Source organism: Gavia stellata, chromosome 1 (assembly GCF_030936135.1).
Source record: "Gavia stellata isolate bGavSte3 chromosome 1, bGavSte3.hap2, whole genome shotgun sequence".
NCBI classification, from domain to species: domain Eukaryota; kingdom Metazoa; phylum Chordata; class Aves; order Gaviiformes; family Gaviidae; genus Gavia; species Gavia stellata.
Genome location: NC_082594.1, coordinates 63,057,044 through 64,210,476, shown reverse-complemented (window position 1 = coordinate 64,210,476; position 1,153,433 = coordinate 63,057,044). Strand labels below are relative to the sequence as shown.

Here is a 1,153,433-nt window from a genome sequence, read left to right as displayed (position 1 = left end):
CCTTTACTCCCTGGGATAGGCTTCCCCCTCTGATGAATGGTTTTGGTCTCAAGACACTGGGTGTCTAATAGAGTAAGTACCCTGCAGCTCCTGTGTGCTGTTTGTGCCCACATTTCCTTTCACAGGAGGAGAACAAGTATGTCTGTAAGCATAGAAAAGATGATTAAATACCAACATCTTACTTGATACAGAATTGGAGTAAAACTACTGATGCTGACACCACCCACTTAGCCCTCTGCATAGTAAGCTACAGTCACCATCAGGGCTAGGGTCTCTTCACTGGCAGGGCTTCTGTTAAAACCCAGCTAGATCTGACACTCAGGAGTGCTTCCAAGCTCTTTCTATCAAAGGCATGAGGGGGCAGTTAAGGGCAGAAGACCTCCTGGGAGAGTGCTAGAGAAATGTCCCGGGCAGAGGAAGCCAAACTTGGCAGGGTCTGTACCCAAACTGTTCGTTCAGAGCAGGCCTTGAAGCAAATTAGCCAGCCAACAATACCTTTTTTCCCCCCTGCCCCTCTTCAGAAGGAACTACTTCTCTATCTCTGGTAGGGATACTGAATTAATTAGCATATATGCAGCATGAACAATCAGGAGACTTGAACCTGGGACTAAAGCGAGAGCCAAATTATTTGACGCTAAAACACATTCAGTGAGAAACAGTGAATGGGGTCAAGGAAGTACCGGGCCACTTGACATCAAAAACAGTATCTGCAGTAGGAAGTGGAAGCAGAGCAGAGTAGCTTGCAGTGTTTTTGTATCCCTTCCTTTATATGGCTGTGTTGGCACACTGGGATGTAGACGAGCATGTCCTGCTGGGAAAGGAAGAGATGTGACAGGACTGAGGAATCGTGAGCCCAGGGCACGATCTCGCATGCTGAAGGGACTCCGACTGTTTTTGCATTGAACGCACATATCTGCGCTCAGTGCCCCCCGAGCATACAGCAGCTCTGCCTAAAGGTGAACCATTTTCTTTTACAAAGACAAGCAAACAAAAGATTAGTTTAAAAGCCTACTACAACTGTTGTGAGATAAAAACAAGTGACAAGCTTTTAGGCCTAATTGCTTCATCAGTCCAATGAGGGAATAAGGTATTCTGAGCCTGAGAGCTTGTTTGTTTATTTTCCAGCTACATCTATTAAACTAATAAACAGATCTCTCTCTACAGACCTTATTTATATTGTATTACTCCAGACTGGCTACAAAGCTCTCCATCTTCAAAAACATTAAAAACCTAGCGTTTAAAGAGAGCAAATTACTAGGTTTTAATTCTGCAAACCGTGAACTGCCTTCCAGAACTAAGGATTAGTCAAATTCATCTATCTCTGGGAAGAGCAAGCCTGCCTATCGAAATTAAGAGAACACTTGAGAGACATTCTCTGAGAAGAAAACTTCTATGATCACCTGCTTGGTGGGCCAGGATATTCTCTACCAGGTTCTCTGGCCAACTGAAACATACTACGTAGCTTCCTTCCAGGTCATCTATAAGAACAGCTTTATCCTTGTAAGGCCACGCTACATTTTAGAGTGGTCTTACGGCTGCTCCAAGTTGCACCTTACCATCTCTGTTTACACAAAGCTGCCTTGGCTGATACAAACTGCAAGAGCACACAGCCAGTACACCCTGGGTACACCCTGAGCTCTCCTCCTCACCCTCTGAAGGCCAAAGATAACTGTGGTATAAAGTAATTCAAGCATGCCTTCTCCACTAGGTAATATCTGAGCAGAATCTGATCCTACAAATGCATGTTCTAAAGCCAGAGCCATTTGGGTTGTGATAACTGACCATAATAGGTTTTTGTAAACGCTTGGCCCATATCTATCTTTGCCATCATGTAAAAATAGAACAAATAGTAATATTTCCTTATAGACATTTTCTACAGAACATTGTCACAGAAATAAAGCTCTCTATAAGCACTGGAAGTTAGCGGTTCTGATTTCTGTGTATTTTCCATAAAAATTCTTGCTCCAGTGCTAATTACAAAATTAGCAAGAAGCTTACAAGTAATTAGATCGGGGTGTTAAATCACTAATGCTCCTTAAATAAAACTCGTAATGAGGACACACTGCACATTTATCTACCAGTTAGATCTGACAAACTGCCCAAACTTTCCCTTTCTAGCTGACATCCAGGACACTGTCAGGGAAATGTTCAGCACCCACAGTACTCTCTTCAGGAAGGAGCCCTTATTTGACTTGTGCAGGTGCAGGCAAGGACTCCTATGCCCATCCGCTTTGACACCGAGGCAGACAGGCATAGTAGAGAGAGTCATAGCCATATGTGGTGGGTTGACCCTGGCTGGACGCCAGGTGCCCACCAAAGCCGCTCTATCACTCTCCTCCTCAGCTGGACAGAGGAGAGAAAATGTAACAAAAGGCTCATGGGTCAAGATAAGGACAGGGAGATCACTCACCATTACCGTCATGGGCAAAACAGACTCGACTTGCGGAAATCATTTTAATTTATTACCAATCAAATTGGAGTAGGGTAATGACAAATAAAATCGAATCTTAAAAACACTTTCCCCCCACCCTTCCCTTCTTCCCAGGCTCAACTTCACTCCCGATTTTCTCTACCTCCTCCCCCCGAGTGTCACAGGGGGACAGGGAATGGGGGTTGCGGTCAGTTCATCACACATTGCTTCTGCCGCTCCTTCCTCCTCACACTCTTGCCCTGCTCCAATGTGGGGTTCCTCACACGGGAATCAGTTTGCCACAAACTTCTCTAATGTGGGTCCTTCCCAAGAGCTGCAGTTCTTCACTAACTGCTCCAGCGTGGGCCCTTTCCACAGGGTGCAGTTCTTCAGGAATGGACTCCTCCAGTGTGGGTCTCCCACAGGGCCACAAGTCCTGCCAGGAGATTGCTCCAGCGTGAGGTTCCCACAGGGTCACAGCCTCCTTTGGGCATCCACCTGCTCCAGCGTGGGGTCCTCCATGGACTGTAGGTGGATATCTGCTCCACTCTGGACCTCTGTGGGCTGCAGGAGACAGCCTGCCTCACCATGGTCTTCACCGGGGGCTGGCAGGGAATCTCTGCTCCGGCGCCTGGAACACCTCCTCCCCCTCCTTCTTCACTGACCTTGATGTCTCCGGAGTTGTTGCTCTCACGTATTGTCGCTCCTCTCTTCTCCGGCTGCCTTTGCACAGTTGTTTTGCCCCCTTCTTAAATATGTTATCCCAGAGGCGCTACCACCATCGCTGATTGGCTCGTCCTTGGCCAGCGGTGAGTCCGCCTTGGAGCCAGCTGGCATTGGCTCTATTGGACATAGGGGAAGCTTCCAGCAGCTTCTCACAGAAGCCACCCCTGTAGCCCCCCCAATACCAAAACCTTGCCACACAAATCCAATACATGATACATTCGGATACCTACCACCAGAAGGTCATTCATCTCTCTCTTTTGATTACACAGGGAGCCTGGGCACTTGCTCAGATTAAGCTTCTGTAATGGGATTTAGCTGCTGATACCATGAAAATATAAAACTATCAACACTATCTGGTCTTCCCTCCTCCTACATGGTATTTCTCAGACTCTAAGATAAATGCAGTTGGGTAGATGCTTTTGTTTTATTACACCTAATAAAACAGCACCTGACACAAAGGCATCTCAATTGAGAATTGATCCACAGTAAACTACAGCCAATACAAACAGGAACAGTTACAATTCCTTTATAGCCCGCTTATCTGAGACATACTTAACTGCTTCAAAAAAAAAACAACCCACAACTATATTAACATCCCATGCATCCTGCAGACAGTCTTTCCAAACATTTTGTATCTTACTCTAATCTCAAAACAAAATCATCCATGATCTCAGAAAAGAAGATGCACAGATCTTCAGGTATCAAAAGGAAAAAACTTTTTTTTAAAAAAAATCTTTTCACCCGTTTATTTGAAATCCACTTAATATTGCTTCATGTGAAAAAAGAATTTCTATTTGTATGGAACACCTCACTCCCACTTTGACACCGACCGTCATAAAAATTGATTATGTCTTCTGAACCACAAGCAGTATCTCTCAGTCACCTGGATTTTACTATCTCATGTGGTTCTGTTATACGCTTGTGCTGCAGCTGCAACGCACCTCAGATGCCTACAAGGAATCCTTGCATGCACGCCTCTGGGACAGAGCTAGCTTCCAGTATCTCACTATGGACTGAAATCTCATTGCCCAGTTACCTTTAGACAAATCTTTGAAGAGCAACCCCTCATTGCCAGACATATTCATGTGACCAACCCAGCTGTGCCATCTTCGCCATTTTCACTGAGGGACAGAAAAAACCCAAAGCTTTATGTGATTTGCAGAGTAACTTCAAATACCTTCCAGCTGCTAAAAGAAATATATTTTGAAAGAATTTGTATTTTCTCTCCAGAACTTACTCGTTCTCCCACCAGCTCAGATGAGAGAGGCTTATGCCTAAATGCACCAGAAAAATTCGCTTTGTTACCGTAGTGCCTCTATCTCTGAGTCAACACAGGTGTCAGCCTCACACTGCTGGGGTGCATGTGCACTTCCATATTTTTGAGGCCACTGAAGTCAAGATTTGATACCTTACCCTAGACACACATTCATTCCAGAGAGGAAAAAGCCATTTTTAGCATATCTGGAAATAACCAGCTACTTCTCTTTGTATGATCCAACAATCACAGTTATTTCAACCACCCTGAAGCCATTTACCTGTGAGGCCTTATTGTTGGGATTGTTTAATTTACTTTCAGTCTATGTTTTAATGTCCCTTTTTGCTTAATACCCTGGCAACTAGCCCAGCAAAAACATACATATTTGCTACATCCATTAGAAAAAAACCTCAGTCATACTCTTCCTACAGCACAACACAGAGAATGATTTTTTTATACTATTTTTCTCTTACTGCAACTTACAATAACCTCAGTTCTTTTCCAGTGGATACACCCAACCCTCTGTATTCAAATATTCATTCATACTGGAGATAGCCAGCGATGTTCTGACTAAAAACAGGTTGTATGTTTTGTCAGAAAGAGCAAGTTTTGCTGAAACAAAAGCCTTTCTCCAAATGGTATTGCAAATCCAGAATGTAATTTTGGGGAAAAACATGACCACAGATCTCAGCTATATTACCCAACAGCCGAGACCTAGCATCGCCACAATCAAGATTTGAAGCCTGGTCCTATGCTTCAGATTGCACAGCTTACTTTCCTGATCCCAAATATTTTAGGGAAGAGAAAAATCTTTCCCTGACCAAACAGACGTAAGTGTGCATTAATGGTTCCAGGAATTAAGGAGAGTGATATTTTAAAGTGAAATACTTAGAAAGAAGGAATAAAACCCATAATCCAACCCTCCTCTTCTGCACGTATAATAAGACAGGCCAGCAATATACACACTTACAGGCATGAATCAGAACACAGTATATTAACAATTAGTCCACAAAAAGGCTGTGTGAATAGCCATGTATACATACATATACACAACACACACACATTGATGTTTATTTGACTGCTGTGACATGTCTCTAAGAAGCTACGTGAATTAACAGCTAGGCTTGGCATCACATGAAACACACACCTTAAGGAAAATTAACAAATCTAAGTGCACAGGTTAGACTTAGCTGCTTGCCAGGAAGGTTCTTTTCATCTTGTTGAGCCAAAAAAATATTTGTCGTCTTTTTCAGAAAGATGCAACAAACTGTATTTCACGTGAACTTGGCAGAGTCTTAAACCAGCAGGTCTGGCCCACAAAATGACACCTATCTCTAGCAGCTGTTGTTGTTGACAACATGATATTCCCAGACATCATCAACTGCATCCCCAATTATTGCTAAGGATTACAACATTTTCCTATGTTTGTTAGCTACAATTATCTTAATAACAGTTAGTGGCAAAAAGAAGATGAAGTGGAAAAACCACAGACAACATGCAAGTGAGGTTTGCTAAGCTATGATCAGAAAGACGGTAACAAGCCAACATCCAGGCTTTACTTGAGATAGTACTGACTGACTATACAAATTGGCTTTGGACCATACTGTCTGTTTGGGTTTTTGGTTTTTGTTGTGTTTTTTTAAGGCAGATGAGATATTCACTAGTTTGCCACTTTTATAGAACTGGACAAAAAAAAAAAAAAATCATATTCATGAAAATCTGGATAAGAGCATTATTCAGATTGCAAGAATATTTTCTGTTGTATCTCACAATTGAACAGTAATACACTCTGTGTGTGTGTGTACACATATATTCAAACTGCATATTTAAGCACCACTTTTTGTGAAAGAAAAACACAGAAATCACTCTGAAATAACTTGTTGGTTAGGACAATCAGGTGAGGCAGAAGAGGCTCATGTTGAAATCCATAATTCGTCTCATTGAAGTGTCCCATTCATTATGGCCACTTACCTCATGATCGCTTTGTCAGTTTCCATGTCTAAGCTACGAAACCATTCCCCTCCAAAAGAGGAAAAACGTGGTTGAAACTGGCGTTCTGACTGACATTTTATGACAAAAATATTTTAAGACAGCTTTAACCTAGATGTTTATTTTTCTTGATATGACCCCTACACAAGCATGGTATTTTATAGATACCTTCAAGCAAGGATCTGAATTTAGCACTAAAATGCTGTTTTACAGGAGCGCGTGCCAAATGCTTCTCATCTCAATATGCTAGTTTGAAATGATGGTACTACTTAAAGTAACATCATGCTAGCATAAAATGCAAGACCTATTTCAAAGCAGTGCAATAAACCACTGTTTCACGATGGCCAGTTGCCTCAACCAGCACTGCAAATTCCAAGCAACTCAAGCTCCATTTAATTCCTACTGTACAACTAAAGAATATACTATAGCCTAGGCAGTTTTATTCACATAATTTTGTACACTTCCCATTGGAAGTATTTTCATCTTCCAGTTCAAAGATTTTCAACATTTATCCGTTTTCCACATTAAATACATGTTCTGCATACTATACATCAAACATTATCACTAGTACTTCCAAATTATTCCATAATCAGGAAAGATTCAATTCACAATGAAAAAGTATTATAACAGAGACAGAATGTATAAAGCCAGTTTCGGTCTGGAAACTTTCCGTTTTGGCCTAACCTATGTAATATTAGACAAATGGCTTCCCCTCTGTTCCTTCCTCTTACAAATTGCTTGCTGTACCTGTGTCATCCCTTGAGGCCAAGGACTGGCTTTCTCTTTGTATAATGTGATTTACAGCTTGGATTTCTGAATGCTGCTACAACACAAAATCACTGCAACGGTTCAGAGCTCTGCTCTACCAATCAACCTAATCCCAGCCTTTACTGGTACTTTTAATGGCATCCCTGCTGTTCCATGACAATAGTCCAGTCAAGAGAACTTGTCTGAAGCTACTGTACACACACATATACACATACATAACACTTTTTTTTTTTTTTTTAAATAACTCTCAGGTCACATCTTGGATGCTGGCAATGAGGTCTAAACTTGTTCTATTCTTAGCAAAAGGGAATGCTTTTACACTGCAAAAATCATTCCCAAAGTAAAACACCACCTAAAATGCTACTACTTCAACACTGCCTACTCATTTTCGGTATAAACTACTGGTAATAGCGAGTCTAGCCAGGGCTCTATAGCAGAATACAGGGAGAATACAAGGCTCAACAGGAAAACACTTTCTTATGAAGATGGGGGAACAGGAGAAAAGAAACCACGACCTGCCTGAGATTCTACCTGGGAACAACCCACGGCAGGAGACCCCAGTCTGTGATCACATGCAGACCCCTGCACTGCTCCGGGGCTGACACTTCTCTTTTGCAGGGCTGACGTTCTCACTTTTCCAGTTGGAACAACAATTTCAAGTTGAAAAGTTTCCCACAGAAAGTTCATAAACTCACTGTGCCAACACCTAAATTACATTGCCCCCCCCTTCCTGAAACAAATGGGATGATTCTGGCATGCTACTCGGTATCCTTCCAGCGGGAAGGAAAAGTCATTTTGCTCCAGAGCAAGCCTTTGAGGCCAGCAGGCTCCCAAGGCCAGCAACCCCAGCCCTGTCAAGCCAGGGCTTTAGGTATCCAGCCTCACACATACCCACAAGCTCCCAATTGCCTATTGGGAAACCCGGGCCCAGGGAGCCCTCCAGCCAGGCACAGCCGGCACGGGCTCAGGAGCCAACTGAGGAGGGCTGGTGGATACGAGCCTGGCACATAGCATTGCTCTGAAACCCTTCTTCTGCCCATTCGGCAGACACGCTTCCACAAAACACTGGGATTTAACCGACTGACACTACCAATGAAAGAAAACGTTTATCAGTTGCCTGTCAGCACTGATGATCTACGCCAGTGGGGTGGCAGGTTGGCAGCACCCTCTCCGCCCAAACGGGGGGCTCAGGAAGCGCCATAGCATGCCCATAAAGGGGCTAATTTAAGGAAAAGCGCAAATCTGACATAGCCTAGGTTAGTTTTCTCATCTCCGCACACAATAAGAGCGGACTGAACCGAGCGCCTCAGGGACCCGCTGGATTTCCCTCCCTCGCTCTCCACGGGCAGCTTCTACCTCTCCCCGGGCAGCCCTCACCAGGGCTGGCGCCCGGCTGCGGGAGGCTGGCCCAGGGCAGGACACCGACGTACGGACACACAGACAAAAAGACAAGCGGGGGGGGGGGGGGGAGGAGGAAAAAAAGGCACCCCACACACATACACACAGAGACCACCGAACCCCTCCGCAAAACGTGCCTCCTCATCAGTCCGCTTCCGATGCCGGGAGACCCGCGGGGCAGCCCCTCCGCGACGCGCGCCTGCCGCGCACCCCGCCGCACCCCTCCCCCAGGGCGGCACTCACCTCGGGGGGGACGCGGCCTCGGCAGCAGCCTGTGGCCGGGGGGGAGCCGCCTCTCCGCCGATGCCGGGCAGCCGGCCGCACGGCGGGGCGAGCCGGCGGCGTGGCCCTGCGCCGCGACACGCTTCCACTTTCTCTCGGGGTCTTTCTTCGCGGCACGGTGCGCCCAGCCTAGCCCAGCCCAGCCGCGCCGTGCCGAGCCGCGCCGCCTCTGCCTGCCTCCCCCGGCACTCCTCCCCGCCTGCCTCTCGCAGACGCCTCCCCGCGATGCGAAGCCCAGCTGCCGGCCGCGCCGGGGCGGCCGGGGGGCGGCTCCCCCTCCACCGCCCCGCCCCGGTACCTGCCGGGGCGCCCCGAGGGCGGCGGGGCGGTCCAGGGGAGGCACCTCGGCCCCGTGCCCCCAGCCTCCCCCCGCACCCCCTTCGCACCCCTCTGCCTCCCTCTCCGGCACGCACCCGCCGGGCTTGGGGTTCACACGACCCCGCGGGGCACGCCGCAAAGGGTTGCTGCTTTTTTGTTTTTCGAACTTCATTGTCCGCCCCTCTCCTTCGGGGAACTGCCCGAAGGAAGGGGCCGGGGAGGCTGTAGACTGGAGTAGTCTAGATGTAGTTCAGCACAACAAAGACCCGCTTGATTCCCTGCTGGGACATAATGCCCGACAAAAGGGAAACGCTGGGAATGTCATAATTATCACCCTGTGAGATGGAGGCAAAACCAACACTTCTTACGAGGTTTGTAGTTACGAAATAAACGGCAGCTTGGATGCATCTATTTCTGTCCCAGTACTATAAGCAGCTTGCTCACGCCCTGCTGCTTTAGTGCTGTGTTTGCTGGCACTGTAGGCAGAAATCTTGCAAAAAACACAAAGGCAGCAAAGCCACAAGTCTTGGTGACAGAGGAGTCTTCTGCCACCTTGTCAAGCGGTGACACTGGCTGTTACGATATTTTGCCCACAGGTGAGAACCCTGCTTAACTTTTAGATAAAGTACATATCCATTGATGCACAGGAGTGCATCTATTTTCCAGAATTAACTAAAGAATATGAACACCTACATATTAGATTACCCCTCACTTGGTCTTGAATGGTCTTCCCTTACCTGATGATGGCACCTGCACTGACTCAGGGTTGATTGTAAGGGATATAAGCAGCTGTCCCTCATTTAAAGCTCAACTATGATCTACATGTGGGTGGCCCACCTTTGAAATTCACTCAAGCTTTCCAAGGAGGTCCAAGCCGCCAGTTGTGGATCTGACCACAACTAGCTTCACATGAAGTTTTAGGGGCCCAGTACCCAATGCCTGAACATTTAGTGTCCCTGTAGTCAGATTAAATACACGTGGGGGGCAGGTGGGGTGGGAGCAGAGCACACTCCTTCCTGTGCCTGAAAGCAGAACCAGTACACAACAGGAGAAAAGGAGTGGGAGCCGTGAGGACTGAAGGAAAGGAGAACCTAGTTTCTAGCTTTGTGATTGGCATGCTCAGTTAAGAAATGTGCTCCCAGGATAGTTTTTTTCCTGGCAATGGACACTATATGGAGCAGAATTTAGATCCTCATTCAGTCTCCTGCAGATTAAATGCTTGAATGATGTTTTCTGGCTCCTTGACTTGGCATTCTGGCTGCCCTCTGGCCTAACAGCAACAGAGTACCCTATTTCCTTTTTCCCTAAGCCTCAGCATGCCTTAGCACCTTGCTGAAGCACTTTCTTAGAAAGTGGATTGAAACTCTCTGGGCCTGAGGAAGGCCTATAAAGGCTCTTTGCTTGTTGGCCAAGCACTCTGAATAATTAGAGGTTATGCAAAAGACAGGTAACTTCCTCCTTGTGCTCTGTAAGCAGCTTTCATGCATATGATCTGTCATTTCCTATTGATTTCCACTCAGTCCAGAAAGACTGATGTCTCAGGTGGAAAGGATCTCTTAGAAGCCTTTTGTGGTGCCTATTTCTTTCCTTTGACTGCATATGTAATGTAGACTTCTACTCTGAAGTCACTTTCCCCACTTAAGAGACTAGGAATCTAAAACAGAAATGAAGCAATAGCTGTGTGAAGTACTTCAGCTGAGGAACACCAGATCCATATCTCTTTATAGTTCATTTTGTTTTCAAAACCATGAAGTATATTAATGGTATTCTATCTGACACATTGGACTATTACTCAAAAGCAACCATTTCAAGTCAAATAGAAATTGTTGCCAGTATTACTGAGGTAAGCCCCATTCTTGCAAACATCTGAAAGTTTATTTACAAGGCTAATTGTGTTGCAAGTCATTGAGGTGACGCATGTAAGACAAAGTGTAGAGGAAAATCCCTGCAAGCTGAAAGACTTTCTCAAAAGTGGGAAAGTTGAAAAAGTGACAAAAAAATCAGAACTATGTATCGTGAAATGAACAATAAATTCATTTTTTGTTCTTGGAAGAAGAGAAACAGGAGCATTGGTATGAAAAAAGCCCCTGTATTTTCACACTTGCTGGTGCCTAGTTAAACAAAGCCCAGAAAGATTTAGATGCCACAGAAGGAGACTCCAGTGGTAAATTGAGTTGCTGCTTTCCCTAAGGGTGTACTTTTGCAATGCAGCTAAGCTGGTTTTGGAGCTATCTGCTGTCCTAAAGGTGGCAGTCCTGCTCCTAATGCTTCCTCTGTTGGAGAAAAATTTAAAGAAAACGAAACATTTTTTCATAGCTAGTTTAGCTGCTTAAACAGGGTCTCTGAAAGTCAGTGCTGGGTAGATGAGAAAGAAGGAGAGACCAGCTGTAGTGCCAGTGAGAGGAGACAGGGACTGCCCCAGGACCGCAGCAGGCAGCCACCGATTTGGCTTAACTGCCTTGTGAAATTCCTTCACAGGAAGAGCTCAGAAGAGAGTGTACCTTAAATCTGCTCTTCCTAGGTATACTATTCTACTTTGCATGGCATAAGTGAACTGGCAGAGAAAGAGAAAGAAAGATTCTGTTACTTCATGGTTAGGACACATGATCAGGCAGAGGGAAAACCTTACTTCTAGTGCTTGCTTTTGAAGAATTGATACTAGCTGCTGGAGCAAGGCATTAAAACAAGGTCTTCCTATTCCCCCAGTGTCCCCAGTCATTCCTCCTACACCTGATTCTGTCACGTCAAACTTCATTGCCAGGAAGAAGTACATACCTAGCTCTCAACACGTTAGCACTGATAGCATGTGCAGTGTGTATCTTCATTACAGTGTAGTCTCAGCAGGAGTGCTGGGTCTGTGCTGGTTCCTGTACACAAGCTAGACCTGGTGTCTTTGCAGGATGCAGCACTGTGCTGTGTAGGCATACCATCTTCCAGCAGGCAGTGCATATTAAAATAGCATTCTAACAGTTAATAAAATATTGAATTACTCCACTAAACTGGCAATATTTCATTAAAGTAGCAATATCGTTTCTGGTTCTAAAGCTGACTCTTCCTCTATTAGGAGACCTAAAAGGTCAGTTTACCATTATAGCCAACGTACATAAAGCTACCCAATTTTTTAGTTTTCATTAGTTTGCTGACATCATAGAAACATGACACAGAAACTCAACTTTTGCAAAGCCACAAATTAGAAGGCAACAGAAAACTTCTTGACCATAGATATCTGAAGTTAGTAATGTTCACTATGGAAATAATTTAGTATAACTTTGGAATAAAAAATACTCATTTTGGGTAAAACCTTTGTAACCATGAGCGAAGATCACCCACTGGTGTTAAGTGCGTCTATTCAAACTCCAATATGAGCAGAATGTGACTGAAGTATCATTTCCAATCTGTGTGCAGTCTACCAAGGATGCTATTGCAACTCATTCATTCATTCTTTTATTGATAGTTATGTATCTAAACTGCTATCACATTTGACACTAATCTGCAAACAAATGATTGCTCCTTGCTTCTCCTCCAGAGCATACCATTTGTGCTGGTTTTGGCTGGGATAGAGTTAATTTTCTTCATAGTAGCTAGTATGGGGCTGTGTTTTGGATTTGTGCTGAAAACAGTGTTGATACACAGGGATGTTTTAGTTACTGCTGAGCAGTGGTTACACAGAGTCAAGGCCTTTTCTGCTTCTCACACTGCCCCACCAGTAAGTAGGCTGGGGGTGCACAAGAAGTTGGGAGGGGACACAGCCGGGACAGCTGACCCCAACAGACCAAAGGGATAGTCCATACCATATGATGTCATGCTCAGTATATAAACTAGGGAAAAAGCTGGCCGAGGAACTGCTGCTTGGGCTGGGCATCGGTCGGAGGGTGGTGAGCAATTGTTTCATTTGCATCACTTGCCTTTCTTGTTTGTTGTTGTTGTTATTTTCCTTTTCATTACAATTTTTATTATTAGTATCATTATTATTGTATTTTATTTCATTTCACTTATTAAACTGTTCTTATCTCAACCCACGAGCTTTCTCGCTTTTACTTTTCCTATTCTCTTCCCCATCCCACCTGGGGGGAGTGAGTGAGTGGCTGTGTGGTGCTTAGTTGCTGGCTGGGACTAAACCACGACACCATTATATATCATATCAGTTCAGGGGATAAAATTCTGAATCAGAAGGAATTTGAAATAATTTGGAGTTGTTGTCAATCAGCTCCTTTCTGTAACCTACTGTTGGTGGGGAAATTCTAGTGCGGGTCCACCAAGTATTTTTACAAGTAAAAGGGTAGAGAGCAGCCATAAGAAGACACGGAAATTCCCATGGCATAAGCTTTACCAAAATGCCAAGCATGCCGTTGGAATAGCATGAATATGAACAGCATTCCCCCTTGCAGCTCAGAAGTTTCTCTTTGATGGGAAAAGGAACTGAACCTCTGTTGTTCAAGTGCATTGACTTTCACTTTTTCACCTTTTTTAAATTGAGTAATATTTTCTCCAGATCAGTTCAAACTAAAGATCATGCTAACCCTCTGCTTCCCTCAGGATATATTCAACTTGTGTGTTTCTTTTAGACTTAATGTTTTTCTTCAGAAATATAATTTCAGCTATGTACTTTGGAGAGATAGGGGCATGACATTGTCTCTTCTTGTCCCATGCAGCTATGACACATGCTACGTGGATGTGTTGGCTGCTTTTTAACGGAATAGTCATTTGTGGAAGAAAAACTTCTGTAGTTTGACAGCTAAAAGCTTAGGTGGGAGGTTTGAATCATTGCCTGAAAGCTGGGAGACACTTTGTTCATGTGAATTGCATGGGGTGAAGTGAGGACAGTAAAAGGTTTCTAGACAGCCAGAACTGTAGTGATCTCAGAAAGGAAAAATGGGGAAGCTGGGTAAGAGAAGATTGGAGTCAAGAAAGGGAGACAGCATATTTTTAATCACACCAAACATACCTAGTTTTCTAACTTTGAAGGCATTCCAGTTTTGCTGCATATAGACACAAATGGACAGGTTATGTCAAAGAAAATAAACTGACAGTTAAATAAATAATCTACTATGGCTACAGACGTGGTAGGTGATGCAATAATATGAAGTAAGTGAAATGAAGAAAGTGACCTACAATATACATATCAAAGGATTGCACTCTTGCTTGCTGTAGAATACCCACGTTAAAGACCATTATTTTTAAAGGAGAGGTCATACGGTGTCACAGAAACATTAGCAAAAGAGAAAAGGGAACACAGAAAGGGAAAGGGAATGGCAAAGGACTTACCCTTTCAGAATGGAAAACATCTTTATTTATACATAAGCAATACACAGCAGCCTGACTTGCTTCTAGTGAATAAATGTCTTTGCTGAAGTTTTCCACCAAGGTTAATGAAACATTATGAAAGCTAGTCAAGGAGAAAAATTTTGCATCCATTCAAGTGTGTATGAATTTCAAAGTATTTTTGTGTCTGTCACTTCAAATTATACTCATCGATGTTTATTTGTTTTTCAGATAAGACAATGGCCTGATCAGATTGCTTTCTTTCTCCAGCTCTATTAGCTAAATTCATCATTAAGGACTTGTTTTCCTGTTAAAATTTCTATATCCTAACCTGGAGACTCATATATAATTTTCTATTCTGGCAGTGAAGTAATTACAGTATGGGGTATGCCATTTTAATACTGGCATAAACAAGTTAAATCAAAAAGAGAGTGTCAAAATTTATCTGTCATCTCATGTGCCGTATTCAAAGGCTTACTGTGAATCCATAGTGCAAAGCAGAGCGCAAAAACACATAGCACTTTTGTACTATGGATTTTCTGTGTATCTAGATCCACTTTGCAGAGTGGATCAGATGCTAAGCTTGGGCAAATTGACAAAGCCATTGATTTCTATTCATGGGTTTGCATTAGTCAAGGTCCATACTATTTTAATATGCCACATGTCTTCTTGACAATTAGTTTGGGGAAGTACAAGATTGGAAATACTGGAGCAGCTACTAACCTCTGAATAGCACCACTGCTGATCTGAATTTATGACTCCATAAGGGCCTATCACAACAATAAAACTACTAATTGTTGATGTGTTAATTGAGGATTGTGTTACCAACAGCTTCAGCTGCTTGGTTATAGCTGCATTTTAAATATTGAATTAGATGCCATCGGCTTCTACAGAGGGAAATATGTTACAGTGGCAGGAGTAATAATTTGGAAAATTTACATTTAGGCATTCTATAGACTTGTGCCCAAAATACTAATTTTAGAAAACTGTGCTATAGATTCTTACCATTTTCACCACTATGTGAGTGATTTACATACTGGGGTGAGGTGCACAGTATTATTGGTTTTTAAGGTTGAAAAACATTATCTTCATGACTGTTGTAGCAATGTGAGGCAGAAGATATCTTCGTTTAGCTTTAGCTCAGTTACAGTGTGGCTCCATCTATTTTAAATTCTTAGTGAATCTTTTTTTAGAAACTGGTATTTTGAGAGGAACTTTTTATTCACTGGAATCCAAACCAGTTCCTTAATACTGCCAGTTCAAAACTACATTTTGTCAGGAAAGGCTTTCTCAAGAGAAGGGCATGCAACAATGCAATCAGTGAACTGTAGTAAATAATAATAATGTGCATGTCCTTATCCTACTAGAGTTGTGAAATGGACAGTGTAGCTGGTTAAAACGGGAGGATTTATTCCCCACTACTCCAATGAGAATTAACCCCAAGCCTGAATAAGGCAGACTCACAAACTGAGTATGTGTTTCTGACACACCAAGCAAGTGCCCCATATACTTCTTGTTCTCCATGGGTCAGCCAGCTAATCTTTTACTTCACTGCTCCCACTCTTTCCAAAGGTTTTATTTACATCCTGGTGAGGAAAAGGAGTGTTTGTAGTGTCTCAAAAAGTCTGTAGGATGGAATTTTGATTTCCTGGGCCTCTCAGAAATGCTGAATATTTAAAAATGGGTTCCTGATATTCCTTTTCTTATATCCTTTCATCAGTTTAATGCAAGTTATAAATGCTTTCAGACAAAAAGTCATGATCCTAATTTATAGAAATTTAACTGTGATCTCACTTGGCACAGAAGTTTCCATTTTATTGCTAATAGGTATATTATTTTGTAATGAAAATATCATACTGTGTTACAAACATAAGCCCTAATCAAGCAGCTTACTCAGCAAAAGGAATCTATCTGAAATCATTGGCTGTATCTATGCTGTCCTGCTAGATGGCATGTGGCAGCACCCTGCAGGTCACATTCCTGAAATGTTTACATTGCTTAGTTTGAGGCTTTTTCTGGGCCATGCTCTTGGAAAAGCATGGGGCAAATGCCAAAAATATATAACCCTTACAATGCTCTTACATAGTCCAGGCAAACCACATCACTACTGTGCCCCAAGTACTCTAGCACAGACTCCCCAAAGCCATTTTCAATGAGTGTTCTGAGGTAGAGGTAGCTGAGTGGACCAGCTGGAGAAAACTGAATGACAGTACATGAAACAAAACTAAAATGGCAAAAAAAAATTGGGGTAGTCTTGGCAAGAGATGTATGAGTTGTAGCTGTGAGGTATTTCAGAGGAACTTGACACCTTGTGCATAATCACAAGTGAAGGTGGAGGAGAACAGAGGGGAGGAGGAGGAAGAAAGGGAGGGGGTGGAGAACAAAAAGAGTTTTATCCCTGAAGATATCTCCAGAGAAGGTGATGATGATTAACTGTACTCTATCTCTGTGTAACCTTAGGCCTATCCTCATCATCTTGGATGAACAGATGAGGACCTCATTATTCAGGGCCACAGCATCAACTCTGCCAAATCCCGCTCCTTCCACATACAACCCATGTCCTACAGAGTCACACCTCAGCACAGTGCCTTCAGCCATCAGCGGTATTCTTCTACTCCATAGGAAAATTAGCCTGGCGGTCTCCACTGGTTTTTGATTAATATCCGTTAAGGAGACTGCCTAAACTTTGCCAATAGTTTAAGCAATAGCTCAATATCTGCTGGGTATTCACAGTTTGGTAGTAGGCTGAAACAGGTTTTACAAGAGTTTCATGGAGCTACTGGAATGGAATGGATGGAACTACTATATCCAGCAAAAAAAAGAAGTTGATCTTCTGGATCCAGTGTCCTCTGGATTGGGCTAAAGGACTGGGAATGGAGGTGTTTCTTGTAGAAACTTCTTAGACTAATCTATCCATGCCATAGCCTTAGGAAGGTATTTGGGTACATCTAGTCTGAATAGAGTGAGTGATTCTCAGTAGTGCCAGTAATCATTTAGTCAAATGAATCTCACCTGAAATGTCCGTTTTGTTTAGGAAAAAGACTATTTTTTTCAACAGAGAGCTAGCCCGATTTTTGTCAAAATATGAAAGATAAATCAGTCTTAATTTCTGATAATTTTTTTTTTAACATTAAGTGAAACCTTCTTTCAAAAACAAATGGTTTGTTAACCACTTTTACATTCATTAGGAAAAAATGAAACAAGGGTGAATTGCACATTTTTCTGGCAGGTTTTGGTTCCTGCAGTTCTCTGGCTATCACTAGCAAAACTGGTATTTTACCTGTCATCTTGGACAAGGGAATGCCTTTTACTTCAATTTTTACATTAAAAATACAAATAGAACATATTCTTGTTTGAATTAACATTTCAGTACAGAAAAGTTTAAACACAGGGAACTGACAAATTCCTCAGATGATTTAACCAGCCAGTTAAGCATGATAAAACATGACCTTTCCATTAGTTTTACTAGATCTCTGACTTTGCAGGCAGCAAAATAATCCCTGTTCAAATGTCTTAGTAGTGGAATTAAAACAGTGGTGGCAAAGCTGGGAAGTTCAGACATTGATTTAGTTATACTTTTACATACGTACAAAATTCAGTACTTGTTTTTAAAGCAATACAGATAGATAAAGATAGATACTATACTTCAGTGTGGCAGTATTGAAGTTTAAATCAGCAAATCAATATTCACTTAATTTGTATGATTCAAATTAAATGACCTTCATTTACAAATTTACAAGGAGATATTAGAATCAGCAAAGAAAACATTAATGAAAAGATATGAAGACTTGTCATTTTAGCTCAGCAGACTAATGACTACGTTCACTATATACAGGGATCAAGCAAAAATTGATTTTACCAGTAATATTCATTGTATTTTCCAACATCACAGCTCAGGTATTCATGATCCATTCAACAAAAGACCTCTGTACTAGCAGGCAACAAAACACAGGATTTAGACTGAGCCAGCTTGTCTTTTGCACCATTATCTCAATTTCCTTTAAATAAAAGGTAGAAGCTTTTGGCACTGTGTTTCCGATCCTCTGCTTATTATGACAGCCTTGACAAAATCACTCAGGAGCAGAGATCTATTGCACTTCCCCTTGCACCAGCAGTGTAGAGTATGTCCATCTGAGATTACACAGCAAGTACACAGTAATACTAATGAACCTTCCCATTCATTTCAGTGAGATGCTATTTCAAATACATGATGCCATCATTATTACTTCAATGAAAAAGCGCTGAGACGTTAATTTGGTTATAGACATTTATGCAACTTGTTGTGGTGTCTTGCTCTGGCTGTTAATGAGTTTTGCCTAAGGAAGACCAGGTAAGTCTTTCCCCTGCCTAAGAACTGAGCACTAAGCAACCAATGAAGCATGTGAGTCTCATTGGAGATGAAAATGACTGTAGGGAGCTCAGAAGTTATGTTCAAACTCTGTGAGTCAGAAGTTAGCCCAAACAGTATGGTGACATATTGAATGTCTTCAATGTCCCCTAAAAGGAGGATTTATTATATGCAGAATATAATTTGTGTGTGTAGCTTGGACAATGCTACCTCCTTCCAATTTAGCTTCTGAAGCAAACTTGATGCATTAATGTGCTCTTGAGGATTTTCTTTTGAAATAACTTCAGTATAGCTTTTTAAATTCTACAGCAAGAGATTCTTGTCATCCTTGACCCTAGCTGAAGAATCTGAGCTGCTGAGTTCTCCACTTCAGATGTAGGATTGTACCTCAGAGCAGAAGTATATGAAATAAAATCAGAGAACAGAACAGGTGAAAGAGTAATGTGCCAACAGGTGAGAAATGAGTATTTTAAATGGCAATATATGCCTTCCAGAAATCCCACATCTATTTCAGAAAGACTTTCTTTGATCACAGGAAATTTGTTAGACCTTATGGCTGGTGTTCCAGGACTGACAGGTTTCTTAAAAAAAGATCAGACTATGAAACAAGGGACTTAGAATATAGAAGTTACTTAGCTACTTTGAAAAAAATAAGTCAGAAGTAGTCTGCATTACTCTTTGCACTCCAGTATAATACTCTACTCTTTTTAATGCCAGCTTGCACAAATGGCAATAGGATTGAAACTAGTTATAATAAAATAGAGAGACATTAGCTGAGTAAAAAAAAGTGTGGAAAATGACAAGTTCAGGTGTCTACGTTTGGACACCTCTGTCCGTAAATAAGCTAGAAAATAAGTCTGTGTGCTTAGGTGGGAATTTTAAAAGGCGCTGTCAAAAGTATAGTAGAAGTATGTCTTGGAATAAGTTCCACAGCCTTAATCCCTTTATCATTGTGATCTATTGGAACGAGTTGTGGAGTATCACAGTCCCCCAGTTTAGATGTAACCTCAAGCACAAAGAAAAAAAGACTCTCAGCTTTCAAGAGGAGTAAGCTGTCTAGCTCTAAGTTTACACAAAGACCTAATTAGGACACCCTGGTTTGTAGTTTATGTCCGTTAGTGACACCATATTATGCTGTCTGGTGAGATTAGAGTATGGACTAAAATATCTGCTTCTTTTAAGTCTGACTAAGGGTTAATACCAGCAAATTTAGTCATAAGGCTGAAGAACCAGCAAATGTTATACAGACCTAAAGAGAAAAGTATAGCCAAATTTATACATCTTCCAGTAAGGCTATGCTGGAGGGGATTTCAAAAAATCCAGTGGAACTGATCTCCAGCAGGTTCATTTCCATGCCACCCTTATCTCCCCTTCTTGTAGTCATACAGCTGCACCCAGTGTGGCAAGGGAAGCTTGCTTTTTCTTCTCTGCCCCTTCAGGCTTTGACACAGATATTCTCCCTTTTCCTATGTTTGTGTGTACATAGGTATGGAAAGGAAAAGGAAGACGTTTCAGGATCAAGTCCTGTTGTCTCCCTGTCCTTGACCTGGAACTGTTTAAGAGTCCTTTGCCACGACACACACCACACACACTACTGTACACGAGACATGAAGTTCATAGACAAAGGAATTACAGAAGGTATCAAGGTTTCTAGGTTATATGTAACTCCAGGTAAGATTCGCCTTCTTCTACAGTTTGATCCTGTTCCCAGCCCAATCAAAAGCAAATGCCCAATTTTGTGCTACCACTTTAATAACAAATTATCTGTAGAATATGTATAATGAAAATCCTATTCAAACTTTAGATTTATGTAATAGGAGCTGTAAAGATACTTAGAGAACAAACAGTTTATATTTTACAATACTAACTATTGGTAGTGATGAAGAATGAAGTAACTTCAGATGAATAGATAAATAGAAAAAAATACTAAATTATTTTTCCTTAAATAAGTTTACCTGTAATGCTGAGATATCAGAGAAAAAAATGGGAGTCACAGAGGACTCATGCCTTTACTCTTTACTCCGGAATTATGCTAGACAAATATGACATTCTAACCTTTTCCTTAGCAATACTAAAGACAATAAATACATGTATGTGTATATATCAAATATATGTACCTTTATATCTCCAGGGACCTGGTGAGGTGAAAGAGTTAAATCATGTTTAACCAGAATGTATACTTAGTGTTCTTTATCTCCCTGGAACTTGTTAGCACTTTGAGGACCAATTCACTAAGAATGAATAATACCATGAATGACATCAGCTTCCGCCAACATGCAAGAGGTTACTATGGTAATGGAGAAAGTTTTTCACAGTACAAAACAAGTACCACACTTGATATATTAGCCAGCCAAAGAAAGCAGTCACATATAAACTACAGCATCTTTCTAATGAATAGGCATTTATGCAGCATGCATGTTAGCAATTCTGCCGAGTTCCTCTGAACATCAAACTGTTGGCAGTTATATTGAAAAACTTGGCAGATTTACAAAAGTGTTAACATTCTGTTTTCAGCAGCTTGTTTTTTCTCTCTCGGAACCCATATCTTCAGCATAGCCACAGAGTCTTTAGCCAATGCCAACCAGGAAGGACCCTGATGTGAGCTTAAATGTACTGTATATGCACACTGAGAAGGCAGGATGTCCAAGCCACGCAAGTGACTCAGAATAGACGTGGTTTTTTTTTTATTTTGTGGCAGAAGAACAGATGGCTTCTTTGTTAGGTGGCGCTTTCTTTTTTATTTGCTCACCACCTTTTCCATAAGAGTTTAATCCACAAAACAATGCAGCATATTTCCTACAATGGAAAAGCCAGAAAAACTTGAAACCTTCAAATCATATCAGTACACATATATATATATACACACATATAGCTATTTTTTTACTGGATCAAAGCCAGCACCAAGCCAAACCATGTCAATATCCTCCTGTGACAAAAAAAAAAAAAAAAAAAAAATCGTTCAAAACAGAGGCAAGATATTATTTCCTTGTTCTTCCTACTTCTCAAAAGAAAAACAGTGAGTTCTTATTTTGGATGTGGCCCTATCAACTCTTCTCTTTGTTGCAGGGGATGCTGAGAGATGGGGGAAAGAGGAAATCTGAGAGCAGTTACAGATCATTGATTCTAAAAGTCTGCTGGCAGATAACTCTGGGGTTTGCTACTGATGTAGATTATTGTAAACCTTGTGCCAAAGGACTTGGGTAACAACTGAAGAGACCTTCTTCACAGCACTTTTTCTATGCTTCTTCATTGCATTTCCCTTGTCAAGGATGAAGGAGTGAACAAAAAGCAAAGAAATATATTTAGAGTGAATGAACTTTCATGCAATAAAACATTCCTGTATTCCAGAAAAAAGAAGTAACTCTTCTTGGATTCTGTCTTTTGCCACCTATGTAGTACATTTTGGCTGTAGATGCTGCCAAAAATATATACTTAAAATGCTGCCAAAATTAAACTTCACTTCCCAAGTCTTTCTGTGTATGATCATCCCACCATTCAGCCTGACATTGTTTTTGCAGGCATGAAATATTGTTCCAATTTTACATATGCATTTCTCATCAACCTTTCAAGTGGTTTTTAAAATGGATTTTAAATATAAACCACCATTGATCTGATGATTTTTTGTATAAATTATGTCTTTCCAATGTCAGAATCAGAAGAATATTTCCTATTCTTAAATTTGAATCCTGTCAGCTCTCTACTTTCTGCTACAGAATATTCTAAGGCACGTTCTATACTGGATATCTGAACTACATATTTTGAGACAATTTTTTTGGTAGTGTTTTCACAATTTAGTTTTTTCTCTGTTGTCTTATCTGTTACAATGTTAGTTGATATGTTGATTGTGGTTTTTTATTTCAAATACTGGTAAAAGGGTAAACAAGAGGTGGAAAAAACAGGAAATCTTTTCCTTTTTGTTTGAAATCCTGTTCCCCTTTTTTTTTTTTTTCTTTACAGCTTTGCTTTATCCTTTCTGAGATATTTCACACTTAATTGTTCTGTAAGTGCAAAGCTGTGGCAGTTCCAAGAACAGTTAACCAGTCTTCGGAAATGGAGGAGACAGCAGCACAGATTATGCACGTTAGCCTGAGACCTGCAGCCTGACTGGTCTATCACTGGGTTAGCACAACGCTGGGCGCAGAACACAGTCCATTTTCCAGAGCAGGAGTGGTCTCCCCATGCTTGTGGGCTAGGGCTAGGTATTTTTAGGCACTGCAATAAAAATCACAGATGATCATTTGGGAAGTACTTTTCCATACAGCTCATGCAACTTACCTGTATTTTGACAAATCTTTTTTTGTAAGAATTTTGTGTCTCAGGCAGGAGCAAAACAGGTTTCTACTTTGTAACATGTTGTTTAATACCCCTGTGCTAACACCATCTCAAAAGAGGCAGTAGTTTTCATTGAAGAAAAAAAACCCCAGTGCTCTTTAAAGTAGAATCATAGAAACATAGAATCGTTTAGGTTGGAAAAGACCCTTAAGATCATCAAATCCAACTGTAAACCTAACCCTGCTAAGTCCACCACTAAACCATGTCCCTAAGTGCCTCATCCACATGTCTTTTAAATACCTACAGGGATGGTGACTCAACCACTTCCCTGGGCCGCCTATTCCAATGTCTGACAACCCTTTTGGTGAAGAAGTTTTTCCTAATATCCAGCCTAAACCTCCCCTGGCGCAACTTGAGGCCATTTCCTCTTGTCCTATCACTTGTCACTTGGGAGAAGAGACCAACACCCACCTCTCTGCAACCTCCTTTCAGAGAGTGATGAGGTCTCCCGTCAGCCTCCTCTTCTCCAGACTGAACAACCCCAGTTCCCTCAGCCGCTCCTCATAAGACTTGTGCTCCAGACCTCTCACCAGCTTTGTTGCCCTTCTCTGGACATGCTCCAGCACCTCAATGTCCTTCTTGTACTGCCACCACATAATATTCTTGAGAGGACCTGATCTGCCCTTTTATGAAATGGAGCTTGTTAGGTCTGGACTCTTAAAGGTGTTTAGATATCCATCTTCTTTTAAGTGTGCACTGGCCTTAGTGCTGATATTCAGCTGCTGCCCCACAGGCACCTAACTAACTGGGAAGACTTAGACCCCTTTCAAACTACTCACCACCTACATTAATCATTGAAGGTATTTCCTTCCCTTGGATGTACAGGGAAGCAGCACCTGACATCCCTTGGGAGTAGGCATCGAACACTCGTTCTCTGTTGTAAATGCTCTCCTGCTTGTGATGTCAGGAAGCCGGAGCAGATGAACTAACCACAACCTTGGATCTACAAATTCTTCACACAGATTTCAGTTTCAGCAAGATCTCTGTTGAGCTGCAAGCTGCATTGTATAGACACGACAGAATCAAGACACAAAACTTCATGCTCTGCTTCACAAGTTTCAGTAGGTTAAGTACAAAGATTTGGATAATGATGATTAGAGTACCTGGCATTGAAAATAGTTATTCACCAACAGTTGCCACACAGTATTATGAAAGATGTTATTTTATAATTTTCATATTCTTCGAAGAATGTTGACAATAATTTTAGTTTCACTTGGCAGCAATTTGTTTTCTTTGTTGTATTTATACAGAAAGAAACAAAACTAACCAAAATAGTAACTCAAGCTAAGAAGTGTTCCAATGAAGAACAAAAAGAAGAATTCCTCACACTCCATCATTCTTCCTTGCCATGCTGGTTATTTATCATTGGCACTATTTGCAATAGCTGGTTTTCTGCCTTAAAGCCTAAAATGCAATTTTTCCTGCTGTGTTTAAAATCAAAGGTAGACCTCAATTGTTTTTCAGACTTATCTGAGTTGGGTCTACTGCAAAAATGAAGGTGTTTCAGATTTTCTACATCCCATTGCTTAGGACTGTTACAGTTTAAAAAAAAATTATCCAGGTAGCTGTATTATTTTAAAAAGTATTGAAATACTGTCTGATATAGACAGTTGTAATTATACTACCAAGAGCTACCATAACATTTTATAGCATTTAACAAGACAAGTTCAAACCAGCATGACTCTACCTCTACTCTAACAGAATCCAAATGAATGAGCAGAAGAAGTAATAGTATCAAATACCACATCATTTTTTCTTGTTCTCTCATCAGCTTTGCCAACATGAATTATTTATGTTGGCTGAGCAAGTAGAATCAGTCTCATTCACAACTATGCACAGGTGACAAAATGTAACAGTGATAATGATGATAATCTCTTATTCCCCTCAGTTATTTTTCTACTACTTCCAGTTATGAACCCACATTTTTGAGTCTGCTCCTGATTCATTTCCATAGCATAAGACATCTGGAAAGGTGGCTTAATAGATTTTTTGGGTGCTGTGAATCCTGGGGCAGTTTTGAATTCACCCAGTTGATGCTACCACGATTTTGTCACCCCTCAACTCTCTCTCACGCCTACCAAAATAGTCCTTTGATGACTACAGAATTTGGTGTTATGTAGCTTGGACACTGCTCTAAGCTAACTAGGGAAGTGATTATCCTAGTCTGGAATTTCAGAGATGATTCTGAGTTACCTTCGACTCCCCTTACCCTGCTCTAGCCATTATCCTTCACCTGCAAGCATCTGATTTACATCTGCTGTTCAGATGCTTATGACCCTACCATTGCATTAAAGACTTCACAATCACAACATATTCATTTACTATTTCACTCACACCTCTTATATGATCTCTGTATCTCACTCTTCCTGCTTACAGTCCCTTCTTTCCACCCTAACCCAAGAAATGCAACTGCACGTTTGAGCCATACACACAAATGCATACAGACCTCAGATATCGCTGTCTTGCTTCTGAATCCACTTTTCTACTTGAAGCACTTCACAAATGAGATAACTTGACATTAGATGAACTGACATTAGATGAACAAGATGTCAGGTAAGTGAGTAAATAGCTGGGGAGAAGGAGACACAACAGACACTGGCTGTGAAATCTCACTGTATTTCATACAGAGTTTGTGCCTCCAGCAGAAGACAAATCATTGTGTGTTACAGCATCAGAGAGGAAAGGAGAGATGAATGTGGGAATCAGTTTCTGAATGTGTCTTGAGACCGGTGCTTATCTTGTAAGTAATGCACAGCAGGCTAGATGGATACGCTCTGCAACTGCTAGGCAGAAAGCAGAGCTTTGAATGGACTCCAAAGTGGGAAGGGCTTAATCCTGGAAGGTTTGCACTCAAGTATTCAACAGAGCAGAGTTTAAAGAAAAGGCAAAAGGCAGGCCAGAGAGGAAAAAAGAGAAATGAGCGGTGTAGAACTGGTGGTGAGACAAGAGCTGGAGAAGAAAGATGGCTGGGAAGGAGAAGGGGACCTGCCCTTCTCAGGAACAATCAGGAGGCAAATCCTGGTCTTTCTGTTCTGACTTTTAGTCTGGCTTATTAGTTTTAAAGTTTTTATCCTTATACCACTTCAGGATGCTCCATTGGAGGTGGCCATTCCCAGTCAAAATTTTCTCAAGACCTGTATCTTGTTTTCCTTTTTCCACTCTACCTGAATTTTGAGATATTCTTGACCAGCTTTATCTTTTATTTGTAGAGTTGCCTTGGGCTGCCAAACAGCACCTACCGAACAGCAGTAGTGCGGTGCTGAAGATTTTAAAGCATGCTTTTTACTAGGGCTGCAGCAAAATAGCAGATTGTTCAGTAAGGAATAAAAAGCAGGTTTAGCAAGCAAATAACAGAGGACTTGCAAGTCACATCTCACATGGCTGACTGAGTGCCAGACTTCGAAACTCTGTCAAAGAGCTTGCTGCCACACTGTATTGCATCTTTGCCCTAGTTTGAGTTTTAAATAGGAATTATCTGCCAAGTTCCAGGTTATAATGAAAGTAGGAAAGCATTCTTACACTTTAGTATTTAGGATTTAAGCTCAAGCAATAACAGAAAAGCCTAGTCTATGATTCTCTCCCCCCAGGTATGAGAGAGAGAGAAAGAGAAGGAGAATTTACAAAACTGACAAAAATGTCTAGACAGGACATAATTCTGGGTATGTCCCAGCTAGCTTATATCTCCAGATAAATCCCTCTGGTTAGCTAGCCTGACGTCCTGGATGGGAATTTTTTGGTTCAGTTTAGTAGCTAAAGAAAAATATGGGAGAAAAATTGAATTCTGAAATGACCTTTTTTTTCCCATTGTTTTTCTAGTCATAAAGAGATTTTAAAATTTCATTTTCTCTGAATTCTCCCATTCAAATGAAAACAAGAATTCTGTGGTTTGAGGCCTCATCTGGGTTATGGGAGACCCAGTTTCAATACTTCCTTTGGCTGAGAGAATTTAAATTTGTATTTGCAATTGAGGATCCAAGCCATTAGACTAATTTGCTTTCTTTCTAGGTTGAAACTGCTTGTCCTTCTCCTTTCTCAGAGTAATTGGTGCTTCAGACTCACAAAATCCCCTTGTTCTGCTGTCCACCTCCAGCTACTGAAGATTGCCTCAGGAATGGCGGTTCTTGTTAGAAATGGGAGGGTTAATGTGGCCTTCCCTTGATTGAGCTTGGCAGCATGGCTCACAAGATCACAAGATCTAACCCCAGAAGTTCATCAACCACGTAACTAACTGCTCCCAAGTCCATGCCAGTTAGGACTGCATACATTCATGTCAAGACTGTATCTGTTTGTTCCCATCTGGAACAGTTTCTTACACATTTACACCTAATTGAGATGAACCTCAGCAATAACATTGGGCTAAAATCAAGGGTGAATTTAAAAAACAGTATCGAGCATTTCTTAGGGGTTATAGGGGGAGTCTGCTACACACCGCACTGAAGGAAAGGAAAGGAGGAAGCCAAACTGAACATCTCCCTAAGAGGGGGCAAAAGTGACCAGGACAAAACATTTGTTGAGGGTGATTTTTAGCAGCTGGTTCTACTTTCAGAATAGCCTGAGGTACTGCTTGCAAGAACCCTAAAATGATAGTGGAACATTTTTATTCTGATAATACATTTCTTAGTTTTGTCACAGGATCATTCTAAGCTCTAGGCCTACACAAACCTATACAGACAGGTATCCATGTCTAGCTATAAAAATCCAACATTGCTGTATACTCTGCATAGGTTTCACACGCTTCCTGAGGCATATGCATTCACACAGGAAGGTGACAAGGATTATAATCACCTCATGAAGGTCTGCATGTGAAGAATTAACAACTTGGCTGTGTTGTTAAGGATGTTATAAAACACTGTGCTCATTACTGCTTCGTAGTTGTACAAAGTAGTTGAAAAATCCAACACAGCTGGAAAAAAACATTGTGTGCTTGGTTTGTACAGGCTGGCTTTGCAAGCAGGGTGGTAGACTAAACTCAAAATTTGGTTTGCATTTCAAGCTCTGTTGCAGGTTTTGTGAGATCAATTCATTTCACCACTCTGCCTCATGTCTCCATGAGACATGTAGAAGTTAGAAAATGAAATATTAATTACTGATCTTACTTTTTTGTAACACTGTTGAGCACTGCTACTATGTGTACAACCACTTTTATGTGCATGTAAAAAGGGATATACTTGTCCTACCAGAAAATGAGTGTCTGATTAGACCCTCTGGGGCTACTGCATTCCAAACAATTAATCAGATCCATAGTATCCAAATTGGTCAGGAAGGCTACAGACATTAAAAATGGGAGGTTTTTTGGCCTGCAAGCAAGCAGAGGTCAACATGAACTCAGGAGACCTGTCAGCAGGCCACCCATTAACAAGGATTTCACCATTAATTATTTCCTCTCAATACAAAACTGATGCAAGAAATAAAGAGCAACTAACAGGGTTCAATGAGTTTATTGCTTGAATGTAGATAAACTATTTCAGTTTGTGCTGTATTTGCATGTATTTTGAATCATTAACAAATTAGAGTAGGAAGTATCAGAGTTGGAAAAGATAAGGGTATACAGAAAAAAACATTAAAACATACACAGATTTGACAGAATAGTAACAGAGATTTAAGACGCTGACATTCCATATTAACATATCTTCATTGTATTAACAGTGCTAAAATGAATAGCTGTGCTATTTGCAGTGGCTTTAACGAAAAAGAATGATCATGTTAGCTCAGTCCCTGTGAATAATGTATGAGGCTGAATTCAACTTATTCACCTCATCTTGCATTCAGTCTAAAACCCCCACAAAATAAAGGGCTATATTTAGCATTAAGTAACAATTTCTTGTTTTAACTTCCATATCATTACTTCTGTACAGTTAGAGATTGGTTGGAAAATTGCATACAGAGTAGTTTTCCATTTATTAGAATTTTCAGATGCAGTCTCAGTGTCAGATGGAGGCCAGTCTGGGATTTTTCTATTTTTCCCATTTAAATCTTTTAGGCCCTCAATGCATTTTTAATAGGCCATAGAAGAATCAATTAAATCTTGTTATTTGGATGCATTACAGGGTTATGCTCTTGTGGGTATCTAGCTAGTGTTAATTAACCAAGGAAGAAAGTATTTTGCGCTTTAAAATGGAAAGGCATTTTCATAGCAACCAGGGAGGTACAAGGGGCAGGGGGGAGAACAATAAGCAGGGCAAATGGAGCTGAGAGGTTTTGAGAATAGACTTAATGAAGGAGAATCAATGGTGATAGTAACAGGTATCGGTCCAGCAGAACTGCTGTATGACATCCCCACCCTCCCTGCTTTCCCACTGCTGGGGAACAGCAACTTCTTACTCAGTTACGCCTCCTGGAGAGGAACAGGGGTTTTACACATCTTGTATCGATCTCCTGATGAACATATTCCAGGCATGGTGCTTTAGATTTCCTGCGTGAAAGTCTCTGCATAGCCAGAAGCTATTTGCCTTAGTCCTGCTACACCAATGCCTGTCTAGAAAATGGAGATATTATTCCTCTCTCACAGTGGCCATGACAAACAGCATTCTGGTTTTGTAACATTGGTCACAGGAGTACTGCAGGGCAATGTACGCCTGAACAGCCGAATGGGAAGGGAAGTAAGACCCAGAGGACAATCTAGGAAAAAGGCACTGTGATCCTTGAAAAGGAGGAGGACACTTGGTATATAGTTTAATATTTTTGAAGATATTATAATGATTGATGATGTAATTAAATACTGCACATGATGCATGGTAGCACTCCCTCGACATTGCAGCAAGTGACACAGTAAGTTTGCTGACGCTATTGTAACATTTTATGCAATTACTTACTTTGCTTGTTGCTTTAGGCAGGCTGTATTATATAAAAAAGCATTTCCTTCAAGGCAAGGTTTAAGGCAGTGAATAGTTGTTAGCAGGGGAATTTAGTTCAGAAGATATTCAACAATTACTTTTCCTCCTTGAAATTTATGTTTGGATTCAGTCTTCAGTCACTCGTGTTTCTCAGTACAGCTTTTGGTAAGCCCCGGAGAGACGCATTTGGACTGAGTACTATCATAAAAGAGCTTCCCTTCATGCTAATATGATGACTTTCTTCTTGTCCTGCTATTATAGAAGAACAACAGTAGTTTCCTGGAACAACTAACATTCATTAAGGGATCCTATCATTCATCAAGCACAAACACAAGCACAAACAGTTTGCTAAGCCAAGCCCTGTCTATGGGAACAAATACATCCCCTGTATTTCTAAGGAGGCAGAGCACATGTTGTCATGCCTCAATAAGGAGCTGGATAAATATTGTAAAATATTGTTTCAGTAGAGCAGATGTTCAGACCATATTGACACCTACTAACAAACTCAGACCCCCTGGGGCAAGAAACTTTATTTACAATGGAATTGAATTTTCTCTGAATGTGCCAGCAACATGCTACCTAAGGCAAAGAATAAGATTACTTTACAGTTTTTAAAAAAAACCTAAACCAAACCAAACGCAAGCATGGACCCATAATTCCCATGTGCTTGAACATCAGTTTCAGAAAACCAGAAACTGTGCACTAGTAGTTAACATAATTTTTATTTTATGAATAATAAGCTGATTAAGCACAGAAAAAAATACAAACTGCAAGCTTTTTTAATTTTTTTAAAAGCTGTTGTTCTATTTCTGGATATGTGGACCAAGTCTGAGCTCAGCATTTTGTTTTGATTAGCATATAGACTGTCATCGGAAAAGAAGCTCAAACAGAGGACAAAATAAGGTCTATCTAAACTAAATGAGACATGTATTTTATTTTATATTAGGGAGCAGCACAAAATAGCTCCAGGAGATCTCTCAGGGCTTTTCTCAATGATTATTTCCTAAGAATAGTTACAGTACTGTTATGCTACAATCTGCATTTCAGTCTGCTGTCTTTTAAAAAAGGAGTCCTAGAATCATTCTGAAAGAAGAAGGTGCAAGAGAAGGTCCAAAATTTTATATCAACTCCACGAGCACAGAGCCTACACTGCTGCTGAATCAGATTTTTGTGGCTTTCTTTTCCAAATACACAGAGAGCTTATGGATTGTAAAGATGAAAAAAAGGGAGTTATTTTACATAGAGAGGAAGTGATAGGGAGTTTGGGCATTCTTACACCATTAATATAGCACAATTCTTAGTGAGATCTAATTATTAGAAAAAGAAGCAGACAGTATACATGAAGTCATAACACTAAAAACAATGAGGTGACAGAAAGGGTGAGCTAAGCCTCAATCTAGAGAGCCAAAATGACACAGATCCAAGATAAAATCCCCTATACGTTTTCTTTTTATGAAGTTAATAAAGCCTAGATAAAAATGAAGTACATAAAAGTAACGTTTAGAGGCATCAGATTCCTATTAGAAGATTAAGGACAGCTCATGTACTGAACATTAATTTATTTTGCTGAAAAGGAGTCTACCGTTGCTTCCAATATTCTACGCACTAATCTGTTCATCCTGACAGTGAGCTACCCACAGCTACTACAACAGCTAAGATCATCTGAATTTATTTATTTTTTGCATGGCAGAAAAAAATGCAAATTCATGTCTTTCCAGTGAGTAAGTGCACTATTTATATCTCTTTAATCTTAAACTGAAATTCCTACAAGAGTTCAAACACAAGGCAGAAACTGTCTTTATAGAAAAACTCGCCAGAAGCTGTATTAATATGCATTTTGGCATATTAGATTCTACATTAAGAGCATTTATACCATTCAAACAATCTCACTAGCATCAAGCCTTTGGCTGTCAAAGAAAAAGATCCTGCATAAGGCAGATAAGCTCCACCAAGGCCCTTATTTGTAAACAGAGTACAGCTGCCAAGTGCCTCAGAATACTCTTAAGTTACCTGATCACGTAGTTGGGAGCAGTCTGTAGAACAGACTTTGTCAGCTTGCAAACAGAACGCGTGTCTTCTGATCTGCAACAGATCTTTCAAGTATTAAAAATGGATAAAGATAAGGTGCTATTCAAATCCTGCAGATGTCACATAAGCCATTTACTGGTTTATAACTTAAAAAACCAAATTATTGCTCAGGGCAGCAGCTTCCTTCCTCCCTCCCCTGCCCACTTCTATCTTTCATTTTAGACTGTATGTTATTAATCAGGTAAAATAGCTTTTCCCCCCCTTTGTATTTTTTTTAAAGAAATTAAATAAATCTGAACTTTGTCAACTGAGATGCTAGAAACTCATTCTTGCCATTCACATTTTTTCTGCCAAACTCAAAAAATACAAAATACAGGCAAACAGAGGGAGAAATAAATGTTTAAAAAAATTATTCAACACTTTTGCCCTGTAAAAAAGGATGAGATACTAAGGAAAAGAGGACTAACCTCCAGGCATTTTCTGGAAGTCAGAGAGGCAACATATTTTGGTAACATGATTTAATGTATTTTTCTCTGTAAAAGTGTGTATATCAGGAAGTGGTATGTACTGATGATCAGGACACTGGAGCTCTAGATTAAGACCTACCATTAATAAAAAGAGTGATAGAGCTACCAGTGACTTCAGGAGGAAAGATTTTCCCTATAACTACTATTGATAGCTAGCTGGTCAGGTAACTGCCAATATCATTTCCCCTATACTCCAGCCTCTCTCCTTAATCAGAAAAGGAATAAACATTCCATTCCAGTAAATGCATTGGCTGAAGGAATGTCATTTTCAGTGACTTTTTTCTTTCAAGTGTGACAACAGATTTGACATCTTCAGTGAGTTTGACCATGTTTTCACACTAAGCCTTTGCAAACTGCCCTCAGCAGGCATCAGCGTAAGGCCTTCTGCTCCCGCGCTCTCAAGCGCTGACTGCACTACCTCTCTAGGCACATTTTTCTTTCTCCAGCAGTGCAGTACATCGTCTCGAAAGCTGTGCAAAGTGTTTGTGAGAGGGACAGGCCTTGTGAAGAACCACAAATTACATGCTCTAACGCCAAAATCTGCCAATATGGTTTAAAGCTCTGGTTGAAAACAGGTAACTGAGTAAATAAATGTATTCTTTTAACACAGTTTTGTGTGTCTTCAAAGTACAGTAAACCACACAAATATTGTGTACCAGGGAAGAATTGTCAACTATATCTGTGGTGGGTTCACCCTAGCTAACACCCAGCCAGCCTCTTGCTCCTCTCCTCTCCCACAAGATGAGGAGAAGATAGAAGAAAGGAAAGAAGACTCATGGATCATCTTAGTGACAGTTGGATAGGCAAAGCAACAGCTGCACACTTAAGCAAAGCAAAATAAGGAATTCATTCTCTGCTTCCCGTCAGCAGGCAGATATCCAGCCACTTCCATGCAAGCAGGGCCTCAGGATGCATAATGCTTCCTTGCGGAGACAAACACCATCACCGCAGACATCCCCCCTTCCTCCTCCTTGCCCCAAGCCATTCTTGCTGAAACATGACCTCACAGGGTATGGAATATCCCTTTGATCAGTTTGGGTCCGCCATCCAGGCAATGATGTCCTCTGCCAGCCTCTTGCCACCCCCAGCCTGTGGGACTTTGGCGGGCGGGGGGAGAGGAAGCCTTGATGCTGTGCAAGCACTGTTCAGCAGTAGCCAAAACCCTACTCAGCAACAGCCAACGCTGTTTTAGCCCCACATGCAAAGCACAGTGGCATAGGAAGAAAGGTAACTCCATCCCAGCCAGACTCAGTGCAATCTCCACTCCTTGTTCCATACCATTCACGTCATGGTCAGGTCCCACCTTACCTGATACATCTAAGTATCCTCTGACCATCCCACTCCTATATTGTTTCATTTCTGTACCCTACTCTAACTTTTCCACTCACTTACCTAACCCAGACTGCATTGCAATATTTGGTCCATCTGAACCCTACCTTTCTTTTTCCTTTCCATTCTATTTCTCATTCTTGAAACGCCCTCTTACCAACACATATAACTTGTACTACATACTTAAACTGTCTATACATCCAACAGTCAGGTTTGCACATCCTTGTTAACCACTGTCACCTGTCTCTTGACATATATACTTCCACATCCCGTGCCATGATGCTACTCCCTCATTCCATGCCCCCCGCAATGTCCATAACAGTCGATGACTTGGTCGCCATCTGTCAAGAAGGTCACTCAGGAGAAGAGAAGCAGCATGTTGGATTGTTGGACACCAAGATCAGCCTGGGTTGGGTCCCTGCCTCAGCCATGGTGTCCTCAAATGTAGAGGCCCTCCTTTGCCTGCTCCCATGATGATGCTGAACAGAGGCTCAATAGGCACAGGCCACACCCCAAAAGAGTGCTAGGAGCTGCTGGGTCTCATTGGAGTATGCAAGGCACCCTTCCGTCAAGTCATTCACCAATTCAGCGAGATTACTTGCATGTTCAGGAACATCCCAGTAGGTTTTACTCCCCATGCCAGTACTCAGAGTTTTATCTCTTCCCTCTGCCCCTAAAAGCAAGGGGGTGGCAAGAGGCTGGCAGCAGACACTGCCTGGATGGCAGATCCAAATTGACCAAAGGGATGTTCCGTACCATGTGATGATGTGCTCAGCAAGAAAAGTTCAGGGCAAGGAAGAGGAAAGGGGGACTTTTGGCAACGGCATAGAAGGAGTGAAAGAAGGTAGCTGGTGTACCGAAGAGAAATCAGTAACACGCTAACACACTAAAGCATGCATTTCTCTGTTTGGGCCACTGAATTTTGTTGTTCATCTGTTGGTGTTCTTGGCAACTTTTAGGTCTGTGAAAAGTCCTTTTTATAAATTTCATTAAAGCTTCACCACAGGAATACGAAAGGTTATGTTTTGCCATCAGGATGACGAATGTCTCTTTTTCCTCCTTAACCTTTGAATCATTCTGTGTGCACAAAACAAGTGTGTCAGCTTCATGCCCGTAAGCACTTCTCATCTTGCTGCTGTTTTGTTGTTGGGGAAAGTCATAGCAGCTACCACATCTAATTTGGAAATCAATTTCAGAAGCTGTTCTGTGTCTTCTTTGCAAGAAGTCATCACATTTCCAACAGACTGAACTCATTAAAATTGTTTCTTAAAGGAAAGATATTTCAGTTTACTTCAGTGAACTAGTTTTCTGGTTCCTAACATTCTTCCTGGGCGACTGTGTATGGGGAGCAAGGAGATTAAGAGCCTTTTTGAACCTTTTTGGATCTCCTTAACTTTGATTTTAGACAATTAATATATAAACAGGAAATTCATAGAAGTAGATACTTATTTTATTATTCACAGGACAAGTCAGAACAACTGAAGTGGCATGCAGGTCATAATGAGAAGAATTTATGACATAAAACTTGTGATAGCATGCTCTAAGCACAGTACCCCTGAATTACTTTCCTTTGGTTTCTGCCTTTTTCTTCTCCTATTTTTTTTTCTGTTATTTAACTAAAATCTCTTATTAATCCTTCTTTGCTGGGGGGTGAAGACTTGTGCTTCCTTTTCTGAAGGGAGCCAGGTTGAAGAGGTGTTCATGGGCCTTCGGCATCCATCCTGCCTTCCTTTCACTTCTGTGATGCTGTCCTTTAACGCGCTATCGCTTCCCTCCCACCTTGTGAGGTTTTCTGACAATGAAAACCACTCAAACACACATGAGCAGAGTAAAAATACTGATGGGCTGCGTAGAAAACAAGACGGCTTAGTGACTTGACTCATGTCCTACAGAGCGTCTCTGCTGCTGGCTTCTGGCCTTTCTTTGCCTCCCTGTAAAATGTGTCAGGGCTACAATCTCACGGGGCAGAGTAGATGTGGTGGGACCACTCTCACGACAGCAGTGCTGCAATGGTGGACGCAGCAGGTCATTTTAGGAAGGAGGGCGTCAGGGTGCTGTCAGGACTGGGGGCTCCCTATGTGCTGGGGGCAGGAAGGCATCACCATGGGGTCTGTCCAGGCAGGGCTGGGCAGCCCTGTCCTACCACCTCAGCTAGGGAGCAGGGCAGGACAGGGAGCAGCCAGGGGCAGCCCTAGCCCCAGGCGTCAGGCAAGTTCATAGTGACGAGACAGGTCTGAGGTCAAGCTGGGAAGTCTGCCGTCATAATAGGAGACTCTCTTGATGGGTCAGTTAAGGAGTCTGTCATCCTCAAATCACACTGAATTTGCTTGTCTTGTAAGCTCCTACTGTTCGCAGAGATGTAGCATCAGCGGTGCTCAGGAATAGGTCAGGTGGCTGTCACCAAGCCTGCGACAACTTTGGGCCTGGTTCACCATTGCCCTTGTCCGGTATCTCACGCTGAGTAGAGGCCATTAAAATCACTGAAGTGGGACTGCTGTAAAAGAAAAAATATTGTGAACCACTTGACTGACTTAATTAAAAACTGATCTGTCAGTTACATGCACTGAATTTTACATTTCAAAAAGGAAGGAAAGCTCAGCAGTAAAAAAGCTAACATTAAAACACCGTTTACATACACGTAATCACAATATCAGATGGAAATCAATTCTGAATTCAACAAAGTAGGCATTTTTTCCACGAAATAATTACATTTCCCCGAAATAATTCATATTGTGTAATGTTCCATAATCATCAGCAGGAAAGAATAAACTGCAGCCACCGAGTTCTGGGCTGGGGGAGTTAGCTGGTCTCACGGAGGCGAGCCAGTTTGCGATGATGCAAACTTCCCTCTGGGTTCTGCAATGGAAGACTGTCACAAATACAATGAGAATCAAATCTTATTCAGTGCAGAAATTTTGGCATTTCATCTTCTCTCAACCTTTAGCTTTTTATCTCCTGTGGAGTGTTTAATTTCTCCATTAGGAAAGTCGTCTGTTAATTTAAGAAAACAGTACACAAATGATCTATAGCAATGATATATTTAATTAAATGCCTGTAACAAAACTAGGGAGAAACTGTTATCATAAATATTATTTCACTTCTGTGTGGTAGGATTCAGTCTGACAGAGAGTGGTTGATTCTGGAATTCAGTGAAATATTATTTCCTTGTTACTAAGTGTGAGTGGAAAGGTGATAGACAGCTATGGATCTAGGACTTTCAACTGAAAGCACTTACGAAATACATTAAAATTTCCTACTTGCTCAAATGCCAGCATTTTCTTCAGAGTGTCTGTCATTTCAAAGAAGATTTGGGGACATTCTTTGGTAAAGACACCAACTAATTCATCATAATTCTTAGCTCTACATGTCGCCTAAACAGTCTCGCTGGGATTTCTTCACTGATTACACCTTAGTTTCTTGCAGGGAAGAAATTCCTCCTAAGCTGTAGCCATAGGGTTATTGTAGCTTTGTCGTAACTGATTGGTTTTCATACAACAGCCATTCATTCAAACTGCATAAAAAATAAAGACATGCAAGTAATGCTAAAGTATTTCTGCTATGGCTGATTTTTTCAAATAGAAAAAATATCAACCAATGGTGCTCAATCTAGAAAAAAGAGTGCTTACACAGTAATATAACATTCTAGATAAAGCCTTCACATTGCTAGTATAGTTCAGCTGTGTGTTTTCTACTGAAAGTATGTAGCTGAACATAGCAGGCAATCAGTGAAAATTAAAAAAAAAAAGAGATAAAGGAACCTCATGAAGTAAATGAGCTAATCTTTGCAATGTATTTGCCGGCAATACTCACTTTGTTCTTGGATTTAAGTAGGAGGACCTATTAACCTGCTTCTTAGCAGTACAGAAAATTAATCCACCCAGTCTAAATAAGGCAATCATAAATGAAAGGCTTTCCCGTCGATTTGTCACCCTCCCACATCCCTTCAGCAGGCAGACAGATACTTACATATAAATAGAAAAATGTGGAGGATGCCAATGTTGCTTGGGACCACAATTCATTTAGAAGTGTATTAACCAGCAAACTATTTTTCTGTATTTAGTGAAAGCTATTATTTTTTCTGTAGGTTTCAAGCAGACAAATGACAACATGAGCTTTGAGGTAGTATTGATTCGTTTTGTATGGAGGTCCTTTTGCACCTCTTGACCAAATACAAACATATGCAGAAGAAGAAAAAAAGAAATGGAAAAGGAAAAGGAAAATTGCTGAAAGGGGACTCGCAATCCACAAAGTGCAGTGAGATTGCCTTTTGATAATGACCCACACAGCTACAAGAGTACTCAGCTCTGAGAGGCAGTGTGAGAAGTCCTAGGAAGCAGGCATCAGGAGACCTGGCATGATGTTCTAGCCTCAGAAGAAAAAGACAACATTCCTTTTAACTACAATGGGACCAAAATGTTGTTCTGGTCTCATTGTCCACAGCTCTACCATTAATCTCCCATGAGACTGTGATTAAATTATTTTTACTCTGTGCCCATTTCTTTATTTGTTGGAAATAATTCGACAAAAATTTTTTTTGGGAAAGAGCATTCCTTGTTTCCCAACTTTCAATCATTATCTATCTAGCTAAATCTCTAAAGATGTCTTACCTAGCCATACTATATGAAGCGAGCCCTTCCTGCTGAGTTTTATTAATTTTCAGTGAAAGAGGGATAATGATACTTGCCCACCTTTGTAATGTGATTTCAGATCTGTAAATGAAAATTTTAATATGAAAAGCTTAATGAAAGTTAAATATTTTAGAAAAAAATATTCATTTAAATATAAATGCATGAAAGTCACATTAAAGACACAATTAAAGCATTTGCTGTAATTAATTTACATATATATTTAGATTCACTTTATATGTGTTTTGACACATAGAGATTTTTCTATACATAGTATTCACACATTTCACACACAACATATTGACCATAGGCAGTAGACAAGGGTAATGTGTATTTGTTTCAATACAATACACTTCTGCTCCTAAGTTTTTTGTTAAAGTTTAAACTTAGTGGAAAACAAAGATTGGCTCATATTTCATTAGAAAAGTGAATATGGCTGAATTTTTATTTGAAAAATTCTGAAATTATATAATGTATATTTTTCATCAAAACAATTCAAATCTGTAAGATGAAATAACATTTTTTGCTAACACTTAGTAAATAAATAATTATAATCTTGATAACCATAGCAGTAACTGTGTTTGGTCTTGGATAAAAATTAAATTAACAGAAAAGAACCCCCATAAGTGGAAACAACTTTTAATATTTTAAGTATTTAACTTAGTCCCCAAGGGTCACTGCCTCATTTGTCATTGAATTATGTGAGTAGCATGAATAGGGTAAGTATTTCTGCCATGAACAGTATTTTACAGAAATGAGCTATGGAAATATACACAGGACTAACGGGTCAAATCATCACAGCAATCCATTACTGGACAGAATACTCATGTAAATTGTGCAACTAATTCTAAATTGTGCCTCACCAAAATATACAAAAATTCAGAAGAATAACAGTTCTAAGTTAAATAAAATCCTGAGTACCATATTTGCCTGGGTAAGTGTCAATTAAGACAGCAAGTTCTAGTAACAGTTTAAGGGAGAAAAAAACCCACAAATAAACACCCATTGCATAGGGAAAAAACCTTAATCCACCCCTATTGGTTGTTACACAGCCTGTGAGGGCTTGTCTGTTTTAGAACATTCCCATTTAGTAAGTGAGGGTGTGAATTTACAGGATCTTACATCTTAAGAAACTCTTTTAATCTCACAAGTGTGAACTTGCACATTGAATACACACTAAGGCTGGTGTGCTGGTTTACAGAGTACCTGCACACAAATAAACGTCAGTAACTTTAAGTAGATACACCTTTGAAGAATCAGATGAAAGGTAGGACAACACCTCAGTGGGAGTCTTCATGGGCACTGTCGTCCATCTAAATGAAACTCATTGCAGGAGTTGACTTACAGAAAAAAACAGGTGCCTTTAAATACTGTTAAGAATGACAGAAAAATTGGAACTTAGATTGACAGTTTTACTTGTCAGTGGCCTCAAACTGCTTAAACTTCAGTCTTTGTCTAGCTGACCATATAATATTTTTTGTTTCCTTCTCTGATGCATACTCCCACCATTTTCTTTTTCATTTTCAATAGCTTCCAAATTTTAGTGCCCGAGACACTCCCTTTTGCTTCCTCGTCTCATAATTCCTCCTGAAAAAATCACTTTCTCTTTAGGATCCTCAACTATAAGTCTTTAGTATGAATAATAATAAAAATGGGTTACTGGAAATTTTACTTCAAAAGATAGTTCTGTCAGCAGTCAAACTAATCAGATTTGATTTCCCACATAACTCCTGCACACAGATTCTTTAGCATCTAACAAATGATAAGATTATGAGCGTTTCACTCTGTGTGGCTAGTAATAACCCAGCAGCCCGCTGCCCATTTTCAACAAACTTTAAAATACTGAATGTGCTTGACACCTCTGTACTTTTTATCAATTCTGTTTGGAGTTGGCCAGCAGGTTCAAAATACACAAGGTCAAAGAGCACAGTTGTATAAACCTCACTTCCTTTAAAGAATACACTTAAAATGCTCCTTTAGCACGAGGAGGTTTTGCATTTGTTCTTGATTTCCAATTATGATTAAATCTTAGATGCAGAGATCAGTTCTTAGTTTCTCTCTCAGTCATACATGAGATTTTCACACTATATACACTGTGATTTTTTAAAAAAAATAATATAAATGCACACTGACACAGTAGCTCAATACAAACAAACAGATGAATCCCCCTTCAGGCAAAACAAATACCTGAAGTTTCAGTCTTCCATAAATGCACACATGAAATCAATCCAGGAAAGTGGATCATTGTGGATAAAATGGCACTATTACAAACTAATGTAGGAACTATGCAATTTCTAGCAGATTATGTTCAGCATTGCAAATCCGGTATCGTGTGTGATACTGTACTTCAGAGAGAATGCACATTGAATAGAAAATATCTGGGGCTCATTTTTCCTGGCAGACTTGCTAAGTCCTTACCAACTCCATGCAGAGGAACACAAGAGCAAAAATTAACATGATGACCTATTCCAGTTTAAAATCTAAATGTTGCTTTTGTTTCCTATGTGGAGCTCCCTTTATATGTATCAACACAAATCATATCCCATGGAATCATCCGGCAGCATTTGTCTCAGTCTCTCTTCACACAGATATTTAATAATATGGAGGAAGTATCTAGGCAAGGATTTACCATAAATAAATTATAATTCTTACAACTTAAACAAGGACTTCTTTGTGGGAGGCCAACAAGCTAATTTGTTAAGCTTGCTTGTTCTTGTCATTTTAGTGTTAAAACCTAGTTTGATGGTCTTGAAAAGTGTCAAGGAGAAAATGGTTGGGAGCTTAACTTAAAACCTTAATGCTTCCTCTGTACCCAAAAAACACAGCCCTGAATACATTTTATTACCATTCCTCAGAAAGAGTGACTGATGATTTTGCTGGTCAAAATCCATCATTGTGCTGGTGATCAAGTGCCATATGGTCTTATCACCATAGAATCATAGAATGATACAATGGTTTGGGTTGGAAGGGACCTTAAACATCATCTAGTTCCAATGCCCCTGCCATGGGCAAGGACAACTTCCGCTAGACCAGGTTGTTCAAAACCCCATCCAACCTGGCCTTGAACACTTCCAGTAATGGGGCATCCACAACTTCACTGAGCAACCTGGTCCAGTGCCTCACCACCCTCATAGTGAAGAAAAGTATAAGAAAGCCTTCTTGTACTAAATGGTGTAGGAGTACATGACAAACTCCCAAAATGAGACTGAGGAAGTACAACACAGGGGAAAAGGAGCCTTTTGCCATCGTATGATCTTTCCAGCTGTATTGTCTACTTGATGAAACCACGTACCTGTAGAAACATGTACTTGATGGAAATGCAAGTCACTGTTAGATGGTAAGCCAAAGCAGGTGCTGTATGTAGTCTTACTTGAATGGAAGCTTTGAAGATAGGTAATTAATTGCTACATAGCTTCCTTCACAGCACATTGCTGTAAGTGCTCATTTTGGGAGCTACTTTTTTCCTAGATCTCATACAGAAAGCCTTTCTGTATAATCTGGCATCACAGATGATACTGAAATTCAGGCCTCAGGAACACTGAGTGTTGCAGTACTGAAGTTAGCCATGAATTTAGTGTCAGGCTATATTTTCCTCAATATTTTTGCAAATTTTGTACCAATGTGAACTAGATACTTCATGTATTGTGGCTGTATCTCAAAGTGAAAGTCTTACACAGGTTGTGCAGAAGATGATGAGGCTCTAGAAACTGGTCCTAACATGAACCCATTGAAGGCTCTTCTTTCAGTTCCCATGGTCATCTATGAGACTGAGACCAAAGCTTTTGTCTGACCTCAATTCTGTTTTTTTCTGTTCATCTTCAAAAAGAGAACAAATAATAGATTCAGACTTAGTTTATGTGCAATAGCATTTGGGACATTTTTATGTACTATTAAAAAATTTATCGTTGTATTCATTGTTTAGCAATGTGAGTTGGGTGAACTGTAATCATAAAGTGCATCTGCGTTTCAAGGAGACAAAAAATGACAGTGTTTGAATTTTGGGATGACATTTTTTGTGGAATTCAGTGTTAGATTCAAAACCTAAATTCAAGATGCTACACTTAAAGGTATCTTCATCCAAGTGAGCTGTGTAAGCTCCCACTGTAGTCAACGGGTATCTAGTGAGTAAACCTGAGCGAGTTGAGAGAGTTATGCAAATGGCCACATAAACATAGGGTGATCTAAAAAGCTCACTAGACCTAACTGACTATAACTGACACCTATATACCCAACTTGTATGTAGAGACCTGCATTGTAGACATATAAATGTAGATATTTGTTCAGGAAGCCAAATGCCACACTTAGGTCACACACAGAATAAACTATTTAATTCACTACCACGTTCCCTTCCTAAACTGCATCTTCTGGAATTTCAATAGGAAGATTATTGAATTGTACCAAGGTAATGAGAGCAGCAGCTGCTCCTGGTTTTGTAATAAACGATGCACAGACACAGGACAAAGTATCTGTCTATCTGCATCATCTTCTCACCCATGGAATTGACTGCGGCAGTAATTCCTGGCAGGGCTATTCAGAGCCCTGCAGCTCTGCATGGTTCAGCAAAGACTATCCACAAAGCTGTCTCCCATCTCTCCTAGGAAGAAGATGGTAGACGGGATTTCTATTACTTATTGAACGGGGACCTTTGTACTATCCAGGTGAGACTACCTATCACTGACTATTCTGTCACTCCAGGAAAAAATTGACCTTGATCAGGTTATTCAGAGATGCTACAGATGGCCTGAAAAAGCCCTAAGGCTCTCAGGCCCACAAGAAGATGCTAACAACTAACAACAAACTTTGGCTAAACAATAACTATGAGAAATCTATGCTGACATAGCTCCATTCCTATTACTAGCTGTGCAACAACTACAAGTTTGGAAATGCTTTGTAGTCTGTCTTTGATGGACATAGCAAAGTTTTCAACACGGATCCTCCACAGGCAAGTACAGTCTTCCTAGCCCCTGAGTAGTCTGACTAATAGTGCTGCATTTTAGAAATGATTCCGCTACAAACTATGTATGAGTTCTGGTGTGCTTTCCTGTACAAACATTTAGGGACACAGTGTAAGTCCACCATTTCTGTGGAGTCAGGCAACTCCAGCATTAGATTGCTTCTAGAGAATAATTATTTTCAGTCAAGCAGTTCAGAAGAGGAGAAGAGCTATGCTCAGAGGTACAAACCAAGCATGACTAGATATTAGCCTCTGCTTACTACATATCCAACTCAAAACGACCACTGTTTAGAACTGGGCTGTGAGATGCAACTCTACTTTGCTTAAGATTTCAAGTTTGAAAGGTATTTGTGTCTACATTAAACTCCGTGAAGTAAATTAAGAATGAAAAATAAAGAAGGTGCTGAATTTTGAGCTTTTCAAGTGACGTTTGTCAAAAGCTCCCCTAGCCCTTCGAAGGCTGGCCAGAAGATCGTGTTGACTTCAGTGAAAATCTATTTGTGCTCTTTCCAACACTTGGTCTAAACGAGCATATTTCCACAGGGTGATCCACTTCCTATGAGTGGGTATGTTCTGTGGGGAGAAGTGTCCTAATCAGACCTCTGACCAGGTTGCGTCAGCATTGTGTTAGCTACTGGCAGACTGATGCTGCCTTTAAAGGAGCAGGTTAGTTCAACAGGTAGGCAGATCTGTAGAGAGGATCGTGGTCATTGACAGGGGAACTCCAGCTTCTCCATTATGGCAAGAAGGCACTAGGGCAGAGCCGAGGGAAAATCATGAGTTTGACATGGTGATCTTTGTGCATTGTGGCCTTTAACTGCTATGGAAAGAACCATGAGGAAACATCCCTCTCAGTTTGTTTTGGGGAAATGCAATGAGGAACAACAAGGTGGGTTTTGGTTCACCAGTACTGTAAAAAGTACAGAAAACATCTGTGGGAGGTAGTGATAAGATTTCTCATATGTTTTTCCAGAACATTTCCTAAATAGATATTTAGAAAAGGCACACATTGATGGTAAGCAATCCCACCCTGCACTGTAAGCAGAAGATGAAGGTGAGGTAAGAACAGTTTTATTGCAGTGTTTGCTAGCATTGTCACAGAAATCCATGCTATTTGGGACAGAGGGACAATCACTGGGGTAGGTGAAGGCATAGGCTCCCACTATGAATTTAGGCAACTCTGCCAAACAGTTAACTCATGAGGAAAGACACTTTCTGATGCAGACTTGCTGTTTCTGTGACATAGCAAAAATTTTTATCAAAAACTAAGATACTTGTAATAAACTAATCTCTGTCTTCTGCTGCCCCTCTTCTCCTTCTGCCTGAATCTCATTTTGCTAACTAATTTTGCTTCATTTGTGCTGCAGAAACTTGCATTGTAGGGAAAGGCATATTGCTGCAGAACTGCCTGTATAACTTTCCTCATGAAAATCTGACTTAGGAAGCAGCTATTCTCAAGAGAACATGGCTTAATTTATACATCAATTAACAGTGTAAATTAATGCTTTACTGTTCATCCTCTCTCCAAAGATTTTAAGTGCCAGTGGAGGTTTTCATTTTGAACAAAGATGAAAGACTTCAGAGCAGAGCAGATGAGACAAGCTCAGAATAGAAAAGGCATGTGAAATGCCTTGAGTGCAACTTGCTGTAGCTGGTTTGGATTCTCTCATGAATTGTCCCATTCCATATAGCTGGCAGACCAGGACAGAGCTAGCTAGAAAACAGGTTTTTCTTCAACTAAAAGTTTCAGATTTCAAAATCCTGAGTTCCAAATTAGGATGAAAAGCCAAATAGTTTCAACAAGCCTGAAATTCCAGTTTGATAAGTTCAAACCATTCTATCTGACTTTTGGACCCAGAATAGGAAACCTAAGGATGCATCTGTATTAATGTCTTAGTTCAGGTAAGAAGTGATTTTGAAGCAAATCTCCCAGTTAGCCCCACTTACTGTGCTTTGATTCACTCCACAAAGCTCTGAGACAGAGCCCAGAAACTGGATTCCTTTTGGAAATTAATTTTTTGAAATGCAATCAAAAGATGTTCTCTTAACATGTGCCAAACAGTAGTGAGCACTTAGTTCCCAAGACTGGACTAGTGCTAGTCTGAAGTACATGTTGGAATATAGACTTCGTTATTGTTTCATTTTACATGTCTGCTCCTATGTGCTATATGACTTCTTAATGTTGACTTAGCCTAATACTGGTCATTGACTTTGTTTTTACATGCATTACTGTTTCAGGTAAATATAAGAGGAAAATTTTTCTGAATAGCAAATGTGAGGACTGCTGCATAAATCAAAACTCGAAGAATGAGAGGGAACTATCTGGGAGGGGGAAGAAGGATGAGTCTCCTCAGAGCTCCAAAAACCACTGCAGAGCTTGGAAGTGTTTTGTAGTGACAGCCAGATGTGATATCTTCCAGGTACCAACAACCTAGAGTCCAAGGTAAAAGCCTTCTCCTGTCTCTGCAAGTCACCCGTGGTGCTTGGGAGGCCACTGGAACAATGACTGACAACTGAGCTGGCAGACCACTTGCTTCTCACCAACGCCATCACCTAATGTTTAGTGCCATAATCTCATCAGAACCCTCGTTAGGTACAAAAGGATTAGTTGTAGATATACATGGAAATAACAAAACAGGCTCTTCTCAAATTTAAGGCAGTATGACAGAAGAATTGCAGATATTGCCTCTTGGTGCATCTTAATGTCTCCTCTTCTAATATTAATCACTACATACTTTTCTAGATTGCTAAAACATGAAAAAGGATATACATACATTTTTTTATAATTCCCCAATAGGTAAGGCCTCCAAAACTTCTTAAAATGAAAGATGTGGACGGTGCAAGAAGGAAACGTGGAACAAAAGAACTACCACAAATGCAACAGGCATTTCTTTGTAGTAATCCAAGAGGAAAATATAAACTTTATTCTTTCTTGAGTCGCAGTGCTATGTCAGATTGCTTTAAAGCACTGTCTAAATCATAGTAAATATGGGAATCTGCTTCTGCTATGTCACCTTTTCTAGTAGCTTGCCTTTAGGGTGCATGTAAGGATTTGTATCAGCAGCTGGAGGAATCTGATCTTAGACATAAATCACAATGTTTGTGTTTACCTTAGTTAAGGTGAGATTTAGATAAATTTGTTCTCTTATATTTGTGCTAATAATTTAATAAAGCTTATCTCATATATTGACAGTTAAGGTCTTTGAAAGCTATTATGATAAATACTTTGCATCTCTATATAGGCTTCTTCCCTGTAATTCTGCAACAAGTTGTTAATGTTGGTTTATCAACATGTTTTGATCTGCACAAGGCTATTTAGCTTTGCTTCACTGATAGCTCTGTGATAACATACCTCTTTGCATCGCCTTTCACAATCCAGCTTGACAGAAACATGTGGTAAAAGCTGCGTATCTGTGTCACAAACAACATTTCTATTAACAATATGCCAGAATCACATGAAAAATTTACTTATGAGATTGCCTTTGCAAAAGTTTCATGATTAATTAACATTAACCTGAAATTATCTTGCAAAACCTCTATATATCAACATAAAAAAGACTGAAACATGCATTATATGTTATGTGCAAAAGTAAGCCACAAAATAGTGTTTTATGACATATGTCACTATAAAAACTGGTGTAGATTTCTTGAGCTTTGAGGGATGATTCGAATGGATTTTTATCTATTTCCTAGCAGTCATACCCAATACACTTTTTCTCAGAATCTTCTAAATTTCCATATGTTGCTTGAAGCTAAATTTGAAGTCATATCTGTTATGCAGAAGCAGTATCTAAATTCAGTGTGAGGAAGGAAATTAGATGTCCTCTTTCATATATTTCAAGCTTTCCCTGTAATCCTTTTTTCTTTACACACCTTTATTGGATCCTTTCTTCACTGGATATGTGTTGATTTTAAGAATCACAGAGGGTTTTAAACCTGTTTGCTGTTCACTTCTTTACTGTATCCAGAACCTGACTTTGTCTCCAATGCTTCTGGCAGGCAGGCCATTGCCAAACACATTCCAAGACTTTTCAGGGAAAATATTTTTTTTTAAATGTCAATCTTTCAAACATTTCTAGATGCTATGATGTTTTTCTCAAGCAGTCACTTAATAAAATTACCTTCTACCAAAGAAGCCTAATCCTCAACTAAATCAATGTTTTCTATACCAAGACAGAACTTTCAATGTACTCTATAGACGTATAACATTGGAGAGGTATCAAACACCCAGAGTCTACTGGACAAAGAAATGCCTGCATTAGCCACAATAAAAAAAAAAAAAAAAGCAGCTCAAATTTGAATGTGCTTTTAAATGCTGATCTTCAGAGAAATAAATGAGGACTCTTTTGTAGGTGGGATATTATTACACTAGCAATCATAATTTTTGTCATCTTATAGTCTGCTATCTTGAAGTAAAAGCTGCCTCAGACACTGTCCTAGTGTTCTGAAAATAAAAATGAAATGTATCAGTGAATAATTATATGTAACATTGGTCACTATTCCACAGAACTCCACCCTTTCTGTGATAGAAGGTTAAAGATTATTCCTTTAAACAAGAAATATTTCAAATAATTTTATTGTACTTATGTTACCATATCTTGCAATTGAGAATTATACTTAGATATACTATCCCAGCTTGCCTCCAGCTATTACCTTCTCTATTTGACAGTTTGACATTTATGTTATCAGTATTAAGATTCATGTTGGAGCTGAGTGCACTCATATATATGCTGTGATAATTCACTTTTTACACCCTGAAGAGTGTATATTTTTCATCATGCATTGTTATGCTTTAGTAAGATTTTTGACACATGAATCTACAGTTTTAAAAAAAATTCTTCACTGATTTGTCCCATTGGGGTAAAAATGTGGATATCAGCTAGAGTATTGTGTTGGCTTTAGGAAACAAGTCTTACTTTTTGCTACTCATGAGACTGTCACAGTGGCCATATTAAACCAGTCTCCACTACAGTCCTGCATTTAAACCAAGTTCTGTATTGTTTTGCTTAAAAATAGGAGCTTTGTATACTCACTCTAAGAGTCGCCAAAGGTTTCAGAAGTTAAGAATATCACACCTACATTAATATTTCCTCGTCCATGGCCCCGCCAGAAGTCTGCATCAGACTCCCTCTACAAACTTCTAACCAGTTTCTAGTAAACAACTAATAAAATTTAAAGTAGTTAATTTTGCTTTGTAACACATACTGGAGGCAGGCATTCCTTGATTAGAAGTCTTTTCAGATATGCCCACTGAAGTTAGAGACAAAATTTTATTTTTTCTAACAACAGATGCAACATACAATCCATCTTTATTTGTACAAGGAATTGTGGTCTATTTCAGTCAATTTGAATTCATCGTTATTCATCTAACTTAATTGAAACTGGAAATGACTCATATTCTGTATTAAGAATATAGTGTATTAAGAGAGATCCAGCTAGGTTCGATTTCAGTTATCTGGAGACAGATTTTCAGTTTAGTGAAAATTCCTTCAAAAGGGAATTTCACCACATGGAATTCCCATCCACCAATATTTCTCTGTGGATACTCTTGTGCCTCTCATTTATTTGCTGTTGTCACACCTCTGAAAAAAGGTGATGTGGAAAAAGCTTTTCAAATTGATCTCAAGGATATTCTATGTCCCAGGTTATCCAGAACTTTTCGAAGAACTGACAAACCATATATACAAAGATACAGGCTAACAAATAACGCGCAACAGCACTGAGAAATGCAAAGGATCACCAATCCTGTTCTGTTCTCAGACTGACGATCTGTGCATTTAGGAGGTGTTTAGCATTGGTTAACATAAAACTCCATTTCTTTTACAAACAAATTGGACAGAATTATAAAAGTGTCTGTTATTAAGGCTTCAAAATACAAATGTAGCTTTACAGTCAGTATGCCCATCTCACGCCTTTCTTCTTCCTCCTTTATTCACATTTCTCATGCTTTTCCCTCTTGAGTTCAACAAAATCAGTAGTCTGGCCACATTAGTATTTTTCTGGCCAGAGATTTATTACATGGAAATGGTACATAGAAATGGTGATTGAAACTTTATTTTGAAAATACCTTAACTGGAATGAGAAAAACCTTGTCTCTACTTTTCCATTGCTGAATTCTCCCAGTCTTCAGAATGGGTAAAACACACAGCTCACGGCACCTGGGGAGAGCCTTCTCCTCTTCTTCGAAAGGAAGATAATTTCTTTTAGTGGCTGATCTACAGTGCTGGGGCTGGTGGCAAAGTGCCAGTTTCCCTGCCTCCATTTAGCACTGGTTTTGAAGAAGTCTTACATATTTTATGGTGTTTTTCTAATAGTACAGTAAGGCTGTTCCTTTGGGGAAGAGTTGTTGAAGGAAGGCTGGAAAATAAAATCAGTTGTTTGAGGTTTTTTTCTTTGTTTTAACTCTTCTTAAAGAGTTAAGAAATTGTCCACACTAGTGTTCTTCTAAACGCAGAGAGTGTTTTTTGCAAGATTGAAGTATACGTGGGACCCTCCAGTATCATATACAAAACATCCAACTCCTTTTACGAGTTTCTAAGAATAATAGTATCTGTTATACTTAAGAACATACAGAATAGTACATACTTCCTCTTTGTTCCATTTTTGTGAACAGGATTGGCAAATACTTGCGGGTCTCCTGTCAGGAAAGAATTGCTAAAATGTTTCCATATTTTTAATCCAAAGGGTACAATGTATTTCTGTAATATGATCCCCTACAAGAAATGGAAATACTGAAGTGAGTTAGTTAGAGATTTTCCTCGGCTTTTCTACTGATTGTTAATGCATCTGACCAGGAAAAGGAAAAAAAATTCTCCAGCATCCCTGGAGCATAGGAGTTAGTGGGGTGTAGCTCATGCTTCTGGCTGTCCTGCAGCACTGTAGCAGCTCTCCAGCACCCTGCATTGGGTACGCAGTACCAGGGAAAAGAAAGCTGAAAGTTCTTTCAGTAGCAGATAAATCTCCAGCACCCTCAGTGGGGAACAGGAGACAAGACAAAAGCTTCTTTAACCACCCCCCCCCCCCCCCCCCCCAGTCTGTTTTTATAGCTTTACCTATTAAATCAGAGTTAAATGCCAATGGTTGAGATATGTGGAGAAAGATATTCCAGAAGCTGCCTGAACCTAGGAGAAGAAGCAAAATAGTTTTAAAAATGTCTAGCATTTAGCTGAGGTTAATGATAATAACTCACTTTTTGTCTCTTGAAAGTATAAAGAATCTTCTGTAAGAGTATGTGTAACCCTGCACAGGCAACACAAACTGAGTCAGGATACCACATGAAATATGTCAGATTTACTAAACTCAGATAGTATTCAAGATGACAAACTTGGAAGAAAACTAAAGTTTGAGCCAGTCTGGCATTTTTCAATAAAACCTTTTGTCAGCCAGCTTTTTCCAATGAAAAGAAAGAAGCTTTTGTAGAATTAATTTACTCTTAAAAAAAATTGACAGTAATGCCTATTGAGGTCCACAAGTGAGAGAAGACCTTACCTGCCTTTTCCAATGCAGTGTGAGGACCTTAACTGCTATGCTTGTGTGCACAATTCTTGGCTGAGCAACACTGAAAGCTTTTGGATTCTGATTTAGGTTTCTGAAGAATGGAGGTGAACATAAAATCACAAATGGTTTGTGAGAACGTAAAACACAGAAATGAAATATGTTCCAGAAATGGCAATGGCAGGATAAAAAGAAAAAAAGAATTACTACACAGAGTACTCTGAATCATCAGAGGTTTAAGTTATTTACTGTTTGGAGTACACCAGAAAAGCAGCTACAACTTTTCAGGAAATGTAAAGTAGTGATAGTTGGAAATTTACCAAGATGTATTAAGTTATTGCAAAGTCCTGCTAGGAATTTTTTGTGTCTTCAATGAAATGTTCATATACTTTGATCTTCTTTCCCTTACCAACAATTTGAAATACATAATACCAAAATGGATGGAGCCAAACCCTCATAGTACAGGATGTGACTGAGAGTGAACTGCTGAGCTATGACAACTTGCAAGGGTGTGGTTTGCCCCATTTCTGAAATTAATTATTCTAAATGTGAAGTTTCACGTGACTTTGAGCTTTGCAACCTAAATCTAAGTTCTGTTCCTCCCCATCTCTGTGCTGCATACACATTTTCTGTGAATATTGGTACTGTAACTAATGAAGCATGGCAGCATGAGAGCACAGTCAGAGTTGGAATTGCTTTTCCTGATTACTTTGATTTATTATGAAATTGTGTTGCAACTAGACTGACACAGAGTTTAACTGGTAAGTTTTAATTGTACAAGCAGAAAAGCAGTAATCTTTTGCTGATGCTGAAAAAATAAGTGGGCCAATTTAAATATTTGTAAAGGCCTTAAGGATTAAGTTACTGAATTACTTGCAAGCTCTTGAGATTTTGCAGAACAAAACCTCTTAAAGGCTGGTCTAATAGAAAAAACCCCCACATTTCCTGTTCACACTCTAGGAAGTCTTGTATAATGCATTATTTATGCTGAACTTCTTTAATTACAAGGTCACAGATTTTTTTTTTTTTTTTTTTTGTTTTATACATCAAATAGAATATTCAATTTACATCAAACACTACTCTACCAAAAAGGAGGAAATAAAATATATTTAAAAGAGCTGCTTTTCTGCCTGACTTAGTATTAGAAGGCAAACTACAAAATATAGTCTCTGGAAATCAGCAAAGGTAGAAATAGAAGTAAAGCTCTCAGCTCATCTGGGAACAGTCCCAGAACTAAATGAGGTCAAGCAGGAGGACTTTAATGGGTTTCACTGCATTTTGGATCAAGGTTCTTAGTTTATTCTTCTTACCAGTGTATTTTCACCTTTTCTGATTGACATCTTACTTTTAGCTCTCCATACTTTGCTTCTCTGTATATAGAAAGTCCAAATGAGGTGACACCTGAACAGTAGCATCTGCTGAAATGTTTCCTGCCAGATGTGAAAAGATGATCTTTTACTTCAATGAAAATTTATGCTCCAGGAAAGTAATCAATCTAATGCAACCTAATCTAATCTTTTAGGTTTTGAGGCAGACCACATTGTCTGAAATTCTGCTTCTGGCAACCCTGGAAAGGTCAAGCAATTGAGTGACTAGATCAGGCCTAAATTTCTGTAGAACACCAGAACTAGGGATGGGGTTTGTCTTTCTTAACTATAGATATCTACAAGGTAAATGTCTACATCTGACATAGAAATTTGAAATTCTTTCCACAGTTAATAGCTGTTTACAGGGAATATTTCATTTACCATGGTTTGTATGTATACTTCAAGTTGTTTGTCTACTTCATGTGATTCATCCAGTTCTTTTCTACTGATTCCTAAAGGAGCCTTAGGTGGCCAGCTCTAATATGTGCTATTACATATAAATTTAACTGAAATTCATTCTGAGCTAAATGTCTTTTCACATTCCAAAATGAGAGATGAAATATAGCAGGATGCTTTGGAAATATCTACCATCTGAATAGAATAGAGCAGAACAGAACAGAACAGAACAGAATAGAATAGAATAGAATAGTTCCAGTTGGAAGGGACCTACAACGATCATCTAGTCCAACTGCCTGACCAAAAGTTAAAGCATATTATTAAGGGCAATGTCCAAAAGCCTCTTAACCGACAGGCATGGGGCATTGACGACCCCTCTAGGAAGCCTGTTCCCATAGTCAAACAGCTAGAGTGCTTCTCCAGTTAGCTGCACATGAACCTACTTGCTCTCTCTCTCAAAGGAGAGTTAAACTCACATTTTCTGCCTCTCAGAATAATACTGTCAGCTGGACATAAACACGATACATGGGTGCGCATCTGGTTCATAGGCTGTACCCAGAGGGTGGTGGTAAATAGCTCCTTTTCAAACTGGCAACCTGTCACAAGTGGGGTCCCCCAGGGATCAATATTGGTCTCTACACTGTTTAATATCTTAATGAGTGCTCTGGATGCTGGGATCAAGTGTACCCTGATGAAGTTTGTCGATGATACCAAACTGAGTGGGGAAGTGGATGCTTTGGAAGGGAGAAACACCCTGCAGGAAGACCTGGATAGGCTGGAAGAGTGGGCTAACAAGAACCTTGTAAAGTTCAACAAAGACAAATGTAAGGTCTTGCACCTGGGAAAACATAATCCAGGAGTGCAGCACAGGCTGGGATCTACCTGGCTGGGGAGAAGCTCTGCGGAAAGGGACTTGAGGGTCCTGGTAGACAACAAACTCAATATGCTTGAACAGTGTGCTGCTGCAGCAAAGAAAGCTGACAGGATGCTGGGTTGCATCAACAAAGGCATCACTAGCAGAGATAAAGAAGTCATTATCCCACTCTACTCAGCACTTGTCAGGCCACACCTGGAATACTGTGTTCAGTTTTGGTCCCTGCTATGCAAAAAACGTGTAGACAGGCTGGAAAGGGTCTGAGAAGGGCCACAAAGATGATCAAAGGCCTGGGAAGCCTGCCTTATGAGGAAAGGCTGAGAGAACTGGGTTTGTTCAGCCTTGAGAAAAGAAGGCTTAGGGGACACCTTATCACCATGTTCCAGTATTTAAAGGGTGGCTACAAAGAAGATGGAGACTCCCTTTTTGCAAGGAGTCACATGGTAAAGATGAGGGGTAATGGGTACAAGTTACTCCTGGGGATATTCCAATTGGACTCAAGAGGAAAAAATTTCACAATGGGAACAACCAGCCATTGGAATAATCTCCCCAGGGAAGTGGTGTATTCCCCAACATTGGACACTTTTAACATTTGGCTGGACAGGGTGCTGGGCCATATTGTCTAGTCCATGCTTTTTCCAGGAAAGGTTGGACCAGATGATCCTTGAGATCCCTTCCAACCTGGTATTCTATGATTCTATGATACAACTTTCTTTCAGAAAGTATTCCATTTTATGAGGTAGGACTCAAAACTCACTGGATGAAACAAAATGTGAATCTCTAATCTATGAGGAAACGGGGTTTCTTTATTCTGATTTCTGGTTTGAAAGCCTTTCATTTACATACACAAACAGCACATTCAAAGTTAATGGCAAAACCCCTCAGATTCTGGAAGACTTTGGAGGTCTACTGTAAACTTCCTCATTGTTACTCCTTTGACATTACCAGCTGCATTGCAGGGAAGATGAGAAAATGCTTGCTAAATATCTACTTCCACCTACTGGCACATAAAGATTGCCTTTATAAAGACTATATGTGGTTTTCACCTCTCAGCCTTTTGGCAAGAATATTTTAAAGACTAAAACATCTTCCCACAGTATAAAGCTTCCTTTGCATCATGTCATTGCTTCTAATTTCAAACAGTGGTCTAGATTGTTAATCTCACTCAGAAGCCTTAACATGTAGTTCACCATTATGTATGTTATGATTTTCTCCTTTAATTTCTTACTGATATTAACTACCGTCACTTCAGACTTTCTTTCTACTAAGAAATTCACTGTGATTTTCTCTACATTCAGTATTATAGACTATTCTACAATTTCAGAAGTAAGATTTTATAACAGATGCTCTTCCCAAAAGTGCATACTCTGAGAAAGATTTGGCATTTCACTAGCTTTCTTAATTCATGCTCTTTCTTTATTCTAAAATTGACAATGTAGAAATAACTTATGAGTAGATCTATTTAAGGGTGGTATTGCAACTGGAAGAAAAACAACCAGAAGTCTCACTGGAAAGGATAAATGAAAAAATGATAAACAAAATCAAACAGTCCTCTGGCCTGGACAAAAATGGTTTCAGAGATGAAGGTGCAAGGTGGGTACAGAATTACAACATCCCTGTACTCCCAAGCTTTGAGTAATTTGAACCTAGTTCATTCACAGGTTTTCCTAATGTATGTTCAAACAGTTTCAAGGCCACTCAAGGTCAAGGAATGCAGATGTTCAAACATGGCTTTGCATGAAATACTAAATCTGATAGAATGAGCTGAGGGTAGCCAGAGTGCATGCGTTTGAATACTTCTTATTTTGAATTACATCAGAGCAAGAGAAGATCACAGCTTAGGAGTTTATTGTGATTAACTTCTCACATGGAGGGAGGAATTAAAGAAATTGTCATCTATTTGCTATGGCTGAAGGGTTCTTGCAGATATTTTTTTTGAAACTCCTTTGCTTTAATTCAGAGCCACTGTGGAATGAGATGATGACCACTGAGAAATTAAAAACTACTTAAAAGACATAAAGGAATGAATAAAAGGCCAGTTTCTATAGAATTTGTTAACTTCTAATCAGTATTCAACCTGATCGTCTTCAATAACTTTTATGATGAAAGTAAATGAGTTTGGAAAAATATGTTGACAGTGTTACCTCTATTCAATGCTAGAAAGTATTGTGGGGAATGCCAGCAAAATAAGGTAATTAGGTAACATGATTGCAAGTAAAATGCATTATAAGCAAGAACAAAATAATGCATCTCAGAAAGGACTGGTTAGTTGTAACATGTCATGGGAAGTGTTAAATTTGGTACCTTCTGTGGAATGAGGAGAAAGCTCACCTCATATACAATTACAATAAAATATGAATATGTATTTAGATTGGAAATAAATACAAAAAGTGGTATCAGGAGAGGTGAATCAGTGACATATTCCAAACTTGACAGACAGTTTATAACATGAATTCAGGCAAAAATAACCAACAAGACAATAAGTGAATGCCAGGCAAGAAGGATAGAGATTGTGCATATCCTAAAAGGAAACATTGAAAAAGGCTACCTCATTTTGCTGGGAAGGATGGTTAAATATGAACAATGGAAAGGAAAGTAATTTTTACCTCCAAGAACTAGGAAAGATTTGTTTCAGAGGACAGCAGGAATGCACTTTGAACAGCTACAATAGGAGCATTGTCATCAGGGAGGAAAAGCTATTTCTCTAGCAAAAATTCCTATCTGCCCCCACAGAATGGCTACTCCTGATTTCATGACGAGGATACATAGGTTTACTCTGTGTAACCCTGGGAATGCAATGAGGTAGGCTTTGTGATTTACTGTTAGATTGTTCTCATTTTCTTTCCAGATAATTGGCATGTATACTTTCAAAGGCAGTGACCAGCCAATTACTGTTGGACTCTTGCAATATGTAACTTTAAACATATTTTTACGTGTCTACATATATGCAATTTTTTACGTTTTTACATATACCTGTACTCATATGATAATAAGTAACATTTGGGGTCAGTAAATCCCAGTTTATTGTAATTGAAGATGGTATAATGAAATATTTTTTTTAAACTTACCAAAAGTAAGGCTAATTAGCGCCAGGCTAATGCTAGCCAGAACTTTTCACTGAGTCTCTTCCCAACTCCTTATTGAAAGTGGTTCCAGAGTTTTATTTCTGTGATGTTTAGAAATATTCTAAATTTCAGCTAAGTTCTTCAAGGTCTGATTTCTCAATTTGCCTAATATTTACTATGAATACATTTTTTTTTCCTTTCCGTTAGCAGTACGAGGTAATTGAAAGAAAAGGATATGAATTCCTGTAAGGACCAAATATATGATGTATTCATTTAGAGTTTAGCCATGAAACCTTGCCTTGCAAATCAATTTTCAGCTGTGGCATCACTAAAATTAATGAGATTGCTAACAAATGCACATGTGTAATTTCTAAACTCACTTTGGAATTTTCAGTATCTGATGGGTAAGTAATCAAAACTTACGACTGGAAGCTTGATTTGTTCTGATAGACTCTGCAAGTGCCTTAGCGCTTTCTTAATATGCACATGAATGCTTGCATCTGCAGGACAAGCATGCATGAGCAAGTGGATCTGGAGACTTTAAGAGTTTATGCTTCATCATCAAGATGTGTTGTGTGAAATGATGCTTGCTGCTAGTTGTTCCGTCTGTGTTTGTTACTTTATACTGCTGCAATGTGGCCATTTCTGAATGCAGATTCATATTTCTAAAACACCTGAATCTGCCTGCACTTTAACTTGGCAAACATGCTTATTTCCACTGAAAGGTATAAAACTGCAGGGAATGAAAACCTAACAGGAAGATTAAACACTGGTTATAATTTCAATTTCACTTCGACAACAAGCTTTATTTTGACCTGTAAGTCAACAAATGACATCCTTTTGCTACATTCAGGGTCATCTGCTGTTCCCTAGCAGAGTTTACAAAAATATACTGTATGGAAATAATACAGTTGTGCATTATGCTTTTAATAGTGCATTTAAAAGTACGTAAGGTAAGGAATGTACAAAAGGACCAGTCCAACGCTAATAGTGTGACAGTGGCACAAAAAGTAGTTTGCTTTATTTTTAAATTCAGAATATCAAGAGGTAAGCATTACCACATGCTTGTATCATTAAATACGCTGAATGGCTTTTGAAGCTTAAAAATGCATATGCCAATAACTGCAATCAAATCTTTGTTTGTAAGGCTCACCACTATAACATAACCAGAATTACACTAGGCAGCTTATTATCCTATGGTTTCTTTATAGAAACTGTGCCATTAACAGAAAAGATGATACGGAAGATTTGACTTCTCAAAGGAAAATTGCAGGATGAGAGTACTGTTTGGCAGAATGTCAATAGCATTGACATAGGAAGACGACTACATTGATCGTGTACAGGAATTATACCACAGTGAAACAGGCAATCTTCAGCATACAGAAGCTGTCTTAATTTTGTATATGACCTCATTGTGAAGTCAGTGAAGTTTTTAATCATATCAGAGAAATATGTACCCTATACAGCAAATGTTCTGGGAATAAAGGGGAACACTTATTTGCTGTTAATCGAAACCACTTTGGGATACACCAGTTAATGGGTGACAAGCTGATTAAACACCACAGATGGAAACATTCTACACATCACCTTGGGATGTATTTTCAAGAGAGAAGGATCCTCTATGTTAGAAATAACTTTTTCTAAGTTGCAGCATTCATTTGCTATTTCAAAAGATACTCTCTTGAGTTAGCTATACCTCTGCCTGAGTATTTTGGTAAAGGCATGCATGGAACCATTTCAAAATTAGATACAGCAGTCAAATTTTTAAATGAAAAGGACTATTTCAGGTTCATAGTGGGTAACATTTAATTGAATGCAATAGGTTAATCGTAGATTGGCATTCCTAATGACTTGGTGTATTTTTATCCCACTAGTTATATTTCCTGTTATAAATAAAACTTTTAATTGGAAGACCCTTGTGGATACACAGTCATCTAAGTGCTTGCCCTGATTAAGATCATTTCAAAGAGCATACAAACATATATTAATGCATTGTTATTCACTACTTTTAATCCATCTTTTTGTGGCAATTTTAATGTAAAGATTATGAAAGGCTGAAACTTTAAAATCTACACCAATCTAACAAGTAGTTAAATATCACTTCACCGACTCATCAGTACCCAAATACAGCGCCACAGAATCTCTACTGTGTTCTCCTTGTTGCTCAAGTTATTTTACTTTACTGTTAGCAATGATCACATTGTTATGGGCAATGATAACAGGAGACTCACTGAAACAAAGGGCTTAGTAGGGGATGGAAACAGTTAAGAAAAAAGCAAAGAAATGAATAAAACATAATATGTAAATTCTTCCTCTCTTAATAACAGAAACCTTGTTCTTGGGTTTTCATAGGATTTCAGCTTCCAAGTAACCTAGCTCAAGGGAAGTGGTGGACCCCACTACCTGGCTCTTGACAGGCCATCTACAGCGCTGCATACACTTTTGTGCTCCTAGTTCAACAAAGGCATCAGCAAACAATAACAAGTTCAGCAGAGGCCATCAGGGTGATGAGGGCTGGAGCGTCGCCCCATGAGCAGAGGCTGGGGCAGTGGGACTTGTCCAGCCTGGTACAGAGAAGGTTTCAGAGGCCCCTCACAGCCACCCAGGTGGCTATGGGGAGGGGAGTAAGAGGAGGTAGTCAGGCCATTCACAGTCATGCATGGCAGGGGGCTGACAGATAACAGGAATAAACTGAAATAAGATCTTGCTAGATATAAGGAGAAATTTTTCACCAGTACAACATGCAGGCAGTGGGACAGGCTGCCATGGAAGTTGTGCAGTCTTTGTCTTTGAAAGTTTTCCAGTACCTGACTGAGTAAAGCCCTGAGCAACCTGGTCTGATCTCACAGCTGGCCCTGAAGTGACAAGAGAGAGCCATAAGGACCTCTACAGAGGGCTCTGAGGACTCTCTGTAATGGGCGTAACCATTAACTATGAATCAATCATACAGGAGTCAGCTCTAAGAAAAATAGAGATGTGTCATGTTCACCGCACTAAAAGAAGATGACCGGACAATCTTGATTTATGCTAGCTGGGGCCAGATGCAAAAAACAATTTGTTTACATTTAAGTACAATGGTAGAACCCCAAAACCTCTTGCTCAGCAGCCACTCAACACTGAAACCGCTTTAAACTTGGGCTTGATTTTGAAGCTTTTCATGTGTGAACACGCCTGGCACAACAGCTCTCTGGGTGGTACAGTGCCTCAGTCCCACGCAAGTGCCATTAGATCCCAAACTAGGAAGAATCAGCACCCAGATATCGGTTATTCAAACATCTCTTCCTAGTGGGGTCATTTAAAACACACTAACAAGATCAGGCCATTCACAATACATATAAGTTGTGGCTATTTTCCTATAAAGTCAGCAATTAAAATAGCATCCACCTTTTCCCACATAATATGATAACACTTGAAAGGCTCTGAAAAACCTTTCGTAGAAATTTGCCTTAAGTATGAAATAAGGTTACATGCTAATCTAGACTTTTTGGGGGGTAAAGGAAGAAAGGAAGGAAGAGGAAAGTGGAGAAGGCTAAGAGTCTTCAATATAAAATTAGGAATATGAAATTCATTAGGCTAGAGATACTCAAAAAGAGGAGAATCATGTAAACCAGTGATTGAAGCATTCACTGATGGTATGGGAAAGAGGGATTATTATTTTCTCACCTCTTGTGATGACTTCAAAGGTTTTTTGGTAACAACCAGTAAATGCAAAGTGAATAAACAGCCCTTTTTGTGTAGAAACTGCTAAATATAAGCGACCTCCAGTTCAGCATCCAAGTGTTATTGGGAATTGCCTAGACTTTGAATTTGGTTTCCACCGCAAAGCTAGAGCTTGCCAGGTTCGACGTTGTGCCATGTGCAGCATCTTCATCACACAGCCTGGATTTTGCGCCTGGAATTTTAAAGCTTTTGGGGTCAGCTCAGTATTACAAGGCCCAAGAGACTAAGATGGCCTATTTTCAGGTGTATAAATTAAAATACATCCCAAAAATACTACATTAAGAGAACTTTACAGTTACAAAGTCAAGGACCTAAAAAACCGGGATGTGCTAGACATGAAGTTTATGTAACCTTAATCAGTCTTCTTGTGAATGTACTTTAGGATGCTGTCCTTAATTGCATCTGTCCCAGCTGTATCCATCCCTGTTCTTTGACTATTTTCTTTAGCTCCCTTAGGCCTTCCTGTGCTGATTCTTTGACTTCATTCTTTGTCCAAAAAGGCCCTGCTCCACTCTCAGTGAAGCTACTCTTTCCCACTCACAGTCTTCCTGTGGGTTGCTTATCCAGTTTCAGGCTCCCATTCCCTGCATGACTGGGAAGCAAAGCATCCCTCCCACTTTCCTTGGGGTGGAGGTGGGTGGCGGAATTTTTAAAAAATGCTTTCCACCTAGATTTTTAACCTTCTTTCGTAAAGGAAAGAACATGTGGACTCACGTGCATATCAGGCAGTCCTCCACTCGGATATAGCTTCTGTATGTCTTTATTTGTTTAACCAAATTCCACAAGGGGGTAGAAGCCCCAAGTGTATCCAGCTTCTACAAGTTTCATTAAAACACCAGTACAGGAGAGAGACCTGCTTAATGCAGATAAGAGAAAAAGGCTCAGCATTCATTCAATGCTTATGAGAGGTCGGAGAATGCATTTGAGGTACAAACCCCTCACACACAATTTCAGTGGTTTTACTGCTCACAGAGCAATGTATTTAACTTGGACAAAACAACTTATTTTCCTCTTGTCTCCCTCTTGGAAATAAAACTCAGTCTGGAGCAGACAGTCACTATGGAAAATTTCAGCCTAAATGGTTAAGATTTGGCAACATGATAAAAACTCAGAACAGGGACTTAATAATAGGCAGCACTAGAGTCCCACCTGTAATTATTCATTATGTCCCAAGTGAGAAACCACAAAATGTTTCCTTGAGATGTAGGGAAAGTAGCTGCATCCAGACAGTTTAGGTTTTGAGCTGAATCCAGTCTAAAGTAGTGTTTACAGATGAACACTGGTTTCAGGAGGATCTGAAAACTTTCCACAGTATAGGGATGGAATGTGCTAGCCATAAAGCTGCCAGCAGAAGTCTTTCATCTCCAGCCTAGTAATGACACAAGCACTATTTCTGCTTTAATTGTATATGTGACAAGGCTGGTTTAGTGCAATAATTATATACCATTGCAACCAATAATGTTTACAAAAATAGAGAAGGAACCAATTGCCTTTTCATGGAAAGCTAAATTCCCAGTGTTTTTAGTAAAAGCAAGATGACAATGTGGATTCCAGAGAGTATCTTTCTGCTCACAACTCCAGATAGATATTGGATAGATTTCAAAACCATGGTTTCTCACATAGGCTGAACGGTGTTATGATAGTGCAGTTTGATCTGCTGTTTATTTCTGGGTATCATTAAGGCACCAACCTTTTAAAATTTTATAGGTTGTCTTTTTTCTCTTTTTTGTTAAGAGTATTCGCAATGTCCTTGATGCAAACTTTCTTTGTGCCATACTGTACTAATCTTCTGCAGATATTCTTCTACCCTGTACAATTACATTTCGGTCAGCATTATTTTTGTCCTCTTGGCTTCTATAACCCACTCACTGAAAGATGTATCCTCATCCTTACATGACAGATTACAATGCTCAAAGTGGAATTTATTAACCAGGATAAAGGCAACGTATTCACGCCAGGTCAGCAAGGGGCAGGGAGACCGGCATGGAAGGGAGAAAAGAAGGTGACAGTGAGTAGTAAGAATGGCTGAGCGCTGCTTGTGGTTGTTGCAGGGTCAGCGGGCCTATTTGGGAGGAGTGGCAGTAACGCAAGCCTGAAGAAGTAGACTGTTCTTCAAGTGAATGCAGAAAAGCTGAAGTGCCCAGCTTTCTAAACACCAGGGTGCAGATGGCCCTCGCTGCACAGAGAAAATAATACAATGGTTTTACCTCATTATCCTGGTAGAATTCCTTTTCTATATTTAGTTATGCCTTCAAAGGAAGGGCAACTTGTTTTAACAGGAGGCATAATTTCATGACCAGCAACATGGTGCCATGGGAGAGATGCTTCTCCATCACTGGATCCTCTCAAGCTCCAGTGGTAAGGAATATGATGAACTGTACACCTTCACTGGCCGATACAGCCCTGCTTTGCAGACTTATTGTATGCCAAAGGTCACTTGTGATTACAAGGAAGTCATCACTAATTAGCAATCTTCCCAAGTAAAGACAGGCTGGTTTATAACTGTGTATCACACTCATAGATGGCTGTTCTCACTTGACTTCATAGACTAACGTTCAAGATATTATAAATTAAATAATGTGTTTCCTTTTCCAGCTCAAATAAACAGCATTTGGTAGTCCGGGTCATGGGTCGCAGGAATGACTGCATTCATTCCTGATCACACAGGGGTCTTAAAATTATGTTTTCTTCTTCATCAGTGCCTGGAAAGGTCCTATAAACTCACAGAAAAGCAGTGCCAGCAGAGGCTAGCAGAGTTCAACTCCTTGTGCTGAGGTGTTTCTAGGGTATGTAGTTTGTCCTGGCTAGGTGTTTGTTAAACCAATTAAAACCAATTAAAGACACTCCAGAACTGCTCTAAGAGACTAGTTCCACTGTGTCACTGTCCTTAAAGCTAAGAAATGCCCTCCTGTGTGTAACCAAAACTCCTCTCTTACCAGTTACACCAAACTTCATTCTCTGTGAATAGAAGGTGAACAATTGATCACAAATCCTCTTTATAGCAACTTTTTATACCTGAAGCTATTAGTTTCCTTTTCAAGTCTGATTGAATCGAATTCTTTCAAATTTATTTCATGGGTGGCTTTTTCAAAGCCATTTACCATTGTCTGTGATCTCCTCCAGACTTCTTTCTCCCAATGCCTCTGCTGTTTCCTTATAGCGGAGTAGCCAAAATCTGGAGCAATACCTTCTAAGTGGGTGCAATCCTCTTTGATTGTCATCATGGCTACATGATGGGGACATAGCATATATTCCTTCAGCCCAGATTTGGTAGGGATAGCACCACCCAGGCTCTAGTATACGCAGGGTTTTCTCTACTATCAGTACTGGCCTGATTCCAGAGCTGGACCAACTCTGACAACATTGCTGTCCCTATGGTTGTAGTACTTGTACAACTTGTCACAGCTTTTACCTGCCATTGCCTCCTCCTCCTTCTGCTTCCTTGATGCAGTGCTAGCAGTTCATGGGGTCTAGTGCAGAGCTGCGCATGGAACCAAGATCAATGGCAGGACCTAAGATGGGTGCTACCGACCCTCTGGTAAATCCATGCTTGCAATGTACCAGAGGATGCTTCAATGGCAAGGCGGTCTGTTTGGTGAAGATACAGTAAATACTTTATTCCCCTGCATTTTTTAGAACGTGGATTTTTTTTCCTCCTCTCCCCAGCATGGATGCTGAGGTATAAGCTTTTATTCTTACTGGTTGTAAAAGATTTTAAAGGAGGGTTTTAATGCTTACCTCTAAGGAAGAGCTGAGGAAAAGAGAAAATCCGTATCCTGTGGCTGTCAATGAAAGCTGTCTTCCAGGCTACATCAGGGTTTTGAGCTTTGCAAATCCTATTCTTGTTGAGTAGTGTGTGCCACAGCAAATGATGCTGGCAGGACGAAGATCCTCCTTTTGAGTACATACAGACCACCTTGTGCTAACTCTGTCTCCCTCACATAACACCGGCATTTCATAAAAGCTGGCTGTGAATTATGCTTGTGACATCACCATTGTCCTCTTTACATGCACCTAAGAAGTTAAAACTGGATCTTACTAAGCAGTTGGTTCAGTTTTTAATGCATTCCAATAGCTCCATGTGAGACTGGCCCACCCTTCATGAGGGGTAGGGTATCTGGTGGTAGTGATTGCTTAATTTCTGCTGCTAAGACTATTTGACTTTAAAACTGGACTCTGACTTAAGTATCAGATTAAATGGCTCTATTCCCTCATCGACCACACTGCCACAGTTGGAGAGCTGAGCTATCCTATTCCTGTGGGCATGCCTGAATAAAGCAAGAAACCCCACCTCTCTGGTACAGACAGATGATCTTTCTGCTTTGTGTTAAACGAATAACCTTTTCCAAAATGCTAATTGACTATATATCTGTCTTGCCTTTTGCAGACAGTTCAGAGATTGTTCTGGCACTTGAAAAGCACAAACAGAGGAGGCTTCAAAAAAGAAGCCTGTCAGGAGGGTTTATTAGTTTGGGTAAAGTACCAAACATGAACACAGTTGCATGGGTATGCATTTTGTATAGAAGTGACTCAGATTCAGCTAGTCCATGGTACTGTGGTGTAAAATGAGACCTTTTTGGAAACACATCTACCTGTATTAAATGTTTTCCAGATTTAATATATGGTCTCTTTCCGTACACTTCATTAAGAACCATGTAGTAGCTACCCTGTCAGTAATATACTGTAATGGTTTTCAGTCATTAGTCTGTGATCTGCCTCTAAAGATTTACCTAGAAAAGCTTCAATAAGTTTCCATTTGCTATAGAAAGGCCCATATAAAATCGTTACAGGCCCAGAAATTGTAAAAGACTTCAATCACTGCAGTAGTAATGAAGATTTAAAGCTGGTTTTGTCAGACTTCTCGTTCTTTTCTGTTTTCAAAGATTTATTTAAATTTTCTTTCTCATTGACAAGATAAGTTTATTATTCTGTTTCATGTCCCTGACATTCAAAATATGACGTACACTTGCATTGTCCCACTCTGCAGTTGGCTTTGAATATTTGTGTATAAACACTGCTATTTATTAGCATAATTGGTACCCTCGAAATAAATAGGGCGCAGCATGAGTATTTAATTCCCTTCAGTGGCTTCATTTATGCCACCCCAGATGCAAGACCTGTGTAAAATCTCAGTTTCTTCTGATGGCAGACATCACAGAATTCCAGTGCAAAATCTAGTATTATGTCTAAGCCTGTCTTGCTCCATCACTGCTATCAGTTCTCCAATTAACTGCAAGGCTGTCTGGGCTTAGCTGTATTGCAATCTTAGTAACCCTTCCTAGTGAAGCTGAGGTGTTTTTAAATCCAGTATTGAACAGTCTGTAACAAAAATATCTATATGTTAACAAGTTCAAATTAGCAATTGTTTTGCTTTAGCCTCAGTCTCTGCAGCCAATGGCAACCTTTTTCTCTTATTTTTCATTTTGAGATAAGCAAATATCTGAAAAAAAAAATCCAGCAAAAAACCCCACACCACCCCCTTTCTTTACAGCCTATTCAGCTAGATGGCTATATAGTTCTTTGTAGTACATCAGTCAGTATCCTGTGCTTCCCTGCTCAGCATACATGCCCCAGCAACCCTGACATTACCTCCAAGAAAAACTAAGCGAGAAACAAACACGCTAGGCAACCAAGTCAAATTTCTGCAGAGGACAAATCACACAATGCCAACAAAGCTTTTTCTTTGTTAATGCCACTGCATCATCCACTTGATATTTGTGTATGGAGTTTCCAATGAGTAAAAACTGTGAAATAGTAATACTCATTCTGCTGTTTTCTCATTTTAAAGGCATAAACATGAGTTGAATGTTATAAAATCTTTAAAGACATAAGGACGTCTACTTCAACCCATCAGCCACTCACGCCCAGAAGTAATAGTCCTCATAATGCTCCCTCCTACACTTCAATTCCCAACCCAAGGGCCTAAGAAGAAGATATATAAAAATAATTTTTTATAAATTAGGCCAGTTATAAAAGCAGCATGCTTTAACAACTTTAAGAAAGTCATTAGAAAGGCCTAGAAAGGAAAGTTTATTTTCTTATCCTTTGTCAGGCTATGAACAACACACACAACCCCCCCCCCCGATAGATAGGAAAGACAAAACCAGCAAAATGCAATTTAAGACCCCAGCGTACCATGCAGGTGGATGTACTGTGACGGTGTAGTTCTACTAGGTTCAAAACCTTTTTCCTTGTGAAGACTGTAGCATTTTACTAATATCCGGAACATTTTGGATCAAAACTTTTCAGTTTCAGTTCACTGTTTTACACAGAAATCAAATATTTGCACATTTTATAGAATAAATTGTTTAACACCAAAGGCAGCTTTAATGTAAAATTTTCAGGAAGGTCTACATAAAGGAATAGGAAACCAAGTAAAAGATATTTATGTGCAAACATTTCAAACACTTGAACAATATTTCAGATATTAAAAGACATCCAAGTATTTTAAATCTTGATTGTTTAATTTTTTCAGTTAAAGGCATTATCTTCTCCTAAAAATAATCTAATGTTTATTTTAATATTATTTTATAAGCTCCTTTTGATAAAATTACTATGTATACGAATTCATTGAAAATAGAAGCAGCGCATGCCTGAAAATACAGTAATGTGTGCATTCAATAAGTATGAACCAAATTTTTTTACCACAAACTCCTTTTGATTTCGTCATGACTATTGCTTACATTATGAGTAGAGGCGATTTTATGCAGCAAACACAATCCCTTCCTCAAGCTGGCTGCAGCATGATGCGGTGGAAGCGCACCATCTTCTGGCAGTGAAAGATCCCTTTTCAAAAGCATGTGAAAGAAAGTCTTTGTGTCAATCAAAAAATCAGGAACACTCCCATCAGAGACATCGGGAGACTTGTATTTTTTTTTTCATGAAAACGTCTGAAAGTATTTATTTTTCTTTTCCGTAGAAAGCTGTATACAAAGAAAATAACCCGAGGCTTTCTAACGAAACACATTGCCAATTAGCAGTATACTTTCAGCTGACAGGCTTAAAAAGATTAAACCGCACATTGTTTAAATAACTGGAAATCAGAATAGACAGGTGGTAGTTCTGTGCTGAAACTTCTGGTAGGAAACTAGCATGATATTTTATTTGTTGTTGGGTGTTTTTTCAATCATGTTATGAAGAGTAACGCTAAGCACATTCGTCATTTTGCAAAATGATTATCGACTTCATTCACCCTGAAAGAGAGAGAAATTATGCCACAACTTACAGCTAAACATTACATTTAGAGGACTGCGAAACTGTAATTAAATCATGGCAAACTGAGGGCCTTTGCAGAGAATGTCAATGCAATGGAGGTGGCCCCCACTGACATCGGCCAGCAGAAGCCGCGGGCAAATGCAGCTCGTTTCTCTTTGCTCTTTACAGCCTAATGCTGGCGCTTTCTACTTTCTCCAGCAGCAACAGTGCAAGGCTTTCCGTGACACCATTAACCCCCACAATTAGAACTACAACCAGCAGGAGATACTGTGCCCTGGCTCCATTCAGCTGGAAGCCCGTACGTTCCGCAGCCTTCCTTTTGTAACCTGCGTACTTAAACAAGCACTTCCTATGTCCTTTGACATCCCTCACCAGATACAAATCCAGGCAGGCTTTGACTTTCCTAACCTCATGCCTACGCCTACATATTTGGACGGTCTCTCCGTATTCCTCCCATGCTGTCAACAGCTGACAAAGGTGTAGGCCAGGAAATGTGGCCTGGAGCTGGACAGAAGGGGCCTTAGGGCTTGGGATGAGAAACAGGGTGCAGCAGGCGGCTGTGCTAGGCCCCGGTTTGGAAGGTCAGCACCCGCGGGGAGCTGCAGGTCAGGGAAGAGAGTGCATGGCATCCAGGGGTGCAGGCAGAGGCACTAACCTGCCCCGTGGGGACACGGTGGAGGCACAAGACACCACCCCCCAGGCATCACCTGCTGTGTGCACTGGGTGGCCCTGGCAAGCAGAAGGATCCTGGGCCGACCCAAAGCTTCACAGCTTCCCTGTCCCTGTAGAGGAGTTATATCAGATAAGGTCCCTCTGAAGTCATGTAGGAGTCCTGTGAGGTAACGCAGATGGCCTGTTTCATGCCGCACCAGGCTCAGGAGATGCCACTCTGCGCTCATGACCTCAAAGGCGCAAGTGGGTGGTGGCTTCTGCCAACGGGCAGCATAAGGCAAGTGTGGGGAGCCTCGTCCCCCAGTTGCTTCCTCCCTCCTCCTCCTCCTCCTCCTCCTCCTCCTCCTCCTCCTCCTCCTCCTCCTCCTCCTCCTCCTCCTCCTCCTCCTCCTCCTCCTCCTCCTTCTCCTCCTTCTCCTCCTCCTCCTCCCGGTGGCCCTGCGTGTCAGGGACAGCCAGGCTGCTCCATTGGGAGCACTACATCTAGGTAGGGTGGGCAAGAATAGAGGCACCGGCTCCAGGGCGGGTGGGAAGCAGGAGCCCTGCGGGGAGGCACAGAGAGGCTGCGGCCTCCTCAGGGGCATTTGGGGTCCTCCATGGCCTGCAGAGTGGATATCTGCTCCAACACGGACCCCCATGGTCTGCAAGGGGACAACCTGCATCACCATGGTTGTCACCATGGGCTGCAGGGGAATCTCTGCTCCGGTGCCTGGAGCACCTCTTCCTCCTCCTTCTTCACTGACTTTGGTGTCTGCAGAGTTCTTTCTCTCACATTCTCTCACTCCTGTCTCCCAGCTGCTGTACAGCATTTTTACACTTTCTGAAATATGTTGTCACAGAGGTGCTACCAACGGGGCTGACTGGGCTGGCTTTGGCCAGTGGTGGGTCCGTCTTGGAGCCGGCTGGCACTGTCTCTGTCCATCCTGAGGGCAGCTTCTAGTATCTTCTCACAGAAACCACCCTTGCAGCCCCTCTGCTACCAAAACTTTGCCACGTCAACCCAATAGAGATGCCCAGTCCCGTGCTCTGCAGAGTGGGACCTGCTGGCAGCTCTGCACAGAGTTGGTTTGTGTCAATACAGTCCTGGTAAAACCCTTTGCCAGGTGCTCGTGAATGGAATGAGAAGACAGGCATTGGGGAGTAATTGCACATTCAAAATGCATTCACTGCCGTTCAAAGCTATAGAGGTATATCGGAATATAGCATGAGAGCTGTTTTCTTCTGCCTTACATGGCAGATGTGGATGCAGGTGATGGCTCTGCATCTTCTCAGCAGGATCGTGGTGTAGACCCTTGGAGGGAACGCGTGGGTAACTTGTGAGTCTTCACTTCCTTCAAGAGCTGCCAGGTCCTACCCAGAAGGTCACCCTGCCCGCCCCGCTGCAGCTGCTGCTCATGAAGAAGTGTCTCACAACATCATGAACACTTTTATCCTCTCTGTTTGATTATAGATGTCCCCCTGGAGAGTGCTCTTCCAGCTGCTGGGCTGGATCTGAGATTTGACCCTTGGGAGCATCCCAAGGGTATGTTGTTAATGTCTGTTTACTCAAGGCAGCTATACCAAAAGCCCACCTGTACCCCTGTGGGTCCCTGAAGTATCGTCTCCTGAGGTAGTCTACGCCAAGGATGCATGGAGCCTCCGGACCAGTCCCAATAGGATGCTGTTGCCACTCATTCCCATTTAGGCTTACCTCAGTCTCCAGCACAGACAGCTGTTGGGATCCTCCCGGCACTCCACAAATACAGATGGATTCTGCCCCTTTGTGATCTGATGGTATTAGAGTACACTGTGCACTGGTGTCCTCTAAAGCTTTATACTCCTGTGGGGCTGATGTGCCAGGCCATCAAACCCACACAGCCCAGTAAACTCAGTTGTCCCTTTTCTCTGCCTGGCTGAAGGCAGGGCCCCTCTATTCCTGGTTGGAGTCTTCATTAATTAATTTTTGTAACTGTAAACCGGAAGGCCCTTCATCAGGATCAAAAGTAAGATCAGCCCTTCCACTCTGCCCAACAGAAACTGGAGGAGTAATTCTCCTGGATGGATGCCTTTTGGCTGTTGTTTTTTCTTGCAGTTCCTGTACCCGAGCTTCTAGTCTCCAGGTAGGTTGACCATCCCACTTCCTCATGTCCTCCCCCTGGTCACGCAGGAAGAACCACAGGTTTGCACACGATATGTGCCACCGGTACACTTTACCTTGAGCAGAAAAAGGCTGACTCTTAATAGCTGAGACATTGGTCGGTATGAGCAAGGACGACATACTCTTTTTTAATTGTCACAATTGTTGTGACAGTTTCTCCATAGCCAAGACACAGGTCCTCAGGGAGGAAGCGAGAGTCTCTTCCAATTCTCTGAGCTGGCTGGCCAACCTGTCCACAGTTGGTGCCTCCATGTCTGTCCAGCTCATTATCGCCAGGATGTTGGCGTATGACGTCAGTGCACTTCGTACAAACTTACGCCACATGGACTGCGTGCACTGGATTTCATGCAGGTTTTTGGATACCTGGTTGTCGTCCAGGTTGCTGTAGGTCACCTCCACCACAGCTAATTCCCTCAGATACTGGATACCTCCCTCAATGCTGGTCCGTTTGCTTTGGGAATTTGCCAGTTCTTCCTTGAAGAGATACCTGTCCTGCACACTCGATTGGAGTCGCCTCTGGAGACTAAGGGGTGCTGCCCCTTTTCCAATCTCTTTGTCAATGACCTTATCCCTAGCAAGGGATCTCAGCTGCCAGGATTCCTTACCCTCTAATTCCTGAATATTGGCCCCAATATCTCAGCATCAGAGCAAACAGCTGATAACTTACTCACCCAGAAGACAGCTGAAATCTTTCTGCGTATCTTGCAACTCACTTAGGGATAGGGATTGGGTGGTTTCTGACTCATAAATGAGTTCAGTCCCTTATTCCTCCTGTTCTTGTGACTGATCGCCTGCAGAACGGGCTGCCTCTTCTAATTCTCCCTACTGCTCCCTCTTAGGAGAAGCTTCTTCATCCCTTATTAAACGAGTCGATTTCCGCTTACATTGTTTCTTCTTGATTATAGGGGCAACTGATATAGTGGAAGACTGGGTCTCTGGTTTAGCCACAGTGTCTGTTTGTATGTCTTCAGATCTAGAGACCCTCTCTTCTCCTTGAGGGTGCTGAATAGTACTGAACAGTGCTCAGTAGGCACAGGACAGGCGCTGGCACAGTGCCATAAGTTGTGCCTCTTTGGAATAGCCAGGGCATCTTTTTTTTAAACATTCTATCACTTCCTCAGGATCTCGCACTTGTTCAGGAGTGAAGTCCCAGACCATTGGAGGTGACAACCTTTCTAGATACCTACCCATATTCTCTCACATGCTCTGCCAACCATAACCACACTGCCTTGGAGCCTGGGTGGTATTCCTAACAAGTTGGTTAACCTTAGAAAAAGCCAAAACAATATTCCTAAGAAGTACCAATAGTATTTTGGTTACCCAATGATGTTCAAGATACTGAAAAGTTTTTGCAATGGAGGAGAAAACCTCACAGAAGAAGGTGGTGAAGGTGCCATCCTGTATTCCCTCCACCAGAATCCTCTTGGAGAAAATGTGTAATAGTTAACTGTCTCCATGAGATGGTTCCTGAAGTCCAGTAACGGCTTCAGCACAGAGCCCAAATACCAGATTAAGCTCAAGGCCATTGTTTTAATAATAAATCTCCCTGGCAGAACACCACTAAGTGCTACCAAGCACAGCAAATGCAAAAGCCAAAACCAGTCTTTAACATATACAGCAAAAAAGGGATCATGGCAGAGATCAGATAAAATAATGTTGAGAACAGACAAGTCAATACTGCAACCAGCAACTGTTAACAGATTATAATAATAACTATAAATTCCTTCTAATACACTCTGGTTAAAGCTGTTGTTATCTCAAACACTTTGAGCCCCACGTTGGGTACCAAAAAAGACTGTCGTGGTTTAACCCTGGCTCGACACTAAGTGCCACACAGCTGCTTGCTCACTCCCTGCTAGTGGGATGGAGGGGAGAATCAGAAGGGTAGAAGTGAGAAAATGTTGTAGGTTGAGATAAAGACAGTTTAACAATAAAAACATATTTTAAAAAATTGTAAGGAAACAAAAACCCAACCAAAGAGTCAGGAAAATAAAAGCCAAGAAAAAAAAGTGATGCAAAAGAAAAAAATTGCTCACCACCAGCTGACCGATGCCCAGCCAGTCCCCGTGCAACAGCAGCCCTCACCAACCCCCACCCCCCCAGTTTTATTGCTGAGCACAGTGTCATAGGGTATGGCATATCCCTTTGGCCAGTTGGGGTCAGCTGTCCCAGCTGTGTCCCCTCCCAACTTCTTGTGCTCCCCCAGCCTACTTGCTAGCGGGACAGTCTGAGGAGCAGAAAAGACCTTGACACTGTGTAAGCACTGTGTAAGTAGTAACTAAAACATCAGTGTGTTACCAACACTATTTTCAGCACAAATCTAAAACATAGCCACATACAAGCTATTATGAAGAAATTTAACTCTATCTCAGCCAAAAAAAGTACACCACACATTCCTTCTAAGGCTCTAGAGCAGAATCCCCCTGAGACTCTGCAGACCCAGCACCTGTTTCCACACGTGCAACTGAAAGCAGAAGGCAACAGCTCCTGTGCTATATTTAAATCTACCTCTTCAGCTATGAACAGCAGTGAACGCATTTTGAACACTCAATTGCTCCCCAACTCCTGTCTTCTTCCATTCACAAGCACCTGGCAGAGGGTTACTGGGTATGAGCAGAAGCACTGTATTGGCACAAACCTGTGTGGAGCTGCTGGGGGAAAGGACTTCCAGGAGTTCACGCAGGCTCTATCTAACTCATCCGTAACAAGCCACTGCCTTTGCAGCCTGCACTGGAAGCAGCATAACAGTGCAAGTGCAGCTTTGTAAGGCAAAGCCTCCTGGGGCACATCTCTGAGCTGTCCTGATTCCCACTACTCTGCTCTCCTGCACCCCTGACCCTCAGCCAAGAACATAAGAAGGTATGTTATGTTCCACCTGAAGGCAAGACAGAAAAGAAGTGCTCACCCCACAAAGTGAATAAAGACTGAGTATTTACCCCCAGGGTAGACTGGAGGCTCAAGAAAATGGTGTGGCCAAGAAGCACGGCCTGCATGCACAGCTGTAAGCAAATACAGATGAGAAAACTTTTCGTTCCATGTAGCAATAATCTTCTCTGTAAGGAAACCACAGAGACTGGAAGAGGATCATGGACCCACGTGGGATCCACAGAGAGGTCCAGTTTCTTCCAGGTGTGAAGGGGCCTGGGTGAGCCATTGCCTGTGACCTGACAGATCTCCAAGGAAACAAGCATTTGCAACTTATCCCTGGGATCCCCCTGAAGCTGAACACCAGCCACGGATGTGTTTTCTCACTGCCCTTGCCACCAGTCGCACTGAGGCTTGTTGGGGGTAGAGGCTGCCTCCAGTTCAAGCATTTGGAGATTAAGATGTCTGTGAATTTCCTTGAAATAAACATATCCCTGAATTTTACTTTGGTAGAATGAATAAAATGTAGGAAATGTTTTGATTCTAATGTTGAAAGATAAAGAAAATCACACTGAAAGTATCTTAGATGACCTCACCACCTGCACCTGAGAGGAGCATAACATCACCGCAACAAAGTGATAAGACACAGGTAGGCACAGGGCAGTGGCGTTTACAGCAGTCAGCAGTAAACATTAAGCTTGCCCATTGGCATTACCATAAAATTGGGAACTATCAGCCAGGACTTAGGCACTTCTCTAAATCATTGACTTAGCTATTCAAGTAAGACTGAGTTTCACCCTCGCAACCTCTGTCCTCACATTCACAGCTAAATCCTTCCTTTATCTGTGAGGGGCTGTCTCACTCCTTCCCTGCAGAGCAGGCATGATGGGAGAGGAGACCTGAGGCACACATCTGATTCCCCTCCCAGGCTCATGAGAGCACTGAACTCCAGGTGCCCTACTTCTTCAGCAAGTGCACTAATCACCAAGTTATTATATATATATAATAAGGTCAGGCCACCACTTCCTCCTCTTGTGGCCAGGTTTTGGAATGAAACTGTGTCATGCTCTGGGCTTTCATCAATAATTTATGAATGTCAAACAGATTTAAGCTTGAGATAAGTACTGAGACATACTGTTGAGCTGTTTTGGAGCGTATGCATTGGCAGAACGTTCAATATGAAGGAGCTTTACCCATGGAGATTTGAAAGCCTACAGACTCTGCTACTGTTTAGGCTGCCTAAATAGTTGTGTGGAGTTAAGATGAATCATGCACTGGGACTGCAATGCGTTTCATCTGAATCATGCTTTTGATGGCTTTCTGTACCTTGCCTTCATGTTCAGTTTTCATGACGCTTGTGGACCTCTCTACCCAGGAGTTCACAAGAAGTGTTTTTTGGGGTAACACAGCCAGTTCAGAGAACATGCAGATGCAGTTCCTAACTGTCTGTGCAAAGGCTCAGATCAGAGCCTGCTCCCAGGGAAGTTTTTTGCAACTAGGTGAGTGCGTAGTTGAGGTTAGATCTGAGTCTGTGGGTTGAATAAATGCATGATAGATCAACTGAGTGGGATGCAGCTGGAGTCTTAATTTGGCAGGTGAAAGGATTTTGTAACAGGATTGAGGGAGAGGGTGCTACCTTCTATGGCAGGTGCAGGTAGACAGGCACAGAGGCAGAACTTGCCACTGCTGGGGATACCCCTGAGCTGTACTAGGGACCTGTACCTTTCTTGCTAAAGAGAAGAAAAGGCTGTTTGTCTGTGAAATCAAGGTAAAACAATACTGTACATTTTCACGCATGTCTGACATGACTGGGATTTGTGATTGTGTACACAAGAAGAAAAAATAAATCAATAAAATTAAATAAAAACAAAAATGGAAAAAGAAAAAGAGAGACGCTATTGCACCTGTGGAGCTGGTCCAGTATTTAAAAGGAATGGAGAGACTCAAATGAACTAATTTTCACATGTAAACTACAGCACCAGTAGTTGAGAGTGCCTGAATGCTTCTCCTCTTCACAAAACAGCCTGGGTAGCAACAGCTGATACAATAAGAGAGTAGATGTCAACTGGTGGGACAGGGGGAAGGAACGAGGACAACACCCAAATCTATCCAGTTGTGCTGAAGAGGAAAACAATCATCAGCCAAATCAAAAACCAACCAGCAACTTTCAAAGAGATTTTTGATGCAGCAGCAGTCAGCTTGCAAAGCAGTATACAAGAAGCATGAAAATTTGTACGAGGAATGGGAAACGGTGCAGGGGGCAGAGCTAGAGAGGAGTAACCATCCCACCAGGGCACAGGGGGCCTCACAGCAGCTTTCTCACTGGTGCATGGGCCAGCAGGTGCAGGGTGCAGCACGGGGAATGACACAACAGCAGGGCACCCACCTGCCCCACCGAAGCAGTGTGCGCAAGAGGGAGCCACTCCTGGGGTGGGGGGTGAGCTTGTGACCCCCATGATTGTTGGGAACTGTCACTGAGAGGGGGGTTAGAACTTCTTGTGATGAGTTATGGATGGTATTTAGAAATCTGAAGGTATGTATTAACATTTTGTAAGTGTCTGCTGCCGTGGGTTGTCTGCTGTATGTTGATACTGATCCAGAAAAAAAAGAGAAAAAAAATGTGATGGCTAGTTAATTATGGAATTTTAATAAATCAGAAAATTGCTTTCATCCTGACTTTAAATAAAGTACCTGAATTGAGCAGTTTTTTTCCCTGTGGCATCGGAGTACTTTTTGTTGGGAAAACAACCCTTAGAGCTGTGGTGGTTTTGGAAACTTGCTTTAGGGAAGGAGAATTCTACTTGCAGTGTAATTGATGGACATGCTTTAAGTTCCGGAACTGTCTGTAGAACTGAACATTATTGTGTCTTCAGCAATTTGTTCCTCCTAGGATGGTTTTTTACACCATCATCAGAGACAGCAGATATTCTGGAGCACCTTTGGATGAATAAACTGTAGAAATCACAGTAAGATACAATGGAAGGATTCAGTGTCTGGCTTTAATAAACCATTAACCTTCTAGAACTGTGCTTGGGACAAAAATATATAAATATGTTTATTAATCAGTTACCTTCCTGCAGCCTGAAACAAAGACATGGAGATGGAGGGAGGCTCTTAGCCTTTTTTCGTATTTGGCATGATCTAGAATAGAAAATACAATTATATTTAGCAAGGTGGAGTAGACGCTATCTGATTTTTAACTATTGCTGGGCACAAAATACAGACACGAAGGCACACCATTTATATTAAGTGTCAAGCTTAGGCAATTGCATCAAGAGCTAGAGAAATCTCCCTCCCCCCACTGATTTTACAAGCCAAATCACTTTGTGCTCACCTGGCTGACAGAAGACTACTTCAACAACAAAACAAAACAAACAAACCAAAACAACAGCAACAAAAAAAAGAGAGCAGTAATGATGTTATTTTGTGTTAGTGATGAGAGATGGTCTCAGCAGTACTAGTTACAGCACCAGAGAAGGGTGGGCAGCCAGCTATGAGGTTCTTCCAGGTTGACAAGATCCAGCCTTAGCAACTTCGGTTTCCTGACCTGCAGTTCAGTAGCGACTTAAAATAGCGTAGTACAGAAGGTGCAAACAACCTGCAAAAGACTCGTGAGCACAGTAACTGCACTTACCCCATTTCAAAGTCAATGCATGTATAGTCTTTCTGCATCCGAATTAACAACAAATAATGGTGCTTCAACAGTCATTGTTGGGTGTGTGCATTTAGATGACCTGAAAACAATTATATAACTTTACACAGGCAAAACCTTCTACTGAAATAAAAATCTTACTTAAGCTAATCTTGTGTAGTTTGGTTCACCTTCCCCTTAAACAGCTCTCCTTTCAGTTCTTCATATTATGTGTACCTGCACTTGATTTTAGCTGTTCTTCATTAATTTTTCTGGCACAAGTGTAACAGTATTTCATAAACCCTCTTGAAAGGCTGTGGAAAATCATGTTAATGTGTCAGTACTTCAGATTTTATCTAAAAACCATATTTAAGTCATTATGATATCGGTCTCATTACAAAAGGCAGATATAGTAAGAGAGAAGTGTTCTTCACTGAGGCTACAAGTTTAAGGCTCTGCCATGTACTGTCCTAGAGAAGCCGTGCACTTTTTTTTGTGATGGATTTCACTCAGTACAATATGAGAATGACACTGTCTCCTTTCCTCCACCCATTCTCTGCTTTTCTTAGACTGTAGATCTGAGAGAGGCAAAAGGTTTCTCTTCAAGTGTATGTACAGAGAAGCAGAAACCCTGGGTGGCAGTGAGGTCTCGTAATTCACATGACCTTTATAATGGGTAAGGTGATAACAGGGGGCCCTGTTCGCCCTGTTCTGAGAGCTCCAGTCACACAAAGGATTGTGACAGAGCACTGCTATTAGCCTAGAAGACAAGGTAGGTGACTTGGGCAGCAGGTGTACGGTTTTGGAAGTAAGATACAAAAATGACGGTCTGCATCTTCAGAGGTATTTTTCAGTTGATAAGATATTGCAAAAGGGGGAAAACAGGAAAACTGACAGGACTTGAAATAATTTGTCCAAAGCATGGACCATGATCTTGAACTAACATAGAGTGTTCCATATGATAGCATATAAGCAGCAATAAAGCATGTGATATCATAAAGACCATACCTTTTCCTTGGGGAGAAGCAGAACAGGACACATCAGAGCAGGTGTTCCTGCAGGTGAAGGCACAAGGAGACACCTGAAAGCTACACCCAGAGGCCCTCAGGAGGAAGGATTTCACAAGCTGGTTCCTTAAATTGGGCTCTGAGACCAGAAGACAGGGGGATGCTGGAAGACAGGAGGCACTCTGTAAAACTGTATTGCTTTTCCTGTACAGGCCTTGGGTTTCCACAAGCCTAATCACCCTCTTAAGAAATATATATAAGCTCTTTGATCATTTTTAAAACAGAATCTACATGTTTTCCCACTTAATTCTTTAAACGTCAGTATATGTGTGTATGTACATATGTATGTGTGTGTATATGTATATTAAAAATATATAAATTTGGGACTTTTCTCCAGCCTTCTGTTCACTAACAACATGCTGGATTAGAAACAATCTATGAATACACTTACATTCTTAGCAGGACTATTGATATATTCCAATTCAATATATTCCACTTCCACTCAGAATTTCTTTGGCTACTTTTCTTCCCTTGTTTATTAGCAAATATTGCCCAATAAACCTCTTCTCAAGTAGTCTTACATAATGGGGAAAAAGAGATCACCTTTAAATATTTGGCTTAATGCCAAGTTACAAATGATGCTGTAAAGACTATCCTTTTCCATTTGTTTTTATATGCCATTGTTGCTCATTTTGCAGACTGTTGTTGCTTTCCCTTCCTGCAAAGCTTGTCTCAACCCATTTAATCTCCAAGCCAGTAGTTTGATTTAACCCATTAATTCCAATTAAATCACACTTCTCCCTCCGCACTTGAGCATAATACAATAATTTTACTATACAGTAAATACTATACGAGTTTGACATTGGTGTATAACACAATAGACTTTCTTTTTCCTTTCTTAGCCTTCACCTTTCTTGCTGCAACAAGTAAAACTTTCAGCAACAGTTCTGTTCCCTTCCTGTAAGGGAAGCTGTGTATTGAAAAGGCATGATTCCTTTTGTCATGCCCGGCTGCTGCAGTAATCAAGAGTGAGATTAGGAACTAAATTTGGATAGCTACATTGTGTGAGGTGGTAACCGAGGGTCTTATAGTCACAGAGAAAAAAAAAAAGGTAATTTGCAGTATGATTCACTGAATCCATTAATCATTTGCGTTGGGAAGAGACAAACTGACACAGAAGTGCCTGTTTCTTCCCATGGACTACAGTGGGGTTCCAGGTGGTTGCCTCAAAATGTGGAGGCATCCTCATTGCAGATGCCTTCATTAAGTCAGAAGAACCTTGTTCTGGGTGTTTAAAGAAAGCCAGTGTGATCTGCTACATTCATAACCAGCAGGGTTAGAAAAATGGCGCAATAAGTCACTGGTTAGCCACAATGGAGTGTAATGTTGCCATTCTGCTTGGCTCTTCTTCATGGACCAGCAACTTGTGCATCCCAAGGGATCAGTTTTAGTACAATTCCTTTGTGGAGGGAACTAATGAATATATATAAGCAATCACCATCTCCAAAGAAACAAATATTTGAGGAGACTAAAACAACACATCAGCTCTAGAAGCTGTGACTTTGAGAATTGTATTGAAGGGGTGGGATTTGCATTGTTCCCCATTTTACCAGAAAAGATGTTTGCAGCTAGTATGAAATGTGTATTAGAAACTAATGAAAATATGAGGATAGCTACAGGAACACAACTAATGTCTTCAAAAAGGTAAGGTACTTATGGCAAAACAAGTACTGATTTTTCTTCTCGCTACTATGCTGTTAAGTCAAGGTGAGGAAAGTGGATTTATTGAAAACATCTCAAAGCATTTGCTTCTAAATGACAGAAACAATATTCTTCTTTCCACCCTATTTTTTCAACCTGGTTAACAAGCAAAACAAAACAAAGCATTCAGCTGCTCAGAGTTTGCAGAAGGATCCGTTCATGCTAGGTATGTATGGATGAATAAATGTATAAATCAGAATTTCTCATACCAGGGGAAGCTTACTGTCAAACGTACACATTGAGAGCGTGTAGACTGCGGTATGCAAACAGAGGGATGTGAGAGTTAATGGTAAGGTGGGCCTGATGCATACTAGAATAGTGACCAAAATTCTTAAAAGGTTAAAACCCACAGTTTTTCTGACATTGGGCCTAGGATGAAAGACCCAGTGCTGTGCTGTTAAAGATTATTAATTTTGTCCGGGCTTTGTATGTCAGCTGTGCTCACTTTTGAACTGTTTCTCTCAACTAAATATTGCACGTTGAGAAATAAACCAGAAATGTTTCTCTTCCCTTAGACAACCCAAAGGAAGTTGAAGGAAGCAGTTTTGTTGTTTTTTTTTTTTTTTCCCTCAAAAGCAAATGGAATGCATATACTTTGGCTCATTGTTAATTCACAGGCAGAAAAGATTGCTTCACTGGCATTGGTGCTCCAGAAGCTTTTTCTTTCTTGTTCTCTTTTCCTTTTTCTTTTTATCTTTTTCTTTTTCTCTTTTCCACTTGAAGTGTCGGAAGTGATACACTCAGTTTAAAGGGGAGATGATTTTTCACTACCAGCTTGTTTCGTGCGGAGATGGAAAGGTGCGAGACGCGGCGTTCAGCGTGCGCACTGCTGCCCTCCGGCGGGGAAGGGGCGGCTGTACCGTCAGGCTGTATGAGACTCCAGCTCCTTAAAAACGGTGGTGATGACGATTGTGTGAGGTTATCCACCAAAAATCAACGAGGGAGGCAATCCAAATTAACTGCTTTTCTGCTTTAAAAACTCTGAGTATAGTGGTGATGAATGCAATAGAGAACAAGGCCAAAGAAAGCTGGAAAAAGGGATTCTGGATAAAACAGGTAAGGAAAGAAAGGAAATAAGTGATGGAAAAAGTAGCGGACTATATGCGTCTCCTGTTTCCACTGCTCACTGCTTCCACTGATGGTGGAAGATATGTTTCTGGCAGCCTAAGAGGCAGGAAACTGTACCATCATCATTTTACAGATGAAGAATGCCGGACTCAAACTCATTTCTCATCAGCCTGCTCAGCTCATCTGCACCAGCCCTGACTCATACTTCCAGTGTAGCATCTCAGTAGAGCATCATCTTCTACAGGTTCAGCACTGGGACTGGTAATTTTGGCTGGTAATTGCAACTGATAATTGAATAGAGACATAAGTATGACCCATCATGAACTTGCTCTCAAAAAAATTACCAGTTGTGATTAAATGCCAGACTAGCACAGGACTGAAAGGTTGCATGGAGCAACTGAGACAGCGGGGGAAGACAAGCAGCAGCAGCAGCATGGCAGGCTTCTTTCTGTTGCCTCGGCTTTATGCCCCTCTCCCACACAGCTACCTCTCACCTACCTCTCCCGCCTGCCAGGGCATCCGACATGCCACTTCACCCCACCTGCTCACTTTGCTCTTACTGGCCCCTTTTTGGGGTGGGGGGAAAGTGGCAAATCTCCTCTTTGAGGAAAAAAAAATCAATAAAGTGATTATTGTGAAACAGAGTTGTATAGCTTTTCAAATCTCTGTTATCCTTGTGACCTTCTCATTCAGAGGACAAACAAAACTAGGTAAAAAACCCTGAGCCAGCAGTCTGCCACCAGACACTTATCTGCTGTCCTGTGGCAAAACTTTCCCCTTACTCTTCCTGCTTTAAAAATGCTAGATTTGCTCTCCAGTGGTGTCAGGAATTATGAAGTGGTTGCTTTCTAGTTCCCTTAATGGGGAGGCGAATACTGTCTAAGCACAGGTAGAACTGTCACCACCCCTTCCACGGTTTTGTAGTTTGCGGGGACTGGAACTTTCCTTTCAGCGCAGGAAATAGGAACAGGCCCCTGGAGGTCCTCTGTCTCCAACCCCCACCAAATCTTCCAATGCAAAGTTAAATGCTCACAGTGAAGATGGGCCAAAATTATCTTCGTAATCTCAGTTCTACTTCTTTGCACCTATAACAGAAGTTACTTTATAGAACCTCACATTGCCCTTCCCATTAAGATCCCTATCACACTGAATGTACGCAATGTCCAGCACCCAAGTGATGTTTTAAGAACTTTTCCTCCTGCTTTTTCCAAAGGATAGCTCTTGGCTGACTACACACTCCTAACTAAGTTTGCCTCCAGATCAGAATTTATTTCCCCCAGAGCTTTTCCAGAATATTTGTTGCTGTGGTATTTCTAACTAGAATTATACATCCCTCCATATATTCAAAGCACAGCTTCTGCTAATTTCAGCTGTGAGTTTCAACACTTCTGCAAATGAGACCACAAGGACATCAGTCAGTCAGCCAGAAAATGAGGAACATTGAATCAGTGACTGCCTATGAAAAATCCTGTTTAAAGAACTCTGCGGCAAAGACTAGGGCAGCTTGGAAATTTTCAGACAAAACAGAACTTCACGAAAAATGCCGGTTTGTGGAGCCCAGCGTGTTCTGCTTAAAATATTTCAGACTGAAGGAACTGTTACCAAATTGGAAGTGATGTCTGGAGGGAACTCAGCTTAGACTTCTGAAAGGGCTGTTGGGTACTAAGCCAGGGAAACTGAAAGTGGCAGTCTCCATATTCAAAGGAGCTCGTCAAGACTCTTTCCTAGGCCAAGAAGCTCTGGAAGGCAAGTACCCTCCATCTGGAATGGGAACTTACATACACATTGAGATACAGGAATTCCTGCAGCCATTGGAATTACTAACATTCATCAGGATTAGAGATAGGATCTGAAGAACTTATGTTTGCCAAAAAAATTTTGGGAGAAATGGTTTTAAATCGAAATTGAAACAAGCCCAGATTTAAAGAAAGAAAAAAAGGTCAAAATCTGTGGAAAGTAAACATGGCTTTTCAGCCTGCTCTCACAGGCAGAAAGGGAATACAATTCTGATTTAAATAGGACATCAGAATTTCTCTTCTTGCATGTTCCGACTCATTTACTATTTTCTTCCAATATTTCTGAAAATTAGTCTGGGCCCCAGCCTAAAATGCTTTCCATTGATATCCCATTTTCCACAGGATGAAGTAAGCGCCTCCTATCCATTGAGTGAAGTGGGGGCGGGGGGGGGGGGGGGGGGGGTGGAAAGAAACTTGCAAGTGAGTGAATAAAGATTATTACTTGGCCACACGGTTTGATTCAATTTACACTCTTGAGCTTTGGGTCATAAAGTACCCGATGACTTCTAGCACCTTGCTGTGCTGAACTGGAACCTGTCCTGTGCATTACATAAACGTTTGCTGATACTGTTGAAACACACACTGAGGAACCCATGTTTCGTTTGCACTCAGGAAATGAACACCCTTCCTTCCCCAGCAGGACCCTTTCTAACCTGTTCCACCAGTCAGCAGTTTCTCTGCTCCCCACATCTCCTGGTTTCTTACCATAGAATCAGCCAGGGGAAAGGGATCATTTGGGAGGTCTGTACTCCAGCCTGCTCATAGCAGGATCAACACTGAATTCAGACCGCGTTGCTCAGGGCTTTATCCATTAAGGTGTTGGAAATCTGTAGGAACAGATTTTTCACAGCCCGTCTGGCCAACCTGCTTCTAGTGGTTGACTGTCCTCATGGTGTGACTCTTCACTCAACTCCTGTTCAGATTTTGGCTAACACAGAACTCATGCTAAGGCCTGATGTATGCTGGGAACAGCATTATTAGGTCAAAGCAAAGGCAACACATAGGCAGCACATGGTGGCCAGAAAGGTCTAAAGGTCATTATGCAGCCATTATCACCTGTAGCTTGCTGTCTCCTGCAGCTATCATCCTTGCGTATTGGTTGTCTGGCAGTTTCTTCATAATCTACTAGCTCATGGAAATGGTGTAGACCAAACTTCCAAGATGGAAAGTATAAATACAGCTGCTTACCCAAAAAGTTTTTGAAGAAGATCCAACAGCAGCTGGACTGCTGAGGCTTTCATGCTTCCTAGTGTGATAGAGGGGATGCCCGCACTGTGACTGAGGAGGAAGGATGAGTGCTCTCCCCATCGGCTAGGTTACTCTTTTGCCCATAGTTGCATGAACTACAAGTTATGAGTTGCAAGTTATGAATTAGAGAGCTTATGAGTTAGAAACCTCATTACTTAAGTGATGAATTAGTGAATTCACATGTTAGACTAGACTGTACAAAGGGGATTAAACCCTTGTTTGTCATGTTTGATTTCTTTCCTAATGAGCTCATCAGATGATGTTTAATTTACAGAGTATGTTGACCTGCAAATTTGAGAGATCCAAATGGACCGTGACAGCATGGTGATTCTTTTCCTTAGGTCATGTATGAACTTGTGAATGAATTTGTGCCCATTGTCTCTTCTCACACCACTGTGGACCTCTCAAAGGGTATGATTCTGTTTTCTTGACATCTTCCTAACTGGTAGTGGAAGGCTGCTATTAGGACCCCCCAAGCATCTTCTCCAGGCTGGACAAAGCCATTTCCTTCAGCCATTCCTCGTAGGGCAGGCGTGTGCTCCACCCCAACCACCCCCTCACATTACAAATGGAGTCCCTCAAGTTTCTCACTCTCCTTCTTGTATTTGGGGTGTAGTGTGACCAAACCTGGATGCAGTATCCCAAATACACTCTGAAAGGTGCCAAGAAAAGGGGAATAACCCCTTCCCCTAATCTACTGGTGACACTCCTGTTAATACAGAGCAGTATGTTGTTAGCCTTCGTCTCTGACAGGGCTCACTGCAAACTTTTGTTTAGCTTTCTTTCCCCCAGGAACCCTTGGCCCTTTTCCACAAAGCTGCTCTCTTTGTCTAACATCACTTAGTTCCCAGGTCTTTCATAGTGAGTCCATTTCATGCCCTCGCATTTCTCCCCACCTCACAAGCAAACAAATTCTAGTTAGGGTCTCTCCAATTTCTGCAGTTCAGCTCCAAATCTGGTTTGTTTCCCACATCACCCCTAAGCCTCTATGTAACCCGCAAACTCCATGAGCTCCTTTCTACATCAAATAGATATAGCTTCCCTCTTCCCTGTGTTTACATCAACTTCCTTCTCACTGCTGCTTGGACTGACCTTGAAAAGCAACCTTAGATCTTAGTGATGGTGGTAATCTGTGGACCTAGCCAAGAGATAAAACTGCTGGGAACATTTTCCTCTCCCTTTTGAAAGTTCTGTAGAAATAGAATATGCTTAACATGAGAAAGCGTAAAATACTCTTCAAAAGCATACACCTTGTCAAAGTATGAGTGCACAAGGAAGAAAGGAAGGAAGAAAGAAAACACTGATTAAAACAAAGCAAAACCCACATTGCACACATTTCTTCTTTCAAAGCATAGAGTCTCTAGACCTTTCCAAAGAAAAAGTAGCCAAACCATTAAAATAAAATCCAAACAACGTGTTTTCCCTACCTTCACCTTTAGAAGAGTAGAGCTTTGGGGCTGAAGTTGTCCAAGACAATTCAACCTAAGACATAAACCAGAGATACAGAAAATCTCAACTCCAGTGGTGTAAGCTTGGCAAAACTATGGGACAACTGAAATTAAAGTCTTACAATGGCAAATGCTGAGCAATTTGAGAAACAGTCAGAGGTGGGAGAGCCATGTAATGAGTATATTGTCTATGTCAGTAGGGTGTGTGACTGCACATTATATGACAGACAGGCATATTTTCATTTTTAAGATACAAATTACATGTTTCAAAGCAGCTATATATCTGCCAAGTGCACATTATTAGAAAGGAAAGAATGACACAAGCTCACACTTTCTGTGAAAATGTACTGGAAAGAAAATGTTCAAGTCCCTTATGTTTGCCATGATGCTGCTGAACACCACATGAAAAAGAACAAGAGTTTTGACACAGTTTGTTGCATTTGCAGAAACCTATATCTTAAATGCTAGATGTCCTAGATAAGAATGTAAAATATGGTATGAACCAACTAGATACTACTTATTCCCCATCACATTTATTTAAATAACATCTTTCAAATGCAGAAAGTTTCAGTAACTCCCATTAACTGAAGCATAAGCATGATTGTGGTCTGGATGCACTTTGCTACCTCATGTATCACCAGTTTGTTAGCAGAACCATCAGGAATGAGGTATTCTTTTCTTCCTGCTTTGGGCAGAAAATGCTGATCTGTTAAAACTCAACTTTGTGCAGAAGCAGATTAATTTTGAGAAGACAAGTTTTCTCATGAAGCCAGCAGAAAACTAACCCAACAACAAAAAAATTGCCAGCTTTGTCAGTAGAAATATCTGAACAGCCCATTGACTTGCACTCTGCACACATCTGGGAGTTCTCATGGTTCACATTTTTTGTGAAGAAACTTGAGGTTCAGTTTCACCCTGCTAAAGGAAGGGAACACTTTTGAAATCTTTTTGCTTGGAAGAGAAAAGTTTTCCTCCACGCCACACCACACCCCAAACACTTTCCAAAGTTCTGCGCTGTCCACATTCGCCAGCGGCAGAAGGAAGAAATATGTCGAGGAAAAGGGGCAGTGATGACAATTGATTTAGCTTCACAGAATTTTTGCTATGTGCTGTATGTTTAAAATATTACACTGTGTCTGCTAATATCAAAGCTACACCTTCTAAGGTGCCAAGCACCTTCAAAATTGGCTTAAGTTAAGCATACACAAGCCCACTGAAACCACTGGGGAAACTTACATGCCAAAAATTTAATGTCCAAGTTTAGCCATCAAGTCTCTGGGAAAGCAACAGTGACAACATTTTTTTCTATAATCAGACAATATTAAAATCAACAAGCTTCTGATTAGAGAGTCTGGGCATCTCTTTAATGTATGTCAGCAATAATAGACAACTCACTGCATGATAATAATTGTTTTATCTACATGCAGCTTCACACGACCTTTGGCTAAACTGAGGATTCCTGTAAGAGGATTTAAAATGCCTTTTTGGCAAACTTAGCACATCAGAGTTTAATACTAATAATAATAATAATAAGCAGCAGCAGCAGCTTCGACTCCAGGACACATATAAACACATTTGTATAGGGAGGACTTCCAGACATTTTGAAACTGTAGTTAAGCCTCATAAAAATCCCAGTGTGGTAATCCAATACACATATGCTTATTGCTGAAATGTCCTTTTGAAGCCCAGAGAAGTTGAATTAATTGTTTCATTAGTTTACCATAGTTCTTAATTCCTAGCTCCAAATCTTTTTTATTTATTTTCTATTACCATAACAACTCAACGAAATCAGCACAATTTATAAAAACAGACGAGGAGACTGCAATATACAAAGCGTTTTTTCTTTACTAAACAGGCTTATATGACACAATTCTCAACTTTAAAAAATATTTTCAAATTAAGTACAGTTCATTACTGTGGGTTTTATTATTTATTTTATCTATTCCAGTAGCACTTCAATACTTCAATGATCAGTGGAATAAGTATTCAATGTTTGTATTACAATAGCTCCTAGAAGTCTTGACCACACTATTACCACGCTATTACCTTGACCACACAATACACATGGATTCTTGGGATAAAAAAGACATAAATCTTACCTACTGAACAAAGCGGACACACAAAAGAAAAGAGAAAAAGACATCTGTTTAGTCTTTCTATGGGTTTGATTTTTTTTGTAAAACAGAGTTGAGCAATATATTCAAAACTGCAGAAAAAGCCTATCGTTAACCTAGGGATTGAGCCCAGATTTCTGGGATACAAATGTATTTTCTTAGTTGTATGACTGGTTCCAGGTTTATTGGATTTTTCTTTTTACTATATTGCATAGAATCGATCATAGCAAAAAGCAAGAAAAATACAAAAAAATATGTATGCAGTAATATTTCCATTGGATAAACTATTCAAAAGAAGATAAAATTATATGCCCAAGTTTCAAAGGCTTACATATGTGTGTGTACATACTTTCATATATACACATATACATACTGTATATATATACACAACATATATATATGACTGCAGAAAATATGAAGCCAGAAATCCAATTCCACCTACTGTACTGTGTCTAATCTCACCATGTTTCTTTCTATCCCTGCCTTGCTTACATAGAAGTATACACATATTCCTTGGTGAATAGCAATGCTTTGAAGATTGAGCTGTTGAAGCATCTTACATGTCCTTTTTCCAGTAAGACTACTTCTAATTAGTAAACACTAACACATTTTAGTAATTTATGCACCTTTTGTTCACAGGGAAGGAGTAAGCCAGTGGCTACTATTCTGTATATTTCTAAGGAGTTTGTGTTCATTATCCCATACATTTGGACTTTTCACTGTCCCATGCATTTAGACTTTTTCCTTCCCCAAAATCTTGGTGTCAAAGAAAAAACAACAAAAACCCAGAACCCACCTGACACCTCCATTTTGTGATGAGGAATCTACTGTTTGATGTTTCTTCCCCATACTTTATACTTCAAATATTTTATTGATGAAACAAAGCAAATCTAAGATGTACTTGTATTTTAGTTTTCCTTTTCAATTATGGATAATAACTTAATAGTCAATGGTCCTGTTCATGCCATACCTTATGCTCAACTCCTTCTTTGATTTGCCTTATGGACAAGAACTAGTTTCAAAGCCAAAAAAGCATTGCTTTACAGTTGTTATTTAGAGCTTCCCATTGTCTAAAATAAATTGGCTTTCTGGTAATCACATGATGGTTGTATCTCACAAGTATGTCTGGTGTGTTTCCTGTTTTGGGTTCACTTATTAAACCGAAGAAAAGTTCTCAGAAGGTGGTGGTGGATGGGGAGAGACTGAATTGGCAGCTTTATTACAATTCAATATTTTTTCTGACAGAGGCATAGGAAAAGAATAAAACTGCATTAAGCATAATAAGAGAAGTTAAGGGCTTCAGAGGAGTCTAACTGCACCAAAAAAAGTACCATCTCCATCCAAGGATATTTTGGCCTTTCTCCGTGGTATTGTAAGTTGAAGTTCATCCCCTTCTTCTAATTTTGCAATGCCTGGCAAAAGATTCGGAATATTTTTAAGTTAATAATTCAAATACATTATTTTCATAAATGGTATTCAAAAAGTCATTACACGTCATCTTTCAAATATAAGCATGGCTTGTTACTTGTGACGTGTGCTTTTTTATCTTTAGGCACGATCTTACAAATTGCAGCCTATCCAAAGCTGACACTTAACATCCTCTGTGGAGCTGGACCTACTTTCCACTCTGCACTCAGCATGTCACAGTTCACTTAAGCAAATGCTGCAAAAATTTGTAACAGTGGTGTACCCAGATTCCTCATGTTATGGTGATGCGACAGTCAAGGTCAGCACTGGGTATTGCTGGTCCTAGACCGCTCTGTTCCCACACTTCTGGAGGAGGTCTCCTGAGCTTTACCAACCAAATGAAGTTACCAGACATCATCTGATCCACTGCAAGTGCAGAGCACAAAAGTCTGCTTCCTGCCAGCCGCACATCAGCTGATGTCATAATCAAAAGCACCTCGCCTTCAAGTTGCAGTCACTGAGCTCAGAGCACATCTAACATCTGCTGTGACACATGCTCAACAGCATGAGATACTGTGGTGAGATTTGTTTTTTCCAGGTGAAAGCAGAAGGGTGGGAATTTGGGAAGCAGGAACTGTGAAGTGGCAGGATGGAGTAGAGATCCTACTTAAGAAAGGGGGGGGGGGAGTAATACAAGGGGGAAATAAAAGGATAGATGAAATTGAAGGTGGTTATGATGCCAGAATGTGTGGGTGCAGAAAGTTAAAGAAAATGTTTGGACAGCCTCAATTGCCAGGAGGAAGTAGCTAATTTATTTTTATTTGGAAAAAAAATTAGCTTCCTTCCCCAGCCCATTTGTTTAATACCATTACTTGCCAACAGTCAACTCCATCACTCAGTGTCACCCACTTTTTTATAAGGCATTGAAAAAAAAGATGGATAGTTTTTATTCACACAGATCTTGCTGGAAAATAACAAAAGAGAAACCCCTCAAATCCACCATTAAGGGGGAAAGACAGACAGATAAGAGCTACCGAACAAGGTTTAATAGTCCTTGACAATAATTCCTTAAATGCTACTGCAGGAATATACATATATTGAGCATTGAGGCTGCTGGACTTGCATTAAATATTTTACTTGGTCTTTCTTTTGGTGTTTCTAATTTGTGCAGTCAGAAAGAGCTCCTTATAGGAATTAACTATTTTTTATCTAACCAAAGAATAAAACAGTAGTAGCCATTATAAGAAGTAGAGACTTAAGCTGGTAAGAAATATCTTTGGAAATCCCACAGTAAAGTACACAAAAATTGAGTGGCTAAAAATCATATAAGATTTTTTAAAGCAGAACATAGGTCCTAAATATTTTATTCGGATAACTAAATGTGGAATTTAACCCCTAAGTTAAACTGAGTTCTTCAATAAAGACAGTATGTACTTTTGTCTGCTTCAGGCATCTAACTGAAAGCACCGAAGTATCTAACCACATTATATACTCAATGAAGAGAAGGGAATTGTTCAGATCACCTAAGTTAGATGCATACCCTCCAACTGCCAACACTTTCTACAAAACTGTATTTTTTGAAAGTATTCTGTAATGTTGCAATTAACCAGATCCATGAATGCAGTCTATTTTCTTTACAACTGCCACAATACTCAATCACCCAACTACAGATTCTATTTATTTGATACAGTTTATTTGCAAACAAAGAAAAGGAAAACGTAGATGTTTACCAGCAGTATAGCAAGAATTATTCGGATAAGACTGTGGCATATTTTGGATGCAACGAAACAATGTCACCAAGCTGAGATCATCACCAAACACGTGGGCCTTCTTCCTCTGTATTAGGTGTCCCATAGCAAATGTTGTATCCGTATATAAAACCTACAGAATGAAGAGGTGCAGACCTCAAGCATATTGTATGGAGACATTAAAAAACCTTTAGAAAGTCAGATGCTAAAGTAAATTGAGCTTTCTCACCTGGCCATATATGAAAAAATATCCTGTTTCTTTGATCACTATTTTATTTCCTTGTTCTTCCAGAGCTGTTCCACGTTTAAAGCTCAGAAGCCAAGGGACAATGCTTGAATCATCTGAAAGAAACAATAATTTTGGGGTAATCAGAAAGAAAAGTTACTTTATTCATTTTCGTCTGCCAAAAATTAAGAAAGCTGACTTCTAGTCAGGACTTCCAGTCTCCCTAGCTGGATTTCCCCACTGAAAAGAGGATAGTTGCAAGAGTTGTCCAGATGCAGGGACCTCTTTTTTTTTTTTTTAATTCAGCAACATAACTCAGTTACTGCTTTGAAGTTAGATAAAATTGGATGGAAGAGTTAATACATGGAATAGTTAGCTATAAATCATGGAACATATCCTTACCTTTCTGTTGGATATCACTTTTGCTGTCAGCGATCAGTTGCAAGCAGGCCTGCAGCACTGCAAAGTGAAAGCATTTTGAAAACAAAGAAATGTAAATCAGTAATGGAATAGAGTAAGCTTTTGAAACTACTTTAAAAAAATAAGAAAGAAGGACAGGTCTCTCAGTCTCACCACTTATTTGAAAACATAATCTATTGATTTTAACATCAATCTTACTCAAATGTGCCAAAACAAAATTCATACCGCAACACGTACTAGATCACTTTCAGAGATCATGCAGCTAAGCAGGAGGCCTCAGGTAGTAGCACAAGTAATACTTGCTTGTTTTAATATCTGATCCTAATATAATTGAAAAAAGTAGCAGTAAGTCAAATGAGCTGGTGTCATCAGATCAACTAGCCTTGTTAATTTTCTAAGCAAAAGCTCAAAAAAACTCCAACCCTGTCAGCTATGACAGATGTCAGATTTTCTAATGATGTTTACTGTATTATTTAAAGAAATTAGTTTCCAGTCATAGTTGCTGTAAAATACTAGTCATATACACTGGTTACATGGTACTTTCAAAATAAATTCTCAAAATCCATATATATGCACTTTCAATATGTTTTCAGATACCCACACTCAATCAACCTATAGTGAGACTAAGAGGGAAGATACAGAGATAACTGTTAGCAAATTAATGCACACATAACAAATAGCTTAGTACCTGTCAAAACTGATGTGTTACTCAAAACTGTAGAGACTGGCGACACTAATGAGAAACTAGGAGTTTGATCAGAGAAAAATATTGCAGATTGTTAAAATATAGGCTCGCAAGTGAAACAAAGATTTTGTAAAAACATCTGCTAAGCATAAATGTCAGGGAACAGGATAAAAGAAAAAGAGGATAATTGCATTTCCTCAGAGCAGATTTTAATGAAAACAGCTGGTTCTAGTGCTACTTTGAAGGTTGGAAAACAGAGTAGTAACATTTACTGCACTTGACAGAAACCAAGTGAACATACTAAGAGCCAAAAGAAGAAAATTCTGCTGCGGATTGTTGAAACTGCATTTTTGTTTACCTCTTTTCAGGTAAGAAGGTTGTGAGTCAGATTTGGCCACTCTTGCTATAATGGGCACTGCCCTACTCCATGGGATCCTGTTTCTACATCTGCCAGTGGTACCCACGCGTGCAACCACTGCCCCACAGCACAAACCTTTTGCTGCACGGCAGATAGTGAGAGGATCTGAGTAGAAAGCAGCCTCTCTCTGTATCTAAGTCTCCTTTCCAAGGGGCCCTGCCTGCAAATACCAGAAGAGGTCTGGATGGTCACCAGCACTCAGTGGTGCCAACTGGCAGTGGACAAAGATTCAAGCGCGTGTCTGGGAACGCTCCAATGTCACAATGATCACACAACCTGTGAGCCCTACTTACGGTAACGGGAACACTATCCTGCCAGCTCCCGTCTCCTACATTGGAACGTGTCCTTGAATTCTACTAATACTCATCAATAATGTGCCAAAACCTACAGATTTTCAAACCAAGAATGTAAAGGCATGTGAATTCTCTGCCTTCTGATAAGGAACAGAAAAACCAAGCCAACACAAAATCAAAAAAGGTATCATACTTTAACCATTTTTCTATCACAGTTGCGAGCGACAGAATTTTCTGAAAAAGAAGCTTCCAAATAAAATCAAAATGTGTCTTTTCTGGAGTCACACAACAAAGCACATCAGACAATTTATTTCACAAGGTATTCATTTCTCTCCTTTGGAGCAAAGTGCCTTCCTAGTGAATGGAATTTGCTGATTCCTTAGTATTTCAGTAAGCTAACTCAAAATTTTCATTCCTGCTTTTAAAAGCACTCGTTAGTGTGGCCACTGGATTTTCCACTAACCAAACAAGAGGAGATTTGTTATGTTTCACACTAACCAGCCGCCATCCAGCTGAGTACCCACAAGCAGTGAAAGTTGTGGCTACTTTAGCAACTCTTGTTAAACCTGCTCTGCAAACTTGATTGACATTCTTGAAACTATCTTGATTCACGGTTTGAAAGTCTGGATTTATGTTTCAGTTGTTTGCAGCATTGAAGTACTAGTCATCAATGCTGAGAACTGCTACACAGTAACTAAAATCAGCAACTTCAGTACAGTCTGAGATCTTTTCCATCTTCTTAAAATACAAACCAACTCTCCTTTATTCTACAGATATCAAATCTACATGTATTCTCTAAAAAAATCTCACTGTCTCTTTTTTTAGTGTATGCAGAGAGAAATAAGGCTCCACAGAATATAGTAAGCTTGCTCTTCATGGGGAAGTATGGATACAGCAGTGTCATTCATGATGATAAAGAGAACAGAAATTAGAACAGTGTCCGTTTTACCTAAAGCCACAAAGAACAAATAATATCTAACAAAGTGTTTGAGGGATTGAACAACAACATGCTTCAAAAAATGTTCAGAAGCCAAGACTGACACATAACTATTTCCAGTATATATGAGCACTTCACTTTGACCTCAGTAGAACTACATACATGCTTAAAATTAAGTAATTCATTGAAACAAATGCAGAGTAAACAACACTACTATTAAGGAGAAGATATGGATATACAGAGTATAATTTCTGGGTAAATTAACAGGGATTTTCAGTAAAAAGTTAACATGGTTAAGAAATGTTAGCAATTCTATTCCAAGAAGTACCTAAATCTTACCTGAAGTACAATGTCAAGAAAATATGCATTATGAAATATGTGTTGAATAGTTACTATCAGTATTTAGCAGAATAAATCAAAAGCTCTACCTGAATGCCCTTCAGCCCAGTGTAAATCAAACCTGAGCAACAGGTTTGTAGTCTAAAGTATTTTTTAATAATTAATAATGCAAGCAGAATACAGGATTTGTAAAATACATCTTGAAGATGTGTAAAAATATCTAGACTGAATGTCACCATGAGGTCTAACTGTATAAAACAGAGCGTATTTAGAACAACAAAGTGTGCCCCGTCCTCTTGTCCTTTTTCTGATTTTAAGCACTCTGCAGGGTGTGGATGGGGAGAAGAACATTTCAGAATCTCTCTTCTTCCATGAACAGAACAGACAATTCTGAAGAAGTTAGTGACTCCTGATGCCTTTATAAACCACAGCCAGCACACAAAGGGATGTGTTCTCCACCGGTTGAGCAATGTAACCACAATTTAAAAAAAAAAAGCTAGCTTTTGCAGGAGCATAGGAACACAGCCTTCTGCATATTTGCATGATTTAAGACCTGATATTGATAAAATCAAATTTGCCGTCCCATGCAAGTTTTTGTATTATTTAACTTGAATAACAATTTTAATATTTTGCAATCTAACTTCATACTCAATCCAAACAAAATTTCAAGTTTGTTATCTGTGAACTCATGAATAAATTTTTAAGTTTCAATATCTGAGGCCTGAGACATCTATCTCAATTTCTGCTGGAATACAAACAAGCAAAAAACCTGAACATTAAAAACCAGACCTGCTTGTTTAGGTTCCTTCTTTGGTCTAGATTTGTTCTCTGCAGACTTCCTGAAACATACTTAAACACTATATAATTCAGTTTATAAATTATATGCCTGTTCTTGAACAATTTGCAGTAGTTCTTCCCTTAACTTCTTCATTTCTCATCACAAGAGATCTTCTTTTACTTTTTGCTTGTGCTGGTTAATTTGGGGCTTTTTAATTAAGAAGCCTTTATACAGCATTAATCATGGATTAAATCAGTCCCTGCATTAAAATGGCTTCATCATAGTTACAGATATGATTTAGATCTAACAAATATCTTCAAAGTATCGGTAGCATTATTTTGACCTTAACAGAATTACCAGTAACATGTTACAATGAGAATAACAAAGAAATCATTTACTAAGAATTAGGAACACCTTATGTAGACTTCTATTATACAGTATAAAGCCAAATATTGTTTCTAAAAATTAGAGCCTATTTTGTGTGTTTTTGATTGCACAGTGTTCTGCATAATATGCAACACTGATTCATTCATTCAGTAAGTGGTATTCTTCATGTAAAATTGCAAGCATTGTATCAAGTAATTTTCTACCCTTTCGCATAGAAGGGCCTACTTCCTTTTGAGTTAGCCTGTTGTCAGCAGAAACAAAAAAGAATAACATATCTTTTCAAGAAGTAGGCCTTTTCTTTTTTTTTTTTGTTAAGAGAACTTTTATATTTCCCCTCTTCAAATATTAAAATAAGAAGTATTTTGAATATTTGGTGAGGGAATTTTATATGTGGCCTTTGTTTAGACTAGAACAAAAAGTTAGGTTTCTTCATTAAAAGATTGCTAAAGTCAAGTTCCACTTGTAAAAGTTCTTGCTGTCCCTCTATCACAGAGATCTAAAACAACAACATCCAGAGTCAAAACACTTCTAACCAACAAATGTACCAATTTGCCAGTAAGGCAATTATACCAAGAACAATAGCAAAATTCTCACAACTTATACGCCACACTTGCATGGCAATAGTTCTTTCCTGTGAACACAACCGATATTGGGGTAGAACCTGGGAACCATTAGTAAAAAAAAATTGCCAAGTCACATGCCACATTAGCCTGTTTCACTGCTTCATGGAATTACTTAGAATTTCTCCTCAGTTCCTTCCATACACACAATCAGACTGGTTGAGATGGGTAACCTCAATACACCAAAGTAAATACAGTCCATGGGTGCTCCAATCTGATCACAGCAGAACATCGGCTGAACTTGAGTTTACAGAAGGCTTGATGCTCATCTCCCTAGTTGGCCATGGGAATCAGAATCCCACAATAATGACCAGAATGAGGCACAGGGAGAACGTGTGAATGAAACTTGACATTTGTACATTGAACTGACTTAGGTAATGGAACATATATCTTGTTCCTGGACTCAAGTGCACATACATCTTAGAGAGAAACGCACAGGCAAGGCAATCAATAATTGTAACCAGGGTATAAAATTCAGGAGAGGTTTTTGTTGCGTAGCAATTTTCTTCTACAGGCAAAATTTATAAATAGAAAGACAAATAAGAAAAATTATATCTGTTCTTACATGTCCTGATATGACATTTGCCAGAAGTGGTTAGATGATCTATCTGCCTGCGTATTAATATGTACCTTTCAAAATCACCCGTTAACTCCTACTCATTGTATCAAGAACTCTGGTTTTGACGGTTAACTGTACAGCTGAATTTGGAATTGATGCTTGAAACCCATCTTTTCAACCTGCTTGAGCTGGAAATTTTCTCAAGACACAAAATGTACATGCAACTACTGATGACTAATAGTTTTATGCATGAACACAGACAAATGCATACCCCATAAAACTATGAAAAAACAACATTGTGTTAGATCCATTTTCATTCAACTGTCATTTAAATTAAAATTCTAATTCATGGCCACTGTTATGCACACAACATCAAGCAAATAGAAAAAAAAATTAAAATGGAATTTCTATATGTTCAAGAAGGGCTGTGCTGGGCCTAAAAAGAATCATGGGGCATCCATTTCTGGAAATTAATAATTAAAGTTTAAAAAGAAAACAGAATTGAACCACAACTTTATTTATAAACAAAATAATGGTTCTGTATTTTACTTCTGCTCTCTGATGAGAAGCAATTGTGTATCAGTGACATTTTCAAATATTCACTGTCTAAGGAATTGGTCCATGTTAAAGTGAAATTATGGGTCAACAACTAATTATGAGACCAGACTCTGCTTTGAGACCTTGTTGAAGCAAACAGAAATAGGACAAGAACAAGGCACCTCACTCAATACCCTAATTTATCTGCCATCATACCAGAATGAGCGCAGTGCATCTGCAGGACGATTTGGAGGCTGCCGGGATTCCAGTACCCAGAAATGGATGTGAGAAGATCAAAATGCGCAGCTAGTAATTGTGTGTACATGACCAAGTAACAGACAGGATTCAGCACCATGAACAACACCAGGTTCTCTCACTCACTCTGCTAAAACAACATTTGACATTGACTAGTAGGTTCATGGTCATCAGTAAAGTCTGATCTGAGAAAATGTAACATCCTACTGAACTCTGACAAGTTTAATTTGTGTAACTAGAGCAGGCAGAAAGGTAACCCTGTCTAACAGGTGACCTTTTCTATAAGTGCAAGATTTGTAATTTACATTTTTTCTTTTTTATGTACAAAAATATGATGGTTGTGTTAGAAAACAGTTTTGTAGCAGGTCAATCTATGTAGCTTTTCCCTTTTAAATGAATGTTCGTATTCTGTGCTTTCTGTTATCCATCCTAAACCATTTTAAAGCCAGCTGTATCTTTAAAAAAAAAAAGCTTACAGAAATAAGTAGCTTAATTAGAATTCTACGTGAAGAAAGAAAAATAGGTATAATCAGAGGTGGCTACCTGATGAGAACAATCTTACATCTGCCAGAAGCACAACCAAAAACCTCCTCTCCTCCATACACCCTCAAATAGCAGTAAGAATAAAGATGAAAGCTACTGCAAAGGGAACTGAATAACTTGCAGAGTGCTGATGCTATAACATTCATTTTAAAAAAAGACATGCCTCCTTATTTTTGAATATACTTGTACTTTAGGTGTAAAAGATCACTAGTTATTATTTGGGAGATGCTAGAGTGGGGAGAAGAGGGAAGCTCTGTGGATCCTGTGATAAGAAACAGGCTACAAGAAATACAATTTAAGCAATCTTGTCCTTAGTCCTGTTTGTGAAATCACTCTTAGCCAAGACCCTGAACCAAAGATTATTAATGAAATAGAATAAATCGCATTTAAACCTATGGATTTTGGGTGATGTCCTAAATGAATATTCTCTTTTGAGAGACTTGGAGGTAAGTAGAGCGATTATACTCTAGAACTTAAATTTCATTTAGCTTGCTGAAGCTTAAGAGAAATACATTTCACATTAATTAGTCAATCAAAAGCACATTTTAAGCAAAGTCTGATTTAGTCTTTACCTACAGATTACTCCATATTAACTTCATCAATTAATAATTTAAGATATCAGCTTTCATGAGTTAAAACAATCTAAAAGTATCCATATGAGGACTGAACTGATTTAGCAACTCAGGAACATTTTGTTACTCTGCAATTAGAGTATGTGTGCAAATTGTTATAATAAAATTCTATACTTCATCCTATCTGGCATCATTGTGTTTGGAAAGAGAAAAAGAAAAAAATGTAGACATTTTATCCCCAAAGGAGACAAATATATCCCATTAAAATTCCAACATCATAATACACATCAGATGTCTTTCATGGAGCACAGTCATCAGTGTTCTCTCTAGCACCTTTTAAAAAGGCCATGATAAAAAATTATTACTGGATAGGCATGCCTTTATTAGTTTTGCTAATTATATTAATAGATTGTTTTAATGCAGAAAAGATGCTAAAGTTCTGAATTCCTTGTAGTCTGCCTCTTTTGACAGGTACAAACCAGCCTTTCTCTTTGAAAGCTCCTACTTCCCTAAAGTTAAGGAGATTTCTTGTTACTTCTCTCTTTTAGGATGAGCATGTTTTCCCAGAAAAATGACTTGGCATTTTTAATAACAACTTTCCCTCCCTAATATTGATCAGAGAGAAACAAGTCAGGCATTACCCTGAACTGAGAATGATGGATTTAGAATCGAGCAGTTCACAATCTGAAGAATTTAGAGTTGCCTTACTCAACTCCACTGCATCATCGAGAAATACCTCTGTTACAAGAAGCAGATTTGGGATCCAAAGTTCAAAGTTCAGATATGCATGATATCTGAACTTCATGCAGAGAGCATGAATAGCTGGTATCTTAAACAGCATGGTAACCTTTCAGAGAAGATACCTACAGTTAACACCATTCACTCAGCAATAATTGTAAAAACCTTAATGGGCTCTGGGAACACGGATCGGCTGACAGGAGAAGACTGCAGTCAAGCACTGCTGCTTTTCTCAAGTCAGTATCCAACTGTGGCATCCCAACCTAGTCCACCAGCTGCTATTTACCTGTTTCTTCTGTGTGGACAACAGACCTTCTCCCCCTGTTTCTGCTCCCGTTCCAGATTTCCTTTTGGAAGCTTTCAGCTGGGCCAGGACCAGGAAGCCTGTTCGCCTAACGGGGAGAAGCGACAGCCAGTGAAAGCAGCCTCACATTTGCACATCCCCTGCAAGTCAAAAACCACCCCTCCAGCTTACCTGCCTGGCGCCAGCTGCAGACACTTGCAGGAAGGAAGAAACAGGGGTACCCGCTTTATTTTCATCGGGGGACACGGGTGGCCGGTCTAGCGGAGACCTTGCCTGGACCCTGTTGATCAGCTCGTTGCGCAGAGCTTCTAGTTCTGTTTTCAGGATGATAACATGGTAAAAAGACACTGCTGCAAGACAAGAGGACAGGAGCATTGCAAGCCACAGGTATGTGACAGAAAAAAGTCCCGTGGTGCCTGAAGCAGCACCAGGGGGGGCAGAGGGAGAGGAGGCGGTATCCTTCTGTTGGATGACGTGCACACAGTCCACGGATTTCATCGCTGCTCTTTCCTCACTAAAGCCAGAGGGAGAGTTCAGCTGTCCCCTTCCGAGGTGCAATCCATGTTACCAGTTGCTCTCTGAAACTAAGGGCATCCAGAATAAGTGAACAAAACGCCCAGATCATTTCCTGTCATATGAAGCTGTTGATAGAACCATTAAACTTAATGTACAGAGTGAACATCTAAGATTCAGTCTCCGTTTAGTTGTCTTCTTTCTGTGCTGCATTTTGGAAATGAATACTTTCTCATGAGCTGCTTGCTCAATCTATCTTCCTCCTTTCACTTTCAACTATTTATGTATGTGCAGCTTGCTATTACAGTTTCCATTATCTTTAACTTTAGGCACAGCCGGTACCACTGGTAATTTAGAGCCTTATCTAGAAGTGCAGAAACAATGTAAAGTTTCCTGGCAGCATATCATCCAGTGCTACTTAAAAGACATACACGTATGACAATGCGTGTGCCTCTGTGTGTGTGTAGGTATATAGATGTACATTATAGCATATATATTAATATAGATATTCATATCTAAAATGCCTACATGCCTACAGAGGGGACAATCTGTTCAAACAAATTTTTTTGTGGTTTCCTAAACACTATAGTGAAAAATATTCCCAGGTATGAGTAACAAATTACTGGTTTCTCAACTGTATGACGTTGCAGTTTCTGCAGTTCTGTTCATCATGCTAGCTGGAAAACAGATGACTTTTTATTAAACTCATCTAAAAAATGTAGTTTCTCTACAGAATTCAAGGACCTGGATTAATGCAAAAGGGGACACAGAGAAGTGGGGAGAGGAAACTTCGGGCAGGAGGGGGAACTAGAAGGGGTGAAAACTAGAGGATGGGAAAGAATAAGAGAGGGGAAAATAAGAATGGGGGGAAGGGCAGAGGAATATAAAAGGAAAATAACATTTAGAGAATTTAAAAAAACCCAACAAACTTTAAACATGCATACTTAAGTTTTTCAGGTGAATCCTGAGTGTCTGGCTTAAGCTCATCTTTTTAAGATTTTACTAGTCCTTTCATCTTAAAATCCTGCATTAGGCATTCCTTTCTTCTCTGCAGTAGCAAGGCTACCTAAATATCCCAAACATGTTCATATGCTTTTTGCATTGTCTTCTCACACAAAATTAAAGTTTACTCCTTTGTTAAAAGTTTCAGTGGTCTAGGACAAAAAAAAAAGATCAAAAAGCATCACAGTTAGGGCTAAAATCAACAAGTCAACCCCCCCACTGGAATCTATATTTTTTTACCGTGTAAGTAAACTTTATCTTTGCAAGAGAGAGAACTTTTACAGGTCTGTCTGAATACTGTTTAATGAATCCTGATGGCAACATTTGTCAGAGTAGTTCAGCTCAAGTTGATTCTGTTGGGAAGGAGAAAGAAGAAGGAGCAACAATAGAGTAACAACTTCCGTAGCCTCTCCCACTGCTGTTTCTTAAAACTATGAGAAATTGAGGGTTATTATAAGCTTTATCATCTTCCGTTGTGATGCAAGGTACTCATTTCCTTACTTTGCTGCCTCTAGCAACCACCCAATATTCTGCACAGACAAGTAATTCTTCTCCTAAATGCAGAGGAAAAAAAAATTATACCATGTACCTTAACATGCCCTTAGAAGGCACGTACATACTGGGAGAAACAATGCAGAAACCAGTGCAGGGTGGAATAAGAGCAGAATACCATACCATTTCTGTACCTATTTTCAAGGCTAAGTTAAGGTGTAAATGGGGCTGCATTTTGAAGGAAATGTAAGATGAACTAAGGTAGGTTTTTTGGAACAGAATAAGCAATTATTAGAACTAAGCAGACATGCCTTGAACTATCACTAGACATCAGAACATTACCAGCCTAGTACTGACTGTTCCAAAAATAAAATAATATGGCAGTTGGAAAAGAAGTGCTATTTAAGAAAATTAAACCAAGGGAAAGAATGAAAGTTATCAACTAGCTATCTAGGAATACTGAGAAACAATTGGCCGGTGACGTCTCTGTGGTCATTAACATACAAGAAAATAACAGACAGGTATATAATTAGCATCCCTCTAGTCGCTTCTAGAGAAAATAGACTGTTCCCAGCCTCCACACCTTCTTTAAATGGGGTCATTATTTGGGCTGACAAAATAATTGTAGTGACACAGACTCCTGTAAGACATCTGGCTTTGCCTTGCTTATCATTCTGATAAATGAGAATTTCAAAGGGGAGATGAGGAAAATCAGAACAGCCCACACATCGCAAATTGTTAAATTCAACGGGTATTTCTAGTTGAGTATCAAAGACATCACTCTGTTTGCAACCTTGTGTTGTTCTATAGTTTCATAAGCAGTTAAGTGATTTGAAAGAAAATAAAATTTTAGACAACTTTTGTGATGACAAAAACATAGTGGAACAATCAATAATGACAGTGAGAGAGCAATCATGAAAAACAACATGAATTGCCTAGAAATACACTTAGTTGAACAACTTCCATTTTAACACAATCAAATGAAGCTTCAGTAAATTGCGGACTACTAATTGCATTGAAGTAAAAACTCAGAAAAATTGCTTAAAAAAACAAACAAAAAACCCCATGCTAGTTGCAGAGCCTAGAGTGTGGAGTCGATGCCTTGATGCTTGCCACTATGTCTTGTCATAACATACTGTCCTCATGATTCCTCTTGTTGGCAGAGCTGCAAAGTAGTCCTGAACCTGCTTAAAGCAAAGTCAGTAAGATGAACACACATGCAGTTTCTTCTGTGTTTTAAACTAAGGTATGACTAAAGAAGACTAAGGAGTGCTCAGATTAGCCTTCCATTAGCAGACATGGGAGGGTGTTGACTCCAGATGAACACAAGCTCTCAGTGGAACTTAATCCTTGAAATGAAAGTTTAAGATTTGGATACCTAAGCTAAGCTGGAGCAACATATTAAGCAAAAATAAGAGGTAACAGTAACCGTGCTGCTGTATCGACAAAGCTGTATGCATATAGTTATGACTGCCAAAACTGAACAGTGAAAAGGGTTCAGAACAAAAATCTGGAATGAACATAAGAAGCCTAAAGAACTCATCATGGAAAGGGTATTCACTTTGTGGTTAGCAGCCTGTTTTTACCGGCCAGCTTCCCTGAAAACCCCTTTGCAAAAGTTTGTACCGTATTACCTGGTTTTGGCTCAAGACATGCATGCTACGCTACACATGCCTGCAGTAAAACCTTAGGGCAACAAGTGACAACTTCAAGCCCAGTTCAAAGCAGCATTTTCCAAACCATTTCTAAAAAAGAAAATGCCACTGCTTTAAACTGCAGAAACCTAGTCCTGGCCATCTAACTCCGGATGCAAATAGGAAGAAACCCTTATAATAAAGGTATTCTGAAAATATGGTCCTATTTTGCATGCACAATACAGTTGATCCATGCACACACAGTGAATCCAACCATTTAGTGCCTCCTTAACCCAAAGAATGAGCTACGTTGAACACTCAGGTTGACTGACTAAGGGACCTCTTTAATTTAGCCAAGGAAAACTGTTAAGAAATGCCTTGGCTAGTCTAAGAATTTTATTTAACCAAGTCTTTTACTTTTTGGAAAAAGAGCGAACTTTTACCTAAAACTCAAAATAAGAAGAAAAAAAACCATTACCACTAATGGCGAGAATGTTTCACTCAGGGAAATGGATTCTTGAACAAAATCAAGGCTGGTTAAACCTTCCAGGATGTTACAGCAGAAACAAACCCTGTAATTTCTGCAAGCAATTAATTTTCTTCATTTCCGTTATGCAGCGTATCAGATTAAATTATCAAGATGGGCCCTGCTAACCTGCAAAGTTGTAAAACATCTTCACTACATCTGCGGGGAACCAAGGCAGAGATAGTAAGCAATCACACAGGAAATTTGTGGTTGAAGCAGAAACTGAACTCTTGATTTCCTGAAATCCTGTACTGTACTTTAACCACAAATGCATCTTCTTTGAGGGGGAGGAAAATCTCATAATGAGGTTTAACATATAAAGAGAAGCAGATGATTTGAATATGAAGACTTGGATGAAAAAACAATTTACTGAAGAAATGTAAAAGTTTATTTAAAAACAAATGTTCTGTTTTTAAAAGGGAGGTTGTGCAGATGCTGCAACCCAGAGATCCAGGCAAATGTCAATGGCCATACTAAAAGTACGCCTCCAGTGGCAAAGGTTCAACTTCACATACTTCTGAAGTAGCCACAAAATGGAACTGGTCCCTGCGGTTATTACAAAAAGAAAGAGCCCACGATAGCTTGCCTTACTACACAAGACAGTGCATAACAGATAGAAGAGCAAAGAATAAGCAAAGGTTCCATTTTAAACACACTTAATTTCAAGTCCTTTCTGAAGATGGACAAAATGGATGGACTATTTTGGAGGAGATCAGAATAAATCCTGTGTGAGTTTTCTGCTGTTACAGCTATCTGTATTAAGAGTATTCACAGACAGCCCTCTGAAACAGTACACATTCCCTTCAAGGGCAGTTAATTAGCTCTTTTGGCCATTAACTGCAATTTACACAGTAGCAAAAGCAGGTAAGTTCGTGCCTCACATATAGATCAAAAAATCACTCTATTTGTGGATATTGTGCTCCTGTGGCTGTGTATCTTGCATCCTATTATCTCAAATTTCTGGAAGCTGTTGAATACCTTGCAAGTAAAGGATGTAATGTACTAACAGTTAAAGCCTTATATGATATATTACTTTCTTAAAAGGGGAAAAAAAAATCCTACGAGATTTTTCTGAAGCAAAAGGGTATTCTTTTCTCTTTGTCTCCTAATTTCAAAATTGCCTAGGATAACATGAGTATGTCTGCACACTTTAGACATGCCATGCTTCATTGATTCTTATTGTCTAAGACTTTATTTCTCTAGACATCTAGACAATTTGGGTCCAAATCTGGCATGCATACTACACAAAGTAAATATACAGCTGACTTGCTGCCATCATTACTTTTTACATGGTTATTACAGTGCTTTCAAAGAGAATAGGAAATGGCATAGGAAGATAAAGCAATTATTATAGGTGTCTTTCAAAGTATGCAGCAGAACCAACAAGAAATACGAAATAGTTTTTAAAATATGTAAAATATAAAAAGAAAACATGAGCTTTATATACCACAGCAGCTTAATGCCAGCCTCCTCCCCTTCCCCCCCCCCCCCCAACCCCATGATGTTATAGCAATTCCTTCTTACTGCACAGGGAAAAAGGAGCTCTGTCATACATCTGTAGCTCACTTCTCTTACAGTCTCACTGGCTTGGCTATCCAGCAACATGGAGTATTGCATTTCTCCACCTCTTCGACACTATGCAACTTGACAGATTTTGCACACATGGCCTAAAAATGCATTTGTATGGTAGCAAAATAAACAAGGAGCCATGGCCTTTCATGTGGGAGTGGCTACTCTTCTTTTGCTACGGTCTGTGAACCTTTAATAAAAGGCACAGGACAGGGATCCAAGTATTTTCAAATCATAGCATTATTTCTTCATAGCTGCAGCTAATTGCTACACTGTCCATGGACAGAAAGGGAAGGGTTCTCTGCCTGACCTTTCCTTTTGAATTTTTGTAAATAATTAGCCCACACCAGATGTAAGCATAATGCAAAACAGCTGTAGAACTTCCTTTCTTTCTTTCTGTCTTCAAGCAGCAAAATCTGTTCCTTAGTTGCTCGTCAAAACTAGTGGCAACATCTCTCTGAACTTGGTATGTGAACCCACGTAGATTTTATGTCAGCAGCCTTGCAGTTTCGCATTATTCAGCTCATTGATTAAGATTATTAAAGATGCATCTCCCACTATTATGAGTGAAACCATGTTCTGATACATTAAAACCAGGTCTGCTCTAAGCTGTATTGCCTTTCGGAGAAAGAAAAGTTGCTGTTTTTCAAGCCACAGGAGAGTTACTCTGTCCCGACCCAAGCTGAAGCATAACAAATTAATCACATTAAGGTTTTCAAAACATTTCCAGAAAATATTCAGTGTATCTTCCTTATCTACTTACAGAGACAGAACTCTGTAAAAAGTCTAAAACAAAGACCCTGAATAGGGACCAACAAAAGGATTTAAAGCTCTGGCATGTTCACTATCTTTGGAGCAAACAATTTTTGCTTAGCCGATGATTCAGTATTTTCTCAAAACCTTACCTGCCTATACTTGACCGTTTTAACAGACAGCAAATCCCCTGCCTTTGGTTCAGGTTTAATTTCCAGCATTTTATTTTAGATGTTCATATGCCCTTATGAATGTTTACTATGATTTAAGCAGTACTTGCAAATTCTGAGAGAAATTCAAACGCTGTATTTTACCTTTGCCTATCAGATCTGAAGGCCTATACATATCTACTAAGCAAATGAATATAACATCATGAGACATTCTGGGACACAGTTTATGTTGCACTTTGTAGCCCAGCTGCTTATCAATTTTCAAGTAAGAAAAAGCAAATACAAGTCTTGTATTCTTCAGAGTAGCACTATGCAAGTAAGGTTTAGTGACACAGTTCACAAGACAGCAAACTGCTTTTCATTCAAGGGCAGTACTCACATGAAGTACTCAAATCTGAGCTGCTCCTTTACTTTCATTGCTTCCTTTTCAAGAAGGAACCTACCCCTGTTTTCTAGGTATTGGGTTAAAATTGAACTATAAGCCTTGCAGTAATCCAGGAGAGGACACACATTTTGCAGCTTTAGAAAAGACAGCAGTAAATCCTTATTTTCTGGGTATTTCTCATTAACCACGCAGGATGGGAGCAGAGGTGATACAAGCTTAGTTACACATTTCTCCATAAGAAAGTAGAAATTGCTTCAGCCCAAGTAACCTGCTGCAGCTACTTAAATTAACTATAAACCTGCTAGAGTGCCATTATAGCATTTAAAACTGACATTTAAAATATTACCAGCAGCAGGTGGTAAACCTAGTCAGAAACACTTAAAAGTATTTCCTAAGTGACATACTATTTAGACCATCTCTCAGTCTCCCAGATAAAAGAGAAGTTTTGAAATGCAGAATGCATTAGAAAGTGATGGGGAGCTACTGCATATCAGTTTTACTTATTAACACTTCCTGAAAGTGAAGACACGTGACAAAACTTAGCAATAGATATTTGTAATACAGTTTTTTCCTGCTGTAATAGCTTTCCACAAATGCCGCATCTAACAATGCAGATGTCTATTCCACGTGCTCTGGTTTTAGTGAGTAACTGAAAATGGTACTTTCAGGTTGATCAGTTACCATGCATACAAAAATACTCCTGTACACATACTGAAGACAGGCCACAGACTAGAACAAGACATTAACAGCACTTTTAATGTATCAATTTATTGCATATGTCAGTACATAAAAATAGAAAAGTGTTTTCTGTAAAATTAATTTTATTGTAAAAACCAGACTAGAATGAGAATGTAAACCTTTGCCACGATCAGCACATATACAGTAACATTTACGCTTTGTCTACAAAACTTAAGAATACTTTATAAGACATTTTTGCTTTAACTATATACTAAAGAAAAATCAAATAAAAAGCTTACATCATATATTCAATGACTGTTTCTGAATCCAAAACACATGTTACTTAGAACTTGAATACACTATCTCTATTTACACTTCTGTGGGGTTGAACTCTAAACTATACAAGCAGGATGGCATTGTAAATTATTCTTAATGGGATACATCAGGTTGATCCCACTACATGCAAGAGGCACTGATTTTATATTTGGCAGAAGTGCCCCTAGCAAAATCACCTGTCATTAACAAAAATAAAAATGTACTTCAAGAATTGAATTCTGAAATACAAATGGAGGTATGTCTGCATCTTTCTGCTAATAGAAGAGACCATACCGTGGACTCTCAATTCAGCCTTGCATTCTTGACTGTGAATATCCAGTGTGACCCAAATGATTAGCTTAAAGATGCCGATATGCATATTTTGTATAGTTAATCCATCTGCCCTTCAACTGAGAGATTGTCCGTAGCCTACCAAATGTATTTGTGCTCTATTTCTAATTTTACCTGAGAAATGGACATGAGGACAGCTACACCAGTTAACATTTCTTCAGGTGAAAGCATAGCTTATCTCTCTGCATTTCACAGTTCAGAAACAAATACTGGAAACGTAAACTTGGGTTAGCAGGAAGCCTCAAATATTTTCACTAATTAAAACCACACACACGAGTGCATACACAAGGTCTTATACTGGATGCTTCCTTACAAAGGACTCTTCTGCTGCAGCTGTTCCAGTTCAACTCCTGACCCCCCCTTTTCTTTTTTTTTGAATGGAAAGTTACTCTTATAAAAGACAATTCCTTTAATGAGCATATTGAAACCAAAAGGCTTTCTTACAAACCTGTGAAAAAAACTCAAGTTCCTCTTTCCAAACTAGAAATTTATATATACAGGACAAATACTTGGGAAACATCTACACAGAAATGGAGAACTCTTAAGAGAAAACATACAATGGTACTAAGTGGAATAAATGCAACAGTATCACAACACACCTTCTGGCAATTTAAAGTTATTACTATGTTGCTTGCAAGTTCACTGACCGAAGATGGCTTTTAGCAGCAGATGACTGTGAGTTTCCATCACAGATACCCTAAAATAAAAACAAGTCTTAACTTGTCAAAACACATTTCTTATCCCTTCTCCCATCCTTACAAGATAGTATGTACAGCAGTGGAATAACTGCATTAAAAAAAAGCGCATTTCCTTCCTATTTTCTTTCAGTGGATTTCATAGCCAATGCAATGAAAAATAGAATAACATTCATTCATTCACAAGTGTATGCACCCAATCCATTAATGGAGAAGTAAAAATGCGCGCGTATGGAAGAAACCACATGGAGTAAAAAGGATGCATATATGACAGTTGTGTCTTCTCATACCTGATTCTTGCAAAATCAGGCAACGTTTCATCTTTATGTCCTGCAGACAATATAGTGAAAAGATATGGCTTGATAATCAAAAGCAAGGTTTCGATACAGTTCACTTTGAACAGCTCCAGATTGCCATAATCTAACGCCACATATTCGACTTAGCAACTGTGTGCCTAAATAAGAATCCTTCCTTTGTACGTAAGCGCCACACAATACTGGGGGCATGCTGGGTTAAGGTTTTTGTTTGTCTTTGATTGGCGGGAAGTGGGGTAAAAGGTCATGTTACTTTAGAAATCGACATTTTATGAGAAAACAATGGTATTTAATGCCAAGTTATGACAACTTCCGAAACAATTATTTACTTTCCCTTCATTCTGTCTCCAACAAGTAAGCTGTTCTTTTGACTTTATCAACTTTTTAGAACAGCAGTATTAGCCCACTTATTTTCCTTCTCTCCCTCCACCTTGCTTCTAAAGCGATGTGCAGTAGCTGAAACAATCTATGCAAGCAGCTCACATTGTCACTTTAGAAAACATCAGGGAATGGGAATGCTATGTCTACGAACTCCCTTCTGCTGTATAAACACACCCTAGCCAAACTTCATGAATACAGCTTCCTCACCCACCTCCCCCCCCAAAAAATACCACCACTGGAAGGCTGAGAAGGTAAGTTTTGGTTTCATTCAGATTTAAAACTATGCTCTGCCTGTGATTTTAGGTTTAGAGATCCAAAAAGGGCTATAGCTTTTTTCAATCAACTCTAAGAAAACCTTAATAATAGTATGACAAAAGATACTTACCAGAGAAAGCTGCAACTTCTGGTATGTATTTGTTTATTTAAAAAAAAAAAAAAAAAGAAAAATCAGTTTTAAGTAAATAAGTATCACCGTATCTACAAATTGCTGACAACTATTTCCCACGTGTACGTAAGACCTGTAACTCCACGTAATAAGTTTTAGGAGGCATAACCATTAAGGCACCAGTTCAGGAAAGCAGTTTTATTCAACCAGACAAATTAAGCACAAGCTTAAAATACCACTGTCCATCAGGAAACAGATTTTAAGTGTGTGCTGAGATGCTTTTCTGAATCGGGAAAACATAGCAGAAAAGTTTATTTAAAAATTTCAAGGGCAATTGTACAGATTGTGTGGAAGATTTTCCACGGTTCATTCTTCGCATAAAAAAAAAAATATTTTGAGGAGGCAAACTATCAACTGCAGCAAATGAGAAATTAAACCTGCACAAGAAATTTGAACCGCCCCACACTCCAATACAGACTGAGCTAACAGCATACAACTTTGCTATGACTACCTAGGATAAAGACCCCTAAAAATAGTAATAAAAAACCCAACATTCAGTCAGAATCAAACTCTCTCAATTTAAGTATCAATGGCTCTGAAACGGTGAGATACTAACTTCAAAAATCCCAGAAGAGCTAAAGAAAAGTCACTTCTGCTGATGCTTAGGCTACTTCCACATAGTACAACAGAACTTCAAGACTTTTTGCAAGTAAATGGGTAAAAGTGTTAAAATAAATGTCGTCTCTTTCAGACTAAGCTTACGTCTATGAAGTTTAATGCACTGCTTCTTTTTGTTATCTTTACTATAACAACTGTATACATTAATCTCCAATCATGTGATCATCGGTAATTATTTGGCTGTCTTTTGGAGGTATAAATAAAGGGCACAGACACTTAACTACACCAGCCTGAAAATGGAACACAAATACATACTTTCACCTTGTATGACACTCCTTTCTATCACACCACCCACTCTGCCTTGGGAAGTCACACCTCAAATACACAAGCAGACTAATAACAGCAAGTAGTTTGCCTGTACGTTAGTGAGGATAGCTTGGGGCGGAAAGGAGCTTAGATCACACTGCTGTCTTTTTGAAGGTTACTTCTATTTTCTGTGAAGAAATTGCCTGGGCAAAATCCTCAAGCCATGATGTTTAGGCACATACAACTTTCTGGGCACTGTTATAATACAATTAGTAAAATGAAAACAGGGAAAGTGTCTTTTCCTCTTCAGTTGCAGTTTGAAATATACATATGTATGCATAACCATAAAAATAGTAATAACCCAGGATAGTAGTATACCTGCAAATATACTCTACCATTAATGTTATTTTATATTATTTAGCATATTAAAGACTCCCCACCTTGCATAATATAAAAATTCAAGGAATAAAACACTAATTTCATGCATGGTACACTTCAAATAAACTCTAAGAGAAACAACAAATCATTGTGCTAACCATGACTGTCCAAAAAGCTCACAGATACAGCAGTGAATACTGAAGAGCCTCCCGTTGTTCCAAACTAATACATTCTGTACTACTTTTGTAGCAAGTTCCTTTAATAGCATCCATTGTACATATTAAACAAATGGAATATATGGACAGAGATACCAAAAAAGTATGAGAAAGACATAAAATGGTTCATTTACAATGCTGCAAATGTAAAAGTTATCTGGAACATCTTAATAAAGCATCAGACCTTTCCAAGTTTAATTTCACTCTTTAGGCAAGTACAGACATGACATACATTTAAAAATGGACATTCTTTTACCACTTTTCACAAATCAAGGTACAGTGCAGGTACTCCCCCCACCCCAAAGAAGAATACCAATTATATTATTGTTACGTTAGATGACGTTTTCGCCATTTCTTCAGGGGAGTGACTCTTTATTACTTCTTTGATGAACTGTTCAAGTGCAGTGAAATAACCCTGGCACTGCCAAGTGTCGTTATGAGTTCCATCAGGAAATATCGCCAATCTCTTAGTCCGAGCTGGGGATAATTCATAAAGTTGCTTCATCATAACTGGTGGAATTAACTGGTCAGACAACCCAGAGATGAAGAGAGAAGGCATTCTGCACTGAGAGATTTTTCTGTAGGACAGAAATTTATTTTTGTAGCACCATAAAGGAAGATATCTCATTGGAAAGAAAGAAAACAAAGTGCTGGCCATGTATGGGATGCTAAGAAAGGTGTTCTCCACCACGATGGCAGAAATCCTATGGGAATTTTCAGAAGCTAAATGAATAGCTACTGCTCCCCCCAAGGAACGGCCAAAAAGAAAAATTTTTGTTTTATCAAGATCAGACCGAGTCATCACATAGTCTAACACAGCCTCAGAATCTAAGTACAAACCTTCTTCACTTGCTTCTCCTTCACTTTTTCCATACCCTCTATAATCAACAAGAATTAAGTTTACTTTCAGGTTTACCAGCATTAACAAAGCATTTGGCAACCTGTGGCCAATGTTTCCTGCATTCCCATGAAAGTAAATGATGGTTGGAGAATACGCTGCATTGTCCCCTGTGTATCTCAGCAGAATAAGATTGAGAAGAACTCCATCTTTGGTTTTGATGAAGATATTTTCATGTGGTATACCAGTAGGCATAGGAACATAAAGGCGTGATGAAGAGGGCTGTTCAGGAAAGTAAAGCAGCACATCCTGGAACTTATATAATATACCCGCTATTGATACAAATATTAATATAAGTAGTATAATGCCTCCGTACAAGTGAAAAGTTACTATCAAGGGTAAAAGACAAATACGGCAGAGACTCCAAGACCAGGAAGCCAAAGCTAGTAGCCATCTTTTAACAAAGGTCCAAAGCATCCATGACTTTTCCATTGTAGTAGTCAGTGATCTTTTACTCCAAGTAAATCCTGTAGAAAAAACCCAAAAATATATGTATAAATATAGGGAAAAGAAAAATGAAGTGATTTAAGCATACATACTTGCAGAAGACTAATGGCAAGTCAATACATGAAAGCATAAACATCAGACTTGGTGGCAAACTCCCTTTGAATTTTTGGAAACCATTCAACTCAGTAAAACAAGCAGAAAAACAATCATAAGGAAAAGGCTTTAGAACTCTTCAAAATCCCATTTACATTATTTCAGCAGGCAAGGTCTGTCAGTAGCACCAGAAAATTGGTTGACTGGGACCATAATGACTTATGCTTTCCCTCAGTCTTCCCTACCGACCAACAGAACAACCATATAGACTGTATCACCAGTTTGTCAAAGCTTCTCATATAAGTAATTCTAGAATCCAGAGAACACAAACAAAAATAGCCCTTATTTCTAAGTTGCTACTGATTAAGGCCAAGAGGAGCATTCAGTAAGCCTATGAGCTTCACTGTGCAACCAGTGGAGGCTCGCAATGCACACAGGGTCTGCTATCGTTTAGTAGCTGTGGTTCAGAATTTTGATCAACTGTGATTACAGAGCAACATGTAAACTGGTCAGAAGAAAGAGACTCCTCTATAGTAATATACTGCTTTGTAGCTACATTTCTGACAGCTGTTTTGCTGTATTTGGATTGGTTCTGATTTATAAGGATAGTTTTTCACTATCAGATCAGTAATCCATATTAAATCTTTAGCTGAACGGAAGACTGTCTCATCATACAAGACCACTGAAAACAGTCAGCTAACTACATTATTCTCTGAAAGCACAACTGCTGAAAAGTCCAAACATGAAAACAGACTCATGACAAAAACATACACACAGCATAAAATGAGGAAAGTGATGTTAATGATAATGGATTAAATCTTTCCAACCATAAGAGGCAGTTATGTCTGCAGCATACACAGAATCTCTCACATTATTCACTGCTGGGTTCAAGTATAATATGGAAATAGGCAAAAACTGCCAAACCTACATGAGAACAACAGTAACCGTTCAGTCACCACTGAATAACCATACGGCCTGGAAGTGACAACACAAGCTACTTGTTTAAGAACACTCTAAGTTATATATCAGATAATAATTACAGTTTGGACACGCTCAAAGTTATAACCTCCTAAAATGATGTTGTGCAGCAAGAAGCTGAATTAACTCCAAAGGAGTCTGACATGCAGAGATGCATCCAAGCACTCAATTAAGTCACAGGACCCACACCAAAATAAGCTGTATGGACTAATACTACTGGAGAGGGCTGCAACTGGACCAGCCATCTTGTTAGGATCAAGTGATAAAAGGTGACCTCTGCAGTCACAGCCTTTGCAATCCACAAATATGATAAGCACCCAATATGACCAGGAAAAACTGCCATCTCTAATTATTTTATCCAATAATTAGATATAAATCAGAAATGAAAATAAATCTGTTACACTATATAAAAGCTTAATTTCATGTTGCCTTTGGTTAATATGTGAATCCTAAGATATATCTACACCAAATAGGTAAGACTGGTGAAATATAAAGTAATTTAGACAGCAGTTATCCAACTTTGTTATATTATTTATGAGCTCACGTTCAATATCCACATCAAAGTATGCACACATATTGTCTATATGAAAATATAATTCTTGTCATCCATTTCTCTAGTAAAGAAGTCACAGTAACTAGAAGACACATAAAGTAGATACTTTAATTTGTAAAGAGAACTTCCTAATGAAGTTGACAAACATTTCCTGCATTATATTTCAAGACTATAAGAACACTGATAATGACACAGTAAAAACACTCTCCTTATCTATGCTATTCAAAATTTTGCCGACTTTCTTACAAAATGAAAGAGACTCCAAAAACAACTACTAAAACCCAAAGAGTCATAAAAATCTTACTTAAGGTGATTAAGTTTTGCAGATGGCTATCCCATATACACTAAGGATTGCTATTTGAAGACTGATACTCACAGCTGATTTTATAAGCTATGTTACTTGCATTTGTGCACAGCTTCCTATTTTCATTTTGGTAGGATAATATTATCCAAATGCTATACTACTGAGAAACTGCTGCTTACTTCTGATATATATATACATAGATATATATATAAAAACTTTGCTACTGGAATTACAAACCAATGCATCCTACAGTAGTTAGCAGGAAGGGTAAACTACACAGCCATAAATGTTTCATACTCACCTACATACTCAAGTAAAGCTGACTGCTCTAATGAACAACTACATGACTATTAAAGTTTTCTTCCCAGCTGTATGAAACTCCACTAGTTCCATCCATCTCCAGGCTTGAATCAGACCATGTCTCTTACTTCACATCTTACTGCAAGATATGTTAGCTGGAGAACTAAGATACAAGTTTTGCCTAGGTTCTTCCCCACCTCCTTCCAATACCAGTTGAAAGATCACTAGGAAAGAAAATGATGGTTTCTCAAACAAGCACACAGGCCTAGAAAAGACTCTAAACCAAGTCAATACAAGCTCATTCTCAATAAAGCTACAAACCATGCTTTCTATGGAGCCCAAAGTAGCAGGCCTTCCAAACATTACCTTGTTTGACCCGAACAGTAGAAGATAATACAAACAGAACCAAATTTTCACTTAAAGGTCATAAATAAAAAGGGTAAGCTAATATAGTAATTTTCACTGAGTGATAAGGTGCTCCTCCACAATTTTTGAAGTATATGAGATTTGAGACTACTCAACATACTGCAAGGCTACACACATGCAAAAAAAAAAAAATCTCTTCTTGGTCTTCATTTCCCATTACTGTTGTGGTGGATGGGAAGTTATAAACCTTTCAAAACAGTTTTCGATAGAACATCTTACAACACAAAAACTCTGTGTTGAATTATGAAGAGCATGTGTTGCAATTCCCTTGTATCTCTAATTTTTGTGACTAACAGGATGCCAGAATAATGAGGGAAAGGGAGGGGTGGATAGGGAAGTAAAGGGAGAACAATATATTTAGACTTTGATGTCTGAGCTGGTCAACCTGAGAAACAGAATGGACCCACCACGTGGACAAGTCTGTTTCTCTTTCTAGACAAGACTACTTCTGTTCCTAGACTACAAGAACCACTTACGGACGTGCTCCATAACTGCCTGATGTCCCAGTTAACTCAAGAAGCATGCACCCCTTTATGTCTTTTAGAAGAGAACTTCTTAATCAGTTTCTGTCATCTGCAAATATGACTAGAACATTTTTTTTTAATCGCTGACTGTTTAACAGGATTATCTCAGTTATATTGCCTTCTACTGTTAGAAGTATCACAGCTGTACAGAGAGATGGCATGAAACATCATCCATGTATTACAGATGGAGACACTGGAACCAAGGGAAGTCAGCAAGTTCGCCAGTGGAAGGCTAGTGGAAGTTCTGTTTCAGCCAGGGAAATAAGGTTTCTCTACAGTTTTCCTTTTCAAATCTCCTAGATAAAACATTAACCCCTTGGAAAACATTCTTGCTTCACTAAAAAGCCCTTGGTTTTTTGAAGGAACATTATATTTCAATTGTCATAACTTCGCCAATGACGTTTTCCTATAACAAGAAGTCACATCCCATTTTACAGCATACACAGCAACAGTATTTTACAACCACTGATTATTTAAACTAAGTTAGAGGCTATGAAAACAAGGATAAGGGAGATCTCTTTTTTTAAACTTGTCATGAAAGTCAATGCCTGTGACAAATATATGGTCATCAAGAGCAGAACCATATAGTTTTATCTGGTAGATGTTTTCCTAGGTAACTGTTATATTAATGGAAATTCCTACATAAGCTGTTCTTGTTCTTAGCTACTCTTACTACTAGAAAATATTTCCTAATACTTAACAGGAAGGGAGATTGAATAACTTAAATTATTTACTGCTAGTTCAATGTTTGTTAACCTCCAAATATGTAGCCTACCTTCAATTTCTCCAGACTATATAAACTCCGTTCCTTTGCATTCTCCTCACAGGTGTTCTCTTAGTCACAAATATGATCAGAGGTCTTTCCTCTAGCATCTATTTGCTTCACATTTCCTTCTGTCCCTCTGATAATGCTGCATTAGAAAGGCTAGCCTTTGTGAATGCTGGTGGTTCCTACAACTGGTTTTTTTTGATGATGCTTGTAAACTTAAGAAACAAGTGGAAGACAATATCGAAATACAAAGTTTATCATGGAAACCATCAACACAGAAGAACAGCAATGCAGCCCAATTCAACATTAAGACCTAACGAAAGTAAGACTTAGCTAGACTGCTGCTGTGCCTTTGGCTTAAAGGCCATCAAAGACCAGTTCAGTTTATACAGCCAAGGAACTGTATTGCCTCTCAAAACAGAAATGACATTTGGAAGTGATGAGTTTCAATTTTATGCCACAGGGATATACACATTGGTAGATAGGCACACACTTGTATCTATGTATCTCCACTGCTGAATCCGCAGTCCAGGAATGATTGCAGACCCCTATGTTCTATCAGATGAGCTACAAATCCCATAATTAAGTAACTACTGAAAATATAAATCACTCATAACAATAAAAATTCTGAGGAAAAAAATAAAGTCTTTATGATCAAGACATTTTATTAATATTCTGCTGCACCCTAATGCTATTTTTAAATGGTTAATGTCATTATCAACTGAAGTTCATAAAAACTCAAGTGCATACTTGGAGTACTTAAGAACAATTTTTCATTCATTTTGAATGGCAACTGAAATTAGTCTAGTACCTGCCACAAATTCTGCTGTATTTTTTGTCTTCGTCTGCATTTTTAATGTTAAAAAGTGCTATTTTCATACACTAATCACATTATAAAACATTTACCTTTGGATGTGATGATTTCCCAGGCTTCATCTCTGCCTGAAAGACAATTCCATTTATGAACTTTGAGTAAAATTGTTTTTGAATTACAAACATAATTATGGTTTGCCTTCAGTTACTTGAAAGAAAATTAACAAATGCTAACAGCCAATACCCCTAGAAGTTACATCTGCTTTGCTGATGAAACCGTACATATCATGTTCATGCTCCTCCTTCCAAGCTCAGCTCTTGTTTGAAATATCTGATAAACCTAAACCCAACATCTTATAATGAAGTTCAAGAATCACGTCGAAATGTCCTGGACTACACATCCAACACACAGTATAAAACATACATAATGCATAACAACAAAGTTATGATAGATTTACATTGCCTCCTTAAAGCTAACTTTTAGCATATAAGCAGCCTTAAAGTTAGTGCTAAAAAGAGCATTTGGGTGTTTAACGGCTGCTTTCTCATTAAAGAGGTTTTTTTTAAAAAAAGTTAGTTTTAACACTCCCTAAAATCCTTCAAATTTCATGGTTTGAAAACAAACAAAATGAGATATTTCTTAAGAACACAGAAAAATATCTGAAGACACCCATTTCTTTCTACAGCACTCCCTTCCCCTACGCTCCACCTCCTCCAGACACAAACAAGATTTACACAAGGTTTACATTTACTCATATTTATTGAGAAGACTTCTGTAAGTAGAAACATTAAGTCCTGAACTGTAAAAAAAATCGTTTCAGAGGAGGAAATAAAACATATGCATTTAGTAAGGACAGGAAAAATACACTTTCTTAGTGCTAAAATCTTACAGGGACTCTCATTAAAAAAACAGGTTAAACCAGCAAAGTAGCTACTCCCAGCGAAGGAAAAAGCAGAGTAAGAACAACTAAGTGTCAGACATTTAAGGGCTCTGGCTTTTAAAATCAGCAAGCCACTTCTCCTACTTATTTCAAACGGCAAACTTCCACAGCTCTGTATCAAGTGGTACACACTAAAAATTGAAAGTGTTTCCTTCTTAACTTCTATTATACTTCTTCTCCCAAGTGACAAATCTTAATGAAACTTACAAGCTTGCTTTGGATTATGATGGTACTGTGTAAAAAACCCAAAACAACAACAAAACAAGGACAGTTATCATATTAGAGACTTAGCTTTCTAGTGAGCATGGGCTCCTAAAACGTATTACTTTTCAAGCATGTTAAATTATTTCCATTTTTACTTGAAAGAAACATCCTGATCAGCCCTTTCAATATATTCACTTGGCACATTAAACAACATGAAAGTTCTCCTCATCCGCCCCATCTTCTACAAGCATCCTCATTTGCAGAAATTGTTCCATATGGCAGCAGAGACAAACGAAACACTAGAGCAAGATTTTGCTGCGAAGATGCAAAAGCTCTCCCAGGGCTTGGCAGGAAGGCACCTGAAGGAACTTTTAACGGCGCTGTCAAGGCAGCAGTCCCTCGGGAGAGACGTCCCTAAAGGCAGGCACAGGAGCCACACGCGCCCATGGGGCAGCACCCCGCCTGCCAGCCACTCCCGCCTAGAGAAGACCCACGTTTAGTCACGGCGAAACGCCAAACAGCAAATCAAAACCAGATCCGCCGGCCGCCCCCCCGCCGCCGGCCCGGCCCGGCCCGCTTCCAAGCGCCGCTTTCGCCCCCACAGGCGCGACCCGGCTCCCGCCCGCCCCGGCCCGGCCTTGCAGAGCCGGGACCGGCCCGCCACCTACCCCAACCGCCACCCTCTCCCCGCGGAGCGGGACCGGCCCGAGGCGAGGCAAGACCCACCCACCCGCCACATCCTCCCGTGGCGGCTGCCGCCGGCAGTGCCTCAGACCAGCACAGACCCCGACGCACAACTTCAACCACCGCTCCTTTCGAGACAGGAAGTCACGCTCGCTGCAGCTTCCGCTTCCGGGTCAGGGTCCGTGCTCGCCTTTTTCTCTCTGCCTTCCCCCGACCCGGGCACTGCCGCGTCGGGCTCTGCCAGCGCTTCCCCGCCGCGGCGGTAACTGTGCAGGCGCTGCCGTGATAGCCGGGGCCTCCCCGCGCGGCCAGAACCACTGCGTCCGGGGGAGGAGGTGCGGGCCGCGGCGTCAACGGGGCGCTCCTCCCCTTCCGGGGCGGAGGGCGGCCGGTCGGTGTGACCCCGGCTCCGTGGGTGCCCCCGGCTCCGCGTAAGTCTCCTCTGGGGGCGGCCGTTTCTACACTGTCCCGTCCCGTCTGTCCCCGTCTTCCTGCGAGTCCGCTCCGGGGAGGGGGAGGCCGGTGCGGAGCAGAAGGTGCCCCCTGTGTGGTGTCCATTCCCCCCGCCCCGTGGCCATGGCAACGCCGTAGCGGTGTGATGCGGGTGTGGGTGTGTGTAGCCCGCGGGAGAAACAGCAGGAGCCCCCGGCCGCTGTGCCCTCACCGAGAGCGGCACCCGGCCTCGTAAGACCCCTCTCCCTCAGCGCCGCCACGCAGCCCCTGGGGCGGGCCTGGCAGGTATCCTCAGCCACCGGCGAGCTGCCGGGCGGCAGGAGCCGGGGGAACAGCGGGCCGAGGGCGGGGTGGTGTCGGGGAGGGGATGTGCTCCCGGGCAGGGCGGCAGAGAAAATCGGTCTCCGAGCAGTGAAAGCTTCTGTCTGCGCAGCAGCGGGAGTGGTGCGCGGTGCCTTCTCCTGTCTCCTAGTCGTCTCGTCTAGGTGATGGCAGTGTTGCAGTGTCGCAGCCTGGCTGCTGAGTTTCACCCGTACCTAAGGATGGTGTAACCAGCTGGTGACCCTTAAGTAAAGATAACGGTTAAATCCTAATTAGAAAAATGAGAAAAATCGGTAAATCCTAATGAGAAATCTTTTTTTTGCAACAGAATAACATGTTGGCGTTTTCTTTCTCTACAAATATATACTTTTTTTGTTCTTAGTAAAAAACAAACTCGGATGGCTTCCGCACCTGCTTCGCAGCCTTCTAAAAAAACGGTGGCCTCTCACGTCCCTTTTGGAGATCTGTGTTCTACTCTGGAGCGAATACAGACGTGTAAAACTCGTCCGGAGAAAACCAAGTATTTCAAGGATTTCCTGGATTCCTGGAGAAAATTCCATGATGCTCTTCATCAAAAAGAGAAAGATGTCACGGATTCTTTTTATCCAGCTATGCGACTTATTCTTCCACAGTTGGAAAGAGAGAGGATGGCGTATGGAATTAAAGAAACTATGCTTGCGAAGCTGTATATTGAACTGCTTAATTTACCAAAAGATGGAAAAGATGCTGCAAAGCTTTTAAATTACCGAACACCTGCTGGCTCACGTGGAGATGCTGGAGATTTTGCAATGATTGCATACTTTGTGTTAAAACCTAGGAGCCCAAAACAAGGCAGACTGACAATAGAACAAGTCAACGAGCATTTAGATGCAATAGCTAATAATAATGCTGCTAAAAACAAGGGCCTGTTAAAGAAAAGTCTTCTTCAGTTAATTACCCAAAGCACAGCACTGGAACAAAAATGGCTCATCCGGATGATTATAAAGGATCTAAAGCTTGGTGTTAGTCAACAAACTATATTTTCCAGTTTTCATCCTGATGCTGCTGAATTACACAACGTCACAACTGATTTGGAAAAAGTTTGCAGACAACTGCACGATCCCTCTGTCTCACTTAGTGATGTTTCTATCACGTTGTTTTCTGCCTTTAAACCAATGCTTGCTGCTATTGCTGATGTCCAGCAAATTGAGAAACAAATGAATAACCAGCTATTCTACATCGAAACTAAGCTGGATGGTGAACGTATGCAGATGCACAAAGATGGAGATGTGTATAAATATTTTTCCCGAAATGGGTTCGACTATACTCAGCAGTTCGGTGCTTCCCCCCTTGATGGTTCGTTAACGCCATTTATTCATAATGTATTTAACAGCAATATACAAAATTGCATTCTTGATGGTGAAATGATGGCTTACAATCCTGAGACGCAAACCTTTATGCAAAAAGGAAACAGATTTGACATAAAAAGAATGGTGGAGGACTCTGATCTGCAGACATGCTTCTGTGTGTTTGACGTATTGATGGTTAATAATCAGAAGTTGGGTCATGAAGTACTAAGCAAAAGATATGAAATCTTAAGTAGCATATTTACCCCAGTAATGGGCAGGATACATGTTGTGCATAAAAAAAATGCCAGAACGAGAAAAGAAGTAATTGATGCTTTAAATGAAGCAATAGATAACAGAGAGGAAGGGATTATGGTGAAAGACCCCATGTCCACCTACAAGCCTGACAAACGTGGGGAAGGCTGGTTAAAAATCAAGCCAGAATACGTCAGTGGGCTGATGGATGAACTAGACCTTTTAATTGTTGGTGGTTACTGGGGAAAGGGCTCACGTGGTGGAATGATGTCTCATTTTCTGTGTGCTATTGCAGAGACGCCCCCTCCAAATGAAAAACCTACTGTTTTCCACTCTATTTGTCGTGTTGGCTCTGGCTATACTCTGAAGGAATTGTATGATTTGGGTTTGAAACTAGCTAAACACTGGAAGCCCTACCATAGGAAGGACCCACCCTGTAACATTTTGTGTGGAACTGAAAAACCTGAAATGTACATTGAACCTTGCAACTCTGTTATAGTTCAGATCAAGGCAGCTGAGATTGTTAACAGTGACATGTACAAAACTGACTGTACTTTGAGATTCCCACGAATTGAGAAGATAAGAGAGGACAAAGAATGGTATGAGTGTATGACTTCAGACATGTTAGAAGACCTCAGAGGCAAAGCAGAAGGAAAGCTGGCATCTAAGCACCTTCATATAGATGAGTATGATGAGCCACAAGAGAAAAAAAGGAAAACTGTATCGAAGGTGAAGAAGATAATTGGCATAGCTGAGCAATTTAAAGCTCCTGATCTTTCTAATGTAAGCAAGGTTTCAAATGTATTTGAAGATGTTGAGTTTTGTGTTATGACAGGAATGGGAAAATACTCAAAGTCTGAACTGGAAAGCAGAATAGCCGAATGTGGTGGCAGTGTGGTACAGAACCCAGGGCCGGAGACTTACTGTGTCATTGTAGGAACTGAGAATGTCAGAGTGAAAAACATCATTGCTTCCAACAAATATGATGTGGTGAGGGCAGAGTGGCTGCTTCAGTGTTGTCAAACTAAAATGTTCGTGCCTTGGCAGCCAGCCTTCATGATTCACATGTCTCCTGACACAAAAGAACATTTTGCTCGTGAGTATGATTGTTATGGAGACAGCTACACAGCACACACAGATGTTGCACAGCTGAAGGAAGTGTTCTCAAGAATGAAGGAGAATCAGGTGATGCCTATGGACATGATTGCAGAGTTAGAAGAACGTTATTCATGGAACAGTTGTCAGCTCAGCATATTTAGAGGAAATACTATTTATGTGGACTGTTATGCTGTTGTTAATGAGCCCGGAACCAAAATCCACAGAACACCACTATCCATTAGAGCTTTGGAGCTCCGTTTTTATGGTGCGAAAGTAGTCTCTCACCTTGAAGAGGGTGTCTCCCATGTTGTTATAGGAGAAGATCATTCCCGGGTAAAAGAGGTGAAAGCACTCAGGAGAATGTTTGGGAAAAAATTTAAAATTGTATCTGAGCTGTGGGTAACAGAGTCAGTGGAGGAAGGAGTCCTGAAGAATGAAAGTCAGTACTTAATTTAAAGTAGTTCTTAAGCTTGGAGCGAAAGCATTCTTGTTGGCATGATTGGACTTGTGTATAATGAGGTTGCCTTTCTTTTTTTGTATGTTTACATGTCTGTTTAAAGCTGGCTCTGGCTAAAGAATAACACTGTATTGTTGAAATTAGAGGAAGGCTTTTAGTTATACCGTTGCAGAAGCAAGAGGATGCTAAGCTATGTTGGAGGAGAAAAAAACCACCACCAGATAAATCATGTAAGCCTTTTACTTCACAAACAGGTCTCAGGAGAGATCTAGTATTTTATGTAAGAGAATTCCTAGATATTAATAGTATTTGCCTCCATTGTTCAAAATGGAGACAATAATTCACTATTTTATGGAGAGTCTACTATTTAACATTGTTTATCAATTTACAATCACATTCATGTTTTTGTAGAATTGTTTTGTGTATATTCTACATGCTACAGAATTCAGTAATTTATAAACCTTGTCTGTACTATTTTTATTTGTTTACATTGTTTTTAGCAGAGCCCCACAGAGCCTCAGTAGCACTTTGGTTTTAGGATATTGCATTGATCCTATGTTTCTTTGTATAAATAACCATTGTGAAATAGACCCTAAACTTTTGATTGAGGTGCTAATAAATTAACAATGACCTATATATCTATAAAACACAAATCAATTACTTAAAGACTGTAATAACCTCCTGTGCTTATTACAACTAAAGTTAAACCCTGAAGCACAACAGAGCTAGGCTTTTACACTTACCAGTTTTATCTTTCAAAAAATGTTTCATAAGCTATTTCAGTAATGTAAGATTAATTTCCAAGTGTCCAGTTCAATGTATATTTTTTCAATTACTAAATAAATGTATTTTTAAAGTCTGCCTGGTATGCTTTTTTTAGTGAGAGAGAACTCTTTTGAAAAACACAGAACTTAGTTTCTGATTTTACTCTGTTAGATAATTAATGCATTAACTTTGAGGGGAGAAAGATTCAGGCCTCAGTTCTTGTTATGTTCTTGTCAATACTGGTATCAAACAGAACTGCTGTTGGGCTGATCGCACAGAACCAGTTTTCCGCTGACCTATTTCTTCAGTGCTTTTTGTGGTCATGTTCATATAAATAATCACTGTAAAAAGAACTGGGAAATGTAATATGAAAGGCTAATTGGAAGGAAGTTTATTTTTATCTCTTAGTGTAAGCATTAGGGGCTCCCTTATTATTTGAAATACACTAAATAGGTAAAATGTAATAACCACTTTTCTTAAGCTACCATATAAATTGTTAAAAAGCAGAATATTTTTTGTATACATAAAATAGTATATACGGGAAGTGCATTATTTTTCCTCTAATCAAGTAGAAAATTGGTATATGTGAAATGTAATACTTCAGTTTTAACTTATTGGGCTTCTTCTGTGTAATGTCATACATTCTGATTTATAAAAATAGAAAATTAAAAGAGCATTTGTCTTTATACCCGCACAGATTTCTCTTAAATGGGTTTTAGTAAAATACATATTTTAGGTGATCCTGGTTAGGAAAGTTAAGAGGAAAAAAGGCAATTATGAATTACAGCTGACTCTTGAGACATTGTCAAATATCTCACTTTGAGATCTAAATATTATTTACAGAGATGTATTTAAAAAGTATTAATTCCTTGTTGTCTTTTTGTTCTCTCAAAGCTATGCAAGGCAGGGAATCTAGAACTAGTAACTTAACAGCAAAATTGTTACTCTGTTTACTGACTCCTCAGTACACAGTGTACTGAAGGTTTATTTTGATATTTATTTAAACTGAAGGTTTACTTTTTCACAAATAAAAAAAAAACCCTTGAAGATGCAGTATGCTGTTTTAGTTTGTTTTATTTTGTATTTTGCCTCATTTCTAGTTAGAACTAGAAATTAATTGTTAATCGTGCATATTTATATGTGACATGATAATTAGCATATTGGATAATGTCAAGCAATTTAAATGGCGTGTATTTCTTCTTTTGGTTACTGTTTCACAAATTTACATTTACTTTAAAATTTTGAATAGGAAATGCTGTACTTCATATGTCAGTGTAAAAAGGGAATGTTGCTACTACACTGTAAAAATACAGGCATTGCAGGTCAGGTTTTCTTTTGAGGTGTTTCTTTTACATGGTGACTTGGGTGGATGGACTGGATGGATCTGTGGATGAAACTGGACCCAGCTGTTATTAAAGTATGTATCTAGAATATAAGCCAGGGGACAGGAGAATCCATGGATCCTCTAAGCAAATGCATTCTCATGGAAGAACAATAGTGATGGGAAATAGGAGAAGTAGGGAAGAAGGTTGTGAAGATTTGTAGGTAACAGTAAGAGCTGGTGTGGATCAACAGAGTATGTACAAAAAAAATGTCTATTTTGTTTGGTCTAATAAAAAAAAAAAGTTGACATATAAAACTAGCCTTTATTATTAGGTAATCATCATCCATTAAAAATAGTGTTCAAGAAAGAGGAAAAGCTGGAGCCAAAATACTGAAACGTTAACCTGATGTTTGAACTTCCAGAGGACCTCCTCTGATTACAAAGTATCAGCCTATTGTATTTTTTACTGCAATAAATACTCCCATTTTCTTAATTACATTTAGATCTTTGAAAATAGGAGGTTTGTAGGTGAAGATTTCTTTGCTGATTTTTATTTTTTTTTAAACAGGCACTTGGCTTGGGAGCAAGCCTTCCAATTTGCATTGTAATACTAAGTTTTAAGTTTATTTTAAGATGATCTTCCTGAAGAGGTGGAGAAAGAAAGACGAGAAAAAGGGACTGTAGACCTTGCAGTTTGGGGGAAATAGAGAAAAGTTTGGTCTTGTTCCTATTCACTGGCTTGTAACTGGCACTTCTCAAAAATGCTGCCTGTGATGGAGAAAGAAGAGTGCAACTTTCAGGACCTGCTGTAGCAGAACATCTGGTAGGTACCCATCCTGTCTGCAACCGTATGCTGGTGAATGATGGTCTGATTTCTTGGCTAGTTACAAAGGCAGTTCTGCACAGGCAATAAACTTCACAATCCCTGGGAGAAGGTTCCACTGTTCACTTTGTTTATTAAACAATTTAATAAAATAGGTTCACGTCTAACTTTTTTCTACTCTGAAAAGCATGTACTCAAACTTATGTAGTGCAATTTTGGAACAAAAAGCTTCTGGACAGCTTGCACATACTATGACAAACCTTGCCAGGGAGCAATATTTTTTTATTTCTTCATATGATCTCTCTGACTTGTCAGTGGAAATACAGCATGTATTGACCATACAGAGATGGTGAAATCTCAGATGTTCTCATACATTAAAATATACACCTCAGTTTCACATCTAATGGTGTAAAGCCAAAGGCTATGGCTTGCTAATATTGTAGATAGTTATGCCAGGTATAAAGCAAGTGCCAAGTACTGTTACTACTCTGTTATACCCTTTTCATATGCCGATGGATGAAAATATGTCTGTTGCAAGGCAATAGAGGATGGCTCCCACCTCACACATGTTGCCTCTGCTATCATTATATGAAAATGTAAGAAGCCAAAATCCTAAGTAGTTTACATTCAGAAGGCATTGCAATATGGTATTGGCAAGGGCTATTTATTCCTAGGATAACTTACTGAATTCTTCTAATTCCACCTGGAATGTGCCTGCCTTGTTAAGCAAACTAATAGTATATGAATAAGCTGAAACCTAAACATATGAAGAAAAATTATTCACTGAGGTGGGGAGGGTAGGGTTGCTTTCTAGAAAGTGAGTGGTTTGCGTGGCAGCGGGACAGCAAGAAAGCCTTGACTAGTTGTTCGGTGTTTGCACGTCAGCACAACTTCTGTCAGCCCTCTTGCTTTATTTCACATTTCCTCTGCTTGCGCCTGTACATTGAAGAAAACTAACTGACATTCTTGCTATTTCAAGGGGCTTAAAAAGATCTTGTTCTTGCATCTGCAGGTAGGATTTAAAATAGAGTCTTGCAAAATACCATATTATTATCTGTTTAATTATCCTTTGAAGACCTGAAAGCTAGTAACACTGAAGGTAACTGCATATACAATAGATTTCAACTTGCTGACTGTGTTGAAGATGTATTGTCCTAGCAATTTCACATTTAAAATATTGTAAGTAGTAACACTGGGGAAGCTCAACTGTATGGATGAATAAAAGGTTCTCTCTCTTTTTGCTACAACTTAGCTGTAGTATCATGGTAGCTTTGGGTCTCTTTATGTGACTTCACTTTATGGTAAGTGTAGTGAATATCAGAACCAAATTCCTCCATTTCCCGACAGCTTTTGGAGAGATAAATTGCTGGAGAAAGAAGAGGCAGGAAGCTGCAGTGAGTCAACATGAGAAACTATCTGTTTTCATATACACTGGTCTTTATGCATACTGCATGAAATGATCACTAACTAGTTAAACAAATACTATAATTAGGCAGGAGGCTATAAATAGTGTTTTGCATAAAACATGACAAAAAATCCATTATTATTTAAACAGTTAAAGAAAACCATCCCCTCTTAGTTAATTTATATTTTCTTTGTTTTTGAAGAACAAGGATGATTCACATATTTAACCTGTCTAGCTAAATTATATCATCAATTTATTTTGATATTTGGCATACACCAACAATGATAACTTCCAAGGGAAACTATTTCAACCACACACGAGTAGGATTTCTAGTGTATGAGAACTTCATAGATGGGAAGGAGCGGTCAGAGCCCTCAGTGCACCTGCCTTCTCCTGGGGTACAACTGCCTGTGCTCGAGGCCAGCTCTTTGGTGGTGTAGCTGTGTTTCCTTGCTCGGCCAGTTGTGAAAATTGCTGTGTGCAAAAAGACTTGTGACAAGCCTTGCTAGGGACCTCCTTCAGTCAGCTTGGAAGCTGCATTTTTGTTCAGGGCCCTGGTCTTGGTCCTCGCCATAGCTATCTTGCAGCTGTGCTTGGCCATGTACCTAGCTGATCCCAGTCCTCACCTGACTTGACTTCCTGGCTTGACTTTGGACTGACTTAATCACTATGGGCTTACCTAGCCGTCACTAGCTGACCAAGTGTACTATCACCAGGCCTGCTTTGCTCGTCTTCTTGGGTGGGACTTGTACGGTGGAACTGTGCCGTTTCTTGGTGAAGACACTGCCTCATGCCTGCCTTGCTGGCCCCTTGACTCCCAGCATGCTTCCCCTTTCTGAGCAGCTTGTCTGCATCTCTTGATACTACGGGGAACTGAACAAAGGAAACCAGGCTTCCTTGCCTCTCTTTACAGAAATCCTGATCCCTCACAGAATCTCCTTTCCTTGTCCCCTCTGATATTCATCTGAGATTTAGTTTGGATGTGAACTTCTTTCTAGAACTGAATTGAAAAATTGTGGAAATCTTACAAATTTTTACCATAGTACATCTGTTTGGTGAAACACTTAAAAACTGTGTGGTCCCTGTTGCTCAATTTCCAGTTACTCTTCTCTGAAATAGTACATCTGTATGTTTTGAAAGAGTCTGCATGAGTATCTTTGAAAAGCAGAAGGTCCATTTATTTAGATGAAAAGAAATCAGTCAAAATATCTGTCAGCTGTGGTAAATGACAGGTAAGGTGCCATTTATGGTGCCCTGATTTAATGATCTGTTGACAGTTTTTAAAAAGCTCTTTAGTTTGCTAGTGAGGTTGACACACTATTTTTTGTAATACTCAGTTTCAGTCTTTCTGTTAAAAAAAACCAACAGTCATTCAATCTTTCCAATCCATATGAAATTTCCATTTGAATTCTTTCAAAAGAAGGTCTTGAAGTTGTAAGTTACAAAATTTCTTGCAAAGGAGAAAAAAATGTTTATTTGAAGGTGACTAGGGAAATGCCTTTTAACATAGTCAGTTCAACCAAGCATAAAGCATCTCCAGCTGGTAACAGCTGTTGTACCACAAAACAGTAGATGGGCTGATAAAATTTTACTGTACTGCTTTTTGCTATGAGGGGATAGGAATGAGGGAACAGTCTATAAGTTTGAATTATTATACAAACCTAACAGTGAAGGTGGAGCTTGTATGTATAATAAAAATGTTTCTCCATGTTGTTTTCTAGAAGTAAGGAAATTAAAAGGCATCTGTCTTGAAATTATTTTATTTTAGATGAAATATATTTAGCATTTTATTGGGATGTTTTCAACAGATGTACCTTTTCCTTTCTTTGTAATTTTGGGGAAGATTATTTTGAAAGAACATGTAAGAGATAATTTCAAGTTCAAACTGCAAGCATTAATGTTCTTCATTTTTTTCTTACAAAGAATGTAGAAAGATGTAGAATGCCTAAGCATGTGATTGTATTTGAAAACTGATATAACAAGAATATTTCAACACATATATTTGTCATTATGTTAGTGACAAAATGTATTTAAATTAATTCTTCTGTTAATGCTGTAGATAGAGGACCTATGTAAAACTATGAAACCAGAGTTCAGTTTTCTCCTGTGTCATGTATCATACACAAAATAAAATACAGTTTTCAGGACTTTCAAATCTCAAGAGGAAGTTACCAGAAATAAGATACCAGGGAAAAAAGAAGGGTTGTAACACACAAAAGTCCTCAAGCTTTCTCAGAATAGAACCAATTTATATTGTCCGGTTCTGTGTGTAGTTGTACTAGTCAGAGAAGGTTAACTATGATATTACTATCGCTTTTTGTAAAGTTCAGATTAGCCTTTTGGGATAGATTCAGATACAAGGGGGTTTTTTGATAGAAGTACTTGTGGTTCTGATTTAATTTTTTTTAATTTGTCTAGCACTATGTGCTTTGTTGTAGTATAAGACCAACTTGGTGGACAAGGGGAAAGCACTAGATGTTGTTTTTCTCAACTTTAGGAAGGCTTTTGACACTGTCTTCTGTAATATTCTCAGACAGCGGATGAAGTATGGGCTAGATAAATGGACGGGGTGGTGGACTGCAAAGTAGTTGAACTGCCAGGCTTGAAGAGTTGTCATCAGCGGCCCAGGTACAGGGTAAGAGGCAATGGGCACAAAATGAAATAGGGGAAGTTTTGTTTAAAAGTAAGAAAACAATTCCTTAAACTGTGAGGGTGGTCAAACACAGGATCAGGTTGCCCAGAGAGGCTGTGGAGTCTCCATCCTTGGAGACATTCAAAACCCAACTGGATACAGTCCTGAGCAACCTGTTCTATCTGTCCCTTCAAGAGCAGAGGAGTTGGACTAGATGATCTCCAGAGGTGCCATCCAGCCTTGATTATTCTGTGAGTCACGTCTGAACTGAAGTTCCCAGTCTAATGTCTGCTGTCTTGTGAATGGGCAAACTGGCCAATGGTGACATATTATACATTGCAAATTTAATGTTTTGGTGTTGGTGGTTTTTTTTTTTTTTCATTTGCAGTACCACAGGTATTGGTGTAGCTAACACTTTTATCAGTGTGATTTTGACAGCTACACATTAAGCTGGAGGAAAACCATAGAATTTATGTAATCCTGTACTGTAAAATTGATAATAAACTGATGAGTCCACAGCCCAAAAAACCACACCACCCCTTCCAAAAAAAAAACCCACCAAAAACCAAAACATAAAATTTTATTTTTGAACACCAGAAATTGAGTTATGCTGTACATGAATGCCAAGGTTGTTCAAAATCTCATGATCAGTGGAAACAACTCTCTGAGCAATGTGTATAAATGTTTAAATAATAGCTGTATCTCAGAGAACAGAAGAGCTTGTTTTCAATTTGAGGTGATACATAGCCCTACCAGTTTTGAAAGTGAAAACAGGTTCCAGTAATGTAACCACTTTTGTCTGATTGTCCAGCCTTGGTCCAGGGGTGCTGAAATAACAGCTTCTTTCTTGCAATGGTAGACTTTACAAACACATACACTACTCCAAACCACAGTTTGAGTCCCTGCGGGCAAGCAGGAATCGAAGGAAGAGGTAGGATTTCTCTGCATTCTTGCACATGGCAGCTTCCTCCTTGTGGAATAATTGCTGGAGGTAACTTAGGAATTAAATTTATATTCGCATTTTAAGGAAACATACAGCATTGCAGAAATCTTCAGGGTGGAGTGTGGCAGATATGCAAGGAATCCATCCCACAGAAGTTCCCTAGGCAACGTTAGATGTTGGCAACACCAGGGGAGCTTGGTGCGCTGACTCTAAGAGAAACTGCACAGTGGGTGGAGTGGAGTGAAGACACTGCGGTCAGGCTCTGTGATAAGATGGGAACTGGAAGGTACTACGGAACTGACAAGCTGCATATTTACTACCCTGAGCTGCATATTTACCACCCTGAGCCAACAGTCTGTCATTTTTTGACAAAATACTATTCTTTGGGTGAACTTGGCTCATTATAATCTCATTATAATACCAAAAACCACACCTCCATCCCAAAGCTACTCACCTCCAAGGTGCGACCACCCCTCACTGAGCTTGCGCTCTGGATTTTTCTTAGTCCATACATTTAAAAGCAGAATGAGGAACTTTTACACCAATTACAATAGAGGTATATATGACTAGAGTCACTCAAGCTCCACCTGAAAAGACAGATAGTGTAAAAATGGCTTAAGAGAGGAGGGATGTCAGGGAAGATACTATTGCAGACCACCTCTGACACCTGGGATCAGTCGACGGGCTGAGCCTCTCTTCCCCTCCATAGGGATGCCTTTGAGTAAGATTCGAATACTTGGTTATACCGAGTACTTTTCCGGAAACTTGGAAATCTCTGTAGAGTTGCTTTATAGCTTAACGCATTTGTAGCCAGGCTATATTACTCATATTCTTGGTATTTGCACATGCTTTGCAGGCAGTAATTTTATCACCGGCAATCCAAAAGAACTTGCGTATCTGTTGCTTCAATAAACTGCACTATTCATTAATCTAGCTGTGAGAGTTCTCATTAAATACCACCAAATTCCTTAAGTGTGGCCGTGCTAGTTCATGGAATGTGATTAGAGTGAAAGTGCATGGTGTTACGAGTGTATCCGTAATCATGAGAGTCCAATATATTGAACGCGACTGGACTTGTAACACAGAGAATTGGGCATCACTCAGAATGTAAGACTAGCCGCCCCCAGCCCCTCTGATATCTGAGGACAAGCTGGAACGCAAGGGGGTTTATTTTCTGCCAAATTGCTTTGCCCTTTAACGCGACACTCCTGCAGCTGATACGCTACAGCCCGCCTTTCCTCAGCAGGCTTTGCTACAGCAGCGACCAGAGGCAATGTGTTCTTTCAAATCCATGTTTTCAGCCTCTGCATCTTACACCTGCAGTTAATGAACTAACAGTCTGGTCAAAGGCAGGTGGATAAATGGGTCGTGTGTGTGTGTATGTGTATAGATATGTGTATTCAAGTCGAAGACAGCCACAGACGTGTAACAGCTAATCTCAGGTTAGGTTTTGTGGTTGCTTTTTTCCTCCCTGTTCTCCCACAGCATCTCCCCAGTGTTAGCCTCTTTTGACTAGTGTATTATAGCTTTTAAATACTAGACCTGCGTGCTGCCAAAGCAGAATGATTTCTTTCATCTAGTTCAAAGCTAGTTTGTGTACCTCTGTGTTATGCTTCAGTCTATCCTATAAACATGCTCATTATACCAGATATAGTCTTGGATTTATTTTTATTTTATTTTAATTAAAATCTCTGAGCGCTAATGGGGTAATAAGAAATTAAAGATTGTCCAAGGCAAAAATAAATATGAATACAACAGGTGTCACGTTGTTCAGATCTCTGAACACGGTTGTATGAACAAAATAGAAACAAACAGGATAGCCAGTTTTGTTGATTCCATCTAGCTGTAACTGAAACACAGCAGGTGACAGCAGCTGCTGTAACAGCTATAACAGCAACCAGGGCAGAGAAGTGGCATCACATGCATTAACAACATTGACAAAGTTAATAAATAAAAGACAGTTAAGGGAAAGAAAAACATAATTTTACTCCTTTTTTGTTCTCTGACTTATGTGGTAACTCTAGAAGCCTTTTTTTCTGTATTGATATATCTAAATTCTTACGCTTGATGAAGAGCTTTAGAAACACACCACTGCCGTATACAGATCTCATACAGGTTCCTAGCAGACACTCAGTAAATGGTATCTGAGGTGTGGTACAGGTAATATTTAAAAATTTAAGACGGAAGTCTAACTTTTTTAGTGACTGGGGGATACAAAGGGACCTCTTACCACTAGGAAGAGACCTGGCTCTTAACAAATAATGGGACAGGAAAAATACTCCACTGTACGTGTTTTAGATAACCTCCCTTCCTGACCTGTATTTTTGGCAGACACAGCCAATTCAACCTTTCCAAAGTCATGCTTACATTTTCTCTCATAGTGCATTATCTTTTAGTGTAAAATCCATTTAGAATTACATTGTATTTGTCTCTACACACATGAATGCACGTGCTTTGTGTGGGTCTTCTTTGTTTTTCAATTCTGATCTGACTTAAACAATTCTGTGATTATGTCAGGATGCTGAACGCTTGACCCACGTTTGGGCTACTGCGCAGGGATGGGTTGTGGCTCGGTCATGGCCTTGCTCTGGATTTCTGCTGCTGCATGCTTGTCTGTCCAGGGATTGCATGGAGGGGAGGGGGATTTCTAAATCAGGGTGTCCAAAATCCGCTAGAGTATGTGTAAATGTGCACACACATATATAGTGTGTATATATATCCACAATAGGTATATACACTATATGTGTGTGTACATGTATATATATAGAGAGCGAGCTATGTATGAAGTGCTTATGACGGCTCTCTTCTGCCCTCATCTCTTTTTCTTCCTTCTCCTTTACCAATGCTGAGGAATATTTTTAGATATCACAAAAGTGGATAGGAAGGCAAGTGGATAGCAAGAATCTGTGGGAAGGTGTCTTAACACTGGTACCTACATACTGCCCCATAACTTTGCTCATATCCCAGTCTACCCAAACTTGCTGCCACAGTGTAGATGTGCCTTACACGCAGACCCCTTCCCCCCGTCCACAAAAAGGACTGTGGAAGTTTTACTTGGTCAGCAGAAATAAAAAGTTCCCAGGAGTAGGCGCAGACTCTATGACCATTTCTTGTGTCCTGCTACCTACACTGAACAGGAGGAGTGGTTCCCAGTTATGGGTCTTTAATCTGTAACTTCAGTCACCAGCCAAGTGTGGTCTGCCCTCAGAATGCCCCAAAGCCACTGAAATGTAGAGGAACTGGTCTTTCAAATCTGAATACCAGATGGAAAGTTACCAAGCAGCAAGCCGCTGGATAAGGGATGAAGACCAGGTGAGAACGAAGGCTAGGTGGTATTTATAGGACCCGGTCTGCTTGGAGTTGTTCTCTCCTCCGGGTTACATCCGTTCTAGTAATGAAACAGTGCCAGGGACTGTTCCCTGGTCCTGGTGACACCGCTGTTCCTCATTCATACAGTAAATGTTCTCATCTCTTAGAACAGGCTCGTCATGTAAAAGCTGCACCCTTAGCCCTGGCCATGCCCTTCTAGTTGGTGCTTCGTCACTGTTTTGGAAAATGCTATTTGGTCCAGGCCAAACAGCTAGCATTACGGACAACAGCATGGTAGTGGCAGGCCTGTGCCATGGCTCTGTCTGTTCAGGTTGAAGAATTGAGCCTGGGCTGAGTGACTGACGTGGAGAGGAGCCCTGGGTTATGTTCAGGAACAGAAAGGAAACACAGGGAGGGAGCTGTGTTTCATGGTCCCTTAGCATGGGCAGAGCTCTGTGTGGGATTTTGAGCTCATGGGAAGACTTGTAAGTGTTCACTGTTGGCTATGCAATTACAGGTAATGAGTGCCCAGAGGCCAAGAAAAAAGACCGTGGCTGCCTCTTACACAGGCTGAGGAGAGATGAAGAATGCTATGTTGATGCAACCAAAGCAATCGGTGTGAGTGTCCAGCAAGGGCAGTGGCAGGGCTTTGCTGCTGTTCAGTAAGCCTTCACCCACAGCTGCCTGCCCTTTGGCTAAATTCCAAAATTCCTGTAGGGAATTTTAATACTGATTTATTATCTCACTAAGGTTTTAGGAATCAGACAACACATAAATCACAAATTATCTTTTACAATTAAAAGCTAACAAGAATTAAAATAAAGATTAAAATCATTTAGCAGCATTCATACAATAACAGTTCCCCAAAGATCAGCATAAGCAATGAAACACTGGCAGAAACCACATAGTTAGGCAGGTGGCCAGCATAACTTGGCTCATCAGTATTCAAGCAGAAATGGTCTTTGCATTGTTAGTCAGCCTAACCTTTTTTTTCAATCTCCTCTCCCTCTTTTATCCTCTACTTACTCCTTTTAGGTGAGGTTGCACCCTGCAGTTTCCTGTGCTAGGTCTGGTTTTAAATGCTGTTGAAAGAGGGCGACAGGCTGTTTCAATTAACGTATATCTGGCAGGATGACTTGGAAGTTAGTTAAATGCAAAAAAGGAGTTCGCTCACTGGCATTAAGCAGTATGTTCTGAAAATGGTGTGAAATAATTTCTGTGTGCAAGGATAACAGGCTAGATTGTCTGTGTTACATCCATGAATGTACTGTGAGCATCTCAAGGAAGAAATAATTTCTGCCAATATATCCTTCTAACTTAAATGTTGACCTGTCATTATATGTATCTAGCTTTGAATGGTGATCAGGCTGCTTAGCAGAACTGCTTAAGTTCTGCTAAGCAGCCTCTGGAGAGCTGCAGAGAGAAAACAGGTCCACCAGTTCCCCGTTACTTGTACAAAAAAGTTAAGCACTTCCATAGTATCATGCAGTTTGCTGATTTGGGTGTCCAGCCTGTTCACTGGAGCTGTAAATTTAGCGCTCTGTGAACACTTTCTAAGATAAAGTGGGTCCTCTTCCCAGGACTGCTTCCTAGTAAAATGGTCAACATATCCTCACACCCCAGGAAGCCAGAAGTAGAAACCCTGTTTTGATCTGCCTCAAAGAAGTTCATCAAAGTGAAATCTGATTCCCTTTGGCTCTCTGCATCTCTTGCCCTGTGACTTTTATAATCCTGCATGGACCCAAGCTTTGGGAGAGCAGTTAATAGAGCTTTCACTCTTCTATGTATTTCACCTGCTTTATTTACAGTCTGTTATCTGAGTGTTCCCCAGGAACGGGAGGGCCATGCTAGTGTTGTATTGTACTGAACCCAAAGCATCCTGCTGCCTGGGTAGATACTCTGACATATGGACTGTTACACTAAAAGGGCCCTCTTTCTAGAAATCCCACAAACTGAGTGGAACACTGTTAAAAGCAAAGAAAAATCTCATTAACCAGAAGTTTACTTTTTTTCCCCCCCCCCAAATGTAGCTATCTAAGGCAAGACTGGCACAGAGCTTGGATTCTTCCTAAAGTTGGGTGAACATAAAGTATTCTTTGAAAAGGACAGGTTAACGTCCTTTAACACAGTTAAACATGCAGTTACATGCAGCACGTCAGCCCGCTGCGGGTCCATGCCTCAGTCCAGCTCTGCTGCCCAAAGGTGTCTTCTGAGCTTGGGCCCTTGAGTGCTCCTATTCTCATCACCAAGGGAAACTTCATTCCCTTGCAAGGAGTCATTCTGCCTGTGGCATTCCCGCTTCCAACCAGTTTAACCCTTTCTTGCAGTTGGGCCTTCTTGCCCTCCATGTCAGATCATACCTCGGTCACAAATTATCACTGCTGTGCAGTTACAATTAGAATTTGCCCGTTGACAGCCAGATTTCAAAGGTTGGACCATGCAATGGATAGTACAAATCATTTAACACCTTTCCTCTTAGAAACTATACCTCAAAAGTCTCTCTCCATTCAAGCTCTGCAACCAATTGCTTTTGGCCTGTTTTGGTTTTGGTGGCATCCACAGAAACTCAGCATGACTAAGTCATTACCTGTTTGATGTAACCAATTGATGTAACGGTTTGGATCGCTTTGGACACCTTTAGCTATTTGCAAAGAATCTGCATAATATATACAGCTTTAAAGTATACAGTAATTATTCATTCCTTGGCACATACAAAAGATAGCTACCTAATAAAGAACTAGGCTAAACATTAGCGTGCTCAATCTTTAACCCTTCCCGTATGACACTCAGAGGCTCTTTGCTAGCCAGGCAGGAGTCAGTAATGAGGTCAGGTCAGGAGGATCCTGAGTCAGGTAAAGTCACAAAGGTTGGCCTCTGCTGCTTCCTGGATCTCAGCTCTTCCTGAGTTGTTCACTTCCACCTCCCTGTTCTTCCTTTAGGGTTTTTTCTTTTCCGTGTTGGCATTTTGCCTTCTGAATCCTTGAGCTACTAACAGTCCCAGTTTCAATAATCCCACCTCCACTGGCAATTTTACCGTTCTTATCTTGACGGCTCCACTCTACAGATGTTGTCACAGCTCTTTCTCACAACTTAGCAATTTCCTCAGAAGTTTGAGCCAGGTTTCCCTACCAGAGCTAAGCCTTGGATTCTTGAAACACAGACAGCAGAAGTCCTACAAGGAGGGAGGAAAAGTTGTAAGAAGGAGGTAAAAAGGGGCTACATTTGTAAAGTATAAATATATATTTAATAGAACTTGAAAGGATACCACTTTTTTGGAATAAATTCAGAGAAAAGCTACATGCATTAAGTGCTGTGTGTAGTAAAATCAGCTTTCCAGAGACTTGTTTTTTTCTTCCCTCACTAGGAGAATTTTATGTTAATCATAAAGTGAGAAATCAGAGGCAAATCGAAGGGAGCTGCAACTTCTTAAGAGTCAGACCTCTTCATACAGAAAGCAGATGATTTACTTGTTCCCTCTGCCTCCCTTCACATTTTTAATCAAGTTGCCTGAAAAGAATGAGCACTGAGCAATCAAAGTGTGACTGCCTGTGTCTATTCATATCTAATAACTCCTGAACCAACCAGCCAGTTCTAACCAAATTTCACAAAGGAAAAGCGATAGCCCTCTCTCTGCCCACTCCTCTGCCTGAGGTCCAGCACAGTGGGTGCCTGAGTAGAAGAGAAGGCATTAATGGCCTCTATGAGAGAAAGGGTCTGCGAACCCATCCTGGAAAGAAAAAATGACAAAGATATTTCAGATTCCAAAAGAACTCCCCCCAGTTTTCTCATCTTCTCATAAAGTCAGTCAACCCAAGGTGGAGCGATATGGAAATGAGTTTCTTTGGTTGTGACAGTGCCTCCCTTGCTCCAGTCTGCTGCTTAGCGCTCATGTGAAGAGGGAACTACTAATGCCCAGCCACAGGAAAATCTCATACTTCATTAGCCATCCAACAATCTAACCAGCAATCCACAAAACTCTTTGAAACCACTCTCATCTGGTTCTGCTGCTTAGAGAACTACGTGTGTTCAGCATTGCTACAGTGCGTGATGTATCCTGATGTGCACCACTCTTGCAAATGCTATCATTTTTATTTGCTTTGTTTATGCAGCCTCTCAGAACCTAGCAGACTCCCACTATGTTACGGTCTGCTGTAACTTGGTGCTGTTTGTCATTTTTATTTCGTAAGAAAGATACTAAAAACGCAATGCTATCACATCCTTTTTATGAATATTCGGTGAATCCAAATCCTGTGGAAATAAAAGTGGAGTACTCATATTAGAAGGCAATTTCTACCTGGACAGAAAAAGCCAAAGATGAGAAAAACAGACTGATAGACCGAAAACTGTTCCACAGATTGTTCCTTTTGGTTCCATAAATCAAATAATTGCCAAGCCCACACCATATGAAGGGTGATTTGATCATCAACAGACATCCCCATGAAAAGGATATGATTCATTTATGGTTAGGTTTAGGTGGTATTCCAGTGCTTCACAGGAGATACTGGGTATTGTACAGGATGAAGGGATGCTGCACTGTCCAACCCTATAGGAGAACTATTAATTTTACATTTTTGTTGGTGGTGCAGTTTCAGACTATTAATTTTTCTCAGGACAATACAGTTTCTTCCTTAGAAACTTTAGGGCTTGGGTTCAGCTCAGGTCTTTGCCATTGCTGTGCTTTTCCTGAAATGGTCACAATAATATGTCACTGAAAAGCATTTTTTTAAAAACCATTGTTCTTCAGGATCCAAAATTAAGATAACAGCAGGTACGACGATGTCATTCCTTCTTTACCTTGTTCCTACATGATTTGATAATGTCATAGTGTCATACTGTCAGTTTTAATAGACCTATGCTCAAGAGGTATATCTGTTTTCTCTGTGGTTCACAGAGTGATGTTATTTACACTAATAATGGCAGCTTTCATTTTAGGAATAGTTAAAAGAGCTATAGGTCATAGAATTAAGAATTAAAAAAGTAAAAATAAAACTGTATTTCTATGGATAGAGGGGGGTTCTAAAAACTCTTTTCTTGATTAAAAAATGCCACCTTCACTCTGCAAAACTCAGTGTTGTAATCCAAAGGTTAAACTAAAGTTCATGGATAGTATTGGAAACAGATGTAGTAGCTAATATAAAAATTAATTGTTCCAGCAAAGGCAAACTAAAAAGGCAAAGAAACACCCTTGTACTGTGAATGATTTAGACATTAATGAGTCCGTGTCCATTAACAGTGATGTTTGTTAGCACTTAAGAAAGCATAAAACATCAATGTCTCCTTTTAAAGACACTCATAAAGCAGACAAATTCTACAGCAATCAGAGTTGAATGAAAGTACTTAAAAATGAATAACAAGTCGAGCAATGACTTTGGGTTTTTTTTTTAGGCTGGCTGTTCTTGTGCTCTGTAACCCAATATCACTGACAGCAGCCAACTCTTAATGCAGACAAAAGATTCCTTACGAATACTGAGTCGACATTTAAAATCTTCTGATAAATCAACTTAGGGAATACATTGGTACATGAAAAATCAGCTGATGTCTAACTGCACAAAATCCACTGCAGCAACATAACTTGAACTTCCTGAGCACAAAAATGAAGCAAAGCTACTACTTTTCATGCTTTTTGAATTATAATGATTATCTAGGATCTGTAAAGATTAAATTAATGAAGTATTGAATCCACAGTTCTTGAGTCATCAGTCAGCATTCCCAAGTGCAGCAGTGAACAAGACCAGGGTATGAACTACAGCACTATGGGAGTGAAACATTTAATCAGAAAATCCGTGTTTGAAAGACACCCATTAGCTTGTACAGGCTGGCCTTTGACTCCTAATTTGAAGTAGTTCTAATGATGTGGGAATTTGCACCTTATATCATTCATGTTTTCTAAGTCCTTCGACATATGAGCACATTGTTATCCTCATTTTGTTAAAGTAGCAAAATGGAGTTTAGCTATTATAAGCTCACCTTAAGGCAGAGTTTAGAAACTTCTAATTAGCACCTCAATCCTGGAATACCTGTTTAATTGCTACCAAAAGCTGCTAAAGCTTTGTAAGTCCCTTGGTACCTTATGTGAAAAAGCATTTTGTCTTCTGCTGCTGAATATGGAGAGCAGCATCTCAGTTTTCACAGCACTGAGCATTGTTGGTGATGAAGGCTGATAATAATCCACAGCTACTCCATCCATCTCTCTGCAAGGACGCAACCCAGTTAGCACTTCACAGCAAGCCTACTGGTGTGGGTCCAGCCTGACATGCAATGAAATTCACTGTTTCTTTACAGTGATGCTCGTTGTTGTTACAACAAATGTTATCATGCAGGATGTGCGTAACCTGTGTTGAATATCCTGTAGTTGAGAGGCTACAGGCTCACTTGTGCCAGCTTTCCAGAGGAAACCCAGGTGAGCGGGCTGGAGGCCACGGGCTACTGTAGGCATTACAGAATCACACAATCACAGAATGATCGGGGTTGGAAGGGACCTCTGGAGATCATTTAGTCCAACCCCCCTGCCAGAGCAGGTTCACCTAGAGCAGATCGCACAGGAATACATCCAGGCGAGTTTTGAATATCTCCAGAGAAGGAGACTCCACAACCTCTCTGGGCAGCCTGTTCCAGTGCTCTGCCACCCTCAAAGGAAAGAAGTTCCTCCTCATGTTTAGATATTTCCTCCTCATGTTTCCTCCTCATCTTGCCTGTGGAAGCTGTGCAGGAGTGCTGGGTTGCCGACTGTGCTTCAAGAGCTGTTTATACAGTCACAGCTTAATGCAGAATGCATAAACAATCCTTCACAAATGGATTCAAGTTTAGAGCTTCTGCATTCTAAAACATCACAAAGCTAATTAATGGATTAATTTGTCACTGTAAATATATAGCTTCCTATATACATATTAACTTTGTACATATGTATCTACACACACATATATAAAACAGGTGTCCTCCTACAGAAGAGGTCCCAGCTGTAGACTAGATGGAAATGCCTCTGGACAGCCTAGGTTCCTGTGTCTAAGCCCTGGAGGTAGGTGACCTCTCAGGCACACCCACGTTCTTGCTTACTGGGTCATGCCTCCTTAGTAGTCAAGACAGAAAAAGCCATTATTTTTCTATAACTTTTTCTATATTTTTTTCTATAATTTCTTTCCTTATGCCTGTATAAATACCAAGAGAAGGATTAGAGATACTCAGAGCTTCTAAGAGCTATTCAGAGAAAAGCCACAGCTGACTATTACTAATGTGTAGAAAGAATTGCAGAATATTTGTGATATAAATCAAGAGTTAAAATTGAAATTGACCTTACAGTCATACAGAAACCCAAATGATTGTGTTTATAGAAATGACATTTTAATAAAAAGAAAATTAAAAAATAAGAGAAACTTATCTAGATACTCATCTTCTTTATGGTTTTGTGCATCTGTATTTCTTTTAAATTAGAAGGACATTGGTTTGTATCAAAATGCTGACTTTTGAGAAGACCATCACTTTTATTCTGATGGTATCATCAGTGAAGAAGCAGTGCATCTGCAGTAATAACTGACTTTTTCTGTTTTCCACATTTCAAAGAGCCTGAACATATATTGCTCTTCATTGCTGAAAACACATTTGCTATTTATGCTAAGTCAAATCAACACAAGCAAAAGGACCCATGTTGGTTAGTGCATTGAGAGCAAGCAATTCCATTCATGTGTCAACCTTGTAGTAGGTGAAAGATCAGAGGCTATCAAAAAAGGCAAAGGAATTCAGTGCTTTGGCTTGTAGCATTTTTGTTACTCTCATCCTGCCAACTGCTTAAGCGTGTGGTTATTTTTAAGCCTGGAAGCAGTTCTACTGATTCATCTATTTTTTAATTCATTTTTAAAAGGCATGTATTTAAGCGTGTGTAGGATTAGATCAAAATTTAAAATTTAGTTTTCACATCTGATATGCACAGATTATTCTGGACATCTTTACACACAAGCAACATTTTGAGCCAAGCCTTTAACTTACGAAAGTCAATGTGGTACAGCCATTGACTTTGATTGAATGGTACTGTTTTACGCTAGCTGTGATCAAACTATTTTGTTTAGTTTAGAGCGCAGTCAGTTTTTAGTGGATTTGGATGACAGATTCTTGTGGGTGAAAGCACAAAACACTGTGGAAACAATTTCCTTGTCAGACAGTGTTTCTGGAGACAACCTGCAGAGTTCAGCAGAACAGAAAAGCAGCAGTAAAACTGAAATGCAGGTAAGCTATTCTCCACTCTGTTTTGATTAAACCAAAGCAAAATAAAAGGAAAAATAAAAAGATTTGGACAGGAAGAATGTTACTGAGAGAGATTCTCTTGACTCATCTTGCATATGGATTTGTCTGACAATGAAAGAAGGTGTACTTGCTTTAAAAGAATATGTACTGCCACTGAGGTGTTATCAAACACAGGTACCCATAAATATTAAAATATTTAATTATGAGGCACCTACATAAACGTGCCTCATAAATTATAAGACACCTATAAAAAGAGTAGAAAGGGAATGAAAACGCTTCAAGATGAGACATGTCTCAACAAACATTATAGTTCTTAAGTAACAACAAGATGACAGGAAACGGCTTAGATATTTGAAGAGGTATGGCATCGCTCCAGAGAGGCAGGGGTTTTTTAGAGTGAGGCAGAGGTGATCACTAAAGCAGAAGTGAGGTTTGCTTAACTTCCATCACCCAAAGAACATGTTGGGATTTGTTTTAGAGTCATTCTCTTTTTCTTTTTCTTTTTAACTGAAAAGGAAGGATCTTACACCAAAATAGGTGGATCTTTCTTTTTCATGTTCAAAAAAAGTGAATAATTAATTGTCATATTTGTTCCTAGTGCAGTGCCGTTTCTAGCATTGTGCATCCTGGAACAATACGTGGTCTATTCCCAGTTTAAGGTAGTCAAAATATGGGACAGATGTTAAGGGAACAGGTAATATTAGGGGTCATGTTTAAGATAAGAAGGGTTGTTGGAAAACGTGTGTTTTAAAGATGGATATGGAGGACAGAGTGGACAAAAGGAAGGAAATTAATTTAGGGACAAAACAAGTATAACCAACAGATTGGGAAGAGACAGATGAATAATGAAATGGGGAAAGACTGCACAAAAAAGGAGATCAGAAAGCTGAGGGAAGAATTATTATCATCAATGGCTAGGGAAGGGAGGCATGGCCAGCAGCTCCGTTGCATCTTAATCTGCAAAGAAGTTTCCTTAGCTCAATTTGGTAGCCTAAAGTTTTCAGCCATAATTTCTTCTTTCACAGAGAAGTCTTACTGACAGAAGTATCTCAGAGGGTGCTGTCACAAATCACCTGGAGTCCCCCAGCAGCCATTTTGCACGTAGTCTTTCTTGAATCTTTCCTTACTTCAGTTTATTAAGCTAATTCTGACTCAAGGGTGACTCATAGTGTGACACTGAAGGAATCCTGACTAATGAGGATACGCAAGTGAAGCCACCTAAAAGAGCCTTTCCTTTCCCCATTCACCAACAGATGGAAGGAGAGAGCTCTGGATTTCCGGTGCAGTGGATCCCAGGCAGCATGTACAGTTTTCTGCAATGTTCAGGATGGACAAGCCACAAGTGAGGTGTGGTCCACCGCCTTCCAGGGATGACACCTGCTGGCACTGCTGCTGCTGGCGGTGGTCCTCAGACAAAGAGGCTTGGGAAGCTCTGCTGTAAGGAGGAAGGCAATGGGGCTTTTGAAAGCAATGCACGAACATATGGCAAAATGTTTTGACATTGTAACAGGTAGAAAAGGGGAGCTTTGAGAGTTACTAAACTGTGAGGAAATCAATCAAGTCTAGCAAGATAATGGTTATGAGTGAAAGATTTTAAGTGTATAAATATAGTGGGGGAAAGAAGAAAAACACAACTGAGATATCAGGGAAAAAAAGAGAAGGCATTCAGTTTTGGTGAGGCTATGCCTGAAGTGGCACCTGAAAGTGTCAGTGGCACAAGAAGTGTCTAGAGGTTGCCTTAAATGTCGACCTAGACAAAGGGAGAAAAGAGTGAGAGGAGTAATTTTGATTAGGGGTTAGTTGGCAAAACAGTGGGAGCAAGTGGAGTTGGTAAGGAAAAGAAAAAGTAAAGTGACAAGGCAGGTGATCATAAAAACTAAATAAATAACAAGGAAAAGGAATAATTTGTTACTTTTATTGTTGTTGCTATTAATAATAGCACTTAGAACTAAACAAGTGGTTCCTGTCATTAGCATGGGTAGGTAGTGAAAAAGCAGACAATGGCCTGAGCGGTAGGTTGCACTAGGGTGGGCAAGCCTTTCCATGTTTTTGACCAAATGCTAGTTGTGCCTTAGTTACATTCGAACAGGAGTAACACCCTAACAGGTTACCTGCATGGGTTTGTGAGGGAACTGGTGTCCTAGTCCTGCAGTGTGAGGCTGCCTAGGTGATGAGATGAGGGGGTAGGAATGTACCCAGTTCTAGCACTGTTTTTAAAACCAAATTTCCCCTGTGGGTGTGCTCACACCATCCTTGGAGCGGGAGAACTGTTGCCCCACTGCCTGGCCTGCATTAACCTCAGTGCAACATGTGCTGCAAGGCCAGCAGCATGGGAGAAAGTAGCTGGGTCTGCGTTGCACAGAATCCTCTGTTCCCACCAGTCTTCAGATGCGATTACGTGACCAAACATACCAGTTGTTAGGAAAGAGTTTTCCTTGCTGGGCTTCACTCTTGGAGGGCTGCTGCTGCCGTGGGCAGGAGGAGAGGGGAGTCTAGAGAGAGCTACCATTGCCTCCTGCTGTCCTTATGGCTCTGGTAGCTCCTGCCGCACCACAGACTACACTGTGGAAACACCAGAAGGGTATTTCTTCAGTTCCAGATAGCAGAGTAGAATAAGCCTCCAGTCAGGTTCAGCTCAGCAAGGGGATGACTGTTCTGCATCACATCCTGGCAGCCTGTGGCTGGTGTGGAGTTGGGCTCCCTGCGTGGATGGAGAAGAGAGAAAATTCTACACACTGAAAGACAGCCATGTGCTGGAAAGATTGGCAGCCGGGACCAGATGATTGGGATTGTTTCTCAATGAGAAGCAACCTGTAGAAGCTAGAACAGAAACCAGATTTGCTACACGACAATGTGCTTGGCTTTTCTTATTAGCGTCTTTTGTGCTTGTACTTTGTAATGTAGTGGTAAGTGCTACGTATACACATGCATACTTATTGATACAACATAAACCTCTTTCTGCCTTCTTTCTCTTCTCCCCCAGATTTAATCCCTTTTTTTCCCCTCTAAAATCTTGAGTAGACATAAGGAACCATTCTCCAGAATGTGACAAACAGCTAAGCCACTGACTTGATAGCACTTACATATACACATAATTCACCTTCTTAATTGGAGGAAGACAAACATACCAGAAAGAAAAGAGAGGCACACATTAAAATACCCATACAGAATGCATCCCTTGCCCCTACAGTATACTTATTCTAGCAAGTCATGAAGAGATGTCTTGATTTCCTGAACATTTCTTAGCTTTCCTTTGAGTCAAATTGGCAGCTGAGTAAAACAACAAATATTTTAATAATTTATAGTCTGAATTTTTGATCCCTCATGGCTTGATTTATTAAAAAACTTCTGCTCTCCTTGGAGCAATTGTTAATTTCCTAACTGAATTTTCTGTATTTGGAAATGGTTAATCTTCATAATTACTATTGAAATAATGTGCTATCAATTTCATATCTGCAACAGAACTGTTTCCTAAATTTCCATGCATCTTAGAGACAGTCAAGCTCCAGCTATTACAAATCATATATAATTAAGAAACTTCCACGGTCAGAAAATATTTGGATGAATAGATAATTAAATTAGCATCAGAGAGAGATGTCAACAATCTAGCTGCATTTTAAAGCTAAAGCTGGCTGCCTTATGCAGCCTTAAAAGCTCTAAAATTGCAATTTCAGTTGCTTACAGCAGGTGGTACTATGTGCTATTAAAATAAAATATTTACTTCCAAGAAAGACTGTTGCTTAGTTAATAAGAACATGAGTAGAATGGGCAAGAAAATGACTGCTATAAATGTGTTGAAAGCTTGTAGATTGGTAAATTGAATATTTATCACTTCTTTATTTTTAAAGCTTCCTGTTTCTCTGCCATATGACTAGAGCACTAACGTCTTGGGTGACAGTTATGGACAAGCCACAGGCATGTTACCAAAAATAACTCAAATAACCTAACTCTTACAGAGTGATTTTCATCTGTAAGTCCCACAGTCTTTTAATCCCACAGCCTTTTATAAAAGACAGACGTGAAGCACTTTAGAACAAGATGTAAATGGAATTTAGGTAGGTAAAAGCAAAATGGTAATTCTGATAATCTTCTTTCATTTGCTGCCTGAGACTGGGGTGAGCTGAATCTCCGGAGTCTCTGCTGCAGAGTCCACTAGAGGCCTGAGAGTGCTGTTTCTGCACATGTGGAGCTATGCCTCAACCTTGCCCAAAGCTCAGTTGGGTCTTATCCAAAAATTAGTGGATTAGAGAGACTAGATGTTCCTACAGTAATATCCCCAAACCAGTATGTGTGTACACATAATGCATACAGCCAACAAGATGAAGCTACTTACAAAGGAAACTGCATGGATCCTGAGCAGAAAAGATACCTTCTTGTGGTGTTTGGGGATGGACTAATGGCATATCTCCATTTTCACTTTACATGTATTCTACATCCAGAATATGCCAACTTCAGACAGATTCAGATCTTACTCTCCCTATGCCCTCAGGAGGGAACCTCCACAGGACCATGAATTCCTGTCATGGGGACCACATGTGAAAAACAGGGACTGAGATACCCACTTCCATTGTCGGACCTGGTTTTGTATGGGTATGAACATGGGTTTCCCACATGCGTTATGAGATGCTGTGATCAGCAGCAGCACCCCCTGCATGGCTACTCTACATTTTCCATTGCGTAGGTGAATTCTGACAGCATCTTCCAGACTGGAGCCCAGCGGTGAGATGAGGGGCAGTGTGATTAATGAGTAATTAGAATCAGCTAGATGTCTACCAGCTTCCAGGTTGCAGTTGATTCAGGGTGAAGCTAACAGCAGATATTTAGGGTAAGTTTACCCATAAAACTATAGTTACCATGGCATTTCAGATGCCTACAAGAGTCATAAAGCAGGAAACATAGTTGTTCAAGCAGCTCAAAGACACTGCAAACCTGAGTCCTTCTGTGAATTTTTGTATGTTAGTTTTCAGTCTCTAAAAGCCTTTGCCCTCATTTATTACATCAATATGATATGTCTAAAGGTTGTTCCCCTTGCGATATTTCTTTAGCCCAGTATGGTCTTTAATAGATCCATCTTCTTGGAGTCGGTATAATCATTTGCAAATACACAAAAACAGCAGTTAATTTAAGAAAGTAATTTTTCTTCTCACAGAAACATCTAATTAAGATTTTGATAATTCTCAAAATAAATTTTTGGCTACCATTTCTGCTCAAACATGGCAAAGGTAGGACCCATAGGACCTTTAGTTGAGTTAATGTCAGGGTACCAAATAATGAAAGTTTCAGGGGCACCCGAGAGCAAAGGTTCTTTATAAGCCATCTCCATCCTTATGTGCCATTGGTTTTGTACAACTGAAACATTTTTCTCAGCCAATGCACTCCCATTGCAAAGCAGAGAAGCATTTCTGTCTTCTTCCACCTTGGAGACTCATTTTTAAAACCAAAGGACTCCAAACCAAACCTCTGTAAATTGTAGTCCCAGAAAGAGCAAGATTTCCCTTCAGTGAGTAGCAACTTAAGAATTTCAGTGTCAGTTTTGGCTGAAGCTGGGCTGTTACTCTGACATCCTTTCATTTTATGCTGACCTCCAATAACACTATCATTCCCATACTCCCTTGAGCAAAAGTCAACATTTGTATCAAGCCGTGTTGTGGTATCTTGATTGCAAATACCCACTAGGAATTTAGTTGAAACACTCTTGGCTTGTGCATTACATAAAATTTCAATCCTGGAGAACAGTCAGATAAAAGAAACTATAATCAACTGTGAATTACCTGTGGGTGGTTTATCCCGTTGCTGATTAATCACTCCATTAATTGTTGCAAAGACACTGAGCTAACTCAGTGCAGAGCCAATTTCTGTGAGCTGGGCTTCTAAACTCAAGTGCACTGCTGTATGGATCTGGCTATATGTGCCCAGATATAGTCACTTTTGCACAGCTTGGATCTTGAGTCATTAAATTTAGTGCCATTCAGGAGCTCCTGAACTGCTGCATGCAAACCCAGCCCAGACCCTCTCACACTCATTCCCATTACTGGCAGCTCTGGGAAGAGTGGTGCTGCAGAAAGCCTGTGCAGATCCAGCATGGCTGGGGCAGGGTGAATAAGGTCACAGGTATCTGAAAGAAATTCTGCAGGATCAATTTCCAGAAGTCTTGGTGAAAGAATTTTCCATTTCTGGTGCGGAATGAGGAAAATGGATGCACCCAGCACAGGTGCAGATGTAGTGCTGTGTGGAACCAGAAGCCTGATGCAAAGAAGCCACTGTGAGAGTAATTTCAGGCCCAGACAGTGATTCAGTGATTATTGTGAATCGAGTCTACAGAGTTATTTGGAAGCCTCCGTACAGTGTTGCCTAGCATCCTTATAATCTGGCGTGGTTCACCTGCTTGCTTACCCATCTGTCCCGATCCACTCCATTACCCTGGATGGAAGAGAGCTAGCAGTTCTCAGATGCATCATCTATTTGTCCAAATGCAATGTGAGTTTCACTTACAGCGGTATGATAACAAGTCTCCTAAAGAACTGCGAAGGCTGCAAACTGAAACTAGGAAAATTTACAGTTTCAAAAGTCAACACGGTGATACCAGCAATAGAGATAAAGCATGGGGAAGGTTCTACAAGTCGGATCTATTGATTTACAGGACTGACGAGTCTCAGATTTAAAGTTTAAACTTCCGATTTTACTGTCTAACTTCCACACAGCTATTTATTATGAAGAAATAATTGTAAGGAAGGCGAAAGGCTTTCCAAGCTCCCCCTTCCCAGACAAAACACTCTGGTATGACAAAGGCAGGTAGGTGGCAGTAACAAGTGACTAATACCCTGCTGGATAATTACATCTGCCACAGGCTTATCTCTTAGCACCAAGTGCCTCAAAATTAAAAGCAGGGAGTACAAGACAAATGCTAGAGATACTGAATTAAGCAGAAGGAAAAATTAGCCTGTATAGAGTCAAAGAAACTGTAGGAGTTCAGATGGGTAATGAAGATTGTAACGCTGACAGAGACAGAAACTTCAGGGTGGAAGATGTCTGAGGGAAAATGTTCAAGACCAGAATCTGCAGACATATATTGGGCCCCTAAAATAGGTGTGGCAATGTACTGAAGGTAAGCCTCTTTGCCATAACAAGCTAAATCAAGGTGAGGTGCCCAGGCTTTCAAAGCAGGGGGAGAGAGAGAAGTGCTTTCAGATGTCTAAGCAAGGCACTTGTTCTTCACTGTGTAAAGAGCCAAAGATTTCTGTATAAGGGTTCAGTACTTGTTATACAAAAATCTATGTCCTTGATTCAAAACTTCACAGTAGGTTTCCCCATTTCATAAAGCTGAGTCTTTGTCTAAATGCAGACAAAAGGAAGAGGAAATCTCTTTTTTTTGGCACAATTCGTGTAGTTGCAGCATGTGAATATTCAAGTGAGTAATTTGAGATACAAGCTCACCATAGTTTGATGCCTTTTGAAGTACCTATTCTCATTTTTTTTAAAGTGTTTGAACAACAAGACTACATGGTTTTCCAGGAGGGTCACTCCGCATCTCTCCTGTTGAAGGAAGACTGTTTTGCTGTGTGAGAATGTAGCATTTAGGGTCTGCTTTTGTAACCATGGCTATTTTCTCAAAATAGATACCCACTTTCAAAAGGGCATTCTCCACAGTAGCTATCAAGTGGGTGAAGACATAGCACTGTAGACCAAGAAAAACATGCTGGGGGTGGGACTGATCTCCAAAAGTTTTAGCACATTTTTTGATCTTTAGTCCTCTAATCCTGAATAACAAATGCACCTTATAAGAAATGCTATAGCAGCTTCTCCTCATCTTGAAAAAAAAAAAAAAAATTATGGAAGGGTACTCCAAATTCCTACGAAACTCCCAATGCCTGTTCAGTCCTTTCTACCCCAGAAGATACATTTAATAAGTGCAAAGTATAGCCTGTCCTGGAGGCCACTGATTTAAATATGTTTCTAAATAAAAATATCCTGGAAAGTTCTAAAACTGAAGGAAAATAATTTGCTGAAGTCTGAATATTTTATTTTTTAAACAGAGGGCTCTAACTTACATGTCTTTGCTGATCACAGCCACAGCAATAAGGTATGTAGAAAAGTTTTGCCTTGGGACAGGTACTCCCAATACAGTTCTATCTTACTAAATCAAACCTAAATCTTAAACTCTATTTGGGAAGTGATAAGCAACAAATCTTGTGGAATTGGTTTTACTTGCTCCCATGAGATTCAGCAGTCAATATTTCACATCAGCATTAACAGGGTTTATTTAAGAAGCCAGCTTTCCATCTCAGCTGAACCTGTTTGACATATTAAGAAAGCTTCCTTTGCTGGTGAAGATTTAAATCCATACAACTGGTAAGGACAAGCAGACATATCTGGGATCTCCAGACTACACCTGCACATTTGGATTTCCTGATAAAATGTTTGTTTTCCATGTTAAGACCTGTATTGTTAAAAAACAAAACAAAACAAAACAAAAAAACCCAACAAAAACCATTGGTGATTTCAGACATGTTAAGGTTGGCACCATTTGAAACATAATTAATTAGGACAAAGTGGCTGAGGAACTGTGCCTGGGTGCAACCTGGCACAGAGTACAGAGCACACTTGAACTGTAGCAAGTAGCTTTACAGACAATGAGACACAGAAATACCACAATTTACGGAGGAGTTTCAGCTATGGACTTGAACTGAAGAGCCTTTCAGAGTCAGAAGTTGATGGAGAAAGAGGGCGAGCTTGAGTGATGGTAATGGTGGTAACACAGGTGTCTTACAGGCTTCTCTCCTGTACCTGAGTGGCATACATGTATGCTTACCTCCAAACCCTGTCCAAACCCTTAAGATTCAGTACTGGAACAGTGTTGTCCATTCATGCAAGTCACATACATACAGAAAAGAGCAATGATGCTGTTTGTCTGCCTTTGAAATGTTGTGCGCAGTTTACAAAAGTCAGAAGGCAAGACATGGAACTGAAAAGAATAATACAGGGAGTGACCACAGCTGTTGTAAAGAAAGCTGAACTTACCTCAAAAGAAAGGGGATGGAGAGTGGCCTTTGTTTTGGATGAAGTCTGTGTCAGTTGAGTGGATCAACTGATTGTGTAAATCGCCTTCCCTGAGTTAATCAAAAGGTGTGAATCCCTTTCTGAGCCAGCCAGACCAGCAGTGCCTGCACTTTGATTCAAATACATAAGGAAACTGTATAAAGAAACATGGTTTTCACAAGGATATTTCGTTCATGCTTGCATTGCATTCAGGTTCATGTTGAAATTCTCAAAAGTTTTCATTTGTTGTTCAGCTGTCAGTCTAATTTTTTTTTCCTTCTCCCCGTCTTGCTGCCAAAGTTTCTTGTATGTATACTATAGTGTGGGAGGTAGATTAGATGCTAATCATATCTAGTAAGACTGTGTTCTTGCCAAGAAATAAACAAGATATATTGATCTCAATTTAACTGTGCATAGTTATATGTATATTGAAATGCCTGCAGTTATTATTCAGTCAGCGTTGTCCTACCGCAGTCACAGAACTATCCATCACAAAATTCAACACAAGAATTCGGTTTGAATCAGCCAATCTCTCAATCATTTCCAATCAAGTGAAGAATGTTTATAACATAATTTCAAAAATCTTGCTACCATTCCTGCCCTGGCAGAAATAATAATTCATCTTTCACCTTTGGGTGCAATGACAGTTGTGAAAAAGAATTGTTTATAGGTTATCAAGGAGGCTTGAAAGACTGATCTGGTTCTAAGCCTGTATGACAGTGAAGGAGGCTGAGTTGTTGTCCTTGTACTATATCTTAATATTTATGTAAGATTAGTCAGTAGTATTCAAGGCAAGTAAAGTTGTCAAATTTAGTTTAACTTGTACAGATATATGCTGTTTTACTAGCTTAGTTTCAGAGGTAGGTGACCAAGCATATCAGTTTAACATCATTTAAAGGACTACCTTATCTTAGTAGGGATCTTATTTGCAAGAATAATAGTTAATAATTTTCAACAAATCTTGAAGAATAGGGACAAGGAACACACACATTTTTTTACATGTTTCTGACCTTGTTTCCTTTCCTTTAAAGCAAAAATTGTTTTCAGCTTAATACAATAAACTGCTTTCAAGATTAACATGCCCTTCAGATGAATATTGAAGATAAAAGAAATGTCTCTTTCAGTTGAAAACTGGACATGATATATATGACACAATTGCTGACACAGCCAGCTATTATAATAGATAATGGTTTAGTATTAATAGTATCTGTATCTATGTAAAGATAGGTAAAAATAATAAGAACACTTATTATTAAATCAAATCCACCTTTAGCCTAGGTTAGTATTATGTGAATATTAATCATCATTAGATGATTAGCCCTAATTGTGTGAAAAAATAATATGCTGTATTAAAGCAAATAAATGTATCCTTTAAAAATACTAAATTATAAATTAGATTTAAAAATAGACAGATTCTTAATTTTGTAATATTATAACTCTTAAAATAATGGTACAGTTTTCAGAATCACAGAATCACAGAATCACAGAATCACTAAGGTTGGAAAAGACCTGTAAGATCATCAAGTCCAACCATAAAAAAAAAAAAAAACAAAACCAACAACAACAAGAAAACCCCACAAAAAACCAAAACCACCCACAAACCACAAAACACACCACAACCCACACCAAAACAACCCACCCACACCACACAGCACCATGCCCATCAAGCCACATCCCACAATGCCACATCCACACGCTCCTTGAATACCTCCAGGGAGGGTGACTCTACCACCTCCCTGGGCAGCCTATTCCAATGTTTCACTACTCTCTCAGTAAAGAACTTTTTCCTAATATCCAGCCTGAACCTCCCCTGGCGCAACTTGAGGCCATTTCCTCTTGTCCTGTCACTCATCACTTGGGAGAAGAGACCAGCACCCACCTCTCTGCAACCCCCTTTCAGGTAGTTGTAGAGAGCGATGAGGTCTCCCCTCAGCCTCCTCTTCTCCAGACTAAACAACCCCAGTTCCATCAGCCGCTCCTCATAAGACTTGTGCTCCAGACCCCTCACCAGCTTCGTCGCCCTTCTCTGGACACGCTCCAGCACCTCAATGTCCTTCTTGTAGTGAGGGGCCCAAAACTGAACACAGTACTCGAGGTGTGGCCTCACCAGAGCCGAGCACAAGGGGCACGATCACCTCCCTGCTCCTGCTGGCCACACCATTTCTGATACAGGCCAGGATGCTGTTGGCCTTCTTGGCCACCTGGGCACACTGACGGCTCATATTCAGCCGGCTGTCAATCAACACCCCCAGGTCCTTTTCTGCGGGGGAGATTTCCAGCCACTCTTCCCCAAGCCTGTAGCGTTGTCTGGGGTTGTTGTGGCCAAAGTGTAGAACCCGGCACTTGGCCTTGTTGAACCTCATACAATTGGCCTCAGCCCATCAATCCAGCCTGTCCAGATCCCTCTGCAGAGCCTTCCTACCCTCAAGCAGATCAACACTCCCGCCCAACTTGGTGTCATCTGCAAACTTGCTGAGGGAGCACTCTATCCCCTCATCCAGATCATCAATAAAGATATTAAACAAGACCGGCCCCAAAACTGAGCCCTGGGGGACTCCGCTTGTGACCGGCCGCCAGCTGGATTTCACCCCATTCACTACAACTCTCTGGGCTCGGCCATCCAGCCAGTTTTTTACCCAGCGAGGAGTGTACCTGTCTAAACCACGAGTCGCCAGCTTCTCCAGGAGAATACTGTGGGGAACAGTGTCAAAGGCTTTGCTGAAGTCCAGGTAGACAACATCAACAGCCTTCCCCTCATCCACTGGGTGGGTCACCTGGTCATAGAAGGAGATCAGGTTGGTCAAGCAGGACCTGCCTTTCATGAACCCGTGCTGGCTGGGCCTGATCCCTTGGTTATCCTGCACGTGTCCCGTGAGCGCCCTCAAGATGAGCCTCTCCATAATCTTCTCCGGCACCAAGGTCAGGCTGACAGGCCTGTAGTTCCCCGGATCCTTCTTACAGCCCTTCTTGTAGATGGGCGTGATGTTGGCAATCTTCCAGTCGTCTGGGACCTCCCCCGTTAACCAGGACTGTTGATAAATGATGGAGAGTGGCTTGGCAAGCTCCTCCGCCAGCTCCCTCAGTACCCTTGGGTGGATGCCATCAGGCCCCATAGACTTGTGGGTGTCCAGGTGGCATAGCAGGTCATTAACTGCTTCCTCCGGGATCATGGGGAGTTTATTTTGCTCTCCATCCTTGTCTTCCAGCTCAGGGTACTGAATACCCTGAGGATACCTGGTCTGGCTATTAAAGACTGAGGCAAAGAAGACATTAAGTACCTCAGCCTTTTCCTCATCCTTGGTAACAATGTTCCCCGCCGCATCCAGTAAAGGATGGAGATTCTCCTTGGCTCTCTTTTTGTTGTTAATGTATTTATAGAAGCATTTTTTGTTGTCCCTCACGACCGTGGCCAGGTTGAGCTCTAGCTGGGCTTTTGCCTTCCTAATTCCCTCTCTGCATGACCTAACAAGGTCCTTGTACTCTTCTTCAGTTGCCTGCCCCTTCTTCCAAAGGTGATAAATTCTCTTTTTTTTCCCCGAGTCTCAGCAAAAGCTCCCCGTTCAGCCAGGCCGGTCGTCTTCCCCGCCGGCTCTTCTTACGGCACATGGGGACTGCCTGCTCCTGCGCTTTCAAGATTTCCTTCTTGAAGAAGGTCCAGCCTTCCTGGGCCCCTTTGCCCTTCAGGACCGTCTCCCAAGGGACCCTCCCAACCAGTGTCCTGAACAGGCCAAAGTCTGCCCTCCGGAAGTCCATGGTAGCAGTTTTGCTGACCCCCCTCCTTACTTGTCTAAAAATTGAAAACTCTATCATTTCATGGTCGCTAAGCCCAAGACGGCCTCCGACCTTCACTTCTCCCACCAGACCCTCACTGTTTGTAAACAGTAGGTCAAGCAGGGCACCTTCCCTGGTAGGCTTCGCTTACCAGCTGGGTCAGGAAGTTATCTTCCACACACTTGAGGAACCTCCGGGACTGTTTCCTCTCGGCTGTGTTGTACTTCCAGCAGACATCCGGTAAGTTGAAGTCCCCCACAAGAACAAGGGCTTGCGACTGTGAGACTTCTGCCAGTCACTTGTAGAACGCTTCATCAGCTTCTACGCCCTGGTTGGGTGGTCTATAACAGACCCCCAGCAGGATATCCGCCTTGTTGGCCTTCCCCCTTACCCATAGGCTTTCAACCCTGTCATGACAATCATCGAGCTCTATACAATCAAAGCACTCCTTGACGTACAGAGCCACATAGCCACATAGGCTCAGCCCTGTAAAATTCTTTTCCATCTCTTTATTCGCTTATGCCAGCAATTTTTAAACAGTCTCATGGAGAAATTTTTAAAGGTGTGAAATCTGCTACAGAGGAATAAATATGGCTTGTATCTATTTTTTCCTTATAGGAATGTTTATGTTCCTGTATTCTTTATAGAATAGCATGTTCAGGGCATGTTTTAAAGTGGTGTTCATAGATATAATTAAACAACTCTTCCAGGACAAAGGTAACGAGAGAGAATTTAAAATATTTTAGAGGTGCTAATTCAGATTCAGTAATTTATAGCCCTGGTGCCCACAGTGCAAAGTGAACAAATTGTTAACAGCCGGAGTCTGGCAATTGAAGTTCTGGCACTTAAGAAAGTCAGTAGCTCTCAATTCCAAGGTCATGTATTCTCAGTCCAGCAGAAACCTTCTTTTCCAGAGAGGAAAAAATGGTGTCAATAAGATGACGGGTGGCACGTGTCCAATGCCTTTGTTACCATAAGTTGGCAAAACCAAGAACTTTCTAAGACTTAATTTGAAGTTTAGAAAACAGACAGTTCTTTATTGCAGTGCTAGATGCACAGGGGATCACTCCACCTAGTGTGCATGCCTAGTTACTCCACTACAAAAGTTATATACAATCGAAGTATACATATTCATCATATTTCCAAGAAACAATTAACATATCCATACGATTTCTGAGAACTCATTAATATATGTAAATGTTCATAACGCATGCACCTTCAGGTACACTGGTGGTCGTCCAAGGTCCTCTGGTGGTCGTCCATAGTCTTCCTCATTGTGTCCGCTAGGTTGAACCCAATCTTTGTGCATGCTCAGCTTAGTTGCAAAATTCCATTCCCCTTTAATCTTGGAACCTCCAGAAGATTTTCTCAGTTTACTAACCAGGCCTCAAACTTGTCATTCTCTTGACAGGTGTATCCTCCTTATCTGCAAAGCTACATTGTTTATCAATTAGTTCATAATCAAATCATAGATAAATCATACCTAGTTATTATTACACAAAGTATTTATTACAAAATATATCATGGTTTTTTAATTTTCGTTGATTAGTCTCTTGATTATACAATTCTATCAATATCCATACCCAAAATAATCAATGGTTATTTCTATTAATATCTATTGATTGGCATTCTTGATATTCAAATCAAGATGGGAAGGGTAAGGGTATTTCCCAGCAGCATCACTGGTGCATATCAGGTCCCCATAGTTACGGGACTCAAACGAAACTTCTCTATTCGATTCTTCATTGTTCCATCTCATTGCGATTAGTTTCTTAATACAAAACAGTGACTACCTGGTGAGGTTCCTATGGTTATGAGTCTCAAAACACACCAATATTCTAACATTCTATTTCTGCTTATAACTAAATTCAGTGATTTTACAACACCTGTGAGCCTGTTTAGGCTCTAGTTTGAAGAAAAAAATGCAGGTGTTTACACAGCACACAGCAAGCTGCTGACCTCTGTGCTAGTCACTAGTACTTTCCTCCTTCAAGTGCCCACAAACTTTCCTGGGAGACTTGCTGTCCCAGCAACTTCTTCAGCCACTTGGTTACATTTATAAAGGTTTGACTATACTCTGTGGGAACAAATGAGCAGAACGCAATGCTGGTCTTTCACGAAACTTCAAGTAAACAGACCTTGCGCTCTCATGGCCAGGTAGAAAGAGTTTGGTCTATAGTGGCCAAACCTGGCTGTAGTAGTCTCGCAGCAGCTAGAAAGAGTTCACAAAAAACAGGGTGTTGATAAAAATTTCCTAACAAATATGAAAAGCAATGTATTGGGTTTGTGTGGCAAGGTTTTGGTAGTGGTGGGGGCTACAGGGGTGGCTTCTGTGAGAAGCTGCTGGAAGCTTCCCCTGTGTCCAATAGAGCCAATGCCAGCCGGCTCCAAGGCGGACCTGCCGCTGGCCAAGGCCGAGCCAATCAGCGATGGTGGTAGCACCTCTGGGATAACATATTTAAGAAGGGGAAAAACAACTGTGCAGTGGCAGCCGGGGAAGAGAGGAGTGAGAATATGTGAGAGAAAGAACTGCAGACACCAAGGTCAGTGAAGAAGGAGGGGGAGGAGGTGCTCCAGGCGCCGGAGCAGAGATTCCCCTGCAGCCCGTGGGGAAGACCATGGTGAGGCAGACTGTCCCCCTCCAGCCCACGGAGGTCCACGGTGGAGCAGATATCCACCTGCAGCCCACGGAGGACCCCACACCAGAGCAGGTGGATGCCTGAAGGAGGTTGTGACCCCGTGGGAAGCCCGTGCTGGAGCAATCTCCTGGCAGGACCTGTGGACCCGTGGAGAGAGGAGACCACGCTGGAGCAGGTTTTCTGGCAGGACTTGTGACCCTGCGGGGGATCCACACTGGAGCAGTCTATTCCTGAAGGACTGCACCCCATGGAAAGGAAGCAGTTCTTGAAGAACTGCAGCCCTTGGGAAGGACCCACATTGGAAAAGTTTGTGGAGAACTGTCTCCCATGGGAGGAACCCCACGCTGGAGCAGGGCAAGAGTGTGAGGAGGAAGGAACGACAGAAACAACGTGTGATGAACTGACCGCAACCCCATTGCCCATCCCCCTGTGCCACTCAGGGGGAGGAGGTAGAGAAATCAGGAGTGAAGTTGAGCTCGGGAAGAAGGGGGGAAGGTGTATTTAAGATTTGGTTTTATTTCTCATTATCCTACTCTAATTTTGATTGGTAATAAATTAGATTAATTTCCCTAAGTCGAGTCTGTTTTGCCCATGACAGTAATGGTGAGGGATATCCCTGTCCTTATCTCGACCCATGAGCCTTTTGTTATATTTTTCTCTCCTCTGTCATGCTGAGGAAGGGGAGTGATAGAGTGGCTTTCGTGGGCACCTGGTGTCTAGCCAGGGTCAACCCACCACACTACTTACCTCTTTATTTTTCTGAGCCCGGGAACATGCTAATACAAATAATGGCTACGTGCTTTGCTCTGACACTAATAGCCTTACTGTGCTGGGGGAGCTATTTTGTGGGGAAGATAAAGGAACTTGGGAACATGCTAGTACAAACAATGGCTATATGTGCTTTGCCCTGGCATTGATGGCCTTGCTGTGCTGGGGGAGCTATCTTGTGGAGAAGATGAGGGAATACATCTCCCTTTCCTTTCCCCACCCGGGATTGATGTGGATGGTTTTATTATGCAGGCTCCTGAGGTCCTTGTTCACCCTTATGTGAGCTGTTTAATACTGTTGGCATGTTATGGGGTTTGTGGAATCTGGTCTTGTCCTGGTGTGAGAGAAGACAACATTTGGGTGAGGCAATACTGAAATGTGCCCTGAGGCAGGGGGTCCTTAGTTGGTAGGGTGTGTGGAAGGATCTGGGCAGATTCCTAGGATTGTTATCACCTCCCATAACTTGGGACTTTACACCTGAACAGGCAAGCAACCCCGGCAAACTGATGCGCCACCTGATAGAAGGGTGCCTCGTCTACCCCAATGAATACCAACAGCTTCTAGCACTGTACTGGGGCCTGGCCTGTGCCTATCCAGCCACAGTTCAGTACTCTTAGAGGACTGTGGTTGAGGCAGGGACCCAAACTGCATCTGAAGACACCACGGTTGAGATAGGGACCCAAACAACAACTACAGTAATTGCCCCAGTGGTGAAAAAGAAACAGTGGACAAGGAGAACAACAGGTCCATATCATTGATTAGTAAGGGAGGAGGAAGAAGAGGAAAGGTTTGATCAAGAAGCCGGTTCTTTGACAAGAAAATTGGAGGAAGGAGTAAGAGAATTCAGACAGGAAGCAGAAACTACCCCATCCCTGACCTCATCAGAACTTCGAGACATGCAGAAAGATTACAGCAGCCAGCCAGGTAAGCGGATTGCTGCCTGGTTGCTCCGATGCTGGGATAATGGGGCTGACAGTCAGTGCCTGGAAGGTAAGGAAGCCCAACAGCTGGGATCCTTTGCTAGAAACTGGGGTATTGAGAGAGGAATTGGAGAAGAGGCAGCATTTTGCAGTCTCTGGAGACAGCTCCTCTCAAGTGTGAGGGCAAGATATCCATTCAAGGAAGATCTACTTAACTCCCCGGGAAAGTGGACTACTGAAGATGAAGGCATCCAGTACCTGAGAGAATTAACAGTGCTGGAAGTCATCTACAGTGATCTGGATGATGATGATGTCTCCAAAGATCCAGAGGATGTCTTATGCACATGGGCCTTGTGGAGGAAGGCGCTTCAAAGTGCTCCAGTGTCATATGCTAACAGCTTGGCAGCGATGTATTGTCTGGACATGGATACACCAACTGTGAAGAGAATGTCTTCTTGGCTCCAAAACTTTGAAGAAAATCTCTGTACCTCCTCATACCTATGGGCCAGTGCCTTGGCTGCCAGGGGTGCCCCAAGAAATCAGTCCTTCCTGCGCCAGTCAGACGGAAAGGGAGCCCCAGGCGCGTGCCACGTGGCGCGCTCTGGTTCCTCCTGTGTGACCAGGGAGAGGACATGAGGAAGTGGGATGGTGAACCCACCTTTAAGCTGGGAGCCTGTGTACGTGAACTGAGAGGGAAGACAGCTGCTAAGAAAGGGCCACCCAAAAAGGCTGTCAGTGTAGTTGGTGTAGAGACACAAGACGGCAATCAGCGATCTCCCATAGAAGAAGGACTGAGATCACCGCCCTTGATCCTGGTGAGGGGACTTCTGGTCTGGCACAGCAAGGGTCAGGCAGTGAATACTCTGATGAGGGTCCTTGCCTTTGGCCAGGAGAAGGAAAGGGATGACCAAGTATACTGGACGGTGTAGATTCGATGGCCTGGCACATCAGACCCACAGAAGTATAAGGCTTTGGTGGACACTGGTGCACAGTGTACGCTGGTGCCATCCTGGTATAGGGGCACAGAACCCATCTGGATCTCTGGAGTGACAGGGGCATGCCAAGAATTATCTGTATTGGAGGCTGAGGTGAGCTTAACAGGAGACAAGTGGGAAAAGCACCCCATTGTGACCGGCCCAGAGGCCACTTGTATCCTTGGCATAGACTACCTCAGGAGAGGGTATTTCAAGGACCCAAAGGGGTACTGATGGGTTTTTTGTGTTGCCACTGTGAACACAGAGAGGATCAAATAGCTGTCTACCCTGCCTGGCCTCTTGGAAGATGCCTTCATTGTGGGATTGCTGCAAGTTGAAGAACAGCAGGTGCCTACTGCTACCAGGATGGTGCACCGGCGGCAATATCACACAAACCGAGACTCCCTGGCTCCCATCCATGAGCTGAATGATCAACTGGAGAGCCAAGGAGTCATCAGCAAGACTCAGTCCATATATGGCCAGTTCAAAACTATGATGGAGGGTGGAGGTTAACAGTAGACTATCGTGGCCTGAACGAAGTGATGCCATCACTGAGTGCTGCTGTACCAGACATGTTAGAGCTCCAATACGAACTGGAGTCGAAATCAGCCAAGTGGTATGCTACAATTGATACTGCTAGTGCATTTTTCTCAATTCCTTTGGCAGCAGAATGCAGGCCACAGTTTGCTTTCACGTGGAGGGGTGTCCAATACACCTGGAATTGACTGCCCCAGGGGTGGAAGCACAGCCCCACCATTTATCATGGATTCATCCAAACTGCACTGGAAAAGGGTGATGCCCCTGAACATCTACATTACGTCGGTGACATCATCGTGTGGGGCAACAAAGCAGAAGAAGTGTTTGAGAAGGGAAAAAGAGTAATTCAGATTCTTCTAGAAGCTCGTTTCACCATAAAGAAAAGCAAGGTCAAGGGACCTGCACAGGAGATTCGGTTCTTGGGAATAAAATGGCAGGATGGGTGCCTTCATGTGCCTATGGATGTGGTCAACAAGATAGTAACTATGACTCCACCAGCTAACAAGAAGGAAATACAAGCTTTCCTAGGCCTCATGGGGTTCTGGAGGATACATATTCCAGGTTATAGTCAGCTTGTGAGCCCTCTTTATGGAGTAACCTGAAAGAAGAACTATTTTGAGTGGGGCCTTGAGCAACAGCAAGCCTTTGAGCAGATCAAACAGGAAATAGCTTTTGCAGTAGCTCTTGGGCCTGTCCAGACAGGACCAGCTGTGCAAAACGTACTCTACGCTGCGGCTGGGGAGCATGGTGTCACCTGGAGCCTCTGGCAGAAAACATCAGGAGAAAACCGAGGTCAACCATTAGGGTTTTGGGGCTGGGGGTATCGAGGATCAGAAGACTACTAAACCCTGACTGAAAAAGAGATACTAGCAGCATATGAGGGGGTTCGAGGCACTTCAGAAGTTGTTGGTACAGATACATATCTCCTCTTGGCACCATGATTGCCTGTGCTACACTGGATGTTCTGGATGTTAACACCAGAGGATAACCGTCCTCGGCCTGCCCAAACAAAACCCCTACATACTGTGGGAGGAGATAAGGTCCCCGTAGTGCAAATGGCTGGGGAAGGTGGTGTGGATTGCTTCTCCCATGGGAAAAGGCAAACCCATTCATGGGATTGTCTTCGCTCAAGGACCTGGGTGTTCTTGGTGGGTAATGCGGAAGGGTGGGGAGACCCAGTGTGTGCCTCAAGGAAATTTAACCTTGGGGGAAAAATAATTTGTGACGTGAGTTGTATGTTGTAGGAAGTAATGCAGCAGGAATGACCTGAACTGACAGATTGAATTTTGCAAGGAACAAAACAAGTGCAATGATGGCTCAACCAAGATGGTGTTGGTGCCCAACAATCAAACGTACTGCTTTTCCTGTCCTGAGCACCCATCTTGACAGATGGGCCCCAAATCATAGCCTGTTTGTGAACATCTGGAGGAGTGGAGGAAGCACATAGAATGGGAGAGTAATATCTATCTGTTAGAGGACAGGGGATAGTAGTTAATGAGAAGGTATAAATCTGTATGTTAGGTATAAAAATGGTTTAAGAATGTAGTTTAAGTTGTAAGTATTAGTAAGTGTTGGTAAGAAGGGATTTCAGTAATTAGAATTAAATACAATGGAATGGTTAGAAGAGATATATATAAGTATTGAATTATGTGAGACCTGAGCATGACGCAAGTGGTATGGAATAATGGGTGGAGATTGTATTGGGTCTGTCTGAGATGGATGGAGTTTATTTTCCCCATAGCAGACCTCATAGTGCTGTGCTTTGTATTGGTAGCTAAGAAGGGTGTTGATAACAAGCCAGTGTTTCGGCTGCTGCTGAGCAGTGCTCACACAGCATCAACGCTGTCTCTCCAACATTCCCCCTGCACCAGTAGGCTGAGGGCAGGCAAGATCTTGGGAGGGGACATAGCCAGGACAGCTGACCCAAACTGACCAAAGGGATATTCCATACCATATGACAACTGCTCAGCAATAAAAGCTAAGAGAAGATGGAAGGGGGCATTCGTTATTTACATTTTTCTGCAGAGCAACAACTACATGTACTGAAGCCCTGCTTCCTGGGAAGTGACTGGACATTGCCTGCTGATGGGAAGTAGAGAATAAATCTTTGCATTTCCTTTGCTTCTGCATGTGGCCTTTGCTTTTGCTGTATTAAACTGCCTTTATCTTGACCCATGAGATTTTTTTCATCTTATTTTCTCCCACTGTGTCCTGCTGAGGAGGGGAGTGATAGAGCGGCTTGGTGGCACCTGACATCCAGTCAAGGTCAACCCACCACAAGCATGCACCTTTTCAAAAATTATTAACTGTAAGACTTTTCAAACAAAATCCCTGCAGTAATAGAAATAAAATTATTTTATTTGGCTCTAAACAACAGTTGAAGTGATTCACTTGTTGCTTTCTCTTTTCCCTTTCAATCCACTCTTAAAGCTGATTTCTATAATTTATTTTTTAATTTCTATCTTGAGAGTTTTGCTTTGTGGGGCTTTTTTTGATGCTGTCTCTTTAGTTCTGTAGAAGATATTTCAGAAGGACACTAGCACTTTTTTGTTTATTCCATTAGTTCAATTGATTTGATTTGAACCCCCCTTCATCCACATTGGGTTATTCTACCTAGAAGAAATATGAATGTCTTAAGTATGCTACATTTAATAGTTTTCTTATATGTTAATTTCTAGATGGTTTAATTAATTTAGTGACTGTACTTGCCTGAGTTAAAACAACAAGTCTAAGTTTATGCTGAACCACATTGTTTCTAAGATTTGAGAAAGTGGATTCATTTTCCTCTTCCTTCTGGGTTCCAAAATGGCCTTAATGCCCTCACAATATTTTTCTTTCACATACTTGTTGGCAGTTGCTGAGTTTTACTGCTGCAGGAGGGTAACCAGGCACCTTTCTCCCTTTTGCCTTTTGCTTTAGTACAAAGGATGGCAGAAGGTGGACTCTCTTCTCCACGTTTAGAGTTCTTCAGGAACCATTTGAAATCCTACTGCTTATTCCCACTGATTTCCCACTTCAACATTTGTGTTGCTCTCTAGAGCATTTACAGTTCCTTGGAGTTGTTCTGAAATCTTACTGTTGAAGAGATTCCTTCTTCATTAGGAGTCCGCTACCATGAACAAAAACCTTGGCAAGGAGGAGTGGAAGGCGAGAGATCCTACCTCAGCAATACATTCTGAAACGTCAAGCTAGAGTCCCTCCACATTATAAAGTGAGATTTTTGAGTTCCTTTTGTACCACCTTTTGGCAGCCAAACAGCTGAATGCTAAGTAATTTTTCAATACAACAGCTAAGAGCAAGATAATAATCCTAAATTCCAAACGGTAATTTGAGGAAAACACATGTTAACATGTTGAATAGGAATTGCAGATGACAAATAGCGTCTGCCTGGATGGTTACATTCTGATTTTCCAAAATACCATGACAGTGCACAAAGTTTATTGTGGCAGAAAGTTCTGGTGAACAGTAATTTACTTTCTATATTGATTTTGGTCTGAAGAGCTCTGTTCAGGTGGATCTTGTCAGAAGTTTTGTTTAAAAAGGAGAGACACTTTTTTTTCTTGTCCCTTTTATACCATAGGAACATCTTGAAATCTGTGATTTTTTTCATTGTAGAATGGGAAAGATTTTTTGAAAGATGTGTCAAAATATATCACAGGCTAGGAAAGCCATTTTCTGCTTTATTCTTTTATCTGATGATTCAAACAGCAAGTAATTGGGATTCCCCTTGTCATGCATGGCACTTATGTGTAAGCCTGGGTTCTAGGACAAGTAACACTGGTATAAATCAAAAATGTATTTGCTGACAAAGTCTTTATTGAAATTCATTGCCTTTTAAAGAGGTGCAAGGGGTTCTGTGATGGTCCTTCTCTTCATGATCCAAAGATCATGGCTCCATTCACACATGCAGAGGAGGCTGCAGATTTGTTGCTCAGCTTAGCAGTATGACATATTGACAGAGTTTTGGACCAGGCAGTTCTTGTAGAAGGCTTATAAAGTAATTTATTTTATTCATGTAGGAAGTCAGTTCCTCACATTTGAAAAAAAGATGTTCTTGTTATAGAAGGCAGCATGAAAGGCAGCATTTTTGGTCAGTTTTTACTGTATCAAATCCTATGAGGGGTTATAAGCAGAACATGTATATACATTAGTAGATACAGCTCTCAAAGGTTCCCTTCAACCTTGTGCCAGAAAGAGGAAATGAGTACTTATTTACATGCCACTGTTTGGTAGGGGAACAAGGTTTGATCAACGGGCAGAACCTCTGAGGATCTGTGTTTGCAAGAGATTACTTAGGAGCCACACTAAATCAGTTCATTTCTCATATGCCGTATGCCTTCATAATTTTTTCTGATAACTAGCACTTCACTCTTCTGGGGAATGTACCTTGGGCCCTCTGGCCAAATGAAGAAAGCAATAATGGGGTGGCAGAGCATGGATGCAGGTCTCTGCCTGACATTTGCTGGCATGATACAGCTGCAGAGTGGGCCACAGGTGACACAGCTCCATACCAGCCTGGAAGCTCAGCGCGGGGGTAAGGGAGATGAACCTTTGTGAGGAGCGTAGCCATAGATACTGCTTTGCTTTTCTGTTGAGGTTTGATGTGAATGCATGCCACATATTGTCTTTCACCTATTATTTCTCTGAGGCTGAGTGCTACTGCTAACAATAAAATTTCACAGGCTTACTTTAGCAGAATATTAATGAAAATCTTCTAAATCTTTGCACATACACATGCAAGGCAGCAGCTGCATTTGGTACTCCAAGAGAGATTTCAAACATTTACTTACTGTTGAGCTTTATGCATATGCGTGCACGTGAAAGGTCAGAGATGGTCGTTCTATCATTTGGGATGAAAACAGCTGAATTGAAATGTCACAGCAGTTGTACCTAGCAATTTTAAAGCTTTGGAGTGTTGCAAGCCTGTGGATTCTCCTGCCAAGCAAATAAAAATCGACTCTCTGACTGTACAAATTTACATGATTACAGATAATATATTTTACATCACGCTTGTGGAGTTTCTGAGCACCAGTAGAGCACAGGCACCTTTTGGAGTTGATTGCAGTCGAGAAGCTTGCTGTGCAGCCCCGGAGCAGGGAAGCAGGCTGTTCATAGCATACCATGGAAGGCACCAGTCAACCTGATGTGCAGCTGATTGATAGACATTAGCCTTTTTAGACCTCTCAGACATTACAAAAGAACTCTGCAGAAGTCAGGGGATGTCATGGTGTAATAAAAGAGCATGAAGAAAATATTAATTTTAAATAATTGAAGAAAAGACAATGTCTCTGTAAGAAGGGCTATACTGAAAAGAGATCATAATCCCTTTGCCATATGTTTATACCTCGTAGTTTCAGCACTTTCCTTGTTGAGAATGAGCACTGTGTAAACAGAGTGCAGGAACTTTCTGACTCAGGGGAAGGGGGACTGCTGGAGCATTTATAGGTGCTCCTCTCCTCAGGTGAGTGGTTCAAATGGGGATGGGGAGGATGGAGGTGGACACCTTATCAATGGAAATGGGAAGGTGCCTGTTAAAAATAATAAATCCAAATGTATGAACGCTCCACAAGATGAAGTGTGTTGTAATTTTGTGACTGTGTAAGGAAAATGGAATCAAAAGGGCAAGAACAAGCAGCTTGGATTCCGCCTTTTCATCTGAGATTCATCCTGAGAAGAAAAGAAATTGAGGTTAATTTATTTAGCACATGGATTGAGGACAAAACATAATGAAACTCATTTCCATGCGGAATTACAAACTGTACTCCTGACTACTGTATAATCATTAGACATTTTCCTTGAAGAATCCTCCAGAAGAGACGATAGCAATAAGGGTCTGTGTAAGTTCTGTAGAAATTGTTTTGAAACCCACAGAATGTAATAAAAAGTGGGATAATGCCTGTAAGATTTTAAATGAAACTACAGGTTTACAAGGCAGAAAAGCTTATCTATCTAATTTCATATAGTTAAAATAAGATATTTTATGATTGTCTAATTAAATTCTACAAATAATTTTTAAAAGTTTGTATATTTTGCTTCTCTAGTGAAGGCAGATATTATTTGATTAGGGAAAAGCAACTATTATTCAAAAATAGGCTGTTGTCCACCTGCCCACTCTTAGCATACATTCTGCTTAGCAAGTATAAAATTAGGTTGTATCATCTTGTACATCATCCACTAAGTGGGTGCTTCGTGGTATCGGTTAATCTCAACATATGTTGTTTAATGACCCATAGCTGTCCCCATTTCCAGTGTAACCATCTTTTGTATTTATATTTGAAAACAGTATCTAGTTGAGAACAAGCACAAAATATCCATAAAAACTCAAAAGAAGGGGTGGTCAGACTCTCACAGATCTAATATCCCTCTCTTCAACCATTCCTCTGTCTTATTTGTTTGTGTAACTTTTAGGACAAATTCTTCCTCTTCCCTGACTTCAGCTGAAGACACTGCAGTGATAATTTTGTTGTTTCTAGTAAATAAATAATGCTTTTGGAAGAAGGCAGTTTCTATTCACCATGGCTGCTTTCAGAGGCAGAGGACATAATCTCCCAGCACATAGATTAAAGGTCCTGGTAGGAAACAGATATCGAGAAATTCACCTACCCTGAGCAACCCTCTCAGGCAGAGAAAGGCCATTTCAGAGCTCTCAGCCATTGCCAAAATCCCAGCAACCTGGCTGCTGCTTTTATCGTTAGCACTCATCAAAGCTTCAGAGAAGATGGGAAGGATTTTGAAGTTGACAATTTCATGAGGGAATGAAGGGAATAAACTTACAGATCATTTGAGAAGACTGAATAAAGGCAGCTGGCTGAGGAAAGTTGGGGATAAAAATGCAAAGTGTTTCATATGGTGTTTGTCCTTTAATAATAGTCAGGAAAAAAAGCCTTGCTGGTAAGGTCCACTGAGAGACCAGAGGCACCCTGGGGGAAGGATTTGGAAAATCTAAATCAGGCCCCTCCTGCCTGAAGAACTCTGGCTGTAGCGTTCGCATTCCTGTGGCTGCGGATAACAGCAGATGGGGACAAACAAGAAGAAAAGCTTTTGCTGGGTAGCCCACTAAATGCAATCTGGTTTATGGACAGGGAGGGGTGGGGTCCGACATGGCCCATCTCTGCCAGCCAGTCTTGGTGTGTTTGGTACTGCTGATGGCACAAGGATCCACATTACAGCTAACACCTGTACAGATGAGGGAAAGGAGGTAAAGCAAAGCACTTCAGTATTTAGTCCATTATTGTTATATATATGCACCACTTTCCCTTACCAAAAAAAAAAAAAACCACCCAAAAGACACCCCTCTTACTTGCCTCAGCAAACCCAAAATAAACATGAAATGAGAAAACCACAAGCCACTTCTTCTGAGCACTTGTGGGTTGGAAACATAGAAGCAGAAAAGTAAATGATGCTCTGGGGCAGCGGACCTCACTCTTAACAGGGAAGTGAGAAGTTTAGATGCTCTCGGGTTGAAAAAGAGCCGCGTACAGACAAACCATAAGACAGTTATATGTCTGTGCTTAATTGTAAGGAAAAGAGAGATAAGGGAAGAATTACCCTCTAAATTTGGTAAGGAAAACTAAGAGGATTTTTGCTGTTCTGACTCCTCCTTTGAGAAGAGAGGGTATAACCTTAGCTTTGGATGTAATTTTTATAAAGCCTGCTGTAGACTCCAGGATTAAACAGGATGACTGGTTGTCCTATTAAGCTTCAGAAAGCAGGAAGACACAGGGCTGCTGACGGGCAGTCAGGCACCTGCCAGGTAGAGTGGGGGAACTGAACCAGTGGGTGCTTTCTTCTCTCCTCCACTTTGAGAGTACTGTGACAGATGGCATTTAGAATTGATTGGCGTATCTTATAGGGTCTGTGCCAATTTAAATTATCTTTCAGATTTATCATATAAAACACTGAGGTGAACTGTGTGACTTGGTGAATCAATTCACTCAGAAAGAAAGAAAGAAAGAAGAAAACCCACTTTGAAAAAAATCCCCAAATGTGACAGCACAGAGTCTAAACCAGGGGAAAAAAAAGAGACTCATCTGAAGACAAGTGCACTACAGCTTGTTGATGAGTTGTGTAGCGTTGTCAGTTTGCAGCCTTACAAGGTGACTGCATCAAAAATCCTTCAGATTGCTATCAAAGACAAATGATCTATTTAAGCAAAGCTATTCTTGTTCAGAAAGAAGAGGGCAGTATACAGTATTACAAAGCTGTTTCTTTGTGGTCAAAATTTGTTGTATGCCTGAAATGAATTTTCTTAAATAACCCACTTATGAGGGAGAGGGTTGGGTAGCATTCCCATCATCTATTTGTATTAAGTCTTAATTTTTCTGGGATGAATATTTTGCCTAACATTCTGCACTTTATTTTACTATAAATCAGTTTGGTTCATGTTCCAACAGGCACAGTAGATTTGCTCTTGTTGCTGGCTTATGGGAAAGAATAGCCCACTCACCCAGGAGGCCATAACACCATTTTAAAAGTCAGGGAGAAGGAGTCAGGATGAAGCCTTATTAAAGTTGGTAATTAGAAGGAGTGACAGCAACACAAAGCTGCTTTACTCTGTCGGCTCCCAAATTCCGTCAAGGACTACACTTGAGAGAATAAAACGCAAGTGCTTGTCAGGGATATCAGTGAAGTTGCCCCATTCCTGCAGAGGTCTCGCACTGCAGAGCCAGAGCCATCCCAGCAAGGCTTCTGGCACCATCCCAGCCCTGCCGCTGGCATCCCTCCCCTGCTGTCAGTGCTGCAAGGCAGGTCACCGCCTCCTCTCCTCCTGCTCTCGGCTGCCAGCAGCAAAGGGACAATATTGCTCGGCCCGACGCCAGTTGCCTGGTGTGACGGCGTTGGATCAGCTCCTCACCTGACATAAGCCAGGCAGAAGGAAAGTAGACAATGTTCTGAAAGGTGAGAAGAAGCACGAAGAAGGTGACAGCAGCCTGGCGAAGTGTCCAGGAAGGAAGAGAGAGAGAGAGAGAGAGAGGTAAATCTAGGAGGGTCACCTTGAGGCAAATCACCCACTACTCACAGTGCAGTGAGAGGTGGTTATTTGTCTTTTGTGGGGACTGTGCTTGGCCCAGAGAAAGGAAGAGAGAGGCTGGTTTTAAAATTAGTAATTTTCTGGTGACTAAACTTGCATAAAGCAAACATTGCCACTTTAAAGTAGATGCCACATTCACAGGAAAACAAGGTATATGATTTTATCAGCACTCTGCTACAATATCTATGTTGCAAACTTATTCCTAAAGCCATGGAGATGATCCTGAACTGAACTTTCTATTCAATGCTTTCATCTTTCAGGATCTCCTTGACAGACAGACTGCCAGTTGTCAGAGTGTCTGTCAACTGTGAAAGCTAGCAGCATATGCTGAGACAAGCTGGGAAGGGCAGGGTAAGAGAGATGACTTCTCTGTTTATATAACAGGAGCTCAGCAGAATGACTACAGCAACCCTCGGGAGGAGCAGACGCATCTGAAGGTATGAAAACCAGGCAGGAAAATTCGTTTAATGCACGAAGTAAATTGTCCTAATTAATCTCTAGAACTAACTAGTTCTCTGTTTTCTTTCTGATGACTCACGGTCATTATGCACATCATTGTTTACTGCTAATGATTACTTAGCCTAGCACTCTGTCAGGTCTCTACTGTGCAGGTCATATTATCAATGCTTAATGGGCATTACTGCTCAGAAGGGGGATTTACCCTTTAAGTATTTGCAGCCTGGTATGTTAGAAAGCAAGGTGAAGCTGCCTTGATGTTACTGAAGAGACCTGTGCATCTAACGAGCCAACTAATGCACTCTGGAACAGGAAATTTCAAGATTTGAAACTCTGTCTGAACCCTTGAAATCTTTCTCTGTGGTCATTCCTGCACACGCCTCTTCAGCCCATTGAGCTCTTCAACAGATGCTTTATCTGGGTTGTCTTCTTGAAAGTGGGGAAGTTCAAAAGAATTAAGAACTGTGGCCTGCTCTCCCCATCAAACACCTTTGTCAAACAGGTTATCTCTGTCTTCTGCAATATTTGGATGCTACCTTGTCTTCCAGGATTAATTTACGCTACCTCCAGACTGACCCACGGCCTTGTGCCATTCAGGACACAGGGTCCTGGTACTCCCTCCCTGCAGTCGGTCACCAGGTTTTTTTGCCCATGGATTGACAACATTCAGATCTGCCTCTGAAAAGTGGGAAAATGTAGGAGTGGCCCCAGCCATGATATAAATGCAAAGGTCATGTGGAGCCAACCGAAGACAACATCTGCACTGGATGTAGAGCATTGCTGGTTGCTGCTGCTAAGGACATTAATATCTTGACCTAATGAGTAAATGCGTGCCAGGCGTCTCCTTCATTTGTCCATTCGGGTTAGAAGAATAAGCTTATCATGCAACACTTGAAATGCAGTACCAAAGTGGTCTATCAGGCAGTGTGTACACTTTGGTGGCCAAGTTATGATGGAGACTTTGCAACATTGATATGAAGCAATGCCTGCTCAGGGTAGCAAAATTCCCCCAAGGAAAAGGAAATCCTGCCTCCCTTCCTCCCTTCCTGGTCTAGAAGTTCATTAATCATTGTAACTCCTTATTACCTGACAGCATATAACCAGGGAAGGGTTACAGTTTTAATGACATCAAAAGGCAGTTTACAACTTGAGGAGGCTTATCAAGGCATACTTAGCAGTAAATTTTCAAATCTGGTGCATTTGGGAGTTTATCATTAGACAGCAGTGTCAAATTTTAATAACTGAAATTAGTTAATGCATGTACGGTGCTTTGAAGATATGAAATGTTATTTAAATTATGGGAATTCAAATCAAGGTAAGGAATACAGGCTGAGCATGGAGAAAGAAATATTTTTATGTAATGATACAGTGGCTTCATGTGCAACAAAATACTACGTACTCCTTCATCAGGGGAGAGTCCTCTATTGACTTTTGGGTGGGAATCTTCGCATGCTGTTGTTACCTTGGACTGAAAACCAACGCATCAGCTTTTTTTTAGATTGCATCATTTCTACTCCATCTTATCAAAAGAAAAATAGCTTCTCCTGCTTTCTCTTTTGTAATGCATATTTCTCTAAGGGAACTTCGGCACAATGGTGTGACATTATGAAAAAGTCAGCTAGGCTTTGGGGTGATTATTATCTCACTTATAACACTGATTTCTGCAGCTTTTTTTAATTAGTCAGTATAGGGAAACACATATTTGAGGGTTAAATGATGCTTGTAATAAAACAGTGAATATGCCATTAAAGACAACCGGCAAATCTTAAGAACAATGTGGATAAAACAATATGAATTTTTAAAATAAAAAATTTGACAAATGTTTGCATTTTTTGTCGAATTTTCATTTTTTAAGAAGCTTGACAACACAATAAGCTGGTGAAAAATGTGGAAAATGTCTTTTTAAAAATTTTCAGAACATATTTGCCCAAGTGAATTAAACAGTAATTTTATGCAATAAGTTTCTCTTTTATAAAAGCAAATGTATTTTACTGATATGAAACTGATTGATTCATAAAGCTTCTTTTCCGGTATTTATGATAGAAATTCTTAGGCATCACGGCTGACCTGGGGTAGTGCTCATGATAATCCTGCTTCAAATGGGAGGCTGAACTACAGGACTTCCAGTCCTCCCTTCCAGTCAACATTTCTATGATTTTAAGATACTCTGTCTTTTACTTAAAAACACAAATATATACGAATCTATGCCGGATATCATGCAAGGCATCTGCACAGATACAACCTAAGAACTGTCCTTAGTGCTTCAGATAAGGTTTTCTATCTATTGATCTTGCTATAAGTAGCAATGCATTAATGCCCTCAAAGACAGTGATAAATTTGTGCTCTGCCTCATGGAAAAAAGCATATATGTATATTTTGGTGGGTTGCTTCGCCTTTTTTTTTTTTCTAATTTTGAGCTCTCAAACACTTTCCTATAGTGAGAGACATAAGCTTCACTAAAGAAAACAGAGGCCTTCTGACAATCACTTGCTTATTCTTCATTTATCTTTCTTTCACCCTTTAATGTCTCTAGATTTTGAAGCCAAAGGAAATGATAGATATTCAGTGCTGCTATTATTGTCTAAGAGAAAGAGAGTGCATTACGTGCAAGACATAATGTCTCTAATGCACCTTCATTGTAAGTCTGTAAATCTTTCAGCAACATGCTTGTATTGTGTTAATCACAGAATCACAGAATCACTAAGGTTGGAAAAGACCTGTAAGATCATCAAGTCCAACCATAATGGATTTTTTTTGTGTCTTAATTAAAGGTGAAAACATCCCCTGTATATTGGGTTAGGTAAGACTAGAACCAGAAGCAAGTGTTATCTTTATCAGTCCCAGCAACTGCTACTCTAATAGAGGAAAAAATATAAACACGAACAAATTATGCAGGGGTTACATGGGCCACAACTGTGCCGGAGAGGGTCTTGAGACAGCAGAGAATACAACTCATAAAGCTGTGCCCAAAGAGATTAGTAGGTGCTGCTGTGCTGTGACTTACAGTATGCAATTTACAGAAGCTCAGATCCTGCAGGGCAATCTAGAGTCCTGCTCAGGGCACCTGCAGAGAATGGAGAGAGTTTGGCAGTGGGAAATTGTCACTTCTTGATGTCATCCAGAGCTTTGATGCTTACTCAAAGTTGCAGGGAGATGACTCTCTTCTCTTTGGCTCCACCCTTTATATCATACTCTAATAACAGCAGAAATCACCTCTTGCTTTTTAAGGCATTAGTGCTTGCTGGAAAGCCTATGGTTGCCACCTTTTATAGTAGCCTAACACGTAAATCACTCATCCAGCAGGTTGCTCATTTGTTACCTTTAAAATCCTCTTTTCCTATAGCTTTCCCACACTCACAGGCTAGAAGGGAAGAGACAGGGGGTACTTTCTACACATTTGGTTGAAGTTATTCCACTTGACAGTAACATTGGGCCACAGAAAAGCAGTTAGTATGAGCCTATCAACTAACAGCCAACGCAGCCACCTCCCACCTGGAGGAAGAGGAGAGAAGATCTGGAAGCTCTTGTCATCAAGACTTCTACTGTACTTTAATTGAAACACATATTAAATACAATGCATAAATAGTTCTTCGCTCATGCTGAAGATGCTGGGGCCAGAATAGGGTTTGTTACATGATATGAAAGATACTGGCAAAGTTGTCAAGGGAAGCCAGTGTAATGCCTCTCTGCAGTACATCTGCTTCCGCTGTGCACAAAAGCCACAGCCATTACTTTTTTCTTACATGAGCACCACAACCATTCTTTTCAATATAGATATATTGATCCTACCTCTGGGAGTGGCTGGGCAAGCACATTGAGGGAGCTGTATTTCTTGGAAAAACTGATAACTTATCTCTTAGGCTCATACTGTAAAATAAGGTGAAGTAAAGTCTACTGTGAAGTAAAGTCTACTGTGGGATGCTAAAGAGGAGCTTACCAGTAAAAAGGTGACAGAAGCAGCAGTATTTCATGTCTGATTTTTAATATGAAAAGGCAGTAAAGCTGAAATCTAACAGAATGAGGCAGGTGTGAGTGTAGTGTAAACTGCCACATCTGAACAGCACTAAAACCCACTGGACATTAAAAAATGTCAAGCTGATCTTTTAGCAGGTGACAATGCCTGATCATTTCTAAACTGCTTCAGTTATTGCATGTATTGTCCACTCTGCGCATTGCATTGTGTGTGGGTTTGGTGGAGAATGGAGAAGAAAACTAGTGTGTCCCTAAATCCTCTGTCCAGCTCCTTTCTTATGTAGGTGCGGTCAGGAAGTGGTTTTGGTTATTGAATCAATTACATGTTCTGGCTGGGGAAAAAAAAAAAAAAGAAAAACAAAGTGGCTAGACATTCAGTTGGTAGATGTAAGGAAAATCCATTATTGCATGTATCATCCAGGTTAGCAAATTGTGGAGCAGAGCACCAGAGCTAGAGTTCATCTAAGAATTTTCTTCCAGTAAGAGGATGGCTCTAGTAGTTGTGTGCTAGCAGCTCCACCACTGAAATGCAGAAAACCCAAATCCTCATGTGTGCTGACCTGAAGGAGTCCTTTTGGAAAGGAGATGACAAGCAGGAATGACATCTCTGAGTGAGATGGCAGGAGAGAAAGTTCATTATCACTCGGCACTACAAATAACCTGACCCTCATGAAATAAACCTGTTTAGCTAAGAGCAAAAGCAGATGAGTAGGACTTAAGTAGAAAGGCTCAAATTAATCAAGTTTGGCTCTCAGTGAAATTTCTTCTTACAACTCTCTTCACAACTGGCTGTTCACTCAGCCCCTTACTAATTAGAATATTAAGATTAAATATTATACTAGAAATGTGACAGTGAAGAAAAAAATGCATTCATATAATATGCTAGAGCCTATGAAGTCCCCAAACACTGAGTGAGGTGGAGATCTGCACACTGCTTTTGTAAGAAAGCACCCAAACTGGCTGCAAACCTTACAGAAAGAAAACAAATTATATCCATTACAGCCTCAGACATTGATCCATAATACAGGCATAGAAAGCTCTTCCCTATTATACCTAGAAAGCCAGCTTGAAATGTGTTCGATCCAGAGTAACTAGCTTTGAGCCTACATTTTATTAGCAGTGGTGAAAACAGTTCTGCCCACCCTCAAGGGCAGTTAGGGTGGGGAGCCACTATCATAGCTGCTGCATCAGGTTGGGTCATGCCAGTAGGTATTCTGTATATTTAATGTGGAGCCCCAGTTTATGACAAAGGCTTGTTTCAGATATATTCTGAATTAATTAATTATTTCCCTGAATTAATCCATTATGCAGATCACATCTGAAAAATATACAAGATGAAATTGCTCTGAAATTCAGACATTTTCTTTTTAAAAACTGGTTTTAGGTTAGTTAGTAATTCTGGTAAGTTAAGTATCTTTGTTAAAGACTTGAATAAATGATTCATGTAATTAACAGCATATTCAAATGAACGTAACAACTTCTACAGAATGAAAGAAGAGAGGGAATATGGGTATATACTAATATTAATTAATTAGACAACCAATGTTAATTAGGTGACTACATAATTAGATTTGGGACAATGGGGCTTCATTTGCTGTATTTGTTAATATTTGCTTCCTTCAGAGCCAAGTCTGTGTTAAGTAGATGATCTCAGTTAACTTGCTGTATGTTTTTCAGGGAACCTGATAAGAAATGTTGTCAGATTTTCCAGTATAACAGAAAAGGATATTTTCTGAGATACTTATGTAAATACCATAATAAAATTTTCCTTGACCTATTGGCTTTTTCAAGAAATGTTTCCCTGGAGGACTGCAAGGTTATCTGAAAGAACATAGGAGTGCCTGAATAATTAATTATATGTTTGATATAAAAGCATGAGGATGATTGCTTTCAAATGTGAAATTTAGTAATACAAGGTTTTGTCAATTATATTCTGAAACTACAAAGACTTTCCAAAGCATGAACAGTAATAATCAAATGAAGTTGGTGATTACTCCTTAACTGTTATAATATGCCCTTGTTCACATTAAATTAGTTTTATTAGATAACTGCATAAAGATGTTCAGAAATGTCAACAAGCTAGCGATTCAGATTGTTGAAATTAGTTTGCATTATTAAGTTGATAACCTTTGCCTTGTTTTCATTCTATCTTTATCTTCGTACTTCATCAGTTCCTTTTCTCTTCTCTTTTGCATTCACCATTTTTCTTTAGTGCCTAAATCTAGCTGTAGAGAATAATAGATGCTTACATCTAAAGCTGATAGTAGTATTGCTGTAATGATCTTTAAAAGAGGAAGGAAAGACAGTAAGGAATGCAACAATTAGTCCACTTAGCTCCTCATGAGGACAGCATCTCTTTCTTGTTCTCATTTTGTCACCTATTCTTCTCTACCTATATTAAGCTTTTTCATGCTGTTGTCATTTCCTGGACAGCTGGCAGCAACCATTTTCCTGGCATGCCTATTTTCTCAGTTGGATTTTACTCCAAAATCAACGCATTTCTCCTTTTTGCAGAGCTTTACTTCCGCTGTATTTTCTTGCTCCTGTCTACGAGCCAGGAAGCATGTTACTATTTCATGGCTCAGGGAACAAATGACTCTATTTCAGCGTTCTTCCTTAAAAGCCGTTTTACTTTTCAATCTATCTCTTCTTTCTGGCACTTGGAAAAGTAAAAACTTCTCATCGTGTTTGATGAGCATTTAAGTGAAATCCTCGAACCAGGCCAGGGTGCTTATTGTTGATGTAACAGGAGCATCCAGGAAGGAGAGCAGGGAGGAGTCACTTGCATTTTTCTGTGGTCACTTCTTTCATGGGTGCTCCCTACTTGAGCAAAGGACTGCTGGCAGAAAGAGGAAAGCTGGATGTGTTGCCAGTATTTAGAGTGCATGCCCTGGGGGTTTGATGACCTGGTAGGGTAGGTCAAGGATTTTGGTCCTCTCCTACCATTCAGTGAAGTGGTTTAGCTGACTAGACATGTGGGTCTTACTTGTCTTAGGTTAATATATAGTATATGAAAACAAATGCAGGCTGTTTCTTAAGGTTTGTCTTAAAATAGAAACAGAACAACATTTTTAAAAAATAGAAAAGTGAATTATCGATCCATAATATGAAAAGATCATCAAGTTTTGAGATAAGTGGTTTCTCAGTTTGTAATGTGGCTGATGATATACTGACTGATGAAAACCAGGAGAGATGAAGCAGTATAACTCTTCAGAGTTACAGGAGCTGCACCAGTTAGCATCTGTTATCAGTGGGTGCCCCCTTCTGTCACACTGGGACACCCAGGTTTTGACCTTGTCTTCTGTCCAGACTACATACATGCTAATTCTCACTTTAGCTCTATTATGAAGAAGGCCAACTTAAGAGCAGATATGAGGTAGAGCAAACTGTCCCCTCTATATATCTAGTGTCTCCTGATTGTAGGTTCAGGATAGCAGCAAACCACTTAGCTCTCTAGCTCTCATCTTTCAGGGATATCCACAATACCTGCTTGCCTTACAGGTGATTGCTACAAATGCCTCTGCTGAGCTCCAAAGCAGCTGTCTCATTTTTGTGCATAACTATACAAAATAACACATTTGCAGAAGGAAGCAACTTGTTTGTCCAGAAGAGAATGGGACCCTTGTCAATACATGCCAGGACCATTCTTTCAGAGACAGCTTTGCAGCTGGAGAATTGCCCGGCAGCAGTATGATGAAAAAGACTGACGCTGGCTCAGTCAATTAAACCAGCAAACAGCACTTAGTCTTAAACCAGCATGCATTCAAATAAGCTGAGCTTCTGAGTGTAGCTCAGCATAGTTGACTTCTCTTTTGCAGAGCTGCACAAGACTTTTGGGTAGCAGGCTGTCAGGGCCCTGAGGGCACTAATAGGCATTTCAGTCCCTGTCCAGTCTTCCCCGAGACCTCCCCTCTCCTCCTGCCCATGGGTCCTGTAGCCCCATTTCAGCTCAGCCTTAATTCCCTTCCTGAGCTGTGCTGTAGGTGTTCCCACCTCTGTTCCTACCTCCCAGGTGGACCTCAGACCTATCCTGCAGATAGCCTGCCTCATGGATGGGATGGGCCCCTTGGTTCATATGGCTTTGTCTCCCTGACAGATTTTGGACTCACATTGCTGCTTTCTCTTCAGTCCTGTTTCTGACCTGGTCTCCTTTTGCTCCTGACAAGACTGCCTGGATGGACCCTGGACCTGGTTCATTGCTTGCCATGTCAGGGGCTGCCGATGCACCCTATGACCAGCAGCTGGTCCCACCTTCAGAAAAAGAAAAGACACACTTTGGGACATGCTTGGTTTTTTGCACCTGATCCCAGGTTTGAAGGAGAAAGTGAACTTTTTGATCAGCCTCTGTAAAGGATCACTCAGTTGTCTACCCAGCAGGTACAGAACCACTCCGGGTATGTGATGTGGGCAAACTCATAGAGCAGATTTGAACTTACTACTGACTGTCCAAGGTGGAGTTGACAATGCAACCCTAGGTACTGTGCTGATGATTTTTTTTTAAATCTATCCCTTTGTCAGCAGGTTGGCCATACTAGACCATTATCTGGGTGGAAGTTAAAGGAAGCAAAAGAACAGCCCCTCTTTGACTTCAAAATCTAGAGAGCTGAAATCCCAACTCAGCCTTTCTGAGTTTGGGTCACCTTCCTGGTGTGTAAGTCCAAGGAGTCAAATGATAGTGCACTCTCTATGGTTCAAGTATTGGCAGTCTCACTGGCAGCAACTACATAAAAACCAGAAAAGCGACATGGCTGTGCAGAGAAAGAGAAATGGAAATTTAGGTGTTGTATGCTGCAGTGCATGGGGAGGGTGATGACTTGTAAGCAAGCTATGTAGAGCTAGATCACACTGCTTTGTTGGATACCGAGGGACTGCTGGCTCGTTTCTACCAAACATATGGATGTGACTGTGTGACCTGTCTATGGACTGTGACTATGTATGTGACCTGTCTCTCGTTGAAGGTCCTCGTACTTCAACAGAACAGTCAAAAGCCTTTCTTCTGTATGTGACCCATAAGCTACAGGGAGCCACTACCCAGCAGAGTGTTACTGCATGTGAGACTTTTCCTCCTCAGTAGTTAATTTGTTGCAGAAGTATTTACCTTGAAGTGTATGGATTTTTTATGATTGTAAAAAGTATGCATAATCATTTGAAAGAGAAAGATTATTTTTGTTCAATCACAGATATATAATGAAATGCTTAATTTTATATACCTATATAAAAATAGGAAAATCTTAAGTTTCAGGCAGTTCAATGTTTGCAGGTATAGTAGTTAATTACCAAGTTGCTCACCTATAATTATACATGTAAGCTGAAAGGAAAATTACCCAATCCTTTGACAATTCTGTGGCTTGATTTGTATTTCACACATAAAGTAGACACATCCACCAAATTTAATATTGTAAAATATTTGTGTTACAAGGATGTATTTAATTTCTAATGAAGGATTAAAAATTTCCTGTGTTGAAATAACGCATGAATGTAACCGAAAGATTCATTCTAGCCCTGGGAGATTTTAATTTCTAAATACTTGAATGTAGTATAATACATACCATAATATCATAAGTCTTAGGATAATTTCCTAATACATCTTTTCTATATTCTATTTAGTGGAATATACAGTGTTTAGCTAGTCAAAACATATATGTTGGTGAGGCAGTCAACATGCATTTAGGTTCAAACTGCCACGTTCAGTTCTCTCTCTTGCTCTGCGGGTGTTAGGGAGCTGTGCTTGTTGTGGCAAGAAAGGCAGCAGGACAAAAGTCATAAATCAGCAGGAAATCGTCATTAGTGTCTGCAACAATTTGTCTTTATTAGCATTGGAAAATATATTAAGAAAAAAAGAACTACCATATAAATACTACAAACTGTGTTTCTTGTAATTGTTCTAGTTTGCTGTAGTGAAATTCTGGAAAGTTTTTGGCTTGCATTAAACAGAGACTGTGGCAGAACTTCTGTCCCATTAAGTCAGCTGGTATTTGATATCAATGAATTTCACATTGCCCACGTTTTTCTTACATAAAATTGCAAAAAATTCAAGGTAGATTTTGTACAGTTTAAACCCTGCCTGCCAAATCTTTGCTACTGTGCAATAGAGGTTAAAAGATGCTTGAAACCAGGGAGAATAAACAAGTGAGAGCATGACCTGCTTGAGAAACTAGAATATTTTGGGGAATCTAGCCTTTTAATTTTAACCACATCTTTTATTTTTTTCTCTCAGATTCTAGGGAAATAAGTATACAAAGCCTAAAAGGGATATTTCTGTTTGCTAAGGAGAAAATTGACTAGGGAACTCACCTTTCAAGAGATGATAAAGATAATAAGAATGGTAATGCAAAAGGTCTATGGCTTTATCGTAAGAAGTATCACAAACAGTCCCACAAAATCATCTCTACAGTTTGAGGTACATGAGATATTGCGACTTGATTTTATAATCTTGTTCTCTATTTTTTTTCTTTTTAATGGATTACCAAATTCAGATTAAAATGGATAGCAGAGACGCACTAAGTAGCAGAAGCCATTGTTAACCATTAAAAAGCATTAGGCTAGGAGCGGTTATATTTTAGCAGTCTTTTTTGTAGTTAACTTTGATTCAAAAATGAAACAGACTCATGTCTTCTGTTAGGATTAAGAATCAAATTGGCTTCTAACATTTAAATTTCAAATTAAATAAAAGAAACTAGCACTAAAATTCATTAATCTTAATATTATCCCAAACAGACTGGCTTTAGAAGTGAAGAATTGCTTAGCTTATTGTAGTCCTGTAGCAATTAATAAGTTTGGTAACAATCACATTGTAAATAAAATCATGCTACTAAAAGAAGACAAAAAATCCACACCATGGAATTTTTGGCATCCTTGCAATGGTATTTACTAAGTTTTTAATATCTTACCAAAAAACAATATAGCACACTCCACAGAAACCAGAAGTATTTAAAAATATACATGATCTTTTAAATATATGGAGATCAGACTCTGGTACTGTTACTCAGGAGAATTTGATTCATCTATCACAGTAGCCCAAGATTTCAAAGCAGTTATTTTGAAAGGTGAAATATGCCAAATCTAAATCATTGAACAAGCTTCGGGGTGAATACTAAAGTAACATTTAGAATTATTTATCAATACTGTATACTGATCACATATTTAAACAGATTGATATACGCCTGATAATCAGCACAAAACAGCACAAATGTTGTAACTTATTAATGAGTAGATTTGTTGGGTGTCAACACAATTATAATTTCCTTTTGAAATTAAGTTCTCATGCCTTTATCCAGTGACTGTTTACTGTAAAATATATGCTTAATCTCTGTCCCAGAGGGCACTGAGTAAAACCACAAACTGAGGTGAGTACCTAAGTGCTTTATTTAGCTCCTTCTTGCACCTACGTTACTTTTTTTCTGTCTTACAAAATGCTTTCATTCATAGTAGTCCAGTAGGTCTTTTAACCAGAAGAAGTCAGGAATATTTTCTCCCCAATCCGGATTTAAGCCTGAGGATTATGAGACTCTGCTGGAAGTTTAGAGATGTGGGGCTGGACCCTCCACAGATGAGGAAGAGTTTCACAAGTTGTGTTTTCCATTTTTTTTCTTGTCTGAGTGCTGTAAGTGTTAGGCTGCTAGGCAAAAGACAAACTGCCATCTGTGGGGTTTTTTTGGAAAGATTACTACTGCTTTATTGGAACTGTCCTTAAGAGACCCCCTCATCCTCGAGCACAATGCAATTATTGAACCTAAACTCTGGAAGGAAGAGATTCAAGGGAAATACATGTTTTTTGGTGTTTCCTGTTGTGTCCTTACTCTTAATTTTAGTTATTTGTCAGAGGTGCTTTATTCTCTCTTTTGGAAGCAGAAATGTCTAGCTCTGGTGCTTGGAGTCATCATGATAGAGTCAGATATATAGATTTTAAGTGTTCATCCCCCAAATATGGGGACATGTAGGTAAGAAAGTGGTCAATATACTGCAGTGCAGTATTGCTATTCAGAGAGATATCAACAGGCTGGAGAAATGGGCTGACAGCACTCATGAAGTTCAGAAAAAGCAAATGCAAAGTCCTGCACCTGGGGAGAAATAAGCCCATACACCAGTACAGGTTGGGGACTGACTGGCCAGAAAGCAGCTTAGCCTTGTGGGTCCTGGTGGAAACCAAGTTGAATATAAGTAGACAGTGTGCCCTTGCATCAAAGAAAACTTGACTGCATACTGTGCTGTGTGAGCAGGTTGGTGGAAGTGATTATTCCCCTCTGTTCAGCACTTGTCAGCTTCATCTGCAGTGCTGTGTCCAGTTTTGGGTTCCCCAGTGGAGGACCACTGAGATGATTAGGATATTTGAAAGTATGTGACATACAAGAAGAGGCCGAGAGAGAGACATTTATTCAGTCTTAGGAAGAGAAGGCAAAGGGAAGGTGTTGCTGTCTTCATGAACTTAACTGGAGGGAATAGACAAGACAGACACAGACTCTTCTTACATTTGCTCAAGGACAAAAGTTGCAACATGGGAAATTTTCAATAGATATTAGGGGGAAAAAAATTCACAACAGGGTATTGAAACACTGAAAGGGGTTGTCAAGAGGCTGTGGACTCTTGATGCTTGGAGATACTAAAAACTTGACAAGGCCCTGAGCAACCTGATCTAAGCTGAACAGTGGGTAAGACCAGACAGATGGTCTCCAGATGTCCCTTCCAACCTGAATTACTCTATGTCTCTATGAGTCTGTAATCTCTCAATTTGTAGATTTAGGTCTGAACAGTTCACATGCTAAAATATGCCTCATTTATATGACTCATGACTTAAGAAGTTAGATGTCTTTTCTCTTTTTAAAAAATCCTGTGGCTATTTGCATGTTTAGGCTTCTAAGTAGCTTTAATGCATATTTCCAACCCTTTTTCCTATCAAGCTAATGTGTCATATAGCTGTTATCCTTCCTTTCTTGAAACAGTTTTCAGTAGGAACCCTAATCCTCTCTGTGTAAATGCAGAGTAGCCAAAACTAAGGGGGTCCTGTCTGTGAATGTTACAGGGAACAAACAATTGGTTTTTTCACAGTTAAACACCCAAATGACAACTGGAAATTCATATCTGGATGCTTTTGGATATTCACCTTCCAGGAATGTATTAAATTCTTATACACAGAAAACCCAATATTTCTAATTTGACTGGGAAGGATCCAGTGTCACATGTGATCTGAAAAAAAAAGAATGGATACTGAAAAGATACCTGGCTGATGCTGTTGTGTTCACACATAGGTAAAGAAAAATAAAAGAAGTGAGTGATGCTGCTTTGTATACTAGAGTAAAGGATCTCCAGTCTCAGTCCCTGTACTTTCTTAAACACGTGCCAGATTACAGGTCTGAATTGTAACACATTTAAAAAAAAAAATAAAAATTCTTAATGTTAGTGCAGGTTGCTGGAGTTAACAATTTTTTGTTTTATTTCTGGACATCATCAATTTTATTTGACCTCTAATAGAGTTATTGAGAAGGTTAAGAAAGCATGGAACATCTAAACATTAAAAATCTGGTTCTCCCAAGGGGGGTTTAGATCACAATTCCTAGACCAGCACACTTGTTTGCTGTTCCAGCATATGGAGATTCCTGATTGTGATATGGAGATTAAATTGCTGAAGTACAGTTTTAATTTTGATGGCATTTCCTCACAAGTCACTCCTCATAAAACCTGTTTGCTAAATGAAATTAAGCTGCATAGAGAGTGTTTTAAAGAAGGGTTCAGAGGGTTTAAAAATGATCCCTCTTCCATAAATAAATTTACTTGCTTTCCCTAGTTGTAGTGCAGGAGACCTAGATGATAAGAAACTGACACCTCAACAAAATTTCGGTCTGGGGATGCTTCACAGAGATAGCTCTCTGAATCTAAAGGCTATGAATATGCAATTATTTTCATGTTGCTGGAATATTTCCAAGCCCCTTGAATGATGTGCAATTCGTCCGACAAACTGTAACCATATACAGTATAGATGTGTATATCTTAGTTAGCCGCCCTTAGGTCTTCTTTACAATCAGTGCAGAGAAACAGGCACTTTTAGGTCACTGTTCTTCTTATCTTAGAGCCAACATTTAAAATGGGAGAGAAGACTATGTTGTTACCATCAAAAGTTAGGAGACACAAATAATACTGAAGATGACAACTCTGATTTTTAAAAATCTTGCTTAATCATATCCCCCCAAAGCTACCCATGAGTAGAGAAATGTAAGGGCTACCCAGGACTAAGCTTTCCTTTTCTACTCAGAATGTATTAATGGGAATAAAAAGGCTTTCATGACAACTAATTTGCTCTGCAAAAGCTGCTTATTTTCGAAAATAGAAAAAGACAAAATGTTTTTGCCAAGTCATTCTCATCTGACCCAAATACATCCAACTGGTGCCAGGGAGCAATATTTTTCTGTTTAACTTTATTGATATTTCATTTACTTGATGAGAACAGAAGCTAGGTACTAGTTCAAAGGCAAACGCACTTGGCTGTAATAGAGCAAGTGGGCCACCTGATGGAGCCATTAGAAGCAAGGTAGCTGGCCTGCCTCTTGCCGTGTCTCTGTGGGTGTTCCATTAAAACGTGAGCTTGTGTAGTAGCATCTAAAACATACACATAAAATATAGCCATGCCCTTAAAGAGGAGAAACAACGCTCCCATTGCCTCTTCCACAAATCCAGTTCCAGCCTCTACCAGCCCCACTGGACCTTGTTATAGTGAAGCGACTGGCCATGCCTAACTGTCAAGCATACAGGCATTTTCCAAACTTCCCCCCAAACCAAAAGGCACTCAGGCAGACGTTCGCTAATGGTAAATAATAATAAGAAGAACGGACATTGCTGGATGAAGCATCCTCTTGTAGTTTGCACGATTGTGCATATATATTGTTTCTACTATGCTTCACAGAATCTTGAGAGTAATATGCAGCTGACTCACCCAGAGGCATTTTTTAATTGAATGGAATGTATATGGACTGAACCAAAACATGTGGAATAAGAAATCCTTCTTATAAAAAGGAGGCATCTTAAATGATTGCAAATGATATTCAGAACATCTAGTCACATAATATATTTTAAAACAAAAACTTTGTGTAAAATTTACTGCAATATTGTTCTGCTTTTGAAAATAATGAATTGGAGGCAGACCAGATACAATTTCTTTCTGATTTCCTGGTTTTGGTTTGGGGTTTAATTTGGATTTAAGTAGTCATATTACACTGAGACACAGTAAAGAATTACATGAGCTGATGAACGGTGTGACTTCTGTGTTACCAAAGAATGTCATCAAAGAAAAACTGCTATTTCTCTATGACTACAATCAAATGTTGTAAAGACTGTCATTTTTGCTATAGAGTGCAGATGTTTATATTGAAAAACAAATGCTGATCCCTAATGGAAACTCATTCTGTAATAATTATCTCTTAGTACTGCACTATATTTTATAATCATCATAAAACCTTTATAATAATCAACTAAACATATTAATGCATATGATGTATTTGTTTCATAGTTTATGTACTATCATTTGACAATTCGTGCTGAAAGAAAATGTTCAGCTATTGAGGGAAAGTAGGCAAAATCTAAGAAAAAACATGGGCAAAATATTGCTTAAATGACAATATACCATACTCAGAAAGTAAAGCTTCTTTTCCTGAAAGGTTTCTTATGCCTCACAGTCAAGAGAAACATAATGAAGTTAAGTATACATATGTATAAAGGAATACATTTAGGGAAAGGACTTTGTGTAAATGCAGAAATCTCAGTGAAATGAATTGAAAGGACCAGTGCCATTGTTGTCATGTTTTATCTTCTTTTCCAACCCTTCATCTGTTTTTGTTGTTGTTTTTTTCATCACAATTCGTAATCCTGCCCACAAGCATAGTATTATTGGAGATTATTAGACAAATACACTGCCTATTGAGTTCTTTGCAAAAGTTCTTGCCTTGACCTGATTTGTAAGTGCATATTTGCTTGAAAGGCAGCTCTGTATTCTAAATAAGGAATATCCTGTGACATCCCATACATCCAAGATAGGGGTTTACAGCTATGATTTATACTATATTTAAAAAGTATGCAAACAAATCCCATAAAAAGTGTTTCATCACAATTTGGTTTCATAGCATCAGTATTTCTTATTATTCCACGGCTACAAAATCAAAATGATGCGTGGTAATACTAAGCAGTTATAGCAATTAAGTAAATATGTGATAGAATTGCTTAGACTGGAGGATGAACTTTATTACAGTTTAACATCAGAATGAGGTAGTTTAATTTTTAACCTCACAAAAATTCTGCACTTAAGTCAAGAACATACAAGAAGTAACACAGCAGTAGCCATGAAAGTTGTTTAAAAATAGTCCATGTTGTCAATATGGCATTAATTTCTGTGTTTCTGATGTTTTTAAAAGAGCTTGTTAGAATATTTTTTTCATTTCCTGGATTTAGGATCCTTTCTTGCCATTTCTTGAGAATAACAAAACGTTTAGTTTACCTAGTTTCTTTTTCATTTGAATAACACCTACTCTTTCCTTTATGTTGATAGAATCAAAATTAGCAGAAAACTTGTTTAGCTCTGCTGTCTTTAAGTTCATTCCATGTGTAAAACTGTCATCCAAGAAATCCTGATGTGAGATCTGTTTTATTGCTGAAGAGAACTGTGCAGAAGGTACCTTCAATCCCATGTGACATAAGCAAAGGACACTGATAGCACAAAGGATTTGCAGTATTCTGGGCACAGCAATAAAGCCATTTGGGCTAAATAAACAGATGTAGAAAATTGTTTACATTACAATCAAAGTTTTATTTGTGTCCGATGACTCACAAGATGTGGTGTGCTTGTTTGCATGGTAACGACCAGAATGAACTTCCAGCTTGAAAGCTCTTCAAAGTTCTTTCACAGAAGTATTGGGGTCTGTCTGGAAGCTCATTAGAGATCCAGTAGTGTCCCTAAACTTGTGTAGTGAAGCCTGTTTTGGATAAAGAATAATAAATATTTTTAATAACAATAGTTTACCCTCCTTATGTGATTTCATTAAGATTTGTTCAATGCTTAGATAGCAGAGGGTATTGTTGAGCTAAAGATATCTTTTTTTTTTTTCCTATCACTAAGTATGTTTTATAGGACACAAAAAATTCCCTTTCCACTGCTTTTGCTGACAAGAAATTATCCCTCTCACAGATATCATGAACAAACAGATTTTTCTGGGAGCTTATGAACAATTTCAGAACCCCTCATAATGGGAATGCTGGTCGGTTGTAAATTATCTGTTTTAAAAAGCCACTTTGCCCTTCAAAGAATTTAACTTTTCACCTCAATTTATTGAACCTGCTTTTGCTGAGCATCCTCCTTTTTACTGAAACTACTCTCTGCCATTTTTCTTCACCATCCACCATCCTGTTAATGGCTCCCACTTTTACTGTTGCTTCTAGCTACTCTGAAGCCACCGTTTTCCTGATCTTCAGACTACAGCACACATGTAGAGTACACTTTTGCTTTTCTCAGATGCAAAAGCGCAAGAACTTTATACATTTATCCCAATAGTTCTATTCACTGCCTTTTCTCTCAAAGTTCAGTTCTGAATGCCATTCCAGAAAGGATCGGTAGTTCCAGTCTGTATAGCTTATCCTGTCTTTGATGCCTTGCTGTCCCCTAGACTGTGTGAAGCAACAATTTCTTTAACACAGTAATTGGTGCAAAAGAAGATGACTAATTTCTCTAACCTTTCAGTGTTATTTATGGGTACGAGCAGAGCAGATATTTCCCTCTCCTGGCGTTACTACTTTTAAAATCAAATACCTGAAGAACACCAGAAAATTGGTTTCAAAGATCATAGCGATTTTCCTTTAAGTAAAAATTCTGATTAAGGTTAGATTGCATAAGACACATGCTTATTGGAGACATAGCAAGGTAAGACAAATAGCCGATAAAATATTCCCTCTTAAAACTGAGTACCTCTACTGGTGGCAAACCTTAATGCATGTTTTGGTGGAATCCTGAAAGACCTCTTAGACGTGAAGTTGGAGAATAAAATGTGCAACGTTTCAGTTTGCTTGACTCATACTAGCTTTCCCCTGACAAAAAAACAGACAGGTGCAGCTTACTCCTTTATTCCCTATTCAAGGAGTTTATTCAAGACGTCAAATTTTCAATAGTCAGTATTCCAGACAGTGAATAGTTGTCTCTTTCCAATCTGATATAGTTCATCACTGTTCTATAGGCTTTCAGGGTAAATAAATGCCAACTCTTAATTTCTGGTGGGAATTAAGGGAACTTAAAAGGGATCTGGAAAGAGGGAACTGGGAGGAGAGCTGGATTTCAAACTAAATAAAGGTAGACCAGTGAGCAACTCCAGTGAGAAAAAGTGTATTTGTTGCTTCTTATTAGATGGACTTCCACTAACATATACAACTCTATCATGCCATAGCCTGATGGACATGTTAGCATTCTTGTCTGGTACCTTTTTAAAAAGTAATGAGTTCTCAGTCTTTTTCAGTTTGTGCTTTATACTGGACAAATAAAGGTTTGTGACAGCTTGGCAAACACGTAAATGATCTGGTCATTTGCCTGGCCATATGGCACGATGGATTTAGGATGACGTTCCAGCTGAATGAAAGGTCGGGGCAAATAAACTTAAACTGTGCAATATTAATTGCAATTATCATTAGTCTTTTGCAACACTGTATTTGAACTAAAAGAAAATACTTTGGAAATGTACAGAAAGGTCTATTTCTTTCTAGTTTCTTAGGGTATTTCCTCTTGCCTTGCCAGCTATGTTGAGCCTTCTAGCACACTCTCCTAAAAATAGATGCTCAGAATTTGTAAGTACCTAGAATTATTGATCAGTGCTTTTATTTATTTCTCCCAAAGTAGTGTATGCCTACAATGACAATTTAGTGATTCTTCTAAACAAAGCAATCAAATGTTCTTTCTTCATTTCATCACTTACTTTCATTTTCCTTGCAGCAAAATTGGTGTCATTATTTTATTAAAATCCAAAAGACAAAACTGGCATAGACAGGAAACAATGGACTTAAGGGTGGTTTGAAATATAGGCATATCATAAAACTGAGTATAAAGAACTAGAACTTTAATGAAAACTGATTTTTAAAAATGCGTTACAAGAGTAAGTCTTAAGGAAGGCATCAATAAGAATAAGTACTGTGCTGTGAACACAACTTTCTCTTTAATATTCCACTGACCCTCTCAAAATATGTTCATTTTCTGTAACTAATTACATTTTCAGTAAATTTGCTATAAACTACTGACATGAGACAAAGTGTGTGGTATGCAATTGTTAATTTCGCTATGATTTTACAGAGACAATTTGTACAGCTAACTTTAACAATTCACACTTACTGATTTAATTTTTTATTAGAAGGGGACTGTTTAATTAGAGAACCAATACCTACCACTCTGATATCAAGGAAATGAAATGCCATCCTTTGGTATAACTAAATTGCAGGTTTCAGAACACAGGAAAAGTGATCCCTGAAACACAGTGCAATTGGATGCTGCTGCTTCTCTTGTTTCAAAATATTAACACACGCTTCAGGATATGAAGGGCTTCACTTCTATTACTGTCTCTGTATGCAACAGCTTGGAAAGGAAATTAGTGTACACCTACTAGTTTTGAACTCTCCCCAATTTTTTTACTGTCTGGGAAATCTCTCCGCTCACCTTCTGGTCACTATTACAAAGCTGTAATAATGAGTATTTTCAGATTACTGAATTCCTCTTTAGAGATTCATGGTGGCTGAGTAGGACTGAACCAAGTATCTGTCAGTACCGAGTCTATTCACAAGGTAGAATTCTGGATTAAAATGACAGAACAAACATAAAACCTTCTTATTGGAAGTTAGTAGGAAGAAATTAAAAGAGTGGATACTTACTAGCAATGAAACAAAAAGGTATGTGATAAATGAAGAACAAGGAAAGAACTAAAAAAGTAAGGTGCTTTAATGTGAGAGGAAAAGGTAGGGTGTTTTTAACAATTAAGATTAGAGATGTACCTTGAAGCCCAACCAAAAGAAAGAAGAAATGACTCCAAAGGAAAGGAAATCTCATCAGAAGATCTATTTTAAACTCTTTTTCTTTCTTAGGAATTATCTTTTATGCCCTGTGTAGAGACTCTCTAGCTCAGTATGCTTTGAATTGCTGGGAAGCACCTGGCCTCATGCCTTTGGCAAGATTTAGTGAAGCAATGCTGAAAAACTTGGTGGGTTTTGGGGGTATGGTTGGGGGGGCATGGTATTCAGGCAAAGAGGTAGAATCCGAGGAGTTCAGACTGGGGACTGATAGCTGAAATAATGACTCCAGCTTTTAAGACAGGGCATGTGAAGGAGAGGTTTCACATTTCAGATGCATTTGTGTACTCCAAAGCAAAGTCAGAATATGGATCTGGTCAGTGAACAAAAGCTCAAAACATTTTGGGAATTCAGCAGGTGCAGTTCCTTATAGCAATCTGTGCAATGGCCATGAAGGAGCAAAGAACAAAACCCGTCACATGGGAATAAAACTTGATGATGTAATATAGGAGGAAACAAAAATATTAAGCATATGCATTGAGAATATAGTAAAAGCAAGATGCAAAGCCATGTCTTATGAAATCCAGAAAAATTGCAATTTGCGACACAAAACAATGCAGAGGTGCAAAAACTTAAACTCAGAAAGAGTTTGAAACAGTATAGAGCATCAAATTAGGGCAATTACAGTCCTCAGATATATATGCAATCTTCTGAACAAGCATAAGTGAAAAACAATGTTAAAATGGCAGGATAGCTTTACAGCTTTTGACAGAATCCTGAGGGAAAAAAAATTTAATAAGAGGGAAGCTGTGTTCTGAAGAACAGAAATAATAACGCAGATTTTGAGGGGGTAGTTTTTCTTCTGTTTCAGATATTTCATAATAATGTCTATAGGCACTGTAGGGAAACATGAAAAAGGGTGCTTCAGATTGTGTTATAGGAAATGTAAAATGCCAGTTCTGTTTGTGTCATGTGCAGTGTTTATGTGCTTCTCCGAATTATGATGGGCTATTACCAATGCTGAGATTCTAGCCCTACATAATGGGCAATGACAGGCCTTTAAAGAGTCTCTGGCTGTATGGTAGCTTGGGCATCACAATACGGTGTTTTCATTAATGTCATATTCATGTCTATATACCACATGTCTATGTACCTGCTTTGTAACCAAAAAAATTGCCTATTTGCCACTGAAAATTATTATACACTTTAAGTAAAAAGAAGCAAAGACAGATATTCAAGAGGATTAGGAAGCAGAAGCAGCCAAGAAAATAAGGCTCCCAGGGCTGTAACTACTACAAGGCATTACTGATAAATCTCTGAATAGATCAATTTGGCATTTTTGCTGACATTTTATATATGTCTCAAGAAAAAAACACCTGTAGTCATTGTTTAGATACCGTAAGGTAAAATTAACAAGGGGCTGTCAAAGACCTGAAGCTCTAAGTCTAACTAATTACACTAATGATATGTATTCATACACATTTTTAAAGACAATGAGTACAGGAATTTTATTTTAAATATATTAAGGTGGCATGTTATTTAATGAGTCCTGTGAATACTGAGTATACAGTTGTGTTATGCTCCTGTAACTGCTGAAGAAAGCCAGTGCTGTGATAGGTCAAAGTTTGAACTTCAGCTAGAGTGAACTGAGTGAAAATGTTTGCAGCTTTATACTAGTGAGACTCACCTATACCTGGGAAGTCTTGTTTCCGACAGCAAGGTGGAGATAAGGGGGAAAACTCCCATCTTCAAACTTCACATCAAATAAATAAATTTATTTCCTATTTTTCAAGATCAAAGATATTTTGACTGTAGCCAATTTGAGAATGCATGTTAATATTGGACTACCTTAGTAAGAGTGTAATCAGTGAACAGAGTATAGTAGAGATGATCCAGAGAAAGTGGCAAAAAGAGTGAAGACATGATGAACTCCAAGACCATCCCTGAAATTTTGGGAAATGTCTCCTCTTGTGGTCTGACACTGCACTGATGGTTTGTAACTTAGGAAGGATCATATATTTATATATGATCATCAACAAATTTCAGATGTAGCACCCATCAACTTTCCCTGTGTTCTGGAATGAAGAAAAGCTGGAAGAAAAAAAAAAAAAGAAAAGAAGGTGGTTCACACAAAAGTTATGCTTTCGCAAATTCACTACTACCTGTAAATAGAATATTAGCTGTGTAGTAATAAATTCTATTTTTTTTCTCCTGGCTTTAAAAAAGAAGAAAATGAAAAGGCCAGAAAGGTCAATGTAGAAAGAGCCACAATAAGTTCTCAATACAAGAGGGTCATTCAAAAGATCTAAACCAAAAACTATAAAGGACTGGAAATATTATTACAAAATGAAGTTAAGCCACTGTGAAATAAAGGAATTGGAAGCAAAGGCAGAGGATGACAGGAAGATTGCACCAGAGGTTAAGATAAATGATAAGAAATGTTTCAAGTAAATAGAGAACAAAAGGTTGGCAAAGGAGGCGACAGGAACTCTAACAGATAAGGATAATTTATTGACATAAAGGTAGACAATGCTGGGAAGAAATAGATGAATCCTCGTGGCAGTGTTCACTGAGAAGGCCAGGGATCGGAAGCTGGCAGAGATAATAGACGTGCTTCTACCTATCTCCTGCTGGGAAAGAAGAAATGTGGACAGAAATCAGGATCCCTTCAGAACAGGTCACTAAATTACAGCTGCCACCTCCCTGGCCACTATCTCTCCAGCATTTGTGTAAGGGTCTTCTTTGTGCCTCCTGCCATGCAATAGACTCTCTCAATGCTTTTCTTATCTCTCTGTAGGCACAAGTCAGCTCTAGCACAGACTAAGAATTTGCCACAGAGGCTTAAATCCCTTTAATTTGTAGCTGCAGTTGCTTTCCCCATCTGCCTGCATCTTACTTCTGTAGTACAGAATAGTGACTACTTCCACAAATTACAATCTGTCTTCATAGTAGCCATGGTCTGCTTTCAATGAATTTGGAAGACCACATTAAAAGAAGAAAGATGCCATACAGAAAAAATGTTAAAAACTGGCAAGGATTACAGACTAGATGAGGTCTATGCTGTTATTTAGAGGGAAGATTGAAGAACAACCCCTGAAGCCAACAGTGATGATATCGAATATATTTCAATACATGTGTAAGGAGTTGTTTATGATGGATTTCAGTTTAGAAAGATGTAAAGAAAATGTAGACATGCCTTTGTTTGTTCTAGTATCAGAAGATCAAAATTTTGAATATTTGAAAAACTCTTATTGCAACCTTGTTCAAGCTATAGAAATGCCACTGAAATAGGTGTGATATAATTTCATTAAATGTTATCTCTTTCTTACTAAGGATTCCTGGGCATGTTGTACTCTATTGTCAAAAAAGATGATAAACTAATGGTTTATAACATCAGGCAAATTCACTACCAGGTCAATAAAACCCTGAGCAGAATCTCAACATTCTGATATAAATAAGTGTGGCAGGCCTATTTCAAGACTAAAAATCAGACAGAAAACAGATTATTTTAAATACAGTGCATTCAGTGTGACAAGAAGACACTTGCAATTTTTTCTAGTAAACACCAGATTACATTTTTCCCCTGTGTTTTTAATAAGGGAACTTTTACTATAATATTTGAGCTAAAGTTAAAAAAATAGAAAACAGTTATCAGAATCAGTACAGTATATATAATTTAGATTTTATAAAATATTTATTTATTTTTTCTTTTAGTTTAATGATTCTAAAAAGTCAAATAACTCTTTAAACTGAAAAGTTATAATTTATTATACAAGTTAACACTAGGAATTTAGTTTTCAATAAATAATAAACACAGCTCTAGTGAAAAGAATGGAGGATACATAAGTTATTCAACTATTTCAAAGCTATTGGCACACTTAATTTTTCAGTGGATATGTACACATTTGTCTTCCCTTTTTTCTGTTCAGTTCTGACCTCACTTCTATCAGCTATCCTTCCTTTTCTTACTTGTTTATTATGTCACCAATGTTTGCTATACCATCTAGGTTGCCTATTAGATCTCAGAAGTATTTCATTTGACTTCTAGGTAAGTTTTATCTTCACTGTGAGGTAACTCCCATGCTTTGTGTTGTCTTTTGAACTTTTCTGTTGTCTATTGTACAGGACTACTGAAACCTGTTATAATAAGACAGCAACTGAAATGTAATACTGATACTACTGACAAAAGCCAAGGTATGCTAAAAAACATTCTTTCTAAACTTTATTTTAAATTATAAAAACATTTTTTAAAAAGCGGATGCAGGCTGATCAACATGGCGCAATATTTTTTTGTTATTTTCTTGATCCTATTTAGATACTTTCAGAAATCGTGAACCTTGCAGTTGTCTTCAGTGTAATTAAGAATTTGGGAAGCCCCATCTGTAGCTTGGCATTTGCATAGTGTCTTCTAAATGGAGAACAGTACATGTATAAATATCAGCAATCATGGATTTAGCCTTCCAAGATAGTCCTTTGTGTCTTCAAAGTGGTTATGTTTCTAGATTTAAGACACACCGCAAAATTTTGTTTACATGTTAACTTGAGTCAGTGCTTAGTGTTTTGGAGGGCAAAAAATCTCAGAGGGTTTGCTTTCAGAAGTTAAAATAAAAAACTACAGAGAGATTCAGAAAAAAGAATAATTCTGTGTAAATATTTTCCAATTTAGACTTAATCCATTACTTGTGGGCATCATGGAAAAAGTGACTGCTGGACATGACTTCCTACTAAAAACTTATCTTCCATAGGGTTGCTGTTTGTGGTTAATCATGCTACCCTTACGCTGTGGGGAATGACAGAAGAGATTGCAGCCCAGCAGAAGGAAGTTTTTAGTGGGTCATGTACTGAATGCCAGTCAAAAAAGTCAAGCTGTTGCAAAAATGCGTACTTTAACCTGGGATGTAACACCATCGCTCATCTCTTTAAGACATGAAATAATGGATTTTTTCCACTCCTGTACTGGATCTCAGCTGAAGTGCCTGCTCTGGTTTTAGGCACCCCATTGCAGGAAAGTTGTGGACTAATAAAAAACCTCAGTAGAGAGAAACAGGATTAATCAATTTTTAACACAAAGGAAAAATATGCACTGGGGCTTTTTAGTCTTGAGATGAGAAAACTGTGTCAAGATGCCAAGCCACAGTGAGGGCAAGCAGAGGAGTAGTTGTTTTAAACACTGGGCTCAGAGCTAAGCCACAGAAGAGGTATGGCACCTGTAAATGACTCATAAAGAAGTCAAGGTCTCAGCATCAACGTGTGGTGCCCTGCGTGCTTGAAATCGGTGGAGTATGGGGGACATGTGAGTTAGAAACAGGATGTGTACTGCTGAAGACAGTGGAGGTGGGAGCAAGAACTTCACTGGGGCAACCAGTGGACCATAGGCAAAATCTCTCATACTCTAACATCCTGCAAAGTTTGTAGAAACTTTTTACATGTTGAAAGGAAATAAGTTGTTCTCCACATCCACCAGGGATAAGATACAAAATTCGGTTAAAATTGCCAAAAAGGTGTGTTCTGACTCAACATAAATAAATAGCATTATTTATGCATAGACTAGCAGATGTCCAGCTAGACAGTAACAAATGTTTTTTAAATGGTAGAATGTACTGCTTAATAGGGATCATGGAATTTCCTTCCAAGAACATTTTTTTTAAATAAGTCAGAAAAAACTCTGGAATAATGTAGAATTAGTAATTGATGTTGCTTTGGGACAAGGAGATAGATTTAATGGCTTATTTTGATTACAGTAGGTGTTCTATTGTATATACCCTGGGAATCATTCCATTGCTGCAAGGTAATTCTTTCAAAGTATTCTTCATTAAACATATCATTGTATGTTCAAGAAATTACAAGCTTTTTATGAACTACTTAGACATACTTTTTGTGCTTTGGTTACTTTAATAGTGTTCAAACATTTAAATTGGGATAGGTGGTGCCATGTATAGCAAACCACCTATGGTAAGTATTTAAAAAAAAAAAAGTTCATATTCATTCCAGTGGTAAATGCTATCAACTCTTGTTATTGAGTGGGAGCAGTGATGATGTAATATCAATCCATAATGCAACAATCATCCAGAATAATACTATCTGTTAATCATCCTACACATTTTAAAGCAGGGAATTTATACATGTATGCTTACAAAAGAATTATACCCATATTTTTTAATAATGCTTTTTTAATAGTGTACTTACATGCACACTTACCTTCTGAGCCAAATTGTAACATATTGTTTGCATGTGATTTCATAGCCCATCCTTTCATTAGCATGCTTTATTTGAAAACACAACCACCAGAGTTATGTACACGAATCAACTGTATGGTCAGATATAGCATTATTGTTGCAGTTGTTCATTAGGAATGCACAGTCCATGTATTTCTGATGTAAATTTGAGGTACCACTGCACAAATTGCACATCTGCTTCTGTTAATATTCCACCCAAATTTTAATCACAGAAAATCCATATTTGTGTTCAACTGAAAGTGACAGAGATCTGGATGCTCCAGAACTGTTTTGGCCTAACCAGTTCTCAGAAGGAGATCAGAAGAAGGCAGCTGTAGTTAAAAGTTTTGCCATTATCCAGTTTCTCCCATCTGCTTACTATGAATAGCCACTCTGCCTCCATCACATTGTAGGTAATGACCTCAGTGCACTTAGGTGCCTGAATCTCCCTTTCAGCTGTACCTTTGCACATCAGGGAGCTGCCTGGCCTGAGTTCTGGGGTCATAAGTTAGGCCTCTTAATTTAAAAAAAAAAAAAGAAAGAGGAAAAAAAAGATAAAGAAATGTACTAAGAATAAAACAAGATGAGTCAGAAGTCTAAGAGATTGGAAAAGAATATGAGACAATATAGTAAATGAGGTTTCTGACTTGGACGTGGCAATTCAGGCATGCATTTTCTACCTAGCTGTAGACCTTGAAGTATCAGGCTTCACATAACAGTTAGCAATTTTCCTGCTATTGCGCAGTAATGATATTATAACACTTACTCTGTTACTTCCATCCAAAGATTACAAGTACTGCCGATATATGAGCAAACAAAAGTTCAGCCATGCTAACATTTACGAAAACAATTATATTCATATTCACAGATGGGTAAATGGAAAAAAATTAACTACTTAGGATTATCCACAAAGTTTGTGGCAGAATTGCAAAGGGAATCTGATTTTTTCAGTCTTTAGCCTTGCATAGTATTTTCTGGTAAAAGTTTTGGCATACTGAGTGAAAAATGTTGTCATCATATGAATTTCCAAGGAACATGTTGTTTATGCCACTATTTCATAGGGGTAAATAATTACAGAAGATGCACAGTTTTATGCAGTTACAGCCTCACCTTTCTTTATTTTTTTGCTTTACTCCATCATTTCTTCTCAAATGTGTTACTAGACCTAAAGGACCGATTCAAATATACAGAGTAAAAAGGTAAATTTACATGATGAAAACTCTTATTTTCTGTGTTGCTGTGCTCTGACAGATATTTATCCCGAGGAAAAAAATATTAAATGCAAACTAATAAAAAAGTCATCCCAGATTGGATAAATCACATACAGAGGAAATGCTGTTTCTTTGACATAATCTCAGATGCCAATATTCATAAACAGAGAAATCCCAGGGTAGAAATTTTACTCAGCATGTCCAAGGATGGAGGGCTTACTGCTTCTGGATGTTCCTCTCCAGAAAATTAGAAACTTAATCTATTAATGGGCCTTCTGTGTAACCCAAGCAAACTCCTTGAGTTTCCACAGGGATTTCATTCCTGCTGCCATCATGCTGTAACACTGCAATGTTTGCAAGTGCCTGTCCAGAAGCTGGGGGCAAACTGAGCTGATGGAATGACTCTGTGTGTGCATGGCAAGGGGGTTGTCCATTTCTTTACAGCAGAAAGCTCAATCTTACAGGCAAAGCTGTCTGTAGTTAATCAACGTACTTATTTTCACTCCTATTTAATGTATGTATTTAGACAGCATTAACTATTGTAGTAGTTATTTCTGTATTACTGTCAATAATAATTTACTTAAGTGGATATTTGACTTCTAGCATGCCAATAAATGGCAAGCATTGCAGGAGAAACAAAATATTCTCGTTGAAATGCGATTGCTGCTACAGCCACCTTTCTTTACCTCGTGAAAACTCTGCCCCAAAATTGTCAGTGAACTCATCCCACATAAATGTTAAAAGATAGCAAGCTAATGGTGATACATACATTGCCAGATGTGTCTGAAGCCTGCATTTGCAGTATGTGTATGGTACTTTTTTAATATTAACTGTGCAAGACACATAGTGGAGTTCCTACTCCACTATCAAAATAAGTAGAAAGCAAACACCAATTTGATTTTTCAGAGGGGTAACATATAATCTGCTTGATGGGAGACCTGTTTTATAATTAGAATCACTACGCTCAATAACATTTTTGCTTTCAAAATTAAATTCAGGTATGAAGTTTGTATTGGAGTAGACCTGAAATTTTCAATCAGAAAACCCTGAAATTGGTGGATTTTCCATGGATTTCTGTCTCATGCTTGGCTGACTTTATGTCATGTCATGTTCCTTTCATGAGACATTTATAAATCGCATGTTGATGCCAGGTATGTAGTCATGTTTGAAGGGTCATGATTTAGCCTTTCTTTTAGAAAAAGCATTAACAAACTCTTCTACCTCTTCCCTGTTTCCTGAGTGTCTCACCTTTCGTATCATTATTTTGGTATCAATTAGAATGGAAATCAGTCCAACAGACTCAAAAGTTACTGGGGAGAAGGTAGGGTTTGCAGATGGACAGGCCTGCAAGCAGAATGACCACAAATATTTTATTTCCATAGCTAGCTGGTCTGAATTAGCTTCCTCATATTTGTTGTAGAGACATGTATTTGGGAGAAATGTTGATTTTTTTTCTTTACTACACACTCCTGTCAGGACATAACTACTACTGACAACAATGGAGAAGCAGATCTAAGGACACACTGAGTTAGATATTAAATCAATATTGGATAGAACAATGCAGAAGTCAGAAACAGCTATTTGCTGCAACATAGATCCTCAAAATTACATAGGGTTTTAAATCCCTATGAAATTGATAAGAATTTTTAAAGATTGTATATATCGCTTGAATTAGGACCTGAATCCCTGGAATTTTCTTTGTATTTATACAACTATCTAGTCATAGAGTCACTATGCTAAATTCAGGAAAGTTTACTAGCAGTAACCACACATTTGAGTCTTTGCATATATAGATCTTATTCTCAAACTTTTTTTTGCGAAAGTTACAACCAATGCTTTCTTTTGTAATGACCTTTTGTCAGCTCTCATGAGTCACCATCATTCAGACCTCTACCACAAAATGTTGGATGCAGCTGATCGGTCTCCATTACCTGGCAACTCATGGGCTGAATGTAATAAAAAAGGAGAGCTTTCTCACGCATTTCTGCAGGATTTGTGTCTCCTCTGTATCACACTTCCTGAAACAGTTGATTTTTATTTTAAGATTGTTTACAGGCTAAGGGCACAGGAATGATCTATTTCTGCAACTGATCTCTCTTCATGTTACACTGGTAAATAAATTGCTCAATATTTAAATTGACAAACTACACTTTTTTGTGGCCATAGTAGATACACCATTGTTATTTACACAGAACAGGATTTACTTGGGTCCTTATTATATCTGGCAATGTAGCCTATCTTTAGATGCATATACCTATCAGATGTACAGTATGTGATAAAGTGAAAGGAGCCTCTAAATTAGACACCTTTGAGTATCACAAAGGAATCCAAAATCTAAGATTGGGTGCCTAAGCTCCTTCTGCAATGCCTGAAGAGATTTGCATGCCTGAGAAAACATTTATGAGCTGCTGAGTGAGGACACTCCTAGAAACAAGGCAAAGGGGAAATGTTAAGCCTGGAGTATTTCTGAAATTCCATCTTCTCTGGAAATGAGATAATGGAGGCAAGGCTGCAGATAGATTTCTCTCTTCCCTGTGGCTTGAAACCTGAAGGTGTGTAGCTAGAGCTATTAATTTAGAAAACGAACTGGAGTTGCTTCTTTCTTTCAAAATGCAGCTATTGGTGTTTACAGCTTTTGAACAGCAAATGGGAGACCTAGATTTAATATATCCTCAGACCTAGATTTAATACATCCTCAGCCTTATAAGTATTCCAGGTTGTATCTTCCAGCACTAAATGCTCTGCAAGGCTTGGGCTGTTGCCAGCATTCCTAACAAAGTGTTTTAACCAGGCAGCACAGAATAAAAAGTGTAGTAGGCTAAGAAAGAAGACTAGAAGAGAAGAAGTGAATGGAACCTAAATATCAAGCTCCGTAATGAGTGATCTTGCCAATGTGCCAGTGGGATAAGGAGTCTTGGGGATCAGAGCCCAGGATTCCCCAGATCCAGCTCAGGATTACAGGGGCATCAATTTCACCTGACAGGGTGGAAAGTGCCACTCCACTTAGCTCAACAACTAAGGAACTCTTCTGTGAGTAGAAATTTTTATTTGAATGCCTAATTCAAAGAGAATGAGCAGCAAATCTAGCCATACAGAAAGGTAGATGCTTAAACAAAATCATAACTGATACCTATTAATTTAGATAACCCTTGAATGTTAGACCTCTGTGCTTGTTCTCTTCTGGTTGTCTTGGTGCTTTTTTTTGTATCTGGCCTTCGTTCTGTCCAAGTATCTGGTTGTCAGGTATTTTAAAGTAGGGGCAAAATTTATCCTTATTTTGGGATCCTGTTATTTGTCCTAATTTTCAACATTAAAAACTAATATTGGCTAAAATCATTGGATCCTTGAGCAAAACTCTCAAAACAGATGTGAGTGATTTCTGCTCTGTATTTCACATACTTTTTCTTAGCCATATCTATATGTAGGTGTTTTCAAATTATGAACCAAGATGTTCTACAGTTTGAAGAATGTGTTATTGTGTTACAATGGTGCTAGGAGATAGCTTAACTTTTCAGTTGTTGTTTATATCATTCTTTCTGGTATTCTGCAGTTGTATTTTCTGCTTTTTTTCCTTCAGCCTAGAACAACTAAACACCACATTGAAGCCCTCCAATTAGTTTGACAATTACTTTGTTCAATTTTTCTCTTTATCTCCATTATTTTCAGTACATATTCAGTAAATTTATAAAACGGATTTGGGCAATTTGTATTTTCTTAACTGTTCATGCTTTTCAAGAATGATTTGGTCAGTGAACAACTTAAATTAGTCTGTATGCTCTCTTTTGAAAAAAAAGGTGAAATCCTGAAATAGCTTGGATTCATATTAATCAGAGAAGGAAGATTTTGAAACTTAGAAGACTATTTTCAAATCTGATTAGGTATCAAGAGATGTAGAGGGGCACCATATTGGCAACTAAGAACTCAATGTGACTTAGACAGTTAAGTTGGTTAGATGATTATTGTATATTTGTTTTTATTCAGAGGTGCATAAACAGCCTGCAGCTTTTCCCATTATATGGCCACGTGAAGATGTTACTGTGAAGTAAGTCTGGGTATGGGTAGCATCATCTGTCACACAGGTCCTTTCTGCATGTGTGTATTTTTACCCTGTGACACACAAAGTGTCTTAAGACCTTTTTTGCTGAAGGTTGTTAGGAAATCTTTTACCCAGATTAGTTTTGATGCTGGACTTTGTCACCCCAGAGATTGCACAAGTGGTCTGTTTCAGTGGAATACAGGAAACTGGTTGCTAAGAGTCTGAGACCTATTCAGCTTCATAGTTGAAACAGTCCATTAGTGACATTTGAGAGAGCCAGTTTGATCGTCTCTCACCATCCTCACTTCTGTTCAGGATTTGCTACCACGTAGTGCATTGTCAGAGAGGACTTACATAAGTCTTTTAAGATCAGACAAACCTGGGGTATTGAAATGTAACATGCTGAGAGGAAATGATGAAATCTGTGTACTTCATGCAGCATCAAACAATACGTGATGTTCTGAAAGTGCAGCTGGATATAACTAATGTGATGTGACAGAAAATATGGAGAAAGAGTGCAAGGAAAATCACCAAAACCACCTGAAATATATCTGCCTCTGGAAATACATGGAAGATCGCAGGTAATGCTTTCTGGAACCAGAATTTAGAATAAAAAGATGAGACAGATCAACATTCCCAGAGCAATGATGAATAGGAACAGTTAGTAGACTCCATTATCCAAATTGACCACAGAATAATAAACATGTGGCAAAATCTGTTTCTGTGTCCAGTGATAGGTCATACAGCTGAATGAGTCAGTATTTGTGACACTTTTTCTTTCCACAGAATTAGTGTATTTTATTACTTTTCAATGGAAGCCAAAATAGGTATCATCTTAAACAAAACTATAGTATAATTAAATTAGAATAAAAGGGTTATTTTATCAACATGATGTTTTGTCATGAAAGAAAGCAGTCTTGAATCACAGGTGGCATGCTCCCAACTATATCGAACCAAGAGATCTTGACAGCAGAACAATGTTGTTTATGAAAACACAAAACCAAGGGAGGTGTGATTAATTATGCCTGTTCTTGGAAGATGTCAGAATTGATTAGCAGATAAATAGGTGAATGATTCACCACCTGCAGGTCAAACTGATTGCACAGAGCTGAAATTAACATACATAATACAGGGGTTGCCACAGCAGTTATCCCACTGCAGAAGAAAGCATGGGAAGGTGATATCAACTACTAGCAACCCCCCCAGTCTGGCTCATGCTAGCCCTTGATTTCACAGGATATCAGAGTTCAAGGAACATTATACCACTCATTCTTCACGCAAAAAGATACAGATATTTTTCGAATTTCAAGAAGAAAAGTAATTTTTGTGACTCCTTTTACATCTTTGTTATTCTTTCTAACCCGAGTCTTTTTCAAAAACCTAAAAAGGAAATGTTGCTTAAAGTTAAAATATGGAAAAGGCTATTGAAATTAAAGAAGCAATGGGATATTTGGGAAGTGTAGATGCATATAGATGAGTATATCTGGAGACTACTCATTCTAGTATATAGTAAAAAGTATATAGTATATGTATCGGAAATACTAAATGAATGTATTGAATGCTAAGAGTTTTGGAAAAGCCTTGGAGATATAGGAAGATATACAAAGCTTATAGAAAGATCAAACACTGTACCAATCTTCCAATCTTACAAAACAACACTCTTTCAGGCAATTTCTTTAAATATTAGTAAAATAGATCAAAACTTCTAACTTATGGCATCAGCCATGATATAAAAAACATAACTGGAAAAATACTGTAGTTATTTCTAGTTATTTCTACTCACTTTTTTTCCATCTACAGAAATGAGTGAGAGTATTACTCTATTTATTTTCCCTGATATTCCCTGATGTACTCACAACTAATACACTTCAACACTCCACCCTGTACATGACTCCTTGCCTCCTGCAGAAGCTGTGAAAAAATGCATCTTGGTAAAATGCTGAGATACTTCAGTGTTGAACATCTCAACAAAATGTAGGATGGCAGGTAATAATTCTATATTGAGTTCTGTGTTTAATACATAAAATATAAGAGCACGTATTTTGCCATGACAATTTAAAGACACAACAAGCAGGTTCTCACTGAGAGTAGATTAGCCTGTTGCTATCCATGGAAAGCCTCTTAGAGCTGCAGACCTGCTTTGGGCACCAGCTGGAACTGTGTTTGAATGAGGAACAGGAGAAAAAAAGGAATGCATTAATAATGTACAGGAAACCTGAACTCTGGTATTTCCAAATTTTGAATTAGCTACATTAGCAGCTTAGCAGTGGTCTTGGGTTGCAAGAAGAAAGCATCTGGATACACACACACACACTACAAAACCTTGGCTGAAATCAAGAGAAGTATGGCACTGCCATTAACCTCTGTGTGAAATTTAGGAGCTTCGATCTCAGAACAATTTAGTACCGTGTTTTTGAAATAGGACAGAAATTAGGAGGAAAAAAAGAAGTAATGAAAAGGAAATCAAAACAAAACATTTAAAAGAAAATAATTTCAAATGAGGCAAAATATGTTTAAAATTTACTCCTGATTGTAGACCAGATGAAATCTTCTTTATAAACTGTGGTAACTTCATTATGAACTGCAGTGGTATAAGTTGTTTTTCTCATAGACAAACAAGGATTCTTCTGTTGCTTGAAAATAATCCCAGGGCACAACATTCCTGTGTCCTGACATTCTCTAGAGGACAGCTTTATATTTTACCATTTATCACTGAAGCAGTAACAAGACTATCTAACTGCTTTAATTTGCTCTGGTGAAGGAGATTTAAAGCTACTAAAAACACATGTTGCAGGATTTTCTCTCTTTACTATGCTTTAGGATGCCTGTACTTTGTAGTGCTGTGATTTTCTGGGAGGGGTATAAGAATATCAACAGGGCCATACTTGGTGAGCCTATGAATGCATATAACCCAATAACCTGTTGCATTAAAAAGCCATGATGTGAGCCGTTCTGCCTGATTTTCCTTCTTCATCAGGATAGCGGGCTAGATGTTTGCACAACATTACTCTGCAGAAGTCCAGCGCATTCATAGCTGTCAGACAAAGAGGCAATAGAAATGTCAGTTGATAACTAAACATCAAGCCTATCATTTTCAATTCTGTTAAAAGAAAAGATTGGTAGACCTTTCAGTTGAAGAGAGAACATTTAGGGACATCACAGTTAAGGCACAGTCAGCAGCTCAACCAGCTTGATAAGCTCAGAAGCAGCATTTCAAGGGTCTTTTTTTTTTTTTTTGCACTTGGAGGGATTGCTTTTTTGACTGCTTTTCCTATTTATTTGGCACATATAGCTCTTCTCTCCCCTCCTCACAGCTTTGCACATCTTCCTTTACAACTTACTTTTCCCCTCCAAAGAACATTTATCAGGACAACACTGAAATCCAAAAAGGTTGCTGAAGGGACAAATCCCTACAGCTGCCTTCATCAGACTGACAGCCCAGCAGAAACCTGTACTGTAAATTAGAGGGCTTCTTCTCGGATGCTAATTGAGCACTGTTCCTAAACACTTAAAATTAAATGAAAAAAAAAATACAGTCTTGAAGAAGTGAAAACAAAATACAGTAGATGTTATTTGCACATTATTTTGTCTCACTACATATGCTGTTACTTCCAGTCAGGTCTGCTGAGGGACCTACCACTGCAGTAAGTGTTTCTGATTCATGAGCATTGATTGCTGTACAGCGCAGGTAACATTCAGAGCTGATTCTACCAGCACATGCCCATTCACAAAAGGGTCTGATGACTCCCTTGTTTATGACACCTTGCTACAGGACACAGAATCCAGTACAGATTTTTCTGTTACTTTCCCCTCTCAATCTAAAAGTAACCTGCAGCCATCATTCGCAAATCAAGGTTTCTTCTTAGTGTTAATAGCTAAAATGCACCAAAAAACCATTTTCATTTCCACTTTAGTAGCAGTGCCATCCTTAGTGACTCTCATCTATCACTTAACATGAAGGTTGCAGTCAGGTTTTCCCACGACTTCTATGGGAAGACAAGTTCTTCTTCATGGAAAAAATCTGAAAGAAATTTTTTCAGATTGACATTGGAGGGTTGTTTTTTTTTTTTTCCCCCCCCTGTGGCTAATATTACCTAATTCTGGGCTGTATCCTTTTGTTTCTGAGAAATGCAGTTGTTGAGTACGTTTGAGTATTCAACTGTTCCTTTGCCTCTTAGACCTGGCAAAATTGCTACATGTCTATTTTTAGGCTTCTTTTGAACCCAAGTTTGTAAAATAAACAGGATATGAAAGCCAGAAATCTTGTATAGTAACTTTGCAATATAGCTACAAGTGTAGTTAAAAAAACCCCAACGCTGAACATTTTATCATTTCATTCTATTTATCTCACTTAAGCCAACTTTGAAGGAAACCTATATATATACACACACATATAAATTGTGCCCAATAATATGAATTTCTCTTGCCACATTTTCTTTCCAGATATGACAATGAGGCACTATTGAGTCCTACTGAGCACTGAGTTACTCATTTTCAAAATTCTTGCTTTTGGAGAGGGTGTTTCCAGAATAAGCAGTTCAGCTCAGTAGGGAACATGGGAATCTAAGTTCCAAATAATATCTTTTCTTTACTAGTGAGATAACAGGTAACTAAACAGGTTTTTCTTTGGAAAGGCTTTATGCTGAACATTTACAGTTACAATCATCAGTTACAGCTTCCATGCAGAAACTCAAGCACAAATATAACCAGGGCAAGAATTGAGTTTTTTTGGGTTTTGGTTGGGGTTTTTTTGGTTGGTTGGTTGTTTTTTTTCCTTGCTGTTTCATTAATGCTGCTTCCTGGAAATTGCTTTTTAGGGTGAAAAATTGCATTATTTGGTAAGATAATTGCAGTCTCTATAAATATATATTATCCGCAGAGTATAGACCTGTTGGCTGCAGTAATACCTTGTTTAGTTTTTAAATAAAAGTTGAGGAAGTACAGTGCTTGCTTGAGAAATTATCTTAAACATAGGGTCTTCACTTTGTCAGTCTCCTGCAGTGAACACTGCAGAACAACAGCAGGTTGCAGAAATCAAATGCACTTTATACTATTCTGCCCTAGTCCTATTAAGGGCAAACAGCAGGGCAAAAGAACAGTGTAGGTGGCATTATACCAGATGCTTTTGTCCCCTGCTGGGAGACTGCAACTTTACAATGTATCTCCTATCAATTTGATAAAAGAAATATTTTTTTTTCTGTCCAGAAAGAAAGCAGTTTTAGTGCTCCAAACCAATATTTCAACTTTCCTAGTAATGCCACATTTTTCCAGAATACAAATGGAAAGAAAATCTAATTCTGCCTCTCAGAATCATTAATGAACTTAGTCATTCCATCAAGTCAACAAGGATCCTCTGAGTCCAGCTATTATGCTCAGCTCAGTGCTGGGACTAACAAGCATCGTACACAAACCCCTTTCTGTTGTGAGCTGGTTAGCTAAAATGTCACTAATGATAGGTTTTCTCTGTAAATCCAGAAGGTGGTGAGTAACTGGGAGGTTAAACATGTTCTAAGCTCTGTGGCTCTGTGTTTCTGCAGCCAAATTACACTGTAACGCTAGTTGCAACATGTTGTCAGAAGAGGTAAGTTCAAAGTTAAATATGGCTAAATTTATTAGTGCATTGCCCTGTTTTTCCACACCGCGTTTTTGAAACGCCTACATCAGGTGATAACAGGTGGAGGCTGGGAGCCAGCAGGACTAAGAGGATAAAGATTTGGAAGACAGTCAGGGACGTGAAGCCTTCTGGAAGTTCCAGCTTCAAAAAAACTGCCCTTAGATCCACACGTATCTGAGGGTGTTTCACTATTACATTGAAACTGTGGAGCATTTATTACTCTACTGGAATAGTAACTTTTGTCCCCTCTGAGCTCCAGAGGCAGAAGCCTGCAGTCAACAGGGGGAAAGACTTTGGGGTCCAGCTGGAAGGGGAAAGGACACAGTGGTCTTGCACGTACTCCCAAGGCATTACGATGGCCTCCTGTGCAGACACTGAACAGAAAAAGGCAGTTCAGTGTCCTGACAAGAAATGGCTCAAAACCGTTGAAACCATTTTGATCTGTCAAAATCTGGACAGATCTCTGCTGCACCTTGTGTCTGAATTTCAGGTGATAGCACTGTGCACTGAGTCTTTACATAGTTGAGGCAGGTCTGTCATTTGGAAATTGGCTAGTAATTTAAGACTTAGATGGCAGAGAGGCACCACGCAAGACACAGAGTGAGCAGAGGGAGTGAGGACAATGCATCCACTGGAATAATGCAATTACCAAAATTTCAGTGACATTTGAAACAGTGGTCTTAGTCACCATCTTGTCACACATAAGGTCTTCAGTCACAGGTATGTGTACCCAAAGAAGCAAGAAAAGCCTTTGGACAAGTCTCGTTAGATTAAAACCAAACAAACAAAGAGTAAAGAAAGTTGCAACCCCTTCCAGCGGGGTTATATTACATCATCACTGGAGATGAGTTATAATTAGGAGCAACAGAAAACTGGCAGATTAATGTGACAGCACACTGGAAAGGAAGGAGGCGATTCAGTCAGATCCCTGACTCAATACTTAGTGGCTCCTTTATCAGTTTAAATTAGTATGTAAACTTCTGCTGTGTTTGGCATCAGGAAGAAATTTCATGGCAATTTCTTTAGTAGCAAGAAGAAGCTGGACCATCACTGGCCCATTGCAGTAACTCAGAAACCACAAAGCAAGTTTGTTCTGTGATGGTGTCAAGAATGTGATGCTAGCACAATAATAGCAGAATGATTCAAAAGCTACCCAGTTTTGGCTCTCTAGTCTGATTCACCCACAAAAATGTTTAAACCTCATCACCACATTACAGAGCTCCCCTATTAATATAACTTTTATTCGTTCTTGATTTCTAAATTACTTTAGTAAACTCACAGCTATGGCAAATACAAAGGTTGGCTATAAGATTTGAAAATGCATCTTTTGTTGCATACATCACCTTTATAAAGAAAAATATGACTCATTCCATTTTACTTCTAATTCCTCCAGAGGAGAAGGCCATGTGACTACAGTTCTCAGCCAAAAAGCTTCTCCAGGAATGACTTAGCTGAATTTGTGTCAGGCAGCGAATCCTGTCTGGAAACCTATAGACCCCTCTGCTTATGAAAGTTTTTGAGAGTGGATGAGGAGTTGCAGTTAGATGCATATTGCTACTGTTGGAAAGAAGGGGGCATAGCTTGGAAGAAAAGGCCCTGCTTCCTAAAGACATGAAAGTATGCTCTTCACCTACATTTTCTCACATTAGAGAAGTCAAGAAATGGCGACTCTAAAGCTTTCATAATCTCACTGCTGCCCATAGCATGTGGTATTATCATACAACCCTTGGTAAGCATTCTCATACCATTTTTAAAGCTGTGATAACATCAGGTAACACTGTACACAGATGTATTGATCAATAAGTATTTAACTGGCATGTCTTTACCTAAGCACTGCTCAGAAATGTGAAAACTGCATTGATAAATTACCTGCCAAACAGTCAGGTTTACCAATCTCCAGATTTTATTGTGGGTATCAGAATGTTTATTGCTTTTCTTAAATATCTAGTAGTACAAGACCTGTGAGCAGAAGGGTAACTTCTTTCCCCTTTAAATTAAATAATAGCAAGTAATTTGATTCATTTGCAAGCAATTCTATCAGCTAGTTGAAGAAAATGAATCATCACCAAAGTGTACACTACAGAAATACAGAAAGCAAGGAAAACATTTTGGCATTTCAAAGTGAATCTTTCAAGAGTGAAGCTGATTTGACTACTGAAAGTTTTCAGTGGCAATAATACATTACTTTATTTCTCTTTTATGGATGTACGCCCTGAGACTCCTATGGACATACCTATATTCCATGACAGGACTTTGTACAGATCTCTGGGTTAACTAAAACCTACTGGCAAGCTCAGATGTGCCAGCTGGGGTCCAGAGGCATTTTGGACCAAATTAAGAAACAGCAAACCTTGTTGTGAGTGTTGAGAATGGGACTTTAAGCTCAAACAATCTCACAAAAATCATCATTCCTGCTTTCTGAGCCCAAAAGGGGAACCAGCTTAGACATTGCTGCACCATATACTCCAGAGCTTTCTGTTCTGGGGTCAAGGGCTGTGCAGCCATACCAAAGGATGAAGTTATGTTTGGACTATATTTTGGAACAGGATTGTTGAGTAGTATCACATAAAGATAAAAATATTTTCTTAAAATTTCTGTCTTTTTTTAGATTTGCCTCATGCCTTTGTACACTGGAATTCTCTTGTTGGGGAATCACAGCTACTTAGATTGGGGAGCCTAAACTGCTATTACCTATTTTTTTTCTTTCTCTTACTCAGCCTCAGTGAGTTTGATTCCCAGAGTCTTGTGTGGAGCATCAAAGCAATGGGCCCGAGATAAAGACAGAGCTTAACCTAGAAGGCATGGAAGAATCCTCCACTGATCCATCATATCTGGGGCGTCTGAAACAGAGTTTGATGCTTTTTGGTCTGGCAATGGCTTTACCACTGCAACAGCAATTTATGACCTAGTTCTAATAAATACCTACACTGGGAATTAGTTCACTGTCTGAATAAGGACAGTCATGTTTGTACAAGAACTCTGTGTCTTTGTACAAATAACTATTGTAAGGGACTCCCATGGTTTGGGCTCCGATTTTCCCTCTTAGTTTGCATGCCTTGCTCTCTTTTTGAAGGCATAGGTATGTGTGTTCTTATATCTAAAGCTCCTAGTACACAAACAAAATTTACCTAAGTCAAATACTCTTTAAATGACACTTTTTAAAAAAAAAAAAAAAATCTAGTATTGTTCAGCTTTTGATTCATTGTGACAGCAAGAAACAAACTGCCAACTTTGTATACAAACAACTGGTTTGCATGAAGGAACTGATTAAGCAACATCAATGACTGCACAACTGAATAGTACTGAGCATGTTCCACACTGCTTCTCCTTTACATATAAAAGGATTCATGGCCTTTCCTAGTTTTCTTCCCCAGTGGTTGGCTGATTTATGTACAGAACATGAGCTTACACCAATTTAAACCAGTTAAAATAGTACAGATTCCATGTATAGAAGGATTTATTTTTGTTTAGAATTGCTTTATTTGAATTTGATTCCTAGTCAACTTCAACTAAACTGAAAGAAGTCCAATTTAAAATGATGAGTTTTCAAGCTTCACTGATTTAGTGAAATTATTCAAAATCATACGTCAAATTGATTACTACTGTTTTTTCCATAAACAAACACTCAAGCTAGATTTTCATGTGCCCTACATCTATCGTGGATAATTTAGCTTGGTACTTGAAGCACTGGCATTCGGTGCTGCCAGTAATTTACAAATGAACGTTCACTTTGTGTGGATGTAAATGCCCACTTAAAGTGGAGATCCATCCCTTTCACCATCTGTGATCAGATCCACAAATCATAGTCTGGCCTTGCTTACACGGTAGGGAGTTCTGCTAAAATTTGTAGGCAGGGGTCCTAAAGCACAATAAAAGTGATCACAAAAATTAAAGGCAGAACTACTCTGTCGATTATACTGAAAGATGGCTGTATATGAGCTAGTTTAAGAAGTGGAGTCATTTTGGCAGCATGAAGCAGGCTAATTTGTCCTCCTTCGCGGCCCCTATGAAAAACAATTTTATTGTGTCTATTTGAAACCCTTGCTGGATCAAATCTTGTATAAGTTCATTGAATAACTTGTGTGCATTACAAATGTTTGCTCAGTTCAATTTGTAACACAAATAGAAAATAGTAATATTTTCACATATTTACAGAAACATTTAGGTTGTAAGGGACCTCTTGAGATCATCTAGTCCAATTCCTTGCTCAGGCAGGGTCAGATAGAGCCAACAGTCCAGGAGCTTGTCCAGTCAGGTTTTGAATACCTCCAAGGCTGTTGACTCCACAACCTATCTGGACAGCCTATTCCAGTGTTTGACCATCCTCTCAATAAAAAAAAAAATTCTTGTGTGCAGATGGAATTTCTTATGTTCATTTTCTCTTGTCCTGTCAGTGGGCACCACTGAGCAGAGTCTGGCTCCCTCATCTTTATTCCCTCACATCAGGTATTTACACACCTTGAGAAGATCTCACCTAAGCCTTCTCTTCTCCACACTGAAAAGTCCTACCTCTCCAGTTTGTTTAAATGCTTCCTTCCTATTCTGGTCCTCCTCCACCAAGGGTAGGTCTTGTTCCAGAACTTCCCTCTGGCCTCAGAGGCCTGGGATCCCTAAAGGCCAGTTTTAATGGTAAAGATTTTTTTTTAATTAGGAGGGAATTTTTCTCTCACAGCTAGGTTGATCAAGGCAGAAGTATGTACGGGATCTTTCCTCTATCATCGCCAGGAATCACTTACAGGGTTCAGGAACTAGGTTCAGTCTGCTGCAGGGCCTTACTACAGACTTAGTTCATCAAACAATAGAAAGAGGAAGACTCCTACTGGAGCTGCCACTCCCTAGTATGCACTACACTGGAAACAGTTTATTCACCTCTTCGGATTTCATGCAAAGGGCTGATAATGGTGTCCAGAATAGCTGGGGGACTGGATCTGAAGCTGATGATAGATAGCTACACGTACAAACAATTAAGGAAGGAGTGATGACCAATGCAGCATGAATTATTAGCAGACAGCTTGAAAATGAAGCAAGTTAATAAAAATATGTTTTAATTAAGTCATGCTCCCTGTGTCTTATCTCTGCCTGCATGCCCAACACAATGGGTCTCATTAGTCATTCAGGTAACCTGTCTGGAAAGCACAAAAGAAAAGAGAGTAGTTTCTTGCCTCTACTGGAAGTGATTATGTAGGAAAATGGATTAGAAAACTCTACTGGGAATGTGTTTTTTTGTGATTTCTGTGGAAAAAATGAACTCTGGCATACTTTGTATTAAAGCTTTTTGAGTATAGAACTGCTGAAGATATGTGTGACATCATACTTTGTGTCTGAGAATATCTGAGGCTACAGTTCCTCCTACAGTACATGTTCCAGCCTATTAAAAACTATAACCATCTCAAGAAATGGCTCCAGTAACTTTGCTAATGTAAGCTCCTTCCTGAGTCGTGGACCGGGAGTGCTCATTGAAGCAGTAGTCTCCTGAAGATGGCATGAGAAGCCTGTGGAGCTCTTTCTACCACCACTGTTGTTCAAAGGCAAAAAAAAATTCAGGCAGTGGGTACTGATTTTATATAGATGGAAATAATGAAATAAATATAGACCTTTCGTAGGTAAAGCCTCATCTCCTATATAATTACTGTGAATTTAGGCTGGATATTAGAAAAAAATTCTTCACTGAGAGAGTGGTGAAACACTGGAAGAGGCTGCCCAGGGAAATGGTGGAGTCACCCTCCCTGGAGGTGTTCAAGGAACGTGTGGACGAGGCATTGTGGGACATGGTTTAATCGGCACGGTGGTGTTGGGTTGATGGCTGGACTTGATGATCTTACAGGTCTTTTCCAACCTTAGTGATTCTGTGATTCTGTGATTCTGTAATTTTATGTATTACCTAACAGTAAGAATAATTTAATTTATATATGGCTGTGGGATAAGATTCAGGTTTTTGCCAGTAATAATATAATTGGTTTTTAAATATTTCTGCTAGGAAAAAAGTATATGTGCTTAATTTTTCAGAAGTTTTCTTTCTCAGCCATTCAGAAAAATAAAATCTGTCTTTTCATCTCTTCATTTGCATTTATTCTTTTTACTTGTGGTCTTTATGGCAAAATTTTTAATATGGACTGCAGGCATAGTTTTACCAAGCAGGAAGAGAGAAGCTAGCAAAATGGGTGTCTCCCCGCTGACACAGTGCACGATGTCCTCTCTCCTTCTATCTCCAAAACATGACCCTCCAGGTAGTGCTTAATAGAGAAGCATTAAAGAAGCTTTGCTATACTTTTTCAAAAACACTTAAGTTTTTAACTTATGATCCTTTATTTCTATTTGTTCTACTGCATCCATTGTTGAAATACTATTGAAATTCCCGGAAGAGAAGGAGGGATATTTTTTCTATTCAGAAGGTGTATGTTCTGTGAATAAGGTGGCTGACTGAAGAATTTTTTCTTGTCCTTTTCATTATAAAAAAGATGTGGAGAATATGAGAATGTAGGGAATATTAGAATATTTTCTATATTTTGATGTTAAGCTCTACATGCATCTCTCTTAATTAATCAGAAGGGATTATATTTGTCTTGCCCGCAGACAAGACAAGGAATGTTACAGAAGCACTTCAGCACTCAGCATAAATGGTTTGGCCACATAATTAAAGAAATAATTTGGTTATGGAATGTGGAGTTTCTGCCAGATCTTTGCTTTTTACAAAGAATCCTCGGGAGCAACTGTCAAAGAAACTTTTAAGCATAAGATTTGCTTAGAAGAGAAAGATTGAGAGCTAGCAAGCCTAGCAATATCTTGGAGGAGTTGAAATCTAGGGAAGAACCACTTCATGGATGGAAAGCAAGATGGCCAATTACTTTGTTATGTGACTGAGAAAAACTTTCCATGGGTGACATGATTAAACAAATATCCCTATTTATGGTTCCAGGGCTTCCCATGAAATAGTTAAATCCTTTTTTTTTCCTAAACAGATTTGAGTGTATCTGATGGAGCCAGGGATTTTAACTGTTCCGCTATGACTTCTGCAATTTGCCACAGAGCTGTAGGAAAATATCTGTACAACCTCCATGACAAAAAATTTATATATTTGAAAGGTCTTATCTGCTGACAAATGTTACCTTCTGAGCATCTTTAGGACGTGACTGTAGGAAACTCTAACCCACATTTGTACCAAGGGTTTGCAGACCTGGGTGAGTTTGTCATGTTACCTTACAACAGACTTTCTGCATTGTATCATTTTTGAACGGCAGGCTTGAAGGCTCTGCTGTTCCATATTTTATCCAATAATTAAAAAATCCACTTAATAGTAGTCTCTCTCTACCCAGTTTGAGTTTGTTTATCTTGAATATAGTCAAGTGGCTTTTGCACAAATGTATTAGTATCCCACTGATGCATATAAAAGGATTGAGAATTATACTTTCAGTTGATTTCTTCCTTGACAAGCATTTTTAAATTACCACTTGGCCTGTTTTTAATCAACTTTGAATTTCTGTCAGGTTGAGATGCATTCTGTGTTTAATGAAGCAAATTGTTGATTAAGGCCTTTGCTATCATTAAAATTATTTGGCCCTTATTTTCAATTCTTTCTACCTCTGTTATTAGAGAGTTATACTGATTTGGAATGATGAAGCCAACAGTGATATTGGCTGCAGTCTTACTCTTTATTGTACTGTTCACACAGCCTTTATTACACTAATACAATACACCCTTTATTCCAACAGTGCAATTCTTTCTTTTAGGGCATGATCAAAAGTGATCCGTATATTCCCTTCATTTTCCTAACTGTCAAACCTTTCAAACTCAAAAATAAAAAAAAAAAAAGAAAAAGGAAAAAAGATGTGTTTTGTTGCAATCAGTGTCCATAAAATTGCATTTCATCCCTGTCATTCTTATGCAAAAGATAAAGTGGCTGCAGTTTGATCCACTCTCTCAAAATTAAGTGCAGACTAGCTGCTTATTTATGAGTGCCATGTCATTTTTGCCCTTGGTAAAAGTTATTTCCACCTATTCTACCTTTTTACCTTTGCCCATCAGTTAGATTGGGACCTTAAATGTAATTGGATGTCACCCTAAATTTAACTGGAAATAACTGTGCAGTTCCTACTGCAGGAAAATGTGAAGTACCATCCATTTTCTAAATTTGTCAAAAGACTTCTTGACATTAAAAGACTAAAAATTGAAAAAACAACCACAAAAAAAACCCCCAATCTACTGCTACTTTTGCTATTCTGCTTACCACTGATGTTTACTAACTTTTTCTTTCAGTAGTTTTAAATATTCTCTGGGTATGTGGCCAAGTTATACTCCTTCACTTTTTATTTCATATTCTTCCTTAGTTAAACAGTTCTTTTCTCGCTGCAGTGATTAGCTCCTGCTGTATGCATAGACAGCAGTACTGTCCTACACTTTCTTTGACTAGATAAGGAGCTGTTATTTGCTTTTCATATGTTAGTATCTCCATTCCTTTACTCTGCTTTCTCTGTTTGTTCTAGCATGATCTCATATTTTCTGAGTACAGGTGATAGGGATTGTACTCACCATTCCACATGAACTTTGTATGATGACATTCATAGTTCTCTGTCTCCACAGGACCATATCAACTAATACTTTCTGGACTTGGTCTTTATCATTACACTATGCTGTTGAAGCATAGTTATCCCATGATTACCTGATGCCACAGAATACCATTCTCTTTTCTCATTTCCAACTGATAAATTCCATTTCAGAGCAGAAATTCTCAGTATTAAGTGCATGACCTTGCATCTTATTCTCTTAAATAACATTTTGAGAACATAGGGCCTCAAAGACAGACAATATTTTCCTTATTTTGAATATTTTGATCTGCTGTAATATGAAGACTATCACTCAGCTTTCCCTCATCACCAGATGTCATCAGAAGACTTACACTCCTTGTGCCAGGACCATTTAGTAGAATTTGTAAGTGACCTCAAGCTCTACTCAGGAGCTCTGCTGATAAACTCTGCCTACTCAGATTGTGTATTTAAAGGTACCCATTTTTGTCTCCCCCCTAAGTCAGTCTCTTCTCTGTCTGGCAAGATTTTATTAATTAATAATTAATTTTATTAATTATTTTATAATCCGGAAGAAGGTTTTGTTCTGGTAGCAGCTAGGACTAGGCAGGGAAATGCTTGGAACATACAAGCCCCTCGCAGGCAAGTGGTAGGACCAGACGGGCCAGTTTGGGTAAAAGTGTTGTTTTCAGTATGAGATTTAAAGGCTTGGAAGAAGATAGCAGACATATATAGGGAGGACCCCAAATGGGTAGCAAAAGTTATGGAAACTATAGTTGAAAATCAGCATCTGGATTGGAAGGATCTTCAAGTTATCTTAAACAATTTAGTGTCTTATGAGGAAAAAAGAAAAACAGAGAAACAAGAATCTTAAAGATAGTAAGATATTGGCAGCAGCCATAGCCCAGGAAACTGGTGGGGTCAGATGACAGGGCTATCGGAGCCAGAAGAGAAGAAGGTTTCCCGGTGGAGCAGAAAGGACACTGGAAAAGAAAGTGTGCACAGTCAAGACGGCAGAGCCTTGAGAAAATGCTGAGGCAGGCTGTTAACATGATGATGTTAGAGTCAGATTGAGGAGGACCAGGGAAGAATCGGAACTCTCCCCAACAGAACCCCTGGTTATAGTAAGTTGGGGAATGAGAAAGTAAAGGTACTAGTAGATATGGGGGCTAGTTATTCAGCATTGAATACATGCAAGGGTAATTTGAGTAATCAAAGCATGTCAATTATGGTGCCACAGGGCAGAAAGAAAATCGGCCATTTTTCCAGCCTTTGAAGTTTGGAATTGGGAAAAGGGTGTTAACCCATCGATTTCTCTATATTCCAGACTGCCCTATGCAGCTATTAGGATGAGATATAATAAGTAATTTGAACACACAAATTACTTTTGAAAAAGGGAAAATCTAAATCCATATTCCTGAAAATAAAGTTTTGGATGCCCAAGTTTCTATGTTACAGAAGGAAGCCAAGTTACAGGAGATACCAGAAGAAGTTGAAAATGCTGTAACACCTCTTGTATGGACTTCAGGAACACCAGGACGATCTTGAGCAGCAGAACTGGTAATCATCCAGTTGAAACCAGACACCAGACTGGTAAGATGGAAATAGTACCTGATTAAATTAGAAGCAAGAAAAGGATTAGAACCATTAATAAAACTATTCATAAATTTTGGGTTATTAAAAGAATGCCAATCAGAATACAACACCCTGATCTTGCCAATTAAAAAGCCGCGTTCAGAAGAATATGGATTGGTTCAGAACTTAAGGGCTATACATCAAATTGTGCAGGACATCCACCCGATAGCGGCAAACCGGTATACTCTCGTGACCACCCTGAAGGAAACAGACAAATGGTTTACTGTATTGGATCTGAAAGAGGCATTCTTTTGCCTTCCGCTAGCCACTGAGAGTCAGGAACTGTTCGCTTTCGAATCGGAAAGCCCTAAGACCGGTAGAAAAACTCAATTGTGCTGGACAATATTACCACAAGGACTTAAGAATAGCCCTACAATCTTTGGAAATCAATTAGCCAAAGAAGTAGAAGACTGGCAAAAGATGCATAAAAATACCACCTTGCTGCAGTACATAGATGACATACTTCTAGCAGCAAGTAACAAGGAGGATTCCATACAAATGACAACAGACCTCCTAAACTTTTTGGTGCTGGCAGGGTACTTTTCAAAACAATTAGGCAATGTTAGCAAAGGATGGCTAGCGTGCCTCCAAGCAGTGGTGGCTACAGTACTACTGATCAAAGGGGCCCAAAAATTGACGCTCAGGCAAAAGCTAACTGTATTTGTGCCCCATGCAGTTACAGAAGTGCTAGAACAAAAAGGACGACACTGGTTGGCACCAAGTTGGATGCTGAAATATCAAGCCTTTCTTTTGGGACAAGACGACGTGGAGCTGAAAGTAACCACGATCCTGAATCCAGCAACCTTTCTAACTATTGATCCTGGTGGAGAAGAATTAACTCATGACTGTTTGCAAATGATGGAACAGATGTATTCCAGCAGAGTAGACCTAAAAGACATGCCAATGGAAAATGCAGACTGGGACCTATTCGCAGATGGTAGCAGCTTTATGCGGAACGGAACACGGAAAACAGGTTACGCAGTGGTAACCATTAAGGAAGTAACTGAGGCAAAAGCTCTGCCATCCAACACTTCGGCTCAGAAAGCAGAGCCTATAGCCCTACTAAGAGCACTAGAACTTTCAAAAGGCAAAACTGTTAATATATGGACAGATTCAAAATTTGCCTTTGGAGTGGTCCATGCTCAAGGAGCTATTTGGAAAGAAAGAGGGGACTCCTAACATCTCAAGGATCCCCAGTTAAATACGGGCCAATGATCCAACAATTATTACAAGCCATTAATCTACCTCGATTAGTGGCAATTATGCATTGCAAAGCACAACAATTTGGAAATAGCCCAGTGCATATAGGAAACTGTATGCCAGATAAAGCTGCAAAAGAAGCAGCTGAAGGTCAAATATTGCTAGTTTTGCCGGAAAAGGTCCAGAGGTTGGGACCAAAGAGTCCGCAGTATACACCAAAAGACAACCAATTGGCTAAACTTTTGAAGGTGAATAAAATCCAAGAAGGGTGGTGGGTGACTCCTTCACATCAAGTAATAGTTACAGAGGAAATCATGCGTGAATTGGCTAATAGACAACACCAAGAAACTCCCTGGGGAATTGAGACAATGGTGGAAGCATTGAAAACACAACTGCTAAGTGTACGAGTGACTGGAATAGTCAAAAAGCATAGTGAAGAAATGTGAATTATGCTGGAATAACAATCCTCGCTTACCCCAAAGACCTTTACCAGGGGTAATAAAGAGAGGAAACGGTCCAGGAGACTATTGGCAAACAGACTTTTCCAAATTACCATGGCAAAATGGATACCGGTATCTTTTAGCAATGATAGATACTTTTCCAGGCTGGCAGGAAGATTTCCCTTGTCGCACCAGCGAGGCAAAAGAAGTAGCAAAAGTGTTATTTAAGGAAATAATACTGACTTTTGGTGTACCCATAGGACTATCTTCAGATAGGGGTCCACACTTCATAGCAGAAGCTGTTCAAATTTTAGCTAAAGCATTAGGGGTAACATGGGATATCCATGCCCCCTGGAGACCTCAATCAAGTGGGAAAGTAGAAAGAATGAATCAAAGCCTAAAAAGACAAATAAGTAAAATTTGCCAAGAGGCTCAGATAAAGTGGCTGGATGTTTTACCTTTAGCTTTGCTATGAATATGCATCCAGCCTAGAACTAAAGAAAAGGTTAGTCCTTTTGAAATCATATATGGTAAACCTTGTCAGGTGACAGAAACAGGAGTTAATGCTGAAATAGTAAGAAAACATTACCTGAAAGAATACATTATCTATCTAGGCAAGGTTCTGTCCTTTCTCCACAAGTATGTCACTGTGAGCGCATCACTATCCCTGGACGTGCCTGTGCATCAATACCAACCTGGAGACTGGGTGTATCTGAGTTTGAGCTCAGACGAACCGTTGAAGGAGAAGTGGAAAGGACCTTTCCAGATTTTGCTCACCGCCTACCGGCTGTCAAGCTTGAAGGAGTCACTCTGTGGATAATAATTTATGTGGTCATAATTGTAGTTATTATAGGAATCTGCATAGGTTGTATTAAGACAACCATTGAGAAAAATATATGGAAGTAGTAAGAAAATCTAACTACTTCCAAAGGGGGGATTGATACCAAAGACTTAAAAAATTTAGTTAGCATACAAAGAACAGACCCCTTTGTGCAAACTTTGTACAGATAAGTTAAGATACTGCATCACATAAACTGAACTATGCATTAGTTTTCCTGGAAACAGGCTGGCTGTGGTGACTGGCTGTATTGGGTTATGTTGATGTTGTTTACCTTGAGATAAACAGTATACTGAGATATAGTACCTTGGAGGAGCTTCTGGGTCTCCTGATAATGACTGATATACAACCTTGAGACTTGGTATTGTTTACATACCAAACAGCAAAGTCAGTAAAATGCCCCAAATGGGTGTCCTAAGGCTGACCTACCTCATTATAATGTTAAAAACCACACCTCCAAGCTAGAAAACCCCCCAACCCAAATAAGCCCCCTACTCTGTGGGCATACGTCGTGAATTAAAAGAAAACTGTATCTTTAAGATGAACTAACAAAGATACTAACCAATAGTTAGCTAAGGGGTGGCACCAGTAGGGGTAACTAACTTTGTTAACTGTTTAAATACTTGTCATGCTTTCAACTGGGTGTAGATGCTAGGAGGAAAAATCCCCCATGAACCCAGTGCTGCAATAAACCAATGTCAGCTTTCTAAATTATCATTTGGTTTGGAGAGTTTTCTTGGTTACAATTTTTCGGTAACAATCTCATCAGATGATTTATAGTAATCCAGAGAGATTAGATCAATTGCTTCTCATTTGTCTGAAAATTTATATAGGTCTTCAGGTGAACAATAAATAAAAGTAAGATTTGTTTAAACAAATATCTGAATAATAACAAAGAATTGCATATTAATGCAACACCCCCCCCACACCCACACCCACACCCCCCCCCCCAAACCAGAATACACAACTGTTAATTTCTTTTTAAATCTTTCATGGAAAAAAATATGGTTCTTCTGCCAGAACCCTTCATTCTTTAATTTGTTGAATACGTTGAAGTAGAGCGGAAAGGAAAAAAAGAAAAGATATTCCCTTTTGTGGCTTATTTTGATGTTTAGAAAACTGTTCTCACTCTATCTTGGATCAAAATCCAGGAATACTCACATTCACTAGGAAATAGTATGGAGTTTTGGCTCTAGGAACATCCACCTGTCTCTCTGTCCTGTGGCCCCTGGAAGACCCGGAGCTCATGGTCGTGGTACCCAGCAGGTGCTTTATTGAGGAACCATAGACATGAGCTGGCAGGACACCAAGAAAAGTTTCAAAGCTCGACTGGTGGCAGATTTCCAATGGGATTTCATCACAATTAGACTATTTCAGTGAAAAATTTGCATTCCAAGGAAGTAAAAAATTCAAAAACGAAAGATTTTCTCTGAATTTTCTGATCAGATTTAATGTTAAATATTCTTGCTATGGGAGGAGGCAGATAATCTGTGTGCAGGGCACAGGGTGCAAGGTATTTACTGTGTTAGGACTTGCTCTGAACCACACTTCTGTTGTGTCCTGTTAGGGCCTTGAGGGCAATAAGGTGCTTCCTGTCCCTGCCCAGCTTCCCTGGGCCTTGGCCGCACCCTGCCCGTGGCCCAGGACCCTATTTCAGCCTCCCTCCCCAGGGCTGTCAGTCCCTGCCCCAGCAACGCTGCAGCAGGGCTGGTCTCCAGCTCCCCACAGCCCTGCCCTGCCTGGCCATGGGGCCACAAGATGAAAGACCTCCACTTCTTTCTGGCTAAGTGATGCTAACTTGCCTGACTGATGCTTTGATGACACACGCTTTTAAGCAACCTGGTTTTCTGTCTGGGTCATAATCCCTTTTGTTATGGTGAGTATACTGAGATCTCAGAGCTGTCAGCAAGTCTTAGATGGTTAGTAAGGTCCATATTTCACAAGTCTCATTGTAAGCAAGGAGGAAACAGGCTTGGAGAAGGAAAGAGACTTGCCAGGGTCACAAGAAGCAGCCTCTAGTTCCTAATAAAATTTGAACTTTTCTCACAAATAGCAGTCTTACAAACACTTGTTAGCCCATAGAATACTCTGGATTGATATGGTTTGAGGGAATTGAATTAATTTGGCTTGGAAGTCTGGTCATAAGGCAAAACTGAGGACATAAAGTACTTAAACTATAGCTCCTTCAAGATTTTATATTTTGATAAACCTAAAATATTGGCCTGGGATTTAACCATAGCAAAATTATTTCTTATTATTATCTGGCATAAAGCAATAGTTGGCAATGCAGTATTAACCCCATGTAAATGTCTGGAATAAAGTCTACTTGCAAATTTGGGAAAAGCTATGAAATCTAATATTCAGTGTTTAGAAAAACTTCATGCTATGTAGTTGATCCAGCTAAAAATAGTAACCTAGGTGGCTTTTTAAAAATAAAAGATTTTTCCTTCAGTTCATATCAGTTTCCTGGTTCAATTTAACATGGGGACAAATTTCCGAGCTGGAACTCCGGGGTGAGGAGGAAGACAGAAATTGCAGTGTATTGGAAAAGAGGCCAGGATATAATGAGACAGACTGGGAGTATTTAAGCTGGCACTGCCTGCAGAAAAGACATAAATTGACAAATAAGTAAGTAGGTTAAGTGCAGCTTTCTTCTTTTTCTTATGTTTACAAACCTTTCTAAATGTGTTACCTGTTTCTATTTGCCTTTAAATTAAGCTGGTGGTGAGTCAAACATGTATCTCTAACACAGAAGACAATCTGCTCCCATTTTTGTGGTAGTTCTTTTAGCTGGAGCTCTAGAATATTCATACCCAGCTTGGACCTCCAATGTATTTCTCCATGATACCGCAAAAGTTGTGCTTTCAAGGTTGCAAGAATCACTTTGAGAACCCAAGAAACCAAGATGAAGAAGAATCAGGTTCTAGATGTTCCATAAAATGTTACAGTTATTTAGAAAACACATATTAACATCAATTATAGCCCACAATGTAAGGTTCCTAAACTGAAAGTTGCAAGCAAAACAGTAGGCAGTGCTTCGTCTCAGCTTCGAACTAAATTCACATTTCGGAATATCGATGTTTCCTTGTGGGGATCATTTCATATTGTAATTAACAGTTATAAAAGTATTTTTTATCTTGCCTAATATACGTGATATTTAAAGCTTGTACTCTTAGGCACAAACCAGTCATTAAGTTGCAGGAGGTATGAAGAAATATGTCCTATCAGCAATTTATTCTGTATTTCTCAATGCTGGAATTTCTTGGCCCTTTCTAAATCATCTGATGTTAACCACAGAGAGACAAGATACTGAGTAAAACAGACTAATGATCAGATCCAACCTGGCAGCTTTTGTAAAGTTAAGTCACAAAGGCAGGTGGGTTTATCCTATAGATAACAATGGCAATTATATGTTTGTTAGTACAGCTTGACCTAGTTTTCTTTTAATTTATGCAGCAGATGACAACTGAAGCTAATCTATGACAACTATTGTTAAAGCCAAAGTATTATGGAGTTCTAGGACCACATAAGAGCAAACATTGTCTTTTCTGGTATCTCCCAATACCTTTGTAAGTTTCTATACACGTTTAAATTTTCTTTTGGCTTTGTATCTCCTGAAGTAGGGCAATGCTAACTGTATCTGGATTCTGTATATTGTCACAGAATATATACTGACTTTTTATTGCCCTGTCTGCCTCTCTAATATATTTGTAAAGGTTATACTCAAATAACTGTTGTACTGGGAGTAAAGCATGCTCTTCTTTTTTCACCTATTCTTTTTCTTATACCTGCTATTTTCTTTTCTTTTTTTTTTTTTTTACCCCATTTACCTCTATTTGGTTTTCTTAGCTGAGAAAAAAAGTGAATGAAGACTTCAGGGGCTGGCTTACCAGTATTACTTCCTAGTGGGACTGTGAGGTCTGAAAGTGTATTTCTTGGACCAACCTTACTGTGCTTTTATTTAGTCTTTTTGATTAGTTGGTGTGACCTGCAGAGATGCTATGTTACTCCAGTGACTTGCTGTGTTTGTGCTCCTGAAAATAAGGAAGTCAATAATATTAAATAAACTTCTAGTCTTCACCTCCTGTAGACTTCTAATGCTTCCTGTCTGCATGAAATATGTTTTTCTTAAAATGTGAACTCTCCTGGCTATAAACTGTGATGTTTTATGACTTAAAAAGTCCTGATACATTTACTTGTCTTTAACAAAAAACAGCCTGGCAATGTGTTAGGTGGCTAACCCTGCAGTGTATGAGGCGAGGCAGGCACTGCCAACGGGGCTGCACCGGTCCAGAGCACTGAGCAGAGAGCTGCCCAAGCTGGCTGATGGGGACTGCAGAGGAGGCAACTTGCATTTTGCTCCTCTGATGACTTCAGTACCCAAATGGGATTGAATGGAGAGATTTACACTATCCGGTGGTCCTTAGCCTGGTCACTAGAGTTCCTCTGAAAAAGAAACAGGGCTAGGGCATATCTTTGTTTTAAAAAAGCTGCCAGTGAAAATAATATTTGAATGGCATGAGTTTACCAGTTTGCAGAAGTGGGAGGCTTGGGTTCAATGCTTTCTTTTGCTTAGGATGTATTTCACACTTAACTGAAGTTTCTTTAACCACCAGCTGTTCTGGGTTGACCTCTTTTTGAACTTCTTTTATTTTGCAAAAGACAGTAAAAGATTCATTGCCTCAGAGACACAGATAAAGGAGGAATGCCTGGATCACAGAGCAGTATCGACAGAATCCAGGGAGAGGTGAACACAGCAGAACTGCTAAGTCAAAGTAATAAAAATCAGAACATTAACGCTCTATCTACATTAGCATTTTGGTTTGGGGCAGCAATGCAATACTGAAACAAATCCCTTGATTGCCCCTAACAGTGGTTTGGTTCACAGAGAGGTTTTGGTACACACAAATGAGACTCCTTTCAGGGATAATGACATTAGAAACTCTGCTTCAGGTACCCACCAAATGCATTCTAGCCTCTAATGGGAAAATAATGGTCCAAGGCAACAACTGCTTCTTCCAGCAGATTCAAATCACATGTGGTGGAGTGCCAGGTCCAGGGAACTGACTATCTTGAATTAAAACCGCAAAGTACATTTATTATAGATGTAGACTTCTCAGCAATTGCTTTGATCTGCTTTTGCTCCTGTTGTGCTAAAGTTTGGATCAGCAGAGAAATAAATTCAGACTATATTGGACCATGAATTTTAAAAAGTTAGTTTTTTTAAATAGATAGGAAGAAAGAATTCAGCCAGCAAGATGAATATTGCCTAGGCACCCCTAATATTAGACTCATTTTAAAGCAATATTGTAGAAAACATTTGTTGAGCTAGAAGTTACTGAACTGAGAGGCAAGGGAATACAAGAAAAGTTTTAAGTATCATTAGCTCATTTTAATGTAATTTTCTTTAGTTTAGTTGGTTATTGAACTAACAGCCCTAAATAGAAAATAACTCATAGCTCTTTCATTGAAGATATATAGCCTACATGTACGCTTTTATGTTCCAGCTATTGAAAGTATTGCTAATAGAATTTCTGAACGCCTTCTGATCATTCCTTTTGATATGTACAGCGTCATTTGGGGAAACTACAGTAATGTATTTTTTAAATGCTTGAATGGCCACTTGTAAATTGTTTCCTTTGTTTAAATGTAGTTCTGTATTCAAATGCAAATGAATTATTTAATAGGACATATTTCAGTAAAATTGCTATTTTACTTTTACAATTGCTGTTTTACCTTTACAGATACTTTCTTAAGAAGAAAAATATCTGGCAGTTTAAAATAACACAGAAAAGTTGATCCTGGACTAAACTCTATCCATTGTTAAATGGAACTGTTTTTCAGTTACATTAAAATTAAAGTCCATCTGCTGATAAAAACAGTAGCATTGAAAGTATTGTACTGTCTTTTAGAATACTCTAAATCGGATAGTGTAATCTAAAATTGCATCTCTAATCATCTGTTTTATCTCCTACTTCTGGCATGGTTTCAGCAGTTGGTAAGAAACACATAAGTAGAAACTAGAAGCTTAGAAATTCATGACTTCTTGGAAATATGGATTTTTAGTGTTCATACAATTCAAATATATGACAGTCTTGGAGACTAGTTGAAACATTCAGTTGACAAAGGTTTTGGAAAACGAGGGTATGTTCAGCAATACAAGGTGGCAATATTTCCAGGATGACTAGAGCTTTGACAGAGGCTTGGAGAGGCTTGAATTTACAATATTTTCAGTCACAAACAAGGGGTTTAATCCAATAAGGAGAACTGCAGCTCCCTATTTGAAAGCAGTGCTTGACTCAGAGATGCCTTGCTCCTACAGTGACATCCAAAATCATGGGAGGAAGCATGGGCATGGGAGGAAGCAACATTCAAAGACGAGATCAGAAATTCAACTACTGAGCAGGGCACCACCTAAACCTGGCTCATAGAAAACACTGGGAACACCCTGAAATTTTGCCACAGGGCAGCATATAAGCACTTGGCTCAGGGCAGCAGGCTGGCATCTCTGTCTAAGCACGTTATATTTTCTAACATCTACGTACCTTGACCTTTTGTCTCCCACTGCTAGAGTAGGCAGATATCTTTTATGCGAGGCTAATGGAGCAGTTGCTCAGGCAGCATTAAATCTGTCCATGGTAACATGCTACAGTTTTGAAGGTTAGTGCAGTGTGCACAGAAAGGCATGTGCACTCCTTTTGGCTATGTTAAGTAGCTGAGCATGCTATGTGTAGCAGATTGCAAGATGATTGCATAGGTTGAAGCATTTCGGTCACAACGTATGTGGAAGAATCATAAGCTAAAATTTGGCACGAAAATGTGCATGTCTACATTTACAAGCAGGCTTCCACAATTAGAAAATGTAAGATATCTTGTAATCAATGCCAACATTTGGTATTCAGCTACTGGAAAGTGCAAATTGCCAAACTCTGGACCAATTACTTCTAGTAAGGAACAACAAAACAGTCTTAGCTCTTTGAGGAATGTAAATTAAGTCTTAGGAGAGGAATTGCTACTAGCTAACCATGTCACTAGATAGGAAATGTAATGAATACTTAAATGTTATTTTAGAAATTTTTCACGTGTGGTCAAATCAGGCCACAGCTTCTAGTAAGTCACACAGCATCCAGAAATGAAGTGACAGATACTTAGGATCAGAGAATAATACGCCAAGCAGTTCAGATACACATCATATCACCCAATTTCAATCTAATCTTTCCTGAGCTTAAAGACGACTGAGATGAACAGGAAAGTTTTCCTTCTGCCACAGCAGCTCAACAAAATTTCTTGCCCTGTGAGCGAGGCAGTATGGTGAAGAAACCCGAGATGGAGAATGGTGAGCAGAAGCTATGTTGGTTAAAGCCTCTTGAAATGTTTGATCTAATTTCAGAAAATCTGAAACATTTAATGAAAAGTATCTTACACAGTGCTTTCACTAAAATTTTTCTTTTGCTACCAACCTTAATAACAAATTAGATTTTGCATCACGGTGACATTTGAAGGCCATGTCTCCCTGTGTTAGATAGAGTCCTATCACTCAGTGAAGCCACTTCTGTTCTGAAGATCTTACAATCTAAGTGTACAAGCACAGCTGACAAATAGTTAAAACAAAAGGTGGGGAAGGATAAGAAAAAAAGGGACACAGGAAAGTAATACAATACCATTCAACATAAGTCTTATAAAGAAATACATTCATACCTATTGTATCTCTGCTCAGGCTAGGACATAACTGGTAAAGAAAGATGTTTTCAGGAGGCAAGGCTACTGTTCAGATTCCGAGATACTGGCCCGATTTCAGAATTCAAAAGTCATCATACTGTGGTTTTTTTCCTGTATGACTTTCCCTTAATAAATCTATGGTTGACTTGAAAATAAAATCTTAGCATATTGTAAAAAGTGGCTAGCTAGCTGATTTAGGTTAGTGTTCTGTAGCATCTCTCTTAGAAAGAACATGTGGTTCAAATAAGTCACAGATAGACCTAGCAGAAGAATCTGGGGTATTGTTAGTTACAAATTTGCATTACAAGTGGGCCATTGATGAATGACAGGAGGTGTCTCTGTTAAAGGTAATGTAATGATTAGTATGCATCGTGCAAATCTACACGTTCAATTTTGGAAGCAAAGAGGCCTGGACAATTTTACTGCATGATTAGCTAAAATTAAACCTGGCATATGAAACTTTAGTAGGTCATTCATTCTTAGAAGATTCAATGCACTTTAGGTTGTGGTTAGATACTGAAATTTTATAATCCAAGCCATTTATTTATTTATGTATTGGTATAAAAATATATATAAATATATATAAAGAAAATTAAGATATATATTCCCTCAGATTAACTATTTCTTGAAAATTTCTCACAGTTGTTTATACTTTCTATTCTGAGATAAGTGTGGCTGGTTTGACTGCCTGAGAATACTACTTTCACCTCATACATTACTTACCCTCCCTTGTACACACTGGTTTTCCAGCCTCTGAAGCCCTCCAGCCAGCCCTTAGAAAACAGTGAGAACAAAATCTGCACTACAATTTGGCATGCTTGAATGGTGACTAACGTACCTGTTAGTTAATTTAGATACAGAAACTTCACATTTATTGCAACTGCAGTTACCAGGATCCCTTTTGCCCTGGCCATCGAGGTTTGAAACTGAGGACTCCTTCACAGGGGGGAACCCTGATCTCTTTAGATTTTTAGACTATGGTCTTGCAGTAGCACCCACCGGTAAGTCTCTACAAAGAATATAACCTGTATTGTCTTAGTATGGCTCTTTGATAAAGGTGACTGATCACACCCACGTTGCCACCTCTCTCTTTATAAATGTCATACTGTCATCTTGCTTTTGTTGGAGGCTAGGCAAGATTAGCTCTTTAGAAGATTAGACCCTCTAAAGTTACCAGCTGATGACCTCGTCTTTTTTAAGAAAAAACAATTTTGGAATGAAACTCTGTCTTTTAATTCCCTTAGGTAAATTTTTCTCCTGTCTTATAGCTGTGTATCTTGAGCACCAGGTACAAAAGGGGACATAAAAAGCTGCAGCATATCATCTCTATTCCCTAATTCTGGGAGTGGATTCTTTTGAATTTAGTTCTCAAAATGTTTCATCTAGGAAAAGTTCAAATGAACTAGTTCAAAAATTGGTTTTTTCCACTTGTTTCTTTCAAAACCCTTCATCAAGTTTGATATCAGTGCATGAATAATTTTAGTTGCTCAGAATTATTTTTTCAGAAAGAATTAATTAAGAAAGTCATTAATCCCTAATCCCAGGGAATATGTGCAAGAGAATGAATTAGTGGCATTGCACAAGTGGTAGTCATGCTGGTATTTTCTAACTTTTTTGTTTCTGACTTTTTTGCCTTAATAATGTTCTTCTAATATAGATTTTGTATGTGTAGTATATTTCACTATTTCTTCTTCCTTTCCTTAATATTTATTCAGCTACAGTCTGCAAACTGGCTTTGTATGCTTTTGTGTCTTTAAATATTTGCTCTTATAGGAGGACTCCTACATGTACATTTCTGGTGATGATTCTAATGAGGTAACCCAGCCTTCAGGGCACAGTTCTGTCAGCAGGTGCTCCATAGAAAACAATGTTCAAGCTTGCAGGTTATCTTCACAATAGTGTAATTTTCTGGAATGATTCAGCTTGCAGTGGGGGAAATACTGGCATAGGGCCCAGAGCACTTAAGTATTTCTTTTTCTTCTGAACTAATATTTACAAGTTAAATACCACATGCTTCATAATATAAGTAAAAAGTTAACATTACTAATACTGGTGGCATTGTACTGCCACCATTTTCACGATGGCCAATTTTCCTCATCAAAAAAAAAAATCCCAAAACCTACTCCTCACCTCCAAAAATTCAAGTTGTTGTTAGAGTTGTGATTACAAAAGCAAGGATGTTTAACCTCAATTTTAAGCTAGCTAGATTTACTTGCAGGCCTCTCTTTTCTCTCTGTTGTTTAGTTACAAAACGAGAAATAAAACTGACATTATTTACTTTTTTGAGTTATGCAATGACTATGCACAGTGGTCATCCATTAAACAAAGACCTCTTTTTGCGCTTAAGGCAACATGTATACTATACAAAAACACCATGTATTTCACATACATCATATAATTTTTTACTTACAATGACACATTACTAAAATACTAAAAAAATGAAACACATTATTAATTCATTTGGTATTAGAAATCCTTTATAGTTATAGCATTGGTTACAAAATAGAGTATGAATTAAAAAACTCTTCTAATTAGAGACTTTTAATTTTAAAGAGAAGTTTAAAGACAATGCTGTCTATCCTGTTTCAAACTTACCTATTACAAGTTCATGTTTATACTAGAAGAGAATGCAAAATTTTAGGAAAAAGAAAAAAGTAAGTCGAAGAAAAATTGTCTGGTTTAAAAAGTCAGTATGCCAAACAAAATTTTAGTCTAAATGAAGTGACCTTTCTTTAATCAATGTTTTGAAAAATTTTAATAAGTTTTCTCAAAGAACAGGTATAGTCTTCTTAAGATTACAGTAGACACCACAAATTTTTGTCATCTCTGTATGCTGGTCCTTAGAATAATTGCAGTCCTGAGTCCAAAAGTGAGTTCTGAAAATGGTCTTTGCTGGAAAGCATTTTTAAATGATCTTCCAGCAATCAAGAGTATCAATCATCAATCTACATTTTGACAGTACCTTGAGTCAGTGTTCATCCTGGTAAAATCACTATTAAGTCATACAAGCAGTACACACTGAGACAGATTTCCATTTCATACCGACTGCCAGGAGTTACTGCCAGGGAGCAGCCGGGGTGCTGCCCTGAGCAGGCAGGGGAGCTGGGATGCAGGAGCTGGAGGCCACGGTGGGGAGGCAGGCAGGGCAGGTGAGATGTAGAAAGTTGTACCTACATGATACAGCCTACCTCACTTTTAGTTTCAACATCAGTCACATTATAGTCAGCTCATTGAGGAGCTGAATTCAAGCTTACGTGCCTGTGGTGCTATTGAACAGGAACTAGTGTGCTGCTGGAGTGCTAGGTGTACGCAGGATCCATCTACCAAATAGCACGTTCCAGAGGCCATAGGCAAGGGAAGACAGAATTGAGAGTCCCAGACAAACTGAGGTGTGAGGGCATTCACCCTGTCAAAGAGTTGCTGACACCTGTCATGTAGCTTTGGGAAGCTTATGGTGGGACAAATAGTTAAACGTACCCCCCCTTAGACTTCAAAATCCTTCTGTATTAAAAGATCCAACAGAAGATCTAATGGCTTTACTAAAGACCAGCACACCATGAACAAAAAATGACAGATGATCAACTGGATTAGAAAGTTGGACCAACTGTATTAAATCTTTGATACTAGTTGATAAACATATCCAATGACAAAGTAAAAGTCAATTGATTACAGAAATTTAGTATAAAAGGGGGGCATTGATAATTAATATTACCAAAAAATGGAATGTTTCAAACAAGTCTGAATAGGATATTCCCAATAGGTTAAATGTAAACTCTTTATCATAAGTCTTCATTTAGTAGACAAGATCTTTCACTGGTTCATTTAAAAAGGGTGATTTAAAATCAGTAGATGTATGCTTGGAAAGACCAGATGAGAACCTGATCCATTGTCTTTTTTGTTCATTGTATGCACCCAGAAGACTGATCCAGATGATAAGGATGTCCAGACAATACAGTGATAGATATAACTGCTATTTACAGATAGTAACTTATCACTGCAGAGTATCTGTACTGAAGATTCTTGGATTAATCATGTTTTTACAGATTTCTTTCATGAGATATTTTAATTTTTTTAAAATGTATGCGTTTGCAAAGACCATATGAACATCTACTATTTATGAAATACATTTTTAACAACTTCCTTAAAAAGCTTTTTTCAAGTTCAAAATTTTCTCTGAAATGATATTTTGCATGAAGAGCGAATGGTGATTAAGAATTCTCTTTGAAGTTGAACACTTGTGGAGAAACAAATGAAACATTTTATGCACTTTTCTCTATGCTTTCAGCTAGCCAGAAGTAAAGAATTTGCAGATGGTTTTGAAGAAGGCAAGAGGGAAGGAATCAGATATTTATCTCATTTAGAAATAAAATTGTGCCATAATGGTGAGATTTTCATGATGGATTTTGTTTTGAAATACAGCAGAAATAAATACTACTCGGTGCATGAGAAATCCTAGGTTTCAGGAAATTTGATGTGAGACAATTTGAAATCAACAACCAAGATAAACAGCTGCTCCTTGTGAATGAACTAAATATTTATTGCAATGCTTGCCATGGGGGAGTTTAGGGTGCCATAACCACAAGAGCAGAACCGTATGACTCGGTGGCATGAAATATAATTTATTTACACAGAAAATGGGATAATGATTTCTGTGCTCAGATCCCAATTCTAAAATGTCTGTTCTCGACACAAGCACACTACCCGCTCCCACCAGCACAGGCCCCGGGTTTCCCCCCGCCTTTGGTGCAGCTCAGACCTGCACCGTGGCCCCGGGGAAAGAGGACACTCACGCCAACGCCAGCCAAGTCTTGGCCAGCAGCCCCGGCCCCGTGTGTAGCTGCACCTCAAGTGCAGGCTGATACAGGGTGCCAGACACCCAGCTACCAAGTGTCCCCTGAGGGGCAGCTGTTTTCACTCTTTATTGCTGTTCAGAAACAGATTGTCAGAGTAAGCTGCCAAAGGCCTTGCTACTTAAGTAGCCCCAGGATGATCTCTGTGATTTTACGCATAACCAGAGCCAACTACAATTCATTACCTGTGCTGCCGTTACCTTCCAGCCCCCCGCCCCAAACAAGTTACAGAGATATCAAGCTGCTAATAGCTTGCCTGTGTTTCCTTATTTCTTTCCTGCAGGTACCTATACCACTAGAGCAGGACACATTAGGCCGTGTCTCTTTTACCAGTGCTCTGGGTTGGGCATCCCCATGATATTTATCTGTGCATCTCTGTTCTCCGAGCACACACCAGAACCACCCAGTCAGTTAGGGCTGAGCAGCTGTGGTCAAGGTCCCACCTACCTCAGCAGTTCTTTCAGGTAGGCTTTATCCTGGGGCAAATGCCACCCAAGGAGAGAAGGCCTATTAGCAAAATCAATTGTAGGTGCTGCCATGGGTGACAAAACTTTGTTGGCCTTATTGTCAGCTGACAACTTTGCTCTGGAGTTGTCTGAGATTCAGTGACCACTGTTGTACTGTAGGAATGGTTATGCAGTCATATTTCCAAGTTAAACATGTCTGTTACCAGCACACGTTATTTCCTGAGGAGAGAATTCCCTATCAGTTATATGCATAATTAAGAGAGTTATTTAAAGAAAAGACAAACCCTTGTCCCTTGTAAAAAGCATGGCAGTCTAGCAGGTGGTTTAAGGCTGCTTAGCAATTTTCCTGGTACTATTTTTGCATTTCCTTTGAAATCACTTCAGACAAATAGCATCATATTTAGATACATAGTGTGTTCCGGGTTTGGATAATGTATTATGAGAAGAGGATAAATGGCTTTCAAAATTCAGACATGAGAAGAAATGTTCTGATTTGTACCACAGGTAGTCATTAGACTTTACTGGGTTTTCTGAGGTTTTCTGTGAAAATAGTTTCCTCTACAGCTAGCCTGAGACTTTGTAAGAAAACAAGAAGATTGATTTTAGTGATCTGAAAACAGAGGGGTAATTATATTCTCATTTTCATGTTCATGATGTGCACAATTCTATTAAACTTTAATGGGTGTTGCAAGTGAAAAAACATATACAACAAGATAGGGAAAACACCACAAAGCTGTTAGCTTTGAAATTCATTGTCAGATAGCAAATATTATCGCTATAAATCTTAACTTTCACAGCCAGCGAGAGCTGCAGGCTAGACTAGAGAAAGAGACAGGCGTGGAACCGTAGCTGTGCATTAAAAGTAACACACTGTACATTGTTAAAATATGTATTGTGATTAAGTTAATATTGAACAGTGAATTTTATAACCTTTTCTGATTTTCTTTTCCCCAGGCAAAAATCAACACTTTTCTAACTGCAGTATCCTTCAGAATTCATTTTCTGTAGTGTCAAAAGAGGTGTATTAAACACTCTGGGAGAGAACACACTCTCTGATATGGTGACAGCAGGGTGCATATGGTTTCATAACAACATTAACAGCTCATCTTTCTTCCCCTCCCTTTCCAGGAGCTGTTGTGGGAAGGGTGGCACAGAAGTGAGAGTGCACTACCTGCAGTCGGTTCTCAGAGAGCTGTGAAAAAAGAGGGTATGCAGGAGTGCAGGGCATACTAAGTAACATCTGTTCCTAAATGGATACAATAAGATCCAACCTGCTTAGCATAAACAGAAACATGTCAAGTTAAACAGGGTAGCAGCAGGACTCAAGGTAGAGCATGTGGAAGTCGTGAAAATAAATGAGCGGAACACTAACGTTTGTGACACCAGTCAACTGCTTAAACGAGGCTGGTGCATTCCCAGTGACATGTCCATTATTAAAAACATGGGGAAAATGTGGAATTCCAACCATTTGACATAATGCAGAAAAGAAGCATTAGAAATTGCTATTTACAGTATGTCTTTATAAGAGGTCTGGAGGGCAGGTATGGTGTTTTCTCTTGGCTTTTGACCCAATCAAAAATTTTGGGGTGAAGCTGGACAGTTAAAAAACATGAAAATAAAAGGAGGGAAAAGTTTACAACCAAACAGAGAGCTGGAATGGAATTTGAAGGGGTAACCAGAGACAAGCTCTTGCCTGTGCTTTCACAGGATTTTTTTCAGGAACTGGGTCATTTGCTTTTCTGATACCTGGGGCTTTCTTAAGACTGTAATGGGGGTTTTTTTTCTTCTTTTTCCCCCAGCCTCTTCTGCCACCTTTGTTCAAGTTCAGCAAATACTGTGTATACATTTTGGTTTTAAAAAATCATCTAGATATAAATATGCACAATGTTCATTCCTTTCTCAGAGGAAAAACTGCCCCATTTAAAGAAAGTTCCAAATCTGCAAGCTATCTATGGAAGCCTCAGTAAGGGAGGGAATTGAAAAAGAACAGTCAAAGTAAAAATAGATGTTTCAAGATAAAAATTAAAGAAAGCATGTGACACAAGTGAAAAGAAATACTGGGAGGCTGACTGAAATCAGATGTAACAGAAAAGTTACATTTACAGGTAATCTGATGAATTACCTGAGATGATGTTTGGAACTGTGATGATTTTAGCCCACAGCTTTGCTCTGTGGCATGGCACCACCAGCATGCCCTTGCCCATATGAGTGCTCCATACTAAATGCTCCCTGCAGGAAACTTTTCAAACACATCTCCTTCTTCAGCCTTTAAATGCCAGTTTTCCATTCCCCAAATCAAGCTTTTCTAGAAGAAAAAAAATACATTATTTTTTGTGTCTTCCTGGAAACACTACAGAGACTGTAACATGTTAGATGATTAAATAATATTTTTTTTTCACCAGTAGGAAAACAGAGAGTGAGGACACAAAAAAGAAAATTCTCCAGTTCCTCTAAGAAAGGGCACCTCTGCCTCAATCAGAAAGTAGATGAGGTTTTGGGAGGTAGTTTATACTCCCCTGCAGGGGGAAGTAGTTTTATACTGCTTTTCCACCGCGTACATTAAACATAAGTCTATCATCAGCTTCATATTGCTTTTCAGTCATTCTTCACTCAGTGACACGCACTGAGCAAAATTTGACTCACTCTACGCTGGTAGTGCTTTTAGTGAGCTACCGTGAAAAACAGCATGGCATTTTAACCTAACAGCATGTGAGCAAATACATTCATGCATCTCCACTGGAAACAATATAAAACAGAAAGTAGACAATATTACCGGTGCTATATGCATGATACTGCCAGCATCCCGTGTCATTAACCAAGTGCTTGTAAACATTACAAAATGCAGACACTAATACACATATTTTTCTTTTTTTAAGTTTGGTTTTGTGAAGCCCTTGTGGCTGGCAGCAAGCTCTGCAACATCTGAAGTGCCAGATGCTAGCTTGTTTTGGTTTGCTCTTTGGTTTACAGTTGGTTATTGCTAAATGGGTGCAGACTATCATCTGGTTTATTCCTTTGTCTCCTTATTCATTTGCTTTATTTGTTTTCAAGCGCAGGTAATAAACAGCTCTCTGGTTAGCCATCAGTAAATCTCGGCCGGAGTGTATGGTGTGGCAGTCCTTACTCTGAATTAGTTAAAAGACAAAATCTGATCAAAGAGTTCTCACAGTGGCCGTGGAAGAAGGGGAATCAGTTTGCTCTTAGGAGACTACCTATGAGAATATAGGTCTGTTATTGGGGGGGGGGTGTGTGTGTGTGTGTATGTGTTTGTGTGTGTGTGTGATTGAGGGGTGGAAAGCAGGAAAGGAGATCTGTGTTAGGGTAAAGCAAACTAACCAACGAACACTTTTCAAAGTTCTTTGATAAAACAAGTTCCATACTTTATGGTGGGGAGGGAAACTGGGAGAAGTATCCTCAAGCATTTCAGTTAACCTAAAGTGTTTGATGTAATTTTGGAATTATGTGATATACTTTTAAATTTTTTTAAGATCGCTTTTGAAATTAAAGTCATCTTGAAACTACTTTTGTTTTGAAAAAAATACAATAATTCCTTTGGCTAAAGCCAGAAATTAGCTCTCCTTGTTTTCGAGGAGAAAACAAGGGGAGAGAGAAAAAGAAGTAAAAAAAAAATGGAAGTAGATTATCTTGGAATAAATCTAGAAGTGTCACAGTAAAAATTAACCTATATTTGCAAAGTTCTTCTAAGGGGTAGCACATCATCTCACTAATGTAAAATTCCATCTGTCTGGAAAGACTGGATTATAAACCAAATTACTCTGCCACTGCTAACGGTGTATATAGTTTTAAACTTTGCTTTGAAAAAAGAGTAGGAAGTGGTCCTCAGTTGATGGCAGGTCTTCTCAAATACGGAGGATTAAAGCCTGAACTCTGTCGGCAAGCTTTTCTCAAAACAGAGTAGGCTTCATCTTGCGTTACTTTAAACCTCTACAGCTTAGATAGTTACGTCTGAATTAGACATGCACACCTCTCTTTATAGGCAGTGCAGAGAGATAAGTACAATTCCTCTCACTCTGAGATAAAAACGTGAAATGGTTAGGTGGACTGTTACAAAAAATGGCTTCTTCCTCCCCAGCTCCCTACAGAATTAATGGTCAGGTGTAGACATTTACATTACAGACATATGAAATTCAGTTTAAGAAATCCTCTTGTGATGTTTCTGGGGTTTCTCAAAGCCGTCACAGGCTTCTCTGTGTTCTGGGCCGCTTCAGGAGTAGCCACAGTCCCTCTCTGCTGCAGTGGGAGGACATCGGGCATAGCTGGCCAGCAGAGCTGGAGGCATTATGCCATTTTCGCCTGAATGCACCTTTATAAAAATTACCCAGATGACCATGGTAGACCCACAATAGGGTAAAATTTGTAGGATAGAGTAGTATCTCTTCAAATACTTTGTAAATCTGCTACTGGTGATTGCCAGATCTCATGTTTAAGGAGTCTTCAAGCTCCAACTGGTTTACAGGTGAGTAGGCCTTGTGTTTTGTGTACTTTCTCCGTCATTCTGATCCCAGCATGAGCCTCATATGAAGTTTGCTTAAGGAGTAAATAAAATTAAAACCTACGATGTTCGCACTAACCCCCCCATCTTCAAGTGAAGTGACAGCAGTACATCTTTCAAGTTTAGTCATTGACCCGGCAAAAATACTGTTGCATGGCTGACAAATTTTCTTTTCAGTATAACAAGAGTTATTTTTTCATCAACAAATTCTTTGGGTCCAATAGAAAGAAAACTTTCTTGATGCTGTTTATGAAGGTTTTGTGACTGTATATGGTTTGGAGGTGGAAGCTGGTGGAAGCTGATTTCACTGGTCGCTGGAATCCCTGTAGCTTCACCTCCAAAGGGTTTATACTGCTATACATGTTAGCTTTCCTTACAGATCTTAAATTATTTCCATTCTGCATTGCACTACATTAAAGCATGCAAAAAAAATTCCCACAGGTTGGGACAGACAAAAGCATTCTTTGAAAGGTACAAGGATGGCATTTCATACTTGCCTGAAGAAGGGAGAGTTGGGACAAGCTGATCGACAGAACTCAGAGCAGCATGGTTGGATGTAATAGCTGACAGGAAGAGAGCAAAGGAAACTGCTGCTGTAGAAAAGAATAGGCTGAGCAGAGTTTCAGCAAAGAAGAATGAAGGATGCAGAAGAACAAAAACTGACTAGCAAACTGTATATGGTCTTTTTGTCAGGGACCACTAAGGTGAAAGCAGAGATCCTGGATTAGGGCTTTCAGGAGCAGCCTAGAAAGAGTTTTTCAAGAAGTACTGTTGCCAGAAAGGCAAATGACAGCTTCATTTGTTGCCCTAAATGCTAAGATGCCCCTAAATGCAAAATGTCTTTTTGATACTGGAAAATGAAACATTTGATTTGTGAGATACATGTCTTAATTTTATGAATTACTTTTAATTACTGTTAATTAATGGTTTAATTCAAGAAAGTCATGGGGATTTTAAGTACAATTGCTACTGTACAGAATTTGTTTTAATTTACCAGTTAACCTTTGATTTTTATGATAATACAAATTATATTAAATGTAATTACGGTTAAATTATGACAATGATGATACTAAATATTCTAATATATTTTGACAGACCTGATCATTGATCAGGTTTTGTAGCCGCACTAACTGTTCCTCTGACATACTATCCTTATAAATAGATATTGGGTACAATTTTCTAAACTAAATCTCCCTTGCTGTAAATTAGGCAGATTACATAATTGAGAAATATTAATTATCCATCTCTTTTTACAGTAATACAATATTCTATAATATAATTTAAAACTGAACTAAGGTTGTTGTTTTACATTTCAGAACTCAGAAGCTTGAATGAATACAGGTTAATTTTGAGGACTCATTGAAAAGTAAAGGTAAAACACATGACCTGGAAGGGTTTTTTTATTTTCTTTGTTTATTTTTTAAAGTAAAAGTGAGTATATTTGTCTTTTTAAGGATTGCCACAGAAACAGACAAAGGAGTGCACGGTGTCATGTGAAATGCAGGAGTGAAAAACAGGCATATTATTTTTTCAGTAAAAAGCAAGTTTTGCTACTTGATCCAGAAGCTCACCTCCTGAATCAGGTTACTGATTCAGCTGCAAAATACTTGATTGCAAAACATGTCAGTAAAAAATTACAGAATTAGCACACTGAAATTAGTCTTGACACAGTCCATCCAAGATAAATCGCAATTGGATGAGGAAGCAAAAGAGGCTCTTAAATCTTATAACAATATCATAAAACATAAAAAAAAATGGAAAAGAGATTGACTTTTAAGTAACAAACATAATGGTGTGGTAATATACAGGAGAGCAGGAAGAATAAGCAAATGTTTCATCCCTGTTGAAGAACCAGGTATGGTTACAACACTGCTGAGGTGTGTTGATCTAATTTATTTTTAAAACTTTTTGATGATTTAATGAACAGACCTAATCATTGATCAGGTTTCATAGCCTCAATAGCTGTTCCTTTGGCTTACTACCCTTACAAATAGATATTGGGTACAATTTTCTAAACTAAACCTCCCTTGCTGCCAATTAGGCAGATTACATAACCAAGAAATATTAATCATCCATCTCTTTTTACAATAATTTAATATGTACCTGGAGACACCTATTACATACCCTTTCATTCTTCTCTAAGCAAACTCAATTTACTTCTAAATCTTTCCTTCTGGGTTATGTTTTCAAAACCTTGTATTTCTGCTGTTCTTTCAATTTGTTCCAATTTGTTGGCATCTTTCTTTTTTTGAGTCACCTATTGTTTTGCTTGCTGTCCAGTAAGAGAATCCCTGCTCTCCTTGTTTGCCTGTCTTGTTTATAAAAGCTCTCCTAACTTTGTGTCCCTTACCCAGTGTTATTTCTTTCAGTCTTCTGTTTTTCTGTTTTATATCCCTATATGGATACACATTATCTGCGGGATTGGGTCTTAGAGACAGGGACAGGTTACATACAAATCTTTTTAGTTTCAAGATTTTGTAGCAGTAATGGCATATAATTTCCCATCTTTTCTCTGTATTGAAAAAATTTGTTCTTTTGACTTAATGGTGACATTTGTCAAAACTAAAGCTTTTTCTGAACTTTTTTCCCTGCCTGGGGTCTATTCTAGCAATTCTTTATGTTGAAATTTGCATTTGTTTGAAGATTTTTATTGTTCCGCTGCTCTCACTTGTTCCTCACCTTAAAATCACAAACTCTATTGCTTTGTGATCAGTTTTATCCATTGTGCTTTTCTACATTGTGAGCTAATGCCTTCTTATTCAAAATGTACTCTAAAACAGCTGCTCTTAATTGTTGCTTCCAACTTTTTCAAGCCTGTCTTTTCAAATATATCCTGCTATATTTTTCCTCCAAAAATATAGTGGCAAAGACTTCCATTACTGTTTTTTGTTTCATCTGATAATTCATTAAAAAGTTTGTTTCAGCCCACACCTCCTTTTAATTTAATTGTTTATTAAATACCTACAATTAAATTAAGCATGTTTTATTCTGTTTTATTTTCAACCAGACACTTTCAACAGATATTTCTCTCAATTCTTTGTAAACTTCAAAAAGCCTGAAAGGTTAAAGTTTGTTCAACAAATGCTGAAACAGAAGAAAAAAGGAGACGGTGCACTTGTGTGTAACCCTCTTCATTTTTTAAAAAGAAAAACTCTATTTCTACACTGATTTCAGTCAGTCTATCCCTTAATTTTTTCCTCTGTTTCCAAACAAGCCATGGTATGGTTTCTCTAAGTATACTAATTTTTACTGTTTAATCCCTGTACTCAGAGTACAGACACTTAATGTTATCTTACGCAAGACTCCATTTTAATATCCTGCTATTCTATCCCACTTCTATAAAAAAGGTCTCTCTCTTTTATTTCGTAACCTACTTTTGGACTTTTTCCTAAGTTGTCAATTTAATACCAGATCTGTGTCACCAAGGAATGTTGCTTTCACTTAATTTCTTTCAGCTGTCATAGGATTACAGAATAGTTTGGGTTGGAAGGGACCTTTAAAGGTCATCTAGTCCAACCCCCCCTGCAATGAGCAGGAACATCTTCAACTAGATTGGGTTGCTCAGAACCCCGTCCAACCTGACCTTGAATGTTTCCAGGGATCGGGCATCTACCACCTCTCTTGGCAACCTGTTCCAGTGTCTCACCACCCTCATCATAAAAAAAATCTTCTTTATATCTAGTCTATATCTACCCTCCGTAGTTTAAAACCATTGCCCCTTGTCCTACCACAGCAGGCCCTACTAAAAAGTCTGTCCCCATCTTTCTTATAAGCCCCCTTTAAGTATTGAAAGGCCACAATAAGGTCTTTCTGATGCCTTCTCTTCTCCAGGCTGAACAACCCCAACTCCCTCAGCTTTTCTTTGTAGGACAGGTGTTCCAGCCCTCTGATCATTTTTTGTGGCCCTCCTCCAGACCTGTTCCAACAGGTCCATGTCTTTCCTGTGCTGAGGACTTCAGAGCTGGATGCAGGTGTGGACTCACCAGAGTGGAGTAGAGGGGCAGGATCACCTCCCTTGACCCTCTGGCCATACTTGATGCAGCTCAGGATATGGTTGGCTTTCTGGGCTGCGAGTGCACTTTGCCAGCTCATGTCCAGCTTTTCATCCACCAGTACCTTCAAGTCCTTCTCCACAGGGCTGCTCTCAATCCCTTCATCCCCCAGTGTGTATTGATACTGGGGGTTGCCCTGACCCAGGTGCAGGACCTTGTATTTAGGTTGGCTTTCTGGCTATTTTGCATAACTGGAATATGTCCAAGATCTGTGTTTGTGTTCATCATGTCTATTGGCTAAAGAGGTGAACTCTGAAGTCTGGGATAAGCAACTATTTCTACCTAAATTACACTTGATTCTTTAGCATTCCAAAGTTAGCCTTCACCATTATATTCCTTAGACTTATTACAGAAAGCTAGAGGTTGGAAGGAGGTCATCTTGTCCAACCACCCTACTCAAGCAGGATCACCTAGAGCTGGTTGCCCAGAACCATGTCCAGACAGGTTTTATCACCAAGGAAGGAGACTCCACAACTTCCCCTAGGCAACCTGTGCCAGTGCTCAGTTACGTCCACAGTAAAAAAAAGTTTTTCATTATGTTCAGACAGAACCTCCTGTGTTTCAGTTTGTGCCCATTGCCTCTTGTCCTGTCCCTGTACTGAGGAGGCCAGAGCTGGACCCAGGCGTAGCCTCACTAGTGCTAAAGAGAGAGAAAGGATCACCTTTCTTCAACCTGCTAGCAACGCTCTGCCTAATGCAGCCCAGGAGGCTGTTGGCCTTCTTTGCCACAAGGACATGCTGCTGGCTCATGTTCAACTTGTTGTCCATTAAGGCCCCCAGGTCCTTTTCCACAAAGCTGCTTTCCAGCTGGTCGACCCCCGGTACTGGTTACTGGAGTTATTTCTCCCCAGATGCAGGACTTTGCACTTCCCTTTGTCAAACTTCATGAGATTCCTATCTTGTCCATTTCTCCAGCCTGTCGAGGTCCCTCGGGATGGCAGCACAACCCTCTGGCGTATCAACCACTCCTCCCAGTTTGGTTAAATCTGCAAACTTGCTGAGGGTACACTCTGCCCCATCATTCAGACATTAATGGAGATGTTGAACATGATTGGATCCAGTACTGACCCCTGTGGTACACTGCTACTTACTGGCCTCCAATTAGACTTTGTGCCATTGAAAACCATCCTTTGCGCCTGGCTATTGAGCCAGTTTTCAATGAACTTTACTGTCTGCTCATCCTGGCCATACTTCATTGAATTCTTTATGAGGATCCTATGGGAAACAGTGTCAAAAGCCTCTCTGAAGTCTAGGCAGACAGCATCCACTGATGTACCCTCATCTACAATCTGGCCTTACTCTTCTGCTAGAGACAGACTCTGCCTGTGTCTCCAGTGCAGTTGGGGTTTGGGGGTCTTCAGGCTGTTGAGTCTCTGAGAAGATCCTCTGTGTGTGTGTGTCTCTCTCTCATCCTCTCTGATGCTGTGCAGACTGCTGACTTCCTCCCGTGACTCCTCCAATTGGTAACACAGCTTCTCAACAATGGCACACCTCCTGCAGGAAAGAAGACCACCTCTCCCAGCCTCAGTGACAGGTCCCAGGCACTATCTGCAGTCTGGGACTTGGAGGGCTGCATCCACCACCCAAAGCCCTGTCTGGATCAAAGCCTCCACTCTGGCTGGGACAGCTGCTGCAGCATCTGCTGGAAAATGTGCACTGTGGCATGTTACAACCATACGTGAGAAAGTTTATTCTGGTCTGAATTGAGATGAGGACCCCCTCTTTGTACACTGCTGTGCCAGCTTCTATACAAACTGCTGCATCTGTGAACTGTACTTTAGGTCTAGCTCTTTTACAAGCCTCTCCCTAGCACCACTTAAACCAGTGCTTGACCATCCGTAATCAGGGGACAGCTTCAACAAAGGCTTCAGGCACCTTTAGGTCAAAGGCAGCTGACTGAGCTCTTAGAAGATGATAGAGCTTACTTTGTCCTTACCTGGCATCAGCAGGTACCCTCAGGTTTCTCAGATTTGAAATCCAGGCATTCCCTGACAATCCTAGACCCCGTCCCCAGAAGATCCAGAAGCTCCCAAAGCAGAAACCAGAGACTGCTGCGCAAACTGCTGCATCTGTTAGCAACCTCTTTTAGCTGCACTTGCCAATGAAGGATATCTACAGTGTGTATGTAACACTCCAAAGTAAGAAATGTTGGCTTTCTTATTGAAAAGGCCATGAAGCAGATCACCAGTTCACACAATCCAAGTGTTTAAGGTTTGTCTCTTTTCAATAACTGTTGCCTGTTGCAGTTCATGTCAAATGGTCTCTGGAGAGGGCAAGAGAGAATTCAGAAGCCCCAGCTCCAGGCTATCCTTCTGCATTAGTAGAACATCTCAGGGAAGGCAATAGTGTAATTCCCAAACCAGCTCTTCTTTATGAACATGTGAAGGACTTAAGTTCTTGGGTTGACACACTGGTCCTTCATATATTCTGTCAGGGGTGAAGAGAGTGCACTGTGAAGACTGCCTTCCAAAGCTGAGAGTCTTTTTTTCTTTGTGAGAAATCTTACGCTTATTTCCAATCCTCTTATCACACTTTTGGTCAAATAGCACATCCTTACTCTCACTGTAGTATGACATTGTTGCCTCCAGTAAAGTTTGATGTTTGTGGCATTCATGCCAACTACTTTCTTGCTTTAATATTACTGGTTCTAAAATAACAAGTCTTTTCTCTTCATAGAAACAGCCAAATTTTGTCAACCCAAAGGTTCATCTGGTCCAATATCCTTGCTCTAACAGTGGCAAGTAGCAGATGCTTGAATAAAGTGCATAAGTAAAAGGAATCTATTAAATATCCTTCCTTGAAATGCCCTACTGGCTTCCGGCAATCAGCAGTTTAGGGATTCCTGCTGACCTATTCCTAATTGCATTAGATGGTAAATATATCTTTCCTGCCACTCTACAAATTCCAGTGCAATAGTGTGAAACAGTGTGAAAATGGGAAGATCGTTCACTGAGGTGGTACATTTCACATACCACCTCATGGTATGACTCTCTTCTTTTCTTGGTTGCTATATAATGCAACAATACAAACATATGCAATAAAACCTCAGAATTATAAATACGTTTAATAAGGTCATAACTAGAAAACAGTAATCAATGGACAGGACAAATAAATCAAAAGAGGATTAAAGATAAAAAATGGCTTTTTTAGTTTTAGCTGCATAAAAAAAAAATTATATTCTTTATAATTGATATGCATTTTCCTGTTTCAGCCAGAAATTACTGTGAAGCCAGTAAGTTATAGGATTCATGTAACCCAACCTGAGAATTTTCAGGGGAAGATTATTTGGGGTGCTGAGTACAGCCTGTGAAAGTAAACATTTTAAAATTTATGAAGCATCCTAATACTGTAGAGACGGAAAACTGTAATTACCTCAGTTTATGATGTGCTGAGCACCTTCTCCTGCCCAACTGATGTAGGTTTGCTGATTTAGATTGTAAACTATGAGGTCCTCTGGAAAAAGTTTTTAAAAAAATCAAGTAAATGATAAAAATTAGCAACAAATGTAATTAGAAATGAAATGGAACTGAGAATTAAACAGTTAGGCCAGATTCTGCAAGATGCTATGTATTTTTTAGCTGGTGCTGAGCATTCTTGACTCCCACTACAGCCATTGAGTTCCTAATGAGCTCACACCCTAGTTTAAATACTTCACTATGGAAGCGTTCATCACTATGTAATCTCATTCTTGTAATGACTGCCAATACAGCCATTATGCTAATGAGACAGCTAGAAATGAAAGGAGATAAAAGGAAAAATGGTAACTAAAATCCAAAGCAGTTTTAATGCTTCTAGTTTGAGTTTAATTATCTTCTTCCAAAGAATTATGACCGGATTAGGAAGAAAGGAGAGTAAATATCGTAGATTAAAGAAAAAAATGCTTTAGTACTTCTCTTGTAGATTCAGGGATCATTCAATGTTCTCATTTATGTTTTAATACCGAACTTAAGTAGGGCTTCATCCTGACCTCCCTGAGGGACATTTTTGGACTTCAGAGTACTTTGGCATGCTAGACCAATTCTATCACTGTGATGGTTAATGGGGAAAATAAAATAATAGGACTAAGAGAATCCTGAAGAGTTGAACTGGCAGAACAGGACGAGAAGCAAAAAAATATAAAGTGAAATAGAGTTCAAACCATTTGCTTGAAAGATAAAATTAAATACTGCAACAGATTAAAATAGTAAAGTATGATTCAACATAGACAAAAGTGAAAAGAACAGTATGGTTCTAAGATGTGTACATGGCCAGTTCCTATGGTTAAATACTTTGCAGCAGATCCTCATGAATCCTTTGGACACTAATAGAGCACAAAGTCCAACCTTGAAACTATCTTGGGAGAACAACTGGTTGTTTTTGTTTTACTCCCCAAAGACTGCAGAAAAGATTATCGTGACTTGAGACTGATCTCACATTAATTAGAGTTGCTTTTTTATCAGGAATGTTGTTATCCAGCATAATTTGGAATATCAGATGCTGCTTCACTTCCTGCAATAACCTGCACCACTTAGAAGAAAGAGAGGTAACGCAGAGGAAGTTTGAAGCCCACTTTGACCTCATTCTGAAAACCTGGTCTAGAGGTCAAGTCTGATTTCAGAAGGTCTCTTTCTTTAAGACAAAACTTTTGCCCTGAAGAAAGACCACTGATGTAAACCTCCAGAACTTGATTCTTGTTTGTTAACATGCCTTCCAGCAACTTTGCAAGACTCAGAACTGTGTGTTGAATTCTAACATGATTTTTTTTTAATGACAGCTTTCCAGGTGGTGATGACTAGTCCTGAGTCATATTCCCATGATGTTTTTCATTCCATGACTTCAACCATTTCCAACATCCTATCCTATCACATTCAGAAAAGTTGGAAAGCTTTTGAATACCTCTCAAGAGTAATTCTTTGTCATCATGACTGCATAGAACCATACAAGTAAAATGATAGCAATAAATAGAACTTACCAACTGCGTGAAAATTGATGAAATAAACATAGGCTGCAAGAAGGAAAACGATAAAAAATGTGCCATTAAATTAGTGTATATCTACTTAGATGAAAAGTTTCGGGTAGTTGCAACATTACAGAACTCCCCAGTGAATCAGTTTGGGTTTCTCTCTCACAGTACTATCCTGCATGAGGCAGAGGTGACACAGGGACAGTGATAAATCTGGTGTCACCCACAGGAAAAAGAAAAAAGCTTGAGGCAGAAAAGAAATAGCTAAATAAGAAACAGAAAATATATCTGGAAAGGACATACACTTGACATGCTTTTTCTTTTCCTTCTTTGTTTAATGAAGGTATGTACAACAGGGTACTGAAGCATATTGCCCAAAACACTAGAAAAGTGTATGTGAAAGAGAGACAGACAAAATAAACCTGCTTTGTTTTCATCTGAAACTAAGCATTAGAAGATGCAGCCTGTGTTATCATTGTGCATTTCATCAAGATCTGGTTGTTTTTCATAAACAGATTTGGGTTCATGATGATATGCAGAATATATGTCAGTAGTATCACAGAAGTTGCAAAGGTGAAAACCCACAGATCTTGTGAGTCCCACCAGTATGAGAATTAGGGTTGCTCATAAGAGAAGGGGCACACCTTTCAGGAACAGAAAACTTGTTAGCAAGGAAATAATCTGATTCTCATGTCTGTGTGAGATAGTACAGGAAATAATAGGCTTAAATTGCAGCAAGAAACTGTTGTAGATTAGAAGAAGATGAGAAAAAAGAGAACCAAGAAATTATGTCAATATGAAAACATTGAACTGCTGTCCTTAGGAATACTGTAGCATTTCCACCATTGGAGGTATTAAAAAACTGGTTAGGTAAGCATCGTCAAAACATTATGCAGGCATTGAGCATAACTGTAGTAAAAGTGGAATTCACAGAAAATGATGCAGACTCTTTGGACCTTAGATACATTTTGGATATACTTTTAACTAGTTGTGATCTCAGGTGGGAAAAATATTTTAAAACATGTGTTGTTAGTTGAGCTGTATGTTTCAGATAACAGAATACAGTTTCTGTAATACGACATTTTAAAATAATAGCACAAACAAGAAAAAATGCCACACAACAGCTATTGAAACTTAGGAAAGTTTTGGCTTCTTGTATTTACACTTTTTTTTTCCTCCAGTAGACAGAAATGGGAACTAAACAAGCCCTGAGCAAGACTTGAACAAGTTTTAATCAAAATTCAGTTTCCCACATTTAGAGTGGGAAAGATGTCAAGGACCAGTGGGGGACAAAGATGTGAATTAGGATCTGTAACAGGGGAAAGAAACCAAATTTAATGACAGAATATTTCTGTGCAAGAGAAAGTCTAACAATGCTGGCAAACTAAAACAGTGAACAGAAACAAAATAAGATTGCTCTGATTTGGGCACCAAGCAGAGAGAAGTAAAAGTCTATCTTTTCATGCCAAAGAAATTAATTTAATCCAAGTCACAGAACAGTTTTTAACCTTTTTTTCAGAAACAAATTCTTCAGCTTGGAAATGCCAGTGCAGACTGAACAAATGTGTCTCCTGATGTTACAGTCTTCAACCCCCTCTAGTCCACCCCCACAATCCTTCAGTTTGGGAGAAACTTGAGGCAACCCCTCCTACTGCCCTTTCTCTTCCTATCAGCGAGAAACAGATTCCCAGCTAGGTATTAAGCAGTCTTGAGATACTGAGTTCATTTTGTTTGCTTGTTGTTGTGTTGGGTTTTTTTTCTACAGTGAGAATACATTTGTTTTCAGTAAAGAAATTTCCTTCCCTAACCACCTCCAGTTTTCTTTAAGTAAGGCCATTTGTTTTCAGCAGTGCTGAATTTTCTTCCCTCTTGCAAACACATTTAGTTTTTGCAGCTAGAGTACAAACAGCAAATGCTCACCAGAATCGCTCATCTCTACTTTTTCCCTCTTTCCTCCTTACCCTCAGTCCAACTTCTTCAACAAGCCCAGCAGCAGCAACGATATGTTATACATTGAAGACAGTCAGAGAGGTTAATATTCATTTGTATGCTGTCTACATTGACAGAAATTGCAGATTCAGAAAAAAGGTGTTTATTTTCCCTAGCTTGAAATTTTCTGAATTTCTCAACAAATAATAACACTTTGAGAAGTTTGCATAGTTGAATTTATTAATAGATTTTTTTCCTCATGCCTTCCAACAATTATTGCTATGTGTAACTATGGGAATACGTCTGCCTTTCCCTCCAAAAGGAATTAATTTTTTCTTTCTCTTCTATACATACATTCTCGTGTATGCTTTAGTTTTTTTTTTTAACCAAAATTGCCATAAGCAACCAGTTCTGAACAAGAAGCACCCTTCTTCTAGAAACAGATAGTGAGCAGTGCATCTATTATCTAAGCAAGATGCTAGAGACCTCCTGACAGAAATACATAACTTTTATTTTGTATTTGAGTGTTATATTCCTGTGGTGCTGTATAACCTTTGGCTTACAAAAAGACTGTATCTGTGCTTTTTATGCAAAAGCTTTTCTTGGTATTTTTAAAATTGGAGCAGTGGGAGTTTTGCTTTTGCAGGATCTGGTTTAAAGAACACAATAACTAGGTTCTCAGAATGTAGCAAGATAGGAGAAACAAATATGGCTGGAAGCCATCGTGCAGCAGGGCAGCTATGACGTGGTCGCCATCACAGAAACATGGTGGGACGACTCGCATGGCTGGAGTGCTGCAATGGAGGGCTATAAGCTCTTCAGGAGGGACAGGCAAGGAAGGAGAGGCGGTGGGGTGGCTCTGTACGTCAAGGAGTGCTTTGATTGTATAGAGCTGGATGATTGTCACGACGGGGTTGAATGCTTATGGGCAAGGATGAGGGGGAAGGCCAACAAGCCGGATATCCTGCTGGGGGTCTGTTATAGACCACCCGACCAGGGCGTAGAAGCTGATGAAGTGTTCTTCAAGCGACTGGCAGAAGTCTCGCAGTCGCAAGCCCTTGCTCTTGTGGGGGACTTCAACTTACCGGATGTCTGCTGGAAGTACAACACAGCTAAGAGGAAACAGTCCCGGAGGTTCCTCGAGTGTGTCGAAGATAACTTCCTGACGCAGCTGGTAAGCGAGCCTACAAGGGAAGGTGCCCTGCTTGACCTGCTGTTTACGAACAGAGAGGGTCTGGTGGGTGAAGTGAAGGTCGGAGGCCGTCTTGGGCTTAGCGACCATGATATGATAGAGTTTTCAATATTTAGCCAAGTAAGGAGGCGGGTGAGCAACACCGTTACCATGGACTTCCGGAGGGCAGACTTTGCCCTGTTCAGGACACTGGTCGGGAGGGTCCCTTGGGAGACGGTCCTGAAGGGCAAAGGGGCCCAGGAAGGATGGATGTTCTTCAAGAAGGAAATCTTGAAGGCGCAGGAGCAGGCAGTGCCCGTGTGCCGTAAGAAGAGCCGGCGGGGAAGACGGCCGGCCTGGCTCAACAAGGAGCTTATGCTGAGGCTTGGGGAAAAAAAGAGAACTTACCACCTCTGGAAAAAGGGGCAGGCAAGTGAAGAAGAGTACAAGGACCTCGTTAGGTCATGCAGGGAGGGAATTAGGAAGGCGAAAGCCCAGCTAGAGCTCAACCTGGCCACGGTCGTGAGGGACAACAAAAAAAGCTTCTATAAATACATTAACAGCAAAAAGAGGGCCAAGGAGGATCTCCATCCTCTACTGGATGCGGCGGGGAACCTTGTCACGAAGGATGAGGAAAAGGCTGAGGTACTTAATGCCTTCTTTGCCTCAGTCTTTAACAGCCACACCGGGTATCCTCAGGGTATCCGTCCCCCTGAGCTGGATGACAGGGATGGAGGGCAAAATAGGCTCCCCATGATCCAGGAGGAAGCAGTTAACGACCTGCTATGCCACCTGGACACTCATAAGTCTATGGGGCCTGATGGCATCCACCCAAGGGTGCTGAGGGAACTGGCGGAAGAGCTTGCCAAGCCGCTCTCCATCATTTATCAACAGTCCTGGTCAACGGGGGAGGTCCCGGATGACTGGAGGCTTGCCAACGTGACGCCCATCTACAAGAAGGGTCGGAAGGAGGATCCGGGGAACTACAGGCCTGTCAGCCTGACCTCGGTGCCGGGGAAGGTTATGGAGAGGCTCATCTTGAGGGCGCTCACGGGACACGTGCAGGTTACCCAAGGGATCAGGCCAAGCCAGCACGGGTTCATGAAAGGCAGGTCCTGCTTGACCAACCTGATCTCCTTCTATGACCAGGTGACCCGCCTAGTGGATGAGGGGAAGGCTGTTGATGTTGTCTACCTGGACTTCAGCAAAGCCTTTGACACTGTTCCCCACAGTATTCTCCTAGAGAAGCTGGCGGCCTGTGGTTTAGACAGGTACACTCTTCGCTGGGTAAAAAACTGGCTGGATGGCCGAGCCCAGAGGGTTGTGGTGAATGGGGTGAAATCCAGCTGGCGGCCGGTCACAAGCGGAGTCCCCCAGGGCTCGGTTTTGGGACCGGTCTTGTTTAATATCTTCATTGATGATCTGGATGAGGGGATAGAGTGCTCCCTCAGCAAGTTTGCAGATGACACCAAGTTGGGAGGGAGTGTTGATCTGCTTGAGGGTAGGAAGGCTCTGCAGAGGGATCTGGACAGGCTGGATCGATGGGCTGAGGCCAACCGGATGAAGTTCAATAAGGCCAAGTGCCGGGTTCTACACTTCGGCCACAACAACCCCAGGCAACGCTACAGGCTTGGGGATGAGTGGCTGGAAAGTTCCCCTGCAGAAAAGGACCTGGGGGTGTTGATCGACACCCGGCTGAATATGAGCCAGCAGTGTGCCCAGGTGGCCAAGAAGGCCAACGGCATCCTGGCTTGCATCAGAAATGGTGTGGCCAGCAGGAGCAGGGAGGTGATCATGCCTCTGTACTCGGCTCTGGTGAGGCCGCACCTCGAATACTGTGTTCAGTTTTGGGCCCCTCACTACAAGAAGGACATTGAGGTGCTGGAGCGTGTCCAGAGAAGGGCGACGAAGCTGGTGAGGGGTCTGGAACACAAGTCTTATGAGGAGCGGCTGAGAGAGCTGGGGTTGTTTAGCCTGGAGAAGAGGAGGCTGAGGGGAGACCTCATCGCTCTCTACAACTACCTGAAAGGGGGGTTGCAGAGAGGTGGGTGTTGGTCTCTTCTCCCAAGTGACTAGTGACAGGACAAGAGGAAATGGCCTCAAGTTGCGACAGGGGAGGTTCAGGCTAGACATTAGGAAAAAGTTCTTCACTGAGAGAGTGGTGAAACACTGGAATAGGCTGCCCAGGGAGGTGGTAGAGTCACCCTCCCTGGAGGTATTCAAGGAGCGTGTGGATGTGGCATTGTGGGATGTAGCTTGATGGACATGGTGCTGTGTGGTGTTGGGTGGGTTGTGGCTTGTTATTGTTGTTGTGTGGCGTGGGTTTTGTGGTTGTGTTTGTGGTTTTTTTTTTTTTTTTTTTTTTTTTTTTTTTTTTTTTGGTGGGTGTTTGTTTCCCCCCCCAGGTTGGACTCGATGATCTTACAGGTCTTTTCCAACCGTACTGATTCTGTGATTCTGTGATTCTGTGAATATATAAGTATATTCAAAGGTCATCTGCATTGTCCAAATTCTTCTTCTATAGAAGGCCAATGAGAGTTTTATAGCTCACTTTAATGGAAACAGTGTTATTAATTTTGCGGTGTTGCTTCTGACAATTCGATATCTGAAAACATCCTTCCACAGCTGAGTGAATATTGAGCAGAAAAAGACAATGAAGATGAGATGTTACATGTCTTCTCTGTAGTACAGACTATATCTGAACAGCTCTTTGTGCTCAGACTATTCAATATTGCCTTTTTTAAACAACAACAGAAAGTTGTTGCTTCTTTGCATAACTTTCATATTTGGTTTTGAATGAGCCAGGAGACAACCAGTTGTGCAAACATCAGTATCACTGAAAGCACCACTCGTCTCCAAGATCAGATCAGTAGTCTGATTTCTCATTGTCTATAGTGACTGGTACAATATGCCTTCAGTAAATAATAGAAACAGCAGAAATCTGGAGGTCAATTTGTTCTGAAAAATCTATCTATATTTAATTGTGAATTATCTTTTTGTCTATATAAATGCTATTAATTGCTGTGAATTCACTAAATCCAAGATACTGGATTTAACAATAACTAATGCCAACAAGTTCCACTGGTTGGTTGTATTAAAATTAAAGAGCTGTTTCCTGAAACTTGTTGTCTTTAATTCCAGTGTGTTTCCTCCTTTGTTTCTCAGGATGCTGAGCCAAGTGAGAGCCTGATTATCTGGACTGGTTTTGTTTTTATGTAACAGCTCATGTTCATCTTCTTTTTGAAACTATGAGACTATGATCCGTCTTCTTAAAAGTCTTCTGCCTGCACCACCACTATACTACAGTTTTCCATACAGTTTTGCAGGATGTTACTCTGGTATTCCCCACCCCCACACCCCAAAACTCTTCATTCAGTTAGTTTGTTTTTCATCCACTCTATCATCTGCTGAACACAACATCCCAGGCTGGGGATGGCAGGTGGGGAGATGTGCTTATTTATATAGGTGACAGCCTAGTCCAAATTTCTTTTAAATTCTTCATAAGATCTGAGTGTCAGATCAAGCTCAACATGGGAAACTATGACAACATTTATCACATGCACTTTTAAAGTCCTTTAGAAAATTACATCCTAACAGGCAAATTCTTCACCAAGTAGGTTATATTAGAAGTTCAGGACAGAACAGATGATTTGGGGGTGGGGACACTACAGTCCAGACACTGGTTCCCACCATTACTTTAAAAATAGTTCTTCCAGAGACTTTGCAACCATTCGCTGGTTCACTTTTACTGTAACCTAAACTGTTCTGTTATGAAATAAATTTAATTTAAAAGAAGATAAATTGATTGTCTGAGCAATCTTCCTCCCACTACTCTCTCAAGTAAAGCCTTCTGGAGGAGTCTGAAAGTCCTAATGACCTCACTGGCTAATAATTATATTACCCTGTAGAAACAGCCCCTTGTTAAAACACCAAACAAATTAAATTGCAGGCCACACGAGCTTTTAAGATGTGTTAAAGATGAGAGGCCAGCCCCTGCTAACTGACTTTGAAGAAACAGATTTATTTTACTCAGTACTGTCAACTTGCAGTGACTATATACTATGATTTATATGCTGATTTAAAACTGTCAAAGTTGAGTGTGAGGTTGTGTCAAGATGACAAAAGTTTCTATGAGGAAAGCATTCTGTGGGGGAGCAAAACTGGAATTTTCCATGGCACTTTTTAAGCACCTCATGACCCCAACTTCAGTAATCTTTTCAAAAACAATTTCTCCACTGTTATCATGATGTGATATATTGAAATTTAATTGAGTCATAATTTCCCAATAAACCTTCTTGAAAAACACAGTTTAGCCCTGAACTGTACGAAATGAATGCAAGACATACAACATATTTTTATATTAATGTTTTTGTTTCTTTGTCAGATGTATTTTTAGCTAATCAGGAAAACCATTAACTATAAATGAGGAATGGATCCCCCTTGATGTTTGTGTGTGTGTGTTTAGGTTCCAGCATTGACTGTAATCATGCATGTGGTGACAAAATCATAAAACGATACTTTCAAAGATGTTCACGAAACTCCAGAGACTAGTTGTCCATTGGGAAGTACAGGCAAGTAACTTCTCAGAAGTACATGATGGTGCGGACTGAAATTTGTGTAATGTTTTTCAGGAAGAAATGGGAAACATTTCTGATGCAGTTTACTAGATCTCTGCAGTGATTTCACCAGCTCTCCATTGCTTGGAGGTACTGGGAGCCTGGAGCATTTGAGCAAGGATGTTGATATGCTCCCAAGTCTGTTTATATGTGTCCTGAGCAGCTAAATAACCAGTTCCTGCGTTAGGATCTAGGCAAAACAGCATCTTACTTCCCATAACACTTCAATTTCTGTAAGCAGTCAAGCTATACTGGACCTCCCAGAAAATGTGGTTGTGATTATTTTCTTTTTAAAAAGTTCGTGATGCCTCCACCATCCTTTTGCACATTCTTTTACTCTAGGGGGCTAGAGCAGTTGTAAAGCCTACAGAAACAGAGAATTCAGTCTTTGTTCTGCAAGTATCAAATCGATGTTTCTCTCTAGCTATCTGTCAAGTGCCAATCTGTATGTAGCCTCAGTAGGGTGGGGAGTCTTTACATCTTTCTTGCTGAAGCTGGGACATGGTGCATCTCTTAATGCAAGATTTCTGGGACTAGGAAGAGACAGGTCAAAAGATAGCTTAACTGTATCTTTATAGGAAGGAGAAAAATAGTGTCTGCACCCAAGCTTATTTTGTATGAATCAGAAGTTTGGTAGAAAACAGATATCAACGCTCAGATCTCCCTGAACAGTTTATCCATGAAGGTCTTACATGAAGGGTTAACAGCCACCATCAGTGAAGAAAAACAAGCCTTACTTAGCTCTTTGCAACAATAGTTTGTAATCATCTACCATCAGTATTCCTGTCTCCAGATGTTAATCAGACATAGAGGCATCTGTTTGCAGCCTTTAAGGAGCTGCTCAAACCTCAAATGTGAGTGTGATTACAGATGCTGTCTGTAGCATTTGTTGTTGGATTGGGACCTCCCCACTCTCCCTGAGGCAATTTTAAGTAGCCTTTCGGAGGTACTTAACTATCTTTGTATTTCCTGTAGAAATGACCAGTATCTAACTTCGGCTTTGAGAGCAGGGTCCTGAAAGGCAGTTGTCACAGCAGCTCTGCCCTTCAATAGCTCTGATCCTCAGTAACTTGCTGTCTCATCAGCCCAGTCTGGTAGAACAGGGAGTTAAATACAGGTTTTGCTTGTTCTAATGATTGAAGCTCTTGAACTCTACTTCATTTGGGCTATCTATCAAGAGATGACTTCCTTGCTGAATGTAGGGCATACGTTCTCTCTACTTTGGAGATCAGCTATTTATTTCCTGTCTGTGTGTTATCTGATCCTGTGCTATGCAAAGATGACTCTTGCTGAGAGAGTTTTTAATAAAAGTTGGTAACCGATGCCTAGAATTACATTAACACTGATATAGTAGCAGCATCTTCTACTCCTTCAAGAGGATCTTCAAAAAAAGCAGGGGAACAGGGGAGGCTGCTATGATCTTTCATCATTTTACTTGCTGTAGTAGCTACTTCCAAATTATTAAAAACCACAGTGATACTCCAAAACAGAGAAACAGCTTATCTTAGATTAAATCACCTTGTGAAAATAAGCTGGTGTCATTGGTGTGGTAGTGCAGCTAACCCAGGATAATATTTCTTATGAATTATCCATAGTGATAGGCCCCTTGGAAATATGCACAGTAGAAAAAGAATAAAAATCTTTGGCAACTGTGAAAGCACGTTTCTGGAATTTGGCATAATCTAGTTAGACCGTAGTTATCTCTTTCTTGAATAAAGGCTGCTGCTATTCATTTGATGTTGAGACAAATCAGAAACCCTGCTGAGAACTTTAATAAGATACCTAACAAGGGAAATTCTCCACATTAGGCAGTCTGGCTAGCTGACAGTCACTGCTGTGCTATTTCAAGATGCTGTAATATGCCCCAAGTTAATATAATGGACCTCTAGAATGCTTCAGTGAATTTCAGTTTTGTATAATCTTTATTGAGATATTATAGACATATACATATATATGCACATAAACACACACACATATATGTCTGTACTCCACAAGATGAAATAGGGCAGCTGGATGAAGTTATATCACTATGTGAAATGATTGACCGTGGTAGTAATCCTTCCACTCCAGCCTATAAAAACAAGCTCTAAAGTCTTGTGTTTTAGAGACAGAAGTCCAACATCTAAATATTGCTGTTGTATGCTAAGAATTTAATTGAAAAATGTAACTGGAAGTGAATTTCTCTAGGACCCAAACTCAATCAACTTGAAAATTAACAAAGAAAGAAAAAAGGAATCAGTATGTAATGTTTTTTTCATTTAAACTTTTTATACTCTTTCCCATTTTTAATAACAAATTAATGTACCTTTGAAAAAAAAAATCTTAAAGTTTAAAAATATCAATGACATTTTTAAGGTTATTTTCAATGAAATTCAGTTGAAACTGTAACTATTGACTAGCAGTTTCTATTGGATGACTAAAAATTATTAACTGAAGCATTTCCAACAAAGCGTATTGACATCAAAAGTCGATTTTGTTTTGTGAACTTATATTTGTTATGAAGTTAGATGGTGGGGTTGAAGTAGTTTCTTCCATTGAGCTTGAGAAAGAAATCTGAGGGGTGCCAGAAGCATTATGATATATGAAACATTTCTGCTTGAAGGGACTTAGATAGGAAGGATTGTTCAATGAAAAAGGTACAGAAAAACATGGACTTTATCCTCAAAAAATGAATTTTTTCTTAATATCCAGCTTCAACATGCACGAAACTTTGGAATACATTGTTTAATGAGAAGGACGTGCTGAAGGGGGTTGATAAAGTCAGCTATTTAAATAAAAATCTCCCCTGTTTTTTCTATACTGCTCACTTTCTCAGAAGTCATGCATTTGTTCTTTTTCTTGCTGGGTGATTCATATTTCTCCCTGCCCACCTAGATTTGACCCACAGGTCTTTGTTGCAGCCTCCACACTTTTCGAGTCTTCCTCTAGGATTTGTTTGTGTTAGTTTGCTAGCAAACCCCTGCATAGTTTTAGTTACCAGATATCTGTAAAGACAACTTAGGCATGCTTGACTTCGCCTTGGGTGTCATAAAGTACTTTCTGGACTTACCTTCCTATAACGCCATTACTCACTTGAAGCAGGCCCTGACAACTTTCTTCTTATGAGTGGGATATTGTTTAAAAAACTAAAGTCTGTATTCGCTTGCTTGGATTCTTGTAATTTTACCTATTAAGCTAGTTCTTGTTCTTTAAAACAAAATGCTGCTGGGCATGGTTACATTTTCTCTATCTTTAATATAAATAAAGGAAGCAGTTATAAATAGTTGATGATAATCTATGCATGCATAGTGATTTTTAATTGCTGAGAAGTTTCTACTACATTCAGCTTGCAGCTGGCTGTATTGTTACTGTGTTGGTCACATTGTAGTTGGCTAACTTATTTATTGCCTTCCCAGCTATATTTTGGGCTTTGGACTATGCTTTAATAAGCCCAGTTGGATTTCAGATTATGTAATACATGTAAATCTATAACCCAAATACAAAATATAGATTTAACTCATTAAAAATATTGCTCCAGCACAAATGTTGATGGTTACATTTATTCTGTGATCTTCCTGTAAACAGGTAAAATGACGTACATTGATTTTAGGCAGATTATGTTGTAATCCTTAAATACGTCTTTTGTATATAAAATGTAAAATACTATCAAAATCCATAATGATGATTTTGTTCATCTCAACAAAGATTCTGGGTATATGTTTAACATACCCATATTCAGCAAAATACTTAAGTATGTGCTAAATTTGAACAACTGTTTAACTTAAAACGCTATCATATAGCAGGCAATATTCAAAGCAGATTTGTATCATTTGGTGTTTTGTTATGAAACATTTATTCTAATTTGGGCATAACTCTGAGAATTAATCAGACCGTCTGTATCCCAAGCTCCTCTGAAAGTGCTGGTTACATGGCAGAGCCTATCCCTACTGAAATCAGTAGCAGGTCAATCCATCAACACAAGAAAAAGCTGGACCCCACTTAAAGGAAGAGAAGGTATACATATATAAATAAAGCATACTAAGTATTTACTTGATATCTGCTTATTGCCAGTTAATGGCTTGCTAATAACTGTGACCTCTGCTATCTGCCACACACCACACTCATATCTTATGCTGTGGTGCATTGCTCACTGTTATGGTCGTGTTAGTTGTGCAGCTGCGTGAGACTCCAACCAGACTGCAGCTGCATTCTCTACCTTGATCAATACGAGATCTTTCCTGACACTCACAGTGAGGATGCTGCTGCATGCTCATGGTACTGGGAGCTTCTGTGAAAATTCTGCAGTTAAAAGAGGACTTCAGTGATTAGGCAAAGCCCCTGAGACAGTTAATTTTTAATTGAATAAGAAAATACAATTTTACACATTTTTTCTCCAAAACACATGGTAGAAAAAGGAGTCAGTGCTTCAGAGTCCTGGTAGCTGTGAGTGTTTCTCAACAGAGACTATCACTTTGTTGCTATTGTTAGCAGGTGGTCTAATGGCAAAGATTTTTAATAACTCTATTTTTTATTAAATAGCACTATACAGCTGAAAAGTAGTAAATGTGGTAGGTGTGTTTAAGAAGGCACAGAACACACACATAACAAGAACCATTAGTCTTACTTCAAAGTTGTAAATGTTTCGGAAAAGTTTTTCCTTTAAAAAGAAAGAGAAAAAGCAATCAGCCATGGCAGTAAGTAGGAAACTGAAAAAAGTATAATATAATATAATACATATTCACCAAGTCCATCATGCTGTAGTCATCTGGTATTTTCTTTGATAAGGTATGTCATTTTCTAGATAAAGGACATAAAGCATTACTGGTTAAACTAAAGAAGATAATGGAATAGTCTAAGAAATGTAGGGTACATAAAAAGCTAGTATAAGGATTATGATTAACATTGAATTGAAAGGAATTTAGTAATGGTACTACTTAAGAATTGTCACAGAGGTCAATGGTGTTTAATATTTTCATTTCTGACCATAGCACAGAGACTAGCAATTTTCTCATAAATTTTTTTTGCCATCAAAAAGGTAGTATATATTGTCAATATGTGAATAATGTAAATGTCTTAACAAGACAAAATGCAATGAAATGATCATGTTATCAAGCACAATATCATTCAGTTAGGGATCATGTTAATAATTCTTGCTGTAAGACAGGAATTTGGGCTGAATAATGGAGGGAGAGGAAAAACAAAGGGTATTATTCAGCCATGAAGGACAGTCAGGCATCAGTGTAATGTAGCTGTGAAAATGACAGCGACAATCTTAAGATTTACCAGCTGCAGTATTTCTTTAAAAAGAGGAAGGAGTAGTGCCATTGCAATATTCATGTGAAAACAGAGGAATTCTGGTCACCCAGCTGTAAAAAACAGACCAAATTCTGACTGGAATAGTCTTGGAAAATATTATTCAGATGACCAGGAAAAAGGAGAATCTATATTCTGTGAATCTAAAATACATGGCTTTTTTTGTCAAGCAAAACAAAGGTTGAGAATGTCTGTGGTTAAATCCAAGAAGCAAGCACCAACAGGGGAGAGCATTCCTTAAAGACTGACATTAATAAGAGAAAAAGTGACTATGAATTGGTAAGGAATAGACTCAGGCCTGAATTTTCAAATTTCCAACCATGTTTGGAAGAAGTTTCTGGAGAAAACTTCCAATAGGAATGGCAAGGCAAAGAATTAAACTTGGTTTTGAATGGTCCTCCATTAGTTCATGAAATGGGTCATATGATTATGCATCACATATTTTGCTCTGCCAAGAGGCGTGGTGGTACTTTTATGGTTGACAAAGGAAATGAGAGATATGGAACAGTTTTCTGGTTTTGCTGTGAAGAGTTGTAAGTAGTGCAGCTAAATTAGAAGTCATGTACGGTTCACATGAGTGTGTGTTAGTAGCAAGAAACAACTATGTTTTAACATGATGAAAAGCCTTATGATTATACATTCAGACCAGTTTTTGACTTTCCTACTGATTTCAGTGAACCCACATCAGTTTTCAGTAACTGAAGGCTGTGTGCTTACACTCTTATTTTTCGGGAGTTGCTTCCAAGAACTAAAACTTCCCCAAGTTTTCTATATAAAAATTAAGACAGATATGGGAAAATCATTACCTTAAAGTGACATAAAATTATCACATGCATTTTAAATATGGAAGTAAATTAATCCTCAACATTACCAAACAGACTTAAGAATAATTAGTTTCATTAAAATTCAAATTATTAAAGAAGATTATTAATTTGCCTTTATTAAGGAGAGAAATTATTTAGGCACCAGTGTCTGCTTGTTTCTTCCTTCTTCTGTACAAATTTTCATTTCTTCACATAAACAGCTGAGTTTTTTAATCTCTTTTTCCTTTACCATACTTCTCAGTCCACAACAGTTCGGAGAACTGCTCTCTTTACCTTCTTTCTGCTATGTCAATTCCATATTGAAACATTGTTCTCTCTTTCCTGTGTTTAGAACAAGACGAATAACCCAACGTAAATAATAAAATAAATCCTTCCCAAGTATTTTTCCTGAGAAGGACAATGAAAGTTCAAATACAGAAAATAAGACAAATCTTCCTGGCAGTATATCATCATATTTTCATCATCATTATATTGGAATGAAAGAAAAATTTTTACTTGGCAGCTCAATAATTCCTCAAATATAAATCACTTTATCTTTGGAAAAACAAAAGCCATCTCTCTTTTTGGTATACTGCAATTCTTCCTTTAAAATATTAGGATGCTCATTGTTAAGCATTATGTAGTTTGGTCAGATTTTGAAAACATAAAGTTGTAGAAATTCAAATAAAATTAATCATCAACTGTGTGAGTCTACCTTAGTACAAAAATTTTCATCACGAGCAAGAGGTACTAACAGTCATGCAGGCTTGCCTACTTTGATTCAAATTATGTAAGCACTTAGCCATGGATTGGCTTTCAACCACTAGAAAGTGAGATGAACGATAAGGCACCCAAAAAAAACCTCCCAAGCATTAGAGAAGGAAAGGGTGTCCTGCAGCTCAGTACCAGAAAGGCGTAACACAGCAAACGAACCAGGTGTGACAGTCGATATTGCCTCCCTGAGACCTAACCAGCACATCTGCAACACTTGAAAACTATACTTGAAAAAAAAACCAAAATGTGAACTTGATGAGAGTTTAATGAAAACAATATCTAACTTCAATTAGTTACAGCGGAAGCTCACTAATTTTCATTTGGTTAACTTGCAAACTCCATAATTTTAAAGGAAATGCTATTTCTCCCTTCCTCTCAACAAAGATTAAGAAACAGAGAGCCATAGGAATACTGTACCAGCAACAAATTATTACCTTTCTAAAATATATAGTATTATACTAGAGTATGTACCTGTATCTTGCTGCATCATCACAAAAGGTAGCTGGTAATACCTTGGTCATATTCTTTGTTATATCTCATTGGATTCAGAAGTTTTATTTCTAACAGAGTTAAACTGGGACCCATTTCTTAAAGCAGAAATGTGCAAATCCCTTTGTTCTGGCTGTTCACATTGTTAGGAAGGACTAGGGATGAGGCTCTTTTGACAGTTCCAAAAATTGAATCAGTCCTTTAGTGTTGTATTGTGCTTGCAGGATTGAGATGTTGAATATAGGTTTCCTAGGTTTTCATTTTTAGTGTTGGGAGCAAACTCCTGCCTGCAATAATGGGACTGAAAGTAGCTTACAGTCGATTTTTACTTTTGGTGCACTAGAACTGGATTAATCTTTAAATCTTTTATATCAGGTTGCTTAATGTGGCTGACTGGGTGCACATATAAACAAGAAAAATTTTGTACAAATCAGAAGCAGTGCCCAGACCTAAAATAACTCTTAGCTGTTTCTTCTTTTCATAGAAATGATCAAAAAAAAGGTGGGATCTAAACTAAACTGTATCTTAGTTCATACAGCAGGACAAACAGGTAGTTCATTCTGATGAAAAGCTGACTCAGATTGCTTTTTATTGAGAGAGCAGTCCCTATGTATAAACTAGATGTAATTTCAAGAATGTTAATTTTTTTTAAAAAAAAGCAATGCTGACATCTTTAAAATACACCTAATGGAGCATACTTCTACCTTAATAAGTATGCTTTCATTACTCACTGGTATTTTAGAAAATAAAACCAGAAATATCTTCTAGTGGAGTAAAAGATCTTTTCAAAATAAAATGTTTCATTGGCAATGACAGAGAGAGTCCAGGACAGAAGATTTGCCTAACCATTGGTCTTCTTTTGAAAATCAGATCAACAGCTCTGCATGAATCACTTAGCTTAATCATTACAAAAGATTTATTTTTTTCTGTATTTTTATACAGGATATTGTCTTCAATTTTATGAAACTATGTGCACTTAGGGTAACATTCTGGACTAATCTATGGCTTTTTTATCTTTTGTTACAAGAATTAGTCTTCAATGTGCAGGAGGTTGATAGCTGGAGTAATTTATACAGCACATTTCTTTCTTTCTTTTCCTCCTTCATGTAGATTCAAGAATACTATCATTGTGCTAGCTGAAGACATCCATGTTTACTCAGAAGTTGTAAACCATACTCAGTGCTTAATCATATTCTTTATGGGCATTCCACAATGGTCTTTTTTCAAAATTAGAACAATCAGACACTTAGAGTCTCGCATTCATCTTAGAAAACCAACATTTTGTAATTACAGTTACAGTCTTTATGTTTATTTAGTAGTGGCCAAGCCTGAAAATCCTTCTTCATGTAGAAAGTCTTTACTGAAAGTAAGTCTCCTACTAATTTCAAATACATGAAATGGTAAAGTGTATTATTATAGAGAATAGTATGGATATATGTCTATCAGGATGTCTTTCTGTCCTTGTCTTTAATATTTATCATAAGCTTTGTGATGTGCAGTTACTTCTCCTGACAGTTTTACAAGGCTGCAAGGGTTAGCAGTCTAAAAAAATGCTGCTCTGAGCTGGTCTTGTATGGTATTCAACAGAGAAGGAGACAACAGTCTCCTACACAGGTTCCTTCTGAGAATGTCATCTTTACTCTTCTAATGGACTGGTGATATTGTGGTTGCTTTTTCATACTTCATTAACACATAATACAGAGTACATAATGATTGACAATTTTGACTGTGTTTTCTTTTATTTCTAATGTGGCAAAGTAAGGATATGATAAAGCAGAAACCTTTTCTGTTTTGTTTTGAAGACAAATGTAACACCTCACTTGGTGTAATCTCAGCTGACTAACAGATTCTTTGGTAAACATTTTTAGAACATTGTAGCTATAGCTATATTTTGGAATTGCCCTGATGTTCACTATACTTCAAATCTGCATTCTCTGTAAGGCAATCTTCCATTTTGCTGTAGGCAATCAAAGATCTCAACTAAGGAGACTCCAACATTATTTTATCGGAAAATTATTTTCTAAGAGGAAAAATGCCTTTAATTTAGCACAGTATGTAGCAAAAGAGTAAAATACTTTCATGTTTCTGCCTCCTAGGACAGACCAGATTCTGCTGCTGAGTAACTATATACAAAATAGCCCTTCTGGTATAGCAGTTGCTGTTCACCAAGGGTAGAATTCTTCGCTGAGAGGTGAAGTGTGAATATACTCCAAGGTGTACAGTAGTTATTTCAGTTTGTATGACTTCTTAATTAGAGGTGTTTGAATGCCTTAAGAGCTCCCAATACATTCATCTTTGGGACATAATTTACAGAAAGCTTACCAGGAGCTTTTATAAGTTGACACAATGCCATCAAAGACATTTTTGTTTTTTACTTGATCGAAGATAAAGAAAAGGCTCTTTGGTTTGTGGTTTGAATTTCTTCAGTATGAAGGACTTGATTATGTTTTCAAGACCCATGTAAATCAGTTTTCTGTAAATAGTTACCTTGATTTACACCAATTGAAAATTTCTTTTACTGTTTTTCTTGAATAATTTGGTTTACCTTAAGGTTTTGGTTTACCTGAGGCTTATCTTAAATAATTTGCATTGTATCAATAAAGAAGTAGTATTAAAAAGGACTTTGAATGTTCATTGCTTTTCTTGTGTTTACTTATCCTGTGCTGTGTGCACACTTGTTTGTGTTTGCTTCTCTTTTCTAGTTTGGTATCACTGTTTATTTTCTGTCTTTCTTTCAACCTACTCTATTACCAAGTATCTTCTACTGTCAACTTGAAAGTAAATGTCACAGTATTGTTCAGAGGGTGGGCTAAATGAAAACACAGGATTGGAGACCTTCCTCCCTGTCCTACTGACATTTTTTACTCTAAACATGAACTTTACAATGTATGTTTATTTTTAAAGATGAGTCTAAACACTAAATCCAAACTATCTGCAGTTTAGAGATTTTCTTATAAATTCAGATCTGACTCTAGACACAAACATTGTTACTCTAGCATTGTTTGAGGTTAGTATTAGTGTTTCTCACAGGTTGACTTCTTGACAGTTTTTTTTTCCTTATAAGCAATGTTATTTTGTTTCAAGCTGGAGTTTCATTTACACTATTTAGAATTTTCTCAATATATTATAACAAACTGTTCATGAAAAAGTACACTTTTCAGAACTGTTAATTAAAAGGGCATGCTGGGATAAATAAACCCATATGCTGTTCATTAACCACCTTTTAGGGGTCAACAGTTGGGATCTCCTGCTGTGCTTATGTTAATTGTTGTCCAAAATTTTACCAGGAACTGTTTTGTCCATATGGCACTTACTGGAAATGCAAGGTCTATAGAGAGAATGAACAAAACTGAAAGAAAAAAGGTATCATCTCAAGCTGTATTGTATGTGTGACAACTTCACGGTGGTACTTAACCTGCTCTATTATGTAAGATATAGAAAAATTTAAAAAGCGATAGAGAGTTTTTGTGGTTGTATGTGTGTATTCATCATTATCATGTCTATGAATATTTAAAACTATTTACAGAGAGAATATGTATCTGCATGTAAGGAAATACAAATATAGATTTGTAAGAAACAATTTTCCCAAATAATGAAAAATAAAAAGGGATGGCAATACGTTTTAAAGCCCAAAACTATACGGCAAAGAACTGTTACTGTTGACTCCGGACATGTTGATTTTTAGCTGAACAGAAATCACTTTTCCTTGTAAACCCCAATATATACTGACATTTCTTTTTGCTAGTTAATTATCCCCTGAAGACATCTGTCTTCATGGAAGGTGAATCACAGAAATGTCTATAAGAGTGGAAGATTTGCCCTTTGATTCTCCTTTTTGAAGTCTAAAAACAGACTCACCTTTACTGAAAACTCTTTCTATTTGTTTGGATTCATTTTAAAGTTTAGGCATACAAATTTTTCACTTCTATATTTCACAATGTAAAGGATTTATGAAATTATTTGCAGATGAGTTAAAAAAAAGTCAAACAAACCCCATACCATAATATTTTTTGCAGAGATTTAAATCAGACTAAAAGTTTGCCTAAGACTGTTAAGATTCAGTATCTCTTTCACCACACTTCTGCTGAAATTATGAAAAACATCTGGCCAAATTTGAGCTTCAAACAGCTGGGTAAGAAGTTGGAGAAAAAACTCCACTAAGAAAAAAGTTTCTATTGACCATTTCTTTTACTTACTATGTCTTCCTTCTCCTTTTTAAGAGGGAAAATCAATCACTATTGAGAAAGTTTCAAACTTTCAAACAAAGTGACTTTAGTTTAAAAAAGAAACAGAGAAGGGGAATAATTGAAGTGTGGATTAGTTTAATTTAGTTTGACTGTTCAGAAGGAGTTGATGAGTGACTTACCTAAATACCTGGATCACAGTATTTCCAAACACGGGCGGGGGACAGCATTGTTTTCAATGTGATATTGGCTGCCTGACAGTTTCTATGTGGTGAAGAGTTGAATGCTGGTTCCTGTTGAAGATCTGGCTCTGCATACAGTCTTGTCCATCAAAGAAGGAGAAAATCCTGTAACAAATCTCCTTTAGTCAAGCAAGACAAATTATCAATCCTTGTGTTTCACAGACAACCAAAATGATGCTAACCATATGGCTGCCTCCACTCACACTGAAACGACTGTGACTTCAGCTCAAGAGCTGGAGAAGGTGATGGGCTGGATGATGACAACATAAGTGCTTGACTAGGCTGAATGCTCTGTGGTACCACAATCTCACAGAAGAAAGTCAATTGCTCCTGATCCAGGCCATGTTCATATTCCACATTGTCTGACAAAGCAGTTTTGTCTGAGGAGAAAAAGTAATGAGTCTTCTTGTTTTTAGGAAAAAAAAAAAAGTGAATTATTTTAAACAAAATATTTAATTGATGCAGCTTTGCCATATGCAGAGGCAGATTTATGTCTCATTCTCCTCAGGCTTTTCAGATTTTGCTATGCTCTGAAGCAATATTGTATCTATATTGTTCAGCACATCTGTTCACAACCTCCTTTGGTTCTTTATTGGTCAGAGAAACTAGTCCAGAAACCCCAAATCTCAGTCTGCTTCCTCAGACTTCTCTCCTTTCCCATTAGTTTAGTTCCCATCTTGGTATTATATGCCCGTGATCTTACTTAAGGAGTATTTTTAGCTTGCAAAATAGTTATTTGATTCAACTCTCCTCTGTGAAGAGCAATTACAAACCACCGACAAGTCATTGTGGATGAAATGCCTGTGAAGCTATTCAACCTTGAACAAGTATCAGCAACAGTACAGTAAAACTATGGAAATAAAGATGAAAATGGATTTCTTTCTCACTTGCTTGCTTTCTCTCTCCTTTCACGCTTCTGTCTTTAGCCTAGCTCCCAGTTCCCTGGCTGTATGGCTAGTTTCTTACTCTCTCATGGTGTCCCTCCGTGTACTTTTCCTGGTTATTGTCAGCGAGCAGCCAGCGTGGGACTTGTTCCGCTACTCCGTGCAAGGGCCAGGGCCAGGGTAATACAAGGTTCCTTGGACAGACAAGGTGAAACAATGGGTCAAGTCCAAGGTCAGCCTGGGAGGTCCCGTGAGCAAGTCAGGATTGGCAGAGACAGAGCTGGAGACCGGCACTCCTACAGCACAGATGGGGCAGGGACTGATGGCTCCAGAATGGGCTGAAATGGGATCCTGGGACATGGGCAGAGTGGAGGGAGGCACCGGGGGAGACTGAGCAGGGACAGGTAGGCACCTCAGTGCTCTCAGGGCCACCACAGGTTATAACCATACCTTGTGAGTTTCCTCTCTTTCACTAGATATCATTCCAATTTTCTCCAATTTTGTACTTTACCCAACATAAGCAATCATGTAGGACTTCCCCTGCCCCAAAATTCTTCTCAAATATTTCATTCACTAGTGTTTTGCCATCAATACAGAGCTCCTCTTGCTCTTTGCCTATTAACTGAGGATAACTAAGCAAGTCATCCTGGTAGAACTGCCAGCTTCAGGATGATAACAAAACAATTTAGGTGAAAAGAAAAGACAAAATTAGAAATTAGTCATGTTCGGAGAGTAATAGAGAAATGGTTGTTTAATTCATATTTTCACTGAGTCTTTTTTGTTTTTCTCAGAGATCTCTTAGGTATCAAGCATATTTTCGAACAGTCAGTATTCCAAAATATCCTTCAGATTTTCTGGAAGTAATCTCATCAGATGCTGCCCATATATCAGTACCACCTCAAGCTTCTTTAAGAATTCCAGGACAAATTTTTTACAGGATACCCACTAAATTTGTTGAACAATTCCAAAGGTCAGGGAAAATCCTATTCTCAGCAATGGCTGATGATTGCTCAGGGTATGGTTTTCTGTTGTTTCTGGTATACTGTCAGAGACCTACTGCGTACTATTGCTGGGCTTTTCCAGCTAAACTAAGTTTATTGTGCCCTTGGCTTCTTGGCAAACAATAATTTCATGTAGCACAGGACAGATTTATAGCAATAAAATTGAAATTCAGTATTTTACAACAGCAGCTCCACACCTAAGTAAAATACTTTCTGCAAACCCACCATTGAATGTTAAGTAATTCAGACTATAAGAAGAAATCCAAAAAACTTCAAAAGTAAGCTGGAAAATTTTTTTAATTCCTTAATTTATGGGCAGTGGCTATGAATAAAGTATGGCCAACAAATCGCCCCCAAATACTCCAAAATATAAAAATAAAACAATCAGCAGCCCAAATTTGCCTTCTCCCTTCCAAAGGCTTAGAACGTTCCTTCTAAAATATAGGAATTCTACCTGTAGATTTTGACCAAACTCAGACTTTTTTTAGTAAAATATCAGCTGTATTGGTGGTTTTGAAACTAGAATTGGTGCTCTGCTTTACTTCTCTAAGAAAGGTACAATGCTGAAATAATCTGTTTTATTGAAATGCGATTTCACTATGGCACAAGGAATAGTATTATCAAAGGGTTGCATTTAAGGGGTTTAGATACTGGGTTTGGGATTAAGATTTTGGGATATTACCTTGTTATGAATCAAAACTTTGATGTTTTTGAGTAGAGTCTCAGCTGGTGCTAAGTTACTCAGTGCAATTACTCTGATTCATGCCACATAAGGACTGACTTGCACTCTGTTCATTTGTACTAAAGCTGTCTTCCTCAGTACCATTTATTTGAAAAGCAATTTAACAGAACCTGGAAGAAAAGTGTATCTATAAATAAGAAACCTTTCAGATAGCACCTTGCTTAATTTAGTATATATGCACACTCACATGCTAAAGCTGTTTATGATAATAGATGCACTGTCTAATGCTTAGAAACCTGTTTTCAAATTTCAAAGCAATCTAGCCTTGGGTTAGGTAGTCCTGTAGGAGAGAATATAACCAGCCAGAGTGACTGCAATGAGTATTCTTTACAGCTTAATACACTGCTGATCACTTATAAATATTCTACCATAATATGTTATTAGATTTTAATTTCTTTATCACTTTTTCTTCCTTTGGTTTCTATTAGAAATGCCTGCCTGAGGCATTTGGAGATGTCATTTTGCATAATGAAAGGGGACTAACTTGAATGCAAATTTCCAGCAAATATGTTTCTTTTTTTTGGAGGCAAATTCTCATTAAATTTTCCCAAAGAAAATTCAACTCTTTTGGCAGTCTTGCTATATACTTCTGGAGATGTTTTTTCTTCATTTTCAATGACAAATTCAAGCTCTTGATCCAGAGAATTTAATTTTAATTAAAAAGGTGAATTAAAATAGTTAGTTGAAGTGGTTTAAAGTCCCTCCAGATGAATGGAAATAAAGAATATAGAATTTTCCCATTTCTCATTACTCATCCTAAAATGCCAAAGTGGAGAGTTTCCCCGAAGTACTTACTGCTACACTGCTGACAATGGTCTGGTAATAAGAAATCTAGTTGTTTCTTCTTGGCATAGTACAAATAGGGTGCAACTGAATATTAGGAAATACATTTCTTTGGTAACTAATAGGGAAAATCAGAAAATAAAAGTCCAGTTCTTCCTAGGCAAGTATGCAGGCTGCAAACCTTACCGACACCAGCTGATTATTCAGCAGTACCTTTGGAAACTGCAGGGAAGTTCTTCCATTTAAGTGCTTCTTTAGTGTTTACAAAACTAATTTGAGAAAATGTCCAGATTAACCACCCTCCTGTGACTAAGTTATCATTAAAAGAAGCTGTAAATATAAGTAAAAGGAAAAGATGAAGGAAGTAGAAAACATAGGTCAGACATACATAGGAGTAAATAATCCGGTTCAAACCCCTGCTACTTCAGGCAAGGACGTTTCATGAACATTTCACAGATTTCAGTATCACCAGTGCTGCCTTCACCCCCAAATCCTACATCCTTGTTTCCTAAACACGGATGCAAATGATTACTTTAGCTTTAGTACTGTACATTGATTATCTTTAATGTCAAGAAGATGAAGATAATCGCAGAAGGGGGTCCACTTACACCTTATTCTCCTCTTATTTGCATAAATAAAATAACTTTTATCATTCAACTTTTGGCATGTCTGCCTTCATTCTTACACTTTCTTGATGAGTCCTTTTTCCAGTTCCCCCTTGTCTCTTAGCTAACTCATAATGTCTTTCTTAGGGTGACTTTCATGCACTGTCTCTGGAGCATTTCTACATTTTTTTCCCATTGCTTGAAATGTAAACTCTAGTTAGTTTAATGCTGTTACCTTGGTATTCAAAGCTGGTTCTACATCTGAGAGCTTGCAAGTACCTTTGTCCCTCAGGACTTCTAACTACAGCAGAATTTGCATGGAGGTATAGAACATTGTTCTAAAACTGCCTGAAGATTAATTCTTTTGCAGTCATTCCCCAAGTGGTTATAACCTAAATATTCCATTTTTAAAAAAATAATGTAATTCTTTTTTTTTTAACCAGTATTTCATATCATTAATTTACAACACTGCCTCAGCATTTTTACTATTATTTTTCCTTATCAATGCATACTTTTCCACTCCTCTATTTTAGTCATACTTGCCTTTCATTTTCTTCAACTCTGGCTCCATTTCTTGTAGCACTAGTTCTGCTTTCTGCATTTTGTTGATCCTGTCCTTCATTATCCTGCAACTGACATTCACTGAGAGAGAATAACTCAGAAAATTAGAAAATAAATAGCAACAGAGAGCTAATTTATGAAATTAAAATGCAGTGAGCTGAATGTTTACAAAATAAACAAAAATTTGTCCAGTGATTTCTGAACACATGCCCATTATTATCTGGCTTGTCAAACCTGATAACCATCTATTCTAATTTCTGTGCAGGAGAAAACGATGACCATCAGATTTTTGACAATGGCTGTTATCTGCACTTTAACACAGGTGTGCATTTCAGCTCCTGAATCCAACCACACTTCCCATCTGCGACACTCTTGTGCTGGGCTAGAGCTGGGTGACCCCTGCTTTCCTTCCACATGAGGGATGTGTGAAGGGTGTGCTTGGAGGGAAACACAGCATTTCAGTGGGTCTACTGAGCACACAAGGAGTTTGTGAGCTCTGGCTTCCAGACAGCAGTGTCTGTCTTAACAGCGTTCTTTTTATTATATGGAATAATTTGCCTTTAAAATGTAGTGAAAAATTATATTGGAGGTCAATTTGTTCCTTATGTTTGTTGTACTCAATTGCAAGTCGTTTGCATCTGATGGCAAACAAGGAAAGTTATTTTACCCATTGTCCTCTCATTAAGAATGAAGGACTGTTTAACTAGTTTTATGGAAGAAAAGAAAACTTCCCATAAGCTTGTCTGCTGTGATTAGATTAATGTTTGTCAGACTGTTTTCCTTACTCATATGAATCAAATGGTTTTCCCACGGAAATGAAGAAAACTTTTCATTGACTTTTTTTACACACTGGTTTTGATATTGACTCCTTTTTTAATAAGGTGAATCAGTATGGTGGGGTTTTTTCCTTTCTCATTTCTAATATACGTGGTTTCCTGCTTAGAAAAGCAACAACATAATTTAGTATTGTTTTAATTATTATTAATTTCAAATTTGTGTCAGGAAATGTTTAAAATGCCTTCTTGAGCCATCTGTGTGGAATTATTCCTATAAACTCACATTCTTTGTTATTCTAAGTAACTACGATCTATGAGGCTGATATTCCTTGTATAGCATTCGACTGTGCTGTTATCAAATGCATCAGTGCCTGTTTTCATTCTGACAGTGGTTGAAAGACTTTAGTTCATTCTTTCCATATGTTTAGACATGCTGATAAATATTTGTCAACAGTTATATTTCTTGCACCAACTCAGGAACAGAAGGAAAACTTTTCAAACAAAATTACTGTGACTTCCATCCAGTACATATGAATGTCTTTTCTTCCACAGAAACATCCACTAACATATCATTGTCAACATCTCATCCTTCCTCAGCAGTCAAAATATGCTTTGAAAATAAGTGCCACCTACCCTTAACATACTCCAGTGTAACATGCAAACATACACACTCTTTTTTGTATTCCTCCCATGCTGGGTGATTCCAACTGAAATATAGGTAGATAGCTCACGCTCTCTTGCAATTTCATAGTGTGTTGCTGTGAAAACAAAACCAATTTTAGTATCAGGGGATATTTTCAAGCTTTTTTTTTTTCTTATGTTTTTCCTACCCTGAGTCTGCTGCTAGATTTTTCAGTTGCCATGGTGAGCAGGGGTGTAGGCAGTTCTTCCAGTCAGGGAAAAAAATAAAAATCATGAAATGAATGCTAATGTGGGGGGAAACTGGCAATACTCTTTTTTATAACCCAGTCTGGTTCATAAATAAAGATCTTTCCACTTCAGGCTTTCATGGGGCAACACAGGTAAAGGTCATAAAATTAAACGCCTATCTTGAAATAAATTCCTCACTTTTTTTGTAATAAAAAAAAAAATGTACAGAAGAGAATAGTCCAGTGATTCAAGTAAAATACTAGTCCTGGATCCTACTCCAGCTCTAGTACTGCCAGTTGTTACTGAATAAGATAGATAGGTGAAAGATAGGCACTTCAATGAGGGACAATGGTCTTGAGGCATTGGCCTCTTTGGCAATCAAGTGCCTGGTCTCCTTTGTGCTAGCACAAATTTGAGAAGCTCAGTCCACAGTCTTTTCCTTAGCGTGACACTAATTTGATGCATCAGTGTGTAACAGAACCTCATAAATATTGTTAAACTAGAAAAAATGCAAAGTTTTACAAACACTTATACTTTTTAATTTCAAAATTTTTGTTTTTCAGCCTTCAAAATATGTCAATTTTCCATGAATGACAGAAAGTTGTCCATCTACATTTAAAATAAGGTTTTTCATTCCTTGCCCTTCTTTCCATTCTTCCTTTCCTCTGCCTTTTCTTAATTTTGTTTTTCTTTTCTTATTTTTTAAAAAGAAAGATTTGGAAGGAGAAAAATATTAAAGAAAAATACTAATTTCTTTGAAGAAAGCATGATTTTGGGAGCTTAAAAACTTTTCACAAAACACCTCTTTTTTCCCCCTTAAGAAATAATTTCTCTAGGAATATAGTTTATTAACCTAAACCAATTAAAGGGGTCAGCACTTCTTTTTATAGACAAGCAAAAATATTGGCAAATGTTTGCTGTAATCTTATGTTGTTAGCATCCTCTATCCTTCATCTTCAAGACACTCTGCAGCACTTGGGTGTCTGACTGGAAGGGGTGGCAGCTGAGCTGGGGGCAGTCGATGAGCTGACTCCTCGCAGCTGCTCTTCCTGCCCGGACAGTGGAGCGAGGACCGACTCCTTGCGAAATTATTGCAGTTTGCAGGCATATTAAGTTAAGCTGTTTTCCATTTTTGCTTCTCTTAAGACGTTGCATTGTAAGCTCTGACAATTTAGTAACCTCCGAGCTGTCTGGGTACACAGCTGTGGCCTCTGGGCAGCACAGAGCCCATGCAGAGCTGGCCCTGCTGCGGCAGGGGAAGCGCCTCGCCCCAGCTGGACCTTATAGTTTAACTCAAGTGTTACTGAAATGGGTCCTACCAGATTGTCTATATTTGTGGTACAAAGACAGAGCTGCTATCAGGTGCACAAGTAGATTTATATTGTGTTCACCTTCCGTATGCAATATTCATGTCAATGTCACCGGAAGGTCAAAAAATATTTTAGGATACACTGAGTACCAGAAAAAAAGTAGATATTGCTGACTTTTAGGTAGTGAATGTGGTACGTGGTTTATTACTAGTTACAAGGGTTATTGTGAGATATAATTAACATCTATAAGGTATCTCAAAATCTTGTGTTATACAAATGTCAAGCATTACTGATATTGACTTGCAGTCCCTTAAGAGCTGTAAGAAACTAGTCACTCTCTTAGGTTTAATTTAGAGATGGTGATCCTGTAGATTACTGATATGAAATCAATATCTCATTGGAGGAACAGCAGTATGTTCTCTCCCATCATATTACTTATGTGCTTAATAGTGGAAATGTACTCTCTTACTCTAGAGCTGGATGAAATTTTACTATTATGGAAGCCTGTGGAAAGAGAATTTTAAGTTCTGCTTCTGAAAAAAATCCATAATAATACCTTTTTTTTTAATTGGAAACTCCAACTCTTCGCTAAAGACCTGATGATAAATGAATAAGAAAGGATTTTTTCACTCGTGACAGGCTTTGAAAATATTTAATAAATTTGACCTGTAACAGAGGAAAAAAGCTATTTACATTATGTTTACAGTGAAAATTACTTGATATTTAGGGTAAAATTTGACATAAATTTTTAAATTTTCTGAAAATTGAAAACTTTTACTAGAAATGACTAGTTTTACCTGCTTAGCTTTAAGCTTCTTCTAAGTTAAAGTGTGACGATAATTCTTCAAGGAAATAAAATAAATCAGTTTGCCTTTTGTGTGTTTATGTGTGAGATTAAGGGATGGCAAAGCACAACAGTTCCTAGCCAAATCTAGCCTAGGATTTACACAGTCTTAAAACACAAGGAAAGTTTCAAATCTTCTTGCCAGGGGCAGGGAAATGAGCCACAGAAGGCTGTGCAAGCACCATCTGCATGCAAAACTTTCTTTAAATCTGAGGACGAGACATAACAATTCCTCACTGCACTTATCTCTATAAATCTTGTTATAACAGAATATTGTAAGAACAATGCTCTAGGCAAGGTCTAGATGGTCTGAAAATAAAGATTTTACTCTTTTCTAAGTTTTAAAATACATTTCTTAGCAGTTTCTTTCATATGCTTAGGGATAGGAAACAATTTCATTTGACAGATATATCCTATCACAGCTAAACTGAACCATTCATCTGCTAAACACTAAGAATATTCCAAGTTATCTGTTAATAATGATTATATCTTGGAGGCTTTAAAATAAAAACTTTTAAAAAATCAAGCCGAACATACTCTCACTAGTTGGAATAATATCTACAACTAAAACCAGATCCTGATTTCTTTCACCCATAAAAAATAAGGTACCCAAGCAAAATAAGTTTGCTTCATACGTACTTTCTCATTACAACCTTGATGGTATTAATCTCTTTTCTGCTTGAAAAAGAAGTCTGAGGAATTATAATATTCCAGGAAAGCTCACTAAGTGTTGTCTGAAGAAATTATTCTTCTTGCCCTATTCATTTAAACAGAAACTCTTTGGGATGCTAGAGAAGGCATGCAAGTTTGCCTCAGCAAGCAACAGGTTAAAGTTAATCCAGGTGTTTCAGATAACTCTCTTGTATTCTTTTCAGCAGAGCAATTGGTACTAGCATTATGCAGAAAAGATGACTAATAATAGTATATTCACTGTAGAGCACAGCAAATGTTGAAGTCAAATTATGTGGCTCCAGGCATTTTTAGATATAGAATAAACAGTGATTCACTGTGTCACAATCTTCATGACCCCCCCTTTCTTTCACTTCTACAGCTACCCATGATCTATGGGTGCCTACAAAAGCAAAAATAAGAACACAAATATAAGTCCTCAACAAAAAGTAAAATCAAAATATGGTAAGGAATGAATATATCGAATATTCCTACTGCAATGAATCGGGATGGATGCAGTTCAGGCATGGCTATGAAGCCCCTGTAGCAGTTTGCCTTCCTCTCTGTCTTTGTCCTAGAGTACCTGACGTTCTGGGCTGTGCTAACATGGGGGTAGATAGGACAGCCAGCACCCCTATAAATCCCTCTGTCATGAAAAAGAAACCATGATTGAAGGGGAGAAAACATCGTTGCAAAAGCTTCGGTGACAAGTAGGCTTTATGGATTGAGAGCCAGATTTTAGGTAAAGAGGAAGAAAAAGTGAAGCATTAACCGTATTAGAGTAAGGCAGAGTTAGGGAGCTCTTAAGCTACTTGAACATATGTAAGTCCATGGGAGTAGGCAGGGTGCTGGTAGAACCTGCTCTCTATCATCTTTGAAAGCTTACGCCATCTGTGGGAGTTTCTTCATGACTGGAAAAGGACAAACATCACTCCCGTCTCCAAGAAGGAAGATCCAGAGAATTACAGGCAAGTCAGCCTTGCATCAGTCCTGCTGCAGGTTATGGAGTAAATCCTCCACAAAGCCATTTCCAGGCTGAAAAGCTATATATATATTAAGCCAAGCGAAACATTAACTTCACTAGCGTATGCTGCTTGTGGTATCTGAGATGACTTGAATATCTTTGCTTGCTTTCTTCCATGTGTGTGCACCCTTGGCAGCCCTGAACTACTTTACACCCATCAGATTTGAAAGCTCCATTGAAATTCACCTGGTCTCACCCAGAAATACTGAATCCATTGGCATTGTCAGAAGAGGACTCTACGTTAGGCCTCGCATAAAATGCAAGAGGAGAGATTCCAGCATACTCTTCTCCAGTTTGCCCCTTGCCTAGGGTGGAAGTAGCTCTGTAAAAGACTCCACTTAGGTAATTTATGTGCCTGTTCTCATGGAGTGGGTCATTCAAGAGAATATCCTTCTGTGATGGGAGACAGAATATTCTGAAGTAAGGCATTCCTTTTTCTTTTATTTTTTAAGCTGTTCCAACATAAATAATTAAATATACAGTGATTCACAAAAAGACAGTGAGTGACCATTTTGTGGTACTTGAGATACCAATCTAGTATATTAAGGAGCAAAGCTCAAATCTCTTTTCTTGGCTGTGCACTGTATAAGAGCATGTTCATCTAACTCTAGGAGAGGATTCACAAGGTTAGGGATTGTAAATTGTAATACATATTTTTCCTACAAGAATGATCAAACTGTGGGAGTTTAGAGGGAGAGGGAGCCTCTAACAAGCAAACTTAGGCAGCTCGCAGCTCTGGTAGCTGATTTCTATGAATCCCACACTTCAGTACCTAATTCTTAAGGTGTACTGGGGGAGGCTAGCTACCTAAATTGGATTTTGAGTTACACCAGATACATTCTGATGTATTGAGCTTAAGTATCTCATGTGGATTCAGTTCAAAAAAGTTGGTTGTTGTTATGCCTTATTCCCATTTAACATGCATTATTTTGCCCATTGAATTAGTTTTTCAACACAGTACGCACTGCTTTGCTAGGAAAAAAGCTAAGACCTGCATAACAGTGTAGAGAAGGTGTAAATGGTACTCTGTTAAAGAATCTGCTTTGAGAGGCTTTTGGCATGCCTCCTCATTAAGCATCTAAGACAGGAAAAGTCTTGCATGACAAAGAATCTTAGGTCAACCATTTTTATTTCTTCTCAGTTAGAGATGAGCTTAAACTGAAACTCTACCAAAATGTCATAACCTGGGCCAGGCTTTGTGTTCACAGCTTAAGTAGGGATAATCTGTGTGTCAAATCAGTTTATGCTCCTGGCAAGCAAGATCAACGGTAATCATTAAAAACCAGAAGAGTTAGTTTCTGTCCTGGCTTAAGATGGATTTTGTAATTTGATTTTATCACCAAAAAAAATCCTAGAGGTACTTAAATGCTAGTTACTACTTATTTGACATTGGAAGAGATGTTTTCAAAAGGCAGTGGCCAAAAGTTTTAGAAACAACGGGTATCTTAGGAGCCCCCATTTTTTCAAATGTAGTTTGGGACAACCAAGGTGGCCTAGTTTTTCCAAAACTGGAAATATTGTATTTTGGCAGCCCAATTTTGAAAATGTTAAGATTCCAAGTGCAACACCCAAAACTGAAGCATGAAAAATCAATACTATTTCTGTCACAAGATTTTACAAATGTCAAGACTTCTGTTTTTAATGTATATAAAAGATGACACTTTTAGCAGTACATTGCCCTGTAGCACTGTGCTGTATATTGATTTAGATTTTCTAAGAGGCCTAGATATTCCTAGGAGGTGTCTGTTCCAAGTATTAATCCATCCTGACCTGACCCAGCTTATGAGATCTGATAGGATCCTGGTATCAGATGGTATGTCTAAAGGCAGTTTTTCTTTGAAATATTAAAATTAAAAAAAAATGTCAGTGTGGTTCTGCCATGTAAAGAAAATTATAGAGTAAAGAAAGTATAAAATAAAATGAAGATCAAATGGCCAAAGATAAAAATAAATGAGATTTTTTTTTAGATAAACCAAAAATAAGAATCCTACAGTCATCTGAAATTTATTAAATTATCTGGACTTCCAAAGAGGGCAATCAGAAAGGATGGGGATAGTGAAAGGAAACTGAAGGATTTCTTATAAAATGGTTTCCACAATAACTCATGACTGGAAGAGGCTTTTTGTGTGGTTTCTCTAAACCTGAATGAAAATTCAACTTTATTAGGAACATTTATGTAATAGGAAATGCCAATAAATTTAAACTACAATATTTAGATTTATACATCCTAAGATTTATGGAAGTGCTGTAAGCAGACAAGTCATTTAATCATTTAATACATACTGCCAGACAAGGAGAATTAGGTACCTTATTAATTTAGGTAATTTGTAAATGCCACTAGGCAGCTCTCCTACGCTTAGGTACCTGAAGATTTCCACAGACTCTCTGGTGCTGAGAACATGTATTATAGAACATTTTTATTAATTAACTCTAACAAATTATTTGAACTGCAGCTAGTCTGACTCTCAGAAATGGTCTCATCAGTTCTGACAGGACAAACAAGTGCTGGAAGAAATTTCATAAAGTAAGAAACATCTGCTCCATTTTAGAATGGAATGGAATGGAACAGAATATTTTCTTAGTTAAGTTTCAAGTAAGACAATAGGTCTTAGCTGGTTTATTTTGAAATTACCATACAAAGTCTCCCCTGGCAAGAGATAACACGTGCAAATCAGAATCAGGCTGAGACAAGAAAGCTAGCTGTGATCTTATTCTTAAAAAAATCATTTAAGTTCATGAAATGTTTGGTGTCAGGGGGTGGGTTGATACAATCAAAATCACATATCTTATTAACTGTAGAAATCCTTCCAAGAAACTGATTTCATCAGACCAAACAAATATGATGGCTGATTTTTGATCTTTTTCCCTGTACTTTGTAATCCGTCAAAGTAGGAATGTCTTGAGGCATTTTCCTCAACCGTTTATTGAGTAAATGTTTCTAAAACTGAATCTTCAATTAGATAAGAGAAGCTTAGAGCAGGACATCAACTCTTTACACTTGACAAAGCACACACCGTATCTTCTCTGGAGGGAAGATTTTTGATTCTTAGTCTTATCTTTTAGAATATAAGTGATGTAAGGGCTTAGACTTCCTAGAATTCCATTGAAGAAGCTGATGAAAGCTTGATACATCTGGCTGTAAAATGTGCTGCCATTTTATCTGGTTGGCAATTGCAGGATACATGACAATGTGCAACAGATGCTAGAGTATTAATCACCATGTTTTACTTTCTGTGGTGATGTATTTAGGAGTTATTCAAATTATAAGGCTTGACAGCTCATGTAAGTTGTTTTCATTGTGCTGAAGCTAGAGAAATAATGTGGCCAAGCTGCTCCAAAGAGAATAAATTGCTAGAGTTAGTGTGAGGTCTTGCTGTTTAGGAAAAAAAAGGCCTAGCAGCTACTTACAGGTCATTATATAAAAGCTGCTTGGATAATAACCAGGACTAAAATGTCTAAGACTCTATCCATCAGGGATGAGCTTTCCTCTGAGGGGAGCATTAAGCTTATCACAACTGCTGATTAGCAGCTAGTGACTTTTGAATTAAGAGAGATTTTCTTGGGAAGATTAAAATGGAAGTCTCAAGCCTGTGGAGAAGAGGTGTCTTGTTGAAAATGTCAAGCCTAGAAGACTTTCAGGATTCAGGAAATTAGTTATTTCTCCTGGGATGTGAAAGTACATTTTGGATTCCTACTAGAGATAGGAAAAAACTCTTCCCACCAAGCCATCTTCACAAATTGTAATATTAGAAAAAATAATTATTCTTTGGTTCTTATTGAAATTATTCACCGCACTGTTCTGATTAGTACTATTCTTCTTTGACTGTGTTTCTATTACATATTTTTAAAATATTCTTTTCCATAAAAGGTGCAAATGAAGATGTGGGATTTTCAAAACCACTAACACTATTTTGGCATATGGTATGCTATCACATACACTTGACAGTTACAAGGCTTTGAAAATCCCCTCTGAGGCCTATCACCCCAAGAAACAAGGCCATTGGTCCCTTTCAAAAGCAATTTATACTAAAGAGCATTCTTCTATGAGCGTTGGACTGTCTTACTGGAGAGTTGGTATTAAATCATTGCAAGTCCCTTCTGAATTCTCATTTTCCAGGGAAATATTTTAAGTTTGGGGATATGAAATTGAACTTTTTTTCTTGCCTCAGCTACTCCTCTTTTTTGCATGAATTCCAACTGGATGGGCACTTTCCAAAAATAGCTTTCATATTAGGCACTCTGGAAATACAGGCAGGGTAATATCTATGTTTTGAACCATGCTGGAATATAGGCTTGCAGTAAAGCCTGAGCAGTTATGTGATGACATGACTGAGGAAGTTCTGTACCTTCCCATAAAAAGAAACATTGACACTAAGGGGACTTTACCAGCAGAAATCTGGGTACTGATGACTGTTCAGTATGCAGTCATTATTCCCTGCCCCTGGGTTGAATGATGAACACATTGCTGACAAGTGGGGTTCCAGCCTTCCAGACACGTCGGGACATGCTTATTTATAGCCTGAGAAAAAAAATGAAGGTCTGTCAGTAAAAGAAGCAACTGCATGAGCTTTTTCAGGTCTCCAAACTTTAATTTGCCTGCAAATCCATTTTTATGAATGGTTAAATAATTGAAGAAAAAAAATCCATCTGTATTACTCAGATCCCAGACTTAAGACTGATTGTTAGAAGAGACAGAGTTCAATGTTAGGCAGCTGCATTGTTGCTTCTGTCATATCATCCTATGCTTCTAATTGATTTTAATTTAAATCATCTTTTGATAGAATCAGATCACTTAAAGCAGATTGGATATTAACATATGAAAGAGAAATGTTGAGGGGGTTTTTCAAGAACTTTTATAGCTTGCATCTTAGCACTACTTTTTTGCAAAAAAAAAAAAAAAAAAAAAAAGAATTAATTATTTTCCTGGCATTTTATTTGACATTGATTGAATAGGAATAAGATTGAAAACTTTCAGCTGAATTTTGAGAAAAAAAGCACCATGAAATATTTTGACTAAATATAATTTTACTTCATGTCTGTCACATCCTGTCAGCCTGTCTTATTCTTCCTCTGTTTTGCAAGCTTAGTTTCTACGTATACTAAACAGAATAATGTATACTGTCTAAAGAGGCAGTACCAGGAAATATTCTGGAATTTACTGGAGACAGGTAACTCTGCAGAAGAAAAAGTAACTTGGACCTGAAAACCTATAGTTATTGCTACATCACTTAAAGACAGGATTTTTATTGTTTATAGCATAAAAGTTTCACAAATATTTAAATACTAATCCTGAAATTAAATTGGAAAATGAAACTAGTACTCATAATTTACTGAGACATTCTGGAAATTTTACTCCAAACAAAATAATTGGTCTGACTCATCATGACAACTTATGTGGGATCTGAAGGAGTAATCAGTTTGCTCACAGAAATCTTTGCTTCACCACCTCCCAAGATTAGGGTAAAAATATGTCAGACCATCTATAATCTTGATATTTGTAAGATATTAAAACCTGAATGTTAAATCTAGTCCACTTAATCAGAATGACTGCAAGCCAGACATCTTACATATTGAGAAAATAAACTCGTAGGAATTAAGATTTTGTGTTTTGTAAAGTAAGACCATTTTAAACAGATGAAATTGCACAAAACTTCACTTTAATTTCATTTTACAAATATAATTCTGTAGTGTATTCCCCTTCATATCTTTTAGTAAAGATATTCATATTAACCATATTGATTTTCATACAGATTTTCATATCTGAAAATATTTCCTACTTAATGGAAAAAAACCACTAATAAAGCAATGCACATAATTTTAAAAAATGCATTATATTGTGCAGTGAAGTTAAGGCCTTGCTTATTACTTTTTTATTACTATCTTTGGCCACAAGTTTCCTTTAAAATTGCACACAACACAAAACAAATACCCAAAAATCCCAAAATCCTAGAGATAGTGCAGGGTGGACAAAACACATATTTTTCAGTTGGTGTTCTGTTCTTTAAAGATGGCATTCTTCCCTCTTGGTTCATTGTGACTGACACCATTATAGTCTTACCTCTATCATTCTATGATACAATAATTCTAAGGACTGAGGTTACGCGTTTCTTAGTTAAAATTTATTTGGACTCTACCTGAACTTTTTCTGTATAGAAGACCACAGAAATAAATGTTCAATAAGTATGTTCTGCTTTTATTGCTAATATTGGCTAAAATAGGCTATACTGATGGTGTAAATGAACCCACAAAACTAAACAGACTAAGATTAAAATCAGTTTCATTTTTTTTTTTTTTATGTCAGTGTAGAACATCTGCATCCGTACAAGTCACTGAAGACTAACTTGTAGTCAATGGGGAGAAATAAACACTGCCTAAGTGTGATTCATCCAAGTTGATGTAGATACCTACTTCAGGAAAAGATAAATTTTGCCATTAAAGTGCCCATTTCTCTTCAGTGACTATGGAGAGACCCAAAGGTGACCAGCTCAGATATAAATATGTGCAAGGCAGTTGTCTGCAATTGATCAGATGAATCAATAACTCAGGAGTAAACCTGATCAAATTTAAGTGTTACATGTCTACGCAAAAACCATCCAGCTGACTGTCCTTTTTGACAGAAAATCAGAAATCATAACGACTTTTTAATCATTTAAACTGCTTAAAATACCAGCTTGGCTTTTGTATTTGGCATCATTTGGTTTTCATGATGTTACTTTTGCTTTGATTTCTATGTATATGACTGAAAAAAAAATACAGAAGATATGTGTATATCTCCTTCTTTTATGGAATACAAGACTGAATGAAGCTCTTAGGTATATCTTTATCCGTAATAATTACTGTGTTTAATTACCACTCCAAAACACGAATTTTTGCGAGAATAAGTTTACTTAAGCATGTTAAGTATCAACTCAAAAATTTAAAACACCCTTAGGAAATTCAATAGAAATTGTGTCAAATGTGATTCTTAGCAATAGCTAAAGACAATCATCTTTCAACAAATGTGCATCATCCATCAAATTCATGAACAGATGTCTCAAACAGTTAAGCTTAACTGACGAAAACAAATATAGCCTTGTCATTCATGACATGATTCTGATTCCAACTCATTTTTCCCCCGTCATACTATAAATTGCTATAGCCCTTTTTTGGTTAAATTGCTTGTAAGATCTTAATTTATTATGAAAAGCATTTTGCTAGTTTCTTAATCTGTTTCTTTCCTTTTTTGTTTTCTTTTTTTTTTTCCAAATGTAATTTCATTTTTGCTTCATAAAATCAATGCAGTATTCTCCGCTTGGGATTTCAGTTAAATTGAAAACTAGCTCTCACAAATGCCATAATTCTGAACAGTTAATTTCCTTTACTACTTTTTCCCCTTAAAAAATCGTTCATCTGTAAAAACTGTGGAGATTTTTCACCTATGTAAAATTTTAATTTCAGAGAAAGAACCAGCAAAAATAGAAAGTTTTTGACCATGATTGAAGACATATTTGAAGGTATTATTAGAGGAGTTCCAGAAGTTAAATGAAACCAAAATGAGAGCTAATACTTGACAAGCAGGGATTCTGTACATTCTCAAAATAATTAGGTGTGCAGAAGAAGAGATAAATCAGTCAGGCTAATGACCTGGTTAGATAAAATGTAAGAAAGTTATAGGATGTTTGGGGCAATCATACTATGGAAGGGTTATGAATTTCAGTGTCTCGCTTTAAAAAACATTTTCTGTGGTAGAGTTCAGCATGACTGGAAAAAATAAATTTTAAAAAAAGACACATTATAAATCCTGAAGAGATTATATTTGGAGAGCTTAAATAATGAGGAAAGGCAAGATTTAAAAAGAAAAAGAAAAAAAAGGGGGGACTGATTCCATAGAAAGGGTAGAAACTTATCCTTTACTAGGATTGTGCAGAGGTAAAGCCCTTCATGGAATTGACCTTTCTTCCTTCCTTCTATGTTTATAAATTGTGTGTCCATCCCACCCTTCAATCAGTGCTCAGGAAGTAAGAGATCATAGAGGAAGTAACTGTTCTGAATGTTCAGAAAAATACAAAGGAAGAATGTGTGTTTTTGAATGTTTTGTGTGAACAGTCACTGGAATGAAATTAAATAGACTTTGTAAAATAAACTCAGCTGAGTCAGATGGATGCTATTTAATATGGGATTTATATATCTTCACATATATATTTTTAGCATTCTGAGTGTTAGCTAATTTTCTCCTCCCAGAAGGTCTAGGTTCTGGTGATGGGTACAAGAATAGTCTCCAGTCTGGTTAGCAGACTGTAAACTAATTGAAAACAATTGAGTATCAGTTTCCTATGTCCTGCTGAGATGCCAATAAACATACCTGCTATGGGGTTATTGCTTCTTCAATCTCAGATTCCAGGTGGTCATAAGTACTTGTTCATCTACTGTAAGTTGCATGAAGTGATCAATTCTCTTTGTGCGTAAGCACAGCTGTAGCAAGTGTTAGAATATTCTTGACTTCATTTTCACCAACACACATTTTACAGTAGCAGTTACATCTTCTTTTCTTTGTTGGTGCTGTCCTTCAAGCTTTCCTTATGTTTTTCAAAAGTTGTAAAGTTGTATAGGACAGTCAGGACCAAAGAAAATCACAGTAAATACAGAGGACAAAAATTACCTACTTGAACAAGGTAGAAAATGTCTATTTTTTAATTAGCAATATTAAATTCATATTTAATGTAATGCAAATGCAAAATAATACACCTTGGATGTGAAAAAGAATATATTAAATTACTCAAGTACTTCGCAGGATCAAAGTGATCCTGTGTTACCAGGTTATCACTGCAGACAACTCAGTGTGCATTTGTGGTCAAAGATAATCAAGATGGTAGGCTGCATAAGCGAAAAAACAATGAATAAGGTAGAGAGTATTGTAGTTCCCTGATACAATTCAGTGCTGCAATTTAATCTAGAATACATTGTCTTGTACTAGGCTCATCAGTTCCAAAAGAAAAGCAGCAAGAAAGCTTTTTGAGAAGGGTGAGAAGAATAGCAAAGACCTCCCATTGACTCTGATATGGAGATATGCTGCAAAACATTAGGCTTGATTGGCAAGACGTTTGAAAAAAAGGTGAAAGTTACATATGTCAGGGCCCACAGCCATAACCACTGACCTCATACAGTTTGGTATAGCTGCCATAACTACCTTCCACCTGGGCTTGAGCTGAGGAGCCCAGGAGAAACAGTGGGGAGTGACCATTTGTTTTCTATACTTGTTGGAAAGGAGTGAAGGAAAGGGGACAGTGTTCTAGGTACAATGTCTGATGACAGCAGGCAGCAAACACAATGACAGACACTGTACCGGAAGGAGGGAAGGGAGTCTCCTCAAGAGACGGCCTGCCAGCCAAACTGAAGTCAACTGCAGCCACCAGGTAGTCAATCTGCATCTCAGCAGCTACACCCCACATCACAAACCATGCATGCTGAGATCACAGGAAATATAGTTTTCCTGTGCACAGGTCTCCTGAATAAGACTGGCCTTGGCAGCACCTGAACATGACAGCAAAGAACCCAACTGAGCATTCCACCTGGTTGAGGACATGGCACCATCTTTAAAAATGGCACTGTGCATCACAGCTAGACAGCAGCACATTTCTTCCACATGCTCCTAGAAGTGCACCTAGAAAAAACAATCTTTCCTGAATTCATAAAGTACCACCTGGAGAACATTGCTGCTCTGTGTCTGCCCTCTCCCTTCATACCTCTTGAGTAACCCCATCTCATGGTCTTAGCACAACCGCAGGGTGACTCTAGGGGCTGGCCTGAAAGGGCCAGAAATGGCTCCAGGCAAACAGCTCAAAGTGAGAGCTGCAGCCCACATGAAGTGACCCACTGGACACTCTGGACTGCCTTCCTCTTTAAGAAGGTGATCATGGCAGGAAGTGGAGTGGCGCAAGGCATCAGCTGAAGAGCAGGGGAAGAAAGGGAGCATCTTCATGGTACATCAGATTCTGCTCCTGACTGAGCATTCTTACACCTCCAAGAGGGCCTCACCTCATTGGGAAGGGTGCCAGAGGGACTTCCTCAGTGACTCCCCCCAGGCAGATGCCTACCACAGTGCTGTTGCCACCCCAAGACCATTTGCCTTGACTGAGATGAAAGACAGCATACATTGCCCCCCAAATTCCTTTTCATTGATTTTCCAAAGTCTGGATGGCTTTCTTGCATGCTTTTTCCTCTTCCCAAATACTGATTTTTTTAAAGCAAAGTTTATGCATAGTTCAGATTTGTGTTAAAGTCTTTGTTAAAACAGAAGTTGCTGTGTACTGGGATGTGTAAGTGTTGAGGTAGAAGTGGTCTAGGTACAGAGATTAAAGACATAGGGTTATTGATGGGAGGAGAATGGAGAGAATAACCAAGAGTCTTGGTCATGACAGTGCCCTGCATGTTAAGCACCTCCAGCAGGGAAAGGATAGAAATAATTATTTCTGTCTGTGTAAAATGTGGAGGAAAGCAGAGAGACAAAGAAATGTTGTGGATAAAGAACAATGATCAAGGAGACAGAGGCAAGCAGGCCATGACTCTGTAGCTCTTAGAGAAAGGGGAGGGGTTGGGAAGGATGTGGGCAGGAAGGCTCTCTGAACAAAAGACCATGGAAAGACTGGTGGAGAAGCCAGGAACTGGCAAGGATTGCCAGTGGGAGAAGTGTGGGGGAGGAAGAGGAGTCAGATCCACTTGTTGACAGCTGTTGGGGGAAGACTGAAAGGCCTCATTGCATTACTTCTCCATTTGCTCTTGAGGCCTTCAGTGAAGCTATATGCTGCTCAGACGGCTACATGCACATTTCCATCCCCCTGTCACTCACTTCCGGGATGGACAAAGAAGAACTGAAGGGTCTTGTCCAGCTGCAATGCCTCCTGTCAGAATGGCTTGTAAGCATCCTTGGGCACAAAATAGAGCGAGCTGACAATCCACTTAGCGTTAAGGACCATGTTGTCCAACCTGTCTCTCAAGACTAACCTTTCTTCAGTCATGTAGCTGAACACACACTTCTCCAAGACCTATCAGGACTGAAGTGTGCAGAGTGTGATTGTCCTGAAGTAACTTCAGAACTAACAACTATGATGAGTAGGTAACGTCTGCCATGATGAAGAATGGAATAAGGACCACACACTGGCCGATATCTTTAACCAAGGTTTGCTCTTTTGCCTCACCTGTGGAGAGCAGAGTATGTTGAGGTATCTGGTGTGGTGGGATTCACTGCCATAGCTAACAGTGCTGGCCATGATGGCTTCCAGAGAAGGCTTTGGATAGTCAGAGGCAGCAAAGGTTCAGAAGGTGATGGCAACTCATTTCTTCACTGGAATGGACTTAGAGGATCGCCAGAGCTCCCTGCAGAGAATGACTCTGGAACATGGGTGTTCTGCACCCACTACTGAACATCCTGTTTGCTGCCCCACATATCCCACCAGTGGGGCACTGTCTCCAGGGTGCCAAATGCCCATTCTGAGGAACAGGTATTGTGTGCAAGGTGACATGTGCACCCTGCCTGTAGACGCAGCACAGACTGCTGATTTGGACATGTGGTACATGTGGGTAAAACTTGTCTGCCATGCATGGGCCAAAGGACAGCATGTAGGTCTTGTGGAATACATTTTGTGAGACCACAGGGCCTGTGCCAACTGACTAGCAGTTGGGACAAGGATACTCTGTTTTGGGAGACTATGAATGTAATAGGAAGGATGGGTAGAGAACAAGCTTTCCTATTCTTAGCACAGAATTAGTCAGTGAAACCTGTATTGTGTACTCAGTACTCATAGTCCAAGCAGAGACAATTATAGTAATAGGGCTAGTGAATTCTTGGAAGGAATAAGTGGAGTGCATGAATCATTTCAAAGATGTTTTCCAAAACAGGTAATCTCTTACAGTGGTTCTTGGTTAAGAGAAGTGAAAAAAGGAGCTGTTAACACAGTGATTGCAACTACTCTTGACTGATACGGAATTTGCTCAGTAATTTATACTCCTTAAATTAGAGTACTGCAAGGTGTTCTACTCAGAATCCTTACAGAGCATTTCAATGGTTCTGCTCACGTAAAAAGTCGGGCAAACCATCTTTATGAGCACATAATGAAAGTGCCCTGTAATTCAAGCAGCAATGCTATTATAGTCTGCCTTTAGAAAGAGAAAAGGGGCAGGGGAGGGGGGAATGACGTAAGACATATATTTGCATCAGCAAGGAGGAAAAAGGTGAATTTATACAGAAGTAGCAAAACCAGACAGGACAGCTGGAAAATCCCTAACAAAGTGCTAATGTATAATTAGGCCTGCATGAATAATAACATACTGTTTACTTGATTTGTTTGTCTTGTCTGAGAGAGAGTTTTTGAACTGATCACAGGCTCCTGAAATGTTTGTTTTTCATGTTTATTTAATAACTACTTTCCACATTTGATAGCTTATTTAGAAATTTTACATTGTCATAATGTGTTTGTTCAGACAAGACACAGGATGTGGCTTTTCTTCCTGGGTTAGAAAGCCCTTCCAACTAATGCTTCTTTGTATTTCCTATTTCATCATTCATTTTCTGTGAAAGTTTGTGCTGGAAACTAAGTTGGTTAAAAATCTCTAGGAAGGGTGCATGAACTCACAGAAAGCAGTTATTTAAGAATTCCAATTAATAATTGGCTTTGTTTTGCAATACACATTTACTCACGTATAGAGGAAAATTGGCAAAACCAGTAAAGATGGAGTGATAATAGGAGAGAAAGTAAGCCAATAGGGTCCAGTGCAGTGAATTAATCAGGCTGCTTACTGGAACTGTAAACCAAAGTATTATTTCTATAAAACAAACAAATGGCATAAAAAAATTATTTGGAAGTAAGCCAGAGAATACAAAATCTTGTTCCAAATTTTTCAGGACGTAAAAAAACTCCAGTATTTAGTTTTCCACCTCATCTTATGTCCCCATAAGTTCTCCCACTTGAAGTAGCCTTTCACTTCTTCTGCACTAATTACGCATTCTCAGATCTTTGTTTAAAATGTAGTCTTTTCAGTACATGTTACTAGGTTTGAAAATTGAGGGCCCTTCATGCATATTTGTTAAATGATATTTGAAACAAAATCGCATTTCTGTTTTCCACAAGGAAACTCTCTCTCTCTCAGGGTAAGTTTGAAAATACAATTCCTCAGAAACAAAGCTGTTAAAATAAGTTACCGTCACTGTTTTGTAGTTTGCCTTGTGTTGCATTCAGTTGCACCAACTGATTGTTGAATGAGACAATAAACTGCGCTACTGAAATGCATTGGGTTACTATCATCATTTCCCTAGTCCAGTTTGCATAATAGTGGTTGCATTGGGCCAGAGGGACAGAGGATTGAACCAAGTGAAGGGACAGGAAAAAGCACCTGGAGGAAGAAATGGTGGGATGTTACTAAACTAGCATTGCCACCAGGGAAAGCCTTGCATGAAAAATTTTTTTATTATTATTATTGTTATTTTTAAGGTGCACTGTAGTGTCCAGCACAGTAATTATGAAGATATTCCAATGGCAACTGTAGTCCCAATAAGCACTCTTTTCATCCTACTTCTTGCTCATCACTTTTATCACTCACTTACACTATTATGTGATAAAAACTTAATAATAAAAAAGTTTGCATTTCATTGAACCGTCTCTATTTTTTTAATGTATTTTACTAATCTTCACTATTAATTTCCCCAGATCTAACTTGTAACTTTCACAGCCACATACTTTGTCCATGCTTGGAGAGAAAAAGAAAACTGGATTTATAAAGAAAAAACTCAAACATCATGGCAAAATTATTTATTGAATGATTGTTCTTCATACCTTTTTTACCTGTATTTTGCAGCTTTCTGAAAAAGTCCATCAGTAGTTTAAGCCTTGAGTCTGATACTCAAATCCGCAAATAAAATTACAATGGATGTATGTCAACAATGATTGCGTGGAGGTGTAGGTCTTTGTAATATGATAGGAACTTCAGCACTGTATTTCTGATTACTATTTCTAAATGCATGTAATTTCTAGGAGAACAATAGATTAAAAAGAAAGAGGCAGAAATACAGTTAGCTTATTTAAGGGAATGCAAAACATAATAAGAAATGCAGGTTTTATACTGGCAGAGGAATTACCTTTTTGTAAACTAATACAGAAAATTTAATTAATATCAAAGCTCATACTCTGCTCACCTTGCCAGCTTAGACTTAAGGGAAAGCTTTGAGAAATATTTATCTGGGCAGATTTCTCACCAAGATATTTGTACAGAAATACATCCAAGAATTATGCAGTCCTTTCAAAATTAATGTTTAGTTTGTTTTGTAATTAGGAACATAATTGAAAATACAATTATTTGAATTATTAATAAGGCCCAAACTGTCTGTGTGTTATCCGCTCTGAATAACTCTTCAATGTTTAGAACAAGAACAGAGAAACCACTTAGGAAATTCCTATAGCTCCACTTAGGGAAACAATCTAGCAATAGAGTATCCAAGTTCATATTTACAACACCTTATTTCGCCTTTAAATTTTTTTATGTTTATGTATTAAAATTGAATAACAGTAGAATAATGACAGAACCACTTTTTGCTGCATACAGAATGGTTGTGCCCCTCCTTGCTGCACAAGCATTGATTAATTTAGGAACCGAAGAGCTGCTAAGTTAGGAACAACTGAGGAAGCTTAACTCCATATGAGAAAATCTACTGTGAACCCTAGGATTGTTTTACAATCCCTTGCTTTTCCTGCTGCCTAAAATTAAGTATGTTTGGACAATATATGAATAGCATCTATAGTAATATTTTCACAAGACGAAGCTCCTTCATCAAGCCCTCAAAGCAGAAGATGGGCAAATCTAGATCGTCTGCTGTGAAGGTAGCCTGGAATGGTTACACGTGTGGAAGGGAAGGAAATTCCTACATTCACCTTAGTTTTGTGCTTTTTGCTTTTCAATGGCTCAAAAGTTTTGCAATTCATGGTATCAATAACTACAGGTAGGTGAGTGGCATAAGCTGTGACACTTGCCCATAGTCAAGAGGAGGTTACCTTTCCCATCTCTTCCTAAGAAAAGAGGTCTGAATGTGCTTATGATGAACATATATTTTTCATTCTTCATAATGAAAAATTACTAATAGACACAGTTAATGCCTAAAACATAACATTTCATTAGGTTCTTGTTTGCATTGGTGCTTCGGGAAAAAAAGGTTGTGTGTGTACAATTTTGTACATTAAACTAGAAGCAGCATTCTCAAATGTGTCTGTGAAACCAAATGCTTTAATTTTCATACCCAAAATTATTTTGGCACTGGAGAGTTAAACTTATGTGCTCTGAATCACCCTGAAAGAGCCTTTCCCTTTTTTGCTTGGCAAGTAGAAGAAAAGTCTTCACTGGGCTAAAATTAGCTACTATAAAATAACTCCTGCTTCCCCCAAGAATCACCAGTGTATAGGCTTATACTGTTACAGCACCTAAAGACTGAGAAAGCTGCCTAGGAAATATGACAAATTCTCTAAACTGAAGTTATGTACAGTACATAGACTGGTTTTGTGCCTCAGTAGAATACCATAAACATTTCAGTCACCTATATACTGTCTACACATCTGGTTAGCTTTTAACATCTGATTAGCTTCTTTGAAATGCCTAATGTTAAAAATACGCCTAATATTAAAAATATCCCATCATTTTTGGAGTACTCATTTCTTCAGCTGTGGCTTCATCATCCAAAGGGTAGATAAATTGCAATTAAGAAATCAAGTTTCTGCCAGAAGACTACCAAAAAATAGGAAATTTTCAAGTCCTAATTCCACATTTCTGGATGGTATTTCTTCATCAAGAACTTTAAGTTCTCCATATCATTGTATATATATAAAGCAAAATAAATTCTCCACTGTTCTTGTCCTTTGTGCCACTTCTTGACCTAGCTATGTTGGTTTTGCTTTTAAAACACCTTAAGACAGGAGTATATTCACTCTACTGGTAAACAAAACCTGAAGGGCAAAGCATCATTTAATTTGGTCTGTCCTGACACCTTTTATGAGCAACACAAGTTTCACTGTTTTGAACCCCCAAATCTGTCCTGTTTATTCAGGCTGGTCACTGCAGAAAGTTCAGGCTGAGAAAAAAGATCGCAGCTTTCACAACAGTTGATAAATAAGGAAGCCAGAAGAATTTATTTTAATTAAAAAACAGGGAAAAAGAAAAACAATAATTTTCTATTTCAAAAGAGTGTCTCCAAGTTTTAGTAACGTCAGTATGAATCCCCACTGGTTACTCCTTAACTATGTCTTTACTGCCATAACACTCTCACCCTTCCTGATCCTGTATGTCTATTAAACACCTATTACATGTTCTCGTGATTGTAACTGATGTGCCCTGCACATCAGAGACTCTGGAGTGTAGTCTTAAACCTTGCTTTAGGTGCCAAACTAAACCAGCTCCTTCCTGAGGCTCAGTGGATGGAGAAGAGGGAGAGAGGTTCTTCTCCCGGGTGATGCAAAGGAGGGGTCTAATTAAAACTGTTCCCTGCAAAGGAGCCTATCTCTCTACATGGACTAAGGAAAGACTTCAAAGGGATTAACCAGCTTACTTTAGTGAATTCCCCCTCTATCAGTGTTAAGTTAGGGGTCTAAAGTACAGCGGTGACTCCCCCTTTGTTTTGCATTTTCTTTTCTGTACTAAAAGGGATTCTGGTCTGTAATTCAGGCTTTCAAGGAGTTCTCTCTTATAAGTAATTATAAGAAAAATAAAAAAAAGTAATGACACAGTGAAATTGCCTTAATTTTTTTAGAGAAATACCAGAAAGAAGATGAAGATCATTGCCCTTCTGAAGTGTTTCATCTCCTACTGTTTCACGAAGCCCATATGCATCAGAGCCGGCCAAGGCTGTACAAAACGATGGTCTGTGAACTCTGAGAGCACACGGTCACCTCAGCAACACACAGTGCACTTCCACTGGCCCTGGGACAGCCGTATTTGTGGTTTCAAGCAAATTATAGCCATAATGGTGGCACGTAGAGGCAGAGTCTGTCTGCCTACCCCTAGCAAGACTCTGAATATGTCAGGTGACGGGCTGGAAGCCATATTTGCTTTGGTGCTATGGGAGGGAGTGAGTATTACACAGCCATCGCCGGCCATCAGGACCTGTCTCCAGAAGCAAAAAGGAGAATAAAATGAAAGGAAAGAAAAGAAAAATGAACTTCAACAGAATGTAAGAGTTAAATTTAAGGCTCAGTGAAGCTAATTAGGAGACCAAAGTACCCGGTATAATTACATTTCCTTTCTCGGTCTTCCCCACCCAAGAAAAAAAGCATGAAAATAAAGCTCTGCTTTCCCAGCAATGTTATGTAATGAAAACGTAATATATCACCAAATATCAAGTAACATATTTTACTGGAAAATTAGAAAAGCAATACTGTTCATTTACTCTAAGATTGAGAATGATCTGAATGAGATCCCTTTTGTAGAAAATCTTTATTTGTTTATTCACAAAGGCATGTATGCCAGTTAGAAAGGGGGAGCAACCTGATTCAAACCACTAACAGTCCTTAGGAGCTAAATAAGATAGGAAAAAACACTCGATGCTGACCTACATAGTGGCCCACCAAGAGGTGAATTCATTATTTTTATTATTTAAAACAGCACTTCGCAGACATTAACTAATTATTTTCCCAGCTTCCCCTGTTTATAAATAGAGCTGCTGAGGAAGAGGGAATGAATGCTTTGCCAGAACCGTGCCCCATCTGAAGAGTGGAAACAGAGTAAAATGAGGAGCTCTTTACTTGCAGCCTGCACTCCGTTCTCTGAATCTCTCGCAATGCATATGGAACGGAAGCCAAAGCCTTTAGAGAATTGCCGGTGATGTCGCAGACAAAAGGAGACATTTGCCTTCAGGTCAGACACATTAAATTGATTGTGGGACGACTCCAAGAAGACCACAAGAGCTTGAGTCATCCTACAACTTGAGTCACATGCCTTCTTCACAGGAATACCCTGGAAGGCAGGGGAAGCTGAGAGAAAAAAACCACCCTCTCTCTCCCTCGCTGGCAGATGGCATTGCAGCCACTTGGCAGACGGCAGGATATTACAGTTCAGCGGAAAAAGAAACGTCCCGGGTCAAAAAATAAGGAGTGTAAATGTATGGTTCATTCGTGTCTGCTTTGCTAGTAAACAATGAAATAGAGTTGGTATGAAAGGAAATTTTAAAATGTCTCAAATATGTGCTTCCACACTTATTTAGAGCTTTTTCTTCAAGAAGAATCTTTTGTAGGACACAAAGCCAGGAACCTGGCTGATTAACTTAAAATTATTGTCTGCCTTTTGGAGAATTAAAGCTAGGTTCAATAGGCAACGATTTAATCAGGGGGATTTCTTCCATAATCAGTGGAAAGAGATGGCAGAAGATGACTTGCCATACAAAAATGCCTGTCTTAGACACCTGTTTAAGGTGTCCTCTGGAGCTGGCTGTATCTTTTTATTAACACGATGATGAAAAGATAAGCTTTGACTGGATGCTTAAGTCTAGATAGTTAAGGCTACATGAGACGAAAAGTTCCAGAAAATTGTTTACATTTTTGAGTATATATTACAACGTTAATTATTCAGCCTATGATCAAGCTCTGTATCAGACCTACACATAATTACACGTTTTATTAATAGGCATATTTCTTCTGGTTAAAAGAAGAAACCCCCACATGTAGCAACCTCAGGGCAGAGTCTGTTAGATTTCTTGCCTGCATGCCCACACTGTCAAATGCATTTAAAAGTCACACCTCAGCCATGAGTACTCAAAACATAAAGATATTACCAAACTTTCATATGATCAGCCCCAAAAGAGTTTCTGGGATGGCATATTTTCCAAGAAAGTGGAATAAAATGTGGGATAATAAGCAGGGAGAAGTTCACTTAATAACATATGTTCTTTCTAAAGTAATTCTTTCTCTCTTTTCCACATTCTTCATACCACAGACACAGGTGGAAACAGGGCTACAAATACAAGTTAGTGTGAATTCTGGAATAGCAGCATCATATCAATACATCACAAAGAAAACCTACCTACTACTGTAGGCATTGTGACTTAAGCTGATCAAAAATATTCTACAGTAATATACTTAAAAAGAAAATCAAGCTATGAATTAAACAGTGCGGTTATATCTAAAAGTACTATTTTTTTTTCTTTGAGTGAAGGTGAGAGAGCAAATGAAAACTCTTTGGCTGATCAACCAAAACTTAAGACTTTTTACATAGTGCTCACATTTTTTTTTTAGTTTATTGAAGAAAAATATTATAAAATAGTATTTCTGATAAAAATCAAGTATTGTCTCTTTCCTATGAGGTGTATTTTGGCAGAAGGAGGGGCTGGGATATCTCTAAGACAACCAAGCAGAAAAGACAAAAAGATGTCTTTGATGTCTGTAAAAACATAATCAGGCTGTAACATTTATTAGAAGACAACAAATTAATACAATTAGTAAGAGAGTAAAAGGAGGAAAAAGTATTTTAAAAGCTATAATCTACCTTATGGTGGTTCTTTCAATCCTTTTTCTTCCATTCCCATATGGGGGGAATCTTTATTCTTCTATTTACTTTCTACAAGCCTGGTTTAAATACCCATAGCAAATTTTTCCCTGATCTCAGCATGCTTTGGATCAGACCTTACTCTAATAGGCATAGGCTAATTAGCACAAGACATTTATATTATTTTTTCCTGCTGCAGCAAAAGTTATATTTCACTTGTTTGAAGGCTTCAGTTAATGAAGAATAGCCTCAGTTTATTTCAGCTTATGCCCGAATATACCAGCTGGATTTAATATTATGACTGAGCTGTCATTATAAAGATGTCATGATAAAGGTGACCTACAAATTTTGGAGAGAAATTATCGGACTTCCAGATCCCATGTTATCTGTTCATTGTTCTATGGCTGAAAATGTCAACAAACAAAAACATATTCTCACTCTCTAACAAGAAGTCTTATAGGATACAGAGCAAACATCTGCAAGATAATTCAATCAACTTAACGACATGAGTATCGTCCAAGTTTGGACTGCACAGACTTTTAAAATCCTGTCTGACAAACTTTTATAACTTACTGGGTGATAATTAATTCTCTAATTTTGTTAGAAAAGCTTAAAAAAACCCAAGCCAAACAGACAAATTTGAAGGTAATGTGGAAACTGGGAACAAAGGAGAGTGCAAGAATCTTAAAATGTGAATTGGAGCTGTTCAAACAGCGAACAGTATCTTCAGTGCCTGCTAACATTAACATACATTTCCCATTGCTTTGGGGCAATCAGGCCCAGATGCCTGAAGCTTTCTCACAATAACTCAGCTTTCTGACAAATCACAGAATCACAGAATGATAGGGGTTGGAAGGGACCTCTGGAGATCATTTAGTCCAACCCCACCATCAGAGCAGGTTCACCTAGAGCAGGTTGCACAGGAATGTGTCCAGGAGAGTTTTGAGTATCTCCAGAGAAGGAGACTCCGCAACCTCTCTGGGCAGCTTGTTCCAGTGCTCTGCCACCCTCAAAGTAAAGAAGTTCCTCCTCATGTTTAGATGGAACTTCCTATGGCCAAGTTTGTGCCCGTTACCTCTTGTGCTGTCACTGGGCACCACTGAAAAAAGACTGGCCCCATCCTCCTGGCACTCACTCCTGAAGTATTTAGAAGCATTAATAAGATGTCCCCTCAGTCTTCTCCAGACTAAAAAGACCCAAGTCCCTCAGCCTTTTCTCATAAGAAAGATGTTCCAGTCCCCTAATCATCTTCATAGCCCTTTGCTGTACCCTCTCCAGCAGTTCCCTGTCCTTCTTGAACAGGGAAGCCCAGAACTGGACACAGTACTCCAGATGGAGCTTCACCAGGGCAGAGTAGAGGGGAGGATAGCCTCCCTCGCCCTGCTAGCCACACTCTTCTTAATGCACCCCAGGATGCCATTGGCCTTCTTGGCCACAAGGGCACATTGGTGACTCATGGTCGTCCTGTTGCCCACCAGGACTCCCAGGTCCCTTTCCACAGAGCTGCTCTCCAGCAGGTCAGCCCCTAACCTCTACCCATGCATGGGGTCATTCTGCCCCAGGTGCAGTACCCTACACTTGCCTGTGTTGAATTTCATGAGGTTCCTCTCTGCCCAACTCTCCAGCCTCTCCAGGTCACGCTGAACGGCAGCGCAGCCTTCCGGTGTGTGTCATCAGCAAACTTGCTGAGGGCACACTCTCTCCCTTCATCCAGGTCATTGATGAATTTATTGAACAGGACTGGACCCAGTACTAACCCCTGGGGAACACCACTTGTTACAGACCTTCAACTAGACTCTGTGCCACTAATTGCAACCCTCTGAGCTCTATCTATCAGCCACTTTTCAATCCCCCCCACTGTCCGTTCATCTAACCCACACTTCCTAATCTTGCCTATGAGGATGATGTGGGAGACGGTGTTGAAAGCCTTGCTGAAGTCAAGGTAGGCAACATCCACTGCCCTCCTCTCATCTATCCATGCAGTCATGCCATTGTAGAAGGCTATCAGATTTGTCAGACATGACTTCCCTTTGGTGAATCCATGTTGACTACTTCTGATAACTTTCTTTTCCTTCAGATGCTTTGAGATGACACCCAGAACGAGCTGTTCCATCATCTTTCCAGGGATGGAGGTGAGGCTGACTGGCCTGTAGTTTCCTGGGTCTTCCTTCTTGCCCTTTTTGTAGACTGGAGTGACACTGGCTTTCCTCCAGTCCTCAGGCACCTCACCTGTTCTCCAGGACCTTTCAAAGATGATGGAGAGTGGCCCAGCAATGACTTCTGCCAGCTCCCTCAGCACTCGTGGGTGCATCCCATCAGGACCCATGGACTTGTGGATGTCCAGTTTACTTAACTGGTCTCTAACTTGATCCTCCTCAACCAAGGGAAAGTCTTCCTTCTTCCAGACTTTTTCTGTTACCTCTGAAGTCTGGGGCTCCTGAGGGCTCGCCAGAGCAGTAAAGACTGAAGCAAGGAAGGCATTCAGTAACTCCGCCTTCTGTGCATAATCTGTCACCATGGCACCTGTCTCATTCAACAGTGGGTCCACATTTTCTCTAGTTTTCCTTTTGCCTCCAATGTGCTTGAAGAAACCCTTCCTGTTGACCTTGACATCCCTTGCCAGGTTTCATTCCAAGGAGGCCTTGGCTTTCCTTGTTTCATTCCTGCATACTCTGACAGCATTCTTGTAATCTTGCCGAGTGGTCAGTCCCTTCTTCCACATAATGTAAACTTCTGTCTTCCACTTGAGCTTTTTCAGAAGCTCCTTCCTCAACTATGCAGGTCTCCTGCTTTCCTTGCCTGATTTCTTGCTCTTAGGGATGCACCGATCCTGAGCTTGGAGGAAGTGGGATTTGAGTATCAGCCAGTTCTCTTGAGCCCCCCTACCCTCTAGAGCCCTAACCCATGGGACTTCTCCAAGCAGTTCCTTGAGGAGATCAAAGTTAGCCCTCCTGAAGTCCAAGGTTGCAATCCTACTTGTTGTTTTGTGCATACTGCACATGATCCTAAACTCTGTCTTCTCATGATCACTACAGCCAAGTCTGCCCCCAACCTTAATGTCCTCCACCAGTCCCTCTTTGTTTGTCAGTACTAGGTCCAGTAGTACACCTCTCCTTGTTAGCTCCTCCACCATCTGCACTGGAGCTGGTCTCCTCAGCGACCGAATATATACTGAATATACGGAATAGACTGAAAATACTGAATAGGAAACTAAACCATTAGGAATTTGATGGGAAATAAAATGAATTCTTCAGTATTCTTAACTTGCTTGTGTCTTACAACTATCATGGATATTATTCTTTGTAAATAGACTCAGATAATTAAATCTCTGACTCCCTTCACAGGTAATGGGTAGAATAATACCCACAATTTGATGTAAAAAGTCAAAATAAAACAAAAATTATACAACTCCGAGGATGCTAAAGCAGATACTTGACATATCATTTTGCCTACAAAGAATGTATAGATATCCCTATTGAATACAAGTTGTTTAACCTGTAAGAAATAACTAGCATAAGAGGAACTAGTAAAGGGCCTGATAATGTTTGCTTGGTATTAAAACTGCTGGATGACACTCCAATGCAAGGGTTTAACTGAGTATTTCTGTTAATAATTGTTGCAGCAATTGCTCCTATGAGTAGAACCAGTCAACCCAAAAATAAAATGAAATCTATTATTTTAAAAATAGCCTGCTGCAGGATTATACAAAAAGAAGTGCTGCTTAGCAATTAGAAAACACATTTTTTTCTTATGTAAAGCATACACATTACAAAGACAAGACACAGCTCTCAAACCTGTTAAAATCATCTGAAAAACCTATATACAGCTCTTCAGACCTTATAGTTTTGTATCAAAAAAAATCAAAGAAAAACAAGACACTAATGCAGGAAATTACTGTATGCATGATATTAGGCAAAAATTTAAGAACATTTATTTTGAAACAGTAAAGCCTTCTATTCTGACGAGTGTTTATTACCATTAACATGTTATGTCAAGAATTATTTCTGTTTGGTAAGCTAAAGTACTTTCATAAAGAAAACACATGGTATGTAGGTTAAGCAATAGCTTCAAGTCTCTTGAATGTTGTGCATGTTCGTTCTGTTAGACTTCGTCCTGAGTGCTCGATAAATTAGCTATCATCTTACACATTGTGAGTCAAAGAATTAAAGAACATCAGCTCTAATTCTATTGATTGAAGCACTGTATGGCAGAACTGACACTGAACTACACTACTCTAAGGAGATCTGTCTGTGAAACATCTGGTGAGTCCACCAGCTAGGGAGACAGACTTCCATGAGCTCCTCACACTTGCCATGCTTTGGAACATGACTAATAAATACTCCCAATAAAAAGTGTCTTTTCAAAGTGAAGCCAGTATTTTGTGCCATTAGAGTTATTTAGGAGGAATGATGAATGTGGGGACATACTTCTGTAACGATATTTTTGAGGAAAGTTCATCCCTTTTCTTCACGTTCATATAATTCATTAACCTGGTTTAAATAAAATTCTGTTATTTTGGATCAGATTTGTGATAACAAATTGTTGAAGGAGCTTTGAGAGAAAGCAGCTACAGTATATACTACAGATTCTTTGCCCCACCGCATGCAATCAGCTTCTTGATTCTCAGATATCATTTTATAGCCTTTTTTTTTCCCTTGAGCTCCAAGACCTAACACTAAGGGGCACCAGAGAACTGAACTGCATCTGTTCGGATCCATCAGGAACCAGCTGCTGCAAGTGATGCTGTAAGTTATTCACCGTGCTAGGTGGAGAGGGAATGGGGCTTTGGGGGAAACAAGCGAAACAGCAGTTCTGCATGACACATTCTCTGTCACAGAAAACGGTCACTGGAAAAGCAAGGACGCATTCATTTCAGGACTGCTGAATGTCTTATTATAGTTTATCGTTACATGTTGAGAAAGAACTCTCACTCTATTTTTCCAGATAAAAGTTGGGAAATGTGTGAAAATACTGCATGATGTGAAAACGGATTTTTTGGAGAAACCAAGTATATCTAAAAAATCCTAGCAGATTGACTTTATTTGCTTTGATTCTAGACAAGTGTAAACAGAGGAGCACAGACTTAAGAATTCACTCATATTAAGTTTCGGATGAGGTCTGGATACTAGCATTTTTTCATTACCGGTTCTTAAAATTCTGCTACAAAGAACATTTCTAATTTCCATGTGGATTGCAAAATTGCCTATTACCCTCTCATTTTCCCAACAGCCCAACAGGAAAACACTATTTAAAAAAAAAAAAATAATAAATCAAGCCTGTTTGCCAGGTGGGGACTCCAAAACTGACTTCCTTCACCCTGAGTTTGGCTGCCAAATAGAGAATAATTATGCAGCCATTGCCACATATCTTAAAGGAACACATTCTGAAAATCTCAGACCTGATGTCAGGAACCTGTTGCTTATCCCAGTTGGGCTTTTTTGACTTGTATTTCTGTTTCAGTCACTCTATTCCACCACAAAATACATAACCAACCAAGCAAAATATAACTAAATAAATGATACTACATGTTCGAAAAGTTAAGTTGTTCTGATTCGCTCCTAAAAGCTCGGTCACATTCTTGTCCCAGAGCAGAAAGCGTTACAAAAATGCAGATACAGAACAGGGCCCAGTATGTCAAATCACTGCAATCAAAGCTCCAAGACCAAAATTAATAATGTACCATTAGCAGATGGTGTGAGCTGATTGACTGAGAATTGCAAAGATGCATTCTGATTTGAGTACTGTAGACTTTTTCTTATAATATTAGCACTTATTCCTGTGTCTTTAAATAGTCTATCAAAATAAAATCCACTGATAACTTCTGCTTGGTGTAGAATTTGACTAATAGATCTTTTAAGGCCAAATGAGACCATTATGATAATGTGCTTTGACCCCCAGCATAACACAGGGCATAGAACCTTGCTCCGCAATTCCTCCCTCGGGGCTGCATCTTCTGTTTGAGGTATACCATCTCCTTTTGAAAGACATCCAGCCTTGATTTATTACTCAAAGTGATGGAATTTCCAGCACATTCCTTGGTAAGCTCACCCCTCAGTTAACGACAGATGCAATCAGAAAAGGTACAAGTTTTGTCCTCCTCTGATATGGTTTAGTTTCAGCTTTCTTCCCACTACACCTTTCGAAGCGTAATTAGAGAGCTTTCAGCCATCTATATCAGTTTATAGATCATGGCCATGTTTGTTAAGGAATAAAGCTTTCTTTAACCAAATAATGGGGAAAAGCCACCTTTTTGGGGTACATTGTGCACCTTGTTCAAGGGCCATTAGCAGTTCTAAATGGTCCCTTACCCAAGGATGGAGAAAGCCTCCAGAACAAGGAAAGGTGTGGCCTCTAAACCTTCCCCCAGTCCAATGGAGAAATTAAAATAGACGTCTTGGTTATGCTATGGCCAGATAGCATACCTGATGTCTCGAGAGGAAGACCTTGTAACTCCAGGTCTTCATCTGATAACGTTCAACCTCTAGCTGGCACCTTCTCTTGTCTTGTGCGGGATCCAAGTTTTTCTGCTGCTGTTACATTAAGGTGCGTCAGTAAGCAAGATGAAGGTAACTTAGGAGTGACCAAACAGTATGTTTATTTAAGCAAAAGACCCTGCTGGTTGGGGCCAGAAGGTGGTGGGTTCTCTGCTGTGGGATCTCTGAGTGGAAATCATCAGCCATTCATCACCCTAGCCGGAGAGTTAAGTCTGCTCTCTGTCTCTCTCTCCAGGCAGCGACATCTAAAAGGTGAAACACAAAGACTGGCAGCATTTACCCAGCTCATGTGTTGGACCAGGGTTTTGCAAAACTTCTCTTGGGGGAACGGCTTGGCGTTTATGGGCATTATGCTTTCCAGTTCGCTGACTGAAAGACAGGCAGCTGTGTTCAGGCATTTTACTGTGGGGCCAAAACCTGCCAGGATCCAATGCCTGGAGTTTCATATGCCATTTGTGATTTGCTATGACAAAGACGGATACGGCGACAGACCTCGCCAACCATCATCCTGTGTGGACATGGTGTTTCAGGGCCACAAAGGGAAGGAGACCCTTAAGGAGAGAGGGCTGGAGGGTGGTACAGAGCAGTCCCTTCGGTGAGAACGAGTTGCACCGAGGAAGCCCTTTGGATGGGCCATGTGGTCCCCAGTGCCTCTCCCACCTCCTCCTCCTCCTCAGGCAGGAGGAGGCAGAGTTGCTGCTGCTGCCAATGCGCCAGGATAGAGAGATCTCGGCGCGGGAGGAGATGACGCAAAAGGCAGAGCTCCCCCCAAAAAAGTGTTTCTCCAGGACGAAGATGGCGGCAACTTAGCCCAGGGGCCCAAGATGCCTGTGCCCATCGGGGGCCCCCAGCCAGGCAGTTCCGCCCCGTGCGCCCGGGGACACCGCGCCCGGCGGCAGCAGCAGCGGCAGCCGCAGCCCATTGTCACCAGCAGCGGCGGCGGCCCCGGCAGCCTCCTCCTCCTCTTCCTCTTCCTCCTCCTCCTCTTCAGCATCCTCGGCAGCGCTCCGGGAGCCCTGCAGCAGCGTCTCTCCAGTTAGAGCAGAGGGGGGGAGAGGAGAAAGAGGAGACGGAGACAGCGGTGCAGGCATCTGTGCCGAGGCTCGGGGCTGAGGAAGAGGAGCAGCGGCGGCGGCAGGGAGGAAGAGGAGGCGAGGAGCCCTCCCGGAGCCGTCCGTCGGCAGCGGGGGACGCGGCATGCAGCTGTCCGGGGGCAGCGGGCTTTTCTCAGGAGGGAGATGGGGAGCTGCGATCTGACCATGCCTGGGTGAGAGGGGGAAAGGACCAGCCGCGCAGCCCCGCCACCACCAACTGTCACCACTACCACCACCATCTCCTCTCCCTCCTCCTCTCTCTGCGTTATTGCTCTTATCTTCTCCACGGCACTCCGCGTTGGATGGACTGGGGCTGCTTCGTGCGGTGAGACCAAGGCAGAGCCACCGGCGAAACCCAACAATATCTCAGAGGAAGAAAAAGAAGAAAGAAAGAAGAGGGAGAAAGAGAGAGAGAGGGGGAGAGTGGAAGAGGGAGCGAGCGAGCGAGCGAGAGAAGGGAAGGCAGGCAAGAAAATCCCCCCGATCTTTTAAGTCAATGCATATTGTGGTGACACTGGAAAAGGAGCCCTCACGGTGGAGTCGGCCAGGACTGTGCGTTCCCAAAATATGACCAGGGGTGCTTGGATGTGCAGTCGGCAGTATGATGACGGCTTAAAAATCTGGTTCGCACCCCGGGAGAACGAGAAACCCTTCACGGATTCAGAGAGGGCTCAGAAATGGCGACTGTCCCTGGCATCGCTCTTGTTTTTCACAGTCCTGCTCTCTGATCACTTGTGGTTCTGCGCCGAGGCCAAATTCACGGGGACCGGAGAGAAGGAGCAGCCGCCGCCCGAGAAGCCGGAGCCCGCGGAGCCGGAGCTGCTGGCGGGCATGGGGGAGCCGGCGCCCCCCGCGCCCCGGCTCCTCGCCCCCCCCTCGCCCTCCCTCCCGCCCTCCCCCGGCAGCAGCGGCGGCGGCAGCCGCGGCAGCCGCACCAACGGCACCGAGCCCCGGCCCGGCAAGGCTGCTTTCCTGGGGAACTCCACGGCCAGGCCCCTGGAGACGTGCCCCCCGCCGGGCTCCTCGTCCGGGCAGTGCTTCAGCGTGGGGGACGCGGAGGCGGTGTGCCGGCGGCGGGGGGGGCCGGGGCGGCCGCGGGGCGCGGGGCAGAGCCCGGCGCCCGGCTGGGACCTGTCGGATTTTTACCTTTCCTTTTGTAATTCCTACACACTTTGGGAGTTGTTCGCCGGGTTGTCCAATCCGGACACTTTGAACTGCAGTCTGGATGTGGTGCTGAGGGGGGGAGGCTCCTGCAGCCAGTGCGTCCAGGCTTACCAGCGCTACGACCAGCACGCTCAGGAGAAATACGAAGAGTTTGAGGTTATGCTCCAGAAATATTTACAGTCGGATGAGTACTCGGTGAAATCGTGTCCCGAGGATTGTAAGGTAGGAGCCCCTGCTGTGTTTCCTGTCCCTGGCTGGCGGGCTGGCGTGCCTCCCTCCTCTGTTGTGGCTGCCGTGGTCCGTGTTTTGGCTGCTTCGGTCTCTGCTCTTGGCGCCGGCGGCCGTGGTTTTTAGGGTGCAGTCGGAGCTGCGGAGGATATCGGCGGGGAGCCCCCGTTAACGCATTGCTAAAAGGAGGGCAGAGAGAGGGGTAAGGTCGGGAAAAAGAAAAAAAAAAAAAGAAAAAAAAAGTGATCCTCGGTCCTCTGGGAGTGCAGCGCTGGATTTCCCTCTCCTCATGAATATGCGATTGGCTCTGGCTCGGCTGCCGGCTTCCAGCGGGCTGGGATGCGGCTTGGCGGCAGGCAGCGACAGGGACTGCATGCCAATGAGCGGGGCCCGGGACGGCAGCCGGGGCTGGGGACGCTCGACGGCGCTGCCCTGCCCGCGGGCCCTCCGGGGCGGGCCGAGGCCGGAGCCGGAGCCTGCAGGCCGGCGGCCAAGCCCGCGAGAGGCGCGGCGGGGCCGGGGCTCGGCCGGGGCCGGGGCGGCTGGTGGCCGCGGTGCCCGGAGGACGGGCGTCTCGTCCCCCCGCGGCGGCCGGGGGCGCGCACCGGCGGCTCCGGGTGGGTTCTGTCGGGCGCTTGGCCCCAGGGGCGGTGAGCAGCGGCCACGGCGATGCGCGGGGCTGCGGAGTGGGGAGGCTGCCGGTCGCCTCGAGAGCGGGGAGCGGGACCGTGTCTCCAGGCGCTCTGCCAAAATCTGTGGAGTTAGCAGAAGCTCGAGGACGAGGGGGGATGTCAACGGGCACCGCGGTGGCCCTTGGTTGGGAAGTGATGGTGACAGCATGACAATAAGCCGCCGCGGCTTTCTTTGGTGCCGCCGGTGACCGGTCAGAGGGATCCAGAGGGTTTTCTTTTCCGTTGTTAGACGGCAGGGTCTCACTTTGGCTACGTGTAGTTGTTGTCTTCTTTCTACTTTTGCACACGATTAGTTGGCCTAGCTCTCAAGACAGGAAAGGGCAGAAAAAAGTGTTGTCCTTGGCACCTAAAATAACTAACTGCATGCTTTTTTCCCTGTTAGTCTGAGTACTTGTTGAGAGCCGGGCCAGGTGAATGGTTTCTGCCCTGAACTGGATTATCTCGACTACTGTAGCACTACATTTACCAATCTGAACCAAATCCTGCTTTAGTAGTGGAACACAACAGTGCATACAAATCACCGCTCTGAACAGAAGGCCTAGCAGTACCTCTGTGCTTTGTAACTTCAGCAGGGCCTTCTGAAATCATTTCATGGTAACAGCCCATGCCTAAAGAACCCCATTCACCAGTAAGTTAGTGTAATTTGCACATATCTGTGCCCCAGAAATCAATCCATAGTCCCTCCAGAAGCTGAAATACCCTAATATCTAATTGGATAAAGTAGCAAAGTTGCCGTATTTATTTTTTCTTGTTAAACCTGACAAAAGTAAAGTAGTCTCATCAGTAATTTTGACTCCACTGTTTCTAGGTTATAAACCGTGTGTGTACACACTCATTGTAGATATGTTACACACTCAGTTACTGATAAATGTAAATGTATTTTATTTCCAGAGTGAATTGGCTAAATAAAAAGCATATCAAATGTGAATAGATGTCTACTGCTGTAAGGACGTCTTTGCCATTTCAGTACCTCTTTAACTAGAAATGGACCTACTGCTCTGTGCTCCCAAACAATCAGCCTCTACTTGCTTAAAGTGATTTTTTTTGTATCACAGTTTAGTTTGACCGAACTTTACCACAAAGTGTGCAGTTGCTCTACTGTATATCATGGTGTAAAGGTGTTGAAAATTAACATAATAGCAAATATACACTGTGTAACGATTTCCCCTTCAGAGACTGAATAAGGAGAAATACTTGCCTAATGGTGGAGAAAAAAGTTGTTGACGTTAAAACGATTGCATGAAACATATAGATAAACTAGACCAATGCAGTGCCAATGACCTGCGGTTCTCCAGTTCCAAGTGCCAGACAGTATTGCCCTATGTTTTGAGAATTTGGCCGACCAGTCTGTGTTAAAAATGAAGGATATTGCAGCAGGAAAAAGAAAAAAAAACCCAACCACCAAACCCGGGGTGCAACTTCGTGTTTTCTTTCACTTTCCGGAGAAGCTGGCGGGCGGCGCACGCCGGGAGCGCGGGGCGGCGGGGCTGGGCTGGGCTGGGCTGGGCTGGGCTGGGCTGGGCTGGACTGGGCTGGGCTGGGCTGGGCTGGGCTGGGCTGGGCTGGGCTGGGCTGGACTGGGCTGGGCTGGGCTGGGCTGGGCTGGGCTGGGCTGGGCTGGGCTGGGCGGCGGGGCTGGGCTGGGCTGGGCTGGGCTGGGCGGCGGGGCTGGGCTGGGCTGGGCTGGGCGGCGGGGCTGGGCTGGGCTGGGCTGGGCTGGGCGGCGGGGCTGGGCTGGGCTGGGCTGGGCGGCGGCCGCTGCCGCGGAGGTTGCTGTCCAAGGTGCTGCACAGGCAGCGCCGGCAGCCCGCGGCCGCGCTGGGGAGAAGCCTCTCTTTTCCGCCTGCGCCCTGACTTCGTGCTTCTGGGTCCCTCTGGAGCTTTTTGATTCATTCTGGTGGCAGAGAGGGCCAAGCGTTTAGCAGGTCCAGCGGTCTGATAGCTGTGTGTATTGATGTGCTTGTACGTGGTCTACCCTGAAGTGTGTACGGGTGAAACCACAAACTTGTGGGGAATACTTCGTGAATATTGCAATGTTTTGCTGGACTTTCTGGTGTTTTATACATATTTCATTTATAAAACTTAGTCAGGAAATAGCTTTTTTGTGTAAGTAAATACTGATTTTTTGAGCATCGGACATCTAGATAACTCTTCACTTAAGAATCAGAATAGAAAATAACTTGTCATCTAACTATGCATTTTAGGTACATACTATTTGATTGGTTTATGTGGTGAGCTGCTTTTTCTTATCTTTTAAACAAAATGCTAAAAATACTGACTTTGCTCAATAATCATGTATGTAAGCACTGGCTTAATACAATGAAAGACTTGTTGAATAATCTATTTCCATTTAAGACATCTTTAGTATTCTGGGAGGGCTGCTTCATTCACAGAAAAAGAGAGCTTTTCATCCAGTCGACCAATTATAGCTGATGACGAAATCAATAAAATTTACACTGAATAAGAGTCAACCTAAAACTTGCAATCGGGTATTACTCCCCCCTTCCCCAACGCTCCCCACCACCATCCCCCACCGTCGACAAAGCCAGTTCTCGCAGTAAAGAGTGAAAATCATGAGGGTTTCTCAGTCCAGCAAGTTATACCTTTCAAGAAAGTACTATTGGTTATAACAAGTAGCACGTATCAAAATACCTCTGGTGTATGAGTCTAAACTTCAGATTTTGTGTTTTCATTCCTTTATCTGAAACTGGAAGAAAATGAACTTTATTTTTAAAATATTCTGTGTTCCACTACATGTCTCCTGGTGTCAGAAGAATATTTTAAATAAATTGCTTTGTATCGCAGAAGTTTGCAGTCAGGACTTGTTTGGGTTATCAGTTCATATTTAGCTATTCTACATAGTGAGTTTTGGTTTTGGTTTTAATATCTAAGTATACTCACTCATTTTTTTGAAAAGAATGCGGTCCTGTAATTAAGGTCTTTACTATTAAACTTATCATTGAGCTGCATTGGGATTTTTGAAAATTTTGTAGAAAATGCTGAGAGTTTTGATTTTTAGAACATTTGGAAAATGGGTATTTATTTTTGATAGTATCGAGCATGCATATGCACTTTATATTGTTAGGATGTCAGTAGACTTTGTATGTTGCTTAGAAGTTCTGGATATCAGTGTTGTCTCATTACAAGTCCGTCTTCAACTTATTTCTTAAAAAATATCCTCAAAGTCTGATGTTTTTATATATTGTTTTCTTGTCTTGATAGTCACATAGCAGTAATGGCTAAACAATAAATGTAAGAAAGACAGACATTTGAATGTATTACATATTCAACAAGGTGACATAAATAAATTGCTATAGCTTTATTGAATCACTAAAGTAACAGAGTAACTAAGAATCTGGATCTACATTTCTTGTTTTCTGTTTTAAAACTAATTTAGATTGTTTTTAAATATTTACAAAATTTTGCTTTTGCACATTATAAAGTAGTGGTTATATTTACAGAGATTGTTCTTGGCAATATCTATAGTTTCTTGGTTTCCAGAATATCATTTTTATATGCAGTGTGACACAGGACTGCATTCAAACAATTAACAGAGAACTGTATTGGCTTGATGTTGGAAGACACAGTTCCTCATAATGACTTGTCAGCTTTCTATCAGGGGAAATACTCAAGTTCTTATTCTTAAGACAGCAGGCAATCGCTCTGTGGAATAAAAGAAAATTCTGGCTACTTCTGATTAAGAACTGGGTCAAATAACTAAGTAGGACATATAAATGTAAAGGTTTTTAATTTTGGGTTTTTTTTTTTTTTTTTTGAGACATAGAACTGTCTTTGTGAAGAATATCAGAGGCCAAGGCTTTCTTGGCAGATGTATTTATTAATATTTGAACAAAACATCAGTTAGCATTTTTTGACACAGGTTTCTTTAACTCAGTGAAAGTTGAGAGTGCTTAAAATGTGGCTTCCTTAGTGCTAGTTAAAATATTGAAAAGTGTAATTCAGGTAAGTGCATTATAATTAAGATAACATTAAAATAATTCATTTTTCCTCCTAGAATGTCAAAGGAGAAAAACAAAAATATACCACAATTATTAATATCAACATTGCTAAAAAGCAAACTTTAGCTGACATCCTAGGTGCTCAACATGTACACACAGACTTTTTTTTCTTTTTTTTTTCAGGAATTAAATATCTTTTAAAAACTTCTGCTTTGAGGTTTATGATATTGCTATCAGAAATATGTATGAAAATAACCAAGGTATAACACTACTTAGTTGAAAACCATGCATATCAATAAAGGGTTTCATCATTAAATATAGCTGGTATAGTTGATAGGACTATAGAGCTGGTCCTTTTGTAACTAGATAATTTTTTTTTTTTAATCAAAGAACAGTGTTCAACTACTTTTATTTGAGTAAGAGGATGATTGAAAGTTATTTAAAACAATTAAAATCACATTTGTTCTCATTTATCTGGAAATATCAAAGCTTATATGAATCATGACTTTTCCAAGAACTTTTTCCTAAACAGCATACGTAGTCTAATTAGGTTTTGATTTAAACTCTCAGTTAAGCTGGCAGAAAAGAGCAGATGAGAAATACGAAACCAAAAGCTCAAGTGATAAAAGAACCCTTCTGTTACAAAAGGTCACACAGACCAGCATCTGCAGCAAAGACAGACATTTCAATTGCACATCTTAATCACATAATATTTCTATTATATGCAAGAGTGATACCTAAGCTAATCAGAAGAAACTCTTACAAATTAAACCTTCAGAAATCTGCACTGATGGTCAGCATCTAATACAAACGGGAAACAATAAACATTAATTACTGAATTGATGCCTTTTCAGAATGTGTTGAAATTTAAATATTTATTTTAAAGGTCTTTTTAAAATTAATAATATGCTGAATTAAAAAGCCATGATACTTAAATGTATATATTTTAAAAAGTTTTGTTTAAAATTCTGTGAAACTAATGTGACTTTATAAATAGATGTTTGCACATGCTATTTGTTTGGTTGATTTTAAAAATAAGTAGAAGTTGAATTATTTTTTAAAACTAATTTAAGATAAATATGTGGATGAATTTAGTATAACATTCTTGTAATAGTGCACTGGTATATTAATATAAGGAGCAACACTGACTATGTACTAATGGACTTTGTGTTTTGGCCTAAAATCCTGATTCAGCAATCTGCTTCAGTCTGCTGTTTTTGGGCTAGATGAATGGCGCTGCACTCAGGGAAGACTATGTACATGCTTGTAGTCATTCAATTGCTTAAATGCTTTTTTGGATCAGGATCAGATCTCTTCACTCCTGAAAGAGCATATTTCCCACATGTTCTTTCCAGAAGTGAGTTCACCCCACCTAACTTTTTAAAAGTTTGCATCTAGTTGATCGTCTAGGTATTCATTCCATTCACAGTGTCGATGGGTACTTCATTCCTGATTTAGGAAAAAAAGGACTGCAGGCAACTAGCACAGAGTAGTTGAAGAGGATTCCGCCCTAGTTCAGCAACCACCATTTATCACTTCATGGTATTAGCAACACATGGCTAGGGACCTCATGGCTCTGCCTTCAATTTTACTTTGTTCACTGGTTCTCTTTGCATCAAGCAGTACAATTCACATGCACCTTGCAGAGAATGCGGCAGCCTTGCTTCTTCATTTCATGATCTTCTAGGAAAGGTAATCAAAATGCCAATTATAGCTCTATCACTTATCCTGCCTAAAAATCATTTGGTCTATACTTAGTAATTTATCACTTCAGTCTTGCACTAAGATCCATAATTTAGATCTGTGAATTGCCTAAAAGAGAAAAGTAACTTAGAAGCTGAATTCTTAAATTTTTTTTTTGATAAGTATCACTCATACACCCTAGAAGATAGAAAAAAAAAATAAATAATTCGTCTGACTAAAAAAAAAAAAAAAGTAGATATCCAGTAGGGACATTCACATCAAATATAAAAGTTCAGACTCTCTTTGTAGTCGATGCAGATACATAGGTAATTCTAGAGTCTGCGTCAGTTCACAATAAAGTGGACATCTAAAATAGGTCAGATGGATTATGTCCTAAAAGTACCTATTTTCTGTTCATTGTCTCTAAAAAGCACATGCTGTCATTTTATCTCAGATACAAACACCTCCACTGTTGACCTCTGAAGTCACATTAGATGAAGCCTAACACAGTGATTTTGGTATAAAAAATAAGTTTGGATGAAATTTTGTTCATATGCAAAATTTAACTGCGAGAAAGTTTGTAAAATCCTGCTACTTCTGCTGTCCCACACCAACCTAGTGAAATCACAAGCCTTTTTCACTTCTCCGATAACTATATTCTGTCACTGAAGAATGTGTGAACTATGCAATCTGGTTCTTAGGGATGAGAACAGGAAAGGGCCTTGTATGACATAACTCTATTTTTATCACTTTTTTGAGAGAGGGAAGACCAAGAGCTTCTACATACTACTTTTCCAGTTGTTATTTCTACTGAGAAACCATACAGTAACAGTTGTATGTCATCTTCTTAATAGCAATTTTTGCACCTAAATCTGCTACGGATTATTTCTCATATTCTGCCTTCCCTCTTTACGAGGAAGGTGGGTTTCTTTGGGTGGAGGTGTCTATGTGTGTGAGAATTCCTATACATTGCACTGGGTTTAATTTTCTTCCCTTAGACCCAATCAGAGGGAAATCCCAAGCCTATCCAATCTCTCTCACTCAGGAGGCACATATTCTTAGACGTTTATGCTACGTTACTAAAATAACCATACTGTAGTTTTCTATGTACTTTTCACTGTACTTTTCTCTTGTCAGAACTGTAGAGCAAACATTGCCAAGTGAGAAAGTGTGAGAGTTTGGTTTACTTTACAGCATCAATCATTTAAATGAATACAAATTTAGTGAGGCACTAGAGACATATTCTGGTTCTTAGAGAGATTTTATTAATTTGAAGGTATGTTAAAAAAAATGAAGACCAGATTTATTTTTGGATTTGTGATCTGACCTTGTTTGCAAACAGGGCAGATATATGAAAGACATAGGTCGCTCCTTTAGAACATGCACATTGAAGAGCTATAGCCAATGAGCTCCCAGCCCATAATGACCAAGAGAACAGGGCATGATGTAAGCGGCTTTGAAGTGAAGTTGCTCAACATTTCATATTCTCCCACCCTTCATCTCATCTTTTTCATCCAAACTGATAGACATGTCCCAAAAGCTGTGTTTGAAATAATATTGTTCTAAAGCCTTTATGGGAAGAACCCGGTAGGCCCCTTTGAAACACTGATAAAATGCAACCAGACTGTTGGGACGAATGGTGATGATAAATGTCGAACTGATAAACTTCAGCAGTTCTATATGAATATCTGCGTCCTTTGAAGTGTCTTGGAGATCCTGATGGGAATGTTCATGTTTCATACAGATTGATGTTAAGAGATCATTCAGAGATTTCATCATGACAAGACAATTTGCTGATAGAAAACAGTAGCAGAGGTGATCTGAACTGAAGTTACCAACAAAAAATATGTTTTGATCCAGGTTTTTAGAAATTCTGCAGCCGTTTGGAAGTCATTGTGGATGTTTTAAATGATTTCAGTGAAATTAGGGGGAAACTGTACCCGAGAAATTACAAATAAAAGAACCCTCCAAATTTTCACTTTGGGATATGACTGTTGCATTTTTATGATATTTTTTTTTTTTTTTTTAATGTGATAATTGAGGCAAGTTCCTTAGTCAAGCCATTATATTTTCAAATTTATCCATTATAAAATCTGGGGAAAAAAAAAAGGAATTATGTTATTTTTGCATTTTAGAATGTGCAATGTATTGTAGTTTTCAGGAGATACTTTTCCAGGAAGCAAATACGATGTCTAGAATGCTTTTTAAATGCATGCTTAATTCTTGCTGATCCTCTGCATGTTAGATTAGATGTTGCCTTCAATTTGCCTGAACGCTTATGGAAATGGTGTCTTGGGCCTGTCAACACACTTCATGTCTGTAAAACATCATAATGGAGTATCTTTATTACATTTTTAAGATATTAGTAATCCAGAACCAGAGGATGTTCTTTATTAAATGGAAGGGGAAAAGATGGATAGTCTGTGATACTTAGAAAAAGAGTTTTTCTCAGTTTATTCATTCTTTTAGGAGAATAAGAGAGTTTCTAGAGTTTATTGATTGATGATTTGCTGATCATTGCTCTACATTGGTTAGCTTGCTCTCTGTATTTCAGGGGTTACACTCTCAGGTTCTTCTCAGAAAAACTAATTTTGTGTGAGATGTATTCATGTAGGTAAACACTTGGATTTAAAGATTTATTAAGGAAGAGTTTGAGCAACCCTTAAATGCTTTAAAATATATATGAAAACATATCTTGCAGATTTCTGTGTGTAGTAATAGACAACTAAATATAAGACCATAAATATAAACATTTATTAATGTATACATATTCTTCATGAGGAACAGTATTCCAGACAGAAAATCTTTTGCTAGTGTGAAAAGTTTATTCTTCACTCATATTAGGTGATAGTTGATTTATTATGCTCATGATTCGGGAAAATACATAGTGTTTTTCTTAGTATATCTTCATAATTTAAAGGGGTATCTTTATTGCTGTTAGAAGTAAAGTTATATTTTCAAAGGCACTAAAATGATCTCTGCTGAGACAAATTTTTGTATTTGTATATGTGCACACAGGATTAAAAAACAGACATTCTTTGAAAGAAAGCCCAACTTGTAGAATGACAACAAAAAATAACAAATAAACAATAAAATGTATTTTTTAGGTTATTTTTATTGTGGAATAAATAATACAAGTATATATTTTAAAAAAATATACTTAGAAAATTACATGCAAATTTCCCATGAGTATTCTTAACATTGTCTTCACATATGATATTGGTTGAAACTGGATTTCTGTATAGAAGAGCTTTAGGATAATAAGGACATTTTATTTATTTATAGTTGCAAGTAAAAATGCTTGTGTATTCAAAGACTTATAACTGACTTTTAAAAGAAGATCACTTCGTGGTGAAATCTGGTATAGCACACCTCACTTTATAAGTAAATTCTTTTTAAAATATGAGAAAACTATACCTTTGAGTTTTAATGTATAATATCAAAATGCTAAAAATAAAATTACATATGTCAGTCATAATATTTTTTATTAAAAATGGTTACAAATAATCTGAACTCCATGCTTTGGCAAAGACTAAAACCTCTGGAAATTTTCAAGAGAAGTATTATAATGATATCTATTTAGAATACTGATAGCTAGTAAATTCCTTAAGCAAGTTTCTGGTGGTTTTCTAATGGGATGTGTCTGTACTGATTCCAGCCATGTTAAAGTCAGTCAGGTAATGTAATTGGTGGAGAAAGATCCGTGTCATTCATTGACCTTATTATTATTAAGTATTCCAAATGCATCTATTTTGGAATATTGCAAATTTTATACCCCTATAAGTACAAAAACATCCTTTCATGTTTTTCCTTTCACACTATGTTCAAGCTGTTAGTATTGCGGTACAGTCCTTTTAAGTGAAACTGGGCGGTTTTCATAATAAGAAAGTTTTTATAGAAGGGAACGAGTATGGGGCACCCCAGCACATGCTGCCTGGAACACGGAGGCTCTGCCTGTTCAGCTACACAGCTGGAGCAGGGCCAGGGCAGAGGATATATGGGGATTAGATTCCACTGGCTTGAGATTCTGCACTTAAAAAAAGGAAGCAAAACAAAAACATAGCCAAGGCCCCGTGGGATGGCTTTTAAAATTCTTCATGCATTCAGAGATGAGAGATATTAATTTCCAGTCCCGTTCTGTCATGGAATTAAAGTCTTCCTGTAAATCTTTCTACACAGAACCTGTCAGAACTTGGACCATTATTATGAAGAAGTAGGAGTTTCTGAACAAAGTACATTTGAAGTATTGGGCAAATTATCTTAAAAGCAGAATTAATTTTTTATTTTTATTTTTTTCTTTTATGCTTTCTGATACAACAGTCCTTGGGGAAATGACCCCTATTATAAGCTGAGTTTAGCTAACAAGATACAGTGTATCACCGGAGTTCAGGAAATGAGGCTTGCTGGTTTATATCCCAATACCGTTAGAAGTGCATTATGGTTTCTTTTGCCTCTTTAAATGTTATAAATGTTAAAGCTGAATCTTATAAGTATACATTTTTTGCAACCTCACTATAATAACAAAATTAAATCATTACTGTAACAATAGGTTTTCAAAATTTAGCAGCTGAGATTGATTCCTGGGATGTGACCTGAGTAAATGTACTGCAAGCCAATCTCTGTATGACAGATGTGAATTTAAAATATTGTTTTATTTTCATTTGTAAACATAGACCAGTTTTCTTTAATCAGGAATCTACAATGACATAAACCAGGACTAACTCCATTGAAATCAATGGCTTTGCTTAAATGTAATACTATTTTGAGAGCAAGGGGAGGCACATGGTATACTTTAAAACTCAAATACATTAAATCAAATGGACAGATTTGACTCAGACTGATTTGCTTTACAAACCTTGATACAAATAGCAATATGCAGAGTGCTTTAAATGCTCATTTCCTTGTCTTTGACTGACATTACTAATTTGTTATTGTTGTCAGAGTAATGTTTTTTTTTTTCCCTTTTCTTTGTTGTACTTGGTCTTGATCCCATTCTCTTATTCTATTGATTTTTCAGGCACACTGTAGAAAAATATTACAAACTTAACTTGTTCAGGTCTCCAAGAGGGGAAAAACCTTGAAGACAACAAAACAGAATTAATTTGCCTTTTCCAGCCAAGAGTGTAGGTCATCTGCCAGGGTTAAAAGGAGAGATGCTGATCAGTAGTATTGCTAGTTTAAATCCAGAGAAGTTGCTTTGATCACTGTAGACTGTATTTACACTGGTATAAATACAGTTAGAATTTAAGCATAAGTTGAAGAATTGATCGGGTAACGGAAGTTTTGTTCTGTGGTACATTTCAACACTTGCAAAGAAGGTAGCAATTTTAACAATGACTCATCTTAAATAAAAATTACAGGTATTATACAAACATGTATGTATATACGTGTATGTCTTACAGGAGGTGCAACAAGGAAATTACTGAAGTAGGATCAAACGTCTTGGAGAGGCTAGGACAGTCCTGAAGCTGAGTCCTATGGAAATCTTTGAAATCTCCTGGATTCTTTAAAATTAAGAATTAGTTCAGGAAGTAGAGAAAAATGTAACAATTGCTTCTAAATGTTCTTTTCCTTTTTTCAGGCACTGATTTCTTTGTTTTCTGACTGATCTGGAAAGGTAAATTACTTGGGGTATTTTCTTTCTTTCATCAAGACTTCAGAAAGGTCCCACAGTAAATGTGGAATGCACAAGCATCAATTTCTGTCACAGCCAGGATGTGCACTAATCCTGTTTTACAGGTCGCAACTCCTCTCTTTGGACTGAAATATGGATCGCTGGTTGGAACAAAACCACTTAAAACTCAGTGTGTCTCTGTTACCTAATATTAATAGATTATGGAAGAAGTTACCTTAAATGTTCTATTTGCTTAATTGGAGTATTTTAGATTATTTTTGTTTCTGCTTCTTTATTTGCACATTACATAACAAGATAACAAGGTTTTTTGCATGTTTACATCATTTTTTTTAAGACCAGGATCTTTTGATTGCTGTGATTATCTGGGAGATCAGGTTTTTGTTATTGTTCTATCATCTGAGCTTTATATTTTTTCTAGAATATATTAAAGGGCAGAATTATGTTAGCTTGTGCAATATAAGCATGAATTTCAGTGACTTCCCAAATATTTATTTAAACCTTTTTTGCAGTTTCCTGTCTACTCGTGGCTGTTTCTTTCCGATCACTGGAGAAACATTCCTCCTTAAATTTTGGTATGAATGTAAATATTTATATTATGACTTTTTTTCTCATCGTTTCTAATACAGGCCTGATTTGAAGAGAGCTGGTATTTGGGATGGAAGCAATCTTTTCTCCTTTTATGGTTGTTTAGATCTGCAAGAGGAGGAGATTATATGTTTTGCAGCTTGCAGGAAATATTTACATCTCAGAATTTTACCAAAATCATGACTGGCAGGGAAGATCAGTAGGCTTACAGGGAGGAGTAAGAGATCTGTAAATATGGATAAGTTTTTTCTGGGTTACTCGAAATATGCGGTCCTGTGTACAGGATAGAAAATGAAGCTTAAATATATGTGAATAATAAGATGTTTAAAATAATTTGGTGATATCTTCTAAAGAGAAGCAAAAGACCTGAAAGTGGTGGTTTGTTTGTTTTTTTTTTTTTCCTGCAAGTATTAGGGCTTTTGGGGAACTCAAATACTACAGTACTTTATCAATGTAGGGGCCCAATAGCATGAAGAGCAAGATGAGGTGCACCTGTTTTATTCCTCAAAGGGCTGGTACTGCTTCAAATTCTTTTCTTCACTTTGTGTCTTAAGAGAGTTAAAAGGCAACTATTCATTTCTTACAGAGTCTGTACAAACTGGGCAGGCAGCTCACAAATCTCAAGTGCTTGAACTATATACAGGACGCTGCCCTGAGGCTGTGTCTACGTTAGCATTTCAGGTCAGGGGTGTGCTTTTGAAACAAATCACCCACTCAGTCCCACTCCCCCTCTTACTGCGTCTTGATTCACGTCATGGAGCAATCTGGGAGCACACAAACTGGATTGCTTTCTGCTGAAAGCAAAGGCAAAGAAGTGCCCCAGAAGCACATCCGATGAGTCGCAGGCAGCCGGGGGCATCCAGTCTATAGGACTAGGGTTAGCCTGAAGTAAAACCTACGAAACACATATAAAGTGGGTGCCAGGCTCTCAGCACTGTTTCAGTCTACAGAGTGTTTCTACAGAGTCACGCTCTTTGTTAATATTCACGAGGCCATAGTCAAAAAGACTGAAATTCAACCCTCGCCTGGAGATAATTCCCAAGGTATCTCAGCAATTTCTTCAGGGCTGCAGCTCAAGGCCCTGAGCTGGAGCTCTGAAATGATTCACTGCACCTGGCTCTGTATAATCATGGCACCAGTGATCATCTATTATTCTGCTTTGTCTTTTTTTTTTTTAGTTTTTTTCCCTCCATCTTCTGCTGGCCTATGGAGGTGATGCGCAGCATGGTGCAGATTTTTGCTTTATGCCTTCCCTGCAGCTGCGAAGCCTCTGTGCAGCAGAACCTCTGCAGCTCTGCTGCGTTTCGGGCTCTCTGGGCTGCCTCTGTCCTCACTGTGGAATTCACAGCACCTTCCCAGAGCATGGACATAAGGTTGAACAGATCTTTCAGTGCCTCTTTATGGCAACTCTTGAGTTCTAAGTTTCAGAATGGTGCAAAAATATCTAAGCAATCATGAAAATGAAAAATTTGTATGGGGAGGGAGGGAAATTGGCAGGAATGGAACAAGTCTGACCTTCCTTCATAAAATACTGCCCTCCCTATCTTCTACCTTATTTTCTTGTTTCCTACTAGAAGAAAAAAAATTATGGGGCTGTGTTCAATCTGGATTTTAGGTAACCACTGAACTGACAAACAGATACGCAGGAAAGCCTAAGTAACTGATTTTCTTTTTTAATTATTGCATTTTCTATATACCTGTGAAGACTTCATTTTCTTTGGCTTTTTCAGCATTGAGGACAAAACTGTATCTATGGTATGGATTGATATTATTTTTCTCCACAGAGTAAAGCTTTTTTCTTTGAAAGATTAAAAAAGTATTGTGTAGTTCTTTCTTTAGAAAATATAACACTAGAAGAATATTGCCTTGCTGATAGAATATTTGCTGTTAGTATGGGGAACTACTACCTTTCCAGTTTTTATTATTTAGGCATTTTTATTGCAATACTCCTAGTAATTACAGGTGGTCATTGCTTTTGAACCCTGAAAATTCATGCCATGTATCGAGTTGTTTTTAAGTAAGTTTACCGCACTTCTGGGAAGAAAATTAGTTCTTCTAGAGGTCATGATCAACCCTGTTCGAATAGTAACAATGTTCCTGAAGATCCGTGGGCCTTGATGTTTTTAGCCTTTGGTAACCACCAGGAAGCTTTCTTACCAACTCAAAACTCCAGTAGGGCTAAAAAAGAAAGTGAAAAGTGATTCACTGACCTAGAAAAAATGGATAAAGAAATAATTTGCTGAAATAGTATCGGGGTGTGTGTGCGATTGAAACATCAGGGGAGACCTGCAGGTGATCAGCACTTACTTCACTACCTGATGTTACTGAGCTGACCAGGAACTGCAAGGGAGACCAACTAGCAGAGACAGGGCGCTGTCCTGCCAGCTGGAAAAGCAGTCAGCGTGGCAGGTACCCATCATTGCAGAGGTTTAACTTAGGTCACCATAAGAGTAAATAGGCAACATATTCATATAAGGTGTCAATAGGATCTACCTCAGATTATACTTACGTTGCTTTATCCTGAAACCTGAAGGAGCCAACACTGAAGAACCAGAAAACTGAAGAGAGTGTATTTCTGGTAAGCAGAATACAGGAACTGACATACCACGCTGCTCAGTGATCTGCTTGGTGTCATGTCCTATCTCTGGGAACAAGCTTGGGAGGTAAAATGAATGCTACACCAGACAGTTAGAAAATCGTTTGCAGGTTTGCAGTTTCTTCTTAACTCATATTAGGCAGTAGTCGATTTATCACACTTAGGATTCAGGAAAATACTTTTCCGTACACTTTTCTATTAGTATATTTCCATACATGAAGGAGTATGTTATTGTTAGAAATAAATTTCATTTTCAAAGGCACTTAGAACAGTATTCAAAATCCTAATTTTCTCTAAATGTGTGGCAAAACCACCAAAATTTCATCAAAATCTGGTTCTTGCTATGGTTCATGGATTAGTTCTGTTGGTTCTTTGTAATGATTAAGATAGGATTTCTGTTCCTACAGTTCTTACTGAATTTTTTGTATATCTCCTGTAGGATTTTTTTTCTGATATCTAGTGTTAAATTGTTGGATGAAAGTGGAGACTAGGGTAGAAGGAGAGGATTATACTTACGTAAATTATATTAACATGGTATAGCCAAACTAATAATCTTTTAGGATATAGCTATTCTTTTCCCTTTATTGTTCACAACTACCTAGCTGTTTCTCTTTCCCCCTCCTCAAGCTCTCTACCAAACTAACCTCTGCTGATATGTTTGACTGTGGATCTTTGATACAGTAATATGCTGTACTAAGAAGGACAATTTTCTGAAAGGGGAAATGAAAGATGGATATCCATCACAGCAGACTTGCAACTGAAAAGTGTAGTTTATAGGGTATAGAAGTTGGGATAAGAATAAGCTGTGTGCCCACAAAACAGAAGAGGGTAACTGCAGAGGTAGCTTGACTTTTCATTTATTGTTTCATTTATTGGTTTGATTCCGGCTTGCTGTACAGAACAGAGCACTTTGAAGTGAAGAACTTTTATATGTAAATCCACAGAAAAATCAAAGTCCTTCATTAAAATGGTGTTACCTTTGGGCTTGGTACTATCATACATGGAGTTCCATCTGTTTGGTTTAAATGAAAAATAAAAATATTTGTCTGTTTTAAATATGCAATTTTCAGTTTTGCTGAATTCTTCATTTGTCTTATCAAGAGAGATAAGTAATTATATAATTTACTTTATTCATGATTTACCTTTACTTATTCATTATGTCTTTTTAGTCTCTTCCCTTAGAGGTGTCAGGCTTCTCCCCTAAATAAATAAAACTTAGCCTTTGTAACCTCTATAGCAGTACTCTTTCCTTTTCATCTCTTTCTCAACAATGTCTTTATTTTAGATTGTGATTGGTCCCAGAGGAGTGTTTTCACTGATCTGTGCAAATCAAGAGGTTTTTTACTCCCTTTCAGTGGTCATACCGACTTTTTAATTCTAGATAAACGATTTCTTATGGTTCTTTCCAGTGTGTATCTATTAGGCTTGACAGTGCTGGAAACATCTGCCATTGTTTCCCCTTTCACTGAGCACTTTTAAATGACCCAAAAGCTCCTTGGCCTGCTTTGGCCTTGATCAGTCCAAGACTTGTTGTGTCACTTGTAAACAATTCCATCTTATTGTTAGTCCCATTTCCAGATGATTAATAAATGGATTAAATGCACTCATCCCTAGTAAAGAACCTGAGGGCACCCTGCTGTTAACCTTTAGCCACATGGAGCGGTGACCATTACTAAATGTATTCTGCTTCTGTATTCTGCTTTTTGTAGTTGTTTTCTAATCAATGACGCTTTACTTCTCTCCCTGTGATAACTCCGTTTCTCTAATATCCTTTTCTGAGAAGTGTTCTCCAAGGCTCCTTGAAAGTCTAGAAAACTGGTATCAGCCAGTTCTCTCTTACCTGCTATTTATTAAAATGCCAAAAGAGTTCTAATAGCTTAAGAAGATGTACAAGGCATTAAGGCTTCTAACTTTAATCCAGATATTTAACACTTTTATTTTTAACTGGTACCTCAGCTAGCGTATTTATTGCTGCAGTAATACATCTGTGGAGCTGTTTGAATTCTTCCTCAGTTTCTCTCAGTAGTTACATGAAGATGACTGCTCTCCTGCATGGTTCAGTATACAAACTGATTTCAATGTGAGACTGCATAATTGTGGATTTTCTTTGCTTAGTCTTAAATTGCTTTGGGACCCTTGAATAAACAGCATACCATTCTTGGGATACATTGATTTTTTTTTTATTGATTTGTTCCAGCCATTCCTCTTATGATATCTGAATCATCAAAAGATCCTTATCTTTACTTGAAAAGGTTGGTATCTCCTCAGTGCTCTCTGAGACAAAAAATGATGTAAAAAATAATTTGCTTTCTCTTCTATATTGTTATTTTGTTCAGTTTCTCCTTTAATTTCTTGGGAGGGTAATCATGATCTATCTTGCAAGAGCCATATTTTTTATACCTAGTTACTCCATATATTCTCGTTTAGCCATCCCACTCCCCTATCAAGATGTGCCTGTCACTGCTTATGCATCTTGAAGACCGTAAGTGTTCTGTGTCAGGTGCACTGGCAAATCCACAAATAGCTTACATGTGGGAGTCCCAAAAGTAACCAGGATATTCCTTTTTCAAAGAGCTAATTGGGTTGAAGTCTAATTTATCTATTTATTTATGTATTTATTTATGTATTTATGTACTGTATTTATTTCTGTACTACTTGGAAGCAAGAGTGACATGGTTTTCTCAAAAAAAGGGTGCAGAAGTGGAGCCATGTGTGCTGGGTCAGGCAATACAGTCATAGCTTGAAAGGGAATAACAGGGTAAACTTACATTCTAATGAGAAATCCAGGACAAAAGAGAATCCTGGATACTGCTTCCAAGTAGCCTTTTTTCCAAGTCTCTTCCCGCCTGCATGAGTTGCAGCATCTGTGCACACACATACCTCATTTTCTGAGGTGCTGCTTTTTAAAACCACTGTAATATGCATGGTTTCTGCACCTATTCCTTCAGAGAAACAAACAGCAATTTTTTTTTAAACCCTCCTCCCCAGAAAAAAAACCCAGACTGGGGGATGCCATTCTCCACCATCTGTGTAATTGCCTAGTAGCTGGAGAACTCAGTTAAGATGTAAGGAATTTGCCAGTGTATGTTCAGTGCCCTCCACAGCTTGAAGATATTCAAAGTCACTAGAACGTAGTGAAGCAGTAGGAATAGCATCAAGTGGTAGTTGATGGGCTTTGGATGAGAATTATTTAGTGATAAGTTGCTCTGTCTTCAAATTTATTTGTTTTTTTTTTTTCTCCATATTTCCAAATTTGCAGTTAGAGTTTGCTGGTAACTATTTTTAATATGACTAGTACTAGTAATAATTCTTGAAGTATTTTGATAGAAAATCTTCAGTCACATCTATTGAATTATTTCTGATCTCATATGTCTCAGACAGCTCTTTTGCCTGATACAAAACTCTTCTGCTGCTGCTGCTCAAGACCCCACATCGTCTGAGCGAAGAAACGTGCTCTTATGCTACAAGAAGTGTGAAGTAACTACTCAAACTCTCTTAGCTATCCCATTAATGATTTTAGGCTTTGGACAGAGCAACAGCAGAATGGCTAACTTGTTTGAAGTATTTCTCATCTGAGCATACCTACCTCAAGATATGCACTCCAGGGAATGTTTTAAACCATTAAAGGTTACAAGGTTTGAAACTTTACCAAAATTATATATATGCAGCAAAAGACCCAGAGGAACTTTCGTCCCAGTGATAGCTTCTTCTGGGTCTTACAGCATACACAAGGGCCTATTACAAACATCAAAACATGCTCAGTGGGTACAGGGTACATCTAATTTCCCTCTAGGGATGTTTTCCAGCAATGGAAATAGTATCCCTTCTCCATTCTGCTCTCAGAGGCATCCAAGTTGGAAGTGCTTAGGAGGATACTCTCACGAAACAGTGTCCAAGGAAAATTAAGAGAAATGACCTGCTTTTCAGAGGTGGTAAGCACTCATATCCTGAGTTAGGATATGAATTAGGATCTAACTTCTATCACTTGAAAAAAGTTGACACCGGAAGACGTGCTTTTTAATGCACACAAGGCAGATCAATGTACTTAGTAGCAAATAATGTTTTGAATACAGATGACTAAAATGAAGCAGAATATGAAATATTTATTCAGAATTTTTGATGTTTGTCATTGATAATTCTGGATACTTCTGTAAGATCTTCTTATTGCCACAATAAAAAATAAAGTAGCATTAAGGTGTTTTTTGCTGTAGGGTTTGGGGTTTTTTTAAACGTACAACACAAATAGATGAAGCCAGCTTCCAGGAAAATCATTGTCTTTACTACAAGTGGCTAATCTAAAGATGTTGCTCATAGACTAAACTTAACATTCACAGCCAGGTGCAATGCTTACCTCTCTCTACATGAGAAAGACCATGCTGTGTATAGACTGGTAGGAGACGAGGTCTCTAGACTTCTTGCACTCATTGTGTAAAATAGTGACAATAGAAACTGTTTGGGGAAATCCTTCCTTATACATTACATTTCAAAGACCTACTGAAGGTCAAAATCTTTATCACACAGTTTTCCTTCTCATGAACAAGTTCTATATTGTTTTCTTCCTTTCTGTAATGAGAAAAATATCCACTCACCATCTACCTCATTTCGCCGTGTTAACGGAAACTCTCTTACACAAACTTTTTCCAAAAGACTATCAGAGGCAAGGTGAGCCCAAAAGTAATATTTTAATCAATAGAAACCTTTCTTCTAAAATGCACCCACAAAGGCTGTTTTCTTCTTCTAACAGTCACCACCATGAGAAGAATGATCGCTTGCCAGGACTGCTCTCCTCTTGCAGAAGCTCAGCGTTCAAAGACTGAGAGAGCATATACACCCTATATAGAGAGCGCGGGCACTTTCCATACTGCTGGCTTTTGAAACAGGTGCAGTGCTGACTGCTTCCTTGTAGGTGACACCCTGTGGCTGTAGCATTACAGGTGAGATCCTCTGGAGCATACTACAGAGCACACATTTAGTGCTCCATGCATCATTCCTCAAGAAAGCAGTCGAATGGCTTAAAACAATCCCTTGTGGTTTCCCACCATAAAACCTGATATATTTTGCTCTGTCCAGCCTGGCTGTAAGATGTTTCCATGTACAAGATGTTCCTGTGTGCTGGCAGTCAGCAGCAGTTGAAGCAGTTCCTTGAGTTCATTGTCAACAAGAATAAAATAGCAGCAGCTCATAGTTTTGCTGGTGGCTGGCACTAAGATCGAGCTCCTAAAGACAGCATTTTGAATGAGTGTTGGAGAAAGGGGTTAACTCACTTTTTGAGCAGAATAACTGTTTTCTGTACATAGCACCTACTTTTCTAAGTTCTTTTCCACTAAATCAACACAATTAGCATTAAAAGCATAAGATAAGTTTCCTGTGTCCAGAAGGGAAATCAGTTAGGTCTCCCTAGGGAACGGCTGTTTTGGTAAAATGCCTGCCTGTTTTTACTACAGGGTGTGCTTTTTTTTTTTTTTTAACAAACCGAAGATGGTATGTTTTCATGCATCTTTAACTTCTAAAATGCATAAACTGTGCTGCACTTGAGGACATTAAAACTGCATCTGGATTGAGCATCTGCATAAAAAGTCAGAATTCAATGCACATTAAAATGGCAATGTTATGAAGCTCTCAAATGTTTCTAAACTGAAAACTTGACAGGCCATTACAGTAAATTTAAGTTGACTACAATTTGGTGCTTTCTGTCTGTAATATCTGTAAAATTCTATTTGTGTAACGGCACGTCCAAGAAAATCTTAAATAAAAAACTGGATAGCTTTACTAAATAAAAAGTGTTATGCACAGTATATTGTGAATCCTGTCTTCTCTCTTGCTAATTCAGGGATCAAATATGGATATGGGATCCCAGAATTTCCCAGATCTAGGGGATCAAGTGTGTTTTTCAGCCTTTATGAGGGTTAGTGAGGGTATATTAATTTTGTATGTTTCCATTAACCCCCAGGGAATTATTTCTCAGTCCAGTTTTCTCCAAAAAGGCAAAATAGTTTGCTTACAGAGAAACATTGTCTTTATTTTTCAGGGACCAGTTGCATGCTGACAGGAAAAGTTAACACCTTCTCAAAGATTAGATTTTCTACATTATAGTGAAGAGTTTTACCTGGAGATGAATGATGTTCTCTGTCTCTAATTTGTATTTAAAGCTACTACATGCTTTAGGGTCGTAATTGCCCATTATTCAGCTAATAAAAACAATAAAATGACCTAAGTTTTCTTAATGTAAAAGAGCAATAGGGCAGTGTCCTTTTGAAAGGTCTGAGTGTTGTAAAACATAAGAATACAAGTGTTGTCAATTAAATCACTTCTGAATTCTACTTATGAATGGGATTTACAAGCAAATAATGTGTTCCTTCAGTATTTAGCACTTCAGCGTAAGAGATGCTGATCAGTCATAGAGTAATTAGATTTCCTAACATGAAAGTGAGTTGAAGTACTGGCCTTTGATAAGAGATTTGTAAGCTGCCTTTTTTTCCATACTGATATTTTTTATGAAGTGGGATTTTTCCAAGCTGACCTTCACAATTGTATTCCAGTTATGTATTGATCCAGGAGCTGAAGAGGACCTAGTAAGTTAGAAGTGATACTTAGCTTGGAGGTGTTTTCCCTTGTCTCAAAAAAAAAAGGAAAAAGAAAAGAAGAGAAGCATCACCAGGCATGCCTGAATTATATTTGTCTCACTGTCAGAGACCTAAATCATGACCTCTGTGTAAAGTCTGAATAAACAAGCTTTAAGAGGGGGTTTCCCAGGATTTGAAGGGATTGAAAAAAAATCCCCTTATGGGCTGCAGAACGGTTGAGATATCATTCATCTTAGCAACTTTTACTGTCTGAAAGCTAGTGTCTAGTTATGCAAGTTAACTTGGCTCCTTACATAGTTAATGGGGAGAAAATGGTTTCTTCTCTTCTCTAAGAAGGCATTTAAAATAGATGGGTTGAATTAACCTCTGGAGTTTCTGCACTCTCTCCATTAATTAGAGAGCAATTCATCAGCTCTAACTTTAGTATCTAAAAGTTAGATTTCAAAGTCTTAGTTAAACTCAGTGTATCAAATAGGGGAAAATAACATTTCCATAGAGTCATCCATTTTCCTCTAACAGGCATTTGTGACAGGGCAAATGAATCTATGAAGGGAGCCTAGGGTGGCAGGCATCTAAAAAAGAGGACAGGTTAGACTGGATAGCTAAAATCAAATGAGATTAATTTCTCTCTGGTTACTTGGATAACAAGTTAGTCACAATAACTGCAGATCAGGTGCTTCTGCTCTCCGAGGAATGCAGGGCTACGAATCCATCATGTTATAGATGTGTTGCTGATCTCCCGTTGCCTTTTCTCCTGATCTTGTGCGTTACAAGCAAAGCTATAAGGTACTTAAAAATATGTTTGAGAGGTGAAGTGCCTCTGCAGGTTGTCTCTGCATCAGAGCCTTCTGCACAGTGGAGGCTCTTGAGTGCTGTGCCTTTGGAGGCTTTCCACAGACATTCTGCAGGATTAGATGTCTAAAGGAGGTGGGGCTGTTGTTTGCAACAAGATTGTAAAAGAAAATACTACATTTCCCAAGTGCCAAGGGATGTAGCTTCATGTTATTTTCCATGCAAAAGCAAGGATTAGGGGATCTAAAGAACTGGATCACTCAAGATGTACATGGTTCCCCTTATTAGCAAATGATGTTGTTCTGCATAATATTCATTGCACTTCTCTACCATCCAGTGATTTCCTTGTTAACCCACACTTAAAACCAAGCTTATCTTTAGCAGCACTCTGGATTTCAGTATTACTTTTTGGGGGGGAAAATCCTCAACTATTTACTATCAGTGAGTCATTGCTGCCTAGTTTGACTGCAAACCTTTTTCTCTAGGCTTTGCTTTCATGAGTAAATTACTGCAGTCTCAAGTAGAATGGAGATGTGCAGGGTGCCAGCTACTATACTGTAATTGCCTGTGCGCATGTGCTTGTATTCCAACAGTTTTGAGAGTAGTTCAACACTACTTATTCTACCCACATTGTCAGTATTGTTACGCAAACATATGGAGATACTGGAACATATATTAAAAGGTGGTTTTTCCCCCTCTCTTCTCTCCCCCCCTTTCATCCAGGGTTACCCACAGAAAAGTGTGGGGCACAAAAAGATAAAACAAACACTTCTCTAGTTGTCTCGTCAATTGTTCGTAGAAGAAGGGCAGTTTAAAAGTTGAATAGTAACACTGGAATGGGGAAACCCAAATACAAGGTAGACCTGTAATGGTGAACTTCAGGTCTTCCATCTACCTACCCGTTCTCACCAAGGCAACTGCAATAAGTAGGTTATCCTTAAGAGTAATCCTGGTGACCATAAAAGCATATTTTTTGGCTTTATTCTACAACTTTATTCAGTCCTGGACTTGATCTTTTTTTTTTCAGTCTCCATACATCTCCTTCCATGAACGTATCATCATCCCTCTTCGGACTATTCTAGTTGAAGCCCAAAATAGGAAGGAACAGAGACTAGCAGTTTAGCTATCCCTCTGAATTAAAAATTAGTATGCTTCTCAAAAGCACACGGTGAGCCACAATATTTAAAGATTGTGAAAATTTGCTAAAATTACATGATTTTTATTTACCTGCTTGTTTTTGCTTTAGAAAGGCTTATGCTTTCTTGTGCTCCTCAGAAAGCATGGGGATAGGTAGTTGCCTCTTTCTTTCTAGTGTGCAGATTATGTCCAGATTACCTCTAAAGAACACACCTTCAGGACGTGACAATTCCAGAAAGAGAAATGTAATGTTAAGAGTTAGCCTTAATTCAATGTGGTTGATACTAATAAGCATTAATTTTTTTAAGGGAATCCTGAATGCAGCATGTGCATATTTGATTTCCTTCCTTTGCTTGTGCCCTGGTTGCTAAGGGGAGGGATTGATAAACATAAGATATATGCCTGATTAACACCACAAATGTAGGCAGCAGGGAGATCAGGCTGAGAACTGTGCAGAGCTCTCTGAGATGCAGGAGAATTTCTTCTTTATTATACTGAAGTGATGAGAGATGTAATCTGAGATGCAGGAGAATTTCTTCTTTATTATACTGAAGTGATGAGAGATGTAAAGTTCTAAACATCACAGATGGGTGATTTATAAATAAGATTTCTCCAGGTGGTTTATGTGTTTCTTTGACAATATTTGTCTATTTTTTGTCCTTTTCCTAACAATCCAATGTTCTACCTATCTCCAGCTTTGTGGCTTACCATTTGGGCTATCTGACTTCTGCCTGAATGACAATCTGTCCCTGACTGAGACTAACATCATCTCTTGTCCCATCAACTGGATGTTAAATTTCAGCATATGGTGGGGGAAAGTATAAGGCATAATTAAGTGTAATTGTGACATAATGGGGAATTACAGTAGAGGCCACTGGAAAAGTGGTCACTGTTGTTACCTACTCTAGGTGAAAAAGAATAAGGAATGAAAAGGATTGACATACTAGAAGAGGAAAAAAAAAGGAGTAATGATTTAAAAAAAATACTGAGATGTAGCATGTTTACAGGTGGGGTATTACAGTGCTTAGGAAGCAGCTAATGAACCTAGGGAGAGGTTTATGTCCATGTTGACACAGTTGTATATGTTTATTCCAGTGGCTTTGCTATTGCACTTTGGGGTACATCTTTGTCATAGGCAGGTGTGATGGAGAAGGAGGATTGAGAGAAGAGAAAAGGAAGAAGGAAATCTGCAAGAAATACAAGAAAGTCTTTATTTGTTGCCAGGCTGCTGAAAGAAGTTGAAGGCAGCCTTCACGTCTCCCAGAGGCAATTTGAAAGTCAGGTGTGAGTTTTATACTATCTATAGTAATTTTATCCAGATCAAGAAAATTTCCCAATAAACTAGGTGAACCTTTATCTACATAAAGCTAATGAAATACTTGAAACAACACAATGTTGTGGTTAAATGACTTCTAGAAAGGAAAGAAGCGACACAGATATAACAGTAGCTGAAAAACAGTAGGTTGTATTATGAAACTTTCAGAGAACACTATACAGTTGATTGAAATAATTAGTAACAGCAGAATTGAGTATTGTAGTGTCATACAGAACACACGGAATGGACTTCACATTTTAAAGAGAAACTGCAGTGAGTCTTGAATAGAAAAATTGAGTGATATCAGAACTGAAGAAAAACTTAAATGTTATATGCTTAATTCTCAAAGTTTACATGTTATCCTTTTATTTATACACTGAGCTCTGAGCAGAAACAGGACCTGTGCTCTTGAGTTCAGAGGAGAAAGAGCGTTAGCATGTGATTTTTTTTCTGATTCTGGGAAAATATTGCAGAATGCAGACTGTTCTGAAATACTATATTCCAAGTAGGTTTTCTTTGTAAGAGTTAAATAAATAAATTAAAGAGAACTGCATAGTCTGGTTTTGAAGATAAGCGTGAATCTGGACCAGGCTTAAACAAAAGTCGCTATTTGAAGTCTGTGAACACAGTGTATGAAATGATTAACTTGATTACAAGAACGTTTATGGCTTCTTGTTCAGTAACTCTGAAATCTAACAATGTATGTTCCAATAGTTTAACAGTGATCATTTATAACAGAAGCAGTTTAATATCTTGGTCAAAAGTAATATTAAAAACCCTTTAAGCTGACCTCTCAGATGCAAGCAAGCACCTGAATTCGAGTTGCCTTATCACCAGTTTGCTGTCTTCTTAAAAAGCAGACAGTCAGCTACTGTTCACTAAACATGACAGGGAAATAGGGCAGAAATTGCTATGATATTACTCCATTTTTGAACACCTGTGGTCCCTTTGCTATCACTAGACAGGTGGAGTGACACAGGGCAGATATAAGGCCTGCAGTTTTCAATTGTACTTCTGAGATGTTATTTCCTGATTTTAGCTTTGATTTCTCTTGTGCCAAGAACAGAAGATGCACGTATTTTGTGAATGGAACAGATTAGAAAGGAACATGCCAGCCCACTATACCAGTCACAATAAAAAAAATCAATACACTAGAGACTCTGTATTTTGACTGTCTGTAAATCCAGATAATATATGACTGCAGTATAAAAAGCCAAAAGGAATGTCAGATTTTATAATTCAATTTCAGGCAAACAAAGCCTACTTCAGAACATATTTAAAGCTATAGCAGCAGTTATGGCACAGTCTCCCTAAGAATGCTACATAAGCCCATGGGATTTGTCAAGGAATTTAGCTTTTGGTTTCCATGAGGTACAACACAGTAATAAACTTGAATATATCGATAAACCTTATCTATAGAAAGAACCTTTTCATGGGTTAGTCACTACTTTCAAAAAGACTTAACCATGTCGTGATAGTCTAGGAAATATGTGTGTGGACAACTGGCTGTATTCTGCTGAATCACTGAATCCTGAGTATATGTATGCAGGAGTCACTGTCTGCTATCGGGATGATATCTTATCTCTCAGAAGGAGGACACTGGAGAGTCTTTAAAACATGGATTGATCCCATTGGCATAAAAGCATATCAGGCTACCAGGATGGCAGAATCCTACATGAAGCAATTTTTTCCTTCCCATCTATACGCAATATAGTCTGAAGCATGGAAAACAGAGGTAGATAATAGTGCACGGTCTTAAAAACAAATTTCCTACTCCTTCTCTCCAGTACCCAAGAAAAAAATAAGAGAGAATGGTGTGAAGAAGAGTAACTTAGAGAAGAGAAATTCAAAGTGTTCTTCAACAGGGTAAGGAAAGCATATGCAAGAGGGTCATGACTGTATAGCAGGGAGACAAGGCTAAATTAAGGACTCCGCTAGATATGGAGAAAGGGAGAGGGACTCCACGATTCAGAAGGAAAGCCATATCTAGAAAAAAGGACATCCTAAACTGCTCAGATGTCTATGAATTATAGTAAAGCTAAGGTAGGAAAAGAGTGAGGTTTAGATATTTAGAATTTATCTAACTGTGTAGACTGTATTAGACTGTAAATGGAGAACTTGTGACTTTGCATCTGTTTGCTTTCTTCATTGCCTGTTCTTGAAGAATGAAATGGTAAACCCATAGATTTGAACTCTGGGAAAGGACAAACTAAAGCAATTGTAGAAGTGGCAATGGATGGTGCTGGTCAGGGAAATTGCATGGTCTCATTGCTGGGGAAGGATTTCCTTGTTTTCAGGAAGTCTTCCAGGGAAACCATGTTAACTGAGGAAAGCTTAAGAAGAGATGGACCTATACTAGACTAAAGTATATCAACCTGGTAAATGTTCAGCTGGAGAGATGTACTAGAGCTGTGATATGTGTTTAATTTTATGCACAGTGAGTACTTCCTGGAAAGGCAAAACAAGACAGTGCATATGTCTTTGCGAGACAGAATCCTGAATTTAAAGTATCACTGAGCTAGAACCTTGAAAGCATCTCTGCCCATCAGATGTCAGTAAAATACTCATGTCTGTCAGAATCTTCTTGATTTACAGCTTCAGATATGTTCACTGCTCTAGACAGAGGCTAATGGTGGCAATGGGATGCTCCACTGGTAGAAATGATGTTAATCTCCGATCCCCAATACCATTTATCAGACAAACCTGATCATCAAAATGGACCATCAAAATGGTGCAGATCGTGATAGTCACTTCCACCTGAGAGTGCTATTAGTTAACACGTCTGCCTGTACATACATACATGTCCTTAATAATATTAAATTCTTGAGAAAACGTTTGAAAAAAATGCTTGAAAAAACAGCTGGTGTACAGATGTACCTTTAGAGAGCAGTGAAGGACAAGTGAGTTTCATATCTGAGTAGTTTATGTTATTGCTAGAGGGTGGAAATTTAGTTCATATAAGCCAATGAAGCTTTTGTCAATGTGGCATTCCAACTAGCTATTCACAGGTGGCCTGCTATTGTAACTGCACTCAAAATAGCATTGGCTTTTTTTAAGCCGTAACGATAATTGAAAGTTTGGCACTCAAATACTTCAGCTCATTCAACTTTCAGCTTGCTTGGTGGAGTTAGTTAGAGGAAGTACAATACACTGGTCCTCTGGCAATTGCACAGGAGCAGGTTTTGCGGCTGAGGGTAGGCTTTAAAAAGGAAAGCTATACTTAGCACACGCATGTATCATTTGGAATATCACTTTTCTTACTGTGTATGACAATTGCAGCTGAGATTAACTGGAGTGCCTGTGCTAGCAGAATATCACTACGAACATTTCTTAGCAAGGGTCTGTGGCACTGCTGAGGTAATACAACACACACTGTTGACTCTAAGAATCTGTCTTTCTTCTTAGGACGTTGTCTCATTGAGGCTAGGTAAGAGGAATCACATCAGGTTGCTTGTGTGAAGTTGAGATATTGAAGTTCACTTGGTTTAAAAAGCTGCTTGTGTCATATTGCTCAGGGAATGTAATAGTTTGTGTCTTTTATCAACTACTTACACTGTTCGAGAATATTGTTTTTATATTTCATTGGATGAACTTTAACAGCATTTAGGTAGAAAGACATTAAAAAGATATTTAGAATGGGATTGTTCTCAACTGAAATCAATAGGAATATCAGGTTTTATATCTTTGGGAGAAAAACTGGGCCACAGAGAGACCATTTTTTTCCCCAAAAATGTGAGACACTGCTTTTTGGCAACTGTAGCCTAGCCATTCATTTTAGAAAGATTTTTCTAAAATAACTTAAAATATTTTTATAGAAAGAGAAATAGACTTCCAAATCTGACTCTCAACACAGCTGAACCTTGTCTAATAACATGTTTCAGTTTATAGGTGGATACATATTGTTACCAAATTAGATTGTGTTAGTTTTGTGAACTGACTTTGAATTAGTGCAAATGAGCACATAATAATCAGGGCAGTGAGAATTCATGCTGTTGAAAAATGGGTTAGCTAGTGCTACAAATCTGCTTCCCAGGAAAATGGCCAAGTGGAACCTTCAAAAGCTCTTATTTTTGCTTCCCTTCAGTCAGGAGATAGAATAAACTTCTGTGAGTTGTGAATCAGACAATTTGTAGGTTAGTGAAAAATGTGAACAAATCTGTACCTAGGAGCCAAAGTTAGTGGCTGAAACCTGGAAGACCATTTGAAATGAGATGATTCTGGCTTCACATCGAGCTTTCTGCTTTGAGTATATAGTTCACAGAGACAAACAAATACTGTTTTCCCAAAACCTTGCTACCAAATATTTACCTGGGGAGGAGGAGAGGGTCACATGGATTTTGATCAAGAACGATTCAAATAAACTGGAATTAGGAAATATTTTGTTAATTGTACTGAGTGAGGCAAAAGCATAACTTTAGACTTCGAAGAAAGTGGGAAACCTGGTGTGACTTCTGTTAAAGGTGTTGGATTCTTCTGTCCTGTACATATCTGCAGTTCAGGTCTAACACAGTTGAAATCACTGATGTTATGCTAGGCTAAAAGTTAAGGAAAAAGCAGGAAACTTGAGAATAAAGCCAGAAATAAAATAAGAAGAGTTTGACTATAAATTTAGAGGAACCTATAAAAGGAAAAATCCACATCACATGTTTTTATCAGGGACATACAAGAACCAGAACAGAGGGGACAGAAAACGACTATCTAAACAATTTATCTTTAAAAATCCTAAAAATGTCTTTTCTTCCAAAACAGTTCTCTGCTACCATATCCTGCATAAGTCTACATTTCCAAAGCAGTAAGTGTGGCTTTGGGAAACTTTGTGGGTCCCCCCCCCATTGTACTCTTACGAAGTGTGGTTTTTAAAGGTTGAGCTCCTCTTCTATAACCAATATGAAGTACTCTCTAAGCATGGGATTTTGTTCAAATAGAGAAAATTCCATGCTTACTTGAAAAATACTTTAACTTCATTGTAGCTACTCTACTCTACACTTACCCATAAATTTTAAGGTACTGGGATAAATTTCTGCTCTCAGAGAGAGAGATTGACCAAAAAGATCTCAAGGCAGAATGTAGGTTGAACTTGGTCTTTTCTGTACTCTGTATAGAAAATAAAAATAAAAAAAAAATCTGAATATCATTATCAGTCCTTTCCTATGATTATTCTTACCAACAGCTTCCCTTGACTACTTAGATTGCTCTGGAAAAAAAATAATCTAGATGTCTTTTTTGAGTCTGTAGAGATTTTGTATCGCTCAATTTATCTCTTTAGTAGTCCAAAGGAATGGAAATTGAATTTGAGAATTCAGCCTCAGGCTCTTCCGGATGTATCAGCTTTTTCCTGTTCGCTCATTCCAGCACCCATGAGTCAGGGCACCAAATGTTCCCAGCGAGGCTGCTTCCAGTGCCTAGCTGAAGTTGCAAGCAGTTAGTCACAGATGAAAGAGGCATGGATAAGTATCGATATGGCATCAGAAAAAATACCATGGAGATATCTCTCTCAGTTGATTAACACCTGGCTGAGATATTTACAGGCATAAGCAGCCTCATTGTGTGTGAAAATGGGAAGGAACTTTCCCACCATGAGGCGTTGGGGGAAGAGAGCAATGTCAAGACAGCAAGGATGATCTGTATGCAGAAGCTAGACTGAAGCAAATGAAGAGTGGAAAGAAATATTAAACCGCTTGTATTCTTTGAAAGTATATTCATTCCACTGTCAAATTATGAGCAGTTGTTAAATTTCTTTAGATCAAAGTATGATTCATATAATTATTGTATTATGACTATCTGTATTAAAGGACTCAACATTTTGTAAAGGTTTCTGACAAACAAAAGGGAAACTAAACATGAAAAAATAATTTTGAAGGGAACTGCTACATTTGATATTTCAATGAATTCAGTCATTGTTTGGCATGCTCTCTCTCAAGATTATGTCTGAATGGAAGATTATGCATTTTGACTTTTTCAATTTCATTGAAACTTTGTGTAAACATAATCTGTAATACAGAATCCATCAAGACCCAGGATGCAAAGACTCTAGACAGGAAGAATTTGCTGTAAAAAACCAAAATCTGATCTATTCTAATTGAGACAATTAGAATATTCTTGCAGAGATCTTATTTGTTTGGTTGATTGGTTTTACTTACTTCAATTTCTTTCATGGAAACATCTAAAATATTTGGTTTTGTCAGCTTTAAAGAATCCACTTGCTACATGTATCTTGTTATCTGGGCAAAGTAATTTAACATTTAAAAACTTATGTAATAAACATTTGTTAAATATGTATATGAATAATGCTTAAGCCAACAAAAGAAATGAAGCAGAGAAAGAAAGAAGAGCTATCATTTTTTAGATCAGTGAATAGTAGAGCTCGTATCGTTAAGTATGCATTACTTCTGCACTGGCAGTCCGTGTTACAACTACTTTGGCAGAGAATTAAGAAATGGAGAAATGTTGTTTAGCAAGATTAATTGGGAGTATCACATTTATAACTAGTTTTAAACTCAGCTGTGCCTCCTGAGTAATGTCAGTATTTTAAATTTCTGAACTGATCTGTAAACCAGAGTTTTACTTATTACTGGGAGTGTTCAGGGCATAACTATATTTTTCTCTCTATTTGGCTCAAGAGTGGTTTTATTCAGGATACTTAAGAAGGTTGAAGCCCCTACTCTGCGTAAGTACCGCCCTCTCTATCACATGCTTTCCCTCATCATGGGATGCAGTTGCACTTACTGAGACCATACAAACTGCTTTACTCCTCCATGTACCATTCAGTTGAATAATGTGTTCACCCTCTTCCATATTTTGTATTGGAAGGAAATAAAATGTCAAAGGGTCAGATTCTGTACTATTACCTATAGTGATAGAGGTTTACTTGGTGAAGACCTAGAAAGCAGAGGCAACACTAGCACCTCTCATCCCTAAACCTGAAAATAGTTACAAAGACTGTATAGCTAATCAGACAGCTGAAACTAAGGATGGCGTTAACCATGTTGGTGTAGAAGAATGTTAGCTACCCAGGTTGTGGTTTACACCAGCCATAGTGCTGAATTCTGGTGTGTTGAACTCAGACAAGAGGAAAGTTTGACTGAGACATGGCTGAAACTCTTTCTCTTTGGCATGTTGGACTGTCCATGTCTGTGGAAAAGGAACTCTGAACCCAAAAGTAGTGACCTCAGTTATATGGCACGTGACCTCTCTTCTTCAGCAGTGAGAGTGCTCTTCATTCGGAAAGTAGAGGTTCTAGGCTTACTTCGCTCTGAGTGATCTTCTGCTACGACTTAATCACCAAGGTAAGGTTTTCTACAGATGAGTATTTCTTAGCCCCTCTGTTAGTTCGAGGCTACAATGCAAGCAGAAATGCAAAATTCCTGGACCTACATGACAATGAGCCAAGAGATGCTTTACTCTGAAGTCTGCATTTTTCAGTTTTGATTTGCATTTCTTTCTGGGGCCTCTCCTTTTGGTCTCCTGGTCTTTCCATTTTTGACTATACTGTGCTCTGTAGCATACTACTTGGCACTGTCCTGGAAAATAATGGGCATAAGTTCAACATTCTATGAGGTTAGGCAGCAGTCTCCATTTTCTCAGCAAATCCTATCACTGGAAGGCTATCCTGTAATAAAGGGGTAGAAGGACCATGGTATCTTTCAACTGAGCTCCGTGCAGTCTTACTGATTCATTTTCGTATGAGCTAAGCTAGCAAAACAAGTTGTTTAGAGTACTTGGGTAGATGCCTGCTTTCAGGAAGATGGGGACTTTTTTGAGTTTATGTAATAGCACAACTTTAGCCAAGTGGAGAAGTTCTCCAGAAAACTGCAGGTTCTTAATCTCTTGCAAACCTAAGTAGACATTCTTGAATTAGTTTTCTGAACACAAACTTCTGTGTTGTATGAAACTTGTAGCCTGGATTAGCCTTTCCACTGAGAGGTGTCTTGAGAGTGGTTAAAGACAATATTTATATAAATGACTGTAAAGTTCTGTCAGCTAATAACTTGAATCCAGTTTAAATCATGTAATTTTATAAACAGCAGAGCTGATTGATTTTGACTATGTTATTCAGTTGATATTTATAATCAAATAGCCATTTTCTTATCATCTATATAAAGATTATTTTGTCATTACACAGTAATTTAATAAATTAAATGATTTAACTGTCTTATTCAATTCTGAATTTATATTTGTTTAATACTTTGCTTCTTTAATTTACTATTAATAAAAACTTAACTGTAGCAGCGTATTTCTAGACTTTTATTTAAATTAACATTTTGTGAAAGTAACAGCAAGTAACAACATTAAAAAATCTTTCAGGATTTCAATGGATGTAAAACCAAGCTGACTTAAAGGCCTGACCAAATGTCTCTTATAAGTCTTTGTTTTCTTGTAAATTATATGGATTAGAGAGGGATGACTTGTCAGATATCTAAAACAAATTTGTATTTTCACTGGATGAAAAGTTAGGAGCAAAGGTGATCTTAATTTACCACTCATATTTATCAGATTTTAGGACACGTCTTAATGTGAGAGTGAAAACAAATCTATACGTGCTCCCTCTAAGCTTAACAATGATTTAAAATAGAAAACATATTTTATTGGGAGAGGAAAAATTGGCATGAGTACCAATATTTTTTTAGTTGTTAATATGAACAATGAGAAAACTCACTGAGGTCCTCTGGCTCGTGTAAACATCTCTTATGTTAATGCTTAATCTGAACTTTAAAGTCAGTGGGGAGAAAAAGGAACAGGAAGGTGGGATTTATCTGATCTATCGTAGATGTTAAAGTTGGAACTTTCTCTGGGTCTTTATTTCTTAAATTGATTACAAAGATAGTCTAAATGCCTAAACATCCAAAAATAAATTAGATTAATCCTTCTCAAAAAGTTGGGTTTGGGTTTTTTGTTTTTTTTTTTTTTTTTTTAATTACATTTACTTCACTGGACATGGGACTTGGCTTTCACAAATATTTTAGTATTTTAGTTCTGACTCACATTACTCTTCTGAAGCGAATCTCCTGATTGACCTTGTTTTTGAGCTTTGGTTCACACTACTAAGTGGCCTCAGAGCATGTGAATTGGATATCTTTGGGATGAAATTCAACTGGAAGATATGCTTCAACTGCTAATAGGCATTCAGTCAGTGCAGCCAGGCTAGATCTACTCTGAAATCCTTGTCCCCCAAAACATATATACAACGTGCATCAGAAAATCAGCACCAAATGCTTCAATCCATAAAGTCACCCATATTGACCTGCACTATTTATTACTGGAGAAAACTGCAAAGATGATTTCTTGTTGATAGTACAGATAGTACAGATAGTGCAGATAACCTATGAAGGCAAAGAGAGGTCATGGTAATATGCCAGTGACAAAAATGAGTTTAGCAATTTTTACTATGACACCACAAAATTGAGTGTCAAAAAGAGAGTCCGAGCAAGAAGAGACCCTGAGCTGGCAAAACAAATATACAAAACAAAAATAAAACAGTTTTAATATTTTGTTTAAAAAAACCCCAACCACATATCTAATACGCATTTGTGGTATTTTTTTCTGGAAATAATAAACAAAATTAAACTTTTAAAATTTAAGCTGATAGCGAAAAAAACCCAACCCCAAAACTGCTCACTAAAGTAGTGTTCATTATGTTAGTAATTAATTTTTTTCCCAACAGAGCCTGAAGGGTATCAACTGAATCTGCTTCATCAGAAATTCATGAAGAGGCTGATCTTCCTGTTAAAACAGAAGTAGAAAGAGAACAATACAAATATAACAGAATTTCAGAAATTGATTTCCATCAATTATATCTATGAGTAATGTATAACATACACGTAGTTTAACGTTGGTGGCACCACATTTTGAACTAGTTTTCCCAGCCCTTTTTATATAGAAGGAAGTTGGTTATTGATGAGGACATAAAGGAAATTAAATGCAGAAGAGGAAAAGCTGTATAAATGAGCAGGGTACAACTTAACTCACTCAAATCCCATTTAGGTTTCGAAGTTGTTATGTGGTCCTATACTACAAAATTGGCTGTTAAGGTTAGGACTGTGGATAGGGCTGTGATACCTGTGCTTTTGGTGGACTGAATTCAGATGGGAGCAGCCCACACCACTGGGACTCGTATCTGGTTTCATTAGAACCACAATCTCGGCCTGGTGTCTGGGTTCAGCCTCATACAGATCTGTCCTTAACCAGACAGACCCAACAGATTTTGTTACCTGTAAACTCATTTCCTCTGGAGATCTGTGATGACTCAGGTATGCTTTCAATGAAAATCCATTATTTATTTTTTCTTCCATCCACTAGCTGCAAAAATGTGGAGAAGACACGATAAAATTTAACAAGAGACTAAGTTATAAATTTCCTTAATTTAACTTAATTTCTTTCTGGTTTGCTCTTTGCTTTGATTTCTAAGAGACAGTCTGCTTCATGCAGTCCATGTGTGTGATTATATCTGCCTTGTATTTTAGTTCAGCACTATTCCTGCTCAAAAACAAACAAAAAAGAAAGAAAACACAAAATAAACACAAACCCCACTCACTCGAGAGAGTGTATTAATTTTAAACCAGAGAAAGACCGAAAAGCCACAGCTCCTTAGCAGCACAGTTTATACTATAAAGAAAACAATAGTGGGCAAAACATTTACTGCACGTCAAATGGTTACCCATGTGAGAAACAGCCAGATACCTTTCCCCTTCAGAAGAGCTGATGGAGTTTTAGAGGCAAGTTCCATTTTCACCCCTATTGCGTTCTTCCCAACACCAGTCATCTGTTGGAAATGTCCCGTCAGGTGTGTCCCAGCAGCAAGACAGCACTAGCTTTTGAAAACACAAGGGATTGACCAGAATGCTTTTTGAATTCTCAGGTTTAAGCATGCTTCTTTGAATTCATCTTTGTATAATGATTCAGTTTGCTACATTTGTTTGAAGATTTTTTACCTATTGAGAAGAGTATTGATGAAGAAATGAGAAAAGGGGCTTTGAAAGAAAACAGGTACAGTAAAACCTCCCAAGTAAAACCAATGCAGTAGGGCTTCCTGCATTATTTTGTCTTATTTAATATTCTTATGTAACTACAAAAGTAAATCCCTTGAAAGTTGTATTCCCACTGACAGCTTCCCTGCATTTTATGGCGGCATCCACTATAGTTAATGGTCTATCACATCTTCCATTATAAGTTCTGATTTTTCAAGGCTTTATTGTAGCAACAAAATTGTTAGAAAGGGATTTCATCCTGTGAGGGTCTGGAAAACGAATTTTAGTTTAAATTGGCTTAGCCATCTCTAAATTAGAGGCAAAGAGATTTTTTTTTTTCATTTTTCAGGTTTTATCCATTTTTCCTTAATAGGCCAATTTCTTTTCTATTGCAAACTGACAACGTTCCTCTGAAGTTGGAAAAAATAGCCAGAAGTTTGGCTTCTGTCTAGAATATCTGTCTCGATAATCAAACAAGGACATATTTTACTGCTTTAAATGCATGGCAGATCTGAGTCCGCAGATATGCACTTTTTTCAAACAGATACCCAACAGTGGGAGAAGTTTATAATGTGTGAAGGAGATGTATAGATGCTCTGCACGGCAAAGGCCATGACCAGTTCCTGACTTACTGACTTACTGGGATATTTGTGTCACTCTTTGCTCATCAATTTACATCTGCAGCACCTAAATGCTACTAAAGCTTCTTTCCTACTTTTTCAAATCTAAGGAACTATCATCCAAGAAACTGGCTTTTTTCCTTCGTGCACAGACAAAAAATACACTAAAAAGACCAGATATTGTACTGAATCCATCATGCATGTGTCACTGAAGACCGAGTAGACATAAAGCTCTCTCCTGGGTACCCTGTTGCAATATCAGGCTCCAACTTACTTGACTACAACTGCAAGTGTTGTGGCAAAATTACAGCACATCATTTGATAAAAAGCCACCCATAATAAAATAATTTTTTTGCATAAACAATAAAAATTTGGAAGTGTGAAAATATGACACCTACACAAAGTCAACGCTCCCCTGTTCTTCAGGACAGAGAAACAGCTACATCTGACCATACTGTAGCAAGACAATCTCAAATTTTCAAACAAGGACATTAGAATAAGCCTGAGCTGCTTCTTTTGACATATTGTTGCATATATAAATCCATAATTTAGAAACAACCATTAATACAATGAATACTTGTCACATAGAAATAATTTCTACTCCTCAAAACAATAAGAATTTTAAAATTTTTTTTCAGCAAGGTTAAATAATTGTTTTTACAATGCACAGCATTTGACCTATAATTTTAAAGAACATCAAATGGATAGGCCGATGCAGTGTTCATATTCAGTATTAGAGACGAAAATTGCGTTTTAGGTAAATTGTTCACCAAAGTGAAAGTATAAGTCTGTGACATTCATAACTTATTTGTTTCTTTACTGACAGAGGAGTCTGATGGAGATCCCTTTTCCTTCAAAGTCCACCTTCTAACTGTGGGACACTGTTATAAATAGGGTTTTACAGAATGCAATGACCAGTTGCAACTTGTTCCTGCAAGTGGTATTGCCTCTCAGCCTGTTGAGATATGGTGGACTTCTGAAAGCTGGAGGAAAGATGTTAGTTCAGCCTGTTTTATGAAAACTTTTAAAACAAGTGGAACTTTTCTGCAGTGTTTACCTGTTCCTTTTTAACAGCAGCATCTAGGCTTCATAGGTGTCTTATGAAAATGTTTAGAAGTGTCCTGTAGGGAAATGATATAGGAATCCTCTTTGTCAAAGGATGTAAAATGTGAAAAAAGAAGAAAAAAAAAAAAGAAAAATAATATAAGCTAAGACTGAAGTTTATATAAATATGCCTATGTATAGTATGCAGACATTTTTCTCAAATGTGAGTATATACAGTAATTTATCTTTTGATAGCATTCTTTCATTTCCAAGTGGCATTATTGATCTTTATGGTACATTATAATCTACAGTATAGCTTATGGTCTAACACTGCTGGAATTTTATTTTGAAAGTTTACTTTTTTATTGCAGCTAATATGTACTTACAGATTGTTGCAATTAAAAAAAGCTACCCAAAACATTTTCTGACTGGATCCTCTTGAAGCAGTCTATCGCACGACTGTTAGGATTTTGTCTTTCTCCTCCTTTTAGTACAACGTTCTGAGGAAAGCAATTACCTGGCTGTGAAACATATTTCTTGAACAGCAGGGTCTGGCTCAGTGGCTTGCTCCTTATATATACAGAACTATTCTGGCAATGATGGCAATATGGAAAATAGGTGACCCTTTAGCATCTGCCTTTACTAGTTAAACTGTTGATTGTTTTTGCCTAAAGGCTTTTTTTTTAGGGAGGAAGTTGTACTACTTTGTTTATGATTTACATGAATTTCTCCTCTCCTGTGCCCATATGATGTTAAATCACCAAGAGCCTAGATATTCATTAAACGTGTGTGTGTGTATGTTTGTAAAAGGGAGAAAAAATACGACTTTCAGAAGGACAAATATATATTAAAATATCTTTTAATAAGGATGTACCTTTTACTTTAAGATCAGACATAAATCTTGAGGGCTTGATTTGTTGACAAGAAAATAGGTAAATCATTTCATTCTTCAGCAGGATCCAAATAAACATCTCTTCCTTCTTCTGCAGATGGGTTGATAAACAGGGATTCCCTTTTGGTAAGTTCAGAGAGGAAATGCTTGCTTTTTGGCTTGTTTTATTTTCTGGAGCAAAAATACAAAAGTTTTCTTCTCACCAAAAGTTTTCATCTGTGACAGCAAAACATGTTCTATTTCCTGTTTTTAAGGTGTAGAGATTGGTAAAGGATTTATTCTCTGCAAAGTTCAGGTAAAGGATACATGTTCTCCCTGTTTACAAAGGCATATTTAAGACCCTGCAGGTGATTGCACCCAAAGCATTTAGGTTTTTGCCACCTGCATAGAGGAATTCCTGCTTAAAGTTCTGCTAAGTATAATTAAATGTATCCTGATATTTTTGTTCATAAAATAATTCTACTTCCAAATAATTTCCAGCATGGATCTCAAAAATCTCAAAAATGGTAAGTTGCTAATCAAACATGCCACTGGATAAGGAAGGAAAAAAAAGCTGTCTATATGATTAATAAGTGAATATTTTCAGGAGGTGTAGTGAAGCAACCTTATTATTTTGTTCCATTTGCATTCATGGTTTGTGATAAAATAGTTTATAAATTAAATGATTTGTTCAAGATTTTTGCATTTGTCTCTTTATAATAGAGTAATCCAAAGCACATGTATCTGAAGCTGCAAATGACATATTACATCTCAGTGGCTTACAATATGCTAAAGATATCCAAACAGTGGTAAATAAAAAAATATATAATCTATCATGAGAGAAGAGCTATCTAATATTGTAAATCAAAGATTTGTGTGCTCTTAAGATATTAATAATGATATTGAGTGATTTTTGATGCATCATACTAATTGAAAACTGTTCATCTAAAGAAATCAGAGATTAAACAAAAATTAGAAACAGTCCTCTGACTGGAACTTGAAATGGAACTAGTTGCTTAGTATCCCACCAAAGGAAAGACCAAAGTCATATAAAAAGTAATATGTTTTTGTTAATCATGAGACAATTTATTGAAAAGAAACCCAAAGACTGTATCCTGGATAAACAGAGACCTTAAAACTTGATGTTTGGTTATCTAGATCACATCAATAGGGGCCTAGACTCTGAAATATCTTTGGAAAAAAATAAATCTAGAAGAACATATAATATGATATGATATGTATGATATGTTATGACACCTACATAATCACAAGCTAGGTTATACCTATAGGACCAAAGAGATCTTCCCGGTTATTAAGGTTGGTAAGGCATACCCTAGCGTTATTTTATTTCAAAGTACAGTATACACCACTACAGTCCTACCCATTCCTGCACCTTGGTTTCAACTGGAAGAAAGCCTGGGAGGTGGGTGGAAAGTGAGTTGCCTTGCACCACAGGTGATCTCCCATCTGGCCCCTCATCTGGATGTGACCACAGATGCTTGAGGGAATGTTTGCATCCCCTAGAAGTGTGACTTTTCCCAACAATATGGAATGATCTAATAGAAGGCACTATTTCTCCCTGGAAATCTTGCCTCTCATGTAAACACAAACATTTACATCAGTTGTTCTCTTTTTCATTTGTAAGAGATTCTCAGTTTGGAGCACAGAGCCTCTTTATTATTCATGGTAAACACCTGCCTTAGTAGAGCTGTGTACAGTCACCTGCTTTGCTCCCAGCTCCCAGCAAGCATGCCTGCATTTGCCCCTTACTCCCTTCTTTCATCTAGGGAAAAAACCTCACACCTCCAGCCTGATTTTTTTTTTAAAGATGCCTCACCCTAAATAGCAGGACACCTTAAATCCTGGTCAGTGCCCACACTGCTTGAACCCCTGCCGCCCTCTGATCCCTTACACATTAAGGGAGCAGTTTAGTTCTGCTGGGGAAGAAAGCAAGGAAAAGCCTTCACAGAGGAATATTTAAAGATACTCAAGGCTGTGTTAGAAGCACTCAGGTACCCCTGAAGTTTGAAAAATCAAAAATCCAGACATGACGTTTCCCTTTTTCTCTTTTTGAGAGTGTGATTTTTAACAGTATTTGGTCTGGACATGTGTTGTACATGAAAAAAGATTCCCATCTATTTTCCTTACATGCAGTTTCTGTCTCCTTTGGTCACATTTTTAGCTGACCGTAGTCAAACCACGAAAGCATCTGTCATTACTGCAGTGTTGCGATTCCTCCCATTTCATTTGCTTTGCCCATTTGAAAAGTGTTTCCCATTAAAAAAATCTGCACTTTCCTTTTCTCACTTTCCTTAAATTACATTTGGATTTCACCAAATAAGTTCTCTCCCACATACCACTGTTCATGTTCACGTTCATGTTCATGTTCACGTTCACGTTCATGTTCATGTTCACGTTCACATTCACGTTCGTGTATATATGCTGGATACCTCTTTCTGCTTAACCTTGTGAGATATCTCAAGTAAGAAGCAGAGAATTCTCTAAGAGAGTCAGTGTTTAAATCTAGATTTATCTTTATTCATATTTACAGCATTTTCCCTTGAAAATTCTCTCCCAACTCTCCTTGTGTGGCATTCACTGTCATATAAAACCTGATATTAGTTTGGTGTGCTTGCCTCGTTTCCTTAGAAACCTTTCTGAGTGGTTTCCTGTAAAGGAAATTATCATCCCACATTTAGGAAGGTACAGTTACAACTGAATAATGTTTTGACAGAATTATCAAAATTAAATTGCACACCTTACTTTAGCACTACATCTGAATTAACCTAATTTGTATTCTCAAATCCTAAATGCCTTCTCTTCAGTTTTGAGCCACAGATCAATGTCCATCATGTTTAGAAAGTCATCAGATGAAGAAAGGTCATGGCTAATCTAGGCACTGAAGCATTATATGCAGTAATTTCATTTTGTAAATCTGATTGTTTTAGAATCTTTTTAAGTGACAAACCAGATATTTGCATCAGACTCAGGAAATGTTATTATATCATCTGTAAATTTTGCTACCAGCCTGTATTTCAGTAGCTTGCAATGTGCCAAAAGTTGCGCTGTCTCAGAATTTGGTCTCCAGTGCAGTGTCAAGAATTACTTGGGGATGTTAAGGCTTTGATTCTGATTTGTCATCGACGGGTTCACTTGCACTGTCTGTCAGTAGTTTGAGATTTCAGATACCACGGGTCTTGCAAAGAATTCGGACATGAAGCGGAACCATTTCTTTTAACCAGCTTGCTCGGGAGCATCTGTAGCACATTTATACCTGTTGCTTTACTACTGCTTTTGCACTTCTGCGTAAAGAAATATGTGTGCCTTGTGTCGCTGTTTTTCTGACACCATGGTATTGCAGGATTGGCTTTAGCTGATGGTTCTTAGTTTGCTTGCTGAAATGCAAATAAAATTTTAAAAAGCCTGAGATACCCAGTTATTATTAAAGAATATGATACATGATATGTATTAAGATAAATAATATCATCAATATTACATAATGGTAGCATGTATGATAAATTGAATGTGGTTTGTTGCAGTTGCTCACGGTCATGAACTCTTCACTCAAAATAATCCAATACACTGTGAATCTTTCAAAATTAACAGTGTTCTCTAAGGCACTGCTTTCCACAAGACTGTAGGGTCGACATCTTTTATCCAGGTATTATTAAATGTATGTAATGAAAAGCAATGTTCTTGGATTTTCTGCTGCAAATTAAATGAGCTGAGCATTTCTGGTTTCAGATAAAATCTGAAACTATTGGTCATATTAACGTATAATTATTCCCTTTTATTTGTTTCTCTTCCATATTTTGTTTATAAGGAAAACACGTTAATGATGCAGTCTCATGTATACTTAAGCACTGGGGAGGCTTGCTTTGGTAGTGTGCACCCCTTGTGGTCAAAGCGTATGAGATTAAAATATAGTGGTTTGTTGCTCTCTCTCCCTCCTAATGTACACTGTTATTCCTTGCCTGTGATGCCAATTGATTTTTTCCTTTTCTTGTAAAATTGTTGCTCTGAAATTTTGTGAGTATCCTGCTGAAACCCAAGATTACCGGCTCTGTTTAATTTAGGATTAATTGTTGGATATTATACCTATGAATGCAAAACATACAAAGGTATCTTTATAGAAAGCCATGTATCAGAACAATCCATCCACCCCAAAGTTTAATGGTGTATCATGAATTCTTTTACAGTCAATAGTAAGTTGGATGGCATTTTTGAAGTAAGAAAAATAGATTTTGTATTGATTAAAATGTAAAGCTTGCATTGAAGATAAGTTACATGTAGGTATACATACAGTGATATATTAAAAATGTATACAAGTAAAACTTTACAAGGTAAATACTTAAATACACAGTTAGTAGGCTGATGTAGTGAGGTGATACGGTTAATTAGTTCTGGGCTTCTGTCTGATGCAGTATAAAACCCCCAAGTTAAAAGCTAGAGCTGCTGGGCAATAAAACTTATATGGATGCAGCTTTTTCTTAGTCACTGATCACTTTGTTTCTGTTAACTTTTAAAAACTAATTAGTGCTGTAGGAAAAGTGTATATGAATGCTGGAAAAAATTCTTATTATTACATTTGTAATTTACTGGCTGACACAGGCCTATTATAAAATGAATGAATATTCTGCCATATCACTAGTGATTGGAATTTGTGAGCATAAGGCAAATCATATGGCCAAAAATAGCTGAGCTGTATCCCTTAGAATTCTGATGTTTTACGTAAGGTCAGGATTTAAACAGATTGGTTTTAAAGCCATTGTATGAGAAGTTTTTTTGATTTTGCTCACATAAAATTAGGGAGCTCCTATGTAAACCATACCTGCCTTTCAGGTGAGATTAAAATCCGGGCTACTAGCAGCTCTGTTTCGATAAAGATAACTGGTTTGATGTTAGGCGGGATTATTGAACCAAAACTGGGAAGTTTGGAGAGTTCTTGGTATTCCACTGGGAGATGCCCTTTTGAAGGATGATCCGAGTTGAGGAGATATCATGCACAATGCCATTTTGATGCATCCATCAGTTAGTATACACATTCACAAATGCATTTGCACTTATCTCAATGTTATCTAATACATAATATTCTATAAAACTTTCAAACTTAAAGAGACATATTGAAAGGTTTATAGAATATTTTATAAAGCATATTTTTAAAAATCTGAAAAATTCTGCTACTGCTTTTTTTCCTTTCACCAACTGGAAAGCTTCTCAGACACATTCTTTTAAGAAATCCTGTTTTAAGGGCAGAGATATAACTCCAATAAAATGTTAAATCTCTGAAGTACTGAACATTTTCATGCTGTTTACAACATAAAATAGGAAATGTATGATTTTAATTTGTGGATATGAAGCTTTTATTAACATTTTCTAGTCACTGTCTAAAGAATTAATCTATAGCTCAGCCTTTCGCTATGACTAATGTGTAGATTGATGAGTCATTTATATAACATATTTGCTGTATAGTTTACTGTAAGTAATAGTGAAGTGTTTTTTCACAGTAAATAGATAAATGCAGTGCCATTAATTAGTCATGTTCTGTTGTATTTTGCTGTGCTGCTGTGAACTGTGTTCTCGTCTGAACTGTAAAAAACAAAACCTTTCTGACTAATTGTTAGGAACATCTTATGTACGACACTCATCCATAAAGAAGATTCCACTGTCTTAATAATTTTCAAATCACAATTTTAATAACTGGAGCTCCAGCTATCATCTTTCCGAGGATGTTTCATGCAGTTAATGAACCTTGACCATTAGTTGTTTTACTGCAAAACATGTGAGAATTAACAACTCTGTAGAAATACACTCTCTTAAGTGTTATTCTTTAAACTAAAAGTGGCATGGAGTGTACCTTAGATGTAAGAGTTCATGGAGAAGTCAGAGAAGAGGTTTGTTTATTACTGAAGGGAATCAGGAAAAGTGCTATGAAGATAGCATTGGAGACTAAAATACCTTGTTTATCCAAAGAACTGGTTAAGCAGGCTGAATATTGGCATGACTGTCTATCCTTTGGTTATATGTGAGTCTGTAACTCCCTTATGCAAAGTAATATGAATCAGAATGCATCATGTTTTTTAGTCTCACTCAACCTTTTATTTTAAAAATTCTGGAAGGATTAATCTGAGGTATAGATCTATAAATATTTGATTTTCATATTCTTCGTTTAAATTATAAAAGATAAAAATTTTTGATTCATCCCCAAAGTGATGTTTGCAGTTTTAAAATAAAAAAAAGAAGAAAATATCATAATTTGGATGATTTAAAATGTTTAATTTAATTTTCAAAGTGGTTTTTAATATTTTCTGAGTTAAACTGAAGTATTTGTAACAAGCTGTAGTAAAATGAAAACGTGTTTAATTTAAAATCCGTAAACACACAACTGGACAGGTTTTTTTCAGGAATTTTTCAGTTGAATTCACTGCATGAATTTGAGAAAAGTTTCTTAAATGTTTTGGTAAATCTAGATCCGAACTTTCTTTTTCTTTCTCAGAAAAAAAAAGCCTGGTACTTTCAAAACCTACGTGTCTTAAGAAATATAGTGCATGCATAAGAGGAGAACAGGCAAATGCAGAACTCTAGTGAAGAATCTCTGCATATTTTTGTATCTCTGCAGGAATAGTTTTCAGGGTTTAACTGCATTGGTCTGCCCCTGGTCCTGTTGCAAAATGGTTGAAATCTAAAAAACTAATTGCAACAGTGCGTCGGTTAGCTTTACCACTGATAGCTGTTGATAGCCAACAATAACCACCTCTATTCTTGCACTTTAATTTAATTCACATTAACATACCACAGGTTCTGAACTAAAACAGTCTATGTAAACAAATGTGGAAAAATTGCCACATGCCATCTATTTTAAAACTGTTTTCATTTGCTGTATTGATCAGTGTAGCCGAAGTCCTGTTTCGCCTGGTATAATGCTGGGAAGGGAGACCCAGATGTCAGGTTAGTTAACTAGTCACTCCTCATTACTCATCTCCTAAGTGTTTATCTGGCCTGAGAGCTGATGTCTTCCCAGAAAACCGTCACAGTAGGCCATGTTAGGCTGCTGTTGCGTTGCTATCCATCAGCCTGCTGCTACCTATACCATGCCATTAACAAGAGCTGTTTAAGAGATGCTTGTGTTGTAGCACAAATGCTCCTGATGTGTTTCAACCTATTCAACACTAGTTATATTCGGTTTGGTTTTCCTATCATATAGGAATAATGCTTATAAAGATCAAAAGAAAAAGAAAAAAGGCTAAGCTTTGTGAGCAAACAAAGATCAGATGTTAGCTGAAATGTACATCATTCTCATAGAATCACAGAATCATGGAATGGTTTGGGTTGGAAGGGACCTTCAAAGATCCCTGCCATGGGGAGGGACATCATTCACTACATCAGGTTGCTCAAAGTCCTGTCCAACCTGACCTTGAACACTTCCAGGGATGGGACAGCCACAATGTCTCTCGGCAACCTGTTCCAGATTTTCAGTCTGTCAGGTCACTTTCTATGTGATCTATCACAGCTAGACATTTTTGTGTGTATTTTGTTTGGGTACTTTTTGCAGCAGCTCTGTGTAGAGTAGAAGGGATATTTCAGGTACATGTGAAATATTACTACTAATAACAACGACTGCTCCTATCAAGGCCTACAGACAGACAGCTGCAACTTGGAATGCAAACTATGTGAATGTTAAATGTGAAAAAAAATAAAAGGACAGAAAAAGGTATTTTTAAAGTGCTATTAGCTTTTTAAGATTAAATGGAAATTTGTCCAAATATAAGAGATGACATGAAATGGTAATTCCAATACCCTTTTTGTTTACTCAGACGCTTTAAGGCCTTTACCACCTGTTGAGTGCCTGGAAGTGCGAATAAACATTGGAGTGACAGGTTTCACACTGCTACATCGTAGGTTTGCACAGCGGGACTGAGTGATTCCCAACACTATTGGCTGATCTGTTTTTCAAATAAAAATGTGGGCTTCAAATTTTGAGGAAAAAAGGTTCCTTTAATCTTTGCTGTTCATAGAGGAAATTAATTTTTTACCTAATCCTTCCTGAAAATTATAAAGTTCCTCCAAATACAGAACATTAAAGGAGTATTATACTAGTCAATACCCTGAAGAAAAGAACATAATTTAGGAGCTTAAACCCACAAGGAGAATATTTGCATTTATATTTGTGAAAATTACCAGGAATCATTATTCTGTGGAAATCATCTCCTCTCAGAACTGCTCTTCTCTAAGACCTATACAGATACCAGTTGGAGGAAAAAGGCAAAAAGCGCAAAGTAAATCTCTTTGTAATTCAATTACACTGGGCCAAGGTAGTGTTGTCATGGTGGCAGTCTGACACATTAAGTTCAAGGAGTAAGTGTTAAGTCGTTGGAATAATTCCTTTGATAGTGTCCAAGTTGGACTTACAGCTTTTTATTTAGGCAGTTAGTGCTCAGCCTTGGTGAGCAGCAAGCCTGCTTGCCTTTCTTTCTGGTGACTTGTTTGTGGGTTGTAAAAAAGTAAAAGTCAGTCATATTCAAAGGTTGGATAACTGTTTGGAAAGTCTCTAAAGTAGTCCATGTACAAGAAATAAAATAAATATACATTTAAATTACAGAATCACAGAATCACAGCATCACTAAGGTTGGAAAAGACCTGTAAGATTATCAAGTTCAACCATCAACTAACACCACCATGCCCACTAAACCATGTCCCACAATGCCTCGTCCACACATTCCTTAATTGTTCATTAGTTTCCAACAATAATCTCATAGTCATTGTTAATAAACAAATAAGGAAAGAAACACCTAAAATAGACCAGAAAGATTAAAGAAAATATTTTTCATTTGTATAGCACATTTAATTTTAGGAACTCAGAACTCTTTTCAAATAATGATTAAGACTGAGCAAACCCTGGTAATAGAGGCAGCTATTCTAATTGTTTTTGTAGATAAATATATTGAGACATGGATTGATATAAGTTTTTGATCAGAGGCAGTCCATCTTGAAAGTCATCAGCAGAATTTAACAGTTCATACTTTTTATATATAAGGATAGCCATGGAACTAAAAAACAATATATTAAGAGAAGAGTGTGGTGTTCACCACAGCAAAATACCTCAGCAACCAAGATGGTCTCAGTAACAGAGTGAAATAAAAAACTGCTGTGGTGATGTATAGAAGAAACTAAAAAGTTGTTGAGGGTACAAAGGGGTACTTGTCCCTCAGATTCAAAGCTGCCCTTAGTGTGGTCTTCACAACAGAAGAAATAAAAGCTCTTCAGGATACAAGCAACAAGGATGTAATTTCAAAAAGAAATATTTTATGGAGGGAAAAATCAAAAGGGTACTTCTTAAAATTACTGAAACTGAAAAACAAAGTTGTTGTCATGGAACACAAAAGACCTGGATTAAATTTCTTATTCTGTCTTATTCAGAAGAAGATCTTGAAGCCAAGTACAACCCAGCACAACTAAGTACCTACTGGGTACTTTCCAGAATAATCCACTGACTGTGGATTATTCTATATTTCTGTTGTTGAAGCTGTTCCAGTTTATGTAAATAAACAGCTGATGGTGTGGGAAATTGAACATGAGTCTCTTCTTCTGAGGTGAGTAAATTTATCACTAAATAGAATCACTCTCTCTTCTCAGCTTCTTTGGAAAATATTTTTTTGTGGTGGCTACCACTTATTAAAGCCTATCCCGGTTTTTCTCTACTACTATTGCAGAAGAATGTAGCATAATCTACAATTACACTTTCATTTTGGTAGCTGACATACTATATTGCCTTCATCACTGTAGTAACTTGGTGCCTCCTACTCATAATGTATTTATCCTCACAGTACTACTATGATGTTGAGCAGATGGTAAAGTGAGTCACTAGGTACAGAGCTTGACTCCTCAAGATCAGTCAAGACTGTGATGAAACCAGTCCTGGGTTTCCTTCGTCTTTCTGCTAGACCCCTCATGCTCTGCTAGGAACCGTTAAGAGTCTTCCCACCATGGGACAGTGGACATCAGAGTTTCCTCCTTTCCCTACAGCCTTGGGAAAAAGGAAAAGAGGAGGTCCTCTGGTGGCCCTTGTCTTATGTAATGTTCAAAAGTGATTGTTCAGGCTTGGCATAGGTGGACAATATTATGGACTTCTCAAATTATGGTGACTATGAGACTGTCAAAGACAATCTTGAGGCAGATAAAAAGTGTGACTCTCTTGCATTTCCCCTGACTCCAGCACACGTTGGCTCCTACTGAGTTCAGCCAGCAGATGATTAATTTCAGTCTGTTGATTCTACTGGCAACTGCTACAAGTGTCTCTTCTTGGATAAGCTGGCTGGGTTTATGAGGACACTGGAGCTGTGAGAGATGTATTACACTCTTCCCATGTAGTCTTCTGCACAAGGTAATCGTCTGGCAGCACTTCTGTGAGATGCAGAGAATATGACTGAACGAGGCAGGCTTTTTTCTGGGAATCTTCTCGTCCTCCTAGAGTGAGACACCGTTGTTTCCTAATTGACTCATTTGGAAAGTATGTTGTCTCTGACACGCCACTGGCAGCCTTTTTGGCAGGGAAGGTTATGGTACCTCATTTAACACTCTTAAGTCATTTTGAGCTTTCACATTATTAAACATGTATTCCATTAGCCATCTAGTCTAGCAGTCACATGTTAATTTGTGTAAAACATAAATGCATCAGCATGACATGGGAAAGATTCCCAGAAAGTAAAAAAATTTACCTTTCGTATTTAGTGCTAACCTGACAAAATGGGAACAGCATACAGTTTTTTAAAGCATGTCAGGTGCTACATCTTCCCAACAGCCACCAGATTCTGATGTATTTTCCTTTTCTCACTGTCTTCTGTCCTCCCCCCTCTCATTTTACCTGTTATGTTTTCAGGGGAAATAATTTAAGTACGGAACTCTTTTTTTTTTTTTTTTTTACTATAGATGGACAGAAATTTTTCAATGAAATATATTTGTTTGGGGTTTTAGTTTTGTTTTGTCCTTATATTTAAAGTATTTGTAGGGAAGTGGAAAGTTCAGATACTTTTGGTATGAATGGCAACTGATATTTAGCATGCCTCTAATGATTAAAAGACTTAAAAATGAAATATTGATACTTTACATGCTAAGAGTTTCAAAGTTAAAAAAAAAAATTCATGTCAGAAGTCTAAAATTAAAGGAAAAAAGTCTAGAATATCTAAGTTAGGATAAATTATTAAAGTATTTTGCTTAACTAGATTGATTTTTTTCTTTTATTTGATTCATGAAAAATCTCTGATTTCGATTTATCATACCATTCAGAGTGGAAAGATTAATTAAAGTCTTGAAGTTTTTATGAGTAAAAAAACCTGTTTCTTCTATAATTTATTTCACAATATATCCAATAATTTATTGAAATAAACTATAGCACTGATGCATATCAACTACCAGAGTTTTAAAGAAGGTCTCTTCTGAAAAATTAATGTTGCCACTGATGCTGTGATAGGGAAGATGTTTACTCCTTCTGCCTGGAAAGCCTGGCAAAGGAACACAAAGGAGGGAACGAGACAGGGAAGATAAGCCATAGCCTCATAGCTGAACTTTACAGAAAAATATGATATATGAAATCTAAAATTTTGAGATTTTCAAAGTAAAGTTTCTCTCTTTTGCATTCAAACTATCTTCCATTTCTAAATAGTTTCACATGAAATCAGCAACTTTAAGCAACAAAAGTTGACGTAGATTATTACAGAATTTTCAGAAAACTTTTACAACTTCTTTTTATTAATTTAAGTAATATGTTATTTTAGTTTGTGTTCACTTGTGAAATTACTGAGAACTAGAATCAAATTTATATTTATTAATATACCAAATTAGCAGGAGAGGGAGAATTTATAAGATGTAGCGTCAAACTCACATGACCAAGGTTATGTGTAAACTTTCTGCCATCCTTGCAATTCAGCAGTAGTTTAGGGAGTAATACTGAAGGAATAAGATAGAAACATTACCAAAATCCCTTCTGCCTATAGCATCTCTGCTTGTGCTACTGCATAACATTTCATTTTCCCTCTAAACGTCTTCTTCTGCAGGCTTTACTCTCCGCGCTGATAGTTGTCAGACTTTCCCCTGGCCTATAATGCTAGCATAGTCATCTAAGGGTATGGTAAACGTCAAAGGCTGCTAGTTTTCTATGAATTTATTTTGAAGGGTTTTTTTGAAGGGTTGTAGACTATCTGTGTGTGAATTAATATGTGTTAAAATGTTATTACTATGCATGCCCAGTTTGCCAGTCCCCTCTGCAGCTTACAAGCTTCTGTTTCTCTTTATCTTTAAAGTCCCAGGGCAGCTGCAGTGGTGGAATAAGTACAAGTCTGCTTGGGAAGAAGTCACCACCTATAATATGGAAGAGGGTCAGATTTTGGATGCCACACTGCAGCTTCAGGGCCAGGAACTGAGCGTTCTGCTTCCTGAGGAAGGCAGCTTGGGAAGAGTGCAGCTCTTGGCCCTCTGGGAGGTCCAAATAAGCAGGAACCAGGCTCCACTGGCAAATGCATTGAAGGTTATATCAATAAGGTCACTGGCAATAAACATAATCCTGGGTTTGAGAAATAAACATGCAGTTCAGCAAACTGTTCTAGTCGGGTTACTGACATCTGCCCTAGGGAGTCTGCACTGAAGTATCAAACATATGATGCAATGGTGCAGAACAAATTACATTTAAAACAAGCGAAGGAAAGGACATCAAAATGCCCAGAAATGTCAAGCCTGGTAGCAAAATAATCACAGGAGATGAGCTGAGTTAGCGCTGGTAAGCTAAGAAGCCTGTTATTCAGTCTTCAAGTGAGTGAAAGGTTGCTACAGAAAAAAAGGAATATCCAGCTCCCCATGGCTACTACAGACCAGTAAAGAATTGGTGTAGGTACAGTTACTCTCGCTTTTGGACAGGTCTGTTGGCCAGATGACTCTCATATCCCTTTCCACCATATATTTTGTGAGGCTGTGAATCCAGATCACATCATCAAAAGGAAGGAGAATTGACAAAGTGAGAAGTTTGGTGTTTTAAAGCTTTTGCTGTGTTGAGAGATATGTCACATTAAAACTTAAAAAGAACAAAAATCAAACTGTTGAGGGTGGGTATTGCAGCAGGTCACTAGCAGAGGATGTGAGCCAGGTGGCAGGTGGCAAGCAGCTCCATAGTCTCTCACCAAGGAAGAGCTGATGATGGTATTCTGGTTTCTGAAGTGATGATGAAGGATGAAAATTGCATTTTGGGGAAAAGATCCTTGAAATGGTTTGCCTCAGCTGCTCTCTTACAGAACTGTAATCTAAAAATGAAGGGAATAATGCATAATGTAGGGGGTCCAAGGATAACAAAATCAAACGCTATCCCGAGAGAATTAGATTCTGAGGAACCTAATTCTGTCATTTCTTGCTACAGAAAGAGAACAATGAAAATAAACTTGTATTGATTTCATTATTTTTCATGCAAAGAAGGATGTGCTGCAGGCTCTGTTCAGGAGCTTCAGTGAGATATAGCTCTGTTCCAAGAGATCTTATGGTCTAAATTTTAAATACGACATGATGAATGAGGATGACATGTAGTAAGAAAGATGCTGGTGTAAAGAGAGACAAAGAGCACAGTGATGAAATGTTACAGGGCTCAGGTTAGGCATAAGAATAAATTGCGTAAGAGAATAAAGAAAAATAGAATGGTGAGTGCGTTGTTTTGCCTACTCTGGTCAATAAATAATTTCAGTAATATTGTGAATACCATCCGTCTTTATATACCACATCAAGTGAGACCAAAGACCTAAGATCTGTCGCTACCTGACTTCCTTCACAGCCTCTTCTCACCCACATGCATGGCATCTCTGCTTCCTTCGCCTGGTGCCCTCCTCACTTTATCAGGCTGTCGTGTCCTTCCCCATCACCACCGCAGAGCCAGAAGACTGGCTCTGCCGAAGAGGATGGGCATCATGCCACGGGTTTCAGCAAAGCCAAGATTTCGCCTGAGCTAGGAGCAGAGTTTTGCCACGTTTGGCAGGCAAGCCCTGCTAGCTCCTTCTGCCAGAGCCGCAGAGAGGGAAGCATCTGGAAACTGACTCCACGCTTCCGCCTTCCCCACGCTGTGTGGCACTCACTCTGTGAGCGCCGAGCTGTGGGGTTGTAGTGGGCACAGAAATAGTATGGAGGAGGGTTTAGAATGAAAACCTAGGTAGATAAGCAGATGGCTTTTGGCCAGAGGAATAATAATAATTTCTGATACTAGAAATTGTCACAATAGCTCCTGCTAAGGGATGTAAACAGTTATCAGGCACCAGAATTGCTAAAGGGAAAGAGATAAGGCAGCAAGATAAAACTAAAAATTGACACACGCTCTATGAATATGCTAGAATATCTCATGGTCAAACCAGAAGCATTTAGTTTGTTTTTCCCACATAATGTGGCAGATTCTGCATTGTCATTCTTGACTATGATGGTCGTGATGTCAGAGAACATGACACTAAAAAATGATATAATTTATTTTCTTGAACCGCTTACAATCTTCCATCTACTTATTATTAGGAATACAAATGTGTGCTTCATGTTTTAAATTAAAAATGGCAAGCTTATTAATCATTGAGAAACTCTACAAAATTATTCATTTTGAAATATTAACGTTGCAAAGCTTTTCCCAGCAGTATATAAAGCAAACACTTCACAATGACATTTTGTTGCCAGATTTGGTGGTTTGATTAAGGCAGGCTTATGAGCTGATTTTTTTTTTTACCAAGCCAGTAATTCTCTTTTGAGTACTGCTAAGCTTTAGACTTTAAATTGCAATTAAATATAAACTAACAGAGGCTTCAGTTGTTGTAACAGAATATCAAAAACACATGTAACAAATTTTTTAATTAAAAATGCATTTACTTAACAACTTAAGAAAATTACTTTATGTCAAATTTGAGTAGACTGGTTTGCAACAGCTGGAAACGAGCATTCATTGTTTTAAAAAAAAGCTGAGCTTTATGCCTTTGTAGTATCGAAGACAAATAAAAATTAGGTGCACTAAATATGTCATAAATTTAAACACTCTCATCTATCTGATTGTGAAATAATGACCTTTTTGTTTAGAAATCTTTTTCCTAGAAAACTTTACTTTTAACTGCAAAGGGTGTACATAACTAATGAAAATCAGAACTCACGTAATGTAAGTATGTTACACACTCTAAAAATTTTCCTGCATGGAATTCCTTTCACATCCTTGTATTTGTTCAGGTTTTCTCACATTTAAAAGCAAAGCCACCTACTCTGCCTGATCCCGATCCCTTTAAAGTCCACTTCTCCACTTGGGTTAAGAGCACTGAAAATGTGTTTCAGATTTCAGGTGGGGCAATGAGCTGCACTGCAGACACTCCATGCTCTGCTTCAAGCTCAGGTCACTTCAAGCTTGTCATAGTCCAGGGCAAAGAAGCAAGTTGCCTTGTATAAACCTTTTTTTAACTTTGGAGGTCAGATTGTTAGGAGATAGATTTTGGGCAAGACTCTGAGCAAGGAGTAGGAGACGTTGGAGGTGGTGCAGGGGTTATGGAGGAGCTTTGTCTTTTGTCTCCATAGCAGAAAGGCTGCTTGGGTAGCAAAGGGTGCCTTTGCTGAATACCTTGAACTTATGGAAGTGTGGACAACTCCCTTCCCCTGCCTGGATTTTCCTCCCCATTACCAAACAGCAGGCCCCTGTTCTCTCCTTTCCACTGCACCTCCCTCTACCTGCCTCCTCACCCCTGCCAAGTCATAGCTGCAGGTGAGTGTTTGTGAGCAATTTATTCAGTATGTGCCTGGACTGAGCTTATCACCACTGGAAAACCAATGTAAAACTCTTGCACTTTTATGTTGAAGAATATGGCCTTACAGGGGAGTTTGAAGCTGGTCACTTTAGGTGCTTTCTTAAATTAGGACAGCAGGCCACAATACTAGGGATATACTGAATACGAAACTGGTTGTACAATTAACATCAATATATTATAATTCTATATTAAACTGATATTGATATCATATATTGATATTGATATCATATATTGATATTAATTGACCTGTGAAGAGTCTGGTCTAATGAAAGTTCTCCTGCAAGGAAGTCAGTATGCTGAAACATAGGTATTTGCTTAGATCTCCTTTATTTACTGTTTGAGATGTGTAAGCAACTTGTGGATACCGCAGTGCTGGGTAGAGTTAGTCTGGGTACTGGAAGCAGTGCTCGTCTGCCCCACTTGCTGTGTAGAGCAGGTGTGATTGATACTTGGGCTGTACAATACAAATGTGAGTGACATGACTTTTCATGCTTGCACGCTCCAAGTGCTGTTTTTAAGAAAAACTGTAGATTGAAAGTTCGTACAGAATGGAGAATATGGTATACTAATGCCAGCCCAAATGTTTACAGCATAAAAGCAGCAATAAGTATATCATAAAGGCCTCAAGCTTAGCTCTGATCACTTATTATTTTTACACAAGTATATTTACATAATTAACCCTATACTTATTTCAAAGAAAATTACCCAATGCTTATGATGAAATAACTTTCTGCTGAATTTCTCAGAGGGAAACTGTCTGACTGGAACATTTTTACTACACCCTGCTAATATTTGGAACGACACTTTAAAAGCAGTGTAATTAGTCAGTTAACTAGAAGATTTGCTTTTAACTTGACAGAAAATTTATTCTATACTGAAAGATTAAATTCTCCAATTTCTGGAAGGATACTGTGACTAAAATGCTTCAATTCCCCTTCCAAGTTGCAAAGTTTAACTCGGGCTTTCCTCTAAAGCTGTGCTCATCACTTCCATAATGCCACAGAAATTCTTATCTTCTATTAGAGATACTGTTTTATAAGTTAGGAAGTCAGTGGTTTCCCCTAGAACTGTTTGAAAAACTAATCTAATCAAGCTGAAGCTGTATATTAAATAGGCTTGCAAAATACATTTAAACAGCCTTTGCCTGGGAGTGGGAAATACCTGTGAAGGTATATATATCAGCTGTGGAAGACAGAGATAAAATCCATTCAAAATAGAAAGGAGAAAGATAAATCATCTCAGGAAGTATAAGTAAACAAAATTATATTTGAAATCCCCAGCTGTAAAATCACTGTTTTTTACTGCCTAGCACAGGAAAAAAAGCGATAAACTTGAGACACCTGTGCCAACAGAGTGATTTTCTTGATCACTAGACCAACATTTCCCTCCTTTTTGTTCCACCTGCTGTTCAGCTAAAGATGGGACAGGAGAAAATGTTGCAGTAAATGAGACAGAAGGGGAACATTATTTGTAAAATATTTAAAAACACATATGTTAGTTTTATTTTTCCCCTCTGTCTGCATCTTCTATACATATTAACTTCTAAAAAAGCATTCTTGATTTCTGTGAATGAAAGCAGGAAAATGATAGTGCAGTATCCTCCTAAGGATAGCAAAAGGTTTAGTTTATTACCCTGGGACCTGTAGGCAATCAGGAAAGGACTGTGCTTCTGGGGGTGTTGGTCCTTCTTTGTCATTTCAGGATTCTGGGTGAACTGAGTTGAGCTTCTCTGCTTCTCACCCTGGATTTTGGCAGGAAGTAAATTTTGTGATATCACAGTCCAGTACCCACTGGCCCCCCAGGGAGTCAGCAAGTTCCCCAAGCGTGGCAATACTTGGAACTTCTCATTTTCATTTTACTTCATCCTTAGCTTGCAAGAACCAAAGAGTCTACAGAAACAGCTTAGCCCTTGATAAATTAGGAAGGAATAGAGACATGCAGCCATACACAGTAGCCTTTTAGATTAGTCCATTTGAAATCAAGCTGGGGTGGGGCTTCTGAATAGGCTAGTAAAGACCTGTTCAGATTTTTAACATCATGCAGCCAAATTGCATATCTAACTGCTAAGACTACACCTTTTCCTACACACTTAAGTGTTTAACATATGCCGCTTCAACATAGCTTAATCGCTTCTTTTCGTGATCCTGCTTTGCACTTTGTGGAAATGTTTATGCTGCTGAACATATGCATAAATTAAAAAGGGCAAGGGCACTGCAGCCGTGATGGTCCACAATTGCATGGTTTGTAGCTAGCTCAGTTCCTGGGTCTGTTTAGGAGAACTGCATCTGGCTTTTTCCAGCACAGTTCCTCTTGAGGAGGGTCTAGCTTTAGGCAGATTCCATGTGAGCCACTTGGCTTCAAGGTCAACGATCAGTCCCAGGTTGTCTTCCATTTAGCACAGAGACATAGCTTATTACGCCACTATTCATCATTTCTTGCTTTCCTCAAGTCAGCATCCAGGAATTCTTCACTGACCACAATATAACCTGTTCTTTCCAACTTGTCTGACTGCCCAAAGTGACTAACGGGTTCACACCCCATTCTACGTGCTTATAACACCTTTCAACCTCCTGCATCTACCTCTAAAGGCCTCCTCGACTCCACCCAAAGCCTTCCTTTTTTTCACTTTCCAGTCTAGGGACCACCAGAAAGCTCTATTTCTCTACTTAGGTACAACAGTTTTTTAACAAAATATTTTGTAGGTATTGTGACAGCTCACTATCTTTTAGGCTCGAAGGAGAGATGAAACAGCACCAAAGGATTTACTAGAAATGTTTGTTTGGCTAAGCAATCCTAGCAGACAAGGTTTTTCTGTGTTGGACCTTTTTGGTTAAGTTTGTTTATTCTTTTCTTATCCAGCATTTACTTAGGATGCAGCAGGAATCTGAAGGAATTTTCTTCTGGCTGCAGCTGAAGTTTTCAAACAGAGTCCTCCAGTGTCAATTTTCAGGGTGTTTTCTTTGACCAAAGATTTCTGTCAAAGTCAGAACAATCAGTTTTAGATATGTTATTGAGTCTTCGATCTTTAACAGTCCTCCTCACTCGTAGGAAGGGAAAGGAAATAATTGTTGAAGATCAAGAAGATTTGAGAGAAGAATAGTTAAATGAGGGAGAGTTGTAGTTGAATAATTGAAATTTTTGTTGATATATCTCTTCAGAAGCCCATTCTACTTGCTGCAGCTTGGCATCTATATCTTATTTGCCTGGTCTGTGCCTGTTTAGACAATTTTTGTCTTTAGGTGTCTTTAAATGTGAGTGGATTTGTATAGCTCAGTCTTCACACACAGGCACATGGATTACATAAGTGGATAAGTTGCTTGCCTGGAGTTATCCAAACCACGAATGAGGCTGAGAGTATAATTCAGATTGCTTTGATTAAAATTAGTTTTAGTTACTTGTTTTTCACTTCTGTGGCTGAAGTAGTTCAGACAAAAAATACAATGAAAGTTGGAAGAAAAAGTTCAAGGACAGAAGTAATCACTCTGGCACTGTGAGTTTGGGGAGTATCAAAAGCGGCTTGGAGGTTTGCATTTCTTTGTGTTTTCTCTCAGAAAAAAAAATCAGATTGCTTGAGTCTGGGTAGGAGAAAACACTGATCTGGATTTTGAGTGTGTGACCCAATGATCTACCAGAGAGAGTTGTTTTCAAGGTAACGGTAACATCAGAAGTATGCTAACTTGGAAATTTGCCAGTACCTGAGGTAAGCTGAAATGCTGTCTGTTAAGGAAAATGGTACGTAGCGCTGGACGGGAAAGGTTAAAGATGGAGGTCAGAATTATGGCAAGATGGCAAAGAAAAATTTGTAATCATATTTATTCCCCTGAGTTTTGTCTGGGGATACACTGCAATTTACCTAGGCTGAAACTTGCAGTTGTCGGTTCCATGTAAAATACTTCTGTCCCAATGGCTACAAAAAGATTCCTGCTTCTATTCTGGTTCTGATTAGCGTATTGCTTCCCCCCAAGTTGGAATCATACATTTGTCTGTAAGTTGCAATATGCTCTATTCTTGAAAAGGCTTTTAAATATGGAACAGTCACTAGCAGTGACCTATGCTTCCCACCTTTAATCTTGAAGAATACACAGTAAGGTGTTTTGAGATACTGTTAGCCAGTGTGTCCAATGTATTTTTTATTACACACAAGCTGTTAAAGTAGAACTCACATTTACCCTCAATGACTGCTTCAAAATAAGACAATGTAATTCCTAAACTGGTTCATTAAATTATGTGCTCTCTTTACAGAGATAGGGCTGTGGATGTAGATGTATCTTAGCATTTGCAATCTTTTGTTGTTATTGTTTCTTCCAAAATGTTCTCTTTATTTGAAATATATTATAATTTATTCTTTCTACTTGGTACAGTCATTAACTTTTGACAAATATTCAGTGAAAACAAGGCATATATATCCATCACTTGGTTAATTTTTACTTGTAAATCCAGAAAGAGGCTGGAGCTGAGTTTCTCTTTGTTACCTTGGAAACAAATGGAGGCTTGACTTCAAGTAGCTCTATACTTGAAATGAGGGGTGGAGCTTTGATGTTGCAGTTCTTATTATGATGCAGAAAGGGAAGGCAATGTTTGTAGAGATTCTGCCTTACTGCATTTACAAGAGCATGGAGTCTAGCTAATATGATAGAAATCAGGTAGTTTCATGTGATGGGATGAAAAGGAAATGGGAAAATGAGAGTTGCACGAGTCAGTAGCCTTCAGCTTCTGAAGTTGGGTCGAGTAGCTCATCCTCCTGCAAAGATGACTAGCCAAAACAGGATAATTGTTGCTGTCAATTTATTTATCTTCCAGATATGGAAAGAAACTGCATTTTTCCTTGTCAATAATTTCCAGCGTTGACTGTATAAATGTGCACCATTTTCACTTACAGTAATCATTTATTTACAATTTTCCAATCTGTTAATGGACTGAGTTAAGTAGTTTCAGATGTTTCAGGGAATATCTAGTAGATCATTTTTTGTTCCCACTGAGGCAAGCTTTCCAATGAGAATTTGACCAAGAATACTTCTCTAATAAGTCCTTTGGATAAGAAGACATTTTGAATTGTAGTTTAGATAATGAAGCTATCAGAATGAGGTATATTATTTAGGACTTTGTAGTCTAGTTTCTACTCTTATCTTTTGCTTACGTAGTGTGAACAATCATATTGATACATATTCCTGTCAAGACAATTTCAAAGTAGAAAAAATTAAGTTCTGAAACATAACTACTTTGCTGAATTTTCCACAATAGAATGAGATAAAGGGCCTCTGGGATTTACAGGGATTTGAATTAATCCTCTCTATACTCTGGCTGTGGTGAGAACTATTAATATACCCATTTTACAGTGAATATAATTAGGCTTTCCTTCCACAATTGTTAATACCTGATCTGTGTGCTACTGGGTGACCCAGGAGTGCTAATTTCATCTGGATAAGGAATGGACACATGATTGCATTTCTGGCAAATTAACTGGAGCACGTATACAGAGCTTATGCTGGCCTCGTGCTTTTATGTTGGTTTTATACAGGCAGCAGTGGACAGACAATATTTGAGCAGCCCTCAAGCTTGCCAGTGTAAAGCTCATTTGTCAAAAAACCCCTTTGAACACATTTGAACCAGCAGCTCATGAGCATTTGCACATGATCAATGGTTTGCATCATGAATTTGTGATGTTTTTGATCTGACAAGGTACTTCAAAGCTGGATTCACTTTAGTATCAAATTCCATACTGAAGCACAGATTTTGACAAGTAGTTCATCTTTTGGAGGAATTCTGTAGGAATAGGAATAGGGAAGACTAATATCCTGATTCAATTTTCTGTCTCTAAATATTCGTTCACCAAGGCTTGTAAGCATGTGCTCAACACTGAGCATGTAGGTAGGGTTTAAGCAACTGTTATCCTGAGCCAAATAGTACAAATTTGCTCCCAGCTGTGTGATTGATGAAAAATAATTGATTGGATCATTTTGGATGGATTTTTCTGTTAGTATCCTCCTTCCTAAACTTTCTGATGACCTTCTTTGATTTTATTAAGACCAATTAAATTAAATTTAGTATGTTCTTGGCATAATGTGCATTAGAATCATAGAATGTTCATGTTTTCCCTAAAATTTGTGTCCAATGTAAAAACTTTATGTTATCAGGAAAAACACTAAAAAAGGGAAAAAAACACAATAAGCTAAAAAGTAGCATATTTTAATAGACATAATCAAGACTGAAATAATTAGATACACTATAAAAATCTTTCTTTTTGTTGCAAATAGCACCTTAGATTACTCTTTTTTATTAACATTGAAATCTGTTTCTCTGATCCTGAAAATCCTTATTCATGAAAGTATTTTGTATTTTGTTGTTTATATAGGAAGACTAGCAGGCTGCTCACAGGGATTTAAAAAATCAGTTCCTAATTTACTTTTCACTTTCTATTCTTGCTTCTCAGTATTCTAGTTTCACTTAGGGTGGATAATGGAAGTAGCTTGCTGTCTGTTTCAGTTAGTTCGAGCTGTTGTCCTCAGCTAGTGTAATTTTATGGTTTACACATATTAGCACAGCACCAGCATGCTCAGGTTTCCATTTCTGCAGGAACAAGAAAACCAAATAAGTAAACTGTTTCAATTGATTTCCTCTGCAAAAAACATCATGACAACATTACAACTGAGATAAATCCGTACATTAAATAAAAAACAAGCACACATTCCCTCCAGCCAAAACCAAACCACCAACAACTAACGGCAGGACTCAATTATGTGAGAAGTTTTTTTTTGTTTTTAAGTTACAGCTTGATAGAATAAACTTGAGTTTTCCTGTCTCGTTTCCTAACTCTATTACTAATAAACAGGTGGCTGCTAATTAATGAGTGATTTTGTTCAAGAAAGTTCCTGCCCATGGAAAAGGTATTTTGGGACAGTGTGCTCCTCAGTCTCATGCACAGCGGGAACTCAGCAGTGACTCCTTTCTCACATATCCCTGGCACTAAGTCTCCATCTCGTCTGTCTGTGTACTGCGGTGGTAGGGTCTCTCTCCCACCCCTGACAGAGCCTGGTGGCAAGCAATCCATGCAGTCAGGCAGAGTGAGACACTACCAAGCCCTCACGACACTCCTCCCTCTGAGTAGCTGGGGCAGAACGAGGGGGAAGAAGACCATATTTTGGGGATGCTTGTGGGGCAGGGAGGGGTAGGTACTTGATCTCACTCTGTCTGGTGGTCACACTTCCATGGCATGTTCACCAAGTACTGCCAGCTGAGGATTTATCCTGTTGAATCCATGTTACCAAATGTTGTATGCTTGCGATTAATCTAAATTAACAGACCAGCCATTTGCTTCTTGTAATGTCTGGGTGGTAAGTTGAAACTGCGAAGCAGTGACGTTATCTTGCAGCTTTTATAGACATGCTTCTTTCCCTGCACAATATGGCCTGTTTAATGGGTTGATCCAGGTTACTTGTGGGGCTTCCCTGCTTCAGGGAAGCTGGCAGGATAGTCAGACACATACAGTAGATATATATATAGTGCCATATGGTCATTTTTAAGAGGTTTTTTTTTTCCTGATCAGATCCAAACTTTGACTTTTTAACTACTACTGATTTACTTACACAGTATGTTCTATTGATCTACTTATATCTGAGCTCATTAAACACATAAAATTAGCTACAAGCAGAGTAAAATATGGCATTATTGAAACTAACAAAGAGATCAAATTATTATATGCCCAATACCGCTGTTTTATCTAGTTCCCTGCAAAGAGAAACACTTTGGTAGCAGGCATCTTCCAGCATCGCTGCACTGGATTATCTCCCACCCCACACATATTTTTCGTAGATGAAAACAGTTTCGTCTTCTAGGCCAATGAACATGTTGGCAGAAATGCTCAAGCATTATACAAGCATTAAAATGGCAAAAGTATTTGTGAAAATTCCCGGCATGTGTGGCCTTATATGCATAAAATGCCAGTAGTCTAGTGGGCAAACATTCATAAAAAAAGTGTTTTACAATGCTAATACATGCTTTCCTGCTGGATTAGAAGAAAACACAGTGATTTTGTTTATGGTCATAGCCATTAATCCAATTTTAAGAGGTGAGAACATCCCACACTGGGGGTGGTTTTGTTTAGATAATTCCTGTACAAAGCTGGATGCATTTTTTCCCATGTATTTTCCTCCATATTTCCAGCTACTTATTGGCTTAGCTACTCCTGGCAAACTGAGGGATAATTCCTTTGAATTAAGTGATCCCATATTACTTACAGCTGTTACGTGAAAAGCAAGCATTTAACAGAGGGAAGAGATGAATGGGGTAATTTTCTTCCTTTCTTCTTCATTCTTGCTTTCTTGCTTTCTTGCTTTCTTTCTTCCCCTCCATCCTTCCTTATTTCAGTGGTAGCCATAACTAACAGCAATACTAGAGAAAAATATCAAAAGCAGATTAACAAGACTCTGTCTTCAGACCAGCTGTGTTCTGGCATGTAAATCATGCCAACTTTATTTCATTTTTCAACGTAATGTTTTAAAAAAAAGAGTTCTGGAAGGCTAGACAGTGTTCTCTAAACAATTAGTTACATACCTGTCTAATGACAAGCAGACCTTTTATCTGAGCAGTCATGTGTAATATGTATAAATGATCACAGAATCACAGAATCACTAAGGTTGGAAAAGACCTGTAAGATCATCACGTCCAACCATCAACCCACCACCACCACGGCCACTAAACCATGTCCTGCAATGCCATGTCCACACATTCCTTGAACACCTCCAGTGATGGTGACTCCACCACTTCCCTGGGCAGCCTGTTCCAATGCTTCACCACTCTCTCCGTAAAGACATTTTTCCTAATATGCAGCCTAAACCTCCCCTGGTGCAACTTGAGGCCATTTGCTCTTGTCCTGTCACTAGTCACTTGGGAGAAGAGACCAACACCCACCTCTCTGCAACCTCCTTTCAGGTAGTTGTAGAGAGCGATGAGGTCTCCCCTCAGCCTCCTCTTCTCCAGGCTAAACTACCCCAGTTCCTTCAGCCACTCCTCATAAGACTTGTGCTCCAGACCCCTCACCAGCTTCATTGCCCTTCCCTGGACACCGTCCAGCACCTCAATGTCCTTCTTGTAGTGAGGGGCCCAAAACTGAACACAGGATTCGAGGTGCGGCCTCACCAGAGCCGAGTACAGAGGCATGATCACCTCCCTGCTCCTGCTGGCCACACCATTTCTGATACAAGCCAGGATGCCGTTGGCATTCTTGGCCACCTGGGCACACTGCTGGCTCATATTCAGCCGGCTGTCAATCAACACCCCCAGGTCCTTTTCTGAGGGGGAGATTTCCAGCCACTCTTCCCCAAGCCTGTAGCATTGTCTGGGGTTGTTGTGGCCAAAGTGTAGAACCCGGCACTTGGCCTTACTGAACATCATCCGGTTGGCCTCAGCCCATCGATCCAGCCTGTCCAGATCCCTCTGCAGAGCCTTCCTACCCTCAAGCAGATCAACACTCCCGCCCAACTTGGTGTCATCTGCAAACTTGTTGAAGGAGCACTCAATCCCCTCATCCAGATCATTGATAAATATATTAAACAAGACTGGTCCCAAAACTGATCCCTGGGGGACACCACTTGTGACTGGCTGCCAACTGGATTTAACTCCATTCACCACAACCCTTTGGGCCCAGCCACCCAGCCAGGTTTTACCCAGCAAAGAGTGTGCTCATCCAAGCCACGAGTCGCCAGCTTCTCCAGGAGAATACTGTGGGAGACAGTGTCAAAGGCTTTACTAAAGTCCAGGTAGACAACATCCACAGCCTTTCCCTCACCCACTGGGCGGGTCACCTGGTCATAGAAGGAGATCAGGTTGGTCAAGCAGGACCTGCCTTTCATGAACCTGTGCTGGCTGGGCCTGATCCCTTGGTTATCCTGCACGTGCCCTGTGAGCGCCCTCAAGATGAACCTCTCCATAATCTTCCCTGGCACCGAGGTCAGGCTGACAGGCCTGTAGTTCCCCGGATCCTCGTTCCAGCCCTTCTTGTAGATGGGCGTCATGTTGGGAAGCCTCCAGTCATCCGGGAGCTCCCCCGTTGACCAGGACTGTTGATAAATGATGGAGAGTGGATTGGCAAGCTCTTCCGCCAGCTCCCTCAGCACCCTTGGGTGGATGCCATCAGGCCCCATAGACTTGTGAGTGTCCAGGTGGCATAGCAGGTCATTAACTGCTTCCTCCTGGATCATGGGGAGTTTATTTTGCTCTCCATCCTTGTCTTCCCGCTCAGGGAGCTGCATACCCTGAGGATACCTGGCCTGGCTATCAAAGACTGAGGCAAAGAAGGCATTAAGTACCTCAGCCTTTTCCTCATCCTTCGTGACAATGTTCCCCGCTGCATCCAGTAAAGGATGGAGATTCTCCTTGGCTCTCTCTTTGTTGTTAATGTATTTGTAAAAACATTTTTTGTTATCCCTTACGACCGTGGCCAGATTGAGCTCTAGCTGGGCTTTTGCCTTTCTAATTCCCTCTCTGCATGACCTAACGAGATCCTTGTTCTCTTCTTCAGTTGCCTGCCCCTTCTTCCAAAGGTGATAAACTCTCCTTTTTTTTCCTGAGTCCCAGCAAAAGCTCCCCGTTCAGCCAGGCCAGTCATCTTCCCTGCTGGCACTTCGTACGGCACATGGGGACTGCCTGCTCCTGTGCGTTTAAGATTTCCTTCTTGAAGAATGTCCAGCCTTCCTGGACCCCTTTGCCCTTCAGGACCATCTCCCAAGGGACCCTCTCAACCAGTGTCCTGAACAGGCTGAAGTCTGCCCTCCGGAAGTCCAAGGTAGTGGTATTGCTGACCCCCCTCCTTACTTGGCCAAGAATTTTGAATTCTATCATTTCATGGTTGCTAAGCCCAAGATGGCCTCCGACCTTCACTTCTCCCACCAGACCCTCTCTGTTCGTAAACAGCATATCAAGCAGGGCACCTTCCCTGGTAGGCTCGCTTACCAGCTGGGTCAGGAAGTTATCTTCCACACACTTGAGGAACCTCCGGGACTGTTTCCTCTCGGCTGTGTTATACTTCCAGCAGACATCTGGTAAGTTGAAGTCCCCCACAAGAACAAGGGCTTGCGATTGCGAGACTTCTGCCAGTCGCTTGTAGAACACTTCGTCTGCCTCTTCATCCTGGTTGGGTGGTCTATACCAGACACCCAGCAGGATATCTGCCTTCTTTGCCTTCCCCCTCATCCTTACCCATAAGCACTCGACCTTGTCATCACAATATCAGCAAGTCGGCTTCCCCTACTGTTTTTGTTTCATGGTGATCCAATATTTTTCATGTTATATATACATAAATATTTGTATAGTGTATATATACATTAAAATTTATATGTGTAAATATAAATAAATAATATATATTCATATTAATTTAATGTATCCTTCCAGTACTAAAAATGGCTTTAAACCATGCATTAGTTATTGTGTATTGACGAAGGTTTGGAAAAAGAGACTAAGAAATATTGCCAACACCAAATATCATTGCTGACTCCAAAATTCATCTATTGAAACATTTCTTATTTTCATTCATGGTTTCACTGATCAGATAGAGTTATAGATAGAGATGGGCAAATCATGGTAATGATGCTTCCTCTGTTGTGTGGTTAAATTTTCAGGAATAATACTGTTCCCTTTAGGTGGATGTGCATGGCTTAAAAGCCGGGATCCACTGTAGCACTGTCTTTGCATGCTGCAGTGATTGCAACAAGTAAGTGTTCTGTGCTTGCAAGATAGGAAGCTTTTGGAGCAAAAGTTGAATGGGTTGTTAAGGGGCCCATATATAATGTGAGCCAACTAGTCCAATCTTCTTATAGGAAGATAAAAGGAAGCCAAAACTCGTAGTAGAAGTCTGTAGGAGCTTACTTGCTTTATGGTGTGGAGGAAGGAATTTATATCTGCTACGTGCAGATTCTGAGGGCCTGGCACAATGGTTATCCTCAGGTTTTGTGTGGAGTTACGGAGATTTCTGAAAGCACTATTGCCAAACACCAAACACCAAATCCATGAGAGCTTCATTTTTAGCTACAATTTTTTATTTTAAAAAATTTTACCTTCTTTCTTAGATTCAGGTTTTATTTAAGGAAAATCCTGAGCAAGGACATGCCTGGGCAAAAATTATGGGATTTGACTATTAGCCCTCTCTGCCTTGCTTTTCCTATCTCCGCTGTTGTGTACCCAGTTCCCTTGAGTACTGAAAATTGTGATGAATTAGGTCATGTTTACAAAGCACTTTGAAGTTGGAAAGCAGTGAACAATTATTCAGTATTATAACTTTATTTTTTGTTAGAGTGAGATACTTGCTATAAAGCAATGAATGCAATTTAAAGTTACCATCAAAGACTACAAAGGACATGTGCTCCTTTTTGCTTTGAAAATGTAATTATCATGTGTTAATATAGTCTAGGAAGTAGGCTACCGTCTGATGCACAGATTCTTTTGAAAAATGGTGGAGAAAGCCAGAAGACCTAATTTTCTGTTTGGATTGCTCTGGGACATATGTAGTATAACAATGGGTAATGTAAGTGGCTACTGATGAGATATGGAAGAAAATACTCTTGTGCTTTAATTCTGCCTCTAGATTTCTGCCATGGTTATACATGTTTTAAGAATATTTTTCTTATTCTAGAAAGTGAAAATCAGGTATGAAATGCAACATGAAAGTGCAAAAAGGAAGACTTTTTAAATCTTTTTACGGGAGTCACCATAAATTAGTCCTGCAATTCTAGAGTGCATAGCACAATGCAGTCATGGTCAGTCTCTCTTGTGCTCCTAGATACTTTATTACTATTCTTCTTTGTAGTAAAAACTATAGATTTAATGGTAAAATAATATTTCTTGTTCATGCAGATAGTACCAGTAACAATACCAACTAATAATAAGGAGACAAGAAACTTGTATATGTGAGAAAATCAAAAGACATACTTGCAGATGGCAATAAAAAGGGCAATTTCTGTGATGTATATATATTCCAATACTACTTTGCTCGTGACGCTGTAACTTTTACCCAAACAAATCTTAACTGCGATACCCAGTGTTTGGATGGTAAAGGTCTATCTAACTTTGCTTCGAAGACAATGAACAGCTGAATGCTGTGTTGGAGGTCTGAAACCTGATGGTTATAGTTTGCACAGGCAGCTGAGTGGACTGGGATTAGTGCTTTTATGAACAGTGAGACTGTTCAAGAATTCCAATTCAATTATCTGTACCTTTGCAAAATAAAAAAAAAAAAGTTTTTCTCTTTCATAAATAAAGGTGCAATGAATTTTAATGGATTTTTTTAATGTTTATAAAGTTGAAATTGTAAATCATTGTAAGCCTGTCAAAAAACCTCACAAACCTACAACAAACCCCCTCAAATCTAAAGTATACTATCAGATTAGGTGTGCTGGCACCTTCCCTCTCTTGGGTGAGTTATTTAGACAGGGACACTCCAAAGAGAATTTATTACTTAGTAGGTGTAGTAGTAATGTGCTGAAGAAAAGGTTTGTGCTGTTGGATATCTTTTATTCACACCTTTTTTCCAGAGTTTTGTACCAAGTACCTAATACTGGATATTAGGAAAAATTTCTTTACTGAGGGAGTGGTGAGACACTGGAATAAACTGCCCAGGGAAGTGGTGGAGTCACCATTCCTGGAGGTGTTCAAGGAACGTGTGGACGAGGCCTTGTGGGACATGGTTTAGTGGGCATGGTGGTGTTGGGTTGATGGTTGGACTTGATGATCTTACAGGTCTTTTCCAACCTTAATGATTCTGTGATTCTGTGATTCTGTGAAATATATGAATATTTCAGAGAATCACAAAATCACAGAATGGTTGAGGTTGGAAAGGACCTTTGGAGGTCATCTGGTCCAACCCCCCAGCTCAAGCAGGGCCACCTAGAGCCAGTTGCCCAGGGGCATGTCCAGGCAGGTTTTGAATATCTCCAAGGATGGAGATGCCACGATCTCACCGGGCAACCTGTGCCAGTGCTCATTCAACCTCACAGTAAGAAGTTGTTTTTCCTGATGTTCAGAGGGAACCTCCTGTGTTTCAGTATGTGTCCATTGCCTCTGGTCCTGCACCAGTGAAAAGACCCTAGCTCTGTCCTCTTTCACCCTCCCTTCAGGTATTTATACACATTAACAGGATCCCCCTGAGCCTTCTCTTCTCCTGGCTAAACAATCTCAGCTCTCTTAGACTTTCCTCATAGGAGAGATGCTCCAGTCCTTTAAACATCTTAATAGCCATTCGTTGGACTCTCCATTATGTCCATGTCTGTCTTGTACTGGGGAGCCCAGAACTGGACACAGTACAGTTTGATCTCATAGTTTTGTTTCATGTAGCTTAAGAACAACATTGTTCAAAATATGAACTTTGGCAGTAGTTTAGATAAAGCTTTTTTCTTCTTGGAGTTTTTGTTGCAGTTATCTTTAATAAAAACATTTGCCATATTTGTAGCATTTGAATACCATGAAAGACAATTATATTGATTCTACTAGCAAAACATAGGAGCACATTGTATCATTGATTTTGCATGTAATGAGGTTACAATGGATAATTGAAAGGAGAATTTGGCCCATTGCTTCTGAAACTTAATTTTCTTCCTCCCAAACCTGTCTAGGCAGACCAGCTGGCTCCAGGCAGGACCTATTTAAGTGTAGAAATAGTATTAAGCCACCTTAATGTGACAAATGGCAAAAAGCACTTTGTAAAAATTTCATTCAGAAACAAAAGAGTGAATTGTTGAGTGGAAAAGAAAGGTCACAAGTGAGTAGATTTTTGTACCATCTCCAAAGAGCTAACAAAAACCAAGCTGGAAATCTGGGATAAGAAGAGAAAAAAACACAAAGATTTTCTAGTTAAAACTGCCCAAATGACTGTCTTTTAAGTGTTAACTAGTATAAAAATTGAATTTTGTTTTGATTCAAGTAAATATTCTGCAGCCACTGTTGGCTGTGCTTTCAGCTACCGTCTGACAAGCTGTTAATTTTCCTCATCCTTCTTTAGGAGATCTCTTGAAGAGTGGACTCCACTGAACTAATGCACTTGCTTTCTTAGTGACAGCTGCCAAGGTGCTGTCAAACCCAGCTGTCTCGTTATTCCTCTTTCATTACGTTTTCTTGTTATTCCTTGTACATAGGAGAAGAACCGTATTAAAGCATTCCCTGTGACTCCGTTATAATTGCACCCTCTGTTAGTAATTGCTCATCCATTCAAAAGCTTTGCTGCAATATTTTGAAACAAATTGACATCATTCTAGTACTGCAGTTAATCTGCTATTCAGAAAGGCATAGCAGGGGGATGTCTTATTGCTGTACTTTCTATGCATGGGTACTTTGGAAAGAAAATTAGCTTTGGAGACACTGTTTGAACATTTTAATGAAATCATTTTACCTAAGAGACCGTAATTTCTAGATTTCAGTCTGACACCAACTACCCCTGTTTATAGAATATTGTCATGCTCTGGTTGTCCATGTCTTGATTTTACATTATATATTGTACATTTTTGTCTTCAGTGTGCATAGGAAATTTGACATTTTATTACATGAAGTGATAAACATGCATGAAGGCATTTAACTGTCATACTGACAACTTGTATGGAAATACTAACGGAGATACATTATGCAAAGCAAGTTCTCTGAAATGTGATGGTCAGGTTTTTGTAGAATAGCTTTCTTTGATGTTGTAGCATGTCAGAAAAATAATGTATATCACCAAATTGAAAGATCAATACTGTCTCCTTCATAACAGGAGATCCCATTCCCCTCCCAAATATAACTCTTCACACAGAAATTATAAAGGATTGACCTGAAATACAGCATTGCAAAACATGCAAGCAGCATTAAGAATCAGGAAAGGTTTGTCTACTTATTGGTATTTAGGAGCAATAAATATCATTGCAAAAAACAGCTTTGACTTGAATTATAACATTGTCTCTTTGTCTGACTGTGAAGAGCGAGACAAGTACTGACAAATGAATATGAATGATAATTTTTCCAGACAGCACATAAGCAGCATTTTGACAGTTAAGGATAACTGCTATTTAAAAAAGCATTTTCTACCAAATCTTGATTTGAAAGTGAATGCGGTTTGAAAATTTAATATTTCCCTGCTCCGCTTCATACCATGACAATAAAAGTGTAGTGTGACTTGCTTGTAGTTTTGCCTTCTAAGCTAATGGGCTATTGTCGAGGCTGTAAAAATTAAAATTATTCTTCACAATGAGGTTTTTTTTTCTTTCTCCCTCATGAAGATACACATTGCATTTATAACCACTGCTTTCCATTGAGTGAAAAACTTTCTTCTTACAAGGCCCAAGAAAATAGTGAAGGAAATGTGCTATATGTCAGGATTATGGCAATTTTATCCCCTCAGTTTCATCTCCTGAAGGCAAAATATCAAGAAACTCAAGCAAATTTGAAGGGTTTTCAAAAACAAAATGATGTATCACATAGTAATACAATCACATCATCAGCTTGTTTCTTTCCTCACACATCAAAACATACACCTCTCAGGATATCTCTTTGCCATTCTGTAAGAAGAGTCAATGGAAAGTTTATAAACTAGTATTTAATTTTTGGAAATGAGAGTTATCAGTCTACTGTATTTAGCCTTAGAAACAGTTGTATTTATTACCATTGTTTGTCCCAGCTCAGATCCACACAAAAGTGAGTATACTGACTGTGGGGCCAAGGTGAATATTTCATCTATTATGTCCAAAACTGAAATGGGAGTTTTGTACCCTGTGTTTTATTTTTCTTTCTAACTCTTCCTTTGTCAGTATGGTTTTGGCAGCCACTGATTGTTGTTTACTGCTATCATTTTCAACAGCTTTATGCAACTTTTTTAATTACTGTAAATATCACCTACTTTTCACCAGGAGTTTTTTATGGATCACTAAAATAAGGAAGGTATCTTTGGATAGTTAAGTGGTGATACTTCTAAACAATGTTGTGACATGTATGAAGAAAAGGCAGACTTTTGGGTGTTAGATTGGATTTTCAATTTTTTTTTTTTTTACTTTTTAAAGATATTTCTTTTCAGGTCTGTTTTCTTTGACTGTGTCTGCTTTACAGAAAGTAGCACTGAGCTATTTAAACTGAACTGGGTTATTTAAACGATCCAGAGATTTTAGACTTTTAACAGTTGCTCTTAAGTATTCAGCTTTACCTTTTGTACTAAAGATACCAGATAGAAAAATATTTGCTTGAAAAAAGGTGTTAAAAAAATCATCTTCAGACTATTTGATCTTTGATGAAAAACTTTACCTAGGTTTGAGGTGGATCTTTATAGGACCAAGTGGATAGAGCACTAAATAATTTACATAGAGAACTACATAATGATTTCTGTTCTAAAAAAAATGAGGCCAATTTTCATTAATATCAGTGGAACAACGCAAATCCATTTCAGCCAATTTATTATCAGTGTAATGCACAGTATCTTCTAAAAGATTTGACATTTTATTCAATATATCTGCATTTGCATTCATTTTCTTAAAATTGACAGATAGGATTCTGGGCCATTCTTCTAGAAAGCCTGTTCCTAGAGATGTTTATACATCTCTGGAAGGGACTGTCTTTCACAGTAGTCAAAATTACTGGGTTTTATTCTATTGTTTGTAAATGTAGAATCAATTTACAACTTTTTCATAATTGCTTTACTGGAAACAGAACTCAGATGAGGAAACTATCAATTTTTGAAAATTGTATCTATAATTCGTTTAATTACTTTTTTTACAGAGATTCATTTGGCTATCTGACTTTTAAAAGGTTAGATGTATTTAGATGTTTCTTTAACTTGTTTTCATTTTGAAAATTTATAAGTACAAAACTTTCTGCAGTGAAACAAACGTATGCTATAACTAAAAAGTACACAGAGTTTGCTCTTCAAGTTTTCTTTCTTATATCTGGATATCTGAATTTATAATACAGTTCTTTAGGCATGAGTGACTTGAACTATATCTCCAGTAGAAATTGATTCAGATTAACTATATGTGCCTCAGATATCTTGCTACTAGGAAAAACCTATTTAACTAGAAAAACTTTGAAGGAGTAGAAGGGAAAAGAGTAAGCCTACATCACAGTACTGAAGCTTTAATTTGTTCTGTTAAAGAAGACACAATAATTAAGACATAAGCCCCAGCCTACTCTGAGAATATGGACTATGGAGTCAACTAATTTAACCTTGTTGCAGTTGCATAATTAGTATTGATAGAAATTACTTAAAATTCCACTTACTTCACTTTTTATGATTTCCAGCAAACTGTTGTTTTTCAGGTGTTAGCTTAGTCAAGGCAGTATGACTTGAAATTATCAAACTTAAAGTCCACCACACTGGTCTTCAGGATGACAGTGTTTTGCTCTGCATTTAGGATGGACCTGTTAAAAATTACTCATGATATTTCACTGTTACTAAACATGGCTTTGTATTTCCTAAGTATGTCTAATGTATATTTATAGGTAGCATTGCTTTAAAATTAGCATTAGTTGTTAATTTGCTAGAAATTTCCACATGCTTTATATTTTGAAGAATTTGGTCTTCATTGTGTTTGTATGTTTCCCCACCTGCCTTGATTACAGAATATTAATTTTGTTTTCTTGCTTATTACTGGAATATTAATATGAGATCTTGAGAAAAAAAACATAGGCTGAGTAGACCCTTACAATATCATTTACAGCCTTTTACCAAGAGTTTTTCCTTAATACAACTTCAGTAAAATCTTAATATCTTCCTACAGAAAAATACCTTGTATAGTGACTAGTGCAGCTAAATGTAGGGTCTTAGATGATACATCTTAATTGGGCTTTGCCAAAACAAATAATTTGATGCACCTAACATTGGAGTTCACTATGGCCTCGACCTCCCTCCATCATGGAAACAGAGGAGGTGCTTCCCAAAGTGCTACATGTTTATAATTCCTATTAGTTCTGGAGCTACACAGGAACTCTGAAAATGAAGCCCAAATTCTTTACCACAGTCTTGAAGCAGATGCATATATTGAATTTTCCATGCAGTCCTTGTTGTATATCGGGATGCTTCCTGCAAATATTTATACCTTCACTTTTAATATTCCTCTGAAACAGAAAGGTTTGTATGCCTACATACATACATACATATATACATACATACATATATACACACACACTAAAATAAAAGCTTCATGACATAAAGTGCTCTTGGCTCCAGAAAAGGTAAATACTTGTTTGAGACAGGAAAGAGCAGAGAAGGAAACTTATTTCCATGACCTCTGTAACTAGGCACAGAAAATGAGTTTAAGTAGTCTAATCATCAGTACAGTCTCTTCACTGACAACACAATGCTCCCTGACCTGTCTTTGCTCATCCTCTGTGAAAATGGCAGCTCAGCTGCTGGTATCTGCTCTGTTCTTTAGCAGGCTAAACTGGGGTGGCCTATAAATCCTATTTATCATTACTTTCTGGCAGGTAATGTCATAGTCTTTCATAGAAGGACTTTAAGATTATGTAATTTCATTCCAGACACAGATGGGACCCACAGGACTGGGTCTGGCACAATACAAATCAAGTCTATCCAAAAAAATGTATGTGTGCTTGGATCTGTGGTAAGTGGCAGTGTAAAATCAAATTTTCTAATCTGTAATTCCTTGAGAGCTATCTCAAACCAAACTTAACTTTAGGCTTTTACCCGTATAAAAAGTTTTTGAGGAAAATATACATTTTTATATGGGTATATTCTTTACTTTTCATAAACAACATATTTATTACTAGCCATGCAAATGTTACAGTGGGTGATAGATACCTTTTCGGATATACAATCAGTTGCACAAAATCCTTGCTGATTACACCCAAGACCTTTCAGAACATTTTGAAAGATTCTTAGATCTACAGACAGAAAGAATTCACAAAAATATTAATCAAATGAACTCGTGTTTTTAGTATGCTTGTTTTATAATGCTTGTAGTTTTCTAACAATGAGGACACAATTGCTTCTCTTTCTTTAACTAGGATTAATTTATTGATGGCATTCCTACCTGTTCCTGGACTATTTGGGGCAAATGCGAAGGTTAAATATGGCACAATATTTTATGCTGTGCAGAATTTCCTTGAAAATACAGCAAGTTTCTCATATTACTCCTTGAAATCATTCTTTTTTTTTTTCCTGCCCAAAACAATGTCTTTACATTTAAATAATTGGCAGTATCAGTGCTGTTTGATGGCCATAAATCAACAACTGACCACAGTAAAACATTTGAGTCAGACTTACCAGTGAGGCCATCAAACATAAATTTCATAAGCATATTAATTTTTCTATCAGGAGAAAGTGGGAATGTGGGCAAATATACTAGAAAATCAGTGAACTAAGATATGACATTGTGGGAAATTTGGAGGAAATGTTATGTGCACTAAGTCACTATAAAGAATCATTTTGAGAGTCTTCACACAGACAGTGTGGCGTAATGAGTAACGAAAGGTAGCTGACATCATTGAACAAATAGCATCCAAGGCTGTAACAGAATAATAAGGATTTCTGCTGTAATGCCTCTGAAGAGGGTCTTGTGATTGGTATTGGGTTGTGCAATTGATTGGTCATCTGGAGCAATCTGTCCAGAGTTCATATATTACTGAAATTAAGGCAAGGCTTCTCTCCGTTGACTGGATTAGGGGGAAAGCAGTTGGGAAGAATAATGAGAGTTAATGTTATAGCTGAGTGTCAATAACATCATAAATAATGCAATCAATAAATGACTGTGTCAGATGAAGACAACTTGAGGCACTGGAACTTGAGATACTAATTTGATAGTTGGAAGGTATGGAGGAACAGTCTTGAAAGCAAGAGGAATGACAAAGATAGATCCAGCACTGTCTGCAAGTACAGGAGGAACATAAGTGATACCAGGGTCCAGCTCAAATTGAACAGGATGCTTCCATGTATATCAGATACATGGTATATGTATGTCAGATACAGAGTCCCAGAGGCATTAATATATAAATGATAGCAGGTACACTTCTGATATGGAAACCTTGTTAAGCTTATACTTTTAGATATGCTCAGCATCTGATAACAACACTGATGGTAGTTAGGGTTCTGCATGCAATTTATAAAAACAATAGCATTGCTGGCAGCACTGAAATCAGTAGATCTGCCATTGACATTAACGACACCGAGTTAACACCACTGCAGGCTGATTCTGTATTAAATCAGTTACCATGGATATGCATTCGGCAGTCAGGCTGTTTATATAAGCAGAGCTAGCAATCTGAACAAATGCAAGACAACAGTTCATTGGAAATACCAACCAAAAAGCAAAAGGACCTTCTCCTCTCCCCCAAGCAAACAAACAAAAAAGCAATGCGTTTTAGTCTCAAGATGAATGTGGCTGTTGGATGGATGTGGTTGTTACTGCTAAAAGGATGTGGACTCAGATTACAAAGAAGTGCAGGTGCCTAACCATTACCCAGTTAAGGACTTAAATGACTTTATAGATCTGAGTCAAGTAAGTGATTAATTAGACACTTGAGGTCATTCTATTGTGATTTCATAAACTAATGACATAAGCAAACTACGGATTCCATCATCCCAGCTCAGTGAAAGTAGGACAAGCAAAAAGAGCTAGGACAAGACTTTTCTTGTTTTCCTGTGCAATGAACAGGCTCAGAGATGATGTGATATGTGATAACTACATGATAACTTTCCTATGTGATAGCTGCTATTGCAGAAATTCCTGCATTGCTCCAGAGATTACTGGTTCTGCCTTACCTACACAAAAGCCTTGAAATCCCCAAAACTTCAGGACTGTTGCAGTCCTATACATTGCTATAGACTGGGATTTCTGGTGGAAATCTTACATACCGTTCTTAAAAAACCCATTATATGCAGCTCTTTAAAAATGCTTTTTTATTAAAAAAGATAATGATTAATGTTTTGGAATGAACAGACTCTGAAGTGATCCATAATGTGTATAAAATGGTAATTGATAGAGAAATCATGAAGAACAGGGGGAAGAAATAGAAAAATAAATCTCAAAAACAATGATGAGATTGTAGAATGTTAATACAAATGAAAAGGGGAAAATATTAACAGAAAAAAATGAAACACTGTGTTCTGAAATACTTAACGGAATGATAGTCCTAATGAAAGGAAAACCAGTTTTATTAAAAAAAACAACTTTACAATTTGGTTATTAATCAAATTAATCTTTAGCTGCTATGCAACAAATAAAAGAGCACAGGCAGGGACACACATTCCCCTTCTGCTACCGCTTCCTTCAAACTGCAGGTGCGGCTCATGCGATCTGTGCAATCTCTGCGCACCCTTCAAGTCAGGGAGTGGAGAAGGCCAGTGTAGGGATTCAGTCCATGCCCATGTAGGAGGGAAGGAAAACCAGGGGAGGTGGCTGCAGCAAATGGCTTCCCCGCCATTAGAGTGCATGGGGAAGCAAGTAGGCAGGGTACCCTTCCTCCTGTGCCAGTGCAGCAGGGTGTAACCCCATGGATAAAGCTCAGTCTTGTCTTGTAGTGTTATTGATAAACACTTATGGCTAGGGTCTGAACCTATTTTCAAAGCAAAGGAATTTGGGGAGCAAAGGGTTTTCCCAACAATCGCCTTTTCTACATTGTTCACTTTAGAGAGTTGCTAGTATCCAAGATGGTTGGGAGTCATTTGGAAGTGGAATGTGATTTTTTGAAAACTGTAATTCTCCACAGGGGAAAAAGAAATGATTTTGCAAAATTCCTGCCTTATTCTGTTGTGTTAGGTGTGGTTTGTTACTATTCAGGGTCTACATTGGTTTATTCTTGGCTGATGTCCCTGGCTAAAGTGCACCTTCCAGGTGCACTATCATCTTTTTTCTGATACAACCCATGAGAGCTGCGTGCAGGAGACACAGCAGGAACTGTTAAGAAAAGGAGAACAGAACTGAAGCTGAAGTTAGTATGAAATACTTCAGAAGCTAGTTAGGTACGATACAATATTAAAATGAATGTAAAGGAAATATTCTGATAAAGAATGTAAAAAAAAGTTCTTTTGTGTTAAAGACAGTAAACAGCCACAGAGACATGCCATTGTTAATAATGTTATATTTAGGAGCTGGTTCTTTTTTCTTTTTCTTTTCTGAGGTAGTAGGGGAAGTAGCATCACATTCAAAGTATGGAAAAATTCTGGTAGAATTAAAATTGCAATATATGGTGAACTCTGTGAGTCGTTCTGGTGAATGAGATTTTGAGATTAGTTTGCTTCCTTGCTCAGATATGAACACAGATGCAGACACAGGCACACACACACACACTCTTGTGCGTCTTAATAGTATAGCTCTGGGAAAACTGTGTTATTCAAACTAGACTCTTGGGTGATAGGGAAGAAAATTAGTATATACCGCTGTAATCGAAAGTCTATTACCCTGAATTGTAGAGTAAGGGAAGTAAAGAAGATTATTTTTCTGACTAGCCTCACAAAGCTATTTCTTCCCTCTTAAGCAAGCACTAATTTTTGGCAGAGATTTCCATGAGGTCTTTTAGGAAGTCCTTGTGGCATACAGTTTTAGCCTCCAATTTGATTTCATTTGTTTTTCCATTTGATTTTCCTCTGCCAGCGTTTACCTCTGAATTACAGGGTTCATAAGAAGCCTTCTCGAGCTAGCATATTGGTCCTGACATTTTCTTTTTTTTGTTGTGTCCTTTACTTTTAGGGTTAAACCAAACCCTAACGAAAGTGCAAAGGTGCATCCAAAGGCACATCCACATGTACAGTATCGCAGACTCGCGTATATCCATAGACACAGAGTAATAATTGCATTGTCAAAAGAGCAGCCATATAGATTTGTGTTCTGCTACATGATAATATGCATTGGGACAATATATTTAACACATACAGAAATATATAATGTACTTGAAATGGATATACACTGACATGCAAATAGCAATCTAAACCAGCTGATTGGCTGGAACCTAAGGAATAATTTGTCATGCACAGCGCTTTGCCACTATATTTACGTAGGCTTAATTTTAAGCACTTTCCAAATATTTCAGTCTTTTAAAAATGTTTCTATGCTGTATTTACTTTTGTACTGGTTTTTGCTGGGATAGAATTAATTTTCTTCCTAGTAGCTTGTAGGGTGCTATATTTTGGAATTGTGACCAAAATGATGTTGATAGCACACCAATGTTTGTAAAGCTTTACTTCGCCTATTCAACTGTCTTTATCTCAACCCAGGAGATTTCTCACTTTTATCCTTCTGATTGTCTCCCCCACCCAGTGCGGGGGAGTGAGTGGGTGGCTCTGTGGGACTTAGGGGCCTACCAGGGTTAAACCATGACAACTTTGTAAATACTTTGTGGTATTTACTAGGCTGGTAGAATTAAATAAACAAAAGCAATACTTCAGAACAGGTTTGATATTATTTTGACTTCTAAACAATGTGGTCAAGACATTCACCACTGCTTCTAAGAGGTGAAGAGACAAGATATCCTTTCTTATTATTTCTTATTAACAGATAAGCAAAATAATATAGAGTTCTTGCTCACATTTATTTTTTCCTCTGTAAAATGCAGGTCTTTTAAAAACAAACATGCAAAAAACTAAATTAGCAGAACTATCTTTAAATTCCAGTATCTTGTTGGAATGACTTGGTGATTTAAGTGCTTTGCAGCATTTGTTCATACAAGTTGTTCTGCCTTTCTGCCTGATCAAATGTATATATCCTCTGCATAACTACAGTACCACAAGTCCCTTGACCTACTGGAACTGGAAAAATGATGTGCAGGAAAGTACTACGAGCTTGAAAATACCTTCATTGTGGTTACTTTAAAAAAAAGGTGTCCTTTTTCAGTGGTATTTTTGGAGTGTCTTAGTTCTGTGGTGTGGTGTAAATCTGCAAATTCCAATTAACACAAAGGGGAAAAAAAAGATGAAAGATTTGAGACTAGAACTCTGTTTAATTCTGTCTTCTCAGCTAGTGAGTTTCCTGTAAATTAATGGCATATTGAGCTGGTCTTAAAATGGACTGTAGACTATTTTTATGTCATGCTGGCAGTATTATCAATAAAGGTCTAGTACGCCTGCTGCAATATTATTCAGTGTTAAAGTGTGAGCAAATACTTGCATAACTGTGATCTGAAGTTTGGGTTTTAGGTTTCTACCCATGCAGCAAATGCTACTGTGGTAAAAATGACAGCTTTTCCATGTTTGCAGATTTTTGTGATTGCTCTGTTCTTCTTGTCCATATGTAAATGTTATGAATGCCAAGCAGGATTAACTGAGAAGTGAGTTAGATCTGGATGAAAGCCCAATTACCTGTTGCCTCCATGAAGCTATGACAACAAAGTCAAACCAAATCAACAAGCAAAATGCTCAACCCTCTATTTCACATTAATTTCATTGGTCAGGCTCTTTCTTTTATATCACTTTTTGGATATGCTGTTAGTGATTTTTGATGAACAGCGACACCACATAAACTTAGAGGTTATCAATCAGTATTAGGTTGGTCCGGAAACTAATCCATGTAAGTGACAGTGAAAACTTTGCTTATAGGCAGCATACTGGAACAGATGAAGGGCACTTCTGTTGAGTGTTCTTCAGTAGACTCTTGGCAATGTATAATATATTGCCTTAAGTTAGCTTTAATTCATTAGGAAAGCATTTAAATAAATGCCTTAAGTGTAGGCAGGCCTAGTAATTTCATAGTTTCCACTGAATCACTTGATGCCTTTTACATTTGGGAATACGTCTCCTAATTACATGCCAAACTAGAAAATTTATTAATACATTTTTAAAGGAAGTCGGAGTTGGCTTTCTTACCTTCTAAAAAAATCTGAATCCCAGATTTTCTTATTGATTAAGATGATATTGATCTGACTGGCTAAGAAAGTTTAGACACAGCTAGTTTAAGATTTTTGGTAAAATATAGGATTTGATCTCATGGCTGTTAGACTCCTAATGTAAATCTCTTCTCTTTCCATGATCAGGTACCTGTAGCATTCTCACTTTTGTATCAGACAGCTAACAGTTCATTTCCAACTCCAGGACATGGTGTGAGCAGACATCCACATGTGTGCACTCTTAAAGCAGGTACCTGCTAGGTAAGAGAGGATTGTCCAGCTGGAAACTGCAGGAACCTGATGAAGTTTTTGGTTGCCCTCTTATCCCCTGCCTTTCTTTCCACTCTTTCCACCACAATTATCTATTTCTCAGAATTATCCCTCCTGCACCTACAGCAAGCTGGATTGATTTTGAATGAGCTCATATGTCATCCTTGCTCCCATTAACAGTAAGGGCACCATTCTCCGAATCAGGTTGTGGCAGACGTAAGAGCTGACAAATGGCTGGGCAGACGTATCTGCACAAACCATTGGTCCCTCTAGGAAACAACTGCAAATCACGCAGAAATGACCACAGAATGCTTCTAGACTACAGTCTCCTAGCTGGGAAAGCTGACATAAAGTGTTTCAAGGCTTACTTATTTCTACTTCTCATTCTCATGGCTGCCTTTAGGAGCCTAAAAGCCATTGTCTTTGATAAAGAACTTGCCTGACTAAAATACAAATAAGAAATAATACAAGCCACACAGAGGAAATGTAAGATGGGATGTCTGTAATCCTTTTAGAGGTGACATCAGAATGTTTTCAGACAAAAGTGAAATGTATAAGCGAATACTTCTGAATGTGTCTGCATATTCGCATCTTCCAGGCAAGCTCATGCTTAATGGGTTAATTCACTGCCTGAAAGGGCAATTTCTCAGCCGAGAACCTTCTACACAGACTAAGTTTCGGATCAGAGCTGCGGAGGACAGATTGTCTGCTTGTAGGCAGCAGACCTTGGGAGGAGACGTCCAGCCATACCTCTCACTTAGTGGGAAACACCCATCAGTTCTTACTGTTTGGATAGCGCACACCCAGTCCGTGACATTCACACTGATTCTCACGCTGAACTAACCACTGTTCAGTCTTGTCCTTCTCTTCATGAATCTACTCTCTTTCCTTTAATTTAACAGGGAAGCCTTATTTTTTTTTTTTTCCCTGGGTGGGTTTGAGTTCTTCCATGCTGTTACAATCCAGAACTTCAGTTCCTGAGCCCTCAGAAGCATAGCTGCAGCTGCTCTGGTGTGTTTGTGCCACTCCTCTGCATCCACAGCAGGGACACTGGAAGGGAGGCAACTGCTGTTTCTGAGCTGCAACAGCCCTTATCCTTGTCTTGCTGACAAAAAAGCATCTTTTGCCTAACATGGTGGAGGTTCAACCTAACAAAACACCGTGTGAAACGCAGTATGGAGGAATGTCCCTAGCTAGTATAAGAGATTGTGGGTGCACAGCTGGGAACAGCAACCTCTTTAGCTGCTATAGCTAGATCCAACAGAGTTTATGAATCAGAATTCACAGTCTCGATTTCTAAGACTTGCCTGTAATTACAATTCACATTATCTTTTTTCTTGCATTCCTTTCCCTTCTTCTTCTTTTGTCTACTGCCTTCATTTTCTGTGTTTATCCACTCCTGACCATAACGCTTCGAGACAGGGATCACACCTCTTTATTCCCAGGGAATGCTATGCAGACTTCCAGTGTTATAAAAACATTGATTTATCCTCTCCTTAACTGAATGTGTCTACTTGTTCACAGATATATTTCAGTGTCAGTGATACAGATTATTTCAGTTAGAGTATCTCAGTTTGTATTGTTACAAGCACCTAAGATACGTATAGCATCCATGACTGCATAAGCATCCCATAAAACTTAGAACAGTTATTATGATAAAACTCATTTCAGGTAGGGAAATGGTCTTTCCCTTGCCAGAACAGAGTGAAGCACCAATTAAACCCAGGTTATCATGCATATCCAGTAAGTTTCTTATGGACAGAATTTGGATCTTCACAGACACCTAGCCAAGAGAAAGCACTGGGTGCACAGACTCAGTTGGAAGTTAGGGTGAATGCATCTGGGCTGTAGCAATTTGCCTGAGTTATGCAAAACTCTGTAGCAGTTCTGAGAACTAAACTTTTGTTGATTACAGGCTAGATCACTGAGCGATAGTTGAGGGATCTACTCAAAGCTTGAATTTTTCAAATATAGGCTACCATTGTATAAGGAATTTTGTCAGAATTTAGGGCAGATGTAGGTTTCTCACCTCAAGATCATTAATCTATGTATACTGGATCACTATGCATCCATTTGTTGGGCATTCCTATGCATCACTGCATTAAAGAACCGTTTTTATATATTTCCAAGAAGTGGGTAGCCCTTAAGAGACTACTCACTTTGCATCAGTGTGTATGGGTACCCTGGATTGCCTCCTGAACACACTGAAGTGCTCAAGCTACCCTAATTTGCTAAATCAATAGAGGCACTGCCCATGAAAAGAAGCAGTTAAAGGCACTGCACTTCTTGCACACTGTGTGCATCATTGAGAGAAGCAAAGGCACATCTGACCTTGAAACTCTTTTGTTTAAGATTCTTGGTTTTTCTAAGGACAGACTGTCTCTGTTATGCAGATTGTGATCTTCCTCTCTTTAATAGCCCTAAAGCATGCTTCTGGTTATAATGTTGGACAAGTCACATCACCTGCTGCTTGATGGAAAAAATCTCACACATTTTTCAAAAGCATTTTAGGGCTCAGTGTCTCCCACATGTCACTGAATTCTTGATACTTTTCCAGTTTCAGCAAGCTCTGACATCCTCACTTGCTATGTCTCTTCCTAGACATAGGTCTTCATCAAAGAAAGCTAAATTTTGATACAAAGATTAGGTTGTAATGATAGCAAATAATACACTACCCCTTAAGCTTTCTCCATATCAGAGTTTTGGATTTATCTTCAAGAAATAGCTTACTATTGCATTATTTGTTTTTTGTTCCTTAATGGCCCTCTTCGTAGATTTGGAAATTAAAAGAAGCTGTGGGAGGAACATAGTATAGAAAAGCTAAATGATTTACCTGTGTTTTATGACAGCTGTTTGGATTTTAACAAGTTGCTTATGGTAGCCCAGAATGGAATCTGTGTCTTTTATGAGAAGTAGCAACACCATTCCAGTTTCAGTGGGCTAAGCAATTCCCATCTTCAAATTTAGATGGGTACATATGTTAATTCATAACCATTTAAGTACACAGCAGTAATGAGGTTCCCGCTAGGTTAATTTGTGTCATATTCAGTGTAAACACTTGCTATCTGCTGGTAATCATTGTACAAAATGCTGAACAACAGCATGATATTTCTCAGGAGAGTTCTTTAATTATCTGGGGAAAAGATGATCATTAACACCTTATTTGGTGTTTCCTTGAAGTAAGCAGAACACATTCCTAAAAAGGAAGAAAATAAAAACAGTTCAGGAACATGTCTGTTGCAATATCATTAAAAATGAGACAGAAAGAGTCTTTAATAGCATGGTGTGAGTTGTCTGAGAAAGCTGGCTGTGCATCTAGATTGCATCCACATTGCTTATTATCTTGATTGTATCATATGGTAAGAGATAAGGCAAAAAATAAGAGTCACTTTTTTAGATCACTTTCTATAAAGAAGTCTGCAGAGGTGGCTTTCCAATAAATGTAAATCCTATTGCCTAAATCTGGATGAAAGCACTCTGTGAAAAGGTATTTGCAGTTTAAATGGTTGCATGTGCTTTCTGGGTTTGTAGTGGATTGACAATATTCTCTTCAGACTTGACTTTTCCCCACTGAATTTGGTGAACATTTTCCTGTTGATTTTAACTGGAAAATACTAGACTTCCCAGCACAACTGCCCCTGTGGAACATTTGATTGAAAACAATTAGATACTGTAAATTCAATTTAAAGGTTGTGTTGAGAATATTGGGGTTTTTTTTACCTTAGCAGACAAACAGTGCTTTAAACTGGAAAATACATAAAATACATTTGAAAGACTTTCAGTGGAGTTATTATTGATATTTTGTAATAAAACACTATTGTTTAGAACGAATTATTATCATCTGTGGTGCAGTAGCTAGTGAAAGACTATGATTCTTAACGGCAGTCTACATTTGGATTAAGGTAAAGAAACTGAACATGATTGTATTATATACTATTTGTAGAGAAAAACATAAAAAAAATCTTTTGTAATGCTTAAACAACTTTAAATACCCATGCTTGAAGCATTTCATTTGAAATTCGCTTTTGAAGAATGGGAATGTCATTCCTTGATAGAAGGGCTTTCCCAAAATGTCTCAGAGCTCCATTTGTATTTAGTCATGCAGAAGTGATGAAACTGTCATCCAGTCCCGGAGCAGAGAGTGAACATTTACAAAGGAGATGAGAGGCAGGAAATGATTCTCTAAGAAGAAAAGAAACATGAGCCCATTGTTGTAGAAGGGAGGGTGCATAGGCAAGGGGGGAACTGGAAGGGGAATATTTTTAAACTGTGTTAGTTAAGGAACAGTGATTGAATTCTGTGATCTTCCCAGCACTTAATTAAAAGTTGTAAATGATGTTGTAAAGGTAGTGACAGTGCATTGACAGGCACAGGTCCATTTCAAAAGTTGGTAAAATGATCATAATGATCATTTATGGTCCAGGGCTTGATGGCATCCAGGGGAGATATGGACTATTCAATGATTACTTTCTCCATATAGTAAAACAAGAAATATTGGAGGATGTCAAAATGCTATAATCCTCACTATCTGAAAGAGGAAAAGATAAAATCAGACTGCAGCAACTACTGTGTGGTGTTCTTATTGATAGTTTCTGGCAAAATCTTGGCCAGATTTCTGTTTCATTGCTTTCCACGCTACATCATCTAGTGTGTTCTGCCTGATGCACACACTGTGACTTCAGAACCAGTGATGTGCATGTGAAGTGTTATTGGGTATCTTGTCAGCAGCAAAAAAAATGTAAGGAACATGCTGACAAAAGCACCGAACACTGTGGGTAGACCTATCTAAGAGCATGAAAGTTTTATTGCCCAAGGGACTTTATTGATGTCTTGAACTTGTTCCTTGCAATTGTGATGCTTGCTGGGGGTTATCCATCAAGGCTGGAAGGCACTTAAAAGCCAGTGTAGCTTGTTGTATGAAAGAATGAGTATGTTGTTTAGGAGAATAGATGCACAAACGCCTGTGAAATTGATATCAGCAGCTGGAAGACTGACAGTAGAGTGGTGCAAAGCATTTGGAATAGGAGTAGCTAAATTTCAGAAGTGAGGTGAAGCTAATATTCAGCTGAGTCAAAAGCATCAAGTGCAGCAGACAATAAATCCAGTCTCCTTCTACTACCTGCATAACCAGTGGAGAGTCATCTCTTTGAACTCCTTTAGTGTGAAGGATGATGCCATTGGCATAATTTTCTTAGATTATGAAAAACAATGCGAGTGTGACAAAAAATGACACACGTCATTTAAGGAACGATTGAATGACATTCAGGGGATATGGTGAGTGGCTAGTATGGAAAGCAAAGAAAATAGAAGCTTGAGTCCTATAAAGCATCCATCTATGCGAGAAGTTTCTTCTAATATAAGACTTCAGTGGAGAAACCCATGGGAGCAAGAGATGAAGAATATTTCCAGAGAAACAATGCAAATCTAGATAGTAGAAAGGCAGATAAAAGAATACATATTATAGCAAAGCAGAATCAGATGTATAGTTGCAGATAATGGGGGAAAAAGCCAATGACTGCGTTTAGATGCTGTTATTCTCGGATAAAGAAACATGCATGTCCTTCTGGTGTGTGGCAGTTGAACTTCTCATCTGAAGATATGTGTTGCCTAACAAATTTGTTTGTTTGAGAATGCCCTGCCGGTGATGAATCCTTTGTAAGTGCTCCATAATGACATTGCAGGAGGAGTAGTCACAACCTGTGGGCAGTGTCCCATCAATATTCCAGTCATGAGTACTGTTGTAAATGACTGGTAGTTTTGTACCTGTTGAACTAGCATAGAATATCTTTTAGGCAGTCTATTAAAAATTAGAAACAATTGCTACCTGACCTTAGGTGCCTACAGTGTAAAAAGCAATGCCTTATTGGTGAAACATAGAATGAAACAGGGAACAAAGCTTACTAAAATGTAGCTGTGAAACTGAAGCCTCCTTCTTCATGGTTTTAGGGGAAAGTGTTCAGCTTCATTCTTGGTTACACAATATTCTTGTCTTGGTTGCATAACATTCTTTCAAGATTAACCTCAGAAATAGTGGCAATATTGATCTGAATTGCATTGAACTCAACATTAGGCTGGTGCGAGATATCACTCCAGATTAGTGTGTTTAAATACCGTTTCCAAAAATTCTTGAATAATTAGGCCTTCAAGTCCACCTCACAGCCTATTAAAATCTCTTTATCTTATTTAAATATATTTTTCACTCTGTGGACAGTGTAATTAAATTTGGGATAGATATAGGATATGATTATATCATAATTTTGTAGACTATCCTAACTCTAATGATGTAATAATTTTTAGTAAGATGATGATATTGCACATGCTGGCATAGAAATAAATGTCTAAAACCAGAATTACACAAAGCTTTCCCCATTATATATCTTCTACTGAAACTACAAATGTTTCCTGAGCTCATTTGAGTTACAATGCAATATTCTTATGAGGAGAAGCTGAGGGAACTGGGGTTGTTTAGCCTGGAGAAGAGGAGGCTGAGGGGAGACCTTATCGCTCTCTACAACTACCTGAAAGGAGGTTGCAGAGAGGTGGGTGTTGGTCTCTTCTCCCAAGTGACTAGCGACAGGACTAGAGGAAATGGCCTCAAGTTGCACCAGGGGAGGTTCAGGCTGGATATTAGGAAAAAGTTCTTTACGGAGAGAGTGGTGAAACACTAGAATAAGCTGCCCAGGAAGTGGTGGAGTCACCATCACTGGAGGTGTTCAAGGAATGTGTGGAGGAGGCATTGTGGGAGATGGTTTAATGGGCATGGTAGTGTTAGTTGATGGTTGGACTTGATGATCTTACAGGTCTTTTCCAACCTGAGTGATTCTGCCATTCTGTGATTCTTCTGGGCTTGTTTTAAACAAGCATACAAGCAAAGAGGAATTGGAAGTATATGGATATTTCAAACAGCACTCGAAAACATTTTTTTACTTCAAAATCAAGATTAAATTTTGTTGGAGATTCAGGCTGGTCTTTTCTTGTGTCATTTGAGCCAGCTTGCCTATCTTTAACAACGTAATCTTATATAGCAGCAGGGGGAGACGGGTACTTGAATATTCATTTCAATTTCAAATGTAAAGCTAGATTTTTGTACTGACATATGTATATTCTGTTCCACAAAAGTATCCATAATCCATAAATAAGGAGGAGGGTTTGCTGTGAACTTTCATTCTGCACCATCTGTCGCTGCCTACTTTCCTATTGCAGAAGATATAATAAACCTCCTTTGCCCTACACAGTTCCCCTACCAGATCTCCTAAAACCCTCCATCACCTCTTCGCCTTAATAGTGCCTCCCAGTAGTTTTCACTGAAATCACAACTAGAGGTCAAGCAAATTTAACCATACTTCCAAGAGTTTCCCTTCTAACCTCATGGTGCTGTGGTTTTGGCAAGAGAATTCAACCCCTTTATTTGTATCATCTTGTACAACAAAGTAAGTGTAAAAAACAGGCAAATAATTTTTATTGATCTTGGTAGGGTAGGGTAAGATGCATGATTTTAAATGCCATTGTTGCTGTTTCACACCCTCATTTATTAAACCCAGCTCTGAATTATTGCAACCACCATAAAAATGTAATGGGACACCAAGTAAACATAACCATTCTGGCTCCCGGGACATTCAGATGGTTTCTAACTGATAAACAAGGTCTACTGAAAAACAAACAAGCCAACCAACAAAGAAACCCTACTTGGGAATTCAGTTCTGGTCTTGCAATACTCTGTTTTTCAAAGGGTCCTGCACTCATGTGGAGTTTGATGTAGGATTGGGCTTTACACCCGCAACAGGACAAGGCAACAAATTCACATGTTGCTCACAGATATGTCAGGGCTTCCTCCTTCTTCCAACACAAATGGAGCTGTAAGGCTGCAGAGGCAACACAGCTAGGTAACCTGCCATCTGTGGGGCCTGCTGAGCCTGTGGATGGGCTCATGATGCGTAAGGACAATGCACGCAGTTGTACAGTGTTTTACATAGATCTCTTATTAATCCTGGTTAGTTTCTTTGGCTGGGGAAAAGTTCTAGTTCCGGAGACTTCTACAATGTCCGCATGGTGAGTAATCTGCAATACACAACTAGCCCTCACACTGCACAGCTGGCTTCATTGTTTAGGAAGGACGACAACTCCTCAGTGTTTCTTACAGGGTTAACAGATATCTAAATCTCACACATCAGTGCAGCATAACGATGGGATTTGTGTCTAGTTCTAATACATATAGAAAGAATCAGACCTTTCAAAGCTCTTAGTGCATCCTCCAGCAACAAAGTGTCTGGGGATTTAATGTCTTTTAGGATGCCACTGAAAGGAAAAAATTCTAATTTGGTCTGATGAAAACCGGTGTTTACAGATATGTCCTTGCCATGTCCCAAATCAGTTTTCTCATTGTATAACTACAGAACTAGGAAGAAGTGAGAGAAAAGTCTAAACCTGCTATTTCCAAGGATCCACAGTCAGCATTTAAAATTAATTTAAGGAATGTCAGGTGCAATAGCAATAAAACAATAAGCTTCTCCCTCAGCCTTTCATGTTACCATTTGAAAGTTAAGCTGTCAAAGATAAAATGAAAAATCCTCTTAGTTGTTTAATGACAAGCTAGCTTTTTTGGACATAAATATTTTTTGTTGGTGGTGGTCTGAAATAAAAACATTTTTTCGACACAAATTTATTACTGGTTAGAAAATTAAAAAAAGTTATAGGTTTCCACACCCAAAAATGTTTTTTTCTCTCTGAAAAAAGAAATTACATCTCTAGAAATTCCAGTTGCCTTGTATATATTCCTAACAAGTTCAGAAAAGAAGTAATTTCCAATTAGATAACAACACTGAATATTAACGATATGCCTGAAATTAATTTTTCAAGTTTTCTTTTTTTTTGATATTAATAGTGATACATGTCTTGCAGAAAAAGAAAAAAAATGTAGAAAAGAAGCATGTTCTTATAATGGTACACCAGGAGCCTGGAATGCTGGTTAGCCTGGTCATTACCCAGCAGCTACTGAAAGCCCTGCCAATATGCGCTAAACAAAGAGTAACACCTGGGTTAGAGTCTCTGGTTATTTCAGCATGTCAGCCAAAAACTTAAGGCAATTTCTACAGAAGATGCAGGTTGCATTTTTTGCCTCTCAAATCCAGTCGTGCATGTATGTTAAATTATGTTGAATCTGGAGTGCCAGCCTTTCTGTGCTGCCTTTCAAAAACTCATTTATAAACTCTTGCCTTCACAATGATGCTATAAACTACCCGGCTGTCAGTACCTGAAATTACTGCAGTAAAGTTTAGAGAGTAATAATCTTTCTTTTTCAAGGGAGAAAAGGCAGGTGAGTGTTAATTAAGTGTCAGAAAGGGAAGAATAACATCAGCCACACTTGAGCATTCTTCAGTCTACAATGTGTGTAACTTCTGTATTTCCATCATTACATTCTGTCTTATTGATCATCTTTGTTGCAGCTTTTTCTGTGGGATTAGTTAGGTGTTGTGCCAGGTGCTGAACATATACATCATGGGAAAATACTCTTGTGCTATGGGAATGCCAAAAGTTACGGAAGCATGTAAATAACCTCCTGAATTAGGAGCACATGATGAACATTTGCAGATATGTATACATACAATAGTAGTGAAGCATTCATATGTTTTCTGAGCATTTACAGATGTGTGTGCATAAAATAATCTTTAAGACTTCTTATGGCTTCGAAGCATCAAGGAGATCTTTAACAACAGAATCATCTCTGTGAAACTGAGGCTTTCAGCAATGGCATTTGACACCCAGTATTGGCAGGGAAAAAAATAATCAGTGAACTAATTTGAAATTATATTACAAAAAATTTTATTCAAATTACTCAAAATATTATTCAAAGTATATCCTTAAAATTAAATTTGAATGAACAGCTATTTTTACAGAGATCTAGCATACATTTCCAGAGAACAGCACTAAAATTGGCAATTTAGCCTAAGGGTTAAAAGTTTCTTCTATTGATGTGTTTTTTTTCTGTTTCCATTTCAGACATTAACTGACCCATGTTGTATTTGTGAAATTGATATTCATAGTACACACCCCACAAGAATGAATTAGAATAGTGTAACCTCTCCAGACATACTGAATATTCTTGACATGAGAATACTCATAACACACAGAATTACCTGTTTAAAATTTCAAAACAGACTCAGCATTTAGCTACGTGTTTGACTTGCAGGTAACTCAAATAGACAATATATAAACCTATTAGTAATAGCTCTACATGCATGATCACTCAACAGTTATGAACAGTTTTTTTAGATGTTGTTTTTGCATCAAACTCTATAAAAATGTTGCATGAATACTAAATATGCCAATCCCACCCCCAGTTTAAGTCATCCCCAAACTATTTATGAATCTGTGATGAATTTGTAGGAAGTCATCAAATGGAAATAATGGAATAGATGAGAAATGTGGGTTGTGTGAGATAGCCATGAGATTAAAGACGTGTCTCCCGTAGGAGAGATCACTGTGCATATTTTGCAGAGTATGCTAGCTACTAAAATAGTAGGTAAAAGGGAATCTCCTCTGCTAGGTATTTTATGAATGTGATGCTCCATTTTATTTTTTTTTCCTTTTCTTTTTTTTTTTTTTCCTTCTTTGTTTCTTTGGTTTTAGTGTGCCTCAAAATACATTTTCTAAGAAACGATTTTGGAGAAGCTTGTTTTAGTGGAGAAATAAGAATTCTAACTGATTTTTTTTCTTCTTGTTTTTGGATTGGCAGACAAATAAAAAATATATATTTGTATAGCAAGCATGCTGCTTTATAATCCAATTTTAATACAGCTGTGCTCCTTCAGAGGCAAACAGGGGGTGGAAACAGACTGTGATTGATTTTATCAGTGCCAAGTGCTCAAGAATCAAGCTTGTAGCACTGACTTTTTTGTAGGTGTGCAGAACATAGAAAAAACCCTTACTACATATTGCCCCATTTTTGTCAGATTGAAGATTGCCATGGCCACAGCATATGAGTGCTTCACAACTGCTAATTAATTTCTTTACAGAGGACTCTTGAGATAGCACAATTTCCTTGTCCTCATTTTCTAGAAATGGAACTGAAATACAGAAGAATTAGGTGCTTTGTTCAAGGTCACAGAGGAAGTTGGGACAGAATTTGGAATAGAGCCTAGCTCAAAAATTGTGCCTTAACTAATATATCACTTCCCTCCCCCTGAGGTATCTATGCAAAGGTAGTCACAACACAGTTCTTGGTGAATCAAAACTCCTCCACAAGTAGCGGGCAAACCTTGAAAAGTTTAGTTTCAATAGGAGTATCAGTACTTCTTAGTAAATGAGATACTTTAGAAATGTCCTTTAAGAGTATTTTGAAATTTCTACCTGAAGGAAATGAAGAAGGCCAGTTGGGATGATTTTTTTTTGTTTTTTAGGATTTTACATATCATCATTAGTTTGCTTTGGTCAAAGATTTAGCCTCAATCCTGCTTTTTCTGAACCAGTCCTACTACCTTGCTTCAAACAGAGTTTAAACTCTGCCATCCAAAAGCATTTTTACCTCATTGAAAATTTACTGCCAGATTTGTGGTTGGTGTCTTGAAAGCCAAAAGAATTCAAAGTAGATTACCATCAGAAAATAAAACTTTTTCATTGTCTATTCTGTAAAACTAGTTACATTTTGTATAATAACTAGATTTTAACAGTTTTAAACTGAAGTAAGAGAACAGGGTCTTGTAATGATATCGTATTGCTTTTCAACTGTGCGTAATTCATGAAGCAATTTCATTATTAGGGAACAACTGGGCTGGATGCATGCATTCAGACTGAAGCTGAAGGTCCATTTGTAATGGATGAAGGTCTGCTATGTTACATTAAAGCAATAATCTGGTTCCCAAACAGATAATCTGAGATTTGAGATTGAAAAATTAATTTTGATAAAGACAAAACATTCTTTCCCAGCTCCCTCTTTAATGCAAAAATCAGGTAAGATTAAATGGACAGAAATATTTTAATGTTGTAAAGTGTACTAACAGATCCACTGTAAAACTAGTAGCCTGGTCAGGATAACTTCTTGTGGGTTACCTATATAATAACATGGCAAGTGATTTTTTTTCTCTGCTCATTCAGTTGTTAACATCAGCTGCAACTACAGCCATGGTGGTTTTAGACCCTTGCTATCATCTGACTACCAACCAAGGGACAAAAATTGCATGTACTGTTACCAGTCATTTGAACTTGTAAAACCCTGAGTCCGCATGATAATTTTTACTAAAATCATTCTGGTACTGTGTGTTTATCTAACATCTCAAAAAAAATTACTGGCGGGCTTTTGACATTGCAGATACTGCGTGTCTTGCCCAAGGTCTTGTGAAAAGTGACTCAACCTTTGAAAAATCCATTTGTGCTGGAACTTTGATTGGTAAAAGATGAGGAAGTAAAGCTCTATGTTTTTAACCAATAAGTCCTCATAACTATATTTTTTAACAGCTAGTTACCTTGACCTTATTAGATACAATTTTTTGTCCTATGTGACATACTTGGCCCTCAATCCCTTCATAGCCTGTTACTTTTCCTATTGATCAGGAGATTCTCTGCAGTGGTTTGTACAGTAAATTCTGTGTGCTGGAGTCATCTTTGTATTTTGGAGTAGATTGAAAGAGACAGGGCAGCCGCTGCAGGTCAGATCTGATGGGAGATCTGAGTTGTCATAATAAGCCAGTTTCTCAGTAACTTACAGCGATGAAGTTCAGAGGCAGCCAGCTCCGGCGGCTGCTGAGCAGGCTAAATATTGATTGGAAGGGGAAAATGAGGGAGATGGTGACCTTCTATTCAGAGCCTGACAAAAGTGTGGCCGGGACGATGTTCTTGCTAATGCAGCGCTTTCCTAGTTATTCTGCACAACAGTGGGAGGCAGCCGCACTTCCTTCCTGCCTCAGATCCGCCACTCCTGACTTCTGACATCAAGTCATTAACTTTGTTAGCCTTGCTCCTCCCTTGGTGGTTCCTAAAAGGAAAGAAAGAGGAATTCTTCTCAACCTGAGCCTCATGAAAGTCATGAGAGTAATTTTCAAGTACAGTACATTTTTTTATCTGCAACTTACCTAAAAAGAAGCATAGTTGAACTGAAACTCCCTCAAGCCTACCTGTATTTTCAGCAATTAATGGGGGAAGTATTTAACATTCAAAAGGCTTTTGCTGTTTGGATTTCCTCCAGTTCAGAATCAGCTCTATCAAATTGGCCAATGCAATTTATTATCTCCTCAGGGTCATTCAGCTGTCCCAGCTAACCTTTCTCAGAATAGATCCAGCTGTGTCCTTCTGTACAAAATCTTTCCACTCCCCTAAAAATGCAGTCATTGTAAGGATGTCCTCAACAGAACTATTAAAGATACCCTTAGGCCCAGCTCTGCATTAATGACCTATAAGCTCATGACTTCCATTTCCGCTGTATATATTTTGATGTGAGGGTTAAGAAGGATAGCACAGGTTCAAGCACACCAGCAAGATCCCCAGGGAAACAAAAATGCAATTATTCTGTAAATGGCAATTCAGAATTAATGGTCCAGGAAAATGACTTTGCGGAGAACTTCAGCTCCCATGATTTTATTTGGAATTGACAGCACTGGGAAGACAGTCCATTACATGACAACAATGCCTTGCATTTTTCTTAGTATATTTAATCTATAGATCTTGAAACATTTCTATGTCTTATCTCAATTTTGTAAGCACAGGCAGTGAGAAATCCAGAAATGAATCTACTTGCTTTAAGCGATGTGTTCAGCTGGTGGATGACAAGATGAAATGGAAACAGATCTGCTAGGCAACAGGCTGGCATCCTAGATCCTTACCATAGTATCAGTTAATTCTGACAGGTACTTCAATGATCCAGGCATTGTGTCTTGACAATCAGTGGAGGAAAATTAAACAAATTAATGTTGAGGCTTGTTATGTGTTATTATCTGCTTGGTAAAAAATACAGATGCACACAACTATATATTTACAACATAGTCACTACAAGTAAATTAATGAGAGGTCTTTACAAAGTAAATTAAATTAATGATTACTTAAAAAAAGTATTTCAGGCCAATTTTATACCTATATTTCATTTTTAACATCACCAGGTTTTCACAAAACATGGGCTCAGCCACTTCCTACCATAAAAAAGTAAAGAAAAAAGGATACTTAGAAGGTAAGTAGGATTCACATTGGGAGGAGAACACATATTGACTTTGGGACTCAGCTCAGTGAAGCTGAGATAATTGTCTTGATTTCCCTTTTTTGCTCCGTTTCCTAAAGCCTGTGTAGTCATGCTATTTGTGTCCCTGCTCATCCTCCCACTGTTAAGTAACTTTTGAACCCGCTAGCCAGTTTCCACCATCTGTGCAAGCAAACATCTCAAAGGTTTGAAACTCCCGTGAGGTTTCTGAGCAATGGTTCCTACACGGAGGAGGAAGACTACGGGAATGGCTGACATTCACGCTCAGCAGTTGCCTGGCGTGTGCCCACACATACTGCCTTGGCAGCCAGCCCATGGGTGCCGCTCACCACCCTCTGCTGCTCCTCATCCTGGTGCTGGGTAGGGAGCCCATATTGCAAAGACAAGGGAGGAATGTGTCCTGAGGAAAGTGGTGCAAAACACCAGGGGAGGGATCTGGATTAGTGCAATGAGGAAGTGTAGACATGCAGGAAACACATTGGTATGAAATTTAGCATCTATGTTGGCTGGTTGAAGAACAATTTATTTAAATTAAATAGAGAATTAAAGCCCTCCAGTCAAGATACAGAGAACATCTTGCCACAGAAGCAACTATCATAGTCAAAAACTGTATTCATGCCACCTGATTTGAAATCTTAAACTAGGAATGTAGTCCCCGCTTGAGGTTTTTCTCACTTCCCGTAGACAATATAGGGAGGTTAGGTGACCTGAACTGGGCTACTATATTTAGGTGGTTCTTCCTCAGATTTGCATCTTGGTCTGCTTTTTCCTTCCTAAGAAACACCAGTTCAGCACACTGACAAAAGAAAGGAGAGGACTTCCGTGTTGCCACATGAGTTTTCTCATAATGATCTATGATGCCAGTAAGGTAGATATTAATACATCTTGACAGAAGCCAATGTTTTCAGGTAGTGCATTTTTCTTTAAATCATGTAGAGGTTCTGTATGGAAATATATACAAGAGAGGAAATAACTTCATTGAAAGAATTATCAGAAAACAATACAGGAAGGGAAACGGATTTACCCAAGGCATAAAAATGGTCTTACCTAATAGAAATATTCATGTAATATTTAATGTAATTTTGCACATTGCATGTAGATAACCACATTTATATGAACAACTTCAAGATAAACAAGGGGAAAAAGCCTGCCTTAAATTATTATTTTTCTGCTTACAAAGTCATTGAAACTCTTAGGTCCAAGAAATTATTGTGTAATTTTTTTAAAAAAAAGGAAGAAAAGAGAAGAAAAATTCTTAATTGTACTGCTGGAGTGGAGGGTGGATTTTCCAATGACAGAAGATGGAGTTAGCGCTTCGGACGTTTTAAAAACAAACAGCTGAGCAGTGTGGCTCACAACGATTAATCTATTTCAGGAATGTTTTATCACTCAGTCAAGCTATGGACTAAATTAGGCTTGTTACTTATCAGGCTTTTACTCAGAAACTCATGTCAGATTGTTTTATGGTCATGATTTTAGTGCTGCCTTGATGACTATATTTGTTGAATGAAGATTTAGGCTTTTTTTGTTTGTTTTTAAAGATCTGAAAAGCAAACACAGGTGTTGATATGCTTGAAATCTGCTGCTGCTGTGTCTTTATTCTTCCTTGGGAGAAGAGTGATTTTCTTACTTGGGTGCTTATTTTTCAGGGAGTTCATTTTCAGTGTTGTCCATAATTTTATGAGGCACTGTACATAGCTGTGTTACCAGAGAAGATGGAAAGGCTCATGCTGGAGCAATTTATCCTCTTTACTGTTCAACTCTAAAGTAGGCAATTGGAGGTTGGCCTATTCTGACTACAGTTTTACCAAAACACCACCCATAAATGGTTAGAAATATTTTCCATGGGGGGCAGTAGATGTCTTTCTGAATGGTAAATTGCTTTGCTTTGCTAAATCTCTGCATTATTGTTGGTAGCTACATAGACCCATGTGTATAATTTCATCTTTAGATCTTATAAATTTGGTTTGGATTTAAAAATCAATTTCAGCTTAGACAAAGAGAAAAAAAGGTATCAAACAGACAATCTGGTAACCTCTTATAGGTCTCCATGTTGGTCTGTAGTCTTCATGAAGTCATCATTTTGATCACTTGATCTTAAAAATGTCTTTGCTTTTACCAGAATATGTAATAAAAATCTCTCAGTGGAGCGAGCTTAGCAGCTGAAGTCTCAAAAGCAGGTCCATGCTTTCTGTTCTGTTTGCTTAAGAGTTGGCCTAATAGGTAACCTTAGTGATTATGGAGATGGGGTCTTGCTCCCAGCTAGGATTTCTCTGCGCTTTACAAAATAAATCATTAATATTAATGTGTGCTAACACCACAGATCACATTTATGTAAGTGTAAACAAGCTGCATATACACTTACATCTGTTGTCTGATCTGGATGGCTATTCCTATGAATTAGCTCAGTATCCTGTGTGGGCATTACTCATAAATACCTAGCATGCATACAGACATGATTTGGGTGAAGAAAAATAGAACACTTAAAACGCGTGTGGTGTGATATAATACTTGGAAATCTCATTCTGGTAGCATTTTAAAAAGAGATAAATAAGAATTTAAAAAAAACAACCGTAAAATGAAAATTAAAAAACCCACCTTCTCTTACAATATGCCTCAAATGATAGTTTTAGCATTCACATTCAGGCTAAGTTTGGGCAAAGGTTTATCTATTTGTGTTTTAGGCTGTGAAGCATCCATGATATGCACATTAAGGAGTAAGCAATTTCTGTTCTGGAGTTCCCAACACACACAAGCACAGACACACACACACATAAATTACAAGTTGTTAAGGTGGGCTGATATTGGAAGAGTTTTCTTGCAAAGACATAATTAACAGATCATGGCTACCTTACTTCTAAGTTTGCATTTTTCAGTCCAAAGTTTTAATTTCTTTACCATTTAATCTTTTCTTTGAATTTCCTGGCTTTCTGCATTTTTCTGCTCATTTTTTCTAATGCTTTATTACGTGAAAACATTGAAAATGTTGTAGGCCTGATCTTCATTAATGATGAGTGCTCACAATTCTATTTGTTGTTGATCAGGACTCCAAGCCCTCAGCAGCTCTTATGTTAAGTAGTTTATAGGTTCTGATGAACTTTTAAGGGCTCACAAGCTCCTAGGCATACGTAGCTGAGTAGCTACATATGTACATGAAGAAAAGCTTAGACTTTATTTCACTGCAATTACAATGCATAGAAAAGTCAAAGATGCATAACTTTAAAAGCTCAAAATGTAGTCAAAGAAAAATGCCTTTAGCAATGAGGTAAGAAGGTAGAAGAGCTGCTTTCCAAGCAATTCCTTAATCTTAGTTGTATACAGAAAATGTATGGAGAGCAGAAAGTTACAGAGAAGGTGGGCTGCGGCATTGCAGAAATTCTTAACAATGCTGCCATCTATTTGGTAATCTTGTGAGATGGCTTTATCTAGACAGAATTTAAAGAGTACTTTAGTTATAACTGTGGGAACCTCTGTTACCCTAAAGCAGCTCAGACTGGGAAGGCACAGAGAGTGGAATCATCTCACCTAATTTTAGGATCCCAGAAAAATCTGTGGTCAGCTGTATATGAGCTAGCACCTGTCCCCTGTGTTGGCGGAAGACACTTGTGCTATAGATTCTGATAAATCCCACACAAACTGCAGTTCCCATAATTTCTTGTCTCCAGAAGCTACAAATTTTGTACCATTTGTCTTGAGAAATTCAGAAGCTTATATATGCAAGTTTATCTTTCTAAAATAAACTTCCATATGATAGAAGAAAGGATAAAAGACTTAAGTATGGATCCCATCCTTTGGTTTAATAATGAACAAATCCTCTAAAAAATATTGCAAAGAAAGCTAAAATTTTGTGGTGATGAATACAGTTTGAAATAAAAAATAATGCAAGACTATATGAAAAGTTTAAATTTAGTTTATCATTAGACATTTTAAACTATCTTTGAAAATACTATTAATTTTACAGTATTGTAAAAAATAGACTATGTGTACACTTGCTCATTGTTTCTTTAATGATAACACTCTTTAAAATCTTAACTTTTGAAGATGGAATTTGTAGTGTATAATAACCCATGAAAACATCACATCTGAATTACGGAATGATTACATGCAAGATATATTTTAAGAATAAAAATTTTTTTATGAAATAGCAAAAAAATTCTAACCTCTAAATATTAAACCACAAACTCATAACTTAAATAAGGCCTAAGGAAAATAACAGACTTTCAAGATCTGTAGTGCTTTTGATCATAATTGCATTGTGCTGGAAATTATTTTCTGGGAAACGGAATCCTGAAGTGACAATCACTTCATTCACTGTCTGGGTAACAATTATCTGTGTCCTCCAACAATGAAACTCAGAAATTTCATATTTTATACGAGAAGTCACAGTAAATATGTCATTCCTCAAATGGATGAAATACAGAAGGATCATGGAGAATATGTTCATTTCCGTAGTAGCACAATGAATATCAGTGTTTATAAAATAATTGTCATTTGATGAGAAAATTATGATAAGGCTAAATACATACATAGGCAATACATGTGAAAACAGCTTTTCCTAGGATCGATCTTAGAAAATGTCATTCTTGTTGAAATCTAGAATAATATTTGTTTATCTTTCCAACTATATCTGCATTAACTTTGCTTTCCGATGCATCCTCATTGCTTTGTTAACCTACTTCTCTTCTTGGATGAAATGCAATTCCCACAAGGATTTTAAGCTGTGATTTCAAGAACTTAAGGTAATTTCTGCATGTAGGTTCTTATGTTATTTAGTTCTTTCAGTTTTGCTGAGTAACTTCTTTCTCTCATTTCCCTTTTGAAATCAAACATATTGATTACTAATTTGTTTTAATTTATTATTAGATTTAAATAATTTGACATGGGAATTAAGTCATGATCACTTGAACTCGATTTATTTTCTGTCACCAAATCTTTAATAAAGTCCTTGTTACTCAGGAAAACTAAGGACTGTCACAGGTGGTGAACTGAAATGAATGGGTGAAGCTATTACCACCTTTCATTATATGCCCTGCCTCTGTGGTATTTTGCCTACCTCCCAGGACAGAGTCCTTTATTCTGTTTTTGAGCTGCCTCCTGATTCAATATGATTTTCAATATGCATCAGAAATCTCTGTGTGTGGAGACACAACCAGCCATCAGTTTCTAAATATATCTTAAAAGTCTGCCAGAGCCACTGCTTTCCAGTGGCCTAACTTCATGAAATCTGATGGGTACCTCATCCAGGAATAACAGGGCTGGCTAGAGCACTTAACTGCAAATGTTTGAAGAAGTCGTTCCAGCTGCTGTGTGTTTATGTTCACTTGCGGTTAGGACACTCTCAATGAAACTGAGAGAGGGATAGCGTTGAATAGATGTATCATTTAATAGCATTGTCATTAGAAAATGAACTATTGTAAACTGTGGGCAGGGTTGGCTCTTAGAGCTATATTTTTGAACATAAGTGTGGCTGCTGCACTTCGTGTGCAACTCAGTGGTCTAGGGAGCTGGTGGAACTGAACCCATTTTAATCTTCCTCTGGTCACATTACTGCACAGATAGAAATTTTGCAGGGGGTGGAACATCTGCACTGAGGAAGCCCTCATGCCAATAAGAGAGATGCCAAGTGATCATGGGTACTTCTAGTATGCAGTGGCCACCAGAATTTGGAGTCAGTGCCTTGGTTTTTTTGGAATTTAGTGTTTAGATCCTACTTAAATGCCATTTTAGACATCAAAAAAGTCTTGAAGAATCAGCTCATTCATTGGATATGTATTTAACTCCAGCCCTGGCTGGATCTAAACATGTAGACCCAGATACTGCTATTGTAATTGATATAATTGATTGCTGCTATTCTAATTGATGAAATCAAGTTGGCTGAGGCAGTTTTAGATGACTTCCTTTTCTGAGATCATCACAGTGTGAGCCAACAGTTTCTTTATATAGGAGTTAAAGGAGGACACAACCAAGGAAGAGTATGACTAAGACTTATATCAATGACAAAGGCATGGCAACAGTATCCTATATTGCAGACACAATAAAGACTAGTTTCTCTGAAGCATGATCGTAATTTATAGAGGGGTAATGTTGGCTTGTAGCTTCTGTAGCCATGACAACAGTGGTTTTACACTACTGTGCAATAATGATGTTATATATTTTCTAGGAAGTAGTGTATAAACAGAGATTAATGAAGTTCAGAGAACTAAGGGTGCTGTAATATACATTATAGTCCTGTGGGTTACTGCTGCAGGAGAGAATGTGCATACTTCTGCACACAGGTAACAACCCTTGAACAGCATGGGATGGGGAAAAGAACTGAGAAAGAATATTCCTTGTGGTTTGTAAAACTGTAAAGTAGTCCATAAGCATGCTGAGGAGATCTGTTATGACTTGTTAAAGTGAAAACTGTGATGGAAACCTATCAAGTGAGGAAGAATGTTGAAGTATAAGAGCTTGGTAGCTCGTGTATGCAATACTCATGGCATCCTGGCTATCCACCCATCACTGACTGCATTTCACTTTCTCTTACTGTCCATCTGCCTTTTCTGTTTTCATCCTATTTTGTGACATATGTCATTGCTCTCTTTTCTCTGATGCCAACAGACTTTGTTGCTGATGTAAACAACAGTGGACTGTAATAAGGCTGTCCTTGTGAGTCATAAGTACCTAGGGCATCCAGGAATGTATCAGCATCCTTCATTCTATATGTGGGTATCAAACACTCCTTTAGGCAGCATTACCATGATCAACAGAGAGATTTATCATAATCTTGGGTCAGGAAAAGGATCTTAAAGGGAAAACAGAGCAATCCGAGGTAATGATACATATATCCAGCTACACACCTGGAGGGTAAGGAAAGGTAGTATTGCTTTTAGAAAAAAATGGACTTCCAAACCAACAGGGGAAAAAAAAATCCATCACTATTTAGATATAAGGCTATCATAATGGGTGATTCTCTTTCTCACTTCTTAACGACCATTAAAGCCTATGGATTCTTTGTACTCCACCCAAGTCTCAAAGAGAGACTATGCAGGTTTTCAGGGGTTCAGACTGGGAGTATACACAAATTTATGACACCTTTCTATGTACAAAATGGATCTTTAGTTCATAACATCAAGCCATTTTGAACTGACAGATTCCTATGCTGTAACAAAATTAGCCAGATGGAAGTGCAGGTATCCCAGAGACTGCAGTGCTATTAACTGGGTGGTTGTTGTTGCTTTTAAGAGAACAATTTGGTGTAGCAAATGCAGTAAGGGAGAAAGTAGGGGAGGCATCTCAAACAATAAAGATTAAAAGTCTAAAACCAGCCAACATTGTGCTTGAATTCCACACCTTTAAGAAATGGAGAACCTTATCTTGGAGCTTAAATTGAATATAATAAATTACTTGTGTAATATAAATTTCAACATCTTCACCAGAAAGCTAATCATGTTTGAATCTGCACTACAAAATTACAGCTAAATAACAATTCTCAGTTGTAATAAATGTACTAAAAAAAATACACTCACACTTAAATTTAAGAACTTTAATCTTTAAAAAATATTATATGAAGTTTGCAATTTGTAATATATGTGATAGCTATTAATGAATATTTTACAGATAGCAAAACAGAGAGACATTAATCTTGGCTCCTACTATCATTCGCAGTATCACTTCGAGAAATAGGTGTTACCATTTCAGACTAGAGAACTGCATCTTCAGAGAACTACATATTTTTATACATAATTTCAAGAAAGCAGCTATGAATGTGTGCTTTTTTTTCTGGTGTTAATATTTAAACTGCAATGATCCTGTATTAGAGTTTTATAGTTTTCCTTTTAAAGAACATTCTCAAATTTATTTTCTCTCTGAGACTGTGGCAAATATACACAGAAAAAAAATGTGACTCTTTTCCATGTGACATCCAGTACCTAATAAAATTCAGTCTCTTTTGGTAGCTTTGTTGCCAGTTCTTGTAATTTTTATCTCATGACAGATAATTTAACTGAAAGCTCCAGATACTACATTCATGTAAATTTGTCAATATTTCAGGTTTTATTAAAAAAACCCAGCAACTTCGTGAATACCCCATGACCCCTTCAAGCTTCAACATTAATTTGCAATAAAAAGGAACCCTGGTTTTTAAACCACCCTTTTTTTGCTTACAGCACTTTACTTTTCCATTTCACTCACTGATAAGTGAAAGATACCATTTTTTTTCCTTCTAAAAAGTGCTATGATTGTAAATTAATCGTTTTTGCATGAGTGACGTCAGATCTTTGCCACATTGCTAACAAGAGCCTGCTCTTTCCCGCACCAACTTTAGCTCATTCTAAACTGATATTTAAATGTTTCAGCTAGGAGAACTCAAAATTGCCTTCTACATAAATATTTTAAATAATTTTTTTCTTTTTAATCTGCCAAGTCAACTAGTTTATAGAAATTTTAATGCATCTCAATACGCTTTTGGTTGCTTTGCATAACTTCTCTATCAGAACAAATATTAGATTAATGAGTAATGTTCTGGGTCCTTATCTTTGGTGACAATTTCCCTTCTTGCCTATTAATATTCCAAGCATGAATTGCATTTTATGAGTCAAACAGGTTCTAAGAAATATGCTGTTGATTGTATACAGAAAAACAAATCAACAATAATTAAATGTCATGTTAAGTTTCCTTGAAATGTCAGTGGGGAGTCACAAACATACTTTAAAATCCTTTGAAAACAAAAACTGCCTTATATTCTCAGGTTTAAATTATGTTCTCAACAGGCAGATCTTTATTTTCCTTTTTGTATGCTTTGTAAGCAGTGCATGGAGTTTGCTGTGAATGATGCTGCTAATTGAAAAAGAGTCTGCATACTTCGATCCAAGGTGCAGCAGCTCCCATTCATTCCTGGAAGTTTGCTTTCAGTCTTGTTCTTTGTTTTGGACTTCTGTAATAATGCCGTATTTCACACTCTATTCTACATTAAAAATATGCATTCTCAGGTTTATCTATATATTTACTGGAGAGGCAAGCGAGCAGGGTATGCTCGGAGAGCTGTGGTGGAGGTTCTTGGGGAGGACTGAGGTTCCTCATCAGCTACTGCAGGGAAGGCTGACTGATTATTATGAAATGAGAAGTTTGCATCAGACACAAATTCTGAGCTTGCTTCCCCTCAGTAATGTATTAAGTGTTATGGATACTCTTCCCATTCCTTTCCTCAAACTGCAGACTGAGAATTCTTACAGCATTTCCTAAAACCAAGTTCTGTTATGCCATTTGGGGGTGACCAAGAGGAAAAGCATCCACTTGAACTGTCTGACTTATGTCTCCTCCCTTCTTAAGGAGGGAAAGAGGCTGACCAAGGATACTCTGTGTCCTAAACTGGGTATTTTACAGGGTCTTTTTCATATCTTATGAGCTTTGACTCCACAAATGGTAACACAAATGTATTTTAACTATTTATATATGGAAAATAATGGTTTTCAATGTATGAATTACAATTTCCATTATTCTAAAATTGAGAAGAGTAATTAGATGTCAAAGTGGTTTTCATGCCTAATGAACAAAATAAACAGTGAAAAAGGTAAGATTTGTTTTGGTTTGAATTTTTAATCTCATGCAAAGGTTATAAAGCTCAGTAAGACGAGAACCATTTTTTGGGGTTGTTTTGTTTGTCTCCTTCCTTTTTTGTCTGGATTTCTAACATGTTTGACTCTCTCCATTATTCCTGTTTCAATCCACGCAGCTAATGGTAATAACGGTAATGTCAATGGAGGCGATCATTAGGGAGAGCACTGTGGTTTATAGAAGGAATCAACTAACAATATAAGCAAGTGCTGAAAGGAAGTGGATGGGTAACATTTTGGACTATGAGAGGAACTTGAATTTTTAACACTTTTTTTAGGAATTGCTGGGTGGAACATATGTCTTTGCAATCTATATAAAAGTGGTCAGTTTCAATGCTATATTATTTGTTCTGAATTCACAGTCAAGGCAGATGTTTCACTAACTGCAATATGAGATATTTGTTGCTACTTATCACACTTGTATTTTGTTCATTCTGAGATACCGAAAGGTAGAGAAATCTTGGGAAATGTGTGAATGGATGAGCTAAAGCTGTGCAACCAGATAGCATGGGAGCTGTTTTTTATTCAGCAAAATCTGGACTCTTCTCCAGTTACTTTCAAGGGGAAAACTGTTCGCCTCTCTTGTTTATTTTCACATTTTTTTGGACAAGGAACAAAAAGTAAATCTGGATATAGCAAGTTCACTGTCAGTGTTGTATAAATGTGAATGAAACTTTTAACTGTACATGCTAACTTTGCTGCAGTTTGTAGGACGCAAAACCTGTATTTTTTGAAGGAAATTCTGTATTACAAGTAGACACTGAGAGTCTACACCTGCTGAGGTTTTGCATCTCCTCAGGAGCATGCATTAGAGGCATGCAACCTTGAACACTTTGCAAGCAGGTAATTCGGCATATATAAGCATATGTCAGCTTTCTATTCTTGACAAAAATTAGCTGCCATCGACGTGGAGAATGGTTCATATCGTTTGCATTTTTACAGGTCCTGTTTCAATAAGCTGCAACTGCTCTGCTAACACTGGTAGAGCTTCAGTAGAAAAGTACAATTTAGCCATTTTACATCATTTCTAGCACTTTTCTTAACAGTTTTGCGCCCTATTAGCACAAAAACTGCAAAAGGGGTGAGAGGAAAGATGGCCAGGAGAAGCCTTTGTAGTTTATATAAGTTGTACCATACTTGAAGAGCTGCGCTGCTAGAGACTGCCTGATAATTGTGCTGATTTACTGCAGAAAATCCTCCCTCTCTTCTTCATCTGGCTCAGTTCCTGGGTGTTGGCCAGTTCCAAATGACCTGAAGGAGCAAGAGGTTAGGACAGACTAACAAACTTGGACTGTGGTCTCTGCTTTCCTGACTTCTGCTAGTGACATTATGAATCACGTTCTTTGCACAGAACATAAATCAGAGAATTTTACAAAATCTAGATGAAAAGCATTGATTGTGCATTAAGTCTTAATATGTATTAATATCCTTAAAATTGGCCCTCTTAGTTTTCACCATTTTTGTCTTAATTACTTTGTTAACAACGCATACATCTCTGAGGCTCTGAAAGAAGACACCATTTGCAATTTTCAGCGCATTAATTAGGTGGGCAGGATCTTCCTCCGATATTTTCAAAAGTAGCTCTGTCTAGCCACTTCCTATCTAGCTTAAGTAGGCAATCACTTTGGGATGACTACTGCATCAGGGATGTAAAATTTAGCAATAAGTGACATGCTTCTGTCAGGCAGACATTGTCTCAACTAAGCTGTTGACTTACGTAGAAATACATATGTTCACGACTAACACATTAGGGCAGTGGTTATTGTATTGCATTGTATTGTAATGCATTATTGAGTATATTGTTATTTGTTTCACATTGCACATACAATTTTGTATTGACATCCTGTCTGTATTGTAAACATTGTCAGCACAAAAGCTGGAGTGTTGTCAGCTTCTGTCAGAAAGGAATCAAGGGGCTTTTTCATACATTTTTATGCATACTGTTAAGAAACAGCTTGTTTTATGCTGTTAGTATGTGTCTCCTATGTTTCCACAAAAAATAATTTAAAAATGCAATTGGTATCAGACAGTGAAATGTAACATATGGCCATTAGGAACACCTGATAAGATTAACAAGAAATTTCAGAACTGATGTTGTCAGGCAGGCCTTGGGAAGAAATCACTGCTCTGGCAGGAACCCAGTGCAGGTATAGAAGATTAGAAGTGTAGAATCTATTAAGTTAAAATTTTTAACAGGAAAAAACCCCAAAGTTAAAAAACATATTCTTTTAAACACAGTTTGCTTATATTTTCAAGTGAAGTTGGAAAAGAAATGTTCAGGTCAAAACCCCCTTATTGCCTGTAAAACAATGAGATGCAAAGTAATGATAATTTTTTGCCACCAGAGAGCTCTTATTGCACTGTACTAACAACTCTATTCAAATATTTATTCATGGGCACCATAGTTAATTCTCATGAAGTGAAAATACCTTCATATTTATATTCCCTCCTTTTCTTCGTTCCCCGCTCTACTGGCATTCCCACAGGGTTATTTCCTGTCATCAAACTGCATTAAGGAAAAAAATGGCTGCATAACTGACTACATAGCCAGAAATAGCATTTCCAAAATCACAAAAATGAATTCTTCCATAAACTAGTTTGACATACTGATTGTTTCCAGTTTCAAAATCCTGTGTTTCTTACCATCATATATTTCCAAGAAGTCCAAAACTGTGAACCTTGCAATATATTTAAAAAATATGTTTTCCCGGAAGAAAAGGTAGCCAAACTTGAAAGGAACGATGAAGAAAGAGGCCCCTGGACAAAAGTAGGAAAAGTATTTTTCCAGGATGTGGAGTTTGATCTGACTCCATTCAAGTCAATATTAGTGACGCAGGGTTAAATTGTTCATGGAGAGGCCCTGTTTCATCTGGGGCCCTCAGATGTGACTTTAATATATCACAGGGCTGAATAACTAAATTTTTATTAGTAGCTTACACCTTTAAAAAAATAAAATCTATTACCTCTGTATTTGTTCCAATAGTTGTGACATTCCCATGTCTGTTTTAAGTTTCTGGAACCATGAAATAAAGTTTTCTGTCCAGTATGGATGATAAAGATATTTTTTGGTGATTGAAGTTCAATGGGATTTATAGGCAGCCCTCTGATAGATCAACATTACCCTTTTTTTCTGTTGTTAACAACAGACTTGTACTTACCCAGTATTTCACTATCAGCCTACGTGGTTTCTGTACTTGATCCTCTTTCACCTTTCATATTGTGTTTATCATATACAGTCTGGGTATTAAAATCTACAAACATCTGAATAAACAAATGATGCTCTTCAGAGTATCCTCCATAATACTAAATACTTGCTGGCAAATCTTTAGCTAAGAAAGGAGTGGGATTTTCAGAAGTGCCTTTCTCCCTCAGGTGAGCCCTTCCCCAGAGCTGCCCTACCTTTGAAGACTCCCGTTCCCATCACTGCCTCAAATGTTAACCTTAAATCTTCTCAGGTGACTCATGTCCTGGGCATAACCAGATGCCTGACAGGTCTGAACTCCATTCCTCATGTCCCCTAACCCAGATCCTGAAACGAGTGGTGGTGTTTGTCTGGTCACAGTAAATGCCCAGACATGAGCTGGTATTTAAAACTTCTGTTGGGACCAGTGAGGAGACACAGGCTGGTATAGGGAGGCTGGGAGACTAATTCAGGCCTCCACACCTACCTTTTGGAGAACGTACAATCCTGCCTCACCTCCCACTCTTGTGTACCCTCCTCCCCCACCTCCCTCCCATGGGTTTCATCCCTTCCCAGAGTGTGCATGCATGGGGAGAGGTGGGTATAGAGGATAAATACACTACATGAGGTTGGCAGGCGCTTGCCCCACAGCCCAAAACCCTGTCTCTGTGTGGGTTGTGATGTCCCTCAGAGCCAACAGTGTGCTTCCCAGGCTGAAGAAAGCAGTACAGCAATACTGATTGCCATTTCTTAGAAGTCTGTGTTAATTGTAGAATAAGCTAGCTAAACTATTAGGGAGGCTGGATTTGTTTTCATATTCCTGAACAACCTCCATGCAGCATGTGGACACCTGCTGCAGTTATTTAAGAAAAAGGTAGTGTCTTCTCTTCCTCTCTCTTCCTTAATCCTAATGTCTAGCAGGATTTTGCACACGGGACTTGCAGTAACCCACTCAGGGATTACTTTGCTTTTACTGCAATTTGTCAGCTGGATTTATCCTGCTGGGTGCTTTGAATTGAGATGAGCCACCTGGCTTCTTCTTTTTCCCTTCTGCTACCAGGAAGAGTTTGGTAGGAGAAGTCACAGAGTTACATTCCAGATGCTCCAAAACACTCAGTGGTGGTGTTTCATTCACTGATGTTTGAGCCCAGAGACATTGGCTAGAAATCCTCCACGCAACAGCAGCGTGCTTGGTATTCTGTAAACCCTATTTGTTATTAACAACATATTCGCTATGAAAAGTGTTTCTTCTCTCTCTCTCTTCCTACCATGCCCATCAACACTGTATACACTACGTAAGAGAGAACTTTCCTTTAATGAATTATTTCAGTCACACCTGTTTAATTTTGCATTGCTCTGCTCCATAAGGCAGTAAGGGCCATCAGTCTGCCAAGCTGCCAGCAATTTCATTGTCTTGGCTAGGACTGGTGGTACGCACAAGCTTAACTGCTCGGCTGTTCAAAGAAATGAAATCCTGTGTAGCAGGCCTAGCACTGACAGATTCAAGGCCATCATCTTTCACCAGGGCCATGTCTGTTTATGTGGTAGGTATTCAGAAAATCCTCAGTCTCCCCCAAACCAGGCTCTGAAATCATGGTATTTCAATACATGGCTGAATCAAGATCATCCCTTCAGCTAAACTTTTGATTTCACTTGTAGTTCATTCTTCTTCACTTGTGGCTGCAGGTATGACTGAAGAAACTGCTCAGTGCATGCTGCAGTTGCCGAAATACAGAGCTGCTTCAGGGTACATGGCGGTCTGTGGCATAGGTGACGGTATAGCAGCTGTGCTGCAAGCAACTCCCAAACCAATTTAAGGCTAAGAGTAAAGCTACAGTGACACTTCAGGCTGCAATCAAGATTAGTCTTACAACCAGTGTTTATATATCATTAATGCAGCAAAAAGTAATCTGAGGATGGGTTGCAAATGGGAGAATTAGCATCAGTTGTCTGAAAGCTAGGTATTTAATCACAACAAATAAAAAAAATTCCTCTATAGTTCAAAAGAGTAGCTAGATGAGATGAAAAAAAATGGGATAGATGAGGCGAATTCTGAGTAGGACTTCATAGTCTAAATAAAAATAATAACTTCCCATTCTGAAAGTATAGATAATTTTTAAATTCATAATGTAGTTTTTATTTTCGGCTAACGTTTCACAGTAAGTAAATTCACAACATGCATTTACAACCCATGGCATATTTCTGGAAATAAAAGATGAAAATTTGATTGATTTTGTAATAATTCAAGAGAATGATTCTTCTAGTAAGATGCTAAATTAGGTGGGAATGTCTAATTGTACTTCGTGCATTATACATGGAAATATTTAATATTTCTTAATTTCAAAAGTATTTCTTTGAGTGGAAGAAAAATTTAAATTATGCAAAACATTTTTGCTGACAATCTTAATTCTTGGATCTGTTTTCATCTTTAGGTATCAAAAATAATTTAGACAAATAATTGTGACAGGTATTGCAGATTCAGAGATTTCACTTTTTTTTTTTTTTCAGACTACTGCTTAATTAATTGTGTTCTCCCAGAGTGATGGAGCAGCTTGATGTGTTTCCACTTCCTGAGGCATCCTGGGCAAAAAATTCCTCTTGTGCAGTTTAATTCATATCAGTGATGTGTATTTGGTAAATTCACTGCAGTTCAACAGAAGAGCAGTTGCAAAGCTAGTTGAAAAAGAAGAAAGGATTTTAAAAGAGGTGTTATTTTTACTTCAGATAGTGCCCTACTCTGACACAAGCAATCTGGGAATATTTTTATATCACTGCTATTTTCACATATAAATTGAAATATGGAGAAATGAAGGAGCTGCGTTTTCATCAGGGAGGCTTCAGCTTTTAATGAACTCACTTTTGCAAAACTGAGACAGGAAGCCTCAAAAAACTGGAGAAAACTCAGTTGTCTAAAAACGATTCGGCGCATAGCCTGGTGTTTCCCCTGTCGCACTCCAGTGGTAGCCCCGGTAGCCCACTGGGGAAGGACACTGGGCACTGATGGTTAATGTCATCCCAATTTGGGAGGCGCTGCCCAGGGTCGCAGGGTTACGTCAGCTCTGCGTTGCTGCTCCTGCGTGGTGGCTGTTAGGATGGCTGCCAGCTGGGTGTCATGTTAGCAGAGCAGACCAAGATCAGCGTTGTGCCATTAGTGACTAAAACCTCCTCAACAGGCCCTCCGCTATGGGCAGGAGGCGGGGAGCCTGCTGGAGGAAAGCTCTGTTATAGGGAAAGCTATTTTTCAGGGAAGCCTCAGCAATCCGGATTGTTTCTTCTTTCTTACTCCTCGTTTCTGCCTGGCTGACATTTTGGTGCAATAAATCTGCCACCATTCCTAAATGCACAACTGATTTAGATGTAATGCTTTATTAATGTCCGAGATGGTTGATCCGGTGTAGACCTTTTTCCTAGCTTCAAAATGAGTTCCAAACAGCAGCTAAGATACACAGATAAGTCAATCTCTTATTGTGTGTAACGGCACATGTAGCCAAAAGAACAGTTCACAAATGCATGCAAGGGAAATATATTTTCTAAGTTATGAACAAAGGAATGTGAAAAGCATAAAAATTGCAAAATAGTGGTATTTTTGAGTATTACGTTAACTCACACATGAATTAGAGCATCCACTAAAACAAAGAGAAGGAACTTCAGATTGTCCTTTTTGTTCTCATCTATATTGTCATCAAAAAAAAGAGTGAACAAAGTTGTTTAATACAGTTATGCTGAAATGCCATTATCTCCTTTTTCAAGTCAATCTGTCGACAGAAAAGTACTTCCAAACCTGCGAATACCCAGATAGTGAATACAGTCCGTGAGAGATTTCCAAGCAAAGGAGCAGGTGAATATACGTGCACCAGTAAACTGGTTTGCTGTGGAATTAATCTTACCCTTTAGAAATCAGATTCTTTAATTCAATTCTATATTTCAAGGTAATAATCTTCAACATAGAAACTACAGAGAAATCAAATTATTCTCAAATATGGATTGGATAAAAACCAAATCAACCTTCAAAATCAGGTATACTCAGGGTGTGGAGCAATAATGTAATTGTAATCAATGCGAATGTAAGGGAGAAATAAAATTAAAGCGACTAAGAAGTTCAACAAAACATGGTGTAGTTGTTAGACAGCTAAACCAGGAGAAGAAAAATATTAAATGATCCTTCCAAGTCCTTTTATACTGATGAGTAGGTCTGCACAGTACAAACTTGTTTCTTAGTCAGAAGTACTTGTTAACTATCACATCTGTCATACAGGATGCTTTAACTGAAGTTACTTTGGTTCCAAATGGTAAAACTTAAGCTTTGACCTCACCAAAGTATTCATATTCCTCACATGTATAATTTTTTTTAAATCACTACATTACTTTCTGTATGCAGTGATGCATTCTTGCCCCAGCTGGGGCAAGATTCAGCCTCACAGAACATAAGAACATTTAGTTAGGCAAAAAATTTCATGGTTTTAAAATCAGGCACCATAAATCCTTTCAGAACCAGGAAGCTACACAACTCTATTACACTCTCTATTCATTTTTATTTTATTGACAAATAAATTTTTATTTAGATAGGAATCACTGCTTCTGATAGAAGGAATGAATGAGCTGGAATCTCCTAATTATCTATCATGGGTTTTTTTTGTGGTTGTTTGGTCTAATCTAATCTGGTTCTAATGTAACAGAATTTTGATGTAGTGATTTAACTGGCTATAGGGAGCAAAAATACGCAGTTAGGGGCACGTGAACTGGACCAGTTGGAGAATCAATTGGAGAGTAAGTACAATTTCATCACAGTGTAAAACTGGTAGCCAGATCAAAATACATCTGAAAAAAGAGAAAACGAATAGCTCTGTGCTGCATGCATACATACTATATATGTGTGTGTGTGTATATGTATATATGCTTATACTGATTTTTACGTTCCAAATGACATTTGTAATTGTAAGTTTTATAGGTTTTTACTATATAGTTAGTCTTCAGAGCCACTGCACTCCCTGGATAAAAAAAAACCAACAAAACAATCTATCTATCTAATCAGTTATTTTATACATGTAAACAACATCTGGTTGCCATGTTACAAAAAAGTCTGATATTCTAAATCAAAATAATGTTAAATAATTTTGACCACTGTTGATTTTCATCAACATGCGCAAAGCTGTAAAACGACCATTAATAGCATCAGATTTTTTTGCCAATTCATAATGATTTCCTGAAGTAAAACATTTAGGACTAAATAATCTTTTAATTCCTTCTGTGTGAGAAATACTAAAAAAAATCCCATTTAATAGACCTAGAGGACTGTCAGGAATACTCTATTTTTCTCACTCTCTCTGTTAAAATCTGTATAAAGTAATGACTTTACAGACAGCTTGTTACTAGATAGATAAATTCAGGCTTCCAGCCCTTGTCTTTGTTTTTCAAATGAATATCAGCAACCACTGTGTAAAATCAGCAGCATACAAGTTAAACAGAAGTAGCAGATGGGTGAATTTCATACAGTCTATTCAAAATTAATAAGGATGGGTGTGGGGGGAAGAGAGGGAAGCATGGGAAATTATAGTGTTTTGTTGGTATAAAATGATGGAGTTGAAAAACATTAGCTGTTTCACAGGAATAGAAAAAGTAGAAAATGGGAAAAGATTAAGACCTAAATGAAATGATCTGAATAGTGGCTTATACCTACTTTGGCAGATGGGAGGGAGAAATTTTCTGTGCTGCTACTATTTTTTACTTTTCTCTGTATTAGGAATAAAAGCATGGAAAACTTAAATTCAAGCTCTCCTTCCATTACTGTGTAAGAATGACATAATAGACAATTACTGGGTTTTAAATATTTTTTTTAACAACTGCTGATGGAGTAAAAATTAACCTTATTTGGTTACCATGTATCTTGCAAAGTCTTTTGTTATGTGAAGAAGACTTGGTAATTTTCTGTTGTTAATAATATCAGCTGTCACTCAACTAGTTTGAACAGCATAATGCATGCACCGGGAGACAGAATTTTGCTTTACTAATATTTTTAAATACTCTATGCCTAAGAAGCTGGGTTAAATATGGCTAGCTCAATCATCATGCATATGCAGATAATAGGCAATATACAATGTACTGTACATTTTCTCACATATTCTTTTCTTTGCCAAGTGAAACCAGAGTAACCGAAATTACATTTTGGCAAAATTGCTCCTAAGGCCTAAGGTTTCCAAATAAGGTTTTGTGACTGTTAAGACTGAGGTTCGTTCTTATTCATATGACAGTCTAGGAGAGATGTATTTGTATAATGAATAAAGAACTGTGGTAGGTAATACAACTTCATAGTACAGTGTATTTAGGTAAACTACAAAACCACAGAGAGGAGTAGAAAATATGTATTTTCTGGATATCATTATTGAATATTTGGAAGTACAAAATGGATCATTTAGAGAACTCACAAGTAAGTGTTTATAGCACAATAACAACATTGCAATGTTTGGGCATTGCCATGGTGCTCACTGATTGCTTACTACAGAACTGAGGAGCCATTCATATGAAAAAGTTGCTATTCCTTGTGAAGCTAAGCTTTGAATACTGACTGAAAGCTAGCTCTCTCGATTAAAATGATGGTTCTGAACTTCTGGAGAATGAAGGAATTTTTTGCCTTTTGATATTGCCCATAAGGTGTAAAGAGAATGAGACAAGAAGGGGAAACAAAAACTGAAGATAAACACTTGAGCTTCAAGATAATTCTAAGACACTCTAGTAACTACCTTACAGCTATATTTCCCATGCCTGGAGTGAAAGAATAAGCTCAGAGTTCGGCTAATTCCTAGTATTAAAAAATAAGGGCACTTTCAAATGGCAATAGCTTCTCCAAAATTAGTATACAGACTATTAAACAAGACTTCATCAGCAATTCTTCATTTCACCTTGTGCTTAGTTGGGATTTGGGATAAATAATCAAGTTTTCTCTTGTGCTGTGACTAGAAAAGTAATAATAGTTAATTAGAGTCTGTATGAATTAATTGATCTCAGAGTTTTATACATTTTTTTCATATAAGTAAAAATCTGGCTAGAGTTCTGCATATGAAGACATATGTAAGTATATTAAATTACATATTTTGCTTAGAACTGTGAAACTTTTTTTTTTGTCCTTTCTCTTATCAGTTGCCACGACAGCTAATGTGAATTATGATGAATAGATTCCCTGAGTAAGGATGGACTGCCCTTGCCTTTAAGCTTGTGGATTTTTATGTGATGTATTGAGCTTTCTTTAAATAAGAACTCTAATATTATTTCTTCAACATTAGTTTTTCACGTATCCATCAGCTGCTGTTTTCAGAATTTCACTTTGCTGTGTGTTTGGTACCTAAAACTCTCTATAAAGAGAACATATGAATAAGAATCATATTTTATGTGACTTGTGTGAGAATATTCCTAGAAAATATAAAATCACTATACTGCAGCATCGCACCATGTGAGCCTCCCCTCTCCTTCAAATACTGGCATTAAAGTGTTTTGCATTTCTGTTAAGTGTAGCTCATCAGTAACTTTAATCAGAATTTAAATGCTACGATAAAGCACATTTCAGAAATGTGAAGCATAATTCATGCCTTTGACATGTCTAGAAATAAAACCAGAAAGGAAAAGTAGGAACATAGGAAAATGGAAATCCTGTCAAAGAGAGTTAGTACCTGAAGTTCCCTGCAGAGATGAAAAGCATGTATAAGCCCTATGCAAAAACCAGTGCCTTGCTGACTAAAAACAGGCTTCACAGCTCATTACAGTGTCTGTGGTCATTATGCGGATTCCTAAACCAGATGTATACTCTAAAATATTTTCTCTGTATTCAAAATCTAAAGGCTGACATCGGATACACAAGGAGCATTTGACTTAGGAGATCTACACAGGAAGGACTTGCCAGAATCAGGCTGACAATACATTTAATCAGCTGCAATGATGTGAGGAGTCTGTCTATGGGTTATTCATTCTGTTTGGTATTGGGGAATTGCTACATGTATCTGTCAGATTGAAAATTCTATTCTGAATTTAAGGTTTGGTTCCTTTCACTTCTCTATTTTGTATCTACATTTTGCTGCAGAGTCAATAGGAAGTGACATGAAAAAATATTGCACCTGTCACAGGGATCATAATGGAATGTCATTAAATACAGCTTTTCATTCAGTCAAACAGAGCTCTTATGAATAAACGGACAACTATCATACAGAGCAAACTAGATTTTTACATTTAAACAAAACTGTTGTTATTAATGAGGAATTATATAAACCTGACAGGAGTCTCCTTTTAAAAGGATGTGCGTCTTAGATGCAGAGGGTGTCTTCCTCCTCGTATCAGATACAACCAGAAAAAAAAATAAAAATCAAAAGCCTAAATCCAAGCAAAAGAGTAGGAGAAGCACAAAGATTTTGAGAAGTCACACGCTTTTGGAGATAAGTCTTCAGTGCTATAGAGGACTGTGTTCTAGGACCATGAAATGTTAAGGATTTCTGAGGGCAAATAGACATTTATTAGTCCTATTTTCTCATTGTAACTAAGTGAGGTAGGAGTGGGTCTCAGCGCCCTTGTGACACTTTCCTGTCTGTTTGCTTCAGTTGCCACATGTCGCTGAAGAGGTGAGCTGTAAATCCAGGATACCTCTCAAGGTTGAAGCCGTGGACAGGAGAATGTGCTTACACTGTTCATTGCAGGGTGCCAAGTATCAGCACTGCTTCAGAGAGTTTGGTAATTTATTTTGTAAAGAAGAAACGGACAGAAGACCTGTGTTCAGGACACATGCCAGAAGGAGAAAAAAAAAAAAAGTCTTCCAGTCTGCCAGTGTCAAAGGATATTTCAGAATATATTATATTAGCTGAGGGACATGAAACTTAATCTCAGGGGATTTCCAGGTGACCAGCTTGGACAGCTTTGCCACAGTTACACAGTCATTCTGTTGATTCACTTGCATCCTTTAATTTTGTTGAGAAAAGCTGCATTTGTTTTCCCATTGCACTGCATAGTTTTTTAACCTTTTTACCTTGGGAATTCTGCATAATACATGGAGGTATTGCTTTCTGCCATATTATTAGTGGTGTGGGTGAGTGGAATAGCCAAATGAGCCTAGAATAAGTTAGTAACTTGCTCTTTGAATTAAAAACTGACTGGTCATGTTTAAAATAAATTAATATATTTAAAAAGGTTCTTTACAGAATGCCCCTCGTAAACCAATTCAGATGCAATTTTCAGTTCAGGTTGCAAGACAATGGTGGCCATTTAACAGTGCAGATAATTTAGTCTGTTGTCAGCACCACAATGAAGGCACCTTTGTACATCTAAATGTTTCCTGCACTTTTCATTGTTTGAAGCAGATTTTGTACTGAGTGTTCCTATGCACTGTTTGCAATGAAATTCTGGAGAAGCAGTGGAGATATCAAAGTTCAAGAAACCTTGAAACTTATTTATCTAAAGATTTGGAAAGACATTTGGAGTGGCGTAAGAAACAAAGAAAGAAAAAGTTCCCAGACAGGATTTAATATAGTATAAAAGTAAGAAAAAAAACCCACTAGTAAAGGGTTAAAAGCCTCTTAAAAGACAGTAGCATAATCATAATTTTTGTGTCATGGCACCTGATTCCCTTACTGAAATTAGTTTTGTTGACAAGTTAGTTTTGTAGAGAAGAATTACATCCATTTTTCACCAGGTTTTAGATTACGTCTTTCACCATTGCATCATCCTTCCAGCCTAAAGCTGACTGGTGTGATGAGCTGACTGGTGCAATGAACTGACTGATAAACCAGAAAAAAAGTAATATTTTTTTGATTCTGGGAGAATTTTTTCTGACCTTAGATAAGATTCCAATGAAAAAGAAGTACCATGTGTCTAACTTCCTCTGCTTATAAATAGCCAGGGCTAATAAGTGGGAGAAACTGCTTGCAGAAGTCTCAATCTTGCATTAGATGAATTCCTTCACAAAAAGAAAAAGAATATTTTTTAAAAGTTACTAACAAATATTTTGTTGAATCAGACCCATAGTCCCTGATCCCACAGACACTTGCACTGGTGCAAAGCAGTAAAAGGAATAATCAGACACTGAAGTAATTTTCAGTATTTTTGTCCTTCTAAAATGTTTGTTTAGTTGGAAATGTAAGGATTGATTTTGCAGGTATATAAAATAATCACCCACAGGTTTTTTTTCTAGCAAGAAAAAAACACTAAGACTTTGGGTTTTGAGGATAAGGTTACCAAGGATTTGAGTTTTGAGGATCTGGCTTCCAAGAGCGAATCAGCTGCGCCATAGACTTTCCTTACTTCAAGGTAGCATAGATCAGTCTGCTGAAAGAGAGGTAGCTGGCTCAGCATTATAAGTGAAAATCTATGGAATGCAAATATTTTTTTTTGTTATTAATAAAAAGTGCAAGTCATTCAGATGCTACAAGAGTGAGCACAGGACACTAGCATAATTAAAACCTCAATGTAAATCCTCATGCAAGATCAAATAACGCAAACATTTCTAGAAGACTTAGTGAAGAATGAGGTCAAACTGAAAGACACAGTTAGGAGAAGTAATTCCACAGGCCTTTTACAAAATTTGGGGAGTTAATACTTGTATTACTATACTGACTAAAGACCAGAGATAAGATCGACTCATTATGCTTAGATCTGTACAAACCCGAAAATATTTAAGGTCCCAGAATAAACAGTTTACAAACAGCAAATCTGATTCTTCAGCAGCCTCCCTAATAATGGCCTCTAGAAGGAATTGGTTGTGGCCCTTTTCTTGAGAAATCATACTTTTTTTTTTTTTTTTCCTAGTACAGTCATTCCTCTTCTGTTTCTTTCCCAGATGCTCTAGTTTTCTCCAGGTAGACAAAGTTTAGATATTTTTTACACAGAATCCCACCACGGCTCCAATAATGAAACACAGTCAGCAATGATGTTTTTATGCATAAGGCTTGTCCTGTCTTGTGAAGACTGGTTGGAGATCCAGTTGGTTTTCTTTCCAAACTTCCATCTTTCTGTCATAAATAGAGCAGTGAAGGAAATTTTGACAAAAGTTTTCAGATTTTAAAAAATTGCTTGAAATGAAATATTTAGCATAGTGTTCATACATATACAGATCACAAACACTGTGAAAAAATAAAAGAAAATTTTAATTCCTTTTTAATATTTCAAACCTTCATTTTGAAAACACCCAATATATGACTTTGTATAATATAAAACATTTCTTTGCCAATATTGACTATTTTTTTTAAAAGTCCAATATATTTTGCATTACAGTTCAAGAACTATACTGTATATGTGTTAAATTTAATATAATATGCAAGTTGAACAGAAATAAGGTAAGATTGTGATATTGACACAAACACTGTTGCCATACATATAACATTATCGAAACAAAATTTTTTTACATTATTGAAACAAATATTGACACATACACTGAAACAAATAAATATTGAAACAAATGAATCCACAATACTGAAATATTTTCTAAACCACAAATTGATATAATTTCCAGGGAGAAATTCAAATTTTCATTATTTTCACTTTGACTCAAAACTAAAAAACCCACAACAAAAACATCTGGCTTAGATAGCTAGTGTGTCCAGATGTGCAAGGCCTTAATAAAGCATGTTTTGATGCCATTTGCTTTAAAATGCTAGTTTTGTTAAAATCAATCATTCAAGCAGTGTAGTCTGTGTCTGAACCTGCTATAGAAACTATAGATCAGAATGAAAATTATTTCTAGGACACCATTTTGAATGAAGGTCATCTGGGGGTTATAATGTTCAGGGGAGGGATTTTGAATTTAAGGTACATGATTTCACTCCCTGAATTTCCCAGACCAAAGGCAGGGTTGTCACATATATTTTTGACAGCCCAAGTAGGAAAAAGTCATCTTACTACCAGCTCTGCGTATGCATGGTTACAACCAAAAGGTAGCAAGAAGCGCTGACAGATGTCCCGGTTCAGAGGGTGATGACAGACTCCCTGCTGCTGTCCCCCCCGAACAGGAGTGGCTCAGTGCTGGCACATCATTTTCTGCCACCTTTGCTACAACATGAGAAACTCCAGTAGAAGAGTGGGGTGAGCATTTAAAAATATTTGAGTGAGTGCTATTGGCCAGATGACGTCTGTCCAAGCTGATTTTTACACACCTTGAATTTTACTGCCAGAGCTGTCCACCGAATCTCAGGTCAGGAGGCAGCGCCTTCATCAGACTTCACTTCTTGGAGACACTTTCAGTTATGGTCATACGCTGAGATGCTAAACTGCAAAAGCCTGCATAGTGTTTTTTAAAAAACTCCTACCACCTGCAGTAACACTAAAGGGCTGGATTCTTAACTGGTGTAATGTAATGTAGCTTCACTCAACGGATGGCTTCTGCGAAATCCCTGCATGTCCACTACTTGAGGATCCACTCTGTAAATACATAAATAATGAAAATGTGATATGTCCCAAATGAAATCAGATATGTTTGCTAATAGAAGCTGAAATGAAAACAGATGTTTTCTCCCTTTTGTTAAGAGGCAGAGATTCCAAGTTCATCTTAATTAAATCAGAACTTCTTGAATATGTATTTTGAACATTTAGAGATAACTTTTAAAATAATTTTCCTAGGAGTATGGCAAATGTTTAAAAGCCGAAAAAGAACCAAGGCCAAGCAGTGTTTCTAGTCATCAGAGCAGAGCTGAGGATGCTGAAATAACAATAAAAATGGGAATGCTCTGATTTGAAGGCTGGGTTTTATTCCTCAGTTTCTCTCATTCATGCCATTGTACCAGCCTACATTCTAAAGAAATGTTATCACAGAAATTGCATATGTGCAAGAACTTGCTGTGGTTTCCTTGAGGCCAGCTTTCACTGTCAAATCTTGTGTGGGGCAGGCTAGCATTTAATGTGATGGTCTGATTTAATGTGAATTGTTCCTAACCAGCTAGATGCCACAAACCTCTAACAGAGTACTTGTCAAGAGATGGCTAGCAAGGACAGGCTAGACAAAGCTGAACAGGAGCTCTGTGTGCTCAGATCAGATCAGGCTTAATGAACTGATGGAAAAAGAGCCCAGCCAAGCCTGCCAGTCTTGCTAAACTCCAGGCTCATGTGTTTTGTAGTCTGTCTATTTTAGAAAAAAAAAAATGCAAAATTGTGAGAAGTTTTCTGGGTTCTCTGGGTTTCTTCTGCCTGTTTGAGAAGGAGTTCCTTTCCCAGGCAGGGAATCATTTTCATTGCTGTGGAAGACTGCTTCTTAAAAGTGCCAAGCAATTTCAAGTCACAGTTTCCCAAGCAGGAGTTCAGTCCTTGTAATCAGGACATTACCAGGTTTGCCAGGCATTCTCTGCGGGTATGGTTTCTCGTAGGTTAAATTGCACTGTTGAGCTCTGAGACCTTCTTCAGCATATTAAGCCACTGTACTACTATTTAGACCTTCTTTTACTGTTGCTGTTGCAAACAGCCGCAGTATGTATTGACTGGAACAGTAATTAGCCAACTCTTCTCCCACTGCTGCAAATCCTCTACTCAAATATAACCATTTGCTGGAAGAAAAGAAAATTCTCGTCAAGTTTTCAGCAACAGTTTCTGAATTTGAGGCATCTGTTTATTTTGTATTCATGATCGTGCTGTTGGTTTCCTGCTGCTAAATGAAGTTAAAAGCTAGGTCCTTCACTTTGCCTCATACAGGATGCATTCCTAAATACATGGTCCTGATCACTGAAACTGCTTATACCTCCTTCCATCCTCCTAATCTTCCTTATGGTGCAGTACTGTGATGTTTGCTCGCAACTATGTTTTTCTGCTTATTTGTGATAGCTTTGAATTTTACAAGAAAATAAAGACTCTCCTTTTATGAAAGTATAGATCTCTAAATATTGTCCAATTTTGTTTCAAGCTGAGAAAGCACCTGAAAAAGCAAGCATAGCAAAGTCCATGAAGGCTGTGTGGTGTCCTTTGTATGGGATGTATTCACATGGGTTTTCATTTAAAGAGGTTGTGCAGTTGTTTGATAGGGCACTTTAGATTGACATCCATTAAAGGTGATGTGAACTGTTCCATAAGATTTTTGCACATTATATTGACATGTATTCTTTAGATTGTGTATGCGTTAATAGCATATTAGGTATTTCTGTCATTTTGGGGAAATGTTTAAAATTGTAAAAGTAAGGTGTTTGAAAAATGAAGCCCATACTTCATTGTTCTCTATATCTCAATCCACAATTCTCTGCAACTGCCCATCATAATTGCCAGCATTTTAATATATTGCATCTCTGCGCTTGTTCCGTTCCTCTGCAGTGAAACTTCTCAAGTCTGGAAAGCTTGAGAATAACAGTGAAATGAAACAATAATAACAAGAATAACAATGAAAACATGAATGTCAAAGGCAACAAACCCTTTATATGTAAAGGTAAGAAGTTGTGTTTTAGCCACATTTGTCCTTCAGGAGAAAGTGGGACAAGGAAGAGAATAATGGAACAACCTTTCCTTACCTTGTTGTAAGTATATAGCTATATAGCTTTTTATTGTTACTGATTTACTCAGAAATCACACCAATACTTTTCAGTGTAGCACAGCATTAGCTAGATCAGCCCTTCTCTGTCCTCCCTTCTAAGTGCATTAACCTGTTGTCCTTGGATTTCTCCTTCAAGTTGTGAACAAAGAGCTCTTCAGCTTGGGTGGAAGTGGAAAATGTCGTTATTGATTTAGTCATGAATAAATGAATGTGTGCTTGAATGTATGAACCAATAAATGGATGGATATTATTAGTATTGTATATTGTAGACAACCTTCTTCATTTTAAGGAAATATGCACAAGAATGCCAAGAGTCAGACACGCACATACGTTACTTTTGAGTCTTTATAACCTTTAAGCCTATTTGTGTTTATGTGCTGGAGTATGCTACAGCGCATTTTAGAGCCAGATACCTCTCAGAGGATGCTGCAGTCCCTTCTGGAGGAACACACAGAAGTGGAAACCAGACGCAGCTGGGAAGAGACACACTTGTGAGGACGTTTCACTCTGAGAAAATCAGAATGCACCTCCAGAGCTTATCCCAGGAAAGCCGCAGGCTGCATGAGGTATTTACGGACTCAGAGGCCCCTTCTGTACCAAGGTCGTAAACACAATATTTTTTTGAGGTGGTCTATTTCAGTCTTCAGGTGAAATATGTGATTTATAGTTATGCCTTTACATAACAAGGTCATATTTACCTATGCGTGGTTGCCTTTACTTGTTCTACTACAGCTTCATTTCACCGAAATCTGTGTTTTCTAGAGGCTTCTCTATGCAGTACTTAATAGTTATCTTACTAGCTATATAGTTAATGTGTTGTAGAGTGTAAAAAACCATACCGTTATATTATTAATGCAACACAAAGAAAAATGTGCGTATATCAGGACAGCTTATCTTGATAAGAAATGGAAATACATTTTGTCTGGTAAGAGACAATCTAACACCACCTTGTTAAAATAAAAATTGAAGGTTTATTTGCTTAATTAATTTGGTAAAAGCAGCCTCCTGATAGCAAAATTACACTGGTACAGAAGTTATGCGTAGACTAGCCTCAAGGGGAAAAAAATGAATTACATCTTTGTACAGGCATGATTTTCTGATATTAACTGAGTATTAACCAAACTAAATGCCCAACAGCTGAAAGTCAGGAATTAATGTGAAGAGGGAGAAATGTCGTTACACAGTCTACTACAAGTTTCTTTTCCAAAGAACCTAACAGCTAAAATGGAATTAATAGCTATTTCAACAGATGGACAATTTCCTTTGCTTTACATGTCAGATTCTGAAATCTAAAGAGAAGGAGAAAGGAGGGTATTTCCTCAGCATGGTTGAGCGAAACAGTGCCGCTAAACAACAGCAAGCAATTTGTGTTAGCTATGGCAAAGAAGCTTGCTGCTGAGCCCTGGCCACTGTAGTATTAATGTACTGAGTCAGGGAGACGAAGGAAACCATGCAGATTAAAGCTGATCATAGTTTTTCACCAGAAATGCACAAAAGCTTTCTGATAGGTACACTTCAGTGCTAGACGATAGTTACCACGGCAAACATCATAATTTGATCTGTGCTTCTTCCATCCTGATGTTTCACCCATTACAGAGGAAAAATGCAGTTGCCATCACAGCTGGGGAGGACAAACGGAGTGGATTTGGTAACTCTGAGGAGTTAGCGAGTGCAATTATATTGTTGCCGTGTCCATTATTTGTCGGGAAGGTAAATTAAGCTTCACTTTCCTGACTAAATTTCCAACAAATGAAGGAAAGAATTAAAGGAATATAATGAAACCTGAAGCTGTTGTAATGCCTTTGGAAATTACAGTACTGCAAATTGTAATAATCCAAAACCTTGATTGTGACCCCTCTCCCATTCTGTTCAGTCAAACCAGGCTGGTTTTGTTTGCTTCTTGATTCTTTTGACTTTCTGGGAGATATTTACTCTGAAATGTGTGAGAGATCACTATAAAACTTTTTTCAAGTTTCTTCATATTCAGAAGTGGCGACAGTTCATCTTAATGTGTATATTGTAATGAAGGAATAAGAATGTAATTCTTCAAGAAGTATATATGAATATCTATTTCAAAGGAGTATTTTTAAAGACTAATATTTTAAAAGCAGTCATTTATTAAGCCGGCCAAAGAAAAATGTTGTTGTTTTTGAACTGAATTTATGAGTCCTCATATTTCCCTTACTTGGGATAATAGACATTGCTGAAGGATGAAAAGGATGACAGTATTTATATACCACTATTTGAAACAGATAACTGATAAAACAAACAGGTAAATTAGAGTGCCTCAGACACTTTTCTTTTTCCCTTTTGAGGTTTAGTCTATTGATTTATCTCATTTGTTTTCCTTTGTTTCCTTAAGGGTATTGCGTACGTATTGGCAATCTCTTACTCACTAATTTTGCAGCAGAAGGTAGAAGTAACTGAAAGCATCCATCAGCTCTGTACTCTATATTGACTGTATTTTGCAGGTCAGATCAACCTCCTCTGATTCTCTTAAGGCTTGTAAATATTAATCTTTCTGTTTGTCTTTCCCCTTTTTCTTCTTCAGAGATGTATCTTTCTTCTCTAAAGGGTGCCCAATGCAAATTTTCCTCTTAGGAGATTTTAGATTATTTGTTATTAAAGATTTTAGAATAAGATTTTAGTTTTGTAGTTATTAAAGATTTGATCATTTGCCATCTATTACTGACTGATACATCGTCAGTTCCGAAGCATCCCCTATTTATGTTGTATTAGAAAAGTTTGATAGTTTGACACATCCACTTATAAGCAAAATGATTTTTTTTTGCTATCTGATGCCATGTGGGCACTAGATTTCAATGCAAAATCTATTTCATTAGCAATCTGTGACATCCTCAACAGTGCTGAAGTAAGGTGGTTTTGGTCCCCTCACTGGATTTCAGCCTTGCAACATGCATGGCCTTCTTTTAACCTTCACTCAATGTCTTAGATTAAAATGCAAGATTTAAGGATAATTATAAAATGCCTGCTTTGTAATTTACCTTAAACTACTAATATGTACTCTCAGTAGCAACTCCATTTTAATTTAGGTTTTGTCAGGGAATCATTATGCCTAAAGATAATTACCTAATATGTTTCTCAGGCTGTGTAGCAGCTACAGTCATCACAGCATCTCAGCTTTGTTGTTCAGTGTCAGGTGAATTACATTTCTCTCTGAGGCAGTTACCGTTAAAGACCTTGAAATGAAGCTTTCATTATTTTCTGATTGCTTTCACTGTAAGAAAACAAAACTCCAAACATTTTACTTATTCTTTGTTGTCCACATACTACAAATCAAATAAAGTGATCTCTTTGCCATTCTGGCATAGTGAACTTTCATGTTTTAAAGGCAGTTAAAGCAATGACACTTTAGAATATCTTTTAGGATCACCAGGTTAATCAGAGAAATGTTAGTGAAAGTATAGGCCGAGTTTGGTGTGCCCTGATGTGATATTCATAAATATAAAATTAATTAGAAGTTAGCATCTCTTGATATTTTGGAAGATGACGTTGGTCAAACGACCTTGTTTGCGCATTTGTACCTATCTTCCCTTTTAAGGCCATGCATGCATCTGCTATCAGAAGGCTGCATATTTTACAAACGTGACCCATAGCAAATCAAGCCCTGGCCTGCGACGCGGCTGCTGATGCAGCAAAGTGGCCACCTCTCCCCAGAACCTGGGGAACTCTCAGATGTTTGCACAGACATGAAGATGCCTTCCACCGTAAATTTGACCTTGCCCCCTATACCTGCCAAACTGTGTAAACCACATTTTGTAGTTGGATTGTGGAGCAACACATGGAAGTTTTATTCACTAGTGAGCAGGAAATGAGTTAAGTTAGTGTACTTTTCCTGAGCCCACGTGCTCGCCTTCCCGTGGGCTAAAGATCATTCCTTGCAGCTTACCAAGAATATTAAGAGGTCTTTGTACTGCAAATCCTTTCACCTGCTTCGCTAATATTGCTTCAGATGGGGACTTAGTTGCTACAGCTGTCTCCTGGGCAACATCAGTTAAAATCCTACTTCTTCTAAGAGGGCCCCTGGGAACTGGTTTCCTGTCAGAGCCTGTGGATATCTGAGCTCAGCCCTTTTCTTGTCAGCTAATGGGTACAAATTGAGGAAATGGGCAGCATGTTAGAGCAGTGTGAATAAAGGAAGTTTTGCTAAATGAAGTGGGTGGTGGAACCATCTGGACATTTGAAAACTTGCCTATTTCTCAGCTAGATAATTATCTAATTTCACTATTATTAGGCAAAGTCCAAATGGCAACATCTTTGCCTGTGACTTAAAATACGACATTAAAATACCTGGGTTTTTTACATGTTAAACTGGTTATTATATTTCTCTGCTGCATTATTTTGTGGTTGTACTTTTTATTGATGATTCTTGTGCTTTTATTTACTAATAGCTATACGCAAGTTATGACCTTTTTTCTTTCCTTTAATAATGTTAAAAAAAGCCTTTTACATCCACTTACAAATCAACAGTAGTTTTGAAGGCTTTCTAGAAAATATGCATTAGTGTTTATTCACTATTTAAACTTCTGAGCAGTATGAAAACAATTGTGTAATACTTTTATTATCAGATCCAGTGTCTAAGCCCCACCACAAAATCGAGGGTAGCTGCAGGATATATTGGAGAAGAGTGGTGAGACAATGTCTTTTAGCCTGGTCTGTCCAGCACATAGAGCATTTTCCTGGAATCAGCCTGAAAGACCACTCTTTGTTGCTATCTCTATGTGAATTCATAGGGAGACAAATTTTCCAACTGAATAATAAGGTGTAAGGCTTTTAACTGGCTTGACAGCAGTTGTTTTTCGTCTGAGAAACTTGATAACATAGAGAGAGATGTCCAAATATAAAAACATGGTGTAGACGCACTTGCATCTTTAAAGTCCTTGCATAATTTCTGGGAAGCATGCTATTTACATAGTGCCCATTGTTATTTATTCACTGAACTTTACTAGAAACTTTTTGCAGTGAAGAACAGATTTTCCTTCAAACTGCATTTCTGTAAACTTTTATTTTAGATTTATTAATGGAGAGCATGAAATGGAGCACTTTATACATCTTGTCAAGGGGGAGGTAAGAAGGACAGAGCAAGAAGGAGAACACCAAAGGATAGCAAGAAAAAAAAAGTCAGAGTCTGAGGTTACCAGCACTGAAAACGGAAAAAAGAAAATCTTTTAATTTTTTTTTAAATACTTTTCACGTTCAAGTTAAGAGTTCCTTCCCATTGCATCATCCATTGTGTAATTCTTGGTAAATTAAAATGAAAATTAACAGTAAACATTCCAAATTTGATCTTTAATTATCATTATTAACTAGGTGCATGCATATTAAAACCAAGTATGCTCTCTTTGGATTACGTTTGCAATCCCAGTGTTAAAAAAACAGTAATATTTCTATTCCATCAATTTATGGCACTTGCTTAATTAGACACTAAGAAAAGAGATCCTCTTTTCTTCTACAGAATGCTGTTTCTTCAGTTGCATACAGAAATATGCATGCAGACCCCAAAAACCATTAACAATATGGTGGGGTGTTCTCTGAAATGCAATTTATTTGTATGTAAAAAAAAGGAGGGAAGAAAGTTTTAGAATCATGTCTTTAGTAACAAATTTCTACCATGCTGTGCAAATTTAATGCTGCTTTGAATACTTTATTCTTCCATGTCGCTTGCTATCTGATCTGTTACTTCGAAACTTGACATTCATTACTTAATGAAAAATAGTAAAAAATGAATTGAGATATTAGAAGATTCTGTCAGATGGGACTCTGTGGGGTCTTTGCCTTGTTCTGGTGCCCCCGTGTATATGTTGTAGCACAAAGACAGCTACTGGAAGCTTACTGCTGCCTATGAAGGCAGCACAGTAGAACAGTCCGATTTACATTGAATTTGAAATACGAGGAATTCCACTGGCTTCAGAGGGAAGGAAGACATAGCTGGTTTTCATGTAAGTAATGAAAGCAAGCTACACTCCTTTTTCTTTTTAAGAACAAATAAATATGAATTTCTGTCTCCTTTTCCTGCCTTCTCTTATGGGTCCAGAGAAGTCAGCATTTTCAGTGGTGCATTACTCAGAATTTTGCCAATGCTGGTTCCTTTCATACCTCAGTGCAGTCCACCTAAAGAGCTACTTTACACCCAACTTGTGGATCATCCATTTAATTAATGCCCCATTTATTGATAGCAAACCCCCTATGACACAAAGTGAGAGCCCAAGTCTTGAGAATCTAAAGGTGAAAACATCCAAATAATTTGGGGGGATTAGTAGTAATATTAGTATTAGTAATGGGAAAAATGAGACAGCAAAAGACCTACTCCCAACTGAGACATGAGAAAACACCATGAACATTTAAGGGAATAAAAAAACAATAAAGAAAATAACACACTTATTTATATGCATTATTTCTAATGAATAACAGAAGAAAACAAGAGGAACTTGTGTTCCTTCATCAGAAGAATTCCCAGAGGTGATAAATCATACAGGATTTGGCAGGAATTTCAGGCTTTTTATATTGTCTCTGCAGTTCAACTAAATCAACAGAGTTATTTGTGAGTGAATTTTTCCCAGGAAGAGGACAAGGCAGGCTTTTTTTTTAGCTATCTGTGCTGATATGTAGTCTCTGATATCACCAAGTTGAACTTCTGCACCCACTGGCTGCTCAGAGCAGCTTGAGCACTTGCCAAGAAAGGGGAGAGCCCAGTTCAGTGCCTCTCCCCTACCTCCCACCTGCACCGCATGCCCAAATCTATCTTACCTCCCTCCTGTGTTTCCTATTTCACCCTCAGTGTATTCGTGTGATTTCATTGCAAAGTGCACTTCCCACACGTGCTCCATAGAGAGCTGCAGCAACAAATTCAAACCAGTTAGTCTTTTAGAGAACTATCTAAACTGGCATAGGATCAACCAAATTTCCACTCATGAATCCATCTCTTAAAGGTGCCATAGCCCTTCGATTCTTGACTGCACCTTCTGTCTTGTGTCAGGGGAGTGTCATACAGCCTTTGTGCATAACCAGACAAAAATGCCAGCAGACAGATGTACAATTTTTCTAGGTTTCTCAGACTGATTAACAAACCTTAATTTCAGTGTATTCTGAAAACAGGGAATACACTGCTGCAGTAAAAATGACCGTTAACATACAAACCCAGTACAGAGTGTAAACCAGGATCTGGTACCTATCTAGTACCCATCTAACAGCCACATGAATTGTCATAACTATGCCACATACAAAACATGAACTACAAGGCATTACAGGTATTGGAGGAGTGCTAATGCTACCAAGTCAGTATTAATCTGAATGTTTATATAGATAGTGCTAATAATTTTGGGAAACCATTTTTTATGACTAATTGGACCTCTGCTGCTCTGTGTTTGTGCTTGTATGCTCTGGTAAATCCAAATTTTCCTCAAAGCATCAGTATTTCCATTACCATTATGTCACTGGGCTTATTAAATAATATAGAATTTGAGGCCATAGCCAAAGTCACCTTTTTTTCCTTAGAGTTACTTGTGCTTGACTGTCAGATAGTATTCTACAGTTGAAAAGGGAAAACTTGATTTTGTTTTTCCATTTTTGATTTAGTTTTATACACCTTGGTGGTGATCATGATAAACGACTTTGGGAATTGTGTTCCGTACTGTGCTAGTTCAGAATCACACTATTAAAGATACAGTTGTATACAAGATTATTTTTGTAATGAAGTTTCTGACAAACCCAAGTGAATCAAACAGAGGAGGAAGAAGAGGTCGAGAGCAATAGGAGGCAAATAACAATCTGTAAAGGAAGCAAAGGTGTCAGGGATACTGATAGCCCAGTGGACTGTGACAGGTGTAGTTATGCTTAGTCTCTGTGGGAGATCTATGGATACAGCTGGATGCTCTAGAAGAAGAGCTGGGAGAAGCAGCTGTAGAGTGAGATTTGCAGAATCTCAAGACAAAGCTTGTTGATTTTCTTTGAACTGCAACTGCTGGGCAAGTCAGGACAGGTTAAACACGGAAGACAGGTTTAAGATGCAGCAGATGTAATCCCATTTCTTATTTGTCTGAGCTCTGAATTTGGCTTGGAACTGGTTTGTGCTGAGCTTTTGGGAATTTTAGACAGACGGCTCCCTTAAGCCGCATCTGTGAAATAGGTATATGTAAACTCATATTTGCTTGTGTTCAACAGTGGAGAAATTGCATAGTTACCAATATTTTAACCCTCTAGTCTCACATTTGAATGATTTTAATTCAATATAAATGTTATCAGAAAGAGTTATGACAAATTATCAGATTCTGAGCCCCCTACTTCTGCCTGGATCCAATTTTTTGTTCCTGCCCCTGTCTGCCAATGCCCATAAGCAGTCGCAGTTCTCATTTTTAAAGAGAGCAACTGCATGACCTGTCCAGTGAAACAAGATATGCCGGTGGAGACACGAAGAGGTCCAGGATTTTTTGGATACTGTCCCTCTGCCTCTGCTTCCAGACAAACTTTCTTCCTCCAAAATTTCCCAAATTTTTTTGCTAAAAGTTATTTTTGTTCTGAAGTCAGTGATAGAATGTTGCTACATATTACATGCTATGTGCAGTGTCCATAGAACATGACAGCAACAGGTAGTTAGTTTTTAAATAAACAAGTTTTAAAGGTTGAAAATATTAATTTTTTTAATTACTGTTAACTCATACAGACAGCACATAGTATTTACAGATTAGCATCTGGGCACATTTAATGTTTGGTTGATTAAAAGTCCTTGTTGTCTCTAGGCAAAAGTTTGTTTAGCCCAAAAAAATGTATGTGAGGATAGGACTATGAGGAAACACTTTTAGGGATGCATGCTAATAAGATCAAAATTTTATTTATTGAAGTTAGTGCAGCTGAGTAATAATTTTTGTTCAACAGGAAACATTTTAACATCTCAATTGCAACTCTCAAATAAAAATAAAAATAATATGAAAATCTACTAAAGTTTTTGGCTAAAAGTATCTCATTAAAACACCAAGGTATTGCTCCAGAAGTGACTTGGGCTTTCTCAGCCAAACAGTGCTCAGTTTTGAGGCTACAAAAATGAGATCCAAGATGCTTAGATAGGTGCTGAGGCTCCCTGTGAGATTTTTTTAAAAACTTGGCTACCTAGGCTTAACCAACAGGCAAACAATTTCCACTGCTCTAGGAAAACAATTCCATGGCCTAAACATTAGTGTTTCATGTCTAGTGCTGTTTTAATATCTGCAGAGTGCTTGAGGTACCTGCACAGAGCTTGTGGGTATGGTCCAGGATTTGCAGGAGAGCTGCCCCTCCCTCTAGCAGCAGCTGGAGACGTGCTGAATGCACTGGGGTGTCCAAACAGCATCACTCCCTTTTGCTTGACAATTGTATCCTATGCTAGGTTTCTTCTCCTTTCTTACTGAACCCAGGAAGAGATCAGTCTTTCAAGAAGTAGAAATATTGCTGGTGTCTTCCCTTTCTTTTCAAGTTTTTTTGTGATTAATATACTCACTGATGGTTTCAGAGACCCAAGTTCTCTGATAGGATACTCAGACACATCTCCAAGAGCCTCTTAATCACCCAGCAATCCTGGAGAAAAGAGGCAGGATTTGACATATCAAGTTTTTTCCTTTTTCTCCCCAGAAAATAATTCAGGATTCTCCAAGAAAGAGGAAGGAAAAGGAAGCATGTTCCTGGTTAGGGGACTGTTCTGGGATTGCAGACACTTGGCTGCTGGTTTCCACATTTTTTCTTGTCAATGATTGTTTACAGGCTGAGTTAAGAACAAATAAAAAGGAAATGTTATACTAAGTGCTATTAAAATGCAAAAGCAGTGTGAAATACATTCAAGGACTACTTATTTAGACAAATGCTATCACTTGAGTTTTATCTCATTAAAAGATACTTAGAAGTTTGTTAAAAGAATACTTGTTAATTCAGGCTATGCAATTACTAATGAAAACTAACCTAAATTTGGCTAAAATACTTTAAGCTTAATAGACAATTCAGACATAGTTCTTTCAGCTAGGATTAAGACTGAACAGGAAGTGTTTGCAATTAAACAGAAATTAATAAAAGAGGAAGAAATCTCCCTGTGTCCATTAAAGCCTATATGTAAATACAGTAGGAAGCTACATGCCTGCTGTAATTCAACAACTTCCTTGGAGTTATATGAAGGAGCAAACTGTGTAAATTGTTGATTCCAAACAGCCTTAATTTACCTTCAAGGTAAACTCAACTGCTAGTAAAAATAATACCTATTTCACTAAGTTGGAATTTGAATTTTTAGTACTGATTCCAATACCATTTCAGTATCATTTCAGCTCACAATGGCATTTGGTAATACTTTTTGGTAATACTTTTCCTAGAAACCCCATTAACAGATATAATTAAATCATTGAGTAATAGCCAGAATTTGAATGAACATTACATACAGCCAACTCATTTTAAAAGCTTTGAAGGAGCAGCACTTTGCAGAGCCGTTATCTGAGTGTTGACTCAGGGCTAGACTCTTACCTAGGCAAAGCCAGCTGCAGGGAACAAAGTGTTAATTTTCCTATCACAGATAGCACAGAAAGAGGTTTAGTAAGGGGAGGGGAGAGAAGGGGAGAAAGGAAGCAAGAGGTCCCTGAGGAAGCTGTAGCTCCCACTGCATCAGCTGGTAGTGTGTGTCCTAGTAGTAGTGTGTCAGAAGGATGTAGTGGTGCTATCCAAGTACTCTGGCTGAAGAACTGGGGAAAGGAGTGGGATGCGTAGAGTCTAGACACCTCTTGTTTTGGAAAGGAGCATCTGCACCAGCATACAACAAGAAACATTAATCAAGTAGCTTGCTCTCCTTAACGCGTCCAGAATGAAAATTTGAGAAGAGTCAAGCACAGAAATGAAGAAGAGGTGATGCCTCTGGTTTCGGCAGCATCAGTAAACTCAGCAGAGCCAGGACTCTGGCTTACGCACTGTCACACAAACAACCTCAACAATCATCCTCAGAGTTTGATAACACACACCCTGATAGAGCTTTTGGCTGTACTAACACTTTTCCAGATAGTGCCCATGCTTGCTTCAAAGATACCATGATCAGGACCTATTCCCAATAAGTGGCATGGATGAAACTACCCATTTTGGGGTGTGAAAGGCTTTAGCCATAGGGACACAAGCTCTGCTCACCACCTACTCCCAGGGCTAGAGGTCTTGCCCTTTTTATTTAGCAGAACAGTTGTAGTTTCTTGGCCCAGGAATAGATGAACCTGCTTGCAGTGGTTTCACATTCCTATGTTTTAGCAATGGCAGGAATAAATAAAGCCGTATGTTTTTTGTGGCATATACAGCTTATCTTATTTTGTTAACTTCAGTTCCATAGATTTTTGCTATTGTTTAATAGCACAGTGAGATGTTTTGGTGCAGTGCATATCAAAAGAATCCCATTTATACACTACTCTGCCTCCATCACTGAACTAGTGATAATAATATCTTGATGGCTCTTTCTGATAACTGTGTTATTGTTTATGGAATCATTCATCTAATTTCAAGGAACATTACTTCCAAAAGCGAACTCAATCATTTAAAAAATGTTCCAAACTGTTTATTAAAGATTTCAAAATGTGGGACATAAGTAAAAGATTCAGACAGATTTTATTAAGTTTGCCATTAAAACAAGAAACATTACATTGTAAGGTCTAAAAACATAGATATTCAGGCAAAGCTCATCTTTTTCTTCTTTGTAGGGGTTCTGGTGTAGTACAACACTCAGTTGCTTAAGCACTTTCTGGTTTATTTCTCCATTTACTGTAATCTGCACATTTATGCCTCTGGAAATTGGAAAATCAAGTTATGATTTCTTTTTTGGTAGCTTTCAACAGTTAGTTGGCAGGTTGTATTCCTCTGTCTGCTGCCTCTTTTCTCACCATGGTCTTCACTCTCTCTGCTCTGTTTGGCTTCTGGCTGATTCTTCTGGCCTCTTAGCTGGGTGATGCACCTCTTACAGGTAAATTTAAGTAGTTTCTATCAGTGAGTGAACACTGTCTGATAAACCTACTACTACTCTGCTTTTTAGGATTTAATGCGTGTCGCAGACCTACCGGCTCTGCTGCAATAGGATCACTGAATAATTGAATAAAATGCCCTGAATCCTGCAAACAGAAACCGCAGTACCACTTCTTATGCCCTGAAATCTAACAGAATATAAAAATAAGAATTTCATATTTATTTGTGAAATCTTTTATGAGGCTGTATATGATATTTTATCTAAATTATAGGCTACAGCATAGATTGTCGAGCAGGGACCAAAGATGTATCTCCTGTGTTAGTTCTGCAGTTTGGCTGGGGACTGGAAATGTGACCTACTCAATAACACGCACGGTAGTTATTAGCACTTCCAATGGTATGTATCATATAGGCAGCACAATCAGTGTGCAGTTAGTTTTCCAGGCAAGTAAGTGAAAAGGAAGCTCAGAAAGCCAGTAATTTAAATAGATACAATACATCAGGTAGTGAAGAGTGACAAGGGTCACTGGAAGGACAGGTAGAACAGTAAAGGACTAAAAGACAAGGGAACATAATTTGAGGAAATGAAATCGGAGCAGAAACTATAAGCATAAATTAGTGTTAGCAGGCTGACAGAAGGAAGGGGTTTGTAAGGATAGGAGCTGAAGGATGAGAATTATAGTGGGCTGTGTGATACACAGAGGATCAGTAAGCAAACAGAAGCTTTACAACATCAAATCATATGTGGGAGAAAGAGACAAATTTCACTGTATAGCTAGGAGTTTAGGGCAGAATACTGCATAAGAGCAGATCTTGCAATTGTAAGCACTGAAAGAGCTTAAATTGTTAGAATACAAGAAAAGATGAAAACGTAGCAGCAGCTATAATGGTCTGTGTTACCTAATAGCCTAACTTTTACTGGCCAATAGAAGATTTTAAGGAAAGAGGATAAGAAATAGGAAAGTACAGAAAAATCCTTCCTGTTGAAAGTCTAGAAATCAGTGGTTTAGGGACCTCCAGAGTTCAGACTGAATTGAATCAACAATCCAGGGCTAAATCTCTCATGACTTTTCCAAGAAGTAAATCTTCCTGAAGTTCTGAAATTCTGGAAATAATTATTTTTTCATGAATGAACAGTTCTTGATGCTGTTTACACCTTGACTTCTCTCACATCCTGTGGCAATGAGTTTCATAATTTGATTACTTGTCAAAAGAAAAAGTACCCCCTAATATTTTGCAAATTTTTGGATGTTCACTAGTCCTTGCATTATGAAAAAGACAAAAAACCCTTCCCTCTTCCTCTTTTCCATATCATTTTTTACTTTCTAGATTCCTACATCTTCTGATTTCAAAGCAAAGCCATCCTGGTGGTCTGCTGGTCCTCAGTTTTCATGGATGCAATTCCTTACCTCTGATCATTCTAGTAAACCTATTCTAAAATTACTTTATTCTTTCTCAGATGGGGCAGCCAGAATTGCAAACTACTAACTGATAGAGAGGCATTTCTTTTCTTTCTGCATTTGTCTCTTAACAGTTCCTAGCATTCTGTTTGTCTTTCTAATCACTAATGAAAACCACTATATCTTCAGAGGACCATCAACAATATTTGCAACATCTCTTCCTTGTACGGCCACAGATAATTTAATGCACCACATATGTATGGTTAGAATTGTTTTCCTCCATGTGTTACTTCACATGTTTTTTTATTGGTCACTAAAATGAAAGGTGAAATTCAATCCCTTAATAACAAGGCTTCCTTCATTAACTCTTTACTGTCAGCTTTATTTTTGATGCCTGTAAATCATTTTGAAATTGTGAATACCAATAATTTATTCTTGGCATCTGAAGCTTCTTCTTGCTTTAGTTGAAAGACATTTCCAAGAGCTCTTTGGAGTTCCAGTTCCCTGTTTCATCCATTTCACTCATCTCCCATGCTCACAGAATTTATCAAAATGCCCTATAATAATTCTGTGAAGCCTGATTAAAAAAAATAGTGTTGAATCTTCACCATAGTTACTATGGGTCTACTGATTTTATTCTGTGTTATACTATCAATGTGTTGGCTAGAAATCAGGTATACTGGAGTGCTTCAGAAGTTGGCGTTATTGTTATTGTTACCTGTTGTCCTCTGATAATGAGGCTGGTTTGAATGATAGCTCAGTGCTTTCCTGCTTTAATTCCTAGAGAAACTGAGTGATGCATTCAGTTTGTGGTGGATTTTTTTACTGTTCTTTTTCTGAGTCCTTCCAAAACCTCTTCTGTGGATATTTCAGTTGAGCAAGTTCTTCTGATACCTTCCCCTTTAAATTAAAATTGCAGTTTTGGAAGCTTCCTAAGCTGTTTTGCAGTCAACGCTGATGCAAAGAAGCAATTTATTTTTTTTCCTAGTGCACTAGTGAGTGCACTTTTTTGAGTGCACTTTTTACACCCTGCTTATTTGTCAGCCCCACCGCGTCTTTGCCAGGTTTCCTGCCAGCGTTTAGGCCATGATAAACACCTGGCACTTGACATGGAAAGACATCAGAAGCCAAAGCGGGGATGTAGACAGACAAGAAACATGGTTGTAATAAAAATAAAGGAGATGAGATAAAAGTATTTTGGATGTCTTTGATGAGTGCTATGTACAAATTGCTGAAGCAAGAAAAAAGATGTTTTCGGTAAACAAGAAAGGAGCTGGCAAAGTCCTAGAAAAAAATGAAGCAAGATTTAGAGATTTACAGAGAAATGACAGAGGCAGTGATTCTGTAAATGAATATATTTCATTATTCCCCAAAAAATACGTCACCATTTCCAAAGTGTTCACTTTCCTAAATCTGAACAGTGGACCAAACCAATTGGAGAGATGACTTTTGCTATTGTACCAGCTCATCTAATTGTCGAGTTCATGACACACAGAACAAACAAGTGATGTCTCCTGAGGGCTATGGTTGCACTGTTCTGTCTGTCTGTTAACAGTGATGGCAGACCCACACACAGCTGTTTGATCCTGTTGGTTAATATGAAATCAATGAGATTAGTTGGTATTTGACATCCCCGGTAATTAAGCCATGTGTGTAGCATGTAAGGATGGATTTTAAGAGAGAAAAACTCTAGGTATTTTAGGTTAAACATTTTTCTTCATCTTCTGAGTATCTCAGTTTCTTCGTTTGCAGAATATGGGTGATAATATTGACCTATTTTCAAGGAACTGTCAATTTCTGTTGCATTATTTTTAGTTGTTGGGGCCAAATGATTCACTGCGGGAATGTTAGTATTCATAAAGCTCAAAATAGAAAGGCCTGTACAAATGCTGAATACTTTTATTTTTGATTCTTTGTCACCAAGACAGAATATATAGTTTGGAAGTGCTCAGGCTTATATGGGGTTACTGTTCAGAACTTGCACTTTCAAAATATAATTGCCTGATTTTTCCTACCCTTTGCATTTCACGTCAGGTATGAATATCAGCAAAGGTTGTAAAGAGCTTGTGAAAGTACAGAACAGCGGATTGCAATATCAAACAGTGGAAGGTGAGTACTGGCTGAACATGGAAAAAGAATGACAGGTGGGGGAAAAAAGATTAAAATCTGGTTGGCACTTTAGCTAGAAATAATCCAGAGAGGTATATAGGTGGCTGAGCTTCTGGAAGCCTGATGTAAATGCCCTCTTCGTATCTCAGCTTCCTGCTGAGTTTCTTACGCTTCTGAGCTGTTCTCAATGTAGCCTGTCTTCTTTTGTCATCCAGCCTTACTGCGTATAAATCTTGTTACCCACAGAAGATTTTTACTGGAGAATTATGTTGGCAAAAAGACGTTCCTTTTTTTTGCCTAAGCTCTGAGTGTAAAGTTGTTCTACATGCCCACTGAAGGAGATGGCCTTATTTTGGCAGGGTAAATAGCATTCTGGGCTCAAATCCCCAAGATGTTTCAGGGCAGAAGACAAATGCATACAGTACTTATAAATTATTAAATAACCTGATGTCTGTGACCTTTGTTTCAATTCTCTTTTTCCTCTTCTCCCCCCTACCTCCACCCTTTTGCTTAAGCAGGATTATGGAACAAGTGCCAACTCTCTGAACTGTTAACTTGTACCCAGACAAACTTGTACCCAGGTTGTTAAGTTCTTAAACAAGATAAACTGTAAAGGATCTGTAGAGAATAAAGATACTTTGTCTCTCAATATTAAAATAAAACAAAAATTATAAATCATGTATTGAATAGGTATCTTAAGTACTTGGGGAAATCAGGACGCTAACAGAGGGTAGCAGAATTTGGACCAAAGGTTTGTTACGCTGCTCTTGGTAGCCTAATACAGTCATCTCCTTTCTGTTAATAGGAGGCCTACAGCCGGTTATTTTCAATAGTATATAAACTGTTGTCAGTGAAAGAGCTGAAGGTGTTTAATATCTCTGAGAATCAGGTGATACCATTATCAACTATTGCAGCTTCTGGACTTTAAATCTGAGCTTTATTTTCCTAGTTGTTTTCATCCCATTATGATATGTTATTTCATTTAAAGGAATTCTATGCAGCTGTGACAAATTAAAGCAAACAAATGACTCTCCCTAGCTTGAGGTGGCAGTTGGGAATGCTCAGAGGACCAAAAGGAGTGATGAGGCCCTCATGATTTATCCTCAGGAAATTTGCAAACTGAGTTTTGGTCCAGAGAAGTCTGTGCAAATGGCTCCTTTACAGTGAAATAGCCTAATTTTGCACCCTGCAGAGTCAACTGACCCTTGGCCACAAACATACTGTGTAAAAATTTTATAGGTATCCAAATACTTGAGACAATTTGCAAAATTATCTTTCACTGTGTGAAATTAGGGAAATTATTTTCCTTTTTTTGTGGTTCAGTCAGCCCAGCAGTAAGTTAAATACAGTGTGGTTGCTAATACAAAGTAGAGTTGATGATTGAAATATTTCAGAAGCTTTATATTTACTGCTTTTTTATTTTCTTGTTTTTCAGCCACCTATAGAATTGACCTTTTTAAATTGAAATTTTGATGGGAGTTTCTGAAAATCAAGGACATATTTGATCTTTTCACATTTATGTTATCCAGTTCAATAGAAAAACAGATGTGATTGCCAAGCTGTTTAGTGCTAGGCAAATAAATTGCATTTGCAAAAGCCTTTTTAAAAGCTAATCTGATTTAGAAACGTGTTCTGGAAATGTTTCCTTTCTATTTAGAATGCAGGATTCTGAGAGGGGTTTTTTTTTAGTTGTTAATCTATTAGTTGTTAATCTATTTATTTATTAATCTATTATATTATTCATGGGCAGTATAGAAAAAAAAGATAAAACATCCCAGAATGACAGTGCACTTGTAAGTGCTTATTAGATTTACTAAGGTATACGACATAGTATTACACTTTCCAGAACTGTCGCTGATAGTTCTAATGATATTTGATTTGCAGATTTAAGATTTATGGTGCTTTTCTGTCAAGTCCATTCATGCTCAGTGTTTGTCTTCATCGCGTGCTCGCGTTGTCTGGCACAATAAGGCCTTCTGGGTCCTATTGCATTGTCAAAAATAATAAGAGGAGTCTGTAATCACAGTTAAATATCTAATTTAGCCATAATCATTATGTTGCAAACAATTGTGCATCTCACCTCTGTAAAATGTTGTTCAACAGTAAAATGTTTTGATAAGCTTTTTAAATGCAATGTACACTGAGAATAAATAATGGTCACCATGGTATTTTGACAAAATGTTTCTCCCAGGACTCAGCTAAATAACTCTGGACATGACTCTTAGGGATTTACAAAACACATCTGTGTTACTACCTGCTCAATGTTGTAAGTCATAAACAGAGACTGTACCCACAGGCACAATTGTGTAATTGTGATTTTGCATGCCTCATTAGTGTCATTGATTAGTGTGCATTCTTCTATGTTATTTCCACTCCTTCAGAAGTTATGTCTTATCATAATTTTCCTCTCACTGCAATTTTAATATAAATGCAGTTCTGGGTTTGTTTTGTGTTTTTTTTTTCCTGAGTAGTAATTCTTTGAAATGTCTTTAGGCACAGTTTTGTCATGATAAGATACCTTTTAAAATTGTGTTTAGAGGAGTAAAAGGGTAATAATTTACTAGGATGAAACCTGAGGCAACATGTAAAAAGTAGCTGTTATAATGGACAGTGCAACTGAGCAAGCCTGAAAATACACAGGTGGCTTAAATAGCGTGAATCACACAAGCAGTTTTGGTGAAAGACTGGAAGGCTGCCACAGCTACATCTAGATACACCCCAGTTTTCAGCTGGAGAAGCTCAGATACAGACAAGTCTTGAGCCTTGAATTTATGTATAAGCAGGTGACAGTTGTCTCCTGAAGGAGGTATTACAAAAAAGGGGACAAAGTCGAACTGGTATCAGTCTGACAGTGTAATCCTGGCCCAGCCAGTTGCTTTCTTTTTAAACTTGGCAGAGTGCCACAGCATGCAGGCAAAGTGTAGTCCAGTCGTATTGAATGGTGGAACAAGGGGGTGGCTCAGCAATACAGTGAAAAGCATTCAGGATGCACACAGAGCTGAGGGTTGCGTTTGTGTAGCGTGGGAAGTTAAGAGCATCACTCCCTTGCTCCTCTCCTCTGCCCTCCAGCTAAAGCTGTATCCAAGGGTGGAATAATCTTGTGAATTAATTTAGTTTCAGCTCTTTAAAAATTAGGCCGCTAGTCCGAGCTAGATGCATAGTTCCCTCTCTAATCAATGAAAAATTAAGCAGGCAACTCCAAGATGCAATTCATCTCTCATACTTGGCCTTAGTGCAAGAAACCGAAATGTTGGACAGAATAAAACAAAAACCAGCACTCATAACCTGCAGAAAGTGAGAAACAAAAGATTACAGAAGAACTGTACATACCTGGAGCACAGAAAACATGAGAAATAAAAAGAGAATGGAAATAGTTTGGGGAGCAGCTGAAATTTTTCCTACTGATTTTAAAGCCAACGTAAACTGAAATTGCATTTTTCCCCCCATTTTCCTCACAGAACAGCTCTAAACTGGGCAAATGTGGTGTGGTCAAGAGAATTTTCGGTAACACATATGACAGAAACATCCAAATTAATTACTGAAATTAACTTTAAAGGTCTTGCAGAAAGGATTTTGGGGGCTGAAAAACAAGTACTTGTGGCTTAGGAGAAGAAGAAACCTATCAGCACTTGTAGTATTAGCATTTCAGCATGTCTGAATTCCTTGTAAAATAGGAAGCTCTTTGTGTGCCCATAAATAATAAAAATATGTTGAACTTGTTCTAGCATCTCATGGGTCTGTGCATAAAAAACACAGTTGCAATTTTTCTTAAGGTTCTACTAAATTCATAAAAGGGCCTGAATTTGCTTAACAGCAACTTTTCTTTGTTGGCAGGAGTAGACTTAGCATAACACTTTGGAACTCATAGTTTAGGAATTAATACAGAATCCAATGCTCTGTGATGAAGAAGTAACTCCTGTCTAATACTGGTGAACATGACACTGTTATACTAACTTGACTTGTTAATTATCTACACCACTAAAAGTAATGCTTTTAGGAGAATCTCCTTTGTCATCTGGATATCACCAAAATTGATATCCAATTTGTGCTTGAAAAAATTTTTGACTGGAAAACCATCATGCTTTAGTTGCCCCTGGTTTAACATTCTGGGATGCCTTTGTGCACGCTCTCTCAACAGAGACTCTCCAACAAAGTGTGGTTGTGTTTGTCTTTCTGCATTGGCTGCATGAATTCTCTCTGTTCTCAATCTGCTATTTGGTACCCTGTACAATGCATGGGAAGGATCTGCACATCTGGCCACAGCTGGTCATAAGAAGACATGCCAATGTGGGGGTGTCCATCAGTTGCCCTGACATCTCCTGTTTCACTCTTGCTGACCAGCTGGGACTTGCTATGAATTTTATGAAGTTGATTGGTATATGCACAGGGGTCGTTTGGGAAGGATTTCTAGACAATATGTACCCTGAGCAGCAGGATGTCTGGAAATCTGCTAGATTAATACCCAAATTGCCTTGTAAAAGGGAAAACTTTAGCCATGGATTAAAAGCATTTCCTGAGAATCAGATCTTTCAGTAGGAAGGACGTTCTTTCTAAGTCAGATGAAACTTTGGAAGTATCTGTCATCCAATTTCTAATACATGTTTAATGCTTTGAACTACTTTGTAGTCTTGGACATACTGATTGTATAATTGCAAGGTATTGTACTCGTTCTATAATGGAGCATGATTTCTGTTATAATCATTGGAGTTATACGTGGCTAAATATGGACCATAAAGGTTATAGTTCCAGCATTGACTGCAGTTTAATATAAATTTGGTTTGGTTTGGTTTGGTTTTTGGTCAAGCAGACCAAGTGTGAAATTCAGTGTCAGAATACACTATCTGTAGGGAGTTTAAGTAAGTTCCTCATACAGTCAATGGAGTCTAGAAAGTAATTCAGCCTATCTATCTGAAGAAGACACCCAGTGGTTATTTATTGAATTGTTTTCTACATTTCATTAACTGCAACAGGTTAGCTTCCAAGCTCTCCTACGGATATCTGTTGTAGGTGTTTAAACTCTGAAGTAAGTCCCACCCACAGTCTTTCTACTTGCGACTATACTGCGAGTAGGAAAACTGCAGTTTGCTGTTATAACATTTTGTATTGCAATGAATGTAAGCAAATAAGAACCAGCAGCAACAATAATTTGAGCTGTTACTTCTATAGCTCTTTTGTTTCGTGCACCTTCTGGGGATTTTCAAATATTCAGGTTTTTAAATAGCCTCTCTCCACATGTATTCTGTCATTTGAGTTGTAGTTTCAAAGAATGGGAAAAAAAAAACAGTAAATACATTAAAAAACATGGGCTATCTCCTGACCTACTAGATAACATGCTCAACTCTTCTGAAGATTCATGAAGTTCAAGAATTGCTCTTAAAATACAAGAAGAAATTGGTGTTGTACAAAAAATTTACTGCTTGACAGTTCTTATTATATAGTTAAGCATAATTAACTAAATGTGAACTGGCCTGTGGCATCTATGCTTTTTTTCCCAGTGATTAGACATGACAGGATGTTATCTCCAACTGTGAGATGGAAGGTAATTCAGTTTTCACAGAACTTTTATGTGATGCTGATTGAATTAGTATTTAAGCTATGTGTCATGTCTTGTGTAGGGCTTTATATGCTCATTGCTTTTATTGATGACTGAGATGCTTTACTACCTTCTAGGTATTCACAGGCATGATAGGTCCAAAGAGATATTTGCAATGAGTAGTGGAAAGTACACTCTGCAGCTTTGAAATTTTAGTATTATCTTCACCATTTTCTTTAGTGTTCTGTGGAGAACACTGTCTTTAAGCCATAAACATAAACGATAAAAAAGTTTTGCCATCATAAAAAAACTAAGGTTCTGTGTAGGTCAGTTTGGAAATATATGAGGAAAGATGGACTTTATGAGATGGTATTTGTAAATGGAGGGGAATGAAGATTCAAACCCAGCGTTTTGCTGACAGATGCAGTAGGTAAATAAATGCTGCATTGCTGCATGAAATTATTAAGAGTTCTGAAATAATAAGTGATAGCATGTATGGGGAGGGAATAATTGTTAACATAATAGTTTCATTTCGGAAAATGAAAATCTCAGTTTAACTTTCCCCTCTGCTAAATTTATTTCTCAGCTGCTCATTAAGAACAATGAAGGAGAATAAATGCTTCTGTCTTGTTTCATGCCCAGGGTGACTTAATGAAGTAAAGGTTTGTGGAAATAGCAATTCTCTGTAATTCAAACACCAACAGACAGAATCTGTCCACTATTTTGGATTCTAAACTTTAATTTCATGCTGGTTTATACTTGTCATGTTTTCAGATGTTTATTTATTAAACTATTAGGCATTATTTATTTATTGGCAGTTTAACCTACAGAAATTATTAAGATTGCAATTAACAGTCCTTTTTTCAGTGACTGGCACGTCAAAACATTTACATGCTCTTAACATGACTGGGTCAGACCTATAAAACAGGAGGTATTTTAGTATGTACCCCAGGAGAGTTCCACTGGAAACTTAGCAGACCACAGAAAAATCTTCCTTGTGGCTGTCTTAGCTTTGAAAGCATTTTTAGACTTTCAAGATATTCTTCATAACAGTCTTGCCTTTCTCTTGTTATGAAATCCCCATCAGTGTTCTAAACAGAGTAAGTCAAAATGTATCTGCTTATATTTTGTGGTAAGAAGCAGAGTTAAACCACTTTTTTTTAATTCTTTACAGAAAAACTAAATGCCTCCATCTGATAGGACTTGGGGGATTTTTCTGTTGTAAGAGGGGCACATGTGCACCTTTGCCTTTCCCATTCTTGAGAGCCCCCATGAACTCTGTGACAGAAGCAAATAAGGGCTCAGCAAGGCTGTTGCAGTTGCTTTTCGCTGACAGATCGACTAGCTGAGCTGTATTGATGAAATTTCAAGAGGGCCACCACAGAGAATGAAAATCATGCAGTAAATCAGTGCACGAGGGGATTTTGGTAAATTGGTGAGTCTGGCAGAGATCAAAACAAGTTTCTCACTTCTTTCATATCATTAATCAATAGGAAGATGTGCTAGGAGGGTGAACTGCTTAATTTTTTTCAACTTAGAGAGTAGACTAATGCAAGTCCTAGCAGACAGAGACTGGTGCAAATGGATGGCAAATAGAGCATCTTCAGATATAAAACATGTGTTGATAGGTTGGTGGACTTTGAAGAAAGGGCTACAGTCAGTATATAGCTGGAAATGCCAGGATCCAAACTGGCTTTTTTGTGCTTTGGAACAAAGATGGACAATACCTTAACAGCAGCAAGTCTGTTTCTGGCACTGTATTCTAGCACCTAATTACTGACTCTAGCACCTAATTACTGACTGAACACTTATTCAGCACAGTTGAGATGGTTTTCTTTATCTTTATGAATGATTCTCAGAAAGCAGAGCACCTCCCTTTACATTTGGTTGTATTGCCTAGAATTTTGAAATGTACCTATCCTCTTGACAGAGGAAAGGAGACCATCATTTTAAGGTGTCTCAAGCTGATCGTGCAAAAGTCTGACTCACTTGATACTGAATTTTTAAAAGTGAGTCACGGTTTTATTTATAAGTAGTAGGTGGGAGTATATGAGAACTCCTCAAGTCCTCTTAGGCTTTAGGAAACCCACAGTGAAAACAACTTTTAGTTGTCTGATTTGGGCAAATACTGGCACCATCCATTTTTTCCCAGTACCTCAAAAAACTTCCATTCTTACTTCACATTTTGTTGATTTGGAAAAAAAAAAGGGAAAGATAGGAAAATATCAAGTAGTAAAAGTGGGAAAAGAAACATTTTGCAATCATTCAGCACCCCTTTTTCAGATTGTCTTGGAAACAGATTCAGCTCTGATGAGGAGCTGAACTCCAAGCCATCTGTGAATCCTCAAACTTGCACACCCACAGTGGAAAATGGATATAATTTGTTTCTATAGCTGCTTATGGGATCTGCCAAACTTTTTTTTCTCTTTCAGTTGCTTCTCTTCTCTATCTACATCCGTCTTCATCCTTATTTTCTCTGAATTTTTGACCAGTAAGAAGAAGAAAGAAGCACCATCTGTTCTTAAAAAGCTCTAAGTTTGGCTTCTTCTGCTGTTAATCAGCAGCAAATCAGACTAAAGCACAGCTTTTGGTATTCCTCAATTATAATGTATCTAACAGCAAACCTAAATGGACCAGTGTTTTGTTACTAAACTAGGTATAGCATGGCTACTGTGGGATTGTTGTTTAATTACTTGTCGCATTAAAAGGAATGTAGTTTTGAGATTTGTCTGTCAGAGTCCCAGGACTTTCACTGATTGGTTTGTCAGAGCCCCAGCAAAAGGACTTGAAATGAGCAGATGCACAAAAATCGAAATCAGTTATTTTATTGAAAGCGACGGAACAGATTCGAGATTGCCATTGATAAATCCACTGACTACAATAGGGTTACTAATCAAGGTTAATATTGCTAGCAAACTTGATAGTAATACAATAACCCACAGATAACTTTCACCCAGAGTGTGAAAGGTGCAGTGCTTATGCAGAGAGGCGTCCCTGCCTGGGGTGGAGGAAGAGAACACAGCCCGTCTACTGGTCCCTCAGGTATCGGGTATCGAGGTTCTTCTCTCCCATTTTAACAATCATTTTCTCCATCTTTTGTCCCCTAAAGTACGAGGTTCCCCCCCATATGTGACGTAGCATGACGTAGCATGATTTGGGTGGAGAGACAAGTGCTATAGTCATACATGTTTAGCATGAACTCTATAATGTTCATTAGCATATGCAGGGTGTGAGTTGTAATAGGCATTTCACCGGTAATGAGGCAAAGGTCAGTTATCGGACACAAAGCCTTTCGAAGAAACAAAGAACCATTCAGGTTTTTGTTATTTTGTTATCTTTGCTGACCATAAGCAAGGCTGTCCTGCCTCCACAGGGTCCCCTCCTTATCTGCATCCTGTGTTAGCCAGGCAAGTCTCCACTCCCCCGGGTCACACAAGAGATAGCAAGGTCAGTCTTAATGGTTCTTGGTGCACAGGAATCCCACCTCATTATCCAAATACCACATTACTACACAAATATATTGTCCAATCTAGATTTTTTTCCCTGAGGACATTGTTAACTGTAATCCAACTATATCTGAATATTTTTCATTCTTCCTGATATTTCACTTGGAGTATTTACCTAGCTATAATTTATATAACTATCTATAGTCCCGATAACTACTTCCCCCAACAGTAGTATTAAAAGTTATTTTGCAGCAAGTAGAAATCACTGTAAAAATTCTTTTCTTTCTCTCTGTGTCTATCAGACAGACAGGTCTAAAGTAATATGCAACAGATTTCACACTGTCTAATTATAAAAATTATGTTTTGTTGTAAGACAACATTGCTGTTAAAACTCCACCTGGCCAATTAGAGCAATAAACACATTAGTGAGTTTTATCTTCTGAGCATTGAGAGTTCACAATTCATTAGTGACCGTGGGTCATTAGATGCAAACGAGTCAAAATAATTCAGTAGTGTGCATGGCTTCATCAAGAAATCTGATGAAAATTGCTGTTTGAATCAGAGTAGTCTGCTGAGTTTTGTGCTATGACATTTGAAGACTGAAAATGCATGTATATGGAATACACATTCCTCCCCTTGTGAAAATGAAGGAGTAAATCTTAGCAGTGTTTTGTCATGACTCAATCTTAATTTCTGATCCTCTGCCTTTATCGCTGCAGCATATCCTATCTTTTTTCAAACCAGTACAAATAAAAGCAGCACAGTCAGTCCCTGGTTTCTGATGTTATGACAAACTGCAGAGAAGGCCCATTAGTCTGTCTCCTTTCAGCGAGCAGTAGCCGAAGGAGGAATTTCAACCTAAGTGTTTTTTTCACTGGAACCTCCAGATGGTCTGGTGTTACAGTGCTGCATCCGACGCACTGACAAATAGGCTGTCAGGGAAGATTTTTCCTGTAATGTACACTGTGAAACTAAACCATCTATTTGTTGATATACATTGTTTGAAGCGTGTGGAGTTTGCCATGCGACATCATGAGAAGGTGACATGCAGCTTCTATATGAATGCAATACTTGATTAAAGTAAAACTAATGTGGCTGTTCCATACACTGAGTTGTCAAATGAAGCCCTGTGCCAGTGAAATAGCTATGGAGAATTAAATCAAAAGTATTTCTCATCTTTTACAGGTTGACATTTGCTCTGTGTAGCCTCTGTAGGTTTTCTTCTGTGAGTGTCTGAGTAGATGTAATTCACTGAGCCCATCACATTTTGGTCACCTACCATTAACTAAAAGAATAGGCATGGTGATTTCCATAAATGCCTGATAATAAAAGAGGAAGATCCCAAAGAATAATTTCTTAGTTGGCTTGTAGAAATGATAATCAGCTCTTCATTGGATGAAGGCTGCTGCAACACTGTTGATTCAGATTTGTGATTTAGAAGCCTAAGTAAAGTGGAGGAATTGAGGTCTTAACCTGTTACAGTTTCCCACCACTTGGCTGTATTCTTTGGTAGAACTTGAAATTTTTTATTTTCTCTCACATTGCTACTGCTGTTGATTTTGACCACAGAAGTCTTCATGTTACTGACTAATCCACATGTTGATGACTAATTAGTTTCAACAAATCACGTACATACTTTTTTTTGGGCTTTGTTGTTTTAAAGTGAGTCCTAGTGATCAGTATGGGGCTGTATTTAATCTCACCGATTTTAAGGTTCTATTTGATGGCAGATAATTTGGCTTTCAAATTACTTCATTCATAATCCACATGTATGTCATTGGTGCACTGCAGAAGTAGATCGTTTACCAGGAATAGGTATACATTTATGTCATGTGTGTGATATTCTTCCAGAAAGATATGTTCCTTGAAAAGGCAACATAAAAGATGCCACAAAAAGCAGTCTTTCACTACCCCATCTACCATTCTGTATATGGAGGGTAGTTTATTGAGTCTTCACGGTTAAGAATACCAGACACATACTAGATGTAGCCAAACAGAACCTGCATACTGCCACTACCTACCAAAAGCTTCCCATGAAGCAATTCTATTGCTTCATTTCACCCATTATACAAGTAAAAGAAATGCCCTAATTTCTTACCATATTTTTAATTATGCTTGAAGCGATTAAGTAGTTTCAGAAGTTTGGAGTTCATTGTCCTGAACAGTTTTGAGGGAAATCCTGTAGTTTCCCAGGTTAGTTTATAAAGCTGAGAACTTATGTATTTATGCATTTAGATTTAATTTCAGATCCTTCATATTAGTTGGAAATGAAGATCTATAAATAGGTAACTTATATGGCTCTGTACGCCTAAGGTGAACTGCGGTATGTTCATTACAGCTTTTAATAAGACTTCAGAGTAACAGTGCTTTTGACATCACTTTTTGACTTTTCTTTTTTCCCTTGTCCCAGTCTGCTTAATTAATAATTAATTACTGCAGACAGATTCTGCTACAATTCAGTATTCAAGGGTTTGGATGCCAGCTACAGTGAATGCAACATATAGACTAACAACAAATAAGTTAGTGCGACCTATTGTGCTCTACCTACTGAAACGATCAAATCAGCAAGTACTCTGAGTATGTAAAACAGGCAATTTCACTTCTAAGAAAAGAGACAAGGAGATGAGTGGGAATGAGGTGAGCAAATATGGTTTGCATATAAATAGTGTTACTATTCTTGTGTTAGTATAGAATTACCTTAGAAAAACAGAAAGTCACCAGTGGGGCTGGCAGCAGGTGACTTTCTGAGCCACATGTCAGCTGTTGACTGTGCGATCTGAAGTACTAGAGTCTGGTAATCTTCTCAGACTGACTTTATACAGGTTCAGTTCATTTAACTTCAAGAAAAAGGGTAGGATCATAAATCTTTGTAAAACTCTAAAACCTCACAGATTTGGAACAGGATAAAAGATGTTATGGGATGTTGAGAGACGTCTGTCCTAGAGAGGAATCTTTTGCTGCATTTGTGAAATTCCATCCAGATTTGGCCAAGTGGCAAAAATCCTAGTTTGCATATGCTCAGCGGCAATTTCTGGACTGCAACTAGCTGATATCTCCCAGGAGGCTGGTCTAATCATCTAAAATAAGAGTGATTAGTCTGTCCTGTGATCTCAGGAATGCTCTGCTCAGACAAACCACTGTTGAACACATCTCTGAAGGTTGAAATACTTTGAAGAATTAGATGTTAGGCACCTTGAGTTGGTTACCAAATGTTGGAAGAAGTCTTTTACTTCGATACTTCTTTTTTTTCCTAGATGGAAGTTCACTAAATCCTAACCTAATTTAATAGGTGCAGAGGAAAAAAAAAGTCTTTTCAAACACTCCTGTGCTGTACAGATAATCACTGTAAAAACCTGCAAAGAATGACTAATTGTGCCTTCAAAGTAAGTTTCAAAAATATGCAATAAATAAGGCCCTATATTAAGCAATTTAAGAAAAAGAAAGTACTGGATAGTTTTTCAATGAGCAAAGTACGCATTGAATATAGCAGAGTCTATAAGGGAGAAAAAATTATATACAATCGTAATATGCATGTACAGGAGAGCATATTTAATGTTACCCTTTCCTGGCTCTATGGGGCATAACTTTTAGCTTTAAGAAAACTTAACATATTTTTCAGGTCTGTAATATAGTGTCAAGTATAGCCTTTAAGATGGTATTGTATTTCTTCAAATTTAATACAATGCATGGCATTACATTAAAAATGGATTGCAAATGTGTACTAGTATAGATAAAACTGTGTGAACATACACAATAAGAGTCTTAAAATACATTTGGAAATATCTAGATATTATAAGTTCCTTTGATACGTAATTTAAAAGCATTATCAAGTTTCTGCTTCAATTCTCCTTTGATTAGTTATCCAAGGGAAGTTAATGTAGAAGAATAGATTATTCCATATTTACCTATGCTGTATTTATAAAATGAGAATATCTGAATATTCACATAGTATTTGAATGACTCATATTTGATTTTGGCCAACACTGAAAAACAGGATCAAAGGTACTGATTCGTTCTGGTAATTCCTGAATTATGACAAAATATATATCGAGGAGCTGAAAATCATCTTTCCTTGAAAATGATCTGTTTGCATATTATTTTCCTTCACACTTAATGAAGAAAAGTCTTGTGAAAAATGCAGGTTTTCCAAGCAACAAAATTTCTCAAGGACTTCCACAGTTTTCCTTTAAATGTTTTGTTCAGGTACCTCTGGAAAGGATCAAATATGATCACAAAGAGTTAAAATGCACCTAGGAGCATTGGCCCTGTATTTTGCTAACATTTCATCATCTGATTATGCAGTATGTACTCTATCTTTAATGCTTGCCTTTTAATCCACTTATAGCTATTTTATACAGGAAATGGAAGACTGGAACATTAAGATTTAAGAAGTGAGGAAAACACATGATACCAGGGAAGCTTAGAAAGCAATAAAAATGAATTCTGGGAAAAAAAAAAAAAATCATACTGTAAAAATAGGTCATTACTTTTAATCTGTCATTACTATGAGAAAGAGATTAATTCAGTGTTCAGAGTATCAGCCAAAGTGTTCATATCCACAGAGGACATGAAAGGAAAATACAGTTATAATTTCCTGGACCATAAGTAGGAGTATTGCAAATAATATATCACATAAAATGTGTATGTACATATATATCCAGATAAATTTCAGCTCATAAACTATTGTGTGGTAAGTGTCTGGCTGGCTGGATTACCATAGTTGGAAAATGAACTAAAACATTCTCTCTGACAAATTGCCATCATAAGGACTTAATTGTACTGCAATGTTACCTTCCAGAAACAGAATGATGCCTGAATTTGGCAAAAAAACCTAGCGATTGCTTCAATGACTAGAAGATAGGGCAGAATGGCTTCACTCTACTAAGAGTAAATTTTAGACTGTTATTATGTATTATGCATGCTAGCCAAATGGCAAGCTATCATGTGAAGTCATTGATAAATTCAGACTGTTTTGAAACTTGCTGAAGTAAAATCTCAGCTTTGCTTTTTGGGTTTGCTCTTTGTTTCCTGTTTGAACAGGAGGAACTGTCCCACCACACAGAGTTATTTATGCGGGGAAGTTATTTATGTCATCCTCTTCAGGCAGTGCAGGTGTCCTGAAGTTCTAGGTGCAGTCACTGAAGAGAGGTGACTCCCTTCAGGAGGGGGATTCATGGCATCAGACTTAAGCTATAATTATACTGCTGCTTTGAAGGCATCTGCAGCCTTTGATTGGCTGTATAGGGAGGAATTACTAAGCCAGGGGAGGTTCAGATTGGATATTAGGAAAAATTTCCTTACTGAGAGAGTGGTGAGACACTGAAATAAACTGCCCAGGGAAGTGGTGGAGTCACCATCCCTGGAGGTGTTCAAGGATCGTGTGGATGAGGCATTATGGGACATGGTTTAATGGGCATCGTGGTGTTTGTTGGTTGATGGTTGGACTTGATGATCTTACAGGTCTTTTCCAACCTTAATGATTCTGTGATTCTGTGATTCTGTGAAATAAGGCTACTTAACTACGTGCTTACATTTAGGTGGGGTGGGCTGTATCTAGGTTAGGCGCTTTCCCTTTCTGCCTTTATAAAATTCTCTCTCTTTTCCATGCCTTTTGCCTTTCAAAGTTCTTTTTGTCCTTTTTTTGCTTGCACTATCATTTTGCTTTTTCTCCCTTCCTGTCCTCCTAGCACCAGCATTTCCTCCTGTGTCAACCCGTACAACCAGGAGGTAAGGTTACAAGCCAGACTAAGCAACCCAGTTGATTCCGCAACTTTTCCTCTGTCTGTAACCAGATTTTTAAATAGCAAGAGCTGGCTGTACTAGGATCTTACTCTCCTAAGCTTATTTTTTCACCATTTGTGTTTAGCTGCTCTGGCTTTCTACACAGTATTATGAGTCTCCTGAGTGTTCCCATGATTCTGAGCTAAACAGCCATGAAAAGGAAAAGAAAAAGGGGTTTTGAATCTTTCCTGCCTGTTTAGAGATTATAATCTTACTAGATGGGAAGGAACTGGTGGGAAAAACTTATTGCTTGCTTTAGCTTCACTAATCATAATCAAACCAAAGCTCCTTTCATTCTAGGTTCTTGAACTGTACTAAGCAAGTATAAAGGTGATCTTCAGCTTGAAATTTTCTAATGTGCCTTTTGAGGAGACCTGGTCTTTGAATTTAGCAGAGGCTGTAGTTCAAAGTGGCTGTTTAGCAGCTGCTGGCTATGTTTCTCTGCCTTCTGTAAGGCACCATTCCTACTCACAATGTATTGGCACTTTTACACCAATGCCTTTCTTCTGCACAGATCACTTGCAGTCAGGGGAAATCCATCCAGACAAAATGAGATCTCGTTCTCTAAATTTACAGTCCATACCTTGTATGACAAGATCAACATTAATAAAATTAATGCCCCCTGCCTCCCTTTTGAGAGATACCACTTTAGTGTATTTCAGGTCCATCAAATGGTGTTTCATGATTTGGCGGGTAAGGGAATGCATATTAAGTTGAGCAAGAAAGAATGGATTTAGGGTTTAGGGTGGAAAGGCTGATGGACTTGGCAAGGAATTTACTCAGGTAGAGTCAGGTGGGTTGGCAATAAGTAGAAACATATTTTATTTTTTGGCAGGAAAGCTGTTATGCTCAGGGAATATCATATGTCTTGTTGACTGAGGTGGAAAATTTTGGAGAGATCCTCTTGTAAAATTTCTGGAATCATATCACAGCTTTTGTCTAGATGTAAGTAATTCAGGATTGCAAAGTCATCTGGAGAACAGTCAGGAAAAGAAAGCAGGGATTTTTTGACAATGACGCTTCTCTCATATTCAGAAGAAAATAGTTCCTTGATCCCTTTTATATAAACATTTGGATTGTTCCAGCCAATGAGGTGCTGGTTTTAAAGCATAAAATGAAATGCTATCCAAGAAAGAAAGAAACCTGAATTATTAATCCCTATCAAAAAGGAAAAAAAAAAAAAAAAAAAAAAAGAAGCATTTGACTTACTGAAATGACCACTGCTTTCTCACATTGTCTACCACCTCTCTGGGCAACCTGTTCCAGTGTTTCACCACCCTCATTGTAAAAAATTTCTTCCTTGTATCTTGTCTGAATCTACCTTCTTTTAATTTAAAACCATTACCCCTTGGATATTTTATGGTGACAAAAATACTTGTACTTGGTCACTGAAGATAGGATAGATACTTAACTGCGGCAATGTGGCTCATCATGTACCCATAGATGTTTCTATATGAATATGTGTATATGTGCTTACATATGTGTACATGCATGTGCTCTTATACAGACAAGATTATGTATATATATATGTATGAAGTAACATACATCTGTGTAATGCATATTTCCTACCCTGAGTAGGTATTTGATGATCTCTTTCTATGCCCAAAATTAGCTGACATCCTCTGATAAGGATAGTCTAAATATCTCCTCACTGGGATTATGCAGTTATATGTGTATACATACGTCTTTATTTATAAGTAGTTGAGGTGTCCTGCTCACTAGTCATCTGCATGTTTCCATGTATGTGTTTGTGAGAAAGTGATCTATATGACTAGAATTAAAAGCCCCTTTCCTGCTCATGTTCCTAACGTTTATGATACCACTGTTAAACAGGCAGTAGAAATTTGTTTGGCTAAAGGTATTTAGGAAAGTAGCGTAAACATAAATGAAAAAAAAAGTTCAGATAAAAATTTTTTTTGAAGTAATGAGTATCAAAGCACAGAAACTCAGAAGAATATTATTTCTTTTAGAAAACATGTTAACAGTGGTATATTTATTATAATTTATTTCTCTGAAAAAAATGTACATTCAAGTACTAAGATTAATTAAATAGCAGCATAGGATTTTTCACACATACACCACACGCAAAATAAAATTTCTGTCCCCAATTTGTTTGTCAAAATTCTTATTATTTAGTGGGAATTGAGTTTCAGAATAGAATAAGGAGCTCTGTTTTGTTGGCATTAAATGGGAGAAGGTTTGATTTGTATACTCAAAGTAATCTCTCTAGTCAACCATAACAATGGAATTTTAAGCCCATTTTACAGCTGCTTTCAAGGTACGTATTGCATCAACTTTGAGAATCATTCCATTTTGCTAGCTTTAAAATAATTTTTTATGTACTGCTGTATATTGAATATAGATTTGGGACATGGTCTTTCAGAGTTTTTTTTTCTCAGGCTGCATTAGAAGTTAATGGGGAAACATGAGCAGCTTCTTGATGCAAGCCCTAAAAGTTTTGATGTACAGCTGGTCAGGAATGATCGGTTAGACTACTTTTTCTATATTAAAAAGGGTTTTCTTACAAATTGAAAACCTTAAACCTTTTGATATAAACTTTTTTTTTTTTTAAAGGAAGAATAGATTTTCCATTTTCTAGCCATGTCTGACACAGTAAATGAAGTGAAATATAATTTCTCTGTGCCTGCTTTGCTGCAGTCATGTTTCTTCCTGATTACAATGATTTCGGTCTTGTGATGCACCAAAATGCTGCCTAGTCAAATTTCTTTTTTTCAAAGAGAACACAATGTTGTGAAACCATTAGGCACAGAAACTTCATATAGTTAATTGGGGATTCAGCTCTGTTCAGAGACTGCTAAGCATAGAAAAGATTCATGGTTATATTGTTTGAACTCATTTATGGGAAAAAAAAAAACCATACAGGTTTCTTAAAGAGGCCAAATTTAAATTGCAAGCAAGAAATGTATTATTATGTGAAATGCACAAACATGAGTCTTGTAAATGATAAATGCTGAACTATAAAGGTTTCTTCTTAATATGCCTACATCAGTAGATTTTGTTTAAAAAATTAACAGCTTTAGTTGCTAAACCCAAAGATATTTATTTTAGTACAGACTAGATAGCTTTTATGAACTTCTTCTGTCTTTCATAAATGTCATGGGGGTTTGACGAAATATTCTTGCAACTGAAAAAAGATAAACTGAGTGAAATGTTCTGTAAGTGAAATGAAAGACCATGATACTGGGATTTCACCTGATTTTTTTCCCCTTTTTTTCAGTTCCTGCTTAGGGCAGTAGAACTTCTATGGATTTCCCAGATGGCAGAGACCCAAACCTATAATGCTGATTTAAATTTAGTGTTATGTTCTTTTGAAAGAAAAAGCCCCAAAGCTATAAACATACTGTTAGCTCTTTTATATCTCTCATAACAAAGGCTTTACCTAAAAATACCTCTTTCTTTTCTATGATACTGTAAAATAATTAAATATCAATATTTATGGAATGTTATAATGTTTAAACAAGTGTAGTTTTGCTGAATGAAAAATCACATATGTAACACTAATTTTTCAAAATAAAACATTTGAATACTATGACTGAATGTCTTATGGTTTTACTGCTATTCCTTACAAGTACTATAGTAACACATGGCTCACTGGGGAAATGCTGAGCTGGGCTGACAGTTCCTGTCTAACACACCTTTACATCCATCTGTTTTCAAATAAATAATTATTTCCATTTCTGAATTTTAGAAAGTGAATAAAAATAAGTCTGAAAAACAGAAAGGTAGTTTATTCTTTTTATATGTAGCTATTATGTGTAGCATCGTAATACAGGCTTAGAGCGGCATTTTTTTCTGAATCCAAGTATTGAATGGAAGCCTGTGGAATATACATCAGGTCCAGCTAAGACAGATATAAATATTAACTCATATACTGAAGGAAGTGAAAATACAACTTAAGTCAAGACTGGCCCTGCTAGGATGTGCTCCTTCATGACATATTTCTTCTACATCACCTTTTACTGCCTGGATCTGGTTCTGCAAGACCTTGCACATTAGTGGTCTCGCTAAGCATGACAGGATGGCAGGAAGAGTTGGCAGATCCAGAGCCAATAGGTGTCACAGATCCCTGGCACAGCAGTGAAACCAGCTGAGTGTCAAGGGACATCAGTCGTTCAGATCTTAAAACCTTCTTCCAGATTGCTTTCATACTGTTTTATATTTTAAACATATTGCCTTCTTTCCTGTCACCCTCATAAACCATGAACGTTGCTTTCTGCTCTACCCACTTCAACTTTCTTCCTCTGTCTCCTTTCTTTCTTTTGGGGAATAAAAAATAGAAGAAAAAGTACATTGAGTACAGTCTCTCATACTATATATACAGCAATAAAAGAAACAATATTTTTTGTGTATTTAATTGGCTAAGCCGTGCTGGGAAGTCTGAACAGCTTTATCTCAAGCCGTTCCAAGCATGACTATAACATAATTGTCTAGCAGTGCGTGCTTAGTGAGTGCGTTCACTGTAATACACACCACCAGGGCTTGTTTAGGGGTGGGTAATAAAGATTAAAGATAATACCACAGTGTAATTGTTACAGAACTTTAAGGCTATTATAAATAGAAGAAGTCAATATTGATAGCATTTCACACATTATTAATAGGGACAGGAATAGCCCCTACCCAGAAATTGGATCAGTGAGATCAGAGCTCTGTCTGAAGAGTCTCAATGAAAGTCTCCAAAGAGTCTAATATTAAACAAATGGAAAGAAAAAAAACAACCCCAAACCACCAAGAAAGCAGCTGATTCTTTGGGGAACAGGATAAATTCAGAAGATTCGAGTTATACCGGATAGAAAATATTGAATTGTCCTCTGATTTTGATGTCAGATTTGTATTTGATTAAGCTCATGCTCAAGAATACAGAAGGGGAGAAAGCTATTATGTATAATAATACAAGACAACATCTGAGAAGAAGAGATAATTTTCCATATTGACCAGTACAATGGAATGAGTAAAAATATTTCTAATATGAAATTGGAAATTATTTCTTTTTCACTTCATCTTTTTCATTTTTTAAATGCTTTAGAAGAGGTAGTCCAGTGTCATGTTAAGTCTGGTGTTAAGTTTGTTTGTTTCTTCTGTATCAATCAGAACATCAGTTTAAAATCTTTCTGTACTCTATAGGTGATAGTGATTTTGCAGTAGCAACAACGCAAAAGGAAATGAAATTGCCCATTCATATGGCCAGACTATGATTTTTTCTCATTCTTTCCTTTTTCACATGGCATGTTGCTGCAACATCAATAATGTTACAGCAATTAGTTGAGAACATGTCTAACATCCTGTTTACCAAGTCATGAACTGCACCTTGTTGTGCTGGGATCAAGCTTTTAACTAACAACACATTTAAGAGCTGGGAAAAGCAAGTAACGTTATGGACAGTTTTTGTTTAAACAGATCTGGAGTTTGAGAATGCACTATTGCTGTATGAAAAAGCTCGTTCTGCACGGTATTAAATTTCAGAGAGATTTCACTTTCTTCCCTCCCTTGTATGAGGAGTGGTCTTCGCAGCTTTTCTTTTCACAAAGTGTTCTACAAGTGTTTCCAGAGTGGATTTCTTAATGAAGTCGGTTTGGGGGATATTGACAGAAAAGCAAATGCACAAATGCAAAAATATTAGAGGCGGAGTGTGAAATCAATTCAATCCCCTTTTGAGAGGCAATTGACAATTAAATTTGTACACGACACACAACTGTCTTTTGCTACGCTTGCTGAGAAGCGTTTCATACTGTGGTTTTGTATGGTTACACATCAACCTAGCATTTGCACACCCTTCTTGAAAGCACATTTGTGGACTTTCTAGAGACTAAGTATCTCCTGTTTTCAGGTGAGAGCCATGCCTGGATGAGTTGTGGGGTTTTTTTAGCTCTTTCTTTGGGTGTTTTAAAAAATGCTGACATTAATTGCATGATTGTCCTCGCATATTCCTCACACGTTTTTCCTTCCTGTTCATGGTCAGCAATCCAAAAGGCACATCTTTGTCAGGAAAAAACTAATGGTCTTAGTTTACATAAACTAATGGAAAAGTGAAATCTCAATCCTATTAAGTGATTTGTTGTTTTCATATTCATTCAGTGCTAAAAAAGAAAGGTTATGGTAAAGTTAAAATTACTGACTGTCATGTTTTCACCTCAATTTCACTCCCCAAGACAAGGCTTTAGAACATGCTGTCTTCATTAGAGCTGCTCCTTTGTTATAGTCTGAACACTGGTGACTGGAAACAGTGAATCTAGGGCAGCAGTTCAGTAAAAAAAAAAGCAACTCAAACATCAAAAAATGTAACTGTATGAATAGTTCATGTGTTACTGTATACAGAATCTGACTTTTAATAGTGAGGGAGTAGAATAGTAGTGGACTTGGTCAAGTCAGTTTAAGGTAGGAGAACTGTAACACTTTTTCTCACTTCACTGATTTCCATCCATAATGAGAACATAAACTCACCAACATCATTGTAGACTTTAAGTTTGTATGGAGGACAGAGGAAGTATTTTGTATAGGAGTCAGTGGTCGAAATTCTCCCAAGACTTAACCTTTCTTCACATAATGGCTTAAACCCCTTGTCTTCCAGTGCCTTTTTTTTTTTTTTTTTGGTAGGAATCTCTTTTTGAACATACTTTTTTTCTCTCCTGATTGCTGCCATCATTTCAGTCATTTATTTCTACTCTTCTTCTCTTACATCTCTTTCCTTGAACAGAAAATTATGCTTTTCAAAATTTCTTGTGACTAGTTATGATCCATTAGTATATTTTATACCCTTTTCCATTCCTCCTCCAGAAAATTATCGCATTCATGTATCCATTCCCTGTGCACCCTAATCTTCACACCAGTTGTGGTGAGAAAAAAAGTTAATAAATAAAACTTACAAGCCAATGGGAAAAAAAATCCAAGTACATTAACTAAGCATGGTATCCTTTATTTCCTTAGAGCACTATTCATGAGATTGTATAATAATTTAAGAAAGACCATCACAACACTAGTATCTTTGTAAATTTTGTAGCATTTTGCTTTGTTTACAGTGAATTGTGATGTTACAGAAACTTTTTACTATGCAATTGTGAATGGATGCAGTGAGTGTAGAAGTGAAGCATAGGGTCATCTTACTACTTCACAAAGTTTCTTTGAACTAATTTGGAGTTTTGCGTGAACAAGATGGGGGCAGAGTGCTGAGTTGCTTTCATTTTCTTTACACATTGGCCATAAACTTTAAAACAGTGTGTATATAAATGGAGAAAAAATAACATTTTGATATGGGTATGGTAATCTTTGCTCCATTTATACATGCACTGCATAAACAGCATTTAAATATGCTATTATAATATACAAGAGTCTATTTCTGTTTGTGATATTCCTGTGAGAATATCACAGATATTCCCGTGAAAGGGAAAGATGATCAGCTGAAAGGTGCAGCTGAGTGGGAGAAACAGTCTTGCAAATTACTGTGGGTAATGAGGAGGTGAGAACCATGGTCTTGGTGGTTAAGAATAACCTCTAACACACACTCAAGCATTTTGGCAACAGTAGGAACAATCATCTTAGCTTTCCAGAGGTCTGCCAAGGCCAGCAGTAGAGTTATGGATGTCTATGCCTGTAGCCAGCTCCTCTCACTCTGTTGCCCATGTTGTTATGCATAGGCTAGACCTGAGTCAGCATGCGTTAGCACACTGTATGCCATTACACACTGTTGGTATCCAAGCTGGACTGCTCTTTGACACTATGTGACTGCTTTTCTGACTGGCAACTTTTGCTGAAATTTGACTTGTATCCCAATTGAAATTACCTTTCAATGTATGGATGACTTCTTGTTGAACTGCTACCCTCCTAATGAGGTGAGGCACAGTCCACAACTGTCCATTACACAGCCTGTATTTTTAGTGTGGAAGACTGATTCTCCAAGCTTGCTTATTATGACCACAACCCAAAAGGCTATGAGTTGTTTCTCCAAATTTTACCTTGGGCCATAGTATTTTTATGGAAGGCCACTTAGGCCAGGTTTGTTCATGATACTCTGGGGCAAGGAGGTTACCTAGTAAGAATTCAATGTAATTTCCCATTTCATCATTCTTTCAACAGTTTCTAGGATAAATAAACAAACAAAGAATCAATCTGTTCTTTATAGCTGGAGTCTATATACCTGTAATAGGCTGAATATCCATTATATGTGACGAGTACATTACTAGAGAATGTTCCATCTAAGGGAACATTGTGTCAGAATTTAGTCAGTTTATGGGGATGCAGATTTAAGTTATGGTAACGCCAATGCAGACTAGCAACAAACTTGCGTAAGCACAGGTATTGGTTAATCCTAGAAACATACTAGCTACATACCATAGTTTTGAGATAATTGTAAGAATGACATTTAGGACATATAAGGTAAGAACAACCATACCAAAATATTGTTCAATTTTTGCTGTTTCTACATCTATTCTGACTCATGAACCCATTCCAATGCTGCAGTCCTGCCATATTGTATCTTATTATATCATGTGCCAAAAGCAATAACATAAACCCCTTGTTTTTCCAACATGCTCCATTTAATGTCTAAAAGCAGGACTCAGCTCAATGAAGTGTGTATATATACCAGCATTACACCAGTCCCATTCTGGAACCACAACAGCTCTTGCTCATTAATTTCTAGACCCCAGCAATGCACAAGTGAAGTGTACAGGCGAGAACTATGAGAAGTTTAGTATCTAGTAAATTTAACAGTCACTTTGTGTAGCACTTGCAGTAAACCTCTTCTAGTTGATTATATATTAAAGCTACATGCTCTAAAGAGATTTAGCCTTGTCTCAGTAACAGCTGAAAGAATAGGATATAAAGTCTGCAGAAGTTTATATTGCATTTCAGTAAGCTGATTCATTTCTTATTAGTTCTGGGCCAGTGTGTGTGGGGGAGGAGGGAAAGGGGAGGATGCACTTAGTTCTAAGAATATAAAATTTAAAAAATCAAACTATAAACATGGTATTAGAGTATAAATATAGACTGACATATTTTCTACAACACTCTTACAGTAATTAGCACATTTTGGAAGTATATTATTTGCCTCCAGAAAGGGAAAATATGGCTTTACTGGAGCTTTGTGTAAACAGTCTCAAGTGCAAGTTGACATGATTTTTCTAAATAAAAAATTCTAGAATAGACTAATACGCAACAGTGCTTGACACAGAAAAGCTACTGTCGATGCATACATAATGTGTTTTCTAGAAAGGTAAGAAAGCCAGTGAATACTAAGCTAGGATAAGACCTATGTTGCCTAACTTTAGTGTAGTGGGTTAGACTCTCCTGAAATGGTCATTTCAGAGGAGCAGACACTTAGAAGGGGTAATTAATCACTTCCTAATGTACATGCCTACTTTACATGTAATCCAAGTTCAGTGGAATGTATACCACTCCAAATGACCACCATATCAATTTTTCACTCATTGCTAACATCATCTGGTAACCCAACTATAATTTTCTCCTTGTAGAAATTCAGCTTTTCAGCACTTTGTATACCAAACTTATAAAACCAATCTGTTTCAACCATCTTTCCTCTCATGCCCCAAATACACACTACCAGTGGAAGTTTAATATGGTGATCTAAATGTGCTAGGAGGAAAGATCTTGAAAAATGGGATATAGGAAATCTGACACCCCTAAATGAGTAGAATTGAAGGAAATAGTCATGCTTCATGGTACCTGTGGCTGAAGTAACATGTGGCTGTCAGGTAGAAGAACAGAATGTATTTCTTAAATTATTTCTTTTTAATTTGCTTAACCCTGTGTCATATCCATAGTTTTAAATTATTGTAGTTGTTTATTTTCTTTTGCTTTTAAAATAGTAAGCACTAGTTGCCACAGCATATAAAATTCTGCATGCTTTTCATTTGTGGTCTCTTAAGCATGGAAGGGTGCTTTCAGTAATATATGTCTAATTGCTAATCAAAGCAATAGTCCATCTTCAGTGGGCACTTGCATGTTGTTCAGGCTTCTTGTGAATGAGCTCTGTAAGTCATCTAACAACTCTGCTTGACCAAGAAAATCCACTTCTAGGCTCCCCCATCTCTAGTTTTGCCCGTTGTTGGTTGGCATTGTAGATATGAGGAGAGCTGCTAGAATCAGGAATATAAGCAGTAAAAATACAAGAGTAGAAAAAAAGTGCTTCAGTTTTTCAAATATCATCAGGTTTGAGATAAAAATTAAAAACAGGCACAGCCTAATTGGTGCCTGTCATTTACGGTTTTTAGCATTATAGAGACAGTTGCTAATTTCCTAACTGCATGTTCTCACTGTAATTCAAGCATTATTCAGTGTATTCATCCAGTAATAAAATGTGGTCTTAGCAAAATTGTAAAGGAAAACTCCCTGCCCTTTCCTAAATCCTGTATTCCAGGAGTCACCACTGCTTTGGTTCATGGTTGGACTCGATGATCTTACAGGTCTTTTCCAACCTTAGGGATTCTGTGATTCTGTGATCAGAAAGCTGTAAATGGGAGAAGCTGCATGAGTCCTCTTCCTAGAAAAAACCGCACCCTTAGAGATTCCCATATGTTTGCCTCCTAAGAAAAACTTCCAGAGTAGGTTTTCTTGTGAGCCCATTAGCTTCCCTGTGGCCTTACGAGTTAAAAACATGAGTTGACATTGATGAAGACATTGCAAAGAATAAAATAGTTGAGGCCTGAAATCAGCAAATAATTAACTTCTGTGTAGGGTGACAATAAATCACTAAAACCATACAAGAAACAAAGATGAGAGGAGGGAAAAATGTACTCAAAAGTCACATTAAAATGAAAGTGTAAGGGAAAGAGATAAAGATTCCTCAAAGGAAGAAGAGAATTATTTCTCCAAGAAAGTAGGCCATGTTGGAAGCGTCCTTCTCTCAAAAAGCTTTCACCTATATTTTTCTAAGTTACGAAACTTTTTTCCCACTTGAGAACTCTGTATTATCAATTATTGGGCAGGGCAATATATATATATATGTATTTTCCATTTACTCAATATTCAGTCAATTTTTTATGAATGTAAAAGTGTGGCATTGTCAAAACAGCAAAAAAGAATAAAAATTCAGCATATCATTCAGTGAAAAATAAAATATGTAAACTTAAAGTAACTTCAGTATTTTATGTATTACATGCTGTGTGCCAGGTTACATGTGCTTTTTAATCTTTAACAAATGTAAAAAACCCTACCTATCCAGACTCAACAATTCATTGCCTCAATTGATCTTGACTGCATGGGTCAAAAATTCAGTGTTTGTTGTGAAACCAGGCACTGTGGAGTGTGAGAAAGATAGGAGGGGAGTTGCAGAAAAGAAGTTGGAAAGAGAGCACAAACAGAAATCTGTTAAAAATAGTTGAGATGAAGCCTCCCTGTTCTTGAAGATGATGTACTGTACTTTCTGTTATATAATACAAAGGACAGTGATTATAGCAAATTGGCTGTAAAAACACAGACCAGTAACATTTTGTTCTTGTTTTGTTGTGGGATAAAGTGTATTGTGGGCTCCAGGGACTTGAAAGGAAGTACATTGGGGAAGATCTGCAGGAAGGAGTGGTTGAGAGATGAGTTCCCAACCTGCTAAGGAACATAAAAAATGAGCAAACCTAAAAAAAGAAATGTGAAGAAAAGAGCAAGATGTACAACGGGAAAACCAAAGATGATGCAAAACCAGTTAAGCTTCTTTCACAAGAAAAGAACAGAAAACAGTGACAGATTGGGATGATTATTCAAATCCACCTCTTTTCCCATATTTTGATTCTTCACATTACTAAGGATGTTTCTTCTTCTCTTTTGGTAAAAATTGTCAGAAGTAAACAGTGTGCTCCATTTTTAGGGTGGCTATATTTGGCACCACACAGGAAACGTGAAGTGTCAATAGACTCCTTTGTTAGACTGAAATTGCTGAAAGAAAGGAAGTTTGAAAGCAACTGATGAGACAGAAAATTAATTACCATCTCCCCTTTAACTGATAGGAAAAAATGAGATTAATATAGGCTCTCATTTTAGGGGAGAGAGCAACCTTAACTGAAAAATTATACTAAAGCTTTAAAGAATAATAATGCTGTAAAAGGTGCCAAGTGCACAGCTTCACATAGTGTCTCACATAGTCCCCTAAAACCGTGACCTATATGCATGAAGAAACATGACAAGCTGGGTAACATTACTGTGCATCATAATGGTAAAATGCCCTTGCTGCAAAGAAGGCAAACGGTATCCTGGGCTGCATTTGACAAAGTATTGCCAGCAGGTAGAGGGAGGTGATCTTTCCCTCTCTCCTCAGCACTGGTGAGGCCACACTTGGAGTACTGTGTCCAGTTCTGGGCTCCTTAGAACAGGAGAGACATGGGCATAATGGAGAGAGTCCAGTGAAGGGCCAGAAAGATGTTGAAGAGACTGAAGCATCTCTCCTATGAGGAAAGGCTGAGAGAGCTTGGACTGTTCAGCCTGGAGAAGGGAAGGCTCAGTAGGATTTTTTTAGTGTATATAAATACCTGAAGGGAGGGTGCAAAGAAGACAAGCCAGGCTCTTTTCAGTGGTGCCCAGTGACAGGACCAGGGACAATGGTCACAAACTGAAACACAGGAGGTTGCCTCTGAACATCAGGAAACACTTTCACTATGGAAGTGACCGAGCATTGGCACAGGTTGCAGAGTCTCCATCCTTGGAGACATTCAAAAGCTGCCTGGACAAAGTCTCAGGCAACTGGTTCCAACTGGCTCTGTTTGAGCAGGGGTGTTGGACCAGATGACTTCCAGAGGTCCCTTCCAACCTCAACCATTCCGTGATTCTGTGATTCTTCAGTTTGTTGGCAAGATAAGGCGGTCTTTAATTTTTGGTTCTGCGGCAAGTTTCTTTTCAAGGTACTTGATAAAATAACTTTTTTTTCTCATCTTTTTCAAGGAACCCCTTCCTTCTTTCCTTGAGTCTCAGAATAATACCTTTTTCCTTTGAATTGTCACAGCTCCATTTGTATTCTCCCTGGTACTCATTATATTGCACTGACAGGATAACGACAATGAACTGTTATGCTTATGAATTCAAAATAAATTTCTAAATTAAAAAAAATGTCTAATTGTTACAATGGGCAAAATTAAAAAACTTCCTGATTAATAAAGAAGACAAAATGTTTCATATTCATCAGCATATTTCAAATCAAGAATTTGTAGCTCAAAACAAGTTTCTGCCCTGTGGCAGAATGAATCAATAGTAAGTTAGCTCCCTCATAACCCTTTAACTGAAAAGTGAATGCAGTGAAATATTACAGAAATTCAAACCAACAGAAACACATGTAGATTAAATATACATGACTGGCAATAGTATGCATGTTGTGGAAAAATACTAGAACATTTTTCCTTAATTAATTTTCTTACAAGTTTTGCAGAAATACAGAATTTGTCTTTTTATCTGCTGGAAAATTCAAGCTAAAGATAAAGTCCCCAGTTTTCCTCGTTTTCCTCGTTCCTCATTTTCCACAGGCTTTCAGACTGTGAAATTAATCAGTTTATCATTGAAAGAAAAAGATACTTAAGTTATTAATTCATAACATATAGCTAAGTCCCTGTTTAATTTGAGAAGACAGAGAGGGAACAGAAGCAAAATTGTTGCAATTTGGAAACAGAAGAGACATATGTATTACAGGAATAGCTTCTTCAAACAACTGTGTATCTTAAGGGGAAGAAGTTTATCCAGCAAAGGACATAGGCTTCTTGTCTTAATAGTTCAAAGTTATTTAACCATATACAAGGAGAAACTGTCAATAATGCAATCACTTTCTTAGGGAATAGATAACAAAAACTCTGCTAAATCTTGATGGAATTATATTTATCATAATGAAATCAGAATATTTATATCAATTTATTCTTCAAATATACAGGACTATTTTTTCCTTTTGAATGCAGTCTCCCATTAATCCTCTACAGTAAGCATCTGCAGTTTCTTTGGCTGGCTAGCATAAAACAATAATTAATATAGATTTTAAAAGTTGACACTTTAATAAATAATATGAGGTTAGGAAGAAATGTCCATATTCCTATTGTCTCAAGCTTGTGGATTTCTAAGGGTTTTCACATCTTTACTCGGCCTGCATAGTTTTTGCTGCGGTCTGAGATTGGACATTAAAGAAAAAAAAAAAAAGACATATATTTCCTGCTTTTTATTCCTTTAGGCATATGTAATGGAGCTCTACTAATAAACAAATTGAATGAGCTTACCTCCTATAACCACACAAATGTTGACTGGGGAAGACCTCTAGAAGTCCTCCAGTTTCACCGCCCTGTCAAAGCAGCACTTTCAAACACTGCACCAGCTCCTTGTGTTTTTTTCCATCTGAATCTTGGAAAGATGGCAATTTTACAACGTCTCTTGCTGGCTTGTTCCAGTCATACACTACTCTCCTAGTGAAAAAGTTCTTCCTAAAGTGTGGTTTGAAAGTTCAGGTGACTGTTGTGCTTCCTTATACCACTTGCTATTACTTGGGACAAGTCTCTCATTTATGGATCAGTAGGCCACTGTGAATACCTCCTGAGCTCTTTGTCAGAATAAAAGGTCTCAGTTTCTCCTCTTGCGTTCCCTCACTATCTTGCTAACCCTTCCCTGAACTCTGGTTTCTGGACAGCCTTCTTGACCTCAAATGACCTAGAACTCAACATAGTATGTGTTGCTCAACTAAGCTGTGATCTTGACTTTTAACATTTAGGTTGACCTGAAGGAGAATATTTTATTTACAGACACGTAACGCAGTTTTAACAAAGTGTATAACAGATGTAAAAGTCCTTGGTGAAATGAACATTTTACAATTGTTTTGTACAGTAATATTTAAAAGAAGCCAGATAGATACTTTTTAATGTGAATGATTCAGGTAGACACATTCAAAAATTATGGGGTCTGTGATGTGTTGTCCCTAAGTACCAATAAGTGACTCAATTTAGAAATGCATTTTCATACATATTTTAGCTTAAAGTACATTTGAATTTTCATACAGGATAATTAAACATTGCATGTCAGAATCTTAAAAGGCGTTATTTTTAGTCATTTTAGAACTATTTCACAGCGTGTCTCATCTTAACCTCCTACTTTTATATTCTAGGTAAACATTAGCCTTCTTTTCATCCTTATTTTTAGGTAGTGTATTGCTTGTGTGACCATGAGAGAGAGTGCTTGCTTTGATTTCTCATGAGACTGATTTCAAGCCATGTTGCTAGAATCCATTGTTCTGTTCTAAGTTCGCTCATAGACTGCTGAGATAATATTGCCTTGTAATTAATGTATGCTGTCATTAATTATATTAAAAGGTGAGACAGAGAGATAAAGACACCAGAACACACTGTTGTGATTTTTTTCCCAAGATCCATGCGTGAAATCCTTGCTGCTCTAGCAATATTCTTACTTTGACATTTCTCTACTTAGTAGAAAGTAAGAATCCAACACATGCTACAGAGGGTCAAAGAGTGGTGTTTTTACTGAACTGAACCAGCTAATTCAGAACATGAAGCAGTGGTGCAAGGAGTGTGCACAAGAGAGTATGCACAAGAGAGTATTTGCCCCAACTACATTTTACTGATCCAAGAGATACCGTGCATCGGTGATATGGTTGTAAATTAGGCATCATGCCCACTTTTATCCACATTACTGAACAAGAATCTGTGTGCTGAGTTTAAAGAGTGAGTCATTGCTGCCTTAAACTTAACTGGTCTTTAGGTCCTGAGTTTGTCTTAAAAGCTACAGTAGACAGGCTGACTTTTGTCCAGCTAACCTCTGTTGATTTGAAGCACTTGGGTGGGGCCTTCAGTGATACTGAGTTTGATAGGTATCAACCAACTTGACTAATACAGGCTGACCTGCTGTCTAAAGAAATATTGAGGAGAACTTGTAATAGATTGTTTTATCAAAAGAATTAGTATACAATGTTTTTCCTAGAAGACCTGAGGGCTTTTTGAACAAGAAAATAATTGTTATTTCTTGAAAACTGAGCCTGAGCAGGCCTGGAGCAAAGGGAGCAAGTACTACTTTTGTGACAATCCATCCAGCAGTATGATTTTGCTGTTGGTAGGGGTAGTATCACCTATTTTTAATGAGTGATGTTATTTTGCAGGAATATTATCTTAAAAATGCTACTGGTATTATTCAGGTGTTAGGCCAAAGCCTCTTGTTCTCTCTCCCTACAAGACACAGAGCGAGAGAGAAGAACATAGTATTATATGCAAGAAAGCATTAAGAAGAAATAGTTTCAGTGACCATCTGCTAAATGCATTACAAATGGTAAATATTAATAAAAATATACAAACTCAGAGTATATAACAAAAGCCTATCCCAAGAGGCAGGCTGTAAATGAATCAGTATTTTGGTTTTCTACCTTCTGGAAGAACGGTATTGTTAGCAAACATACAATGAGTATTTACCACAAATCTCTGGTGCTCCTTGAAAGTTCTTAAAAGGGTAGTTATTAGTCATCAGCTTTATCTCTAAAGCCATCTTCAGCATCTACCTTGGAGATGCTCTTTCCCCTTCTGTGTTCTCTGAAGTAGCCAGGCAGAGCGCACGATCCTGCTCCTTACTGGTGAAGACTTCTCCTGGCTTCAGAAGTAAGTTCAGTCTGTATCCAGTAAGCAGCATCTTTTATATAACTTTGTAAATACTAAATAAATAAAATAAAAAGGGAAGCTATAGGATTTAATTGTCTAAAAAAATTGTTATTTGTTTTAATTTACAGGACTCTTCATCTGCCGATTCTGTATCTGTCATCAGACATTCTCCTGTAAGCCACAGAGTCACATGCTGTCACTAGAGAGTCGCTGGACATTAAGGCTGCTTGAGCAGGTTGAAAGGAAAAGCATGAGGCGACAGCTGTTCTTTGTAAAGTTCAGTAAAGCAGAGACAACCTTGAAGCAGAAACCTCTGTTTGATCTCAAGTTATTTTCCCTCTTCAGCATCCACCCAGTTTACCTCAAGCAGAGGTGTGTGTTACTTCTGGTTGTTTGAGACAAGCAGGTATTACACGTAGATGTTTAGAGGATGTACACAAAGGAGAACATGCCCTGTCTGCCATAATGGACTGGAACTGATGAGAAAAGGACATAAACATTCAACTTGCAGAGCAGAAGAAAAGCCAGTTCTGGACCCTGGAGCAAGCATGTGACTTTCTTCCATGTTATACTCACATCTTATCAAAATTTATCTCTGCAAGGAAATGCTGAAAGAATATCAGTGAGAATGGCACAAGATGAAGCTCTCGGATGAAAATCTCAGGTCAGTGAAGAAACAGTCAAACCCAATGAATTATCTTTCAAGTTAACTTCATGGTTTTACTTATGAATTTTGGGGATCAGTGGTTTTAGCTAGTTTGGAAAAAGTTGAAAACAAAAGGCAATTTTTATATCAGAGCATCTTGCATATTCAAAGGGGAGCTATCATCTCTGTTGGGCAACCCTATGAGGACTGCTGCAAGTGTGGTTCATAGCTGACTCCTTTAGAAAAAAAGGAAGTAGCAAGGAACTCATGATCATGATCCATGTAATTTTGCACATTTTATTCTGATACTCCTTTTGTAATGTTATTTCAAAAAGCAAAATAAAAGTTTTCTTTTAATTATGGCTTCTATGAGTTTTTTTTCTATTGACAAAACATAATTAGATAAAATATAATTTCCCATTCTTTCAATAACTCAAAGTTTTCACTTAGCTGTGCTTGTTTCATGGTCCTCTTTCCCCCTCTCCTAAGCTATCCCAATAGGAAAACATCTGGGTTTAAACCACAATAAACATCAAATAGTACATAAAAATTAACAATCACAGGCTAAACCATAATGAAAATATTGGGAAGGCATATATGTTGTAGAGGTAAAAAATTGTATAGGCAATATATGTGTAATTATACACATATGCAGAAAGAGAGAGAGTGAGAAATTTTGCATGTTGACCCATTGGAAGGAAGAGATAAGCAGGAAGGAAAGTTCAGGAGGATCTTTCAGTATTATAGTTAAACTCTTATGTGCGTAACTCTAGTCTAGCGATAAGGCTTCACACACAAAAATGTTACATGCAGAATTTACTTGCAAGCTGCTTACTAGAATCTGAGCAACAATAATTTTGCTATTTGATTTAGCCAACCTCATTTGCGTTCAATGGCAGGATGGTTACATAGAGAAAACGGATAACATGTTCGTGCACTGAGGTGGGATTTTTGTTTTTGTTTGTTCTGTTTGTACTAGTGTTAGAGAACCTAGGAAATCTACTTTTCACGACAATAAAAAGAACAGGTAAACAACATAGCCTTACTCCTTTTAAAAGTAACAAATCCCCTTATTTTGCAGTCGATCTTATATGCTAATGTAAAATACCAGTGATGAGAAAAACCTCATACATTGGCAATGTCAGTTACACTAGTATCCATACAATTCAAGATGCTTAATGGAATGCTGTTCCTCGAATTAAAAAAAAATTGCTGTGATCTGCTTTGCAAGGAGATCTCCTCTTGGGGAGATGTTTCTGCAAACAGTCTTTTTTTCTACAAAAACCCCTTCATTATCTGTTGGTTTTGGCTGAGCTTTCTGAAAGTTAACAGTCAGTGGGCTACTGATTGTTATTCTGAGGGAATATAAATCTGGGGAAATATTGTCTTTGCACAGAAACCATTATGCTACCAAAAAAGGAAAAAAGAAAAAAGAAAAAAAAAAAAAAAGAGGAGACGTAAACTCTTATGGTTTTAAGTTCATTATTTTATTTGGGGAAGAGAAAGCACTTTATGTTGAAAGTTCAGGATAAAACCCAAACTAATCTTTTAGGTGCAAAAATACTAGGAGAATATTTAAAGTGGTTAGAAGGGGAGGAATGTCCTCTTAAAAGAGCTTACTTTAGAAACAATATTTATTTACTGAGTGTCACACTTACAATTATTGCAACTGGGAACATAGAACTGTACTTCAAAATTCCTGAATCAGTAATGGGATTCCCAAGCTGACAGGTTGCTCCTAGAGGGATGCAGTTCTGCAAGGAGGCAGAGCATAGCTGCTAAGGCTCCAAGCATGAAGGAGCCAGCAGTGTACAAGAGTAGTTTGTTTTTCCACTGATGAGAAATGCAAAAAGGCAATAGACAGGATAGCAAAGTGTATTACACTGGTAATGTGGAAGAAATAAAGCAGAGATGAAAAAAGGGGAGGAGTGTGTAACAAAACAACCAGAACAAAGGTGAGCACTTTTGAAAGACTTAGAGAAAAATAATAGTAACAGATGGTCTCAGATATGTCAGAAAAATAAAATATCAGGAAAACCCAGGGTCAATGTTCTTTCATATCTGTTGCTAAACCATTAAATTGTATCTGTATTTAATCAAACAATGTTTAGAATTAAAGAAAAAAGACACCAAACTTTTGGACTGAGCTTATGTTTGATAGCTAAAAGTTTGGGTGACATTTTTAACCTAGCTGCTTTTTTTTCTGTCCCTTCCACATGTAGGACCTGATTGCAGTCTCTGAAAGGCAGAAAAATTGGTATGAATAAATTTTAAAGGCGACTAAGCCAGCTGCAGTATCCTAGGAAAGTGTCTCTACATTTCTTTATAGGGGTCTTGTCAGCCCAGCTTAGAGCCAGCTCTTCCTTTACTTCAACTGTGTGGTCTAGAAACATGCTTTGTTTGTTCCTAGTGCATTTGGGAATTACAGCTGACTGAGCGCACTCTCAGCTAAAGGTCTTCATTCAGAATAACTGTTTTCTTCATGTTTTATTTGTGCTCTGTTACGTATTACTGCATTATTTAATGGAATGAAAGCACTGACATGCCATATGTGGAATGTGATCTTGTTTCCTGAGTTCTGAGGAAAGGGTTAGTTCTTTATTTTAGAGGCGGTAAACTTATTCTTAACTGCAAGTTCAGGTCAGGTGTACCTTGACTTGTGTAAGGCTTTTTGACATGGTCCCACACAACACCCTTGTCACTAAATTGAAGAGATATGGGTTGATGGATGGGCTAGTTGATGGATAAGGTATAGTCTGGATGGCCGCATCCAACAAATTGCAGTCAATAAATAGCTCAGTGTCCAAATAGAGATCAGTAACAGTGTCCCTCAGGGGTCCATATTGGGACCGGAACTGTTCAGTATCTTTATTAATGACATAGACAGTGGGATTGAGTGCACCCTCAGCAGGTTTATGTATGACACCAAGCTGAATGGTGCAGCTGATATGCTTGAGGGAAGGGATGTAACCAGAGGGACCTTGACAGGCTTGAGGTGTGGGCCCATGTGAACCTCATGAAGTTCAGCAAGGCCAAGAGCATGGTCCTGCACCTGGGTTAGAGCAATCCCTAATATCAATATAGACTGGGGAATAAATGAATAGATGGATTGAGAGCAGCCCTGCAGAGAAGGACTTGGGGATATTGGTGAATGAAAAATGGGGTATGAGCTGGCAATGTGTGCTCGTAACCCAGAAAGCCAATCGTATCATGGACTGCATAAAAAGAAGTGTGGCCAGCAGTTTGAGGGAGGTGATTATCCCCCTCTATAAGGCTCTCAGGAGAATCCACCTGGAGTACTGCATCCAGCTCTGGGCTCTCCAGTACAAGACAGACATGGACCTGTTAGAGCAGGTCCAGATGAGGACTGGCAGGTCCAGAGGAGGTCCATGAAAACAATCAGAGGGCTGGAACACATCTCCTATGAAGAAAGGTTGAGAGAGTTGGGGTTGTTCAGCCTGGAGAAGAAAAGGCCCTGGGGAGACCTTATTGCTGCCTTTCAATATATAAAAGGGGCTTATAGGCAAGATGGAGAGAGACCTTTTACCAAGGCCTGTAGTGATAGGACAAGAAGTAACGGTTTTAAACTGAAAGAGGGTAGATTCAGGCTAGATATAAGGAAGACATTTTTTACAATGAGGGTTGTGAGGCACAGGAACAGGTTGCCTGGAGAAGTTCTGTATGTCACATCCCTGAAAGTGTTCAAGGTCAGTTTGGACAGGACTTTGAGCAACCTGATTTAGTGAAAGGTATTCCTGCCCACAGCAGGATGGTTGGACTAGATGATCTTTAATGGTCCCTTCCAACCCAAACCATTCTATGATTCTATAATTCTATATATTTTAACAATGACCACCATACATACACACTCTACAGCCCGTTTTAAGGCAGGTTATTTTTTTCTAGTTTTGCCTTTCTTCACCTAGCAAAATGTGTAGGATTCAGTCCTCAGCTTCTACTTCCACATTTTATTTCTTTTTTAAGATGATTGTGTTTGTGAGTCTTAAGACATCTGGAAAGACTTCACATTTCATTTATCAGTAAATTTAGTAATATGTCCTGTTGACAAAGGCTAAGGACTTCCTATTCCCTTTCATAAACTAACTGCATTCTGTAGGCAAGGAGTCATTCACAACCCATATCAGAAATTTGTCTTGAATGGAGAGGAGGACAGATATTGGGTGCACCTGAGGTCTGATTAAAACCAGCTAGTTTAGGGAACACAAGAAAAGCCCTATTCTCCTCCCATGGATGTTTTTTGCTTGCAAAAAATTGCCAGAAAATATCTGATAAACAAATTGGCTACTTTATCTCTTAGCCAAAATAACAAGAAACAGAACAAGAAAAATGTTTATTTTTATTTGTACACTTCCTTATTGTTTTTCTGTGGACTCTTACCACCTACAGCATTCATTTATCTTGATATGCAGAAATTGATAAGAATGATATTGCTAATACTCAAAGACCCTAAGTGTGAGAACAGTCTCCTAGCCGCCTAAAAATTCTTGCAGCATTTTCATGAACAGTGACGCTGAATTACTTTGAAGTCAGTGGATCCACAGAAAAGCTGGGAGTTCATGCTGCAGATCTGTTTCATGTATTCCATGGAAAGGAAAAAGAAAAAAGATCCAAAACTTTACACAGAGGAGTGCACAATGGGGTGAGGGAGAGGCAGATTCAGAGTTCCTCAGCCTCTTTCAAAGTAGCAGGTCAGTTCAATAAATCTTACTGAATTTTCTTGTGAATTTTTCATATTCCAGTGTGGGTTCATTTTTGTTTGCACAACAATAGTCCTACTGCTGTGAATGTTATCTCAGGAGGTAGTACCCTTAACTAGAAAGAAAAAAGGATATTGCAAGGAAACATTGCAGTGTTACATTGAGGGGAGCTGAGGTTTCTTTGTTTATTTGGGAAAACAGATTCACCTGACCTAATATGTGCATGAAATCCCCATCTTTTCAGCAGCCCATCTGTTTTTACATGGCGTCTGTATGTGTCAAGAATGTTGAATTAATGGAAGATGTTCTATAAATAGAGTTGTTAGGTGATAATAAGAATAGTAAATCTAAATATTGACAAATTCTTAAGGGAAATAGGATGCTAGAGAGGGAATGTGTAACAATATTTGAACTGCAGGAAAGTACACGCTTGTTCACTGTACCTCTGTTTTCTCCCACATTTTACAGACTTACAATTATTCATGTTTCAGAGCAGAAAGAAATACTGAATTTACGGCTAAGCACACATGATTTTCTTAAAAAAAGTCATCCATTTTAAGTTAATGGAACTGTTCTTTAAAAGATGAAGTGGCATTGCCCAAAAATGTGTGCATTTGGGAAAGATCATATGAAGACATTGATACTTGTTACGTACCAATGACTCTTCTAGGATCATCAATCTTGAAAGAAATGCTAAAGATAAAACCAATCCTTGGTTCAAAATTCTTTTTCTTGTCACTAAACTTCATTTTGGTCTTCCCTTATTTTCTGTAAAGAAATATTTTGGCTCTTTTAAGCATTAAAGGTTAAGTTGTCAAATTAGATACATTTGCTTATTTGTGATGATAACTTGGAGGTGGAAAAAATGAAACAGCCTTAACCTGATATGGTCCACATACTTGTGGAAATTATCTTAATCACCTAGTAGATTTTAAAATATTTTTTCTGAATTATAGAAGAATATTGGCTTTTTTAATGGGGTGTTTTCTTTACCCTTGATTAACATGTTGTAGAAATGGAAATTCCTTCTTAGTCTGAGGACGTCTCAGTAGAAACTTGGGTGAGTTAAACAGATGATTAACACTCATGCCTGTATAGAGTTTACATTCTGGGTGTCTTTCTTTCAGCAATAATCTCTCTGTGTTTATGAATGGGGACCTGATTAAAATCATGAAGAGAAAACAACATAGTATAAAGTTCATGGAGAGACTTAGGGTGATCTTGAAAAATAAAATAGCCGTATCCTAGTTCTAGAAAATCATTGAGTCTGAACCTAAAATATATTTCTATTGTCAGAAATGATAATGAAATACATTCTTAATATACTTGGACAGAAGTCTCCTCAATTGCCTTGTGAATTTTTTCTTCTCTCTTTGTTCACAGTTATACGTCCTTGGTGAATGCTGAGTCCTCCAAATATGTGCACACATGTTTTTTGTATAATAAATGGCTATGACAAAAGTCTGAAGTAAAATATGTGTATATTATTATCAATGCAAATATTTTTCTTTAATGATGAGAAAAATAGCAGCCTTTAAGCACCCAAACTAATGACCGACCCCCAAAGACTTTCTACTGTGACTTAAAACCCCCCCAACTTTGACCTTTGTTTCTATACTTTCCCAAACTTTATGGCTTAATCCCAAGCAGACCTGATCATGCTTCTCTTTACTATTTGGCTATTACTTTTGTAGTACCACACCCCATTAATGTGATTATACATAGATTTAGAGTTTGCTTTTTAAAATAATAAAAAAAGAACATAAACTATCACACAGATTAATTTTTATTTTCAGTCTTTTTCTGGAAATTTTCAATAAAATACAACAAATAAAAGGTGAGACTTTTAGTCAAAAAATCTTTCAGCCTTTTCAATAGACAAGTCCAATTTTAATAATCATGCCATTTAAATATAGCCTAGACAAGAAGAAAATGTGACAACACTTAAAAGTATAAAATGAAATGCTCAGATTAAATCTACGAGAAAGAACTAATTTGTTGCATTGTCACTGCAGAAAATCTCTTTTTGCCTGTAATGAATGAATGGAAAACCAATTATTAATTGTAGAACTCCAATTAATTCTCCTGTAAAAATCTTTTTATATGTACATCAGCTGTCTAAATAGTAGCTGAAGATGGTTTTTTGAGGGCTTTGTTTTGGTTTGGTTTTTTTACAGATTTTCAATATTTTCTTGGTGACTTCTGAGGAGCAGAGTTAGGCAAAACCTTAATTCAGGAATTGAGAAAAAGATAGTTTTGCAGGCCTTGAGCTGGCAAGTGTCTATGTTTGCATTTAATTCTCTGCATGTGATGAGCTCTGTTACACTGCAAATCCTGTTTACGTGTAGAGAGTTAATCACAGTCATGTATGTGTGAAGGAATTAGATCTTGTTTTCCCACTGAGGTTAAATTCTACATTTTTCTCTGCTAATTCGGGTTATATTAGCTTTGAAATATTTTAGATTAAGCTTTGCCGCAGGCATGTGGTAAGCAAGGTGATTTACCTTTATTTGTCATTGAAGCAGTGGAGGGAAACAACAGATGATCTAGGAGCTATCTTGCTGCTTAATAGCTCAGCAAAATTATGCAATATATAAACCGGTTGAAAGTAGCCAAGTTTTTTCAAGTAGCTGCGGTATATATATTTATTTACTTTTTCTTGGCTCCATTCAGGAATTTAAACCCCTGAAAGGTCTTTATCCTATGCCTGTTTCCAAGGTCTGAAATGACCATTTTTTTCCTCGGGCAGCTGCAGCATCTCAGTTCACAGCACCAGTGCTCATCTCCGCTCTGCTCTGAACTTCTTTGGTCTTGAGAAACCTGTTGCTTACTTTATTTTCTGACTCTTTTATCCAGGGTTTGGTCTTTTAAAACAGAAATGAAGTAACCTGCATCCAGTGGTCATTTCTCAAGCTGTTACTGATTTTTCGTAGAGATAAATTCTGCCTGTTAGAAAACAAACTTCTCTTCTGTCTACTGACACGTGATAAAAAGAGGTTTGATCTTCCTTTGCTTCTATGCAGTCTGAGTTTTAATGTGATTACAGGTCAGGGCATCTGATGTTTCTGTTTGGATCCAGGTAAGGTAGACTCTGGTTAGGTGAAGTTCATGGTCATATAGTTTCACCTTGAGATACTGGGAAGGTTTCTGGGTCCTCCAATATTTTCAAAGTTACTAAAGAAGCTGAGAGTTAGGGCACCTCCACCCTATGACATCAAGTGTAGAAAATCTCACTGTAAGACTACAGGTTTGATGGGAGCTGTTGGATTGTTTCCATGACACTCCTACACAACAGCCTCTGCTCTTATTTCCTTCTGACATCTCAGACAAAGCATACTTACAGTTGCAGCGAAATGATTCTCTAATAGTTTGAAAATAGACTCTATTCACATTGGAGAATCTCCTTTGCGTTATTCTGGCCTGAAATGCTTTATCTCTTTTTGTTGAAAAAGCTGAATGTCCCTCCGGCTTGTTTAAGGGAAGAGTACTTAGCTGCACTGATGAAGGCAGGGCATGTTGGATAGGATGTGCAGAAGCCTCTGGATATAATTATATGATCGAACATTTTCAGGGAAAGAGTGCCATACCTCTGTGCTACTGTTTAGCAGCTTGTGGGGAAATGTTTCAGCAAATAAAGAACGCTGTACTTTCTCAGTGGTCGTCAACATTCCACAAACTGGAACTGGTGAAAGGCTCCGTCAGTTTCTGTAGTGTCAAAATGAAGGGGAATGAAGCAAGATTAACAACCCAGGGGAAAGTAACAATCTGAGAAAGCTGTGAATACCTTGGTTTTTTTCAGCAATGCCTGTCACAATGCTGGGAGGACGGATGGCAAAGGCGAAAGCAGGCTTTGCACAGTGTGTGCTTCATGGAAACAAAGTAAACGGTCTTTAGGAGGAATAGTGCAACTTCTGAACAACGCAAACAATGTCGTGTGGTTAAACTGAAGTGGGAGGTGAATAGCTGCCTCCCAGCCATACTGCAGTTCCTAACAATTATTTCATTTCTAACCTCATAGTCCCATAAATCTTTCCACTCTCTTATTCATATAAATATCAAATCAATTACTCACATTACGTAAAATTAGCTTCAGCATGGAATCAACCTTGTTAATTTTAGTTTCTTATGCTTATGATTTTGACTCATAAATAATATTAAGTGATCAAATTATAATGCACTGAATATTTCATATGTCAGAGTATCCTCTGTGTCTGTCCTGGTGACATTTTAATCAAGAAATTATCATAATTCATTAGCAGAATAGCCAAGAGGTTACTAGCAGTCCTCTAGAACCTTAAAAAGTCCTTGTCAGTTTGTGGGAGCATGGATATCAAATGAGCTTTCTTTTAAGAACACGAGGAAGGGTAAGTACTAAAGCTCATCAGAATACTTTCTCTGGAAAATCATATTTTACTGAAAAATCATGGTTTTGCAGGATCATTCAGGCTGGAAGGGACCTCAGGAGGTCCCTTGTGCACCCCTGCTCCACGCAGTGCCAGCTGTGAGGTTAGACCAGGTTGCTCGGGACTTCTCCCAGATGGGTCTTGAAAACCCCCAAGGATGGAGCCTGCCCGACCTCCCTGGGCAGCCTGTCCCTCTGCCTGTCCCCTGGCCTGCCTGTCCTCATGGGGGAAAGGGTTCAGTACCCAGCCTGAACCAATCTCATTTCAGTTCATGACTGCAGTACCTTGTTGCCCTGCCACACATGGCTGCGAAGGGCCCGGCTGCCCCCTCTCCATCCCCTCCCCATAGGCACTGGGGTGGCTGTGAGGTGCCCCCGAAGCCGTCTCTGCCCCAGGCTGGACAAGCCCCGCGGCCCAGCCTCTGCTCACGGGGCAATGCTCCAGCCCTGAGCGTCACGGGGGTGAACTCACTCCAGGTTATCAGTGTCTTTCCTGCATTGGGGGGCCCCAAACCGGCCACAGTAACCAGATGTGGTCTAACAATGAGTGCTGAGCAGAGGGGACAACCCCTGCCCCGACCTTCTCATAGTGCTTCCGCTGATGCAGCCCCAGATGCTGCTGGCTGTCTCTGCTGCCAGGGCTTGCTGCCGGTTCCTGCCCAGCTCCCAGGGCCCTCAGTGTCAAAAGCCTGGCTGAAGTACAGATAAATGGCATCCACTGCTCTCTCTTTGTCCGCAAATGTAGTCATTTTAGCACATAAGGCAATCAGGGAGGTTAGGCGTGATTTAACCTTGACAAATCCATCCAGAACTTTCCCAGTCATCTTCTCCTTCATGTGTCCAATCAGTAGCTCTGTCAAACCTGACGAAGGTTTGAGAGCTGAGAAAGGAAACTCTAGCTTTAATAGTTAAATTCTGACTTAGAGAAGTGAGAAGTAGGTGAAAGCTTTGTTCTATTGATCTGAAATGAAAAATTCTGCTGTGAAACAGGAAGTCCATGGACTTGAACTGGCAACTTTTACAAAGCCACCCCAAATGCTGAGGGGAACATTTTTTTCCCACAGGGCTCTGTTTTGTGAAAAACTCTACCCTGCAAAACATTTTTACAAAAATGCCTAAAATGTATCTAACTGTTTCACTAAGAAACAAAGATAATTCTGAAAACTTCAGAAGTTGCCCAGGAAAATAATTTCTGTCCTTGGTTCAGGTCTTGTGAATGCTAAATGGGTTTAATATCAAGGTATCTAATACAGAAAACTATGACACAAGTTGACAGTCACACAAAGTAGCATTGACTTAAAAGAAGCCTGCAACAGCACCGATTATTGGAAGGAGGTATTTTTCTGTACATATGCTTCAAAAAGGTTCCTACTGAAGAGGTTACAGAATCTTTAATGTCTGCTTGAGTCTGAGGGACAGCACACTTAATGTGGGATTTATATAGTTTGGCTGGCTGTTTAACCTGCAAATTTCTCCAAACAGCTGAGGAGCAGAAAGGTGTTTGACAAACCTGTACTGAGGGTGCAGAATTGGGAAGGAAGGGAAGGAAATGTGAAAGGATAAAGTCTTGTCAAATATGTATTTTCAAGAGACTAGTCATTAAAGAGTGATTTCAATTTAAAAAACAAACACGCCTCCCCAAAAAACTCAAACTAGACCCCTGCATAATATATCTGAGGAAACTATAAAGTGGCTTTGGCTGTCTGAATTAAATAGGGAGATTTAGAAAAGAATAATTGTGTAGTGGTGGTTGACTCAGGCAAAAAGCAATGCTTGTCAACATAAATTACCATCATGAAAGAAATACAAGATTTATTGACATTTAAATTGTGTGGATCAGTGAAGCTCTTAGAAGACCTGCTGCATATTTCATGGAGAAGGGTCTATGTTTTTCATTTGTGGGGGTTTTTTAATTAAAAATACTAAGGAAATAATTTTAAGGGTTTTATATGAAAAATAATGTGCACACCTGTGTAGGTGCCAACAAAAGCTTTGGGTGTTTTAGTCACTGCTTGGACTGCATGCTTTAGAGTATCTTGCAAACTGACAGTAAAATTTTGGATAATGGTCACTCCCTAAATACATTACCTTGATGGGATAATGAGGTTATTAAATAAAGTTGTTTAAAAGTAATTTTGGGGATGCCCTTGCATGAAGAATTTAAAATGCTGCATAAAAATCTTACATTTGAGAAGAACAAACAAAATTACGTGAAACAACTGCAGGGTCCTATTACTTTTTTGATATGTAAAATACTTCTTCAAATTTATTTTAGCTCATTATCTCTTTAATTTGTCATATTCATGCAAGCACATATTTATTAGTACATATTTAATATTGTGAAACATATTTTATGGAACATTACAAGCATAAAACATATCACAGTCTTTTCAAATGCAAAATAAGTTAGATAAAGGGTCATCCTGCCAAGAATAAAAATGCTTAACAAATAATTAGTGGCCTAAGTTTCTAATTGAGCTGCCACAAATCATTTAGTGTGTCCCCTTGACACCGTGATGGTGGAAAGGGGAAAATCACTCAGACCCACCTGCCTGCCTGACTTTACACATGCACAGGCATACCTTAACGAGAGTAATAGAAGATGCTCTGCGAAATACAGTTTAGAGTTCAGGTTGCCTGCAAATCAAGTGATAAAAGTGTAAATTAAGTGATTTAAAAGATCAGATGATTTATTAAGAAATTGACCTGTACATGAAGCCTGGTCTTTTATCTTTTCTACTCTTTTTTGAAATGAGACCTTATGTGAGATAAAAGCACCAGGTTTCCATGAGACTCTTAATAGGCTTGCATCAATTTGATATGAAAAATAGCCAGTCTGTGCTAGCAAAGCAGTTGGCACAGGACGTTACCCCCATTTCCTTAAAAAAAAAAAAAAAAAAAAAAAAAAATACCTCTTTTGCATATTTTTTGAAATACCAGTTTTGCCTTTAGAACTGTTTTTAGGTGTGTAAGAAATCTACATGGACTGTTTGGCAAGATGTGGTCTCATGGCTTTTAAGTCCAGGTTTTCCCACAAAGGAATATGCTAACAGTGTGAATACCTCAAGGTGTACAGGTGTTCAGTCTTACCTATAAAGAAATATGCCTTGTGCTCAGCTGCCTTGCAAGATGGCAGAGACAGTAATGCTACATGGCATGGTCTAGAGTTGAGAACTTAAACATCACTATAAGGTAAGACTAGGTGAGCCATGCTTCAGTTTATATATGCACATGGCCAATTCTGTCTTTTTCTTTCCCTATTCTTTCACACCTCTGGTAGCTTTGGAAAATTTAGTTGATGTAGACTCATGAGGTACTACTGTACAGGAGACCATGAAGACAGTATTTAGCTATGGTCCTGCTCATTATATCTGAACATATTGGAGGTATGATTAATCTTTTCATGTAGGAATAGCAAAAGCATCTTGATTACTTTCATCAGTCCTCACAAGATACTAGAGTATAAATAAACACTTTAAAATATTTGATCTAACTTGCTGGCAGGAAATAATGTTTATTGGTGGGAGAGAGAAGGATGAGAGAAAAAGGGAAATGTGAAGGGTGTTTTGCTTTGCTCTGTGGAGTCAATGGAAACATTAGGAACTGTGAGGAACAGCAATTCTCAGGAAACAGCATAGTTAGCATTGGGTGTGACTGGCAAGTAATGAAACTGGTCCTGCCACACAGCCAGGACCATTTTTTGGCACTGCTTTTCCTTGCCTATGTAAACTGGCACCAAGATCTTCCAGTCCCATGGGATGCTTGAGACTTGGTAGGTGAGCTCCACTAAGTAACTAAAAGTTACCATGCAACTCTATACACTCTATAGAAATAAGCATACGAACCTCATATCCCTTTCTTCGCTTACTCTTTCTGAAAAAGTTTTTTCTTTTTCTCAAAATTTCCATGGTTTTAAGGTCTCACATAAAGCTTCAAGAAACAGCTTTGCTTTTTACACAAAACTGCTTCCGTCTTCTTGTAGTGAAAACGCAGTTCCTACCAGCTAAAAAATTTTGACTGGACTTACGCTAAACTCTGATAAAAAGAGAAATAAGAGTAAATAACTTGAAAATTAGTAAGTCATCACACAAAGTCTTGACCTTCGTTATAAGTTTTTCTAATTAGTGTCATAATAAGTATCACAATAAAAAAAAGGATCCTGAGTATTCTGTTTCATTTTAATCAAACAGCAGCTGAAAAATTATTGTAATGGAATCAAGCTGGTAACATACTTAATCTCTAAAGGCGCTCATTTCCTTTCATATCTTTTCAAACTCACTCCTTAAATCCCATATGCCAGAGGAAATATTAATACATTCTCCACGTGATTAGAAAATTTCAGACCTCGTTTGGTTATATAAAGCATAGTAATTAGCTTAGTAAAGGATATTTCTTTTCTGCTCTTTTCGTTGTTTTCTTTATGTGCTGCCTGAGTTTTACTGAAACAACCTGATATGCTTTGAAAAATTGTAGACCCTTTGATTTCAGAAAATGCCCACTTAGAAATGGGAAAAAAGACATGTGCATACATGTGTACAAAGGGAAGAAGCACTGTGAAGCTTTGAAAAATTCCTAGAATATTTTAATAATATTTTCAAACTTATTCTGGATTATCCTATTCCTGTTATTTTCTTTATAGATCACCTATCTTTCTGATAACAATGTAATTAAAAAAAGCCTAAAGGTGGGAATATGTGGAGTGTTCACCTCTGTATGTTTATCTACCTACTAAAACTAAAAATCCTTTTGCAAATTATTTCATGGTCATTTCTTTGGAAGCCCTTTGACAGGAAGTCATGCAAACAAGTTGAGATAACTTTCTATAGCCAGCCTTCATCATATTGCAGACAACTGAGTTCAGTACCATTGAAAAGTGACTCCTCCACTAAAAAACAGATGACCTTGGTGAGAGTTGGTAGCACTAAACAATATCTAGGGGATGCTGGGCATTGCAAAGATGAGGGGGTTTTGTTTTCCTTTGGAGCTGACATATCACCTTTCAGAGTCATAATATGTGTTTTAGCACATGTGCACAGTACTAAAGAATCTACAAGTTTTTCTTTTGCACTTCTTAGGTGTATTTGCATTTATGGTGTAGATAAAAATAGGCATTTTTTAGTTGAGTGAAGACACCTGTTTTTGAGTTATATTGCTGGTAAACTTCAAGCAGATTCACTAGAAATCTAGAAATCAATGACTTGAAAAGAAAACAGGAATAAGTAACTCCTAATGTATGTCTGGTGTGTGACTTGTAATCCAATGTTTTCAGTATCTGTCTTAACCAGCTCCTTTGTATCTAGATAAATTATTCTATTAGTGTCAGAGAGTAAAACAGAGTATTTAGCATTCAAATATTGAGATGGAGTTTTCTCTGGCTAACTGAGGATAATGTCCACAAGGGAGAAAAAAAACAGCAGGTGTTTCTATAAATGACAAATATACTTATACTACCACCTGTTAAGAGCTATGGGAGGGGAATTAAATAGGTGGTATTTATGTGGGACATATATAGTGACAACTGTAGCATAAAGTTAGCTCAAATCTAACTCTACAATTTCCTTTCTTTCAGTTGAAGCTAGCTAACTTTCCTACACAGACAGGTAACATATGCCCTCAGCTTGCAATCAGTGATTTAAAATAAAAAAAGAAAGAAAAAAAAAGATCTAATTTATGTAATGTAGAAAGGTGTATTTATATTCAGTAATTCTTACCAGTGACCCAGGCAAAGCTGAACTCTTTTAAAGCATAAAATGTAGCTCAGTGTTGTTGCTGTGGCTTGGCAGACCTAGATTTTTGTGAAACTGATAATGTGGTTTTCTTTGGAAAGTATTTTGAAGCTGTGGTGAAGCAGGGGGTGGTCAGTAAGTTGGAAAAACACCCCACACATAAAGTTTTGATTAATTTTTTTCATTCTTCCCACCACCCTCAATTCCTCAAATAGACTGTTTTGATGTCTATTTAAAATGTGAGCAGCAATTTTTTTAAAAGGTTTTGTATCTCTTGATAAATCTCTGCCCAACCACTTTTCTATAGATTGAAAATTCCTTATGGTCAGAAGTCTTTTTCCTTTAGTTGGAAAAGTACAATCTCATACTTAATATACCTGTATTGCTGCTTCTGCTACCAGCTGTATTATTATTCTTTTACAGTTTAGTGGCACTCTATCACAAGCTTTCCATTTTCCTTGTTTTGGTGATATTTAAGGTGTCTGGGCTTCTTTGATTCAGAGTAAGGTGGATGAATTGCCATTTTCTGTTTTAGAACTTAGTTCCTCATCCAGCCTAAAACAACCTTAGGTGTCTTGGTGGTAAGGTTGGAATAAATATCTAGGTCAATACACATGTACTGAATACAAATCAGCTTCCATCTCATGAGAAATCCTCTCGAATGGTAACCCTGGGCAGATCACCTTGATTCATGCCTCTAGTTTTGTAGGCAAAATGTTTCAGTTCTATGCTACATACTGGATGTGCAGAAAATTGTGACTAAAACATTTTTTTTTTTATTCCTATAAACTCCTCTTTGTTTGCTAACATTTTTATAGGCAGAGTGACATCTCTTCTTGCTTAGCACATACTTAATTGAATATAAATAAATCATGAATGGTCTCACTTCATATCTGTAAATGCATACTGAAATCCAAATACAAGACATACATTTTGTCAATGCAGGAAGCATAAATGCTGTGGAATTAATTTTAGTGGCTAAGTGTTCATTTTCAATAAGCTCTGTTTCATAAGTCTATAATAATTTTCTAAATAACATCCCTGGTTATTGGGTGATTAACCATTTTAATGATGAGAAGATTCATTCATTAAAAAGAAATGTGTCTTTTTCCTTATGGCATGATTCCTGTTCCTTCTTTGGTCAGAGTGGATAAAAAGAGTACCAAAATTTAGACAAGTATAGCACTGTTCAGCAGAACAGACAAACGTTCATGGTCCCCCATTAACCTGCTTCTCTCCATTCATACTCCTTTTACAACCAAAGAAAAAACCTCTGTCTCAGTAGTGTCTCAACACGCTAAAATACTGTTTGGCCTCAGCTGTGCTCCCAGTCTGCAACTCTGTATTTGGAGCAAATGCAGAGCCTTCCTACCTCAATTGGTTTTGGGAAAGTTTCATATTGAATAAAGAATGAAGTATGGGATCTGCGCCATTGACTCCATCACAAGTCACTGTGACACAGAGAGATCTTGAACAGCAGATTACAGTTTAATAAATCATACATACCATTGTATGATTTTTGTCCACCATAGTATTGTGCTTAGACGATCCCAAACTTCCTTGGTTTAATTCTGGAATATGTTTGAAAGAGAAGGTTCATGTGGATCTGAATGTGTCTCCTAGTTGGTTTGATTTTTTAAAAGCTGAGAGTTTTCCAGTTTCCCTCCTGATTCTTATTTTTGCAATACTGGATCATGATCATTTGCTAGTTCCACCAACATGCTCCAAAATTTCCTGCTAACAAGCCACCTTCTAATATGGGTGCTAAAGCCAGATGCAACTGGACCTTGTGCCCTGGGGTTTCAGCATGGTATTACAGTAGAGAAGGCTCTTACCCTTAGTTTTAAAAAATTAAACACAAATTTATTCATATTCTAAATTACAGGGTTCTGGAAGACAAGGAGGTGGCATGACTAAATGTAAGATGACTAACTAAACCCCTTTGATTTAAAATTAGAGTACGCAGCTGTCCCCCAAAATAAACAAACTGAACTATTGAACTGATATTAACAGAAGCATCAACATTCATCGCAATACCAGTCTTAAATCATTAATTCAATACCATCATAACTCCCAGCTGTGGTAATACATTATTGACATTAACATACTAATTTTTACCTGGTCTTCAGCATCTGAATAATCTTCCCGCTCCCCAAATACAATACACCTGGAATTTGACATATCATAAATAAAGATGAGGTCCCATTTTCCTTAAGCTGCAGCAAAGATTACCCAATTTATAATAAGAAATATTCTCTGTCTCAGTTATTAAAGGAGTTTATACACTCTGTATTATCAAGCTCAGAAATATTGTTAAAAAGAGTTCTTGTTAAAAAATGTATATGTGTTTCTACCTGAATTTTTAAATAAATTCAGAGTTAATGCTAAGCAGATAATAAATTTCTAATTCAGTAGCTAAAACAGAATTAAGAAAAGTAGGAAATCTCTTGAATTGGAACATTTTTTTCTAAGATTTTGTTATAAAAAAGCGGCTACATTGTCAACAAAACTACTTTGTGTAAATGCAGAGGACGCTTCATTTCATTTTATGGCCTCTTAAAATATTTTTGCAAGATCAAAAAATCTCTTTCAAAATTTAAAAAGAGTTTTGTTGTTTTGTTAATTTTGAAAGGAAACATTTTTTGGTAATGAAATTAAACATTTCATTTTGAACAAAGCTAATATGAAATGGTTTTAACATTTTCGGAAATTCTTCTAATTCCTCCTTTTTAAGGCTCAATCTTTTGCTGTTCTTATTGTGAATTAGTGCTAAAAATGTTTTAAATCATCTTGCATTAGATAACTTGTCTAAAGCACAGAGCTTGTACTGAAGACACCTTTCTGTTCTTTTGTATTTAGCCTATCCAAAAGTCACTCTTTCTGCACAGCCCCTTCAGGTCCAGAGAAGTCTTCTTATGCCCCAGTCATTCGTTGTGTTCCTGCTGTAGAACAAACACCCCATTTTCATTGACTTGTTTTTCTAAAATCTTAGAAAAAATGTTATATAGACAAGAAAGCTATTTGGGTTCATCTCTGCTGTTAGATGAACTACCTCATTGATACTTCTTGTACCAGGAAATCAGATTTAACCTGACATTTAATAGTATCATGTATTTTTTATAAAAATCTGACAACTCCTGGATACGTATGTGAAAGTGTTATTTCAGACTTAGATGTTTCTGAAAATATATCGGGAAGGTAGGATTATTTGCTTATTATACTTAAGATGCACTGACTGTACTGCCTTCTCATCCACTAACAGACACATCTTTATTCTTTCCACTGTGAGAAATGAGAGTAGGCTTAGATGTATCCAAATCAGTTGACTGCATTTACTTGAGATGCTTTTGACAATGTATGAAATGGAAAAAATATGGAAGGAAAAAGGAGAGCATAGTCCATATAAATGCAACTGGATGAATCAAAAACTTACCTTCTTGTCTTCCTCATTGCTTTTTAAGACCTAACTACCATACTGCATATTCCTGATGCCTCTGACTGCATTTTGAACTGGGTTATGTGTTCATTTCATGAAGAGAAGACAGAAGAATATCCAGGGCAATTGCCAGTGCAACTTTCTCTGTTTGTCTGTCTCCTTTCTCTAAAGGGCATGAGCTGTCTGCTGTAGGCATAAGCTGCTTGTTATCTGAGTTCAGCAGCAGGTCATTGCTTTTCTCAGTAGGTTTCACTGCAGTCAGATTCAGCTACCACAGAGATTTTTTGTTTCCTTTCCCAAGAAGTAAAGAAACCTAAAAGCACAATTAAGATTAAATAAGGGGATGGGGACCAAGGGAGCAGTTCTAAATGGCATGTTGGCCAATGTTTGTACCATATTGTGGAAATATTCTCCACAGAATTGGAGCTTTGAGACAACAGTACTGATGTATGCATATTCTGAAGAAATAGATGGCTATCTCAGATCTTCTTGTCATATGCCAAAACAAGTTCAAACCCACTGACAGTATCTTTGAGGCTTACACCATCCTATCTACTACAAGAAGCTCTAATTTACCCATGTTTATTATGCTAAGCTACTTCCCCAAGGAGGCAGGATATACTTCCTCGTTTATATATATATATGTTTTTATACATCTTTTTAAGTATATAAAAAGATTCAGATCTCACCTTCAAGCCCATATTTTAGGAAGGAAACTACCCTCCCCTGGCACTTTTTGTGAGCTTGCATCCTGGAACTTTCTCTTCTCTTCCTCCTGTTCATTTATGTTCATTACTGGGTTTTCTCCCTCCAGTCCTAACAGAAAAGATCATACAACACTTCTTCCATCTCTTCTGACACAAAGTCAAACATAACAATCATTTCGTCTTAATCAGGTATAAGACACTAGTGACCAAAAGGATTCCAGAGACTGAGCTCCCTTGTTCTCTCCCTGCTATCCCTCCCACTGACTTTTTGAAGGTTGCCTTGTTTCTCCTTCCCTACCTTTTATCCTTCCACCACATTTTTGCTTTTTGGCAGTGTTTTTGCTTTTAATAAGAGATTATTATACTGCCTATCTTGAAAATCTAGGGAGGGAATGACCTCACTGCAGCTAATGGGACCCATATACTAATTCTATTAAAGTGGCTTTACTGACTGGAGTCAGTATTTTATCTCATTAAATTTTGTCTTTCTTCTCTCGTGTTCAGAAGGGTGTGAAGAGGATCTCTAGCTTTCCATTGTTCTTCTAGAGGTTGATAATGCCATAGCTTTCACTGGGAAGGACACTGGGAGTACGACTAAGAGTTAAGTACTTTCCTTACATCTGACTAGCACCAGAAGATCCTATAATCAGAATCTCACATTCTTTACCTGCAAGTAGCAATGTCAGCTCATTGCAGTCTCAGTGTTGGGCAAACTGGAATTTCTGGCTCTTATGAGAAAGTAAATAGCATAATGTGAGCTTTTTTCACCGAATTCTCATCATAGCTAGTAAGGAAGTTTTCTGCATTTCTTATATATGTCTACTATGTATATATTTTTCTTATCCAAGATGACTTTGGGGTGAGGTTTTTTTTGTTGATTTTCTTAATAGCAAGCCCAGAAAGTGGCATAACATAAAAGACAAATATTAGCTTGTATAAATGTGGGATGAGTACGTCATTTGGATAAATAAAGAATACCTCACTAATGTCACACACCTTATGGTAAGATTAAACCTTTTTTATTTCTGGTATTGAAATAGGTTTGGACTAAGTTTAAAATATTTCCCAAAGTTTATGTGCCCATAGTTTATAAATTTACAGCTTGGATACATTTCTGTGGCCATTGATTACAGTCTGATCTAATAACCTTTATTCATATTGATGGGATCTTTGCCTGAGTGGTGACTAGTCAACTGAGAGGTGGTTAAGTACATATAGTATAATTTAAAATGGCCAGAATACTTTTAAAATCCAGGGAAACAAAGCCAAAATCTATTTAAAGGAAATGAGGTTGCTTAGAGTGGGCTGTTAGATCCACTAACTTCAGCAGGAGTTTTGTCATTAATATAAAAGGAACCTTTCCAAATGCCAAGCTAGTTATTCAGGCTTTAAGTGGGGTGGGTTTTTTTGTTTACCGGTAGAACTATGTTGCATTGGTATGCACTCTAATTATATTGCACAAACATATAACACTTGTTTAGGAATCTGTACTGCTGCATAAATTTGGAGGATGGCTGTAATATAATCAGTTCCATTAGCTGTAAGAAAAATCAATTTTATGGATAATTGTTGTGCCAATAGAAAAACAAATAAAAAACAGTCCTTTAAATGTGTGTTCATGTGTCCTGTTTCTTTCTTTCAATGTAAGACATTGTATTTGGGTAATTCTTCATCACTGGAGGTTTTACATAGTAATTGTCATTAAAAAAATATAGGAAAGAAGGGACATTGATGTTCATATCAGACGTTTTTGCCTTTTCTTTCTTTTGATGTTCAGTGATGCCTATTTAATGCTCATGTTGTCATCATGGAAACCTGATGAATTCCTCAAAAATAAAAACATTTTTCCAGCCATTCACATGGATCTGATACTGAGTTGCTGATCTAATACACATGTAAAAGTAATAGAAATCTTAATATCTGCTCAGATGAGTTAAACTACTACCAAGAAGCAACATTCAACCCAACAGAAACATCTCCTGCAATGAATAATACTCTTGACTTTGAGACTGATAACTACCACACAACATTAACTTGACCAAATACATTTTCTTACTAAAAAAACCCCAAAATCCAAAACTTTGCTTATTTCACCAAATCATCAGTCTCTATGAGCAGACATTTCAGACCATGTTCTAGGGATAGCATTGCCATAACAATGGTAGTTAGGTACATAGGAAAGAAAATGTTGTCATGTTCTGAACATGTGTTAAACTGTTATATAAATATAATGAAATTATTTTAAAATAAATAAATAAATAAATAAAAAGGCTCACTGTTATTATGAATGGATATTCAGATGTTAATATATTGGCTGTTGTGTAAAAGGAATTTGTATATTATATTAAGACATGTGAGTGCAAGTAAACCTTCTTTGCTACCAGTGACTGTCAATGCGATTTACAAATTAGGAACAATTTGACTGGAGGGATTTTAAGGTTAGCATTATCCTTTTCTCTAATTTCTAATAGCAACCATGGAGATGGTACAATATGGAATGAAGAAAGAGGGAAGACTACAGCTTGAGCTTTTATTTCTTACTAGCCAATAGAAAAATGACAGTGGTCTGGCATATAGACCATTTGTAATTATAAGGTAGTTAAAAGTGGGGAAATTGTCAGTAACTGCAGAGCATTTGGACAAAACCCCTGCAATTTGAGTTAATTATCTCTGCAGAGTTCTTGTTCCGAGCAAAACACATGTGTTTATGTAGTACTATTGTATTAGGACTTTATTTATACTTGCTTTTTACATAGCCTTATTAAAAATAAAAATAGAGAGATCTGGAAACAGTGTTTGAAAAGTTTGTTAAAATAGATCAACTGCCATTAAATAGACATTGGAATGCAAAGCATTTCTAATAGCCTGTTTTTAAGTTGCAAGGGTATAACGCAGAATCGAGGAGGCGGGGTGAGGTGTGTTGCATAATCCTGACTACATCCTAAAGCAGTGCAAGAGCGTGTAGTTCTGCTGAACCCAGTGGGGCTCTACCTGCTCTAAGCAGCTGAGCATCTGGATAATTATGATTTAAAGCAGTGCTGTTGTCTCACCTTCCTTTTTTTTTCCCACTCTTTTAAGAACTGTCTTGTTTCTAAAACTGTGGAAAGCTCAGGAGCTTTGAATCTTTGAGTTATGCCATTTTTGAACATAAGAAAATGTTATGAATGTCTAAAGAAAATGCAAGCAAATTGGAGGAATCACTTGTCTTAATGTAAATATAAGTAAGCAGACCTAAATATTGCATGCTACAGTGATAAACCCAAACTTGCTAATTCCCTGTTTGAGCTAAGGTGGACTAAACTTTTAAAGTACACGGCAAACTTTAAAAATTAAGTTCAGTAAAAACTATGTAAAGTGACTGAATTTAGCAGCTATCCATGATTGAAAAGATGTTGTCTTGTATTATGTATAAGAACATTGCTATTTTGATGAACTATAAACTGTAATTATAATCAATATGCACCAGGTATAACAAGAAAGTATAAAATTAAACCATTAAAAAAGCATATTTCCAAAAGATTTCTAGCTTTTATTTATGATCATAAATGAAGGAGTCCTAATCCAGAAGCATGAAAAAAATAACATACTCCTGCCTGACATAACCAGGCAAGCAAAAAGCCCTAGGTAGAAGAGCAAAGCAATCATTTTTTGTCAGACCTTAACCACAAAAGCAGTGGCAATTACAGAAAAAATGAGTTGAGGGATGTTTTCTTTTTTCCCCTATTACCCTTCAATTGTATCTCTGTATCTTTCAGTAACTGAGGGCCAGTCTCAAAAAGGAACAGCAGACTGTAGTAGGACAAAGCTATCTATCCTCATGCTAGAGCTTCTGGTGGCTAGTTACACAGTATCTGGGCATATTAGTAGCCTGATGTAATTTTTTTTTATAGAGTGCAGCAATTAGAGCTGTATTTTGCAACCTATAGACCAATGTGTTATCCATTTATATTTCAACACCACTGATACTGTCTCTGCTCCTTCTAGTGTAATCCTTAAACTGAAAAAGATAATGTTCTTGTTCATCCCCTGTTCTGACAGGGCCCTTAGCATTCGAGTTTGGCCTCTCAGCCTGTGCAATCCTACATAAGCCACAGCCTGCTCTTGTGGTGATACTCAGTGGTCTGCCGACATCAGAATTTTGGTGTAGGTCAGACATGCACTTTTGAAAGAAACTCCCAGTACTTGCTGACTGGTTTTGTGGTCTCATAGTAGAGCCCTTTCAAGTAAAACTAAACATCAAGATACACTCCACAAGCTCTCCTAGTGCACTCCAACTGCTAATGGATGCTCCATTTACAGGACCACACCAGAGCTATTCGAGAGTAAACCTCCCTTGAATCATGTGCAGGGTGGTGATCAGGTCCTCTGTACCAACTCTTCTGTACTACAGGTCCGTTGCTGCTGCTCCACTTTGATTGCTAATGAAGATACAGTCTGCAAAGTCAACATCCAGAAGAAAGGTTTCAGCAAGAGGGATTGGAATGACTTGAGGATAAGGGTGAATCTTTTGTTTATCTGAGGCTGTAGCAGAATCTGAACTCTAGGCCAGGGACCTGATGAAAACTTTATAATCTTCAAGCTATTATAATGGCACAAGCAAAAAGCACTCTGCCCCTAACTGACACAAAGAACCTTATGTGGATGTCAAAAATGAGTCATTGCCATGTTTTAAGCTTAGGTTGTTTATGCTAGAAAAGCACTGCTTTGAGAGAGGAAAAAATCTATACTTCCATTAAGGAAGTCTTTTGGAATAGGGAATGTGTTTCCTTCTTTTGCAATGGAAACTGTCTAGCCGTGTCACGTAGCAGGGAGGCCAAACAAATTAGTCCTGCTGAAGGGCAGATAGTATAGCAGCATGGATGTGCACTCTTGGGTCCCAAGCTGATAAATTCCTTTGTGTATTGATGTAACATGCCAAGGGAGGTACCTGGGATGGAGCCAATTCTATTTCTGTGTTGCTTTGATCCCTGAAGTTCCTATCATATATATATATATTTTGAATGTTTGAATGTTACTTGGCATTTGCCATCATGGATATCTTTTCCAACCTGTAGTATGTTGGATTTTCCATTTTGCCTTTGTATGGCCATACCTTCTCTCTTTCCTTACCATCTGCTGAGATCTGCTCAGGCTATTCTGGGTGAACTTTCAATGATCTAGTGTTTCATTATCATGGTATTTCTCCAGATATTAAGTTCTTTTTTGTATTTCTTCTCCTAAATTAATGTGGTTGCGTTGCTGGGACACAGCAGTTCTGAACACACGACTTGTTAGTGGCAGTATTTGCTACAAGGCAAATATAAGGCAAATTGAACTCATGCTTGTGTTGTTCAGAATAGTCTTCTTCCAACAAGTGAGAAAGTGCTGTGGAGGGGTTTCTCTAGGTAGGGTATGAGTGGTCTGGCATGCCATTATACCTGATGTTAGGTGCACGCTTGGGTTACTTCCATACCTCATACATCAGGCCTGCTATAATGTTGTTTGCAGATGGTCATCACAGACTTTTTGTGTCTATCAAGGTCAACCCAGACAACTTCCTTCAATTCTGGGTATCAAATACTTTAAACAAGATTAAAGAACAGCAAAAAAGTAAGCCAACCCCTTCTCAAAAGAAAAGTAAGGTAGGGAAAGTTGAAGATTTTCTGGTTCAGATCAGTTCAGTCTCGAACGATCAATTCTGTTTGCACAGTTTCTTTGGGATGGGGAAAAGTATTTCTGATGTCCAGAAAAGAGAGTAGTGGAACTGTGCTGACCTTCACTAGTAGTATAACTGAAGTATCACTAAAGAGAGCTGAAACTATACTTGAGTTCAAATGGTGATATCCATACTGATGTGGACTTCCTCCTCAATGTCTATCTGCTAGGACTGTTAGAACCAATCTATCTTAGACTGTGCAGCTGTGTAAATCAATGTTCTCTAAAGCTGAACAAAACAAGGCTCTTGATCTGGAAAGGATATGCAGAAGGTATACACTACATCACACAACACTTATATTTTGTTTGTGTACCTATTTTTTTTTGTTCCATTTATAGATCTTGATTCCACTCTGTTTTATGACAACCAAATAATCTGCAAAAGCAAGTCATGACCTGTTGCTACTGCTTAATGCTTACAATGAAATTGCGAATAGTCTCAGTATGATAAACTTTGCCAATTCTTGTAGGCTTTAATATATTACAAAAAAAATTCAAATACAGCACAAACAGCCAGGTAGCAGTGGGCATGGATGCAATTAATTGGGAAAGAATTAGACAAGCAACTAGTCATCTTAAATGACAGTTTATCATAAACAGTAAGGTTTAAAAAGTATCTCAGAGAATGTGAATAATCAGCACTGAATGCTCATTAGCTCTGTGAAAGAGCAGGACTTAAATGCTCAGGTGTTGTATCATGAAGATGTGGTTCTAATATTTTTTAAACCCCAGGTTCCTCCTGCGTGGTGTAGACATTGTGTTTCAGTTAGAGAAAAAGGAGATTTCTGTCATGTTTTCCCTTGTATAGGGTAGAAAGGTTTTCCCTGTTAGATGAAAGTGGCAGTCTCTCATCAGCAGAAACTGCTTTGTAGATGCTTGCTACGCGAAAAAAAAAAAGAAATTTAAGAAAGCACATTTTTAAGATGGCTTATAGGTTGCTATATGGATGCTTGTGCCAAGCATATATGTTCCTGGTGTGATTTTACATAGAATTCTTCAGTAACACAACTTTATTCTATGATAGACTTAAGAGAATTTTGTTCATCAGCTAATTTAGGACCTTCTTTTTCCTCCATAGGAAGAAAAGGAGAAACTTTGAAGTATGTTTTTCTGGCATTTTGATATAAAATAAATATATTTTGCTTTCAAGCAAGACTTCTGTTTATAAAGATGCCAAAATTCAGATTAAAGATGTCTCAAAAGACTTTCTTTTTCCTTTTGTAAAGACATGCCCCATAAATAATTTCTTCCATCTGATATGAAATTTTTTTTTTAGCTTCCTGTTTCTTTTTATTTTTCTGTTACCCCTACTCTATAGTTTGGCTGGTGAACTGAAAAAATAATTATTTGCACAGCCATAGGTGTAAATGAACAGCAGAGATCTGCATTCTTCTTCCTCTGGAGTCTGTAAAAGAAGAGTGAAAAGTTTATTTTTTAAAAAATTCATTCATTGAATGTACTCCCTTAACAAATCTAGTCAGGCATGATGTGCTAAAAAGTTTGCAAACTCTTTAGTGAGTTTAGTGGTTTACCTTCTTTGAATGCCAAAGGTCGGTTGTTTAAAACTTTATCAAATAATTTTCTTCTCTTAAGTTACAATTAGATGTTCCCTACCTTTTTTACATTGGTTTTAAAAAAGAAAATTTTAGTTTCTTAATGTAATATAACTCAACATTGTTTGCCTACTGCAACTTCTTTATTTCCATTTAATTATGATGGATATTTCCTGAGTTCCAGAATTTAAATTGTTGCCATTGATTTTTCAACCTTCTGAGTAAAAAAGATCCTTTGCATTTTCCAGATTTACAGTAAAAAGTTGATAAAGTTTTTTTCATCAAATTCCTTTCAGATTTCTTTAATTCAAACATATATTCATGTGTTGGCATAAATATTTTTTAGGATTTTATTTCCTGGAAACCTGCATATAGCACCTGTGGTCATAGAATCATATCACAGAATCATAGAATTGTTTGGGTTGGAAGGGACCTTAAAGATCATGTACTTGCAACCCCCCTGCCATGGGCAGGGACACCTTCCACTAGACCAGGTTGCTCAAAGCCCCGTCCAGCCTGGCCTTGAACACTTCCAGGGATGGGGCATCCACAACTTCTCTGGGCAACCTGTTCCGGTGCCTCACCACCCTCATAGTGAAGAATTTCTTCCTTATATCTGATTTAAATCTACCCTCTTTCAGCTTAAAGCCGTTACCCTTTGTCCTATCACTACATGCCCTTGCAAAAAGTCCCTCTCCAGCTTTCTTGTAGGTCCCCTTCAGGTACTGGAAGGCTGCTATAAGGTGTCCCCGGAGCCTTCTCTTCTGCAGGCTGAACAACCCCAACTCTCTCAGCCCGTCTTCATAGGAGAGGTGTTCCAGCCCTCTGATCATCTTCGTGGCCCTCCTCTGGAGTCGCTCCAACAGGCCCATGTCCTTCTTATGTTTGGGCCCGCAGAGCTGAACGCAGTACTCCAGGTGGGGTCTCACGAGAGTGGAGAAAATGGGAGAATCACCTCCCTTGACCTGCTGTGAGTGATGTTAGTAACATCTGTCTTTAACTTCCTTCTTAATAAGATGGTTTTAAAATGCTGAAGTGATTTATTTTTTCTCCCTACCATTCACAGTTTTGTCTCCTGAAGCCCCATAAGTAAAGGAGGGGTCTTTCAGTTAGATATTTACATTTATCAAAACCATGAAGGTTTGGATATTTTCAAATTCTTGGGTTTTTATATCTGTTTTTGTTATTTCACTTTGGAAGGATTTTTACTTTTTAGTTTTTAAAGCATTTTGAGACAATGCCAAGCTTATACTTCTAGACTTTTTGATTTAGGAGTCAAATTAAAAAATATGTTTTTCACTTTATCCTATTCCTTACGTTGCTCCTTAGCACTTACAAAAAAGCTTTTCATTCTGTTAATGGATGGCACTACATCCCTGCAAAAAGTGCATCGTCATCTATCTTAATATTTAAACGAAATTTTGTGTAAACCATTTTTACTTCAGCTTTGAATAAATAGAAGCTTTTGGATTAAGTGAAAGTATTTGAGTTTCAAAAAATGTCTAAATAATTATCTGTAGCTTCCATCACCCTCTTATTTAAAAAAAAAACCTTGTGTCTTTAGGAAAATATTCCTAGATTTGTTTGAAAGGCTTTGCTTTCTAGTAAACTTTCTTTCATATGTCATCTGCTGTTTTGTAAAGGATTTCTAATGAATTCTTTCTTTAGATTCATATAACATACTGCATTAAATTTCTTGCAACATTTCTTATTTATTTTTAATCTTTTAAGCAAAAGATTGGACACAACAATTTTGGCTACCTTTCTGGGGAAAGTGTCTCCAGTGAGTGATAGTCTCCATATGAAAATCTGTCTCAATAGTGAGGAGGGGAAGGAAAAATATGTTAAAAACCTGGGTTTGTGCATACACCTGTGTGTGTGTGTGTGTGTGTGTGTATGGATATATGCTTATTATCATGTGGTGTAGTACTTGACTTGGTGGTAGCATCCCAGTTAGGATCCCGCAGTAAATTCCTTTGGGTACTGTTTCGGTTTTTGTTAGAAATACCCATTATCCTTTTTTCCTTTTAATGTGTTCTGGCATGACAGCACCTTGTCTCTTGTTTTACATATTTTGCACAAACCGTTGCAAGCCTTTGTGGGTCAGGATGTCGTATGACTAGTGCTTGTGTGTCCTTCCCTGGGCCACAGGTACAGTTTGCCAGCTTTTGGGTGTATTTCACATTTTCTGAGCTGTCCTTTCAGACACTCATTTTCCTTCAGATTTGGCACGATCTAAAATTTTGCATTCACCTATTTTTCCAAAACTTTATTTATGGTGCTTTAAGTTTTGAAGTCTAGCTTGAGCTACATCATAGGGATCTTGTTTTCTGAAATGAAGAGCAGTTATATCACAGAAATGTGGGCCTTGCTAATTTGTGCCTTTCTAATTTGTATCAACTTGTATGTTATTGTATTGTTGCTGCCAGGATTTGGTTCTTGTAAACCTATTCTGAGAGTCTCTGATCAGGTTATAATTTTTTATTCCATCTGTTTTTAAGTTTCATAGCTCTTGTTAGTTGGGGTTTTTTTCTTTTTTTTTTCCCTTGTATACCTCCCTCATACTCCAGTTACTGCTATATAATTATTAATTATATCTAGCTGTTAGTTTGGCTACTGATCACCTGGAATCTAATTTGCAATCAGAAAATGTGTAAAATTTATAGATATTTTCTAGAAATTCCTGATGCCACCTATTGGTTAAAATGTAGCAATACAGCTGCAACTCTAATTAGCATAAAAGCAAAGCCGGCTGTGGAAATAACTATCGAAGCCATGTATTAATTAGTTAATTACTAAAATTCTTATGTGTATACAAGTCTATGTCAGACTCATTATTTAGAGACATATGCTAACTTGAAATATGTATCCATAATATGTAGATTACGAAAGAGAATGCGTGCTAGTAAGTTCTGGTAACTTTATAGAGTTTTAAAGTATTTTCTGTATTTGAAAGATTCAAATAAATATCAACACTCCTTCTCAATTTCAAACTTCACCGATTAAACATTGTGAAAGCTGGATATGGCAGCTCTTGATTCTTTCTGTTAATTTCTTCTCTGTTAATTTGGCATTTTTATTAAGGAGTGTGTATGAATTTTAAACACATTTCCCATAACAGCAGTTATGTAGACTCATTTCATTATGAAACACAAACACCATCTTAATCAGCGATTTGAAGTAGACTTTTTTATATGGATATAAACATACATATAGGCTTTTTTCTCTTTAATATGTAGTCTTACTGGGTATATAAAATTTTGTGCAGAAGGTTATTAAATTACTGATTTACATAGGGAATACAACTTCATGTATTTTACCAACCAGGTCAAAGTAGATAACAACAAGGGAGTCCAGTGTAGCACATTTCCACGCACAGATGGTTTTACTTTATAGACAGTACAGAAATGGTGAATTTACCGAGCTGAATATATAGTCAGAAGTGGAGTCAGTCCGTTCACAGAATCACAGAATCACTAAGGTTGGAAAAGACCTGTAAGATCATCAAGTCCAACCATCAACCAACACCACCATGCCCACTAAACCATGTCCCACAATGCCACGTCCACGTGTTCCTTGAACACCTTCAGTGATGGTGACTCCACCACTTCCCTGGGCAGCTTGTTCCAGTGTCTCACCACTCTCTCAGTAAAGAAATTTTTCCTAATATCCAGTTTAAACCTCCCCTGGTGCAACTTGACACTAGATTCCAGTCCTACACAAAGAGGCAATGAGTCAGTCTGAAGTAGCCATGCAGCAGATCTCGTAGATGGTTCTGGAAACATAAAGATGACTGGAAAATTCATGTATCCCAGAGAAACCTTATTTCCCCAAGCAGCACCCCATGGCAAGACGGATTTAGGAATGGCACAATGTTGTTTCCAGGCTATTAGATGATTCTCTGCCCAAATTTTTCACTAGTTATGAGAGTGATTCAAGGCTCACTTAATGAAGCTGAATATAAAGCACCAAAACTTTCATAAACATAGATACTGAAAACATCATGGGAATGAACAGTTGAGGGGTTGGTTGGGTTTTTTTCACCCCTCCCCATTGGTTTTATATTATGGGAGATTGTTTTCATCCATTTGTTTACTTGTGAGACACTTCTATTGGATTATACCATCTGGTGGCCCTGCCTTAGTTATAAGTTGAGTTGGATTTGTGTGATTAAGTCTGTGTTAATTAGAGGAATTTATGCATAATTGTGGTTGACAATTGAAGTCCTGGCAATGATGATAGATGATTAATTACTATTAAGTACCTCTATATATATCTACACCACAAAATCAATTTTGTTTCACAAATATGTAATACTTAATTAGGTGAATTACCTAATTGTTTCATTCTCATCTAGAGTAAAATCTGACTTGATTCCTTAACTTGTTTGACCTCTTAGAAAGGTCTACATGTAGATATTACAGCTATCAGATAGTGTGCTTCTCTCTAAAAGATAACATTGTAAAGTTTAAGCTGAACAAGAAGTATTATTGGAAGTCTGAAATAAAGTACTGCACAAGTTGTTGCTTCTTCAGAAAAAACCAGAAAAAAAAGCACAGTTCAGAAAAACCTTACTCTTTTATCCCTTTTGATTACTTTATGTATTCTCATTGCTTTCTAAGAGTAGAAAATTGTAGTACACTCAATTTTCCAATTTATTAGAATGACAAAAAAATGTATCTAACTATTGGGCCTTCTGTGCTTTACACATAGGAAAAATACAGCCACTGCAGGTGTATTTGTAGTTTCAAAGCCATATTAGCACAGGTTTAGAAAACAGGGAGCCTGCCTCTAACTTTTTGCATGGCTTTAGACATGTTATTCTGTTCTCATTGTAGTCCTTTACTTCTTGCTCTGCATTTTGGACTTTTAAGTTCTTGAAGGCAGCGTCCAGTGCAATGGTCTGTCCTCCAGAATGGGTAGTGGAAACTCATAACCTTTAAATGAGCAGCATTCCATAACTATAACAGGTTGGATTACAAAGTAATGTGAAATTAAAGGTCTAGTGAAATGATATGTAGTGCTGACCTACTCTTGACCTAGATATATTTTAATTTGGGAGTATTTCTTGTAATTGTCAACCTGTTATCCCAACACCTGGGCTGCTCAATTTGCATTGCACGTTTTGCCTCTGCATGATATGTTCACAAAATTAATCTGGGAGACAAGTAGTTTGTCATGTGAATACTTGTGCTTATTTTACTCGCATGCAAGAAGGCAGATTTTAGTTCTGCAGTCATGCAGTAACCTGCTTTCACTGAAAGGAAGTATCCTAAAACTGTTTTTGTTCCCAAAATGAATCGCAGGAACGGGGCCTCTTCTCACGTATCAGGCCTGTTCCTTATGTGTAAAATAGAAAAGGCAAATCTATTCATGTTAATGTCAGAAATAATTTTGCTTCTTTCTCTCCCTCAGTGCTCACAGCCAAGTAAGGAAGATTTGCCTGTTGTTCCTCCCTGATGCATAGGCTGAGTGTTAGAGCCCACCGTACACTGGAGACCCATCGAAAGCGGTTTGCAGGTGTCACTCAGACCGTAACTGAAACACAGGAAGGCCACCACAGGCATAAAGTCCTCACTGGAAGCATAAAATGCATAGGACGCAGTGGAACTGAAGGAAAGGACTTTATGAATGAAAAATTTTAGGGCAGAGAAGGTAACAAGAGTCAGGGTGTCTCCCGTCCACCCGCGTGGCCAGCTGTGCAGCCTGTGTGGGCCATTCCCTGGCTGAGCCGGCAGCGGAGCAAGGGCGCGACAGTGCAGCCCGCCCCACTCAGGCTGTCCCCTCTCCTCTGCCAGAGTAAAAGCCCAGCTTGCCGGCCTGGCTTTTGAGCAATATCACTGGGAAATCGCAAACACTAAGCACCGTAATACCGACCTGTGGTTTACGTTTTCCGACCAGAATAATGCTTTAACCTCTCTCTGTGTGTTAAATGGGGCTCAGGATAATTGCTTCCTTTCCTCACAGGGGTGTTGTGAGAATTAATTAGTTAACATTTGTACAGCGCTTCCAAGATACAAAGTGCTATACGTGTGCTAATTAGTTTGATTATTATTAGCTGTATGTCATTTGCACTGTCACGAAACCCAGACATGAATAATCCAGCCCAACAGTTCGGTTATATATATTGCATCCTAGCCAATGGATTAGAAATGCCTCTCATAAAAGAAACAGTAGAAGAAATAAAGGTGTGCATTGTGTAGCAATAGAGGTTTGCCACCCAAGAGTGCCATTTTCATCTCGTAAACATTAACAAAATACTGCTGTAGTGGATTTTAGTTCTCAAAGCAACTGTGAAAACTGTTTTGCCATATAGGCATTCTGGACTCTGGATCTTCAATTACAGGAAAAATTGAGAAGTACATAGAAAAATGGCCTTTGGATAGGAGGTAGCATCCCACCAGATATGAATGCGCCTATAATCAGGCTTTTGGATTCGGATATAATTAAGCAATTGGCAGTGAATCTCTCTGTTAATGCATGTTTCCAGCAGTATCGTTCATAAGGCTTGAGGCTAAAGCCGCCTTATAACGACCTTACACACCTAAGAAGAGCAAGAGTTCTCTAAATGTATGTCCCAGAGTAGCACTTCTGTGTTGTAGGAAGAAGAATGTATTAAAAGGAAAAGAATGAGCTTTCATTGGAACTATAACACGTGAAAACTTATCTCCTAGAAATACATGGTTTTATCTCGAAGTCAGTCACAGTATCTTTTTAACAAGCAAAGACCAAAGCAATATTATGGATAGACTAAGTGGGGAAAAAAGAGAAATACCTTATATAAATCACTCCAAAAAGCAAGTCTGCTAAATGAAGTTCTTATAATAGGTGATGGTCCCGGTACTACCCTCTTTCATGAAATTTTCGTAATCAGTAGTAAGTGCAACTCATTCCTCTCTCCACTCTCTCTGGACTTCCCACCATCTTATTCATTCCCCTCGCCTAGTCTCATCATCTCTATGTAACCCTTCCATTTATTCTATTTTATCCTCATCCTGTCTTGATTCATTCTGTTTCTTGGTGTTACTATGCTGCTTCTTTTCTTCTCTATAATGCCTTTCTGTGTCTACAATTTTCTGCTATTCATGCTTTCTTGAGACTGCTTTGTGGCTGTCTTCTCCATTTCTTATATTCTTTTCCCTGGCATGAATATGAATTTTTTTTTTTCCCTTTTCTCCCTTCCCCCCTTCCCCCTTTTCCTTTTTCTTTTCCCTTTCCTTCCTTCTCCTTCTCCTTCTCCTTCTCCTTCTCCTTCTCCTTCTCCTTCTCCTTCTCCTTCTCCTTCTCCTTCTCCTTTTCCTTCCCTTCCCCTTCCCTTCCCTTCCCTTCCCTTCCTTTCCCTTCCCTTCCCTTCCCTTCCCTTCCCTTCCCTTCCCTTCCCTTCCCACACATCATAAATAAGATGACTCTCCTTCTGTAATAATATTGTATTTCATGGAATACTAATATCATTGTGGGTTATGTTTTTATGTGTTGAAAACACTTAGGGTTGTGGGAGGAGAACATTTTTATAGACATAAGCCCCCTGGAGCTGGGAATATAATTCCTTTCCCAGCTCTGTGCCTAAGCTGTCTCTGACGAGTCGGGGTAACCACATGCTTAAGGGTAATGTACATGCTACAGTGTTCTGCTGAAACAGCACTTCCCTGATCAGTTCACCTCAGTCCAACATTTTAAATCCCTAGTATGTTTGGATGATTTATGTACAATAAAAGGTAACTGAGTAGTAAGAAAACCTTTTTGGTTGTGAAGATTTCTTCCCAAATAGTTCAGCTGAACCTGTAATTATACAAACTGCTCACCCTCTAAGGTATGATCTTAATTTCATAAATTGTACTAGCAGCCACACCATTACTCAACCCCAGTTCATGAATTGTCCTTTTTAAAAGGAGCAGGAAGGATTGAAAAGGAACTGGTGACTTCTGTGGACACTGTTAATAAAGTCGATTTACTACCAGTCATTCAATGATAAGATGCTTCATCATCTGGAATGCGACACAATGTGGTGATCATGGTGGAAATCCATCACCTAGAGGAGGTTGCTGGCATCTGTACTTTAGGGAGCAAATAACTGTGGAAGCTGGGAACTGGCTAGGTTGACTCTCCTAGCTCTGTAAGAGGTCTGTGGTTGTAATCTGACTTTTCAGGTGTCTTTTACAGGTGTGTTGAATGTTTCCTGACATGTTGATCAAACCTCTTTTCCTCCTTCCCTGCCTTTTTGTGTTCTTGCACTTCTGCACAGCTGGAAAGAAGAGAAATAAAAGCAATATGGAGTCCACGCTTGTCCGTCAGATCATGAAGGTGTGCATGTGTATCTATATATGCATGTTCAAATTTGGCTGTCAGAATGCAAGAATGGAATCTAATTTAATATTCAGGTACTATTCACACAGTCCAATGGAGTAACATTTTATTGTGGTTGCTACTAGAAATACCCAGTCACTATTCTTTCTCACTTTTCTGTGTAGCTGCGGACTTTGAAATAAATCCTTTTGCCTTTTGGCAAAATGGGAGAAGAATGTGGTGAAGTAGCTTCTTTAAAAATACAAAGAAAGGTGGCCTCAGACTAGCTGCAAGACAGTGAAAAGGAACAAATTATTTCTCCAGCGGCTGAGTCCCTTGGAAGATTTCTAGTGAAATCTTTGTTCATGTGAGAATCGTTTTCAGGAAACATTTTTCACAATGTCACACCCCCGGTTACTGAGATTTCTGGATCTGATCTTTGTTTTTTGTTTTTCCACTGGTGAGTCACAGTCTTTGGAATATTTATTTTTCAGTCCAAATCCAGGATATATATACTAAAAAGACAGAGTTCGTTTTGTATGAATTCATGGTGTTTTCTCATGCATAGAAACATCTTCACTGCATATGTCAGTAATTTAAGTCACATTTAAGCACCTATGACTGTTAAATACCCACTCTTTGTGTTCAGTCTCATGTCTTTTTGTGTATGGCTCTATGTCTAACTAGAAAAATAACCATTAGGTTTCCCATCTTGTGAAGTAAATCTGAAATATCCTTACAATCAAATGGAGCCTTCAGGGAAAAATGTGAATGGTTTATTAAAAAAAAATAATAGTAGTACAAAAGTTGATTAACAACAGTCATCTCCCTGAAAATCCTGCTCTCTACAATGCTTAATAAAGCACCTCCAAGAAATGTGGAAAGAAATTCTCCTTTTAGCAAGCGAATGATTACCTGAGTAGTAGCTGCACAAGACTTATGCACTTCAAAGGCAACTTTCTTTGCTGCAAAACCTTACTGGGTTTCTACTAAAAGGCCACTAATTTAAATTCCTTTCTAGTGCTTGCATTTTTTAATTTTGCTATATTTTTCTGCCTCCTTTCTTGATTGGTAGTTAATTTCCTATGGGTTTATGGTAATTTAACATATTTTACATTCTTGATCATCTTTTTGCTTTTGAGAAGTACATATTAATGTGTTGTGATTTAGACAGTAGCAGCCAATTTCATTTTTTTAGGAGGGCTACAGGAATTCTACTCAGCTTAGTTATACCTTTGGCCTCAACAGTGGGTTGACCACGATAATTTCAACACCAGAAAGTCTGAAGTCTTATTCTGCAGGTTTCTATGTAGCATTACAGCAGTGCTGCTGATGGACTTTATCTTTGCTCACTAGCTATTAAATATATAAATATTTTCTAAACCTACTGCAGAGAAAAGTTCTAAGCTGCAATTTTGCCCTCCTATAGATACTTCACATGTTCTAACAGATTTTGCATTAATAGCTAAGATTAGTTACTTTTGAACCCTCATCTGTATTGATTTGTATTATATTAAGCCATGGATAACAGGAAATGCTGTCAGAGCAGGGATTTAACTTAAAATCAAAGATGACCTGACATTATGGATTCCCAGAATAAGGGAAAGTGCAGAAGTATTAAGAGAAAATGGAAGTTTGTCAGTGCTTAGTCTTTTCATGACTACATCAGTAAAAAGATAAATACTGTGATGTTACTGGTCTTACAGTAATAGTTCCAGTGAATAAAAATATTACTGTGCATATTTTTCACTTTATTCAAGGACCCAAGAGTCTTGACTCTTTCTTCTTTAAAGAAGAAAGAAGATAGCTTTAAAATTAAGGCAGGCAAACTTCCTTTTCTGCCAAACATAAATACATAAAACCTTTATGAAAATAAATAGATTTGGTTTGTTTCTCAAAGAACAGTCTTGCTTAATGTCTCCTTCCCAGGAAAACTAGACAGTAATGAATTGCATTTGTAAGAAACAGCTGAACAATGGCCCAAAAAAAAAAAAAAAGAGAGAGAGAGAGAAATAAAAAAACAAAGGAAAAAAGGCAAACCTAAAGAAAACATTTTCATGCCTGCTGCAAAATGCTAAAGCCCGGTCTTTTGTGGAAACCATAACCATACAAGACTGTTTTTCACTGAAATCAATTTATACTCACTTATACAACAGATGATGCACAAACAATGAAGATACATGATGGAAAGTCTTTTAGAACTGGAGTGTATTATCTGCCGTCTCATCACAACCTTTCCAAAAATCTTCCTTTAACTTTGACCCTTTCCATAAGGTAGAATAAAATGTAAGTCATTTTACAAAATAATAAAAAAAAAGAATCAGAACAGAACAGGGATTTTAGTAAAATATACAATAAATATGACTAAGAAACCTTGATGTGTAGCATTTATCCTGACTTTTGTATTTTGTAGGAGTTCTGCCTGAACTAAAATATGGGTAAGGAAATTTGTATTTACTGTAGAATGGAAGCATATAAAAGGCTGATTTTTAACAAATGAATGCAGGCAATTAGAACCTGTGGATATTCTAATATCAGTCCTGGGAAAAGCAGTAATGGTAATTTTGAGGTATTATGTATCACACTTCTTTTATGAGTAATCAAATATATTTTCCTGATCATTGTCTTTAAAACCTTTCTTTGAACAAAGTGGGCTAGAATGGAAAGGAGATGTGTATTGTTTGTTCTTCACTGTACAATTTCAAAGTGAGTATGTTGTCGAAAAACAGAAAAGAGCACATTTCAACCTGTGAAGCTTTCTTCTGTTTTACATTTTGTGGCAAAATTACATTTCTCCATTTTTAGTGGAAAATATGAAATATTTGGGAAGTTTACTCCAATTGTTCTACAGTTCTGAAAAAGTTAGGTACTTTGGAGAAATGCTGCAATTATTTCACAGAGAGAGTTTTTCATATCTTGAGAGCCAGTTCTTCAGATTATCCATCAGTGTGTTATTATGTATTCATCTTATAACACATTTAGATTTTATTCACATTGTTTCAGAAAGCCTACTGCTATTATTGTTTTCCAGGAAACATAAATCTAGAATTTGTTCAGAGTTAAAGACAACTTAAAAATAACATTCAAATGCTTGTAAAGTAGAGCCAGCTTCTTCCTTCTAGTTGTTGTTTGCTTCAGGAAGGACTTTCCCACATAATAAATCAAATATGAGTATCCAACATGTCATGCAAAGATACCATGAGGCAGTCAAGATAGCTGAAGGTGTTCAAACGTGCCAATCTATACATGGGCTTAAAGAACCTTGAGTCAAAGGCAAATATGCTCAATTGAGCAACTACAAGTAAAATCTTGGCTTCATGGACACTGGTAGCAAAATTTCTATTAACTTTGGTAGAAATGAACCCTCCAGCATCATTATTTATGCTGCAGTATATTAGAGGTGCAGCTGCTCTAAGATACGCTGTGCCCAGAAGGATGATACTGCTCCACATCACCACACGTTTCTGCCACATTTTTGTTTAAGTACAGTTGAACATTCAGATGTGGTGAGCTGGACTGAGCATCAACATTTACAAAATAAAGTTATTATTGTTTAGTTGCATCAGGCACTCCCCGCAAGAGACGTGATTGATTAGAAGGCATACAGAAGCACGCTTTTGGGGCCTATTTTGGCACCAGCATGACTGAGACCGGCTTTAAGTGCCCCACAAAACTCAAAAGAGCTGCAGTGTGCGTGCTGGATGCTTATACGCAGATAACTGTTAATTGACTCGCTGTGCTTCCTTAAACTTGGTAAGTATTTGAATATTCAAATTCCACAGCAGTCCGCAAGGTATTATTCAAACACACTGTGCTGGGATAGACATTGGCATGTGCTGTAGTGAAAACAAGTCACAGTTTTCTTTTCACGTCCCTTCAAAATCAGCAAAAATTTGACCTGTCATGCTCCTTTTCTTCCATGTTAAACTGAGGGATTTTGAGGAATATTTAGGTTTGCACTTAAAAAAGAATGACTTTTTAGTTTGACAGCAGAGCATGTTTCTAGCCATTCACACACCCTCCAAGCTCAATTATTCTTTTAGTTAAGAGACATATTTTGGCTGGAATATGGTTCATAAATCTATGTTAAGGACACACTGGATTTTAACTTAACTGTTACAGCCCATATTGCACACATATACAAAAATTTGGTCAAATAAATTTGTCTTTAATCTTTTGCCCTTTTTTCCTAAAAAGCTAAAGATTTTTTTTTTTTGTTCAAGTACTAGTTTCATTATGAAATTCAGACACCAAAAATCTATAGCATTTAGAGTTGGTGGGATTTGTGATAGTCATTTGAAATCCAGTCACATTTTTGATCCAAATTAAAACAATTTTGTTTTTAATTATTTTTTTTCCCCCAAGGAAAATTGTTCAAATCATCTTGTTTCCTGGTACTATTTTATTTGATCAAGAATCAGTCCAACTACTCCCAAATTATTGCACCTTTAAAAAATCTCCCATAATTTTTGAAGTTTGGAGGAGAAGGAATTCCTGTTCCTGTGGCTGAGTAGATGTTTCTCCTTAAGGAATTTCCTTTGTGTATTTTCCGTATGTCACACTTCTGTAAATTAATATAGTGACTTTAACATCCATCATGTGTGCCTTCCTCACTGAAGTCACATTCTCTAAACTAGTGTAATCACTTTTATTGCATACAGGATCATGATCTGCACCTTGTTCCACTGTCGATTCGCTGGTTTACCTCCTCTGAACTGTCTGAATTACCCCAAGCAAAACCTAGTGAAACAATATGGAACACCATATGGGAGGTTTAATTAAGTTAATGTGGCATGCAGTGTGATAGCAGCTGGTTTTAAGGACATGATATGTGCTTCCACTCCTTACAATCTTGTATATTTACATTCTTAAGTCCTAACATTTGTGGGGTTCAGTTACTCCAAGTGAGAAGTACAATAATGGAAAGGGTATAGAAAGGAATGGAATAGATAATACCTGGAGCTGGTGGATACAGGAGAATTGGTTAGTATGAAGTGATTTCCTATTAAGTTGAAGGACAGTTTTATTTATTTTTTCTCAGTAATATCTAATATATGGAAGGAACTCTGCTATTCCCTAATGATGTTCAAGTTATATCCACAAAGTTCTGTGATAACTCACAATACCTCAGACTTCGTCCCAGTGACACAGGAATGGAAGAAGTAAGCATCAGGCTGTGTTTAGTTTCTTTCACTCATGTGAGGTTCCTCTGTAGCTGAGGATTTGGTACACCTTCTTATCTGTGCCTCAGCAACCTTTACAAGTTTTTAAAAGCTTCACAGGGAGAGTAGTTATCATTCTGTTTCTCCCTAACAAAAAGGATCTGAAGAGATTGCAGTGGTATATTTGTACATGAATGGAGTATCCTACTTTATAAGTTACGAATATTTTCCATAGTTTCACTAGGTTATTTTCTTCTGGTTTTGTTAGAATTAATTTTTACTTCTATTTGATGTATCTGATGCCTTCATGTATGCAGATTTTACTTTATTATTCTTGGGCAGAGGCCTTTAGTTCTGTCTGCTGTCCTTTCGTATTGCTGCAGTTTTCTGAGTTTTACTATTGATTGCAACCATAACATCACTATACATGCCTAGGACCTTACCTCTGAATTTTTCAACAGTTTAAAGAATTTTAAAAAAATACTATTGTTTAAAATCAGGAAAACACTGTCTTTTGAATAACTTCATCTTTATTTTCTCCAGGAGCTGCCTTAACCCATTGTTTTCCTCTTTAAGTGAAAGACTGCTAAGAGTGTTTAATTCCTTTTCTTTCTACTACTTCTAATTAAAGAAATTTAAAATGTAAATTAGTAGTTAAAATGTCCTGTGGGGGGAAAAAATGATGTAAGGAGGGGTTTCCATAAAACAAGAACACCTGAATCATGCTTTGTGCTCTTTTGAGCAGGCTCTGACCAAAGGGAAGATGTGAAACAAAAAACAGAAGAAGATCTCACTCACACAAAATACTTGTGTATCTCTACTGTCTTTCCTGAAGGACAGCAGGGAACGGTTCCCTTCACAGTGCATAAAAGGAACCAAACAATAACTGGGGTAAAGCTTGTTTGCTGTCTCCCACTGAAATACACACAAGAACCAGGACACTAGATGGGTTCTTGCACTGCGTAGGAGACAGTATAGCAGGAGCAGCTGTGCTTGCCACAGGAGCTCCTGCACACTGGTGGACAATTTCTAGTGCAATAGTGAATAAAATAGTGAATAAACCAAGCAGATATTCAGCCAACTACTACTGCTTGCCATAGCTTTCTGCCATACTGGTAGGTTTGTTGCCCATACCCTGGAGCAAGCAATTGTTTTACCACGTTTTCAATAACTACTTCATTCTTGCTATCCCCATAAAATGTTGTCTTTAGACATGAAGTCCTCCTGGACGTCACATACCTCTTTACTCCCCACAGTCCCAAGAAGCGTGCCTTAGGCCTTGCCAGCATTTGCCAATTTAGCATTTGTAATTTCAACAATGCCAGCAATAAGTGTAACAGCAGGACTGACTTTTGCAGAGACGAGGTTCATCATATGTCTTTAGCACAACCAAGAAATCTCTGAAACGCAGGGGTCTAGCTCTGCTACTTGCATATTAGCATATTGTTGCTCTTCTGCTGTTGCTGCTGTACGATGGATACTATTTCTCCTTAGAGAACTGGCATAAGTGACTTCCCCCCTATCTCCCTCCCCTCTGCTGCTGACAGATGGAACAACAGTCTTCCTGTACTCAGTAGGAGATATGGGAATTAGTAGAAGTTACATAGCTGTGCCATCAGGTAATGTGCTGTTGATACTTGAACTAGAGCATCATTATTATTGCTGTACTGAGTTTGTAACTAGAACCTCTTTTGGCATTGGCTGTTTGTGTGTTTGTTGCTGAAATTTTAAATTCCTTCCATCCATTCAGTTTCCTAGAGCAGCAGTAGAAGATTTCACAGACAGCTGAGAAGTCTGTCAGATCCTTGCAGAACTGATAAACTTTTCATTGGTGTCTTGGAGGTTTCACCTTCACTGATGCATGGAAATTTTCTAGGGGAGGAAATATTACACTATTGCGTGGATGAAAATTTAAAATTCTACATGTTCTTTACAGTTTATAATATCTAAACAGAATCTGGAGGGAAAAGGCAGTACGTGTACCCAGCACCTGAAGTTAATCTAATGCTTTGAACCTGCAAACACATATGAATGGGTGTTGTCCCTTTGGATTTCCTTGCTGGCTGAATTCAGTCTACTTGTAAGCATAAAGCTTCTCATACAGGTAACTGCTTGCAGGGTTTGAACAGCAGTCCTGCATACAGGTTTTCATTTGTTCGTAATATAGAGCCAGGACAAAAATGAAGTAATTTTGATGGTTTTATTTTGTTTTCTGCTTTAGGTTTGTGACTTCCAGGCAATTCTGGACATGATTTATAGTTTCAGCCATGTCGGTGAAAGTTAAAAGAATTTAATGACCTCGTTTGTTCTCACAGAAGTCAGATTTTATGTGATGTGAGATCTGTAATGATGCTGCGCATTAAAATGAAAGTGCAAGGAGATTCCTTGGGATGCAATTCCTTTACAGCTCACTGCCTCTGATTGATTTGAGAGGCTGCTTTACACATTATAAATGGATTTTGACCATAGCAACATTGCATTCTCTGCTACTAAAAGCTGGATTGCCTGTACAGTGGCAGCTTTGAGGTTTGCCAGAATAACTGACCTTAGGTATGAATCCCCATGTCAGCCTATTAGAAGATCATAACATGCACAGTGAAATAGCAGAAGCTAAGTTTCTTACCAAGAAGTCCTTTGAGTAATACAGGACGGAGGGATGAACTTCAGCTGTTCTTAATGGTCAGTCCAAGAGGAAAGGTAAAAGGCAGAGAGGGCTGACTGGCTGCTGAGGGGATGGAAATCAGGCATATTCTTTTGGGTGGGTACCTCTGTAGTTATCATTCATTCACAATTCACAGTAGGACTTCTCTCATAAAATGTTGTGAAAACATAGACTCTCCACCAAATGTCTGCGTTTTGGACAGAGATCTCACTTGCTTACATTGGTAATAGTATAAAGATTGCATGGGGGCAGGAAAAAACACAGAAACAAACAATTTTATATTGCAGAAAGGAGGTCCAAAATATCTTGGCAGTGACCAGTTTGTCATTTAGTGCCTCAGGTTTCCTTGCCAGCATTTAAATTAAACTGGACTAGAATCAAACCAGTTCTATCAGTACCTTGCTCTAACCTTTGGTTAAGCTGATAATTTTCAGCTTGTTAAAATGTTTAATCTATATCAAAACTGCATCACACTATCACTCCTTGGCACATTTATGTGACTGGCGAGTAGGACTGTACCCAGCATCGTTTTCTTGCACAGTTACAGAGTATTAATTCCACAGTCTCTTTATGAGCCACTTCAGGCTCAGTTGCCTAGTGTAGAGATGCAAAGCATTTTTCTCCTCCTGAGAAATGTGATTTATTAGATTATTATCCAAACAGAATGCCATTTCAATAGTGCCAAATGTGCACCATTCAAGAGAAACAGACATTCACAGGGAAAAGGTCTTCATCACTACAGTCAAGCTCTGTGAGTCTACGGTCTGTGAAGTCACATTTAAATCAATTCCAAAACCTCCCTTTCAAATAGTTCAAGATATGTCTGCTCGTGTTAATTCCTTTTGCTCAGTCTTGTCACTGGTGATACATTTGTCAATGCCTAATGGCCACACTGATTCACAGAATAATGGCCAAAGGCCAGAAACAAAGAATTCTCATAAGACTTTTCCACAGCAATCTCTCCTACTTTCCCTGACATGCTATAGTTTCATCTGTGTTTTTAGAAATCGTAGTATGCATTAAAAAAGAAATTTTGATTATTCTTTTTAAACTTTGTGTGTAAATCAGGGGAGATTTTCACTGAAATTTTTACAAAATAAAACGACAGTTCAGAGTGAACCCAGTTCTATAAAGTAAGGAATCCAGTGAGTTCTTTTTATTAGTGTCAGACAGCTCAGACAATCACAAAAGACATTATACAAGAAACCAAGTTTCTTTGGGAGAAAATATTGCATCCTGTGAATACACAGTAAAATGTTAAATAAGTTGCATTTTCTATTTGTTTCAGTATTTCTATTCGTGAAGTACAGTCATAGAGGAACGTGTGCTAGTTTTCTTTAAAAAAAAAAATAGTACTCTCAGAACTGTAAGCTCTTTTTAAACAGAGAAGGACTGGCTAGAGAAGAGATTTTTTTTTGGTTGTTGCGTGGTATTCAGCATTACCTGACCTCAAACCACCTCTTGGAGAGGAAAGCCAAAAAAACTGGAAAGCACATTTCTCAACTCTCAAGAACTCCAAAATGTGTATAATATAAGAGATAATCTTGGGGCAGGAGTGAAAAGGCTGAGAGAGGGATCATACTTCATGCTAGGCAGGCTTTGAAAGAAGGGTTAAATCACCTTTACTCAGCCAAAGCAATCAGTGAAGAAATTGGAAAAATCATCAAAGAGTTACAAAACATAAAATGTCAAAAGTATCAGCTGTATATTCCTGTGACTGTACCTCCAGCTCTTTCCTTTGCTGCTATTTCAGCTTCCTTGCAGCTTACTTCTCAGCAAAAAGAAAGATCGGAAGCAGATTCCAGTGTCTCTTCCACTTCTCACTTCCCCAGTTCAGGTGTCTGTGCACTGCTGCTTTCATACTTGATGCTGGATTTGATGTGCATTTACTAGGGGCATCGAGGAATTCAGCATTTACTGAAAATTTACTGGGGAAAATTACTTCATTAAACTGTGGGCATGCTTTGGGTATAAACTAGATAGCCTTTCATAAGGTTCTGTTGGTGGACTTTATAAGAGAAGACCCTCCTAAGACATTTAACGGTGAAGAAAAAAGAAAGCGGTGTAGAAGATTCTACTTCTGCTGTGTAGATTGTACTTTTGCTGTGTGTTGTGTTTCTGTCCAGCAGAAACATGAAGATTTTATCAAACACCATGTGTTTTTTGTTGCACTTCGCAACGACTATTTGTGGAAGAGACAATAAATCAAAGGCAAACACATCCAATTCATTATAGTATCATGCTTTCAATTTTACCATTGGGAAGGTGGACTTTTTAGACAAGTCTTCAACTGCATAGCCTGCATTTTTTTTTACATATATGCCCAGATGATCTCTAAGTAAAATTGTTGCCACCTTGTTGTACAAAGCTGTTACCAAATTTCAGCTACTCAAATATGTATCTAGTGAGGCGAGAGCCATTCATGGTCCCAGATGGTCTTTTTAATTTCCCTTTTTTTGTGTTGTGTCTTAAAAATACATATTTTTAGAAATTTCAGGTGGCAGATGATAGCTTAAAGACTATTGCTCCAAATATTCTGTCAGCTAGAACTCCTTTTGGATGCGGATACTTTAAAAAAAATCCTTTTCAACACTTTTTAATGGAAAAGTGATGGTTTTGCTTTAAAAATACTTCAGCTTAAGTTGATGTTTTGTATGTACTTTTTTCCCCAGTGCAGTTCCTTTTCTGTTTTCATCAATGTTTTATGAGAGAGGATGGGAAAAGGACATGAAGAATACTTTTATCAGCACCTCCACTGCTTGACAAGGAATACATATTAGACAAAGCAGCAAACAGCTTGTTAGGTGTGAAACAACAATAAGAAATGCACTTCTCTGCTCCAGTCCTTTCAGTCTTGTCCAGGGATATTAATAGAACCTTCTCACATGTATTATACATAATTTCTGCTTAAGAAACAAGGGATTCTATCTAGAATCTAGAAAAGTGTCTTCCTATCTTTCCCTGTGATTCACTCACCATTGCAACTCATCCCAGCGTGAATGCTGGGATGTTAGATGCTTTTACTCATATTCTGTTTGCATGAAAATTACTATTACAGTTAAATTTTAGCAGTATTTCTGTTCTAGTTCTATTCTCATTAACTCAGTTTTACTTAAAACAGTAATATTTGAGTGAAAAGTTTCCACAGGTGCTTTCTGATTCATTTGTCCTCCCTGGAAACTATGAGCAAAAGTATAGGTCTCTTATTAAAAATGTGAAGACTATTTTGTGCTACATACCTATTTCTGACGACTTCTGTTAGTAAGTGAAACAACAGAGCAGCTGAGGGTAGAAAGTAGAAACTGGGCCAGGAAACAGTCTTCAGTGGGAAAGATTTTTATTTGTTCTGCTGACAATCAAATTTTGTTTCACTTAATCAAAAATCCCTCCATGCATTTGACTTGTGGTGTGTTTGGTTGTATTATGCTTGTATGGCTGCATGTATCATAAGCTGAATAAGAAGGTAAACATACATTTAAATGAACCACATAATAAAGGATCATGTGGTGAGTGTTTATACTGTCTGGTTTTCTTCTTTTTAAGGTATCTGATCGTGGGCATCAAGGTTGTGCTGGGATCATGCTTAGAAAATAGGCCCTGTGGCATCCTTGGATGCAGGTTGCCCTTCTTCCTGGGGGCCCACAGCCAGCTGCAGCGCAGGGGAAATGGGGAGAATTCACAGTGTGAGAAGTTAGGAGGAGCCAGCCATGCGCACTGCCACGCTGACAATTTGAGATTATCAGGAAGCACAGACCAGATTAACAGATGGATACAAGCAATAGGGTGGTGTTGGAAAATACTGAGGAACAATTCTAGGAGTGAAGAGTCTGCAGGAAATTCTGAAACTTCAGTTATTTTGTAATTCAAAAAGGCGCTTGTGGCTGTGCCTTGGGTGAGAAGGTTTAAGTGAACATAATGTATTTGGATATACATTGAACTGGGCAGAACATCACCCACCAAATATTTTTAGGTTTTTCTGAACAGAACACGGTGTAAATTTAAGCTTGGATTTTCCTTTTTTCCCTTCAAGTACTCACCTCAGATTTTTAATAACACAACATATTGAAGAGATAAGAAACAAATTCATGTTGGCAGTTTCCAAATACCTGACAACTTTTCAAAGAATGTGATTGAATTAACTATGGGCATAAAACAGTTATGCAGCTTTGCCTATTTTTGGTAAGGAAAAACTACAAAAAAGGAGAATAATAAAGGTGATGTTCTTTTGTCATCTTTTGAGGACAGGAAAGCTGTCCTTCATGGTTACCCAAGAAGAGATGGCAGGGCCTGACAGTGAGGTTAATAGGGTCCTGCAAGCAAGGAGCAGGCTATTATAAATGATGGTTCCTTTCCCACAGTCGAAGGGCAGTCCAGAAGGCTTTGGGACAGTGAATAGAGACTGGGATAAAGTATCATTTGAACAATCTTCTGACTTTTGGGGAAGGTTTGTTATGTTTTGTGTTACTTTTCTCCAAAGCATGGAATGTTATTAGGATTTTTTTCTTCCAGCCCTATCTTGATTAGACAAATAATCTTTGTTCCTCTTAACTGAGATACCAACACAAGTGTAGTTAAAGGTTTAGTTAAAAATACCTTTATGTTTCAAATAATTTCATTTTTCTGATTTAAAGAGAAGGAGGAGAAACTTCAGTCTGAATTAAAAATCAAGCAAAACCTCATGCATCCTAAACATAAATGTATACTAGTTCAAGAACTAGATATTCATCTATCTGATTTTATTTCTGTAACTCTTCTGATAAGAATTAATGGAAAGTGTGTTTCACAGTTACCATTTATTAGCGTGTTCCACATCTCCGTACTGTTGATATGGAAATGCTGATACTGAAAATTTGTGTGCAGTGCTGACTTGTTTAGTTTAGTTCATTAAATCAGACCTCTTTACCATTTTAAATTGGAGAGCTGGAATATAGGTATGAACTGTATGGTCTAATTTATTAAATGAAGTTTATTTAATGACAAGGTCTAGAAATAGAAATCATACCTGATGACTTCCAGAGCAGGCATACCTAGAAAAACAAACTTTATGTATAAGCCTGTTAAGCTGTCAGGAAAACCCTAAGCAAACTGGAGAAGATTAAGTAAAAAAAAAAGTAACATAAGAACTTTGAAATTTTTTTCCCAGTCCCAGATGACTATAGCTACATAGGAAATTAAATAAAGTTCTCAATTGTTCTAATGTCACATGATTGTGTATCAAGGTAAAAAATAAAAATAGAAACTTTAGTGTTATTAAAAATAATATAGAATTGTCTCTACCAAAATGAAATGCAATTAAGATATATTATTTGTGGGGTTTTTTTAGACTTTGACTAATAGCATTTTTTCAGTAGAGAGCTCTGCCTTTTCTTTTCCACCTGTTCATCCCACTAGTTGTCTCCAAAAAGTTCAGAATAATATGCCTCTGTCTATATGTATGGTGAACTGAAAACTTTCAAAAGCTTAAATTTAGGTGTTGTCCTTGTTAGCCAGCAGATATTATGTTGCACAAAAGATTAAATTTAAAACTTGGTTCTCTTAAGATGAATGCTGCTGTTGTAACAAAAGAATTCGGGCAACGTTGGTTGTTCAGATTTATGTTACTACTACAATGACACCATTACTCTGTGGCACGTGGTAGGATCTTTTGTGTTGTTTCACCTTTGAAGAAATACAGCTGTTCTAATTGTTGTAATTGTTACCTGGTTTATAAAGCTGATTTCTTAGTATCAGATACAGCAGTGTCTATAACAGTTTGTCAGAGCAAGTTTGCATACTTATAGCAAGGCAATACTTTTTACCCTGTAGGGTATGGTTTTTTGCCATGTCGTTTGGTAACCTTAAGCTGTTCTAGGCTGGTCAACACTGTTACTGTATAGCTTCACAAAAGGATCCTGCTGTCTGGGTAGCTTTCAGTTATGAGTAGATGTTTGCTTTGCCATTTGTCTTCTTCCTGCAGTACAGGGAAAGAAAAATGCTACTGTATATATGTCATATTTAAGCAATAAGGCCAGCATAAGCCTATTAACACTCAGATAAGGACAGACAGGGTAGTTAAGGTCCCCTGGTACTTTCTGGCAGTTTGATTCTTATCTGACATTAAAAAAAAGAAACCTACCATAAAGCTCTTCTTACTATTTCAAGTTAGCATTTTAAAGAAAAAATGATTGACACATTTCTATTTCGATTTTTCTGTATTTTTTCACATCTAGTTTGCACTTAAAACAAGCTAGCAGTCACCATGGACAGAATAACTTAGAACTGAGGCAATTAGTGCAGTAATTATCTGTTCTTATAACAAGTTGAGGGCAGACTGGGGCCATCATTCCTACACAAAACATATGAAGAAATGAGGAATAAAATGAATGAGTAGAGTAACTGATTTTTGTTTGGGTTAGTTTTATCAAGGAAGCATGAGTTTGAATAATGACATTCCAGTCACTTCTGCTCCCTGGTTTATATACAGTTATGCACCAAGTATATTCTGAAATAAATGAAGCTTTAGTTTTTCTTGCTACTTACATTAATTATGCTGGTTTTATGTTTTTAACTAATGGTGACTTTTCCTGTATTAGGTAATACATGTCTGTGTTAGAAAGGCATTCACAAATACCTTTATTTGGTGAGCACTTCACAATCATTAGTAATGAAAACCACCATGATCATTTATTAAGAAGTGTCATGACACTGGTTTGCCTGGTACAATATGCAAGCTTGGAAAATGGAAGTATTGGATGATTCCTAGCAAAAAAAATGAAATTGTGATGCGCTCGATTGCAGTTATAGGTTTACTGTTGCCCATGTATGCAAAGTACCAAATCTCTCCAGAAGTCTCTGGGAGTATGTTGCAGATGTGCTCACTTGTCTTTGAAGTTTTAAAGATGAACCAGACATTTTCCCTTCTTTCTCATCACTCAAGGCAAAACTCTTCATCTTTATCTCCCCTGTTGCAAGCAGATTGTGATGAAACTTATTATTATAGTTTGTCCTGCCTACAATTATTTATATGTTAAATTTGTATTTCAAAAGAAATAACTTTAATTTGCTCTGACAGTAAATCAGGAGTAGAACTGTCCAGAATGGAGTTAGGAAATACCAGGAAATTTTAAATTTCATTTTGGTCTAAAGGTCTATTGAGTAGAGGGCTGCAGATCCAGGACTCTCATTCATGGCATGAGGACAAGGTCACCCTACAGCCAAGGACTACAGTACCTATGGCTCAAGCTGGATCCAAATGAGTGTCCCAGGTGAGGAATTCTAGGACTTGAGTAATGCAAGCAGATGTGCTGGATGAACACCTTGAAATAAGGAAAGTCAAAAGCATTGATGCCCTAGGCTTAGACAGTTCCCAAAAATGTGCGGCAGAATTTTTCTTGAAATACTGTTTAGATTTTGTCAAACTGAATTTTTCCAACACCGTTTCACATAATTTCTGACTAGACCTAATCTGTCATGGCAAATATGGTGTTTTCAGCTTGACACCTGACTGTAGCCATTTCTGCTCACAGATAGATGACTGCACCATAAAACTGATTGTGGATGCAACATTTCTATGAAGAGATCTAACTATTCATGTGTAATGTTAAACAATATTATGATTATGAGACAGGAAAAAAAAGTATCTCTTTTCCAATCAACAGAGTTGTTATTTAACTCAAATTATATATTTAAGACATAAATGCTGGTTAAAGGAAGCATAATCTTGTGGTTTTGCTTTAAAAATTCTGATGGCACAGTTCACCCTGAAAGCTACATGGATTTAGAAAAGATTTGTTAATGTGTGAAAAAGGAAGTTGCGCAGATGTGTACATGGCTCTGGATGTTGTTCCTCTGTAGATGTCAAAGAAGGTCACAATCATTAGAGTGGAATGGTCCCTTAGGTGGTTTGTGCCACATCCATGAGGACTTTGAAGATGACTTGTTTGTTTCTTATGTATTCAGTGAAGTACCAATTATAACCATTAAAGTGGGTTATACCTGTTTATGTGATTTTTTGACGGAAAGTGGTGGAAGTATGCTGTAGATAGCTTTCCATACTCAGATTTAACACTGATCTCAGCATAAGTTCTAATGTACTTCTTGCAGATGTCTTCTGTTTATCTGTTGTCACTGGTATCATCTCTTAGGTACAAGAGAAATGGACCTTCTGAAAAACATCAGGGAAGGAAGGGTTCTTGCTACAACCCTTCTCCAAGGACTTTTATTAAACATGTCCAGAAATCTAGCATTTTGGGTAAAAAGCTATGATCCTGTCAGTCTGATTCTTTCAAGGAACAGGCCTGGGAAACAAAGTATAATTTTAAATCAATGTATTTTCAGTTTCTTCATTCCTATGTTATTTTTACTGGTTTAGTTGAAACGATCTCAACCATATTGGAAACCTCCCTACACTGAACAGTTGCTTTATTGGGAAAGTTATGATCTGTTGTTCTGTCTCCTGAAGGAACATTTCCTAAGTTAATCGGCATTAGAAAGAAAGGAAGGAAGGAAAATACTTATGAGATGTAGTAAAAGGTCAGAATTTTTTTGATTGAATTTAATGGTACATTATTTTGTAGGAGGCGTGGTTTAGTCCCGTCCTTATTTCTAGAATACCTCAAACATTGCAAATTCTAATTAAAACAATCGATTTTTATTGCCATAAATGCATATCCATCCCAAAAATTTCTCTCTTCCTCTTTCTTTTTCATTCCTCTTCATCCAAATCAACACTTACCCAGCAATAGGCAGGGTACCTCTGTCTATTTAGTTTATTATGTATTCCCTGACTGCATAATTAAGACAGAGATTCTTACAGTGGAAATTTTCTTTGATCACAGGAAAACACATCCTGGGAAAAGCAGTCCTCTTTCTGATTTGGTCATCAGATTCTGTCACTGGTTTTTTCCAGTGTTTCCTTTGATCACATTATGGTTGCTGAAGTATAATAATCTAAATAGATGTCTTTGAATTTAAAAGGGTGATTTTACAAGCCAACATTTAAACAATATCCTAGAAAGCAGTTCATAGAAATGATCAATGAATGTTTCTTTTCTGTAGCTGAGAAGCTGACTACAAATATCCATGCCTGAATTTTTGAAGGAGCTCTTCTAATAGTTGTCACTGGAGTGTTGTGTTAATAATTCAACAGTAAAGAATTTCAATATCATTTGTGATTTCCTCTCCTCCCCCAACCCTGGACTGAGTTTATTGGTCTTTACATCACAGTCAATTGTTTGAATCTACTTAATATGTACAACATACATAAGCAATAAATCCCACTCTCGGAAAGAAATTGGCTTAGTCTAGCTGTGACTACGTCAAATCCCAAGCTCTCCGTTCTTAGAATTAAGGGTGAATATGATTGTTTAGCTTCTCCATACAAGGAGCTGTTTTCCAGATTTCTAAGCTGTTGCTTAGTGTTATTTTTCTCCCATATTTACAAGCAAATTTAATGTAATTACCAGATATTTCATGTCAGGAAATAGGAAACAATTTTCCTCCAGGCAGATGGGCGGAGATCATTAGGGAAGTGACTGCATTCACTTCTGGATAACAAATGCTCTGCACTTCAGCAATTCAATACATTACTGACAACCTTCTTATCTTCTGTTCTTTTTCTGATACCTAAAGGCATGTGGCCCTTTGTATAGTAGTCTTAAATGTGTCATATTTTAGAGGTGTCTCATGTCTTGACTGTACAGAAGATAATAGGGTAGGTGTTCTGGAGAATGTTTTTTAGTTCAGTCCCTATTGCATTGTTTCCCACAGTTGCAGAAGGCTGGATTTGGTGGCTGATGCGGTCCCATAAAGCCCTGAGTTTAATTTCTTGAGGCATTAGGGAATATGAGCACAGAAAATAAGAATACCTGGGAACAGCTTCTGCCCATGCAACATGCAAGATTACAAATATGTGATTTTAATAGACCTTTGTATCTCACCGAAAGTGAGCTCTAATAACATTTTAAACTGCAAGGTTTTGATCCTGCATACCTTGAACACCGTGTTGCTACCTTTTCATGCTGAGATTACAAAATATTTTTCAAAAGAAAACAACTTAATTTTGTAGGTGTTGTTTTTCCTGCTAACATTTTAGCTGGTGGAACACAATAACAGGAGGCATTTTTAGCCTCCAGAAATCTAAGCGTTTTAAACATTGATGGCAAGATATGAGGTATGTCTATGATAGTTCTGGACATTTTTTATATACAACAAAATCAGTACAAACTAAGGTAAAAAGTGAGCTTTAGGGCATCGAATAGTAATATTTAGAGAGCAGGAGATGTTAGCAGAAGATGTCAGAATTCTGTACCTGTAATTCCCAGCATGACATCCCAGGAAAGACACTGTGCAGTAACCCTTACAGGGATTGTTTGATAGTGTTCAAGAGTGTATAAACACACCGATGATATATAATTATGAGTGTAAGTATTTAATACTTGGAGTGAAACATCTGAAATGCTCTTCAGCAAAGACAGTATTGCATCTGAATGAGCTTTCTCTTTTTCCTTTTGTTCACAAAAATTAGACCAAAAGAATTTGGGATTTGGCAGCTTTGCAGAAACTGCCTGCAGGCCTAAAAGTAATTGCGATTTGATGGAAGAAAAGGAGGGAGAAAAAATGTCATAAGCTGTCTGTTTTGGCAACCCAAACCTGAGCTGTTTCATTCAAGACTTGAGTACAATTTTTCAACCTTTCTTAAAAGAAATACAGTAAAGGAATAATTATTTTCCTTTGAAATTAAAAGGTTTTCTATACCAAGTCTAAAATGGTGTAATTCCAGCAGAATTCTACTCAAGGAGGCAAAGTACATTTTTTGTAAATTCAGAGATTATGATTTAAAAATATACATGAGACACCTGATACTCTTCTGCAGAGAATCTCCCCATAAAAACCGGGATCTTACCAAAAGTGGCAGATATGATTTAAAATGTTCTGCTATTATTATCTGCCTCCCTTTCAGCTATACTGATGAAAATATGCTAGTACTGTAAACAGGTCGCAGGCCTGGGTTGATCTTACCCCAGCTGGGGCAAAACTGGTCTACAAGAGACTTGCCTGAATCTGTGCCTCTGTGCTAGATACCTTCGTAATTCCAGTCGTACTGGCCAAATACATACAATGGGAGGAAAGTTTGGCAAGCAATGAAGTTTACTCTTTTTTTTCTTACTTTAGTGGAAATGAGCAAATTCAGACTGATTTAATCTATGAATGATAGGTGTTTCTTACATGACCTGCTGAGATGTCTTTATTTCTTTATATAGCCTTACATATAGTGTGAAGATACCTCTATTGATGTAAAGGACCTCTCAAATTTTAAAGTGTATAGAGTAATCAACTAACAAATTATCTTTGTAGTTTGTATGAGTGAAAATCTTCAAGAAAATCAAACCTTAATGGTAAATTATGTGTATGTCAAGGGTTTATCATTTCCAGCTCTTTTAAACAGCAGTGAAATGTAATCTTAATAATGCACATTGAAAATACATAGAATCACAGAATCACAGAATCATTAAGGTTGGAAAAGACCTGTAGGATCATCAAGTCCAAACATCAACCCAACACCACCATGCCCACAAAACCATGTCCCACAATGCCACGTCCACATGTTCCTTGAACATCTCCAGTGAGGGTGACTCCACCACCTCCCTGGGCAGCCTGTTCCAGTGTTTCACCACTCTCTCAGTAAAGAAATTTTTCCTAATATGCAGTCTAAACCTCCCCTGGTGCAACTTGAGGCCGTTTCATCTCACTCTATAGCTAGTTACATGGGCGAAGAGACCAATACCCACCACTCTGCAACCCCCTTTCAGGTAGTTGTAGAGAGCGATAAGGTCTCCCCTCAGCCTCCTCTTCTCCAGACTGAACAACCCCAGTTCCCTCAGCCACTCCTCATAAGGCTTGTGCTCCAGACCCCTCACCAGCTTCGTTGCCCTTCTCTGGACACGCTCCAGCACCTCAATGTCCTTCTTGTAGTGAGGGGCCCAAAACTGAACACAGGATTTGAGGTGCAGCCTCACCAGCGCCGAGTACAGGGGCACGATCACCTCCCTACTCGTGCTGGCCACACTGTTTCTGATACAAACCAGGATGCCATTGGCCTTCTTGGCCACCTGGGCACACTGCTGGCTCATCTTCAGTCGGCTGTCAATCAACACCCCCAGGTCCTTTTCTGCAGGGCAGCTTTCCAGCCTGTAGCTGGAAAGCTACCTTGTCCCCAAGCCTGTAGCTTGCATGGGGTTGTTGTGACCCAAGTGCAGGACCCGGCACTTGAAGATAAATAAAATTATTACTCTCTTCAAAGTTCTTTTTAACTTTCCCTTACAGTACTTGTTGGCTATTTAGCCTTAGATGGAGTTTACCACCCGCTTTGGGCTACATTCCTAAGCAACCCGACTCTGAGAAGCCCTGGGCCCGGCACTCTGGGGGACCGCTACCGACCTCACACAGTCTGCGGGCTGCGGCCTTGATCACAAGGACTTGGGTCCCCCGAGAGCACCGCCGGGGAGGGGAGCTTCTGTACGCCACATGGCCCACTCCCCCCCATGGGGTGGGGATTTGGCATTGGGCTCGCTTAGGAGTCTCATACTGTATTGAGGTATTCTGCATCATATTTCAAATCTAACACAAATACCAGTGTGAAATCAAAGTATAAAATCTTATTATTATTATTATTATTATAATAAACTAATGCCACCTATTGACTTGAAACTAAAATAAAACATCTGCTGTATTATGGGAAATATTTAGCACCAATGTTCTACTTTTAGAAATTATTTAAGATTGCAGATGGAGTTTCATATCTATCAATTCGCAGGATATAGCTCAAGACCAGATTTCTAAAAAAGAGTATAGAATATAATGAATGGGAAAGAAGAGAAAGTAATTGTAAAATGCTGATATATTTAAAATGTTGCTATCTGCAGCATTAGCTATATCACTTCTACTCCTTTGCACTTCACCTTGCTTCTGTTTCTTTGGCAGTATCTCTACAGAGTTCTCTTTATTTTTTTAGTTTTCTTCTTGTCCTGTTCCATCTACCCTCCTTTCCTTTAGTTACAGATGCACAGAAAAAAGTATTCAAAAATCCTTTTTTTCCACATTAATTCTTTTCCCTTGATTTCTTCATTGTTTTCTTTTTTCATCTCCTTAACCTTTCTAAGCCTTTTTATCCATTATTATTTCATAGTTTTCTCTTTCCTCTTGCATTTTCTCATCTATCTCATGTAAATAATATTCTCTGCCACTACCTTTCTCTCAGATTCCCCCTTTCCTTTCTTTTTCTTTTTTCTATTTTTCTCTTGTCTTTTCCTACTTCTCATCCTCCCTTTATCTATTATTATTCCCTCTACTTTTCTTCTTTTTCCCACCATTAATTGATTAATTGTCTGCTACCAACAATTCAGCTTCTAGATGAATTTTAGAAGAGTGTTCTAAATCTAGATCAATAGCAAAATACTAGTTGAAAGTTATAACCCCATTGGTTTTATGTTATATTCATATTGGTTGTAGGCTATAACCCAACACTCCAGAATACTTTTATTGTCTAATATTTACATTGTAGTGGAGCACAAACACCTTATTCTTGGAAAAGAAGCCTAGGACAAGTACTTGGACTACTAGGTACGGTACAAGTGCAGAATGAGAAAAAATAAGAAATAAGAGGATTTTTCTTCAGGAACCCTGTCTTTTATTTTCTGTCCTCTCATCTCTTGTTTCACTGTGCTCTGGTAGATCGTGCTACAGAATGATTAAAAATAAGTATTCAGGGAGATGAATGAAATATATTCAGATGCAATCACAGATTAAAGTGTGATTGAAGTTTCAAGTTTCTATTGTTGTCACTCAAGATGGTACTTAATGTGAGCAATGCATTGAGATCAAGATGAAGCTCTGTAGTCAACAGCAGGGATAAGAGCTTTTTGAGTCTTAATTTGTGTATAATTGTGTCTGAATAGCAGGTGGGGTTTTTTTTTCCTTTTTATTCCTATGATTTACTAAAAGTACCGATAACCAACTGAGGAATGTGAATCTAGTACTGTGTGGAAAGCAGAAGAAGGACCTGGAAACCAAAAGAGAATTAAAGAGAGCTTGATTTCCTTTGCAGAGTCAACTATTTGAAAACCGGTAGAGAAAGTAGATAAGCAGTCTCCACCTAAAATGAACACATTATCAATTTGCTCATGTAAGTTAAAATTCAGATTTCTTAATACTGATTTTTTTTTATTTTGTTTTCCTGAAGACTGCTTGCTATTTTTTGGCAGTGGTGGTTTATTAACTGTTTTAAAAAATTAATTGAGTACATATAATGAACCCCATTCCACAGGCCACATGGGGTTTAGGGAACTCTTTAGAAGGACATATAGATCCATCACTGTAAAATTTAAAAGGTTCTCCTACAGGGGAATTACACACAGGTAATAAGGAAGAGAGATATGAGTACAAATGAAGGTCTGGCAGGTCCTTCCTTCCAGTTGTTGCCCAGATAAACAGAGAGCAGGGAGGAATGACCTGTTAACTAATGCTGTCCTGCCCTCCTAAACAGCTGGAGTGCAAGCCTGCCCTGGTGCCATTCTGTGATTCGGTAGTTCACGTGGCAGAGTGAGGTTGCACCTCACCAGAGGAAGCTGAATCTGGGGTCATACAGGACCTGGGGATCTCCTCTTATCCCAGGTCCAGCCCACTGCAAGGCTGAGCACATAGCCCCAGCAAAGACATATGCACAGTACTAACATGGCTGGGTGCACAGACCAACAAGGACAGAAAAATGTGTCTTTCTCAGCACAGCTCTCATCCCAACACAAGCAGCACAGACTGTTCCTCTGCTCCGGGTTATCAGGATTGAAGTCCGTTAGTGGAGTATACACACAACGCAATACACAAGTCTCTTGTGTAGCTAGCTTTACATGCTCAATCCACTTTGTAGCAGGCCTCTGGACCGCGTCTTCCTTGAGTTGCTAGCATCTGGGTGCTCAGGACCTTCCAGCTTGTAGTCTGCCATTCTTGTACTCAGCCAGCCCATGCTGTCACCTTTGCCCTCACACTTGTTCTTCTGGATCCACCTTGATACCTTCCTTTCCCCACCTTTGACTCCTCTCCTTAACATCACCTAATAAGTTTCTCACAACCCGCAATCCCCTGAAAACATCTGTTGATAAGTTTTACGCACTTTCCCAAACCTCTGCTGCCAGTAAGTCCCAGGCGCATTGAGACACCCAGCCCCTTCAGTTGCATGCCATTACAGGGAGAAAGATCCTTTATGTGACTCCTTTTGGTGAACTTCACAACAGGGACAATGGTCTAATGGGTCTCATTGGGTGGTCTTAGAGGTTAACGATTTCTGTGTGCTCTCTTTGCAGTGATTACTAGGTTGTGAGGGCCCTTCTCATTTTTCCTCTGATTCTCCCCAGGTCTCTCTTCTTGTTAGGATTAGCCTTTAATTGGATAATTTAACAAAAATTACTCCCACATTTCAGATAGGATTCATCATACTTAATAATAGACTTATATAAGCTGCACAGATAGTTTAAGCTAGTCATATCTGAGGAGAAAAATAATTATAAGAGCACACCTGTCTTGAGACATCTCCTACAGGTTTTGCTTTTTGGCTTCTAGAGACTATATCTCTTCATTCACCATAGAGATAACTTGGATGACTGGTTTTATGCAGATGTCAAACTTTCAGATGGATAAAGAAGGTACTATGACCCATATATGTATTAATATATGTATAAATAATAGTAAATAAATAATAAGTAAATATTTTACTGATTGAGGAAAGGTAACTGGATGGAAGTCTAGTCCTATGAGGAGGACAAATTGATATAGAAGTTAATATAGCTTTGGTTGTTTGAGGTATGACTTCTATCACCAGTTATTTTGTAATAACACATCAAATATTAGTAAAAACATTTAATTCATATTTTTCTAAAGAGGTTATCTCTATGAAATATTCAATATGGATTAATTTATGCTTTTTATTTAGGCCAGGATGAATAAAACAAATGGAATTACAATTATATGAGTAAATGTTATTTCAAGCCCTCTAGCAGCAGGAAATAGCTTCATAACAAAATTATGTAACAGCTGCTATCACTAGTGATGGGTGTGATAATGTTTTCTCTCTCATGTAGCAATAGGAGTTATTTAACAGTATTGTCTTCAATGGGTTGTGTAGTGAGGAAAAAAAAGCAGATACAGGGGACGCATGTAAATATGGTCTATGTTCTTTCATTTTGACCAGGAAATGTTTTCTTTGTACAGTAAGTCTGTGTTATTGCCTAGTTTGTTTATTTGTTTTGGTTTTGGTTTTTTTTTTTTTTCCTTTTTAATCATTAGAATGACAAGTGATCATTCAGGTCCTAATGAAATAAACACTTAGTTTATATAACATCAATGCTTGTGAAAGACTGAAAATTCTGTCTGCAAACCAGAAATAAGATTATTTTGTCAGAGTTACATTTTATGTGTGGATTGTAACGTAGCTATGCAGTTACAATCAGCCTAGTTACATAGTTACAACTGCTGGAAAGTGAAGGCAAGTTGGTTTCTTTGGGTCAGTTAAGTTATGAACAAAACTGGAAATAAGTCATAGCCAAGAAAAAAAAAAGTATATTTTCCAAAGAAACAAAGAACATCATGAGTACTGAGTGACACTGCAATGATAATTTGATACAGGGAGGAGGGTATTAATGCAAATATCTAGAGACCTATGTGCTAGCAAACATTGATGGAATGTAGAGGAGAAAAAAAAAGATTTTACCCCCAAACTTTTATATACAATAAATTCTATGAATGAAATTGCTAAATGAAGTACTGTAGAAAACATTTGTAAGCTCAGGATCAGTGAAATTCATTTGAGAAAAAGAGTTAATTTGATCCTGACTTTATATTTACCAGGTATAACAGAGTATTTATTACCCTTTACCCAGGCAGTGGTTTCTCAGTCCATGGACAGGTCTACTTTTTGTTGGAGAAAGTCTTTATGTTAAAATTCCTGTATTCATGGTTTAAACATGTCGCTGTTAATAACATGTACATGGATCTTGTTGATTTTCAGGCAAGACATACCTCAAGCAACCTTTTAAGAGCTTAGCTCAGTTACCTTGAATCCCTTCTAGCCATAGCTACCAGAGGAATTTTCTGTTTCTGGACACCCTCCCTCCCATTAGAGCTGGAAGAAATGTGCAGAATCATTTTTGCAAAAACAATTTTGTTCACATGTTTTTATTTTAAAAATAAATTAAAAGTCAACCAAGTCTACACGCCAACTTCGAGTGAAAAGTCAGAAATCAGTTGTCATTTTCAATGGTTTGTTTGGCACTAACTTAGCATTTCTCACAAAATTCCTGAGTAGCTTTGTTACCTTACTTCTGAACAGCAATATATGTGCACACTCACAGTCTGATTTCTCAGCGGAGGAGGAAACAGAGATAGAGCCTGTATATATCCTGACAGTGAGGAACTTGTTTCCCTTTATGTATATTTTCAGTCTAGAATGAACAGAATTGAACAGAAAGGAAGGAATTTATATCTTATTTTACAAGGGTTGACGTAAGTTAGAGACAAAGGCAAAAGATAAATTCTCCTCTGCCAGATCCTTTTTACCCTGGAGTTTTGCATTTAAAAAACCCACCCTAATAACATTGCAGCACATCTGGCAAGACAAAAAATTCCATATTCATTACAATAAAGAACTTTTAATTCTTTGTAATTCATCCATATGTCAGTAATTGTTATCGCATATATTTTATTATTTAGGGACTTTTCTCTCACCGTCCTCTCTCCCCTCCCCTTCCTTTTTTTTTTTTTTTTTTTTTTAGTGGCTATTGAAATATAAGTAAGAGTTAGAGATGGCATTCACAGCTGTTAGGAGAAAGCATATAGCAAAAAGGCTATGTAAATAATAAGCCCAAACAGTCCTACAGTCCCCTAAGGAACAGAGGCAATAGAAGACATTGTTTCTCACTCATGTACCTAAAAAATAGTCTAAGAAATGGTGTCCAGGTGGAGAAAGCAGCCTGAAAAGCTGCAGAGACTTCTAGTTACGAGAGAGCACAGAAAATAATAGATTTGGAAATTATTTCAGATCTACAAACACATTAAGAACTACTTCACCTTTAAATAATAACAGTCTCATTCCTTGTGTCAAAACAACCTCCCCCAAAATACAAATTCCAGTCCTGACACACAGTCCTGGCTAAAAGTTTGAGGACCCCATCCTTGAAACATGGTACATTATCACAGAATTGCAAGATAAGTCAGATTGTCAGAGACCTCTGGTGTTCATCGAGCCCAGTCACCTGCTCAAATCAGAGCTAACTTCAAAGAAGTAGATCAGGTTGCTCAAGACTTCTAGCTCAGTTTTGAAAATCTCCAGGAGTCTCTGGATAATACAGCCTGGTGTTTAAACACTTGCACCTGGATTATTTTTTTCCTTTTTCTGCGGTCAGAACTTGCCTTGCTACAGCCTGTTGCCTCTTTTTGTTTTCTTGTGCACCTCAGAAAAGAGCCTTGTTCTGTCTTTTCTGTTACCCTACTTTCTGTCGTGGATGACAGTGCTTTATAAAGTCACAGGTTGTGCATGCATGTAGGCAAGTTTTATAGCCCTTCAAGGTAAGGGACTGTATCAATCTAGCTGAAGGTCTCCCTGCCAGTGTGAAAGTTACACTTCTTTCCCAGCCCCACCACAGTCAGAATTGGATTTATGCTAGATATTTTACAGTCATCTTATATTAATTTGCCAAGAAGAAAATCTTAGACTCTTCTTGCAAAATGCCCTGGCACGTTCTGCCTACCCTTTCCAGGTGGTGTCATTTCACTCACCACTGAAGAAGTTATTATTTTTTTCTCCCCCTCCCTTCTACTACACAGCCTTAGCATATAAAAATCCATCTTTTTTTCTCAAGAAGTACAAAACTGATATTTTTTGAGTCTCATCTGGTTATGATTATTTGTACCTGAAGTCATTTCAGTACTGCTCTGGAACATACATAGATGCAGTTGGCATAAGTTTTTCTCACAGCACATTGCAAGATAGAGTTGGCTCTGGTGTTTCTGATTTCCCAGTCTGCTTGTTTGACTAATTAGATGCTGGGTTCTGTAGATGGTTTTGAAGTTGTTTATTCCCTGTCTAATGACATTACATGTGTCACAGCAACTGGTAATGTGAGGTGCTTGGTTAGGAAATATACAGGAAACAGCTGGGGTTAGCCACTGCCAGGCTGCAGAGAGCCTTGTTTTCTCTTTCCTACAAAAAACATCCTAGAAAGGGAGGGAAAGAAGCAAAAAAAGCAGCAACATATTAATACTCAAGTGTCCATTAAACATATTAAATAAATATGTTGATAGAATGAGAGCAAATGGCCTCAAGTTGCGCCAGGGGAGGTTTAGACTGGATATTAGGAAAAATTTCTTTACTGAGAGAGTGGTGAAACATTGGACCAGGCTGTCCAGGGAAGTGGTTGAGTCACCATCCCTGGAGGTGTTCAAAAAATGTGTAGATATGGCATTGTGGGACATGGTTTAGTGGGCATGGTGGTGTTGGGTTGATGCTTGGACTTGATCCTACAGGTCTTTTCCAGCCTTAATGATTCTGTGATTCTGTGATGTTGCCAATATCTATCCAATGTCTCAGAGAAAGGGAACAAAGGCACTAGCTCTGGTTCTGACCATTTTCAGCTATCATAAATTCTGTAATTTTAGCTTGCAGCATTTTATTCACCTTTGGGAAATACCTACTTTTCTTTTAAGTTTCTAGCAGATATCCTAGTAGACAGTAGCCAAAAATAAATGCATAGTTTTGTAAAAAACAAACGGTAGGTTTGTGCTTTCCAGTAGGTTCTTGATTTATTTCATACCTTTCTCCTAAAGTAGTTTCATATTCCAAATGATCACATCTGGCAGCTGCCCAGGTAAAAAAGTCCTGCCAGCTCAAAGACACACAGCCAGGACATTAATATTCATGCTGTGTTTTGCCCTTCTCATTTCTGTACTTAACTCTCTGAGACACAGGGAGATCCATGGGGAGCGCTGATGTGGGAGCTCCAGCCAGTTGTGCATCAAGTCTTCATTAAAAAAACAGAGAAGAATACAAATTTTAGAAGCACAGGTCCACCCTTGCCCTTAGAGAGGTTTATTAAATAATAGCTAGCAAACATCAGTTGGACTGTATCCTGACAGTTGCTGAAGCTGTTGACTTTACTAGCTTTAATCTAGAAGAAAGCGATAGGTTTGTGCTACAGTTTCTGGAAGATACTTGAGAAAATGTAATCCAGTGCCTACAGACGTCTATACAGAGGAAAATGAAATATGCTGCACTTTACAATTAAAAGAAATCCACTGGCAAATCTTTTTTCTTCAGCCATCAGAGGTTACATTTGATGAGCTTAGGGTATTTAGAGTATATAAAAGGAGAGTCTGATACACATATTCTAAACTATATTTATTAGAAATTATTTTATTAATTTTGTCAGAATTTCTTTTAAAATACACTCATTATAATATAATAAAAGAGAGAAATAATTACTGGAAGAATTGCTTCAAGGTAAATTTATGTGTGATGCTATTAGCATTCCCAAAATTGATTCTTGCCTCCTCCGTATCTTCAGGAATCTCTTTTGTTATGCTGTCTGTGAAAAGCAAGCTGGTATATAATAGCTAGAGGGTGTTTAGAGGAAGTTTTTAGGTTTATGTTATGCAGAACAGTGGTCCAAACCTTCAAAGTGTTCCTAGAACTCCAGTTAAAGCTAAAGGTAGTTGAAACTGATCAGCATCACAGAAACTCCTCTAGTGAAATAGTATTATAAGTATGGAAAAAGCTTATGTTTTTCCTCTCCTTCATTCTAAATGGATTGTTTTTCAACACATATATAAACACCTTTTATAGGTAGAGTGGGTTAGTATGCTGTTTTCATGCCAAGAACAGCATGGTTTATCATGGCCACACATAATGAGGAAAGGGCAGGTACAGAGTGAGGGCCCAGCTCATTGCTTACTGATTGCATTGAGCACAGTATTTTTCTTTTCTCCAGCAAGCTGCAGGTTATCAGCCAAACATTTTTTTCTCCATCAGGTAAAAGCACTCACCTTCCAGTTTAAGGAATAATTCAGTACAAGATTGACCAAATAATCCCTGGTTGTTGCTCCTGTATTCTGTTACTTTAACCCCTTATCGTTTGTCTCCTTTGCATAGAGATAAAATATTTAGCTACCCTGTAATTTCTTTTTGGCTGAATTTCTAAAGAAAAAGAAAATAACATGACAAAAACTAGCTTGTTGCATATAGGGAAGTTTGGAAAATGGCTCAATTCCACCCAGACTCTCTTTAACAGAAATGCTTATGATAAACAAAAATTCTGGGAATGGGACATGTCATGTTATCAAAAAAACCCTGCAAAGATCTTAAATAGATTTTGCCAAAATACAAACAGTGGGAGGTAAATGAAATAGCATCTTCTCAGGTGAAACGTTTTTGACTTCAAAATTTTAGGCAGAGTTACCTATAACTGGCAAAGAGAATCATAGAAAGGACCATAGGATTGGTCCTTTATTCTAGTAGATGGCAGAAGAACAGGTCAGGGATACAGACAGCTGCTAGAACAAGGTAACTCGGTCCCTCTGAGCCTGAACATATTTTCTGCCTAACAGTACAGAGCAGGGACTTTTATGACAGCTTAACCTCATGTCAACCTTTGTGAATACTGCACAGCAAGTAATCATGAACTTTTGGAGCCTATGCATCACAGAAAACCAAGTATTCTTTAGGCTGAATAAGCCTCTTCTAATAATTTAGATTTTTCACCTAAAAATGCAGTGGGTGAGCAGCTAAGAAGACACACAAGAGCATAAAATTTGCCCACTGTTGCTATGACAAATCCAGCTTGTGTTACAAAACTAAGATTTAAAGAAGATATTTGAGTTCCCTATTGGTTTGAAAAAGTGACTTGATAATTTCAGACTATGTGCAAAGATGGTTTTTATTGAATACTGAACATGCAAGCACATTAGAACAAAGGTTAAAGACCCATTTGTTCTTCTGCTATTCTGGTCAGTCACCAAAGAACACTTTTCTATTGCACTCTTGCAGAGAAGCCCTAGTCCCAGATCAGAAATACATTTCTTTAAGATCAAGGAATTGTATTGTGTACTTTCATATTACATATCATAAACTGCATGGCATAACTTTGGGTGTCTACTAGTAGAATACAGGCAGAAAAATCTAAGGAATTCTAATGTTAAATAGTCTTGTCTGTATACACACATACCCATATGTCGTAGAAATATCTACAGAAACACAAGGATGACTTGACTCATCTCAGACACATATGCATATGCAATTACATATGTACTTTCAGATATTCATGACATTCTCTAGCCCAAGATCTCATTTGCTTATCTTGAGACATTTTTCCAGAAGAAAAGCCAACTTTCATACTCCTGTACTAGGTTGTGTTAAATGGATTGACATTATCTCTTTGGCTACACAAAATTGAACACTCACTTCTTACAGAACTGGTATTGTTCTGCCGCTGTCGCACCGTATGGGGGTACGCAGAAGGGTGAATCATTAAATAATTATGCAATCAGCAAAATGATCGATTGATTTGTCTAGTTGCTGCCAAATGAGATAATTATAGTGTAGCAACCATCTTTTAAAAAAAAGTGATTTTTTCAGCCTATTCCCAAGCTTTGTGTATCTGTATTATTAAAACAAAACCCCGTTAATTACATGTATCTTATAACAGTAGCAGTTCAGGGTTTTCTTCTGAATATCCATATCTATGTATCATAATTCAGTGTTGCCAGTGCTCAAAGGCAGATAGTTGTCATTCCTTCTGCCTTAAAACTGTAGCTGCATTCCTGCTCAGGTATTCCACATAAAGCTGTATGGGTAAATCAAAATTCTGGCCTGTAGCTGCCTGATTTTGCATTACAAAGGAGTGGGGACCTTTACTTCACTCCACAAATGGCAATATTTTTCATTATCTCTCAACATTGCATACAGCTACAAGAAGAGAACCACAGTGGTGGACAACAAGTATGAATGTGGTGTAACTACCAAAGACCATGCTGCATCACAACTCCATTTCAAAACTTAAGTGAACAACGTGTACAGGTAGCAGGGTTCATATCATGATACCGTAGGCTACCACCCACTCCACTGTCAAAATCCGAGTTTCTCAAAACAGTGTGGAAGTTATGCAGTAGAAAATACATTTAACCATTTGTTAATGGATAACCTTCCCTGGAAGACATTTATTAACTCCCACTGCTCCATATTGTACAGTAAAGTGTGTGTCTTTTTGGCTGAAAAATATTACAGACCACATAAGACACACTGCAAGAAGCAACATGGTTGTACAGTAAAAAGTCAGGGGTAAATAAAACAATATGCAGCTGAACTAGTGGCAAAAATTCTCTTGTAAAATTACAGCATGTGTTTAATTTAGAATTATATAAATTTGTGGAGTATGATATTTCTTAAGACCAGGAGTACCTCAGAATTGTTATTAAACAAATGCTTTCCAAACAAAAGAAGTATTTTTGTGGTTTTGTCCACTCTCTGCATTCTTTCATCAGAAAAACCTAAAACCAAAACTGTAATACTTAAACTGAATCTTGTCTTGTAAAATCAAACCTAAAAATTCTTCCTCTTAACTACTCCTGAAACTATTTGCATGACAAATGAAATTTCTTATTTTTTTTTAAAAAGGTCTTTTCAGGTTTCTTGAGAAATGGCAGTTTCAGCTAGGCCTGCTATTTCAGCAGCTCAAATTCTTACAATTTAAATATTTGTAAAGAGTGAGAAAAATAACCCCATTTTCTATAGCTGATTCTGAAACCTTTGTTCCTTTTCTTTGAATAGGCATAGACAAACATGTAATTTGTCCTGGCTTTTGTCTAACTGCAAACAAAAGATTAGGTACAGCTGAACATGCAAGGGGAAAGACAAAGGCAAGCATTGTCAAGCACTTTCCATTAGCTGGATTTTTTTTCTGAAAAAGCCAGAGTGCTGCAAAGCTTTTCTTCCCTTTGTTTTAATAATCATATCCAGTGGGTATGGCTATCTTGTTAGCCTGCTCTCAAGGAAATTGAAAGGTCAAGACACATACACACTTATGGTTGGTGTTATGTCATAGGCTTGTACATAGTCTGCTGGGAGCAAGGCGTTTGGATCACAGCTAAGATGCAAAAAGCTTAATTGTTTGAGTCAGAACCCAGGTGGTTTTGAGATCCTATTTCCACCAGACTTGAAAAAGCCTTCTTTTGGTATATCAAAAATAGAGAAGTAGAGAGAAGGAGGAAACCATTCAGAAGACTAGAGTTCTTGTGGGACACCAAAAAAAAAAACCCCAAAGAGCTAATGTTTTAAAAAATTACATTTCTCATGCCTGTTTGTGCAATAATTCCCTCTCTGGCATCTTCCTTTTTCTTACTCAAGTAAAACCTCCTGTTGCTCTTTTAAGATTTTATAACGTACCACAACTTCCACTGCTTACATTCATTCTTTTAGTATAACTCGATATTTGCTTTATTATTCAGTACTTCCTTTTCACAATAACTCCTGTTTCCTTTTCTTATCTGTATTTGTAGCCTTTCTGTTCTGTTATGCTATACCATGCTGCACTCTAAGTTCAATTCACTCATAAACAAACAAACAAACAAAAAACCCAAAAGGAAAAAAAAAAACCTTCTTCCAGTTGCAGTGCTAGCTTTTCCTGTCAGCTCTCTGTACTACAAATTTTATCAGAATGCCTCCTGTGCCTATTGGTACAGATACATGCTTTCGTATTTTGACACATATTGGTACAAAGACAGACACACATCAAAACCTAAATTCAATGCTTTCAACTTGCTGTATTAATAAGTAGGCAACATCATTCTAATTGTACTGGTTACAGTTATGGGCTTTTGGTTCTGTTGTATTGAGAGAAGGTGGCTTAGTAAAGGGGGATCAAGAGCAAGTCAGTGCATTAATGGATGGGTGGGACGGCACCGCAGTTGTGAGCACAGTAATACTGTAAATGGGCATTTATTCCTAAGTGACCTTAGAGTTATTTTTCTTTCTTATTCTTTTTTTTTTTTTTTTTTGTGACTTTGCAGCAGATTTTTTATCTGTGTAGGCCCACCTGAGCACAACAGAGTGTCTTTTCATATATTAAAAAAATCTCCAGCAAGAACAAAAAGTCTTAGATAGGTCAAGCAGGGAACAACTGCAGCCCATAATACTTTTGTCTTGGCTAGTGCTCATAAAACCTTCTTGCACTGTAATGTGCAAACATGAAGAAAATTACAGAAAATTGTACAGCAAGGCAGATTTTATATGACAGAATCGTACCCTGCAGCATCCCTTGTTGTGTAACTTCTGCTTGTAAAGAATAACAGCTTTTCTTTACTGACCCCCAAACATATAAATTACACTAGATTTACTTAAAATACACTTCTCTGACAGACTTCCTTATATCTTGACCACATTTTGTAACAGAGATCAGATGCTGTCCTTAGCAGTCTGACCCTTATTTTTTGATCTACTCTATGAGCGAATAATATAAAAAAAATCAGGCTTTTCACTCTACCAATGATTTCATTTGAAAGAAAAAAACCAAATTAAATCTAATTCTACTAGCTCCGATTTTAATAGTAGAATTCATTGGTATGAAAAAAGACTCAAAAATCTCCTCTTAGGAATATTTCTTAGAAGGTTTGGATTGAAATGCTGTCAGACAAGAAAGCAAAAATAAAAATCACCTTTCACAGCAATAGTGAATGGCTTTAACCCCGATGTGTCAAGTGGAGGGGTCACTTCTCCTCCTCTCTGAACCTAGCTGTGTCTGAGCATTTGTTTTTCCCCAAATGAAATTCTAGGATAATTTCAGTCAAATGCATACAGGATTTTGTGATGTTGATGGCATGTTTTGGAAAAGGCACGCTATGTTTAATTTAGTGTTTGTAAATATATCCTTCTTCCAAATTTAGCACATCTGCACACCAGATAAACAAACTAACAGACAACAATCTGCCCAGCTTTCAGTACCAAGCACATGTATATGTCATCTGTAAAGGAATATTTTAAAAGTGTATCAATGTGTTAAAGGTTGTACATGTGCATTTGTTTTCCCTTAACAATTGAGTAATTCGGAAGAAAAATGTTAAATCTGTCTCTATTTAGTTGGTTTTAATAGCAGAATTTGTTGGTATGAAAGCATAGGCTTGTTACTGTTTTGCTAAAACAGAACAGAGTGTGAAAGTGATCATGAGACTAAATGGTGTATTACAAACAGATGAGCTTTGGCTCACAAAGTGGCTTTCCCGTGTTCCTGATATCACTTTGATTCCTGTGCTCAGCAGAGCATGAATGAAAAAAGGACTGCAATGCTGTGTTTCTTTTTGTAGTGAGCTAAACAACAGTTTACATTTTCCTTAGCCAAATCTCCATCTGAATTAGAAACTACACCCTGTACTGGGGAAATATGAATTCTGCTAATTAATATATGGTTTGATATAATCTAATTAGAAATGCTTTTAGAAATAGGAGGGTAGTTTGTCTGATAAGGTTGAAGAGAAGAAAAGTAGACAGTATGCAAAGTTCAAATTCAGGTTTATGTGGCAGATAACTGTCTGAAGCTTGTCACAATCAAGTCCTGCTCATTTGTGAACACTGAAATAAGGGGGATTTTTTGAAAAACTCTGAGCAAGTATGTAGTTTTTTTTATATGCCATCAAATCCGTTGTGAATCTTATTTTGGAAGACAGGTAGCTTGGAAACTGAAGCAGTGAATAAATCCTATTCTGCATGAATGAGACTTAGCAAGACTCTGCCTTAGCAACCACCAAGCAACTATCAGATTACCTAATATCAAGGATAGCTGGTAACATGGAACAGGTTGCTAGCAGCTGAGATCTGATGGTTTGTGATGTGTAGGATGTGGTTACTAATTCAAAATAAGAAGCATTGGCATGTGCTTGTTTAAGATAGGGAAGACACAATGTTAGCACCAGAAACCATTGCATTTCCTAGATTTGCATAGCAGCCTCACCAAATAGACTCATTGGGTCAACTATTGCCACTACAAGAAAATTAAATCCTATAGCAAGGGAAAGCGTGAGTTGTATAAAGTCAATAAGCATTTTTATGTCTAAGTACATATGGTAAGAGTACTGTTGTGATTTTTTTCTGTTTCTCTCAGCTTTAAAGGCGAGGTGTTTCTAAACTGTTTTCCTGTAGGACTCCATTAGAGCCTGTCAGATGCTGCTAGTGCCAGGCTTTGTCTCATATAAACCTGTCGCACATACCTGACTGCTTTGACTGCTGCTGCTCCTGAAAGGTGAGTGCTGGAAAAGAAGATGACCCATGAAAATCCCTCCTCGTGACCCCACCTGCCTGTGCTGCTTCTGGTAAAGGAGACCATCAACACCACACAGCTCTTTCCTACATACTTACCTTCGTGGCCTGTTTTTTATCCTGGCTCTCAGCTTTTGTATTTGGGGTCTGTTGCATAAATTAGATGACCTGTTTTCAGTCTGGGCCATGTTGGGGTTAGGGAAGGAAGAAGCAGAAAGATATCCCAAGCAGGGATGGAGAATGAAGCCCCAGCAGAAGTTCTGCAGCTTTTGACTCTCTTCCATTCCTTCATGTCTCTCTTCCTTGGTTGAAAGTGTTTCTCTCTGTGGCAGCAAAGTTAACAGGCACAGGCTGACAAGAGATGAGCCGGGACAGCTGGTTACAGCACAGGCTGGCACGTACTCCCTGTATAAAGTAGTAGCTGTTTCACTGGAACACGGATTTCAAAAAAAGGTTGATCAATTTAAAGTATGACAATCACCTGTATAGAAATGCTGGAGCTAAACTGGTATGAGCTTTCTAGCAGTGACAGGATAGCCTCAGCTGCAGGCTATTATGCATCAGCTAACTTGCTCCTTTCTGTTGCTTTCTTGAAACAGTCCCGAAAATCACATAGCCTTATCTGCTTATAGAAAATAAATATTTTACTTGTGCAGGGATGTCAGGTTAAATCATTCTGAGTTTGGGTTACCAAATAACAGACTGATTAGAGTAGATCAATAATTTACAGAACTGAACATCAAACATCCCTACTAATCCACATGCCTGTATGTTCCCAAATGTGCTGTTTATTTTTTTCACTTTATTAATGATTTAAAAAAAAATCTATACAAAATAAGTAATTTTCCCAATGGACATTATGTCCAATTTTCTGGCCTTAACTCAGTCAATTAGCTTGTATTGTATTGTCCATAATTGTTATACTAAAAACAGGAAAACCAATATTTGAAAGTGTATTAAACTGTCTTAAGATATTTTTTAACCATTTAGCTTTTAAAGAAATTTTTACCATGAGTGTGATTCAAGTACTGCTGTGCTGATGAGTTTCTTGTATTTCCCTTTCAAACATTTTCTGTGGACCATTATTGCCTATGAGTTCTACCATAACTGGGAGCATCAATAAGCACACTAGCACTCTTTTAAATCCATCTAGCTTAAAAACAAAACAAAACAAAAAAGCAAAAAAAAATATGCAAAAAATCCTCAGCAATATGGTATTCACTGTAGACTAGTATTCCTAGTCTCTGACAGGTTTGTATAAACCCGTCTTGACACATTCTCACAGCATTTGTTTCTTGAACTAGACATATTAAATTTACTTTTAGTACTTCTATAAGTGCAGTAAATGTTCCCCCAACTACAGTCTATACATAAGGTCAGTAACAAGACACTAAACTGTCTGAAAGTGCTGGTCTGATCCAGTGAGATGTTAATTCTTCTGTTATAATCTGCTTTGAGGAATGAGTGGTAGGTCTCTCAGCAGGTCTGTCAGTATAAAAATACTACTCTGAGAAATGTAGATATTACTGTAGTAAAGAGAAGTTAATTTGGTTTGTTTGTTTTAGTAAGTTTTCACCTGTAAAGTTAAAATTTTCCCAGAGTTTTGGGAATTACAAATTGGCAATTACCTAGCTGTCAAAAGTAGGAGTTGCCACCAACATCCCTTCATCTTGACTGATATCCTTGGTGAAGTCCTCCCAGGTCAGTTACAAGAACTGCTGGATAGCACCTTGTCCCCTGTTACTACATGCCTGAGACCACTACCCTTTGCCAGAAGATGCTTTGCTAAACTGAGAAATTACTGAGGGATTCACTCAGACTCCTTACCCCTCAGTACAGGAGGCTCCAAATGCAGCAGAATGAGATTAAGCCATGAAGTGACAGAGTTGAGATACCGCTGTAAGGAGGATGATGTTAAGAGCATGAAACACAGGGAAGGCTGAAGGGTAAGGCTGGTGAAGGCATATTGAGGCTTTATGTACAAAGCTGCAGAGAAATACAGCAGATCTGATGATATTCAGCTTTACAGAGGCTTCAGTTACACAGCAGCAATTGCAGGCTTTGGGGTCCACAAATGGAGTATTCATTTATCTAAGTTTGCCTGGTCAGGTCCAAGTACATTGGCTATGTAAGGAACGATATGTATAAATATGAAGCAGAAAATGTGTGCTAAAAATAGTACTTGTAGGTTTGATATTTAAAGACCCAATTAATCCCATTTAAAACTGTAATTAAAATCTTTTGTGTCTATTCAGTTTAAATTTACCTCCTAGCATTTTTTTTTTTTTAAATAAAATGGATTCTTTTTTAGGTGTGTAATCATAACAGGAGTTGTTTAGCAACGCTTTATTTTATGGAAAATATGGTGGCTGGAAGTTTTAATTGATTTTTCACACTTCAGTGCAGTCAGTTTTTGCAAATACTTCTTGCTCATTCTCAGTAGTGTCCCAAACCCAGATTTAATTTTGATGTGGTAAGGGGGTTACTGTGCCTAGAATGCCAATATATTATTCAAAACATTTTTCATGTTTAATGTCAAATAAAGTATGGTTATTCATTTTGTGGATGTTAAACTTCAGCTTATATGTCCCAAGTATCTCCTAAGTTTTAAGTTGTCTACATAGCATGAATGGTGGGATAGATTCTGCATTCCTAGCCGGAGTAGTATCTTACTTTTCAAATCTTCTCAATGAAAACAGAAAGACTACTTAAAGAATAGGTTTTTGATCCTGAAACATCTGACCCCATTCGGTTTTAAGCAGGGGAATTATCACTGAAATGACTTTTGATGTTTTATCCATATGACCAATATGTGTATGAGGATTTACAGGATTAAGCTTACTATATGCCTCAGAAGGAAAGCCTGATACAGTATCTGGCCCAGAGTTCATATTTAGTAGATAATTTAGACAGTAGTTCGTATTTTCAACTGCCATCATATAGCTGATTGTATACTGGACTAGAATTTCCTGGGTTTAGCTGTTAAAGTTTATGAGAAATAAGATGCATGAAAATAAAAATGTATAATAATCTGTGTTAGCAGATTTTCCTGTAATTGCCATATGACAGCAACTGCTGCACTATTAATATTTAAGTATATTTTTATTATTCCTTTCTATTATATTATGGGTTGCAATACAATCAATATAATTCGCTTGCTCAAAGACAAAATCTGCATGTATTTACGAAATGAGGTCTGATATTATACATTGGCTGTGTTAAAGGGTACAAGTCAATGTGCATCTCCAAGCAATATATCAGAAGGGTTTGGTGAGGGGAGGGTTAACGGGACATATGTCTTTTCTTTCAGGCCAATACTGTCACTGAGGAGAAAAATTTGCTTTTTAGACTGTGGCAAAAGCATATATTGTTCCCTCACCCCTGCCCATCCCACTCCAGCAGCAAATTCAAGTAGAAGCTCTAACCTTTATCGGTTCTATGTCTGTTGGGCAAATTTTAGAAGCATGGCTTTCAAAGTGAGAACAAACTTGGAGAAAATACAAGCTGTGGAGGAGTGACAGTGACTGGAAAAATAGCATAGTGTTATTTCTTCACAGGTAGCACACATAGGAGTCGGTGGTCTTTCGTACACACAGGATTCAGAAGTTTATCATCAAACCAGAGAGGCAAGGGGAAGCCCAGCTTTTGCTGCCTGAGGACATCTTCCTGCAGAAGTTTAATTAAAATGTGTCCTCCGCTGTATTTTATCTTGTGAAAGGCTGGCCAAAGTTTCAGTTAATATCCCTATAAATTCCTTTGCCAAGTGTCATTAATTTGACAACAGCCTTGGGAAGCAAGGGGTCCTGTGGTCAAATATATTTTGCCTCCTTGGGAATCTGGGAGTGCCCTCAACAGCAGCAGCTGGAAGGAGAAGAGAGCAAACAGGACTTATACAGAGCATCTCTAGTGACAATATTGGATAATTGTTTTTTATAGGATAATTTTCAAAACATATTTTAATCTCTATAAAAACAATGCATTGTTCACCCTAAAACGTCTTTTATGTCACCAAGTTTCTGTTTGGGAAACTAAATTCTGCTTATATCCGATATATACATATTTACAGCAACATTGAATTTTATGTTAAAATAAATTATATGTCCACAGTATTTTATGTTCACTTTAATGAAGTTAAAACGTATGTCAAATGCCAAATGACAGTGTTAGTGCTCCAAAGCTAAGGAGCTTCTTGTGCTGATGCATTCAGTGCCAGATCAACTTATATTCATTGAAGTGAATGAAACTTTGGAATTATGTACCAGTTGAGAAGCTGAGGTTATATATTTTCCTCTGCACTTGGACAACTCTCTTTTGGATTATAAAAGGAGGGAGACACTGGTGAAAATGCAAAGAATTGAGTAGTGTCCTGAACATGAAGCTCCTGTAATAGGGAATAAAATAACTGAAGCTAATTAACTCTAGCACTAAAAAAAGAAAAGAACAAATTTTCCAATGAAGAAAGTAGCTCTTAGAAAGCAAAGGACTCAGCCCGTTAACTGTATGGATCTGAGAAACACCTAGGGAACGAAAGATTCTTTTAGCACAGGAATGACTTATCTTCTCTGGGCTTCTGCCCTGTATTTGTCCATCCTCTTCTGACAGCATTCTTTATTCCTTAGGAAACCTGGGGAAGGGAACAGAGGCTTAATTAAAGATTGCCATTGCTCTAAATCTTAGTGAGCATGATGTACTTTAGTTACTGCAAAATGCTTTATTTCACTGCCTATTACTATTTCACTTAATTTCCAAAATTTCATGTTGCCTAGCAGATTGTCAGAGCAGTTAATTTTATTTAAGTAACAGAAGAAGTAACCTTAAAAATTAATCCAGTTTCATGGTTTATTTTTACAGAAAAAAAATACTCTTTCAACTTAGTTCCCAATGTGTTACATTTGAAGATTTGTCTCACATTTAACAAACAAAACTAATTTTTGAGATGAGAATAAGGAACAGAAAAATTAATCTAGAAGGAATAATTTGTCAGAAATAAATGAGCAAATAAAATAAATGAGGAATTACTAGAGTAGAGTGAGAAAAGTTTGAAAAAATAATGCTTTAAAACAAGAAGCAATACTCTCATTTTTCAAACTTCTAACTCACTTAATGTGAATTAATTTCAAATTTTCCAAGTATTTACCATTGCCTAAAGATACAGTATCAATGAATTCTCATCAGAAAGGTTCAAGGAAATTATAATTAGACTTAGATAATGGCAACTGTAAAGTCAAACAGACTAGTATCTTAATGGTTTGATAAGTAAAAAGTACATAGCTTAACACAGTGAATTAGCTAATACAACAATACTTGGGTACTTAAATTATTTAAATTGAGTATTGGTTGTATAGGTTTATTTCAATACATCATTTGTACTGCAATTGTAAGATGATGAATTGCCTCTCAACTCTTCCCTCCTTGTGAGAAGTTCCATTGTTCAGAGAGAGACACAGGTAAGCCACCTGGCAGCTAGACTAAGAAATAATCACCCCAAAATGGACAAAATAACAACAGTAATTGTGGGATTTACTAATAGTGAGATGCAGTGTTAGTTACATATGAATCTTACACAGCTTGATCTTGAACCTAAAATGCTCCTGACCTTATGGACTTGTCTATTAAAAGAGTGTTTGAGCCTTTAAACTGTAATATGTGGATGTTTACAGATTCTGATTATGATTAAAAGCAATTTCAGGTAGCTATTAAAGCTCCCTTAATGTTTCCTCCTGTCTTCAGCTCTGATTCTCCATATGATCCCTTTTCAGCAAACCATTTAAGCACGTGCTTTAAATCTCTGCTAAATGCATACCCCCTGAAAGCAACAGAAAATATTCTTGTAATATCCATATGTTCCTCTTGACTTGTATATTGAGATGTAGTGAAATTTGGTCCTCAGAACATGCTGAAGTTACAAATGTGTATCCTAAGTCATTAGTGAAGACTGTCCTACCAGTTAAATTGAATTCTTATAAAGGTTTCATGTTGTTTTTAAAATTAGAAACCTTGATGAGTGCAGGGTACATAGGCAAAGATGGGATATTTCACAGAAATAATGTGTGCGTGTACTTGCCTAGATCAGAGAGCAAACTTGGTAAACCAAGTAACTCACTACAGTTATAAATCCACATGTAAATATGACTGTAAGGAATTGCACCCACATTGTCCAAGTAGACATTGTGTTGCGGTGCTATTATTGTACCAGTTCTATTGTAATTTCTAAAAACTATTTTAAAGGCATCAATATTGGACTGCTACCAGGTAATACAGTTGGCAACACTGTACTATAGTCATAACAAGGACACAGGGCAGATGACTGAGTAGCACAAAGAAATGTATTTCCTTTCAAAGACAATGACTTGCATCGTGTATGAATGTCTGTGTCACTGCTTCCTGTGAACATGTTCAGTCAAATGAATGTAAAGCTATTAATGTGGGTCAATCATATTTTGACTTCTGCACCAAGCACAGGGAAAGGCCATCGTGCCAGTGTGAATATTCTCACTGGCTGCTGATCTCCATGCTTTAGCTAATTCATTATCCCTCTTCTGTCTGCTTGGCACTCAAATTCAGAGATAATAACTATGATTGTGAAAAGACTGAAATAGGAGATATTAGAACCAGCTTTCTCAGCACAGGAATACAGTTGTTCTACTGTTGTAGCTAGACTTAAAACAATTATTTTTCTTGCAAGATTTCCGCCCCCCCCCCCGGCAAATTCAGACAATATATCCCATTTTTCTTTAAGCATGATGGGCAGAATGATGAATATTTTCTCACAGAAAATGGAATTATTATTAGACAATAAGATTCAGATTTCTTTTTTCAAAATATTTGTACCACATATAGGACAAAGGTAATGTAAAGTTGACACAGGATCCTGCTTTGAGTCATTTCAACTGTCATGCAAAGACTAGATTCAAAGAGAAATGTATGAGAAAAACTTAAGGCTTTTGGAAATCGGTTTCATACACATCAGGAGGATGAAAACAGGGTGACATATTCAAGCTCCATTTTGTTAAGGTATTCAAAGCTGTAGAGTTGTCATTCAGCAAGTGAAGTATGTTTAGTGTAAAGTTTTGTGAGGGCTTAATGATTTTATTTTGATTAAATATAAATAAATAGCATGTTTAACACAAGCTGTTACAGATTCAGAGACATAAATTGGGACTGTGCTTCAGACTTAAAAAGCTACTGTCAGTCATCCTAATTGTGAGTGGGTAGCTGGCCAGGAATTCGAATTCCTCTCCTGAATACCTTCAGCTATAGATTGTAACCTAGAGATATCTCCAGTTTTATGTTTGGTTTGGGACTGAGGCTGGGTTGGATTTTTAAATGCGGGGTGAACAATGGATTTCTGAGAGGATAAATACTCAGTTTCTCATAGTTTTGTGTCAGCTCATGCAGACAACCAGAGAAAAGAGGTGCTGGAAAGGAACTTACGGACTCACCTCAAATATGTCAGCGCTGTGCCTTCTTCAGTTTGACATAAGCATGGTAGAGAGCCTAATGCATTTCTGAGACATGTCAGGACAGATTCATTTAGCTCTTGCAGAAGACTGAAAGAGGGTTTCTTACAAAAAAAATCTGCCTTGTGGCAGGCAGTATCCTAGCTCTGCTGTGAAAGGCTGTAATTATCTCATCTTCCTACCAAGCTTTGTTCATGTGGCATCACCAGTAGATGGATGGGACACTTCTAGGTTGTCACCTAGAACCAGGTGATGTAACACCATGACTAGTCCAAACAATAAGCGTACACTACTGTTCTACTGAGCCTTTTTCCCTGTAGGTGTGTATCTTGTTCACCAAGAAGTAAACTTTGGGTGAAACCCTGGGAATAATTGCTGTGAACACCCTATAAATTTTCCCTGGAGCCTGTCTTCAAGACTCTTCTTGATCTAGAAGCAGCTTTAATCAATACCCCATGTCTTGGGGATTAGGTCCAAGTACACGTCCAAATGCTGTACAGGACCACGTTGCAAAACTGGGCTCTTTGCAAAATGTAATTGCTTCACAGAGCAGGACCATGGAAGCAGGAGGGAGCATATGAGCATTTCTGTAAAAGCCTGAAAAGAGTTAGGTACTGAGCGACCAAACTGTCATCAAACAAATAGTGGTTCTAACTGTCTTTCTTTTGTTGTATGAAAACACAGTTAATGACAGAATCTGAGGCCAGAAGAAAATTTTGTAGTATTGTTTCCATTTCATTCTTTCTCTTCCATTTTTTAATATTGGCTTTTAACATCTGCTAGAGAAATTTGTACAAAGTAGTTAGGCATCTAATAATCAGTGGAATGGCCTTGTTTGGACAAATGGCTTAATTTAATGCCACATTGCTATTGTGTTATTCTTTCGATTAATCATTTCCAAAGGATTACAAAGCAAATTGACCTCTAAAAGCTAGGGAATCACTTTTATTATTTTCTATTATCTGTGCTTTGAATATTCCTCTTTCAAATCAAAAAAGGAGACTCAGGAAGAAGGAAGTACTTATTACTATGAAATACTGTTCTAAAATACTGTTTAAGTAACATTCTGGCAATGATTCCAACCACTGAATGCCAGAATGATGAGCTTTTATCATATGGAAAAGCTCTTTAATTATGTATTCCATAGTGCTCTAAAATTAGTTGGATGGCCTCTTTTCTGATTATGTATCATTTTTCAAAACATGTTCTCTAGTATAATTCTTGGTGTCATAATGATCATGACTACCCTTTTACAAAGAATTAGTGGAACAACAGCAGTCACTGTCAGAATATATAGCATTTCCCACAGCAGCAACTGAAATCTCAGCTTTACTTTTACTTTTGCTACAGCAAAGAACAGCGATGGCTAGGAGAGGTACAGAGAAACGCTGATTGTTGATAACAGTTGTCTGTACAATGACTCTATGATCTATAATGTGCAAAATTCTTTCTTTAGCGTAGCTGGCATATGGAAAGGATACAATTATAGTCCTTCCCGCACTCCTGTTATGTATGTTGCTTTAATCTATCTAGCCTATCTACTTCAACATAAGCATGCCAAATTAAAATGAGATTATTTTCAGAAGGAGGGAACTGTTCTTTGTATCCAGTGGGGATAGGACAAGGAGTGATGGCTTAACACTGCATCTCTTCTGAAATGTCAGCAAAGCCCTGCCAGAGATCAGGAAGGTTGTGGCACTACCACCATGACAGCCAGTTTGAAGAAGGATATCTTAAGAATGGTGGACATATTTCTGACCCTGTTCTTCTGAGGTTCTGTGTTTCTAAGTACAGATTTACATGGGAATAATCCCAAACTCACCTTGTTTGAATGAAGTTCAGCCCTTTATTTTTGTATTCAAAGTTCTAGATTGTCACTTCTATGGGGCAGAATCTTTTTCCTCCTCTTCTCCTACTTGCACAGCAAAATACTTGTCTGAAGATATTATGCTGTATATTCCTCTGATTTTTTTCTTTATTTCTGTGTATATTTGCCCATTTTCTTGAGGTGTCTAGAGCCTTCTGCCAGTGTCTGGCCACTTCGGGAATATCTACTGTGGTCTTGGCATGCCAAACACAGCCTTGTTAGCCAGAGGTTGTCACACGTGTGCAGTTGTTTGTCTGCATATTGTACTACATAGTTTGCTGCTTCTCCATATGTAAATTTTTTTTTCAAGAAGCTAAGGATAATATAACTTAAGAACAGTTGCTATAATACCTATCCATACAGTCCATAGCAAGGGGTTTGTGGCTTTACCTCGGCAAGTGCAGGGGAAGTGCTTTACTTTGTTTCTAAAATCACCAGGGATTCCTGGGCTGCCTGATTGCTCCAGAGCCTTTGATTTGATCAGAGCTATGCCTTTCCTCCCTGAAAACATCCTTAATAAAAAGAATATTTTGGGAGCTATGAAGGAACTCCTCAAGAAAAGAGACAGCATGGGGAGAGAGAGAAAAGTGAGGAGACAGTCTTGCCAGAATGCTGAGAAGTGGTGTAAGAGCACGATTAGGAGAGGAGAGAAATACGATTATGCAGCACCAGAACTGCAGTAGCCTCTGCAGAACAGGGAATAATAGAAGAAACACAAGAAGACAGAATTTTCCCTTTGAAGTCACAGATGGGAGACTCCCTACATAGGCATGCAGATCTTTCTCTGTTTTGTCTTTCACAGGTGAATTATTAATTGCAGTGCCTTTGAGAAAGTTTGTGAGGGAGGGGGCATAAATCCTACTTTTCATTTTGTTTATTGAAGGGGAATGCCCAGTCTGTGTGTAATCAATGTAATTTTCTTGTTAATAACAATGTCCAATTAAGAAATCCCTTAGAAGTCTATAATGCTAATTTAACTGGGTAAATCTTGGAATTGTTTTGTAAAAATGAATACTACAGATTTTTATGGGTTTCCTTATCAGACATTTCCACTATCTGCAGTAGTTAATGTTTTCACAGTAGTTCTATGTCTCAAGTACAAATTCCTAGGCTGATCTATATTCTGCTAAATCTGGAAAGCAATACATTTTGTTTATCTTCCTATTACCATTAAAAACAAGGTGATGGTTTGTGATAGACACTTTTAGAACATCACAAGATCTTCCATTTATTCAATCAGGACAATAATTCTGAAAGTAGAGAAATTATATTAGGTGTTTTCCCAAAAAATTCTTGGAAAAACAAGACATTCATAGTGACACTTCTGAAATAAGACAAGTATTAAAGAAACAGCTATAACAGCACATTGGGATGAAGGCATTGTTGTAGGCACAAGCACAAATAATTAGCAAGCTTGATATCATTGATATTACTCTACTGAAAATTGTAAAAATAAATATATTTAGACAGGATGTCTGAACCTATAGTTGGAAACAAATAACTGAATGGTAATCTAATATCCTGGCTAACTGGTATTACACATAAGCTCCAAGACAGATAGTGGTTTGTTATCTAAATCTGGCATAAGGACCATGGCATGGACACCACCTTGGCAGGAGCCCAGCAAGGTGTTTTGCACCATGAGGATGCAAAAATCTGTCTTAATATAGAGGGTGCAAATCCTATCACTCCCTCATTGGAGATGTCCTCTTTCTTTTGCAAGATGGTCATACCTTTGACTCTGTGTAAACAGGGTAGGCTTTCCATCACCTCACCTTTTTCCCACCAGTTCTCAGAGACAGTGATTCTAACCTGATTCAGAAAAGAATAAGATTAATTTCTCCACCTCTGTTTGGGAGTTGAGAGAAAGGGATAAGAAAGGAACAACAGGATTTTTGCTCACATGTCCCCACACAATGAATTCTTTCTACCTCTCTCACTAAGACTACATTATATACTGCAGTTCTGCACAGTAGACAGTTTTTACTGGAGTTTTTTGTAGTTTGTGCACATACTACATCACTTTTTATTTCATATATGAAGCAAGAAAACTCATGTGACTTGAGCTGATTTGTTCATGAAGACCACGTTTATACCAAGGTTATAGGTTGAACCAATTCTGAGTATTCAAAAATAGGTCATAACCTGTTTTTGTAGTAGAAGTATGTTTTCTTCCTATTTATACAGCCTGAAAAGGATTGAGCCAATTTTGTTCAAGCATGATTTTAAAGACTTTCTGTATATGACTTAACAACAAAATTTTAAGGACGTGTTTTTTCCTCGAAACAGGTCTTTTTTTGTTTCTTTTTCTGTTTTTAAGATGTGTGAGAAGTTAACAATCAACACTGAAAATACCTTTATGATAGTCTAGTATTTCAGTTCATGAATGTCTGAATCTTGAGGGCATGTGACTACAGTAAGAATATGAAGACAGATAACACCGAAATTTCTGTACTCACCTACTGTGATGAACAAGATTAGCTAGGATTTAGGACTCTGGTGTAGCTCTTTACTCCAGAAAAAAAAAAGAAAAAATGCATATCTCACTATTTCTCTCACACTTCTTATGTTGGCCTCTGCATAGACTGCTATCTAGTGTCTTTTCCAGCAACAGCTTGACTTTCATTGCAATTGTTAGTCTTCCCTGTTATTGAATTTTCCACTTTCACTTCATGTTTTTTCATGATACTGAGAAAAAAATCTTTGTCTAACTTCCTCAATACCTGCAGTGTTAAAGGCAAAATTACTACACTTATCTGTCTGAAGCTAGAATTTCAGCTTTCATTCAAAATGGTTAAAAAGTGGATCCAGATACAGAAGTGTTCTAACTACCTACTGACGTCACTACCTATTGATGACTGACACCTTTCCAAAAGTTTTTTTAGTGATCAATTTTTTTCTGAACTGTCAGAACATATAAAATCAAATTTTACTCCAATTTAATACTAAACTGTCTTTTTTTTTTTTTCTTATGTGAGGAACAATGCGTATACCTATTTTGTGTAGGTATTTGTACATTTACTTACTTATAGGGACAGATTCTTCAGTCTTCCCTTTTTACTATATCCCCACACCAAAATACAATGTCTTCCTGTATTTTTTACCAGTCACAAAGATGTCTCTCACACATCTACAAATTCATTTATTATAGTTTCTCCTAAGAAGAACATAAACATATCTATTTTAGTTATATTTGAGGAACCTCATATTCAAGGTGGATTGATACTGGACAAAACCAGATTGTCTTCTCATTTCTAGCTGTGGAAAATAACTTGAAATGTCCTTGTGGTGAAACATTTTTGTTACGTTAAAGACTGCATGATGAAACTGTGCCACTTAATGTGGAAAAAGCCCTACTTGAATTCCAATGAAGATATAGGAGGGAAGAATGTTGTTATGAACAACACAGATGTAGCATGCACAGGTTAGCACTGGCACACAAGAAAACCACAGCCAAGAATGACTGCAGCACATCCATTTTTGTTATCTACAGCTGGTAGCTTATGTGAACTTTACTTTTATCACTATATATTAGGAGTGAAAGTTTCAATGCCTGGAAAGAGCCTTTCCTTTTCTCTGATGTTCACATGAAATAATCTCTCCCGAACACTGCCATAGCTTTTTTATTATTATTATTATTATTTTTAATATTTTACAACATGTTGTCTTGGATATACTTTCACAGAGTAATTGGGTGATAAGTACAAAACACAAGCAACAAAATCCCATGCAAGTTAAATAGAAAGTGTCAAGATTTAAGAGTGTTCCTACTTCATCCCCATAATGAAATGAGACCTGTCAAAGATTTTGTTTGTTTGTTTTAATGAAAAAAAATCCAATATATTGAGCAGTCCTTGTTCCACGGTGTCTCTGAGATTCAGGAGGCTCCAATTTCAGCCTGAAACAGACTGCATGAGAACCATAATTCTCTTGGGTCTGCTAGGTGAGTACCAATGGATGCTGGCTGTTCAAAATCAGCTGCTTCACAGACAAGCCTTTCTTGACAAAATATTGCCATGATGTCTACTGAAATTGCAGGTTAAACATATCATTAAACATTCACTGACAATACCAATTCCATCAAGAATTTTTCAGATAACTTGGATCACTTTATGCAGCAGAGAAATCAGCATCACAAAACTGCTGGTTCCATACATACTCAATTTATTGTCAAGATTTTATATAATTTCTTTAATTTTTGCAGTAAAATATGATTGTTGAATGCTTCCAAGTGATGGCAAATATTTAAAGGTATCAAAGTTTAACATTTTGGCATATAAATTTGGGCATAACTTATAAACTGAGATGTTTAATCATTTAGTCATTTCAAAGCATTAAAAATGAGTGCTAAAGTGCTCAGAATACAGTCTTTGCTTTATTTTGGCCCTGTTTAGAACAGCAAGTTTGAATAAGTCAATTTCAGTAACCAGTCTTAAACACCCGTCTTTGAAACAATTTTTTCTTATGGATGTGTCTGTCCATTGGCTAAAATGGAGACTTAGCTCAAACTTGGACACCTGACACTTGAATGCCTAATTTAGGTTGAGTGAAACATAAGTGTTTCTAATTCTTCATCCTTCATGATTCAGATTGATCTGGGTTAGACAGCATGAGAGAAATATAAGATAAAAACAATAATTCAAAGAAAAAATACTGAAATCTAAGTTAAAAGTCAAGTAGCCTGAATGACGTTTTCGTATCTTGATCTATTTCCCAAACTACTAGATGTTGCTACAGTAACACTGTATGATTGGTTCTCAACCTTTCTGTTTGCATTCCTCACAACTATACTCACAAAACCATTTAGAGACCAGAATTTAATTTTTCAAGATTTTTTTTCCCCGAGTCATTAAAATTCAAACATGATTTTAAAAGCTGGTATGAGGCTATCAGGGTACACAAGATATATGACACTAAAGAACTGCATTCCCAACCTGGGTCTTCAATGCCATACCTAAGGCAGAAGAAAATTTTCACATCTGTTTTAATCCTTGAAAAACTGGATTTACAATGGAAATGCTAACAGACCCTTAAGTATCACAGTGCTAGTGGGTACCTACACTTACTGTATAAAGTGTAAGAGCATTAGATTTATAGCTGTAAGCAGTTTCATTAAAAAGCCAAATCTCTCATTCTAGGTTTTTCCCATTTCACTAGTTCAAAATTCCCAGTCTTCTCTAACAGCACTTATTTGAAGAAATAAAAGAATATTATAATAATTATAATAGAATAAAATTTAATCTTAACATTGGTATGATTTTTATTATTGTTCTTATTACTGAAAGTTAAAGTTGCTATGTAATATGAATTAACAGGAGAATTTCAGAGAAAAAATCAGGCAAGTTTCTGTCCTATTTCTGGGCTCCTGTCAGTCTCTAAGGACCTGAAACTTGGGATCAGTTCTGGCCTTAAAATAGGTTAGGCAACACTTGTTCCCATTTAATCCAGGAGGTAACTATCTACCAGGATGGTCTATGTATCTATTGGAAGCAATTCCTTAAAAAGTATTTTCTGACATATAGAAGCCTTTATTTATCCAATATTTTCTAGAGTTTTCTTAATGAACTCCCAGCATTTTTATATCTCAACAATAAACATATTTTCCAAACTGTAAACCTCAAATTCTAGAGAAGATTTGTATGGCAAGGTTGGTATAAACAGTGAGGATATGATTTTCTAAGATAATTTGCTAAAACTATTGACAAAAATAAAGCAATTGGATCCTTTAATTCAATTTAGATAAACTTGTAGATACTGCATAAATAAGTGTGAAAGTGTAAGTGAGTACAGTTCACCTCAGTCACATCATATTTAAAAGAAGATGTTCACAAACAGTCTTGCTTTTATCTGTTTCTTGCTTAACCAGCCAACAGGCATCTTTGGTTCACCTGCAAGGAATAAAAAAATACATCTGACTTATTAGTTTTGGCCTTACTTTTCAATTACAGGGTGTTTTAGCCTAGGTTTACATTGAGGTAGGCTCTGTGTGCATGATACTGCAATTGCCCAAAAAGAGTGGGACAATTGTCTAATTGTCCAAAGCTAAAATTCTTTAGATTTTAAGAGAATGCCATAAATATACTGGTGAAAAGGAAAGAATGAAGGTAGAGAGGGAGGAATGATAAAGGGAGGAAGGGAGACTTTGAAGGATCTAATAAACCTTGCATTAGTTCTACATTTATATTGGAAAGCATTACTTATCTAATGCATAAATATTATGAAAGAGCTCCTCTGTCCTCATCTTGACCTACCCTTGAGCAAGTCACACCCTTCAACATAGAATAATCTCCTTTATTTTTGTGACCTTCAGTAATTTCAACCCTTCTAGAGATTTGCTGCTTCTGTTGCACTTTGGCCACAATTATTCCTTCTGCTGCCTTCCCATTCACCTTTTAGCTGAGTGTTTTCTTGTTAACCGGATCCTCTGGCTCAGTACTGTCATTACTTCGGCTCCCATTTTGAAGCGTGGTAATGTCAGAGTTGTGCTATGGTGTGCATTAGTAACTGTCTCATGTTGGAGTAGCCCAATTCTCTCCCTGGGTCTTTGGAGTGAGCTTCCAGGCACCTCTCCAAGTGCTCAAGATTCACTTTAGGTGGTAGGCAGCCAAAAGATAATGATTATACCACTTTGTTCTATCATCTCTCGCCTTTATGTCCTATAAATTTTTCCTTGGCCTCATTGCAGCAGAGCAAGGACTTGCAAATAAGTTGTATGCTCTTGCGTTAAGATTACTGGTAGCCTTCTCTTCTTCTGTCATAAAACCTCTTTTTAGATGCCCTGTGAGATGTCAGTATGAAGATACAAACAGCATCCAGTTAAACCACTAATATTTTCACTGAATGACGGTTGGGACTTTTGTATTTAATCTGCCTCTATTTTCCCAACTGTAGCTGGGAACACTCTGTCTGCTAGACTTTGACTCAAACATTGGGAAGGTGGTCACACTGCTGGCCCTTGACAACAGAACCTCTATAACCACAGCTGTCACAATGGGAATGTGGGAGTAAGCCCTGTGCGCGTCTGGGAGAGGTGGGGGGCACCCAAAACTATTCAAAAGGGCTTTTGCCCCACACTGATCATGCTAAAGTGGAAGACAACCATCAGCAAAATTAAACAGCAAGCAGAGAATTACAAAGAGATTTCTGACACATCAGCAGTCACCTTGCTAGAGGGGTAACAGGTCAGCCGTCCCACCAGAGCACGGGGCTTTCTCACCAGTGCATGGGTCAGTGGGTGCAGGGTACAGCACAGGGACAACACAAGATTGGGGCACCCACTCATCCCACAGGAGGAGTGTGTACAAAGGGGACCCACTCCTGGGGTGGGGGGTGAGCTTCTGACCTCCACGGCTGGGGGGACCCTTACTGGGGTGGGGTGGTGTAGAACTTCTTGGGATGAGATATAAATGGTATTTAGAAATCTAAAGGTACATATTAAGTTTTGCAAGTGTCTTACTGTGTTTTGTTCTGTTTCTGATACTGATCCCAAGCATAGTGTTTGCTGGTTAATTATATGTCATTAGTAAATCAATAAACTGCTTTGATCCTGATCCGATTTAAAATGTGTGAATTGATCAGTTCTCCCCAGGGTCAACATCTAACCCATTAAAAAACTAGCAGTGCTGCTTCAGACTAATGAGTGGGCTAGGTTTGTGAGAGTGCTTACTGAATCATCTATGGGAAAAGGAAAGAGAAAAAAAAATTGTTGTTCTGATGATGAAACAGGTTATAGATCCAAACAGGTTATAATTCTGGTCATTAGGTAATGATGGCAAAATTTAAATATTTTAATAATTAATATTCCACCAAAGGTAGTCCATGCAATGGCAGTTCTTTCTTTCAAGAAAGTTTACATATACTTCTTATAAGCAAATTACAGACAAAACTCTGGACTCATACAAATTTTATGTATAAATTCCAAGACAAAAGTGTTTTCCCAGCCTCTTTAGGTAGGGTTTCTTAACCTCTGTTTTTAAAAATGCAAGTTTGGTACGCATCTGATATTTCATTCTCTCTGCAGCATTTTAATGATTAACCATTAGGAAAAAGACTTCCGTCACTTCAGAAAGAATATTCCCCATTTATAAGAGATCTGGAGTACCCTGGGGTTGGCTTAACAAAATGTTATAGCTCAAATAGTGTAATAATATATCATGAAGATGAAGTACAGATAACTATCCCTAGTAGTCTCTACAGTAGCATTTTAATAAATTGTTTTATTTTGTTTATATTGTTTTGCAGTTTTTATTAACGCTCCTGAACAGCTTTGCTTTGACATTCTATTTTCTGCACCATTCTGAAAAAGCTCACATAAAAAAGAGAGATGTCTCAGAATTTGTGGAAAAATATATGTATAGTTAATTAAAAATGAAGGTAAGTAAGGTAGGAGAGTTTGCGGAGAACCTCAACAATTATGGTGGTCACTTCCAGTTTTAAGCCACCAAAGTCCTTAAGAACAACATGCGTACCGGTGTCCTGTGGGCATCTCTGTTACATACATTTCTTTTGGAAGTGAATATTGCTTTTTGGATACCATACCTGCAGCAGAGGCACAGCTATCTCAATATACTTTTTTTTTCTTACTTGGTTCAATAGAGTGTTAAACATTGTCTCAGACAGTAGCAGTAACTTTTTCGTGGAAATTTACTAGACTACAGCTGATCAGTTCTGTCCACCAACTGTATAATATAGCCTGTGATCCATTATATTAATATATTCTTAATAGTTAAAATGCACACACACACAGAAACAGAGCTACAGCAACAAAAAAAAATCACAGGCTGTCAATATATACATTTCCCAAGAAAAGTGCTAGATATTTGATCATGTCTTCCCTAGGGAAAAGTTAGGTTAGATTTTCCTCATTTTCTAAAAGGATGTGGTTTTATTTATGTTTCCACATCACAAAAAAAACATAGCGGGTGTCACTGGAAAAAACAGTAAGGTAAGCAGTTTGTAATACAGACCACGTGTTGTTTTCTGGCTTTTCCTAGTAGAGTAACTTCTATTTTCCTCCTTGTGGTTTAAAATTATACAAGTTACCTTACTCTTAAAACTACTTCTATTTGTCAGTGGATGTCTTCACTGTACATCACTACAAACTGGTTAGAAAAGACAGGCGAAACCGTTTGTTTCAAGGAATACAGAAAAATTATTTTGATTTTCAACCAAAAGAATAAAAATTAAATAAGTAGTGAAAGAACACACTGGAGACTGACAAAAAAAAGATGACCATAATATTCGTAGTCTTCCCCTCTCCACCATGCTGTTTACACTTCTCTGGCTGATTTGAACATAACTAAAGTCTCTGTTTTAGATGCAGCTGCTTCTTCTTTCAGCCATTACACTTTCAAAATTAAAGTCAAATTTTGTCTATGTATGAAAGTATGCCTTTGTTGTATCAGTGGAAATTAAAGACTTTGCAGAAATGCTTAGCTAAAAAATTAATGTCCTTCAGTAAGTATTGTTGGTGTTACTCTAGCAGAAAAGGCATATTGAATGCATTAAGTTAAATTTGGCAGAGGAGATAGGAGATAAAAAGGTCAGTATTAGTTCAACAGATAATGAGACAGGCGGGTGCAGACACAGGTGAAAGCTTACTCATGGTAAGAAGCAGCACTAGACATAAAGATTCAACAGTAAATAGTGACTAACTTTACCTTTCCACTGCTTGAAAACAGCACTATGATGTTTTTGCCTGCTATGTCTTTCCCCAACACGTACTCCGTTTATTATATAAAATGCATATTAGCAGTAGAGTACAGAAGGTGCAAATTGACTGGAAAGCAGAGACTCAAAGAAATTACAAGGAGTCTGTGTAGGTTCCTGGGCAGCAAACAGAGGGGGATCTTGCCTCAAGTAATGCAGTGCAGCATGCTGAGTCTATGTCACTTGCTTCAGGGTAGTAAGAGTTCATAAAATCAAGCCAGTTGCACAGCTATAGATCCTGTATAATGTAACACTTATTTTTCTTTGCCATGGGCAATAGATTTTCTATTACTGAATGTGAACTAATGAACTAGCAGAACAAGTCCAAGTTATCAACACCTATTGAATGTGTTTCCATGCTGTAACAGATAGGACAGCTCAGTGGATGCTGTGCCACCTGCCTGACACCAAGAGTCAGGTTTCAGCTCCGAGGATGCTCTCTCTGTTTGTGCTGCTTGCTGCTTCTGCTCCTTTCCTTTTGAAGGACGTTGTAAACATTCCCAGTGTACAAATCTTCTCAGCCCACACAGGGATGTGACAGCTACTTAAGAAACCGAGTGACTTTACACAGCAATCCAGGAAATAAATTTTCAAGTGATCTCGTTAGATATCTTTATAGACTGCCTTTCCATTAATAGAAAGCTGGTCTGTCCACCAAAGCTGAAAGTCTGAGGGCTCCCTACCACTCTGAATCTTGCACGGGCATTTGTGCCAAGATAAAGTGAGTCCAAATGGAGATGCCTTCTGATGAGGCAGCATCTGCTACTCACTTCTTACAGATGTCATTGATGTCAAATTAGGGTGTCTACCTGTGAAACTTGAACTAGGAAGGCAGGGGGGTTAGTTTATTTCTTCTCTCTTTTAAACCTGTGCGCTAAGTACTGGGTTGCTGGATATTCAGATATGATTTGGAATGGTTTCCTGTCTGTTTTTAACCAGAAATTTCACCTTGGATTTTGATCATCAAGAAATTGCTGCATATATTCCCACATAAAATATCTGGGGATATAATTGTAAGATTAATATGAAACAATCTCACACAGCAAAGTTAATATTTCCAACCATAAGGAACCCCGGTTTCTGACTATTAACAGCAATTTTTATTGCAGTCTGTCTAGAGAGGTTGTATCAAAGGCAGCTTCAAGCTGGACAGAGAGAATTCTGCAGAGAGATCTCCTAAGAGATCTTTGATTATCTGCAAACACAGGACTTGGGGACATACTTTTAAACGCACCTCTTAAATCATAGTCAGTGGAAAAACAGGGTAAGTTATTCAGTATGCCCTATGAGCCTGCAATGGTCTTAGAAGGTATTTTGCATGTATTTTCATCTGCAGAGGCTTTTAGAGAACTTTAATAGGATAAGCTTAGACAGTTTCATAATCCTGTACTAAGTTTCTTACATACCTATATTTCTTAAAGTACTTTGTGAAGATTCATACATGTTTAGGGGAATCAAATCTTACTGTGGTTCTTGAGGAAATGAAGCCTGTGTAAATTTGCTTTCATTATCTCTGACTTTACTCCTCCTTCATTTTAGAACCTACTGTCAATTTCAGTCAAATCTGATAAAAGATTAAGTGCCTCAAAGGCAGTATGTTACACAAGTATCATACAAGTTGGTGGAGAGGGGAGAGCATTCCCACCGAATACCTCCATGTATAGAAAGGTGGAAACTGAGCTTAGGAGTTCCCTGACCTCAAACCAGTTGGCGGGTGCTCTGGGAGCCATCGCACATGCTGCTGCTGGTCTAGCTCTAGTTAACGGATAAAAGAAGGAGGTGCATACACTGGGATATTTAGGGGACATGGAGGAAAACGGAGCAGGGATATATAAAGGAACTACCAACTTTGTGTTGCTAAATCTAGTGGGATGGAAAAGAGCATGGAGCTATTATGGGTGATGTGGCATAAAGGATATTGGGTATAAATCTGAAACAAAACAAGCTTCATTAGTTCCTGTGCATGGAAAACAAATTGTTTTTATATATCCAGAGTAATAAATTGCTATGAGTTCCAGTGATATGTCATACTTAGAAACAGACACCAGTTTGCTCTAAATTACATTTGATGAATGCTTTTGTTGTCTGCAGAATGGACAGGCTGGTAAAAGTTAATGTTAGAAGATTAAATGCCTCAGGAATATAATTGCATTTCTTAAGAGACACTATTAGCTAAAATTCAGCTAGTGGTAGGTATTATATTATACTGCTTGTATATCTGATGACATCAAAAAACACGATTAAATAGATTTACCTCATTCAGTCCTGCTTGAGGCCTCAGATAGTAGCCATTACAGGTGGAGGGCACTGCATGCCAAGTTAAGACTGTTGATCTGTAGTAATCTTAAAATATGGGAAGGAACTTTTTGTAAAGTTTCTGTATTGTAGCCATCTGAAATAGAGCTCAAAAACCTACTGTTCAGAAAAAATATGTTGTCCTTGTTTGCTATATTGGGCTTTGTTGACCAAGAGCCTGTCAGCTGTTGGTGCTCTACATCTTGCAACTATTTTCAGTGTCCTCCATGACACAAACTTCAACTGAACTACACAGTGATTTCCTTTCCCTCTATCCATTATGTATGAGCCAAGCCAAAAAAGGAATCCATGCTGTTCCAAACACTGCATATGAACTGGCAAAGTTATATGGCAGATTATATTCAGCTATATGAAATGTGGAAAATATGTGGCATTTCCAAGTCTCCTCATTAGCCCAGCATCATAGCTTTAGTTGTGGACTGCAGGAGAGGAGAGCCCAGTATGAGAAAAAAATAAACAATTTCTTCTTAAGTATCAACATAGGCACATGATTCAGGGTCAGTTAATCCACCAAATTGTAGTGATGGTCTTCCAGGAGTTAATGTGCAATTGAACAATACAAATGAAAAGCCATACATAATTCTAGTTTAATCTAAACCACATCACTGAGATCAGGACATTGGAGTCTGACGTGCTGTGATGCAGTGGGCCACCCTAACCATTAACATGGAGCTTGGATACAGCCAATTTGTGAACAGCAGTGTATGTATTTTCTTTGCCTGTTTCACTGTTTTGGGGGTGTATTGAATCTTTCTGCAGCAGTTTAGCGCTACTGGAATTAACTTTCAAGTGTTATGCAAGAGGAACATAGAAATCTAGAGTTTTATAATCTATTTTTATAGATCTTTTTATTTTTTAGTGCTTGGGTATATATAGGCTTTCAACACATAAATGTATGCCATCATCTGCTCAGATGGGTATTCTCTTTTATGGATGTATAATTGTTTGCTGTTTAATTTCACTGTCAGAATTGTTTGCTGTTTAATTTCACTATCACAAACAATCTGTACATGCCAACTTTCTCCTTTTAGGTGGTAAACAGGGTGATGTTTCATGATATTTTTTACCCCTAGGCTTATTTTCCAGCACAGCTCCGGAGAAATTAAAGATAACAGCCTCAACCTGTCTCTCTGTTCCACTATGGGTTTTTTTTTTCCTAATTCAGAGGATAATATTAATGAAAAATGCTGGGGAAAAAAGTTTTTGGTTTTTTTTTCAGGTTGGGAAAGTGATATTTGGTTGGATTTTTTTTTCAGCCAAAATGCAGTCAGATGATCCTTTCAACCCTTATACAGAGGTGGAACGTGGAAACACTAACACATATCTGACTCCCTGCAGTTGGGATTCCCCACTTCTTTGAAACAGAGCCACTGTATTTTTACCCTCCATTACAGGTATGGTACATAACCTAAGCCTTATGATGAAGCCTTGATTAAGGACATTCTTGTTTCATTTGGAAATGCTTTGTTTCCTCTGTGGAAAAAGGAAGCAGTTAACTTACACAAAAAGTACAGTAAATAGGATTTAAAAATTCCATTTACAGGATTCTATATGCAAAGTACTTTTTTCCTAAAAATTGGAGGAGAAATGTCTGGACAAAAACCCCTTAGCAAAATGCATGCTTATTAAAATGTAGGTATATGATAGCAAAGAATAAAAGAACCTTTCATACAAAAGCAGCCAATTAAGATGTCTTCAGGTTTATGAAATGCCGTGAGATGTTTTGTATGATTTTTTTATGCTCTGTGCCACAAAGACCATTGACTGAGATGTGTTAGTCCTTTTCTAAAGGACAAAACAAAGCACTTACTTACTTAAGTAAGTCCAAACTTTTTTTCCTTCCCGTGATATCTTATCTCTCATTTCATTGTGGGGAAAAAAGAAAAGCTCTTATTTCATTGAAATGGAAAATAAACAAATATGAAGGCAGCTTTTTACCTTCATTATAGCCTTAAAAACTACTCAGTCTTTGAATAAATGTTTCATTTGCTCACTAAGACCATAAATTAGAGTTACTTGCAGATGTTCTACCAAATATGCCCCAAAACCTCTTTAGGGTCATTTTGTCTTGCAGTCTTGCTGTATGCTCAATTTCTGAATGCACATATCCTGTTCAAAGTAAATTAATCAACCTAAAAATGTCCTACAAAAAGGTACCTCATTAGATTTTTTTCAGGTTTCAGATACATGATTCAAGCACTTCCAATTTGATTCTGAATATGATTCAGCTGGTGAGTTAAAAGGGAATAATGAAATGCCACTATACCAATGAGACAAGGGAAAAAAAGATCAATCTCTCAAAATAAAATCTTTCATAACTATGAAATAGATTTAGCTCTTAAATAGCTGAGAAAAAATGGATGATTTTCAGTATGATTTTCATTCCAGATTTCCCGATATATATATTTGATAAACTTATTAAATTTGAAAATCTTCAGTAGTACCTTGAGGGAATTGCTAGACTAACAAACAATAGCTTCAAATTAAGGAAACGTAAGTATGCATGACCTCGGAGGCAAATTTAAAATTCATTTGATGAGCATTCCATGAAAATATTGAATCTACAAATCAAATGGATGAAGAACCATTATGCATTTATTTAGATGCATTTAAAAAGAAAACTTGCAAAGGTGTCTACATAATAACTTTTAACACTATCACAGAAATAATCTCTTCATTTTTCTGAAGTGTTTAGCTAGGTTAAAACACTGACACGTATTTTTAATTAAGAAAGGAACAGAAACAAACACGTCTTTCAAATTCAGGGGTCACATTCAGTTAAACCACTTTTGAAATAATATGTTAAATCTGGTTACAAGTGCATTAATTAAATTATTTAGATACAAATTTACTGGTGTTTCAGTTGTGCCTTAGTTCAACAATGAGAGTCTGTTTCGTGTACAGAAGAGAGAGTTCCTGTCCCAAAGTACTTGCAGTCTATAGTTGTAATGAAAAACAAATGACAGGTGGTTGTGATTTGTTTTATAAGCTTCAGTCATTGCTTAGCAATTGCTCAACTGCTAGTAAATATTTTACAAGCATGTCTCCCTCATGGCAGTATGGGAGTGACTCTGCTGTTCCTGTGAAGAAATGATTTCATCTTCATGATGTCTCAGTGATTCTTCAGATCTCAATGACTTCCCAATTAAAATATTATGTTTGCAAGAGACACAGAACACGTATATATTTTTTTTCAGTTGGCATACATAGGAACTCAGCCTGTGATTCAAAAAGTCAACTTGGTTCTTTTATTTTTCTATATAAATCCATCAATAATTATTATTCTAGCTTCATTCATTTATATCAGAGCAGCTGGTTTTTATGTGGACCATACAGATAAAATGAAGTTGTTATCTACAGTAATCTGCTTCCCCTGTCGTTCTTTGCTGCTGCAATAACTGGAACGGTGAAAATACTCCTATACTAATGAGGCTGACATTTAATCATGATGTTGTAAACTAAGTTCAAAGAAAGCCATCATTCTTAATTTGCAGGTGTTTCCTGACTAATATTGCTAGAATGAGCTGTGTAATACTGAGAAATTTCAGTGGAGAAAGATAATATAGACAAGGATCAAATCAATTAACAATTCTACTAATGGGTTTGATAGGGAAAATTGTCTCATTTCTTTATAAACACTACATTGTTACTGAGAGTATTAAAAAGCCAACAACAATAAAAATAGCACTTCTTGCTTTTGCTGTGAAAGAAAGATACAACCCTGAGGATAAATAAATATTAGATTTACTTGATTAAAAATTGTAATTTTTTCATAGTAACTTCTTTGCAACATCATGTATGGAGTCCTTAAACAAACTTCTTATTAAAATGATAGTTTAGAATAAAATAAATAAAAAATCTAGTGATATAACTATCAAATTAAGAAGTTGAGGTTCACTGGAGCTTGTCTGAAAGTAGAAATATAACAGAGGATGAAAAAACCCTGTGAGCAGAATACATCAAGAAACTGATAGTGTTTCTTTTCTGAGGATAATTATATATGGAATGTGGGTAAGGCTGTTAGGTTTTTCTGTTATGAAGAGAAGTAATATAAACATTAAGAAATAGTTGAAATTTCAAATAATGCCAGTAAAAAACCCAAACTTTTTTGTTTGGTTGTTTGGGTTTTTTGGGGTTTTTTTTGTTTTTTTTTTTAGAAACACATGCACATGTAAGTTGGGGTGAGATATTTCTAAGGGACAAGAGAATACTTATTCTTCTGTGAAGCAAGTGGCTATTATACATTGTGCCAAATTTGCATCCAGTGATTGTCCTTTCCACATTTGAACATCATTGATGTCAAAAGAAATTGGGGAATATGGGCAGGAGGGAAGATGAAGAATGAAGCAAAAGACTGTTTAAAGTTAATATTGTAAGCTCAGCCTGACTAGGAAAATAAATCAAGCAGAACTCTTGGACTTCTTCCAGAATCATACCCTCTTCTTCTGACCATTACTTCTCCATCTAATCCAGCAAGCTATCTGTAATCTGTGCCTGCGTACTGTCATTTACTTCAAAGCTGTGTTTTGAAAATCCAAATAGGACAGCTTCTGTGTGAGAAGTTTCAGCCCATTTCAGTAGTAAAATACTGCAAACCATGCTTGTTTTCTGGAATAACCCCCATGACTTATCTGCAGAACCTATGAAACAGAGGTAACATGGAAAGGAAACACGATAATTGACTTAGAGCTAAATTCCAGTGTTGAATGCCTCTTACACCCAAATCACACAGACATTCCACAGAGGAGTTATTTTTAGATATTTAAGAAATATTTATCTTTCGATGTTCGCCACTTGGTACATTCGACCTTGTGCACATGTCCTGACAAATGGTCTGACACATTCACTGGAATATTGTGAGAATTCTTGAGTAGGATTAGGTGCCTACAATACACATGACTGCATCTGAGCTAATCCTATAAAATCGCTTCACAGTCAACATAGAGAAGTAGGCACTGCTTGAGTTCAATGAGTTTTTGACTCACCTGCCTTGCAGGATCAGTTCTGACATGATTTTTTTCTCTTCAATATCTACAAATAAAGTGTCAGCAACTAACACAGATGTACACATCTATTTTGTAGGTGTGATATTTACCCCATCTGTCTTTTTTTAGGATGCCAAAGTTTCAAAGTTTCATGAATACCAGCCGGGCTGACAGAAAAAAACGAAAAAGGAAAACTTCAGTTGTTTTTTAGAACTTGGATTAGGAGAAAAGAATATGCAAAGCAAGAGACATGGAAGAATAAAAACTTGGGTAGAATATTGCTGTTAAAAGGAACGTTAACTTCTGATAATTTTGCTCAGTTCAATTGCTTTTTATTTTTTTCACCAGGAGAACAAATTATGCATGTGTCTAACAGATTATACAGAGTGCTGCCTGAGTAGTTTAAGTGATAAACAATAGTTTTAGAAATACACAAGGTCCAAGGAAAATCAGATCAAATTACCTGCTTTGCTAGGATTTCTGAGTTTGGAAACTGAAATTAGCCAACTGCTGTCATGACTCTGGTTCCTGTTGCAGGCAACAAGCTGCACTGTTGAATGATGCTAAATAGGCTGCTAATTTGTGTACATAAGATGAAGCACAGATGTGTCACCTTGGGTTTGTCTGCATGAAGTTATATTAATTTTGCTGAAACTTTGCTTGTAACTAAGATTCGCCTTGTGCTGGCAGAGCCTAAGGCACAGTCTAGAAAGTGGGAGGAATTGTTTTTGTCATTGGACCCTGTGGGTGGTATTGCTTTACACCTCTTACCCGGCAGCCTGCCAGATGCCTCTGTATCAGCCATGGGTGTGCTTCTTCTTGCTCCCTCTAAGGTTCTTGTGCAGAGACTGCGAACTAGTCTAACTTCCCAGCTGGTACTGAAACACCTGATTTCTGCAGTGGACAAGACTGGTGAATTATTGGCAACATATTGCTTATCAGCTCTTTGACATGTTTATTTACTTTCAACAACCGATATCACCATAGCCAGAAATGTTGCTGCTAAATGCAAGCTGTAACTCTGCATGCTGGCTTCTGTCTCTCAGTGTTCAAAAACATTTACCCTGGGTTCAGTGTCTACAGCCTAGCTGAGGAAGGGGAAAAGCAGACAGTGAAATTTGAAGCTGTTGTCTGGCAATAAAGTTCTTTCCCTCATAAAGAGAATTGTGACAGGAAAACATCCAAACATTTTTTAATGAAGGCTTGCCTCTGGAAGAAATAGGCTTTGATTAGATCAAGTGGTTATCTTTTGAATATTGAAATATTGCAAACTGAGGAAGCACTAGTAGAGCCTGGGTGCTTGTTTATATGATATTCTTTTCTGCTTGGCATGCAGAAGAAAGATTTTCTGTGCTTGTGAACATGGCTTTCTTAACCACAGTATAAGGTGTGAAGAGGCTGAGGACAGACTGCTGAGGCAGTTTCTGAAAACAGAAAAAAGCCTGAAGGAGCCCACTGCAAGTTGTGCAGTGGGAAATCCATCTCTGATCTGCTTTCCAGAGCTCCGGAGCTCTGAAGTTTGACAGCAGGGGAGCTCCAGGTAGTGGGCTCTGAGGGTGCCTTGGGCTGAGTCCAGCCCCTTGCTACTCAGCAAACTCTGAAGTAGATGATGGTGCTTGATTTCCGCAGAGCTTTGGTGCCTTGTAGAGAGGAATCCTTCCATTCAAATGCTGTACCTTTTATCTGTCTTTTCTCCAAACCCAACGCACACACATGAATGCTTACACAGCAGCAGAATCCTTTTCTTCCAAAATAAAAATTAGCATGTTCATGTAATTTCTTGTTTATAGATGGCAAATAAGGTCAAAAGAAAGAAACAGACTTCCCCAAATAATACAGTACGTTATATGATTGCTAATTTTGGTCACATTAATTATTGATTTATGAGACCAAAAACCAAGAGAGAAAAATTATAGTAAATAAAAGGAGATCTTTTAGACATTAATTTGAGGGTGGGTTGTTTCACATAAAGCATAATTTTACCTTTTGTAGCAATAAAAGAATTTGCAAATAATGTAGAAATCATTTAACACAATAGCCTAACAAGAACTGAGACAGATACAGAAAAATAGTAGTTAGAAATAATTTATCTCTGAGATTTCAGAATAAGAACAAAGTCCCAAAACCTCTGAGGTTACTTTTGATCACTAATGTCATCAAGCCCAGGCTTGCCAGTTCTTTCAGTTAATTATAGCATTCTGCAGTTCTCAATTTGCACACCAATTTCTGATTTCATTTGACAGTTCTTTTCATCCCTGCAAAAACTGCCCGGGAACTGCTTTCATTCAGTACTAAATGGGATGCAGAGTTCCCAATCTTCCTTGTGCCTGCAGCTCTATGCTTGATGAAAATCACCTTTGTTCTGGAAAGCTTTATTTTACTAAAAAAACCCCACTCTTTACACTTTGATACTTCAGAGCTGGGCCTCTAAACCTGTGAGCTGACATTCTTGCATATGGATGTTTCTCTTTGCTCTGCACATAAGACAAACACTTAACTCTCTCTGCAAGCATATTTTATGTTCTTCTCTCCTTTCAGTAAGTCATTCATGGATGTTAACTGCAAGATTCATATAAAAAGGGACTGTAATTGTCTTTATTAAAATATTATCAAAAATTCTCCCAAGTCAGTAAATATAAAAAAGCAACTGTCATTCAGTGCATTTTGAAATTATTTTTATACATCTTTTTATCACTTATAAGAAAAAGCGTGCAAGAGGATACCAAGCTTGTGCCTGAGGATGTTTAGATTAAGAGTATAAAGAGTGTAACAAGCATTTTCAATTATATGAGGCCAGATTCACTCTTCAAGACAAGGGAAAAAAGTGGTAGGCACAAGTAAAACTACAATGAGAAATCCAAAATAGGCATATTTTCAAGCAGAGGGTGCTTGCATAAAAAAGGGAGCACAACGCTGAAACTTTCATTTTCTATGGACTTCCCTCATTAGCAGAGTTGTGAAGTTGCATCTCTCAGGGAACTAATTTCACAGTCTTTCTGTAGAGTCACAAACTGGAAGTCGAGAGGACTGGTATGGTCATATATGCAAACAGAGCTCATAGGACTTCCCTCAATCCATTACTATCAGAGCTAGTGAACGTGCATTTGGAAACCAAACAGAAGTAAAAATGTTCCCAATAATTCAGTCTCATTGACCATTTTTAACAGAAAAGTTAAAGAACCACTAAAAATTTTACCAGAAGTTTAAATTACATAGATTTTGGGGTGAATGTTCCTGAGTGGACATTAATGGCAAGTTTTACAGTCCATTCATCATTCTGGACCCTTGTTTCTGAACTGTCTCCAATTGTTTTTCGTTGCTCTTTTTAAACCGCTTTCAAAATGTTCTTAGTACCACTAAAAATAAATGGATAAAATAACTGATCCATGCCTAATTAATATTTCCCTTGTTCAGGTATCCAAGGACTGTGACAGTCTTTTTGGCGATAGTGCCACACTAGAATCTATATTCCATTAATTACCCTCATGACGTGTGTAATGTACATTACGTGTAGTTAAATTGAGTATCTGAAATGCAAACTTAGACAAATATGAGCTAGAAACAAAAGCCATACAAATTTATATTCTGGATTACATAGCAGCTATATCTTTAATTTGAAAAGACCTATGAATATGGTGTTGACTCTACTAACCTAATCAGTCAGTTTTGTTATCTCATTAAAAAGAAAAAGAAGCTGAGCAAGCTATCTTTCCCATTACCCTATGTTGCCTGGCATAAATTGTATTAACCTTTTTCAGAATCATAAACTAACAACCTAATTAACCTAGATTAGAAGGGTTTACCTCTGTTTTACCGTTTATATCAAGCTATTCATGGCTTTCCACTAAAAGTAATGTTTCCACAGTTTTGTGCTGTCAGAAGCTATCAAAACCTACCAGTGAATTTTATCTAGACACCTCTTCCATTTTAAATTCTGTTTGATAAATTATAGTTAGATTAGCAACGTATTTCCAAAATTCTGTATGCCGGAATTAAAACTGGTGTTAAATAAACATTAAATTCCTTCAACATTTACTCCAGGAAGATAGAAGGAAAGACTGGGCAAGAATTTTGTAAATATCATTCTCAACTTAATCTAAAAGAGCATTAGCAGTATTTAGCAAGGATCTTGGAAGGAAATTCAGGAGCTAACAATGGACGAAGAATAGAGATATTCGATAATAGAATCATATAACTGGGGAAGAAATTATTTAGAGGAATAATCCAAATGTACTCTGAATGTATGTCAGTTTTGCTTATAGCATAACAGATAATCAGAAGGGAACTCACTGTCATATGACAACTAGTAATAGTATCTTGTTTAATTGACTTTTTTTCACAATGGTCCCCAAGAAATTTGTGTTTTGAGTATGCTGTTGTTGCTGCTCCTCATGTTCATATTTCAGACTCTCTGTATTGTATTTCTGAGATTGGAGGCTGCAGACTACAAAGACAAATGAAATTCTGTGAACAGGAATCCCATGGCACTGTTACAACTCTTAAAAGCTCAGACTTTCCTGATGAGATCATTGAATAAAAAGGACATTTATGTAACATCAAGCTGATAGACAAAAGCAAGAGGAAAGAAAGAAAAAACAACAAAGTTCATTCTTTCTTCCTCCTTATTTTTATTATTCAGGTACTTAACACTGAGACATTTCTTCTGTTAGTTGGAACAGTGACAGAGACTTTAGTTAGCCTTCAGGGATACTCTCTGAAGGAAGGAAGGGATGTTTTGGCATTCCTACACAGTTGTCTTCTCCTTCACAGTTGCTGTTAATAACTTGCACTTCATTCCATTTCTGTTCATGTGTTTGCTTCAAATATGATGAATTCTGGTAGTAGTAGTGGTTGGAAAGGGCTTTAGAAATTGCTCCTTCTTTAGTACATAGACTTCGGGTGATGGAGAATTTAAAGCACCCTGCGCAATCTTGTTCCAGTGTTGATTTACCTTCTTTTCATTGATTTTAAGATTCATGTGTGCAATTGATTTAAAAATCCTTTAATATTGTAAATCGTTTAATCTAACATCAGTGATGTCAGATATTGCACAAGATCGGGATGATTTTGATGCCTAAGTGTATAACTAAGCCTGCGTAAACAACTGAAGGTTTTACAAAGAATGTCAAGGTTTAGGAATTGGTTTTCATTCAAATATAAAAATGAGGAGATGCCTGAGTTTCAAAATGCTCTGCCAAAATAGAAATCCACTAAACTGAATCTTTTCGGAGGAAGATTCACATCACCCATTTTAGTTGCCCTACTATTTTCCACAGAGTCTCTGCTGTCAGAAAAAATTAATGACAGGTAGAGGAGTATCCAAAGGACAGTTTGTAGCACTCCACTCCTATCACCTTTTTTTCTCCCAATGGACTGCAAAAGGGACTGAGGAAGTTTTACAGGCTACTTTAGGTCACCACAGATAAGTGATTCTTTCTACTTTTATTTTAGTAATTATGGAATGGAGTTTTCCTAGGCAGAAAAAAATTTTCTGAAGGTCCTAGTTGATGCAGGGGTCCAATAGATCATGTATATGGCTTTCTGCAAGCCTTGACCATATGGCAGCCTCCACTGTGGACTTTAAGGGGATGTGACAAGGGTTGCAGCATATTTACTTTTTAATTCTTAGTTTAACTAATTTTTACAGAAAACAGGATTCCCAAAGCACACAGTTCCCTGGCAGCTGGGCAGTTTCAGAGTTTACAGGCTCAGGAAAACCACATCTATGAGGCTAAGTGGTCCGCTGTGAAATGAATGACCTGACAGAGATGCTAACAAGGTGAAATTCAAGGAATATTTTATGAAAAAACATCCCAGATTATAGTGTATTCAGCCTACTGATCTCTCAAATTTTTAGGTAAGTTTTTAGAATACAGTAAGTTTCTTTCCATAGATCACTTGGATAGCACCAACAATACATTGTCTGAAGAAATAAAAATTCCTCAGAAAATGTCCTGTTGAAAGTATTTTTGTGTCCTAACAGACAGACCTACAGCTGACTAATGAAAAGTATCTGCATGAAATCAATATGCTTGTGCTTGTTTTCAGTAACCAAGGTATTTGTTTTATAAGTTGTAATTTCAAAGAAGAATTCCTCAGTGATTTTTGAATGCTGTGTGAGTATAAAATTTATTCTGCATTTTAAGGATTTTTATGTATAGAGATGTGAAGGAGTGAAAGTAGGTGTGCTGTCAAATTAGCATTCTGTTCATAAAAACAGTGGTAGACTGCTAAATGCTAATGCGGACTGTAGAAGGTCCTAAGAAAGATTCAACATGAAATCAATTTATGTCAATAATTTATAGCTTCTGTCTGCTGCTAAATTATCTTCTTGAGACTGAATACTAGTGCATGTGAACTTTACACTGGTTTGAACTTGGAGATCATCACTGAAAAAATGTAACTTCTCTTTATTTTCTTTTGACTGGTTTATTTTACAAAGTCATTTCTGTCTCAGTAGCTTAGATCTTGGCAGCTGTCTTCATGAAGAGACAAGATGGTGTACGCTAGTGATGACATGAGTATTTAACCAGAGAGAAAGTGAGAGACAGAGGAAAGCACTGGCAGATTTAAAATGTTGCTATTATAGAGGGGTGGGGTGTGGGGGGGTAGTGGTTGTTTTTTTGGTGGGTTTTTTGTTGTTTTTTTTTTATCTTGCAGTAGACTATGAGTAGGAGGGGAGAACTGTGCAACCACTTATATTTACGAAAGTGTAGACTGGGATTGGGTTATGATTTTCCTGACATCCAAATATGCTGTTCTGGTAGGATAAATAGCAAAGAAATCTGATGACTCACTCAGTTCTTAAGTTTTCTGAGGAGGAATAGTGAAGAACTTCTTTCTTTCTGTGTCTTTTCATTTTGAACTTCACATGCTAAGATTAGAATAATCATGGCCTACATGCCTTCCAGGAGGAAACCCAAGGAGATACATGTCAAAATGTCAGCCACAGAAAGAACAAAGCAACTATCAAAATCTGTAAATGTACCTTTATTTCTGCATTATCTCAGTTGGTCATTGTTTCATAACATGATACAGTTTAACCGTTTTTTTAAAGGTAGTGCGTTAAAAAGGAGCATAACCACATTACATTAGTTATTGTTCACAGACACATAGAACTTAGGAAAATTGTATGTACATAGTGACTGGGTGGCAAGATAACTAGGCTGGTCTTTCTTCTATTAATAATTTGTGTCATAAGAAATGGAATAAATGGTATTGTTAAAGACACCAGTGGAATAAAAAGGAGTCTATAAGGTAAGCCAGAGTAGTCAATACCATCCCTGTCACAGCATTCTATTGAATTGGTTTAATAAGGCTACTACAAACAGAGCTACATAGCAGATTCTACAGAACTAGAGATGGCTGCTTATTTTATTGGAATTCTTGTGAAAGTCTCCAGTTGTTTTGAGCAGTTTATGATACCGTGGTGACAGGAATGTTTCAAATAGCAGGATGATTTGAGAAAGAAAGAAAGGGTGAGTCTGAATCAACTGAAATATTTGTACTGCAGTAATTTGAAATGTCTTTTTCTGTTAATTTTACTCATGCTAGTGAAAATCAATAGGACTGAGAATTGACTGTAGTGGCCTGAATCCCAAGAGTGCTTGTGTGTATTTTCAAACCAGAATTTGTTCTGATAAAGACTGTTAGATTTCATAAACTTTGATTTATAAATCTTGACTTTTTTTCTAAAATATTACAATGTTTGTGTACATATTTGTTGTCCTTAGACAGCATCCAGTCTCATAATGCCCAATTACATAATCTCTACAGCTAACTAAGGCATAAAAGCAGAGTGCCAGCCAGACTTTATTAACTACAGATGGAAGGGTGTGATGAATCAGTCACAGGTATCAAACTGTTGAAAAGAGCACATTCTATTATTTCAGCGATCTAGTTATACGGCATCGACCCTTAATATGCTAGACTTAATGAACAATTGCTTTTCTGACTGATTATTATGTAAATTGTTTAAGACGTTATTTTTAATTGTGACAGCTTTGAAGAAACAGTGAAATGCTGCTGCATAATCTGCCTTCTGCCTCACAGGTATTTCCCGATAGAACAGATCATGAGAAATATAAAGTTTTTTAAATGATATTATATGCAGGAAGCAGGAAGGCCCTTTAATTATGCCCTTAAGTACAGAATATTTGCTTAATTGTTTAGTAGCCCTTGTATCCTGAAAATTTAATTAAGTGATGATTAACTCTTCATTATAATATTTTCCTGTTATTATTCAGTACAAGCTACACAGTAACTTTTAAAGTCTTTATCATGGTTGGAATTAAGCAACCTCAATTCTCATCAACTGCAAAGATCGATTGTGATACTACAATAACTTATCTACTACCCTTGCTCAGTTAATAATACCTGATGCATCAGGCAAATCAGAATGGCCCGTAGATAAAGGCTAGCAGCTTAAGCAGTGGCAGCTAATCCTGTTTTTTGCATTAGGCCTGTATTAGGCAATGTGCTCTGTTGCCCTGGCCCAACTGGCTCAGTCTGGAAAGTTATGATATGATACAGCCTGCTCAAGATGGGGCCCCAGAAGAGAATACCTGGGGTTTAGAGCCCCTTAACCTCCATCTGAATGTGAATGTCCATACACAAAAAACAGAGGAAAAGATGGTGCTCTTTTTATACAGTAACTGATGGGATCCCACTACTCGGGCCATTGGAAACCAAGTTAAGTATCCACCTCTATCATGAAGCAATCCCACCCGATTTCTCACTTCTCTGGAGAGCATCTTGGTCATGCAGAATGTGCCACTGTGGAGGAAGCTCTCCACATCTCCCTTTGAAGCTGTGCTGCTCTCTACTGTGAACTCCAGGAAGAATATGAAGGAATATGAAGTCAGCAAATCAGCAGACCATTGCCTGGCATGAGGACCTGAGCTGAGTGGATCTGAGATCCAAACCTAGGCCAAAAGATTATGACATTAGTTCATCTTTGGAGCAAGTTTAGCATATTGGACCCCTTGTGTTTGTTGTTACCACTAGACAAACTTGGAATTTTGTTCCAGGTGCCACCCTTGCTTTCTACTCCAATGAATTAGAATTGCCATCTGGAGAGTGGAGGGGCATCAAAAAGATTCCTCTCCTGGAATAATTTAATAATCTAGAAGAGGACAGGTGAGTTTGAACCTATTCACTTCCTACGCACCTTGAAAAGCATGTTTCATCAGTTGATTTGCAGGAATCAAAGGAAGAGGAAAATACTTTTGTGGTGGCCAATAGCTATGCTCAACTGGTCAGCTGATGCATTACTTCCCGTGATGATGTGTCAGGTATTTTTAGAACTAGTGGACTGAATTTCTGGCAATCAGAATATTGAAAAGTTGAGATATTTATAGGGATAGACAGTAACCAAATATGAATTTTCAGTCACCATTTAAATCCTTGAGGCCCTTTTCTAGACTTTATCTAGACTATATCTTTAGCAGCCTTTTCAAGTAATGGGACACTCCTGAAAAATTCTGGAATTAAAACACTTCTGAGGACATGACTTTGCAATTTTAGTGCTGTTGCAATGTCATATTCTGTATATAATACTTTGCATATATGTTGAACCCAGAAATCTCTTGGTGCTAAACTTGTATGTGTGGTAGGGAAGTGAAATCAGAATTGAGAGGAAAAGTGGGGTAAAACTCTTAAAAGGGGAAGCAGTGGAAACCAGTTCATTCAGAAGCTTTCCTGTGAATTGACGAAGGAAGAGATTTTCTTTGACAGAAAGCTTGGTTCTGAAAATCTTACTAAAGTTCTTATTTCTCATTCTTATTTTGATGGGCATATTATTAACAGTACCACCTGAACCTGCAGGGTACCTGATCCAAAATTAGTGGGAGGCTTCTGGGAAATTTCACATCTGTCTCTCAAATAATTCTGAATGACAACTTTATTAGAAGAATTAATATGTTAGAAAATGATCTTATGTTATGTATCATTCTATGATTGATGGTATCAATCATGGAGTTTAATACACAGTAGACTATGCATATGACTAGCTGATACATTAAGTGTATTTGGAGAATTTTTATGTAATTTTTAATATTAATATTTATATCTTAATAATTAAAATAATTAAATTTTAATATGCAATAGAATATTAATATTTAATAAAATTAATATCATAAGCACATTCTGACAGAGGGAAACCTAGATATGTCTTATGCTTTTGGACCTGTCTACAGTCAGGACTACGTAAGGGCAAATCCACATTCATCCTTGTTTCTGGATTTTACTGTAAAATTTACTTATAAAGAAGGACATCATTAAAGAGTTTGGTTTTGATAAACACTATACAAAAGAGGCCATAACGTTTGTAGCTCAGTAATGGTTTTTGATCTGAGTACTTAACAGAGATGAGATTTATATAAGAAAAGAAATTGTAACTTATTTTTCTAGCAGGGCTTTTTTTGGACGTGACCTGTCAACATACTGTTAGATATTTTTTTTCTTTTTCTTTTTCAGTTGGTGCTTTATTTGACTTCTACAGCCCACAAATTTTTTAAATGAATGTTTTAGGTGTCTCCTTTGTCTGTTAGTGATTGGGACACAATTCTCTGGACACTTACTAATCAAAGGAACTGCTCATTTGACGACAGCATTAACTCTGTGCAGGCAGCTAAAACAATGATTTCAATCACAAGATGAGGCAAATGTGGTGTGCACACTTCTCTAGAGGAGAAAATCCCCCTGTAAAAAGCACTATCCTTGTTAAAAAATTGCAGTACTAAGCTCACCATAGCTCACACGTATTTTCAACCAGTATCTGAAGTATGAAAATATTCATAAGAAACTTTACAGTAGAAAAGTGTCTTAAAGTTGCAAGTAAACTAAGATCTGGTAGTGGTTAAACCTGTCAAGAGTTCTTTCTTAATGATTGCTTCTATCTTCTATCTACAAAATTGAATAAAGGCTCTGCAGTAAAAATAAATAATCTATGGCTGTGCCTTCTCAGGTTTTGGCCAGGTTTTGCTTTGTGTAGGTGTATGTTTGTGTGGGTGTGTACCATACTGCAAAACACAAGCTAGTAAGATCCAATTACTGGGCTTGCTGATGCTCTAGCCACAGTGCTATTAAAATGTCTAATTACTTTTTACTAATTTACGGTCACTAGGAGTGCTGAAATGCACTATTTTCTATGCTTCTAGGAAGACAACCAGGCAGAACACAATTGATGAATTTTTAATTTCATATGGATGGCAATTATCCATGAGACCATACTTAATAAAGCTACTAATTTTACAGTTGAACATTTGGTTAACTCTTGCAGAAAACATGATGTTTACAGTATCATACTTAGATTAACAGTTATGTAATGAGACAATATTCTGATCCCAGGTAATATAGGAACTAAAGCATAATCTGCATTTTTTTACTCATGGTTCTTGTGAGAAATTCATCAAAGGTGAAAATACATTGTATTTACATTCTTCCTTCTCACATTCATGCCAGCTCTGTGAAAATGCATCATATTTCTGTGGAATATTCCAGGCATAAATAAGTTACAAGCTACATGCAGATTTCACTTCTCTTATGTACTTTCATTGTCTGCCTATGGAAACTCCAAGGTCTCATGCAATTTCCCTTTCTAAGATGGTTTAACTGGGACTGATTCCAGAGTTTAATTCCCAGGCCACTGACTTGAATCCCTGGCTAGCAGTGCGTTTCCCACATTGTCGGGAGTCCCAGGCTGGAACAGCTTGAGGCTGAATTTATGTCTCTCAGGAGAAAAGCTATTGCCTGGTGGTTCTGTTCTTGTTAATCAGAAAAAAAAAGCAGTGACTCTGTTCTTTTATAAATGTGAAGTAATAACACAGTAATGATATATCATAGGAAAGGATTACTTTGGAATTGATTTGCTCACATTTTGAAGGATCTCTCCTCCACTGATTTTGTTATTTAGAGCTTTTCTTGCCAGAGGCTCTTTTTTGCCTTTCTAGGCTTTGAAAGCGATCAGTGTCCTGAACTCAAAGCTGTTGTCTAGTTTCAGTCAGAAAACTGAGTATGCTTTTTACTCTTTTTATTTATTCATGATTTTATTGGAAAACACTTATTCTGAAGGCTAACGATCTTCTATTTGGCTGTGAGAGATACAGAAATTTGTATGTGTGTGGGAAGGGAGTTTAATCTAATGTCACGAGTGAAAAGTCATTTAAAATTGCTTTCCTCAGACTACATTTTTGTCTTTCAGATAAATTAAAAACCGGGATAAACTGCTCTAGAGTAAACCAAATATTAATACTGAGAGAATGCATTTTCACAAATCAGGTTCTAGATACTGGGGAGAATCCTAAATAACAGAAAAAGAACTTGGCGAAAATATTCCCTCTGATTTAAGTGCATAGCTTCACTTAACTACAAGCCATTTTTTTCAGCAAAATCGGTATTTTTATATATATATGTATACATATACATATACTACCAGTTGGTTACAAAAATAATGAAGTATGGTAAATGTTAAACTTGTTGCTCATCTCACTATTTAGAACAAAAATACATGTATTGGTAAATATGTTTAACATTCCTCTTAATTACTTGATTATAGAGGGGATTGTCTAGGTCTACTTTACTAAAACAGTCTAACTAATCTTCCTTTACATGTTGCTTTCCTACCCCTTGTCTTGACTTCCATGCATGTTTTATACCACTAAAAAGCAGTGAGAATATAGACAAAAACATTCAACACCACAGCCTGTGCTACCTTAGCTGGTTAGTTTGAGACCAATCCATCTGTATTTACATGACAGTAACCATCCTGTAATTATACTTTTGTAAGTCTAAGTTTAGGTAACTATCATTAAACTATTGAGAGGGAAAAAGGAGTAACTTACTATAGTAACATCTTATCACTTCTACCCATCTTCTCCCTAGGATCCCAGTGTTTCATTTCCTTGCCATTACACATAAATGTTCTAACTTTTAACTACGAGAGACTTCAAAGCTACACAGCAGTAGACAAAGCGTGACCAGAAAGAGGTGCTGACAGGGTATCACAACACTCCCGTCCACCTGGCTAAAATCACTCGCTCTCTAAAGGGGTGACCACGTTCAGATTGCCTGTTTGGCCTGTGCTGAGGAATTATTTGGGAAAGCAGTAGGTGCATGCGCCAAAGTCCCACACCAGAGACCATGTTACCACTTCTGCAGCCTGTGGAGCAGTGTCCAGACCTGACTGAGCCCATGCATTGACATTGTTAAGTTGACATGTACAGATACAGCCTGAGTATTTCTGGGACTATACTCCCTCAGGTATGTATCACTTTTTTAGGTTTCCAGATGCATATTAGATATCTCAAAGACAATTTGAGTACACAAAGTGTTTTCTTAAAATACCTGGTGTGCTTATCAACTACTGAGATATAACAGGAGCGGGTTTTAAAGTTTTCTCTATTAGGAGAGTAAAGTATGTTGATTACATAAGCTTTAATTTGAAAGGGACCATTTTACTTGAATTAATTAATGTTTAACTGAATTTTAGGTCACTAACAATTTGAACATTTAACAAAACTTTTGTGTTTCCCCAGGAGACTCCTCACATATCAGAAGCAAAAAAAAGCCCCAAAACCACAAAAAAGCCAGAGCTACAGTAGCAGTCCTGTTCCCTTCCAGGGCTCTGCTTATGGAAAATTTCCATAAATGAATCCAAAGCAAGCTTTCATGTTCTTGCTGTGTTTTATGTTGTTATGATTCTAATGCACATATTTTCAATAATGGATTATTTTCATTTTATGTCCTAAAATTTTTATGTCCTAAAGTTCATCTACTTATATGATCAGGATAAAAGTGTTCTGTAAAAGAAAACAGAAAACAAAAGAAGTGATATGGTGTTTTCCAAGCTTTGAGAGAGTAGGGAGGGTAATAACTATGCATTTTATTTTTCATTTTGTGTCATTACCCAGAGAAATTTGTTTAATGGGTAGAAAGGATAAGTATCACATATGTTGTTTTTCTTTGTCTGTGCTTGTTTGGTTTTAGAAGTACAGCAAAAAGAGATTGCACCACTACATTATTTCAAAAGCAGCAGTTGAAAAGAGAATTACTACTGGGAAACCACTTCAAGTTAAGATTTTATTCAGTAGGAATTCTAGGCTTGGAATATTTCAGTCTTATAAAAGGAGCTAAGTCATGAAATTAATTCATTTGTATATTGAAAGGACATGTTTTGCTCACGTTGTCCTCTTGATCACAAAGATATTAAAATGCAATTGTGCAGTGCAAAAATATTAAAATACTGATTATGCTTATCAGGATTTCAGGAGGTAATCAGATGGTAAATGGGTGTGCCAGACTAGCTTTGAAGTAACTAATGAAATATATAAGTGACAGCTTTCCAAATGCTTCTTTAAGGGGGTAAAGGAAAAGTGATTTTTGGCCTTGAGCTTTGTTAGTAGTGTCGAGGTGCTACTTTGCAGTATGATCACTGACGGCACTCCGGTTAGAAATTACAAACAGATGCAAACACAGATACATAAATGAGAGCATTACTGAGGTAGTGGCTTTAGGTGTGGAACGTGATTTTTAGGTGAAAAGTTTATATGAGTTATTACATTGCCATTTTAATAATAATGGTATCTTATTTCATGTAGTTAGGAATTCTATCTAAGGAAAATTAATGATTATGGATTTTCTCCTTTAATGTTAACTCAGTTTTCCTAGGGAAAGTGTCTGCCATTCTGGGCTGCCCAGTTGGGCATAACATCACCGCACCTTAATAATACACAGATTCACAAGCAAATCAATGAACACCAGTTTACAGTGTGGTGCTTACAGAAAAGAAAAGCGTTTTCATGAATTAATAATACATTTTATACTAGTCATTTTTGAGCTGGATGAAGATATATTCTTCAAAACAGTTTTAGGCTTAAGCAAAGGAGTATACATTGCCCAAAAGATACTATTACAATAGCTCAAAGAGAAAAAAGTACATGAACTTTACAAGCTTGTGTGAAAGTCAAAGAAAAATAATTTGTCTCAATGATAATTAGGATACTATTATTATTAAATAATCAATTATTAATAAATTAATATTTGCATCTGTATTTGTGTTTGGATCATTACTAATGATTTAAGTGAGGCTTGCCTTCTCAGTGTGTACTGAATTACTATCTGAAGGCTCTGATTTGCTCTGGGAATGGCTTACCTGTGAAGAGTTACCCCTCGCAGCATTGCTTTCCAGCTTCCGAAATCCCTCTCAGTTACCTCTCTGCATCTACTGCTACACAGCTCAGATGCTTCTGTGACAGCTCCTAAACTGTTGCAAATTACATTCTGGTGAATTAAGAAAAACTGAAATTGAGGACTTGTTTACTTTAGAAAGTAGGGCTGTAAACTTGTTCATGAGCCACTGAGCCATCCCTATGTGAAAGACATGACTTTCAATAAGCACCTGGGAAGAAAGTCGGCTGAAAGTGGGAGCCACTGGAATTACCACAGCTAAACTTTACTTACCTGTGAGATGGATCCTTAAGTTTTTCACTGTAGGACTGAATGAATACAATTACATGCACTCAGCATTCTTGGTATTTTTGAACTCAATTGTTAAAAGAGGCTATAAAAAACAGTTACCCATACTTTATGATGGACAAATCTCTGTGAGATAATTGCAGTTATTGTCTTCCTTTTTATTTTGGCTTGTTCAAAACTAAAAAGTAAATAATAAAATATCTCTGATAAAGCTAAACAATAAGAACAATTTGGGACTTTTGGACATCATTCCTTTAATAAAATGCTACCCCTTTCCTAGTTGTAGATATGTTATATACAAAGAAAAAACTAAACAAGTTGGGTATACAGCCTCTTGTTACACCAGCTGTAAGAACAGTTTTTAAAAATACAAAAGAATTTGTCATTCAAGCAGTGTAGGGCTAGGTTGCTGGATTAAGATGACATTCAATCTAAACCATTTGGTTTTGACTTTTGGCATTTTCTGAATGTTTTTCTTTTTAATTAATTTTACCTTTATTTCCAAATGAAATATTTGCTTGGATGAAAGAATTGATTTTTTTCAGCCACAGTTATTTGCAAACTTGGCACAAACTTGTGATTAATTTTGAATGTCCCAAAGTATCACATTTTTACACTATTTTTACAGGGCATGATAGTTCTTCAGCTGTAATGATAAATCCTGCAGTTCTGTACTGAAAATGAAATATAGTCTTAGTTTGGAATTAAATTTGACATATTTATTGTTTCACTAGTTAATATAGCTAGTAATCCAGTTCTGCATCAAGGTCAGAGTAAGATTATGCCTCCTATTGCTTTAAATGTGCAAAGATTTAATGGCCTGAAGAATTTAGTCTTTGTTACTGATTTTATTTATGTGTAAATTCAATACCACTTAAGTGCAAAGCCAGCTGTAAATAAAATCTTTATAGCAGGAAAAATATTTTAAAGTATTCTATAGAAATACCTCTTATTTAAGTGGCTATGAGCTGTCTAAGCTCATAATAGGAAAAGATTTTGTCTTTTCTTTCACATAAAGAAAAGCCACAAAGCTATTTGAACTCATATTTTTGAAGAAAAGAGCGGTGAGGTCTTGATATACTTTCTAAAATGTAAAGTGCTGTTGAATCATGAATGTCAGATAATGCAGGTGGCATATTGTGTTGAAAAATGACAATGAAGAGAATTTCATTCATCTTCATAATCTCATGCTTCAGGGAATAAACAGATCAGTGCTTGGATCAAGAAATATTTGTCTCTTCATCCAGCATTACACACTTGAGCATATGTATTCTGACTTTTTTCTTACCTTCTTTATCTTAAGGTGGAATCCACTAAAAATCCTTCAGTGCTTTTGTACACTTCAGTAGTACGTGACCTTAGGTCTTTCACATCCTCAGCTAGCCCGTGTCCTAACCCCAAGAGCACAGAGCCAAGCTGCCTCCTTTAAACACGTGTCTCTATTTGGAATTAAGCATTATGGCATATGGACATTTTTGTGTGAACATGAGATTAGGTCCAATCCAAAAAATATGTAGCCTGCTTCCTGTGTTAAAGAGCTTAATTTTCAATCCCCAAATGCATATTTAAATATTGCCTTTCAGCAGGCAATATCCCACTACAAAAAAAAATTCTGAAACCTTGGAAATAGGTAAGGAATGGAATTGTTAACACATGATTAATGCTGTTGACTTAACTGTAATAATTACCTAAAAGCATAAAGTCATAACTAATGTGCTAAAGCTACTTCTGTAATATTGAGTGTCTGTTTTGTCATACGGACAACCACTGTAGAAAAAGTAGAATGGTTTTTACTTGTGATTTTAGTAATGAAGTAACCATCTGCTATGTTTGTTTGTTTGTTTCAACTCCACAGAGACTCTTTTCATTTAGAAATTAGCAACTTATTTTACATAGAAAAGAAAACCAGTACAATGGAATCCTGAACTTGACAGAGATCCACACTGACATAAATTTTGAATACTAATAATTATTCCTAGTATACTAATCACATAGAGTAGATATTGCAATTATACCATAAACAACTAGCTTTAAAAATAAAAAGAACAGTTTTGTCATATTACCTGAAAATTCTCCCAGCACACATCTGCATTGTGCAACGAGATGTAATACTAGTACTGAACCAGATCCAGATAGATTGACACAAGCTAGTTCGCAGAGCACTGTGTGGTAACCACAATTATTGAATTTGGTGAAAAGCCTGATTATCTGCAGTACTTTAGTTGTTATCTGGAATAACTTAATTTCTGTCATCAAATAGGGCAGTTTTATTCCCTTCCCTTCAGTCTGGGTGTTCTTGATGAGATCAGTTCTCTGATCTGTCTCAACACCAAATTATACCACAGCTAATTCCAACGCAAAGGAGATGGCTGGAAGGTGAAGACCTCTTCCATCGGCAAACTACTGTTAATGGAACTGAATCTGAAGCTCTGCCTAAGAGAAGGGATATTTTTCTACAGGGATATCACTGTGGTCATATGATCCAAATGCTGTCCGTTGCATACTGTGATAGCACCATATCTTTTATTCATGCTAGATCTGTCTTTTCCTTTTAAATATGCCCCTTGACCGAAACATTTTCTTCTCCCGTAATGAGACAGAACACCCTTTCCCCAAATTACATCTGTTTTTTGCCTGGTATTATTGTCTTGCAATGAACCTTTGCTCTAAATGAAACCAAATAAAAAATGTTTTATCATCTTCAGCAGGGGAGGATTTCACTCTGTGTATTTACTCTGAAACTAACAAAATGACTTCAGTATTGTTTTGAGAGCACTTGGGATACATATCCAATAGAACAGCAAAGTGTTCTTGGGCATTAGGACTCTGCAGTTTAATGAACAGTATATTTAATGTTCACATGCCCTTCTGAGAGAAGAGGGCCAATCTGAAACAAATCCTAAATAGTTTTACTATGAATAGTGTGTTGATACTACGTAAGAAGGATGGCTGATTATAATATAGAGCAAGAAGTATCCAACCTCTGTCCCACCATGTGTATGTGGTTCAGATGGCTCCCACAAAAAGTTCAAAGGTGAGACAGGCGTATTCTTAGGTTCATGCTCAAAAAGAACTCACTGGTATACCCATATGATATGGCTATATCACTGACTGGTATATCCATAACATTTATGGATATTATTTACTGTAGATTTTAGAGAATGCCTATGTTTTTAACTGGAAACATACATCTGACAGTAAGATTAAGGAGCCTTTGCTCCGTGATTATTGGCTGCTTTCTAAGGAGCGCCAGCAGAGCTCTGCTACAGGAACATGGAATTCAAATGGACTCCAGTTGTGACAGCAGCCCTAGACTCCTGGAAAAGAGCTGCCAGAGCTTTACAGCCTTTGTTATCATCACCAGTCCATACACAGTAATGGATCCGGGTCAGGGAACAGATTGCATGCTGCCTAAAAAAGATTGGTTTTTTACAAATGTCCATCGAAAGATTGATGTCTAGGAATATTCTGTAGAAGCTGTACAGTACTGCTGCACATCGCACAGCATCTCTGGAGACTGATAGAAGGAGCTCAATATCTCCCCTGCTATACACACATAATTTCAAAAGCTTGATCAATCTCTAAATGCATACAAAAATAGCTTGAGGTTGTTCTTTATTCAACTGTCCTAGAAATCTATGCCAAAATGTATGGGTGAAATGGAACTGTTAAGCAGAAATATTTACTTTTATTTGGATAAATGAGTCAGGTGGAGAATACTATGTCAGATGATGTCAGTAGCAGTAGGACCAAAAGGAATATCTATATGATTCAGTGTATAAACACTTCTTCAAAGTTATCTGCATATTTATGCATTCTCTTGCCTGTTTCATATCTATTTGTGAGGTCCTGCAATGAAGACATATGGACTCTGTGAGTTACTGTTGGGATGAGATTGCTGAGTGGAAAACATAACCTGAGCAGTTGAAAAATGGCTATCAGACCACTCTTATAAGCTAATATTATCTTTTCCCTATTTGAGAAACTATAGCATTCATATAGATTGTTGTGAATCCAGGTTAACTATCAATTAATTTACAAAGCTTCCTTCCTACATCAGTAGCTGTGAAAAATGAAGAGAAAGAGATGCAGTTCTGCTTTGTGGAAATATCCAGATTTTATTACTTTCTTTTTTCATTAAAATTTCAGACGAGATCTGCAAATGGATCTTGGGCTCAGCATAGTCAAGTATAAATGTTCACTGGAGAATGAAAAGCAAAAGAAAGAGTAACTGCTTTCTAAGATTTTTGAAATTAGGGCGACAGGCATTAACTCTGCATGTTAGAAAGCATGGTTTTCATGTTTACTGTCATTCTTACTGGTTTGAGAATGCCTGGATGGATAAGTGATCTGTACTAATGGAATCAGTCACTCTTCATCCTTTCCATTCCCAAGGACCCTGAGCAGCAGGCTTAGATGGAGTAAACTCCTGACCTCCAAGCAAAGCAAGACACTCAACAGAGTGAAAAAAGTAACAGTGAATTTCAGGATGAGAACAATCAAGAATGGGTTGTCCATTAGCTATAACTTTTAAAGCTCTGGTGCACCCAACTTACAGTAAAATTGTTAATAATGAAAAAAAAAAGATTGTTTTTTGTTGGTTTTACTCCAAACTGTAACAACCTCTGTCTTGACAGTGATGCTTTGTATAATTGGTTCCATTATGTTTAGTACTGAGAGGCTGAATACTTTCATCTGCATAATGCTGTGATGGAGTATAATTAGCAAAATGCTATTTTGAATCTGAAGGAGCTTTCTGTTGCCTTACCCATCTCAAAACTATTGTCTCATTAAGGAGCTGAAAATTATACTGTGTCTTCTGTCAGCACTTCAATTTTTGTTACATTTCATAGAATCATAGAATGGTTTAGGTTGGAAAAGACCTTTAAGATCATCAAGTCCAACCACTAACTTAACACTGCTAAGTCCAGCACTAAACCATGTCCCTAAGTGTCTCATCCACACGTCTTTTAAATACCTCCAGGGATGATGACTCAACCACCTCCCTGGGCAGCTTGTTTCAATGTCTGACAAGCCTTTCAGTGAAGACGTTTTTCCTAATAACCAATCTAAACCTCCCCTGGTGCAACTTGAGGTTGTTTCCTCCTCTCTTATCACTTGTCACTTGGGAAAAGAGACCAGCACCCACCTTGCCACAACCCCCTTGCAGGTAACTGTAGAGACCAATAAGGTCTCCCCTCAGCCTCCTCTTCTGCAGACTGAACAACCCCAGCTCCCTCAGCCGCTCCTCATAAGACTTGTGCTTCAGGCCCTTCACCAGCTTCATTGCTCTTCTCTGGACATGCTCCAGCACCTCAATGTCCTTCTTGTATTGAGGGGCCCAAAACTGAACACAGGATTCGAGGTATGGCCTCACCAGTGCCGAGTACAAGGGGAAAATCACTTCCCTATTCCTGCTGGCCACACTATTTCTGATACAAGCCAGGATGCCATTGGCCTTCTTGGCCACCTGGACACACTGCTGGCTCATGTTCAACCATCTGTCAATCAAGACCCCCAGGTCCTTTTCCACCAGGCAGCTTTCCAGTCGTTCTTCCCTAAGCCTGTAGTGTTGCAAGGAGTTGGTATGACCCAAGTGCAGGACTCGGCACTTGGCCTTGTTGAACCTCATACAGCTGGCCTGGACCCATCGATCCAGCCTGTCCAGATCCCTCTGCAGAGCCTTCCTACCTTCAAGCAGATAACACTCTCGCCCATCTTGGTGTTATCTGCAAACTTGCTGAGGGAGCACTCAATGCCCTTATCCAGATCATTGATAAAGATCTTACACAGAACTGGCCCCAATACTGCACCCTGGGGAACACCACTTGTGACTGGCTGCCAACTGGATTTAACTCCATTCACCACAACCCTTTGGGCCCAGCCAACCAGCCAGTTTTTTACCCAGCAAAGAGTGCACCCATCCAAGCCATGAGCAGCCAGTTTCTCCAGAAGAATGCTGTGGGAAACGGTGTCAAAGGCTTTACTAAAGTCCAGGTAGACAACACCCACAGTCTTTCCTTCATCCACTAAGCAGGTCACCTTGTCATAGAAGGAGATCAGGTTAGTCAAGCAGGACCTGCCTTTCATAAACCCACGCTGACTGGGTCTGATCACCTGGTTGTCCTGTATGTGCCATGTGATGGCACTCAAGATGATCTGCTCCATAATCTTCTCCGGCACTGAAGTCAGGCTGACAGGCCTGTAGTTCCCTGGATCCTCCTTCCGGCCCTTCTTCTAGATGGGCGTTGCACTTGCTAATCTCCAGTCAACTGGGACCTCCTGTGGGTGTCTAAGTAGTGTAGCAGGTCACTAACCATTTCCCCTTGGATTGTGGGGACTTCATTCTGCTCCCCACCACTATCTACCATCACAGGGGGCTGGGTAGCTGGAAAACAACTGGTCTTACTATTAAAGACTGAGGCAAAGAAGGCATTAAGTCCCTCATCCTTTTCCTCATCCTTTGTCACTATGTTTCCCCCCCTATCCAGTAAAGGATGAAGATTCTCCTTTGCCCTCCTTTTGTTGTTAATGTATTTATAGAAACATTTTTATTGCCTTTTACAGCAGTTGCCAGGTTAAGTTCTGGTTGGGCTTTGGCCTTTTGAATTTTCTCCCTGCAAAACCTCATGACATCCTTGTAGTCTTCCTGAATGCTCTGCCCCTTCTTCCAAAGGTCATAAATTCTCCTTTTTACCCTGAGTTCCATCCAAAGGTCTCTGTTCAGCCAGGCTGGTTTCCTTCCCTGCTGGCTTGTCTTCCAGCACATGGGGACAGCCTGCTCCTGTGCCTTTAAGACTTCCTTCTTGAAGAGTGTCCAGCCTTCCTGGATGCCTTTGCCCTCCAGGACTGCCTCCCAAGGGACCCTGTCCACCAGGCTCCTAAACAGGCCAAAGTCAGCCCTCTGGAATTCCAAGGTAGCAGTTCTGCCAACCCCCCTCCTTACTTCTCCAAGAATTGAAAACTCTATCATTTCGTGATCGCTATGCCCAAGACAGCCTCCCACTGTCGCATCCCCCACAAGTCCTTCTATGTTCACAAACAACAGGTCCAGTGGGGCACCTTCCCTAGTTGGCTCACTCTCCAGCTGTGTCAGGAAGTTACCTTCCACACATGCTAGGATTGTTCTAGAGCCCTTCCTCTCTGCCATATTGTATTTCCAGGAGACATCTGGTAATTTGAAGTCCCCTAAGGGAACAAGGGCTAGGGACTGTGAAACTTTTCCCAGCTGCTTATAGAATATTTCATCCGCCTCGTTGTCCTGGTTAGGTTGTCTGTAACAGACTCCCACCATTATATCTGCCCTGTTGGCCTTTCCCCTGATTCTTACCCACAGACACTCAACGCTATCATCACCAACATTAACCTCTAGACAATCAAAACACTCCTTGACATACAGGGCTACCCCACCACCTCTTCTTCCTTGCCTGTCCCTTCTGAAGGGTTTGTAGCCTTCCAGTGCAGCACACCAGTAGTGCAGGTCATCCCACCATGTTTGCATGATGGCCACTATATCATAGTTTTCCTGCTGTCAATAGTTTCCAGCTCCTCCTGTTTGTTACCCACTCTGCATGCATTGGTATAGATGCACTTTAGTTGGGCTATTGGTCCTGCCACCTTTTTGGGGGCAGAAACCCTAATTCCTGTGTGACTATTCTCAGGGACTTCCCTGGTTTCTAGCACATTTCACTAAGTGACCTAAAATGCAGTGAATTAAAGTAGCATATTGAAACACTTTCCTAAACACTCTTTTAATATAGCCATCCCGGAGAGCACAGTCTCCTAAATAGCTCAGAAAGAGCAGTTTACATTTGCAGTTATAAAACGGCTGCAGCTCACTAAAATGCCACTCAAGTTCTTGCTGCATATGTGCATCCTTAAGGACCTTACATCCGTTACCTGACATTAGTTACTCTGTAGTCATTATCAGCCATTATTAGAGTGTTCCATTAGTCCAATGCTGGTTATGTGATCTTGCTGTCAGGCAGATCAAGCAATCACCTGGCTTTCATGAATGAGTTCCCAGTTCATTCATGAGCTGCTATATTCTTTATCCTACCCTGAGGGTTAGGAAACACTCAGGATGTCACCCACTCGGCCCTTGTGCCTCAAAGGAAGATACTTGTGGTATAGCCTATATGGTGAATATAGATACAGTGCAGCTGTGAACAGGTGAACAACTCAAATGAGGGTATCACACTTGAAATACTGCATTGATATAATTACAACATCTTTCTAGAACTAACATTTCTGATAACCTTCTCGGGAAAATAAGGATCAGATGTCCTTATCTGATTACAGTAAATAACCTACAGGCATCCCAGTTAAGCGAATTACTATCCCAATTAAGCAGCAGTTCTTGCTGATAAGTATCATTAGGTTTAATTCCATTCCTTGGGAAATGTCCTGATTAAGGTTATTTCTCCATTTAGTGGTATGTAATCTAATAGTTAAAGAAAAAAAAAGGTGATAATTGAAGCAGAAATGAGAAAGAAAAGTTGAATAAATTGGCAATATGAGCCTAGGTTTGGATGAAATGTATCCCAGCAAGCTCTGACGAAATTAGAAGAAATGTCACAATTGCTTCAGTTAGTTTTGCTATCTCACAGCGAATAAAAGAGTAAGTAAGTCCTATGAAATGTGGTTTTTTTCTTTCCTTTAAGATAGTATCAGTTTATTATAAGAAAATTAAATGCCCTATCATAGAGAAAAATTTAGAAGATGGTTAGAAACTGGGGAGAAAGAAAAATATCAGCTACTTGAAACAAACTTTTCTAGGGGCACATCATAGGAGAGATTTCTTGTAGCTGAGGTAGAATTTCTTGTTGAAATAAGATTGTTACTGATAGGCTATGCAGACAGCATGTTTGATGTGGTGAAAATGTGGGAAGCAGGAGAGCAAGTTCAGTTGAATATGCTGAGTTACAGCAAAGCTGGATCTCCCATATTTAACTCATCAGTACCTGTTTATTATGTTATTACACACTAATGTACAATAGGGGGAGAGGGATGGAGAATGACTTTTCCTGGAACATTTCAGGAGTTCCCAAGATTTTCTTTTTTTCTTCCTGGTACTTTACAAATCAATTCTAAAATAAAGTGTTACTATTTGAAACTCAGAAAGATTTATTTCCTGAAAAGAAGAAAAAGAAATAGAAGTGCAAGTAGGAAGATGGAGCCTGGTAGGTAAGGAGAGACACAGGAGCAGAAGGGAAATTCCAGTCTAGAAGCAGGGTCTTGCCAAGAGGGGAGTAGAAGGCAGCTAAGTACACAGAGCCTCTATTCAGGGAATAGAGCTATTAGGGGGAGTGGCGCTGGCCAGTAATTTCTAACCCTTCATTTAGCCTTTTCAAGAACCATGGTGACTTTACCAGTATATTAAAAGGAAGTGCATTCAGTACAGCTGAAATATTATACCCCTAAGAGCTCACTGTTTATACCGAGGACGTTATAGATTAGCAATTTGTAATTTTTAAAGCACCTAGCAAATGTCCTAAAAAACCTGTCAGGAATCTTCTTTTCTGCTGTGGCAGTACAGATTTAGGGACAGAGGGAGTTTTCTGAGGTCTCCTGGTCCACCTTCTGCTCCAAGGAGGGCTAATGATAGGTTGGGTTGCTCAGGGTTATGCCCTGGTACTAACTGGGAAAAGGAGCTCATAGCAAAAGATCTGTGAAGATACTTTAGGAGATATCAAACCCCACAATTCTTTCATACTATCAAAGGACATAAAACCCATGCTCCCTTTAATTTGTGTTCTTACTGAATCTCTGAAATATTTAAACAAATTTTTTACTCCTGTCCAAGATTCGTCTGTTCCAATGGGTATTTTAGGCTGGGTAAAGACTTTCCTCAGTTTGGGCAACTCTGGAAATGTCAGAAGATATGTATTAACATGTAATATAAGCATAGTCTGTCTTCTGTAACATGAAATCTTTCCACATTCAAAAGAACACTGAGATAAATGTGACCATATTAAACATAGCCTCTGGTTTACCTGAAACAAATAGTAAATAGAAACAAATAGTAAAATTGAGGTGATAAGTTTGCTAGTGATTCAATGTGAATAGATTTATTTTTTTATATTGGGGAAAAAAAAACACCCACAAAAAAACACCCCCCAAAACCCAACCTGTGAATACTTTCCAATACCTGGTTAATGTCTATATCTTTCTGCATCAAGCACTCCAAAAGGGATTTGAATACTTTGAAATAACATTTTCTAGTAAATTGGTATTGCTGTGTTTTTCTCACTGCTCTGTCTAAAACCTCCCTGGAAAAGCAGAGTCCCTAAAGAATATACTGTACCACATAAAACTAGATGCAAAATGCATGGGCAAAATGATGTGCTTTTATATAATAATGGTGCATATAGTAGTCTGGAGCGCAATAGCGTATCTGGTATAACAGATCTCAATAGTTATACAAGCAGCAAAATACTTGAAACTTCCAGCAGTGTACAGTGCAGCAAATGAAGTATAAATTCCAATGTATTGCCACTAGTTAAAAAAAAAAATGAAAAGACTGCTTGTAAACTAGAATCCAATTTCCCAGGCAATCTAAGCAATTGTAAAAAAAATACTCCAGTAGAGAGTGGTGCGGTCAGTGAGGAAAACATAATCTAATACATCACTGCACATAACTTTCTTCAGGATGTGACACACCATAAAGGTCATTATGCCCTTTGCTACAGCCTTAACATTTTGTAGCAGAGTGTGATCTTCCTTGGTGGTGAAGCATATGCTAAACAGAAAGGGAGTAGGGAGTGGGTTGTTATTTAAAGCTGACGGCCAAAATAACCCTCAGTGATTTGCCTTCAACTCCAAGTGACCAAATGTTCAAAGGTTTGCTTGAGGCACCTATAGCTGCGTGGTTTGTGAATAGATATCAAGGCTGATAATCCTAGGTGCCATCCATCCTTGCGCTTTTTCGCTTATCCTCTCACACATAGCTGCACTTTTTTACAGCAATGTGGTTAAACAAACATACTTAAAGTCCATTCCTTTTACAAAAATAAGACTTTTTATTCAAAAAAAGAACTCTTCTCAAATTTCAGGCTGCCTTGAAACACCACAGATTCCCCTCAAAATGAATGCTCTCTGAATTGTCCACATCTGTGTACCTTCTATAATAGAAATTGAAGTGGCTTTCTAGCCTGCATAAAAATCTGAATGTTGGTGTCACCTCTTTGCTGCAATCAGGAAGCATTTGTCTAAACAAAGCTCAACTTAATTGCTGTTAACTTCTGAATGTTCCATTTATTTATTTATTTATTTATTTTCTGAAAGAGATGTGAAAGTGGGGTTTTTTGTTTTTAACACTAATGGCAACTGATAAGCAATTTGTCAGTTTTAAGATAAAACCATCCCTAAGCAGTGCTAAAAAATTGCTAATGTTTTAAATAATAAAACACATTCTGACTCTCTCAGAGGGCACTGGAACTGGGTAAGTAAGTAGCACAGGAATAAGTATTACGAATTTATAGTAGCACAGCACTCTATAGATTAGAGAAGTATACTGAGAAAGTGCCTAAGATTCTTGGTACAAGAAATAAAAAAAAAAAAGGCAAGTAATTTAAACAACAAACATAATGCATAATTTTCTAAAGCATGGAACCTACAGCACGTAGACCTTGAATATAATGGGCAAATCAGATTGTTTTAAAGCCACCTGAGCCTTATTAAATTTTTGGAATTGGATAATTGCTTGCCTCTGCCTTTCACAACTACAGAATATCAATACAGTGGCCCTTGAATACTCCAAGTGAATGCTTTGGGGAAAAGATAGCTAACAATCTTTAACCAAAATCATTAGGCAAATACTTACAATGAATGGATTGATGTTTAGAATCAGGATTGAATAATGACTTGTTAAAGAAGTTATGCTAAGGGACTGATCCACCCAATTATTGCATGTGGAAATCATGCTTTTAATGTTAAACAAGCTCTTCTGCTGATATGAAAAATACCTCAAATGTTGAGCTTGGCGTGTTTAAATTTTGCAAAATGAAGACATTAAGTGCATGAAAAAGTAGTATAGAGTTGTCTTTACAGTTCTAGTTAAAAAGTACCTCTTAAAAAAATACAGATGCATAATGACCACTAACAACTATTTCAGAGTAGCAGGGATATAAGATAAAATGGGTACAAATAAGCATATATATGGCAGATCAGTAGTAATAGTGTATTAAAACATGGAGTGCCTTAGGGACGGAGGGACAATTCCAACCTGAGCAACACCTTCCTTCATTCCAGTTGCCAAATGAAGTTAGAAGTTAAGGCTGTGCAGTTAAAAAGTTCCCTGTTGCCAAAAATTTTTGCTTTTCACGTGGAGTCTTTGGGAAGTCATGGCCAGAGGAGGCCCTGGAGGAAAAGGGGCAAAGAATCAGTGAAGGAAGCTGTTGGGATCTTGTGAGTTTATCTGTTCAGGTCCATGAATATGGTTTTTGAAATGTTTATTCTGTAACGAAAAGTGAACTGTATAAGAGGATGCAGGATCTTCTTCAGAGGATAATGGATTTCAGGTCTCGCAGTTTTTATCACAAAGGATTTACCTGAGCATGAATATGAGAACACTGCTTAATTTTTGTGAACGTGAAGTGATGAATTCTGGGTTGCATGAGCAGAGGGGTGCATAACACAGCAGTTATCAGGGAGGTTCTTTGCGACATATAGTGTGACTAATGATGACCATCAGGGTGACAAGACTAGTCATTTTATTCATGTTTAATGAGCATAAATAAATAATGGCTAGTGCCCACAGACAGCAGAAATGTGGGCTCGTAGTTACAAAACATAGCTGAGATCTTCATCGCATCCCAGTTCTGTATTTTCCTTGCTACCCAACAATAACATAAGAAAGTGATGGGGGGCTGCTTTTGGTCTTTGGTTCATAACCTTTATCTGTATTTTCTGTGAGACCTGGTTAGATTAGAACCCAGAGCTTCCAGAAATGTGTCCTAAACATCACATTACAGTTGTCATCATATTTCTGCTTTTGTCTTGATCCAATGAATTTCAAATTATTTCAAATTATTTAGTTTATTATCACAACACAGAAGAGGTCAAATGTGTCACTTCTTTCCCATGTATGACATTCCTTGAATGGTCTATGTCCTGGTGGTATAGGACACTTGACAGGAGTGAATGAAGCAGAGAATGGAGGAAGCATGAGTTTAAAACCTATTAGAAAGAAAAGGTGGTCTTCTCACATGTCCTGTCTGAGTTTTGCAACTACTAGTTAGAACCTCCTCATTAAAAAAATAAAAGTAAATTTGAAGTTGCAGCTGACATTTGATGTGTCACATTCTATCAGATTTCAGTAAGCATGTTGAACTTGGAGAAGCATAGTAAATTAAGATAAATTTGATAAATAAATAAATCAGAAAACCTACTTTTTAAAAAAAGACACTTCTTGTTTCTGGTTAGGCTTTGAGGTGAAAATGGTAGTAATTCATCCAGTCATTCCAGAACTAAATCAAACTTCGGAACATTTTGAAGTAGAACTTTCAGGTTCAAAAAAAAATTGAAAATCTGAAATGTCAGTATCAATGGAATTTTTTTGACATATGTGATGCAGTGTCTAATACATAGGCTCACCACTCTCCCTGGCAGTCTGAGAAGGATAATCTACAAGAACTCTTATACTGAGCAGGGAGATTCATGAAGTTAGTCAACTGAAAACATTAACAAGAGGGATGCCACTGAACTCCTGTCCTCTTAATGCTTGTAGCTATCTGAGCTAATGTTGTTAGGAGGGAAGTGCTCCTGGAACCCTCTCCCAAGAATTGGTGCCCATAATTATGTTTAAAAGACAGCAATAGGATTTACTCTTTGATTATAAAATAGAGATGAGAGGTGAAACCATCAACCTCTGATAAAACTAGTGAGACATTTGTCTATGAAATAGGTGATCTGGGTTCTATCTTTTTCTCAGCTTCGAGAGTTCAGACCCATATTTCATCAAAGAAGGCTAATATATGAGTCTAGTGATTACCCCTCTCAGCATGCTATTGTGAAATCAAAAAAGCAAAAAGCAAGTTCACAATTTACATCTTAGATGGCAGGGCACATGGCAACGATGGAATAGCATTTGATTTCCAGTTCCAGCTCTTGCCACAGAATAGGCAAATTTGAAGCCAAAGATCCAAGCAAAGGTAATTTGCTTGTCGCATTCTTTTAGCCTATCTTTCTTCTTTAAGGAACAGAAATTATGAAGTATACTTGAGATTAAATAAATATGCAGAGTCTTCATTTAAGTAATACTGAGAAATATTGAAGAGTTAAGTCACAAAGATCCTAGAAAACAATCCTGTAGTCTAATGATCAAAAATAAAACTAGAGAACTAATGTATTATGTTGTTATGGCAACTGAATATTCAGATTTAATTTTATGTAAGAAGAACTTTAAGGATTATCCTGGGCAAATACAGTAAACAAATTTGCAAACAAATTAAATATTCCCATCCAGATATTCTATCTCTAGTAATCATCAGTTATGTTTACTGTAGTATTATCTAATGTTTTGGATTCCCAATGACTTTATCATTAATCTGGTTTTGTACAATTTTATTGTATGTTTTTGGCAGCTGACCACTCATCCTTCATGTTGTCCAATCTGATTTTGGCTAGTGCTGGTTTTAGATTTCATTTTTCTCTACTGCAGATGTATGTTCTTTTTTGCTTGCTTCAGCTGTTGCTTTAAACAACAGCTATTTCCCTGTCATCTGTAGACTAAGCTGTCTTGTGTTTTCATTCCCTATGATCAGTGTATGATTCCTTTATTCCTCCACTTTTTTCTTACACCAGCAGCAATCTCTGCTGCTAGCAACAATTTATGGCAGTATATGTGAACTGAGGACCTAGCTTAATGTGGTTAAGATTATTCTGTGCTGACGGAATTTATAAGAAGCCTGTCTTTATAAGGTGATCCCTGGTGTTTATTTAGTTTCTGCTCAGATGCTCAAAGCAGGTTTTTTTCTACGATGCCACAATGTAGTTGAGCAAACGCTCAATATATTTAGCGTGCAAAGAACACTGTTATTTTCAGTTAAAGAGGAAATCAGATAAAATATGATTTTTTATATGTAGTTTTCAATACTGATTTTGTTTAATATTATAACTTTAACTGAGTTTGTCATTTTCAGTATCGCATTTAATAAGAAAATGCATTTCAAATGTAGTCAATCACCAGAACATGAGAAAATTAGAATTTGGATGAATTAACTGCTTTGTAATATGTATTGTCTTGTAATTAGTAGCTTCATGTACTAATGCAACTGTGTTTTCTAAACAGTGATTGGCTCCTTTATTAGTGGCTGGCTCAAAAGGAGCAAAATTTGACCTCCTTTGAGCATTAACCTACAGTACTGTGTGCCAGATCTCATTCTTTCACTCAGTTTTGCATTCTCAGTTTCAGTGGTGTTTCTATTTCTCAGTTAAGAACATTTTCCCCACTTGCAGATTTAAAAAAATGGAAAAGAACCTTGCAAGAGAAATCACATTGTTTTCGATGCACATTAGGAAATGTGATAAACAGGTTCATTAAATATATTTGCAAATTTTCCTCTAGGGCAAAGTATACTTGGGCAGAATACTTTTTTCAAATTTTTCTCCTCAGTATGAAGACAAAAGTATTATACAGTCTACCCTGAAGTGCTGGAGAAATGTGTGTCTGTCAATTAAACTGGTGTGCAGATACACAGGCAAAAAGGAACAACTCACCAAAATCAAACAAAGAAGTCATTGTTGAGTAAATAACTAGCACCTCAACCAAGGCAGAACAGAGACTTCTATAAATTCATGACACCTTCTTTCAGTCTCAAATAGATTGAAACAAATAGCTGCAATTCGTGTATAAAAGACTTGCTTATCTGATAAAACAGCCTTCAATAGTCTTGCAACAGACTATTTTTAAATATAACGCATGTAAATCATACACATGAACCACCAGGGAGATAGCTGCTATAAGGTTATATGTGTTATAATTTTAGCTATGTTGTAATAACTTGAGCTGAAGCAGTCTCGAACTGACTTCTGTCTGATAGTCATGAGATTTTTTACATAAGATACATGAAGATATTTTTATACTGAATTATATAGTCCTTCAATGACATACAGATATTTGGCTGTTGTGGCTTCTGGAATGTGGCACACACACCACTTAAAATATTTGGGTACTTTATGTTATTGAAATATTTATGTTTTCATTTGTGATTGCCTAATACTTTGAGCAATCTTAGTAAAAAAGCTAGATCTATTTTCATGAGTTAAGAGACCAGAATTTTGTGATAAAAGATTTTATGTAAAACCACAGAGTTAAACACTGGCACTATGATATCATAGGGCTAATGAATCACTAAGCGTAACCATAGTTTACGTATTATGTTTATAGATGGTTATTATTTAATTTCAAAATATCATATCCTTATTTCAGCCTTTTTGGACATATAATTTATTAGTAGTAACTGCATTAGTTGTAATCAATGAACCACATAATCTACCATCAACAGTAGTCAGTGCTAGATGTCCATATTAAATTGGAGAAAAAGTTATAGTGGATAATTGTGAAATAGCTACTGCATCTAAGAAGATTCCTCATATTCTCAAATCTTAGTAAGTACACTAAATAATGTGAATTTATACTCCTAAAAATTGTGTTCATTTTCCATGCTAAATTATTTATTACCTGTACATTGGTATCTTTTAGAAAGGAACTTTTGAATTTATAACAAGCATCAGCATCTTTCCAATTTATCTTCAGTTTTGTCTAAGAGTCTCTGAAAAACAGGACTTAAGTACAATTTTCCAAACTGAAATCACCAGTACTGAAAGCTGTTCTTTTAATCATTATTTATTATTATTTATTGTCATTGTTATTTACAAAATGGCTTGTGTGTAACAGGGTGGTTTGCACCCAAATATTAATCAGTTTCTGATTTGAATAAAGCAATTGAAGTACATTTAAATGCAGACTACAGTGTAAAACAATACAGGTTTGCATAGAACTATTCATTTTATTGAACACTTAGAATTTCTTAACAATAGCCTCTGTCCCCCTACACACTTCAAGCAGATTTCAGGCATGTTCTCACAAATCATCAAATGATTTCTGTGGTTAGTAATGTACTTCCCTAGAAGTCCCATTTGAGATGGTATTAGGCTATAAAAGCTCAGAGATTGCTTTGAGTGGTCGAATCACCAGCTGTCAAATTAGTTTATAAAAACAATAATGAATCTTCAGTCTCAATAATCTATTCTTTTGAATACTAAAAAGTAATTTATCCAACTCTTTGTAAACACAGGCACCCGAAATAGCACAGTAATTTAACTAAAATATCTCTTTGGCAAAAACTCCTATTAATTCCAAAAGAATGTCTGTGCTGTCTGTATAAACTCCAGCAATTGGTTGTATTCATTGAGCTAGACATCTTGATAGAGTACTAGTTGGGCAAAATAATAGTCTGGACTAAAACTGAAGGAAGCTTCATAATTTAAGAAAAATGTAACACATAATTGAAAGCATATTCAGAAAAAAATTTCCAATACTTTCTTCAATGTAGATCCATAATTAGCTCTAATTTAAGTATCTCCAAATTAAGCTATTCAAATATATTTTTCTAAACTGCCATCATTATCTCAAGCCTATCTTAGCAGCATTCCTTCTGCTTTTGTCCAATAGAGTTCCCCTTGAAGAGTGAAACTGCTTTTTAACCATCTTCTGTTTCACTTACTTAAAAATTCCCCTAGAGAAAGAAGAAACAATTAACAAATATGTTAAAGTTTCTGTGCATGTGTGTACCCAGCGTTTGTTTTGGAAGAGGATAGAAGCTGTAATACTCTTATTGTTCAAAGAGAAATTCTGTTGAACCTTCAGGTACAATTTTTTCTGCAGGACTGCTAAGGCTGTAGTTTAGTGTCTGGTATTTACTAACAGTAATCCTCATTTCCTGCACACATCTCCAACTCCTGCTCTATCGTTTTTGTGGAGGTTATAATCCCTTTTCTTTCCCTCATCCCCCCCCTATTCTTGTACATGGGACAGACTGAAGCAACTCTAGTTCCATATCACAATGGGAAAGGAGGAAAAAACATATCAGCATTTTGGCTTTCCTATAACATGACAAAGATCTAATGGTTTGAGTAGCTTTAACTTTGGCATTCCTTCACTATTCCTAACAGTAAGTATTAGTAGAATCTAGTCTATTCACTTTAATTCTTGGACATTAATTTGCTCTAAAAGTTAGAAGATGTAATCTTTTTGTATTTTAATACTATTGAAGCAGTATTGAATTTAGTAATATTTAATAACTTAGTATAGTTATAATTATTATTTAATTATATTGCATTTTGATTCTATGTTTACCTTTTCTGGTTGCTACAGGGGAGCTGTAAATTGATCGCAGTAGACTATGTTCTCTATGGAAGACAGAGAAATCTGTGTATCATAGCAGGGCATTATCCCACTGTACCCTGAAGGAAAGGAAGGTCTCTTATTGATTGTAGCATTATTTTGCTCCTGCCATTACTGGTAAATGCATATAATTACAGCTGTGCACAGATGTAGTTCTGAAGGACTGATTTCAAAGGAGCAGCTGTTGCAAAGCTCAGAGTTGATCCCAAATTCCAATTGTTGTTGCAGTCATGGTGGAACCTCTGAGGCCAATATCATATTCTTCTGTAATTATTAGTATTAAGTTTGTAACTACTTTTTTTTTTAAAAAAATAGGCAATCAAATATTAGAGGAAAGCGTTTGTGAGGGCTGTCTGATTCTGTCACTTGTTACCAGTAACTCACTCTAATAACCACTCTGAGTCAGAATATTTTGGGGAGTTCATATTTCAGCTTAAATCTCTTAAAAGAGCCAGTCACTATTGTAATCGGGAGATAAGAAATATTCATTGACTGTGCATAAAGTACTGAGTGGGTTGCATTCACACCCTAGGCTTCTGGCCAAAACCAGATGTAGCAGCTGGTGTTGTGTGGTCGATTTGGAAATTGGCTATAACGTTATCACTTCATTCCCCCAAATGGCCTGTAGCTGAATAGCCACAGCCTACAAAACTGAGTATAATGTATTGGGAAAAAAAGCAAAGACAAAAGAGCTTAAAGATTTTATTCAAAATTATATAGGCTTTGATAATGACCACAGTATTTTAAAGTCCTTCAGTAATGTATTATGTAAACAATACGACTAACACGTTCCCAGAAAAGGCAGAACTGGGTGTGATATGTCGTGTAGTATACTCTTCAAGAAATTATTTTTTATTTCTATTTATATTTGTTGTTTCTACACAGTACTGTGGGTTAGAGAAAGCAAGTTTTTAAAACTGTGACTTGTATTTCAAAACAATTCTGCATGTCTTCCTCTGCTGTGGATATCTGCTTCGGGCATGGACTTAGGTGAATAACAGAGACTGCACTTGCAATGTTGTGTGTTTCTATTTGTCTGCATGAAGAGATTCCAACCATATAGGAAGAGCCCATGATTTATAGACATATCATGGGAGGCAATATACCCAGTTTTGCATACTACTATGTTCACATTTCTTTCCTTTTTATAAAAGTTGCATGAAAATTTGATAGTTGGTTGTTTGGGTTTTTTTTCTCCTCAGCCAGCAAAACACATCTTTCTTTTCTGTGACTGCCTTGGTTCAGTATCTGCTATTTTTGATGAACACTTCCTACATTAAAATATATATGGCTTAGAAATTTGTAATCATGCACTTCTTTTATATGTGACGTCAAATACATATGACAACAGGACATATATATTTTTTGGTCGCTAGTGACATGGCTCACCTCATATCACTGATGAGAAGGGAAAACATTCCATCCTATGCCATTGCCAATCCTAAAGCCTGGCCTTTTTATATTTGTGCAGTATGAAAATTCTGATCTTAAACCTTACTACTCAGCCAAGTGGTCTATACAATAACACTTTATTTCCACATATAATGCCTTTCCACTAATGACCTTAAGAACAAAGAAATTGTTGCTATAAGACATATTATACTGGAATGTTTAGTATATCGTTTCTATCAGCAATTTACTATTTTTAAAAGCGTCTCCAAGCAGGCAAAATCTGCTAAATAAAATTATATTGTTACTTCATGCTGAATACATGCAACTATAAATGAGTTAGACATAGACACCTGTTATCTTCATGAAGTGGTATCTTTTGTCATCTTGTTCAAAGAAGCATTATATTACTAGTCTTTGAAGGTTTCTCAAATATATAGTACATGATTTAATTGCCAAATAGTTATATCTTCATACATGTAATGATGCCTTGTAAGAACAGTATGAAGTAAATATGATGATCCAGTACAGCAAGATAACAGATTTTGAAACTCCAGAAGCCAATAGACAGGTCACTTTGTTTGGAAGTAAACTTACATAACGTCCCATTTCTTGGGTATTCATTCTCAATCCCTGAACTCTGAAAGTCATGGGGTAGTAATATTTTCATTGTCATACTGATATTTTTTTTCCACTCTCAGCAGAGAAGCTCTTGATTCCCTATATCTCCTCATCTGAACGTTGTTATCCGTAACAAGAGGTTCTTTATGATTAATTTTTTTATTGCGTTCTCCATGTTTTCTATATTTGTAAAAAAATTGTTTAGTTTAGACTGGCCCAATGACACTGAATTTCAGAGATTCCATTTTTATAAAATGCTACAAAACTGGACATGAAAAGAACAGAATTTTAGCATTATTCCTGATTTTTATTTTCCTACATACTGCTCAAGCAGTTGCAAGTTTTATTTTGTAGGAAGAATTTTGACAAAGTATTTTCTGCTATACATAATATTTTATGATAATTTACTTTGTTTTTCTCTAATCTTCTGGTTAATCTCTTACCTTCAGTGATGCATACATTTCCATTCTTTTGTTTTGTTTTAAGAAGAGATACATTAAATAAACAGTCAGTGTTGTGCATTTCTCAATGAGCCATATTAGTCCACCAAACTTAAACATTGTGTACATATCACTGATGCTGCATCTTCACTAGTATTTTACACAGGAGTAAAATGTATTGCCAAGAATCTAATCTGAGACTGGATTTTGAACCGGTATGAATTTAAGGATTTAAAACAAAAATATTTTTCTAAATTGACTTTTATTATGGCAGAAGTCCACTTTTCTTTCAAGGTTTTAGACACCTTCATTCAAGAAAGTAATTATTTGGAACACTGCAACATGCAGCTAAGGAATAGAATTAACTAGTAAATTGTGAGGAAATACTAAACTGGTGTGTACAGTATCAACAGAAGAAACACAAGATAAAAGTAAGAAAAATGCTTCTCTGGCAATGTAAGAAAATAAAAAAAAAACCCACCCCCAAAAAACCCTGACCAAAAAACCCTGATGGTTTCAGTTTCCTGCAACAGAACACACTTGCAGTGAAGGAGAAACATTTTGAATAAGTCTCAGTTGTATGGTGGTGCATCTGCTTTCTAAATCAGCTGTTGGAAAGCTAAGCATATCACAGAATCACTAAGGTTGGAAAAGACCTGTATGATCATCAAGTCCAACCATCAACCAACACCACCATGCCCATTAAACCATGTCCCACAATGCCTCGTCCACACGTTCCTTGAACACCTCCAGGGAGGGTGACTCCACCACTTCCCTGGGCAGCTTATTCCAGTGTTTCACCACTCTCTCAGTAAAGAAATTTTTCCTAATATCCAGCCTGAATCTCCCCTGGTGCAACTTGAGGCCATTTCCTCTTGTCCTGTCGCTAGTCACATGGGAGAAGAGACCAACACCACCAACATATCAATGAGCAGCTCTTTTGTTTAGAAACAAACCTCTGACATTTGTAGATCAATTATGTATCATTAGGCTAGTCAGTGATAGTTTGCCATTACATGTAATTTTTTGGCTTGAATTATAAGCAGACAAAAGAGGGTCAAAGGAAGGGAAATATCACTACCTTCATTTTAGTGACAGGAAGAAGTGATACAGAGGTTTAAGTGATTTCTCAGTCATCTGCCTCCAGTCAACATCACTGCAAGATTGTGAAAGGCTTTTTTGATCTTCCAGGGATGGATATATTCTTGTCTCTGTTTCACAACCCTATGTTCATGTATATCCTGAACCAGAATCCTGATCCAGAACCCTATGTTCTGGGTGAATATCCATCCCCCAGCTCCACGGCTGAGGAACCAAAACTTTAGTTCCTACAGGGAAAAACTGATTTATCACACTGCAAGGCTCTCATGCGATACTCCAGCCAGGACCCAGCTGAGAAAACACAGCAATGGTGCATGTTGTTAAACCTAGTTCCTGTGAATGAAATTCAGTCTTAAATTAAGAAAATAGCTTTTCTGTATGATGCAAACGGAAAGCAAGTTGCTTCAGATTGGGATCCACGAATGCCAGGATCTGAAGTAGGAGTAAGTAATATTAAGGTATGTGCAGGGCTGAAAATCAAGCCCTGCCATCTTTTACTGGTTCCTTTAACCACTATGTTTCAGAAGTGTGTATTTCCTTAGCATCCTACTGTCCTTATTGTCTTGCACTTCCCTTCTACATTCCCTCTTCTTACAGAGTGAGTAAAAGGGTGGAAAGCCTGATTTCTGGCCCTCCTGGGCCCTGCCCTGTATGTAGAGTTTGGGCTTCAGTATCCACTTTGGAGTCTTTTACATAAACTTTATTTTTATGGAAACTAACTTCTAGGTACCTACATCATCTATAGGATCATTTCAAGTCTTTATGAGCCTTCTTTCAATGGAAAGCTAACTTCCTTTAAAAAAATCCAATACTGTGTTAAGAAGGATATACGTTTGAAAAGCTGGTTTTATTATCAGCTTGCTTTTCAAGTACTATTGTTCATTTTGCTCTTTAGTCATCCTTATTCTCCTCCTTGAGAGAATGCCTCAAGCTTGTTCTTTTCACAGAATGCTGTCATTTCCTTGTTCCATCCTCCACTCAGGCAGAATGGATTTTATTCAGAGTACAGACTCCTATGCAGTGTATTTTCTCAGTTCTTAATAACATTTGTTTACAATGATCATGAGCAGCTGGAGAGCAGAACTGAATAAAGACTGCTGTCAGCCTTGGATGTTGCATAATCTGGATTTTCTTAATGCTTGATAGCAAACTATTGTACAGCACAGTAGGTGGACTGTAAAACCTTTCTTTCATGCATTGAAAAATATGAAGCAAATAAGTAAATATGATTTCCATATTGGAATGTCATGTTTGCTGAATTTCTGAGCACATTGTATGTGTGCGTCTTAAAAATGAAAGCCTACCTTATTTGAAGGAGGTGTATTGCAAAGAATTAAGAATTAGAAAGTTTTTGGAGAAGATTGCAGAATACGCTTAAAACCCCCCAGTTTTTTCAGATTTAAAACTAATTCTTATCATGAGGATAGGGAGGAAATGAAATAGGGTTTTTTTTAAGAAGAAATTGTTAATTTTTCTGAAACATTTTACAGAGAAAGTTTTACACTGATGATATTCCTAAAAAGCCTGTCCAGCTTTCTAGATTACTTTCACTAGCTCTTGAACCTAGCTCTTGATAAGCCCCAGATTTTTGATCTCAGCTGCTTGTAATACTGTTCAAAAACGATTTAATAAATTTGACTTTTATTTTTGACTCACAGAAGGCTGAAAATTCAATATTTAATGAAGCTAAAAAGAGTTGTGTGAAATGCTTTTAGGAATGTCATAGTTATTCTCTTTGCATAAGCAGTTGCTTGAGAAGATCTCCATAAAAGATTTCGTTAAGACTGAAAGAAGAAAACATTTCAGAGATAATTTGAATCCAGTATAACCTCATTTGTGTGAGAATTCTGACATATCTCAGGTTTAGAATTTTGAATTAGAAGGAAAAACATGAATGAATTCCTAACTTCATTGTAGGCAAAATGGCATGATAAGAGTGGTCGTTTAGTAGAGAGGGAGAGATAAAAACCTTTGTTTTGAATTTATTGAATCAACTAATGCAGCATGACTGAATATAGTGATGTATAATTTATTATTAAAATATAAAGTAATCATGTGTAAATTTCAATTAGTCATTGTTAAGTTGTAATTTATACTCCTACAGGTAATCTTAGGTAATTGGCAATACATAGAAATGGAAGTAGTACTGGAGAATTAAAAATAATATGCATACAAACTAGGTAGTATTAACAGAAAGAAAAAAAAATGGGATGCTGGGCTTCGGGCAGACTTTTTCCCATTTGTTCACCTGCCAGGTAAGGAGATGACCTGCTGGATTGTAGTACCTCTTGAGAAACCACCACTCAGGAGCTGATGTCTGCTCCTAGATATACACTTACCTGTGGCCCGTCAAGGGGAGACCTCCATGCCCTCCAGGCAGACGGTTGGCAAAGCTGTCTGAGATGTCTCCTTTAACTGGGGAGGTGGAGAGGAGACCTGGTCTGTCAGAAGGCATGGTGGCCAATGGAGGACCTTACCTGGCAGCAGGCAGCATGGGCAACAGGGAGATGGGGCAGCCTTCCCCTGGGAGCTCAGCCCACAACCCCCCATCTGCATTGCACGGAAAGTTTGATGCGACACTTGACATACACACGTAGCTCGATATTCAACTTCCATTCTTTCAGGGTTTTTCTGGTCGAAAACCAAGATGAAATTCTCTCATACAGCTTCAATTTAAAATTGATGATCTACTACAGAAGCATCTTCGTATTTTCAATCTTTTACCACTGGAGGGGGTGGTTATGGGCAGCTGGCAGGTTCATGGCTTGTATGAGTTCCTTTCTACATGCTTTGGATCCAGAAGTTATTGTACAGCATCTAACCTAAGTAATCCTCACACAGGGTTTGCTTCAGTTTCCTAATAACATCCATTTTTTAGGATTTTCTCCCTGAAAACACTGCTCGTAAGAACAATTATTGAATCATTCTGGGTGCCACATGTTCACATTGTTAAGAGGAATATTTGGAGTTATTAGTCTTCCATAATTATCTAAATCATTGCTAGGGTTGTTCCCCTTCCTTTCACTTCATAGTTTATATCTGAAAATATTTTTTCTTTTACTTTAGTTGAATACTTAATCACTTGAACACATTTACTTAACATGGTATTCCCAAGTATTGCTCCTGACTGCTTGATTCCATTGAAAACCCTTTTCTTCCCTCCACTTAAATTCCTTTTCAGCTAATAAATACATTTTATTGTTGTAATTATTGTAAACATTAATGCTACATAGAAAAATTCAGCAGAAAACCAAAACCCACAATCTTTTTCTCTGAATAATAGATATGTTACTTTTGGGGCTATTCTTGGTAGGCCAGGATTTTATTCTAGCAAAGCTGAAAATTTTCTAAGCTAATTAATAAATCCCTGAAATCTAAGATTTTTTTCTTTACACTTTTTAATTCATGGAAATGGAAACTTCAGGAAAAAATCTGAAATAATGTGTAAGTCTGATTGTAAATTAGAGACATTCAAAATGAAAATTTTATTTTTTGTTTCATAACAAAAATAATATTTCTGGGAATAAGAAGTAAAAATTTCTTGTTTCAAGTGAAAACCAACACATCTCAGAAATTTATAGTAAAAATGTGTTTTACAAAGTTTCTGAAACATCGCTATGTATATCCACATAAAACTGTGGATCATATACGGTGGTGGGGACTTTCAAGACCATAACAGCAGGTAAAATTTGAAGCCCAGGGTAGAGTTTGCAGATAGGACTTCAATTGTGTAATTTTGTTTTTTCTAAGTTTGCCCTAAAATTCTGGGATCAGAATTGCCCTGGGTGATCATATGCAGACTCCTCCAACACAGAGTGTACATTTTCACTGACCACGCTTGTTTCCTCTTTAGTCCATAAAAACTGAGAGATGTCTGAGATGTAGTCTATTTCCTTCTACTCTAGACATCTGCACTTGACATAGTAAATTATGGACTGAAAACACTAATTTCTCTTAAATAGTCTGAAGTTGAGGAAAATTATGGTGTTTCAGATGGCACTGAGGTAAGAGCAATCCCATCCCTGTCTTTAGTATGACCTCAAATGCACAGGCAGTAGTCAGGTCACAGGAAAAAAGATACCTTCCTCTTCACCTAAGCATCCTTTTTCTCACAATGCTTTGGGAAACAGGCCATATAATAGCAGGAAGCAGAGTTTTAGAAGATAATTTCTTGTTATTGATTTAATTTTATTAAAAATACAAAATTAACACAGTGAAAGACAGATATACAGTATACCAATTACTGTGATAAGTAACAGTATGAGCTCATTATAACAGAGGTATAAAAGTTAATCACATGTTGCAAAGGATCATGTTAATCTGTACACAAAGCACAATTCATATTAGCAGCAAAAATGTGAAGCAAAATAGTGTAAACTTTATCATAATTCCCAGTTTTCCTTACCACATAACATACACAAAAAATGCTTAAAAAAGAAATGTTTTATGGTTTGAGGTGTTTCCTTTCAGTCAGCCAAGAAACTGTGGGCATTATGAAGGTCATCTGTAGTGAAAATCAATGGCTTCCCTTAGGTTTCAGAGAAGTAAAAGGTTTTAATGACAACCAAGAATTGCACATGAGAATAGACTTACTGGGTCTTTGGGACCATTCATCAGTATAGTGCAAGGGCAATTCAAAAACTATCCTAAAAAACTCTGATTAATGAAGGTCTCAAGAGGCTGACACAATGCATGAGGTTCAGAAAAGCCTTGGCCATGCCTTCAGAGCCAGCAGTTGCAACTGAAATGTAATAGCTTATTATTTACCTAAACAGCTGTATTGGATATTGTATCTCAGTAATGGTGCTGCTGTAACTATCATGGCTTAAGCAGATAAGAAGAAACAGTAAAGAAAAGAAGAATCACTGAATTAATAGAGATACTACTTTTTAATATCTCTAAAAAGGAACCTTCGTCCAACACCAACAACTCTGTATATGTCCTTCTCTCTTTTTCGTATAACATAAATTTAACACATCTCTTTCCCTTATTTCTTTGCTCCTTCTCCCTGCAACATCACTTTTACTCTACTGATTATCAATTACCTTTTCTTTCAGGGGACATTTTGTTAGTACATTATTTGCTAAACTATGAAAATTCTGCTCCAGAATTGTAGCTGCTCCCTCTATTTCAGACCTGAAGAAAAGTGTTTGTGCCCAAAAGCTTGTCTAATTTTTTTCCCCAGCTCTACCACTTTGGCCTAATAAGATTTGTCCTTTATTACAAGCCTTGCTTCCTTGCACTGTGTATGTGGCCTGGCACATGTAGTAGTGATGCTACACATATTACAGTATAAAGTCAAGGGCAGTCCAGGTTATTATTACTTTTTACCAAGGTTGCTTCCATTTTTTTTCATATAAGGATCATCCTGTAGTGAATGCTTTTATATTTTATTTACATCTGTTAAACTTCAGAAAATTGTGCTTCCAAGTTATGTAAGACTGAAGCTGCAGCAGGTAGCAGATTCTGTTAAAATGGTAACTTTTCTGACTTCAGCATTTAGAAAAATGTCTAGCTTTCTTTCACTTGTGTTCTCTCAAACTCTTAGAAATCACAAATGTCTTTTGTATTCACCTTTCCCTCTGTGGCTCCCTACCTGCTCCCCTTTCTGTACATCGTTCTCTCCTTTCTTCTCCTTCTCAGGCTACAGGGGAGCCGTAAATTCCTGGAAGAAAAGGAGAAAGAAAGTGCTATAATTATCAGCACAAGTACGTAGGCAAGCCAGGTAGCAACTAACTACCTTTGATTACTAACAGCAGTGTGGCTGCTTTAAAGTGGAGGAGGAAAAACTTGCTGTAACTACTAGCTGGAAGTATAAGTTCTCATTCCCCAGACTAAATAAGCTGAGCTGATGCCAAGGATAAAAGGAGCTAAGCACTCCTGATTTGTGCAAGCAGTTTGTGGCCCTCTTTACATTTGGGCAGAGTGCTGAGAAATACTCCTTTCCATAGGAATTTGCAAAAGGAAACAATGCAACGCTAGAATTAGTTTGTGAAATTCACTGGTTTTACTGGCAGTTTTAAAAGACGCCTTTAACCTTAAAAGTTTCTAGTTTTCTGTAAACCTCCTCAATCTCTTGCTCTTTTTTCTTTGCACTGCTGTATGCAGTTTTGGTTGCTTGCTTCTGAGCAAATTATAGCTGACAAATAGTTTGTTACATTGGGCATGAGGAACTAAGGGGCTATAAATGCCAGCTACCCATAAATACGTAAAGATGACAAAGAAAACCAATGAACTAAGTCAGAAAATGTCACCTGTTTGTCTCAGACAGTACCGCTGCTGTATGAGGCTCCAACTTAGAACCTTTTACCTTATTCAAAATAGGACCTTTCAGCGAATATCATTGCCTTGTCTCATGTCTGGGGGAAAGAAAAAGATTAGAAAAATGAAAGTATTCTCTGAAGATAAAGAAGATTGACTGTGGCTTTGGGTTTTTTTCACTTTTTTTTTCCTCTTTTTTTTTTTTTTTTCCTTGCAGTCTACCAACAGAAAGTAGAAGAAACTATTTTTGCACATTTGTGGCTCAGTTGGTTCTTCCTTTATCTTTCCCTTGGAGAGTTTATAAATAGTTTTAGTCAAAATAACTAAATCCTTCCCTTTGGCATTTTCTTCCTTGAGAATGAATTGTTCCAACACACAAACAAAAAAAAACCAAAAAAAAAAAAACACCTGAGGATGGCAAAGGCTGTTTTGACTGTCTTTTCATATAGTACAAGCTAACTTATTAAAAATGTATAGAATATGAATGTCAGGCATAACCTACATTTCCTGCTACACTTTGGTCCTTTGCTTTTAAGGACTATATGTGACTCATCCTTCATTCGCATTGCACATCTTGGGTTACTCCTCATATTCTATTATATGAAAGATAATCTCTTTCCAAAAGGTATCTAAAATTAAGATGTATCTCACAGACTGAAGTTGCCTGCTGCTGTGCCTGCTGTCACTGCTCCTGTCACCAACATAAATGCTGGCAATCAGAGCAACAGTGAGGGAGACAGAGGTGGTGACAAAAGGAATAGTGTCAGAAAAAGAAGCAGCAGTAGTGCCACATATCCAGTTGCCATAATTTACCTGTATAGGGAAAGCTCAGCTAATGCACCACTGTATTTTTAAGCCTGGAAAATAAGACATTGCTTAACTTTTTAGTGTCAGATCTTATGAAGGTTTATGTGCATGTTCAGCTTCATACACTTCAAGTAGAAGCTGACTTCAGAAAGGCAGTTCACAGAGCATTAAGTTAAAAATCAACATGTGTGGACAGACTCCCTTATGTGCAAGAAAATCCTTTCTTAAACACAAACCTAATCTGATCGGTTATCCTGCATGTTTAGTGAAGTGATGGCAACCTATTTTTCAAATATTGGGGGAGGGGGTGGGGGGAGAGAGAAAAAGCAACAGAGCTATGTCACAATGCTCTAATAACCTTTTAAACATGCAAATCAAATAAAAAGTGCCAGCTGGTGCTTTGGGGTTCAAAGGACATTTATGAATGCAGTTATCTCAGTTTCTCACATTTTTGTGTTAAATGTTCAGTTATAATGTTAGTATAACTTTAGAGCTAAATTTAAAAGAGAAATAGATTTAGCAAAAGTTTTTTTTTTTTTCTTTTTTGGATAAGGAATCAAATAAACTGGGCAACTTAATTTCATACAAAAATTTTGTACTGTGCTAAGAGCTGATGAAGAACCTAAAATTAGAAAGTGGACTGAAGACTGCTGTAAAAAAGAAAGTGTTTTAAAGATAATGTCCAAGTGAAAAAAAAAATTAAAAAGAGCTTGTATAACACTTAATTTGAATATTGCAAGGGAGCTCATTAGCTGACAGAAAAAGTTTTAAAGTTCACTCAGTTTTATAGTCCATTCCCTGAACTGTCCCATATTTCAGGTTAACCGTAATGGGAGTGGATTCTTAAACTATGCTGGATTCAAAATATGCGGGTTCAGTTTCCAGATCTCCTATAAAGACGTTCATTGCTTTCCACAAGTCTGAACCTCAATTTTTTCATTGTTAAAATGGAACATAATGCTTTTTCCAGTCTTTTGAAATAAGGGAAGAGATTGTTTTTATTGTGTGCTGCATGATGCCTAGCACAAAGTGTTCCCAATCTCTTTTATCATCTCTTGGCTCCATTACAAAATAGAGAAATAACTTCGTAACTATGTTTGGGGTTGTCCAGCATTGGTTGAACAGTTTCAGGAGCCACCCTGGAGGAGACTGATTCCCTTCCTTCTTAGCTAACTGTTGTACCTCCCTCAAGTCCCATATGAGCCAACAGCCCACAGGTTATGAAGTCAACAGAAGCAGCTCTTTTGTGGACTCTGCCTATTCCTGCTCATACTGCAAATGGGTGCAAATAGTCAGTGTAAGAGTGCAAGGGGAATGCTCTTTACCCTTACAGTAAGCAAGATCTGCTCACTTAGTAAAGACGTAACTGACTATACTGTATAAGAAGCAATCCATATTTAGACTATAGAGTAACAGTATGTGTTATGTTCATAGTTACAGTCAATATATGACTTACTTCCTGCTTACTCAGCCCAGGTCATGTTAAGTGAGAACCACTTTTCTCCTTAGACATAACAGCTTATGGTAATCTACACTAATGTTCCATATTATTTTAGAAAAATAGAGAAAATAGCTCCAGTCATCACTTCAGTGATGAAGATTGGACTCCAGCATTGCTAAGTGGGTAATCATGGAGTGTGTTTTGCATGAATCCCATAGTTGGCCAACTATGTAGGGGAAACAATAGTGCTTACGTGTACAATTGGTTAGTCATTCTGGGAAAGATCTAAGAGTGTGCTCCAGCTAACTTAGTCACCTCCAAAGACATAAATTCAAGTAGGCGACATTTAGGAAGCTTCCTGAAAGTCACAATTTGTGTACATCACATGGTCACCACAAAACTGAGACAAGTGAGAGTTTCTGTTCAACCACAGATCTTGAAAGAGTAGGGACAGGGAATTGGGGCATAGTGACATTGTCAGACATTAAAAAGCTTATAGTGTGCATACCTCCAAACCAATGTGTTTTCTTTCATGTACAAGTATTCGCAAAAGATAACTCATGAATAACAGGTAAAAAAGGAAATCCCTGAAACCCATAAAAGATGTATTTTCCAAAGACTTTTTATGGCCTACAGTAACAATAGCAAATCTTACCACCTTCTTCTTTATAGCAGGAACAGTAAATAAAAAAATCAGCAAATCAGATACATATATTACTGGTGTCCCACCTAGTATTAACTCATGTGAGATCCATAATACCTGCAAACTGTATAGTATTTAAAGCTTCAGATACCCTGACTGAATCTAGTTGCTAAAAAAAATAATTCATTTGGCTGCTTTCCACTTCTTCCTTTCTCCCTGTCATCCTACCTTCTCACTTTGAATATGTTTATGGGAAAACTGACCTATCCAGCAAAATATTTTGATTTAGACCTTTTCCATATTCTTCATCAAGAAAGAATTCCTACTTTAGGCAGAACATTGCCAGCAGGTCAAATGAGGTGATCCTTCCCCTCTGCTCACTGGTAAGGCACATCAGGAGTGCTGGGTACAGTCATGGGCTCTCTAGTACAGGAAACATGGACTTATAGCAAATCCAGCATGGGGCCACAAAGGTGATGGGCCTGGAGCATCTGTCATACAAGAGGAGGCTGAGAGAACTGGGACTGTTCAGCCTGGAGAAGAGAAAGCACGGGGAAACCTCATCAATGTGTATAAATCTCTGATGGGGTGAGTAAAGAAGATGGACCATTCTTCTGTTCCCAATGAAAGGAACAAGAGGCAACAGGCACAAACTGACGTACAAGAAATTCTGCTTAAACATAGGAGAACACTTATTTACTTATGAGGGTGGTTGAAAATGGGTTGTCCAGAAATGTTGTGGAGTCTCCATGCTTTGAGATATTCAAAACCCAGCTGGTTAAGACCCTGAGCAACCTCCTGTAGCTGGTCTCTCTGAGCAGTTTTCATACTCAATTAAACAGTTTTAACAAAGTCAAACATTTTCTACCAATTAACGAACAAGACATTTACTTGAAACAAAGGAGAATGAGGTTCAATTCTTTAGTATGTATTGTTATAAATTTGAATTTTGATCTCCTAAAAGCCACAGAGTTTCCTAGTGTCTAATTTATTTGCTGTCCAAGAGTCATTTTTCTTCTATGTGTTTCTTGCTGGAAATCCCATGCTTGTCAAAAGCCTCACATACGCACTTTTAGCCAAACTAGATTTTCTGGGAAAAAAATATTGGAAGAATTGCAACCAGCTTTCCTCTGAGTGCTATACAGAGAGATCCTTATCACCATGAACTGCTGTCTCTTCTTTTCCCATTTGACCACTTGTTTTTGACTTTGAATCTGCTGGGTCCTCTTCCTGCTTTTCATTAAGAATAGACCTCTGAGCCTGGCCAAAGCTATCAAAACCTTCATTTCATATCTCCCTGAAAATATTTTTCACAGCTTCCCGACATTTACTGAGAAAGACAAACAAACAAATAAACAAATAAATTTGGGTTTAGGACATTAAAGAATTTCCCTGAGATTCTTCTCCTTATCCTGCTCACTGGTATTTCCCATATCCCTCTTGATGTTATCTTACATAGCAATATATATATAGAGAGAGAGAGAGAGAGACATTCATGCCATTTTGTTACTGTAAACAGAGAAATCTCCAAAAAAGTAACCTCCTGTTACATGACAACTTGAAGGTCTCCCCATGGCTTCCAGTATTATTTTATTTGACCTTTAGTTAAAGATCCGACAGTTGTTAGGAACAGTCTTTGTAAGTCCTTTAGGTGATCACTGACAAAGCTTTTATACTGCGCTTTATATTTATATTCCTTAACATCAGGCTATAAAATACAAGCTTGTGAAAGCCTATAATTTACTATGAGATAACAAGTATCCATGTCTTTTATTCTTGTATTTATTTGGAATGCCATAAATCAAACCTGGCACAAGATGAAGAAGCAGCTTATTTTAAGGTGTATGTAGAAGGAGAATTAACACTGAGGACTATAGATTTTCAATATATTTACAGGACTGTTTTTCTTTGGGTTTTTTTATTTTTTCTTGACAAGGACTGATTCAAATGCAGTAACCCAAGACAGACATCAATGACAAATACACATCCAGATTTGTGGTTCTAACATTAATGTATAACATTTATCAATATATAATATATGGCAAATTTATAAACATAATTTCTTCAAAGCTGTATATATTGGAGTGATGTCCTTGTGAAGACTTTATTACCATTATGTGTAACAGTCTCTGAGATATATTTTTCCCTACTGTCACAGAACATGTTGCTGAATCTAGTTTAACCTTCTGAGATTCTCTTAAAAACCACACTCAAAAACTGATAGATTGGAACCAAGTTCTTTAGTGCGACATGTTCACTCCTGAGTTATTCCAACAGGTCCCTAAACTTAGTGTATGCACACAAAATCTAGTTTCAAGAAATTCTGCAGTCATTGATTCCCATTCAAAATAATGAGTACTCACACTCTGGAAAACTCAAGTCATTTTTACTAATATTGCTTTATATTAATGTAGCTAAAGCCTTGAACAATGTCACTAATGTGATTGATGTGTTTCTTGTGGTGATAGAATTTCCAGAAAGCTTTACTGCAAGACAAGCAGCTATGCTAATTTTTGTTGCTGGGTTGACTGCAGCTAATATAGCAATGACAACATGTGCAGATGGCGTTTTACCACACTTTCAGATATTTTTAAATTCCTTCACACTATCATTCACAGTTCATTGCCAGGTGGCTCACCTGATGACATGAATTTACCAATATACTCTGTCAATACTGCAAATCGAACTAGATTTTTTTTTACTTTCTTGTTGCCAGTCTGGTATCTGTTTCTACATTAGGACAGTTTCTCTGGTGCAAGTTTCTAATTTATGCACAGGAAGGAAAATTTTGCTAATCTATAACACTTCTTGGTAATACCAGAAAAGATTGCAGATGAACTATCCATCACAAATCCAATGCATAGTCTTAAGAAACATTTGCTAGGAAACAATTTATCATCAGATATGTAGCTATGGATGTTTAGTAAAGTAGAATTTGAAAAATACTTTTTTTGTGAAATCAGGAATCATATGGCAGTCTTAAACTGTATATCTTCTGTAAACAAGTCTCTAGTAGTACTACAGAGAAAATAGTTTACTGAGAACACATCAGCATTGTCTGGTAAGAAAGACAGGAAAGATGGAAAGCAAAGGTGGAAAACGAAGAGGAAGAAAGCTACTTCCAGAAAACTGCTTATAAATGTTCTATTTAAATTTCTCCTTCTTCTAGTTTGTAATGCAATAAATACCAAAAGCCAGTTGTTAATTTATAATCCTACAAGCTTCTCGTAGCTTCTAATATTGTCAGCCATTGGAGATGAGGTTTACACACTAATAACATAACTTGATTGTTCAGCAAATTGAGAATTTGTATCCCTAAAAATTAACATACTCAAGATGAACAATGGTATTCTGGTTTTGTTGTATAGTAGAGGTATATCACAAATGTACAAATAACTGATGACAGGTTCGCAATACTGATTTTTTGCCTGTTAGCAGAGGGAGACACCTTGTGAGGAATAGAAGTTTGACTCCTTGTTGATTATCACCAAGTAACCCACATTAGTGGAAAAAGCCTGATGCATGTTCTATATGGAAGATGTAAATAAGTACTCCAAATCATTCTCTTTGCTGCTACAGTGCTTCTTTCTATTCCTCAGCTCCAGTCACAGTATCTACTAACAACCTCTTGGCTGACTTGATCAATCCAGGGTTATCAACCTCCTGCTTCTCTCTGCCAATTTTGCTGTTGCCAGTTTAGCTAAAAGATTACTCAAAGATTTAGCTTGCCTCAAGCAAGTTTCACAGATTCCTACTTTATCTTCCTCATAGGGACAGATCTGAAACAGGTAAAGCTCATACTGGACACCTCAAATGTTGGTTGGAAAACTAAATCTAGAGAAACAGAAGAAAAGGACTTTGTGAGGAGGAATTACAGTTGATGTAAATGGATAATAAGTTTTATGCTTGTAAGAGAGCCTCTTCAGATGTTTCAAACAAAGGCCTTTGAAAGACTTCACATAGACATAGATGTGTCTGATTGTCTGTATCATTAACAGTTAAGTTTTTGTTGAAGTAATCAGTTGGTGGAAATGGAGGTTATTCCACAAATTCCAAATTTGCCTGAATTGGGTTAGGATGACGGCATCACAAAATGTAGCTAACATTAAAGTGGTCATGACTCGCATTAGATGGGCGTCAGACTTTTGTTCGCTCCCTCCACCTGGGTGAATGGACGCCGCTGTCATTTTATGCTGCTATACTCAGTACTCATCTATTGTCATTATGTATTTCCCGTGCACTTGGAGGCTTGAAGAAAAAACTCTGTATAAAAAAGTTTTTAGTTCTTTCTTTTTAGACTGTTTCTTTCAAGCTGGGCAAATTGAAGAATCTTTTCCTTTGTGATATAATATAAAGAGTTGCAAGTAGCATCATAAAATTCTTCAGATTCACAAACAAGTCTAAAAATAGAAGAGAGATAACAAGAAAAAAACCCACTCACAGAATACAGCAATAAATGGTTACAACAACAACAACAAGGTGTTTCCAGGTTTACACACCGTATGAAGGGGTCTGACTAGAGAAATACACCTCTATCACTCAGTTACAGAATTCAAGCACTCCGTGTGATACTGAGATTAAACTTTTTCCTGAGTTTGTCCCTGAATCTCTGATTCATTCTGCCAGAAGAATGTCAGGAATGGTGACTTCTTCCCTTAAGGGTCTCACCATCTCCCTACTTTTCTCTGTCCTAAAAACCTTGTCCTTTGTAAATTGTGATTCCTTTCTGTTATTTAAGATATGAAATTCATTATCATAATAATTTTATTAGAGAAAGGTTGCATCCAGAATTCAACAGAGCGCTGTCTATTCAAGTGTGCCTTCTGTCTGTGACCTTCATGCAGCAGCTACTGTCCCACATACCAATGAGTTCACAGCAGGAGTAGATTAAAAGGGTGTAGAAGATAAGGATGGAAAAGGATTCAAAGCCATAAGATTTTGAAACTGGATAAAATGCCCATTACTATGGCATAGAGGAGTTAGCGAACATCAGAAGACTATTCACAGAAGACAGCATGCTGAGAAGGAATGTTTTTTTGTAGAGGAAAAGAACTGGCACTGGTTGTTGGTGTTTGAAGAGATGCCCACAGAATTTATTCTTCAGTGGGAGACATGCAGTATAAGCTTTCATCAGTTGTCTCACATCCAAGCATTCTTCTGAGTGTAGAAGTTCTATGTTTTAAATTTGCAGGTAAGACAAGAGTAGAGTGAAAAACACTTCAGAGGCTCTATTTTTTTCCCCCAAAGATAAATACATAATTTTGAATCCAGAATTACGGGGGGAAAGCAGAACCAACTAACATCTTTTTCTGGGTGATTTTTCCTTTTTTTGGTATAAACTATACTAAGTATATTGAGTTAGCACAATGTTGGTGTGCAATTTTTGAACCTGCCACTTTTAGTTTAGAAAATAGACTTTTGCTGAAAGCAGAACTTTTTAAGGAAATGTAACTCTCTCGATTGTCCTGAATGAAATTTCTGGTCATAACAATGAAAAATTGTCCTCTATTCACTCATGTCTTTAAAACAGCCAGGACAGCAAGCAAGACAAACATTCAGGAAATGGCAGGCTCAGATTCTTTTTATTATTCATCCTTATATGTAAAAAAAGACAGAAATGGATTTCTTATACCCCATCTGAATACTCTAACAACCGGTACTGGGCTTGTTTTCAGTCTGAAATGGTCTCAGTTTCATCACAATACGGAATGGGAATAATTTTTTAAAAATTTATTCTTTCCATAAAGTGGTAAAAATACATATCCAGCCAGCTATATTTTGTATTTTCAAGTCAAGGCAAGAGAATAGTCTGGTTAAGAAAATTTTGTAAGGCTTTTTAGACATCTTTTTCTGATAACAGTATCATTTGGTGCCATCTGGTTTATTAGAAGTGTAAGTATTTCCTCTTCAGAAGTACTACTTTGTATAACAGAGATGATAATTTAGCAATTTCCTGAGTGAAAAGGTGAGGTACATCAGAAGAAGGCAAATCACCCCAATTTAGCTGAAAACTTAAAGGCCAGGCTTTTCAGAATCCCTTCCAACTTCTCAGACTCATATGTAGGATGTTGTATATAAAGAATGACTGTCTGTGCAGGTATAGATACAAGAAGTGCAAATTGCACTTCCCTAGTCTGCTCTGTCATGCCCAAGTACACTTAGAAATAATGTGTAATGGATAGTCTGTGTCTGAGGAAAATGACAAGTATAGGAGATGCAGTTAATGAGAAAAAGCTAGAACATCTTTCTCTACAGAAGAGCAGAAGAGTGGCAGTTAAAACAATTCCTAAAACAATTCATTTACCCTTAAGTGATGTTTTCTACTTTGTGCAGTAAATACTAATAAGAACAAATGACTCAAACACAGTCTAGAAATTCAAGGCTGGTTTAAATGAAGCTTATTCCTTACATACACAGAGACTCACAGTTCAATAATTTAACGGTTAAACTTCATATGGAAGCAGTTCAAATTTACACTGGAAAAGAATGAGGAAACAAATTGATCTTTTAACATCATTTGACAAATAGTTCTTTTAGTTAATGATAATTAGAAAGTTAGAGGAGTTTTCTTCAGAAGGAATGGTGGGCTTTAATTTTTTCCACTTTTCTTGCATCACACAGTAGTGTAAAAATAGTGTCTTTTAATGATATGTGTATGTAATCTTTAATACAGCAATAACCATATCTAATACTTTATGCTGGAGGACTTAAGAAAGCAGCATAACAACTTATTCACTAAGAAGGAAAAATCAGGACATAGCTAACCTGCTTTCACAGATTCTCTCAGAATTTGAAATGTGTCTCTTTTTGTTGTGCTTAATGGAAATGTCTAGTGCTTGAAAATCATCAGGGTACCGTTTATTACAGCCCTGACTGTTTTGCTCGAAATGCTTGTACTTAGAGAAAATGACATCTGTTGCTATACTCCCACATTAAGTTTTGAATGAATTTTAAGTTTTAACTTATAGCGGGCCTGAATGGATATTCCAAGCATCTTCTGTGAAGTACTTCAGGCTCTTGACTCCCATTTAATGTAATAGCACTTGAAGGTGTCCAGTAACTTCCAGGATCAGCATTGGTATTTTCACAGAAATTTGTAATATTTAAACAGTTGTTAATGATAAAATATCACCTAGAGTATAGCTATCCTTGAGAACATTTCATTGCCTATACTGAAAACAACATTGTGGCAGAAATCCACAGAAATCTAAACTCTTCTTTGAAGAGTTTGTTTTCTTAATAATGAGTGTACTAGCTCCTGAAGAGCTTAGTTACCAATTCAGACAAAATCTGCAAATCGTTAAATCAGTGGTAGTGTTTCCTAAGGTTAGAGTTTTGAGAAAAAGGACATACAAGCACATTGAATACATATTATTTACCATTTAGGTTGTGGAAACATTTTAATTGCCATATATAAAAAGAATTGAGGGAATAAGAGCAGATGCTTCTTTTTTGCAGTCTAAACTACGCCATAGCGGACGATTCAGTAACTTGAGTTGCAGATCTTCCATTTTCATCTGAGCTTTTATGTGTAAAAGCTTGGAAATGTTTCAACCGTTCCAACCAATTACAATTGCCACTGCTAAATTAAATTTGAGTATAGCTTGTTTTACAGTCAGCTGCTTCCTTTTTTTTTTTTTTGGATTGGAGTGTGTTACATTTCTGCAGTACTACTAGGGTGAATGAAGAAGAGAGTAAACGAATGCACAGATGAACTTCTTGCACAGAACTCTGAAACATTCATCATGAAAAAAGAAGAAAAGAAAAAGGAAAAGGAAAAAAGAAAAAAGGGAAAAAAGAAAAAAAGAAAAAAATCACCATTTACTGTTAAACAAGGATGTTAAAAATATCACAACAGTTGCCCTTGAAAGTATTAACCATGGATGAATCAAATGACAAATTGTCAACAGCATGCCAGTAATTATGTCAAATAATTGTTTTTCTTTCATGCAAATAAAAATGGAAATCAACATACTTAACAGAGGATTGTATGCAGTTTAAGAGGGAGAAATCACTTTGAAACAGCTCAGTGTATTTACCCTTAAACTGCAAGTAATTAAACGATAAATATTTGAACATTTCTGTTGATCCAATCATTAGGAAAAAATGTCTTGCATACTAAAAAAAAAAGATCTGTGATCTTGCTTGACTTCCCATTCAATGTAATTTTTCCACTGCCTGGCAAACAGAGATTCAGAGTTACTACCTTGGAAATTATAACCATTTTGTGTTCTGATATTCAGAAATGAAGAACAAATTATTTGCCTTGAGAATAGTTTTAAGGACAGTACTGTATTCCTCCATGATTAAGGGTTATCCATGTCAGTGTGCCTGCTGAAATGAAGAAATATAATTGTATGCAGGTTTAGAAAAGTCCAAGAAACAACAGAATCTCCTGATCTCAGATTTCAATTAACTCAGTATTAGCTATGCAAATTGGGAGGAACAAAATATGCATTCTAAAGAGCAAATGACTGTGGTAGAAGAGAGGTAATCTACCCTACATGGGTTTTTTTCCCCATGCAGTCTTTCAGGGGTGTTTCCATAGAAGTTATGTCCTTTTACTTACTTGTTACATAGAATTATAGCCAATTGACTAAAATGTCCATCAATATTCATTCCATCCTCATATGAAAACTACCATTAGCACATGATCTAGACAAAAAGAGCATTAGCTTGAGGATGCATGTATGTAATTGTTTCATATATAAAATACAAAACAAATAATGAAATGGCTTTTTAAGGTACTACAAATGCATTGATAGCATCTCTTATAGGAATGCTTGCTTTCATCTTATAAAAGCAGTTATGACTGCAGCCTCATTTTGTAGACAATGCATCACTTTAAGCATCTTCCCCACATAAGTTAGCTTCTCGGTGTGTTTTTCACATACTTTGTATTCCTCACTTTACCGCTACTATAACATAGTCAGCCTACTCTCATCTGTTTAGACTTAAATTTTCTTTTTCGCCTGTAATTTCATTGAGTCTGCTACACCTAGTGCTAGTGACAGGTTCTCTTTGAGATCTTGTAGCTATGTATCTGTAAGGAACAAAGACAGATAAAGATTTTTTTCATTTCCTTATCTATTATCCAAATAGATTATGGGCTACCTGAACTTGGTTTATATACTCAGAAATTATTGTAATTTGAAATTAATAAATCTTATAGGAGATGATTAGTATCTCCAGCATAGCTTGGACTGGACAGAAACACATAGTTTCTGTTTTCTGTTGTCCAAATGGAAAGATAGCTATTTTGATAATGTTTCTATTCAAAACTTGATCCCCCAAATTATTGAACTCTGGCAGCTCGCACTGACATGAGTAGAAACTGAAGATGTTTACAGCCTGTCTCAATAAAGCTTACAGGTTGTTTATCTCCTCATACGGAGGTGTCTGTACCAAAGAAATTTTTAATGATGGACTGGGATTACTAGAACTGTCCTGGCAAAAGATGAAATTCCATGATGCTGCGGGTCAGGGTGTTTTAAGGCTGCGTGATTCAGGTGTGCTTCAGGGTGCCTGTGCTGCAGCTGGCCTGAGATAAGGGTTCATGAAGTCCAGCTTTTCTTTCCCTTCATCCTAGTGCCCACCCAGCACTTGTGCTCCGAGCGGAGCATTTGTACCACAGCTGATGCCACGCTGGGCTGCCTCCCTGCGAGCATCCATACCCATCCTGCCGTGGGAGAGGTTATGGCCCTCCCCTGGCAAGGGAGCTCTGCATCCCTAACCATTTTGCTCTTGTGGGCAGGTTTCGTTGCAAAATCACTTTAAGGGGAAGGATTTATCCTCTGAAACTACTATTATGCCAAGGAGAGTGTGTTGTAGTTCTACAGCAGGTGTGTGCTGCCGTGCCTCCAGAGAGACAGGACGTGTTTTCAGACCCTCTGTGGCAGGGTCAGGGGTCCTGGCCCCAGCACAGCCTGAGGAACCACCAGCCACAGCTCTGGAGCTTGGCCCAGGGCTGGGCTCCCTGCTGCTGGGAGCATCTACCTGCAACCCTCCGTGGCCACCCTGAAAATCCTTCTGCTGGCAAGACATAGATATTTATTTGTGAAAAACTGAGTGGATGAGACACTTAGGGACATGGTTAGTGGTGGACTTAGCAGGGTTAGGTTTACGGTTGGACTTGATGATCTTAAGGGTCTTTTCCAACCTAAATGATTCTATGATTCTATTATTCTAATCTGTTTCTCAACATATTACTTCCAGGGAGAGGTTGTATTACAGAAGGATGACATGGTTACAGTTTTGAAATTAAACACTCACTTATTCTTGGATGGTACTATAATTCCTGGTTTAGAATACACCACCAAAGGCTCAGCTAGTTCTGCCATGTTAAAATGGGATTGAAGCAAACTAGTATCATTTTACAGTTACATTCACAAGTAGCCCGTAATGTTTTATTCAGAGCTATAGGTTAGAGATTTTAAAGATAAAGATAAACTACAAGGAATTCAACTAATGCAGATCACGAGAACAGCTTTATTCTCTATCACTTAGTTTTTCCTGAATTCAACATTTCCTGAAATCAGAAGTGCAGATAACTGTTGTTTTGGGTATATACTGTCCCCTCATAAGCATATAATCTGTATCTAAACAATTCGTAACTGGCTATCTTTGATACTTAAGAATTCTTAGGAGTATTTGCTGACCATCACATTGCTTATCCATTTAAATGTCTCTCATAATTTTATTTATATTAACTTTATGCAAAGGATTCATATTCTCTTCATTCAAACAATAAGCCATCTATGGCCAATCCTAGTATAGGCCCTCTAAGTATCTGGCATCCCTCATTAAGTGAACAGTCAACAAATTTGAGGAGCTTCGCTGAACATAGCATAACCAAACATTTCTTAACTGATTCAGGACTTTGGGAGCACATGAGCACTGTCCCAAACAGAATTAGTAAAATGCCTTAACAAGCCAAATACATAAAAAGAGAAATTCTTCTGCAGTATTTACTTCTTACTGCACTAGGCCCTCTGATCTCAGCAGGCTGTCTTTTATGGTTTTTCAGGAAGTTTTCACAACTGCCTTAAACCTAGGGATTAGTTTTAATCCTCCTACTTCCTCATAAATTCATCCTTTGGCTTCATTGTAGCTTAATTACAAACTTTTCTAGCGATCTAATCTTGTAGGCCTTCTGTGTTTACAAGTCGTGTCTTCAGGGGTGTCTGATAATGGAAGCAAACAAGTAGGCACAGGTTCAAGAAAGAAAACACTTTTTACAGCAGATGATAGCTTGGGAATTTGCCAGCTAGGAAACAAATATAAGACATCTTGAAGAATGTATTGCCTCTTTCTTCTTAGCATTCTTTACACTTAAAAAATATTTTATTATCCAAACTCCTCCCTTTTCCTTGGCTAGTCCCATAGTGCAGCAAGATGAAAGTCTATTTTGTTGTTCCTTTCTCCTGTCTGTTATTCCGATTTTGACAAAGAACTATTTCTTCAAAGCATCTCCTTTTCTGTAGTAGTGCTTCCTTGCATTTTTGCTATCCCTTCTTGAAGGGCAGCCATCAGTCTCTTTCTGTCAATCTTGGAAAAACATCACACCCCCCCGACAATTTATAGAATGATGTCTACATAATGTTAAGATGTTCCACAATGGGACTGCTCCATAACCTCCACCAGAATTCATTAAAAAATTCTCTTAGCCCCCAAAAAATTCTCTTCGCTGCCCCATCTAGTGCTCTGTTAAACAGTGAACAGTTAAACTTGTTCTAGGGATTTCTTTTTAGTCAAGAAAAGGACATAAATCATGAGAAATATTTTTCCTTTTTCAGCACTGAAATTTCAAAACTTTCCCTCTACAAAGTCTAACTGTCTTATTTTAAAAAGTGTCAAGGATATGCTGAAATATTTCTATAGAGTTGGCTAATATATCTCTTATTGTATGTTTCAAGTGAAAAATAATCAGGATAATATCTTTAAAATATTGGCACTTAGGTCATTGCAGCAATGAACTATGAGAATTTGCCAATGGCTGCTATATTCTGTAGGTGTTATTCAAAACAAGTATTTATTGTCACGTTCCTTCATTTGAGTCATGGCATTGTATATATCATCTTTAGTCTGTCCATGTAACTGTGTGGAACAAATGCATTGTCTTAGATTTTGTGCCAAGAAAAGGGTTAAAATAAAAACAGTCTTTACTGCTCACAGATTCAATCCATTTTTAATTGAATGTTAGCCTGCAAATTCTGGTTTATATGTCAGTTGTTGGTTTGAACAAAAATCAAGTCTCAGCTGCATCGTGTTATGTGTGAAATCATTCTATCTATGTCTGTATACCAACATGTTTTGAAATGTATGCTGGGTAACCAAGATTGGAATGTATCCCATTTTCTTTTTATCCTTGTTCAGACGTGGTACCAAAGGATGTCATTCAACAGTGTGTTTTCTCTGGCGGAAAACACATTTTAAGAATAGCTGGACACTCATTCCTGCATCTGTGTAACAAGTTATTGTCTTCTCTGCTGTGCCAACTGTTAGTGAAACTCTGCAGTAAACCAGATATCTGAAATCATTCAGCTAAAAATCAAAATAAAAATAAACATGAAACCTTTTGCTGCTCAGATTCATATAGCTGTAAAGTAAAAAATTTCCTTTTGTGTAGTGGAGGGAAGGGAAAAGGGCAGGGAACTAGGAAGCAAATTAGTTTCTTTCTTTTTTGGAGTAAAGAATAAATATTCATCAAACCTTTTAGGTTCTGACTTGATTTTCATCCTCTTCTTACAAACAACGATGACCAGTTAACCCATTTTTTTTTCCCTAGTACTAGTTTTTCACTAATTTTTCTTTCATTGGAATCAAAAGCAGGTAAACTCTCTTTACTAAATCTAATTGAACAACATTATTTGGATTTAATTAATGTAGTTATGTTTATTTCTGAAAAAAAACCCAAACAGATATGAAGCACATATGTGGACACCACCACCACCACACCACCCCCCAAAAAACTGTCTAGGGGTTTTAGAGCTACATTACTAAGTTCTTTCAAGGAAATCTCTGCTTATTCAGAATGACATCTGTGTGGTGTAAATTCATGTTTGTGTTTCTTAGAGACAGTCCTGACACTTGAAGATGAATAGCAAATACCTATATAGTTCAGTCTCTTGTTGTTTTATCGTGTTTGTTAACTGGGCAGTCCGTTTATTGTCAGGAAAGTTTTAGCATTACATTTTTCACCTCACTTTCCCCGGTCGGTTCTTATTACTTCAGTAAAAAGAAGTTAGGAAAACATTCCACGCCCCACAGAAAAATAAAGATGAAAACAAGCAGTTTCTGTTGAAAGTCAACCAGGAATCCAGTATGGACCAAAGTATATCATTCAGTCAAAATATGCTTTAAGCAACACAATTAGGAATCAAAAGGAGAAGGAGGAAGGAAGGAAGGAAGGAAGGAAGGAAGGAAGGAAGGAAGGAAGGAAGGAAGGAAGGAAGGAAGGAAGGAAGGAAGGAAGGAAGGAAGGAAGGAAGGAAGGAAGGGAGGGAGGGAGGGAGGGAGGGAGGGAGATTAGGTTTGTGTGTATGTGTGGTCTAGTGGTATCTGTTTTGTACCTTGAAAATACTGAACAGTTAGAGAATGTGTACATCATCTTATTCCTGATGTAGTTTTATTATTTTAAAGAACTGCTCTACATGCAACATCTCATTAAGACCAAAGAAAATCTTTAGAAAATTTCATTTCCTGATCAGTTATGCGAAATGTTCTTGCTCTTCTGTATCACAGCAGATTATTTTCTTCAGTTTAAAACCTGAATGTGGATCACGTATGAATATATCTGTTCTTTCATCTGTTTCTTCTCCATGTAATTTCTGCAAGGTATGTCTATGGCAAGGATAAATGATTGCTGTGGTGTTGATGGACATGGTTTCAAGACTGAAACCATGCTGTAGCAGACTACCTTTCATTTGTAGCAAATCTCAATACTCAGATGATTTGGAAGTGAATGGAGAATCATTTTCCCACAAATGAAACTTTCATATTTCAAAAAATATTCTTGTTCTGCATCATGGTGATAAAGAAAACTTTCAAAGTATAAAAGAAAAATGCATAAGACTTAACTGGGATACAGACTATCCTTTTCAGGTCCCTCTTCAGAGAGAGTGAGAGGAAATACTTATGCCTGGGTCTTCTGTTTTTCTTGTTATTAGCTTAGTGTGAAAAAGAATGTCTTAGTATATGAACATAGTAAACATTTTCCAATTATTTTTTTCTTAAAACAGATGAGTTTTCATAGAATTATTTGATTTGCATGAACAGGCATTTTCCAAAAAGGAACAAAAATAGAAAATTCCCATACAGTTTAGACAGCTGGTGTGAATGGCATCATAGCCACTTAGCTCTGTTTGATACACTTATACCTGTAGACATTTAGGTGTTAATTATAGAATGGTCAAGCTTAAGCCATTTACTTTACGCGGTGAAGAACTTTTTTAATCACAGCATTGATACAGCAAAGGATATTCCATGACTTAAAACAAAAATTAATAATTTCATGCATGAATAATCATGTCTGTAATCATGCAGGAGGGAGTCAGAGAGCTCTAATACATTCAGGGTTCACAAGGCAGACAAGGAGGTAGAACAATGATGAATTAGTGCTTCTGTTCCATTTATTTAAGAGAGCAGGCTAAAACACTGTCAACTAAATGGGTCATCTGACTTCTCATTGTAGACTAATTTTTTCTTCTGATTTCTTTTTCCTGAGGTTTCCCATCAGTGATTATTGTACCTCATCTTTTCACAGCCCTGCAGCTGAGATGATAGTGTTAATGGGATTTTTTAGTTATCTCAGGAAGATGTTTTTACATGCTGCAGGCTCTGCCTGTTCACCTGCATAAGCATATGTCATTTCCCCCATCCTGTGGCCTTCGATTCAGAGTACTTCCAGAATCTGCACAGGCTTCCCACTTAGCTATGCATCATGCTGTTGGCTCACACTGTTCACCACAAAGCCCTTTTTCTCCCCTGCTCTTTTGTCCTTTTTTCTAATGTCTCTAACTAGCAATGTTAAAATGACTATAGTATTTCATTTTAAGTGTCAGTTTTGCAGTAAATGGTAGCATATTAGTGTGCAAATTTGAAAAAACATAATGGCAGATATTTCATCATCCAATACGTTGACTGACTTTAAAAAGCAATACATATTTATTATACTTGCAAATCGTGAGCTATATTATGAAAAACAAATGTTAGAATCCTTAAGTGAAAATGGACTAGTACATAATGAAACATAATCAGGTCCTCCTTTTTCACATTCTTTTATAGCATAACAAATACAGAAAGAAAAACATTAAATATAAATATATACAATTAAGTATTTACATTACTTAAAGATCTAGCCATGATTTGAGTTTCATCATACCTAGAGACAAACTTTTTGCTTCTGTGTCCGTAAAGGCAAAACTGTATTGTTTGAAAAAGGGTTAAGTAATTTTGGGACCAGTAATAGCTTTCTTCAGCTGCCAGCCTGTCCGTTGACCACAGCCTCCTAAGGCAGGAACTAAATCTGTCTCTCTGAAGGCAATGCCTTTCACAGTCTACAATCCTAAAGCAGGGCTTGTGCGTGCTTTTATCATAGGAACTATTAAGTAATAATAGCTTTTCAAGTAAGAAATTAAAATTGTAGTTCTCATGTCACAAAATAGCCACCATGGGGATTAAGAGGAATTCTGCCTTTACACACACACCATGCTTAGATGTGATCTCACCGACCTCTTCATGGTGGAGGAGTGAAGCAGGCAAGCTTCAGCCATTGCGACACAGGTATGAGATGAGGAAAAAGTATTTTATTAATGGAGGATGGAAGAGTCCATTCCTTTCCTGCTTCTGCTGCTGACTTCAAAACACTCTAAGGTCTTTCCCCAGTCAGAAGACTTACTCGGTCCCCAGTAGCTGTGTCCAGTAGCTGCCTCTGGGTCCCCATTGTCTCCCCATTTCCTGGCATCTGGGCATGCCAGCCACCGAAGCCCACAACCCCTCTCCAGTTGCTAGAACTCAGACCTGCACACACACATACACGCACTCCCACGCACTATAGATTGCTACAGTCACCCAATCTGTACCTGGACCCTCTCATCTCCTCCCATACAGGGACACACATTTACAAAGAGTCTTGCCACTAGTTGGATCAGACTTGTGGCCTTACCAGTCAATGACTCTCTATCTCCATGGTCTCCCCATTAGCTGACTTGGACCTCCTGGCCTCTCCAGTAGCCAAATTGCTGATCCTTTTATCTCTAGTGTCTGGCCCAGATTTATTGTTGCTCCAATACTTGGCTCCCAAACCTCTAATCCTACTTGTCAGCTAGTCCAGCTTGATTTTCACCAGCAATCACACACTGGCGCACACACACCAAATCAACATGCAGGGCTCATTGGCCTCTCCAGTTGCTGGCACCACAGACAGACAAACAGACAAACATACCTCCTGGTCTGACTCCAGTTGCTGGCATGCAGACCTCCATACACACACACACACTGAACAGAGTCCCCTCATGCTGGAAAGAATTGGAAATGTAGTTCAATGAGAAGACAGGACAAATTGTGCTGATTGGGTGCAGAGCACGGCCTGACCAGCCACTTGTTTGCATGGTTTGCATGTGACCAATGCTTTTTACCCTTATCCCTCCCTTTCATATGTTTGTTCCACCTTGATCCTGCTCTTTCCCCATGTTTTTCCCTCCCAATCAACCCATAATTTATTTTGCAATCTTGAAATGCTCTTTCCCTGCATCCCATATGGATCCCACACCCCTAGACAGTGAGCCCTTTCAGTCCAAACAGTGATCGAGGAGAGCGTCTCCTGTGGACTCATTATGGGTGTCCAGCCTACCCATGGGGCTGGAGACTCCCCTGGGACAGATGGCTGGGGGGCTCGTGTCTCTGGCTCGGTTATTGGGTTCCCCATCTGCCACCACACCTCACTGCTCCTTCATGTGTATGGAGAAGCCTGACACCTTCCACAGAAATGCCGTGGGATTTATCAGAACATGTTTTCAAGTAATATAGATACACTAAGTAAACCTCAGGTGACTAAGGCTGCAACACAGTAGAAATATACGTTAAAAAAATGTTCAATCACACAAGTCAACTAAATTAACATACTGGAGGTAGCCAAATCAGAGTAATAGCAGTCTTGAGTTAACTTCAGCAAAGAGGATGAGAACGAGAGAACATACATGTTTCACATAAGAGATTAAGTCAATTAAAAAAATTAAAACTCTTAAATGAAGAACAAATCCTCTGCTTTGGCTAGCAGGAGTTACATATATCGCTCACTAAGAAATTACCATGTTGTTCATCTGCATTCTGCTCCTTTCTCAGTAAAAACAAGATAAAGACATTTTGTCCTGAATAAGTCTATATTCAGCTTTGTATTGCGTCTAGTCAATACTGTAAGTTTATTGAAATACCCCCAACTAATCTAACAATATTATTTTAACTGGCATAGAGCTGCTAATGTGACTTTATATTTTCAAATTCAGGTACTTCACATAAAGAGAGGGCCAAACATTACAGTCAAACTTCCAAGAATCCTGAAGGTTTGGGGGGGGGTTTGTTGTTGTTTGTTTTGTTTTTTTCTCATGACTCTTAAAAAGTGATAAACTGTTAGTATTCTTTGGCTGTCACCTTGGAAACTGTTTGCTTTTTTGTATTCCCTAAAATTACTTTTTCCTTCCTGAATCCAGCATACAGAAACTTATTTAATATCTTATACTACTCAGTGAGGAAGGATCTTCAAGCAAATAATTTTTTTCCTTTCTGTCTTCTTTGACAGTATATTATCAGCAGTCACAGTGCTTCTAACATGACTTGATGAAAGTAACTATTTTTAGGGAATGGGAAGTTTTTTTCAGGAAAAGGAACTTAATTATCTCTTTAATCAGTGCACCACAAAATACATGGACCTGACATCCAGCAGTGAAAATTGTGGCACAGGAACAATGGAAATAGTAATAATAATAATAATAATTATAATTAGTGTTCATAATAACTCACAATGAATAATTCATCTGATAAATTTAGCCACTCTTTCTGCTCCTGGAATATCTGCAAGCGGAATAAGATTTCCCTGGATATGGTATTTTCATCAATTTATCTTTCAGCACCCAGAGAGTTTTGAGTTAGGTAATGGGAACAAATAGTCCTCAGGACACAAGCCATATGATGCTGTTTTTTCACCTATTGGAATGGTATTAGTGGTTAAGCCACAGCAATAAGAACAGGATTAAATATTCTTTGCTTAAAGAAGAAGAATTAATTTTCCATTCACACATGTGAATGCATGGTTTTGAAACTCATGTTCCACAAGTATCCATTGCACAAATATCCATAAGAAGTTGAAAGAAAAAGTACACACTTTTCTAGAAAAAAAAAAAATCAAATTAATGCTTCCATATATTTTATTTACATTTACTATTACCTTAACATTCCTTTTGATTTCAATAACATTGTCACTATTATGTTCTACATAGTATACAATAGTATAATACGTGACAAGGAATAGTAATGAGCCTCATTTTATGCACAAGTTTAGGAAAAAAGTGACGAGACAAGCTGGAGGCAACGATGCTGTCATATGACCATTCAGGTAGGAAGAGACCTCAGGAGGTCTCCAGTGCACCCCTGCTCAGCTGTGAGATCAGACCAGGTTGTTCAGGTCTTTGTTCAGTTGAATTGAGCTCAATGATTGTGATGACAATGTCGAGTGCGTATGGGTAAGGATGAGGGGGGAAGGCAAACAAGGCAGATATCCTGCTGGGTGTCTGGTATAGACCACCCAGCCAGGATGAAGAGGCAGATAAAGCGTTCTACAAGCGACTGGCAGAAGTCTCGCAATCGCAAGCCCTTGTTCTTGTGGAGGACTTCAACTTACCAGACGTCTGCTGGAAATATAACACAGCAGAGAGGAAACAGTCCCGAAGGTTCCTGCAGTGAGTGGAAGATGATAACTTCCTGATGCAGCTGGTAAGGGAGCCTACCAGGGGAGGTGCCCTGCTTGACCTGCTGTTTACACACAGAGAAGGACTGGTGGGAGAAGTGATGGTTGGAGGCCATCTTGGGCTTAGCATCCATGAAATGATAGAGTTCTCAATTCTTGGCGAAGTAAGGAGGGGGGTCAGCAAAACCACTACGATGGACTTCCGGAGGGCAGACTTTGGCCTGTTCAGGACACTGGTTGGGAGGGTCCCTTGGGAGACGGTCCTGAAGGGCAAAGGGGTCCAAGAAGGCTGGACATTCTTCAAGAAAGAAATCTAAAAGGCGCAGGAGCAGGCAGTGCCCCTGTGCTGTAAGAAGAGCCGGCGGGGAAGACGACCAGCCTGGCTGAACAACGAGCTTTTGCTGGGACTCAGGAAAAAAAGGAGAGTTCATCATCTTTGGAAGAAGGGGCAGGCAACTGAAGAAGAATACAAGGATCTCGTTAGTTCATGCAGAGAGGGAATTAGAAAGGCAAAAGCCCAGCTAGAGATCAATCTGGCCACAGTCATAAGGGATAACAAAAAATGTTTCTACAAATACATTAACAACAAAAAGAGACCCAAGGAGAATCTCCATCCTTTACTGGATGCGGAAGGGAACATTGTCATGAAGGATGAAGAAAAGGCTGAGGTACTTAATGCCTTCTTTGCCTGAGTCTTTGATAGCCAGGCCAGGTATCCTCAGGGTATTCAGCTCCCTGAGCGGGAAGACAAGGATGGAGAGCAAAATGAACTCCCCATGATCCAGGAGGAAGCAGTTAACGACCTGCTATGCCACCTGAACACTCACAAGTCTATGGGGCCTGATGGCATCCACCCAAGAGTACTCAGGGAGCTGGCGGAAGAGCTTGCCAAACCACTGTCCATCATTTATCAACAGTCCTGGTTAACAGGGGAGGTCCCAGACAGCTGGAGGCTTGCCAATGTGACGCCCACCTACAAGAAGGGCTGGAAGGAGGATCCAGGGAACTACAGGCCTGTCAGCCTGACCTCGGTGACGGGGAAGATGATGGAGAGGTTCATCTTGAGGGCGCTCACAGGGCATGTGCAGGACAACCAAGGGATCAGGCCCAGCCAGCATGGGTTCATGAAAGGCAGGTTCTGCTTGACCAACCTGATCTCCTTCTATGACCAGGTGACCCGCCTGGTGGATGAGGGAAAGGCTGTGGATGTTGTCTACCTGGATTTTAGTAAAGCCTTTGACACTGTCTCCCACAGTATTCTCCTGGATAAGCTGGTGGCTCATGGCTTACACAAGTGTACTCTTCGCTGGTTAAAAAACTGGCTGATCACAAGTGGTGTCCCCCAGGGCTCAGTTTTGGGACCAGTCTTGTTTAATACATTTATTGATGATCTGGATGAGGGGATTTAGTACACCATCAGCAAGTTTGCAGATGACACCAAGTTGGGTGGGAGTGTTGATATGCTCGAGGGTAGGAAGGTTCTGCAGAGGGATCTGGACAGGCTGGATCGATGGGCTGAGGCCACTTGTATGAGTTTCAACAAGGCCAAGTGCCAAGTCCTGCACTTGGGTCACAACAACCCCAGGCAACGTTACAGGCTTGGGGACGAGTGGCTGGAAAGCTGCCCCGGCAGAAAAGGACCTGGGGGTGCTGGTTGACAGCCGGCCAAATGTGAGCCGTCAGTGTGCCCAGGTGGCCAAGAAGGCCAACAGCATCCTGGCCTGTATCAGAAATAGTGTGGCTAGCAGGAGTAGGGAAGTGATTGTACCTTTGTACTCAGCACTTGTGAGGCCTCACCTTGAATACTGTGTTCAGTTTTGGGCCCCTCACTACAAGAAGGACATTGAGGTGCTGGACGGTGTCCAGGGAAGGGCAAGGAAGCTGGTGAGGGGTCTGGAGCACAAGCCTTATGAGGAGTGGCTGAAGGAACTGGGGTAGTTTAGCCTGGAGAAGAGGAGGCTGAGGGGAGACCTTATTGCTCTCTACAACTACCTGAAAGGAGGTTGCAGAGAGGTGGGTGTTGGTCTCTTCTCCCAAGTGACTAGCGACAAGACAAGAGGAAATGGCCTCAGGTTGCACCAGGGGAGGTTTAGGATGGATATTAGGAAAAATTTCTTTACGGAGAGAGTGGTGAAACACTGGAACAGGCTGTCCAGGGAGATGGTGGAGTCACCATCATTGAAGGTGTTCAAGGAACATGTGGACGTGGCATTGCAGGACATGGTTTAGTGGGCATGGTGGTGTTGGGTTGATGTTTGGACTTGATGATCTTACAGGTCTTTTCCAACCTTAATGATTCTGTGTGATTCTGTGTGTGATCTGTGTGAGTTTTGAAAACCTGAAAGGATGGAGCCTGCACAACATCCTTGAGTAGCCTGAGCAATCCAGTCTTGTAATCTATCACTACTGCATACCTCAGACTGCTTCTGAAATAGTTGTCTTCATCACAGAGAAACATTCATCTGTATTTCAAGAGTATGGTGTTCTGCTTCTCTGCTTATATTTCACCTTGAACAAACACACTTCACATAAGCCACATGGAGCATATGCAGAATTTTCTCCATTCCTGTTACTGAACCTCCTCAGCTGGTCTGTGTGCAGTGAGAGGAAAGGGTGCAATAGCTTTGTTAGTGTGCAACCTCCTTTGAGTTATTATATATCCTGAGCTGATCATTCCACAATAACATAACCTATTAGCTAAGTTATTATATATCTCAAGTTGATTGTTCCACAGTAATATAATCTATACTGAAAAGAGAGCAGCTATATAATGTTATTAAAAGGTACTGAACTGACAAAGCTGAAATTTTTCATCTGTCCTGGAAGCTCACACAGCACAGATTTTACCATCCAAGCAGAATTCTCTGCCAATCCTATTCTAAACTGTTTTTTCTAAGAAGAAAGAAAATAGATATTTTCTCTTATTCCTGTTTACCTGTCACTAGCAAAGTTCTTGATCATGGATGCTAATTTCAAAACAATGGCTTGCCATGGTAGGACTGAACTGCATGGGTTGCACTCTGTGACTGATGCTTTCAAAGTCAAATGACGTTATTAGGACAATTGCTATAGTTTAACCCAGTGCTTTTGGGTGATCATGTAATCAGCAATGTGCAAATTGTTCTCTGTCCAGCAAGTGTGAAGCGTACTCTTTCTTACTTTTCTTCTTGCTAGTGTTGATGCTGGAGACCATAATAAACCTGTACAGTGAATGAGTAGATGGTGTTCTTCCTTGTCTTCTTTCATTTACAAGGGCTACAAATACAGTGCATGACAGTACTCAAACATTTTTCTCTTCAAGTCTTGTCTAGTGTTACTTCCTACTGCATGTAGCTTCTCAGCTCAAAATGAAATGCAGCTGTTGAGGTGTGTGAACTGTGACTGTATAGGACACGGCTCTGTAGGGCAGTAATAAAAGTAACATTACCTGACACTTTATTTGAAGTTATTGAATTCCTCATCGTTTATCCGTAATAGGAGTGCCAAGGTCTGATTTCTAAATCCCTGACTACTGAGAGCAAGGGTTATTTAGTGTAGTCAGTGGAACTTTCTGCTTTTTGTTTTTCTAAGTGTATTCTTCATTCACACAAAGAAAAGATGCATGTGTTAAGGCCCAGGTCTATTCCATCCAACCTTAGACACTTAATTGAGTGTGTAAACTAGGAATTTAGCATTGTCTAGTGGAAAAGAGATAGCCTACCCAAAATGAGTTTCTCAAACAATCTACCTCTTTTCAGTAGCTATGATGAGAGTTGCCACTCTCAACATAGGTACTAAAAGACGATGTCTACATTTAAAACTTGATGAACTCAGACATCAGTGCTTGACAACATTTGTGATAACTGATGAAAAAGAATGGAGATCTGTTAGAATCAGAATTTGATTAAAATAAGATAAAGATACTCAATAGCTTACCCGAAAAAAGGTTTTTTTCCAATTCAAGAAATCAAAGTGCCAGACAACAGAAGTCAAACTTATATTTGCTTGCCTAAGTTCATTCCTGAGGCCAAAGGAAGGACCTGAAAGACACATATTTTATGGATTCTTAGAAGATGGTTTAAATAAGTGTTTCTCAAAAAGTCTGATTTTTTTTTTCCCGTTGTCTTTTCTCCCCTTCTGGTCCATGGATGCGTATTTGTAATAAATCTTTCTTGCTGATGAGAGGGCCTCTTCTCTCTTTCTATCTTGAGAAATGCTATTTTGACAGGTCAACATTTAAAAAGTGTTAAAGAAACTATAATGATAATATTAAGACTGTTTTCTCCAAACTTTGTTTGAAACAGCTAAGTAATCAGGAAAGACTAGATGCCAAGAAGGCTATGGTGCTGAAAATGTGAGTTAGTTTTAAGAGCACAGAAATGCTTTGTTAATTTTTAATTCATACATTATTGCTTGTTAAGTGGTGGAAGAAATTCTCTTTTTTTTTTTCTTTTGGACATGTGTATGCCAAAAGTAGTTCTAGAGTGTTTAACAAAGCTAAAAGCCAAGCTAGTTCTTCCTCATTTTGATTCTGTGCATTAAAGGAAGATCTGAAATAACACCAAGGAACTATTGTAACACATCTTTCCACAAAGTATGTGGTATGTCATGTTTTGGTCTGTTTACGCAGAGCTCAGGGACATTCTTGTTGCTATTTCAGTTTTGTAATTTTTTTTTTTTTTAGTCAGTGTTGTGCCTCTAATTCACCATCAGTTTATCAAATATCTCAGTGTCAACAGTGGGGCTGACTAGGGATGCTGATGGGTTACAAGGAATTAAATTCTGTATGATAGCTGTGTCTTGTATATAAGGTTTATATTCCCAACCTCTCCATATTACAATGTTTTAATTGCATATACACATTCATATCTTATCAGAAACATTCTTTGAAGATCATCAAAATTCTTAAGGTAATCAGAAGGAAATTTGCCAATATTTATGGATCTATTTGTCTGTTCTATTGGTTTCATTCTTTTGTACAAAAAAGCTTCATTATTCTTATGCCAACTTAAAAGAGATTTTGAGGTGAGTACTCAGGTAATGTGGCACAGTTTAGCATGAGCAAGGTGTTTAGCAACTCACATCATAAAATATGACAGAACTTCCACGTTCTAATAAGATTTTAATGTTTAGAAGCAAGCAATTTTTTAATAACAAATAATTTACTTGACTTTAATCACATTCATTATTTTCAATTATCTTATATTCAGCACTTATGGTGGAGCCACAACTTTTTTCTTGTTCAGTGTACACAGTTCTAAGAAAGTTTACCTGTTTGTCAGCTATAGACATTTCTGACAAAAACTCATACCAGGAATGGTAATGTTTGGATTTACTTTTTTTAATGTGTATGATTGTGTACTGGAATACAAAACATCTGTGTTTTATTTTATCTTTATGTGTCATACCAAATTTATCAAGTACAAGTACATCATTGCTTTATCACTTGAAGTACAATTTTACCCTTTAAGAAAATATACATCGTCACTGTTTCAATTTTTCTCAATGCTATATTTCCATGTTGCTGATAATTCCTTCACCATCCAGTAGTCAGTTCTAATTTCTGACATTAGATGCATATTGAATATATTGAAACAAATAGGTGACCCCTGAATTTTGAGTAGTCATCAAGCAAAATGTAAAGCTGTGTTGATCTCTGGAAATGTCATTTTGCCAAAAATATAGTCATGTCAGGCAGCGTAATCAGTAAGCAGACAGAAATGAATACTTGAAGTCCATTCCAATGCAAGAGTAGTTATGGTGAGGAAGAAAATTTTGACAAAATTGAAAAGGTTCTCTTGGAATAAAGCATGATTGTTAACACAACGGTCTTTAGCCAGAATAAACTGTGTTGAGAAAAGTTTACACTGGATCTAAGCCAGCTCTTGGGACAAGGCCTGTGCTGGCAGCAGATGGAACAAAATAAAAGCATAAAAAAAGAATCTTGATGGTGGCTCATCTGTTTTCTACTTCTTATTCTTATAGATGCCCTTTGGCATCCTCCATGATAGTGGTGGTGAGTATGTCGTTCAGTTCCAAAGAACTTGGCAATCAGAGCAAGTTTCACTTCTCACAGCCTAATTAAGGTATCTTATCATTTTTTATTCATCTAGGCATCACTCCTATCATGCAAACCTGGCAAAAGAGAATTTTGAGACTGTTCTTTCCCCCTCGTCATTTCCTTTTCCTCTTTGAATGGGATCTATAAAGTCTGGTCATCTTGGAAAACTATTACTATAGGCTCTTCTGCTGTTTTCAGACATAGTAGTGGTGGAGTATGTCTTTAAGGGATTTCAGTAGAAGAGTGTGAACCATTTTCTCAATTACCTTCCCACATCTGAGAGCCTAAGACGTTGATTGGTCTTGTGTTACTTCTCCTCTCACTGTTTGCTCTTTAGGTGTTTTCTTCCCTTTTGGCATGGAGGTACCATAGTGCTGGGGGAGAAGGAATTAACAAGGTTTTCTATTACACCAAATAAATCATCAATTACCTTTATCTTAATTCATGCTTGCTTATGTGCTTCGTTTAACCATTCATAATCTCTGATTTCTTTTGAAAGGGAGGGAGGAAGCTGGGGTGGGGAGGTGTGAGAGAGCATGGACTGTACTGACCATGTAGCCAGAAATATTTTATTTTTGTTCTTGTGATGAAAATAGTTGATCATCTTGCAGCCTTAGCTTCTGCTCCAAGACAATATTGAAATCTAAATTTCTTATGGCTTATGAGAAATTTCTCAAACAAAAGAAGTGTTAGGTGGCGACTAACCATTTGAGTGGAAACTATAATTGTTTCTTTGCTGTTTGTCTAGAAAAACAGGTTAGAAATTTTCCATTTTCATTGATATCCAGCAAAATCCTTTGTTAATCAGAAAAAATAAGTTTACACTGGCATCTGTTGGTATAAGAAAACATATTTTTCTTTGTCCTCTTTTTTTAATATAAAACACATAAAAGACTACCCTCCCTTTGCTCAGCTCTCTACTTAGAATCCTTTTCTTCCTTAAAACGTTAGAGAAAATAGCTAGCTAATGCTTTTATATCTAATGGAAGGGAGAATGTAATGTTCTTCCTGCATCATGCCTTGCACCAATCCTGCTGAATAACCATGTACTTTCATTGATGTTGGTTTCATCTGTCATTCTGTGTCCTAATATCTTCTTACTCCCCCTGTTGTACTGAATCCAAAGTCTCTTTATAAGCTGCTCAAGAAGGCTTTTTTGCCTCTATAGAGGAGCATAAACTTCCCCAATATGTGTAAATTAACTCCTCATTTTTTAGCTTAATTAGAAAAAAAAAAGGTATAACTTTCATGTTATATTTTCCTTTGTGGGGACCGGAAAGGAGGCAAAATACTTACACCAAACAAGTGGTTCTATAGTTCTTTTTTTCCCTGTATGTATAAACATGAGTTAGATATTAATACCTGTATCAAGGTCTCCGCATTAGTGCTAAGGGATTTTTCCACTGAAATAATAAGAAAACCACAACACAATTTTTTAAATGACTGACTCATCTAGGGAGAGCAAAAGGGCAGTTGAGAAAGAACTTTTGTTCCTTGTGTGAGCTTTTTAATTTCTTCTTTTCAAGTATTACCTAGTACTACAAGAAATTATTGCTATAATTACATGATATCTAAATTTATATTACATCATACATCATTGAAAAACTGTTGAAAACAGAATTTTTCCTTTAAGCATGTGCAAACACATGAATGCTAAGTGCAAATGTATGAAATACAATAACTTAGAGGCAGCTGTGAGTATCAATTTCTTTTCTTCTCTGTTCCTAATTTTAATATTGATAATGTAGTGATGGTTCATTCTAGCTATAATCTTAATATTCCCTCCTGTTCACAATACTGTAACTACTTTTGCCAATGAACAGAAAAATGACTCAGATTTCCCCTTTCTCTTTCCATATACTACAGTGGCTTTGATAATTTGATCCAGTAATATGCAAGGGCCTGAGTATGTGTATTTAAAACTTGAAAAATCAAGTAACTAAGATGGGCTAAGCAGCGTGGTTGTACACTATGTTTCACCTCTGCTTGCTCTTATTGTTAAATCACAACTGAATCATAATTAAACAACTGTCTTACCTAATTTTTTTTTCATACTTAAATATAAAGTTTCTCAGTGCCTTTATTAGATTTAGGAGCTTAATGGGTTTCCTTTCTTCTTTTTCTTGTTCTGCCTTTTGTTGAAGTACACCACACACTTTGGCGGCCATAACTGTTGGTTTGAATGTATGAAGGTATCAAAAGTCAGGTAGCCTTATAATATAGATTTTCATGGTGATTGCTTTGAGTATAGTACATCTGATACAAGTTATAACGAAAATTCAGAGATTGCAAAAATGACTGAGACAAAAAAATGCCCTTTTAACAATTTCAGCTTGCTTGCTTTTCCTCATCACAGACTCTATACAGGTACTTCATTGTTAAACCTTAAAATCTTGTGGTGGTAGAGAAGCAAGAGAAAGCTCTATGAGAGAAGAAAATGTTGTTACATGTTCAAAATTACCATAAAGGCAATGTATGTAGTAAAATTACACAATATGGTATAAAATAAAAAATCACATGCTAACGTCCCTTAGGAAATGACTGCAGAATTTAGGAGATAAATTAAGTTTTCACAGTGACTTACGTTCATGCCAATGATACTCAACAATTTCGATAGAAAGACTTCATGGCTGCTTCACTTAAATTTCACAGTATTCATGCAGCTCTTTTCAAGACAATTATTTTTCTTGGGTGGCTGAAAGAACTTGTTTTTTCTGTCTTATGACTTTTGAGTTCTCCCATTATTGGGGCATGCCCAAAATTATACTGCTGGGGCAAGTGGATGTAGTGTTCCACTGATCTATTCAAAGGTATTGTGAATTTGTGGAATTCCATTCAAAGACAATACCAGGCCTGATTAGAAAATGTCTACAGAAGAAATGGACAAAGACAGAGGCATCACAAGGAATGCTTATGTTACAATTATGTAAAAAGCTCATGTAAGAGAGAACAAATAGTAAATTCCTAAGTATAGTGACGGGGGGGAGAAGGAGGGAGAAAAAGAAAAGTCTTTTCAAAGAGAAACTATATATTTGAAAATACAGAATATTAATATGTCCCAGACAATTCTCATATAAACACAGGATAGTTTTCTTGTGTGCATATATATACACACATATATATGTATAAAAAATAAAAATACATGGTAGGAACTGGAACAGTTACTAGTACTAACTACCTTCATGGGATCCAGGAACAGACTGCAAGATACTTCCACATGTCAGATTTAGACCTGTGTGAGGACTCTTCACTTCTTTTTAGCTTTTTTTGTTTGTCCACTGGAACAAACCTCTGTGTACAATTTTATTTTACATATATCTGCATTTCTCCAGAAGCAATATTTTTTTAGGATTCAGCTGTCTGCCTTGTGATTTTTGTATTTATCTCACAACTGAACCAGCTTAAGGATGCTACATAACATTTGTAGCAACAAAACTGACTTTTTTGCATCTTGTCTATGTTCATAACATCTATGATAACGTAGTCTTTGAAGTTCCCATCCTTTCAAAGTCTCATATTTGCCAGAATTTTTTTTTGTGTTCACTTTCTATTGACAGAAACTATTGCACAACAGGGCAGTCAGTCCTCAAAAGCCTAAAATTAATCCTTCTATGGTTATCTTGTGTGTTGGATTGGCCCTGGCTAACAGCAAAGCACCCACCCAGTCGCTCAGTCCTACTCACCACAGAATGGGGAATAAAACATGAAGATGAGTAGTGAAAAAACTCATGGGCCAAACTAAAGACAGGGAAGTCACTCACCAGTTACTGTCACAGGCAAAAAAGACTCAACTTGGGGAATTTAATTTAATTTATTGCCAATTAACATTAACATTTAGAATCATAGAATCATTTAGGTTGGAAAAGACCTTTAAGATCATCAAGTCCAACCATAAACCTAACCCTAAGTCCACCACTAAACCATGTCCCTAAGTCCCTCATCCACACATCATTTAAATACCTCCAGGGATGGTGACTCAACCACCTCCCTGGGCAGCCTGTTGCAATGTCTGACAACCCTTTCAGTGAAGATGTTTTTCCTAATATCCAGCCTAAACCTCCCCTGGCGCAACTTGTGGCCATTTTCTCTCGTCGTATCACTTGTCACTTGGGAAAAGAGACCAGCACCCACCTCTCTACAACCCCCTTTCAGGTAGTTGTAGAGAGCGATAAGGTCTCCCCTCAGCCTCCTCTTCTCCAGGCTGAACAATCCCAGCTCCCTCAGCCACTCCTCATAAGGCTTGTGCTCCAGATCCCTCACCAGCTTCCTTGCACGTCTCTGGACACGCTCCACCTCAATGTCCTTCTTGTAGGGAGGGGCCCAAAACTGAACACAGTATTCGAGGTGCAGCCTCACCAGCTCTGAGTACAGGGGCACAATCACCTCCCTAGTCCTGCTGGCCACACTGTTTCTGATACAGGCCAGGATGCTGTTGGCCTTCTTGGCCACCTGGGCACACTGACGGCTCATGTTCAGCCGGCTGTCAATCAACACCTCAGGTCCTTTTCTGCCAGGGCAGCTTTCCAGCCACTCGTCCCCAAGCCTGTAGCGTTGCCTGGGGTTGTTGTGACCCAAGTGCAGGACTTGGCACTTGGCCTTGTTGAACCTCATACAGTTGGCCTCGGCTTATTGATCCAGCCTGTCCAGATCCCTCTGCAGAACCTTCCTACCCTCAAGCAGATCAACACTCCCGCCCAACTTGGTGTCATCTGCAAACTTACTGAGGGTGCACTCAATCCCCTCATCCAGATCATCGATAAATATATTAAACAAGACTGGTCCCAAAACTGAGCCCTGGGGGACACCACTTGTGACTGGCTGCCAACTGGATTTAACTCCATTCACCACAACCGTTTGGGCCCAGCCACCCAGCCAGGTTTTACTCAGCAAAGAGTGTGCTCATCCAAGCCATGAGCAGTCAGTTTCTCCAGGAGAATACTGTGGGAGACAGTGTCAAAGGCTTTACTAAAGTCCAGGTAGACAACATCCACAGCCTTTCCCTCGTCCACTCAGCGGGTCACCTGGTCATAGAAGGAGATCAGGTTGGTCAAGCAGGACCTGCCTCTCATGAACCCGTGCTGGCTGGGCCTGATCCCTTGGTTGTCCTGCACATGCCCTGTGAGTGCCCTCAAGATGAACCTCTCCATCATCTTCCCCGTCACCGAGGTCAGGCTGACAGGCCTGTAGTTCCCTGGATCCTCCTTCTGGCCCTTTTTGTAGATGGGCGTCACATTTGCTAACCTCTAGTCTGTTGGGTCTCCCTGGTTAGCCAGGACTGCTAGTAGATGATGGAAAGTGGCTTGGTGAGCATTTCTGCCAGCTCCCTCAGTAACCTTGGGTGGATCCCATCCAGTCCCATAGAGTTGTGGTTGTCTAAGCAGTGTAGCAGGTCGCTAACCATTTCCCCTTGGATTGTGGGGGCTTCATTCTGCTCCCCATCCCTATCTTCCAGCACAGGGGGCTGGGTACCTGGAGGACAACTGGTCTTACTATTAAAGACTAAGGCAAAGAAGGCATTAAGTACCTCAACCTTTTCCTCATCCTTTGTCACTATGTTTATCCCCCCACACATCCAGTAAAGGATGAAGATTCTCCTTAGCCCTCCTTTTGTCACTAATACATTTATAGAAACTTTTTTTGTTGTCTTTTATGACCATCACCAGATTAAGTTCTAGTTGGGCTTTGGCCTTTCTAATTTTCTCCCTGCATAACCTCACGTCATCCTTGTAGCCTTCCCGAATGGTGTGCCCCTTCTTCCAAAGGTCGTAAACTCTTTTCTTTTTCCTGAGTTCCACCCAAAGTTCTCTATTCAGCCAGGCCAGTCTTCTTCCCTGCCGGCTCATCTTCCGGCACATGGGGACGCCCTGCTCCTGCACCTTTAAGACTTCTTCTTGAAGAGTGTCCAGCCTTCCTGGACTCCTCTGCCTTTCAGGATTGCCTCCCAAGGGACCCTGTCCACCAGGCTCCTAAACAGGCCAAAGTCAGCCCTCTGGAAGCCAAGGTAGCAGTTCAGCTGACCCTCCTCCTTACTGCTCTGACAATCGAAAACTCTATCATTTCGTGATCACTATGCCCAAGACAGCCTCCCACTGTCGCACCCCCCACAAACAACACAAACAACAGGTCCAGCAGGCCGCCTTCCCCAGTTGGCTCGCACACCAGCTTCGTCAGGAAGTCATCTTCCACATGTTCCAGGAACCTCCTGGACTGTTTCCTCTCTTCTGTATTTTATTTCCAGCAGACATCTGGTAAGTTGAAAACCCCCACGAAAACAAGGGCTAGCAATCGTGAGGTTTCTCCCAGCTGCTTGTAGAATATTTTGTCTGTCTCCTCATCCTGATTGGGTGGTCTATAACAGACTCCCACCATGACATCTGCCTTGCTGGCCTTTCCTCTGATTCTTACCCACCCCCATTTAAATACTGATTGAGGTATTCAGAAACAAAGACAAATATTTAAACAACTACAGAAAACACCTCTCCTCCCTGCTTCCTAATCTCTACTTCCTTGTTATTACTGCAGGTTACACTCAGTCCCTTCAGTGAAGCACAGGAGATTGGTGTCAGAGCAGTTTCTTTCTGCTGCTCCCCTTTCTTATTCCTTTCTTCCACTGCTCCTTTCTTCTTACTCATTTCCACTGCTCTGGTGTGGGTCCTCCACAGGCCACACTCTCTTCAGGGAAGTAACTGCTCGAGCATGTGTCCTCCACAGGCTGCAGTCCCTTCAGAGGGGTTACCAGCTCTGCCATGGAGCATCTCCTACTCCTCTGGCCTTGGTGTTCTCTCACCCCCTCATTCCCTCCCTCCTGGTGTTTTGCCTTTCTTAAATATGTTTCCCAGAGGCATCACACACTTGGCTGAAGGGCTCAGCTATGCCCTGTGATGGGTTTGTTGGAGCTGTCTGGAGGTGGCTGTATCTGGCATGGGGCAGCCCCTGTCCTCTTCTCACAGAGACCACTCCTGCAATCCCATCACTGCTACAAGATCTCAGTCAGGCACCCCCAAAACTTGATAAAAACATGCATTCAATTCCATCTAACTCTTCAGTAAGAGAGAGCTACTAAAGAACACGATGGTTTTGTTTCTTTGCGGCTTTTTGTTGTTGTTTTTGGTGCTTTTTGTTTTTGTTTTTGTTTTTTTTTAATGGTTAAACCATAGCATACATATGAAGAGCCAGACTTGTTTAGGGAGGAAAGATAAAAAGAAAGCAGCAGCTAAAGGATTGGAATCAGAGGCTAAATAATGGAACAATAATGAAAAATTTTCTTGTTCCCAGTTAAATAAAATTTGATCAGTCAGCTTCAGATATTTTTCTTAATCAGATACTGCTATGTGTCCTCTAAAATAGTGGGGATATCTTTTTTCCATTTACTCAAGAAAAAATCAAATTATTCTAGCTCCACCAAGTACTGTATAAGTTTCTGCATCATCATCTCTTTCTTTGTTGAATAACAGTACCTTTGTGTCAGTTCATACAAAACCTTATAGAATAATTTTCCTCTCTCTCAGTGATCTCAAATAGGGTGCATACAAGTGCAAAAAAGCATTTGCCTGGATTTTTTTTTCCCTTTCCCCCCCCTTTTTTTCTATTTATATTTTTTACTTCCTTTTGCCATTTGTGATACAATTAAGGACCATGTCCTTTATATTCATCCTTGTCTAAAGTTATGATGTTGGTTAACCTTCTTTTCGCACATTGTGTTTGTTCAGTAAATCCTGAGTCCCAATGTAATAAACTAGTTATTGTTTTCTTGTCTATAATAATGTTTTGCTTAGAAATTACGACCTGTTACCATTGGATTGTTACGTGAATCCAGATGTTGATTTCTTGTTGAGTTCTCAATTCCCATGCGTATGTTGACCTCTTTTTTAGCATTGTTTTTTGTTTGCAAAAGAAAGCTATGCTGCTTATGCTGCAGCTGACAAAAATGGCCAGTTTCACCTCCATGCAGATGAAGAAGTCTTTAAAGCAGGTGTAAGCAAATGCCCGCTCTCATGGTGTAGTAATCTTTTACTTGTTTTTCACATAGGTTGCATGTAGTTATACACAATAAAATATTCTTCACTTAAAAACCCATTTTGAACATGTAACAATATTTTAATATGTTCACAGGTCACTGGATGTTCGAGTTCTTCTTTGTCAAGAATCAAGGATTAGGTTTTTTAATTGCTTTTGAAATGTTTACCCACTGCAGTTCCAAAACTACTTATCTGAAAGAAGTGGATATTAAGCTCCTCTCCTATAAGCTGGAAGATAAGCTTATTTTATATTTGCTTACGAGGGATTTATGCAGTTAGTGTTTACTGAAGTTTATGAAAATAAAATATCTCTCCATAAAAACAGGACACTGTATCTTCAATTTTGAACATGGAAAACTGCCATGTTGTGCAAAATGCAGGGTGAGTAGGAATTTTTTCTACTCAATAATTTTTTTCAAAAATAAAAAAAAATGCCGTAAGTCTCATGAGGTAACTCATGACTGGGTCTTTCTATCACTGTACCTGAGAAAAAGCTATAATTGGGTTTTAGTTAGGAAGATTGCATAGGAATTGTAAGAGGACCATAGCTTTAACTACAGAGCAAAACCATACACTGGTTTTAATAGAAGGCATAGAGGTCCTCCATCTTGAAGGGTGATAGTTGCATAAATATCGAGAGGGGATGCAACTAATATGTGAAGGGCAGTTAATCCCAGTGTCCAGACCCCAGATGTAGATTAAGGTCTTTCTGAGAGGCAGTTACTGACTTAGAGAACAACAGATTGATGTCTTGCTCCAGAACCAAGATATCTCACTGATTCTCTGGCTTGAAACCTAAGGAAAACCAGCATTTTCTAAAGGGAAGTAACTGAGGATGTCATTTATAAGGTATAGCCATTCTGATGTGGCCATGTTTATATATACTTTGAATGCAAATTGCATTGTATTGTATAAAATCTTAGTGTATAAAGGTTTACCTAGCTGAGGATGGCTGCTGCATTCACACCTGTTTTGAAACTGCTTCCCTTGTAACGTTTCTGTAAGTTTGTTTCTTCTAAAAGAATATATGTTATGCCATTTATGATCACTGTGGTGGGTTGACCCTGGCTGGATGCCAGGTGCCCACCAAAGCTCCTCTATCACTCCCCTTCCTCATCTGGACAGGGGAGAGAAAATATAACGAAAGGCTCATGGATTGAGATAAGGACAGGGAGATCCCTCACCATTACTGTCATGGGCAAAACAGACTCGACTTAGGGAAATTAATCTAATTTATTACCAATCAAAATTAGAGTAGGATAATGAGAAATAAAACCAAATCTTAAAAACACCTTCCCCCCATCCCTCCCTTCTTCATGGGCTCAACTTCACTCCTGATTTCTCTCTACCTCCTCCCCCCGAGCAGCACAGGGGGACGGGGAATGGGGGTTGCAGTCAGTTCATCACACATTGCTTCTGCTGCTCCTTCCTCCTCACACTCTTCCCCTGCTCCAGCGTGGGGTCCCTCCCATGGGAGACAGTTCTCCATGAATTTCTCCAACATGGGTAGGACTACAGTTCTTCACAAACTGCTCCAGCATGGGTCCTTTCCACAGGGTGCTGTCATTTACGAACAGACTGCTCCCGCGGGGTCACAAGTCCTGCCAGCAAACCCGTTTCAGCTTGAGCTCCTCTCTCCATGGGTCCACAGGTCCTGCCAGGAGATTGCTTCAGTGAAGGCTTCCCGCAGGCTCACAGCCTCCTTCAGGCATCCACCTGCTCTGGTGTGGGGTCCTCCCTGGGCTGCAGGTGGATATCTGCTCCACCGTGGACCTCCGTGGGCTGGAGGGGGACAGCCTGCCTCACCATGGTCTTCCCCACAGGCTGCAGGGGAATCTCTGCTCTGGTGCCTGGAGCACCTCCTCCCCCTCCTTCTTCACTGACCTTGGTGTCTGCAGAGCTCTTTCTCTCACATATTCTCACTCTTGTCCAGCTGCCGTTGCGCAGTTGGGTTTTTTCCCCCTTCTTAAATATGTTATCACAGATGTGCTACTACCGTTGCTGATTGGCTCAGCCTGGGCCAGCAGCAGGTCCCTCTTGGAGCCAGCTGGCGTTGGCTCTATCGGACATAGGGGAAGCTTCTAGCAGTTTCTCAGAGAAGCCACCTCTGTAGCCCTCCCCGCTACCAAAACCTTGCCGCGCAAACCCAATAAAATCACACATAAAAAGGATAAAGAGAAACCAATCTATTACTGTTTATTTTGTTTCTAAACTTGTAAAAATAGCGGTTTTCAATGATTTCATAAAGTAATCTATACCTACTTTGTTGTGAGTTCCTTCACTGGAAGCCAGAATGAATGCCAAAGAGCAAGATCCACAAATGGATTTGGGTACCTACATTTTCCTTTAAAAATCAAAGTCCAAGAGTTCTCAGTGCTCTAGAAATGGTGGACTTCTTTAAGGTACTTGAAGTTTTATTGATAAGTATGTGAACAGCCACAGCTTGATGATGTTTACCAATTTAACACCCCTCTGCCATCACATTCCTTAATCAGGTGTCCTGTTGGCTATCTGCTGGATGTTTCCAGAGCTTGTCTACAGGAAAACGCAATTTAATCTGTTTTCTTTTTTGGAAAAAATTATTAAATATTGAGCTGGGAAATCATTAAATACCTTGCATAAAGAAGACATTGGTCCCAGTCCCTGTTCTGAATTACGTTCAATTAAAGTCTAGTATAAGACTGTGAAAGAGACCCAACACCCTAAACCTTGAATATGCCAAGTCAGAGATCTGGGCTGAAATACCTAGATGTAACTACCTACTGCAAATATCAGAGGAGGGCAACTTTGAATAAGGTTTTTCCCACAAAAGGGATGAGTTCTCTGCGTGCTGAATTACTGCATAGAAAGCAGTCAAGACATCCTTTTTTTCCTCATTTTGGGCTGAGTTTATCAATTTGCATACCTAAAACCAAAGGATATAGTCCATAGTTGAGGATCTTGAATTGAGGTAGGCATTTTCTTCCAGACCGTTATTAAATTCTCCCGGACAGGGAAAGTGTTAGTCATACTCATTTCCAGTACTCATTGTTGAGTTCACTCACAGCTTGCTGGCTTCTGTAAATCTCATTTTTAGTGTTTGACCTTTCTTAAAGCATTATTAAGATTGCATGGATTCCTGACCTTGAAACTGTAGATTTCATTAGGTTAGTCTGGTAAAGCGGAGTCCAATGTCTCCTGGAGACTGAGACTTGTTTGGATGCTAAATGGAAGACATTAGATTCAGAGATTCTCAAGATGATGACAGAATGGGAGAAATTAAACAGAAAGTATAAATTCCAGCATTGAATTGTCTCTTAAATTCAGTGTGACTATAGAACAAACATCTAGTTATAGAACAGGTGAACAGTTTTGCAGAAATATCTTTTCTGCACTAAAGAAGGAGTTCCATAAGCTCAGGAAACTGAGCTATGTGAAAGCTTATTATTTCACTTACAGGATGTACCTAGGACCGTGGATGTTCCACTTGAGGCTTCTAGCACATGTCATTCATCTACAATTCTCTGCTGTCTGTAAAAGTCAGAATCAAACCTTTTGTGTTCTAGTAGCATTTTGAATGTAAGTTTTCCCATTAAGGGCAAACAATGCAATAACAGAAAATGGACATATCTTTTCATTCTTTGCAGTGCTTCCTTCCCACAAATCTTGGTTCCTTATTGCACTAGAAATATTTTGGACTCGCTTATGGAGGTTACTGAAACACCTCTAATTTTAGACTTCAGTGATAAACATTATTAAGAAATTGTTTTTAATATGTTCTCTGTGTGTTTTATCAGAAAGGCAGACCAGAGTAATGGTACATATTTTTTATTTCCAGGAATGCAAGTAGTTTCCTAAAGAAAACATCTGACTACTTCAAAGGCAATGGTTTACTAGATAGAATGAGGATTTTTTTTTTTTATGTGAGAGCAATTAATGCTGATAGTAATACTCTATCAAATCATTCCCACTTGGATGCTAGTGCAAATTACAAATTCACATATTGTGTGTTCGAAAATGTTGTGAATTATCTCCGCTCTCTGTTTTCTCTTTCTGCTCCTATTTTATTCCCCAAAGGCAACAGAAAAGGCCTGAACTGCCCACTTTATATCAAGAATGAGAGAACTTGCAATTCACACAGTGCAGTAAGAAGTGCCATTCATCATTAATGTGATGAAGATAAATGTTGCTGGCCACAAAATGGAACCTTATGAAGATGACTGTGGCTTGCAGGAAAAATGAATATTAATGCATCTTGACTGAATATAATAGTCTGAGGATTCAGGAAGAAATAGGACATTGGTTACATTCCTTTAAAAATATCTTTAAGTCAGTTTTAAACTACTACTGTTAGCATCCTTCAGGCTCTATGAAAACCTTTTAAGAAGAGGAAGTCTATAGTCAGTGCCTTTTTTAAATAGCTGCATTGGGGATTTTTCCTGGAAGAACATTAAAGGTCAGAAAATTGTAAACAGTTAACCGCTACTTCTTTGAAACAAGAAAATAAAAATTTTAATAAGTTGAGTGCATGGAGGCATATTTTGAAAAGCATGTCATAAATTAAAGAGACTATCCCTATATACACATTTTGTACATTTAGTCCACGATACACAACATTGTCAGTTCACAGATTTTTGGGCATTTGTGTCTGCTGAGTCACTTGCTAGTTCAGGAGAATTAAAGAAATACGTTGTATGTTCTGTGAAATCCATCAAAAAGGAGGTTTGGAAAAATGTTTAGATTCCCAAGTATATTTTAACAGGTAACTCACTTTTTTAGTTACCCAAATACATTTAAACTGCTGACCACATGTGATTTCTGTAGTAGTTCATCTCACCTGAAAGGCATTTGCCCACTTAGAATAGTGGCTTGCTGATTCACAGGGATGCAAGATGCATCAGCAGTTTCTCTCTGATGTGGTCTGATCTTTGATTACCACCAAACTCAAAGAAAATAGTTGAGTTTAATTCAGATTAAGCAATGGTCTGTCAACATGGATTTGAATGTTCTAATCTGTGTGTGAGAAGTTTTGCACAGCATGTTCACCTCCTGACACAACTACAGAGGGTTCAAATGAACATAATATTGCAGTATAGACTAACAGCAGAGAATTGGAAGTCAACTTGAAGAAAAAACTTTAATGAAGACAGATTTTAGCTCTCCCATTCTTTGAAATTTAGTATTTTGATAGCCGTTCTTCATTTTCTCTGGCACTGTAAAATTGTATGTGTTCTTAAAGCAGTTTTTTCACTGAGCTAGCGGTTGTTTGGTGTCAGCTGAGCTGGACTGGGTTAGTTAAATGGGGTTTCTGTCACTACCACTGAATTGCCATGCCAATGACTAAACCATTAAATTTCTCATTAAGATATTTTTGGAGATATTTATCATTTATTTTCTTTAAATTAAAATCATGGGCTTGGGCCTGGAAAGTTAATTACTGTATTTGTTTTTATTATTTGCTACTAAGTATTATGAGCAACTCTTTCAGAACTATCAGAATTGAGGCTTTTTTTATTCGTTTACCATAATTAGTTTGAAGTAAAATTTGGCAAATTTGGTCATGACTGTTCCTAAATAATTTTCATACTCAATTGTACAGTATGTTCAGTTGTTGAAAGGAAGGACATTTCCAGCATTGCAATATAATATAAATTTAGAGTTAGCTAATTTCTTTTTATTGCAAACTTAATGTCCCTCAAGAGACAGGAAATAGGCATGGACACATTTGTTTTCTCAAATCTATTATGAAATTCTAAAAGATTGTGAGTTCTCATATTAAAATTAACCTGAAGTAGTTAAAGGCTTAGTTTTACAGCATTTAGCAAAGAATAATTTACCTCACTTTTAAACAAAATTCAGTGTAATTTCTGCATTTATAGCACTTCAATAAAGCTAGCTACCCTGGAATTAATTTAATACATGCTTGATTCTGACAGAAAATAGCTAGAAAATATAATTTACAGTATATTCAAGGCTTGCAAGACTTAAAATAAAATCAGAAATGTTCTAGATATTTTTGAAAAGTATATAATAAAAATTCCACAGCCTGAATGGTTGCATTTTTGACAAAGAATTGTTCAAGGTAATAAGTATTGGGATATGGAAGAATTCTTAATTTAATGAAGGCGGATATCAGCTTCCTGTGATGCACGCAGCAACTTTACAAGTAAGCTGCAAAAATAAAAAATATTTTGCACACTCTACCTAGCATGTCTTTATTTTTTTCCTTAAGTTGTTTACACTTTGTATTTCTAATGTATTTCTGCAAACTACTAAACAATTGCTAGCCCACAATACTGATCAGAGGTAATATTTCCAAAGTCAGAGTGAGGAGTATCTTTTCATGGTTTTATATGTTTCACCTAGTAGAATTCTTTCATCCCTCATTTGAAAGTCATAGGAACCTTAGAAGTTCCTGATAGTCCTTTTTTAATTGTTATTTTACTAATACAGAAACAGTATATTGCCAATTGATAACATCATGCAAAGGATGTTTATTAAAGGAAATGTCTTAATTTGCAGCTACTCACAGCACTAAAACTAGTTTACAGATGCAAAAGTGAGTTATGCAGGCATAGGCTTGGTATGGCATGTTTTACATGTTTTCCTTAAGTCTTTTTCCATATGACATTGCTAATCTTAATGCTAAGTTTTACTGAAACAATTAGCCTATTAATCAGACTATTAGCTCTATTTGGAAGATGAAGGTTTTTTCCTGACTAAAAATTAAATCTTTTAATAAAAATTAACTTTAAAATTATGACAATAAATTCTTTTATTTAACAGTAGGCATTCTGCATAGAAAACACTTATCCTTAAAAAAACCACGAAACATTCTGTTACAAATAATTTGAAAACCAGTTTTAATTGTGAACTTTCTACAGTCCTTCTCAGCTGTGATTATTCATGCTTACAAAGCATTAAACAAAGCAAACCATACAGCCCATGTGTGCCTGAAGCTGTAGGCTGTGTGGGGCACTTACTTATCTTCATATGCATCTTCACTTTTAGCAAAATGGTGGTGCAATGCTTAGTGCTGTTACTTATCAAGACTAAGGAACAGGACATGTATACCAGAAACCCCTAATTCAGGGTGCAGAAATGCTGTTGATACTGTAATAAAAGAAGGAAAGAGAAGCCCCAGTATGCATCTATTCAATTTCATTCTAAACCAGCCCCTTCTGTTCACTACTAATAAAATAAAATAATATATAAAAGATCTGTGAAGGTTCAAAGGGCAGTCAAATTCCCACTTCCTAAAATACGGTATTATTTTTGTTATTAAAATATTCAAAGCCTTTTTATAATTGTAAAACAATGGATTTTTATTATATAAAATTCCCTATATCATTAGCATTAAAAAATCATCAATATCACATGTTAAACCACCTTCAGGCTCAGAAAGGTCAATTAAAGTTACTTTTTAAATACTTGTTTTTCCCTGGAATATATCATTAATTGTGTATTTTTTAGTGAAAGAAGAGAAAAGTTCCCCCTTTCCTATATAGTCTGAAAATAATTAGCTGAGAAAAAATGCCATTTCTCTTTTGAACAACCCCCAAATCCATTTATATCCTCCTGTGCTCCTTGTACCAGAACTGGCATGTGCTGGATACTGTGAAAGAAACAAATGAGAAAGTACAGATGTACTGGACCTCTTGGTTTCTCAAGCCTTCCTGATAAGGAGTGATAATATATGTAGTGGTGGTCTGCGAAAAGCTCTGAACCCTCTCTGCTCTGTGAAAGGGGCTCCTTACCAGGGCTGGCTTAACCTGCTGCTGTGGAGTGCTGCTGGGTACTGGAGGACGATGGCTAGCACAGGCTCCTCACTCGCTGGGTCTCACCCAGCCTCCAAATCTGCCAGGATCTCATCACAAAGCCAGTCTGAATTTTGCTATGGAACAAATATTCAGCAGAGGCTCTTTGTGTGACAATACAGAAGAGCACTCAGTGGGGATTTAAAAAACAAAGCAAAACATGTTGGTTTCTGAATTCATGACAGATATCACGTGTCTGCTTAGTATCTGTTCCTAAACATTTTCAAGAAGGCAGGTATAAATATACTGGTATCCTTACACATCCAATATTTTTTAAAATCTTGACTGCATTAATGTATTCATGTCTGTGTTCATCAGCTTTTTTTTACAGAACACCATTATGATGCAGGAACAACTTATATATCTTATACATGGTTTGCAGGCATGGCTTGACAACTGTTGCTATACTATGTTAACAGCTGGGCCATCATTTCCAGTCTTTCATTAAAAATACAGCAATGTTGTTTACATTGCAAAATACTGCCTACACCAGTGACCTGATACTCCTTTACACCCCTTATTTCAGACACCATGTTAAAACAGAGGAAATGGGGCATTCCGCACTTTCTGGAATCAAATATGCCTTTACTGGAGTCATTTCCCTTTCTTTAAGGAAATAATGATAAAATTAGGAGTCACAACTTCAGGTAGAGCCTTAGCAGTTGTGAGAAGGATTGCAAGATTGCCAAAAATTAACTTAAATGGCTATTTTTGCTAATTTGAGGGAATAAGATCAAGAGGGGTAAAAAGCTGGAAAAGGCAGTCTTGGGTAGTCTCGGGGCCAGTTTTGACAAGCAATTGCCTGCGTAAACAATGTCAGTATCTGAACATCTCTGCATTACTCATACCAATGCTTGTCTATACCTGCACACTGCTTTTCACTTCTTCATCTTGGCTCATAAAAGTGTTGATAGCACTTGAAATGTCTATAATAACAAAAGTAAGATGTCCCATTATCAGGCTCATCTTCAAAAACTTCACAGGAAACACGTTCAGGCAAAGTAAAAGACCTAGTTGGGTCACCTCTAGTTATACTGGGATAGCTAAACTGAGGAAAAACTGTTGCATACATAGATTTTTTAAGGACTTCAGATGTAGCAGTTTATTAATTTCATAAACTTTTCAATTTTGGTTTATGTTTATGTTTCTAGGAACTTTTGGCCCCAAGTCTGAGCTGTGGCACTACCCTGGGGAAAAGTGAATGTTTGGATATTGTGCCTTGTCTTCAGGCTGTTTAATCACTGTTGCGATATATACTGCCCTGTCTATGGAGCAATTCACAGAAGTCCAGCTCCTCAGTGTCACATGAGATTGTGGGACCTAATGAGTAGTTCAGTCTCCTTGTACTCCTTCACACAGTGGAGAATTGCTGTTCTCTAGGACAGCCTACTGAGGAACGGGAAATCAGTACAGTGTTAGGCTTCGCAGTATTGAGTTTTAGGAAAACACCCTCTGCCCTAGCTCTATTGTCGTTGACTCCTGGAAGCTGAAGGATCCATCCTAGAGGAAAGAGACTAATGGGGCTGCCCTGGAGTTCAGGAGTCCCCCTGTAACCACCATGGATTAAGTTGGAGAGCACTGCATTAACTGTTCAGCTTTCAATTCCCAGCCAGCTCTGCTGGCAGATTTCAAGCATGGTGCGAAGGTAGAACTGGCAGAAGACTTACCAGCTCCACTCTGATGCATTACAAAGCATGGCATAGGAAACTATTTCATTATTATCAGTATTGTAACTGAGGACTACGTGCTAGTTACTACAGATTTACCAAAACTTTAGAACAGTTGTTATAGCAGATGCATTTTCCCATTTTGTTAATCCTTTGTGGATATTTAGTAACTAACTGATTTTTGAAGGCAAGACTTCTATTACGGTTTTTTGAATTAGGTGATTGCCAAACTCAAAGGATTAAGCAGGACAGCAAAAAACAGGTCTACATTTCAGACTTCTTTCTTTTTGAAGTAGTTTCTATTTGAAACTTCCAAGAATTTTGTAGACCCAGAGAAAACATCCATGCATTGTAGCTCTTTTTACTAGTTTTTTTGAGATTATTGAATAATTCTTTGACTAACTGGTCCTCAATCATATAAACCAGTCTCCTTTTTAATAAGATTACTGTCATTTGTGTTAACCTCAGAAAACTTAGAATACTTTACTGAACTCTGTAAGACACAATACAGCTAATTTTACTTCTAGAGATAACTTTGGATGTTGTACTTCCAAATCTTATTGGATTACCTGCTTATGATGTGAAAACAGAGGCAATGCTAACGACAAGGCTATACCAGTTAGAGCTGCACATCATACAGACAACAATATTAACAACAACGCTGGACTTTGTGTAGAACGGATTTTCTCTTTTTCTTCCTTATCTGTTTGATTTAAAACAACCTTTAGGAATTCTTCAAGCTGGAAAAGGAGCCATTTCAACTAGTTTTGTCATGGGAGATAGCAACATGCAATCGTCCCTTGTGAATAACTGTGGAGCAAACATGAAGGTTATTTTTACTCTTGCAAACAGAGGGAGAGTATGAAACAAAAAATAATACATATTTCTGCAAGCTGATTTTGTTTGGTTAGGGAAGATTTAAACAAAATGGAATAAAAAGATTTTGGAAGTTAGAGAGGAAAGTAGATACTTAATTTTTAAAAGGCTTTTCATTGGTTAATTTACTTACAGATTTTTTTTTCCATCGAGAGTAACATAATTTTTTTTTTATAATTTCCTACTTGTTAGAATTGTTTTGTTGTCTCTGTTTGTTTCCTAGTGTTCGTTAACATTCCTATCAGGGATATTTCCATGCACAAACTGTGAGGTCATCTTTATAAATTTCAGGGATATTAAACATTTGATTTTTTTCAGGTAAAATTATTTTAAAAAATCAACAGATATGTTAGCAAAAATAAAACTACATTTGGGTGATACATCTGCTGAAAACTGTGTGACTCAGGGGAGCATAAAGCAACAGTTTGAACTGTCTCACAATTACTACAGGCACAAACTGATCGCTAATGAATTATTCTGAATGATTAGGTAAACTGAGAACTCCTACTAGCCTGTTTATGAGTTTGTAGATGTTTCCTCACTGTGAGCTATCATAAATTGTGTGGCCACTGCGTATTTTGTATCCCCTGAATTAAATTTACATTTTAGCATCGAACAAAAATACACAAAATTAAAACTGAGGTTCAGAAGACTCACCCAGAGCCTCCAATGTCAGTTCTGTGCCAGGATTTATCTTTACACAAATTAGCTTCGGCAACCTTTGCAGAACAGCACTGTTCTTAATGGGTGCAGTACTTTAATGAAATGTGTACATTTAAAATAATATTTTGAGAGTCATACAGAGTTGAACTGAAACATTTCTCTCTATTCACATCTTCTGGGGCTTATCTTGCATTCCTGTGATCGCTAAACTTCTAAACTTCTCTGAAAGAAATGGTAAGTTTGTGTTCACAGGAAATGAATAGCGAAGGCCACAATTAAAGGACACTGTCCCAGATGCTGCCCATTATTTAGCTAATGACATTCCCATCCAGAAATATTATATTGATAGGAGAATGTATGTTAGCATACTTATCGAGGACTGCATGTATATGCATGTGTTGATATGTATGAGTGTGTGTGTGTGTATAAAACCCACAATATTTGGACCCAGATTCTGCCAGGGAATATTCTTATTCATACTCTGAAAGATATTTTTCTTTTCAAAGTCTTAGAAAACTAGTTACTGCTAGTGAAATGTTAGTCCAGTGTAAGTAATCCCATCTTCATAAAAGGATTTGGGTTAAACAAGCTGAAATCACTGTTTGGTATGACCAGAATTGTATGAAGATGAAATCCTCACTTGCGTAGAGTACAACTGGTAAATAAAACTCCAAATCCTTTCATCTTTTATTCCAATATGATATGAACTGAGGTAGTATTAGACTGCATAGTTTTTACTGATGAGCTTTCTCTGACAGTATCTGAGAAATAAACTGGGAGAAAACAACTCCAATTTCTATTTCATTTTACTGTTACTTCGTTAGGAAACATGAAACATTTATGTCATTTTCCTGAACATGTACTGCCATATGACATGCAAAGGAAAGAGAAATCTTTATTATGGATTTTTTATATAAAAAATTAAAAAAAAAAAAAAAAACGGAAAAAGAAAGAAAATGCAACCAAGACATAAATGTTACAGTAGAAATAACATTTCTGGTTAGGAAAGATTTTAGCTCTTAGTGTAAATATTCCATTAAATTACTTTTCTCCTGATACAAGACGATTAACAGACCCCACTTACACAGCCAGAATGAAGTTGCAATTTTACCCTTGTAGCTTCAGATCAAAAATTACTGCACATATATCAAAATTAAGTGTTAACATATTTGTGAGTAGTTCTGTTTCAAAAGACTACGGTTTGTTGAAAGGTCTGTTTCTCATTTTTTAAAAATCATTGGATTGTAAAAAAAGTATATTGGCAATGTGGCATTCCTATTGCTCTCATTTTTATGTGCCTCTTTTTATGTGTTTCTTTGCCTATCTGTATATGCTTTGGAGTTTTTAATATGTAATCTTTTTGAAGCTGGAATCTTGTCAAATTTTGTGATAATTATTGTAATGTGAGCCACTTCCCATCAGAAATAAACAGTAAATAAAATTACTAGGCTTCACTAGGAGCCATTTGACCTATACATAAACCTTTCTAAACCCAACAACGAGAGTCAAAAATCATGTATTTAGTATATGCCACCAGATTTGCAGAAAAGAATATTAAAGATTTATTAAACTGTATAGTGTTTTAATTTATGCTTTCATTCTGTCACCTGAAAAACTGTCTGGGAATACTGTGATAGATTCAGCTCTTTACTTCAGACTGTCTCTATTTTTCTGTTTATTAATTGTCCAATATTGATGCTACTCTTCAGACTTTTCCTCTCACCCCTACAGGGCCATTAGGAAATGACTTGTGAGAAAGAGTGTAAACCTAAACACATACTTCAGTTGTGCTACTTCATTAAAGATTTCCTGAAGAAGTCTAGGTGAATAATGAATATTTAAGATTTTGTTTGTTGGGGTTTTTAAAGCAAAATAAAAAAATCCAGACCTCAGAATTCTAGACCTATGTTCGTATTTTCCTTCAACAACATTTTCAGAGGTTTTTAGTTGCTCAAAGAAACTGCATCCACCTTTTCTACCAAACTTGGTGATGTGAAGCCATTCCTCAGGGAATGCAGGCTGGGAAACCAAACTTGTGAATTGGCAAAGATGTTCTGAGGTACTCGGAAATAACACATTGTTGTGAGTAATAGTTGGTGTACATGTTTAGCTATCTCGATGATGCTAGTTGCCTGGTAACCAGCAAAAGGCATATGTCAGGGAATAGTTCAAATGAAACAGCTGACATCAATCTCAGCAGGGTAAGGAAAGGGAAAACCACTGATTAGCTCACCCAAATTGGTACATACAGGAATCCCATCATGTTTTCATGCCATTGAATATCTAAGCTGATTCCAGACCTTAATTTACCACAACATTTGTGGCAGTTCTTAATTAGGGATGATATTTGTGTCTTTTAAAAGTTGATTTTAAATGCTTATTTGCAGAAGGTGCATAGTGCCCCTGCTCAGTCACATGTATTGGAAAAATGTTGTTTGCTTTGTTCTGCTGCTGGCTGGGAGGCAGCTTTTTTATTTTATCACAAAGTCACACTGTATTTTGTGTGTGGAGCCACTGGACCTTCAGAGACAAAGTTCAGCTATGCTGCATGGTAAGTGACAGGGCCAGACACACATTTTCAAATATAACCTTTCAGTAATTGTTTTCTTTAGTATATTCCTCCAGTTGATCCCTTTATTCTAAATGAAAAAGTACACAAGAATTCTGGTAATGTTTTTAAACTTGTTTTTTCAAATATTCAGAAAGGTATATTTATCTGTACCTAAACATTACAAGAATTAATTACAGTTAAATACTCATTTTTGCCTACAGGCCACTAGAATTCACATTTTCTGTGAACAGTGTTCTCATTTATTCCCAGAATTCATGGACAAATATGAAATTTCCATTGGGATTTTTTTTTTTTTTTTTTTTGAGGTGGTGGTAATCTGAGTCCAGTATCTTACTTATTTAAAAATTCTAAAGTATTTATCTTTTCAGGGTCTTTGTTAGAGTAAATGATACTTTTTATAAATAAAATCAGACATCATTATTAGAAACAACAATTTTAGAATAATGATTTTATTCTAATGATTTTCCAAAATTATCACTGTTGAATTAATATGTTATATAATATCTACCTAACATCTGTGTGTTTAGCCTAAGCTTGACATCTCACTACCCTCTGTTGTCAATGGAGAGAGGCCTTAGATTATTATGAATTGCCATCTAAGGGTGCTAGTAGTTTCCATTGGCAATGAATGAAATAGATAACTATCATAGGTTAAAAACCTATTCTTTAAACATCAAGTATCAGATGGAACAAATACACCATTTATGGTGCTTTTTATTTATTTTTTGAGTAAGTAACAATAATACGATAGGAATAGCCATTTCACATTTCCAATGCTAATGCTCATTACTAAAACCAAAATTGCTAATCCATAAAATAAGAAAAGCTATTAGCAAGCATTTCTAAAATTCTTTGGTTTAGGTGACTTGCTCATCACCTGGGCAATACTGTCATGAAAAAGATACAGCCATGGTATTCATCTATATCGCACATTAAATCAGCCACGCAAAAAATTATTTTCCCTTTTTTCCAGAAATCATTACACCATACATAATACATTTTCCAAGGCCCACAATAAATAGGGCTACACAATACTAGTATGTTTCTAGAGTCGGGCCACTATTCTTTCTCTTTTGCATATATGACTTTTCCTTTAATTTTCACATTCTCTTACTCTTCAATGCCAAAGCATCCACAAGACTGGCAGTGACAGCATGAGAGGAGGGCCTCAGATCTTGTATCAGGGAGATGAATTCCCAGATCACACACAGAATCACAGAATCACCATCTCCAGTGATGGTGACTCCACCATCTCCCTGGGCAGCCTGGTCCAATGCTTCACCACTCTGTCCGTAAAGACATTTTTCCTAATATGCAGCCTAAACCTCCCCTGGCGCAACTTGAGGCCATTTACTCTTGTCTTGTCACTCATCACTTGGGAGAAGAGACCAGCACCCACCTCTCTGCAACCTCCTTTCAGGTAATTGTAGAGAGCGATAAGGTCTCCCCTCAGCCTCCTCTTCTCCAGACTGAACAACCCCAGCTCCCTCAGCCGCTCCTCATAAGACTTGTGCTCCAGACCCCTCACCAGCTTCATTGCCCTTCTCTGGACACGCTCCAGCACCTCAATGCCTTTCTTGTAGTGAGGGGCCCAAAACAGAAGACAGGATTCGAGGTGCAGCCTCTCCAGTGCTGAGTACAGGGGCACTGTCACCTCCCTACTCCTGCTGGCCACACTATTTCTGATACAGGCCAGGATGCTGTTGACCTTCTTGGCCACCTGGGCACACTGCGGGCTCATCTTCAGCCGGCTGTCAATCAACACCCCCAGGTCCTTTTCCACCAGCCATCTTTCCAGCCACTCATCCCCAAGCCTGTAGCCTTGCGTGGGGTTGTTGTGGCCAAAGTGCAGGACCCGGCACTTGGCCTTGTTGAACCTCATACAATTGGCCTCAGCCCATTGATCCAGCCTGTCCAGATCCCTCTGCAGAACCTTCCTACCCTCAAGCAGATCAGTACTCCTGCCCAACTTGATGTCGTCTGCAAACTTGCTGAGGGAGCACTCAATCCCCTCATCCAGATCATCGATAAAGATGTCAAACAAGACCGGCCCCAAAACTGAGCCCTGGGGGACTCCACTTGTGACCGGCCGCCAACTGGATTTCACTCTATTCACCACGCCTCTCTGGGCTCCTCTGTCCAGCCAGTTTTTTACCCAGCGGAGAGTGCACCTGCCTAAGCCACGAGTCGCCAGCTTCTCCAGGAAAATATTATGGGAGACTGTCGCGTTAAAGGGCAAGGCAATTTGGCAGAAAATAAACCCCCTTGCGTTCCAGCTTGTCCTCAGATATCAGAGGGGCTGGGGGCGGCTAGGCTTAGATTCTGAGTGATGCCCAATTTTTCTGTGTTACAAGTCCGGTCGCGTTCAATGTATTGAACTCTCACGATTACAGATACACTCGTAACACCATCAGGATGTTACAAGCCCAGTCGCGTTCAATGTATTGAACTCTCACGATTACGGATACACTCGTAACACTGCACACTTTCAGTCTAGTCGCGTTCCATGAACTAGCACGGCCACACTTAAGGGATTTGGTGGCGTTCAATGAGAACTCTCACGGCTAGATTAGTGAATAGTGCAGTTTATTGAAGCAACAGATACACAAGTTCTTTTGGATTGCCGGTGATAAAATTACTGCTTGCAAAGCATGTGCAGATACCAAGAATGTGAGTAATATAGCCTGGCTACAAACGCGTTAAGTTATAAAGCAACTCTATAGAGATTTCTAAGTTTCCCGGGGAAGCACTTGGTATAACCAAGTGTTCGAATCTTACCCAAAGGCGTCCCTGTGGGGGGGAAGAGAGGCTCAGCCCGTCGACTGATCCCAGGTGTCAAAGGTGGTCTGCAATGGTATCTTCCCTGGCATCCTTCCTCTCTTAAGCCATTTTATATTATTTGTCCATACAGGTGGAGCTTGAGTGACTCTAGTCATACATACCTCTATTGTAATTGGTGTAAAAGTTTCTCGTTTACTTTTAAAGGTATAGACTAAGAAAAATTCAGAGCGCAAGCTCAGTGAAGGGTGGTCGCACCTTGGAGGTGGGTAGCTTTGGGATGGAGGTGTGTTCTCTGGTATTATAATGAGATTATAATGAGCAAAGTTCACCCAAAGGATAGTATTTTGTCAAAAAATGACAGACTGTTGGCTCAGGGTGGTAAATATGCAGCTCAGGGTAGTAAATATGCAGCTTGTCAGTTCCATAGTACCTTCCAGTTCCCGTCTTATCACAGAGCCTGGCCGCGGTGTCTTCACTCCGCTCCACCCTCCGTGTAGTTTCTCTTAGAGTCAGCGCACCAAGCTCCCCTGGTGTTGCCAACATCTAAGGTTGCCTAGGGAACTTCTGTGGGATGGATTCCTTGCATATTCGCCACACTCCACCCCGAAGACCTCTTCAACGCTGCACCTCCAATACAAATTTAATTCCTAAATTACCTCCAGCAATTATTCCACAGGAGACAGTGTCAAAGGCTTTACTAAAGTCCAGGTAGACAACATCCACAGCCTTTCCCTCATCCACTAGGCGGGTCACCTGGTCATAGAAGGAGATCAGGTTGGTCAAGCAGGACCTGCCTTTCATGAACCCATGCTGGCTGGGCCTGATCCCTTGGTTGTCCTGCACGTGCCCTGTGAGCGCCCTCAAGATGAGCCTCTCCATAATCTTCCCCGGCACCGAGGTCAGGCTGACAGGCCTGTAGTTCCCCGGATCCTCCTTCCGGCCCTTCTTGTAGATGGGCGGCACATTGGCAAGCCTCCAGTCATCTGGGAGCTCCCCCGTTAACCAGGACTGTTGATAAATGATGGACAGTGGCTTGGCAAGCTCCTCTGCCAGCTCCCTCAGCACCCTTGGGTGGATGCCATCAGGCCCCATAGACTTGTGAGTGTTCAGGTGGCATAGCAGGTCATTAACTGCTTCCTCCTGGATCATGGGGAGTTCATTTTGCTCTCCATCCTTGTCTTCCCGCTCAGGGAGCTGCATACCCTGAGGATACCTGGCCTGGCTATCAAAGACTGAGTCAAAGAAGGCATTAAGTACCTCAGCCTTTTCCTCATCCTTCGTGACAATGTTCCCTCCCGCATCCAGTAAAGGATGGAGATTCTCCTTGGGTCTCTTTTTGTTGTTAATATATTTGTAAAAACATATTTTTTTATCCCTTACGACTGTGGCCAGACTGATCTCTAGCTGGGCTTTTGCATTTCTAATTCCCTCTCTGCATGAACTAATGAGATGGTTATGGAGAAGCTGGAACAAGCAATTCTAAGGGAAGTCCCCTAAGTTCTCATATCCTGGGGATGAAACATGAAACAGTCTCAAAAATGTCTGCGGGAGGCAGTGGAGGTGCCACCTTTTGGCTTGCTGAAGGAATGTTTATTGCAGACTGATTCTTGGGAGACTTTAATTAATCTAACTCTATGTAAACTAAGATTTTTGTTTTAGAGATTGATGACTTCAGCAGATTTGGCTATACTTCAAGGCAAGAGAAGAGGCATAATGGTAATAAAAAATACACCATTTTGTCATTGTGATGGAGCAGGTCTGTGCTCTGAAGCAGTGAGATCCTAAGTGTCCTCAGAGAACTCAATGATCCGCAATGTCATTCTGAGAAATGAACAAATAATTTCACTAGACTCATAATAAAGATTTCTCTTCAGTTATATCTTACAAAGAATATTCTCACCTGAGCAACAGAAGTTTAATATAGCTAAAAGGGGTGGGAAGGGAAAGGTGACACTTCTTCAGGGAACTTCAAATAATGTCTGGAAACACAGAAAAGGCAGAAAGAACCTGGGTGACTGAGCCTAATCCTTGGAAACAGCAGTCAGCTATCAAATGGATGTGTTGTTCAAAAAAATCCATAACATGCTTTTTCACATGTAGCATAAGCCATAAAATGAATCTTTTGCCACTTAAGTAGTGAGCTTTGATCAGAATAGTTAGAAAAAATAATTATATTATTAGTTTCTTATCCTTGGTTTAAATAATAACACAGCATAAAAAAATGCTTTAAATAGACAGTAACATCTTATTTGTCAGTGTATTTCAGATGTGTTCTTCTTTGCATTTACACTTCTCTCAGTCTGGGAAATTGAAATTTAAAAGGTTAGCTTGATTTTTACTTAGAATTGCTATTCAGTGCTTTTCAAATATGTACTTGAAATACACGGTACTGCAAAATTTTTAATACAAGCGCCTGAAGGAAAAAATGGCTTTGTTTTGTGTTTAGGTTTTCTTTGTTGTTTTTTCCCCCCAGTTTGGATGGTTTCTCACTGGATAAACCACGAGTGAAAACAACAACAACAATAAAGGTTGATTTGCCTTAAATCTGCTTTAGGTGGCCATCTTTTGAATAATCCCATAGAGATGTGGTCACTACTTGCATAAGATCAGGATTCAGAATAGGCCTCCTAAATTTTAATAACTGATATTAACTGATAAAACTGAAGTCTTAATCTTATTACGTCAAAATCAGTGGAGAAAATCCTACTGGTTTCAGTTAAGGTAGGAACAAATCAGTGTGTTTTCCCAAATTTACCAACAATGTCCTCTTCACTATAATAAATCTCTCTCATACTCTTAATACCACAAGGAGACACTGTCAATGAGAAAAAATAGACTCTTTCCTGCCAAAGGCTGATAAAATTACTATTTTTTCTTTACAGAGAAAAAGTGGTGGGAGTAGTCTAGGATTTCAATTTTTATTTTTATTTATTTTCAGAAATTCTTTTTAAATATGACCCAGCTATTTCCTTTCATTTATTCCATTAATTCCTTTAGGCGTTAGTGATGATGCCAGCTTCCTCTGAACTCTATCTCAGAGCTCTTTGAAAGTGCAGCGGAATTCCTCCTTGCTCTCCAGATCCAAACACTTTTTCTTTTCTGAAGCTGTTTGATAGCTGGGAGTAGTCTGTGTCTTACATATGTTCACTTTTGTACTTAACACAAAGGGCACCTTGAACAGAAAAGCACAAATAAAATATTCAAGTTTTGCCAGACATAGCTGATTCTGAGTTTAGTATAAAATACTGTTATGATATTAAAACATGGCATCCTGCTTCTTTTTTGCAAGAAGTTAGATTCCTTCACTGAAGGTATAGTTATTTACTTAGGTTTTGGTATTTTCTTGTGTTATTCACTTTAAATACTGATATATCTAGGTTTCCATATATTATTACTGAAACAAGACATTTACTACACTATTCAAATTTACTGAAGCACTCCTAACATTTGTCTCATTCTTGTTTTCAGTTACAGAACAAATGAGCAGAGGGCAATAACCTGTAATGAGGACTGCCATTATTATCACAACAGTCACCACTTGAATTGTAAAGCTATTATTTGGAGCCTTGAAGTGTAAGAAAGTGGTAGCCTACCTTATAGGAAGATGTAAAATTGTAAGAGGTAGAAATGCAAAAACACTGCTTGATCACCTAACCTATCTTTCTGATAAAATGGTTGTTGTTTACCATTGCTCTCCTCAAACTCACTTTGATTAGAAAAGTTAACCACTTACTTAATCATTTTTATATTGTAAAACATAATTTCTGGGAATAAGAGATTAATGCATCTTTGGAATTGGATGAAGTTATGAGGAACTTGGGTTTTGTTATTCCTCATGAATTGTGCCTCAGAATTCATTTCGGTAGGATTTCAATGGAGGTTGCCAGACTTTTACCAGTGAATTGTCATTATGAGCGATCAGCAACTTGACAAGACTGGTAGTTTATTAGAGTTAGCTATATAGTATCAAAAACTTGGGTTGTAAATCTTATTTTCTTCACAGAAACCAGTTTGGTGGAAATATACATCTAATAAAAAATTACATTACTTACTCTGTCCACGAGTAGTCTGCAGAGAGAATATATAACTTCTCATTTAAATTCACTGCACTTTGATTAGTCATAATTTAGCAATACTTTGAGACGACACGTTTCATTCACTGTTTGAGAGCAATTTAGTGTTTTACAACTAAGGATCTAGAGTTTACCAATTAAAGGAGAACTAAACCTTGTGGGAAACAGCTATAGCAGATTTGCCTACCCCCTTTGCTAATGATACCACCGATTTACCTTTTTAAATCCAAAATATTTTCTTATTAGGTCCATCCAAATTCCCTGTTTATTTGCTATCCAAAGCGTATCTACAATATCAAGCCTTCACATTCTCTGTTTTTTGATCTTGCCAAAATCCAAACAGAGGTCCTTCCCTTTTCCATACACCACATCCTCACTTCACATTTCTGCATGACTTTTCCCTGGGTCTGGAGAATCTTGGGGCTCCTGGACAGAGCAAATTAAAGATTCTGTTCTGTTTCCTGGACTGTGCCGTGATTTCATATCCATGGTATAAGAATGAATCTAACAGTCTCAGACTTACAAAATTGTTGATGTCCTCCCAGTGCTCTTCCTTCGTCTGTACTAGGAATGATTGTATAGGTTAGGAGTTGCCCATGCTGCCTAATTTGAAAGAAATTGCTTATGTGTCCCAGTTAAGACTCTTGCCTTGCTACGCTTCATTCATACATAGTGGAAAGACATGGTTCTTTAGAAGGTGATTCTGAGAATGAGCCTCTATCTTAGTTCACTGCAGTAAGTTCTGGATGGAAAAGTCTCTTCTGAAGAGCTCTGTAGGAAGTATCAATAAACAAGCTTTCTGACTTGCACACCAAACATAACTTCTTCAAGTTAGATAATGTGAAACTGTCCTTTTAGCACGCATATGTTTGATCAGGCTTTGGTATGCCCCTGTGCTCCTATGACACCATGGATTCCTGGCAGTTAGGAGACAGATGTGGCAACTGAAATAGGGGTATACCATTAAACCAAAATAGAACTTAATGACTATATTCTGGCTGTTTTAAAAATGTATTACCTTTTATTGTGATTGAATTTGTTTATGTGTTCAGCTCCTGTAAATATTCTAGCAAATTAGTTTAGCTCCAGAAAGTATCAGTCACACATCAGAGATCTTTATAGGAAAATGAAGTTTATTTTTCAAAACACAGATATTTTCTGTTGTGCGTGTGAATTTCATTCTGCTGTTTATGTCCAGTAAGAACTATCCACTGCAGTGTCTATTTGAATTTTCATCTCCTACCTCAATTACCTTAAGAAAGATTTTAATAAACATTTGAGAAAAATGTAAAGCATTTGCAAATAGGTCAGGTGAAATCAGACTTTTATTTAATTTCATTTCATCATGATGGAAATAAATATTACTGAATTTTATAAATAGTAATTATAATTTAACTATATTTATTCATACATGTATAGGTATACAAAAACCTCCTGTTTTCCTGCAAATTTTATAACATAACTTTGTTTTTAATCTATTCTGGGTATGTTCACATGACACTCCTCTGAATTCAGTATTAAATCACATTGCAAAGCAAAGAATTGAAACAGTGAACAACAATCCTAAACTCAGGCTAAGAAGAAAGCAAAGACCTTTTGTTAAGAGCAAAGTTTTGCAATTACAAATCAGGAGAGCATACAGGCAGGCGTGTGAGTAATTTTTATGAACTTGCACACATAATTTGCATAATTGCATGCACAAATGCATAGCAATACTTGAAACAATATTTGTATGAGCAAATAGTTTGTCAGATGCATACATATTTTCCTGGTTTAAAGGTTGATTTCTAGGTGTTAAATCTCAGTGATTAGAACCTTGGTGCTTGTACTGTTGTGTTCTTCAGCTTGAATTGAGGTGAGTTTTACTATACCACCCTATTTTAGGATTGCATTTTTAATGAAACTCCACAGACCCATGTGCTATTTTTTATCTTGAAGTATGTGTGTCAATTGAAGAAAACAGCAGCAGACAGGCAGTGAAACACAATCAGATGAAGTTGACGATGTCCTGTTGAAGTGTTAAAGATAAATTATGTGCAATTCTGAAGATTTTGGCACTGCTGAGTAACAAAAAACATTAGTACCCAGCTTTGCTTGAAGGAGTTGTACACATGCTCAAAACCTCCCTTTCATTCACTCAACCTGCCAGCCATGAAGTACCCTGGCAACTGCCATATGCATGTATTTGTGAAAAGAAAAATGAAACCTTTATTTACTACTTCTCTCTTTTATTGTTGTAAGAGTATCATATTTTTGTATACTCCTTTTTATAGCATAACATCTTTGTGGCAGTTTTGTGACAATAAAAGGCAGTTTTAGACATCTCCAGCAGGCAAGAGGTACTCTTGTGTTTTGTAGTGTGTTTGTGAAGTGGATGCAACTGGAAGCTGGCAGCTTATTGAATGATAGGTTCTCAAAAAATTATTTCTTAGATCTTTTTTCATTATCCAGATATTAGCTCTTGGCAGGAGAGATCTAAGGCCTGGGACATGTTCTTTTAAGTTAATAGAAAAATTTCCATTCCTTAAAGATTTCAGAGGGTTTTGCATCCAGTCTATTTCTATCGTTAAGGCCGTGAATAAAATGCAAGGTGCATTTGCAATACTTCAATCCCATCAAGGCTTCATACTCTGTGTTACAAAAGACAAAAGCTAAAATAATTTTGGAACTGCTCACAAAAATTGAGCCTCGGGTAAGACTTAACTTGCTTGAAGATACACAAAGTGCAAGTGAACCCATCCTACAAAGTAGTGCTATTGTCACCTCACTCTGAGAAGTATCCTGCAATGTTTCTTCAGGGGCAGCTAAGTATGCTAAATTAAAAAAAAAATCTTCTCCATTGCAATTAACTACAAGTTTGTACATGAGGTGAATGGTGTGTCAGCAACAAATATGTAGCTGAATCTTTATGGCCACTAACTATTATTGTTCTTTTATTGGGAAGGAAGACCACAATGCCAGGCTGGAGATTACAGTTCATGTTCCTTTCAGCATACATTTTATTATGAAAAAAAGAGGAAACAGTTCAGAGAATGGGAGTTGAAAATATATTTATTTATGTAGGGAGAAGTTATTGAGTACTGGAAGATTCTTCAATTGTATAGATAAAAATGAAATCAACAGAATAACAGTGATATATATATTGGGCAAAATTACCTTGTGACAAATTTTTTACTGTTTGATCTCTTCAAAACCAGATCGAAGATCTTTCCCTGTAGAGTCATAAACCATTAGCTAGGTGCAGTAATTCCTGTGTAAGTATTATGCCTTTAGCACATAGGACATTGCTTTGATTGATTGTTCTGTTCTCAGTGTAAATTAGTAGCTGCTTTTAATAAGTTAGAGAATTAAATAGCCAGTTTGCTTTTTGAAGTCATTTTGAAATTGAGCCTACTTGGAGGCATACAAGGTACAGCCACAAACCATAAAGATATTGCAAATATCTTACTGAAAAGTTGGAAGCACAGATTAGCCTTATTTTCTTTCATTTTCCCAGGTGACAACTTATTTACATATGACAACAGTTCTTTATATATAGCTAGGCATACAGACATATACATATATATTATATAAATATATATATTTACACAACTTAACATTTCTAAAATTATTGCCTCCTTAAAAGATTGATTTGCTTTTCTTCCTGCCCTTATCAAAAAATATGTGTATTGTGTAGTAACAGTTAGTTACCGTTTTAGCACAAAAGACACCATTAGGATATATTACATCAACAGCATCTAAGTATTAGCTTTTATGTGACCTGGTAGATATGACACATTATCTCTCTTATCTTATTACACTCCATGCCTCTGTGCTTTGATGGTATGTTACAGTCAAAGTGTTCTGAGTTTTAAGAAACTTTGAAGTATTTCAGAGTATTATGAAAAGGGCAATTACAAAATTGCCTACAAGCAAGCACAAAATACAATAATGATACAGTTGACCCTTTTTCTTTCTTTTAAAAAATATAGGTTTAAGATTTTTTGCAGTGATCAGAGTGAGAATCAAGTGCAATACCCTTCAGCTACTCATAATCCCGGTGTAGCTGGATATACTAGATAAACTTCTTTTAATATCATTACTAATAGATTTCTTATTTGAGTTGCAAAATATAAAACAAGAGAGAAACTACCTGTAATGCCAAACCTCTGTCTATTTGCATTTTGTATGCAAACAGACCAACAAAAATGAAGTAACCTAATGCTTTTTCACCTTCTTTTTTTTTTTTTTCTTTTAAATGCTGTCCCCACAAGACTGATATTGTATTGCAGTTTGCCTATTCAACCCAGTTTCTTAATTCTCAAATTGCTTAAATCCCATTTCTTGGTGATGTCCCTTCATTACCTGCAACACTACCTTCATTTCTCATGCTCCTTAAGAAGAGAAGGAATAAAAACAAATTATGCAGACTATTCTTTTTTCTTGAACTCACAATTGGTGTGCTCAGATTTTCCTTAATAAATGTTGACATGACTGAGTGCTGTACAAGGTACACTAAGAATTGCCATATTCATTTCACTTGTGCTTTTAGTTGGAGCACTACTGTTGGAGTTTGTCCAATAACTCTGCAATTACTGCACTAATCCAGCATTTGGGAGAACTAAGTTCTCTGTCTTCCTACCTGTGAGGTGTTTCTCATACACTTTTCTTAAAGCAGCACCCTAACCCTTTGCCTTTAGCTGGGCTGGGGTATATACATGTGTGTTGAATGCTCACTACTCCTCGTGCCACTTTGAGTAATAAATGCTGTCAATAGTAACAGTAATAACCCACATTCAGACAAAAGGGAAATGCTTCTGTAAATTGGTAGTTAGTGCACAACAGGAGAAAGAAGGGTCTAGGTCATGGTCTTCGCTGCAAGGCTTGCTTGAATGTTTTACGGAGCGTAAACAAGCCTCAGAGGACAGGTTCAAAACTGCATAGATACAAAACAAATTCTCTATAAAAACAGCATTTGCAAACCGCTCTGTGTTTCCCTGTACTTCACTGTGCTTGAATTCATTCATTATATTACGGTGTTTGGACAACAGGAATCAAATCAATTGCATTTTTGTGTGGATTTTTTTTTGTTTTTTTAATTGAGGCTGTTATGGAATGTTTTACTTCAGCTTCTGTGTGTCTCTTGAAAAGAAGTTGAATAAGTACATGGATAGGCACATTTAGAAAGAACTATGCCTCTTCAGCATGCTGCTCGTATCGGCTGCCTGCAGCACAACAAATAGGCCACATAGTAATTTTATCCTCTGACAGTGTGGCAGTCAGAATACAAAGGCTGATATTGAGAAATGTTAATCACATCTCAGCTTCTTTTTCCTCTTAATTTTGTGCTCATCACTTTTATATAGACCCTGAAATGAGGATTAAAAAGGTGCTCTAAATCATTCATATTAACTGAACATTAATCCTTTCTGGGCTTCCTCAGAACATTTTTCTTTCTTTATTCCTTCCTTTATACTTTCTTACTGATGTCTCTTCTTCAGGAATGTTTTCTCAAATTATGTTATGAAAGGATCTGTGTTCTTTGTGCTTACATTCATCCTTTTGGTTCCCATTTAGCAGAACATTTGCTATGTATTGGGTATCAGTGCTCTAGAAACCTTTGAAGATATCCCAGAGAGATTGCAGTAAGAGATGTTCACTGGTCTGAAAAGCCTAGGTTCTAAGCAGGCAAGAGAGAGAAGGAAGGTGTTTAGGAAGCATCAGTAGCTGTATTCTTGCAGAAAAGGAGTTGAGACTCAGGTAGGCTTAGAAACTTGCCCAAGCAATACAGAATGTTATTCAGAACAGAGACTGTAAAGTCATCTCTTGCATTCCCTACTTACCCAGTTCATAAAAAGTAAAAATCTCAGTTCTGCTTTTTCAACTAGGTTCACATGACCAAAATTTGAAAGATGCTGAGCAACTTCTTACAAAACTAATTCCAACATTTTCCCACTTTTTCCTATTTTTCTAAATGTTGAGAGCATATATGTAAATGTTGTGGCACAATAGAGATTTTACTTTCTAGCATGTTCAGACTCTTGTATAAGTATACATAGACTTGCTTTTTATGAATGAACAAATACGTAATCCCAAGAAAACTAAGGTTCCCCATGGTACTTTTTTTTTTTCAGTTTGAAGACTTATTTGCCTCATTCTCCCGTATCTCTAAAAGTCTCAATTTCTTTTTCTAAAATTTCTGTTAGTCATCCCAAATACAATGTTTTCCCTGACTCTGCAGAGAGGGTATAATAAAACAAAGGCCGAAACCAGAATGAAGAAAACAGCAAAAGCGAACACCCTGTAACTTTACAACGTCTAGTGCAATGGAGAAGAACTATAATATGAGGCACAAAAATGCATTCTCTTCCTTTTCTGCTTTTTTACTACCTTCTACTTAGAAGCTTCAGGTAATTTTGAGGAAACGATCACTGGGATTTACTACTGCATTTCAGATTTTATCTTAAGATATTTGAAGGTGTTACTTGTTTTCATTCCATTTCCTTCAATGTAACAGATACTGCCATTTCCAAGGAGGTTATCATCGTGGTTATTTTCTGGTTATCACTCAGCAGATTTACTTTATGGCATTAGTAAGCTATCCTTTTGTCATGGCTTTCAAACAAACTGTGTATAAACCTCTTCACTCATGCGTACATCAAAAAAAAATAAACCTAGCTAAAACATATATAACACAAAGTCCATTGGTCTACCGTATACTGTCCTGATCCCACTGGGGTGGTACTTTCAATCATAAGTGGCCTTGTTGACTTTTATAGGTTTATCCATTTTCATAAAGTTATGGAGGAATGAATTTCTAAGATTGAGATCTAAAATAATAAAAGGTATTCTAGAGTACACTGAAGCATTTGTAGCCAGCTGCCTAGGTGTCACAACCATTTGTTCGGAATATTTACTATATACATGGATAGCTGGTCTCTTTTTCAAACTCCAGCTTGCTGAAAATGTAAACCAGATTTTCAGTCTTGGCCCATTGTGATTGCTGTGCCAGCACTGGAAACTAGTTTTGTGCCTTGTAAACATAAAAATATCAGCATGCAAATTCTGACCACAACAGTGTCTAACTCATACAGTGTTCATAAAAACCCAACCCAAACCAAACCAAAACCTTGGAAGATCAGGTGGTATAAAAATACTTTAGCAGCTCTCTGTGCTTTTATACCTGCTTTGCCTGGGTTCCCAAGCTTGCTTTCAGATCTTCTGTTTCTTCTGATCTGTTGATTTCATGTAGCTTTACATATGTGAACAAATATTTCCTCACCTGGTCTTCAAAGCAGAGTGATGCAAAGGTTCTCTTTACTCACTGTAGATAGGTCCATAAGTTCCCCGTCAATGAATAAGTAGGTTGTCATTTATTCTCCTTATGAGTTCATGTAAGTTCCAGGGTGACTGGTGACACAGAGAGCTTTCTGCTCACATATGTTTTTTGAGCATCAGATGGAGACATGACACTTTCCAGCTGTGGTATGTTATTAGAAACCTTTTCACACTCAATGTAAAATTATCTAAGACAATAAGGAACAGGAAAGAATTAATATAGTTAATGATCAGAAAATCTGATTGACTGAAATAAATGAAATTGAAAGTTTTGGGGTTAGCTATGCTGTTGTGCCTTTTTTTTTTTTTTTCCTTCTGCCTCTCTGTAGAGAAAGTGTTTAAGTAGGATTAGTGCAACATTGCTCCTGACAGTAAGGTAAAAATATCTCTGATGTTTAATGCACAATGAACTATCTAGCATAGACACTTCGGGGGCACTTGAAAATGTAAAGGGTGCAGCTTGTTCATGTAGACAAGGAATTCAGAGTTGCCTAAGAGATGCCATTGTTTATACGGAAATCATAAAACCTGTGGTCACATGCTAGATTTCATACACATTTAGGTTAGCCAGTACATATTCAGGTGTTTCTTCTTTATCTCAGCTTTGTAATTTTTGTTTGTTAATATTTGACAGATTAGATAAATCATGTACAAAAAGGTGTATTATTCATTTATTATTCATTCTAGTGATTATTCATTCTATTTTGTTGGTATTTTTCCATGCAATCTATCATACTTCTGAAATCCCTATAGCAGTGCTTTTCTTCTGAAACAGAGAATTTCTATATTGCCTCAATCCTATAGTCATTAAATGATAATGATCAAACATACTCCAGCTACGCACTTGATTTTTCCTAATAGGATGTCACAAACTTGACGTAAAGTAGCACTGTATGTAAAGACCTGCTTTACAAAAAATTTGAGGTAAACATGTTCTTTTTTTTTCAGCAATTAACATATTTGCTGACAGGTAGTTTAAATTATGCCAAAAATTTGTTCCAATTAACATTACATTTATGAGAATGTCTCATCTGTGAAAAAGAATAGAGCCACAAGAGTAAGTTGTTTTTCACTCCTACTCTCTTTTACTAATCAATAATGGGAAACACTTTCAACATAACGACTGAGGAACTCTGGCACTCCTCGTTCCAAGTCTAAAACTTAAGAGTAGGCCTTAATCCACAAGTTAGTTAGGAAACATTTTTGGGATGTCAGAGAAATGTATTTAGAACTATCAACTGTCTAATTTGGCCCAGACATTACAGTTCTCACCTGAAAGTACTAGCCTGTGGTTATGGAGTAGTCTGGTATGGGTCTTTTTGTTTTGTTCCTGCTGGAGCTCTTTCACTTCTATAAAACTCTTAAAGTGTTTATGCAGTTAGCACAGATTGGTTTTGAAAGAGAGCCAAGACTGAAAGCATTCCTCTCTCAAAAATAATTTGAAGTATGGTGTCTACAATATTCTCATAGAAGATAGGAGATATAAGTTTAAACCCACTGAGGCAGAAGAAGGAATTGAAGCTGGGGTTTCCATACCCCATAACCTCTGGGTTTCATTAAAATGACAGAATATTACATTTTTGGATTAGTATTTCTTCTGTCACAAATATCGAAATGTTTCTTTTCAGCTTGAATAGAATGCTGTGTTTGATACAAAGGAAGTATTTTCAAATTTTTGTGTCTCAGGAAAAAAAAGATAACATTTGAATGTTCAACCTGAAATGGCAATTATATATTAGATCTTTCTTCTTTTACCTGCCAACAGAAGAATCAGTTTGAACAACCCTAGATCAGAGTGCAAATGTGCTTGTGTTCTAATGATTTTCAGCACCCAGAAATCACTTGCCTTTGACATGCACCGCAATCCATCTATTCTTATCAAAAAACATCACCTATAAGCTTTCCTAATACTAATGTATTTACATTGCATAAAAGCTGCTTTAAGAATGCAAATTTTGAAAATCCACAAAACAAACATAAATTATCAGTTTGCCTTCTGATGTTATTTAAAGGTTAAAACAATGTAGGAAAAAAAGAAAGAAAATAAGAAAATAAATTAAAATACTTTTAAAGCAGGCAAGTCTTTTAGATTTTCTGTCTTCTACATTGACTGTAATGAGATCCACATACTCCAAAAGTGACAAGAAACTTAAATATTTCAAGTGCCATCACCCACCAGCAGTATGTTTAGAAATGTCCAGAAGATTTCCTACTACCTAGAGAGGGGAGTTCTATTATGACAAAATGTAGTCTTTTGTCTGCCAGCTGATCTACATTATGAAACAATTGCAATTGTGTGTTGTTACGTATCACCAAAAACTTTTTATTCATAAACTCACTTTTTATTTATTTCTGTCTTAATGTAGTTTAGGTAAAACTTAACCCTATAGTAAAAAGATTTCAATCTCTTGCAGGAGAAATTGAAAAATTTGTTTGAAAATAAATGCTACATGGAATATTATGTTCCCTGGTAAAGAGTATCTTTGGAGAGAATAAAGACACAAAGTTTTATTTTATAGTTGATAAATGTCCAAAGCGATTATTCCCTCCTTAATAGATGTCAATAAAATGGAAGCAGTGATATGGGGCTGTAAGTATGGTAGGAAGAGGTAACATCCTTAACAGCAGAGGTTTCCTAAAAAGTATATCTGTTTTATAAATTCTAGTTCTGTCCATGAATACATATGCTTCATGAGCAGAATTTAGCTTTGCCATAGAAGTGACCCTAGCAGGGAGAGGGTAGGTAGGAGAGGACCCACAGTATAGATTCTTCTGAGGGAGGGGGGTATGGGGAGGTTTTGCCAGACTTTCTGGGACACTTGTCTGGAGACTAAAAGGCCCTTAGGAGGTAACCAGTTGTAAATGCCCTCAGGAATGGAAGATGAAAATTGTGGGGTAGCACGTAGATGTTGGGGATCAAAATCTTCTGTGATCCCAGCTGTGGAAAAAAATACGGCTCTGCAGTCAACCTATGCTTATGCTGCAGGGAGGAGGAAGTTTAGTGAATACGGTCTCTATTTATGTGTTTTTATATCCTTTGCAGAAGTTAAGCTTGCAAGAAAAATTCAGGCTGTCTTGTCTTGGCTTCTATTGTATACTGTAGTGGTTCATGAAAATTATCTGTCTATATTATTAAAACTCTTTTGTGTCTAAAAAAACCTACAAGGAGAACAAAAACAGGACAGAAAATTGAGAGGGAGGGAAAGAGAGCAAGGTAAACCAAAGCACACTTTAATTTGAAAAAACATTTTGAAATGAATGGGCAAGAGTCTTTCATTTGAATAACACCCATCATTTCTATGTTTTCATTTTAATTGAGAGAAAGATAAACTGGAATACAAGTAAAGTAGCGGAGTTAACAGCTATTACTGTGATTTAAGTGCTTTGCTTTGAAAAAGAGGAAATCTCATTTGTTTTTTGCATTCACTGTTTCAGTAGAAAATGGAAAATAATTGGAAATTATAATAATAATAATTTGAGTATCCCTGACTACTGATATTCATAATGGTAATCTGTTACAGAATTTTAAAGAAGTGCACATGTATATATAGGTAGAGCCACTCACACATATATATCCATGTATACACAGATAAGTACATACTCTTTATTTATATACATATATTTCATGCACTCTGAAATATACACGTGTATATGTGTGTTTTTATAAATGCATACACATTGTATATGGATATTCTGTTTGAATACTGTATAATTTCACAGACTTGAAATTTATTCATAAATTAACTTCTGTATTTGTAGACAGATTGAGTACCAGATATAAACATTATATATATACTTGAAAGGTTTGTGATGTAATGAAATATTATGGTTAAAAATAAATAGCAATTTTTTGACAGGAAATAGGAAGAATTAGACAAAGAACAAGAGAGGTAAAAATTTGAGCTAGTTGGTTGAGCTAGTGTGTGTGTCCAGGGGTGTGCGTTCTGGTATCAATCCCCAAAGAGTAGAGGGTTACTTATTTGCCTGAATTTAGGAGCAAATAACATAAGGTTGCTGTGAGTTATCAAGTAATGACTCTGTAGATTAACAAATGTTATTTTCTTGTTTTAAGTGGAATTTCACATTCAAGATCTTAAAGTAATGGAAAAAAAAGCAAAAAGTGTAATAGTTGATGGTTTAAGTTATTTGAAAGCGTTAATCCATCCAGAAAGATGAAAGTAAATATAACTAAGGAAATTCTACAGTATTTGAGTCCTCTCCTGATCTGCCAAGGACACCTCACAAATTGTGTCATCCCATCAAATTTAAACGTATCCTCTGCCAGGCTTGGGAGCAGAAGGAAAGAAGGCTGTTGCAGCTGGACACTGGTTTCTCATTACTCCCTTTATGGGTTCTTGCAAAGGTGATATTCTGAAGTAAGCACTTGGAGTCATTTCCAGAACAAGCAGCATAAATGCAAGCTATATTTTGCATTCCCAAATATCTTTTGTTAGTGCTATTGAAGAGAGAAGAAAGTAACCCAAATCCATTGGTTCTCTACATGCTTTTTGTGTTCCTTTCTGATTGTCATTGTCCAGACTCCTTATTACTCTTTGTATTAATGCTTTTAGACCTCTGGTACCACTTTGTTTCCATATTAATCTTCCAAGGCACAGGGCTGTGTCGATGCTGAAAAACTGAGGTGAGGAGAAAGCCTCACAGAAATGTTCCAAGCAAGTGGGGAGAAATCCCTGCACCCCCAATGAAAAGCTGTGGCTAAAACCAGAATTTTGTCCATGTGGCCCAAATACCTCACTAGTGTAAATGATGAATTCAAATGGTCAGTCGTTTTCTATGCTTTGCCACTACTCTTTAACATACTTGGGGTATGGTTAACGAAGTATCGTCAACAAAAGAAAGAGCTATCTTGTGCCTCAGACACTGACACTGCACCCTTAGATGTCTCGTATCACCTTTCAATTTTAAATTTCAAGTGAAGACAACTTCTTTGCATGTTTACTGTTTGAATTTCCAAGATCAGCCAAGTTGGCAGATATGCAAATCAATTTAATTCTGCCTGGCACCACAGTGCTTCTTTTCCTGGCCCTCAAAGGCTATTCTTTGAAAGAACTGAACCACAAAAGAAAGGATTACTCACTACTGGACAACACATGTCTTGTCTGGAAACAAAAGTGAACGTGCCTGCCAGCTCTTAATCAATGTAACTCAGAAAAATAAATGATTAAAATACTTGAGAGACTTGAACTTAAGTAGTACCCTTCAGATCTTAGTAAAATTTACAACCCTTTTCCCAAATATGGCTCAATCCTCATAACGTTGTTTCTAATCTTATTTTCATATTCCAAGTATGTATTTTTACAAATATATTCTTTAATCATATTCATTATAAATGTGAAAGCTCCACTTTCACAGCTAAACCAGTGCAGACAAATTGAAAACCTTTATTACACCCCTCTTCTCTCAAGAGGGCCACTGTGGCAGCGGTTGACATGATTTGAATCACTGAAATGTTACTAGCTGTGAAAACAGAATTTAAGTAAAGAATGTTTATAGCATGATGTAGAACAACCACTGCCTGAATTCTAAATCTTTGTTGATTCTCTCTGTTACCATGAATTGGCACTGTGTTTGATAATTTGTATTTAAAACTGTCAAACTTTCCTGAACTTAAAAAAAAAATATTTAAAAAATGCTCCAGAATGGGGCATTCACATTCCAAAAAAGCAGATCACCAGCAGAGCCATTCTGTGGCAATTGCTGTTAGTTACTATATCTTAGATTTCCAGCAAGCACTCTGAAATTAAATAAAAGGACTGAAAATTTAAGCAAATCTAATACTAAGAATTTGCCAGTTATATATAAGTATTATACATACACTCAAATTCTGACACCATACTACGCATAAATAAACAAAGCAAAGCAAAGTTTAAAAAATAGCAAATATCTTGCTATTTGTCTGCCTTTCTATAGTTTTAGGTCTAACTTTTTTGACAACTTTTATTAAAGTAAAGCTAGAAAAGAAACAATAGAATGAAATTATATTGGTACGACCAGAATTTAACACAAATATTTTACTGGGATACTATTGAACTGGGGAAAGGGAGAAGGAATTTACCAGTTCTCATAATCAACGGGATGTTAGGAAAGTCTGTTCATAAGATAAGGGCAAATAAGGAGCTAGAGTTGTTTGAGTCCTTATAAAAAATGGAATGTAGGAAATGTTTCAGGCTACTTACAGTCCCAGTTAGGTAAATCATCCTTCAGAAGTTGTATTTAGGCATCAACTAAGTTTTCCTGACTGTGAATGAGAAGTATGTGCACATAGTCAGCTTCCACTTTTTTACTTCTTCCTAACCGTCCCTAGCTACAGGTGAGGCAAGTCCCAGGTTTCTGGGATCTGTATAAGGACCAGGAGTTTTTCTACCTCATGGGAATGTTGTAAAGATAAAAATTCATGGTATTTGGAAAGCACTGAGGGCTGCATTCATGAAATGACTTAGGCTTCCCATTCTTGCCCTACCTCTTGCTTGGCTGTGGCACTGAAGTTCTTTTCTGAATCTGCTGGTCATGACAAGTTGTAAATATAATGACATAGTTGTTAGGTAGGTACTGAAAAAAAGGTGGATACAAAAGAATACCATGTTATCCTGCCATAAAAGAAGCTGGCAAAACCATACATCTGCATTTTTCTGTTCAACTTCTTTCCACCATAGGTACAACTACAGCAAAATGTTGAGGATTTTGGCTCTGCCACTAGGAGAGATATATCACTCAGTCAGCACAATGGTGGATTTATGAAGGTACAGCTATAGATCTAGGTTCTGCAGATAAGTTTTAGTCTTTCCTGGTAAGGAAAAAAAAAAGCATGAGAACTTTGTGAAAGACTTATCTGTCATGTGTAGGAAGTTACCTGCCTTCATGCTCATATTCTGAAGTTAACCTTCAAATCTGTCAACTGCTTTGAATAACAGTCAATTGACAATAGAAAAAGGTAACCAGCAAGTGTTCTATGAAGGGGAAAACAAAGTGAGATTTAATATCATTTTTCTACTTTCACTGAAGACCTGAAAGTTACGACTTAAAAGATTCCCAGAGATGGGGACCAATGATATTTAATGCCTTTATTTATAGATCTTGAAAAACAATCTCAACAGATAGAGTGATACCTGTATAATAAAAATGCATGTGGACTATTTAGCAAAATATCTCAGGCTTGCTGGAATTAACTGATCTCATGTTGAAATCCGCTTTTATATCTTGTATAGATATAAAAAAATTATTTCTTTTTCTTCCTTCTGACCGAACAGTTAGAGTAGCAGCAAAGTAAATCGCAAGAAGTAAATTCTGTAAATGCTATAGCCCAGGCTAAGTGAAAATGTGGATGGCACAGCCTATTCATTCCATCCATTCTAGCTCTCAGCATAGTAATAATTGCTGTAGACACACCTCTAATAGCACTTTACCTTTTGCATGTTGCTACAAACCATTTCTAAATTCTCAAAACCAGGCGGTATGTAAAAAAAAATATTTGTGGTTTGCATCTCAAAATCAGTTTTCCCTGTGTGCCCATAGTGAAACCGATTACAGGTTATATAAATGCAAGTTTTATCATGACAGCAGAACAGAACTGGTACAGCATAATAATTTATTCATTAAAGTGTAAATGAGCAAATTATAATAAGAGGTAGTTGCATACTCTGATTGTAAATCTAAACGTGTGTATTCAAAACTGATCGTTGTCCAAGAAAAGGCTTTGCAAATCTTTTCAGTTTAATCTGTTCTGCCTTCCTTACAACAGTAGTTGCATATTTTATTAAAGAGATATCAGTCTCCTGCAGTCATCAGATGGTGAGAGCTCATTAAAGGTTATCTGAGTGGGAAAGGAACTGGGGGGAGGAGGAAAGGGGGGGATAATAAAACTGCAGATCTGCTGGATTACTTGTGCTAAAATTCATATGGGACTTAGTGATTGCAATATACTTTAATTATGCACAATATTTATTAGTAGCCAGCTTAAAACAGTATTAAAAAAATCAAAACTTTTTTTATTAATTATGGAACCAATGTAAAAAAAAATGTAGCATGTGCATAAGCATTTTCTTTTTGTTTGAGCTTTAAGATGTTTAATACATTTTCCCTTATGGAGTTACAACAGTCACAAACTGACTTGCAAATAAGTTTCTATTGTGTTTTTTTCCTATTACATAAACATCTAAAATCTATTAAATGGATCCTAGCTTCAAGATTATTAGGCCAAGTTCTAGGGGTTGAGTTAACAAAATTTAAAATTACTCATGAGATATAACAGTAATAACAAAGAAAAACAGTTGACAAAGACAGGCACTGTTTCTATTTGCAAAAATGTTGCAGAGATTCTCTGTCGACATTTTATCAATGTCCCTACCCATGTTCGACGGGAGAGAGTAACAGGCTGAACAAGGGAAGTTACTTGTTCACTGGTTCTTATACTATCCCCTGAAATCCTCCTAGGTTACCCCATGCTGATAGAAGAACTTACCTCCAGGACAAGCCCTGTAAACCTGTATGGAGTTATAGGTATACACCAAGAAATCCAGCATTTTATCACTGCACCTCAAGAGCAACCCCATTTATTTTCCTGAAGGGCAAAGCAACTTCATAATGCTTTTTATGTCTCAATAGTAGGGGGAAAAAACACAAAAAACAAACTCAAAATAGCCCCAAAACCCCTAAATCAATTAATCCTTCATAATCCTTCAAGAAGCAATGGGAACAACCTGAAAAACAGGAGGTTCCATCTGAACATCAGGAAAACTTTTTCACTGTGACTTGGACTTAATTCGGGAAGTGGCAAGGAGAGACTGTAAGTACCAGAGATTTTTCAGTGGCAAATATTAGGAGGGAAGCAACACAGGTTTATAGTATTAAACACAAAAGCAAAATCTTCTGCAATGTGTATTCAAGTAGGAATTCAAATTGCTCTTTGAAATGTTCTTTGGACCAGTAGACAAATATTTTCCTTTTTGGTGATGATCATACAAACAAGGAGAATGAAAGTCCTTTAGTATTCCAGTTTATGCATTTGGTTAATGCATGAACAGTGTTGACTGTGCCTCAGCAATTGAGTTTTTTCTACAGTGTGTTACATTTCATGGACAACAGGTAATTAAGTTTCATCAGCATAACAACTTGGTCAGTGTTTAAGTGCACTTTACATTTGTGTTTTAATGGAGCGACAATTTTTCTAACTTTTTATAAAGACAACAGTGACACTTAAAAGCTTTTGCCTGACTGATGTAGATAAATCTTTAACATCCCCTTACCGTATTAAAACAGAGCAGCTCCAAGCTTAAACCTGGCTGGCTTCAGACAGCAGCAGAGTTGTGCATGTTTGAGGTGGTCTGCAGGTGTGGAACACTGCAGTGGTGAGAACCACCACTTCAGGGTGACATTTTCCGACACAGAAATCACTCTAAATTTGGAGTCAACCTACTGGGGGAGAAGATGCAGATAAATCAACCATTCGGGAGATCACTTACATCTTAGATCAGGTAGATGGAATGAAAAGAACACTTAAACTCATTGAAGTGAACAGAAAATGAAATTAAACCAAAGGTAGATCATGTCAGACTAAGCTTGTATTTATCTTTGATAACTGATCTTCCAAATAATCTTAGCGGTTAGTCTGATCCACAGAGATTTCAGTAAAGTATTGATATAGTACCCTATGGGGAACCACTAGGTCAGCTGGGAAAGCAGAGCAGTAGCACAAGAACGACAAAACAATGATCAGAACACGATCAAATGAAGTTTCAGCTATGCAGCTCTGTATTTTCCCGTTTCCCAAATCTTCCTCAAAACTACAACTGCCCACCTTGGAGCAAACACTGATGAATTGTGTGGAGACATGAATCAGAAGACTGGAGAGATGCTACTACTGGAATTACTCAAAGTTGAGAGGTATAGTAATTTTGTTGATGACATCAAACTGTGGAAATGTTAAGCTAGAGGGTGTGGATAGTCAGAAGTGGACCAAATACTGTGTAGGAGGAACTGGGTGTCCTCAAGTGGCATAGCTGAACTAGGATGAAATTTTATAGTTACAAGTATGTAATTAAAGACAAGTAACGATAATTTTACTATTACATCATTTATTGATAATGACTATGGGTAGAAAGGCTTGATAACACTAGTTGGACACAGACAGTAACTCAAGTACAATTCAGCCTGTAAAAAGGCAAAGTTAAGCCAAGATAAAGACAAAGTTAACCTAAAGACTTGGGAGAATATTAATAGCTTTTTATAAGGCACTGAGAAGATGTTATCTTTGGTGCTGTGTTGTCAATGTTCAAGAAAGGTAATAAAAGAAAAGCAGAGGTGCTTCAGTTCAGCCTCTCCAAGTCCTTTAGACACTGAACTCCTACTGAGGAGCCTAATGCCCACTGAAGTAATTGGTTTCAGTGGGAATATGAGGCCTAAATAGCAGTTAGGCACACAAATACCTTAGAGAATCCATTCCTAAGTTTTGTACTTTAGCAAGAGAGTAGCTGAGAATGGATACAACTGCTCTTCCTAAATCCTTCAGGGACATAAACACTTGTAAGGGAGAAGAAACGCTTACACAACAGGTAATATTGGTACAAAAAGAAGTAAGTACACACAGGTCATGAATAAATCTAGGCTAGAAACAGGTTTCTGACCACCAGAATAACAAAGGGGGGGGGGGGGGGGGGGCGCGCCAACAACATTCTGACTCGAGTAATGAGGGCTAACACACTTTGCTACATTTATGAATAGGACTGTGAAATATACTGGCTCGTAACAATAGGGGTCTAGATCAAACCTATTTACAGCCTACTTACTTTGGCCTTAAAACATCTGGAGAGCGGTCATGAATGTCACTAGTCCTAAATATATCATGATATATCACTATGTTAAAACTGATCATTGCTTGGAGCTGAGAGGTGGATGGAAAGAAATTTCATTACCTCTTGGTAACCTCCTAAGTCTCTGTATCTTTCTAAAGATGAGTTGAACCTTAAATGAAAGCAGTAAACTGAGATCAGGGTTTTCTCATTGATACAACAAATTACTCTTAACAATTACTGAAGACATCATCCAAAAAAAGTTGTATGACAGCAAATTAAAATAAAGTGTGCATCTGGAAATGTTTCAGGATTAAGATCACAAAATTTCTTCTGTATGTTTCATTTTCACTTTCTGGATCAACTGCAGTATAATTAAAATTTGTTTTTAAAAAATAAAATAGTTTTTAATTTAATGAAAGCACCCCTAAACACATCTATGTAACTTTGCTGCTGCTACAGGTGTCATTCTTGTCCCCTCCTACAGCTTCTGTAGGGGCTACAGAATTGTCAGTGCCTCACTCCTGGAATAGATCTTGCAGAACCTCTCACCTTTTTCCCTTAGTCTTAAGCAGTAAAATGCTCCCCTAATCCAGACCAGTGGCAAAGACACTTCTGCTGCTCTAGGTCAGGTAAGACAAGAATCCATCTGTTTTACATCTTCTTTTTCTTTGCCCTATGAAGAAAGTGACTTAACACTGTCACCTTTTGTCCTATGCTGACTTGTTCTGTGAGGTATGAGCCAGATAGAAGAAATGTGCGGCTCAGGATGTGCTTTCTCTTTCTGTAGAAAACCATGGTAACTAAATAGAAGGGACAGAGAGAAAGAGAGAGAGAGAGAGAAAGAGAGAGAGAGAGAAAATGTGGCCACTCTGATATGTTTCTATCAAGATTATTTGGTTGATGCTGGGGTCTTTTCTGCTTCAAGGGCAAGCTCATGCAAGCATGCTATTACAAAACCAACTCCAAACACTTTTGCTGCTTTGTGATAAAATGCCACTGTGGGGATCGAGCAAGGTTTGTGGATTCTTGGAAAACAAGCAATTAAAAATTAATTTGAGGTATTTGGAAGCACATTGATTGGGATTAGTAATAACTCATCCTTTTCTGCTAAAATTTATGCCCCTCTGTGCTGTGGAAAGCCCTTGGCTAAATGGAAGTCCAGTTTCAGGGAATTTCCTCAGTCTGACTGTTGAAATGGTACCAATGTTTCAGGTGTATACTCTTCTCTATAGGGGACATCGCATCATTTCAAGCAGGAGTTGGGGTATTTTTACTCCAAATGAATACATCAGTTATAGCTCAATAGCATTTTGCAAAAATATATCAATAATATGTCAATAGGAAGGAGTCAACAGCATACTTCAAAAAAGTTTCACTTATTTTTCTTTTACAAAAGCAGATCAAAATATAGTTTTTGATCAAAGTGCACTGCTGTCTCTAATATAAACCACATGTACATCCTTTTGCCCCCAAGATAAAGCTAGTATGAACTTCTTAACTAATGTGATTACAACAGGGTATTGCAGCTGTCTCTAACTCTATTTTGGATACTGAGATATATGGATAAGACAACAGTATTTAAGGATAAAGAGCTACACAATGCCCTTAAAACAATATCTCCTTTTACTGCTGTCTCACAAAAAAATACCACTTTCATTGCCATGCATTTTGTAGGTTTGACTTAGTGATTCATAAATCAAAAATTACAGGGTCTGTTACACAAACTCCAAATTATTTTAAGCTTCTTACAGTATTTCCCTTACGTGCGCCCTTCATTTTGGCCATTAACATTTGACATTGGAGCCATAGTATTTTGATCTGTCTAACCAAAGCATTAGTTTTAAATTAACACAGCATCTAACATCATTTAAACTAAATGATAGGACCTGTGTCATTTACAGAAGCATTACTTCATAACAAAAAACAGAATGAAATGATTATAAATTTGCAACAACATTCAGCTGCTGCACTTAATGCATATTTACTCAGATAAATGGACAACACTTCATCCAAATGATTAGAATTATTTGAAAATTTTACCCACAGACTGAATATAGTTCTGGAATACAAAACATCACAGCTTCAAAATAAGCTTGGCTCCAAATACTCCCTCCATACGCAATAGCAAAGCAGTTCAGCTGCCCTACAGTCAAACATGACCCCGATTTAGAGGAATTTATGTTTCAGTCTGAAAGTCAATTTAAAACATCTGTTCTCACTAAAAGCAGATGATTTTTCTAAGTTGTTTTGCTTTAGCCACAGTAACTCCAGCCTTCTGCATTACAGAAGCCACTGAAGTCTGCAAAACATAGTCTTAAACTTGGTAATGGACTTTTTTAGAAACTTTTTTTTTTTTAAAAAGAAGTGAAACAGCAGCTAAATATAGACCTATGGACTTCAAACTGAATTTTGAAAAACTTTGTGGTCAAGAAACTTTCTAATAATGAGAAGAAAAAGATGAGATGTCCTTATACTTCTGCAGAGGGTATTTGTTATCTTTAGGAACTTTCTGGAGCGAAAGTGTGGCTCCCCCGTTTCAGGGGCATGCAGCCAAGTTCACAAGGAAAGAACACATTGCCTACAGCAAGATCATATTTCCTGATAAATTCTGTTTAATAAATCGGCTTTTCAAAAGATTTCAACCCAGATTTCTGAAACTGTCCCAGGGAAGTGGCATCTGAGCCAAGAGCTGATGATTCCACAGAAAATCAAGACCTTTGGGAGACTGCACTTGAGATGTACTTGAGAACTGGCAAACATACCCTCAACACAGTGATGAGGCATCCTCTTCCAGAAAGCGTTGTTTTCCTGTGAACCTTTGCAGGCATAAAATACTTTTTAAAGATAGGGTGTACTAGTACTTCAGTCTGACATGAGCCTATACTCAACATTGTATGTAAGAGTGATATAGGTACTGTCTAACATAGTCATGTTGCACTCACCAGACGGAAAGATTGGGTGGGGCAGCCAGGACCACTGTTGTCATAAATCCAGCAGAACTTATTTCTGGAGGTATAGCAGGGTCCCTGAACCACTTTGGAAGCACCTCTCAGAGAAAGTTGTTCCTGTAAAAGACCAATTCAGCCACAAAAGTACTCTAGTTCATCTGCAGTACAGCTTCCATTATGAAACCAGCTGAAGCCCGGACAAATAGGCAACCTTTTTTTTTTGTTCCCCATAGTTTTCTGAGTAAAGCCAGATGTATTCTAAGCATGCTGGGATTGTGGGGGTGAGGGGCATGGCATGTCCTGCAGCCGGCCCTGCTCACGGTTAAATTGATATAGCTTCAAGGAAATATACCAAGCTTGCAGGATGTTGTATATAAAATACAGGATGCTTCCAATAAGTAACACATGGAACATGGATATACTGGGACCCTAGTTGCATTTTGAAAACCATTTAAATGCAAAGGTAACCAATCTTCCTGACCCAGGTGTCATATATCAAAACCCTGCATGAAGACACATACCTCAGCTGAGGAGGCTGTGAAGGTGGGAGTATTTGATTAGTGGGAGATAAAGAGCCAAATATTCAAACTACCCAAAAATCTCTGTGCTAGCTCAGCTCTGTTGTTGACTGTGTGTCACCACCTCAGCAGAGGAGCAACCCAAGGGAGCTGTAAGCAAGCTACTTGTGTGTTGCTTAAAAACTCACCAGCTGATGGCTCCTGCTGTAAAGAATCTGACATCCACTGATCTGATTGAGAATGAGATGACTTGGAGAAAAAAAAACCTCCCTAAAGGCTTGTTTGCATCTCCATGTCCTTAAATGCTCTTAAAAATTTGGTGCTTAGCTAGCTTTTTTCATAAGGGTTTCAGTAAAATAGCTCATTCTTTAAGTAAGTTTATATAGGTGATGTATCTGTTATATTAGTAAATTTCAAAAGAAGGTAAAATCTCTGCTGTTATAACTTTTGGTGGGGGCTAAATTCGTATTATTTATTAGTATTTAATAGAAACTCTCCTTGAACTTTGTTAGCAATTATGCTGTAGTGATGATGGGTGAGTCGCTGAGAAAGAAGAAAGTGCTTGTTATACCCTTGGAGAGATGACTGTGCCAAGATTTAAAGATAATCCCAACCTTTTAATAAAAGCAATGGAAAGCAATAGCCTCAAAAAATATGCTGCATAATTTTATGTGTGAATGAATCTGTGTGTATGAGTGCTGAATATTATATTTTACAAAGGCAACTACATAGCCCTTTTACCAATATATTTGATTTTTTTTTTTCTCCTTAATAGTATGCATATTGTTTAAACACATAAGCTCTCAGCAGAGATTTAATGCAGCATCACCCTCCAACAGGCCCTGCAGCAACAAGAAATGCAGGGACCATCTCTGGTAGCTGTAATCTATGCTGCTGTCAGTCTGCTTCTTTAATACAAAGCATTAGTAAAACTATCTGGAGATTGGCAGGCACAGAATGGTATTCCAGGAAACACCTGTGCTGCCACTGTGGCGTCTGTCTGTTTCTAACAACCCCTTCTCCAAATCCTGTTCACTACACCTTCCCTGAACCAACTTGTATTTTCTCCTTTTGGGCTGCAAGGGACCATGAGAAGAAGGCAGGCTGTTCTATGCTGTGAAGACCTCTCTGCATGGCCTTTGCAATTACAACACCCCTTCTAGCTGTTTTGGGGGTCTGGAAAATCCCTGAATCCTGCTAAGCTCCATTCACTCTTTGCTACATTCACTAGATCTTTTTCATAGATTTTGTAAGCAGTCAAACTGTTTTAAAGACAGTAATTTAAGAAAAGTGAATGCTTTGCCTGCAAGACTTCCTCTTCTAACTTCTTTCTTGAATAGGTTTTAAGAACATTTGAGATTTTCCTGTGATTCATTAATCTAAACCACTAATTAAAAGGTTTCTGGCTAAAATATCCTTTAAAACACACTGGTAGCTCAATAATAAAGACTTCAAACAGTGCAGAAATGCTTTGGTAAATTGTTCCAGGGATAAATTATTCCCTCAGTTAAAATATTACGCTCATTACCACTGCATTTTTCTATTATTATTTTGACTGTTGCAGGTTAGTGTTAAGTGGATTGTGAGCATTTATGCACGTTATTCTTTGATCTGTTTTGTTGTTCATGGTTAATATTTAATTTTGAAAGGGCTCTGAAAGCCTGGGATTAACACTTTTAGCTCTTATTGTCATCTTGCCAAAAACTGAAATGAAATAATTAAACTATGTCTTTGCATCTCTAGATGAGTCAGTTATTACAGAAAATGTATTTTTGATGAAGATCTGGAGGTAAAAATGTGGCAGATGAGAAACATAAAACAAATGTGAAAATAATAAAGTATAAAACAAAGTATAACGGCAGAAAAAAACCCCAGATGTTTCTATGGGAACATTTGATGACTGGTTAAAGGTAGAATAAAAGAGGCAAGTAATGACCAAAAAAGGTCGCAAGTAAAGAAGATAAGAAGCAGCAACAAAGCAAGAAAAAAATCTTTATTAATGAAGGCCTAAATGAAGACCTATTGTAGCTAAAACAAACATACCTGGATTTGTATTCTATTTCATACACCTTTCTATTTACATTGTACAAGTTAAAGGAAAAAGGGTTGGGGTTTTGGAAACTTCTTACTGACAAGATAATTATTACTGGCATATAGGGTTCATATAAATTACTGTCAGTGACGTTTTGCTTCATACTTTTAATATAGGTTAGCTTAAACTTGCTACTCTTCCCTGTTGTATCTAGTTCCTGATACATTCTCCTGAAACAGTGTACTGACAGGAATGTTCACAGAGGGAGGGGATCATAAGAGACAAAGCATATTTGTATACAGAATGTAAGAACTGATGGGTACAAATACTTATGCAAACATCATTAAAAACTTCTGCTCATTTGCCAATACTGTTGTTATTCCCATGATGTGAGAGGAACGAAGGGACTAAAGCACAGAGAATAAAATTTCCTAAGCCTACCCAGGAACGAAAAGAAGAGCTGGAATCTTACTGCAGCAGGTTTTGTTTCATAGGATCTTCATCATCAATATTGTTTAGGATTCAAATTGTACATCTCAAGGGCAAAGAGACATTTATGTATATCTAGCTTGGCTATTTATTGGTTATTTTTGACCGTTAATTAAAATTGTAATTACCAAGCAATGTTTGTACTGTATCTACTTGACATTTGTCTCTTGTTCTTTGGAGAGATAAAGCAAGGTACTCAGCTTGCACAGGTAACAGAAATGAATACTTGAATTTTTTATTACATTTAAATGCAAGGAAAAAAATATATTCTTGTGTAAACAATTCTAAATACTCTGATTTCTTGAAGAAAGGAATTAATTTTATAGAAGGCTTTTTTCAAGTCATCTGAATTTGTTTTGCTTTTAAATAAAATGTGCTTCTGCTGTACTTTCTTGTTGTCATATATAGCACAGACATTTTAGGAAGGACACATGAATCATGCCCTTCTATAAAGTAGGTATGAAAATGCCTGAGACAGAAGTGTTCCAGAAGCCTGCAGTCTTTTTTCTTTATATGGACTAATTTGGTAGAAAAATGAAGAGGCTAATATTGTGCAGGTCTTTTATTTCTTCGTAATTCACTGAGATTTAAGTGCAGACAGCTAACTGGAGCATATTAGCCTGGGCCAGGCTGTTTCCTCTAACATTTTCTGTTCATTACCAGGGCACTCTCGTCACATTCAATGAGGTCCTTCCTCCAGAAGCAGCTTCCAGCTCCACCCAGGCCCTGTGTGCCACCATTATACCTAATTAATCCTAGGATTGGGAGACAATACTCAATTAGAAATGCACACAATTGCTTTACAGGGTCCAAGCAAAAGTGACATGAAGCTTTGACATGGACTTGGTCCTTCATTTGGTTAGGCTGAGATGTATGAATGGAAAATTTTCTGCTCTAGCTTATGGCAGTATTTGACATTCACACTGAGCATCTGAATGACATGAAATTAACAGAACAGAAATGTTTTAAGCTCAAGAAGCCGAACAGAAGGTTTAGAGCAAACTTGCCTGCCTTCTCTTTTCTCCCCTTTCCTGCAAATATTGCTTCAATTGCCTGGTTACGATCCAACACAGAGAATTGTAAATTTGTAAAATAATTGGGTTTGTTGCCAGGTAAATGAAAGTAAGAGCTACTCGGCTTTAGTGATGTTTCCTGTTTTTTGTCATGTTTTTCCATGGCAATATTTTTGCGTCCTAGGACTCAGTCTGTGTTGTGTTCTGAGCTCCAGAACCACATCTGCGTCATCCAGAACAAACACATTCCTCCGCTTAGGAAGTTGTACTGTTATTCTTGTAATCGAGGGCAAAATGACAGTTAACCAACAGAAATAATCTGAGATGTGAAATTAGTCAGAAATTGTTTGTCCAATGATATCAACTGGTTTAAATTGGCACATTTCATTAGAATGCTTTTAGTTTGCTGAAGTAAATTGGTAGAAAGCAGGCACACCTCCCAAAGTTTTCCTTGACAGATTCAACCCTGAGAACCCGAAAATGGGGCTGCTGGAGTTCTTGGTAGTTCATGGGGAACAGCAATTGGTTTTGGAAAAGTTCAAATGAAGGCAGTATCTGCATTGCATTTCGAGGCTGATTTCAATGTTCCTAGGCTAATATTAAGCTTTGATAAAAGCAAAGGGGTCTTCAGGTGCTCCGAGTTCAGCAAACATTCCTAACACAACCAAATAGGTAGGCAGGGTCCTAGGCAGTCTTACATGGCTCCTGCAGAATCCACGCTACTTCGGTTTCACTGCTTTCAACAGATGTGACAGCCAGATCAAAGCTAATTCAAGTATCCTGCACATGCTGTGATTGCATTTCATAATTACAGCACGGACAAACCTAAGTGATGCTTTAGTTTCATCCTACCTGGCTTGTTTGTGGGAGCAGTTGGAATTCAAGTGTTGATGGCTTTAGATAGCACAATAGTGATGCAGCAAGTTAGACTGTAGTGGTAGATAACCCTGGCGATTTGCTGATTTAATGACTAACTCTAATGCGATCTCAATACTGGATAACCCCAGGCAGCACGCTAATTCTAGTAGATCGTGCTGTGGCTGCCTTACGATCCACAACTATTTGTTCTTTCTCTTTGGTGACAGTAACTACCCACCGCAGCTGGCGCATGAGGCAAGTTCTCCATTTCCACTCCATTTCACAGGATGAGGCTCTACAATGTGAATGAGCCAATCTAATAACTCTTTGCACCGAAGAGAGCAGTTCTCCTTTGCTCACTTACAGGCACAGTTCTCTTTCCTCCTTTGAGCCACCTACACTACTAGGCATTCATTCCTGATTTAATTTTGTTAGCCTTTCTTTGGCTAAGCAAGTTGAACTGTCTCATTTCGAGGTCAGATGGGCGCCAAAGTCAGCAGCAGGGAGGAGGTGGGAGGAGGCATCTAGGATGAGAGAACGTGGGGGAGAGGGACAGCCAATTTTACTGGAAGCGAGCCATTAGATGGGTTCAGCTTTAACACAAACCCTCACCCTCAGAGATGTAAAAGTAAAGCTGGAAGTCTCAGTTTAGGCTGCCAGCGAAGGACTTTGTGCTGAAGCAGCTGACAAGCGAGCCCGCATTATCTCTGCTGACTCTGCTGTTGACCTCTGTCAGAAGGGCAGAGTCGCCAGCTGGGGGCTGTCGCAAGATTTGTCATCGCTTGCCAGTCAGTGTCCTCGCTCTCTGTTCCCTCCTGCTGAGTTAGGGACTAACTATGGTGCATTCATTTGGCCTTATTGTTGCACTGAAGCAAAGCTATTTGGAAGAAACCTACAGGATCCCAAAGTTCCTTCAGTATGAGGAAAATTTTAACAGAATGGCTGTTGCTATTATCACCTCGTTTACTTTTTGGAAAGGAAGACCAAGGTATTATTTATTTTCTATTCCCAGGAAAAAAGAATCACAGAGAAGGAGAGAAAATTATGATTCTTTTTTTTTTACTCACCATCTGTGTAAAAGGAACTAGAGAACTAGTTCTAGTTCACTGACATGTAATTTTCCAACTAAAATTCATTCTGCGGTCTATACAACACTGGTGAGTTTCAAGGGCAAAATAGTACGATAACATATAAAACTTGAAGTATTAATGATTCAAGCAAGGTTTGATCTTAAACAGAGTAACTTGACTATATTGACCCCTATTAATGGCTGCTGTGAAAACTAACCTTCAGTCAGTTATAACTTGCTTTATTAAAATTAGACTGGAAACCCAGTCATGCTTCATCCATTTTCTGGTTTTTTTATGTTCTGGTTTGCATTAACATATATATGCATTTAAATAAATATATATAAACATAGTTTCTGTCATCACATGGCAATAGAGAAGTAAAATGGTCGATCCAAATTCTGACCAGTAAATCTTTTGCTGAAGTGACGAGAAATGCTAACAAAATACAGATCTATGAGCTGCTAAATGTCACTAGTACTGTAGATTACAAATAATGACTATGCACAGCCCTTTCCATAAAGAGAGAAAATGCACAGCATAATTTCATTCTCCCTTCTGCTATCTGGGACAGAAGACAAGCAGAGGATGAAAATCCATGAGTGTTTTGTTAGCATGGGGTGCCACAGTCATTTTAGCTCATCGTATAAAAGTAGCTTGGAGAGATGAAAGTGCCTAGAGATTTTTGCAAAGAGATTATCTGGAGCTCATATAATTTTCTGTCCCAGGAGGAGTCCCCCTGCCAGTGAACTCAATAGTTCCACTGGGAGAAAAAAAACATATCAAGTCCAAGTAAGTTCATTGGCTGTGATGACTTGAATAATTGTCTATACACAATTTACAGATTCTGTTTCATGAGGTAGAGTTGGTACAAAATTCCTCTGCTTTTTTTTTTTTTTAATAAATTCTTCCATATTAAAGTGCATGCAGTATTGTTGGCAAGGACTACACTGTGTCCCTCCAGACCAGGGACAGTAGTTAAAAGCAAGTTGGGATGATGGGTTAGCAGAAGCCCAGGAGAACCAGTGTTCTCTTCTCTGTCTGTGGGGAAGAGTTTATTTTAAAACAATGGAAAGTTACCCAAAGCAGAACAGAGAAGTCTGTGATCCACTGGGTGTTGTACACTGGTGGAAGCCTCATCAAAAAAAGGCAGGTAGGGAGGAAAAACAAATAAGAAACTTTAAGAGACAAACACTGTTCAGAACACAGGGAGCTTAGGCCAAGGTCAGAAATAGCCTGACCTAACTAGTCAGCCGAAGTCAGAAAACAATTAGATGTGATAGAAAGATTCCACAAATCAGGAAAGAAAACACAAATTTCAAAAGGCATTTAAACAACTTGAGAGGGCCTCTGCTGCAGGCTGACGACTGCTCAGAAGGGTAGGAGATTGAGACAGAAAGGTGAATACAGAAATTATTCTATTCTTATTTCTTATCCTGCTAAGTGTTTCTTATTTTACTAAGCAATAAGCAATGGTAATGGGGAACCCTGTACTGAAGTGCATGTTTGATTATGCATATTTTGTTCATGTATATTAGGCTAGAAAGCTCCTATGGTGGGGTGGTTTGTTGTTTGGTTTTTTTTTTTTGCTAGGGGTATGTTTAAGACTTTGAGAGGTTAGGCAGCAATCCTCAGAAGGGGCCCCCTGCACACATTTAGCACTGAAATATCTTTACATCCTGCCTTTAACCAGGGGAGGGACCTGCACTGTCCTAGCAAACTAGAGGCTAGCAACACATTAAACAGAGACTCCATGTGGTGCTATGGAAACAGCCAGATCCCAATTACATCTGTGGATCTGCTTCTGCCATTGGAAAGATTTGACTTCGGGTTCATTAGAGATGGCACAAAGGAGACAGACAGTGGTTCTCACAACAACAACTGCCTTGTTTTTTGTTCTTGATTTCTCTTGTAAAAAAAGTAGCAATGCAACTACTGACAAAAAAAAAAAAAGACTATTTAATTGTCTGAAATTTAAAAAAATCTTACTTATACAATAAATTTATAACTATTTTTAACTATGCAGATTCTTTCCTTAGTTTAGTGAGTACTAATTCAATAATATTAAAGTTTTAATATTTCAGTACTAATTGAAGTATCATGTACCACCTAATGTTAACTGTAAAAATAGTCCCAGTGAAGAAAATTAGGTCTGTATGAAGCCCACATACTGCTGTTCTCAAGCTTTTATTTCTGTCACCCTATACCAAGAACACAGTCTCACCTTTTTTTTTTTTTTTTCCTTAGTATTCATGCAAAACAATGTTGGGAATATCAGAACTGAACTAAGCATGAACCTAAGTAAGCAAACAGAGTTATTATGTTTTCCCCTTACTGTCTAACCAAAATCTCTTATATTGCAACTTAAGCTTATTATTTCCTGTTGTATTCCAAAATAACACCAGCTTTTTCCTCTTCAGCAATTTCACTTGCCTTATATGCATGCACACTTTATTTCTTCTGGGTTAAAAGGAGAATCACCTTCCTTTTACCAGCAGATAAAGTAGGGAGAAATATAATTTTTTATACTTTTCAAAAAGCTCTGTGTCTCTGAAAAGACACTCGGGGGTGCAACATAAAAGCAAAAGTATTTAATTCAGAAAGTTTTTTTGAGAAAAGTTATGATAACTGCATGTGGTATAGGCATTGTGGCCACCAGTTCTATGAAAGGAAATAAGTTTGTACTTATGAAGAGACCTGAATATCCCCAATTCTTCTGATGTTGTTGTCCAGCTGTACATCAGTGTATTTCTTGAGATACTGCTCACCGCAGTGCCTGAGCACATTTTAAAACCACCTCACTATAACAAAAGAGAAAAAAATGCTTCATGAGGAGTATTTTTAACTTATATTTCACTTACAAACTTTCTGGAGAAGTTATCATTCACCCTTTAGCCTTCTCAGTGGTGTAATTACCATAAACAAAAGCATTAACATTCGTATCCCAGAGAGACATACCAAATACCTGCTAGCGTTGGAAAAGCCTTTTTTTGTGATAACTCTGGTGCTCTGAAGGATTCAATCTGCCAGAGCAGGTGAAAGGAAAGTGGTAGGTGGTAATGGCAGAGGGAAGGAGGGAAGTCTCAGCTATGTTTTTTCCCTATGTTGTTCCTTTTCTGTTGATTTTATATCTGAATAATTTTAACATATTTCTCCTTAATATTTGTACGTTTTTTAAGCACTGCTAAGAATAATTTTCTCTGTGGCTGGTGGTGACTTTTTATGGCCTTTCAGGTTGGATGAGTGGAGGACCATCAACGTTTCTGCTTACAGATCCTTTTATGTTCTGGCTTAAATTAATTAGGATCCTATTAGTCAGAAGTCAGTCAGTCAGTCTTCTCAGGGAGGTTTTTGAAAGTCCTAGATGAACAAACATCTTAGGGTCAGGCACAAATGTTGGGCATAAAACTAGTATTTATATATTTTCCTTACCTTGAGCAAAAATTTTGTGATTTTATCATTTGTGAGAGCTTTTCGGCATACTCTCATTCAAGGATTAAAGGGAGGTGTTGGTTATAGATACAGTTCTGCAAAGGGAGTCATGCAAGTAAAGTCAATACACCTGTAGGTTTTGAAAAAGAAAAAAGTCTTTTGGTGCAGGTACAGGAGTTTGTGGCTTAATATTTGGATTTGGGGTGCAAGATTAGGTGTGGTTTTACACATCAAAGTAGATGTGGTGGAGAGAGGTTTTTGGAAGTTTGTTCAGTGGTGGCTCTAGTGATTTTTTGCTGATGGGGATATTAAGAATAATTTTTTAGTAGATTTGTTTGCATTTTGTGTGTGTGCCTGCACACTTGTATGCATGCATGTATAATGAGGAAAAAATTAAGAGTACAGTATCATAGAAAACAAGAATGGTATAGATTTATTATTTTTAAGTTAATAAGATAATACTAACAAGTTAAAAATATTTAGCTGTTATACACTGGAAAATGCTAATGATTTTTAAAGGACCTTGTAACTTTGTCCTGTGCCTCCGCTCCTGCTCAGCCCCAGCAGCTACACGATCATCTCTGCAAGCCTGAGTAGTCAGAGAAATCACTACTGAGGGCTACTGCAGTGGGACATTTTTGTGTACTTTGAAAACACAAGCTTGCAGGTGGAGGGGCTGACCAAGACCTACTCCCAAGAAACGTGCATTTCCGTTCACTTTTGGATCAGTATGGACATGACAACACATAGGAAATAAATTAAAATAAGCTTCATCATTAACCTTCGATAGCAATTTCATGAAAAAGGGCATATAGGACAAAATAACAATGTCCTTTGCAAGATAATGTCCATTTTTTCTTTTTCCACCTTATAACAATTAAACATTTTGGCCCTATTAATATTACCTTGGAAATGAATAACCTACACAGTTCTTGTTTTGTATGATTTGTTCTCTAAGACCTCTATGGCACTGTGCTGCTACTGGATGTCACTGTTAGGACATAGCTTCAAAGAAAGATTTTATTGAGGTCTATAAAATTCTGTTGAGACTGAATCCCACTATCTTTAGGTAAGAGTTTCGCCTGATTATGTGCAGCTGCAATAGCCGCTCCTCTCTGACTTAGAGGCTTTGTTAGAAAGGACTTAACCATCCCAGTTCTGAGAGGGAAGGATTCAACAGGATGCACGATTGAAGAAAATAACCTGGAAGCTGAGCATAGTTTTAGAGGTAACAAAATTATTTTTAAACTCAGGCCTTGAGCAATTATTATTGCCCAAGAACAGTTGGAAAAATGTAACACTAATATGACCTTTTGCCATGTAAGAGTAGTTTTGTTTTAAAACTTTCTTAAATTAAAACAAAGAAAGAACCTGAGCTTTTTTCTCCTTGATCTTGACAAAATAAAACTCCATTTTGTTCATCAAAACTACACAGCTCTGCTCTCTATAGCTGGTCTATTCCACTACTTTGCAATCTCATTCTGTTCTCAGCTACTGAAAGACGGCTACTGAAGCATGTTGACACCATCTGTGCTTTCAGAAAATAAACTCTTTGATAATAAAAGTCATTTTTATTTTGGAGACAATCGATGTACCATTTTCCATTCCATAGATAACCTTATCTTAGAACTCCCCTCACAGACACCTCAAAAATACCTGGAAAAGAGGCTCCCCACTTCAGACTCATCATGGTTAAGTGTTTTGTTTAACAGTTTTAGAACTGCCACTGACTTGATATATGAAATCGTTATAGTTCTGGTTTATAATTTATTTTTTATTTAGCAGCTTTGACAAAAGTTGGATGAGTAGAACCTCGAGACACAGCACTGCACTGTTTAGTCTTTGCAATAAAGTAGTGCTGCGGCTCTACAGAATTATTAGTCCATGAATTACAGTAGTCTAAACCCAGCAATATGATAGAAGCAGTGAGTGTGAAATGATAATTTTGTGTGGATTCTGTTGCAGAACAGGGGCTTAAGAAAGCTTGCTTAACTTCAGATATCTTACATATAGGGACATTAAATTCTCAATATGTGTAATCTAGGAAAGATTACAGTGCTTTAGTAAATCTCTGTAGTAGTTTGAAAGATTGTACTTTAAAATATGAAGAGAATTAAGCAACTCTGAAAGTTCTCTACAATCTTCTAGCAAAGATTAGCAAAGTATTCAGCTTAAAACTCGATTAGTTTTTCCCAGTATTAGCCAAATTTGCTGGAAAGGTCAATTGCAAACAATTTGATCTTATCAGCTAGTTGCTCAGTTCTGTCACTCTGATTTCTTCTAGAGTTTCTAGCAAAAGTTACATATTTTTTAAACTGCATTTCACAATACCATTGCTCAATAGAGTAAATAATTGTGATATAGTGATTATATTAAGCATCATCTTTTTTCCTGAATTATCAAAGTGGTTATTTTACTTAGCCTTTTCTCTCTTCATAAAGAATATAACCTTTTATTTGTTTCCTATGGTATCAGAATATTCATTGAAATGAAAATCGCAGTTGCAACCTCATTCAATGGAGAGGCAGAATGATGAACAGATGGCACAAAAGAACAAGCTCTTGGTAGAAGCCTCTTTGTGTATTTGGGAGAATTATGTTAACATAAGTCTTTTTTTTCCCCTCTTGTTTTAAACATTATCTTTTGTTCTTTGCCATAGGATTTAAATTCAGAAGAGTCTCATATTCAGTTTGAAAAATGCAGTTCAGCAGTTTGTATACAAATAGCCAGAAATTATTCAGCAAGCAAAGTATTCTCAAATGGTAGTGTTACTATAGTTACTGATAATCCCTATACTTAAGTGAAAATATGAAGACTCATCCATACAATAAGGAGAATTCCTCTCCGGTATTTATGATTATCCCATAGATTGTTAGATAATTTTGAGTGGATAATGAAGTTCTAATAGGTTTCAAAAGTATCAATATTTATTTTTTATTTTCTAATTGAATTGAGGTTTTATTTTCAGATTTCTGATGGTCTCCAGGTTATCTAGACATTTTTTTCCTTCACAAGACTTCATTTGCAACACTTCTCAAATATAAAGTTCCTTTTCAATACAGTTCATGTGAACAGAAAATTAAAGGTGCTCAGTTCTATTTTTCTAAAACTCTGAAGATTCTATGCTCTAAAACACGAATATAACCTTTATCTTGTCTCAGCCATAAGAAACACAATGATATAACTTTCAACTATAATATTATTGCAACACTAAGTCCTGTTATCTAGCAGAAATCTTTCTGCCTTAATATCAAAGTACTATCCACACACATGTAATGAAAGTAAGACCTAAAGTGGCAGAAAAACTGGAATCACAATTTAGGTAAACTATAAAAGCAGAATTGCAGCATAAAGAATTTCAGTTTTGGACATTCCTAAATGTCTTGTCTTTTCTGACTTCCAGTACTGAAGACATGAACAGATAAATGTTCTAGTTTTAAACTTAGGTGATTAAATCAGTGTTGAATATCATATTGATGTACATTTGTTCAGTAAGCTAACAGAAGTGTATTTGAGTGTATACTATAATCCATGCAAATATTTTCTAGGTTTTTTTTAAAGAACACACCATATTTCTGAGATGCACAACTTCTTCTGAGAGATCTGCAGAACATGAACACTTGACTATTGTTTTTACCAAAATCTTAGTTTCTCCAGACTTAATTCTTTTTGATACATTGAACATTTATTACCTGTGTTGTAATGGGGGCATAAAAGTCAGAGCTGAGTCTTCTAGGAGGCAAAGGGAGGTGTTGCAACGTTGATTCTAAGTAAGTTTCATGTCTGTTAACCACTTGCTTCAATAATACTGCAGGGCTGGATAAAAGTATCTTTGTATTAGTTCAGAGAAGTTCATCAATTTCTGTGGTGGGATTATTGGGCTTAGACCTACTGACAGATCCAATTCTTCACAGATTCTAATGTGGAAGTCCTTCTATATTCAACTAAGTTTTTTTGCGATGTTTTTAACTCATAAATCAATAGTTTTCAGCTATAAAAAATGGCAAAATTATCTGATTAATTTAGAACTGGGAAGAGATTGTCAAAGTAGAGCTTCTTGGGAAGTTATTCTTTCAAAATTTACAATCTCTCAAAATTTTGTAGAGTTTCATATTTATTCAGTTTTCAGTCTCCAGATTTATTGCAAGGAAAGAAATCTACTTTCTTTTTTGCATCATTCCTGAGTTCACACTACAGATGAAAGTACTTTTCCTTACCACCTTTTCATGTAAGTGATGAAAAAAAAAGAAACTTTCCTACTTTCAGTGAGAAACAACTTTGGCACAACTTGAAATCCTCATTTGCTAAAGGACTCCCATGAGGAACAGTGAATGTCTTTCAAGAAGCCTAAAACCATCATCCTTTGGTGTTCAACCTTCAATTTCTGGCTCTGCAAACTATTTTCTTGGCAGTAAAGTAACCTGCTTGAATAGGTACCATAACAATCTTCAGTTCATGACAATATTAATATTGTAATGTGTCGTGTTTTATTTGCTGCTTTTGAAGACAGTAGCACAGTAAGCCCAACTCAGAAAAAGAGAAAGGCATGCTCTTCCCTTTTCTAGAGACACCTAATCAATGCTGCTTTTTGTGTCTGTGAAACAGTGAAAGCAAATGAATAATATTTGTCACACAGTCAATTTTATTTTAATTAAGAGCAAATCAGTTGAACAGTTCTGCTTCTCAGAAATTTTCTGCTGCTGCTATCATTGATGCAAATCCTGCAGATATTACTTTTCTGACTCTCATTTTTCTTGGGCAACCTCACATTAAATTCAAAGGATGTGTAACTGACAAAAATTAACTATAAATAGGGTAAAATTTCAGGATTTGGTCCAGCAGGACTATGTGACATAAGTGTTAATGGACTCCATGTAACAACAAGTGTATTGAGATTTATGGATTTTTTTATCCCAAGGCACTTAGGCACAAATCTATCCAATCCATCTTCAGATCCTTCCATATCTTAAGTGGGCTGAACCAATTTCTCTCTCAATTTCTTTCTCTTCACCTAAGGAATGTTGCTTAGATGTCTCATTTAAAGTCCTAGTTCAAATGAATCTAGATCTTAGGATTTTGAGAATCCAGCCATAAAGTCCTTTTTCATACTATTCCTGTTCTCACAATGACAGTAATGACCATGCAGGTGATGTTATGCTTAAGGCAAGGAGCAGTTTGCCACAGAAAAAATAGTAATATAGCAGTTAAATTATCTGAAAGAGTCATCTTGTAGATTTTCCTGTGTTTTTATCCACTCCATGGATATAGTGTTTTCCCCAGAAGTAGGAAAAAGGGAGTACAAATTCTGAGATTCACAGGACAAAATACAGCCAAACAGCTGCTCTATATGTTATAATACTCCGTTCAGCAACATTCGGTTACAATATTCAGAAAATGCTTGAACTGTGCTACCATTTGGATAGAGCACACTTAAGATATGCTCAAAAAGCAAGTCAAACTACATATTGACTGTGACCAGTCATTAGTCTATGCTTTGTCTGTGCCCGCTGCCCCTTTGGATTATTTATCCATCAACATTCATATGATAGTTTTATTGGCACAAATTTTCATAAGCCATACTATCCAAAGCTTAAAACAGAAAAATGTGGCATATAATTACATATTTATCCCTTCAGGGAATAGAAATAGTACCATATAACTTGTCTAATCAGAAATCCAAAGTTGACAAGCATAATTTTTCATAATTTTTTTGTATTCTGTCTATAGCAAGTATTAAAAATGCTTTAATACAATATTTTAAATAATTTATTGAATTGGTAACAGGTATTCCAACTAGAACTATATATCATAAAAAGTTTCATAGTTGAATCCTGTTTTTTCTGCAATCAACAGAACTTTATCAATACTTTTGAAGGAAATTTGGAGGCTTCAATGTCCTAGAGATCTGTTGCTTGTTGATGCATACTACAGGATAGAGACCTAATAAACGTTCAGTTGAGAACATGACGAGTTGTGAAGGGGAAATTGAAGGGCCTTGTTTACTAACATAAGCCGTTTGATATTGATTTGATCTAGCACAATTGTGTCATGACACTACTTGCCATCCATAAATATTTCTTTAGGGTTTTAGATTTTTGCTTTTTTTTTTCCCCTAAAGAAAGAGTCAAATGAAAGTTAGTATGAGAATAATTTTATATTCTACTTCCTGCTTGTCCTGTAGCATAGGGTTATTTTGCATAAATGATTATTCAGTTCCATACCTGTTCTTTACAGTTGCTTGGGATATTACAGTAATAGCAGTTTAAAGTAGGTATATAATTATCGGGGCCACCTGCATGTAACAGTTCTAAGATGTTTGTTTTTCAAAGCTGACTAACACTTCACATGGAACATTTGTAACCTATATACGAACGGCAAGAGTAGAGAGAGGTAGCTTTGTCAAAATAACTCCCCTTACGTTAATTGTTGGTTTGTTTGTTTTCTACTGTAAATAATATCTTTAGAGAAGGCTAGTATATGGACAACAAAAATTAAATTTATCAGGTTCACACATTTTCTGTATCTCACAGTTACTTTTTCTGCTACTTATTGATATCATTTGAATTAATGACACTTGGTGCCCACCCTTTCCTAGATTACATACATTTATTTTTTCTTTATTTTCTACATTATATGCTTCTTTCAAGTGCTTCCATGACTTTTGTCATCCTTCCTTAAGTTTTCTAATTATTTCCTTCAGTTTAGAGATAAATCGAATGATGCAATTGCATGCATGTCAGTGTTATGTTTTCCTGTTTTTACCTGTGGGGTTTTTTTCTGACTTACAGAAGTCAGATTTATTTGAGTAATAGGTTTTTTGGCCTTCAGAATGCTTAAGACTTGTTTCTACATTTCAAAAATACAAGTAAGCAAAGAGCCTTTATACATTCACCTCTTCTTTTTTTTATTCTTTCTTGTTCTTGTTTCAAAATCACCAGTAAAGTACATAGATTAATAAGCAGTGTAAATACTTCTTTATTCTCCTAATAATTATATTATTCTAATGATAACAAGTGACTTTTGAAACGTAGGTGATGGATGTGGATCTACAGACATGCAGAAATAGTGGATTCTCATGAAGATGAACAACAGATGCTTTAAGGCATTTTTCAATTAATCTTTTTCTTTTTTAGCAGAATCCACAAAATCGAAACAATTAAGGATTCCTCTAGTCTTACCAGAAACATTACCTTTTAACCAAAGAAGAGATTGGACTGATAATATAATAGGAAGCTATGCAGTGCAGTAGCTGATATTTTGTGTTTTCTTCATCCTTGGGAATACCAGAACTAGGTCTTTTCTGCCTATGGGGAGAAGCAGAATGAGGACATATCATAAACAGCAAAATGGAGCTGTTTCATTACACTTCTTCAAGGAATTATTATAAACTCATGCTTTTTTCATAAACAATATTCATAGTATATATTGGTTCCTCTTTCAAACTCTTTCTTTAATCAGTTTGGAAGGCTTTCCACTGTTCTATGCAGTGAAACAAATAAGTTACAGAGCTTTCAGATAACTGCCTTCATAATTCAAGAGGATTTATTAGTAAGAACATTTCTGTGAGCAAAATAACTCAGCCAATAAAGAAAAATGATTGCTGAGTTCTTCAAAGTACATAAATATCAATGTTGTTGTATTGATCAGTTCATGATATAACAGAATCTGAACTGGAAAGCAGAGAATGCTTACCTGGATTCAGTGAAGAGCTATCCTTTGTCTTAGGAGACACTTAACCTTATTGGTTATTATTGTAGAAAATTTTATCTAGGAAAAACTTCAGGGTACTTATTTTTCCATGGCAAATTGATCTGAGGAAAAGTTTAAAAGCAAGCTACTTTGCATGACTTGCGTAGATGTATTTCAAGATCATGATATGGAAATATTTCTATATACAAATGAATATCCTCAACAAACATCGAATATGCTCATAACATCATAAATGTGGGTCCCAGTCATGAAACTATTTTTGGCTGACCTTTTTTCCAGAGATCAGAAGTCCTTCTTGGTATTCTGAGTGAAAAAGAAGCTCGAAGTAGACGTAATTTAATGCTGAGCTGTCTTGCACATGTGAGGAATGTGAGAGGAAAAACTAGGTTTGAGATTCCATTAACACAAATGCAGCCACTTGATAACCCTCAGAAGACTTAGTGATGAGAGGGACATGCCTGTCTGATTCTCAACACCGGTTGGTGACACTCCTGCAAACTCTCCAAGAGCACTGTAAAGAACACTTAGGAAGAAGTTGTTTGGGTTCATAAAATTAATAATTACTTGTTCTAAATAAATTCCTCCCCACAGAAAAATTTAGAAGAATAATAAGCTCACTCTTAGCAGAATATTCAGGAGAAATGAGCTTGCTGTTACTCAAAGCTGGTGAAGAATTGTAATTACTTGTAACACAATGGAAAATAAAACATACTTTTTATATATACAAAATGAAAAAGTGTTGTTATGTTGTCAGCTGATGAGATACCAAATTGCTGCGATATGACTCCTTGCAATGCCAAATTTCTCTGATGGAGAGCAGAAATATTACAAATGTAACTTAAGTATTGCAGATAGGTCTTTCATAAAGTTCTTTTAAAAACTTCATACCATTGCTTTTATTTAAACCAAAAAGCTTTGGAATTCAGGCAAAACTGTTATGAATAAGAATTTATTAGAATGAATGCAGAAACTAAATGCAATATTCCTTAAAAACAGTGCTGTATTTTGTAGGACTGGCATTTTCATCTGGGTACCTTAGTTTTTCCAGCCGACAGCAGCAGTACTATTGGTGGACTTCATCTGAGCAGGGAATAAACTGTCCATGAACTCTGGTCTGTCATTTTGCACTCCCAGGGGCCAAACATTGGACTCAAGCTTTGAAAAATCTTATGGTTAGAAACAAAGTGATTTAAGCCAAATTTTCTCATATTAGAGCTGCTTCTCTGTTAGGAGAAACAGAATGATAACTGTTGTGAGCAATAGGACACAAGAGAAGAGCAAATCCAGGCTTTAAAACTAAAAAGTGTAAGCTGTGCATGTATTTCTAAATTTAAGCACACAGTATGAAGATACTACCAAACAAAAAGCTGTGGTGAAATAGAGTTGTTTCTAGCCAGTATACAGCGACAAGTGATTTTGCCTTTTGGCTCTTCTTGAGTAAGCTTACTTCCAAAGGAGACATGAGTATTCCAAAGAACATAATTGCCTGGAAAAAGGACTAAGGAATTTCAGTCAGCCAATTAAATGTTTAAAGAAAATAAATCTGACACTAGCTAATATTTTTAGGTGCACACTAAAAACTTTGTAGCATTTCCTTACAAGCAACCTTTCTCTCAACCTCTCATTTAACAAATTTATTTAATATTCATCTGAATAAGTCTGACAGTTTACAGATGATGACTTCTTTTCGCGTGTTGAATCTGTATGAAGCAACATTGCGCTTTATGTGAACTGCCAACTGAATCAGGGGTGTACCATTGGGCAGCTGCACATCTGAGCAATTTATGGAGTACTTACAAGATTTTTCTGGGTGTGAGCTGATTTAATAACTGATCTGAAGTAGAATTAATCTCTAGTAGAAATGTAATAAAGTCCAGGTAGCATTCTTATTTCCATGGACCGGCTCCAGCGGTCCTTGAATGCATTACATTTTCCAACAGGTTTTATACCTGGATAAGTCTTTTTTGCAGACACTCATAATACTGTAAATAAGATCTATACAGCGAGAAATTTCTTCTGTTTTATATAGCCTCCCCTAAAAGCTACTTATCATTATGCTCATTACTGAATAGAAGAAGGGGCAAAACAGACAAGTTAATCAGCTAGTTGAACTCCACAAAGGGAATTATGGACTCACATAGTGCAATAAAAATTGGGATTTATTTTTACTCTCGTCACATGCTCAGACTTGCATACTGCAATTTAAAGTAGCAGAATAATATTAGTACTATTTGGAAAAGAATGCTGTTAATGTGAATGAAAGTAGTAGTGCTTTATGGTTATATTTACACAGACAATTAACTTATATATAGTATCTTCTTCCAGTTATTTAAAGGGATGTCATTGTCATTATTCCATCTGTAAAGTGACAATGATTACATGAACCATTAACAATGAGAAGTTATGAGTAGTTTTCATCAGAGCTCAGGGAAAGTCTGACCTTCCAGAAGTTGCTCTAGCTTCGGACAAATTAGGAACATGTAGTCCAATATACTTTTTCCAACAGTCAACAGTGAATGTCCACAGAGGAGTCTAAGAACAGGTCAAGTATATAGGAGTACCTCTCCAGAACATACTCATAGCTTCCAGCAATTTGTGGCTATGGGTTTCTGGAGCTAGAAAGCATATCTTTCTATTTTACAACTTTTGACGTATTTTTCTGCATAAATCTGCCTTTATAAAACTTCATTTATTGCCTTTCTATATAAGAATACTGATTATGTAAATGTGACTTTTTCACAATAATAACTTTTAAATTACTTATCAGTCAGCTAGGAAGAAATTCTACTCAGCAACATATTCTTAAATATTCCTTCTTTATCATATAAGGCAGGGATTAAAATATACAGTTTACACAGGCTAGGCACAAAAATATTTTTGCCAAGCTGGCCAGAGTGATGTAAAACATTGCTGTTCCCATCTGTTCAATTACTATTTCTGCATCCTGAATACTACCTTATTAAGGAAGCTCCCCTTATTCATAAAACAAATTAACTTAAATCACCCTTCTGTAGTCATTAGGCTGAACTTTTTTATGATATGAAATTAGAGACTGTGCTCACACTATCAGTTACCGCATCTCAACTGTGATATCCAAAATCTCCAGTGTAGGAAAGGTTGGAAAGAGTTTGACTAAAACTGGAAAAAGTGTCTATCTGCAAACACAGTCTTCCTTGCTCTTGTTTGTATATTTAAAAAAATAAACTTATGCAGTAATAAAGGACACAGTTATTTACTTTTGGAAGCTGCTTACATGTGACCAAGATCTGAAATGTAAAGTATTAATGTAGGAAACAGGATGGCTCTGAACATTTTATGTTACTTCTATCTAAACAATAAGCAAGTATATATGTCCTTTTATCATCAGTTCAAGTATACCAGTAGCCCAAGAAAAACACAAGATAGCTCACAAATTTTATGATTTCATCCTGACTTTTTCTTTGCCTTCAGAGTGATTTCAAGGATGTTTATCTAGTTTAGGGTTTTATAACAGGACCATTACAACGGGTTTTCACTAGGAAAGCAAGATATTTTTTGTGAGGTTCTTCATGAAGCTTCAGCTTTTTGCTTGTTCTTATACAGCTATTAGTGATAGCTCTGAGGTGTAAATGTTAACCATTGGGATGGATTAACTGGCAGCAGAAGATCTTGATTGGTAAATTTGAGCATGCAAGTGACAGAAATTCCTGCTCCGACTTCACATTTGACATCAATACCTGATATGGTTAAAGGCAAGAGACTATTGCAGATTCTGTTATTTTAGGATTTGTGGATTTTTAACAAGTTCTATCTTTTGAGATTCATAGGCAAAATACACATATATATTTACACAAACCTTGCACATATATTTGGCAATACCATCATGAAAACATGAGCAGATAAACTGCAGTTCTGCTAATTGGGTAATGTAAGAAGAAAATCTTCACTCTCAAGAAGCTTTGCCCACTCAATAATAGCAACAAAGGTAGGTGATCCCAGCTCACATACACTTCAATGAAATAAGCACTTTAATGTCAATTGTGATTACTAAGAACAACATCATCAGAAATTTCCCTATATTCTTGCTATAAAAAAGGACTGAGGTATAAAACTTGATATTAGAACCAATCTTCATAAAAGTAATCCAAATATATGCAATTACACAAGCAATGAAAACTACATTAGACTAATCAGCTGATCCTTTACGCTTTCTGGACTGATCATATCATCAGACTAAGAATTTTGTTTTCAGTTCTGAAGTCAATTAGCATTAATCATACCTTAAAAATCATAGTAATGCAGTTTATCTTCTTTGACCAATACAATTCTTCAATTCTTGATTGCACAAGCAGTTGGATTCTTTTAATTATTTACTGGAAAGTGTATGTTCATTTTTGTGTAAAAAGAAGTGTATGCACACACACACACTGCTATCCCCAGCTTATTGCAATTTTCATGTCACTTTTAACCTCCTTTTGCATTTTCGCTTGGCTATTTTTCCTAGACGTTAACCTTAAAAAGTAAATTAAAAACAAAGAAAAATACTTCCCCACTAATATATCTTAACTATCTGTTTAATAATTTTAATTCTTCTGTTAGTGCTTTGTAGGCTAGTACTGCAGCACATTTCTTACTCATTTCTGTCCACGACTAATCTTATTGTCACTGATCTCTACAGTTAACCAACATTTCAGTTAATTAATTTCTACTTTACATTACTTCTTGCTTGACATGATCTGCTTTCTTCCTCTGTACAAATGACTAAATTAATTTCTGCTCTATAATAGCTTTATTAGGTAGAAGTCTGAAAATTTCTAACATACTGGCCATTAAAGAAAATCTACCCATTCCTGGGTTAAAGTTTTAATTCCCTTTTAATTTGGGTGCATTTAAGAAAAAAAAGGAGTGGTTTCAATTACAATAGAAATTTGGCTTGTAAATATGCTCTCTCTAAAGCAAAAGTGTTAGAGGAAAATTAAAATGGTCTTTCTTACTGTAGTTTCTCTTTATTTTGTGCGTGTACAATTGAAAAATGTTTACGACAAATTTTTCCATTTAAGAATCCACTGAGTAAGCTGCACTGGAAAATGTTAGTTTCACTTTTCTCTATAACTTTTCCATATAATTAATGTCTTTTTAAAATTTATTTATTTTCTAATGCTGATTCACTTAAAGGTGGTCTGACCTGAGTAACAGAGGTTGGAAGAATGCTTGCAGGTAATTACAGATTGTGTGAATCTGTGTTGGGCTGTCATTGTCTGTATCTAGGAGTGTACAGCCATCTTGAATAAAAGTAAAAAAGTTGATGAGTTTGGTGGACATGTATGAACATTCCTCTCACAGCAAGCCTCCAGCTATGTTATAAACAGGAAGCTTACACAACCAAATGCAAAAATGCCATTCTTCACTATTTCAGGGTGAAAGGATATTTCCCTGTATTTTCCCCAGTAGTAGTAATACTTAAATAGATTTTTTTTTAAAAAGTTGTTTTTAAAGAGAAAATGCTATTATGTGTAAGTAACAAAGTGGGTATATGTAGTGAAAAAAAGACAGAAGAAATCATTTTGCACAAAAGTGGAAAAAGTTTTGATTTAAGAATACAGACATTTGTCTATCTGTTTGTTCCTACATAATCTAATACCCCATGTGGAGAAGGAGATTTTTAAACCGTGATGCTTGAATTTTATCATGACTTAAAAGAGATATTTCAGTCCTCTAAGTTGGTTCCCAAATCAACTGCAATGCAAAGAAGAAACATTTAGGGCTTACTTGACTCAACAACTAACTAAAAGCATGGAAGTATGGTGGGACATACAAAGGGTGGCTAAGGTCACCTAAGGCTTGAGTTAGCCTTTGGAGCTGACTAATTTTGTAAGTACATGAAATGAATCCAGGTGTCTATCACTGACAGTGCATATCCTTCATTTTGGATGCACATACTTCTTCTGTCTGGAAAATGTAAGGAATGGTGATTTGAAATCCCGCTAAATCACAAGTTTATTTTATCAGTAACAGAAAACCATCAGAGGGGAAAAAGACTTACAAATTAAACATTTATATGCCTGTTTACCTTATCTAAACTTTTACAGCCATTCACTAACGTCCTAGTGGCTACGTCTAAACCAGTAATTAAAATAGTCCAAACATCATTTTCTTGTTCTGAAGACAAATGGCTCAGCTCGGATAGTGTTCGTATAGCTGACTTCCCACCCACTACCCAGAGTGGCCTCGTGCATACTGCATACTGGGAACAGTCCTTCATCACTCAACACCCCAAATCACTCCTAGGCATTTTCTGAAAGTGTTCATGTTGGCATAGATCAGATATATACTAGGGACTGTACTGGCAACTAGTGGGCACAGATGATCTTGCTTCTGGCATTGTTTTATTTAGCCCACCAGTACAGATGTAGCCATAGCATAGCTTCTCTACGCAGTGTTAATGGGTTCTTTTTTATTCTGTAAATACCTCCTTCCTATACCAACAGAACGAAGAAAGCCTCGCCCAGTATTTTTTCTGTAGCATATTATGAGAATTGTCTTTATTTGGTTATTTGGCAATAAATTAATGTGTACCAATAAGCAAGGAGGCTCTTCATTGTACCTGCTGTATTCAGAGTGTTCAGACTGTAACTTCTAGGTAAGCAGTAGCTTATAAGATCTGACAGTGTGACCTTAAAAGGGCACTGTGACCACAGTCTAGGTTGATGTGGAGATCAGCATGTTGTTTTGCTTCAATAGCTCATGAGCCAATAATCTTTGTTCTAGATGAAGGTAATTTTTTGGGTAGCATCTGATAGAGGCCCATAGTCCCAAGGTCAGAGAAACAAGAAGCATGTAAAATGGAATCCATCATTATATCAGTTTTAGATGATCTATTAAGTTAAAAAAAACCCAACTACCGCCAACAACCAGGAAGACATGCTTTCCCACCCATCTTCCTGTCAGTACCTTTACACCAGAAAAATAAAGGGGGCAACTTAGGCCTCTTCTAAAAGAAGAAGAGGAAATTACATGAATTTGCTCGTTTCATTTAAAGGTTCAAATGAACCTTCAAAGTTGAAGATTGCAATTATCTGCTCATTTTACTTCTCTGAAACTGACAGGTTCTGCCCTGCCCAAATTGCCACTCCTTCCTTTGAAAGCAATCATTGCTGATTTCAGTTTAGCAAAGCTTTCTATCCCCACCTGTCTTTCACAGAAAGGGAGAGAGAAAAAAAAAGTTCAGACCATCTCTCAGTCAGAGCCATATTAATTACAATTATAACATGTTGCGAAGAGGGAGTGAAAGCTGCTTGTTAAATTCATAACGTGCTTCAGATGTATGTGTATTAAGATTTGTCTAAGAATAATTTTTTGCCCTTCTCTGACGGAACATTGAGTTCCTTCACTTGCTCAAATGTGAACTGCCTCTTCTTAACACAGAATGATAAACCACAGAATGGATATGTGCTTTCTATCTATATCCTCGTTGTCATTTATCTGTTGATCAGGATAAAAGCCATCAACCATAAAGTTTGTCTGTTCATTTTATCAGATACTCTTGAATTTGAAAATAAGACGGGTTATATCTTACTTTATCAACCAAAGAAAAAGAAATGAGGAATCAGGTTAGATTTTTCTATTAATCTTTTTCAATATGGTGTGATAAAGCCAAATACTATTTTCGTGAAAGCTCATTTTGATTTGGTTACAATGTGAACAGAATTATATTATCATCCAAGCAATCTTTTACATTTGAACAACCATATTAAACGTCAGAGCAGCTTGAAAGACAGTGATAGAAATCCCTTTTCCAAGTAGTGGTAATGTCCGCAATATAGTCATAAATATCCAGTCATGAACTGGAAATGTATCCCATCCTCAGTGACTGCACATATTCAGTTATAGTAGTTGTTTAGTAGTACTCTGATCAGTAGTTGTAGAGACAATAGAAGTGCCAGTAATGTCTAATAATTGCACAAAGCAGCAGTTTGGAAACAGCCTGTTCAGTGACTCACACACTCACACTTACAGACTCATTTATACACCAAATACAAATGCTCTGCTTATACAGACCATGTTCTGGCCATGTTGTTCTCGTAAATTCATTTCTATACTATCATTTTGATAAGTCTTGGGAGATATTCACAGAGTTCCATTCACTTCAGATGTAATTATAAACTAGTTCTGGTAGGAAAGCAACAGAACTGTCGTTTGCGAGTGCTATTGTGGAAATTGTACTTAATGTCAGATGTTTAAATATCTTGATTTATGCAGCTGTGAAATGCTCATTTAAGGCCTAATTTGCTTGTAGTCCAGCTATAATACTGCATAGAAGTACAAAACTATAAGGGTACTCTTAACGACTTCTGTAGACAGATGATTGACCCCTAAGACCTTCCAGTAATATATGTAAGATTAACGTATCTGTTTCAGAAGAGCGAATGGTAAACAGCATGACAGCTCTTCATAGGCATGCAGTATCAGGCACAACCCAATATTTCATGTCAATTACCCAGAGCTTCCATGCTGCCATTACAGTGAAATTCAGGGGTCTTCTACATCTGGTAGAGGACTTTCTCTTCAAAAAGACAAAATGTCTTTTTGCTGGAATTAGTCCATCAGAACCTGAACTTCTCATGGAAGCATGTCGGTTCTGGTAAAACTTTTAGTAGGTCAAGTAAATTCCAACTAAAGCAAGGCATAAATTACAGGAATACTTCTATTAGGAGAAAATGAACAGAGCACTATAAAATTCAGCAGTTTTACTCTTTAGGGGTTTGATTAAAAATTGGCTTTGCTTTTGATCCACAGATATTTGCACTTGTCAATACAATTTCTTCAGTTTCAGCTCTGGGAAAAAAAAAAAAAAGCAGGATCACAAAGCACCCAGTCTAAATCATTTATCCGTACCTTTTGAGAGAAGAAAATTGGAACATCAGACAACATGGACAGAAGGTCCACAATACGACTTTGAATGAACATATCTAGTATTCTGGAAGGTAATTTGAAAATAAGCCTTCAGAAGAAGCTATTCCAGCCATTATTTGATCATTTGCAAGTTTTCCCATATCATAATATAGATTCATATAATAATATAAATTTATACATGGAATATTTTATATTTATTGATCGGAATAGTTTGGCTTTCTCTAGTACTGAAAGAATTGGTTTTCAGATTCTTGACTTGTCAGTATGAAAACTGAAGGAAAATATAATCACATTACTTATTAATGAGAATATACAATTTTGATTAATGTACCTTCTAGGTGACAGATGAATAGACTCTTATAATCACTGTGCATATAAGTATTACATTAAGATAACGGCTGAGTCATTTTACCAATTTTTTATGTGATAGCATGGCACTGAAATTATCTTAGATGTAAATTTCAGAAACATGATACCACTTTAAAAAAGCAATAACATTAATTAAGGGAAGATTTTCTCAATAATTTAGTATTTTGCCTTGGTAAGTTGGCAGAATTTTTTCAAGGCAGCTTCTTTAAACTGCAAGAATACAAGGAAGAAAAATCTTTGTAAAAATTTGTGCATTCAGATAATTCTGCATCAGTTATTTCAGCAAGTCGATTACAAAAATTATCAAAAATTATTATGATCTGAAGAACAATAAATGTAAAAAAGTATAAAGTTTCTGCACAGTTGTGCAGAATTCTTAGGTAAGTTGTTAGTCACTTTTGCTTGTTTTCATTGAACAGCTAAATACCTCTTTCAATATTTCTCTATAAAAATAGACATAAAAAGAAGGCAGAAGTCCTACAGAAGCTCTGTCATCAGGCAGACAGAAAGTAAGTTGTGGAAGTTTGCTGGTATTTTTGATAGACAGAAGATTTATGCACGTACTACAGAACCCACATCTTAATATGCATTTTGATGTTCATAAATGTATGCATAAGTGCTTTGATATTCATAAACCTGAAATATATTTAATTCTTTTTTTTTATGGCTTGCCCATAATCCCATTGAAGTCATTGAGTTACTTGATTGACCTGAGTCTGCTGTCTAGGAGATTTCAAAATCATTGCCATAAGCTCAAGTGGACAAGGCAGTTAACTAAGCAGAAGTAATTTGAAATATATTTGTGCTAAATAGTCAATAACACACCAAACTCCTGACTAGTCTGGCGGTTTTTTGACTGTATGTCTGACTTGTCAGTAAATACAAAAAAGTCACCAAGAAAATCTTTTCAATTTCTTTTGCTCCCAAGACTCTGAATGTCAATTAATTTCAAGATGGAAACAAGCAGAAAAATACTTCTCCAGTATCGAACAAAAAAATTTTGTTGCAGTTTTTATATGCTTTACAAGTTCTTAAAATCTTAACTTATTTTTCTTTCCCATATACAATGAAGCACCTGTTTTCCAAAACCAGCAAGAAATCAGCTACCTACACTAATTACAGTATTTTCCTTTGATGTGAAATACTCAGATGAAACACATCGTGCCATATTCTCTTTGTAAATGACAAGTCAGACATAAATTTGAGATACAAATAATCAATTTGGAACTCCTGAATCATTTACATGGTAAGAACATTTGTAATATTGTTTGTTCTTTCTAAAACAAATACACTTCAGCAGGTTTGTCTGTTTTTTTTCTAAGTATGTAACTACTTTGTGATTTTTACTACTAAAAAAAGCTCACTTAAAATTATATATCCTTAGCTTGTATGCAAAACTGATTTCAGAGAAAAGATAATATCTGGGAAAATATCAAAGTTGTTGCTGTTCTTGTTCTTTGTAATTAATTGCAGTAGCATCTGAAGCATGCCATGGACCAGAAAGTGCCCTCCCCCCGGACTTGGGAATTAAAGTATTATATTCATTTTTCAACCATATTGTGTATCAAGCATATATATGTAAAAGAGAGGGAGAGAAGAAAATGAAATAATGATTTATCCTCCATATACCTCAATGTCACAACCAGTAAAGTGGGATTAGGCACACTTGCAAAAAGGATGCTAAACTATTAAAATTTCTAATTTTGGACCATATTAAAATCATCACTAAAAGGTGTAGCACTTTTATAACTTTTTTTTTTTCCATCATCCCTGAGCACACTGACAAACCAGAATATTGGAAATTTACAATTACTTAATGACTTGAAAACTGCTACTTAATTTTAGGGAGGGCAATAGTGGTGTTTCTTAGTCTGTGTCCGCTCCAAATCAGGGTGCCTTTCAGCAACCAAATCATTCATAGACTTATTTCACAGTCTTACAAAATTCTTCAATATCATGTTGTCATTTCTTTGGACCACTAGAATGACAGTGTCAATAAGCCAGGCATATACTTTTCTAGGGGGTGTAATTTTATCAGGAAAACAAAATATGAAATAGGTAGAAATGGACATTTCTTATTACTTTACACTACAGAAAACCCTTGTTTCATAAGAATATGAGATACGTGCAGATGTCACAAAAAAGGAGGGCAACAAAATACAACTGTACTCGAAGATAAAGAAGATACAATATTGCAGAAGATAAACATCTGAATGCAAACTCAATGTGGTAAAAAAATACATCTTTCACAGAAGAGAAGTGGGGTAAATCTTAAGTGAGCAACTGAGGTTGTCTAGGGTCTTAGAGATCCAGAGAGTAATGGAAGTAATAGATACGTGCTCTGCTGTTGGCTGAGCCTGGGCTTGTGGCATCAGTTTAGCACCTCCGTCTTGCTTGGGCTAGTCCCTGAGAATAAACGTAGAACATCAGGCATGTGGTAATAGTCTTCACTATGAGAGTGGTGAGGCACTGGCACAGGTTGCCCAGAGAAGTTGTGGATGCCCCATCCCTGGAAGTGTTCAAGGCCAGGCTGGATGGGGCTTTGAGCAACCTGGTCTAGTGGAAGGTGTCCCTGCCCATGGCAGGGGGGTTGAAGCTAGATGATCTTTAAGGTCCCTTCCAACCCAAACCATTCTATGATTCTGTGAATAGTCAGAGTGATGTAAGTTTTGTGAAAAACCTAGGATGAACAGTGGAACTATAGGGAGATTTCTTAATAAACATAGGCTGTGTAGTATTAATAAGGTGACCTCTAAATTAGATTGCTTCTGAACAACCTCATTTATTCTGCAGACACTAAATTAGAATTTACAGTACTTCATTAAGGCAGTTGGTACATCTGCCCTGTGCACACCAGCTAAATCCAAGAGAACAGATTGGTTACTAGAGTATGTCAAAAGCCTGGAGAGGTCTGTTCATCCAAATCTCATGCTTTCTAAATGACATGAGACATCAAACATTTGAAATCAACATGTGCTCTGCTAAGGTGCCAGCAGCTGGTGTGTACAGATTGTACTTTTGCTGCTTCTGCTCTAAAAATCATGTTAATTGTATATATATTGTATGCTGTGATTTTAAAAAGGTGTGCAAATGGAGCATTAATCCCATTTTTGATAGGACAAGCTGGTGTTTTTCATCAGTGCTCTCTGAATTTATAAGCACTGAAGATAGGTATTGCAGGAACACACACAGATGCTAGGCATCTAACACCCATTGACATAAAGAGAATTATGTACTATGGAGTTTTACAATTCTAAGAATCTGATTCAAATCCTTACTGGAGTTAATGGAAAGACTCCCACTGACTGACAATCAATGATGATCGCAAAAGCCATTCACATATTCAGATATTCAGAATATAACTTCTTAAATTAAAACCAGGTCTCCAGCCCCTTTTCCTTCCCTCAGTGAAGTAAGACTTTTCTGATCAGAAACAAATTCATATCAAGCAGCTGAGACAAACTGCTCAACTTTTTTCATAGTATTGTTTTTCATCAACGACCAAAGGTTGAGCTAATTTTTTTATACTATGAGCAGGATTGCAGTGTGTCTTGCAAGAGATAGGTGAAACATTGAAAGTAAAGCTGTAGCTCAGAGGCAGCTGGGTCTGTCCTTCTGAGGCCGAAAAGGACAAGGGAAGAAAGGGTCATAAGTTTAGATGTTCAGAAATATTCAAAGATTTAGAAAAAATAAGACTGTTGGTTGGGTAAGAAGGGTTTTCACAGAGGGAAACTTGCTGAAAAGATAAAGGGAAAACCTTTTCCATACCTCCTGGTATAAGAGAAATAATGAGTTTAAACTGCAGTAAAGAATGTTTAAATTAGACACAGGGGAAAACTTGCTGATGTTAAGGATGATTAAGAATTCAAATGTCTTGCCTATCCAGAATGCTGGAGTCCTTAGGGATTTAAGAATGGATAAAACAAACATCTGTCAAGAACGTGTTACAAAGAGCTGATCCTGTCTTGGGAAAAAAAGTTGATTAAACTCTCAAAACCTCTTTCAGCCTAACTTTATTTGATTTCTTCTTTCCTTTTTCTCATTCAGAAGGACTGACTGTGCAAAACAGTCTGTGCCAATATTTTAAGTTCTCGTAAATCTGCTCATGAAGTGTGCATTCAGGTAGACAGACTGACAGTAGAATACACTTAAACAGATGTTTGAATTCCCTATTTAAGTAAAGCACTTCTCTGAAAATAGGAAATCAAGGTCATTTCCTTCCATAATTCACCCCTACTCCCCAGTTTCAGTGAGTAATATCTTCATTTAGTTGGGTGAAATTTATTCTTCGATGTGCTATTATCTTTTTTCTACTTAGGTTGAGTTCAGAAACAAAACTTTTCAAAACTGATATAGTGGGGATATCTAGTAATGACAAGAAAAAAAACAACTTTCATTGGATCGAATTTAGTTTTTCTAAAGCATTTTTTTTTTTTTTGCATATAGTAATTGCAATAAGGGATTGTATTAGAAAATTGCCTGAAAAACTTTCTACATTTTGCCTTTGAATGACAACGTTGTTGATATATTTGTGCAATTGATAATAAAGGAAATATGAAGTTAGTGAGCTACAATGAGTGAGTAATAACCAAGATATGGTCTGAAAGCCTTGTGACCAAGTAGATAGTAATTCATTACAGCAGAGCTCCTTAGAGACGTGAGAATTGTTTCACTGAACTATTAGAAGGGAAATGGTCGGTTACTGTCAAAGCTGTTGCAGAAGTTCGGTAAGTCACAATATTTTGGGGCTTAGGTCTCAGGTCTTCCCTTTTAAATATTGTATTCCCGATATGAAAAAGCATCAGCATGATATAGTGCACTGAACAATCAAATCTTTTTTATATGTACAATTTTGTTTTGCTGAGGGAGGGAGAATTCTTTTACTGAGAACAGTGGCACTGTGAATTTACTTTCAATATCCACACGCTTATTTCAAAGTTGCCCTTCCCAACAAGAACTATTTCCTGTAACACAGAACTTCTTATTTGTTTTACTCATCTCCTCTAGAATGATTTGTTACTTGTTAATGTTAATAGCATGTTATCAGGCCAATTAATATTACAGTTTTATAAAAGCACCCTGGAATTGATTAAACATGGGAGTTGCAGTAATTGAAAAGGATGAGATGGAGACTGGTTGCTTGACAACAGGTGGCCTTTCGATCCTGAATATGTCTAATGTCTAAGAATATCTGGTATTACAGGTCACTTGTAAATTTGTGATGTCAAATTCTGTTTTTAATGTATTTTATTTGGTACTTTCTGTTTGTCTAGAAATTTGACATTTTATCTAGCAATACAATGCATGAAAGTATTGTAGATAAGATCTGAATTTAATTCCTCTTCTTCATTTTCCCAGTTTTAAATATTCTCATATTACTTCGCCATAGCGGACTGTGTTCTTGGGATATTTCATCAGCTGAGCAAATCTTGTATTGCCCATCCCATGGACTGAATGAGACTCACATTCCTTGGGAAAGTAGGACATGATATCACATTTAACCTCATCAGAAGGTTGTCTAATCAACTTCAGATCTTGAAATTTGTAGTTTTTGAGTATTTTAATACTATTATTATTTTTTTTATTCAATGTATCTCCTGCTATATTACTTATTACTTCCTCCCGCTGACTAGATATTTGAAAAGAGAACAGGAAAAACAATTCCAAACAGCAAAATTATGTTCCCACAGCAATTTTAACTCAGAGACCTTCTAAATCCAGTATATTCTAGAAGGAAATGGCTTTTTCTTTCTCTCCTGTACCTTTAGCTGCTTGATCCTCCTCTTCCCTTTCACTGGTATGTTCATTTCCTCATTAAGGCAACATAATACAGATGGGAAAAAACAAACAAGCAAACAAACAAAAACCCATTCATTTTTGCAAAGTGACACATCAGTTTCCTGGTCTAAGTTTCTTGTGTATGTGCATGGGCAGGGGTGGCAGCAAAAACAGAAAAAGTAGGAACAGTGGACCATTTGTCTCAGTGACAATACAGATCTATAAAGGAATAAAGTAGCTGTATAGACATAGCTGACACCCACCTGCATCTTTGGCAAGGCTCACATCTCTAGGATAGATTGGATCCAGATGAGAGTGTGACCTTAGGCCTGGTAAAGGAGCTGGGATGGAAGAAACAATACACACCACCATTAGACTACAAAACTGTTCATCAGACAGAAACAAAGACTCAGGATACAGGGAATTCTGTTGGGAAGAAAAAGGCTGGCTGATAAAAACACCTTAATTAGACAAGAGTCACTAGGCGAAAGCTCAAATATCTCAGTAGACTGGGGCTACAACAGCAAAATCACTTTCGGTTGTGAATGAACTGAGTTGAACTTTTGGGTAGCAAAAGCAAAATGTCTGTGGATTCTCATTTTATCTTCATCACAGTTCTCATTAAAACCTTATTATTAGCTCCTACAGTGTTTTGGATATCATCAAGAAAATTAGACACATTTTCATTTTCTGTAATTTTATGTTCAGCTCTGAATTTAGACTTAATTTTTACTTCCAAATCTACGTAAAAATTCTCCTGCTACCTTTTTCCTTCCATTTGCAATATCCTTCCTAGAAATTCAACTGTTCTGTTGTAAATATTCCTACACTTCCTGCTTGCTTCATATCTATTATTTACTGCGGTAGCTCGCTAATCATATTTTCTTCGTTGTTAAGTAAAAGAGGTTAAGAAGGGTTTGAAAGAACTTTCTAATTGCATTTTCCACTCCCACTTTATTTCCTGTAAACATGCTAGATAGGAAGTTGAAAGGAATCCATATCTTAAAAATTGAACTTGCTCTTTTTTAAGGGAACTATTTCAAGAAATGCCACTATCGCTGCCAGTTCCTCAAACATATGTTCAGAGACTACCAGAAGACTGTCTTCAGAGTTATGCTAACAATCATAAAATGATGCTGCAAAGTACCCACTTGTGTTTAAACATGCAAACAGTCATTATACATACTTTCTGACTGTGGTTTTATAATATCCTTTTGTTTCTGAGAAAATTGGAGCCAGTTAATAACACATTCTTTCTTTATAATATGAAACCCAGATGGGAGCAGGTTTCTCTCAGTGATGATTGCCATTGTGTGCTTATTAAGTATAGCAGAAAAAAATACATTAATCAAAACATAATTTGACAAATTCTTGATTATACCAATATGACTAATGGGAAAATAACAGTCATTAAGGAAAAAAGGTACAAATTTAGAATATGACTTTGCATATTTGATTGTGATTAATAACAAGCTTAATATAAAATCAAAATACACGCTTTGGAAAGCTAGATAATTTGTGTTAGTCTGCATGAAAAGCAAAGGTATGTTATGGTAAACAGTGATAATGTATTAGTCAACATAAAATAATCAGAATTCTTTGTCTTCTGAGATTTGCATCAGAACTTCAAGTGCTTGAGCAAAAGACTTCGCAAGATATCACTTCATAGGCTAATTGTTTTCCAACAGTGTTATTCACAGTGACATTACTTCTGCATGTCCCTACTGATACACGCTGTTAAAGTAATTGGTTTTTTCATTAAATTTGTAGCGGTATATTTGTCTATGTTTTCTATTGAAGTGTTTTCATTATTGTCTGCAGATATGTTATTTTGGTGTACTTTAAAATAATAGGTGAAGGATCCAGTTACATGCATTGTTACATTTGCTCCCAGAGAACATTAACTCTGATGGTAGAACACAGTCTTTGTTGAAGAATATTGGGAAGAGGTGATTTAAAACAGGCTAAATAACAAAATTATTCATTGAACAGTGTAAGAAAATTAATAGCAGAATTGTGTCAATTCTGTTGAAAGAGTAAGTGTACATTCTGCCATCTTGAACTGATATTTTAAGGAAAAGGTACTAGAGAAAAGAAAATACAGATACATTGTCAGAGGAGTACAGCTGGATTTAAGTCTGTTTTGTAGTGTGATAACAAAACATTTCTGGGAAAAGAAATTAAGCAGAAAGCCAGAGGAAAAAAGATGAAAACATTCTGCTTCCTTTCACTTTTTTATCACTCAACATGCTCTCACAAATATGATCTCATTTAATACTTTCTTATATTTCAGCAAGATTAATACTGATTATTTCCAGTCATAGATGATGATATTCATTAAATTAACATATGTTCAACTGTTGTGCATTTTGCCTCTGTAATTCATAAAAACATTTCCTTCTCTAGTGTTGTTTGGTATCAGTCAGAAAAGCTGCAGCTTAATTTCTTCACACTTTTCTGTGCTTTGCAAAGCATTTCCCATGTGGAAAGTTGAAAGGATTAAAGGTTGATGTCAAATAGACTTGGTTAAAATTTTCTAGTTTACATTTTGTTGTAATTTTATGAATATTACATGAGGTTGTGGAGCCCAGTTAGCCTGGCTTCTCACCAAAAACACCACAGCAGCCTAAAACCAGAAAAGAATCGGTCTCAAGCCAAACATTTTGATTTGGCAACAGAGCCACAGCAGCCTGTAAGAGCCGTAGGGCAGATGGCTCCTGTCTCCACTGTTCTCCCCAGGAAGGGTGCTCTGACCCTCTGTGAAAGTGAAAATCTGGTCCCCACGTGAAAAGGAAGCAGGAGGCATTATGGCAATGGGGCCCAACCAATGCTATCAGGGTTTTGTTGGTTCACTGAAAAATTAGAATCCTTTTCCTAACTTTTCACTGTCTCTCCTGACTTTCTTTGCCTTTTTTTTTTCTTTTTTCTCTTTCTTTTTTTAATATGTTTCCACATACTATCACAAACCACATAGAGGAATGCTTAATACAGAAAACAAAATAATTCTTAGTTAAGTGTATCAACTGTCTCGATATGCTGCACTGTCTGTGGTAGGCTGGCCTATGTCTTAAAATGACTTGGTTCAAAAATGTCAAAAAACATAAGGTGCATTCTTCAGCAACCAAAAAATTATTAAATTATTCCATGTAGCAACATGAAAAGAGCTAAAGCTGTATTTCATATGGCACTACCAAAGGTAGCCATCACTCAGCCTCAGTTTTTTGGTTAAGTATGGGATCTACAAATAGTCTTCAGAAATCCAGTTTGTTTAAAATCTTAGTTGTGAACTTGATTTTAGACAAAATACAACCTAACAAAAGATAAGTTGCAACAAAAGGTCAGCCTGAAGCATGTGCACAAGAATTCACTGTTCTATGAAAAATCTGTCATTTGCATTAATAAATTGGATTAATGTGAAGATTTAGGGCCTCTATACTTGTTTGTTCATATAATGCATATGTATCTTCTAAGAAATAGGCACAATGAATCTGGTATACCTGAGCTGTGAGCATTGGAGAGCACATGTAGGTGAACTACTCGAGTGTGAACAGATACAATTGTCCTGTGTACCCAGTTTTGGGGTTTGGGGGTTTTGGTTTTCTGTGGTTTTATATTTATTTTTTAATTTGTAGATGTCTGTAATTATGAACAGACTTCATTCTGGGCATTAAGAAACATCTACCTTTTAAGATGCTAAAATCTGTTTCACAGTACTTCTATATCCAAAATACATGATAGCTTTGTGTAAATGATTTTCTAATGGAAAGTCCTCTAGAGAAGCTTATGTAGAGGAGCTTTTCAGTTGAACATTCAGAGTCAGGAAATCTGATTTCCGCAGTAATTATGCATATAGAAATCATTTGGTCATGATGTTTTCCCTGTGTCTCATTCAGATTGTGTACTTTTTCCCTTGATTGCCAGAGACTTTTGAGAGACAGGCTGGCCCTTCTTATGTATCAAATTAATTGCTTGGATGACTACACAAAACATATTAAAAAGTGTGAGGAAAGAGTGTGTCATTAATTATAAGGATTAAAGTTTCAGAGGAGTTGGGTGCATTTCTGCGGATTATCAAAGGCTTTCTTTTACTTTGAAAAGGGTTTTCATTCTCCACTGGAAAACAGAACTTGTGATACTTCCCTACTTCATATAGTAATTTTTAAAATACAGAAGGATTATAGGTTACATACGGTTTTGATACTATGATTTGAGCATAAAATGTACAAAATTGAACAAGTACATTTAGTTTGGAAACGTAACAGATGTTAGAATTTTGCATGCAACTTTGCAAATAATTTAAAAATATTGTTAATTCATTGATAAATTTGTACTAATGGAAGAAGAATGTTTAGAAGGACATTATAAGATCTCTGGACCAAAGCTGACCAGTTCTTGCAGCCATAATACTGTTATGCAATTTGTATGATTAACACAAACAGTACTTTCATCAAGAATTTTATTTATTTATTTATTTATTTATTCATTCACCAGACAGGACATAAATTACTATATCAAAAATATTTTACAAATTATTAGGGGTTTTTCTTTTAATTTCAAAATCACTCATGTTTAAGTAAATTAAAGAAGATTATTAAAGTTTTAAATGTGTTTTAATAAAGTCCTGAAAAGGAATAATTAAGTTCAAATATTTTTAACAGAATCTTTTGCTTCCAATTTTTCTTTTTTTCCCCCAATATATTGTTTGTCAAAAGAAACAGTGGTATATGTCCTTCACTTCCCTGTCATCAGAACATTGAAAAACAAAGCCATCTTTTGTAGGAATTGGGCAGGTTATGTTGGTAGTGGCTGTGGAGTATGTTGGCCTGGTCCTGAAGAATTGACTGAAGGCGCACAGAAAGAAGAATCAAATAATATTTTTGCTACTCATTCCATAGCTACAGGAGAGGGAAAGATGATTTGTTTGTTTGGTTTTTTGTTTGTAGACAGGGAAAGAATCTGGTTTTCTACCTCTTTCTTCATTTCTGAAGATCTACAGGTACACAAAAATGAATGTCTAATAATGATTAGCTTATAATGGCTATATTCTTAATGTCAACCCAGTTACTTACTAAAACTGTAACTTTTAATTATTCACAGGAATAATCTGACTTACAGAATGGGAATTTTTTTCCAAGTGAATTTTTGGTCACTTTTATTTCTTAAGAAAATCATGCTCTGGATTATCTGGTACAGGATGGCGTAGTTTAAAAAATCCTTTTTCTTACAAGAAAAGTAGGAATGGAATCAATAGAAACCAAACAAATTTAATTCAGAGTAGAAGATAAAACAAAAAAGTTTTTGAACAAGGGAGCAGAACACAGAAAACCAACTAGCTGGGGCCCAATAATAGTGTATAATCTTCTTGAAAAAATATTTTAGTTCTATTCTGTTCTCTTCTGAGGAAAGGCAACATCTTTCCACGTTCATATAAAAAGCAGATAAGATTTTTTCCCCAACATTTATTATCGTTTTCATTGTAAAACCCGCCTTGGCTAAAGAAGTAAATGGACCTGACACTTTTCATTTATTCCAGTACTCCATTATATAGCCAGTTGGTATGAAGGAGAGATAAAGTTAACAAAAATTAGGACCTAAGGTTTAGCCTCGGGGTTTTGTTTATGCATAATCATTTGACCAATGTAACAGAATAAGACACCAATTTAATTCAGCTATCTTACAGCAAGTCTGAGCTTGAATATTAAAAGTAACAATTAACAGTTTGCTCAGTGCGTTTGTTACCGACTGCAGTTTTAATTTACTGACCTTTCTTTTCCAGACCAGAACTATCTATTCTCAGTTTTGTTGTGATCCTGGTCTTGGAGTGCTGACATTTTGTTTTGCACAGGAGAGATGATAATTCTTTTAGGATCTCAGTAAGAAAGGCACTGACACTCAAGGTTGGTTAACTGGTTTATTGAGTAAAGGATGGAAATTATAGAAAAGAAGTTAGCAATCTTGCATTCCCTTCTGGGAACCCTGGCTGTTGTAACATCAGGCAAGCCCCTCCTCATAGATTGCAGTGTGCTACTCAGATCCCAGCTGTGGTGAGGTTCTCCAGCCTCAATGTTCTTCACATCTTTACAGCATTCTGACAAATGAACAGAGCTATCAGTCTTTTACCTGTACAATGCTGAACTTTCTGGATAGCACACCAAGGTTTACAGAGAGCATTATGCTCTTAAACAGCTCCAAAGGAAGAGCTCTTACAAGAAGTATGTACAGGTGGTATTGTTAAAGGCAGCACATGCTCATGTCACAGTATGTGCTCAGGTTGTCTAGCAGTCACTCACGCTAACATATGGGTCTCTGCAACCAAGGCCTACGGTTAAACTCTGCCTAGACTCAGCCTGAAATCACTATCTCCTACTGCAATGTCGTCCGTGGTGGCCCACTATACATTTGCTTAGAATAAAATCTTTACTCAATGAAAACCCTTCTCCAATGACACATCTTAGAACTTTTTGCCTGGCTTAGCTTTACTCTGATTCTTCCCCTTTCTTGACAGTTTTTAATAAATGCCTTTTACTACTGTCTTTGAAAATTCCAAACTGTTGTCTGGAATACCCTGTGGTCTAAGACATTATCTGAAAAGCCTTTAGCTTAAGACCACTTTCATCTCTGACCTGCAGCCAAAGGAAACATTTTCTCTGTGGGAGTTTAAGTTCATCATTTGCTCATGTTGCATGTACCCCATAAATGAGAGGTGCCAACATGGCCATGTAATATATGTACTGCAGTTGTCATATCACCCAAAGCAGTTTTGAATTTCCAGATCTTTTCTTCCCTTTTTTCCTGTTTGTTGTTACAGAATGACCATAATTTCTTCTGTCATTTGGTCCATTGATGGGTTTTCAACGATGAATTTGTTCATCCAGCCATACCATGTTAATTTTTTCTGGAAGACTTTCAGTGACATAGATCTAGTCAGTACCATTTGTAATGAGAGATTTTGAGTAAGGGCACAGCTAGTGAAAGCACAAAAAATAAATTATCCTTTTATGCAATTGGGAAAGAGTGAGCTAGAACCCAGATATTTTTATTTCTGGAAATGAGCATGGGTTACCTCTAGTGCTCTAAACTCACACACTTGTGTATATACTTGGTTTCTTCCAGAACCAAAACTGTTGTATGAGAACCTCTGAAGTGGAGGTCCTCCTCCAAAGCCAGCATCTAAATTGGAACATTCATAATTGCTTCCTGCTGAACTCCAGAGGAACTTTGGAGAAATTATTAATTTGAGGTTATGGAGAGACTCCCTTGACATCTTATGACAGATATTGCAAGCAGTCCTGAACATGTAGTTGTCTTGATCCATGTCTTTTTTATGCTATGATCACAGCACACATCCTCTCTTATATCTATTATCCCTTATCCCCAAACGCTAACTGAAGTGTCAGCGTTTTCCACGCTCTCAGCTGTGCACACAAGCATGTTGCTTGTGTGCTCACTTCAAGTCAAAAGAGATTCAGTTACAGAAAGAATTTAATCCATATTTATTGGCAAATCTGACTAACTTTGACTAAAATAGAGTAGATACAGAATATACAAGTAGCCTAGCCAGCAGTTCAAAGGAAGCTGGTTGCTATATGTGAACCTCTCAAGCAAAGATATGAAGTAAAGATTACGTATCTGCATGATACTTCATGGAGGTTAATAACACCTTCTAATTCCATTTCTAAAATCCAGATAATTTCTCATTTCCTGTGCATGAAAACTACAGAAGCAGGGAAAGGGCCTCTGTTAGCCCTGAAGTGCACCAATTCTACTGATGCTAAGTGGGGTACCTATTTTGCTGGCAGGTGCTTGACTTTTTGAAGGTATTATCAATGGAATTCTGATGGGAATTGAGCAGTAAAAATCCAGGTTTAGAAGATGACAATAGCTTCTCAAGACCCTGAGAACTGTAAAAAGAACAGGTCCTGTGCCCTAGCATAAAGCAGGCAGCTCATTTAGTTACATCATTTTCAAAGGTGTTTTACAGAGCAACTTCAAAGGTATATTCTTCTGCTGTTCCAGACCAAAGAAGCAGGGAGGAATGGCAAGAAGAGCTCCTGCCTAGTAACCTGTATTATTAGCTATAATCTTCTTTAGCTGCCTATTAGATAATAAATATTTTGCTACATACCAGGTTGCTCTTACATTGTGCCACTAGGCTGCAATATGTCATATACTTGATTTGATTTTCACATTTTGATGATGGCAGAAGCAAATTAATCTAGTTTGACTTAATTGGAAATTCACACACTTTCCCAGGCAAAGCTGTCAGACAGGTAGTATAGATGAAGCTGTTTAAGGATTTTTTGCCTGTAAAATGGAAGGGGGGAAAAAAAAGATGATAATTTTAGTAAGTTACATAATGTTATGAAATAATAAAAAAGGAACTGTCGTCACCTCAGTCTTGATATATTTTAATTCAGAGTTGAAAAGAGCCCAAACTGTCTCATTTATACCAATCAACCTCCTCTACTTCATTCCTGAGCTGAGTGGTTCAGGAAAACAAGACCCAAGTCTATCCAATGACAGAGAAAAGGAAGTATGTAAGCAAAAGGTAAGCAAATTGATCAGTTAAGTTACTCTCCAGCTATGTGGAACAAGTATTGAAAAGCTTTCATCTTCAGAGGACTATGTAGCATGCAGGACAGCAAGCTGGGGGCTACTTAAAAAATTTATCTCCATCCAGTGTGATGCAGGATACCACAGTTAGAGAAGCCTGTTCAAAGTTTTAGTGAGCCTCCGGTGGCCAACAGGATGTGCTTTGGGAATTTCATATCTGATGAATTCATTAGTGACCCATTCCATGTTGTATAGTGCCATCCTGATTCTCTTTTCTGACCTAAATATTTTATTTACCGTTGGCAGTGAAAGAAAATAGACATGTCTTAGTAGTGTTCAGGAAAGTAAAGAATGGCCAGGTAGGATCAAATATCCATTTAGTTTAGTATTCAGAAGTAGCAATTAGCACATGACCAGGAAAAAGTCAGAAAAGGGAGAGAATAAACAATTTTTGCTAATACTAGAAATAAACTTTCCTACTACTTTTAGCTCAGGAACTTCCTCGAACAGGAATAGCAAGCCTGGGAGACGGTCGATGATCACAATTCTTTTGGCTTTCAGTTGTTTTCATTCTAGATTACATAAGAAAGGCATCTGATGATAGCAGCGGGAGATGATAAGAACATCAGTATCATTTAACACTTGAAAAATATGTTTTTTTCATACTACGTTCTACGCATAAATCCAGAGCCTGCCCATTGTGTAAAATAACTGAAATGAAAGACAGAGAGATAATAAAATGAAATAAAATATGATTTTGCTATGAAATGAAGAGACGGACAAAAAATTATGAACATATCCAAATAGGAAATGTTTTTATTCAAAGTCCACCTCAAAACTATTTTAAAAGACAATGAAAAAATGTTACAACTGAAACATTAAACTTTCAGCAGCCTCCTAACTTTCATACTGTCAAAGGTGCAGTATAAATAACATGAACAAAGGCATTGTTCCATTACGCAATAAAAAGTATTTTGAATTTGTCAGATTGTGATGTTTAAGTAACATTAAAAAAGAAAAATAAATTTCAAACACAATTATTTCTCTCAAATGTGAAATAAGTTCAATTTATTTTTTTTCTGGCAAACATTACTTTCCCTAATTCAAATCATTATTACCAAAACTTTATATAAATCCAAACACCTTTGTAGCAGTCTTTGTGTGGGATAATCAATGACTATGAATAACTTGAAATTTGAATACGGTTTCTAATAGGAAAGGACAAACCAAGCTGTTATAAAATAAACTGTGTTTTGCCTTGTGTTGGGAATGATCTGAAATTATTAATACCTCTTTAAAATAAACTATTATTGTTATTTTTAACATAGTAAAATTGTGAAAACAATAAGATAAAATTCTATTAGGGGGCAGTATAAAAGGGTTATAGCAATTCAAAGGGACAGGAAGCCAAAAGTTCTGTACCTAATAAAATGAGATTTCTCCCACACCTTCTCCTGCCACCAGCAGGTGCCATAGAAAGTAGCCAAAAGGATATTTAAGGTGTCTTTCTAAGCTTTAAACAAGTGTGTACATAAATAAATAGAAAAGAAAAGAATCAGGTCAGAAGTTTATTACAACAATGCTCAAACTTCTGTCACACAAGGTGAGGAATAACCAATAGTTAACCAAATTTAATTTCATTTGAACTTCATTTATTGATATTTCTGGTGAAATCGTTTTAGCATGTCTAATCTGATGGAAACCTCACGGGAGGAAATAAGCAAGACAATCAAGCACTGCAGAGCTTTATTGCCATTAGTAGTGACATCTCTCCACAATTACATAATAGAATTCAAAAAACAGGGGGCCCCATACTGAACTGTTAATTGTCACTTTTTATTGTGTAACCAGTAAAAACTGGGCGGGGGGGGATCCTCCTTCAAAATAATGCACAGATTAAAGAAGCAATTAACTGAGATTGTTGTATTTTTATCTGCAATAGATTTTAAAATAATTGCATAATATATCAGTCCAAGGCATTTTTTCACTGTTTGGTATTCGTTTTGGACATCCTGTATAGCTTTAATTCACCACATTCTGGAAATATATATATTAATAATTGTCCTTTTATTGAAGTGATTATAAATGGAAAGCAGAGGTTTAGTGGACAGTCCCTCAAATACCCCTCATGAAAAGGTTCAAAGAAGGAAGGAAAGAAGGAAGGGCACAGATCAGACTTATGGCTGTAAACTCTCCTGGCTTTTCTACTCACAGTCAGTGCAAGATTCAACACACTGAATGCATTTTTATGTTTTAAAAGGTTTACTTCAGTTTACTTTTAGGTGAATAGAAAGAGATTTAAGGAAAAATGTCATGCACCACTTGCAAAAAAAAAAGCGGGGGAAGGTATGTATTATATCACTGCTGAAAACATTGGAGATTGCTACAATACTTGCACTTGTTATACATAATACTATTTTATTTGAACTTATCTGGAACAAGCATTTCAGATGACAGATTTTCTGAATTTTGAGTTTTTCTTTAAAATATTTTCTCTTTTTCTCTTTTCTATTATTTTCTCAGTTCCTTTACTTCCACTGGGACAACAAAATGGACCCCTAGGTGTGGGTTTGTTTTCTAATTAGGACAGAAAATGTAAGGAAAAATCCCCTGGAGTAGTCAGAGACAAAGCAAAATAAAGAAGTTATAAGACAATTCCATTTAAAATCAGATGAAATCATTAATAATTTTAAATAACTTTGTGCATTTTACCAAGAGTCTAAGTATTTTCCTTTCTCAGATACATTTTACTTAAGGATGCCCTTATTGCTCTGTGCTACATAGGTGTTTGCAACAGCTAAACAAAACCATTTAATTCCTTCCAGTCTTTTTAATGCTGGAAGCACTAAACTGGCCAAACAAAACCATTTAGTTCCTATTAACCTTCTTCAGGTTAGAAGCCTGTATCCATAGTTTGAACACGAGTTAAAAAAATAAATATAGTATCTAAATTTATTGGCAGTTAATGAACCTTTCTTCCAGACAAATGTTTATGCCTGTGGTTCTTCTATAGCTCAGTGTGAGGGCCTGGAAGAAGATCAGCTAGGATCTCATGCCATATAATTAATAGGTGTCTGCAACAAGAGGGATGAATTTTTCTTGGAAGGTATCTTTCTCTCTCTGTTGGCTTCAGAGGGAGCCTAGATAACTAAGTTAGCCTAGAAGCCTCAGCCAGTCACTATTTTAATAGTTTTGGAAGGGATGAGCTTAGCAGTAATTGTATCTATTCATATCAAAAGAAAATGACAGCAGAGAACGTTTTCATTTAATCATGCAAATCAGGTGAAAGATCCTTGGAAGGGGCAGCAAGACATCCTCTAGTTCACCTGCCTGCTCCAGCTCCTGTGCAATAACACATCCTGGTATAATGTGTCACGTATCTCAGTTCAGTTACTGACTGTACGTATATTAACTTGTGCTGTAGGTGTCGTGAGTCCAGTGTCAGCTGGGACTTTGCCTGGACCTTATAATAACCTCTGTGCCTGGGCTTTGGGCCAAGAATGTAGAACATTTCAACAGGTCTCTTTCCATCTGGTGTGTTAATTAACCTTTGTTCTATGACAGGCTGCTTCTACTGCTTAGCGTTATCATAAGCCTAAGGAGAATAAAAATGCTAGCAGTGAAGAGAGGCCAGGGACTAGCAAAGATGCGTTTAAGTTCCATAAAAACATGAGGAAGGACTCTCGCAATAAAAACTCTGTCAGTGTGGCTTTATCACCACAATCTGTCACTGCTCCTCATATAAGATAATATTGAACTTTTGCAAAAACAGAACAACAAATCGGAGAGAAAAAGCAGTTTCATTTCCATCTGAAAATAATTGTCATGAAAAGAGCTTGGATGAACTTGAAATTCATCACACTCTCACAGGAGCAGTTGATATTCCTGAAAAGTGAACACAGAAAGGCGAAGATACTGCAACATTTAACTCCCTTTTTAATTTGTCAGAATGTCTGCAAATATTTTTCTATGCACACTGCATAGAGGCAAGCTGAATAAGGACACATCACATCAGAGGCTTGCCTCTGTTATCCCATATAATTATCTCTAATATAATACTATACAATATAATAAATATGTGAATAAATAATAAAATATAATAAAAATAATATTGAGTTCTTTTAGTTATTATTTGAAAGAGAGAATAACTATTATATTTAACTACAAGTATAGAAAATAAATAATGATGTGTTGCAAATCACTATGAGAATATGGCCCAATACAAGAGGATATTATAAAAGAGAGGTTTTACATACATAAGGGAATGTGACAAGAAACAGGCTAATGGGTTTGGATGAAAGAAGAAATTCTGGTGCTAGCTAGAAACATAATAGCATATCTTTTGTGTTTTAACCCTAGAAGTTTTAGGAAAAAACATTAATTTTAATAAAATTATGTTATGAAACACTGTGCCATATCTAGGCACAGTACCTTATCTAGGCTGAAAAGAACTGAAAACAAACATTTACGGTGGTATTCAGAACACCTAATTTTAGGTGACTAACTAAGGTCTAGATTAAGAAGCTAGTCACACATGCTGCACATAGCAAAGTAAAGAGACATAGTACTGCAGAGGAAAATCCTAACGTAGCTCTGTATTGCCATCTGTCCCAATCTCTCACTCTCTCTCTTTCTATTGAATATAATGGGAACATAAAGATTATGCTTCTAATTTCATCACTTCAGTAATCAAAATTATATGAAAGAGAATAAATCCTTGAGGTTCAAAGTTGTCTCCAAAACAGCATTGAAAGGCTCTTGTTTTCATTCTTCTGCGGAACAGAAGATTGTTTCTTGTAAGATTTATTCTCATTAATACAAATAATAATGTCTTTTCTGCTTGGCTCCACTCAAAAAGAGAAATGCAGAATAAAACAAGTAAAAATTTTATAATACCACTGTAGACATTCATGGTTGTAATGACATATGGAAACAGACTGCATATTCACAGAACAGAAAAGTTAAAAAATTCTTATGAAAGACATATGAGACTACAGCAGAGGTTGAACAGTGAGTTTAAGTGAATTAATACTGAAGTCTCAAAGACATATGTATCATTGCTGAGGCCCAACAAAGAAGGATCAGAGGCATATAAATATAAAGAAAAAACAATTTTTTGTAAATATGATAAGCTCCTTAAGGTTTGGAGTGAGAGGAGATAAATACTAGACTGTATTTAAGTGCCAGAAACAATTTCTAAATAGGAAGATGTGTTCAGTGAAGACATATTGTGACATTAAAGTCCTTTGCTATCCAGATAGGAAGTAAGGGAACTCATCATTGTATTACTGGGTATGCAGTTGCATAGGTAGTGCCATGGACCTAAGGAAACAAGGGAGAACGGAGCGTGGGCAGGGGGATCTCATATTATATTTCTACTCAAGGCTCTTTACTAATATTTTCTGGCTGTTTCTTATCTGTAAAACGTCAATGATTTTTCTGCACTTGTCAGTATAGGTAAGAAGAAGCATGTGACAATGAGGTGGTTTTAAATCTAATTTCCTCTTAACTCTGGAGGGGTTAGTACTTAAAATAGAAAAAATAACTCAGACATGGACTTGTAAAATTTTACATTTAATGTATGACTGTTTAGTATATTGAAGTTCAAGGAGTTGATCACCACTTCCTTAATTTTTTAAATAAACTAAATTAAATTAAATTAAATAAATTAAAAATGTGATTAGATCTTATACTAAACTCTTAAATAAGTGATCACTTTTCTAAAACACTATCTAGTAGCTTCGTCTCAGGTCAGCTGAAGCTTCTCAGTTCTCAGCACATAAAACTCTTGAGATGGTTTCTGTCCCACTCTTACTATCATTTGCATGAAAAAAAGGGATACTGTTTCAATTATTTGTCTTTCTCTACAGTACCTTGAGCGGATTATTGCTGAGGAAAAAAACAAAACCTAGCTATCTTTATATACACTCTGATTGAAAAAAGATTTTTTTTCCCCTTCCCCCCCCACCATGCAGTTTCCTTTGCTGTCCTTCAAACTTGAAAGAATTGTTTAACTAGCTGCGAACAGACAAAAGTTTGCCTGCTATTGAATCCAGCAACTGCCTTCTCTGGTTTGGATCAAAATGTTCATGTCTCTGCACTGAGGTCTTAGTGGCATTTTAAGACCCTTGAGCTATTTTCTTTCCTGACTAGATTAGATCTTGTGTAGCTGATACTGAGCTCCTTAAACTCAGTTTGAGAAGAATCAACACAAATCTCATGAATGAGCTTCAGTTTTCATGTCAATGCAGAAATTTTGGCTTGGGCATGTATAGAAAGCTGAAGGAGGAGATTCTCCTTGGGTATATTATTCTGCATTACATGGAATAAAGCAATGAACTCCAGTATCTCAGAACTATTCTGTAGCTCTCCACTTATGTTAAAATAACAGCCTTCTCCATCACTGTTGAAATATAAATATGCAAAATTTTATATAATTTTTTTGCATCCGGTTCTATTTCTTGTCTTCTTAATTTATAAAAATACCAGTTGACCAATATAACATTAAACAGGGATTTACTTTACGAACACACATTTATAAATAGATGTGCCTCATGTCATACCCTAAAAAGCAATAGGATTAGTGCTTATCAGGCTCTGAGGACAGCATATTCCAGAGATAAGTGCCTTTCAATACAAATGACCTCCACAAGACATTCTGATTTTGATATAATCATTGTGATTCTCCATCTTGTTCTGCACATATACAATCATTTACTTTTGTACAGGGATAAAATTCTTCATTTTGAGGTAATTTTAAAGCATTTTATGCATTTTGCTGGCAGAAGAATAGTTCACTAAATGTCAAAGAATGGCGAATTAAATTAAGAACTATTAAAAATTTCCATTAGTCTCAATCATTGTGGCAATGGATCTTACCTTTCCAGACTTTGTGCTTACATCTGGGAAATATGAGAATATATCATATCCAGAATTCACTGCAGGAAGCTCCCTCAGCACACTGAAAACTTTCATAAACAAAATGACACCAACATAGTGAGAAACAACCAGGTGTTTTCTCATTGCATTTTATATCTTATGGAAGAAATCACTCCAATCTTCCTCCTTCTAATCTGAACTATTCATTTGTTCTCAGGAAATGTCATTCCAGCTTTCTTTAGCTTTCCACAGTTTGTATTAATGATCAAAGAAGCTGATCAGAATATATCATTAGCACAGCCACAATGACCTATTTATTTACTGAATAAAGTTTTCCTTTAGAAAAGTCTGCAGCTCATCTGGGGATTAATGACATAAACAGAAATGGAATGAAGGTAAACACCAAATTTTATAAAATGCATACAGAAAGCTTGTATTTGGTAAGATGGGAAAGGCAGGATAGGAGCTGTGCTCGTTGCTGTGAGTTGGTTAATTTACCACCAATGCTTTAGGATTTACGAAAACATTGTATTAGTAATGGGTTTTATCTTGCTTACTTGTCTAATTGGGGTTTTTTTGCCTTTTAGTGGGCAAGCTCCTTGGGGCAGGGCTTTGTGCTCTCTGTGTGTATCTTTCTGCAGTGCTTAGCAGAATGAGTCTCCAAGAATTCAGAGCCTCCAAACCACAACTGCTATTACAAATAATCAGTCAAGTCAAGCTTCTCAGCAGAATACACAGCGCTGATTTACAACCACCACCATCCCCCGCCCCACTCCTCTTTTCCTGGAGTGAGGAGACTAAAAGCTGATACAGAATAAAGAAACTGGATGACTGGTTGGATTTGGCACTCCTGCTCTCCTTCAGGGAAGAGAATAGTTGAAGATTGTGTTTATAGCTTCCTGAGTCGGTCCTGCTGCTTAAGCTGCGGTTGCCCTCCCTGACAGCTGAGTAGTAAATCTATCTTTTCACATCCCTGTTTTGGCCAAGTAGACAATGGACATAAATTCTCTAAGTCTATGAATTACTTAGTAGCTCTGTAAACAATAAATAAAATGATGTGTCATGTCATATTATCCTGAAATTTCAGGGGCAGCAGACTTGCAACATGCATTTTTAAAATTTTTCTTTTGAAAAAAATATTAGTACACAAAGGTGTTTGATACTTTCTCCCCAGTCATTGAAATACAATATAGAAATTTCATAACTTCATTACTTTTACATTGTTCCAAACTCTTGTACGATCCTAGGAAGGAAAGGGTAGAAAGTCTTTTCTGTTTTATACCTCATTTCCTCACTTGGAAATTACAGGGAGAGCTCTGTTTGTGATTTTTAAAATAACTGTGAAAAGGAAGAAAACTAGGAAACAGTGTTGAGCCAACGCACTAAGTCTCCTTTGGCAAATTGCATTAAGAAAAAAAGACAGGCACCAGGGAGCTTGCAGAATGGATTTGCTTCCTCAGATTAGTTTTCCCAGTTTCCTTACTGTTGTGTTCCCCTCTGTTATGATGACTATTTTATTTGTAACGAAAGTATCCAGTACTTCTGAAGTCTGAAAAAGGCTTTTTCATTTAATAGGAGATTGTAAAAATAATTAACAATTAATGAAATAATGTCCACTGTACAGCAAAGGCAGTATATCCTCACTACATTTCAAGATAATACTTTTTTATTATGATGATGATTATTGTTATCTATTACGCACACATTTTTTTTTTCCTGTGGTTACCTAATCTGTTTCATGTGAGAAATTAACTTGACCTATACCCTATTCTCTGTTTCAGCCTATTAATTTTCAGATAGGGCTACTGGGAAACTTTTACTTAATTTTTTTCATAGTAAATACATAAATAGGTTGATGGAGTACAAAGACAAAAAGTTTGATTTAGAAGAAAATTAAGCTTAATGATAGAAATCTTCTTAACTTCACCTCGGATGTGTGAAGTTTGCTGAACGGTATATAGACTAGATATAAGCAATCATAATGAAAGAAAAATTGTTTTCAACAAATGTATCCAACTCATCCATATTCTTTTCTTTTTTTAGAGATCATCAAAGTTGATATTTTCATCCACAGATCAAGAAGTAATTAGTTACAGATGAAATAAAATCTTGATTTGAATTTATATGGGTATTGTGGAAAAAGAAAGTAGATAAATTTTGAATTAACAATTCTATAGGTAACTTAAGGATTTATTTCATTTATACATAATTTATCTGTACCTTAGGTAGTAATATTGGACTAAATTACTGTTTATTAGTTTCAACACATCCTTAACATTTTCAGTTGTGGGCCTTAAATTTGAATAAAATTTATACACAAAATAAGTACTCTGATTTTTATACTATGAGACAACATCATATGCTTTGTACAATTAATCTTTAATGTTTTAAAGCTGTAGCATATAACCTTGGAAAATTGTTACTCTAGAGGAACATTATTTTATTTTTTAGAGTAAAGACCAAAGTTTCATTTCTTTTGTTTGGAGTTGAATTTTATATCTACCCTGAGGGCCTTACAGAGTAAAACAGGCATTGGACCTTTATGTGGACATAGACCTACACAAAGCCAGATTTTGTAAAATAAGCATTGTTAAAGTACATATAATTCCTATTTGGAGATATATAATACATTAGTATATATCATGCATATTTCTCATTCATCAGAATTATTTAAAATACAAAATTGCTTAGTTCTACATTTTATCATCAGTGGAAAATCCTTTGTTATACATATATATCTCTATATATCTTTTATTCAAAGGTATCACTATGAGTAAATGTTTGGTAGTTTTATTTGTACACATGCATATGCACATGCCATACCTACATGTGCCTGCTGAAATAACACCAAAGATCAACATAAACTGTCCACAAAATTCAGGACTTCTTTGTGTTTGCATCCTTATTCACAGTACTTCTGTTTTCTGCTGAATATGAGCCTACCTTAAGAAAATGCTAAGTGCCACTCAAGTGGGTGTGCTACTCACAGAATTTTAATTATGCACATATTTAAACATGCTGCTACTTTGCTCCTAAATTAATACCTTTGTGCACATTGTTAATCAGAAAGGTGAGGGCTTTTCTGTCTTACACTCTTTTCCAAAGGAATTCAGATTTCTTGCAGGTAAATTTTACAAGGCTGTTTAGAGAAATATTGTAAGAATGTCAGTCCCATGTCCAAACCTTACTTGGGTGAACATAGGGATCAGCTATGAATTTTGATATACAACAGATAAGCTGTAAACTGTCATAGAAATTATTGAAATCAAGAGCCAGGAGATAGGATTAATATCTTGACATCCAGTAGCAGAGATTTTTAAAAACAATTTTTCATTACCCTGTTAAAAACTAAATAAAATTATGGGTTTTTTTCAGATCACAGAATATTAGCCAACTTGCAATTTTTAATTTTCCATTTTCTTACACCAACTAGACTCAGAATCCTTATAAAACTTAACCTAATGCCAGGTACTAAAATTATTAAGTATTAAGGAGATTTAAATAAATCCGTATTATAGCTAAACTTAGTTCACATTTCAGAGATAATATCTTCCTATATTCTTCTCCCATGTTGAACAAATTGAACAGACCTTCAATTAGAAGTGCTCCTGGCACTAAACTAGAATATTGATAGTTACTGAAACAAAGAAAAGCAGAAGGATTAACATTTGGGGAAAAAAAGTAAAGAAAAGGAAAAAAATATTTGTGTCCCTCTCCTATGTGATTTTATGTTAATTTTCTTTTTAGTTTTCACCAAAGACATCAAGTATCATTAATGAAATGTTCACTAAATGTTCTCACTAAAATGTATAAACCATCTTTACAAACACACTGTCTATTTTATTTTTTTTTCTTAAATAGAGCAGTTCAGGAAAAGCAATGCATGAGATTTTTATGAAATTTAAGTCAGTAGGAGACATTTTTCTTATATTTTCTTTTTTTTAATCAGTGTTGTTAATCCATGTTTTTTACAGTGTTGCTAACAGAATATTGAATATACTACTGCAACTTCATTAAGCTGGTATAGCATATCAGTGGAAATTTTCATCCACTGGGCGTTTTTCTGTATTGCCGTGATATCAAAAAAAACCCTTGGCATGCAATTTGATGGTACTTCTGTGCAACCTAAAGCCTAGCTGCTGCAGAAAAGGGCAATCCTCTGTCCACTCTTCATGCTGGCCACACAATTCCCCCTCTCCCTTATATTTTGTACCAGAACAAAAACTTGCCTGAAAGGTTGGTGAACTATTTCAGGGAGTTAAATGGCATAAAGGGTCTTTTTATCTTTTTTGGGTCATAGTAATTTTGTATGAGTTTAACTCCCTAAATGGACTCACTGAAGAGTCAGACCAGAGAAGAATTAGGGCGTAGGAGAGGGGAGGGCAGAAACTGTCTTTTTTGATAGTAGAAACGTAGAAAAAAATGGTTGCAAGAGACCACTGACCGTCATCTATCTTCCACTCGCAGCAACAGGTTGGGAGTAGCTAGTCAGTAGATTGGTTTAGCTGTAACATCAGTCAACATTTTTTTGTTAAAACAGCACAAAGCCGTTGTATCAGTATTTGAGAAACTTGCCTGGGTGGCAGATGGTCCACTGGGTGTTGGTCTCTTCTCCCAAGTGACTAGCCACAGGATGAGAGGAAATGGCTTCAAGTTGCACCAGGGGAGGTTCAGGCTGGATATTAGGAAAAATTTCTTTACGGAGAGAGTGGTGAGACGCTGCAATAAGCTGCCCAGGGAAGTGGTGGAGTCACCATCACTGGAGGTGTTCAAGGAACGTGTGGACAAGGCATTGTGGGACATGGTTTAATGGGCATGGTGGTGATAGTTGATGATTGGACTTGATCTTACAGGTCTTTTCCAACTTTAGTGATTCTGTGATTCTGTGATCATTAAATCACAAGGCTGCAAGTCCTGCTTATGCAGCAGTTCTGTATCAGACATAGCCTTGCTGCAACTGTATGAATACAACTATACATTATACTCTTCCATGCATTAATGCATCTAGTCACTTAATGCAAATGTGGCTGTAGAGACAAAGAATAAGCAAGGATACTGAGAGGGAGACAGAATATTTTGAAGAGAGAGCTAACCAACCTAAAAAGGAGTCCTAACAAGGAGTTACATCCCATCCATTCTCACCATTCAGCCCTAGTGCTGAGACAGCTTTTGTAGGAGTGGGCAGGGGATGCCTCTGGTTAGCTTATCTTCTTGCTTCTGGGCATTTGTATGACAGCTACATAAAGGGAGAAAAAAACATAGCCGTTATACTGTCCTGCTGAAAGTGCTTATCATATATATATATCTAGGATTATTTTCAGAGAAAGTTTCTTTTTTTCATGACTCAGAATAGGCTGTGAAAGCTTAGCTCATGCATGAGTCTTCCTTGTAATTTACAGCTGAGGTAACTTTGGTGCTAATCACTGTATCTGATTCTCCTTTTCTTCTACGTTTATACAAGCAACCTATACACTAGTGATTATTCTGTCTCTCTCCCTGAAGGAACATACAGATACATATTGAAATAAATTCTATCAAAATATTTTGTAACAGATGGAATATATGGGAATAGTTTCTAGTGATAATTAATATTTGTGCTATTGTGCTGGTACAGTATATGGTCCCTGTGATTATACGTAATATATCTTTAGGGCATAGATCATTGCTTCATTTTATTTATGTTCCTCTCAGCCTGACTGCATATTACAAGCACTCTTTCTTACTAATTAACTCCAGTGATCCCTTTAAGTCCTGATTAAGTTCTATTATTAAATTATTAAGATCTTTCCCTAGTGTCCTAGGTTTTTTTCCCTCTAATTTTAGATGACTTTCTGAAGCAATAAATATTCTTATGAAATAATTTTTCTCATTTTTTTCTATGCACATATTTCAAGACTATCAGGCTGGCAAAGTATTAGAGTTAGAGCTTATAAAATAAGGGATTTCACCTGGAATAACTTTGAAAGATGTTTGTGGTGATATTTTCATATTCTGAGTTATCTAACATTATCCAATGCATTGTAGTGAATTCCTAGACACAGAAGCAAAAAACCCAAACCCACAAAAACCCCACAAAGAAACCTTGCACTTCCTTCCAAATGCATGGAACACTTCTTGCTGTAGAATTATTTGCTGCAAAAGAAACAAGTTTTTGAAACTTGCTTATTACACTATGCTTTCTTTTAGTTATTCATGCTTTGTTTATTCAATGTCTTTGTAGAAAGCAAAGGTTTTCTTCAATGTAAGGGAGGAATAAAAACCACAAGCATGGCATAAAAGTACTCTCACACACATACACGTATACGTACACAAGCGCACACAGTCACTGCCACTCATATATACTATCTCCTATATATTCCTCTGTCAACTTAAAAAGATAATGTTGGTAGAGAATAAATAGGTCATCAAAATTGTAACATTATTTAGAAAGGAGGAATGAAATCATAGACATTTGACAATAAAGTTTTAAAATTCAAAACAATGATATAATTTAATGTAAAGAAGATATGGTGTATACAAACGAATGTTTTCTTTTGAATTTTGCCTAGACCTCTGCAAAAAGCATCTGTTCTGATTGACGACATCAAAAACTGTGGGAAAATTTTTTTCAAAATTTACGGATGAAAAAACATAAGCATCAATTTTTTTTCTTTAAAAATTTAATGTTAACATCTTAGAAGTGTTGCTTTTTTAAACAAGCACACTAATTGTAGATAGAAAGAGATTCAAGCCTTTTACAAGTAAACGAAACAAAACAATCATTATAGGAAGCTTCTTTACAGACACTGGAGCATGAGGATGTTCTATATTAATATGTAGATACCATATATGCAATCTAGAAGAACCATAAGATAATATTTAAGAAAGATTTCTTAAAGAAGTAGCTAAAAAAAGAAAAAAAATTAATAGAAATCAAGATTCATTTAAGAAAATATTTTAAGAATTCTTTAGGCATCTGTGGGTCCCTATCAGCTGGGTAGCACTTACTAACTTTCCAGGTTTGAAAACAAACAGCAAAGGTCTATAACATTTTAAATTACCTTTTGTAGTAGGAAGAATTAAACATGAGAGAAGGCTGTGGCAGAAGGAGCTGATCTAGAGAGACACAATTTGGTTGTGACACCCAAGAAGGTAGATGTGAGATAAAACATATATGCAAACCTTTTGGAAAGTTTTAAATTCAAGTAATAGAAATGTGTATAATGCTTACTTTTAGTACTTTATTTTCTTATCTTATTGTTTATGAGTAGAATAAATTACGTAATGAATTGTTTTAACTTTCTGTGTACCTGTCCTGACTTAGAGCTACAGAAACTGTAAATTGGAGAAAAATTCATTCTGAATCAATGAAAATATCTTGGTCGAACGTAAGCAGAATACTGTTGTCAAATTTTGATTTCTTTTCTCGTTTACAGTTGTATCCAATAGTCAATTTATTCAACAGTCTAAATAAAAATACCATTTTGAAAGGGAAAATCAAAACACTTTTTCAAGAAAATATCCATACAAAGCTTTTGAATTTAATAATAAACCCCTTTTTTTTCCAGCCGATACTATTTACTAGTTGAAAGTATCCAACTGTGAGTGTTTTCAGTTAATGCAAAATATTTTTTATGAAAACTTAATCCCTTCCCAAAGATTGTCCATTATATTTTTGAGTCACTGCATTCAGTACTGCTTGTAGGTATCAGCATAGTTCCACAGTTGTTTTCAAAGCAGGCTGGGTATTCATCGGTGAGTTAGGTTAAAAATTGGACAGGAGGATAATCTGGTGATGAGCACAGCCCTGGAGAGCGAATTATGTTGTTTTATTCGATGAAATGGACAAGCAGAGAAACACCTTTCTTTCAGAAAACAGAGTCAAAGAGAGATTTGGGGGAGGAGCGTGGAACGTGAGAAGAGAGTCATCTAAATTTTAGACTAATAGCATAGCTCCTTGTATATAACAAGACTCCTATGAAAGCTTCCTTTTTATTTTTAAGGATTGCTTTTTATTAATAATTATTTGGACTTCCTGCAGCATCTTTATTATACTGAATAATCTGTCTTAAAACACCAACTGAAATTGGTATGTTTTACATCCATATCAAAAAGACTAAACAAATTCCTTTAAGAATTGCTGCTTTTCTGGTTCTTCTGCCTTAAAATTTTAGCTTCAGCTCCATTAAATGACCTGTTGTAAACTCTGGTTTTTGAAGTCCAAGTTTGCCTTTGTGAAGTAAGCACAAATGAAAGCACATGTACACATTTAAAACAGTAATAGGGTGTGACAGCACAACATGATTCAGCCATGTAAGAAGATGACAGTTGTATAGAAAGATCAGTCTTGCATTTGCTCATCTTTCCGAATGGCTGTTGCTTTTAGCAGTTCTTTCATTGAAGGCAGTGACCTCTTTAGCCCCATAAAAAACCAAATGGTAAGTTGGGGTTAACATCCAGAAAAAGCAAATTCTGGTCTATTGGAGTAACTGGGACTTAGAGAAGGCTAAATATTAGTAGTCTTAAAAGACCTACCGTAATGAGTAACTTTCTAATTATATAAATCATAAAATCTGGCACTTTACAATACCTAAATACTTATTTATCGCTATCTCTTGCTTCTTTCTGGCTCTTTCCCACTTTTGATTTTATTTTTCTTTATTGTCTTTAGCTTTGGCCTAACAGTCATGCAATACATTAAATCAGGCCGAACAGTCATGCATTATATTTAATAATTCACACTGAGAGTTCAAGTGACCAAGGCTATAAAAGCTGAAATACACCTGAAGTAACCACAGGAAACATTTCATTCCCTCCATAATAGCTCTCTGGTTTACACTATGGTGGTACTTTCCTGCTGGTCCACACTGCCAGGTGATAACACCTCTCACTGTTTAGCAGTGAATTGTGGATATGGGAAACAAAGTTTCATTTGAGCACCTTTTATCTGCTTCAGGAAGGAAGGATTAAGCAGGCAATGGTTTATTCAGTATGCTGTCAGTATTAGCCCTCCCAGCCCAGGAAAATTTATAACCTGATTTGGAGCCTAGGCTTTTTTTTTATGGTTGAGTCATGAATTAACTGTCTTTGAATGAGGAGTGAAGCACAAGCTGATGAAGAATGAGTAAATATATATTGAAAAAAGTTAGGAATCTCGACACACCAGCTCCAGAGATCACACTGAAGATCAAAATGGAATAACATGCTTAATTTACGTAAGAGATCATTTATTTTCCTAGATACTGCTCAAAAAAATGGAGTGGTTTCCTGTAAATATGTTGAGCTGATAGAAAACCTGGTAGAAAACAATTTTCATTTGCACAAACACCAAGTTTTATGTGAATGTCTTGCAAAGTGCTTTGCAGTGCTCATAAAAAACCCTGACATCTGTTATTACAAGAAAACAACAAAAAATTTAGGTAAGCAAATGACAGGAAATTAAATCAAAGAATGGAAACAAAGTATACTTTGAGGAGGGTTTGGGAAAGAAATTGGAAACATAAACAATAAAGGTATGCAAGGTGTAATCTTTTTAACAAGCAAACAATCTATTCAACTTATTTGACTGCTTTACATGTGTAAAGTGTGGCCTGTGGAAAACAAATTTGCTGCAATTTTTTTACTTTTAACACATAAAAACAATGATTAAACTACTCTGTGTCACAGACTGATTCAATTGGTTTCAGCAAAGTTCTACTGGGAGTAGACTACCTTGTAGTATTGCAGAATGAACGAACCTCCCTGGATCTGTAATTGCTAACATCCTTATCTGCAAATCCCTCTTTCAGCCTTTTGGGTTTAGTTTAACCTTAAAATTGTTTTATCCTTTGTAAAAAGAAACACTATGATGAACTTTCTTCCATACATTGAAGAACATGGATGTTTGTTTTTCTTTTTTCCTTTTCTGACTATATGTTTAAAACATACTCTTTTGAAATACTACCTTTTGTTAAACCTTCTTTGTATTTGTATAGAACACAGAAATAGTTCATTACCAGCCCTTCAAAATGTCTGTATAGTTAAATCTGCTTTAAAAAAAAAAAAATCACCTGTATTTATAGGTAACAATAAGTAAAGTTGGTAACAGTTTTCATTTGGGATAGTCTGTTGTACTTATGTCTGCATAGAACTTCTGTCGGAAGCAGCAGAAACTACTTGTTCTCCGTAGAAGCAGCTATTTTCAGCTGGTTTTGGTTGAGAGAAATATGGGAGACCACACGTGTGAGAACATACTGCACTCTGTTGGCAGATTGTACTTTAAAAAGAATTTTTTCCTACAGGTGTCAACTAGATGATTTTTTTCAAGCTCATGTATTTTCATAAGTGAGAGTGAAAATTCCAATTCTGGGCCTGGATTGAAGAATTCTGAAACAGAAACCAATTCCTACAGATAAGACTTCCTAATAGAACTTTTGAAATTATTTCTTCTACGAAGTATTTTGTTTTGAGAGATGTAAGATTTCATTTTATGCTTCAGTTTCCTTTATTAAATCATATCATGTCCTGATTTTTACAACATATTTAAATTTGGGCCTGGGTTCATGGAAGAAAATCTTATAAAGGATTATAGTTTCAAAATTTGTTCTACCAAACTGATGTGCTTAAAATATCTCCAGCAGGAATTTTAGCCCATGAAATATCTGAACTGTCCTTCTGAGCAGTATACCTGTCTCTGCTGATCGTAAGAGGATCGTAAGCCAGATGTCTGTACTGGGAACCTAAACTTTGGAGTTTGCTATGATAATTGAGGTTTTGGCATATGCAATCATAAACTATGAGTACAAAATTTTGGGGAGATTTTAGGGATTGCTTAAGATGAGAAGTTTGAAAATTATTGTATTAATGTACTCACTCTATGGCACTGAATTTATCTGTTTACAGAGAATTATAGCAATAATACTATATATCATGCTGATAAAGAAAATCTTTTACGTTCTAGAGGGGTTTGTGCTAGCACTAGGATAAAGCTATAAAACAAAGCAGAATTATTCCAGCTTGCCCAAATTGCGAACAAGATGCCCTGTAATACATAAAGGTTACCCCCAAGGCAGCATATAAATTCACTCTAAAGCATAAAATGAATCAGTTTTGCTGAATTTAGAATTAATAGAGAACATCTGTTTTCCCACAGTTGAATGGTAACACATGCTGGCTGAACATAATCATGAAGGAAAACCATGTAAGACATCTACAGGCAAAACTGCGAGGTTTTTAAATTCACGCATGCAAGTAGTCTCATAGGCCCAACATATCTAAGTGCTTTATTGTGCCATTTGCATTAATTTATGTAATCCAGTACCCTATCTTAAGTTTTGCTTGTGGAAATGATGAAATTACATGTTTGACTTTGAGAAATATAGAATCATATATAAAATCATATAATTCAGAAGCACAACAGCATCGGGGATGCTCAGTGATCTCTTTTTATTAGTCTTTACATTAACAATCATTTTAGCAGCAGAGATATTCTGGCATAATATATTCCAAATTGTCCAACTTGTTACAGCTATAAGAAGTGGTGGTTATACTGAAAATTTCTCTTCCTGGAAACATAGCTTCCTTTTAGGCAGTGCATCCCAGGAAAAAAAATGTACTACTAGTACTTGCAACTACTTCTTGATTTTTGAAGGAGGTTTTGGATAAGAAGACATATTTTGAGTTTCATTCTTGCTGTTTAATAAACCAGAATAATAAATGCTCTGTTGATCTCCATAGTTCTAAGGGTACTGCTAAGAAAAGAATTGTAGAGAAAAAAGTTTTCATTGGCAGAACGTATTGCTTGAAACCTCCTCGTGAACAAAAATCTTCATCTTTCCTTCAACGTCCTCCATTATAGGTTCAAGGGTTCTGAAAAATTTCAGAAAAGCAAAGAGAAATTGCTTTCCAGGTTTATCTTCTGAGGAATACAACATTTGGACTAAGGTTAGGGACCAGGAGGAGCACACTGTAACACACCCTAAGTGCACAGGTTTCTCTGGAGGGAAGCCAGAATGTCTTAGAAGGGAAAGTGGAAATTTCTCCTTGAGCATGTCCACATCCTACTGCAATACAGAGTCGGGACATAATTTCAGTGTGTGTGGAATATTGAATCCAGAAAAGTTTCTGAGTCTGTTTTTTTAGATATAGTCTTCTATTGAAGGAATGGTATTTGAAAGAGTAGTTCTCACAGGGACTAGAAGGGAGATTACTCTACTGGAAACCCCTTTGCCAACAGACCCTGCAGACAGCTAAAGAGCTATGTGCATAGACATAAATTAATATATATAATATGAATAAGGTCAGAATCACACATTCTTTACCTTCAACATAATGGAATATCTTTTCATTGCATGCATATCCAGCTGCTGTACGTTGTGTTATATCTTATCCATCAAATGCCAGACCAAAAAAATGGCATGTTTGACCAACCTGAAGGTCCACTGTTATACATCTAAATGTCAAGTTCTTACTCATCTAGTTGGATGTGCAAATTGGCTGATACAATAATTGCGTATTAGAGGAACTCAGCCAGAAAAGATTCTGGGCTAAGGACATCTACATCTTACCTTTTTTATACTTCTTACATAATAGGAGATGAAACATTTTTTGCAAACACATATTTCTTTTCATGGACTGTAACAGGAATCCTAGAATGACCTGCTTATATATTGGTGTTTACACTAAGAAAGGAATTTTTGTTTAGGATGTAGTCTGGCAGCATTAGTCATTAAACTTTTGCTGGTGTTCACCCAAGCTACTTTTCCCCCTATTAAATAAAAAAATAATTTGTTTGCCTTGTCCTAGAATTTTGATCAATATCAATTTGCTGAGATTTCCTGGTTAAATTTAATTTCTGTCTTCTTAGTTTTGTTATAGTATCATATCAGTGTCTGCTGGTTTTCTTAAAGAATAAATTATTTACTTTGGTTTTCTTCGGTTATGTAATGTTACATACTGATTAGAGCTTCTGTAGCTATATTTTTGAAGTTTCAAAGCAATCAGATCTGCTTTCATTTTCATTGGAGGACTTTCCTTATATTTGACTTATTTAGGATGACACTTCATTGGGATAATGTTTCAAGATAATTATATGAGTTGGAAATTCTAGAGATGCTTTTTCTTTCAGTGGTACTTCTGTACAAGTCAATTTGTAGACTCAAATGTGAAATTCTTGGATTTTTTTGGTCTTTTTTACTGGGTACTTTAATGTCTCCTGGATTCCGTAATCCATCCAAGCACAACATTCTTTCATGACTGCTTTCTCTTTTTCTTCTCTTGCACATCATATATGAAATGAAATAAACTGATTCTCACCCGATTCTGAGCATCTGCCTATTGACAGATTGACATAATAGCCTATTTATAGTTTCAGAAAATTAATTTATTATACCCTGTACTGTGATGTTTACTACTCCTTTTTACTGTTAATTTCAGTTAACTAGGTCTCACACACCAAGATGAGCAAAGATATCTCAACCCTTAAATTTAAACAGACAATAATGACTTAAGAAAAGACATAAAAATAATATCAAGGTGGGATGGCATGATGAAAGTTATTACATCAGAAGAATTTCTTATGAAAATTTAGGTTTTAAATGTTTTAAAACCAGTATCCAAATCTTCTGGTTGTTCAGGGTTACATGCAGTAACCTGCTGATTATGTCAGTGCTAAAACACTGGAAAAAAACAAAGAAACAAAGAAAAAACTTAAGTGAGGAAATATGTGAACAGGTCATTTTCTTGCTGCTTCTTAGAAGCCCCAGCATAGGCTAAATGGTCTGTGACTTGGATGCTTCATTATTCAGCAAGAGTCTGGATCTGGATCATCTTGTGCTAGACCACATCGTTGATGTAGCATCTTTTGGAAACATTAATATTCCAATTCTATAATGTCTTTCCTGGTCTGAATTCTAGTTTCACTTATGTCCCAAAGTCACAGGGCATCAACAAGGCTTTTCTTCTTAAGATGCCTAGATAAATTATAACACCAGAGCCTTAGCTGATTTATAGTTCTACTACTTCAGCTGACGAGCAAATCCATACTTTCTGATGTTTTACGTTAATGAATGTCAGTGGGTGTCCCAGGGGGCACAGAAACAGTTGAAATAATTAGAAAGCAATTTCCACATGGTTCTTCTTCTCTCCATGGAGCATTCAACAGAATTTCTTTAAAGCATACTTTTGGAAAAGAGAACATTGCTCTTCTAGGATTACAAAAATTGCTAGCTTTCACAAACTCTAGAAATCATAATATTTTCCATTTAAAATTGATTTGGATAACATATCAGTCACAGTGAGAGAGTGGTTGTCTTTTCCCATCTTTATTTTCCCCTACACATATAATTTCCACAAAACCATAATAAAGAAATACATTCAAATGCTTGCTTACAGAATAGACATTATTAGTTCCAAAACTATTCCCATTTTTCCTATATGTTTTCTTTGTCACAACTGTAGATTATTTCAGAAGGAAAAATATCAACAAATTCCATGACTAAACATTTTTAGAGCTGCTTTTGGGCTTGAAGAGAATAGGTAATTGTCCCAGTTTCCCCTTCAGTGTGCCTCAAGCCTGTGTGAGGTAAGGTGTCATCAAATATGCAAGTACAGAGGAAGGGAGATCTCCTACCTTACCTCCTTCTTAAGTCCCCACAGTCTATTGTAGACTCTGGTCATTGTATAACATTTAATTAAAATTAATATGAAAAATAAATGTTTTTGTAAAAATAGAAAAAAAGCAGAAGTTACAGAACAGCAAGAAATCACTATTTGATTGTCAGAAAAACATGTTAGCATAAGATTCACAACAAGAACTGTGTGCCCTATTGTCATTTGTCCTTGTCCTTGTAGAACTTGTGTATTTGTTTATTTTTTTAGTTCATGATCTTGAATGGCTTTTCCTTCACATTCTACAAAACAATGATGTGGTAAAGAGTACTTGTGCAAATTCTTTGCTGACATGGTAATAGGCTTTGATTACATTCATGACCTCAAGAAGTGACTGTCCCATAAATGTCCCTGAATTTGTAACAACTTTTTTTCTTTTCCTACTGTAATATTTTTTTTCAATGGCCGTTTTCTGAATACATATATATATTTAGAGTGCTTGCTTTCACTGCTTTCAAGTGCTCTGCTGTTTGTTTGTATTGTCCTGAGCTTCTGCAACATTATATGAAGATATCCTTGATTTTTTGTTGTTTCCCTGAGTGTCTCATATTTAACTCACTGAGTACTGCAGAAGCCAAGGACTACTGCGTTTTACTCTGGAGCTGAATCTAGAGTGCAGTTGCAGTTCAGCAAGTTATATGAAATGTCTCACATACTGACTGTATGCATGCTACCAAGTTATGCCCAGGCCTAGAATGTGACACCTGAAAATCACAAGGGTCACAGATGTTTCCTAAGGTCATAAAAAATGTGCAGAAAATCTTATAAAAGAAAGCCAGAGAAGAAAAAGAGCAAGAGAGAAAGCTCTGGATCCTAATTATCCACACTGTTTAATGGTTAGTTGTCTCCTCAGCTCTGCCTTTGAACTGCTGCAAATACTTAAATCTACCACAAGGGTTAAATTAGCTCTGAGCAGCATGGATGTGAGCCAGTTGGTGTCATTTGGGCTTGATCTTCTACTTAGAAGAACAGAGTCTATCTTTTGTAATAGTGGCATTACTTATACTGTCATCAGGCTAGCTCTGTGGCTTAACAGTCTTGTTAGACAACAAATGAATGAAGAAAAAAGATGAATCTGCAAAACTACAGGGAATAGGACTATTTTATACAAAGCACGAGGAAAGTTGTGTCAGACACTATTCCCATTCACAGTGCGTGCTTCAGCCTTGATTTAGAAAGGCCCTCGGGTACATGCTTAACTTGAATCCCTCTGAAGTCAATACATTTACATGTGCATAATGTCTGTGGCTGTTATTTGGCAAAGTGTTTTTTCAGTGCATCTGAAGGAGGTATGCTAGGAAAAAACAGAGCGGTATCTACAGACACATTAGCAGTCATGGCTGTCTCAGACTGACAACAGCAACACAGCACAGAATGCATTTGCGGATGGCACATGTTGTCTCCTCGGGGTTATTGCTTAGAGAGCTAATGTCCCTGTTCTCTCCCAGAGGCTGCGGTGTGTGCCTGAGTGGTATCTCCCAGGAGCAATTCATGCCATGGCAAAATAGTATCCCCGATCCTGTGCTCCAGAGCTTAGTGCCACGTAAGGAGGCAGATGCAACAGCACCCTTCCTTTCTCACTGTGCTTCACGGAGCTCATGCTTTGTCAGGCATGACATGCTGAAGCCTCTGTGACCCCCTCACTAAATCCCAGTCTCAAAAGCTAGATTTTTTCTAAAGTGTTTTACTTTAGGGGTGCTGTAATCGGATCGCTTACTTTTTGTATCCAATGTTTAAACCACCTTAAACCTGTTAAAGTTCAAGTTAGAGACCTGAATTTTACCACTTCTTTCCACTTGCCTGGTGCTTGTCTCAGACATGGCTGTGTGTGTATATAGTAAAGGCATGGGAGCTTCCTGTGGCTTTGTATTCCTTCATGCTTTGATATATAAACTGCTCTTATTAATAACAGGAGAAAATTACATCTGGTGAATCTCTGTTAATGGCATTAGTGAGGGGTTAATTTGGCATTGTAATTTTCACTGGGGACCTGTTGAAATCAGCACAGAAGAAAGTCCTGTTGTTTAGCACTGCTTTGAATGGCTTTGCTGCAAAGCCTTTCCTTCCCACCCTGATTTGTTTTTACTGTGGGAAGAGTAGGGACATTTATTGTGATCCATAGAGATTACCACTCTAGAAAGCTACAAAAGACTATTTCATCAAAGAAAACAAAGGTATTTGTAGAAGCAAGAGGGAAATTAGATAACCTTTTAATCTGTTTATCAAAGGGTCCACAGTTCCATTTCAAAGCTGGTGAAGGAATACTTATTGAACCCAGAAAATGAATCTACCTCCACGGAACTGAGATAACCAAAAAAGGAGAAAGAAACCAGCGCAAAACCGTTAGCACCTGCCAACTCTTATTAAGAGATTAGAGTGCTTAAAAAAGACAGAGAGCAGCTCACTATTTCCTTTTAAGTTTCTCTTGGCTGATTTCACATGTGTGCTGCTGTGCACCACTGTGAAACAAACAGGCCATATTTCAGCTTCTCAGAGCTACGAAAGCACTTTATGACATAAATAGCAAGTAGCTTCTCTTCAGACTTTATAAGATTTCTTTACACAATCTATCTGTGCCCAAATGATTGACCCTTAGGGAACTGAGTGAGGCTAAGAGTTGGCAAGAAACTTACTTTCGCAATGTGACAGTGGAGTTACTTTACACATATAGGCCGAGAGATTTAGGAATCGTTCTGGGTTACACTGCAATATCCTACAATTTCATCAAGTTTCCTCTTTAATCAGTGGAAAACATGGTTTATGAATAGGCTTCTTGTGAAACAGTGATGAAGCACCACTGCTAATCATGCAGATCAGAGCATAATTCCCAGTGAAGCTGACAGGAATACAGGCACATGCTTTAAAATGGACAGAGCTATTTCTGACAGAAATGGGTGGCCCACTCCACCTGTGAAGTGCTAAAACTTGCAGAGGAAAAGCCAGAGGTCTGCAGCTGCCAGACTGTGGGCCACATGCCACCTGCGAGGGGACACTCAGGTGGCCGGTTGCAGTTGCTGCTTCACCACCCTTTGGTTTAATCAGAAGCTAGACCAAACAGGGTTCAGGGGATATACAACTCAGGGAAAACTGCCAGATTATCAAAAGAAGGGGGTTAGTGCTCTGAGCTGCCTGGGGGCATGCAATTTATCCCTGTTGTGAAGCAGAGGGGCTGTTAAGGGGAGCAGTGCCACCAAATAACAGAGAAGTGGGGTTCGCAGCCCTCTGATAGCACCCATGGCTGGGATGGGACCAGGCAAACCTGCAAGGCTGTCATCCTCAGATGGGCAGGGAGATATTAACCTTTTCTTCTCCTAATTTCTTCCCCTTGCCAGAAGCCAGGCACCCAGGAACACCTCCAGGCTCCTGCTGGCTGGGCTGACATGACCAGTTCTAACTTTTATCGCATTTGGCCCATTTTGAAAATAAATAGCTGCTGAACCTAGGTGAATAGTGACATCCCTGAACAGCTCTTCCCTCCACTTCCTGATATTTTTATAGCGTTTATATTTTTCTTAACTCTGAAACTATGTGAGTTGTTCAGTTTTACTCGAAAGCACAGATAACAAATACAGAATATGTAAGACTGACTGACCAGAGGTCACGTCCAAGTACAAAATACACTTGCACAGAAAATGTAGTTGAAAGAAAAAAAAGGCTGCAGTGCAAAGAGAAGAACTCTGCAGAGAAATAATAATATATAAAAAAGTAAATGTTTTGAAGCATCCTAACAGTACTGGGAGTTGAAAGTAATCCATTGTGGTCAAATTAAGAAACCAATGTGAAAACAGATTTGGTATAGATGGCATATATGACACAGATTAGCTTCAGTTTCCCCGGTTCCTGTTCTATACTTTGAAGCTGTACTACAAAAGAAGATTTAACTCTCAGCTTTCTCACTGATCCTTTAGGGCTGAGATAAGCAAAAGTACAGGCCACTTTAGGAGAAAAAGTGAACATGACCTTCTTCAGAACGGAGACAGCGCAGAGGACAAAGCAAAACATTTAAAGTCTCCTGAATGCATTTACACAAATGTCCCTGTGCACATTCTAAAAAATGATTTGAATATATTGAATAATGATACTGCATATTTCTTGTAGGAACATAAAAGCTACTCTACAAACGTGAGAATCAGCCCCTTTAGTTCAGGCCTGTTCAATGAGAAGATATCGATCAGCACCTGGATGTGTGTTCTGGTCCCATGATTGGATAATGGCCAGAATATAATGCAGTCCTCAACGCCAAACAATAATACCTTATTTTCTGGCATGTCTCATTCTTTATTTAAAGCAAACCCATGTTTTACCCCAAGAATAATTTACAATTAAACATTAATTTAACATACGTTATTGATCTAAGCTCCAAAAGGATTCAGTGAATTTCTCTAAATTTGCTTTCAATCACCTTGTGCTCATTTTAATTAATTACATTATGTGCCCTCAGCACTTTTGTCTTTAATTAGAATGAAGCAGAAAAAGGTTCTGCTTTAAAATCTTGCCTAATCTCACTTATGGAAGAGCTTTTGTGAGCGGATGTGGAGCAATTCAGTCACTGTGAATGCAGCAGAAATGGGTCCCTTCTTTGTGTGTATAAGTATTACTTTAATGGATTAATATTAGGCTCCCATATTTACATTTGTTGACCTTTTGCTCTCTACTACTGTTTACATATTTGTCAAACATTTTTCATGTCTCCCTGTGGGTGGTGAGAGTTACCCAGTGTTGACAGTGCCTTTGAGAACTGTGAATTTACAAGTATAAAGTATCTATACTGAGCTGTACTGTGCTGCAAATTATTAACATCACTGAACAGTTACCATTAATTTCTGCAATGGAACTATGCTTTAAAGTAACAGCAGGATACGACTCATGATTGTTAGTAACAAACTCTTTATCCTTGCTTGTCTTTTGGCGTTGCTCATTTCTCTGTTCTTTAGAAACTTTCCCAACTTGAAAATTTTCCCTCGTCTTTTCTACAGAAACAGAGGAGGAACAACTTTTGGAAAAGACCATATAAATCTAGCACATCTTGTGACAGTTGCCATATCTTACAATTTCTATCAGAATTCACAAAATGTAATGCTTTATTTGAAATCTGAAATTATACTGGTGTAAGATTAATCAAATCAATCTTTTAACTAGATAAGAATCTCCTCTTTTTTAAAAAAGCAGTCTTTTTGTAGGTTACAGAGAGTTTAGTGAATTTGTTTAAATTTGCTTTCCATCACCTCGAACTCTTTTTCAGCAACTACCTTATATGAATTCAGCCCTTTTCTTATCAGTTTGTAAGGAAGAAAAAATATTTTTTTTTTTTTTTAATTTCTGAAAAATCTAAGAAGAAAACTGATGGATCTGACTAAACATTTCTCAAGCCTGAAACACTTTCGCTGAGTGTGACTGCTAACTGCTAGGTAGGAAAGAGTAAACACTGAGTGATAGCATCTCTGAAGTTTAGAGGGTTAGGTTCAACGAGGCCAAGTGCCGGGTCCTGCACTTTGGTCACAACAACCCCATGCAACACTACAGGCTTGGGGATGAGTGGCTGGAAAGCTCCCCTGCAGAAAAGGACCTGGGGGTGTTGATTGACAGCCGGCTGAACATGAGCCAGCAGTGTGCCCAGGTGGCCAAGAAGGCCAACGGCATCCTGGCCTGTATCAGAAACAGTGTGGCCAGCAGGAGCAGGGAGGTGATCGTGCCTCTGTACTCAGTGCTGGTGAGGCCGCACCTCAAATACTGTGTTCAGTTTTGGGCCCCTCACTACAAGAAGGACATTGAGGTGCTGGTGTGTCAAGAGAAGGGCAACGAAGCTGGTGAGGGGTCTGGAGCACAAGTCTTATGAGGAGCAGTTGAGAGAACTGGCGTTGTTCAGTCTGGAGAAGAGGAGGCTGAGGGGAGACCTTATCGCTCTCTACAATTACCTGAAAGGGGGTTGCAGAGAGGTGGGTGTTGGCCTCTTCTCCCAAGTGACTAGTGACAGGACAAGAGGAAATGGCCTCAAGATGCTCCAGGGGAGGTTTGTGCTGGATATTAGGAAAAATTTCTTTACTGAGAGAGTGGTCAAACATTGGAACAGGCTACCGAGGGAAGTGGTGGAGTCACCCTCACTGGAGGTGTTCAAGAAATGTGTGGACGAGGCATTGTGGGACATGGTTTAATGGGCATGGTGGTGTTAGTTGATGGTTGGATTTGATGATCTCACAGGTCTTTTCCAGCCTTAGTAATTCTGTGATTCTGTGACATCAATCTAACAGTATCTGCAGGGAGGTCATTGAGAAGACAGATCCAGGCTCTTCACAGTGAGAAGACAGATTCTCTGGACATGCTTCAACATCACCATATCATATATCCTTTGGTGACCATTTCTTCAATGAAAGCATCTTTTCATTCAGCCTTATACTCTTTGCTCACAAAAATTGTTGTTGAAACTAGATCCTCAGTTTGATTCTTTGTTTTCTGAAGATGAATCCTGAACACACAGTTTTATAAGAGTATATGATAATTAATCTATCTCTGTGATTTTGTCAGTCTCAGTCCTGGGTTTTCGGGTGTTTGGAATAGGTAATGATGTTAAAACATGTCTTTGCATATACTTAAATACACACCACTCCATTTAAAAACACACCACTCCATGATAGCACTGTCTTTTGTTAGCCAAAGGGAATACAAATCCATCAACCAAGTCAGTGATTTGTTCTGTGGTCCAGTAAACCAAGAGATTAAATAATAATACCTGTAGAACATTTAAGAAGTGTAAAACAATTTAAAATTAGCAAAAAGTTGATGAATACAGGTAAAGCAATTAATCATAAGGTAAAGCAATTAAACATAGGTATCAAAGTATATAAAAATAAAAACATTGGTTTTGGCTTTTCTTTAACATTTCCTAGCAATTTTTCTTAAGTGATTAGTTCCCATCTCTCCTTCCTCGTGTCTTTGCTTATAGACTACTTTGCCATGAATAAGAACAGGATGAATGAATGAATTTCCCAATAAAATAAAGAGACATGTTCATCATTGCATTGAAATTCATGCTTGTCTTTGCCCGTCCTTCAGGAAAAAAAAAATAAATTAATCAACTGTCTCCATTATAAGATTTGTCAGCATGATAAAGCTAATATTACTGCATTTTAAATTGAAAATAAATAGCAGGGTTGACATTTATATACAACCTAGAATGCGTCAGGATACTGTATGCTGTGATGTGTGTCATTGGCTGATGCAGACTGAACACATTATCCCCAGCATTCTTTTTGTGCATAAATCAGTGTAATTATTTAATCTTTAATTTTAAACAACTGCCACTTTGGTCTAGCTCCAGCATTTCGTTGTACAGGAGTAAGATGGACAGTAGAATTATTTCTACATCTCACAAAGACGACTTCCTGATGGGGGAAATTATATAGCAAATTTTGACAAGAAATTTCTTTGCACAGTTTGTCGCAAAGTCCTTGGCCTGTCTTTTCACAGGTTTTGTTCGATTCAAAAGCAGAATTGGCTGCCAAAAAAGTTGTTCCTGATTTTGTGGCTACAGCACTTTTTGGAGTTAGAGTTTACCAGTAATATTGGTACTGGCCAAATTCTAACATGTTTTTGAGCTATTTAGCAGAAGGTTAAATTTACAGACAAAAGGTATGTAGCCACTTCTGTCCCCTGCGTCCAAACCTAAATCCGCAGAACACAAAGTCTACTTGCCTGTACAGACGCATGCTCTTTAAAAGAACAATCATACTAAAAAAAAAAAAAAAAACAAAGCAAATTTCACAATAGCTAATTTTCCCTATCATAAGCTTATTCTTGTAGGGAAAAAGCCACATTTCCCAAATACAGACATCTCATTGCATTTTGTGTTTCATTCACTCCATGATCTGTGCTATAAGGCAAGACTTCCCAGTAAAATCAATGTTAATAAACTTCCTTTACTTATTTGGGTCTATTTCCTACCTTTAGAATTAGTAGCAGTTTATCAATAGAATGTGAAATACTTCTATTCCCTAATATAGGAGTTTAGAATAGGGGAGGATAATCTGTTTAAATCTCTGCATCCCTAGGGTAGATAGGCAGGCTCTTCCAGCAAGTGAGTCATAGTAGGAGTCAATGTGTCTCCATTGATTATACAGACACCACAGAAAAAGACAACCCTGGAACGTGAAAAGTCCAGTTAGTAATGCTTCATTAACATTTAAACAGATATAATCTTCATCTGTGCAATACAAGTACAGCCTTGCTTCAGCTCAGAGTAAGACTTCTTTTTAGAAACAGAAGACATGAATTCCACCTACACTTCCCTTTCCCACAGCTAAAACACAGCCTAGGATATTTGGTGCTAATAGATGTTTGAGACAGCAACGTTTCACAAAGCGTATCAAGAGAGATTCACGAAAAAATAATTTAATCATATTTGACAAAATAGATCCAAAATGAGAGAATAAAAAAAATGTGTAAAGACTTAAATAGCCAAAGTTTTAATTATCATATCAAAAAAGAACAAAGTCTGTTTTGCTGTTCTTTATTTCTGGTTGGAGTATTTTAGACAACAAAAGTGAGGTGACATCAAACTGGGTGGAATGGAGGCAGGAAAATATATCTCTACATTTTGAAGTTATGCCTGCAAGGAATTGAATACAGCTGCAGGGAAAGAGAAAGAGGTCATCACGTGTGCTGCTATATTTCTTAGGTCTCCTCAGCCCTTTCTTTCTCCTTCTCTCTTGTATCCCTCTGTCTAATTCTGTTACCAGAACATACCTTCAAAAAAAAATATTAAAAATCAACTCCTGGTCTTGACAACTACACGTTTGGATTCATTTCATGAAAGACCCTTCACAAACCAACCCCTACAGGATTTGCAACCCCTACAGAAATTGCAAACTCCTGGCACCAGAGACTGTTTTACTGACAAAAAACGGTGGTCAGAATAGTGGGGTTAACAAGTTTTCTTTCTGAAGTGTATACTGGGATCCTTAACATACACCTAGACAGCTGAGCTGTTGTACTGGCAGTAGGCTTCAGAACTTTCCGTCTCGTATTTCATACCGCACTGAGTGGCAAAGGTACAGTGTTTCAGTATTCACACTAGACAGAAAGCCATATGGAAAGACATATGGAGTCTTTAGCTTTGACTCATCCGCTGACCAGGTCCTACAGCCCACCTCTCTCTTGCAGACTTGGAGTCTCCCACAGGGACACATGCCCATCTCTTCAAGCTGGTTTGAACCATGATTCTTTCCCTTCACTCTGCTCATGTTCTGAGATTTTCCTTTCCCTCAAAAACACTTAGATCTTCTGGCCCCATATAATCCTTCGATATTCCAACCCAAAATTTCCCACAAACAGCATTTTCATGAAGGTTGATTAATGCAGGAGTTATTTCCTTAAATATTTTTCCTCTTACTGCCCGTCCAAAGAAGAGCATGCAGCTACAACATGGGACAGAATTGCTCTATGAAAGGCATGAGAAAATAGTGCATAAATGCCTTTAATCCAGATAACACAGGAGTGGCAGGGAAGGGTGTAGTTCGTGTTCTGGTAACCTCCAAGAGAATGATTTACTGAGAAATCTTCTCAAAATGACTATCAGGGTTCTCCAAAATAAGGCTGAGCCACACAACTCTGTTCACATTCAACTCTGACTACAAAACTGTGTAATACTCCTAATCATTGCATAATGTGGCTGCATATGGTGGAACCGCTGGTTTATTTGAAGAGTAACAGTTCTGGAAACAAGTATAATGGAAAGAATTTTTATTTAGCATCACATGGACAGTTTTTTATTACAATGTCGAGACCACAGCAACAGCAAAAAAAAAGGTATATTCCTGAACAACAGAACCATTTAAGCTTAGCTTCATGTCTTGGGTTAAACCCCTGGATGGAATCTTTGATGTTTAGTAAAGATTAAGTTTGTATTTTGACCTCTCTCTCAGTTGTATTTCTTTACTGTATTCAGTCATCTACCTTTACAAACTTGTGGGAATTCAGTATCTCTGGGGCCAGTTTTCCCACATCATTTTAACTATGTAAAGGCAGTTTTCTATCTAAGAAAGCAGAAATCATCAATTCAATTGCAGTCGATGAGATCTGTTGTGTTTTATCACCCATGAAGACTAGATGACTGAAAACAGCTTTTATTTTTAAAGCTTCGTCTCTAGATCTGTCAGTAGTCTGCTTTGGTGTTGGATTTTGCCTGTCACAGTTAATTCCTAAGCAGCGTGACGGGGCCCTGATTCTGACCAGGAATTGTGGCCCCTAGACAAGGTTGTGAACAAACAGTAATTAAATATGAGTGCATTTAGTGCCAGCGAACAAGCAAAATAAATGAAAGCAAAATACGAAGTAAAAAAAAAAAAAAAAAAAATTCAGATAACACAGCATGATTGGGAAGTAATTTAGTATAAATAAGTCATTAAGAAGGAAAAAAGTAGACAGGGGAGATTTGCTGAGTTTCCAAGCAGCATTCAGAGTGGATCTTCAGGAATTATCGTGTCACACAGCTAGTTCATAGCCTAGATGAAGGATTCTGCATGTCAGTCGGTGGAACTGTAATCACCCAAAAAAAAAGATGTCTGAGGCTGGTTTCTGAGATAAACCAACTTTGAAGGAATTTAGAACTTTAAAGGCAAAGGACCACAGGAGCTTAATGTATTATTTTCTCATTCTGCCAAAGAGGAGAACTTTTTAAGAAGATACGCAAGCTTGTCATTGTAAAGATCATTATTAGTAAGGGTGAGATTCCCGGCATGAAAAAGAGCAGCTGATGGCAGAAAAAATGGATTTGGTTCTGTGCTCTTTTCCCATTCGATATTCCACAAATTAAATGCCATTGTATACAGCACAGATTGACAGACTACGCTGCCAGTGCTGACTTTCTAAGATGTCTTTGCTATTCATGAAGACAACATCTTCATTAAAAAAAAGAATAAAACCTGTCAATATGAGAAGAAATACAGCTTCATAAAAAGATCATTAACAAGGTCACAGGCTAGCAAAGATCTGCAATTATTATGTTGATTGCACTTAGGAAAGAGGCATTTTGACAGAGTCACAGCAGAGCTCCCAGACATAACAGGATTTGATTAAGGAACAAAAATCATCACAAAATGAAAGTGAAAACTTAAAAACAGCTATATGTTCAAAAGTTTTAAAGCATCTAAAGTTCCAAACAGAAATTTAAAGATCAAAAATAACCTGTGGCCTAATTTTAACTAGAGATGTTAATGCCTCTGGTTAAAAAAAAAAAAAAAAAAAAAAAAAAATTTTGTTGCTATTAAACCATTTTGATTAAATTTTCTGTGTTTTTCTGCATTTTTTTCTTCTTCAATCATTTCTGGTGGAATGTCACACAGGAAACCTGGTCTGTACTTCTGGTGCTCCAGCTGGTCACAAGCCATCTAAAGGTGCAGGCTTAGACTCCACAGTCACCTTAAGTCTATAAATGAACAGGACTGCACAAAAAGACATAGGGCTTCCTTACTCCTCATTCCCAATTAGTCTCTTCTCCCATGCTTGCAAGTCACAGGGCTGGGTCACAGGTCTGATTCAGCTGAGAATTAAGTCAGTAAAGAAGACCTGGTCTGCCTTAACATATGGCTGCACTTATATTATTGCCAGTACAGGGGTGGTAGCAGGAATGTGCATCTAGTATAAAGATGTGGGGAGGTTCAGCTATTTTAACAGCCTGTATTTGTGTTGACTTGCAGTCATCATGGAAACAATGTGTAAGAACCAGGGTAATGAGAGAACATGGGTCTAAACTAAGGACTTCCATTACAAAAAAAAGCTAATCTGTTTTCTTTTGTAATTTATCCTTCAGGATTTTTTTTTTAACTAAACATTTAAATTCTCCTTTTAGGATAGTAAACACATATCTTTCTACCTTTTATCATTTTACTAAACAATGTGGGCAAATCTGACCATGCATTTCTATTGACTGCTTTTGTAGGGTTCCCGTTGACTTTGGAGACAAATATGAGTGTCCAGAGCTTGGTCAACAAGGAGTTGAAGCTCATGAAGCCTTCTGAACCTGTCGTGTGCTTTGGGCACACATCAATGAAACTGGCACATGATTTATTCACTGTTGTCACCCACTGAAATTAGGAGCAACTCCCTAGAAGGCTACTGTCCACAGGACAACTGTCACTTGCAGGACTTTATCAATAAGCCATCCCATCCACAGTCTTGTTTCCATAGTAGTCAGCAATAGACCTTGCATAGGATGAAGCCTGAAATTGCAGAATAAACAACAGTACATACATTTCCTAATCATTAAATCTGAAAGTGAGAGTTTTTCTTAAAGACTTTGTTTATACTAGTACTCTTTCTGTTAGCACTATAAGGTATCCTAGCCACCTTGTGTACACCTGCATTTTAAGTATCTAGTGCAGTAGCTTTCCTAAAGTATAAATGCCTTTATATATGCAAAAGTGACAAATGCCTACAGATTCTTCAAAGAGAGAGCCAGTACACCTATAGAAAGTATCTAAGGTAGGCACAGTTTTGCTCCCTTAAGGTCTTCAAAAATCTTTTTTCCTCTACTAACTATACAAAGGAACATATGGCCTTACCTTAGAAAGATAATTTTCTGAATCTTAGTTTCTTGTTCTCAAGAAAATATTACTGTATGACTGCCAAGTCTAAGCACTATACAGAAAAATATTTCCCTTCATTATTTCAAAAGTGAGACTTTTCAGTTTTATTATCTCTTTGCTCCCTGGTTCTGGGACATAAAACACGGAGAACAGAAAATCGTCCCTCTTCTCTACAACGCTCATCATTTTATAGATCTTTCCATGCCACCATTTCCTTTCTGAAGTTTCATAACAATCTTTCAGTCTTTCTTCAGAGGTCCCAGTGATGGAAATGCTGTCTGCTTTTCTCTAATTTTGTGCGTCCCTTTTGATGTGGGATTATCTCTTTCTGGGAAGAGTATTACAGGTAAGCATGTGGCATTGGCTATGCAGGAGAATGTTTCTCCCTCATTTCCCAGCATTTGTGCATCCACTTGTTGTCTTTTCTGGCTGTAACTGCACAGAGCTCACTGAACAGCAAGACACAGATTATTTTCCTGGACTCACACGTAAAATCCCTTATGGTATACAAGTAGTTTAAATGTTCTTCAAAAAGTTTCATTTCTTTCAATTCTTCAGCACTGAACTTCACTCTCTATTTAGCAAGCTTTCAGTTCAGCTGAACTTTAATTTCTTTTTTTGGACTTGATTAACTTTTTTTCTTTCTATACACTTGCTTTCTTGCTGTTTAGCCCTCTTTCTAATCCATTAATACATTACTAAGCAAAACATGGCATATTTGAAAACCTGAGACACTCTGCTTTCAACCTTTTGTGCTGATGAAAATTGATTGGGTTTTTTCCTTCATTTCCTCTTATCCAGTTCGTATACGTGACTGTATACTACTCTCAAGCAATAATAATTTAATTTGTTTACTGACTTTTTTAGAGACCTTGTTAATGGATTTTTGAAGGGCTAAATAAATTGCCACCAGGATCACATTTTCATTTTTATGCTTTGGAAGAATTCTAATTCATTAGAGAGAGAATTTACCTTTGCAGAAATGAGGCTGGTTAGCCTTTCTCATATCACCATTTACAATTTGTTTTATTATTCCACTTTGAAATACTATTTTAACTAACTTATTAGCTTCCAAATATGTCTGTGGCTTACTTGTCAGAGAGTCTCTGGATGACTCAGGGAATCATTCTGAAATATAAAGTAGAATATTTTCTACTCTCAACCCATCTGACCTATTAACTTTTCTTAATGACGGACTGTACAATTTTTGGTAGCAGGTCTGGTGTTTTATTCTCAAGCTCTTTGGTAGTCTTCCAATGTTGTCTTCTACTTGCTGAGCAAGCTGTAGCAACAACAAATGAAAGTAAACTTGAAGGGCAAAACTCTGCATCTCAATATTTTCTCTGATGTTACTGACCTATGCAAATTGTTAGATGTGTCAGCAGATAGTTGCATTCAGACTTGACCCTATGTAGCACATGAAATCATCTAAGAAAAACTGCAATGAAGTAAACATTTGAAAATCTGAGAGCAAACAACACTTTTGTTCAGAAAGAAAAAGTTCCCTTAATAACAGCTTGCAGAAATACCCGTTTTGCATAACTCAGGCAATCATTTATGAAAAGAAAGAAGGGACAAACATACTATTGTAATGGCAAAGTTAAATGCATATAATGCCATAAAAGTAATGTGGTAGTGATTTAGCGTATTCATTACAAGCTCATCTTGTTTAATTTGTGTGTAACTCTTCTACAGTATCAATGTAAAAGACACAGTATCTTTTTGGGTATCATTATGCATACCCATCAGCGAAGGAATACAAATGAAATATGAAAAACGCTGAGCCCAGAATCCTCTGATTCTCCCTAAGATGGCACCACACTTAACAGAATGCCTCCAAAGGCATGTTTTAGCTGTAAGTAAATTGGTATTAATGTCTAATGTATAACAAGAATATAGACATTTAAACAAAATGCCTCAAATTGAGATAGCATCATATAATCCAACAGGATCAAAGAGACAGAATTTTATAGCAAGCACTGCACATTATGATATAGTGTTTTATTCAGTTTCCCACAAAGACACTGCATAAATCAGTGAAAGCATTTTGATATTTCAGAGAAAAACTTGTATTTTAGATTCAATACTATTAAAGATGATGGAAAACTGACAGAGGAAAAACAAGTGATATTTCTCTTTATGGAGATAACTGCTAGTAGAGCCACTTACAGTATCACACTCATCAAACAATTAGATAAGGCTTTTTTTTTCTTTTTTTTTGTTAGCTGAAAATGGTACCTAATGTGACCTGTCATGTAATTTCCATCTCAGCTAGCCCCAAGGCTCTAGCATAGAACAAAAGCTTTTTCCCTGGACTAGGGATGCAGAACTGATCCCAGTATTACGCACTTTGAAGATGAGATGTGTCATATACCTTGTATATATTATTAAAATCATCTATTTCTTCTGCAGAAGGGTATAGTAATGCTGAAAGCTGGCCCTTTGGGGCTGGAATCTCTGTGACATTCCTGGGTCTTCTCTGGAAACTCTGGACGTACAACAAGGTTTGGAGAAATTAGACCTATTTTTTCCTTCCAAGAACTGCCAAGCATCCAGACATGGGAACATGTTAGACCACTGCTAACATAGAAAAGGATTGTGAAAAGTAAACAACTACTTGCATTTTAGAAATGCAGAATAAGAAAGGAGGAAAAAAAGAATGGAAATAGATAGGAAGTGAAAAGAACTGTATTAGTCACATCCTTTTGACAATTGAGTGAAGCAAACATGCTCCACGTAAGCAAAATAGAAGCTTTTATAAATGCTACCAGAAAGCCTAGTGAGATTCTTTGTTTCAGGGATACTGAAAGTTAATGTTTTTATTTTTCTGCTTGCTTAATAGCTTTGAATCCTGCACCCATGATTTACTTGTGGTCTCACTGTTGAACAATCAGTGAACAACCGTGCAGTCTATGAGCTCTTCAAGACTGCAGACCATCACTAGCACTAGCTGATGACTGTGCACTAATCCTATCACCCAAAAGCTCTTGAGGCTTATTTTCTACTACCAAGTCTCAAATCTCATGCCCTGAGACTGAAGCTTTCTCAGAGTGATACCTGTCTCATACTCTTCTGGGAGAGACTGATGGAGCCCGTCTTGCGCTCCATATGAGACATGACCACTGGTCTGGCACACAAAATTAGGTAGAAGTCACAGATCTGTCTTGTCTTCAGTGGAATCACAATTAAATATCTCTTCTTTGTATTTGTTCCTTCTAATTGACCAATAATCGAGATTAGGTGGCTTAAAGTGGTAAAGAGCCATTACAAGTTCAGGGGATATAAAAGATGTGTTAGATTTTAAGTGACAAAACCTGATAAATCTAGGTATTTGAATAAGCATTTCTAGTGTTAATAGTGCTTGAGAAATTCCACTTTAATGTCTGAATGTCAGTAAGAATATCTGGCAATAATCTCTGCTTCTAACATTGCTCTTAATGGTGGAGAATTTGCCTGACAAAGATGTAATTTTGTATTCAACTGAATCATCCATCTCTGCCTACATGTATGGCACAGTGTATGACTGTAGTGCTTGAATAATTGCATAGGGTCTTAAATATGTTTAAATTTTTTTACTTACATGAGTAAATGTAGTAGAAATTATCAAAAATACACCTCAAATTCTCTCCAAGGTAAACCCAGTAGTGGGAGGGTTAACAATAAAAAAAAGTTCAAAGACAGCCAATGAACTATGAGCCTTCTCATGTAGTATAAACTTCAGAGGCATCATGGGTTTTGTATGCTGGTAAACAACATATACACTGGGTTTCAAGGGATTTCTCAAACTATATTACGGTGAGATTATATAAAGAAGAAGGAAAAAAAAAAGTAATATGGGCTTCCTAAGGTGGTTAGATGCTTGAAGTCTCAGGAATACTGTATTACTACTGTATTATACGGTGTAAGAGCTCTGAATGCTGAACTTATAGACGTGAGCTGTTACTGTCGACCAAACTGCAGACAGTTTGCACAGATTCTTAGATAGATACTTGATGCTTTCAACTCTTTTGGGAAATCAGAGGTGAGAAGATTGTGTTGCAATCTCTATGCTGGTGAAATGGCAAAAGGTACGTGTAAGTTGTCCTTTTGCTCTGTAATCTCCTGCGATAACAAGATTCATTCTGCTGTGGCAAATGTCTAGTCCCTTGTGGAGCCATATCAGTCTGGGGAACTCCTCACTTGGGATACCTGCTCTTGGGTAAGCTTATTGTTGAGCTTATTGGTGAACTGTTCAGAGAGCTTATTGTGCTCTCCCAGAAAATATGATTTATCAAATGCATGATTATAAGCTGTCATGGCTCTGACTGCAATGTTATACATATCCCCATATATATCCCCCCATATACATCCCCATTCAGGCAAGGTCTGGCTACCTGGGCTCAGGCCAGCTTTTGGTGCAGCTATGTGGCCTCAAACCAGAGCTGTGTGAGAAAAAAACTGTGAGAATTGGGGACCTGTCTCCATTCCTTGGGAGCTGCTTTTAAGCTTAGACACTCACCCTCTTTGGATGTCTGGATGTCTTACTTCAGTGTCATAACAACAGCATACAACTCTGAGGTCTTTATGTCAATCTATACATTAAATGTAAGGGGGAAAGGTAGCACAACTTGAGGACATGATGCATAGCAATGTAGAATAGTGCAACGGCATCTCCGGCCCTGTTCCTGCATCAAAAATGTCTAGAGAAAACAGTAAGGGCAATCTGCTTTGTCTCTAGATAGTTTACAACACAGTAAAGTTCTTCTAGTCTATTTCAAGTTACTATGATTAAAATAAACTTGCATCGGTGATACAAATGATATCATTAATAGAGTCTACACTATGACAGGCTCCTTCCGTTGTTATGAGTTCTGGGGTTTTTTTGCTTTTTGAACAGATTTCATGTTCTAAAGCATTTGTCTTACCTCTGGTGCCTTAATTTTCTTATTTCTTCTGGATTCATTGCTCCTTGTCTTTAGATTTTGTTATCTTCAGTAAATATACTGAATTTTCAGATGCTTGTTTGAATTTAGATAGAGAACTTTTCAGCCTGCATGATCAAGATGAAAATTCAACATCAAAATTGAATAAGTCTTATGCTTAAAGAGGTTATAATTCCAAATGGAAAGAGAAATTCAAGGCACAGAAAACTATTTCTCTGTGTATGTTTATATCAGCCTATGATAAGTCCCCTCATCTGCCAGGAATCTGCAGCAGCTGTTGCAAGTTGATTGGAGGCCCTCTGGGCCCATAAAGGATTGTCTCTTCTGAACAACACTGGAGCTTTGTAGGCAGAAAAAGTCAGGTCCTTAATTTGAGGAAGCAGAGGATATGAAGAGAGAGACTGTCCTGGCCTCCTGCATATACTGGTAGTCAGCAGTATCAATCTTCCGAATAATGTCACGTTGAACTGATTTAGATAGACTACCATCACTTTAAAAGTGATGGAGAGCAGAGTTGAACACAAAGACTTTCCAGCCTTGACAGGTCACTTGGTTCATTAATTCAGATGTATTTTTAGAATGGACTGTAAAACTTTAAAACAGGCCCCTGCCCATTGTGAACTGACTCAAAGTCAGTGGCCCTAAGATCTTCCAAGGAAGCTGATCAGACACTTTAAAGATTATTCATTTCTTTTATTTTAATCATTTGAACATTTTAATATAGTATCTGATCAGATGGAGTATTATTAAGCTCACAAAATCAAAGGCTAGTGCCCCCTTTTTACTTTTTACCAGACTACTTATTTCTGTAATGAGTTATTTAATTTTCAATTTCCTTTAAGCTCACCCAAAGGGATATTTATGATCTTCAAAAGAAAGTTTCTTTGCGATATTAAGTAAAACTAAGACTGAATTCTGATACAGATGATGAGTTCATGTTTTAGGGTATTATAAAACAACAGTGAAGTTAATCATTATGATGACCCCAGCTGATTGGATGACTAATCATCAGAAAAATAGGACTGGTGGATCTGGTTTTTGCACAACATCTATTCCTTGCAGAAGCTTAATTTATTTTGGCAGACAGGAACATTATAGATCTTTTCTATATCTGTGTCTAATTTCTCTTTAAGAGTACCAAAGTGACAGTGAGACATTGATGCCATCTCCTCTGCAGTAATTTTTCCATAATCAAAGAAACATATTTGTATTAGGAGCTTGCATATTTGCATCTTTCAGGTTGTCTTTTCCAATATAAACAACAAAGATGTGCGCAGGGCAGCTTGCCATTACTTTCATTTGTATTTGGTTAAAAGAAATCTTGTTACATAGTACATGAACTGAAGCTAAGATCAGCAATATTCTGGCAAATAAATTTCAACTTTGGTTTACCTTTCCTCTATCTTCAAACAAAATAACATCTGTGTCTTTCAATTAAATTATTCATATAACAGGTAAAATAGGGAAAGAAACAAGTTTACCTATTTAATTTACCGTCATTTAGGAAACACTAAAAGTTTTTGTCTCTTAATACAATAGTTTGCATTCACTGGCATCAAGATCTTCTGGATAAATACTAAAATATTTATCTTATGATATTCCATTCATGCAGATACAGGAAGTATTCATTATAATAAAATATAAATAAAATCAAAGGTTGAAATAACCACCAGACAGATGTGTTTGTTCCCAAATTACTGTAAATTTCAGGCATAAGTTTCCATAATATGAAACAGACATTCTCATTTCCTGGTGCAGTCTTTTAATACAAGGAATTTTAAAAATGCACATAGAATGGGATAACTGGAAAACATAATGTCTGTTCTACAGGAAGCTCAGATTGTTAATTTGTGTTCATTCTGGATCAGATTAAAAAAAAAAATCAAAACTAGAATTCCCCAGAAAAAAAAATGGTGGGTGTGTGTGCATGTACCAAGCAATTTCTCCACAAAGCAGGACAGTTTTGAGTCAATATTAATGTTACAAAATACAGAAGTGGGATGTGTATTTAAATGAATGTTTTATGAGCAATGTTTGGCTGTATAAACATAATGACAATAGTTTCTTTGGAAAGAAATGTTTCAACCTTATTGAAAAATATTTCCCCAGTCAAAATTGTTTGATTTTGATAATGCTGAAATAAAATGAAAATAACAACATTTTTTTAAATACTTTTGTCCATTGAAAGCCTGTTCCTGTGAAATATCTTGTTTTCAGCAACCCACATATTTGAAAGCCACTTGTTATATGTTTTCTACTGCATGTAATGAAGAACATTTAATCACCTGATGGTACCACTGACTCTCATTGGCAAAGACAACTTATGGAGGATTGATTCCTCCTATCCATTCACTATTGCTGCATTATTTGTGTGCTTAGCCAGCCGTATCCTGAGGCTGCCCACAGTCTCAGAACAGGACTGGGAATGAAGGCCGGCAGAAGAGAAATGCCACCAGTAGTCCCACAGCTGTCATGGGCAGAAGGCTCTCTGTAAGAGTTGATTTTTATTCTATAGTACACATGCAAAATGCAGTTTTCCTGAAGTCAGACGGCCCTTTCTGCTCAAAACTGACAAAGTTCCTGGGGGAGTTCACATTTGTAACACTACCCTTGTCAGCCTTAATCAGATCTTGTACCAGTTAGCCGTCTATATTTTGGTTGTCTAGACTGTATAAAATACATGTGTAAGCTATCTAAAGATATCTCTGCTTGTACAACATGGTATCTCAGGTCCTGATGCGCAAAACAGACACTGAGATTGACCCAAGTGTTTCTTAAAGAAGATACACTGTCACTCAAACCAACACATAATACCCTGGTGATCCAAATATAAAAAGCCTTTTAGAGACTGCACTGCACAGACAGCGCGTTAGTTGGTAGGTGACAGTAGCTATTACTTCTCTGCTGCAGATTTAAAGTGGATTTTACTGCAAAAGTTTTATCACAGGAAGAAATAGGCGTGGTCTTCTAAGGTCCCTCATTGCTGGCCTAAAACCCATAATTGCACTAAGATCTCATCCCCTTATTTCCTATATGTATTGCTTGATTTCTCCATCTTTGGAGATGTTCAGGCAGAGTTCTGGGTGGCTGAGTGGATCTCTTTATTTGGGTAAGTGAAGTCTTACAAGGTTTTCCAGCCTTTACCAGCAGCTTTTCTCCAACTCTGTTATTGACAACGTCTCAGCTCATGAAGAGAACTACTACTACTTTTAACACCCTAATATAACTCGTGATGCTACCCTTTAAGTTTGTGGGATACTAAAACAAACTAAAATGAAGTAAAGAAAGCTAGGCTGAAGTAAATACTTTAAAAATGTTTCATAGAAAGGTTGAGATGGAAACCCTAGAAGAGAGAACAGTATTGACTGTGGTAATGTCACAGAATATCGCACAGAGACAATAATTCACTCAGACTCAAAAAAAAGCAAAGCATATGCTCTAACTTTAAATGCACATATAATGTCTTTAAATAGTTCATACATTCATAAGTCTATGAATCAGGCAAAAATTATACATGTGAAGTAGGCATCACCCATTGCATATAAGCAGTATGTTGCATACTAGAATCTTTAGGTTACTTTTGGCTACAGAAAATCAAATGCTAAAACTGAGGCTGACAGGAAAAGAAGGATTTTGCTTTCCACACACAGCTTATTCACTTTTGTTGTCAACGAGTCAGCATGAGCTGGGGACCACTGGGTTAGAACACAGCAAAACCTGAAGGCCACATCACTATGCTGCAGCCCAGATTTTTTTTTTTTTTTTTTTAATGAATGCTGTTTCTGTGTCCAGTTCTGCTGAAAAAGCTCAGCTTACATAGGTAAGTTATTCCATGAATAATTTGAATTGGAAAATTCAATTGATTAGTCAGTCACAGCCTGAGGTACTCCTCAGTATACATAAAGACAGCAGAATTTAGCTCAAAATACTGACAAGCTTTGGGAGAAGTTGAGCTGGAATCATATCATACTGTCTCAAGGCAATATTGTTAATTCCTTTATCGCAATTTCCTGATGTGGTTGAAAATGTCAGTGAACAAAGCACCTCTGAAGTTCATGAGGGGCCTTTTCCTTTTCAACCTGTATGTGAAATTAAGTCGTTCTCTGCTTGAAGATTTCATTTTCATACTGAGGAATTATTATGGTTGCAAAGCATCAGTGCAAAGCAGTTAAAATTTATTTTTATTCAGAAAATTTACCATTTTGAGAGTGAGTTTCTGCTCTCTTCTTACTTTCTTTCCCTCCCACCATCCTCCACATCTATACAGTAAGAGCTATTTCATGATTTCTATGTTCCCTTTTGTATTATCATTTTGACAATACAGCCAGTAACATCAAATTTTTGTTCCGTGAGGAAAAAAAAAAAGTGATTTTCATGGAGAATAGCTAGAGTAAGTACTTCCTGGAAATTTCACACTGTTCATTAAGAACTGTGATGGTAACAGCAGTCAGGAACAACAGGGGAAGGGGCAGAAGAGAGATGAATTCATCTCTTGAAAACTATGAAGAATTGGCAGCCATGGAGAAAGAACCTGATTGAGCTTTTCCATTCTGCTCTACTGATACATCTCATGCAGTGTGACTCAGATGATTCAGGCTACGTACTCAATCTGTTTTGACAGAAATTAGGTTATTTAGAATCATATGTATTGTGTATGTATGCATGAGCGAGAATGAGAGGGGGAGGGAGAGACACTTTGGTCAAAGTAAATACAACTTTATCTTCCCATCATTTTTGCAGTCTTAGTAAATACTGGTCGTTAAATTAGTTTTGTGCAGTTAAAATTAGTTTTGTGCAGTTTCACAGCCAGTTGTAAGTCACCTAATGTAATGACCAGGGCTGTGTCAGCCAATGCACTGTTCTAACTGCGACACTGTACACATTGTGGGCAGAAGCTATTGGCCCCTCTCTAAGCAAATAATGCAGCCGTATTAACTAACAGTTCTGTTTGATTGCCTTTCAAGACCAGAAAGAATAACTCTGAGACACTGTCTAACCTCACATGAGACACACAATATCCTAAAAAGAGGCAATATCTGGACTGCTATTCCCCACAAAAAGACAAAAATAAGTGTTCTTCCTGATGTTCTGAGAGAAAAAGCACACGCTGTGCTCTTGTAGTTTTTCAAAATTCTCCACACGCAACCTCGCTCTCTTCCTTTTAACTCTGAATCCATTTATTATCTGTAGTGATTTGACAAGCAAATGCAGTTTAGTGTCTGGTTTGTTTGTGAAGTGTTCATTTCTTGAATTGCTGAAGTTGGTTATTTGCGTTGCCTGCTTGGTCTCTGAAGTCATAAAGTATTTTTTCTGCTTCCAGACATTGGCTTGAAATTTGTGCAGTAGAAATAAAATGAATGCCAAATAATGAATTAATCTGCCTAATTAATAATGTATTTTTATCATGATATTATTAATTATTTACATATACCAAGAAGATTTTGATGGTGATCATTCTGGGTAGGCAGTCACGCATATGAATAGAGGTATATAAAGCCAGCATTGATTGGTGCACTTTTTCAAAAGTGTAATTTTTAATTTTTTTCCTACAGGAACAAGGTAGTGTAGGTTTAATTTATTTAGGTGAGCAAAATTACCACTATACCCTCTGAGATTTTGTAGTTATGTTTCTATACATGAAAGATTACTTTATTCTTATGTGATACTATCTATCCAAAATAGTGTCTTGTATAATAACCAGGACTATATCTTTTTCAAATATAGAGTGCCTAAAGTTCTGTTGATAGTAAGAAGATGAAATATTTAGATATATACAGTTATTTACTGTATGTATGTTGTTGCCATGATGCATCAGTAATCCAATTTATCTTAGTTCTTTCCCTTGCTAAAAAAGCATAAAAATAAAACCAACAGAAAAACATGGCTTTTTCCATTCTTTGAGATCAGTCTGCCAGATTTCTATTAGCAACTATGATTTTTCAGAGGGTTTCATCATCTCCCAAACCAGCTGAAAACAGAAGTCCATTTTAATTATTTTTCTGCATATATGCATGCAACATATATAGCAGATCATAATACGTAGCAGAAATTGTAAATTTAAGAAATCCAAAATCTATATTGTGTGTTAGCTTTGTGTTTGTTTTTGGTGGCTTGACTTAAATTCACAAAATATCTATTAATAAAAATTATGCTTTTGTCTTCTAAAGTTTTGATTTTTTGTAAAAATTACATTTCCTCTTGTTTCTTCAAAAACTGTTGATAGCTGTGTATTCTTCTATCTTCTCTATAGGTTATGTATCTTTCCCAATCTTATAACTCAGTTTAGTTCACTTCATGTTGGGAGTTAGTTTTAGTTTTGTTTTCTTTAATTGAGGATATAATAAAGTGAAAGCCCTGTCTACTCTTGTCACAGCCCCTCTTTGCTTTCCTTGAAATGTAATCCAAGACATTTGTTTTATTTACTTAAATGTTGAGAAAGTGCATGTTTTTAAGGAACAAGAATTTTGCTCTAGAAAACTGTACTTGAAGGAGAATTTAGAGGATTTTCCCTGCCTCTGGCTGTTTAACACATGGTTGTCTCCTCACATCCATGTTCCATCTTTTCCATTGACACACTGAAAACAACATAGGAAAATACTAATAGAATGTAACTAATACTTTAAAGTGTTCAATATGCAGTATTTTTTAATAGGAGCATTTATTGTGATTATAAATATTTGGGTATAGCCATTGATGTCCTCTTAAAAAGGAAAAATATCCTCTTATCAAAGCATAGTTTGCAAAGTTCACACCATACTCAAAATACAACCTATATTTTCCAGGGTATAAGAGGGAATACTAGATAATCAAAGACCATAATATCTTCTTTTCTATTAGGAAAATTTCAAGAAATTCCAATACATTTCAGTTTCAAGTCATGGGTTTCTAATATTTAAGCTAAAGAAGTCACCTTTCACTATCATTGAAACAAGGACAAGACTTTGGACTGCTCTGGATCTGCTTACTCAGTTGGGTCAGCTGTGGGACTCATGCAAAGGCTGCTGAACAGTCAGTAATATGCACAAACATGAGATCAGTTCTTACACTTCTATACTCCCTCTTGGGTAGCACATCTTTAGGCATGAAAGGAAGATTTCTGTATAAAACCTTTGGTGCCTAGAAAGTCTAAGATGTCCAGCAAGGGTAGGAGAGGTTATTTGGGGTATTTGTTGGGAAAGTAGGCACTTAAATAAGAGTGGAGAGGGACTAATCTCTGGTCTACAAGCTAGCCCAGCACAGTTCATTTGCAAACATCTACACTTGTTCCTCTTTCTCCAAAAAACAGCATGGCCATATCAAAACTGCTTACTGGGTGTGGTGCTTGGAATACGCCTTTTCCCAGGCGATGGCTGGGCACTGTCTGGAAATGTCTGAGTTGGCGCGGATCGATGGGCCGAGGCCAATTGTATGAGGTTCAACAAGGCCAAGTGCCGGGTCCTGCACTTTGGCCACAACAACCCCAGGCAACGCTACAGGCTTGAGGATGAGTGGGTGGAAAGCTGCCCCGGCAGAAAAGGACCTGGGGGTGTTGATTGACAGCCGGCTGAATATGAGCCAGCAGTGTGCCCAGGTGGCCAAGAAGGCCAACGGCATCCTGGCCTTTATCAGAAACAGTGTGGCCAGCAGGAGTAGGGAGGTGACCGTGCCCCTTTACTCGGCGCTGGTGAGGCCACACCTCAAATCCTGTGTTCAGTTTTGGGCCCCTCACTACAAGAAGGACATTGAGGTGCTGGAGTGTGTCCAGAGAAGGGCGACGAAGCTGGTGAGGGGTCTGGAGCACAAGTCTTATGAGGAGCGGCTGAGGGAACTGGGGTTGTTTAGCCTGCAGAAGAGGAGGCTGAGGGGAGACCTTATCGCTCTCTACAACTACCTGAAAGGGGGTTGAGGAGAGGTGGGTGTTGGTCTCTTCTCCCAAGTGACTAGTGACAGGACAAGAGGAAATGGCCTCAAGTTGTGCCAGGGGAGGTTTATGCTGGATATTAGGAAAAAATTCTTTACTGAGAGAGTGGTCAAACATTGGAACAGGCTACCGAGGGAAGTGGTGGAGTCACCCTCACTGGAGGTGTTCAAGGAATGTGTGGACGAGACATTGTGGGACATGGTTTAATGGGCATGGTGGTGTTAGTTGATGGTTGGACTTGATGATCTCACAGGTCTTTTCCAACCTTAGTGATTCTGTGATTCTGTGGTTCTGTGACTTTAGATTCCACCTCAGCTGGAGTACTCAAATGTCAAATTGGTGCTTTTCCATGATTCTCAAACCTCAAACTACTCAGACTCTTTCATGCCAGTTCTCAGGCCTGAAAAAGACCTGGAAAAATGGAGGATCTTTGTGGGAAGGGCTGAAGACCAGCATCTCCTAGGCTAGTTTTCAGGACCCCCTGAGGGTTTCACATGCTCCTTCTTGGACATCTTACAGTGTTCTGCAGAGGTATCTTGTCCCACAAACCTGAAGTTTCTTTTGAAGAAACCAGAGCATGGGGGTAGGAACGCTGATAAGTATCAGCATCTCACCCTGAAGTGGGATATTACCTGAGTTCATATCCAGACAAAAACTATGAAAATCTTAGTATCCATGTAGCCTCACTGGCCAAAACAGAGCAAAATGGGACCATGTCGTGGTTTAACCCCCGCTAGCAACTAAGCACTACACAGCTGCTCGCTCATTCCCTCCCGGTGGGATGGGGAAGAGAATCGGAAGAGTAAAAGTGAGAAAACTCATAGGTTGAAGTAAAGACAGTTTAATAAGTAAAGGAAAAGCCATGCACGCAAGCAAAGCAAATCAAGGAATTCATTCACTACTTTCTATGGGCAGGGCTCCATCACGCCTAACGGTTACTTGGGAGGACAAATGCCATCACTCTGAATGTTCCCCCTTCCTTCTTTTTCCCTCAGCTTTATATACTGAGCTTGACATCATATGGTATGGAAAATCCCTTTGGTCAGTTGGGGTCAGCTGTCCCAGCTGTGTCCTCTCCCAACTTCTTGTGCACCCCCAGCCTGCTCACTGGTGGGGCAGTGAGAAGCAGAAAAGGCCTTAACACCATGTAAGCACTGCTCAGCAATAACAAAAACATCCCTCTGTTATCAACACCGTTTCCAGCAGAAATCCAAAACATAGCCCCGTACTAGCTTCTATGAAGAAAATTAACTCTAGTCCAGCCAAAACCAGCACAGACCAGCATATTAAAAATCTTGATATAAACTGCAGACAAGGTTGAAAGGGGCTGCAATAAAAAGGATACAGAATAGGAAGCATTTATCTGAGGAATAGATCTCAGGAACAGGTATACTCATGCACTCTTTAAAAATACAGATAAGACTTCAAATGCAATTTTGAGCCAAAGCAGAGGACTTGTGATTCAGAGCAGGAAGATGATGTGTACGAACTGAGATTGGATACATAAAAATGTTCACAGAAGCCTATGATTGCATTATTTACTTCTGCCCTTGAATAAAAATTTATTTGCTGTCTTGCTTAAGTAGACACGTGGGTTTGCTCATTTTCTTGTTACCATGTATGGTGTGCTGTTCAATACACTCCCTATAAACTGATGTGCATTTTCACATATGATTCATAAACCAACATACTACTCTTAGATCTAGTCCATGAAGAGAACATGTGGGTTCAAACTAAACAGGTCTACAGTGTTAATTATCAGGAAGGAACATCTGTAAACATCTATCTGTTATCAGACCCAGCCTTCCTTTCTCCGACCAGTAGACTGTGCTCACTGACTAATTAAAAACAGAAAAACAATTACTTTTTTTATTTTATTGTTGAAAGTGTTAATATAGCAACTGAAGCATTAGAAATGTTGTGGGGGATATAGTCAACACTGGGAAAACCACTTGCTGTTTAGAAGTTTATTTAAGAATAAGAAGTACACACATTGCCTAGTCTTCCTTCTCATTAATCATTTACTGTCGATAAGAAACCTTTGTAAGCAATTAAAATTTAATTTGTAATGAAAAAAATCATGTTCTACAGAATGCAGTAGGCAAAAGCTACTAGAAAGAGATAATCACAAACCATAGAGTAGTGAAAAAGGCTTCACTTTATCACGTAGCAACCTTACCCATACCTGCCATCATTTCAGACAAGTTAAGATTAAAGTTTTGTGACTCTGGGACCAATACATTGAAATTAATTATACAATTTAAGCTGCTATTGACACTAGTGAAATCATAACTGATGAGATGAAACTTCATGAGATGAAATCAAACCAAGCTCTCAGCTAGATTGCTCTTTTCAGGTGTCAGTTTTGGAATTTTCAGTGCTTAAAAATTTAATCTGTTTCCTTTTTTATTAAAAACAGGTCTAGGAAGAAGGAAAATGATCAACTGACTATATTGCTTTTCAGCCTGTGATAAAGGAAAGGGAGTAACTAATATTTTCAGATATTCTGAATTAATACAGAAAGGAAATTTTCGTTATATAACAACCTAGATAGCAAGTAACTAGCTAGTAAATAATGTACGTCAAAACAGATAAGTGGAAAACAAAATGGGAAACAAGCAAACCTCTCTGTACTCATTCATACAGGTTTTTCATCACCTTCGTAGCCTGGTGTCTAATCTGTTTTTGTATGATCACATGTGAAACTTTTCTGTGTCCAAAAGGCTAGTGTAATTCTTACGACAAAGACCATTGCTCAGAAGAGAGTAGACAAAAAACTCTAAAATCAACATGTTTATTTTGCTTTCCTGTTTAAATGATGATAATAATTGTAATAATCACAGGTCCTGCAGCCATGGCTACACAGCATCAGATGACAGCGTCTTTAATGTGTTCCTTTTAGCTGCCAGATGTAGACATTGGTCCTCAGTGTTGCAGGTTTATCCCCTAGTCTACAGCTGTAGGTGTTCAGGAACCCTAATGTGTGTTTTAATGCTGTGGGCTGGATAAGGTTTTATTTGAAGGGAAGCAGCACCATCTATTGCAACCTGATAGCTTAGCTCTAGATGATATAAAGAACAGAGCTGGCCTGAGCCCAGTTCTAAACTCTTTCTTGCACTTTCATAAGTTTTTCCCAGACCAGCTTCAAATGAGGTTAGGATCTCAGTTTGTATATGATAAGGTACAGGGACAGGAGTATTTGGCATGTGTGCATGTGTCTAATAAAAAGCCGCATCAATGCAACATACCTGTTTACAAACTAAGATATAATGATAGCATAATCCTAGTCCTGACTAACTTGCTTTTAAATGACTTGGCTGGGGTTTTCATTTCTGAAGTGGGAGGATAGTCAAAAGTTAAGAGTAGATTTTACCCACGTGATATTCTCTCAAAATTTGCTTTCAGAAACAGCGTTAATGGAGTTGTGCAGTACAGTATATTTTTCTAATAATAACAGTGCTATTGTCATCCATCTATACTTCTGGTTCTTCTCTTTTTTCCAGACTGTCTACAAAGCCTGGCTCTGTTCCCAGTATTTTGAAGTCACACAGTTTCACTGCAGCAACAGAATTCCTTGCAAGCAATACTGTTTGGAGGTTCAGACGAGGTGTCCCTTTATATTACCGGACAATGATGATGTCATCTATGGAGGACTATCAAGTTTCATCTGTACAGGTATAGTATAGAAAAGCTAATTTCACTTATTTTCCTAAGTCTAAATGTGAAGGAGAGTGTGGAAAATGTTTCTTTTATTAGCTCTGAGACCCTGTAGGTATTCCTCGGTACAAAAATTAGCCGGAGGCGCTAGGATTTGAGCCCAGATTTAGTAATGCACATTTACACTACAGCTTGCCACAGTCATTAACTTTACAAAACAAAATTACTAGAAGAAATTTGTTCTCATTATTTTTTATGCTTAATAATTTGGTGGAGGATTTTTGTTGCTCCGTGTCATGCAGTACTCAGAGAAAAGAAGCTCTGTGTAATTCCTTTTACATTCCATTCTGCTTCAAATACTATCCCAGAATGATCCAACCAGAGAGGACATGGTAAGCAAGAAATACCTTTAGTACATCTCAGGTACCTCAGATACTTTTTTCAGGACTGGCTGGGAGTCATCCACACAGAATTTGAGCTTATATCAATGTTATCTGCAGATTTCTGGTGCCTAGAGTATCATCTATGAATCTTGAAGATATTTAGGCAACTTATTACCACCAAATCAGTAAAAAGGCATTTCAACACTTAGGTCGTTTGACAACCTGATCCAAATATCTGAAATTAGACAGCCTCCACCTTAAATTACGGCTGCAGTGGAAAGCTTGATACTAAATGAGGTGCCCAAGGTAAGCTACTTAAAACCAGAGTAAAATATAAAACCCCATAAATGCTCTATACCGTCTCAGAGGGTGGCATAATGTTTGTGGGAACTTACTTCACCTTATACCCTGTGTTTGGATTTAGGGGGCTTCTGGTACCAAGATATTTACTGTATTTCTTCTTGAAGATTAAGCCTATTGCACACAGTTGAGCAATATCCGTCCATATGCAAAAGACAATATAATGAAACGTAAGCTGAGTTACAATTTGGTAGTCATCAGTAAGGTAATGGTGCTTAGCACTTCATTTCAATGCATTTCGTAAATATTAATAGCCTTCCAACATGCATACAGAGTAAGCAAATGAGTATTATTTTCCAGTTTAAGATAGGACAGTAAAAGCTGAAGTGAGAGACTTAGGACATTTTTATTTACAACATGTATACAATATAAGTTTGTGTGTATGTGTATACACGTGTGTGCACACTTACACACATATACAACAGCAAAGAACAAACAGCCAATAAACAAAACCACCGTAGTAATTATTTCAGAAAATTTCTTAGGAAATACATATCCACCTCTTCATTTTCCTAGTACATCTCCAAGTCCAAATTCATTCCTAAAACACATGAAATAGATGGTTTTGCGAAGATTATTGACAGTCGATATCTCTGAGTTTGGGATGAAAAGCAGATTTAGGGGAGGATTAAACTCATTTTATTGCAGGTATTAGTAGTGTGGGTATCTACACATAAACTCTGTGACTAAGCTCTCACTAGAGTTACTGAAGACCTGGTATACTCAGTAGAGCTGAGACCTGTTTAATTCAGGCTAAGTAGGCATCTGCACCTCATGAGCTGACTAGCTCTCTATGTCCCGCTAACAGTGCTGGCTGCACTCTTGTTTGCTGCAGATGCTCTTAATCACCAAGGTCTTATTGCAGACACTTAAAATCAAGGTGACCTGAATCTCACCTCAGCAGTCTGTTAACTAATATTTGGTTGAACTTTTTGTCCTCTTGAGTCAAGGCACTCAGCATCAGCAGAGCAGAGCTTGCATTCACAGACCCATAGGAGTCAGGATGCTGACACTAGACAGTTGTGTGCAAGAGAAGATGCTGAGGAGGGTTACAGGGCTGCAATTCAAACTTTGTCTGGAATACAGGCCCATTGTCACCCTCTTATCAATCAGCAGCTCACTGTAGGAGCACTTCCAGCTACTAAACAATGAGAAATTAGACTAATATCTGCTGTGGGACTAAAGAATTACACTTCTCTACAGCTTAGTGAAAACAGAATTATTTCATGCAAAGTACAGTGAGTTCAACAGCAGACAAAATACTCTATCTCAGCATAGCTTGTGGCTTGCCAGTTAACTTTAACTCTTTTGCAGAAAAGCAACTGAAAGCAGGTCACTCACATCTTGAGGGACCTCTTCTCCTGCTGCACTTTCTGTGAGCTCCTGTGTGGCAGATATGTTCTGGGATTTCTAGTTACTGATCCTGCTCTTCCTGGGGTGAGTGAAATTCATTGGCAAAACCCGAAAGAGTCAGGTCAAAGGTATTTCTATTTGATATTTAGGTGTTATAGCTGATTGTCTGGAGTCTCCATTCGACCTAAGTTCACTGTGGAGCTGATCACCATTGACCTGTGTTACAGGAAACACAGAAGGAGCAAACTTTATGTTCAGGGGTTCCTCATGAACGACATTTTGCCACAGCCCATCACTCATTTAAATTAGTCTTGAATACCTCTGCTGCTCCTGACTCCGATGGTATCCCATGGAGAGAAATATTACAGGTCCTTTTTTGAAATTTTGACTTGCAGTTTCAGAGAAATCCAGCAAGAACTGAATTGGATTATGTTGGTATGACTTTTTTTCCCCCATGAAGCTGATGAAAGACTAGCTGGCTAGCTAAGGAACACTGTTAATTACAAAATATTGTCTGGACAAAAAAAGGAGCCCCTCTGATTATAGGGTGATTTATCTCTGAGAAACATCAAGAATTTGTGGATTCTGATTTTCTTTAATAATGTTTTAAGAGCAATAGTTTTATAATAAGGGCTTCCCTTCCTCCTGTCCATGGTAACAGACTATTTCCTGTAAGGTCCAGTAGAGATTTACGTTAATGGAAAGACAGAGGATTGATTTCTACAAAACATTTCAATAGACCATGGAAGGCATGTAACAGGAAAAGGTCTACTGGTGATAGCTATTTTTATGTGATGTTGACTACAGCACGGAGCGCAGGATATACATATAAGCATTACATGCCGCTTTCCAATTGCAGCTAGGTAAGAGGCTGGGGTGGCTTGATGCCACCGGCAGCACTGGGAGCTACTGCGGTGGTACCAAGTTGCCGCCTCCCCTTGCCATCACCATCCCACCACAGCGGTGAGCTGGGGCACGGAGACATCTGCTGCAAGCTGGGGCACAGTGGCACCAGCAGACAGGGAACACACATACTTCTTTTTTTCTTTCAGGGCAGGATTTTCTCGAGGTTGGAGGCTGTCCAAAAAAAAAAAAAAGTATTGGAGGCTGTAAAAAGAAATAATAATAAAGGTTTTATCCTTCCTTGGGAGGCCCATGTGTTGAGAAAACAGCATAGGACTGGCTTTTTTTTCCCCAAGAAGTTTTGCAGTCATTGTTATCTTAGAATTCCTAAAGAGGCATTTTTTTAAACGCTGTAAAAAAGTAAATATGGCAATATGTAGAGTCATTATTGGGGCCAGGCTGGATCCACAGTTGTGGCTAAGAATCAGACACAGTGCTGGTGTACTTGCTCTCTTCCAGTCCTTCAACTCCATCAAATTAAAAAAAAAAAAAAGTTGTAGTTTAGAATATGGATAATTGACTTGGAAATTCCTGAAGGGCTGGTATAATGAATAAGAAGTATTCTAGCCTGAGAATGTCTTACTTGATTACCTCCAGTGAAAGCAGATAGTGGGAAAAGGAGAGGAGATACTACACTAGTTGCATATCACTGGAACTTGTCTTTTGTAGAAATGCATGTGAGGATGTGGGACAACTGCAGTGCAAAAGAAAGTACTTGGGAGATGATTCAAAACAATCAGAATCACAGTGTGGTTCTGAGTATGGAAACATGCAGCTAGCTAGCTAGAAGTTTGTGTTCCCCTCTCCCGCCTCTCTTCTAGGAAATAGAGGCAAAAAAGTGATATCTTTCCATCAGGCGCTGTTCTGGAACATACTGTTTTTCATATTCATTAAAATTGAATGGTCGCTTTCAGTTTAGACCTTTGGAGTTTATATACATATGATTAAAGTTTCCAGTGGTTTCATCTATTGCTTCTTTCTGCAGCTCAGATGTCTAGAATTGCCCATGCGAAAGAGAATCTTATTTAAGGGAGATAATAGTGTTTAGGCATATATACACACACACACAGAGCAGATTACAATGAATGAGTCCCATGCAAAGTTCCACGTCAAGATTTTTCATTGTGACTCCTATGAAAGCAGTGTGCATACCAGTGGAACTGTTTTCTTTCATAGATGCAGTCACCTTTTCCTTTTTTTTCCCCAGTGTGAATGGAAGATGTGGAAGATTTCTTTCACGCATGCTCTTTGAGCGTGAAAAGGGAGCTGAAGGATGTATGACTCTATGTACAGAGCACTGGGAAGAGACTGGTAATAGTTCAGAACTCCTGCTTTTCCCATGCCTTCCAAAGTAATGTGGTCCAGCAGCTGGCCTGGGGACTGGTCCAGCCCATGAACTGCTTCTGTTTGGCTTGCTGTCATCTCCCAGTGGAGACAGAGAGAGGATACAGAGGCCATAAATGTTTTCTCCACAGCTAAAACTATCCATTCAGGCTTTCAGTTTGCTCAACCCAGAAAACATGAGACATCAGTTTCCACCAAATGAGCAGCAGCGATGCCCGAAGAGAGGGGAGAAGAGATTACCTCTCCTCCGCACACGTGGCCCTTCCCCAAGCAGTCAGGATATGCCACCAACACCAGTGCTGCAGTTGCATCCTCATTAGCAATCTGGTTCAGGAGTGTACTTTTCAAGCAAATCTCCTGTTCGTACTCCTTGCTGTTTGACTTGCGCTGGGGAGAGTTTTTGCAGGATTCAAACTGGGTTCCTCCTTTTCATTAAACTAAACTAGGAGATGTGCTACGGGACCATACCTAGCACATCCCAACCACTAATGCACATTTGGTCTACAGAATCAGACTAGAGCTAGAGTGAGGTAAAAATCCCTCAAATGCATTCAGGGTTTACATGAGATACTCAGCACCAGCTGTTTCATTATACAAATCTCCTTTTGCCCCAAACTCCTTGTTAATACAGACATAGCTTATTCTGGCTGCTGGGAGAACAGCCCCAAAACTTCTATCCATGTGCCAAGACTGGACCACTTCAGAGCGCAAAATTAGGGCTACCTGCATTGCTAAGGGCTTTCTTTGTATTGATCAAGACTTACGGTCTCTTCATGCCTTCTGGCATAACAGGGCCATCACCCAGCAGCAAATATCAACCCCAAATATCCCAGCTCACATTCTTTACTTGTACAATACATGTCATGGGATTTAATGGAGCACTTGAGTTCCTCTGTGAAGAAAAGGAAGGGAATGTAGTGAGCAGCAATAAGGCAGAGATGTGTTGCATTAGCTTCTTCCAAAACCAGCATGGCACCCTCTGGTATTGCCTAAGAGCAATGTCATCAGACTGAGTCTACTGTCACGAAGAGGAGAAGCAAATTTGTCTACTCTCCTGTGCTGAACAGACTTCTGAACAGACTTTTCAATGTAGAAGGAGAAAGTAAGGGGAGAGAAGGGGTGAGAGGACAGGTGATTCAGGTGCTTTGAATCACTTACATCTTTCCATTTGGTTCATATTAATTTAGGCTCCTAATTTCATGTGTTCCAATTAACATGTCAGTTGCATGGAACACATGGTGTGAATATTCTCCCATATACCAATTTTTGGCAAATATCACTAACATATGCTTATGTGATCCATGCAAAGTAGCACTTCCTCAGAAACTCCTCCTCCTTTAGAGTAAAGAAGAGTATTCACAAGGAACTGTCCATCATGCTTCATAGCACACACTAATGTTTCTAAGGATGTAGTGAGAATTATTACAGAGAATTCTCACCAATCTGTAGAAAGGCTTTGTTGACTAACAAAGCTCAACAAAGGTATTGGGAACAATTCTTTTAACTGCAGCTTCTTCTAAAGGGGCAGATGCATGTCTGGGTTTCACCAGCAGGTTTAACTATAGAGTGTCTGTTTCAAAACAGATGCCCTGATTCAGTGCAATTTGAAAAGCAATTTTCTTCAGAAAATTTTATATATAGAGTGCATCACAATCTATCTTTTCTCTGTAGAACAGTTCAAGAAGAGAAAATCTCTGAATTCTATCCATTTCATGTTATTCTTGGCAAACTCCAAAAAATACATATACTTGATCCAAATTCTTACTCTAAAAATAACTCATAATAATGTGTCATTTGCCTCCTGCCTACACCTCTTAGTAGGTCCTAAAATATAAAAATATTAAGCTAACACAGACAGCAGGACAAATCCCATTTATGTTTGACAAGCATGGTTTAAATTGTTACTAGCTGTGGATCTGCTTACAAGGAAAATTTGATATGGTTTTGCAGCAGAATCTGTCAATCAAATAGCTCATCTTTTTGAGTCCAGTGTTCTAGTCTTGAATATTGGGGCTTTCCCATGAATGAGGTCCCATATTATAATAGGTTTATTAGCTTCAAACATTCTTCTCCTATAAAAACAACCCAGGCAATTAACCTATTGATATCCCTGAACTTTTTATGGCAACACACTACTTAGATATGTATGACCCTTTCCTTTCCTATCATACCAAAATAGTAAATCCTTTTGATCAAAAATTGTACATAATAGAAGCAAAACTGGGGGTGTGGGGAAGCCAAATGTTTGCTAGAAGCAAGTTATCTCACCCTTATCCCGTATCTCAACATGGCAGAGCTACAAAGTTTCACTGTATAGCCTTGAGGGTCACCTATTTGCTTACTTTTTCTGACTTGCAGCGGCTCAGCCAGTTTTACAGGATACCACTGATTTACACTGGCAGAAGGAAATTGATTCTGTACATATTTTAGGGAAAAAAAAAATCCATGCGTGATGAAGAAACACAATGAATTTTTCTTGAACGTGGACGCGTACACACAGGAAAATGATCCAGAGGCAACTATCTGAAATAGTCACTGACATATAGTGATAAAACAAAATTAAAACATAGCAACCCAGATCTCATCCAACAATTGGAATGGAGTTCAAAATGGAAATTAGCCTTTCCAAAAGAGCTGAACAGCCTTATTCATCAGTTTGTTTCTTTGACTAAGGAATAATTTATTCATCTTTAAACCTTCTTCTACATTTCACTTTATTACTTTTTATAATACGAAGGGTATATAATACATGTCTAAACAGAGGCATCATAATGTGTCACAGACACAGCAATTCAGAAATTGAGAGGACCATCTGGATAAGATCAAAGAGAGCTGGCTTCCAGATCAGATGTAAGCAAGCAGTGAAATCTAGTCATATAATATCTAATGTGTTCTCTTGCCTTCTGTAGTTGGAAAACGTTAATACTGAAATCTCAGAAATAGTTCCTCAGAAAGAGAAATGCCATGCAGAGTGTTGGCATTCACTGGCACAATGATGTCACTGCTGGATGGATCAATCTTGGCAGACATTATTTACTTTGTGCTTCACAATAAAATGGAGCACCCAAAACTTCTGGTATACTACATCCACTTACCTGGTTTCTTCTTCTAGTTCATGGCCTTTTCTTAAGCACAAGAAGCTTGATATGCCTCTCAAAATAATCAGAAATCTATGTTAAAAAGGACCACAGTTTAGAGTTCTACAGAAAGAAATAGAGGAAAAAACATAACATACCAAAATACCTGGTTTATTTCTATAGCTTTCCAAAATATTTATCCAAAAACGATAACAAATGTATCAACCAGACCACTTTCCTTTGATAGTGACTGGAAATGTGGAATACTATGGCTCCATAGCTCTTTCTATAGCAAAGAAACTAAGAAGTGAGCCAAGCCAGACCAACTGCTACAGATATGGATCCAGCTACAAGCATGACACATCCTGACACTGTTGGGGTGAGATGGGGAAATGCAGCCACCTCTTTTGCATGCTGGTTCCTGTGCAAAAGAAATGCAAGTGCTCAGGCAGAAACCACAGCATTCTCTGAGTTAGCTGGTGATCTAGGTGATTAGCAGACCATGCATCCATAGACAGTCTGTGGTTTTAATTCTTGTATAAGAGCATATACAGTTCATATACGGAACATAAACATGCAGTTTGCTGTTTTTCCCCCAAAGCTGTTTCTGCACAAAGTGAATACGATGCTCATGCTGTCACTCCTTTTTCTTTCAGTATGATTCAGCTGAGCAGGATACACGGGATTTATCTACAGTCATGTCTCCATTAACATAATCTCAGCCAAATGAGTAGCTTTAATTCTTGCATCAGCATTAGTTACACACACTCCTGACAGATATAACTGCTGTGCTGATCATGAAAATGTTATCTGCATGTGAAAAATGTATCCGGTTACAAAGAAAAGAGATAGCTTTTACATGACCTTTGTGAGCGATAGCATATCTGTCTGGAGAATGGTTTGATACCAAAACGTATCCTGGAAAATTCTAGATCCTTGATTAAGATCAAGGTCCAAGAACCTCTGTATGGACTAAGATTTCTGCTGGTGAAATCTAGGTGAGTGCTGGGAAAAATGGGGAAATGGAGATCCAGAGCTGAGTATTTTAAGTAAAAAGTGAAAAGTGAAAAGCAAAGTAGATTTCGAGCCAGTAACAGTTGGTAAGTTAGTCTCAGAAATACAATTACTGAACATCCAAGTAATACAGAGTAATGATATCTACAAACTATAAAGACAGAAGAGGAAGAGGGACACTTTGGTTGTTTGGTGGGTAAAGGTATCCTTTCTATTCCTTATCCCAAACTCTGTCCGTATAAAATATTTTCCTAAAAGAATAAAATAGGGTTTTTTCACCATGGTTTTCCAAGGTTGATGTAGCCAGCTTTCCAGGGTTTCTGGTAAGTCACAAGTTTGTAACCCTCTGACTGAGTAGACTGACTGATTAGATCCAAGGGGCCAAAACTGATACTCATGGCTACAAACGAGTATGTGGTGAAGCACAATTGTGAAGTTTTACTACTTCAGTGCAAAAGTTCTGACTGAATTCATCTAAATGTTCTTCAACTGTCATATGAATAGTGGTTCTGTAGTTAATTGATTATTAAATATGTAACTGCAAATTCAAAACCTAAATTCAATTGCTGAATTGAAATAAGAAGGAAATGTAATTTTACATTAAGGAACAAGTTCAACTCAGCTTTGAATGTGGAGTTCCCTTCAATTTATTTATAATTCAGTAAGTGCATATGAACTATTTAAATACTTTTTGATTACCAACTTGTATATATAGGCTTTGATTCCAAAGGAAGTCTGGGTTTTCCTATAACAAGAAAGGCAGGAAATACAGTTTGAATAGTAAACAAGCCACAGTGGGATCAAAGCATTAACCATTCTCTGTGTCTTTTCAATTACCACTAATAGTTTGAGCTACTGCAGTCACAAAACAGATCGTGTAATTACCTGCTTTGGAAGGCACTTCCTGTGTGTTACCACATTTAAAAACACACTTATGCACGTAAACACCAAAAGATGGGTCTCAGAAAATATGATCTTAGCAATAAGATTGCTTTATTATACTTGCAATAAACAACTGTCCACAAGTTCCAAAATGCAACAGAATTTCTTAAAAAACATGAAATACATTCAGTGTTGATCTGAGAGAGAATAAATAATATTCAAGCGTTGGTACGCTGCCTTAAGTATCTGACTGCATATGTGCAAAAATGGCCTGATTTCCTACAGAGTAAACCCCAACTTTACAGAAAATGAAACAAGCTGTTCTCATTCCTGTATCTTTAAAAACTTGTTTGAATCCAAAAATAGACGCAACTTTACTTGGACTCATGTATATCATAGCAGACTGTTGTGTCAGCTGTGTAAAAAAGTGCCAGTCTAGGTTTAATCTGTATTTTAACATGCTCAGCATACCTAATGCACTTTTTGTTTAGTTGCAGATCAATATTATGGAGTAGGAATGAAAGAGTTCAGTTTTATCTTAATTTAATTAAGGTGTGATTCTTTTCTTTACAGGTTATTCACAAAATATAAGCAGTCTGGTGCCTGAACCTAAGAATGTTATGCCTAAACTTGTAGGCATTGCTTTTTGCAAGTAATATCATTGCTGTGATACTTTAGGAAAATGTAATTCTTGTTCCAAGAAGCAAAGTTAATTTATAAATTATAGCAATTATGTAGCTGCTTTCAAAATCTTTATCCTAATATTTCAACACAGACAGGTTTTCTTCTAGTAAAAGCTAGCACTACCGTAGAGTAATTATTTACTGCAAAATTTATTCCAAAATCAATTTAAATGGAGAAAAGGTGTTTGTCCATTATGTTAGACATTCTTGCATTTGATCATTAGTTAAACAGGCTAAATTAGGTTCTTTTAATTTATCAGAAAGGAAGATACGTAAGAACTAAACAGAACACTCTGGTTATGTTAGTCTCCTATACAGTAATGCAGACAGTATTGACAATTTCCAAAAAGACAGTTGTGTCTTTTGGAAAGGACAGAATTCCTCTATCTGTTCAAAAATTCATAATCAGATCAGGTTGAGTAACTCAGTAAAGTTCTAAAGGCAGAAATAGCCTAGATGTATAGTCAGAAATATCAAGCAATCTAATTATTGCATGGCAAGGAAAGATTGTTCTCACCTCTGGGATATGCCAAAAAGGACATCCCAGCTGGAAGAACTCATCTGAGGCAGGGCAAATAAGTAGGCTCTGAACAGCTCTGTTTGGAAGCAGTTCCTGTGAAGCTGGTGGATCTGCATTGGTTTGACAATCAATATTGTCAATATTGTCAGTATATCAATTATTTGTTATTTAATGCCTATCTTTTCATGGACAGTGATATTACTGGTAGGTGCTCACAGACTAAGGAAGAATTTCAACATCCTTTTAAATTTTGTGGAAATGTCCAGTTTGATTAGTTGTTACTTCATCGTCTGTTGTTACTTCCCAAAAAGGAAGAATTCAAATATCCTTGTCATTCAAACATCAATAATTACTTTTTAATGCCATTTCTTTACACAACCATGCTCAGTGTCATACTTCTGTTGAATGATCTTTTGATGCTGCTTCCTGTTACACCACGCATATCCCTTCAACAACTCTAATTATGCAAAATGCAAGTGTTTTGAGGGCCTCAGGCTAACCCAAAGAGGTGGATTTGACAGCTTAGACTAAACTATTGACTGTTCTTTGACCTACCAACTTCTGCCAATCTTTTTGTGCCTGATGTTTATTTTTTCCTGTGTTTACGCTACAGGGCTCTATGAAAACTATCCAACCAATGCAGAACCAGAATGCTGTGATGTCAGATGGGGACTATTACCAGATCATCAATCCAAAGGGACTATAAAAACAAGTGGCTCAACAGTGTGTCACAGGACATCGCTCACAGTTTCATCAGCATCAAGACTGTGTAACAGCAGACTTAAACTGTGTGTTCTTGTATTAATTCTCTTACATACTGTACTTACAGTCTCAGCAGCACAGAACTCAACAGGATTGGGCTTTGGAGGCATAACAACTTTGGAAGATAATTCAACCAATGAGGAATAAAAGAAAGGATTCATCTTATATGATTGAAACACAACAGGCCCAAATGACTACAGTCAAAAATAGCAAGGACTGAGTGCTTTACCCTCAGATCTCTTCTTGAATGACATTTTGGGTAAAATGAAAAGAATGGGCCACTACCCAAACAACAAGGACACATGAACACAGCTTTTTATTGACTAAAAGGCTGTATGGTGACTTAAATTTCTCACACCATTTTATACACTGTGTTTTAATGTTTGGAGTTTCTTTTTTGTTTGTTTTTTGCACTTGTTAATACAGGATTTTATTTTTGGGACGGTTTCTCAAGCTAAATTAAGTCTTTTCTCTGTCTATATATTTCTAGTCATTGTGTGTGTTCATCTGATAGTTCTGTCTTTTATGTCCTGTCAGTTTCTATTAGAGGAATGACTGCTATGATTCCATGACATAGCAAAAAAACAAAAAACAAAAAAACAACAAAAAACCAACAAAAAACACAAAAAAGAACAACAAAACAAAATTTAACAAAAAAAAAAAAAGAAAAAAAAAAAACAACACAAAAAAACCCAAACAAACCTAACTGTCCTCTTACCCATGGGAACCACTCATCTCCTTCCCCCTCCCATCTCCCGTCTCAGACAACGTACATTTGCTTCTGTCTGTGTAATCACAATGAATGGGTACACAATTCCAGTGTGCCTTTGCCACTGTTGCACAAACCAGTTGACTGAGCAAACCCAAAAGGAGCATGAAGGGGGTTCCTTTTAGCTGAACAAACAAGTGCTCTCCTTACAAGGTGGGATCGGACAGTTAAAAAATGTAAAGAAATATATAACAAACTGTTGCTCCAATACCCGTTTTGAAGAAGTCCAGTCCTTTCTCACTGGTCAGTTGAACAGGAGCAGCCTTTTTTAGATATGCTATGTAAAACCAGTTATGCTCAGCAAGTTCAGTAGTTGGGAAGCCTTCATATTGGAGGTGAGGGTTTGGCATTCATTGTGAATTACGTTTTGAGTTCTGCTGTCACATAACCAGCAGCTTTCCATAAGGAACGGGAGCAAAGAGCTTCCAAAATCCAAGTCTTTTTGTCTCAACAAAATTACACTAGAAGCCTTTGAGCATCTATAATACAAAATATCTCTGGTTTTGATTCCATTGTTTTTCTAATACCTACGTGTTGTTGAAAGTTACTCTAGTTATTAAGGGTGCACAAGAATGTGTTAGCACAGATAAAGAAACTATTTTGGTTTAAATATATAGGACAACTGTTTTCATAAATGTGCAATAAAAACAGTAAAGATATACTAGGATATGAGTAGTCAAGAGAAAAGATTGTAATCTGATTGCTGATTTTTCATTGTTTGGGATGGTTTTTAATTTGTTTACTTTTAGTTTTGTGGGAACATTTCACCTGCTGAGTGTATGAGAATTTGCTTTTTAAAAAGGCTTTTTAGAGTTTACAGTAGAATCAATGGAAGGAAAAGTTAATAAGGGCTGTTTTTAAAAACTTTACATTCCTTCCTATTCTCTAACTACACTTGGGAAGTGCACTTTAGAGATGTTTGCTGTGTAGCTGGGAGATGAAGGAAAACTATAGGAAATGTTCTCTTAGGAAATAAAATATAGTTACCTACTTTCTAGCTATGAAATACCCCTTGATGAATATTAATGTTGTAAGAACATTTAATCACTGGTGCATAATGCGTTTTTGTATACATTTTGTCGTCTGTTAAATTCTGGAGAAAAACAAAAAGAAGATAACCATACTGCTTAAGCGGTTCAAGATGCACATGTTAAGCTGCAAAAGCTCAAATATTTTGCAAGAGTACTTGTTTTGATAGTGTTTTACTACAACCTGGACTGAGGAGCCTAAAATGATCTGTGCAAATATGACAACAAAAAGCACCAGCTAATGCAAAATTCTTCAGCACTGGTTTCTATAATTCCTCCCTTCCCTTCCTTGCACATGCTATATTTTGTTCAATAAAACATGGTGCTTTTTAGTTATTTTATTTTCTGTTAAAGGCACATGTATTAATTATATTGAATTGATGCAAAAAGTGGGGAAAAATGTAGAAATGCAAATGAAAAAGCCTTAACTAATGGTAGAATGTAGACTTTTGAAAGGACAGAGATGTTATTGAAAAGTGATGGAGCAATAACTGGGCAGTGCTCTGGTACTGTACAACAGCTGATGAGTCACGCTACTGAGAAAGCTCTTACTAGGTGAGCTCTTGTTCAACTGACCTCTTAATTCTAGTAAGTGTACATGGTCAGTAAACAGTTTGTTATAACCTTTATCTACCTCTGCTGTGCAAAGGCCATCCAACATCCATTTCTGTGATGTTCCTCACAGTTTTTTGTTCACACTATTATTCACTGTCATCTATTTTTACTCTGTACCAATACAGTAGCAAGTCTGGTTCATCCTAATTGAATTGGCACATGAAGAAGAGTTATTATTTCTGTTTTGCCTCATGGTGAATTAATGTAGAGAGCTATCTTTAAGGCATTTTCTTTCTTCTTTCCTGCTCTTCTTCATCCTTCATCTCTTATTTTTCTACAAAAATGTTTTCAAGTGGTGTCAGTGAAAAATGTGACTCCTCCACTGCTTGGCTACACTGAGTCACGTGTCATACAATATGAGAGAGACATGAGGAAAAACAGTGACAAGACCATCACATGCATAAAGTAGCCAAATTAAACTTGGGCATAATGAAGCAGAAAACAATTACAGACTTTCAATTATTACACAAATACAAGATGTAATAAATTCCTCCCCTCTCCCCACCTGGAGTCAGTGCCTGCAGTTCAATCGTCTGTGAATTTTCTCTGTCATCTTTTGAGGTCTATTTCTTTAATTTTTGAAACAAAGAGTCATGTTGCAGAGGTGACTACTGCTGCGGTATCTGTTGCATTTTCACTCCAGCAGTGTGGTATGCAGCTTCTCTTGGTGGCACCTGGGACATCAGGAGTAGACAAAGACTCTTCTATGAAGTTAAGCAACACGTAATCATGTATGATGCAAAATTCCATTCCATCCATTCCTCATTCGTAGTAGTTTTCCTGACACAAACTTAAGCATGCTTGATATTGTGCACATATTACTTTTTTTCCCAGAATAAATCTGCATCTTACCACTGCTATAACTGCCATCTTGTTCCATTTCTCCTTGTACTGTATGCCTGATACATACATGATAAAGAGCTGGCTTAACAAAGAAGTAATACTAAAATATTTCTGCAAATGACTGATGAGAAGAAAAAGAAAAAAATAGAATATTATTTATTTTATGTTCATATGTAAGAGAGAAATTTCCCGTGTCTTTTAGCCTCTTATTTTCTGCAATAGGGAAAATCCAGATTTTGTGCAATATGCTAATACTGCTAAGCCAAATGTCATATAACATAATCAGAGCTATATGTTGTTTCTTATTGCATTTGCATTCAGTAATACATTATATTGACGCTTTTCTTTCATTAAAGAGACAGTATCTTTTTTTTTTAAGATATAGCAGGTGAAGGCTGTCCTTCTGCACACCATAATTTAAAGACAAAAACCAACAAAACGTTAGAATGAAGTTTTAGTTCTAGAAATGATGAAACTAAGCCATCAGCTGCCAAAGAATCTGTGGAACAATAGATACAAACCAAAAGTAGACTTTCAAGAAATTCCGTCTTGAAGGTTAAAAGTAATGTTATTCTAAGTGATTGAAAGAGAAAGAATGAGAGCTGTATTTCAAACAGCAGAGATGGCAGGTTTCATCTGGTACGTGATGTGGCTCTCAGCTTACATAGTTATACTCTTCTATTAAAAAGTGAGGGACAAGCACATTGTCTTCTGCTCTCTCTGTATTTGTTACGATAATGAATGTCCTTTTTGTAAGCCTTGCCTCTCTGCACAGAAGATACCTGCTTATCGTGAGAGCTGAAGACAGCTTAAGTACACAAATTTACACAGTGAAACCTGTCTTAAGGGACTATCCAAAGCACAAGCAAAACTCATTTGCAGAGTAGAGGTAGCTTTAAGGAAAGTGAAACAAATTTGTCGTAGGAAATTTCAAGATACATGTAAACAGTCACCTAAGCAAGGGGTCTGTGAAGGTGCCTGGTCCTTACTGCAGCTTTCACTGTATATATCAGTGCCACAGCCCCACGATGAGCCCTGTGCAGGCAGGCCTCGAGCTGGGCTCAGAGTCATGCTGACTTCAGTGAGCCTCGATACAGGTACAAGCACGCACCCACAAAAAATTAACTGTAGCACATAGGTCTCGATTTGTTACACCATAGTCTTTACTCAGGAATTGCTCGTAGGCATAGTGTATCAACAGAGGATCACTGGGTTCAGCCCTAGCCAACTGAGTCTTAACAAGAGACTGGCAATGGCATATTAATGGTGTACGGTTCTGGTTTATTATTGTCTACTATTGTATTAGATTGGTGAAGGAGTGGTTTCAAAATTTAGCTAGGAACACGGAGGACAAACTAACAGAAACCCCGTCATTGCGGAGATGAAATTAAATAGCCTTTCTGAGGCGAAAAGAAGCTTTGTCGTCTGTCAGCAGCTGTCAGGAAACGGCAGTATTTTAGAAAAGCTTGGGAAAATAATATGTTCAGTTCTGAATATGATAGTTCTCATTAAAACTGAATTTTTGGATGGTGAATAGGACTGGAGCGCATACCATCTAAATTGAGGGATTTAATTTTCAACATGTTCTGCAACAACTCTGAGCAATCATGCTTACTGAACACCTCTAAGTTTTCCAGTATTTTCCAGAATTTTTTCAAATGTTAAACAAGTTTGATCTGTCCCTGGAGGGGGAAGAAGGGAAAGAGAGCTACTGTGAGTGATGAAACTAAAAAAAAAAAAAAAAAAACAAAAATAGAGCTGGGCTAACTTGGAAAATCCATCTGAGAAACAAGCTATACTTCTTCAAAATGTAACAGACATGCAAAAAACGATGCATATGTAGGTGTAGATCTATATAGAAATAATTCTATTTTAAAAGAGAGAGACACAAATATATGTTCTCCACAATTATTACGATACAGCACACTATAGAGTAAAAAAGCTGAAGGATAAGACCTATAAAATAAATAGGGCAAAATTACTGTATTTCTATTCCTTACTATGGAATGTGAATTTCCAGATAGAATTTCAGCAGCAGAAATATATTTCGTAATAAGAAAAGTAAAAAATTGAGGGAGAGGGGGCATATTTGGTTATTCATTCCACCATCCTGCCCCCTATAAGCTTAGTTACTATTCTTCTGAAATTTTCATTTAAATCCTTGACTTTTGCAGAAAGTTCCCAGCTCAGACCCCATCCCAGTGGCTCCAGCCGGTGTCAGTAGCACAGGAGGTCTCAGTCGTGGGTCCTAAGGGAGAGCTTCCTTTTCAAAGTGCCGACTACACTACAGCATTTCAGTCCAATCTCTCGACTCTCTCATTCTCCTAATGCTACGTTCGTCTCTTGGACATATACAAAGTGACTCAGTTTACTTTTCAGAGGGGACTGTGCTTGCCCTGCTCACACCTTCAGTCTCAGTCAGGCCCCATTACAAACGTCAGAGGAACCACTAGTGTCATTTAAATGCAGTACGTGCACTGAACTCCCCAAACAACTGAAATAGGATGAAAACGATAGGCATGCTTTGTAACCAGCCCTCTGAGTAAGGGTGAAGATTTTACCAGCTGTGTATCTCTTCAAATCCTTTTGCTATTCTCACACCCAGGACTATCTCAGCAGAAGGGATAAGAAGTTTGACAACACATCACTGTCAAATCTCTCTCCGGCAGTTCAGACATTACCCCTCCCAGCCGCCCCCCTGTATGATTTTGCCAGGATTTATTGTCCCAGAGTAGGATATACAGAAGAGAAGACGTGATGTCCCACTCCAGTGCAAAATGAGGGGCATCTGGGTGAAGGCTAGATTGCCAACTGGGACATCTGCAAAACAGGCACGCATACGTTTCCATCGAGACTTTAGCAGTGGGGGGAATTAAAGGAAGAATAGAGGTACTTTCTGTCAGAGGGATAAAGCGGGCAGCAGAGGGAAATATTGTCTTCACACACCACTGCAAGATTTATTTGAATGTATCTTTAGTCAGGACAACACTGAGCATTGCAGCACCAAACTTTTATGTATCTTATAAGTGGTGAATATACATCTCTAAATCAAGCTGGATGAAGTGTAATAGGAGTTGGTGACATAGAAAGAGAATCTACTGAGGAATGTGCCACCTAAGCCAGAAGTCTACACTGAACTGGTTAGTCTTATTTTAGCTCTGCCCTCTCAGAGTCATTCTCTGAGCATCCAGAAAGTACCTATCTGCACCAGGTATTCACATTTCTGAAGATTTTTACTAGACTTAGGCTCCTACACCAGCTTTTTCACATGAAATACGGATGGAAGATGAACTGATAACTCCATACCAGCTAGAATGCAGTGAGTGAGTTTCCTGTGAATGTACATCAGACCTTTCTCTAATCAGCAGGCTACTCTTTACTGAACGAGGAAAAAAAAAGAAGTTTTTTTATTGGTTTCTTTTCTGGTGTTGCTCCAGTGGACACAAATTAATGAACTATTAATTGGTCTAGTAAAAATATGCAAGGTCTGATTACTGCACACATGTGGGACATAGACCTTTTTTTCCTCTGAGGAATGTTGACACATTATATATTAAGCAGTCAATAATCTGGTAGCATTACTTAATTTTAACAGCATTTATTATAATTTGCAGAGGCAATACAGGATTTCAACCAAGTGAGCTCAGTTCTAGTTATTTCATTTGATGGGGAAGAGCACCTAGCACTTTACAGGACCAAGTTCCTATGTGGTAGCGGTACTTAACTATCGTCAGCTACTAATCAGCTTTCTAGGAAAACTCTGAAAAGAAAGCAGAGCAGCTACATCCGTTGGAAGAACAATGGGAAAAATAGTCACTAGTTTTTGTGGGTTTTGGAAAAGACCTGTAAAAACAAAGACAGAAGAAAAAAGATTTGTCTTTTATTTCTCTCATTTCTTCCCTTTCTCTGACAGAGTCATTGGTCTGACCTAGGACATATTTTTGCCTTAGTAGCCCTCTGAAAAATTAAATGAATTTAATAAGATGTAAAGCTCTCCTACTTTATATTTGCTACATATGCAGAAAAAAAACCGAACAAACAGAAAAAGATTTATTTTTTCATTCACAGAGAGATGTTCTTCCATCAGTTTCCTATCCATCACTAGTCCACAGGTCCACTGAATTCAATGGGAGTCATGCTTTTCATTTAGATGGAACCAGGATTAATGTCATGGATCAAAACCTGCCAGTTTCAGTGCAAGTCCTTCCACTGACTTCAAGGAGGATTTGGAAAGCCCAAGGTCCCTTTGAGCACATATAAACTCACATGGATAAGATAAATACACATGTGAACAGCTGAAAGATTGAAATGTTCCAAAGGTTTGTCCAAGTGGTTGGTCAAATAATTAGCTGCAGCTCTATGCAAAAGTCATGTTGAGCCAAAGCTTTGAGCTTTGATTTGATAGACCTTTCTTTTTCTGAAATTTAACAAGCTTCATTCAGGGTTTGAATATGCAAAAACTTATACAGGATGATAAATACAAGAAGAAATATTGAAAAGAATTGACAATATTTTCACTCCTACAAGTGAAAATTAAATTAAAGAATTCTGATAATTGCATTTTTTATTATTAAACCTTAATGACAATTTATTTATGTACTTCTTCAGAAGCTGCTTGGTTTCATTTGTTTGTTTTCCTTTGTTTTGTTCAAAACCAGATTTTTGGCCTTTTAAAGATTCATATTGAACTATGCAGCTACAAATTACATGCTTATGTTAACAGATTTGCAATTAAAATTATTCTACTCTGTTATTCCAAAATTGTATGAACAGAAAGCTCATGTTAAAAGCAAATTTAATTAACTGTGTTTAATCTTGTTTCCTTTTTCTATTCCTTATTTTTTTGGTTTTTCTTTCTTCAGAGTTAAGGACTGGATTTTATCTGAAATGGGCTAAACTGGCATCAGTGTTTTTTAACTATATGGAATGTCCTATGATTCTTAGCATTGAAAAGAGGGCTACGTGGTCCTGTCAGAAAAAAAAAAAAAAAAAAGCTGTAAATTGTAATAATATATTAAATATTGTATTATTATAGCAACTTTAGTTAAGCAACTAATACTATCTTTAATTTTTTACAGAGAACTTTGATGAAATAATTTATTACAATGACTCACAGAAAAAATTGTTTTCAAAATGACAGGAGAAACTGTTGAAGATTGTGAAAAAATACTAAAAATAATGCTCTACTAAGAATAAATTTAAAGATGCAAACAGTGAGTCTGACTTTTTGGGTACTAGGGATTTGTGAATGAATTTAAACCCAAGGTGTTGGGGGGGATAATTATTTTAAATAATGATTAAATTTAAACAACTTTCCTTTTTCCTCAAAAGAAAAACAAACAAACAAAGAAAAAATAAAAGAACTTGTGTTCTGACCTGGACTGCAGCTACCTATTTCATAAAATGCCTTTGACAAAAATATAAAGATTGAGGTAATTTCCTCATATTCAACTGGTTTTCCAGACTGTACTGTATAACATAGCATTAGTACTTTACAGCTGTTCATCTCAGATTTCTTATGAAGGGAATAAAATTACAAAAAAAGAAAAATAATACCCACAAAAGAAAAGCATTTAATTTTTAGATCATGTGTATGTCTTATTTCAATGGTGTGGCATCTACGAAAATATATGTTCATTTGTTACCTAGGGGATATTCAATAGTTTACAATGAGGATCTGAATTAACAAGTGGTATTAGATATTTTTCTGTCTGGTCACACAAGGGTTGGTTATTCTCAAAAGGGATTGATTACAAAACAACAGTTCAAAGAGGTAAGTACAGACACATTTGCAAGTCAGGTTTCAAATGTTTTAGGAACTATTTTGGGTGACAGTAAATGATGGCAACATATCTGTGGAAATCAATGCTGACCCTCCTGACAAGATGACCCCAAAATACAGTGAAGTCGGCATAAGGTACTGCAACAAACAACAGGTGAAAATAAAAACTCATTTGTAACATTGAGTCATAAATATGGTGAGGAAATAAGCCAAAAGTCTCACAGTTTCCTCACAGCCATGTAACCTATCTGAGATCTCTACTCACACCTTCACAGCCACTTACCTTTTTGACCTCACCGCCTGCTCACACAGGTAGGTACATGTAATGGGAGAAGGAAGTCCACTATGACTGCTTTGTTTCAACATACAGCTTTAATATAAACTCTTTATGCATGTCTGAATGGTATGAAGCCAGAATTTCCCTGCCATGAATAGCTTCAGACATTGTGAATGAGAATAATTTCACTGACTCAATAGATTAAAAACAGTGGACCAGTGATGCCAGTTCATCATTGGGCCATTGGCTTCCTAGGAGGAGATGTGAAGCCTCAACTTTGTTTCAAACCTGTAATCAAATTCTCCCCAACTGCAACAAGATCAAGGTTTCACTTTTTGTATGCAACACCATCAGGAATAAAGTAAATGCCAGTTAAGTGTGGTTCCTATTTTAATAAAGCCATTTGGAACACAGAATGAAATATTTTTTCTGGTTGGCCATTATTCACATGGGGATGAAGAAGGAAACAGAGTATATGTAAACCAAAGTAAAACTCATTAAGCTTTTGAGATATATGTAAAGTTATTTCAAGAACCCTGTCTTTCTTTTTTTCTTTATAACAGGTTTTCCATCTTTTTTAGTTTAAGCTTCATGAGACTACACTAGTCTATACTCTAGACTGAAAGTGACAGACTATGTTCTTCAAAAGTAAATGCATTTACCAGACCAAGCAAGCAAAGATTTTTTCAAGCATGTGTTCATCACTTCTATCCACTTAGCTTATCCAGTCCTCTTCCATGCCCTCTTGCTCACTATGGTCTCCTGTTTAATATCCCTTGAGCATTTCATAGAATCATAGAATCATAGAATGGTTTGGGTTGGAAGGGACCTTTAGAGATCATCTAGTGCAAGCCCCCTGCAATGGCCAGAGACATCTTTCACTAGGTCAGGTTGCTCAAAGCATGTCCAACCTGACCTTGAACACTTCCAATGATGGCGCATCCACAACTTCTCTGGGCAACCTGTTCCAGGGTCTCACCACCCTCATCATAAAAAATTTCTTCCTCATGTCCAATCTAAATCTACCCTCTTTCAGTTTAGAAACATTTCCCCTTGTCCTGTCACTACAGGCCTTGGTAAAAATCTCTCTCCACCTTGCTTATAAGCCCCTTTTATATATTGAAAGGCCGCAATAAGGTCTCCCCGGAGCCTTCTCTTCTCCAGGCTGAACCCCAACTATCTCAGCCTTTCTTCATAGGAGAGGTGTTCCAGCCCTCTGATCATTTTCATGGTCCTTCTCCGGACCCACTCTAACAGGTCCATGTCTTTCTTATATTGTGAACCCCAGAGCTGGATGCAGTACTCCGTGTGGCATCTCACGAGAGTGGAGTAGGGCAGGGAGAATCACCTCCCTCGACCTGCTGGCTACGCTTCTTTTGATGCAGCTCAGGACCTGTTTGGCTTTCTGGGCTGCAAGCGCCCATTGCAGTCTCATGTCCATCCACCAATATCCCTAAGTGTTTCTCTGCAGGGCTGCTCTCAATTCATCCCCCAGTCTGTATTGATACTGGGGATTGCCCCTATCCAGGCACAGGATCTTGCACTTGGCCCTGTTTAAGTTAATGAGGTTCACGTGGGCCCACCCCTCAAGGCTGTCAGGGTTCCTCTGCATGGCATGCCTTCCCTCAAGCATACTGCACCACTCAGTTTGGTGTCAGCCACAAACTTGGTGAGGGTGCACTCAATCCCACTGTGTCATTGATGAAGATATTAAATAGACTGGTCCCAGTACAGACCCTTGAGGGACACTACTCATTACTGATTTCCACTTGGACATTGAGCCATTGACTGTAAGACTTTGGACGTGGCCATCCAGCCAATTCCTTATCCATTTAACAGACCATCCATCAAACCCATATCTCTCCAATTTAGCAGCAAGAATCTTGTGTGGGACCATATCAAAGCCATTACAGAAGTCCAGGTGGATGACATCCATAGACAGCTCTTCCCTCGTCCACTGATGCCGTCACTCCATCATAGAAGGCCACTAGATTAGTAAGGCGTGATTTGCCCTTGGTGAAGCCATGCTGGGTGTCTCTAATCACCTCCCTGTCTTCCACATGTTTCAATATAACTTCCAGGAGGATCTGTTCCATGTTCTTACTGGGCACAGAGGTGAGGCTGACTGGTTGGTAGTTCCCAGGGTCCTCCTTTTTACCCTTTTTAAAAAACGGTGTGACATTTCCCTTTTTCCAGACACTGGGGACTTGCCTGACTGCCATGACTCTTTCAATATCATGAAGAGTGGCTTGGCAACTACATCAGCCAATTCTCTCAGGACCCTGGGATGCATCCAGTTGAGTCCCATGGACCTATGCATGTTCAGGTTCCTCAGGTGGTCTTGAATCTGATCTTCACTAACGATGGGTGGGACTTTGTTCCCCTAGTCCCTGCCATGAGGTTCAGGGGCTTAAGAGTTTTACACCCTTAGAAATCTTCATCTTTCCAGAATGGGAGTATATCTCTTCTTGTCAAATGCATAGATGCCTTCATCTCAACATTATTTTAATCTAACAGTGATTTAGTAAAGATTATCAGGTAATTTTTGTCACAGGGACAATTAAACCAGAGTAATAGGCATAATTATACATTTTATTTTACTTATGCTATTTCTCAAATACTTCAGAGAAACCTTGGCTTTCTTGGAAGATTTTAGAAAGCTACCTGAAGCAAAGCTGCATTCCTATGTACCACCTTTCAGGTCCTAAGAGGAGACTCAATTCTTCCTGCTTATCACAGAATCACCGAATCACCGATTCTTCCTGCTTATGAAGATACATAGAAAATATAAGTTCTTTACAGGCTTTCTATGATCTGTATCCCCATTCCCTTTGTAGTAGGTAGGGTTGGAAAAAATCCTTAGGCAAATATTTTATACCTTACATTTTCTCCTATTATAGAAATCTCCTCTGGATTGTCTGTGGGCTTTGAAGTAGAGGCTTTCCCCCCGCCCCACCCCCCCCCACCCCCCCAACCCCACAACAGGCCCCCCCCCCCCCCCCGCCCAGTAAATCAATCAGGGACTCTAACAGAGCTTAAATTCAGAAGAAAATACTGTTTTCAGGAATAGCTAAAACTGGAGGTACAGCTGAATGGAGGTACAGCTGAATGTAGTACAGGGATATGTTGTCAGACACTAGGAGAAGGACTACTAGGCATAGGCACACAGTCCTGTATGAAATTTAATAATACAATTTGTGTAGCAATGAAAAGGCAAGTGGAAGCCTGTGTCTGACACATTAGCAAGTGAGAGTCTAAAATCTAAGAACAAAATTAAAAGTGACAAACAAAATTTCCCAAACAAACCAGAATCTTGTTCAAGAATTTAGTATTTTTTTGTCATTATGAAAAATATTTGTAATTTTGAGGGGTTTATTGTTTCAGGTTTGGGTTTATTTCTTCACCATTTTAAAGGCATCCTCTACTACTACTAAAACTAATTTTCCAGGCTACTCTCACTTCTCTTCATAAGGTCACCAATCCTCTTGTCCTTGATAACACGCTGCTTTGAGATTATGTTCCCAATTTAAAAAAATAAATCAAAAAGCTGCTTATTATCTTAAAAGAAATATATTTCATGTTACATCTCTGCAGCAAATGAGTGTACTAGCCTTTTTTTCTGAGCTAGCAAGAATTTCATATTTGGAAAAAAAAAATCCAAACAATCTGTTATATTAAATAGATTGAAGAATACAGCAAAGCTATTGTAGTGCTACAGTAAGAACTGGGTGTATTCAATACCAAGGAGTCATAATAAACTTACTTTTGAATGATCCAAATTATATGATATAAGAAATACACCTTCTTGTCAATATTAACTTTATTATACATACCATTACATTCACACAGGGAAAAATCAGTGTCAGCTTCAAATCAAATATGTCTTCTTTTTATATCACTTGGAGCACTGTGTATTCACATTTCATCAAAATAAGATATAATTATATATTTTCTTCAAGATGTCTTATGTTTGTGATGGCATTATAAAAATTCAAGTCTTCCACACAGAGCTGTAAAAATCAGTCTTGCAAAACAACAGAACGTGGATTAAGAACCGCATCCAAACCCTGAGTGTTTTGAAATATCAAATCATACATGGAAGCCATGTCGCAGCCAGTTTAGACTCATGTGACTTAAAAAACCTGGAAGTTTATCTCATGTTTTAGGGAAATGGAAAGAAACTGGCACCATGGCTGGTTTGGTACTGAGGCATCCATACAGCTGAAATCCTCTAGGTCCTAAATCCAGTTGCACACTTACTCCCACCCCTTTTGACAGAACACAATAGGTTCAAAGTTACTTTGACTTGTCTGCAATAAGCCATTCTGGAACTTTTTGCCCTCATAGTCCCAGTATGTGGTTCTTGGCTTCATTAATAGTTTGAATTTTTATTCAAAAGTGTAGGCAATTTTTTGTTACTCAGGAGGAATCCTGCTACAGTCAAGAAGTAGTTCCACAGCTGCTCTATGGAGGCTTTCCAGATTACCTTAGTTTCATAGGGTTTGGGGTGTTTTTTTTCTGTTTATCATTATTACATGAGGTGTCATGGATGTTGATTCTATATCTTCCAGAAGCACAGAATTTGGGGCAAAATTTACCCATAGGAAAGGAGTTATGAACTGTTCCTTGATCTTCAGCCAGAGCACCAAGTTCAGCAGTAATACCAATCTATCCTGTCTTTGAACTTACACAATATTTTGTTTAAAGCAAAGATGGATATGAAACAAATGTTCCACAGAGTCTGAACAGTCTCTTTCTTAATAAATCTTCACATTTAGAAACTTTGAACTGAATTTCTCTGCCAGGTCGTGTATTGTGTGCGATTGAATCAAAGACCTAGAGCTGAACAACCTCCTCTTCTCTGATCTTCTAGTAATCAGAATTCCCATTTAAGTGTTGATGCTCTGTCTCATTTATAATTCAGATCTCATTTCACTCCTTAAGCGATGTCCCTGAAGTGTCAAATTTTACAACTGAATTAATAAATTTCTAGCCTAAATAAAATGCATGAATACAACCATTATAAGCATAATGGATTAACTAAACAAATAAATTTAATGCAAATTGAGGCTTGCAGTGCCTAACTGACATCTCCTACCAGCTCTACAGCAAATCTACAGCTCTGAGTCAGGTAAACAGGCCCTATAAAATATGTGGGAAAATAAAGTTCTTCATTGAATATAAACATACTCAGAAAACTGCTCAAGCTTGTCAGAGGAAATATAAACGTCCCCTATTCTCCATATCCATAAGAATTCCATATTCTTAAAATAACTTTCTCTCCAGGATTTGGACACTCTATTCAACACTGCAGGAAAAATATATGCAAGAATATAAAATGTAATTCCTCTCCTTATGTGAGGTATCCCTGCTTTTTCTCCAAATGCCCAAGGACTGAATTGAAATGAGGGAGAGGAGATTTAGCAATCTTTACGATATTAGGGGGGAAAAAGTTAATTCCTTTCTCTTTCTCATCTTCTTTCTTCTTGCCCTCCTTGTATTACTGCACCCTCTCATACTTTTTTCAATAAAGTGGTTTAAATGTATGCAGCATGCAGGTGATGGTGGTTCAATTTCTTCCTGTGGCTGAGATCTGCATCCTTCATGCAAGTGCCGTCACTTTCAGGCTAGTGGGTACTGTTCCCCTGCTCTTTTTGTTCTTTTGCCACCATGTGTGACACGTTTCCAGTTCCAAATTAATGGGCGCAGAAACGGAGAGCCTGGAAACAAGAATGAAATAGTCAAGAGGGCAAATAAATTTGTTTGCTTCATATACTTTTCTTCTCCAAGTCTCAGCATCTTGCTGTAATATATTTCGCATCATCCATCACACCCAGAGACTTCATGACTCATTACCTCCTCTATCCAAAAGGCGATCCTCCAGGGATGTGCCTGCTCAGAATACCTGGTCCGGAGAAGAGGAAGGCAGAGTCAGACTTTCCATCCATCATGAGGCACAGGATTTCCAAATCCCTATATTTTACTTTGTATTCACAACTTTTCTTTATTCAAATACTTTTTTTTTTTTTTTAATCACAGGGAGAAAAAAATTCTAACCAGTTCTAGCTATTTTCAAATGGCATAGTGATCCCAGAGTCATGAATTTAATTTTCTGTTAGTTAAAGTACCATTAGCCTGTTATTTGAAACAGTTGGGCATTTGCTGGTGACTTAATAATGCAATTTCCTTTAGTTTTTCATTACAGTAAGCCTGAACAGTCAATGATACTGAGTTCATCATAAACCAGAAGGGAGATCTGTAATCCAGCATTTTAAATCTTGACAACATATGTTCTTTTCTTGCTCTGATTGTTATTTTCATAATAGAAGTTCCTCTAGAATCTAAGTGTAAATGTAGGGCAAACAAAAAAATGCAGGAAATGAACTTTGCAAGGGTTTTGTTGTTGATTTTCATCTAAATATTCTTTAAAAAAATGAAACCTAAGGCAAAAAATGAATGAAAATTTTGCATACATTTCTCTGCATAATTTCAGCTGGCTTTTCCACAGGATACCACCTGAATCTCCAGAAATGCTTTTCTTACTAAAGCACCTTCAGTACTGCTGTTGCTTAATAATCCTGGAGTTTCCAAAAACTAATTGATTTTCTTTAGTAGCCACAAGGTGGCAATCATAAACTTAGCCTGCTCCATCAACTCTTCTCAAGCAGCTACTGCAGGCTGAGAATATGCTGTAAGCATAAAGCAGAAAAAGGTATCTCCATGGTGACTATTATACTATGTTGTTTGTCATGGGTGAAACTAGATGAAACCATGTTCATGCTTCTAAATTACATATTTCATCTCATTAAGTCCTGAGCAGCTAACCTTGAAAAAATATGTTCTGCTGAAAGATGTACTTTGTCTCACAAAGAGCCTGTAGATAGCTTATTATCCATGTGGTATTTTCAGCCTTCTAGACAGCCACCATAGTGAACATTCCTGAAAAAAATCTATATGGATTTTTAAATTGCCTTTTCTACTCAAGTAAAATATGTAATTTAATAATAATTCGGCCTAAAGTACTTGTTTTTCTCTATCTTCTATCGGGGCTTTGAGTGAGGCATTGCAGAGCTATGGCAGGGAGAGAAAGAGGTTCTGCGCTTTCCCTCTCATTTCATTTGGGTTTTAAAGAGCTGAGAGCCCTGTAACAGCAGCTCAGCTTTCAACATCATCATTAACACTCTGAAAAGTAAAGATGGAAAGCTCTGGTCCATACATGTGTTTCATTTTTAACATTCCTGTTGAGATATAGCTAAAGATCAGCAGATTTTTTTTTTTCAAAAGTGTTTTAAGATCCTAAACCCCACTGACTTTTAGGAGGAGAAACTCTTTGGACCAAAAGAAAAACTCACCTCATTTTTATTTCATTTTGGTTTTCTTCCAGGTTTATTGCATCTAGATCTTTTTCTATAGACCTTTCAGTCTTAGCTCCCATCCCTTTGGATTCACTTATGCTTAGTTCCATTTCAGCTAACTGGAAAACAAGAAAACAAAATAAAGTTGTAAAAGATACATTGATTTTACCTAATCTGATGGAATTATGTATTTTGATTATGCCACACATTTTTTCTCCAAAAAAAAGAAATGGCAGAAAGCAAAAAGATTTAAAAACAGGTGATGAAAATAACTAGAGACACAATAAGAATGTCTGGAAAAGTTGAATAATTGGAAATAGTAAGGGAACTCACAGAAAAAAAAGGTCAGAGTAAGAATTGTTGGAAGCCCCTCATATCAGGTTTGGAAAAAAATCCACCCTCCAATAGGCTTGAAGGGCATCAGGTTTAGAGCATAGAAATAAGAAACTTTTGTACTCAGTGTAGCATTTGCTCGTGAAAGTCACTTTCAGAAGCAGCAGTGTTAACAAGATGTGAAGAAATAGTAATAATGATACCATCTCAATCTACATGAGGTAGCATGAAGATAAGACAGAACCTTATGGACTGATACCATCTGCAAGTTAGTTATTTATCATTTTCTGTTTTAAGTGTTCTTCAAAATCTTTCTGGAGCATTTGTTAGGTACAAGGTTGCAAACTGGTAGTCTAATTGTGTGATGTGATGTAGAAATTCCTGTGATCATGCAGTCTGTTGTTTCCTTTGGCTTTTCACTGCCCCCCAGCATACACACTGGCTTGTATCTTGTCCCTGGGCAAAGCCAAATTTCCAGTGAAGTACCTTCCCATTACAGTTTTAATTTCCCCTCTGTCATTCAAAGATAAACTAAATTTCACTTCTTACAAGCAAATTCAGAACAGGAACAAAGATTTAATATTACTCCTTGACAAAGCAAAATCAGGTAATTTCTCATTTTAAAAATAGAGAGAGAGAGACTACTTTTATGCAGTCACCGTAATAAATACAAGGACAAGACTCTGTAGATTCATGAATCTGAGGTATTTTTCTCTGCTCATAACTGTGATTCTCGGCAGCAGCAGTTAGATGGCAGTGTTGTTACACTGTTTGAAGCAACCATTCTTTTATTTCTGGTTTTGTCAGAAACCATGATTTCAATCCAACATTATAAAGTCAAAGCATAATTACCGCTAATGCTCCCCCTCTCTTGAGCAATGCCATCAGGGTATATCCTGCAAATGAATGGAAACTGTTAATTATAATTATATTAGACACCCATATTGTATGTTTCAGCAGTGCTGGTGTCGTCTTTGGATCTTTGTTTATCGTTACACAGGAGATATTAAAGTAAAAGGATGAAAACCACAGTCTACACTCCTTCATAGTATGAAAATTATGCATCCGATTTCACTAACAGCTCGGCCCAATAATTTGAAAATACTTGTAATTGGATTATTCTGTACCCATATTTTACATATTTGTCACAAAAAGAGATGTTTAATTAATTTTCTTTTTTTTAGATTGTTTGCAATCTTATTAATATATTTGCTTCCATTTACAAAGCAATAATATTTCATATTCATTTTGCCTTGAAACATATATCTTCATTTTCAGCCCAGCCTCCAGAGAACTATTTCAAGTAGAGCTATAATATGTGTACAGCACAAAATCCTGTCTCTAAAGAAACTAGGGAATAGCATGTACTTTCTTAGCTCTTCATCCTCTCTTCTTCACACCAATTTTCCAAGCTCTGTCTTCCTCTTCACAAAAACCCTAGTTTATTTTTAGCTTCCTGACCTTTCCAGAAAAGACCTGTCATCTTTCGCTTAGCATTTTATTTAGCCAGTCTTCCACAATCTGTCTGGTGCATCTCCCTGAAATTTTTCAGCTACGCTTACTGCTGATTGCTGCACTAACTCTGCAGTTGTGATACGTTATTCAAACTTCTGCTGATTCTTCCCAGAACTTGCCTGAACTTATTATCAGGAAAGTATCACTTTAAGTGCCAATGAACACGTTCATTTGTACCACTTTAACTACGCCATTTTGACTAAATGACTGCAATGCCACCCTCTACAGTGGTGATGCAATTGTACTAGTATAAAAGACCTTCTGCTGGTTGTAAATGTACATCTTCTTCCAGCTATAGCAGGGCTGAGTAAGCCTCTACTGCCTGCAGCAGATCCTTACTTAGGTACTAGCAACCATCTCTATGAGTTTTATCTCCATCTGAAGAGACAGCTGAGAAGCTCATCCAGTTGCTAGAATGTTTCATTCAAAATGAGCCAAATCTGCAATGAATTGCTCATTGGTTCAAACTGATTAAACTACTAAGCATGCAACTTTTCCGTAATCAGACCACGATCATAACCTGGTAAAGAGCTATCTCACAAAAAGGCAAAATACTGGTGCCAGGACTCAACTCTTGCCTCATTGTAACCAACACAAGGTCTCTGTTCAAAAAGCCTTTTACTGTCCTGAATCATACCGCTAAATACTTGCCCACTCTTACCTGTTTCAAAAGGCCATCGGAGCAGCACATGGATATTTTTTCTTGAAAGGCAATTCCTGAGTATCCTTTTTTTTTTAGGAAAAATACAGGTTGCTTCATTTTTTTCTAGTACAACTTTCCAACCTTCCTCAAATCTAAGCTGGCCTACTGCAGGATTTCTGCCATATGGCCAATAGTCTGGAAGCTCTAGGAGCTCCAAGGCAAGTGGAGGTCCTCAGGGCTCCCAGTGGCCTGGGTGCACAGCAGGGAACCTGGAAGCCTTCACTGGAGGCAGCATTCCTTGGCCTCCCCAGATTACCAGCACTGCAGGAGCTTGCCATGGGGAGTGCCAAGGAAGCAGGAAGCCGTCTGTTAATCAAACAGATTTTTCCTGAGAAACCTTCCTGGATCCAATTGGGAAATTAGAAGAATTTGACATGTTTTGGTGGAACATTTGAGATGTTGTTGAATGTACATTTCCCAGTGGAAGGTTTCCAGACAGCTGTCATAAATTCAGGCCAAGAGAGATAAACAAACAAACTGAAGACACCATAACTATTCTCTTCTCTTCTTCGCATTAATGCCTCAGAAGCTCATTTGCAACAAAATCCTTTGAGTGCATTCACTTTATCTGAACTCAGAGACAATTATATTGACATTTTGCCACTCTTCAATTGCAAAATATCTTCCAGAAGAGCTGCTAGAGATTCTGCATGAATACATGACGAATTTCACTTAGTTCATCTGCAACACCCAGGCAGATATCTATTCTCCACCTTAGCAATTACTCATAAGCAATTATTAGATCAATGTTCACATTGCTGCATATTCAGAGTCAGCTCCCACGTCCTCCCTGTGTCTCAAAGGCATAGACATGTAGAACTTCATGCATGAAACTCTTGAAAAAGCAAATTAGGGAATAGAAATTACAATGGTATATTTATGACTGATCATTATGGAGGATCTTATTCTGGCACCTTAAAGGTAGGTATTACGGCCTGACATAGTCATCCAAGGTTCCCTATGGAGAGAACTAGAAACTTGAGTGACTCACCTCATCCTAATATTCCCAAGGTAGGAACATCTAAGACAGGTCAGACAAACTGTAGTCTAAGGATGCCTATTACTCTTCGCTGACTATAAACAAATCTTAAGTGAGTAGGTCAAACTTGGACATCTGACTTTGGGAGGTTTAAAGTTAGTTGAAGCATGCCCCAGTCTGTAGTCCTCATGCAGACAATAAAGGTCCCTCTCTCATGCAAAAGTATTTCATTCAAGCTGTTAGGAGGACCTGCTGGCTATATCCGAACCTGTCAAACATAATGTTGGTATTGACCTCTTTGACCTCAACTGAACCTCTTTATCAAAAGCTGGTAATATAGTGTCACATGAACATATTATTTCACAAATCCATTCTGCACTTGTTCCCATTTAAAGTCTGGTTTCTGTTCAAAGGTTTTTGTTCTTTTATTCAAAGCTGTCCAGGAAAGAGTGACCTAAGGCATTTGCATTGAATTAGGGTGACCATTTTTCACTTGACCATGAAAACCGCAGTCAGTGGGGAGACAACTGAAAGTAAGAAATAAGTTCACACTGAACTCATCATATGAAAGATATCATATCTGCAAAGTATCTTCATGGCCAGGTCAGGAGGTTATTGGAGCTCCTGGTCGATCCCACAGGTCCATACACTTTTGCTGCAACATTGTATCTGACTCTCTGTGGTATGTATGCATATACCACAAATCTGTATTTGAAAGTCAAGGCAAGTAGCTATAACTAGATGTAATTCATTTCAGTACACACACAAATCTCATGGTTTTATTATTCCCAGTAAGCTCATACATTGAAAAATAGCCATTCAAAATTTTTATTTATTTCAACACACAAAGAATTTTAAAATAATCCATATCTCTCTTCAGTTTTATAGGAACCAGAGAGACTACAATTAATGATATATGTGCTAAAATCTTTGCGATTTTTTCAGACTATAGTGTGCATCATGTTGGGTGGGCAAAGAGAAACAAAGAGAAAGAGAGAGCGAGCAAGCATACAATATTATAAATTTGTTTTTAAGAAAAAAGCATCAGAAAAAACATAAATTAATGGACAATCATCACTCCAAGGACTCAAAGCACAGAAAGCCACATACAAGCACACTGCAAATAATTTGACTGGCATCTGCTTAGATCAGATTTCTATTTAGGTCATATGATTTTTCCAACATAATCCAACAGAAAAAGAAGGATTCCATATAAAGACCTAGAGTAAGTAGATAAAAGATCTTGACACTGAAGAGCTGAATTTGGAGTGATTATTAGATATTTTTCATTTACGCTTTTCTTTACCACATTACTTTGTTTCATGAATTTCATCCATCATCTTCAAATGGGAAAATATAGCTTATAATGATTTTTTTTCAATTTAGCAATGCACATTTGAAAGGCAGAATAATAAAGCAGAAGAATACACTTTTTATTTTCTTTATTCAAAACCTTCTCAGTATTTTCTCATTTTACTTTATGCCCTAGTTACTCCTCTGTAAGGCTACTGCAAATCTGTTGCAAAAAGATATATTTCACTCTGTCAAAATAAGAGCCTAAGCTCAGAGAAGGCAGGGATTTAAGGTACTCCAGAGTTCATGGCTGGGAAGCTAATACAGGGTCCTACTTAAAGAAGCCATATTTGTGAATCCCATTGTGATGCACATAAGGACATGGATCTACGAGAAGTGGTCCAGCATGCCTTAGTCCTGCTTTAGCTCTCCTCCAGCCTAAAGATCCCACAATTACAGGGGTGATCCAATTGAAAACACACTGAAAATGCCCTCCCTTCCCCTTCAAATGGTGCATTTTGAGCTCATCAGCTCCTTTAATCAGCTCAGTGTGATCTGGCTCCAGTATTAACCAAGTAATTTGGATACTGAACCTGAATGCCAAAATTCTGCTAGATACTGTAAAAGTCAGGTGCTCCAACTTAGGACAATGCAACTACTAAGTTTTCCCTGTGGATCTAGTCTTGTATATTTAAGATGACTAAACCAAAAATGTCTTGCAGATCAGCAAGAAAGCCAAACAGAATTTGGCTCATGAAAGAGGTTTCAAATCTCTTTGGAGATTGGTTGTGATAAAGCAATCCAAGAGTGCATGTGTGCATGTGCTTTTAATCAGCAGGCTACACCACAGTTTAAAACTCCTCTTCAAGTAGATCCTATCACCACTGTGAACAAGAGCAAGGATGAATATGCTAAACACATTTGAATAAAGCTGCTGTCTCTCCTTGTTCCAAGGCTGCTCTTTTTACTCAGGAGTCTCCCGTTCCTCTTAGTTTCTGATTTGCCCATGGCTGCTACAGTTGATCAGCCTCTCTAGTCCAGATTACCTCTACTGCTGCAAGACCTCTCAAGAAACCCTCTTTTCTACTGCCCAGTGCATTTGTATGAAACAATATAATGAGGTATATTGTAGTAAACAATGTAACCAGAATAACAGAGTAATTGGGGATGGAGTCAGGAGAAAAGCTTGCTTTAGTGGTCTTATATTTTAAACAGACAGGGTGGGTTTTTTTGTTTTTTTTTTAATCACTCCCCTGAATTTCCAGAGCCTTCCTCCCTTCATCTGATCAGCTGGGTAATTTAATTTAGTGGTGAAAAAAAAAAATCCAATTGGGTGCTGCTTTGTTCACCTGATTGTATTTTTCAATGCAAAATGAAACTAACCCATTGAAGAGCTGTGGGAGAGAGCGTAGGGCAGGCAGAATGCAGAAGTTTAAAAGCTGCCTTTGTTTTTTCATTCTTCCACTTCAAACACTAAGTAGCTCCCAGCTGTGTTTGTCAAAATAAAATAAAACTGACAAGATGGCAGGGTGAGAAAAATAAGGCTGTACATACGTGAAGAAGACAGAGTCATCAGAAAGAGAATTCAGAATCAACAAAAATTAATCATGGAATAAAAAGGGACTTATTCCCTTATAATATAAAAGAAAAAGAAGAAAAACCCTGCCTTACAAATGCATTGGACTTTGCAAGTTAGTGTTTAATAAAACTCTTTCAAGACTAAAAATCAGAGTCAAAGATTCTTCAAAACCTTTTGTATTGCTAGCAGCAACAGATTTCAGGATTTAAACCTCAGGGTTATGGACTCTACAAGAATTAAAAAAGTGGTATGGTCTAAGGCCAAATATAGCTCTCAAATTTCATTTTTTAAACTAGCAGACAAACCAAATGAACAGTCTGTTATAATAAGGATAAGGCTATGCCCATCAAAACACCCAAGTATAGGCAGAGACAGTAGATCGGCATACAGACAACAGCAAATACTCACTGTATGTCAGGTTTGGTTTGGTGTCTGAGTCCGGGACAGGTCTTCAAGGTTATCAGAAGTAGTCAGCATGGATTCACCAAGGGGAAGTCATGTCTGACCAATCTGATAGCCTTCTACAATGTCATGACTGCATGGATAGATGAGGGGAGGGCAGTGGTTGTTGCCTACCTTGACTTCAGCAAGGCTTTCGACACCGTCTCCCGCATCATCCTCATAGGCAAGCTTAGGAAGTGTGGGTTAGATGAATGGACAATGGGGGCGATTGAAAAGTGGCTGATTGATAGACCTGAGAGGGTTGTGATTAGTGGCACAGAGTCTAGCTGGAGGTCTGCAACAAGGGGTGTTCCCCAGGGGTCAGTACTGGGTCCAGTCCTGTTCAATATATTCATCAATGACATGGATGAAGGAAGAGAGTGTGCCCTCAGCAAGTTTGCTGGTGTGTGCTGGTTTTGGCTGGGATAGGGTTAACTTTCTTCATAGCAGCTAGTATGGGGCTGTGTTTTGGATTGTATGGGGCTGTGTTTTGGATTTGGGCTGGAAACAATGTTGATAAAGCAGGGATGTTTTAGTTACTGCTGAGCAGGGCTCACACAGCACCAAGGCCTTTTCTGCTCCTCACCCCACCCCACCAGTGAGTAGGCTGGGGGTGCACGGGAAGTTGGGAGGGGACACAGCCGGGACAACTGACCCCAACTGACCAAAGGGATATTCCATACCATATGACATCATGCTCAGTATATAAAGCTGGGAGAGGAAGAAGGGAGGTGGGGACATTCGGAGTAATGGCGTTTGTCTTCCCGAGCAACCGCTGCGCGTGATAGAGCCCTGCTTCCCTGCAGATAGCTGAACACCTGCCTGCCGACGGGAAGTGGTGAATGAATTCCTTCTTTTGCTTTGCTTCTCTGTGCGGTGTTTTTTGCTCTACCTATTAAACTGTCTTTATCTCAGCCCACGAGTTTTCTCACTTTTATTCTTCTGATTCTCTCCCCTATCCCACCTGGGGGGAGTGAGTGAGCGGCTGTGTGGTGCTTAGTTGCCAGCTGGGGTTAAACCACGACACGGTGACACAAAACTGGGAGGAGTGGCGGACACCCCAGAAGGCTGTGCTGCCGTTCAGCATGACCTGGACAGGCTGGAGAGCTGGGCAGAGAGGAACCATGTGAAATTCAACAAAGGCAAGTGTAGGGTACTGCAGCTGGGGCGGAATAACCCCATGCATCAGTACAGGTTAGGGGCTGACCTGCTGGAGAGCAGCTCTGTGGAAAGGGACCTGGGAGTCCTGGTGGGCAACAGGATGACCATGAGCCACCAATGTGCCCTTATGGCCAAGAAGGCCAATGGCATCCTGGGGTGTATCAAGAAGAGTCTGGCAAGCAGGTTGAGGGAGGTTATCCTCCCCATCTACTCTGCCCTGGTGAGGCTGCATCTGGAGTACTGTGTCCAGTTCTGGGCTCCCCAGTTCAAGAAGGACAGGGAGCTGCTGGAGAGGGTACAACAAAGGGCTAAGAAGATCGTTAAGGGACTGGAACATCTTTCTTATGAGGAAAGGCTGAGGGACTTGGGTCTTTTTAGTCTGGAGAAGAGAAGCCTAAGGGGGCATCTTATTAATGCTTCTAAATACTTCAGGGGTGGGTGCCCAGAGGATGGGGCCAGTCTTTTTTCAGTGGTGCCCGGTGACAGGACGAGAGGTAACGGGCACAAATTTGGCCTTAGGAAGTTCCATCCAAACATGAGGAGGAGCTTCTTTACTTTGAGGGTGGCAGAGCACTGGAACCAGCTGCCCAGAGAGGTTGTGGAGTCTCCTTCTCTGGAGATATTCAAAACTCGCCTGGACGCATTCCTGTGCAATCTGCTCTAGGTGAACCTGCTCTGGCGGGGGGGTTGGACTAGACGATCTCCAGAGGTCCCTTTCAACCCCTATCATATGATTCTGTGATTCACTGACAGCTAAATGGAAGCAGCTGATGTTGGAGGGTGAGCAGTCGTGAAGACCAACTACCTAACCACCAAACTTAGCCTCCCACTTAAACTGTAAAATTAGCCAACCCATTCTGCCAAGTTCTGAGCCTAGAGTCTTTCAGGAAGAAGGGTTGAGGCCTCTGCGCCTATAATAAGCCTGACATTTTGAAAGTGGGGCAAGTTAACTAACTCCTTATGAAAGTGTAATGCCTAATAGAAATGTACTTGGTCATGCAACAGAGGTGTGAAGCAAGCAAGGGTGCATATTAACCAATATTGTTGCAAAGGCAGCTTAAACCAAATAAATCCTAGAGCATAGCGTTTTCTTGGATGGAATAGGGTGGCAAGGAGGAACTGATGTGTCAAATGATTGGCACCACAGATGTGTAGGAAAGGATGTTTTTCCTTTGCTTGTTTGACATGCACCTAACATTTTTACTACTGTTACTTGAAGAACGTTGTCATTTACTTCCTAACCTCTTCTAGTGCTGTGCCTGCCCCTCTGGGAGCAAGCAGTAGCAAGTTACTTCGCCCTGTGTTGCACACTGATCTCAAAAAGCAAGATCACATTAATTTCTGGAAGAAATGCCTATCAAGACCTGTCAGACCCAATTCTCCATCTCTCTTGAAAACTGCCAAAATGGACAAGGCATCCAAATGGAACATCACCACATAACTACATTATTCTTTCTGCTGTTGGCAACAGTCAGAGACTAAATTCTGGCCTTGCTGAAATTTTGGTCTGATTCAAGATGTCCATCCTTATATATTCGTATAATAGTTCAAGTCTCAAGACAACATGACACTTTAAGCCTAGGAATATTTTCAGTAACTTCAGAGATGTCCTTACTGCCTTAATATTATGATTCTTAATTGCTCTAGTGAGTCAGGCAGTCAAGTGCTCTACCTCTAGAGATATTACATATGGGAATACAGCTTTTTAAAAAACTATTCCTTGAAAAGCAGAAAGATAATATCAAATATGAGTATTTGCTATAACTGTTTCTTGGAACCTTAAATAGTTGTTCTTTGGAGTTTTTTTCCTATCATTCCCTCCACAGTGGAGAAGTGGAGACTGTCACTGCTTACCAATTAAGTTCTGTTGTCTTGAAACATGCAGGTATCCACTGATCCACATTGAAGATCCAGATTCAGTCACTGTCACTGTTTGTCTGAAGAGGCATATGTTATTCCTCTGCTGTTTATCCCAGCAAAGAATTCTTCCAGAAAAAGAACATAGCAGCATAAATACAAATTTTACAATACTATAATTTGTAGAAGAAAACTTCCAGAAAGAACATCCAGAATTTGCATTCTGGCAAGTATAAATATCACGGGCAAGTATTAGAGCAGTGCAGAAGATGAGTATTTCTCATGAACAGATAGGAATACTGAGTAACACATACCACCTGTTACATCCTTGAGTAATGTACAATATCTAATTGAGCATTGTTTCTCGTTTCACATGGATGCTGCAATGTCCTTAGTTAGCTTCATCAGGTTATGAGAATTAAACACTTGTAAATAAATACAGTAGGTTCCAATCCTCATTTCTTAACCTCTCATAACACTCATTTAGATTCTAGCTGAAGAATTCTCCATCAGTCATGAGAAGTAATAGGCTTATAACTTCATTAATTTTGGATAGACTTTTTTTTTCCTAGCAAGTTAATAAACACGCTTTTCAGTTAGCTTCTTGTCTTTCTTTAAGCAGATAGGAAAGAGCAGGTTCCATTACATTTTGTCTCAATCTAATCCGTCGCTGTTACAAGAAGTAGAAAATGTAATTAAATGCACTTCTGAAACCTTTCCCTAGAATCACACAGAATCACAGAATCACTAAGGTTGGAAAAGACCTGTAATATCATCAAGTCCAACCATCAACTAACACCACATATTGCCTGCATTAAGCAGTCCATGTGAGGTGATGCATCTGCTCTTCCATGCCCATTCTAGCCTCAAGAAACTTTTTTAAAAAAAATTTTTTTAGTCAAAGAACAGAAATACCTCCCCCCCAAACAAACTACAGTAAAAACAGCCCTCCCCCTTTTAGCATAAAAAAGATGTTTATCAAGAAGTGGTAATGTCATACATGGATTACTAACAGGTTTACAAGCAGACTGTTGTCAAATGAGCCTGAATTTTTGTGCTCCCATTACTTTTTCCCTCCCACATTACCAAGAGGGCTGTAAACTTCCAGAAGACTTTAGTTGACCTCATACAAATTTCATACACTTACAGTTTTTCCTATCTGTTTATTCATTCTAAGCAACAAAAAGAAAGTTGATAGCTATGATATTAGATATGTCCTAAATATGTTATGTCTTCATGCAAACTGTGTCTAGATAAGCAATGTGGGATATATCTGTAACCCCCTACATCTATAGGTTTCTACATCCAAGGTCATCATCTAAGCTCTCTTTTTAGTTAGTGGGGGAAAAAACAGGGGTTTTTAATGATTGACTCATCTGACTGGTTCCAAGACTTGTACCTTAAGATGAGATGAGTTACAACTATTTGTTGAAAAATTACCCTCTTAAATTGTCCTATGCTTGCAACCATGCAGTTAAGGCTCAAAAATCTCTAGTTGTTTTTGAAAATCTTGACCTTCTGATTGAAAACTGACAGAAAACACAGGTTTGGCCTTCTATTGAGTTAAATATCAGTTGCTCAAGTAACTTTTCTAACACCAGAGGAAGTGAGAATGATCACAATATAATAGATTACATACAATTAATAAGGTTAAAAAAGAAAAAGAAAAAAACCCTAAACAGGAAAGCAACACAAATGGTCTAGTATACTGCTGTTAACTTTCTAAAAGAATCTTCATCCAAGGCTCTTAAAAAAGAAAAATCCTAACTTTTTTCTGGTATAAGAAGTGCTCTTACAGACTGGCAAGTGGTCTATAAGTAGCAAACAAAGGACAGGAATACATATTCAGTTTCCAGAACGATGGCATATATAAGCAGCTTTACTCCAAACCTGGTGTAGCATCTCTACAACCTGAAATCATCATAAATATTCTGGAAAAAAAATAATTTGGTGTAAAAGTTGCAGATGATAAGACTTGGCTATAAAATTTATAATGAAAAGCCCAAGAAGATTTTGTAATATATGGGGAAGTAGGTAGCAAGACAATGCCTGAAGCTCAGTGTCAGTGAGCAGAAAGTGCCTTATGTAGAAAAGTATATCCATAAAAACATCTGTGCAATTGCAAGCTCTAAGTTTGATATTACTACTCAGAAAAGCTAATGGTGTCACAATATATGAGTCCCAAAAATATCAACTCAGTAGTCAGGAGAAGTGAGGAAAAATGACAGAACATAAAGAATTATGAAGGAAGGAATAGGAAGGAATTGGAAACAAAGAAGTTTTACTGTCATTATGCTATTGTACAAACCTGTGGTAAGTCCCCATCCATGAATACTGCATGAAATTCTTGTTGCTCTCTCTCAGAACCTTACAGAGAAACTGGAAAAGATACAAGTAATGGAGACAACATACTGGCAGGGATTAGGAAAAGCAGGTGTCTTTTGCTTAGAAAAAAACAATACAGAAGTGATGGGGTAGGTAGCAGTTAAATCATGCATGACAAGGAAAAATGACTAAGGAATGACTATTCACTGTTCCTTGCCATACGAAACTAGAAGAGCACCTACTGATATCATCATGCAGAGTTTAACACAAAAGAGAAAGAACCTTTCACACAGTGGACAATCAAGCTATAGAGCTCATTTTAGGAGAGGGTGATGGAAGTCATAGTGCAAGCGCTTACCAAACAAGAATAAGTAGGTAGGGGAAGGACCCAAAACAGTGGTCAAAAGTGAATTTCCGACTTAGTCTCTGGTTTACCTGGAAAGAGTAAGAATACACAAAGGAAGAATATCTGCTGTTTTCTTACACATTTTTCCCAAACATCTACTATTAGCCATCACTGGAGACAAGCTACTGGGCTTCCCAGACTCAGATCCCAGTTTCTACAGTCATTCTCATGTCCTTAAAAATAAACCTAAAATATTTAGAACTTAAGTGATATTTAGTAATAGTTAAGACCAACAGTTAAGTACTGGTATATTATTTAACAATTGTACTCTCAGTCTCCTCATCCAAGTGAAGTTTCTGCTTCATTCTTGTTGGCTGGCTAGGGAAAATTTACTCCCAGAAAAAAAATTGTCATAGCCTATGAATAAAAATCTTAATTTTGTACTAGAAGAGAAAGTGCTTTCTTGAAAAATACATATTTATTCTAAAATGTTAAAACTACATTTTCAACAAGATTTCCTTACTCCAATCTTTAAATTGTTAGGGCCAATATGTTTCTCTGATTGCAGCTTGTTTTGTAGCTGAAAGTGGAAAGAGGAAAAAAGTAGAAAATTTAAAATTGTTCATATTTCTAGCAGGTTTCTAGTTTTGGTGACAAAATCTGAAAGTTGGATGTTTTATCTATATAGTGACAGCTTACTTGTCTGAAGGTGTAACTGTAAGGCACAACCAAAGGGTGCAGATCAGTGCCTCTGCTGTGTTGCACTCCCTCCAACATAAATTTGAATTAAATAATATGGATTTTTAAATTTAAATGAGGTCAAGTTGTAATCATACTGGCTTCTAGGAAGAGAGCTACTGGTTATTCCTTTTTTTTTTTTTTCCCCAAAATATAGGAATACACATGCCTGGTCTCTCAGACATTTATTGTCTGCTTCTATTTAGCCTTGATCCTTGTTTGGGTTAGGTTGCCAAGCAACATGTATAGCTTACCTGATAGACTTTTTATAGATTCAGGGTCACAGAGAGATATTTAATCCCTGACTGTTACAAGTGGATAAAATCTGTTAAATTTATTTCTGAGGTCTTCCATACCCTTTTGGAAGAAGCTGGAGGATTTTTGAAACAGCCTGAAACAGTGAAGCTTCTGATCCAGTAGTAGGTAAATATGAAATAAAGGAAAAATCATACAGTACATATTTTTTCCCTGAAGGGACCCATGTGCACAAAATTTCTGCCTTAGAATAGCTGTGTAAAGTGTGTTTTTGCTTTCTTTTCTGGCATATCATGTCCTTTGATCCATGAAATGTAACAGGGAACTAGGAAGGAGGGTTCAGGAGGAGGGTTTCTGTGAACCCTTAAGTGTGTTTTCAGGTTTTTCTGCTTTTCAGCCCAGACTTCCTATATGTATGAGTCTGTTCTGGTGTTAAGAGAAACGAAGAAAAAAATGACCTGATATGACAATGTCAATAAGTTTAAAGCATTTTTTGTCTTCTCCTAAATTTCAAATGTCCTTTCCGTGTTATAAATTGTTTCATTTTGAGAGAGGTTGGAATACAAGCCTGCACAACTGCAAGTTAGTACTGTATCATAAATTGCATAGGAAATGGCACCTCAGAAGACACCCCCACAAGGAAAGGAAACTGTACAATTTTAAGCTATTGCAAGCATAAGATCGGTAGGAGGTTTTCAGGAAAAATAATTTTGGGTGGGCAGAAAATGAAAGCACAGCAGGGTCATCTATCCTCCTGGCATTTGAGAAAAACCTTGCAATATACAGTTCAATTCCCTTCCAATTGTTCAGCTGTCTATATCATTAACCCCGCAGCCAAGAAAGTAAACAGACCAGCAGTTCTAAGACTGCCATTCAACGCCATGAGGAATTCAGACTCATGTCCCTACAATTATCTCCACTGCTAATGATTTGGAAGAGGAATGTTTTTACAAGTTTGGGTTGCTAGGACTTGAAGGGAGGAAGGTTGGTGGTCTTCAGCTCGTTTGATTGGACTGGACTAAGTTTTGCTCCTTTGCTAGCAACTCTTGCATCTACATTTGACGGGTTTGATTTTAGTTTTATTTTTTTAGCAGACTAAAATCAGGCAGTTTGTTTTGCTTCTATTTCTGTGTATCTTTGTGCAGTGTGCCATTTGGGGTTCTTTGGTTTCCCTGTTTCTATCACAAGGTAAAACAGTGATAAGAGTGTATTGATTGCTGTATAGAAAGAGGAAGCCTATAACAGAGCTTTTTCTACAGGAAACATTGTTTGAATAAGGATTAATTGACTCAATCTGTCAACATTTTGGCAAGTGAAAAAAAACAAAGAATAAAGAACACCTCATCATTCCTATATAATAAGAGACCAGAGAGACTTGTTTGTTTGTGATCAGTTGATCCTGGATACTGATATTTACTCTGCAGTTTGTAGTTGTCAATTAAACAAGAAATCGTACACCAACTGTCTCGCATCCTATTTTGGAATTATTCCTACAAATAAGGTTAAATATGTTCTAGGGATGTTTGTCAGATCATCACCTTGTTACTCTGTACAAATTATTCAAGCTGCTGTTAATGAATGAATTCTTTGTATGGCTAATAGGAAATCATGAAAAGATTAGGGAGGAGGTAAGAAAAAACCAAAAACAATCACCTTGCTTTCCTTGCTACATTTTGCTTGGTGTGTGGACATTTCCTCCTTCCTCTGCCTGTATTAGCCTGAAGCCTGACTGTTAAGGCAGTTTCCTGAAGCATGAAAGTGTCAGGCTTGAGATCATCTCTTTCTGCATTCCCACGGGACTATTGTAAACCCTGGGTACTTAAACTGAGGATAAATCAACCTTTTCTGATGGTGTTTTAAAAAACTGTGGCAACTGCAAACACATTCTGTGTGGAACTCAATCTCACACGCGTACAGCGGTCATTCCCAGAAAAGCCCCACAGGGCGCTCAGGCAGAACGGTATCTTGTTTCTGAATTCCTGTCTTAGGCAGGAGTTACAAATGCAGACACACACGTAGTAGCTCCCTATCTTGAGTATTTTAATATAAAAAGTAAGGTACCGCCATAATTAGTCAGGGGCTGAGCCAGATTTTGCAGGATCTGCAGTCTGGGTTTTGATGTGTAGTTCTTTGAGTCAGAGTTTAAAGTTTAGATTCACTGCGACTAACATTGGCGGGCTAAATTGTTGGCATTTAGTTTCCACAATCAGTGGCGAAAGGTAGGTAAGCCTCCCCCGAAAAGCAATTAATTTGATTCTAAATTAAGCAGGATGAACTATTTTCTGGAAGTACTTACTTCCCTCCACTAGCTAGAGAGGAAACCAATACATCTCAGCTTAGAAGCCTTGCTCTTGGATGGCTAAAATTCAGACAAATGAGACCCACCCCAGAAAATGAAGTTCTTTGGATTGGACTTGAGCCAGTAAAATGTGTCTTTTATCAGTATATTTTATCAAGTACATAAACTTGATAAGAACATGAAAATTGTTACTATCTCAACATTTTGTGGTTTTGAGGCCTTTTTGTAGGTTGTGTTTATTCTAGTCTGTGAATATCTAATGCAGATCAAAAGTTTAAAATGGAAATACAGTCACAAAGCGAAATCCCATTTAATTTTTAGCCTAACTTAAAAAAAAGACATTTTTACAATCTATTTAGAATTCAGTTCTCTTGATATTTGTACTTCTGTTTTATAGGTGTGTCAAGCCCTAAGCTTTTCATATGAGCGGGTTGCATACTTATTGAATCTAATTTCTGAATGTGGAGAGGTTCACCAGTGTGAAGGCTCTCTTAAAAGTGGCCTTTTCCACTCAGGCAATGGGAGAAGGAGGATTGTGTGCCTGAGTGATGTGCATTGTGGTACACCAGGAGGTCCTGATTCAATGTGTGCTAAAGCTCCCTTCCCAACAAATCACTCTGGATTTCTTCTCTGTCACAGTCAGGCCATGTGGAGGTTCCTGGAGAGAAGAATGTTCAGGAAATATTTCACCTCGTATGGCAAACACATGTGCACAAAGAGCTTTACAGGCATGCCTGTGTGAATATACAGATATTAAATATCATGAGGGATATTCCCATCTTATCTTCCAATTTTTAAGTACCTGTTTCACTTCTACTTTTCATGTCTCTTTCTTCTTCCTTTGAATTTCTTAAAGCAATTTCCTTCCAGTTTCACCACCTTCTTTTCTTTGCTCTTTGTAAAGATCATCCTTTATACTTCTTTCTCTTGTGCTTTCACTTTTCTTCTGACTTGAGCATTTTTACAAACTGCTGCCCTCCATAGAGGCTGCTAAACAGACAGTATTATTGCCAGGTGCCAGGTGCCAGGAATGATGTGAAATGCACAGAATCCATTATTTTATACTGCCCATGACTTTCCAGTGATCTTGACTACAGCTTCAACTAACAAAAATGAGGTGATTACCCTTGCTGCTTTTTTATGGAAGGAGGATTTCTGGGGCTCTATAACATGCTTTCTCGACTAAGCTATCACACACCTTTAAAAATCGAAATAATTCCCTGTCTGCATAATTCTCGTGGGTATTATGAGGATATAATTTTAGCATAGATCAGTGAATTTTCACTACCATTCTGAATTGCCCAGTATGGATTGCAAGACATCAGAAGCTACTTCCTATCTGATGTCACTTTGAGGTAAGCAGTCATTGAAAGTGCCTGTTCCATATTTATATTGCTGATAGTGAAATTGTCTAACAGTGTAGCACTTAACTCACACACGAAGGCAAATGGTGGGGGGGAGGGGGGGCGGGTAGAAAAGAGCTAAGATCTTTCCTCAAAATCTGTATGAATGAGGATGAAAATATAAATATTCCACACCTTGCAGTACCTGACTTTTGGGTGCGTTTATAGAATTTAACCTCATCTCTCACACTGAACTTCATTCAGCCAGTGAAGGTCTATAAGGAGGATGCAATTTCACAGTTGATTTAAGTCAGCTTAAGAGCAAGTAGTCTCACCTTCCTGCCCTTGGTTATGTCTTCCCACCTTGTTTCTTACACCACTGCTAGCACTCATGAGACTACACTATTAGCTGAACAGGGATCTGATCCGGTGGCAAACTTCACACACACACACACGCACACATATGGAGGTAGGCAGATATGTTTGGTAGGGATAATCTTCAGATAGATTGGTTGTCTTGTCTGGCTGACCACATAAATACTAGGGCTCGCTTAAGAAAAAGATCAAGAATGATGAAGCAGAAGGAAACCTCTCTTGATTGTCACAGGACAGAAATGAACATTGCACATGTTCCATGTTATATAGTTATTATATATATAGTTATTCCATAAATATATGACAATAATAACTATCACTGCTAGCTAGCTACTTTGATAATAACTCCTGTATGGTCTTCTAGTACTGAATCCTGTGTAATATGTATCATTTAGATAGTTAAACTGGTGATCTATGGGTTAGAGCAAAAAGATGACACTGTGCTCTTTCTTCTTACTTGCCAGATTCAGTAAAGCTCTTTGACACTATTATTATCATAATTTTTGAGGAACAGTGGAAGGTTTGCAATCAAAGAATGCACACAAAAATGACAGCAAGGTAGACTTTGCCCTAAAGATCTCAGTTCAGTGAAAGGACTACCATTCCTTTAGTGTGCATTTAAGAAAATAAGAGAAAGGGAAGAGGATCTTTGCATAAGAACCATCTTAATTAATCCAATTACTTATTTCTGTGAATGAGTAGTATACCACATTAACACCAAAAGATAATTCAGTACATTATAATAATAGAAGTCCTTGTTTTTAATCACGATTAACTAAACTCACTGTTCTTCTTAGGAATGAGCTGTTATACTTAGGAACAAATCCTAGCAGAAACACAAATGTACATGCTGATTACGGTTGATTCCTTACATAAAGATGTGTATACATGTATACATATACATGTACATACACACACGTGTATATGAATTTTCAGTTCAATCAACTTAGCTAAAGACAATGTCCATCAGCCTTCAGGTCAAACATGGAGTCATTCCCAGTCTGGGTCAGTTTCAAAATGGGGTGAGAAGCAGGGTGTTTCTATTTCACTATATTTCTTCATCTGCTGCTAAGTATTCCAATACTTGCCCATCTATAACCTTTTCTTTACAGAACATGCTGTAAGGTCTGTAATTTATTACAGTATTATTTTCTAGACACAGTAAGTTACATTAGTCATCGCATTCACCTGTGAAAGATCATTCAGAAGGTGAAAGACCTTAGAGATATGGCAAGCATTATTCTAACAAATGGTGATGAACAGCACCGTATAAATTATATTTGTAGGCTGGATGAAATGTTCAGTGGTGAGTCTAAACATCATATATCAGAAGGGAAATTTTGTGAAACACCAAACTTCACTCCATAGGCAAAGTCTTTTCAGCCAACCTTTTGTGCCCTGTCCTGTAACTGTCTGATGTATTCTTGGTCAAAAGAATGTCTTGGTGTCAACCAAATTTGCACATTAAATTATTTACATCTTTCTGTGTATGTACTTACAGTTTTATGTGCCAGTCCCTAACACTTCTGGGTTTTGCTGTTTAGTAATTATTGCCATAAAAATAAGATTTATATTTATTTATATTGCCATAAAATGTTGTATTAGTATGACAAACGGAGGGGTTGATTGCGAGTGGCTTCACGGCTTCTGGTCACTTTCAGGAAAGAGTATTATTTTGTAACAAAACTTACGCACATGGTATGAATAATCTATATTCATATATTATACATATAATATGAATATCCTATATTCATAATGTAATATGTATATTATATGAGATTTTGAATGTAAATGTGCACTCTGGTGGAAATGCAACTCCACTAAAATCAACAACCAGTTCAGATATGCATTTAGGGAAATATGTGTTAACGGCGACTCAATAGTCTAGTCAAAATACACATTAAATGTCACAGGGACATTTGTCTATAGCAGTTGTATAGGTCCAGGTCTGTTGCCCCTATCCTGGATATTAGTCTGTGGATGTTCCTGACATGATTTAACTCCATGTCATTTCAGTCACCATCTGGAGAATTCCCAATTTCACCCTAGCAAGTAAAAAAATAAAAAAGGTAAATGCAAATTTTTCATCATTTTAGCCATATACTGTAGGCTGAAGTCAGAAGTGAATAATTGCCAGAACAAAGTGTTTTCTTGACTTAATATATTTCTTTCAGTGCCAGAGCTAGCTCAGATGTTTCTGTTTCATCACATTCTGTGTAGAAAGAAACTGCAGATATTTAACTTCTTTTTAGTTGTATCTAAAGGCTGTGATATCTGAAAAGTCTTGACTGTTATGTGCACTGTAAAATAATTTTATTTCTCTGTGGAGACTTCTAATTCTTTGCTAGGAATTTAAAAACTGAAAATCTTTATCTACAAAACAAACTCTTGCTTTTAAATGTCTTCTTGTAGGTTTACAGGGCTGGTAGTTTGGAGCTGCATACTTTTCTTCCTGGGAGAAGACTACCTTCCCTATGAAGAAATAGGGTCTTCTCTGTTTAAGCTGTGTGCTGAAAGAACTGGTTGCCAGGCATGAACTAGAATTATGTTATGTAGAAGTGTGATTCTCAATTAGTTTTCAAGCAATGTAAAAAAATACAATTTTAAAAATGTGGTTTTTTTCATGCCTTCTAGGAACAAGTCAATATTTTCCCCATAAAATAGATTCCTTTATGAATAATGGAATTTTACCTAAACTACAATTATTCCTCAAAATGTCGCCGGTTTTATGTGGTAATGAAGAGTCTTTCTTAATTTTAGTGAGATTTATTGATGAAAAGTAGAATATAAAAGGGAGTGGGAAGGAAACCAAGAGAAACCATTCTGAAGAAAATTTTACGTTTCCTCACAAATCTGTGCTAGAAGAATATAAGGATTAGAACTAATGAAGCCTGTTTTCCTATGGTTTCCTGTCTCATGATTGATTAAATTTGATGCCAAAAAAGGTGCTAGTTCTGATGAAAACCTTTCCCTTTGTTGGGGCATTTATAAGGGCTCTCTTCCATTTCCTGATGTGATCTCGTCTCTCAGGTGTCTAATACGTGTGCTCATGCTGCTTTTTTTCCTTCGGCTGAGGTCCCTTCATTGCTACTGGTTTGCCTATTTGCAGAAAACTTGACATAATGAACTTGCTTGAGACCTCTATTCCTTTGTTAAATGCGACTGAAAAGAGCTGATTTTAAAAGCTCTTGCGCCAGGGAGCAAGAAGCTCTCACACACACACACACTTAAACATGGACATAAACCTCATTTCCATAGGAAATCAGACAAGTAATGTAATTAATAAAATGTGGTTTTATAAGTCAGATCCATTGCAAAATCCTGCAACCAAAACGTGTATTAAGAGTGGAAGAGGAATCCTTAAGAATTGCTTATATTTACTGAAAAATTGTCAATGCTCATTTCCATTAGTTACAAATGAATCCCTACTGTACTGTTTTTCTTTTCCTGGAATCATATACTTTGCAGGATGAGGAGAGACAGGCTCGAGGAAGTTCACCTCTGTAATGTCTGTATCTGCTGTTGAAACTTACCCATGTTTGTCATTCGTTCTCCTCCACTGCTGACGAGATCAGAGGGCTTTATTAGCTGCATTACCTTGCTGATGAACTTGTCAAGCTTATTATTTGCAAAGACTGATTGTGTATTTTTGCTTATCTTGCTTTTGCTACTTGCAGAAAGTTTGGCATCATTTTGAAAAACCCTAGTAATAATACTTTATTAAAGTAAAAGACTTCTGTGTAGGGATTTGCTCTTAGAGGTTATTATGCTGTCATTCAATCACATCCCTATTTCATTTCATTTCATTTCATTTCATTTCATTTCATTTCATTTCATTCCTTAAAAAGTATTATAATAGAAGCAAATGTAAAATGCATTCTGCATGTTTATAGTATTAGGCTGATACTTTTAAATCCTGAAGGCCTGTTTCATGATCTGTGATATATACACTACTAATTAACTTGATTCATCTGCTTTCAAAGCAATCCTCCCTCACTTGGTAGAGCTTTCACTCTCCAACTTTGTAACACTAGAGTAAATTATTTCCTCACTGTTCTGTTGTGCTTCAAGCATCCTGAACTCTGCTTCCACACAGAACCTGCATTCAATGAAAGCCTACTGTTTGAATGAGCTGACTCTTTTGTTCTTTTTTATCATTCACGTACAGGCACAGAGGGGTCTCTCCCGATGAAGTAGGTTCTTCAATGCAGAGGTTTAGTTGAGATAACCCACGCATTCAAGGCTGTGCCCTTTGGAGAAGTCCTTCAGACTGTTTAATGAAGCAAAGACCTGGGAAAGTACTTTGTTCTTGCAGCTTCTTATCCATTCTTCAAAACCACAGTGTTTAACAACACACTAATGAATCCGGTTTATTGAATGGAAATACAGTACTCTTCATTACAGATGCTTTAACAAACAGTATCAATTAGCAGAATGTTACAGCAACTCAGGAGTGTGAGAAAATTATTTCCAATTACAAAATTGCACTTGTGCAATCGCCTGTTGGATGTTGGTAAGTGTGTTGAGATGACCTTTAAAGGGAAATTCTACACTGGAAAAGTGTCTGTGTTAAAAGGGCAGCTGTTAAGTGAACAGATTTCTTTTGCTGTGCTGAAGTGCAAACAATGCAATACAAATTAATGCAGATTGCTTTTCAGATCCCAGACTGATTTTTTCCAAGGGTGATATTTAGAAAGTATTTCTTTTCACTTGTTGTATACATACATGCATACATTCATATATGTATATATGAGGAAAATACTATTGGTAATAATTTCAGACTCCCTCCATTTAATTTTTGCACTCTTTATTTAAAACTTCATTTTAAAGTGAAACTACCTAGAAACAATAAAACATTTAACTGAAAGATTAAAGACTTGGAGATGGTTAGTCTTAAAGTGATATAGTTGAAACACTTTTGAAGGAAAGCAGCTTTGGCATGTATAAAATAGAAGAGAGACATTCTGAATGCATTTGAAAATTCTAGCATGAGCAAAAAGCATAAAGTTCTTCAGGAAAACATTTATTTTTTCAACATTTGGAGAAAGTTGTGAAGAAAAACCATTAGTCAAGTGAAAATATAGCAGTTAGATACTATCCTATACCCAGCATATTAAGTACATAGTATTAGTAGTTGTTGATTATTTCATTTCAGGAATTCATTCTGACCATGTGTTTTTAGCAAAATGGAAGTAGTTACTTCAAGTGTATAATTTCCATGTCAGAGATAGTACTTTTCTTTCCCACATTTAAAAAAAAAAAAAGCCTGGAATATCATAAAACATCTCTTTTCCATAGAGACTAATAGTATGGTATTTGTATTTATCAACCAGAGTTTTATTTCAATACTTGGCAACGCTTCCATTTGAGGATACTTGTAGGCATTTGTGTACCTATGCATGTGTGTGTAACTATGCATATACATCAGATTTTCTCAGCAGACTGCAGCAGCTTCTTCACTGTCTCTGGCTGTCAGTCAATTTAGCTATTATCCTCTTTAGCTCTTGTTCTTTCACTTCTTATCTACCACTGATATGCATGAAGATGGCTTTGAGGTGTTAATCAATAACTGTGAAATGATTAAATATATCTTGTGTGCCTTTTTTTTTCAAATGGGAATGCCATAACTTAGTTACCAGGAAGGAAACTTGCAGATTGTGGTAGTCTATCTACAATAGTATCTTCTCTCTGATCATCAGAAATCTGCAGAAAGTTTACAATACAATTTATTTGAAGGGGCATTACTTTTTAATATGGCCAGTAGCTAGATTATCTGTTAAGCCTTATGTAGAATTGTCAGCTGTAATGCATATCCAAACGAAGAATCACATTTTCATTCTTGAGTATTAACAGGTGTTTGGATTAAATGATATCATATAGCAGTTCTGCATGTTACTTATTAAAACTGAAACAGTAAAAGTAAAAAGAACTTTTTTAAACATTCTGCACTATAATATACAAACATGTAACCATATATCTAATGAAATATAAAAAATATATTTCAACTACTGAAAAAAAGAAGAATGCTGACTATGCTTTGAAAGAGCAGTCTCTGAAGAAGACAAAAGTACAGCACACCCACCTCTTGGGTATCTTCAGTTTGTATAGCTCCTTTGTGGATGACCTATGCAAGCTTGCTCCAAAGAGCAGATAATATACTAACTACCTAGGAAATCTCTAAAGAGCTCAAATGCTGTTATCTTTCCCAAGGTTGCTTCTGAAGCTTTCTTTATTAATGTTATACGAAGACAGTGAGGTTATACTAACTACCTTTTTAGTTTCTCAGTCTGCCTTATAAGCCATCCTAAGATTTGTCCATGCCTAAACAGTTTGTCACTTTAAGAATCGAGTAAAGCAGACATAATCCTCTGTGCTTAGATGCAGATATTCTGGTTTAAAACTGCCCAGACCACTGAAGAGTTGTGTTGTTTTGTTTTGTTTTGTTTTGTTTTGAGAGGCAGGAATCGTCTCCGTTCAAAAAGCAAATAGCTTATATTTGTAAAGGACAATTTTATGTCAGTAGAATTCTGTCTGTTTTTCCTGGTGTAACTGTTTTGACCCCAGTGCTGGATTGTTACATCCCCACATATATAAATGCCTTCTATTAGTACACGTAGGCCAGACGGATATTAAGCAACACTCCCATGCAATTTTGTTACCTGCCTTTTTAGAGGACCATAAAAATTCCTTACCAGTACTGTTTAAGAGCACCTGATATGTTAACCTTCACCCTGTTGAATAATAATAATTAATTCCTATTCTTTGTTTTCCTCTTCTTGGCTAGCTTCTGATCCGTGACTGTTTTTTACTTCTCATCAAATGCATACTCGATTCCTCAAAAAAATCTCAGGGGAAACTTTGTCATCATCTTTAGAAAGTCTAAATCAATTATAAGTGCTGTATTTTACTTCAGTGTATCTGACTAATTTGTGTGCAGAAACTTTTTAAGAAGCTAAAAAGCGGGTAATATACTTCCATTAACAATGACAAACAAAACAAAACTAAAATAAAAACAAAATCCATCAGGCATTACCTCAGCACTAGTATAATGTCAACAAGAGTTTTACTTTCTGCTCTTTCTAAAGTGTAAATATACTCTTGGAAGTTGAAAGAGCATGAAGTAGATAAGGAGCCATATTCTCATCTTCCCCTTTTCCCTGGATCTTTATGAAAATTTCTTGTCATTGTCTATGTGTTTTTGTCTTTATTTAGATTTATGACTGGCTTTAGGTGACTTTGTAAATATTCTGCAAACTGTAAATGAAGAACGAACCCTCCCTGAGGAATATTTTTACTTTCTGGATGATATGCATGGAAGTTACTGTAGAGTCTTGGTGAACTGTGGACAATGGTTGCATAAAGCTCAACTTAGTGTCATGGCAGAAATGTTAGCCCACTAACTTGTCAAGGTTATTTTCTATTTGCAAGTATCCCAATGGTTAGGTTTTTAGATGACTGAGTCACTGAAGATGTGATTCATCTCCCCAAACCTTGTGTATCTAAAACGTAGACAAATACTTCCGAACTAGTCATCCAGACTGCCGACTGCCTTTACAACTTGGGGGGGGGGGGGGGGGGAGGCTACTTTGAGAGTTATTAATCTCATTTAAAAGTAAATATTTAAAATACATTACACAAATCATGCCCTAAAAATGCCTCTTCATTTTTCTTTGACTATAGTAGAGATTCAGACAACTAGCTTAGGTGTAAACATTTAAACAGTAGATCCCTAGAAATATAACACATGAAATCCACACTAGAAGTCTCGCAACACCGGAGAGTGAGCAATTCATTTCTCCTCTCCATAGGGCAATTCTGAGAAGAGAGAGAGCTGTATATACGAAAATAAAGTCTATTTTAATCAAAGTGGATTTGGATTCTGAAACAACCATCAAAAAAGTATTTAATGATGGAATATGAGATATGCATGTACTCAGTTTTCTATGTATAACATAAAGCAAAGTAAGAAAAAAGAAAATTTCAGATAGTCTGTTGTTACATGATCTGCATTCTGTAAGTTATTATTGCTCTCCACGCTAAATCTTTTCAACTCTCATACTAACAAATGTTATTCTCAGTGAAAGTAAGCTTTATTTAGCATACAGTAAATGCACATATTAGATCCTCAGTCTGAGATAGTCATTCAGTAGGATGTGTTTTATGGCTATTGTTTCAGAGAAAAAACACTGTGCACACAGAATTGATGACATACACTCCACAGAATGGCCAAAGAGCTAAGACTGTTTGTACATCTTTACATCCACTAATTCAATTAATTTCATATAGTCACCTGTCGTAACTCATATTGGAGCTTTTTATATTTCTTTTTTTCTCATAATTGCTAACTTTCTGCTTTAATTTTGTCTTAGTTTTTTTCTTCTATGATGTTTTATGACTGTCAAGTTCTAGTGCACCTTTCAACACTATCAACTAGACAGTGAGCTGTACAAAATGTCAGGGTATCAGAAATGTTCTTCTGCCCTGATAATACTTCTTTGACTGATTTAGAGCACAAACCTCACTAAAAGTCTGCAATCATGTCACCGAGTCATAGCTTGAGTGTTCCTTCTTTTATCACTCTCGGTAATGTCAATAAGTAAAATCATCATAATGTGTCTTTTTGTTAATTGTTTCATTTTCTTTTATTTTCTGAGCTTTTGTAGAGCTACAAAATGTTTCTGACCAGATAAGTATGTTGAGATATGATTCGGGTTGAAAGTTACATCACCTCTGTCTGACAAAAGTGAGGCACCTGGTCCAAGATGGTAATCAAAGCTCCTCCTCTTGCCAGTGGAGAGAGAAATTGTTTCCCAACATAGCTTCATGCCAACTATCTTAGTCACTTATTATTGGATGGGGTAAATCTTTCACCTGGAAGTGCCTCTCTCCCTCTGTTGATGACGGAGTCTAGATGACTAGCTCAGACTTAAAAAACTAGCATTGATGATTCCCACTCCATGCGATTATTTAAACTGCACTTTAAAAAAAAAGATATCTTGTTTGTTACTTTCTCATATCTTTTCCCCACAGTTCTCCTTCATTGTTCCAAACTGACAGACTATTAAATTCTTTACCACCACATCTAAGCCCATCTCCCTGATAATGCAATGCAACTCTGTTTAATTAAGCTGTATTGATCAATGGTAGCATTTCAAAAATGACAAAATATGTATATGAAAAATAATATTTTTAAACTAAACTATGCATTCCAATACTAATGAGATTTTAACTGCCTTTTCATTCTATTTTACTTAATTTTTAGTCAACCTTTTTTTCATCATCTTTTTCCTCCATTGAACGTAAATGTTTAATAAACCAGAGCAAATTTAAATTGTACTAAGAAACTGTAACACAAATTTTCAGCAACCACCTTAGAAGTACAGCACTTAAAAATGTAATAGTGTTATATCATTTAAGAAAAAGTATTTCAGTTTTCAATTTTTCATGACATTTCACAATACTGGTGTTAAGTGATTGCTTCTAAAATATGTGTTTTGACAAAAGTAATTAAAGTGTGGACATTTTGAGTTATTCTGATATTTGAAACTAAAGATTGTCTGCATTATTAGTTCTCATCCATCAACTGTTTCATTCACAGTGACCTTAAAATTACTCTGGCATAATCACCTTGAAGATGAATTCTAAAACTTTGATTAGCAGCCTGTGCTTTTTTTTTTTTCTCTGCTACTCTTTTGGCAGGTAAAGTAACATGGAGACATTACTCTTTTAGAGGTTGTTAGAAGAATCTGGCAGAGATTTAATTCTTTAATGAAAGGTAACATACCTGAAGGATAGAAAGGAAACAAACTAGGAAAAATAGGTGCTAGATTTCTTTAGAAAACAACAACCAGATGCATTCTCAATAAAAAAAAATATTTTGGACTAACACAAAATCTGAGTACTATGTCTAACTTTCTTCAGGTCATATTGCATGTAAATTGCCTATTTTTATGTCATTTTCTGATTTTTCCATGAAAATATCATTCAGGTGCCAAGCATTTTATTATTACTTGGCATCATACATATGCAGAGGACACCTTTTCCTTTCTGTTCCAATGTCTTAGCCTTTTTTTCTTGTGTTCTGTTTATTTTTGCTTTGTTACAGGAATGTCTTCTAAAAATAAGTATATTTTGTAATTTGTTCAGGCATTTTAAGGATGTGGGCTAATTCATTCCTGTGGGAACTAATTCGATAGTTGAGACCTTGCTGTAGAAAACTATCTGGCACTTTTCTTCACCTGAACTCTCAGACTAATCTCTGCGAGCTTTAGGTTTCTCTTGACCCCATAGCCCTTACGGATCCTTGGTGAAGGCTAATTCAGAAAGGATTTTGAAGTTCAGAAGCATCAGCAGGACCTGTTACTATTCTTTTATGGATGGAAAACCCATGAAAAGTGCAAAATGCCTGTTAACAAATGTGTTAACATTTTTTCCCCTACTTTTCATTATGCTACAGTTTACACAAATGGTATAAACTGCATCAGTTCAACTCGAAGGAACTAGAGGTTGGTTCATTAGGTAGATGCATTCTTCAACTTGGTCTTCCCTCCCCCTTCTTCCCAATAGTGTCTCCACACTTATATGTATATAATTTCCTCTGCTTGCAATGTCTTGGAGGGGAAGTTTTGCTGATATTATCATTTGAGTTAGAACCGGTGGAAACCTGTGTGTTGGAGGATGTAGTGTGAACCATTACTTTAAATGGAAATGCTTGTAGAGATACTCTGTATGATGAAAGTACATTTAGCTCACTGTTAGTAAGAAAATAGTTGCATTGAAATTTATGTCTCCTATTTTTTACTGAAGGTGTTGTGAACTTTTTAGACTAATTGTAATGTCAGTATATGGCATTTCAGATAAAATAGAACCCTTTATTAATATATATCTATATAACAAAAGTCAAAGTGTAATGAAACCCATATATTTTCACAATCCTATTTGAAATGTCATTAAAGATGAAATTTTGGGCAAACATGGAGACAAAGAAATATAATATGTCTTGAAAAAAATTTTTGTTCTGTCTTGGTAAAGTCATAGATTAATGGGGTGGAAAACAGCTTTTCAGGTAGCCTATGCTCTAAACCAGAATTTGTTTTATTTAAACATTTTGAAACATGATATATCATATGATTGAAAAGTCTGAAATTATGCCTTTAGACTGAAAAGGTAGTTTTCCCAAGATTGGAGTTACGTAACACAGATTCTGAGAAAAATCTGTAGTATTTATATTTTAAAAACTCCTGCTTCTAGAGATTGTGTTTGAATTTGTTGACTTTGACAGCCTATGACCTTGAAAGATGCTTCTCTTATCCTCCATCATCCTATTTCTGTTCTACAAGTCCTCTTCTAAAATGATATGTTCTTTCTGAATGAAAACTAATTCAAAGTACTTCACAGCTTCAACAGAGATTTGGTATTTTGTCATTTCAACATGTCACTTTGTTAAGCTACCTAACGCAATGGATCAAAATGATTCAACACTAGCTTCTGGGCCTACATTTATTGTGATGTACAACACACTAAAGATAAATGGCAATTAAAACAAAACTCTCTGCCAATAGCTACACTTCTCGCTAATTATTATAAATATGAATATACATCTCAGTTATCAAGGGATGGATTATCTGTGCACTGTATCAGCAAAGCAATGGATGTAGGCAATGCAGATTGGTTCAAGTCTGGCAAGACTTATTAGTACAGCACCATTCAAACCTAGTTAGTTAGGTTTCTTCTAGGTACATTTGCATCTTAATCCAGTATAGCCATTCTTTGCAAAGCAAGCTTGAGTGTTTCTGGGAGTCTGGAACTGTGAGAATTGGGAACAGCACACTTACCTGATGGGAGGGAATGAAGGTGATGGAGCCAGACTCTTCTCAGTAGCATCTTGTGACAGGACAAGAGGCAAAAGACACAAGTTAAAGCTCATGAAATTCAATTTGAACACAAGAAAGCACATTTTTCCTGTGTGGGTGGTCAAAAACAGGAACAGGTTGCCCAGAGTGGTTGTGGAATCTGCATCCTTGGAGATATTGGAGATATTCAAAGCCTGACTGGATATGGTCCTGGGCAACCTACTGTAGCTGACCGCGCTTGAGCAGGGTGGGGTGAACTAGATAATCTCAGGAGGTTCCTTCTAACCTAAGCAATTCTGTGTTTCTGTGATTCTGTGTAAATAATCCAAAAGATAACAACTCGGTAGAGCACACGTACACTGGTAAATAATCTGAGTGGCAACAACGCAGCTGAGCTGAGCTGGCTTGAGTCAACAGTGTTATTCCTCATCTCCACCACCAGCACAAGTTCCAGGATTCATAGAAGGGCTGTGCAGAGCTCAGCAGACTCTAGTTTTTAAACACAAGTACGTGCTCATAATACCTTCGTTTTTTCTAGAAATCTTATTGTCAAGGTGTTTCCAATACTGAGGATCTCCCAGCCCTTCTGTTACCTCATAAATTGAGAGCCAATTCTGAACACATTATATACATATTGGCTTTCATCATTGTCTAGGGATCTGCCAACCTCCGGGAAAGCCTCTCTTTCTCTTCAGGTCATCTTTTCATACCTGTATTCTATGGCAATACTCAAAGCAAGGCCAAGTAACTGCCCTATCTTCCCTAGGGGCCCATGGTTTAGAATTCACATGCACTCACATAGTTCAGTAATTTCTTGAGAACTGCTAGCCAATACATTAATGTAAAAGCCTTGGTTTATAGTAGTTTCTTGCTCTATTTCTAAGGATGTTTAAGCTATTTCTAGATACATTCCTTAAGGCTTCTGGTGCACTATAAGTCTATGGTCTTGTCTGAAGTTTTTATAATATATTTTAACATTTTAAATAAAATTTCTCAGATACCTTCTCATATGCATTCTGATCAAACCTTCCAAAAATGCTAGTCTTTAAGTACACTTTTTACAAATGCAGGGAGCAGAACTAAAATTAAACAAGCAACTTGTACTGTTCAACATTACTCTTGCGTGTGTGCATTTCCAGTGTGCAATAGCTATGTTTTCTTTCTCTGATGGCTTTTATAGAATAAAATAAAAGCCAATAAATCTCATGCCCTCTGAGCAACGATGAATTTATTTATTTATTTGTTTGTTTGTTTGTTTGTTTGTTTTGGTGGGGTTTTTTAGTCAGGATTTCTCTTGAACTATATGCCAGTAGACATATTCACACCATAAATTGATGTCCCACAGGTGGGCTTGGGGAGGCCATGGAGAACTAATCAACTAATGAAATATTCATAAAAAATTTCATGGCTTTTTACTCCTTCATTCTCAAAATGGTTCATATCTACTCTATACCTTCATGTAAACTAGAACAGACTGAATAATTATTGTAAAGTAAAGTAAGTGCACTTGTCAGCTCTCTGAAATGTTCATCTACAGCTTTGAATTCACACAAGTGGGAGGATCTCTGGCAACACCTACGTTTAGCTGACCACACATAAGGGCATGTGGGGAGAGGCACAGGAAGATGCTGCTGTGGACAGCTGCAGACTGCTTTGGACAAATAGGGATATGTAAAGCAGATACAATGGTGGGAAATGTCTGGGTGAAGCAGATGTCATTTCTGCATTGATTCATCTCAAGTGGCTCTGTAGCTATGCCTCACCTGTGGAACATAGGACCATTGCCTCTTTACATTCCCACCCCAGAAAGAAAGGAACAACACATTTAACAGGTCCTCTAGTCTGGTGAGGCAGAGGCTGTCATAGAAAGACTATTTAATAATGTAGACATAGCTTGCTAACAAATGGATCATTGGAAACAGACTGAATAAATACCTGGGCTCTAATGTCAGTGGGATACTGGCTTTTCATCAGTACTTCTTCCAGTCTTCCTTTAGAGGCATTGCACTGCTTCTTTCATTGATTCAAAGAGGCCTAAGAATTTAGGCAAAGTTTATTTAGGTTTTCCATTTCACATCACTCATAAACAAGGCATAATGAAGTCCTGGTGTATTATTAGTCTTTGGGGGTCTATTGGTATATTTTTAAGGTTTAAGCTGTTTTTATTTATTGATCATTCTGTGTGTATCTAACTACACCATCATTGTATAATTTGTCAGAAATGCTAGCAAAGGTGGGATATAATTAAAGATAAAGCAAAGAATTGAATGGACATTTAGAACACATTCATGCCATCCTAAAAACAGTTCAGACTGTGAAATTATAAACACTTCAAGCAAAAATGTTCAGTGTGTTTAGCCTTTTTTTGTTTTCTTTAGGAATCTGCTGTTTAGTGGTTAAAATGTTTTCGTCTCATAGCTTGAGATCATAATATTTACCTAAAAATATATTTTTAAAGCTTATAGTAAAATTAGACTGTAATTTTTCTTTATTTAGAAGCTTGTAATATCACAGGAATTATTCCTTTACATTGGTATTTCACGAGTGACAATATTTATAACCACTTACATAAAAAACAGGTTACATTCCAGAAAATATTCTTCATTTTGCTCATTTAGGCCTGATTTAATATACATTTTAGTAGATGGGAGTTCTTCCAAGATGTGCTGCCAAGAAGCTCAAAAGCGAAAAACTCCAAATGAAAATTAAGCAAATAATGTTAACAGGATAAAAACCTTAAGCAGCTTCTCAGGGAGCTTGATAGTTACTCCATCATTTGAAGTATACAGTTACTAGAAGATTTTTCACTTTCAGTGCATGTTACTGAGTGCAGTACCGAAGTGGTGAGTAGAGGTGGGTGAATAATGGTTCCTCTTTTCCAAGAAATCAGTAAGGGATATCCCAAAGAATCAGTAAGGGATATCCCAAGGGAATGGAGGCGAAGAGAAAGACCTCCAGAACTAGTCATTTGGAGACCAACAGTTCATCCAAGATGGGGGGAAGCTAGATGTAGGCATCTACTGGCACTGAGAATGAGGGGAGAAGGGGTCTCATGTTTCATTCTGTTATAACCACCAGGCTCTTGCATAGTAAATATTATACAAATATTCAAAGCGTGATTTGGTTGATTTCTTAAGTCAGAACTTGACACACAAGAATTTTCAGTTTCAACAAACTAATGTTTATTCATGAAGATTTAGTAGTAATCTTTTTCATTCTTATGATAGCATCTTGAAAATGGCTGTGGACAGTAAGGCTCACTACCAGGACTCTGGGTTGAAGACTACAAGCTCTTTACCATCAGAGATCAAATATTTTGAATCATCAAAGTTATGGAAATTCAGGTTATTAGTGAACTGATAAGCCTTTTATTTGTAGTCCAGCCTCTAAACTGGGATAAGGATTTTCACTGAGTGAAAGGTATAGAAAAGACATTGGTTGTAATTCTGTGATCTGTATTAAAAGATGTGCATAACAATGAAAATATTTGCTTACTTGTGTTTAATATCTTAAAGTCACAACAGTGATTTTCACAGTAGAAATAGATACTGATTATAAAACTGACTTCATTGATTATACTGATTTACTGGTTGTAAAGTTCCAGCCTGTGTTACCGTAACTTTAGTGCAGCAAATGAAGGAAACACTTCAAGTTACAGGTTTGAGAGAGTCATCATGTAAAGCCTCCACATGTAGAACAGTGGTGGAGACAGAGTTACACCAGATGTAGTATTCAGAGGCAAAATAGGGAGGAAACCAGGACCAGAATTCTTTCAGAGAGCCTTGGAACTGGATTGCACACTTTAGACTATAAAAGCTGAGCTCTAATTTATCATTTCTAATACTTATCCAATTGCTGCTTCTATGAAGTAGCCTAAGTAACATCTAGAGAAAGTTTCTGAGGACACAAAACCTGAGTGATTAATTCTGACTGTTCTCTGCATTCAGACACTTTTTCCGTCCTCCTGAAGGCCCTCCCAGATTTCCAGATTTCAGACAGCATCTCTAGGTATAATAAAAAATATCTTCTTGAGATATTTCAAACACAAGAAATTTCTGTAGAAGATCTCTAACACCAAACTAAACAATTTGGCCTGGGCCTGAAACCAGTAGCAATGGACCAGACCTGCTACTCATCACACATTTGTCATTATGTCCAAGTGACAGCACGAACTAGCGATAAAGCCTCCAGCAGCAAGCCCAGAACCCTGCCAAGCCCTCTGCAGTATTCTGAACTCTGACTTTTGGTGCTGGTTGGAAAGAAGGTGCAAAGGCCCTGAAGACAAGCTACACAAAGCTGATACAGACAAGCCCACCTTCATGTTATGTCCCACCGTCAATCATATTGAATGCCTTGTAATGTCTGGGTGAAGTCACTCTGCATACACCACTTCTCAGTGTTTAATTCCTCATTTGTATGTGATTCTACTTACAGTTTGTGTTTTGTTAGTCAGAGTTGTGTGGATACTAAACCTCATTCTAACAGTAACACATGACTCTCATTAGATTCTGGAAAGATTCCACCGAAAGGGTTCTGCATTGCCATCATCTACAAAAATTTCTGAAACATGATGTTCCTTGGGCATCAACAGAACCAAAGAGGAAAGGATGAAGAAACTGAATTACAGGAGTATGAGGACAGTGATCAACCAGAAACTGATATATGGTTTCAACCAGCAAGTAAGGCTGCTCAGTGTAATCTACTAATCTCTGAGACAGTTTGTTGAGAACAGTTTAGAACAGTTTGATGTCAGTCATCTGTCTGTGACCTGTGGAAATGCTTCTGACTCCATCATACTGCCAGGAAAGAAGGCTAACTTCTTCCCCTTCTCCCTCCTTACTTCCTCGTTTTACAACGTGTAATTAACTTTGGCAGGAATTGGCATTGGTATGTGGTTTTTGCAAGACAAGTTAAGGACTTCTTCATCGGCAATGTGACTTTTTCAGGCCAGAGAGAATCAAATCTGTGCATCAACAAATTTCATACCCCAATCTAGCTGATGAGCAGTGCCATCTGCAGCAAAAGAAAATCAAATGCATATTGCACAGCCATGTGTAATCCTTTTCATTTACGTATATCTTTGAAGGGATGCTCCAAGATAAGACATATAGACACACGTATGCCTCAGTTGTAATTAAATTAACTACAGCTTTCTGAGCCAAGCAGTTTACACTTCAGCTTGAGTGTTTTTATTTGTCAGATAAAAGCTTTAAAATAATAATTACAAGAGTCAGAGTATGGGCAAACACAAACACATCCTGAAAAGCTATCTCAATCCACCTCCATCAGAAGCAATTGGGAGGCCCTTGATGTTTCCCAGTGACTCTGAAAAATGAACTGCTGCTCTGTACTCACAGTCAAGCAAACTGAAAAAGGCTGTTGGACATTCCTAAATCCTTTCTTTAAGTGGTCAGCAGATGCTTTATAAGTTACATTCGCTGTCTCTGAACATCTGAAAAATAGTTGTCAAGGTAAGCAACAATTTTCTTTGTGATACAGAAAAGCAAGTGGTAACAAATGTTTTCATTGACACCATCCCTTCCACCAATTACAGGGTCCATCCATTCCACCTTTAACCACTAAAATGAGAAAACTTGAAATACTTATTGAAAAATGTCTCTGCAGTAAAGAAAGTATAGTTTGTCCTTGAAAGAATTTACTGCAATACTCTTAAGCCATATTCAGCATGTCAGCAGTTTCTTTCTATGCTCTCCCAGTATGCTTAACCTCTCATAATCCTACCTGTGTGTATCCTCTTCTGTTTTCAGTTCCCTAATACATTAAAGGAGATTGTTCTGCCATATATAGTCCTTTACAAATCCAGCTGACTCCAGCTTTCTCTTATAGCCGCTTTTCTTAGGATGATTGTGCCCATGAGTTCCACACTTTACCAGATGTAGGTCTCTCTAACAACCACAATCTTAGGAAGTGATAACAAGTAGACACATATTCGTGCCCTGCAAAAGAACACAGAAAAACCCAACAGGTTTTACTTTGTCAACTCTCATTTCATCTGTGTGGTTTTGCAACACTCCTGAACTCTTTCACATTATGAAAACGTCTTTGACTTTTTTAACAATCTTAGAGAGAAAAAAGATTTTAATTTTCAAACTATGCCAGCCCAAAATCCCATGTCCTGTCACACAAGTTTCCTTGGCTCAAGCAAGTGTTAACAAACTCCATAGGTTAACAGCACATAAATACCCCTTACCTAAATTGATCAAATGTCTGATTCACCCCAAAAATGTAGAAGAACTTCCTTCTGAGATTGGAATGTCTCAAAACATCACCTTTTCTTTTTTAAATGAATGTCAACATACAAATGTGGGGTAGATGTTGTTCTGTTGGTCACAACAGCTAAACAATTAAAACCCTTATTAAAAAAGTAAACACCCAAAGCCACTATTGACAAATGGTCAGTAAAAAAAGAACAACTTCCTCTTTCAGGTGTGCAATATAAATGGTAATACAAAGGCTCGCTTCAACATGCAGATTTGGTGCAATCCACAGCACACCCCATATCCTATACTTACCATTACCCAGACCTACTAGAGAGTATTCTGGCTATCTCCTTGTCTACACAATTGATACATGAAATTCGAGCACAGATACCTTCTTTTCCAGGTCCCACAGTTTATAGAGGTATGTAGTTTTGCTTCACACATCAATAACCTGCTGCCTCAGAAAGAAATATTATCTATGTTAATGGCAGCCAAAAAAATGTAAGTAGATTTAAACAGAGCATTAGGAAAAGTTATGGACATTAGGCCCATCAGTAGCTGTTAAACACAATGAAATTAAATGCAGTCTGCCTCAGCAAGTTCCAGGGAACTGGGACATTTTAAGGGGAAGGGAATCACTCTACACCTGTTCTTACATTTTTTCCTTCAGCACAACGAAGTGGAAAGTATTTGAGACAGGATGTTGGCTCAAATAGACTTTTGAATTGATACATTAGAGAAATTTATATATGTTACATATAAAAACATTTTCAAAGCCCCATAATAAATACCAGATGGCATAAACCAAAAGAAAAGATCCCTTGAACCCCCAAAAGGAGTACTATATTGTCTCATGATTCCTCTGGATCTTAATTCTTTCCCGACAGAAAATGAAACACTATCTGTAGAAGTCTACATCAGGATAGGAAGGATGTTCAAATGTGTCCCATGTGATTCAAAGACTTGCCAGTTACCTTCCATTGTTATTACCCCAGAGTCCAGAGATGTCTTCCATTTTTTCAAGTTTTCCTGCACATGGGATACTGCTCTTCAACTGGAGAGTCTGTCATGCTGATGACTGCTCACTCATGTTAACTAACATTTCCAATGTTAATTTCTTTTTTTTCATTTCCTTTCCAATTTTCCTTTGATTTTAATGCAGTAGATTCCTGAGTACTCATGCTCAGGAATCCACCAGAAATGGTCATGCTCCAATCCCGAGCATCACAGTTTTCCATTTCCCTCTTCTTCTAACTAGCGCACTCCCTAACCTGTCTTACTGATTTATAGTCAATCTTCCCTCTAAAGATAATGTCTGTTTCACTCAAAATGGCGCCACTGTGGGTCTAATTAAAACTGCTATGAATCTGCTGATGCTGAGAGTTATCTGTGATTATGCTAAAGATCTGTGTCAAATCTTTCTCACTCATTCTTCTTCCCCCACTTCCTAAATCTATTTCCTGACTCAGAGTAGACCCCCCAAAATCTAAGGCACCACAGGAACAAGATTCATAACCTCGATTCCAGGTCCACTTGGTGCAAATACTCTGTATAAATATTTACTTATTCATATCAAGGGTGCTCAATGAAATCTTTTTTCTCTCTTACCTCCTGAATCTGTAGCTATGTGAGAAGCAGGAGTAAATGATATCTTGACCTTCTTGATAGCTTGAACTAGAATCGAGGATGTTAGACTTTAAATATCAAGTTTCGCAAGTAACACCACATACCATCTTTGTTTTTTCAAGGCAGCACTCAGTAATTAAGATCTTCAGGTGGCATATCTGTGCGATTTCCTCAGAGAAGGAACATGATTTCCTCAGAGACTACATTTGCCTTTATTCCATATTTGCCTATATTCATGAAGTGAAAATATTTAGTTACATATTCAAAGGAAACAAAATCTATTTTCTCTTCCCAGTATCCCTTATCCATCATCATCTCACAGGAATTTAAACAAATTTTCAAAGCAAGAAAAAAATAAAAGAGCACAAAATGTAATACTTAAAGTAATACAGAGTCCATTACTCATTTACTTTTCTGCGTGTAGGAACAATCCACATTTTGAGAGTTAGTCAAGGTGAAGTTGCAGATCTAAATTTTTGTTTGAATAGCATTTTAGTTAACACATAGATGCTTAGTGGTGGGAATTTAACATAACCTGGAAGTTCTAAGCAACTATTTGGTAATTCTACTGTGTTTAAAAACTAAGAAAACAGACTTCTACATGAGCAGTGATCTTAAAGAAAGGCTGTTTGGGTCCAAAATATTATTAACCTACATTTATAGAATTTTTTTAAGTGCACATTATGCTGTTAAGCTTTTGAAAAAATGAGATGAAGGGAAATTATTTTGTTAGAAATGAATGCATTTTGTGAACCACCTGTTCACACATTGAAAAAAATATTATGCAGCAATTGCCTTCAGAAATTCAGGTCATATGGTCAGCCCCTGAATTAATTATCTGATAAAGACTGATTGGGGTGAGACCAAATAATTATTCATTAGCATTCAGCACCATTGTCAGGCTGAATTTTGCATGCTACAGTGTATGCTGCCCTTTTTCATTTTACTCAGTCTCCTTTTTGGGTTACACCACATTGTTCTGCATGACTGGGAAATGAAATTGGAAACAGGAAAAGAGAAGCTTGGAGAATAAAGCAGACATGACTTTATATAAAAAAATGTGCCTTACACAGTTTTGCTTATTGAACAATCAAACTGCTTACGAACTATTTCTATAAATCTGCCACATACTGGTCTCTCTGGGAAGCCAATAGGAATTCTGGGCATAGAGAGTTTGCATCATTATACATTAATTTTTTCAAATGCTTCAAAACTAGTGTTCTGTGTTTAAGTGATCTAGTTTGGAACTGGTTGAACTGTAAAGTAATATTTCCTCTTACCCTGTAGGCTTGTAACATTTTTTGTCTGAGCAGCTCAGCATGGTATTTCAGTAGCCATGCCATTTAGCACTGCATGGTGCAGCGTTTTCATTGTTGGACATGTGAAAGAGGAACAGACAGCTCTAGCTGCCCCCAGATCTGTTTTGGACACCATACCTCATAACACTGTGCTATGCTACACTATAATAAGCACAATGGCGTCTTAGAAGAGTGATCACAGAATCTGCTTCAAAGTCCTTCCTGGATGTTATGTAGAAAATATACTAGATTTAAGCTGCAATGCTCTCCAATCCTCTGTCCATATGGCTATGCCTAAACTAGCAAATTGAGTATACCCAGGACTCCAGTCTCACGATGAGGCCAAGTGAAGCAGAACATCTGCATCCATGCTATTAAACTACTTGCTCTCCAAAACAGGGTGTCCACACTGGGAATGTGCCTAATGGCACACTAAGCCTCTGTCCTATGATGGAGATTTGTTTTGGAGAATACTGACTGGCATGGGTCACAACAATGCCAAGGGTCATTCAAAAAACTTAACTATGTAGACATTAAAATTCCAGAGCCTGCAAATGTTAACTGGCCCTGACTCAATAATATAGGCATAACTGTGTTTTCCTACAGTAAGGAGCTAGAAAATATTAAGCATAGACCAACCAAATTCACAGGAATAATGATAACATTTTGCCCTGCCTGACTCCCAAAAAAATCTTTATCCATCAAAGTAGCTTCATAACAATGTTCTGCACTCTATAATCTATCACAGTGCCAAGAAATCACAGCATCATTATTTATTTAAACTCTGACTGTAAAACATTATTTATTCCCCTATAGGTTCCAAAAGAACTTTTAGGACTGTACTTACATGTTTGTGTTTTCAAAGGCAAAACAGAAAATCCTCTAGACCATTACGTTCTTAAAATATCCCTTGATCTGAAAGGTGCCATCTGTAGTAATCCCCACACTGAAGTGCAACTTGTAGAGGCAGAATCCAAATCATCCAAAATCAATGACATTATTTCACAAGACAATTGATAAAATAGAAGGTTTTATTTTAGACAAGACTTGTTAAGGAATCTGGCTGAGTTCTTGGTAACCGTCACTGGTCAGGGGGATCCACTGCTAAATTCACCGCATATTTCAAGCCCCTGAACCTAAAAAGCACTTCAGCATTCCCCACTTCAGGGATTCTAGATGTTTTGGGTATGTTGTTCTTTTGATATGAATCATTCTTAAATACGTATCACAAGAACATCAGGTCCTTAGTACCAATTATTTCAACTTTGAGTCTGCTCTTACTTGTGCAACCCTACTTGCATACATCTTTCTTACCCTTTGATTATTTTCTCTTTTTAAGTGTGGAAACCTGTCTCCTAGTTATTTAGAATTTGACAAATAAGATAAACAAGTCAGTTTTCCCTGCTAACTTAAATGCACCTTTCCCAGGTTACTATCAGTGGTAGACAGCTTTGAGTTTATAGTTTAATTTTTCATGAAGTACATGAAGAGTACAAGCAAACAGACCTGCACATATTACGGTATATTTTACTTTAAGCTTCTCAGTACAATACCCTGTTTACAAGAACATGAAGTACACAAGCAAGATCAAAATAATAAAATCTGCTTGCACTCCTCTGCCTCTTTTCTCTAGTCAATCTGAAGCATTATGGGGCTGGAGAGTCCTGCCTTCTGGAAAGAATAACGAGCCTCCACTTTGCTTCCCTCTACAGCACACAGTCTTTCTGCATCTGCTTGTCTTCTCTGATCTTGCACATAAATCAGTCTCTCCTACCTTTGCTACAGAAGTCTGCTGATCTACTGCAAAATGCTACTGTGTCTTATGTGTACCCGTAAGCCACACACTGTTTATATCCGTCTCGTAGATTTTTGTGGTTTCTGTGGATTTTGGTAGCTTTCTGTTCTTTGGCAACTGTGCAGGCAAACTTCATTTGCAGAGATCGCAGCTGAAAAGTATATGCAGCGTCCTGTATTGATCATTATAGACTGCCCAGGACCTTAGCTGATGTCACATTGTCCCCAGCTTTGGGTGGTATTAACAAAGTAGACTCCTGCAAAGTCTGCTTCAGAGTCAGACAAACAGAATTGCAAGTGCCTGTGGCCTGGCTGGAGCTACGGATCCCAAAACCCATTGCAAAACTTAGAGGCTCTGAGTCCTAATTTTGCAGCAGAAAGTCTGGAAGGGCTGGGACTTCTCACCTAAGCTGGGTTTCATGGGGGCTTCCAGAAACCCTGCTGGTTTATGGGGCGTCATTTTTAATAATAAGCCCAGGAAATTCCAGAGGAGTAGAAGAATACTAACGCAGAACCAATGTCTTTGGAATTGTGTGACCAACTAGAGCTCAGTCATTCTGGCAGCATCTCAGTTCAAGTAGTGGGAATAAAAAATCTATTTAAACATAACTGATACAAATTAAGACAAGATGTATTAATAATAGCTGTCAACATAATTTTAAGAAAAATAGACTGTGAGTCCTGATATCGGTTTTTAGTGAGATTAAAAGTTTGACACATGATGTTAGATGAATGGATGCAATATACTTAGTTTTGTAAAATATTTTATACAGCCTGAGATATTGTACTTCATAAAATAACCTGATTAAAAATAGTGATATGTAAGTCAACTAGCTAATATTTATCATAAAGTAGCTAGCAAAGGTAAGCCATTGTCAAATCAGGAAGGTTTTATATTACACATGCACCTGCTAGCAGACTTCATGCTAGTCACCATTTTCTTCAGTAGCTTTAGCAGCATATATCATTTACTTTTCTTCTTGTGAACTATGAGTCTGATTCAGAAACATATGCTGAGTTAAAGAGCATGAGAAGTCTCATTAAACCCAACTGGATTCTCAATGACAGGCTAAAGGATATAAAATTTAAACTGCTCAAGTGCCTAGAAGTAAATGCACGATTAAGAGTTTTGCAGAACTGGGGGCCTGCACACTTTTATCTTTGGAGCAATTGTATATGAATGCCATGAGTAAAATATTCTGACTAATCATGTTATTCTTTGATAATTTATTACAGCCTTACTGTTAGCTGAATATCTCTTTCCCCTTGACAAGTCTCCTGGGAAACTGAGATGAAGTTAGTCTTTTATCATTATCTAAAGTTTATCTTCCCAAATGCTTTTATTATAGTGATTTTGGAAGCAAGCATCTTAAGGCAGAGATATTACAGAACTGTTGTACAAAATGGTATTGTCAAATACCATGTAAGTGAATTTAGGTCTTATCACAAATATCTCAGAGATAATTTAGGACTAAGTAAAAAGAAGTAAATCAGTTCTTGAGCCCTAAGGCACCTTTCAATAGTAGTAGTAATAAATCAGAGTGATAGCCTAAAACAGCCGCTGATTTTTCCTTTTAATCAAATAAGATCAGAACCAAGCCATCATTCCAGCAGAAAAAGCAAAATTTAATTAGCTTATCTAACAGTGTCATTTAGTGAATCAAAAGCTTTGAAAGGTCAATGAATTTTGCCCTTATCATCTCATTATCTTCCATCACTAACAAGATATCATTAAGCAACTTCATGAGAGCAGTTAATGTAGCAACAGCCAGCAGCACTGCTATAATTTAAAGGGAAATTCCAGGCTGTTTTTAAATATCAATTTTTATTACATTTTTCATTCACAGAAATCTCCTAAAGGCCACTGGAAGAAGAAAAACAAATGCAGTGTTTTTACATTACTTCCATATTTGTTTCTATTTCTGAAAAAGCCAGTAGAGCATTTTTCATCACCCTTGTTGTTCAGACACAAAATACGACTGCAAGAATACACACAACAATACAGCTGAAATGCTTTATTCTAATACCACTAATAGGAGGATAACCTCCATATAATTTTCAACATTATGAGCTGTCTCTCAGCCAAACTGTTTTAGAGGTCCCTGTCCCACCCTTGCACAGGCAAGCTCACCTCCCACTATGCATTACCTTCCCATGCAGCACCACACGGTCTGTTCTATAAATGGGAACAGTGAAAACAGCTGGGTTCAAAAAGCAACTACTGTGCACACCGAAGGTCATTTCACCGGTCTGCTTTAGAGCACAGATACACAAACAGCTGAACAAGTACATCTGAGAGTGCAGCAACCTGCGGTGAGGCAAAAGGCTGTGGTGGAAACCTCTCACTACAGATTTGCCTTCAGAGCAATTCTAATGAGGAACTGCACCCTGGAAAGTAATTTTGTGGAGTTACGCTGAGCACTGCTGCGAGGCAAATAGTAGCGCATTAGTTAAAATAATTTGTTTACATTCCCTAAAATCAATGGAAATTTAAGATTTTCTCTTCTAAAAGCACAGAGGGAAGGCAAATAAAATAACTTGCTGAGGTTATCTACATCAGATTGTGATCATTTTAACATAAGTCAGATCTGGAGCCTAAACTACCTACCGCCGTCCCACTGAGAGGCTGCCACGGTTTCCAAAAATACGTGCTCTTAGTTGAAAGACCAGATATGCTCTCAGCTGAGATGCTTTTCCCCCCCTTTATTTATTGGACCTATCTGGTTTAAATTGATTTTGCTATCTTTTTGTTCATAGAAGGCTAAAAAAAGGGCTAAGGGAATTCACATATCTTACACTATGCCGTGGCAGAGTTTATATGGCAATCTTTCATTGTGAAAGCATGCGGGCTTTACAAAATCAGAAGTCTTAGCTACAATGGAAGTTATCTCTTAAAAAAATAAGATCAGCAGTTTTAGACTAGATAAGAACTTCTCCTGTCGGAAACCACATACCCTGGCTGATAGCAGGAAACATCTGAGTCTCTGAGACAGGTGATGAGGCAGGGAAGGGTGAGTAAACTTTCCTCCTGATCCTATTCCCTGCTGTTGTTGCCACAGCCATCTCTGCTCACTTCCCGTGTCCATTCCCTAGGCAAATTTCTCCTCTTAACCAGCCTTTCACACTGCCACCACACTCTGAAAAATGAGAACCATGCCTGTTTCTGCAGGTGTGGGAGCAAGTGGCTTTCTTGCTGGCTTTATGTGCTAGCAACCGCTGCTGCTTCACAATCTGCTGCTCCTCTTTCGTGTTTCCAAGCAGCTGTAAGTAAAGCCGCTGCATTCAGTTCATATTCCAAGTTTTTCTTAGCAACCACTAAGGCTAAAAAAGAAAATCTTTTAATGAAAATGGAGATTCTGCAGACACTGCATCAGTACTAGATGTATGCCTATTGACATGAATTGGACCCATTCAAGAGTTTATCCAAACCATGGTCGAAGTGAACTGAGCGAGAGGGAAAACAGCTGATTAGGAATTTTCTAGCAAAGCGGACTTTGTTGTTGAGAAATGTTGATTTTCTGAAACTGTAAGTTTTCACAGGGAGGTGAGCAGCCAGCTCACTGCAGCTGTGTCCCAGTTGGGAATCTGAGCAATATAAGAGCCTTGGATTCAGTCTTTTTGCTACCTAGCAGCTTGGGAGATGTGGTGCTCTGAGCCACTCTTCAGTGCATCAGTTTCCCACTCCAACCACCTATCACTACAATACTACCAGGAATAGGCAAGAATGTAAGTTATGGGGGTTTATGAGGTGAGATTTAGCCATTTTATTACTTACAGGCCAGAAATAGCTGAGTGCCACTGGGCTACAATAAGAACTTTTCTAATAGTTAAACATTAAAAAGTTAATCTCAAGACTACAAATCCATAGGGTTTAGGTTGATAACTTTAGGAATTTTAATAGAGGAAATTGTGTGAGAAAGTCCATTTAAAAACACTCATTACTGGTATGCATAAAAGAAGTCCCATATGTTTTTTTCATGAACCTTTTTACCATCTCTGCCACTCAAAATATAATAGCAACTGTGTTCATAGAATACAGGAGTCTCATAGCCACACTTTCAAGCCAGAACACATATTTTTGCCTGTGTCATTTTGTGCCTGATCTCACAAATAATAGAAGTGAAAGCTGAAATCCCATTTTACTAGGATGAATATAAAATGCCATTTGAACACGTGAACTTGCTTGTTTGCATAAGCAATCGATAATGCAGCAAAAAAAAGAAAAGAAAATGCAAGGCATTGAACTAAAGAATAAAAGAGTCTGGAAGAGCCTATAAGAGAGAGATCCCTCAAATGTGCGAGTTCTTTTGACAAAACAGACGAAAAGACTTGTATCAATAATCTGCCGATTAGTGCTCACCGAATATATGTTAAGGGGATAGACCACAGCAGCCCCAAAGGAAGTGTAATGATCATTTGTGGCAATAATCCACAAATTAAAGATCTCTAATAGTATGCATTCAGTTGATAGACTGCAAGGGTTTTGAAAGAATGTTGCATTCTATCATGCCAATGATCCATGGATTAAGGGCTCACATTAATATAGCACACTGTAATGGCTTTGAGGGAGCCATTAGGGTCTATTATATCAATGATCCATGAGTAATGAGAGTTGTTGGAGAAGTATCTTTCAGTCCATGCTGCAGTGCTTCAAGGATGTATCAACGTGGCTTAAGGTTTAGTAAGTGTAATATACTTTATGTAGCACTTCTTACACTTGTATTTACACAATGAATAATCACAGTATAGAAAGCATATAAAAGCAAAAGAAAAAAGTGCTGCTTAAAGGGGAAGATGTTTTATTTTCCTTTAGTGCCTGAGATCAATTTCTGGCAGCAATAATTTCTTACTCCCCGCTTGGTGCTAATTCATATGGTATTCATAATATGACTATAATCAAAAGCATGTAGGCTAGAGGCAGCCTTTGCAGCATGACAGTAATCAAGGAAGTGGTCAAGGTGGAATCAACAGAGTTGTGAGGGGTTAGGTAATCTCCTAATAATGACTTAAACAGGGACTTTTCAGTGTCATGTAAACCCCATTCTATTTTAGTCTGAAATATTCTGATAACGCTTGAAGATCATAGGGGTGTGCGTAACCGTAGGTGTGACAAGCTTTCTGGCCAAGTCTTCCCCAAAACATCATGTCTGCACAAAGATTGAAAAGTCATAATTAACTTTAAAATAGATCTTGATCAAATACGACTTCTTCCCATAGGTGTTCAAATCTTGGAAAACTCCAAAGTTCATAATTTTGAGCATGGCTGAAGGAATGTGGAAAAAAATACTTTATACATTAAGAATATTTTCTGAAACTGTCTATACTAATGTGGTTCAGCGAACTGTTTATGAAGATGCTCGTCTTAAGATTCTTCCATGCATCCCAAGTTGCCTCTTCCTTAGCAATTACCTCTTCCTGCTCAGGACCTCCTCAAAGACAAAGTGAACTCTTGGCCCTGAGAACATGTCAAGGGGGAGGAGGGAGACATGCCCTGCCCGTGCATGGCTTGGCAACATCATGTTGCTGTCATATTTCTCTGTGACTGCCTGTCCGAACACCTATGGATGATCTTGGGAAAGAAGGGACATCTTTTCTGCAGGATACAGGTGCAGGGAGGAAAAGGGACAGGAGGAAGGAGCTGTAAGCAGCATTCCCACCCCAGTTTGTTGCCAAATCCAGCTCTTTGAGCAGGAAGATCAGCAGAGGAAACATTTCCTGCTGTGGCTAATGCCTTTACAGGCTACTGCAGTGGATCACAACGCTGGGAGCCAGCCACTGCAGCTGCTAAGTTTGGACCAGATTTGAGGGTAACTTCTTCAGACAGTGTATAAGGAAATTTGAGTAGAGATGACACGAGATATAATGCAAGTGTTGGCAAATTCACCAGCACAGCATGTAGTGACTTCTACAGTCATTGAGTCTTAGATCAAGCTCCAGAGCAGTGGAAAACCACCCGTTCCCATCAGAGTGTTTTTTCCAGATGGAAAGTTATAGTTACAGCTCCAGAGGAGCTCAGCCTCTCTTTTTCAGTCAGGAGTGGGAAACAGGAGATAACTTCAGCTAGTCTTTCTGGTGGACATCCCACGTACTCTCTGCAAATAGTTGCAAAAACCAAAATTATACCTCTGGCTAGATAACTGCCTCACTTTTCTCCCTCATCTTTGTAGTTTGATTTCTCATTCCCTCCAGGGCAGATGGACCATATGTAGTGGTATCACTATATACTCTAAAGCTTATGAACTGCACACAGAGCCAAGAATTTGGCCAGGTGACAGGGCCTCATACAGGATTTGCTTTCCGTCCACCCCACAACACACCTCTTTTTTCCCTCTTCTTCCTATTTAAATGGAAAGGCATCACAGCCAATGCCTTGAAATGCTGTTAAAATAAGCTCTGTTTTAGTGGTACCCAAAGTAATCCAGCTGAAGTATATGATTGTTTATGGGTTAAAGAAATAGAAAGACTTAAATAATTCCCTAGTATTTAGAATAGCTTTTTGTTACTGTTTCACGTATTCATTTCTCTTTTTCAAATTATTTCTGCTGAAATAGTAACGTTTCTCTTCAGTTCTCGTCTGCTTTACCAGTTTGATCTTAAGTAAAGCCACAGCACTGAATTTGAGCTACTACAGATTGTTTCCATGGTTAGGATTGTGAAGTCATAAATACAGGATTGTGAATTCATCACACTACCAAGCTGAGATGTGGGGTAATGAGGGAGAACAATCCTATTCAGACACCAATATCTTCAGCAATATCTAGTGCAATGTAGAATATTACAAGCGGAGAAAATTGCTTTTTGCACAGGTATTCTCTTTTCAAAGAAACCTAATTGATATCTGTAATAGCAGAACATATGAATCGCAGAAAACCTTGAAAAAGATACCGATCTTTGGCTACTGCCATCAGCTTGAGGTTACACTCCAAAATACAGGGACGATGTGCATAAAGGGCATTAAAGTGTAATTTCAAAAGTAGTAAAGGTAAAGGGAGTTCAGAGAAACCTCAGCCTGAATTATCATCTGTCACCTGGCCTCCTGGTTCAAGGGTAGAAGCTAGAACCAGTGACAAGAGCTGGGCTCTTTAAAAAGCATGAGCTGGAATACGTTTTTAGGTCCCAAGGTTACTAGATGGGAAGCTTGAAGTTTGTGTCAGGTGTGTAAGCTTCCTTATAACTTCAGAAGAGAACGCAAAGTGACTGGGTTCACATGAACACCGGAAATGAAAGTACGACTGGATGAAATACAGAAAGAGTCCACAGAGGAGAAAATGCCATTAGGTCCTCAATTTTTCTATTGAAGGGTCCTTGCAACTAGGCTGGAATTAGACTTCATACATCTTCTGTAGACGGACGCAATGTCAATTCAAAGGTAGATAATCACTTTTTTTTCCAGGAGTTAGTGGGATTTTGCTGAAGAGAGGGAATGCTGGGTCAAAATTCTTTGGCACTGAAAAGGAGTTGAAGCTAGGTCACCTACGGGTTGGGTCAATGTGCTGTGCTGCCATGGAAAAGTTAAAAGGGGCATGAAATTTATCCTGTGAATAACCTGCTCCTGTGGTCATGCTCAGAACATGACAAATGAATCAGGGATTTAGGCAGAGAAGCAGTTTCCGGATCTTGAGTAAGCTTAGTCAACAGGATATTTGAACTAAACTTTTGTCTGTATGCTTGAATACAAGATTGCATGTGTCTGGAAGATTTAAGGTCCAAAGATGCTTATCTAGTGAGACTAGAGAGCAAGAGCTGTGATCTGAGGATCATTCATTTGGATTCAGGTGTGTTGGCATTTCACAAGTGACCAAACTGAATTAGTTCCTGGATCCTCTTTAACATTCTGTCTTTCCAGTTCTGTTTTTTTAGACAATAATGATACAAACACATTCTTGTTTTCTAAGTAGAAAATCTTGAGAATTATTCAGAGAGAAAAAATAAGTTCAACTACACACCATCCAGAAACTTAAGATTCTCGTCAAGAAACACTAAAAAAAAATTAAGAAAGGGTTTAATTTTACATAATTGCAATTCCACATTAACATCTGAATAGCTTATGAACATATACTGTACTAACAACTTATTCCAGTTAGAAGTTTTGCAGAAATAAGGCAAAATATCTGTGAAAATTATTGTGAAATAGTGGGGTTACCTGAACCAGTGAAAAGGATGCCACTGTGGTATGTTCGTGGTGGTGAAAACATGGAAGAGGTCATTCATGTCAGCTTTCTCTCACTTCCCCTGCACTGTAATTCCCTGTCATGCAGTTCTGAGACGTGATAAAGTGCCACCAGAATCTGACAAAGGATGTGTATGTGGTGAAGGTGAGATCAGAAGGTGGGCTTGGTCAAAGCCCTCTATCCTGTTCCTCGCCTCTGAAGTTTTACTGTCACCTGTAGTTTCTATGGAAAGCTAAAAGTAACAGGAACTGTAAGTTTGAGATAAGTTGTTTGAGATGAGCAATACATAATAAATAGAGTATTAAGTCACCTTAAGATGAGAAATTTAAGATTTTATTTATATTAAAAGGGAAAAGTAATGATACCTAACTCTCCGCAGAAAGTGAGGAGGCAATAGCAGTCATTGTGCCCAGGTTTGCTATAGAGGAATGTGAGGCTAATAGCCATTTTCCAGTTGGATAAAAATGAGTTGCAAAGGCACAGTTGAGAAAGAGGATGCATTCCTTTCTTTGGAGATTCATCTCCAGAAGGCAGCCTCTGGGCAGCAGCTATATGTAATCAGAGTTGCGCTTGCTACAGTTTGTGACTTGCCTCTTGTCTTTTCTCTGTGGATCTCTGAAAACAGTCTGGCTTCTTCTTCTCTATAATCCTCCTTTAAGTAGTGAAAGACTGCAGTTTGACCTCTCCTTTTGCTTCTGTGCTCCAGGCTAAGCAAACCCCGTTCCTTCAACCTCTCTTGTATGTTGTGTGCTCTGGCACCCTAACCTAACCTAATCCTAATTTTTAATTCATGATCAGTTAATGTTCCATAAAAATTAAAGGTTACCCAACAACAAAAGAATTATGGCTCATTGCATAGAAAAATGAGCAGGGAGTACAGTTTCTTGATTAGTTAATAATAGCAAAACATTAACTTTCCCAAGGTCTTTGTCAGCTCTGAAAAGACCTCCTATTGTATAATATCTGTTTATAAAAATGTACTGTCAATATGTACTCTGAAAGAAAGAATATACAAAATGTGGATTTCCTGCTTCAACAAGGCTACCTAATTGACACAGTGTAGTGTGTCTCCTCCGTATTGAGTTCAACAAGTACAAGACAAACACAGAACCAAACTTGGCAACTGTTACTCAAGTGTGCAATCCCTCTTCCTGGAGGAAGTTCAATGACATATAACTCCAAAGGATAACTTCTATGAAAAAAATATTCCCCTGAGTAAATGCTGTAGAGGAGGCCATGTAGCCCTGCATATTTCCGTCTGCAAAATAATTTCAGTAGTAAGCAAATGAGCATAAAGCTCTCAAAGTCACAACACAATCTGTCTGAATATGGTATTTTGGAGAACAAAGGATTGTGGGGGAACTAACTTTTTAAGTGAGAGACTACCATAATAAATCTCTCTTTCTTTTTATTTCCTTCAGGTGTCAGATGAACATGAAATGATTCACAGACTAAATAGTTCTTTTGCTAACAAGGTATTTGTGGTTTCACTAAAATTACTAGCAAAATGGGATCATACCGCACTGAACAGTTTCGGGTGGAAAAAAAATGGAAGAGAGGGTAGTGGAGGGAAGCCACCCCTTCACTACCCCTACTACCCTAAATGGCCTGCTAGTGACAGATTCATGCAAGACATGGATAGCTAAAGGGCTTGTTGATGACGATGGTCTTTCTAAAAAATGCTTACATATGAAGTGAACCAGTTACTGAAAGGAGCATATACCACTTCCCTCACATCATTATGTTATTGAATAATTCTTCATTTCTCCATAGGTTAATTGCTATGCTATTTACATGTTCTTCCAGGTGAGCTGACGAAGCAGTAGTCATCACTCCTCCTCTCCTTGGGGAGAAAAAAATGATAAGGATTAAATGAGAGAACAATTACAGCACAATAGGGAAAAAGAAAGTAGGTGAGAACAAAGGAAGAAACACTAGTGAGGAAGAAGGTTTTGATTCAATGCTTTATTTTTATGGCTAATTTGTATGCTTTTATAATCATACATTTTCAGTTTTCCATAAATATTACTTTATCTTTTCTGCAATGTATTACCTTCTTAGCCAAGCTCATCACCATGACAGGAGATTACTTCAGATGGCTTAAAGGTGACAGGGTGCAAGGAAGGGATGATTGCGACGAGCTGTCATGTATCTGGCACAAGTTTCTCTCTGCTAAGTCTCAGCCTGCCCAACTGTGAGTGCTTAGAAAACAGTGGGCATCATTTAAAAAGAAAGGAACAAACCCCCACAAATTCTTTTACTGCAGATGATGGGGAACTCTGCCACCACAGATGACAATGTCTTTTTTTTAATGCTGCACAGTTATATTTGAATGCGGGCCTAACGATGAAAAATCTGCATTAGATGAAGGCTTAAATATTCTGGATATCTAAACATTCTGAACACTTTAATACTCTGGAATCTAACTTTGGCTGCTATTTTGTTTGAACAAGCTATGCGATGTTCAGGCACAGACCAGGGCCCAGGTTCACAGTTACTATGCCTCAGTAATCTGGGCCACAGTTTTCAAGAAGTGAACATAAAACTGAAATATGTAACAGATAGTTTGGATATGAGTATCCTGCAATGGAAATGTATGCCTGTAACTGTGAAAAGAAAGATATCTTGCTTATTTTTAAATGTATAAGGAGCTGTAGGGAAAAGTTTTGATGGAAGACTCTGTTTCTTCAGGTAAAATTTAATTTGGGGTTGTTACGGATAGTAATGCATGAGCAACAAGCAAATACATTAATTTCTTCTTGCACCAAGAGGGAAAAAGATCACAGCAGACGGGTAAATATAAAGCCCAGAGGTGAGAAAGAAGCATATCAACCATGAAATTGTGTTAATTCAATAATTAAAGTGAGTCTCAGTTCCAATGTAGGCTCTGGTTGTGTAGCAAAGATGTGACAAACCAATTGGGAACGGCAGCCCATTACACTGGTATTAACCGGCAGGAGAAAAGAGTTCCAGTAAATCCAACATTTTATGAACACTACAGCGTATTTAGCCCTGGACCTGATATTATCTCATTAATCAAAGCAATACACAGGGAGTGAAATTTCCACCTGAGTTTAGTTTTGAGAAAGAGGCAGCGAGAAGTGGGAGTGTCTTGTCTTTGTTCCCAGACGCTACAGCAGAGCCAGGCTTTGTAGTGATCTTCCCAGCAAGGGAATGAAAACAGTGCTGTAGGGGGAAATTAATTATTATCAGGGACATTCCAGCTGGAAATCTGTGTAGCTGCAAAACTAACACATTTCAAGGAGTTGAGTGTTTCCTGCTGATCATGTTAGTTTCCCTTGTGCTTTAATGGTTTCAAAACCTCTGTAGAAAAGCAAGTTCCTCTTAGGGCTGGTGAGGAATTTAGTATTTGATTTTTGCATTTTAAAATTTTCATTAGTTTTCCATGTGCAGTCCCAGAAACATGCCAGAAAAAGAGAGACTCCCAGATAAAATCAGCGGCCCAGTGACTGGAATCTTCATCTGAAATCTGGAGTTACTTCATGTCCCCACTTCTAATGTAAACCATGTGCTAAAACAGGTGGGTTTTGTCTGGGTTACTATCATTTATAAAAAATCACCAATGGATATTTTTGAGAGAGATTAGAGTAGCCCACAAAGATACGGTTAATGTTCTCCAATGAAATGTGTTGCAACAGAGGCGAAGTAGGGAGAGAACATCCCAAGAGAGTGCCTGGGCCATTTGGCTGTGCTGTAATTAGTGTTTCTTGTAAATATAAATTCTCTCCTTCACCTGAGAAGCATCCAAATAGAAGGCTTTTAGTCTTCACAACTCATTCTGATTAAGGAAATGTCTCATTAAGAAGTTCCCAGCCAGTTCCTGTTTCTAGTGTTCTCTGACAAAACCCTTCAAAATGTAATCAGCAATAAGATTAGATCCGTGACTGCCTTATTACAAAAATATTAAAGACTGTACACCCATGCCATTTTCTTTCTGTCTCTCAACAACCATTTTCATTATCAGCCATGAAATTTAACTGCTAAGTATCTAGGTAGAGGTGGAGGAGTGCTTTATGTTCATTATTTGCATTCATTGTAAAAAATCAAAATAACTCTAACATTTTAAAAATTGAGCAAACATATGGTCTTACAGTTACACGCAGTTGGAAATTATTGTGGTTTGCTTTGAAAGCTCCTTCAATATTTTTAGACAACAGTAGGCTCACAGTTTACACAATATCATTCAATATGAAAGCTGAGCTGACTTAATTTTGCAAAAACATACCCAAGAAATAAAAGTTGTCTTACAGAAGGGGTAACAGGCATGGATACACAGAAATTTGACCTGGACAATCAATGAAACTGGCAACAATTCTACAGACTTAATGATGTCAGTGAGAATCATTTGTTAGTGGCTTGACATTCCTTTCCTTTCTGTGCTTTCCCAGGACCTAACACACAGCAAATAAGTTGTTATTTGGTTTTGGTTTATCAAAAAGATGCAGCAACAGACAATTTTACACCACTTAGAATTTGAAAATATTTAGTGTAAGGACTCAGTCTGTAATATGAGGCCCTCAAAATGCCTGCAAAGTATTTGCTGGAGGTCTGGCTGGAAAGTACCATATTTACATTCTGCCATTATCTCCTTGTTCTCCACTGAGAACAATAAATTTGAAAGGAGTGGAAAAGGTTAAACAAAAAGTCAGTTAAACAGTATGCTTGCACCTTTTGAAACACAAAATGTTCCTGGTGCCATCTGGAAATTGCCCCTTGCAATTTCTGGTAAAACTGGATTTTAATCAAAATTGCATTTTTGTGACTGAATTACTTTTCATGTCAAAATGTCTTTATAGCAAGTCAACAAAATCATTTTATTATTAAAAACAACTAATAATTACAAAGTACAACCCTAACAACTTTTCATACAATTATAAAAACATTTATTGTGCTTCATAGTGCTATTTTATTATAATGAATAGGAATTCACAGATCTAAAGAATACACCTGAGATATTAGGCTTTTTTTATTTTAAAATATTTAAGTAGCAAAATTATATTATTGAAATAATTTTACTAACAAAATACGAACCAGCAAAATATACTCTACATATAGAAAATGGATAGAACATAACTGACTTTGCAGGACACAGTGAGAATTGATTTGCTGTGGTTTATATCAGCAGTAATTGACATTTCTTGTTCCAGAGCAGATGGAGAGTAAGGGTACTAGAAAAGCACAGATTAATAGCAACAGCTACAACAATATTATTCAGAACTTAAGAAATATGCACCTTTGCTTCACAGCAAATTAAGAAAAATAAAGAGGTTGCATATCTGATCAACTTTCTAGGGAAAAGCCTATACACACACACACACACACACACATATATAATCTGAAATAAGCAAAATCCCTAGTCTACAGCTTCAGACAAGACAGCTATGATAGGGAATTATCTTGTACAGATGGAAAAATAATACTCCATTTTTCAATGGCCAATAGGCGAGAAACTATTGGAACCTCAGACTTCCTCGGTTTGTTGGCTTGGACAATAAGAGAAGTGGTCTGCTGTGTGTTTGATGATCTTGGTAAGAACATGTTTCAGGGCAAAAATTATTGAAGAAGTGCTGCGCAGTGTCACAACTTCAGACCATTCCAATTTCTGAGTCACTAGAAGGGACATTTTACTTATGGAGGCCTTTTATGCACAATAGCTAATTGGCAAATATATGCATACACATACACATACATGTCTGTGTATGCATATACATACAAATATATATTTCTATGTATATTTCTCAAGCCATTTCTGCTTATAGCTGAAACTAAAAGCAATAAAACAATGAAGAGAAATGAAAAAGAAAAGGTTTCTGAAGCTCTCCCTGTTTTCAGAAAGAAAAATAATTTCTGCTTGTTTCTTTTCAAACCTTGGTTGATGGTTTAATGCAGCTTCTAAATTTCAGCCTACGTGAGTGATGGAACCCTAAAGCAAGCCTCTGATCCTGTGACTCTGCCTCATTCCATCACAAAGTCCTTGTAGGTATTCTGTAACATATTCCTTAATGTTTTACATTAAGGAATATATTACATAAATATTCTTCTTGAGAATTATGGGGAATAATTTAGGGTTCTGTTTTTGTTAAAAGTGATATCAATAAACATAAAGCAAAAATGAAGTATTAATTTTGGAATTAAATTATGAAAAAATTGTATTCCTACATATATGTAAATGAAAGCCTTATGAGAAGAATAATACTTGGGTAGTACTTTTGATGCAGCTGAGGGGGATTTTATCTGTAGCTCCCCTTGGAGACACAGATATGGCACTGCCATGAGGCTGAAGGCACTTTTTGCAGGGGAGTGATACCCTGGGAACAGAGGTGTGCTGGACATATCTTACAACATATCCACAAGACGTGCCTTTAACCCTCCATATACTAGTTTATAAAATTTGAAGCAGTTTTATTTTCAATATTTTCATTACTTTTTTTTTTTAATCAGCTGCAAGGATTGGAAAGCAAGTTTCTCATTCAAAAGTATAAGATGAGGTGAGATGACATATGGTGAGGTGAGATGAGATATCATGAAGGGTGCAGGCATCGAGGAAGCATTTGAAAATCACTCCTGTAGGCAAATCTTGTATGGGACGAAGCTCCATAGGGCAACTAGAAAGTAATAGAGTTCTGTGACTTTCAGTTGGGTGTCTCTCGTGTGCAGAGGCTGCCAATAAACTCTGAACCATTTCTTCATTTGGCAAACACTCATGTTTTTAGCTAGGCTCAACCTGGGGCTGCTATGGACTACTGCCCTCCCTAACTGCTACAACCGTTGTACAGCAAATTGCATTGAACTGCAGGCACAAGCTATACAGCCTGCTTAAGGTTCCTCACAAGTCAGAAATGCCAGTATTTCTGCTTAAAATTAGAGAAAAAAGCAAGCAAAAGCACCTTGCCCAGTTCTGCTTTGTGTTATCATACAGCTTATTACCTAATCAATAAACCCTTTTCTAATAAAACCTGGACACAGGGAAAATCTGAACTCTCATGGTTCATTGTTCATCAAATATTGCCAGTCTGCCTGGATGATTATTACCCAACAAACTTTGTGATTATTATCTGGGTCCTTCCCCAGAAAAATACTTTTAAAAGGTTTTTGAAAACCTTATGCCCCTCAAAATTCTTAATGAAAAATCACAGAAACATCCCAACTTACAAGGCAATATTTACTTGATTTAGGTTTGGAATTTCCTATTTCTCTTTACATACATGCCACAAGTTACCCAATGCTACATTCTGAAGCAATAATAACTAAAAAAAAATAATATTTTTAACAAAAGAAAGCAGGAAGCATTTTAATAAGGATGATTTAACCTACCTCTACTACTCAGTCTCTGTCATATAAGAAATACTATTCAGCCATTAAAATCATCCAAACATTGAAAGGTAAGTCCTCGGGTAACTATTTTGCCAGGTTAATATTTTAATTACTTTTGTTAGTTAATCTCACCATAGGAAGGTAAGTAATTCCTTCAGTTTCAGTTGGGATCTTGTTCCCACACACTTTTAGGGATACACAAGTAGCAATAGTCTTAGGGAAAAGTGGTATTTTCCATAGACCCAAAGCTTTTCTTAGGTCTCCTTCATCATAACTTAAGATTAATGGTACATGAAAATGGGTCCTTTTTAAATAACTGTATCAGTTAATCTGATACATTATCCTTACATACTTTAACACATGCATTATGCCAGTCTTATATGCTTCCTCACTAGAAAGACCTTTCTTTTCTAGAAAAAATGTCATCAAAATTTCTTTTTCTCAAACAGCAAAATCATAACCCTTACTGCAAATTTTACAATAAATTGTCTTTATTTGGCATATTTTCACAAAAGAAAATGGCATTTAGTGGCAATACACATTAATAATAGTTTCTGTTCCCACATGAGAATGCAAGAGTTCAACCCTCAGCATGACAGAAATTAGTATGCTTACTCATATTAAAACATACTTTTTAATAAACATCCCATGAGAGAATGGATCACATGAAGCAATATTATCTCATTTCAAGAATCAAACTAATTGCATATGCTATTGCCAACCATTATGACTGGAGGAGCAAAGTATGTTTCAGAATGCCTTCTTCCTTTCAGGAGAAATGAAATGGGGAAAAAAAAAGAAAAGAAAAAAAAAAACCCAAATCTAGGACTTATCAAATCAAATGTGGATGAGCATTTTTAATCTTTTTCTCCAGGTGCAGTTTGTACAAAAGGCTTGAACTCTGTTACTCTTGATATAGGGAACACACTTTCTGTATCTCTACATCTTACTGACCCGTGAAAGCTGCATTTCACGATGCCTGGTTGAAGTAGTACACTTCAGAAGAGGCACACTACTCTTGGCTCTCATGAAAAGTTTTGTCTTGTTTAACTAGATCGCTATCTGTGGATCCGTTACTTTATTTTGACTGCTTATTTGTACTGAAGCCATGTCCAAAGACCATAATCAAAGACCGAACAAAGTAACAGGGGGCTTAGCCTAGTGCCGTGCACTACAGTTTATCCACTCCTAGCTTTGAAAATGACTACTGATCCTGACTAGTTCAGTCTGGGATGTGTCTGGAATACAGTCATTTGTTTTATGCTAAATAGAGCAAATGCAGCATCTGAGCAAATCTGAGCAAATTATATATATATGTATATGTATGCACGTATGTATGTATATTTGTGTTTGGCCCATCAAATCCAATTTCTCCAGTGCATACTCACCTCCTCCAGTGACTTCATATCTAACAAACCACATCCCTAAGTTGCTGTGCAAATTCTGTATCATTTTTATGCAGCTTCTCTAAAGTAATTTATACCAACATATTTTGTAAAATTCAGTACATCAACCATGAAAATCTTTCAGCACATGATAAAAAAGTGTTTGGACTAAGATGTGTTATAATACATCACAGGCTTCCCCTCCAGGATTAAACCATTATTTGATTTCACAGGAGGTAAATTCCATCAATCAGCTTGTCCTCTGTTGTCAAAAAAACAACTTAAGGTTTCGTTCTATAAGAAGTAATCATAAAATGAACAAACAAGAAACTTAATTCATTAAATTAAAAAACAAGGAAAAATACACCAACTTAAGATTTTCCCCACATAAAACACCGAGAAGTTAATGTTCCATGTGGATATAATTTTAAAGAAAAGATAAACAACAAAAGCCTAAAAATACATGGGATTACAATTTGACAAAAAAATTTATTTGTGCAGCAGTCACATCTAAAGATTCCCAGAATTTTTAAAGGGTACTTTTAACTGGTAATGTTCAAAAATAACACAGAACAAATTAAACATCTGTAGTTTTTCCAAGATTTGGACTTCCATAAATCCAATCCAAATTTGTGTTTGAAACTTGATTTTGTGGGATTCTTTTAGACTAGAAACCCAAAATGAGAACCAATGATTCATGGTGTGATCTCTGACTATATGTTGTTTCATTTCAATATACACCAGCAAGACTGAAATCAGATCAGGAAAGAAAAAACCTGCCTGAGAAAATGAAGAAAAACAAAAGAACAAAAGTTGCATACATTTCTCCACCACCACCCTCCCTCCCTCCTTGAAAGGAAAAACAAAAGGAAAGGGTGGAGGGGGCAGGGGAAGGAGCGGAAAAAAAGAAAAGGGAGCTGGAGAGGGAGAGGGAGAGGTAAAGGGGGAAAAGGAGGGGGGAAGAGGAGATTTAGGGGAAGGGGAAGGAAGAGGGAAAAGGAAGAGAGGGAAGGGGAAGGGGAAGGGGAAAGGAAAAGGGAAAAAGGAAGGGGAAGGGGAAGGGGAAGGGGAAGGGGAAGGGGAAGGGGAAGGGGAAGGGGAAGGGGAAGGGGAAGGGGAAGGGGAAGGGGAAGGGGAAGGGGAAGGGGAAAGGAAAAAAAAAGTTCACAGCAAACCTTATGAAGCTCTCAGTATGCCTGAACTAAGTATAGAGTAATGACGCTACGTTTTAGAAATATAATTTTGAGTATTAAATCTCACCAGAGGTGATCATTCCAGCACTATCAGTGGGAGTTTATACAGGAGATATCAGACAAATGTTACACAGTCTCTTTTTCTACCAACACCCTGTGTCAGCTGAGATACAGATTGTCATAGTATCCAATTTAAGGCTCACTTCAGGTCAATTTAAAATTCTTACTGAATGTTTCACATCTCGTTCTTAAAACTGGCAATTTCCAGTTGTGCTTCATAGGAGATGAGGCAGCACTAAGGACTGGACAACACGGATCTCTTTTAATGAAGAATTAATATTTATTGAATATTTGGCTATAACTTTATCAGAATATTTTAACGAATAAAACTAAACGATGGGGAAAAAATCATGGTGGGGAAAGTGAACGCACAGCAGCATTAACCTCCAAATAGTCATGCTCATTCACGCTAGCAGTGACTTTCGCTGTGTAGTTTGCCATAGGACACTCCTGAGCACATTCTCTGATGGATGCGGCCTCTTCTCAGGTAGAGGGACGCCCCTGGCTCGCCGCACCTTCTGTCTGTCAGTGCAGCGGAGGCCTGCTGAGTCTGACTGTGCACGGTCTGTCACGTCGCCTGGCTTAAGCAAAGCTGTACTAAAATGTTGCCGGCTTTGTGTTTGTTGACCATCAGAGTTCAGCTGGGAGAGAATTTATCTTCCTTAAATACTTGTTATCTTTGTTAGCTAACTCATCATCATTTAGGCAGCTTAAGTCCATACACATGAAGGGCACAACAGCTAATGCTGTCATGTGGACTTTGAAATGATCCATGAAGGAGAATATATGGCCGCTGCTTCATAATCAGATACTAGAAGTGATTTACCTTTCAACACTTTTTACATCCATGAAACTCGAACGCTGCCAGTTCAAAACACTGTAGTTGCTTCCCCAGGGAGACTCAAATTAGATGCTGTACCTCCTCTGCAGAGCAGGCCTCCTTTACCTGCCTTTGCAGCTGGTTTGACTGAGGCCAAGTGAGTCATCTAAGGCCACACAGTGAATGAATGGCCCAGAAAGATGCTGAAACCAGTCCAGGACCTTTTCAAGTTCCCTGCTGCAACTAGTGAAGCACATTGTATCCCTTGAATAATTCTGTCTGTTGATCCCCACCGAACATATATGTTCCTAGTGCCACAGGAAATGAAAGTTTACATTAAGGTGCTGTAAGAGCTAGCGTCCAGTAGTTACAAAACACTTTTTACTTCCATTCCTATACTTCAGGATATCCTCGTGTCCTGATAAAAGATGGGAAAGAATACAAACCCGTGGCCAAATACATCGAGCTCCCCACCACAAGTCAAGATCCCAGCTTTGTGGTTCTCAGACATTTGCCTTTTCTTTGAATGGATTAAATTTGACGGTTTTATTTTAGGTTTTTCCACAACCACAACAGTTTGAGACACTTTAATTTTCTTTCAAAGAGTAGACATCACTGTGTTTGTAAGAATCACAGTGAGTCTTATTGAACAGCCCACAGCCAACTCTCAGGGCCAGAGATAGACAGAGATAGCAAGCCCAGTGTCAAGTGTGTAACTCCATAAATGTCAGAGGAATTCTACAAAGATTTCACAAGTAACAGCCAGCCTGGAGTCAGGTGCAATGTCCTGCATTTGCTACGCACCTTTCACACAGAGAGTTTGGGGTAAATAACATGCAGTTACAGCCCAGTGCCTAGGCTCTGTACGGCCTCCTAGAACAAAAGACACAAAAAAAGTAGAACCAGTCCTACCTGACTAAAATGGTAGGATCTGTATGTCGCATTTCTATACGGAGTCAAGTTTACATGTACTTAAAAGGAAACAAATAACGTTATATGTGCAATAAGAAGAGAGAGAATGAAACAAAAAATGCGATTAAAAGCAAAATTTCAAAAATTTAGATCTCCTCTTTTCAAAAACCCACCTCCCAGCTTCACATTTAAATTTTCTTTGCTCCATACACAATGACTCCAGATGTTTAACTGGCATATCAGTAGGACAAGTAGTGTTTTCCTTCTACCTGTGGGGAGCCAATATGGCTCACATTCCATCACTTAAACACAGAACTAGTCCATTAGTTAAAATAATAGTGATGCCAAAACTCCTCATCTCCTGCAGGCACAGCAAGGGTGAGAATTTCAAAAAGGCCTATGTACCAACCAAACCTTAAGGCGTGCACACAGCTTGGGGCAGGTGACTTTCCCACCTCTCATCTCAGTCTGTGTTTTTGTTCTGTTTTTTCTTTGTAGATTGTGTCCTGCTAAACTCGTTGTTCTGTGAATCTTGATTGCTGGTAGCAAGTACTTCTGGACATCTGCTCTGAATTTACTTTTCAAATAATATCTATATGTGTGGGGGTTTTTTGTAATGTTGGGGTTAGGCTGAAACTGGCAGTCTGCAGGAGGGAAGGAAAGATCAGCACCATTTCTAATAATAACAGCTATTTACAAGCCTGGGGACCTCAGTGGGTATCACTTTCCTTCCCAGTGACACGCAGCTATCTCAGATCAGAATACTGCAGCCGTTTTGTACCCGTAACATTGTGCAACAGTTTTAAACAAAGGAAATGAAACATGTATTTATGCATGGCTAAAACTACAGGGCAATTCCAGGGATGCAGAGTGGAATTCACCTGGAATTGGGCCAGAACATGGAGGCCAACTTCTCGCTCTGGGAAAGGGGTGATGTGCACATTTCTATGATCACAGGTCAATAAGGCTTCAGTTTTGTGCCTAGCCATGGGGGCCTACAAATGCGGCATAGTTCAAATCTGGCACTGAAGAAAACATTAGGAAAAAGTGATCCAGCTCCCCCTAAAATAAATAGAAAGATTTCTGCAGGAGTTAGAACATGGTGAATCACCAGTTGTTTCTTAAACACCCTGCTTTATCCTTGGGGGTCAAGTTGCCTTCTTTATAGTTATGAGATCTGATGGGATTTCAGCCTAAGCAGTATGGCTATGATCTTATGTCCTATAATTCAACCTGCACCAGAAAACTTCTATTTATTGCGTGATGAATAGAATTGCTTAGCAGCTGCTTTTAGCTTTCAGAAAAGAAAACACAGTACTGTATGCACTGTTTCAAATGTTTTCATTTATTTTCCCATGGGGATTTATTCTTTAAAAAAAAAAAAACCCTCACTGAGAAGTACAGTAGTTAATTCAGACAGTTTCAAGTTGCCTAGAGCTATTGACCGATACATGCAAAACTTTGCCATTATGTTCTCAAAGCAGTGACAAATAGAATTAGGAGTGTAATTCCTTTGATGATACTTTGAAATTTTTTTAGAACTACCTTCTATTATTGTCTGGGCTTGATCCTTCTCCCTCAGAAACTAGTGGGAGTTCTGCCACTGACTTCAGGGGAAGGAGGATTGGATTGTTTTCAGCACAGATTTTAAAACAAAGGCTTGAAATTGGCAGGAACAAAACACTCTGCCATGAATCAAGACAGCAGGTTGCCAGATGGCAGCTTTTCAGAGTTATGCAAACAAATTTGTTTTATTCAATATAAATATTTGAAGGAAATAGAAAGAAGAGGATAATTCTCACTTACCAAAGGGTCAGATTTGAGTCTTTTAAGTTTTAACTTGGTTCCAAGAGAAAAAGAATCTCTACGAACGGACTTAAATTATTGCTCTAGAAAGCACCTGAGCCTGGCTTTCCGTGAGTTTGTACTACTATAGATATAGTTTTGGATGAGTGAAGAAAAATGAGAATATTAGGGAAGGAAAGGATTCACACTGTACTTGGAGAAGGCAGTTTAGGAACAATTGGTAGACTTCCAGTTGAGGAGCACATGTTCTCTATACAACCAAAAGAGAGAAGAAGACACCCTGAGAGGGCGTTTTGAGCTTTTAAGTTAGATACTTGAAATTAGGTAGTATGAGTAGCCCCATAATTTGCAAGTGAAATCTTTAACATACGGCTAACCATCCAGAATTTGCAAGTGAAATCTTTAACATATGGCTAACCATCCAGATCTACTTAGCAGGTAACAGCCAAGAGAAGAGGCAGGTCAAGAATTCCAGAAGAGCGCTGCTGTTGGGCTTTTTGGTGTGTTTTGGTGTGTTTTGTTTTATATGAGCACTCAGAAAAGACAGAAAGTGAATATAGTACAAACAACAAGAGGATTCTCTTTTTTCTTGAAAATTAACTTTGGATCTACTTAGAAGAATGACCTATGAGCAATAAAAAAGTAATAATGCTGTACTCAGAAGCCTTGATTTTTTTCTATTGAGTGAAAAGGCTAAACAAGAAGAGGTATGTATACAGGTCAGAGTAAGAGAGCTCTAAAAACTTTACTCCACTGTCACAATCCTTTTCTCAACTACACCTAGCACACACAAAAAAAAAAGCACATCTGCCCTGAATTCTCTCTGCCTACAATTTCCTTCCGCCTGTGGTGAGAGGTGTGCTTTTGGAATGGCAGAAGGCTTCATCTTTTAACAAATAATGAAATCCACATTCCAGTCAAATGTGATCAGCCCTGCCAGTGCAGAAGGATATTTTTATTGTTCATGTTTGCCTTTGGAGTGCCACATTACTAAGCATGTTGGCTTTTTGCCACCTCTATTTTAAGCTGTTCAAAAATCTGGGAACTGAAGAAATATCTGCCTTTGCTTTTTAATGGGAAAAACATTATTTAAGCAAGCAAATGTTTTAAATAACTTAGACTAGAAAATGTATATGTTCTTAGATGGACATGCTTATTTTGGTACGAGAGAACTGACCATATCTTTGAATTAACCTCCTGTACTTTATACCCCACTCGTATGCGCTGTACTGACCTCATGGGAAAGACAATCGAATCAACTGTAAATTGCCTGAACAGATTTGTCTGAACTCATGGAGCAGTAAATCCTACACTTACATTACTTACTCAAGACAAGTTGGACTTGCCACACCTTCTACTCAAAAGGTCATGCAGAATTTTTTATACTTGCTAAAAAAACAAACCAGTGAGCCACAAACTTGAATTAATTCCCTGCATATGATACCTAGAGCATGGAAGAAGGGAAAAGAGAATAAATTGCTAGCAGAAAAGATCAGAGGAGAAAGGCGAGAAAGTGGGGAGGAACACTTTCAGGTTCTGATGAAAGTTTTGTTTCAGATGGATTCTCCTCTCAGCTTACTTCAGGGACTGGCATATGGCATATGCTACAGATGGATAGGCAGCGATACATGTACAGCTGTAAGGTTCTGGCACTCCTGGTCCTGGCCCACGCTGCCAGCTGGCCAACAGAAAGCAGGTTTGCAGGATGATTTGATTTTCCACAGCTGTTGTACAAAGCGTGAGGTCAAGGGAGGTGAGGAGAAGGAGGAGATGTTGGAGAGAGGGAGGGGGTCATAGCTGACTGATTCTCGCTTACAGCACAGAGGCTGAGTTCAACCCTGACAACTACAATATGCAAGGCAATAACTTTCTCCACGTGCAAGCTCTTCATTTAAATGATGAGCAAATGTAAGGTTTAGGTCTTGATAGGACTGGGCAACTCTGGAATCGCTTACTGACACACTGAGTACTATACAAAATAAGTGAATACCATGCAAGATGGGTGATTTTTGTCTAATGTCCCATGAATATACAAAGTACATTGGAGTACTCTTTTGTGAAGTAAGGACATCTTTTGTTGGTAGTTATATTAGGGAAAATTCACTTTAACACAACCATGTGTGGTGACAACAAATAGTTTTTTAGAAGAAAGATAAATAAACCCCCTTTGTTCCTGGAACCAAAGTCAAATACAAGGTCCTCTGCACACTTCCAAAAGGCTCATATTTTTGTTAATGTGGTTTGTATAATAATTCACTGTTATTTTCCCAGAAACCTTTAGGTAAACTTGTAGGACACTTGTGGTATATAGGCCAAAAATCACTATACTCATTTTAATAGGATAACCTACTAGAAATTCATAATTTCACAGCTAGTAATTTTAATGAAATTTAGCTGTTTATTAATTATTTGCAAATATTTGAAACCAGATGGCTTTATTATGTCAAGCCATTTGAACAAAAATTTTCATGTGAAATAACCTGATAACACTACTTTATTCAAGATAGTGAGAACAAGGTTGGAACGTGAGGAATTTCAGATTAATAGGGCTGAGTAACTGGATAACAAGATGTCAAAAGATAACAATATGTAAAAATTTCTCCTGTGAAGAAAGGCTAAGAGGGTTGGGGTTGTTCAGCCTGAAGAAGAGAAGACTCCGGGGAGACCTTATTGTGGCCTTTCAATATATAAAGAGGGCTTACAAGCAAGATGGAAAGAGACTTTTTACCAAGGTCTATAGTGACAGGACAAGGGGCAATGTTTTTAAACTGGAAGAGGGTAGATTTAGATTGGACATAAGGAAGAAAATTTTTACGATGAGGGTGGTGAGACACCAGAACAGGTTGTCCAGAAAAGTTGTGGATGCTCCATCCTTGGAAGTGTTTAAGGTCAGGGTGGATGGGACTTTGAACAACCTGACTTAGTGAAAGATGCCCCTGGCCATGGCAGGGAGTTGCTTTAAATGGTCTTTAAAGGTCCTTGCAGCCCACACCATTCCACGATTCTACAATTCTATGAAATGGAGAATATGAGGAAAAAAACCACTACCTTCAGATATACAAGATGAGCTCCGAGCTTTCCATCACTCTGCAGAAACAAGACCTTGAGGGCATGATAAGTACTTCCACATAAGCATCAACTTAGTATTCAGAGGCAGTCAAAAAAGAATTTCAAATATTAGGAATTATTAGGAAAGAAATAGAGAATAAACCAGAAAATATTATTCTAGAATATAGATCTATTATTCACTCCAACTTTTAATTCTGTACTCTAGTCATCTCATCTCAGAAAAAGTATGTATCAACAAGGTTCAAAGACTACTAGGATGGTTGCATGGAAGTGGTATCTTACAAGGCATGACTAAATAGGCTCAAATCTTCATCTCAGAAAAGAGATGGTTTCGTATCATAAGACAAAGGTCTACAGAACCACGAATGGCACAGGGGTCTACAGAACCAGTGCTGGCCAGAGACTCATTACTCACTGTTCTACTGCAAGAGGCGGTTGCTGGCAAAAGAAGGTAGTAGAAGCTAGATTCAAAGAAGAAAGAAAAAGGTAGTTTTTCATGCAATGTGTAGTTAACCTTTGTAACAACCTGCCAAAGGACCTGGTCAATACAAGAGGTGTATGTGGACTCAAGGGGAGACTGACCAATTACTTGAAAGAAAGGTTCATAGAAGGTTTCTAAATAGACAAACCACAGACACTGAGGGAAATGCTTGAGCTGAAAATAACTGAAGACTAGGAAAGCATTAAGAAGAAGTATCACATGCTTTTGCTGTTTTTCTCCTTCTCCCTAAGTGTGGACTTAAATGCCAGTGTTGCTGAACTAGATGAATCTGCACTGCGTGGCTACTCTTTCATTCCTATTATGAACCTGTTATGTTACAAATTGTATCACGAATGCTTGAACAATACTCTGGCAAGGAAACAAAAATTTATATTCACAAGTATTAATAAAGGTATTTGTATCTTAACAGGTTATTACAAAAGGTGTGTGAGGAATATTTTGAGGAGCGAAAAGGCCATTTATTGGCTCTTACAATCTAATACTTGCTCCTCTGTGATGCAAGTCAGAAGCCTAAAACAAGAATTCAGAGACATGAGCAAGCTAAGTAGGGAGGGACCAATGGTAGTAGCAGTAGGCAATGGGTTTGTCCTGCATGCTGTTCCACAAACATCCGTTACCTTAGAAGTTAACCATCTTCAATTTGGGGTTCATGGGCACAACTCTTCTTCACAAGACAAATGTGTTTTTCCCTCTGGCAAAAAAACCAGCTCCCTTTCTCCCTACAGGGCCAATATTTAAGAAACACACATTTTTACTTGATCTGGAATACAGACCTACAAGTTCTTAAGCAAATATGTCTTGCACAGCATGTACAAAAGGCTTTTTGTCCCTCTTACATTAAGTATTCAGAAGGCTACAGAGGTAGAGGATGAGAAGGACTCTGAAATCTAGAAAGTCAGAGATTTGCACCAAGTTGTTATACCACTAGATATTTCTTTATTCATTCAGGGAATAAATGTGCAGCCAGACTCCATAGGCAATGCTGAAAGTGTGTCCTTCAAAATGGACCCTACTAAGAAGGAAGTGACCAGATGTAATTTTTTCTTTTCAAAAGAAGATAAAGAATTATTTAGAAGCTGATAGCCTTTATACTTGGGGTAAATCCTTTATTTTTCTTAATAAAATGGTGTAGGCTTTGCATAAGAGCAACATCTTACTTCCTTTTCTGGCTGTATTTTAAGTGAACTTAGGCTTCTGATCTTTCACTCAGTTCTGCATGTTTTGTAATAAGCAGATAATTTGTCCCTCAAGTGTCTTTCTGATACAGTGATGCCTACAATGAGAGCTACACTCTTAGCCTATGTTGATACTTATGAAGTCATGGGTTTGCCTACTGGTCAAGGATCACTTGTAATGTTTAGCTGTGAATACATTTCCTGATATAATTTTGATCCAGGTCAACTAACAGTCTCTCAAACAATGCAGGGGAAAATTCAGGATACAGCATACCCCAGAGAGTTTCCTACAGACAATGTGGGGGTATAGCCATTCTAGTTTGAGGGAAGAAATAACGTGGGCATAAGGCTGCATCAGTTTGCCCCTGGACCACATAAAACTCTCTGACCTTTTTTGTTTACTAATGTAAACAAGTCTTGGGACTTGGGAAACCAGCCTGCACTGATAGCTTGGTCCCCCTGGGAGCTCCAGGAGGTCTCACACAGATGAGGTGATTGAGCAGGCTCCAGCATCCCCAGCCAATACAGAACACAAAGGATGTGCAGCTGCAGCATGTGCATAACTTGGAAAGCTTCATTAGTCAACAATGCAGGGGAATTAACCACCCCTCTGCTTTTTTTTGCCCTTCCCTTTTTTGGCATGCACATTGCTGATGGTGACTGTGCTTTGTATTTGCATAAGGATAACCCCTTTTGATGTGTATCTATTCAGGTTTACTTGTGCTATTTTCTTCTTATTCCCTTTTATAAAGAAAGAAATGCTTTGGTCCTCTGAGAATAATGTCAATGAATCCCAGAAACTATTTATTGTTCTATGTACATAATGAACTTGTGCATAGTTCTTTTGGAGCAAAAGAACAATAAATGATTCCTTTGTCCTTGGAAGGGAAGACAAAACTTCTTGATGAACACCATTAACCGCTGATAAAACTTGATTGCCTGTAAAATAAAGCATTTGAAAAGGACTAACCTGGTACAAACATCTTCTAAACTGCATGTGGAATCTGTTGAGACCTCATGAGATGTTATTTCTCCAAGTATTGTGAAGGGATAGACTTCTCCCTTCTAGAATGAATCTGCAATGACTTGTGCCATCAGAGAAAAAACTTTGGTGATGCATTAACATGGCCTTGACCCAGCTGGTTGGTATGCACTGTCACTCCAAAATTCCATTAATAGGGTGCCTGAGGACATGAACTCAGTTTGACTTGAAAGTTTCATGTGTTTCAATTAAAAATGCATTTATTTAATTAATGTAGACATTAGAGAGAACACTGCTTTAAAAAGGAAGACTGAATTTGATAGACTAACTTTGTCCCCTTTTTCTAAAACATCTGGGAAATGCTGCTTTTTTGCAAGTGTAAGATATAGGAAAGGGAGGAACTGAAATCTTGCAAATTAATAGACAGGAGGCACTGAGGAAGATGTCAGGCCTATTGAACTCAAAATAGTTGTGTTTGGAAGTTAATAGCTCTCTCTTTTTTTACAGCTGATAAGACAGTGCTAATTTCATTCGAAGGTGCTAAAAACAAGAGGGTTTTTGGCCACCACGAAAGAAATGTTTACTGGCATCATTTCTGTGTAGAATCAGTGTTTCCTGTAATACAATAAATGGGACAAAATTCTACTTTGCTTACACCTGAGCATTTTCATTGAAAGAGGAATGTGAAGAGAAGGAAAAATATAGCTAAGGGAAATTTCACCAGGGATGTTCCTATTGTACCTAGTCATCGCAGATCCTATTTTCAATTTTAACAAAATGTTCTGCTACCCTGACGAACTTAACTCACTTTAAAGATCATTTGTACTCTACAGCAGAGTTAAGGACCTTATTAAAATAAGATTCAGACTCCAAGTACAATTGCTTGTTCATAACTCCCGGAGGATCTCATGAAGAAGATGCCACTTCTGTCCTGCTTTTATAGATGCAGTTTTCTGATGCGGTAATAGCAGAGTTCATTTTAAATAATTAGCTGTCATGTGGATTGCAGTCACAAATGGATACATCTTTCCTAAGACACTCTGTATGGTATCCATTCTTATCAACCTAATGTAAACAGAGCTTTAGTTACCCACAGACACACCACATAGATCTTATCTAGCATAGGAATACCAAATTAGCACTGACTGATTCTTAGGTAGCTATCAGCTAGCTGGCAGCTGTGATTTTTCATATCCAGTACATCTGTTCAATACCATATGCCAAGGCTAGATCTAGGGATTTTGGCACCTTGCTCTGGTTGGACAAGTTCTTTGACAAGTTTTCTCCTTGATATGAGACCAAACAATGAATAGCTTCAATTGCATTTGCACTTAGTATTGTCTAGATTATTTATTTACTTTGAGCAGTTATACAAATGGGACAATTCTGCAATCTGATAAAAAGAGGGGATCTTTGATACATATCGCAGAATAATGATGTGTCAGAGAGTGGACACACAAGTATTGCGTTTTGACCTGCTGTCACAAAGCTTAACCTTGCTTACTATAAAAGAAAGCTGGTAGTTTATGAAGAAGGTTTTGTGGCCTGTTGAAAGAGATTCAAAATCCTAAGAACATAACAAACATACAGAATCTTTAAGATATCATGCAAATGGAGCCATAATACCTCACAGTTATCCTGACTTAGTGCAGTAAAGCAAGAGAAGAGAACAGTGATTTTAATTTTGCATATGTCACTCCTGCTTGTATCATACACAAGTCCATCCCAGCACCAGGGACATGATTCTCTCCTCCCTCTTCTCAGCAGCTTTTTCCCCTCCACCCTTGCCAGCTCCAGAGTTTGTGGAGATGCACAGTAGCTCAGAGAAGGCACTGATCCAGCTAAGCTACTCTTGGAGAGGTGGGGTGGGAGCAGGTAGCTTATTCTCAGAGAAGATGGTTCCCAACAGGTTTCATTATATGGTGGCTCAGAGGCTAGATCTGCCACTAGAGAGGAGATAGGGACAAGTATTGATGACCAACCACAGAGAAGGGCAGAACAATCCCTTTTGGTAGCACTCTGCTTTTTTCCACATTAAAAAGACCAGGTAACCATAGCTAAAATGGTTTTAAGCAATAGCCGCCAGAGTGTCGCTTTCTGAGAGACAGAAATTAAATTAATTAAAAACTAAAAAAAAAAAAATGTAGTCCTATTTTTGCCAGTTTTTCATATGCAAGTCTTCACCTTCAACGGAAATGTTAAATGGAAATTCCAATTTTAATAGATTGAAAGCCACTGATTTCTGGTGGGTGGTCTCGGCTGTGGTTCTGAGTGCACCTACAACACAGCAGATCCTGTGTGTGAAACCAGCCAGCCTGCCAGCACCTGTGTGGGGACAGGAAAGGTCACAAACACTTCTTCTGTGGGCCCAACCCCAAAGCCTAATGCTGCCAAACAGCCCAGTACCCCAACTTGCTCATGTGGCCAGAAATGATGCCTGACGATGATCTAATTACAAGCAGCCTACAGGCACAGGATAATTCTAGTGTTTCGGGACTGATCCTGCCGAACAGCAGTTGCCTTTGCACACACTGCAGTCTGGTTTGGAGACATTCACGAATGGCAAAGCTAGGTAAAGTATATGAATATGGTTGGGGGTTTTTTTTAATTTATTCTCCACCTGTGGAACCACCATCAAAATTCAGCCAACCCCAATGAGTTCTCTCAGGTTTTTCGCATAAGCCATTGCTGCGAGAAACATAACACAACAAAGCAAGCATGAGCAGAGCCCTTCGGCCCTGGGAGCATCACATTTTCTTTCCCTCAAGAATACATACCTCAGGAAAACTACATGCTAAAGGTTATTGATACTACTGCAGACATTTCTTTCTCTTCCTTGTTTTGAGGGGATGAAATGGCACATGGCTTTTACCTTTTTTTAAATTATAGCTCTTTTTATTTATAAAGACTTCAGCTTGAAAAGCTGTTAAAAGTAATAAACCACATCTTTCTGAGAATACAATTCCATTATTTAATCATGCCCAGAGGCAGCAAAGACACTGGGAAATAATTGTCTTTTTGTCACTCAAGCATGAAATGCCCAACATTGTTTGAAACCTAATTCTAACAAACCTTTAATATTCCAGTTCAGAAATCCCTTGACCATGGGCAAGTACAATCTCATTTCTCAGTCCTTTAAAACAGTTTGATGAAGTGTCCCAGAAGGCATAAATTGTGTTTTCTTCTCTAAATTTTTTTTTTTTTTGAGTCTGCAAGGTTTCACTTTTTACATCCATCTACCAAATCACAATTCTGTTAACAGGTTAACATCTCCATAAGTTATTAATTCATATAATTTCTTCAATCTAAAAATTCCTCTTTTAATTTTGGGGAAATCACATATGAAGAAAACAGAAATGAGGAACAATGCATGCAGAGCTACTGTAGTTAAACAAGCATAGGAAGACTATGCTACTGCAATGGCATTGTTTTGGCACAACTTGCCTTTCTTGGACTAATGCCAGTTTTTCTACTAATTAGTAAGTATTTGCAGAGCCTTTTAGTACACTTTTCCACACCATGATCAAAAGATTTGTCATATATCACATAATCACAAGATTCTGGCACTTAGAAATAAATTAGCTGGTTAATGTTAACATTGTATCTCATAATTAATAGGCCCAGTAAGTGAAGACACACACTAAGATGATGCTGTTACAGGACCAGATGTCTCATTCTGACTCCATAAGCACAGGAGAATAGAATATAAACACCAGATACAGGGGATTGATATTTACTGCAGGTGACCCATAAGTAGTAGACTTTTAGATTCAAATTCAGAGCTAAAGAGTACAGTTTCACTCTTAGAATAAAAAATAAAAAAATCTTTTCCTCTCAAGTGGCAATCTGGGCACAAATATGTCAGGGTACAGACAGCAGTAGACTAGGAAGAGGAAGTTGGTATTGGGTACAAAAAGGGAAAAGAAAATTAAGAACTCTTCAATGTTTGATGTGATAGCAATGTACATATAGTGAGTCTATCTTTCAATTATCATCTAATACAAATACAAAAAAAGTCTAATCCTTTGTCTTACTCATAGTATTTTTCATATATTTTTTAATAAAAAAATAGAGATACTACGAGTTTACCTGTGTAAACCTGAATAGCTGAACACATTGATACTGTGTTTCTTTTAATGATGTCTGCACATACCTTGAAAAACAAATGACACATATGTAAGTACTATACTTTCAGTGGACTTTCTCCACAGGTGATAATACCTCTAAGGTGTTTCAAGTACATCAATAAAAATGCTATTAAATAACAAAGAGTTAAAAAATAAAAACTTTGGAATATAGGCTACATCCAGTGCTTTTTATAGACTCTGTGACTAAATCGAAAGTTGAGCATGGGCAGAAACAGGAATGCACTTCAAGTTGCAATGTGTGAGGTACTCCTCCTTTGCAGCGCTCCAGCAAAGTAACTGGGCCATTTCATGTTGCAATTGAAAAAATCAGGGCTGAAAATAGTGTAGGTGAAACAGGGAATCCAAAATTACTTCTAACTCCTGCAAATACATGCATGGTACCTAAATCAATCAAGAAAACAGGCCACTGACTGCAGAAAAAGAAATTAAATAAAGACATGCTGGAGAACAGAGAATAGCCAGTTATTACAGTGCAGCAGTTAGACAAGAATAATGCAGAAAAAATCAGGAGACAACAATTTATAGCCAAGATTTTAAAGGTACGGGGAAAGGTTTATTTCAAGCAAGTACCACCAAAAGTAAATTTTTGCTGAACCTCAGTCTAAAATGTGGTGCCATGCAGCATCTGAACACAGGGCCAGATCTCTCATCATAGACAGGTCTTTCTAAAAGCGAACAGAGGTGAGAGCACCAAACAGCTTGTCAAAAGCATTGCTACTTTTTTATAAACCAAAGAGAGCAAATGCAAAAAAGACACTTAACATTTTTCTATGTTTGAGCACATTACTTTTCATTATATTCATTAAAAAGTGAACCTATCTGGCTTTCCCAAAAGGTACTGATTGTAACCTAGGGAATGTACATCTTTCTATACACTAAATTCCAAGCTTTTATTTGGAAAGGTCTAAACAATGTCTTCGATTATTTCTTTATGGAGGCTGTTCAGATTTACTTTGATTATGTGTGTTTTTATATATAGGCCTATATACCTCTCAATAATGTTATGTTTTTAGCAGAAAAAAGACATTACTGTAAATATGCATTTTTCACAAAGTTTATTCCAAATAACATTAAAGACTATCAAGGTACTACACAGAACAGAGAATAGCTAAACCATCTATCCTCTGTCCTCTTGGTATGCTATTTGCCTTGCCAAATACGCAGTGAAATGTAATAAAGGGACTCGGTGAGTGGATTTTAAATTAACTGACAATTTGAACTTGGAATGATCACTGTTTTGTGACTGTTTGGGGAACATGACTGCTGGATTTAAAGATGGATAAAGACAAAAACTATTCTCCTCTGACAAACCATTCTTCTAAAGAAATTGAATTGTGGGGTTGTTTTTTTCTTCAGCGGAGAAATGATACTTAATCCATCGAGATGTAAAAACTCTATAAAAGAGACTCTTTACAGGAGCACTTAGGTCACCAGGTTAAAGAAAGTGGATGGTATTCCTAATGGAAGATAAACGGTTGCCCTGTGGGGTTTTATCTGTCATACTAATCTCAAAAAGCATCTCGTATAAAAGTAGAGTTAAAAAGACTGTTAAAGCAAGCTTCGCCACTGCAGTAAACTAATACCTGTGGCTTACCGCCTCTGCCCTACACATGTGAAATGTTTAAAATGTTTGGCAGGAAGCTTTTTCCCACATTTGGCTAGGCGTACTCAGTGAACCCAATGTGAGATAATCCAAAACAATTCAGGTTCAACAAAGGTTGGGAAAATATTATAGCGGACATAAAGCTTTGATGGAAAGCTTCTTTGATCTTGAGATTATAAAATACACAATTTCTAATCTGACAAATTTTTAGCTGCAAAGCAGAATATCTAAACATTCTTCTTTTGTCATAACAGTTTAATCCCTTAAGAATGTGATTTAAACCATTGGGGAGCAAAGGTTACCACAAGATTTGTATGAAAGAGGAAACCTGCCTCAGACACCTAGATAGAAAAAATGTGAAGGCCATTAAATTATATAACTAAATACTATCTGCAGATTGGCACTGCCAGGTCACCCTCAGTTCAAGCTGTGTCAAATATCCGTTGTTCCAAACACGCTTGTTCACTGAACAAATACTGAAGTAGTTATGATTATTTTAAACATCGGATTTGAGTTTAAAATGACCCACTTTGCCATGCATAAAAAATAGCATCAATACAATAAGAGCTGGGGAGGTGGGAGGTTTTGTTCTGGGGTTACAAAGTTGTTTTATCAATTATTCACACAACATGATTCAATACTGCAAGTCACATGAGTTGGAGTTCATAAAACATGTTTTTCAGTGCTGATAAACTACAAATCATTTAACATTAATTTGAGTACCAAATCTAATAGAGCACTAAACAGCTTATAACGGCTTTAAAAGTCAGCTGGATCAGATCTCAGCTTTTCTATTTAAAAAAACCCCAAAATTACAAAACTCTTCATTTTTTACTCCCATAAGTTGAAAGCAAAGTTCATCCTTTTTACTTGAAAACCCAACAAGTAGAAATTTAATTCCATGGTGACTTGTTTTTCATGGATCTGCACATTAGTGTTTGTCACTAACGTTTGTAGCTAAATATCTTTATCCAAACTCCATTCAGTTTTCAGCTTTTTAAACAAATTGTTCCCTACCCTATAATCATGCCTGATAAAAAGTCTGGGTGCAGAAGACAGGGTTTGAAATAATGACTAGAATAAGGTTTTTACAGCCATTATACAAATGAAGGTAAATAGTGATGATTAACACATGGAATGTCAATTTAGAAAGCATAACCCAGTACAATGTTGTACTACAAAATGAGGAAAACATGTATCTTTGTGGTAGGACTTTTTTTAAAAAAAATGAGCTTTGGCTTATACTATGCTCCCATTTGAGAGGACAGAGAACTTCCCATTCAGTGGGAAAAAAGCATCCATAAGGCTGAATCTCCATAATCTCAAATTTAGAAGGCATCATATCAGAAACAGTAGAAATATCAGTTCCTGACACAGTGTTACTTTATATGTTTCTTGGCACTACATCAGTGATAAGTCTCTGTTTCGTGTCAAAATGTGCAACTACCTTTCTTAATCATGCCAAAATTTTCAAAAAAATTAATTTCACCAAAAAAAAATATCACAAATTTTGGTCTATCCTTACATTAAATGCAGTGAAAACCACCTAATAGGTGCAAAAGTTCCTAAGGAGAGTATGTTGGGAAGACAGACACATACTCTAATTGCACAAACCTTGTTCATTTTGGAAACAAGTATATATTCGATTAGAAACAGCATTAAAAAAAAATAGCTGCACACATACTAATCCCTCTGGACTCACAGCTTGTCTTCTCCACATGCCCTCCAACCACAAAATGAGGTCTCTGACCCAGCGTAGAGAAGCAGGGCCATGGCTCCTAATCTGCAAAGGATGAACTAAGCTTCCTTGAGCTTCCTAGAATTTGCAGGATAGGACTCTGCCTGTCCCCTTACCTTCTCGGACACAGATTACATCCAGGGATTATCAGGTCTTTTCCAAATGATTTCCCTCGGGTTCTTTCTGTTTCCTGGCACTGTGCAATTCGGACAATTAAACTACGTAGACTTCTATATAAATCTAGGATAGTGTTATAACAGACACAATTCATTTCAAAGGGCAGCACATTAACCATTAAATCCTCCCTTACCATCCTCTATGTCTCTGAAATGCTATCCATATTTCAAGATTACATGGTATTCTTGGTCAGAACAATTTCAGGCATGCATTTGTGCGCTGATATAACACAGTAAAAAATCCCATAACATTTAAAAAATGCTTTCCGTGCATTTCCTTCACTAAGCCTTATCTATAGCTGAATGAAATGGACAGAATGAATGCTTTCTTCTAAAAATCAGAATGAATTTTTACACAATATATCCATTACATTTACAACTTACTTCATTTCAGCCTCAAAAATCATTTGCAGAGGTTTCATAAAGTATTTACATAGCCCTTTCATTAAATATGCTATTATTCATATCCATCAGAATCAAAGAATAGACACTGAGAAAAACCTGTGACAGGGAAACAGGGAACTGGGAGAACACTTATGCTGAAATGAGCTACATACACCCATGTGACTGACCCAGAAACAATTCAGTTGTAGCCAGTACAGCTGTCTTTGAAGTCAGCCAAACAACCATACTCTCCTGCCAAAAAAACCCCTTCATAGTTTGGCATCAAGGTTTTGCGATTAGTTTGTCACAGTTTCAGAGCAGTGATTTTAATTTTTAAAGTGATTCTTCTCTAATTTCAGTTCTTTATCTCATCTCTTTAACACAGTGCCTTGAATAGTCATTACTTTCCTGACAGAAACCTCTTCTCTATGAATCTTCCTTCAAACTTGCCTTTGCCATCTGCAGTTTCTATTGTCCTTCCACTGATGTGGATGCATTTTTTGTACAACTTTTGTCTGTGCTCTCAGGATAGAACAATAAAATAAACCCAAACCCCTTCATTTGTTAAATTCTGGCCTATCTGCAGTCTCACAGTCTTTTGAAAGATCCCTCAATGTCCCATCATTTTGCTTTTGTTTTCTTGATATTCTCAGATCAGTTTTGACTGAATTTCTGCTAAATATTTCAGTACAAGTACAAGGTCATAAAATCTCCCTTCTTGCAGAACATGCTTTTTTACTTGCAAATGCAGACTATCATTCCCCTCATTTCAGAACTTGTCATATTCCTAAAGCACATAATAATCTTTAATGACCACCTCCTTCCTACATCTCAAATCTTTCCTGTCTGTTGATCTGCTGTCTAGCTATAAATCACCACTAGGATTTATGTTTACTTTTACTTTATTATTCTTGAAAGCTTTCTTTTTGTCTTAGTTTCCTTCTAGTTTTTCTGTTCCTTTATTTATAATTTTCCCAATTTGTTATCTCACTTGGGTATTGAATTTTGAACCCAGACTAGTTCATATCAGCAAGTGAAACTAAAGTGCCTTTCTGACCAATATCTGTGCAGGACTACAAATAGTCTTCTTAAATGTTAAGTTCTCTAGGAAGCTTCTCCTTTTCTGCCTTATTACAGCTCACTTTGTTCATCCGTCCTCATCAACTCCACCAGTTTTATATCCTTGCTGTAGGGCTTATCTCACAAATTTTAGACATCTTATTTAGGCAGCATTTCTTACTCTATAACATTTTAGCTCCTTATAAGGGTCCAAAACATCTTGCACAGGACTGATAGAAATGATACAGCATCTCTGAAAGACCTATGCCAGAGGAAATTCCTTTGAGGATCTAAATTGGCACCACGCATCTACATTTAGGCACCTGAATCATTCCCTACGTGTCCAGTCTAAGTTTGTTGTCTAGGCTCCCTCTGTAGTCCAGAATAAGTGTTTAAAATAAGTGGGGTGGATTGCCCTCCAGAAGTGCATATTTCTGTTCAGTGACTAGAGAGGAGCCGACACATCTCACTCCCAGAGAGGCTAAGTTAGTGCAGAGTATCCTGATCTCAGTGACACATCCTTCTAATCATGGGAACAGTGGGTATTACTTTCTTCTCTGTGTTTCCTGTATGTCTGAAACTGCCCCTAATTATTGCTATATTCTTTTCATTTCAAATTTAAAATGAAAACTTTAACCTTCTGCCTAGCTCATGGCAAATCTCAAAGAAAAGAGATGTGGTTTCAGGAGCAATCATAGAATAGATCCTCCTGGACTTCCTCACTTCGAAATAGGAAGGAACTCTAATACTCACAATATAGCAGACTGAACAAAGATTAGATTCCTGTAGAAAAAGATCACCAGTAGAAAGGCATTTGAGATATTTTAAACAAAGCAAAACATATTCACATTCCCCAGTTCACTCTGGGTAGGCTGACAAGAAGCTTTAAGGAGACAGCATTGAACTATTACTTTTTTTTTAAAGCTAGAATGTTAAATGAAGTCAACAACATTAGCCAGGGGTCAAGAAAGCCTGAATTTCAATTTGATGAGGTTGACATTCAATCATCTGAAAGACCAATATTGCAGACCTTTGACTGCTCTCTCACAAGGAGAATCTGTAGCGTAAAGGCTGAGCATCATCCTTTCCCATTGACTTCAAACGGAAATAGAGGTGACTGCACCTCAAGTACTGAGCACCTTTCAGGACCAGGTCTTCATTTAAGAGAGAAAAGGAAACTAAAGCTATAAGAGCAGCAGGATGTAGATACAGGTAAGCAAAATGGTCCAGGTATTAGAACTCTAGGAAATAGCTAATTTCCACTACATAGTACCTCTGTGGAGACCAGGACTTTCAGGAATCCCTGAATATGGTTTTCTTTATGTAATTATTTAATGATTAAATTATATCATTAACAAAATGCAATTATTTAAGTGGAGAATAAGATTCCTGGAATATGAGAGTAATGTTTATTATTTCATCTGCTTTAAGGACTTCAGACTCTCTCAGGATGATTCAGGTAGCATGTATACCCTAGCAGAACAAAGCTTATTTTAGGGATGTTAGGAAATGACTGACTCTTTGTTGGGGTATTTAAAAAATAAAGAGGGTTTATAACAATGATTATTGGGAAGGTGAGGAGGGAGACGATTCTAGACTATTCAGCTGCTATTTGTACATTTTCTGTCAATCTTACTTTTAACATACATATAAATGCTTTGGCTGGAATGCACGTGCAGATTAGGCCCAGAGCAAAACCTTTTTTGGACATAAATGTCCTTCACACTTGTTTTCCTTCTTTGCAGATGATGGCATCAGTGAAACTTGCCAGAGAAACTTCTAACAATAATACTGAATCTAAATATGAGACAAAGTGCCCCACAGGAAAAAACAGCCTATGTCTGGAAGAGGTTGGTCTCAGAGCTAGACATGAAGCAACACATGAACAGAAGAAAGCTGTCGGGTAGGATAGAAGCTTCATCTGGAAGGGACAAATGAATTATTTGGGAAATAGCTAGAACAGAACGGGTAGGAAACAGACTACACAGAACCACTTAGAAGGCCTAGTGTCCAAAAATAAGAAACTAATTTTATTAAGTAAGGCCAAGTAAGCATTGTTCATGAAGAGAAAGGCAAAAATTCAATAGTAATGCAGGAAAATCTTCAGAATGGGGATGAAAATTACATGAAAATGAAGACAGACAAACAAATAGCATGGTCGGAACTAAAGATGAAATGGAAAGTGTACAAAAAGATCTGGTAATTACCTGCATGGTCGTTCAGTAAAGGCAGAGCCCTCCTACTCAAGCTGGGTGTGCCAAAAAGCTTAACAAAAGTTCATTCTCTTGATAATTCAAGTTCTTGAAGCTTTAGTTTTACCCTGCTAAATGTATTAATGGAATATGGCTATCATTGACTTCTGAAAATATTTTCAACTGGAACCAGGCATAAGGACCAAGAAATTTAAAAAAAAAAAAAAAAAAGAGAAACCCTACCTTTGGAAAACTGTTAACATGGGCTTCTTTGAAGAATAACGTGGATAATCAATCCACCAGTTTAAAGAAACAAAATTACAAAGGGCTATATACAAAGCCCTATCCCAAAATTAAGGAAAGGGTGTTTAAGCCAGAATAAAATCCTGCCCTATCCAAGAACAATGGGTGAAAACAGTGACTTCTGCTCAAAGTGTCCACTCCAAGGTACTGCAACATTTTGCTTCAAAACATAAAACATTGGCCATTACTCTTGGACAGGGAGAAGCAGGTGACATGTGGAGAAGCTTATGATCATTAGGAGGCCACAATTAACTTATTTTTAAGCATTTGAATTAAAAGATAATAATTATTAATAAGCCTTAATTCTTCCTTTCTTTAAATCCTAAATTCCCAGTAAATTTACTTTCAACTAGTATTTTCTTGCTAGTGCTTTCTAGCACGTGTTTTCTAGTGTTTAGTGTTTCTTCCTGGAAGTGAGCTGCTTCTTGCAGCTCCTCATGTAAGAGATTCTGTTAGTTGGCAGGAAACCTAAGACTTAGACATTGTAGTTCTGCATGCAAGTTCGTTCCAGGAATCCAGTCTTTGGCTCTTTTTCCTCTTTTTGTGCTACTGATCCAGAGACTTTAAATTGCTTTTTAAAAGTAATTTAATGAACCAATAATGTTTTATTTCAGCTTGATATGCACTTGGTTGGTTTACTCGGGATACAGTTACCAAACATGACTCACCCCAGGATGATTATGTTTCAGTTTCAGCCAGGTGCAGCTAGGACTTGGCAACCATCGTCCTGAAGCTGGTGTCTGTGCTAATTCTGCACTTGGTGACCTTCACGATGTGGGTGTTTGGAATGATTCTGTTGGCACAAATACAAATTCTCTCATACAACCATCTGTTCCTCATGGAGAGGAATTTTCAACAGGTACCTGGGATGTTTCATCTACAGCATTCAGTTTTCAGCACATCTCCTGTATTTATGGTGGGAAAATAATGCCTTTGCTGCCTTGAAGGAAGTAGGGCCACTAGTGATATTTAGAGATGGAATCCTTCATCAGTCTTAAATGTAAGGGGAATTCGCTGAGCACTTCCTCATGACACTTCAAATCAACCTCAAGGTGGAAGATCCAAAGGCTGGTCTTCAACCGCAAGGTCCTTATTCACATTCTCCTATCACATAACTCCACTTTCGCAAACAAATTCTTCCTTCTGTTTCTCATCATCCTCCATGCCTACCTACCCTGGCTGTGTCCAGAGAATGACTAGTACATGGCAAGCTGATGGCAAAGAGTGTTGTCTAATCTAGGTGTAACACAGCATACCTAATGATAGCCCTGATTGCGTCTCTCTGATGCCCTGATTCAAGGAACTATAAATGTCATTCACAGACATAGGTATATTTCTTTTTCTTAATTTGACTTACATCACACAGCCAGGGCTGGAAGAAGGTTTTCAGTTTTCCCATTTAACTACTAAGCCGAACAACTTCTTCTTAACATAAACCTTAGAGGACTTCTGTTTCACTGAATCAAATGCTGGCATCTGTGCGGCATCTGTTTTAAGACAGATACGTGAGTATAAAATAACATTTTTGCCTGCTATATTCAAGTTAGTTTCCTTGAGGTCATCAGTGATTTTATATACTCTTTGGAGACTTCCTGCTCTTCAGAAATTCCAGCACAGTTTATCTACCACTTAACTGTACTAAAAGAGGAAAGCAACATTTTGTATATAGGACAAAGTTTTTGCAATCTTCAAGTTAAAAAAAAAAAGGTGAAAAAAAAAGTATAACTCTTATTTGAATATCGAAAATTAAGAGTCCTGTCTGCAATAACAGATGTACTAACTCATTATGAAGCATATATTTATGTACAGAAAATAAACAGATATCCTATATGGGTGCCCAGAATTACAGGTTACATGACAATGATTCTGAAGCAAAAATTGTCATTTATGTGGTGAACAGGGTACTTTGCAGTAAGATTCAGTAACTACAGCAATTTCTCATTTGGTACTTCTGAGAGATCTTTTATTTTAGGAAATTATCAGTTAGGGATAAATAGATCTTTCATTTAAATCTTTCCCAAGATTCAAGGTTAAACCAGGCTTTATTGGCAGGGGGGGAGGGGAATTATGCTGTCTTATAGACATGACATATTTTCCAGATAAATTCAGTGCTGCACATTGAAATATTTTGAACATTTAGTTCAAATTACCTCATCTCATCTTAATTTGTGTTTCAGGGTTTCTACCCTCCAGTTCAGTGTGATACACTCTATACAATTTAGGGTTCAATCCAAGGTGACCACCAATGTCAACTTCTGCTGCTGTCAGGCCACTTGCAGGTGCTCAGTGCTCTGCAGAAGCATGGTACCACAGCCACTTGGTACAGAATCTCTGTGTCCTTCTGTTTCTTCAACTTAAATTTCATAGAATCATAGAATCACAGAATCATTTAGGTTGGAAAGGACCTTTAAGATCATCGAGTCCAACCATTAATCTAACACTGCTGAGTCCACCACTAAACCATGTCCCTAAGTGCCACATCCACACATCTTTTAAATACCTCTAGGGATGGTGACTCAACCACCTCCCTGGGCAGCCTGTTCCAATGTCTGACAACCCTTTCGGTGAAGAAGTTTTTCCCAAAATCCAACCTAAACCTCCCCTGGCGCAACTTGAGGTCATTTCCTCTTGTCCTAATTTTCTTTCTTATTCATATCCTATTAAAAATGTGCTGCCTTATGTGTAGTTTTTCATGTATTCATTTATCATCTAATCTTTGTAGTGGTTAAATTCTGTAATGTATTATTTTTGGAGACAGCCGGCATACAGAATGATAAGCAACATAAGAGTCCAAATCAGGGAAGTCTCTCCAAGCAGTCAATGGGTTTTTTACAGATAGATAGCAGTTCTTGCTGCTTCTTCTCCTAACCAGTTGGATGCAGGCCAGTTTTAAATAAAAAGCTGTGCAGCTATGTCAAACATGGTATTATGGTCAAACTATCAAAGCTTTTCAAAGTGTATGGCCTATTCAGAGTTTCTCATTTTCTTCCATTATTTAACTGGTTAGGATAAGAAGAGGTTTTAGAGCCAGAAAGGTGGGGAATCAAAATCAGTGTGAGCTGCAACCCTGAGTAACTAATGATGTACATGCTCCTTATGTCCATAGCACTTCATTCCAAGTGCAACGGCTGGGATAAAAATGTGCTGACAATATCTTGTGCAAACTGGTGCTTCATCAAAATTCCACAAGCACTGGAATGTATTCTGCAAGCGGCACTCTACGAGCATAGAAAGCTGGGAGGTCACTGATGCGCTCCTCTTGAAAGCTTTGGGTTTTTGAAAGCATCAACCTAAGCTATTCTTCTGCAAGATACTAAAAGAAATGCTAGGTCTTGACTGTTTACATTTGAGCTTATTTCTTTTAGTGTTTAACAGTGCCTTCTAATGGCATCAGGTTTGTTGCAGAGAGACAGAGGAGGGCCTTTCTCTTTTATTATTTTGGTCTGGAGAGAGAAGGATACTGCAGACAACTGAATAACATGTAAGAGGATTGGTACAGATTTTTTCTGTCTGACCCATGATCACATGGAGGAGAGACTCCTGGGATAACTACTACAAAGCCAGAAGAGTCATATTCCACAAATCTGCTCATCCTTTTGATTAATATTTTCCTGTCTGTTTACTTTTTAGCCATACCTCGTTGTACTGCTGTTTCTGCAGCAACTGCTGCTTTTCATGTCTTCTCTTCCATGTTTTTAGCCTATTCCTTCTCCATTAAAGGATTAAAGATGAGTGTAAGAGGGGAAAATAATATAAATAATCAATACACAAAACAGAGATCCAGAGGCTAGTCTCTTTCACAAGGTACACCACTGTGCTGCTTACAGTTAGACACCCTGTTCTGAGCACTTGCACATCTGAATCCTACAGCTGTAGAAGCAAGAGTGGAAGATGAATCCATGGTAAACTGGCAAAGAGGAAGGGGAGGAGAGGAGTTAGCTATAAAAAACCAACCAACCAAATAAATAAATAAAAATCCAAGTAAGACCAAAGGATTATTTGAGAACAGCGTACAAAACACAAAACATAAAGAAAGGCTAAACGTACTGAGGTCCAGAAATATGTAAAAGTTCTACCTTCATAATTTCCTTTGCTATAGTACCATTATTTTTGAAGTCTAATCTGTTTAGCAGAAGTCACCGTAAAATGCACGACTCCAACCTAGATGGAAAGCTTCCCATAGCATAATCAGGGAGATCAGGGAGGCAGGGGGATCCCAGTAGGGAGGTTTCCAGTATAAACCGTATTTTATCCCACCTAAAATGTAAGCCTGCAACTATACAAACTCTGTAAGCTAAACAAACTATCAGTGTGATCCTGGTCTGTACACGGTTCAGGACAGACACTTAGACAAAATAAAATTAGTTCAGCTAAATTGTCAACAGCTGATTGCAAATAGACTGCATATTCTGAATTTGCACAATACAAAGATGAACTTGCAACATAAAGACAATGAAGTACAATAGAAATAAAAAAAATGATGCCGTTACAGTAACTAATAATCTTGAAGACTGCACTAAAGACACTGTAATTTAGACCCCTAACTCCTGATATGCCTTATTGGCATTGTTGATCTATACAGCTTACCTACGTAGGTATCCAAACGTGTCTGCCCACAGAATCACAGTCAGCAGAGATGTCACTGCCTAGCAATTTGTCAAGATACAGCAAGGAAGAAATCTGGGTCATTTGGATAATTATAATTTGAATAATCATTATCATTCCAGACAACTCAGTCTGTTGCCTCAGGCATCTAAGCAATTTCATCCAGTCACCTCAGCCCTATAAAGTACAGAAAAGCATTTTGTGAGCTTAACAGAATTTACAGAAAAAAGAAGTGTGCAAAGGAGTGTTCTGTATTCCAGATATTCTAGATTTTCTATACATTTTCAGGACATATAGAAGTTTTATAGGGATGTCTTTCTAGTCATTACCTTTATGATTAGCAATAGCTAATAACCTTGCTGGAGATCCCATAATGTTAAACACAGCCAGGTAATTATACAAGCTTCTGCCTGAAAAGGGGAATGATCCAAATATGCAAATTTTGAACCAAGACAAAAGATAAGGAAGGAAGCAGAGTCAGAGGAAAATAGTCACTTTGCATGTTATCATCTTTCTAAACTCACTAGGACAAGAGATATTGTAAGTTAAAAGAGAGGGTAGAAGGAAAGAAAAGAAACAAAGTGACAAAGATCGGCAGAAGAACAAACAGGAAGATACTCAGAAAAAGAAGGAGGTTTCTTAGAGATGCTTAGCAGCACCTCTGAGCAGGAGGTAATTGACAGTGGATAAAAAGAGCAAACTGGACGCCAAGACAGAAAGCAATGATGGAGCACCAAACACCTTGGTCAATATATTTGTAAATCTGCAGAAGTTCCCGGGAGGAAAAAAAACCTCATCCAGCTTTCTATTTCTTGAGATGGTAATCTTCCTATGGTATACTTTTTCACTAAATTTCCTGACAGAAAAGAAATTCAATCACTCCAAAAGGCTGCTAAACAAACAGAGAATTAGCTGGGTTTGTCTTGTTTTATAACACACATACAAATATATGCCAATAAACAAGCAAATATAAAAAAATCATTGGCCACTTAAATTTCTTTCTCTGGTATGGTCAGTTAAATTAATTCTGGCACATGAGGCAGCCTGAAGCCAGATGGTACATCCTCGCTGTGCTTTGAAGTGAGAACTTAGAAAACAATGTCTTCTTCAAGCTGACCGGGAGCTAACTAAACACCTGGCTTTTTATTGAGAGAGACCTAGGTATTATGGTGTTCTTGTCATGGGAGTCATATATTAGACAAAACAATAGTCTGACTTCTATAGGAGCAGAAATGGGAAAATGGAAAGCTGTGCTCTGTTGGTTTTTGGCAGCAGGGAATTATTAGCAAATCAAAAAATTCAGTTAACTTTCATTTAGAAAGAATTTGTATTGAGCAGTCATGAGTCTGGCATGAACACTACAGTTTAAGCACTTAATTTATAGCATTTGACCATGAAATTTGCCAAAGTTTGTGCTACCCACATAAGCATTTAAGGTCTCAGAATATTTCCAGATATATTCTTCTGGCAATCACTTTTAAAAGGAACCCGTTACTGAATTTTTAATACTTATTTGGTTCATGTGAAACAGCATTTGTTGCTCTGGAACCGATACTGCAGGTATATTGTCTGACAATTGAAAGCACCACACTTTTTGCAGAATCACAGCATGGTAGAGGTAGGAAGCAACCTTCGGAGATTGTGTAGTCCAACCCACCTGCTCAGAGTTGCTCAGGGCCATGTCCAGTCAGACTTTTAGTATCTGCATGGATGGAGACTCCACAGTCTCTCTGGGCAACCTGTTCCAGTGTTTGGCCACCCTCATGGTAAAAAAGTGTTTAAATACGATTTCTTACCCTGCAGTTTGTGCAATGCTTGCAGTGCTCCTTGCCAAAACCCAAGAAAACCAAAGAAAGCACCAGGACAACTGCGGCATGTTAGGCAGAGCTGAGGGGGCTCAAGCCAAGGCTACCAACAGCAGCTTTCCCAGCATCTGACATGGAATCAGCATGCTTTGGAAATGGCAAAGCCCTTACACACAGTGTGACCTTGTAAGGTCAAGAACTGGAACCAGCCAAAATCTGATTCAGTCAACCTTGACTTAAAAAAAAACCAAAAAAACCCATGAGCAATGTGTTCTGAGGTAGAGCAGTGACTAACCACCAGGACCAAGGGAGGAGGGTAGGCTTGCGACTATTGTGCAGCACATCCGGGAGGGCCAGGAGGTGGGGAGGAGGGGGAGCCGCAGGAGAAGGCAGTGAAGAGGGAAGGCAGCAGGAAAGGGTGATGACATAGTTTAATAGAATTGATTTATGAATCACTTGGCTTTGTGAAGTTAATTCCATATTCACCTTTCCCTCTGCTGCTCCCCCACTCCCAATAAAGTTGTCTCTGTTCTAAACCCTTGAACTCATTGTTTGTTAGTAGGGAAGTATTGCTCATGAGGGAGACACAGACAATGTTAATTTAATTTCCCAGCATCCCAGGAGACTCTTGTGGGTATTATTTAAGCAGTGTTTTCAAAGGAACATATGTATACTGTCCCTCTTTACGACCCACAACACCTCCACCTAGATAACTTAATACATCAGTCAACATTTGCAAGTCATCAGTTAATCAACGGTGAGGAAAGGTAAATTGAAATGAAATACCCTAAGTGAATAATTTCACTAGATTTGCTCTAATACAAATAGACGCCCTCGGAGACGCACATTCTCACTGGAGACCTGTGATAAACATGTTAAGTGCATGAAAAGAAAGTGATACAATTGTGAAAGCACACACACAGGTAAAATTTTCCCAACGGCTGTGTGGGAGAGCATGTAGCGGGAGCAGACATGATTTGGCTACCGCATGTGCTACTGTAGGTGCAAGGAAGGAAGTCTCCAAATGGTGGATTTAACATGACTCTCTGCAGCCACATCACAAAGCGCCTGGGAGTGGTTTGTCCCTCCCAGCCCCTGTGGGAATCAATCTGAGGAAGCCTGATGCTATAGAGATGTTTCCTGTATATTGTGTGGGAAACTCAACTAAGTGCAAACTACTGGCAACAATGAGACAATAAATTATAATAAACAGGAAAAATAGCATTGGCTCCTGAAATCAATGGCTGGAGCACATGAAACTTTCACAGCATTGATAAATGAATAAATATAACAAAAAGCATTGGGTTTTGAAAGAATGGGCAGTTTTATCTGCACTGAAAGGCTCCTTTTCTATTAACTAAATACATGTAAAAAATAAACACCACTAAAGGACTTTGGCTGAGATTTTCAGCGCTGGGGAGGTGATTTAGAAAGCTGCACAGAACTCCAGAGTCTGATTCCTTTGCTTGGCCCTAAAAACAGCAGCAAAGTCTGAACAAACAGCCACCTTCTAGCAACCCCATTGCATCATCTATCCACGTCTGCTACTCAGCCCACACAAAATGATCACATCTGATATGAGCCAGGCCCCTCCTTCTGAAAAATTATAAAAATCAGCAACAAAACTGAGCTAAAAATTACTGGAAGCAACCTGCTGTCCAGTGAAGAAGACCTGGAATACTCTGAGGATTAAACACTGTTCATCTGTGCATATACGCTATCTTACTGAATTCAAAGAAGTGAGCAGTGAGAGCTGAAATGAGTGGGAGTAAAGAGTGTGCAGTACTTCAGAGGAGACCCTGAAACACCTTGCAAGCCCAAGGAACTGCAGTATTAAGCACTTTTCATTTACTGCCCTTGTGATAGCCAGGCTCTGCAAAAGAGTTTAAGAAAATGCTTAGCTTCAGCTCAGGAGAGCAGTCCCACCTGAGGCAAAATTAAGTCCTTCTTCGGACAGTCTCCAAAAGGCTCAGGACCTTGTGAGGCCAGGCTCTGAGGGACAATACCTAGCTGGGCTAAAGCAGCAAGGTTTAGCCTGCATTACATACAGGTCTCTGCTCTTCAACAACGAAAGATCTGAGAGAATCCCACCAAAGATTTTTGAGGGGGCACGAGTAAACTGTGTAGAGTGAAAAGTTACTCTTTCAATATCTTGGGGAAAAAAGGAAAAAAGAAAAAAAAAAGCAGTAGCAGGAGCATATAAACACAATCCAATTGTTCCTGAGTTCATTTATTTCAATTAGTTTTAGCTGAATCATGTATCAATAAAAGACCATGACACAGGAGCAATAAGGTGCACAGGTTTAGAAAGAATATGCATTTTGCAAAATGAACTGGATTGCTTGTTTGCTAGTATTCCAGAATGAATTGTTGAAGAGAATGCAAGAAAAGTGACACACTAGGGTCTTAGTACAGTACTTGAGGCTTTACCTTTTGCAGTATATAATGCAGAATTCGTTTCTTTTATTCTGGACATGAAAACTGCCTGGTTTAATGGAAACTGGCTAACTGACACATGGAAAGCAATGCTAGATGGCAATGACTTGGCTGTTGAATAGCTTCTTGTGAGAAGGCACTCAACACTGAAAGCATTCAGCACTATGGTCATTTTAAGTAATGACTGGAAGGGGGAATACTCATTGTCTTAATTAAATTAAAAATGATAAGACATGGTAGGCAAAAAATAGTGTAAGAAGGTGCATAACATTTGATTTCACAGAGAGAGGCAGCCTTCAATGGGAAGGGAAAGTAATTGCACGGTTCTTGTCACTGCAGAGTGCTGTGTTCAGATCTGGGTACCTCATCACTGATACATGCAGCGTACTCTAAAAGCAGCATGATAAACAGTTAAGAACATGCAAGGAATGATTTTTTAAAAAAACAGAGTTAAGTATATCTAAGCTTGGCTAAGGCAGTAGAACACAATAGCAACTCCTAAATATTTGAACAACAAAGAGAAAACTTAGCAACAAGGGAAATAACCAGATTAACTGCAAGATACAGAAAGGTGTTCTTACAGAAAGTTCCATTAATGTCTGGACTACAAATGACAGAAAGCCTGTCAGCCAGCACATTCAAAGTTAGATTGGACAAAATGCTAGTAAAAGTGTAATAAATAGTTGTTCTGGGCTAACAGCTTGATTCGCTTGATGCCTTAGTGTTTCCCTCTCTTTTAAAGCAGCTAAACATCAGAATAAATAAACTACATCACCTACCTTTTACCTTATGAATAGTAAAGTTATTAATTTAATAAAATATTTCTGATAATTCTTCCTTTTAGCATAAACAATCTTCACTTGTTCACTCTCTATAAATAAGTTGCTATAATGGAAGAGGTATGTTAATAGTCCAACAACTACCCTGAAAAGCTGTTGAGCTGCATTCCAGCTTCATATTAACCATTATCCTAAATAGTTCATACATTTCTAAGTGCTTCCCGTGTTAAACTATACGAAGCAAACATAATACCATATGAACAACATCCAACTGCAAACACAAAGGTACCCATTGCAGCTGTGAGGCTGAGCAGTAGAGGGCAGCATAGACTAGGAGTAACTGCGGATTTACCAGGTCCAGAAAATACCATGGATTTGTAGGAGGTGGAGAGGGGGTTCTTTAAGACTAAATGCATGCTGATCTGTCTTACCTGTGATGCCCAGTATATTTGAAACCACAGGAAGTTGTTACCAGCCCTTCATCAAAGAGTGTCCCCAGCCTCTGTCATGGCCAGTCTGTGCTATACTCCTTTTCCAAGGTGACCTCACCTGGCATTGCGGCTAATGTTTGCACTGCAAGGATTGCAGCACGTACTTCATAGCTTCTCAGGTCACCGTCCTTTCCACCCCGAGCCTTCCCCCCTACCCTCCGCCTGATCTTAATCTTCAGGCAAAAATATCTTCGGCAGGATTTACTGGGGTAAAAATCTGAAAATTTATTTTCTTGTGTAAAAGGTCAGGAAGAATGTGGAATTGAATGAAAAAAGCATGTTTATTTGGTGACAGTCTAGTGCAGTTGCATTTTTTTTATGTGATCCTTCCTTCTGTTCCTTGAAGTCTTTCCACAGACTAAAGACACAGGATCTGGAAAATGTGCCCTCTGGAACTGCATTAAAATCTTACCTCAGTGGCTGTGTATCCTCCTTCCATCTCCTCTCCAATACCTTTCCTTTGACTGTCTGTGACTGATTTTTGCCTACCTTTTGTTTTATCGTCTGTAATGTTTTTGGCGCCAAACACAGTCTGTGTCCTATGGCCTTCAACTCTTTTCTTCCCACTCCATTTGGCTGGTTTTCAGTCATTTGTAGCTTTCCCTTTATATTTTTCTTTCCCTTCTAAATCAAAGTAAACACAGGCTTTAAGACAGCATTATTTCTAAAAAATATTTCTGCAGCTCTGTATGCTAAACTTCATTCTTCTATTGTTATGCTCTATAAACATACATGCACGAGCATGCACACATACAATGAAAGTGCTTAACATAAACATTTTCCTAGCATTACAGGATGAAAGTGATCTCAGGCCGACCACTTATTTTCTGTGAATTTAGTTATGTTCAGAAATCATAGAAACAAATAGAAAAAAGAATTATTATTATTTGCACTAACGTATCAACTGGAAGCCTTTGTCATGAACCAGAACCATATTGCACTAGGACCTTTAAGATCCCAGGCAAAGATGGCTATCTCCTTGTTCCAAAAAAGAAAGAACTTACCATGAAAGTGTAACGCAAAGCACTAGATGAATTATTTATTTGCATTTTTGTAAGGTGTGGATAACTGCATACAGTAGAAGTGAACAGGTCTCTGCTGTGAACCTCATATGCTCTAAATAAGCAGAGGAAACAAGGAAACCCAGAGGCATAAAGAAATAACATAAAAGAAGTTAGCAACACAGGAAGAGAAAGCAGCTTTCTCTTCTTCAAGACCAGTGTTCACTAAGGCTGGTTATTTCTTTGCACATTCTACAATTTCATCTTTTTAGAGATAAATAAAAATAGTGACCTTTAGTAGTCACCTTTGTTAGCTGTAGCACAGGGGATAGGAAAAAGTGCTTCCCTTTTACTTTTTGTTTTGTCCTGTACCCATTACCACTATGCACATTCAGAGGTGAATTAAAAGCAAATTTTAATTTTATCAGTGTGAGTTATTTAGTGATATTGTTCCAGATACTTGAACTGTTAACCAGTCATAATTGAGTCTAATTATTCTGCAAAATTTGGAGTTATTTATCAGTATTAATTCATTTAATAACTCTAATACAAATACATAAAATTGTATTTTTAAGAAAGGAAGCACACATAGCCAAAAATACAAGCCCAAAACTTTCTGATAACAGAGGTCACAGACATACTAAGTCTTTATTTTTTCTTTTAAAAAAATAATTGAAGATTCTTAAAAAAAAAAAAAAAAAAACCACACCAGTCTTTTTATTCTGATTCCTTAAGTGGAAGGAATTCAGTATCAAGGCAACAAAAGTGCCCACAGCCACATTTAAAGCAAAGGTTCACCACTTATTCTTAGTTTCATGATGAAAGGAGGAAAGTTTGTCTGAAAATGGAGTGTTAACCCATTTTTGCTGCAAAGCTAAGGAAAATCCGTGCCTCTTTCTTTTAGCAGAAGTAAGTGTGATCAACTGCATATGTATATACATGAGTGTCAGCACGTACACATGTAAGGGAAAAGTGCAAAAGAAGTCTGCCACCCTCTTTCCTTTTACAGCACGGCTCTGCTGTGATCCAACTCTCTTGCAGGACATGTAGTTAATCCGCAGAACCATGTTAAATAATAAATGCACAGCACTGGCAATTCAAAGTTTGCTGAGAAGAGTACACAGCAGTTCCTGTAAAGTGTTGAAGACTGGCAGAACTCTGTTGATCCAAATTATTAGTCACCGTGGGTATGAAGATGTTCCTCAAACACAGATGTTGAACCTGCTGTGGTATGGAGGCTTCCCCTCCCCCCCTCAGGTCCCAAGGAACTGTCTCAAGCACAGCCCAGCTGCCCATTTCAGCCACTGCCTGTGAGTAAAGCTAAATGTAGCTTACCTACCAGTCACCGCCTGAAGAAAAGAGGTCTCCTGTTGTCCCAAGGATATTTGAGCAGATGACATGGAAGCCTTCCTGATATCTTCAGAGTTTTCTGGCTAAGCTAGCATTTAGCTAAGGGAAGGGTTCTGAGGAAGCATTACACATGCTTCCTTTCCCTTCTCCCCAAAACTATGCTTTGGTCTGAGTTTTAGTGCCCATTGCTGTTTGTCTGAGAGTCAGTCACCCTTAAGGGTCAGAAGCCTGATGACACTACCTGGAAGTGGTAGATCTTAGGATACTGGACTCTTTCACTAGGGAGAGTCTGGGGTGCAGAAGTGAATGACCCCGAATAAGCAATTTCCATTTTCTGTCACTGCATGAGAAGAATATCCAGCTGGAAATTTAAGGCAGGTGTCCATTCCTCCTAGATTACATCGGCTGTTCAAAATGGCCTAGAATCTCAGCCAAAGTTGAGACGCTCTCATGAATATGAAACTGCAAAGCCTGGAAAGAGCTAAAACCCAAGAAAGATAAAAGACCCCTAGGAGGCTCCACTTGCAGCTGAAATTATTCCACTTACATACCATCCTTTCAGCAGTACACTTAAGAAAATTAACACCATCTAAACCTTGATAATGGAAAGACAATCAAGCAGTACTGTAGGTCTTCAAGGAGTGATAAATACAGCCAAGAGCTATTTGTCTGACAGTTTGGACTGTGAACACAAGTAATTCCAACCAACATACACATAACAAAGAAATATTATAGATCCCAGAATATGTCCCAGAGGGGTACCAGATGACACTGAAGACACCAGAGATCAAAGCAATAAATTTTACAAAATAAGAAAAAAGTACAGTTATAGTTGATGGTCAAAAGAGTCAAATGCCACATAGAAGTTCAAAAAGCAGCAGGCAAATGTAGTAATAACCCTGCTGTGTACAAGTCCACATACACATTGTCGGGATAGCGTTCAGAGAAGGAGAAAAATAAAACTCAAAATGATATCTATAGTTTATCTGCAGAGCTGTTTGCACTAACCTTTGACTGCAATGGGAGTGTAAAGGAAAAGTTCTTGATTTTCAATGGACATTACTTTTGCTGCCATAATTCCCTCCTACAGCAACCACCTTTCTTAAAAGATAAAAAATATTTCCTGTACTCATTTGAGTAAGAAAGTAGATGTGGTGATCAGATAGACAATTAGGAGGAAAAATCTGAAAGAGAAGAAATCGTGGAACAGACAAAACAGGATAAGATATTTGATGTAATCAAACCACACTGTTATTTTGCTACTTACTCCTCCAGCTTCCCTATCCTTCATCTGTGTACTGTCTTCTTAGCTTATAAAATCTTTACCAAAGGAAATTTGTTTTCATACTTGTCAAAAATATCAGTACATATTCTGGGCTGAGTGTAATAGACAAACATCAATTTTATGAAGGTGTATCTTATCACATGTGCCAAAACGTTTGAAATTTTCAAACAACTAGCTGGCAAATATGAAGAAATTTCCAATAAAACAGAGTTTGTAAAATTCAAGTTTAAATCCATTATAATATTAACATTTTATTAAGAGATCCAAATATGGTGAGCAGTAGTGAAAATCGTAGTTTTGAAGCATAACTGCAGAAACCTTCAGTGTTCAGTTAAACTGTACTTACAGTGGCCAGTTTTGGTCAGGGGCTGCAAATGCATCGTATTTATAGAGACTGTTATTACTTCATTAAACTCTCTTGGGATTTTGAACTTTGCCCAGCATTGGAACAAACTAAGACCTTTCTAAACATTCTAGGCAACCACTTATCAGACAGAGAAGTAAATCTGCAGGATAGCTGATCGCCCAGCAAACACAGACTTGTCACACACATTTGGCCAGAGAGAGCCTGAGTCTGCATTCCGGCACCTCCCAGACGTGGGAGGCCCAGATTTAAGACTCTGTTCCAAATTGTACAGAATGGAGAGCCGACTCTGAATCTCTCACATCTCAGCGGTAACAGTGTCTCTCTACCAGACAATCTGCCCAGAACATGAGAAATCTTTGTCATTGAAATTTTCTGGGGGGAAAAAAAAGTGTTTTTACAAAAAAGTTTTATTTTTGGCAATTTAGCATTTTTATGAGAAAGAGACCTGTTAAAAAAAGTGACAGAAAGTGACCCCAAAAGGCAGAATAAAACTATTCCATGGATACCATCTAATTCATATATGGCAAAATTTGATGAAATGCTAATAACAATGCTAGCACTGAACATAGAGTATTTAAATTTAGGACAAAAAGAAATGACAGATGGAACAGAGATATATGCAGAGCTCTTACATTCATATATTCATCTACTTATGAATATATTAGCATCTGACTCACAAATAAAACATATTGAAATAGTCACAGCAGCATTATCTACCAAAAAAGTCAGTCGTGAGATTTTTAACAGGCTACCATTTATAAAGGTAAACTCATTTAAAGATTGTTTTTTTAGAAAATTATTGATTCTTTCTGTGCAATTAGGAAAAAGAAAAGACTTTTCTGGTTAGCAGATTCAGTCCTGCACCACTGCCATCAATAGGACTCTTGCCATCAACTTCAATGGGAAAAGAATTATACCCTGTGTTAGCTTTCAGCAATTACATTGACATTATCAGTGATTTACTGAGTGGTATTTTCGAACACGATACCATATGTCAGCTGATACCAAGCGAGTTTGAGTGACAAAGTTCCGATTATAACCACTTGGTTAATAAATATCACAGCTATTGAGCCTCTACAGCATTTAAACTCTGACAGCTAGGGCATCACCATAAAAAAAAGCCTTGAAAAACCCTAGGAGACTCAACTCTGAGTTCAAATGACTTCCTCTTAAGTCTTCCACTTCTCAAGTTGATTAAGATTCAGTACATAGCTCTGATTTGAAATTGAGCAGTTCAGCTAAGGGGGAGGCTGGAAATTTTCTCTTGTTGATAGGTAGAAGCAGGGAATAGTATTGCTAACACTTCGTGATGATTTTCAACCCTTTCAGACGTGCTGACATCCTTATGAATTTAGGCTGCTGAAACATGTTTGCTTTTCTGAGCTAATTTCAGAGACTTTTTAGTACTGCTCCACAGATCCAAGAAGGTTTTGTAGGCCACTAGTTGCAAATCACTGCTGTCTAAACACTAGTTTAAAAAATTTATACAAAGATTTTTGTTCATCATAATTAAACTACATCTTTTAAAACAGCTATGTCATTTTTATCCTGTATTGGTCCAAAGAATCTCCAGGGAATTATTTTTTCCTCTTGCTTTTACATCAGTTAAACGGCATTGAATCCGGTTAAGTTATTTCTAATTTGAAGATATTTGAGAGAAGAGTTGGGCCATTTGTTCTTTAAAGAACATACACCTTCTTTTCTTCTCTTGCTTTATTTTAGTTGCAAATTATGAACATTCTAATTCTGTGTTAATTCCCAAGAGTTCTCTTGCATCTTGACACTTTTTCCGGTATCTAAAGATGTGATAACTCTTTATCAGTCAGGAAAGCAAGCTAAAAAACTCCATCATTCCTGTCTCTTTTAAATTTTATTTTTCTTATCCAAATTCCCAAAATACCAAAACCAAGCCAAAAACAGGGAAAACAAAGGTCAAAAAATACAAGAGGAAAACAACACCAAAGGAAAACTTAGCCAGTGTCGTATTACTGGTAGTGCATAAATAATACTAGCTATTAACTTTCATTTTTAAGCAGCTTTTCTAAGTTAAAGATCTTTCAAAAGATAGAATTTCAAACACATTTTGTTAGACAGGGCTATTTAGATAAGAAAAACAACAAAAAAAAGTGAACAAGCTACTCAACCTACAGAAGTCGTTTAAATCATTATATTGTCTGTTTTGAATGATGTTCACGGAGAAGCACATCATTAAGGAGAGGGCAAGGTAAATAATGAGTGGCTGACTATCAGCTGCGGAGAAATAAAAAAGCAGGATTCTACAAGCCAGGGAGCCTGGTGCTGCATCATTCAGTTAATAGGCTAAGAGAGTCTGAATTAACATTAGAACTCTGTACTGAGAGATCGGAAATGCAGGAAAAAGACAAACTAGAACATCCAGTGTAAGATCAGCTGCTGTGTATACAGGCCGGAGGATGTTATTTGGCTGCAGGGGAACTGGTGTGGATCATCAGTTTGTACATCAGCCCATTAGCCTCATGCTGGTTAACTGTATTTTTTCAGCTGGGAAGTATTTAAGGCCACATGTTAAAGCTATTTTTTTCCCCTCCCTACTAAACTTACAAGGAGGAACAGGAAGAAATTTAAAGTAAATTAAGAGTAATAGTGAGGTATTGACTTGCTAAACTAACTTACCAAAGTCTCTTAGATCACATGAGGCTTGAAATCAGAGGGGCAGAAAGAGGGAAATGACAATGTGCTGAAAATGAAAGATCAACTCAGACCATGAAAAGTTGGCATGGATTTTGAAGTCAGCAGTAAAACCATTTAAGAGGAGCAGGTGTTGCTTTCTGATTCAGCCATGGGCAATACCTGGAGTCAAGTCATGAAATCTCTGAAGATTGACTCTTGTGATCAGAAGAGAGATTCTGTGCTTGGTGGAGGATCTGAGGGTACGGATGGGCAATACAGCTGTGTTAGCCCTTGCCAGCTGTTGCTGAGGGGAGGGACTGCTCCCTTCCACTGCCCTCTCCTCGCTCTTGCACAGGCTCTGGATTTGTCTGAGCTGCAGTGAACTGGATCAGAGAGCTGAACAGGCAGAATATTAATGGCCCCTTCCCCTGCAGCGAGAATTGTACTGAAGAGCTGGAGCACTGTATTGGAGGCATTTTGAAAGCTGCATGTGGGCAGTAATGACATTTTTTAAATATGTCTTCCCCTATCACTCGGAGCATACAAATGCCTGGACTTCCTTACAAGACAGCTTGCCATCCCACATTTTTGGCCCAAACCCTCTGCGCTGCTATAGCGCGAAACTGGAATGTGCGGACAGTGTGCAGAAAGCTGCTGAGCACTGCATGTGGACGGCTGCATTGTTTAATTTTGCATGCCCTTCTGCTGGTCATCCACCCTTCCAAAACTCACCCCCAGCCATTTAACCACGCTGTAATCTGGGTAGCAGCTAGAAGTACTCTTTCCTTTATGCTCCCCTTTTCTTATTTACGGCTGCTATAAAAAAAATCCTCGTCTCTGAAAAACAACACTGAACTGGTGCAGCCAGAGTCTGTTTGGAGGGAATCCAGCATCTTCTATAAACAGTTCGATTTCACCATATTTAACACAAGTGCCTCTAAATAATAGTAATATTTTGCTTTCAAATATTATTTTGGCCTTTGACCAATGTTCCGTTTTATGTCCAATCTCTGTTCCAATGTTTTTGACCTGTTATGTACTGATTTTTCTTTCAGAAGAGATAAACTTCTAAAAATAGCTCTTTATCTTCCCAAGACTCATTTATAATTTTACAGCAGTTAAAATTTCACTGATGAATGGGGAACTGCAGATGGAGCTGAGCCAACACTAAAATACCCAATCTCACTTTGGTATCTTCCAAGTATTTTCTTCTTCAGCACAATGCTCTGATATTATTTCTGCTCAATGACCTCCACGTCATGATTCTGCAGTTAAAGACAATTAAATATCCAACAGTTGCATGTAACTGAGGTCAAAGGGATGACTGATATGTCTTTTGGGAACAGAAGGCTGAATGTGGTGTGAAAAAAGGAAAGAATTAAAAAAAAATGCCCCAAAAACACATCCCAAAAATTCTGGCTTGTGGGCAAATAGCCTGTCAATTCAGACAGAATTGAACTTGACACTGAATGATCTTTACAAAGTGTGACAGAGAGATGGTACTTTCTCCCTAGGAATTTCATAGTAACTTATATATTTTTGTAGTAACACTATTATTGGTTGGACTTAATGATCTTACAGGTCTTTTCCAACCTTAATGATTCTGTGATTCTGTGATTTTGAGTACAGAGACTTCCTTGCCCCACAGACATCTTTACTGGTTCTGCATCTTCATATCTACTTACAGGCACTTGTCTGCCACAAGACGTCTTGCTTAATGAGAGGTTAATTTATATGTGCTTGATAACAATTTAACAATACTGGTCTAGAAAATTATCAGTACCAAATGAACAATTTACCACAGGACAAGCGAGGGTGCGAAGACAAATTGCATTGGCTATTTTGGCTTGGTACCTATCTGTCCGGCTGTCTTTCTGCACCTTTCTCCCAGTGAAAGGGTATGATGAAGAAAAACCTAAATATGGAGAGTTATGGCAGAACAAATGATGCAATGTAAGTGCAGTGCTAGTTCACCCTCTGGCGACATGTCCACTTGCATAATTAGAAGAATACAACTCCATTCTCTTACTCATTCTGCAAAAGCAATCTGGGTTCTCTCATCATTTGAAATACAGAAGGGTCTTTCTAACTCATCTCATCTTGATTGCGCTGAGGCAGGAGCCAGTAACATGATCACAATCATCAGAGCTGACTGGGAAGCTGCGCACAGTGAAGAAATGGTGAGAGGCAGTGGAGAGGAGGATGATGTCTTCAGCCAGGCCGGCTGCAGGCAAAAACGGGTGAGGGACAACAACCATAAACTCTGTGTAAAGATTTCAGGAGAAATTTATCTTGATGCAGGAGAAAATGACCTTCACTTTGTTTAGTACAGTCTTTTTTTGGAAGTTACACAGTCTTATCATTAATACACTGCACTCAAGGTAAGGCTCCACCTATTCTTTTGCCTACCCCACTCATGCTCAGACAAGCAAACCCTTGCCTATGGGCTCAAAACCATGCTCTACAGCACGACCCTGGAAATACTTACCAATCCGGCAGCACACCTTTGCCTGAATGCCTGAAAATCTCTCCCTAATTGAGTGTGCCATATTTCCAGCCTCTCTTCCAAGCCCCTATAAAACACTTGCTTGAGACAGAATTCAGAAATTAAATACTTTCCTGTAAACTGAAAAGCTCCATTAGCAGGCAAGCAGAGTTTATCAAACTCCTGCTGCCTGTAACCTGACCAGCCCCAGCTAAGCTCAGGACTCCAGAGGTGAAATGTGACTGTGATTAGGCACTGAATGATCTGTCTTCTAGAAATTGTACATGTGTAAAGCATCTATAGACTATACGTACTGGGTTGAGAGAGAATATTGTGAACCATATTCTCATTTGATACAGGCACACAAACATCTACTGACTCCAGTAGAAGTAAATCAATTTACTTCAAGATATTTTTATTGTATTTTATACATTATGGGAGTTAAGGTCCTGTGTCTGCCACCAGCATCACTGTAGAACAATCATTTCCTCGTCACCCACTTACATAACTTAGCAACCATTTTTTCTCCAGACATTTTTGCTCTGTTAGTGACTGAAAAACTTCCAATGTCCTTTACCTCTCCTTCCGAATTGGAACATTTTGATTGGAATTTACTGCGGTTTTTTTCACAGAAAAGTATATACCCCTCCCTTACAAGTAAAAAACATGTACGTTTTACAGGTAGTTATTTAAAGGATAGATTTTCAAGAAATGTAAAAAAAAAAAAAAAAAAGACTACAAGTCATTCAAATGCTTCTTTTGGAGAATCTTTTTGTTAAAATATAAGACCTGTCACCAAGAACATTGCCGTGTTCCCTTTCCCCTGCCTTAACTGCTAGAAAAAACTGAAGATAATTGGTTTCTAAAAGGTAAGAAGGCACTTGAAACTCGATCTACTGCCAGCAGAGGTAGGTCCTTCAGGTAGCTAGAGAGGAGGCTTTGCTAATGAGATCCTGGTTCAATCATTTACATTTCTTTGGCGGTTATTTTCTTATGCAAATTAACAGACTTTTCACCACATAGAAACAGGCAACAACTGACTGTTAAATGAATTGCCTCTCTCTTAATGAAAACATCCAGCTTCTTCTTTCTTATGAGTTTACAGAGGTTATTTGTTTGGATTATTATAATCCACCGTACTTTGATGTTCATACCACACTGTGGTTTAGAAAACAACCCTATTATCTGTAATTGCAACTGCAAAGTTCCTCCCTTCAGAGAAATACTACTACGTTTGAATCAAAGGATGCAAAGACAAATATGTTATATACAACATAATGAAGGCAGCCTAGGACATCCAATGGCTTTTTCTTGTATTTCTTTAATAAGGAAGCAAGCCACCATGAATTTCTTTATAGATATTCAAAGGAAGGAGGTAGGAATTGTCTAATAAAATTAAAAACTGAACTGTTTGCACATTTTCTATCATTCAGTTAACATCCTAACAGGGTATAACCCTAAAGCAATTAAGTGAAAGGGACAGGTTAATGGTATTTTAAGCTCTGTATTTCTTTTTCTTTAACAGGAAGCAGGCCTTCAGCCTGGGGAGGTGGTGATGGAGGGAATAAACCAAAGAAGTTAGATCGATGGGGAGCTTTCATCATCCCTCCTGGATTAAACACAGGAAAAAAAATAATATCCTTAATTCCCTTCTACATTTTACAAGAATGACAGAGACAGTCAAGGACTGTGAGGTAACTACAGTGTGGTAAAAGCAAATGGTTAACTGCATGCAAATGTAGTGTTAAGCCTTAATTTGCTGCTTTATTTCTGTTCTCACACTATCTGAAAGCTGCTGCTGCTACCAGGCATCAGGAACATGATCCTATTTTGTTTGATGTCACAAAAGATCAAGCTGAACTTTCCTTAGCCTCTAGCTATGTTGAATTCTGTAATGAAGAGTTAATCTATGCGCAACTTGAAGGTTGAAATTATACTTTCTTCTGTTCTCAGTAAAGGTGTAAATCCTTGCAGATATTCTGAATCCCACTGGGAGATCCTTCCTCATAACACATCATAGTCTGCTGGGGATTATTTTTAGATTCTTTTCTTTAAAGCAAATCTCCTCAGAACTGTGCAAATATTTACTGGTTAAAGCTCCAACAAAGACATCGAATGCCTGAAGAGGGTATTTTTTTCCCCTCAATCGTAAGGCGCTCACATGCCTATAAAAATAATTTGACTTATTTTCTTCAAGTTTATTTATCATTTACCAATAACCATTTCTTGTGGCGCTTGTAATGACATCAAGCAGGACCAATTCCCGTTGTATTATGCACTGCATATTAGAAGTTAGCCTCCAGTCACAAAGCTCTTTCAAACACTGTGCTGTAGAATCTCATGCATTTTCATCGGACACTGTTTGTACTTCCATAGCTCAAGCATATTTTTAAATGTCTCTTCCACTTTGTCATCTCTCAACTTTTATTACAAAGTGCTAAATATGCTTCTAATGCTGCTAAGCACACATTCCCATCAGCTGAAGAAACAAGTGAGTAACTAGTCACTGCGCTCTACTGACAGGATGAATATTGTGCAATATGTCAAACTTGACTCCATTTTCAGCTATTTGCTTTACTTATTATTCACATGCTTGATTAAGCTATAAAACGTCTACGTATTGTAAACATTCTCTCCGAGAGTCATTCACTTTTTTAACTCTGAAAGTACATATGAAGACATCTGAAAGTAAAACTCTACTTTCAGTAGCACAGAAAAAAAATCTGAAAAACAACATCTAAGAGATATTCTTGAAGAATAATTATAGGTTATCACCTTCCAGCTCTAGTTATTAACTTTCCACCCCAGTTTGTCTGTAATACTAAGGAGGGACTTTTCCACAGTCAGGAGGGACTCCTTTTGAGGTTCTCTCTGTTAACAATGGAGCATGAATAAGGGGCAAACAGATCTTCCATGACTATGTCTGTGCTGGCAAAAGCTGTGGTCTTATATCACAGTCATTAGTTTGAGCTAGTCTTGTGAAGCATATTAAGTCCTATGTATGTGAGAAGCATAACGTTAACCTTAGCTAACAATGAGCACAAAGTCTTATTGCTACTAGGATTTTAAACAAAGCAAGCCAAATTAGTTAGCAGCATTTTAAAAGTGAAATGCAGTGAAAGCCTTGTGAAATACTGCACTGCAATAATAGGCGGATATTGGAGAATTAATGGATAAGGTCGGATTTGTGCATTGATTAGCACAGTGGAGTTCAAAGTCGCTGGGTTCCATCAAATACCAGCATTAAATAAGAATAGTAATAAAAAGATTCATTCAGTAAGATACATATCCATCTTTATCTGAACCTCTTGAACTCATTAAACGCTAATCAAAATAACAGTAAGACCTGACTTCATTTATTTCTTGCTTCTGATTGAACCAAAATACTTATGAAAACTACCTTTCCGCAGGAATTTACTTGGATCTTTTTTCAGTACTGCTCATAGCTTGGAAGTGAAAAAAATCTCTTTAAGGTATCAATAAGAAGTTTAAGTCAAGATAAATTATAAATTAAAAGGTTAAATTTAGGTGCAGCTCAAATTTGGAACAAAATTTTGGATTAGATTTTACAGCCTGACTGAATTTGGTCTGGGTGCAGACCACCATCAGTCAGATGACAAAAATTGTTTCAGAACCCCTAAAATACAAACATAGACACAGCTTCTCAAGTTGCTTCCATTTAGAGCATTTTTAAACAAAGTGCACTTACGGGATAAATTTCACACAAATCAAAGTACCATTTTACTGCTGATCCTAATGGAAACCCATTGCCCGGGAAGAATTTCAACTTTAGTTAGTTTTCAGATCATATATATATAGTGCAAAACTTCCATACGGATGTACATTGTAAATGTATTGTATACATGAACTAGTATTTATGAAACAGCTGTTAAAATGCATGAGGCAAATTGAATCACACATTAGAGGTTTTCTGCTCTGCCACCAGGGCTACTTAGCTGCCTATCCATAGCACAAATGTCATTGCTCCATTGCATGTGGACAACTATTGGAGTAAATGGGACTACTCATAAAATAAGAAATTACAGAATATAGTAGAGTTACAACATTTCTGGTTCTATATGCATTCGTTTGTTCAGGAAAACGACACAAATATCTGCCCTCACTCTACTCATGAGTGTGTTACAGCCCAATCTAGAACTGTAGCCCCTACTTTTCTCTGAAATTCTTGAACCCTCAAATGCTAGTGCCATAACTCACTGCCACCAATGGCCCTGCATACATCCAGGCACTTTGACATCCTGCCAAAGAAGGAGGAGGCAGCCTATTTTCATGTAACTGGTCATATGAATGCTCAGTGTGCTTTGAGTCTTCCAAGGATTATCTTTTCCAGCCCAGGTGTGGGTCATGGACCTCTAACTGTCAGGGCCTGATACGAGCTTAAGACAAGGGAATTCAAACACAGCTGAAGAATGTGGGTTTCTGCATGTTGGTGCAAGGAATGTGAATTTCCAAGAAATAATGATGGTGGGAGGAAAATACCAGACATATTGACTGCTGACAGAAGCCACATTTGTGCCAAAACTAAGAAAGAAGAAGTCAAGAGCAGGCATTTTTCTGAAGCTGCTACCCCTGTAAAACTGCCAGCTGAAAGGGAATGTGTGATATCTAGGACACTGTAAAGCAGTGTTTCTATGGCACACAGCTTTCAGCAAATTAACCATCTTCAACTTAGGCTATCTGTACGCTATGTATCAACAATGCATGTTTTTCCTCAATCCTCCACTCTGTTTCAGAATTTGTATATTGTATCCTCCTCCCTCTCCACAATTTAATAGCTTCATGTTGTGTGTTGATATATGTGGCAGACAGAAACAAAGATAAACAAAAGAATGCTCTGTTTTGCTCCCCAGGGGAAAAAAACCCCAACAAAACAATTAATTCATTTATAAATGTAGGACTTTCGGGATACACAATGATACATCATGGTAACAAAATAACAGAGGCAGATTTTCAGACTGTGGCTGGATTCAGCCATGGAAGAATATAATGTGTTGACAAAAAGACAAAATTGCATTATATGATTTACATCTACACAGACACATTTCTTGCCTTCTATCTTATCAGCTCTGGCATAGTTTGCTAAAGTTTTACTATTTTAATCTGATATTACTGCTAAATATATAAGACATAATGCTCTTATCCATGAACCAATTCCGAGCAAAATCACAAGGATTCAGAAATGTAGATGAGTGCTAAAAAAAAACAAACTGGGAGGGAGAAAGAAGAGAGAAGAGAAGGAGAAGGAATGAACAGTTATCCAAACTAGCATATGCAAACGAAACATATGGTTGAGCGTGCTTTTTCCACAAGCAATATACTCATTGAGGATGACTCATAAACACATGAAGTATAATACTTAGTACAATTTAAAATAACAATAACCAGCCCGCAAGATCGGTTTAAATGTAAGATGTTTATATTGAAAAAAAATAATCAAAAGCTTAAAGTTCTTTGTATTTGCCTTAAGTATGTGCTATATACAAGTATGCTAGCTCTTCTTCCTTTCTTCCTTCTTTTGTAAGGAAACGAAGCAGTAGCCGTAACCACACTGTGATACACGAACTCATCTCGAGGCTGCAGAAACTCTGAGTTACTTTTTTGAATAAATGCTAAATTTTAAAGTGAGTTGATGTATGAGTCCATACACAAGTTCACAAAGTGGAAAGAGTTTTATATTGATAAAATCAGCATGACTGAGTTTGAAGAATATCAAAGATGTATGCAGCATTCTTTAATCTGTCCAAAAATCAAAACATCATGAAATTCTTTGGTGAAACAGTAAAGTTTGCAAAATCTTTCCCCCAACAGAAAAACTCAAGCTTTCAGCTGAGTCTGAAATCTCTGGTCCGTAACTGCCTATATAAAGTAACAAGATGTTGGATATTAACTGCTGGATTTTAACCAATAACTGTCATCCTAACATAATATCAGGATATGGTCAGGCCTTAAAACCAAAACTTGACATCAAGATATCTTCCTAGGCCTGGCAGTGTAGACATATGCTTACACTTAAGTCATCAGAAAGCTCCCCAAAACACATAGCAAAGGAGAAAACTTTCTACATTATGACAAAAGGCACTGGTTGCCCAGAAGGGGCAGAAAGTTGCCCCCTGATTTCTGAATGATACCTGGACCTTGGCCAAGTCTTTCTTTCTGCGGACCAGGTAAATGAGGTCCATCAGATAGGCTCTTTTGGGGATGGACAGACTCTGGAGAGCATCTGCCTCCCGGTCTTGATCTGCTCATCTCCCCATGGCCGGGGTGGAGGGGGCTGGGACAACATCAGCTCTCCTCCCACCCCTTGGCAGGAACAGAGGGCATTCATCTAGTTGCACTGTGTTTGCTGATCAAGCAGCCATTCCCCAGCTTCCTCCAGGTGGAAGTGTCCCCTGGGTTTCATCTGGCCTGTCAACTGTAATTGGACTATCTGCTGGTTTGCATAATCTAATTAGCCACTCTTTTCACCTTCCCTGATAAGGAGACTAAAGACCTTTGCTTAGCCTTTCACTTTCACAATTTAACTCATTATTAAAATACAGCTACACAGTGACTACTCTACCCTTTCCCAGTCTTTTTTCTCCCTCCCCAAACTAATTTTATTCCATAATTGTTGCTACCTGTCCTTACCCTGAAAGCTGAAAAGAATGCAGTCTCACTGATCATTTGTCTTGCTAACAGGAACTGCACAGAGATAAAGGGAAAGAACAACAGAATAAACCTGTAGGAGACAAACGTATACTACCCTGCCAGAGAAGACATTTAAAGCATTTAGGTGGGTAAAGTTCAACATATAGTGTCCTTAGAATTGAGATGAAATAGAAGGAATTCAAAATTCTTAGAAAAATATATTTGATAATGATTGTATTCAAACTAAATACAAATTATGGCCATTCTGCAAACTGGTTATATTAAAAACCAATTCCAGGGATTTGAAATGTTTACCACAAGACAGTGATGGTCCTTTTGATGATCCCTTCAAATAGCAGAATTAGAGGTCTAGGGACAGAGAGTAGCCTTTCAAAGAGAAAAGGATTCAAAATTGCTATTTTGTTCTAACTGCGAAGAAATCTTAGACCCCATTTTCACCAAAAGACTGTATAAAGGGAATATAACGTGCAACATAGGTGTGCTGAAACTATACTCTTATGACAAAATCATGCAGTCCTGTCTCGGCAGTGAATACAGAGCATAAAGAGGATAGTGCTTGATAGAACGTTGCAAATCCCCCATTCATGAAGCAAACTGTAGTGTAGATACCACAATGCAGTGGCTTAAGAGACGTTGAACCACATTACATGTTATGATGCGTCCTTATAGAGGTTAATGCAAATGGGATTTTTTTTCTTCAATGCTTTATGAAACCAGGCAGTGTAAAGTATGAATAATACTGGTATTATTAAACTAATATAGCAAAGCACTCAACAACTCAACAGTAGCAACCATTTCTGTGATTAGAAATGGGTTTCAAAATATTCTCCATGGAAAGATCGTTGAAATGACTTAAGCTACCGGCAAACAAGGAAAGGCTATAGGGCCAAATTCTCCAATCATCTGCAGCAACTGTAGGTCATTATTTTCTGCAAAATGGAGATTTGGCCCCTCTGAAGATTGATAACTTCTTTTCATCTCATGTCTGCCTGGTCTTTGGCACACACAGAAAATATAATTAGTTTTTTAATACTCAGTTGGTTGGCTGGCAGACTTAGGAGAACACAAAAAAATAAAAAATGTTTTTAATAAAATATGTTCTCCTAGCCAATTCTGGATGTTGGTGGTAGGCAGATGAGTATGAGAAAGAAATTTATCCAGGTTCCCTTAAGGATTATCTGCTGTTTATTTTAATCTCTTTGATCTTCCATAAGTTGCTGACTTATCTTCCTTTTTCCAAGGTATGGAAAGGTTACTTTAAATATAGTTACATGCATATGCTTTTGTGTACAAAAAATTCACTCTTTTTCTCTTTTTTTTCCCCTGTCTGCCATTTTTCTTATTACGAAGTGCAAAAAGGAACCAGTTTGTTTCAGCATATCTCAGATACAGTGCTTCATTTTTGCACCCAGGAGTAAGTGAAGACTGTTAGTATTCCGTAACAGAAGTGTTGATAAGTCTCTTGCAGCAATCTAGATTTGTGGGACTAAATTATTCTTCTGTGTTGGTACTTAAAAATACTTATGGCAGTTTGGCAGCTGCTTGATTTGGCCAATAATCAAACTCATGTAATTTGTAACATCAGAATAAAGTGATGTTTGCAATACCTATCAAGGTCACTGAAGCTCTACACGATTCATAGAAAGCACCCTCCATATGCCTACCTACCTTACTCTTAAGCTTTACTAAGTGTAGGGCTGCTCAGCTGCTTATAAAATGTGCTAAGAAGAAAGGGTGGAGGAGAGTCCATAATGAGATCTACAGGAAAAGCCTGTTGTTCTTAACATGTTTGTTTGCCATTAATGGCCCTTTAATTTGTTAAAAACTAGTTTATCTCTCGCTCCTACTTGGGTATATGATTGTGTCTGAGGAACAAAGAAGAAGATAGGAATACAATTCCCCCATGCTTGGGTCCATGCATTGTTTCTTCTCCAGCTAGCTGTAGAACTTCAAGTCTTAAATTCATCTTGAGCTAGACAAGGAGCAGTGGGAAGGAGAATGGACCACAGCATTACCCTCTCAGCTGGCCAGCTAGAGAGGAGAATGGCACATGTGTTGCCCTGGACAGTGAAGAGCTCATGGATGGCTGGTGCATTGAGAAACACAACATGTATCCAGCTTCTTACAAAGTCAGGAGGTAGCACTGTGTGCCCTACAGAGGTTTTGTTGAAAGGCACAAGCTTCCACTTTTTTTACATTCTTGACGTTTTCTCAAGAAACACTGAACAATAAACTGTGAATTACAGACACATCCAGAATCATGCCAAAAGGTAAGAGAATCCCAAGCCTATTTCCTCTGACTCACAAATCTGCACACATATAATGAACACTTCCAGTGCTGCAAGGCACTTATGTCTACCTACTGTACCCCCTGCCATCTGACTATTTCCTAAACATTCCAAAATAAAAATAAGAGCCAATCTTTCACCTTCTTTCTCCCTTTTTCTTCTTGCAGCAGGCAATAAGAGAAATGGCTTAACTAGCGGAAATATTTCTTATTGGATTGGTGTATGTATGTGTCAACATATACACCCATAAAATGTGTTTTATAGAGATAGATATAAATACAGATATACATTATATAGATACATAGATGATATAGATATAGGTAGAGATATAGATATAATAGATAAATATAGATATGTGTGCATGTGTCTGGAGAAAGTGAATTTTTCAAAAAAGAAGTACTGTAAAAGTATATGAATCGGTTACAGAAAATTGAATCAGTTCTGCATTTAGAGCAGGTATGCATGGGACAAGGTAGCACTATGTACATGAACCTCAGCAAGGCTGGTACATGGCATAGTGCCAGTAGTAAAACTGTGCAGGGATGCTAGCCTGGGTTTGAGAGGCAGTGACTTTGTGGCAGTGATTTTCCTAGGCTGAGCTGACTATGAGTCACAGGAACTCCTACCCCAGAGGTAGCTCTCATGAGCCGCCTAGAATTTTCTAAACCTGAACTTGTTTTGCATGGACGTACACCATTACCTATGGAAGTGCTGGAGTCTGCAGACATTTTTATATGGGTCAAAAGCCAAATCAGAAGCCTAGCTCTCATAAAAGTTCTGGGTTTAGTGGTTAAATAACACTGACGATGCTGAAGCATCCCACTGGTGATTCTAGAGGAGGGAAGTCATAGTGCTGCAAGGAATGCTTCTTGTATGGGGCAAATTTGCAGGCGAGGTAGGACCTATGCCACATCCCTCTAGCTCAGTGTCTGATCTAAAGAAGTTTGAAAGATACTAATCTGCCTTTTTATCTTTATTCTTGAGACAGGAGTTTTGTGACAGTGCTAGCTGAATGGAGTCTTACGTGTATGTGGAAATTATAGGCACAACCTGAATACAAATAAATCTTTAAATAAGAGTAAGGCTGCAAATGAGAGTAAAGGAATACAAATCAGAAAACAAAAGTATGGACAAAATCCTTGGAAAACTTCCTGTTTTTGAAAAGCTAAGTATATGCTATAAGACTCTGTTTTTAGAAATCTTGCTAACTTAAAACTATACAAATACTATTTCTGCATTGCAAATGAGGGGGTAGGCTAGGTTGAATGGTAGTTTCTGACTCCGATAAATTTCTATCACCCTATCTATTTGCTGTATTGAATATAAACATATGTTGTCTCATTTGTCTTGCCTCTGGTAAGGGTTCAGTCAACCTGTGTTCTCAGTCCAAACATAAATAAGATGCTGGGGTTCCTGTCACTGCCAAGTGAACTCAAATTTCTCTGGCTCACCTGAATTGATATCAATTTAAGGGGTGAAGAAAAGAAAAGAAAAGAAAAGAAAAGAAAAGAAAAGAAAAGAAAAGAAAAGAAAAGAAAAGAAAAGAAAAGAAAAGAAAAGAAAAGAGAAAAGAAAAGAAAAGAAAAGAAAAGAAAAGAAAAGAAAAGAAAAGAAAAGAAAAGAAAAGAAAAGAAAAGAAAAGAAAAGAAAAGAAAAGAAAAGAAAAGAAAAGAAAAGAAAAGAAAAGAAAAGAAAAGAAAAGAAAAGAAAAAAGAAAAGAAAGAAAAAAGAAATTAACCGCCCTTTTGCCACCTAGGCACTGTTTGGTTTACATTTCTGGGTGAATTTATGCAATTATGGCAGGGGCTAAACAGTCAGCTTCCACCATATTCGCTTTGTAAATCATCAGACTTGTATTTGATCCTGAAACACAGTTGTTCCGATTGCACATTGTGTGGTGTTTCTAACGCATGACTGAATGCTTGCTTTGTTCATCTTTTCCCTGTTAGCAGCCTGTTTTCTTGTTAACCCTTTCTCAAGAATATATGTGTCAAGTCCTATCCTGGAGGAAAGGATGAAGTCAACCAGATAGTTATTGCAGTTACAGTTCAGTCACATTTAGGCGTTTGGCACCTTGTTGACTCAGTTGCAGTAGTATAGATTTTCCCACACTGTTTACTTGACACTTGCAAGTCCAGCCTGTACCAACTTCTATTGTATTAAGCAAACACTCCTCCTGCACTAGAATTCCACCCATTGTTAGCACTAAAGCAACAGGATTTTCCCCAGTTCGCAGACAGCAGAACCTATTGTTATAAGAAAACTCTCTCAAGATGGAATCTGAAAAGAATCATATGACCCAGAAAAGGATTAGCCTTCAGGAAGTCTTTGGGCTTTACCATTTTGTGAAGGCATCCCCAGAGAGAGCAGAAAATAATAAAGTAAAACATATTTCTGGACTGAAGCCTGTTCCAAAATAGATTATAGGCACTTTCAATTGTGTGAAAAAAGAACATGTAATGGTTACTAAACGAGACTATGACTTAGGCAAGGGAGATTGTGGTGATTTAACACAAGTGAGGTCAATAAACTTTAATAAAAGAACGTTTTTACTAAAGGGAGGAAACAAAATCATCTTTGTGAAAGTAACTGCAGTTTTTAAAATACAAGGCGATTACATCACATACTGTTACACACGCAACCCTTATTGCTTAAATAGTCATCGACAATTCCTTCTTAGAAGAGATTTCAGTCATTTTAAGTTAATTTCCATTTTCTTCAGCACATAAAATGGATGTGTTGTCATTCAACTTTTTGGAGTCATGCTTATGAATTTAAAGTCTGTTCGAAGTATTTAGACATAGGCAGACTGTTAATAAGACAAAGCTGAGATTTCTTTATACTGTAAGGAGATATGACTTCTTTTTCTCACTGATAGAGATCAATACTGTAAGTCAAACAGCTTTATTGAGTAATCTATTTTAAACATAAATTATAAATATAAATAAACAAAGCTCTATCAGCAATTGTGAAGAAAGAAAGAAACAGCTACCTTTATATAAAAGAAAATGCATACTTTTTCTTGGGTAGAGAGAAAAACTCACATCTGTCTACAACACAGAGCATCTCTTGTATCACCAATATAATTAACTTTCCATCAGCATCAGAACTTTCCGGAAACAGCTACTGGTACAAAAAGTAGACTGCTGTAAGAAGCGTGAAAGTAAAAACTGTGGCACCCGGTCATTTCCCAGAGCTAGAGATACGGGCTGGAGCACGCTGCCTCAATGAGAAGCCTGGAGACTCGCCCCCAACCTCCTTCTCTGTCACCCCATCAGGCAGCGCTACCCGCCACGCAGATGTGCGCTGGGAAGAGGCAAGGCAGCACCTTGTACAAATCTCATCATCTAGAGCTCCAGCATGGCTTTTCCTCCTCACTCAGCATCTGCAGCAGCTCTTTGGCTGGCTTTGTGCCAGGACCCCGTGCCGGCCAGCCCTCCCTGAGCAGGTGGCACGGTGACAGGGCCTTGGCTGCTCTTCTACTGAGCCCTGGAAGAAGGGACTATGCAGGGCTCCTCAGCACCTGCAAATTGGATGTTATTGTCCCAGTGAGGCTGTCAAAAAAGCTCAAAGAAACCAAGCCAAGCTAAATAGGAGCATGGGGAGCTGAGGAGTGCAGCCCTCTCCCTGCTGCTGGTGCAGTTTTCCACCCACATGGCTTTTCCTAAGGCAGGTACCATGCCAAAAGCTGCTCCTGAAGGAGCTCTGCAAGCTGAGCAATAGGCAAGCACAGAAGTATTGTTATGGCTTTCCTTCACGGTTCTATTAAGTTAACACAAGCAAAGATAAAACTGTTTAAGGGAAGAAACAAAGATCAGATTGGACTCTCTTCCACTCTCTCACCTCCCTAGTTTTAATGCTGACCTCCACCACTGTGCATATGCAGTAAGATCTTACAGTGGGAAAATGTTCTTCGATTTTTTTTTTTGTCCCCTGAGAATCTACTTACAGAGCCTATTAACACAGGCCACATCACAGAAAGTTGCCGCACTTGTATGTGTGCTCCCACTTATCCTGTGGCCAATGGCCCGGCATGCCCCCAGCCTCTGGTCACCCTTTCAGGTAGAAGAGGTGTGTGGTGTGGAGCCCCCAGGCCCCACCTGGCCCAGATGTGCAGCCTCCCTTTCCTTCCGCTGGCCAAGGAGGAGGACACGCTTTGTGCATACCAGTTAGATCAGCTTTGGTTGGTACTTAAACTTCTAGATATAAACTATACTTTTGTTTTTATTCTTTGAAATCCTATCTGAAGCCCAAAGCCTCTCTTAGAGCAACTGTGTTCATTTTTAATCTTATAAATAATTTTATATTACTCACCAAAAGGTAGGAATCCAATTTTCTTATACCACTATTTTGAAGGTATGCAAAATGATTCACAATATAAATCTTGTTCAAGGATACATGCCTGGGGTGTGGTGAGGATACACAGAAGCCAGCAGGGTGAAAGGAAATGCAGCTAAAATAAGCAGATGGGTGGACAGATGGGCATGAGAGGAAGAAATAATATTAATCTGCAAAATAGATAATAAAAGTCTCAGGAAAAAAAAAGTGAAAATGAAAAAGTGATGGTCAAAACATAAAGAATGAGATAGTTTACTCAGCAGGCTAGCAGGGATTCAAGGTTTCTGCTGCTTTGGAAAAGGAAAGAAAAGAAAAAGGCATCTGGATCCTCATTTTAACTGTTACTCAAATTTGATAATGTAAAAAAAAAAAAAACATATTTCCAGGCTACAATACTCAGTTGTGAATGGATACATTTGTGCTAATTAAGGATAAGACAAATCTTTCCAAAATTAATGGAATGCTTTGACTTCTCTAGGCTTAGGTTGGGCTCTTGAAGGGATTGAGACATTGAACTCAGCGGGAGGGGTTCATATATTCAACAGCTGTAAAAGTCACATGATTTATTATAGTGCCCTAACGTGAAAAATAGGTCACCTGTCCATACGGCGGAGGGGTTATATCCAACCAGTATTTACAGCCCTCTATAGTTAACGACATGCCTCTTTCTGTGGAAGCTCACATGCCAAATTTGATGCCCTTAAAGGATCAGTTAAGTTTGGCTAAGGAATTTGAGAGTAGCTATGATTCTTTTATAAGAATACATTAGATATAGTCTAAGAATATATAATGTAAGTAACTTTTTATGGACAAAGAGGTCCATTTTTCATCCTTTTCAATACAGTACTAGGTAAAGAAAGAAATCTCCACAGAAACATTGGGATTTATGAAAAAGACGGTGGCTCTGTTATGTATTATATAGAGTTACTTTAAATGAAAAATACATTCATAACTCTTCTTAATCTACTTTTCACTTTTGCTGGCCAAAGGAACTCAAGGACTTTTCAAAATCAGTGTATAAAACGTATTTCAAAACAGAATAGCTTCACCTATGACGAATGGAAATAAATTTGGGAAGCTCTTGGGATCTCTGAAAGAATGTAGTAACTGCGTCCATTTCTACCTGATTCTATTGTTCAGGTTTTACGGTATGGTTATGCAAGACAATTAATGATCTAAAATCACCAACACTAATGAATAGTATGAATAAATGAAGCCACCCGAAACCTTTACCCCACCCAAACACATCTAAGAAATTTGAACATTGCAGAATATTGCTAGACTCATGCCTGTAGAATCTTCTGTTTAAATCACAGAGGAAATGTATGTTAGGGCCAAGGTAGTATTTAGCAAGCTTGCATATGTTATTAGTGCTTTGCTGAGCCACGGTTTAATAAGTACTCACCTTAGGATTCCTGGCACTTCACCCTCAAATTATGTCTTCTAATAATGGATATAAAGAGGAGCAGCTCTTTTGCTTGACACTAATAACCATGTTTCTGCATTTCCTCTCATTTAGCTAATATTTTGGTGAATAAAACTGACCAAAATTTGCCTTATTTTTCTCCCTTCTGGCAGGGCACAGTATATGAGTGCAGTTAAATACAAGTATTGAAAATACAATAAATGCACTAAACATACATGGGGAATATGGTGAATAAAATTCTGTAGTTAGCTATGTAATTTTTTTTTTTTAAGTTTTTTAGACCTGTGGGAGGGCTTTTGCCTGAAAGCTTGCTTAATTTTTCCAATTACATCATTTTATTTAATAGAAGATATTACCTCTCTCCATATGCCTTGCCCAGCAGTGTTCATGGCTACAGCAACGTACTCCTTCCTTGTGTAAACATGTTTTAACAATCCAGCCTTAACTGGAACACACATGTCCATTGAAAAATGTATCATACTATGTAACTGCTTTCAGGAGAGAGGAGTCTCTACTTGTCCACCTGCCATGAGAAACTCCCAATGACATATAGGGTAGTAGTGAGCCCAGCTAATACCTTCCCAAGTCCCATCTCATAGAGTGAATCAAACACCTTCATCCAAATGCGCTTCTGAAATGCTCAGCTGCAACTAAAATTTACTTTTTAATTTTGGATCACAAAGTTCCTAATGCTCCTCAATATGATCAGAAACAAAGTGGCATGGTGAAAGAGATGCCTAAACTCTGCTGGACATCAGACGTGTACAGAAAGGCACCTAAAGTGACCTTACGATGTAGGTATGGGCTTATACTCATTTATATAACATTAAGTTCGTATGGTTGTGGTGCCTTTTGTATATAATCTTCATGATTACAACATTTATCCAGAGAAGGGGAAAACAGCTTGAAAAGGGGTTGAGCATACACCCCAGCATACTAACCAAACCATCAGCAGTGAAGTATGCTGTGTGAGAACTAACTAGTTCATCTTCACAACCCTTGTGTAAGCAACCTGTAGAATTACTGTTACATATGGAAAAATGTATCAGTTCTTTTGAAATACACCGATTCTGTGTACATGATTTCTAGGTGAGTATCCTGCTGAATGAAAATAATTAGTGTTAGAATTAATAAAACAAAAAAACCACTGACGTTGAATTTTCTGTAACATCTCTCATATTTTGGATGTTCTATTGAAATGAGGCTAGAACCCAGATCAGCTTACGATTTTGCAAGATTGATCTCTGCCCTGTCTACAATGTAAGACCATGACCCTGCAAAGAAGGGGTCTGCATGCTTACTATTAGTTCCATAAATGTCAAAGGGTTTATTCATGCTGTGCATAGATATGCAAATGCAGTCCTTTTCAGGCTTAAGGACTAAACTGGTAGTATTCATGGTTATCTCTGTGCTTATTTTTGCATTTTACTTACATTTTTTAAACTTTTTTTTCTTTCCTTTTTTTTTTTAATAATTCTGCATCAGATAATTTCCATCTGTCTTGGCAGATATACAGATCTGTCAGTTTTTATCTGGAGGCTCAAGGGACATTTGCATAGAGCTGGAAGGAGATTGGGCAAAGGCAGACTGTCTTTTTTCATTCTCCCATTTTACGTTCTCCACATTTTCTTCTTTTGCTTTTTCTGAATGGCTTCCTTTCCCTTTCCATTGTTTCAGTCCCTGCTTGTGGAGCCTGATTTCTTCACTTTCCCAATCACCCCTGTCCTTCTATGCAATCATCAACACTCTCTACTGTCTCTGTAGCATATGGTCAAAGACAGATACATATGGTGATAAACTACTCTCAAGGCAACAGTCATATAATAAAGGGGAACAATTCATTGCTAAGCTTCCATCTAGGCCAAATCGCTTCAAAAGCAAGAGGAATGGACCTGTAGAAAATTACATAATAATCTAATCTGTTGAGGTGTGTTATGAGAATAAGGCTGGGTTAGGGGAGATAAGTAGACTGCACGTAACATGCATAATAGCACTGCCTTTGAGCAGGCATGTGGATAGGTTTTGTTCCTTGGACAAAGAAAAAGAAAGAAAGGCCAAACTCAGCATGAGAGAAATCCTAAATGTGGACGATTGGTACCCCAGGTAAAAGATTTGACAATACGAAACACATCTTGAAAAATATTTCCCTTTACAAGTGTTTTCTTCCTTTCACTTTCAACAATCTACACTGGTACAGAAATCTTCAGCCTGATAACAACAATGTGTGCTACACTGTCCCACAAGTTTGACTTCCTCAAATTCCCCTTACATCCTGGCTTGGCTCTGAACCATTCACAGGGAACCACAAGACCCAACAGGTCTGTACTCAAAAAAAATCCTCACTAAAATGGTGAACGGACAACATAGTAGATGAGCATATGCATACACATTATAATCACACTATGGGTTTTAAAACTTTAGCTGTAGCAGTGTAAAGTTGTATCCTCAGTAATGATAGTGGTATAAAACTTGTGCATGCCATCCTGCCATTAAAGCAATTTTCTTCTCAAAAATGGCTGTAAAATCAAAGCTCAGTGTTTTGTTTATGTTATCAGACAACAACTTTTATCACTTCATAGTACTATTTACAATTGTGCACCTTTATTAATGCATAGAATTTATTTATATATGATTTACATAAAAATGGATATTTCCTCATTCCTTCCTCGTACCCACCTAGTTACAGACACATAGACTTTACATCAGTGAACACCTCTGAAAATCCCATATGTATGTGACCCATCTCACTGCAGTATGGGATAATGGTATGATATTTATATGATTTTACAGTTCTATACTGATTTACAAACAAGGAACATGTTGCTGTATAATCTTCACAATCAACAGTCATCTCCTCTGTATGAATCAGTTCTGCCACATAAAATAGTGGGTCTTTTTCTCATCTATTGTGAGACTTTTTCAATGTAGATGAGCTTTAAGTATTTTAAAATAGCAATGCAGAGATTGGCACAGGCAGCAAGTCTTTTTGTAAAACTAAGATAATTCAAATTTGCTATTCTCTCAGTGACCCTGGCATTTTTCTTTTGTTACCAATTGGATGAGAGATGTCAAATTCTTGTGCCTTTAATGTCCATCACTGGATTGAATAAAATGCCTTTCATGTTTATTTATGGTCTGCTATTTATATTTATTATAAATGTATGAAGCAGTAACTACTGCAAAGATCAGAAGTGCATGCTACACATTAATGTCCACTGCCTGAATATAATGCATCCAGCAAGACAGATGTGTGCAAAGAACAACTCCCTGCTAATATCTGTCAAACTTCTAAATGATGAGGTCTAACAGAAATGAGAGTGATTTCTTTCTTGAGTTGAAACATCTACACTTCTTCCTGAAAGACATTATTTTTCATCTGATTATGAGTGTAGTTGATGACGGTATAAAGACAACAGTAGCTTTCTTTCTAGAGTCACTTTTCTGGGTGAAGGAGAAGGAAGATGGTGGAAGACAAGATGAATGGTAGATAAGATCAAGTATATTGTTTCTGTTACTTTTCACATGTAATTAATTAGGAAATTTACGAAGGTCTAAAGAAAGCTGCACACAGATAGGAATACAGTTGAGGAAAAAGACAGTCAGCTGGGGGACAAACTTCCATTTCATAGACAAATCTTGAGCTGCTTAGAGGATTATCAGCTGGAAACCGTATAGTTTTAAATGCCATTAAAAGAAACATCTTCCTGTCATAAAAGAACCTTCACTGGGAACTACTCCATCGATACGAGCGATATGTTCCATATTTTAATGAGATTAACAAGAAAAATTATCAGTACTTCTCTATGACTTTTTACTATAGCAACTATTACAGTTGATTTTCACACTTCTCCAAAGGATCTTCAAAGGCATTCACAAGGTATGTGTTTGAAATAGGATTTCGTTCAATATTTTGTTAAAGTTGTTCCTCCTTCAGCAGATATTTCAGTGGGAACAGAGGAAACTTCCAGAAGCATTGATTCCCTTGGGAGGATGAACATACATTTCCTACACTTTTTCATAACTTTTCTCCAAGTCATATGTATGTGACTTCAATTTTTAGGTAACTGAATTAGCGACTTCATTTCCAAAAATGGTCTTTTTAGCCCTGTGGGACATTTCTGAATGTTATTCCAGATACATGTTTCAGAACACTGAAATTCAGAAGGATATGGATATTTGGTGATGTCAGTAACAAGCTTAGGAATAATTATCTTTCAGACATCTGTTTTTGAAAACTTGTTTACCACATATACCATGCTAATTGGAAGACTGACCCAGTAAAATGGGTGCATTCTGGCCCCTAATCCAACAAAATGCTTAATCATAACAACTTCATTTGACTCAGCTGCTGTTCCAGCAAAACAAGTCTCTGCAGAACCTTGAGATCTTGAAAAGTCCTATTGTGGAAAAGCAATGTAACTTGTACATGCTCCAGATTAAGCACAAATCAAAGTGGATCAGGTCAAGAGTACTGGACACATTGGAAAATTAATTTAATAATTGACTAGTAAAATTATCAGTATTAATTTTACAGTTGAACATGATAATTTTACCAATGCAGCGATCAATAACAGGAGCAAGAGACAGTAGAACACAGGCCTATCACAAAATAAATTCAATCAATACATATATTTCTTTAGGTGACCAAACCAGATGTTGGATGAATTATAACATGTATTTAATGCTGCATTTTTGAGTAAGAAAATAAGAGAAGCCAAACTGGATCATATCAATAGCTTAGTTAACTTACGTACTCTGTCTCCACTAATGACTGCTAGTAGATAATATTGTATTTAGGATAATACAATCCTTACCCTGGCATTTCATCTCAATTTCTGGTAATCCAAGGGTTAGGAATTTCTTGAGACAGAGTTTCTATAGAGTTGGGTCTGGTAGCCTTTGATATTTGGGGGGTTTTTTTCATAAATTTATTTTTATTAATTTTTAACATATTAACTTTTGACAGCTGCATTGATATTGTCATCAACGCGGTTCAGGAAAACTCTGTTATCAAGCTCTTTAGCACAACCTTTGGGAAAAAATGAAGTATAGCAGTACTGTAATTTCAGTATGGAGGTACAAGCTGCAGTGCAAAGATATTCCTTTGAGGTAGCTTCGTAAATTTGCATGGTTATTTAATTCCTTTGTAGCTAACATGAGAGAGTCAGGAGAGTTGGTTGCCAAACAAAAGATTTCGTTCAAGGAAAGAGAGGATTTTCACACATTTTGTTATGAGAATATCACACCTGAAAGTATTACGTGTGGCATCCAAATCCAGCTACCCATCCTTTTTCTCAGCATCTCTGTAATGCTTTCGTCCATCCTGCCATTTGCAGCTGAAACCATCATCATGTCACACCTTGATGTCTGCAGCACCATGTTCTCCCTAAGGTAGGTATTTCTCAACTCAGTCTATGCAAACTGAGATCAGCTTATCAGCTGAGCAACATATCCATTTCCATGGAAGTGTGACATGTTTTTTTTCTTCTTCCTACTATGCCAGACTAACACTGTTACAATGCACTATCAAAAGCTTGTACAATTTTACCTGTCCCTACTGATCTACCTTCCTCATATTCTTCTCCACCGCTCTGTCAGTGATAACAACCTCATCTTGTCACTATCCGGTTTTCTGGATGTGTCCAGTCTACCTTCCTTGCTATTCAGGAAAGACAATCTTTCGAGAGCTCAGGCAGAAATATGCTTCACAGCTATACTTCTCCATATTTAAACTCCTCTTGAAGACTCCAAGGTCTTCTGATGTCCCTGAACAGAACTGGTTGAGAGAGTGCACTATGCTGGAGGACTAATCAAGACAGAAGTCACAAGTTTGGTAAAAAAACATGTATTTTGTTCCCCTTTTACCATGCCCTCTGTATGTAAGTTGCGTGTTCACACACCTACGTCATCTACTTATTGCATTCCAGAGTTTTTGTAAGTGGTTTAGAAATAGTAGAAAGGACCTGATGACAATATCTAGAACTTGAAATGGCAAGAACAGGACACATTACAATCTTGCATTTTGGGCTTCAGAAGAGTCTTCCTGTGCTAGTTCTCTAGAGACACTCCTTCCGAAATCTATTAATATACTCAAACTAAGAACTAGCGATACTTAAAGGATTTCTGACAAAATAGTTTTAGCTGAAAACAGAGTTTTGAAAAAAATGGAAATTACAGCCTCCCTATGCTCCCAAATATTTTATTTTCATTTCTATAACCCAAAACCTGAACGTGGCAATAAAATAGTTTCCAATTTTTCCTCTTTTTAAATGAAAATGTGAAAACTTTTTAATGTAAAAGCAAAACAATGCTAAAAAAAAGCCATTTTGAAATTATCAGAAGAAATAAACCTCTCTTACAAGTGATGCTACAAACTTAGGAGGAGGTCAGAAAGACTGCAAATACAGCCCATCCGTGCCAAGTGTATAACAGTGCCATCCAAAGGTTGCAGGAAACATTTGCAGGAATAGAACTAATACCAGTCAGTTTAGAAACTTCTAATATATGCCTTTTAAAAGCTATGTCTCATCTCTCAATACCATGTCTGCTTGCCTTGGAGGTGAAAGGCCAGGGGATAATCTGCTGTACTGTGCCCTGGTTTGAGTTTCTGAAAACATCTTGAAAGTCCTGACAGGATTATCTCTGTTTAGCCCTAACCCAACCCCATGGAGAACACTGCTTTGTAGACACCTCAGCAAAACTCATGTGATGAGGCCAGTGAAGCTTCCTTGGATCTTAGCCAGTTGTTGAAAAAGTACTGGTTTTGCTAATATGTCATATTATAACATCGTATGATAATAGCAATATTGGAGCAAGTTCTTTGTTATATAAATCATCACTGACCGAACAGAGTTGTATCACCCAAATCAAAAATGTGACCCAAGTTATATTATTTCTACATCTGTTTTTCCTAGTAAGCAGCTAGTTATGTAGGTATATAAGTAATGTCATTCCCTTCCTTACTCTAACATCCACTTTTGTAACTGCTTTCATCAGGGCTCCTGTCTAGTTCCTCCTGTCAGTTGTATCAGACATAGCAGTTTTTAAAAGCAGCTTTAAAAAAGCTTTTAAAAAATAATGAGAGATACTTTTACGTTGAGAAAACTTCACAACAGTCATGCTTTCACTGAAAAATACGATCTAGTCATAGGTCTATCACAAGAACTATGTGTTTTATACATGTGTGTTTTCAGTTTGCACACAACAGTGACAACAATAAGGAACAATGGATTTAGCACTGGCATCTTTGTCCTTGCAAAAAGGACACTTCTGCTAACTATCTCCTCTGTGTTTCAGGTTAGCAAATTCTATTAACAAGGTTTTCTATTTGGATGGGCTGTTTGCATTAAAAGGGGAAACAACTGTCAAAGAAGAAGTCTTAACAGATACGCAAAACTAAGAAAAGCTTATCATGGATTAAACTTTGCATCACTTTGTCTGATGTAAAAAGGAGATAATAGGAGACATGGGGATATATGCAATGAAGAGAAACAATACAGAGTTTCTTAGGGGTTAATCCAGGTCTGCAGCTGAATACAACAGAGTTAATCTGACCAGAAGAGGCTTTAGGCTAAATTCTAGGGGAAAACTTGTCACTTTATGATCCAGTTGTACTAAATGAAAGGCTCTGTTTACAAAGAAGATTTTGGATCTGGGATCCATTGGGGCAGAAGTTACCTCCATGATTTCTTCCTTGTTCCACACACCAGGGGACTTGTAGTCTGATAAATGATTTTTCAAAGATCTTCATTGTTACCTTCTTTCTTCTTTCTGAAAAAGAACAAGTGTTACAAAAAACATACTTAAGAAAGCACACAACTTTGACCTAAGGGCAAGAAGTCTCTGATGATAAAGACTTTGCAGTTTGTTTGTCAAATTTTGCACTAAACAACAGTAATCGTCTTGTTTATTTCTACAACTGAAGTCAAAGTAAAATGATAAATTTTCATGACTTGAAAATTATGCATTTAGCAGATTCAGGTTTTACTGATTTTCCAAAATGAAAATGTGGTATGCAAATACATTAGATTACAGCATATATTAGCTACTGAGGAGACAAACTCTAAAATAAAAGTTAAAGGCTAAAAAAATATATAATTAAAATTTCCCCACAATCTTGTCATCAGAATCATCAGAACTAACATATGTCCTCACTGATTAAGAATAAACTAAGAAATATAGTCACATGTTATTTTTTATCAAGTTAATAATTAAAATTGTAATATGTTGTAACTTTTTAATATAATGTTACACAGATAGAAATACAAAACTACAGCTGTGACACTTTGAGAAAAAGTCTTAAAAGAGATATTAGTCTAAAAGTTAATAGACTTTTGTGTGCAGCATATTTTTGTGCTTTTGCAATCAAACATTAATTAGAATATTATTGTCCAATAAATACTTTTTATCCTGTATGTAACTAACATCATAACTAACAAAAATAAAGAACTGAGATTTCACTGACTCATAAAACACGAGTTCTGGAGACTGAAATCTCTGATTTTGTAAGAAAGCGTGAAAAGTGTAAAGGACTTCAAAAGAGCAAATGGTTGATTATTCTTGAACTAAATATACATATTTGAGTAACACATCCTTCCCAATTTGGGCAGTAGCTGTCACGTATATAAACACTTCTATCTTTTGGCATCTCTTTTGAATACACAAGTGTGAATGTATATTTGGTAATTACAAGGCATGATCTTGCCTTCTACAACACAAAACCAACTTTTTTAAGGAACTGTAAATCTGAGGAAAATGTTGTATAATATTTAGGACAAGACTAGCATTCAGGTATGTATTGAAAAGTAAAGAAAGAAACATTAGTCTTGGTCTTGCTTCCACCTAAGTGGTTGGGGTATTTTCTCTTGTCAGAAATCAGAAACCATTTTTTCTTAACAAAGAGACATAGTTTACACCACTCTTCATGGAATTAAGCATGTCACACTCGCTGGCAGGAGTGTCCCTAATACAGCAAGAGGAAGGGAAGGAGCCCTCCTTGTGACACCCCTACACCAATGCTACAGGCAGTCGTCTTCTCCTTAGCTCATGATTCCTCTTCTTTGGGACAAGGACAGACAATAACGAGTGAGGACTATACCCTGACTATGACTGTGCTGTTTCTCATAGTTAATGAATTTCCCTTTCTCTACAACAGCTGAATAAATTATCTGAGCTGTGCTTTCAACCCATCAGTAAACGAGACACCAGGCATGGACATAAACTTTGATATAATCTCTAAACACAAAGGTAGTAAACTGAACTGTATCAAGGACTTTAAATAACTCACCAGAGCAAAAAGATATGGTCTAAGGCAGATAGCAAAGAAACAAATGGCTGGTATGTCTTAGATATCCAGCTCCAGCAGTAAGTTCATAGTTCAAGAGCCTACTGGAATGGGACCGGGGTGGGGGGCGGGGCAGGTGGAGGTAGGAACCTATTTCCAGCCTGTTGGGAAGATCAGTTGCTAAAGCCATTAAAAAATTAATTCTTTCCTTGCTTTTTAACTCATTTATCTACCCAACCTTCCACCAAAAACCAAGGTGTCATTACATCTGCAATTGCAGCAGATTTTTAGTCTTGCATGTGACTGAAGCAAAAGTATGTACAGAATTACTTTGTGAATTAATAAGTGGTCAGAACAATTGCTTCAGTGTGTTAACTATGTCCTCCATTTAGCTCCATGCTCAGATAGCTAATTCTGACCCCTTCTTAGGTGCTTGCTTATCCCCGTTTACTTGATAGACACCTATGTGACCAACTCAGCCAGATAAGTGAGGTCTGATAATTCCACTAAGAATTTAAATGAGGTTAAACTTTGTTCTGCCATAGACTAACATCTAAATAATTTTGGAAATCCTTATCTGTTCCTCAGCTGTAAGACAAAGAGAACATTAAGGAAAATCTGTGGGGGCAAGGATGTAAAAAAAATAGATGCATTCAGAGTCCACAGTATTGAAGACTGCAGCATTATTATAGATTCACTGCTGTTACATAACCATAATATCTTACCAGTTCTGCTTACTTCTGACTCCTGTGTTATTTGCCTAGATACAATAGTGTAGTGGACTGAAAGACAAATAAAAAACAACAAAAACCCAAAACACATGAAATGGTACTGTTTTGTTTATATGCAAGAGACATAAAAGAGATTTTCTACAACCATGGGTAAAATACAGGTTTTTGTACAATCTGTTGTCTCATTGTCTCTCTTTTTTACCCTTTTCATCTCCAAACCTCCTTCATGACATTGCCATCTATTCAGTGTCCCTTGCAACCACTATTCCCAAGGGAACCTGGACTCTGTATGGGAAGAATGGCCATGGTATGGTCAGAGGTGTGGTGGGTTGTCTTCCAGGATAGAGTTAGTGGTGTCTAGTGGAGTGGAGATGGAGAATGACATGAAAGAGAATTAGGGAGGTGGCAGAAGGGACAGGAGAGCTGTATGCACCAGCATCAGGTCTCTGCTACGTGCTAACACTTCTGTTAAGGGAATTAAGATCCTGCACCATGCCCGTTTTCCAGTCAGAGAACACACACTGCCAGTTTGAGGTAGCTGGCACAGCAGGTCCCTAGCACATTCAAGGAAAAGGAAGAGAAGACTGTGTGAGCTGGCCACAGACAACAGGAAAAGTTCGAAAGACCCAGAACATGTACATGCATTGAATATGTCCTGATTTGCAGTGAAAGACACATTTTGTGGCTCTGGAGATCTTCTAGCCTAAGATTGTCTACCTTTTCTTGCGCCCCACACAGATACCAACCCTGAAACTTCTACTCCTCTTGGAAGACTCATGCTGGTGCCCAGGGAATGATAGTATGCTGGGACAGCAGTGGAGGGTTGGGCTAGGTGATGGTGGAGGCCATGAACTGCCTGCTAGTCAGCTGCGGAAAGAAAAGCATCTAGGATTGAAAACACACTTGCTGATCTTAAGGAACAGCCTTTGATCCCGGCAGCCAGGTGAGATTTAGAAAGACTACCCAGTTACTTGGTGACTCGGGAAGCTTTGTTCCAGCCATCTGAAATCATGCCTAGGGAAATCATCCAGACGTGAAAAAGCTGGTTTCTAAAGTGAGCATAGGTTTCTGTGGTGGCACAATCAATGCCAGGACAGATAAAGCAGGTTCATTTCATAGACAAAGTCACAAAGCTTTCTAGAATACCTTATAGGCCTGTGATCAAGCTACCTGGAGCCAGCCTGGTCCCTGTCATGTCCACACAAGGTAGGGGCAGAACTTAAATACCAGCTTTCTTTCAACTAACGATCTGAGTGTGAACTTGAGTCTGAGTTAACATAAACAAACTCATATCTCATATCTCTATAAATCCTAATTGCCAAAATATCAGTAATGACTGAACAGGTGCCATGCTGTCTCTTCAACTCCTTCATCACCAAACAATATCTCCTCCAGGAAAGTGGTCAGTAATGTATGACCCACCAGAAAGGATGCTGACTGAGGATACCATGTTATTTAAAGGTGTAAATAAATCTGATACATGTCTCAGTATTTAATGGAGGGCCTTTGGCTTGATTCCTCCATGCTTTACATTTTGGTAAAGGCATTTACAGATATGCATAAAAGGAGAGGTGGATGGCAAACTGAGTGAAAATGATAAAGCATTGCATTCACTTCACTGACATGTAAACAATCTTCTGGAATTTGAGGCAGAGCAGAATCATGTCCCCGGAGGTCTAAAAGATCCCAAGGTAGATTCTGAAAGTACTAACAATAAGAAATATATTTTGCTTAGGGCTTCTGGGAAGACATTGATAGAAACTCAACAAAAAAGAATAATGCTTTTCTACCTTCTGCCATACAGGGAGCTGTTTATCTGTCACATTCTAACAGCCTCCAGTAAGAGAAGACTTCGTTAGAAAGGGTTTTTCTGGTTGAGTTGTAAGACTGTTACACAGAAGATACAAAAGGCTTGATTCTCTTTCCCCTGCTAACCTTACTGAATGGCAAAGAAATTACCCCAATGTGCATCAGCGTACGTGAAGGTGGAATCAGCCAAAGAATTCTGATCCAACCAGGAATTGATCAGCAGGAAAAAAAAAAAAAACATACAGAGAGAAAACACACAAGCAAGCATGCAGGTATAGACCAAAGTGTTGCATATCTCAAAACACATATCATTTCCATTTGGAGGCTTTTTGTGTTTGGGTTTTTTTTTTTTACTAATGGATGAGTGAGCAAAACGAAAGCCTTGATGGGCAGATAAGAGTTGAAATGGAAAAGGACAGTAATGTTAAGATGAGTTAAAAGCTCTTTTTGACCCTATCCTTAACACCATCTCCCCAAATGCTTCCCCTGTGAACTTTTTGTGTTGTATTCAGTTTGCTGAAATAGGGGATAGAGAGGCCAAGCCAAGGATCTATCCCGCTTCATTGAGTAAAGCTAGCCTACCAGAGAAGGTGATGGGTTAGAAGTTAATACAAATGACAGTTCTAAGACAAAGTTAGCCAGCGCCTTCCTGTGAAGCCCAGTGCCAAGAAGGGGACCCCCTGCTGATCCCACTTCTTTACATTTCCTTTTGCTCTCCTTCCCCTTATCTGCAGGTCCTGCCGTGCCAGGCCAGGGGATCCTTATTAAAATACAATGCACTGTCACTAATAGAAGTGAGCAAAGCCTCATTAGCACAAGGGTTAGAAGAGGACTAGCTCTAATTACAGCTCACTTAGAAGAGACAATCAAATGAATAGATAAACCCTTCAAGAGAGAAGTCAGTTTTTTTCTTGCAGTTGGCCAAGAGTGGATTGCTTTTATATACTCCTTTAAAAGGAATCGAATTCATCTATTGACAGTTTTTTCCTATAGAAATTCTTTCATCATATAGTTTGCACCACAGGACGTTTAAGTTGGCTGGGTGGGTGGCTCAGGGGCTGCTTGTGTTATTCGTGCCTGTGTTGGCCAGCAAAGGCACACTCTACGGCACTTACTACCTCCCATCAAAGATACAGCTGGGGAGGGGTAGGCTGTTCATTCAGATCCATCACATAGGAACTCTTCTTTCCCTCAGCACACAATTGGTAATCAAATGGTCCACTGCAATGTTTGGAGCGCAGTTGTCACAAAGCAGGCAGATTACTGCTTCTCCTCTGGGCAGACATACCAGGAAAAAATGTAGAAATGTAATGAGCACTGTGAGTCAAAAATGTCCCTTAAACATAGGGATTGTAATTTTTACATCTTTGGTTTGAACTTCCAGCTTCCCTGAAAGGCTGGAGTGAAGAGCACAGGCATAAAGTGGTTAGGAATTAACAATTTTTTGAGGTAAGATAATTTTTTCATAATTTTGTGGGGAATTCCTCAGATTTGGTAAAGCTCTATAGAATTGTCCTATTTTGCCAAGCATGATTTTAGTCCAATTCCTTTAAATTCCTTTTTAGTGGGAAAATGCTCTCAGCAGTAGGTCCCAGGTGATCAAAGTTCTGCCTCTTAGGATTTTTCCCTGCGCTTGCAAGTTCTGTCATGCCTACAGAAATACTCATCAGACGTTTGTAAAACAGTTGCCATAAGATAAATATTTGGGAAATATATTTTTAGACACACAGTTTGTTACTTTGTTACTTTTTTATGATTTATGCTAGTTATCAATCTTATTTGAAGTCTTTATAATTGAAGTAATTTGCAAGGACATGCAGGTTTTATGCCATGCCGTCAATAGGTGAATTTACCAGAGCAGATGTTACAAAGTGACTATGTCAGAGTCATATTGCAAGTTATTTGGAAGTTTCTGGATCAAACCAGTGGTCCTTCTAACCCATCTCTTTGTCTCTGACAGTGCACTTTACTGGCTGTAAATGCAAAATGCAAGGGGACTTTTTCTGTCTTATCCATTACTCGGCTGTTGGTTTATGCTATCACATCCTCTGTGCACAGGGTCAGACTACCTTCTTTCATCTAATTTAGGAAGCCTACAGACTGGTTTTCCTAAGTGCATCTAAGAAAAAGCATTGCAGCAAGGAGGGTGTAAATACAATGGCCCCAGCCCCCTTTCACTGATTTATAAACTGCTTGCTCTATGAAAGGAAGAGGACTGTTTTCCTTTTGCAGCCCTGCTTTGACATATAAAGAGAGGAATCTCCTCTGTGTTCCCACCTTTCTGCTCCACCACTGCACCAGTACTAGCCACTGACTTTACTGCTAAATAAAGCCTAGTCTTTAACAGAAATTATAAGATGTGGGATGTTTGGGTTTTTTTCTAATGTGAAAAGTTATGAGACTTTCTTCCCAAGAGGACCAACGGTCTGCAGGAGACTTAAATATTCTGAGTATTCGTCTAAGACAAATAATATTCTTACCTAAAATTGTGCCTTATTACATGATTTTTACAGAAAAGAGCAGACTTTTTTTATGAAAATGCTACAAATAATTATTTTAGTTATAGACTATTTCGTGGATAATAATAGTGTTTTCATTACAAAAATTGTCTTTTGGACTATTCTGATCTTTAAGGTATCCAGTGGCTCCTAAAGTTAGTGGGCACAACACATCTAAATGTTTGACTGGATCTGAGGCAAACCACATAAAACTGATGATACATGTTTATCAAGCAACATCTTACTAATAAATAGAATTCTCTATATGAAAAAATGATTGCACTAGGACTTTAATCAACTTGTCTAACACTATTTCTAAAGAAAATAGTTGACAGCCATGAAAGCAGTTGGTAACCGTTGAAGGCAGTGTGCCATATATCCTTTCACAAACTGAAGTCACCAGCACATTCAAGGTCTAGATCCATTTGCTGTTAAGGCAGAATAATTCCTTGCAGTGTCATCTCCATCACTCCCTGCAATCTAGCTATTAACTATTTATTTATTTATTCAAAATATCCTCTTAGACGATATGAGAAATTATGGCCCCTTTTTTTAATAGGCAAATTTAGATCTTTATTATAACATGGTCATAATTTATAGGGCTTTTCCCCTTTTTATTTTGTGTGTTCATAGTGAATTCCTTCTTTCTGCTAAGGCTTAATGAAAAAAATCAAAACCAAATCCATGGAATTTAAGCTTAATGCCACAAATTGTCAATACTGGGTGAACACAAAACCATGGATAACTGCATCAGCTGGAACCTTTAGATGGCTAAATATTCATAATGAAAGGGTCCAAAATTAAACTGTTTTTCTTTAATTATAGTTATATTAAATTCTGCTGTATGGTATACTAACCAAAACAAATTAATTATATCTGAAAAATAAAGTCTGAACACAACTGGTCTTGAAAAAAGAGAGAGCTATATCAAAAAAGGATTCATTCTTGTTGAGTAATGAGAACGTTCTTTTAAATGCTTATCAATATGGAAGTTAATTTGCACAGCATATTATCTATCAAAAGTCAGAATATGATTCAAAGAAAGGGTTTTGTCTTTAAACAATAGGCTATTAAACATTTTTCTGTGGAAAACTTAATTTTGCAGTGGGTTGGTTTTTTGTATTTCAGGAACGATTTTCGGCTGGTGTATATTAGCCTCATACTGTTGATATGAGAGGTTCTAAGATGGTTTTCACAGCTTTGACGAAGAGATTGATCCATACATCTAGCTGAGAAAGTTGATATTTTCATTATAATGTTCACATAAAAGACATGACCTACTTCATATATTATTTTAAAATCTTTTTTTTTTCTCCGTAATTTTCCCCAGCTCTCCCTGACACTTTTGCTTCCATCAAGAATAAAGAACTGGAGCAGAATGTTAGCACTTCTGAATCAGTATCACTCTACAATGATCTTTAAAGATATAAAGGTCAGGGCTTTCTTAAACACCTTAAATTCCATTAGAAGTCAGCAAGAATTTGGAAACTTTCAACATATTACTAGGGAAACTCAGCACTGCAGAGCCTGAACTGAAGTGCAGAAACTTTGTCTCTGTTACTTATTTTGTATTGTTATTATTATATTTTAGAGACATCAAAACTACCTCCACTCTTTCCAAACTGGGGGTGGCATCACACATTTGGATTTATAGTTGCACCAAATACAAAGCAGAAAGCAGAACAAATTATCCCTTTTTATGTTTATAAGAGTCCTCCGAAATCTCAGCTAGGTTATAATGCTCCCTTATCTTACTGGTTTTCTCTACATTGCTATCAAGATAGATATTTGCAGGAATAAGTTGACCTTATCTTGCAGAAAACTTTAAAAATGGGAGTGAAAAAAAATCAAAACTCTTTGTCAGAAAGTCTAAAACATCGGGTCTGATCAGCGGGAATCATGACACAGGAAGCCAGCAGTTTGGAGCCTAAAAATATCTTTCCTCTTCCACTTTGCTGTGGTCCTATTATAGCTTAAGCAACAGTCACTGTATTTTTTTTTCTTTATAACCTTTACCTTAATAACTGTCTGTAAAGACTTCCTTTAAATGCAAATACACTCTTTACAGTAAAAGTCATGACCCTATACTATATTACACACTGTAAATTCAGAAGAAAGCTATCAAAACCTATGAAACTATGTCCATAAAAAGTTGCAGTAAATAAACGAAAAATCAGGCCCAGTGTATTAGTAAGCTGAGTAATATTTTAATGGTTTACATTTTGCACTATTAATAAAGTGGTATACACAAAAAACAAAGGTGTTTTTATTTTTCAGTGGTCTTAGAAGTTGTGTCAAATTATTGCAATCTCCTTGGGAAAGAAAATTTATTCCTTTCTGGTTTTATTTGTCACTAGAGGTATGTGTCAGAGACCGCAAATTTTACACAATGCCTCACTTTTGTAGGGGATCTAGTATAACTGATAAAATTAGTATCTCCTTTACTTATCAAAGTATAAGGATCTGCTTTACTGTGCAAATCTGTAGCATGCTTGCAGATTGCCTTGCATGCAGAGGTAAATTACACTGTAAACCAAGTAAGCATGGAAGTATCCACAGCTGGGTGTAGCTAGCGGGTGCATTTGAAGGGCACATATGACCAGGATGCAGGAGCATCCTGGTCTTCCCCAGTTATCAGCAGCCTGTGGCTTTTGCTGGCATGCAGCAAAAATGTAAATCCCCCTTTATGCTAGACACGGAGGTGGAAAAGTGCAAAGGTTATAATTTCTTGTGCTGCACATGCCGTTCTCCAGTTACATTAAATCCTGCTCAGCTGTCATTAACTGTTTGTCCAGGGCTGACTCATGCTGAGAAAGAAGGCAGGATAAGTGAAAGCACAAAGCAATTATAGTTTAAACTAGGTATAACAAAGGTAAGTCGAACTACTGTACTTCAGCACTACTAGTGTGAAAAACGTTCTTATTATAATAGTTTTCTGCCAATCCCAAATAAATGGAGCCCCTAATTTGGATTTTTCAAGTCTTAAGTGCAGAGAAAGGGATAAGGCCACAAATACTCCATTCAATTACTTTCAAAATGCAGTGAAAAAAACATGGTACAGGCATACAGAGATATAGAAAAGACAGTTTTTCAGGCTTAGTAACGCAACCAGGCTTTGTGAAAACACAACGGTCCCAATCTGGAGAATTACTGTGGTGTCTCAGATCCCATAAACCCCCTGTGATCCTTTCCTCACCCCTTCCCCATGGATTTCTCATGGTAGTTGGATGCTGAGAAGGTTGCGCACCTGAGCAGCCTCCACGGAGCTGCGTGGCCTGGGCACTGTTGCTGTCCATACTTGCTGCCCCCCAGGAGCTGCATATTTGCTTCCATATTTGCATATATGATGACTGGCTTGTGGGCTTTCTGCCCCGTGCATGGGATACCTCATAAAAACGCACGGTCTTCCCACCAAGTGCTACATTTGCTTTCGATGATAAGTATTGTTGTACAAGGACTTATGGCAGCTAGAGGGAAAGACAATCTAAAAGAGAAGGTTTTCTTTTCCTTGCCTTTGTGTTTGTTTTTCTTTTTTGTAATCCTAGGTAAATCTTTGGCTTTACTGGATGGCAGGGAGGAAAGACTTTATCAAAATAAGCTAGACTCGGAGTTCTACCTGGCCGCTAAAGCAACTCAGTCATTATCTTTAACCTTATCAATATCCTGAATGTCAGCTGAACAAGGCAGCTAGAAAATTTCAGTAAACAGAACAGGGAACAACGGGGAGGATGTGGTAATCTAAATCAGAAATCAATCATCCAAGAAGCTTTTTCAAATGGAAAAGGAAAAAAAAAAAAGAGGCAATCAACAGCCAGCCATTCTCCCCTTACCAAAAAAAAAAAAGCTTTTTTTCCTCTGTGTCTCTTTCATGTGCACCACAGTGTTTCTGCAAACAAAAATAATAAGGGCTCTCAGGTCCTTCAAACAAAGTGAAACATAATCCCTTCACAGAGAGTGCATCAATAAATGAACGGAGTTCCTCGGTCTGTTTGGAAGCAGTATCAGCTATGCTTGGAGATCTTAATAATACTCTTATTAAGAACCAGAGCAGTTGAGTTGATTTGTTTTTCCTGTAACACCTGAAGCAACAAAAGTCCAGTGAGAGCACAAGAAATGTTTTTTCTTAGGTCAGACTTTGAAAATCATTTTCCCTTCTTGGCAGTGCCCTGTCAGTCAAACTCTACAGGAGAGGAAAGGGTCATCTTGCCAGTGCATTTTCTGAGAGGAAAGAAGCAGAGCTGCATGTTACAGAGAAATTAATATGCCATTGAGAGCAACCTCCAGGAAAAAAAATCTGATTTATTAGTTTCCAAAATTACCTTTTTATGATGGGAATTTCATTTTCTTAGCAAAGCCACAACCTGTACTTTAGTGGGTGTAAAATCCAGATGCTTGGGTTTTGTATTTTTTAAATCTTTCTTGCTTATCTAGATGTACAGATTTTTAAGGCAGGGACATTATATAACCAATTGTTTTGAGCTGTTCTCACACAACTGGCACTCGCTTGAGCCGACAGACATTACCACAATACAAAAAAACACAGACCAGACCTCTAGCTGGTTAAACAAACACAGCTTCATTAAAAACAATAGGTCCTCACCTATATCTACCAGTTAAACAACAGGACCCTGATTTTCAAAACACTAAAAATTATGGTTTTATCAATAATTTTTTCTTCTTTATTTTGTTATAGGTAAATTATAATACAAGTTTGTATCTGCTTCCAACCTCCTCTCCTTCACAAGTAGTTATTTAGATTGAGAGCCCAAGTCCAGTCTTTCACTACAAAATAGAGTAAGTTTCACATCATGCCAAATAAACTGGGGAAAGCTTACCTCTTGGCATTGGCTCCTGAAAAATTAAAAATCTTGGAAACTGGCCATAACTTACAGGTGAAAAATATTTGGAAATCTAACTCCCAGAAACTCAAAGGCAATACTTTAGCACCAAGCTATTAAAACCCTAGATAATGTTCCCTCACTCTTCACGTATTCTTTCAGCTACTCTACTACATGAAATATTAGTGCTGCAAATTTGATGTTGATTTAATGCTGATTAAAGACATGTCTCTTAGTAAGAAATTCAGTGCAATAAAACCAGATCAGTAGATCGAACCTGTTGTTGCTGCCACCCCTCCATCTACTCAGGGAATTTATTTCAGATTAGCCTAGTCCCCTGGATTCAATATCGCTTTGACACATATTATTCAAAGAAGATGTCAAAAAAGCAGTCATTGGTCTACAATCTTATGGCCTATTTGGGATCTGGACAACACTGGGGAAGAGCACAGACTGGTGTCTCTGGTTCAGCTTCTTTAAATACCTGCAATATGTGGACTACTATCAAATTATTTTTCCCACACTGCAAAATCAACTACAGTATTTTAACATCTGGAAACTGTGGGTTATTTGTAAAGATACCTTGATTCAGCCACAAGTGCATGTTACACCTCTACATGGAGAAGTATACCCCACAAGTTTCTTTTCCTCCAACAGCTCTGCAACCTCGGAATCTTCACAGCTTGCTCCCAGTAACTTCTTATGCCACTGTTTCGCCAGACTGGGGTGATCTGAAGGTTTCAGTTCAAGGACTAGCACTTCTGAAGGAGTAAAGTTGTCTGCAGTTTGGGTAGTATATCAGAGAATCATTAAGGTTGGAAAACACCTGTAAGATCATCAAGTCCAACCATCAACCCAACACCACTATGCCCATTAAACCATGTCCCACAATGCCACGTCCACATGTTCCTTGAACACCTGCAGTGATGGTGACTCCACCACTTCTCTGGGCAGCCTGTTCCAATGCTTCACGACTCTCTCAGTAAAGAAATTTTTCCTAATATGCAGCCTAAACGTCCCCTGGTGCAACTTGAGGCCGTTTCCTCTTGTCTTGTCACTCATTACTTGGGAGAAGAGACCAGCACCCACCCCTCTGCAACTCCCTTTCAGGTAGTTGTAGAGAGCGATAAGGTCTCCCCTCAGCCTCCTCTTCTCCAGGCTAAAGAACCCCAGTTCCCCAGTTCCCCAGCTGGTGATCCCATCTGTTCCTCATTCCCAAAACTGCTATTTCCTGAAAGCAAAAGATGTTTTTCTGTTTATAGATAGACCTCTTCCACAGTCACAGGTAGCTCAAGGTAATGATATGCCTATGGTCAGTTTGAACATCTGTAATATGTTTCCACAAATAACCATTTGTCATTATTGTTTCAGCATTGATAAATAGAACATTATTAAAATCCAGTTGCTGTTTACTCGTCACTGCTACAGCATACATCACCTTTTTTTAGTCTGCGGCTGAGAATAAATAAGGAAAGCAATAAAATTAGGATGACGTTCAGTTCTTTGGAGTAGGTATTTTGTGAGCTGCAGTTTGTGAGATCAGTCAGAGAATAGAAGTCAGAGGCAGTTTAGTTTGGGAGTTTTTTTAATTTTGTTTCTGGAATTTCAGAGGAATAAAAAAGAGGTTTGGGCTTTGATTAAAAACACACCACTCAAATTATTTTAGCAGAAAAACCTTGCATAATACTCCAAGACAAAGCAACTGTCTTTTACATAAAAATTCTATAAAACCCTCCTAAACTTTTCTATTAAAATAAAAAAAGATATCTCATAGTCTCATAGTTCTTATCAATGAGTATTGACCGAGCTAATTGCAGTACAGCACATCCAGTCTTTGGTATATCTGAGAAATCTCACTTAAATTAATGAAACGACATGGATCTCAATTACCACAGAATTTATTCTGTATTTAATATCAGTAGTCCTGAATCTTTCAGTCCTTAGTTGCTCACTGCCACTTGCAAAACTAAGAAACAGTCAAAATGTTTGAATCTGAGAAGCTATGGGTCATGAGCATGGTAATTTTTTATTCATAAAGCATTGAAAAGAAATCATCACTTAAGATGAATATGCTATATCTTCAGAGAGTACTTGACAATCCAAAAGCCTGTAATAGTTATATTGCTAAAGGAAAGAGGTTGTACACTTATTAATACCTGTCCTACTTTTCTAACCCTGTCATTTTGAGCTCTACCAATTGTATATTACAAATTTAACAAGTGCCGAAATCTGCACCACCCTTAGCGTAACTCTTTGGGAACATTTTATGCTTTGGTAAGTATACATTATTTCCCAAGCCATCTGTGTCAGCGATTCTATAAACCTTCTGTAATTACCATGTTAATAATTTTGAGTCCAGAGACGTAGTATTTGATTGAGGCATTCCTTCAGTTTGGCTGTCATTTATGGTTTAATCACATTGCTTACTTGTTTTGCGGAATGCACACAATGGACCATAATGTAAAATTAAAAGGCAAGACAAGAACTGCTAATCCAGTAGTAAAATTTGTTCTTCTTTGCATTCTCCACACATGGCCATATGGACACACAAAAGCCTGAAGCAAAAATGATCAACTGCTATTGAAGATCTAACACTGATTGCTAGCAATAAAAGTGCTCCCTGGACAGACAGCAATAATAAAAACAGGCCACCATTCAGGGTCCATCTAGCTATTGCTTTTAAAGGTAATTGCTGCATCTGCTTCTTGAAGTAGTTTAAATCCAATGTAAAGATCTTGCTTCTGTCCCACTGAATGGCGAGCAGCGCTGAGTAAAGAGTGAAAGGGTTTTGAACACAGCTACACTGGCGTGCACTACCGGGTCAGAAGTGAAGGCAAAAACAGCTGCTTTTTCAATAGACTCATCAGAGCTTCTCCATGCTCACTGCACTTGCCCACAAGACTCCAGCACAGACTATTGTGTTGTATTTTTTTTGCTGTGGGAACTTCACTTTTAAGAAACAAATGGACTGGCTTAACTATTAAGTGTCAATCAAATTGACTATAAGGGCGGGGGGGGCTATTTTAAAAATTTAATTAGCTTTCATCCTGTGATCGTTCTATGCATTTGCATGGTTCAGATTGCCTCATTTAAGTCAATAAAGTTCTGATGTGGAGGGGAAATGCATTTTTCCTCCTTAGCACCTTATTTATGTACTGTAGTAGCACTAACAACAATATCTGCTTTTGCATGAAGATTTATAGTCTTCTGACAGCCTCTCCTATGCAGAAGGTGATGACTTATAATCTGCCATGCTATATCCATATCCACTGATTTTACATCAAGCTACTTGTTCAGAGGCTGAATGAAACAAAACATTTTTTTCTGTTCACCAATACAGATGTTCAGTAACACTTCTTAGATGTAAATAAGAATATAGAGCATTGGGTAGTCCTTCATTTTCCCTCTATTATTCAGACAGTAACACTGGTCTTAATAAATACTTTTTGCTCTGTGTTTATCTCCTTACCCTAATGCCCTGGGAATAAGATTGCCTTACCTAGAGATAGAGAACGTCCAGGATTCTCACCTAACCATGGAACCTATTTCACATTTCATTGGTTGCGTGAATGAGCTGTGAAAATTGCTTCCTGTTTCTCTAAAGTATCAGGACAGTGGTTTGCATGGGAGAGATTTCTTCTGGTTACATGAAATAAAACTCATCCACTGAGTTCATTTCAAAGTCTTAAAACTACCGTACATCTTGTTAAGTTAGGACAAATTTTTCTTCCCTGTGAATACCTGCTCCCAAATCAGAGGCATTACAGTTATCTCTTGTTTATAGCAAGTTATCTATATAAAGAAAGAAAGAAAGAAAAAAAAAAAAAAAACACAACAGCACAACAGGAAAACACACAGCCTTACTCTCTTCTGATAAGTGTAGTCTTGGCTTTCCCAAATTGAGAGGAAGCTGTTTTCAGTGTATCAGGGGACACTCAAACAAGGACAGTCTATTTTAGTAAGAAGCTGGTTTTGTCTAACATTAAACACACAGAAAAAAATAGCTTAAATAACAGTGGTGGGAGCCTAATTTTGAAAGCTAAGTTAAGCACTTCTCATCCTTTTTTCTACTAACATCCTTCCACCTCACTGAGATATTAATCAGATTTGAAAGCATCTAGTAAGCCTGAGAATGTTTAAAACCCATGAAATGTAAAATCACAGATTCTACTTACGTCCACGGAACTATATCTATTTCCACTAATACTAGAGTATATATGGACTGTGTATTTACCTGACAGTATTCAGGCTTAGGACTTTCAAATTACTTCAAGAAAAAAAAAGAAAACAAAATTTCTGCAAAATATAGAGCTCAATTCTGTACAATTGAGTGTCTGAGAGCAGTGAGATTAGGGAAAATATTTATATGGAGACTGAGGTTCAATTTAATTCCATAAAAGCCAAAGGAATTCAAAGAAACTATGAATCCAGTCCTACCTTCAAAAGTGTGTGTGCAGCCCTGAATGACCAAAACCATACCTGCGGTACGCCTGCAAATTGGCATATACTGTAGCAGCTTTAATATCTTCTATCTAACTTTAGTTCTGAGGGGTTTACTTTTTACTTTCTCAGGTGGGTTTGTTGTGGTTTTTTCTTCTGTTGAAAACTAGTTGATATTATTTTTGAACAAAATCCATTACAGGCAGAAAAGTAAGTATCAAAATGGTTCATCCTGGTTAGTTATTTTATAGCCTGAGAGATGGCTAGATAGCTAGAGGAATAACGCTGGTATAACCCTTGCACAGAGGAATGTCAGAAATCCTGTAGTCCAAGCTTTGAACTGACAAACCCTGTAATTTACAATAAAAATTGAAAGGGGGGTGGGGGGTGGGGGGGGTGGATCTGAATAATCTGTATCAAAAAACATAGTTGCACCATCTTTCTGTGATATGTCACATCATTGTCAGAAGAGACTCCAGCTAAAAAGGGAAGAGAAGGTTTATTCTATGTCAAATATGAAATCCTGCATCACAGACAATGTGAATAACAAAAAACATATCTGAATGTTTTAACCTAATACCGAGCAAACTAACATCTTAACCAATTAGTTAACCAGCAATTGACTGAAAAAAAATCTCAGCTCTACAAAATTAAATTATTGGGCAAAATTACTTTCTGACCATTCTACCTATCCTTAACTCTCAGTGAGGCATGAATTCTGTGTTGTGATAAAGATTTGCCCACTTTTTACTTCCTTCTTTGCAAACCTAGATTAAAAAAAAGCTTAAAATACAATAATCATAGAGGTGGAATTAATATTTTTTAATAGTAAAACTGAAGGCAGCCTCTACATTATTCAGGAAGAGAGTAGGGATTTCTCCTTGTGCTACTCAGATCAGCTTTCTCTTGGCATAAAGCCTGGTGCTCATCACCTCAACAGAGCACTGGGAACCAGAGCTAACTTGACTTCAGCCAATTTCCAAACAAAACGTGTAGCATTATATGTGGTAAAGTTCAGCAATTCCAAAACATTTGGCTTTAAGCCTAAAGATCCAATTCTTCAAATGCGACCCATAGAGGAGGAGCTTCCAAAGGAGAGCCTTCCAAAGGTGGCTACAGCAGCACTCTGGTTCTGTGAGTAAATCTAATAATAGAAATGGAAAGTAACATGCTGCCAGTTGCGTGTCTGTAACTGTGAAGGACAGAGAAGAGAGATCATGAGGTATAAGTGTTAGGGAGTGGGAAGGTATTATTCTGTTTCTTTAACCAAGGAAAGGAAATGCAACACTCCAATTCTCCAGTGAACAGGGCTTATTTGATTCTAGTGGAAACAAATGAAATTTCAGTTTCAACAGAGCTACTGTTTTTCTTTCAGAATTGCTGAGAATATCTAGCAGTGCATAACTCTTAATCGGACTTATTTATTCATGTTAAAAGTCAGTGCAGGTCACATTGTTCGCTTGGTGCCATTTGGTCTGCACTTAGTCCTTCCTGAACAGGAAGTCCTTAAGATTAAAGATTGTATTTTTATGGTCCCATGCCTGCCTACCCCTAGCTATTACCTGAAGAGCAAAGTAACCAGGACTCAGTTTCTAGAAAGGATATTAACAGCCATTAGTGTGTGTGTGTATGTCAGGATGAAAAATCGGGGGAAATCAAAGTAGAGCAACATGGTGAAAGCAAAATTGTAAGAAACAGCAACGTGATTGTTCACAATATTGGGAATAAGGTGTATTCAGACAGAGGTATTTTCTATCCAGAGGTCAGCAGAGTGCTAGATCACTAGAATGTATTTAAATTCAAGCATCAAATGTGATTTAAATACCCCAAAGCTATTTGCCACTGGACATATATTTATGTCCATTTTATAAGGTATGAGGGATCTAAAGTGCTTGTTGTCCAGAAAAGCTAGGCTTTTTCCTCAGCATTGTAGAAACCATGGAATGGAACAAGAATGAGAAAGAAAACTCTAAGCAGAGTAAATGGTGTGTCTAGAAATGTCAGGAAGACCTCTGGCTTTCATAAACTAATCATTGTCAGCTTTATTATTATATGGATCTTCATATTTTGATTTTGTATTTCTTCTTTATGCCCTATAACTCAAAGAATTACTTGACAAGATCTTAAAAGATGGAATTAGCATTTGAAATTCAAACAGCTATATACTATTTCAGTATGAACATATTTTGCCATTATGCTTTAGGAATGAAATCTGAATGAGCTTGCTGAGGAATTATTTTGTGACCAATATTTGCATATGCAAACTGAACTTGAATATCTATGTTCTGTATTGAATCTGTGTATGAGGTGCCACTAACACATTATCTGAATCAACGCAGGTCTAGAACAGCAGCATGAAATGGCTAGACAAAACTGCAGGCTGGATGCTTAACTCGTCCGATGTCCAGTGCATGCAGTGGGACAGAGGTCAGTGCCAGACAGATGGTTGTAGCTCCTGATCTCTGAGCACACTAGCTACAAAAAAAAGTCTGAGGCTGCAAACCCACCTGTACCACCTGTGCATTGCCAGGTCACATACTGTTTAAGTTTCCCTAGATCGGGAGTGGGTATATGAACACACTTCTGTTAAATGAGCTAGCATATGTTGATACAGAGTTTTATTACACCAGATTTGCAGTGACTGTGGGAGGATAGCCAATATTTAACCCAGAATAAAGCTACATTGTAACTCAACTATCATTTTCAGCCAGAATTTCCACCGAATTATGTAGTCTCCACTTCCCATCACCACAGTCACTACTTTTCACTCCTACGCAGTTTTCTTCCTTGTGGTAACACCATGTTTATTCAGACACCCAGTAGGTCCCAGGTTAAATTAACCTTGTTTTCTTTCTTTCTTTCAGCTGTACTGGTTTTCATCTAGGCGTGTTCCTGGTGGTCTTCATTGAAGAAGGGAGGGTGTAAAAGAGGGATTGGGCAGCTGGGGAGTGCAGGGCCGACTGCATGAATGTGGAGCAGCCCCATTTGAGTGGTGCAGGCAGACAACTCATTTAACATGAAACCTGCTGGTATGGAGATAAACTATTGATGAGAAACAAACTGTGTTGGAAAACTCTGCACGGCAGAGAAATTCTCTGCTAAGATGATCAGGTGGTTTTCTTCCTCCCCGTGCTTTTGGAATAGTGCAAATGATAAGAAATAGAATGATTTAGTACTGCGGTATTCAATTTTACAAGCATTTTTCAAAATCATTTCTATCACAGTCCACATTTCAGCTGCTAAAATCTCTCTGAAGACACAACTTAATGCCTTGATGAGTATTGGAGTCTCGTAAGGCAGTTAGGAGTTAGAGCATGAATAAGGAAGTCTGGAGGCAGGGCTAAAAATCCCAGTCTTCCCCAGAGAAGATTTCATGCTAGGAGTAGTAAATCATCTTTCACTCGTTATGTAAGAATAATCTCCAGCTCCGGTAGTTCCACAGAAATGTTATAGTCCAAGACAGAAGAATCCTGTCTTCCTTTAAACATCTTGTAAATACTCAGCTCACAATAATAGTTCGTTCTTAAGCAGATGTAAAGGTTTTAATGCTCCAGATGTTTATTTGCTCTTAAACATCTCAGGCTCCCTTTTCTATCAAACCTTTGCAAAGAAATAGTTTCACTAAGCAAATGGATGAGATGAAACTTTAATAAATTTAACAAGTCTAAAATAAAAGGGTTATTTAACTGCAGAAGTTGTTTATGAGGAATAAAAGGTTTTAATCAAACTTGCCATCAACATTTTCAAAAGGAAAAACCATTTTTCAGTTGTGGCTTGGCTAAATTCTTTGAAGTATTAATGTAACCCTGAGAAACTGGCTATTAGTCTCCACCAATTGCTGGACTTTAGACACAACAAAAACAGGAAAAGTTCAAGAGTTTCTGTTGACTTTCCGCTTGATTGTAACAAACTACTCACTTTCTGGGTTTTCTTTTTTGAAGTGGAATTTTATACAGCAAGGCCAGGCTTTGGGTTTTTTTCTGGATACATAAAATTCCCACCAACCTGTGCTCTCTCTTTTAGTTCAAACATGAAGGACTGCTGTTTGTACTTAATGCACACAGTTCCAATTCTGTTTAATTCAAAGACACTGCTCCAGTCTACCTGAAAGGAAAATCTGGAACATCAGTGCATGGGTCAGAAGCAAATCTGCCTGGTAATTACAAGATGTTGTGAAATATCATGGCAATTAAACAGTGTCTACCTGTCTAGAGGTAGAAGAGTACCACAAGTTCCTGTCACAAACTTTTTTATTGTGCAGTACATTGCTGAAGTGTAAGCACTTAGATAGCCTTAAATAAAGAGCACTCAGCCTTTGCCATTATTGCCTGGGAAAAAAACAGCTGAATAAAATATTGTCCTATACAGCTGGAAATGCTAGGGGCTAATCCACTAGCTAAGCGTCCACTGCAAAACAGAGAAAAAGGAAGAAAGAGGTGCATTGCCACCAGGATATTCCATGCTGAGGCAGTCTGGCTAAGAAACAACATCCCATAAAGCAGACACACACTTCACACAATATTCATATACTTAAGAGGAGTGTTCTTTTATGAGCACTTTAATACTTTGGGATTATGTGTGTTGTTTTAGAGTTGCATTAGTCACACCCTGGGGAAATGTGAGCTTCCACGCCTGCCCATTTCAGTGCTGCGCTAGCTTGACCCACAGAATTTACCACATTAAGAGAGGATTTAAATCTTGATTATTTTCACCTGTTCGTGTTCGATCTTTTTTTTTTTTCCGCCTAAGAGGCCTGCCCTCTTAGCATGATACAGTTCATAAAACTGGTGACCTTTGCCTGGCTTCTTGATTTAAGCAGACCGGGGGAGCAAAGGGACTTTCATGCACTGGTAAGAGGCCTAAAAATATAAAGCAAAACTGTTGCCAGTTCCTATTCAGGTAAAAGGGTTGAGAAAATCTCGCTCTTTTCCATTCTTATTATGAGGGTGGGCACAACTGCTTCCCATGCTTTCTTGCACGGCGCAGCTCCCCACTCCAGCCCTGAGAGCTGGGGGGATGCAGCAACCCGCTTGTTCATGCCAGCCTGTTGCACACCCTGCTGGTTTAGGGTTTCGTAGTGATTCTGTGCTGTCCACTGTACAGAGAAATTTAAGATGTTCCCCCTGTTCTCTGTCCAGAGACAGAGAAAAGGAAGCAGAAAAAAACAAACATCTGTTCTACATTTTTGTTCCTAAACAAAACCATCCTCAAATTTTCAAGAATGCTTAAAGCTTCAGACAGTTATTTGGAAGAGAAAGTTGGTCATCACATCCCACAGAGATCTCCTAAAACCCCTTTGCTGTAACTGCATCATAGGAAAAACTCTGTTGTTCAATTCTGGGAGTAGCTCAACGCACTTGCAACCTGATAAGATCTGGATTCCCAGCCTTGTAACCTACCAAATGGTGATATATCACTTCATTCATTTTTTCTATGGCAGGGAAGAAAAATGTGTGGGAAAACTGAGAGGACATGGAAGAAGAAAAGATGGAAAAATAAAAGATAAAATAATAAAAATGCATTCAATTAAATGAAAGTCCTTCTGCTTATACTTCTTTATCTTAGAAAATTCATCACTTTTTCCTGTGACTTTTCCCCTCTTAACATTTTTTATTCAAAATTCTATCAAAATAGTATACAAAATTAAAACAAAAACAAAAAACCTTTCTCACTGTTTCCAAACCATATCATCACCACAAAATACACTTTAGAAGGACTCAAGAACTTTTGAAGATTCACTAACATGAAATCTTCAGGTTCACTATTCACCACTTGACACCTAGCAGAGGTTTAGTAAAATCCAGTCAAAATTAGATCAGGTAGAAATAAACAGGGAAAGAGCTTTTGACAGTAGAAAAGACAGTGGAGTCAGTGGAGAAGGTGAAGGTCAGTGGTCAGAGGAGAGGAGGGATGGTAATATGAGAGCACAGTAAAGGACAGGGTAAATGGCCCTGCTGCGGTAAGGCTGTAATGATGTAGTTAGTGGAAATGGGGAGAGGATATTTAACAATCAGCATAAATTAATAGATTTTGGAGGGTAATCAAGAATGCAATTGAATTAGGAGGAGTAAAGGAGGAAAAGAGAAGCCCTTAGAGGTTTTGGAGAAGATTTATTTGAACTGAAACTTCAGCTGATTTACATCTCAAGAGAGAACTATAGCTTAATAATTCAAAATATGCCTCTTCTTTAATATTGCAGAATACAGTGACAAATGTTATTACACAAACTTCTCCTTAAATGACTATCCCAAAATATCTTTAATGCCATTCACAATATTAGATTATCTATATTAAGCAATCGCATCCCCAGATCAGGCCTGTGGCAACATACAGTGGTACTCTTCCATTTGAGATCTATTGGACCTCTGTAATTCAGAACCTATAAGGCAAACAAGTAATACAAGAGATTTTCTGCATCCTTCTTTTTGTTTTTAACTGAAATAGAATATCAGCTGTTAAGTACAGATATCCACCCAATTTTCTTTTCTTTTTAACCTCTGAGGAGGTGTCTTGACTAGATGTGTAATACAGGTGTAACTGAACACGATACTGGATTCTTTCTATGCCCAACACTTCCTTTTTCTTCTAATGATCTGCTTTGCTTTTCTCATAACTGTTCCCATTTCCTCTTGATGTCATTACCACTGATGTTATTCTCTCAAGCAAATTTCTACTATTTCAGCTCTCCCAGCTGTCCTTGCTACTGTTCTCCTCCCCCTTGTATTGCTGTCCTTCTGTATCTTATGACCTTATTACTGTGCAACTCTTAACCTTTTCTTTTGGCAACCATTTCCAGTAAGGACATGAAGGTACTGAGCTGACCAGCAATGATCTAAATGTCTTCACTTTCATTACTGACAGCTAGTGCCTGAACTATAGGATTTGTATGGTAGAAATGAGGGGCAAGCAAGTATAGTAAACAAAGCCTAATGATAAATGACAATGTGTTAGCCTGTAGAGACCTGGCCAGTGGTTTACTGCAGGGATCACTGTTACACTGAGTTTGATTTAAGGTTTTAAATTATGACCTGGAAGATGACATGCTTAATTCAGCTCACAGATGTAGCATACAGGCAGCCTGAGAATTATTAGACTAGAATGGGATCAAGGTATACCAAAGTCTGATAACAACAGTGCAGCTGAATCAGAATATGGCGAGAGAGTGGAGACAGAGAGGAAAAACAAATAGATAAGAAAAAAAAAAGGCAGAAAACAAATTTTCTCTGAAATGCCTTCTCATAGAATTTCCTGCAAGTGATAAAAGGCAAAAAAAGTGCCAAACAACCTTCTGTGTTCTGTCCCATCCATAGCTCCTTCCTGGTTGTGTGGTTTTGAACAAGTCATTTAGCTTCTGTGGCCCAGAGTCCCTTCAACACTACTATGTTTCTGTCCCTGGTTAGGAACCATATCACTGAACTCAATCTATTCTATGATGACAGAGGAACAAAACAGGATCTGCAAAATTAAGGTCTTTAGAAAGACTATGCCATGAACTCCTCTCTAAACAGCAGGTGATCTGCAAAAGATTTGACTAAATGTAAAAGTGCACAGATAGAAAATCATCTACCCATAACTGCCCTCTACCTTGCAAAAGCAAATGAAAAGTTACTTTGGTTCCTTCTGTATGTAAGGACTTCTGACATGCAGATAGCCCCTTATAAAGTTATGAACTATTTCCAAAAATTTGGAGTCTACATTCAGTACTGGGCACCATGTACATACCAGTAGGAAGTGGTTAGTGAACAGGCAGAACTTGTGGCAAAGTACATACATACTCAAAGATGATGTCACAATTCGTGCAGTCTTACCTGAAACAGTTCTAACCAAGCTAGGTTAACGATTAATAACAGTGGACCAACATCAGCATGTTTCCCAGGTTGGCACAGCGTCCTGAGAGGGTTTTGCAGATGCTGCTGAAACCCAGACTTAGCAACTACACAGCTTAAGTTTTCACTGGTAGGTTTCTATGACTTGCAATCACACCTTTGAGTTTCAAGGTGGGCATGGCTGTTTGGGTAAGTGTTTATTAAAGAGATGAAAAGTGAAAAAAAGTTACAAAAAGTCCACAGTCTGGACAAATAACAGAAACTCAGTCTAGGGAAAACAGCATCTCTTCAGTGGAAACCTATGAGAACGGTAATTTCAGCAATTTTGTGGGTAATGAGGCTTTTTCTTCCTTCACTGTTGTCATGGTTGCACGCTTACACATTCATTAGTTTGTCCTTTGCTAAAAATCACTGGTAAAAGACGGAAAATACTCTCCCATCTCCAGAGGGCCTTCAGTCTTTCTCAACTCGCTTCCTCCCCCCACCAAAAAAACCCACCCCTAGGCTAACCTTGAAGTCACTGAAGTGTAATAAGAGGTAAAGGAAGAAAAATCAGAATTTGTTTATCGTGATATTACCCACTTTAATATTCTGATGTTGTTCTCTAACAAGTGAACAATTTTCTTTCAGTAGTTGGTTCATTTAACTTAAGAAAAGTTAGAAAAATCTTTTTGGTAATTATTGCTCAGTCATTCTGCCAAGTCCATCTGCAGAGGCAAAGGCAGCTGGATATCAGGCACTACATGAAGCTACATAATTTATTTTGCCTCATTTGTAAGTTGTTTTGTTTTGTTTTGTTTTGTTTTGTGTTTGTTTTAATAGTTACCTCACCATATGACCCTTGGTTGTTTCAGAGCAATGAAGACTGCCCTCTGAAAGCAGTTCAGCCTTCTCAGCCCAGTGCAGCAGAGTGCCTATAACATTCCCAAACAAAACATTGATAGTTACACAGAATCTAAAGCAAAAGGCCAAAACCCCTGCTATAATCAGGAGTGTTTAAAGTACCCAAGAATGCAGACCTTGAGTAACGCATAGATGAAGGAGAAAGGCAGTTTTCACTGGGAAAAGAAGCTGTAGAATAGAGTAAAAAGTACAGGGAAGGAAGTGTGAAGGCTTTGAAGTTGAGCCTCAACTCAGCTAACGCTCTGATTTATACACACAATCTTTCTTATTCTTTCCCACAATAAATCACCATGGCCCGACAGGTTCTCGTACCTAATGGCTGCACAGGAGGAATTCTCATGCCATTTTGTTTTTGTACTAGGTAAGCCTCCCTTCTAACTCTTCCCTTCCAACATCCCAGAACTTTGAATCTACATGCAAATTTTGCAGGCACAAAATAGGCTAAGCAAATCCACTCAGAAACATCTCTGCAGAGTGATATTGTTCTGAGTATTACCTCCAGATTATGTTTTCTGCTTTATTTGCTGAATCAGATCCTTAACTAGTGTAAAATTGGCATATTTCAATTGTATTTTCAGGTCTAATTTATCATGTCAATATAGAAAACATAGTCCAGTACCTATTTTGAAAGTAGGAATATGGGGGGGGGGGAATTCAGTAAATGTAGTATTACAAACTTGAAGCCTAACACAAATGTTCCATGTTTAGAGATGATAAGAATCTCCTGCATTCGCTGACATCACTGTAAATTTCTCCACGCTGCTGAAAATTAGGCAGCTGGAGCACAGTTAATTCAGTAACTAAATTATCACTCTTGTATATGGAACCTGAAAAAATGCTGTAATTCAGAACTGAGGGTACACAGAACTATCGCAGTGTCTTGCTGTTATACTCAAAGTATTTGATTTTGCGAAATCTTATGTAGCACCCGTTAAAAGTATTCACTGTCTATAGTAGGTAAGTTCATTTACCTGGGAAGTACTGTGTTAGGGGAGATGATGATGCAACCACAAACTGCCTGAAGCCAGTGGTGCTTTTGAAGGACCTGAGTGAGACTGTGGAGGAAAGTATAACAGTATCTAAAGTTAAAGCTCATTGAGGCAACATCTCTGCTTTGCATGGAGGGTATCTGGATTGCTTACAAGACCATTGAACTGGTTTTGGCTGGGATATAGTTAATTTTCTCGTATGGGGCTATGCTTTGGATTTGTGCCAAAACCAGTGTTGATAACACAGGGATGTTTTAGCTATTGCTGAGCAGTGCTTGCACAGCCTCAAGGCCTTTTCTGCTCCTCAGACTGTCCCCACAGCGAGCAGGCTTGAGGTGCACAAGAAGCTGGGAGGAGACACAGCCAGGACAGCTGACCCCAGCTGACTAAAGGAATATCCCATACCATATGATCAGCAATAAAACTTGGGGGGAGGTTAGCGGGGGCACGCTGCTTGGGGACTGGCTGGGCATCCGTTGGTTGGTGGTGAGCAATAGTTTTCATTTGCATCACCTGTCTTTCTTGGGTTTTATTTTTCTCTTTGTTATTTTTCCTGTTTTCCTTACTATTACTATTACTATTATTAATTTTTAATTATTAGACTGTTTTTAATTCAACCCATAAGTTTTCTCATTTTTACTCTTCCGATTGTCTCCCCATCCCACCTGGGGAAGGTGAGTGAGCAGCTGTGTGGTGCTTAGTTGCCAGCTGGGGTTAAACCATGACAGCCATGTTCAGAACCGTGTTAGGAAACTCAGCTTGTGTCACCTAAACTGTCCCAGAAAGATTACGGAAGTGCACAGGAGCCATTAGACATGAGACCTAAGACACTAGACACTGAAATCCTAAAATCAATAAATCTGCCATGCAGTCAGGCAAGGATAGAAAAAAGACAACTTGACTACTCATTCTAGTGCCTAATGTTAGACAAATAGCCTAGGAAAGCAATTTTGCATTAAGCAAAAATTTACAATGCTCTTGTCATTGTCAGCCTAGGAGCTAATGATTGCCACAAGTTGGATGTTAAAAAAGTGGAACATCTACTAGCACAGAGAAACAATTTGCTTGTGACAGAAAAAACAATGAGAGAAGATGGTTTATGATTTCACTTCCACCTGAAATAACTTTTATCTAACTACCTGAATAAGTGAGACTTCAAAGGCAGTGTAGGAGAATATGGTCTTCTATCAGTATGACTTTTTTTTTCCTAAGTGTAGAAGAACAGTACAAGAAAAAAAATTCAAGTACAGTTGAACCTATATATGTCCTCATATATACGTGTGTATATATATGTATATGAGTGTGTAGATACATAAATATAGGCACACTTGTGCTGGTTTTGGCTGGGATAGAGTTAATTTTCTTCATAGTAGCTAGTATGGGGCCATGTTTTGGATTTGTGCTGAAAACAGTGTTGATTGATACACAGGGATATTTTAGTTACTGCTGAGCAGTGCTTACACAGAGTCAAGGCCTTTTCTGCTTCTCACACCACCCCACCAGCGAGTGGGCTGGGGGTGCACAAGAAGTTGGGAGGGGACACAGGTGGGACAGCTGACCCCAGCTGACCAAAGGGATATTCCATACCATATGATGCCATGCTCAGTATATAAACTAGGGGGAAAGCTGGTCGGGGGACCGCTGCTTGGGCTGGGCATCGGTCAGAGGGTGGTGAGCAAATGTTTTCATTTGCGTCACTTGCCTTTCTTGTTTGTTGTTGTTGTTATTTTCCTTTTCATTACAATTTTTATTATTATTATGATTCTTAATATTTTATTTTATTTCATTTCACTTATTAAACTGTTCTTACCTCAACCCACAAGCTTTCTCACTTTTACTTTTCCTATTGTCTCCCCCATCCCGCTGGGGCAGGGGGGGAGTGAATGAGCAGCTGTGTGGTGCTTAGTCGCCAGCTGGGGTTAAACCACGACAACACTTCAGCCACTATCACTAAACTTGTGCTACTCCTATCAAATGGCACAACTATTTCTGATGTTGGGGATTTCAAATCCTTCCCCAAACTGAAACAGAAATGCCAGTACTTAATTTTCCTTCTAAGCCTTTCCTCCAATGTCATGACACTTTGGTGCCTGCACTTTCTATAGTACTTGGGTACGTGTTGGGTAGCACTTTCTGTATTCCACCGTACAGATCCTTAGTGTAAGCACTGTGGCAAGCACAGGCATCATCAGTAGCCACAGTCACTACATAAGGAGACATTGGTAACCTCCCCAGCTGCAGCCCAGGAGAGAACATAGACTGCACCTTCTCCCTCTCCATGTCACTCACACAGACTACTGAGCAGGGATGGGTTTCTGCACCAGCTGTTGCTCTGCTGTAACCTAGCTCAGTTCATCATTAAAGAATGCACAGCACTCAACATCTTAAAAAATGTGCCCGTACGTGGTGTGAGTAGTATCTTAAAATGCTGTACCTCTACCTAATCAGCACTGCTGATGATTCAGGTCTGTGCATGATTTGGACATGATTCTCAACAAAAAGCATTTATTAGGTGTTAGCACAGCTGACAAAAGTAAGAGAAAGGTTGTTTTTGTGGAGACAGCACTGCTCTGGGACACCAGACCTAGTTTTAGTACACTGGATCAACCACAGAGCTTCCCACAGAGTTTCCATTTGACTTCAGGTGAGATTCTTCACCTACCCTGTGATTCAGTTCCACAGGCACAAAATAAAGACATTTTCTTATCTCACTGGGGTGCTATAATGACAAAACTGAGTAACTGTGATACGCTCACATGCTAGAGCAGACAGCCACGGAAGTACTTAGACCGACAGTAAGACATACAACCCAAAAGTTTAACTCAAATTATCTGATACATTCTAAGGGCTCTTATCTTTAAAGGGAAGCCTTTCCATAAGCAAACCAAATGATCTAGTCTCAGGCTAACTAGGCTAAGTGGGATCTTTCTTCTTTTCTTTGAACAGGTTTCAAAGTAAAACAAGATAAGCAGAAGCTCCTTAGAGGACCTCTCTTCACAGAGAGCTGGGATGTGACAAGAAGCGCAAAGTATCTTTAATTTCAGGAGCAAAAGCTTTAGTTTGCAAGGGTGAGATGTAGTGTTTACACTCACAACAGATAAAAGAAAGAAATTCCCCCGTCCTCAGGGGATGTGCCACAGAGAATTCTTTTCCCTTTGTTTTTCCCTTTGTTTTAAGTGTAGACAGATGCCAATCAATGAAATATGTATCCTGCAGGAATTTACTGAAGGATTTCCATAAGGGACTAAAACATACACCTTTGCTTTCTCTTCAGAGATGTGTAATTTATACATTCATGTGTAATTTACAGCTGCTACTAAATAAATGAATCGCATTTAAAAATTTTTTTTATTAATCAATTAGCACTAAAAATATACTGCTAATAAGTTTTTACAAGAAGTTGTTTTGGCTGAAAATTCGTACTTATTATTCTAATTTAAATGCCTGTCATGGTTTTTTTGACAAAATAATGACAATATTGAAGTGTGAAAACACATTTCTACAAAAAGTATTTTAAAAAGTCAGGATTTCTACCCTGTTCTTAAATCTGACTTACATTTTGTTCAATAATAACCTCATCCTACTCTCCAATAATTAATGCATGGCTTAACATTTGTGTATGCACATTTTCTTTAGAGACAGACAAACAATTTTCTCAGTAAATTTAGCAAGTTTTTCTATCCTGAGAATGACTGCAAACTGATTATTCTTTCTTTAAAAAAAGGCGTTTGCCTGCATTGTAGACCGTCTTAATGATTTGCTCTAAGTATTTGATACTTGATACTGAGGCAGTTCCCCATCCCAACTAATATTACATACACTATCTTCTCTGCAATGACACACAGTAATCATGTGTGCACTCAAACTCCTGTCTCAGTCAGTTAATCATTTCTGTACCAGGGCTCTCTGGAGAGACTTACAGCACTTCCCAGTAGTCCTCTCTCTATGAATAGACTAATAGCCATCGCTGTTCTTCAGCACAGAAAAAGAAGAAGAAAAACAGTTAGAGCTTAACAGGTCAGATATGTTTGTATGTTATCTCACAAGTTCATGTTCCATCAATACCAACTGTGAATCAGCCTCATTGCCTGACGTATTTACTGTTCTGCAGGTAATCGTAGATTGGTACATCATCCTACCGCTGCTTTGCCACTTGGGTGGATCTGAAGTGTGTCTTTTGAAGTCACAGATCTACTGTGCCAGAACAACAGCACGAAGCAAATTACCCTGATGTAGATGTGTTATTAAGCCAGGAAGAAAGTTCAGCAAGGCATGATACAGTCCAAGTTACAGTGAGAGAAGCTCCTTTTTTCTGTTCCTCTTTTTTTGGGGGGGTGAGAGGCGGGGAAGAGGTGTCAGAGAACCCATCTGCATGAGCATGTTTTGTTAAGTTGCTCAGCATCTTTTAGTCTCAAAAAAAGGCTCAATTCTCTGTCTCTGCCCAAAATTTCCAAAAATTAGTACAGCAGATGTATAATGACAATAACAACATCACTTACAGAATTTAAGCACCTAATCTTGACATACTAAAATGGGAGTATTAGTCTAGAGCTGGAGAAAAATTTTGCCCAGAATTTACCAAGATCTGTAAGTTGTGATACCTCCTGCATTCACAGTTTGCAGTGAGGAACATGACATGCAACACTTGGCTGGTCCAGCAATGAGAAAGTTAAACAAACATCAGTCTGGTCCAACAGATCTCAATAAAATAAGTAAGTAACTCTGACTTAGCATGTGTCATTTAGGAACTCTGTTATACACTGAATAACATAAATACAAGGGAAGAATATGCTGTATCTTCCTTTGCCCGTCATTAAACATTCTCAGATACTGATATATAAGGGGGGAAAACCACAAAAAAACCCAAAGAATATTTATTGCAACTGTAAATCTCCTAATTTAATCTCCTAGCATGATTATGTTACCTAGAAATAAGTAGGAAAAGGTTCCTTCCACTCTTCCTTCTTTCACATTGCCTGGTTATCCTAAAGCAAAAAACTCTCTACTAATAGTAAAGACATTAACTTTTCAGATAAATCCCTAGAAATACAGATGTTTCTTATAAAATATCTAAATTTAGAGTGCAATAGGGAGCTTTATCCCAGCTATCTAATGCTTTTAAAACTCTGGGGAAAAGTTGTCCTCTCTATTAAAATCCATTAAATTAATTTAAATGTAAAACTCCTGTAAATGAATTGTGTGTGCTCTTTTGAGACATTCCCCACTCAGTCATGCCCACAGCCCTGGGATATGTGAGTTCAACCAGCTCAGCCCGAATCTACTGCAAAACCTCCTGTAAAAGTGGCAGCTGGTAGCGATAGGCCTGACATCCAGGAGGAAATTAGCATCGCCTAAACGGAATTAGTCTAATGAAACACGATGTAACAATCGCAGGAACTTTTTTTCTGAGGCCCTGAGCTCCTCCACCTTTGCTTGCCCCTAATTGAGCGCGGGTAATGAATATACATGTTAACCAGCTCCATTCTTCCTTCTGGGTTTCATGGCGGCCTGCCCGCGGCCTGCGCGCCATTGTTTAAGGGAAGGGTGCAGGACACAGACTGAAGGATTGCTACCCAGATGTTTCAAGCCACCCACAGAAAGTTGTCAATGGGCTATAAATTTGTGAGGGGAGAGGAAGATTTGCAAAAGAATTGGAGGCAAGCAGAGGGAGAAGCTGGAATAAAAGGAGCTCTGCTGGTGGTAGGGTACCAGTAGGTGGACAGGCTGAGGGCTTTCCTGTAGCAATCTGTTCCCTGCTAGCCATGAATTTTAACTAGCTGTACACAGAGCGATTGCTTTACTTGTTTAGACTTCTCTTTTATTGACACACAGCCATGTAGTTAAACAAAGGTCAGAATTACCGAAATACCATAAACTGCCTCCATACAACCACTCAGAAAAGGAAGCGGCTGGTTTACCAACCTGGGGCTTTTTTTAAATCCTTGTGCAATCGCGCTGGGCATTTTCTTTCCTTTTTTCTTTGAAGTCCAGGCAGTGTTAACTTTCATTAGTGATTACACTTCTCTCTTTACGTAAATAATATGTGCTGCATTTTTTACATTTGTTTTAAGTATAAATTACAAAGGAGGAGACAATTCTAATCCTAAACAATTTAGGAAAAAAATTAAGGCCCTGACTCCCCCATTTTTCTTCATACCGAGTAAAAACACTTTCCCTACTAAAGTTTAGTCTGTAGACTATGAAACGCAAGAAAGGGCAAGCGTTTTTATTTCGTTGTAAACCAACCACAGTTAGATTGTACCAGCGAGAGCCATGCGTACGTGGATGCCAGTGCATCTTGCACCAGCGGGACTCAGCTGTCTTCCTTTCCCCAGGCCTCTCAGCTCCTTATACTACCTGAACCGTCTCCCACTGCAGTCCAGTTTCTCCACCAGATTCTGTTATACATAGTTATCCGCTGATTTCCTATCACCTTTATAGGCAGCAGCAGTGGTGCAGGAGAAGATCACTGCTTCCCTTTCCATTGGAGCTGCCTTAATAAGGGTGAGGTGTGTTCCTGAGTTTACAGTTGAAGCAGAAATAGCCACACCTGACTCCAATTTTCCTTAGATTTTCCTTAGGGGATTTATTAGATAAGAACAGAGGCTCTCTGGCTTTTACTGTAGTGCATCGCTTTTCTGCATATCGTATTGCAAGAAATTGTTGCAAAGGAATTTGCCACCAGGATTGTCTTCCTGGGGCGTTTCATGCAGGAGATGGCCCCTAGGTTTTAATTTTTCATGCAAGAATCTTAAAAATTATCTGAAACTAAAATCAAGGAAAATCAGCATGATATTAAAGCTTAAGAAAGTTCCAATGGATGAACTAAAATTTTAACTATAATACAATGTATATTAAAGGAAATTACGCTCAGATATTAACGCCTCCTGGTGTAATGTTCTCCAGATGATCAATAAAAGCAGGGTGTTGTGACACGGAAGTTTGACCAGTGTAGTTGCAGAGGAAGCCTGTGTAGTTCATAATAAAAGCCCTTTGGGGACAGACATCCTTGTTTCTAAACAGTGTTATTTATCATCAGAAAGGTAAAAACCTATTATGAAACACAGTCTATTACATTAGGGCATATGCATATGCACAAGATTGAAATACCTTAAAATGTTGGACTTAAAACTAAGGAAGTGCATATTAGAGGTATTTGTTTAATTTACAGCAAAGAACACAGATTGTTCACTTCATATGAGGTCTCACCCTGAAGTCGCTATGCAAGACAACATGATTGCATGACAGAGCACAAATATCATGCCAACAACCAGTGCCCTTTGGCCATAATACTTATAATATGATCAGAAGGTTCATGGCCAAGATGAACATAACCAAAGATCCCATTTGTATCAAACACATGCTCTTTGAATTTTACGAAGCATCAAGTTAGCTCATATTTTAAGTTAGAAAAGCACAGTCAGCACTGGCTATGTAAGGTTTACTTTCCTTCTTCAGGGCTAAAAATCCTTTCAGATGTCACTGAATATAAACAAACAGACAAACGAACAAACCATTAGACTGGACCTTGAGGACAAGTAATTTATAGTATTGTAGTCTTCAAGCCCAGGATGCTGTGATTGTGCATATTGTTCCCTATGCCATTATGTGCCTTCTATAAGCAAACTCAGTGGCTGAGGTTGAGTTTTCAGGTTATTTTTAAAACCTGCATTATGCATTTAGGTTATGATTTTTAAGGACAAGACATTTTGAAGTACATTACATCTGACTCAAGTTAACAATGAATTTCTCTGTGGTCTTACTGGATGAAAAGGAAGTCTTGGGTGAACCTGTTCTCTTTAATCACAGTGAAATAATACTCTTTGATTTTCAGTGCGTGTCATTCACAGTTATTTATAGGACAATGCTGGAAGTCAAAACAGTCATCAAGGGTTAGTAGATATCAGACTTAACATCATACGTTTTCATTAATGGGCTTAAATGAACAAGTAAAGAAATACTCCAGTGATTAAGGCTATTAGAAAACTAGTCACTCATATCAGCCACCAAACACGAGTCTCAAATTTCCATTAAAAAAGTATTTTCTGTCTTAATGAATGATTATTTGGTCACAATATGATTTTCTGAAAACAGCTAAATTATGATGCATCACTAAGTACTGATGGCTCAAAAATTTAATTGCCTGTGTCAGACTCTTTTCCTAAAAATCAGGCACTAGAATCTAAGCAGATAAAGCTATTATTTCTACAAATGTAGCTGGTTTTAAGCAACATTACAGTCTTTTAAAAGCCCGTTGCCATCTGCTCTGTCAAAGTAATAAATGAAGAAGTTGGATTTACATGTGGCACTCTGTTAAATGAGGTAAAGTTCAGGACAGAGCTTCACTTCCCAGCAGATGGGGATCTCTCAGCAGGGATGGAAGTCAACAGAGAGAGTAGCAGGGGGGTTCCATAAATTCGTGTGATCCCTGGGCAGAACTAAATGGATTAAACAACAAGGACTCTAGGAGTTAAGCTGTATCTTGTTATACTAAGATGTCTCTGCATATTAGGTACACAACAGTTATTCATCCTTTCTTGATACAGTAGAGAGAACATGCTATCCTTTTTCTTTGAATTTTGAGCTTGTTTTGCCTTGTGTCTTCTTTTGGAACTGCAAAGTACAAGACAAACTATAAATCTTTTCTACACAATACGAAGATACTAAATAGTCTATATTATCATAAAGAAAGGCAAAAAGTATCTGTGGGTACTATTCAGTGGTTTCACTCCAGTGTCATAAAAATGCTACCATTTATTGTTCATTAATATTTGCTTCACAGGGTCTTATTGTTAGAGGTTGTTAAAAGTCTTTTTCTTATTATTTATCTTTTTCACTGGAAAAGTGGACAATTTTGCTACAGAAGTTTACCTTGTTTTGCAAACTTCTATTTATCACCCAGTTTCATTGCACTCAAGGAATTTAGCAATTAAAGGGTGATGTTTAAAGAATGAAAATATACATGGGAAAATGCTTCGATGAGTGAAAATGTATCTTTAAAGTTATTTGTATGTATGTGGGCAAAGAAATCTGTATTGATAGTTTGGGGTTTTATTTTAGGACCATTGAGCTTGAACAAAAAAATGACTAGCCAGTATTATAATGCATTACAGTGAACAGGTATTTTTGCCTTTGAATAGACTTTCATGTTTGCTTTTGACCGCATTCCAAAATAAGTCTCTTGAATTTTTTATGCTTTGTCTGACATGACTTTCTGACATTCCTTGTAACAAACACCTGTTCTGGAGTGAGAGTTTTGAGCTTGGGTTGTTTGTTTGTTTAAATTTACTTTGGCTGGAATCATTCAGTTATTTGCATTGTGGGGCTGTAGTATCAAGGTCACTGCTTCCTTTACCATAGCATGGCAAGGTTGTTCTTTTTTTCGCTGTTTCATGGCATTGGATTTTCAGCAAATGAAAACGAAAATTTGCCTGCTTATGGTTTCTATAGGTCGTATAAACTGGGTATTTGCAATGCAGCTGATTTGGGATGTTGTATTTCACTTAACTCCAACTCAGACAAACACAAAGAAAGAAGAAGTGTTTGCTCCTGTAGCAGAAGTAACAGACATTTGTTTGGTCTGAGTGGTATTTTAATTAAGCAACATTATTTGAAATTATACTTGGTGTTTACATAGAGAGGTGTATGGTTTTAGGCATAATACAGATGTATGCACATCCACACAGATGTATACCTGTACACGAATTTCATAGGGGTTTACTTAGAGACATCACTACAGGGCCTATGTCACCTGATTGCCTGACTGCTGAAAAATAGTTTCTTCACTTAGGAATGATGATTGATTAAGTAATATAGAATAACCAATATGAATATTACAGATCTTAAAACATTACTGTTTACCTACTTTTCTGTTATAACAGTCTTTTGCACGTTTTCTGAGACAAAACTTCATGCAGGAGAATCCCCTTCCTGAGTAGGGAACGCATGTCCAAAAGTCCTTTGTTAAGATGACAGGCTAGTAATTCTACCCACATCAGCCGTGGTTTTCCCATATTACCAAGTCTTAGCATGTAAAAGAAGTTTAGGGGGAGGATCTTTTTGTCAAAATGAGTTAACTTTATTGTAATCTCAACCAAAACTCTGGCACACATTCATTTTCACGTCTTCTTTAAAAGCATATGGCAATTTGAACTGCTGTTAACTTTGAACTGAGTGGCTTTGGGTCTCCTGAGAAAAAAAAAACAACAAGTCCAAAAGAAGTGTGTACGCTGATAGAAGTAGGTTGCCCAGTCTCCGCAACAGTAGGACCAATTTCCTACTGCAGAAAAACTGAGCCGTTCAGTTCTCAAACACACGGTGGGATATTGCCAGTTGATTTGCCGGTGAGCATCTACAGACAGGATAATGGTAACATGGGGTAGAGTCAGGCTACAAGCTTTGAACCTCTTGCACGTTTTTGTTTTCCCACTCAGCTGGGCTGCCTTTTATATCTGTCTCCCTGCTTCCTAGCATTACCCTGGTTAAGAGCGGATGGGATAGCAAGTACAGTTTTGGCCTTGAAATATGTTCTTCTGCTCCTATTTTGTTTGCAATATGCATATCTATTTCAAAGAATATTTTTGAAAGCCTCAACTTTTTTTTTAAGAAAGCTGCAACAATAGAGAGATGGGTCTTTCATTTGCTTCCCCTGAAGTCAGCATCCAGCTCCTATTGTTTTCAGAAATGAAGGATCAAGTTCATGACATGTTTACAAGACAATACAAAGGGGAGGCAGAAAACATAACAGAAGTATAAATATCTGTATACACCTATCTATATATAAAAGTGAAAACTTTTAAAGCAGTCTATTTGTTCCTATTTCAAGAAATACACAAATGGTCCTATTAACATCTGAATACACTGTATTGCATTGTTTGACTGAAAGGGAAGGAAAAGAAAAACAACAGAAAGTTTGAGAGCACTTGAAAAGTGCGATACAGGATTGTGCAGTGCTAGAGAAGGGAATATTGAAGACAGGCTTGGTTCCTGAACTCATTTTGTGAAAGGCTTTTTGTGTGGACTTCTTCAGAGAGCGTGGGGCTGTCTCAGAGCATCTCCCTGACTTCAGAGCGTATCTGAGCTGCGGATCTTCACAGGAACCACAGATGCAAGCTCACATAGCAGCTTAATCCCTGCATGCACTTAAGGGAACACATGTCCTGAGGTCTCTCCAGTTACTTTTTGGAATGTCTTCCTAGTCTGATTGTATTTTTTAGCAGTGTCCTGCTTTTATTAGTCTCAAAAGCCCATGCTCCACAATCGTGTGGTATTATTCACTGACATGGACTATTTTAAAGTGACTACCAATTTGTCAAATCCCCATGAGTGCCTGTGGCTGTTAAATGTGCCAGGAAGCTTAGTTCATTTCTGACTGTCATAGCATTTACCTCTTCAGTCACCCTTCTGTCTTTTGCAGTTTCTTGGCCTTCACCATATATCTTCCAAATGTGTATTACAGCCGGGAAAAAGGGCAGCCATGGGTTACAGTTGATAGTCCTGGTGTATTTATGCTGCCATGTAAAAAAAATTTACCCTGTCATGTTCCCCTCGGAATAGCCATTGATATCATAAGTAAGGGTACTTTCAGAACTTCTGCAGTTATTGACTCTCATTTCTTCATAACAAAACCTGATATTTTGCCTTAAAATTATTGATTATTAATAGTGCAATGTAATTAATTTTGTTCAGAAAATAATGCACTTAAATTCTACCTCCCTTCTGGAAAAGGGTGGGTTCCAGCTCCAGAAAAAGATAGGTGGGGGTTTTTTGTTTATATTTACCTCAAGCCATTTTTAAGTGCCTTAGGTTAGACTCACACAAGGACTCAGGCAATGGTGAGAGATGCAGGTCATATCTTCTAGAAACCTTGCCTCTTACTAGGACCCACTGCCCTGAGTCAAATTAAATTAGATGTCTTGTACCGAACACATGAACAACACATAGTTTCAAAGGAGCCTCCAGAAAAAGTTTACTCATGACTTTATAGATTACTCTGAGGTGACAGAGTTTGGGCATTAAGCTAGTCATTTAGATGTTAGGCATCAAGACTTAGGTAAATACATGCGCAGACAGGGGCAGGGCTTTAAGAAACATCACAGACAGATGCCTCCCTATTTTGGTTCCTCAAGCACTGAGATGCAGAAAACATATTCTTAAGGATCTTATAAGCTTGTGTTAGACCTCCAAATTAGTCGGCAAGTTCTAAAATCTGTCCTAGTCTTTTAACAGAATTAGCCTTAAATTACTTCAAATGTCAATTGTTACTTGAACAGAGGTGAGCTGTGCAAAATGATTCAAATATTGCCATTTTAAGGTGGAAGTGTGCTATTTCAATATTATTTCCAACAGAAAGACTGAAACAAAAAAAACCCACTTTTTAAAGACAGCAGCTACCCAAACATTTCTTTGGTAGTTTAATTATCCCTTATGATTTTCCCCAGGGTCACATTTCCCTTTACATAGTACATACAAAGCTACATTGAATTTGCTGACAAATGCTATATGCAATATGACAAAGCTGCAAAACAAAGGAGTTAATATGTGATCTTAAATGCGATGTTCGTGGAAGACCTTTTACGTTTTAGTTGGCAGATTCCATTGCTTTGACTCAGTGCAAATCTGTAAAACAAGTTTCAGATGTAATTACATTATGAAGTCAGGTTAGAAGAAAAATATCTTGTCCAAAAGTGTGCAAAAAATTAAAACAGTATTTTCCCTCAGCTGGCTACTTAATGAGCAAGATGCTGAAAAGTAGAATTATCACTTCTTGGGATAAGCTATTTTTAAATTAGTTTTTAATTCTGTGGTGAAATAAAAGCAAGTTTTACAGTTGCAAAAGATAAATTTCATTTAGAAAAATAAAAAACAGATTTTTTTTTTATTTTGAAGTGTTCCTAAAGTTGCTTTCCGAAACCATGAAGTATATATTTTAAACTGTAACTTTTTACACAGGAACTATCAGTAAAATTGATTCCACTTCATACATTGCAGATCAAGGACAGAATTGATTCAACCGTCCTATACAGTGTTCATGATTTTTCATTCAAAGATGGTTTTTTATAGTTAATGTGAATTTTCACATGCTCGATAAAATGGAAGAAAAGCATATAAACATTTTCTGTAACTGAGGTAAGCCTCTCATCACGAACTTTCCACTCAGCATGGGTGACCAGAACCTAGGAAATGTGATTGTTCCATCAACATTGACCATGAATATCCATTTACACAGGTGTAAGTTCAGAACAAATCTGGTAAAGCCCATGAACGTATTCTGGATTTTCAGTAGCCCACATGACAGTAGAAGCGTATCCCTGGCTGCCCCTGACGGTGTTTCACTTAAGTGTTATTTAAAACAAATTTCCAGCGCAATAAAGCCTCTCCCCTCTGCAAACGTAAATTATATTTAATATGCCTGGGAACAAGTAAGGCTGCCAAAGTCTGAGGCAAGCCAGCCTTTATGACTTCAGTCCGTTCTCAGCCCTTGATTACAATTTGATTTCCTTTGGCATCAAAAGGCAAACTATTTTAGTGAACAATGTTCTTCCTTTACCAAGAGTGAGCTCTAGTTACTTGGCAGAGGGCCTACTTACTTGCAGACAACATGTCCAACCTCCCAGCAAGAGCAGACCCGTGGACTTTGATTTAAAGCAGCACAAAGTAAGAAAAACAGAACAGAATGTATATTGCTCACTTGAGAGGCTTATTGTTTAAACGGCCTACTTATCATTAGACTGTGCTCCAACCCTCAACACTTTCTTTTGTGTACTTTATGTCAGACATATGGCCACGTTGGGATGCTGACAGCAGTTTTAACACTGCTGCACTACACATACTACTTGTAATTTGTTCTATCTTATAGTCGGGGCTTTTGTTGAGAAGAAAGTGAATTTTAACCGCTGCTGTTAATAACTGTAACCCTCTGACAAGATGATACAAAAGTGATGTGCTTGGAATGATGGCAGAGTTCATTTGTCTACACTGAGAGCCTCGTAGATGTTAAAACATTCAAAATGAAGCATCTATTACAGTAAGAAATGAAACCCACAGAGGCTCCTGAATTCAGTAACACAAAATAAAGTGTTCCCATACTCTTAACTCTCCAGCCCCGCCATGTCACAAGGGAGAAAAAAAAGGAGAAACACATTTCAAACAAACAGACACAAATGTCACTCAGCCTTTTTGTTTACCTCCACCTTTGGGTAACCATGTATCTCCCTCAGGCTTGCAATAGCATGCTTTTCCCCTTCTCACCACTATCTGAGCACCAAGAATGCCCTCTTACCTCTTTTTCTGTTTGTTTGTTTTACTGAAGTACCTTAAACCCGATACAGTGATCAGGAGGGAAGGGCAGGTGAGACAGCACCCAGGTCCCAGGCAGTCCTGCCTGCCCCGGCCAGGCAGGAGCCTTCCTGCAGAACAGCGCCAGGGTTTCCTTGCTCTTTCCCCCAAATCTTCCCCGGGGCCAAGGTGCCTCCTGAACGGATTAGGCTGCTCTTTGATTTCAGCTCAATGCTACACCTTTCACGACCTTATCAGCTCCACTGTAGAGTAAGAAGCTTTCAACAGTTATGTTCTTACATTAGAAAATGCTGACTCATTTACAGGAAAAAAAAATGTGAGGAAATATCCTCGTTCAGGGACTGTTTTGTTTAAAAAATTCTGATAGAAAATATTGATAGTGTCAGAACTGTATTTAAGTTTTAATGATTTTTTTCACTCAAAAGTGGCATAACAAAATAACAGGTCTGAATGAGAGCACAATATTTTCTCTAAGCAGAACATATCTGTTGGCCTCCCATTATGTGGTCAAAATTTCAGTCAGTTTTGGAATTTAAAAAATTTGCTTTGCTCAAGATCAAAATCCAGCTGAACAGAAGAATGAGATTATATAACCCAACCTCCTTCACTTCTATAGCAGAGGCACTAGACTGAAACAGAAATGAACATAATATAATACCAGGTAAAACAATCAAAATAATTAGAAAAATGACATGTTTACATATCTTGTTGAAAAATTCAAAAGCACATTAGTGAGGAAAGGGAGGAAGGGGAAGAAAGGGGAATATATATGTGTCTGAACTGTTATTGATAGCAAAAATGAAATTGCATAAGATCATTAAGGTCTTGAGCATTGTGTCATTGTCACGATGAATAAAGAATATGGTCTGGGAAAAAAAATAAATGTCTCCTGTGCACTCTGAAGATTGTCATAAGTAATAAAAGGAAAGTGCAGCTGGGTGTGCGTTCTGAGAACGTGTTCATTGTGAGTCTGCTGGAGTAGAACAAGAAGGCAAGCTGGAAGGAAATAATGTTATTATATCTCAGCTGGAAAATCCCTGTAATATTTAAGGGAAAATATCAGAAAAGAATCTACAGGGATTTTTTAACCATTCCCAAATTTATTGAGAAATAAAAGCAATATAGGGTAATTCAAAAATGCTGAAGGATTATTACTGTGTAGGTTTTAGGATAAATTTCTGAGAAGTGTAATTTATTTTATATGGAATCTTACTGAGCTAACCCCAGTGAAATATGGCAGATTTGATTTGCTGGCATAACTCAGAAATCTCTGGATTGCTTGTTGGTTCTGGCAAACAGGGATAATTGGAGCATTGCTACACTGCAGTCATATTCTCTTTTCCCTTAAACGTGGGGATAGTCAGATACCTCAAAAACTAGCTAAGCAGGATTGTGCACAATTTAACAAAGAGTAATATTCAGAGTCAATGCTTATACACCTGTCATGCTGACATGACCCATGTGAAGCACCGGGCCGATATTTCTCTGCAGTGAGACAGATTGTCAGGCATGAATTTACTCTAAGGGCATTTATGTCTAGTTTTCCCTATCAGTGAAAAACCACAGAAAGTCAGAGAAACCATCAAGTAGATGCTTTCTTGGATCATTCACCTGCGCTTTAAGAGACTTGAATCTAAATAACCTCTCTTGTAACTTCACGGAGGTAGTAATCTGAACTCACTTTATAAGAGATTACCCTTAGCAGTTAGTTACTGAATATTAGGTTACTGAATATTACATTACTGGTCCATGTCATTCTCCCAGTTAAAGGAATTCCATTTTGCTCACTGGACTGCAGATGGAAAGAGCTGCTGTCCCCCAGTGCTTAAGACACATACCCAAGATGCTGGTGCAAGTCTCAGGTCCAATGACCACCTCATCATTTACGTGAAATAAAACTCCACCAGCTTGATGGCTGGAGCTCTCACAAAGTTCTGTCTGAAGTCCTGTCATCAAAAGAAAGGACTTGGATACAGCCTGTGACAGTCAGCTTGAACATGCTGCTGTCAAGGACAAAACACAGAAATCAGCAGAAGAAGAGTATGTTGTGTGTGTTTTTTGCATCAAGCTCACAGGAGACAGAAGTAGATGAACAGTGTATTTGAGTAGCCATATTTTGGAGGCCGGGAAGCTTTCGTTTCAGTTAGGAAACCTACTGTGGGATGGGCAGCAGGCACAGTGGCTGTCTAAGACACCATCCAAGCTGTGCACGCTTAGACACTCAAATGTTGACAAGGTGTTGAAGCAGATCAGTGCAGCTGAGGATGACTTTGAGGGTGTCAGTCATGCCTAAAGGTGAACCTGGGCAATTTTTAGGGAGAGGTAGGTGCTTTACGTCTTTAAGGCTCTGGATTTCAGAGAGCAGAAGTTCCTCCACATACAGAAGTGCAAAGCTAACAAACAAACTTTAAATGATGATTCAGACAAGGACAACGAGAGCTAAAAATGAACTAGATGAATATTCTGCTCTGCATCCTCCCTTTCTCACTGGCCTCCATTGTCCTTAAAAACGCTCTTCTCTCAGGCTTCCAAAGCTCATTCGCATTCTAAGCAAAGAAGAAAATTACAGTAACACCACCATTTTAAAACTTAAAATACAAGAGCCAAATTCATCCCTGATGTGATCTCATTAGCTTAATGAGATTACACTGGGGATGTAATTGTCCCAAGGACTAAATTAAATGAACAGTAATATATGTTTTTTGTAAAATCCTGTAATATGCTTTCATTAACTTTGTTCCCCTAACCACATATTTAACCTCTCTTCCTCTCTCCCCACTCATTGTCAGTGTAAATGCAGCTCATCACCTAGGTAAGATTAAGCACATTAACTACAAGAAGGAGTCAGCACGCTGAGTTTACCTATTAATCTTTTCTCCCACCCTCTTAATGGACTGATTTCAACTCCATGAAGCAAAAAGCAAATATTGCTTCTCCCTATAATGAAATGTTTAAAAAAACCTATTAGGTACCAGGTGCATTTTTTAATTATATTTTTTTCTTCATTCTCTTTCCTTCTCTATCGCCTTCAAACTGGCAAGAATCCAGTGACTGTTTTGCTGCATCATGTATGAAACGTTTCGCTTCATTGTAATACCAAGGCTGCAATCCTTCTTTCAAACTGTGACTATTAATATGTATTTCATCCTCCGGCTTTCCTGAGCCAAAGCAAATGAACTGTGGCCTCATTGAATTGATATGGTCTCTTGACCCTTTGTGCAGTGTAAAATTATGTAACCTGAACCATTTTAATCTGAAGGCTGGAACAAGTCAAAAGCTGTAATGAGTTCAGGACACTTCAAGACATCAGAAGAGCTATCTTACCATAAAAGATGCATCTTTTGCATATAGAAGCTATAACATCATATACCTCATGAGTGACACAGACATAAAAAAACTGCCCAGTAGTATATTTTTCTACCTCTTCCCAGTGATGACTTCAGAGACCTGATCTTGCACAAGGGATGAAATAATTGATAGTAAAAGCGACACCAGAGTTAAATGCCTCTGTTGACTTTTCCAGCAGAATAAACATTATGGTGAGGGTTTAAACCTATGCAATTTCTAAACTGGTAGACTATTGAAAACTTCAGGAAAATGCTGCCTTTCAGTGAGCTGGGTTTGTTACAGATTTTGAGAATAACATGTTTGTCTCTCCAGCCTGGTCTGAGATGCCGCTTCTGAAAATAACCTTCAGATATGTTTGGAGTTCCTTCCCACTTCCACTGTGATACATCCAGAGATCTCATGGACTCCACAGACCTCGGAGACAAAATTTGACTCCACTGAAGTCAGTGAAAAATTAATATAACAAAGCTTTACATGTTGGTTTCTGGTTTTTTAAGACCTCTAAAGACTTTATAAAATGGGAGGAGTCCAGTCTTACAAGCAGGAAAACTTAGGGATAATGATCCCAGACTGGAAAGCAGTTAAACTAGGCACAAAAGCTCTGTCCCAAATGTAAAATCCAAAGGATCATCCTATCTTTTTAAACAGCTTCTGCTCATACTGTGCAGTGGTGAGTTAGTGGTCTATTCTCATCTTGAGAGCTGACAGTCTAACAGCAGAGGAAAAAGACAAATTAAACAAGGCAGAATGAATTCAAACTGCAGAGCAGCTAGCAGAGCTGAACATAACAACTTTGAATTAAATAATTAGAATACCAAGGAAAAAAAACCTTCAGAGAGCAAAGGGTGTTCTTGGTCACTGATTGCTGTTTAAATTGGTTTGGCCTCCAACGATTTAGAGGTGGTCAAAATCATAAATTTCCCTGAACTTTATGTGCTTGGCTGTGATGACTGAAGAAGGGGAAGAAGTCCAATTTTCATAGTCCATTTCTATAGATGGTTAAGCCTTTAAGTGTATTAATAAAGTTTGGTACTTTCAAAGGCATAAGTTTGTATTAAATGACAGGCATTCAAGTTAAAAATAAGGTGAAAACAACATACACACACACTGATTAGAAACACATACAATAACTATTTACCAAGGTTAAGGTCAAAGAGTTATTATAGTCAGATAACCAAAACATCTGCACAGGAAAAGATTTCAAATTTCACCAAATTATGTATCAAATAATTTTACGGGTCTCGTACTGTTGAAATCCTTGAAGACTGGTGTGTGCTGAAATAGCTTGCCAGCTTGGAACTCCAGCTAAAACCCTTTTACAAGATGTGACCCAAAACAGCATTTCACAACTTTAAAAAGTGAAAACAAATGAAAGTCTTGCACTGCATTGGCAAACATTACTTCGGGCTACCTCTGTCAGCAGATCAAAATTGTCATGGTATCCTCTTGAATAAGAACTGCCATGTAAATGCAAATTATACTTCTATTTTGTAAAACAATGTAATTAACAAAAAAAGGAAAGTACCTGTAGTCTGCCAGTATCTAAATTCAATATATTCATAGTTATGGCAGCAGACATGGTCTCAAATTAGTCTAATATTCCCTACTACTCTTTAGTGCAGTGATTTGAGTGTCCGAATGACAAACTGAAATTTTCCCTCCTTTTATTTTTTACCAATAAGTCAAGTCACTTAATACTATTTTTATGTATAGCTTTACATTACTCAGGATTTGACTTTTATAAGCACACAATGAAAACGGAACATGCATTTCCATTACTTAAGTGCCCATATTATATGCCCAAATGCAGAATGGGCATATAGCACTGAAAACATATGTTACACAGACTTTTCTTTCCTAAGAAAAACATTTCATCAGCAACTGAACGTGAATCTTCAAAACATAGGGAAAGAACCCTCAAAAAAGGAGCCATGCGAGAAAAATACAAAGCAGAAGGTATGGAGGGGGCCAAGGCCTCCCTCAGCCCTCAGAATTTGACTGAAGAAGCATGCTTAGTGCAAGCACCATTCCCTCCTCCTTTTAAACAATTAAACATCATGTCTATATAGAAAAGCTAGTATTATAGAATTGGACGTAGTGATCAGTTTAGCTAATAATACCTCAATGAGGCCTTTGAAAGACAGTTATGTAACTAAGCTATTAAAATAATAACTAGGTATACAAAGTCACTGATCAACAGTATTTTAAAGGAGCTGTTTGCAGGAATTTTAGTCTTAGCGGAGGCTCTTGTACTAGCAAAATTAAATTCAGGCCTAGGGAGCACTGTTGCTTGGAAAGCACTACTGGTAATGCCATGCAGGGAAGTCAATGCAGCCAGGGGTCCGATTTGCCTTGGTACCTCTGGTACCAACATCAACACTCCAGCTGTTTCCAGTTGTGTTCAGTGTGCACACAGTGAGGCTCTAAGTTACAACACCAAGCTTTGTTTCATAGCTTGCATTTGGAATGAGATTGCAGAGGGTTAGCCAAATGTTAGTCAGGTGGTGTCTGCTTTGGTTGCATAAGTTACTCTGAAAATCTGGGAATCCCTGAGAAAGTCAAAGGAAACTGCTTTGTGGGCGTCGCTTCAAAGGGCTGGGATGGACAGTGTGCTGGATTCTTTTTCCCAACAGCATCTAAATTTATCTCCATTGTTCTTTTTTTTCTTTTTTTTCTGCTTAGTACTAAACCTGGATCCCAGCCAGCAAGGGACAACAATATCTTGACAGAGAACCTCATGCATCCCACACGGGTCATCTACATTGTCCGGGATCCATGTGCATCAGAGATTACAACAGTGGAAAACAAAAGAATTACGCAACAGAAAGGTCTTGATGAGAGTAAACAAGAGAAACGTGACTTACTGCTGAAGCACTTTCCTGCCTGTAGTTGAAGCAGAGGGACAAGAGGAGGTCCACCCTTCAAATCTTCTCAGACAGTAACATAAAAATGCAGCAAATAAGCAACTGGAGTCTCATGTACTGTTGTCCGGTGTTTCTGTTTAGTCAGTACTGTTCCTCAGAGCAGAGATAAAGGACTAAATTGTATGCAATTTCATACAAAAACATGCATTTGTTTTAAGATCCAGCTGATAACATTGATAAAGTCTTAGGTAAATTAAAAGTGTGTTGCTAAAGTCCATGCTGGTTTATTCAAAAGGAAAATCAACCATACTCGTGAGAGAGCTTGACTGAGAGGAAGACTGGGACCATTAAAATCCTGGTCTGTTCTGACAGAGGTCACTTGAGCTCACGTTACTGTCAGAGCAGTATGGCCAGCCTAAGCTAGCTCAGAGCCCTTGGCATAACTGCCCCTTTAAGCACCTGCTCTATGAATAGTTTAGCTTGCCAAGGTTTAGCAGGCTCCCCAGCCCCAGCAGCGTGTGCCCATGGTGCCATTGCCTTCACTTTTAACCCTGCCTTTGGCTCTGCATGTGCCAGCAGTGGACCATCCCAGCTCTGAAGGACGGGGATTGCAAAGTAGGGAGCATTAAGCTGGAGACTAGCTCCTGCTCACAGTCTTTTCTCCTGCAACTTGTTGGCAACAGCACATTGCTTCAGTGGGCACAGGTACATCTACTCCATGTGGAAAGGGGAGACCCAGCCAGAAACAGGCTAAGGATGGGATTGGATATATACAAAAGTTGATGGGGAACTTACTATCCAGAAGAGCTTGGAAAGGTGCTGACCTAAGATGTTGGGAAGCCTCAAGGCACATCAAACACTATATTTTTCTTACCTGTCCCTATGCGTGCATTGACTATATGGTACAGTCTGTCTTTAGACTCTTCCCGTTTTTGGGGGAAAACTTATGCTGCCTGTGTATGAGCTGTGTTTTGAGATATCCCTGAGGGCAGTGCAAGTTGTAAGCAATCAGAGGTAGCTCAAGCATTGGATTTAAGCAGAATTTAGGCATATATGACAAAGATATAGTATTCTGAAAAGCCCTTTTCAGCTGCTGCCTAATCCTGGAGCTACCTAAACTCCTTTGGTAAGCCCATGGAGTTTTGTGGTAGTCCAGAATGCGCAGAAGTACCTCCGCTTTCACAGGACTACGTCAACAAATACATTCCTCTTACCTAAACCAGATCAGAATAAAAATATCAGACACTTCTCTACTTATTTTGACATCATGATCCAATAAGCATTCTCAGAGCATCCACACACAATATTAGGACCTACACAAAGTGTGATGCTTCCCTTTAAGATAAAACCTAATGATTGTTACATTCAGTAAGGATGTAGAAAATAGATTCAACTGCCTCCCTTATTGAACCAATGCAAATCCACAACTATCATCTCCCATAGAGAATGCTATAACCACCAGGATACAGATTATTCAAAATAAGGGTAGTCTCAAACCAATGCTGTTGAAGCAGTGCCACCGTGCACAATAGTTAATTGTAGCCAGCAGGTCAAAAGAAGTGTTTATTCCCCTTTATTTGGCACTAGTGAGGCTGCATCTGCACTCTCCAGTTTTAGGCACCCCTCTGCAAGAAAGATGTTGAGAGACTGGAGCAAGTCCAGAGGAGAGGCAGCAAGATGAGTACATGACATATGAGGAGAGGCCGAGAGAACTGGGTTTGTTCAGCCTTGAGAGGAGAAGGTGTAGGGGAAATCTTACTGCTCTCTGCAGCTGCCAAATGGAAGGATGCAGAGGTGACAGAATCAGGCTCTTCCCGGAGGAAGAGCACTGAAGGTCTCACACGCTGATGGCATGAGAAACGATGGGGACGAGTTGGAAAACAGGAAATTCTCTTTAGACTTAAGAGGAAAAAAATGTACCATGGAGATGGTGGGACACCTGAGCAGGTTGCCCAGAAAGGCTGTGGAATCACTACCTTTGGAGATACTAAAAAATTTACTGGGCAAGTCTCCCAGCAACCTGATCTAACTGAGCCTGCTTTGTGCAGGGGACTGGAGATTACGACCTCAGCAAGTCCCTTCCAATCTGTTTTTCTGTAATTCTGTGACTCTATGAAAGGAGAGAGCAACAGATGAAGGCCTGCTGTAAGTTGGAGCACTTGGTTTGCAAGAGGAGATCTGAATTCCGGTCCCTAGAACCAAATGTTTACTTATATATGTGTATATACACACACAGGCACAGAGGGAGGTGTTAAAGCTCTGTTAAAAACAATACACAAAAATGAGCCACTCCTTTTTAAGATGCCATATGTTCCTGCCTCCTGGACAGAGCTTGCATTCTGGGCTGCAGATTACACATGAAGAGGAGCATGTCTAGAAACTGCAAGTGAGAAAACCAGTGAGTGGGATTTGAGACATATCCCCAGCCTTCCAACTGGTTAGACTTACGCAGAATTACACCCATTTACTGATCCCAGGTAGCTCCCTCACTCTGTTCCAAGATGCTTAATTTTCTCCATGCTTTTGTACAAGAAGCCTGTGTACCTCATCCCCACCCAAGTCTTCCGGTGCTTTCATTGAACCATTCCCTAGCACTTACTAGATTTCCTACAAACATACCGATAGTCTTGAAAAGTTTCTGCCTTCCGTGAACTAAATTCATAAGCTTTCACCTGTTATATGGTCGATTTCTAGTACACTTTACAAAAAGGCGTTTTAACCCCCTGATCTTCAAGTTAGTAGATGCTATAGTATTTAAACTTCAAAGTGGCCACTACCTCATTCAGCGATAGACTGATCTTTATACATACATGCCTTATTTGATATCATTGTTCTCTTGCAGTCTCCCCATAAGTGTGTATTATCTGTATAGACTGATCTTTATACATACATGCCTTATTTGATATCATTGTTCTCTTGCAGTCTCCCCATAAGTGTGTATTATCTGTTATCTCTTGTCTTTCAATGTATTCTCTTAAGAAACTGTGAAAGGGAAAACTAATTTCCAGTTCTGTGCTTTTTTTTAAAGAACTCACCACATGAGGTCCTTGTTACGGCTGCAGGCCCCAGGTGCTATAGTTACATGATACTATTTTGTTATAGTCATTGATATTATTGTAGATTTTGCAAGAAAGAGGGTGGTGTAATTGCCAAATTAAGCAGGAAGATGGCGTGGTCAGTGAGGACTGAAGTGTAAGGAAATAGTTTCAAGAAAAGGGAAAACTGTTTTTATATTTTATTAAAAATAGGCATCAGCATTTCAACTTCTTATATACCTGTATAAATAGAATAGACTTCACCTATGCAAAAGCCTGAAAATGAGCTCAGCATGAAAATAATATTTTTTGCATGCAAATCTATTGTAAATAATTTTTAAAAGATTTTCACCTTTGCTCCATGTAATCAATTATTGAAATAATGCTTCTCTTACTGTTCTTACCATTCTCACTGAGTGTGCAGGTTCTGAACTATATATTGCTCATGAATCAGTACTGAATTTGACACTAGTGATATAAGAAGGTCGAGGTGGATGTTTAAGAGATTTCATGCAGGCAGGAAATGCTGATATGTTACCGAACAAAATAAATTTCCCACCGTGATAGGTAGGTCGGAGTCTATTTCCAAACTATAGCAGAAGTCTCCGTCTTAATGTTGCTAATCATATTAGCTAAATATCACAGCAGGTAAAATGAGTTTTCAATAACACTGCTGAGTAATTTTCCAGCTAGTTTCATGCTTGGGATAATCTTATTTTTTTCTTTGTAAGTTTTGCATGGATATACTGGGGCAATTATCTTCAGGCATTTGGAAACTAAGCTAGCACAGCAGCTTGCCAGGCTGCCTTAGTGTGACCCACTGTGGTGTTTATGTTCTGCATGCCAGTTGTTATTAGCTCACAAGTGCGTGGAATACCATTTTCCTCTTTATTGGTTTAACATAATGGTATACCATGGGGAGTGTTTTACAGAAGGGACCGGATCTGAATATAAAGGCCTTCCTTCAAAGCAGGTATTTATTATCCATACACAGGAAATTTCACTCATTCCTGCCATTTTATTTTATTCATGAACACTTAAATAGATATCATGGAGGAGCTTAAAGATTAATAGATAATGGAGAAAATAATTGCAATTATCTTCTGAGCAATCACAGTTTGCTCAGTGTTGTATGGACATTTTCCCAATGTGAGGCATTTGTACAATAAAGGCAAGATTAAGACTGTCCACCACAGGAGAGGATAAATTTCACAGTGAATTTCTCAGTAAATTGAACAATTGCAGGCACAAGTGCCCAGTGTCCTCCTCCAGCACTGTGGTTACATCCCTCTCAGAGGTAGGGCTGACTTAAATGTCTCTTTACTTCCCCACGATAAAGCTACCTTCAGTCTGCCCCTTCAGCTGGGCGTGGTGAGTCAGGTCAGAAAACCATCCAGGTTTAAAAAAAAAACCAACGAAAACCAAAACCCTCGCAAAATAGAAGTTATTTTTCCTTTATCCTAGTCTAGTGCTTACTCTGCCTCATAAACAATTGTAGCAGAGCAACACAGGGAGCAATGCATGGGAGGCACAAAAAGGCAGGAACAGCAAGGTAAGGGCTGTTTATGTCCACAAAATTGCAGAAGAACGTGCAGGGAAACAGGACCCAAAAAGAGAGAAAAGAGAAAGGTGTCCTGTCCCCAGATTTGCCCATAATTCAAATTTTTCATTAAAAAGAGAGATAATATCCTAATATGAATGAGAAAATGGAAGTCAAACCACATTCTGCATCAGATCATACAGCAAGATTACATACCTCAGGCTAGATCAGGGAAGAGAGCAAGCCCATGGTTAACGGACTGCAGAGGCCTCCTTCTGCTTTTTCTCCACTCAGTACAGAAAGCAGAACCCCCTGCACTGCAGTGGTCACATGCAGGCTCCAGTCCTGCAGCAGAGGAGTGAACAAGTTGCCCAAAGCCACCCGCCACTCTCAAGACACAGACCTACAGGTATGCGGAAGGGAGTCTGCTCCTTTGGTTCCAGACATTGATGACTTCTTACATTAATGCCTCAGCTTTGCCTAAGCATGCCAAAAAAATGCCAGAACAAAAGAGTAAAGAAGTAAAAACTGCAGGGCTAGAAAATATGAACAGCCTTGCTCAAATGAGCTGTATTAATTTAAAAAAAAAAAAATCCACATCTTGGGAAAGGATTAATAATGCGGCAAGAAACAAACTTTCGTTCCAGTCTAATGTTACTCCGCCTTTCTCCCCAGAGTCCATGAAGTTTCAGTCTAATCATGCAGTTCATGTCCAAAGTCCTCTGTAGTATCTGGCAAAAATGGGAGGAAAATGGGTTTTGGCCTAATGTCCCTGATCGTATGCAAGGATACGCTTACATGGAACGCCGCAACAGTTCAATCAGTGCTGATATGCTTTGAAATAGATTATAAACATGCATATCTCATTCATTTGATGTTGTGGATTAAATGTTAAAAGACAACACAGAGACAATGCTTTAGGAAGCGATTTGAATAAGGACAAGCAGTTAAATTGCTAAATGCAAAGAAATTAAGAGATCCTGAAACAGGCGTGATTGTAAACACCCAAATGGACAGAACCTCTCTAATTTTGACCCACACCTACCTCTTGATCTAATGTGAGACTCCAAACCCCAAAAGCCTAGTTTCCAACAGATTTGTATCATGTGGTTCTTTTCTGTTTTAACTGAATTAGAATAAAACAGCAACTTAAGTTTTATATATACCTTTTATATACTGGTTAGTCCATGCAGCAGAAAGACTGCTGTCTTAACTGTGGGGAAAACTTGAGTCAGTGTTTGTGCCTTATTAGACTTCAGAGGACCAGCTTGTCAGCTGTGAGTAACTTCATGTGTAGGCTTCTTCACCTCTAAAAAAAATTACAGACAATGACTAGGAAGATTTTGTTTTGCTTTGCTTTTTTTTTTCCCCTCTCCAGTTAAGCCATTCGTAACATACTTGTCCCAAGTTCTCTGTTCTTTGTCTGAGTTCATGCCCCATCCCTTATCCTCACTGAGGGCATTAAGCAGGTTCTCTACTTGGCTGCTATTTTTGAGAACCATGTGAGAAGTCTATATCTTTCATACACCTACCTCTCTGTCTGATTTGGAAGTTGGCCAGTGGGTTCCAAAGTTATTAAGAAGAGAAAAATGAGAGTGAGCAGAGTGACAGGCAGCATGGTGACAGCAGCTTCACTTCTTTTAGAAACCAGACAAAAATAGATGCTTGCATATACTAAATGCCGAAATTAAGTGGAAGGCAACTTTTCTGGGCTTCCGGTCTAAACGGAAACCAGATGTTGCAGGGTTATTTTCTCTGGTCCTTCAGAGAAGAGTTGTTTTGTCAATAAGTTGCTTCCTCCATCAAGGCCTGAGACTTTTTCCGCTGGTATTCAAGTGCACTTAAGGCTGGAGGGGGACAGCCAACAAGCCTTTCTCCAATATTTTGGAAACTTATTATAAAAAAACATGTTCAGTGCTCATATTTTTGAGTTGTAAATCCGTTTTCTTCTTTCAGATAAGAACAGCCAAATCCTCAGCTTGTCTAAATCAGTACAAAATCATTCAGCAGCACCATGCCAATTTAAACCAATTGAGAGTCCTTGTATGTAAAAACAGATGATTTCCAACACATGTCAGGTTTGACAGTTGTGCTGGCAAAAGTGTGGAAGCCACTTCTTGTTTGCATGTTGCTATTGAAACAAAGAAAATGGTCTTAATTCTCCAGCCTACTGATTGGCTCCTACAGACAATCAGGTGGCAATCCCCAGGATAGGAGCGTTGGAAAGGTACTGGGGAAGGAAAGCATGTGAAAGGCCAAACTAAAAAAGAAGTCAACTAAGCGGTGTTTCAAAGGAAAAATTATCTAGTTTGGTTTTTTTTTTAAAAAAGGCATTAAAAAAAAAGAAATCTAGGATAATAAGCATCCCATCAGACTTTCTTCTGATGGGAGGATAAGAAATAAAATTTTATTGGGGAAGATAAATGTCTATTAATTCAACAGATTGTTATATGTTGGCGATGGCTAGCTCTAATTTGGGTTTTACGCACTCCAGTTTGGAGAAGATTGATGCAAGAGCTTAATTTTACATGCTGAAAATTATGAAGACATTCTCACCGTCAAGGAATCAATCTTCAGAGGTTTACACATGCATTTAACCTTACATGCTACAGTCATGAGACAGCCAGGATGTGTAAAAGTTGAGCTAACACCTCTTTTGCAGGAAAAGGACTGTAACTGGTAAAACTGAGAACACATACATTCTTTGAATCCAAGTCTTAATGTCAGTTCCAATGTCAATACAAGCAACGATAATTCCTTACTCTAATGTGACAGTCTATGTCAATGTTTTTTCTGCCACTATTCTTTTATTTTTCTAGATCAAACATTACTATGAATCACTATGAATCACTGTGAAGATCTGGGGGGTTAGTATATTGTCTTTGTTTTGGGGTGGGTTTTTTTTCTTCATTTATTAAAAATATTTCCTTTATTAAGAAGCAACATGCAAACTGAAAGGGGATAACAACATAAATTATATGAAGTGCTAAACTATAAACTATTTCAAAATGTCTACCAGGCTATTGGGAGTACTAAGGTGAGAAAACAAAATATGTTTATGTAGATTTGACAATATTTAACAAGCAAGAGAGGAATTTACACAGATACAGAATAACAGATACAAAGAAATAATTACTTTTAAACTTTTTTATTTATAAGGAAGTACATTTCGTGTATCCCAGCAGATCCTTTACAAAGATCATCACAGATACGTATAAACATGGTGAAAAATGAACACAAGATGAATGAATCCTACTCTAAGAAACATCAGGTCCTTCCAGGAATATATTATTTATTTTAATGTATTCCACAATGTTAGCAGTCTTTTGACATGCTTGTTACATGGCTGAAGAACGTCACACTTGGATTTCCTGCTTCAATACACAAGAGACACTGATATCCTAATAATAAGCATTCTAAAATGCCTTATTACTATGCTAGGTCCACTGGTTTCTCACTTCTCAATCCAGAAATGGAGACACTTATTTTCTTTTCGTAAAGAGAGAATTTTTGTAATGGCCCTTATGTAAAAATCAACCTATCCATTTTTTCAGGATCCCTCCTATGACTCTATTATTTCATGTAAAGCTGGCACTTTTAGCTTGCTGACATTCTTATTTCTTGATTTGGGACCTAGCAGTAGAAACAATCTTGTGATCTGTATTTTTTGTATCCTTCAGCAGAGTCATGGGAAAATGTATTGCACATGTAGGCTCCTTTTTATGACCATGGACATTCAGTCTGAGTCAGATGGGTTTGCTTTTTAAAAAACAGAGGCAATGCTATGCCCTATCTTATAGTGACGTCATGCAGCTGCGCACAGGCTGAGCCTATATTACTGCTAAAATGAAGCTTGACAAGTGCCACGAACAGAGTATTAAATGAGGCAACGGCAAGGCTTAAACTAAAGAAACTACAATTCCTCTGCTTGCGTTTTAGTGACCAAATTAAGCAGTCTGTAAAGGGTATTCCTATACATGTCCCCTCCTTATCAGTTGTCCAAGTTCATTTTTTAGGTGAAATTAGCATTTCAGTAGCAAAAATGTCAATATAATAGGAAACTGTATTGCACAGGAGTCATAAAAGGTTTCAGTCTTCTCACACTCCTACAAAATTTTGGTATATCACAGAGTTTCAGAAAGACCGGGAAAATTTATCTGAAAAATATTTCCTGACAAATAGAAATAGACCTGTCTCTACCAATGTCCAAGATCAGACCCCGAAGTAATGTGTCTATTTAAAATTGAAGGTAAAAAGCACAAGCAAGCTAGGACAGGGAAGGCATACAAGGAGAAGTATCACTCTAAATTTGATTAAAATGCAAACCCATTACCTCATGCCTCCACTACTAGCTGTCATTGGAGACACAACTCTGGGCTAGACAGCTTGTTCTGACTGTATTATATCTATACGGCTAAATGCACCTGTCCCAGGGAACAACTGTTCACGTCGGGGCAGGTGCTGCAGCGTGCCTTCACATACATTACCTGGCTGTCCCCATCTAGAGTAGACTGGCCTCATCCACACTGCACAGCATTTCCTATGGGTCTCCCCTCTGCCCCATTTTGATGGCCCTAGAACACAGTATTTTTGGTGTGCATGTTTTTTTCCAGTTCAAAGAGTTCAAAATACTGTGAGAACAACACTGCTGTCCACCAGCACAGCAGTTATATGTCACATACTAGGGAAGTTGTTGCAGGTCCTGGGGCATGATGTGAAGGCATTTGGGGTATCTGAGACTGCAAATCTTGCCAGGAGTGTCAAATAACCAAATTTATTGAAATCTTGTCTATTTTTCCCATAACGAGGGGCCTTCAAAGTGAACTATCCTCCAAACCATAGCTGGGTTTTGTCCGACAGAGAGATATTAGCATACTTCAAAAGGAAGCCAGGGAGTAAACGAATACTTCCAATCTACAAGACTTCATTCAGCCCATTTCACTCTTTGCAGTTTCTTATATGGATGGACAAAAGAATTACATTGCAGCTGTGAGAAGGAACAGGAGTATTTGGGACAGAATCCCGGTCACACACCTGCAATCAAGACCCTACTACTGGTCCTTTACCTCCACCCACATGTCCTTGTTTCATTCATACCTGAATAAAAAACAAAGCGGCATCTAGATGAAAATGACTTCTAAAGGATGCGAATGGGTGCCCTGTTCAAATATTCCAAGCTAAGGATATCAGATAGGGGTAACGAGAGAAATAACCTCATAGCACTCCTTCAGAAGCTTGTCAGATCAAGTCATAGGGAAGGCATGGGTATTTATATCTATAAACACAATGCCACTAAACAGAGATTAGATACCACTATGTAATGCAAATGGATTGAACATGAACAGCAGTGTGTCATGTGAGACTGTACAATGAAACCACAAACGTAAATATTAAACTTTGCCCAGACAAGCACATCATTGATGCAGGCACGTTATTACTTCCCTACATACTATTTACCAATGTCTAACTACAGTATCCAAATGTTTGGTTTGAAAATGTATTTTAAAGGTTGCCTTAGCTCAGCTATTCCAATAGCCCTATCTCGAACAAAACCCCAGCCTAGACAAAACTTGCAGCTGGGAATTTTTAGGGAGGGACTTCATGTATTTGTACAAAGCATTGAGGCTGAAGACCTGACCAGGAGTGCTGGTGGGTCACTGCAATTTAAGTGATTCTTATAGTTCTGTTTAATTGCACTGTTCATGTAAGATTTCACTCTTTACTGGAAATCTCTGTCTATACCAATTTGTTAAGCATAAAATAACATCAGGTTTTTTTCAAAAATATTTTTCCAAGGTGTGGATTGACTACATGAGTAGTAGATTGGAATAGGAAAAAAAAAACAAAAACCAAACAACAAAACAGGGGGGAGGGTGTGTGTGATTGAAGTTAAAAAGTACATAAATCACTTCAGAAATGTAATTTGCAAATTCATTGTGTGAAGTAATTAATCAAAGCATGGCTGAATTATAGTACTTGAGAGACTTTGATCTGACAACTGGAAGAAATATAAAGAAACTACTGGGTATCAAGCTACAGTGTTAGAACATAAAATGTTTCTCCATGCTAGTCACAAGTTTAATTACTTCTTTTTTTCCACTGACAGACCCAAATTAAAATAAATGGGCCACATCAAGACAAATTTCAGATGCATGGAGCGCTTAAGAATATATTGTTCCCATAATACAGGAATACCATGAAATTTATTAATAAAGCTATTCAATTTTTTTTCTTTCACTGGGCAATATACTGGGAAAGTAAAATGGAACACATAAGAAGTGCTTAACATTTTCTATTTTAGATGCTTAATTCAGAGATTTTTAAGTGTTCTTTTATTTTTACAAGAGTATACATGTCTACCCAGATTTACAGCAGCATGTGACAAGAAAAATAGTTATGGTAAAAAAAACAGAGACAGTAGTCAAATATTAACTGAACTGCCTTAGTACTGTCATTCTTTACTCTCAATATGAAGAATTTCAGTCCAAGTAACACACAGAGATTGATCTGCTAATCTGTATAGGTTTGAGATTGCTGAAAGTGACTTGAGATACTTTTAAAGTAACTAAATGCACTTTTAGAGTAACTAATTGCAAGACTAAAAAAGAAAATGTAAAATATTTCTTGTAAAATGTATGCAAATCTATGTTACAAATTTTAAGGTTTTAGGAACTAAATGACACTATTACTTAAAGAAATCATTAAGTGAGTGTGTACTGCTACCATACCCTGTGAAACACGTGCTGGAACTCATATCAATAGCATGCACTCAGAAACCATGAGTCAGTTTCAACATTTCTAGTCATTTGCCTTAAACAAAAAATCACGAAGTTGAAAAAAAAAGTGTCATTGTTACATCATCTGAGTTGTGGCTTTTAAAACCATAGGAGATGTTTACTGCCTAGTCTGTATCCAATAGTATGGACAATTATTTAATGTATCCAAACAAACAGACAAATGCAAAGCAACATACAAGAGCATTCCCCCTGCCATCCTAATCCTGGCTGATAGGAAGAGGTCTTGAATTGCTCTTTAATCTCCAGAGTAATGATCTCATTCTTTCCCTTTCCTCTTTCTCATCCTCCCAAAGCTACCTTCCAGTATATTTATCCCTCTGTTTCACTCAGTCCCTTACCTTCTCACAGTTTTCTGCCCTGAGTTATCTGGAATCTGTACATAGCAATCAGCAGAGACAACACATAATTGCTTACGTTAATGAAGAAGTAGGAAAAAAATCCTCCTTTTTGTCCATTTGAGTGGCCAGCCAAATACAGATGCTTCATTGGCTGTTGCTGCTGTTATTTAGCCATAACTCCTCTGAATATGCTACACACAACAGCAGTGCAGTAGCCTCATTCACCTGTCCCAGCTGCCTAAACTGCATGAGTGATTACGCAGTCTTGCAGCAGTGGGCTCCAGAAACACTTCTTTTTGTGTGTGAGCTGGCAGTGCCTGTAGGTACGCTGGAGTTGTAGGAAAAGGTGAACTATGTAAGAGAAGGAGAACAGTAGTTCATGTACTAGCACTTCCTCTGGGAAACATACCTAAAAGCCAGGCAATTCAGAGGATGTGAACACCTTTCTTCTGTGCAATTCACTAGTGAAATTATCCTTAAATAGGGTTATTTTAAAGCAGACCTTTCATTCTTAAGAGTCTGAAACTTTAAGGTCCCCAGAACCTGGGATGCACTGGCATCTTCAGATCTTATTTACTTCACAGTAATGAAGGAACCAGAAACTCACATGGACTGTCAAGCTTGAAGTAGCAGTCCTAAAGCAAAAAAAAGTATAAACTTTCTTTCTGCAGAGAAAACTGAAACACAATCTTAAAGCAATGAAACGTCTCAATTGCAGTTCTAGACACAATGTGCTTTGCAAGCCCCAGCCTCACCGTATCCTTCCTGAGGCCCTGCTTCCTTCCAGACATTGGTGCTGGTTCACAGGCGCCTGATCTCAGCTCTCAGGCTACGATTTGCTGAGCTCTTGTGTCACCAAAACTTTGTTTTGCAATCCACCCGTTCCCACAACTTTCCAAAGGTTGCGTCGATCTCTTGCAAGGCTATGAAAGACAGTACAGCAGGGGTAAACAGGAAAAGCAGAACCTGTTTGGAAATAAAGAAAAAAAAAAAAACCACAAAGAAACGAAACAAAACTCTTGACTCCTTCCTTGCTCTACATGAATTCATATAAACAAACAAGATTAGGGAAGGCCATTTCTCACATGGGATGTACTCTTGTTCATATAAGTTTCTTTAAAATGTATATGTATGTCTAAAATCCTCAGACATATGTAACAATTTTCTTTTTTATTTCCTTGTCTTCCATGTAAGCTCAGTGAGAAAAAAAAATCATGCAAAAAAATCTTGTCCTCTCTCTCACAATGAGGATCTAATTGAGTAGTTTTCCAGAACAACTTCATCAGGGAAAAAAGAATTGCAAGGAACCATGAAAAATAAAACATCAGACAATCCAAAACGTCATTAACCCTAGTTATATTTCTTGAAAAGTCGTTCTTACGCACTTTCTTCAGTATCTTACAGATAGAGGGAATATTTTGTGACTGTAGCCTCCTCCCTCCTGCCTCAATTTCATTTTCACAGAATCATAGAATCATAGAATCATTTAGGTTGGAAAAGACCTTTCAGATTATCAAGTCGAACCATAAACCTAACAATACCAAGTCCACCACTAAACCATGTCCCTAAGCAGCACTTCTACACATCTTTTAAATACCTCCAGGGATGGTGACTCAACCACTTCCCTGGGCAGCCTGTCCCAATGCTTGACAACACTTTCGGTAAAGAACTTTTTCCTAATACCCCATCTAAACCTCCCCTGGCACAACTTGTGGCCATTTCCTCTTGTTCTGTCAGTCATCACTTGGGAGAAGAGGCCAACACCCACCTCTCTGCAACCCCCTTTCAGGTAGTTGTAGGGAGCGATGAGGTCTCCCCTCAGCCTCCTCTTCTCCAGACTGAACAACCCCAGCTCCCTCAGCTGCTCCTCATAAGACTTGTGCCCCAGACCCCTCACCAGCTTCGTCACCCTTCTCTGGACACGCTCCAGCACCTCAATGTCCTTCTTGTAGTGAGGGGCCCAAAACTGAACACAGGATTCGAGGTGCGGCCTCACCAGTGCCAAGTACAGGGGCACGATCACCTCCCTACTCCTGCTGGCCACACCATTTCTGATACAGGCCAGGATGCCGTTGGCCTTCTTGGCCACCTCGGCACACTGCTGGCCCATCTTCAGCCGGCTGTCAATCAACACCCCCAGGTCCTTTTCTGCGGGGGCAGCTTTCCAGCCACTCGTCCCCCAGCCTGTAGTGTTGCATGGGGTTGTTGTGACCCAAGTGCAGGACCCAGCACTTAGCCGCCTTGAACCTCATACAGTTGGCCTTGGCCCATCGATCCAGCCTGTCCAGATCCCTGTGCAGAGCCTTCCTACCCTCAAGCAGATCAACGCTCCTGCCCCACTTGGTGTCATCTGCAAACTTGCTGAGGGTGCACTCAAACCCCTCATCCAGGTCACTGATAAATTAAACAAGACCGGCCCCAATACTGCACCCTGGGGAACACCACTTGTGACCGGACGCCAACTGAATTTAACTCCATTCACTACAACCTTTTGGGCCCAGACAAGTTTTTTACCCAGTGAAGAGCACGTCCATCGAAGTCATGAGCAGTCAGTTTCTCCAGGAGAATGCTGTGGGAAATGGTGTCAAAGGCTTTACTAAACTCTGGGTCAGCTATATTCACAGCCTTTCCCTCATCCACTAAGCTGGTCACCTTGTCATAGAAGGAGATCAGGTTGGCCAAGCAGGACCTGCCTTTCACAAACCCATGCTGGCTGGGCCTGATCACCTGGTTGTCCTGTACATGCCATGTGATGACACTCAAGCTGATCTGCTCCATAAACTTCCCTGGCACTGAGGTCAGGCTGACAGGCCTGTAATTCCCCAGATCCTCCTTCCAGCCCTTCTTGAAGTTGGGTGTCACATTTGCTAACTTCCAGACAACTGGGACCGTGCCGGTTAGCCAGGACTGCTGGAGATGATGGAAAGTGGCTTGGTGAGCACTTCTACCAGATCCCTCGGTACCCTTGGGTAGTTCCCATCTGGCCCCATAGACTTGTGGGTGTCTAAGTGGTGTAGCAGGTCACTAACCATTTCCCCTTGGATTATGGGAGGGCTTCATTCCGCTCCCTGTCCCTGTCTTCCAGCTCAGGGGGCTGGGTAGCCAGAGAACAACTGGTCTTGCTATTAAAGACTGAGGTAAAGAAGGCATTAAATATCTTATCCTTTTCCTCCTCCTTTGTCACTATGTTTCCCCACGCATCAAATAAAGGATGGAGATTGTCTTTAGCTCTCCTTTTGTTGTTAATGAAAAGTGTTCTCTACGCTGGTATGTCATACTGCAGAAAAAATGGAAGACATCAGAAGTTTGTGATTTAGAGGTGTGAGATCTGCAGGCACTTAGATGTAGAATGAAACAGAAGGGGGAGCTCTCAGTACACCGGCCAACGATGAAAGCACGCTCCTGTACAGCAATATTTCCCAAGCCAGGAAAGGAGGATCAGCTTTCCCTCTGCTTTCAGCTGGGAAAAAGGTACAATTTTCTCACCTGCAGAGTCTGACCTTCGGCATTTACTGGCACAATAGTTTTCTTAAAATTGCATCTTCCCTTCATTAAAAGCTTTCTTGATCGATGGTAGTAAGTGGCACCTTGTTTGTTGGATTACACAGGAAAAACTGAGCTAATTATCTTCTCAGCTTTGCCTTTTTGATAAAATACATAAAATCTAACTTGGTTCAGTGAGCAACTATAGCAAACAACTAGGGAAAGAGAAAGGACAACATCAGTGACAAGTCAGAGATTCAAGAAGTGTTGCACAGCAAGAGAACCACGCACAACTGCTTTCTGCCTCATTTTCTCTCTTAGTTAGGTCTTTACTTCATATGTTTGCAACTCAGCACCACAACCTTCTCATGCCCTGTGGTCCTGTATGCCAAATGCAAACCATGCCTTGGTCTGTGATCTACTAATGACAAGATCGCCTCTAGAAATCACATTTCCTCTTTGCAGCTCTTTCCTCCTTTATTGCAAGGTGCTGCACTCAGCTTGAAATCAAGCAGAGACACTTGGGATGTCTGAAAAGGAAACAGCTAATTATGGAGTAGCTACACATGCAAGTAACAGGGCAAAGAAGTTAATTTTATAAGCAAAACCAAAATACTGTTGAAATCAGTCAGGAATAATTCATCTAGCCATTGCTGCCTAGCAATTTTATAGCAGGTAACGAGAAGAACATGCAGAAGCATTGAAACGAAGTTTAATAGACATAGGACAGGTTAGGCATAGAAAGGTAGACTGTATATATTTTGAATCATCACCCCTCATAAATTTGTAATAAACCAGGACGATTTCTAGAGTAATAACCTTAGGCAAGACATGTATGACGCAGAAAAAAAATCTTTAAATGGTTCTAAAATTACTTAATTTTACTCGTCTGGTAATTCTGCAAGTATGATACTTTCAAAAGAGAAAACAATAGGACATTTTCTATCCTTTTATTATGAGTTGGATTCAGCCCACTGAATACTGTAAAAAAAATTAGATTTTAGGTAAGCTACAATAAAAAGAAAGGCTTAGAGAAAGATTATGAATAAAAACAATACCTGAGACAAATCAACACTGAATATTGATTATTAAATACTTACCAGCTGTTCATGATTGGTCTCTGAAGTTAGAAAAAACAGCTGAATTAAGTCAAATAATAATAGAAGTAAGAAATCTGAATAGGTGGAAAAAAGAGTTCCTAGGATGGTCCAGGGAATAGAAAGAAGATTTAGATGAGGCTTGCTTAATTTAGCAAACCAGATGCTGAGAAACGAGTACACACTAGAGAAGACAAAGAGCTAGTAAAGCTGAAAAACCAAAGTTCATTCAAGAATGATCAAAAAAAAAAACAGTCTTGGGAAAGATTACACTGGAAAATTAGAGGAAGGTTTCTAATTGCCAGAGAAGTAAGATAGCAGCTTAACTACTTTTAAGATCAAACTGGGTAAGTTTCTAAAAGGAATTATACAACATGGTTGCCAGCAATAGCAGAGAGCTGTTACCCAGGAGGTCATAGCTGCTCCCTGTTACCCAGGACATCCTTTTTTATCTCACATCCTTACCAAACAGAGGACTGCCAGCACTGGTTGGTATTTCACAAAAAGAAAAAGAGGCTAAATTTGTCAAATGCACTTCAGAAGTAAATTATCCACCACAAATTATTCACTAGTTTTATTATTCTATAACTCATGTAGTGAATGAAATTCATCTAAAATTAATGAATTCTCTTAGTAGGACTAAATTAAAGAATTGTAGTTAAGCACGCGAATGACATGGATCAGATTCTCAAAGAACGCTGGGTACTATTTACTTCCCTGACATCAAGATTTTGCAGTTTTCTCTTTTTTTTTTCTGGGACACATATTTTCCATCAAGGATTTCTGTAAAAACTTCTGAAGTTAAAATGTACTTTAAAAGTAATAACTGCTGGGTCCAAAACCCATGTGTATTGATACATCCTCAAGGCATTCCACTGACCTAGCACCCAGCCTCTCTGATGTAATCTATCTATATATAATGAAAGCTATATATATAGGTAAAGTTATAGGGAAATGTCTAAATTGTGATCCCAAAGTTGTAGCTAAACAAACACAATAGTCTTATTTATCAGTGGAAATTAAGGAGAGAGCATCAATAATGGAAAACATTAAACATTGTGGCAAAAGCAGAGACCATACAAAATCAACTTGGAAATGCCTGCAGATAGATATCAAAAATGAGAAACAGAAGCTCTATATTCTGACTTAAAGGAAGGATCTAGAAGGCTGCTTTGAAAAAAGGATCTGAAAAATACTCAATCACTAAACAAAGAATATCCAAATATATACAAAAAGAATTTGCAGTTGGCTGAAAATTAGAGAAAAGGCAAAGGGAATACAAAGCAAATGACTGATTGTAAAATTTTCAGTTTTGAGATGGAAAAATAAAACATTGTTAGTAATACAAGAAAGCCAAATCTCTTCCACAGTGGATGATTTCCATTTTCTTCCCCAGCTTTCAAACATTTTGACCAAAAAATGCATATCTAAGTTGGTTTTGTTTTCAACCAAATTTTTGGTCAACCACAAATGAAAAAAGAAAAAGTACTTATTTACAGGCTATGAAGATGAGGCATCATTTTTGAATGGAATTGATAGCAGACTGGAGGGGGATAAACTGGGATCAGAGAAGAATGCAGAAGCTTAATGAAGGGTCTGTTTGTCATCACACCTGGAGATATGTCATATATTCATTCCTATAAATTTGCTAAATAGGGGTTTAAACTACAGGTTTGGGGGTGGGGGTTTTGGAGTTCAACGTTTAGCTGTACTTAATTGATAGAAGAGCTTTCAGGAGAAAGTTTTATTTTATTTACTTGCAATTGTTCTTATTTTCTTTCTGATTTGGATCTGGTTTACTCATTGTGGTATACAGATAAGAATTTATCGGTTTAGTCATGCTGTTGATGGCCTTTTGTTTCATTTGCTCCTATCACCAGCAACATGCTTGCTGCCAACACTGTGCCTGTATTTTGTTCAAGAATGTTTCAAGATATTAAGAAGATATTAACAGCCCTAAGAGCAGGAACAGAGGCCATGTATCAGGTATATGCCACAAAAACTCATTCAGTCTGCTGCTCCCTCTTTCCAAGACAATGGTTGATTCTATTTTGGAAAAGCAGCAGAAATTTGGAAGGCCCCTTACTGAAACATGTTAAACAACAGCCTTTGGGCAGTAGCTGAGACATCCTGGAGAGCTCTGAGCTCCCGGAAGCTGTATCTCACATTTCCTGGGGTACCACACAGAGGCGTTTTTGCATGGCTACTCTTTTTTTTCACAGAGCTCATTCCTGGCATTACGTGGTGTTCCTGATCCAGACCAGTCTCCAGGCACGCAGGTGTGAATCAGTGAAATGAGCTATAGTTAGCTAGATTTTCCCCTTCTCCAAATCTTCTGAATCTGCATGGTCCAAAACCAGCCAAGTGGAGAAAGTGGAAGAGCCTACCCTTAGTCAGAGGTACTTAATTTACAGTCACGGACCTTTAAAATTAATTCTCCATTTGCAGATATGGGTCTTTGTGCTCTATTGCTTACATTCATAAATCTAAAGAATTCTTCACCTAGCAAGTTTAAGTGATGCTTAGTGGAGCGACATAATCAGAAAGAGAGAGAAGGAAACAAAACCTAAACACCAAAATGAGTCCCCTCATTTCTTGTGAGAGAAGAGAGAGGGAAGTTAAGGTGTGGGTCATTTGCAGATTTAGTTTTGGAGCTCCTTGGGAGGTATTCAGCTACAGCTAAAATGGCTGCCATTATAAAATCGTGGGTAGATGAGATGCATAGTAGATAAAGTGATAACCAGTGTCTCCCTTGGAGCACTTTAACAACTCGGTTTGAATTCGTAAGCGTTCTGATTGTACATGTGCAAATGCTTCCATATAAAGGTTAGGCACCCATTGTTATTGCAACGTCTGTTAAAAAAGATAGCCATATCGGTTGCTAGGAGATGGCAGACTTCTCCTGGAGAAAAATCACTCCTGATAAAAAAAAATTATTTTCCATAAAGACCCTCTTAAATATAAATACCTTTGACAGCAGCTATTATTATTCACTGAGTTCCTTCACAACTGAATAAATGGCAGAAAAATATACTATTTGAATACCATTATAACCTAAAGTGTTAAATAGATTTTTCTCTCTTTTCTCCCCTCCCTTTTTTTGTTACTCCGAAGTGATATTTTGCTTCCAGCTAAAATTGCTGCCTTCCTTTTTCTATAGACTGTTCCATGAAAGAAACATTTGGAGAACTGAGCTCAAAAATTGAACTCGCTTGTCTTCCTTTCCGTCGTAAAACCAGCTTCACTTAAAACGAATTGTACAGTAGGATAAACACTTTATTGGGAAGGAACTGGATGCAAAAAGACGAAAAAAACCTGCAGCAAGTCTTCACAAATGGATGGCTGGGAGAAGGCAGGTGGGAAGCTGTCCCTCATGAAAGCAACCAACCATCCAATTTCATTTCAATAATGTTTGTAATTTTCTTCCTACTGGGGTGGCTGGAAGTACAGCTGCCCTATATTTGTGTCCATGTGCCCGGCTTTTGGTGAAAATGACCCTAACAAATAAAACATGAAACAAACGACATACTTGCTGTTTTAAACTTGTGTAGTCAATAAATGAAACAATAATCTTTCCTAATTTAGTGTGCTCAGACTTGCTATTGTGGACATGAGAACTCCCCAGCTGCAGAACACAAAGGCACGCTGCCTGCACAATATGGGGTTTCAGCAGCTGTGCCTTCCATTGACCGGAGCTGGGAGAAATGTAGATCAAATACCAACAATAAGAGATCGATGTTGTAAATATTAGCATGAGAAAGAGTGCACCAAACTCTGTGTGTCCTTTTTTTTGTGTGGTTATAATAAAGTTTCTCAAGAATTTTGCATGCAGGGCGGGGGGGGTGGGGGGGGTGGGCGTGTCTGTGCGCGCATGTGTGTGAAGTGCCTCCGAATCAGGCAGCAGCATGTTTCCTTATACAAATATTGACAGGAATCCTTCGGTTTATTTGGAATTTTCCTGAGAAAGCTGCAACAATACGGTAATACCTCTTCACTGCTTTTCACACAGTTGTTTCAACTGTTGGCACCAGGAAATCCTTATTGTTTTAATCAATACCACTTGGAGCGATGACATGTTTCTTTTTTTCTTTTAGTGACAGACACGGTGCATTTCCTTGCACAAAGTTCTCATGAGAGACTTTTCGTGCTGTGCTCAGTATATCCAACAGCAAATATGTATATGCCAGAGGGCTGAAAGAAGGGGTCGCTATTTTTTCCTCTCCTGTTTTTTATCCCAATACTTTATGCTTCATTGCTGTACTTTCAAATTCACAAATGACCCTGAGAAAAGCAATGGGACTACTGTCAATGGTTATAATGAAACATCTGAGGAATATTTGGAAGATCAGGAGTTGTTCACTTAGTGAACAAGCTTTGCATTTAACCTCGATGTTGCCTTCCTCCTCAATCTCCTTTCTACCGCTTACACTTGAACAAAAACCATACAGTAATGCTTTAAATGCATTCTTTAATGCTTTACATTAATTACAGACTTGATTAAAGTTATTAAGGTAATTTGATTGTAATACGTGTATACGCAACTAATATACTGTGATGAATGTTATTACATCATTACATCATACTTTGCTCTGCTCTGCAATTGGGCACAGTATATAGCACAGACAGAAAAGAGAGGTAAGAAATGTCTTCTCTTAAGGCATGGGGAGAAGAAGGTCTCTGTGCTGGTGACAGCAAGAAATACTCCGTTTCCACTGCTCAGAGAACAGGTAGGACCCTCACTCCCTATTCCCACAGACCACAGGCAATGAAGGAATTCACCACCTGCAGCACTCATGTCAATGTTTGGGACCAACTGAGACAACGCACTTGTTTGCATAGTGCTATACGTGCTCATCGCCCAGCACATTGAATAACTGTGCAAAATAAACATTTCTGACTTCAAACTTTTAGAACTTACACATGCCCTTTAAAGAGCTTAATTGCAGCAGCTGCACATCCACTGATCTGCTGCAGCTCATGTGTTTTGACATCCTCTCCATTCTTTTTTTTTTTCTGCCTTGATCAAGTAAATTTGTAGCTTCCAAGCTTCATTCAGTTAAGTATTGCAAAGCAAACAACATTTTGTGCTTTCTGAGGGTTTTTTTCCATTTGTCCTCTCTTTCCATGATTGAGACTTCCTGTTTACCCCTCATAGACCTTGGCATCATCCTTCAGTCCCAAACTTCCTCTTTCTGTGCTATCCTGTACCACTCCAGACAGCAAAAACTTTGACACCAGCTTTAATGAAAGTGGGATTATTAAAGCCCGAATTTTGTTTCACAAGGCTCAAGCCTATGCATCGTTGAATGCATTTTCCTCTCATTGATGGTTGACTGTAAGTGACTGCACCATAGCCCACAGCTCTGTAGTTGAGGCACAAAATGCGCTAGAACCATCTTATCCTATTTTGCTGATGCAAAAACAGTGTGGGGATCTGATGGAAGTAGCAGTAAAGCATATTTTGGTTTCTGAAAAGATGCAGGTATGACACAGAGCATACAAATGGTTTTACTGACATTTTTTTCAAACTCTAAGCTCATTTCTCTGTTTTGAACAGAGAAGTTCTCAAACAGACAGTTCAAGGAGGAAAAAATCATTATTGGCATTTAGACCTTGCAATAACATAACAAAACAATATAATTTATCCATTCCGCTAAGTTATAAATCAGTCACTGGGCAAATGCCTGAAGTTAGCTATTTTTTAGAAGAGTCATAATTAACCATCTTATTTGGGGCAAATACCCACATTTATAAACAGCAGACGTCATGGCCATTTTTCTGGAAATTCTTCCAAAAGAGAGAACTACGTGAGTGGTAAGTCGTTATTACTACGTTGCAAGATTAATTTGGACGTTTTCTTAAAGACTTGTAAACTGAAAAAAGTATTAAAGCATGCATAGCACTTTGTGTATTTGTAAGACCTAAATACAACAGTGAAAAACATATAATAAATATAAAGGGGAAAAAAGCAATATATCAGGAAAAATACCTACAGCCATAAAGACTACCTTCACCTCTTTTTTTTTAATACACATGAATTAATTTCAGCTTCATATATAGAAGCAACTTTGGACAAGGGATGGTGACTGTAAAATGCTGTTGAAACAGAACTTGGTGAGACTTGTCTGTGTTAAGCTTCAACAACGTTTTTCTGAAATTCCTTTAAAAAATAAAGAAAAGAAGAAACAACTCTAGACATGCAGGAAATACCTGGTTTTGTGTTGTAGTCAATCATGAAAATTAGGAAACACATTTTAAACTGTCTTGAACTACAGACCATATGACTATGATAGACATTTGGCTCTTATGTCACAAGTGTTTAATGTGGATTCTCTGACTAATAAATGCACATAGCTGGGTAGGACACAGCTGGGTGCACAGCGGAGTACAGCACAAAACTTTCAAAGTGTTAGGGGTGGTAAAATTACCTTTGACTTCAGTGGAATAGGCACATGCTTCACTTAACTGACTCGCAACACTTTTGACATTTATCCCATCCATCTCTTTAAAAACACACCTAATTAGTTGAACTTGATCCAGACAACTTTTAAAAATTACAATAAAAGTAAAGAAATCCCCTGATATTCCCATTTTACTAGCAATAAATAGAGAAAAGTCTGAATTTAAATGCTAGCTTTGACCCCTGCTCCTGGCACAAAGTTAATGTGAGGGGAGGGAAAAAAAAAAAAAGAGAGAGAATCCAGTACGTCTTTTATCAAAAGTCAATTCAAAGCTCAATAGAAAGTTCAAACCGTTTGCAGCATACATTATCATTAAGATGAAATATTTACTGGCTCTGTATTCCGGTCATCTTTTGACAATAACCTACAATGTCTCAGAGGTGGCGGGTGCTGGAGAATTCAGTCAATTATTAAAGAATATCTCATTTTTCAGGAAGAAGGGCTGAAAACTGCTAATTTGTATTAGCATGCCATTGATTAAATTGCACCTTCCATTTTAAAGTCCTGAACAAATTCTATAAACATTAAAAATTTTAGCTGCTTTGAATCTTTTACGGTAGCTTTATAAAACCTTGAAACATTGCTATTTAATAGCGATCCCCATCTCTTGCCCCAGTGAATGGGTATAACTCTTTGTCCTGCGGACAATAGGAAGTCACATTTTTGGACTTCATGTAATGTCCTTCAGAGATAAGCTTGTCACAAATTATAGCTACTAATAACGTTTCAGGCTTCCCTATGTGATAGCTGCAAGGTGAACACAAGGTTGGAGTAAAATTAAAGTAGAACTGCTTTTACACTTTTTTCAGATTAAAATCTCACTAATATTTAATCTTTGAATTTAAGGAAATGTTAAAAAGTAAAGCTCTTGTGATTATTAAATAAGCATTAAAGCAAAATGGAAATTGGATTGTTAAACATCCCAGGGCATTCACGTGGATATGCACACAGGCGATGTTACATTTCGGAAAACAGTTGCCAAGAAAAAAGCTTTTAAATGCTTATTTTTGTTTGAAACTCTACTCATGGAGTTAATTCACACCACGTGCAGGGCAGGAAAAAAAAATACTTCTCCATGAGGTTTCAGAACAGCACTCAGAGCAAAAACTGCTCTGCGACTTTCAATATCATCATAATCATATCTCGTGTTACATTTCCATGAGACTTTACCGTCCAAAGAGGATTGGGCTGATCTGGTAACAAGGGGTAAGATCTTTGAGGAACACTACCACATTTCACATCCACTGTTATCAGCCGTGCTTACAAAGTGTGTCTTCTCCATGAGCAGTCCCACTCCAATCAGCAGGCTCAGTTGTGACAGCCAGCCGTAACTGGAGTGGGTGACAGTACAGTCATGCCCTTCCAGGAGAGGGCAGGGGGAAAACCTCTGCCTCAGAGGAGTACCGCCCAGGTCTCTCCGGCTGTGAAAGAGAACATGACCTTGGACACCTTTGCCAGATCTTCTGAAGAGCATTAAGAGCTTGAGCTGAGCATGGCCCCGTCGCCTCATTCGTTCCCTTCATCTTTCTTTTTTGTGATGCCACAGAGAACAAAAGAGCAGCTATTTTGCACTTACCTGAATGGAAAGTTCTTGATAACACTTACACATGCCACACTTGAGAAGATAACCATAAATTTTGAGAAAAGATCATTTCTATAAACATTTGCACCTGAATATATGCAGAGCAAAACATTAACTGAAAAGGACGGGAACGAAGCTGAAGTAAACTTACAAAACCAGCTGCATTAACAATGGAGAGCTTCTTTTTTCTTTTTCTTCTTTCTTTTTTTCTTTTAATTTCCTCTCCTCTGGCAATAAGGTTCCAGAGAAACCAGCTTCACAGAAAATGAGCAAGTGAACAAGTGTCTAGTGACTAGACCTACACTGGAAATAAGAACTGCCCAGATGAGATCTAATGCCATTTTGAGGCTGACTTCACAGAGGAAATGAACCCTTTGATTAATATTTGACTGACTCTGTTTCCTTGTCTTCAGTGATATTTTTTAGTCTGAGAGAGTAAAATCCAGATTGTTGTGACAATTGTGAGAACAAATTAGTCAGTATTTATAAATCACTTGGAAGAAAAAGTGCTATTGCTGATAATTATGAAATTGGATGAAATCAGCAAAACATGTTGCATGGGAAACCGGTTGTTTCCTCTTCCCTTACAACTCAAAGTTGGAAACACAGAACTGCAGTAACCTACTGGTGATGCGGTGATGTAGGCTCTAGTACTCCAGTCAAGTCTGTTGGACTCCACACTCCTGCCTGAGTAGTCACATAATTTTGCCTTTCCAATTTTGTAGGAATGTGAAGACAACTGACTCATTTGCACAAAATGTCAGCAGTCTGAAAACTTTAATAAGTTTCCCTTTTGCTCACAACCACCTAAACTGCGCAAGAAATAAGTCTGTATGCTTTGGTGTTGAAAACATATGTCAGATGACTCCTGGCTTCTTAAATGTAAAATTCACACCTCAGCTAACCCATATTACCTTGAAAATATCAGCACTTGATTGTGTGGAACTGAGGGAAAAAACTATTGGGGAACGGAAGGGATCAGCTTCCCCTGGAGCCAACTAGACATACCTGCGCACATACACGTACACACATACAGCCCATGCTTCTCACAGCGGAGTTGTGTTTTGTTTGAAATTTTATTCTATTTTATTCTATTTATTTTATTTTATTTTATTTTACTATTTTTACAGTTAAACTGAGGTTTGCATGCACAAATTTACAATACTTCTTTCTTAGTTGCATGATGAATAAGGGCCACTGTTTGTGTGTTTGGTCTTGAGTGACAAAACATTGGTACTAAAATATTTAAGAACAAACACTGGAAAGAAGGGATAAGTTTTTGGTTTTAAACATCTGTTTTACAGTGATGTGAGGGAGTGAAATTAAATTTAATAATCTCTCTTCCTTCCTCTGCTTTTGAAATCATAAGACAATGTGGTAGGACATGTGTTTCAGATCTAGTGTGGTATTTTCAGATGTAGACAATTAATTACCCATGGTTCTCCTTTTCTGCATTACCCATGATTTCTCTAAGTATAAAATTGTCTGTTAAATTGTCCCCAGGTTACGCAACACAAAACAGCATTTGTATATAATAAGGCATTACCTCCACCTGCTATAGACAATGTTTATTCTACACATTTTGTTTTCTCTGTTGGATTGTGGCCAGTGAACTCAATAGTTTGTTGGAAAGCGAAGGATCGTACATGTCAAATTGTCCAATTTATTTTACAGAAGTTTAACAACTGCCAGCCCTTTTGCAAGGGAGAAGAAGGGAGGTTCTTCCATGCTTTTTAATGGCTATTTCTCCAGTGAGAAATTCATTTTTAATATCTTTGTCATATCCTAACTCACATTTGTGTATGCTTAAATCAGGCCAATGGGTGTGAGCTGATTTAGACACTCTGTTACAGGACTTCTGCACCCACATTAATCATGCACTTGAAAATGCTCATCAGTTGTGCCAACCACCTGCTTGTTCTGATTTACACAATGTTTTCTGAACAACTTTGATTATACCTGTGCCCATCTTTATGCTGACAGCTGTATGCGTCAGGGCATCACCCCTTCTTGGACCAGTAGATCAGCCTAATCAGAAGGAGAACTTTACCACACAGAAGCTAAATCTTTTGAGTGACTGTCCATTTAAATCAGTCAGTTGAGTACAAAGCAGCAAGTGGCATAATGTTTTTTTCTCTCCCATGCAGGACAGAACTGTGCTTAATTAGGCATTTAAGAGAGACTTAACTTCTACAGTTCTCACCACACATGTTATTTTCAAGCAGCTTAATGATCTGAAACACCAATTAGTTTCAATTCACACCTATTATCTTCCTTTAGTTCACTGTTAATTCAAAGTCCAAATTCCCCTCCTTGTCAAAAAGTGATAATTTTCTCTTTTTGTAAGTGTTTCATCTGAAGTTCTGAAAACTATAGTGCCAAATGCCATTACTTAAAACTTCATCCAGAGGCCTTATGCCATTTTCCAAGTTTTCTATTTTCATGGTTTTATGCCCAGCATATTCTCTTGCTTTCCCTCCATTAATGAATGTATTGTTCCAACTCCCTTGAAACATATTCTCTCTTTGACATTCTTCTTCCTAAACCAGTTACAGATTTTTACAGGATACCATAGTGATACCGCCAAAGGGGACTAAGATGACTGCAGTCTCATAAATCACTGCAAATAAACATACAGCAGAAGTTAAAGCAGAAAGGTTGAATCATCAGGTCTTCCCCTTTCTCACACATCACAAGCCATTCTGCAGTAACATCAGAAAAACATTCAATGCTTAATACGAAAAAACCAGAAGCCTTCAAAACCTACATTAGTTAAGGAAGCCTACAAAAAAAATCTCCATTAGTTATCAGTTAATTTTCAGATCACTCATATTCACCAGTCAATAGTCCAAAGGGTGAGAAATATTCTTCGCCAGGTTTTTACCATGTATGCTTACCAGCCCATAAAATCAGTGATATCTACAGCTCTGTGGGCATAGCTTATGATAGTCCCTTATTTGTTCCAAGTATTACTATTACTTAATAGCTGAAAGTAATGGGGGGGGAATAACTTATTCCTTATTATGCCTTTTGTCTGAATGTCTTTTCTGCAACTTAAATCAGGTCGCACTTAGAAGAAGAATCAGAAAAAACAATCAAGTATCAACATAAGCACTATATCCCATTAGTTTTTCCTTCTGAAAACTAATGCTCATAAATTCTGATGACTGATTATCTTAATTGCCCTTATTAACTTTTTTAATAGTTTATTCTACATAATTGTAAAATTGGTCAGTTGTTTCTTAGTTTGTGAATGCTTATTTTGAATTTTGTGAGAAACATAAGAGGTGGGATGACATTTCAAATCTCCTGCTGACAAGCTGACAATACAGAATTACCCATCACTACCAAATAACTTTCCCTCCATATACAGTACAAAGTTACTTACCCGTGTACCTGCTGATGTTCTTTCATATCTACTGCCTATACAAATTAGCATGTTGCATATACTTCTTCCAGCTACTGCAAAACAAAATATCAGTTAAACATTAATCTTTTCAGTTAAGCTGCCAACGTTGCTCAAAAACTGTTGGAGTGCTATCTCAGTCCAGCCCACCATCAAATCTCTACACATTTCACATCTATCTGACAAGTTTTACATGTGATTCTCTTTATTATGGCGGCAGACTGCATAAAAATTTATTGTGTTTGTATTTAAAGAACAAAACCAGTTTTTTGTCCAAAAAGTGGAGAAACAGTTCTACACTTGATGATGAGATTTTCAGGAAAATACAACGTGAATCTGTTGGTTTGGCTGGAAATCTAGAACTACCTCTGATATGAACTATGGACATGTCTTATTTTGGCAAAAATGTAAACCTCAGTTCATATGTATGCATGCTATATGCTACTGCCAAACAAAATATCTCCAAGCTCACTCTTATAAGTCTCCTGCACACTTGCAGTCAAAGGTATATATGAAAATCACTCAAAGGAAAAAATGGAATTTTCCCTCATATCAAGCAGCTGAAAGATGTAGCATATGTACAAGGGTCAAAATTTGCAGGTAACTGTGTTAGAGACACAGATAACCTCAACACCAGATGAAATCTAAGAGCCAGACTAGAAAACATCAAGATGGACTATCCACTTGAGGCAAATTTTATTTAGATTTATAGGACTACCTTCTCATACTCATTTTCCAAAATGGAAAGGCTAGACAGTGCAGAGTAACAGCAAAGCACTCAAGGCCCAAAAAACTGTTAAACAAAACAGTCCTTCTCCATGTGTGCATTTGCACGGACCCTCCACAGCATTTGAAGACATCAAAACAAAGCAAAGACAAATCTTACCCACAAATGTAATTAATAAACTTCATATTTGCATTATGGCAGAGAACAGAGATTAATGAAAACCAAGCAATGCACAGCTATAAGTCATAACCATGTCCCCAAACCAACGAGGAATATAACTGTGCTTGCTTGGCCAAGGGTTAATTCTGGATATCTCGACAGCACATTTTCTAGAGATTTTTGTTCCAGATTGCAGTTAAATCTGGCCTATCACCAAGGATTCAGCCTCTCAAAATTGAGGATGTTCAACCTCTAAACAGTCACAAATGCTCGGCTTTTCATCTACAGTTCCTATCAAATATAGAAACATCTTTCATATGTTTAGTTTTTACACAGATTTCAGTACTCCTCAAACTTATTTTAAACCATTTCATAGCTATCCTTCCTGCCTGTTAAACACATCAAGTGCTTCAGTGCCAGCTGGTGTCAGAAAAGAAAGTCTAAAAACAAAAAACATACTGCTGGCTGTCTTCTATCTTTGCTGGCACCCACTGCTTGAAGACAGATTAAAACACTACTTGTAGGTCTTCCAGCTTTCCTCAGACACCAGAATTTTATAGTGGGAGAGGCAATTAACAATACTGCTCTTTGGCGAGGGGCATTTTCTGAGTTCCCTTCCCCAGTTATATTATGATCTTCTAATCTGATCCCCTTTTGTTTGCAAAACAGCTTTCTGTGTAGCAAACTTTTTTTTTTTTAAAAAAAAAGGCAACTGACAGGAAAATGCAAGGTGGCTCCAGTGGACTTCATTTTTTTATTCTATTCTGGTATGACCAGCCAAAAGAAGCCAAAAAAAAAAAAAAAAAAAAAATTGCCTTTATATTGTGTGCATTCAAATCTTTCAGCATATTTATCCATTCAATCTGGTACTGTTTCCACCTTCCCTTCCAGCTCCCACACACTCTTTGTTCCCTCGCAAAGACCAGGCTCTGAACACCTTATTTCCCTCCCTGCACACCACAAGCATTGGAAGAGATTGTAAACGTCACCACTATATCAGGTGAGACAGAGGCATACAACTCAATGTGTACAAAGTATTACAATATTGAGAGAAAAAGAGATTACATAAACATTTTCAAACTAACATACTTGAATTAAGCCCTACTTAGGCATTTAGCAGAAAAAATAACCAAAAGATGTCTCATTTACTGCATACATTGAACTTGTTTCTTTTGTCAAAACCGTAATTTCTTAGAGTCAGTGTGACAATTTCCCTACAGGCAGGATAAAAACATTTCTAAAACACTCAGATTTGTAGTTCCATTGGCTTTAATCAGATTCATTTCATGGAGCACCTTTAAATGCTCATTCACTCTGCAAAGCCACGCAGGCTCTCAGAGGCTATGTCTAAACTCAGTTGAGAAGACCTCCCAAGCTCCAACTTTCTTCCACGGTGGCCTTTCATGCAGATGACAATTCTCCCTCTTCCCTCTTGCTCCCATTTCATAGTTGCCAGTAATGGAAACCTTACTGCATAAACATAGTTATCTTTCTATGGCACTTGGATCTCCCTGCACATTGTACAGGAATGCTAGGTGTCCAGTTCTGGCCCACCACGTATCTGGGCACACAAAATGGAAGAATTTCAGTGCCTAATTTATATATGCCTCAGTACCGAATCTAGACCTGCAAGTGGTTATATTGCACACATAGTTATATATAGTTGCAGCCAACTTCACAACCTTGCTGCATCTAAAAGAAACACTATAAATGTGCCACACTCTGTCAAAATCAGCCTGAATGCCAGTCTCAATCTGGTCATGTAAGCAAAGATTACAGTGCCTGTTTCTGAGCCAGTTAAAATAAAGCAAAGGGACACAACAGATACGGGGCTCTGGAACTTGAGGGCCAGGCTAAGGAGGATATGGATGAAAGTCCATCCAGGGGGTTGCCTAGGGCGAGACAGTCTGCCCCACGCATCACAACCACCTCTACCAAGACAAAAAGGAGGGTAATTGTTGTAGGTGATTCCCTCCTGAGGGGAACAGAGGGACCAATATGTCGGCCTGACCCAACCCACAGGGAAGTCTGCTGCCTCCCTGGGGCCTGGGTGAGAGAGGTCACAAGGAAACTGCCCAGTCTGGTACGGCCCACTGATTACTACCCACTATTGGTTTTGCAGGTTGGCAGTGATGAGATCGACCAAAGAAGCCTGAAAGGGATCAAGAAGGACTTTAAGGCACTGGGGAGACTGGTTGAGGGATCGGGAGCACAGGTGGTGTTTTCCGCAATCCCTTCAGTGGAGGGGAGGAATGTTGATAGGAATAGGAAAGCGAACATGGTCAACGCATGGCTCAGAGACTGGTGCCATCGGAAGAATTTTGGATTCTTTGACCATGGGGCGGTCTACACGGCACCGGGCCTGCTGAGTACAGACGGCGTTCAGCTATCCTCAAGGGGGAAAAGGATCCTTGCCCGTAAGTTGGCAAACCTCATCAAGCGGGCTTTAAACTAGGCTTGAAGGGGGAAGGGGATGATGCCAGGCTACCCAGAGATGAGCCTAGGGGTGACGTGCCACTGTCAGGGGCAAGATCAATAGCCCAGCTCAAGTGCATCTATTCCAATGCACGCAGCATGGGCAGCAAACAGGAGGAGCTGGAAGCCATCGTGCGGCGGGACAGCTATGACGTGGTCGCCATCATAGAAACATGGTGGGACGCCTCGCATAACTGGAGTGCTGCAATGGATGGCTATAAGCTCTTCAGGAGGGATAGGCAAGGAAGGAGAGGCGGTGGGGTGGCTCTGTACGTCAAGGAGTGCTTTGATTGTATAGAGCTCGATGATTGTCATGAAGGGGTTGAATGCTTATGGGTAAGGATGAGGGGGAAGGCCAACAAGGCGGATATCCTGCTGGGGGTCTGTTATAGACCACCCAACCAGGACGAAGAAGCCGATGAAGTGTTCTACAAGCGACTGGCAGAAGTCTCACAGTCGCAAGCCCTTGTTCTTGTGGGGGACTTCAACTTACCGGATGTCTGCTTGAAGTACAACACAGCCGAGAGGAAACAGTCCCGGAGGTTCCTCAAGTGTGTGGAAGATAACTTCCCGACACAGCTGGTAAGCGAAGCCTACCAGGGAAGGTGCCCTGCTTGACCTACTGTTTACAAACAGTGAGGGTCTGGTGGGAGAAGTGAAGGTCAGAGGCCGTCTTGGGCTTAGCGACCATGAAATGATAGAGTTTTCAATTTTTAGCCAAGTAGGGAGGGAGGTCAGCAAAACTGCTACCATGGACTTCCGAAGGGCAGACTTTGGCCTGTTCAGGACACTGGTTGAGAGGGTCCCTTGGGAGACGGTCCTGAAAGGCAAAGGGGCCCAGGAAGGCTGGACCTTCTTCAAGAAGGAAATCTTGAAGGCGCAGGAGCAGGCAGTCCCCATGTGCCGTAAGAAGAGCCGGCGGGGAAGACGACCGGCCTGGCTGAACAAGGAGCTTTTGTTGAGACTCGGGGAAAAAAAGAGAAATTACCACCTCTGGAAGAAGGGGCAGGCAAGTGAAGAAGAATACAAGGACCTCTTTAGGTCATGCAGAGAGGGAATTAGGAAGGCAAAAGCCCAGCTAGAGCTCAACCTGGCCACGGTCGTGAGAGACAACAAAAAATGCTTCTATAAATATATTAACAACAAAAAGAGAGCCAAGGAGAATCTCCATCCTTTACTGGATGCGGCGGGGAACATTGTCACGAAGGATGAGGAAAAGGCTGAGGTACTTAATGCCTTCTTTGACTCAGTCTTTAATAGCCACACCAGGTATCCTCAGGGTATCCGTCTCCCTGAGCTGGAAGACAGGGATGGAGAGCAAAATAGGCTCCCCATGATCCAGGAGGAAGCAGTTAATGACCTGCTATGCCACCTGGACACCCACAAGTCTATGGGGCCTGATGGCATCCACCTAAGTGTGCTGAGGGAGCTGTCGGAGGAGCTTGCCAAGCCACTCTCCATCATTTATCAACAGTCCTGGCTAACGGGGGAGGTCCCGGACGACTGGAAGATTGCCAATGTGACGCCCATCTACAAGAAGGGCCGGAAGGAGGATGCGGGGAACTACAGGCCTGTCAGCCTGACCTCGGTGCCGGGGAAGATTATGGAGAGGCTCATCTTGAGGGCACTCACAGGGCATGTGCAGGATAACCAAGGGATCAGGCCCAGCCAGCACCGGTTCATGAAAGGCAGGTCCTGCTTGACCAACCTGATCTCTTTCTATGACCAGGTGACCCGCCCAGTGGATGAGGGGAAGGCTGTTGATGTTGTCTACCTGGACTTCAGCAAAGCCTTTGACACTGTTCCCCACAGTATTCTCCTGGAGAAGCTGGCGGCCCGTGGTTTAGACAGGTACACTCTTCGCTGGGTAAAAAACTGGCTGGATGGCCGAGCCCAGAGAGTTGTAGTGAATGGGGTGAAATCCAGCTGGCGGCCGGTCACAAGCGGAGTCCCCCAGGGCTCAGTTTTGGGGCCGGTCTTGTTTAATGTCTTTATTGATGATCTGGATGAAGGGATAGAGTGCTCCCTCAGCAAGTTTGCAGATGACACCAAGTTGGGCGGGAGTGTCGATCTGCTTGAGGGTAGGAAGGCTCTGCACAGGGATCTGGACAGGCTGGATCAATGGGCCGAGGCCAACTGTATGACATTCAACAAGGCCAAGTGCCGGGTTCTACACTTTGGCCACAACAACCCCAGACAATGCTACAGGCTTGGGGATGAGTGGCTGGAAAGGTCCCCTGCAGAAAAGGACCTGGGGGTGTTGATTGACAGCCGGCTGAAGATGAGCCAGCAGTGTGCCCAGGTGGCCAAGAAGGCCAACGGCATCCTGGCCTGTATCAGAAATAGTGTGGCCAGCAGGAGTAGGGAGGTGATTGTGCCCCTGTACTCGGCGCTGGTGAGGCCGCACCTCGAATCCTGTGTTCAGTTTTGGGCCCCTCACTACAAGAAGGACATTGAGGTGCTGGAGCGTGTCCAGAGAAGGGCGACGAAGCTGGTGAGGGGTCTGGAGCACAAGTCTTATGAGGAGCGGCTGAGGGAACTGGGGTTGTTCAGTCTGGAGAAGAGGAGGCTGAGGGGAGACCTTATCGCTCTCTACAACTACCTGAAAGGGGGTTGCAGAGAGGTGGGTGTTGGCCTCTTCTCCCAAGTGACTAGTGACAGGACTAGAGGAAATGGCCTCAAGTTGGTCCAGGGGAGATTCAGGTTGGATATTAGGAAAAAGTTCTTTACTGAGAGAGTAGTGAAACATTGGAATAGGCTGCCCAGGGAGGTGGTAGAGTCACCCTCTCTGGAGGTATTCAAGGAGCGTGTGGATGTGGCATTGTGGGATGTGGCTTGATGGGCATGGTGCTGTGTGGTGTGGGTGGGTTGTTTTGGTGTGGGTTGTGGTGTATTTTGTGGTTTGTGGGTGTTTTGTTTTGGTTTTGGTTTTTTTTTTTTTTTTTTTTTTTATGGTTGGACTTGATGAGCTTACAGGTCTTTTCCAACCTTAGTGATTCTGTCATTCTGTGACGCTCCACAATCACAGAATAAGATAACACCAGTCCTGCAATTATAATTCAGGAGTTTAAATTCAAATTGTTCAGATCTAACTTCCAAAAATCATTATTAGCAAGTCTAAAAAAGTAAAAAATAAATATTTCAAATTGTAACTCAGGTCGAGAATGCTCAAGTAAGGATACCTCGATGAAAGCGGCACTGTCAAACATTTATCAGCATGGTCTTTCATAAAACCTGTCTCAAAGTACGTAAGGCAAAGAAATTCCAAACCAGGAACGATGCATTGTTTATTTCCCCTCTCTTTTCAAGCAACCATTTCAACACTTAGAAAATGAAAACACATCTTATTGCAATAGATGCTCATAGTTACTCATATTTGCTGTTGCTAAAAATATCCAGCTTTGACAGACTAACTTAGTCAGAATGTCAGTTGTTGATGTATTTTGAACTAATATCAAGGAAAACAAAGATATTTCATCCCAAAAATGTTCGAGCAACTTATGAATATGATGCATAGGTGATTGATTATGACCCTGATATTACTGGCTCCACCAAGAAAAACAGTAATTCAAGACTTCAAACCCTTTCAAGACTCGCCCAAAAACCCTTCTGAAACTTTTTTGAAAGAGATGTTCAAAACCAAAAGTGTTAATCTGAAATAGTTCTTGACAGATTTGATATAAAAACCATACATTAACCCAAATACAGGTTGATGCTTGGCAAAATCACTTTTTTTAACAGTAAATGTTTGCAATAGGTGCAAAATGCTTTACTATTTCTTATAGCAGTCACTTAAAATTATTAACTTGTAATTTTTGACTTGGCAATTGCTATGTATTTGTGAGAATTAAGAAAATGTTTCTCTGCTATATCTTGTTTAATATTTTTCCATTGGTTTTAAATGTTAATATCCCACTTTTGCAGAAGATTTTAGGTAAGGTTGTAGAAAAATATATTTAATTTTATGATCAACTGTAAAGTCCCAGCTTCTCGGAGACTGTTCATGTATAGATTATATGCAAAAATAACATAAACCAGCCAGATTTAAAACCAAAACAAAGCCACTTAACTTCTGTGAACCAGACTAATGACATAGGTCTAGGATGTTTTTGTCCCTGTTTCTAGGCACTACATAGTGCCAATGAGAATACAGTTTATGCCAATCTTAATCTGGCCATGGGAAAGAAACAGCCAAAGATATATAGCCAGAACTGTTTACGAGATAAACAAAAAGTTTACTGCTTCCCACATACTAGGGAAACAGTTGGATTACACATCAGCGTCTGGTTGCTCCAGACAATACTACCAGGAAGTTAATGAAACTGGAACAAGGAAATTACTATGACTCGGCACTCCATAAAAAAGTGTAATTTATCATCAGTAAAAAAACAATGGGAGCTTTGCTGGTAAGTTAACAAAAGAAAATATCAAGGCTGTATTGCTGTAAAACAATAAATCAATTTTTTTCTGGATAAATTAGTTCTGTTCCAAAAGCTGATGTCACCTAAAATTAGAAAAACAGCAACCTCACTCTGATGAGAAATGGTGATCTTTTTGGATTACAACTAAGACGTGAGGCAAGGCGTCCATCTGTAGTTTCAAAGTACTAATGACATGATCTTCAAATGAAATCTCTATTAATTCTAAAGGGGGGTTGATTCCACAAAGACTAGGAACCAGAATACTACTTTCAGCATTTAGGAAACTACACTTGATGGGGGAGGGGGATAATATCAGGCTTGCCTGTGACAAGCTGAGGGATGACACACCAAGGTTAGAGCGACAGGGTGCTAGCAAGGGCCCTCAGCCTGTTGCTCTGAGACATGCAGCACACATGAAGTCTTACGGAGATGAGCCAGGGGTTCCTGAGGTAATAGGAGCCAACAGGGAAACACCAGTGAAATACCTCAAAGGAATTATGGGGTGTTCCCGTAAGAAGGTGACACGGCTGACAGCCCAGCTGAAGTGCCTCTACACCAGTGCATGCAACATGAGCAACAGGAGTTGGAAGCCACTGTGCTGCTAGAAAGCTATGACCTAGTTACAATTACTGAAACTTGGTGGGAGGAATCCCATGACTGGAGTGTGGCTATCAATGGCTGCAGGCTGTTCAGAAGGGACAGGCAAGGAAGGAGGGGCAGAGGTGTTGCCCTCTACATCAAGAAATGGTTCGAGTATGAAGAGCTGTCTCTGAAGAATAGCCACGAGCAGGTTGAAAGGTTATGAGTAAGAATAAGAGACCAAGGCAACAAAGGGAACCTTGTGGTTGGTGTCTACTACAGGCCGCCTGATCAAGGGGAGCCTACTGACAAAGCCTTCTTATTCCAGCTACAGGATGCATCATGCTCACAGGCTCTTTTCCTGCTGGGGGACTTCAACCACCCCAACATCTGGTGGAAAAGTATCACGGTGAGCTGTAGGCAATCCAGGAGACTCCTGGAATGCATTGAGGATAACTTCTTAAGACCTACCAGACGGGAAGTGATACTGGACCTGCTGGTCACCAATGCAAGTGAGCTAATCAGAGACATCAAGACTGGAGGCAGCCTGGGCTGCAGTGGTCATGCACTGGTGGAGTTAGTAGTCCTGAGGGGTGTGGATCAGGCAAAGAGTAAAGTCAGGACCCTGAATTTTAGGAAAGCAAACTTCCATCTCTTTGAGGAGTTAGTCAATAGGACCCCCTGGGAAACTGCCCTCAGGGACAAGGGAGCAGAAATGAGCTGGCAGATCTTTAAGGACACTTTCCATAGAGCACAAGAGCTCTCGATCCCCAGGTGTAAGAAATCAGGAAAGGAAGGCAAGAGACCAGCATGGATGAGTCGAGACCTGCTGGTCAAACTAAAGGACAAGAAGGAAATGCACAGTGGAAGCAGGGACAGGTATCCTGGGAAAAGTATAGGGATGCTGCCTCATTTTGTAGAGATGGGGTCAGGAAGGCCAAGGCGTAGATGTAGCTGAAGTTAGCAAGGGAGGAAAAGAATAATGACAAGGGCTTCTACAGGTATGTCAGACAGAAAAGGAAGGTCAAAGAAAGCATACCCCCACTGACGAGCAAGACTGGCGAACTGGTAATAACAGACGAGGAGAAGGCTGAGGTACTCAACAACTTTTTTGCCTCAGTCCTCACTGGCAATCTCTCTTCCCACACCTCTCGAGTGGATGGACTGCAAGACGGGGACCAGGGGAGCAAAGTCCCTCCCACTGTAAGAGAGGATCAGGTTCATGACCACCTGAGGAACCTGAACATACATAAGTCTATGGGACCTGATGAGGTGCATCCCAGAGTCCTGAGGGAATTGGCTGATGTAGTTGCCAAGCCACTTTCCATGATATTTGCAAAGTCATGGCAGTGAGGTGAAGTCCCTGGTGACTGGAAAAAAGGAAGCATCACACCAATTTTTAAAAAGGGTAGAAAGGAGGACCTTAGGAACTACTGACCTGTCAGCCTCACCTCTGTGCCTGGGAAGGTCATGGAACAGATCCTCCTAGAAGCTATGCTAAGGCACATGGAGGGCAGGGAGATGATTTGAGACAGCCAGCATGGCTTCACCAAGGGCAAGTCCTGCCTGACCAACTTAGTGGCCTTCTATGATGGAGTGACTACATCACTGGACAAGGGAAGAACTTCGGATGTCATCTATCTGGACTTCTGGAAGGCCTTTGACACAGTCCCCCACAACATCCTCTTCTCTACATTGGAGAGATGGTAGATGGGTAGACCGTTCGGTGAATGAGGAATTGGTTGGATAGTCGCATCCAGAAGGTAGTGGTCAACTGCTTAATGTCCAGATGGAGATTGGTGACGAGTGGTGTCCCTCAGGGATCCATATTGGGACCAGTACTGGTTAATATCTTCATCAATGACATAGACAGTGGGATCAAGTGCACCCTCCGCAAGTTTGCAGATGACACCAAGCCGAGTGGTGCAACTGATTCACTAGAAGGAAAAGATGCCATCCAGAGGGATGTGGACCATCTGGAGAAGTGGGCCGATGTGAACCTCATGAGGTTCAACAAGGCCAAGTGCAAGACCTGCCCCTGGGTCAGGGCAACCCCCGGTATCAATACAGGCTGAGGGACGAAGGGATTGAGAGCAGCCCTGCAGAGAAGGACTTGGCGGTACTGATGGATGAAAAGCTGGACATGAGCTGGCAATGTGCCCTCGCAGCCCAGAAGGCCAACCGTATCCTGGGCTGCATCAAAAGAAGCGTGGCCAGCAGGTTGAGGGAGGTGATTCTCCCCCTCTACTTCACTCTCATGAGACCCCACCTGGAGAACTGTGTTCAGCTCTGGAGCCCTCAGTACAGGAAAGACATGGACCTGTTGGAGCATGTCCAGAGGAGGACCACAAAAATGATCAGAGGGCTGGAACACCTCTCCTATGGAGAAAGGCTGAGAGAGTTGGGGTTGTTCAGCCTGGAGAAGAGAAGGCTGCGGGGAGACCTTAATGCAGCCTTTCAGTACTTAAAGGGGGCCTGTAAGAAAGATGGGGACAAACTTTTCAGCAGGGCCTGTTGTGATAGGACAAGGCGTAATGGTTTTAAACTAAAAGAGGGTAGATGCAGACTAGATGTAAGGAAGAAATTTTTTACAATGAGTGGTGAAACACTGGGACATGTTGCCCAAAGAGGTGGTAGATGCCCCATCCCTGGAAGGTCAGGTTGGATGGGGCTCTGAGAAACCTGATCTAGTTGAAGATGTCCCGGCTCATTGTAGGGGGGTTGGACAAGATGACCTTTAAAGGTCCCTTCCAACCCAAACAATTCTATGATCCTATGATTCTATGATTCTTCCTCTCACAAAAGGCAAAATAAGTGTTTCTATTAAAAGACTCATTTCCCAGGAATGAAACTTGGGCTGTCAGTTTGGTGACCAGCCAGCTCAAATATTCTGAAACTCTGCAGTTTGGTTGCCTGAAACTTCTCCACTGGGCAGCCTTCACTCAGTCAGTCCATATTGTCTGGGAAGTGTTACAACACATCTCATATGAAAGTTTCTAAGAAACACTTTCCTTCAAAGCCAGAAAATTTCTGCTTTGGGAATGTACTTCTCATTCTCTTTGGCCATTTTCAAAGTAGATTTATTCCTGAAAAGGGAATAAATGGAGCAGACTATTTCCACTTCTGGCTCTTGGAGTGCCTTCAGAACACCGGGGACAGAGAGTACCTAGGTTGGTACACCCTGAAGGACAGTATGTATCCACTAGTCCTCACCCAGCAAGATTTTCCTAGGCTGCTCCCATTCCCATGCCACCATCTGTGTGCCAGCAACCTGGCATGCCCATGACCTACATAAAATCCCCTGTCTGACTCGCATCAGTAACCTCCAGCACTTCTCAACAAAAGGAGGAAACTTAGGCCGTGGTCTGGGTTCCTTATTAATAAGGCATATTTGTTCATGTGCCAACACAGGAGCGGGCAGCAAGGAGACACCCTACAGGCTCAGTCTTCTCCCACTAGCTAATTCAGCTTGCCTAAAGACTGCTTGAAGAGGATGGTCCTACACAGTGTGCCTTCTCCATTATTTCTTGTGCACGTGTCTAAGGACGCAGAAGCCCCATACCTAGCAGGACCCTCCACTGGATCAGTACAAATAGATCACAACAGCATGCAGAAACAGAGCTCTTTCTTTACTCTGGAGGGAATAAGGGATAGGACCGCATGCATATATGTTAGGGACAGAAAATTGAGTTCATGGGGGAGAATCCCAGTTCTCTGGGAGTGTCTGTTAGAAGGCAACTATAAAATGAATTCTATTATTCCCTTAAAAAAATAACAACAACAATATTTAATCCTATTGTGTTTGGGTTTTTTTCTGGAGCAAATACATTGCTCTCCTTATTCTTATCACTGCTGAAGAACAGGCATTCACTGCCAGCCCCCAAACTATATACTCAATGTCCTTAGTCATTTTGAAATCATTCAGCAGCAGTAGACAGGACAGTCTCTTCCTCCAAGCAACCTCTACTCTAAAATTAGGCCCACCTAGAGTCAGGATTAAGTTGCTTTCCACTACAACAGATTCCAGGAAAGACGGGCAACACTGCAAAATGCCTCTCTGTAAAGGCCCTCCAAAGATACTCCCTAAATTAATGGTGTTGTAGCACCTACAGTCCTTGGCTCTAAGCAGCACAGAACTGCACTAAAGGAAGACACAACAGGTGTCCCTTGGGGCTCACCTTCAAATCAAGATGAATGAGACCTCTTTTTCTGATTATCCAACTGCCCTAAGTGATTTCACTCCACAAGGGAAATTCCACTGGGAAAACAGCACTCTCAAACCAAGGATCTGGCAGAATAGTGTTTGGCCTCAACTTACATCCAGCATGTGTTACCCAAAATTGAGCTCATGGACTCCTGGGGAGAAGTTGGGCTGTGGGGAAGCTTGCTTCAGAGATGGTATACGCTTTGTCTGCAGAGCTCTTTTCTCAGACAGTTGTCAGTATGGAAAGTAAGCTGTCATCAGATCACTTGGCAAGCCAATGCATTTTACTAATCTGGCAGAAAAATATAGCAGAAGAAAACCTGACTAGCTTCCTGCCAGACTGGTACAACGAATTGTCTCACTGCAAAAACTGACACAAGGGAAGGGGTGTAACCATATGGCTAGATATTGGCACAGGGGTACAAAAGAGTAAGGAGAAAGGATTGGGACTTACAGTTTTCTTGGCAACAATTACATCGGCCACTTACCCACACCCTGGGTACTGACATGGTTCACAGCACAAGACAGTAAGTACTTTGGAGAATGCGCAGTTGATGAGAGGGAAAGGGCAGGGGTATGCAGCAGCATTTCATTGCGTCAGTAAATTTCAGGAGCTTGGTCCTAGTCCTCCTGAAGTCAGTGGCACAACTATGGTCTTCTCCATCTGGTTAGGCTTACTACTCGTCTATCTCATCAGAGACCCATTGCAGTGTTTCAAAAACAATAACCACTCAGAGGAGTACTCATATATTTGATTAAAAATATAAAACTGCACATAAAGGAAAAAAAAACACAGTAGGATAGAAGTGCCTCTAGTATTTGAAGCTACAGCTCTACAGAAATCTACTGTCTCATTATCAAAAATGCTGTTTATTGGTAAACTTTTACCAACATTTTGTCACTCCATAAAATTAATAACCTGTGACTGTTCCCACTGAAATTCCAAAAATTTCCACTGTACAAAAAGCATGTATAAGTCATTACATGATTTAAGCCACAGACACGAAACTCTCTAGTCTGGAAAATACAAACAGTAGTATTGTAACAACCCAGGAACTGTACTAAAAGTTAAACAATACCTTTGGACATTAAAGATAAGGCATAGAATAGGCTAACAAACTACACAGCTGATGAAAACAGTAGCAAATTGAAGACTCGAACAAAAAGCGTGAAAAGGAAGAACATCTGCAATACTGAACTACTAGAGGAAACAGAGCACAAATATCCCTGTTTCTTTAGCTGCACTCTGTATCCCCACAACAGTTAAGTTAAAATCAAATGCAACTAGGAGGTAGTAGAGCCCAGCAGGAAAGTGTAAAGAAACCAAAGATAATCATATGCAATTCTTTAACCCCCTAGACAAAACACTAATGCTATAGCTATATGGAAGAGGGCAGCAGTTGGTGGTTTTTTTATTCCAAGTTGTCAAAAATATCTGTGAAATACAGGAATCATAATCTTTCAGAGAGAAATATAAAGCATCCTTATTACTGAAAATGCTTTGCTGACAACTCAGTCATTACACATACGCTCCCACGTATTAAAGCTACGACGGACCACAGCATTTATTTAGACTGATTTAATGCATAAATTATTATAAAGTTTCTTAACAGCTATCTTTTCAGCAAATTTATAACTTCTGCTTCAACTGTAAGAGATCTAGAAAGACATCCATCATACTTGTAAACACCTCAAGGGATGGAGGTATAGTGCTAAATAAAGGAGAGCTAGGGAGGGAGCCCAGGCATTAGACCTGATCATCTACATTGTTTAACTGTTATTTCAGTCCCTGGCTCTGTTGTGGGCTGCTGCAACTAATCATCTCCAGTACCATACCCCAAAACCATATGTAGTACTACTTAGAGGATAGCTTACTCCAGTGACTAGTCAAAAAAGCAAAATAGAGGCAAAAAAGTTGAGAAAAGTATGTCAGAATTTAAGTAAATGCTTTTCGACATCAAAAAGAAAAAAAATTAATACGGCAAACTTTATTTCAAAATGGCAATTTTAATACAGTAGCTTTTTGTCCTAGGCAAATATGAAGAACCTAACTCAGAATGACATGAGGGAGAAAAACTTCTGATTTGAAGGCAATCTGACAATAGGCAGTTAGGTACTGAAGGTAGGTAGGAAATTAGTAAGTACTGAAGAGTCTCAAAAGAAAGTGCTGCTGAACGTTGTGTACTACATAAAACCATCTTAAATCCTGATTAAAGCCACAGGATGTATTCTCCTTATTAAAGCAAAAGAAAATGGACTAAAATTAAAAGAATAACCAAGCCTCACAATGATACTAAGATCTTTTTCTGAGACACTTAAAAAGGACATGATACAGAGAAATGTAGGGTTGTGACCAAATTGTTAATTATTAATGGGTGGGGAGAACCCAAAATACAAAGGAGACTGATACAAATATTAGGCCAGTTAAAATAAAGCCGAAACTGACTGCTCATGGCTTGGATGGGCACACTCTTCGCTGGGTAAAAAAACTGGCTGAAGGGCCAGGCCCAAAGGGTTGTGGTGAATGGAATTAAATCCAGTTGGTGGCCGGTCACAAGTGGTGTTCCCCAGGGCTCGGTACTGGGGCCAGTCTTGTTTAATATCTTTATCAATGATCTGGATGAGGGGATTGAGTGCTCCCTCAGTAAGTTTGCAGATGACACCAAGTTGGGCGGGAGTGTTGATCTGCATGAGGGTTGGAAGGCTCTGCAGAGGGATCTGGACAGGCTGGATCGATGGGCCGAGGCCAACTGTATGAGGTTCAACAAGGCCAAGTGCCGGGTCCTGCACTTGGGTCACAACAACAACCATGCAAGGCTACAGGCTTGGGGACGAGTGGCTGGAAAGCTGCCCTGCAGAAAAGGACCTGGGGGTGTTGATTGACAGCCGGCTGAATATGAGCCAGCAGTGTGCCCAGGTGGCCAAGAAGGCCAATGGCATCCTGGCCTGGATCAGAAATAGTGTGGCCAGCAGGAGCAGGGGAGTGATTGTGCCCCTGTACTTGGTGCTGGTGAGGCCGCACCTCAAATACTGTGTTCAGTTTTGGGCCCCTCACTACAAGAAGGACATTGAGGTGCTGGAGCGTGTCCAGAGAAGGGCGATGAAGCTGGTGAGGGGTCTGGAGCACAAGTCTTATGAGGAGCAGCTGAGGGAGCTGGGGTTGTTCAGCCTGGAGAAGAGGAGGCTGAGGGGAGACCTTATCGCTCTCTACAGTTACCTGAAAGGAGGTTGCAGAGAGGTGGGTGTCAGTCTCTTCTCCCAAGTGTCAAGTGATAGGACAAGAGGAAATGGCCTCAGGTTGTGCCAGGGGAGGTTTAGACTGGGTATTAGGAAAAACTTCTTCACTGAAAGGGTTGTCAGACATTGGAACAGGCTGCCCAGGGAGGTGGTTGAGTCACCATCCCTGGAGGTATATAGGAGATGTGTGGATAAGGCGCTTGGCGACATGGTTTAGTGGTCGACTTGGCAGTGCTAAGTTAACCGTCAGACTTTATTTTAAAGGTCTTTTCCAACCTAAAAGAGTCTATGATTCTCCTGTACTTCTAGGTAAGGAAGGCTCCACGGTCTATATTTATCCAGATGATGTTTAAGTAATATGAAACCTAGTGAAAGACGTTTCAAGTCCAGCATCTCAAATTTGCATCTTGTACGCTCTGAAGCCTTAGATATAGCTTGGAAAGTCCAATTCCCAAGTTAGTTCATTTGGCTAACGCAGGATTAATAAAGGGCACTGTTTGCTGATCACCATAATGAAATTGCTCCACACAGGATGTTCAGCCAAGGTAATTAATGAACTTAAGAATTTCTGGACCATGAATGCCAGTGAGACATTTGACTCATGAGCATTTTTTTTTCTGCAAAGGTTTTAGAGGAATGCAGATTTAAATGGATCTATATATCGTGTAGAAGACCAGTGCACCCATGTGGATAATTCATCTGTAATTAGATCAATAAGGCTAAACAGAAGGATAAACCAGGAATGTTGTTATGTGTCCTGTATTACTTAACCAAGCTATTGCATTTTTATCTTTATTAAATTAGGGGATTACTGCTGTAGAAGGCATACAGATATCAGAACAGAAGAAAAAGATCACTTTTCCTGCTGATGATGTAAGAGTCTCTGTCCCAGATTTATAAAAGGTCTGGCTATGTTTATGAAGGCTTAAGGAACAGTTTGGGATTGTGGTAGTACAAAGTGAAGTATGCCAAACCTGAAGTAACAAAAAAGGACCTCAAGCCACAGTCTAATTTGTCCAGTGCCATTTGAATGGAATGAAGAAAAACCAAACAAAAAACTATTTAGGGATTTGTCATTCTCATTCTATCAATGCTGAACCTCTGATCAACAAAATATATTGTGATCTGAGAAAGAGATACTCAGTCTCAAATAATAATGCCATCTGTTTTAGATGAACACATGTATATGTGGGGGAGAAAAAAAAATCTTGCAGGTATTTACCAAATTCTATTCAGACTCCTGGTGCTTGTATCTGTACGTGCGTAGGCTTTACAAGTGTTTTGGAAGATACATAAAGTATTTTATGTTAGGAAGAGGAAAAGGGTGCAAAAAATTGCAGCATCACCTAATCCAGCTCAAATGGAGAAAAGGCATAAGGGGTTTAGAGTCCTAATCAATATGTTATACAGCTCACTATCTCTCACACTCTGTGTACAACATGCAGAAGTTCTTGTGAAACCTCTGGTAACATTCTCATGTATCTGTCTTGGAGACTGAATCTCTTTCCACAATCAACTACCATTGCCTAAACTCTGCGATTAACTGGGAAGCATTTTCCCTCAATGGGAAAAGGCAATTATTTGAAAAGAATTTTCCCTCCAAATTTGGGACCTCAGAGGCATAGTAATTTCCATCGTTTCCTTGTACAGAACGGAAAATGACCTGGCAACACTGCTCCCAGAGAAAACAAGACTGAAACTAAAATTTGGGGGAACAAAATGTCACAGCCACATAATTCTTTTGTGTCGATGTTGCACTAAAAGATTTTATTCCTAATGCTGCCTACAAGAACAGTGTGAGAAGTGGTATCTCTGAATTCCAGCATATATTCCACTGATGAGAACTGCATCTCCTGGGCGTATGTAACAACAACCTGCTTTTGTACAAAAGGCACAAAAGCCTGTAAGGACTCACAAATTATATATGATTGCATATCTAAATGTAAACGAATTACATAATTACTTTTATGTTTTTAGGAAGACAGATTTCATCTTCAGAACTTAATGTGTTTGTTAATGTAACAAACCTCAAAGTCCTCTGCAGTAAATGCTTTTATGTACAGCAAGAAAGAAATACAAGATACTTCAAAAGACAGCCTGAATGCTTCTTTAGTACCAGGGATAATTTAGTGGTCTCCCTCAGCTCCAGTTGCTGTTTAGGTCAGCTAAAGTTGTGAATCCTTAAAAAGAGAACTGTGATCAAATGAAATATAATTCTCTAATAAAACATAAGTTGTTGCAAAGCTATATTTTATACACTAATTCAACCCAGCAGTTAAAACTCAGCTCCCTGCACAATAAAAAGTTCTGCTGAGCACAGTCCTTCGAGCTTCTAAGCTGCTCCTTCCCCCACTGTCTTCTATGTAACTAGGCAAATACAAAAGAGACCAATCAAACAAGATTCTTGTTTACCTTTCACTGAAAGATAGAAAGTGGTGAGCCTGCATATGCTCCTTTGTCCAGGGAGAACATACACTAGATTTTGTTTGATACACATTTTAAAAGTTCCTTTTAAGTTTTCACTTCTTACAGAATAGTTGTGTTGCTATAGCTTTTGGCCCCGTGCTAACAGCAGCTTTTTCCCCCTCACCAGATTTTGAAGCTTTTGATCTCTTTTATCTTCTGCTTGCTCATAGCCTAAGAATTGCATCTGTGGCAAAGCTTGTCCTCTTAAGAGTCCATTGACTTACTGCTAGAAAGCAGGGAAATAGCTTTCTTTTCACTCTGAGTCCCCGTTGAGATAATACATTCTGAAGGGACACAGCCTGTGTGGAGTAATCAGAGCTATTGTTCACCACTGTTTGAAATGCACAGTGAAAATACACTGGGGGGGGGGGAACAACAAAACAAAAAGAACTTCTACCTAAGAGAAATAGACAGATAGCAACCCAAAATAGACTTTTCTTAAATATCATACACCAGGTAGCACCAGGCTATGCTACAACTTGGACAATAGCGCATATTGGACATAAACAAACAGAGCATAAAAGCAAATAAATACATACATTTTACTTAATTTCTGTGCAGCAGGAAAGGCAGGGCGATTCAGAATGGCGCAGCCCAGCCCACCAGTCTGTCCCATGGTAAGACTAGTCCATGTTTTCAGACTGATTTCCTGGCCACTGGTGACTCTCCCATGGCATCCTCACCAAAAAAAAGCAGCGCTGGCCTCCACTGTACTACTGTCCCCAGAGTTCAGTGGCAGGGCAGCTTCCACACCAGCTTGGCCAGAGGATCGACATTTCCCAGCTTCAGCTGGAAAACGTGTTCCTCACTTCCATCTTACATTGCTGCACACTGCCAACCAAGCAGCTAGACAGCTGTCACCAATGAAGCAATCGCAGTACTCCGAATGGTTGAGACCAAACATCTTCCTAGAAAAAGGCAGTTGTAAAAGGTGCTCTAAATATGACCTAGTGGCTCCTAAGCAGATCCGCACCACACAAGGTCTCTGGTGGTGCGAAATGCTTCTGACACTGCCAGTCTATTGCACCGCAACAGTGCGGGGACTGCAGTCATGCAGCTCCTTATTCTGCAGCTTTCTTCTAAGGAACTGGCTTGCCCAGAACAATTTCAGTATTTCCACTCAATAAAAGTGAAAAGGTGGTTTGAAACTGTATTTATGTAGCTCCTCGGATGTGATGTGCACTCCTTGCAACTGAAAATTTGTTTATTTCTAAAATTCTTTGAAAAGAATTACACTCTACAAAAGTAGGATATCATTATTTTAAAAGCTCTTTTTTTCTTCCTTTTCACTTGCTTACAATGCTGTAGAGACGCTGTACAAATGAAAAGAAATTACAAACACCTAATAGGAAGAAATTACTTACATTTAACAGCCAAATTCTTAATTAACTCCATTACCATGTAAAGCAGGCCGTGCACTCATGTCTTAAAGTTAATAAATAAGAGTGGAAATTGTGTGTGTGTGTGTGTTCATATTTAACATCCGCCTCTATCTGTTTTCTGCAAACAAATGAAGGAAAACAATTTTATTTTCATTCAGGGGAACAGCAAATTTCAACCCTGGAAGTAGAGAAACCCTCTGCAAAATTCTGCCCATGTAAATCTACAAGAAAATTAAATATGAAAGGGTAAAACCCATTAAATTTTATCTGTTTCTGAATGCAATAGCAAAAAGAGGATATGGAAGCATATTAAGTCATGAATTTCATGTTCTACACACAGTGCCATAAGGGAATAAAGATTTAAAGGTTAGCACAGCAAGAAAGACAACCATAGCAGTATTAAAGAAATGAGCAATCTTGCCTCCATCTCCAGAAATAAACAAAAATTAGTGTAGCACTACCAAATGAGCCCTTCACACCTTCCATACAGAACTGTAAAAAAAGATAACAAAAGAGACTTCCGGTCTTCTATCCCCTCCCAATTACTAAATATTTCTTGGCGAAAGCCACTTTTCCTCTGAGCAAGGACAGGAAAACTATACAAAGAAAAGTAATTTGGCCCTTTTTTTTTTTTTTTTTTTTTTTTTAACAGAAACATGACGTTGTTTGACTTTATTTTGCTTGCCAACTCTCTTTTCATAGTTCAGGTCATCCATCACCGGGGTTATTCGTGAAAAAAATGGCAGACATATACCACATTTGGACTTGGACTGCCCTTTCCCCTCATAAAATCTACAGGATGAGATTTATTATAGGTCCTGTGTGAAAATTTTCTTACAAAGCCTTTACTCTGGAGATACATAATTTTGAGGAAAATCCCTCAGAGCAGTCCCACATCTGTTCTAACTTTGGTGGCTTCCTCAAGGTACAACTCAAGTGAAATTGCACAGCACGGCATTCCCACTCTGGACAGTTGTGGCTCCAGTATCACTATCCACCACTGGAAGAAGTCAATGACAAATTCAGTATCACCTGAAGTTGTGTAGATCCAGAACGAGGACACTAGATACTTCCTCTACCAGTTGCGATCATAAAACGAGAGTCAAAACTGACCCAGCCAGGTAGTTTGTGTCATAGCTTTCCACAAGAACAGGGGAAACAGTAAAAAGCCATATTGGCAAGGACATCGAGATAGAGCTCTATTCCCTGCTGATCATTTCCTATGAATAGAAGTTAACCTAGACTAGACCTTCAGCTCTGGTGACAACACTAGATGTGAACTTTTACTGCATTTCTTTGGTTTTGTTTTTAAAGAGTTAGCTTTTCCAAGGCGTGCACTTAAAAATAATGATATGCCATAAAGTATAAATTAATTGTGTAATATCTAGTTCAGCAACAGTGATATAATTTCTAAGCGGTAGTACTGAATATCTCCTTACAATACTTTTAAAGTCCAAAAATACTTTCAGAGATGTTTTAGTAATCTTTTCAGCCAGGCTTTCAAGATGCCTATCAGTTGGTTTAACTGGTTTGCATACCATACTGCAAATACATTTAATGTACTTATTTATTGCTTAATTACCTTTAGATTCTGTTATAAATGGACAAGAGGCAACATTTTTTATACCGTAAGCCTGACAAAAAACCTTAAATACACTTAACTTGTAACATTACAGCTCTACTTTCCGGGCTTGACCAAGAAAAAAATTGCCCCAATCAACTAAGAAACAAACAAAAACCTTAACACATAAAGGGCATTTTTTTCACAACAATAGAATTCACTTGCAGAATCAGTCACAAAAAATAGAAGTCCAGCTGCCCTTGAACTTAATAAGGTCTGCAATGATGTGTTACTACTAGCAACGAGAACACCACTAGTATCAGTGAGAATGATAGCAATGAGGACAAAAATAACATATCACAGTTATATGGTCAATCAAAAAGCTGTTTCTGCCTACCAGTATGGACAGTCTTCACAATTTCATCATGATTCATGGGATATTTAATATCTTTTTCTTAAAAACTTAGCCCACAGTGTCTGTGATGATACCCCTCAATACCACACCCCTCAGGTTTAATTTTGGAAAGTTTCTATCCCATGAAACTTCTAAGAAACATTTAAAAATAAACTCTATACATTCAGGAAAAAACAAAACAACCCCAAACAACAGAAAACCAGAGCCAAATATTTCTTATTTTTTAAATCCGCACTTTTTAAACTGGTCCCCTGACTTCTGTACATTTAAAGAGAGATTCAAACCTCAACTTAAGATGCTGCTCAAGGCAGTTGTGTAGACACCAACCCCCCACGCCCACCACCCTCCCAGGCAAAAGAAAGACAGGCAGCTGCCAGGGATAATGGTTCCCATTTATACTGCCATACATTTCCTGGGATAGGACTTCAGCAGGTCTCCATCTCTTCTCATCAGTTATTTAGGGAACTTAATTGACCCCTAAAGTTAGATGAGAATTCCTCCACTCCAGATTCTAAACTAAGAATAAAGTAACACTTAAATCTCCTAAGCTACGCATCAATTAACTAATGTTAAAAACAAAACAAGAAAACCCCAAAAACAAAACCAAAAAATTGTTCAGAAATATTTGAATTCTAAGGGACAGACATTGGAAACACTGATGCCCACAGCCACGGAATGGTAAGACAGACATTCACCTGCAACATCTTCCCTGCAGTACTCATCTAGGATACATGCATTAGGATATATCCCAATTAAAAAAAAAAAAAAAAAAAACAAACAAACAACCAAAAACAATTAATTAATCTTTGATTCTAAAGCAGGGCTACGAAATCACTATAATTGTGTATTATCACAAAATCAAAATGATTTCAGGAAAAACGCTTCATCACCTTTTTAGCACCAGCAGTTCAATAGTAGCTACAACAGCCAAGCCACAGAAAGGTTCCACCTCTTGTGCAGGTTATCATATTGCAATAAACATCTCTAAAATGGCATCCTCAGAAACAACAAACTCCCTTAATTGAGACGACTACCAAGAGCCAAGTTCTGTGTAAGGAACTTGCCTACTCTGTGATGTTTCATATGCTCCTGTTCTCACATGACTTCACTAATAGAGATTTTTTTTCAAGTTACGTGCTTTATATTACAATTGTTATTAAAGGAAATCATTACATAAAATATTGAACCTCTCCAGTCACACTGTATTCTTCTAACTTGCTTTTACACGAGGGAATCGTTTCACTGGAATAATTCTGTTTCCATCAGGGTTTGTCGGTTCAGAGACACTACTGCAAGGTTACCCAAGAAAATCTGAAACCCCTGTGGCTTGACACAAGTAACACACTGACAGAAAGTCTGTCCCCTCACAGAGCTCTATTATTGTACATATTTGCAGTCCAGCAGGGAAGGATAACAGTGAGTCACCCACAGTCACTGCCCCAGGGAGATGATCCCTTCCTGTTGTCAATCACAGTGAAGATTCTCTCACTCTTTCATTTGCAGTAAGGTTGCAATGTCCAAGGGAGGGTTCAGGAATGCAGTTACCAAGAGCCGGAAGAGGTCCGGCTTAAATGATGCTCATTTAGGGCTTAAATGATGTTATAATGATGCTAGCGAGACAATGTACTACAAACTCAAACATTCCACTTAAAGGAAAGTTTTACTAAACTTTATAAAAGATCAAGGAGAAAGTTCTAGGGTTGTAAGACGAGTGGTGTACCCCTCTGCTGCTAAGCAAAATACATCCTCTGGGTCTGAATTAGTGAAAACAGCCTCCATCTTTCCTAAACCCAAGATAGTTGGCTTCATTTTCTACTATGGCAGCCTAACCTAATTGCATATACAAGGAAAAAGAGGGTGGTTGGAAGAGCGGAAGAGGAAACACCGATGCCCACAGCCGCGGAATGGTAAGACAGACATTCACCTGCAACATCTTCCCTGGAACTGTACAGGATTACCCAGCCCGAGGCCTGATTTTGAACTCTTCATAATGACAACAATGATAATAGCAATAACGCATTTGGAACAGTCAAATCCAGCATCTTAAGTAGTAATGCTGGAGTCATCATTAAACTTACCACAAGTATTTCCCTGACATTAGACCAGAGCAGAATCACCTTTGATTGATGGTAAACTTGGGTCTCTGCAAGAATCTGCTCAGTAGGGGCATTCAAAATGCTGTTCTCATAGGTCTTTGTACCTACAGAGCCTATTAACATCAGCCATAAAGACAGGCACCCAGCCAATCACCATACCTGTTCTTCTGAGACCCATCCTATGTTGAAGTTACCCAATTTCACAAGGATGTGGGTGTATTTAAAAGACATGTACTATAAAACAGAGTATCAGACTCCATTTGTTCACAGAATACACTTGCTTTCAAGTGTTTTTGTGAAGCGAGACATAGTATTTCTGTTAAGTTCCATTATTATTTTCATCGCCATTGCTGCTACCATTATCACTCATTATCAAAATGAAGCACAGGAATCAGATGGGCAAACAAAAAGCTCTGATCAGGAAAAAGCCTACAGACTTTAAATACACTGTTGTATGTACAGACCTACCTGCCATTACAAATACACTTTGTTTCTATAAATAAAAATTACTTTAACCCAATTATGAAGTTATTTCTTCATCAAGGAAGTTAATATGCTTTTCAGAGAATCGTGGATTCAAATGTGTGGACAATAAAGGGAAAAGCGCTTATTTCTGTGAATTGTTAACTTGCCAGTGGTTCCGCTCTAACATTAATGCTATGGAGGTATTGCCTAAGAGCGGTTTTATCATACAAAGGACTGTGGCCAGCAAGTAGGACGACACTCAATTTTACTTGTCAATTTCTAGGCTTTATGTGGAATATAAGTTTTTTTGATCTTTTTACCTTGTTAATGTCTTAAAATATTTTGTATCCAGCTACCAGCAAGTATAAAGCTGGCATACTCAAGTACATAGAATTATGGTGGTTTTTATGACGATCTAATCTTGCACCAGTGTTGAGGGACAGAAAGCACCCTTAAAAACATACTCTATTTCTCTTGAAAGGAAATGGAGTTTTCAAGAAATTTAGAGATATTAAAGCAATTTCTTTTACATTCTATTACTGACTATTACAAGACTTTATCTAGATTAAGAAAATTATTCAAGACTAGTTGTTAGTTGGTCCACACATGAGCTAACCTCACTGTTTCTCCCCTCATGAAGGCTTGGGTTATACTCTTAACTTAGCTTAACTAGGCAAGTTTAATTTTGATGGTGACTGAGAATGGATGCCAGCTACGTAAATCAAGGGGGGAAAAAAACCACGGATATCTTGGATTTTAGCTTGGAAAAAAGTTTAAGTTAGATAACACTGCAATGAGTTATCTGAATTTAGCCTACCTTCAAAAGCACTTCCTAACATAGGCCTAATTGAAGACAACTTCTCACACACTTAACACTTAATATAGTCCCTTATTTACAGATCACTGACAGGAGAGTGCCAAGCAGTCCATAATAAGCCAATCTGTTTCTGTGAAATAGTATTATATGCTAAATAAGACAATGTGCACAGTAGCTACTTTCTAATTAAAAAAAAATACAAAAAGCACAGGTTAACAGTATATACAGAAAACTTTCTTTTTAATGAAGAACACTTTTTAATGAATTCCTGCACTGTTACAGGAATGTAATAAAGCATCTGAAGCCATAAAAAAATTTATGATCTCCCATAAAACTTAAAAATGGACAAACTTGATTTGTCTCAAAATTTATACAAAAATAATTGGACTGAGAATTTAGATGCCAAGTTTCCACTTGGAAAGAAATTTTAGGGACTGTTACTATTACAAAATACTGAAAATGAAGGTTCATAATGGAAATGCTGACTGACTCTTTACTTCACCAGTGCTAGCTAGACACATAAATGCTCACAGACACTCTATAAGTCTCTGAAACTTTCTTTGATAAACTCTGCTTCCGCAACCAAAAATGAATGACCACCTTCCCCAGCTTTTCAATTCAGCACAGATATAAGCACAGAAATCCCTATCTTGCAAATTTCCTGACTTCCCAGAATAGCTTTGAAGCAGGAATTATCGTAAATCATGAGTGAAGATGTATTATAAGAAGTGCTAATGAGGCATGAATTACACTCTTTAGTTTTTTTGTTAAAAGACCATTCTTTGAAGAGGTCGCCATGGCCAAAATATCATTGCAAAGTTAATTTTCTCTTTTCAGGGCAAATTGAAGGCATTTGTTTCACATTATCTATCTAATCAAGTCACTCATGGTTTTCATTACAGTTTAGCAAAAAGTACTATCTGACACTACCAGAAATGAATCAAATACTTGGGAACTGTAATTTCTGTACAGCAGTAGGCCAAGGCCAAATATGAAATGAAACTCATGGTTAATGTAAAATGCCTTTAGTCTATGCTGTTCTTAAGACTTTTTCACTAGATCCTTTCCACAGGGAATTGGGAATTAACCAACTTATTTCTGATTCATGTTTTTTCCTTTTCTGGGAGCGGTTCCCAGTGTGGTAATCTTTGCCAATGGGACCAAATCATGGTCTTTTTAGAAGCACATTCCAGATTTAGTCCCATGATTCAAGACACCATCTGGTTTTAAAGGGGAAACCCCTTCTCTGTGGAAATATTAACCTGACGTGTCTCCAGTCTAGACTAATAATTATGTTAAAGGACAGAGTGAGTCCATTATCCACATGGAATGGGTGGAGGCTTTGATAAACCAGTAATAATAGGCGTCAGACTAACCACTGAGGACTTTTCTTACCTACTTGCTTTCTTATAAAAGGGAACTTTAGGCTCATTCAAGAATTCTGCTTCCACTGGGACTGACAAACAGTTCGTTTATTTCCATCAAAGACAAGGGACTGCGCTTAGTGTAGTGCCCATAAAACAGGAAATGGAATGCTGTTCAACAAAGGTTGACCTGCTCCTGTAGATTTTTGTCGACGCTGCTTTTGTTCAGAATGGGAAGCAGGGTTCCTCTAATTGTACCATTCCAATTCTTCTCATTGCAGCCTTTTATATATTCAAATGGATGCATTCATTTAAAATCGTCTGTGCTTTGAAAAAATTGCACAAGCAAAACAAGTGTCGAGAACTGGAATAAAGCTGGTGACCTTCAGTAGAAAAAACAAATGTACAATTCACATTCACAGGGTAACAGTTTTCAAATGCAAGTTCCCTAGGCCCCGTTTTAGCAGTGGGCTTAAAATAGGCTTAACTTTCATGAAGAACACCATGCAAAGAACTTCAGACAGAAATCAATCGCCAACCACACCGTGGTTACTGAGCCCACAAAACTGGACCTGTGGAACTGGGGAATGTGCTCTCGAGTGCCATCTACTGGCACCTAAATCATCAGCCGGCTGTTCCAGCATCTCCCAGCGTACAAAGTACTCACGTCAGAGCTCTGAGCACACGTGTAAATACGTACTTATTTAGGCTATTCCTATTTTAGTCACACTCGCTTATGAATTCTAGAGTAGGGCAATCCAAGGGTGTCTCGCAGACTGTTTTTAGAAGGGCATGCTAATGTAATATTTATACAATCATGCTGGCATTCATCTTTAATGCACACAACTAGACCACCCCCCAACATCCACAAGTATGAGTGCAAATCCTTTTGCCAACCTCCATGAGTCTATCTGGAGCTCTTAAAACGGTCTTTTCAATTCAAAAGTGTTAACCAAAGTACCTAGTTACAGGGGAAACTCTTTATCCCACCTTGAAACAGGCAAGAAGAAAATAGATTTTTCAAGCATACTTTACAGACAATGGAAAATAAACTGCATATAGCACTATTATAAAATATTTGAATTATTTGCTTGCATTTTCCTTCCACATATCTCAAATAATTGTGAAGAGACTGAGAAACATTGTTATCACCATTTTCCACATAGGGAAACCAAAAAAGGAAACTAAAACGTGGCTGTTTTTTTCTTACAAGCAAGGCAGTCACTGAAAAGGGAAAGAAAATATTTCAGAAATTCTCACTTTTACATGCTGTTTTTCAGATCACTGTTTAAAACAGCTTATTTGAACTGATTGCTTCCATACTAATTCAGGTTGACATTTTTAAATACCTGCATACAAATGTCTAATGAAAGATAAATTTAGAACCTCACTGGAAAATACTGCTGATATCTAACTTTGCAGAGCTGTCAGAAATAAGAACAGTTACCTTCATTCATAGTATAAATTCCTGTCATAAATTAATACCACAAAATGAAGCACAGTGAGTTTCATACACAGCCATGTGAAAGGATCCCAGCACAACGACCACTATCAGTCTTCAGCTATTGACTGATCTTCAAGTTTGGCTTTCTTTCAATACGGAAAATATATTTAATGTTAACATATCTAGAAAGCTACAGGCATGATAAAAAAATAGTATTATTAGAAACACCAATTTGTATGGTCTGTGTTTTTCACTCCTGTGCTGCAACCAAGTCCTAAAAGATGATTCTGCTTGTAACCACTATCCAGTTTTATAATGTTTTTGTAACAAAAAAAGCTCGAGAATTCAAAGTGTTGTTTTTTATTTCTCTTCTGTTCTCCAAAGTAACTACTCTAATAGGAAGTAACAATCCTAAAAGACTGTGATCTCATTTAGGGGGTAGTGATGGCCAATGTAGATGCAAAGGAGACGATAGAAGAAAAACTCAAAGATGCAGTAAAAAAAGCAAAGGAGAAGACCCTGAAGCTCTTGAAGACCTGCCCTGATGTTAATAGCTAATGTAAGAAATGGACATCGCTGAAACAAACAAAAAAAAAAAATCAGGAAAGATCATCTAGCCAAATGGCTTTGTCTTCCTGCAGATGAAAAGCAGTGTGCTACAGCCCTTACAGAAGGGCAGTAATTGCTCTGTTAGGAACATCCCACGCCCTTCTATTCTCTAGCTAAGAGGACTGAGCTTATGTGATGCAATCTAACCCTTCACAACAGCATTAGCTTGGACTCTTATCGGAGTACTGCCTCTCAAGCACTTTCAGCATGCGCTCAGGCCTGCGAAAGTGATACTTGCCATAGCACAGTGTTTTCTGTATAACCCCTAGTGAACTAGGAACAAACCATCCCACAACTCAGCTATACACTGCTGGTAAAGATAAGATCACTGACAACGAGGAACAACTGTTTGCACTGTGACAAAGCTAAACTAGATGGTGCCATTCAGTGAGGTTACCTCTGAGGAAGTGCAGAGTTAGGACTGCAATTGCCTCGCCAGGCAGACTGGAAACATGACCAGAGCACTGCACAGCTTCCTTCCGTCTAGCTCACCACACGCTTCTCCATTGAGAAATAATAATGCCTTTTACAATTCGGCCTTAACAGGCTTTGCCAGTTTGAACTTAAAAAGAAATTGTACTGGTTTTAAATAAGGTCTCGCTGATGTACAGACATAAATACTTCATTATTAATGTATTTTTTAAGACTATGTGGATCTGTTCTTGAAATTGCTTAAGTCATTATTTGGGGATATCTTTTTTGCAATAGCAAGCTCTGCTCATTTATTTCCTGGCAGGTGAAATTCACTGTTCAAGAAAAAAACATTATACATGCCCTCCCAGTACTAATACTCCATTACTGTTTCTGCCAGCGCAGAAAGTGTGCAAAGAAAGCTACTGGCCTGTGACTTGGAAACTCCCTTGCCTACCATAAGCTGTGTGACTAAGCACAGCTCTCCTGCAGGCTCTGTTCCCCATTTGTGAAGCAGAGATAATAGCAACTCCTTGCTTGCTTCACAATAGTGTTGTGAAGTTAAACACAATAAACCCTCAGGAATACTGTGGTCATAAGAAGAGCAATGCAGCAAAGGCAAAAAGTCAGGGCATATTTATGTTGCTGGCAAAGCACTGCTCTCAGAGCAGGAAGGCAAACACATCCTTGGTGTAATGACTGGTAGGGTTGCAAGTGAGATGCATTTGGCCTGTTGTTTTTAACTGGTATTGTTTCTGTTGCTAGCTTTTCAGGACACTGCAATCAAATAATTATTGTTTCCTTGGTTGCCAACTATTTTTCTTTTATTAGTAATACTGACCTTTGTTTATTCTTCTTCCTCCCATGGGAAATTTCAACACGCCTCCAGAAGGGATGTTGTATGACTCTCATTTATAATGGGATCACTCCCTTTCTTCCCAGGGGAGGCTTTCTCTTTCCATTTTTTTCCCCTCTGTATTTGTAGACAGGGACACCAAGTCAAATCTCTGCTGTGTTCACATTCATGTGATCTGAACAAGATGAACAGATCAGCAGTTCTCACACATTTGCCTAGGAGACGTACAGCTGAGGAGAATTCGTCTCAGACACCATTCCATTTAAACTGTTTAACATTCATTCTGGCAACATTAGCAACGGACCATATAAAAAAGTAGCATCGAAAAAATACATGTTTGTGTTTTTTCTTTCCTTAATGCAGTGAATATTTTCTGGGGATTTGCATCCTTCATTTCTTTGCTTTTTTGTTCTTCACTTCCGACTTGTTTTCTCACCATGCTCATTCCTTTCTCACCAATGCATACATTTTACTACCTGTCCCAATCTTACTCACTCACACCTTCTTGGGGTGGTTCTGTCCTCTCTAGTTACCCCTCCACACCCCCATACCTGATCCTCCTCTTTCAGGTACATAGTTTATTTTGCTTTCATATCATGAACTACTACCCTTTGTCCTAGAAAATCCTTTTCTTTCACTAGGTCATCATGTACTTCTGTCATTCTGATTTGCAGCCTCCAGCTCCACTACTGCCAACTCCTGCTGATGACAGATGTCTCACCATCAGCTGCAAGCCTCCTCTTGGCTCCAAGCCTGAGGGAAGCTCCAGACTTTTTTCACGTTTGCTCTTTGCAGCAGCACTTTTATACAGATGCAGCAAAGTTACCTTTTCCTGAAGTACAGCTTCTTAAGAGAATTCCAGGTCCCTCTGCACCACCAAGACTGAATACCTGTAGAAACAGCTTGAGAAAAACTGCAGACAATGCTATTCAGCGGGGTGAGTAAGCATGGATGGCATTTTGCCCTGGGAGCCCTGTTTTGAGCAGTCAGAGCATGTCAGTGCATTATTTCATTGCCTAATATACACAGCAGGAGCTCTGGACTTGAGTGTGCAGACAAACCTTCATCATACCAATCCTAAGCTACATACATCCTCCCACACCATCTAGTGCAATACTTTCATCTCTTCCCATGCCTCCTGTGCCATCCAACCTCGGTATTACCTTCCCCCACTCATTTCTTCTACTTACCTTTGGCAAGCCAGAAAGAATACATAATTGTCCAATGAGGAGCTAAATGAAGGGAGTCTAGGGTGTGCTAACTCATCAACCAACTAGCAGGAAAGTCTACAAATTCAGATTGGCTAGATATTCCAATGCTATATACATTCAGATTGGCCTGGTGCCTATCTATCAGATGCTGGCAACCAAATACTACAGTCTTCTAGCCTGCAAAAAAATGGCTCAAGGGGCTATGTCTGTATAGATCCAATATACAAAGTAATTGTGTCAACTTTTGGCCTGTGCCTTCTGCACTACCTATGCGCTCCCAAGCAAAGAAGCCAACACCAAAGGACTTGCTAACTCAGCTCTACATGATGTTAGTGGCTATGCCTGCATTAGCAAGTAGTACTTTGCAATAGAAAGCCTGTGAACTAAGACAGTAGTTGCTGAGAACCAGATGCCCACACTACATGCTTTTGGGAAGTGCTTTACTTCCACTAGCTCTAGACCAGCCCTGGAGCCTGAAACCCCAAAAGCAGATGGAGTTCTAGAATACATCACCCAATTTCAAAGAAACATAGAACGGTTCAGGCTGGAAGGGACCTCTGGAGGTCATATTGTCCAACCTGCCCTGCTTAAGCAGAGCCACCTAGAGCTGGTTGCCCAGGACCATGTCCAGAATATCTCCAAGGACAGAGACTGCACAACATCTCCAGACAACCTGTGCCAGTGCTGGGTCACCCTCACAGTAGAAAAAGTGTTTCTGTATGTTCAAATAGAACCTACCATATTTCAGTTTTTATTTTAGTCTTACCCAAAAAGAATCCAGTTTACCCAGTCTGAGACCACTCCAATGCAATCAAACTGACATTCAAGAGATTTGCTTCAACGGCAAAACCACAACCCTTTATCCCAGCTGAAATGCTACTGTGGATTCATTCACTGGTTCTTCTACTACAAACATGTTCTGCCACCCTTATTCACAGTCAGCAGTGCCTGACTTTAAAAAGTGGTGTTTAACACAGTATTTCTTAAAATATTTCAGCATGGCATGGGCATTTTTTTCTTCTTCCTTAGCTGCTTCTCCATGTCCAAAAACAGGACACACAGAACTGTTTAAACACAAATATACCACCACGTTATGCGTTAGCAATGGTTTAAACCAGAGAAGGATATGCTTCATCCATTCAAAACTTGGAAATAATGCAAATAAGAGATAAATGAGGAAGACCGGTGCATTCCCTTCCACATTTACTTCATTTCCCACATTACTGAGATTATACCCAAAGAATTAATAAAGCTGTAATTCACATGTCATAGAAACCTGAAAACAACTTTATCAAACTTGTATGCCAACACAAAACACTATCAATGACCATTAACCACATACGCATTGATGTCAGCTATCTCTGGAGAAGTACATATAGGCATTAGATACTCCACGCATGTGGAAGCCCATCCTGCCCTGACGCATTGCTGTCTTAGACACAGACCCAAATGAACCAGGCCCCAAGCCCATTTTGAAATCAATGCACAGCAGGGCTGATGGCAGATTAAATACACTGTGCACAGACTCTACAGAGTGTATAGCTGTGTACAGCGTGACGCTACGCTACGTAAGCAGTGGGTTAGAGGCTATATATGCTGAGGGTGCCCAGTGGTCAGAGCTTTGTGATCAATTAAGACAGCCCTGTTCTGGTATTGCTGAAGGCATGGTTCTGGTTATAGCTCTGTGGCAGATCATAAGCTGGGACAACAAAGTCAGACAGATCACTCATGAAAATACAATTCAGCTTGACCTGCACAATTGCTATCATTGCAGTTTTAAAAATTACCAAACCATCTGCAGACAAGTACTACTGATATATTTAGGAATAAAGGACATGAGGAACAATAATAGAGTCAAACGACACATGCCACAACACTTTTGATGTCTTCCAAAAAGAGAGAAGAGACATTCTAATGAAAACTGCCAGAAGCTTGGACTTCAAAACGTCTATTTTCTCTCTAGTATTTTGTTTCCCCTCAAATCATTAGGAAAGACCTTTACAAGTATAGTCTCTCAGCTTTTGCCATTTAAATGAGATTTTCACAAAAACTTAAAAAAAAAGTTTAAAAGCATCTGTTAAAATTGAACTATATAATAAAATTGCATCATTCCCAAATGCTTTATTCCTTCAACCTTTAACTTAGCTAGTCAGGGAAATGAATTAATGAATCAACTTGCAAAATGAAGCGCTACTTTTGTGAGTACAGGAGGCAGAATCTGGCACTCGGAAGACTTCCTGCTAAACTGGCTTGCCCGTATAGACAGCATATTTGTTTTGTACTTTTTAACAAAACATTTTAGGAAATTAATAACTGCTATTTTCTGCCCATTAATGTGTGCAAATTTTAATTTTCGAGTTCATCAATTTGCATGGTGGTAAGAAAAAAAGAAAAAGGTTTCATCTGACCTTTTTTTGATAAAATTTTACTAGAATAGCTGTTAACATTCAGAAATGCTTCAGGGTCAATTCCCACTAATTGTTGTAGCATTGATTTAATTTTTGTGTACGTAGGATGCTTTTCCCATACCTGCAACCCTATTTTTACCATAAACAAGTCACTTCTTGACTACTTTTCAACAAAAAAGTAATGACTCCCAGTCATTTTCATATGGAAAAAGTGGTACTGCTAGACATGTTAGTGTGTTTAAAGAAATAGAAGGGGCAAAAACCAGGAAAAATTCTCGTTACAAATAAAATATGCAAAATATTCTGGATATAAAGTTTCCACAGTCAGTATTTCATCCAAATAGTTTTTCAAAATTAAACAAGAATTAGGAACTCTCAAAATACACATGCTAACTTGCAGTCGCCAAGCCAAGCAGAAATGCTGTACAGGGAGGCGCGGCTGTTGCCCCGTTAAAGCCAAGGTGTCTGAGTCAGCACCGCAAGGGTGGCATCTTCATCTATTTAGCAGCCAAAAATCAGAGTCCTCTCCTGAGGGCAGTGCCTACAGTAGCCTTTGAAGAACTGAGCATGGCTCACCCCTTTTGAAACACAGCTGCCATGGGAGGGGGCATGTTATGCAACAGTCAAGCAGTTACAGCACCTGCCAAGTTTTGTGCTCTAGCTCTCAAGATTAGCCCTGTTTCTTTTCTCATGATTATTTAATAAAATTCAAAAACAGTCTTTTGAATAGAGACTTAAATCCAGGCCAAATTGCTCCCCTGCTTCCGGAGTACCACAGTCATTAGGTTACAACCATGTTGCCTCCTGCATCTGAACATGACTATTTCGTATTTTGTGAAATCCACTTGGTTTCAACTGAGGAGGAAGAAGGGGACTTTGCCCCTAACTCCTTTCCCACCTTCCTCCAGCCTCAGCACTGGCCTGGTGATTAACATACTGTCATGGGAAGGAAGAGACATTGATATGAATGAGGACACACCTAAATCAAATTTTCTTGCTTGTTCAACTAGTCTAACCACTATGCTAACCACACTGGATCATGAGCAACCTGGTTCAAATAACAGTGTCCATTGCTACTCTGGTTTGGTTTGTTGGTGTTTTTTTTTTTTTTTTAGAGGAATTATCCAAGTATTCACATTGGGTCAGTCCCTCATGAGACTTAGATGACACATGAACTAATTTCTGATTGGCTTAAGTCCCTAGTTACACATACCAAACGCTACAATTGCTATGAAGTCTTCCAGATAAATCAGAATATGCCCACAGAGTTAGAGTAGCTCCATGATTATGCAGCTGCTGGAGAAGGTTTGTTGGATTTTTACTAGTCAGTCTTCAATGAGCCAAGTCTTAGGTCCAGATATAAATACTTATATGTGACCTTAAATCTGCATACTCCATATAATAGCAATGATTTTTTAAAAATATTCACTATGAGAAAAAGGCATATCGCTATGGATACACAGCTTGCAGACCAGTGTCTCAAGTTGTGATCAAAACGTACATTCACTCCTTCTAACAGTATTCAAGAGCTTTTGTTTAGGACGTAAATGGACTAGGCAATGTGAACAAAGCAAGCAAATGAATGTTCCTTTTCCCTTGTTCAACGTAGAAAGAAGAAAGTAGTCCAAACATTAAAAAAGTGTAGGTGGAGTTACATAAAATAAAAATCATAAAATGTGCTCTGACATTGATAATTAATGTCATTTTAAAATTCCCACATTGATCATGATTTGGTATTTTTATTTATTTTCTAAAACTAAATCCACATGGGAATGAAAATAGGTATTGTTTTAAAATAATTTGATTATCAATATCCACACACTAGTCCTGATTACTTAAACTGTGCCTTTTTTCATATCCAAATTACAAAACACTTTCAACAGCATTCTGTACAGTATTGTTCATTTTCCAATGATACAACTATCATCTGAACATATGGAAAAGAGGAGTATTTGAGCTAATAACTATACTTATGTATACAATCTAGCCAGCCTTTCTGTATTGGTACAATGTGAAAACCCTTTCCATTTATTTAATTTCTCATTGTACAGGGTTTCCTCTCCTTTCAATTAAGTGTTTTATTTTCCCTTTTTAAAGGAGTCCTTTGCAGCAGCAGTTAAAATGACTTATTGTCTCAAGTTTTAGAAAAGAGACTTCTCTTTCTGCCAACTGTTCCGTGCTCCTGTCATGCCTTCCTCACAGCTGTTCTGTCGGTCTCCCAGATGCTTCATCTCCCTATTTCTGCAGCTTAGCAGGTCCCAACTCCATAGCGCTGCTAAAAGAGGAACAAAGCAGCTGATAGAAAATGCATAAGCAAAACAAGCAACTTTGGTATTAGGTTTAAAAAAAAGTTATCAAGTAATACAACTTCTACACCTGCATAGCTTCTGTGATCTATGGGACATGAATCACAGCACTGACTCATACTTTAAAAAAAAAAAAAAAGCAAAACAAAACAAGAAACCTGTGTACATAGTTTCTGACCTTGTAATAAACTCAGGCTGAAATAGCTACTTTGAAAGAACCAACACACATTTAAACCACATCTTCTTTTCCTTCCAAGAACTTAGCTCTTCTGTGCTACTCCTGCCCCCTTACTATTGTGAGCCAGACTACTGCTAGATGACAGTAAATTATATACCAAACACCTTATCCTATCATGCACCGTTGCTTTCTTTCTCTGCTTACCCTCCAGAGTTCTTCCATTTTAGACCTTTAGACCAAAGATCTCACATCCAGCTGTGCCACACTAACACAAACCAAAGTAATCCACCTTTAATCTCCCAAGATTCCTCTTGACCCAGCTAATGACAAAAGTGATGGTGTAAGTGAGAGCGGGTATGATCTGGAGATTATCAAACACAGAGCTACCCCCAAATGCCTACAGGTTGAGAGATTTCATGTGGTGATAGCAGCCAAGGTAAAGAAGGGTGAGATGCTTTAATTATGTCACCATTTGGCTGTCAAATAAGGTGTTTTCCAACTCTAAGGCAACTGCTTTAAGAAGCAAATTATGCATTTTAATATACTGAGATATATTAAAATGGAGAAAAATAATGCAAAAACACAACAGTGCATATAAATGAAGTACAGCTACCAAACCATGAATAATACATGGATTTACATGTGATTAAAACCTCAAAATTTCTAATATTACTTAATCCAGAAAAAGTTACATAAGTTTAATCAAATATTGAAAATTTTGAAAGGGAACTGACATGGGAAATGACCATCATCTTTTTCAATTAACTGAAAACAAGAAATGACATTATTTCATGAAACAAGGTTCTTCAATTTAGAATTTATTAAAACTTCTTTTTCATACTTTAATTCCATACCAATTGTAATTACACCTGGGGGGGAACCCTAAATATTATTTTTTTATTACTATTAAGCTGGTAAAAATAAGGTGATAGGATAAACAAAACCTACCAAACTTCAAAGTAAAAAAGAAATCACAGATAGGAATGTTGTTCTAGTAATTTGTCAGCTCTCAGGAATGTATTTTTTAAGAGGAAAAGGAGCTTTTTCCAGAAGTACCAGAATTCAGGCCTCATAAATAACAAAGTAAATGGACTAATGACCTTAACCTAGTATAGGTATTAAAAATCTCATGCTCTTATTAATTCAGGAGTTTAAAAAAAAAACTGAGATGGCACAATACAATAATGGAGAAAATTATTTAATTATACCATATTATATAATTTCTTGACTCCACACAATCATCATGAATTGTTCTCATAAAATATTGCATATTGCATTTTTTAGTTCTGATGAATCAGTATTACTAAATAGGAATAGAATTCTGCAGTTCAAATTTGTATTTCTTCAGACAACCAAGGTGCTAAATATAGGTTCTGTTGATAGTGATTTACCCAGGAGAAAACTCAGCTTATGGTGAATATTTTAAAAACTCATTTATACTTATAACTGACTGTAAAACAATTACTGATGTCCTCTGTTTTTTTTTTCTCCTACATTCCAGGTCAGGTTTGGTACATCCAATACGGAATGCAGTACTAATAAAATTATGATAGAACTTTTAACCAGAACCTGTTGCATCATATTAATTTAAAAGCTCCATTAATCAATTGTAACCAAGTTTCTGTAGAAATTATGCCAACTGGAAACTCACTTACTCGGTCTGGAGCTAAAAGGTCTGATTGTCAACTTCCTTAGTTACCTGTTGCATGAACTTACCCAGGGCTAGAGACAAGTGCTCCCAAGGTCTGTGACTCTGGAATTCCTGCCATGCAGGTTTCACAATGTCCATTACTCTGCTGTTACTTGCAAAGTGATCTGTCAGAAAGATGCTTCAATTTTGTTTCTTTTTGGTACTAATTAGAGCAAGTCTGAAGTTCAAAATAAGAAAGTCCTTTTTCAAGAGAAGTAAGACAAGTCACTCAAAGAATTAGATTAAAACACCTTTAGATGAGCTTGGATTTTGTCCAGTGACTAAAGAAATGTTTTGTAAAATGTACCTATTAAACTTACTAGAAATGTAAATCTGTTTTAAGAAGGAGTCCAAATTGTGAAAGGTATTAAGGAGCTAATTTCCACTGAAAGTAAGGAGCAGGCTTAACTATCTATAGCTTGCACCAGTTTGCCCGAAATCAAGAATAACATCAGTTGCAAATTTTGCTATGGCAGAAAAGACTAATGATTACATGGCAGAACTGGGATAAAAACCTCATACAGAGACGCCTACCAAACCACTAGTTCATACTTGCTGCCTCACCTGAAGCTGCTTCCTTTGCCTACATACCTGTTGTTAACAGAGGACAATAACGTGTACAGGTAAACTCACCCTAAATACAGTCAAAACACTCATTCATCGTGCCACATTAGAGATTAGCTACAACGAAATAGATCCCAGTGGCTATGCGGTTCAATAGAGGACTCAGAAAAACTAATTTTCACAATTTATTGCAAAGGTTAAATGTTTTTCATAACTTTGTTAATCTGCGGTGATAGATCCCCTGTCCCCTATGTCAAAAACAAACAAAAAAACCCCAACAACAAAAAAATCAAAGCTTGAAAAAACTTCAATCAAAGAAAGCTATGGTAATTCCTCCTCTGTGGAGCACCCCGGCACTGGAAGCCGGGTTGCTCACGCAGGCTGCAGCTCCCCAGAGAGCGCACAGCAGGGAAACCGGCCGAGGGGGACCCCACGGACAGAGCACTCCCGCGGGCAGCCCTTGCGCTGCAAAGGCGGGAGACCGGGGAAACACCCACAGGCGGCACTGCACCTACTGGCCTGGCCCTCACACGCTTCCCGTTCCCGGCCGCTTCCCGAGGCGGCCTTCCCAGGCTGAATGGACCTCCAAATGCCTTAAGCCCCCCTTACCTTTCCCTCCTAAGACTTCCCCCCACACACCGGGGCTCTTTAAGAGGCTGCCCGCACCGCGGCCCGGCCGCAGCACCACCGGCCCCACTGCATTAACGGCAAACAGGCCTACGGCGCGGCAAGTACAGCACCACTGCTGGGTCACCGGCGACCGGAACAGCTCCAAGACCACCGGCTGACCCCAAAAACCTAAACCTAACCCCAACGCCCTCAACCACCCCAACCGCAAATAACCTCCCCCAACGCCTCCGCCAGCGGCGACTACCGCGCACGCGCGGAGTGGAAGCGCTGCCTGACGGGGCTTCCTCCTCGAGCGGCGCTGGCCATTGGTTATCGAACATCGCCGAGTGCTTTCGTGCTCCTCCGGCGCGACGCCGCAGGCGGGGGGAGCAAACGGCTCGAACAAGGCGCAGTGCATTGTGGGGCGGAAGAGGAGAGTCACCGCTCTGCTAAGGCCGCCATCTTGCCTGCGTCCGGACTTGCTCCCGCTTTCGGGGCCTGCTCCTTCTCCTCGCAGCGCAAAGCGGTGGAAAGGGAGAAGACGAGGGGCCCGCCCGGGCGGTGCTGATGCGCGCAGAGCCTCCTCGCACCTCTCTCGGGCGCCGCTAGCGAAGGAGGCGGGGGTGGTCGGGCGGTCGCCGGCGCGGCCTCTCCTCTCCTCTGCCGGGATGGGTCGGTCCCGGAGCCGGAGCTCGTCCCGCTCCAAGCACACCAAGAGCTCCAAGCACAACAAGAAGAACCGGAGCCGATCGCGGTCCCGCTCCCGGGAGAAGGAGCGGGCGCGGAAGCGCTCCAAGTCCCGGGAGAGCAAGCGGAACCGGCGCCGCGAGTCCCGGTCCCGGTCCCGCTCCAACACGGCCCCCTCCTCCCGCCGCGACCGGGAGCGGGAGCGCGATCGCGCCTCCTCCCCGCCCGACCGCATCGACATCTTCGGGCGCACGGTGAGCAAGCGCAGCAGCCTGGACGAGAAGCAGAAGCGGGAGGAGGAGGAGAAAAAAGCGGAGTTCGAGAGGCAGCGGAAAATGTGAGCCCCGGGCCTGGGCTGGGGGCTTCGGGGGGGGCGAGGGGGTGGGCGAGGGGAAGGGCGAGGAAAGGAGGTGCTCTGTGCCGTGGTGCCTTTCCGCGCCTTCCTCCTCCAGACCAAGGCCGTCTGCGACGGGGTAAAGGCGTTTAGGCCCTCGCTGAGGCCTAACTTCTGCCTGTTTTCCCGCCATCCTTCCCTTTCCTACAGCCTGGCCCCCTCAGGTGCGCTAGAAGCCGCCCACCCGGGGTGCGAGCTTCCCGCACGCTGCCTCCCTGTCCGCTGGCTCTGCTCGCTTCCGATCTGCTGCTGCTCTCCTGCGCTGCTCTTAAACTTCTCGCTGCGGCGGAGGCCTCCGCGCCCCTGAGGCTTTGTGCTGCGCTGCCACACTGCCTGCCCCTCCCCTTTCTTGCGTGGAGCTGGTTATGCCTCGAGCGGATGCATCTGGAGTTGCTCGATTTAGGGTTTTAAGAAATACTATGCAACGATTATATTAACAGAGGGGTTTTTTTTTATTTTCTTGCCAGCCGGGACAGTGAGGTCCGGTGACTTGTTTCGTTTGAATCCTTTTCCTTTTTCAGTTTTCGTTGTGGGGAATGTGGTTATTTGTAAAGTCTACAGAGGCAGATAAGTTCTATTTTAATGAACGTTGGATGTGCGTTAAGATGTTTAGCAATATTGTTGAGTTATGAAAGAGACCTTTATGCAGCAGAGATAACAATGGCTTTAACAGTCATGATAAAGTGATTTTTGTTCTTTGAATGTTACGCTCACTCATTGGAGCACTGAATCCAGAAATAGCACTTCTTTGTACGTGTGAAGTCAAGTAGTTCTGTTAATTCTCAGGTGGAGCTTTGAGTTTTATTTCAGCCATATTGTTCTAATGAGATATTAATTGTAGTTCAGAAGGCTTGATCACCCTGAGTTGTCACTTTCAGTTTTGTTTGTCGATGGTATCCTATGCCAACTTCGGAATTTGACAGCGATGTCATCAAAAACTTGCATAGTAACACAAACACACGTGAAAATGTTGAAGGCTTTTTGAGGTTTTGACCCTAATTTTGTGGTTTATAGTTTTATTCCATACCTAAATTAACAAAAATATTCCATGTCTATCTAGGATGAGGATTTGGAATGTGCTTAACAATTTGAGAATACAGTGAATAGTTTATCTTAGTATAAGTTAACTTTGAAGTTTTAGAACACTCATGAAGTCTGTATAGGAGGAATATGACATTTGAGTGATATTGGCAACAGAATAGTAAACATATAATGGAAAAACAATATTAGAAAAGATTTGGTATAGATTTTGATGCTTCTAGAATACACTTTTAATTTCAAAAAGAGAAAGCAATAAAACCTAACAGAGTAGAAAACTATGGTATTTGAATAAGTCATCTGTAAGTTGTGGTATGTATGTTAGTATAGACTCATATTAGTGAAGGAAAGAAGTACTTTCTTGCTAACTGAATTAACTAGTGGACAGTTCATATATTGAAAGCCACTTTCTTCTTCTTGTCTCTGTTCAAATCCTAATACATAATCTAACTTCTGCTTTTTCCTGTAATGCTAGTTTTCTATAAAGGCCTTGCAAATATGACTTTTTTTTCCCCTCAGAAATCTGCTGAAATGTAAGTAGCTTCTTTTCTGCAGATTTTATAAAATTAGTCTTTAAGGAGTAAAAGAAACATACTAAAAATATTCTTACATTAATGACTTATCTGTTTCTCCGGAGTCATGGCTCAGTAGATCAGGACGATAAATTTAAACCTGTAAATAACATACTGCAAGTTCATGTGATTAAAAAAAAAAAAATGAGTAGTTGATATAAGCTACAGAATAAATAATTGAAATTTCTGTCTGTGTTTATGATTTGATTTTCTTGATAAACTCAAAGCCATTGATTGGAAGTATATTATCTTTATCCATAGGCACAAGCTGGTCTTATAAATTAACTTTGAGAATAAATTTTTACTTTATTTCACTTCTTTCTAGTGTTTCAAGAAATGTGGTTGCTTACACTGAACAGTTATTATATATTTGTAATATTGTCATTGCCTATGAATGTGAGAAGATATATTTGCTTGGTTTAATTAAATTTGAATGGAATTTGTTGGGGTGAGAAGAATGAAACGTGTGCAGGCACAGTGCTTAATTTGAGTACATCATCAGTTGCTGAGGATATTTGAAAACTTATTTCAGATATGAGTGTAAGGGGTTTTTTTATAACTATGTACTATCTTTATTCAATTAGCTAACTTTTATTCTAGTTTTCCCTAATGTTAAACATAAAGCTGAAAGACTTGAATAAAGCACATGAATATGAGCTTTCTGAAAAATTGTTTCTGTACAACAGCCTCTTATGTAGCTGTAAGCTGTATCAGTACAGGACAGTGAGACTACTCGCTGCTGAATAAATACCCATAAGAGGGAAGAAAAACCTGTACAAATATAAGGCTACTTTGAATATAAAGGGTGTTTAAAAATTGATCTTTTAAACTTTTGACCCCTCCCCCACCTTCCATTCAAAAGGATCATAGGTAGTAGTGGCTTGGCAGAGACACGCTAACAGAATGGAGTTGATGCATTTTTCTGGATGGTGGTGGTCTTGGGTTTTTGTTTTTCTGAAAAAGTCACCTCGAGATACTTTGTGTCGCTTTAGGAAAAGTGAATGCTGGCCTAATGTGTCACTGAGTAAGTTTGCTATCTCTTGAGGAATGAAAGAATAAAATTTGTCTTCTGGGGCTCTACGTTTAAGTTGGGCATTCCAGAACTTCTTATTGAAGGAGATAGACTCTCTACTGTGTTCAGCACACCTTTGAAAAGACTATTCTTATTGAAGGAGATAGACTCTCTACTGTGTTCAGCACACCTTTGAAAAGACTATTACTTGAACAGGGGGGAATTTGAGAGCCTTTCACCTCGGGTTTGTCTAGATCAATAATCCATACTTCATTGTCTCCTATTGCATCTTTGCAAATTGTACACTGGGAAATCTAAAAGTTAGTAAATCCTGTAAAGTTGTTTTTACGTCTCTCAATATAAGTAAGATAGGAAAATGCAAGCATTACGAAAATGACAGAATATTAGGATATTACAACAGTAGTTGTTATTCTAAATCATGGATTTCTGGTGCTGACAGGCCAGAAGATAAATTTATAAGACTGTTTCATACTTCATGGAATACTTAAAATGAAAGTTCAGTTTCGAGTTTGGAAAAGAAGCCAAAAACCCATAATAATTCTAAATAAATGGTACTATATGAAATATAGCTATGCAGTATTCATTTCTGTGGATCTTTGGGTATCTAATTGCCATATGGTACTAGTGATTATTACCAGGAAGATTTTTTTTTTTTCCCTGCATTTGGTAATAAACCTGTGAATTGATGTAAAGTTTTTGTATACTTTTTAATGAAAATTGAAAACAGTGATCAGGCTAAGTGATAATGCTGCTGCTAAACAAAAATAAAGACAAGAAGACATTTGAAAATACTTCCAAAATTCAGAAGGTGGAAAACTGTAAAGATTGCAAGGATTTATTTAGCACTTGGTGTATTTTATTTTGGATAATTACAGTAGAAACAGCGTGCTCCAATAAAGAAGTTAAGGAGACCTGAAGTATTTGAAATTTGATAAGGTAAATTATTGGATAACTACATTACAGAAACAACACCTGGAATTCTTATTAAAATATTCAGATTACAAATTTGATTGCTTCTGTCTTCTGTTTGGGTTATTAGAGATTATTTTGGTTCCTCTGAGGTGGTGGCTTTAAGACATGATTTTACCATATATTATTGCTACATGTGTCTTAAAATTGAGACCATTGAAGTTCCTAAAGGGTGAAAGATGGCCAAAGTTGGGGAATGTCTTTTTTTTTTTTTTTCTTTTTTCCCCTAAAAATGATCAGGAAGTAGTATGATAAGTTGTCTTGTTAAGCTTGGTGTCTTGAGATATGGAGAGATGCTAAATACGGTATGGTCTGAATGGGTTCCCTGTGGTAGGAACACTGGTTGCCTAAATATTCACTTTCCTTAAATGTAGAGCAAAACATTCTTTAAATATATAATCTGTCTGTATAAGGTATAACACTGTTAAAAAGTTGATTCAGTAGCATGGCTAATGCTGTGAATTTGCAAGAGTTCATTTCAATGAAACCATTCTTTATTGATTAAAAAGGTAATCCTCGTATTTGCTTTTTTTTAGTCGTCAACAAGAAATTGAAGAGAAACTCATAGAGGAAGAAACTGCTCGAAGAGTGGAAGAGCTTGTGGCTAAACGTGTAGAAGAAGAGTTGGAGAAAAGGAAGGATGAGATTGAGCGAGAGGTTCTCCGCAGGGTGGAGGAGGCTAAGCGCATCATGGAAAAACAGTTGCTCGAAGAACTCGAGCGACAGCGACAAGCTGAACTTGCAGCACAAAAAGCCAGAGAGGTAACGCTCGGTCGTTTGGAAAGTAGAGACAGTCCATGGCAAAACTTTCAGTGTCGGTTTGTGCCTCCTGTTCGGTTCAGAAAGAGATGGAATACAGCAAATCTAATTCCCTTCTCGTATAAACTTGCATTGCTGCGAAACTTAATTTCTAGCCTATTCAGAGGAGCTCACTGATACTTAAACAGTTATTCTCCTAAAACCTGAACAAGGATACTTGATTTTTAATGGAACTGACCTACATATTTCAGAATTGTTTGAAACTTTTGCCATGGCTGCAGGATTTATCAGCGGTCCTTTCATTTTTGGGGAAGGGTATTGAAAATCTGTAATTATGTATCCTTCATTTGTTTCATTTTGTTTACCTAGACTGTAAGAGGCTTTTGCCTTCAGTCAGGCAAAAAGCAGGGTCCAGCAGTGAGCTGCAGTACCTGTCTTTAACAAATAGGTTTCTTACTCTTCATTTAAAATGAACTTTTTCCTTGAGCATACATTGGACTAATTCTGGGACTTCGAGCATTAAGCCCATCCACGTCTTCACGAAGGATCTATGTCCAAATCATTATATCCATTTTTAATAACTACTAACAATTCATTTTTTTTCCCTAGAAGTTATAAAAGAGCAGGTTGCCCTTGTCTGAAGTCAAGCTGAACATGTGACTTGGGTTTTTGTTTTTGTTTTTTAATCAGCAGCTGGAGCAGAAGCTGAAAATGTCTTTCTGTGAGACAGTAATTTGCTACTAAAGGCTTTGATGCCTGCCTGCACCAATCATTCCAGGATCTAGAAATTTCAAGACAAACTTTAAACCATAAAGGAATTTTGTGCTAAATAGTCATAAGTCTCAAATGCCTTTTTCACTCTGTACCTCCTACACAGTTTATTTTAAATTAATATTTTGATTGGCTTACAAAAGGAAAGACAGTAGCAATGAAGCTTTCCCCTTCATACTAAATGTGACTTGTCTGTCGCATAATATCTTTAAAGTAAAAACAAAAAAAAAACAGAAAGCTGAGTTACAACAAATATTAAGAATATTAAATTACACTTGCTTTGCAAATTCAAACCTTTATTGTGAAAAAATTGAAGTTGAATTTAGATGTCCGTAGTCAGCAAATGCTTTATGTATAGAGGTTTTCATTTGATCAGATGGATGAATTTTTTTCTTTTTAAGTATTTTTGCTATTGTCAATGTGGTGTGAAGAAGTCGCATCAGTTCTTTATAACGCAGAATAAACTTCCATGCCTGGAGTGAAGTGTGCTAGCTAGTAGCTGGTTACTAGTCATAGTAAGAAGTTTTCTCTTCATATGCTTGCTTTGTTCGTATTAACTTTTTTTTCTTACACAGACACAAACCTCTGGCTAACTTTAAATCTTCCAAATATTAAAATAATTCGGATATATATTACGTGAACTGAAACACCTCAAAAACTTTCACGCAGTCTTCATATTTATGAGTTGCGTAACAGAGTTCCATAAAATTCACCAAGAAAACAACAATTACAAGGCTTTATTTCCTGATCTTGCCTTCCCTGGACTCCTGAATACCAAGTTCAGACTGCAAATGACAGTTTCAGCTGTCTTAAAATTGTCAAAATATTGAACGTTAAGTCCATTCTCCCCATGAAAGAAGCCCATAGCTCCATGAAGTATGGATTACCATTTGTATTTTTCACTAACAGTAAATGTATTTTTCTTATTAATTGTTTGCCTTAGGAATGATTTACATATTTTTGTTCCTTCTTATCATAAACATCTGCATTCCTCAGCTCAGCCTTCCTTGTATGTTGTTTCTTTATAAATGGTTGAGCTGCTGATGCAGGTATTGCCAAGCTAACAGTACAAATCATTTTAAAGAGGAAGCTGGCGCGTATGGCAGCCGAGGAGCACACTCTGCAGGACACTGGACAAGACAGTAAATATTCAACTTTTAATGCTGATTAAAGGAGTATAGGTAAAGAATACGTAGGTATACTTAATTGGTGAGACAAACTATTCACTTTATTTATATTTTCTATATTACTTTTTAATTTGGTAAATACTATCCAGTTTTTGTAGTTGTCCTTGTTGATTTGTGTGATATTAAAATTCTAGTAATAAATTGTCAGGATTCTATGATTAGGGAGGGTTTAGTTGGTTGCTGTTTGGACTGGGCGGGATGATTTAAATTGAGTGCTAGAAAACAGTATTAGTGGCTGCACAATTTGCCGTTGTGAGACAAAATAGGTGGCTGTAAAGCTGCCACTTTAAGTCAGTTCACAAAAGAATTCTGAGAAAGATTAGTGAACATGCAGAAATTAATATTTTACTTTACTAACATCTTGCCCTGTCCTCCCCTTTAGGAAGAAGAGCGTGCAAAGCGTGAGGAACTAGAGCGAATACTAGAAGAGAATAATCGAAAAATTGCAGAAGCACAAGCTAAACTGGTAGGTGAAGATGTAGGGGAATACAAGTACCTCTGCCTGATTTGCAACACAATTAAAATAAACAAATCGACCCTTTCAAGGGTTTAACTTGTCTATTGCCAGCTGTCAGTAACATTGCTCTCCTTCCCTTGAGCATAAGAGACCAGATCCTTAGCAGTAACACTAGTCTGAAAAAATAGTTCAGGTACAGTTAATTTAGAGAAAGTTCGCTACCTTCAGAATTTTAAAAGCACTTTTTTAACGGTATCTCATGGGTAAGGTTGAAGTAAGTTCGCAAACATGTTCAGCTTCTAGAACAGAAGTGACTAATTCTGTTTTGTTGAGCAGGAGAAGTACAAAGTGGATTTGAGACTAGTATAATGTTGATGTACAAGTGCTGAAAGGGACTTTCAGCATAAGCTTATAAGATGTCTAAGTTATGAAAGTCTAGCTTATGTTGGTCTCCAAGCCTATTTAAGCAGGTGCCTGCCTCCTGAGAACATTCAATATGGTTTAGCTGATTCTAATCAATTAATGGTAAGCCAAGCTAAGCTGCTTCTAAATTCTGATTGAACTCTATCGGTTTCAGTTACCCAAGTAATTGCACCTTTTTCAGGTAAAGATGATGCTTCTTAAAATTCCTTGCTTGAACTACATCTGCTTTAGATCTCTTTCTGTTTTACCCTTTTCCCAACCTCATGTGGTGAAAACGGGACAAATGGAAAATTCAAAGTATTAACTGATATTATGAACAAAATAAGCACCTTTAGAAGACCATTGGAAGAGCTGTAAGAACCATAAGTCATTCTAAGGATTGACTTGTTACAAATCAAGTAAAGATGGTTTTGAGTTAGGAGGGGGTTTTAGATGGGTTTTGGGGCGGGGAGACCTCTGATTGAAGGTCTCTTACTTCGTTATATTGTGCATTCATCTGACATGTGACAGGCGTCAGGGGAATTTCTCTCTATATACAATGACTTCCTTAAACAAAATGTAATGTGTTGTTTGCAAAGCAATGCTGAAAAGCATTGCATGTAAGCACTCAAGATTTCGATGCATTAGCTGTAGAAAGTTTTCAGTGTTTCTTCTAAACTCAATTCAAATAACCATTTTATAAATAGTTTCACTGAAACCAACTGTGACATCTAGCTCAAGTAGAACTGCTTACATACTGTGCAGGATTGGACCTGTTTGGAAGTTAATACCGACTTGTAAATTGCTTTTGTGACAACAAAATATGCTGGCCTCAATTCTACCATTTTCATATATAGGCTGAAGAACAATTGAAAATTGTTGAAGAACAAAGAAAGATTCATGAGGAGAGGATGAAACTAGAACAAGAGAGACAACGTCAACAAAAGGAAGAGCAAAAAATTATCCTGGGCAAAGGAAAGTCTAGGCCAAAACTGTCCTTCTCACTAAAGAGCCAGGATTAAATTGCAACTCTGAACTCTTAAAAGAAAACAAGAAACAAACAAACAAAAAAACCCAACAAAAAAAAAAGAAAACAAAAAAAAACCTTTGTATGGTAGCTTCATGTTGAAGTGTTTTGTTTTTTTTTTTCTCTCAAATTTTTTTTTTTTGTCTTTTTTGAAAGTCTGGAAAGTTAGCTTGTTCTAATAGGGGCTGTGCTCTGCAATTCCTAATTTTTTTTTTTTTTTTAAACTTCCATTAAGTTAAACCCTTATCAGATCATTGTTGCCTTTTAGAGGGTAATCTGTTCTCATCAATTTTGTTTCTGTATTAGTGGTCTGAAGCACATCAGGTCACTTCATGAACTGTGGATGATCTGATAAGGTTTTACTGGCCTACTCATCAGAGTTTGACTCTGATAATTGACAGAACTTTATACTGGGTATTGCTGACTTTTAATTTTTTTTTTTTTTTAAGTCAGTAAATACATGAGTAAATTGCCATAGTATTACTGGACCTCTGTGGTTTATTGTTAAATCAGTGTCCTATGATACTGTCCCATTGTTGCGCTTGATGTTCCTGATACAGGTAAGGAAATAGTTTGTCATTTCTGCTATGAATACATAGAGAGAGTTCAGTATTGTCTCTGTTAGGTTTGTTTTTATTACATTGACAGCATTCAACCAGCGTTCCCCATTGTGTAAATAAACCAATTTGCTGAATAAAGTGAAAGTCTTAAATTCCTATGTTTTAAGTAAATTTTTTTAGCACACTTCTATAAACAGCTATAAGAGTGACAATTCACATTATTAAATTCAAGACTATAGTGGTATTTTTTTTTAATTTTGCTTTAAACTGTTGTGGCTTCTCCTACTTACAGTGCAAAATTACACACAGTAAAAAATCCTTGCAGTTGTGAATGTTTTTGATGGCTGCTGCTGTTTTCATGAATATTGGTTTTTATTCTGACAGAGACTTATTTGAGCTGTAGTATCATGTTTAAACAGCTGTTTGGCTTACTGCACCCAGACCAATACTTCGATATCTAATCCCCTTCAGTTTACCTCATACTATAGTATATTGTATAAGTTAAGGTCATTTCCATATAATGAATCTGATGGATCCTAAAGGATTTAAAAATTGAAGTTTTTTTCCCAAAGGACTGGACCGGCTAGCGTACTTGAAATGAAAAACAGAAAGTGAGATTCTGTCTAAATATATTGTTTTAGCCAGAAAGCAACTGTTACTCCTATACAGATCTTGAATGTTATCCATTTATATATACAGGTTTTATTTTGAAAAATGAAACTACAGACTGAAAACTATATATATAAGTCCCCTTTTTGTATATAATTCTCCTACCAAAACCTGGATTACTATAGCTTGTCCAGTTCTAAAACCTTCTTTTTCCTGTCAGTGTGCAACATCTGTAGTAACCATAAAATGAAAGTTACCAGTAGTTGCCTGAGCATTTGAATGTCACTGGACGAAGTTGGAAATAATTTCTGATATTCCCAAAGGATCTGTTTTCTGTAGGTTTGGCAAATCAAATGGGGGAGCAAGTTGAGTGTGCCACTGAAAGCAGTATTCAGCATGCTTTGTATGAAACCTGGGCTTGGGGGCAGACTGATGTGTATGGCTTTGTCCAGTATGTCAAGAAAAATGTGAAGACAGAAAAATACCTACACTATTACTGTACTTAAATTTGTCTATATATTGTATTACAAAAGAAGGTTGAAGGTTGCTTAATGCATAAAAACAAAAGCTGAAGCCAAATAAATCATGTACGTGACCTGTTGGCAGGAGCAGGCTGTATTTAAAGCTCAACTGATACCTGTATTTCTAAAACAGAAAACATCCCCTGTTCCCGTATGAGAAACAAGCTATTAAAAGTCAATACTCAAAACAGACCTATGCATTTTTGTTTCCTCTCCTCTTCTAAAAGAAAGAAGCTAAGTTCTCATACATGCAGCTGTGGTATCAAACATTTTGTTCTACATCAGTAATTTGTTGCTAAATAGAAGCATTTGTTCTTTACACTTAACACTGCGTAGGCTTAGACTTTGAGAGGTTATTTTCAATCACGCCTTTAGGAATACTGTGTGGACAAAATGTCCAATCACAATTAGGTCGCCCCCTCTGCCATTCCACACTTCCCTACCTGTGTTTCCTTCCCCCCACCCTCAAAAAACAGCTACCTTGTTGTTGGGGCAGAAATTCAGTTGGTAGAAACCACTCTTTACTGTCCTAAAGCATTCTGAATTTCTTGGATAGCTTTTTGTAGACCCGGTGCAGGTGGACATGACATTTGCGTTGTTCTGGGATTTTCTTTCTTTTTAAAATTACTGTAGGACTTTAGGGATACTGTTGATTTGGGGGAAAATAAAGAGGTGCACACAGTTTGGGAGGGGGTAAATTGACATTTGATAATAAGAACTTAAGATGTTCTTATATTCCCTTAAAACTTGATACCCATCAAAGTAGGTTAGAATGTAGACTGACATTTAGGTAGTGATTAAAATGAGGATGAGCTGGGGGGGGGGTCTACATGAGGATATTAACCTACTTAGAGAAATTGCTGTTAGAAATTGTGTTGGGTGTTTTTATTTCATTACTGCTTGAAGTTTCGACTTCAAATTTTGCTTAGACAATTTTTGGTTCTGGCTTTGTTGTTATTGGGGGGGGGGGTGTGTCTGTCTCTCCCCCCCCCCCCCCCCCCGGGGCAGGGAGGCATTTTTGTTGCCAGCTACCTTGAGCAGTATTCATTTCCCTTATATCATGACAGAAGAGATCTTAAGTTTTCCAAACCCCTGTTTGTAAATGTCCTGGAGAATTATTTAAACACAGAACAATGCATCTCTCCAGCAGAGGCAGGAGAGAGTGGAAGGCCTTGCAGCAGTATCCTAGCTGTGTGCTGTTAATTTGGAGATTTGTTAAACTGCCCTTTGAACTTCCCATGTTCACTATCATCATTTTTCCAAGCACAAGTGGAAAGCTGATTGCTGTGAAATGCATTGGAGAGCTGGTGTCCTGGAAGCTTAGCAAAGCAGAGGCAATTAGGTTGGCAAGATGTCTAAGCTGCCAAGCAACTGCATACTGATGTATAGTCAGTACTATCTTATTCAAATATCAATACTTCATCCACTCCTATCTTGTCTTGGAGTATCTATATTTGTTGTCTCTCCTTTTCTCTTAAGCTTTGTGCCACCTCATACACCTCACCCTCTCTATTGCCCTTGCTGACTTGGAAGGTTGTAAACCCCTCTTTCTGATGCTATTAATGTGCCCTCTTACAGTTGTTTTGAGTTTCTCTGCCTTTTTTTGCATGTACACCAAACATGAAGGTGTTGGTTGTGATTCACTTTTAACTGCGTGAAGTGTCTCCTTAAACATTTTCAGAGTATTTGGGGATGTGTTGTCCCTTTGGCAAGCAGGGGGAAAATTATTAGCTCTGTTGTAAGGTCTCAACTCAGTGCAAGTTCAGGTGAAATTCAAGTGGCTAAACACTTCTCAGTTTGCATTGCAGAGGTGACTTATTTCAGAAGAGAACTGTGGAGCTGCCTGTGTGCCTAAGGCTCATTCCAAGGCAGGAGGATACAGTTGAAGTGCCCAGGCTGGTACAGTTTCGGACCAACAGGCCGGTCCAGCTGGAGCTGAACCACGACTTGCATGCACCTCTGTTCTGATTTCATGCTAGTGCCACCAAATGCACGCATTTCAGGGTTATCCCCCTCTCCCCATCCCATTGTTTTGTCAGCCAGCTGAAGAGTGCTGAGCCTCTGTTGACCTTTCCATACTGAACAACCTAATGCTTCGGATCATCTTTCCCGGACTGACGCGTAGAACCAAGGGTTGCGCTGGCTCAGCGGTCAGCTCTGCATGAGGGGACATAAACCCGTATAAAAGGCTGGTCACAGAGCAGAGGTTTGATCCCTGGTCTTGTTTCCCACCCTGCATACCTCATCTCAGACCACAAATTAATGTAAGAATAAGTCAAACAGAGAATTAAACTGCATGGTTAGGATGCACCGCCTTCTTTTCTGATTTTTGTTACAAGGCAGCTTAAATTCTATGGCTGTGTTTAGGAGGAGCCAAGCTCATTTTCTAAGCAGCCATGGTTAACCAAAATTGCGGTTACAAAACAGACATGGAGAAGACAAATTAACGTTTAGATATATACTCGCTCTACTCTAGGTGCAGAAAATGCATTGTTATGGTGTGAATGGTATTTTAGGAGCTGTTTCAAGTATCTGGCATACTTGGCCTTTTGTACAAACAATAAAATAAACAATCCATTTAAATCAGTAAGCGTCAATCACACGATCATTTGTCTCTATTAAACTCAGCAGTAATTGTATCTATTGGGTTATCTCTTTTCGACTTTCAAAATCGGTAAATTTTCAAGTGATGATGAATGACTTAAATTTCATGTCCCATGTATTCTCATTGCCGATGCTTAGACTGATGTTTAAAAGAGAATCAGGGATTGTGGGCCCAATCCTGATCCCATTCAGATTAGCTGCCTTTTGGTTATAGATTTCGTAGGACCAAAGCCAGTATTATTGCCCACATCACCGTCGGGAAGAAGCCGAAAGGGGTAATTCAGCGATAAACCCGATTTTTGCGGTACGGCTGGCTGAGGTGCAGGAAATAAAGGTTTAAGCGGTGCAAACGGCAGAGTCCCGGTTTTCCCCCGAAGGCAGAGAGAAAGGCAGGTCTCACCTGCTCGCTGGCCCCGCTCATCCATCCATCCACCCATCCGTCCGTCCGTCCATCCACCCCGCCCGCCGAGCCGTGCCGCCCGGGCGCAGGGGGACCGCGGCGCCGCTCCCACGGTCGCGGCAGGATTTCCTCCCCACAGAAGCCTGTCCCCTGCGAGTTTGTCTGCCAGGAAACCGCGAAACCCCAAATACCTGCCGGGCCCTCCTCCTGAAGCAGCCCCCAGAGAAGCCGCTACTGCGGCCGAAGCCGATTGCTAACTTCTTCCTAGAATTTGTGGGGTTCTTTGCCTTCAACCCCCCCTCCCCAGCCCGTACTCTCACGTTTCCTCCGCGTCCGAGGCGATTCCTGCTGCTCCTCGTGAGCGAGACGGGAAAGTTGGAGGCCGACGCAGCGGGCGGCGGGGACGCGGGGAAGGGGACGGGGAGAGGGGCAGGGACGGGGACGGGGACGGGGAGGGAGCGCGGCCGCACCGCAGCTGCCCAGGGGCTCCGCGCCGCCGCGGCCCCTCCGAGCGCCGACCGCCGCGCCCGCTCCCGCCCGGCCCGGCCCCGGCCTCGGCTCCGGCCCCGGCCCCGGCCCCGGCGCCCGCCTCCCGGCCCGGCCCCGCTCGGAGCCGCAAGTAACTCCGCGGCGCAGAAAGCGCCCCCCGCCCCGACCCCGGCCGCGGGGATCGGCCGCTCGGGCAAAAAGGGCGACCTGAGCGGAGTAGCCACCGAGCCCGCATTTCTTTGGCTGTCTTAACCTTTGTTGCTTGGGTTATCTCGGAGATAAGTTCCCGTTTTTCTCTAGGTTCTTCCTTAGAAGTGACTTTATTAACGCGGATTTTTATACACCTACAGTGTGCAGCAATAGGATGCTGGAGAGTAGAGTAAAACAGCTGTATTTACGTAAAATGATTAGCCGCTGGACAATAGAAGTCCAGTGATATATTTAGCTACAGGAGGATATTTTCAGACAATACCAGGGCTCTTCATTTCCTCTGGTTTACTTAAAGCAAGGATACGGAGAGTTAGAGGTCACAGCTTACTCACAGCTTTTACAAAACACCGCTCGTAACCTTTTGCTTCAAAACAAACAGGAGCAGCAGCAGCACAAAATTGAGGTAAACCTATTTTACACGTCTCTGTTGCTAGAAGCATTTATCAGGCTCACTGTTTACATTGGCTCACGACTTTAAAAGTTTAATAATTAAGTACTTTCCTCCCCTCTCTGGCGAAGCTCTCCTTTGATGCCCCTCGATGTGCATAGATACCCAATCTCTGTCTCCCACTCGAGCGCTAAGTTTCCGTCCTGGGAATCAGATCCTTTTCCACCAAATTGCGTCGCCGGATCTGCAATTCCTTCCTCACTGCGAATTAAATTTAATTAAGCAGTTTACTTAAAAGGTATTCGATGTTTTGTGTGAAAAGCAAACTGATTTCCTTGTTTCCTGGAGCGGTAGATTTCATTAGAGAACTACCAAACACAATTAACACAAAATCTATGGAGCATCGAGCGCGCCTCAGCTCTCCTCTCCCTTCTGTTGCGGGCGAGAGGAGCGGTGTCTGCCAGGCAGGGCGGCGAGGGCTGGAGCACCCGTTTAGTTAAAAAGAGCGGGGGGAAGCGAGCGTTTTCTTCCAAACTGCTCAGGCGCTGTACAAATTACAGCGCCAGTCCTTTTCCTTACAGGGGCTTCTTCGCGTCCGTCTAAAAGCCGAACGAGCACCACCACTAACCCGATTTTTAAGCAAATGCCCGTATTTCTTCGGGAATAAAATTATGCGAAATTGGCTCTTCATTACGGTCTTTCGTAGCGCGTTCTTCGCATGCCTTAACTAAAAGGTGGGGAAATGACAGAAAGAGCGCCGTAATTTCCTGGGATTTAACTTTTAACCCTCCCTGCAGATACTATTCTGGCAAGAAACCCCTCCTGGAAGAAATTCGGTAACCCCCTTCATGTTACCGGAGCGACTACGGCACGACACGATCGGTGCTCAGCCGCGGCGCAGCTCTCGGCGCGGACCGGTCGCATGTGCCGCCTCTCCGGCCCAGTGCCGCCCCGCGGGGCAGCGGTACCGGCCGGCGTCTTCTGCGGGGGAACCGCGTAGGCGCCGGGCAGGACAGGGCGCGAGGGAGCCGCCGAGGGGGGACAGCCGAGGGGGACCGCTCCCCCCCCCGCACCCGCCCCGCGGAGGGCTGGCGCTGGCCGCTAGTGGGAGCTGTGGCCCCGTGGAAGTGCCGCGGGAGCCGCGGCGCGCCGGGCCCCGACCGTGGCGGCGGGCGCACCGGCGGGGGCCGCGGCGACCCCCCGGCGCCCTCCTCACCCCCCAGGGGGCCTCCGGAGCCGCCGGGGAAGCATCTGCAGCGCTGTCCGCGGGCAGGTCCTTCCGGCCAGAAATTAATAAAATGAAATAAAAGGGCCAGGTGCCGCCGAGATACGCCGGACCTGAGAAAGAACTGGATCCGAAAATTCCCGCCCCCCCCCCGCCAAAAGTGTGGACGGGAGGGAAGAGGCGCTAAGCGATCGCCAGGGAAAGGCGAGGGAACCCGCACCCGGCCTCAGCGCCCCTAATCAGCCGCCGCTCCGCATCCCTTTGAAGGGGCTCCGCATCTCCAACTCCTCTGTATTTCGGGACGGCCCGTGGCTAATTGCCGCGTAACCAAATAAACTTTGAAAACTCAGAGACCGCGTGGGAAGAGCTGGCCCGGGATCGCGCGTGGGAGAGCTCCCTGTCCGCGGACCCCCGCTCGGGCATCCGCAGAAAGTTGCGCGGGGAAGTCCGCGCCAGCGGAGACCCGGCCCCGGCCCTTCCCCGCACAGCAGCGCGGAGGTGGCCGCTGCCGCAGGGCGCTGGCGGCCGTGCTCTCGCGGGGGGTGGGGGGGCTGCGCCCCGCAGCAGCGGAGAGGGTGCGGAGGAGCCCCGCGCCGCCCGGCCCTGCCGCTGCTCGCCGCTCTTGAAACGGCAGCGTCCTTCCTAAACGCTCGATTTTAGCAAAGAGGGGGCTTTGGGTTGATTTTACTTCGTTTTATTTTTACCCCCTGATTTCGCCCCGCGTGGGCCAGCCGCGCCTCCCGCCCGGCCCCGGCGTGACTAAGAGCGAGCGGGCTCTTCGCTCACCCCGGCGGCCGCCGGCGGGGCCGGGGACCGGGGGGCGTTACCTGCCGGCCCTGCCCTGCTGGGCTCGGCGCGGCCCCGCCCGCCGCGGCGGCGGCGGTAAGTGACACGCGCAGCGCCCAACCAGCGCGGCGGCCCGGCGGCGGCCCTATGAGCGGCGGCGGCGGGGCGGCGGGGCCGCGCTTATATGGCTACGGCGGCGCGCTGCCGCCGGCCGCGTTTCTGCGCCGGGGACTCGCCGCGGCCGCGGCAGCAGCAGCGGAGTGGCGGCGCCGCGGGTTGAAGGCGCCGCGGTGGGGACGGCCACGGCTGGCGCCGCTCCTCCTTCCTTCGCCTCCCTTCGCCTCCGCGCTGGGCTGCGCGGCGCGAGTCCCACGCCCGGCTTTCCTCCTCCTGCCGCCGCGGCGCGCACTGCGGATCTCGCAACGGGAGAGAGAGGGACGCTTTGACGCTGCGACCCCCACTCCTGTTTTGGCTTTTTAAATTAATTTTTTTAAATTATTTTTTTCGCCCTCTTCTTTCCCTGCTCCGCTCCGGGGTCTTTGCGGGCGACAAGGACAGCAGTACCCCCCCGGGAAGCCGGAGCCCTGCGGATGCGCCTCCCCGGGACCGGGGGAGCTGACTCTCGGAGTGGATTTATTGACTCGCGGTTGCTTCCGAGCTCCCCGGAACAGCCCGGGCTGGTGCCTGTGCGGATTGCAAACTGCAGGGAGCAGTGAGAGACACGCAGGAGGAGCCTCCTGCCGAGGCTGTGTCCCTCTCCCCCAACACCTTTATTTCTCCCACCACCATTTCTTTTTTTTTCACTCCTTTTCACGCGAGCCTTAGACACTGTGAACGTGCATGGCGCACTGGATCCAAATGGGAGTTGGCAGTTTGAGTGGCATCTTCCAAGACAGCCGGGAGACCCCCAGTAAGAGGAAGGACTGAGGCGCCTGCATTTTCTTGTTACTGCTGCTGTTACTTCGGAGGTAGCTTGGATCGTACCTCGCAGGAGAATTTCCTACATGCGAGTGGCATACATGACTCAGTAGATCTGCTTGCAGCTCTCACCAAGTGCATCGTCGACCCTTCGCGTGTGATTTTTTTTAAATTTTTTTTTATTCTTTCCTCCCTATCAGTCGTCCCGGCTGTTGGGATACCGGGCACCCACCCTGCTGTTGCCGCTCAGGTGCGGGGAAGCCGCGCGGCGGAGTTGGCGAGGCTCCGGGGAGAGTCTCGGTGGCGCCCGCGACCATGGCAGCGCGGAGGCGAGACGCCTCCGCCTGGAAGTACTGCTGGGGAGTCGTGATGGTTTTATGCAGAACTGCGCTGGCGAGGTCCATCGTTTTAGACCCCATATATTGGAATTCCTCCAACCCCAAGTAAGTTTCCATCCCGCTCCCGCCCGCCGCCTCCCCCGGGGGCCGGCGCTGCCCTCCGCGGCCGTGCGCGGGAGGGGAGGGCGGGGGGGCGCTGCCGCGGCCGCCGGGAGCCACGGTGTCGGGGCGGGGGGGACACTGCGAGCGGCGGCTGCCGGGGACTTCAGCGCGGGCTGGCAGCAGGATCTGGCCCTCCCTCGGGGCGGGTGGTCCGTGTCACGGCGGAGCTGCCCCGGCGGCAGGGCCCCGGGAGGGGGAGCGGAATCGGGAGCGGGGCGGCAGCACCGGGCTGAAACCTGCGGGCGGCGTCCGGGCTCCGCTCCCGCGGAGCCGCCGCCTCCCCGGGGCCGGAGCAGCGGCGGAGGCCGTTGGGCCGCGCTGCGCTGCCAGGGAGGGGTGATCCTCTTCAACTTCGCCGGCTGCAGATGCAAACTCATCCCATTGACTCCAGCGAAGTTACATCTGCTTGCAACAGGGCTAAATTTGGTTGTGGAGTTGATGGTATCAAGGCACATGTCAGTGAGTAATGAACTGAGCATTACCCATCACACAACCATTTAGTGTCATTCTTCGTTAACAAACCCGGGCAAAAAAGTACATGCTGCGGTCCCAGGACTTCGCTATCAAAGCACACTCGTAAAATAGAGGCGTATCCTTTAAAAACTTTCTTTACCTAAACATACGAAATTACTGCTACTGGGAAGAGGAACTTGTTGGAAAGTGGGCCGTCTTTCTAAAGAGAAATCTGAGTCAGTGATGAAAAACTCTTTCCACTTCTTCCTGTCCCCTTTCATTTTGACATGCAAAATAAGTCGGCTTTGTTCGGTTGTGAAATCCTTTTGACCTTCTGTGATTAAAATCACTATTTTAGAAACCAGAAGTCAGGATAGGAAGAAATAGTCTGTCATGAGTTTAGGAAGTTTTACATCAGAAATGGGTTAAAATATTTTTTTAACTCATGCTACATATTCCATTACATACTTTTAAAAGCAAACCATATGCATTGTGCAGGTGAATTAGAGTTTCCCAGTAAGTCCACGTCTTGTTTTCCCGGGGGACTTTTCAGAGGAAATGTTAGGTGGTGAGACAAGAAGAATGGGATTATTTCCTCCATCAGGGATTAATTCTGTGTAGGTGGCAGGATCTCCAGGAGCGTGGTGAAGATCTCAAGTTTTTAGTTAGGAGTAGCATCTCAAGTTTACCAAGTAGTCTTGCGTTACAGTCGTCGTTGCCTGCCGTTCTTCCCACTGAAGGAAAAACTCGCTGCGGATTTCTGCCCGTATTTTTCAGCAGTGGACATACTTGCTGTATCTCTGCAAGGCTTCTTCACAGAAAAGTTTTCTGATCTTTCTTTAGGAAGAAAAAAAAGGAAACCGACAGGAATGCTGTGGATGTCTCAGTTCAGTGGTTTTATTCCTAGCACTGGGTGACAAGTGATCTTTTTATATATGCACCAGGTGGGAAGCCAGTTAAAATAAACCAAAGTTTAGCTCCGCTCTCTGGCTCTGCACTTGCATGTTGCCACATAGCTGCAGCTTTTCTCTGGGTTAAGAAAGGCAGGACGTAACACCTGAGAATGCAGCGACCTGCAGCGGGCTCTGCAAGGCTGTTCGCGTTCTGGAAAGTCAAAGGCTGCGAGCCGGGGTTGCATTGCACTGGTGGGCCTGCTGTGCTGGTGGCCAACAGGCCCGGCTCGGCCTTGGAGGAGGGGAGGGCTTGTGCCTCCCCGGCCCTTGGAGGGTTTACGCCTACAGAGGTCACTCTTCCAATGCAGAAGAGCGCGCGGCTCTGGCCTCGCCCCTGCCAGCCCCAACCTGCTCCCGCTTTTTTACCTTGCCTTGGCAGCTTTTATTATTGGTAGCTTTTATTAGCCGTCAGTGGAATGAAAGTATCCGAGCAGCTGAATTCAGCCCATCTTACAGTGCCTGGGGATACGCTTCCTTTATCAAATACAAGCTGTGTTTCCATTTGGCTAATTCTAAGCTATGTGACTACAAAAAAGGCCTGAATGTTGTTAATGGTAGATCTAATGATAATATCTAATTACTTTTTCAACTTAAATGCACGCTTAAAAATAGGTTGCGCTGTTGGTGTAATTGAGTTTTCTTGAGTGATTCATGGAGGCTTAATCACCACAGTGAAGAAGCACACTATTAAAATTAGTCTTTTCAATTGCTGGGGCTAGTGATTTATAGGCCACTTGGAGGCCCGTAGTTTGAGGAAGCTTACAAATGCGTTACCGATATTGCTGCCGGTGAGACAGCTCCACTTCTCTGCGCAGCATTTCTTACTAATTCTTGTCACAGTTGCTTGCCTGAAGGATGTGGAATAATTTCTCCGGAGACGAGGTTGTCCTCGCTCTGGATTCAAGCTGAATGTTAGCTCGAGAAGTAAGCTGCTGAATGGATCTTGGCGTAGTATAATAATAAAGCTTCTTTTTAGCTTTGAAATAATAACTATCTTTGGTGCCGGCTAATTTATTCAGGGAAGCTGTGCATTTAAGTCTATTGAAAGCCTCAACACATAAATCTGCTGAACAGGTAGGCAATTAAATGCTGGGAGAAGTTGTTAGTCAGGTTAATATAAAGTACGAAATAATAAATTTTAGGTTAAGGTGAATGTATAAACTGAATTGGTTTTGCACTGAAGTTTAGAGGTTATGCTTTCCGGCAGGTGGCTGGGATGGCGAGCACGCGGTAGCTGTTTGAAGAGAGAGCTCCCTCCCCTGTTGCCCTCTCTCCCCCTTTTTGGACATCTGCTTTCAGTGCCTCCACCAAATCACAAGAGGTGTGTTTTAAGTGACACACGGAAAATAATTATACCTGCGATTTTATGGCTTGGGAGGTTAAACGTCATTGTTGCAGATGGTTTTGGTAGACTTTACAGCCTTCTCATCTGAAGAACCTTAGCTCTCATGATCTTGAAAACACAGAGAAAAATGACTCTGTAGGCTTAACTCCTGTTGACGCTTTTTAATGGGGCACCTTCTGCCTGTGTTGTTTCTGCCAAGACAAACTGCATACATAGGTAGCGGGGATTACCTCAGTTTCACCTCGCAAGGGCTCACACCGCCTTTGACACATAGGACAGCGCGTAGTGTTACGGGGTGCCTTTTCGTCAAACGGTAGAGAAACCTCATTCAAAAAAACATTGCTTACGTCTTAAGTGTCGCTACTGCCTGCGTGCTGCAGGCCGGTGAGCAAAGCGGTTCCCCTTAGTGACATGTGGAAGGTTATCCTCACAAGCGGTGCGTTTGACGCTGATGAAGTTAGATTACGTAGCTGTTTTTTTCTCTCCCTCTGATAACCAGTTATATATGGGATATTTCACAGCCTGTCCCTGAATGAATGCTAACATGTCAGAAACCGATAAAATAAACTACAACTGATGACCCTGTTAAATGGTCTATTCAGTAGCATATAGACTAGTCTGCTTCTCATTGTATCTGAAATTCTTATTTTTGTAGGTAAACAAATGCACATTCACTACCGATTGAATAGCCCCTTGAACTACGCTCTGCAGTTCGCATTTGGGTTAATCTTGTCGCTTTTAATATAGAGGGGGGGGGGGGAAGGAGAAAGCGCCGGGGGTGGAATTGTTAGTGCTTTCACATCCACATTCCTCACGTTTTGTCAGGATGATAAACTGTAGGTAATGGACAGCCGTTGTTTCACAGGACAGGCGAGCCAGCCGGAGCACAAAGAGCTTGCTGAAACGGTATCTTACAACGTCTTTGGAAGCCTCTCAGCTAGACAAGAATTTATTTGGGAGCCCTGTGTCATGGGACCGCACTTTCTAACCTCAGCAATTACAGCTTCAAGCTGAAGAAACAGGAGTGGAAGGTTAAAATGATTTAAACACATGCTCCTAAATTGTACCCAAAACATAGCTGTTGACACTTGGCGCGCTTATACAAGGAGTGAGTGGTGGCTTCCCGTCCATTTGGTATCTCTGGCATTCGTAGCCCGGTCTCCGAAGCACAAGTGAATTAGCAAAATGAATTCAGAACAAACTGAAGGCCGAATTCTTGAGCTGGTTATTTTCCCCAGCCTTTTATATGTGGTGTATAATTGCTATATTATTTATGGTAATTATCTTAAAGTATGTTATCTGTAAGCTGTGCTACGTTATTTCACTTGGTTTAATGAACTAATTGCCTTTAGAAAGGTAGTGACTAAAAGTCAAGCTGAAGTCACTTAAGTTCTCCCTCTTCCCACACACAAGAATGCCTCCCTCCTTTTTTTTTTTTTTTTTTCCTTTTTCCCCCCCTCTTTCCCTGTTTTATTGTAAGGAGATCACATTGCTTTAGGTGTGACGCTCAGGATCGTCTCAAATTCGGCTAAGGTTCCTGTAATGGGAAGTCAGCGGAGGACCCGAGGTGACAGCAGTGACATGCTGGCGAAGACGGGCCTTTCAGCTCTGCGCAGCAGCCGGAGCCAGGGTTGCTTTTGGGGCTTTTTCTTTTTTGGAGGATCTGGTCTTCGAGTGTCGTGCAACCTGCAGTACTTGAAATTGCTTGTTGCAAATGAGAAGAAAGTGTTCTTCTGAGAAAAAAACCCAGTGATTAAAATGTTATTCATGTGTGCCTAATGTCTGCCTGCCTCGGCTGCTGACATAAAGAAACCTGTTTTTCTAGTCATTTATCATACATCTACATGGATTTGCTTATGAGCTCATTCTTTGTGAGGCGTTGTGGAAACTTAAATAGGAATGTTTAACTGCTTGAAATATTTTGATTAAAATATGCAGTGCCACAGAATAGAGACTTTTAACCGGAACACTGTTCTCTTGAGCGAGGGGAGGGGTTTTTTTGGGGGGGGTTTGGGGAGGGAGCTGCAAGGGAGGAGAGTTTGGGGGGGAGTTGGATGAAGAGCAGAGGAAGGGAGGATGGCAAGTGGACAGTGTTAGAAGAGCTTGGAAAAACTCCTGTGGCTTCATTGTCTCTTTAAAGCCAGAGAACACAAAGGCAAACGCAGTTCAGCCTTTCTCCCATGATGGAAAATGTAAACCGTTGACACAGCTCCCATGTTTAACTTGTTTAATTCTCATTTTAAATTCAGTACTATACCGGCCGTGTGAACTCTGAAGATTTCTTTAGTAATCCATTTTGTAGTTCCGAATCAAAAACAAAGTGAAAAGGTCTGACACAATTTGCTTTTATTTTTAGGCAAATCAACCCTGGTCATAGTTAATAAGGGGATTACAACCCAGACTAGGTCTTTACAGATGTAATGTAAATCAAGGGCAGAGTATAAAGAAACTGATCCCTTTTGATTGAAGTATGGTAAAAAGGCATAGAGAAACTAGCAGCAGTAATCTGATTGTATGGCAATAAAACCACCATTTTCTGTCTTTCAGATAAAAATAATGTGGTAAAGCCATGCAGTTCATAAGATGTAAAGGCAGATAAAGGGTGATGCCATGGCAACATATAGATTAGCTTGATGTTAGAAATGACACGTCTCTGAAAGGGGTGTTAGAAACTAAGGGCCTTGCTCCGGGCTGTAAGGTATTATGTGAGAACCGCACAAAACTTGGGGGCCGGGATTAGGAGGTATGAAAGGCCTACTTGTGGCTTGGGATGGTTAAGGCAGCGAAGAAAAGCTGCTCAGTTCTTGCTCATTGGTGGCGTATAATATGGTAAAGATAGATTTCATTTACTGCTTTCTGCCGAGACGGGGACCGATTAAAACTTGAGATGGCTGCAATTGTTAGGTGTGGAAGATTTTCCTTTTTAACTCCTGCCCTAGCAGCCGCCTTTCTGAGGAATTAGCTGCACTTGGGGTTTGTTGCCTTAATCTGTTCGGGCTTCGGGAGGAGCATGCTGGCAAGGAACAGAGAGCAGAGGGGACAGCGAGGACTGGGGTTATCTGGAAGGAAAACAGAGACCTTTTGATTTCGGCAGTGTTTCGGGCTGCGGTCTCCATCTCGCGCTCCATGCGAGCAGCACGGATAAACAGGCCGCATTGTCTGTGCCTCGGCCAGGTGACACTTCAGCAGCTCGTGGGTTTCCCTTCCTGCAAGAATATAAAAGAAGAAAAACCCCACAAACACGCCAGCATCCATTCCCCTTTACCAATCAAGCTGCAGATAGCCAAACTGATCTGGCTTAGGCTCTGGGAAGTATTTATTTCCGAAAGGCAGGCTGAAATCTAGAGATGGGTGAGATAAGAATCTGCCTATCCCCGCCCCCCCCCCCCCCCCGTAAAATTATGGGGATGAGTTCGCTGTCAGCCCCTTGAGTTCAGCCGGCAGACAATTTCGCCATTGTTTTGTCTTTTATTTTAGGCGTTCCGCAGCTGTAAAGGTAGTAAAATACCTCTCCTAGTGCAGCTACTTGGATTTCTTTCTCCTTGCCTTTTCTCTTAAAGAGCCTTCTAAATCGTTAAGACTCGCTTTTCTACCCAACTGACAACCGCAAACACCCACAACTTAAAAGTCAGCATTACGTTGCAAATCAGGGGTACGATTCAAACGAGAAATATCTACTTTATTGCCTGCTCATTTGTCTGCTAAGGGGGGAAAGAAAGCACTCTGCATTTGTTAGGCAGAGTCTAGACATAAGGGGAAAAAACACTGAAGCCTACAATAACAGTTGTGTCTTTCTTTAGTGGGAATGAGCCTGGGATGAGCTCGGCAAAATGGAATTCATGCTGTTTGTTTGGCAGTGGCTCGGACACTTTTTAAGTTTGGGTTGGTTTTTTTTTTCCATTTTCTGGGTTTTTTATAAAGATGTTAATTACATGCTTGAATTTATCATTCTTATCCTACTCCGTAGTAAGCTGGAAAGCTTCAGAATTGTGACTGAGAAGGGAACTCCAGAACCAAAGCTGTCAAGCTGCTGATGCTGATGTGATTTAACAAATGAAAAATAAGCAAGTGCATATAGGGGGCTGAGCAGATTGGCAGAATATAGGGGGCCTGAAGTGCTCAGATACGTTTCCTCTCTTGCAGCTTAACCTTCACAAATCTATATCAAAAGATCCAATTCATTCGCTGAAATTCTCCAAAGCGCAGGGGCACCCTCTTCTAATTTACAGGCCGGTCACATCCAAGCACCTTGCATTCTGCATTTGACAATGATTGCTAATGGGCCATTCAGCTAAAGTATTTGCTTGTTAACAGGGAACAGAGCATGATAAATGTCCAGCAAGCTTGCGGCCTCCTTCAGCTTTTCAAATGCAGACTGGTGCATATTTATGGCAGGCAAATGACAAAGAGAGAAGCTGAATTACTCTGGCCTTATGCTTTCTGCTCGAACAAGGGTTAAAGTAATTAAAGAAATAATGCAAAAACCGATGTCCTTTGTTTGCCCACCATTATCCAACGTTTAGCTTTCGAACCTGCCTGTCATGTCGCATTTCAGAAATGTACCAGATAAGGCTGGGGAGGTTTGGCAGGGCGCAGAACGGAGCGGGTCATTCTTTATGGAGCGCATCCCGGGCAGCGCACGCCAGCTCGCCCTCTTCCCATAGGGAATCCTCTGCAGGTTCCCCTCTCCTGAAGCAGTTTTCGCTGGCACGCATTGTCTCGAAGACGTACTTAAAACGCAGAGGTTTTGCAATTTGCACTTCTGTTCCCTAATTGGGAAAAAACATCCCCAAACACAAAACCGTGGAGAGGCTTTGAGCAGACAAGCACATTGCTCTCAGTATGTTTCTGAAAGCCAAGTACGAAAACAAAATGGCAGAACAAAAACCAGTTTTGCCGTTGCTCCGCCGCCCCCAAGGACAGATAGATCTTCAGAACTGAAACTATAAAGCATAGACACTGACATTCCCTAAACTTGAAGTGTCTTCAGCGTCATTGCACATTGTTACTTTTTGTTACTTTTTTGTGCTTGTAAATTCGTGTTTAGTCTTACCCTGATTTTCAAGGCTTCGAGCAGACTTAAATGCAGAATTAGCATAGTTCATTTTAAATTCCATGTTTGAAAACGTCATTTAGTATATTCTAATATTTCTAGTTGGAAGTAGATAAACATGTCCAAGGCTTCCGTCTAGCTCCTGTTCAACTCCGTGAAAACACCTCCAGTGATTTCAGTGAGTATTACATTAGCCTGCAAGGGCTTTACATTATAATTGGCGTTTATTATTATTATATATTATATATACTGTTATTATAATAGGCAAAATTTTATTTTTTCTTACAATGAACAAAATCTATCGTTTTACTTGAGGAAAGAGAACATCCAGATGCTTTTTTTTCCTTTTTTTTTTCTGTTAACTGTGATGCACAGAACTTCCCTTTGATGTGATTATATACATTGTCAAAGACAGCAAATAAGGGCAGGACCTCTATCTTTTTTGGCAATCCTGGCCAGCCAACACCCAGTGTTTATTGCGGTATCAGCATGATAATTATAATGCAGCTGATTTAAACTTTGATGTAATAGTCTATGCTTTCTTCTGCTTTTAAATGTAGGTTCCAAGCCAAAAAAGATAAAGGCTGGTAGAGGATTATGTTGCTAGGTGAATCATTCCTGATGCATGGCATATATGTAAGATGGGTTTTCTACCTGTACTGTTCTTTTTAAATGTCTCGTGGTTAATGGCTAAAATAGGATTTACAAAACTTTATTTAGTAGGATTCAGAGCTGTGTACACTTGAAAGAATAATCAAGTTTTACATGTGTCAACAGAAAATGAGAAATTACATAGATGGTGGAATGATACGTTAGGCTGAAAAATCTGTGATGCTGCAAATTACTTATCACCGTTTTGTTAGATTTTGTTTGAACAGTGCATTTCCTTAGGTACCAAAACCAAAGAACCGAAGGTGAACAGCGCATTGTAAAGGGACGTGCATGTTAAAGCTAATAAGAGGGATTTGAAATTTATCATTATTATTAGTAGTAGTAGTTAAAGCCCAGTCGCAATTGAATGCTATTTTATTTTGGATTGGGAGTTCTGCCAGACTCCAGCCTGTCAGAGCTGAGAAGACTCAAATCAAGTCCAGGCCTATTTCTGCAGCAAACGGGAATCCTGGCTGCCTGCCTGTGGATTCATTCAGGAAGGCCCATCTGGCTTTTGATGTTCTGCAAGTTTGAAGCAGTTTGTTTAAGGAACCTATGCAGCGAGCACTGGTGAAAGCGCACATAACTGCGCTTCTGACTCTTCGAGTGGTGCATCGTTTCGCATTTTCATTTTTGCTGGTGCTTGCCATCAGCTTACCTACTGCCTGAGCAGCAGTTGGTTTCTGTACCTGACTGGATAAATTTGGAGTTGGGAACATCTTGACTCCTTTTGAGGATTTGCAATCCCATAGCATTCACTGTCCACACTTCAGTTGCTTTCTTCATGTTTAATTAATTTCAGTTTAGTTCAGAAGCAGCCTAGCTTAATCACTGCACAACACTTGACCTTTAGGTTTTTTTGGCGTTTCTTTTTCCGAGGTGTTTCCAAGCCATATAGATTAGCTGAACAGGGGAAGTCATGTTGGCAGGCAAGATCACTCGTCTGCGTGATAAATATTTTAAAAGAGACGATTTTTAGTGGTAATTGTTGTTCCTTCTATCCGACCATTTTCAGGCACTTTTTGAAGAAAAACAAAAGCCGAATCTTCATAAATGTATTGCTTATTGTAGTCTTTTCCATTCTGTGGATTGGTGTGTGACAGCACGGCGAGCAAGACTGCACTGTGCTCCTAGGGCTTGACTCGGGAAGCCGTCCTTATTCAGAGAAGCTCATGCTGAGCATGTGCTGAATGCAGAATATTTTTGCTGAAGCGGGACGAATTTAAGCATGAGCTGTCTTGAACCAAGGCCAGAGTGAAAAGGTTTTTTGGGGTTGGACAAATACAGATCTCTGAAGCTTCATTACATTTTTTTTACATCAGAAAATGATGTCAGAAATTACGCTTCTGTCTGCACTTGGAATGAGTCTTAATTTTCATGTCGCTTGCCAGTAGTCAGCAGGTTAAAATGGAGTGGCTGGAGGTCCTGCTGTCACTGGCTGTTTGCTGAACCCCTCTGATGGTCTTTTCCACCCAGGGCAGGGATGTCCGATTTAGTGATGAATGCACTTCTGGACCTTTACAGGAATTTTTACACTACTCCAGTGTCAGTTTAGCTTAATTTGAGAGGCTCAGACCTGCAGCAGGCCAAAAGCTGGTTCTTGGTAGGTCAGATATTACTACCGCCTTGGAGGTGGCACTGGCCACCCGGTTTTATTCTGCTTCCCAAAGTCAGTCAAACTTTGGAAGTAAGAATGTAGGATCTCCACATTTGCGAGTGGCTGAATCTTGGGTTTAATGTGAGGTGCAAGTGCAGACTGATTGTAGATCTCCCATTTTGATTTTTGCTCAAGATCATTTTCTCCCACCTGAAAACTGTCTTTTTAATATAAGGAGAAAAAGGATGCGGTGTAGGAGTGATAGAGAGTGTTCACTGGGTTCTGAAAATATTTGCATAACAACGATTTGCCAAAATAGGTTTGGTTTGTGATGCAATGCTGTTATTGATTTGGCATAACTTTTCCTGAAAGTTGTGAGTTAACAACTTGTTCTACTTCCAGTGTTGACTTATGCAGGCAAATGTTATGCCATATTATATTTTCTAACAACTGCAAAGCAGCTGAAATTTTTTCTTTGACTTTGAGATACAATCACCAATTATTAATGTCTCATCAAGTAACAAGACAGTCCCCGCCCTCTTTTATAGACTTTGCTTGGAGCATGTCTTGGAACAAGACTGTACAGGTGAGAACAAATTGTAGTTAAGAGAAGGAAGACTGCAAACTTTGGTTGGTATCCTTGTATTGTGGCTGACATAAGAGTTGTTTCTGTAATAGGAACGGTGGAGAAGAGCACACAGGACAGCACAGCAATAGAGCAATCTGGTTTTATTGTTTCCTTCTTGTGATTTATAGTGCCCTTTTTGAAAAGTAGTTCTTTGGCAAATGCCAGCTGCTCTCTGTTAGCTTTCTAAAAGCAAAGACTTCAGCGACTTCTGTAAGAAGCACACATGGTTTGGTTTGACTTTCCGTTCCATGCTAACTACTGCTCTGCATCTTTTCAACAAAGCGCCATCTTTCCTGGCTTTGGCACACCCTGCCTCTGCGAGCACAAGTCAAGTAGAGCAGTGGTTTTGTGTTACGCTGAATTCATGGCGCAGATTTTTTTTCAGATTTATTTTTTCAAAAATCCAAACCATATAAATACCTGATTATCTTTGCTGTGCGAGCAAAGAACTGCTTTAATATTCCCAGTAGCATATTTTGAACAACAATTCTTTAATTAAAACAACATTGGTCTCTTCCTGTATTTCATGGCTAGCAAATGAGAGAAAACACCAGTGTTAATATCAAAGGGAGTCAGTTTTCATTACCGTAATGGTTCAATTGTGCAATGCTGTAGGCAGTGAAATTTAATATTATTGTGACTTGTATTGTAATTGTAGGATGACAGAGGAAAATGGATTAAGTTTAAATATAAGTGTACACAGCAGCACATGGACTTCGTCAAATGGGAGCTGAGGGTTGGGGCAGAACGGGTCCCCCTCTGGCTCCGTCATAATGAATTAGTATTTTGTAAATAACTGGCCACTAGACTGTAGATTTATTACCTTTTGCAGATATATGTGGACACACGCAGACAGAGATGGATTCTGTACTGACTGTAATTGCAGTGCGGAGTTGCAGAACGGGTTTATGCCTGTAGGCTTGCAGGGTATTTGAATGTCTAGGCTTCTTGTCTTCACCTTTCATGAAACTACTCTTGCCTGCCAGTTTGTGAAGTTCTCTGCTGAAGGATACACCCATCCTTTCAGTTAAGGGATTGCTAACACATGAATGGCCTCAGACTGGGAAGCCCTTTGTCATTCTTTTCTTCCTGATGAATAAAACCAAATTCAAGTTGCCGATGATCTTTGCTTTAGGAAATTGGCTAGAGAGACAACTAGTCTTAATGAGCAATATCCCTGTCTTTCCCAGTTACCCATATACATGCAGATTAAAATGGAAGATGGTAAATTAAACCATCCATTACTGATCTCTTCCGTTGAAGATCAGGGACAATGAAAGCGAGATGTTTCATTTGTCGACAGTGTAGGCAAGTGGAAGATGTCCCCAAAGCAGTGCCTGATAGTCTGCTGGTGTGTAAACATGATGCCCTCTCCTCTTACCTCATACCTTCACTGTGTTTCTCAGACTGTGTTCATGCTGCAACCTGTTCTGATGTTAAAGTGCAAAAGGGGGCAGTAAAGTGCTGTCCAAAAAATGTTTATTTTTTAAGGGTATTTTTTGTGGCAAAAGTTGCATTTCTCAATAGGCTTGTAATCTCCCGTATTTAAAATAATGATCACATGAATATCCTCTGTTTGAAAGGCTTACCAATGTCGCCACAGCGTATTGTTAAGCATTGTGGGAACAATGTTTGCTGTGTGTATTTCCATGTTCTGTCCTTTCACCCAGTCCTGAAACATGCTACGTATTTGGAAGGAATCGAAGGCAGGAAGCTTTCCTCGGATATATTTAGGACATAGCTATACGAAGCACTTCTGAAAGAATTCCAACTTTGCTAATCATGTCTGGTTCTCATGTTGTGCATTACCAACACCGCATTTCTGGAAAAAGAAAATGAAAAGAATTCTGAGGCTAGGGGTTTCTGCTTGAAGTACTAAAGTGTGTAGTGGTGGCATGGGTCAAGAGTTGGGCTCTCATCCAGACCCGCATGCATCACTTGTCAAGAGGTAACTAGAAAGAGCAACTAATTACAATGCACCTACTGAGTGTTTTCTCTTTCAGAAATTCCTCAGAATAAGCCATTTAGACAGATTGGCTGCTTCTCTCCGCTGCAGCCACTTGCAGTTTTTAAACTCTATGTAGAAAGCATGTTTCTGCTGAAATGCGATAAAGAGGAGAATGTGCCTGTGTGTGTTTCCATGCTTGTGCATGAGAGAGAGCGAGCGAGCAAGCAATGATTTGAGGAATGATTCCCTGTTTGCTGACGCTGAGTAAGTCCAGCACTGTTGTGAGGGTTCATATTTCTATAAATGCTGATAAAATGTTAATATAATACACTTTAAAATAGAACATTGGTCATATCCATCCCCCTTTTTTTTTTTTCTTCTTAGTTAGGAGACTGTCCTGAAGCACATTAGCGGTTCTTTTGTGGTAACCAGAATTGATTTTGTAAATGGATCAGAATTCCCTAGTGCTTTAAGTACTTCTAGCAGACCAGTAATTGCTTTCTGCACCATAATACAAAAAGTTAATTGCTATTAATAGTGCGTTATGTGGAGGTCATGTATGAAAACTGAATATAAAATCTATATTTAAAAAAAAAAATTCCTTTGTCAACCTTGGTAAAAAATCAAATCGTACCTCTTTTCAGCACTTCAAGCCTTACCCGTGTGCTAAATGTTCTAAGCCAGGCTGCACGTTCTTGTGCAGAAAACACAGATCTTGTTTCCCATTGCAGAGGAAAAAACAAACAGATAGGTGTTTGCTCTTCAGAGGGTTTTTTTTTTTAAGGCAGAGGAAAATGTGCTTCCCTTTTACGGGAGGAAAACCGCGCACACTGGATTCATGTTGGGGACGGAGGGGTAAAGCACAAGTTGGTCTGAAGGTTTTAGTTATGCAAGTGTGTTTTTTTGCTTTGCTCTGCGAGTGAGAGCCAAGCAGCGAGGGAAAGGGCAGCTTTCCAGCAAAACGAAACCATCTCTTGCAAGCGGAGATGGCGTCCAGTTGAAACGGATACGCTGTCTTACAGCAAAGCCCTTCTGGCAGCTGCGCCCCGGGGGGCTGAAGGCAGGGCGCTGCCTCTGCTTGGTGGGGTGGGCTGGGGAGAGGGGGCTCCCGGCACCCCTGGGTCTGTGGTCACCCCGAGATGCCACGATCCCCTGGACAGGAGTTGCAGAGTCAGCTACCTCCGCCCGAGCCCAGGATTTGCGTAGCCCCGAAGGAGAGTCTGCGGCACCTCCTTCGGCTGATTCACTTTTTCCATGGAATGAAATCACATCTGTAACTTTGTACATCACAGCTTTTAAGGAACCAGATTTTCTCTTAGAGAAGGTGTCTCCAATAAGAGATGTTTGGTGCCGGGTTGCAGGTGACCTTCCATACACGTGAAGGGTGAAAGGGGTACGGTTTTTGCCAAAAGTCATGTCTTAGCTGCGGGTTTTGTGCTCTCTCAAGTGCAAGGCACATTTAGACTTGGGATCGTCCGAAGCTGAATGGAGGGAAGAAGTGAGCGTCTGTATCTCTGCAACAGCAATCGTGACACAAGTTACTTGGTGAAGGAAACCCATGACACGTCTTTCTAGGAGACTGGTCAGGGCATTTTCTGACGTGTTTGAAGAGGGATGATGTCTGTGGGTGTCTCTCTGTACAGTGGAAGCTCTGTGCCTTTAGGACTGTGACATGATGGTGCAATTTGACTGTCGAATCCTGCAGGTCCGTGCAAAAAAATGTTTGGGGAGAAGTGTATGCACTCTCAGCCCATCCTTATTTTACACCTATGAAAAATCCTTCGTCGTATTTTAAATGCTTTCCTCTCGTATTTTGCAAAAGGTAGTACGATGAATTGCTAAACGAAACAGCTAAAATTTCGTATATGCTCCTCGTTCCCAAATTTTGAGAAAACATGATAATGCTGCAGAATCATTCTTGTGTAGGTTATTAAGATTTCAGTTGTAAACATACTGCGTTGTCTTCCCCTACTGAAGTCAATGGAAGTTTTGCAACCAATTTCGATAAGAATAGGTCCAGGAAAAGGCACCAAGAACGGCGTCCATTCGCATGGCTACTTGAAACACTCAAAATGGTGGCACCACTACCATTTTGTATCCAGGGTGGTGATTAAAACAAAATAAACCCTTGACCATTCCCTTTTTCAGTGCACTGCAAGCATTTCCCCCTGGTAGTCTGAAGGAAGATGGGCTCCTTTGGAGGTGAGGAAGGGGGAGGACAAGGAGGTACCACAAACCTTGGGGTGGAGATCAGCTGCAGTTTCAGGGGACTGTTTCAAAGCATTTATGGTCTTGCTGCAGATTTTATTGCAGGAGAGCCCGAGCCCCGAAAAGGGGTTCTTCCCTTCTAAGGGAAGTGAGAAATACAAGAACTGCAGCTTTAGAAACTTGTGTTATGGTATTTTATAATCTGGCTTTGTATAATGTGGAACTTACCATTAAAGATCTTAAGGGATGAGCATGAATACATTTGTTTATTTGTTTGTTTGAATTCCATTTAGTTTCTATCCTGCAAGTCCTATTAATGCAAGTAACCATTGCTTACATGAATAGTTTCATTAACTGCGTGGAAAAATGTTACGTATAAATAAAGGTCAGCAGATTAAACGTCTTAAATTTTATTTAAATTCAGAAACATCCCTATTTAGCATGTTCTGTAAAACTTTGTTACAGTATTAACATAATTTAATAATGCTGCACTGGCAAAGAAAAGTAGCTTCCAAAACTCACTTAAAAGAATTTTAATTATATGAAATGCTGTACTTTTGTTTTCAAAGTTTCATTTGCTAGTGTGTGTATAAAGCCAGTCTGTCATCTTGCTGTGTCCACTATGGTAATTCTTCTTGCAGAGACTTCACATAAGAGCCGTGCCTTTCTTTTTAACCAAATTCCATACCCATTTTGAGACAGAAACTCGTCATTAATCTTTTTTGATGAAGCTTGTTTTTCTGTCCCACAACAGTTACTGATTCTCTTCTCATTGAATTCACGTTCACTTAATCCATTTAAACTGGAGTGAGATCAGTCCTGTAAAATCACTACTTCTGCAAAAAGGCATTTCAGGTTTACAGCTGTGTAACAGGGTGTATACCTTATATCCACATGGCATACCTTTGTATATGATGTTGAATATGACAGAAACGAATGTGAAAGCTCTGTATGGAGCAAAGGACTCTTACAGAGAGCTCTAGTCTATGCTTTTGGATTTTATTCACTTCAAAGTCTTTGGGAATCAGTAAACTGGTTCTCATCTCATTTAGCAGGCTGTGATTAGCCCACTGTTACTTCACTGAAATCACTAGGACCTTTTCCTGGAACTTTTATTTGCTTTGCGTCAAGCCGGTAGGACTTTTGCCTTGCTTAAATATTTCTCCTGTGGACAAAATGATATTCAAAATATGAATGTTGTTATTTTCTCAAAAGCCAGATCATAAATACATATACTATCGAATAATCATTCTGTTTAAACAATAAGGACTTGTATGTGGAATGCTGTTCTGTATTCTGTTTCAGTTTGCACTTGTACAAGTAACGGACTAACATACTGTGTTATTAGTATTCATGACATTTCCTTAATAAAACTTTTCAATGAATAACTTTATAGTCAGGCTGGTAGTTAAACTTCATAAAGTTAAGTGGGTAGGATTCCCCAACAGAAGGTTTCAGGCTGCATTTTAAGAAGCGTCTTGATTGTTCGCATTTTTAGGGTTATTTTTGTTACATTAATTTAAAGCTAACTGCCTACACCAATTAGTTCAGGTAAGGTATTAAAGCACAGAAATTTGGCACTGTTTCCCCAGTTAAATATACAAGACTGGCAACAAGTACTAACATGCTTTCTGAAACTGCATTTATTTTATAATTACTAGGATATAGTTAAAGCTAAGTGTGCATATACGTATTTATAGTATGTGTGTATATATATAGTTTTGTAAGTTGGGAAAAGCATGACAACACATTTACATCAGTCAATACTGATTAACAAAATCTCTTTAAGAATTTATTTCTCCAAGAATTTTATCTGTTGATAATTTTACAGTTTCAGAAATGTCTGTGTAGTAAGGAATAGTAGCATATTCTCAGTGAAAAAGAGTGTTGACAGGTAAAGTTTAATTCTTTTGGAGAATTTACTATTATGAAATTAAGCAGGCTTGAGTGGTTATCACTAAGGAAAACGTCTTTATAATTTAATATGTTTGAATGTGCTAAGTTTCTCTAAACAAGAAGCAGATTCTTAAGAAATTAGTCGGAAACTGCATAATATAAATTTTATTTTTTGTAAAATTTCAAAATCAAATTTCACTTTTCTAGGACTTTGGCCAGTAAGGGTACATTAGTGCCGGGAACTTCTGAGCCTTAAAATAAGCGTGGTACAGAAAATTATTGTAACGTTGTTGGGAGTGGGGAACAGACTACTCTGTTCCTATTTTCTGTTCATATGTCCTATGAATTTTTGGTCTGATATAATACTTATTTTTAAAAAGGTTTGAGAACTCTGCATGTTGCTGTTATTTGATAAGCTGCATGACTAGTTGGATGCTTGGGAGGGATTCACATCCATGGGTTTTGCACAGATGTCAAATGTCGCCCACAATACACCAATTTTGGGCTGACAGTAAAAAAGCCCTCTGTATCCAGAAGTGCCAGACTGAAAGCGCATGAATTTCATTGTACAGCTTTTACTGTACTTGATATACTTTTCTGTGCTTTTTGACAGTAAGCACTAGGATTATTAATGGTGAGCAAGATTCTTCGAATGCTCTAGTCGCAGTATATCTGACTGCTGACAGAAGTGAGTTGGGAAACTCGCGAAGTTTCTGTTGGGGTACAGAAGCCTATACTGGTATGTAGGTTTCCCGGTAAAGAACTTTTAGACCTGAAAAGCAGAAAGTTAGCAAGTTAGCTTTTTATAGAAAGCAATGGTTCCAGTGCTGTCGCTATTCCGACTGCTCAAAGAGCGTGTCACTGTCCCAAGCAACGATTGGCGTAACGCAGCGTCCTCGGGATCAGTCACAGGATTCTGAAAACCTCTTGCTCTGTCTTTATTATATTTCTGTTTGGGGGAAAAAACCCGTTTTTTAATTAGTTGAAGGCACATTCTAGTCAGACTTTTAAAGCCAGTTCATTAACTTTATCTTTACAGATGCCATCCTGCAAATATTTCATGCGTGTTGATGCTACCCCAGAATGCTTAAGGCTACGTCAGCACTTGCAGAAATAAAGATTCAGGATTGATCCTGAAGTTTTTGTTAACCTTTACCAAGGCTGAATGTACGTTTTCCTTTTTTTTTTTATTTCTTTCAGATATAAGGTTTTCAAAAATAGGATCATAAAACAGGAGTCTTAATCCTCCTGACATTTAATAAATAGCTTCAGAAAATGCTTAGTACCCGGCAAACGATTTATTTAAAGTCTTTATGAAAATACAGTAGCAAAAGTATTACACAAATGCAGGGTTGATAATTGTGCCTACTACTAATCGGCCACTGTAAGTTTTGTGGTCGAACTGAAATGCATGAGATGAAACTTACTCTCTCCATCCATATTTGTGCTTTACTGTTGTGAGAAAATAAGGAAAGTAAATTGGAAAAATATCTTTCTCGCAAAGGTCACGATCAAAACTGCCAACTGTGGAAAAAATTTCAATACAGTCAAACTCTCAGATTAATCCTTTCATTTTCAGCCTTTTTTCTTTCCTAATCCCATCAGCGTTAGATCCTACAAGTTCAGAAACTCAAGTGGAAGGAGATTTACCGAGTTTAGTTCTCAAACTGCACAGACTTCAGAGCCATAGCGAGAATATTCCCCTCCCATAAAGTCTAACGAGTGCGTTGGTTTAAAGCTCTTGTAAAATCTGCTTTAGCTGTCTGTTGGGGGTGGTTCTGTCCTCTACCTTTTATGGGGCAATTCCTGGCTGCTTAACCAAGGCACACAAGCGTGCTGTCTCTCGGGTAGCTGTTTCTGAGGATGGCCTGGCACGCCGACTCTGAACCCATCCTGTTTGCACTCAAGAGTTTGCATGGAAAAAATACACCGCTGCTGCTTCATTACACACACATATATACAGAAAACCTAAATTGGAATCAGGGCAGCTTTTAGGTCATATTATTGATAATGACAGACAGGTGTGCATTTCTAACCTTATGAATTTTATATTTATTATGCATGGGAATCTAAATTGATTAATTTAAAAACAGGGATCCGGTCCTCTGAAATCTCATGTGTTTCATATTACACATTCCCGTTACGTGAAGAAGAATTACTGGCAAGAAGAAATACTTGAAGCAGTGGGATCACACAGTGACCAGCCTTTGTCCTGGCGTGCAGATGGGGGAATACGAGTAATTTTCATCTTTCTGGTAGAACACTGCTGCACAGGAGCAAAGTAAAATGGGACTGTGGTCAGACAAGGTGGTAAAGCCAGTCACAGGTGACGGAGGTTAGCTCAGAAACTCTGTCCCTTTGCCTTTGCCTGGTCGCAGTCAATCCCTGAGGAGAGCCTGAGCCAGGAGCCATGCTGCTCCCTTGGGAACGTTTGCTGGCTGGGGTCTTCCTTCCCCCATTTGCTTGGTGCCCTTGCAGAGCTGGCCTCTCCCTCGGTCATCCCTCATCAGGCCAGTGACTCCGAGGAGGACGCACTTCCACCTTTCCGTTTGTTTCACCATTTCGGCTTTTGGGAGGTGGTAGTCACCTCATTCCTTTGCCGTGTCTGAGAGCTGGAGGAGGAGGCATAGCTTTGCCCCGTCTCCAGTGCCTCTCTGTTTGAACAGCCGCGGCCAAGCCTAGTTTCTGTAGTCTGGAAATTACACTGCATGGCACAAAAGAGCACAGTGATTTATACATCAACAGTCTCTTTTCTTGCCATAACATTTCATTGTTCTTTTTCCCTAAATCTGTAATTACATGTCTTTGTCCTGCTATGTGCTGCTTCACAACAAATATAATTCTTACACAGGCTTTGTGAGTGAAAATAATCCCGTTCAATTAGCACAGATCATAAACTCGTATTGCGTGGGAGCAAGCGGTTGTCGTAAACGATGGATTTGAAATTTGGGGCGTCGCATCGTCCTTTTCTGTAATTTAGTAAGTTCTCCCCCAGTACTACCGTGTACTGGTGGGCTCCCTTAGCCAAGCCAGAGGCTGGAGGTCACCGACGCCTACAGCTTTGTTCTGCTTGCGCCTTAATACTCTAATTTAAAGTTTCCAGGAAGGCTGCCTGTGAATAAGCTAGATTTACTACGTGCACTATTTAAATGCTAGCACTTGGAGAAGAGTGTTCATTAGGCGGCAATTGTTTCAGTTGGTTTTTCAGGCCGATTCTCCATTAAGGAAGATCTTTGGAAAAGGCTGGCAGGCAGGAGAAAGAGGAAAGAAAGTCAGGCTTTTAGGTCTGTGCATTCGAGGACGTTGTGTCGTTGGCTGTAGTTCTAAAACACGCACTTCTTGGCCTTAATTGGAACAAATACATCTTGCAAAGAAAAAAAAGAAACAAACAAACCTGCTGTGGCTTTCGTCCATGTGAGAACAAGGCTCCTCACTTTGTTGGTGAATCAATACTATAAGTAATTATTTATATTTTTCTTTTGTGAAGAAGTGGTGAAGTTTGCCTATTAGTTAATACGAGTAGGAAAGATAAAATATCGAGTCTAACCCCAAACATTAAAGCTCACTGCAGTCTGTGTAAGAAGTCTTCATCTGTACTAAGGCAAAAGCACATCCGTGTTTCACTTGTAGCGCAAGAAAGAAGAAAAGAGCTAAAATAATGACAGACACGGTGGAGTTTATGAAGAGAAGAAATCATTGTGGTGTAGCAGTCACACTGTCTAGGAAAAGAGTTTTATCAGAAGCATGTGTGGTCCTTGGGTCAGGGACATCTCTGTCCACCCCAGGTCTGTAAGCATGATCCTGGCGAGTGACTGACGTTCCTTTGTGTTATACTAGTTGTATCAATCAGCATCTTAGTACGTTGTTAACTCTTAAAGTCTAAGATGTTTCCTTTCCCACATGGCTGCTCAGGGGGGTTGAAAGATTATTCTTGTCATTCTCCCATGTCCAAAATTAGCAAAATATGTGCAAGAATGGTAGAAATGTTACCAAAGCGGAAAAAACAGGATTGTAGCCCATCAGACGTTGTACTAGCTGCTATAAATGGCCAAATGGGGAAGAAACAGCTGTGCCTGCCAGAGATGTAAAACCTAGTTCCCAAAACTGGGATAAGGACTATAAGACTCAATCCATCTGTAATTTCCAAGATCTAAATAAACATCTTGTTGATATTAAATTGAGTCGGGCCCAAACTATTAAGATCTGGTTTGCTCAGTCTGTCATTTTGGTTTTGGAAACTGTGTTTGTTCCTTTCTGTTCACTGCAATTACTACTTTTCTGGATGAGATGTTATCAAGTGTCTCACATTTTCCCTTTTTTTCTCTCCTCCCCCTTTTTTTTTTCTCCTTTTTTTCTGTTTTAGATTCCTTCCTGGACAAGGATTGGTACTATATCCACAGATAGGAGACAAACTGGATATTATATGCCCAAAGGTGGACTCTAAAACTGTTGGCCAGTATGAATATTATAAGGTCTACATGGTTGATAAAGACCAAGCAGATAGCTGTGCTATTAAAAAGGACAATACACCTCTACTCAACTGTGCCAAGCCAGATCAAGATGTTAAGTTTACCATCAAGTTTCAAGAGTTCAGTCCTAATCTCTGGGGCCTGGAATTTCAGAAGAACAAAGATTATTACGTCATATGTAAGTTCAAAATATCAGTTGTTCATTCTTTTCAACATAATTGTTCAGGTTTTTTGTATGTTGTCTTGCAACGTGTTTCCTGGTCGCAGCTCTGGTGATGTGCCATGCTATTGGCTTTGCCCTCTGGTGCCCTTACACCAGGAGTAGGAGCCGGAGAAGGGTGGCCCGGCCATTCTGAGCTGAGGCATCCTATGTGAGATGGCTGGCCATTGCTCCAAGTGGTCCAAGGATTCTTGCAGTGACCTTTGGGCCACTTTGGTGCCAACTTTGGCAGTGTAATTTCCCCACAAGGGTTACTGGTAGGCTCTAGTTGAACATGCATAGCTGCAATACATACCTACTGTGTCCATACAGTAGCTGGGAGGTTCTTGGGGCAAAACCTAGGCTAACATGATCTTGAGTTTCCTCCTTTTTCATGGTCCTCAACTTGTAAAAAGAATGTGCGTGACACAGGCCTGTGTCTAACAATATAAACTTTGTGTGAGTCTTAGTCTGATAAGGGATTTATGGCTGAAAGCGAGTCTGGAAGTAACCGCTGTGTTTAGTGATTCAAATTACTTATGATGTGTAAAGTTAATGATGTGAATCAAGAGTTAGCATAAACTGAGACCTCAGCAGTACACCAACAATTTACATTAGGTTAGGTTTTGTCATTGTAATACTATGGCCTGTGGATCTCATTTAGCCCCACGGGGACTTTTGAAGTCTTAAGCGAGGATCACCAGTTAGCAGGAGATGGGCAAATTGTGTGCATTGGCTTTTCTGCAGTTACAACGAAGTTAGATACTGGTGTGTCTTATTTCTGCCACCGCCTTGAAAACTGGAGGGCTGGTAACTATTTCATGTAATGTCTGCTGCTCTAAATATTTCTTGATTTCTTAGTAAAAATATCGGTAATTTTACAAGTGCTCTGAGCAAGTACTTTTAAAATGGAAATGGAAATGCATTTAATATGAATTAATGCTCGCTTCCCAGTTATATCCATAATGGTACACACTGTGTATAAAACAGGTTGTATATCACAGAAACTAGTAAGAATTCACTGTATTAAATATTAAATGTAGAAATTATTAAATAACAGTTGTGGGAGGTATAAAACACCATTTTTTGGCTTTTAAGTTTTGACAAAAAGATCACTTAATATAGGTGCTTTCTCTGTTTAGTCAGGGGGTATATAAAACCCTGATTCCACTTACACAGCGTTTAACTTTGACAAACTTCCCACTGAAATCCAGTGAGATTTACTGTGGTAAAAGCTGCAAGATTAGATGTTGAGAGATAGTTGTCTGTAACTCCAGTGAAAATGTGTAGCGTAAAAATTACTGCGCTCAAATAGTTGGCTTTATTGATGAAATATGTTCAGTATTTAGTGCTGCTTTTAAAAACATCCACAGCAGACCAGCTGTAGTGGAACAAATGGCACTGTTACAATTATTACCTGAAAATTATGGGCACAAATGGAGCTTTCTGATACCCTGTCAGTTCTGTCATATCTATGTCATGGATTTACCCAGAGACTTATTAAATATCTCTCATTTTCATTAGTTTTGTATAATTATTTCATTATAGCAATAAGACATAATAGACATTGCATTTCCTGGAAGATTGCAGTATAGTTTGGTTGAAAGAACTTGCTCAGCCTTCAGCCTAATGCCTCAAAAATCACACTGGCCTTGCAGTAGTACTGGGGTGCCTTAGGATATTACTTTCCCTGCTCATTCTGGCATAAACAAATGGCTAATTTATCACTATATTGCTAGCGTTCTAACTGAGCTGCAGCAGGGGTACCCATACATTTTAATAGGTCGAACAAAAAAGACCCAAAACCGAAACCGCAGCCATCCTGAAGTTAAAACTCTCACTTTTCCATCATTCAGGGAGAAAACAATGAACTCAGTGATGTCGGTCTCAGAAACACTAAGAGGGGTAGAAAACTAGGCCAGGGCTCAGCTAGGACACCATTTTGCAGAGATACTGGAGCTAGATAGGATTTTAACAGTTCGTGTTCAAAAGCTCATGACCTGACACAGCCTTGTCAGATACAAGTTCTGGTAGTCAGGGTGTTTACTGTCATTTTTAGAAGTAATATAATACATCTTAATCGTGTACGCAAATCAGGCTGTAAATTGTTTGCGTACATCCCTATTCCCAGATGTGTAATTTAACAGGTGTGCTCGGGCCCCAAAGGGGGATGCACTGGGTCTCCCACCAACTCCGATACTTTTCTTTTCCTTTCTTTCCTTTCTTTCTTTTCTTTCTTTCTTTCTTTCTTTCTTTCTTTCTTTCTTTCTTTCTTTCCTTCTTTCCTTCTTTCCTTCTTTCCTTCTTTCCTTCTTTCCTTCTTTCTCTCTTTCTTTCTCTCTTTCTCTCTTTCTTTCTCTCTCTCTCTTTCTCTCTCTTTCTCTTTTCTTTCTTTCTTTCTTTCTTTCTTTCTTTTTCTTTCTTTCTTTCTTTCTCTTTCTTTGCTTGCTTTCTTTTTCTTTCTTTCTTTCTCTCCTTCCTTCTTTCCTTCTTTTCTTTCTTTTCTGTTTGTTTGGGAGTTTGGAGTTTTGTCTTGATTTGGGGGGGGGGGTTTGGGGGGTGGGAGCGCTGTGAAGTGAAGGCAATGATGCATTTTATGTGCCAGCTTTTGATTTTTAGGTATTTTAGGATCTTGTATTCCCTTGACTAAGGGGCATCAAACAAACCTGAGACGAGAGCTTACTAAGCCCAGCATCTTTGCAGTACTCTCTATGGCTGCGTCTGCAGCCTCATCTCACGCTGTTTATGCTGGCAGACTGTTGTCAGCCCTTTAAGTGTTTTGTGCATCGTCATGTACCTTTATCATCTTGCCACTATTTGAAAACATGGTTTGTTTTTCCAAGGTAATAAATAGTGTGTGGTTTGTGGAGCTGTATTAAACAGTAAAATCTCTATTCAGATTAGGGGGTTAGTCATTTTGGGATGAGGAATTATAACAGAGGATGAAGCAGCTTCCTGAACCCTGTGTACCTTTAGGGAAATGTGATTGTACAGGAATTCTTCAAGCCGTAATTTCTGTATCATCCGGATGTATTCATGATAGGTATAGCAGAAGGAGATCTGTTCTACTCAATAATTCCCTAGATCCAGGCATATAAAAGATGCAACTTTTCTCATTCCACAATTCACAATTTTTTAAAAAAGTGAAAATGTAGATGATTTTCCGATACCTCTTTTCACATTTAATGTTACTTTAATCCAAAACCAATCTAATCCATTTCTTGGCAAAATTCTCCTCAGTATGAGTGTCAGGATCCAAAGAGTTAATTCTGTGAACAGCAATACTTGGAAAGATGATACTGAATGGTATTGTGAAAGTGAATAAATGATGTAACAGAGTGTCCTTGCTTTTATCTTCTTTGCTATCATCAATTTTTAGTTCCTGGGAAATTAATAGATTCATTTTCCTACAGCTACCTGATTTCTTTTCAGCAGAACTGGAGAAGGTCAAATGTACTTGAGATCTCAGAAGTATTAGCGTTAGATTATCCTAAAATATGCGACCATTTAGCTAACATATCATAAGACTCTAAGGATATCTTTAATCAGATGCATGAAGGAAGATACATCATGCCCAACAACATAAATGTCTGTGCGAAGGGCAGAGTTAAGCAGAAGGGTGTTTAATGCAAACTCTGATGTTTGCATTAAAAAGTCTTTTTATGTCTGCATGGTTAAGGAATGAAGTATAATTTTCTGCTGTTGTGGATTGCTCAGAACGAGCAATGAATCTCTTCTCAATACTAGGAGACTGATCCACAAGTACTCGGGTTGTGGTGTCACTGCTTCACGACCTCTCTCAGATGCGTTGTTTCTTGTATGGGAGGGAGACGTGTTAGCATAGTACAAGCATATATAATATGCCAAAGATGTTTACTTCTGGTGAATAGGAGTTGCCCTGAACCCTTCCCAAGAAGCTTGGCCTTCAGTCAGAGGGCACAGAGAGCGCTGCGGTGCCCTGGGTTTGCACTGAGGGAGTGCTCTGGGGAAGCCTGGGGGAAGCTGCGCCAGAGGGAAGGGAGCAGTGCCGCTTGCCTCTGAGCCACCATCACCCTTCTGAGATAGTTTGGCCAAGCAAGCACGTACTCTGCTCGCTTCATCTCTTCTTTTGCATAAGTAAAACGAAGATTATGGGCTGGCATCATCAGCATTAAAAAATAAGTCACCTGCAATGAAGTCTTCACCTGGTCAAAATCTGTAAAAGAATGGCTTGAGACTTGGGAAGGGGCTACAGAATGGTCCTAGAAGAGGTTCCCCTAAAATGTTTGCTCTGCCTGCAGCCTTGTTAACCAAGCCTGCCGAGCTAAAGTTGCTCATTGGCTTTGACACGGGCAAAATGGAATACGCAGCTTTCCTTAAATGTTTTTCTGTTAACTTTTTTCAAGTGATCCACTTATGTAATTGGCCTCTGGCTTAAATTAAAAAACATGTATCTATATATTTGATCCCTGACTGATTTAAAGGTTTATACTGGCTAGTAGCACTACATTTTGGATAACTGCTTTAATAGTACTGTGGCTTTTAAAATCGAAACAATCATTCTGAAACTTTAGCATTAGCTGGGTTTGAAAAAATCACAAAGCTTTTTATGTTTTCACTTTGTCATTCTGTTACAATTAAAGGGCAGTAACTGTCTGAGGAAGAACACATTAAAGGGCAATATAGATTGTGCCCTGAAATACGGCCCAGCTGGGAAGAATAAATCTCTTTGCATGGCCAAATAGATTTACATTAAAATGTTATTTTAGTATTCTGACCAAATGGTTTAAGCGCTGGCTAATCTGGCTGGCTGGGCATTCTGACACCTCTCTGAGGCAGGTTTCAGTCCGCAGCCCCCTGCAATGTCCCAAATACCTAGCGAGAGCTACCCGCAAGGAAGCAGTAGGTTTTCCTTTGTTTGGAGGTTAATTCTGAACTAGCCAAAACGGGGACAAAACCTGTATCAGAATTTCAATTCCACGCTTTTTGTAACAAAGACATTTTTCATGGTTTTTGTTGAAGACCCTGTGGTCCGGGAATCTACTGTTATTTATTTTTTGGTGGTGGTGGTATTAGCGAAAGCCTATGTGATAATAGCCACCCTGATTCAACTTGTACAAAGATCACATTTTTTTCTTTTCTTTCTCCTCCTCCTTCCTCAGAAAATCAGATAAATGATTTCTTCTTAGTGTAAAATGATATCCAGAGGTCAGTCTTTGACTTTGCTGAGAGTCTTTTAAGGGATATATCAGCAATATCACTTACCTCTTGTTGAATTAAATATAAATACAGCTCATACAAATATTATTGGAGAAAAAAAATCACTGTCTGTGCAGCTTCAGATTTCTAACAGAGTCTAAGACCTTCAGGATTAATGGAGTCATGGTCCTTTGGGGTTTTGTCCCAGACCACACAGGTCTTGTAAGAGAATAAGGCTATTTTAGATTGATGGACTTTGTTCATATTTGGTGCCATTACCTAGGCAATACCAACCGTTTATCTCCTTTAAAGTAGACAGAGATAGTTCAGCAGGAAATCTGTTATTATTTCTCTATTCCTAAGGGAAGGAAATGAAAGATAGGAATGCTCAGTTTGTTAATTGATGGCATCTTATGAAAAAATACATTTATCCTCCCCGCTCTCCCCCCCAAATATTCCAGATAGATATGGAATCAGATGAAAATGAAGAATAATTATTCAGACTGGAAAAAAGAATTATTCAGGAAATGCTCACGAATTAAACAGGTTTTAAAGTTTCATAGGAAGCTGTTTAATATTTTTAGTCACTATTTATTTTTTCTCATTTTTTAGTACCTCATAAACAATTTATAAATACTGGAAATACAGTACATTTACAAAGAAAGATACAATATTCTCATTTAGAAGTCTTTATACACATAGTATACTTACCAACAATAAGGGACACTTGTGCTTTGCAAAAAAACAGCTTAAACCCTGATCTTCTACAAGTTGTATGTGTTCTTAGATTTACATATACATCCTTAATAAGACTACATGCAGAAGAAGGTTGGGTTGAGTGTGTATTTTATGCTTTATATGCAGGGTATGAGTAACTGTTTTAATCAGGGGGGGAGTGAAATGGGGAGACATGCCATGCTATGAGGAAAGTCTCTTGTCTAAACTGAAACTTAGAAGCTCACTAGCATACTGAAACACATTTAACTTTAATTTTGTACCTAAGTTTGGTGATGAGCATTTATCTCATCAAGTGGGGTGATCAGTCTTTATTGTATACAGTTGCTTGTATATCTGTTACATATTACAGTATTTTAAGTCCTAAAATAAAAGACCAGGAACTGCATAAGCATTTATAAAGGCTTTAATGAAATTGATTTTAAATACTTGAAATTGTTTGCCTCATTAAAGTCTTTACACAGCTGGATCGGAGGGAAATGCACGTTTGTCTAAGAACTGCATTAGCTAAAACACAGGGCTGAAATGGTTGAAAAACAGGGTTAAATGTCAGTTTGGACTTTCTTTCCTGACTTTAGTCAATCCTGGAAACTTTAGAGGAAGAATGCTTCAGGATTTATTTCTGATAAATCAGACTATAAAACTAAGCCCTAATGGGCAGTCTTCCAGTTGCTTTTTTTCAGTCCCAAGGAAATCATGCAAATATTTCTGTGAGTAAAAGCAGGATTAGGCTTAAGGTAGTCTTAGCAGTTCTTGGAGAAGAGTCAGTATTAAGCTGATAAGGCTGGGTTTAAAAAGCATATTCGGATCTTTGTTAGCATGATTTATCTGTTCTCTGTTCAGTAGATGAAGACAGCAAAAATAACTAAACCACAGCAGCAGACTAGTCCTTATGTGCTCACTGAGCTGCTGTGAGAGAAACAGAAGTCTGAATGCAAATCCTGCCAGGGAAACTGAGAAGGATTTGTCTTTCAAGTATTTCAGGTTAGCACGTAAATGCATTAGACCACAACAGTGAGGTTGATCGCAGAATCACAAAATGGTTGAGTTTGGATGGCACCTCTGGAGATCATCTAGTGCCCTGCTCAAGCCCTTGCTAAAGCAGGCTCAGCTGCAGCCAGTTGCCCAGGACGGTGTCCAGCTGAGTTTTGGGTATCTCCGAGGATGGAGACTCCACAGCCTGCCTGGACAACCTGTTCCAGTGCTCAGTCACCCTCACATTTAAAAAGGTTTTCTCAGGTTTAAACAGCATTCCCTGTATTTCAGTTTGTGCCCATTGCTTCTTGTCCTGTCACTGGGCACCACTGAGAAGAGACCAGCTCTTCCTTCGTTACTCCCCTCGCCAGGTATTTATACACATGGATAAGATCCCCCTGAGCCTTCTCTTCTCCAGACTGAACCATCCTAAGTCCTCAGCCTCTCCTCCTATACAGATGCTCCAGTTCCTTCATCATCTCCATGAGCATTTACTGGAGTTGCTCCTGTAAGTCCATGCCTGTCTTGTATTGGGGAGCCCGTGACTGCACCCAGCACTCCAGCTGTGGCCTCACCAGTGCTGAGTAGAGGGGAAGGCTCACCTCTCTCTGCCTGCAGGCAATGCTCTGCCAAATGCAGCCCAGGAGGCTGTTGGCTGCCTTTGCCGCAGGGGCACGTCGCTGGCTCATGGTCAACTCGGTGTCTACCAGGACCCTCAGTGCCCTTTCTGCAAAGCTGCTTTCCAGGTGTTTGGCCCCGGCCTGTGATGAAACTCAATTCCATCTGCTGTCCAGAGGCTGCCACAGCAGATTTAGTAGCAGAATCAAGACATTCATTAAATAATCTGTGTTGCAAAAGGAAAAAAAAAGCCCTTAATAAAACACTAGTGAAATATTAAAAACTGTATGAACGTCATTATTAAATGTATCGGTTCTCCTGTCTAGTTATGACTTTTCAAAATTCCGGACACTGGAGAATTAACATACCTCAGAGTTTCTTAAAATGAACTGAGATGTGCCTGCTAAACCCCTTAATTTCTTAAGTCAAGTATTTGAACTAGACGTCCCGTAGCACCCTGGAAATTCAGATTACTTTATTTCAGCAATGTTCCCTCATTAAGTTTAACTCTGTGGGTATTTTAAACTTCTAAACACAAACATAAGCATACTGCAGTCAAAATAGTGCTTAACTTCTGATCATCTTTGCCAAGTGCACAGTCATCCAATAACATCATAATTGATCTCAGTACTAAGGTGCAAAACTCTGTGTTGCTGAAAGATTGTTAGATGATGTAAATAGCTTTTTGTGTTTTGCAATAAAGCATACTTTTGTTGTACTTCATGTAAAAGCAGGAGATGAAGGTATTCTTTTATTGAAGCAAACATGTGGAAAATTGCTCTAGATTGTTGTAGTACAGAGCATCTCCCCTGAAAGGAATGAGGTTCATCTATAGGGCAAACTCTGACTGTGGCACTTCATTGGGGTTACTCCTGGACTCTGTGTGGTCAAAGCAAATAACGTCATGTCCATCTGAACTGTTATAACCATGAGACTGGCACATTTTCTCATCTATAGTGTTATATTCTAAACTGTCACTAGGCATTAACTCAGTCACTGGTGAAGCCCTACCACCTAGAGATGAACTCTGCCTCAAAATAATGTTTTCCACTTCAGTGCTACTCGTATAGCAATTACTGGGTCATTAATATCATTGCATGCAATTAGTGACAGTAGAATGAGCAAGAGGTTTGTTATTTATTTAATACGAACTTTCACTATAACCCTTTCTTATCCAAGTGCTACAGGCAGAAACCAGAGAGATTTCCAAGGCAGATGAACATCCTTGAAGAGAGTGGTGTTGAGTTTGTACGATACAGAAAATAGGTCCTCATTTAATGTTAAAGCTTCTGCTTTTGTTTCCAGCAAGCCCACTTGTCATTAGCTACAGTGTAACTTGAATGCTAACTAATTCTATTAGTTCTGTTCAGTTGAACTGTTAAGCAAAGCTTGCTGTGGTAGTGGGGAGGTATTTCTCCCCATCCATGAGAGGCTTTTGCCAGTAGTGTGCTGGGAGAAAGGATAAAGTTGCTTAAAATACCTGTTTGTGGCTGGTGAAGTTAACTAGCTAGTAATCTGTTTTAGATGCATACTTTCTGATATATGCTGAGTACGTCATAATTAGAGGGCTTACATCTGCCACAGTTACTTCAGCACTCACAAATATCTAATTTGTTTCTGTAAACTAGAAGCAACCATGTGTGCAGTGGATCATTATCTGACAACATTTCTCAAGAGTGTGTGAAATATAGAACTGAAATACTTTTAGAAATGCTTAACTGTAACGAAAGACTTAAATTGTCATTCATAGCGATACAGTATTGGGATGCTTTTATTTTGATTTCCTTTAATCATTCCCAAATCCTTCCAAGAGAGTTTTGAAAGGGGACACTTGACAGCAGTGAAGCAAGTAGGATTTTGTTGTGGGTGGGTGGATGCTGTGACCTTCTGTAATGGATAATACTGCAGCAAATAGTTTACTGTTTAGTACACTTCAGCTGTGGTATTCCTTAACCCAAATATAAAGTGGTGCTGTTTTTAAAATGACAGGCAGCAGAAACCAGTCGGAGCTCACAGCTTTTTTGATACTTTCCAACTCCGTCTTGCTCGCTCTTTTTCCCCTTATGGAAACACTTCATTGACATAAAGGGCTTTTTTTTACCACCTGTGTTCTTCTTGTATGATGCTCCATCTCCCTGGGATTAATAGAATGGTTCTGAACGTAGGAAACTACAAGAACTCTCTCCCTGTTTTGTGCTTCATACTTCGGTGGTCCTTCTCAGTCGGGTGACATGAGACGCAGGAAGGAGAGTCTATGGGTTTCCAGAGGTGTGCCTGGAGTTAAACGGTTGATACATACCAAGGTATATTACAGTACAGAACTGATTGGCTCTGTCTTGCTTGTGTCCTCCACATTGCACCCCCCCAAAAAAAATTAAAACAGTAATAAAATCTGTCCATCTCTTGACATATGAATACAAGTGGAGACTTCTATGGGGAATTATATCAAGTCCCATCTATCATGAGTCCCATCTAAGTACCCCAAGTCACGCCATTCACATTTGGACAAGATACATTTTAGAGCAATGGTTAGAAAAGTGAATCACAAAATTTCACTGCAGAGCCTTTGCCTTCTTCCAGGCAAGAAGAGGCCTGTTTTTTATTTTACTTCATTTTGCTCTGGGTTTAGCTTGACTGGGGAGGGCATTGCTGCTTACTTGCTGTGCAGAATATAATTTGTGGATCCTGTTTGGATACAAATCCTGAGACATACAACATAGGACTTAATTTAAAAAAACAAGGATGAGAAGTGGAAAAAGAAGGGAGAATTCTTGTCCTTTCCCTCACATATAAGTTTTCCCTCATGTGTGGATAGAGGGAAAAAAGGCTGGCTTCAAGAGTATTTATAAACACTCCATGAGCTTCAGTTTAAGGAAAAAAAACCTATCTTAATTTGAAGAAATGTGTGGAACATGATTGAGAGAATGAGAGCTTCTGAATGGTCTGAGCAACTCCTCAAAATTCTGCTGCCACCTTGGCTTTGCAAGTAGGACAAATAAAAAAACCAGACATGTTAGAAAAAAGCAAAATTTTTGGTAAACTGGTTTTATAGATTTTTTATGACTGTCTCAGTGTCCTATATTGTACTAATTGAGAAAGTTCAGCAGGTTTTCATCTTTTTTATTAAAGATACTTTATTTGTCTCTATAAGATCAGTAGAAGAGTTAGGATGTGATTTTGTTGTTCAAGCACAAAAAGTCAAACAGAGGAGGTCTCCAGTCTGTAGACAGAAACACAGACAATACGTTGACAGTACTCTGTGCAATTATTCACAATGCATTTAAGTTTTAGCACTTGTGGTCCAGGTTTGAGACTGCTGATGGTTACATTTTGGAAGACAATTTCATTTTTTTAAGAAGTGAAGGTTTCAGTGTCAGTCTCATTTTTTGTCACTACAAGCAAGGGTAAACCGTTAGTTGCTAGTAGTTGAAATTAGTATATTTATCTTCTCTTTAATCGTTCTGCAGCTCAACCAATGTAGTGTTTGCCAAGCTACCTGTTCTTTGGTGAGTGGCCTGAACAATTTTTTTTGGTTGTTTCGGATCTCCATGCAGATCTGGCATTGCTACTAAGTGGGGAAAAAAAAAAAAGAAGAATGTAATTTCATTTAATTAAAACACTCTTTCTATTACCTCAGCTGCTTTGTTCTTCATCCCTGGCTGGTCTAGAAACAACCTCCGTGTTGTGATCTGTGATTTGTGGTTTCACAGTGTGTGATTTCTGGTGTTCTTAAACCTGTCCCATAAATTTAGATAATTTATGGGAAAGAAGAATTATTTATTCGGTGCTTTACTAAGAGAGTCATTAAAAGGACCAAAAGCAGATGAAAGCAGTCAGAGCACAAACACACAATGCCTGGCCAAAATAGCGTTCTATTACTTAATAAAATAAAAAACCCTCAAAAGCTTTACATGTGCTTAGTAATCCTGTGAGTGCATATGAGATCAAGTGCAGCTTTGCTTTAAGAATAACTTCTTACTACTGTTGGATCTAAAGCTTTCGTGGATTTTTGCTGCTGTTTAGGCTTTTCCATTCTGTTTCTAAGCACAGCTGGGCAAAAATGGAGATGGGTAGGATTATTTGATTTTATTTAGCTCTGATTTTGAGAAACCTATTTTCTGATGCTGAATTCAAGCAGTATTTAAGAAAAAAATTGAGAAAATCACTACTATTGGACAGTGCTGATCTACCCCAAAGAAACCTGTAATTCTCGTTTTTCTGTTAACAGATCCACACCAGCAGCAATTAATTCTTGATGACTCTGTCAATGATGTGTCCTTGATATGTTGCCAAATGGCTTGTATCATCCAGCACACTAAGGGGGGACAAAACCAATTTTGCACTCGTCCATCAGTTGACATCACTTGTTCATTCCTATAGTCTGTGGTTTAAGGTCCATTTAGTTTTCACAGGAAAATTAAGTATGACGATCATAATTTTTCTCTTCAGTCATGTAGTCCATTTCGTATTCAAGCTCCAGAAATAAATATGTTATAAAGTTGTGTTGGTTCAAAGGATATGACGTTTAATTTGCAAGTAGGTAATGTTTTTCATAATCCTAAAACATAAAAATATGAGTAGTAATTGTGGCAGAATTAAGAGGCTGAGATTTTAGTCTGCTGATGTTTTCTTTTAAGTAATTGTGATGGCATTTTTTTTATCTTGTAATGTGTGTTTTTAGGAGTGAAGGAAGTTGAATTTTTCCAACTGTGCCTTCATTTCTAATCTCTTTGTGAATGAAATGCTATATACAGGCACAAATCCAGCAGCTTAATTCTCCATCTGATTAGAGCAATGTTACCAACCTGATAGGTTGAAAACAGCCAAGATCCATGCAGTGGCTTAGCCTCCTGGGAGGCAGAGCAATAACAATCAAATGAAGACATATTAAAATGTAATATTACTTCCTCTCCATGGGGACTGTGTAAGAATCATAGCCAGGAACTGTTCTTGTCAGCTGACTCTGTTTCGCTCACAGATTCCCTGCCTCTGCATTTATGAGTAATGCATTTCATACAATAAGCAACACTTGCGAAGTTTTAAAAGCAAATAAATGTAAATAATCATACATTGATTTACATGAGTTCCAATTTTTAATTTAAAAAAAAAAATAATTTATATATTTTGAAGAAGGGAAGGCAGAGCTGGAATGAAATTCTTTGGTCTGAATAATTTCATTTCCTCTCGTGTCGGTGAGATGGTATGTTAGGCAGTGTTTTATGAAACTGAGAATGTATACTGGCTTCTCCAAAGTCAGTACGTATCAGCAGACTCTTAACCATAATTTCGTAAGAGGTCAGTTTTTCTGAAAGTTGAAAACCCAGACTTATATTCCTTATAAAATGACAGCTGCTCTTGTATTCAAGGAATGCAGACGCACAGTGTTTATATGGAGCTCAAACATAATTTTTGCTGCAAACGCTGCCTATAAATTATTATGATTTTGTCAGAAAGTCTTGAAATTAAGAGATTTTAGGGCAATTATATGTGTTTATTTGTAGATGCAGATAAACTCTTGACTGAATAATTTAGTGCGCTTTTGACTGTAATTACTAGTTTTGCAATTCGCACCAGTGGAACAGGACAGGTCTCAGAAAATCAGAGGTACCTATCCATCAAAAAGATTTAAAAATATTTTGCTACCTGTTTAGCAGCATTGTGCTTGCTTTTAGTTTCCTATGTCTTGCTGTATTAATATAAGGCAAAGTGTGGGATCCTGAGAACATTTAATACTCATAAGAAATTTTATATTAATCATTAATTATGTTTATTAATGTTAATATTTAAGTAGTATCTAGTCATCTTAGCACAGGGCCATGTATGGTAGTTCGTGTGTGAGTAATCGCCTCTAAAATATGTCCTTATTTAGACCTAAATATAAAAAAACCCAAACTTGTTCTGTTTTGTATATATGCATATAAAAATAAACTGGATGGAAGGTCTAAAATTTGATCATATAAACGCACTGGAGAGTAGCATTTCCATTTTAGATGCAAGGACTTTGTGTTAACGTTTCTGTGTTTATACCCAAATCTCTTTGTCACGGGCGCTTTATTTTTTGGAAACACCTTTTCAGTGTGAGCAGAGCTCTGGGTACGGTGTCACTTTCCTGCTGAAGTGTGAGGGCGGTGGAGGAGCTTATATGATAGTGGGTATAATTTTCGTTTGGAGACCAATACAGAAAGGCGGTGGCAAGTGTTTGAGGAATATTTTGTACTCACTTGCTTGTTTGACTTCTGCACACTAAACTGTCAAGGGGCATTAGCAGGATGAAACTGTGTTTTCTCTGATGTCCCAGATTACTTCTTTTTCTCCGTGCAGCTTTTCAAAGCTTGAAAGGATGTGTTTAAAACTACCCACTTTCTTCCCGGTACACTAGGGATATGTGAGGTTGTATTTCGATAGTCTTAATGACTTTTGAAAAATAATTTCCTCCAGTGGCCTTGGGTAATTGTCAGTTTAATTACAGGGAGAAGCTGAGATGGAAACTTTGCTATGTCACTGCAATGCTCCTCTTTGAAAATTCCCCTTTCCTCGGGACGTAGCAGTCTGTACTCTGAGCTATAACGTAGGCTTTCCGAAAACCCCTTGAAGAACTGTGGAAAAAGTGAATACTTCTGCAAATTCATTCATCTGACATCAAAGCTATGAAAGCATTCTTTTAGCAAGCAAGCGAGGCAGATTGTGCTCGCGTAGGCACACAACCAGACTCATTGTACATCTGGGCCTTCCCGTTTGGAGACTGTATTTGAAGTAATTTTGCATTCTTTTTGCTGTCTTACTTTCTTATTCTGTACTGAGGTCAGACTGCATCCTCTGCATCTTATTGAGGTCTCCTGCTCTGTGGGTTAAATGGATAGGCCTTTAAAGAACAAAAAGGCATTGATGTTCAGAAGAAGCAGCACTCTCTTCAATTAAAATCAAGCAGAAGGTGTTTAAGGAGCTGTGAACCCCCATCGCCTCTATTAAAAAACAAACAGAGAACAACAAAAACCGCAAGACAAAGTCAGTGTTTATTAGTTGTACTTTCAGTTGATGCTCAGCTTTGGTATTTCTATTTACTGCTTTTTTTTTTCCCCTGTCCTTGTGATGGTACATTGGCAAATAGGTCATAAAAAACACTTTCAGCAAAGACGCGTTTGATTTATGTCCAGAACTGGTTCTTAGTATTGATTTTGTTTCCCTCTGGAAAAAAACAAAAGAAAACAAAACTATATGTCTCCATTATTTTCTGAGCCTGGCAATGCAGTGGCACATTTCAGATTGGCTTTTATCTTAAATTACTCACTGTGCTCTTTTATATTTTAAAAAGTCTTTTTTGCAAGTTGGAAAAAGAAGAAGGAGTTGCACGTACGGCCATTGTCATGTTTTTACAGGGAGGAGGGAACAAGAGGAGGAACTGGGAGGGACCACGTATGAGGAGAAGGGAATTTTAGGAAAAGAAGGCACAATTTGGGAAGTTTGTATAGTGGCTGTAATTCGTGTTAGTCACAAAAGAGGCAGAAGTGGAACAAAAACAAGAAGTAGATCAAAGGCTAGGAAGCAGGGTTCAGCAGTATGGGGTTTATATCTTTACGGCTAGAGAGAAGATTAGAGCAAGAAAAATACTGCCATGGGGCTAGAAAGACATTGTGAAGGAAAAAGGAAATATACATAGGCTGCATTTGAAAGAAAATCCCCAAGGAAGGCAAAAGAGAAGGAGCGAGAATGAAAAACAAAGGTCTGAACAGTGTGAAGCCCTGGTTGGATTAGATCCTGAGCTGAAAGGAGAGGGGCAGAGGCAGGAAAGTGCTGCTTAAGCAGTTCACCGCAGCCACGGCAAGCAGCGAGCTCCGATATCTCCCATTTTCTATTTGTTCTCTCCAGCTGGTGGCCCGGTGCCGGTGCGTGTGCGTGCACCCGCTCATACTGCGTTTTGGGCCTTGGATAAACAGCTCCAAGAAACGATGGTGAAATTTGCACCCCCAGGACAGCCGGGGTGGGAAAACCCCTGGCACATTCCCTAAATAGCGAAGCCAGAGTCCACCATTGCCACCGTGGCCGGGGCAGCAGCACACACGCCGACGTGGCTGGTGCCTGGCACAGTGCGGAGCGGCAGCAATGCCCAGGGCTGAGGAGCTGCCGAATAGTTTTCCAGCAGCTGTTGGGGGGTTGCAGCCAACAGCTGGCTAGGGCGGCAGTGGTGGCGCACCCCTGGACCGTGACTCCACATTTTGGATTCTCCAAGGGAGTTGTGCTTCGCGCAGAAATCACATTGCAGTGTCAGCTTGTGACGGCATTGCGCGCTTCCAGCCACCACCTAGATAAGCGACGCAAGGGAAAGCACCCATTTGTTTGTACGAGCTAAAAGGTTTCTGTGAGAATAGAGCATATCCCCCACCACCACCTGCCCCCGCAGAGGCTCCTCAGTGCTGAGAAAAGTGAGATTGGACTCAAAAATATGAAATGGTTTTCCAATCAGTGCAGAATCTCAGCTTTCACCTGGGTCTTTTGTATGCGTTCACTTCTTCCAGCAGGAGATATGTAATAGAGGAAGCAGGTGTAATGTGGTGATTATAAAGATATTGTTGGGGGAAAAAAAAAGGGGTGAATTTTCAGTGCTTTGCTCCTCTGAGCCTGCCAGGGCTTCCTTTTCAGCTGACTCCATCACCTTCTAGCAAGGTGCTGTGTTTTTGTCCAAGTCAGTCAGTCAGTCAGTCAATTGTGCATAGAAAAAAAGGTTGCTGGGTAAATTTGAAACCTTGATAACACATTCTTCCATTTATATATATTGTACGGCTTATCAATGTATTCATTCCTTTGGCTTTCAACATTTCACAACTTCCTGTAGGTCAGCCCAAGCAACAAGAACAGGTCCCAGTAGATTGAAAGATTTCTGCTTTCAAACACTCATGTTCACATCACTTTGCCTGTTGATTTCCTGATTTTTATTTATTTTTTTATTATTATTTTTCTTTTATTTTTAATCAGCAACATCAAATGGGTCTTTGGAGGGCCTGGATAACCAGGAGGGAGGGGTGTGCCAGACAAAAACCATGAAGATCCTCATGAAAGTTGGACAAGGTAAAGACCATCTGCTGTTTCATGAAATCACTTTGATCAGTCTCAGTGTCCTTTTAGTTTTCAGGCTTCTTTTAGCGGTGTAGAGCAGAGAGCCAACTGAGTCTAGTGTGGTCATTCCTCCCTTATAGTCTGAAAGCAAAGCCTATTTTCTCTTCCTCGGCTACTGAAAGATTTCTACAGGAAGAAGGTTAGCATAATAAGATCTCTTCACTGGAGAGATCCCTGGAAGGAGAGGTCACCTGGGAGTAGTGTGTTTCAGTCATTTTTATTTTTATTTTAAAAACAAAAGCCACAACTCTGCTGTTCAAAATTATTAAAATACATGAAAGGAGGGAAGCTAATATTTCTATAGTTTGCTTGTTAAGAATTCTGATTACAGAGAGGTTTTTGTTCATTGTCTCTTTTCACATATAGATAACCTATTGTGCAGGAAGAAAGAATTATTCTTCTAAGTAGAAGTTGGTTTAGTAGTCAATCAACTTCCTCAGTTAAACTGAAATGTCATCTGCAAAGCTTTTCTTGCCAATTACAGGAGTCCCTATAGTTTCTGCAGATGGCCTCACAATTTAAACCTCTGGAATAACTCATATAACCATTTTGCTTTAAAAGGAAAGTTATGTTCTTTTATCTCCCAGTCCTTTGCATAAAGATTCTTCCATGCAAAGCCATTCGTGTCTCAAGAGGTACCTAGAGCCGGCCTATAAGGCTCCGTGCTATCAAGTGCCGAAGCTGCATGAATCGTCTTTCTCTCCTCCAGATCCCAACTCGGCGGGGCTGCCCCGGCACACGGATCCTACCAAACGCCCCGAGCAGGAAGCTGGCACCAACGGGAAGAGTTCCACCACCAGCCCGTTTGTGAAGGACCACTCAGGTAGGTGCGGTGGGGCTCACGCCTGGGGCGGGGCTCTGGCAGAGTCTCCTCCTTTGTCCCCAAACGCACTTTATTTTACCATTAAAGTGCCAGAAAAACAAATGTTTTCGTTCTGAGATGAAGCAAAAGCCAGTTCTGATGCTCTGGTGGATAGTGTCTGGGAGCTGCAAGTTTTGGCAACGGCTGCTCTCTCCCCTCTTCCACTCTGCAGTAGAAGTTAATTACATTTTGTGAGAATATCACTCATTTACAGGAAAGTTTTTGGATAGGACATTCGCTAAACAGCTTTGCGATGGTAAATGCTGCCTTACATTTAGTACTCTGGCAGATGAACGAGTCTTTCTGTCTTTCTCTTCCCGTATAATACATTATCAAGTGGTTCTCGACAGCCATTTATAAAGTTTATTTCAAGGCATCTATAATTAATGTCCTGATCTTTTAACTGACCATATAAAGTCTACACATGAACGGCTGGTCTTTCACTAAATTTAAAGATTTTTTTTTTTTTAATAATTGTCTAAACAAGATAAACAGATAGGTCCAAACAAATATCTTCAGGATGCATTTCAGACATTAGGTGAACAAGAGAAAAACTAACTCTTAAGACCCAAGGTCTCTGGAATAACATTTGGTGAATTGGGAATGCTACAAAGCAAAGCTTGCTGACAGTTGATTCTGGAGTTCCCGAAAATGACTGCAAGTTTTCCTTGCTAGCTCTGCCATTAGTTACTGGGCTAATGAATCTTTGATAAGGCAGTCACTGGGCAGGCTTCAGCCATTTCCTACGGAGGTTCCAGTAGGAAAAGTTCACAGTTATGTGGACGTGGCATCTGCAGCATTCTTCCACCTGTGAGTGAGCATCAAGAGAGGGAAGTCAGTTCAAGTGAGTGCTCATTTAATTTTTGTGACAAATAATATGACAGTGTGATGGTGCCAAATATTCAACAGGCTGTTCAGCACGTGAGCTTTTCCTGACTACCAAATACATGGTGTTGTTTTCTTTCAAGCCAGCGTAAGTTAATACAAACAGATATATGCCATTTGCCTATCTCCCACACTGCCTCAAGCTCCTTTGCTTCATGTGCAAGCGAGAGGAGGCCACGTAAAGAGGCACCAAGCACAGTTGAACTTAAATCAATATGTGAAAGAGAAAATAGCAGAAGAATGGTGTGACACTGAACAGTACCAGTTGTCCAGAGAATTGTCATTTCCCTGTGTTATTTTCCCCTTGCAGTCCTATCCCACCCCTCTCTGCTGCCCGGGGCTGGCCAGCATCTGTTAAAAGATGCAGTGTGGATCAAAGGCTGCCTTGTCAGTGCCAGTCCTCGCTGCTGATGGATGATGATGTATGAAGCAGGGTGGTTTGGGAGCAGCACAAAAGTGAGACCAACAGACACAAAGTCTTGTTTAATATTGATTGCTGACTTCGGCTGTTTGCATTTAGCTATCTAACAGGGTAATTGGTTTGTCAAAGTTTAGCTGTCAGTTAATTCTTCCAGTCTTGCTTACTCTACACATTTTTAAGCAGTGTAAACGGGTCACAGGATGGCAATAACTTTTGTCTGTTGTATTTCCGTTCTTTCCAGGATCTAGCACAGATGGCAGTAAGGCTGGGCATTCCAGTATACTGGGTTCAGAGGTGGCCTTATTTGCAGGGATTGCATCAGGGTGCATCATTTTCATCGTCATCATCATCACTTTGGTGGTTCTTTTGTTGAAGTACCGGAGAAGACACAGGAAGCATTCCCCGCAACACACGACAACTCTCTCACTTAGTACGTTAGCCACCCCAAAACGCAGTGGCAACAACAATGGTTCTGAGCCCAGTGACATTATCATTCCCCTAAGGACTGCAGACAGTGTCTTTTGCCCCCACTATGAAAAGGTCAGCGGCGACTATGGACATCCGGTGTACATAGTTCAAGAGATGCCTCCTCAGAGTCCAGCAAACATTTATTACAAGGTCTGAGATACACACAACCAACTCTGTGGTACAGTTGAGTCGTAGAGGAAACTCACTGGTCAAATGCTTTCTGTTGGGGTTTGTGATGACGCCTTGTGCGCTAGCATTGACTCAAGCACAGGGAGGGCGAAGGCGACAGCTCTTTCTCCGGGAGCCGACACGAGCTGGACAGCTTACCTAGTCTGTAGAATTCCTATCTCGGTGAATGAGTATTCACTAAAAGCTGGAAGACTTTTATGTAGAAGATGCCCATTCTGATTGCTGTACTCTTGTTACATTCATCATCGTCAAAGCCATGTGCTGCGGGCGTTCAGGCATGTACAAAAGCCAAGGGAAGATGGAGTGATCCGTGGATGTTAATAGCTCTAGGCATCCTGGGAAGGTGCTCTAGGATATATCAAGCTTGAAATGCAATCTTCTGACTTTTGTGTGTCTCTCTCAGTGCGTACTGGATTTGTCACACAGACCTTGGTGTCTAAGTAAGACTTGTTAAAGTTCTCTTGCTTTTAGTCCGTCACTGTTCCATTTGTTTCTGTTATCCGAGGCTCTGCCATCCTTCACATAAGATTTCCTTTCACTCCACCTCCTGAATCACTAATGGAACATTAATGTTTGGAGATCCGTGCTCCATCCATCTGCTACAGCAGCCTCACTCGAATGGGTAATGCATTTATAGAAATTGTGTTTGATCGTAAGGAGCCTTCCAGCCAAAAAGTTAGGCTGTCAACAAAGTCAAGAGCAGGACTGGGTGGTGGAGGGAAGGGCTGACTGCAGTTGCAATTGAATACTGCTGCCTCAAAACTAGAAGCTGGGAAGAAAAAAGAAAAAAAAAACATTTAGGTAGCACAGCACTTTGGTATGCTGAGTTTTAAGAGGCGAGTAGGAGACACAATAACACGTGCAGTGGATTAGGGCTGCATTTGAAGGAATTCATGGTTATCAAATACCAGTGTGCAGAAAAAAAAAAGTACCTTCAATACAGTAGAACAAAGGGGTATTGTTAGTAAGTGAACAAGCTTGGAGAGGACAAGACAATAGCAGGCCGCTGAGGATAGATATATTAGGGCAGGGCTGTTGTGGTACTGGCAATAAAATATACAGCTTTGAAGCTGTAGCGAAAATGTAGTCTGCTTTGGATGACTTTTAAGCAGACTCAGCTGCTATACTATCACATTATACTAAACACAGGGAAAGCATTTAAGAAAATAGCAGAGAGCCAAATCTGACCAAGATGATTACAAGCCAACGAGTCAAATGAGCTGTAATTCTATCGCTGGTAAAGTTGTGAAAAAGACCTTTCTCATCTCTAAAAGTAAAACAGGATTTCTTTCTGACTGAGCCTTTTGACACTTTGGTTTATTGTAGTGCTGTCCCTGCACAGTGAGTGTCGGTACTGTGACTGACACAACAGTTCATTGGTGCTCTGTTGCAAAGTTAAAGCACATATGGCAAACCTCTTGCAGTCTGTGAGAATAAAATAAATTATGACACTGAGATGGAGAAGGAAGATATGTTTTATTTATAATAGGTGTATAGAACACAAGGGATATAAAGTGAGAGTTTTTCTTTCGTTTGTTCTTTCTTACTTTTTTGGTTTGCTTTGCTTTTTTACTAATAGGTATTTTGAGATTGCACAGAATCTACACCAGAAGATGTGAAATTCATTTGTGGCAATTAAATAGTCTTAACTTGTCATAATTTTACATATATATGTATATGTGCGTGTATATATGTATATACACACACATATATGTTTATATATGCATATATATGCATATATGTACACACACATTTTTTAAAAAAGAAACTGCTTCTGGGAAAAACATCAGCCATCCAAAAATAAGAATTGGAGCATATTAAAAAAAACAAACCCAAAGCATCTCATAAGAGAAAACTAGGAACTATAAGGCCCAAAATATCAGGAAATCAATGTTACTGCATCACGTATTTAACAATGACAAGGTGTGCCGGCATTTATTTTCTGTGTTGTGTTTTCCCTTGCCTTACAGGCTGATGTGTTCTGTAGATTTCGTTGAGGTTCATAGAGGGGGGTTTTCAGGTTAAAGTTTTCTCTTTAGTGTGGCTATTCCCCTAAAGCTCCCACCCTGGGGAGGAAATAAAAAAACTCTACTTTTATATGTGCTATGCAAATAGACATTTCTAACATAGTCATGTTACTATGGTAACACTTTGCTTTCTCATTTGGAAAGAAAATGTAGCAACAGCATTTTGGGGTTCTCAGACCTCCAGTGAGCACCTGCAAGGGAAAAAAAAAAAAAATAAAAAAAAATCTGTCATAGAAATGATCACTCTCTCTGTTTCCTGAACCTGAAAATGATGTTGGGATGTTGGTCCAAAAGAGGGAAACAAAACAAAAAAATCCCAACCCATGGTTCTGTGGAAGGTTACCATGGTGACTAACTACAGTACATATGTAATTCTTTTCAACAACCCTTCCTTTCTGTGAATCCATCCATACAAGGTTCTCTTGTAAGTCATTAAGATTTTATTTTGGGGGAGGGGGAGGAAGGAAAAAGATGGGTTTACTGATCCTGATTTTCATTAAACCAAATTATGCTTCATCAGTTGGCTACATTCTAGTTATGTACTAAACTGTGAAAAAAAAAAATCAGACGAATTGCTCAAGAGCAACCTGCAACCAATTGAAAAAAAAATGTACTGTGCGTCTGTTTTGTGTCTGGTGCAGAATTATGACAATCTACCAACTGTTCCTTTATTTGACGTTGGTCCAGCTTTGAAAAGTTACTGTAAATGCCTTGCTTGTATGATCATCCCTAGTCACCTGACTTGGAATTTGCACCATCATGTCTAAGTGAAGATGCTGTAAATAGGTTCAGATTTACTGTATATGGATTTGGGGTGTTACAGTAGCCTTATTCACCTTTTTAAATAATAAAAAAAAACCCACATGAAAACAAGACAAAAATGGCTTTTCTTAACCAGATTGTGTATATAGAGCAATGTTGGTTTTTTATAAAGTCTGAGCAAGATGTTTTGTATAAAATTTGAATTTTGCAATGTATTTAGCTACAGCTTGTTTAAAGGCAGTGTCATTCCCCTTTGCACTGTATTGAGGAAAAAAATGGTATAAAAGGTTGCCAAATTGCCGCATATTTGTGCTGAAATTGTGTACCATGAATATTTATTTAAGAATTTCTTTGTCCAGTTTGTAAGTAACACAGTATTATGCTTGAGTTATAAATAATTTCTTCTTTTTTTTTGTTTTGTTTTTTTTTTTTTTTGTTTGGTTGGTTTTTTGTTTGTTTGTTTGTTTTGTTCGGTTTTAAAACTAGCCGGTCATAAGTTTGAAATCTGCTTTAGTTCCACATTGCAATTAGTTCCCAGAAAATGAAAATTATGAAAATCACATTCCACGTCTGTTTCAAACTGAATTTGTTCTTAAAAAAATAAAATATTTTTTTCCTATGGAAACCTTGCCTTCTAAGTATTTTCTTTTGTTTTGCCATTTTTGCCTTTTTTTAGAAGATGAAAATAAATAAGAAAGCCACCAAGCCTGCCTCCCTCTGCCCCTCCCTCCCTCTTTGCTCTCTCCTCCCCCCCATCTCTTCATCCTGATTGCTAGTGGTTTAGAGGAAAGCAAGCTCCTTATAATCCACTGACTTCTGTTACGCTACTTCTTTCCGAGACTTTCTTTTACCTGTATCAGCATATTTTAAAAAACACATGGGGGTCTTACACCCTTGGAAGTCAGTGAGCAGTAGCCAGGTTGCCTGGATGATCTGGGACGTGAGATTATAACCACACAAATAATTCCCAGACATTATGGAGTGGATTTATACTGTGGGCAGAGTCAGAGAAAAATACATATCTGAAGCCTTCTGGGCGCTGTTGCTATCACTGCTGCTCCTGAGGAGGGGGAGCAGCAAGCCTGGGGTAGCGGGGCTGAGCAAGAAGGGACAGGAGCTGGAAGACTTTTGGAGAACAGTGGAGGATTAGAAGTGTTGCAAAGTCAAAACATCTCTGCATGGTTCTTTCAGTGGGGCCATGCATCGTCCTGTCCCTGCTTTACTGTGCCTTAACTTAAGGGAGATGGGGGCCAACGTGTGCAGGTGACACGAGCCTTAATAGAAGATCTGAGGTTGTGTTGCTCTAATTTTCACTAGGATAACTGATGCTCTCATTTAATAAATAATACCTTCATTTTTTGACAAAGCCCAGTCACCTTGGAAGTGAAGCACCTTTCAGCTTGTTAGCAGCACATAAATGGTGCGATGATCCATGGAGTAACAGGTGGGAAGGTCTGCAGAGGGGAAGGATGCATTTGTCACTTTAACAACAGACGCCAATTTGTCATAGAATTTTCATTGAAGAAAGGCAGCTAGTTATTCATAGTATTGGTCACACAATTCCCATTTGCCAAATTATTTTTTCTTTTCTGAGTAATCGGGGGAAGAAGTTACTGTATGGCAAAGGCACTATGAGTGTTGTAATGGCACAAGTATTCTGAAACTGGACTTACAGAAAGTCCTAGAGACTGTTGAATGGTTGGGCTAGCATGGCTTCTTGCTGACAGAGCTGATTTTATAGGTCCAGTTTACAGAGTCTGTGCTGGAAGTTGACCTTAGAGGGGAAAGTCACACAGTGGCACTTAGGTTGTCCTCCTGACTGCTACAGATGTCCTTGGGAGAGTTACTTGGTCCAGCAGAAGGCATAAGCACCCATGGTGGAGCGTGTGAGCACCCTCTGACTTCTCAGTACATCACTTGTGCCTAATCCTGCATTTACAGCTGTGAGTCACTTGAAAGGAGGTAGTCTTGTGTACTCAGAGGCACATGCATACTTGGCTGGATTGAGGCTTTACTCTCTGCTTCATGCTTGCGCACGGCGGGGTTTCACTTGCTCATCTCAGTGGGTTGTGGTGAGGGTCCCCACACCGTTAATGGCTGTGAGGTGCTCAGGTCTGGTCTACGCTAAAAACTCGTCTGATGCAGTCATCTGTTAGAGCTGTGACTCCAGCTTAGTTAGGGCTAAGGCTATTGTTTTTATTTTAGGCCTTGGTAAATACTGGAAGATGGTGATAAGAAAAATAATTCGATAATGTCAAGTTTATGTGGCATTTTCATTTCTGTGCCTCTTTTTTCCATGTATGATAAATATGCATTATTATATAATTATATATATTATATTTATAACAAGCATGTATACTGACACCCGCACCCACCTATTTTTGTCACTGTTTTAACAATAAGGGAAAGGCAGTGTTGCTATAAACAGGGCCTCCACTGGGGGGGAAAAATAGTTGCCGGTGTAACAATATCTGTATAGTTAATGCTTGGGGGGCAAGGATGCTGGGTTAACGGAAGGGTCTTGCACACATACCGTCACAAACATAACAGAACCTCCACTGAGTCTGCTAAACTCATTTTAGTAAATGATATGTGCCTTAGACACTCAGCATAAAGTCATTGACTTATAACCCACCTTTTATAACTTGCAGAGGAAAAAAAAAAACGTACTTGCATTTTGCACTGCTGCTGACACTGCACTATTAATTATCAAACAAGCACAAAATCAGAATTTACTGCCTTTATTACGAAACTGGTTCCCTGGCAAGAACTAGTTCAAGTCAATAGGCTCCACTAAGTGGAAAATAAAATTATAATTCACAGTTGTTATCCATCTAGAGTGGAGTAAGGATCTGTTACATAAAATAGTGCCTCACAAAGTAAGCATAACAATGTTACTGCCTAGGTTTAAAATGTTATACCTCTTTCTTTAGCCTTTCTCTTTAGCTTTGCTGTGATGCATTGATCAAATGCTCACTAGTCAGCAGCATGCTCGTTTTGATTCTATGGGCACTGTAAATTTTAAATTTTGTTTTTGCAGAAAAGCATAGAATTGTGTAGTGGTTAGCAAAATAAAAGAAAAGGAAAACTCAGTCTTTCTAAGAGACACTCTCCATCTTCATAGCCAAAATAGAAATTTTGGTGGGGAAAAAACCCAGGGTTTAAAAACACCAAACATACTCATTATACAGTTGGCATGTCATTACATGAAACATCAGATCAGAAACCAAGTAGTATTTGTTTTGGAAAGAGATGAGTGTTGAAGGATACACCACAGTGTATTCATGATCGTGCCATTCATAATCCGAATGGTGCTGGATTCAGCTGACTGAGCTACCATCTATGAAAGAAAATAATATCTGTCTTTCATATGACTCACAGAAATACTTTGATGCTTAATTAAGGCATAATGCAACCCATAGGAGTCACCCTACAGATAAAATCACGGAGCTGCTGGTGGAACTGGAGTTCCTATTGGAAGTAGCGCGCAGATGATATCCTTGCCTGTGCCTGCATCTGCTGCTGAGGGGTGAGGTGCTGGCAAACGGGGGCTGGCGACTCTTGCGAAACATGGGCAAGAGCCTGCCCACGTACTGTGAGGATGAGGAGGGGGAGCTGCAGGTGGCTGTTCCTGGAGAAAGGCCTGTCGAGCCGAGGGAGGAGGACTGGAGAGGGAAGGTGTGTGAGAGGGCAGTGACTTCCCAAAGAGGAGGCTTGGGGACATCTGTAATGACAAAATCCTGGGGAGAAATGAGACCAAGATGACAGGTAGTTAGACAAGGTCTTTGCAGCCCTGTAAAGGCTTTGGTGGAAAACAGGTAACAGCAAGTGAAAGAAAAATGTTGACAGATGAAAGGCAAATTAAGCATAGTATTTGGTGAGTGTTGGCTGTTGCTTCGAGCAGGTGAGGAGATCAGGCCAGGTTGTTCTGCTAGACACTGAGAGGAGAAAGAGCCTACGTGGGATGGAGAACCAAGACCAGAACTCAGTGTTTTCTGCAAGCCAGGATCCTGTGAAAAAAGAGATCAAAGATCTGCAAGAATTGAATAACTGTAGCACTATTAAAAGTCTAAACAGCAGAGAACCCTGTGCATAGCTGTCATAACCTCTGGAGTAGGACTTGTGTTTTCGTAAATGCATTGACAGAGCCTCATGTGCTTAGGCTGCTGAAGAAGTGCAATTAATTTAATAATATGGGGAATCCAATGAGGGTGGGCGAATGGTTGCTTCTAGATCAGACCTTCAGTAGATATAAATTAGCATAGTTCAGTTTGATATCTGATCCTACTTATCACAGTTCAGAACTGCACATGTATAAGCAATACTCATACAGATTTTATTATACCTCTTAGCTATGAGAAAGTGCTTTATAAGAATGTTGTCCTGAATATTATGAAGACTGTACTCAGAAACATACCAACAATGACATGCTTTTATAAGAGACTATTAAATGCCATAAAAATTGTAATTTGTATTTTATTGAATATCTTCAGCAATTTGCTTTATCTGTTCATTAAAAGTAGGTTGGATTACTTGCAAATGTATAATAAAAATTGTTCACATTTTAATGTGTCTTTTTGTCCTCTCTTCTAATATTTAAACTCATTCCTTCCTACTCCTGCATTCAATTCTATTCCATATGCATAACCGGCAGGTCAGCTGTCCGCTGTTATTACATTATCTGTTCATCACCACACGCCATGTTCCCAGTGTTTCCAAATCTCATAATTAGATCAAAATACTGAATGTTGGCTTTCTTTAAACTCAGCTGTTGGAGGTCTATGATCACAAGAACAATTTAGTAATTATTCAGAAGCAATAGCGTTTTAGCCTTCATCACGGTGAGCAATACTGGAGAATGTGAGGCCAGAAGGCAGAAGACGATGCAAAAGAATCTGTGTCTGAAGAAACTCAAGATGTGGTAACTCAAATGATGATGCACGAGTTAAAAATAGTTGCGTGTGCTGTTTTTGCTTCACATTCTTTCCTTCATTAACTGCTATGTTTTCTTTTTGTGCATAACCAACAAAGCCCATGCAAATTTTCCAGGCCTCAAAAGAGTGCTCAAGCTGTAGAGATTCATGCTATTGATTCTGGAGGGCTTCTTTCGAATTTCCAATATTGAGAAAATGGTGGCTGTTTTCCCTCAGCCCATTTGTCACATACCCTGATGCCATGCCGTGATCACCTGCTCAGTACACCAGCCCTATCAGTCCCAAAGCCCTTTCTGGGGCTTCATATCTTCCCAGATAAGGTTTCACTTCTGGACAAAGCTCTTGTTGCTTACTGTGAAAGTTTCTGTTCAAATGTTGCCTTAGGCTTTCCTCCTTTTATGTGGCTGGCTCTGGATTTCAGCTGGTGACAACTATTTCATGAAAAAAAATTGTTCTGATGGAACACAGGAACAGTCCTTGTACCAACAGTGCGTTTTCTTCTAAGCCCCTTATTTTCCAATCAGCTTTAGTTTGATTTTTTGTGTGGCTTTATCTCTTACTTTTGTATTTATTCAATTGCATCTGAAGGAAAATAGCATGCAGTAAGATTCCTAAATACAATTTAAATATAGCTCATTTCAATCCAGTTGGTTTTACATCTCCGTTCATCAACACATTAAGCTAAAAATATCTCAGGTCATTTTTTCTCATTTCTTGTAGTTTTAAAAAAAAGTTTAATCTTTTAAAACCCCTTTTCAGAAAAGTGTAAGCAGTTTGCTTTGGAAGACATGATTTGAGCAGAATTAAGAAACAGTGATTGGTGTGCCACTCAAAATTGAGTGAGCATATTTGAAAGACAGAATGACTTTTGGCAATCACCAGTATTTGGTTTTGTTTTGTTTCCTTAAGTCAGCTCAATACTGAGAAGCAGAAAGTGCTGTTGGTTTTACTGTCAGTGCACCAGCCTGGTGGCAGCCAGCTTGGGGCTTACTTACGTAACTTTGTCCTTTCAGTCTCTTATGACAAGCAGTGATAAAACTAAAGTCTGGATGCTTTGGCCACCGGTAGGTGTAGCCTATGTGATTACACGTGATACAAGGGATTTACACAAAGACATTGTTCCTGCAGGAGAAACATAAATCCCTTTTGCCAGCTCCCCTCCACCTCCTTCTAGCGCTGCATTTTAAAACAGCAGACGTTTTCCCTTTGGATTTTTCACCCAGCCTAAATATTTCAAAGATAGCATCAGAACTATATTTATCAAGTTATACAACACTTTTGTTTTTCTGTGTAGCTGGCTGCTTGCAACGTTTCCCCGGCGTTCCTTCACTCAAGACACGGTTAATAGACCAGCGCCTACGAACGTGCGGATGAGACCTGGGACACTTATTTTTGCATCAGTTTTTTGAGAGATACCTTACCGTTGCATTTTACTTGTGTCACGTTACTGACAGATCAAAACACCGATGCACCTCGGCCCAGAAAGGCCCCATCCCTGCTCAGAAAAGTTGTAAGAACTGATTGTATTTTCTCTCTTTCAGTCACCAGCAGTGGGGGATTACCCTGGGCTGTTCAGGCTTTTGCAGGGAGGCGGAGAGGAGGTGGTGAGGCCTCAATCCCCAGCGCTTTGATCGTTCCTTCTCAAAGGGAAGAGCTGCTCTGTGTTGTACAAGACGGGAGTTTCGCACGGCCCTCGCTGCGGCACCGAGCGTGTGATAAATGCAGGCCTGAAGCTCCGAGCGATGGTGCTCAGTCATTCCGCTTTCTGCACACGTCTGTGACAGCAGCCGTTTGGAAATCAAGATTTCTTGGAAGTGGGCTGATGGTGTAGGGAAGGCACATGGGGGCTGGTCCAGGGCTTTTGGCGTGCCTCGGCTCATCTGCTGTACCGCTGCCGAGCGCTCCGCCAGCCGTGCTTTGCGAGGAACGAACAATGAGGAGGATCCGGCTTAATTAAACCCTTGGAAGCTGCACGGGTGGTGAGAATCACGCAGGCAGGGAGAAACAGCTGCAACTACCACAGCAGTATCTTCTGCAGACCCGGAGGTGGGCACCGGCTTCTCGGGAGAGGCTGTTTCTGGGTCGCAGGAGGAGGTCTGGGAAGGCTTACGCTCCCTGTTTATTATGTGACGACTCCACTTAACATTACTGCCGGCTCCTGGAACAGCGTTTAACCCAAATGTGATTTCTTAAACCTGAAGTGGAGTTTTTCGTTGATGCCGCTGACCCATTTCAGTGCCCTGAAGAATTTGGCCCCTGATTACTAACCAGTTGACAGCCATGAATCAGGTGGCAATTAAATCACTGTAAAATATAAGACCCATTTAGCAACATTTCCAAGTCTCTTAGAAATAATGGCTCTTGCAAGAATCCTACCTGTTGCCATCTATTTTAAGATAAACATAATCGTTGAGTGTACCAAGTTCTTTTTCTTTAAAAACAGTGAAAATCAGAAGCCTGAGCACTCTCAATCAGCGTTCAAATTCCGATTTTTAAAGTCTTCTTAAATTCTAGGCCTGAGTGGCTTTCCATGGAGGTGAGGTTTATAGTTCAGTCACACATCATATAAAAGAGTGTTTCCTTTGATCAATTTTTAGCTTTCCACCTTTGAAATGCTCTCTATTCGTTTCTTCTGAGACAGAGGAATCAACTCCTAAGTTCTATCACTTCTTAGCATATTTCTACCTTTAAAAAATTTTTTCATTCATCTCATTCTCATTCTTATGGTACCCTTGCTCCTCAGCCTATTTCCATTTAGTGAATTTTCCATGCCCCAAACAATTTTTTTCCACTGTACTTTGAACTCTACCTTAGTTCTGCTTTATGCTTTAAAAACAAAGAGATGGGAAATATATACAGTTTGCTAGTTGAGATTACATGACTTTTTCCTATAGTGTAACCTTAGAAGAGCTGAGGAGGAACTGCATAAGAAACAGTTTGGATGCCATCACGGCCAATTATTGTGTCTACAGCATAGTGGGAAACTGCTTCTGTAAAACACCTTGTATAGCGATAAGCACTTTAAGCTTGCATTAATAGTAGTAGGATTTGAACTGCTCAGCACCTCTTAGACAACCTATCCAGAAAGAGAGGATTGTACTTTTGGCTGCAGTCGCAAAGCTTAACAGATTTCTACCTATGTTTCTCTACAGCAAAATCAGGACATTGCCTTTGTAATACATTGCTGGGAAGTATTTCTCTGAATACTCTGTCGTTGCACCTTCCGACCTGATGCATAAAACACCTTTTTCAAATAGGCCTCTTAATCCATTTTTTAACTCACAGACCACATAAATCACCCCTGTACTAACTATTTGCCTTATTTCTCAATCCATCTTTTGTAGACAGACCACACTTTCACAGAATCACAGAATCATTTAAGCAAAGGCTGGGTCCTTTGCCAAGTACTAAGGGTCCCTGCTAGCAGACAGACTGTCACCGTCTCCATTGTCTCTAGAAACATGCATTTGCCTTCCAGTTTGGGTTATTCACCAGGGGTGTAGGAGTCCTGGGTTTAAGTATGTGGCCAGCATGACTCAGAGCAGGGATATGAATATATGATTTCAGGTTAGTGCCCTGACAGGTATTTTGAGCCTGTTGTTCTTTTCTGTTGGAGTTTTATCACTCTTGACAGCTGAACAGCCACTGCTCAGAAAAGCCTCTAATGTACTAAAATTCATGAAGCAGCAGTCTAGGGAGTCAGACTCTAACCCTGCTCGTCCAGACCTCGCCAGTTATGTGCAGTGGCATTATTGTGTCACTCTTCAGTAAGAGAGACGGACCAAGGGCATCCCAAAACCTGGCATTTAGGGAATTCCCTTTTAATACGGAGGGCATGGCTCATGTCGCAGAAGAGACTGCAAGCCCACCTAAGCAGGCTGAATCTTGTCCGAGGGCTCTGACCCTTACATTGTCCTGACTCAGCACGTGTCCTAAGTGGGAGATAAGGTCTTACTGGCAATGTGTCTGTTTGTAAGTTCTCCTCTGAGCTTTTGGCTTGGGCTGGGATCCTGCACACTTCATTAATGGTAGATGGTGGACTCCATCAGGAGGTGTTTTTTCCAGAAATCAAGGCACCCGCTGGGTTTGGTGTCAGTGGGAGGTGTCAGCAGCACCCATCCGAAGGATTTAGATGAGGAAAGGCACAGCGAAGAGCCTGACTGCTTCTGAAGATCCGAAAAAGATGAATCTGTCAATTTTTGCTCTAAATGGGAAGCTGAACTTTAAGTCACGGCTTAACCAAAGGGCAGCATATGGCAGCACTACAGCTGTTTGAAATCCACTTGCACTTCACGCTGGCACTTTGACAAACGCTATTGTGTTACAAATACTGGATGAGACAGTAAATCTAGGGCCATATTCAGCTCTGGTGTACACGGGCATAATTCCCACTGGCTTTGTACACGTCTACACCAAAAAATGTACAGAAGTGCATAGTACTGAAACAAATATACGGTGCTTGTAAGCAGTGCTTCTTGCAGGCTGAAAAATGTTTGATGCAGTTAGACCCCTGTAGCAGGAAGCATGAATCCTATAACGTGAAAATGGAGGAAAAAATAGGGAATCCATGAGGTCTAAGAGACACCTGGTGATTTTAAAGACAAAACTTGAATTTCTGCATTGGAGCAACAGGCACGCTGGCTGGTCATTATAAGCGGAAAGGGGCTCCCCCCGATGAGATCCATTTGCCGTCTTTCATACTTTGTTTCTCATCTCTCTGCTGGTTTCTACAAGGAAAGAAAGAACTCAGAGGGGTTGTTTTCTGGAGCGAGAGCCTACAGGAGGCCTACAAAGAGCATTAGACAAATATATCAGAGAAGAGATCATGTTGCAGGGGAGCTGTGGCTGCCAATGATGAGATCTTCAGTTTCTTAGTCACTTTAGGTCAGAAACCAGGTGTTATGTTGTTGATCCCATGGCTGCTTGCCATCCTCTGACTCCTCCTGTAACGAACAGCCGCAGCCGTACAGCTTTCGCAGCTCCAGATGTTTAAAAATACACTTTTAGAGTACTTGAACAATAAAGTGCTCTTTTCAAAGTACTGCTTTCTATGTTCAGTGGCTGAGCTGGTGCTGACTCCTATACACTGATTTTTAGATGGCATTTTAAAAGCTCCAAAAAGTCTGGATATGTATTGTCTTTGCTTAAAAACCTGCCTAACCCCTTCAGCACTGTGGTTTTAGATCCCCTGGGGTTCATGTAACTACAAAGGTCTTCAAATTAGAACAGTGGAAAATAAATGATAGGAAATCACTAGCCTTCTTTTTCTCAACAAGAGGAAAGGCAGAAAGGAAGACTGCTGTAAACATATCTTATGCATTCAACTTAGTTGTGCATTTTCTACCACTAAGAGCCAGAATGCGCTGGCTTATACTGAATGGTCAGGCAGCAGGGACAATTTTGAAAAGTGTACAATAACTGAAGAAAATACCATCCCACTGGAGCATTTGGGGGACTTTATTTTCTAACAGTCACAACCCCGAATTTATTAAACCAAATGACATTACAAACAGTTGGAAAAACAGCAAGAGAAAAGCGTTGTTTAAGGTTCAATAAATAAAATCTACCCTCATGTTGAAGACACGTACTTTATCCTAAAAGAGGCAGAGCTGGTGCTGGCATCAAAGACACGATGTCAGCAGGAAGTGCCGAGGAAACAGCTGAGGCCTTGCACTTCAGAAAGCTTAGCTCTGGGTGAGAGATGTTCCCACCAACAGTCAAGATTCACGGATGACTTTTTCAGATGTCTTCACTATTTCGCATCCAGGCAATCACATGATGTATCCTATGCCATATGTCTTTTCCATGGGCTTCAGCTGCTTAGGTGTCTACAACCGCTTTCGGTTCTCCACTACAAGGTGGAAAAGAAATGTATGAAAGTCTCCCTGGTTTGTCTTGTTATTTTAAAATTAATTCCATGATATTTGGACAGATTCCTATCTCTCTTCCATTAGCAGAGATGACAATTTTTAGCTGCTTAATGCAGTGTTAACCATTTTCTCCGACAAGGACACAGCCGACCCATCAGATCCTTGACAAATGATTGATTTAACCTAGAAATATCTATTTACAAGCTAATGCAAAAAAAATATTAAGGATGAGTAAACTAATTAATGAGCAGTGTATTCCCCATGGCAACACGAATAAAATTACTGCTAGGTCAACAGAGAATTCAGCATTGCTCCATATGCTTCTTTTAGTGGTGTTCAAATAGTACAGGTGTAAACTTTAGGTCACTGTATTGTTTAACATTTAAGTGGGTTATTAAAGGAAGCTGTCACCTATTGAACTAATTGGGGTTTTTTAATTCCTTCCTGCTGCTGTGAAGAGGTATAATAAACTTCTTATCTTGCTAATACATCTAGACATCTAGAGTTCTTATCAAACTCCCACTTTTAGAAAAACTCTGTATCCCTGGAAATGAGGCTGGATTTCCCCTAAAATCAGAGGCACCATCTTAAACGTTTCTAATCTGAAAGAGGGAAAGAGAGACTCTGTGTCTTTAATGACCTTCATCCATTAATTTGCTAAGGTGGGGCAGGAAACCTCAGTCTGAAGGGGTGTGGGAGGGAAAAGCAGCCTTAGGCACAGCTGATGTAGGTCTCCATGCCCCAGATGCAGAAAGAGTTGTAGGCATGGCAATGCTCAAACCTAAATTTTATGTGTCTAACTTCTGTAGTGGAATCCAGAGACCCAAATGTGGTGCGTGAATTCCCCATCTAGTGCCTGGGGAGAAGAACTAGGTGAATCATAATCTACCCAACTAAATTCAGCTATTACGTACAGGCTCTGAAGTCAGTGGGATTAAATCAAAAATTAAGTGGAGAACACTTGGCCTGTGGTTTACTTGAAAGAAAAGAAAAAAAGAGTAAGAGCGTGTATTTCTTTAAATTTTTGTGCTGACACACCAGAGATAATTAGCCTACAGCTGCAGACGGGGGAGAACTGCTCTTTTTTCTGCCTTGAAGCAGCAGGTGAAAGCCTAGAGAGAGAAGCTGGGTGCCATTGACTTAATTTAGTTGCTTGAATTGAAGGCAGCATATAACACCACAGAGAAACAGGGAAGTGGCAAATCTTCAAGACCAGGATTTCTAAAGAGTGGCAGTTAACAAACAGCAATGAGAATATGACTAGGGAGAAGAAAGGATTAAAAATATGTACTTATGACAGCCCCATAGTCTCATAGATGCCTTAGAGACGGTTCAGCTAAACACAAGCCCTGTCTCAGACGTATCGCAGTCTGATGAGAAACATCATATAGCAATGGAGAATTGTGAACAATAGAAGATGGAGGAGTTACCAAACCATCATGCAGTTATATACTGCTACACACATACCTTATGTTAAAAACCTTTCCCCAGTTGTCCAGTGTGGTCCCACACGTCGCTCTGCACGCTACCAATGCCTGCTGTTTTGCAGCCACTCCTTGTGACATCCAGATACTCACTTCTGTTGTGAGCCAAAACACGAAGTCATGCATAGTTTGCAATGCTTCTTGTGATTGTGAGAACCTCTATTTTAGACATCTATGAAATTGAAGTTTATTTGATGTTTGTTAAGGGGGAAGTTATTTGTCTGTCTTAATAGGCAATAGTTTAGGAATAGGAAAAGGCAGTAATAATAACAAATTCACATAATTATCTGCCCACATAATTTCTTATGATACCTGTTCTATTGGGCATTTGTTTGAAGAGGCTTTTAATCTGTATGAGATGGTAAAATTTAGAGAGATAAAATTGCTCCGTCTTTTTTCAGGAAGGATCTTCAAAGTAGACTGGTCGCTGCATGCTGACATTTTAGTAACATCAATGGGAGGACTTGTGGAGTAAGTTTAAATAAGTGTGGCAAAGTAAGGCACAAGATTAAAATGTATTAAAATGAATGGGTAGAAGTTGTCTTTCCAACACTTTCATCTGAAGATGAGAGAGAGCAGTGTCAAAAGACTACTATGCTGCTTTGTGAATCAGGAGATAGGGGTTCTATTAAGAATACTGGCTGCTGGCAGTCACCAGTTTCTCCTTCTTCCCACGTGCCATGCACACGTAAGGTCAGGTCTGGCGCAGTGCAAGGAAACCTTGGTTTGAGACCTCAGTAGGTATGGTCAAACACGAGTACAGCCATGATGTAAAGCCAGGTATGACAGGTATACCAGAAGCAACATAGATCTGGCCACGCTTATTAGATCAGGTATCATGTGGCATGAATACCTAGAGCCGTTAGAGGTCCAGAAATAATAAGGCTGCATTTGAACAGCCTTTACCAAGGTTAGTATTTTAGTATTCTAATACTTCTAGTTATAAGAGGCCTTGCTAGGTAGGGCATAGGTACAGGTGAAGAAAAAGCCACGGTATCTTGTGGCCTGAGCTGGCTCCCTGTGCTCACACACCATTGCACCTGAGCAAATAGCCCCTCCCAGAGCAGCAGGTGCCCAGGAGGAGATGGAGAGTCAGTACCATGCAGGAGCCAGGTCAAGTCAGGAAACAAGCAGTTATTACTCATGGGTTTTTTTTTTTTTTCATTTTAATTCTCTCGTTATGTCAGGATATGGATAATTTGTTTCTGAGATGCAATAACGAAGCATGCACATCCTCTAGTGCAGTATATGCTTAAGGTGTTACAGAATGTTGTGGGTTTTCTTTAAAGCCTGCTCTAGCAGCCGTTGTGTTTGATATACCGTCACATCAGCAAATTTATATGCTTTTGATTAAACTGCTTTTTGTTTTAGAATGGCACCTCATATTAACACGTAAGAGCAGAGCCAAGTAGAATAGCAAACAGAAGGAGGAGGAACGCTGGAGGAAAAAACCTGCAGATCTTGGATAGCTGCTTAGAGATTTTGTGTGAAAACCTGAGAAGATTTCTTCTGTCACTGAGCAAAAAAAGATTGCTTTAGAGGTTTATAAGAAGTCTTAACAACTGTGTACTAGGCATTATTTTCCCCTTGTTAAGCAAGATAAATCATTATTGTACCAAGGCTTTTCAAAGACTGTACTAAATGGCAAGTGCCAGCTTTTTGTTTATTTATTTACTTTTATGAATCAGTGATATATTGGATGCAAAATCATTCGAAGGATTGCGTTATCCAGTGAGCATAAATCTCAAGGCCTGTGTTTGTTAGATTTCTGGCAGCACAGTGAAACTCAGCCATGCCCACACACCTGCATGAAGTGGGTGGTTTTGTTCCTTGGATCATGTGGATTATCTCCACTGTAAACTATGCATTAATAACAAGCAGAGCAGGCACTTACCATATTCCCTGTTGGAATTAAGAAATAAAAGGGAACTTGCATACTTGGCTGCCTTTGAGGAAACTTTTAGAAAACAAAGCTCAGAAGGAAAATGCCAGGAGTACCTCGGCTAATAAAATAAGGAGAAACAATGTGCCATTTTAAGTGTAAATATATCTTGGAAATACCAATGCATAATGCTACTGAGTAGCTGAGGAAGATGTCCATGTTCTAAGTGCCTCTTTGCTGGCCATTTGAAAAAACAAACAAACAAACAAATCCTCTTTTGCAGTGAAATCATACGTAAAATATAACTTTTGATTAATCTTAGCCATGAAAATTTTCATTTATAGGTAATGTCATGATAATAACTTTGATTTTTCCAGCAATGCTGGCCTCAGGAAAGGAAACAGAATCCAGAAAAACAGTCACGCCTGACAACAATTTCATCATCGGTTATCACAGTGCAATGCTGTGGCAAGGAACAGGTTCATTGGGAGGTTAGGAGTTTGAAGAGCTGGGAGTGCAGAGGGGAGGTATTCCCAGAAAAGGACTGGCAGGGAGACTGGGGTGCAGGATGGGGTGGATTTGGTAAGAGAGGGCAATGCTGTACGGATCCAGCAGGACAAATGCAGAGGGGAACGCTGGTAGGCAGGGAGCAGTGCTCTGCAGAAATCCACCTCCACCTCGTGCCCTCTTAGTTCCTTACTCCTGGTACAGGCAGCTTGAAATCAACGTGGCTGTTCACAGGGCGCAGCATGAAGATATTAAAACCTGGTCTTAGCTAATCAGAGATATCCTGAAGCTTTTGACCACAAAGTTCTGGGGCGCTGGGAAGGTGGAAGGTAGTCCTACTCTATTGGCTATATTTGATTCCTTACTCAGTTTGTAGTAGCGTATACATCTGTTATAGAACAGATCAATATTTCTTTTTTTTTTTTATTCTATTACATTTTTGTTATTATATTTTCCAAGAATATTTTCTTTATTTGGTACCAAAAATGTCACAGTAGTATATATTAGTGCCACCTTGTTTCAAGGAAACACATATACTTTACCACAAGACTAATCATGTGATTCAAAAGCCCTTGAGTGCTTTGCGGCTGTACGCTTACATTACCTTGCTCTTACAGGAGGATTGTGGCTGCTGTTTTTTGTTAATTTGTTTTGTGCAATATCCCTTATTTTTCTTAAGGCAATATGCAACTATTGTGGATAGGCATGGAACCACTATCTTTGCTTTGTCTCTTCATTTTTTCAGGAGTGCTCCCACTGTAAAATATTGTGTAACTTCAGAGAGATATAAATGAAAGAATGAATTGAAAAATAAGTAACTACATGTATGTCTCATACTTTAACCCTGTATCTTTCATGCACAGCCAAAAATTAGATGATGGTATATAATTTTTTCCTCTTTAGGTTTTTATTTGAACATTTCTTTCAAAAAATCAAGTCCAAACTAATCAAGTCCATACCTTTGCACATATACTCATTCCTTGAGGCAGAATTATTAGGCAGGTTGTTGTACTACTGTTTTATTAAAAAAAAATATCTTGCCCTTTTTTCAGTTTGTTTTTGCGGGTTGGTCAGGATAAATACTATCTCTTCTCACGTGTTTGGTGGTTCAGTCTCATCTGATTTAGCTCATTGAGTGTTCGTGCCAATTTACTCATGGGCCAACCTTGCAAGGCAAAGTGCTAGTTGAAAGAAGCCACCATTGCCCAGGGCTATCAGTTTTGTGGCTAGGACAGCTGATTTTACTGACAACATTATCAGCTGATGTTTCCAACCCAGATGATGAAAATGGGAAGATTTGAACTGGGTCATCATTCTGATACAATTAAAATGAGAATGTTTGTTGACTTGCCAGGGTTTAGTTATCTACCGATGGCCACTGCAACTTTTAGCACGGAGCATATCTGTGTCAGATTCAATTCAGATAATCATGGGTCAGCTTAAACACTACAATTGTCATCTTTATCTCTTTTTGTAATAGAGCTCATTTAGGCACATGGGTTCATTGACACTCTTGTGCACTCTAGGCTCCTGTGCAAGAACTTAGAAAGGCAGAAAAGGTTCCTGGATTACTTCATAATTGTGAAGGCCTTGTTCAGCTTTTAAAAGAACAGCTTACAAAAACTCCTCAAAGTGAAAGCCTGGAGGTATCCTAACCCCACACAGCAAAGGTGCCAGTCAGTCACTGGGGTGGGTCACAGAGGTTACCAGAGATAAAGGAATTTTGCAAACCCTGCATAGAATCTGCCTGACTCAACACACTGAGAGGGGAATGCACTCAGCCCGCTGAGCAATTTAATGTCCTGGAGTAATGAAATGATAAGTCTGTTTCACACAGTGGGCCTGTCAAAAAACAATAATAATGACAATGGGATTTCCTTAGGAGAACTCTGGAAAGTTTTACTTGGAAGATTTAAAATCTTTAATTTTTCTGATGCAAAGTCATAATTAAATCTAATAAGCTCCAGTGTCATATGGTGAAATCAAGTTAAACACTAACATTCAGAAATATTGATTCAGCCTTTTTTAACCATTGCACATGGCTGAAATAGTTAACTACTCTTTTCCCTGTGGAACATTATGGTTTGCTGGAGAGGAAAAGACAGCTTGGTCCAGGACGTGTGTACTTAATTTTGCCCCAACTTATGTTTCATTTATTTATTGGTTTAGCCTCAAATTAGATGGAAATTAGAACCCTCAAATTAGACCTTATCATTCACTTGCGGGTGTACTGAGCCTCACCTAAAAATAATGTGTACACATGTATGTGCCACAGTATGTGCTTTCATGTTCACACTCCTGTAATCTTCATATGGTTGTATTTAATTAAAACTCATTAAATTAATACTTGGGGAAAAAAGGAGGACAATATGTCACAACGGCTCCTTTTCAGAACAACAGCCATTTATAAAAAGCATGCAGAATATTTGAAAACAAGTAAAAACAGGTAGCCTATTATAATTTTTTCATGTTATGCATTCACACTCCGCAGAAGGTCTGTATACTTAGTCCATGATAGGTTGCAACACTTTTTTTCTTGTTAGAGCTCATTTTTACAAGCTTTGCTCAGGTACAGCAGGATGAAAGATCGCTCTGGTTCTATCTAATGAACAGTACTACAATTACGCCCTTAAAATATTGCTTTAAATTTAAGCAACAAGATGGAGCCTCTATAAGTGTGAATAAAGGCATTTTATTATCACTGCTGATAGCATATAAGCTTCAGATAATTAATTAGCTCAGGTTTTTCTTGCATTACACACTGAGTTTTGCTTTGGTTAACCACAAATTTAGGGTAAGCTTGTCACTAGCATGGCAGATACATGAGTAACAGCCATTTCATATTCAGCAGTAACTGGACTTTATTATATTCAGTAATATCCAACACACAATGAGTTGGAATGAAGCCATTTCTAGAGTACAGCTTTGAAATTAGTTTCAGAAATCATGCATAATAGTGGAATGAAATATGGTTACCATACAGGAGTAATGTTTGGACAGTTATATTGTAATTGTATGCTGTATTTCCTAAGTGAAATCCATATTTGAGTACCTGCAAATGTGAACCTAAGTTCCAAAATCTGCTCATTTTCCACCAAGAGTTCCCGTCTGCTTTCTATTCTACTTGGCTCTAGTCTTATGTCAGAATATCTGATGTCACTGTAAAACAAAAGGAGGGTCATTCAAAAGCATATATATTGCCTTGTTACGTTAAATTGCATTTCCCACTGAAAGATGAAGTTTTAAAGAAAACTCTCAACATTCCCGAGTTTCATAAAGCATTTTACAAACCATGTTACCTCTGTCCTGACTTTTAAGGATAAAATGTCTTTATCACCTGACTTAGCAAATGAATTTGTTAACTACCTGATTATTTCTCTATATAGAAAACCCTTAAACTTTCACTTCGAAATACACATTTCTAAGTGCAGTGCTAGCCTGTGGAAGGCCTGGTAACAGCTCAGAGGCCCAGATAAATATGATAATTCATTTAACCTTTACTTCAAATCCACTTATTTGTTACAGGCGCCAATGACGTGTAAAAGCTTGAAGCTGAATGTACAACCTGCATTTGGATGTGTAGTTTGTGTGGTCAGGCGCATAAAGACGTGAAGTACTCGTGTCATGTAAGCAGATAAATCCCTGGAGAAGTTGGCAGCACAGACAAAGTGTGAAATAAAAGCCTTGCAGCTTGAATACTAGATCAATGAAGATTTTTAAAGTTGGTTTTAGATATCTGCCATGAGATTTTTACTGCATGCGTTAAATATTTGTTGTTTTCCTAGTTATTAATCTATTTGGTAGGCTCATACAACTCAACATTTTTGGTTTTCTTCAGCTATAGCCCTTGGTTTTTTGTGCTTTATATCACAGAGATGATGCCATGTCAAACTATATTTTTCTAATCCTATTAGAGCTGTATCTGTTATGATATTAATTGGTGGAAAATAGTATTTAATAGCTATCCTATTATACAGTCTTTTCCTTTATCACTGGTTTGTTTTGTATCTCTAGAGCTCAGATTTTCCTCTGGCTTTAATTCAGTACGTTTGAAAATTCAGAGCCTCAACAAAGGCATGAATGGAAGAATGATATCCTCACCCCTTCTTCTTGGCTAACACAAAGAAAGTGTAGTGTATCTCTCCTTTGTTTCTAGGTAAGGATTTAGAACGGCTTTTAAAATATCTCAGATTACTTTTCTCACATTGTTTATCCAATATGACCAATCATAGCAGGCTCTCTGCCAATCCTCTTGTTTAACTTACCAGCTTGCTTAGTTCTGTGGAATCTTTCTCATACATTTTTTTCCCTTCACACAACACTCACCACAGGTGAAATTCATTCCTGGGTCTAGAGCCAGATCAAAGCTCATGTGATAAGTTATTGCTTAAATTTATAGCAATATTATGAGGGCTTAAATTCATTTTAAGGACCTGGCATGGTCCTCTGAACAGGTGTGAGTTTTAACTACTAAGATAAAGTTCTCTTCAGCTGGAAAACTTGCAGCCTTGGCTGTACTTTCAAACAATTTAAACTTTCACTCTCCTTTACTATAAATGCAACTTGCAGTGAGTGAAGTCCATGGTAATGTGATGCTTAAGCTTCATTTGTATGGAAGACAAACAATGGCTGTTACAGAGTTTCAGAATGGTGTGGGGGACCAAATTATCCAGTGGTTTCAGTATGAACGATACAATGAAAACATTTAGAAATTTCAGAAAAATCAACTGACACCTGCATGCTTGGTATTATCTACAGCTGAATGAACTGTGAGAAGCAGCTACCAAGAAAGTGATTATAATAATGATATAAAAAAGAATGAGCTAGTTTCACTGCTTGCCTTCTTATATTTGTAGATTAATAACTCCATATTAGATCTAGTTTAAATTAGATCAAGAAAATACTTCTCTTTTAAAAATTTTGTTTCTTTTTTTACTTTAGAGAGGAAGGGAAGAGAGTAAGATGAAAAACTTACATAAGCCTAACATATTTCTTTTACCTTTGACCAACAATCAACTTCGCTGTTGGAAACCAAACATTCTCATAGCACATGTCGACATTTTCTGTTCTATATCTCAGTCAAAATTTCATTAAGATTGCTTCATGGATGATATGATATTTTTGATTTAATTCTATATAGAGGGTCATGGTTTCTGATGCATTTAATTACAGCTCTTTGCATAATGATAAAGTCAGGATGTGTGCTGGAGGCAAGGTCTTGTATTATACCTTAAGCTAGAAGCAGAACTTTTCTTGTGGGCCACTCTCCTTCCCCTGCAATGCAAGGCCTATCATATCCACAAAGATCATACTGGTTTTTATTCTTGGAAGTTCACTAAGAGGTATGATAGAAAGAAAGTCTTGGTGCACTTTTCACATCTCATGTTTTGAGCAAACTGTTCAATCACACTCTGCAATTTGTAGCTGGTGCAATGATAACACAGCGGTTGTGCTGCCATCCTGGAGGCACTGAGGCTTAGTGATGTTGGGTGCAAATAAATACAGATGGAGTGCGTCTTCTCATCAGGCTCCATGTGAAAAGGACTCTCACTAGAAGACATATTCTCTGGCTGTGGCTTTGTGGAACACATCTTCCTCCATGACGTGTCTTCTACTTAGTCCTCTTGAGTACCTCTCCTTTCACTTTTAGTGACACAAATCTGCCATGAAGATGTGCCATATGTCCTGGTGTCTTGATGGGAATTGTGTGTCACACAGTGGAGTGTTTACCTGGTTGGACTTGTCCTTTGCTGAGGTTGTGCAGTCCTGCTCACCCATGGGAGGCCAATACCTGAGGGATAAATTTGGTACTGAGGGTACCTACTAACAAAGGTAGTCTCTATGAAGTACTCCCTAGCAGCAATATGCCAGCAAAACAAAAGCAGCTATTAATTGAATGCAGCTTTGTAATAATAATAATAAAAACCCAATACAGTAAAGAAAATAAAATTCAGTAATAAGCAGCAACTATTGCTGACCAAGACAAAAGTGAAAAGATGAAATTTAACTAAAGGAAAGAATTCACTATGTTTTTGCTTCCATATTTTTTCTTCTTTGAAATGCGTCTCTCTTTCTCAGTGTTCCCTTCTATGCTTTCATCTTGCCACTAGTGAAAAATATTCTAGCCTGGAATACATTGTTTTGTCACTTCTTATTTATTTTCAAGTGTTGTATTAAAACTTCTGATTCACTGCCTATGGTACCCAATACTTGATATATTAGACACTGTTACTGCGTTCACTGTTTTTGCCATGCTTCCTTCCTCTCTTAATATCTGTCTTCACAATTACTCAATCATTATCTTTTATATTATCCTGTTTCTCTTGTGCTTTATCTCTGTTTCACTCATCTTTTCCATCCCTGCAGCTGGCCTCTCTCTCCTGTCACCTCTTTGGAGTCTAAAACTACACATGTGTCATCAAAGAAATATCTCATATGCATTGATTTTTTTCTAAGTGCATCTGCTTGTCTCTTTAGTTCTGCTACTTGATCTTTCAGTACAATGAATGATAACATTTGTAAATGTTCAGTTTTGCTCCACCATTTCATCCCTTCACAGGCGAAAAAAAGTTTTATTGCATACCTGAAAATCTGTCACCACTTGAAAAATCCCCAGTATATAATGCAAATGCTAATGATGATTTACTGTGCCGACATTAAAAGCTAACTTTAAGAAGAGGTTGTACACCATGTTTACGGAAAATGGAAATTTCTTATTCTAAGACTATCTCCACCAAAGTTAGAGCAATTTGCTCTGTTGAGGAGGAGAAATTAGCTGGGATTGCTGCCACTGGAGTGGTAATGATGTCTGAGCTAACTAGGTTAAGCTGGTCCAGATAGCTCTGTACTTCAGGGAACTCACTTCTGAGCAGCCATATCCTAGGAATAGTGAGATAATTAGGAAGCAGTCTCACATAACTGAAGGCAGAACTTCACTTTTTTAAGGTATTGCTGTATATGCTAGAAAATTGAGATTTTTGAATTAGTGGTTTCAAATGCCTCAGCTCCATCATCTAGAAATCAAGCCTTTTAAAGTCAGGATGGTTACATGAAGTCACGGCAATCAAAATCATACGTCACTGTTAAACACAGTGGTAGTGTAAGTATTCTAAAGGGCATGTTTGGAATGACATTACCTCCTGATTAACAGTGGTTTTTCTGACTTCCTTCGTTGTGAGGATGACAAAAACATTTCTATCTCTTGGATGTCTTGCAGATCCCTTTGGGTAGCCAAACCTCAATAGTAACTTCATTTTCAACTTCTGGTGATGAGATCCTCTTCTGGTTATTGTGTTTGGGAGGATGGGAAACATTTATTTTTCCTTCCTTTCTTTGCATCTCAGAAAGCCTAATGGGGTGTCCAAGGAATCCCTAGAGATATAAATCTGGATCTTCAGCACCCGTTCATTTTGTCTCTTCCAGACCCCTATTGAATATCTCAAATAATGATCAGTGAACGCTTAAAGTAAATGGAGATTGTTGTATCAGTATGTACCATATTAATTAATGATGTTTCCTTAAGCTCTGTTTCATAGCTATTAAACAACGAGTTTCTGGTAAGTGAGATGGGATTTTCATAAACAGCATATGGAGATGACTGTGAACCAGATTTACTTTTTACTTTTTTTTAAAAATAATTAACCTGACTCTGCCAATGTTAGGTGAAGTTGGTCATCTCCATGAGATCCTTCTGGAACAAATAATAGGATACTCTTCTGACTGGTTTTTTTTCTCCTTTTTTCTCCTTAAACATCACACTTATGGTTGTATTTTTACCTTCATTAAAAAAAAAGAAAAAAGAAAAAAAAAATCTGTGGGGAAGATCTGCTCAGACTATTTTGAAAGCATGTGTTTGAGGGTTTTCATCTGTATCCTGCCATTAAAGGAACAGCAGAGATGAAAATCGTTGACCCTGTGAAGCCTGAGGAGGCAAAGGTAGATTCTGGGTCCTCTGCAGTGTGGTGGAGAGGTTTCTTTTTGGTGAAGGTGAGACTTGAGTAGGAAATATCCGAAACTCTTTTCTCAACGTAGCTGTTGATCTTCGCTCCAAGGTGATGCAGAGATGGAGAAGATGAGGAAGGTCAGTGGCATCAGCTCCTGTCGAAGTACTCCCTCAGGCCACAGCCGGTGAAGGTCACCTGAACAGTCAGGTGCTTCAGTTGCATGAGACACAAACCAGCTCTTGCCCCAAGAGTCACAAGCGATAGGGAGACGTGGCGAACTCTTGATTTTTTGAAGTGAGGCATGTGATAAAATCTTGCAGGAGTCATGCAGATTGTTAATTGAAGCGCATCTTTTTCAGTGCAAACTCCAATGGGCACAAATAAAACCTATCAAGGTTCATCCACCTGAAACCAGCACAGAAGGGCTGCACTAAGCTAACGAGTAGAGGGGCTCGTATACACTGTATATGTACACACTGTGAAGAGAAATGCTTCCTTATTCCTGTTTCAGGGTGCTATCCCTAAAGTGAAACTATTTAAATGCAGAACAAAGAAACCTGGAAGAACAAAAATCCAGTTGCCTTGAGCAGGAGCAGTGACTGTCTCTTCTGCCACACACTGTCACAAAATATAGCAGCCTCTTGAAGAGGGGCAGAGTTCTTATGAATATAAAGAGGCAATCAAGAGCAAACAAAGGCATAACAATTTATAGCTCCCTCCACATCTTTTTATTATTCTTTTCCCCTCCTTTTCCTTTTCGTGGGAGGTACTATACAGTCTATCAGATTTTAATGTGAAACATTTGTGCACATATTAAATCTTGTGATTGCTACTTGCCCAGCACTGCTGGGTAATGATTTGGATGATGGCTATCTGCATATTCTGTACTCTAAAATTATAATAAAAACTCTGAATATTACATTTTGCTGTCGTTCTCCCCTCCCTCTGAGTAAATATATATTGAAATGAGGTAGAGTTCAAAAACATTACACTGGACTGTGATGGAATCAAGATGTAAGGACATCTGTCAGAAACAAACTCATGGCTAATATTTTCACAGTAAAGTTTCTCTTTATTTATATATAGAGTGAGAAAATGATTCTCATATATGATTTCCCCTTGTCTCAACTACAGGCTTTTCCTGAGGAAAGGCAGTTGGCTCAGATTTTAACCCTTTGTCCCCTTTCTTTGTTTTCTTTGGCTACTTGTACAGCAAAAATTATTATTTTATAAATTAGACCCAATTATGTTACTGGCTGCACATGTCTGACAGACCATCAAAATTTAATTGCCACACAAAAATTGCTTGCAAAAAATCAAAGTTACCTACATAGGCTGCAAGATAAAGACTCACTCTGATTCTGCAAGCCTATTTGATAACAACAGGTTACAAAATACAGAAAATGCAAGGAAACTGGAGATGATAATTATTTATTATTGGTGCACCAGCACCAACATTCTTGTACATCCTCCCTCACAGATTAAAACAAGAATGTCAGCTCTAAAGATCTTACAGTTTAATAGGAATCTGATTTATTTATGATTTGTTCTTCCCAGAACCCATGCCTACATACAAAAGTAAACTATATATAAACATATGAAAATACAAAACACGTAAAAAAAGATTAGGATCTATCTGTGCAAGAGAACTATGCAGTATGAAGTATATTTATTATGCCAGTTTATTGGCAAGTGGTTTATATATTTGACAATGTCTTTGAATGAATAGAATTATTAGATAACTTAACATAAATGTTTCCAGCTCCTTCTATCAACATTATCAGAATTACAACAGTGTCATGGGGACTAGCTAAAAAAAATACAATGAATGATAAACACAAAGTTATTTAGTCATAAGAATATTTTCCAGCTTTTCAGCTGATAAAATAATTGAGCCTGGAAAGTAGATAAAACAATCAAATAATATAAATATTCCCTCCCCACCTCACATATGTGAAGAATTAAAAGTTCATGATTAAAAATATATTCAAAAATGCCTACAGAAGTTTCTTGTTTTAACACAAAACTGGCAAGAGTTGATTCATCATTTTACAGAAAAATTGCTTTTGTTGTTATTTCACTCTTGCAAAACAAAGATTAGTGGTTGAGTGCAACGGAATTCTGACACCTTGAAGCCCATTTTGTTTATTAGCTAAAATGGGTCATAGCTTCAGCCTTAAGCTTTGCTGGTGGGGATTATGTTCTTTTTAGCTGTAACCTCCCTTGATTCAATCAATCTTTGATGTGTTGGATGGACATTAATAGAATGAACAAGGTACGCCACTGAAAACAAGAGGAAACGATGTTACTGCAGTACATGAGCCTGTTTAGGGCTGAATCCAACATCCTCTGAGCTTAATGGCAAAGTTCCTCCTGATGCCAGTGGGGCAGGAAACATAAGGGGAACAGACAAAACCATTAGTTTTGCTTGCTTTTCACACAGAATACTACTCATAACAGGGAAGGGGACCTCTGTGAAAATGGAGAAACTTGTACAGACAAAAAGTCATCCATAAAATAAACTATATCCACTGAAAATAGTTTAACCCTCATGGGATGTTTTGTGACTAATTTTATTTCAGGTAAAGAAAATAAAGCTTATGAGTTACTAGTTGCAGAGTATATGAATCAGTAGCATGAAGTAGTAGATCTTCGGACTCTGCCCTGCATTTGGAAGGAGCAGAGGTGGGGTGTATTTCTTAATTTGGGTGTTCCCGCTGCCTGTGAATCCCCGGTATTAGTCTGTGCTTGACCTCCTGCATGAGTGCATGTGTACGTGTGTGTGTGTATCCAGAGATATGAGAAAGCAAAATGGATGAGTAATTCCCATCAGACTGGCAGGAAAATCTGAAGTATGGGAAGATAATTGAAATAAATGGCAGACGGCTGAGCTTGGAAGGCTGAAATCCTGATCCTATATGCTATATAGGGAAAGGAAAGCTGTTCAGGACTGTCTCAGATCATCTCAGTTTGAGGAAACAAGAAAGCTAAATGCTTTCTTGAACTGGAAGTCCATACAAGAAAGGAGCTAGGCAAATGTTTAAACTCTGGTTGTATCTGTATTTTAGTTAGAGGTGTCCTTCCTTGTGAAGGGACCCAGGCACGTGAGCAGGGAAGGTGCTGACACACACACCAATAGGTCCCCCAGTTTGGGTGATCAGGGGACCCCCTCTATAGGGTGCACCACGGAGAGTGACAGTCCTGTAGTCAGGGGTTGGTAGCCACCTAGAATTAGGGATCACACTTCGGATCACACCTGCCCCAAAGACCAGAAGAGCTGTTATTGGCTGCTAGGCACATCAACACTTTCTTCAGTGACGTCCTCCACAAATGAGATGCACGACTCGCTCACTGTCCTTTCTACTGCAAAATGGAAGGGGATACTAAAAACTGAAGCACTATTAAAAAAAACACACATGCCCCTAATCCAAACCTGAAAGAAACTTTCTGCTTTTCCAACAATGTCATAATTTCAGTTTAATACAATTTTTTACCTGGCCAAGAGGGCTCCAGACCCTGTAGAAATGTAGAGCCAAAATGAAGGAAATAAATAGGTTGTTGAGGGAGTTTCTGTTTTAACTCTGAAACTCACCCCACTGAAAGAAGTATTGTTGCAATTACAGCTAATGGACATGGAAAATTCTTTCTTTTCTGTAAACAGATCTCCCAGAAGATTTTCCAATATTACTGGCCAGTGGACATAATTGTATAATTCAGTAGGGAGACCAAGGCTGTGAATATCTTATCTTTTTTTTTTTTCCAAAAAAAAAAGAAGAAAAAAAAAATTTCAATTCTATGCCCCTGAGTTTGCAGCCGGATTTCACAAGCAGTTTAAATCTGGTGTCAGCGTGAGAATTTCAGCCATAAAATCAAATTCTTTTGCTAACTTGTTTCAATTAGCTTACAAAGATAATCTTGTGTTTCCAGTGGCACTTCTGTGGCAGATAACTGTAGGAATGTTAGAGCTGGTTGAGTAGTAATGATTTTTTTAAATAAAGTACTGGGGCTTTTTTAGCTTTTAATTGAAAAAGAAAAGACTATATTTTTTGTTTTCAGGAGCCATAAATATGAACGTTAGTTGATGAAAAGCAAAAATACTTCTAGAAGTGCATGATCAATTTTCATCTGTTTAGTGAAAAAGTGAGCAATTTTAGAGAAAATAAGTATTTTGTCCCTTAACAGCCTTAAAATGTAAAAAAAGAAATTTAAAAATAACATTCTTGATTTGCAGTGATCATCTCTATAGGTATTCAAAGAGCATACATCAAGTCATACCTTTTTATCCCCTTAGACCTTGTAAGAACAGGTTCACTGTTGCCTGACTTAGTGATTTGTATGAGTGTCTCTTTGAACCTTCTGTATCAAAAAGTCATCTTTAAAGATGCAGATGTCAGTAAGGTTAATATTTTGGACCAACATACTTTTAAAATCTCCTATGGAGGCAGAATGTCTACTGCATAATATGTGCAGTAGAGCATAGCATCAGAAGCTATTAATATACAGGCAAAAACCTTCAGATAAAGACACTCCTCATTGACTGGCTGTACTAACAAAAGAGGATCAAATTACAGGAGCCATCAAACCTTATGCTTGCGGAAATAGGTAGATCACCATCTGTGCTTTGGCAGAAATTTAGCTTTATGGTATAGAAATCTACGGTTGCATACAATGTAAGGGTTTTACAACTTCTTTTGAAATATCCAGCGCTGACTATTGTTAAACACGGGAAAAAAACTGTATGAAATTGATTAGTGTAAGTCCTTCTGGTCCTTCTGATCCTTCAAAAAAAAGTCCTGCATTGTGCTATGTAGCTTCTGAGCCTATTATAATATGTATAGCACAATCCATCCATTCAGTGAGACATACTTAAGCTTACTGCAAAGTTATATTAATTAACAAATCTTGTGAGGGTTGAGTGGCAAGAACTTTTTTCTAATGAATAGGACTTTTGTTCCCAGATTGTTTTGTTGTGCTCTTGATGAAACATAGCCTTTTAAAAATTGCTGATGGTTCAAACTCTGTGGTGTTATATTTTATTCCTTAGTTTTTTATATTTATGGTTAAAAGCTCTAGCATGCCATTTATGCTTTTGTTCTGAAATATGTTGTGGTCAAAAAAAATTTTTCTTTGTCAGAAAGTATAGTTTAATGATACCAGCTTATTTGGTTACCATGTATTTGTGAACATCCATGTAAATTACATGCTGGTTGGGTGGATGTACGCTAACCCAAGGAAAAATCAGCTTGTAGACATGGCAAAATGAAACTGTATATAATATCCTGAATAATTCCCTTTCATTCACACAGCACTGATTACAGTTGTGTATTCTTCACCGTTTAATTTAGGAATAACTGTATGGGATTAGATCAAGTGTACCTGATCGCCTACTACATCTAGGGGAGAGAAAAAAGCTCGAGAGAACAAAAGGAACATTAAGGAAAGATGCACATAATTTGAGGATAATTGTCTTAAGCGCCAAACATTAGACCAGAACTCTAATGTGTCTAGCCAGATTGGCTTGCCTTCCAGTTATTTTGATGGTGTCACAGCACGACCATCCCTGTTCATTTCAGATTGATCCCATATAATTTTTATACAATATATCAATCATTTAATAAATTTGCTTTAGGAAACTATTTGCAATTTTGCATCTCATGGAAGTATGACATCAGATTTCATGGTCTTATCCTATTTTACGTGTTCCCCAGTTGCTGTAGCAACACTGTTGCTATGGATTACACAGTGGGAGTCAGTAGGGTCAGCAAAGATCAGAGCCCCGCCATTCTTCATTCAAAGGCAATTGTCCCTGAAAAATGTGACTTACTTCAATATTTAAGGCCTGGGTACTGATATTAAACCAGAGTGATACTTCTGTTAAAAACCCATAATTAACCTTGTCTTCAACTCTAGGTCACACATTAATAGCAATTTCATAAAGTGGACATACCTCTGTCTTTCATTCTCAAAAGCCTCGACAGGTTTTAAATAATATGTCTCTTGGAAAAATACATGGATAATCGTTGCAATTTATTTTATGCCATTATCTAAGCCCTTGAGACCTCACATTCCCAGCTCCTCTCCCTGAGGTAATTGCATACATCTTGGGAATGTGTGAAATGGTGTTAATATTCAGTGCACCATGCCTTTTCAGAGGATCTGCAGCCTACAATGGTGCACTGTCTAGATGTTTCTCTGCAGAAACTATTTTTGGGCAAGTGTAATATGAAGCAGTTCTTTACAGAACCAGGGTCCCAGGATGTTTAATGATTCCCCAGATCCCAACAAAGTTTTTAAAAGTTTCAGTTGTAAAGATACACTCTGCAATTTGGTGATGAAACTAACATCAGCTGACACATTCCATCAATATTTTTTTGCTTTCCTCAAACAAGTATAAGCAGTACCATTTCTATCTGTAAGCCATTCCTCTGTTTAATGCATGTTTAATAATATTTATGCCCTCTCTGAATTTTCTGGGAGAGAAACTTGCTTATAGAGACACTGTTTCAGATTCAAAGCGTTAGGACGCAATGACTGAACCCTTTACACTCTCATATCTTGCATTGTTGTTACCTTGTACAAACTGCATTCAAAAAACTACCCTCACTCAAGGGCAAGGCAATGAACAATCAAGTTCCAGGTGCTTAAAAGCATTAGAATTGAATTTTTTTCCTGTAGAATTTAACTTGAAAAATAGTACAAGTGACCTAATTTCCTGCTTACTTCACATAATCAGTTATAAGTACATAAGAGACAACAAATTCTTGAAAAAGGTAGAAAAAATGTTGTCTTCACAGTATTTTTCTTTGTTGCTCCTTGATTAGAGTCCCTGATAAAGAATACATTAAATACATTACATGCGCATCTCTTAAAGACACAGCAGTTAATAACAATTCTTTCTAAAGTAGTTAATTACTTCACAAACTTACTTTGTAAGTTAGCCTTGAACAGCCTTGTGAAACTTTCAGGTACACCCATTTAACAGAGAAGACAGCTGATGCATGCCATGGATATAATTTTTTTAAAAAAGTAATCTACTTTTCTAGTAGAAATCTAGTAATCAAACACATATTCTGCACAAGAAAAGTTGTACTTTCATGCTTTTGTTTGATCAAGTTGAAGCTTTGTCTGTTTTCCAAAACCACCACCTAATACAGTCTTTAAAAGCAAACCTATTCTCCTATCCTCCATAGATCCTGAGCCGTTACCTGAACTTTGGTGACTTGCCACAAAACCTCCCAAAAGAGCACAGAGCACCGAGCACCGAGCACTCAGGATTCATCTCACCCATCAGCTGTGCGGAAGTGAGGAGTCTAGTGTTTACTATCTACTTAAACTATCTAGTTTAAGTTTACTACAGCAATGGAGAGAGATATGCCATTCATTCTGCCCTGACAAGGTGTTTTGGATGGATAGGTTTTGAAGGGGAACCCCCAGTCCTATCGTCCACCTGTCCACTCCAAAGTGCTATGTGATCTGCTGGGGAAGCAAATTATATTCAGCATATGATCGTGGTGTAATCCAGTCTTCATAGGCTGAAATCTTGCTGTAGGTTTCAGCGGAGATCTTCTTTTGAGCAGTCCCATATATTCTCCTTTCTCCCTTGCATTTACCTTACCTGATTATTTTAGGTGTCTTAAATGTTAAGCTATGAGTGTTCTTATTACAGCAATGACACTTGTTACGTCTGAAAAGACAAGGCTTGCTTTCCTCTGAAACGGTAATGATGGTACGTGATGGTCAATTCTGTAAATCTGAATCAGAGATGTGGCTTCCGTGAGGTCTGTAGGGCTGTTCAAACAATATTTCCCCATGAGAAGTTAAAGAAAGCATACTATTTGTTACTCTGATGACATTAGCTATGCAGATGAAACATGAAAAATAATTACTTTTTCCAGCTACCATTTTTACTCTAATTCAATTTAAAAAGGATATCAGTGATGTAACATGCTTAATTCAGAAATCATATGAAGTATATGACTGATGCTGGAAAATGTAACGATTCAACACTTGTTTGGTTATTAGAAACATTGATTTCTAAACTGCCAATTACTTTCTTGGGTAATTCATACTCAGAAACTCAAATGTAATTTTGAAAAATGTAAATTATTTCAACATCACACAGTGAAATGAAAGTTGATTTAAGTGAGGGACTTGTTAATGTCATAACATCACACAAACTAATGCACATGGGAAAACAAATTGTTACACATTTTCTTTGACTCTGAACTTGGATCCAAACTTCAGTCATACGTCAACTCAGCTTTTCCAATTAACAACACTGTTTGGAATGGCTTTCCTTTTTTCATGTAATCATTTTTAATGAACCTTCTGATCAAATACACCTCATTATCTTTCATGAAGAACTGAGACAGTCAAGCTGATTACTTAAAACAGTTAAAACTGCTTTACATTCATTTAGCTTTGATGGGGTAAAAAAAATGTGAAGGAAAATAGAAATATTTACTTTGTTAAATTCTTAAAGACCAGACCTCTAAAAGTATGTTCAAATCAGATTATCTTTTGAACCATAGGTAGCAGAATATAAATAATAATTTTTATCTTCAAGTTGTAACTTGTAAAAGGTAATTGTAAAAGGTGATGCAATTAAATAGAATAAATGGGGTTTTTTTCAATCTATTTTCCTGTCATATCCAAACAGAAAGCTATTTAGAAATGTATAGAGAAAAGCAGAAGCCAAAGTCAAAGTGTATCACTGTTTGATACAATAGTGTTATAATGTCTAAAATCTTCTACTATATTTCTTTCTCATCCAAGACTTATTTTTGTTTGGTTTGATTTTCTTGACTTTGTAGCAGCCAACTAGGGTAATTACTCATCTTTCTGTTTGGCAAGTGTCACCTGTAACTCCAAATTAAAATATACCACTGTAATTAGATTTTAAATACATTTCTTCTAAAAGTGTGAAATGACCAGTTCTTACTAGATATATCAGTACACTGCTGTTATAATCAGTTTAATGTCTCCCACACCTTTGTGGTTTTTTTAGAGGAGTATCTTGCAAGTAGACCAAACCACTGAAATCAATGGGGCTACCCTATGTAGAAGAGTAATTCAGGATAAGTAGGCATAGCAGAATTTAGCCCTGTGAAATGTGTGTTACAAATAGGATCTGATTTCTTCTCTCTCTTTTTTTTTTTTTTTTTCTTCCCATTTCCCCCTTCTCTTTTGTAATTATCTCTGTTTAATTAGAAATAATGTAAAATTGAGTCACATCTTGCCTTTCACCATACAGGTCACTTACTTAATACCACCCTCCCTCTTTCTGTGTCAAGGGAAGCTGAGTGGTATTTCCTGAATGACATTTCAATAGCAACCTAGAAATACAGTTTAACAAAGAGATCAAGGGATACTGTAAGGACGAGACAGATTCCTTTTTCTTTTTTGAAGGTGTGAATAGCCCCACTAATTACACACCTACACACTCATACACACAGTTTTTTCCTCGCAGTCTCTTCCCTCCATCCAGCACCTCAGTATCATGGGGTTTGAAAGTCCGTTCAGGCACGAAGAAGGTATGCTGTTTATTCCCCGTGTGAAAAAAAAGCATGGATCCCCATCCTCTGGCAGCTCACTGTTGAGTGAGATAAGCAGACCTCCTATTGCTGAATTATGATCATTCTTTCAAGCTTATGCCCCCAGGATCTATAGCAATCCCTCTAACAGCTTGAAAAATGGAAACGTTTTCAAAGACAAGCTTGCCGGTACTGTGACTGACAGACTATGAAACCTTGTTGTTATTCACACTCTGAGAAAAGACCATTCGTTCTATTTCAGCTCATCTTTTCATTGAATTGTTTCCCAAGCAGTTATTTAAGTGATGATAACAATTTTTTAATTGCAGGTTTAATTACAGGGAAAAGTCAATTATCTCATAGGTACAGCATTTTACATAACGAAGGAGCCAATTTAAAAACAACAACAACAACAGCAACTAAATTATGGCTCTCTCAAATATTTAAGTTATTCAAATTTCATAGTGCGATTTTTTTCAAGTAATCTTTGTTTGGTACGGCTGTTAGAAATGGTTTATTACACTTAAGATGTTCAGAAGTTGATGATGAAAGTAACAGCAGTTTCTCAGAAAAATATTATGGATACATTTAAATGATTTCTTAATAAATTTACTGATCTCTACGTCTGGATCAAATCTTCCACTGGTGCAAATCAAGCCAGCTGCAGTGAGGGCTGTGAAGGCCCCTTTACATCTGAGGAATATTTGGCCATTTTTGTCAGGTTGGGTAAAATTTGTGAATAGGTGGGAGTACTGAAATGTCTATTCATACAAAAGTCACATTGACCCCTCTCATTAAAAATACAGTACTTCACTGGAAGTTTTGCCTAAATACAGGTTGAGTCCAACTTTTGTGCAATATTGGACCATAAGTATATTCAGTTACAGCTTTTGATGTTGGCCTCACTGGGAAAATCCCAGTCATTTTTCAAAATTTTTTCCAGATCACTACTACAATAGCTGTCTGTTTTGCAATACAGTAAATATTTATAAGGAAAACTGCCTGTCCAAAATAATATAACAGCTGTCTGCTCCAGCATCCCCCTAGTGATTCCCTCTATTACAGTGCTGCTGTTCCAGTCAATCACTCCAGTTTCTTGAATCAGCAAAGTCTTCAAAGTCTCTCATTCACACAGACAGATATGGAGAAACCTGTTGAGTTCACAGCAGAGCCAATCCTAAGACAAAAGGAGGAAAGAATGATCTCAAAAGATGTTTAATGCTAACAGGATAGAAAAATGCCTTTAAAAGCAGTATCAGCACCAGAGCTGTGTTAGGCAATGAGGCACTGTTGGTGGGAACACAGGGAGAGGTTGAAGAAATGTGTATAATCTGCGTCTACCCAAACAGGAGTATAAGGGAGCCGCCTTCTCTCATGCAAACCACAAATGCAAGTACAGTCTTGCTATGGTACGACGGCAGTAATCCCTGATATTATATCATGTGATGTCTCTGAGATTCAGCTGTGGCTTTCCTGTTGTAGGGCCAGTCATTGGAGTCTGCTACCACTGCCCAAGGCTGATGTAGTGGGCACACTTCTCTTTCCTATCATGGTCTGTCATAAGCCATGTGAAACACTGGCAAAGTCTACACTGATGACACTGGCCATAACAAAATGTCTGTACATTGACCTCACTACTAGACTCAGCTACTGCCCCTTTTGCAAGTCCAACCTCTGGAGCAGCCAAAGGCACTGCAGAGCAGACAGGAAGCTGGGCGTGCTCGGGCATTGCTGGGTGTGCTTGGGCATTGCTGGGCATGCTCATGCAGCCCTTCCCAGGCTGAAAGTAAAGCAGACCAACAGTGGGGTATGGAGTATTCTGCAAGACCACTGGTGCAAGGTAGTGTTTTGCATCCCCTCAGTGGGGAAGCCCTCAGTGCCCTTTCTTCACACAGGCCCACAAAGGAAGGGTGTACATTGGTGTTTTCTAAAAGTGGGCAAGGTGGAACACTAGGTTTTCTTAAATTAGAGTTCAGAGGTTCATATTTAATACCAGCCTTTGAGTGTAATAATGTTTTCCTTCTTTCAAAAAGAGATATATGTGCTGAGTTTAACCTGAGGTGCTCGAGAAAGGAGCCCAGACGTGGAGTCTTTCCAGTGCTCCTGATTTCTGACCACAGCTGTTTAGAAGAAGATGGTGCATTTCAAGGCTTATCACCTGGAATGCAGTACTTCACTGCCTACTTATGCATCTATTTAACACCAGGAATTCTTAATACTCCTTAGTCTTCTTGTTATATGGGCTTCCTAGGTAGCCCTGAGAAAGGAAACAAGATGGAGTCTGAAAGGGCTGAGCATGCTATGTTATGAAGATTGAAAGCAAATATTCTTCAGTTTTTACATGGTTTTACAGTTTTTACAGGGCAAATATGCACCTTCCAGCCATGCATTAAGCAACATGCATAACAACTGTTACTTGGCGGTTGTTCTCTCCCTCTCTCAAGAGGGAACTTGTGTAGGCAAAGCTATGGGCCAGGAACAGTATATACCCTGTGGTATGGGTTTTTTCAGTGAAAGCCACAAGGTTGGTCACTCTCGGCTTTTGATAGGAGAAGTTAAACCACTCATTTTTTACCACTGCTTTCTTTCTATTGCCATTGACCATGAAGCTAATGTAGGACTCTTATCTTAAGCTATGTCATGTTCAGAGGAATAAGGTGCATATACTGATATACTGTATGAATCTTGAGTTGATTTTGAGATCTGAACAGACATTACAGTAGTCACAGAGATTACAGTAGCTACAGAAAAGAGATTTTGGAAGGCCACCTTTCCCATTGTTGTTTGGTTAACATGTTTGATGGGGTTGCCATAGTTTGAATGTCTAGGCAAGAAGGATGATATTTTGCCCACTAGAGATTTCAGGGCGTAATGGATATCCTCTTCTGAGTTTTTTGAGGTGAGTTTAAGGCTCCTAATGGTCTCTCCAAGTTATTTCAGTGAAGAAATGGACCTCAAGAGGGGTTAAAAGAGCAGTTGATCTTTTTATACCATATATATTTGGGCAAAATGCAAAAAATGTCTTAAAGTACAACGTTCTTTCCTTCAGAGCATGTCTGAAACTCTCTGCAGCAACTTTTGATTGCCTTGATAGTTCTGCCAGAGCTGATGGTAAAACATGGGAAATATAGTCAAATAGAAAGAATATATTTCCAACCGTGACAGCTAAATGTAGTACCTGAAAACAGTTAGATTCTATATAATTGTATGTGTGTGTGGTGATCCACTGTGAGCGTTTTTGCCTGTGGAAATTCACACCAGAAATGATCTCAAATTAATATTCTAATAAATTCTTGACTAAGAAGTACATATTGTACAGTATTGTCTTTCCTTGGACTTAAGAAATCAAGTGTAAAGAATTTTACAAGTCTTTCAAAAGCTTCCCCTGATCCATTGAACTTCAAATAGATTAGTCTCAAGGGAAAGTCAACTTTCCAGACACTGCAATTACAGTGAATGATAGCAAGCCAGAGACATCCGTTTAATGGAAACCTACAGACCAATACAGCTAACTACATAATTCCCTTTTTCTTCCTCCCTACACCAGGGATTCTATTATGTGCTGCTGATCTACTCAATACCAAAATCTCTGCCCAGTCCAAAAGTCCAAAAAATGAATAATAAGAGATATTTGGCATGCAGTGGAAAAATGTAAAATTATGGGTGATTGAAATTTGCCCTTCACTCACCAGAGAGACAGACAACAGCACACTAGGAAGAGACATTTTTCTCTGTTTCTGGAGGTACTCATCCAGATATTAATAAAACTGCTATGCAGAACATTGAGGACTCAACATCGTAACTTTCACAGGGCAACTTGCTGAAGAGAATAATTATATGCAAAGCATGCATTCCTCTATACAGCCTTTTAAGCAGTGGGATTAGAAGTGCTAAGCGCAAGAAAGCTCCAAATATAAGCAATTTTGGGGATAAACATAATATTAAGAACTCCAAACACCACCTATGCAATGACTAAGGCTCTGCAGCCATGCTATTTTATGCTATACTCCTTTCAGCTGTCAGAAAAGAAGCGTGATTTGGCGCCTTGGTCTAAAGGACCATGACTGCTACTTGGAAGAGATGTTAAAATAGGGCAGAAACTACTAATAGCGTAGGAAGCAACAGTGCTGGTCCAGTCAGCCATAGCCTGTCCTTTCAGTCAGTGTTGGTATATGGGAACTCATTAGCATTGTGGTTTTGTTGAGCTGCAACATAGAGCTAATGAAAAATGACAAAAGGGAGAGTGAAGGTGGTGTTATCTGGGGGAATTCCCCAAAAAGGAGGGATATTCTGAAAGGAAAAACCTACTATGACACTGTAAACACGGGTTGTTGGAGAAGCTGCTTAGGCTATTTTGGGCAGATGTAATGTGGAGAGGTCCTGAGAGTGCTAAAATTATCCAGGAATCACAACTAGATTTTCGTTCTTTAGATGACCACAGAATGGACGCAGAGGAACCTTTGTCACCTGTTTCCCATTTCTGGTGTCTGGTATAGCTTAGCCAAAGTTAGAACATCTCATTCAGATTGCCAAAGTGTGTTGAGAAAGACATCACATCTGTATTTGGCTTAACACAGGGTTTTAAAAGGGGCATAGAAAATGCCTTCCCCGAACAGTTTCAAATGTGGCTCATTTTTGGGCCTTCTGTGTAGTATTATACTCATTTTACATCATGGTATTTTTCATTTCCCTTCATCTTCTTGTAGGGAGGGTGCAGAATTTATCACCATCTGAAGATTCTATACTAGCAACTTGATCATCTCTTGCTGATGGATAACTCAAAAAACCCACTGTTTAGGTCCACTTCATTTGTTAGAGGAGTGTAACCTGAAAAGATCTGAAGCAACTGGAAATTTGTAAAATAAATAATAGAAGAAAGACAATTCCGGGTAATTTTTTGCAGCTATATATCACAAGAAAAATTGTATAATCAAGCGATTGTCCATTGGAAAGCTCTTGAACAAGATTGTGATGTGAAGCTACAGTTTCTGGAATATAAATGCTCACCTGTAGCAGCTGCTAGTACATAAATTTTGTTATGTCAGTGGCTGCTCATAAACCCTCATCATGGTTTAGCCTAGCCCTCTCTCCCTTATGCAGTAGCCCTTTCCTGCTGAATCCTTAAAATACCTTTTTATAAATACAAATATAAGCAATTTGCTGAGAAGTATTAGGGAGCCTCCATATTAATGCACAGTCCAGTGAACTTACATCCACAAGAAATTAGGAAATGAAAAACTTATTTGCTAGCATATCAGTCTCACGTTGCTTTCTCCAGAGGCCCATGCCATTTCATGGCCATTTTGTGCATAACAGAAACCACTATCATCAACCGTATCTTGGCTCGAGACTTCCTCTTCTCAAAACAAGGCACTAATCTGAACACAAGCGGCAAAGAAAGGGAATCAGAAATAACGTTTCTGTGCTTGGCTGTTGATTTTCATGACTTGTGATGCTACAGAGTTATTGAGCTTTATATGACTGAATGGCTTAATGTATTGCCTTGCTTTTTATGATTTTGAGCGAGACATTTGTAGTCAGGAAGAATTCTAATGATGATGAATCCTCTGCAGCCCTGAAAATTAAGTTGGGGCGATTTGGCTGCCCAGAGTTAACACTGGGTTTGTGGTGCTAATAGGGTCATGTATTACAGACCCTGTGATACCTCCTTAAATCCACCAATGATTTTAGATCTTTCAGAAGCTGAGCTATTTCATCAGTGTTTAAATTTAGGTATTTAAGTTGGAGGTATAAGAGGCTGATATTTGAACTGCAACTGAATCGTCTATTTTCTCTTTCTTAAAATAATTTTTAAATAAAATCTTTAAATTACCCATTATCACTGTGTTCCTTGAAGTATGCATTTAATGACAAATTTGTAATGCTACATAACAATTTATTGCATAACTTATATCTAACACACTTTCTTTTTCCTCAGAGCCACTAAATATCTTTTCTACACCTTCCCAACCTATTTTGCTCATCAGCCTGTATCTTATCAATCTTTGATCCATAACAGTTTCTCACACTTCTGTTGCTTAATCAGAATCCGTCTGGATGAGGCAGTAGCGTTGCTTCAAAGCTCTTTAATCATTGTATTGAATTAATGCAATTACATGCCTGAAGCATTAGAAATCTCACCTCTGGTCTCCATATTTGCAGCTCCTTTCGAGTCCTTTGTAGCCTTTTTTCCACCATCCTGGAGGCAGGATTTCCAGCCTCCACAGGCTTATCTGTTAAAGTTACTAAACAGAGCAGTACATAGAGAGATGTTTGCAGTAGGAAGAAGGAGGAGGAAGAATAAGCAAATAAGTGTTGCTTTATTTTCTTAACTAAATGGAGTTACTATAGGTATAATTGAAATGGGTTATGTATTCAAGAAGGAACTTTTACTGTTCCAATACCATACTTTTGATGTTTGAAAGCCAAGTGCTTAGTTATACATGTAAATTGCATAAAGTTATTGTTCCTTGCAACAATGAAACAATGAGCCCCTTGCATTTCAAAGGGAAAAGACTCTGAGGGAGATGAAGGTAACTCACAGAGAAATACTCACAAGAATAAAATTTAATATAAAGATAGAAAGAAATAACTTTCTTTTGTAAGCAAAGCGGATTCTGATAAGGGACAGGTATAGTTTTTCAGTATTCCTTCTGCCTGTGGGATGCGGTACCACTTTTTAGCATATTCTCAGCAGGGTTGGATCAATACAACTTCAATGACATCAGTGGAATAGCAATACCAATTTATGTTATCTGAGGATCTGTCCCTTCATATTTAATGCTTTACCTATTCAGTTTTGTCCTCAATTTGTAATAGTTACTATTCCCAGAGAGATTTTCACCATTCTGCTATGATCCATGCTTACTTTAAGGTGTTTTAAACCAAAATACATGAGACACTGGCAGATATCTCTACAGAAAAAAAATATTTCAATCCTGTCACTTGTAGACCAGTACTGACAAATGGATTGGGAAGGTCTAATTAGAAATGCAACACTGATGTAAACCAGATGCAGAATGATATGGGGACTCTGTCAGTAGGGGTTTAGCTGATGTCCTGTTGTAAAGCTGATTGCTTGCTGACTCCCAAACTTCCTCAGAACTACACACTTTTTTCAGAAATCCTTTTTTCTAAATTTAATTCTGACTAGCTACGTAAAATTCAGATTAAAATTATTATTGCTATGATATTTGATTATGGGTTAGTTTTAATGAAAAATGCCTTTTCAGTTCATGACATCAGTAATAAACATAACAACTTTGCTTTGGCTTTGTTCTGTGGACTTTGGTAAGGAAGACCTTTCAGTATTTTCAAGGGGATTTAATTAGGGACATTTCTGAAAGATTCAATGAGTAGTGTTAAATATATGATATTTACAATTGGAGGTTTTTAATTAGAAACTGTTCATTTTCTGGTTCCAGCTGTTTGGCCTGAGATGTGAGAGGGAGGATTTAGGAAACCACGGAAATGTGTGAGGAGGCTAAGAAGATGTATGGCTGGGGAACGATGAAGAGTGGTGGGATCAGGGTACTGCGAGGATGTAAACTGAGCATGAGGGAACTGAGATCAGTGGGGGATGTAGGAGTAGAAGAGGTTGCAGGCAAAGGGGAGACATCAACAAGGTCAGAGAGACAGAAGGTGGTGGGTATGTGCAGTGGTTAGGGAGATGGGCAACTGAGGTAACAGGAAGAAAAAAGAAATGGAAAAATGTTAACTTCCCCCATGTATTCTAACCATATCCTGTGTAGACTTAACTCCCACACTCAAAAAAGTCCTTTTGCGTGGCTGCCATCATGAGCTCTGGTTGGGTCAGGCTTGTATAAAATATGCTGGGGTTTAACCTTTCTCCAGCAGACTTTATGATTAGCCCAGTTTAAAATGGTGTTCATTAAAACAAATCATAAGCAGAAACTGCTGCCAATAGGGACTTAATGTTGAAAGTATGCTTCAGTGGAGTCCAGCCAACAAAATACCCCTTTCCACACAAAAATTCATCACCTTTTGAAAACCCAAATGTTAGGGAATCTGGTAATGAATTGTTCAAGAGATGCAGCCAGTTCACAACTGAAATTTAATCCTTCCTTACTCTTTGCTACCCTACTCAGCGTATGCCCACCCAACCCAGCTTAAACAGTCCCAGAGTAAAGCTTGCAAAAAATGTATGCAAAGGTCAGAATAGCAAATTGCTATAAAAGGTCCACTGTGGGAATCAAGTATGACAGGTGATCAGTGTTAAGGAAACAAAGAATGTACTGTAAAGGCATTGCTTTCTCTCCCTGCCCCAAATGGCCTTGAAATGCTCTAGCTCAATAAGAAAATCTAATAATGTTCTGCCTTATTAATAAACACACTGTTTTTGAATTGCAATAGATTTCATTAGGACACTAGATTTGGCTTTCTCGATGTTAGTACAGGCTGCATATCAAATTGTTCCATATTTTTTGCCCATCCTGAAATGAAAAACCAATGTTCAGCCTATTATGATAAGAGCAGGAGGAAGGCAGAGGATGGCGAAATGATCTTCTTTCATGTTACACATGTAGGTAAAGGGACCTTTTCTGAATCTCTTCTTTCTCTTCTTAGGGAGGACCTTCCAGATCTCCTAAGACTGAACATGTTTTATGCTGTTCTTCTCTGGACAGAAATCAGACAAATCAGAGAAGACTATTTTTTTTTTTTTTAAAGTGAAAAGCAAATGCCTCTGGCCAGCAGTAATTGCATTTACAGCTCCAAAGTTGCCTCTGGTTCTGTCATGCATCTAACTAAATATCCTTTTTCTCAGTGAATCACAGGGTTTCTTTGTTTTCAGCTAGTTACAAATGTCTTGTGCAATGCCTGTCCTGAAAACCTATGAAAAATACTTCATACACTGTGAATAAGGATGGCAAATTTAAAGCTCATACAGCCAGGTGCAGACTGCCCACTTTATGCACCTCATTTGGGAAATGCAATCCATTTTGCTATTAATTGTTGCCAGGTGACTCTCTGTTTAGTCTGTACAGTCAATGGAGAGAAGGAGACACCTCATTTACACATCTTGACTTGCTCTTAATAGTGGACTCTACCCAATACAGCTGGTTTTGGAGGTCATACATAGATTTTGGATTCATTTCTTGGAGTCATGAATCACAAAATTACAGAAAGCCCCTTCCTGTTTGGGTCCCAGTTACAACTTTAAATACTCAAGGAGACGGGATCCTGTGGTGATTCCGGCTGAAGCCTCCTGAGAGTTTGTGGAAGACATTGCTCTTTCCTGAACGCAGAGGGGACCGCATAACAGCCGTTTTGCCTCAGGAAAATCAAGTCATCTCCTTCTGCTTGAACAGCTACAAAAATCAGTGATAGCTGCCCCAGATTTTTATTTCATGGGCCTCTAAGTCCCAAAAAGGAGAGGCAGAAATGCTTCCACACCTGTGGAGGAAGAATGTTTCCTGGAACGCATTGCTTGTCCCCAGGACTGTGGCTGTCCCTTCTAATCAAAGCAAAAGAACAAAACAACCTCTTACGACCAAACACCAGCAGAAAACTATGTTTCTTTTAAACAAGTTAGTTCTCTAACCATGAATATCTGGAAAACTCTGAGGGTCTGGAACTTCTCAAAACTTTCAGTCTTTTAGGTAGACAAAAACATCCACTAAACAGTATCCACATAGTGTCACCCAGTAGCACATCATTGTCTTTTATGTGGAGTGATTTAGAGTAATTACATACAGTTGTCAGGAGAAAGAAAATTTAAGACTGTTGATATAAATGTAAAATGTTTTCTCATTTGATAAAAAGTCACCTCTGTTGAATAGGATTCGGTCTTCAACACAAACAAACAGTTTTCATTTTGTATAAAAAAGATATTTAACGATCTAGCATGCCAGTTCTTAGAATTCACGATAGAGCATTTGTCAACTGGTTGATATAAATGACAGATGTTTATATGTAATAGAGCAGTGGAACAAATTTTTTAAGAAGGGTATGAACCAGATGTTCACAATATTGGTGTTTTGAGAGGAAAATGTCTTTTTACATTGTCTGTGACTCATGAGCCAAAAGAAAATGTGTTTATCACAGGAACTCACACTTGAGACCTTATCCTTTCAGCAGCAACATAAAAATGATAAAGTATTGGGCATAAGAAAGTATCTAAACAGCATATTTTATGAATACTTGTGGGACCATGGTATAAAATCTCTCACACTTCCTTTATCTGCATTATTTCAGATTGAAATCTAAGGACAAAGAGTTTAAAAGCATTACTGCCTGTAACATCTGCTCAATTATTTTTAATCAATCATAATGAAATCTAAAGGATTTTGAGGAGTAAAAAATGACACAGTACTTTGTTTATTCTTCAACTTTATTATTGTGTGCAGAGCAACCAAAGCATTTCAAATTGCCTGTGTTCTCTAAGTGATACCTGCTTACTATGCTGAGAAAGGGTTAAAAGACTTCATTTTCCTTAGTCCTTGTGGTACTTTTGGCAAAGTTTTCCTCCTCTGTTAATCGAAATGTGAATGGTAATCCAGAAGCTGCAGATTTTACCCCAATTAGCACTCAGAGTAGCTTGAAAAACAACAACCAAAACCACTTTAATTTCGACTTGCAGAATGTTGGATTTAATCCCCTGTTTTAGAGATTGAATTGAGGCCATAGAATAGGGAGAGGGTCCCTTGTTAAAATAGATTAATTCTTTGAAAGTATGCAAGAGGTGGATGGAATGGAAGAGAGTCCCCTTTGATAAACATTCAGCATTCAGTTCCTCATTAGTCTGCTAGGGTTATGCATTTTGAGAGTCAAATGAATGTTGTTGGGTTAGAGAGACTTATTAACAGATGTCCATGCAACCTCGAGACTGAGCATATTAGTCCAAGGCCAGCAGTGTATCTAAAGCTGTTCAGGAAATTGGCTGTGTTTTGTCATATTTTCAAAATATTCTTTATGTCTTCTCTACCCCCATTATATACTGTGTTGCTTATGGTCACATTCCACACCAAAAATAGTATTTTAAGACCTCTGAGAACACTTTTTTTTTTTTGGCAAAAACAGTGATATGAAAGCTAAATTTGTCTTCCAACACACTTGACATAAACGGAAAACATTTGTGTGTGCAGTTAGGACAGCTTTCACAGGTGCTTAAAGGAATCTTAATCCCAAAATAGTGGCAAGACAAATTAATCCATTTTGATTCTTGTGTCCAAGTTTTAATATGATAGATTAAAAAAAAAAGAAGAGAGGGATGTCTTGTTAATTGCAACCTTATCTTTTTTTATGTAACCAAATACATCCTTCCTACGATATATGATTATTTTCATAATTTGATGCTACCCTGTAACGGTTAAGGAAAATCAGTGATGTAGATGCCAAGACAGAGTGCAGGCCCCTTACAATGTCCTTTCCAATCTGCAGGAAACAAAAATGAACTATCAGTGATGGTGATAGTCCATGTGATGAAAAACAATAAAAGAACAAGTTATAGCTCAACACTGTTCATTCAAATATTTAAGGTCCTTATGAAAGTATAAGAAATGGGAAGAACATATGATTTTCTTAGATCACTTTCACGGCATGAGGCATTGGCACTGCACTTCACTGGAGTGCAAAAATGCCAGCAAAGCTATATGTCAGGTATTTGTAGTTTATTTTATTAGTACTAGGCTGAACCACAAAATAGATAAAACAGTTTTATGGCTTACATCTGGTTGAATAATAAAACATATGGCTTTAGAGTAAAGCATGTGCAGCTGTAATTTACTGTAAATATCCAACTCAAGATAGCTATGGAGATAAAAAACTTACAGCGTGCACTCAGGGTTTATCCCACTATCCATCACTACTTGAATATTTATGATACTCTGACATTTGTGGTTTATATGTTAATTAACCACTTTTTAGGAGTTTTCTTTAGGGTGTTCTCTTCTGTGTACAACAGATATGAGTTCACAGGGAGCAGACACTACTGGACCAATTTTTTTTCTCCTAATATATCTGTTTAGCAAGTCCTTCATTACAGAGTGATTAGAATAAGGGACCCACTATTGATATTGTAGGACATTTTCCAATATAGACTGAAATGTGACATTTTTCTCATGTTTTTTTTAAATGTTTTCCTTAATCAGATTTTCTGTGAACATGGACAAACAGTTTCTTCTCTTGGTTTTATTCTTTTGGGTAGTTCTGATAATAACAGGAGATTAAATAAATCAAGCTTTGTTTCTTTTGGGGCAATACATCTAAAAAGTGATATTCTGAAAATTTTTTTATAACTTTTGCATTCACAAATCAAGAATACTGAAGGAAAGCTTTTTGGACCCTTTTATAGAATACTCTGGAGCTGGACTTACAGGTAGAGTGTTTCGTCAAACCCAAGTGTAAAAGTTTGGATTGGTGTTTCTCTAATAATTTGATTGATTAGGTGGGTTGTGCTTGAATTACTCCATCAGCTTGAGTTCTAGCCAGACTGTGAGATCAAAAGTTAGTTCTGAGTTAGATTCAGAATTTATTTCTGTGACTTTGGACAGGGCCCTGTGTCACAACCAAAATTAGAGAGGACTGTATTCCTGGTTCCAACTGATGTGGCCAAAGGGGATGAAACACCAGGGGTACTACAACTGCTCTGTAAGGATTGCAGTAAAATGTGGCACCAGATTTTGAAATTTGTGTCATTTATGTCAATATTGATCAGCTTTGGTGCTAAAAGCTAGCCTGAACCCAATTAGTGCTGAACCTAGAATATGACTTTATTAGTCCACATATTGTCAGACGTGGATTGTGTTCCTTACCACCTTACAGTCCAGACCCTGAGATAGTGGCCAGCTATTGTTGTTGCATTGACTTCTAATAGATATTTCTTGTTTCATTCTGAGAAAGTGAAAACAACCTTGCAAGCTCTCCTCTGCCTGCTGAATACATTAGTTTTCTAACCATGTTTGTTTTGGAAACTATATCTGTCAGAAAAGATACTGTGGCCTTAAAACCCCCCACAGGCCTTCAAAGCAGAAGCCAGGCGGTTCATGGTGGATGGTGTTCTCAGAAAAACAGTGCAAAGACCAAACTGTTTGCCTTCTTCCTAGAAAGACAGGAAAAGACGGGATCAGTGAACTCTGTGCTGCACATTTCTCAGTTCACTATCCCCTCCCAAGAGCCTTTGTCAGACCTTTGCACTTAAGTCTCCTTTCAGATCATTGAAGGATCCCTTTGAAGGATTTCTCCTAGCGGAGAGTATCTCCTGCAGGCACGTGTCATACCTGAGAATAAAGGAATGCCATACACACATAGATGGACCTCTTCTCCTGTTCTTTCCTCTAAAGCAAATTGATTTCCTCATTTTCCATACCCTTGGGTGAGAGATGCCATGGCATTGAGTGGGGTCTTGAGTTCAACAGATTCCACCTTTCCAGACGCAGTAGTGAGTGGTGAGATCTGAAGGTTTCCTGAGTGTAAAAGATTTTTGGTTGGGAATGGAGTTCTGCCTGTGGAAACTGAGCTTGCTGATCCATTAGTCAAATGTGAGTGTCAGAAGGAATGTCAGTGACTGAAATAGTGAAACTAATTGCAAGAGAAGGCTGGAGCAACTGAAAGATGAAACCCTGTATTTATCCAAAGAAGATTCCTGTAGTCACAATGAATCAGGGATGCAAATGTCACCTCTTAGTCTGTCTGAAAAAAGGTTCAGGGGTATGTGATTGCTCCTGTAGAGAAAAAAAAAGAGAAATCAGGAGTCTCTATGAGACCTGGAGACACTGGGTCTGCCACTGCAACTTATTTTTCCTTTTCCTGCTCTGCTAAATGTTTGGCCCAAGACCTTACTCCAATCAAAACCAATGTGGCTTTGATCCATACCTGAGGGATAATTCATGATATAGTGCTGTCTTTTGGAGCTGCCTTTGAAAAGCAGTTGCAGTTTTCAGGCAATGCAAAATGCGGTACTGATCCTTTAAATCAGGCAAAGGGTATTAAGAAATACATACTTCTAGAGGAATCCCATATGCATAACCAAGGACTAGTTGCCTGCCTGTTTTGAAGGCCATTTAACGATATTGTCTATGAAGCCTAACCAATTTGTGCCCGGGCTATTTAATGTATCGGTTCTCCTCTTCTGTTACTCTAAGAGGTTTGCAATATCCTACATTTTAGATCGACTGTGATCTAGCCAAGGATATACTTATGCTTGGCTCCAGTCAGTTGCAAGAAGCTGTGTAAGAAACGTTTCGTTTAGCTTTAGATTCTCCTATACATGGAGGTATTGCTTGGGGTTAGTGATAGGGCTGATGTTGTTGCTATGCGGTTTTTGTTGCTGAGTGTCTAAGCCCCGATGAAAATATTTTTCTCTTTCAAAAGTGATTGTTTTTAATTCGGTGAGGTCTCTGGCTGGAGAAGTGGTGGGTGCATTTCAGGGTTTATGACATTGCTATTGCTATTTTTCTTCAGCAGCTGGGGGGAGCAAGAGAGCCGGATTCTCCACCTGGCCCCATATTCGAATTCTCACCCCAATCATTTGCTATAAAGGAAAATAAGGAAATCAAGAGGATGAAAATTAATCAAACAAAGAAGAAAGACTTAAAAACAATCACTGAGAGAGGCTTATCTTAAAGCAATTTCACAAGAAAATAAGATCAAAACCAAAGCAAATTGCATACAACCTATGAACCCAGAAAAGCAACAATTACACAACAAGAGACTACACAAAAGACTATGTCCTATCATTAACTCTTCTTACTCAGCTACATACTCAGCCACTAATGATGACAGAGTCGCGGACAGAAAACAGATTGATCAATGCAGAATTTCTTGGAAGACAAAGGAAAAAAAAAAGCAAACCCAAAACAAAACAATAAAAACCCCCTTATCAATAAAATTTCTGCCAAGCTACAGAAACAAATGAAATGCAAATTTAACAAATTAACCATGTGATTAACACACAGTGGGATTACTTCAGGCATTTTGCTTTGCTTCTTGCCAGGATGTAATCCTACTGAGAATTATTGCTGCCTCAACATTTCCATAGTTGTATCATAAAAAGGATTCAATGACATTATAGAATCTGCAGCCCCTTACTTTCAAAGCAGTAGTTTGAAACAGATCTGTGTTTTAAACATTAAGGCACTTTTAATACTACTTGTTATATACCTTAAAGGGAAGAAGAAAAAAATAGGCAGTCTTCTGGAGCTGGTTGTGGGCTTGAATTTGACATCACTTTCATTCTGTTCCTTTTGAAAGCTATCTTTGAGTCAGTGTTTGGCTCAACCTCCTTAGAATGATAAAGGCCTCCCATCAGTATTGATGGGACTGTAGGTTGGGATGCTAAAGATTAAATGATTTCAAATGAAGGGTATATAACCAAAGTGTATACAGAACTCAGAATTACAACAAAAATTCCCTCCTTGATGCATGCAGTTGTCCCCAGTATTAAATAATACAACTCTTGATTCCTTTAATTTGCGCAAGGAAAGGAAGTCTTCAGTGTGCATCTCAGATTTTAAGAAACAAATGTTCATCCCCGTCCTCTGTGACCCTAGACATTTAAAAAGGGTTGAACAGGAACCTATGTTTAAATCAGTGTCAACAATGCCGTTTAATCACATATAAGCTTAATAATTAAAAACAGTATTAAAAATAATTTTCAAATAAACAAATCAACAATGGGCTTTATTAATAATAGACTCTTACACTACCTTTTTTTCTTATTTCAGTCAGATGCAGGTTTGTGTCCTAGAATTTTTTGCAT

General features: G+C 38.4%; 6 protein-coding genes across 9 annotated transcripts; 4 read left to right on the top strand and 2 right to left on the bottom strand.

The window, feature by feature from the left end:
- Positions 1-88,561: 88,561 nt before the first annotated feature.
- TNFSF13B (TNF superfamily member 13b) lies at positions 88,562-99,526 on the bottom strand. Its single transcript, XM_009820544.2, has 6 exons — positions 99,200-99,526; positions 99,011-99,116; positions 91,046-91,102; positions 90,647-90,759; positions 90,400-90,550; positions 88,562-88,674 (listed from the first exon to the last, which is right to left on the bottom strand). Exons 1-6 carry the CDS (start codon positions 99,524-99,526, stop codon positions 88,562-88,564), a joined length of 867 nt encoding a protein of 288 aa, XP_009818846.2.
- Positions 99,527-110,731: 11,205 nt separating this feature from the next.
- Positions 110,732-118,748, bottom strand: ABHD13 (abhydrolase domain containing 13). 2 transcript variants are annotated; one of them, XM_059820116.1, is made up of 2 exons: positions 118,689-118,748; positions 110,732-112,073 (listed from the first exon to the last, which is right to left on the bottom strand). In XM_059820116.1, the coding sequence occupies exon 2, from the start codon at positions 112,036-112,038 to the stop codon at positions 111,025-111,027; it is 1,014 nt and encodes a 337-aa protein (XP_059676099.1). In that variant the 5' UTR covers positions 112,039-112,073; positions 118,689-118,748; the 3' UTR covers positions 110,732-111,024. The 2 variants fall into 2 exon arrangements, with proteins under 2 accessions (XP_059676099.1, XP_009818845.1); XM_009820543.2 differs by lacking the exon at positions 118,689-118,748 and adding an exon at positions 116,907-116,932.
- A 296-nt stretch (positions 118,749-119,044) lies between these two features.
- LIG4 (DNA ligase 4) lies at positions 119,045-123,368 on the top strand. The gene is made up of 2 exons (XM_059819060.1): positions 119,045-119,073; positions 119,799-123,368. The coding sequence occupies exon 2, from the start codon at positions 119,815-119,817 to the stop codon at positions 122,548-122,550; it is 2,736 nt and encodes a 911-aa protein (XP_059675043.1). The 5' UTR covers positions 119,045-119,073; positions 119,799-119,814; the 3' UTR covers positions 122,551-123,368.
- Positions 123,369-303,562: 180,194 nt separating this feature from the next.
- On the top strand, positions 303,563-793,363 carry NALF1 (NALCN channel auxiliary factor 1). Its single transcript, XM_059826134.1, has 3 exons — positions 303,563-304,381; positions 781,782-781,953; positions 793,068-793,363. The coding sequence occupies exons 1-3, from the start codon at positions 303,563-303,565 to the stop codon at positions 793,361-793,363; spliced, it is 1,287 nt and encodes a 428-aa protein (XP_059682117.1).
- A 250,512-nt stretch (positions 793,364-1,043,875) lies between these two features.
- ARGLU1 (arginine and glutamate rich 1) lies at positions 1,043,876-1,054,590 on the top strand. The gene is made up of 4 exons (XM_059822286.1): positions 1,043,876-1,044,449; positions 1,048,655-1,048,880; positions 1,051,218-1,051,301; positions 1,052,552-1,054,590. Exons 1-4 carry the CDS (start codon positions 1,044,094-1,044,096, stop codon positions 1,052,714-1,052,716), a joined length of 831 nt encoding a protein of 276 aa, XP_059678269.1. The 5' UTR covers positions 1,043,876-1,044,093; the 3' UTR covers positions 1,052,717-1,054,590.
- Positions 1,054,591-1,061,746: 7,156 nt separating this feature from the next.
- Positions 1,061,747-1,103,498, top strand: EFNB2 (ephrin B2). 3 transcript variants are annotated; one of them, XM_059815417.1, is made up of 5 exons: positions 1,061,747-1,061,874; positions 1,083,027-1,083,310; positions 1,099,808-1,099,900; positions 1,100,658-1,100,771; positions 1,102,358-1,103,498. In XM_059815417.1, exons 1-5 carry the CDS (start codon positions 1,061,747-1,061,749, stop codon positions 1,102,738-1,102,740), a joined length of 1,002 nt encoding a protein of 333 aa, XP_059671400.1. In that variant the 3' UTR covers positions 1,102,741-1,103,498. The 3 variants fall into 3 exon arrangements, with proteins under 3 accessions (XP_059671400.1, XP_059671406.1, XP_059671413.1); XM_059815423.1 differs by lacking the exon at positions 1,099,808-1,099,900; XM_059815430.1 differs by lacking the exon at positions 1,100,658-1,100,771.
- Positions 1,103,499-1,153,433: the final 49,935 nt, after the last annotated feature.

Coding starts and splice junctions, on each gene's coding strand:
- TNFSF13B (XM_009820544.2), bottom strand. CDS start 99,526: ATGAAATCCGTGGACTGTGTGCACGTCATCCAACAGAAGGATACCGCC. Junction 99,117..99,199: donor CTGCAGCTGGCGCCAGGCAG/GTAAGCTGGAGG, acceptor TCTCCCCGTTAG/GCGAACAGGCTTCCTGGTCC. Junction 90,760..91,045: donor AAGTGATATCCAACAGAAAG/GTAAGGATATGT, acceptor TGTTTCTTTCAG/ATGATTCAAGCATTGTCCCT.
- ABHD13 (XM_059820116.1), bottom strand. CDS start 112,038: ATGGAAAAGTCATGGATGCTTTGGACCTTTGTTAAAAGATGGCTACTA.
- LIG4 (XM_059819060.1), top strand. CDS start 119,815: ATGGCTTCCGCACCTGCTTCGCAGCCTTCTAAAAAAACGGTGGCCTCT.
- NALF1 (XM_059826134.1), top strand. CDS start 303,563: ATGACCAGGGGTGCTTGGATGTGCAGTCGGCAGTATGATGACGGCTTA. Junction 304,382..781,781: donor CGTGTCCCGAGGATTGTAAG/GTAGGAGCCCCT, acceptor TCTTTTTTCCAG/ACTGTCTACAAAGCCTGGCT. Junction 781,954..793,067: donor ATCAAGTTTCATCTGTACAG/GTATAGTATAGA, acceptor TTTACGCTACAG/GGCTCTATGAAAACTATCCA.
- ARGLU1 (XM_059822286.1), top strand. CDS start 1,044,094: ATGGGTCGGTCCCGGAGCCGGAGCTCGTCCCGCTCCAAGCACACCAAG. Junction 1,044,450..1,048,654: donor TTCGAGAGGCAGCGGAAAAT/GTGAGCCCCGGG, acceptor GCTTTTTTTTAG/TCGTCAACAAGAAATTGAAG. Junction 1,051,302..1,052,551: donor CAGAAGCACAAGCTAAACTG/GTAGGTGAAGAT, acceptor TTTCATATATAG/GCTGAAGAACAATTGAAAAT.
- EFNB2 (XM_059815417.1), top strand. CDS start 1,061,747: ATGGCAGCGCGGAGGCGAGACGCCTCCGCCTGGAAGTACTGCTGGGGA. Junction 1,061,875..1,083,026: donor TGGAATTCCTCCAACCCCAA/GTAAGTTTCCAT, acceptor TTTCTGTTTTAG/ATTCCTTCCTGGACAAGGAT. Junction 1,083,311..1,099,807: donor CAAAGATTATTACGTCATAT/GTAAGTTCAAAA, acceptor ATTTTTAATCAG/CAACATCAAATGGGTCTTTG.